This window comes from Camelus dromedarius, chromosome 7 (assembly GCF_036321535.1).
Source record: "Camelus dromedarius isolate mCamDro1 chromosome 7, mCamDro1.pat, whole genome shotgun sequence".
Classification (NCBI taxonomy): domain Eukaryota; kingdom Metazoa; phylum Chordata; class Mammalia; order Artiodactyla; family Camelidae; genus Camelus; species Camelus dromedarius.
In genome coordinates this window covers 18852295-20005727 of record NC_087442.1, presented here as the reverse complement: position 1 = coordinate 20005727, position 1153433 = coordinate 18852295, and the positions used below count along the sequence as shown (strand labels likewise).

The following is a 1153433-nucleotide window of genomic DNA, read 5'->3' as shown; positions in this document are numbered from 1 at the left end:
CACCCAGGCTCTTTTCAGTTGTCCTAGAAGAATGAATTCATTGTGCCTTTTACCTGAACTGTCCTTTAACCTGGTTTTATTTCTCTTCTCTTCAGCTCAGCTTCTGGAAATCTCCCTCTACTTTTGGTCATCCTGTGGATATCCTCGTCCCTTCTGTCAGTCTTCAGCCAGTCAGAGCCTTCCTGAAGTCCCAGCTCTTAGAGTACTCAGTGACTATTGAAGACCTGCAGGTGGGTAGGCCCAGGTTCCTCACTGGTCTTGCATGGGACCAAGCAGCCAGAGTGGACCTTAGATGTTTTCAAGTTTTGGTCTTACCCTTCTCCATTTAACAGATGAAGACATGGAGGTATATGGAGGTAAAGTGTAGCAGTTTGTTCAAGGAACATGTTGTACTAGAAAGTGCATATGTAGGTTGATCCAGACAGATCTGGATCCAAATCCTGATTTTGCTAACTGCTAGCTGTGTGACTTTGGATCATCTTTTAACCTCTTGAGACTCTCTTTCTTCATCAGTAAAATGGTAATAGTTGTTTTTACTTCATATGATTTATTGAGAAGATTAAGTGATTAAATTTACATAAAATATCTAGCAGTGCCTGGTATGTTATAGGTACCCCACAAGTATCTCTCTCTCTTTTCTTATTTGAAGTCAGGAGGGGATAAGAGAACGTGTGGTGGTTGGAAGCGGGTGGGGTGCCAGTGGGGAGGTACTGAAGACCAATCATAAAAAGCATCCTTGGAGAAAGGGGGAATGTCACCAACAGCTCCCAGCAGAGGGAACATCATTTCCCATGCCAGACTCCAGCCTCAAAACCTATATCTGAACAGCAGGACAGTGTCTGGCTCATGTTCTCTCCTTCACCGAGGTGGGTTATGGACTAATTGGTGATTTGGCCTGGGAGTTTCCTGATGGCGTGAGCAGCTGTGAGCTTATTAATCATCCTCACATGTCACAGACATCTGCCAGGAACCTTCAAAGTATGAGTGGTTATAAGAATTTCTTTGTTTCTGAATGGTTTCCCAAGCTGTGTATTTCAGAGGCACTGGATACCAGATGCAGACTGATGTCTAGAGAATTTGTAGTAAAAGAATAACCAAATAGCACATATGTTGCTTCCAGTGAGTAAGTGGGTCTTGAATGGGGTGATGTACATTGGGCTCTAAGAAGAAAGATTTTATAGATTTGTGGAAGAAATCTGACCCCCTTTTATACCTTGACATTTGTGCTTCTTGATATGTGTGCCAAGGGTGCTGCCATCTTGGCCAGCCCATGTCCCAAAATGTGGTGGGAATAGCAGATCACTTCATAATGTTGCCGTGTTTGTTTTAGGCCCTTTTAGATAATGAAGAGAAAGAAAGGCAACACAATGAAGGTCAAGAACGGAGCAGTAATAACTTCAACTATGGGGCCTACCATTCTCTGGAAGCTGTAAGTATTATAGAGCAGGTTAAGATCAAAGTCATTGGCCTCTTGGGTTTTGTAACCCCTATCCTTACTTCCAGGAGGTGTTAGTCCTTAGCATAGTACCCCTACAGTGAGGGGCTAAAATGTGTATACTTCAGTTCTTTTCTAATTCTTGGGTTGTTTATCTCCCACCAGCACTTAAGAGCATAGTGAAACACAAACTGAACATTTTCTCCCACGTGCATCCCTCTTTTCTTAAGCAACCCCTCAAAGAAAACCATGAAATAATTATAATCATTTACAGTCCTTGTAATTCAACCTTCTTGTACCCCACCATAATCCCTGTATTTTATTCACCCAGATTAAAATGTTACTTATTTCAGGCAACTAGTCAAGTTTAACCAAATATTTCCACTCATTTATCATTACTACTTATATACTTATTCCATAATGCATTTTGGTGCTGTGTTTAGTTAGAAATCACTTACATAGATGACTGACTTTCAAGGTAAGCCAACCCTTCAAATGAAAAACTTGGAGCAGAATAATTTAATATGGAATTGGAATTTGAGGCACCTGGAATGGAACTGCATCACGTACTACATGGTCTTCTTATATCCCTCAATGTCTTCATCCTTAGTCTGGAAACTCTACTAGCTCAGGAACACACCCCAAATCTAAATTGGTATTCTCCTTCCTATAGCTGAATACATGCTCTTCTTTATATTCAAAGATAGAGTTCCTGGCATACTTTTCATGAGGCATATACTTTGAATTATTTTTCTTCTAGATGAGGGATTTTTTCAGAGCTTGACCAGCTATTTCCACTTATTTCCCAGGATTGTCAGTAACTTTGTTTATTGTGTACACTTCCAACCGCATTGCCCCTTGATCCCGCTTGTGACCGATGACATACATCTGCAAACCAGCTGGATGAAGTTAGGAGTTCAGTCCAGGGCCATGGACGAAAGCAGAGCTCAGGGCCCACACAGGGATCGACCCATGACATTAGCCTCATTATCATTGGGGTGCTCCCTAGCTGAGGCAACTAGTTGCAAATGTCACCCAACACTCTGGAAACTCCATCCCCTCCCCTGCCTGCTGTGGGAGTCTCACTTTCTCATCCACTCACTTTTGTTCTCTGGCTTTAGGTGCCATAGTCGTTTGGCTTATGGCCATTTTTCATTCCCTGCCTTTTGCTGTGGATTGGTGCACCATCTCCCTCCTGACTTGATCATACTCAGTTCTTTCTAAAAACAGCTTTTAAGAGCTCATCTCATACAACCACTTAGGCCTTCTTAGACCTCTAGAGGGAATTTCATGTTTGTTTCTGCCAGGGTTTCTGGTTTCAGATCCTTTGTGTGTGTTGTTGTGGTTGCCATTATTTTTGTTAGTTTCGTGGGTGAGATTCCCCCTGATGTTGGCAGTGTAAATTTGGACCCCCGTCTGGACACAGCTTGGTGTTTTAAATTTTCTTGGGTGACTCTCTTTCCTCTCTTGGTTCAGGGCGAGCATCTGGCTTTTGCTCGACTTTCTAGGTACAGTGGGTAGTTTCCAGGCTCTTTTCATGGCCAGAATGACCAGTGCCCAGCTCTCAGTTTCTAGCTCCTGGCCCTACTACACTGGATCCAAAGCCCTCTACTCCAGTTCCTGGTTGCTGTAAACCCTCAGCACCTAAGACAGATATCTGGTGCTGGGACTTCATCTTCTGCCCTTGCCTCTGCTAGCTGGTTCCCTCTTCATTTCTGGCACTCACGGTTTTTCCTTTTTTGGCTTTTAAATTTGGCTAGGAATCATTTTCATTGTGTTTTATCTGGCTTGCCTATATATTTGGGAGTTAGTTTTTGCTTCTACTTAATCTGCCATATTGGCTGCAAGTCTGATGAACCCTTTAAGCTTGATTTTAATCTATATTGATTGTACATTTTCCTTCTCTGTAAAGCTCCTTCTTTCAATTTTAAGCTCTAAATATAAATTTGTTTATTTCTTTTTTTTTTTTGACCTTCAACTAAGTTGAACAACTAAGATGGATGAACTCTATTTAAATCTTTTTTTTTTTCACTGAAAGCAAATGGAAGCATTCATAGTCATGATTTATACAGCTCTTCACTTGCTCTCTCAAAGCCTTTAGAGGGATCATCTCCAAAGTGGGGTACCCTTATGGCAGGATGTAAGCAAGATAGTCCACTGGGATGGAGGAAGAAACTATTGCAACATCTATTTATATTTATACATATATTTGTATTTATTATTAATGTAACCATTTTTGTTTCTATTTTTTATTTTATAATGTACATAATATAATTGTGTGGTATTATATATATTCATAGTGTATGCTGATTTTTTTTTTTTTTTTTTTACTGATGGAGAAAGTGATCAAAAAAGATCACTGGAGAGCAAGGTTTTCAAGAACCTTGGCTAAATGGGCCCTTGCTGATTATCCAGCCTGTGGTGCAAAGGGCCACATTGTTGGAGCACTATCTGTACAAGTCTCTCTACTCTAGTTTAATGGACTATAATTTTGTGGACAAAATGTGTTTTTATCTAGAAAACTGTAATGGATTCTTTAGGCAGTTCCTTAAAAATAAGCATTCCATTCTGATAATATTGTCAACCTCAAGGTTAGAGGACTGGAAGAAATCATGAAAATCAATAAGACAAAGTTCACAGATACCCACCCAGAGCTGAGCAAATTTTTAAAACGCTCCTGTGTTTACTTTTTCACGCTTCAGATTTACCATGAGATGGACAGCATTGCCCAAGATTTTTCTGGCTTGGTGAGCAGGGTGAAAATTGGGCATTCATTTGAAAACCGGTCGATGTATATACTGAAGGTGAGACCCCCATGCAATTTGAAGGGACTGACTGGTCTCAGGCTCCTGGCTCCTGTGTCCAGGACTCAGCTCTCACACCTCTGAAAGAAGCAGCTTTTTAGGACCTCTTTGACTTAGGGGAGGAGTGTGGTGGGGAGGTGTCTACCCGGGTTCGAGTGTGGTCTAACAGAGGGTCCCCTGCTTCTGCTGATTTGTGGGGAGTTAGAAGGAGCACATCCCATTCCAAGTTTTGACTGAAAGGCAGGATCAAGAAGAGGGGAGAGGCAGTTAGTGTTCCAGAAAGCTCTCAAGTGGCTGTAGTCTTTTGCCTCCATTCCCATCTTCTGTTAATAGTAAGACAAATTGGAATGGGCAAATTCTATTCTGCATTTTAGGGGTACTTATTGGAAAAGCAATCTAGGAAGCTAATTTTAAGGTTGATGTAATTTTAAGCCCGGTCTATGATCCTTGGCTGCACAAAGCCTAATTTCCAGATATTTCTAACAGATTTCAGGTCTGTATTGGCAAAAGAGGTAGAGAATTTATGGCAGTGACATAAATTACATAAATAATCCAGCCAAATGAATAAAAAGGAATTTGGAGATACGAACCATGGAACAACTGATGGTGCCTAGAATTTGTCAAACCCTTAGCTCCACACAAGCCCTGAAGAACACAGTTTTATACCAATGGTAAAATTACCAGTGGGAGAAGATGTTCCATTGAGCTGGTTGCTGTATAGTAATCTACATAAATTTAGATTATTTACCAACTGATGGAGACCCTGGCTTCATTAACACGAAGCTCTGACCCAAGGAGCCCCCACACTGAATGGCAGCGGCCAGAATTCATTCCGTGCTGTTTACAAAGAGCTATAGTGAACCCCTCTCTTCCTCACTTTAAAATGGATTTCATTTATTGCATCAGCTAGAACGGGCTGGTTCATGCACTTTTGTCTCTCTGTTGGGATACCATTTGAGGTCTTTCAAGAGACATAATATTATCTCTAATCACACTGGCATTATAATTCACAATAGCAATTGTTTCCCCTTCCCATTTGCTTCTAACCCTGGAGCGGCTCAAGCTACCCAGAGCTGTGGCTGGGCCCACCAGCCAACCAATTAAGCTTGGAGAAGCCTGGTAAATAGATGGTGCCCTCAGGAACATTTAGTCTCTGAATGATCTTCAATGGATTAAATGAATAGGAACGAGCTGGGCAGAGGAGAGGTGAGCGGAGATGCTGGTGGGCAGGAGGGTCATTTTCTGGCCTCTTTTTCCTTCCACAGTTCAGTACTGGGAGAGGCAGTCAGCGGCCGGCCATTTGGCTGAACGCAGGCATCCATTCCCGGGAGTGGATCTCACAGGCCACGGCAATCTGGACTGCGAGAAAGGTTATGTCTCCTGGTATTAACTGAGAATTCTGGTGGGCCCGGGGTTTCCTCTGCAGTGTCCCATGTGGCTGGGCTCACGGGATGAGGTGGGAGAGTACTCTGCATAGACACAGTAGGCTGGGGGTCTTTTCTGATCAGAGAAACTGTGGCCAAATGCTAAAGTGCGTTCATGGCAGCAGGCAAGCTCATGACCTACAGAGGTGGCCCTGAGACACTGACCCATAGTCAGCCCTGCAGGAAGGAAACAGTCTTTCAGCATCAAAGCCCAGATAAGCTTTGCCTTCAGTCCCTTCCAGGTCCCTCAGGCCCTCGGGGACCTCATGCTAGCTCCATGTCCCTCTGGAAAATCTTCTTTAAGCCAGTGCTGGGGGAGGAGGGGTGGTGCAAGTGGAGGATCCTACCCCTAGAATGGGGGCTCAGGTTCCTAATAACTGTTATGATGTATGGCTCTCCCCTCCCCTGTTCCCATTCCCTGGAAGGAATGAATAAACCAGGCAGCCCAGGACTCACTGAAGTTGGTGTTACCAGGCAGCCATGTTCCCCTAGGTTTTGAAGTGCTCTGGGGGCTGTGCAGAGAGCTGCACCTATGAGGGTGGTAGGGAGGCTGTAGAGGGTGGACATTGTTCTAGGAGGTGGGCATCTGGGGAGGACACACAGGCTTAGATCTGGCAACACATCCTGCAGTGGCAAAACTGACAAGCTTGTTGGCTCTGCTTAGATTGTAACTGATTATGGGAAGGATCCAGCCATCACATCCATCTTGGAGAAAATGGATATTTTCTTGTTGCCTGTGGCCAATCCTGATGGATATGTTTACACACAAACTCAAGTGAGTGATACCGACTGAATGGGCTGGGCTTGGAGTTAAGACTTGTTTGTTAACTTCCTTGCTTTGCCACTAAATAGTTGTATGACCTTGGAGAAAAGCTCCACAAAATGTGCTCCTTAGGAGCTTACTCAGGGTCTCATTTTCCAGTCATTCTCTAAGCTGAGAGTCACCAGGGAATATTTTTTCTTAGAGGGAATAGTCTAATGAACTCCCTATTATGAATCTTGAACAATTATCAACACTTTACCAATTTCTTCTTTTCATTTCTTTCCCTCCCACATATTTTTTTCCTGACGTATTTTAAAGCAAATCCCAGACATCAGATTATTTCATTCAAAACTTCTTTAATATTCATCTCTAGCTGGCGATAATTAAAATAACAAAAAATATACCACTATCAGCTGTAAAAAATTAATGGTAGTTCTTTAATATCATGTGATATTCCCAGTTATCTTTAAAATGTCTTTTGAGTCAGTTTGTTGAAATCAGGATCCAAATAAGGTCTGTTACACATTTGGTTGTTACGCCTCTGCCAGCTTTTTAATTCTACAACATTAACCCCTCCTCCTGCCCCCACATATCTTTTAAAATGTCATTCATTCATTGGAGAAACCAAGTAAATTGTCCTGTAGAATGTCTCACGTTCTGAATTTGCCTGATGGCTTCTTTGTTGTGTGCTGTTTAATTTATTCCGTCATCCCCCGTATTTCCTGTTCACTTGTGGTCCAATCTAGATGCTTGGTTGGATTCAAGTTAATTTTTTAGGCAAGAATAAAATAGTTACTGTGCACTGTCTATCACATTAGTGATAACTGAGGCCCATAATATCTATTTGTCCCACTTTTACCAAAGCCCAGAATTATTCAGTGGATTCAGGTGGTGTCAGCCTGGGTCTTGCAGTTATGAAGTCCTCATCAGGGCATTTTGGGAAGTCTTTTTCTCCAGGTCAGAAGGGCCAAGCTTCCTCTCCCTGGGGGATGAGAGGAGACTCCTCACTTAGTGAGGGCTGAAGCCCCAGTGATCCTCCAGATCTCTGGAGTTGTTGCAGGCAGCTTGCCCCATCCACGGGGCCATCTCCATCACAGGTCCCCAAAGAAAGCCTCCAACTCTCCTGTACCCTGACCCATCTCTGAATGTTTGCTCCTTCCTTGGTGGATTTTTCAGGACCGATTATGGAGGAAGTCACGGTCTCTAAATCCTGGAAGCTCCTGCATTGGTACTGATCTAAATAGAAATTGGAATGTTAGTTTTGCAGGTATGTGGGGGAGATAGTTTTAAAATTTTGCTACCTCTGCATAGCCTGGTCCACAGGACTCTGAGGTGGCAGTGAGGGAGGAGCTGGTTTCCAAGCTGGCTCCATTGCTGATTCATTGAGAAACTTGGGTAAATCCCTTACCCCATGTTTTTGTTTTTGTTTTTGTAATTTTGAAAGGGAATCTCTGTCCTCCTGAGAGAATGCTAATTTTTTTTAAAGTTCTGCTTTAAATATATAAATCTATGGGCCTACTTTATACCCTGGTTATCATGGCTTCTGGACAAGTTACTGGGTGAGTGGAAGGGCAGCTCAGAATAGAGCAATTAGCACTATTACTCCAACAGGCAAGATCATATTCTGAAAATTAAACTGCAGCAGTTTACCCTTAGATGTATAAGTGTGAACCTCAGCCCTTTGATGTCATGGAAAGAGAATGAAAATTAGAAGACCTGGGTTCTGAGTTCCAGCTGTTTAAAAATTATTCCCACAGTAGTGCCAACTATGTTCCAGGTACTTTCCCATATGTTATCTTATTTATTCTTCTGACCTAGAGAGTGAATATTCTTATCTGAAATGAGACAGTTGAAGCTCAGAGACAATCTCAAGAGCATATGGTTGATAAGAATTAGGATCTAAACTCACTTTGCAATTCCAGATCCTGATAGTTCTCTTTCACTATTCCACAGCTGTACTGATATTTTGTTTTTAATGTACTGTTGTAATGTAATATTTAATGTAATGTTTTAATGTAATGGTTTTACTTCTCTTACTTGGATAGAAATACCACACAAACTATTGGGGGGAAAATAATGTGATTGTGGGAAAATAGCTGATATAAATGTGGGAATGGAGGGCATCAAGGTTAAGTCACAACGGGGGTGGTTTCACACACACATCAAATACCTTAGGGGGCTATACTGTGAAGTAAAACAGAAGGCAGTAATTCTAATACCTGTCAAATAATCAGGAAATTTTTAGCCACAACAATAGATTATTTTTGGCAGCACTTGGCCATTAATATCTGAACTAAGAGAATGAGTTGACACCAGTATAAATGGAGTCATTTTCATTATTAATTGGTATTCATATTAATTATCTAGAATACTTATTAATTACAACTCATTGTCATGTGTGATATTAATTATTTATGACAACTATTAGTGATACAATACAAGGTCATCTCTATCCATTTAAAGGAGTCCTACCAGTTTTCCTGCTTAGCCGTGGCAGATTCAACACCCCGACCTCCCACTTCCACACCCTTCCCACAAATACACACATGCGGACCAGGTTCTCGAGGGCAGCTATCAGGGGCCTGCTCATACCTCCCGCCCCGCTTCTGGGTAGAGTATCCTGTATTTCTGCTTCTGAGCGTATGGGTTAATATTTCTGCTTGGGTCATCCCTACAGGAAAGGGAGCCAGTGACGACCCTTGCTCTGAAGCATACCATGGAACCCATGCCAATTCGGAAGTAGAGGTGAAATCGGTGGTAGATTTCATCCAAAAACACAGGAATTTCAAATGTTTCATTGACCTTCACAGCTACTCACAGCTGCTGATGTACCCATATGGGTACACGTTCAACAAGGCCCCGGATACTAAAGAGCTGGTAAGTTGTGGGCTGCTTCTCATTCAGCCCTGGGTCTGCTTTTCACCCGGGTGCTGCCAAGGTGGTGGTTCCCTAGCTTCATAGGGAAAGTCCAGGATCAGGGCTTGTTTCGTTAAGGGCCCAGTCTTCTCTCCCTGTTCTTTGCGATGTGCCGTCAGGCTTACTGGAAACAGGAAGAAGATGATGCCTCTTATTTTTGTGTTTGCTGTGAGTTGCAAGAACCACACCTTGCAACCCCGTCTTTCCTTTTCACTTGTTTTTCTGACCAAAATGTATTGCAGAGGCACTTTTTGTGAAGAACTGTGGGTGACGTTGTGGTGGGTAAGGGAGGGGTGCTCCTCACTCCAGGTAATGTAGAGTTTAAGTAGGGTGTAGACCACAGCCTAGGGGTGCTCTGTGTCACATACATTTACTCACCCCAGGATATGAGCAGGCATCACATCAGCAGCAGGACTTCCTGGCAGCTGCAAGGTGATTGTAGTCCCTGCTCTCTGTGCTAGTCTGCTTGAGTGTGCCCCTCTGTCCAAGGCCACGCCCTACCTAGGGCTTATGGCTTGGTGTGGACTAGATTCTGGTCTCAAGCAAATGCTCCGTGTAGGGTACATCCATATATGGCAGCCCCTACCTCCACTTTGGAAACACTCAACTCTTAGAAGGTTTTCTCTTGAACATGCTTGCCCTACCCTCATATTCATGGACATGATATTCCCTTTCTACAAGATAGGTGAGGATGGCGGTGCCTTTACTAAATTCCTAATGGGCTGGCGAGCTTAAATACAGCTCCTCTAATTTGAGTTATTAATACACATGATTTCAGAGTGCTTATCTGGTCTTCCTCCTCTCTCCTTACCCTCTTCCCTAAACTGGAAGTAAAGAACTGAGGATGTAGTAGGAGAAGGAATTGGAGGAACCATACCATTTCCCTCACTTTGTAGTCAGACCTGGGCTCTGGTTGGAAGGGAAAGAAGAGATCAAAATGGAACATTGGGGCTGGGTTCGGGAAGCTTCCAAACCACTGCAGGACAGAACAGCTGAGGAATGTCTGGCTTTGGGATCCATTCTCTCTCACTCCACTGATTTCCCTGCTCCTAGGATGAGGTGGCAAGGCGTGCGGCCAAAGCTCTGGCTTCGCTGTCGGGCACTGAGTATCGCGTGGGTCCTATCAGCACCACTATCTGTAAGTACTCACTGTTTTTATTGGTTATTAGAAACGCTTTGAGAGGACACTTGAAATGGAGCAGGAGAAGAGGTGCCAGTCAGCCTTCCTACATGTAGTCTGTTTCTGTTGTTAGTGATGGGCTGAATTTATGTTAAGCCTGTGATGATAGCTGCCGCAGGCCGTCATCTTCATCAGTGGTTATCACTCTTATGCTCATTATCATGGGCCCATGATGAGTTAAGTCTTGTCAGCATGGTAGAGTCTGTGTTCCTTGTCTTCCGTGAAAGATCCTGACATGGTTTATCAAAAACTCCTCAAGCCCATCATTCCATCTTCAAAGGAAACCCACCTTTGGCTTGGCAGACTGAGGTGGTGGGAGGGAGTAGAGGAGACCCCCTTGCCTTCCTGTCAGAAATGAACACACATTGAACATAGCGAGCTGGATTGGCAGGGGGCGTCCTCCAGACGATGGTTAGCATTAGCTGAAAAACAAAAACAAAAACAGACCTTACCAGGACCCCAAACATGAACATGGTCTTGAGGCTCATTACCCACAACTCAACCACAATTTGAGGAAATACCCTTATTGTGGTTTCTCAGTGAAGTGTTTCATCTGAGCATTTCACTCTGTTTCTTTCGAGATCCTCCCAGTTCCCTTACTCTGTGAGTTTGATCTTTAAATTTTAAGATCAAATTGAAGGATATGATTATTCTCCAAGACCCCAGCTATAAGTGGGAAGTAAAAACACAAATGTGGGGAGCATAAAGTGAGTTCCTTTCTTTCCCCCTCTGGTGCTTTCTCTGTAAGTAGTTTCCATCAATTGGTCCACCCTCAAAGCCCCTACAAACTTGCTGATATTTCTCTCCTTTCCTATACTGAACTTGCTCTCCCATCCTACCTGCTTCGCCCTCAACTAGCTGTTCCCTTCAATCTTCCTTTTCTGCAAAGATTCTCCATCCCACCTCTTGGCTCCTCCTCTATACTCTAATCTCAGCACTCTTGTCTGTGTTTCATATTCCACCAAGCTGCATAAAGCAGTTAGCATGATACTGGTGTTTGTGTTGCTAATTGCAACAACAATCCATTAATTATTCATGGTAATACTAGTGTTGTTGAATGGGAACTCCTTAGAGAACAAACACATGAGGAGAGGATCTCCACTCTCTGTTTAATTAGTCAGAATTGAATCCTGGACCAAAGAGAGCTAAAGGAATTTGGTAGGAGCCCCCTGAGGAGGTCCTCTCAGAAGATCTTTGAGTGTCACCAGGCCCTGACTTTTGGGTCAGACACCAATTTAAAGAATAATCTTTACCACACACATCAAAAACATTCCTCTCCCCAGCATGGACTGTGCCAAAATGATGAGATACGCATTAGATTCCTCCAACAGAAGAGGAGAAAGGCTCTCCTGAGTTATGTCCGGGAGATATAATATTTCCTACCTCCTTTGAGAGCCCATTTTCTGTATTTTTTAATAGGCTTTTTCTGCTCTCCTTTCTTTCCAAAAATGAAATCAATGTTTGTATAAAAACACTCCAACTCCCTGGGTTATGGTATGTGCTGTATAGGTAGTTGACATTTATCCCTTCAAGCACTGGAGCTTTTCTTAGATTAATCATTTTAGATGAAAATAATTCTAAAATGGATTTTCATACTTTCCTGCCTCCTTAAACAGAGCACGTAGAAGAGATCTGAGCTCCTTTCTTCATGACTGAGTGGCCTTCTGAACATCAGTTGTTGTATCTCAAAGGCCTTCCATGCTGTATCAGACTGTTCGATCCTTATGCTCAATAGCCCAGCCTGTTTTGCTTCTTTAATTCTCATGTCTGCTTTTTAGTTTTCATGTCTCCTTCCTCAGGCCACCTGCCTCTAGCAACCCTCTCCCCTCCTCCTCATTGATTCTGATCTACTAAGGGCTTGGAAACAAGTTTTTTGGGCTCGTTTGGCTTGTGACTGGATGTTGAGTATTAAGGATGTTCATGATAGCATGTCAATCATCACAAAAGACGGGGTGAGCACCTAAATGTAAATGTTCATCGGTAGAGTGCTGCGTAAAAACATATTTGGTGCATTCATACAGTGAAACAGTATGCAACCCTTAAGTGAATGAGGTGAATCTGTATGTGCTAGTAAGGGAAAATCTTCAAATGTTAATTGAAAAATACAGTGTGCAGAGCAGTGTTAATAGTATACTCCTATATGTGTTTTTGAAAAAAAAGAGTAGGTAGACTTAGCAGGAACCCAAGTAAAGTGAAGTTCATGGATCTGATCGATTTGCTCAGCAGAGGTTATCTTGCCTCTTTCCTGAATTTAAAATCCGTTCTGAAATATTTGAGCTTGCCATGTAAATAACTTCTGGAAACTTTTGGTGCCATTGTCTGTTTTTTACACAGTATTTTCTCTGTGTAGAGAAAGACTGTGGGAACTACAGAAGGATTTCAGAGAGTATAGGAGAGCCTGTTTCATAAACTTAGGGAGCGTGTAATTGCAGCAGAAGCAGCATTTCTAGAAAATCACAAATGATATCATGAGAAACAACCCTCAGGGACAGTGGAAAAACAAAAGGGCCCATATTTTCACTGAACAGACATATATATATATGTTACATACTAAAGAGACTAGAAGTAGGTTGAATAAAACAGGGACTTTGTTATCAGCTGGACCAGCCCTGCCATTTTCCATCCATATTTTCTTAGATAAATTATTCATTCTGAGACTGGATTTCCTCATCTGAACAGCAAGGCAAATAATACCTTCCTCACTGGTTTCTTAAAGATTAAATGAGCTGATAAATGTAAACTTTCTAGCATAATGACTGGCTCATAGTAGATTTCAATAAATAGTAGCTGCTATTGACATCATTATTTTGTTATTCAATATCATCTACTCTTTGCACTTTCGGCCAATTTCTGCTCTAGTGGAGTTTGACTGGGAAGAAGCAGGGAAACAAGCCTCTTGCCCTTCCTCAGCCTTTTGGCAAAGGGAAGTCCCAAGGGCTGTGCTTCTTTCTCTCTCTGTGTGTCAGTTCTCTCTTGTGATGTAAAAAGTTACCCTAGAATTTAGCAGCTTAAAACAATAAACATTAATTTTCTTACACAATTTCTGTGGGTCAGGACCTCCAGAGCATCTTAGCTGGGTGGCTCTGGCTCAGGGGCTCTCAGGAGGTTGCAGTCCAGGTGTCTTCTGGGGGGACAGTCATCTAAAGGCTTGATGGGGCTGGAGGATCTGCTTCTCAGGGGGCTTACTCGGGTGCCTGGCAGATGAGTACTGATTATTGACAGTGAGTTCTTCACCACATAGACCTCTTTTTAGGGCTGTTTGAGTGTCCTTACAACATGACAGCTGCCTCTCCCCAGAGCGAATGATCCAAGAAAGAGCAAGGCAAAACCCATGGATTTATGACCTAGCCTTGAAGGGCACACACCTTCATTTCTGCAGTCTCCTGTAACAGGTCAGGTCAGTCCTATCCAGTGTAGGAGGGCATTACACAAGGGTGTGAATACCAGGAGACAAGGATCATTGTGGCTATCCTGGAGGCTGCCTACCACACTCTGTCAAGATTGGTTTTGAGTGACCTGAAGGAGTCTACACAGTGAGTTTGGTGACAAGATGGAAATGAGCATTTAAAATCTCTTGGTTTGAGACTAGTGGAGACCCTCATGGTGCAGGACAGTCTGAGACATAATTCAGGCCAGTGTTTATGTGTTGTAGGCCTGATGACTTTCAGATCCCTAAGGAGCCACAGGTCCGCAGAATTCCTGGCCCCTTCCCTTCTATTTCTGAAGGGAACTAGGCTTCAAAGGTGTTTTCTCTTTTGACTTAACAGATCCAGCTAGCGGGAGCAGCACTGACTGGGCATATGATAATGGCATCAAGTATGCATTTGCTTTTGAGTTGAGAGATACTAGGCACTATGGCTTCCTTCTGCCAGCCAACCAGATCATCCCCACTGCAGAGGAGACCTGGCTGGGGATGAAGACCATCATGGAACATGTGCGGGACCACCTCTACTAGATGAGGAGCCCCGCTCTTTCTACATCTACTTATCCCCATTACACACACATATAAGCCCACTATAAAGGACTCTTGTTCTTTCACATGTGAGTCAGAGCCTTCTGGCTTTGTAGAGAACAAAGGCCAGCCCCTTTCTAGCCCCCTCCTTGAAGTTTGTGCATTCTTGTGGTGCTCTGGGAGAAGTGCTTCTGCCACCCTGCTATCTTTTGGTCCTGCTGTTTTGCTGAACACTTTGTATGCCTCTCCTTCCACACAGCTGGTTGGGCAAGCCACATGTAGGATCACTCCTTACTGGGTGGCATGTCTCTACCTCATTTTTAGAACAAAAGGACATCTGAAATATTTCTCTAGCTTCATCCAATCTAGCCACGCCTGTGGCTTTGCTCTGGTGGGGGTCCCATGGGAAGTACTGTGGAAGATAAAGCTTGTTTTTTAGATTGGTCTCAAAGATGACACCGAACTTCCTTTAATTTATCTCACTCTTTCTTGAAAATATTTTTCTTTGGAAAATAAATCCCATAGGGTCATCAGTATAGATCATCCCCCTCCCCCTTATTTTCTTTGTTTGTTTTTGGTCTGAATACAAAGTAGAGGATCACTTCTTATCACTGGGCCAAAAATTCCCAGATACTACATCTCTGATCATATTCTTCCCTTTATTATTCAGTGTAATTGGGATCCCAGAAGGAGATCTGTGTCACTGTGGGTACTGCCCACTCAGAAACCCTAGATGAAGTGCTGATCTGATAGCAGGATTGCTAAATTATCCCCATCTGTCCTAATGGGCTCACCTCCACTCTGTCTTTTGAACTTGCTTCAGATATCTTCCTCTCACCCTGCTGGTCCTAAATCACTCCTCTGGCCTGGATAATCTCACTGCCCTGGCACATTCCTGTTTGTTCTCTTGTGTCCCTTGTGTTTCCTTCTGGTTTTTGTTTTTTGTGTTTTCTGTTTTTGGTCCTTAAAGTTGCTGTTTTCTATTTTGCATCCTGGACCATGAATACCAAAGTGGAGCAAGGATTCATCAGTTAGATGCCTCTTTAGGCGCCACTTTCTCCATTCCTTCTCAGTGTGTACCATCTGCACCACCCCCCTTTTTTCCAGTTTGCTTTTTTCAAGCATGTCTGTAAATCTTGTCCTTCTGCCTAGGATTTGTGCAGCATCTGGTGTGTGCTCATAAACCAATAAATATTCAGACTGAGTCTCCTGATCATCTCCTGTTCTTTGCCTTCACCTGAATGGAACCAAGCCATGGTTTTGAATATGCAGCTCTTTATAATGTCAAAAGTCAATTTTAATCCCTGTCCATATCACATGACATATAGGAAGGCCTTCTCCATCAGGCCTCCGGGCCTCCAGGGTAATGTTACCTTGGTGATTTCTCTCAGGTCCTAGGTCTAGTTCTTAGTTTTTCAGCTCAGAAGCTTGATATTCTCTGTGTCCATATTGATTAGGCTTGGGGATGCTGACTCACGCCTACAGAGCTCAGATGAGACAGATGATAAAATCAGAATACAAATTTATTAATTTACATCATGGCATGTAACTGTTTAGTGGATTGGATCCTCACGTTGGCCTGAACAGTACATTCTCTCCCTGTAGGCAAAGATACATGGGAAGCCAAATTATAATCAGAAGGTTGTTTAGTGAGCGGGGTGTCAGAGCAAGGAAAGTTAATTACAGTCTATGATTAGAATTTTTAATGGTATCCAGCTCTAATAGCGTGATACATCCAATTCTGTAACAAGAACACACCTGCCAGTCAGCCAGCTGGTCGCTTGTGCTGGCTAGTCAGGGCTGTCTCAGACCAGACACTGTCTCAGTAGGCATGACAATGCTTGCCTCCGTGACTTGCCTGTAACCTGGCTCTATTGGTGGAACCCCCTACCCCCAAGATTGAGAATGTCCTTTAGATTCCTTGAGAAAGAGCTCTTAAACAAGACCTAAAAAGCCATAAAAGAATACCTGTGACTATAATAAAATTAAGTTTTAATGTGTATGACTATAATCAAATTAAGATCTCTTCATTAAAAGACGCCATAAAGAAATAGAGAAAACAAGTTATAAACTAGGAGAAGATATTCACAATATTCATAATACACTCAACAGACAAAGGACATACAAAGAACTACAGATCAGTAAGAAAAGCACAAATAATCTGATAGGAAAATGGACACAAGATATGAGCAAGCATTTCACTTAAGAGGTAACAGGTATTCTGATAAACATGGGAAGAGATGATTACTGATGGAAGACACACACATCAAGACCACAGTGAGATGCCATTTCATATTCATCCAGTTTACAGAAATTAAAAAGTTGGAGAGGAGGTGGATGATAGGCTGTCTTATTGGTGGGTGTGTGAATTAGTAAAACAATGTTGGAAAACAGTTTGGCATTATCCTCTGAAGTTCACACTAAAGTTTATGATCCAGCTATTCCACCCCAGGCATAAATCCAAGAAATTCTTGCAGTATACAACAGGAGACATATATGAGAATGTTCACAGCAACACTGTAATAACAAAAACCTAACAACAACTTAAAAGTTCACCAGTGGGAGAATGAGTGAGTAAAGTATGGTATTTTTACATACTGAAATATTATACAACAAAACAAGATTTCGTGTGATTTTTTTCTAGAAAGTTCCAAATAACTGGAAAAACATATGAGATATACACACACATACATGTACAAACACTTACAGGAAAGACACCAAATTTGGTAAAGCTTTATAAAAAAGGAAGCAATAATGAAATAAGTCAAGAGAATGACAAATACTGTATGCTTTCACTTAAATGTGGAATCAAAAAAGTAAAACAAACTGGTAAATATAACAAAAAGGAACAGACTCACAGACACAGAGAACAAACTAGTGGTTACCAGTGGGGAGAGGGAAAGGGGGTAGGGGATTAAGCAGTACAAACTATTATGTATAAAATAAATAAGCTACAAGGATATATTGTACAACACAAGGAAGATAGCCAATATTTTATAATAACTATAAATGGAGTATAATCTTTAAAAATTGTGACTCACTGTGTTATACACCTGTAACTTAAATAATATTGCAAATCAGCTATACCTCAATAGACAAGGGGAGCAGGGATAAGGGAAGCAAAATATAGTAGACATGCGCAGACCCTTGTTCTGGTCAAGAGCACTCATCCCCAGCTGCTATGAGTGTTGGCTGTCAACCAATCAAAGCCCCATCCTTCTCTGAGAATTGCCTTTAGCCAAACAGGGGCTGCCTCACCCAGGAAGCTATGCACCTGCCTTCTCTTTATTACCTCCCCAAATGTTAGCTGATGACTGCCTGACTTGGAGGTACAAACAGCTAGCCTTTTGCTTCAAGGTAGAGTCAGTGCTGTGGTGCAGTGTACGCTCCAGAGCTTTGAATCCAGTCTCCAATAAATTATACATCCTTGCTTAGCTTTTCCTCCCATCCCGCCCTGCTTCCCAGACTCCCCTTCTGCTGAGAATTCCCTCAGAAAATCACCTAAGCAAGAATCCCATCTTAGGCTCTGCTTCTACGGAAACGAAGAACCTGGGCTTCTGAATGATGATTACCTTAGATGGGGAGAGGCTAGGGGATGAGATAAGAATCAGGGCCCTATAGTGAGATGAAGGACCTTAGCTTTTGTTTTTGGGTCTGGGTTTTTTTGGTTTTTTTTTTTTTTTTTGGATATTTATTACCTGATTTTAATAAGTCTAATTCAACAGCTAAATAAATAACAAAAGAAGGCCTTGTAAGGATCAATGATGAGCGTGCCATTAACCAAGAATTACAATTAATCTATTTCTGTGGTCCTGAAATCCAATTTTAAAAGTGTTTACAAAGATACAGATTTTTTTTTTTAAAAAAAAGGTTTTACTATTCAGCACGCATTTATTGAGAGTGTAATGTGTGCCATGAACAGCTTTAGATACTGGCAATGCAATGGCAAACAAGAAGAAAAAAATCCCTTCTTGCATGGAATTTCATTGTAGTTGGAAAGACAGGAAATGAGTAAACAATCAAAATTTTTAATTTGGGTAATGAGAGCTGCTATAAAAAAACAAAAACCTGGCCGCTGTCGGGAGAGTGATGGGTGGTGGTGGGGCCTCTGGATTGGGAATGTTAGAGGAGATGGCTTGTATTATAAAATTAGTCTTACCTCTCTTCTTTGTATTCTGTTTGTACTCCCCAAAACGACGTGGAAAATGTGGGCTGAATGTTATTATCCACATTTTACAGGTGGCAAATCTCAAGAGTAGTAGGTTTCTTGCTCAAGACAAATAATGTCTTCTGTAAGTGAAGACCCCACTGAAAAAGAGAAAATCTGAGTCGTAAACATTCATGAACACAACTTAAATTTCTGAAACACATTTCAGTTTGAAAGGCTCTCATACCTCATCAAACCAGTTTCCATGGAATTTTCCGTTAGTAAGAACACCAGAGGATGGAAAAGGGACAGTCCACTGATAATAGAAAAATGTATTTTGAGTTTTCTTCTTTGTGGTACTGGGCAGGGGTTTTCTGAGCCATTTCCAGGTCTTACACCCAATCCTTTTAGGGACCAAAAGAAGACCTTTTGTGAAGTAGCTGATAGGGTGAGGGATATGGTCCATGACTCTGGATGGGATTAGCTGTCATCAGTGTGTTGCCCACTTGAAACCAGAGCCACTTGTTGAACTAAGGCCACCTGGGGACTGAAAGACAGACCATATCCACTTCTGTCTGGGTTACAGATGGTGAGGAGCAACAAAATAGCCCACCTTGTTCACTTAGCCATGTGACATTGAGCCGTGATGTAACCTCTGGGAGCCCCAGTTTCATCATCTTTAAAATGAGAATAATGATCATATTTACAATAGCTGATCAAGAGAATTCAGTAAACTAATGTATTAAAGTACTCAGCACCTTACCTGGCAGAAGAAGTACTCATTATGTATTAGCTTGAATTATTATTCTCAGCAAGTGGTGAAAATTCATTTATGAGTGAGAACATTGGCATTTTCCCTTAATAGAAGCCTTATTTTCTTTAGACTTAAGACAATGACAAAGACCTCAACAGTTCACAGAAAAGCACTAGTTGAATGCTGTCATTTTTAATATTGAGATTCTTTCTCTAGGAACTTTCCCATGTTAAACAGATATTGATGCCCTTTTATTTGACTAATCAAAGGAACATTGCCTGAAACCATCACAGGTCCAGCTTCCAAACACAACTACATCAAGTATATAGGGTCACCTTTGATTTTTACAGGTGCTGGGAAGGCCCTGCCTGCCATAGGTCTATTTTGGGTGAAGTTGAGGGTTTGTTCCAGCTTTGGAATGTCCTATGTAGACTGCACTTCTTTTATGTCACTATCTTAAGACCAACTCTGACGAACCATTTTTATCATTATCATCATCATCCTTATCTTTCTATTTGATGAATTCTGGAATTTTGCCAAACCAGCCAGCTTGTAAAATAAATTCTCTCTACTATTTGCATTGAGCCTTAAATCATGAACACCAGTTGTTTCTTATATTTGAAGTAAAGCTCTAGGTGTATTGGGGGCATCTAGAGAGCACAGGCAGTTTTTTCCTTCTCTAGAATATATGGGTACCGTGATGCTGCTGGGCAATTTACTCCTTTAATGCAGAAAGTGAATTTCATAGTTTTTTGTATCTCCTACAAGGCTGAGCTCAGCAGCTAGTAAATATTTGTTGATTTGACTTGCTGCAGGGCAGCAAGTTAACGATCACATAAGCCATACTCCCAACAAGTTAGGGCAGCAGAAAAAGAGTACTTTTCCAACAAATATTATCAGTGGAATTCTGGAAAATAGATTGGAATGTATGTCCCAAAGTTCTGAGAGAAACAGAGTATAAATTAGACCTTCAGAGATAAGCAAGACTTGATATTGGTTAAATTGCTTACATTTTTGTAATGATTTACAGTTTTAAAATGCTTTTTTAGATATTGGATAATTAAATTATCACAACCACCTGGGGATATGTGCAGGATGGGTACTATTATCCCTGTTTAACTGATGAGGAGTCAAAGAATTAAAGAAGTGAAGTAACATGTCCAAACATAGATAAATGGAAGAGGTGAAGTAGAGTCTCAACGCCAGCTCTACAGATTATTTCTGAGAAGGCAGTTTTAATGCCTTTAAAGTGCAGAGTTCCTCCAGGCCCTTTGGTCTCACAGCCTGGCCCCTGAAACCTTTGAGTTTCCAGGTTTGCAGTAGTGAGAGGGAATTTAGGGAGGAAACAGGAGCCAGGTCTCCCTCTTTGGCTGCCATTGCTAGCTGATAATGGCCATGATTGAGGGGCATTGGGTGGTTCCTGTGGCCCAGCATTGTCATCAAGGGAGAATTGGGGCGCTATTTTAATTATTACAAAATACCTGGAATGGACCAAAGACACTATTTCTATCCTTTGGGGACTTCATGCCCTTGAACAGGGATTAAACAACCCAAAGAACCACCTACTCCCATTAACCATTAGCTGCTTGAAACCTTGGATGATGAAATGTCCACTGCTCTCAACAAACAAATAGATACATTCTGTTTGAGTATTTAAACAACTTGGCCTAACCTTAGAAAACCATTAACCCAGATTTTGGGTTTATGATTCACTCAAGGGCAGAGCCAAGGTTTTATTTATTTTGGATCTGCAGCACCTAAGCGCTAATTGGTGGCACCTGCAGCAGCGTCGGTTTCACATGTGATCCACCTAGCTAACTGGCTGAGGCAATCTCCCTTCCTCAGCTCCGAGTATCTTGCCATGGTATTGTTCTTTTCTGATGGATGTAAGAAGCACAGAGGTCAGGGAAAGTAAAGACCTTCTGCTCGAATTTCAGCAAATCTGTATTAGAAAACTCAGAGAAGTCAGGCCCAGTGGGAAAGAAAGGATGACCTGTCTCATCATTGTGAAGTGATATTTCTAAAATGCTTCCAGAGGCAGCTGGTGGTGGACAGGTATTAACTTGTTAAGGAGGCATGTCAAAGAAGAAGGCATCAGATCTCCGCCACCACCCACAACCCTGTTCCGGCCCCAGGGCCATCAATAGGATAAATATCTAACAGGCATGTTCCTTTACGTTCTCCAGGCTCCCTGGTGCCTGGCAGGTGGTCTAGGAGCTTTCCGTTTACTCAGGAAAACAAATGAGGGACTCATGTAGCCAGAAAGTTATTTGTTCAAGCTGGAAAGTAGACAAATTGCTAAGCAGGGGAAGGCCTGGTAATAAATAGCACTGGCCCTGGAAAAGGGTGTTTACTTCCCATTCTTTGCCAGGGCTGCAGCGTGGTGGAAGGATACAGGTGCCAGCTCTGCAGTCTCAGAGGCCAGTGGTATCATGACCTTTGGAAATTAAACCAGACAATTGAGAGGAGGCAGTCGAGAGATGATTTTCCTTACTTCCAATAGAAGTAGAAATAATAACCAGTTGATGAGTATTTTCCTGAGTTGCTCAAACCTTTTGCTCTAGTAATGTCAGGATTTTACTTTTTATTTTTCTGACACTTTTGGTTCCAAATTTGTGGACTCTTCCTCAACTATTACCGTCATCAGTATTTGAGCAATGTAAGGTTCAGAGTGAAATTGTTACTAAGGATTTAATGGCCCTGTGTTCTAAATCTGTTTTTTTTTGTTTGTTTGTTTCTTTTTTGTTTTGTTTTGTTTTGTTTTTAACACCCTGAAGTGTCTGTCACATTTCTCAAGACCTCAACACCCAAGGTATTTCTGTGGTCCCGGGAGAGGATAGGCTTCACTCTTCCTGCTAAACTATCTTCCAGAGTCAGGCTGTCTTCTTTCATACATGATAAGTTCCTGAACATGTATGTATATGAAAGTTTAGGAGTAGAAACAGATTATAATTAGTGTATTCTCAGTGAGCCAAAACCTTTCTACTTAAAGTCAAATGACAGCATCAGGCCGTATACCAGGGAGCTTGTCTGAAAGAATCTCTGGCGCCCCTCCAGACCTGCTGAATCAGAATCTGCACTGAACATGAGTTCCAAGTATGTGAATTACATGCCCAGCAAAGTTGGGGAAGCACTGAGCTAAAAATATATTACCAATTACACCTCACCACATCATCTTTTAGACAGGTGTTCTCTACATTGGGTATACATTAGAATCAACTGGGAGCTTTTGCAAACTACTGATGCTTGGGTTCCATCCCAGACCAATTAAAACAGAATCTGTGGACATTGGTTTGTAAAGATCTGCTCAGGTGATACTAATGGACAACCAAGGCTGAGGAAACCACTTTAAACCTAATTTCCAGTACCATTTCCCCAGTGTTTTATACATGGATAAATACTCCATGGATCTCTTATGTTTCTGCATGTCCAGATTATTCCAGTTTCAGTTTATTTTTTCAAGGATGTTAGAACAATAAATAGCTTTGGAAGACAAAGATAATGTTCTCTGTGGAGTGAAGGGCAGATTTGTTTACTGTTCAGTATAATAAAAAATAAAATTAAAAATATTCAAACTGCAGAAAAATAGAGACAAAGAGAAAATCTTGAATGAAGCCAGAGGGGGAAATGTCACCTTACTACTTTTAGAGAAACAAGCATAAGAATTACAGTGGACTTCTTGTCAGACACTGTGCAAGCAAGAAGAGAGTGGGGTGAAATACTGAAAGTACTGAAAACAAAAACCACAAACCAAGAATTCCTACCCAGTGGGATTATCCTTCCAGATTGAAGGAGACTTAAATAGCCAAAACAATCTTAAGGAAGAGGAACATAGCTGGAGGTATCATGCTCCCCAATTGAAAACTATACTGCAAAGCTTTAGTAATCAAAACAGTATTGTACTGGCAAAAACAGATGCACAGATCAATGGAACAGAATTGAAAGCCCAGAAAAATAAACCTTCATATACATGGATAATTTATGACAAAGGAGCAAAGAACCTACAATGGAAAAAGGATAGTCTCTTTGATAAATAGTGTTGGGAAAATGGGACAGCTACATACTAACACATGAAACGAGACCACTATCTTACACTATACACAAAAATTCACTCAAAATGGAGTAAAGACTTGAATCTAAGACCTGAAACCATAAAATTCCTTGAGGAAAACATAGGTGGTAGCCTCACTGGCATCTTAGTGATGTTTTTGTGGATCCAACTCCAAAGGCAAGGGAAATGAGCAAAAATAAACAAATGGGACTATATCAAACTAAAAAGCTTCTATACATCAAAGGAAATCATCATCAAAATGAATATTGGCTAGGAAAAGGTATTTGCAAATATATATCTGATAAAGAGCTAATATCCAAAAAAATATAAAGAACTCATAAAACTTAACAACAACAAAAAATGACTTTGATTAAAAAATTGGCAGAGAATCTAAATAGACATTTTTCCAAAGAAGACATACAGATGGCCAACAGACACATGAAAAGATGTTCAACATCACTAATTATTAGGGAAATTCAAATAAAAACCACAATGAGAGATCAACTCACACCGGTCAGAATGGCTATTATTGAAAAGACAAGAAATAACAAATGTTGTAGATGTGGAGAGAAGGAAACTGTTATACACTGTTGGTGGGATTGTAAATTGGTGCTGCCACCATGGAAGACAATGTGGAGGTTTCTTAAAAAATTAAGAATAGAACAACCATTTGACCAGCTATTTCACTTCTGGGTATTTATCCAAAGAACATAAAAACATTAACTCAAAAATATAAATGCACTCCTATGTTCATTACAGCATTATTTACAATAGCCAGGATAAGGAAACAACCTAAGTGTCCATCGATGGATGGATAAAGAAGAGGTGTATGTGTGTGTGTGTGTGTGTGTGTGTGTGTGTGTGTAATGGAATACTACTCAGCCAAAAAAAGAATGAAATCCTGCCATTTGAAACAACATTGATGGACCTTAAGGTATTATGAAATAAGTCAGTCAGAGAAAGATAAATATCATGTGATTTCACGCATATGTGGAATCTAAAAAAATAAAAAATGAACAAACAAAACAAAACAAAAGGAAGTTCATAGATACAGAGGTCAGACTAGTGGTTACCCAAGAGGAAGGGGCCTGAGGGGTGGGCAAAATGAGGGGAAGGGGGAGCAACTGTATGGTGATGGATGGTAACTAGACTTGTGGTGATAATCATTTTGTAGTGTATACAGATGTTGAATTATGCTATACACCTGAAACTTATATAATAAGATACAGTAATAAATAAATGTCGACATTTTAAAGAAAGAGTGAAGAAGAAATGCTTTCTCAGACAAACAAAATCTGAAGGAATTCATCCCGGCAGACCTGCTCTGCAGGAAATATTAAGAGAAGTTCTTCAGGGAGTAGGAAAATAACATAAGTCAAAATTTTGTTTTTATATAAAGAAGGGAAAGGAAGGAATAAATGAAGGTAAAGTAAATATTTTATTTTTATTTTTCTTAATCTGAAAGACAACTGTTTAAAAATAGCAAATAACAATGAGATTATAGTTTATGGATAAGTGAAATATACAGTATTTCAGCAATGTTATAAGGGGTAAGAGGAAGGAAATGGGCATACTCTAAGGTACCCATACCACATGTGAAGTAGTATAGTGTTGTTTGAAGGCAGACATAGATTAGTTAAAAGTGTACATTGCAAACTCTAGGGCAATTACTAAAATAATTTTAAAAGAAGTATGCTTGATGTGCCAAGGGAGAAGGTAAAATGGAGTTGTTAGAAATGCTCAATTAAAACCAGAGAGGGCAACCCAGAACATACTTCACAGAACTAGAACAAATCATAATAAAATTTATATGGAACCACAGAAGACCTAGAATTGCCAAACCGTTACTGAAGAAAAAGAAAGGCTGGAGAAATAACTCTCCCAGACTTCAGACAATAATATAGAGCTATAGTAATCAAAACACCATGGTATTGGTACAAAAAACAGACAGACATATGGACCAATGGAACAGAATAGAGAGCCCAGAAATGAACCCACAAACTTTTGGTCAACTAATCTTCAATAGAGGAGGCAAGAATATACAATGGAATAAAGATAGTCTCTTCAGCAAATGGTGTTTGGGAAAACTGGACAGCAGCATGTAAATCAATGAAGCTAGAACACTCCCTTACACCATACACAAAAATAAACTCAAAGTGGATCAAAGACTTAAACATAAGACAAGATACAATAAACCTAGAAGAAAATATAGGCAAAACATTATCTGACATACATCTCAAAAATGTTCTCCTAGGGCAGTCTACCCAAGCAATAGAAATAAAAGCAAAGATAAATAGATGGGACCTAATTAAACTTACAAGCTTTGGCACAGCAAAGGAAACCATAAGTAAAACAGAGTGACAGCCTACGGAATGGGAGAAAATTTTTGCAAATGAAACCGACAAAAGCTTGATCTCCAGAATATATAAGCAGCTCATACGACTTAATAAGAAGAAAACAAACAACTTAATCCAAAAATGGGCAGAAGACCTAAACAAGCAATTCTCCAAGGAAGACATACAAATGATCAATAGGCACATGAAAAAATGCTCAATATCACTAATTACCAGAGAACTGCAAATCAAAACTACAATGAGGTATCACCTCACACCAGTCAGAATGGCCATCATACAAAAGTCCACAAATGACAAATGCTGGAGAGGCTGTGGAGAAAAGGGAACCCTCCAACACTGCTGGTGGGAATGCACTTTGGTGCAGCCACTGTGGAAAACAGTATGGAGATTCCTCAAAAGACTAGGAATAGACTTACCGTATGACCCAGTAATCCTGCTCCTGGGCATATATCCAGAAGGAACTCTACTTCAAAAAGACACCTGCACCCCAGTGTTCATAGCAGCACTATTTACAATAGCCAAGACATGGAAACAGCCTAAATGTCCATCAACAGATGACTGGATAAAGAAGTGGTATATTTATACAATGGAATACTACTCAGCCATAAAAATGACAACATAATGCCATTTGCAGCAACATGGATGTTCCTGGAGAATGTCATTCTAAGTGAAGTAAGCCAGAAAGAGAAAGAAAAATACCATAGGAGATTGCTCATATGTGGAATCTAAAAAATATATATATATATAAATACAAAACAGAAACAGACTCATAGACATAGAATACAAACTTGTAGTTGCCAAGAGGGTGGGGGGTGGGAAGGGGTAGACTGGGATTTCAAAATTTGTAGATACTGACAGGCATATGTAGAATAGATAAACAAGATTATACTGTATAGCACAGGGAAATATATACAAGATCTTGTGGTAGCTCACAGTGAAAAAAAAATGACAATGAATATACAGATGTTCATGTATAACTTAAAAATTGTGCTCTAAACTGGAGTTTGACACAACATTGTAAAATGACTATAACTCAATAAAAAATGTTTAAAAAAAAAAACCAGAGAGGGCAGAAGAGGGGAACAAAAGAAACATAAACATATATAATAAATAGAAATCAGTTACAAACGTGGTAGATATTACTCCAGCTATATCAGTAATAAATTTAAATGTGAATGGTCTAAAAACATCAGTTAAAAGACCGAGATTTTTCAGACTGGATAAGAAGACCCAACTATTAGGGTGTCTACAAGAAACCTACTTTAAATATAAAGATGAGATATATTCAAAGTGAAGTGATGGAGAAAGCTATTCCATGCTAACACTAATCAAAAAAAAGTTGTAGTAGCTATCTTAATTTCAGACAAAGTAGGCTTCAGAAAAGGGGAAATTATGAAGGATAAAGAGGAGTGTTACATTACAATAAAGGATTTAATTCTCCAATAATATATAACAATTCTTAGCATGTTTACACTTAACAACAGAGTGTTAGAATTCATGAGGCAAGAACTCATGTAACTGCAAGGAGAAACAGACAAATCTGCTATCTGGTTGGAGATTTCAGCACCCTTCTTTCAGTAATATTTAGGTCAAACAGGCAGAAACTTGGAAAGAATATAGCTGCCCTGTCTAGCACCATCAGTTGACTTGATCTGATTGACTTTTATGGACTACTTCATCCAACAGCTGGAGAATACACATTCTTCCCAAGCACTCATGGACTATCACAAGGATAGGCCGCTTTCTGGGCCATTACAAAATATTAACAAATTTAAAACAATAGAAATCAGAGAAAGTTTTAGGTTCCCTACACTCAAGAGTCCTCTCCTATAATTCAGCCTACTGCCTGGGCAGGTGTCACCTGGCCCTCTTTGTGGAAAATGAGGCTCAGGGAATTGGCACAAATAAAGTAATAAAGTCCTTTGTCTGTGACCCAGGATTTTTGTATCCTCTGCTGGCATCCATGAAATAATAGCAAGCCAACTTATTAACTTGAAGGCAGGGTAAAAATTTTGACCTTTCAGAGCTCTCGACAATATCTTTCATAGTTTTATTCTTTTTCTGCCCAAATCAATATCTAGCTACCTGGGTTAGTCCAGTGAATGTCCAAGTGAGGCTGTTTGTTTCCAGAATGTTTATTTCCATCTTTTTTCCTACAAAATGTGGGAAAAATGTACAAACAGTGCTGTTTAGATGAGATCAAGTAAGGTGAGGAGCTAAACTGGCAGGCAGCACCCCCACCCCCTACTCCCCACCTCGAAGGCCTGCCATGGGGGAAGATAGTTCTGACTCTATGTGACAAAAAGGAGCAGCAAAGATTCAAAATCCCAACCAGACATCAGATTCCAAAGACAGAATCTTGCTCATGGCAGTGCTCAAATAGCACCCCCCCCAATACACTGATTACAAAAATAGGGAAATTCTCTTGTATCTGTCGACACTGATTTAAATATATTTTAATTAAAAAAAATCAGATTTTGCCACCCAGCACTATGTAAGAGAAGAAGTACTTACGGAAACAAAAGCATGACAGTGTGAGACTTTTCAAGAGCATTTGGTGCCAGATCATTAGGCTAGCATTCTTCAGATTTTTCTCATTCTGCACTCCTACAATGAAAAATATTTCAGCATGTCACACTCAACATATGTAATTACATATATATGTGAATTCTATATAAATCCTGTTGTACTCATGTATTTTATAAAACACAAACAGAAGTTGAAATAAAAAAGGTTGAGATACAAATATACCCTAGAAGCCTTATTAATTTTTTCTTTTACCCCAATAGGAGTAAGTGCTTCACTTTGGAGATCATTGGATTTGACTAAGAAATGATTCCAACTCCTGCCTCTGGTTTCTCTTGAACTCTCTAATAGTTTCTAATAGTCTCATAAAGGAATGCCTCTTCAACTAGACCAGGGGTAGGCAAACTACAGCCTGCAGGCCAAATCTAGTCTCCACTTACATTTGTACAGGCCCAAAACTAAGAATGATTTTTTTATTTTTAAGTATAAGAAAGGCTATTCAGTGAGAAACCTTGCTCTGTCTTACCTCGTGGGCCCCCTCCAAGCCTAAAATATTTACTATTTGGTCCTTTTCAGAAAGAGTTTGGTGGCCCATGGGCAGGGAAAGTATTTGGTCACCTTTGCCTTTCCTCCGCACAGTGAAGGACTTCACTGATTCCTCACAGGGCTGTATGGTGGCTCTCCAGCCCCAGGGGCTGGCCATGGCTGCAGCTGCACCCTTTGGCCTGCAGGTGCCCTTCCTCCAAAGAGTAGGAAGTGGCTTCTTGAGTGGTTACTGCCAGCCCTCTAACTCTGTGGGAGCAGGCTCTTGGCTTGTGGTCTGGGGTGGCTGTCAGCTGGGTGGTCCTGGGTGACCACACTCTCAACCACAGGGTGGTGAGAGCTGTGGGCTGAGGGTCAGGGCATGTCACTGGGCAAACCCTCTCTCCCTCAGGAACTGGGTGGAGATGGGCTGAAGCTGGGGGCTCCCCTGGTAGGTGGCTGGACCTGGTAGGTGAGGAAGCAGGTGGGTAGACCTACTGCAACAGAGAAGAGGCCAGCTAGATGGCCAGGTGGAGGCAGCTATGTGGTGGAGGGTGGCCCAAGAGCCTGTCATCAACTGCTGGGCCTAGGTTTGAGGATGGACCCCAGTCCCAGGGAAGGGGAAGAAAGACCCTGGTGTTGGAGGGCTGCACTTAGGGGTGATACCATGTGAGGTCTCTGGCTGTAGGTGGTGAAAAATGGGTCCAGTAACTAAAAATGGGGAGCAGGACAGAGAAAAGCTTTAGGAGTTCTGAGCTGATGGATGCACAGAGTTGGTGGAATAGGCAAGCAAGGATGAAGACCTAGGAAGTAAGGGTTTGTTCCCTCAGGCTGTGGACCATCATTAGAATGAATGGATCAACAAATCAATTAATAACTAGGTCCTGGGAGGTGCCTGGGCTGTAGGCAGGGTTCCTGGGGTCACACTGAGGAATGTGACACAGCCTCGGCCCACGATAAGTTTGTTTTGTATTAGACTGATGATTGTGAAGAATTAGAATCTATACGGTGTGTGATGATAGAGGAAGGTATGAGGTGTGATTAGCCAAATTGGAGATGTCGGTTAGCTACAGCTTTGCCCGCTGGTGTGGCCCCAGCGTGGGATTTTTCATGATGAAGTTGATTTAGAAACTCTAGTTTAGAGCAGCAGTGACCCTTTTGGTGGGCCATTGTTTTCTTGGATTTTCAGTTCTCAATTCCTTTGAAAGCACCTGTTTGACATATTTCTGGAAGGTGGGATAAGCCTGTTTTGTGTTAATTAAATCACACTCTGAGTGTCCTGGGGGAGGTATGTTAAGAAACTGTGGTAAATCCTCTTGTTAGTCAAAGAATCCTTTTGTAGTGTGAAGGATAATACTCTTGGATTTCTGTTTTTAAGGTTACATTTGCTATATTTATTTCCATTAAGCACCCAAAGGGGACTTTTGGAAATTAAACATAATTTAGTTTGGGAGTTTTATTTGCAAATATTGGAGCACCTCATGTGCTCTCTGGAGACCCTTAGGGAGGTCTCCAACCAGAAGTGGGAATTAATACCTTTAATGAAGAAGGGATTCAGGGCAAGAATCAGATTTCCTCCAACCTTTTCACCCTGCCTCGGATGGTTAACTCCTTCATACCTTGCATAACTCAGCTCAAATGGCACTGTTTTTTTGAGCTTTAATTTTTGTGTGTGGTAAAATATACATAAGATTTACCACTTTAATTATTTTTAAGTGTACAGTTTAGTAACATTGAATACATTCATGTTGTTGTACAACCATCAGCACCATCCACCTCCAGAACTTTTCATCTTCCCAGACTGAAACTCTGTACCGATTAAACACTAACCACCCCAGCCCCCTCCCCCACCAGCCCCTGGCAACCACCACTCTACTTTCTGTCTCTATGCATTTAACTATTCTAGGTATTGAATGCCACTTTTTAAACCTCCCTTTTTTTGAAATAAGTTATGTGGCACATTGTTTTAAGGAGTCAGTAGTTCTGCGAGACTTATAAAAAGCAGCCGAGTCCTGCTCCTCATTCCTTCTTCCCAAGTCTTGCTCTCCAGCAACAACCGTATTAAATTCTTTTAGCCTTGATATTCACATCCATAAACCTAAATTTGGTGTTTATATTGCTACTTCTTGCTTTTTTCAGTTTTAGGCATTTTCTATTGATTTCTCACTATGAAGAATAAGAATTTAGCTTTCACATATTTCCTCTAAAATACATTTTATTGTGAAGTATATCATACTTACAAGAGCCTGTATAAAACTTCCAAAGCCTGTTAAATGTGAAATTAACTTTTACTCACCATTCAGCTTAAGAACAAGAACATGGCTCACCTTAGAAGCCTGCAGGTGCCTCTCATGGCACTCCCTTCCCTTCCCCAGATGAAACCATGAATCCACACTGATAATTTCCCTTATAATTATCAGCTATGCACATACTCCTGAACAATATAGTGTTCAGTCTTACCTGTTTGTGAATGTTTATAAATGGAAACATACAGTGCGTGCTCTTTCCCTTGACATCGTGGTTTTGAGGTTCGACTACTGAATGCATGTAGCTGTAGTTGGTCATTTTCTCTGCTCTGTTGTATTCTATATGAATACGAGTACATCTCCATTTTATAAATCCAGTCTTCGACATATGTCTTGCTGCACATGCACAAGAGTTTCTTCAGGGCATATAGCTGGCAGTGGAATTGTTAGGCCATAGGATGTGCAGTACATTTCAACTTCACTAGGTAACACTGTTTTCTGAAGTGATTTCACCAATTTAAAGCTCTACCAGGAGTGGGTGAGAGGAGCTATTCCCACTCCCTCTCTGGGCTGCATCCTTGCCAATTCTTGGCATTGACTAACATTTAACTCTTGACAATTTGTTGGTGTGAAATGGTAATTTCATTGTGGTTTTAATTTTCTTTTCCCCGATTACTAATTATAATTTTCATATGTTTATAGATCATTTGTGAGTCCTCTTCTGTGAAATGGCTTTTCATGTTCTTTGCCCATTAAAAGAAATGACTCACAGATGTTCTTTACATAGCATGGATATTGTTTTCCAGTTTTACGTGTTACAAATATGTCCTCTCATGTTGAGGCTTGCTTTCTACTCTCTGTTGAGAAGTTCTTAATTATAATATGGTTGATTTTGTCTATCTTTTCCTTTATGGGAAACTGTATAGGTTTTTTATTTTTTGCCTTTCATGTCTTATTTAGGAAAATTAGTACCTATTCCAATGTCATAACAATATTCTCTATGTTGTCTTCTAAGTGTGTTATAGTTTTACCTTTTACATTTAAATATTTTACTCTACCTGGAATTGATTTGTGTATGTGGTATGACTGAGATTTAATTCCATTTTTCTCATATGAATCTACAGTTGTCTCAGTAACATTTATTAAATAGTCTCTGTTCCACAATGATCTGCTGTGCCAAGTCCATAAAAAAATGAAGTTTCCAAATATACTTGGGCTTGTTTTTGTGCTATGTTTTATTTGTGCCAAAACTACACTGTCTCAGTTACCACAGCCTTATAATATGTTTCAGTGTCCAATATAGAAAATTCTCCTAATTTGTTCTTCTCCAGGATTGTCTTAACTTGTCTTAGGATCTTTGTTTTTTCATTATACATGTGTAATAGCTATGAAGTTTTGTGGACTATTGGAGTTTTTGATTAGAATTACAGTGAATCTTTAAATCTATTTGGGGAGAAAGGATAATTTTATGACATTAAATTTTCTTATCTGAGAATAAAGTGTATCTTCATATTTATTTAAAATTTTAGCATTTTTCAATAGTTCTATAATTAGCTCCAGGAAGGATTTCACATTACTTGTTAAAATTATTCCTGAATATTTTTATATGTTAAATATTCTTGGGAAATTGAAAGTAGTATTATTATGTAGTGACCCTCTTATTTCTGATAATGCCTTTTGCCTTAAAGTTTATTTTATCTTTATTTTATCTTATATTAATAAAGCTAGACATGCTTCCTTTTGTTTAATATTTACCTGTCATATCTTTTTTCCACTTTTTTTGTTCTTACACTTTAAGCATAGTTCTTGTGAATACATACAGCTAGGTTTAAAAAGAATATTCTGGTAATTTTTGTCTTGTACTAGAGAGTTAAAACCATTTACATTTAGCATGACTGGAAATATATTTAGGTAAATTTCTTCTTTTTATTTTCTTTCCATTTGTCCTACTTTTAAGCACCCCCTGTTTTACCTTTGTCTTTTGATTTATCCCCTCCCGTCATTTTTCATTTCATTTTTACCCTTTCTACCTGTTTGGAAGTTATTACTCTAGCAATTTGAACATGCATACTTGACCCAAGTCTAGAAAATTATCAGTATGTACCCTTTCTTCGAACAATTCTAGGACCCTAAAACACTAACTCTGATTACCTGCTTGCAAATAATCTATTATTGTGCAGGATTTAAAATCTTGGTGTTAAGTGACCCAGAGAAAAGTATCTCCTGAGAATTCTTAACCACAAGTAAGTCCCTGTATGAGTCTGTGGTCTAAATTTATGCTAACCGTGTAGTCCAAAGTAACTCAAGCAAATAATTTAATTTAGAGTGGTCTCAGGTTGGTAGTGCCCCTCCCCCAAGCAACTCATAAAAGTAAATGCAAATCCTCTCTGGAGGAATTCAACTTCAATCTGGGCCTCAAAGGAATTCCACAGATAAAGGCCCAAAGAAAATGATTGGCTCGCAGATAAATGGTACAAGAAAACAAAGCACTATGAATGGGAACCAGCAGAAATAATATGCAACAGAAATGGATTTTTCAAAGCCTTCAGATATTGCAGCTATCCGACACAGAATATAAAAGTACTAAGCTTTATAAGTTTAAAGAAATAAGCAAGAAATTCTAAAATAAATGAGGAATTCAAGTCATTTGGGCTCAAAAAGAATCTTATAGAACTTCCAAAAATGAAAAATAGATGCCATAATGTGTTGACTATGAAACAGGGTTGATTGTAAAATGCACCATAATTTTATGTGTCATCAAAAACACTACCGAGGTGGGGAGGGTATAGCTCAAGTGGTAGAGCACATGCTTAGCATGCACAAGGTCCTGGGTTCAATTCTTAGTACCTCCATTAAAAAATAAATACATAAATAAATAAACCTAATTACCTCCTCCCCCCCCAAACAACAACAACAACAACAAAAACCAGGGCCAATTACCATTCAGGATGCCTCTGATTATAAGATGCTCCTGGATTTCAGGAGTGTTAAAATCTGAGAAAAAAGTTGTTTCAGAATTGATGAACTGTAGAAGTTGAAACTTAAAATTTAGCAAAACGATTAAATTACAGATTAATCTCAGCTGATGAGAGAATCAGTTAAGAGGAATAAAGAAACAAATATTTGATACAAATAAATTATCCAGAATATAGCTCAGAGAGACAATGAACTAGTAATATAATAGAATGACTAAGAGTCTTGGAGGATAAAATGAGAGCACCTAACATATACCTAATTAAAAGTTCCAAAAAGTAATAAAGAGATTGGAAGAAAGCCAATGTTAAAAGATATAATGACTGGAGAGAAATTTGTGAAAATAGTGAAAAGAGAGCTATCCACAGATACAGGAATCCAAATGAATCTCAAGCAGGGTAAACCAAAGAAATGTGTATCTAAGCACACTGCAATGTATCTGAAGAATACATGAAGTTTGTAAAACCACAGAACATCAGAGAGAAAGAGATCTTCAAAGCAACCAAGGATAAGGAAAGATCACATACAAAAGAACAGTAAATAGACTAATTCATTACCTTTTAACAGCAAAAATGGAAGCCAGAAGACTGTGCGATAATGTTTTCAATGTGGTGAGAGGAAAAAAAAAAATCAGCCTAGAATTCATTCCCAGTAAAACTCTTTCAAGGATGAAAGTCAATAAAGAATTTTCAAACAAATGAAAACTGAGAGCTTCACTACAGGAAAAAATTTCAATATATACCTCAAGCGGGAGGAAAATGATCCCGGATACAAGGTATATTCTTCTAGGAGGAAGGTCAGGAACTCTAGGGCTCAGAGATCCCTACTGCTCTTCAGGGGAAAATTTGCTTACCTCTCAGGTGTCTTGCTTTTACTTCTTTTGGCTCTGTAGATTCTTACATTCATGCCAACCCAGTGAGGCATTTAAAAAGTTGTTATTACTATTTTATCTAGCATTTTAGTTGTTTCATGTGGGCAGGTTTGGTTGGGTATCTATCCACTCACCTGCAGGAGATGAAAGTTCTCTACACAACTTTTTAGGTAACTGTCCTTGTCACCTGTCCTCATGGCACTTTGTGTGTTCCCTTGTTCCCTTTGTAGCACATACACCAGCTATATTTTTACATTTAAAGTACGCTCTTCAAATTAATTTTCTACTTACTCCATTAGAAATCTAAGGACCAGGTCCATATTGCTCTCTGTTTTATTCCCACACCTTAGCAAGTGCTTGGCACATAATAAAGTCTACTCAATTAGACATTATTTCACGTAAAGGATAATGTCTAAAATAAAAATTAATTAATGAGTCATTAGTTTTGAGTGAGAAGCCAATATTAGGTATTAAGTCAAATGCAGCTGTGTCCCTCTGCTTCAGATTCAGCCTTGGAAGCAGTGCTCAGGGCTGGTGAATTCTCATAGAACTATACTGTCTGATACGGCAGCCATTAGCCACATGTAGCCATTTAAATTATTTAAATTAGCTAAAATTAAAAACTCCTCAGTCACACTAGCTACTGGTGGCTATCCTATTGGATGGTGCAGACATAGAACATTTCCATTATCACAGAAAGTTCTGTTGGAAGTGCTGCCATGGAATTTCCAAGAATTCTTAACTGCTCCACTGTCTCTCTCTCTTTCGCTCCTGCCCAATCTTTTTTTCTCTCTCTCCCCCCACACCTATACAAGTACAGGGATATTTGTCTTATTATTAGTGACCTAAAATGATGCTTTTGAACAAGAAGATGCTGGGTACTTTGGGTGACTAGCACCATCCCACTTTTTAATGCCTTTAAATTCCTGAGCTATTGTTTACTAGTACATTCTTTTATTCCTATTTCTACCGAAGCTGAATGTTACTTGGGAAGAAAGCCTAATTGCTTTCTTTTCTAGGTCCTTAAACCCTTTGCTAATGTTTCTGTCTGAGAGTTCCCAAAGCCGGGGTTCTAGGAGAGTTTGGCATGTCTGAACAGCTGAACTACGAGATAATGGAGTAGGTCCGGCGGGGTGTGGGAGCAAGGCATTCTGTTCATAAAAGAGCTCCCCTCTCTGCACACATGGCCAATTAATTGGCCATTCTGGGAAAGCATGGATGGGGAGGGGGGCTTCTGAGAATCGCTGGTGACAGTTAAGTGGCCTTTTGTTGATGTCCTCTGCTGAACAACTTTGTTGGAATTAGTCTCTGCCTTTCCCCCACCTCCTGCGGATTTTCTGTTAGATTCATCATTTACCATTCAGGCATCATCTTTCACTTTCTCCTCCTAATATGACTGCTTTGTGTGCTGGCCTCTGCTTTATTCCTACTGTTCCCAGACCATAAAGGGGGCCGTGTGGGGGTTCAGCAGCACTGAGAAATTGACTCTGCTCTCTGTTGAGAACTATAATTATGACTGCAGTGACCTTTATGTCTAGCAGAAAACACACTACCTATCCTGGCATAATGGTGACCACCTGAAGATAGAGAAAAGGGAACCTTCACTGAATTCCTTCTCAGAGAATAGACATTTCCTTTATTCTCCCTCCATTCTCTTCTCTCCCTTTCTCCCCACTGCAACTGGAGTCCTGACCTAAGATGCAGCTGTGACTAAGAGCTAACGCTTTGAGATAATAATACATTCTACTTTGCAGGCTTTGCCAAGCCAGTTCACCCAAGTTGTCTCATCTAATACTCCCCCAAAACCCTGTGAGGTAGGGAGGGGAGGTGCTATTAACTCCATTTGACTGATGAGCAAATTGAGATTTAGACAGATTAGGTCAATTGCCCAAGATCTTTTAGACAGGATGTGAGCACCCAGCTCTCTGTCTCTAAGCCCGGTGTTCTTTCAATGGCATCCACACCTTTATGTGTAAGGAGGATACGCGTGAGTGGATGGGAAGGGAGAAGGAGAGCAAAAGAAAATAATTAGAAGGCGGAAAGGAGTGGTTTCCCTGGGCCTCTGGCTTTTCTCATCTTTCTCCGGAAATGGAGGACTCAATGTTCCTGAGAGGCTGGCCCAGCAAAGCTTCAGGGAGGAAAGTAGCTAAGGGCCTTGCCTGCCTCTTTCCCTCCTCCCTCTCCCCTTCCAGGAGAGACCTTGCCTAGAAGTGGGGAGGGGTGCCCCAGCTCTCCCAGGCCCGGCGTGTGGGAGTCACGTGCTGGGTCTCCCCAGAGAGAACCTAATGCAGATTCTCAGGCCGGGCCTGCCGGCCTTTAGGTGCTGTGCTGTCCTGAAGCCTGGCCATGCCGTGTACAAGGAAGACCCCTGAGGCTCACCTGGAGGAAGAAGGAAGAAGCATGCAGAGTTTCCCCAGAGGAGGCATGGGCCCCGGTCTGTCCCCTGTGGACCCACGGACACTCCTGGTGTGCAGCTTTATCCTGGCAGCAGCTTTGGGCCAAATGAATTTCACAGGGTGCGTGGCTGTTCCACTGTGGGAAGGAGGATTGCTGGGAGCCAGGTGACCGCGTGGGCCAACAGGAAGGTGGCTGTCCTGCTGGGACCTGATCAAGGTGGAGGCAATCAGGATTTCAGTTCCCATCCTGAGCCCACTTCCAACTCTGTAATCTCCCACTTTTGTGTTCAAAGGCAGGACATGCAGCTGTGTTATTGTTCTCCCCAAATCTAGAGTTCTGAGTCTGGGGTCCACAGGTAAGCTTTCAGGGCTTCAAGAATCCTGTGAACGCATATGTAAAATTTTTTGTGTATATACTTTTTTTTTGGAGGAATTGTTCATAACTTTCCTCCAATTCTTAAAAAAGTTATAACCCCCCAAAGACTATGTACTCCTAAAATATGGGTGTGCCATTGTTCTTTAAGTAATAGTAAACATGAGTATTATACCCCAATCCCTCTTTGGACAGGATTTCTCAGCCTCCCAAAGCTCCCTCAAGGCAACCACTCCATAGTATCTCCATAATAGAGAAGAGGAGACACAAGCTTAGAGAGGGGGTTCATTGTCCAAGGTATCAGAGGTCAGGGAGGGAACCATCACCATCTCAGGCTCAGACCCTGGAGGTCACACTGCAAGCTGCTCAGTTATACCACTTCCCACCCCCTCCAGCAGGAAAGGAAGGAGCTCAGCTTCTCCCCATAAGGTAGGGTAAGACTGATCCCCTTCCCTCCCCTTGAGCTTTGAGGAGAAGGCAGGAGAGGGCATGGAGTTGGGGCAGACATGGCCTTGGGCCCTTGTATGAAGAGCACGTGGGGTTACCTTTGGTGCCCATGGCTCCCTATGTCTGTTCCTTTCTCACCTTCATTCCTTTCGGTCTCCCTTCCCCCTCCATCCCCCACATTCCTTTTCCATCCTTTTCCCCCTGTCTTGACATTGGGTTCAGCAGCAGCACTGACAGGCTTTATTTAGTCCCCTGGGTGGTCTGTCTTTGGGGCTGGAGAGACCGCTGGCCGCAGGCTGAAGGATTTTCCTACTTCCCAGAGCTACAAGTCCTTCTGCTTAGGGGTCCTCTAGCCTCCCAGCCATCTTGCCAGGCCCCCAGTCTGGCCTCTTTTCCACTCTGCCTCCTCCAAGCAGCACAGTCTTCCAGGAACCCCTCTGAGCAGCTCCCTCCTCCCCTCTGTGTCTTTCCAGAGACCAGGTTCTTCGAGTCTTGGCTAAAAATGAGAAGCAGCTTTCACTTCTCAGGGATCTGGAGGGCCTGAAGCCCCAGAAGGTGAGGACTCCTCAGGGCCAGGGGACATGTTCCCCTCTCCCTCACAGCTGCCTGAACCTTCAGCTCCCTGTCCTGCTCCCCCCACCCCAAACCTGCCCTCTGGGCATCTCTGCTAAAGATCACAACATTGTGGAAAAATCAAACTTGGCTCCTCTTCAGGAAAGGTTGGGAACATTTGCCTGAAAGGTTGGGTGGCCCTTCTTGGCTTTCCCGTCTGTCCTGGATGGATGGCTGTTGAGCAGGTCCTGTTGGGGGCAGGGCGCTGCTCTGAAAACGACTGGAATGTACTGAAGCCACACGGGAGGTACATGTGTCTCTGAGTGGGGTGCCATGCAGCCGGGACACATCTATTTCCCAATTGAAATGGCTTAGCTTGGCAAACCTGTGTTTTATTTGGGTTCGTCCCTGTCAGCATGAGCATTAGTTTCTGAGAATGTCCTCTGCAAGTATCCCACAATGGAAAATGTTTTCTTCAACTATTGTAATAGAAGGGTTTTGTTTGAGGGCTGTTGAAACAACCAGATATTTCTGGATGTGGCCCAAAGCCCACGTTCCTATTTGTCTGAGGGCCCCTGTCAATCAGGACACAGAACACTTGATCCTAATTTTCTCCATTTTACAAACTGAAAAATCGCTATGGCATTTGGATGGTATGAGAATGCAGATCAGGCCTCTCCTTCTTCTTTGGGGTTTGGGGACAGTGACGTCTCCTGCTTCTGACCAGGGTTCTTGTCCATGTGAATGTCCCAGATGAGGAGCCTTCTCACCTTTAGAAACTGTTTCGGGCTCTTTGGATCCGGGTGAGGTTGCGTTGTGTGAGTGAGGCTGGGAGAGGAAGGTGCGTGACATTAGGGAAGGGAACTCAGTGGCTTGGGCAGAAGACTGTCTGGCTCTCCAGGCTGCCTGCAGGGCTGTGTGGTAAACACAGGCCCGCTTTTCTCTCCTTTGTTATCTAGGTAGACTTCTGGCGTGGCCCAGCCAGGCCCAGCCTCCCTGTGGATATGAGGGTTCCTTTTTCTGAACTGAAAGACATCAAAGCTTACCTGGAGTCTCATGGCCTTGCTTACAGCATCATGATAAAGGACATCCAGGTGAGGTCCCGCCCCTGCCCTGCTGCTGGAGTCTCACCTCCCAGATCCCTTTCTGGTTGGGGCCCAACATGGAGGAAAAACACCCAGGGCTAAAATGGACATTTTCTTTCCGGAGTCCCACCTGCATTTTTGTGAACCTACCATGGAAAGAATGAGACCTCATACTTCTCAAAGAAAATTTAAATCTAATGCAGAGTTCGTAACTCATTGTGTGGTAATAGCAGGGTGGCTTATGGAGTCCTTTTATTTATTTATTTAAGGAATGTTTGTACAGTTTTTAAAGTTTACTTTCCATTTACAGTTATTACAGAATATTTGCTATATAGCCCATGTACACATCCTTGAGCCTGTCTTACTCCCAGTGGTCTGTACCTCCCACCCCTGCGTCGTGCCCGTCCCCAGTACCTCACTGGTAACCACTGGTTTGTTCTCTGTGTCTGTGAGTCTGCATCATTTCTGGTATATTCGCTAGTTTGTTGTATTTTTTAGGTTACTTGTGGAGTCCTCTTATGGAAGGATTTGCAGTTCATGGCAAAGGAGGAGACAGGGGAGAAGGGAGACAGGAGGCAACAGTTTAGGTCTTTTCTAGGCCCCATAGTGGGACAGCTCTCCTGTGCTTTTCTGACTGCTCCCTCCATCCCTGCTGTGTCTCAGCCATCCAATGGCGGGGAATTCCTTCATCCCAAAGAAGCAGGAAGAGGTGAGTGAAGCCTTGCTGCGGTTTCTCTCCCACCATGTGTACCTCAGAGCTCTCGGAACTGCATGCGTCTCCAAGGCAGGATTCTTCCAGAGAAACGGCTCTGGGAGAAGTGGGTGCAGACCTGCCCTTGGGTAGGGCAAAGGGAGACTTCTTGCCGGGCGCCCCGTTCTCCCCCCATCACTTGTGCTGCACCTTACAGCGCCTTTTCTGAACGTCATGAAATTCTATTTTAATTGTTGTCTTCAAGTTTACCCCAAGGAACCTCCTTCCTAAAGGGATTCTTTTGGGCGTCACTGGGTTAGACCCCTCTGGCTGCTCCCTGTGTAGATGCCGTTGTACACCTGTAGATCTGCGTCCACAGAGATTGCCGCCCAACCACGTTGAGCTGCAGCTAATCCCCTGTAAGGGCGCTGAGTGTGGGAACACACAGTCCCCGGAGTGCACACACTTGACACCGCATGCCAGGGGATAAACGCATTAGGTGCATTCCTTCCCACGCAAGCACGGGCTGGGGCACTGAGGTCGGTTCAAAGACCATTCCTCCTCATCAGGCAATCAGGCACATCTGTTTCCTGCTCAACATGTGGGGGTCGGCTCTTTCTCTAATTAAATCCCCCACAGACAAAAGGGGGGAACTCCCACAGGCAAGAGTGGCCACCACATCAAAAGAAAGAGTGCTCAAGTCTCATTTTTCGCCCATGCCTGCATTTTGAAGTTTGCATTTCCCTGCTTCTGCACCACCCTGGAGACCTCGCTGCACTAGGCACACAGATATGAAGAGGTCTCTAAGAATTTTCTGTACATCAGGAATGGCCCCAGAGGTACCTGTGGACTCCCCTCCGGCTCCTCTGGAGTTGTGCCTCCTGTCGTCCTCAGCCCTGGATTCCCTGGGGCGAAGGTGGGCTGTCTTTTCACTCCCTGTTAGTAAAATGCCTTGGACTCTGGGCCCTAACCCAGCCGGACAGGATTTTCACCAGTTCGCTGTCTGCAATGCATCAGGCTAGGATCGTCATTCTTGAGGTCACATTTTGGCTTCAAGGGAGCTGGGGCTGGGAGGAGGTTGCTGTGTTGAGTTGATTTGTGGTGATGATGGAGAGGGGGTGTCCAGGAAGAGGGAAGCTCAGAGGTGCTAACAGGAGGGATGGGCTTTGCACCACTCAGGTTGTTGGCCTCCGGTCTTCTCTTTGTTTTGGTTATTGACGTGCTGGCCTGATTCCTCCCTGTCCTTTGGGTCTTCTCACCCCAGTATTGGGCACAGTGTCTTCTGCACAGTGGGCCCTCAACAACTGTGTGCTGAGTGAATCACTCTATTGGCAGGAAGAGCCTTTCCAGAGAGAGGCCTGACTATTATGCTGGACTTTGTCTCAGAGCCCCCTCCCCCAAGCCCCTCAAGGTACAGGATCGTTTGCCTTATGTATCTTTATACCCCAGCACCTACTATAGGACCTGCCACTTAGGTGGGGCTTAGTAAATGTCAGTGGACTTAATGGACATGAGAAGGAGAGGAAAAGGAGGGTGTGTTAGTTAGTACCATGCTGAGAGAAAGTGTGAAAAACCTTGGTGTGGTCTTTTCACTTTGGCCAGAGGCACTGGTGATTTTTGAGGAAGAGAAGTGATTTCCACTCCCCTCACCTCGACCCCCACTTTGTAATCAGAGGGGCTCTTGAGATAGAAGAGGTGGGCTTATTCATTCCACCCACAGATACAGAGATGCCTACTGTGTGCTGGGTGTTGGGCAAGGCACTGGAAATACAGAGATAAGAAATCCGGTCCCTGTATCCAGGGGAACTGGAGGGCTGTGGGGGTGGGGGAGCGCAGGGGAGTAAATCAGTGATTACAATGGAGTGGATGATGCACTGATGGAGTGGAGCAGGTTGCCATGGGAGCGAGTACAAGAGGCACTGCACGTCGTCGCTCTGAGGCTCAGAGAAGGCGGTGATTGCGGTGTGGCTGAAGGGGAGGGGCGGGGAGAGGGAGGGGGCCCGGGATTGGCCGTGAGGCCAGACCAGCGCACAAAGGGCATCCTCCACCGGGTGAAAAGGTTGAGATTTTATCTCAAAAACCGTGGGGGAGCCATTGGAGGGCTCTGACATGATCAGATTTGCATTTAAGAAAAATCCCTCTGACAGTGACAGTGTTGACAATGTTGAGTTGGGGACAGGAGCAGAGAGAGACTGACAGGCAGGAAGGTGGTGAGGAAATTGTGGTGGGCCAGGGAAGAAATTATCTGATTCCGATTGAGCTCTATTTGCATTTAATTTTTCTTCACCTCCTCGTTCTTTTCAGCCCTTTGGTTTTTTTTTTTTTTCCTTTCTCTGCGATGAGTCACCATGGAAAAGCTTCACTTGAGCAATCAGCTCGGTGGATTTTAATGGCTTTTTTCTGATTACAAAATTAATAAATATTCATGGTAGATAATTTGGAAAATAGGGGAAAGCACAAAGGAGAAAACAAAAATCACCCATGCTCCGAGCACACTCTAGAGCAAAATACAATTTAGTGTAAATATTGCTTCACCAATTTTCCCCTCTCTCCTGGATCATTCCCATTAGCATACAAATATAGAGTTATTTCTTTCATCTTAAAAAAATCCTCTCTTAATCCCTCCCCCCCACGTCCAGCTATCACTCTGTTTCTCCTCTTCCCTGTAGAGCCAAACTCCTGCAAATATTGACTGTTCTTGCCACCTTCATCCCTCTCCTCGGGCAAACTGTCCACCTCTCACTTCACCACAGTTGCCCTCAACAGTGTCACGCACAGCTCCAAGGTCCAACTCAGCAGTCAGCTCTGAGTGCTCATGTTTTTAATCTTTCAGCACAACTGGTCACGTTCTCCTCTCTGGAACTCGTCTCCTCTTTTGGCTGACAGGACACTGCACTCTCCCGGATTATCCCATCTTACTGGGTGCTCCTTTACACATTGTTTTCCTGTTTCCCAGCTCTGTTTTCCAACCTCTCCTCCAGCCCCTCATCCCAGATCAGCCTCCTGACACTCCTATATTTACAGCTCCAGGGAGACTCAGATGTCTAATCTGAGCTTCAGACCGTCTACTTGGCATTTCCACCTGGGTGTCTAATAGGCATCTCAGACTTCACAGATCCACACTTATCTCCCCTGAACCCCTTCTCTCCTGTAGCCCGTTCCTTCCGCGCCTTCCCCACCTGGGCAGCACCACCCTCCAGTTACTCAGACAAGAAACCTGGAGTCCTCCTTGACTCCTTCCTCACATTCCACATCTCACCTATCAGCAAATCCTGTCAGCTCTCCCTTCAAAATCTATCTTACCACATCCTAGCTACTAACTTGAGTCAACACTCCATCAGCCCTCACCTGGAATATTTCAGTAGTTTTCTAACTGTTCTCCCTAATTCCACACTTGTCTCCTTATTTCCTAGTCTCAGAACAGCAGCCAGAAGTATCCTTTAAAAATATGCAAGTCCTGTTATGTCACTCCTCTGCTTTAAACCCTCATTGACTTCCCATCTCACTCAGCCAAAGTCCTCAAAACAGCTATAAGACTCTGTATGATCCATGCCCTGCCCTACATAACTGACCCTTATTCACTTGGCTCCAGGCACCTGGACCTCCTTGATGTTCCTCCAACTCACCTGACTCATTCCTGCCTCAGTGCCCTTGACTAGGTTCATACCTCAGGGCCTTTGCACTTGTTGGCCCTTATAGCTGGAATGCTGCCTCTGCAGATATCAGCATGGCTTATTCCCTCACTGCTTTCAAAACCGGATTCACATGTCAGCTTTTCACCTTGTTTTAAGCTGTACCCTTCTTCTCCCATGCTCCCCCAGTTTCCTCCCTCCTTCCACCACATCCCCCTTCTCCTTGGCATGTACCGCCTTCTAATATCCTAAATGATTTACTTTTCTTAGTTATTGTGTGCCTCCCTTACCAGACTGTGAACCCCATGAGGGCAGGCAGTTTTGTTTTGTTGGCTGCTTTTTTGTTTGCTTTGTTTTGTTTGCTGTTATCTTTAGTGTCCAGTGTGTGCTTGACCACATTGTTTCATGGAGTAGAAGACAGTAAAAAGTGGGCATACTGCTGGCTGGGGTAGGGGTGGGTGGCAGCTCTAAAGAGGACAGGAGGACAGGAGTAGGTGAGGAAGGAAGGGCAAAATCATGGGCAAGGCCCTGAGGGAGAGGCAGAGTCTGGCTGCATGGGCGGGGCTGGGGGTGGTACAGGGACAGAAGAAGGACTGGCCTCTCTCTTGGTCCCACGGAGGGGAAGGTGCTGCCTGACTCACCCAAGTGACCACTAATGGGGAAAATCTGCTGTCCAAGCTCGGCAGACACCACTTCTGCTGGATGATCAGATTTCCTGGTCGTGCCCTGTAGTGATTACTGCACCGCAGAGTCCTGGAGTCTCCCCGGGAGTTACTGTTGCTGTCCTGTCGTCTTCACCATCGTGGCTGGCATTTGCTACGTGCTGGGCAATGTCCTAAGCACTTTACATGTATTAACCCTTCTGATCCTCACAAGAACACTTCCAAATACGTGCTAAAGGACGTGATAACATCACCCCATTTTATGAAGGCACATAGAAATTCATAACTTAGTAAACTGAGGCACAGAGGATTTAATAATTTGCTCAAGTTAGTGACAGCATCAGGACTGAATCTGAGAGAGCCTGGCTCCAGACCCTGGACTCTGCTCTTGTGCCATGTGCCTCCTCAGTGGGTGGTGGTGTTGTTCGTGTGGTGTTTAACTTTGCCTTTCAGATAGTGAAGCCCTGGTTCGGTCCTGACTTCTGAGGGGTGCGTTCTAACAACCCCCCACCCCCTATGTAGATAGACATGGACTGTAATTGCCACCAGCCATGCAGCTGCCACTGCAAACAGTTAGGCCTGGAAGAGGAAGCCAGGGACGATGAGAGGTGACTGTGCTGTCACGGAGCGTGGGCCAGAGCCCCTCTCCTGCTTCCCTCACCCACTGTTTCTGTGAGCTGCGTGCATTTTGCGTCTTTGGTTGGAGTGCGCTGTGAATGTTGATTCCCTTTGGGCATAAGCTTCACCTTTGGGGCCATCTGGCTCCTCCCTTCGCACATCCTGGAGGTACTGTTCTTTGCTTAATGTCCCCATCCTTCCTTACCCTGTCATAAATTAATTCACACCAAGGTATTACTTTCCCTGTCAGGTTATGGCTTCCAGGGAGGCAAATGGCTTACTTCTGAGTCTTTTTTTTTTTCCCCTCTGAGAAGCCTGACAGGGCTGTAATTAGGCATTCCTGAGCCTGTGGCAAGACTGCATTCTTAGTTTTCTCATCCCCTTCCTCAGCCCTGTGAAGGGAGCAAACATCTGTGTATTTTTCAGGCCAGGGTAGATTAATGTTCCTGGAATCGGGGCCCAGCTGTGAGGGCTGAGCATTCCCAATTTGTAAGCGGGTGTCATATCTATTCACAAGGCTGTGAGGGTGTTTGGAAAGTTATTTGCAGTTTGGTGCCGACTTCCCATTTGCCTCCAGTTGTTTTGTCAAACAAAGGACAGCCTTATTGGAGCTGTTTTCTTGTGATTGTCCCTGGTCTATGTGGAAAGAACTGGGTTCTCGGGTCCTGTCTTCCCAATTTCTCCTCCCTATGCTCCACCTTCAGCCACCACCTCAGTCCCTAGGAAGTTCCATGTATGGACCCTTAAGCTTCATGGCAGTGGAACCAGCGTGGGGGCCAGCCGGGACCTGACTCCGGGTGCAGTGGCCTGACCTGCTCTCTCCCCTGCAGCTGTTCACCACAGCTGGTCGTGCCCAGCCCATAGCGACAGGCACAAATCAGTTATGGGGTCTGCTGAGATTTCTGTTGTTAGAGCTTCCCAGGGTCTTGTTTGTGCAAGCAAGGCTCAGGGCTCCTCCAGCCACCTCTGCCTAGCCCAGCAACCCCAGCTTTGCTCAAGCGGGAACATCCTCAGCCCAGCCAGTTCAGCTGAAAACATTGTAATTACAATTGCCCAGTAGGTAGTTGGAGCTCAAAAAGCAAGCAAAATGAACCCCAAACATCGATTTCCAGTCCTGTTTTAAAATCTGTGAACCTGAGGGTTGTGAGCAAGCTGACAGGGGCTGCAGGGTGGGTGCATCGCCAGCAGTGGCCTCAGCTGCAGCAGGCCGGGGTTGGGCAGGGGTGCTCGTCCAGCCCTGGGACTGAAGGCTCTGTGTCTGCTGTTTTATTTTAGCCTTTAGAGCTTTTTGTTTTTGGATTATTTATTCATTTAGAAGATTTTACTTCTTGATGTAGTATAAGCATGGTGACAAAATGTAAAAAATAGAGAAAAGAAAAAATTGCTTAAAATACGGACTCTTCTATCCTAACAGGTATATTTGAATTTTCTTTTCTTTTTTTCCCCTCTTTTTGCATTTTACTTTCTTAGTTTCCTGTGCTTGGGGTATTGCCTTTTCATTATTTTGAAACATTTTTAAATCACAAGGATGGTATGATGGACTTTTCACTTGCTGTTAACATTTATACATTTGTTTGCTCTTTCTATATATATATATACACACACACATAGATATACATACACTTATCTACAAATCTGTGTGTGTGTGTTTTATTCTTATTAGCCTTTAGTTTTGATAGCTAGCTAGCCTTAAGAAACCCAACGCTAGGAACTAGGGTATCTGGGCTTTTATCTTACCTCTGCTCCTTTTTAGCTTTGCTTTTAAGTCCCTTAACCTCTCTAATCTGCTTTATCTCTAAAACATGAATAGTTAATTCTTGCCCTGACATTGAGTCATCTGAGATGATGAGGATAAAGATAGCTTGGTAAACTAAGACTCTGGCCTGAAGCAAGGCATCATCAGGACTTACCTATGACCCAGAGCTGCAAACCAGGGCGACTTTGGGTTGAAAGCCTCTGCTTTCCTGGCACCCTTGTGGCAAAGGGGCCCAGGCACCTCCCATGTGACATAGTCAGCACTGAGTCCTGGGGTGCCTCGGTCCCTAGGTGCCAGTGTAAGGTATGAATTTGGGGTGAAGGGCACCTGCCCACCTCACTGAGTCCCCAGCTGGGAAAAATGCCCCAGGATCATACAGGTCAACCCAACCCAGACACTGTACTGCCCTCTCTGTGGGAAGTACCAAGTGAGGATTGAGTGCCAACTCAAAATTGCCACTCAGGGACGTTGCTCTGTCTCACCTGTATTTTTGTCTAAGGGGCAGTTAAAACGGTGAGTGAAAGACTGTTGGCACTTAAATCATAATGATTTGGACTGGCTTTCTGAATGGCTTGGACACCCACTCTCTGGGCGGTAGAGTGGATGTTGTGGGTCAGGGGATCTCTCTGCACCCACAGGGGTCATGCACATAGTTCAGCTTGGGATTTGGCTCAGTGAAGTGCTCACAAGGCAGAAGAAATGTTGGCAGTAGACCATGAGCATCTTTTCCAAAACACTTTTATATCTGTTATTACATTTTATCACATGAGATGGGCAAGGTAAGTCCCAACTTTCAAGCTGAGGAAACTAAGGTCAAGTTTAGTTAGTTAGTGGCAGTGGCAGACTTAGAACGAAGTTCTCCAAACTCCTTGTCCTCTGCTCATTTGGGAAGTGATGGCATGAATGCCAGCTTGCCTAGCAGAAGAGTCACCCAGCAACCAGGCATCTCCTCCCATCGCGCCACGCACACTCATGGGAGCTCACTCTCCCGGGTCGATGCTGTCTTTGTGTGCAGCCAGCTGAGGCAGGGCTCAGAAGAGGCATGCCTGGCCCAGCCTCCCCTTCCCTTCCAATATGTGCTCCTGCCTCCTAGGTGCTGCTGGATGAGGAGAGAGAAGCCATGGCGAAATCCCGCCGGCTGGAGCGCAGCACCAGTAGCTTCAGTTACTCCTCTTACCATACCCTGGAGGAGGTGGGTCTGCCCAGTCAGGCTTTGGACTCTGTTATCCTTTTGGGCCCTCAGGGTCTCCAGATTCGAGACTCTGGGGTCTGTAGGAGACTGTGAACTTATGCTTGGGGAGTGCAGAGCAGACACTGGGTGTTAGGTAGGCAGTCAGCTCAAAGAGGTCCAGAAGCCAGGATTCAGATAGAGCGGATTGTGGGTTCAACAGTACAGCCCACAGCAGGTACGGGACCAGAGTAATGGGTCTACCAAGCTGAACACTAAGGTAGGGACCCGTCGCTGGCCAGAACAGAGTGGGGAGAGGTACCTTCACATCCAACACTCTGGCTTGGGATCCAGGGGTCTTGCTCTCTGCACAACCATTCCTGTGGTAAGAGGCCCCAGCTGTGGATACTAGAGCACAGAAGGGGCAGGAAGCCAGGCACATTAGAGAGCCATTTTGTTGAATAAAACAGAGCTGCCTTCACTTGGAGAAAATTTACTATCATAGTTTCAGCCATCGAGGGCAGGCATGACTGATTGTGACTGATTTACAAAGGAGAACATGCAAGGAGAGCATAGAGATGCCCAGTCCAGAAAGACACTCCAGGCACATGTCCTGCTTCCTTGTAAAGTCTGTGACATTATTGAGATTGCCCACTGTTATTGTCATCGTCACTCTCCATTTCACAAGGCCTGTAATAGAGGATCTCTTTTCTTTCATGTAGTTATTAAGTACGTATTGAAAGAATAAGAAAATGAATTTAATATATTCCATCAGTGTTTATTGATGTCAGAGATACATAACCCTGCCTTCAAGAGGCTGAGAATCTAAAAGGAGCAGGATGACCAAAACAACACTGCGAGGTCTATGAGATCTTGTCAGAAGGATTGAAGGGGCCAAGAAAATGGAAGCAAGAGAAACTTCCGACCAGAGAGAACCTTGCAGGCTGACCCTGGGGACCGAGTGGCCTCAGCACATGCTGCTCTTCCAGGCAAAGTCTCAGCTCTGCCCCGTGGTAAAAAGCCTGGAATCCAGGCCAACCACAGCACAGCTTGTGCCTTAGGCCTGGAGGGAGTCTTTGATTTTTTTCAGTGCTTGATCTGAGTTGTTTTAGATCCTCAAGGGAGGTGGGAAAGCATTAAGGAGGGTAGGATGGGAGAAGAAGTATATTCGAAGACATCCTGGGGTTTGCCCCCTCCCTGCTTAACTGCCCATCTAAGAAACTCCATTCCCTTTAGATATATACCTGGATTGACAACTTTGCAACTGAGCACTCAGATATTGCATCAAAAATTCGGATTGGCTACAGCTTTGAAAATCGGTCCATTATTGTCCTGAAGGTGAGTAAATTCTAGCTGTATTGACCACTAGGCTCTACAGTGAGTGCCTCTGGCATCAGACTGAGCCCATGTCAGGTTGTGGCTGGGTGGGAGTTTTAGGGAGAGAGATGTGTACACTCCTGTCCTGAGGTGACCCACAAGCTTTGGGATCGTGGTGTTTGGGGACTCACTCCTGTAGGTGTGGACAGGTGGCGGTGCAGTGATCTGCACACCCTGGGTCAGGAATTTGGTGGGAGGGTTGCTAAGGAGATGGCACTGCAGAGTGGCCGTCGTCACCCTGGACTTGGGATGTGAGTGTGGGTGAGTCCGTGCTCTTCCTGTTACTTTGGTTGCTACATCTATTAAATGGGAAGAGAGGTACTCAGAGGCCTCCTTGACAAACAGCTGAGGTCATCTGGTTCAAGCAGCTCCACAGATAGGCCCGAGTCTATGAGGGGACCTTCCAGCCTTTCACAGGGGCCGCTGGAAACAGAGTTGGAGCAAACTTGGCAGAAGCAGAACCCATGGCCATGAAGGAGGCAGGATGGGTGAGAGTGTGGAGCCCACTGGACTATAATTCTTAGTATGTGCCCTAAAGAGCACTCAGGGCATTTGACATCCAGCATGCAGAGAAGACAGGTGCTGCTGCCCTCAACAGTGCCCTGAGGGACTTTTTAGAAGGGTCAAGTGGTCTCACCTGACTTGGGACTTGACTTCCCTGCACTTTCTTTGGTTTCCCCGGGGGGCTGTCGGTGCTGTCTCTCTGATGCTGTCTACTCAGTGTGGTCCTTGCCCCCACGGCAGCAGCAATCCTGGGAGCTTGTTAGAAATGCCCAGCCTCAGCCCCCTTTCTAGACCTGCTGAATTGGAAGCTGCATTTTAGTAAGATCCCTGGGGGATTCACATGCCCTTTAAAATTTGAGAAGCACTAGTCTAAATACTTTCAAACCTGGGAAATTCTGTGCTTCTGTCTGGATCACTGTGCTTTCCAAGAGCATCATTGTGTCACCAGGGCCCCCACATGTGTGCATTTCATGGGCTGATGCACAGGGGCTTGCATGTATAGCCCCACTCTCAGGAACATAGGGCCACCCCAGGCAGTGAGGATACATCTGGGGCCTCCTTCCAGTCAGTCTAGGGACAGCCCTAGTGACAGCTGTCTCGGTTCAAACTTGCTTGGGGCCTGGTGCTTTCCCCCAGTTCAGCACAGGAGGTTCTCAGCGCCCAGCCATCTGGATCGACACTGGAATCCACGCCCGGGAGTGGATCACCCATGCCACCGGCATCTGGACTGCCAGGAAGGTCAGCACGGACCATGGGGGCAGGGGCAGGCGGTGGGAGCTGCTCAACTATTTAAGGGCACCTCTAGTTGAAAACTTGGTTCGTTTAACTCAAGGTACTCTCTGCCCTCCTACTCTGTGGAACAGCTGCCAAGTGCTCTGACCTTTCGTAGCACAGAACCTCCTTCTATCTTCCGCCTTCTAGTTGTTTAAAATCCAAGCCTTTGGTTCTGTACGGGGATGTACCTGATGGCCTGCTGCCACCCCTGCCTGCCACCGGCTATACAATGTCCTGCCCTACAGAGGAGAGCCCAGCAGGAACCCCCACCCCTCACCCCCTACTCACTCTGCCTTTTCTTGCAGATTGTCAATGAGTACGGCAAAGACCGCATCGTGACAAATGTACTGAATGCCATGGACATCTTCATGGAGATTGTCTCCAACCCTGATGGGTTTGCTTTTACCCACAGCATGGTGAGAACACCTGGGAGGGAGGGGTCGGGAGTCAGGGATCAGCTCTACAGGAATGGAGGAGAGGTCCCTGTGGCTTTGGGAGGTTGAGCTGAAGTTCCCTGGGGGCAGACTCCTCCAGGGCTCTTTGCAGAGTCTCACTGAGGCAGGTGGGCTGCTCAGCACTGCAGCTGCTGCTCTTGCCCTCCGGCCTCCCTCTTGCTGTCCAGGGAAGGTCACTGCTGGCTGGCTATGCTCGGGCCTCTCTCCACACTCCAGCTTTTACCACAAAGCTGCATCTGCAGCCTTGGTCCAGCCCCATGCCAGCCCCATCCTTCCCTGGAGATTCCTTCCCTTTGCCCCTCTCTGCCCCACCAGACCCCCCCTTCCTAGGCCAGGAGGTCAGGGGCTCCCACTCCTAGGAATGGGCCCAGGGAATGAGACCACCTGCCCTGGGCTTTTTCAGAACCGCTTATGGCGGAAGAACAAGTCCAGCAGACCTGGAATCTTCTGCATTGGTGTGGATCTTAACAGGAACTGGAAGTCAGGCTTTGGAGGTATGTCAGTCTGCTGCGCCCGGGGGCAGGGCTGGAGAGGACTTGGTCTTTGGTACGTCTCCCATACAGTCAGATTATGTTGACTTATAACTGAGGAGGCAAAGCAGTTAGTGAATGCAAGTGAGTCATGGCCAGGGACAGGCAGGTACATGCCTAGGATTGGCCATGGGATATGGGGAGAGGTTGCAAATGTGTGTGAAATGTATACATATGCTAAGCCTTCATGGGAAACAGCTCCTTGCATGGGGACTAAACTGCAAGGGTCAAATCCTAGATATGGCAGAGAAAAGCTTAAGGAGGTCCAAAGTAGTCTTATTTGTTGTTCAAAAGCCAGAATTTATGGTGCTCCCTTCAGGTATCTCTGGCCCTTCCTTGAAGGCAGCATGTCACAAGAAAATGCCTCCAAACTCATTCCCTGAGACTTGTGACCTGAATTTTGTCCTCTGGGGAGCCAGAGCAAAGGTTCAAATATAGAATAAGGCAGTTCCTTATCATCAACACTGACTTGAGCCTGGTTTTTATTTTTGACCCAATTACTTTGTGACCCTGGGCTGCTGGGCTGGTGTTATCTTCAGGGCTCTGTGGTTCCAGGGAGGGATGGGCAGCTTCCTCCTAAGTTCCCTTGGTGTTCTTCCTGATTATTTCCCCTGCCATGCCAGGGGCATAGGGGCAAACTGAGGTCTCCAGAAAGCCCAGAGATGAGTATGTGGACCTTGGGAATGCAGCAGTTTGATGAGTGGAATGCTGGGTCTTGCCGACAGTCTAGCAGAGGGCTGTGTGGGCACAGACTTCAGCCCCTGGATGTGGTTCCCACATTATACTGGGGGATCAGGATTTGGCTCCATAGGAGACAGTTCCTTTGCTATTGAAAAGCAGATCTGTGGATGGGTGGCCAAACCAATGAGATAGAACATTCTAGACCTGGATGCTCATTGCTTTGAAAGTCTGGCTTCTTTGAGTCTGTTCTCATTGAAAAATAAGGACAGCTTTGAAGCATCCAGTGTGGCCATCAGCCCACAGTGTGGGGGTTGCCTGAGAGTCTGGGATTATGTTTGTATCTGCTTCTGTAAGGGAACAAAACTGTAAAATTAGGTGTTTCCACCTCCAAATGACCAGACATTTGCCCCAAGTGGGCATCCGTGTGAGCCCCTCAGAACTGGCTAAAGTAAGTACCCATGGACCTCGAGACAGACTGGCTAGAAGAAAGAAAATTATTTCTTAAAGAAAATAACTTTTGTGGGTTTCACTACAGAAAAAAAAATCAGTATATACACACTGTAAACAAACAAACAAACAAAAATGTGGGGGGAGAAAAAGCCCAGAAGGGACAAAAAACTCCTATAATCCCACTACCCAAAGATTACTGCTTATAATAATTTACCATGTCCTTCCAGAGATTTCCCCTTGCTACAAATTACATTTTTAGAGAAGGAAAAATAAATAGCTAATGAATCCATTAGCAGGTACTTGTGAAACAGGCAGGCTCAGAGGACTTTAACTATGAACGTCAGAGAGAGGCAGCCAGCTAATTCCCACTTGGTCAGGGTAAGATTAGTTTATTCTGCTTAGCTCAAACCAGAACTAATGGCCTGAAGTGTTTGTCCATATTTGGGCAAAGCCACCTGGTCGTTGGCAAGGGAACCGCTTTCCGTGCGTGGGCTGCAAATGCAGACAAAGCTTTCAGCCTCCCCCGCTCTGCTCATCTGTTGCTGTTTGTCATTCATGAAGTGTAGCAGGTGCAGAATCTCCCAGCAGACACAACAAACAGGGCCGCTGTTAGCTGGGTGGACTCCAGCCTGTGGGGCTGCTTCTTACCCCCTCACTCCCTGCAGGCACATCCCCTTCTAACCAGGGTTGCCACCCCCAGGGAGTACTGGCAGAGCAAGAGGGGATGCACTCCCAGGTGACAGAATTGCCTCTGGGCCTGCCTGTGGCCAGAAATTGCTCGTGTCTGGTTGGTGACTCAGGCGGGAAGATTTTGTTTATGGTTTTATTATTGCCTTAATTTAATTGCTGTGTGATGAGTAATCTATAGACCATCCCTCCCATCCGTGCCACCCTCACCTGCACCCTTGGGGAGGACCAGGTTGCTGCAGTCCTAGAACAGCATCTGAACTGGTCCATGGGCCAGCCTCCCCCCTCTCCAGTCAACTTACTGCCCTGGGTGGGGGGGTCAAGTGGGGGTGCTCTGGCGTCCTCAGGAGGCTTCAGGAGTTGAGGTGATCCCTGGCCTCTGACTGGGCTTCTGTAAAGTCATTTCAGGAAGGAGGAGTGAGAGCAGGAACTGGGATGGCTCTTTCCATATGTGTTTCTGACCCACAAAACTTCACCAATGCAGCCCAGTCCTCCACGACATGGTCCTTGGGAAAACAGAAGAGGAAGAAAAGAGATGGGGAGCAAAGAACCTAGTAGGTGATGGGAACAAATTAAATTTGTGAACAAAATAGAAGCACAACTACTCTTTGCCCTCCCTCCAACTTAGGTTCCCAAGAATAATTTTCAAAAACCCTTTGTATCTGTGATTCCCAGACCAGCCTTGGGCAACTAAAGGGATCTATTCTCTTTTCCTGGCCCCAAGTACATGCTGCTTCTGGGGCCATGGTTGTGGCAAACCTTGAGCAGACACTAAGCCTGAATGCTCAACTGACCCAAGCCTTCCCCCTGGTAGTGATGGGTTGGCAGAGAAGGGAGGGTCATCTCAAAGGGGTCGCTACTCATAGGGGAAGCCTGGGTTGGAGACCTAGTGGCAACTGCTGAGGCAAGCCTGCCTTTCTAATGGAACTAAAGTCAAGCAAGGGGAGCTCCCTACAGGGCCACAGAGTTGCTGAGTGGCTACACTCCTCTGATGTGTTAGACTAGGATATGCGGCAGTAACAAATATCCCTCCAAATCTCAGTGGCTTAACATAATAAAAGTTTTTTTTTTTTCACTCACATGAAGTCCAGTGTGGGTAGGTGACCCTCCTTGATGGCTCTCTTCCATTCCAGAGGGATCCAGGTTACTTCCTCCATCTAGAGTTTTTTGCTTCAACTACACAGACAGAAGAGTGTGTGGAAAAGTCATGCTTGCTCTTAGCCTTGAACTAGAAGTGACTCATCATTTACTGCTCATATTCTCATTGGTCAAAAGTAGTCACATGACCTCAACCAAACTGCAAAGGAGGCTAGGAAATGTACAGGAATACAGGATATTTTGTGAATACTAAGTGTCTTTCCCAAGCCGGGAATTTGAACCCTTTGGGTGCTTTTATTCTACTTACAGGAAATGGTTCTAACAACAACCCTTGCTCAGAGACTTATCATGGGCCCTCTCCTCAGTCAGAGCCAGAAGTGGCTGCCATTGTGGACTTCATCACAGCCCACGGGAACATCAAGGCTCTGATCTCCATCCACAGCTACTCTCAGATGCTCATGTACCCTTATGGCCACACTCTGGAGCCTGTTTCAAACCAGGAGGAGTTGGTGAGATTGGCTGCTTAAGGCTTGGGGGAGGCATCTAGCAGACTCCCAATTGGTCCCATGGTAGGGAGTGGGTGGTGGGGTCTGGTAGGGGAGGGGGCAGCAGCAGGGGCTTGTTCTCACTTGTGATCAAGTTCGAAGCTAGAGGTGCTGTGCTCCCTTTTCACAAGAGTCATCTACACATTCAACTTCCAAGACTCCTAAGTTCCTGCTTCTTAGCAGCTGCTAAGGATGTGGGGGTATGGGGAGCGTGGGCCTCTCACCCTCTGGATTTAATCTTGCAGTACAGTCTTGCGAAGGATGCAGTGCAGGCCCTGTATGAGGTCCATGGAATGGAGTACATTTTTGGCAGCATCAGCACCACCCTCTGTGAGTGAGCCTTCCCCTGGCTGTTGCTGGTTCAGGCACTACATCAACTTGGGGTCACGCAGGTGCAGGCTCTTTGCTGACTGGGCTGGGCCAGAGCTGATTTCCACATCTGGATAGAAGGGTGAATGGTGGTACCCAGATACAGGCAGCTCTTTATTTGCAGCATTAATTAATAGCTCCCTATGCCTGGCTTACTGTCATGTTCCTTGAGGGTAAATATACTAAATCTAGTGGCCTCACAGTGCTTTCTTTTTACTGGGGCAGAGAATGGACTGCATGAGCAGGGTGTGGCCCAGGTTGAGGCCTGGGCCAGGAAGTTTGGTGTGGTCTGGGATAGGTGGGGATTTGGCCCCCAGGGCCCGCTTTCTGGCCCAGTCCTTTCAGGATGCCTCTGTGCCTTGTGGTCACACCTTGCTCTTCCTTGTGGGGGTGTTTCTTCGCCCTTTTGTATACAGATGTGGCCAGTGGGATCACTGTCGACTGGGCCTACGACAGTGGCATCAAGTACTCCTTCAGCTTTGAGCTCCGGGACACCGGGCACTATGGTTTCCTGCTGCCGGCCGCACAGATCGTCCCCACAGCCCAGGAGACATGGCTGGCCATTCAGACCATCATGGAGCACACACTGAATCACCCCTACTGACAACACTGCAGAGGGGCAGAGCAGGAAGATTTGTCCTCTTCCCCAAGGCTTGGGGCTCCTCCTGAGACCCAAGCAATGTATCCCCTCCCCACCCCACCCCCAGCTTCTTAGGAAATAAACACAAATTTGAACAGGCTTGGCAGCCACCACCATCCTTTTGGGCTCAGCACCGGGGAGAGGACAGGGGCCTTGGAAATGCCTCTTCACTCCCCAGCTGTCCAGGAGGATGTGGGGCTAGCAGGCCTTCCGTTTTCTCCTCTTGCAATGTTCTTGGGGCCCAGAACAGACACTTGGAGGTACTAATATAGTACAAATATAGTACTAATATATACAGTTTGTTCCCTTGGTGCTTATATTTTAAGATGACCCTGGAAGGGTCAGTGTTTGATCTGAAGGAGTGAATCTCCAGTGATTGGCTTTTCTGGCACCTTGAGCGAGAGGTGCGTACTGACAGGCAGCCGCCTCCTCTTCCTGCTTCATTTCCTGTGCTGGAAAGGGAGTAGGTGCACATTTCAGAGGCCCCCACTCAGAAGATCCTTCTCACCCTGTTAATAAAAGTGAACAAGTCACTGGTTTGTGACCTTTTCTTCCTGGGCACCCTCACAGGCTCCTTTGATCTTGGGAGCATAGAATTACAGCCAGTCAGAGCCAGCGCAGCAAAGCCCTGCACATCCGGAGAGAAGTCCTCTTTCTCTTCCTCACCATAGTAATCATGGTTGTCATGCCCTGAGAAGTTAGTCCAGGCATGGAATCTCAGGGAGAGATTCTGAGATACAAAAGAGGTGCTCTCCCATATCCTCAAGCTTCCTTGTAACTTTTGCCTTCCCCCATCATTCAGGAGCCAGGATAGTTAGCCTCTTTGCCCTGCATTCAGGGGAAGGCAAGCACCCCCAAGAACAAGAGGTCAACTGGAGAGCTGAAAGGGATTTGTTTAAGTCTGAGACAAAAAGCAAGACTTTCATTTGCAAGGGCCAGACTTTTTATTGTTGTTGTTCTTGCAAAAGGAAAGGATTGTGGGTACATATGAATCGGCCCCTGCAGGCCACAGAGTTTAGGGTTTTACTGTAAATCACAGACGGGGAAGAAAGCAGCGGGAAATAAGATACATCCCCCCTTTTGTCCAACCTGTAAAAGAAGCAGAGGTTGGACCAGTTAGTGGAAGGATGGCACAGTGGGCATCAATTGGGCATGCCTGTGCCCAGGGCCAGCTGTGCCATGTAGGAGGCCTGAAGAACCTAGATCATCTCCAGGGGAATTGCTGGTGACAGAGAAGGAAACAATCCTGACTCGGGCTAGACTTTCCCAAAAGAGACTTTGAGTTTTTTTAAAAGCTGGAAGTGGTCTGAGTGAGCTAGAATTTCCAAGCTGAAGTTTTCTGCTATTAGTAGAAATCTGAGGTTATGAGCTACCTTAATATAAGCTATTGATAAATAAAGCAAATTATACCTTTGCATACCAGAATCCGTGATTATACCTTTTATGCCCTTTGCTTAGATATTTTTATTTCATCTTCATGGGGAGGATATTACTCATATCGATAAGCTTGTTAATAAGCTAAGATAAGGAAAGCATGATTTGGAGAGGTTTTAAAGGTTACAAAAGGCCACAAAGATTGAAGGTTGTTGAGGGAGATTTGAACTTGGGTTTGTCTCACTCCAAAATCATCATGTCACCATTTGTCCAAGTGTGACCTGTGGCAGACTCCAAAGGGAGCTGGTTAACATAAAGATGTTTGGGTTCCATCCCCAGACTGAAAAAATCTCTGGGGTGGACCCCCTAAATCTGCATTTTTACCGTCTTCCCCAGGAGTTCTGAGACTCCTTAAAGGCTGAGAACCACTGATCTCCGCTCTCCTGCCTCCCAGAAGGAACATGTTTAATTCTTCTAGGGGGTGTTGGGGTTTTGGCCTCCCACCCTCTACCACTGTCCATTAGGGCTGAAAGTGGCTACTGCAGTGGAAGCCAGCCATCCTTCTCCAAAATATTCCCAAGGGGCTGCCTTGGTCCTAGCCTAAAGCAGTGCAATCTGCAGACCCCAGGCATCAGCATCACCTGGGAGCTTGTTAGAAATGCAAATTCTCAGGCCACCCCAGACCTCCTGAATCAGAATCTTTGGGGATGGGACCCAGGTGATGGAGAAGCACTGCCCTAGAGACAGGAGTATCTGGACCCTGATGGGTTTCCCAGTAACAGTGAAAAGAATGAACTATTTTCTGGTGCTTACTGTGTGCCAGGCATGGTTCCAAGTGAGTTACAGGATTCAATATATTGCCTCCTCACAGCTCTAAGAGGTAGGACTATTACTGCCCTTATTTTCAGATGAGGAAGCTTAGGCTCAGAGAGGAAGTGACCAAAAGGCACACAGCTACTGAGTGGCAGGCCTGGGACTGAACTCCGGGTGAACCTGATCCATGCCCCAAAGCCTCCAGGACCAGGGCCAGGAACTTGTTCTCACAGCCACGTTGACAAGATCCCTCTGCAGCCAGCAGGCCCACAGAAGTTGGGACTGAAACTGCCTTCCCAATGGAGGTCTTCTTAAAAGGTAATTTTTTCCTTAAAATCCTTCACTGACTTATGAAAGCCCGCCCAAGGCACTGCATGGCTGGCCCTGCCAGGCCCTGCAAGGTGGCTAGCTCTCTGTCACCTTGTTTCAGATCCTCGTTCATCAGCTCCAACCTCACCAGCCTTCTCTCAGTTCCTTCAGATCTTTCCCAACTAGATGCCTTTGTATGTGCTGCTCCTCCTTGTCTGGAATACTCTTTCCTCTTACTCTTCCTTCATATAGCCCATTCCTTAAAATTTCCCCTTCAGTATCGTTTCCTCACTAGTCCTTCGAGGACCACCCACTGGAGATCTTCTATCATTCTCTTTCCCCAGGCTTTATTTATTTCTTCGATAGCAATGATAATTGACTTCTTTATTTGTTGTTGTTTGTGTCTGCTGCTAGTTTGAGAGCCTGCTAGGGAAGATTCCGTGTCTGGGTGATTCACCCTCACTCAGTTCCTGTCAGGCACATAGGTACACAACATTTGCTGAAGGGGTGTTTTTCTCCTCAGCCTAGTACAGATTGGGACTAGGTTTAGCGTTATGCGACAGAAACCCCTCTTACTGTGTCTTAACCTGATCAAGGTTTTGTTTTTGTCACGTAACAAATCATCTGAGGTGGGCAGTTCAGGGCTAGTTCAGTGGCTCCTTGTTGCACTGGGGACCCAGACTCCTCTGGCCTGTTCTGTTTTGCCCCTGCTATCATTTTGACCCCTAGTCTATTGTCATCATGACTGAATTCCGGCAGGAAGAGCAAAGGGCAAAAAAAACGTTAGTTGGCCATCCATGGACTTCAGGTTCCACCTTATTGCCTGGGACTGGTCAGGAGGCCATGCCCAGCTGCAAGGGAGGCTGAGAAATGGCTTTATAGCTGAGCGCATCACTGCTCCCTAAAATTGGAGTTCTGTCAGTAAGAAGGAAGGGGCGAATGGGTATTGGGGAAGCAGCCAGCAGAATCTGTTGCAGCTTCCCTGAGGGGGGAAGAGGATCTGAAGGGGCCTCTGAATCAGTTTTTTTGCTCTAGTTCATCAAGTGACTGACTTAATCATAAAGCCACAGAACTTTCCAGATGAAAGGGTCCTTTGAAAGCTTCTAATCCAACCCTTTGCAGTTGTAAAGACTGGGGGCCTCTGGATCATCTGACTTACACAAGGCCCCACAGGAACCTAATGCCTGAGAGAAGCCAGGGATCCTAGGACTGAGGGGTCTCCTTAGCAAGCCCAGTGGGGTGATGGCTGGGGATTTAAGTTTATCAAGTAAAAGCTCAAGACATAGACATACAAGTTCTGGAGATATTACAGTCATAAAACTTGAATTCTCCACCTGCCCCCCCCCCATTTCTTAGGTATATGCTACTAAACAGGATTTTTTATTTTCTGCATTCTCCGTTTTTTTACCTCCCAACAAACTGCTCTTTTTAAGGTATGTGTTTTCATCCTTTTCACTAGTAAAATTTATGAGCATTTATTTAAAAGAAAAAAGCACTGGAAAAACTGAAGAGAGAAAGAGTGATTATACATATGGAAAGCTATAAAGAACCACAGTGAATGTGCTGTGGTTACTGCTTTCGTAAAAAAACAAACTAGGCAGGCAGTTTGGAATGTGAAAGAGTCCTGTGTGAGGGCAGGGCAGGCGGCAGAGGGTGATGGGCTAATGGCTGTGGTCGTCGGAGTCCAGTGAGGAGCTGTTCACTTCCCCCGTCCTCCTCCGTTTCCCCTCTGGCCACCCTAGACAGGATCAGAGTTTACTGAAAAATAAAATTAAATTTTAAAAAGCTTCTTTAGAAAAGTAAGAAGGCCCAGGCAGACACTTGGTACAAGCTGAGGGAGAGACCAGGGAACATGGCGCCTATCAGTGCTTGACAAACTGGTGAATCCATATTCCTCTTGGGAGTGAGGTTTGGGGTCGGGGTGTCCTGAAGGACAACTCCAGCCAGTTCGCCTTCGGAGGGTCTCCTTCCCCGAGGACTGGGACAGTCCTTGGGAATGATGATGTTTGCAAATCTCTTCGTTTGTCTTGTCTCTCACTAGCCTCTCCCTGGGGTCTGCACTAGACCTCTTGCTCCCTCCTACCCAGCTCTGTGGCTCTGCATTTACCCCCCTGCCCATCAGCCCACTTCCCTCATTCCCCAAAGCATAGCCTAGACCACCGGTGTCATCTCACAAAATTTTACTTGGGAACACAGAATAGAAATGTAATGTGAAAAATAAAGCACCTAAATTGGATGCTGGAGATCGCTGGTGTTGGATTTGGTGGTTCATGTCCCTTCGTGAGGAAACCCCTGCAGCCTTCACTCCCTTTGACCCTCTGCCTGCTCCCACGTTGCTGGGACAGCCCATCCAGCCCCTCAAGTGTAGCAGTGCGCCCAGTGCTCCCCAGCTCCTCTGTCGGTCTCAGTTAGAGGCAAACTTCCCCTTCCCCATTTTTCCTTCTACACATGGGACATTCCTGCTTAGTTCCTCTCTCTGCTGCATCTCTGTTCTGAGATTTGGGCTTAAATCGACTTTCCTAAAGACCCACTGGAGTGCTGCTCTCACCAGGTGACTCTTCCTCCAAAGAAAAATTCTGCCTCCCGTCTGGGGACAGATACCACTAGCTACTTTAAAGTGACAGTTCCACAGCTTCAAAGCAAACAAATAGGCTCTTCTGGACACTCAGTTATGAAGGACCTCCTCCTTCCAGCCTTTCATGATGCCCCCGCAGCCCCACGACCCGCTACTGCAGCCTCTGCAGGATGTAGTCTCTCCCCACCTACACTGCCCTGGGAACATTTACCCATTCGAGCCCCAGGGCCCCTGTGGCTCTATTCTGATCTCCCTGCAAATCTGGCGAGCCTCTCTCCACCCTGCCCAGACCTGTCACCACGGCTGTGATTTGTTTGACGGTAAAAAATACAAATATCCTAGAATCATAAAGTGTCAGAGCTGGAAGGGGCCATGGAGACCATTCTGACCAACCCCATCATTTCATAAATGGTGACACTGAGGCCCAGGGATGTTCAGGGACCTGCCCCAAATCATATGCTGGGTTTGTGGCAGTCTACTTTCACAAGGCATTCCTCTCCCATTTTCCTCTATTCTGAAGTTAGACAGTGTCTTTGTGTTAGCTGTGTACTTTTTCAGTCACATGTGACAGAAAACCAACTTGAAAAAACCTGAGGGAAAAGCTAAAATTGGTTGGCTCTTCCTTAGAGTGGGGGTGGGGGTGGAGTGGCTAGGTCCACCTGAATCACATGGCTTCAGAGTCAGGAAGGGTGGCCCTAAGGGGAAATGGACGTGCTGTTATCAGCAGGAGGATACTGGGCGGGGCAAACAAGAGATGTCCTTGACAGTCTGCCACTTGCCTGCCCCAAATTCCCATAGACTTCTCTTCCCATACACACACTGTACCACGTACAGCCTTAAACACATTTGCCAGAAAGACAGCTGGCGTCTCATCCATCTACTCTACCAGCCGTTCTGACTGCACCCGTTTGTGTGCTCTTCAAAGGCCTCCCTTATCCACTGCCCCCGTTTGATCTCTAACATGGACGTGGGGGACTACTGCTTCTTGTGTGTCTTTAACAACCCATTTCCTAGGTCCTACTTGGGGATCTCTAAGCATTGTTCCAGAGCCTCTATTTACCATGCTTGGGTGTTCTCTGGCAACAGGGCTGTCACCAATAGCTGTCCAGTTTGTGCACTGCACAAAGGCGTTCAGTGGAGGATGAGGGTTGATGTCTGCCCAGAGTGGGAGGGGGATGCCTTTCTCCACCTCAGATGAGGTTCCCCTGGACTAAAATTTATTGTCTTCTGGCAATACAACACTTTAAAATCTTCGGAAGTGCATCAGAGTGTTTTTTACAGCGATAACAGAAATCCCAATTAATAAAAATAATTTTTTTCATATATAGTCCAAAGGTGGGGCAACAGGCTTAACAATATCCAGAGAAAGGTGCCTCCTTCTCAAGACAGGGGAAATATTTTCTAGAAGCTTCCTCCCTGGCCTCCCCTCACATCTCATTGACAAAAGGGGGTTGCATGCCCACCTGTAAACCAACCACTTGCAAAAAAGAATGAGATTCCTTCGACCCATCTTAGAATTTATCCCTGAGCTGGGAATGGGGTGACCTTCCTGGGGGTGACACCCGCATACAATCTGGGTTTGCTCAGCCAGGAGAAGGAGGGAGGGACACTGATCGCTAGTCAATTTCCATTTATTTGCATTCAGGCACTTGCTCAGTGACCTGTCCTTGAATCTAGATGCCAGCCTGGTGGTTTCTTTCTCATGCTAATAGGTGCTCTGCCTGTTCCCCCAGCTTTCAGCCCAATGGCCCTCTTCGTTGCCCTTGCTTTGGACGGATATGAAATGTTCCCATGAGTAGAAAGGCAGAGCTGTGGCTCTCTGCCGCAGGTTCCAGTCTAGCAAATTGGTCTTTACGAAGAGGCAATTTTCAGCTGCCTGAGGTACTTTGGAGGGACCCCAGGAATTAGGCTTAACCTCCACCTGAGACCCACGTTCCTCTGCCACTGTGCTTCCAGCCTCCTGCCAGTGCTGGCCCTAATTTTGGTTTGTGGCATTGAATTAATCTTTTCCAACCTTGCAAGAAAATAGATTATATGACTCTTGAACCTTAGATTGCTGGCTGAAGGCAGCAAGAGGCCCTCTTGGTGAGGCAGGGCCCTCCCTGTACTCCTCCCCTTTTTCTAATGGGCTTGTCTTTTCAGGAAGGAATTCACCAAAGGCCAAAGACTTAGCCAACACCCACCTCGACATGTGTAGTGTGCATGAAACGTTCAAAATTGTGGGACAGCTTTTGATTTAGAAATAAAAAAGAAATACTGTTTTCATAATGGAAAGTAAAGAAAGGCTCTCCAAAACCTTCTTTCCTGGTGGGGAACAAATTTGAACAGTCTGAGAGCACTGCAGGGCACTAAGAGATGAGGGGGAATATGAGGGATGGGTGAGACACCGTTCCTGGTCTTAGGAAATGTATAGTCTCATTGAGGAGACAGAAATAACACTCTAGGAACAGCTAAAGAGAAACAAATGGGAGTTTTGTGTTCAAGCAGCGAATAGTGTGATAAACACTCCTTCCCTTCCCGGCCTGGCAAAGTCCAGTCATTAACATCCAGGTCAAATTTCACCTTCTTGGTAAAGTCTTCCCTAGACACTCTTGGATGGGCCTGGCTGAGTCCATAGCCCTACTGGTACTTTTCACTCCATATCACAGAAAATGCCCTACTCAGGTCTCCTACAGCAAAAGAGCGGCCCAATGAGTGTCTTGCATGTTTAATCAAGTCTTGGTAATAGCTTCTTGGAAAACCTGAGAGAACATGCATTTGTTGGTTACTTCTGTTTTCCCCGTTAGGCTGTGAGCTCCCTGAGACCAGGGACCAGTCTGCCGTGGGCATCATCCCAGGGTAAAGCACAGGACTTAGCCCAGAAGCGTGAGTGATCAAAGGAATGAGCATTCAGAGAAGCGGCAGATACATGAGAGAGAAGGAAACCAGAGGAAGCTTCAGGGAGGAGGTAAGCTGTGCTTGGGGTCTGGAGGGACAGGCAGGGCTGCTGGGGTAGAAAGGAACAGTCTTCATGGAGGCTCAGCTTGTGTTAAGGATGGATTCAGTGTTTTATCATCTTCCCAGAGCTATGCTCAGGAGAGAGTTGTGAGTAAATGTAATGGGGTCGCCCTGCCTTGGCCTGGGAATGTTAGCCGGGTCGGGGGTGGGAACAGATGGAAACCAGAAGGAGATGCCTTGGCTGTTGTCAGTGCCCAAGCCTGAGGCCCTGACACAGAGCAGAGCCCCAAGAGGGTGCTGGGGAGCTGCTGGGGCCCCATGGATTAGGGTGGATTTGTGTTAGATGTCTCTGCGATGAGATCAGCACCCAGAGCCAGAGCAAATTCCCCTTGTGAATTCCAGCTCCTCCTGTACACTGTGCAGTCCCACCAGGCTCTGGCCCTGGTTCCCACCACCACACTTTCTACTCACATGACATCTGGTTACAGTTCCCATCAAGGGCAACCTAATCCCAGAGCCCCAGAGCAGTGGGGGTAGAGGGAAACGTCTGCTTCTGCTGCTGTGGCCTGACTCCCACAAGGCCACTGAGACTGATGGGAGTGGGGCTGGGAAGTTCCCTTCCAGGGGCTGTATTCTAAGGGTCAGGCGGCCCTGGACAAAGTCAGTGTGGTGAGGAGCCAGCAAATTTGGGAGCTGGCTGGGGGCAGAGGGTCCCAGCTTGCTCTGTCATAGGAACAAAGAGCTGGTGCCCAGGCAAGCGGGAGAAGGGGACACCTTACACGAAGCCCTGGCTGGTGTGGTCACTCCAGAGTGCTGGCTCCTTCTCCCCGGCCAGGTCAGTAGACAGGACGGCAGGGGCTTTGGGCTGCAAGGCTGTGGGCTGTGGCAAACAGGGTTCCAGCTGGGAGGCCTCAAGCCCCAGCTGACCCTCAGGCCCAGGCTGGCCCCTCATGGCCATGGGGTTTAGGCCTGGCTTATCTCTCCAGCTGCCCTGTTCCCTGACACTTTATCAGGGAGGGTGGGAAGGTGTCAAGCTCAGAATTCCCACCCCTCCATCCCCGTGGGATAGGGCCCAGGTGCAGGGGGAGGACAACTCTTGGGCATAGCCAGGAGACCTCTATCCTGGGAGAGTTTAAAAGGCCCCAGGACCCTCTCTCAGCCTCAGTTGACCTTCCCAACTGGCTGCAACATGCGGGGACTGCTGATTTTGAGTGTTCTGCTGGGGGCTGTCCTTGGCAAAGAGGACTTTGTTGGGTAGGAGCATGGAGAGGATGGGGGATCTCAGAGGGGAGATAGGGAGGACTCAGCCCCCAGCCAGTGTCTGGAGGAGATGGACAGACAGCCGCATGGGAAGATGGCCAGAGAGGAGCAGACTAGCCCATCCTAGAAGGCAGGCTCATGGGGTCCAGGGCTGATAAGGGGCCCGGTCTCTCAGGACAATCTCCTAAACCCTAGAGAAGTTGGAGCTCTGAGGAGGAATTTTCAGGAGAGGAGGCAGGAGGAGGCCTGTCTGGCTTTGGAGAAAGAGTCTAAACTGGGATGGAGACAGCGGCAGTGTCTGGAAGTTTCCAAGGAGCCCAGGCCTCTCATTGCTAGGGTCCCTTGTACTTCCCCCTGCTCAGCACAGAGGATGAGGCCCAGCCTGGGGCTTCCAGCTGCCTGCCGCCCTCCTCCCACCTGGGGAGTGTGTGTGGCCAGAAGGAGCAGCTCAGGCCCTCAGTCTGCCCTCCTGCTCTGCCCAGGCACCAGGTGCTCCGAATCTCTGTGGCTGATGAAGCTCAGGTACAGACGGTGACGGAGCTGGAGGACCTGGAGCATCTGCAGGTCAGAGGAAGTGGGAGCCACCCTGAGGGCCAGTGGGGCCCACCCCAGGCCACCACCTGCCCAGGGCCAACTGGGGACTTGGCTCTCTCTCACCAGCCACTCAAGAAGGAGGCATGCGACTCATCCCTATTAGGAAGTGACTTAAACCCCTCAGTTCCAGAGTATTGCTGCCCTTGAGAACCTGAGCAAAAGAGCTCCCCTCTCCCCAGTATTTCTTTCTGCCTTGCTGTCTCAGAGCCCCTCGACTCTGCTTTCTGGGCCATCTCCCTAACCAAACTGGACTTTGTCTAGTGCCCAGAGTTTCCCTTCATCTTCTGCCTCTAACACCGATGCCCCATCCCCAATTATATAGGAAATTCTGGCTCCAACACCCCTTCCCAAGGCAGGCTTTTTCCCAGCTGGCCGAGACAATGCCGGCTCTTGTTCTCCCCAGCTGGACTTCTGGCGGGGCCCTGCCCGGCCAGGGTTCCCCATCGACGTCCGAGTGCCCTTCTCCAGCATCCAGGCTGTCAAAGTCTTCCTGGAGGCCCATGGCATCAGATACAGAATCATGATCGAGGACGTGCAGTCGTTGCTGGACGAGGAGCAGGAGCAGATGCTTGCCTCCCAGTCTCGGGCCCGCTCCACCAGTACCTTTAACTATGACACCTACCACACCCTGGAGGAGGTGAGGGACCCCCTGGGCCACTCCCCACAAGCAGCAAGTTCTTGGACAGACTGGCAGAATGCTCCAAAGCCAGGGCCAGCCCAGGTGTGCGTGGCACGTGCTCTGTCTCTGCATGGCCTTGGTGGTCTGGGTCATGGCTCCTCTGCGTTGCAGGGCCCACAGCAGGCTCACTAATGGAGCTGCTACAGGAGGCATGCAGGTGCCTGGAAGCCATGAAGGCATCCTTTGCTCCTCTGCCCCCTCAGATCTATGATTTCATGGACTTACTGGTGGCCGAGAACCCACAGCTTGTCAGCAAGCTCCAGATCGGCAACAGCTATGAAGGTCGTCCCATCTACGTGCTAAAGGTAATGGGCGCCTGTGTGTGGATGTACGTGGGCACATCTGCAAGAATGGGCACCCACATCTGTGCATAGGCTCTTGTGGGTGAACCTAGGGTTACAGAGAACACAGTTGTATGGACTCCCTGTGCTAGCATAGGTGTGTGCATACCTGTACACACATAGTTTAAACTTCTAGGTGTTTCCAGTCAAGTGTCACATTGTGGGAAGTATCCCAAACCTGGTAGTCCAGATAAAATGTTTTGTTCGTGACTTTTGACAGAGAACTATGTATGGGCATCGGGACCCGAAAGTCAGGGCCCGAAAGTCTGGCTGAGTCACACTTTCTCCAAGCTTGAGCTGAGGACAGGAGGCCAGGCTCTGCAGTTTCTGTCCAGACCCACCCTGACATCCCACCTGAGTGATGGCCCCACAAACAGTCTCAACCTGAGATACCAGAGAGCAGGTAGCTTCTGGCCCCTGGTGTGCCCTCCTTCAAGGACAGGGCCCCAGCTGAACTATTTCCTGTTCTTTTCGTCCAGTTCAGCACTGGGGGAAGCAACCGTCCAGCCATCTGGATTGACACGGGCATCCATTCCCGGGAGTGGATCACCCAGGCCAGTGGGGTCTGGTTTGCAAAGAAGGTAAGCCTGGGGAGAGGAGGAGACCTCTTGCCAAGGCCCACAGAAACCCTGGCATCTGCTTTCCATCTAGAAGCAATGACCACAGAGCGAGGCTGAGGGCAGTCATCCGTTGCTCTAGTATGGCAGATGCCTGGCCTGGCCCACTCTGCCCCTCTGCTCCCTAACCCCCCCACCAGATCACAGAAGACTATGGCCAGGATGCAGCTTTCACCGCCATTCTTGACAACATGGATATCTTCCTGGAGATTGTCACCAACCCTGATGGTTTTGCCTATACCCACAGCAAGGTACAGACTTTCTCCTGTTCTTTGGGAAAGCAGGGTTGGCCTCTGGCCTCTGAGCCCCACAAGCTACTCACCCCTAATCTCACCCCACAGAGGTTGAAGGAGGGGCACAAAGACCTGTCTTCCTAGACCAGGGGTTCTTGACCTCGGCATTCTTGACATTTTGGGCAGATAATCATCTGCGGGGGCGGAGCGGGGGCTGTCCTGTGCAGGCAGCATCCTGACCTACTCACTAGATGCCAGTAGCAACCCCCCAGTTGAGACAACCGAAAACATCTTCAGACGCTGCCAAATGTCCAGGTGTGGAGGACAGAATTGGCCCCAGTGGAGACTCCCTGCCCAGACCTTCTTTCCTGGTTCCTCTTTATTTTTATGGGATGACATGCTATGGATCAGCTGTGTAAGGGGTGACGGGGATGCCACATACCTTCTTCACTTTTCACCAGTAGAACCTCTGGCCAGATGCTGTCTGCTGTCCCCTCTGTCTTCCTTCAGCCAAGCACTCTCTTTGCAGATCTTCCTCCCTGACAGTCAGTTGAAAGTGGTTTCTGATCCCCCACTGTGTCCACACCCAGGCTTCGGATCAGGACTCTTTGTGTCCATTGTGGCCGCTGTGAGGTGGCTGATCACTTTTCCTTTCTCAGAATCGATTGTGGCGCAAGACTCGATCCCTCACATCGGGCTCCTTCTGTGTTGGCGTGGATGCCAATAGGAACTGGGATGCTGGCTTTGGGAGTAAGGCCCAGCGTGGTTTGAATGGGACACCCTGGAATGGTTTCTCACCGTCCTTTGTCCTGCCTCCCTGACCCCCTTCCGGCCCTAGTGGTGGGGGCATATGGGGAACGTCGACCTCTCCTCCAAGGAGCTCAGTGAGGAAGGTGGTGCTCTGAGATATGCCTGTCCCTTGTCTCTAAAAAGAAAGCCCTGCCCAGTGGAACTGAGGTCTGAAACTGTTCTAGGGGTTTTCTAGCATAACTTGGGCTCCTTCCCTCCCTGGTCACTTTACTGCAAGACCTAGTCTCACTTGAGGAGCTCTTACCTCCCGGGGTACGTCCATCAGCTCTGTCTGACCTTTGCTCGGGAGGGAGGCAGGACCCCCAGGTTATAATGGGCTTCTGCCCTTTCCTAATCTGGGGCAGGGGTGAGCCCTCCTGCATCTCACCTCACCCTGAACTTCACGCAAATACCAGAAGCCATGGGAGCCACACTAGAGTATAAGGAATGCCAACTACCCCTTTCTCCTCCCAGTGTCGGGAGCCAGCAGCAGCCCCTGCTCTGAGACTTACCATGGCAAGTCTGCTAATTCTGAAGTGGAGGTCAAGTCCGTCGTGGACTTTGTGAACGACCATGGGAACATCAAGGCCTTCCTCTCCATCCACAGCTACTCCCAGCTCCTCCTCTATCCCTATGGCTACAAAACAGAATCACCCTCTGACAAGGATGAGCTGGTATGTGCTGACTCCCGCTTGCCCTCTGGTCCCAAAGGCATCTCTGAGCAAGCCTGAGTATTCATCCATCAAACCAGCTTAAGGCACAAGGGCCTATACTGCGCCTAACACCCCTTTCTCCTGTGGACCCTGATGGCTTGGGAAGACCAGCAAGGCAGGCTAGCCATTCCTTCTCGGAAACTGAGGCACAGAGTGGTCGAGTCACTTCTGTCACATGACAGATCAAGGGGTGGGGCAGGGCTGGACTTTGAGTTTGTCCCGCAAAGTCTACACTTGGAGTTGCAGGGTGACCAAAGGGCAGTGAAGTACCAGCCAGACATCCTGCAAGGCCATAGGATCATGGGGCTGCTGAATTCCCAGGGCTGACCCTGCAGGGCCCGACAGGCTCTGTGCTCTCTGCTGGGGGCCCGCTTTTGCAGGGTGCGAGCTCCTGGTTGACCCTGCTAGCCCCCAGGACCCCCTGGCCCTGCTGTTCTGGGCGCCTGGTATTGCTGGCCATGATAAGTGATCTTGCTTGGCATTTTCTCCAGGATCAGGTGGCTAAGTCTGCTGTTGCCGCCCTGAGCTCTCTGTATGGGACTGAGTACAAGTACGGCAGCATCATCACAACCATCTGTAAGTAGGTGCATGGTCTCTGTGTGGGAGGAAGCTCAGCTGGCTTTTCCTGCCCAATAGTGTCTGTCCTGGAGGAAGTAGCCAAGGGCACTCTGACCCGGGAGCACAGGCGAGGAGAACAGCCCCAGCTGTGCCTGACAACCGCTGGCTTAGGGGGCAGTGGGGCCCTTTCCTGACGTGAACTCTGCCTTCCTTGATACCTTCAGACAAACACTTCAGTTCCTCTGAGAACTCTTGTCACCCTGTCTTGAAGTTAAGTCCAGCTTCGTGCATGGAGTGGGTGGAGAGTTCCGTTTGCCTTTGTAGATCCTCAAGGAATTCAACTTAAAAAAATACTTCTCCAATGACCTTCAGTTAGAGAATATGTCCTATCTTTGCCTAGCTGACTTATCCATGCCAGGAGCACTGCTATATCAAAATGGAATTAAGTCAACGTATGCTGAGGAACACCTACTAGGCACCAGGCCTTGTTTTGTGTGCTGGGGATACAGTTAGCTGGGAACAAAATAAGCAAAGATCAGGAAACTTCCATACTAGCCAGGGAGACCAATGATAAACATGAATAAGGAAGTGATACAGCATGATTACTACCAGGACAGGGTGAGGGGACCCAGGAGTACCGGTGGGGGGTGGGGAGCAGGGCGGGCTGACTGAAGGGTAGGCCTCATTGAGAGCACGAAATTTGGGCAGGTACTGAAGGAAATGTGGGATGGAGCTAAGAGGCTATTTGAAGAAGAGCCTTCCAGACAGAGGAATCTTCTAGAACAAAGGCCCTACCATGTGTCCTGGCATGTTGCAGCAATAGTAGGAATAGCATGAAGACTGCAGCAGAGACAAGGTGGGGTAGGGGCAGGTTCTTTAGGGCCCTTGGGGGGATGCAGCAGGTTTGTGGCTCACAGGAGACAAGAGTACTGAAGAAGCAGAGGACCTCATAGACTTCCTGCCCGGAGAGCCCAGTTTTGGAAGAGGAGTGGGTCACAGTCTCACTTGGGGCTGGCCTTGCTTTTGGACTCCAGGCTTTCTTTGGAAACTGCTTCAACCCTAAGTCAAAAGTTTTTTGCTTTCTTCAATTTTTTTAATTGAAGTATAGTCAGTTATGACATGTCAATTTCTGGTGTATAGCATAATGTCCTAGTCATGAATATATGTACATATATTCATTTTCATAAAAGGTTACTACAAGATATTGAATATAGTTCCCTGCTTTGTTCAGTACTGTCAAGTTAAATTCTAATTTGCAGCCATATCTCTTTCCCCTGCCCCATTCCACAGCAGCTTCATTACTACTGCAAATCTGGGCAAAGTTTCCTTGGAAAAGACAGACAAGGGGCTTTTGCTTTGCCTCTGGCCCTTGCATTTTGCCTCCAGACCTGTGCCCTAGAGGACAATCCTGGTTACCCAAGTGGGCAACTCTAGTATATTTGGGGGCTTGACCAAGTGGCTGTTAGATGGAGGTGATTTTCAGCAGAGCTTTCAAAATCAAGGGAAATTTCTTGCTTCCTGCAGTGAGAGGAGAACTGTTGCTGGTCCTCCTCTCTTGGCTTCTTGGGCTGTGCCCCTCAGGGCACTTCTTGGGAGTAAGCCAGGCTGCCTGATGGACAGCAGGAACTTAGCAGATGCTGACTCCAGTCAACACTGCACCAGGCTCTGGGCTTTGGACCATTAACCCGGCCCATGCATATGTTTCCAAGTGAATGACCTTTACTCTCCCATTTCTGCTCCTGCCCCAGACCAAGCCAGTGGAGGCTCCATTGACTGGACCTACAACCAGGGCATCAAGTACTCCTTCACCTTTGAGCTCCGGGACACCGGGCGCTACGGCTTCCTGCTGCCGGCCTCCCAGATCATCCCCACGGCCCAGGAGACGTGGCTGGCACTTCTGACCATCATGGAGCACACGCTGAATAACCCCTACTGACCTGGTCCTTCAGCGCTCTTCTCCTCCTCCTCTCCAGCCCCACACGGGCAACCAAATAAAGTTTGAGTGTACGTGGAACAGAATGGGGCTCGTGTGTGAGAAGGCATGTGGCATGTCTGCCTTTTCAAGCTGAGGCAGAAGTGATTTAGTTCCCTCAGTTCTCGCTGGAAACGTGTGGGTGGTTGGACTAGATGACCCTTAAACTCCCCTGCATTCCAAGGTCCTGTGAAGTTGTATCCAAGTGCCGTCCATTTTAATTAGACCACCCTGAGCTCAGCCCGTCAGTGGGGTGATTTGTTCATACCTTGGTAGCAAGCAGCAGCCACAGCTGCTAACCAAATGCCCGGCACCCTGCAGCGGTGAGGAATTCAGCTTGTACAATAGTCTAGCTAGTTGGATCCATTCATCTACAAAAGCAATAACCTTGAGTATGACACAGAATAATCCTGGTGGCCACTGTTGTCCCAAATCGATCTTGCAGCCAGGCAAAGCAAATTTCTGTAAAGCAAAATATGGCCTCCCACTACGGAATTAAATTGGAAGAAAACAATTGGGTTAAATGGAATCATTTACTGAAGATAAAGAAGAAACAGCAGTCCCAGGACATTTGATTAATTGTAGCATATCACAAAGACTTTGCCTTTAGGAACAGAAGTAGTTTACTTTTCATTGCCGCATCCTTTCTAGCATCTCCTGGTACACTGTCCCTGCTTCCTCTCCTCTTCTACCCATCACTACACCTTATTGTTCACAAAATTTCTCAAACATAAGGCTCTCCTCTTGATAACCTCCATATGTCCTGGAATTTGGCTTCTCTCCTTTGGCTTGGTGATATTGATGGCTGTGATATCACACTTGGTAGCTTGAATCGCAACACATAAGGGTTAATCTCAACTTTTTTTCAAAGCAAGAATCTACCCTCTGTTTCTTCCAAATTTCTTAAAGTGTGACTGTGGAGCAGGGGGTTACTCCCAGAGAAGTTGCTTTGGGGTGGATTGCTAGCTCCCCGAACAGGGGAGCTGTGGTAATGATGGCAGCCTCTCCCTGAATCAGCCAGATGAGGTGTCACAATGCATCCAACTTCCCTGACTTAAAATTTGTGTCTTTTACACATAAAGTAGCCTTAAGGTCAAATCCTTTTTTTAAAGGGCCCGTTGGGGAATTTTCATCTTGGAGATTTTTTTAAAAATTATTTTTAGTTTAAAAAAATTGAGGTGTAGTTGATTTACAATATTATGTTAGTTTCAGGTATGCAACATAGTGATTCAAAATTTTTATACATTATATTCCATTCATCTTGGACTTTTTATTTTAATATTTTTTTTCTACCAAACATTCTAAAAAACTAAAAGAATAAGGCTGATTATACATATAGTGTACATAAACTTATATGTATTATAAGTTTATAAGGCAAGGTAAAGTGGTGTTTCAGTCTTTGTAGAAAGATGATCTAAAGATTTTATAACACTTCCTTCAAGTTATCTTTTGGGAAACATTTCTCTTCAATGTATGTAGATAGGCTGAAACCCACTGTAACAGCTCAGTTTGGGCAAAAAACCCAAAAAACCCAAAACAACTGATCTTATTTTTTGTTTAATAAAGACTGATAAACAAAAAAACAAAACTAAGTTAGCAAGACAATATATCATTTTACAAAACTGGATTACTTAGGCTTTAAGGGTAGAATTGCTTAAGTGAAAATAAACTGCAGTCCCTGATGGCGGGAACCACTTTGTTTGGCATTCAATCTCTAAAATCATCAAAAGTACTTAATACACAGATGCCCAATAGGTATTTGTTGAATGAATGTTCTCCACATTTACTAGAGAACTCATGGATTTTATAGTCTGTATTTTGTAGGCTTGCAAGTTATTTTAAATTCCCGGAATTGTAGTTTACAAAGTAAGGCTCTGAACAAGTAAGAGTCTTAAGAGAGCGGAAAAGACAAGGAGTAAAGCATCAGAAAGAAAACTGCATGAGGGCAGCGATTGCATCGTTTTGTTCAACATTCAGTTCCTCCTGGTTGGCCAAGTACGTGACACACGGTAGGCACTTAATAAATGCTTGTTAAATAGGGACATGGAAGTCACTAACACTTTTTTTTTTTTTGTATTTTCAAGTATAGGAAGAATTTTACATTTTGTTTTCAGAGACATTTTTTTACAAATCTACGGATAAACTTTTAATTTTATAAATAAAAACATAAAGCTAAAAAATAAACAATCATTTTAGAAAGTAATGCAGAGTATATGAACAATAACTTTGAAAGAAAGAGAGCTTTAATAAGTAGAAGGGGTTAAAAAAAAAAGATGAACATTTCAAAAGAAAAATAGGCAATTCCCAAAAGAAGAAACACAAAAAGTCAATAAATGTATGAAAGATTCTGATCCTCTGATTTTTTTGCACATTAAAGAAAAATAAATATATTATTTTCCTCCCATCAGATCGACAAAGAATAAAAAGACTGACAACTCAGTGTTATCAAGAGTATGAAGAAGTAAGACCTGTCATATACTGCTCATGGGAGGATAAATTTACACTACCTTCCTGGAGGAAAATTTAGCAATATAAATAAAAAATTTCAATGTACTACTGCCTTGACCCAGTAAGTCCACTTGGAAGAATTTATTTTATAAAAGTATTCAGACAATTTCATATACATGTATGTACAAGGTCAAAATAATACGAATTTTAAAAGGAAAAGAACCTAGTAGACAGCAGTATTGATACAACTATGTCACGTTTACACAGTGGAATATTGTGAAGCCACTGTGATCTGCGCTGATATGGAAAAATGGTCACAAAATACTAAGTGAAAGAAGGTGGCCACATGATAGAAATACTCTAAAATAGGAATGTGGTGATTGTTGAGCAACTTTAAGTTTACTAAGAATCACTGAAATGTATCTTTAGGATGGGTGAATTTTATGGTATGTGACTTATATTTCCCATACAGTTGTTAAAAAAAAGAAGCAGGCTACAAAATAGTACATTGAGTATGAGTCTCATTTTTGTTTGAAAAACACACACCCGCTATGCCGAGAAGGAGCTATTCCCCAATAATAACTGTGGTTCCTCTAGGCAGTGCTGGCGGTTTTCCTCCTTATACTTTTCTGAATTTCTTGCTTGTATAATCGCGGGGATAGAAGGGGGAAGCTATTTCAAACACACCACATAACCTGTGAGTAAAGCTATTTAATATCAACTTGTTATTAAAATCAAACATCCACATGGTCATCTTAATTTGTGCCCAGATTTTCTTTTATAATTTGTCTAAACTCATTTCTTCTGCTATTGCCCAGAACAATGTGATTGTCTTATTTTGGGGAAAATCTGCACTCCAGATAGAGCTGGAAGCAACAGCAATTCTACCAAGGGAGGGGTATGCATGTCTCCTGGTTGGGGGCTGTTCCCCAGGCACTCTGCAGTAGATCAGATGACAATTCCTAAGAGCCCTTTCTCTCACCTTCAGTTCCCGCAGCAATCTGGGGAACTGCTTGTGCTAATGCCTATTCATCAGGGCTTTTCAAAAATCTTTGGTTTTAAATTAACTCATTTTACTTTGTTCTTAGACCATTATATGTGGCTCTCAGTGTGGCCTGTGAGCCACTGGTGGTCCGTGAGAATCCTCCGGGTGGGCTCTTGAATATCTAAGATATGCATGTTGAGCTTTCTGGCTTTGGCCTAAAGTTAAAATTGAAATGTCATTGAATACAATCCAGATATGACCTCACTGGTCCCTCATCCACTGCAGGGCTATTCATCATCTCAGCAATTGTTTTGCAAAGGCAAGTGAGACTAGGTGGATTTGAAGATGCAGACGGAGTCTTGCTCTAAGGACTCTAAGGTCAGAAACATCATTTTGTGAACACACTAAGACCCAGATGCTCCTTACAGGAAACTGACATGACCAACCATAACATTCAAATTGGCCAGGTGAAGGGAGAAAGAAGCACAGAGCACCCGCCAGATCTGAAAAACTGTCAAAGGGTAATGAATTCTCCCCCAAAGCTTTCAGGATCTGCATTAATTTGGCAACTCAGAATTGTGAGCAACATCTAACGACCCCAGGGATGGAGACTGCCAAATGTTTACTGCCAAACTAAAAGAAGAAAATTAAAAGTCTTCTGCTTAACCACAGGGGCGTGTTCAGCCATAGTTTTAGAAGAGTGCAGTGGAAGAAGAGCTCTGCTAATGTGGACTGAGGCACAGAGATTCGCCACCACTTCCTCCAGTGAAGCCCAGGTCTGTGGCCATGAGCCAGTTCACACATTTATGTTTCAGCCTAACTCAGAAACATCATCACAAAGGAAAGAGAAGATCAGACACAAATCATGTCAGTAGGGTTTTATTGAATGAATAGTTCAATCAGGAAAACAGCCTACTTTTTCGCCTTACAACCTAATGAAAAGTTTGTAACTCTCATTCCTTAAGTGATACCTCATTAGGTATTCATTAATAAAAAATGGATCTCAGAAACCCTGGAGCATCTGTCTTCAAGATAGGTGACCAGACACAGACAGTGGAATGTGGAAACGCATGTTCCCAGGAGCGGATGTTTTAGTCCCTGATGCCCATCACTTGTCGTGCAGGCAGAGCAGCAAAGCTTTCAGTGGAATCTCAGGTGAAGAGGCGGGAGGAGAAGCCAACAGCCAAGAGAAAGTTACATTTTCATTGCTGAGCTGGAGGCATGACCAGGGAGAGTGTGGCTGTGCCCACCTAGAGTGGAAAGCACAGAGCAGAGTGGCTTCTCAACCAACTCAGGACGAGTTGCTTAATTTCCACTCGACTCTCAGTCTCCTCACCTGAAAATGGGGGTATCTACCTTGTAGGGATGTTGTGAGAATCAAACAAGTCAAAATATGAAGAATCTAGGAATACTGCCTAACACGTAGAAAGCTCTCCATAAATGATTGCTAGTACTATTACCTGGAAATCTTCAAGATTTGCAACAAAAGAGAAAAAATAACCCTTTTTCAGATGGGGATGGTGTGCAGCCTGTCGCTGATGGATTCTGAAGGCTATTTTGAGCCTGAGGGGACCGTGAAAAAGGCTGACTGCAGACAGCCAGGGTAATAACAACACCCTTAACAGTTCTCCGGGGATCTCCTGCAGTGGGTGATCTTAAAATCTCAGGGTTATGAATGCCCCTCCTACAAAAGTAGGACATACAAGGGGACAAGAGATACGAGCTTTCCAGGTCTCCAGAATGGCAAACCAGCGCTGAGTAGCCGCCACAAAGGGCTTCACATCCCAGACTTCAGTCTTGACAGGTTCAGTTTATTTATTCATACCCTTACTAAGGGCCACTGCCATGCAGTTGGTGATTTTTACCCTCTGAAGCTTTAAGTCAAAATATTTTAAATAATTAAAAAAATGTAGTCCATCAGTCAGTAGTGTTTAGTAAGTGACCTCTGTTTTCCACACATTTCAGCAGGTGCCTCAGGATATGCAGGTGAAGAGAATTTGCTTCTGCATTCGGAACAAAGAGGATCAGCATCAGAGAGTGAGACCATAAGGGGATGGGGGTTGGGGAGGGAGTATGGTTTTGTAAACACATAACATTCACTGAATCCTGTTCTGTCAGAATTCAATGCTGACAAATTGCCACCATTACATATTTTATGCTATAACTGACCTATGTACCAATCTGAGGATGTGGCAACAGCAATTTCAATAATTACAGCAATTTTAGGAAAGTATTACTACCCAAATGTATTCGGATCACTTTGGAAGCACAGCATGTGTTATATATTGTTTTTATAGGAAAAATATATTTTAATCAAAAAATTAATTGAACTGCAAATAAGCATATCATCATGCTCACATAATTAAACTGATGAATTAAAATCCACATTCCTGATGTTTCTTAAAAAAAAAGAAAAGGAAGTATTATGGGAGTTACAGCTTTGAAGGAATTGTGAAAAAAACAAACACAAGTTAAAGACACTGGGAATAGTTTGGAACAGGAGAAAGGTTCTTAATGGTTATCTTCAGAGTAGAGCAGGAAGGGAGTGTCATGGATTTAAATCCAGGCGGACAGAAATTAATTATCCCCCTTAAAAAAGTCAGGTAACATAAAAGACAGAATCTATAACCAATATATAACATGACAGAAACCAAAACCAACAGAAGAAAAATTACCTACATATTTCTTGCTAGCCTAGGACTCTAATTTCACTTATATTCCACAAGGGAATTAGAGAAAAGAGGGTTTTGTTTTGTTCTGTGTTCTTGGTGAGTAGCCCAGAGTCTTATGAATTTTTGTATAATCTCAACAGCACCACAGGAAAAATCCTTCAGCAACTAATAAACTTTATTTGTTCTCTTTTAATTCTGATTTACACCCCAAGTCCAATATAATTGTGCTAGTTCTGGTTTTCTACTCAAGGTAGAAAATAAAATTACTTTTAGGCCATTTGAATCACCTATGCCTTTCAACAGATTAAACCTGACATTATTATAGCCCGAGATGTTCTTTCTATTCTGGAATGAGTACTGTTGCTTTCCCCTTCCCCTCTCCCTCCTTCCCCATTTCTTGCTTCCATGCTTCTCTCCTTCTTTCTTAAGTACATGCCCCTTTAAAGCACTGAACGTATTATTTAGACTTTGGCCGTCACTGTCGCTCAGATGGAGCAGTAGTTGTACGCTGACAAAGCACTTTCCATCCAGGAGGTCCTAAGTTCCCAGGCAGGGGCAGCTCATCAACCCCTGCAACACTGACTAGAAAGCCCCACTGTAATGCATTTAAGGGGGCAGCCAGTCCCTGCCTGGGCATGAGGAGAAATGCGGGCCTTCTGACTAGAGAGCCAAGGTCCCCTTGCCTTAAGTGGAATGATTTTCTGATTCATTTATACAAAGAAAACGTGTTTCTGGGAGATGCAGCAAAAAGGAATACTCTTTCAAATCACCCCTGTCTCACGTGGCTCCCCAAAATCATCTCAACAGAGAGGAAGAGAGAAGTTGGCAGAGCTCGGCACATTAATAGCAAACAACAAATTAATAACTATGTACTTTAATCTTCAACATTCATAACTGCACAGAGTATCACTGATCACTTAAATAATACATGTAGTTAATCTAATGAAGAACCTAGTAAAGTAGAACATTCAAAGCGATGCCTTGAATATGTAAAAAAACTATTTTTAACTGAGTGTTTTTAACACAAAAAGTGCAGAATCAGAACACGTCTTTGAGGGGTCGTTATTTAAAATCCTTACCAACAGGCAAAGCACTATGGAGAAACATAAATACAGTCAACCTGCCAGATCTCTCAACTAAATGCACAGTGATTCTAATAGGTTCGGCTATACTGGCTTTGCACGTATACACAGCAGTTTCTAACACTCTAGTGTTGTGAGGTGATGGGAATGCAGAATAGAAACAAAGGGGGCTACCACTTACTTTCAGAACAGAATCGAGTGGGGGAGGTTTAAATTCCTGACTAGTCAACGTGAAAATAGCATAACCAGAACTTTGTCACAGAGACAAAAAAATTTTTTTTTCTTAAAAATGTATATGTGTCCAAAATGGCTGAAAATCTTGTCCATGCTAGGGGAAAGTTGAGTGTGGAAAAATTTGCATTTAAAAAAATCTATGCTGTAAAGAAAATAAAAAGCCAGAGCATTTTGGCATTAGCAAAAGGCTGAACTTCATTCTCAGGCAATAAATTTATGGGGAAACATGACAGGCTCCTCATTAAAGCTATGTGTACATTGGCTGAATTTTATACAAGATTCTTGAATCTTGTGGAAAATTGGGCACGGCTTGACATCTGAACAATGTCCCTGGTTTGTTTGATTTCTAAAGCATTGGAAAATGTTGCACTTTGGAAATCAAGTAGAGAAGAATAAACACACTAAAGCAGAACTGGGCTGAATCTCAAAGTTATTTTTCCATATGTCTCTATAAGATATTTATTACCTTTATTTCTCCTACAAACACAGCCCCTCTTGCTGGAAATACTGTGACACTTTTTTTTTTTTTGGTGGCGAGAAAATAGTCCCGTTAAGACAAATCTTACCCAGCAGCAATAACCACCTAAGGACAGGCAATTTTCAGTTGGCTTTTCAGAAGCTGGTTGCCATGACAAAGAGCACAATTTATTCCTTAGTCCCTTATCACAGCTACAGATCACAGACCATAAAAATTAACAAGGCTCTTTTTCCTTTTTCTGATGATTTCAGAGTTCCTCATCCTTACCTGAGGTCTTTTGTTCCCCCAATTAAATGGAATGAATGTCAGTCATCTAGCAATTCAATTAATGCTGATTCAAAATTCTGGCCCAAACAAGAATCTATAATCACAACCTCCTAATCACAGCTCAGTCACGAGAATGAAAAGTAAGCAGGAAATTGCACTAATTACTCAATTAGACTAATACTGTATTTTAAAGCAAGGGTTTAAGGGGTTGTCAGCTCTGACAATGGACTGTGGAGTTGTCTTCACCTTGTGTGCCCAACCAAAGCTGATGTTTTCAAGTGGCCATAATTTCTACCCATCTAAGATGGATGGGCCTGAGCTGTGTAATGGAAATTTACAACTAATAAACCAGCCACAAATGAGGGATGGGCCGGGGGCTTCAACGGCTCTCCATCCAGCCTTGTACAGTGGACAGGGCTTTCCTGTGAAGGCAGCTGAGCACACATCACCACCTGCGCTGGCTCCAGGAAAACATCTAAGGAGGAGTCACTGAGAGCTGCTATTACATCTTAAAACTGAGCAATGCTCACAGGCACCAGCCTCCAAATTCAAGACAGAGCCTGCAGCGGGTGCTGGGAAAAGAGCTCCTCAGCCAATGGGTCCACACTTGGTGGGAGCCTGGGGGCTAGGAATCATCTGCACCCCCGCGGACACCTCTACAAAGCCGACCTGGAGAACCTCCATGAAACCAAGAACACTGAGTGAAAAAGAACTGGCTGGGAAGGACACACAAGATGTGCCTGAAGTATTTACAAAACAACGCAGGACACAGACCAAAACAAGCTGGACCTTATTTTAAAAAAAGAAAGCCTAAAATAATTAGATTTTTTTTTCCTATTCAGTTTCAGAGACCTAAATACTCTGTAAACAATCGGGAGGACACTAGAGACTGCCATGCCTCTGCTTTCCGTAAAAATCCTTCCCGAGCCGGATGTGGGAGAGGAGCTGGAAACAGGAAGAGGAAAGGGAGCCTATCACCCATGTCGTGGTCTTTTCTCTGCAGCAGTTTCTGAAAATGACCAACTTGGGGACTGCTCAGGAGTTCTGAAAGGAGAGGAAACATTTATTTGACTAAGATAGTCTTTACTTCCATGGTTTGCCTTGCACGTGGCCACTGCCCAGGGAGCGGGGGTTCGGGTGGCCGGCAGGGCCTCCGGCGGGTAGGTTCTGACCGCTGCGGGTGCCTGGTACCTTGGAGTCTCTTCCAGAAGCATGAGGTTGGCTCAGCCGGCCTGAAGGGAGCAAAAAAAGCAGGGAGCAGAGCTGCAAGAATGATTCCAGGGACAATCTGCCAAGTACACTTTGAAAGTAATGAAGTCTTATGCTACAACCACGTTTAAGCTAATGGAGTCCTATTCAGCATTAACTTTAGACTAAAACCCACTCTTCTTCTTTGAGACTAACTAGAAGATGGGGAAGGGACCAGGATGAAAGGAAACCCGGATAGCTTTTCTTTCCTTCCTCTCCATTATCCCAACCAACCTTGTCCTTCATTCCTTCTTTGTAAAGAAGGGTGCAGGAATGATTAGAGGAAAAAGAGAACGCAGCGTGCTTAAGGAAAGGCTGGAAGGAGTTTAAACATGCCCAGAAGCAGTGGAAGGAAACAAACTTTTCAAGAAGGAATCTAATCTTAGCCCCTCAACTCTGCCTGAGATACACACTCTCTCTGACTGATACCTTCTCTTCTATGTGTGCAATGCCTAATTCTTGCCATAATCTGGGGTCACCTCCACTCCCCTCATCACAAACAGTACCTGCACTTTTCCCTTCCCCCACAAATATTTTAAAAATCTGAATACAAGAGATCAAGCTTTTCATATGATGGGGTTGATGTTCAAAGCTGCAAATCTCAAGTTCTACAAAAAAACATTATTTCTAAAGGTCAAAATATCTTACTAGGATTGTCTGCAGGACCCTGGTCCTCTTCCAGGTAATATTCTATCTTCTTTAGGTCTTCTGGGGTAAATCTCCACTTATTCTCAGCTGGTAGGGGTGGCACTTTGGGGCTGAATCGTTTCCGAGCAGAACCAGGAGGAAGGGCCTGCTGGCAAGATGCTGGCAGGGAACCCGTAATCAGTCCTTCTGGGAATTTCTGAGCTAAGACTTTTAGACCTAGGTGTGGAAGATCATCAGAAAAAGCACTATTAGCCTGGCGAGGCCAAGGCAAACCTGGAAGGGAGCCTGCATGTCTCATCTTTGGTCTCCAAGTCGAGGCCAATACGAGGACGGGAAATCTTTCTTAACTGCTTCACCATTAAGTAAATTATACCAGAAGATGTCTGTCAGTTGTTATGTGGGATTCTGAGAATTCCACCAGAAATCCTTTAGCTCAAGTCTTCAGCATTAAGGCTTTCTTACAGGGCCATACATCAACATCATTATTTCAGGAATTAAAAACATGTACTGAGGGAGCAGACAGAATTTTCACATACTCCTGATTCCTTTCAGCCAGCATGGTTTTCTCTCTTCCCAGAACATTAAATTCTAAGCACTGGGAGGAAAAAGGCGATAGGGCTGGAGCTGAAGGACTGTGAGCCCCAGTATCTGTCTCTCAAGTCCTAAGCAGCATCAGCCCCCTCACCTCCGGAAAGCATGAAGAGGTTTTCAAATCCCCGCTCACACATGGTGGTGGCTGCCTGGCTGGCCAGCCTCTCGTCATCGTCGTATAGAATGATGATCTTGCCGTGGGCGTTTTTCTGAGTTGGGTGAGTTAAGGTTTGACCACACCAAGCTAATGCTCCTAGACTACACAGAAACCCCAGGGCAACAAGAGCCACCAAGGTTTACCTCTCCGAGTTCAGGGAGTATCAGACGACCCCTCTTTAGAGGGTACTGGATTTCTTTCCTGTCGTGGAAACCACACAAGATGGTATCCTTTTCTTTTATAAACTAGTATTACCATGTCCAAGACGGCACTAGTTACACACACTACATCTTTGGCTCTTTTATCTAGATGACTCTGCAGAGTCAGTATCACCACCTCCATTTTACAGATGAGGAAACAGAAAAACTTTTACACCCAGTGTGTCCACTGCAACCTTATTTATAATAGTAAAAAAATGGGAACCACCTAAAAGACCAATAGAGAGGAATGGTTTAAGAAAATTACAGTAAATCTGAAGATGCAATATTACACTGCATCACAAATAGGGTATACAAAGAGCTTGTGTTAGTGTGGGGAAGTGCCTTGTAATATGAAGTGTAGGGAAGCAAGACACTAAATTATGTGTACAGTATGGTTTCTACTTTGTTAAAGAGAACATACAGAAGATAGTCTGGAATAAACACACAAAAACATAGTAAGAGTTTGTTCAATTGTGTAATTATTTGGAGATTCAATTTTATTTTTTATATTTTTCAGTATTTAAATTATTTTCTACTTGTATGATTTTTATGAGCACGAAAATTAAATGTTAAGAAGAAAAAAATTTAAATAGAAGGAAAAAAACTTACTCCTTATGTTTTACTTGGGAAGGTTTCTGGGGAAAAAGTCTTAGGACTAACTCTCAATGGATCGTAATCTTTAACCTAATGTTTTTTGGCCCACTGTAGGATTGCTTGGAAGTATTCACAGCAACAGCTAAGGATCCAAATTCTACAATATGCTAAATAAGCTAATTAATATCGAAGGTCCTTCAACGAGTTTTCTTACCAGGAGCATGATATGTTTGATTCTTATAATCCTTATACCACCCAACTCCTTAAAAATGCAACAAAGGATACATATTCAAGAATATCATTTGAATAAGGGTTCATTGTTCTAGACAGAGTTGCAATTGGGTAACTGTAAGCTGCAAAGAGAAGAAAAAGCTTAGGAAGTCTGCAGCTCTCAGTACAACTTGGCTCCAATTCCCAGTTGTTTTAAAGTCTAAGAGTTAAAATAAACGTATTTTCAAAATCAACTAGCTATAAACCTAAATACTTTTGTGAAAGAAAAGAAACAGGACATGGAACAAAATACGAAGCTTCACTTCACTATTTCTGACGTTGAGCACTGGGCCCCTAAGCTCTCTGAGAATGTCATCAGCCTCTCAGAGCATATGGTAGAGCCAACTTACAGGTTCCCAGAATGTACCCGGCTCCGGTTTCCTTAACTGCTGACCATGGGATGTGGCGCAAGCCTGCCTGGACTCAAAAATGGGCTCTGTTCTTGGCAGGAGACACTATAAAGACTTCTCTCTCTTACCTCCAACAATGTGGCACTGCTGGTAAGAATCTCTATCTCGCACATCTAGCAGCAGGAAGGGGCAGTCGGGATAAGGCTTGTCTTTGGTGTTGGGCTCTGCTTTCTTCACAAGCCCTTTGTCTAGATCCAGTTCCCCAACACCACTGATGACGCTGCAAGTGAAAAAGGAGGTCAGCAGACACTGGTCAGGGATTGGTGGCTTAAAGGTCAAATGTGCCTCTTCAGAACAGTGAGAGAGTGCTCACTGTCTTTTCAAAAGATACTTCAGAGACAAAGGAAAATGGATATGGGGTCTCAGTTCTGCCTCTGAATACAAGATCCTACGGATGGATTCCTATTTGATCACAATGGACCCCAAGGAGGGGACCCACTGTACATACTTACCTTCAGCGAATGTATGTTAGGTCATTAGCATGGCTGAGGGGGTAGAAACTGTAAGGCACATGCTGCCTCCAGCAACAAGGGAGTTCAGAGAAAGAAAGAGGCGGACAGTTAATCCAATGGATTTCTGATGAGTGTAGGAAAGCAGAGCAAAAGAGGAAAGAATAAACTTGATGGGACAGGAAAAATGGAGGCATTTCTATATATGTAATATAAAGTAACAGTGGTGTTTTAATATATTTCATATACTTATACAGTGACCTATCCAATATGGATTTTGAACATTAATGTTTTCAATAGTTTATCTGTACTCACTTCCATTTTATAGGTTATAGCACTGATGCTGAAGAGGCTTTTGATTTGGTGGCATTCATAAAAACTAGGATTAAAATGAGGAAGTTTACCACTGACAGTTCTGTTTCTGAGGTCATAAAATCACTAAAATTGCTCACCATATTAATATAGGCAAAATGTGGCAAAAACACGAATCAGAGAAAAAAGAAGAATAGGTATTATGAACAAAACGGTAAGTAGTGAAATATCTGCATTGGAATAAGATGATGATCACTTTCCTAGGCAAACAGGAAGACACATATGCCAAACCACAGATCAGTCTGTAGCAATAGTTCCTCTCCCATCACAGCAAGTCAAATTCTGCCTTTAAATCCAATAAACACAACTATATGTCATATAGTGCATATTTTGTTGAACCAAAGGAGAAGAAACTATTTCTCACAAAACTGAATCTTCAATGGAAGCCTTGTTGGTGTGGCTTGTTTTCAATGCAATTTTAGAGTCCTTGCACAGAAGGTTATAAAAATAATAATATTGGTATTAATGATAGCAATTCTTTCTCTATTAGAACTGGCTTCTCTAGTAGAAGGGATGGATATGTGCAGAAAATCAGCCCTGTCTTATAATCAACAATGAATACTGTGAGAAATTGTTGCATCATGTAACTGCCATGTGCAGTTGGAGAACTGACACCAAGGCTGCTTTCACTCTCCTTTGCGCCTATTTAATATCAGAGCACTACGTGTGGCACTCTATTTTTCTTCTGATTCTAGACAGGGTAATTATAAGCTGCAGCAGACAGAAAAGGAGAGGGGGGAATCAAACTCCCTGAGTCAAAAGATAGTGGTTGTAAAGCCAAGTCCTAATAGCAAACTTGCATATAGGAAGGCTGAGAAGAATGGGGTTGAGGAGTGAAAATTAATGCTCTCCTATCAAATATATCCTTACATTAACTAAGAATGCTGTGAACAGACTCAGGAGGTGGCATTTATATAAAGAGAAAATAGAAGGGCTTGGCTGAAAATGTGGGACCTCACTATTGCCAATCTGTTTCTAAGGTAATTAAATCACTGACATTGGTATCTAGATTAATGAAGGTAAAGTGCAGTGAAAACACGAATCTGATGAGAGCACCTCTGAAGAGTTGAGCGGCTGGAGTCCCCGGCTCCCGCACTGTTTATGAACTGGACGGGGCTTGGCGATTGCTCCCCGGGGCTCCCTTTCCCGTTGGTCCTGGCAGTGATTTCAGCATCAGGGTCTGAAGTTGCAGAACCATTGTCTAAAATTTGCAAATGAATAAGTAAGTAAATTTAATTTCAGAATCTGTATTTACTTGTTAGGCAGTTCCATTGAAATTAGGTGGGAAAAAAAGGAAATCATATCATCGTTATTAAATTATTCTTTAAGTTCTAACATATATAGACTCTCAAAATGTAGTCTGTGGACCTCAGGAGTCCCCAAGACCCTTTCAGGGGATTTGCAAGATGAGAATTATTTTCATAATAATATTAAGATGTTATTTGTCTTTTTTACCGTGTTGATATTTGCACTTACTGTGCAAAAGAAATGGTGGATGAAACGGTTGGCAAGAATCAGGGCAGAGGTACTGAGTTTTATTAGTAATTATTGCATTTTTCATCAATACACACCCACTCACAGTTAGTAAATATGGCAATCATATTTTTAAAAGTCCCTGACTGAAGTAGTAATAATAATTTTATTAAATCTCACCCTTAAGTACACATCATTTTTAAGACTCTGTGTGATGAAATGGAGAATCCACATACAGCATGTTTGCTACATACCAGTGTCTCAAGGAAAAGTATGAGTGTGAGTAGGCTGCTTTTGCCTTGAACATCATTTTCACTTGGAAGAAAAACTGACAGGAAAACTATGGTTATTTAGATTTGTGCATATCGCAGATACACTCTCAAAAATCATACAAGAGAACTTCTCATTTCAAGGAAAACAACTGATGAAATAGTATTTGTTGCAATGATTAAATCTTGAACAAAAATCTGAATTTTGGAAACTGCCATCAAAAGCTTGACTGATTCCCTGTCTTAATAATGACTTTTCTGATAAGACAGGTGTTGAGGTTAATAAATGTGACTTTTTTGATATTGTGTAATGAAGTTTGTCAACATTTGGAAGATCTTCATAACTCAGTGAAGCAATATTTTCCAAATGACCAATGAGCGATGTTACAAAATCATAAATGGGTAAAAGATTCATTCAGAGTGCAAGAAAGACCAATGGGTTTACTGTAACTGAGTATGAAAGCTTCATTAGTAGAGTTTCAGATTCTACACTACAGCTAACCTTTAAGACGCTACCAGTCACCAGGTGTTTATGTAGTATCAAAGAAAAATATCCATAATTATCTGAGAGGGCTATTAAAATATTCTTCCTTTTTTCAATTACAGATCTGTGGGAGGCCAGATTTTCTTCATGTACTTCAATCCAAAGAGCATATTGCAACAGACTGAATGCAGAAGGTATGGAAATCAGCTGTCTTCTATTAAATCAGACATTAACAAGACTTACAAAAAATGTAAAACAATGTCATTCTCCTTATATATTTTTATTTTGGCAATATAGCTATTTTGCATACAAATATGTTATTTATGTTTATAATGTGTTTAGTATTGTTATTTTTAAGTAAAATAGTAAATAAATATTTTTTAAGTTCTCAGTTTAAATTTTTAATACCTTAAATATTAAGAGAGATAATTCACATAAACCAAAACTCTTTGAGGTCCTCAAAAATTGAGTGTAGAGGGAGACTGATACCAGAAAGTTTGAGAATTTGCTGTTCTAACCAGCACAATGAGAGAAGAAATAGAAATAAGAGACCTAGATATTAAAGAAGATTTTAAATTTTAATTTGCATGTGATGTAATATACCTAGAAACTTTAAGAGAACTTTATGAGACTAAGGGAAATAAATATGTTAGATTATAAAAATAATCGAGATTTTAAGGTTAATTATAAAAATGACCTATTTATAAGATAAAGAGATTAGATTAAAGAAAATGCTAACAAAATATTTTTCCCATATACCAATTAGAAATTAACACTAAGAACATTTCATTTACAGTAACAACTGCAGATATAAAATATACTTCCTAGAAAATAAACCTATTAAGAAATGCAAAGGACCTGTAAAAACTTATAAGTCCTTTATAGGTCTTATAAAAATTTTACTTAGGGACATTAAAGAAGACCTGAACGAAGAGAATGACACACATTGCATATTCCTTACTTGGTGACTAAAAGTGAAATGATGTTAGTCTTTTCCAAATTCAGTGTTTAGCCTTAATACAAATCCTAGTGGGCTTTAAAACAAGCTTAAAATGATTTTAAAGACGAGAAAAAAAACATGTATGTGTATATATATACATATATATATATATAAACAGAGTGAGAGAGAGAGCAATGTAATTTGGAGACGATGCCTTATCAAATAGAAACATATATTAAAAAGGTAAATAATCAAAACAATGCAGAACCATGACCAAAACAATGGAAAATAATAAAGAACACAGAAACAAATCCTAGAATATATATAAAAATCTAATGTATGTTAAAGGTAACATCAGAAATCAATGAGTAAAAGGAGAACTATTAAATAAATGGTGCTGGGATAATCTGTCAACTATCTAAAAAAATCAAATTTAGATAAGCCATTCACATCATATACCAAAATACGTAACAGATGGATTGATGTAGAAAAAAACCCCACAACAACCAGCCAAGTTGATAGAAGAAAACATAAGTTAATATCTTATTTTGGATTTTATGAATCTAAAGCAATAAAATACAGCATTAAAGGTCAACAGATTTAATCATGTAAAAAATGCAAACCTCATATATGTCAAAAACCAACACACAGAAAATTAAAAGGTGAATAACATATTAGGAAAAATATCTGTGATATATATGAATGAGAAAAGGCTAATATCCTTAATTTATTAAGAGTTTTGAAATTAGTTCTTTAATAGAAGAAGGATCATGTGCACAAGGTAAAAATGCAAGCAAGATAAAATTGTTAATATGGACAGGAAGTCTTCTTCCCACTCCAGACCTGCAGGCCCTCAGGCCTCCTCCCCCAAGGAAACCCCCTTAACATATTTCTGTCTCCTTCCAGAAATGAAACAACTACATATTTTGCATATATTTTATTTCCTCCCCTTTTTACATATCCAAGAGAATGCTATTCATACTGTTTTACATTTTGGTTTGCTGTTTATTTTGTTATTGTTTTATTTTTACTTAGTAATACTGCTTGGGAATTGTTCCAAATTATCAAGTAAAGATTTTTCTTATTTATTTTCAAGGCTATCTTGGTTTTCAGTGGATAAAGATATCATAATTATATAAGGCTTTTATAAATCAATAAGTAATTCCATTAGAAAAAAATGGGAAAGGACACATAATGTCCTCAAAACAAGAAATATGTATGACCAACAGATATATGCGAAGCTCAATAACACTATCAGAGAAATTCAAAATAAAACTATTAGATATCATTTCAGATCCATCAAATTGGAAAATATTTACGAAACCGAGAATCATTCAGCATCGGCTAGGATGGAGAGAAATGAGTCCCCTCTCTCATTTGCTTGGTGAGAATACAAACAGGTAGAACCTTTCTGGAAATAATGTGAAATCAGCACTGAGTATGTTAAAATGTTTACACCCTTGGACTATCTGCAGTAATTTATCTTTAGGAAATAATGAGAACCATACAAACATTTATGTACTTACATTACAGCATTATTTTATAAAAATGAAAAATTAGAAAAACATCAGTGCCCAACAGTAAGAGATTAAATAAATGATGGCATATCCAAAGGACAGACATTATATGACAATTAAGCTTATGAAGTCTAAATAATGACATAGGGAAGTGTGCTTGATAAAACGTTAATTGAAAACACCATAATAAAAAAATATATACAAAGAGTATGGATTTGGGTAGGGAAAATAGACCAAACTGTTAATAGAGTTTATTATTTTAATTTTCTTCTTTATATGTTTTTTACAGTTTTCTAATTTTCTAGAAATATACTTTTAAGTCAGGAAAAAACAATAAACATTATAAAAGGAGATTTTTTTTATTCCTTCAAAGATAGACAATAGGCACACAATCTGTCCTACAGGCATTCCTGAGTGAGTTATTATTCTGTGTAGAGCACTAGAAAAACACTAATACTACTCACACATTATGGTGTCCTACTTTACAAGAGCCTATTTTGCTGTGCAAATTTATCTCAGAAGAGAAAATTGCATGTGCCCATATGGTGTTGCCATCTCAACAATGAATTAAAGGACCAAATCCAGGTACTTATATAACCAGGTTAAAATTGGGAGTGTTGTATGAGGAGACTCAATTATCTCTATTACAAAGAGCCCTTATTTTTCTGCCATGTGAGAGGCATCGTCAAAGATAAATTCCTGTCTTTTTCAGATTCTCTTTATCCTCTCTAACAAAAACAAGCCCAGGGAAATGACAGTTAAGTTGTACAAACCCGGTGTTCAGACTTCCTGAGAAACTTGTCTTGAAATCAAAAGTCAAATTCCTGGCCTACATCAACCTTAACAAAACACATTCCCCTTCAATAAACAGTCACATAATGACAGCTGAGTACTTCAGGATGAAATAAAGACCTTAACTCTGTGAATTCTTTTCATGAGAGAACACCTAAGAGGTTTTCTTTTTCAACTTGGTATTTACGAAAGGAAATCTGGTGCCTACCTATCTTTCTAGCCTTATCTCTTACCCCTACACCTACTCTGCCCTCAGACCACAGCCAGACAGGATTATGCGAATCCCCAAACAAGCTTGGAGCTGCTGCTTCTCCATGCCTTTGCTCGGGGTGCTCCTGAGCCTGAAACAGCCTCACATTTAACTTGCACCTGTTGAGATTCTACCCCTAAAGGGGGCCCAACTCAAAAGCCTGGAGGAAGCCTACCTCAGTTTTTTAACCAGAAAATACGGAGCTCTCATGGCACCCCGTATTTCTCGAAAGGCACACTGCAGAACCCCTGAAGGATGCAATACAGGCAGTGAGAGGACACTGATTGCTATCAGAAACACACAGATTTGTATCCTATGTCCATTCCTTACTGGCTGTCACCTTGAACAAGTAGTTTAACTTCTGAGGCTTGGGCTTCTCATCCATAAAGTATACCTTCCTTCTAGAGCTTTTGAGAAGATTAAATAAGAAAGCTCACGTGAAGTACCGAGCAATATATATTCAACAAATGACGGTTTCCTTCCAGTCCTCCATTATGAATTTCTGCCAAATTAATAATTTTGTGTTTATCATTTTCCCCACCCAACACACATACTTATGTGCACGTGCACACTCGTGGCTACAAACTCCGCGGAAGCAGAGCTGCGTTTTATTCATCTTTGTAGTCTCATAGCACCTAGTTCTGTAACCTGTATGTATACAGCAGGCACTAAAACTATTTGTTGGAAATAAATAATTAGTATATTAAACACATCTAAAACATTTAAGAGTATAAATGCTACAGCCAGAAAACCAGATCGCTTTTTAAAAGAAATAAGAATTAACAAAGCACCAGATAGCATTTCTCAGAGAGTAACAATCTAATTACAAATAAATATATCAAAGTCCCACATCCCTGTGAACACAGGGTGAGTACTTCAGTCATATGGTCAATCCATTATTTTCCTCACATCCTCAATTCTCATTACCTTCTAGCCTTTGAATCTCCTCAGCTGTGACTTCCAGTGTTTGATCAGATAGGGAAGCAACTTGGATGACCTGATAGAAATAAGAATGAAATGTGTAGATGTGTATGTTTGTCTTTAAACAGGGGGAATTTTGTCTTTTACAAAAGACAAGGAAATATCAAACATCAAAGATCTCCTGTTTTAAGACACTGTCAATGTCCTCAATTAGAGACTAAATCGCAGGTCTCCTTAATTTAGGGGTGGTAATTACATCGCAGATGATCATTCCAGAAGAAAAGACTTGTTTAAAACATTACACGATAAACTTAAAAGACCAAAAGGATAATTTTGGACAAGAAACATAAATAAGAGTTTAAAACTGTATTCATATATATGTCTAGGCCCAACATAACATGCTATTTCTTGAAAATGCAATACTTACAATAACAGATTTGTATCAGCAACTCTTCATGCAATAAAGAAATAAATGTAATTATGAATATATTGATTAGTTTTTAAAGTCCTTTTCACAACTTAGCTCATGAGATCCATGATCCAGCCAGAGTTACATCACTGGAACCCTTGTTTGGGGGCCAGAGAGACACTTTGTCCGTAATATTCAAATGAAAAAGAAAGTGACTTTCCCAAAGTAACAAAATAGCCCATGGTAGAAAGACTTGGAGAAAGAGCTTGTCACAGACAGGAGATCACTTGGTTTCCACAGGGAAAAATGTCCAAACAATAAAGAATCCAGAATTCTAGATTCTAAATACCAAATTAAATGGACAAGGTAAAATAAAACCTAAACCACAAATCTGATGATTAAAAAGCAGAATGTACTTTATAAAATTCTTATCAAAGAAAAAAGAAAAGTTTCATACCAGTTAGTCCCCTCATAGGTGAAATATAAAGAATGAGAAGAAACCCCTCTGCAAACTTTGCCTAGAGTTGAATTTAGAAATACTCACAAAGCACAAATTAGACAGTCTTTACGCCAATGAAAGATCATTAAACTTACCAGCTGGGCAAAAGTTGTAACTTTTAGTCTCTTGAAAAGCTCATCTTTTTTGTATCTATAATCTGAAAAGCAGGATAGGACAAATATTTTTCCAGGCTTATTTTGCTTTCTTAGAGGTATTAATTCTTTCTAGCCATCAAGTTAACATGGTATATTTTTCTAGTTATTTATATGCTTTTACAAGTATTATCTCATTTGATCCTTACAATATTCTCAGAATTAAGTCTCGCAGATATTGTATCATCTCTTCATTTATCCCTTTGCTTTGGCCAAAAGTTGAATTTATAAGCTACCTTTTTGGGGTCTAGTGATTTTACCCCTTGCCTTTATTTTATTGATCTACCATTTTCCTTACTATGCTATGTCTACTTTGACCATAGTGTATGGCATGCATTTTAATAAGCCCTTTAAATCCTTTTCAGAACCAGGCAGGGAAGAAACATCTGCATTTTACAAATGAGGACAGAGACCCAGAGAAGCTGACTTGCCCTAGGTCAAGAGCTGGTAAGACATTTACACCCCACTATTCCATCTCTGCCCCGAAAAGAGAACAGTTCTATTCCTGAGGTTACAAACTATGCTAGAGACACAGCACAACCCCCCACTTCTTTTTCCTGGAGTACAGTGCTGGGCGCAAGTGCTGGGTCCTCACAATCTCTTGTATCAGTTTTCTTTCAACTCCACTTCAATAAAAATCAACCTATTCAATTTTTGCAATATGAACCAGTTCTGAAGGTCTATTGTACAACAAAGTAAATATACTTAACACTACTGAGCTGTACACTTAAAAATGGTTATGGTAAATATTATGTGTTTTTTTTTAAAACCACAATTAAAACAAAATAAAAATCAACCTAAAACATCAATATTTAATCAGCTGTCTTTACAGTTCTACGACAACTCAAATGGAGGTACTCCTGCACTTGTTTATATTAACAATTCTTCATATTAAACAGTTTTTTTTTTTTTAATTTAGCCAATCTCACTTTATCTATTATTTACCCCATGGAGGCATGTTAAAAGTTGGCTTCCCTAAACTTTTCTGGAAGTGACTGCCAATTCTGATGAGTTCTCAGCATTGAACTCCCGCCCACCCTTACCCTTCACTCCTATTCTAGGTTTGTATATTGGCGCCCATGACTCTTTAAATACTGCCTCATTATTTCAGAATTAGTGAAGGTTAGCTGGATAATTACTGTGGCCTTTACTGTCTCATAAACCAAGACTCCTAGCAACAAAGGAAAGGATTAAAGGCACTTAAGATTATTTACCTGGTGTTACTAATCATTTCCATGAATTTTCAAAAAAAAAACCCAGAACAGACTGGACAGCTACTTTGGAGGATAATGTTAGCTTGGTTTACCAAACACCTTACAACTCGGAGTCAGGAAATACTACCTTAAAAACAAGCCTTCTATAAATATATCAAGACTCCTTTTTACACGGAATTAAAGCTTCTTATGTTCTAAAATGTCTTGAAGAGAGCAATTTGGCTAAAAACTGACCATTACTTCTAGAAAAGTCTTAGAATAGCTTCTTCTGGATACAAGTTAACACACTTAGATGCAAAGGAGCGTCTAAAACCCGCCAGGATGCAGATTCAAATAAACTAAGCAGAAGCTTTAAAAAGTGCAAGTGAAAAACTATAGTATTCCTCTCAATTGCCACCAACTTGTTCACCAAAAGTCATTTATATAAATCAAAATGGCAATAAGTCAGCCAATGAAAACAATTAACAGCTTCCAAGTAGTTTGCACTGTGGCACTTATCCACTGACATCTTTTGGTATCACTGCATAGTCTGAAATACTTCTCCAATTCTTCACGTTCTAAGTACAAAATGTACACATTAAAACCCCCTTTAAATAGAAATTACCTTAAACAAAAAAACAGGCTCTGCTATTTTCTAATGATTGACATTTCTATTGTCCTCTCATAAGCATTAGAAATCCCACTGCACATTTGAGCCTGAACTCTACATACCTGGTTCTGGTTTAGAAGGACAGCCATCATTAGGACTTTCTGACATTATTACTCAGAGATAAAAGATCAAACTAGACGTTTTACAGTAAGTTAAGCTTTAAATTTTATAAAAAGGATGACTTGGAAAGCTCTGTCAGTCTGTCCTTGCGAGGGCGAACTGAGCTTTAAGAATGGAGCTTCTGCTACTGTAGCTTCTCCCAAACTCTGTGATGGAGACAAATCATCCTAGTTTCAGATATGTTATCAAGTTTTGCTTCTCCAGTAAGTGGAGTCTAAGTCTGTCTCTCTCGAGTTACTGGAAGGACAGAGACCTGACTATCTAGGATGTTTCACACTGGGTCCAACTAGTGTCATCTAACCACGAGCAGCCAAGAATGGGCTTTGTAAACAGTCAATAGACATAGAGTGTCTATTTTCTCCAGGCTGAGTTGAAAGAATATTCAGATTACAAAGGAATTCTGCATTTTCAGGGTTCTGTTAAAACACGTTATTAGCAAAGGGAAGTTGGGCTCACAGTGGAGGACAAATCAAAGGAAGTAACAGGACAAGGTTTGTGATTTCACAGAAAGACATGGCATCTAAGGTAATCTGAGAAAAGTGATGGGTTTAGGGTGTCACAAAACAAGGCAATATTCTCCTCCCTTCTGACCCAAAAGAACATCTACAACAGAAGATGGGAAAAAAGAAGGAAGTATCTCCCAAAATGTAAATCCCAAACCAGAATCTGAAGTAATTCTAGTCAGGGAATCAGCACAAAGTATGTGAAACAAGGTGAGAGGAACCTCCTGTCTTACTAAAAGGAAGCTCACAACTTCTAAAGAGGGAAGGTGAAGTAAGCCTTTTCAAGGACTTTAATCCAGAGGTATTTCTTTTGGGAGATAAGCTCCATTTAAAGTTTAGATATTAAAGAAACAACACTGTGCTTTTAAGAAATGTTTTAGACAGGGTTTCAGCAATCTGGGTGGAACAGGACAATTTTTATGGGACAAATTTTGGTGTGGACAGGTGAGCCTTACACCCAACTACCAATGGATAGGAGGTGAAAGAGGCTACAAACCAAAACAGAAGCAGGCCAGCTGAATTTGCCTGCCATGGATGAATTAAGGATGACAACAATGAAGTGTAGGTGAGTAGACAAGATTTTTTTTTTCACGGTTTAAAATTTTAATATACACTTAAAATATATTTAAAATGTAACATTTTATATATATATATATATATATATATATATATAACATTTAAATATGTAGCATAAAATGTATAAATATATTATAAAATATGTAAGAAGAAAAGGACACTGATATTATATATTAGAAAACAAATGTCTACAGCATTAGTCCTTGTATAGCTGAACGTGGCAAATAACAAATTTGGCACGAAGCTGCTCCTGTGCCCACATCTATTGTCTGTGGTTTCTCAATACTGCAGCAATTCAACAAGAACAGAAACATTATCATTTAAATTAAAAGGTCTGCTGTGTAAAAATAAAAGTTCTGGTGAATTCTGGATTTGTAATATTCTCTTCCCAGAAGAGGTATATTACCAGAGCTAAGTCCTGAACTGCTATCAATCAGAGCACCTCCTTACTGCCATTAGCTCAATACTCCCCTAGCACTGGGTTCTCTTCCTGAAGCTATGAGCAAATCCATCTTAGAAAATAGATGTTCCTACTTCTTCTCGAATGCTGGCCTAGATGTGTACATTTTACAGCTGTTTTGGACACAGACTGAAAAATTATGATTTTGTGCAAGGGCAATGCACTCAATGACTGGTAGCATATCTTTGCTGAAGATTAGTTTTGAAAAAGGGTGTGCATGAAATACAATTTTTAATTAAAAGAAAGCAGACTGCAATGAATTTATAATACATAACACTACTCTAAGAATAAGCTCTTTCTTTCTCATACCTCTAAGTCTTTCATGAATACTGTTGAATTTATACTTAAAAGAATGTTATGAAATAAGAGAGATATTATTACTCCTATCTCAGGTATAGAGAAAATAAGAAAATAGGGAAGATTAAGTACTTTGAATAAAGGTCATAAGACTGCCGTACAATGAAACCAGAAGCTTGGGTTCTCACTATTTAACTAGAGGTCATTCCACGTTAATATCTCCTACGGGATCTAAGTCAGACAGAACTCAGACCCAGAGACCACGATCTTAGCAGCTGACCAGAATGGCACACAGTGTTTCCCACATCCGTCTAGGCACCTGCCAGGCTCACCTGACTCCCATAGCTCTCCATGTGTGTCAGCTGTAGAGTGTGGTTTGGGTTGTTAATAACCAACTTATAGAACAACTACAGGGTTCCATTATCTCAAACCATCAATAGAGTTACTCACTTCTTTTGATCTCTTCTAGCTTCTCAATGTATTTAGTCATACTGTTACCTAAAAAGAGAAGGAAGATTTTAGATATGCTTTTAATGGAAGACAATGAGTAACAGTGTGAAAACAGAATGGAGTACAAGTGTTCCCTGAGCCTTTCCATCCAGTTCTTACAAAATTACAGTAGACAAATGGATCAGACACGGTAAATAGTCTTTTGCATTATACAGCCTCACTAAAAGATGAGGAGGAATCAAGGGAAATGTTTTGGTCAAACGTGTTTAAACTGAGGTGCACACCTAATAAACATTAAGAACTCCCCCCAGGCAGTAAAAATGATCACTTTATGTAATTTTTTTTCTTTCTGAGTTAAAGCTTTCCTTCTTTATCCCCCTCACCCCCCATGCGTTTTTTTGTGGGGAAGATATGCAGAGGAAGAGAAAGAGCAGTGACCTCTGAGTGTCTAAAATGTGCCATGGTGCCTACCCGAGCAACCCCTTCCTCTCTGCTAAGTCTCTGTGGTTTCCTCCTGTTTCCTGAACTTGGTCCCACTATTTGTGCTGCTGTTGCAGCCTGAACTAGACCACACAGTCTGCACACCACATTCACCAAGGATCTGATTGCTGAGAAATGACAGCAGATTCCCACCACCGTGGAGAGTCCCCAGCCCTCATGTTTTATAGCCTGGTTCTACAACACTACTTTCTAGCCAAGGTGGTTTGGAGAGTTTTCACGCATTAAAACTGGGCCAGGATCATTCTGGCTTCCAAATGAACTAAAGTCTAGTACTCAAGCCAGGGGCTATTATTTTTTACTGAGCATGTTCAATTTGATTCAATTCAGCACAGCAAGCTCTATCTGGCATCTAAAAGGTGTAACAACAACAAGAAAAATCAACTATTCAAAACCTCATTTCTGATTTTGTGCTTCTAACTTAAACCTTGATAGGAGCTAGTCAGATTCAGTCCCAACTTCAGACAAAAGAAATGCTTCCAATTAATAGCATGAACTGTGTTTTCAAGTACTATTCTGAACCTTCATGTTTAGGTGAAGCAGAGAAAGAAAATTCTTGCTCTGAAACCCAAAATACATTTTCAAAAAAATAACTTATGTCTTTTGCTATTATTAAATCTTTACCATAAATTCATCATGGGATAAAACTCCACTGAGTTAAAAAAATTTTTTTTTCATCTAAAGACACACAGTCCCTAAATCAGAACCAAAAAATAGGACTTAGTATAGTCCTGGATCCAGACAATATCCTTCCAAAGCTCAGAGAGACATGACATTTGTCAGGGGTGCTCAGAAGGCCCCAGCCTTCTCAAGACAGATACTGGGAACATCTCAGAAGAAGTCCAAATAGCACCAAAGACCAGTATTAGAACCAAACATGAGCTTTTCTAGGTTCTTCAGGTTGGAATTGACCTGGAAAGTAGCGAGATCTCCACGGTGAGCTCCTCAGCCTCACACCCCTCTCCCCAGCAACTCAGTACTCAGGCAGGAGGTCGACTGGTCAGCACAGCAGGCGAAGAAGGCAGGGCCAGTGGTGTGTTGCTCAGCATCCCTCAGTCTTATTCTTACGCTGTTTTACACAGTAGCTTCTGGTTACACGTTCCCGAGTCCCTTATAGTGCCATGTCGTTGATTACAGCGCTTAGTTTGCTTTGGTCAGAGAAGCTTTGAGCTTCCTCCCAGAATCGTCAGAAAATTAAGGTACAAAAAGGGATTACTGACTTGCTCAGTGACACAGCAATTTAGTAACTGCAAGTAACTGCAAGCAAGTCAGATTAGTATTCCTAACCTCCTGGTTGCTAATATGGCTCACAAAAACACATCGCTTCTCTAGCTGTGCTGTTTTAAAAACATGATTTCACTGTGAGGTAAATATGTAGGAAGTGTTACTTCCTTTACTGTAGCAGGTGGGAACCATTTTATGCTCTAAATTCCTTGAGGCACACTATGCATGGGAAACAGTAGCCAACCTCATTATATAGTTTTTATTGTTAAAACACTGCATTTCCAATTTATAGTAGTTTCCACTAACAAAGTGTCTAAAATCCATTTCTCAGTCAGTCATCAACATTTTCAGAGTATTGACACAGCGCTTCATCTTTGTACCCGCAGAGCCTCTCAGTGACCCTGTGAGGTAGGCTGTCCTTCCTACTGTTTGTTTTTCCCACTAAAAGAGAAGACAGAGACTCTTGCAGAGGTATACAAATATTTGGCAAAATTAAGAATAAATCTAAAAGGGCTATTGATAAGAAGCTCTTTTCATTACAGTTATTCATTCCATCCAAGCTGGGGGAGGGGGGAGAAAATGGAGAATTTCTGCATTGCTTCAACTGGAGAAATGAGACGGGGGACAGCTGACACAGAAAATCCCTAAAAATAATTTTAGAAAATAAGAAAAGTAGTATTTTACTCCCACTTCATATACTGGTTATATCTTAACTAAGCAGCTTATCTTACTGGATCTAATTTCATCTGAAAATAGTTTTTTGAATAACTTTTAAAAAGAATACAAATGAATCAATTCTATAACTGACTTATTTATTAACACATCTTTGTTTTACATAAAAGTAAGGAGCCTAAAAGACTACCAACAGACCAATTTTTTTCAATTGAAATTACACATTCCTGCTAGAAAAATTTTCTTAGATAAGATTTAAAAAAAAAAAGTCAGTGGCTCCCCATTGTTTACTGACTAAAGTTTAAACTCCTTGGTCTACTGCTGAAGGCGCCAACATCTTACCTACCTCTTCAATCTTGCCTTAATTACTAAACTTGACAAACTCTCTGTTAGCCTTCAGTTCTCTAACATGTCACCTTGCCCATGTAATCATAATAGCTCACACAGCTGGAAGTGACCTTTCCCTCCTCTGAACTTCTGCAGCACTCGGCTTACCACTCACAAGGCATTTATCATTGTACTGCCTTATTTTGTGTGCAAGTCTTATCTACCTTATTATACCGAAAGCCCAAGACTGTTTACACACACACACATACAGAGAAAATCTTTATCCCTTCCATTGTCTAGCATAGGAGGCACTCAGAAATATTTGCTAAATGAAATATACTATGAAGCTCTACTATCTGAAGAATCCTTACAACGAATTATTTTATAATGTAAATAACCACACCCCAATTTGGTTTGAGTTTCTGGACACTTGATTTTCTCTAAGCTGAACTCAAACTGATTTATATATAGGTCGTATATGTTACGTACCACTTATATGACCCATAGTGTTTCAGGACTCAAGTAACCTAGAAATGTATACGGTGGTATTTAGCTTCTACTTAGTTTATAATTTAAGTTGCAACATAAGATGTATAAAAAAGTTTTACAATTAGAATCAAGAGAAAGAGACAACTCAACTATATCAATAGTGCTAAGCAAAGAGAGAGCACAATTGATGAACTGAGTGACTCATTCACTAGATTTTTTGCTTTGTTTTCCTATAATTTAATAACATTATTTGTACTGAGCCAGTAAGAAAAGCAAGTGATTTTGAGCAGCAGTAATCTAACGTAGGTAAGATTTATAAGGCATGAACTCAGTTGCTAAGAGACAATTCCATTGCTTTATTTTTCTTCAATATTTCCCTCCTCTATGGAGAAGTTCTTTTGGCTCAGAAGGAGCAGAAAGCGTGAAAAGAGGCACAGTGGTCCTTTGTTAATCTCAATACGTTATACTAGCGCATAGTGCTTTCTGGTTTGTAAAAGGCTTTCACATTCGTTTCTTCCTTTGACATAAGAAACAGAATTAAATATCAAATAAAAATGAAGAGTACCTAGTCTGTAATGAGTTGGAGTGCTTAAGATCAAGGCTATTAGCAGATATTCAGGAAAGTAAAGACTAAAGAAGCAAAAAAGGAAATGACTGGTTTGTATGGAGGTAAGAAAAGTAATACGAATTTTTTTAAATAAAAATAAGGCTAGAAAAGACTGAATGGGGAAAGTCTATAGAGTTTTAAAAAGCTAAAGAAATCTGAAATTAGATTGAATATAGACTGAAATGAGAGCATAATGCTATCAATGAAAGAGTGTAGGAGACTAACAAAGGGAGAGCCTGTGCTTTGGAAAGTGTCCCTTAATCAGCCTGCATTGCTGTGGAACGGAAACCCAGAGAGGGTGCTTGAGAATACACGAGAACCCTGCAGTGGAGCCTGAACAAAACGCCGTCAGGGATTTCATCGGAAGCATAATCCTTTCACGGCACAGTCTGGCAATGATGGGGAGCTGGTAAGATACACTCACGCACCTATGGAACAAAAGAAATATTTGAAGTTCAAAATAATTCGGATATTTCTAGCCATGGCTTTACATTGGTGTTTGAGTTTATAAGAGAAGTAGAGTCAGAAGGATAGAAATAAAAAACAATCTTTACCCAGGAAGAAGATATCAGTCTTTGAAGAACTCAGTAGAAGGTGATTTGGGTGAAGACAGGAGATGCCACGAAATTCTTGATTTCTTGTAATAAACTCTGAATTGCTCACTGTTTGGTAAGAAAAGATTAAAGACCCATCTATTTAGCCTAGAAATGAGAAATGCTCACTCGTTCCTGTGCCTGTTTCCACTGCTCTGACTGCAGAGCTTAAAAACATACCACAGGTGGGAGTTCCTTACTCGGACCTGGCCTTTAAAGTCACCATAGTGTTTTCTTACCCAGGACTCCTCACACTTTTCACCTCCTGGCACACATATGTAAGTGATAATATCTGGACAAAACGCTGAGGTCTGGGCTGTCTCAGGCCCTGAAGGCGATCCAGAGGGCTAAAGTGATCTGTACCTTGGCATATAACCCACAGGCCACTGTACTGAATACACAGGCAAGTAAGTCACAAAAACATACAGAAAAAGATGAAAATATTTCCCCTAGTTTGACTTTAAAATAATTTCTAAATTTGAAACAAACAAACAAAAAATTGAACAATAGAATAAGAATTCTCCCACACTAACTTTAAAATACACTGATTTTTAAGCAATGAAGCAAACTCTGGCATTTCCAAAGGTATTATAAAGCTAGTTTGGGAGACTTCTGCTTCCAGGAAGGTGAGGTGGGTGTACTTTTCTCCACTCCTCCAGCTAAGTACAACAAAATCCCTGCACGACCCACAAAATGGGAGACAATATTTACAAATCATACTTCTGATAAGGGTCTACTATCCAGAGTACATAAAAGAACTTTTATAACTCAATAATAAAAAGAAAAATAACCCAACTGAAAAACAGGCCAATGATATGAATAGCCATTTCTCCACAGGAGATACATAAATGCCAAGAAGCACATTAAAAGGTGCTCAACATCATTACTCATTAGGAAAATGCAAATCAAAACCACAATGAGATACCACTTCACACCCACAAAGAAGACTATAATCAAGATGATGGACAATAGCAAGCATTGTTGAGGATGTGGAGGAAAAAGAGCCCTCCTACACTGCTGGTGGGAATGTCAAGTGCAGCTGCTTTGGAACACAGTTTGGCAGTCCCTCAAAAAATTAAATACAGAATTAACGTCTGACCAACAGTTCAACTCCTAGGTATATAATCAAGAGAAATGAAAACATACGTTCACACAAAAACTTGTACACTAATGTTTTAGCAGCGTTATGGCCCAAAAGTGTAAACAAACCAAATGGCCATCAAATGATGAGCAGATAAACAAAACATGGAATATCTATATAATAGAATATTATTTGACAATAAAAATGCATGAAGTACTGATAAATGCTACAACAATGATGAACCTTGAAACATTATGTTCAGTGAAAGAAGCCAGACACAAAAGGTCACATATTGTATGATTCTATTTATATGAAATGTTCAGAAGAGGCAAACTCATAGACACAGAAAGTAGATTAGTGGTTACCGGGAACTGGTAAAAGTAAGGAGTGGGAAATGATTGCTTTGGGTATGGGGTTTCTTCATGGGATGACAAAAATAATTCTGCAGTTAGATAGTGGTGATGGTTTTACAACCTTGGAAATGTACTAAAAATGTCTGAATTGTACACTTTTAAAGGGTGAATTTTATGGTATGTAAATTGTACCTCAATTAAAAAAAATAACACACCACTTAGAAAAAATGATTGAATTAAAACAAACCCTCCTGGATATTATACATAAAATAAACATAAGAAGACTCTGATAGTTAGAGAGAGGAAGGCAGACTGACTAGGGACCTCAAGATCTGAGAAATGACATGACAGTTGAGTTACCTGGGTGTGTGTTTGTTTGTTTGTTTTTTGCTTCAAATACCCTAGACCTGGAGCTGAAGAAGCCAGCAACCCAGAAATACCAATGAACAGACCAAAAAAAAAAAAAAAAAAAAAAAAAAACCCCTAACAAAAGCTTGCTGTCTCCAGCCAAAGGACAGCAACACAGAAAACTATTAGACAATAACTGCCTTATTCCAGCCACACTGCCCAAGAAGCTATGTCCCACTCTCACCTGTCAGCAAAGGCCAGATGGGGAGCCTTGATTTCCATCCTCGCTGGGCTGTGATGAAATGCCTTTATAGTACCAGAAAGAAGAAAGAGGCTGGGGCTGAAAATGTACTAAAAGATATAATTGCTGAAAACTTTTCAAATTTGGCAAGTGATATAAACTTACAAATTTATATAGAAACTGAATGAATTCCACACAGGACAGACCCAAAGAAATTCACACCAAGACATATCATAGTTAAACTTTTGAAAGCTATAGAAAAAAATCCTGAAAGCAGCAAGAGAAAAAACACCTTACCACCTTCCCTGTATGGGAAAAACAATTTGAATAACAGTAGATTCCTCATCAGAAATCAAGTGATCAGAAGAAGGTGGCACAGTATTTTTCAAGCACTGAAAGAAAAGAACTGCCAACCCCAAATCCTATACCTGGAGAAAATAACCTTCAGAAATGAAGGGAAATCAAGACATTCTCAGATGCAGGAAAACTAAGAGAATTTGTCACCAGCAGACCTATCCTAAAGAAAGGCTAAAGGAAGTTCTCTAATTAAAAAAAATAAAAGAAGGAGACTTGGAACATCAGGAAAAAAGAAAGAATAGAGTAAGCAAAAGTATGGGTACATACATTCTTTTCAAGTACCCGCGGAACATATACCAAGATAGACCATATCCTGGGCAATAAAATGAGTATCAGTACACTTTTAAAAATTAAAATATACAGAGTGTATTCTCTAACAACAATGGACTCAAACTGCAAGTCCATAACAGAAGGATAACAGGAAAATCTCTGAACACTTGTAACAAACCAACCTACTTCTAAGTAATCCATGGATCAAAGAGGAAGTCTTAAGGGAAGTAAAAAGATACACTGAACTGAATGAAAATGAAAATACAACATATCAAAATTTGTGAGACACAGCTAAATCAATGCTGAGAGAAATTTATAGCGCTAACTACATGCATTAAAAAAGAGGAAAAGTTTTAGATCAGTAATCTGAACTCCCACCTCAGGAATCTAGAAACAAGAGCAAAACAAACCCAAAGCAAGCAGAAGGAAGAAAACATAAGATAAGATAACATTAACAAAGATAAGAGCAAAATCAATGAAATTTGAAACAGAAAAGCAAAGAGAAAACTGATGAAACCAAGAGCTAGTTCTTTGAAAGAATCAATAAAATGAACAAACCTGTAGTGAAGAAAAAAGAAAAGCCGCAGATTACCAGCATCACGAATGAAACAGGGGCTGTCACCTCAGACACTGCAGACATCGGAGGGATGAAAAGGGAACACTACAAACAACTCCACACACATAAACCTGAAAACTTGGATGGAATGTACTAATTCCTCAAAAAATACAAATGACCAAAACTCACCCAATATGAAACAAATAATTTGAATATCCCCGTAACTACAGAACAACTGAGTTCAAAATTTTAAAATTCTCAAAAAAGGAATCTCCAGGCTCAGATGATTTTACTGAAGAATTCTACCAAATGTTTAAGAAAGAATTAATATCAATAATACATAATCTTTTCCAGAAGACAGAATAGGAGGGAACACTTTCCAACTCATTTTATGAGGTCAATATTACTCTGATACTAAAACCAGACAAAGACAATCCAAAAAACAAACAGAAAGCTGTAAACCAATGTCCCTCATGAACACAGACACAAAAGTCTTTAATGAAGTGGTAAACAGAATTCAATAATGTATAATTAGAATTATACACCCTGACTAAGTGACGTATATTCCATAGATGCAAAACTACTACAATATTTTAAAATGTCAATATAGTCCATTATATTAATAAGCTAAAGGAAAAATCATACGATTATATCAACTGATGCAGTGAAAGCATTTGATAAAATTCAATAGTCATTCATGACAGAAACTCTCAGAAAAATTGGTATAGGTGGAAAACTTCCTCAACCTGACGTAACTAACATTATCCTTAATGATGAAAAATTGAATGCTTTCCCACTAAGACTTGGATAAAGGACAAGGATATTTGCTCTAACCACACTTATTTAACATAGTTCTGGAGGTTCTAGCCAGTGCAATAAGGCGGTAAAAGGAAATAAATACATACAGAATGGAAAGGAAGAAAAAAACTTCCTTTTTGTAGACATGATTGTCTACACAGAAAAGCCCAAGGAACCTACCGAAAAAACTCCTTTGGTAAGGTCTCAGGATATAAGATAAATATACAAAAATAAGCTATATTTCTATATAGTAGGAATGAACACATGGACACCAAAATTAAAAATACAATACCATTTGTAATTGCTCAAAAAAGGAAATATTTATGTATAAACCTAACAAAACATGTATAGGATTTATATGCTGAAAACTATACAATGTCGATAAAAGAAATAGATATTCAAATATATGGAGAGACATAGTATATTAATGGATTGTAAGACTTAACATATTAACATGTCAAATTTTCCCAAATTGATGAGACAGGTTTAATGCAACTCCTATCAAAACTACAGCAGTATTTTTATAAATGTAAATAAGATTATTCTAAAATTTACATGGAAAGGCAAAGGAATTAGAGTAGATGAAATAATTTTATAAAGAAAAATAAAGTAGGAATAATCAGTCTAACCAATTTTAAGTATTCAATTTACTATATAGCTACAATAATCAATGCTGGCAGAGGGACAGACACATAAGTCTGTGGAACAGAAACAGATCCACATGAATACGCCCAACTGGTTTTTGACACGATTCAACAGAGGAAAGAAAACCTTTTCCACAAATGGTGCTAGAGCAATTGGACAACCATAAGCAAAAAGTGATCTCAATCTAAGTTAAACCTCATATAGAAGTTACCTTGAAATGTATCATGAACTTAAATGTAAAACCTCAAACTATAAAACTTTTAGAAAAGAGCATGACAGAAAATCTTTGGGATCTAGGCTGGGCAAAGAGTTCTTAGACCTGACAACAAAAGCATGATCCATAAAAGGTCACACTGATAAACTGGACTTCACCCAAATTAAAAACTTTTGTTCTTTGAAAGATCCTAGAAGGAAGGTGGAAACACAGGCTATAGACTGGCAGAAACTATTTGCAAACCAGGTATCCAACAAAGGACTAATAGCTAGGATATACAGAGAACACTCAAAACTCAATTAAAAAGCAAACAATCCAGTTAGAACACAGGCAAAAGACATGAATAGACATGTCACTGAAGAAGGCTTAACGATGGCAAATAAGCACATGAAGAGATATTCAACATCCCACATCATTAGGGAAATGCAAATCACAAGGGCAACGATATGCTACTACACATCCAGGAGAATGGCTAAAATTAAAAATGGCCACACCATCAAATGCCAGTGAGGATGTGGAGAAACTGGATCACTCACACATTGCTGGCAGGAATGTAAAATGGTCCAGCCACTCTGGAAAACAGTTTGGCAGTTTCTTAAAAAATTACATATGCAGCTACCATACAACCCAGCAATTGCACTTCTGGGCATTAATCCCAGATAAATGAAGACTTATATTCACACAAAAATCTGTACATGAATGTTTATAGCATCTTTACTTCTAATAGTAAAAAAAGTAGAAACAATCCAGATGTTCTTCAACAGGTAAACGGTTAAGCTCTGGTGCATTCATACCATGGAACACTACTCAGTAATAGAAAGGTACGAACTACTAATACATGAACCTGGATGAATTTCCAGAGAATCTGCTGAGTGAAAAAGCCAATCCAAAAAGCTGAACACTGTATGATTCCTTTTATTCCTCCTCCTCAAAAGCAGAGATAACATTTTTTACCTCCCATTTGTGAAATGACAAAATTATAGAAACGGAGAATAGATTAATGGTAGTCGGGGGCTAAGGAGTGGGTGAGGATGGAAAGTGGATGTGAGAGATCCTTGTGGTCATGGAAATGTTCTGTATCCAGACTGTGTTTATCAATGTCAATATCATGGTTGTGATATTGCAATGTAGTTTTCCAAGATATTACTATTGGAAACTGGGTGAAGAGTACATGGAATCTCTGTTTTGTTTCTTATAATTATATGTGAATCTACAATTACTTCAAAATAAAAAGTTTAATTAGCAAAAGCACTAGTTTAAAAATCTCATGATATAAAAAGATACAGGTAATTACTTTGAATTATAAAAAGCAGATATAAAGATCTCAATGTCAAAAAAACTGAAATTAATTTCAGGTTCCATTATTAAGTCAAATTTTAGTCATGAATTGAGGAACTGAAGAGAAATAAATGGGGTTTTATTGATAGAACCCAATTCAATTTGCAGGAGGGAAAAAAATTAAGCTATTGACAAACCTATATATCTGAAAAAAGACCTCAGCTCTTACAAATTTTAATTTTAAAATGTTTCCAAAAGAAATGCATTCTTTTACATTAGTCTTTAAAACATCATTTGCAATGCTCAGAGAAAATACAGCATTTTTAATCAAATTACTTCCCTCACAGAATAACTTATTTGAGAAGGGTGGGTCACAGTTGCAATTAAGGGGCGATAGGTAGAGATGGAGAAGTTAAAGGCACTTATGGTAGAAGAAATGAGGCTGGAAGAAATCCTGGGACAGCATGGCCAAAGAGGCAGTACACAGGAATTAACACCAGGTCTGCAATATCAACTTCCTCATCCTGCATACAAATCCTAGTTCTATCTCTTTATTGAACTTTAAGTAAATCACATTATCTCTGGGCTAAAACATCCTCCTCCTCAAAAACAGAGATAACATTTTTTACCTCCCATCAAACAGGATATTTGCAAGGATAAATATCTGTACAGCATGAAAATGTTTGAAAGAAAGTTCCCAAGAAACAGAATCTGCAAGTGTGATTCATTTAAAACACTTAATTTGAGTCTACATTATATAAGGAAACATGCATAATGGACGATCGTAATTTGAAGGAGACTGAAGAAAGAGAAAGACAAAATGAGTGAGAGTTAAACAAAGTCGATATCCCAGTTTATTTTCTCAGTCGTCTTGCAATTACTGGTAGAAAATTCAGTATTGCTAAAGACATACAGTACCCCAATCTGCTAGCAAAACCATCTTAATAGGATGGATTTTCCACAGCAGACTTTAAGAGGTTGAAAACCACTAAACAACCAACCAAAATCTCACAAAACTGCAAATCCACTAGGCGTCTGGGGAGTGGTCTTCATCGTGAGACTGAAAAATGTCAACAGCATGGAAATAAGCAGTAATGCTCTCTTAAATTTCATTTACCTGAATTGTAGCACTAATTTAATTTTGTCTGGTATTACAGTTACTCATTCAAGTCTGTCTGCCTCCACTTAAGCCTAAGCTCTTTGATTGCAAAAATCATGATTAACACTCATCTTTGTATGTCCCATAACACATAGCTCTGCATGTAGCTGGTACTCTGCAATGTGGAACTGAACAAATGTGCACAAGGACAATCTATTACTCCCAGCTTAAAGAAATACACAGAAGGTGTTCCAAAATAGAGGTTGATGTCCTGGTATTCATTAGCCTCTGCTCTGCAACTTACTGAACAATGTTTTTATCAGTTTCTCAATTTACAGTAAGCTCAAATATGTGAATGGAGATTTTTAATGATAATCTGAAAAACAGCTTTCAAAGATAAGTCCTGAGCCCAGAAAGACACCAGAAAAGACAGCGAGAAACTTTTGGCTATGATTTATACCAGGCACACCACGCTGCTTCTTGTCAATAATCAGCTATTAGATTTTTTTTTTAAGTTTAAATTTTCTAATCTTTACTCACCAGTGTCTAGTCTTGACTTGACATGCTGATACCGTGGGTTCCGTGGTATCCTTTTGGTCAGATACTAAAAAAATAAGAAAATTCACAAATAATTGGTTTAATTTAAGGATAAGGGTGGCAAAGTTGGGAGAGAGACAAGATATTTTAAAAATGCAAACAAATGCTAAAATGTCATCAAATTTAAAGATGGAAGGAGCTCTAGAAGGCCCAACCATCTCTGCAAATAGAACTTCGCACAGTATATCCACAGGTGAAGATGGTTATCATGTTTCTGTCAAAACATTTCCAAATTTTGTCAAAATAATCTCATAGCACTATGTAATTAGGAAAAAAACTCTTAAAAATTATTTCTGACATTGAACCAAAATTGACCTCTAATCTCCATCCAGTCTATTGGTACAACCCAGAAAAAGCCATATAACTCAACCTCAAGCAATCCATTCAGAAACTAAAGGCAGCTCTCTTGTCCTTTTTACTTGTACTCTTTGTAGGATGGTTTGTTGGCCATCTTCTCTGGACACCCTCCAGATTTACCCCCCCCCCCCCAAAAAAAAGTGGCACGCAGTCCTGAGCACAATTTCCAGATGTTACCACCAGGGCAGGACCCGGTTTTGCAGGCCTTTCTGCTCCTTGCTCCTCAGATGTCACCATGATGGCATCTGCTCTCGGAGCAGCTGGGGCAGTTGTGGGCTCAGGGAAGGTTTATAGTCTGCAAAAATGCTGTCAGGTCTCCCCTGTCCTCTACTCTGATAGTAAACTCTGAATCCAAGCACAAAGCATTTACCCATATTCTGTTTCAGTGTCATTTCTGAAAGCTACTAAGTGAGGGAAGACTAATGAATAAAGACATTACAAAATACAGCTTTCTTGCTCAGGCTTTTTTTCTGGCCTACCAGTATGATCATATGTTCAGTAACAGGTAGCTGTGAAATACAAAATCAAAGCTGGGCAATACCTTTCCAGCTTCATCTTATGCCACTATCCCACAAGTTCCCAAGCTGAAGTTGCCTGAATGTTCCCCAATGTGCCACACTCACTCAGGTCTCCAGTCTTAGTAAATGTCTGCCTAGAATGCCTTTCCTCAACGTGTCCATGGGGAAAACTTTACTTCCTCTATAAAGCTGTCCAAGGTGGAACTAGGTACTTTCTCTCTGGCTCCCAGAGTACTGACCCCTGTACTATTGTTTCCACCTTGACTTTCTTCCCTAGCCTAGGATTTCCTTGAAGCCAGGAACAATAATTTACTCAAATTTGTATTTACCCAGGACCCAGCATATGGGGGGTGCATTTATTGATATTCAATCAATATATGAATATCTAGAATGAAGATTATATTACAGCAACTACCTGGTTCCTTAAAAGAGAATAATAAACTTTAAAACCTGTATAACTTGCCCTTGAAAACATAGTTAACTACATATAGCAGGTCCTGTTAGGATTGAAAAGTAAACAATTTACATATAAAAATACATTTTCAAATGACCCACAAAGCATAAAAACAATATAAGATACACTTTAATGTCTTACAGAATATCTGTTGGTCAGAGTTTTAGAGACCAAAGACCAGGAAGAATTTTTTAAAACTGGGGGTACCTACAGAGAGTTATCTGTAGTTAGCTTTTAACTTTGACAAGGACATAAAAAAAATGAAAACAAAGCAAAACCTCAAACTACCATCTGCTATTTTAACAATTAAAAAGTAAGAAAGAAAAAAAAAAAAAACCACCCAGGATAAAAAGTTCAACCCTTTAGTGTTGTTTTAAAAAATCACTGATATTGTCTGTGTTTTTCCTTTCAGCCCAGGCAAGTAAAACCTTTGTCATGGACACTTAGCATTCGTCCTCAGAAGTGGAACCCTTGAGCTATTTCATCCTGAGAGAAAGGCTGGAAAGCCCCTTTCTCCATCTGATCAGTAACCTGCTGTCGGTAAGAGAAAGTGACTCTAATGCCAATTTCAACTCCTTCCTAGAGGAAGACAGGGAAGAGTCTTAAGTGAGAGAAGGAAAATATTCAAAGACTGAAAAGGGAGACCGTAGGATGAGTTCCTCAGAGGGACAAAATACTGTGGCAAAACAAAACAAAAAAGCAAACAAACAGAAAAAAAGAAAAAAATGTGCCTGGTAAATTAAGTCAAGAAAAGCTAACAATGAGGGGAGGATATAGCTCAGGGGTAGAGCACATGCTTAGCATGCACAAGGTCCTGGGTTCAATCCCCAGTACCTCCATTAAAATAAATAAGTAAATAAATAAACCCAATTACTTCCCCCCTAAAACAAAACAAAACAAAAAGAAAAGCTAATACTAGAATTCAGTTATCTTAGGCTAAGGGGTTTTCTTTTTTTCTCTTTCTTTCTCTGTATTTTAAAAATTTCTATACGCTGTTTCCTGTTTTTACTTTTGTTTTGTTTTTCCCACTAGTTTCCTAGCAAAGCTTCTTTTAAAATATTCCAGGCTAGTCTCTGCTGAACCAAGGGGATTTGTCCATACCTCAGCCAACATAGCTAAGAAGTGAGGGTGCCTCTGGGGACCAGGTGTGGTGGCAGCAGAATGATGGGGGGAGAGTGTGGACAGCTGCAGTCGCTGAGCCCTTCCCACCCCCGGTTTTCCCTTACAGAGACTAATGAGAAATCCATATGCTGTAGCAGAAAAATGTAGTGTTTCTTTCCCATTTTCCCATTTTGGTCCAACTTCTTGTTCCTGACCTTTCTGGTACCAACCACAATGAAAAACTATTCGTGTTCCACTCTACGCAGAGTACCATAGAGTTTATGGAACTGCCAGACAGCTTTCCTTAAAATTCCTGCTTTGGGGGTGACTGTTTCTTGACCTACTGACCAACTAGCTTTTTTTTTTTCAATTACATAAACAGGATGGAATGGTGGAAAGTGAAAGAGCTGAGAAAAGCAGCTGTTTCAAGGAGGACTATTCATCCATTCAACAAAGCCTCATTGAACACCAACCATTCACTCAGTCAGCACTGACTGGGTGCCTACTAGGAGTGAGCACTGTGCTGAGGACACAGAGGTAACAAAACACAATCCTTGCCATCCAGTTCTCGCTGATGCTGGGAAGAAAGATAAGTGAACGGATGCTACACTGCACGATGAACAAGTAGAGGGAATCAGGGGCTGCAACAGGAGCATGTAAGACGGGTACCTAATCCAGACTAAAAGAGTCAACAACTACTTCCAGAGGGGTGACTTCTGAGCTGAAGGCTCTGAGGGCTAAGAAAGTTAGTCAAGCTAAAGGAGTAGTGGGTGGGAGCCCCCGGGTTCCTAGTAAGTGATGAACCTGGAGGACAGGGGGCAATATGGACTCAGATGAGGCTGGAGAGGCAGATCATAAAGAAACCTAGATTTTATGCTGTAGATCACTGGTTCTCAAACAGGGGCAGTTTTGCTGCCTTGACTCCTGGGGACAGTTGTCAATGTTTGGAGACATTTTAGGTTGTCATAACTAGGTGGTGGGTGTGCTATCAACATCGAGTAAGTAGAGGATAGGGATGCTACTAAACATCCTACAATGACAGGAAGGCACCCCCACAACACAGAATTAGCCTGCCCCACACATCAACAGTGCTGAAGCTGAGGAGCCTGGTGTAGATGATGGGCAACACTGAAGACGGTTTAGGGAGAAGAAGGTTTAGGGATTCTATTTCCATTTAAGAAAGATCACTCTGGCAGCCCTCTGGAGAACTAACAGGATCACAGGCAAGAGTGGAGGCACAGATCAGGTAAGAGGTTGTGCTATGAGGATCTGTGGTCCTAAGGAAGTGGCAGTAGAGATGAGGAGAAAGAGACAGTTTCAAGAAATCTTTAAGATGTAAAATCTTTAAAACTGACTAATGTAACAGGGGAAGGACAGGGTTACCATTTCCCCCAAAAGGGACTTACGGAGGAAGCATATATTGAAAAACATGATATGTTCTGTTTGGGGCATTTTGAATATGAAATATCTGTGGGTTATCCACTGTGGGAAGTGGTAAGCTGGCTATATGGGGGGGTCTGGAGAACAAGAGAGCAACCTGGACTAGAAAAAATCAAGATTTCAGGGTCGTCAACATGTAGGCAGCAGGGGAAGTCATAGGAATGGACAAAATCACCATTGGACAATGTGTAAACTGTAAAGAAAATCCCCAACATTTAAGCTCAGGTGAAGAAAATCACTGTGGGTGAGACTCACAAGCGGCCAGAAGAAAGGGAATCATGAGAATTAAAGAAGAGTTTCAGGAATAAGGGAATGGTCAACAGTGATCGATGCTGTCAAGCCAGGGAACAAGAGGTCAAATATGAACAAGGGAACAGGAATGCAGGTCAACAGAAAAGTAAATCTGGACTGAACAAAACAGGACACTGTTGACGACCTTGGTAAATGTGGGTACAGTAAATTGACAGAAGCAGAAGCAAAAACAGCAGGTTGAGTGCATGAAAGAGGAGGACAGTAGCCAGATGGTCTTTTCCCTCTACTTTACAGTTGCTAAGGAATCGTTTCTCTTGTTGTTTTGAAGAAAGAAGAGGTTTGAGGATGTTTATAAGCTAATGGGCTGGAAAAAGAGGTTGAAAATGAGGCAGGCAGGTATGAAAACAAGGGGGTGGGAGAGGATAAGGCCCAGAGCCCAGGGACAAGTTGCAGCTTGGGAATATATACTTAAGATAATGAAATATGATAGGTGGTCATGATGAAGTTCACCTGGAGGAAGGAGAAAGTTGATGTTTGTGGTATTATTACAGGCTCTTTGAAAGCTACTAAAAATGTCAGAGACCCTTTGAGGGCTCACATCTCTAGGGAAGGTCAAAAGATAAAGCCGTCCCTGTCTACTCACCCCATCCAGGCTACTTAACCTCTACTTGCCTTTCAAGACCCAGCACAAACACATGTTCCAGGCAGACACCTCCTCTGGAGGCCCGAGTCAGACGGAATCTCTTCCCTGCCTGGACTGTCATAGCACTTTGTACCAGTCACACTCCTCACTGCCTGCTCTTGGGAGTGAGGCTCTACCTGGTAGATCTCTGTAGCTGCCACAAGGCCTTGCACTAGTGTGAGAGCAGTAAGTACCAGCAAATGGATGAAGAGAGTTCTGAGACCTGAGCAACACGCAGTGGGTGGGCTAGTGCTGAGTGGGCAGCACAGACATCAAGGGCTCTAGGAACTTGAAACAAAGAGACAGCTCTCACACTGGAGGTAATGTGAGAGTCTGAATGGAAGAAATGGCACTGGAGCTGTTTTAAGGGATGAACTTCTGTGGGTAAAAAGATGGGGAAAGGGGACAGAAAAATTATTCCAAGTGGAGGAAATTAGAATAGCAAAGCCACTTTAAAAGCATGTTTAAAGAACAGCAGATTGTTCCGTTTGCTGGAGAAGGTCCAACAGCAACAATAATAAGAGTAATTGCTACTAACATTTATTGAGCACTTAACTATGTTGCCAGGCACTCAGCTAGGCATTTTCCCTCCATTATCTCATTCAATCCTCACTACCACCAGTAACATAGATACTAGTATTATCCTCACCCTACATGTTAAGAAATGAGGTGGAGTTACTTCCTGAGGTTAGCTGGTAAGAATGGTAGAAACTGGAATTAAACTGGGCAGTCTGGATGTAGAACTTGAACTCTTTTTTTAAAAAATAGAAGTATAGTCAATTTACAATGTTGTGTTGGTTTTTGGTGTCACAGCATGGTGATTCAGTTATACATATATATATTCCTTTTCATATTCTTTTTCATTATGGGCTATTACAAGGTATTGAATATAGTTCTCAGTGCTATACAACGGGACCTTGTTGTTTACCTATTTTATACAGTGCAAACCCTAAACTCCCAATTTATCCCTCCCCGCTCCCCTTTCCCCCATGGTAACCATCAGTTTGTTTTCTATGAGTCTGTGAGTCTGTCTCTGTTCTGTAAATATAGAGCTTGAACTCTTATTAAACACTCTACTATACAGCCTCATTCAGCCTGGGGTTCTGAATATAAGGTCTACTAGATGGGCTGTAGGAAGTCTGTGAGCCCCATGAAACCGTATATAGAATTTTGAGTGCATGCACATTTTTCTGAGGAAAGGGTCCTTGACTTTCATCAAATTTTCAAAGGGCTTTGTAATCTACAAAGAGTTAACTACCATGGGTATATGGAATCCTGTGCTGTAAGGTTGGACACGGATAAGTAGACTCCAAATGGAGAACCCTGAATTTAGACTGAGGGTCTGGACTAGGCCCTGAAGACAATGGAAGATACTAGAAATACTGAGCTGTGAGCCACATAATCAAAAGAGTATTTTGGCAGATTACTAACATATGCAAAGTAAGATTGAGCTTTGTGAATACATGAATGTTGGAGAAGAGAGAAGAATGAGAAATCATCAATGGGAATTTTCTGAAGGAAAATCACTAAAAAATGAGGAAGATTGTCTGAATCCCAAATCATTCAAAAATGAATGCACTGTTCTGACTTCCCATCTCTTTCAAAATGGAACTCACAAGGTTGTTCACATTAAAGTTGCAACGTATGTAATAGGATTTACATTGAAAAGATTTCTAAAAAACCATTAATATATTTTGTTCAGAATTTCTCTACATATCTCTTTTGTATAAAGAGGAAGTCCACAAAATGAAAGGACTAGGTGTCAGTTTTAAAGGGGAACTTTTTTTTTTAAATGTAAGTTTTAATCTGGTCCAACTCTACAGATCTCAGACACCAACCTTGAACCAAGTTTGCCCACGCAGCAGCCCCTACTTTGCCAGCAGTTGCCACGTGTGGCCCATTGTATTTTTCAAGAAGGCCACAATGGAATTTCCCAACCCACTTACACTGTGATGTTGACCCTCCTCCCAGTGAGAGGTGGGGCCTATGTTCCCTCCCCTTGAATCTGGATGAACCTGGGACTGAGATGGAAGTGATGCCCTATGACTTCTGAGGCTAGGTCATAAAAGGCAATAGGGCTTCCACCTGGTTCTTTTGGGAAACTTGTTTCTGGAACCCAGCTGCCATGCTGTAAGGAAGGTGAAGTCACATAGAAAAGGCTATTTGTAGGTGGTATGGCTGACAATGCTAGCTGAGGTCCCAGCCAACAGGTTGCATCAACAGCCTGACATGTCAATGAAGAAGCCATCAAGGTAACTCTAGCCCCAGCTTCCATCTGCCTGCAAAATCACATGAGATAATCCAAGTAAGAATTGCCTAGTTAAGCCCAGTCAACATCCAGAGCCACAAGATGATAATTAAATGACTGTTGTTGTTTTGAGCCACTAAATATGGGGGAGATTCATTACAAACCAATATATAATTGGAAAGCCAAATTTACTTTCTAGTAAGCTTTGAAAAAAAAAAAAAAGCTACATTGGGTATCTGCATCTTACTCCTCAATTCATTGTACAATGGCTACTACCCCCAGCAGTCTACTGTGGTTTCTGTAGTAGCTAGCCAAAGTCAGAGATGCCCTACTTGCCAAATATGATGGCTGTTTTTCAGTCTTTAATTTACACGGCCTTTCTGTACCATATGACACTGTTAGATAGCCTCACCTTCTTCAGTTTTCACTTGGCTTCAGTAATAGTTCTGTTTCCTGATTCTCCAGTGACACATGGATCATTCCTGTCAGCCACATAAACACTGTGTTCCCCAGGATTCTGCCTTCTTAATCTGTAAGATCTCTGTGGGCTAAACACTTAGGTTTAATTCCATTTATATGCTTCTGATTTCCAAATAGAGAACTCTAGCCTTGACTTCTCCTCCCAGCTCAGATATATTCATTTATTCATTCAATAAATATTTAAGGAACAGCTACTGTGTGCCAGGCAGTGAGACAGTGCAGACAAAGTCTCTATCTTATCTACCTATAAGTATGCCAGAAATAAACAAGCAAATAAAATAATTACAGATCATGTAGATACTGCATGGAGATAGCATACAAATGCATCTAATTTCACTTCCTTCCAAAGCCTCATTGAAAGAATGTTATTTTAAGGACATAAAGCGCGCACACACACACACACACACACACACACACACACACACACAAACCAGAGAGTGAAAGAAGTGATAGTAAGTGATTTCTGAAGTCTAGAAAGCACATCAACAAGTGAAAATGACTTGATGGACTCAAGAAAGTCAAAGGGAAAGCCAAGAACATTCTTAAAAGGCTCAGGAATTGACAGCCCAAGGCTGAAATAAGGAAGACTGGTTAAAGGCTGATTGAGAAGATGTTGGATCCCCAAAACCTTCTTCCTCTGTGCCACTGGGTGACTGCCCCTCTCCCACCATGACAATATCAATAGATTTGTTCCCTGGAAGGGTTTCTGGACTTGAGGTGGGGGAGGGGGTGTCTCCAGACAGGGTATCATAACTGCAGACAGGGGTATTAAGTGAATGATACGTGCTAATGCTGAGATTTAGCCCCTAGCCTTAATTCCTCCAGGAATTCAAATAGGCTTTTACTCTCAAGAGTGGAAGAGCTCTCTGAAGAAAATACCAGCCTGAGAGGAAAGAGCTGAAGCTACGACTTAGGAAAGGGGAGTCCCCAAATCATAGCCCAGTCAGATCTTTCCGTAATTAAGCTCACCATCAGCAAACATCTCCCAAATATACAGAGATCCCAATCACCTTTTTAGTCTCCTACTCAAAAACATGAATTAACAATTTAAGATTAAAAGAAGTCTGAGAACATAGCTATGGGCTTAATTGTGTCCCCTCAATGTGTATGTTGAGGCCCTGACTGTACTGGAGATAGAGCCTTTGGGAGGTAATTAAGGTTACATGATGTTACAAGGGTGGGGCCCAAATCCAACAGGATTAGTGTCCTTGTAAAAACAGACACCAAAGAGCACATTCTCATCCATCAAGCACACAGAAAGAAGTGGTCATCTGAGCACATAGGGAGAAAGTGGCCATCTGCAGGCCAAAAGAGAATTCTCACCAGAAACTAAATCAGTTAGCACCTCGATCTTGGACTTCCCAGCCTCTAAAACATGAGAAATGAATTGCTGTTGTTTAAGCCACCCAGTCTAAGGTATTTTGTTATGGCAGTCCAAGCTGACTAATACAAATTTCATCAACAAAACAAAAAGGAAAACAGCAATATGGAGGAAACTGAGACTATGTAGGGAGAAAAAATATCTTAAAAAACTATTATTAGAGAAATGAAAACATACATCCACACAACAACTTGTACAGGCATACCTTGCAGATATTGTGGGTTCTGTTCCAACCACCCAAAAAAGCAGTTATCACAATAAAGCGAGTCAAAAATGCTAACCATCATTTGAGCCTTCAGCAAGCTACAGTAGTATTATCAAAGATCACTGATCACAGATCATCATAACAAATATAATAATAATGAAAAAGTTTGAAATATTGTGAAAATTACCAAAATGTGACAGACATGAAGAGAGCAAATGCTGTTGGAAAAATGGCACTGACAGACTTGCTTGATGCAGGGTTGCCACAAACCTTTGATTTGTAAAAAATGCAATATCTGTGAAGTGCAATAAAGTAAAATGCAATAAAATCAGGTATGGCTGTTTGAAAATTCATAGTAACATCATTCATAATAGCCCCAAAGTGGAAACAACCCAAATATCCATCAATAAAAGAATGCATGGATAAAATGTGGTAGAAGCACGTAAAGGAATATTATTCAATACTAAAAAGGAATGAAATACTGATGCATGATATAACATGGATGAATGTTTAAAACATCATGCTAAGTGAAAGAAGCCAGTCACATAAGACCACATTTTGCATGATTCAATTTACATGAAATGTAGAGAACAGGCAAATCTACAGAGACAGAAAGTAGATTAGTGGCTGCCAGGATTGTGGGGTAGGGGTAGGATGGAGGAGATGTGAGAGGATTGGGGAGTGGCAACTAGAGGTTATAGGATTTCTTTTTGGGGTGATGAAAATGTTCCAAAATTGATCATAGTGATGATTGCACAACTCTGTGAATATACTAAAATCACTGAATCATACAGTTTAAATGGGTGAATTTATGGTATGTGAATTATATCTCAATAATGACATTACCAAAAAAATATAAAACTTAACAAGTAAAAAAATATTTAAAACTTTTGCTTTACAATCATACCATGTACTTAGGTAAAAGTTAAAATAATTGTGCTATGTTTTTCTGACATGGAAAGATGTCTAAGACATACTGTTAAGTGAAAAAAGCAAGCCAAAGAACTGTATGAAAAATGTTAAAACATCTGTACGAAACAAAACCCCAAAACAGAATTCTCTTTCTACACGCACACATGCAAATGCATAGAGAAAGTTTCAGAAAAGATAGCTATGCAAAAAAATGATAAAGTGATGTAGACATTTTTATAAAAATTTATAAATAGTACAGAATAAAAATAAAGGCAGATAGAAACTCCAGGAAAAACAACAAGCAATAAGAAAGAAAATATAACCCTAATGATCACTGCTTTGGCAGTAATCAAAATTTACAGTCACGGAAGAAAGAAAATTCAACAGTAAAAAGAAATCCAACTAGAATTAGGCAAAAGACATAAAGAGATATTTTACCAAAGAGGGTACATGGAGGGCAAATAAGCACATGAAAAGATGGAAGATGTTCAACCTCAGTATCCATTAGGGAAATGCCAATTAATAATTAAGATCATGATGAAATGTCACTACACACCTATTAAAATAACTAAAATAAAAAATGCTGACAATACCAAATGTTGCCCAGAATGTGCAAACACTGGATCTCTCATACATGGGTGTGGGAGATGTAAAATGGTACAGCCATTCTGGAAAATGGTTTGGAAGTTTATTAAGAGACTAAATGTGCTTAGCATAACTCAGCAACTGCACTCCTGGGATTCTATTTCAGAGAAATGAGAAGTCATGTCCACATGAAGAACTGTACCCCTCAGTTTGTTATCTTTATTTTTAATGGCCCCAAACAGAAAACAACCAAAATATCCTACAATACTGAATGGTTAAACAAACTGCTATACATTCATACCACAGAATACTAACAGCAATAAAAAGTAATGAACTATTGCTACAAGCAACAATCTGGATGCATCTCAAAAACATTATCCTGAGTGAAAAAAGCCCATCTCAAAGGTCACCTATTATATTATTCCATTTATGTAACATTTTCAAAATGAGAAAATTATAGAAATAGAGAACACATTAGTGGTTGCCAGGGGTTAGCATGGTGAGGGGAAGGATAGTGGAAAGGGAAGCATGAGGGAGATATTTTTGGTGTCAGAATAGTTCTGTTATCTTGATTGTAAATAGACAGGCAAATCTTGATTATATTAAATCTACATGTGATAAAATAGTCTGAAACTATACATTGTACAAAATGTCAGTTTTCTGGTTTTGATATTGTACATAAAATATAATCATTGGGGAAACTGGGTGAATCAGGGTACATGGGACCACTTCGTACTATTTTTGCAACTTTCTGTGAATCTATATTTATTTCAAGATAAAAGTTTCTGAAAAGGACATTGGAGTCCAAAATAGAGTTATTAAGAATTAAAAACACGATGGCAGAAATTAAAAACTCAATAGAGGGGTTGGAGGACAAAGATAAACAAATCTCCCAAAGAGAACAAAGAGACAAAGATGTGGAAAACATGAGAAAAAAATTAAGAAAATTAGAGAACTAGTCATACAGAAGCAACATCAAAATAACAAATTCAAGTAAGAGAGGATAAAGAAAGTGAAGATTATCAACAACAAAATAATTTTTAAAAAATTTTACAGAATGGAAAGACATGAGTTTCTGGTGACCACCAAAATAAAGTGAAAACAGACCCATAGCAAGGACTATCTCTGTGAAACATCATAGCACTGGGGACAAAGAGAAGATTCTACAAGCTCCCAGAAAGGAACAACAAGACAACGGTCACATGCAAAGGAACAGAACGGCTTTGGACTTCTCCACAACAAAAACTGAATGCTAGAAGACCACAATGCAATGTTTTCAATGTGCTGGTGATTTCTAACCAAGAATTCTATACTCAACCAAACTCTCGAGAAAATAAATGTGAAGGTAGAATAATAACATTTTTAGACATACCTACCATTTTAGACATACATTTTAAATATTTATTTATTATAGACTCTTTCTCCAGAGACTACTGGCAGTTGTGCTCCATGAAAACAAGAGAGTAAGCTGAACATCTTCATGTAGGGCACAAATGTATAACACACAGGGCATCTTTGCTCCTCTCCCCTACACTCATAAGACTATTCCTCCTCTTTCTCCCATATTCTTGATCTCATTATTGGCATGGGCACCAACGAGAAGCCTGAGCTAGAAACCTGTCACCCATCACACTCTCATTTCTCACAGCTAATCACCAAGTTGTGATGATTTTACCCCCTAAATATTTATCAATTCTGTCCCTAGTTCCGACACCTTACTCTAGGTCTATATCACAATAATCACCTAACCAATCTCAATCTCCCTATTCCTAGTCCTGACCTCCTCAGATCCATTCTCCACAATGTGGCTACAACCATCTGCCTAAAATGAAAATCTGACCAAAAACATGAGCTATGAACTATCGCTCATGAACTAATAGCTAATGAACTACTGCTACAGGCAACAATTTGGATGCATCTTAAAACTCCTCAAAAGCTTCTCAAATTCTGACCAGCCAGCAAGACAAATAGACAGTCAAATCACCACTCTCCACACCTACCTCCCCCGCCTCCGTGGCAGTCACTACAATCGATCATGGCACTTCCCTGGCAGAGCCTAAACTCAGCTTCACAACTTTCCCAACAAAGCTCACAGTCATCCATCATGAGATGAAACAAGTTGTAACTCCTGTTCAGTATAAAGGCCAAGAATGTTGGCAAGGCACAGAAGGCCCTTCCAGACTTTACTCCTGCCTCTCTGCAGGGAACTGTCCACTCGCCTTTTCCTTCACACGTCCTTAACTTGTCTCAGCCGTTCTCTCTACCTGGGATGCTTCTTCACTTGGCTGATAACCCTGCCATTTCGTGCGATCTCCAGGACCCTTCTCTCACTCCCTCAGTTGAGTCCTGTCTTTACTCAGTGCTCGCTAAACACCTTGTTCTTCAACCACGTTGTACTCAAATTCTGTTTATAAGCCTTCCTCACTAAAGTGAACTTATTAGGGGACAAAGGCCTTGTCTTATTCTCTTTGTATTTTTAGCATCTACTGCACAGAAGGAATCCATAAACATTTGCTGAGATTAAATGACCACAAACGCAGCAGGGCACTAGGGGTGAAACAGACAAGAAAGTAAAAGGTCTTATCCGGGAGGGGATAAAACTAATGTCATATTTTGCATCTTTTCCAAATAGCCTGGTCTGCTTTTTCCTACTCTTTCTTTATTCCCATAACTGGAAATGATGGCTCCTTTGATTTTGATCCTCTAGTGTTCTGGGCTTCATTAGGATGTTACTTATGTTTTGTAACAGCCACTCCTAGACTGTAAGCCCTTTGAGGGAAGGGGTTTGTGTCTTCACGCACTTCGCTCCTTTCGGCGGCAAACGCGAGCGCACAGTAGGGCTGTGCGAGACGGTGGCCTGTCACCGCAAGACAACGGCCAGGCTCCGCGTCCCCCAGTCCCGCCTCGCCTCCCTCCCCTCTCCAGACCCCTCCTCACGCCGCCGCTTCCCGCCTTCCGGGCGGCGGAAGTCGCTGGCTGCTCTTCCCTGCCCACGTGGAGCGTTTTCCGGTGCGCCCGCCCCCTCCGCCTCTCCGATCCGGACCTAGCCCTCACCTCAGGATTCCCAATGTGCCTCCGGACAGACATATTGCTCCAACCGACCACGCTCGGGGTTCTAGCCTCACCCTTAGCCTCTAACCCTAGCTTCCTACCCCCACAGTCCCGCTCAGCCGCCTCCCTACAACCTCTTCTCCGATTGGCCTGTCTTTCCCGGCCAGCCAATGGAGGCCCTGCTTGCTGTCTAATTGCCGGGTCAAGGGAGAATGAGACGCCGATCAATGGTTGCCAAGGGCAACGCGGGACGCCGGCTGCGGAGGTCTTTTGTGCACTCCGCTGGGCCCGCTGACTCCAGCCTCCGCGCGGGAAGGGGGGCGCTGGGGGAGGGGCAGGCTGCCGCCTGCGCGTGGGCGGCTGCGCAGAGCCGGGGAGGGTGGGGGAGGGGCTGGAAAGCTTGGAAGAAAACGAGCCTTTCTAGCTAATATGGAAGCACAACTACTGCATAGGGCCACCCCCTACCCCCTTTGACTAATGATTTAAGTCAAACATCTGGATACGTCTTCCACGATAGGGGGTAGATATGGGACGGGTTGTTCAGTTGGGATGGGAATCTGTAGTTTATCATTTTAAGGTTAAGTTAATATGCAAATTATGCAAAATATCATATGCAAATACAGTAATTATTGTTGCTTTAAAAGCTTTTAGCTAGCAACAGAACGGCAGCCTTAATTGCAAAGCACACACATCATTCTGTGATTCATCATTCATTTAACAAATATTTAATAAGCACCTTATGAGAAAAGCTGCAATAGGTTTTGTGGAGGAGGGGAGGATGACTAAGAACCAGTCCCGTTGTCATGGAAACCATTGTGACTCTTGCCATCAGCCACCACCTGTTCTTATTCCAGATCTGAAAATTAAGTCCTAGCACCTTTACAAAACAATCACACACACAGTTTGACTTGGCTCCAAAATGTCCCACCAAATCCATCAAAATTATTATTTCCTTTTACATGAAGGGAACAACACCGTAACCCTTTGTCCTTTGCTTTAAGTTGTTTTTCCAGGAATGGAGAAACGTTACCCTGAGCTGTTCATACTCCGTGACTCTCTGCTTGTGAATAATAGCATACGTCTGAGCTGCTTCAGGGTCTACGCAGATAACCCACTCAACAGCATGGCCTGATGTGCCCTTGTCCTCTCAGACTCGTCAGCAACCCAAGGCTTGGTCCAGGTCTTGAATGGTGTTATCACTCAGAGCTGCTTAACCTCTGAGATCTTAAGCTGGCCACAGCAGTCTCTTGCACATTCATGCCTCCTGAGTTTTGTTTTAATTTCCCTGTGTAATCCGATCCTTCAACTTCTCTAAAACTCCCAGTTTCTCACCCCTTCACTAGAAAAAAGAGGAATTTAGGGGCTGCAGAAAATTGGAAGGGGGGTGGCATTGGGGAGGATATTCAGAAGCTTTTACATAGCAAGCAGAAGCTTCTAGGCATGTTGCAACTTAGAATGTAAGCATACCTGGTGCACAGTGGAGGTGGGATGATGGTAGAGAATATAGGTAGAATAAACAGGAGAAAGGAAGGAAGAGACGGAGATAATAGGAAGCTAAGTAAGAGGTGGTGAGAAAGGAAAAGAGATTTAAAGACATTTGTATGTAAAATGAACTGTTGTTACATCTATGAGAAGAGGTAAGGGGTGCAAGGAATAGGAAGGCATCAAGGATGGCTATAATTTTTCTAACTTGGGGACTGAATAGATGAGTGATAATGCATTAATCAAGTTAAAGAACAATGGAGGTCAAGATATCAAAAAGAACAGAAAGTACAAGACCCAACAGCCCATTGGAGTTGGAAGCTCAACTTCCATTCGTCAATGTTTGGGCTCACTTCTCTGTGTGGTTGGCTCCTTTTGTTCCAGAGGGTGTATGAATATCCGGTTTCTTGGCCTCAGTAGTCATTTTGGTTGTTGAATTGGGGCCACATATAAAGCAATCAGAGATATTATAGAAATGTGGGGTTTGGGATCCAGTTGTCAGAGATGCTGACTCTTTGTGTCTGGAGTGGGAGTTCAGGAATCTGTAATTTAAATACATGTTTCCCAACTCCCACTCTTGATTCTGGTGCAGAGGGCCTAAGGGCCATACCTTGAGAGACTGCCCCAGAAGAACCTCCCATTTTCTTCACATTTTGCCCCAATGGAATCCTTGGAAAGCTTAAAGCTATAAATCAAAAGGTTTTTAACATCATGAGTTTCTCTTTAGGATTCCTTTTGGGGCCTGCTATAGCAAAACGGCATCAAAATTAAAGTAAGATGCTTATCCCCAATATGAAGAATAGGTGAATGGCATAAAATGATAATTCATAAAAGAAAAGCATTTGATCAACTTATGAAGAAATGTCCAGGAAAGAAACACAAAACAAAACAACTGGATCCCATTTTTCAGCTAACAAATAGACAAAGGTTTTTTTGTTTTCCTTTAATGATAATGCTAAGTGTTGGCTAATGATTCATGAAGCAAAAGTGCTCATACATTGTTAGTGTGGATATAAAGAAGTGTAACCATTCTGAAAAGTAGTTTGAGACTGGGTATCAAAGAAGCCCTCAAATCTTAATATGCTGAGAATTGTTCCTGAGGAAATAATCAAAGAGATGCACAAAGATTACACCCACAGATGTTTACTGGAATCTTATTTAAAATGATGAAAAATTGAAACAACCTAATTGATCACTAGTTTAAAAGTAATTAAAATAAATGATGGCATATCCATAATGAGTAATATTATCAAACCATTAAAAAGTGTTTCAAGAAATAATTAAGTCAATAGAGAACTAACTCTTCCTGATACAGTAAATGGAAAGAGCTGGAAACAATTTTTTGTTTAAAAGAACCCTGATTTGTGTGGGTAAAAAAAAAAAAAAAACAGAGGTATCCACACCAAAAATTTTTGGAAAAAAAATACTTAAAATGTAAACCACCTTTGGATTATGGAATGTAGACATTTATTTAATTCTCTACACTTTGTACATTTTACAAATTTTCTTCAGTGACTATGAATTAATTTTATATCTTAATAAAAAACATTCTCCCCCTAAGAAACAAAAAACCTGATTCTGACTTCAGCCTGAAAATTGTCTCTGGTCTTTGTCTGGGCTGATTTAGAGCCGAGCAGAATTCTGCGTAATTCAGCTCTCTGAAGTGCTGCAGCTCTCCGGTTCTTGGCAGTAAAAGACTCTCCAGGCACTTGAGTAAGATCCTTGCAATCAGAGTCGTGATTGCTAAGAGGTTCAAGCTTTGTTTGTAAGAGAAGAAGTTCTGATTCTTTTCTTTAGAAGTTCCTACTTTCACTAATTAATCTTATTCTTCACAAAGTCAGAAGTGCTCTTGTGAACTTCCATTTGTTGGATGTCTTCTTTTTAACCCTGCATGTGTTCCAAAAAGCTTTCAGTCTCCACACAGTAGGTGGGAGCCCCAGATAGGTAAGTGTGCCTGGCTTAGGGTTAGTTAGTGTCTTAGGTGCTTCTGTGCTTGGTCAGTCTCCTACCCCCAGCCTTCCTTCCCACAAATAGAAGGGCATTTAGGTGTCAAGCAGTCTGGCCCTCTCTGTGCTAAGACTCTCCGGACCCCACTTCGTGCTAAATCCATCCTCTCCTCCAGTCTCATGCCAGTTAGCTCTCTCATCCCCTCACCCCCATCTCTCAGCCTGGTTTCCTGCTCAGAGCCCAGCACCCTCCCCTCAGACCTGTCTCATGATGTTGCTTCTGGGATTTAGGCCTTGGCTCCCTTTACCTTCATTCCCTGAATGACATGCACTTCCAGATAGTTAAGGAAACAATTCTGCCTGACCCAGTCTAGCCCTGGGTCCTTACCCTGAGCCCTCCAAAATGAAACTGCTCCTCAGGTAGGGAACCACAGATCCACAGGTCCCACCGTGTGATGAGGTCTCTGCAGTTCTGTAACAATTCAGTGTCATTCTACCTCAACCATCCCTGCAGCCCCTCCCAGGGGAGTAATTCCTACCTCCCAGGGTTTTGGGGGGACCATTACAGATTACCCTGCTTGCTGATGAAACAAAGAAATTGGCATCCTGGTTGCTTACCTGACAAAGCTGGCATTCTCACATATGCAGTTCTGCAGCCACTTCTGGTAGAAAGGATGCATATTGTCTCCTCCCAGGGAGAGCCAAGACCTCCTTTACTACTCGTGAGCCCAGGGCACTTGGTTGTCATATGCCATGTTCTGCTTCTGGCTTGGGATTTGCATAGAACAATGCTTGTTCACAGAATCCGTTCCAAGAGGACTCTGAGGAGCCAACGGGGGGCTCAGAATGGTCTACCCCATGGGGATAAAGGAGAAGTCAGTGTTAGGAGGTACTGGTGTCACTCTGGGCACAATGAATAACTCAAGAGCCTGTGCCCCATAAATAGGCAAGCAAATGTGGCCCAAGGGTGTCATATGGTCACATGTCTCAAAATAATCTAGAAACCTGGGTTTTCACGTGAAATCTATAAGCGACTAATTTGCAGCCCCTGTGCTGGACTCTGCAAATACAGTTCCTGTCCTTCATGGTTTTTGAATAATCAAGGTCATGCCCACGGTAAAAGCAAACATTGGTGGGAGTTCTGCTTCCACTTAGGACGTAGAAAGCTGCAAGGGACATCACTCACATCCTAACAGTAAGAAAATGAATAGTCTACAAAATCGTATGTTTTCTTGAATCCTTCAGAGAGCTATCACAAGGCAGCCAAATAATCAAATTCCAAAAAGTGACAAGCTTTACTGAGGAAAGAAGGACATTCAACTCTTTCACATTTGGCAGAGCACTGGAGAGAAGAAAATCTGTGCCTCGCTTTATTGCAATATTCACCTCATTGTGGTGGTCTGGAATCAAACCCACAATGTCTATCAAGTATCCCTATACACTTGAAGTCCATTTGCTTGAAAACTAGATTTCTCTTTTTTAAGAAAATCTCAATGGCAGCCAGAGAAAAAAGAAAAATTACATACAGAAGAAGAAAGAAGCAAACTTCTTGTCAATAACTATACAAAACAGAAGGCAATAGAAAGCCATTTTTAAAGTACAGAAAGGAAAAAGTCAACCTAGAGTTCTGTCTTAGTGTAAATATCTGTTAAAAATGAAGATGATACAGATTTTTTCCAGATAAACAAAAACTGAAAGAATCCATTGCTAATAAACATGTATTATACAGAATATTAAAGGAAGTTCTTTGGCAGAAAGAGTATGATACTAGTGGAAATTTGGACATACACATATGAAGAGTAATGGAAATGTAAAATGAGGGTAAATATAAAAAGCATTTTCCTTTTTATGTTTATTCTGTTTAAAAGAAAATTTAAGTGTACTGTTGTAAGGGTCTTAAACTAAATATGGAGCAGTATATTATTTCAAGGTAGACTGTAATAAGTGTAGCATGTATATTATAAATCTTAGAGCAACCAATTAAAAAATTCATAAATAATAAGCCAGTAATGGAGATAAGATGGATTAATAAGAATACGGTTACTCCAAAGAAGGCAGAAGAAAACAGAGACCCAAACAGATACTTGTACATCAACGTTCATACTGCATTATTCACACTAGCCAAAAGGTGGAAACAACCCAAGTGTCCATCAACTGATGAATGGATAAACAAAATATGGTACAAACAAAGTATTTTAAAATGGTAAACTTTCTGGTAATATATATTTTACCATCACAGAAACAAGACAAAACAACAGCTGGACTGGATATATTTTTAGACAAAGTGGGTTTTAGAACCCTTCAGTGATTTTCTATAGTCTTATGGTCAAATTTATATTCTCTATTTTTTAATTATTATTAAAAAAAGTTTTTTAATTGAAGTAGAGTCAGTTCCAATGTGTCAATTTCTGGTGTACAGCATAATGTCCCAATCATACATATATATACATACATTGTTTTCATATTCTTTTTCATTAGAGGTTATTATAAGATATTGAATATAGTTCCCTATGCTATACAGAAAAATTTTTTCATCTGTTTTTGTATATAGTAGTTAATATTTGTAAATCTGATCAAATCTGTATTCTTTAGATGACACGCAAGACCTTTGAAATTCTGTCCTCTGCCTACCATTTCAGCCCAATCTCTTACCATACAGAATGGCTTCAAGTATGCCATGTTGTCTCTTGCCTCTGAGTCTTTGTGCCTGCTATTCTTTATGTTTGAAAAGTCCTTTTCTCACTCTTCATTCTTCCTCTGGGATAAAGATGGAAATCATCTCTTTCTGGCAGCCTACTCTTCATCCTAGACTTTGGGAGGTAGTTTTCAAAATGCTTCCATGGCCCCCCGTCTACTGTGCTGTGCTGTGCTGGGTGATTTCCTTGCCTGCCTCCTTCACTGTCTTACCAGCTCCTTGAAGGCAGGGATACATATCTTGTTCTTTAAATTCCTAGTGCCTGGTGTGGTATGTGGCATATGGTAGGACACAGTAAATACTTGTCAAATAAATGAAATTCTATGATAGTGCTTGTGAAGGCACACAGGAGATCAAAACATGGGAAGTCTTTCCCTTTATCACACTGGTCATTCTCAACCTTTTTTTCTGCTGTCTAGTGTATCAGTACATCGGGCACAATCATTAAGTATCCCCCAAACCGGTAAATAATATTAGCCATTGATTGCTAAACTAGTGAAATCTGCACACAATGAATGTGAATAAATGTCTGCAAATGTCATACTAAGAAACAGGATGTTGCAGCGCCTGGAAATTTAATCAAGGCATGATGGAATGTGGAGCAAAGCTGTAACCTAATCAATGGCCTTAACAGCTGAAGAATATGTGAGCAGAAGGGGGGTGGTCTGCAGGGAGTGCTGAAAAGTGGAGCCAAGGAACAAACATTTGTCATCATGTCTCCAACCTCGTCAAGGGAAAGAGTTGTTGTTTGACCATTTGACACAAATATGCAGTCCACCCTATATCCCTATGGATGCCACAGAGCTCATCCAATTCCCTCCCTTTGTTCTAATTTCATGCTCGCAAACAACCTCTTGATTATAATTTGGCTTTCCATGTAGATTTTCCAACAGGACAGAATGCGCTGACCAGTCAGCATGAACATCTGGTCCCTTTGGCAAGGACTGTCCTCTTTGTATATGAATGCACTGGTGTTCTGGTTTATACATCAGTCAGTTCATACACCCCAGGGGCTGCAGAGGTGCTGGTTCTCCCAGCTCTTGCAGAGACTGCCAGCAAGGTCCTGTTCCCTTTGTTTGCACCCTCACTCGGCATGGGCTGAGGACAAAGTGTCACAAGCCAGCCACAGCTCCTCCAGGTTCGAGCCCATCTTGCTTCAAACTCACACCTTCTTCATAGAGGAAAAGGGCTCTTGGACCCACAGTCCATGCTGATGTGCAGGGTCTTTCCTCAGGACTCTCCCTCCTCCTGAAAGTCTGGCCTGGGCTGATGATACACTTCTCAGCTTCCCATACACTGATTCCTTGCCAAAGTGTTTATTTACCTTAGTAATTATTTCCAAAGGCCAGGGATTAGGCAAAATACTTTCAGAGAACATGGTTAGAGTTGATATGAGTCTGGCAAGGGCTTCTCCTGTCAAGGACTTTGGCACAATTAGCATAGAAGATGGAAAAGAAGACCAGCCTCTACCTGGTTGAGTTAGTCTTGTTGAAATGCATGCTTGGACAATTTCTGTAGGCCTAAGGCCTCAGCTAATGATTTTGGTAGTCCTATGGGTGTTCTGTGGGGTGCTTTGAGTTCTAGGAAAAGGTAGGGACCAAGTTAATGGGGTTGCTGAGAGGAAATGCCAAAAGGATCAATGCCGGATTGGAGAGAGGCCTTGAATACAAACTCAGGCTGAAAGGAAACTCCACTGAAAATAGAGGAAAGAAAGATAGGGTTGGTGAACCCTACTTTAAGGAAAAAAAAATCCCTGAAAATTTGTAAAATTAAAGAGGAGGGGTTAAGCGTTTATCCTCCCTTTCCAGCAGAAACTATATCTCGGGGTAAGCAAGTAGTCCTCACTGATGATGGGAAGCTCTACCAGAAGAATGCCAGCAAATAAATATAGAGGGAATTACACAATAAGGAAAACGATTTGGGGGAAACTCTAACGAAAATATTGACTCAGGCCAGGCGCATCAACTGGTGTTAAAAGACTATTTGCTGAATGGTTGTTGGGGAGCTGATAGTTGTGTAGTGCCAAAGCAGCACACCACAGAGAGCTTGCCAGTGGCGAGGTGATGAAACCACACAGAGACAGGGTCAGACCGTCATCACTCTCATATCCTGGGATCAGTCTTAGTGTTGCTAATAGACAGTCAGTCAGATGTTATGTGTCCTGCGATGTGACTCAATATGGCATATACAATACAGCCTATGATACATTCTAGCCAAATATATTTAACTTGAATATATAGTTTAGATATAACTTTTATTTTATATGAAAAACAGGAGATGGAGGAACAAACTGAACAATACCATGAGGAAGCAACTAGACAAATTCACACAGCAGGATGTTCTGCAAGACAACTGACGTGGCCTCGTCAACAGTTGGGGTCACGGAAGAGGGACCCTGTTGCCCCAGAAATGTCTGTTGAAAGGACGACTCTTTCCCTACTGAATTGTCTTGGAACTCTTGTGAAAAATCAATTGACCATAAATGTATGGGTTTATTTCTGAACTCTCAATTCAAGTTATTCATCTACACGTCTATCCGTATGGCAGAACCACACACAGTTGTGAATACTATAGCTGTGTAGTAAGTTTTGAAATCGTAAATGTGAGTTCTCCAACTTTGTTCTTCTTTTTCAAGATTGTTTGGATCTTTTGGGTCCCTTGCATTTCCCGTTAATTTTTAGGATTCTGTTGTGACTGTGTGCAAAAAAGGCACTTGGGATTTTGATGGGAATTGCATTGAATCTGTAGATGAATTTGGGGAGTATTGCCATCTTAATAATAATAATAATACATCTTCTAACCCATAATCACAGATGACTTTCCATTTATTTAGATCTTCTTTAATTTATTTCAACCAAGTTTTTGCTGTTTCACTGCACAAGTCTTACCCTTCCTTTTTAAAAAATATTTTTTTAATTGAAGTACAGTCAGTTTACAATGTTGTGTCAATTTCTGGTGTATAGCACAATGCTTCAGTCATACAAGAAAATAAATATATTCATTTTCTTATTCTTTTTCACCATAAGTTACTACAAGATATTGAATGTAGTTCCCTGTGCTATACAGTGTAAACTTGTTGTTTATCTGTTTTATATATATTAGTTAGTATCTGCAAATCTTGAACTCCTAGTTTATCCCTTCTCATCCCTTTCCCTCTTTGGTAACCATAAGTTTGTTTTCTATGTCTGTGAGTCTGTTTCTATTTTATAAATAAATTTGTCTTTTCTCTCCCTATATTTTCTATTTCATTTAATTCAGCTCTAATCTTTATTTCCATCTTTTTGTTTGCTTTGGGTTTAGATTGCTTTCCTTTGCTACTTTCTATCTTTCTTTTTTCTTTTCTTTTTTCTTTTTTTTTTTTTTGCTAGTTTCTTAGTATGGGAGGTTAAATTATTGATATGAAAATTTTCTTCTTTTTAAATATAGTAATTTACAACTATCCATCTGCATATAAGCACTGCTTTCACTGCAGCCCAAAAGGTTTGGTATGTTGTGTTTTCATTTTCATTCCTATCAAAGTGCAGTTGACCCCTGAGCAACACAGGTTTGAACTGTGCAGGTCCACTTATACATGGTTCTTTTTCAATAATTATGTACTATACTATGAAATCTGCAGTTTATTGAACTCATGGACGCAGAACTGAGAATGTGGAGGGCCAACTGTAAAGTTAGACACAGATGTTTGACTGCACGGAGGGTCAGCTTCCCTAACCCTGTGGTGTTCAAGGGTCAACTGTGTTTTCTATTTCCCTTGTGACTTTTTTTGACCTGGTATTTATTTAGAGGTGTGTTGCTTAATTTCCAAATATTTGTGAAGTCACCAGATTTCCTTCTGTTAGTGATTTCTAATTTCAGTCCATTTTGGGCAGGAAGATACTTTGTATGATTTCAATCCTTTTAAATTTATTAAGATTTTTTAAAATGGTCTAACATACAGTCTATCCTGGAGAAAGTTCTATAAGCATTTGAGAAGGATGTGTGTTCTGTATTTTTTTTATTGAAGTATTGTCAGTTTACAATGTTGTGTTAATTTCTGTTGTACAGCATAGTGATTCAGTTATGCACATATATATATATTCCTTTTCATATTATTTTTCATTATAGGCTATTGCAAAATATTAAATATAGTTGCCTGTGATATACAGTAGAACCTTGTTGTTTATTTTATATATAATAGTACCTGCTAATCAGGAACTCCCAATTTATCCCTCCATGCCTCCCTTTCCCCCCTGCTGAGAGGATGTGTATTCTAATGTCGTTGAGTGGGGTGTTCTATAGATGCCTGTGAGATCTAGTTGATTTATATTGTTGTTTAAGTCTTCTATATCCTTGCTAATCTGTCTAGTTGTTGTACCCATTATTGAAAGTGGGTTTTGAAGTTTTCAGCTTTTGTTAAATTATTGATTCTGTCTCTGAGATTTTTAAAAAATTTTTTTTTCATTCTTTTTTCTTTCTATTCCTCAGACTAGATAAACTCAACTAGATTTTTTTCAAGTTTGAAAATTTTTTCTTTTGCCTGCTCAAATCTGTTTTAGAGCCCCTAGTGAAATTTTCATTTCCATTATAGTACTCTTCAGCTATAGAATTTTTATTTGGTTCTTATTTTTACTATAAAGTCTATTACCTCTTTATTGATAGTCTTCATTTTATGAGATATTGTTCTCATACTTTCCATTAGTTTTTAGACATGGTTTCCTTTTGTTCTTTGAAAATGTTCATAATAGCTGATTTAAATCTTTGTCCTTTCAGTCCAACATCTGGGCTTCCTCAGGGAATTTCTGCTGATTGATTTTCCCCCATGTATTGACCATATATTAATATTTATTTTCATTTCTCATAATTGTTTACAAAAAACTGGGCATTTTAAATAGTATAATATGATAACCTGGAATTCAGATTGGCAATCTGGAATATAATCTGTAAATCAGATTCCCTCCCCTCCCCAGGATTTGTCATTGCTGTTGCTATTTGTTATTACTAAGTTGTTTAGTAAATTTTCTGAACAAATTCTGTAAAGTCTATTTTCTTGCTGTATATGACCATTGAAGTCTCTGCTTTGTTACCTTAGTGGTCAGCTAGTAATAGGACAGACATATCCTTGGAACCAGTAAGTCTTCCAGTCTTTGCAGAGGAGCTCAATGTGTATGTTGGGGCCCACCTTCAACACTCAGCCAGGTAGTTGAAATTTCTTCTTTGCCTTCGTTTCCTGCTTGCACAGAGCCTCGAGATCAGCAAAAATGAGCTCCTAAGGTCTTTGCTGATTATGAGCACAGCCCTGGGCATGAGTCCAGCCCTACATACAAACATGGGCCTTCTAGATTCCCAGGAATATGCAGATCTTTTTACACTCCCTGTGGTTTCATTGTCAAATTTTCCTTTTAAGCTTTTTGATTAGTCTATTATTTGCCCCAGCCATTATCCAATGACTGAGGCAGCTATGAAGTTAAATATTTACCTCTAACTGTTTTTGACAATTGTCTTGGGGGAAGGGGCTTTTGTACTAGATGAACCCCGAGTCAGTCAAATGAAGCCAGCCTTGCAAGTGGGGTCTCCCAGGAACCACCAGACAGGTCAAATAATGATAATTCTTTTTGAATGAGGCTTTGAAGGAGCTCCAACTCCATTCTGCCCCTCTGGTAGCTGCCAGGCTGCTGATTTTCACTGTAATTGTGGGCTACTGGTTTTCAAGGCTACTATGGAGCTGGAAAGAGGTGCATGGGACTAGAACAAGTTAAATTATCATAAAACTCATAGTTCTTACTGAGAGTCACCCTTTTTAAAATAAATACTTTGCGTATTACTGTAACCCTCTGTTTAATTTCCTGAGTTCTGAAAAAGTTGATTCTAATTATTTTTGCTAGTTTTTCATTACTTTTATGGAAGAGAAAAATTTGAGGTTCTTAGCCCATTATTTTTGCTAACATCCCTCAGTAGTGATAATTTCTAGGTGCAGGTGTTTTATTTTGTAGTTTTGGCTTGTCAACATCTTCTAATTTTTCACAATACACATGTGATGTGCCTGCAATGATAAATAGTCATTTACATAAAGAAAAAGAAATAAAATCTAAGACTAAAGTCTATGAAATTTTAGTTGCTAGCTTAGTGAATCTGGCTATTCAGGGACCATGAATTAGGAAACTTACATTCTTTTACTTTTCTCTTACTGGCTTTTTCAGTTATCACTGTCAATTTACCTGTAATGATTAGAAATAAAGCCTTTAAAATGAAAAACCTGTCCTCATTTTTGTGGGGGCAGCGAAGAGAATGGTGTGGTGCCTGTGACCCTCCAGTTAGTTTTGAGAGAGAGAACTCCTTGGGGCAGAGGAATCATCATTACAGTGACCATATGTCCTGATTTTCCTGGGACAATCCCAGTTTATACCTGTTATCATACTCTAATAATTAATAGCACCCACTTTACATTCTCAAAAGTGTCCCAGTTTGGATGATAAATTTTATGGCCACTCTAGTTATTGACAGCAGCAGGAGGTGAGAAAAATCAACAGATGACTCAGGGAAGGCTGCAAGAACAGAACACATAGTGAGCCAGTCTAGCACCAAGAATGAACTGGAGGATGAACAGCTGAAAGTCCTGAGAATGGCTCTCCAACAAACACATAGATGTTTCCACCACAGTTTCTCAAGTATCTCTTTGACCCTCATCTTGGGTGAGTCCTTGGTTCAAGCTGATTCCTCCTGAGTAACTACAAGCAATCACTAGATCCTTCTGCCACCTGCTTTGGCCAGCAGGGGATTTCAAGCCCATCGCCAGGCTCTTGCAGGTGTTTCCCATTTATCACAGGTAAGAGCATCTATATGATAATCGCTCTCTGGGCTCCTTGACCCATGGTATGGCTTGGGATTTGTGGTGCTGGTGAAAGAAATCTAGGTATAATGGTCTTGGTGTTAGGCAATTTGCTGAAGCTTCTTTGAAAGTGCAGGAAAGGAGACTCATGTTGGCTATTGGGATCTAGGTAAGTAATCAGGTTTGGAAGTATTGAAGCTGAGTCCTGATGCCTAGAAATTAGTGAGAGCAGGTTCCCAGGATTCTGGGTGGCTGTTACATGCAAAATCTGGCTCTGGTTTGAGGGCAGGCAGCATATTACACTAGCTTCTTAAATTTTTGGAGGGGAGGAGCATCAGACAGAAATTCTCTTTATCTGGGGCAAATATTTGGATGTTTCTCACTGGAAAATAAAACATGGCAAATCCCAGAATCCAATGTGATTGCCATAGCAATGTAAACTCTTTCTTCAAACAAAATCTTTCAACAAAGTAGTCAGGAAGCAAGGGCGATGTCATCGTCTGAATGCTTGTTCTGACCCTCATGTGCAATTATGCAGGCATGGGCCTGGGGTGCTGATAATGCAAAGCTCTTTCAAAGAAGAGCTGTTGATTAGATGTGGGGCAAATTGGCAGGTGGGGTCAAGCCACTCACATAATACTAACCCATATCAGACAAGATTCAGCTGGAGGGAAAATTGTTTAAAAGATATTCTTGGAGTACCTACAAAATTGTCTGTCTCATTTATGTTTTTTTCTCTTTTATTTAGTTAAAATATTGAACTACATTAATTGATTTTCACATGTTAAGTCAGTCTTCCATTCTAGGGATAACGTCCCCCCTTGGTCATGATGTATTATCATTTTCATATGTTGCATCCAATTTATAATAGTTTATCTATGTTCATGAGGAATATTGATCTGGAGTTTTATTTTTTTGAAATGTGTTTGGTTTTGGTATCACAGTATTGCTGGTCTCATAAAATGAATCGAAAAGTGTTTCCTCCTCTATTTTCTGAAAGCATTTTGGTAAGATTGGCATGATTTTCTCCTTAAATGTTTAATAAAACCCAGGGAAACCATCTGGGCTTGGAGTTTTCCTTGTGGGAAGATTTTTTTATACTCAACTTCGAGTTATTATTTACAAGCAATAAAATGCACTAATTTAAAGCACAATCCAGTAAATTTTGATAAACGTGTCTATCCAGGTAACCACATCTGCAAGCAATTCCATCACCCCTAAAATTTCCTCTGTGCCCTTTGAGGACAATATACCTTCCCTTTGTCCTAGGCCACCATTGATCTACTTTCTATCATTGTAGGTTGGATTTGCATTTTCTAGAATTTCATTTAAACGGAATCATATGGCTTGGTTCTTGTTGTTCATTATGTTTTTGAGATTTATCCATGTTGCTGTAGGTATCAGTACTTAGTTCCTTTTTATTGCTGGGTGTGGCTATGCCACAATTTGTATATCCATTTACCTGTTAGTTGACATTTGGGCTGTTTTCAAACTTTAACTATTATGAATAAAACTGCTATGAATATTCACGTACAGGTTTTCTCTTTAGTAACCAGGAGTAGAATTTCTAAGTTGTATCGTTAGTGTATGTTTATCTATATAAGGAATTGCCAAACTGTTTTCTAAAATGGTTATACCATTTTATCTTCTCACCCACAATATATGAGAGTCCTAATTCCTCCACATCTTCTCCAACACTTAGAATTATCACTTTAAAAAATTATAATCACTCTAGTGAGTGTATAGTTGTAAATTATTGTAGTTTTACTTTGCATTCCCCTGATGACTAACTTTTTGCTTATCTTTCATGTGCTTATTGACTAATTATATATTTATTTTGTAAAGATCTCTTCAAATCCTTTGCCCATTTTTATTTTATTTGGGTTTTTTTCTGTTTGTTTTTGTTGTGTCTGTGGGGAGGTAATTAGGTTTATTTATTTTTAGAGGAGGTCCTGGGGATTGAACCCAGGACCCTGTGCATGCTAGGCCTGCACTCTACCTCTTGAGCTATACCCTCCCCCACATTTTTAAATTGGACAGTTTGTCTTATTAATAAGTTGTAAGAGATCTATAGATATATTCTGGATACAAGTCTTTTGTCTGATATATGTGTTGTGAAAACGTCCTTTTTCAGGGTATCAATTATTATTATAAATTTATTTTTCAAGGATTTTCTCCATTTCATCTTGGTTGTTAAATTTATTGGCATAAAGTTATTCAATATTATTAAAATATTATATTATTAGCCTTTTAATGTCTTCAGGATCTGTGGTGATAACACCTTTTCATTCCTGATATTGGTGATTTGTGTTCTTTATTCCTGAATCAGTCTAGCTAAGGGTTTCTCAGTTTTGTTGACGCTTTCCAAGAAGCACTTTTTTGCTTTCTTAATTTTTCCATTATCTATCTGTTTTCTCATTTGTTAATTTCTGCTCTTATCTTGATTATTTCTTTCCTTTTATGGCTATGAGCTTGCTTTTCTCTTTTCATTCCAGTTTCTTAAGGTGGAAGCTTAGGTCACTGATTTAAGACCTGTCTTCTTTTTGATAAGGTGTAAGTTTCCCTATAAGCACTGCCTTAGCTGCATCCCAGAAATTTTAATATGTTATATTTCATTGTCATTCAGTTCAAAATATATATTCATTTTCCTTGTGATTGTATCTTTAATCCATGAATTATTTATGTTTGTTGTGATTTTTTTGTCTTGCTGTTTTGTTTTATTTCCTTCTATTTGGGGTCATGATGACCATATGAAAGAAACTAAAACTCCCATTGACATCTGATTCAATGTGAGACTTCTTAAAGGCTTGTTGATGCTTCCTTTAGCATCCTGATAAAGCTTGCTCGTGCCCAGACCCCACAAGCACATGCAACCTCTTGCCGCCTCTTTGCCTCTTTTTATGGAAACTCTTTCAAACTTTACACTGGTGGGTATTTCCCTTTATAAAACATTGCCCACTCACTAGTCACTTTCTCTCTGTCCTGGACTTTCTCTCAGAGAGAGCAATCCTTCCCACCACTCACCTTGGGACTTCTACTCTATGTGAGTAATTAATATTTCTTTGATCATACTGAAGGATTACTGTCTTACTGACATCCAAACATGGTTGGAGTGGCTCCATGTTATGGTGGAGTTGCTATAACAGGGGTTTTATTGAGTTCTAATTTAATGCCTTTGCAGTCAGAGAATACAATCTGTATAATTTCCATCCTTTTACATTCATTTAAACTTATTCTGTGGCCCAACATATAGTTTATAGTGGTGACTGTATCACATGCACTTGAAAAGAATAGCCTTTCTAAGATCATTGGAAGTAGTGCTGTACCAATGTCAATGAGGTCAATTTGGTTAATAGAGTTGTTCAAGTCTTCTATATCTGAACTAATTTTCTGTCCATTTGTTCTATTAGTCACTGAAAAAGGAAGGCTGAAATCTCCAACCGTAATTGTGAATTTGCATAATTTTTTTAGTTGCATTGGTTTTTGCCTCATATATTTTAAAGCTTGTTACTAGATGCAAAGGTATTTAGTTTTACTATGTCTAGATGAATTGGTTATTTTATCATGAAATGTCCTTGTGACAGGAATAACTCTAAGATGACCCACAAAATTTCCTTCCCTTCTGGTATATATAACCTGAATAATCTCCAGGGCTGTTAATGTGGTGGATTTTACCCCCTGGATTAGCTTACATTATATTGGGACTATTGACCTGAAATTGGGGAGATTATCTGGGAAGTCCTGATCTAATCACACAAAAGCAGAAAAGTTTTCTCCACCTGGTCACAGAAGAGGAGTCAGAAATTTGAAGCATGAGAAAGATTCATTGCCCTTTGATGACCTGAAGAAGGGAGATGGGGTACCACATATCAAGGAATGACGGTAACCCCTAGTTGCTGAGCAAGACCCCTGGCTGACAGACAGCAAAGAAATGGGGAACTTAGTTATACAACCCCAGGAATTGAATTCTTCCAACAACAAAAGTGAACTTGAAAGCAGATTTTTCTCCCCCAGAGCTTCTAGATGAAAACTCATCCTGGCTGATTTCAGCCTTGTGATATCTGGAGAACACAGTCGTGCCCTGCTGGGCTTCTAATGTACAGAATGTGAACTAATACGGCAGTGTTGTTTTAAGCGGCCAGGCTTGTGGTGATTTGTTATGCAGCAACAGAAAACCAGTACAATCCTTCTTTATCTCTTAGCAATATTCCTTATTCTAAAGTCTTCTTTCTCTGATATTTATATCTTTGCTCCAGATTTCTTATGGTTAGTTGTTTGCATGTTCTATCTCTCCATCTTTTTATTTTAGTCTATTTATTTAAATATCAAGTGTGTTTCTTGTAGTCATCATATAGTTGGGCCTTGTTTTGTTATTCACTCTGACAAGCTCTGCCTTATAATTGAGTATTTTCATTTATTTACATTTAATTTAATTACATACATAGTCTGGTTTATGTCTACCATCTTGCTATTACTTTTCTATTTGTCTCATCTGATTTTTGTTCTTTTTCTCCTTTTCTGCCTGCATTTTGTCAAAACCTTTTTCTACATCTACTGATATGGTCATAAGATTTTTATCATTCAGTCTATTAATATGGTGAATTATATTGATTTATTTTATTCCCAGCTTTACTGAGATGTTATTGACATATAACATATGTAACTTAAGCTATACTGCGTGATTAGATACATGTACATATTACAAAATGATTACCACAATAAGATTAGTTAACATCTCTGTCCCTTCACATAATCACAATTGGGTATGTGTGTGTGTGTGGTGATAATATTTAAGATCTACTCTCTTTAACACTTTCAGGTATATAACTGTATTGAGAATTACATATACCATTATATTGATGATTTTTTGCATGTTGATTCAGTCTTGCATTCTTAATATAAACCTCACTTAGTCATATGTATTTTCCTTTTTTATATACTGGTGGATTCAATTTGCTGATATTTTGTTAAGGTTTTTTGTGTCTAATTTATGAGCAATTTTAGTCTATGGTTTTCTTTTCCTAAAATCAGTCTTTGTCTGATTTTTGTGTTTAGGATAATGCTGTTCTCATAAAATAAGTTGGAAAGTGTACCTCCTTTTATATTTTGTGTAAGAGAGTGTGCAGAGTTAGTGTTATTTCTTCCTTAAATATGTAATAGAATTCACGAAACTGTCTTGTTATAGAGTTTATTTTAGAGGAAAGTTTTTAACTATAAATTTAGTTTCTTTAACACATATAGGGTTATCAGAACTAGCCTTTTCTATTCCTTCTGTGGCAAGTTTTGGTAATTTGTGTCTTTCAAGGAATTGGTCCATTTTATCAAAGATTTTGAATTTTGAGACAGTTGTTTTTAACATTGCCTTATTATCTTTTTAAAATCAGTGGGATCTCTCTTTCCTAATATTGGTAATTTTTATCTTTTTTTTTCTTGGTTAGCCATGTTAGTATCTGGTTCTTACTGGGGAAGGAGGAATATTCAGGAAGCAACAACGCATCTAGAAAATCATAGTATGCAGTGAACTCAAGCACTAGTCTAAGAACACCTGTAGATTTTTGACTCTCAGTGAAAAATTGAATTTCTTGGTATCAGGAAGGCTAGTGCTATTGATCCTCCTGGGGACCTCTGTATTGAGATGAATGCTGAATTTATGTTCTAGCATAATTCCTTGACAACCTGAGTTACTTCAGTTGTAACAATAAGTGAGTGCCTTTAGATGTGGGTCTGGAATGCTTTTGTGATAAGGGATTAACTAATGGTTCAAGGTCCTGGAAACTTGCTTAAGAGCTCATTCTTTGAGATACTTAAAAGCTGGTTCTTTGGGAACATCTACAAAGTAAATAAACCTGTAGCCACACTGATTAGGAAGAAAAGAGAGAACAAAAATGACTAATATCAGGAATAAATGAGGGGATATCACTACAGTTCTAACGGACATTAAAAGGATAATAGTATTTATGAAAAAAATGTATGCCAATAAATCTGACAATGATACAAACTATCAAATCTTACTCAAGTAGAAATTGGTAACCTGACTAGTCCTGTATCTTTTAAAGAAATTGAATTTGTAGATTAAAAAAATCTCCCTTCCCACGCACCCCTCACCCCCGGCAAAACAAACTAACTGAGCAAAACAAAATCCTCCAGGCTAAGATAGCTTCATTGATTAATTCTACTGACAATTTAGGGGAGAAAAATACCAATTCTATACAAACTTTTCTAGAAAATAGAAGAAGAAGAAATGTTTCCCAACTCATCTTATTAGGCCAGTGTTGCCTTGATACCAGAGCTGGCAAAGATATTATAAAAAAGGAAAACTAGATGTGAATATTTTCATGAACATAGTCACAAGAATGTTCACAAAAGTTTAGCAAATCAAACCCAAATCAAATCATACATAATCAGCATTTACCTAAGAGATATGTCCACACCAAGTTTTATTACATGAATATTCACTATAGTTTGACTTATAATACCTCAAAATGGAAACAACTCAAATGTCCACCTATAGATGACAAGATAAATGAATCAATGAATATGTAGTTGATTCCATACAACTATGGAATACTATTCAGCAGTGAAAAGGAATAAAGTAATGATACACACAACAACATGGATGGATCTCAAGATCATTATGTTGAGTCAAAGAAGTCATTCAAAAAAGAATATATACTGTAAAATTTTATGTATATGAAATTCTAGAAAATTCTAACTAACCTATCATTATAGAAATTGGATCATTGGTTGCCTAGGTATGAGGGTGGTGGATAGGAGGTGAGAGAAGGAAAAGAAATGGACTACAAAAGAGCAGGAGGAAATTTGGGGGGGTAACAGGTATGTTACATGGGTTATGGTGATGATTTCAGGGGTGTAAACATATCTCAAAATTCATGAATTTTATTTTAAATATTTGTGATTAGTTGTACATCAGTTACATCTCAATAAAACTGTTAAAAACTCACCCCCTAAAAAAAGAGGGAGGGCTAAGGAAAGCTTTAAGTGGACTTGGTCTCTGGTGGTCATCCATCTCTGCCTCACACGCTTGCCTAGTTCTCATTCTTGGGTTCCCCAGTGCCTTGATTTTCCCTCATTTTGATTCTGTTTCTTAGCTTTTCTTTCCTATTGCTGCATCAGCAGTTTGTTGGGTTAGAATTTGGAGAGTGTCCTGGGTCTTTTCACTCTTTCCCTTAAGACCCTGTTATATCCCTAGTTTGCTGTCTGTCATTTTCAAAGCTAAGACCATTCCAAAGCAACAGGTTTTGTTCCTATACATTCTGTATATAGTCCCTGCCCCATAGGCTGAGGCACTTCCATTGCCTCTCTATAAAACCAAAAGTTTAATGGTAGCAAGAATTGGCAGTCTGTTTACTTTTTAGTGCCCTTGAGATTTTAGCCTTAAAACACCATCCTTGGACTGCAGGAACTTGAAGACAGTCTCACCTCTGAAGATGGTCCAAGCCCCTACGTCCAGGGCTTTGGGCCCCATCTCTTTTGAGAGGGTGGCAGAAGACCTCTTATCCTTCATATTCAATTTTCTTTCTTTTTCTGGGAATCATTTTGACCAATTTCACAACCTCCAGCTGCTTCATCTTGAGAGCACAGAGTGCTACACTAATAGCAGGCAGTCCTCCCAGTGCAATTTATGGCTTCACAGCTCTGAAAATTACAGTCATTTACAGTCTTCTCCATTAGTGCCCTGACCCCATCCAGCTAGGTCTGCATGTTTTTGGTTCCTGATGTCTAAAGATTCTAGCTGCTTTACTACCTGATCTCTCCAAGCTGAAAATGTACTTTTTCCATTTCCTGGGGGCCTTCTGTTCTGTCACACTTCAATATTAAGATCATAGGGTCACCTTTATTTGTTTATTTTCTGTTATTGGGTTCACTAATTCTATTACAAACCTGGAGTTTTCCTGAGTTAGTTCTCCAATAGGGAGAGATTATCAGCGAATTCTGATTCTTTCCAAAGTCCTATTACTAAAGCTAGTCCTATCTCTCTCTCTTCTAGGAGCTGGGTAGTTTGTCTTAAAATCTCTCCCACCATCAGTCCAACACCATTGTCAAACCCAGACGTGGCTTCTTGTGGCTCCCCTTCAGAGAGTCTCACCATTTTTTCATCCATCTAGGCCAACCCGGACGTTTAAGGGCTCCCTGCTCCCTGCCCAGTTGGTCTCAGCAGCCATTAAAGGCAAATGGCAGGTACTTTTGTAGGGTTGTTCTCAAACTTTAGTGTGCATTGCTTTCACCTTGAGGGTTTGCTCAGATTGCTGAGCCCCATCTCCAGGGTTGCTGATTCAGGGAGACTGAGCCTTTTCATTTTATCAAATTCCAGATCATGCCGATGCTGCTGCTCAGGAGACGACACTTTGAGAACCACTGCTTTAGTTTCATTCTCAGCAATTGCCCAGGGCAATATATTACCCACCTGCCCCTAGTCCTCTTTCCCTTGTTATTGGCTACCATTTTAGGCTTCACATCTATCCCCCACGCACATCCTGGGCTTGGTGGTCGCTTACCCCAAGCCCCTTGACCGATCTTGCTGGCTCTTTCAGCTCCTGGAAGCTGCTTCTCTAGCTCCATCTTCTCAGGGTTCCAATTTTAGTACTGAGACCCTTAACCACCTTGCAGGGGGTGTCCAGACCCACTTTTACCAAGTCCCAACCCCCAAATCTCCTGGCTGTGATTGCCCAACCCATTTCCCCTCATTACTGCCTTGCCTTGAAACTAACTGATTAATACCTATAGATTTTGTGCTAAACAGCCCTGGACTTCTGTGTTTTTTTAATTGAAGTATAGTCAGTTTACAATATTGTGTCAATTTCTGGTGTACAGCATGTTTCAGTCATACATATTCATACATATATTCATTTTCATATTCTTTTTCATTGTAGGTTACTACAAGATATCGAATATAGTTCCCTGTGCTGTACAGTTTATACAGTTAATAGTTAGTATCTGCAAATCTCAAACTCCCAACTTATCCCGTCCCACCCTCTTCCCCCTCTCCCTGGTAAACATAAGTTTGTTGTCTATATCTGTGAGTTTGTTTCTGTTTTGTAAATAAGTTCATTTGTGTATCTTTTTTAGATTCCACATATACGTGATATCACTGGTATTTTTCTTTCTCTGCCTGACTTACTTCACTTAGTATGACAATCTCCAAGTCCATCCATATTGCGGCAAATGGCATTATTTTATTCTTTTTAATGTGTGTGTATATATATATATGTATGCACATATGTGTACGTATATACATACACACCCATATATATATGTGTATATGTACACTAGATAATTAATACCTGTGGATTTTGTGCTAAATAGCTCTGGACATCCCCCTCTTTTTAAAAAATTTCACATCTTTTTTTTCCCCTAATTTTTTCCTTTTTTTTAAGTTTATTTTTTTTTTTTTTGAAGGAGTAGGTAATTAGATTTGTTTGTTTGTTTATTTATTTAATGGAAGTACTGAGGATTGAACCCAGGACCTCGTGCATGCTAAGCACATGCTCTACCACTGAGCTATACCCTCCCCTCTGGACATCTCCCTTTTAAATCTACCGTCTTGAGATATTGTCATGGGCACCTTGAAGGAGGCTCCCTGAATTTATTTTTATTATTATTTCTCTATCAATAGCTCTCTGAGAGCACATTTCAGTAGTACACTCTGGGACAAAGGCTGGGAGTTAGGCAAGTGTGGCCCAGTTTTTGCTCCTAACAAAATTCCCCTTCTCCCTCTGTTAAATCTCTTGAGTGTCTGATCAACCATCCTAACCCAGAAACAACTCAAGTTGCTTCCTTCTTCCTATCTTCATTTTTGAAAGCAGTTAAATCTGTATTTATCCTTTTAAGTACATTTATTTCATGTGGTCTAGTCTGCTTTCTAAGATGTCAACCATCCTAAGCAGTGCCTTTTTTCTTCTTTCTCCCTTAAGCCCCTGTTATTTTCCTGTTTGCCATTTCTAAGCTAAGACCGTCTCCAGGGCAACGGCCCTCTGCTCACCAGTGAGGCCTCAGCTCCTGCCCCCTCAGCGAAGGCCCCTCCACTCTCTGTGTGCAAATTGGATTTCTAGAACCTAATGCTCCAGGTGCAGGCTGATTGGTTTTTTTCTTTTGTTTGGCCTTTGGGTTTATAATTATTTAATTTCTTCATCTACCTCAGTGCAAGAATCTATATTTCCAATTTAATCCTCCCATCTGCCCCACCTCCTCTTGTTCCTTGCTCTGTAAAAGTCACCATGGTGGCCAAGACTTACTAATTAAGGTTTCCAGAGGGTCCCTGCCCAGGAGAGACAGGAGCAGCAGTGTCCTTTGCTATCTGTGGTCAGGCTGTAGATGTCCTGCCAATGACCATGAGCTGGTCTCTCTGCCTGTCTTTTTTTCCTAGTTGAGGTATAATTGATACATAACACTGTGTAAGTTTAAGGTGTACAATGTGTAGGTTTGATACATTTAAAATATTGCAAAATGATTACTACAGTAATGTTAGCTCATCTCTCTGTCTTAAAAAAAAAAAAATGTCCTCCTGGGGGTAATTTTTATGTCATTCCAGAATGTATGAAAGGAAGGACCCACCTGTCCTTCCGCAAAGTGTTCTCAGTTCCTCAGAATGATGTGATCTGTGATAAAACTTCTCTTCTGCCTTGTGATGAAAGGGGGGAAAAAAAGTGCCAGATAATGGTCTTTTTCTGGGGAAGAGCTGTCATTTCCATTTTGTCCTTCTCACTTTTGTAGTGTTAAAATGTCCATTTATTTCGCTCACCCTTTGTGGGTCTCCCATATCCTAATTAAACCTATGAATTCTAAACCTTCTGAGCTCCATCTCTCTTCTCCACAATTCTGAGGCGAAAAGCTGCTCACTAGAGCTTGTTGTTTGGAGATGAACTTCCCCTGACCCCAGAAATCAATCTGCCTCTCCAAGAACACTAGATTCCTGCTCCTCAAAGAGATGCTAATCCAGACCCTAAGCCAGGGCAGGATCCCATACTTTCCACATGAGATGTTACCCAGGAATGCAGCTGCTTTTAGGATTTACGTGAGCAGCCCTGAACCTCAGTCCCTAATGCACATACTCCCATCCGTTCTGCCAACCCCGCCAGATGTTAGCTCTGTCCTCAAAATCCCAAATCTTTCAATTCTGAATCCTTGCCTGGTTTCCTCTTCTGGCAAAGTGTCTGGACACTGTAAAAAACTCCCAAGAACATCCCTTATCCCCAGCCCTTATTCCTTAAAGAAATACTTCTCAAGATTTTTCTTCAAAGCATTTCTAACAGCAGAGGAGACTGAATTCCCATGAAGGAGAGAGTGAGAGGCAGCCTGAAGGAGTTATTGCAAGTGAAAAATTTGTATTTTATCTTAGAAATGCACGCAATTTTTGCATTCTACTTCATAATGCATTCCTATTTGTATTAAGATAAAAGTGTTTAAAATGATTTACCATCAAGCAAAATTGGCCTGACACTTCAGAAGTGCAGTATCTTTGTCCTGGAGCTCGAGTTCAGGTGGTGCATGGAAGCAGCCCCACGAGGGTTTCAGACATCCCCATGCACCAGAATGGTCACGTGATTCAATCACACGGCCACCTTCAGCTTGATTTGGAAGCCCCTTTTCTTCATCCCCTCTCAACCTCCTATGCCATTTCCCTCAACGGATTACACCAGTCCCCTCCAAGCCCAACCCTACCTCTACCTTTTTCTACAAATTATCCTGTTTGGCAAAGAAAGGGTTCCCCTTAGGTGGCAACTTCCTAACCCCCTTCTAATCCATCAGAGACTGCTGAAATGTGGATGTCAGCTTGGGCTGCTATAACAATGACTGTAGATTGGGCGACTTACACAACAAACATTTATTTCTTACAGTTCTGGAGGCTGGAAAGTCCAAGGTCAAGGTGCTGGCAGGGTCAGTGTCCTATGAGGGCCTGCTTTGTGGTTTGTAGATGGCTACCTTCTCACTGTGTCCTCACATGTTGGAGAAGAGTTCTATCCTTTCCTCTTCTTAGAAGGAAACTAATCTCATTGTGGAGGTTCCACCATCATGACCTCAGCTAAACTCAGCTACCTCTCAAAGGCCCTACCTCCAAATAGCATTACATTGTGGGTTAGGGTTTTAACATATGAATTTTGAAGGGCCACAAACATTCAGTTCATAACAATAGATTTATGCTATGCTCTGTTAGAAAAGCACCAGAGGATATTGCCTTGGGCTCTGTGTAAGGATTAAAAACCAAATAGCTTTCTCCTAATTCCAGAAGTAGTGCATCATAGTAGTCATCTGCTGTGTTTGCCTGCCACACTGCCTTTATTCTGATAACAGACCCTCTTCCCTTTTTTTTTTTTTTTCTTTTTCTCCTTTTGGCAACCACTCTTCAGCGTGGGGCTGAGATTATCCTGCCCTCGCTCAGGTCCATGCATGGATGGTCCTGTGGCCCAGGCCTGGCCATCAGAGTCCCAGTGCTCAGAGAAGGATGTATGTCCCAAGCTCGGCCATTAAGAGTTGGCTCAGGACTTTTCCTGGTGTATCCTGGGGCTGCTAAACTAGTAAGCTGCTTTGTCATCATCACAGGGAGAGAGTTAATCTGAGAATGAAGTCAACATAGGGGAGTAAGAACCAATAGATGAAGAAAACCTCAATCTCAGAAAATTCAGTAGAGCACTTGGATCCAGCCATGTCTGAAGCTATCCCAAGACTATTCAGGCACGTGAACCAACAAATTCTGCCTTTTTTAAAGTTAGAGTTGGGTTTCTGTCACCAGCCAATCATGAGACTGCAGACTAATATAGAAATCTCTTTGGAAAAAGATAAAACATTAAAGAAATACGTAACAAAGTAAAATAGCAAGTGAAAGTCTTTTGCAATCTCATCTCCATTGTTAAGAATTTAATGTACATTCTTCCAGACTTTTTCTAACCTAATACTAGATATTTTATCATCTGAGAAATCAGCTTTTTTGAAGAATAATTTACATACAATAACATTTAATAAGTTTAAGTGTACAGTTGACCCTTTAACAACATGGGTTTGAACTGTGTGGGTCCACTTATATGCAGATTTTTTTTTCCACAAAATTTGTACTACAGTACTACATGATCTGTGGTTGGTTGATTCTGAAGATGTGGAGGGTTGACTATAAAATGATACTCGGATTTTTGACCATGTGGAGGACTGGTACCTCTAACCCCCATGTTGTTCAAGAGTCAACTGTGTATTGTATATAGCCATGTCACCACATTCATAATCATGATATATAGAACATCTCAACTGTCCGCAGAATTTCCCTGGGCTACCTCTGCAATTAATTCCCTCTCCCCACCCCGGCCTCTGGCCACTACCGATTTGCTTTCTGTCTATGGATCTATAGTTTTGCCCTTTGGGGAATTTTATGTAAATGGAATTATATAGTTTGCAGTCTCTTGTGTCTGACTTCTTTCACTTAGAATGCTTTTAAGAAACATATTTGATTGAGTGGATACTGTATAATTTATGCATTTATAAGTTGAAGGACATTTGGGTTCTTTCTAGATTTGACTGTTATAAATAAAATTGCTCTGAACATTCAACAAGTCTTTCTATGAACACACATTTTCATTTCTCTTGGGTAATACCCAGTATCAGAGTAATTGAGTCCATATAGTAAGTACATTATTAGCTTTATAAGAAACAGTTTGTTTTCCAAAGGAATTATATAATTTGCATTCTCACCAGCAATGTTTGAGAGTTTCAGTTGTTCCACATCCTTGCTGACACTTGGATTCTTAGTCTTTTAAATTTTAGTCACTTTACTGGGTCTGAAGTAGTATTTCATTGTGATTTCAGTTTTCCCTAATGTTGAATAATGTTGAGCATCTTTTCATGTGCTTATTTGCCATTCATGTCCCTTCTTTGGTGAAGTGTCTGTTTCAATCTTTTGCTCATTTAAAATTTGGGATGTTTGTCTCTTATTGAGTTGCAGGATTCTTATATATGTTGGATACAAGTCCTTTATAAGTTTATATGTATTGTGAATACTTTCAGTGAGTCATTTTCCTTTTCATTTTATCACAATGTCTTTTGAGAACAAAAGGTTTTGCTTTTGATGAAGTCCAATTTATTATTTTTCCTGTTATATGTTATATTTTTGTGTCCTGGTTAAGACATCTTTGCCTAACCAAAGCCCACTAAGACTTTTCTGTTATGTTTTCTTCTTGAGCTATTACCATCATAGCTCCTTTAATGTGCAGATCTGTAAGCCACTTTGAATACATTTTTAATGTGGGCTATCATTCATTTTGAATTAAATTTTATAGATGGAGTAAAGTAAGAGTCCAGGTTTTCTACCCCCTCATTTTTGTGTCTGCATACATGTGTGTGTTTTGCATATCAATATCCACTTATTCCAGTGTAATTTTCTGAAAATACCATCTTTTTACTACTGAATTGCCTTGGCAATTTTGTTGAAAATCAAATGACCATACACATGTAGGTCTATCTCTAGCCTCTCTATTCTATTACATTGTTCTACATGTCTGTTTTTACATCTATTATCACATTGTCTTGATTATTACAGCTTTACATTAAGTCTGAAAATAAGATAGTGTAAGTCCTCTAACTTTGTATTTTATTTTAAAACCTGTTATGGGTATGCTAGGCTTTTTACATTTCCACATAAACCTTAGAATTAGCTTGTTATTTTCTACCAAAAAAAAAAAAAAAAAGCCTGCTTGGCTTTTTATTGTGATTGTGTCAAATCTATAGATCATTTTGGTATTTTAACAATATTGAGCTTTTTAATTCATGAACATGCTATAACCCTTCACTTATTTAGCTCTTCCTTAACTTTTCTCAGTAATGTTTTCAGTGAATAGCTCTTGTAATGTTTTATTTAATTTACCTCCAAGTAGTTCATATTTTTGGATGTTAATGGTATTGTTTAAAAATTCAGTTTTTTGTTGTTCATTGCTAGTAAGTAGACATACAGTTGATTTTGTATATTAACCTTGTGTTTTATAATCTTACTAAACTCACTTCTTGGTTCTGGTAGCTTTTCTGTAGTGTCTAGCATTTTCAACATAAACAATCATGTTGTATATAAATAGAAGCAATTTTACTTATTCTTTTTCAATATGTAAGAGTTTTATTCCTTTTTCATTATTCCACTGGTTAGGGCCTTTAGGACAATGCTGAACAGAAATGTGGTTAGGTAGAAATCCTTGCATTTTCCCCTCTATTAGAAGGGAAGGCATTAAGAATAATGTTAGCTGTAGGTTTTTCATTGATGTCCTGTACTGGGTTGAGGAATTTCCTTCTATTTCTAGTTTGCTAAGAGTTTTCTGCATCTATTGAGATGGTTTTTCTTTTTCAGTCTGTTAATGTGGTAAATTACATGGATTGATTTTTGCATATTGAAACAAATTTATATTCCTGGGATAAGTCCCATGTAGCCATGATATGTCCTTCCTTTTACATATTGTTAGATTTAATTTGCCAAAAATTTGTTAAGGATTTCTGTATCTATGTTCAAGAAAATATTAGTGTGTATTTTTCTCTTCTTATAATGTCTTTGTCTGGTTTTGGGAACAGAATAATGCTGGCCTCATAAAATGAGTTGGGAAGTGTCCCCTCCTCTTCTGTTTCTAGAAGACTGTGTAAAATTGGGATTATTACTTCCTGAAATGTTTGTGTTCACCCGTTCACCCGTGAAGACATACACACTTGGAATTTTCTTCACAGGGAGGTTTTTACTGTGAGTTCAATTTATTTGGTATCTCTCTTTCTTCTTGAATGATCTTTGGTAATTTGGATTTTTCAAGGAATTTGTCTTTCATTGGGTTGTTGAATTTATTGGCATAAAGTTGTCCATAATATTCCCTTTTCATTCTTTTAATGTCTGAAGATCTGTATTCTCTTCTCTTTTATTCCCGATATTGGTAAATTTTGTCTTCCTTTTCTTTTCCCTGATTAATCCAGCTAGATTTTTATGAATTTTATTGATCTTTTCAAAGAATTAGCTTTTATTTTTATTGATTTTCTCTATTTTTTTCTGTTTTCTCTTTCATCGATTCTGCTCTTTATTATTTCCTTCCTTTTATTTACTTGGGTGTATTTTGCTCTTACAGTTTCTTGAGGCAGAAGATTAGATTTTTGATCTGAGACATTTCTTCATGTTAAATATGGGTTGGCCCTCCTTAACTGCAGGTTCAATCAACCATGACTTTCACAGTTGGTTGAATTCTAGGATGAGGAACCTGCAGATGAGGAGGGCTGCCTGTACTACTGCCATTTATAGAAGGGACTTGAGCATCCTTGGACTTTGATACAGGGGGTGGTCCTGGAACTAATCCCTTTACAGATATCAAGGGATGACTGTATTCACTGCTATGAATTTCCTTCTGAGCACAACTTTAGCTGTATCCCACAAATTTTGATATATTGTGTTTTTATTTCCATTCAGTTCAAATATTTTATAATTTCTCTTGTGATCTGTTATTTGACCCATGGACTATTTAGAAGTCTATTGTTTAATTTCCAAATACTTGAGAACTTCCATATATTTTTCTGTTATTGATTTATAATTTAATTGTATTGTGGTTAGAGAATGTGTGTCATATGAATCCAATCCTTTAAAATTTTTTGAGACCTGTTTTATGGTACAGAATATGACCTATCTTGGTGAATATTCCATGTTTATTTGAAAAAACTGTGTGCTCTACTTTTGTTGTGTGGAGTTTTCTTTAAATGACAGTTCTCGTTGATATTGTTGTTCCAGTATTCCATATTCTAACTTGCTGTTTCCTCTATAAATTACTAAGAGAGGTGCATAAAAATCCCTAGTTATAATTGTGGACTTGTCTATTCTTCCTCTAATTCCATCAGCTTTTGCTTAAGTTATTTTGAATCTCTATCATTTTATGCATACACATTTAGGATTTTCTCTTTTTGGATGAATTGATTTCTTTCTGTGAAATCATTATCCATGGTAATATTCCTTTTTCCAAAATCCTTTTAAAAAATATTGTACCACTTCAGCTTAAACTAATGTTTTCTTGTTATACAGCTTTTCTTCCTTTTATTTTTTAATAATGACTTTATTGAGATATACTTTATATAGCATATAATTAATCTATTTAAGATATACAGTGGTTCTTAGTATATTCACAGAATTGTGTAATTACCAACACTATTAATTTTAGACTATTCACCGCCTCCCTACAGAAACCCCTATACCTATTAGCAATCACTCCGCTTCCCCACTTCCTCCCCCAGCCCTAGGCAACCACTAATTGACTTTTGGTCTCCATAGATTCGCCTATTCTGGACATTTTGTAGAAATGGAATTATACAATATGTGGTCTTTTGTGTCTGGTTTCTTTCACTTAACATCATGTTTTCAAGGTTCATCCATGGTATGTCATGTGTCATGTACTTCAATCCTTTTTATTGCCAAATAATATTCCATTGTGTACATATACCACATTTTATTTATCCGTTCATTAGTTGATGGTCATTTGGGACCCTTGTGTGAACTCAGTGGATTTGCGCTGAAGGACTTGAATGTCTTGACAGTCATAATGTCATGGGACAGAAACAGTGGCAATGGGTTGAATGGATCGAAGATGAGACATAACCCCTTCCATGATTGTAAAACCTCTGATTTCTCTCTCTCTCTCTTAATATGAACCAGCTCCCCTGCCCCCACAAAAAGAGGAGTATTTCACGGATCTGTCTTTATTCATGGCCCACCTTCCCCAGGTTAACACCATGTTGCATTCACCACTGTTCAGACTGCAGACGAGAAAGTCCCTGAGATACCAACCCAAATTCAACAAACTTTTTCAGAGAAATAATTTCATTCAACTGAAGAATTTTCATCTTATGAAAGAGCATAGTATGGCATCCAGGACTCTAACACCAGGCTGTCTTTTAGCTGCTGCCAAAAACAAGAGAATGTTTCATTTGGAAGTTTTCTTTGTTCTTATTTTAAGGTAAAGCTTTACTTTCATTTCTAGGCTGCAGCGTTTATAATATTATCTCGAAGTTAACTGTGGAGGCTGCTGATCCTACAAGGTAGACAAAGGCCAGGACAGTACTATCTGGTAGACCTTGTCCAGGCACATCTAAGTTTGATTTCTGCTGCACTTTTGGTGCTGTAGACTCCTGCGTTTTTGTACATCTGGTGCCAACACGGTGAAGAAAAAGAAATTAACTCACAGGCACAGGAGAATGAGACTCTCCAGGAGTGCTATGAGCAGAGCTGGATTCCCACAGAGCACAACAGAGCCCTGCCCAGAGGCTCATGTGATAAACCACAGGCTGCAATTTTTCATGACAGGGGAAGAAGGAAGAAGAAAGGAGAGCCGGTACATTCCTTTAACTGCAGTGGCTGATAAGGGATTTTAAAAGAAGTTTCAAATCTGGGTTTCACAATTCATCCTTGCTGTTACTGGCTAGTTCAGACTCTGCTTGCTTCTTATCTTAACTGTAGCCATAGCTTCCAGATCAGTGTCTCTTCTTTCAGGATCCTTATTTTTCTCTAGTCCTTCTTCTCTCAGACAAGCAAAGATATCAGTCCCCACTCCACCCTCCCTTAAGTCATAAATGTCATGTTTGCTTATAGAACAGAAGTGGAAAGTAAATACGAAAAGCATGCCTCCAGCTACCCCCCCAAATGCCTACGTCTATCCTTACTTGCATTTAGGGGCCAGGCAAGTAACAACGGGGGGAGGGAGGAGGAACTGAAGGGTGTAAGACAATAGAGAGTAAAGAGGACCCCATGTGAGCCCTTTCTAAACGCATTCACATTTAAATTTAAAACAAAAAACCCAATAAACAAATCTTCCTGTAGACCAGATTTGTCCCTAAGCTGCTACTTTCCCACATCTGGTTCTTCCCAGAGATTTCTAATACATATACAGATATGTCAATATTATAAATATAAATATAGGTATTTATATGGTACACATATGTTTTTATACAAGTAGGATTATAATATACCTACTGTTTTGAACCTTGTTTTTTCATGTATGTTGAAAAGCGTTACATGTTAGACAGCCTCATAAGCTGCACTTAATAGATGGATATTAGCTTGCTTTCAGTTTAAAATTTTTTTTCCAAATAATGCAGCATTGTCCATCCTTGGACACATGTCAGGGAGTATGCACATAGGATAAATTTGGCAAAGTGGAATTAATTTTAATAGCTATTGCCAAAATGCCCTCCCCCCAAAAGTTGTATCTATTTAATTCTACCAACAGTGTTCCTCTGTTTAATGTTTAACTTTTTTTCCCCCTGTATGTGTCTCATTAGTTATTCCCATCAGAATAGCTGCCCTCGATTCATTGGTGCAGAGTGAACTACCCACAGACAGTTTCTTTACTCTGTTTATTGAAGAACAGGAGGGACATAAATATGTTTTGCCTACATATAAAGTTAATGGCCTGTGGTAAAGAATGTAGACTTTTAAGCAGCCTTCCATGTCGTTTGGCTTGGGAAACACTGGGTTAGTGTGCTAGACACCTGGCATGGGTTGGGAGGAAAAAGGTGGGCTTTCTTGGGCAGTGCCCGCCAAGTTGGATGACGGCCTCTGCCTTTCCCTCTTGTTCAGTGCATACATCACTAAGTCTGTGCCCATCTGTTTCCCCTCTGCTGGGGAGGGACTGGAGCCTGGGGGATGGGAATGTGCTTTCCCCTCCTGGAGTCTTGATTATTTATCCCATGTGGACTTCTGGGTGCAGCTGAGCGTCCCTTGAGTCCTGGATCACCCCATCGTAAACTTCAGTCACCTCTTCCCCCCTCCTCCATACTCTCAAGTCTTCTGGGTGAAAGTCTTGCTCTTTTGCCCAGTGACCAAGGACCCATTGCTGGGCCAGAGGCAAAAGAGTGCTTGGAATAGTGAGGAAACTTTAAATACCAGAGGTTCTAAGAAACAGAGCCTTCAGTAGTGAAAGATTGGCCAACAATAACAAAGAAAATGTTTCTGCAGAAGCTGGGTGCTGTTGCTCTGGTTCCAGCAACTTGCTCCATTCTCAGTCATATGAGCTCTGATGCCGTCTTGTTCCCTGCCCCTCTCCCAATTCCCTGGCAGATACCCCCACCCACTCTGGGAACTCCGTTGACTTCTGTTCATAGTTGTGCAGTTCATTCATTACACTGCTTCTGTGTTTACCTTTACCACTGGATTGGAAGCTATTGAAATTCTTAATAATAGCAACAACAACAATAATAGCAATAGCAATAGCAATGATGTAGTGCTCCCTCTGTGCCAGCAACTCTTTTCTTTACACTTATTAACTCATTTAGACTTCATACATCCCTTATGGTATCTTGGTATCCCCATCTGTGGCAAGTTCTTGAACATTCTACGGTGACCCTTTCAATTTAGATCTCTCTTCCTCCACTAATCCAGAAGGATTTGGGGGAAAAAATCTACTTATAATTGGTTTACAATATGTCAGTTCCTTAGCAAAAATATTCATATAATAAGAACAGATTATACAGAATAATAGCAAGACTGTTTTCTTCTTTAGCCTGACATCAAGAATACTTATTTTCCTTCTATACCATTAGTTTAAATTTGAACCCTCTATTTCCATCCACTAGAGAAGAGTATCTGTGCATTTTTCTTTTAAAAAATGATTCTGTAAGCATTAATGCTTTTAAAAGATGACCTGTTATTTTCCAATTATTTTAATTCTACAGCCCTTTCTGATGAGCAGATGAACATGAGCAGACATTTCTAAGTTCAAATTCTTGCTCCACCTCTGCAACCTTGGGCGAACTCCCTTATTTTTTGAAGCCTCAGTTTTCTCATTGGTAGAATTAGGATCATACTTCTTTTATGGCATCATCATCAGAATTCAATAATATAATATACATAAGGAGTCTAGCACAGAGTGGTCAACAAATGTTTGTACGAGGGACAGAAGTAGCACAGAGGGAGTGATATTTCTGTAGGAAGGTTGTGGGGAAAGCTTGCAAGAGGATGTGACAACTAAGTTGAGTTTTGAGGAATGGCATTTTTTAGGTAGCCGAGGTGAGAAAGAACGTAATTGGTAGGGGAAAGAACACGTGTAAAGGCATTGAGAATGGAAACCACAGTGTTTTGGGAGAAACTACAATTAGCAAAGTTTGGTCAGATTATGAAGTTTGGGGGAAGGGGGACAGGTGAGGTGGGAGCGGTAAGAAGGTAGATTCTAGAGGAAGGAAACAGCCAGATTTTGAAGTGTTTTGCATGACAAGCTAAAGAGCTTGGATTTAACATTGGAAACAGGAGTCAGTAAAGAGTTTTAAGAAGAAAGATGTGATCTGATTTGCATTTTAGAAAAATCACTTTTGGCAGGTGTGTGAATGATAGATTAGAGTGGTGTGATGGTGAAGACCTGGAAACCATTTAGGAGGCAGTAGTCCAGGTGAGAGATAATGAGGACTGAGCAAGGGGAAAGGGTAGAGAGGCTGGATGAATTCAAGATACTTGGGAGGTAAGATGAAAAGGAAGGGGAAGGGAACTTGCTGGGATTTGTACCCAAGGCTGCCTGGCTTTTTAGCCTCATTCCATTATGCCACAGGTATTGGTGATTGAGTGTAGGAGACTGGAGTGGATAACGATGCCATTAAGCAAGATAGAGAAATGTAAGGAAGCACAGGTTCCGGGGAAGGGGGAGGTCAGTTTGTAGTGTGGGAAGGAAGAGACAGAGAAAGGGTAGTGAATTTAACTTGGCCCTTGTTGAGTAGAAGATGTGTGTGTGCCATTCATGTGAAGAAGAACAGAAGACAGGCAAACACATGGATCTAAGGTTTGGGGTAGAGGATAGGGTTGGAGACATAGATTTGGGAGTCTTGAGAATAACTATGAAGTTAGGGTAATGTCTGAGATGTGGAAGTCTCGCCAAAGATCTCGGCCGACTTAATAACTATCAAAATATCACTCCTTTGGCCTTCAGCTATATCATGTAAAAGTACTCAGATTAGGCCGTATAAAAGTGTATTCGTTTATTCAATCCTTTATTCAAAGCGGGGCCTGCCATTTCATGCCCTTCACAATAGGTGGCGCTCACGCCTGGCAGGGAGAAAGCTGCAGCACAGGGTGGGCTCGGGGGCGATGGGCCGGTGCGCCGAGGTGGCGACGCTCTAGCCCAGAGCCGGGTATTCGGTGGCTTGGCCGGGTCTTCCCTGAAGACCGGGCCGGAGAAGCTCCAGTCGCAGGGAGCGCATGCGCAACCAGGTCCCCCAAACATGGAGTCTTGTAGCCCAGGTCTTACCTGAATGAGGTAGGAGACAGGCGGGAAGGAGTGGCCCTCTACCCTCACCCTCCCAGCCCACCCGATGAGTGGGTATGTGGCTAGTGTGCGTGGACCACACCAATCCTGGGGGCCAAACTTTGAGTAATAGTGGTCCAGGAGGCCGCGAGGACAGGCTGGGGCGTGCGGGGCTTCGCTGGGTTGGTGGGTGAACGCAAGAGGTGTGCGCGCCACTCGAGGGCCACGCGAGCTAGGTCCTCGGTCATCATCTCCCAGAACCTCGGGGCGGAGAAGAATACAAAGTCCCCTAACTCTCGCCCGAGGTTTGACTCCCCTTCCCACGTTGAATCACTCAGTCGGCTAGACCAGCCCTCCAGGGAAACGGGTCTCGAGTTCCCGGGAGGCTGTGCCTTCCCGCTCTGGGACATCCTTGGTGGTTGGAAAGGTCGCAGCCACTCGGGCCTGGGCGAGTGTCGCGGGCGAGAGGGGTGGGGGGCGCGGCCGCACGGCGCCGGCCCGGGGTGGTTTTCGCTCGGAGTCGCGGCCAGTGCGGGGCTGCGCCCAGCGAGTGCGTAGCAACGGGATTCGGGACAAAGCTCTGCTGTAGTGGCGAGGGTGGGGACACTGGAGGGCACGGTGGGGGAGGACAGCTGAAGGTGTGAGGTGTTGATAGAAATCGAGGAGAAGCGAAACACCTGCTTCTGGCTGACTCATCCAGGCTGGAGGGATAATTTAATGTGGAAAGTAGTTGAAAAAAAGAAAGGAAAGTGGGTTGTGGGCTGTAGCCCTTTCTTACCTAGGCAACTAGGAAATTGCTTGTCAGTCTGAAAGAAAGCTGTTTTCCTTAGAGGACTGTGGTGAACATCAGATGAGATACTACACATGAAAGGGTAAAGAGCTATAAAAATGTAAGATATGATTTTATTTCGAATCCTTCAACCTATTTATCTCTGTGAGTGTGTAAGATGTACACCAGGTGTGGAACAGCAGAACAGTACCAGACGTGGGATTATGGGATATGCCCAGTAATGCACTGGGTTTGTAAAGATACTTTAGAGGTGCCCGGCAATACTGTTATCTCTGGAAACAGCTAGCTGTCTGTGAAGTTTATCTTATCTGGTTAATGGGTTATTCAGCTCCCTTGCTTCTCTCCTCTCCCACTTTTCTTTTGAACTCTTTTTTCAGCCGAAGACTTTTACCCAAAAATGAGCTTGAAGAGGAAGACACCAGTTGCTTTGGGGATATATGGGCTAAATTGATTGAGAGGGAGGTTGATGTGATTGTATGGATAATTTCTTCAGTTTTTCTTGCCCTCAGCATGAAACAGCATGTTGTACAAAGAGCTCTGGGCTGAGGGACAACCAGGGAAGATCTTGTTGTGGATTTGACCCTTCAGTGGAGGGGTCACCCTGGTCAAGTTTTAATACCTCTTTGAGCTTTAGTTTCTATCAGATGGGAAAAGACCTTTAAGGTCATTCCTGCATTCATCTGACTCCTAGTGAACGCCAACTTGTCATGTTTCAAAATGGCTGAGCTACCCAGTCTCTCTAGACACCCCCGACTGTTAGAAAATTCTTTATGTTGAATCGACATCTGTTTCTCTACAATTTGCACTCATTGGAGCTGTACAGAATAAAATGTCTAATGCTGCTTCCACAAATATTTGAGGACTGCTAACACATTTCCTTCTTCCACTCACTCCACAAGGCTTCTTTTCTTCCGACTAAACATGCCCGGTTATTTTAAACAGGGAGGCAGTGTGGGGTAGTGGAAAGAACGCCAGCTTTGGAACCAGACACATCTGCGTTCAGTTCCCAGCCCCATCACATACTAACAGTGCTCTGAGCTGCTGTATCTTTCTCTGAAAAATGTAGATGAAAATACTCATCTAGCCGAGTTATTATGAGAATTAGGGATAAATTGGGTGAAGATTTATGCTGTAGTAGGAGCTTAAAATATGAGAGCGGTTACACCTTCAGTGACAGAACTGGCAAAGCATTTGAGTCGATCTTCTCTGAACAAATTTCTGTTCATGTGTCTCTTAATATCTGCTCTGTGGAATAAAATACATTCTGTGAAGTCCAACTAGCAGAATAGAGCAGGATTAGCTTTTTCTGGGTGCTTCTTTAATTATATCTACAGTCGACAGTGGCTCTTTTGGAGCCATATCACATTGACTCACTGTCGGCTAAAATCCTGAGTCTCTTTATGTGCTGCTGTTCAACCAGGTTTCCCCCATCTTGAACTTCTTTAGTTAATTTGAATCGATAATTACGGCGCTTGAAAGTGGCAGTCCCACTTCTGTCCTGTCTTCTCTATAAATATCCTTGTGTTTGTCATATTATGGGTCTCAAACTGGGGTTCGAAAAATAGGATAGTTGAACCCGTGGCACCAGCCCTGCTGATCTCACACCGCTGTTGCACATCGATGAGCTGATAAATGCGAAGCTTTCTATCCTCATCTTTGCGTAAATCTGAGGCCTTATTATGTGGGACTGTGTGAGAATTGGAATGTGACAGGAATGTATGATAAGCTACGGCTTGAGGGAATGCTGCTGCATGTGCTGTCGGTCAAGGGTGGTGTTTGTATCCAAGAACTGAAAGGGTGCGCTGAGTGCCAGCCAGAAGCAGGCTTTGGATTTATGTTCGGTTACATGTTTTCTCAGGCGCTCCAATGGTTTTTATACTTTGGGCCAGATTCTCCCCTCGTGGAGGAAGCTTCTCTCTGTAAGTCAGGCACAGTTAGAAAACCCATTAACTGTTTGGCTCCTGGGGCATTCTCGCTAGCATTTTCTCCAGGCCTTAGCCAGGCTGATCTCACTCATAGTATCCACTACTTTTTTGCCTCTGTGCTGGAAGATTCTTCCAAATAGGAACGCTTCCTTCGCCTAAACGAGTTTCGGGTTTGAAGTCCTTCTCAACCTCTATCCCGCCTTCTCCAAGGAGGTTTTTCCTAGCACTCTGTCCAGGAGGGTTTTTCTTGAGAGTTGACTTAGGATTCCCATTGTCTTCAAGAGCTTCCCTTGATCCCTCCGCCTCCCGGCCCTCCCCCCAGGGGTCTTCCCTCCTGTCTGCCCACTTTTTCCATGTGGGTGGACATATTCCCGGGCTTTCAGAATAAGATCCTTTGTGAGCACTCAGTCCATTAAATACAAAATCGCCTTCATCTTGGAGGTTGGTGATTCTGGCCTGGTGAGAATGAAAGTGCGGAATTGTTCGTAGGACTCAGGTTCCACTGATAATAAATATGGAAAAAAATATAATGCCGAGTTTGTTATTAATAGTTAAAATAGGGAAGTCTTTATTCTGTTGAAAGGACCGATTTAAATTTTGTTAAGTAATTAATTCAGCCCTTAAAAGATGGTGGTTAGTAAAGAGAGGTAATCCTCCCCTTGTTAAGGGAAGTAATTTAAATTTCGTTAAGTAACCAATTAAGGCCATAAAGGGTTTAAATCTATCGGTGGCTTCTCTTTTTTCCTTAGGACAAATTGCAAACTCCTTAGGATGAAGTACTCTTTCTAGCCTAATCTTTTCCCTGTCAGCGCCCCAACCCAAAGGACTTGCAGTTTTCCCCAAAGGTTGTGCGGTCCTGGGTCTCCAGTGCTTCGCGAATGCGGTCCCCTCTGGTTGGAATGCTCTTTGTCTCTGGTAAATGTCTATTCATCATTCAAGACAACCCTTTCCCCCCCTCTCCTTAATTACTTCCTCCCCTGTGCGCCCTCAAATTCTTGTACTTATTCATGCAGTATTTATTAGGGGCCTGCTTTGTGGCCAGCGCAGAGGCGGGCTCTGGGGATACAAAAGGTGAATAATGCTTGGGCTCAGCCTTTGAGGGGCTTGCATGTTTGCGGGGGGGGGGGGGACCTGTCACAAAATGCTGCAAGGAAATTAAAGGGGAAATTTAAGCAGCGACAGTTCTTGGGTGGTATCCCCACCGGATGGTCAGCATCTTGCTGTGGAGCCAGGGGCTGTTTCTCCTTCGTCTTTGCGTCCCTGGTCCTTAGGGCGCAAGAGGTGCTAAATAAACATTGGTTTCATGACCCTCTGAATCGAGACTAATAGAAGCGTACCCTGGACCGCGCCACACATTTTGGTGACACGCTTATAAATGGTGGTTTCTTCTATGTCTGGTTGGTGGCCCTCAGCTCCCTGACGCGCTGTGAGGTGCCCGGTGGGCTCGCCCAGCCCGGCGTTTTGCCCAGATGTCCAGACTCCTGCTTGCCCGCGCTGGAGGAGCGGAGTAGCGGGGTGGCCCCTGCGGGCGCCAGCGGAAGAGAGGCCTGCAGCGCCCCCGCTGGAGGGAGCCGGCCCTGCTCGGGCTGCCTGGCTCGCCCGCCGCAGCCTGCACGTTCGTCAGAATTTCAATTTACAGCCAGAAGACGAGCACAGACACTGTGATTCTCTATACTTTTTAAAGGCGTAATAGATGCTTTTTAAAGGATTATAGATGAAGGGGAAAAAATCCTTCCCTTTTCTGTACCACTGGGGCCCTCACATTGTGATTCAATCTTACATAAGTAAAGGGAGCTCTAGTCTCATAATCGTGCCATTTGTTCTTTCTGGCGCAGGACAGGCTGGTGCTGGGAGCGGGTGCCGCGGGAGGGCTGCGGCCGGGCTCTGGCTTGCCCGCAACGTTGCGCTGCCGCAGGGGAAAGGGGCCCGCGCTGCGGCGGCCGAGCGAGAAAGCCCAGACTTCCCGCAAGTTTGGCCCTTTTTGCTCCAGAGTGGCTGCCCCCATGAATCACTGATTAGCTGGGCTGTAGGTCCAGTCGAGCTTGTCGTTTCCTAGCCCTTGGTTGTGCCCTTGGTGGGTACCCGTAGTTAAGGACCTAGGTGTCTGGGCGCTGGCCGACCGCTGCTTTGGCCTGGCCACTCGCGCAGTTCAGAGCCCCTGTTGGCGTGGGTGCCACAGCGGTAGCCTTGGGTCCACCGTATTTGCGGTTGAGCGTCCACCTCTGGGGCTGGGGGGCCTATGGGTGGTCTAAGGGGAGTGTTGGGGTCTCAGGGGTCTGTGGTCTTTTCCTGAGGCATTAACTTGCCAGATGAGGATTTTTGCCGCAGAACTTGAGGCTAGAGTTGGGGGCCGTCAGCTAGCAGTGGGGTGATGGGAGGGGTCAACACCCCTGAAGGTGCCCCCGCAGGAGCTTCTGTGGGAGGGGGCGCCTCACCCTCGCGGCAGAGCGGGGCTGCGGGGAGGGGCGGTGTCTGCCGCAGGAGGGGCACTGCAGCGCAGTGGGCGGGTCAGGGGCGGGGCCCGGGTGGGCTCTAAAAGTCGGTGCCCGCTCGCTCGGCGCTGCGGCGGCCACCAGCGCATCCCGGCGCCTGTCGGCGGGCGGCGCCTCCTCTGCGGCAACCGCGCCTCGCTCATTGCCGCAGCGCACACCCCGATAGCTGCTTGCGGCTTGCCGCGGCCGCGCCGCCCTCGCGAGCTGTGGGTTGTGCCCAGCTGCCGGCCGACCCTGCGCGTCTTCGGGTGCTGCGGCGCGCCCTTTGCTCCCGGCGGGTGTGCAGGCGGCATGGGATAAGACGCCACCATGGTGCGCCGAGATCGCCTCCGCAGGTGGGTGCCGCGGCACGCGCAGGGTGTGTGTGTGTGCGTGTGGCTGGTTGGATTGGAGCCGCTGTCCCCAAATTGGATGCGGGCTAGCGGGTGGGACTTGGTCCGAACTGGGGCTACCAGACCATGACTCCTGCTGTGGAGGGAAAATCTCCTGGGATCGGGGAGCGTGCATATCTGTCCTCTGAGCCCGCTCTACCTACCTACTTGGGAGGGGATGTGTCGCCTGCAGACAGTAGAATGTTCGGAACGCCCGATCTCCCTGGTTTAGGATTTCTAGACTTCGATTTAGAAATTGCTCTCCTGTGATTAAGAGTTTCTAGACCCTGGCGTCGCCCTGCGTAATTTAGGATTTCTAGACCCCAGCATTGCCCTGAGTGACTTGGGAGTTTTAGACCCTGGTATTGCTGTGATGTAATTTGGAATTTTTAGATCTCGGCATCGCCCTGGCGCGATTGAGGATTTCTGGACTCAGATTTTTATACACTGGTATTACTCTGATGTAATTTAGGATTTTTAGACCGTGGCATCGCCCTGATGTGATTGAGGATTTTTAGACCCGAGCATCGATCGCCCTGGCGTGATTGAGGGTTTTTAGACCCTGCATCGCGCTGGCGCGATTGAAGATTTTTAGATCCTCGGCATTGCCTTGACGTGATTTAGGATTTTTAGACCTTCGCACCACCTTGGTACGATTTAGCGTTCCTAGACCTGGGGTTTTCTTTGACGCGATTTAGGATTTGTAGACTCTGGCATCGCCTTGGCGCGATTTAGTGTTTCTAGACCCGGGTTTCACCTTGGCGTGATTTAGGAGATCGCGGATATCATCCTGACGTGATTTAAGGTTTCTAGATCCCGGCATCGCCTTGGTGCGGTTTAGAATTTCGAGACCCCGGGTTGCAGTGGTGTGATTTAGGATTTCAAGACCTGGGTATTACCCTGCCGCGATTTAGGATTTAAAGACCCTGGTGTCGCTGTGGCGTGAGTTAACCGCATAGGTGTGACTAGAACTTAACAGTGTCTTACCACCGAGGCGTAAGTATTTTTTGACATTTTAGTAATGAGCACCCAAGTGAGAATGATTTGACCAAACTGCCATAATGTTACACACAAATTGTTGGCAATTATTTACAAAGTAGTTCATGGCCTCACTGCGATGCTGTAAAGTATGCAGATTTGAGTGTATTTTTCATATTTACAAGATGAAGAAATTGAGGCTCGGAAAGGTTCATTAATTTCCGGAAGGTTTGCTGAATTTATACTCTTGACTCAGGGCTCATCAAATAATGGACATTTTAGTCACGAAATGTTTAATCCATTTTGCCTACTGAGTGCCTGATTGCTTCCCTACTAAAAGCCCTAAAATGTTGTTAGGGGCATTTTTTATTGAGGTAATTGAGACAGAAGGCGACTTCCTGAGGGGTTGCCTCTGCTCTCCTCGAGTAAAAGGGAAGGACGGTGTGAAGTGCGGGGAGAGGAGGGTATCCAGAAGCGGAGTGTGTTCCTCTCCCACCCCCCACTCCGGGAGGAGTGTGTTCCTCTCCCAACCCCCACCCCGGGAGGAGTGTGTTCCTCTCCCACCCCCGACCCTGGGAGCGCGGGAGCCTCCTGCTGCTCGCTCCCCTATTATCCCCTCCTAGGCTCTCTGCTGAGTCATTGCAGATATTCGGCTGGAATGGGGAATGAATGAGATAAGAAGTATGGGGGAGATAAGGAGTGATGAAATATGCAGGTGAAAAGGTATTAGCTGAAGTACAGGACAGATAGCGCTGGTAAACGATAATTTAAACCTAATACTTTTTTGTCATCTCATCTTTCAAGAAGATACTGGGATGTAGCCTGCTACAATTATAGGGTGAATATTGTGATATAATGATCACTTTTGGGGCACTTTAAAAATAATTTCTTAATACTACCTTGAAAGGTAGAACCAAATCACTAGGTCTGTTTTGTGGGTAGGTACTTTGGAGGGGAAAAAAAAAGAAAAAAGACTGCTCTAGTGATGCCTAAAAAATAGGCAAAGGAACTGAGTTTTTCTAAATGACGTGAAACCACAGGTTTACTTTTGTTCTTTTTTTAAACTCTGAAATAAATAAATATTTCGTGAGCTGGATTAGCTTGTTAGGGATCTTGGCCAGATTACAGGTAATATGGTAGAGGGTGTGTGTACAGACACAAAGGCATTTCCACTGGGACTTTAACCATTAATTCCCCTTATTTGTAGTTCTGTGTTCTGGACAGCCCTTATTTTAGTTTTAGAAGGTATTTCCATTCTGGCTATTTGAGAGAAACTTCCATTCTATTGGTAATTCTTTCCCTGGTGACCATCAGGAGTCACAGGCTAGAAACAGAGAATTGTTTCTAATTCTTGTTTAGCCCTTGTCATTGTGAATAAATTGATGTGGAACTTTGACGTCCTGGGCATGGGAAGGTTGGGTGTGTGTATTAGTGCTCTCCTCCCCCAACAAAATCAATTCCCAGATGCTCTGCCCTTTTTTGGGGGAGGGGAGGTGGGAGGAAGGGGAGTCCTAAGAAATTAAATAAATGAGAGCTTCCTCAAGAGTCTGCTAAGAAAAGCAGAAATATAATCTTCTGCCCTGACCTCTTGAGAGATTAGATATTCAGGGTCATGACAAAGCTGCTTATATTGGAATATACGGTGCACCTGCAGTCTTACTCTCATAGACTTTTTACCCTGAGCGGTTTCTCAGCTCAAATCCAGTACCAAACGAGGCTTCACTGGAGTCAGAGGGTTGATAAATATTGAAAAATCAAGAGCAGCTCTCTGCTTAAGGACATATGGTGTTACTGCATCTTTGTTTTTTTAAACATTAATATAAAAAATATACATATATGTAAAACATTTTACTGGTAGGGGGGCAGTGGGTAGGTGGTAGAGCTTTTAGAGTAAATATGGAGGAAATTTGCACTCTCCCGCACCCCTCCAAGCCTTAATAAAAGCTAAAGAAAAGATGCACAAAACTTATCATCCTTTTACTTTACATAAAACCTCTATAGCAGGTCTTTCGAAGAGCACAAGGGGAGGGGCTGTGGGGTTAAAGCTGGGGGAAGTTGAGGGGGAAGATTACATATTAAAATAATGTTTTTTTTCCTTAAAATTAGACTGGTGGGCAAATATGGTGGTTGCCATAGCAGGCAGAGTGCATTTATATTCTCCTTGGTAAGGTTTCTGCCATGGTTGACGTGGAGGACAAGGTAGTCACCATGTGATACAGAAATTCCCTACCTGTGTTACCAGCCAGGGGCTTGTAGAAGTGTGTGCAGGGTCACACAGCTGCTTACCCTGGTGTCTGATTTTCCTACAGGATGAGGGAGTGGTGGGTCCAGGTGGGGCTGCTGGCCGTACCCCTGCTTGCAGCCTATCTGCACATCCCGCCCCCCCAGCTTTCCCCTGCTCTTCACTCATGGAAGTCGTCAGGCAAGTTTTTTACCTACAAGGGACTGCGCATCTTCTACCAAGGTAAGAACAGGACTCTTGGAACCCTCTGCATGTAAAGGTCCTGTGGGTCCCACTGAGGTACTTATTTTGTGCCCGTTGGTCTCCGTTGCCCCTCGGTGATGGAGGGGAAACCCCCTTTTCCTGTAGGCGCTTGAAGGAATGGATAATCCCCCTCCTTAACCTGATGCGATAAAACTCAAAGAAAACTGCTGGGAGGGGAAGGGTGGTGGAATTGAGATTCCAGTCTCCGTGGACTGACTTGTTCATGTAATTTTTCTTTGTAGCCTGATTTGTACTGATAGATAGTACTGGTTTGCTCTTTTGAGCGCCCCTAGCGTCAGGTGGTAGAAACAGTATTCACAGATGGAGCTGCCACTGGTTCTGTTCCCCGCATCCCTGACGTCATTGTATTGTTTTCTATAAAGATTATTTGTTATATGCATAACTAAATGTGATTTGTCTTACACCTCTATATAAATTAATTTGGTAATAGTTATTGTTATGTCTGCTGCTTATCAAGTAATTACCATATGCTAGGCGTTTTCAACCTTCATTATTTCATTTAATCTTTACAACAGTATTTGGAGATTGGTGCTATTCACCTCATTTTATAGGTAAAGAAACTGAGAAACGAGATTGGAAAAGATTTCTTTTGAGCGGGGGTCAAGAGCAATAACGAAAAATGTTTGTCATAAACCGTTTTTCATTATTGCTCCTGACCTTCTCTCATTTGCTGTATTCGATTAAGTAAGTATATAATTTTCTTTATGTTGGTCATTTAGGTTTCCAGTTTTTCAATGTTTTAAATAGTTAATTTTGAGGGAAAATCTTCATATATGTGTTTTTTTTTTTACTTTTTTCAGTCTGTACTACTTCTAAATGGAATGATTTTATTTGCATGGATTGTATTTGCATGTATTCTCAAGAATAAGACTCCTAGGCTAAAGTATATAATATTTTTAATTGCTTGTAAATTAATTTTTGTAAACTTCATTAAGAAATTCTCATGCTACTGGCAGTATATGAATGTATCAGTTTTAATCTAATACTATTAGCAAGGCTATTTACTGTTTAAATATTTGGTTAATTTAAAAGATTTTTATGCATTAAACAAATGTTCCCATGTCTATATTGATTAACCTTTTTTAATAGTTGTTAGAATTTTGCAATAATTGAGCATTACCCTTTTAATACTAGATTGAGTTGCCTCTTTGAGAAATAAAAGTATTGGACAAATGGCATAAACTGAGGTGCTCAACAGGTTAAGGAAAAGTTCATTTATTTTAGAAAATTTTTGTGAGTGATAAGGTACAAAGAATTTATAGTTTGTAGGTTATGAATATATCCTTGTAACTATGAAACTTTTTACTGTGGAAAAAGAATTTACATGTTAATACAGAATAAAGAGAGAAATGGGGAAGTACTTAAAAAAAATCTAGGTGAAAGTAAGCAGACTGCCTTCAAGTATTTTTATATAAACTGCTACTTACAATTTTTTTTTCATTGAAGTATAGTTGACTTACAATATTAGTTTCAGGTGTACAAAATAGAGATTTGATATTTTTATAGATTTTACTCCATTTAAAGTTATTATAAAATACCATATTTACAATTTTTAAATATACAGAATAAAAGAAAATAATCAAATGCCTATTCTTACCTAAAGCAGTAAGTTTGCATTTTAAAAAGAAATATGTTATTTAAATTTCATTAATTGGTTCAAGGTTTCTTGTCCTTTATACTAGATTACTTGAATTTTAATATCTCCAAAGTTATTTTTATAGGGAGTCGGCCTAACAGATCTCTCTCCTTCTTCCCAGACTCTGTGGGTGTGGTTGGAAGTCCAGAGATAGTCGTGCTTTTACATGGCTTTCCAACATCCAGCTATGATTGGTACAAGGTAATGAAATCAGACTTTTAGGTCCAACTATGCCTTTAAAAATCTAAAAATCAAGGATTTTGTTGTCAGCACTGGAAGGCTGTTGCATTTTTGAATTGCTTAATAAAATAGGATTAAATGTAGAACTGTTTCTCATTTACTGAAAGGAAGTTAAAGTCTTTGGCAATCTGGGAGGGATCATTGCCAAGTTAAAAATGCTAGAGTTCCTCCGTCAATGGAGATTAATTATTAGAAATAAAGCACTTTCCAAGAGGATCATCTGTGGGCCTGTGGTTTCATGAGATTTCCCCTTTATCAAAGTCTGTTTGTTAAGCTGAGATAGGGATGAAACTCCTTTGCTGCTGTAGGTTGGAGAAGAGGAGGAGCAGGATTGGAAGGACCGAACCATTCCTTTCTTTCTTGTAGATTTGGGAAGGTCTAACCCTGAGATTTCATCGAGTGATTGCCCTTGACTTCCTAGGCTTTGGCTTCAGTGACAAACCGGTAAGCCGCATCTAGATAGGACAGTGTTGGGGGTGGGAGTGGGTGAGGACGGAGGGTCAGGCTGGCAGACAGATCTGCACACCCCCCCCCCCCGACTTCACCCTCTGTACCTGGGCTGTTCTTTCCCTAGAGGCCGCATCACTACTCCATATTTGAGCAGGCCAGCATCGTGGAGGCGCTTTTGCGGCATCTGGGGCTCCAGAACCGCAGGATCAACTTGTTGTCTCATGACTATGGGGATATCGTGGCTCAGGAGTTGCTCTACAGGTCAGTGAAGCCATGACTTCTGTATGATTCACATGTTTCACTCATTGAAGATGGGGGTGGTGCATTGTTCTGGGCTCTTCCTGGCCCTGTTCCCTCTTCAGAATCGTCTTCAGCCTCTGCATTGGCGTATGTCCGCTCAGTGAGCCGTGTGTTTCCCTCTCGTCTCTTAGGTTCAAGCAGAATCGATCTGGTCGACTTACCATCAAGAGCCTCTGTCTGTCAAATGGAGGTAATTGCCTTGGAGGTGGGGGAAGAGTGAGGTGTAGCCTGGAAGGGCCACGTTCAGATATGGCAGTGACATCTAAGTGGATATAAATCCGATGGTACTGCAAACGGACACAATTAAACGAGGGGATCTCTGCCTCTTCTGTGCCGTGAACTGCTTTGGTGGTCTGATGAAATTTACTGACCCTTTCTCAGAATAATGTTTTAAAATATAGAAAATAAAATGAATAACTGATTTATTGACATAAGTTAATAAAAAGCTGTGTGATAATAAGATGTGCTTCTTTTTAAATGTGTTTAACATATTTTACAGCAAGATCGTGTGGTGGGTCTGGCAACAACTGTGATTAGAAGTAGTGAGGAGCATGTGCTCTTTTGCCATCTCTGTAGCAACTGCAGTGGGCAAGGCAGACAGTTGAAAGGAAGCCACAGGTGCTTCTAAATGCTGCTGTGCTTTGTTTCATAAACTCTTTAATTCACAGCAGTGCCAAGTTTCAGTTAGAAGTTAGTGAACCCTTGATGAGACCTTTTGGAGATGTTCGTTTTCACCTGCCATTGAGCCTGGCTTGTCAGTCCATGGATATTCAAGTGTCCCCTGAATACCTTAAGGGCAGACGGGGAGAGGGGTCTGTTTGTCCCTCCATTGGTAATGCTCATGGCTTTCTCCCATGGACTCTGGGGGAAAAAATGGTAAATGAAGAACTCTTTTTTTTTTAAGGACCTACACTTCCTGAAAAATCTCTGGTTTCCTTTGTAGCCCGAATCATTAGTGACAGTCTGTACTCTGAGGAATGGGAGGAAATGCTAAGGGGGGTCAGAGTCTAGTCATCGGCAGTGTGGATGACCATGCACATATCTTCCCCTTTCTCTACAGTGGGGAAAGGAATCCCAGGGGGATAGAATTTGACGTGTTAGACACAGAATTCCCTGGAGGAGTAATACATTTTACTAATAAACAGCACTAAGTTTTTATTTGTAATTCTGTTTTGGGGAGTAAAAGCCCCTAAGATGACAGTGAATAGGGTGGATAGTCTCTGATGATGGACCTGTGTTTGGCCTAAAACTGTTAGTAAATGACTAACTTAAGTCTCTTCTCCTGCAGGTATATTTCCTGAGACTCACCGTCCTCTCCTTCTCCAAAAGGTTGGTTCTTCCACTGACTAGATCTTTAGTTTTTAGGATTTATATTGACATAAATAATACTAGAACCTTTATAAGGGTCATACCTGCTGTCATGGGCTGTAGTTAAAAACATTTCTTCATGAATTTATGTTAATGAAGTTAATTTTTTCCTTCTTATGCAAATAAAGCAGTGGAAGTGGCCCCTAGATGAATAAAGCCTTATTTCTGAGAATAAGAGATCAACATGTATTTGGAGAAATACCGCTATCTAAAGATTTGTGTCATTAGCATGTTTGAACAAATGGGGATCCTAGTCTGAAGTTGAATATATCAGTTAAAAGTCTTTGGGACTTTAGTATTGGGACTTAGTGAAGTGCAGAAATGTAACCTTAAAGGGAATCGGAAATACATTTGTCTTCCAAGAGAAAAGAATTCGGGTAGGCAAAACAAAAAACTGAAAGCCAGTGATCAAACCTTTGAGTAGAAGATGTGGCTACACTTCTTTTTTACTTCTTCTAGTATAAAACCTTTTCTCCGGGCTGGTTGTCTTCTTTTCTGGAGTCTTGATTTTTACTTTTACACCTACAGCTTCTCAAAGATGGAGGCATGCTGTCACCCATCCTCACGCGGCTGATGAACTTCTTCGTGTTCTCTAGAGGGTAAGTCATTGTCAGAGACTGATTCACTTCAGCCTGGGAACAATGTGCTGAAATGTCGCTGCCATTAAAATTCTGGGCCAAATCTTAAGAGTTTGATATTGAAAGCAAAGGTGCTGACCACTTGCCAGGCCAGTAGTAGAAGGAATCCATAGATCGGTCGGACAAGGGTCAGACAGACACGACCTGAGGTTCCAATTGTACTTGACATACTGATTTCTTCTCACACTTATCTTTCTGCTTTTTTGGACTCATTTAGTCTCACCCCAGTCTTTGGGCCATACACCCGACCCTCTGAGAGTGAGCTGTGGGACATGTGGGCAGGGATACGCAACAATGACGGCAACTTGGTTATCGACAGGTAAGAAATAACCCTCTGCTTTGGTTTCCAGAGAGGCTTTTTTGGAAGTGGGGAACGATGTGGGACTGCTTGTTCTTGCTGGCTCTCCCTCTCCTAAGAAGATTGGTGATGACCTATGAGGCAAACCAAAAATTCATACTCTGTACTTTCTAAGAAGAAAGAAACTGAGAATGGAGTGAGCTCTGAGCCAAAGCCATTTGGCACAAAAAGTTTGAATAAACAGCTGCAAATTCTAATGCTAATTCAGTTTGTAACTGGCCGATTGACTCTGCTAAATCCATCTTTGGACCTTTCGTCAATAGTAAATGCTTCAGAACATCTAATCACAATCGTGAAAGGTGCCTAATGCCTCTCAAAGTACAAATCGCTTCCTTTTTCATGTCTTTTCTGTAGCAACAGGGACTGAGAAGGGCAGTTGTACAAATAATTCCCATGTGTTGGTTCAAACAAGCATCTAGCTGCTTTCACAGAGGGGCCTAGAGATGGTGTATCCTTAACTACTTGAGATAAGGCCCTGTCTTTTTGCCAGCTGGGTCAGTGTTGCTTCCAGTGTTTTAACTGAGGGCTTTGATAGGAATTGGGAGGTCGAGGGAGCCATTCCTCCCTCCCACCCCTAACTCCCACGGGATCCTTAAGGATTCATTTTAATACAAAAAAATTGAAAAACAAACAAAACATTCTTTTAAAATTCCCTTATGTTTCCCAAAAGGTAAATACCATTTCTAAGAGGTGAAATTTGAAATTCACGAAAATAACTGTCCTGGAGTTGCCAGGCAGAATGATTAGAATACATGAATTTGAGTTCTACAATGTAGCTATGACATCTGACACTGTAGGAAGAGGAATCCTCCTCCGTTTTATCTGTAGTCAGATGAAATGCAGAAAATGAAGCCTTGTGCTCATGAACTTCTCCACTGAGAATTTTACAGGTGGATATCAGTTTAGAGATCATGTAGTTCAGTCCTCTTATTTTAAAGATGAGGAAACTGAGGTGAAAGACATGTGTTTGTGTTACTAACAACTTTTGAGTCACAGTGCTAGTTAGTAGTGGAGTCAAAATTGGACTTTAGGCCCAGACTTTAGACACATATAATCCAGAGTAACTTCCAGCCTTCCCAGATCTCATTCCCTGTTTAATAAACACAAAGAACCATTAATTCTTACACTGATAGGAGGCATGGTCACTGCCATGGCCACATGGTGATTTACTCCAGAGGTTTACAGAAATAAGTAAATTAAGTGGGCCATCCCAGGAATGCCAAGTTGCTTCTGGATTAAGAAAACATAGATTGTGTTCCTTGTGGTTCGTGTCAGGCCTCTGCATCCCTATAAACAAACAATAGACGTTTCTTGTTCTACTCCTGCTGACTTTCGTGTCCTACAGTCTGTTGCAGTACATCAATCAGAGGAAGAAGTTTAGACGACGCTGGGTGGGAGCTCTGGCCTCTGTAACTATTCCCAGTGAGTATTTCTATATTACCTCTTGATAGGAAAACTGAGGGATGATGGGGTTAAGATAATTGCCAGACTCAGCAAGTAAAGATACAAGATACCCCAGCTAAATTTGAATTTCAAATAAACAACAAATACATAATTAGGGTAAGTATGTGCTGTGCAATATTTGAGACATACTAAAAAAGAAAATCATTATTTATCTGAAATTCAAATGTAACTGGCCATCCTTTATCTGGCAACCCTGTTCCCAACATCTGGAACACCAGTGACCTGCATAGTCAAGTGAAGTATATGAAACATGGAGCGCCTATTGCAGAGGGAGCTGGTGTCTCTGTCAGGAGTGGGAGTTAGACTGGTTTCTGTGCTGTGTGTTGTCAGCGGCTGCCATGTTCAGTACTGAACTGCTGGGAAGGCTGGCTGTTGAGATTACTAATCAAGAGGCTATAGGTGGTCTCTGCTCACTTGTCTCTTCATTCTTAACGGGTTTAAAAAGAAATTCATTGTACTATGTCACACACAACGTAATTAGCATTCACGATATTATTGGTTGATTTCAAACTTCAAGGGTAATTGTAACTGAAGAGAGAGACTTCAAGAATGACAGTATTCTGGATTTATAGAAAGAGAATGTTGGAACTGGGGCTTATTCCTTTTGGTCCAGGGCACAGAAGAGATGGAGGAGGGGCTGAGTGGCTGTTTATGGAAGAAAAAGTGCCAAGTGGACTAATTTTAAGGCTTGTTCTCAGAACCTACTTACTGAAAGAAGCTAGGCTTTCTGTTATTACTCAATTATTACCAAATTAAAGAAAATCTATTTTTTGCAGGGGTAGTTAATTTTAGGGTAGGAGCGGGAGAATAGATGTGTGCTGTTAACAATTCATTCCTCTTCCCCTTCCTAGTTCATTTTATCTATGGGCCATTGGATCCGGTGAATCCCTATCCGGAGTTTTTGGAGCTGTACAGGTGAGTCTCCCCCAGGGGTCTTTGTTTTGTTAGTACCTCAGCCTGCCGGTGGTGAACAGGACTGCCTGTCGAGGGCTGTTGCTCTAGTCTCCTCTGAACTCACTGGCTGTTCATCCAGGAAACACATAATAAAAGGATGAGTTGGGGAATCTTACTCTTGCATAATGTAAAGATCAAGAAACTCAGTTATACATTTTCTTGGTTTATAGAGTCTGTTTTCACTATCATGGTCACTACATATTCAGAGATGTACAGGTAAGAAAAAGCTATCATGTGAACTAAGGAATGGAAGTGGATGTACTTTAAGAAATGTTTGCTTAAGTCTGATTGTAAAGCCAACTTGTTGGTTTCTGCTGGGGAGACTGAGCTGTGGAAAAGTGCCTTCTTATTGGTTGTTACTCTCTTTTGGTACTTACTCGGAAGGTGTCGGAATATGAGATCTTGACTATGTCACATAAAAATGTTCCATACCTTCACATGGCCTAGTAGAAACAACCCAGTAATAAACAGCTTGCATTTAATTTTAAACAAAATACCTTCTCTCACCTCAGGTTAAGCAAGGTCTTTTGTTATCTTTACTTGGACAGTGAGTTGCTAAGTGGCCTACTTGTTTGATGCCTCATGCTTCTCTAAGGAGCTGGAAGTCATCCTGCTTTGACATGTGTTGCATAAGTGTTATATTTTCAAGTTGTTGTCTGTTGGAATACGAGCATTTAAAAACTAGTCCGTATACGTCGTAAATGGAATTGGCGGGTTTATCTGCCTAAGATACAATTCCAAAGTAGAAGGTGAATAAGCTCTTTGTGGTTCCTTCCAGTGTGGTATGTCCGCAGGGGCATTTACTAGGGCTGCCCACTGGCTTACATCCCTCCCCCTCCCTCCAGCCTCAAGTTTACCTACGTGCTGTTCTCTTCCACTAGGAAAACGCTGCCGCGGTCCACAGTGTCGATTCTGGATGACCACATTAGCCACTATCCACAGCTAGAGGATCCCATGGGCTTCTTGAATGCATATATGGGCTTCATCAACTCCTTCTGAGCTGGAAAGAGTAGCTTCCCTGTATTACCTCCCCCATTCCCTTACCTGTTGTGTACTCCACTTAGGAAGAAATGCCCAAAAGAGGTCCTGGCCACCAGACACTATTCTCTCACAAAAGTCCACCTGACTCACACTGGTGAACAGCAGGTAGTAAAAAGCCAGCAGAAGCTCTAAGGGTGACCTAATAGTCCACTTTCTGTTCCTTTGACATCTGATCAAGTGTATGGACCTGCCCTTGTCTTTGTGGTATTAGGAAATTCTGATGAGCACCACTAATCACTTTTGTAGAAAGAAGACAGACAGACATGCTTTTGCATAAGTCTTTGAAATGCTTCTGTGGACTTTTCTGAAATATTCAGAAATGCTAATTTCTGGCCCAACCTGATTGGAATTATATTTAGTGTAAGAATGAGGAGAAGGTGTGTCCTTAACCTCTCCTTGAATGGCTTTAAGGGCACGTGGTTTTTTAAGTTCTCTAAGCGGCACGCCTTCAAGTGAGAGTGAGTCTCCCTTGTCATAACTTTGGGTTTAGTTTCAGCAGCTGCTTCTAATTGTAGACATTTTGTTAGATCGTAGTTTAAGTAATGCAGTATTCTAAGTATACCTTAAGACTATGATTTACCTACATGTATTATATATACGTTTTTATAAGGATACTAAACCAGCAGACATTTACTCTGGCAGAGCAGTTTAACCTTATTAAACATGTTTAATTTCTGAATAAATTGAACTAAATCCAAACTATTTACAGAATTTCCTAAAATCACAGGACGTTAAGGACCAACAGCATCTGTGCCAGAGATTTACTGTTATTTGCTGCTAGGACTGGTCTTTCCAGCTAATGACAGTCGGACTCTTCATACCTCAGTGCTTAGAAATGTCCCTCCTGAGCTAGAGTGGAGGGGAGGGGATCGTTGTCCAGTCCAAGTTACCAGGCTGAATGTATACTGATTGCTTAACTTCTCGTTGGTTGTCCCAGAGAGGGTTCCTCATGTAGCTCAGCCATTCCTGTACTTTACACACAGGAAAGTTCCAGAAACTTAAAGAACAAATTCTGAAAGGCCTATGAGCAAATGGTGCTGAATACTTTTTTTTTAAAGCCACAGTTTCATTGTCTTAGTTAAAAACAGGATTATTAAGTAATTATTTAAAATTTTTTTTATTAACAACTTCAAGTATAACAACTGAATCTGGAATAAGTGTTTATTTTCCATTAATAAAAATGAATTTTGACAAAAGTGGACTCTGGCTCCCCCTCCCCTACCACCCCTCTGGGATAAAAGCTTTCCAACATTGCCAGGAGCTTTCAGATACACATTAAATTAAAGAATATAATGAAGTTAAGCAGCTGGGGTATAGGATAGTATCTGATTTTCAAGATCACCCAAAGCTGTTATTATTATACCAAAGCTGACTGAGTGTAATAAAAAGGAAAAGGAACAACAACAGAAAGACATGCATAAGGACAGACATTTCCTTGATCTGCTGGCTCAGGGCCAAACATTTAATTTGCTTCTCCAAAGTCATTAATTTTTAGAAGTATGATTCTGGGAAATTCATGCCACTGGCCTGAAAGCCCACTGACAGTGCCCACTGACATCCGCTTCATCTCGCCCAGTAAAAACTTATCCAACAGAAGCCAAGATAACATCTACAGGTGTTCCCTCTTTGCTTCTGACAGTCACCTGCATGGTCACTCCATCTGCTAAGGCCAGCCTGGACCTCACCAACAGGTCACAGCCACCTCTGTATATACCTGAGAGAAAAAAAGTGAGGAAAACCATGTTAATTCAAAAACACTCTGAATAATGAAATTTATCATACTCTGCCTGAATTTCCTTTCTATTATTTTAGTCTAGCTTTTCTAGAGATTTGTGCTTATGCTGGAAATTGAATCTTATATACAAATTCTAATCTCTTATATTCCCATAATACCAGGTACATAGAAGGTATTCAATAATATTGGTACAGAGTACTTAAAGGTGGGGGCATTGATAGCTGAAGGAGAGATTTGAGTGTTTCAGGCCAAACAGACATCTTAAAAGAACGAGCTAAGAGTAGCATGCAAATTACTCATCCTGATGGGGCTGCAAACTGTAACTCCTACAGTGAGATAACGGGATGGTAGCAGGGCGTGAGAGGCCCATGCACATCCTTTTCTATCAAATTTTGCAACAAAATTAAGGGAGAACATGATAGAAGTCTCTTACCTGCCAGATAGAGGGAATGGGAATTTTTATTCTCAGGTACTTTGTCTGACCTCTCACAGGGCTGCATGCCCAGAAATGTGATGATGTTGTTGACAGCTTCTGTGTTGAGAAGATTGATGCAACAGTATCAGAAAAGGTCAGTGTAGGGACCTGCCTCTGCACTGGTGTGTGCTGGGGGTGGGGGTGCACTGGTTGGGGCTGGTGCCAGTGCGTGGAGGGAGGCTGCAGGACTGGAAACTGGTTGACTCAGGTGATGGACAGGGTTCTGGCCTTTTAAGTGAAACAGTTTATGAAGTATTTAAAGAAAAGGGAGTCCTTCTGGAATAACAAAGATGCCTATCAGGTGTTAGACTGCTATCAGGCAATATACATGGGTAGCAAGCTTGTTCTTACCTTCAAGAGTTTTGGTAGAACTGAGGGCAAAGGTCTCCTCTTTCTCAAAGGTGTCTCCTATCTCTTCCCAGGCAGCAGCGAAGTTAGGCTTCATTACCTTCTGAATGTGGTCAGACACAGTCACTTCAAGATCTTCTAGCTGGTGGGTGATAAGCAGGGGTCAGAAAATGAAAGTCCTCTTAGTACAGAGCAAAGATGGAAGAGACTAGTTAATCTGGTTTTATCATGCTGTGTTATAGTCTTTGCAGGAGCCTAGAAAAACTCTACTACCAAACTAGTTTTAAGTTCTGTAGCCTGGATAAATCTAATAGTGTAGGCCCTCGCAAAGGAGAGCAAGAAAGCAGGCCATCTGGCAAGAGCCATATTCAGATCAACATCTGTAGCCTGAGGGTACAGAGCAGTCAGGTTGCCACAAGTAACCACCGAGTTCAGGCCCTACAGGGCCTTCTGAACTCCGCATTCACTAAAAGGTTGATTTTTTAAAAAACTTTTCCCTGCATTCTAATGTGAAGGCTTTTCAGTCCACAATGTGGTTCAATTATAAGCAAACTAAAAGCTGCTGCACAACAACAAACTCCCCCCAAAACCAAAGAAGTCAGTAGTTTAAATAAAACTGATCTCAGTGAAAATTTCAATGAAAATGTGATTATTTTCATGTCTTAATTATCCCTATTATAAAGACAAAAAAGAGTGGGTTTTGTTTTAATCAGTCATGAAGTGGTAAATCCCAATTCTCTGTGGCATGATGCACTCCCACTACAGAGGAGGAGTAGCCCAGGTCCTCCTCAGCTGTAATCTGTTTGAAAAGAATAAAATCCCATAAGTTGATGTCATATGTTCCTAGAAAAATATTCTCTCCAGGCAGAAGTCCCTCCGTGGTTCACGGGGTCCAAGTGAGTCTCTGTGCAGGGGAGACTCACCACGTACTCATCATCATACCCCTCCTCCACTGGAACCCCCGTGTCAGGGTCGCAGTCCCGGACGGTGAACTTCATGGTGCAGCTAAAGGTGCCTGCAACTGGAGGAAAAAGAACAGGTGAGCCTATGTCAGTGGGCAGCGCAAGCACAGTCCCCATCAGTGGCTTAGGAAGCACCACCTGCCCTGGGCTCTGTTCTGTACTGTCCAGTGAAACGTGCAGGCTGCTTCCAGGGCTGTAGTTCTTACAAGCAGCCTGTAGGCTGGACTTGCCCCGCCGTGGGTGTGAGTGGTATGGAGAAGACCACATGGGCACGGCTCCGTTTTCCTATTCAGATATAGAAAGCAGGGGGTATAGCTCAGCGGTAGAGCACCTGACTGCAGGTAAGGACGGCAGTAGGGGAGATACTTTTAAAGGGGCTTTTGGCCATGCCTGTCGAAACGTAAGAACCACTACTTTGGGAGCCGATAAACAAAGCATAAAATGTGGATGGTCAAAAGCACACATCATTAAATTAGTACTGGCCAAGTCCATCGGAGTCTCAGTATGTTTAGAGGTACTGTCATTAATATCTGTAGATTGTGGACGGACAGTGGGTTCATAAGTCACCAGAATGAACTGGCTTCGTGACAGCTTTCAACCTACAGTGATTAGGTCAGTCAGTAATGAAGTTCTGATGTTGGTAAAATGAGTGTCTTACAGTGGAAAATCAAGTGGGCAATTATATGTTTTCAGATAATGGGTGGAAATGATCAGAAATGAAGGAATATGAAGTCTTCATGAAGAAGGTAGGAGTTTCTGAACTGTCTGAAGGAGAGGATTTATTAATCATGGATAAAGAGAAGGCATTTAGAATCTAGGGTCTAATCCATGGTCTGGAAAAGGCTTATAAGTAGATTTTACATGCACACACACACACACACACACATACTAGAAATCGGGAAGTTGGAAAGTTATTTAGAGGATAGGCAGGAACAAGAAAGAATAAACTCAAATGTAAAGACCATATATGACGGGCTGGCTAGTGAGACTTTTATTTGCTCAGTCTTAATTTAAACTCACTCCCTTCATCCAAAATGTGGAAAATGTCAATATGTTTACAATAAAAGGTGTAAACGAATGTGCCAGACCCTTAGATAAAAAGATGACTGAGACATGAGCTCCTTCCTCACGAGCCCATTGTCTAGGAATTGGGTAAGATCTACCTAGATACACCTATGACATTACAATTTAGTGTCACAGGTTCTCTAATATAAGGTTTAATGGAGTGCTGCATGGGAGTGCAGGATTAACAGCCTGGTAAAAATTTAAAAAATTTGTAAGGATATACACACAGTTTAACTGGATTTCAAAAGATGCAAAGGGGCTTTGGCAAGCAGAGGAAGGTACACAAGCTAAAAGAAAGGCCAGAAAGGCCATGGTGTAATTGGAAACAGTAAGAGAGATGCTAATACACAGGTGCTAAGAAGAAAATTTGTTTAGGAACAAATCTGAAATATCTTATATTTCAGATGAAGGAGACTAGGTATTTTCCAGCAGGCTCTAATGAGCTGAGGCATTCGAGAGACTGAAATGTTACGGATAATTAAAGCCACTGGTAGGAATCCTATGAAGAATAGATCTGAATTCAGAGAGCAAGTAAATTTAATAGATGTTAGTAGTGGGTTGACCCCTGTATATAGGAAAGTGTACCTATTGAGACCACAGAATCTATTTTAATACAGTAGGGGACTGATGAAAGAATGACCTTTGTTAAGGTAGGGTGTTCTGCAGGAGGAAGGAGGAAGAAGAAAAGAAGTAGAAATAAACACAAACCTAGAATGGGTCAGTTGAGGTATTTAAAAAAATTAAAGGAGCAAATTGGATTGTGGTATAGACGAAGGTCATGATCAAATTAAAAACAGAGAGGCAGGATAGATGTTGAGTAACAGATGGTGATATGAACCCTAGTTTCATTCATGGAGGCCGCAGGCAAATGAGGAAGAGGAAAAGGGGGAGACAATCAGGAACAATGGTAGATCACAGACTGGGCAAACTGGATTTTACGTATAAGTAAAGACAGAAGACATATATCTAAGTGATAAGGAGAAATGGATTAAGGAAGCAAACAGGAATGGTATTAATACAAATAATGTTCCTGGAACAAATGGTTTGGTTAATACAGTGAGGTTACAGGGAATCTAAGGTGAACTCCAGTAAAAACCATTGGGAGCAGTGTCACTGTTGTGAGAAAGGATGAGTAACGCTGGGTGATGAGGAGGAGGGGTGAGAGAGCCTTTCCATGCCAACATAATAATGCTGAGTCCACTGCCATATTTAAAGATGAAAGGTTCATGAACAAAGAAAGGCAGAAAACCAGAAGGAGTAAGAGGAGAATACCCTGCAGATCTACATTAAAACTGTTCTCAGAAATGAGGCTTATTTTATAAGGATTGACTGAAAATAAGAGACAACTACTGAGGAGACTTGTGTGAAGAAAAACTTAGAAATGCAGAATCAGCACGGGAACCCTGGTGGGAGTTGCCAGGTCTCAGCCACTGGAGGGAATCAGAGAAAAGATGGATGCTAAGAAAGGAAGGAGCCGTGTGAATTAGGCTGGGGTGCAGGGCATGCAGTGTGGCATATGGCATCACGGGACTAAATAAATGGGGTCATGAGGAGATCCCAGAATGCTTTGTTGGAATGACAGTTACAGAAAAGGATGTGGTCACTAGGGCAAAAGAGGGCGGGAGGGATGGACCTGAAACACAGGCCAGCCGCAGCAATCCACACAGGTCTGGACTGAGCCGAGAAGGAACGGATGCAGGAAAGTGTGCAGGAAATCAAGGCAGATGAAAGCAAGTCGAGCAGTGGGTGCCCAAAATGAGGACTACATGCCTGTCAGGAAAATGCTACCTATGTGGCAGGAGGGATGCTGGAGGTAAGGTTTTTCTCAAGGATAAATATGGGGGGAAATGAAGAAAGGTATAGAAAAATAAGGTTAAAGTTGCCCTCAGATGGCAAGGAGTGGGTAAGGAATAACTGACATCAGCTGGAAGAACAAGACAGCATTCCTGGGCCAAAAGTCACAAGGGAATAAGAAAGAAAAGAGACTGGAAGCAAAGAAAGGAAATGCTATAGAGTGGCGAGCATTTGAGGCAGAGCAGGTGTGGAATTAGGACCTTGAATGGGGAATCCTGGCAGAGCTCAAAACAGGTCTAATTGGTCACATTTTGGATGTAGAGACTGTACTGCAATGAGGATTATACAGAGAGTGAGGAGTGAGGACCTGAGTAGTAGATTAGCTCCTGAAGCACCAATTTGGAGGGAAATTGTTAAAGGACTCGGGTGACAGAAAAGTTTTAAAGAAGCTGCTTATGATGAATGCTGAGAAAAACCTATTGCTGGCAACTTTACAGAGATGAGGTTCCTTACTAGAGGGTGAGAACAGGTGTTTGTCCAGAGAAGAGATGATTGTAGTAGATGAGGAATGGGTGAAGATTCTGAGGGAATCCATCTGAAGAGAGGTAATCTGCATCCATTCCTTCTGTAGAGAGATGGTAAGTGAAAGGGTGACGGGCAGTTAAGAGATGGGAGATGACTGCATAGTGCGCCATTAAAACTGGTTGTTCTTAGAAGTGACCCTGCCATGGCTAAAAGTGACAGACATTTCCTAGGGAGACTTGTATGACAATATCATGGAGGAAGAGAGAAGGAAGATGGAGGCTGGAAGCTGAAAACAGAGGGAAGACACAGGATCTGAGCAGGGTGCCGCCTATACGGTGTGAGTAGGGAAGGGCATTAAAGGGGGCCAGAATGAGGAACACTGGAAAATGGCAGGGCTGCATATGAAGTAGAGAGGTGTGAGCTAAGCTAGATTACAGCCAAAGAAGGAGAGAGAATGAGGTGGAAGTGGCTACTAAGGCTGGTATTAACGAGGGAGTCCCTCACTGATGTCTGGGGACCTTTGCTTGAATGGTATTTGAAGCAACAAGTGTGACCAGTGAGTGAAATGTTAGATTCTAAATGGGATGTATCCAAGCCACGGCCAGTGGAAGGAATCCCATGAAAGTTGGCACCGAACTGAGAGGGCAAATGTATTCAGAATAGTGTGGAGGAAACAAGGAAGATGAAAGAAAACAATACTCAGTTCATGAGGAATGATATAAAGATGGCAGCTGAAAAGCCGAGTAACTGTGTAGGTAGCACAGGTGTTTCTCTAGGGTCAGTCAAGGAAAGGGTGGAAGAGCCTACAGAAGAGATGGGGTCCTTTGAAGCTGGCAGGTACTAGCAGGAGGGATATGGCACCGTACTTGTACCAAAGGTCATGATTAGATAAGGAAGGAGAGACTGGATGCTCTGTAAAGGGAGCACCATACAAAGAGGTGCAGAGAGCAGGTGGAGTGGCACGGGCAGACAAGACGAGGGAGAGAGCTTCCCATGGGGGAGGTTTTACGATGGGTCGGCTTGGTCAAATGATGGCTTGTAATACCAGACTGTGAAAAGCAGTACATATGGTGGAAGAATAGGGCCTGAACAATATGGGAAGTTTTGGTGGGAAGTTTTAGGTAGGAGGTTTAGAAGGAGATGGATTAAGATATGAACCCTGATGTAAAAACACACCAGCAACCTTAGAGACACGAGGATAAAAATCTCTGAGTCATTTGTCTGTAGCATGGATGACTAATCCTGGGAGATGACTGGCTAAGGATCACGTAAGCTCCAGAGTAAAACTTCTGTTATTTCCATGTACAGATGGTAGATGAAATTATACTATATGTAACTAATCATGTGGGAGGGCAAACCACCAAAGGGAGATACAAATGCGTATCATGCCAATGCCACATTAAAGTTATTCTTATTTACTCTGTCATGTGAAGATTCTCTGAAAGTCCTAGACAGCTACTGGGGAGAGAACCTGGCTAGGGAGTGCCGTTCTGGAGGAGACTGAATCCACCTGAATGAATATAGACGGTAGCAAAAAGAAGAGGAATTGAAGATATAAGGTAGTATATTTCTTTAGGGCAAGACAGGTAACAAGGGAAAAGGAACGGGAGAGTAACATTACAGGCGCCCCCAGATTAAAGAAGGTCATCCGAAGAATGATAGGTATTGACTGGAGGGAGCAGATCCCATATTTGGGCCAAAAGACACAGAAGAAGTGGGGCTAAAGCTAAGAGGAGTGTTGCAGAGACTGGAGAGCGATTCTGAGTAGGTGGCCTGGTACTAAGAAAAACTCCATGCACCATACAGATCCCAGTATGAAGAATCCCATCAGATGTGAACATGGGCCTATCTGGTCCGTATGTGGGGTATAAGCTGGACTGCAATGACTAGTGGACAAAATGGGAGAGAAATAAAGGTCTGAAAAGAAGCAAACTTGCTCTTGAAGCCCTGGTGGGAAATTTTTAATTAAAGGGCTTGTTGAAGGGAAAGTTTAGAGCAGTGCTTCTTAAAATGTGTTCTGTCAGCACTGTCTAGGAATATTTAGCAATATGAATTCTTTGGCCCCACCAGTCCTACTGAATCAGAAATTTGGGGTGGGGCCCAGCAGTGTGTATTTTAACAAACTGCAGTTTGAGAGCCACTGCTTTAGATGAAGGCAGATTAAAAGTAATTCTGATAAAAAAAATCTTTGCTAGCAAGCTGTCATATTAGGATTAGCTGAAAATTACAGAAGCAACTGAGGAGACTTGTAAGAGAGGAGAGAATGGAGAGTGAAAAGGGGAAAAGGGCCAGATGAATCAGGCCGGGGGGGACCTGCAGGAGAGTAACGTGGCCGATGGTGAGGGCATCAGAGAGCGCTAGAGTGACAACTGTCAGGACACGGGAGGGTGGGAACTTTAACAGTGATTTTATGTTAATCCGGATCACAGCCACTCAGAGAGAGAGGGAGCAAGGAGGGAATGTGGCTAAATAAGAGCTGAGATTATGAGGGGGAACTGTTCAGGAAGCTGTGTGGAGAGGCTAACATGGGATGGAACTATAATCCAGTCCACAGAGTCTGATCAGTGAACGCTGAATATGAGGAATCCGTTTATCTAGAAAGAGCACCGTATTATGGGAGTGATGTGTATATGCGTAGTCTCTGAATGAAGGAGTGGTGCTGAACAGAAGGTAGTTTCTAAGGCGAAATAAAGAAAAAGGAGTAAAATAGCAAAGTTAAAATTGCTGCCAGATGACAAGGTATCACTTAATATTGACACAGAAATGGTCACTGATACTAATGGGAAGCATATGGCACCAGGCCTGGGGAAGATCTTGATGAGAAAGGGAGAAGACAGGTTAGAAACAATCTAATGGAAAGACTTGTTTAAAGAGTAGAAAATTGGTGTTGAGTGAGGAAGAGAATGGGGATAAGGAGAGGAGGAAACCTCAAAAAGACTAGGCATTCATCACTATGAAAGGTTAAGATACATGGGGGAATTCTCCAGAGGGAAATTGGAAAGAAAGTCCTATAAAAGGGATGTTAAAGATAGATTCAGAAATTAAGGAAATATATTAGGATTTGCAGAAAGTGAGAGAAGCAGCTGAGGAGAATGGTATGAAAAAAATAGCAAAGAAGGAAAGAGCAAAAGATGGAGGCTGGAAGCTAAATAAGGAAAAAGTGTGTGAGTGAGGCTAGGGTACAGAACATGCAGTGTAGAAAAATAAACCTGGAAGGGCATTAAAGAGGGCTAAACGGGAACATTAGGAAATGGGAGTTGGATATTTGTCAGAATTATGCATTAAGATGGAGAGAAAGTAAGGTAAAAATGTAGCAAAGTAAGAATTGGAGTATGAGGTTTTGCTGTCCAGGGTTCTTTTTTGGAAAAATACTAGAAATAATAGGTGTGGTCAATATGGTGAAAGGTCTGAAACAGGCTAAGTGGGATGGACACACAAGACGGGCCAGTGGCAGGAAGCCTATGGACGTTTATGCTGCACCGAGAGTACAAACGGATGCAGTAAACAATGTAGGACACAAAGGGGAGACGGCAGGGGTGGAGCAGCCAGTGCCTGACAGGAGGGGAGCATCTACCCAAAGGGACAGCTGAATCTGTAAGCATGATGTCTATGCAGGTGGAAGCTGAAAGGAGGGACATGGCAGCATGTTTCTCCAAGGCAAAATAAGAAACAGGAGGAAAGGAATGGAAGAGCAAAGTGAAGGTTCCTGCAGTTGTGAAGAGATGATCTTAGAAATGGCATCAATTGACTAGTGGATTATGGCACCATATTTAGACCAAGGTTCTGCTGGAATAAGAAGAAGAGAGTTTGTCAGTTGCGTAAAGGACCACTGTATGAACTAGAGAAGTCTTTAGAGTAAACGGAGTGGCAACAATACATATCAGGTGTGTAATAAAGAGACCCAGAATGGAGATTTTTCTTCTATAATGTAGCAAATAATATCACAGGTATTTCAAAATTAAAATGTCCTTATATATAAAGACGATTAACTAACTCAAAGTAAGGTTAGTTTATGATCTTAATATTAACTACAGACATATAAATTATAATTTAGGCTAACATATGAGACCCGTATGATTTGTAGTATCACATGCACTGAACACTTTTTGATTAAGACATTACTTTTTATTAATTAATTTAGTTGACTACAAAATGTTGTGATTTTCTAAGTGATAATTACTTTATCTGATGCACCAAACCAGTAGAAGTAGTTTAGGAAAGAATGGAGATCTTGAAATGGGTTTGAATACTCAAATTGGATGGGAAGGCCCAATGGTAATGAATGGTACATCTAACAGAGTTTCAAGGACCTGGAGAGAAGTGGGAATTAGAGAAGGGCATTAATGCTGTGAGTAGATTTTTTTTTAGTTAACAGGAAAGTTTAAGGGGAGTTTTATTATGATGAATTCTCCTAAAATGACATTGTAGTACTCTTAAAACACATCAGGATTGACCAGTTGGGAACATGGGCCAGTGTTTGTCTATAGAGAAGATTGTGTTTCTTGAGGAATGGTTGGGAATCATTAGGGAAGTAAACCCTAGGAGAAAAATACTGTCTCCACTGCTGTGATACAGGGTAGCAGCTGAATGGCTAGTGAAGACATGGCAGAGTGTGACAGAATGAGAAAGAAGAGGAGGGTCTTAATCTACGTAATGGGAGCACTGCATGAATTAGTGGGGTTCTCAGTAGTCAGAGGAGCAAAAAGGCAAATAAGATGTGGACTAAAGAGACCCAAAATGGAGAAGTCTGTCAGATTTCAGGAGAGTTCTAACTGGTTAAAACTGTTTGGTGTTAAAGATTATAATGAGTGGTATATATAATGAGAGAGAAGTAAAGGCCTGCACAGGAGTGAACAGGAGTTAGAAAGTAGACTAGCAATTAAAGTCTTGATGGGAGAAATTTTTTTTAAGAATTTATATATATCTACATATATTTAAAACCCTCAAAGACAGCATTACCTATTGAATATTTATATGAATATTTATAACAATTATAAAATATGTATGAGGAAAAGTATCAGATTATTTGGTGATTTTCTCTTAGAAGGGAGAGAGGTAAATAATTCTAAAGTGGTACAAAGGAAGTTTCAATTATATGTACATTGTTTTATTTCTTTAAAAAAATCTCAATCATATATAGCATAATTTTAAGATATAAAAAAGTAGGGTAGTAGGTGTATGAATTGGGGGGGAACAGAACATTTTAATTAAAGGGCTTGGTTGATAAAAACAGTTAGAGGGGGAAGATTAGGATGAATCTTGATGAAAAGCCATTGACAGCAACCTGAAAGATGTTGGTTTGACCAACTGGAGAATGTGTGGGTGGTAGTTTATCTGGTGAAAAGATGAACTGTATTTGGTAAGAAGTGAGTGGGAGTATAACTCAAGAGAAGACTAATTAATGTAATCACTGTGATTAGAGATGGAAGCTGAAAATATTATATGTGTGTATATGATAGGGCAAATAAAGGAAATCACGAAGACCTCGTTGAGGTATGATGGTAAAGTCTTCAGAAATTAAAGTATCATGTTAGGACTGGCTGTGAGAGAAACCACTGAGACATGTGTTTTTAAAAAGATAAAGAAGGAAAAAGTAGAAAAAAATTGAGGCTGAAATCTAAATGAGGAGAAGGAGTGTAGGCTATAGGCTGAGGTGCAGAGCATGCAGTTCTGCAGAATGTTGAACAGGGAAAGGTACTGAAGAAGGCCAGGAGGAGGAACACTGAGAGACCAGAATCAGAAGTTCAGTGAAGAGCTCTATGGTAAGGCAGATGGCAACCAACTGAAGAAAGAGGTGAGAATATCACTAGATAAGAACTTGTATGATGTGTTGCTGCTCAGAAAGCTTTGTTGGAAAAAGATTTGAAGCAATCAGTGTAGTCAATAGAGTGAGAAGTTAGAGAGTGATTAAACGTGATTAAATGTGACTTCAAATAGGCTGGAGCAGGAATCTTAGGAAGGTCCAGACTCAATGGAGAGTGGAAACAGATTTCAGTACAGAGTGTAGGACGTAAGGAAGATGAAGGCTAAATTCTAAGTGCTGAATATCAAAAGTGTACATTCCAGAAGAGAGAATTAGATTCACCGGAATGATTCTGCTGAAAGAAGAAGGAATGCTGGAGGAAATGTAGGGAGTTTGCAGCAGCAGAAGAAAGGAGAAAAGAAATAGAAGACCAATGTGCAAGTTGCTTGTGGATGGAAAAACATTATTTAAATAGTCATACTGATGGGAGAAACGGCTACTGCTCCGTACTTAGGCCAAAGGTCATGACAGAATAAAAAGAAAGTAGAGAGGATCGCAAGTAAGTAAAGGGGCCTTATATGAATTAGAGAGCAGTTCTGAGTAGATGGAATGGCAACAAGACAGATCAGGTGTGAATGAAACAAACACATAACTGTCAAGTCTCAGAACTCTGTGCAGAATGAAGGAGGACCTGGGGTCTGAAAAAGAACAGGACCTGGGCAGGATGGCTCTTGAAGTTTTAGTGGGAAAGTTACGACTGAAGTGATTGCTTGCTAGGAAAGGTTAAAAGTGATGGATTAGGATCAATCCTAGGGGGAGGATGTAGCTCAAGTGGTAGAGCGCATGCTTAGCATGCACAAGGCCCTGGGTTCAATTCCCAGTACTTCCTCTAAAGATAAATAAATAAACAAACCTAATTACCTCCACAGAAATAATAGTAAATAAAATTATAAAAAAGAAAAACAAACATGACATTTTTAAAAAAAGATCAATCCTGATAAGCCATTGGTGGAAATCTTAAAAACATCACCATTGATTGACCTTTTAGAAGATGTGGATTGGATACTTTTTCTAGTGGAACAAATGAATACTACAGTTGAGGAGTGGTTGAGGATCATGATATTAAACCTCAAGAGAATAACACCGCATTCACTGATATATTATAGAGTCTCTGGGTGAAAGATGAGGAAAATATTTAAGATCTGGTAGGGCAAATATTCAAAAGGAGTTACGGAAGACCCGCCTATGAGTGTGATGTTAGTTTGCTGAGATGTTAAAGAATCATGTCAGGACTGGCTAAAAGTGGAAGAAGCAACTGCAAAGACTTGTATAAAAAAAAAGATGCTAGTTGGGGAAGGGATGTACGAATTAGGGCGCATTTTAAATATGCAAGATGCAAAATGGAAAATATTACTGAGACCAGAGGAAGGAATGCAGGTTTCACCAGCTCTCCACTACTATCAGAATACTTGTTAACATGAAAAGTTTTTCTCTGTGTATGTGCTCGGGGAACTCAGTACGGTGAGTTAGCATTCTTGTGCTGGCAAAGACTTCAGAGTTCACAGGTCTGTTCGGGATGGTGTATGTTTGCTGTGGTCATAGTTCTTCTGCTGATAGGCTTCCTTCCTGTGCTCCGAGTTTTTAAATATGTTGTGCATTAGTCCTGTCATCTTCCCTGCAATATCTGTGGAACACCTCCAGCAGTTCACCAGTTGGTAAGTAAATGTTTCCCAAAAGTTTCTTATTCATATGTTGTATTTTAAAGATGTATATGTACTTGTTATTTCTCTTGAGAACCTTTTATTATTCCAGGCAGTATAAAAGGAGAATGCAATTACAATCATATCATAGTATGGGGTCACTTTGTACTACATAACAAACATGTACACTAATGAATGAATTTTATGTTAAATAATTACATGGTTGTCCTTTAAAATGGTTTATAGTATAAGAAATACTTAAAAGTTTTTATAATGGTGTTTTTGTGATGGTTGAGAAAATATGATAGTTTTTTTTTAAAGGAAGATGGTTATGGGCTTTCTCAAATTTAAGATAATGCTGTGTAAGTGTTTACTAACAAAAACTGTTATTCAGCATATTTTAAAGCAAGGATAATGAAGATTGCTTGTACTTGTGAAGGATCTGAGTCAGGAAGAGAATTGTGTGGTGAGGCATTTCTTAAAGGAAGAAAGCGGGGAGATAAAGTGATAACTGAAAGTGAGACATAAGGTCAGTATCCAGGAAAGTAAGTTTGCATAAAAAGTGCAGTCAACAGAAAGGTTAGAGACAGGTTCAGGAAAGTGGACCTAAAACAAGGCAAGTTACAGGGATCCTAGTGGAATGAATAGAAAACCAAAGCAATTCAGCAAAATATGTAAGAAAGAATAAATACAGAAACGGATTGAGCAATGGATGTAGAAAAAAAAGAGGAACCAAAGAGGATGGTATTAGTGAATGTATAGAGAATGGTACATACTCAGTATATGGATGGTTAATAAAAGGTAGAATAGGGGGAAAAAAAAGAAAATGGGTGGAAAAGCAGAATTTAACTTTAGATGGGAAAGATCATGTGAGGAACGGCATAGTAAAAACAGGGTTTGGCATTCTACAATCTAATGGAACAAGGAAGACTATAGTGATAGAAACTAAGTAAAAAGAGCAATGTCTGGAAGAGACAGTTCAGAGTAAGTAGATTAAATATTGGGTAAAACAGTTTCACAATGAAGAGACCCTTATTGAGGGCAGTAGAAGTATTGCATTAGTGAAGGAAGTGGACAGAGGATTAAAGATGGGCCAAAAGTATTGAAGCAAGTGAAGGCAGGATGGAAGCGAGTCAGAGGGCAAATACATGCATTAGAGCGGAATATTAGAAGAGGGCAAAGTGGGAAAGTCAGACTGAGTTGTACATTCAATCCAATTCTAAACAAAGGAAGGGAAAAGAGGTTAAGAAATAGATAAAGAGGAATTCAGGTGACATGGGGGGAAGGGTGCCATGGCATGGGATTGAAAACTGCACATCCATATCTAGAAAGGACTTCTAACTTCATGAGAAACATGGTACTGGACAAATGGAATGGGGGCCGGATGAGGCAGCGGGTTTAAACACAGCAGAGAAGAGAAAGAGGTACAAGACAGACATGCAGAGCGAGAGTTACACACAGGACTAAAGGGGTCCCTGAGAAGAAACAGAAATGAGATGAAAATATCCTTATTCAATAATAGAGGAAATAAACGTGGGACAAAGGAGAGGAACACTGCACGGATTACAGACAGAGACAGTGAAAGAAAAGATTACAGAAAGCCCACTGTGTGCGAGGGAGGGAAAGAGTGAGTAAGGTGGCGGGACAAACTTGTCACAGTATATAAACTTAAACCATATTAAGTATCAATAAAAGAGGAGAAAACGTTAAGTGGGAATGACAAGAAAATCAGGTTAAGAAGAGGGGGTTATGGGTATGTGTACCTTTTTATAGCTGAGTTCAACAAAGGTTCAAGTTTTCAACAAGATCTACAAGAGACGGAAGACAGTCTGGCAATGAGAGTGCAATAGAGGGACAAGGGATGACAGGAAAAGGTTAGAGCGTGTACTACAAAATATTAAATGTGGAAAACAATGTGTGCTCCAATGAGTAGGTTCCCAAAGTTCAGCGGTAACAAGTGAACACTAAGCACTTTGAAAACAATTAACATAAAACACTGAAATCAATCAGGGATGGTTTAGAAAGTTAAGTAAAAAGAAAGTCACACTCAACACTGATTCTTGACTCAGAGGGAGGACAGACCTAAGAAAATGGAAAATAGAACTCTGGAACCTAGACTGGGGTTTGGGACGTGACAGCTGAAGGGACTGCATGGTTCAAAGAGGACAGTGCCGGGCAGTGTAAGAGTGGGCTCCGTGCTGGTATCTTTGAGGAACAAATGTCAGTGGCAACTGCTGGAAGCCAGGGGCGGGCAAGGGGAGAGGGCAGCCCAGGGGGCCAGGCTGGTTGTGCACAGCAGTGATTCTTCCCGAGGGGGGGGGTGAATTTCACCCGAGGGAGGGCTGTGGGCATGGACCCCAAGGGAGGCCTAGCAACACATCTGAGGGTGAGCAGTGCTCTGCTCAAAACCAAAACAAAACCAAAAAAATCCAAACAGAAAACACAAAAACATTCCTGAAAGATGATGTTGATAGGCCAGCCTTGGGGGTCATGCATCCTCGGGTGAGAATCACTGGGGGGGGGGGCAAGGTGGAGAGCTGGGCAGTGGGGGGGAGGGCGGGCACGAGCAGGTGAGCCGCTGAGTGGGGGCAGATGCAGGCATCAGAGTCAAGACTGGGAGACGTGGAGGAAAAGGACTCAGGACCAGGCAGACAGCGAGCAAATGGATGTAGCCAACAGGGCCTCTGGAATGATGGGGGGTGGGCTTGTATTAGCATCAATGGACCGGGAGTGAAGTGCCAACTTTTTGGTCCCAGAGCTGAGGATGCTTGTGATATAAGGCTGAGAGATGGGAGTGGCAACTGAAAGGAAGCTAGGTGTGCATACGTGAGCGCAGGGCACCGCAGGGGATGTACGTAGCAAAGGAAGGGGTGGAAGAGACGGGACAACACTGAAGGAGAGCATCTGGGAGAGAGATGACAGCCCGGGAGGGAAGAGAAGGAGGTCAGAAGCAGTGTCCAGGGCTCTGTGGAGGGGATGTGGGGGTTGGCGGGTGTGGAGGCAAGAGGGGGAGGGCAAAAGGCAAAAGTGCTGTGATGAAAGGATAAAGGCAGGAGAATCAGGGGAAGGGTTCCCCAAGAGCTGTGCTCGAAGAGCGTGAAACAAAGGGGTCTGAATGGAAACATGAAAGGTTATGTGGCGGGGCCTGGAGGAAGCATAGCCTGGGTTCACAGGACATGAGCACGGGCTGGGGGGCGGAGGCTGGATTCAGTCTAGTGTGTCCGAAGCAAAGATGACCGACCTGGGCTGAGCAGCGGATGGGAGAATGAGCAGGGAGGAGACGGCAGAGAAGACGGCTGAATCCGGCCGGAAGACTCACAGCCCGTAGCTGAAAGTGCCGCACGTGAGAGAGAGGGCAAAGCAGGAGCCAGGGTGCAGATCAGGGGCGCCGTCTCCCCCTGGGGGAGTGTGGCAGAGGAGAGGCGGTCCGGGGGGGGGGGGATGGGCAGGTGATGGTCCCTTGCAGCTAAAGAATGAGAGGCTTGTTGAGAGGATCAGAGTGTGTACTGCATCAAGAGAGGGATTACAGAGAGCCTGAAGGAGAAGTGGATGTGGAGAACACAGACATTCTGCCTCCAAAAGTGAGCCACAGTTGTGGCAAACCCCATGCAGGAGGCAGGGCACAATGTGGGTAAGGCCAGCAGGGAACCTGGGATGGTGGGATGAGATGATGGAAAGTCAGAGAAAAGCCCAGAGAAGCAATGACCATCTCCAAAATGGTGGACCAAAAAAGGAAGGGTGCTTAGGGGTGACTTGGGACAGCTGTGGATTTAGGACAGGACACTGGGATGGAGAGAATGGCAACGGAGGAAGCATGAGTGCAGGGCAGGAAGGGAAGATGTAAGGAAGGACCGCTGACTCTGTCGCGTGACTGGCAGAGGCGGCAGGGAAGCAGTGGAAGATGGAGCAGAGGGGCTGCCAAACACACGAGTGTAAGAAAAAGGCAGGATGGGCCTAGTAAGGTTCAGTCCACACCCAGAGTAGGAAAAGGGAGTTAGTGGGGTCTGGAGCAGCCGTGAGATGGTGGTCCCCAGGAGCGAGTCATGCGGGAAGAGAAAGGGACGGAAGAGGGGAGAAAAGCTCACGCAGGTCCTCGGGCTCAGGCACAGTCAAGGAGGCGCCGCGGCAAAGGGGAAGGCCACACGCAGCGCTCCCAGACTGGGGCTGTCGGCCGACCTTGAGGGGCCAGAGGACAGGCTTATGCGGTACTGAGGCTAGGCAGCAGAGCAGAGACCCCACGCCTCGGTGTTTGAATACCTGGGGCCCTCAGGAGCACGTAGGGAAAGGGGACCCAGTGACGGGGTGAAACTGAGGGAACAGGGCCGCGTGTCACACTGAGACGGATCCTGCACAGAAACCACTGGCAGGTAATCTCGGACCTGGGTATGGACGCATGTGGGTGGAGTCCAGCGGGTGGGTAGCAGATATGCTTAGAAATGGAGGAGTGAGCAGGAATCAAGGCAGAGGTGACAGTTTGCAACGATCACTGAATTCATGCATCTGTTATTCCAGGGGGGTTGCAAAGAGTGGAGGTCTAACGTGTGGTGGAGACTCCACACAGGAAAGCTGGGAAAGAGGGGGACCAACAAAATCTGTGGGGTGTCAGAGGTCTAGTCCGAGAAGGTAATGTGGGCAGCAAAGTGGCCGAGGGAGAGAGCACGCAGTGGGAGGGCGGGGCCGTGGGAGAAGGGGGTCTGTGGGTCGGGAGGCTGGATCTGATGGACTACAGAGGGGGCAGGCAGAATGGGATGGAGAGTGAGAGGAGGGTCTTAAAACCTGCACATGGGTTTTGTGAGGGGAGCATGGCCAAGAGGGAAACGGGGCAAAGTGAGGATCAGGACTGCATCATCGGGGAGTGGGAGGCCAAGGACGGTTGGCAAGGGTGCTTCTTAAAGCCTGATGGAGGTGAAACAGAAGCAGTGGAGGCCTGGGATAAAAGAGGGGGAGGAAGTGTGAGCTTGATAAAGCCCTGAGGGCAATGGCTTGATTAGAGACAACAACAGAAGAAGGAAGGAGAGGCAGGGAGAAGAAAAGGGAGTCTAAAGGGAATTGGTGGCCCGAGTCAGTGTAAACGCTGGATAGGAGACAGCAGACGGTTTTGGAAAGGATGTGGCAGGGAAGGGGAGGAAAGAGTGTGAGCGTGATAGCAGGTCCAAGGAGGGAGCACCCCGACAGAGAAGGGATGACCCCGTGCAACTTAATGACGGGCACTGGGGAACTCTGAGATCATGGTTCCTAGAGAAGAGGAGGGCACTTTCCCTGGACAGGGAGGGAAAAGGAAGAAATGGGTTGCATGAGGAAGGGTCTCAGGAAGGAATGTCCAAGTGGAGCCTTGATGTGGCATGACGGGAGGGTCACCTGCCAGAGACAGCGATGAGAGGCACCCCGGGGAGGGTGGAGACTGGAGTGCAATGGAAGGGAGACAGGCTGGACAACAACAGGGGGAGCAATGAGAAGGAGGAGGTGGCAGGTAGGAATCCAGGCAGATCTCAGAGGTGCCAACCAGAAGGAACTTCAGAGATTCGGGACCAGCCAGGGGGAGCAGAGGCATGAGGAAGGAGGAGTGGAAAGGGGTGGCTAGTAGTGGGTGGGAGCAGTGGCTGCTCCTAAGAGCATCGAATGTTGTGGGGAGGGTAGAACTTTTTGGCCAGGCTCTTTAATATGGATCTGCTGGGAATGGACTGGGAATGGCGTAAAGGGGAGAGGAATGGGTTAGGGTGGGCTTTGGCTGGGTTGGCTGGGAGGGCAGGGTTGGGATTAATGGGTGTGGGTGTGAGGTGGTGGGTTGGGGCATGAGCCAATCTCCAGGCACTAAGAAAAGCATCTTTAGCTGCGCTTCTGGACTGAGTACAGGTCCGGTATTGGGGTGATGACTGCAGGCTGAGGAGAGGATTGGGAAGACCAGTGAATTCACCCAGAGAGGACAGAGGAGAGTAGCTGCAGGAGAGGAGGATGGGAAAGGTCTGCTTGGCGGGAATCACAGAGGAACGTGAGGACGACAGGGGCAGGGCTCTGCAGGGGGACGGTGTTACGGGTCTGACATGAGGAGGGTAAAGCAGAAAAAGGGACAATGGCAAGTGCCAAGATGCACCAGATTTGGACCAAAGATACTGTAGCAATGCCTGAGAGTCTTAAAGGATGGGGGAGGCAGAAGGAGTATGTGAAAAGAATGGTGTTCTAATGCAGACTGGGGTTTGGGGCATGTTGAGTGCCAGAGAGTAGATATGAAAGGCCATGTGGTGGTTCAAGAGGACAGTGCCGGGCAGTGTAAGAGTGGGCTCCGTGCTGGTATCTTTGAGGAACAAATGTCAGTGGCAACTGCTGGAAGCCAGGGGCGGGCAAGGGGAGAGGGCAGCCCAGGGGGCCAGGCTGGTTGTGCACAGCAGTGATTCTTCCCGAGGGGGGGGGGTGAATTTCACCCGAGGGAGGGCTGTGGGCATGGACCCCAAGGGAGGCCTAGCAACACATCTGAGGGTGAGCAGTGCTCTGCTCAAAACCAAAACAAAACCAAAAAAATCCAAACAGAAAACACAAAAACATTCCTGAAAGATGATGTTGATAGGCCAGCCTTGGGGGTCATGCATCCTCGGGTGAGAATCACTGGGGGGGGGGGGGCAAGGTGGAGAGCTGGGCAGTGGGGGGGGGGCAGGCACGAGCAGGTGAGCCGCTGAGTGGGGGCAGATGCAGGCATCAGAGTCAAGACTGGGAGACGTGGAGGAAAAGGACTCAGGACCAGGCAGACAGCGAGCAAATGGATGTAGCCAACAGGGCCTCTGGAATGATGGGGGGTGGGCTTGTATTAGCATCAATGGACCGGGAGTGAAGTGCCAACTTTTTGGTCCCAGAGCTGAGGATGCTTGTGATATAAGGCTGAGAGATGGGAGTGGCAACTGAAAGGAAGCTAGGTGTGCATACGTGAGCGCAGGGCACCGCAGGGGATGTACGTAGCAAAGGAAGGGGTGGAAGAGACGGGACAACACTGAAGGAGAGCATCTGGGAGAGAGATGACAGCCCGGGAGGGAAGAGAAGGAGGTCAGAAGCAGTGTCCAGGGCTCTGTGGAGGGGATGTGGGGGTTGGCGTGTGTGGAGGCAAGAGGGGGAGGGCAAAAGGCAAAAGTGCTGTGATGAAAGGATAAAGGCAGGAGAATCAGGGGAAGGGTTCCCCAAGAGCTGTGCTCGAAGAGCGTGAAACAAAGGGGTCTGAATGGAAACATGAAAGGTTATGTGGCGGGGCCTGGAGGAAGCATAGCCTGGGTTCACAGGACATGAGCACGGGCTGGGGGGCGGAGGCTGGATTCAGTCTAGTGTGTCCGAAGCAAAGATGACCGACCTGGGCTGAGCAGCGGATGGGAGAATGAGCAGGGAGGAGACGGCAGAGAAGACGGCTGAATCCGGCCGGAAGACTCACAGCCCGTAGCTGAAAGTGCCGCACGTGAGAGAGAGGGCAAAGCAGGAGCCAGGGTGCAGATCAGGGGCGCCGTCTCCCCCTGGGGGAGTGTGGCAGAGGAGAGGCGGTCCGGGGGGGGGGGATGGGCAGGTGATGGTCCCTTGCAGCTAAAGAATGAGAGGCTTGTTGAGAGGATCAGAGTGTGTACTGCATCAAGAGAGGGATTACAGAGAGCCTGAAGGAGAAGTGGATGTGGAGAACACAGACATTCTGCCTCCAAAAGTGAGCCACAGTTGTGGCAAACCCCATGCAGGAGGCAGGGCACAATGTGGGTAAGGCCAGCAGGGAACCTGGGATGGTGGGATGAGATGATGGAAAGTCAGAGAAAAGCCCAGAGAAGCAATGACCATCTCCAAAATGGTGGACCAAAAAAGGAAGGGTGCTTAGGGGTGACTTGGGACAGCTGTGGATTTAGGACAGGACACTGGGATGGAGAGAATGGCAACGGAGGAAGCATGAGTGCAGGGCAGGAAGGGAAGATGTAAGGAAGGACCGCTGACTCTGTCGCGTGACTGGCAGAGGCGGCAGGGAAGCAGTGGAAGATGGAGCAGAGGGGCTGCCAAACACACGAGTGTAAGAAAAAGGCAGGATGGGCCTAGTAAGGTTCAGTCCACACCCAGAGTAGGAAAAGGGAGTTAGTGGGGTCTGGAGCAGCCGTGAGATGGTGGTCCCCAGGAGCGAGTCATGCGGGAAGAGAAAGGGACGGAAGAGGGGAGAAAAGCTCACGCAGGTCCTCGGGCTCAGGCACAGTCAAGGAGGCGCCGCGGCAAAGGGGAAGGCCACACGCAGCGCTCCCAGACTGGGGCTGTCGGCCGACCTTGAGGGGCCAGAGGACAGGCTTATGCGGTACTGAGGCTAGGCAGCAGAGCAGAGACCCCACGCCTCGGTGTTTGAATACCTGGGGCCCTCAGGAGCACGTAGGGAAAGGGGACCCAGTGACGGGGTGAAACTGAGGGAACAGGGCCGCGTGTCACACTGAGACGGATCCTGCACAGAAACCACTGGCAGGTAATCTCGGACCTGGGTATGGACGCATGTGGGTGGAGTCCAGCGGGTGGGTAGCAGATATGCTTAGAAATGGAGGAGTGAGCAGGAATCAAGGCAGAGGTGACAGTTTGCAACGATCACTGAATTCATGCATCTGTTATTCCAGGGGGGTTGCAAAGAGTGGAGGTCTAACGTGTGGTGGAGACTCCACACAGGAAAGCTGGGAAAGAGGGGGACCAACAAAATCTGTGGGGTGTCAGAGGTCTAGTCCGAGAAGGTAATGTGGGCAGCAAAGTGGCCGAGGGAGAGAGCACGCAGTGGGAGGGCGGGGCCGTGGGAGAAGGGGGTCTGTGGGTCGGGAGGCTGGATCTGATGGACTACAGAGGGGGCAGGCAGAATGGGATGGAGAGTGAGAGGAGGGTCTTAAAACCTGCACATGGGTTTTGTGAGGGGAGCATGGCCAAGAGGGAAACGGGGCAAAGTGAGGATCAGGACTGCATCATCGGGGAGTGGGAGGCCAAGGACGGTTGGCAAGGGTGCTTCTTAAAGCCTGATGGAGGTGAAACAGAAGCAGTGGAGGCCTGGGATAAAAGAGGGGGAGGAAGTGTGAGCTTGATAAAGCCCTGAGGGCAATGGCTTGATTAGAGACAACAACAGAAGAAGGAAGGAGAGGCAGGGAGAAGAAAAGGGAGTCTAAAGGGAATTGGTGGCCCGAGTCAGTGTAAACGCTGGATAGGAGACAGCAGACGGTTTTGGAAAGGATGTGGCAGGGAAGGGGAGGAAAGAGTGTGAGCGTGATAGCAGGTCCAAGGAGGGAGCACCCCGACAGAGAAGGGATGACCCCGTGCAACTTAATGACGGGCACTGGGGAACTCTGAGATCATGGTTCCTAGAGAAGAGGAGGGCACTTTCCCTGGACAGGGAGGGAAAAGGAAGAAATGGGTTGCATGAGGAAGGGTCTCAGGAAGGAATGTCCAAGTGGAGCCTTGATGTGGCATGACGGGAGGGTCACCTGCCAGAGACAGCGATGAGAGGCACCCCGGGGAGGGTGGAGACTGGAGTGCAATGGAAGGGAGACAGGCTGGACAACAACAGGGGGAGCAATGAGAAGGAGGAGGTGGCAGGTAGGAATCCAGGCAGATCTCAGAGATGCCAACCAGAAGGAACTTCAGAGATTCGGGACCAGCCAGGGGGAGCAGAGGCATAAGGAAGGAGGAGTGGAAAGGGGTGGCTAGTAGTGGGTGGGAGCAGTGGCTGCTCCTAAGAGCATCGAATGTTGTGGGGAGGGTAGAACTTTTTGGCCAGGCTCTTTAATATGGATCTGCTGGGAATGGACTGGGAATGGGGTAAAGGGGAGAGGAATGGGTTAGGGTGGGCTTTGGCTGGGTTGGCTGGGAGGGCAGGGTTGGGATTAATGGGTGTGGGTGTGAGGTGGTGGGTTGGGGCATGAGCCAATCTCCAGGCACTAAGAAAAGCATCTTTAGCTGCGCTTCTGGACTGAGTACAGGTCCGGTGTTGGGGTGATGACTGCAGGCTGAGGAGAGGATTGGGAAGACCAGTGAATTCACCCAGAGAGGACAGAGGAGAGTAGCTGCAGGAGAGGAGGATGGGAAAGGTCTGCTTGGCGGGAATCACAGAGGAACGTGAGGACGACAGGGGCAGGGCTCTGCAGGGGGACGGTGTTACGGGTCTGACATGAGGAGGGTAAAGCAGAAAAAGGGACAATGGCAAGTGCCAAGATGCACCAGATTTGGACCAAAGATACAGTACCAATGCCTGAGAGTCTTAAAGGATGGGGGAGGCAGAAGGAGTATGTGAAAAGAATGGTGTTCTAATGCAGACTGGGGTTTGGGGCATGTTGAGTGCCAGAGAGTAGATATGAAAGGCCATGTGGTGGTTCAAGAGGACAGTGCCGGGCAGTGTAAGAGTGGGCTCCGTGCTGGTATCTTTGAGGAACAAATGTCAGTGGCAACTGCTGGAAGCCAGGGGCGGGCAAGGGGAGAGGGCAGCCCAGGGGGCCAGGCTGGTTGTGCACAGCAGTGATTCTTCCCGAGGGGGGGGGGGTGAATTTCACCCGAGGGAGGGCTGTGGGCATGGACCCCAAGGGAGGCCTAGCAACACATCTGAGGGTGAGCAGTGCTCTGCTCAAAACCAAAACAAAACCAAAAAAATCCAAACAGAAAACACAAAAACATTCCTGAAAGATGATGTTGATAGGCCAGCCTTGGGGGTCATGCATCCTCGGGTGAGAATCACTGGGGGGGGGGGGGCAAGGTGGAGAGCTGGGCAGTGGGGGGGGGGGGGGCGGGCACGAGCAGGTGAGCCGCTGAGTGGGGGCAGATGCAGGCATCAGAGTCAAGACTGGGAGACGTGGAGGAAAAGGACTCAGGACCAGGCAGACAGCGAGCAAATGGATGTAGCCAACAGGGCCTCTGGAATGATGGGGGGTGGGCTTGTATTAGCATCAATGGACCGGGAGTGAAGTGCCAACTTTTTGGTCCCAGAGCTGAGGATGCTTGTGATATAAGGCTGAGAGATGGGAGTGGCAACTGAAAGGAAGCTAGGTGTGCATACGTGAGCGCAGGGCACCGCAGGGGATGTACGTAGCAAAGGAAGGGGTGGAAGAGACGGGACAACACTGAAGGAGAGCATCTGGGAGAGAGATGACAGTCCGGGAGGGAAGAGAAGGAGGTCAGAAGCAGTGTCCAGGGCTCTGTGGAGGGGATGTGGGGGTTGGCGTGTGTGGAGGCAAGAGGGGGAGGGCAAAAGGCAAAAGTGCTGTGATGAAAGGATAAAGGCAGGAGAATCAGGGGAAGGGTTCCCCAAGAGCTGTGCTCGAAGAGCGTGAAACAAAGGGGTCTGAATGGAAACATGAAAGGTTATGTGGCGGGGCCTGGAGGAAGCATAGCCTGGGTTCACAGGACATGAGCACGGGCTGGGGGGCGGAGGCTGGATTCAGTCTAGTGTGTCCGAAGCAAAGATGACCGACCTGGGCTGAGCAGCGGATGGGAGAATGAGCAGGGAGGAGACGGCAGAGAAGACGGCTGAATCCGGCCGGAAGACTCACAGCCCGTAGCTGAAAGTGCCGCACGTGAGAGAGAGGGCAAAGCAGGAGCCAGGGTGCAGATCAGGGGCGCCGTCTCCCCCTGGGGGAGTGTGGCAGAGGAGAGGCGGTCCGGGGGGGGGGGATGGGCAGGTGATGGTCCCTTGCAGCTAAAGAATGAGAGGCTTGTTGAGAGGATCAGAGTGTGTACTGCATCAAGAGAGGGATTACAGAGAGCCTGAAGGAGAAGTGGATGTGGAGAACACAGACATTCTGCCTCCAAAAGTGAGCCACAGTTGTGGCAAACCCCATGCAGGAGGCAGGGCACAATGTGGGTAAGGCCAGCAGGGAACCTGGGATGGTGGGATGAGATGATGGAAAGTCAGAGAAAAGCCCAGAGAAGCAATGACCATCTCCAAAATGGTGGACCAAAAAAGGAAGGGTGCTTAGGGGTGACTTGGGACAGCTGTGGATTTAGGACAGGACACTGGGATGGAGAGAATGGCAACGGAGGAAGCATGAGTGCAGGGCAGGAAGGGAAGATGTAAGGAAGGACCGCTGACTCTGTCGCGTGACTGGCAGAGGCGGCAGGGAAGCAGTGGAAGATGGAGCAGAGGGGCTGCCAAACACACGAGTGTAAGAAAAAGGCAGGATGGGCCTAGTAAGGTTCAGTCCACACCCAGAGTAGGAAAAGGGAGTTAGTGGGGTCTGGAGCAGCCGTGAGATGGTGGTCCCCAGGAGCGAGTCATGCGGGAAGAGAAAGGGACGGAAGAGGGGAGAAAAGCTCACGCAGGTCCTCGGGCTCAGGCACAGTCAAGGAGGCGCCGCGGCAAAGGGGAAGGCCACACGCAGCGCTCCCAGACTGGGGCTGTCGGCCGACCTTGAGGGGCCAGAGGACAGGCTTATGCGGTACTGAGGCTAGGCAGCAGAGCAGAGACCCCACGCCTCGGTGTTTGAATACCTGGGGCCCTCAGGAGCACGTAGGGAAAGGGGACCCAGTGACGGGGTGAAACTGAGGGAACAGGGCCGCGTGTCACACTGAGACGGATCCTGCACAGAAACCACTGGCAGGTAATCTCGGACCTGGGTATGGACGCATGTGGGTGGAGTCCAGCGGGTGGGTAGCAGATATGCTTAGAAATGGAGGAGTGAGCAGGAATCAAGGCAGAGGTGACAGTTTGCAACGATCACTGAATTCATGCATCTGTTATTCCAGGGGGGTTGCAAAGAGTGGAGGTCTAACGTGTGGTGGAGACTCCACACAGGAAAGCTGGGAAAGAGGGGGACCAACAAAATCTGTGGGGTGTCAGAGGTCTAGTCCGAGAAGGTAATGTGGGCAGCAAAGTGGCCGAGGGAGAGAGCACGCAGTGGGAGGGCGGGGCCGTGGGAGAAGGGGGTCTGTGGGTCGGGAGGCTGGATCTGATGGACTACAGAGGGGGCAGGCAGAATGGGATGGAGAGTGAGAGGAGGGTCTTAAAACCTGCACATGGGTTTTGTGAGGGGAGCATGGCCAAGAGGGAAACGGGGCAAAGTGAGGATCAGGACTGCATCATCGGGGAGTGGGAGGCCAAGGACGGTTGGCAAGGGTGCTTCTTAAAGCCTGATGGAGGTGAAACAGAAGCAGTGGAGGCCTGGGATAAAAGAGGGGGAGGAAGTGTGAGCTTGATAAAGCCCTGAGGGCAATGGCTTGATTAGAGACAACAACAGAAGAAGGAAGGAGAGGCAGGGAGAAGAAAAGGGAGTCTAAAGGGAATTGGTGGCCCGAGTCAGTGTAAACGCTGGATAGGAGACAGCAGACGGTTTTGGAAAGGATGTGGCAGGGAAGGGGAGGAAAGAGTGTGAGCGTGATAGCAGGTCCAAGGAGGGAGCACCCCGACAGAGAAGGGATGACCCCGTGCAACTTAATGACGGGCACTGGGGAACTCTGAGATCATGGTTCCTAGAGAAGAGGAGGGCACTTTCCCTGGACAGGGAGGGAAAAGGAAGAAATGGGTTGCATGAGGAAGGGTCTCAGGAAGGAATGTCCAAGTGGAGCCTTGATGTGGCATGACGGGAGGGTCACCTGCCAGAGACAGCGATGAGAGGCACCCCGGGGAGGGTGGAGACTGGAGTGCAATGGAAGGGAGACAGGCTGGACAACAACAGGGGGAGCAATGAGAAGGAGGAGGTGGCAGGTAGGAATCCAGGCAGATCTCAGAGGTGCCAACCAGAAGGAACTTCAGAGATTCGGGACCAGCCAGGGGGAGCAGAGGCATGAGGAAGGAGGAGTGGAAAGGGGTGGCTAGTAGTGGGTGGGAGCAGTGGCTGCTCCTAAGAGCATCGAATGTTGTGGGGAGGGTAGAACTTTTTGGCCAGGCTCTTTAATATGGATCTGCTGGGAATGGACTGGGAATGGCGTAAAGGGGAGAGGAATGGGTTAGGGTGGGCTTTGGCTGGGTTGGCTGGGAGGGCAGGGTTGGGATTAATGGGTGTGGGTGTGAGGTGGTGGGTTGGGGCATGAGCCAATCTCCAGGCACTAAGAAAAGCATCTTTAGCTGCGCTTCTGGACTGAGTACAGGTCCGGTATTGGGGTGATGACTGCAGGCTGAGGAGAGGATTGGGAAGACCAGTGAATTCACCCAGAGAGGACAGAGGAGAGTAGCTGCAGGAGAGGAGGATGGGAAAGGTCTGCTTGGCGGGAATCACAGAGGAACGTGAGGACGACAGGGGCAGGGCTCTGCAGGGGGACGGTGTTACGGGTCTGACATGAGGAGGGTAAAGCAGAAAAAGGGACAATGGCAAGTGCCAAGATGCACCAGATTTGGACCAAAGATACAGTACCAATGCCTGAGAGTCTTAAAGGATGGGGGAGGCAGAAGGAGTATGTGAAAAGAATGGTGTTCTAATGCAGACTGGGGTTTGGGGCATGTTGAGTGCCAGAGAGTAGATATGAAAGGCCATGTGGTGGTTCAAGAGGACAGTGCCGGGCAGTGTAAGAGTGGGCTCCGTGCTGGTATCTTTGAGGAACAAATGTCAGTGGCAACTGCTGGAAGCCAGGGGCGGGCAAGGGGAGAGGGCAGCCCAGGGAGCCAGGCTGGTTGTGCACAGCAGTGATTCTTCCCGAGGGGGGGGGGGTGAATTTCACCCGAGGGAGGGCTGTGGGCATGGACCCCAAGGGAGGCCTAGCAACACATCTGAGGGTGAGCAGTGCTCTGCTCAAAACCAAAACAAAACCAAAAAAATCCAAACAGAAAACACAAAAACATTCCTGAAAGATGATGTTGATAGGCCAGCCTTGGGGGTCATGCATCCTCGGGTGAGAATCACTGGGGGGGGGGGGGCAAGGTGGAGAGCTGGGCAGTGGGGGGGGGGCAGGCACGAGCAGGTGAGCCGCTGAGTGGGGGCAGATGCAGGCATCAGAGTCAAGACTGGGAGACGTGGAGGAAAAGGACTCAGGACCAGGCAGACAGCGAGCAAATGGATGTAGCCAACAGGGCCTCTGGAATGATGGGGGGTGGGCTTGTATTAGCATCAATGGACCGGGAGTGAAGTGCCAACTTTTTGGTCCCAGAGCTGAGGATGCTTGTGATATAAGGCTGAGAGATGGGAGTGGCAACTGAAAGGAAGCTAGGTGTGCATACGTGAGCGCAGGGCACCGCAGGGGATGTACGTAGCAAAGGAAGGGGTGGAAGAGACGGGACAACACTGAAGGAGAGCATCTGGGAGAGAGATGACAGCCCGGGAGGGAAGAGAAGGAGGTCAGAAGCAGTGTCCAGGGCTCTGTGGAGGGGATGTGGGGGTTGGCGTGTGTGGAGGCAAGAGGGGGAGGGCAAAAGGCAAAAGTGCTGTGATGAAAGGATAAAGGCAGGAGAATCAGGGGAAGGGTTCCCCAAGAGCTGTGCTCGAAGAGCGTGAAACAAAGGGGTCTGAATGGAAACATGAAAGGTTATGTGGCGGGGCCTGGAGGAAGCATAGCCTGGGTTCACAGGACATGAGCACGGGCTGGGGGGCGGAGGCTGGATTCAGTCTAGTGTGTCCGAAGCAAAGATGACCGACCTGGGCTGAGCAGCGGATGGGAGAATGAGCAGGGAGGAGACGGCAGAGAAGACGGCTGAATCCGGCCGGAAGACTCACAGCCCGTAGCTGAAAGTGCCGCACGTGAGAGAGAGGGCAAAGCAGGAGCCAGGGTGCAGATCAGGGGCGCCGTCTCCCCCTGGGGGAGTGTGGCAGAGGAGAGGCGGTCCGGGGGGGGGGGATGGGCAGGTGATGGTCCCTTGCAGCTAAAGAATGAGAGGCTTGTTGAGAGGATCAGAGTGTGTACTGCATCAAGAGAGGGATTACAGAGAGCCTGAAGGAGAAGTGGATGTGGAGAACACAGACATTCTGCCTCCAAAAGTGAGCCACAGTTGTGGCAAACCCCATGCAGGAGGCAGGGCACAATGTGGGTAAGGCCAGCAGGGAACCTGGGATGGTGGGATGAGATGATGGAAAGTCAGAGAAAAGCCCAGAGAAGCAATGACCATCTCCAAAATGGTGGACCAAAAAAGGAAGGGTGCTTAGGGGTGACTTGGGACAGCTGTGGATTTAGGACAGGACACTGGGATGGAGAGAATGGCAACGGAGGAAGCATGAGTGCAGGGCAGGAAGGGAAGATGTAAGGAAGGACCGCTGACTCTGTCGCGTGACTGGCAGAGGCGGCAGGGAAGCAGTGGAAGATGGAGCAGAGGGGCTGCCAAACACACGAGTGTAAGAAAAAGGCAGGATGGGCCTAGTAAGGTTCAGTCCACACCCAGAGTAGGAAAAGGGAGTTAGTGGGGTCTGGAGCAGCCGTGAGATGGTGGTCCCCAGGAGCGAGTCATGCGGGAAGAGAAAGGGACGGAAGAGGGGAGAAAAGCTCACGCAGGTCCTCGGGCTCAGGCACAGTCAAGGAGGCGCCGCGGCAAAGGGGAAGGCCACACGCAGCGCTCCCAGACTGGGGCTGTCGGCCGACCTTGAGGGGCCAGAGGACAGGCTTATGCGGTACTGAGGCTAGGCAGCAGAGCAGAGACCCCACGCCTCGGTGTTTGAATACCTGGGGCCCTCAGGAGCACGTAGGGAAAGGGGACCCAGTGACGGGGTGAAACTGAGGGAACAGGGCCGCGTGTCACACTGAGACGGATCCTGCACAGAAACCACTGGCAGGTAATCTCGGACCTGGGTATGGACGCATGTGGGTGGAGTCCAGCGGGTGGGTAGCAGATATGCTTAGAAATGGAGGAGTGAGCAGGAATCAAGGCAGAGGTGACAGTTTGCAACGATCACTGAATTCATGCATCTGTTATTCCAGGGGGGTTGCAAAGAGTGGAGGTCTAACGTGTGGTGGAGACTCCACACAGGAAAGCTGGGAAAGAGGGGGACCAACAAAATCTGTGGGGTGTCAGAGGTCTAGTCCGAGAAGGTAATGTGGGCAGCAAAGTGGCCGAGGGAGAGAGCACGCAGTGGGAGGGCGGGGCCGTGGGAGAAGGGGGTCTGTGGGTCGGGAGGCTGGATCTGATGGACTACAGAGGGGGCAGGCAGAATGGGATGGAGAGTGAGAGGAGGGTCTTAAAACCTGCACATGGGTTTTGTGAGGGGAGCATGGCCAAGAGGGAAACGGGGCAAAGTGAGGATCAGGACTGCATCATCGGGGAGTGGGAGGCCAAGGACGGTTGGCAAGGGTGCTTCTTAAAGCCTGATGGAGGTGAAACAGAAGCAGTGGAGGCCTGGGATAAAAGAGGGGGAGGAAGTGTGAGCTTGATAAAGCCCTGAGGGCAATGGCTTGATTAGAGACAACAACAGAAGAAGGAAGGAGAGGCAGGGAGAAGAAAAGGGAGTCTAAAGGGAATTGGTGGCCCGAGTCAGTGTAAACGCTGGATAGGAGACAGCAGACGGTTTTGGAAAGGATGTGGCAGGGAAGGGGAGGAAAGAGTGTGAGCGTGATAGCAGGTCCAAGGAGGGAGCACCCCGACAGAGAAGGGATGACCCCGTGCAACTTAATGACGGGCACTGGGGAACTCTGAGATCATGGTTCCTAGAGAAGAGGAGGGCACTTTCCCTGGACAGGGAGGGAAAAGGAAGAAATGGGTTGCATGAGGAAGGGTCTCAGGAAGGAATGTCCAAGTGGAGCCTTGATGTGGCATGACGGGAGGGTCACCTGCCAGAGACAGCGATGAGAGGCACCCCGGGGAGGGTGGAGACTGGAGTGCAATGGAAGGGAGACAGGCTGGACAACAACAGGGGGAGCAATGAGAAGGAGGAGGTGGCAGGTAGGAATCCAGGCAGATCTCAGAGATGCCAACCAGAAGGAACTTCAGAGATTCGGGACCAGCCAGGGGGAGCAGAGGCATAAGGAAGGAGGAGTGGAAAGGGGTGGCTAGTAGTGGGTGGGAGCAGTGGCTGCTCCTAAGAGCATCGAATGTTGTGGGGAGGGTAGAACTTTTTGGCCAGGCTCTTTAATATGGATCTGCTGGGAATGGACTGGGAATGGGGTAAAGGGGAGAGGAATGGGTTAGGGTGGGCTTTGGCTGGGTTGGCTGGGAGGGCAGGGTTGGGATTAATGGGTGTGGGTGTGAGGTGGTGGGTTGGGGCATGAGCCAATCTCCAGGCACTAAGAAAAGCATCTTTAGCTGCGCTTCTGGACTGAGTACAGGTCCGGTGTTGGGGTGATGACTGCAGGCTGAGGAGAGGATTGGGAAGACCAGTGAATTCACCCAGAGAGGACAGAGGAGAGTAGCTGCAGGAGAGGAGGATGGGAAAGGTCTGCTTGGCGGGAATCACAGAGGAACGTGAGGACGACAGGGGCAGGGCTCTGCAGGGGGACGGTGTTACGGGTCTGACATGAGGAGGGTAAAGCAGAAAAAGGGACAATGGCAAGTGCCAAGATGCACCAGATTTGGACCAAAGATACAGTACCAATGCCTGAGAGTCTTAAAGGATGGGGGAGGCAGAAGGAGTATGTGAAAAGAATGGTGTTCTAATGCAGACTGGGGTTTGGGGCATGTTGAGTGCCAGAGAGTAGATATGAAAGGCCATGTGGTGGTTCAAGAGGACAGTGCCGGGCAGTGTAAGAGTGGGCTCCGTGCTGGTATCTTTGAGGAACAAATGTCAGTGGCAACTGCTGGAAGCCAGGGGCGGGCAAGGGGAGAGGGCAGCCCAGGGGGCCAGGCTGGTTGTGCACAGCAGTGATTCTTCCCGGGGGGGGGGGTGAATTTCACCCGAGGGACGGCTGTGGGCATGGACCCCAAGGGAGGCCTAGCAACACATCTGAGGGTGAGCAGTGCTCTGCTCAAAACCAAAACAAAACCAAAAAAATCCAAACAGAAAACACAAAAACATTCCTGAAAGATGATGTTGATAGGCCAGCCTTGGGGGTCATGCATCCTCGGGTGAGAATCACTGGGGGGGGGGGGCAAGGTGGAGAGCTGGGCAGTGGGGGGGAGGGCGGGCACGAGCAGGTGAGCCGCTGAGTGGGGGCAGATGCAGGCATCAGAGTCAAGACTGGGAGACGTGGAGGAAAAGGACTCAGGACCAGGCAGACAGCGAGCAAATGGATGTAGCCAACAGGGCCTCTGGAATGATGGGGGGTGGGCTTGTATTAGCATCAATGGACCGGGAGTGAAGTGCCAACTTTTTGGTCCCAGAGCTGAGGATGCTTGTGATATAAGGCTGAGAGATGGGAGTGGCAACTGAAAGGAAGCTAGGTGTGCATACGTGAGCGCAGGGCACCGCAGGGGATGTACGTAGCAAAGGAAGGGGTGGAAGAGACGGGACAACACTGAAGGAGAGCATCTGGGAGAGAGATGACAGCCCGGGAGGGAAGAGAAGGAGGTCAGAAGCAGTGTCCAGGGCTCTGTGGAGGGGATGTGGGGGTTGGCGGGTGTGGAGGCAAGAGGGGGAGGGCAAAAGGCAAAAGTGCTGTGATGAAAGGATAAAGGCAGGAGAATCAGGGGAAGGGTTCCCCAAGAGCTGTGCTCGAAGAGCGTGAAACAAAGGGGTCTGAATGGAAACATGAAAGGTTATGTGGCGGGGCCTGGAGGAAGCATAGCCTGGGTTCACAGGACATGAGCACGGGCTGGGGGGCGGAGGCTGGATTCAGTCTAGTGTGTCCGAAGCAAAGATGACCGACCTGGGCTGAGCAGCGGATGGGAGAATGAGCAGGGAGGAGACGGCAGAGAAGACGGCTGAATCCGGCCGGAAGACTCACAGCCCGTAGCTGAAAGTGCCGCACGTGAGAGAGAGGGCAAAGCAGGAGCCAGGGTGCAGATCAGGGGCGCCGTCTCCCCCTGGGGGAGTGTGGCAGAGGAGAGGCGGTCCGGGGGGGGGGGATGGGCAGGTGATGGTCCCTTGCAGCTAAAGAATGAGAGGCTTGTTGAGAGGATCAGAGTGTGTACTGCATCAAGAGAGGGATTACAGAGAGCCTGAAGGAGAAGTGGATGTGGAGAACACAGACATTCTGCCTCCAAAAGTGAGCCACAGTTGTGGCAAACCCCATGCAGGAGGCAGGGCACAATGTGGGTAAGGCCAGCAGGGAACCTGGGATGGTGGGATGAGATGATGGAAAGTCAGAGAAAAGCCCAGAGAAGCAATGACCATCTCCAAAATGGTGGACCAAAAAAGGAAGGGTGCTTAGGGGTGACTTGGGACAGCTGTGGATTTAGGACAGGACACTGGGATGGAGAGAATGGCAACGGAGGAAGCATGAGTGCAGGGCAGGAAGGGAAGATGTAAGGAAGGACCGCTGACTCTGTCGCGTGACTGGCAGAGGCGGCAGGGAAGCAGTGGAAGATGGAGCAGAGGGGCTGCCAAACACACGAGTGTAAGAAAAAGGCAGGATGGGCCTAGTAAGGTTCAGTCCACACCCAGAGTAGGAAAAGGGAGTTAGTGGGGTCTGGAGCAGCCGTGAGATGGTGGTCCCCAGGAGCGAGTCATGCGGGAAGAGAAAGGGACGGAAGAGGGGAGAAAAGCTCACGCAGGTCCTCGGGCTCAGGCACAGTCAAGGAGGCGCCGCGGCAAAGGGGAAGGCCACACGCAGCGCTCCCAGACTGGGGCTGTCGGCCGACCTTGAGGGGCCAGAGGACAGGCTTATGCGGTACTGAGGCTAGGCAGCAGAGCAGAGACCCCACGCCTCGGTGTTTGAATACCTGGGGCCCTCAGGAGCACGTAGGGAAAGGGGACCCAGTGACGGGGTGAAACTGAGGGAACAGGGCCGCGTGTCACACTGAGACGGATCCTGCACAGAAACCACTGGCAGGTAATCTCGGACCTGGGTATGGACGCATGTGGGTGGAGTCCAGCGGGTGGGTAGCAGATATGCTTAGAAATGGAGGAGTGAGCAGGAATCAAGGCAGAGGTGACAGTTTGCAACGATCACTGAATTCATGCATCTGTTATTCCAGGGGGGTTGCAAAGAGTGGAGGTCTAACGTGTGGTGGAGACTCCACACAGGAAAGCTGGGAAAGAGGGGGACCAACAAAATCTGTGGGGTGTCAGAGGTCTAGTCCGAGAAGGTAATGTGGGCAGCAAAGTGGCCGAGGGAGAGAGCACGCAGTGGGAGGGCGGGGCCGTGGGAGAAGGGGGTCTGTGGGTCGGGAGGCTGGATCTGATGGACTACAGAGGGGGCAGGCAGAATGGGATGGAGAGTGAGAGGAGGGTCTTAAAACCTGCACATGGGTTTTGTGAGGGGAGCATGGCCAAGAGGGAAACGGGGCAAAGTGAGGATCAGGACTGCATCATCGGGGAGTGGGAGGCCAAGGACGGTTGGCAAGGGTGCTTCTTAAAGCCTGATGGAGGTGAAACAGAAGCAGTGGAGGCCTGGGATAAAAGAGGGGGAGGAAGTGTGAGCTTGATAAAGCCCTGAGGGCAATGGCTTGATTAGAGACAACAACAGAAGAAGGAAGGAGAGGCAGGGAGAAGAAAAGGGAGTCTAAAGGGAATTGGTGGCCCGAGTCAGTGTAAACGCTGGATAGGAGACAGCAGACGGTTTTGGAAAGGATGTGGCAGGGAAGGGGAGGAAAGAGTGTGAGCGTGATAGCAGGTCCAAGGAGGGAGCACCCCGACAGAGAAGGGATGACCCCGTGCAACTTAATGACGGGCACTGGGGAACTCTGAGATCATGGTTCCTAGAGAAGAGGAGGGCACTTTCCCTGGACAGGGAGGGAAAAGGAAGAAATGGGTTGCATGAGGAAGGGTCTCAGGAAGGAATGTCCAAGTGGAGCCTTGATGTGGCATGACGGGAGGGTCACCTGCCAGAGACAGCGATGAGAGGCACCCCGGGGAGGGTGGAGACTGGAGTGCAATGGAAGGGAGACAGGCTGGACAACAACAGGGGGAGCAATGAGAAGGAGGAGGTGGCAGGTAGGAATCCAGGCAGATCTCAGAGATGCCAACCAGAAGGAACTTCAGAGATTCGGGACCAGCCAGGGGGAGCAGAGGCATAAGGAAGGAGGAGTGGAAAGGGGTGGCTAGTAGTGGGTGGGAGCAGTGGCTGCTCCTAAGAGCATCGAATGTTGTGGGGAGGGTAGAACTTTTTGGCCAGGCTCTTTAATATGGATCTGCTGGGAATGGACTGGGAATGGGGTAAAGGGGAGAGGAATGGGTTAGGGTGGGCTTTGGCTGGGTTGGCTGGGAGGGCAGGGTTGGGATTAATGGGTGTGGGTGTGAGGTGGTGGGTTGGGGCATGAGCCAATCTCCAGGCACTAAGAAAAGCATCTTTAGCTGCGCTTCTGGACTGAGTACAGGTCCGGTGTTGGGGTGATGACTGCAGGCTGAGGAGAGGATTGGGAAGACCAGTGAATTCACCCAGAGAGGACAGAGGAGAGTAGCTGCAGGAGAGGAGGATGGGAAAGGTCTGCTTGGCGGGAATCACAGAGGAACGTGAGGACGACAGGGGCAGGGCTCTGCAGGGGGACGGTGTTACGGGTCTGACATGAGGAGGGTAAAGCAGAAAAAGGGACAATGGCAAGTGCCAAGATGCACCAGATTTGGACCAAAGATACAGTACCAATGCCTGAGAGTCTTAAAGGATGGGGGAGGCAGAAGGAGTATGTGAAAAGAATGGTGTTCTAATGCAGACTGGGGTTTGGGGCATGTTGAGTGCCAGAGAGTAGATATGAAAGGCCATGTGGTGGTTCAAGAGGACAGTGCCGGGCAGTGTAAGAGTGGGCTCCGTGCTGGTATCTTTGAGGAACAAATGTCAGTGGCAACTGCTGGAAGCCAGGGGCGGGCAAGGGGAGAGGGCAGCCCAGGGGGCCAGGCTGGTTGTGCACAGCAGTGATTCTTCCCGGGGGGGGGGTGAATTTCACCCGAGGGACGGCTGTGGGCATGGACCCCAAGGGAGGCCTAGCAACACATCTGAGGGTGAGCAGTGCTCTGCTCAAAACCAAAACAAAACCAAAAAAATCCAAACAGAAAACACAAAAACATTCCTGAAAGATGATGTTGATAGGCCAGCCTTGGGGGTCATGCATCCTCGGGTGAGAATCACTGGGGGGGGGGGGCAAGGTGGAGAGCTGGGCAGTGGGGGGGAGGGCGGGCACGAGCAGGTGAGCCGCTGAGTGGGGGCAGATGCAGGCATCAGAGTCAAGACTGGGAGACGTGGAGGAAAAGGACTCAGGACCAGGCAGACAGCGAGCAAATGGATGTAGCCAACAGGGCCTCTGGAATGATGGGGGGTGGGCTTGTATTAGCATCAATGGACCGGGAGTGAAGTGCCAACTTTTTGGTCCCAGAGCTGAGGATGCTTGTGATATAAGGCTGAGAGATGGGAGTGGCAACTGAAAGGAAGCTAGGTGTGCATACGTGAGCGCAGGGCACCGCAGGGGATGTACGTAGCAAAGGAAGGGGTGGAAGAGACGGGACAACACTGAAGGAGAGCATCTGGGAGAGAGATGACAGCCCGGGAGGGAAGAGAAGGAGGTCAGAAGCAGTGTCCAGGGCTCTGTGGAGGGGATGTGGGGGTTGGCGGGTGTGGAGGCAAGAGGGGGAGGGCAAAAGGCAAAAGTGCTGTGATGAAAGGATAAAGGCAGGAGAATCAGGGGAAGGGTTCCCCAAGAGCTGTGCTCGAAGAGCGTGAAACAAAGGGGTCTGAATGGAAACATGAAAGGTTATGTGGCGGGGCCTGGAGGAAGCATAGCCTGGGTTCACAGGACATGAGCACGGGCTGGGGGGCGGAGGCTGGATTCAGTCTAGTGTGTCCGAAGCAAAGATGACCGACCTGGGCTGAGCAGCGGATGGGAGAATGAGCAGGGAGGAGACGGCAGAGAAGACGGCTGAATCCGGCCGGAAGACTCACAGCCCGTAGCTGAAAGTGCCGCACGTGAGAGAGAGGGCAAAGCAGGAGCCAGGGTGCAGATCAGGGGCGCCGTCTCCCCCTGGGGGAGTGTGGCAGAGGAGAGGCGGTCCGGGGGGGGGGGGATGGGCAGGTGATGGTCCCTTGCAGCTAAAGAATGAGAGGCTTGTTGAGAGGATCAGAGTGTGTACTGCATCAAGAGAGGGATTACAGAGAGCCTGAAGGAGAAGTGGATGTGGAGAACACAGACATTCTGCCTCCAAAAGTGAGCCACAGTTGTGGCAAACCCCATGCAGGAGGCAGGGCACAATGTGGGTAAGGCCAGCAGGGAACCTGGGATGGTGGGATGAGATGATGGAAAGTCAGAGAAAAGCCCAGAGAAGCAATGACCATCTCCAAAATGGTGGACCAAAAAAGGAAGGGTGCTTAGGGGTGACTTGGGACAGCTGTGGATTTAGGACAGGACACTGGGATGGAGAGAATGGCAACGGAGGAAGCATGAGTGCAGGGCAGGAAGGGAAGATGTAAGGAAGGACCGCTGACTCTGTCGCGTGACTGGCAGAGGCGGCAGGGAAGCAGTGGAAGATGGAGCAGAGGGGCTGCCAAACACACGAGTGTAAGAAAAAGGCAGGATGGGCCTAGTAAGGTTCAGTCCACACCCAGAGTAGGAAAAGGGAGTTAGTGGGGTCTGGAGCAGCCGTGAGATGGTGGTCCCCAGGAGCGAGTCATGCGGGAAGAGAAAGGGACGGAAGAGGGGAGAAAAGCTCACGCAGGTCCTCGGGCTCAGGCACAGTCAAGGAGGCGCCGCGGCAAAGGGGAAGGCCACACGCAGCGCTCCCAGACTGGGGCTGTCGGCCGACCTTGAGGGGCCAGAGGACAGGCTTATGCGGTACTGAGGCTAGGCAGCAGAGCAGAGACCCCACGCCTCGGTGTTTGAATACCTGGGGCCCTCAGGAGCACGTAGGGAAAGGGGACCCAGTGACGGGGTGAAACTGAGGGAACAGGGCCGCGTGTCACACTGAGACGGATCCTGCACAGAAACCACTGGCAGGTAATCTCGGACCTGCGTATGGACGCATGTGGGTGGAGTCCAGCGGGTGGGTAGCAGATATGCTTAGAAATGGAGGAGTGAGCAGGAATCAAGGCAGAGGTGACAGTTTGCAACGATCACTGAATTCATGCATCTGTTATTCCAGGGGGGTTGCAAAGAGTGGAGGTCTAACGTGTGGTGGAGACTCCACACAGGAAAGCTGGGAAAGAGGGGGACCAACAAAATCTGTGGGGTGTCAGAGGTCTAGTCCGAGAAGGTAATGTGGGCAGCAAAGTGGCCGAGGGAGAGAGCACGCAGTGGGAGGGCGGGGCCGTGGGAGAAGGGGGTCTGTGGGTCGGGAGGCTGGATCTGATGGACTACAGAGGGGGCAGGCAGAATGGGATGGAGAGTGAGAGGAGGGTCTTAAAACCTGCACATGGGTTTTGTGAGGGGAGCATGGCCAAGAGGGAAACGGGGCAAAGTGAGGATCAGGACTGCATCATCGGGGAGTGGGAGGCCAAGGACGGTTGGCAAGGGTGCTTCTTAAAGCCTGATGGAGGTGAAACAGAAGCAGTGGAGGCCTGGGATAAAAGAGGGGGAGGAAGTGTGAGCTTGATAAAGCCCTGAGGGCAATGGCTTGATTAGAGACAACAACAGAAGAAGGAAGGAGAGGCAGGGAGAAGAAAAGGGAGTCTAAAGGGAATTGGTGGCCCGAGTCAGTGTAAACGCTGGATAGGAGACAGCAGATGGTTTTGGAAAGGATGTGGCAGGGAAGGGGAGGAAAGAGTGTGAGCGTGATAGCAGGTCCAAGGAGGGAGCACCCCGACAGAGAAGGGATGACCCCGTGCAACTTAATGACGGGCACTGGGGAACTCTGAGATCATGGTTCCTAGAGAAGAGGAGGGCACTTTCCCTGGACAGGGAGGGAAAAGGAAGAAATGGGTTGCATGAGGAAGGGTCTCAGGAAGGAATGTCCAAGTGGAGCCTTGATGTGGCATGACGGGAGGGTCACCTGCCAGAGACAGCGATGAGAGGCACCCCGGGGAGGGTGGAGACTGGAGTGCAATGGAAGGGAGACAGGCTGGACAACAACAGGGGGAGCAATGAGAAGGAGGAGGTGGCAGGTAGGAATCCAGGCAGATCTCAGAGATGCCAACCAGAAGGAACTTCAGAGATTCGGGACCAGCCAGGGGGAGCAGAGGCATGAGGAAGGAAGAGTGGGAAAGGGGTGGCTAGCAGCGGGCGGGAGCAGTGGCTGCTGCTACAACCTGGAATATTGTGGCAAGGGTAGAACTTTTTGGCCAGGCTCTTTAATATGGATCCAGGGTGGGGTGTGGTCTGGGACAGGGTTCAGGATTGGGGTACAAATTGAGTTTGACTGGATTGGATGTGAGGGCAGGGTTGGGATCAGTGGGGATGGTGGGGAAGGGAGAAGGAGCTCCAGGCACTGAGAAAATCATCTACTTTGAGCTTATGGAATGACTGCAAGTCCAGTGCTGGGGGTGATGACTACGCTGAGATGAGGGAGGGTGAGACCACTGAATCCACCCAGAGAGGACGAGGGAGAGGGGCTGCAGGGAAGGCAGAAGGGAAACACCTGGCTGTCAGGAGACACAGCTGGACAGTACGACCATAAGGTGTCACAGAGCTGAATGAGGAGGGGTAAACTTTTGAAAGGGACAGTGACAAGCACCTAGAAAGAGAGTTAGACCAAAGATATTGTCACCTGCCTGAGTCATGATGTGTGCGGGATAGGAGGGGTGTGGGCATGAGAAGAGATGGGACACAAAAGTGCAGGAGAGGCTCTGGGGGAGAGAAGAGCAATCGGAGGGAGGAGGAGAGAAGGAGGGCGGACAGCGGTGCCCAGGGCTCTGTGCCGGTCCAGACTCAGTGTGATGGTGTCGGGAGTGGGGCTGCCAGGTGTGGGGGCAAGGAGGTGAGAAGAAGGTGAAAGGAAAAAGGGGAATCAGGCAGGGGTTTCCCGAGAGCTGGGTCAGGAGAGTGTGCAACGAGGGGTCTGGATGGAAACGTGAGAGTTAAAGGAGCGACACCGCGGGGACCTGGGAGGAGAGCGCAGCCTGGCTCATGAGCGGGGGGTCGGGGGCGGGGCGTGCAGGGTCGGTGCAGTGGGTCTGAAGCAGAGATGATGGAGCTGGGCTGAGCGGAAGGTGGGGGGGGGGTCAAGAAGGGAGCACGCAGCACAGGAAAGTACTGAGTCCAGCTGGAAGACTCACAGACGGTAGCTGCAAGAATGTCACACGGATCAGGTAGCACAGTTCCTTTGCTATGTGTGCAGTAGCGGGAGAGCAGGAGAGACCCTGAAAGCGGGCCGAGGATGTAGGTGACCAGGTGAGCGGCGGCCTCGAACAACTGGGAGAGTGTGGTGGAGGAGAGGTGGTCCAACGGGCCAGGAGAGGGCGGAGGGGCAGGCGATGGCGCCGGGCAAGGAAAGGCCTGTGGAGGGCATCAGGGAACACACAGGAGAGAGTGGATGTGGAGAATCCAGGGTCCCTGCCCCCGAGTGGGCAGGAAAGGGGAGAGGAAGCCCACGTGGGCAGGAGGAGGAGCACAGCGCAGGTGAGGCACGCGAGGAACTCGGGAGAGGCGGGGTGAGGCCAGAGGAGAACGAGGTCGAGGTCGTAGAGGTAGTGGCCATCGAAAATGTTGGAGACAGGGCACGGCGAGAGGAAAGGTCATAGAGAAGGCCGGAGAAGCAGTGACCTTCTCCCGTCTGGCGGACTCGGCAAGGTTAGGGCGCTTAGGGGGAAATCTGGATGGCAGATGGACTCAGTACAGGACACTGCGGACAGGGAAGCTGGCCATCCCAGGAGCATGAGGGCTGGTCAAGGAAAAGAGCGCTGCATCCTTCTCATGACTGACAGGTGGTAGGGGCATTGCTCAGGGGGCAGAAGGGACGAGACCGGGGACGGGAATCACAGAAGAAGGGAGAGAACCTTAGGAATGTCTGAGGGGCCCAGGGTCAGCGAAGGGGGCACCGTGGAAGGGGAAAGGCAGCCTGAAGAGCTCTCAATGTGGGACTTCGGCAGATGTCAGGGGGAGGGGGTACGTGCGGTACTGAGACGGGCCAGGAGCTGCAGTGCAGAGGTGAGACCTCATAGCCGGAGCATCGGAAGACCTGGGAAAGGAAACCCAATGGCTGCGCTAAAACTGAGGAACCTGGGTGTCACTGCACATTAAGCCGGACCCTACAGAGAAACCACTGGCAGGTAACCTCAGGGATCTGGGCTGGGCTCCTGTGGCTGCAGTGCAGAGTGCAGGCAGCAAACGTGCGTAAAATGGCAGCGGAGTCGGGGAGGAGCAGGCTGAGCTGACATTGCCCAACCATCACTGACTGAGCTTTTGCTCTTCCAGGGGTGTTGGGAAGGGTGCAGGTCCAGCATGTGGTGGGGGCGGCACACAGGGAAGGAGGGAGGAGGGGGACCTCCGAAACCAGTGGGGTGTCAGGGGTCTGGCCTGAGAAGGTAATGGGGGCAGCACAGAGGGAGCGAGCAGAGGGCAGGACGGTGAGGGCTTGAGCAGCAGGGGCTCTTGTTTGGGAGGCTGGATCCAGGGAACAGCAGAGGGGGCAAGGCAGAATGGGACGGAGCGTGAGAGTGGGGTCTTAAAATCTGTACATGAGGGGATGGTGGCCTAGAGAGAAGGAGGGCAAAGGGGGGGTCTGGATGTCATCGGGGAGTGGGAGCGCAAGGCTGATGGGCAGGGGTGCGTCCCGGGCCCAAAGGAGGAGAGATGGAAGCAGTGGAGGCCAGGAAAGGAAGAAGAGGAGGAAGCACTCGCTTGGTGTAAAGAGTTGTGCGCAGTGGCTTGATTACAAGGGAAGAGAGAAGAGGAGGAGGATGAGATGAGGTGAGGATGAGAATAAGGAAGCCTGAGGATAAAGGAGAGGTAGTGGCCTGAGCCAGTGGAAGAACCTGACAGGAGACAGCAGATGGTTCTGGAAAGGACGTGGCAGGGCAGGGGAGGAAAGAGTGTGAGTGTGCGATCAGGTCCAAGGAGGGAGCACCCCGACAGAGAAGGGATGACCCCGTTCTACTCAATCACGGGCATTGGGGAGCTTTGAGATCATGGTTCCTAGAGAAGAGGAGGGCGCTTTCCCTGGGCCAGGTTGGTAAAGGGAAGAAATGGGTCGCATGAGGAAGGGTCTCAGGAAGGAATGTCCAAGTGGAGCCTTGATGTGGCATGACGGGAGGGTCACCTGCCAGAGACAGCGATGAGAGGCACCCCGGGGAAGGGTGGAGATTGGAGTGCAATGGAAGGGAGACAGGCTGGACACCAACAGGGGGAGCAATGAGAAGGAGGAGGTGGCAGGTAGGAATCCAGGCAGATGTCAGAGGTGCCAACCAGAAGGAACTTCAGAGATTCGGGACCAGCCAGGGGGAGCAGAGGCATGAGGAAGGAGGAGTGGAAAGGGGTGGCTAGTAGTGGGTGGGAGCAGTGGCTGCTCCTAAGAGCATCGAATGTTGTGGGGAGGGTAGAACTTTTTGGCCAGGCTCTTTAATATGGATCCGCTGGGAATGGACTGGGAATGGGGTAAAGGGGAGAGGAATGGGTTAGGGTGGGCTTTGGCTGGGTTGGCTGGGAGGGCAGGGTTGGGATTAATGGGTGTGGGTGTGAGGTGGTGGGTTGGGGCATGAGCCAATCTCCAGGCACTAAGAAAAGCATCTTTAGCTGCGCTTCTGGACTGAGTACAGGTCCGGTGTTGGGGTGATGACTGCAGGCTGAGGAGAGGATTGGGAAGACCAGTGAATTCACCCAGAGAGGACAGAGGAGAGTAGCTGCAGGAGAGGAGGATGGGAAAGGTCTGCTTGGCGGGAATCACAGAGGAACGTGAGGACGACAGGGGCAGGGCTCTGCAGGGGGACGGTGTTACGGGTCTGACATGAGGAGGGTAAAGCAGAAAAAGGGACAATGGCAAGTGCCAAGATGCACCAGATTTGGACCAAAGATACTGTACCAATGCCTGAGAGTCTTAAAGGATGGGGGAGGCAGAAGGAGTATGTGAAAAGAATGGTGTTCTAATGCAGACTGGGGTTTGGGGCATGTTGAGTGCCAGAGAGTAGATATGAAAGGCCATGTGGTGGTTCAAGAGGACAGTGCCGGGCAGTGTAAGAGTGGGCTCCGTGCTGGTATCTTTGAGGAACAAATGTCAGTGGCAACTGCTGGAAGCCAGGGGCGGGCAAGGGGAGAGGGCAGCCCAGGGGGCCAGGCTGGTTGTGCACAGCAGTGATTCTTCCCGAGGGGGGGGGGTGAATTTCACCCGAGGGAGGGCTGTGGGCATGGACCCCAAGGGAGGCCTAGCAACACATCTGAGGGTGAGCAGTGCTCTGCTCAAAACCAAAACAAAACCAAAAAAATCCAAACAGAAAACACAAAAACATTCCTGAAAGATGATGTTGATAGGCCAGCCTTGGGGGTCATGCATCCTCGGGTGAGAATCACTGGGGGGGGGGGGGCAAGGTGGAGAGCTGGGCAGTGGGGGGGGGGGGGCACGAGCAGGTGAGCCGCTGAGTGGGGGCAGATGCAGGCATCAGAGTCAAGACTGGGAGACGTGGAGGAAAAGGACTCAGGACCAGGCAGACAGCGAGCAAATGGATGTAGCCAACAGGGCCTCTGGAATGATGGGGGGTGGGCTTGTATTAGCATCAATGGACCGGGAGTGAAGTGCCAACTTTTTGGTCCCAGAGCTGAGGATGCTTGTGATATAAGGCTGAGAGATGGGAGTGGCAACTGAAAGGAAGCTAGGTGTGCATACGTGAGCGCAGGGCACCGCAGGGGATGTACGTAGCAAAGGAAGGGGTGGAAGAGACGGGACAACACTGAAGGAGAGCATCTGGGAGAGAGATGACAGCCCGGGAGGGAAGAGAAGGAGGTCAGAAGCAGTGTCCAGGGCTCTGTGGAGGGGATGTGGGGGTTGGCGTGTGTGGAGGCAAGAGGGGGAGGGCAAAAGGCAAAAGTGCTGTGATGAAAGGATAAAGGCAGGAGAATCAGGGGAAGGGTTCCCCAAGAGCTGTGCTCGAAGAGCGTGAAACAAAGGGGTCTGAATGGAAACATGAAAGGTTATGTGGCGGGGCCTGGAGGAAGCATAGCCTGGGTTCACAGGACATGAGCACGGGCTGGGGGGCGGAGGCTGGATTCAGTCTAGTGTGTCCGAAGCAAAGATGACCGACCTGGGCTGAGCAGCGGATGGGAGAATGAGCAGGGAGGAGACGGCAGAGAAGACGGCTGAATCCGGCCGGAAGACTCACAGCCCGTAGCTGAAAGTGCCGCACGTGAGAGAGAGGGCAAAGCAGGAGCCAGGGTGCAGATCAGGGGCGCCGTCTCCCCCTGGGGGAGTGTGGCAGAGGAGAGGCGGTCCGGGGGGGGGGGGATGGGCAGGTGATGGTCCCTTGCAGCTAAAGAATGAGAGGCTTGTTGAGAGGATCAGAGTGTGTACTGCATCAAGAGAGGGATTACAGAGAGCCTGAAGGAGAAGTGGATGTGGAGAACACAGACATTCTGCCTCCAAAAGTGAGCCACAGTTGTGGCAAACCCCATGCAGGAGGCAGGGCACAATGTGGGTAAGGCCAGCAGGGAACCTGGGATGGTGGGATGAGATGATGGAAAGTCAGAGAAAAGCCCAGAGAAGCAATGACCATCTCCAAAATGGTGGACCAAAAAAGGAAGGGTGCTTAGGGGTGACTTGGGACAGCTGTGGATTTAGGACAGGACACTGGGATGGAGAGAATGGCAACGGAGGAAGCATGAGTGCAGGGCAGGAAGGGAAGATGTAAGGAAGGACCGCTGACTCTGTCGCGTGACTGGCAGAGGCGGCAGGGAAGCAGTGGAAGATGGAGCAGAGGGGCTGCCAAACACACGAGTGTAAGAAAAAGGCAGGATGGGCCTAGTAAGGTTCAGTCCACACCCAGAGTAGGAAAAGGGAGTTAGTGGGGTCTGGAGCAGCCGTGAGATGGTGGTCCCCAGGAGCGAGTCATGCGGGAAGAGAAAGGGACGGAAGAGGGGAGAAAAGCTCACGCAGGTCCTCGGGCTCAGGCACAGTCAAGGAGGCGCCGCGGCAAAGGGGAAGGCCACACGCAGCGCTCCCAGACTGGGGCTGTCGGCCGACCTTGAGGGGCCAGAGGACAGGCTTATGCGGTACTGAGGCTAGGCAGCAGAGCAGAGACCCCACGCCTCGGTGTTTGAATACCTGGGGCCCTCAGGAGCACGTAGGGAAAGGGGACCCAGTGACGGGGTGAAACTGAGGGAACAGGGCCGCGTGTCACACTGAGACGGATCCTGCACAGAAACCACTGGCAGGTAATCTCGGACCTGGGTATGGACGCATGTGGGTGGAGTCCAGCGGGTGGGTAGCAGATATGCTTAGAAATGGAGGAGTGAGCAGGAATCAAGGCAGAGGTGACAGTTTGCAACGATCACTGAATTCATGCATCTGTTATTCCAGGGGGGTTGCAAAGAGTGGAGGTCTAACGTGTGGTGGAGACTCCACACAGGAAAGCTGGGAAAGAGGGGGACCAACAAAATCTGTGGGGTGTCAGAGGTCTAGTCCGAGAAGGTAATGTGGGCAGCAAAGTGGCCGAGGGAGAGAGCACGCAGTGGGAGGGCGGGGCCGTGGGAGAAGGGGGTCTGTGGGTCGGGAGGCTGGATCTGATGGACTACAGAGGGGGCAGGCAGAATGGGATGGAGAGTGAGAGGAGGGTCTTAAAACCTGCACATGGGTTTTGTGAGGGGAGCATGGCCAAGAGGGAAACGGGGCAAAGTGAGGATCAGGACTGCATCATCGGGGAGTGGGAGGCCAAGGACGGTTGGCAAGGGTGCTTCTTAAAGCCTGATGGAGGTGAAACAGAAGCAGTGGAGGCCTGGGATAAAAGAGGGGGAGGAAGTGTGAGCTTGATAAAGCCCTGAGGGCAATGGCTTGATTAGAGACAACAACAGAAGAAGGAAGGAGAGGCAGGGAGAAGAAAAGGGAGTCTAAAGGGAATTGGTGGCCCGAGTCAGTGTAAACGCTGGATAGGAGACAGCAGATGGTTTTGGAAAGGATGTGGCAGGGAAGGGGAGGAAAGAGTGTGAGCGTGATAGCAGGTCCAAGGAGGGAGCACCCCGACAGAGAAGGGATGACCCCGTGCAACTTAATGACGGGCACTGGGGAACTCTGAGATCATGGTTCCTAGAGAAGAGGAGGGCACTTTCCCTGGACAGGGAGGGAAAAGGAAGAAATGGGTTGCATGAGGAAGGGTCTCAGGAAGGAATGTCCAAGTGGAGCCTTGATGTGGCATGACGGGAGGGTCACCTGCCAGAGACAGGTGATGGGAGGCACCCCGGGGAGGGTGGAGACTGGAGCGCAGTGGAAGGGAGACAGGCTGGACAACAACAGGGGGAGCAATGAGAAGGAGGAGGTGGCAGGTAGGAATCCAGGCAGATCTCAGAGGTGCCAACCAGAAGGAACTTCAGAGATTCGGGACCAGCCAGGGGGAGCAGACGCATGAGGAAGGAAGAGTGGGAAAGGGGTGGCTAGCAGCGGGCGGGAGCAGTGGCTGCTGCTACAACCTGGAATATTGTGGCAAGGGTAGAACTTTTTGGCCAGGCTCTTTAATATGGATCCAGGGTGGGGTGTGGTCTGGGACAGGGTTCAGGATTGGGGTACAAATTGAGTTTGACTGGATTGGATGTGAGGGCAGGGTTGGGATCAGTGGGGATGGTGGGGAAGGGAGAAGGAGCTCCAGGCACTGAGAAAATCATCTACTTTGAGCTTATGGAATGACTGCAAGTCCAGTGCTGGGGGTGATGACTACGCTGAGATGAGGGAGGGTGAGACCACTGAATCCACCCAGAGAGGACGAGGGAGAGGGGCTGCAGGGAAGGCAGAAGGGAAACACCTGGCTGTCAGGAGACACAGCTGGACAGTACGACCATAAGGTGTCACAGAGCTGAATGAGGAGGGGTAAACTTTTGAAAGGGACAGTGACAAGCACCTAGAAAGAGAGTTAGACCAAAGATATTGTCACCTGCCTGAGTCATGATGTGTGCGGGATAGGAGGGGTGTGGGCATGAGAAGAGATGGGACACAAAAGTGCAGGAGAGGCTCTGGGGGAGAGAAGAGCAATCGGAGGGAGGAGGAGAGAAGGAGGGCGGACAGCGGTGCCCAGGGCTCTGTGCCGGTCCAGACTCAGTGTGATGGTGTCGGGAGTGGGGCTGCCAGGTGTGGGGGCAAGGAGGTGAGAAGAAGGTGAAAGGAAAAAGGGGAATCAGGCAGGGGTTTCCCGAGAGCTGGGTCAGGAGAGTGTGCAACGAGGGGTCTGGATGGAAACGTGAGAGTTAAAGGAGCGACACCGCGGGGACCTGGGAGGAGAGCGCAGCCTGGCTCATGAGCGGGGGGTCGGGGGCGGGGCGTGCAGGGTCGGTGCAGTGGGTCTGAAGCAGAGATGATGGAGCTGGGCTGAGCGGAAGGTGGGGGGGGGGGTCAAGAAGGGAGCACGCAGCACAGGAAAGTACTGAGTCCAGCTGGAAGACTCACAGACGGTAGCTGCAAGAATGTCACACGGATCAGGTAGCACAGTTCCTTTGCTATGTGTGCAGTAGCGGGAGAGCAGGAGAGACCCTGAAAGCGGGCCGAGGATGTAGGTGACCAGGTGAGCGGCGGCCTCGAACAACTGGGAGAGTGTGGTGGAGGAGAGGTGGTCCAACGGGCCAGGAGAGGGCGGAGGGGCAGGCGATGGCGCCGGGCAAGGAAAGGCCTGTGGAGGGCATCAGGGAACACACAGGAGAGAGTGGATGTGGAGAATCCAGGGTCCCTGCCCCCGAGTGGGCAGGAAAGGGGAGAGGAAGCCCACGTGGGCAGGAGGAGGAGCACAGCGCAGGTGAGGCACGCGAGGAACTCGGGAGAGGCGGGGTGAGGCCAGAGGAGAACGAGGTCGAGGTCGTAGAGGTAGTGGCCATCGAAAATGTTGGAGACAGGGCACGGCGAGAGGAAAGGTCATAGAGAAGGCCAGAGAAGCAGTGACCTTCTCCCGTCTGGCGGACTCGGCAAGGTTAGGGCGCTTAGGGGGAAATCTGGATGGCAGATGGACTCAGTACAGGACACTGCGGACAGGGAAGCTGGCCATCCCAGGAGCATGAGGGCTGGTCAAGGAAAAGAGCGCTGCATCCTTCTCATGACTGACAGGTGGTAGGGGCATTGCTCAGGGGGCAGAAGGGACGAGACCGGGGACGGGAATCACAGAAGAAGGGAGAGAACCTTAGGAATGTCTGAGGGGCCCAGGGTCAGCGAAGGGGGCACCGTGGAAGGGGAAAGGCAGCCTGAAGAGCTCTCAATGTGGGACTTCGGCAGATGTCAGGGGGAGGGGGTACGTGCGGTACTGAGACGGGCCAGGAGCTGCAGTGCAGAGGTGAGACCTCATAGCCGGAGCATCGGAAGACCTGGGAAAGGAAACCCAATGGCTGCGCTAAAACTGAGGAACCTGGGTGTCACTGCACATTAAGCCGGACCCTACAGAGAAACCACTGGCAGGTAACCTCAGGGATCTGGGCTGGGCTCCTGTGGCTGCAGTGCAGAGTGCAGGCAGCAAACGTGCGTAAAATGGCAGCGGAGTCGGGGAGGAGCAGGCTGAGCTGACATTGCCCAACCATCACTGACTGAGCTTTTGCTCTTCCAGGGGTGTTGGGAAGGGTGCAGGTCCAGCATGTGGTGGGGGCGGCACACAGGGAAGGAGGGAGGAGGGGGACCTCCGAAACCAGTGGGGTGTCAGGGGTCTGGCCTGAGAAGGTAATGGGGGCAGCACAGAGGGAGCGAGCAGAGGGCAGGACGGTGAGGGCTTGAGCAGCAGGGGCTCTTGTTTGGGAGGCTGGATCCAGGGAACAGCAGAGGGGGCAAGGCAGAATGGGACGGAGCGTGAGAGTGGGGTCTTAAAATCTGTACATGAGGGGATGGTGGCCTAGAGAGAAGGAGGGCAAAGGGGGGGTCTGGATGTCATCGGGGAGTGGGAGCGCAAGGCTGATGGGCAGGGGTGCGTCCCGGGCCCAAAGGAGGAGAGATGGAAGCAGTGGAGGCCAGGAAAGGAAGAAGAGGAGGAAGCACTCGCTTGGTGTAAAGAGTTGTGCGCAGTGGCTTGATTACAAGGGAAGAGAGAAGAGGAGGAGGATGAGATGAGGTGAGGATGAGAATAAGGAAGCCTGAGGATAAAGGAGAGGTAGTGGCCTGAGCCAGTGGAAGAACCTGACAGGAGACAGCAGATGGTTCTGGAAAGGACGTGGCAGGGCAGGGGAGGAAAGAGTGTGAGTGTGCGATCAGGTCCAAGGAGGGAGCACCCCGACAGAGAAGGGATGACCCCGTGCAACTTAATGACGGGCACTGGGGAACTCTGAGATCATGGTTCCTAGAGAAGAGGAGGGCACTTTCCCTGGACAGGGAGGGAAAAGGAAGAAATGGGTTGCATGAGGAAGGGTCTCAGGAAGGAATGTCCAAGTGGAGCCTTGATGTGGCATGACGGGAGGGTCACCTGCCAGAGACAGCGATGAGAGGCACCCCAGGGAGGGTGGAGACTGGAGTGCAATGGAAGGGAGACAGGCTGGACAACAACAGGGGGAGCAATGAGAAGGAGGAGGTGGCAGGTAGGAATCCAGGCAGATCTCAGAGGTGCCAACCAGAAGGAACCTCTGAGATTCGGGTCTAGCCAGGGGCTGCAGAGGCATGCGGAAGGAAGAGTGGGAAAGGGGTGGCTAGCAGCGGGCGGGAGCAGTGGTTGATGCTACAACCTGGAATATTGTGGCAAGGGTAGAAGTCTTTGTTCAGGCTCTTTAATATGGATCTGCTGGGGATGAGGGGGAGGTGGTGACGGTAGGTGGGGGGGGTTGTGACTGGGGTTGGTCTGCAGTTCAGGTATGACAGCGTGGTGTGGGGGGACAGGGTTCGGACTGATGGTTGTGGAAGTGGGGGGCGGGGGGGAGATCCAGATACAGACACTGAGAAAACCATCTTCTTTAGCTGTGCTTATGGACTGATTACAGGTCCAGTGTTGGGATGATGACTGCAGGTTGAGGAGACGATTGGGAAGACCAGTGAATCCACCCGGAGAGGACAGAGGAGTAAGGAAAGGAGGAAGGGGAAGCTCTGCTTGGTGGGAAACAGGAACGTGTGGACAACAGGGGCAGGGCTTTACAGGGGGCCGGTGTCATGGGTCTGAAATGAGGAGGGGTAACCTAGGGTAAGGGCCGATGGCAAGCTCCAAGAAATATCACAGGTTTAACACCAAAGATACTGTCACAATGCCTGAAAAACATAAAGGATGGAGTTAGGAGGGATGTGTCGGGGGAGTATGAAACAAAAATGCTCAGAATACAGACTGGGGTGTGGGGCATGTCAGGTACATCAATGAGTAAATATGAAAATGGCTTAGTGGTCCCAAGAGGTCGGTGCTAGGATGTGTGAGGAACAAGGGTCAACGGCAACTGATGGGAGGCCAAAAGTGGGCGAGGGGAGAAGGCAGCCGAGGAGGCCGGCTGCCTCCACAGCAGTGGTTCTACCCAGGATTGTGAGAGGATCTCAATGGAGGGGAGGCTGTGGGTGTGAACCCCAAGGGGGGCCTGTCAAAATGTCTAAGGATGAGCAGTGCTCTGCTCAAAGCAACAAGAAAAGCCAAACCCCTTTTCTTTTGTGTTTTCTTTTGAAAACACAAAACATTCCAAAAGATGATGCTTATAGGCTGCCTTGATTATCACGCATCCTCAGGTGAGAATGACTCGGTGTGGGGCATGGTGGAGAGCTAGGCAGAGAGGGGAGCATGAGTAGACGAGCCCCTGAGGCAGGGTAGATGCAAGCATCACATGGCAGGACTGTCAGACATGGAGGAAAAGGACCCAGGACCAGGCAGACAGCAAGTGAATGGATGTAGCCAGCAAAGCACATGGGAAGATGGGTGTATGTTGGGATTCACCATCAGTGGGTATGGAGTGGAGCACCAACATGGTGTCCTGGAGCTGAGGATGCTTGAGGAGTAAGGCTGAGAGAGATGGGAGGGCGCCTGAAAGGAAGCTGGTGTGCATATGTGAGCAGAGAGCACTGGAGGGGATGTCCTCACAGATGGGAAGTGGGCAGCAGTGAAAGACAGCATCTGGGAGAGAGATGACTGCCAGGGAGGGCAAAGGCGAGAAGGAGGGGTGGTAGGCAGTGCCCAGGACTGAGCGGGATGCGTCTGAGAGCCACTGTGTGGGGTTGGCAGGCACAAAGCCAAGAAAAAGGGCAAAAAGCAAAAGTGCCGTTGTGAAAGGAAGAAGGTAGAATCAGAGGAAGAGGCTCCCAAGAGCTGAGTCAGAAGAGTGCAACAAAGGAGTCTGAATAGATATGTGAAAGGTTACATGGAGCAGCATTTTGGGGGCCCAGGAGGAAACCACGGCCCGTGTCCATGGGCAGTGAGCAGTGAGCAGTAAGCAGTGAGCGTGGGTTGGTGGGCGGAGCAGGACAGTATGTCTGAGGGAAAGAGGACTGAGCTGGGTTGAGCAGACGGTTGCGGGGGTCAAGACGGGAGCACAGAGCAGAGGAGGCTATGAATCCAGCTAGAAGCCTCACGGCGGGAGTGGAAAGAATGCTGCATGCTCAGGCCAGACAGCTCTCTCCTGTGCATGCAGGAGAGACCTTCCAACTGGGCCCAGGAGGTAGTAGGTCAGGTGAGCAGTCTCCTAAGGTGGGAGAATACGGTAGGGAGAGGTAGGCCAAAGGGCGAGAAGAGTAAGAAAGAGCAGGCTTTGGGGCCTTGTGGTTAGGACAGGAGCGGTGTGTTGAAATGATAACGGATACGTTGTTACCAAGAGTCGGATGGAGTTGAGTCCACAGGTGGTGGACATGGAGAATCCAGGAACTCTGCCCCCATGAACGGACCCTAAGCATGATGAGGTCCGTGCTGGTGGCAGAGCGAAACACAGGTGAGGTAGAGCGAGGTGTAGGAAAGGCCAGTAAGGAAAGCGGGAGTGGTAGGAGAGGGCCGGAGGAGAACGGGGTGGTGGAGGTAGCAGCCCCTTGGAAACGTTGGAGAGAGCCCTGTCAGTACAGGGCATGCGGAAATGTGAAAGGTCGGGGAGAAGCTCACAGGAGCATCAGCCTTCTCCAAAATGGTAGACCAGAAAGGTAGGGAGCTTTGGGGTGATCTGGGACTGCAGAAGGATTCAGTACAGCACACTGGGGAGGAAGAAGCTGGCAACGAGCAGAGCATTATGGCAGAAGGGAGCAGATATCAAGGAAAAGACCACTGAATCTGTCCCAGAACTGGCAGATGGAAGGGGAAGTAGGTCCGGAAGCTGAAGCTGAAGCAGAGGGTCTGTGGAAGATGATAGCGGGGAGAAAAGGTTGACAGTGGGCGAGTCAGTTCAGCACACCACCAGCTTGGAAGAGAGAGACACTGGAGTCTCTGGCAGCCATACAGTGTGGGCTGTGGGATGCAGGTTGGTTCAGGGGAGCTGATGAGAAGAGAAGGAGAGTGGTGGCAGTAAACGGGGGCCGGGGAGGAATCTCAAGAACTCATGAGGGCACTCAGGGTCAGAATCAGGTGGAGGTGGGGGTGACATTTAGCAGTGGTCACTGATCTGTGTTTCTGCCACACTGGGAGTGGGAGTGTGGGAAGGCGGGGAGGTCTAGCATGTGCACAGACTCTGCAAAGAGAAGTAGGGGAGGAGGGGCCTTCAGTAGTAGTGGGGGGCGAGTCATAGGTCTAGTCCAAGAAGGTAATGTGGGCAGCAACAGGCCACAGAGGGAGGGAGCAAGGGGCAGGGTGATGGGGGTTGGGCGGTGGGGGTCTCCTGTTCAAGAGGCTGGGTCCAATGGACAACACAGGGAACAAGGCAGAATGGAAGGGAGAGTGCGGGAAGGGGCTTAGATAGCTGCACAGAGGTGTGGTGAGTGGAAGGTGGACAAGAGGGGAAGAAGGCAAGGGCAGGGGATCCCGGACTGTCTCAAGGAGGACTGTGATGTCAAGGACGATTGGCAGGGGTGCATCCCGGGGGCTGATTGAGAAGACATGGAAGCAGTGGAGGCCAGGAAAGGAAGAAGAGGAGGAAGCACTCGCTTGGTGTAAAGAATTGTGCGCAGTGGCTTGATTACAAGGGAAGAGAGAAGAGGAGGAGGATGAGATGAGGTGAGGATGAGAATAAGAAAGCCTGAGGATAAAGGAGAGGTAGTGGCCTGAGCCAGTGGAAGAACCTGACAGGAGACAGCAGATGGTTCTGGAAAGGACGTGGCAGGGCAGGGGAGGAAAGAGTGTGAGTGTGCGATCAGGTCCAAGGAGGGAGCACCCCGACAGAGAAGGGATGACCCCGTTCTACTCAATCACGGGCATTGGGGAGCTTTGAGATCATGGTTCCTAGAGAAGAGGAGGGCGCTTTCCCTGGGCCAGGTTGGTAAAGGGAAGAAATGGGTCGCATGAGGAAGGATCTCAGGAAGGAATGTCCAAGTGGAGCCTTGATGTGGCATGACGGGAGGGTCACCTGCCAGAGACAGGTGATGGGAGGCACTCAGGGGAGGGTGGAGAGTGGAGCACAGTGGAAGGGTGACAGGCTGGACACCAACAGGGGAAGGAATGAGAAGAGGGAGGTGGCAGGTAGGAATCCAGGCAGATGTCAGAGGTGCCAACCAGAAGGAACTTCAGAGATTCGGGACCAGCCAGGGGGAGCAGAGGCATGAGGAAGGAGGAGTGGAAAGGGGTGGCTAGTAGTGGGTGGGAGCAGTGGCTGCTCCTAAGAGCATCGAATGTTGTGGGGAGGGTAGAACTTTTTGGCCAGGCTCTTTAATACGGATCCGCTAGGGATGGGGTGGGAGGTGGGGAGGGCTTTTGGGCTGGGGTTGGGTTGGGGATGGGGTTGGGGTGTGGGTTGGTTATGGGGTTGGATGGGAGGGTGGGGTTGGGATCAATGGGTGTGGGAGGGGGCGGGGAATTGGGTGGGAGGAAGGGAAAGGGTGGGGGACAGGGTTAGGGTGGGGTATGGGTTGGGTTTGACCGGGTTGGATGGGAGGGCAGGGTTGGGATTAATGGGGGTGGGGATGGGGGTGGGAGGGTTGGGGGGGTCATGAGCCAATCTCCAGGCACTGAGAAAATCTTTAGCTGTGCTTCTGGACTCATTACAGGTCCAGTGTTGGGGTGATGACTGCAGGTTGAGGAGAGGAATGGGAAGACCAGTGAATCCACCCAGAGAGGACAGAGAGCAGCTGCAGGAGAAGAGGAAGGGAAAGGTCTGCTTAGCGGGAATCATAGAGGAACGTGAGGATGACGGGGCAGGGCTCTGCAAGAGGACAGTGTCACGGGTCTGCTACAAGGAGGGGTAAAGTAGAAAAAGGGACAATGGCAAGTGCCAAGAAGGACCAGATATGGACCAAAAATATTGTCACAATGCCTGAGAGTCATTAATGATGGGTGGAGGTGTAGGGGCAGTATGAAAAGAGCAATACTCTAATGCAGACTGGGGTTTAGGGCATGTCAGGTTTCAGCGACTCAGTGTGGAAGGGAGTGTGTGGTTCTAAGAGAATAGTACTGAACAGTGGCAGAGCGGGGGCCATGTGGGGTTTTTGAAGAACAAGTGTCAACAGCACCTGATGGGAGGCGAAAGGTGTGCAAGGGAACATGCAGCCCAGGTGGTCTCATCAGGCTTCCCTGAGAGAGAGTCCATAAAAACCATCTGAATGGTGAGCAGTGCTCTCTGCTCAATACAAAAAGAATATGCAAAAGAATCCCCAAAAGAAAGCACAAAAACATGGCCAGATAATGAGGCTGAAAAGCTGCCTCGCGGGGTCACGCATCCTCAGGTGAGAATCACTGGGTGTGGGGCAGGGCGGAGAGCTGGGCAGAGGGGAGTGGGAGAGACGAGCCCCTGACGTGGGGTAGATGCAGGCATCAGAGTCAGGACTGTCAGACATGGAGGAAAGGACCCAGGACCAGGCAGAGAGCGAGTGAATGGAGGGAGCCAACAAAAGGACCCGGAATGGTGGGGGTGGCTAGGATTCACTGTCCATGGTAGGGAGTGGGGCGCCAAGGCGGAGGTCCCTGAGCTGAGGACACCTGAGGAGTGGGACTGAGAGAGATGGCAGTGGCGACCAAAAGGAAGTTGGGTTGTGCATATATGAGTAGCAAGCTCCGGGTGGGATGTCCATAGGGAAGAAAGGGCAGACAGGATGGGACACAACACTGAATGAGAGCATCTGGGAGAGATGACTGCTAGGGAGGGAGGCGGAGGAGAGGAGGGTGGACAACAGGACCAGGGCTCTGTGCAGGTCGAGACTAGCAGGGTGATGTCAGGCATGAGGTGGCAGGAGGCAGGGCACAAGTCAAGGTGTGTGGGGAAAGGAAGAAGGTGGGAGAATCAGAGGAGGAGACTCCCCAAGAGCTGAGTCAGAAGAGCCCACAACAAAGGGGCTGGATGGAAACATCCCAGGTTTCAGGGAGCAACCTTTTTGAGGTCCAGGAGGACACTGCAGCATTGGTCCACAAGACTGAGTATGGGGGGGCGGGCAGAGTGTGTGGGCTCAGCACAGTGTCGGAGGCAAAGAGGACTGAATTGGGCTGAGCAGTGGGCGAGGATCAGGAAGGGAGCAGCCAACAGAGAAGACTACTGAATCCAGCTGCAAGAGTCTCAGTGGGAGCTCAAAGAACATCACACGCTTAGGTCGGACAGCTGTTTATGACGCTGCAGTGGAGAAGCAAAGAAGGAGAGACCTTGAAGCTGGGCGTTCAGGTGAGCAGTCTCCGCCAGGTGGGAGAGTGTGGTAGAGGGCAGGTGGTCCGTCGGGCCAGAGGAGTGAGAAATCGCAGGACACGGCGCCTGGCAGGCATACCAGGGGCTTGTGGAGAGGATCAGGGAGCGCACTGCACCAGGAGAGGAGTGACAAAGGGCGGAGGTGGAGAACCTACAAACTTTACCCCCGAAAGTGGGTCAAAGGCATGAGGCGGCTCACGCAGGAGGAAGGGCACAGCGAGGATAAGACAGGGCAGGCGAGGAACTCGGGAGAGGTGGCTGAGGTCAGAGGATGTTGAGGTGCTAGAGGTAGTGGCTCTTGAAAATTCTGGAGACAAAACTGCAGGGCATGGTGAGATGATGGAAGGCCAGAGAGCACCCAGAAGCAATGACTTTCTCCAAATTGGTAGACCCAAAAAGTAGCGTGCTTTGGTGAGCGTTCAGGCAGCGTGGATTCAGTACAGCATGCTGGGGACCAAGAAGCTGGCACCGGGGGAGCACGAGGTTCAGTCAAGGAAGAGGAAGTTGAGGGAACGGTTGAGGAATCTGTCACCTGACTGGCAGGTGGCTGGGGAAGTAGGATGGGATGCTGACGAGGAGGCAGAGGGCTCCTGAAGACAAGAGGAAGAGAAAAGGTGGATGTGCCAAGCCAGTTCAATGGGCAGCCAGCTTGGAAAGAGAAACTCTGGAATCTCAGGCAGGATACAAATTGGATCAGGGGAATCGGTGGGAAAATAAAGGAACAGGTGGCAGTGAAGAGGGGAAAGAATGTCATGAACTTGCTGGGACTCAGAGCAGGTAAAGAGAAGAGCAAGGCCAGGGGGGAAAATGAGGAAGAAGAGGAGCAAGGAGCCTGGAGAGCCCCAGTCTGGGACTTTGGCAGGTCTCAGGAGACAAGAGGGTTCTGCACGCCCTGATGCCAGATGGCAGAAGCAGAGCAGAGCAGGGCAGAGACGCCATAGCCTGGGGCTTTGAAGACCCAAGGCCCTCAGAGCAGCAGGGAAAGGGCCACAATGACTGTGGTGACACAGAGGAAACGGGGCTGTGTTGCATGTCAGATAGACTCTGCATACAAACCACGGGCAGGTAACCTCAGGGACACTGGGAAGGACCAGGTGGAGTCCATGGTGTGGGTAGCAGATATGCTTAGAAATGGCACAGGAATGGGTGGGAACTAAGGTGGTATTGACAGCTGCTGTCAGTCAGCGAATCTGTGCCTCTGCTAGTCCATGGGTGCTGACAGGTGGGGGTTTAGCATGTGGCAGAGAGACTGCATAGGGAATCAGGGGAGAAGTGGGGACCTTCACAGCCAATGGGATGTCGTAAGTCTAGTCTGAGAAGATAATGTGGGTAGGAAAAGGCCACAGAGGGAGACACCAGTGGGTGGGACACTGGGGCCCTGGGGGACTCTTGTCTGCGAGGCTGGACCTGAACAGCAAGGAGGCAAGGCCACATGGACTGGAGAGTAATTGGTGGGTCTTCAGATCTGCATGTGGGTGATGTGAGGGGAACGTGGCTAGAGGGAAGGAGGGCAGAGCGGGGATCTGGACGTGTCAACAAGGAGAGGGACAGCAAGGGTGATGGCCGGGGGTGCACCCCAGGTCCATGGAAAGAGAGATGGAATCAGTGGAGGCAAGGAAAGAAGAAGGCAAGGTGGCGGCCTGGTGTAAAGTCCTGTGTACAGTGGCTTGTTTAAAAGGGAAGACAGAACAGGAAGTAAGGAAAGACAGGAAGGCGCTAAGGAAAAGGGAGCCTAAAAAGAAATGGTGGTCTGAGCCCGTGGAAGAACCAGACCAGTGACAGCCCATGATTTCAGGGAGAACAGGGAAGGGGAGGAAAGAGTGTGAGCATGAGAGCAGGTCCCAGGAGGGAGCAGCCCTACAGAGACAGGGTGACCCAGTGCAACTCAGTGACAGGTATTAGGGAGCACTGAGATGGGATCATGGTTCCTAAAGAGGAGGGCACTTTCCCTGGACAGGGAGGGAAAGGGAAGAAATGGGTTGCATGAGGAAGGGTCTCAGGAAGGAATGTCCAAGTGGAGCCTTGATGTGGCATGACGGGAGGGTCACCTGCCAGAGACAGGTGATGGGAGGCACCCCGGGGAGGGTGGAGACTGGAGCGCAGTGGAAGGGAGACAGGCTGGACAACAACAGGGGGAGCAATGAGAAGGAGGAGGTGGCAGGTAGGAATCCAGGCAGATCTCAGAGGTGCCAACCAGAAGGAACTTCAGAGATTCGGGACCAGCCAGGGGGAGCAGACGCATGAGGAAGGAAGAGTGGGAAAGGGGTGGCTAGCAGCGGGCGGGAGCAGTGGCTGCTGCTACAACCTGGAATATTGTGGCAAGGGTAGAACTTTTTGGCCAGGCTCTTTAATATGGATCCAGGGTGGGGTGTGGTCTGGGACAGGGTTCAGGATTGGGGTACAAATTGAGTTTGACTGGATTGGATGTGAGGGCAGGGTTGGGATCAGTGGGGATGGTGGGGAAGGGAGAAGGAGCTCCAGGCACTGAGAAAATCATCTACTTTGAGCTTATGGAATGACTGCAAGTCCAGTGCTGGGGGTGATGACTACGCTGAGATGAGGGAGGGTGAGACCACTGAATCCACCCAGAGAGGACGAGGGAGAGGGGCTGCAGGGAAGGCAGAAGGGAAACACCTGGCTGTCAGGAGACACAGCTGGACAGTACGACCATAAGGTGTCACAGAGCTGAATGAGGAGGGGTAAACTTTTGAAAGGGACAGTGACAAGCACCTAGAAAGAGAGTTAGACCAAAGATATTGTCACCTGCCTGAGTCATGATGTGTGCGGGATAGGAGGGGTGTGGGCATGAGAAGAGATGGGACACAAAAGTGCAGGAGAGGCTCTGGGGGAGAGAAGAGCAATCGGAGGGAGGAGGAGAGAAGGAGGGCGGACAGCGGTGCCCAGGGCTCTGTGCCGGTCCAGACTCAGTGTGATGGTGTCGGGAGTGGGGCTGCCAGGTGTGGGGGCAAGGAGGTGAGAAGAAGGTGAAAGGAAAAAGGGGAATCAGGCAGGGGTTTCCCGAGAGCTGGGTCAGGAGAGTGTGCAACGAGGGGTCTGGATGGAAACGTGAGAGTTAAAGGAGCGACACCGCGGGGACCTGGGAGGAGAGCGCAGCCTGGCTCATGAGCGGGGGTCGGGGGCGGGGCGTGCAGGGTCGGTGCAGTGGGTCTGAAGCAGAGATGATGGAGCTGGGCTGAGCGGAAGGTGGGGGGGGGGTCAAGAAGGGAGCACGCAGCACAGGAAAGTACTGAGTCCAGCTGGAAGACTCACAGACGGTAGCTGCAAGAATGTCACACGGATCAGGTAGCACAGTTCCTTTGCTATGTGTGCAGTAGCGGGAGAGCAGGAGAGACCCTGAAAGCGGGCCGAGGATGTAGGTGACCAGGTGAGCGGCGGCCTCGAACAACTGGGAGAGTGTGGTGGAGGAGAGGTGGTCCAACGGGCCAGGAGAGGGCGGAGGGGCAGGCGATGGCGCCGGGCAAGGAAAGGCCTGTGGAGGGCATCAGGGAACACACAGGAGAGAGTGGATGTGGAGAATCCAGGGTCCCTACCCCCGAGTGGGCAGGAAAGGGGAGAGGAAGCCCACGTGGGCAGGAGGAGGAGCACAGCGCAGGTGAGGCACGCGAGGAACTCGGGAGAGGCGGGGTGAGGCCAGAGGAGAACGAGGTCGAGGTCGTAGAGGTAGTGGCCATCGAAAATGTTGGAGACAGGGCACGGCGAGAGGAAAGGTCATAGAGAAGGCCGGAGAAGCAGTGACCTTCTCCCGTCTGGCGGACTCGGCAAGGTTAGGGCGCTTAGGGGGAAATCTGGATGGCAGATGGACTCAGTACAGGACACTGCGGACAGGGAAGCTGGCCATCCCAGGAGCATGAGGGCTGGTCAAGGAAAAGAGCGCTGCATCCTTCTCATGACTGACAGGTGGTAGGGGCATTGCTCAGGGGGCAGAAGGGACGAGACCGGGGACGGGAATCACAGAAGAAGGGAGAGAACCTTAGGAATGTCTGAGGGGCCCAGGGTCAGCGAAGGGGGCACCGTGGAAGGGGAAAGGCAGCCTGAAGAGCTCTCAATGTGGGACTTCGGCAGATGTCAGGGGGAGGGGGTACGTGCGGTACTGAGACGGGCCAGGAGCTGCAGTGCAGAGGTGAGACCTCATAGCCGGAGCATCGGAAGACCTGGGAAAGGAAACCCAATGGCTGCGCTAAAACTGAGGAACCTGGGTGTCACTGCACATTAAGCCGGACCCTACAGAGAAACCACTGGCAGGTAACCTCAGGGATCTGGGCTGGGCTCCTGTGGCTGCAGTGCAGAGTGCAGGCAGCAAACGTGCGTAAAATGGCAGCGGAGTCGGGGAGGAGCAGGCTGAGCTGACATTGCCCAACCATCACTGACTGAGCTTTTGCTCTTCCAGGGGTGTTGGGAAGGGTGCAGGTCCAGCATGTGGTGGGGGCGGCACACAGGGAAGGAGGGAGGAGGGGGACCTCCGAAACCAGTGGGGTGTCAGGGGTCTGGCCTGAGAAGGTAATGGGGGCAGCACAGAGGGAGCGAGCAGAGGGCAGGACGGTGAGGGCTTGAGCAGCAGGGGCTCTTGTTTGGGAGGCTGGATCCAGGGAACAGCAGAGGGGGCAAGGCAGAATGGGACGGAGCGTGAGAGTGGGGTCTTAAAATCTGTACATGAGGGGATGGTGGCCTAGAGAGAAGGAGGGCAAAGGGGGGGTCTGGATGTCATCGGGGAGTGGGAGCGCAAGGCTGATGGGCAGGGGTGCGTCCCGGGCCCAAAGGAGGAGCGATGGAAGCAGTGGAGACGAGGAAAGAAGAGGCGGAAGAGGGGGCGTGTGTAAAGTCCTGTGCGTAGTGGCTTGATTACAAGGGAAGAGAAGAGAAAGGAAGGAAGGACAGGAAGCCTCCAGGAAAATGGTGGGTGGCCTGAGCCAGTGGAAGGACTCAGCCCATGATTTCAGCGAGAACATGGCAGGGTAGTGGAGGAAAGAGTGTGAGCATGAGAGCAGGTCCTGGAGGGAGCACCCCTACAGAGAAAGGATTACCCTGTGCTACTCAATGACAGGCACTGGGGAACTTTGAGATCATGGTTCCTAGAGAAGAGGAGGGCACTTTCCCTGGGCCAGGTTGGTAAAGGGAAGAAATGGATCACATAAGGAAGGGTTGTGGGAAAGAATATCCTAATGGGGCCTTGATGCAGCAGGACAGGAAGGTCACCTCCCAGACAGAGACAAGGTGATGGGAGGCCTCCGGGACAGGATGGAGAGTGGAGCACAGTGGAAGGAACACAGGCTGGACACCAAGAGGAGAAGGAATGATAGGAGAAAACTGGCTGTGTAGCTGTACTGGCAGAAGTGCCAACCAGAAGGAACTTTTGAGATTTGGGACTACCCAGGGCGGGCAGAGGCATGAGGAAGGAGGAGTGGGAAAGGGGTGGCTAGCAGTGGGTGGGGAGCAGTGGCTGCTGCTAACAGCATCGAATGTTGTGGGGAGGGTAGAACTTTTTGGCCAGGCTCTTTAATACGGATCCGCTGGGGATGCGGGGGGAGGTGGGGATGGGAGGCAGATGGGGATGGGACTGGGGTTGGGGTGCAGGTCAGGTTGGACAGGGTTGTGTAGGGGAACAAGGTTGGGAGTGAAGGTGGGGGGGTGGGAGATCCAGCTCCAGACACTGAGAAAACCATCTTTAGTTGTGCTTCTGGACTGAATACAGGTCCAGTGTTGGGGTGATGGTTGCAGGTTGAGGAGCGGATTGGGAAGACCAGTGAATCCACCTGGAGAGGACAGAGAGCAGCTGCAGGAGAGGAGGAAGGGGAAGGCTGCTTAGCAGGAATCACAGAGGAACGTGAGGACGACAGGGGCAGGGCTCTGTAAGAGGACAGTGTCATGGGTCTGAAATGAGGAGGGGTAACCTAGGGAAAGGGACAATGGCAAGCGCCAAGAAGAACGACAGGTTTGTACCAAAGATACTGTCATAATGCCTAAGAGTCATAAAGGGTGGGGTGCAGGGGAGTGTCTGGGGCGTGGTGACTTGACAAGAAAAGTGCTCTGATGCAGACTGGAGTTAGGGGGATGTTGGTTGTCACTGAATAAATATGGAAGGGAATGTGGTGGTTCCAAGAGGACAGTGCCGGGCAGTCAGAGTGGGGGCAATGCTGGGTTTTGGGTTTTTTTTTTTTTTAGGAAAAAGCATCATTAGCAACTGTTGGGGGCCAGAGGCGCTCAAGGGGAGAGTGTATCTCAGGGGGTCACACTGTGATGATTCTGCCCGGGGATACGGTCAGGGTGTGGATTTCACCTGAGTGGGAGCTGCAGGCATGCACCCCAGGGGAGGCCTATCAAAACATCTGGGGTGCAGTACTCTCAAAACAAAAACCCAGAGTAAAACCACAAAAATACAAGACAGATGGAAAGATGACATTGATAGGCTTGCCTTTGGGGCCACGCATCCTTGGGGGAGAATCACTGGGTGGAAGGGGGAGGGAGGGGAACGTAAGCAGATAAGCCTGAGTTGGGGTAGATGCAGGCATCAGAGTTGAGACTGGGAGATGTGGAGGAAAAGGACCCAGGACCAAGCAGACAGCGAGCAAATGAATGTAGCCGACAAGGCACCTGGAACGACGGGTGGTGGGTTGGGATTACTGTCAGTCGGTAGGGAGTGGATTGCAAGCATGGTGTTCCTGGAGCTGAGGAGTTTTGAGGAGTAAAGCTGAGGGAGACAGAAGTAGTGGCTGAAAGGAAGATGGATTGTGTGTATGTGAGCAGAGGGTACCAGAGGGGATGTACACACCAAAGGAAGGGGTGGATGGGATGGGACAGCGCAGGAGAGGCTCTGGGAGAGAGGTGACTGCATGGTGGGAGAAGGGCAGAAGCAGGGTGGACAGCAGTGCCCAGGGCTTTGTGCGGGTCCAGACTGAGTATGATGGCATCAGGAGTGCGGCTGGCAGACGTGGGGGCAAGAGGGTGAGAAGGTGAAAGGAAAAAGCTAGGAGAATCAGAGGCAGGGGCTCCCCAAGAGCTGCATCAGTAGAGTGTGCAACAAGGGGTCTGGATGGAAACGTGAAAGTTTCAGGAGTGATGCTGCGGGGACCTGGGAGAACAGTGCAGCCTGGCTCATGAGCAGGGGTCGGGGGCGGAGTGTGCAGGGTTGGTGCAGTGTGTCTGAAGCAGGGACGATGGAGTTGGGCTGAGCAGAAGGTGGGGGGTCCAGAAGGGAGCACACAGCACAGGAAAGTACTGAGTCCAGCTGGAAGACTCACGGACAGTAGCTGCAAGAATGTCACACAGATCAGGAACATAAGCAGTAGAGAAGGAAATTAGGAGTGATGATGAAATTGTGCATGGAAGCAGGTGATCAGGTGAGCATTCTGAAGCAGGAAGTAGAGGAGAAGTGGTGGTCCAGTAAGAAGAGAAAGGGCAGGCGCCTTGCAGCTAGGACAGGAGATGCTTGTTGAGAAGATGAGGGAATGTGCTGCACAGAGGGTGATAACAAAGAGGCAGAAGGTTGGAGTGGATGTGGAGGATCCAGGAGCTTTGTCCCATGAGTGGGCCATGACAAAGCCCATGTAGGAGGCAGAGGATAGCATGGGAGTAAGGCTAGTGGGGAACATGCTGGGGTAGGAAGAGGCTAGAGGAGGATCAGGTGGTAGAGGTACTGACTCATGGAAGACATTGGAGACAACCCAGTCAGTGCAGGGCAACACAAGATGAAATGATGAAAGGTCAGCGACAAGCCCAGAGAGGCCATGACCATCTCCAAAATGGGGGACCTGCAAAGACAGTGTGCTTAAGGCTGAATTGGAATAGCATATGGATTCATGCAGCACGCTGCAGACCAAGAAGCTGGTCACAGGGGAGCGTGAGGGCAGATCAAGAAGGGAGCAGATATCAAGGAAAAGGCCACTGTATCCGTCACATGACTGGCAGGTGGTTGGGGAGGTGGGATCAGATGCTTAAGATAAAGCAGAGTGGCTCTCAAAGGCTAGAGTGGGAGAAAAGGCAGAGGATGGGCCAAGTAAGGTTCAGTCCACACCCAGTGTGCAAAGAGAGAGACCTTGGATTTCTGAGCAGCCATGAAGGGGACAGGCCAGTGTTGAGATGGGCCAGGGGAGTCAAAGGGAGGAGAAAGGGACAGGCATCATGGGAGAGGGGGAGAACCTGATGAATGTATGAAGGGCTCAGGGTAATTAAAGGGGCTCTAAAGAAAAGGGGAGGGCAGCCTGAAGGGCTCCCAATCTGGGGACATCAGCAGATCTCAGGGACAGGAGTGGGGCATATGTGGTATTGAGATCAGACAGTAGGTGCATACTAGTGAATATAAGAAAGCATAGGTGCTATCTGCTATGTCTGTGGGCAAGCATGCTTTTATTAGGAAGATACACGACGTAGAATGTTCACAGAGGGAGAGGCTGTAGCACAGCCCAGTACAGAGTAAAGGCGGTGTGGTGCAGTCAGCTGAGCTTTGAAAGCATTGTATTTAGCACTGGTAAAATAGTCTTCTTCAGATGTTGATGTAGTGTTTATATGTTTAATGTTTTTCCAATGAAAAAGAGCAGAGGAAAAATGGAAAGAAATGGTTAAAATGAAATTGGAATTAAGTTGAGAGTATACATATAATGATATAAATCATCCGTGGAATTATTAAGGAGGATTATAATGGTTACGAGGCATAGTGCTGCGTGTTAAACTTGAGCAAAATTAATGGAATAAAGGAAAATGGAAGAAATATATAAAAAGAAATTGTCACAGGCAAATTGGTGGCTGCCGGAAAAATCTACCAGATAATTATGTCAAAGTGGGTAGATTCAGGAGAATAAATGGTCATATGGAGGTAAATTCATAAAATGAAATCTGAAGGGAGAGCGCCAGCAGCAACCTCATGACATTGGTACCACTGACATCCAAAGATGAAGATGCACGCATTACAGTGGTATCATTTGGAATAGTAACAGTAAGTCAAGGAGGAAGTTCACACATTTTCACATACTGAATCTATTTAAAAGCTCAGGTTGTGAACCAAGCCTGGGTGGTACCAACAAGCAGAGGGTTTTTCCCTAAGGTCAAGAGGGAAAAAGAGGAAATGAGTGGATATGCCATGTTTACACTGCATTCTGGAGAGATGCTATCACTTAAGAAAGGGAGCATTAAAGATTACATTTACTGATGCTGATGGTGTGAAACAGAAACATGAAATAGGATAAAAGACAGACTGAAAGTAAGTATAGAGGGAAAGTTAGACATTTCAGTGTGTTTGAGGAAAGGGAGACAGGTTATGAAATGAATGGAAAGGGAGACGGGTTATGAAATGAATGAACGGGGTGAATGAGATCTCAAACTGGAAGTCTTGGCCAATCTCATAATGGGTCAAATTGGAGGAAAACTGATTTTATGACTAGACTGATATAAATTCTAGTGATAGGGGACACGGTGGTTGAACAGTTATATTCAACTTATCCTGCTTTTATAGGATTTGAGTAAAAATTGAGATTATGTGCTTAGCTAAGAAGAATGCAGTTTCATCAGGGGTCATTAGTGTGGATCCCAGTGAGTGGCTGGAGGTGAGTCAAAGTAAAAAACAGAAATGTTACTTAATTGAAGCTGTGGATTTAATGTCAGAATGTCAGGAGTTAATACAGTTAATACTGAACCACAAATAATAGAATGGAGACTGCAGATTCAGAGAAGAGTCTGGAGTCCGTCAGAATCCCGTGGTAGCTCAAGTTCAGATAGACGTTTAAGGAAGCGTAGGCAGAAAGTTGAGAACTGAAGCATATGCGAAAGTTATGGATTGTTAAATGGGAGGCAGCCTCCCTAATGAAAACCAGAAAAAGACTCATACATGTACTGTTAAACTTGATCTTAGTATGGATATTTGCTATTAAAGACCTTTTAAGTGAGTTATGTAAATTTGTTGAAATGCTTTAAGATGAGAAATATGACATAATAAAACAAAAAGTTAAGTAGGTAGGGTCATTATAGAGATCCAAAGCAGGGAAAAATTTGTAGAATGTTGCATATATGTATGTTATTACTAGTATAATAAATATTCAGAGGAAAGAAAGTTGCTGGATGAGAAAGGACATGAAGAAGGCATGCTGCCTTGAAGGCTTTTCTACAAATTTGAGTGAAGAGTAATTATGGAGGACAGAAAAGAGCACGTAGGACTAACTGAATTGAGACTTATGAAGCTGATTACTCTTTCCACAAATTGCCCAAGATTTGACGGACAGAGTTATGGTAATATCTTGATGTTGAGTTAAAGTAGAGTAGATTTTTTTCAGATGGCGTAGATTTTTTTTGACACTTATAAAGTAGGGGGAGTGAGAAAGTTTAAAGATACAGCAAAGATAAGAACGATTGCTGGAACAGCTTTCTAGGGGAGACTGGCCGGTGTGTGTCTTTTGAACTGTGAGAGACTTGATTTTAAAGAAGATAAAGGGAGAGAGTGGATAGTTTCAGAACTGAAACAATAATACCTTCTATCTATTAAGTATTTACTATGTATCTGGCACCACACTAATCACTTTACTTAATTTCATTTTATCCCTCTGACAATCCTAAAAGGCTTACAGAGATCAAATAATTTGTCCAAGATTACAGTCAGTGTGCAGCAGAGTCAGAATTCAAATCCCAATCTATCTTCAAAACCTAGACTCCTTTCTATTCTATACAGTTGAAGGAAATCACAGTCTCCAGAATTTCTTTTTTTTTTTTCTGTAATTATATGGAAAATATATTTTCTGAGATAAGACAAGTAGTGGTGATGTATATATCTTCAGGTGATTGGTGAAATTCAAAATATCTACAGTGGGAAAATGCAGAAAAGAAGGAATGGGTAAAAGACTTCGTACTGCCTAGACCCTGGTATTTCACTTCTGTTCACTGTACAGCAAAGACTTTGGATTGGCCGTGGATGAAAAATTTTAGTTTCTAACAAAGACTAAAGAATAGAAAGGATTTTTTTTTAAAGCAGGCACGTGATGGGTCAAATATAAATTGACTACTAACAAAGTTTTAAAAGTCCAAATGTTGAGACAGAATTCCATTTCTTCTCTCCAAGATACAATGACAAATTTACAACTAAGTTCCAACACCAATCAGCAAATCCTTTAAATTTAACAGAAAAGAAAGAAAATTCTCCAAATGTCAAATTTTTACAAACAAAATACTAACAACCATCAAGCAAAAGCGTCCATAGCCAGCAGACCAAAAGTTGAAACCTCTGGGCTAATTTGTAAGATCTATATTTTAAAAAGAAATTAACTCCTTAGTAAGGAGGTGTAAGAAACCGCCCCTATATTTTGTCTTGGTAGAAATGTTTTCTGTTGTTGTTGTTTTCTCCTGTACTATATGTAACTTCTGTAATTTCAATATTGTTGTTTTATGTATTTTGATATTGTAAAACTGTATTTATTGTATTCTATTAGGACCACTCCTTGGGATGTGAGGCACCTGAGTTATCAGTTATCCAAGTGAACCTGGGGAAATGGGAGGAGCTAGTATTCTCAATTGGGAAAAGCTTGATTCTTCAATGAGTTCAGCATTTTGCTTCCCTCTGAAATTAAGTGGCAAAGGAATGGCATCCCTTAAAAAAAAGAAACTTAGTAAGAAGTACAATGGGGGAAGAATTGTGAAATAAGGAGAGGTGGCTACTGGAAAAAACTAAAAAAATGTGGAGTCTCCCAGGATGATGGCAGAAGCCACAGGGCTACATTAAGACTGGGCCCAGATACTGGTTTAGAACAAGGCTAAATAAAACTAGCTTTACTAAAGAGTACAGCCAGCTTAATTACTGGCTGGTGGACATATTTTAAATGAGTCTAACCAGAGGAAAACAGACCAGAAAAGAAAGTGTAGCTAAAAGGGAACGGAACTAGAGAAACCTCATAAAGGGATAAAGGAGGTGATTAAAGGTTAAAGTTGGATGGCCTAATGCTTGAAGGAGAAATACTGGAGGCCAGCTAGGAAAGTGCCTTCCTACCCAGGGGGTTATGGATCCAGGGTGGCTGCAAGTGCAGGTCCACCCAGGGCCAGAGGGAACAACCTGGGATTCAGACCCAGTAATGGTGCCAACTTGAATCTACCTCGTGCTAGAGTGAGTAGCCTGGTCTATCATCCAACACAGGTGAGACTGGACAGGGGCTCCCAGAACCAACAGCTAAAAAGGGGGTTGGGAGAGGGGCTAAGAGAAGACAGGTTAAGCCCCAAATATAACTCAGTGATGACCAGGGACAACTATTTACTAGTACGTTTATGATTTCTTGTAACTCTGTAACTTCCCCACTATTTGTTACTTTGTTTTTTTCCTGTATTAATAGTAAAAATTGGTTTTTCCTGTACTAGCAGTAAAAATTGTTTTTTCCTGTACTAGCAGTAAAAATTTTTTCCTGTACTAGTAATAAAATTGTTTAAAATGTTAAGTGTGATGTGTGTGCTTATTTCTGAGTAAACTGGTTAGCAGTTGTGAATATTCTGCATTGAATCTGGGAAGAAAAGAACTCACAAAGGAAAAGGAGGAAAGCAAGTACAACAAATACTTGACATTCAGAAGAGATATGTCAGAAGGTCTCAAATCCCCAAATTTGTAAATACTGTTGGCACTAGCAGTTGGTTCTCCTTCACAGGCCTCCCCTGACCCCCATCCCCCACCCCTAAGACTGCATACAGTGCACACAGGTCAAGTAGAGAATTACAAAGCCTTTCTCAAATGTGGACACCCAGTTGTTGGCTAAGCCACTTACTGGGCTGAGACATACTCAGACGCCAGCCTTGGGCTACAGAGCCCTTAAAAAAAAATACATTTTCAGATGCCATGGATCTACTAAGTAAAAAAATCCCCAAGATGCCCTGGAAAGAAACATCAGGGAGAAGGAGGCCATGATCCTTCAAGGAGACATCAGCTACATGAACCAGTGGTCACACTGTTTCAACAGAAAGTCTGAGTTCCTTTTTGGGCTACCACTGTATACATTCAGTTTCTCTTTTAAGATTAAATGTCCAGCATATTTTACTCAGAATTAGTTATAAAATTAGTATATCTATAGCAGTAATTAATTTTATAAATATAAATATACCATCATTATCATTACATTTAATTCTGGAAAAGAAACAAATTCTTGAACCTCAAATACTTGTCCAGACATTTACGAGCTCAAGTGGTAATGTACCCGCAATCATGTGTCTTTCATTCTGGGTATCAGTACCTGCTGTAGAGTCGTCATCAGGTAAACGAACAAGAGTGTAACATATTCCCGGCTGATTATAAGTTAGGCTGGGCGCTGGGATACAGCACAGCACTTCATAGGAATCTGATGGTTCCACCTGCACTGTCACTTTCTCCAGCAGCTGGTCATTGAGAGTATTGGTACAGTCAAACTGAAAAGGCAGCAAACACAAAAGTTATGAAGGATAAGAACTGTTTTCAAGCAAGTTGCTCCTTCCCACCCATAACCCACAACTCAGTCCTGGAACCCACTACACTTTCCCTCTCTATACACCAAGACAGGTCTCCCCCTAAAGGTTTTCTTGAGGCAACAGGCATAAGCTTATTCTTGAGATCGCCTTTATGTTATTCACTAGTTTCTTCTCTTTCCTGAGACTGAGTTCTACCAAATGACAGGGTAGAGGCCTGACAGCTGTCTGGGAATCAAATTAAAATCCAAGTTCTTGGACAACGCACTTAATTTACCCTGATATTGAATGATGTTTTTTTTTAGCGGGTTCTACTTTATGCTGTCCAACTTCTTTAGACATTTTGATTTTATGTTCTTTTAAATTTAAACCATTAAAAGCTACCCATCACACGAAGGCATCTCTAGAGCTATGGACTTAGGAAAGAAAACCAGAAATGCTGCCACGTTACTTCTCTATAAAAGGAACTAGAATCATAAACTGAAGGGGAATGAGTACTAAGCCCCTCCCAGGAGCCCGTTACAGCACTGATCTCACCTGGAACACAATGTGCTTGGTAAACACGTGCTTGATACAACGAACAAAGTATTCTGTCTCTGCTTCTGTAAGTTGGACAGGCTCAGACGACTTGAACAAGGGTCCTAGATTCACAAACTCAGGAATGGCAGCCAGTTGTTCTATTAAGAAAAATGGAAAGAAAAGAAGGAAGAAAGATAAGACAGAGGAAGACATTACTCTGAATGTCTAAAATGTTTTCAGTTTCCACAGCCTTACTAATAAACACCCAACTAATATGTCTCCAAACTTTAGTAAATAATCTTTTAAGTAACAGAATTTGTAAACTGAATCACTAAAGGCGAAAGAAAAAAAAAAAGGAAGAAACTAAATCCTTGATTTCATAGAATGTGAATTCCCATTAACCAAGATAGAGTAAAAACACTCCCACTTAGACTGACAAGTCCCACAGACTGCAGGCAGCCACAGCAACGGTGGGCTGTGACAACAAACATTCAGCCTCACAAAGACTTCCTGTACCAAGAAATAATCAAACTGAATAAAAGCAGTGGACTTCACTATATTTACAATGCCTAGGGTACAAGGCTACTGCTTCTACACATCAAATCATCATACCTTGGAAAATGTCTTGCCTGGAAGGAGCCAACTTCTCTGGCTTAGTAGCCACCAGTGTGATTTCTACAAAGACAGATATGAGCAATCAAGTGAGCTTCCCTCCCACTATCTAGCACAAAATGCAGACAGAAGGAGATGAGGGCAGAAACTTCTACCAGCTATATAAGGAGCCATGGCTAAATTATACCAGTAGGTGCTCTGCCACCTTTTTTTTGTTTTTTGTTTTTTTTGGAGGGACAACTCCAATTAAAATGTATTTAGTGAAATAATAAAGTCCTAAAAATATAGATTTTGCTTTAAATGGACCAGAATATTTTAAAAAATTACTCTTAAAAAGAGAAACAGTTTATAAAAACAAATCTCATGATTCAAATAGGAAAAAAAAACTTGTATAGTATCAACAAACTGAAAATGTCGAAAGTTAAGCATGAGATCTTTCCTTTTCAGTTCTAACCACTAAACACTTCTTTTATTTTTTTAAACCTCCAATAGAAAAATTAATTAAGAGTAACCAACATCAGAAAATAAAAATAGGAGTTGGCAGCATAATTACTGCTCTGAGACACATGGTGACAATTAACTTTAAATGCTGTTACACTCAGCATTAAAAAAACAACTTTCGGTCTGAGTCACATTTCATATTCTTGCTTTCATGAGAAAACAAGGGGAATTTTTTTAAAACCCTAATTTAAAAAAGTATCATCCATCTTAGTTCTGTAAGATTTAGAAGTAAGTCGTGACAAAAGAAATATTAAGAGAAATATGCTAACAGTATTATTTTACTGGTATAAAACTATTTATACACAGAAAAATTAACTAAGTGTTCCCATTACCTGCTTTTTGTTCAAAGACAGGAGCCATAGCAAGGGGGATAGATTTCATGTCAAAGGGCTTCTCTGAAGGCTCCAATGTATACTGGTGTAAGGCTTTTTCCATCCCTGGGACAGAGACTGTTAGACCTATGAAACAGAGAAATCCCAGCATTATAACTTCTTGTCAATCCTAGGATCCAGACAGGCCCAGGTTTGTAATATTTATCTAAGCTTTCTAAAGAAAAATACAACCACAGACTTTATAACCTAAATAAGTTAAAATAAAGGCTCCTAATGAAAAAAAAAGGGGGGGGGGGTGCTCTTATTATTTCATCCAAGGAACCATAGGAGCAAAGCATAAAAATTTTCAACAAAATATAAGTATCTTCCACAAAAGAAAGCAACAGAACCATGTGGAAACAATAACAGCAGAAGAAAGGGGGAAAAAGACAAACCCAAGAGGGAGCTCAAGGAGAACCAGGAACAAGCAAACATTCTTTGGGCTTTTATATCCTTTAGGTTTTCCTAGAAATGGAAGTGCATTCAAAGATAAAAACCAAGCATTTTTCCTAGTGAAGCCAGCTCATATGCAAATCATCATGAGATATGTTTCCAAGACACCATCCGTGGAACAAAAGTATATTTGTCTCCCTTCTTGGTTCTCACTGACCATTGAAGATATAAGTAGCATTCAGTGCCATCTGCCTCTGCTGTAGCACATTCAGATAGAAGGTAGCTCTGTCCCGTACCTCATCATCAGTATCCATCATACACCTGTCCAGAGGATACAGAATAGGCATGTCACAGCAGCCTAAAGACTTCCCACAGCTGTACCACTATTCCTAAAGGACACAGTTCACACCATCTGATACTACCTTCATAAAAGAGCTCAACAACAGCCAACAGTGGGTCTTAAAATCTCCACAAATCTTGGGTACTGTTCTGAATTGGTAAAGAAATGGTGTCATTATGAATCAGAAGCACTACATAAGTAGGCAGTGAAATAATTAGGAAGAACACAATAACATAAGATAGCAGTTCAGAGTGTATTCTTGGATCTGCAACCACATGACCCTGGTAAAGACTGAGACTTCTTTATAATTAAAAAATGTTAATACTACACTTTCCAAGGAGACAAAAAAGCATTCAGAATCCAGGCACTGATAATACTCAAATGGCAATTTGTTTTATTTAAACCAGCCAGCCTTTCAATTACAAGATGCAATCACAGAGTGTTTGCAAAAGCAAGCCTTTTCCTCATCAAATTGGGAGTCATGGAGACCATGAAAATCAGCTGGTATTTTCAACTCTAGATAGTGAATCACTTTGAAGTTGGCCCCTGCTATACAAATTGAGGCACATGCATTTGTCACTTTATCAAAATCATGCAAGAGAAATTAAAAGTCAAATAATGTATGTTCTTGGCACATGCAAAATTACCGGAAGAGTAAGAAAAATGCCATTTCCCCCTGACTTACTCCATCAGCTCTAGTCTTAGGCCCTGCAATGCATTTGATGTGGTACAATGAGGAAAAAGGATCATATGTAAGTCTTATATGAGCTATCCTCCATGACCCCTTATATATCACACTAAATAATTAAGCTCTAATCTCAAACAACCAGCTCCATGCATAAAAAACAAAAACCTCTACTATTAAAATTGGCTTCATTCATCAAGGATTTATTGCTCACCTCACTTCTGTCAGGAATTGTGCTAGGTGCTGGGGGTAGAAAGATAAAAGACATGACACTCTTACTTTTAAAAAAAATACATTCTTTTACTTTACCTTTGTAAGAGTACAAGGATACTTGGGAGAAGATTCTCATTCTGAGCCCCAAATTTAGCCAGAGCACTCACAGCAGCTATAATGAAGCATAAAATGAAACAGCATAAATATTAACTTCTCAGAGTTAAGCAATAGTCATTCAAAAAAAGTTACATTTTCTCATGTTCAGTGGGAATAAACTATTGTCTTATTGTGTATTTCTTGATCTTATTTCTTTGATCCATTTAAGCATAAATAGAAATTGGCAGAGCTCTGAATAGGAAAACTCTCCATGCATTGAGGAAAGAGGACCATATGTAAGTCTTATATGAGCTGTCCTCCAGGCTGACCCCTAATATACCACACTTAATTAATCTCTAATCTCAAATGACCAGCCCCATGCATAAAAAAAAAAACCCTCTATTATTAAAACTCACTTAATTCAACAAAGATTTATTGCTCATCTAATTTTTGTCAGGAATTGTACTAGGTACTGGGGATAGAAAGATAAAAGACATGGTCCCTGACCCCAAGTGGGAAAGACAGGTAAGTAAAGAGATAGTTACAACATAGCATAGTAAGTCCATGGCAGAATTATATCCAGGATGCTGTGTGAGTAGAAAAAGGAACTTAAGCCAGAATTGGTGGTGGAGAAGAAAGATAAGGAGCTGACAGTACCTGAGCTAAAGTCTGAAGAACAAGCAGAGTTAGCCAGAGGGAAAAGGCAGGAGAAGATGATTCAAGGCAGAGAGAATTAAAAGTATGAAAGCCCTGACCCCAGAGAAGAAAGTATGGTCTAATCCTGGAACTAGACACAGCTGAGTAAGGCTGAAGAGCAGACCTGAGTTGGAGAGCAGGAGATGAGTGAGTGACTAGAGATTAAGAAGAGCTTATGGTTTAATCTCAAAGTTATTATTAATGGTGTTAAATACAAGATAAATTTGTGTATTTGTAGCAGAGTGTGAAGAGTATGTTGGATATGTGGTGAGACTACAAGCAGTCAGACTAGTTGGGCATCTGAAATGGATGGGAGTCTAATACAGCACCTGGGAAAACTGGAAAAAAAAAAGAATAAAGAAATAAGTATTAAGGAGACAGAATTGACAGGTCTTTGCCCAAGGATAGACAGGGTTATAAAACAATGGAATAAGGTTCTAGCTTTGAAACTGAGTGGATATTATAGGTGAGGAATTCAGTTTGGGAATTTCAAGTTGAATTTGAAGTGCCTTAGATAGTTAGGAGACATACAAGTTCAGGAAACAGCCATGACCGCAATGTCACAGCCTATCAGTAGAGCTTTGAAAATGATCACCAGGAAGAATGTGTGTGGAGAAGACAAATCTCTAAAGGAAACTAACTTTTTAAAGAATGGAAGAGAAGCTCTATAAGTAAGACTGGGGAGTGACAGAAAGATGGAGGCTATTGAGGAAACCAAGGGAAGAGAGTTTCATGAAGTGTTTAGTCAACAGTACATCAAACTGACCGAGAGGTGAACAAAGATAAGAACATTAAAATGTCCAACCTGAATTTCCAACTAGCTTATAAGTAATTTTTTTAAAAAACAGTTTCAGAAGATTTTTTAAGAGACAGAACTACATTGTAGTGAGTTGAAGAGAAAATGGAAAATAAGTTCATAAAGGCAGCTAGTAACAGCTACTTCAAGTTTACCTGACAGGGGAATTATAGTCAGTCGTTAATCAGAGACAGTGGATCAAAAGAGGGCTTATATCTTTAACAGGAGATATCTGGACCTGTTCATATGCTAACGGGAAGTAACAATTAGAGAGGAGGAAGTAAAAAATTCCTAAGCCTGTTTAAAAAGTCACTTAAAAATGACAAGACACACAAATTTCACAGACATCCATTCTTCTGGCCATAATTCTGAAAAGATGGATGATGCCATCACAGCCTTCCTCTCGTACTGAAAGTCAAGGGTTATCTGTCTCTGATAGAAGGCAGAAATCAGGATGGAAACTGGAATATAAAGAGCTACACATCTGGGCTTAAGTATGCTCCCAGATCCCACTGTCAAACAGACTCTGCAACTTCATTTTCTAATTTTATTACCACCCTGCTTGAGCCTAGCGTTTCAAAAGGCCAGCAGTTACATCATTATCAGTGTTCCAGTGACTCACCAGCTCTGACGGCCTCATTCTCCAGCACGACCCTATTAAAAATAAAGCGGATATACTTGGAGGGGACAGGTGTTCTGGGGCCCTCTTTGCCCAACAAGTGGAGAATCTTAGTAGCCAGAACAGTGTGTTCACAGTCCTCAATGAATTCACAAAGGTGGGCGAGACCTGCTTCTTTACTCTCAGGGTTCTCTTCCACGATGCTGATTATGCAGTCCACAATGGCCCGCTTATACTCAAAGCCTCCCTGGCGAAAGAGAAAACGACCATTCATTCTGAGGACACTTTTTAGAGAAATGCTTATACTCCAAGGCTCATGCTGTAACATTCAAATTTCATTTCCCTTCCCTTATGAAAGAAACAAAAGTGTTTTTTCCTCCAAGTAGGAAAGCCAAAGTAACAGCATGTTTACTAATAAGACAGCAACCAGAATTGAGCACTTTTTGAGAGGCATGCTGAGATGATAAAGAAAGCTGCTGTAAATACTATAAGAATTTGAGTGCAACTTCCCACATTTAAGAAGTAGTCCACCTACATCATCTCGGAGCATGTTGGAGAGGAAAGTCATCATGACGCTGTGCTTTCGAGGGTATTTCTGACAGAGAGCACTAATTGCCTGCACAACCACCACCTGTAGAAAAACAAACAAAAAGTACATCCACCTTTATAATGACCGTACAACTACCACCGAGAGAAAACCACAGAAAGGACGTTCATCGTTATAACTTTAGCTTCTAAGCACACGTTTCCTCTCATTTACTGCATGCTAAGGCGGCACTGCAGTTAACTAAAATGACAATAATGATTCTTCATGAAAGATAAGCAAGGAGACCTCAAAGGAAAATAAAACCAATGTAAAAATGAAGTGCATTCAAGAGACTCCACCATCCCTCTGCTCCAAGCAAACAAGCACATAAAAATTTTAAAGTGAACAGTAAAGCTAAAAAGCTTAAACAGAAGAAATAGAAGAAATAGAGAAGGTTACCAAGGAACTACTTTACAAAATGGTTTCTAGGAAAATTTTACCACAACTTTAAAGATCAGTGTCAAGAAGTTGAAAGGGTGCGAGACTTTACCCTGCTTGCAAGCTAAGTTAATCTGCCACAGTTCCATGGATGCTAGAAAACACAGGACTTCTGGACCAGAGATGAAAGACAATTACTCACAGCAAAAGCAGGAGCCAGGGTATCAACATCTGGGGGTCAGTTTCCTGAATCCCAATTCCGACAGGACAGTGTAAAAAGAGCCAGATAATACTTGACCCTGCAGTAGGCTGCAGTACAGGAGAATCTGAGGTAGGGAACTTGAACATTTTACAGTGGGCAGTAAGCATGCCAGTCCTTTATTCTGAAGGGAAACATCATCTTTATTACACTGGGCAATGAGCATGTTTGCCTTTTGCTCTAGAGGGAGCATTAACTGTATCTTCTAGGGCTGAATGGAAACCTGCCCTTTACTTTTAGAGGAAGATGCTGTATCTTTTAAGGCTGGAAGATATCTTGCACTACACAAAGAGAACAAAGAGTAGTGAGTGCCTAACTTACAGGGTGTGTAGAAATCCAAGAAATTCATGGAGACTTGAGAATTGTCTACCAACAACTAATAGTCCCAAATCTATATACATTGTTTCAGAGCATAGTAAATGAAGGAAAACATCCACAATCTTTATGAAGCAATGATACCTAAACCTAATAAAGATGGTATACATGCAAAAAGAAAAATTACAGACGGAAATCAGTTATGAATATTGATGTACAAATTCTAAGTGATATATTAGCTAGCAGACTCCAACACAACAGTAAGAAAATAACATGCCATGATGAAATGGAATTTATGCCAAGAATGCAAGACTGGTTCAACATTAGAAAATTAATACAATTCATCAACATTAATGAGTTTAAGGAGAAAAGTCATATAATTATATCCATAGATGCTGAAAAACGTCTGATAAAATCCAACACTCATTCCTAGCAAAAATTCTTAAACAAAATAGGAATGGATGGACCCTTCCATTTTAAACACACACACACACACACACACACACACACACACACACACACACCCCTCTCAGTCCTATTGCCAGCATATTCCTTAATAGCCCCAAGAGTCATATACATTAAGGTCAGAAACAATTTAAGGATGCTACTATTTCTATTATTTGACAGTATTCTGGAGATATTAATCAATGCAATTAGACAGGAGAAAACGATTAGAGGAATAAGAACTAGAAAATAAAAGACAAAACCATCTTTATTTACAAATGACATGACAGTATAATCTGGAAACCACAGAGAATCAATGATAAAACTAACTCAACTCAGTAAGGTAGTAGACTATAAAATTAACATGCAAAAATAATACTGTTCATATACACAAATAATAACAAGGTAGAAGATACGAGTAAAAAAGATATAAATAGCAACAACAATAAAGATAAAATACCTAAGAAAAGAACTTTTCAAATACTCAAAATTAAAAGATACTATAAAATATTCTAAAAAGGCACAAAAGTAGACTTGAACAAATTAAAAATATCCCTTGTTCTTGGTTAGGATATCTCAACATCGTCAAGAGATTTATTCTCCCCTAAGTTAACTTACAAACTTCATGTGATCCCCATAAAAATACCAATGAAATTTTTTATGAAACTAGAAAAGTTAATACTTAAGTTCATAAGGAAAAATAAATATGTAAGAATAGCTAGGGAAACAATAAAAATAAAGAACTATGAGAGGGGACTAAGAGATACTAATACATCCTATGAAACTTCTATATTTAAAATAGTGTGTGGTACTGATGTATTTTTTTAATTTAGTTTTTTGGGTGGGGATAATTAGGTTTAGTTATTTATTATTATTTTTTTTAATAGAGGTACTGGGGATTGAACCCAGGACCTCATGCATGCTAAGCATGCGCTCTACCACTGAGCTATACCCAACCCCGCTATTAATAGAGACAACAACAGAATAGAATAGAAAGCCCCCAAATAGGCCCAAGTACATATGGAACATTAGTATATGGTAAAGGTGGTATCTCAAATGCTGGGGCAAAGACAGCCTTTTAAATGAAACTTTTGGGGGGGCAACTGGATAGTCATGGAAAAGGATAAGATTACATACATTTCTTAGTCTATATATAATTTAAAAATCCAAGGAGTCAAATACTTAAATGCAAAAAGTAAAACTATACATATACTAGAAGAAAACATGGGTAGAATAAATGCACCCATTCAGATTCTACAATCTGAAGAGAAAGTCTTTCTAATTAATTATTAATCAAAAGTCCAACCCAATAAAAGAAAAGATCAACAAATCTAACTACATAAAAATTTTAAAAGTGTGCATAATAAAAGACATTATAAGAAAAACTAAAAGATAAATGACAAACTGAGAGAAAATACCATAGCACATTTCAGATAAAGAACTAATATCCCTAATATATAAAAAAATTTAATTCAGGAAACAAAAGACCAAAAATCTTATAGAATATGGGGGAAAGATATGAACAGACAATATTCAAAAAGAGATATTAAATGATCTTTAAAAATATGCAAAGATGTTTAACTTCTTTCATGATAAAAGAAATTCAAATTAAAGCTACACTGAGATACCCTTTCTCACCCATCAGGTTGGCAAAACTTCAAAATACTCTATAGGTGAAGCTATTGGGAAACTGGCACTCATACATTGCTGGTAGAATTTAGCATACTCTACAAAACTATATATTTACCCTTCAGTCTAGCATATGAACTAGGATTCACCCTGAGGACACACCTCCAACATTTCAAGAAAACATATACACAAGGTTATCCACTGTGGCATCACTTGTAATCACAAAATACTGCAAGCTATCTAAGTGTTCAAGGATAGGAGATTCGTTCAATAAATTGTATTTCAAAATGACCATCATAAACTCCCAAGGTTCCCCAAAGATTCAAAATGTCCACTTGAGAGCATAGGCTAAGTTTGTTTTTTAAAAGTAGATACACACTAGAAGAGAGTAAATAGGGTCAGCTATACTTCTTGATTAAGAACTAAATAAGACTTTAAATAAGACTTAATTCTTCTAACTGAAATTTACTGTTTTGTTTTTATTATCTCTTGACACATTCTCACCAGTTCTATTCAACACTGTATTGGAAGTCCTAGCCATTTTAATAAGACAAGAAAAAGAAAGGACAGGTATTTGGATAGGAAATGATGTAAAACCGTCTTTATTCACAGATAACATGATTATTTATATAGACAATCCTAAGGAATGTATATAACAACTAGTAGAAGCAGTAAAGGTGCTTAGCAAGAATATCGAGTTATAGGAAAGGTTTTTTTAAAAGTATTTTTTATATACTAGCAGCAAACAATGAAATAGAAATTTTAATAAAATGGAATAAAAAACATAAAATTTTTAGATATAAATTTAACAAAAGACATGCAAGACCTCTAGAGTAAATGCTACAAAACATTGCTCAAAGAAATTAAAGAAGACCTAAATAAATGGAGAGGTATACCATATTTATGAACTGGAAGAATAAATATTAAGATGTCAGTTCTCCCCAAACTGACTATGGATTCAACACATTCCCAATTATAATCCCAGCAGGCTTTGTTTTACAGAAATTATAAGATGGTTCTAAATTTTATATGGAAATGCAAAGGAACTAGAATATTAAAAAAGGACAAAGTTGGAAGACCACACATTTAAGAGGTACCATAAAGCTACATTAATCAACAAAGTGTGGTACTGGCACAGGACTGACAAATAGATCAACAGAATATAATAAGGAGCCCAGAAATATGCCTACAATTATCTGGTTATCTGCTTTTTAGACAAAGATGCCTAGGCACTCCAATGGGGAAAGAAAGTTTTCTAAGCAAATTATGCTGGAATGACTGGAAAAAAGTATGGAAAAAAAATGAATTTATCACACACAAATACTCATTCAAGTTGGATCACAGGCCAAAATGTAGAAGCTAGAACTGTAAAATATTTAGAAAAAAATATAAAATATCTTTAAGATTTGGTAATAGACAAAAGTCTTAGAACACAGAAAGCAGTAACTGTGAAAGAAAAACATTAATAAATTAGACTTCATAAAAATTTAAAACTTCTACTCATCAAAAGTCACTGTTAAGAAATAGGTAAGCCAGCGACTAGAAGAAAACATGATTGTATTTAAACTTTTACCTTGAACTCATCTGAGATTTCAGACACAAAAGATGATATCTGCTTCATAAGCCTATCCACACTGCTCTCACTTCCTGTTTTGAGGAGTGTAGTAATGGCCAGGGTAGCAATACTTCTGTTTGAGTCTGTGATCAAGTTTTCTAAGTCTAGGTTGCAGGCAGTAACAGCAGAGGGGTGCTTCATTGCCACCTTGTCAAAGGGCAAGAAAAAAAATAAGCAAATTGCTATGGATAAAGACCAGAACTTTAAAAAATAAGGGAAGAAGGAAATAAAAATTTTAATTACGGTAAATGGCTTTTTAAAATGTAAATAGGACAACATAGGTTAAAAAGTGATTGTTTCAGGATGAACGGTACCAGTTAAAAAGGTGTGATGTATCATTTGATAAGTGATTACCTGCCAGTCATAGTATAGCACAGCACTTTCTCATCCCAGGTTTCTATAACATTTGTAACAGTATCAGTATGTATAACAGTATAAGTCTGTCTTCTATTACAGTTGACCTGTTTTTCTTTATAATAGATGTGTTCATGAATAGCTATTCTACTAGATGTTAGAATCTCTGAGAACAGGGCCTAGAATGATAAACACTGCCCAGACTCTTAACATCTTATCACTTAGAAAACACTTCTATATTTAAGCAAGCAAACTCCAGTCAAACTGGATCGCTCATGGTCATTAAAACGTGTCTGTCATTTTCCTGCTTCTTTGCTTTTGTTGATGACGTTCACCTCTCTGCCTATCCCAATACTGGTAAAAAAAAAAAAAAAAAAAATCCTTTACCCACAATTCTAAAATTCTAAAAACTCAGCAAAGTATTGGCATCAAAATTCACTTAACAACAAAACATGACCCAAACTAGTGTAAAACTAAGTCTTAATATATTCCACTTAGCAAGGACAGCCATATGTACAAAGAAGAAATATTAATGTGTCTAAAGGTGGAGTGCTGCTCCAGGCCCGATGACGTTAGTATGCAAAATAAGAGACAGCAATACATTAGCTCCCTGAAATTCATAAAATACTGAATTCTGACACACATCTGGCTCCAAGATTATAGATGAAGGAATGTGGACCTACACCAACTCTTTAAAATATAATTCATATTGTTGTTCTATAAAGGCTTCTTCCATAAAGGCTGCTCTAAACTTCTCTCTCCTTCAATTGTTCATACAATTAATTTATAATCGATTACATACCACTGCATTATGACAAGTTTTCTACTACATTAAACTTTCATTTAAAACTTTTATAGCTATTTAATTCATTCCATGTTCCTATATTGTATCTTCTAGACTTATGCTATAATATGTATAAGTATATACTTATAATATGGTAGCCAACAGCCACATGTGACTATTAAGCATTTGAAATGTGGCCACTCCAAACTGAAGTATACTGTCAATATAAAATAGACACTAAATATCAAAGACTTAATATCAAAAAACAGAAGGTAAAATGTATCTGCAATAATTTTATACTGATCACATGTTGATATGACATTTTATTAGGTAACTAAAGTATATTATTAAAATTAATCTCATCTTAGAAAATGTTAATGTGGTTACAATAAAATTTAAAATTACATATGTGAATCAGCACTGTTCAAGACTAGCACTGTCCAAGAAAATTTTCTGCAATGATAGAAATGTTCTATGTCTGCACTGCCCAGTATGATAGTCACTAACTACATGTGGCTACTGAGCACATGAAGTGTGACTAGAATGATGGAGGAACTAAATTTTTAATTTTATTTAATTCTAATTAATTAGAATGGAAACAGCCACTTATGGCTAAAGCCCATCATACTGGAGAGTAAGGCTCTTGACTATGAAGTGCTTGAAAGTCAGAAATGAATTATAATCTTTAGTTGAATAATAGTAAAAATGCCATACTTAAGGCCACAAATACAAATGAGATGCTATAGAAGTAAAGCTCATAAGTCATATCTACTAACTTTGGAGAGAAAGCCAAATGGTTCAATTTAAGGTTTCTGAATCAAACACTGATATGTCAATAGTTAGCAAAGGTTCACATACCTTGTTCAAGGTCCTCACAGCTGCATATCTCAAAGCTGGCTTAGGAGAGCTACAGAAAAGCTGAAGAACTAGAAAAAAAAAATCACTGTGAATATAGCTCATTTCATCATATATCATATTTCCAAAAACACAGTACATAAAGAATCATATTCAAAATATGCATAAAGTAATTAGATCACAGCATCAGAAGTTCACATGAAAAAATAGAAAAGTCACTCTTTGTTGAGTTATAAAAACTTTAAATATGGAAACAGTTGATTAATTTTTCTACAAAAATTTAACAAACCCATTAATGTCTGGATTTAAAGAGTAGGAATATTTATAGTTATAAGAGCAAACAGGCTTTTTAAACATTAAGGAGAACTGAAGGCATTAAAATTACTTTTTTCTAAGTAAAAAAATTTTTAATGTTTTTTACATGGGGAAATGGTAACTTCAGAAAAAGAATTATAGCTATCCCTCCGTATCTGCAGGGGACTGGTTCTGGGACCTCCAACAGATACCAAATCTGAGGATGTTTGAGACTCTTATATGAAATTTCGTAGTTCAGTCAGCCGTTGGTATCCACAGGTTCTACACTGAGGATTCACTCAACTGTGAACTGATTTGGTTGAACCTGTGGGATGCAGAACCTGCGGATATAGAGGGACAACTGTAATTAAGTAAAGAACCACTGAAATAAATAATCCACATATCAGAATGTAAAGGCTATATATAGAGAGCTAAGGTTCAGAAATAATTATCCTGTAGACCTATGGAACTTAAAGCAAAAATGTAAGAAAATAAATAAAAGCCAGCTATCAAACATACAACTAACCTGAAACAGCAGGTGCCAACTCCCTTGCAGTACAATTAGGAAGATGGATGATAGCTGAAGCAGCTTCATAAATAACCATTTCATGTTTATTTCGCAAGCAGCTCTCAATGAAATCAAAGACTGGACTTTCATGGCTGACAATAAATATACATAGGCCATAATTAGATACTAAAAAGAACAGAGGAAATATGCATAGTAGTTAAAAGCACAGGCAGAATCAGAAGCACTTCGGGATTCATAAATGAAGGACCTCTGAACATTCACTCCCCCATAAAAGCAATGAGAGCACTGGCATAAATTTTCAAAATCAACTTTCTCAGCACTCTAGTAGTTAGCCAAAGGCTTGCAAAAACCCTAGTAACATTTATTCAGGAGGAACAGCTGAATCTTCATAAGAACAGTAAGCTTTCTAGTGTTTTAACTTGCTCTATTTCATGCCGTCTTCCCAGTTTCACGGTAGCCTTGGAAACCAGCAGCCTCAGAACTCCACTAGTTATGAAAGCCAGCAGCCTAGTAGCCAGTGAAGGAAGGAGATTAATTTGGAGGGCCAACAAAAGCCCTGTCCCCAGAGAACTGTCACTCCTTGACCTGACTGGACCTAAAACCCTCCCTAAAAAAACCCCATTTGTGGAGTTAATCTTTACTTCACCTGACTCATAGGTCATTCAGTAAGCAAAACCCTATACCGAGGATCTGACCCCCCACAATGAGCAGCAATTATTTAACATTGTAGTTGCCAGAGGAAGTGATTCTAGTTGTGGCAAACAAAAGGCTGGCCAAAAAAACTCAAAAGGAAAATCTAAGAAATGAGACACCTATAAGGGGCTTTAGTAATTTCTGACATATTTCTGGGGATCTAGAAGGCTGTGCAATGCCAGGAAAGACCTGACAGAGCTCTAATCTCTCATCTATGCTAGACTGTGAGTTTCTGCACAAGTAGGAAGTAAACACTAGGGCAGAGTTATAAACTGCCAGAGCATAGAAGGCATGCCCCAACACACGAAGTGCTCAGTGGAAAAAAAAAGCAGGAGACATGTTGGTCAAAAGCATTTAAGAAAATCTGTCAAATCATTATCTGAAGATTCAGCTAATCATGCAGAGATTTTAGTGGCCACACATGAAAAAGAATAAGGATGGCAGAATTAGTCAAGAAAAGTCATTAAACAAACAATAACAACAATAGCAACAATAATAAACTCTGAGGATGGAGAAGGGGGAAATATGATTACCAGAGATACCACATTATTTTAAATATCCAGTTTTTGACAAAAAGCTATGACACACACAAAGAAATAGTAAGGTATGGGCCCATATTTAGGGAAAAAAAGCAGTCAAAGAGATTATTCTTGAGGAAGCCCAAAGGTTGCCTTTACTAAGCAAAGACTTTAAGTCAACTAATATAAATATGTTCAAAGAAGTAAAAGAAAGCATGTCTAAAGAACTGAAGGAAATTAAAAAGTTGAAGGCATGACATCATGTCTCACGGAAGAAAGAATACCAACAAAGGGATTAAAATGAATTTTTTTTAAAGGAACCAAACAGAAACTCTGGATTTGAAAAGTACAATAATTGGAACAAAAATTTCAAATCCGCTTGGATAAAAAAACAAGAACCTACAATATACTGCCTACAAGAGACTCACTTTAGGGTGAAAGACACACATAGATTGAAAGTGAGGGGATGGAAAAAGATATTTCGTGCAAATTAAAATGACAAGAAAGCAGGGGAAGCAATGCTCATATCAGACAAAACAGATTTTAAAACAAAGTCCATAAAAAAAGACAAAGAAGGACACTATATAATGATAAAGGGGTTAACAAAAGAAGAGAATATTACACTCATTAACATGTGTACACCCAATGTAGGAGCACCTAAATAGATAAAGTAAATACTAACAGACATAAAGGGAGAAACTGACAGGAATACAATAATAGTAGGAGACTTTAACATCCCAGTAACATCAATGGACAGATCTACCAAACAGAAAATTCAATAAGGCAACAGAGATCCTAAATGACACAATAAAACAGTTGGACTTAATTGACAGCTACAGGACACTACATCCAAAAAACACCTGGAATCCAGAATTCTTTTCAAGCATGCATGGAACATTCTCTATGTTAGACCACATACTAGGACACAAAACAAACCTCAACAAATTTAAAAGTATAGGAATTATTTCAAGCATCTTCTCTGACCTTAACAGTATGAAACTAGAAATCAACCATAGAAAGAAAAATGGGGAAAAAATGGTCACATGAAGACTAAACAGCATGCAACTTAAAAAAAAAAAAGTCTGTGATGAACTCGAAGAGAAAAATCAGAAAAAACCTTGAGACAAACAACAATAAAGACACAACTTTACAAAATCTATGGGATGCAGCAAAAGCAGTTCTAAGAGGGAAGTTTCTAGTGATACAGGCCTTCCTCAAGGAGCAAGAAAAATCTCAAACAACCTAACTTACTACTTAAAAGAATTAGAAAAAGGAATAATAAAGACCAGAAAGAAAATAAAAAGATCAAAAAACAATAGAAAAGATCAATAAAAGCAAGAGCTGGTTTTCTGAAAGGATAAACAAAATGTACAAACCTCTAGCCAGGTTCACCAAGGAAAAAAGAGAGAGGACCTAAATAAACAAAGTAAGAAATGAAAGAGGAAAAATAACAACCAATTCCACAGAAAACAAAACAAAAAAATCACAGTATTATAAACAGTTATATGCCAACAAATTGGACAACCTAGAAGAAATGGACAAATTTCTAGAAACACAGAGTTTGCCAAAATTGAGTCAAAAAGAAACAAATAATTTGAAGATACCAATCACTAGAAGTGAAATAGAATTAAAAAAAAAAAAATTCCCTGCAAACCACAGTCCAAGATGGCTTCACTAAAGAATTCTACCAAACATACAAAGAATTTATATCTATTCTTCTCAAACTATTTCAGAAAACTGAAGAGGAGGAAACACTCCCAAAGTCATTCTATGAAGCCACCAACACTCTGATAGCAAAACCAGACAAGGACACCACAAAAAAAAAAAAAAAAAAAAAGGGAAGAAAATCACAGGCCACTATCTTTGATGAATATAGATGCAAAAATCCTGAACAAAATTTTAGCAAACCAAATTCAACAGTACATACAAAGGATCACATACCATGATCATGCTGGATTCATTCCAGGATTGCAAGGATGGTTTAACATATGCAAATCAATCAATGTGCTATACCACATTAATAAAAAAGGGGCAAAAACATCACAAAAGCTATTTACGACAAACCCACAGCCAACATAATATTCAACGGCGAAAAGCTGAAAGCCTTCCCACTAAATTCATGGATGCCCACTATCATCATTTCTATTCAACCTAGTACTAGAAGTCCTAGCCACAGCAATCAGACAAGAAAAAGAAATAAAAGGTAACCAAATTGGAAGGGAAGAGGTAAAGCTGTTATTATATACAGATGATGTGATACTGTATACATAAAACCCCATAGACTCTGCACAAAAACTACTATGACTAACAAATGAATTCAACAAGGTAGCAGGATACAAGATTCATATAGAGAAATCAGTTGTATTTCTTTGTACTAATAATGAAATAACAGAAAGAGAAAGTTAAAAAAAAAAAAAAGTCCTGTTTAAAATCACATTGAAAAAATAACTGCCTAGAAATAAACCTAACCAAGGAGGTGAAAGATCAGTATGCTGAGAACTATGAAACACTGATAAAGGAAACTGATGATGATGCAAATAAATGGGAAAGATATCTCATGCTCTTGGATTGGAAGAATCAATATTGCTAAAATCGTCATACTATGCAAATTAATCTCCAGATTTAATGTGATCTCTATCAAATTACTCAGAACATTTTTCACAGAAATAGAACAAATAATTCTAAAATTTACATTGAAATCACAAAAGACACAGAATTGCCAAAGTAATCCTGAGGACAAAGAACAAAGCTAGAGGCATAACTCTCCCTGGCTTCAGACAATACTACAAAGCTACAGTAATCAAAACAGCACAGCAATGGCACAAAAACAGATAATACAGATCAATGGAACAGAATAGAGAGCCCAGAAATAAACCTATACACCTACAGTCAATTAATCTTTGACAAAGGAGGCAAGAATATTCAATGGAGAAAATACAGTCTCTTCAGCAAGTAGTGTTGGGAAAGCTGGACAACCTTATGTAAATTAATGAAATTAGAACACTCCCTCACACCACATACAAAAATAAACTCAAAATGGCTTCAACACCTAAATATAACACATGACACCATAAATTTCTTAGAAGAGAACACAGGTAAAACATTGTCTGACATAAATCGTCGCAATCTTTTGGTCTCTGAAGGCAAAAGAAATAAAAGCAAAAATAAACAAATGGGACCTAATCAAACTTAAAAGCTTCTGAACAGCAAAGGAAACCATCAACAAAATGAAAAGACAACCTACGGAATGGGAGAATATATTTGCAAATGATGCAAATAACAAGGGCTTAATTTCCAAAATTAATTTCCAAACTCTACATCAAGAAAACAAACAATCCAACTTAAAAAATGGGCAGAAGACCCAAAAAGACATTTTGCCAAAGAAGATATACAGATGGCCAACAGATACAGAAAAGATGATCAACACTAATTATCAGAGAAATGCAAATCAAAACCACAATGATGTATCATTGCACATCTGTCAGTATAGCTATCATCGAAAAGTCTATAAATAATAAATGCTGGAAAGGGTGCATAGAAAAGGGAACCCTTGTACACTGTTGATTGGAATGTAAATTAGGGCAACCACTATGGATAACAATATACAGGTTCCTTAAAAAACTAAAAATAGAGCTACCATATGATCCACCAATTCCACTCCTGGCATATATCTAAAAAAAGACAAAAACTTTAATTCAAAAAGATACATGCACCCCAATGTTCATAGCAGCACTGTTCACAATAGCTAAGAGATGGAAGCAACCTAAGCGTCCATAAACAGATGAATGGATAAAGATGTAAGATATAGAGATATAATGGAATATTACTCAGTCATAAAAAAGAATCTGCAGCAACATGGATGGACCTACAGAATACCATACTAAGTGCAGGAAGTGCAGTAAGTCAGACAGAGAAAGATAAATATTATATGATACCTTTTATATGTGGAATCTAAAAATAATACAAATGAATCTACTTACAAAATAGAAACAGACAGAAAACAAATTTATGTTTACTAAAGGGAAAAGGGGGAGTAGGGATAAATTAAGATTAAGGGATAAACAGGTATACACTACTATACAGAAATAAAACAGGTAAGCAATAAGGATTTACCATATAACCCAGACAACAATATTCAGTATCTTGCAATAACCTACAATGAAAAATAATCTAAAATATATATACATACATATAACTAAATCACTTCTTTGTACACCTGAAACTAATACAATATTATAAATCAACTATACTTCAATTTAAAAAAAGAGAGTTTGGAAGCAATGAAAAATTTTTTTCAAATCTACAATTCAATAGTTAATTTGCATTCACAGTAGAAAAAACTCAGTAAACCTGAAGATAGGTAGAATGAGGTAATTCAGCTGAGAGAGTAAAAAAAAAAAAGAATGAAGAAAACAAAACAGCGTCTTGGAGACCTGTGCAATATGACCAAGTATGCCACTATTTGATAGGAGTCCCAGAAGGAAAGAGGCAATGGGACAAAAGGAATATCTGGAGAAATATTGGTCAAAAACTTCCAAAATTTGATTTTTAAAAAGCCATTAATCTACGTACTTGAGAATCTCAACAAATCCCAATAAGATAAATACAAAAAGACTCATGAAGAGACACACCGTAAATCACAGTGCTGAAAGCATAAGACAAAGAGAAAATCTTGACAGCAGCAAGATAAAAGATACTCATCACATTGTACAGAGGAGAATCAATACAATTAATGGCTGATTTTTCACCTGGAACAACAGAACAGAGAATGCCATATTCAAAGAACTGAAATTAAAAAATAAGAATTCTCTACCCAACAGAACTATCCTCTAAAAATGAAGGCTAAAAAAGGACATTTCTAGATAAGCAATGACTGAGAGAATGCATTGCTAACATACCTGATTTATAAAAAATAATAAAGAAAGTGTGTTAGACTGAAAGACTGACTCCAAACAATGACATGAATAATCAAGGAGAAAAAAGGGCACTAGAAATGGTAAATATGTGAGTTGATATAAATGATTCTATAAATAATTTTTTTCATTTCTTAATTATTTTAAATGACATAAAGTTGTATAAAGCAGTAATTATAACACTGCATTGTTGGATTTATAATGCATACACATAATATACATGACAATAATAGCAAAGAGGAGTGTGGAGAGATCAGAACTAACTAGAGCAAAGATTCTACATTTTACTAAAACTAATTTAGTCTTATTCTGAAGTAGACTGTGGTAAGTTAAAATGCATAATCTAATCCTTAGAGAAACAACTTTTTAAAAATAAAAATACTGACAGAGAAATTAAAATGACACACTGAAAACATTTATTTAACACAAAAGAAGGCAGTCAAAGAGGAAGAAAGGGACAAAAAGACAAGAAACTTATACAGAACAAAGAGCAAAATGGAAAGGTAAATACAACAATATCAATAATTATATTAAATGTGAGTGGTCTAAACACCCCAACCAAAAGATAGAGATTGCCAGACTGGATAAAAAAGCAAGATGTACTGTCTACAAAAGCTACACATTAGATTCAAAGATACAAATAGGATGAAAGTGAAATGATGGGAAAAGATATGTGATGCAAACAGTAATTCCTAAGAGAACAGGAGTGGTTCTTTTAATACAGATAAATAGAATTTCAGATAAAAATATTACAACAGACAAAAAGAGATACTTCATAATGAGAAAGAAATCAAAACATCAGGATGATATAACAATGATAAATGCATACATACTTAATAACAGAGCATCAAAATACATGAAACAAAACTTGACAAAATGACAGGAAAAACAGACCATTTAACAATAATAGTTGGAGATGTCTATACCTATCCAATATTTGAGAGAACAACTAGACAGAAAATCATCAAGGATATAGAGGACTTGAGCAACTTAATCACGCAACTCAGCCTAGAACATTCAACCCAGTGACTGTAAAATACACATTCTTTTCAAGTCCATATGGACAGTTCTCATGGACAGATTAAATGCTAGTCATAAAACAAATCTCAATAAATTTAAAAAGACAAATCATCAAAGCATGTTCCCCAACCACAACTGAGTTAAATTATAAATCAACAACATAAAATAAAACAGAGAAATCCCCAAATATATGGAAGTTAAAGAACGTATTTCTAAGTAACTCATGGATCAAGAATAAACCAAATGGAAAACAAGAAAATATCTGAAACCAAATGACAACAAAAACACAATATATCAAAATTTTAGATGTAACTAAAGCAATTCTTGGAGAGAAATTTATAGCTGTAAACACCTATACCAGAAAAGAAGGCCACAAATCAATAATCTAAGCTTCCACAACAAAGAAATTCGAGAAAGAAGAGTTAAACCAAGCCCATAACAAGAAGAAAGTAAATTCAAAAACATCAGAGCAGAGATCAATGGACTAAAGTGCAGAAAAATAATAATTTTTAAAATATCCATGAAACTCAAAGTTAGTTCTTTGAAAAAATTCAACAATATTGACAAACCTTTAGCTAGACTAAACAAGATAAAAAAGAATACAAATTACCAAAATCAGGAATGAAAAAGGGGACAACACTACTGACCCTAAAGAAATTAAAATGATTAGAAAGGAATATTATAAACAACAATACGCCGACAAATTAGATAACTTAGATGAAATGGCAAAATCTCTAGAAATACCAAACTACTAAAATTGACTCACAAAGAAATACAGAATCTAAACAGACTTATGAGTTACTTAAAATCTTTCCTCAAAAAACAAAAACAAACAAACAAACAAAAAAACAGGTCCCAATGGCTTCACTGGCTAATTTTACCAACTATGTAAAGAAACAATACCAATCCTTCACAAACTCTTTCATAAAATAAATGAAGAGGGTATACTATCTCCCAACTAATGATGTGATGCCAGTATTATCTGGATAACAAAGACTGACAAATTTTCACAGGAAAACTACAGACCAATATTCCTCCTGACATAGACGTACAAACTCCTTAACAAAACATCAGCAAACTGAATCCACCAATACATAAAAAGAATTATATACCATAATTGAGTAGCATTTATCCCAGGAATGCAAAATTAATTTAACATCAACAAATCAATTTATGTTACATATCAAATTAACAATATAAAGGACAGAATCCACATGATCATTTTAACAAATGAAGAAAAAGCAATCAACAAAAATCTAACATCCACTCATGATAAATACTCTCAAAAAACTAGAGATTGAAGGAAATGCCCTCAGCTGATAAAGGGCATCTTCAGAAAATTCCATTAACATGAAGTTTCATGCTTTCTTCTTTAGCGGGACAAGGTAAGGGTATATGCTCAGCACTTCTACTCAACATTGTACTGAAGGTTCAAGATGGCACAATAAGGCAAAAAAAGAAATAAAAAACATCTAGTTTGGAAAGGAAGATATAAAGCCATCTTTGTTCAGAGATGACATGATCCTGTACATGAAAATCCCAAGGAACACACACACACACACACACACAAAATAAATGACCATAGCAAGGTTACAGACTACAAGATCAACATGCAAAAATAAAAAATCACCATATTTCTATAGTGGCAACAATTAATCCAAAACAGGCAGATTTTTTGTTGTAGAAACTCAAAGGTGATCCTAAAATTTATAAGGACCCAGAATAGTCAAAAAATTTTTCAAAAAACTAAATATAGAAAGCAAACAATGATATATCCAAAAGGAAAAAATAGAGAGTAATTCAATAATGGAAAACTTCAACTCCCTACTTTCAGTAATGGATAGAACATCCAGATAGAAAATCAGTAAGTGGGCTGGAACATTACAGAGCAAATTGACCTAGTAGACATATAGTGAACATTCTACCCAGCAACAGCGGAACACACAATCTTCTCAAGCGCACAGGGAACATTTTCCAGAATAGATCACATGTTAGGTCACAAAACAAGTCTTCAATTTAAGATGATTAAAATTATACCAAGTATCTTTTTCAACCACAATGAATGAAACTAGAAATCAATAACGAAAGGAAAACTGGAAAATTTATAAATATGTGGATATTCAACAATACACTCTTCAACTACCAATAGGTCAAAGAAGAAATCAAAGAGGAAATTAGAAAATACCTTCAGACAAACAAAAACATGGCATATCAAAATTTATGGGATGCAGTAAAAGCAGTACTAAGAGGGAAGTTTATAGTGAAAAACTACATATTTTCGAAATGCCATCTATGATAATATACATACAAAATCAAAAGGAACTGTCAGAGAAATTCCGAGAATTAACAAGTGAGCTTAACAAATGAGGGGTAAGGATCATTTTGTCCAAAACTGGTCTTCTGGCCACCCAGAAAGAAGCTAGGTTCCTAAGAACCTCCATAAAAACTGGACTCAGCCGTATCTGTAAGGTAATTGATTCTGCTCAACCACAAAGCTTGGACTCAAGCTCCTTCCCATCATACCAAAGGAGGGGCCAGTACTTCCCCAATCATAAAGGGGGTCATGGAGATTCCTGCTACTAGCATGCCAAGTCATACATCAAGCAAGGTTTGGATCCCGGCCCCTGATTATGCCGGGGAAGGGCTGCTTCCCCTCAAAATTTATGCTAAGCTGTCAAAATAGGTTATCATAATTTGTTGGCATGTTCATAGTAGTCTCTTCCAATCTTTTTTATTTCTGTGGCATCAGATGTAATGTTTGCCACATTACATTATTTCTGCATCTCATTCCTGATCACAACAGTGAGGGGCTGGTGCTCTAGTACTTAAAGCAATTTCAAAGCCTCAAAGCCCAAGGGCCATAATCCCTCTCTTAGGCTGAGAAAAATGCCTATAGACCTCTGTGCACTGTCCTAGGATGAAAGGGCAACGTGGGGCCCATCTATGAGTTTCTCCCAATGAACATTACTTCAGTAGGTTAGGTGTGAGGTCTGCTTACACATCTGTACCTGTCTGCATAAAAATTGTTACAGCAAGGTGGGCATCAAGTCAGGTTTCTACTATGGCTTTCTGGAAGTGGATTAAAGGATGAGAGGTCAAAGACTCATTCTGGCATTTTGGTAGCATGGCCAGTCACTGGGATGGCTGGTCTCACTAGCTGTCTGTGGGAAATAGCCCTAAAGTCCCAGTGAGTGAAAAACCTAGGGGATAAGATTGCCCAGGTTAGAACTTCTTGGTTATTATTAATGGTCTTGGTGTGACTGCCTCAGGAAGAGGCAAATTCAACTGAGGGGAAAGCTAAACAACCCCTGACAGAATTATATATACACAGGGAAGAGAAATAAGGATGCAAAACAAGAGCTGTGAACACTACTGCAAATGAGTAAGGGAGGAGCATTTGCCCCACTATATATCTACACTATTATAAAGCTGTGATGATAGGGCAATGTTTTGCTGGTACAGGAACAGAAATATAGAGCAGTGGAGAACAAGAGCCCAGAAACAGACCAATGCACATAAGGATACCTGACCTACGGTAAAGCTGATACCACAGCAGTGGGTATAGACAGATATTTCAATAAATAGTGCTAGACTACTGGGTATCCAAATGGGAAAAAAATATTGCTATCTCATACCATATCCAAAAAATAATTCCAAGGTAAAGTACAGACCTAAAACATAAAAGCTAAACCTATAGTGCTTATAGAAAATAATAGAAAAGATATATTTGAGAATTTGGAGTAGAAAACATTTCTTGATCAAGATACCAAAAATATTATTTCAAAAGTACAAGACTGGTATTATATTTAAGAATGTTCTGTTCATTAAGATACCAAGAAAGGGAAGAGACAAACTTGAGTGGAAAAAGCTATTTGTAACATGTACAACCAACAAAGGACTCACATCTAGAATACATAAAGAACACCTAGAAATCGACGAGAATAAAGCAGATAACTCAAATCCTCATCACCCAAAAATGGGCAAAATTCCAACAGGTATTTAAAAAGAAAGAATATCCAAATGGCTAATAAATATACAAAAAGGTTCTCATACTCATTAGTAATTAGGAATTTACAAATTAAAACCACAATGATTTGACAAGGATGCCAAGACAACTGAGACAACTGCAAACTCTTACTGCAACTGGATATCCACATGTGAAAGAATGAAACTGGACTCCTACCTCACAGCATGTACAGAAATACCTCAAAATGTTTCAAAGACCAAAATGTAAAAGATAAAACTATAAAAACTCTTAGAAGAAGGAGGCACAGGTGTAAATCTTTCTGACCTTATATTAAACTATAGTTTCCTAGGTATAATACCAAAAGCAACCAAAGAAAAAAAGACAAATTAGACTTCATCAAAATTTAAAACTTTCGTACTTCAAAGGACACTATCAAGAAAATGAAAAGGCAACCCATAAATGGAAGGAAGTATCTGCAAATTGTGTATCTAATAAAGTTCTAGTATCCAAAATATATTTAACAACATTGACAGTTCAACAATAAGACAAATAACCTAATTTTTAAAATGAACAAATGATCTGAATAGACCTTTCCCAAAGAAGATATACACACGCCCAATAAGCACATGAAAAGATGCTCTGGCTTGTTAGAGAAACACAGCCTTCCCAGCTGTCAAACCTAGAACTTATTTGAATAACTTTTTTTCCAGTAAAACTTTTCCAATGGAGAAAAAAATCCCACAACAAGATATGTCTTCACACCTACTACAGTGTGTATAATAAAAAAGACAGACAATAATGAGTGTTGGTGAGGACGTGGAGAAATTGGAACCTTCATACACTGCTGGCAAGAATGTAAAATGGTGCAACCACTTTGGAAAACAGTTTGGCACTTCTCAAAAAGGTAAACAGAGTTACACTATGACTAGGCAATTCTACTCACAGATAAATGTCCAAGAGAACTGAAAACATGTTCACATAAAAAATTATGAATGACTGCCAAGAGTGGCATTATTCATTATAGCCAAAGACTGGAAACAACCCAAATGTTCATTAACAGATGAACAGATGAATAAAATATGCTATAGCCACCCAGTGGAATATTACTCAGCCATAAAAGAATGAAGTACTGATACTTCTATAACACAGGTGAACATTGAAAGCACTACTGTAAGTGAAAGAAACCAAAAACAAAAGACCACATATTGTATGATTCCATTTATATGAAATGTCCAGAACAGGCAAATCCATAGAGACAGGAAGCAGATTAATGTTCTTTAGGGGTTGAGGAGAGGGTTGAATAGGGAGTGACTTTTAATGGGTTGGGGGTTTCTCTTTAGGGTGATGAAAATGTTCTGGAGTTAGTGGTGGTTGTTATACAACTTTGTGAATATATTAAAGACCACTGAATTACAGACTTTAAAAAGGTGAATTTTATGATATGTGAGTTGTATCTCAATAAAACATATATAACATATTCTTTAGGTTAGTAAAAATGTAAAAGTTTGAAAATATCAAGCCTCAGAAAATCAGTATCATCCCACACTTCTGGCTGGAATGCACACTGGTACAGTCACTTTGAAAACAGAAAGCCTAACATTCCTTAGTAAAGAGATGTATACCCAACAATCCAGCAATTCTGTTCCTAGATATAGACTCTATAGAAGTGCATGTTACGTACAAAGAGATAACTCTATGTGTGGTACAGATACAGGGATGCTGTTTATAGCCATTTCATTATTAACAAGTGCTCAAAACAGTCCAAATGCCTGTTAATAGAAGAATGACTATAAATAAACTGAGAAGTATTCAATCAAGGAAATACAAAATACAATTAAAATAAACTAGAGCTACACCAAAAACAAGGATGAATCTTACACCAAAATATTGAGTGAAAAAAATAAGACCCAAAATATAGCGTGATTCAATGGAGAGAAGGTTCAAAACAAGGCAAAACTAAACCTTACTGTTTAGGGATGCATGCACAGAGGGGTAAAAAATCTAAATATAAGCAAAGAGATGACTACCATAAAAGTCACAATAGTGGTTTCTACTGGGAGTAATTATGACCAAGAAGGATACATAAAGCATTTTTTCAATACTAGAAATAAACTATACCTAACGTATATGGTCATTATAAGGGTGTTTCACGTACATACAACTATAACTGCATAACTTGTACATATTTTTCTGTATGTACATTATGTTTCTCAATTTAAAAATTTTAAAGAATATTGTATATTCTCTCTTGGACACAGGGTTATAAATCTGAGGTTAGTTTTACTATCAGTGATACACAGATCAACTACAGTCTTTGGGTTTTTATTCTTGATTGACAAATCTAAGAGAAGTTTGCTTAAAGTCAGCACAAGAACTTAATTTCTTATATTTAAGATTTTGCTTTACATACTTTGAAAAGGTATTATTAAGTATATGCAAGATCATTCCTGTTGCACGTTTTTCAGACCATTACTTTTGTCAGAATACAAGAATCCACTTTGTCATTTTTAATGCTCTAAACCCTGATTCCTATTCGGCTTATACTAATACTACTAAACTGCACTTTGTGTTAGTATATACCTACAATATATTCTTGACATATTTATTTTGTTTCCTTATCATTTTGTACAGAAGTGTCTTTTGTAAATTTAATAGTAGCAATAGTAGGTCTGTTATTTTGTTTACCCAATCTGGGACTCTTTTAATAAGTATTCTTTTAATAATATAAGTAAACCCATTTATATTTATTATGACAACTGAAATATTTCATTTGCTAGCCAGCCTCCAAAATGTCCCCCCCAAATCTCCACTTTTGAACATCCACATCCTTGTGCAGTCCCCTCCCATGTTATACTAGGGTTGGTCTGTGTGACCAAGAGAATCCATCAGAGGCAATGGTGTGTCACTTTTGATATTAGGTTATAAATCCCTGCCACTTTCATCTTAGGCTCTCCCCGCAGCTCATTCAGGCAGCCTATAGAGAGGCTTTCAAAGTGAGAAACGAAGCATCTGGCCGATTGCCAGGGAGAAACCAAGGCCTGTCAACTACTGCACAAATGAAACTGAAGTGAATCCTGCAGATCCAGATGACTGCAGCTCTCAACTTGACTGCAACATAATGAGGGGACCCTGAAGCAAAACCGGACACCTAAGCCGTTTCCAGATTCCTGACCACAGAAACTGAGACAATAAATGTCTGCTAAAGCTGCTCACACAGCAAACGATAACTAACACGTCGGCACTTAATTCCACCCAATTCATTTTGTTTTCTATTTATATATTCTGTCTTTATTATTTTTTCGTTACCAACCTTCAATCAAACTTTCTTTGTTCCATTTTTATTTCCACATTTTTAAAGCTTTACGTTTCATTTATATGCTTAGTTAATAACCCATATATTTTTCCAACAAAGTTTAATATTAATCATTAACAATTATCTTCCTCCCAAACAAAAACAAACAAAAAACTCAAAACCAAAACAACAACAAAAAAATCTTAACATGCTTTTATTTCCATCTAACATCATTATCATGTTGCTATCCTGGTATTTCTGAACTTGTTATCAAATTTTAAAGTTAAAATATCTCTTTAGAACTATCTACATAAGCAGTGAGAATTCCACTGCTTACTATTACTTCTTAAATCCCACTATTGCCTTCTAAGTATCTATCTGTTTGTGCTGGAGTAAATCTATGAATAATTCTTACAAAGTGACTGGTAAACATAAACTTTATGTTTGAAAATACCTTCCTTTTGCCATCACTGATGAATGATAGTTTGGCTGGGTACAGAATTCTAGACTGACAGTTAGTTTCCCTTAGCACTATGAAGATATTGCTCCATGATGCCTCACATGCAATGCAGCTGAGAGAAATCTGAAATAAAACTATGTAAGTCAAATTTTCTTTACATCAAATTTAGAATTTTCTCTTTATCCTTGATGCTCAAAAAATTCACTGATAAAATGTGCTTGCTTGTTTATCTTTGTCCTTCATTCTACTCACATTTGGTGTTTCGTTTTGTTTTTTTACTCTAATAATCACATCTTTCTACAGGTCTGAGAAATCACCAGCCACTTTTAAAAGTTAACTTTGTATTAAATTATAATAAAAATATAGGAAAATATATGAGGTAACTGTTACGGATTGAATGCTTGTATTCTTCCCCCCACTCCCACCAAATTCATATTGAAGCCCTAACCCACAGTATGACCCGATTTGGAGACAGGACCACTAAGGAAGTAATTAAGGTTAAATGAGGTCACAGGGTGGGGTCTTGAAATGATAGGATTAATATCCTTAAAGAAACAACAGAGCTCTCTCTCTCTCTCCCTGCACATGCACCAAAGGAAGATCATGTGAGCATACACCAAGTAGGCAGACATCTGCAACCCAAGGGAAAGTTCTCACCAGACACCAACCCTACTGGCCCTCTGATCTTTGATTTCCTAGTCTCCAGAACTGTGAGAAAATAAATTTCTGTTGTGTAAGCCACCCAGTCTGTGGTATTTTCTACGGCAATCCTAGCAAACTAACACAGAGACAATCTTGAAGATGCTTTTATATTTTTATCTCCTATGGTTTCTGCTTCTCTGGTTGAATTCTGATGTACTACTTTAAGTTCTAAAATTCCACTTCCTCTATTCATTCATTATAACTAGTTCCCATTAAACTCTTTAACAAATTTATAATAGATGCTTTAAATTTTTATCTGCTAATTCCAATATCTGGGCCATATTAGGGTCAATTTCTTTTGATTACTTTTGCTCTTTACTACTGGCCATATTTTCCAAATTCTTTGCACGTCAAGCAATTTAGTTTATACTACATACAGACATTGAGAATGATATGATGCAAAGACTGTAGAATTTATAATGTTTCCCCGGCAGGCAGGTAACTTGGCTGGGACCAAATTCCAAACTTTATCTCCTCCCTAGTGAGCTGCAACTGAATTCTCCATTCAGTTCATTCAGCTGACAGCTACTACTTTTTGCCAGGTTTTCTGGAGTCTTTCTCTGTATATGCATCATTTGGTGGTCAGTCAAGAATTTCTACAGAGCTTAACACTGATTTTGAGGCTTGCTCTAACTGTGGCTTCCTCTTTCCCAGGATTTCCACCCTAAATTTTCATCACTCTTCTAATTTCAAACTATGTTCTGACCCCACTGTCCAGTAAATACTATGGCTTCCTGTGATCCCACACCCAAGAATTCCCAGAGACTAGCCAGAGACACACAAATCTCACACAGTATAGTTTCTGTCTTCCAGGCATCAATTTTCCTCCAGTTTCTGCCTGCTTTTCACCACTCACCAGTACTTCCAAATAGTATGGGTTTTCTTGTTCTGGGGAAGCACAGTTTTGTGCTAATGATATAATTATTATTTGCGGGAGGGCTAATATTACCAAGCTACTCTACCATTATTGAAAACAGGAAGCTCAACTGAATATTTTTTAATATTCCATTTTATCTTCTCTGTTGAGAGTTACATTATATTTCCTAGTTTTTTAAATGATTACTCAAGAGATTATAGTATTCATCCTTATATTATTAGTCTACCATCAGATAATATAGCACTATGCCATGAACAATGTAAAACCTTACAAACGTGTAATTCTACTGGTCTCACACACTTTAAATAAATAAATCATTTAAATAAATGCAGTACTTCAACATTCTTTTATAAAAATAAAAGGGATAAACAAGATGATTCTTAATGTCACTTCTAGCTTTCACATTTAATTATTGTATACCCTATGATAAATATTTTTGTTCAATATCAGTTTGTTATTGTATTACTAGCAAACATAATTTATAAAGTACATATGCCAAAGCATACATTAAGGTAAAAATAAAAGTTGTTATGTGGAATCCTATGATTTTTTCCTTAATTTGGAAAACACTAAATCCATCTGTAAAGTCAGCATTGCCCAAAAATACTCATAAAGGAAATAAACTCTGAAGTATGTTAACCAGCAAATGGAAAATTACTTAGGTTTAGATGAAAACACTTACCCCTCTTCATTTTCTTTCAGTAAGCGACTGGCAATTCGGATCAACAGGCAGTAAGCAAACTGTGATTTGAGGCCAGATTTAGTAAATTTATTCAACATCTTAGAAACAGCAAGGCGATCATTCTTTTTAAGGTGATACAAAACTCCCAATGCATGGTACTAAAAAAACAAGAAAAGAATGTAACATAGACAGCTGAGTAGGAAAAGGATAAAACTTACATGAAAATAGAATATGGAACTAGATTTTTAATAAAAAGATACCCAGTCTATACAAATAGAATATCTTTTTCATACTGAATCAAACACAGGCAAGATTGAAAGAATAAGAGTTTCTAATTTACCCCCAGAAGTCGTTAATTCAGATTAGGTAAGTATTAAGGAGGTGACATACAATCTGAAGATGGCTCTAGCAGGTTCAGCGTTGCCCCATCCATCCTTAGTACAAAGGTTCTCAGGTCCAAGGCTTTACCAGTGTTACAGGTCTCTCTTAGTGGCTTTAAATCATCTGTGGTTATGTTAGTAGTTAAAGGATTAATCCCCTAAAGGAGGCTTAAGGAGTATAATTATCATGGCACTTTGTGTAAAAACACAATGATCAGAGTTAGGAGGGTGAGAATGTTTCCCAAGGGAAAAATTACTACTCTATTTCCTCATAACTGAATATGCTAACATGAGAAGTTATAAACAGTGAAAGGGGAGAAATAAGTACCCTCTCAAATACAAATGGGGTATACTTCACATAAAATTGCCAGTTAAGATTTAATCTTGTTCCTTTTAATTAAGACTAGCCCAATGAGTATCAAAAAGAGATCTTTCCAACAAAATAATTTCAAAGCTTCACAAAGTGAAAATTACTCTTTACTGTTTTTATAATGTCTACTATAATCAAGGCCTGAAAAGCTTTGAATTGAACATCCTTCTTCACAAATTATTTTCAAACAAAGGACTGAAACGCATTATGACCTTTGGAATGAGCATCTCAAACTATTACTGAGCATAAGACTTTTCCCAAACACTGTTACAGCGTCTACTAAACATTAGCAGGGCCTACGGCAGTAATCATCATCAGTGGGATGTTTACTTGAGAATATGCACTAATAGGCTGCCTATTATTAAGCTGATTAATATTAGTCGTACTATAATATTCAGCTAATACTCCTCAGGGGAATCAATAAATTGCCCCTAAAATGTAGGGTTAAAGAAAGATGATCTTGAGACATAAGGCAAGGTGATTCAATGACAGTACCTGGACCATAATATTATCACTTGAAGCAGCTTCTTGGGCTTCATTGACCCAGCGCTTAACCACATCATAGCTTATCTTCATCATGTGCTAAATACAGAAAAAATTGAGAACAGATCATGCATGGTCACTAAAAGTTTAGAAACACTGAGTTAGTTTCCTTGGAAAATCACTAACAAATATTTCCGGAAAAAAGAAACAGCTTAGTAGCTTTATAAGTCTATTTCAAGTCTCTGAGGCAACTAACAAACCTGAAATACTTTCTCCAAGACCCCTTTGCAAAGGTGAGCACGTTTTTGTGGGCTGGGAGAGGTGTATAAACCGAAACAATGAGAGGGAAAGGGCAGGAAGGGAATAGATAATTAATAGGATAGTACTTAAATAATGTTAACATTACAGGTTTTACTTCCAGGAAACTCACCTGAAAGAAACCACAGTACCATAAAAAAGCAGAGTGCTTGCTGTAAAACTTGACCAATTATATCATAACCAGCAATTTTCGTGATTCAGATGATCTATCCATTCACACATTAGTAACTAATTTTAATCAAATGCAACGTTACAGGCTGTCATGAATGAATTTTGCTTTGATGAAAAAGAGAAAGAAAAGGTACTACTAAAACAAAGAGCACTTCCTGGGAGGAAACTCAGTAGCAGGACGGGAGACTTTGGATTGAAGGAAAACTGCAGACACAGGGCACCAACAAAAGCAGAGGACAAAGAGGCAAGAGGCAGAAGGGCAGGTCATCAAGGAAGATTTAAAGAAAGAGACTGACTCTCAGTTTCTTCCCTGATCCCCACCCCACTCTTACCTCCATCTGTATTGTATGTACAATACAACTTTCTGATGACCAAAACCTTTCAAACATGTGTAAATTTCATGTTTTTAACTGCTCATTTTAATTGCTCAATGGTCCTCTGTCCAATAAAGCACTCTTATATAAAGTAATAGAAATGTATACATATGTTTTAATATTTCACTTGTGAGAGAACCACAATGACCCTTTGTTTTTGCAACTAGAAACCATACCATGCATGAGAACCACACGGCTACTTGCTCACTTACTAAGGAAGATACCAGTGCTGAACTGGACACACTGGAGACTTTATCCACAATGGCCTGCTTCATGTATCTTTCAATGGCCTGCAACATCGTTCCCTAATAACATTCATAAAGAAAAAGCTGTTGAAGCAAAACATTTTCATGCAAAATTATCACTTCAAAGTAATTTACAAAAACCAGTCAAATATTTGTTTCTGTACAAATATCCAGAATGTATTAAAAGGCTTATCATATCTCAGAGGGAAGAACCCAGACAACCAAGTGGCAGATTCAAGGAGGAACATTTAAGAATGTATGTAAGGAAGAAGAATAACTGTTGTACAATGAAACAAAATGTCTCGAAGTGGAGAATCTCAGTTTGGAGGAAACGTAAGTAAAGGCTGAACCTTTCAGGGATATTATAAAAGAAATTCCTAAATGGGGATGGAAGCTGCTTTTCAAGTCCTGAAGATAACTCTATGCATAGGGCATATATTTTATATGGATCCCGGAGGTTCCTATAAATCAACTATAATCTCTTATTATTTTAGATACATAAGAAATTAAACGTGGAATATACTACTATATTGAGTCCTCAGTATGAAATCTTTAGAAAATAAAGCTGTTAACTTATTTGGAAGAAAGCTTAGCACCAGGAAGGTGGTGGCAGATAAAAGATGTGTAAACATGCCAAGACCAATACTTAGGTGAAGAAGGTCTTATTGTAGTCCTGGTATGGTCAAGTCTTATGCTATCAATTTAATGCTAAAAATAAAAGCAACTACAACAAAATAACGAGCAGTAAAAAATAACTAAATCATTTCTATTACCCCTTCTAGGATCCAGATTTACCATGTGATACTGCTCAATCTTTGAAATTTGAGAAGACTGCAAAAATATACATAAAATATATCCAATCATGAATACAGCTGAACTATTATTATTCAATTTGATTGGCAATGCCTAGCCTACCCTTCATTTTAACCTTTCCTGCTCAGACTTACAAGAAAGAGACAGCCTCACATACTTCATAACCTCATCCCTCTCAATACAACAGACTAAGTCAAGGTTCAACACCCGACTTGGACTCAAGTGGACAGATACAAGCCATTAGCTGGCTGATGGTTAATCAGATCATCCCCCTTAAATATTTAAATGAGGGGGCTTGAACCTGGTAAACGATGGATCACAACAGTAAGTATCTGAGAATCTTGCTGCTGAGTTCCTCAGAGCTGCCCTATTTCTTGTTCTGGTAGCCGGCTGTTAGACTTACCTCAAATTCTGAGAGATGAATATTTTGTAATAAAGCTTTTTCTTTTTTTAAACTAAATTTGAATGAGTTTTTGTTTTCTGCAAGCAATGCCCTATGACAAAAGTCGATGAGATAAATATAGAGAGAAACTAATTTAATAAACAAAAGAAAAAAAAACCTAAAAGAAAAAAAGCCTAGAGTCACAAAAGCCTTTCTGGTGGTCTAGTTTCTCTTATACTGATGATTCCCAAAGTCAGACTAGGGAATCCTACTAAATATACATGGCCACTTTAGAGATAAACACAGATCCCCTTTGATGGCTCAGTAAAACAAAGAACTTACATCAGTGATTCTGCAGAGAGCCCTGATGGCGGGGCCTCGGTACACATCTTCCTTTCCAGTCATGTCCTTAGTCAAACTAAGAAAAATCAAGTTACCATGAGATTTAAGTCTTCTCTCCTGTGGAGTCCACCCCTACCTAATTCCACTTGTCCCCACAATTATCTTAATTATCTTGTGCAGCTATTGATTCAACAAATATTTATTATCTTTTTGGATAAATATAAAGACTATTTTAAATCTTAAGAACACAGCAGTGAGCAAAACAAAGTCTTTGCCAGCATGGAGCTTACATTCCAGTGGGAAAAAAGATAATAATCACATTACCTAAACATATACTAATATTAGATCCTGATAACTGGCATAAAAAATAAAGACAATGATATAGACAGCCCAATGGTGAAATCCCCAAAAGTCCCCCAAACCCATCGGACTAAAAATAACCCTTTAAAAGAAACTGACTAAAATGATTAGTTCATGAGGTCTCTCTGACAGGCAGAAGAAAACAGCCACTTTTGTGAAAGAATAAAATGGGGTAATCAGACGGAAGAAGGGCTATGGTTCTGAAAGCCAGGGAGGGTAGAACTTCCCAGGGAGTGTTTAACCATATTAAAACTAAAAGAGCGGTCAAGTAAAACATGGACTGAAAGACTAGTTTTTGCAATTAAGAAGTTACTGGAGATCTCTGAGAGAGAAGTTTCACTACAGAGGTGGCTAAGTCAGATTAGACTAGTATCTCATTTCCTTTCTTGTTCTAAGTCAGGTCCTGGCAATAACCCTTCAGACATTATGTCTAGGGACAGTACCACCATTCAAGCAGAAAAGCTGTTTCAGGTTTGAATATTTCTTACCAAGTCTGTGGATGGTCTCAGCTTGTTAGTTCCCTCAGGAACCTCAAAGTATTGTTGTTCCCCTCCTCCCTCCCACCCAATCCTCGCATTATTCTCACTTTTGATGAAATGACATTAAAACTGCCTGCCAGACAGTAGTTTCTACAGCCCCTTTATTTCTTCCTAAATCATGATCTATGAACCACTCATCTGATTTTCTGAGACTAGGGATGTAACTTAAGACATACTGATATCCCTCCCCCATGCTACTCTCCAATGTGAGTGATAGGTCATTCCTCAGGACTCAGTTTCAGAATTCTAAGTGAACTTCAGATGCAGACTTTCACTGGTGAGTCTCATTAGACAGGGGTAGAACAGTATGACCAGACTGCAATATACTTGACCATCCTTAAGCCACTAACTAAATGTCTTCATGTTTTTCTTTCTGTTTACTAAGTTGTAACTTATATATAATTAAAATGCACAGCTTAGGTGTTCAGTTAGATGGCAATTATGATCACTCATGTAACGTCTACCCAAAATAAAATACTGAACATTTCCATCAGCTCAGAAAGTTCCCTAATGCCCACTTTGAGTCAGCTTCCTCCAACCTACCAGACTCCTGGTTTCTATCACCACAACTGAGTTTTGACTGGTCTTAGAATTTATCTAAATAGAATCATCCAGCATGTGTTCTTTTGTGTCTGTTTCCTTTTGTCCCAACATATAGATTTAGGAATGTATCTGTGTTGTTGCTTGAATCAGCAATTTGTTCTTTTTTATTGCTGAGCAGTGATTCACTGTATTAATATAACAGCTCCTCTATCCATTCTCCTGTTGATGAACTGCTGGGTTGTTTCTAATTTAGCATTATCACAAAGTTACTGTGACATTTCTGTATAGTCTTTTTTTGGGGGGGGGGTCAAATTTATTCATTTTTTTGAGTAAATACCTAGTAGTGAAATCACTGGCCACAGGATAGGTGTATGTTTAACTTCCTAAGAAATTGCTGAACTTCTCCTGAGGCGGTTGTACCATTCCACATTGCCACCTACAATGGATACAAGTTTCAACTGTTCCGTATACTTGGTATTAGAGCAGCCTTATTGATTTTGGTTCAGTCAGGCTTTGCTACTTTAACCATTCTGGTGGGTATGAAAAGATACCTCGTTGAGGTTTTAATTTGTATTTCCCTGATGACTAATAATATTAAGAACATTTCTATGTGCTTAATGGCTATTTGTATATATTGTTTTGCAGTGTCTGCCTTCAGGTTTTCTCAATATCCATGGCTTCTTATCAAGCTAACACAAATGATGACACATGTAAGATAGTTATCTAACATATAAGTGACCACAAGTAGTGGCTTAAAACAACAAAAACATATTATCTTACAGTTCTATGGGTTAAAATTCCAACTTAGATCTCACCGAGCTAAAATCACCATGTCAGTAGGGCTACATCCATCTCATAGGCAAAATATCTTCACCCCTACCCCAAGATCCCCCCAAACATTTAACAGTGTCAACTCAAAGTCCAAAATCTCATTTAAATTTCACCCAACTCAAGAGTCCCAATCATATCAACAAAATCATCTAAGTTAGGTATGGGTGAAACTGGGTGAAACCTATTCTAAGGCAAAATTCCTCTCCACCTGTGGGCACATAAAACTAGAAAACAAGTTCTCTGCTCCGAAATACAAGGGTGGGACTGCCACAGGATAACAGGTATAGACATTCCTGTTCAAATAGAGAAAGTGGAAGGAAAAAAAGTTACTGGTCCCAAGTAATTTTGAAATCCAGCCAAGCGAGCTGGAAGAGCTTCCAAGTCCAAGGCAGAATACTTTATAGTTCTCAGCTCCACCCTACGGGCCTGCACCTCTGCCCTCTGAGCCATCTTTCTTCTTTATAAAGGGCAACATGTGTTTAAAGCTGAGCATTCTCATCAGCCTGTCTCCGGCCTGGAGAATTTTGGGGCTCTGACAGCCTTCTTTCACTTTGTCCTTTCTCAGTCCCTTTCAGTCCAAGCTGGCAGAATTTCTGCTGATATAAGATTCTCAGCCTTGTAAGACTACCAATACATACAGAGACTCACTCCATTAGACAAGAGGCTCCTCCACAGATTTTGCCTAGATAATCCACCTCTATTTTTGGCTTCTGCTTAGAGCTGAGGGAATCTGTGAGTCACACCCTTGATCTCTTCAGAGTGTTTTGTGTGAGTGAATACTCTGACCTTTTAATCTTCCTGAGGTTTTACAAAAGGCTATAGAGTAACTCTGACATTTTCTCTGGAGCACACTCTCCTAACACATATCTCTTGATTTTAGCATCCTTTGCCATTTTGGTAGGCTGAGAATTTCCAAAATCAAGAACTCCTGGTTTATTGTTTTGCTGTGCTTTTGAGGTGTAAATAACATTGTATTACTTTCAGGTGTACAACATAATGATTCGGCATTTATAAAGACTTCTGGTTCTTGTTAACAAGTCTCTCCTCAATTTATTACTCTACTCTCAAATTTTACTGTAAGTGGCAAAAAGAACCAGGCCACACCTCAACACTCTGCTTGGAAATCTCAGTTAAATATCTAAGTTCATCGCTTACAAGTCCTGCTTTTCACATAAATGCAGGACACGATGCCATGAAACTTTCTGCCACAGTATAACAAGGATCCTCTTTCCTCAATTTTCAAAGATTGTCTTCATTTTCTTCTAAACCCGCATCAGCAGCACCTTTAATGTCCATATTTTCTATCAACAGTCTGTCCACAATGACTTGAGTACTCTCTATAGTGAGTAGAGACTCACTGACTTCCTTCTGAGTTTAGCAGAGGCTTTAACACCCATATGTCTACTGACAGCTTGTTCAAGGCAGTGTAGGCTTTTTCTACCATGCTGCCCTAAACTTCTCCAGCTCATTGCCCAATTACAAAGCCACTTCCACACTTTTAGGTACTCGTTACAGCACACTCCACTTTCAGGTACCAAAGTTTTGTTTTGTTTTTTGTTTTTCCAGCTTTGAGATATAACTGGCAAATAATACAGTGTAAGTTTAGCGTGTACAAAGTGTTGATCTGATACGGTTACATACTACAAAATCTATTACTTTTCTATTGATGCTGTAACAAAGTGCCAGAAACTTAGAGGCTAAGACTACATGCATTTATTTCTTTGTCTTACATTTCTGTTAGAAGTCCAACACAGATCTCACTGAGCTAAAACCAAGGTGTCAGCAGGGCTGCACTCCTTTCTGGAGGCTGCAGAGGTGAATCCATTTCCTTGACTTTTCCAGCTTTTAGAGGTCACTCATATTCTTTGGCTCGTGGCCCCTTTCCTCCAGCTCCAAATCCAGCAGCGTTACATCTCTCTGAACGTGCTTCCACTGTCACATCTATTTATTGACCTTCTTCTGCCTCCCTCTTCCAATTTTAAGGATCCTTATCCTTATATTGGACCCATCTGGACAATCCAGGATTCTCTCCCTGTCTACTGATTAGCAACTTTAAATTAACTGTAATTCAAGGTGGCCTAACAGGACTCAAGGGAAGTATTACCAGCTAAACAAAAAAACAAAAAACCCTCAATCAATAGTTGGTTAACCTATATTTAATTTTTCCAATATTTAGTGAATCTAGCAATCTAACTGAAGATTTTTTGTTTCCTACTTGCACCATACACTGGTAGCTGACTAATCTAATACCCATTTTCAACCCCCTTTTCCCTAGCCTGCCTTTGGGCTGTAAAAGCTAAATACTCACCTTCCTGGTCTCCTAAGGTTAGTCATAACACAGTTGTGCCAAATGGAACCTAAAAATTGCTTTGGGAAAAGCTCTTGCATACCTGAAAGAAGAGGCAGATGGTGCTGGCTTTCTGGCCCCCTACCTGGTACCCCTCCCACCTTTAATAGTGCCTTCCCAGTAATGCAGGCATCTATTTTGCAATACTGTGAAGATGTCCAAAAGAATTCAAGGGACACCAGTCCTGACACTATTGAACTGGGAATCAACACCAACTACTCTGCCTATTTTGCTACTATTTACGTCTGGCTTTCTGTTATTTTCAGCTGAAAGCTTTATTAATTGAAACTATATTCAACACAACTGCTGGTTAAACACAAGTATCCTCCTCTAAAATTTATTTTGCTCTACAAAAACCAGATTCACCTAAGTGAGTTACAATTAATAACTATTAACTACTTTTAAAATAGCATTTGTTATATATCTTAAAACCCTAGATTATACACTTGGAAATTATCAAAAGTTTAAAGAAAATAAATAGCCACAATTCCAAACATCCAGAGATAATCTACTGGTAATTTATCAATGCATTCCCAGCCATATATTTTTATATACATAGATATGATATTTTTAAAAGTGAGACTATATAGGAAATACATAGACTTGAATCCAACTCAGCACTTGAATGCAATTCAGCACTTTATTGAGGAATTTTCCATATTATTAAAGATGTTTCAAAAATATATTCAAAAATTAAAATATTTCATAATATGATTATACTATGGTTAATTAAATAATTTTTAACAATGGTAGACATTTAAGTTGTTTTGTCCTTCTTGCTAGTGTAAACAGTGTTGCAAGGAACATCACTATATATAAGCTTTTTGTGCCATCTCTGTTTTCTGAGGATAATTCCATAGATGTGGGATTACTGGGTCAAAGGGATATATCATTTCAAATATTCAACAAATGCTGCTAAGCTGCTTTCTAAAAAAATTGAACAATTTATTATTCTACCTCCTGTATACAAGAATGTCAATATCCCTTACAAGTGCTAACTGCCTTTTTTCCCTTTTTGGCCAATTTGATGGGTAAAAATATTATAATTTTCCAAAATCTGTAAAGAACTCATACAACTCAATAGAAAAAAAAATCTGATTTAAAATGGGCAGATCTGAATAGACATTTTTCCAAAGAAAACATACAGATGTCCAACAAGCACATGAAAAGATGCTCTACATCATTAATCTTCAGGAAAATGCAAATCAAAACCACAATGAGACATCACCTCACACCTGTCAGAATGGCTATTATCAAAAACACTAGAAAGAGCAAGTGTTGTCGAGGGTGTGGAGAAAAGGGAACCCTTGTGCACTGCTGGTAGGAATGTAAATTGCTACAGCCACTACAGAGAAACAGTATGAAAGTTCCTCAACAAATTACAATAGAACTACTATATGATCCAGCAGTTCCATTTCTGGGTATTTAGCGGAATTTAAAAAACCCCATTAATTCAAAAAGATATATGCATCTCCATGTTTATTGCAGCATTATTTACAGTAGCCAAGATATGGAAACAATCTAAGTGTCCATCAATAGATGAACGGATAAAGAAAACTGTGGTACATATATGCAGTGGAATATTATTCGGTCATTAAAAAGAATGAAATTTTGCCACTTGTGACAACATGGATGGACCGTGAGGGCATTATGTAAGTGAAGTAAGTGAAATAAATAAGAAAAATACCATGTGACCTTTCTTATACGTGGAGTCTAAGTGAAAAAAAATTATATATATATATATATATATATATATATATATATATATATATATATATATATATATATATATTTTGCCAAGCTCATAGATACAGAGAACAGATCAGTGGTTGCCAGGGGTGGGGACAGGAGAGGGATGGTGGGAGAAATGGGTGAGCTGTTTGGGAATTTTTTTAGTTTAAATAAACTGAAATTTAAAAACACAAAAACAAAAAACTCAAGCTTGAATTTTTAATTTCCTTTTTTTGGTTACTGGTGAGAATGACTATTTAAAGATATTTAGAGGGGAAGGGATAGCTCAAGTGGTAGAGCACATGCTTAGCATGCATGAGGTCCTAGGTTCAATCCCCAGTACCTCTTCTAAACAATAAATAAGCCTAATTACCTTCCCCCCAGGAAAGGAAAAAAAAAAATTAAAAAAAAAATTTAGATCCTTTATATCGATTATTCTATAAATTATTGCTGAGAATATTTTTGAATATAAGAGATTTTTATATATTACAGATGCTAGTCTTTTGATGTACTTGTTATAAACGTTTTACTGTATCATTTACTTTTTAGTTTTGTTTATAAAGGTTTATGTACATTTTAAAACATAATCAAATCTATTAGCATTATTCTCTGTGACTTTTTTCTTTGTTTTATTAGACAGAGATGGTTTTCACACGATGACAACCACATTTTAGAAAAGAATGCTTTAAGACATTATATTCTTTTAAATTTCTATTGGCTTTCTTACAGTCAAAAAATAAAATTAATAGAAAGAGAAAAACAAAATATTCTACTAAATATATAAGTATGTCATCCTAGGTTTTAATTATTCACATACCTGCTTGTAACAATTATCACATCCTCAGAGATGTTGGCCATTTCTTTGATGGTAAGGTAGCACATTCGTCTCAATGTTTGCTGAAAAATTATTTACAAAAGGCAACAGGTTAACGCTTGTCTTGGAAAACATATTTTTTTGAATTCTTAAAAAACATATACAGAAACCTGCAGACTCTGTTATCCTCAGCTCAGCATATTTTCCCTTAAGGTATTTGTGGCTATATAACCAACTTCCATTTTCAATTATCAAGATTTCTAGATGGCTATCTGGATCCAAAATAAGTGTTTAATAAAATAGAGTTTCACCTACCCTGCCTCCTCGCCTGGATCCCTGATTTCATTCATACACAGTCACACTCAATGTTAGAAGCTGTGGTTCCTCTAGCCTGTCTAGCCTCATTCCCTACCAAATAACTTTAAATTTCTTTTAAGTAGTAAAAGTCAAATACATCAGACCCAGCTCCAGAACCCAAGCTGTAGAAAGGATCTGGTGGAGACTACTGAGCCCATTGAAGATTCTCATGGTAATTAAACACAGAAAACAATCACCCCAGGAAGAGAAAGCCAGCATGGGGCAGATGAATGTGGCAGATCACACCCATATGAAGCTACTATGAGAAGAAAGCAAAAATTAAAGAATCAAAACTTTAGAGCTAAAGAAAATTTACACTTCTTCCCCAAACAAAAATCTACTGTGAATTAGAATAAAACTAGAGATACAAAAAATTAAGCTAAAGGACAAAAAATGGGGGCTCATCACTGTTAGTCACTGGGGAATAACAAATTAAAACCACACTTCAGATACCACCTCACACCCACCAAAATGGCTAAAATTTAAGAGTGACAATACAAAATGTAGGCAAAAATGTGTTTGTAACAATTAAAACATACTGCATAGACACACAAAAAAAGCTGAATTAAATAGAACAAAAATTTAAATATGTAGCCAAGGGCAAAATAAAGGGAAATTCACAGATGCCAAGAATGGAAAAATAAACTCATAGTGACAGAAGTACAAGTCCAGGGTCTTGCACAGGATAAAGTATCTAAAGTCTAGGAAGGATAGAATTTTAAAAGGTATATTCTTTAGGCACAGAGAAAATTATTCTAGATAATAACCCATAAATACAACAAAGAATGAAGAGTTAAAAAAAAAGTGGTAAACAGTAACAAGAAAATGTGGTTATTGGCAAAAGAAAAGACAAATTGATTAGTGGAACAGAAAACACAACCCAGAAATAAACTCATATAAATATAGTCAACTGATCTTTGACAAAGGAGCAAAGGCAATGCAATGGATCAAAGATTGTCTCTCCAAAAAATGGTGCTGGAACAACTGGACATCCACATGTCAAAAAATGAATCTAGATGCAGGCCTTATACCTTTCACAAAAATTAACTCAAAATCAGTCACAGACTTACATGTAAAATGCAAAACTGTAAGACTCCTAGTAGAAAAACACAGGAGAAAAGCTAGATGACGTTGGTTATGTATGGTGATGACTTTTTAGATACAAAGCCAAAGGCACAATCCATGAAAGAAATACCTGATAAGTCAAACTTTATTAAATTTAAAAACTTCTCCTCTGCAAAAGACAATTTCAGGAGGATGAGAAAACAACAGACTGGGAAAAAATATTTGCAGAACACATATCTGAGAAAGGACTGTTATCCAAAGTATACCAAAACAAACAAACAAAAAACCCAACCTTCTTAAAAGTCAAAAATAAGAAAAACAACCTAACTTTAAAATGGGCCAAAAACCTTAACAGATACATCACTTAAGAAGATCAACAGACGGTAAATAAGTATATGAAAAGATGCTCCACATTGTATGTTATCAGGGAAAGGCAAATTAAAACAATAAAACAACCACTACTCCCCCAATAGGACGGTCAAAATCGGGAACCCTACCACCACCAAATTCTGACAGGGATGCAGAGCAACACATCTCTTTGCTGGTGGGAATAAATATGGTACAGCCTCTTTGGAAGATAGTTTGGAGGTTTCTTATAAAACCAAACATACTCTTAACATATGATCCAGCAACTGTGCCCTCTGATATTTACCCAAAGGAGCTGAAAACTTACATTCACACAAAAACCTGCAAATATTTATAGTAGTTTTATTCACAATTGCCAAACTTGGAAGCAACCAAGATGTGCTTTAGTAGGTGAAGAGATAAACTATGGAACATCCAGGCAATAGAATATTATTCAGTGCTATCAAGCCATGAAAAAACATGCAGGAAACTAATGCATATCACTAAGTGAAAGAAGCCAATATGAAAAGGGTACATGCTGTATGGTTCCAACTACATGACACTCTGGAAAAAACAAAACTATGGAGACCATAAAAAGAGCCATGGTTGGCAGGTGTTGGGGAGGGGGAGGAATCAAGGAAAAATAAGCAAAGCACAGAGGATTTTTAGGGCAGTGAAAATACTCTGTATGATATTTTAATGATGGCTATATGTCATTACACATTTGTCCAAACCCATAGAACGTACACCACCAAGAGTGAACACCGGTGTAAACTATGGACTCTGAGTGATTATGATGTGTCAGTGTAGGTTCATCAACTGTAGCAAATGTATTACTCTGGTGGGAGATGTTGATAATGGGGTCATCTGTGCATGTATGGGGAAAATCTCCGTACTTTCCTCCTAATTTTGCAGTGAACCTAAAACTTACCTAAAAAACAAAGTCTTTTTTAAAAAGTGGTAAAGACATGGGTAAATCTCAATGAGTAACAAAAATCCCACAAAAATGATGTCTGATATATAAATATCTATGTATATGTAAATGTTCGTGCATGTACGTGTGTGTGTTTACACATACAGAATACAGATGGTCCCCAACTTACAATTTTTTGACTTTACAATGGTGCAAAGGTGATGAGTGTTCAGTCGAAACTGTACTTTGGATTTTTAATTTTGATCTTCTCCCCAGCTAGTGATGTGCTGTACAATGCTGTCTCATGCTGCTGGGCTGCAGCACCTACCTAGCTGCAGCTCCCAGTCAGCCATGGCATCACAAGGGTAAACAACCAGTACACTTACAAACATTCTGTACTCATACAACCACTGTTTTTCACTTTCAATAAAGTATTCAATACATTTATTGTAAAATAGGCTTTGTGTTAGATGACTGTACCCAGTTATAGGCTAATGTAAGTGTTCTGAGCACACTGAAGGTAGGTTAGGCTAAACTAAGATGTTTAGTAGGTAGGTGTATGAAATGCATTTTTGACTTACCGTATTTTCAGCTTACAGTGGGTTTATCAGGACAACTTAGGATGGGTTTCTCAGAGGAAGATCTGTCTTAGATTTTGCTAAGTCAAAAATCTTCGCTGTGACTTTTAGGATAACCACTAAAAGAACTGCCAGACTATTATCACACATGTTACTGATGCTCTGTTCACTTTTATCGTCTTTTTTCTCTCTTCATTTCATTTTGGACAGTTTTCTGTCTGTCTTCAAGTACACTGACTGTTTTTTCCCTGTAGTCTCTATATCTGCTATAACCCCACACAGTGTATTTCTTAATAATTTTTTAATATTTGATACACACACACACACACACACACACACACTTTGCTTTATGGAGAATGCATCTGGGTCTCTCTGGATGTCTTCTATTTTGTTCCTCATTCTTGTTATGTCTTTCTATACATTCTTAAGCATACAGACCATATTAATAATATTAATAATAGTGGTTTTAATGTCACTGTCTGCTAATTCCATCATCTTCATCATTTCTAGGTTCATGTCTGTCGATCCATTTTTCTCCTGGTATGGATAATACTTTCCTGCTTCTCTGCATACCTGATAACTTTTTATTGGATGCTGTACATTACAAAGTTTATGTTGTTAGGAGCTGGATTTTGTTGTATTCTTTCATACAATGTTATAAAAGTTTACTCTGTCATGAGGTTAAGTTACCTGGGGGCAATTTTTCACCTTTGAGGCTTCCTTATGAGCTTTTTAAAGTCTTTAAGGCTAATGCATTCCCATTACTGAGGAGTACCTTTCTGAGAACTATACCAGATGACAAGGTCTTCCCACTCTCACTGGTGGGAATATGAACTATTTTTAGCACTGTGTCCTGGTGATTTTTTTCTTTGGCCTCAGGTAGCTTTCCTTTTACATATGCACAGATCAGTTTTTAATCTAAAGATTCAGGGGCAGACCCTGAGCAGATGGCTGGGAACTATCTCTTTTCTTTCTTTCCTCCCTTTTTCCCTCTCCCTCCACCTCCTTCCTCTCCAGTACTCTGCCCCACAAATTTGAGCTTTCATGGTTTCCCCAAATTCCTTCTGTTTTTTCAACTCAGAGATGGTTAGGCTCCTTTCAGTATTCTCTCCCTGACCTAAGAACTATAACGTGCCTCTGGGCAATGAGCTGGTACAATCCCAGGGCTGACTTTGTTTTTCTTTTTCTTCATATCACAGTCCCAGAGTGTCTATTAATCTAATTAAGTCTGAAAACAACTGTTTTATATATATTATATAATATATATATATTATATATATATCAGTGTGTATATATATTTATGTACATTTATATATATTATTTTCTAGGTATTTATGGCAGAAGGGTAAATCTAGCCCCTTTACTCCATTATGGCTGGAAACAGAACAGAAATGTATTCTTAATATCAAAACATATGGTGAATTATCTAGTTACTCTTTTATTATTGATTTCTAACACTAATCCAGTGTAGAGAACACAAGTTATTCAATTTCATTCACTTGAAATTTGTTGTGTCTTGTTTTGTGGCTCAGTATTAGTCAATTTTTGAAAATGTTCTCTGTGCTCTTCATTTACATTTAATGTGATAATGCTATATCAGGGTCTAAATCTACCATCTTATTATACAATTCATGTTTGTCCTGCTTGATCTGTGTTTCTTTTTCCTTCTTCTGGATTGATTTTTTAGCATTTTTTCCTACAATTACATGCACAGGTTAGAAGAGAAAAACAACAGATAAAAATCAATAAACTAAAAGCTAGTTCTGTGAAGAGATTATATTTATAAACCTTTAGATAAACTTCCCAGGAATAAACGAGAGAAGAAACAATTTATTAATATCAAAATGAAAAAAGAGACATCACTAATGATCCTACAAACATTAAAGGAATAAGGAAATATTATGAACAGTTTTATGCCAATGAAGTTCAACAATTTAAATGAAATGAACAAATGCCTTGAAAGACACAAACTACCAGAGATCACTTAAAAAGACACATGATCTGAATAGCACCATATCTATTTCTTTTTAAAGTAGTTAATCATCAAAAACGTTCCTACAAAGAAGATGGTTTCAAAAGTAAATCCTACCCAAACATTTCAGGAAAAATGAATAATGATTCTACAAAAAATTTTCCAGAAAGCAGAAGAGGAAGAAACACTTTTCAATTCATTTTACAAAGCCAGCATTATCCAAATACAAAACCCAAACAAAAATACAAGAAAAAACTATAGATCAATATACTTCATGACCACACGCTCAAAAATCCTTAACAAATTTTAACAAATGAAAACAAAGATTTTATATTTTCCAGGAAAATAAATGCATCTCACTATATTAACATACTAAAAAGCAAAAACCATGATAATCCAATGGACACAGAAAAAGTATCTGACAAAATTCAATACCCATTTTTAAAAAATCTCCCAGCAAACTAGAATAGAAAGGAACTTCCTCAACCTAATAAAGGTCACCTATGGAAAACTTAGAGCTAACATCATAATTAATGGTGAAAGATTAAATACCTTCCCTCTAAGATCAGGAACAAAGCAAGGATGTCCTCTTCCATCACTTCTATTCACACTGTATAATAGTGCAAGAAGACAGTAAGATAAGATGAACAAATGCATACAGATTGGAAAGGAAAATGTAAATCCTAAGGAATCTCTAGAAATACTCCTAGAACTAATAAATAAATTTAACAAGATCACAGAACAGAAGTCAATACATAAAAATCAATTTAATTTCTGCAGACTACCTACAAACAATACAAACACAATAGTATAAAAATATTAACTACCTTAGGGATAAATTTCACAAAATATGTATAAGACCTGTATGCTGAAAGCTAAAACACTGCTGACAGAAATTAGAAACCTGAATAAATGGAGATATATACCATGTTTGTTGAGCAGAAAACTAATTAATGTTACAATGTCAGTTCTCCTCAAATTGATTTAAAGTCAGTGCAATCACCATCAAATCCCAGCAGCTTTTGTAGAAATGGACAAGCTGATTTTAAAATACATAAAGGAATGCAAAGACCCTAGAAGAGTCAAAACAATTTTGAAAAAGAAAAAAATAATAAAATAGGCAAACATGCACTACTTGATAAAAACTAACTATAAAGCTATAGTAATCAAGACAATGTCGTATCAGAATAAGAACAGACAGACAGATCAATGAAACAAAACAGAATGTTCCAATGTGTCAGCATAGCTCAGTCATCATCATTTCTTCCCTTTCCTCCTCCCTCCATATTGATACCCAATTATTCCAGTAGAAAATGTTAAGAAAATAAAGTAGGAGGAAAAGGAGGAGATGGTGAAAGAAGAGGAAGGAGATGAAAAGAAATTCAATCTTCACTTTATATCATGTACAAAAACAAACTCAAAATGGATCATAAAGTAATTTTAAGACACAAAAACTACAAAATGCCTACGGTAAAAAGCATAGGAGAAAATCTTTGTGACACTGGGTTAGGTAAAGATTTCTACAATACACATCAAAAGCACAACCTATAACAGAAAAGAACTGATGAACTCTACCTTATCAAAATTAAAACATCTGCTCTTTGAAAGACTAAGAAAATGAAAAAATAAGGCAAAGACTGTGAGAAATTACCTGTGAAATATCTGATAAAGGACTTGTATCCAGAACACAGAAAGATCTCTCAAAACTCATTAATAAGAAAATATACAACCAAATTATTAAAAATGGGCACAAAATATGAACAGGTCCTTCATCACAGGAGATATATAGAAGGCAAAAAAAAAAAAACACATGAAAAGATGTTTGAGATCTTTAGTCATTAGGAAAATGCAAATTAAAGCTACAAAGAGATACCACTACACACCTATACTAAAATTTTTAAAAAACCAAAAACACAAAAAAGCAGACAATATCAAGTGCTGGCCAGACTGCAGAGCTATTAGAACTTTCATACAGCGATGGTGGGAATGGTACGGTTACTTTGGAAAATGGGTTGGCAGTTTCTTACAAGGTTAAACATACATACACCTATCATATGACCCAGCAGTTCCATTCCTAGGTATTTACCCAAGAGAAATAAAAACTTAGATGTTCTAGAACCTGTACATGAAAGTTTATAGTAACTTTATTCATAACCACCAAAAAATAGGAACATATCAAATATCCTTCAGCTGGTGAACAGATAAACAAACTGAGGTACATTCATACAATGAATTACTACAATAAAATAAAAAAGAGTAAACTGATACAAACAGAGTAACATGGACAAACTTCAAACGTGTTATGCTAAGTGACTGAGAAGAAGACTCAAAAGGCTTCATACAGTATGATATCACTCTTATGACTTCCTGGAAGGGCAAAACTATTAGGGAAAAAAACAGATTAGTGGCTCCAGGGCCTGAGGATAGGAGGTATAGATCATACAACAGGGAACTTTTTGGAATGATGGAAATGTTTTACATTTTGATTGCAGTGATGATAATATTACTGTATGCATTTGTCAAAACTCATAAAACTATACCCTATAAATTGTGCTTAAAAAAAAAAAAAAGAGAGACAACAGCACAGGGGTAATTGAACGAACAGGCAAGCCACAGACTGGGAGGAAATATTTCTAAAACACCTATCTGATGAAGGTCTTACATCCAGAAAATATAAAGAACACTTACAACTCAATAAAGGGAAGATTAAACAATCAGATTTTTTAAAAAAAGGTAAATTTTGAACAGACACTTCACCCAAGAAGAAAAACGGAAGGCAAATAAGCATATATTTGCTTAGTACAGGCTTAACACATTCATCATTAAGGATACACAAACCCAAGAATGCTACTTCTAGATGTTAATCAAAGAAAATAAAAACATAGGTCCACACAAAGACTTGTACTTGAATTTTTTAGCAGCTTTGTTCATAATATCCATAAACTGGAAACAACTCAAATATCCATTAACTTGTTTTGGGGGTTTTGTTTGTTTTTTATTGTTTGCTTTTTATTGAAGTGTAGTTTCAATGTTCTGTCAACTTCTGGTGTACAGCATAACAGTTCAGTCATACATATACATACATATATTCATTTTCATACTCTTTTCATTGTAGATTACTACAAGATATTAAATATAGTTCCATGTAATATACAGTAGAAACTTGTCATTTATCTATTTTATATATACTAATTACTATCTGCAAATCTCAAGCTCCCAATTTATCCCTTCCCACCCACCTCCCACCCCACCCCCTGCCGCCAGTAACCATAAGTTTACTTTCTATGTCTGTGAGGCTGTTTCTGTTTTGTAAGTAAGTTCATGTGTCTTTTATTAGATTCCACATATAACTGATATCATATGGTACTTTTCTTTCTCTCTGGCTTACTTCACTTAGAATGACAATCTCCAGGTCCATCCATGTTGCTGCAAATGGCATTATTTTATTCTTTTTCATCACTGAGTAGTATTCCATTGTAGGAATATACCACGGCTTCTTTACACAGTCATATGTCAATGGACATTTAGGTTGTTTCTATGCCTTGGCTATTGTAAATAGTGCTGCTATAAACATTGGGGTACATGTATCCTTTTGAATTAAGGTTCCCTCTGGATATGTGCACAAGAATGGGATTGCTGGACCATATGGTAAGTCTATTTTTAGTCTTTTGAGGAATCTCCATACTGTTTCCATAATGGCTGCACCAAACTACATTCCCACCATTAATGTAGGAGTGTTCCCTTTTCTCCACACTCTATCCAGTATTTATTGTTTGTGGACTTTTAAGTGATGGCCATTCTGACTGGTGTGAGGTGATACCTCATTGTAGTTTTGATTTGCATTTCTCTGATAATTAGCAATACTGAGCATTTTTCATGTGCCTACTGGCCATTTGTGAATGGATAAATAAATTAGACTACCTTCATACAATGGACTACTTCTCACAATAAAAGTGAACAAACTACTGATACACACAAAAACTTAGATCAGTCTCAAAAGCCATAGATAGGTTAAGTGCAAGAAACAAGACATAAAATTCACAGAAGACTATATACTAAGTGATCAAATTTAAATGAAATTCTAGAAAATGCAGAACTATGTTGTCAGAAAGTTGATCAGTGATTGCCAGGAGCTAGGGTTTGAGGGAGGAGACAGACAACTAAGAAATATGGGGGCGCATTCTAGGCTGATGAAAAGTTTCTCTATCATGACTGTGGTAATGGTTCCATAACTCTATACATTGGTCAAAACTCACAGTTGTACACATAACTGATGGATTTTGTTGCATATTTAAGCTTATTTTAAAAATTAAAAACAAACACTCAAAGATGATTGATTTTTTTTAAAGGCTGAAATAGAATTTTAAACCTATAAATCAGTAGAAGGAATATAAACAAGCAAAGAATATAAACAGACAATTCACAGAATAGGAAAGTAAAATGACCACTAACCATATGAAAAGAGTTTCAATTTCAGCAGTGACATTAAACACAAATTAAAATCACAAAGAGATGCCATATCATATTCTTCAGAATGGCAAATATTTAGGTCTTATAGTAAGAAATTATTATTAGAAGCAGGTGAGGATTTGGAGTAAATCAGCGTAAATTAGTACAACCCTTTAAAGATCAATTTGACAAGATCATGTAACTAGCATTACCCAGAAATTCCATTTATAGGTATCTACCCCTGAAAAATTCTCATTACATGCACAAGAAGACATGCACATAAACATTATGTGTAATGTCATTTGTAACAGTAAAAAAGTGGAAGCAACTTACAGATCTACCAATGGAAGAATGGATAAATAAATAAGAATACAGTATATTCACACACTGGGATTCTATACAGCAGTAAAATGGAATAAAGTAAACATACTTGTAGCAAGTGGATAGATCTCAAAAATATATTATGACCACTAACCTGAAGGGGCCATTCGTCCTGCCTAACAATCCTATATTTCCCCAATCCATTTCCTAGAAAACTATTTCATGTCTTCTCTTAATACAACTTCTGGCCAGAGGCTTTGAGTTTGTCCTCACTGTTTCTTTCCTGCTCTGCATCCTTTATCCTGCTGCACGTCCAGTTCTTCCTAACTGCCAGCCCTCTGAGCAACAGCAACCTCTGGCCTACCACAAGACACCTGGAGCGAGGAAATCACAGAGCCACAAAGAGGCACGTGGGCTGAAATTTCCAAAAAGCATATCCTGCAGGTGGTGGACAATGCAATACAATGCAAATTCAATTCACATCTTTGTGGGGCATCTTATGTTAAAGTTAGGACCTTGATTAAGAAGGAGAGGCCCTGAAAATTGGAATGGAGACACATGGGTAGATTCTGATGAAGCTGAGTACCTTGAACCTCTAAATTCCTCCAAGCCTCCTTGGCAAGGAGAAGTGGTCCTTCATACCCTGTCTGAGGAATGTGTAATGACTTCCCCTGAGATAGTTGCCTTACATGGGACTGCTGATGTTCCTAAGGACCCAATCCCCAAACTTCTCATCATCTAGACACGTAACCAGATTCAAATCCAGGAAAGTCCTCGGGGTCAGGCACAGTGTGGCCTGTGAAGATATGCAATACATACCAAAAGAACTACACAACTTGTCCAATTTATGTTAATAGAAAGCTGAGAAATACAGATCCCAGAATTCCCTTCTCTGTGTGGTTCTGAGTGAGAACTCGGCTAGAAAGAAGTATGTGCCACATGTGGAAGACAGAAATGAAGCAGCAGCCATTATGCTTGAAAGTCAGTGTGGTCTAAGATAATGAGAGACAGATGCAGGGATGTGGCAGCTTTAGTTTGTCCTCACTCTTCTTTTTTCCTGCTCAGCATCCAGCTCTTCTCAACTACCAGTCCTGCTGGCCAACAGCAACCCCCAGCCCACCAGAAACTTCGTTAAGAACTTAGAGGTGTAGCAGCTATGTCCACTAACCTCTACACTGGTCCACCTGTGCAGTGCCATGCCAGAAGCTGGACATTAACAGTTTTCATGATCACACTGTAGACCTGTGAGTGAATAGCTTTCAACTATATACTTAAGTTCTTTCCTTTTCATATGTCTTTTAATGAGCATTTATGAGTTTCAAGAAGAGAAACAATTTTTAGGTAATTTTAAACATTTCAAGCAACCTTCTCTAATTTGGAACACTCTAAGCTCTCTCCCAAGAAAAACAAATAAAAGGAGCACTCTTAGCCTAAAAGAATTAAAAAAAAAAAAAAAAGGGACTTACATCATTAGATTGAAACAATCGAGTCATTGCAAAGAAGGCTTCTGTGGCTTCCGTAGTTCCAAAATGTTCCCCCTAAGGAAAACAACTGAATTTAAAACAATTTCTTAAACTCAAAAAAAAAAAGAAAAGAAAAGAAAAGAAAATTGAGGATTTCTTTTTGTTTCTGCAAAGATCTTTTAGAACTTAGGAGAAAAATCTCTTTATAAACATTGTGCCTCTTTACTATTTTTCTTGCTTTTAATTTATAAACCCACATAGCCAATTATCCATTCTTTATTTAAAATAACTCAGTATCACACACCATGCTATAAAAGTTCTAGAACAGTGGTCTCTAATCTTTTAACAGGAAATGTTTAATTTCCCTGTAGAACTGCTGATTTACAAGGAGGTAGAAAATGATAAAAAGTTGAGTTCCTAGTAAGAATAGGATGTTATTGTTACACTGCCTAAGAGCAGAGATCATACCTCATACATTTCTATAATCCAATGCCTACTGCAAAGCCTGACATATCATAGGAGCATAATAAATATTAAACTGTAAAAAACGATCTGTTAGGAATCCCAGAAAACATGGTAAAAAGGAACCAACTATAAGGGCAGGAATCAGATTAGCTATATAAAAGTGTGGCTTAAAGGGCTACTAATAGATCTCAAGACACTGGCTCAAGGCCTTCAAAATATGCTTGGATCAAAATTTTAATGTGCTTAATAAATCATCTGAGGATCTTCCCAAAATGCGATTCTGATTCAGTGGCTCTGGGATGAGGCCTGAAATTTTCCATTTCTAACTAGCTCCCAGTGATGCAAATGCTGCTCATCTGGGAACCACGTATTTTTGAGTAGCAAGGTGTTAGATAATTTATTTCATTAATAGTCAAAATACTGCAGATCACAGACCACCTGAAACATTACCATTTCAATATGTAATCTTCATTAACAGTAATCCTATATATTAGGCTCAATCACTTTTCACTTCAACTCTCACAAAGAATGGAACTAGTCTTCAATCTACTTGTCACAGGCATAAGAATAAGCAAATTAAAAAAAAAAAAGAATAAGTAAATTTTGATGAAAAACTTTGAAAGTTTAGGATTAAAGACAAAGTATAATAAGAGTTTACAGTCACTTAAGTCAGAGTACCCAACCTGCTTATCAGCAAGAGATTTCCTTTTCTTTCTTGCATATTTATTGAATACACAGAAGTCTATTTACTTTGGGTCATACTAGTAAACTTTAAGTCCCTACTTTTTCACTTGAAACTCAGAGAATATATGCATATGTCAACTCTGATAGAAACCTGTCTTTTTCTGTAAAGCACTACCAAGAACTAAGCAAAAAATAAAACTAAGGTTCCCAAATCTGTTCACATAGTTGAATGTGTTTATTTATCAGACTGTGCAAGTAATTTCCTCATCAAGATAATCATATGTTTCAACAGGAGACACCCATCAAAGCAGTATTGGCTAATATAAAAACATACGCTTCTCTGAACCAACATCAACTACTCAAAACTCTGCTTACAGAATGGAGTTAGCCAACTTGGATACAATGGGTGCTATGAAAAGTTAAATCAATGTAACTTTGCCTTAAATGTTTCTAATATGACATCACAGGAGGATATGTTTGTGAACAGACATTTTATTTAAAAGCATGTACTTGTTGCTCAGTCTCCATCTGCAAACTACAAAATTTTATGTCTCTGGATGACGTCTTCAGTCATGAAACATAGTAAAGTAAAAATATTCTCATGGAATTCAAATTGGAAACCACAGTCTTCTGAGCACTGCATGTAAACCACCTAAGCTACACTGTGTGTGTGTGTGTGTGTGTGTGTGTGTAAACCACAGTCTTCTGAGCACTGCATGTAAACCACCTAAGCTATACTGTGTGTGTGTGTGTGTGTGTGTGTGTGTGTGTGTGAATCTAAGAAACAAAATCACATTTTCTAAGGCCCTAACATCTCATGGTATTTTCTAGTCTGAAGCAACAAAACAAAATACAAGAAACGAACAAAAAATAAATTAATAAAACCACACACAAGAAAAAATAAAATAAATAACAATAAGAGCAAGTGGGATCTATGCTTCCAGAGGGCAAAAATATTTTTGTTGGTTTTGTCTGCTATAACCCCAGTGCCTGAAACACTACATAGGACACAGCAGGTATGTCATAAATATAAATGCTGAATGACTGAATGAAATCTACTCCTGAATGCTTACTATGTGTCCAGGATTATTCTCAATGCTTTACCTTTATTGTCTCAATTAATCACTACAACTTTATAAAGCAGGTATTATCATAATCCCTATTTACAGAAAAGAACATTAAGGCACAAAACAGTTCAGGTCAGAATCATACTGCTATGTGGTGGAGTAGGGGTAATAAATACAGGCATACCTCAGAGATACTGTGGGTTCGGTTCAGACCATTGCAATATATATTGCTATAATTCAAGTCACAGGAATTTTTTGGTTTCCCAATGCCTATAAGAGTTATGTTTCCACTATACTTTAGTCTATTTTGTGCAATAGCATTATGTCTAAAAGAAATGTACACACCTTAATTTAAAAATACTTTATTGCTAAAAAATGCTAACCATCATCTGACAATGCAGGGTTGCCACAAACCTAAAATTTGTGTTTAAAAAAAAAAAGCAATAAAGCGAAGTGCAATAAAATGAGGTATGCCTGTATAGAATCTGAATATTAAAATCAAAGTTTTAAAACATCATTATTACATCTACCCCCCAAAAAGGATAAAATATCCACTTGGAATTTGTCTAAGATTTTGCAATATATTTTTGGAAGGACATAAAGACCTCTTAACAAATCTAAACAGCATGTTTTAACATTAACTAATACTTGTTAAATTCAAATCAATATTGAGAATCTACTATGTGCTTAGCTGGTTTGGTACCTCAAAAGTATATTTCATACTCCTTGTCCTCAAGAAATTTTATATAGTATTATGTTAATCAAACACTACAGATTTAAAATTAAGTAAATTAAAAAAAAATAAATAATTATCCTTTCCAGAAAGTACTTCACTGCATATTATGTATTGCTATTTCAGGACACAAGTCTGAGGAAAATCAAAATAATCTACCTGGTTCAATAAGTACAGAATCTTTGTAAGAATATGCAAACATCTTCTTGGATTGATGGGTGTTTCATTGAATATACGAGCCTGTGGAAACAAAAAACACTGCTATTTACAGTATATTTTCTATCTTTTCTATCACAGATTACAGAAAAATCAACTTTAATAAAGTAAGGACTATTATATATTTTAATCACAGTATCCAAATAATGTTGCTTACAGTTTTCAGTTTACTATGGTATATAATAAATCATTAGATGTGGCCCTGATTTTCCATTCTATACTCACCTCTACTTCAACTTGTGGGCTTTATTAAGCAAGAATCACAATACTTACCTACATCATTTGAATACAATGAGCTTATTATCTGTAACTTCCTTCAATAAGCTTGCCCTAAACATCTCTTTTGATATTTTATTTAAAATTCTCAACATGTGACAGAGTCTACATATTTTTGCATTTCTATAAGCTCTAGACTCTCCTGTGACAAATTACTCCTCTTCCCTCAAGTCTACGTTCTTGGAACTCAGTTACATCCTTTAATTCTTATGTTGGATCATAGCATTCCAGGGGCTCTCTGTCCACTTGTAAAACGGAACAGAAAACACACACTATATTTCTAAGCCATACCTCCTGTAAGACAGCACTCTTCTCCAGATGCCGGAAAGGATTGGAGCCACTACCTATATTATAAAACAAAACAAAAAAAAGTCTTTAATAGCTGCCCTACACAAACTTATTTACTTTCTATAGAAAGGTACTGAATGCTTGGGAAATTTCACCGAAGTGAGGTGACCACTTGGATATCACAGTCATAATCATTACTAATATGCATACAAAGTGATTAAAATCATTTGATTCTGGCACTAGTTCTGTCATTGCTAACCTGTAACATCCTGTACTTCTCTTTTGCAGAAATCCTGCCTGAAATGAGTGTCTTCCCTGTCCTCTTGTATGAATGTTACAAATATCTGTCATGTCCACACAACTAAGATTCATGAGATTGTGGTAGGGTCTTTTGGATTTACCTAAAGGAAAGCACTACTTTGTGTTTCTAACATTTATTGCGAGGCAGAAGAGTTCATCAGAGAATCATATAATCTTCAAGCTGGAAGGGACCACAGAGGTTTACTAACTCAGTCCTCGACCACACACTGTGAAAGCAGCTATCAATCATTGAGGGTTTGGGGGGTTTTTTTGAGGTGGCTGGGCATCTTCCCATTTGCTCTGGACCAAAGACCGGTATCAAGATGAATCTCACTTTCGGATGCTTCAGTATTAAATGAGCTAGGTACCACGAACAGCCTTGCCCCAGGGAAGAGGACCGAGTAAAGGTCCCCAAGAAGATTGGGAGGTACAAGCCAACACAAAGTTCACATATACACACTGTCCCGTCGATCCCAGACCCCCTCTGGGCCTACTACTACCAGCGTCCCCCACCCACGCCTGCCCCACCCCCGTCTCTCGCGCGCGCAAACTCACTCCCTCTGCCACCTGCCATGTGCCCGCCCTTTTTGGCGGGCAGCCCACCCGCGACGAACGGGCGGAGGCGGCTCCGAGGAACTGCGCCGGAGGAGGGGGCTGGGGGCGGGGCTGCCGAGCAGCCCGAGGCGGCGCACGGGTGCCGGGGCGGGAGCGCGCGACCCGAGGGGAGGCTCCGGCGCCCGGGGGAGGGGCTAGGGGCAGGCCCCCGGCTGGAGCGGAGCGGGGCGGAGGAGGGGCCGAGATCCAACTCCGGCCCCTTGGCACACCGGCGCCCACGCCCCCAGGCCCGCAGTCCCCGAGAGCAGGTGGCGGCAGGCTGGGGAAGGGGCCCCCGCGGCCGAGGGTGGGCGTCAAAAGCCCCGCGCGTACCAGACTCCTCGTCCTTCTTGTCGAATTTTTTAATCATCTTGGACGACTTCCCAGCGCCCAGACCCACCGCAACCGTCCCAGGCGCCGCAGCCGGCAAGCGGAAGAGGCTCAGGAAGACCGGCCCTGTGCTCTGGCGCCGGTTGGGCTGCCGTCCCGTCACTCGGAGAGAAGGCCCGCCCTCCCAGGCCGTGGCGGCCGCACTCACCCCCCAGGGGACGTGACCACGCCCTCTCCTACGCCCCCAGCCGGGCGGAGGCGGGGCCAGGTGGAGGGCCCCCAGGGCCACGGCCACGCCCCTGCGGCGACAGGTCTCAGCCAGGGGCTAGCCCCGGCCCTCCCTGCTAGCGACCGGGCAGCCCACGCCCGGAGCGGGCAGAATGTGATTTTATTTGGTTGGCACGCCCTAGATGGCGACTTCTGCAGGCTGCTCAGTCTCTGGAGACCAGGCGAGAGGCGTGATGAGTTTACTTTCACTTAGTGACAGTGGCTTTTTTTATAATCCACTGTTGGGCCCTTCCATTGCGGAAGGTGCTCTCTCCTGGCACGGTTCTGGTGGGCTTCTCTTTCAGAAGTGGTGAAAGGGTTAATGGTTCCCAGATCATCTGGGATGTTGGCAAGTCGCTCCCTGACTTCTCGGAGACTGAAACAAAGCACAGGGCACCTTCGTGAATGTGAATTTCCCGAGAGTTTAGGACACTTGATGTGAGGCATGAAAACAGACCCACTTCTAGGGCAGGGAAAGCGGGTCTTCACTCTTAGCAAGTGGGTAGATTTTGGACCACGGACTACAACTCCCAGCCTTCTTTATAACTTTTCCCTTCATCAACACGCAATTGAAATCACTGCCATTTTAGGGTCTTCCCTGTTTAATACCACCCCTTTCAAATGATTCCATCTGCGGTCATTTTGACACTTACGTAATTCTTACTAAGATGAGTTCACTTACATCAATTGTATATTCGCATTCCTCGTAGCCTCTTCCTAAAATATGTGTTGATTTTTAGTTCTCCTGAGAGTGTAACTAAGGAACATTACTTTTTCCAAATTTTCTTTCAAACTCTGCCCATTCTTGGATGTCTCCATTGTGGGTTTTTCTTGCTCCCATCCCTCCCCACTTTTTTTGAAGCATTATACCTTGTAAATATCCCTTGGATCTGTTTTCTTATTCCTACTGCTGTCACCTTAATTCAGGTCCTATCTGTTTGTTCCTTGGACAGTCTCCTTAACCAGCCTTCCTGGCCCCCATCCAAACCATTCTCTATGTAATCTTTATTTGGATGTCTGGTAAACATGGAACATTATTGGTGGAAGGAGGTGTTGCTAGGTCCTCTTTTGCTTGAACTGGAGACACCTTCGACTTCACAGTAGATTGTCTTTGTTTAGGAAAAGCACAATAATGGGTCTTTTAGATACATAAGTAAATATCCTCTCATTTTTCTTGAGGGAAACTGTAAAGTCACCATAAAATCTAATAAATGCTGCAGACTGAGATACTAAGTGTTCTGTTTATAAATGTAAATTGAATCATGCCCTTGAAAAAAAAATCAGAGAAATTCTAATCCAGATTAGATTCTAGATTCGGGAGAAATTCTTTCAGAATGGATTTAAGCTGAGCTGCTGATAGTCTGCATACGGTATCATTTAAGATTTAACTCTGACTTTACTAAATGTACTGTTATGTTTGCCTTATCTGGCTTGTAAAGCTCTAACCTTGTTTTCCATGTGGAGTATCCCTTGAAGGAAATAGATGTTCCTACTTATTTATTCTGGGGCTAAAAATAAACAGGCTTAGGGGAAGGAGCAACCCTCATCCCCTTCCTTGCACCAAGGGAATTGGGAGCCAAGGCAGAGACAGTGTAGATAAGCCAGGAGACTCCCTGATAAGAACGGGTAATGTGCTGAGGGCCTGCTGGAACGTAGGAAGGAACTGAGGCGGGTTTGAGGCTGAACCTAAGAGTATCCCCTTTGAAAGCAAGATAAATAACTCTCTGCCCTCCTTTAACTTTTCTCCACAGCTATGAAGTGTTGTTTAATACCACAGCTTGGTTTTAGCTGTATATGGGGAGTTAAGAGAGGCAGTAGGTGGGCATCAGGTGGGGCAGCAAATAGGTACGGGAGGAGCAGAGAAGCTTGAAGAAGCCAGGTAAGGGATGGTACCATGTGACCTCATACATCTGGAACCATGACTGTTTGGACTGAGGCTGACTGGTAGTCACTCGGATGGCCTTGTGGAACAGGTAAGTACACCTTAGGGAGTTTCAGAAATTGCTTGAGGAGAGAAACCCCATAGAAGAAATGAACATTATCTTGAAGCCACAGGCTGGTGAAGTCTGGGGACCCATCGATTGTACTTCTAGTACACAAATGTGTGTTCAGTGCTCTGAAATCCTTCAGTGAGTCCCAACCACCTGCTGGATAAAACCTAAGCCCTTATTTATGCAAATATATAAGGCCCTTCATGACCTGGCCCATCCACGGATCTCACATATTGAAAGTGCTATTATTGGTGCTTGATAAATATCTAACACTTAGTAGGTGCCCCATAAATGTTGCCAAATGAATGATGATTTGTGAGGAGCATTCTCGTTGCCCCCTCTTCTGTACAACCTTATCCCAAACCCCTCACACCCCATGTCCTGCCTCAACCCCAAAGAGACTCATGGGTCTCTGAGACTTGCAGCTTATCCTTTGATCTTTCTAGAACAGCTTTCCTCGAAGTGTGATAGGCATGCCACTGGGTAGTTTTCGGTGATACATAGATAAACATTTTCTATTCTAATTTTTATGAATTTGATTAAATGGATGTCAGAGGAAAAAAAACGTAATTAGTGTATCAAACCCATAATGTCAGTGATATAATATTAGTTAGGACAAGTACCCAAAAAATCGTTTTAAAGAAAAACATTAAGTAAATAATAGGGCATATAACACATTGACCAAATCTCATAAACTGGTAGGTAATGTAGTTAGGGGAACACCATGCTAGAGCTTTCTTGAAATTTGAGGATTTAAATAGGATCCAAAACCGAGCACTACATGGGCCTCTATCAGTTCTCAGCTTCCATGCTACAAGGAAAAATAGTCTCCAGAACCTCTAAGAGAGATGCTGATTTGCCCTTGCCGCTCATCCCCATGGGCTGTCCCTCCTGCTCACATCTCCAGCTCGTAAACCATTGCTTTGAAAGAGAGAAGCTTACCGTCATTCCTCGTGTCTCTTTTACAGACAGGAGCAAAGTTCAGCTGAGGGTACATTTTTTTCTGTTTTCTCAAAGCGTACGCCTTTGAATACTTCCCTTCACTCTTGAAATCCTTGTCCGTGGAAAACCTTAACAAAGAAAGTTCATTTAGTAGGTCCTAGGGTAGGGGGTTAATGGAACCAGTCACTGGATTCTCAGATTCTGGGGGAGCAGAAAGGATTAGAGTGTGTTCATTGGTACCGAGTGGTTATATTGTCCAGCGGAAGGGGTGCTTCTAGAACCTACCATCGTAAATCTGTGAAGGAACTCCAGAATCTTCTCTCTCCTCTCCGCACCAGGTGTAGGCTGCTCCTATTACTAGTTTCAAATAAAATCTCATACATGGCACATTGTTCCTGTATTACAGCCCTTAACACACACTGAGGGAAAGTTTTTTGTTGTTTCCCTTAAAGCACAGACCTTTGAATCCTTCTCTTCACCTTGAAAATCATTCTCGTGAAAAACCTTAGTTTTGCATTGCTGTTTCTCTTTTGTTAAGGTGGAAATGAGGTCAGGGGTCATGTAGGAAAGCTGTCTTATTATTATACGGTTGTCCATATCCCCTATACCCAAAAAGTGTTTGTTAAATTGTATTGAAAAGAGATAGTGATATGAATAAAGAAAAGGTAGGAAAGAGCTAGGACTTCACCTAAACCATTGTTCTTGCTTGGATGCAGGGTCCTCCAACAGTGTCACCGGGAAGATTGGTTTCAGCTCAGATCTTAACTTTTTTTTCTGAGACATCAGGGGTAGGTTCTCAGCGGGTTTGTGCTGACAACTTTCCTGCAGCAGAGGAAGGAAGAGTAAATTAGGTGTAGGGGTAAGGGGTAATCTGAGTGCTCTGGGACTTACAGGCTGAATTCCACTCCTGGATTAAGCTCCAGTTCCCCTAAAATCATGCAATAAAACCTGTCAGAGAGAGAAGTAGGGACACAGAAACCCAAAGAAGAGGAAGCAGTTCTCTGAGTGGGCTAATACCTGTTTCATATCCAGATGATTTGCCCAAAGCTTGGTCAGTTTCCCAAATAATTGATTGAGCTTGCCCACTGGCCCTTTGAAGGGAATGGCAGAGGAATTTACCAGGTTTTGAAAAGGATTCAACGAGTGAACTTCTTAGGAAACCAAACATTTGGTAATAAATTGGGAAATAGACCCATGGGACTCTACCCACCTTCCTTGGAGATGGCTGCCTCATTCACATGCCATTCTCTATCTGCAGTGAAAAGGCCACAGAATGGGATGTTTTGTGAGGTAATAATTTCCTCATTATTAAAGTAATAGAATCAAAATCTTTCAGAAAGGATCTTAAGGGTCATCCAGTCTAACCATTCATCTGACACTCTTAGCCCCTCTACAATAACACTATCAAGTGGTCAATCTGCCTATGCCTAAAAACCCAGTGTATTTAACCTTTGATCAGCTGACTGCTATCTCCTAGGAACTTCTACACTATACTCCAAACAGAACAAATCTAGCATCTCTTCCAGTGTTCTTAAATAATTTGAAGAAATCTATCACGTTCCTCCTGAGCTTCCTCTCCCTTCCCGGCTCAACTTTGCCAACACTTTGAACTTTTTTTCCATATGATATGACTTTGGGTTCCCTTTTCTCCAACTCTCATTTTAACTCATTTGAGGAAGTTGCAATTTATATTTTTCCTAATGTGTGGCAATCTGAAATGAAAATCAGATGCTAGATGTAGTAACTGCAGGACATATCCCATTAAAGTCTCTATTCAAACATCATTGCTGCTTCTGAGAGCCTTCCCTAATACGGTATCTAAAATCCCCATTCACACCCATCACTCTCTATTCCCTCAACCTGCTTTTGAGCGCTTATCATATTATACATTATCTGTACGATTGTTGGCTTGATTATGGACTGTCTGCCTACCTCACTGGAATTAAACTTCATTCCAGCAAACTTTGACTTAGTCACGGATAGATCCTTACTACCCCATAACATTGCCTGGCACATAGTAAGTGCTTAATAGATATGTGTTGAATGAATAAAAGAACGACAATTAATGACACATTTTTTTGTCATAATTAATTGACACATACTGAACTTTTTCGCTCAGAATTTTAAAACCTCTTAAAGGATACTGAACAACTTTTAATGAAAAAGAATATGAAAACAAATATATGTATATATTTGCATGACTGGGACATTACGCTGTACACCAGAAATTGACAAATTGTAACTGACTATACTTCAATAAAAAAACAAAACAAAACAACACAAAACAAATAAAGACTACTGAACCATGCTGAACCATGTTTTTTTAATTCTGTACTTGTACTCTTTAAGCTCTTCCAGTTTTGAGGGACAGGAATCCACTCAAGTTACCTCAAATAATAGGGGTTTTATGGCAACAGCACATATGCCTAGGACCTAAGACTTGGGTTAAAATCTGGCCACAAGAGAACAGAAACCTTAGCAGAGCTAGACCTCAGAGCAGAAAAATGAGAATAAAAAAGCTACTTGAAATCCAAGGCAGCATTGGCTAAGGACCACTACTGTATGAGTCTCAAACATCAAATCATTAACAGGTTTCTGACTTTCTTCCTGTCTGCTTCCTTCTCTCTCTGGTGTGTTCACTCCTTATCTTTTCTGCATATCTTTTTTCTACCTATAGCTTCTGCTTATTCATTTCTACTTCCCAATGACTTCAACTTGCCCCCACCTTCTTCCTCATGGTTTGACTCTTTTATGGTCTCTCTATATGCCTTTCTATCATTCCTACAGCCTCAGTCTCTTCCTTTACCAATTCAGATGCCTGGAAGCAAGAATCTGATTAGCTCCAGGATTTTGGTTGTTAGTAGATGAATTGGTTTGGGTTTTAGTTTGGTTTTTGGTGTCTGTTTGTTTTGGTTTGGTGGCATACCAGTCTACGCTGTAGGTCATTAACTAGCCTATGAATTTTGCTTCACTAGGTCTGGTGTCCTCCTCTGGTCCTAGCTAGGAGTAGGGAACTAAGTCTACTTGTACAAAACAGGACCTCTTAGGTCCTATTCTTCACAAACTGTGGTAGGGCCCTTTCACTTTGAAGGCGCTGTGTGTATAACATCTACTCTGATAGACATGTCTGATCCATTCTTCAGCTTGATTGCTGGAACCCACCCTCTTCCTATACACATGCCTGGGTGTAGCAAAAGAATGCTGCTTTTGTGTATAATCTTAGGCTCACAAAAGACTGTTACCTTTGTCTAGCAAGAAAAGAAGGGGATGCAGCATAAATATTAAAAAGGCATTCTAGATATTGGGCATGTCCATCTTCTTGGATTTATTCCACATAGCACCATAAAATGACCATGCTGCCAGTCTTGGACAATCAGAGCCTTAACTCTACTAATGCAATTTAGCTGATACCACAATATACTCATGAATATGATCATGTCCCACATGGGATCTGGAAGGCTCACAAGGTGTCAGCTGTTGGATGAGAGATCTTTTTGCACCAAGGTTACATGATAGTCTTGTATTTCCTGCTCTACCTGGAGCAAGGCAATTGTGGTGTGGCATTTGTTCCTCTCTCAGTGTATATTACCCACTACCATGAGAAACAACCAACGCACTTATGTTAAAATGGCACGAATTCTGAGACCCAAGAGACTATAGGCAATGAATTCCTTAACTCCTTTGTCAGCCTACGCCATTGGTTATTAGCATTATATCCTCCATTTGGAAAGGAATCTCTCACTGCTATTCATCTAGCAACTAAGAAAATACTAATTCCTCTCTTGGCCTTAGCGCCATCTTCTGAGAAGCCTCCGTGCCATGAAAGCGAATTGGAGGAAGAAGTGAATGCGCAGGCTGAAGCTCAAAAGAAGAAAGATAAGGCAGAGGTCCAACTGAACTTGTACACCCATGGAAGCCACAGGAGCAGAAGCAAGGAAAGCCAGAGGCCAGGGACACTAATAGATACTGTTGGACTACATGTCTACTGTCTAGAACTTGTCTCAATGGATCTGGAACATGTACCGCCATTCTGATCGCCTCGACCACCTTTAAGAGACCCATCTTGCTCATATCAAAATGGGCCCTTTTGGTCCTTTGCCCTGGACCTGTGATATTCTGGACTAGTTCTGCTCTTAGTTGTGGCTGAATGTAACGTGTACAATAAACCATCTCCTGCTATCTTAGCTGAAGGAAAAAAAAAAAAAAGAGAAAATAGTAATTCTAAATTGACCACATTTTATTGTAAGGATCTGTCTTGGGTAATTCCACTCCCAGCATCAAATCTCTGGTATAATTAGATTTTTTTGTTTGCACTCTCATTTGTCTCATTTAATTTCTTCTTGTTATATTACACCAGCTCTTAAGCTTGTCAAGATCTTTTTTAAACCATGGTTCCTAAAGTTTTCTTAAACTGATTTTCTCCACTTTCTCTGCTGTTGATTTAGTTCAATTCTTCAGCATCTCTCACCTTGACAATTATAGTAACATCACAACAAATCTGATTTTTGTCTCTTCCACAACAATCTTCCTCTCAACTTCCAAAAAAGTTCTTTCTAAAATGCAAGTTTGATTATACCTATCTCATGCCATTTGCTCTCTTACATCTCCCTAAATGCACTTCACTTCTCCAGTCTCCATGCCTTTGCCCTTCCCACTGATTGGAATATTCTCCTATTCTTTCGTCAGGTGTCACATCCTCCGTAAAACCTCCCTGATTACTTCCTTTCCCCTAACAAAGATACTCTTCACTACTGTATATTAGTGTGTCCTGTATATTCTATTATTTGTATATCCTGGTATAATTACTTTTTATATCTCATTTATTGATTGTCTCTCCTGTTAGACTCCAAGTCTTTCAGGTTGGAAACTGTCCTATAATCATCTTTATATTTTAGTTCTTAGCTTAGTTATGTCTCCAGCAATTGTTTATTGAATTGAATTTGAACTTCTTTTGTGTACAACAGAGTCCCAAACATCTGGCCACTGTGATAGTAAATTTTCTGTTCCTCTTCCTTTCTGACACCCAAAAGCAATGGAGTAGAGCATAATCCTTTACCCCTTTCCCATTTAGGTACTCGTTTCTGTTCCTTATTCCTCATTTCCTGATGTATCTGTTGCTACTCTATACTCAACTAGAAAGCCAGTGGCTAATTTACCCTTTTAAAATTACAAACTAAATATCTTTGGCCAAGGAGAGACAATTTTGAATTAAGATCCTCTTTTCTCCATGCAATGAAGTTTCATGACCCAAGATCGTACAACTCCAATTCTGAGTATTTCCCAGGCCCTCAGAGTCTGTTTGGTGAAGCATGTCGCAAAGAATAAGAGGGAAGAGGTTGGCTCCTGAGTTCCATCCTCCATGTGAAGTCAGCTCCCTTCTTCAAGCTGACTCCTAATTCTTTAGGGTCCTAACTCAGAGTGCCAGGAAATTTCCCCAGGTGCCATTACCTTAAGCAGTAACTCCTTCGAGAAGTATTTTGGTGTGTCGTCCTTTCCTTGATGGTCAGTTGGGCAGGGAGGTGGGTTGTTGGTCAGAATCAGTAAAGTCTTATCCTGATCATACTCTGTTACTTTTAACATGAAGCTTTGGATTTTCCTGTTTCGAGCCAGGAATTTATGCAGCGCAGTGGGCTTCATAGGCTCATAGTACTGGGCCTGAGCAGACAGAAAGGTTTCCAGAGAGACAGAAGGATTAGATCAAGAGAAAAGTAACAAATCAGTTGGCTAATCTTTTGCCTCTGTGGTGTAGGGACAGAGGCTGGGCAGGGCTGGACAAATCTGCTCTGAAATTTAAAAGAAAATATCTGAAACTCTCCATCCCTTTCTTTTCTCAGAGTATTCCCCACAAATAGACCAAGGGGCTGGGGAAATGAGATGGAAAGATTCCCACAACAAAAAGAGCAAGATGACTTAATTCTTATGAAAAAGTGTAACATTGTGCCCAACGCAATAAGGCAAGCGGAAGTTTCTATGTTAAACCTAAATGGCCTTCTCTACAATTCGCTCTGAGGCAGAAGGGAGAAATGGCCAGAGACCAAATCTCCTTTGTCAGGGAGTCCTGGAGGGCGCAGAGGGCAGGCAACACAGCCCTTATCAGCATCTTCCCACCCACCAGTGTTTCTCCACAGGCACAACCACGTTACTATGCATAATAGCACCACGTTAAAAAAGGAAAAGCAGTCACAAAAGACAGCGTGTCACTTAACATGTGGTGGAGGAAGGGGCAGTCCCACTAAATTTGCTTTTCCATCAGTAGGAGGAAGGCAGAGGATTAGAGAGGGAGGAAGGGAGAGGAAGAGAATAGAATGCTTCCTGATTATAAACATGTTTTCTCAACTTAAAAAAAATCAGCTGCAGTGTCCACCTTCTTCCCAGCCCCTCCCACCTCCCTCATCACCATTCCCAGCATAGTGTCCTAGGACAGCTCTGCTTCCCTGTCTGGGGAGGATGCACAGTCACAGAAGGTGGTGGCCCTCAGAGGCATTCAGGATACTCTGCAGCACATCACAGTACCGCTGCTGAAACTTGCTCTTAGAGATCTTGGGGGAGTGCTTTTATCACCTACCAAATTAGGATGGACCGTGTAATGCTGAAGTTTCTCCAGAACAAATTTTGATTGCCCGACTGCATCAAAAATCTAGAGACAATAATCAAAATTAGTAGTTTCAAGTGGCACCTTGTCTAAATAATATTCCATTCCTTCCCTTCCCTTAGTCTTGCTAACATCTGATCTCTAACTTAAATTAAGCGAGAAGAACTTCACGTCCTGTGCCTTGGGTTTCTGGAACGAGGCAGAGCTAGGTTCTAAGACATCCTGACAGGGAGGCTCGTGCGTGGAAATGTGGCCCAGCTTTGTGAAATGCTAAGAGCTGTTAGGAGGTGAAGCAGGCAAGAGCATCACCAGAGTTCAGACGGGGACAAATCATGCCAAGGGCTCACACCTCTTTCTTCTGCCCTTTCTATTTCTAGAGGAGGGAAATTAGGTGAAAATCAACCTGGAGGACACCCTTTAAGGAGAAAAGCAAGTTACAAAAGGGCAATAACCTAAGGGTTGTGAGTGGAAGCAAGCCCTGGGGATAACTGCTTACTGAGCTGGGGGCACACAGAGGAAGGGAGAAGGCATGGTGTAGTTTGCATTTTTGAATATTTGTGCGATATATGATTTTTCCAGTAATGTGGCAAAAGTAACTGAATTTTGGTTGCACTTGGCTGCCACTTTGCATTTTTCTGCCAGTGGTTGTGCTGGTGATTGGCAGCCTGAGTATCCAGTCTGGTGGTAGAGTTGCTGGGCCTCCTCCATCTCCTTCTGCTGACCCCAGGGTTGTTGCCTGGCCTCTAGTTTAGCCCTAGGTTATATAAGGATGAATCAAGGGGATGAGAACACAAGGAGACAGAAGCTCTGAGTTACCTCCTTTGGGCTTGGCCTAGTGAGAAATCAGAGAAGAACAATCCTGTATGTGGATACGCATTTCTAAAGACAGCCATGCCCCCCAAGGAGGTGGTACCGTAAGATGGGGTTCAGAAGAAAAGGCACATGCACTGAACAGGTGAATACAGTGAGAAGGTGAATGAAGAAGAGGGAGGTAGTAAAAATGGGACAGAACTGTGTGATGAGGACAGGTGTTATGCTCCAAGAAAAAACGCCAGCAGTTGGCAATTCCCAGGGGTTGGAGGAGGACTAAAAGGAGGACCAGCAGAGCCATGCCATACATTCCTCTGGGGATGGTGGGATGAAATAGGGAATAAATCCAAAGATGCAATGATTTAATTTGTATTACCTTCTGTAAAACCGAAGTCCCTTTGTTTTAAACAAAAATATATTTGAAAAATCTGCTTCGTAGAAATATATATATTTTAAAATCCCAGAAGTTTTGGAACAATTTATTTGAGGGAAGATATGAAAACTTTTCTTTTACAGTTTTTTAAAAAATTAATTTTAGGAGGGTAAGTCTCTGGGGAAAATGATTTTACTCCCCAATTCTTCTGGGTTCCAAATTAGTCTCCAACAGTTGACTAAATCCACAAGAGTGTCCAAATTGGACTATGTATTTAGTTTTATGTTGAATTGCACCATCTCTGGCTGATGAAATAAAAGTTGGCCTGGAATATTCACTTGAATGTGATAAACCTGGGGAAGCAACCAAGCTACCCAAGGAGTTTTGCTGCAAGAAGCGACTACAAAATCTAGCTAAGTCAGGGTTTAACACTCGCCCGTGCCCCAAAACAGATTTCTGGTCCCTGGGTGTTGAACCCTGATTCATTGCTGATATGTCCCTGTCTCTTCCCTTTTCTATGTCTCTGTTTCTCTTTCATAAAATTAGACAAGTTAACCTTACTTTTTATATACATCTTGATACATTTTTGCTTTTCAACAGGAAGTTTGTGAGACTAGCTTCTAAAGCAATTCCAAAGAAAGATTATAAATGAAAATTGCTAATGCTCTTTCTTACCTCATCACTGTCAACAATCGTTTCTTTCTCAAGTTCAACTGGGCTAGTTCTTGACGTCCTTGATTTGCCATATTGAAACCTGAAAAAAGAGGCAGAATATCCAGTTGTTTTTTTCTTACTCGGAGGCTTGGTCTTCTACATGTTCTCAATCTCCTTCAAAGTTTGGGGACCTGACCTAGAAGAGCCCAGTTTGGGCGATCACTAATTCCATATGCATAGGTACTGAAGAATAGGACTCATTATTCAGCTTGCAATCCTGGCGGAAAACAAAACCTCAGTTTCAAGGGTTAAGTAAGTGGGACCTCTTGGAGACATGATAACAACTGACAAGTTGATTTCTTCTAAAACAGAGGTTTTGAGAAATGCAAATTCAAACCACAATGACCTAACACCTCACACCTGTCAGAATGGCTATTATCAAAAAGGACACAACAAATGTTAGGAAGATGTGGAGAAAATGGCATTCTCATACACTGTTTGTGGGAATGTAAATTGGTGCAGCCACTATGGAAAACAGCACAGAGGTTCCTAAGAAAAACTAGAATTAGAACTACCATAAGACCTAGCAATTCCACTCCTGGGTATACATCCAAAAAAAAAAAAAAAAAAAAAAAAAACCTTGGAAATACTAAGTCAAAAATATCCATGCACCCCAATGTCCATAGCAGCATTATTTACAATTGCTAAGATATAGAACCAATGTAAGGGTCCATCAACAGGTAAATGGATAAAGAAGATGTGGTATATATATACAAGGGAATACTACTCAACCATAAAAAAGAATGAAATTTTGCCATTTGCAACAACATGGATAGACTTAGGAGGTATTACACTAAGTGAAATAAGTCAGACAGAAAAAAATAAATATTATATAATATTACTTATATGTGGAATCTAAAAAATATAACTAGGGGATATAACAAAAAAGAAACAGACTCATAGATATAGAGAACAAACTAGTGGTTACCAATGGGGAGAAGAAAGTGGAGAGGGGCAAGACAGGGGTAGGGGATTAAGAGGCACAAACTACTATGTATAAGAAAAATAAGCTACAAGGATATGTTGCACAACACAGGGAATAAAGCCAGTACTTTATAATAACTATAAATAGAATATAACATTTAAAAATTGTGAATCACCATGTTGTACACCTGAAATTTTATAATATTGTACATCAACTATACCTCAGTTAAAAATATAAGGGTTTTAGACCACTCAAGGCAGTGGTCTGGTAGACAGCTTAAGCAAATTCTTCTGGGCAACTGGACCATCATAATACCTTTAAAGACCACCGAATGTTTTGAATGCCTACCTGCCTATTCTTTTCTACATGGGAATGGCTCTGCCTTTGCCAACAATTAGCCAGTGATTCCATGAGAAGGAATATAGTTAGTGGAACTTCACAACTAAATTTCCAATTCTTACTGATTGTACTTGGATTACTGGCTTCCTCATGTACCTAACCACATCTAAGCTTCCCTACCTAGAATTAAGGTAGTAAAAATAATCATCAGTGGCAACTATTCTCATAATCTATATTTTCACTTACTTTCCCATTACCCCTCTCCAGATACCAGTTCCCCTTGGGGAAAAGAAGGAGAGGGGCAAAAGTTGCAATATTTACTAACAAAGTATTTTGGACTCCTTGACTGATTCTTATTAAACCCATTCACTGCCTGAACATAGTGAAAGATACTCATCAATAAGACTGGGTTAGTGATTAAAATAAATGGCCTGCTTTCTCACTGGAGGTTAAACTAGCTTAAATTAAGTCAGATCCTGGAACTGCCTCAACTAGACCTCTCTCCTTTAAAAATGAGGGTGGCAGAGTAAGGGCCAAAATAAGAAAAGCAGAAACAGCCAAGCTATGTAGTTGGTAGGTCAACTCGCTATGGCATGGTACAACAATCCTAAATCCAGAATCAAACCCCATCCAAGGATGGCTCACTTCCATCTATTGCTGGCCACCAGCTGCATCATTGACTCAGGCTAGAGGTCTTAAAAATAGTCCCAAGGGGAGCTGGTGACATATTGTGGATAGACTAAAATAAATGCATCCCCACTAAACATCTTAAAGTTGGTGCCCTTTTGATGAGTCCTGTTACCTTATGTTATCTAATAATTAATAATGTGTTATAATATGTATTATAGCACTTTTCAAAAATGATTCTCTGGTATCTAAAAGGCAGCACAGGATCCCAGACACTCGTCTTCAAGGCCAATTTAAGGCATAGTGCTGCATGAAAAATGCTCCTTCAGCCCAGCGGCGTCCACCTCTGACAGCCTGCTGCTTTCTTTTTGCTGAAGCTACTCTGGCTACTGCATGAAGCACAGACCAAGATCTGGTGTTTGATCCGAGGACAGCCAGTCAATTAAAATGTTTTTAATGAGTGTCTACTCTGACTAGCACTGTTCAAAGTGATGTGGGCTACAAAATAAGTCTGTATAAGAAGGTATTCATAACGTAGTCGGGCAAACAAGACCACACACTTGGCATATCTCTTTCGGCCCATTGCTCTTCCGCTGCTGAGTGGGCCAACACAAGGCAGGTATTCACTCAGAGGCCAAACTCAGTGCCTCTAAATAGTCCACATTCTGCAGGGGTTCAGTTCGATCCAAACATTCTTCCCTTAGCACGTTCTGTGTGCCCGGCGCCTTCTTGATCCTGGATGGGAAACAAGAGAAGACCCATCAATGCTGCTGTGAATGTAGAAAATGCACAAGATGTGATGATCCTTGCCCTCAAGAACTTAAGTTTAGTTGGTAAATGCAGGGAGGGAAGAGGAAGTGATTGTTAAATGTGGAACACTAATGACAAATACATGCTAACATATTAGGTAAGTCACTTCATCTCCCGGGGCCTCAATTTCCTCATCTGTTAAAAGTGGAGAGTTAACCAAATGATTTAAAGGTGACATTCTGAGTCCATGATCATGGTGAGACTTACCTACATAAAGAGCTGAAATAAAATCAATTCGTGTGTCAGTTGTGGGGGAAATTTGGAAGAGCAGCCATCCTTTAATGTATACCTCCCCTCCCCCAATAAAATCATACTTTCCCAGATGTTAGGCCTGAGAAGCTGGGAATAGTGTGTGTATATTTTGGTGTGGGAAGTGGGTGGGACAGGGAATTGCTACCTCTTTGATACAGACAATTTCAAATGGAAGACAAAAGTCAATGAGGTGGAATCTACCATTTAGAGAAAAGACAGGCTAGTGAGGCTTGAGGTGGTTGCTTCCCAAAGGACTTGGAGCTTGAGCTGGGCCTTGTAGGGTGGTGTGTGAAGTGGCCTGACTGGAAGGTTATTTGATTTGGGTTTTGGCTTTGTTTTGTTGCTATTGTTGTTTTCAGCAGTAAGACAAAAAGTGGAGAGACAGCATGAAATCAAATTATGGGGGCCCTGACAATTCAGTGGAGCTTTGATAAGGACTATTAGCCCAAGCTGCTAGAAAGCCCATGGGTTTGGAGGGAAGACCTGTGTTAGTTTTAAGAGTGTTCAGTTTATGTCTAGTTTGGTTGTCTAGGCAGGAGTCCTAAATGTGATTGTCTAGAATGCGTAACTCCACTGAGAAACCTCTGAAAGTTCCCTTCAAGGGAAATAGACCAGGGGGCTTTTCACCCTTTCCTCACCTTCAGCTTTTCTGGAATTGTGAGTCCAGCTCATGTGTAAACTGAAATGAAATTAAATAGGAGCCAACAAATTGGGAGGTACAAGTCTTGTGCTGCTTGCCTGCAACCCAGGGTGGGGAAAAAACACACACACAAACAAAAAAACTACACCTAAAATAAGAATTGAAAGATCTGGTGTACAATACCTTGAGGGACATCAGGAAGTCTTTGTTCAAGGAGAAAGGGAAGATTCCTTGACATGGAAACTATCCATTTTGAAAATGTTCTAGAAGAGACACAAGGAATTTGTGATGAAAAGGCAATCTAGAATGCTGAGGTGTTCTATGTTGGAGTCAGAGACTTTAAAAAAATCTGCTCCAATCTGCTCCAATTTGTTTTTCTAATCTATGACTTCCCAACACACACACACACACACACACACACACACACACACACACTGACCTTTTCACTGTATCTTAACCAACCTCTTCCTTAGCCAATGTTTTCACCCTATTCTTCAACCACAGTGAGCATTTCTCTTATGCTCCAAACTTAAAACTCTCTCCCCAACCTCTTCAAACCATCCGAGTCGTCTTCTCTTTTTATGCTCCTAGGCAGGCTTTGCTTTTTCAGAGAAGACTTTCCACATCAATCCAATCCCAAACGCTAGCCTCCAGGTACTTTTTTTGCGCATGCAATTATATAGTAAGTGGTTGTTCTACCTGTACTTTTCTTATGTGCAGGTTGTTTGCCTCCTAGGCAATCAGCTCCTTGAAAGTGAAATATGAATTTCACATATATTTGTTCCACCCACAGTGCTTTGTATATTAGGCATACAAAATTAATATTTGTTTATTTCAATATATTTACCAAACATTTATGATATGTTAGGCACTGTCCTAAGTAATGGGAACCAAACGTAAATCATATGTAGCCTTCAGCCTCAAAGAGCTCAGAGTTTAACTGGAAAGAGAGACAAGGAAAGAGTTGAATGCAACACATTGCAATGCCAATGTTAGTGATAAGTTCGGGACGCTATCGGAGCAGAGAGGAAAAGCACTTAACCTTGATGAGAAGAGACTGGGAGAGGTTTGACACTAATCCCTAAACTGAGCCTGCAAAAATGAGTGTGAGTTAACCAAGTGAAAAGAAAAGAAAACAGGCATTTGAGAAAGAGGGAGCAACATAAGCAAAAACATGAACCTAGAACAAAGCATGGCTTCTTTAGCAGAATTGCCAGTGACCATAGTATGCCTGGAATATAAGATTTAATGAAAAGGTAGCAAGAGATGAGACTAGAGAGGAAGCCAGGGTCCAAATCCTAGAGTGAAGTCCCTAATAGAAGCTTGTAGGTTATTCAGTGAGTAATGAAGAACTCTTGGGGGGTGTTAAGTCAGGGTACATTGAACAATACGTATTTTTAAACTGTGGAAATGGTGGCAGTGTGAACTATAGATTGGAAAGATGCAGAGGCCTTTGAGAAGGCTGTGGCAGTACTGAGCAAGGGTTGAGAAGTTATAAGGGTCTGAAGTGGTTGCAAATTTTTGTCACTCACCCTTGTCTCCTACCCCTGGATGACTTATTAAAAGATCGCTGACCAGATTCTCTCTGTTAGGAATTTGAAAGTTTGATAAAGACAGAGAGATGAAAGATGATTGTAGCTGAGTTACCTTATACAATGTCTCAGACAGAAAATTTGAGCTCCACCTGCCGAGGTCCCCAGAGATGCCCCAGATCAAGTCCTCCCTGAAGCGTGGTTATTCAGTTTTCCCTTCAATTCTGTGAGCTTTCCCAATGTCTTTTCAAATAATCATCCCCCTTTTTGCTTAAAGTAGTCAGTTTATTTCTGTTGTTTGCAACCAAAATAACCTAAACTAATATATGCTCTAAAACAAGATAGTGACAGTGAAGAAGGACAAAAGAAGGATATCTGAAAGAAGTTAGGAAGGTAAAATTAATAGGACTTGGTAACTAATAGGATCCATGGGCTCATGGATATTATAGTCACATTTCTAGCTCAGCTATATGAGTCAATGTAGGTGCAATTTACCAAAGTATAGAATAAAGGAGATGGAGTCAGTTTGGGAAGTAAATGATGAATTTTGGATTTGGTCAATTGAGTTTGGTGCAGGTGGGGACAGTGTTTAGTAAATGGTTTAAAATATGGGTCTGGAGCTCAAGGGAGAGAGAGGTTCGGGGAAGAATTACACATTTGGGAATCAGCTTCAATTATATGTGCTAGTTGAAGCCATTGGAGTAGATGAGATCAAGCAGGAGAAACGGTGAGCTGAAAAAGAGACTAAAACATAGGAACAGAGCCTCAGACAAAGCAAACACCAAAGGAGAGCCTCACGAGTGGACGGTGTAAAGGACACTGAAAGGCGTGGCCAGAGGTTGGAGAACCAGGAGAAAGGAGCTACAGAAATCATGGAAAGAGATGAGAAAAAGGAAGAGACCCTTGACCTTAAAGCATTGAAATTGCAACTTTTGAAGATATAGAAAAAGACTTAAAACTCACGCAAAGTACCAAAGCTTAATGAACAAGCCCGTGTTGCCTGTTATAAGGCAGATAAATCAGATCGAAACAAGCTACTAGGCTTGAGTTCATGGCAGAGCCAGGATTTGCTTGAACAGAGAGGATCTGAGGGAAGATAATATGAATGTATCACACATTCCCCACTGATTATCTTCTTTCCAAATCCTTCTTCCCATACATCAAACCAAAGCTCAGGTTGATCTATGTTGGGACCTAAGAATGGTTCCTCCTCATCCCTTCACATCCACTACTTTCCACATCTAGATGGAGACCTCACACCCCAGAGAAATGTGGGGTAGTAAGGAGGGGGTGCTTGAGGTGGCCCAGTGCATACTGGGAGATGTGACCTTAAGCATAAAGAGCATTAAGTGATGGCATAAGGCAGGAAGAACTCTTTGTGGAACATTTTCTTCCTTTCTTATTTCTAACTGCTTATAAAACAGAAAATTCTACCTTTTAAAAAGTATTGGTATGACCTACTTTTAAACTGAGCACCCAACCCCTACACCTTGTGGCCTTTCTCTTGCTTTTCAATGTATCTCTCTGAATAAATCTATCTTCATTCAAAAAAAAAAAAGTATTAGTATGGTAGCATCCACCCTTCTTTCATTCTGCAGTGAATAAGTAGTGACATATAGTGCCAAAAAAGGGTAGGAAGGTAATCCCATTTTTGGCTCTCACTTTCTCAGACAGCCTGCCACCAACATGTGGTAAGTTATCTGGGGACCAAGGGGATGTATGAGAAAGCCACATTTGATTCAGGTCCCAGCTACAGACTCCAAACTAGCCTCTAGCAAAAACTGATACTTCAAACTTATCTGATTCTTGCATGTTTTTATTAATTTGCTTCAGAACCTACAGGGGGAGGAGATATGCTTGGCACCTCAAATACTTCAACATCCTGGCTGCAGTGAACGCTGCAGCTGTAGTGGTAATGTTCTGTATTGGTTCAGATACTGGAAAACAAGGAAATAGGGGTTTCAGGAAGTTATCTCCATGGTGAAGCAAAAATGAAAGTCTGCTAGAAACCGGAGACTGGGCAGAAAGCTTTGCCTAGCAACCTGCCTTCCATCCGTGGGCAGAGTGGGACCAGGGTTTAAAAATTCATTCATCTCATCTGTTGACCAATACCACATCTGAATAGAACTAGTACTATTCAGCAATGAATGAATGGAAAATGGTTTTCAGAGTTAATGAATTTTATGAGGAGGAGAATGTAGCAGCAGTAATAGCCACCCTGGAATAAATAGGGGGCTAAGAAAGACTGCCAGAAATAGGCATACAAAAAAGAGCAGGGGATTGAGAATCTGGGAAATTCAAGGTCATAAGATTTATTTGTAGATCTATTTAAAATATGGGATATAATAAGGACCTTTCAGTTATATTATTAAAACTGCTCTATTTCTGTTAAGACTATCCATTTTCCATCTCAGGGCAAAAATCGGTGGATTTTATAAGGTAGATAGAATGGAAGTGCCAAGCCCCAAAGAGGAAGGGAAGAGTTAGTTGGGGATGAGGGAGATGTGGGAAATCTTGGATAAAGGTGGCATGTCAAAGTCCATAATGTTGCAAAGCGTTCCCAGGATGGAGCCCCTCTCTCTGTTTAGCTGCGGTCACTCCTAGGAAGAAAGCTCCCATTTTGAGCAGAGAAATGAGTTTTGCTTTAGACCTGTTTTGATTCGTAGTTCTGATACTTTCCTACAGTCTTGGAACCAACCGCGTTACATTGCTCTCCTGGGAGAGGAAAGATGCCACTCACCAGTCAGAACGAAGATTATAAGGAAAAAAAGAAAAATATCCCTCCCTTCTAAAAAGACTTTATTGATACTTTTTAGAGAGCATTCCTGTACTTCTGTCTACGACACAAGTAGTACATGTTCAACACGAATATTTAGGAAAATGCGGATAAACAAACAGAAAGCATATATAATTCACCATCTCATGATGCAGATGATGATTGATACATTTTGATGTATATGCTTCTAGTTTACTATATACATGCACACTGACCTTAGAGTACCTAATTGTTGAATGGGTTTCTTATGCTTTATACTACATGATGATCATTTCTGTTATTGCTCTGAATAGCTTTATTGAGGTATAATTGAGGTATAATTGCCCTACCATAAACCACACATATTTAAAACATTAAAAAAAATGGGATATCTACTCATAAGAGAGAGTGGAAGCTGTCTCTCTACACAGAATTTTCACTCAATTTAGCCTGGAGTGTCAGGGATATGGGGACCAAAGGAGAAACAAAAGGGAAAAACGTGTTTTTATATATATACAAATACACACACATATACACATACACAAACACACACACATATGATGGATAATAAGAGATAGAAGGTGGTCTCAGGAAAAACCTTGAGACTGGAGCTGCCCATCAGGGCAAATTTCTAAACATTTTGATGGGATGCGATACAGAGGAGTAGAAGCTGTGCTTTCCCATTCATGGCACCTTCCCAACCCCACTGACACGTTTCATTCTCTTATCTTTTCAGAGTTTTCCTCCTGATCTAGCTTAATGGCACCAGAGAATAAGGTCGCAGAATCTTAGCTTGTAAGTGCAAGCATCGAAGACCCAATTGTAAGACCGAATGCTTTAGGAAATAGATGTGATCGATTCAGATGCGTCTCTTCAAGAATATTTGTTAATATTGTAGAATTCTACCCTGATATGGGAGATAATAGTTTCACAATTGAGTCCACCCACAAAAGGTAGACAAGGCAACTAGCACTAATTCATTGGCGTTTCAGAGAGGTTGAAGCCAAGAAGCTTCCTCCCACCCCCTTTCTTTTTAAATTTTCTTGGTCCTTCCAGTTCTTCCAAGTAACAGCAGACTTTTCATAGTGTGACAGCCGACAAGAATGATGTAGGATAATACATAATCATAGTGAACTATATATATCTTCCTGTACACTTTCATACCAAACTATATATTGAATTTCAATACTGGCAAAAGCTTGAAGAACTTCAGTATTTTGTATTGTAGACCTAGGGCAATGGGGGTTGGGGTGGGGAGGGAGCTCTTCAGGAAGCTGCTTCTTTCTCACTTTTCCACTTTGCTTTCCTCTGGCAAGAAGGAAATTTATATCATTGTTCACGTTCCCTGTATTCTTTGGGTAGCTCTTATACATCAAAAGCTCACATACATGGTCTGGCTCACCCCTCTGTTGGGGCTCTGGCCCTCTAATCCCCATGTTCTCCTTTCCTCCATGTGGCAGGCCAATCCAGAAGTTTGAACTTGAGTTAGATAGAGGGAAGAGGCCCCTTGGATCTGGCTTTCTCTCACTATTTTAAGTATTAATACTGAAGTATTAATTACTTAAGTGTTTAAGTATTAATAAATGGTATTTGTTGCCACCATTTATTTCTTGCCATTCTGCTCAGCAAGCAAGTGCTACAGGCCAGTATTTCAAACTACAAAAGTCTCAGACTCTTATTAATTCACTTTTTGTTCATTCATTCAGCAAATATTTATCAAACAGCTGCTGTGTGCTAGGTCCTCATCTGGGTCCCAGGTATACAGTAGTAAACAAAACAGACAAAAATCCCTGTCCCCTTGGAGCTGACATTCTGTTTAGGGGGTTTGTGCAATTGCAGTTTACATCTGTTCTTGGAAGCTAACAGGCATCTCAGATTTCATGTCAGACTTGACAGGTTCAAAATAATTCTTGATACTCCCTCCCGCTGTATTCCTCCCTCTGTCTTTCCCATCTCAATAAATAGCACTGCCATTCATTCTGTTGTTCAGGCAGAAAGCTTTGGAGTTATCCTTGATTCCTCTTATTCCCTCAACTACACATTCAATCATTTCATTTTCCAAATACATTCCAAATCTGACTGCTTTTCAACCACCCTGGTCCAAGCCAAAGCTCCCTTGCACTCTGGGCTGCCAAAACACAATTGCAGCTTTCTTTGAGATGAATCTTCTTTGCAGAAGATGGGGTAAAGGGAAGTCATGTTAGAGAGTGAAGAAAATATCAGGCAGCGATGAGATGCATGTTCGGAGGTCTTATCAGCTCTATTTCCCTTAGGGAATCAAAGACATTTTATAGGAAAGAGTTCTAAGTGATCTTTCTCAGGCTCTTAGAAAGTCTAAGAACTATGGCCCAAGTATGCCATTTCCCTGAGTTTACACAGTGGACCTGCTTCACTTATGTCCTTATGAACACCTAGTCAAGCCCAGAGACCGTATCAAACACAAGGAGAAGAGGAAGGAAAGAAGCAAATGTATTTCTGTAAATAGATCTTTTTTAAAGTTTAAAAAAAAAATCACAGAATTTTCCTGCTCAAAACCTGTCAATACCTTATCACCTTTAAAATCAAATCCAAACTCCTTACTAAGTTATACAAGATTACCCTTCTCCCTACCTTCATCTCCTGCTAGTCTCTCCATCATGGTGGCAACTCTTGCCATCTTGGACTTCTTGCTACTCCTTTCAGGACTAAGGTCATTCCCTTTCAGGGCTTCTGTTAATTCTATTCGCTGGAACACTCTTCACCAAGGACTCCCTATGGCCTACACCTGTACTCCATTCATTTTTCTGGGCAAGTGTCACCTTATAAAACAGGTCTTCCTTTGCCACTCCAGTAAGATACTCTCTCCCAATCACACTCTATCTCTTTATTATACTTCATTATTCTTTAAAGCCTTTAGATTTGCCTGAATGTATATATTTTTAAAATTTCTTATCCATCTCCTTCAGGGGAACGTACACTGCATTGTGGCAAGGATTTTGCATGCTGGGTTCACTACTTTATCCCCAGTGCCTGGAACAATAGTACTTGATACCCAGTAGACACTCGGCAAATATTTGCTGATTGAATAAGTAGCTGAAAACCCAGCTGAAAAATTCTGGATTGACTATGTGAGATTTGGGATTTGATTTATTAGCGCTAGGCATTATTGGTAGTACTGAATCCTTCTTCCTTTTTATTTTGTGCATAAAGAGGAAATACTAGGTGCAAGGAAAAATTAGGGTGGAGCCGGAATCAGAGGATTTATATGGCTTATCCAAAGCCTCTCATGGGTATTTCCCTCCTTACCCACCTCTGCTATGTGCTCTCAGTTTGGCTCTGATATATCCATCAGTTCTGACCCATTCACATTTGTAAATACCATGGCAGTATAGCAATGACTAGACAAAGAGGAAGAGGCCTATTCTTACAAGAAGAATGAAACATTACCATCACAAAGGTTGAAAATTCACAGTAGGGAGCCTGCAATGTATGTCTTCACTTACGGAGTTAGGCGGGTCCAGAAACAGTGGAAGTGCCCTGATCAGCAGGCAGGGCCAATCCACTGGGTGTTTCAAATGAAGAGAGAACTATGGCTGGAAAATGTTAGCTATAGAAACGACAGGAGGCAAACTAGTGAGATATCAGTAAGTTAATGAAGAGAGATTGATTCTTAGGGGAAGATATGAGATCTGAAATGTCAAAAACTAGTCTTATATACAAGAAAAGAAGAAACTCTCTCTGAGTTTATATGGACCTAACTGCTTTTACATTTAGGGACTAGGCTAGGAAAGAGTTGTGGAGATGTTTTGTAGGTCTGGGAAAATGATTGTGTCCTAGGGAGATTTAATGGAAGAGGAAAGGACTGATAATAAGGAGCAATTTAGAATTATACCCCAAGAGGGAGCCTGGATCCAGGAAATTATTGAAAGTCGCCCTCTGATGGTAACAGATAGGAAGTCTTTAATCAGAGCAATTGGGGGACTTCTGTTTGGTGATTCCTGGGAATAAAAGCTTTGAGAAGGGATAATTCAGGAACCCATGAGCAGGTACAGAGAAATTTTGAGTTTTAGATACAGTTTAAATATAAGCCAAGGGGAAAAGATATTGATTTGGATTTGAGGAAACTAATAAAGCTAAATAGTTATTGGAAAGCTGATCACATGAATAGTTATTACAATATCACATGCATTTCAGGTGTTCAAATTCATAATTTGGAATGTGAAAATAGCCTCTAAACAGCAACTGAAACAACGTTTGAACTTTATGTAATTGGATCTGCAAGGAATCCAATCTGTTTCCCCAATGCCTGCCCTTTTATCCCTTATATGTTCAGACATCTTTGAGTGGTTACCAATATGCTGGAGGTTGGAGCAGAAAGTACTCTTCTTCCTTTTTCTTAGGCAGCTCCTCCACAAGTACAAACTTAAACTTTTACCTGAGACTTTGTCTTCAGGGAAGAGACATCATTTGACAAGGTGCAAGAGTTGGCTCACTGATACCCCTCAGGGAGATTCCCTAGCTCCCCTGTAGTCCTCATGTTGGTCCATGAGCACTTTTGGAAGTTCTCCTGGGAAGTTTCATGACTCACTCTGTAAAATGAAAATATATATATATATAGACATACACACTATATCAAATTCAAACCTTCACCCAATCAAAACCTCAATTAATACAGGGGGAAATATCCACACATGGAAGAGAAATACATTACCCTATTCAAAAACTGGTCAGATACTTCAATTCATACAATTAAAATATTCAATAACACTACTTTTTAAGTATTGGCATAATAAATATGCTTATGTGGTTTTTTATGACTGAATTTTTCGAGTCTAACATGCTTCATAGGAAAAAATACAGTATCTAATTATATTAAAGGGCTTAATAGTAGATTAGACACTAAGGAAGAAAATATCAGTAAATCTGATAAAATAACAAAAGAAATTATCCAAACTGAAGCATATAAAGAACATATAAATCATATGAGAAAAATGAATAAGGCCTCAGTGACCTGTAGGACAATATCAAATGGTCTAACCTATGTGTAATTGGAGGTAAGTGTGTCAGGGGAGGAGGTGGATATTTTAAAAGATAATGGCCAAAAAATTTCCAAATTTGAAGAAAAATATCAATCAATAGATTCAAGAAGATTGACAAACCCAAAGCAGAATAAACAAAAAGAAAACATCCCTGAGTCATATTATGCTCAAATTTCTGAAAACCAGTGATAAAGCAAAAGGGGGAAATGTACACAGTTGTTTAGTCTGGATTAAGGGTAGATACCATTCTTGCAACTTTTCTCTAAGTTTTAAATTCTATCAAAATAAATAGTTACCAAGAAAACAAGATGAAATCAAAATCCTGGTTGATAGTAGGGGAGATGGCAGAGAAGAGTTCAGAGATAAACAGTCTTCCTTTTTAAGTCCATCTGTGCAGGAGTATGATATACTTCTTAATTTTATAAAAACTGTACATCAAAATTTTAAGGGTAATTACTAGAAAAATATGCAGATATATTCCACAAAATATCTTGCTTGTTAATATTGTGTTTCCTTGCTTTTAAAGACCAATTTTATAGAAACATATTGCTCAATAAAAATATTTTTCCATCCATTATCCAAGAAAAAATTTTATATTTATGTCCACAAAACTCAATACAACTTTAAAAATATGTATTTTATGATTTTTAAGATGCTACAATTTATACATAATGGTCTATTTTATTTTAATTGAAGTATAGTTGGTTTACAACATTTTATTAGTTTCAGGTGTACAACATAGTGATTCAGTATTTTTACAGATTATACTCCATTAAAAGTTAACATAAGATAATGACTATAATTCTCTTTGCTATAAAATATATCCTTGTAGCTTATCTATTTTATATATAGTAGTTTTTATCTCTTAATCTCATATCCCTAATATGCTCCTCTCCACTTCCTTCTCCCCTTTGGCAACCACTAGTGTGTTTTCTATATCCATGAGTCTGTTTCTATTTTGCATTTACATTCATTTGTATTATCTTTTAGATTCCACATATATGTGATATCATATAATATTTGTCTTTTTCTGCCTAACTTATTTCATTCAGTATAATATTCTCTAGGTCCATCTATGTTGCTACAAATGGCAGAATTTCATTCTTTTTTTATGACTGAGTAGTATTTCACTATATATATAAACCACAGCTTTTTTATCCATTTGTCAGTTGATGGGCACTTGGGTTGTTTCCATTATCTGGGCTATTGTAAATAGTGCTGCTGTGAACACTGGGGTGCATGCATCTTCTCGAATTAGTGTTTCCCCTTTTTCTGAGCATTTACCCAGGAGTGGAATTACTGGATCATATGGAAATTCTATTTTTAGTTTCTTTAGGAAACTCCATATTGTTTTCCATAGTGGCTGCACCAATTTACATTCCCATCAATGGTTGTACAAGGGTTCCCTTTTCTCCACACTCTCTCCAGCACTTATTATTTATAGATGACATTTTGAAAGATGTGAGGTGATATCTCATTGTTGTTTTGATTTCCATTTCTCTAGTATTTAGCGATGTTGTGTATCTTTTCATATGCCTTCTGTATGTCTTCTTTGGAAAAATGTCTAGTCAGGTCTTCTGTCCATTTTTTCATTGAGTTGTTTGTTCTTTTTGGGTATTGAGTTGTATGAGCTGTTTATATATTTTGCATATTAACCTCTTTTCGATCATATCATTTGAAAATATTTTTCTCCCATTTCATAGGTTGTCTTTTCATTTTGTCAGTGGTTTCCTTTGCTGTGTATAATTAGGTCCTATTTATTTATATTTGCTTCTATTTCTTTTGCTTTAGGAGATATATAAAAAAATTGCTACAATTTATGTAAAAGAATGTTCTGCCTAAGTCGTCTTCAAGGAGTTCTGTGGTTTCAGGTCTTACTTTCAGGTTTTTAATCCATTTTGAGTTTATTTTGGTATACGGTGTTAGGAAATGCTCTGATCTTGGTGTTTTACATGTAGCTGTCCAGTTTCCCCAGCACCATTTACTGAAGACACTGTATTTTCTCCATTGTATATTCTGGCCTCCTTTGTTGTAGACTAATTGACAATAGGTGTGTCAGTTTATTTCTGGGCTCTCTACTCTGTTCCATTGATCTATGTGTCTGTTTTTATGCCAGCATAATTCTGTGTTGATTACTGTAGCTTTGCAATATAGTCTGAAGCCTGGGAGGGTGATACCACTACCTTTGTTCTTTTTTCTCAAGATTGCTTTGGAAATTTGGCGTCTTTTGTGGTTCCACATGAATTTTAGGATTATTTGTTCTAAAATTCTGTGAAAAATGTCATGAGTATTTTGATAGGAATTGCATTAAATCTGTAGATTGCTTTGGGTAGCATGGCTGTTTTAACAATTTTAACAATGTTAATTCTTCCAGTCCAAGAGCATGAATATCCTGCCATTTCTTTGTATCATCTTCAGCTTCCTTCATTGTTTTCAGAGTATAGGTCTTTCACCTTCCTGGTTAAGTTTTAAAATACGTGATTCACACTACTACATATAAAATAGATAAACAACATGCACCCACTGTATAGCACAGGGAACTATATCCAGTATCTCCTAATAACCTATAATGGAAATGAATCTGAAAAAGAATATATATACATAATGTATATGTATAACTGAGTAACTTTGCTGTACACCTGAAACTAACACAACACTGTAAATCAACTATACTTCAATAAAAAATATGTTTTAAAGTTGTACAACTAATAATTTGGATTTATATTCCAGATACAATTAGCAGAATGTCAAAATCATACGCAGTGATCTTATAAAGCACACATATTGACAAAGGAATATGCATTTTAGACGTTTCTGATGATGAGAAACCAAATTATTGCATCAAATCAACTGTTTAACAATTATATTAATTGCTTCTAATCAGAAATCATTTTTAAAGCATTTTTCTTCATAACCTGATGACTTGTTAATGATAGATAGGTGTTTTAGTTATGTTTTAAGATCTTGATTGGGAGATTTTTATTGACATATAACTCATTATAATATTTCCATTTAAAATGATAGGAAATACACTCCTGCTTAGCATTTTTATACAGAATATCTGGTTTTTAGGAAAAGATTATTAACTTAAGTAGGAGATGCCTGGAAACAAATTTATAATCTTCAAATGAATAGATGGGAATAAAGAAAAATTGATGCAGTATAAGTCAATAAAGGAAAATGAGTAAAAACAAAGACAAATGTGGTAAATTAAAAAAAAAACACAAAACATGTTAGTAGAAATAAGTCTGAATAGATCAGTATTCACGGTAAACATAGGGATTAAGCTCACCTATGAGACAGACATTCTCAGGTTGAATTTTAAAAATCCAGCCACATACTGTTTACCTAGACATATCTAAAATATAAAAACACAGAATGGCTGAAAACAAAGGAATGTAGTACACGGGGAGAATATTCTGCTCACTCTCTTTTACCTCGTTTTAAATCTCCTCTGCCTCTATCTGCTTTGCCTTCTATGCCATCATATCTCCATGTTTAGGTGATGTCCAAGAGTATCCCCCACAACAGAGCTTATAATAGTAGCTTAGTGATGCCCCGGTAAATCTAGGCAGGTATTGTGTCATCTCAGCTATGATTTTCAAAAATACTAGAAGCTGCTTGATTTTATCCAAGGGCCAGCAGTAGACCTCTACCATCTTGCTGCAAGTATTGACGTCAGACATTTACCTATCATGCTGGGACTAGACTCCACAAACCTCATTTTCCAGATTCCCTTGCTAGCTAGCTTCTGGTTGGGTTCTGCCAACTGGAGGCACTTTCAGGAACTGAAGAGTGGAGGAGTGAAGAGTCTCTTCCAGTTTCTAGTTTGAGTCTGCATACCCTCGAGGTCCAGCCTCCAGCTTCTTCAAGAATTTCCAGCAATAACCTTACCATGCCTCTTCAAGATACCAGTAGCAGCCAAGCCCACCATACTCCTTTATCCATTTGGCCACATCCCATTAAGTGATCTGGGCTACACACCCTCAGCAGTCTACACACTAGCAGTCAGAAAGTGTTCTTTTTAGGTTCTGGAAACATCACATCTTCCATTCTGTTCCCCTAGTTCTAGGGATGTTAGCTTCTTCCTAAAGATATTCATCTCTGAGTTACCCCAATCTCTCTTTTACTTGTTCAGTGTTCCAATAACTATGTAACTAGTTCCCTTTATTAAATGCTTTTCATTTGAAGTATTGAGCATAGTTTCTACTGTTCTGACTGGACTCTGGCTGATATAAGGACATTGATCCTTTTACCATCCCAAAGTAAACTATACTTGTTCAGGAAGTATTCTAAAAGCCTTGGTAAAGCATATGTATCCTAGGAAGTGGGAAATATGAGGGCTTTTATATCAATAGATCTTCTTCCAGTTTGGGGAGTATATGAGGATATCTCCTCCCGAGTAAAAGACTGACCTGCCTTACACTAAGAAAAAGCCACAATAATTGGAGGCAACAAATGACACATTTGGATCTGTTGCATTGACAAATTCAGGAGGCGACTCTTGAAAAACTGCTAAATTTGAGTCAAGCCAAAAGCAAGAAAAGTTTCTTTAGTTGGTTCAGGCTGCATACAAACAGTTCTGTCAGTTGGCTCTTATGATTCAGTAGATCTGAGGATTTTAAAAGGTCAGGATGATGAAAGGAGCCTGTGTGAAACCTTGGTAATAGATAGGATCACATTAGTGACTTCGAGGGCTTTGGGAAAAAAGCCATGTCCTTGTGGACGTGTCCAAGTAATTATTCTCCTTATGAACCCCTTATATTTAGATTATAATTATAATTTTATAATTATAATTCCCTTGGGATATATATCCAAAAATAAACATGCTGGGTCATATGATACACAATATCTGGCTAATATAATTTGTCTAAGAATTGCTAGATTGCTCTCCACAATGCCTTCTGCAGTCTATTTTTTACCAGTAGTCCTGGAGCGGCCCATATTCACACATTTTGTTGCAGACACTATTTCTCGATGTGCCCAGAAACTCACAGATCCCTTTTTCTGTCACAGCTCATCTCACAGTTTCTGTGTGATTTGCTTCTGGCCAGTTCTAAAGTCCTCTTTGATAAAAAAAATTTTTTTTAATTGAAGTATAGTCAGTTATGATGTGTCAGTTTCCGGTGTACAGCATAATGTCCCTGTCATGCATATATACACACACATTTGTTTTCATATTCTTTCTCATTAAAGTTTATTACAAGATATTGAATATAGTTCCCTGTGCTACACAGAAGAGATTTATTCTGTATCTGTTTTTATATATAGTGGTTAACATTTGCAAATCTCAAACTCCCAAATTTATCCCTTCCCATCCCCTTTCCCTGGGATTCATAAGATTGTTTACTATGCCTGCAAGTCTGTTTCTTTTGCAGATGAGTTCATCAGTGTCCTCTTTTTTTTTTTTTTTTTTTTTTTTTTTTTTTAGATTCCACATATGAGTGATATCATATGATATTTTTTCTTCCTCTTTGTGGCTTACTTCACTTAGAATAACGATCTCCAGATCCATCCATGTTGCTGCAAATGGCATTATTTTATTCTTTTTTTATTGCTGAGTAGTGTTCCATTGTACAAATACATCACAACTTCTTTATCCAGTCATAGAGGAGGTCTGTTGGAACCACTTAGCCCAGAGAACAGACAAGTGCTCCAGGGCATCCTGTAGGTAAACTACTAAGTATTACAGCCCAACATCTTTGCCTTTTGTTTTGTTTCATTTCATTAAAAACTTTTTTTCTTTCTTTTTTTTTTTTTTTAATGGAGGTACTGGGGATTGAACCCAGGACCTTGTGCATGCTAAGTATGCACTCTACCACTGAGCTATACATCCCTCCCCCCAATTTTTGCCTTAAAATGGTTCAGACTGAGGTGTAATTTCCTCTCCAGAATTCCCTCAGTAGGCTAGTACTCTATCTGAAATATATCCTTGTCCAGTTTCTTTCATTTTCTTGTCCTGTATCCCCCACTCCCTTACCAGTTTATCCTGGGATGGCTTCCTTAATAAGTCACTCCCAAATGAATCCATATCTCAAGATCTACTTCTGGTGAACATGATCTAAGAAGTATTTCCCATACATACTCTTAGTATCATTCAAATTGCTAATTTTTTCTATCTAATAGATGTAAGTTAATATCTCACTGTTCTTTTAATTTGCATTTCTCTGATTATTAATGAGTGCATTTCTTCATATCATTATCAGCTGTTGATTTTTCTTTACAAATACTGGCTTAAATCCTTTACCCATTGTTTTATTGAGGTTGCTGTCTTTTTCTTGTCCATTTGCAATATTTCTGTGTGTATTCTAGATATCAATCCATTGTCAATTTTAAAGAGTACAAGTAATCTTCTTTAATTATATTATCTATTAATTTTTCCCTGGATAGAAAGCTTTTTTAAAAAAAAGTATTTCCACTAAGACTTTTATTAGCCATTTTAAAGTGAACAATTCAGATAAACAAAAGGTCCTACTGTATAGCATAGGGAACCATATTCAATACCTTGTAATAGCATATAATGAAAAAGAATATGAAAAGGTATATATATATACACATACACACACATACATACACACACCTGAATCACTATGCTATACACCAGAAATTAATACATTGTAAATTGACTATACTTCAATAAAAAATAAAAATAAAAAATAAAATCCTTAAAGTGAATAATTCAGTGACATGTAGTTAATTCACAATGTTGTGCAATCACCACCTCTGTTTAGTTCCAAAACATCACTCCAAAGTAAAACTCTTATACATCAAGCAGTTTGTATACAGAGAAACATTGTTATAATATAAAGTTGCACCATCCCAAAGCATGAAATTTTATCTATTTAGTTCCTCTTTATATCCTCTATTAGTATCTTTTTCAAAAATAAGTTATTATACTGTCAAGTCATACCATACAATGGAAGATAAAATTCCATTTATTTAGATTTTCTTTATATATCCTTCAGTAGAGTTTTAAAGTTTACTTCATAGGAGTCTTACATGTATTGGATTAAATTTAATCCTAGTTACGTCGCACTTTTTGTTGCTACTGTGAATAATGTTTTACTTTTATCACATTTTCTAGTTGGTTATTTTTGTTGTAGAGAAATTCATTCTAATGGTTCTTTGATTCTGTTGGTTTTTCTAGATCAATGATCATATTCATCTGCAGATAACGGCCGTTTTTCGGCCACTTACATCTTTTTCTTTCTTTGTAAAGTTGGCCAGGATCTTGAGTGTAAGCAATAGAAGAGATGGGAGCATCTTAATCTTCTTCCTGGTCTAAAGCGTCTCAATTAATTATGTTTCTATTGGGTTTTGACACATAAATTTCACTAGAGTGAAGAATTTCCTTTTATTCTTAGTTTTATTAAAGTTTTGATTCATCATAAATAGGTATTTATCAAAAATAAAACGGTTTTGCTGCCTAGTGGTGTAAGATTGATATTGTGAATTTTGTTGATAGATTTTCTTATATAGACTCATACTTCGGTTTCTGAGATAAATTTAAGTTGATCAAGATTGGAGGATTGGTAACAATGAGGTTTGGAAAAGAGGTTTTTAATTTCTTCTGTCTTTAAAAATCTTATATTGACCCTACTTCCCTCCCCTTCCCTTTTAGCAAAATTCCTTGAAGGGTTTGTCTATATTTACTATCTTCAATATTTCTCCTCCCATTTTTTTTGATTACACTTCAAACCATCTTACATCTCCATGCTTTACTAAAACTACTCTTACAAAATCACCTGCATTGCTTCTTCCAACGATAATTTTAGGTCTAAATCTTACTTAAGCTATCAGCAGCATTTGTCATAGCTGATCACCTCTCCTTGGTTTCCAGGGCACCATGTACACCTTGCACACAAATGTCCATGCATATTTAAACCTCCCCTTCTCTCCTAAAATCCAAACTCATATACCTTCACAGCTCCACTTGGATGTCAAACAACATGTCCAAAACTGAGCTCCTAAAATCCACCTAGAGCAATATATACCAAACTCAGACTTCTTGTAATCCTTCCTATCTTAGTAAATAGCAATTACTTTCTTTCCAGTAACCAAAAGCCCTTAGAGTCAACCTCCTCCCCTTCTCTGACAAACCCTCTGGCTTCTGGATGGGTTTGGTAAAGAAAGAACCCTAGCAGGAGGTGAGAGGGAAAGAGACTGAAGTCAAATGATATAGTCCCTTGACTCTCTCCCTATTGGGTTATCTCAAAAGAATGTCGCAGCTTTCCTGTAGGTGGCCCTTTCTATGTGACTTTATCCCTCTGGGTCTTCTTTTTTCCCTCTGCCTTTGGGTCCAGGTGTGTTAACAGCACTAGGATATTATACTATCCTTTGTCTTACATGCTGCCTACATCTTTGTAAAAAAACAAAAAAACAAAAAAACAAAAAACAAAAAAACCCTCTTCTCCGCCTTTAAATGCGTGCACCATTTGTTTCTGCTGGGATCCTGAGTGATAGAGAATGAATGAATGAACAGCTCAGAATGAACCCAGAGTGTAAGAATATCTATGTTCCCGGCGGCTGCTCACCAAAAGGCTCCTACTGTGGAGAAGGCTGAATTATCAGGCAGATAAAATGACCGTTTTTATGAACTGTAAATTAACATAGCATGTCTGAACTCATGTCTGTGGCAGGTTGTATTTTCCAAAGACACTTCTCATCCCGTATGATCATGCCAGACCCTTGCCACTCCCCTGTCAAGAAGTGGAGTCTGTATCTACCTCTTTGGACCAGTATGGCCCTCGACCAATGAGTAAAAAGAAAAGGACACCACGTGACTTTTGAATCCTGGTCATAAAATTTCCATGAACTTCCATCTTGTTTTTTGGGAAGAACCCAGCCATGTGTTTTGAGAAAGCTCAAGAAATCTGTGGAGAGTCCTGTAGCCAGCAACCACCTGCTAGCAGCATGAGTGCACCGTCTTGAAAGTGGATCCCCCAACCACTGACAAGCCAGCAGTGGATACCATGTCGAGCAGAGATTAGTTGTCTTTGCCAAGTTCTGCCAAAGCGGCACATGTGTGAGCAAAGTAAATGACTGTTGTTACTGTTAAAAAAATAAAAAAATAAACCTCTCCGGTAGATACCAATTGGTCCCTTTCGCACTGAGAGCTTGTTTCATGGGCTCACAAAATGAAACCGAGGCAGATTTGGAGTTTATACATAGGCTCAATAACATGAACTTTTTTCTCTTCTCAGGTTATCAATCTGTGAGCAGCAATGACCCCTAAACCTTCATACTCAGGTGAATGGTGGTGAATGAGTTACACCGAATCCCTTTGGTCATGGACGGGACTTCTCTTTCCCCACACTGAAATAAACACTTACTCTGGATATGAATTTGCTTTCCTCACCTGCTCTTTCTCTCCCATTAACATCATTTTTGGAGTGAGGGTTGATTCACTAACATAATATTTTGTATATCTTTTTTTGGACCAAGAAATGCACTCTTTCTTTAAAATAGAGCAAAAAGTCGATTATGCCCATGGGATCCCCTTGGCTTGACTTCCATCAGAAGTCTCCAGATAGAAAGGCTTTTGAAGATTCAGTTTTGGTGTCAGCTGGGAAACTGCTCTTACAAGATTCAGATACTTGTGGGGCCTGTGTTCTAAACCAGAATTGTAGACAGGGCTCAGAATATGCGGATCAGGGTAAATGCTGGAGTGAGATTTTTATATCATTTACAGTTTTTATTTCCCCTCTCTACTACTTTGGGCTTGGCTTGTGTAAAGCTCCTAATACCAAAGGTCCCACGATGGTGCCAAAGAACTAGCAGTTAAGACTCCTTCCTGACCCTTTGCGGCTTCTCACACCACTGGTTAAACAGATTAAAAGGGAGGGTATGAAGTTTGTTGATGTGCATTTGATCCTTGATAAGGGTGCTGCTGTAATAAGAAGGCAAAATGGAGGAGGAATATGATGGAATCCCGGGGGTCTTTGGAGGGGGAGGATATAAATGTCTGGATATCTAATGTAACTTTCTTAGGGAAGAATCTCAACTATTGAGTATAAAATTAATTTTTTCCCTAGCAACTGCTATTATCTACTCTTTTGAAACATCCTTTCCTACTGATTTCTAGCAATTCATCTATTAGAACAGTCATTTCCAGTTCTTAGGGCTCCTTGCTGTTCACGCCACACCTTAAATCTTATATGTGACCAGAAAGAAAAAGAAAAATACCATATGACATCACCCATATGTAGAATCTTAAAAAGAAAAAAAAAAAGGACACAAATGAACTTATTTACGAAACAGAAACAGACTCACAGACATAGGAAACAAACTTACAGTTACCTGGAGGTAAAGGGGCTGGGAAGGGATGAATAAGGAGTTTGAGATTTGCAGATACTAACTACTAGAAATAAGATATATAAAAAAACAAATTGTGTCTGTATAGCACAGGAAACTATAGTCAATATCTTGTAGTAACCTGTAATGAAAAAGAATATGAAAACAAATGTATGTATGCATATGTATGACTGAAATATTATGCTGTACGCCAGAAATTGACACAACATTGTAAAGTGACTGTAGTACGATAAAAAAAATAGAAGGAAAAAAATCTTATATGTGATTTTAAGCTCTCCCTTTATTCACCCTGGTTTCTAGTGGTTTAGGGTGCAGGGAGGCAGTCTGGCTTGCACCCCATTCTCCCTGGCACATGTCCCTCTGATGATGGAGTGGGGAGGAGGGCTAGCAAAGGTAGAAACGTCTTTTGGGGTTGCCCACAGAGAGATTGCTTATGTCTCTCTTTGGCTCACTGTCTATGAGCACATAGAGTAGACAAGGTGTTAGTTTCATCAGGCTCCACTGAGAGAAGATTTGCTCTCAAGCTCTCCCCCTCCGGCTACCTCCCAACTGGGATCCTCCCATCACATTCTTTTTATGTATGTGCATCTTTGTCCCGCTGAAGACTGTAGCCCCCAGTCTCATCCACCCTCTACAACCAGCTCGAGGGCCCACAGGCAGCTGGGGAGTCCACATGCAATTCCTTCTAGGAACTGAGTACTTGGTGAGGGAGTAGTCTTGGATTCTCTTTTTCTCATTAGCTCTCCCATATCATCTTTCCTCCACGTTTCCTTCCTGATCTCAAAGCACAGGGCAGGTCCCTTGGCAGTCCCCCGGCTAAGAAGACATTCACCTGTACTACCAATTGCCAGCCTCCCTTACAGGACATTGGCAGGTATCCTCAGGAAAATCTCTCTGCAAGGAATTACTATGTTGAAATAGTCTTTCTGCTTTTGGTCAAGAGACAGTCTTCTAAATTAACTGAAACCCATATCCGTTCATAAGCAAAATAACGCAGTATCTTTTTTAAAAAAAGAGCCAAGCCTGGGATCAGATAGGCCTGCACTGTTCCTTGATAAGCCTCAGTTGGACTCTCTTGGCTCCTGTCTACTGACATCCAGCTCAATGCTGCTCTGCAGTGCTTTGACCCTGTTGCTAAGTTTCTGGCTGTTTGGCTTTTAGAAGCATGGACAATCTGATATTCTCAACACTATACCTCGAGGGAACAGGCCCAACTCTGGAAAACAATCTGGGAAGGCATTTTAGCATCTGGCTCTATTTTATGCCAAATCTCAAGGTGATGTGCTATGCTGGGGAAAAAAATTATTTAACCAAGTCCCAATACATTATCCTGCTTAAACCAGCACCTGACAGGAAACAGAAGGCCTTAATTTCTTTTTTCCCTAGTGATTCCACTGTTGGGGAAGTTGTTTATGTCCTGGCAGGAATGACTAATTTCTCTATCTTCTAGACCAAGTATTTACAACTGGACCCCTGGAAGTGACTTCCCCACAATGATATTGCTACACTTTAAGTGAGCTGGGATGCCAGCAACAGTATATTTAAAATGGAGCATCTCTTCCCTGGCTGTCCATGATCTGGCTGAAAGGTGACTTTCTGAGGACCCTCTCTGAGCCCTCTAATGGCCCCCCGATATTTTCCAAGCTAGCCTGGTTTAGAGAGTTTCAGCCCTATAAACAGGAGCGTGGCGGGGTATCTATCACCCAGGAGCATCCGCAGCCTGTCTCAGGGTTGCAATATTCACAAATGTCTGAGGGTGTTCAATTTCTGCATAAGTTTGTTCTGATCTGATGGAAATTCTCTGACTCTATTATCATTATTATTCTCCTATTTAATTTTGAGGATTTCCCATTACACTTGGGGATATTGATGGTTTAGAGGTTATTGGCATAACTTGCCTCTGTTAAATTTTAAATTTGATTACAAGGGAAAAAATTCTGTGTGTGTATGAATTTCTGCACAGATATATGTGCACACACACACACAGAAAGAGGGAGATGAATAAAGCAAATGTGGTGGAAGGTTAACACTTAGACGATCATTGTGAAGGGTACATGGCAATTTTGTGTACTGTTATTGTAACTTCTTTGTATAAAATTATGTCAAAATAGAAAGTTAAAAAATATACAAATATATACATAAGATTATTAGTTAAGAAACTTAAAAAACATATCCAATAATATTAGCAGTGATTATCACTAGAGTGTGGGATTACAAGACAGTTTTATTTTCTCTTTTTGGTTTATCTATGTTTCTAAACGTTTTACAATGGAAATGGAAATGTATGGCTCTTGCTTAGCAATAAGGATAAAAGTATGCAAATTACCAATCGCTAAAAGATAAAGTTTGTCAAAGTTGATCTCATAGGCCGTGCTAACCACATGACAGTTACTGCTCTTCTTGGGGAATGTAACTTAGACAGAGTGTTCCATAATGTGTGGTCTGGATCTGCCATTCCAAGTGAACAGATATTTGTTCTGTCACCTAAACAAGTTAAGAAGAACAAAAGACCACTGGCTTTATTCTTCCAACCCTCCAAAATTATTGACATTTTGCTGAATATCTTCTGATATTCCCCCATATCCACTCTCTACCTTTCTCTGCTCTTCTTCATCCCCACGAGTCTGACTCCATCAAAATATTCTCTTGCTCTCTGGGCTTGGCCAATGGTGAGCAAGTAGGAAGAGATCCTTGGGAGGGAGGAGTAATTTTTTCTTGGTTCCCTGCTGGCAGGCTTGCCACAAGCTGGCTTCATCCCTTAACTGAAGAACACTGCAGCTGTCAGGTAACCTTCTCTACACAGCTCTCTCTCTTTCTTCAGGTTCTGGCAACCTGCTTGAAAGCCCCTCTCCTTGTTCCTTCAAGTCTGGAAATGGTAATGGCACCTCAAATTACTAACTGCAGCATACTTACTTAACCTCTACTCACACCTTTGAAGATAGTGCCTTTATTAAACTTTCCTCTATTGACCCAATTGAATGTGCCATATGGCACCCCAAAGAATGTGGCAAATATGTGGTGCCTTTTGGTTTTAAAGGAAAATTTATCAGCTATGTCTGACAGCCTTCGGTAGAGGTCTCATATTCTTACCACTTATCTCTGTCATTCTCCCATATGGCTTCTTAAAAAGATTGGCCACAGAGGGAAGGGTATAGCTCAGCAGTAGAGCACGTGCTTAGCATGCATGAGGGCCAGATTCAATCCCCAGTATCTCCATTTTTTTTCCCAGTGGATTCTCTGTAAATTTTAATTTGTTCTGGCAGTGAAACTAACATGGCAGAAGGACTTAAGCCCTCAGGCTAGGCAAGACATTACGGCCCTTGGAGGAAGCACCAAGGCAGCTGGCAGGAGGCAATCAGATGGACTCTTGGTGGGAAAGGAATGGGCTACACAGATGAACCAAGGGAAGGTTTTAGGTGTCAGAGCCCAAGCGAAAAGAGGGATAAGGATGGACTTCCCCAGCCTTAACCTAGTGCTTAAAAAGAAATTAATTAATTAAAATAAATTTTAAAAAAAAGATTGGCCACTGATGGCTCATAGAGATTGTTGTGTAGGTCTTTAGCTTGGCTCAGATATAACAGCTAACACAATTATTTACTGCCATTAATATAGTCAGTGCTTTCCCTTAGATCTCTGTCCACCCCAACCATCAGCACCACCTTCACTTCTGATGCTCAGTGACACACTCTCAGCATGTACTTAACTATGGCTGCATGAATTTTCCTGACTTGTTCCGCTCTGTGGTGTGGCAAGACCTTTTTCTTGGTGTTCCTTTCTCCTTCAGAATTTTCCTGCAGGATTGTATCAATGATGTCCTCATTTAGAGCCCATGCAGAGGGACTTGCACATATACCAGCTCCAAAATGTCATTGCCTTTTCTGATTTCTGAGCATTAAGTGTCTGTTGTCACATGGATTTTTCCCCCGCAAGTGCCTTTTTTGAAGAAGGAGATTCAGTGACTTATCAACTTGTCTAGTTACCAGCATATTATTCCAGTTTATCTACATAGTCATCCACTGGTCTTCTACATTGGGGCTCCCTTGAGTTGGAAATCCAAGAAGCAGGAAGGACTCAAATCAGTATAGAGGAGAGTACTGTCATTGTGGACCTGAAGTCTCCGTTATTCTGACTGGCCTCTGTTCCTTGAGGCTTCCTTGTTAGATGATGTGTGATGTGTCTCCAAGAACTCTAGCATGGAGACTTAAAAAAAAAAAAAAGGTGGTCTCTGAACCCTCTGGATGTGCATATTGCTATTATAGCCCTGGAGAAGTGCAACTTTCAGCTCTTATTGAACAGAAATTTGGTATTCTGGGCAATATCAGGAAGTCTGACCTGCCATTCCCTATTCAATTAAGTGCCTTATGTCTCCACCTAAGCATAAAGAGTGGATCCCAAGATCCTTTAATCCTAGACCTAAAATAATCACAATGAGGGTTTAGGGAAGAATCTCATAAATATCACAGGGGAATACCACTGTGACATTGTCTATGACCCAAAACTCATTAAGGTGATGGTTGTCTGAGAAAACTGTTTTGCATTCACTATGCAAATACTCGGGAAGATGGGAAGATAGGTCTATTTCCTAAGATTCCAGAACAAAAACTACCTCTATACCATGGGAACTACAACAGGTTAGGCCAGACTCTGAACACAATCACAGTGGTCCTCTGACTGGTATGAATACATGTTCAGGGCTTCCTGGGGAACAAGGCAAAATTGCCTATTCAAAGACATTAATACAGCTAATGGCCAAGATGTCACTAAAATGGATTAGAATGCCCTAGCTGTCTCAGTCATTCCAGTTATAAAGGAAATCAAAATGCCTCACTCAGCCTTAAAAATGGTGCTGGGAAGAGAAATTATGAGATATTAACAATCTAAGGAAAAGGGTATATATGATATGAAACCCAGAATTTAACACCTCAAAACTCTTGGTGGACTTTTTTCTTATATTGTCCAACCTGGAAATTCATCAGGGAAGCAAATGTCCCATCATAGATTTTGTATTAGTAATTGAGTAATGAAAGGCTCATAATAATATGGAGCAGAACTTACTGGGGAAAAGATCTGGATATTCAACCTCTTCACAGATATCCATGCTCCTAGCTAAAACCAATCCCTTCCCTCCACTTGTGCACCAGATCCCACTGCCCTTGCCTACTCAAGGATATCACTCTTGCAATTCTCCCCAATCCCTGTCTTACATTAGCAACTTTTAACTCCCTCTTAGATCACTTTCATTAGCATATAAATGGGCTGGGGTTTTTTACCCCTCATCTTAAAAAAAAAGCAATCACTTTTCTTGACCCCATTTCCATTTCTTTGCTCCCATTTACAGAAAAATGTCTCAAAATAGTATCCTGTACTCATGGTCTCCAGGTTCTTTCCTTCTGTTCTTTCTTAAATCCATTGCAATCTGGCGTTCACTCCCACCATTCTACCATGACTGCTGTTATCAAGGTCACCAATGACTGCCCAGTGGCTAGAGTCAATGGGCAGCTCCGCAGCCTTCATCCTACTTGACTTAGCTTGACCATCTGACAAAGTGGACCACTCCCTTTTTGGATACTTTCTTTATTAGGCTTCTAGGACATCACGCTCTTGGCTTTCTTCCTACCTCCTTGGTCACCCCTTCTTAGCTTCTTTTCTTGTTCCTCCTCAGCTCCCTCAGTTCTTCAAATTAGATTGTTTCAGGGATCAGTCTTAGCCTTTCTTCTCTTCTTCCTCTACACTCACTCTCTGGCTGATCTGATTCAGACTACAAGTTTTAAATATGCTGTTAACTCCCAACTTTTCTTCTCAAGCCCAGACCTCTCTCCCAAACTCCAGACTTATTTCATTGCTTATTCAAATTTTCCACTGGGACATCTAACACACATCTCAAACTCAACATGTTCAAATGGAACACTTGTTCTTCCCCTACAAACCTGCTCCCACATCTAGACTTTCTCATCTCTGTTCATGGCAACTCCATCCTTCTGGCTGCTCAAGCCAAAGAACTTTGAATCACTCTGACTTTTCTCATTCCCTCACTCCCCATAGCCAGTCTTTCAGGAAAGTCTATTGGTTTTTCCTTTAAAATCTATTAGAATCTGACCACTTCTCACCACCTCCTCTACCATCACTCTGGTCCAAGCCACCATCATCTAAATTAATGAAATTGCCTCCTAACTTACCTTCCTGTTTAAGCCCCTCTATCATAACACTCAGAATGATCATTTACACATAAGGCAGATCATATCATGCTTCTGCTCAAAATCCCCAGTGATTCTCCATTTTACCCAGAGAAAATGCCAAAGTTGTAAGCTATAAGGTCCATATGATCTGTCATCCCCACTTCTTTCTGATCATACTCCTGCTCCAGCCGTGCTGGTCTCCTTTGTTTCTTAATCACAGCCCCTATGGTTGTTTCTTTAGCTGTTCCCTCTGCCTGGACAATTTTCCCCCAGATACCTCCTGGCAAACTTCCTCATTTCCTTCAAGTCTTTGTTCATATCTTATTTGTACAATGAAGCCTATCCAGATCACCCTGTTTATTACCTCAATCTAACCCCTAGTCCCACCCAGCACTCCTGAGCCTACTTAGCCTGCTCTTCTTTTCACTAATTTCATATTTTTGTTACTTAATATATACTTTACTTATTGTTTATTTTCTATATCCCTTCAGCTAAAATATAAGATCATAAGGACACAGATATTTGTTTTATTCACTTTTTATCCTATAATGCCTATAACAGTGCCTGACACAATCTAAGTGTTCAATAAATATTTGTTGAAATGTATGTCCTGGTCCATAAAAGCCTGGTTCTTTTGGGTAAAAGCCATGAGTACACACAGCCCCAAAAGGAAAGCCTCCAGCACTGTGTCTGGGGCTGCGAGATGCGTTCCAGTCCAATCCATTGCTGACCCCTGCTGGAACCCACTGACCAAATTGCTGTTCCACCCTTGACTGCACAAGTGGCCCCAGAACTCCTTGGGGGACAGGATGCTGCTGGTACCCTCTCTGCTACCTACTTGTGCCATATCTACCCTGCGTAGAGCAGTAATAACTGTAACCCTTCCTTTCTCTTCGACTTTTCCTGAGTCCAGGGTCTGCAGAGGACAGACTATAACTTCCTTTTGTTTTATTTATTTTTGATAAGTTTATTCTCTTCTAAGACCCAATTAGTGGCAGGGGGCAGGTGGTGCTGCTCTTAGCTCCACTTTCAGAACTGGTAACTTAATTTTTAACCAGATTAAAAATTGGTGGGAGGGAGACATGTTTTTGAAAAATATTGATGTAATTTTCCCCCTTATTTTCTTCTATGTAACCATTACCTTTTTAACCAAAGGCATCTATTTGCCTCAGAGAACATCGTAATTGTTATAGCAGGAATATAAGGGTAAATAATGATTCCAGTTCATCTTTTGAAGCCTATAACTAGATAATAATCTTGAAAGCTTTGTTTGGGAAGTAAAGGGAGCTACAAATTTCAAATACTCTTAAATATTAAGAGCAAAGCATGTAGCCTGGACGAAAAGTTTTACTATAATCAATAGGCAAAGCAAACTTGGAGTATGACAGAGGGAAGTTGATACCTACCGAGGGAGGAAGTGAAGTGTTCTTCCAACTGGATGAGCCAAGGATAAGGGGAAGGTTACAGAGGTTGAGATGAGACTCACCTGGTGCTTAGATCCCTGAGAAGGAACCCATTAGCCCCCTTATTCCTTGGGCTTTAGCCCAGAATGGGGAAGATGGACATAACATTAGGAATCCCAAATAAGTTGAGGTAAAATCTGGAATCTCTGGGCTGGTCCTTCCCTTCCACTCTGAGTTCAGCATGGTGCTAGGGCAACATGGTGCCATTCAAGAAGTAATTCTGAAAATGACTGAGAGGTTCCTAGGCAAATGGACCTGTGTCTGTACCCCAGTTCCCTATGGCCTTGGTGTGACACAGAGGGTAACCAGAATATTTCTCATGTCTTGGCAAGAGGGTACAGGAACGCTGAGAGAAACCCAAGGTCCAGAAGAAGTCTGCATTTGGGATGAAAAAGTTACATTCAACAGAGACCTCACAACTACAGGCTATAGCAGGACCACTGGCTCCAGCAGAGAAATGAGAAAGGCAGCCAACACAACCAGACAGGACCTGTTCTAACTTGTTGGGCACAAGCACTCTATGCCCAGAGATCCCCAGAATAGCCACACAGCATGGAAAATGAGTGAGGACCCAGAGAACAGCACGGCACACAGCCCTGAGACTGCTTCCCTTCCTGCCATGGTGAGGATGTATATTCTCCCAGTATTCAGAAACCATGATGGAAGGAGAAGGGAGATCCTTGGAAGGAAGCAGCCCTGAGAGACAGTGTGACAAATTACAATTTTTCCTCTGTCATTGACAGGAGTGGGAGCTTCTTAATAAGATGTAATTACCTATAGATAATAAAGGATGCTGCCATCCTGTAAATGTCTGCACTTTTCTTTTTTTTTTTTTTTTTTTTACTGTTTTTCTTTTCTTCCCTTTTGCTAAGCTAGAATATTTTGAAAGGGGTACTAGCATTCTGGGTCAAGCTTTAAATCAAGAGCTTTTGTGGAAAAAAAATGAGAGGGACAAAGAGTATTCTGAAGGAGGAAAAAGGAAGAGTTGGGTTGGGGATAGATTTTCTTGAGGGAATTTAGATTGGGCTCAGCTCCTATGTGATTTAACCTTTGTTGGCACCTCCTGCACATCCTTCCCTTCAATGAGCTTCGAAAACGGGAAAGGGTCTCTGAACTTCTAGGCAGGGATGGAGAAGAAAATCCCTGCCCAAATCCTGGAAAAGACACTAGAGCTCTTGAGTGTCTACCTTGAGCTGACACCTCTATATGGGCAAAAAGCTCCTGATTGGTTTAGATTCTTAGTGTACTATACTTTGTCTCCATATAAAAATAATCTATCTTTGTCCCACTAATGTTTTATACTTGGAATTTTTTTTAATTCCAAGGCTATACTTTGAATTTTATTTTGACTCTGTTAATCTTGTCATACTTGCTTGCTCTTGTTAAAATTTGTCTGGTATATCTTTTCTTACCCTACTATCTGCTTTTGTTTTTTAACCAATAGTATTTTCCCCCCCTTTTAAATATTTTAAATGTTTTTAAACATATGCAAGCAATACATGGAAATATTCTCCTTTTAAAAGAGCAAAAGCATTATACATGGAAAGCAAAAGATCCACGGACTATCTCTCAATCCTGGTTCTTTCTTTAAATTTCTTATTACTATCATTTGACCACTGCTTTTTGGTCCTTATATTTTAAAATTTTGGTTCTTTATTTATTCTGAATATTAATCCTGTGCCTGTTAACTTTTTTTCAGAGTGTAGCTTGATATTTAATTTTGTTTAGGTTTTTCAGATGTAAAACATTTTAGAATTTTGATGCAGTCAAATCTGTCTTTTCCTTCTTTAAATTTTTATTTAAAAAATTGTTTTGTCCTAAACGAGAAGGTCTTCTTTATCCAAGGATGACATTTTCCAGTTTTTTGGATTAATACCTTTCATAGCTTAAAAATGTTTAGGTCTTTACCATCTAGAATTAATTTTTCTAAAAGATTTGAGATAGAATGTAATGTTGTGTTTTATTTTGCTGTTTTGTTTTGCTTTCTTATGAAGAGCTAATTGTCTCAATAAAATTTAACTAGTGTGTCTTTTCCACACTAATGTGAAGTGCCATATCTCTTATATGCCAACTTCTGTATTCACAGGTCTCTTTCTGAATTCTTTGTTCAATCCACTTACCTATTTGTCTATTCCTGCACTATACCACATTGCTTGTAATATTTTGGCATCTGGTAAATCAACTCTCCATCCCTACCTCTCCCCCAACCTCCATAATCTTCCGTAATGTTTCCCTGAAAAAGTTTCACAAAAAATCTTTTTGGAGTTTTGATTAGAACTGTATTAAATATATAAATTTGAGAAAAATACTGACATCTTCATAGTATTGAGTTTTAGCATCAACAGGAACATTATTTATCCCTATTTAGTCATATTCCCTTTTATATCATTCAGTAAAAGTTTTATAGTCTTGTCTATAAGGGTTTTTTATATTATTATTTGCTACCATATATGGAATCACTTAGTCTATTACATTTTCTGATTTATGATTGCTTGCATATAAGAAAGTCATTAATTTTCTCCTTTCTTCAATTAATGTAGTGAATTATATTGATAGAACACTATTATTGGATTAATCTCACAGTTCTGAGATAAGTTTAACATGATCATGATGCATTATTATTTTCACTCACTGCTGAAATTTCTAATATTTTTTACTTGTGATTTTTGCACCTATCTTTATAAATAAAAAGTGGTATACTTTTCCTTATCTTTTATTTGTCTTCTTTTGGCATTAAGGTAGCTTAACTATATAGCATGAAGTAAACTGGATAATTTTCTCTTTCTATGATTTAAAACAATTTATAAAATACAGAAGTTATCTGTTTCTTGAAGGTTTGGAGAAGTTGCCTATATAACCGCCCAGACCTGGTGCCTTTTAGGGGGATAGGTCTTTGACTACTATTTTCATTTCAGATTTTCTACATCTCCTTAAACCATTTTAAAATTTTGTGTTTTCCTGTAAGATTATCCATGTATTTTTCAATTCTATGGATATAAAGTTGTTTGAATTATTCTCTTATAATTTAAAAACTCTGTTCATGTGTTGTGATTTTATGCTCCTTTCTAGTCCTAATAATTTCTGTGCCTTCTGTCTCTTTCTTAATCATATCTGTCAAAGAAATCTACTTTTATTAGGCTTTTAAAAAGTGTTTTGGACAACTCTACTCATTTTCTTTATCTGTTTCACTAATTTCTGCTTTTATCTATGGCAGTGCTTTTCAACATTTTTTTCATTATCTCCCCTCCAGGAGCCTTTTTAGACTTTTTCCCCCTAATCACTACTCCCCTCTGCCCCCACATTTTAAACCACACATATAGTGTATATTTGTTTATGGAGTATGGCCTTTTGAGGGGCCACAAATATTGTAATATCTCACATTTTTTTCACTCCCCCTCCCCCAGGAAATAATGTTTTTCTCCCTTGGGGGCAATATCTTCTCTATTGAGAGTGTATTGCCCATGGTAACGGCTTTTTCTACTTTAGGTTTGTTTACTTTCCTTTTCTTCTGGAGTTGAAAGCTTAGTTCATTCACTTTCAATTTTTTTGTTTTAATGAAAAACTGAAGACTATAAGCTGTACTTCCTCCCCAGTGCTGTTTGCTTGCATCACAGAAGTTTTGCTATGTTGTGCTTTTGGTTTCCATTCAGTTCTAAATTTTTGTAATTGCTGCTTTATCTGTTTTATGTAGATGTTTTCTTTTTATATTTCCCAGTGCATGGATTTGGGGGTAGATTTCTGTTGTATTTTTGTTACTGCCTATCTGGAGTTTGTTAAGACTTTCTTTCTATTTACTAAATGGTCAACAGGAGTTCCTGCTATCTTTCTAAGTTTGATGTTTACTGTAGGCTTTTGGTGGATACTTTTTATCAATTTAAAAATCATTTTTCTTACTACTTTGGTAAGGTGTTTTAAAGTTAAATCACAAATTGCTGTTGAGTTTTAACAAATACTTATTTTGGAACCAACTGAGATAATGGAGCTTTTTTCTTCCTAGTTTATATTAATTTGACAAATTACTTTTATATATTTCATGTGTTTCTTCTACCCTCTGCTTTCCCTTAAGAGGCCTAACTCTTTACATTCTCCAAGCCATATTTGTATTTCCATTTACAATGGTAATATCCCTAAGCTGAAAACATTGGCAGTATATCTACATTTTCTATAACCTTCTAGTATACCTATCTTAGTGGTGATGGGATGTTTTCCCATTGCTTTCTCTGCAGGTTCATGTAGGTACCTCTCAATATTTCCCTGGATCTGAGATCCTTGGTGGAGATGGACATTTCTGTTTTCTCTCTGAGAGCTTGCTTCCTTTCTTCTGTTATATCTCTTTGGGTTCCTCTTACCTCCTCTAATTTAGTCATGACTGAACTACCACCTTCTATAACCCCACCTTTAAGATCAGTGGGCTCTTGGCCTTTCTTGTTTTCCCATTTTTATTGTCAATTCTTTTGTGTCATTTAAGAGCACAACCTTTCTTCTAAAGAAATCTTTCTTTCTCCAGCTCAATTAGCCTATCTTCCTTTATTCATTTTTTTACCCTCCCACTTCTTCCAATTTGACTTCAAGGTCTGAACATATGTTTGAAACAAATATGGTTCCTACTTGATTTCCTGAATAGACCTGCTTCCCAGGGAGAGAAGAATCCAGGCACAACCCTTTTAAATACTCTTCCTAGCCTTTGGAATTACAATACCATTATTTCTCTCTACCTCAAAGCCCCATATAACGAACATTTGCATTTCTCTTTTTATATTTATGATTAAAATCCATCATTCCTCTGATTGAACACACAGCTTGAGTCCTTGAAATTCCCCTGTCAGGGCTTATATAGTCAACACATCTGACACCAACTTGGGGCATAAATAGAACGTGACTCTGGACACCCATGTGAATTAAAGAATTTGGCCCCTCCCAAGTCCCTCCCTGGTCCCTATAAAAGGATGCAATTCAAGTCAAGATAAACTCAAGTTGGGTGAAACTAATCTAATGTCACCTGCTAATCCCCAGCGCAATTTAAGAGCTAGACTCTCCCAAACATGTTTTGAAGTACATGTGGAACTTACACCATTGCACTTTTAAGCCTTTGTTCTGCAATTCTGGCTGAGAATAAAAGGCAGAACAAAATTTTCCATTCAATAGTGCCTTTCCCTTCTGCAACAAGCCTCTCTCAACTATATCTGTGCAAATCAAGATCAGCCACAGTGGCCTGTGCAGCCTACTTTTGCAAAGCCCTATGTCCATTACCTCTGAAAAAAAATAGTACCTTGCCTATGGACACCAATTACCATAAGCTGCTAGAACTTGAAAAGGCCAAGGAACTGAAATGCCCAAGATCACTAAAGCACGAAAGCCTGTGCCTTGGGACACCAGATGTTTCATCTCCACACGTCTTATTTTGGTCCCCTAATTCCAGTCAGAGTGCCTATTTCTCAAGATTTAATAGCAATAAATAATAATAGCATATTTGCGTGTATTGGAGCTTAAGGGAGAAAGCTAATCATATCCTTTTCCTTTCTCAGTTCTCAACCAACTGGGTAATAGATACAGCAATTAGACCAATGAGGATCAAAATATCAGTATTTTGATGATGAAGCTGCATCTCAGGCCAAAACTGGGCTTTCTAATACCATCCCTCCAGTGCCTCTCCCACCCCTCCAATTCCTCCTATTGGGATTACTCACCCAAAGGAGAATATACAATGGAAACACTTACCTGGGGAGCTGCAAGGGGCATGGCTGCTCCAAAAGTAGAGACAGAGAGAGGTGCTCTTCAGATCTGCCTCTGGAAGGCAGGTCTAGGCCTAAGCAGGTGTGCTTACCATACGGAAGCTGGATCTGAGTGGAGTAGGTATACACTGCAAGCAAATATGTGGAAAAGAGAAAAGACAGGTGTGTGTGTGTGTGTGTGTGTGTGTGTGTGTGTGTGTGTGTGTGTGTACACAATGAACATCTTCTGTATGTCTCCATCAGAGAACACAATCCACAATCTTCCTTGTGAGAGAAGTAAGAGATAGAGATGGGGCCAAGAGTGATATTCCAATATGGTTCCCCACTTGGAGAAGAATAGGGAAATAGGGACAAATGACAGATTCTTATCCCAATAGGTGGGGGCAAGGCCTATACTCTTCATCCCCTCCCAGCAGGAGCAGAGGATCCAGTTCCCTCATGCCCAAGACCTGACCTGGAATTCATTCCCAGATTCCAACCCAGATTTCAAGAAGAGTCCTATTAATAGGTTCTGTTACTAGGTCTTCCCTACATCCGAACTCAGGATGGCGTGGGTCGGGCAAGGGCCCAGAGGTTCAGATTTACCCCAACAAAACCCCAGACACACTTACTTATTGAGCTCCATCTGATTAACAAAAAGAAGGAAAAGAGAGAGAGAGAAAGAGAGAGAGAGAAGAAAACCAATAAAACCAGGAAGCTCCTTTTAAGGCATTTCACTAATAACTGGTCCTCAAGAGCTACTGGCAGCTGGAATGAAAAGGGTAACAGTAATACTCAACACTGAGAAAGACCAGCCTACAAATCTTGCCTCCATTGTCTGTTTCCCTTCCCACCACCCCAAGCTTCTGGAGGAGTCATTGAAAGACATGCTGTATTTAGATTGTCAGAGGCCATCCCCAGACAAAAGTCCCCAAGGTACAAGAACTCAAATAAGGACACTACTTGGGAGATTGAAAATCAAAAGTTATTTATCAGAAGGTGGTTGGAAAAGCCAAGCTTTCTTGAGCCCAATTCCAGAATGGTCAGTGGGAGTCTCTCTCCTGTTAGCTTCGTTGGTCCACCTCCCCAGTGGCAGATTTTCTACTGAAGGGAACAAAGGGGAAATCCTAGTCCTCAAGGGGACCCCAGAGTGCCCTTCCTATCAAGTCCCGGCTAAGGAGACAAACAGAGCAAAGGGAGGACTCTTCCCACACCAAAACCCACCTCCAAAACTGGGGGCCTTCTCTTCCCATATGTAACTCAAGGAGAGCCCCACCTATCCTGCTTAGTCCTCTTTGGGAAGCTCTGAACCTCTTCAGGGTCACAACCTATACCCTTTGGGTCCTTCGTAAATGCCCTTCCCTCACTTAGTGTAGGAGAATTTAGTAGAGTCCCAATGTTCACATCACTCACTCTCTAAAGGAAGCTGGAGTGCCCAGGACTAGAAACTCTCACTGAAAATTAATCTACCAGGTCAAAAGAGAAAGTCTCTCCCAAGGTGCTAAAGAGTCATTCCCACTTTAAGTCCACATGGTGTGGAAGAAGGGAATGGACTCAACCTGCTAAGAAAAGGGCTTTCAGGTTAAACACAACAGGCAAAGGGTTCAGCGGGGACTGGACATTTGAAGGAACAAAGAAGTGATAGGGAATAGGGAAGGAGGGGATTCTTGTGGCAGGAAGGGAGAGTGGTGTCCTTTGACTAAGGCTCCAGATGGGGTAACCAAGCATAAGGGAAAAAGTTACTTAGAAGGCCAGATATCTAAGTTCTAGTCATGGCTTTTGCCAGCAGTTTAGCATATGACTTAGAGCTTATCTAGCCTTCAGTGTCTTCATCTGCAAAACAGGAAAAAGCAGTTTTAACTAGATGTCTGTTATGGTTTTTTGAGATTATGGCACCTCCACAAGTGTGATTGATGGACTACTACAAGATATTCAGGAAGGGGCCAAAGGGGACCTTACCAGAGCAGGAAATGCCTTTCAACTCCATCTCTAATGAAAGCGTCACATGTATACACATTCACACATACATAAGCAGAGTGGCCAACGATTTCATCCATAGCAGCAGAAACACGAACAGAAAAAATAAATACTGGTGGTGCTTGAGTCCTGCACTGGGGGAGAGGGGTCCTGAGGGTGCAACTTGGAGGGACTCCAAAGTCAGGGGAGAAGGGTCCTCCTACTTGACAATAACTTTCACCTTGCTGTTTCTTCCCCAAATCCAGGGCAGCCAGGTCTTTGGAAGAAGCCACTCCCATCCTAACCTCCCCAAACCACCAACTCACCTGTTGCAGAAACAAAAATGCACCAAGGGAAATAACCTCCTAGTTAGCCACTAAGAAATGAACAGAATCTACCACACCTGAGGTTACTTGGGAGTGGGCAGCTGAGACGACAAGCCCCTATTTCCCTGAATGTTAACAATGGTTCTGAAAGGTCTTTTTTTTGGACCTATCTCACCCACAGTCGCTTGGGTGAAGTGGGAACTAGCCTGGATCACCCTTTGATTTCTGGTGCTTTTATGAATGTTTCCAAATTTCAAAACCAATTTCATTGTGAGTGAGCCAGGAAGTTACCTTCCCCAAGTAGGACTCCAAATGGGAAGAAAATCTACGACACGAGTGTAGGGTTCCAATCCTTGCAACAGGACCTGCAAACAGACTTGCACCACTCCCCAGACACCAAGAAGCATCTCCCAGCCATACATCCACATGGACTCTTACATGACCTCTCTCCTAGCAGAGGTAGCTGGGACAATTGGGGAGTGGAGGACATCAACCTCCTATCAACCTGGGATCCCTGTTTAAAAGATACTAAAAATACATTAGTAAACATTGCTGTTTACAGAAATAGAAATCATTTCTGTTTCCAAAGGCCTCTCACCACCTCAGTCCTGGACATTTCCAAGGCTGCCACCCCTGACACCCTCTCCAAGGTCCGCTCTGGTGGGTGGGCAAGACACCAGAGTCCTTTAAGACTGGGAGCTCCTCAGGCACCTGAGAATTCCAGTTTCACATCTCTGGTTCCCATGGAAGGGAGAATCTTCAGGACTCTGGAGAGTACGGGGGTTCATCCCATTTTACCAGTTCCTGGGGGCTGTCTTGAGGTAACCCCCCCTTTTAGGATCACATACGTGTTGCAAGAATTCCTGCAATTTTCGGGCCCCCAGTGCCTCCCCAGGGTCCAACATGCCTGCCTGGACCCACCCTCAGAGCGGAGAAGCCAGTCTGTGCCTTGGTCTAATCACTCTGGGAAAGAGAGATGGGCAGAGAGAAGGCAAGGACAACGGCCTGGGGGATTGTCCTTGAGGGGACGACTAACAGCAGTGACTGTCAGACAAGCAGGTGGTGAAGCTGGGCAACTGCCCGGGGACGGAGCCGGAGCTGTCCGCCAGGCTGGCAGGTTGCGAGTCGACGCGGGGGTTGCGACGGCGCCCCCGGTACTCGATCATGTCGGGATGATAGGCTGGGTGGCGGCGGGCGTGCTTGGTCAGGTGGTCGCTCCGGGAGAACTGCTTGGGGCAGAGGGGGCAGGAGAAGCGCTTCTCGCCCGTGTGCGTCCTGTAGTGGCGGGCCAGCTCGTCGGAGCGCGTGAACTTCTTGTCGCAGTCGAGCCAGTCGCAGGAGAAAGGGCGCTCACCCGTGTGGGTGCGCTGGTGGGACTTCAGATGCGACGACTTGTAATAGGCCTTGTTGCAGCCAGGGAAGGGGCAGCGGTGGCGCTTGGCAGCAGGTGTGACTGGCCTCCGACGGGGTACTGGACCCGTGGCGGGGGCGGGGCCCGCTCCAGGGGCCCCGCAGGAGGCCGCGCAGGGGTGGGCAGGCGCTCCCGGGACTGCAGGCGCGCTGGGGACCGCGAGCGCGCAGAAAGAGTGCGCGGGTCCCGAGACCTCTGCGGCGCTGGAGGCCGGAGCCGGCTTGGAGCACAGGGTTGGGCCGGAGCACGGGGTCGGGTCGGAGGAGCTGGACGAGGCGCGCAGAGCTTCCCCCGAGTACTCCCCGAAGCCCTCCCCAGAGCCGCCGCGCAAGTCAGCCAAGACGCTTGCAGCCAGCAGGTGGGGCGCGGCGCCGCCCGCGCCGGGGCTGGGGGCGGGGACCTGGGGGAACGGGGGGACCGACGCGGGCCCCGGTGGCCCCGGACCCGGCAGAGCGGACTCCGGCGGCGCCGCACCCACCTCCGAGCTTGCCGCTCCGCCCGCGCCCTCGGGGTCCGGCAGGCGGCGGTGAACCACGGCACCCGCGGACATGGACACCAAGCACTCAGCGGCGAAGTAGTCCAGGCACGCCACGGCAGCCGACATGCTGGCACCGCCGGGCCGCCGGCGCGCGCCGTCCGAGCGCGGCCGGCCGCGGGAGAGAGAGTTCTCGGGAGCGTCCGTCCCGCAGCCTCGGAGCGAGAAGCAGAAGGCCCGGTGCGCGCCGCCCGCCACCCGCCGCCGCCGCCGCCGCCGCCGCCGCCGCCGCCGCCCGCGCGGAGCCCGCCCCGCCTGACGCGCCCCTGACGCACCGGAGCCCGCGGGGGCGGTGGGACCCGCCCCGGCCCTCAGGACACCCCCTCGGAACGCGCGGCCCACCGGGCTAAGTCATTTTTAACAGCCTAAGAAATTATCTTGTCTTCGCGTTCTTGCCTCTGCTGGTGAGCCAGGTAATTTTAATAAAGCGAAAACTCCCCGATCGTAACTTCTGGGCAGCCTGCCGGCTTCGCCCCCCCTCGCCCGCTGGTCCTCCGCCAGCTGGGTGTCCGGCGGAGTCCGAGAAACTTTTTTTTTTAAGGGAAAAAAAATGCTTATACCTGACATGTCTTTCGATTCATAATTACGATCGTTAGTTAATCGGGCTGGAATTACATTTCACTTCTGTCTACCGCTCTCAGATCAAATTTAAAATATCCCCAAGTCTTCATCAAAAAAAAGTTTTCTCATTTAACAGTTCCGCTGTTAACCCAGGGTCGGTACCAATTCCCTAAATAGATCCACTGCGGAGCCTTTAATTAATAGCATTTTGAACCTGAAACATTTTTAACCTTGAAAAAGCAAAGAATCCTCTGATGGTTGAAATTGAAACTTAAAATCCTTTGAGTAACGATTTAACTATTCAACCAACGAAAGAAAAATGCGTGTTTAAACTGCATTAACCTGTCACAGGCATACAAACAAATTTCCACGCTGAAATATAAATTATAGACTAGCAGCGAGATAAACACATTAAAATGGACTCCCACAATTTTAATAATTGAAAGTCACGTTTCCAATTAGGCAGCATCTTTTTTTTTTGACAAAAATTAAAAATAAGAAAATGCAGCGAATTATATAGAATTGTTCATATGGTGTTTTTTGATTGTGGAGGTTTTTCTTTTTATATAATCGGATTTATGTGTATATATGTTTACATTTCTTCACTGCTTTCATTTGTTTCCTCTTTTGATTTTTAAAAAACAAAAACACACAGAAAAGCAAATAGGTTGATTTCTAAAAATAGTCATAGCGTGGTTTTTGACGTGTACAGCTTTACTTATATAGGATTGAATTATGTGCAGTTTATTTGTAATTCTTCAGTACTTTTTCTTTTGAAAATTAAAAAAATACATCTACCTCAAGAATAACATACATTCATGTATTTACGTCCTAGAATAATCAAAGGTGAAATATTTGTGATATTTGCTTCAGGTTTTTAAATTTATATTAAAGATTCCAGCTAGAGTTAAATGTCACCTTATTTCCCTCCCCAGTTTCATTCACCGTTCTCCCTCCTTACTTGCCTAGGTAATCAGTGCTATAAAGTGTGTGTTCTTCCAGGATTTGTTATACTGTATTACTATATTACCTATATATATTTATATGTAAATATATATAGACATGCTTATATATTTTAACTTTTCTTTATAAATGATACAGTAGTGTACATATCATTTTGCAACTTATTTTCCCCCCTCAATATGATTTTTAGAATTATGCATGTTGCTGCTTATAGAATCTACTTTATTCATTTCAGTAGTTTTATGATCTTATCAGCTTTATTATTTTTATGGAGATTCTATTCTAAAACAGATAATTATTCTAAAGCTGCTTGCCTCAAAGTTTTAGACAATTAACTCTCAATCTACACGTATTAAAATTCTTTACTAGCTGTTTTTCTTTTAACATTATTATTTAGAAAAAATCTAAAGCTATTTTTAAATGCAGAGAGAATATTACAGTCAGCCATGTACCTGTCTCATATAATTGGTAAATGTTAGCATTTTGTCATATCTGCTTCAGGTCTATTTTTTTAAAAATTGAACTATTCGACATTTATGATAAAACTGAATACCCTTTGTACCCCTCCCCCAAACCATTCTCCACCCTTTTCTTCAAAGGCAAACACTATCATGAATTTGGTATGTAACTTCCCAGTCTAGGTTTTATACTTTTACTACATATGAGCCCTTGCAAATAGAGAATATTGCTTTGATTTTTTAAAAATGTACATGTGTGATGTTAGACCATGCATACTCAGTGACTTGTTTTTTTTCCTTCATGGTTATGTTTTCATTCTTTCTCCATGTTGATAAGTGTAAATCCAGATCATTCATTTTAATTGCTATATTGTAGATCCATGCATATGAATGTGCTGCGTTTATTCATTCCCCTATTGATGAATATTTAAGCTGCTGCCAGGATTTTGGTATTATGGGCAATGCTAATAAGAACACATGTGTACCTGTGTCCCTTGCACATATGTGAGAATTTCTCTAATCTACCTGGATGGGGAATTGCTAGGCTACATACACATTTTCAGTTTCATTAGAGACTGCCAAATGGTTCTCCAAATTACACACCCATCAGCAGTGTGAGAGTTCTTGTTTCCCTCACATGACTTTCAGCACTTTCTAGATTCAGGCTTTTCTTATTTCTGACAATTTAATTTTTTAAAAACCCAGTATCTTGTTGTTTGATTTGAATTTCCCTCACTGCAAATGAGGTTGAGTATTTCTCCGTATATTTATTGGCTACTAAGGTTTCTGAGTCTGTGATTTTTTTTCACAGTCCTCATCCTTTTTTCCAATGGGCTGTGAATATTTTTATCTTTTCCCCTCTTGATTTGTAGTTCACACATATAAACATTGCATTGTCTCATTCGTGGCTCTTCTTTTAACTGCTTTTGATAACTTTTGCACTATAGAAAATTTAGTATGTAGTCATATTCACTGATCCTTCCTTATAGTTTGTGTCATTTGTGTCTTTATAATGAAGATATCTCTCCCTATCTGATGCCACAGAGATAGCCTCCTACGTTTTTTTTCCTTAATGTTTTAAAGTTTTGTTTTCCACACTTGTGAAATTGATCCATTTGGGACTTTTTTTTTAAATGATGTAAAGTAGGAATTTAATTTTATTCCCCCGCTCCCCATATGGAAAACCTGTTGTCCTGACCTGATTTATTAAACAGTCTTTCATTCCCCCGTTAATGTGTAATGCCACCGTGATTATAAATTAAATTTCTGTGTATTCCTGGATATATTCCTACTTTGTCCTTTTCCACTGATCAAACCAATTCTGAGCCAGTACCACACTGTTTTATTTATTATGGCTTTTTAATAAGTCTTCACGTACAGAAGGGCATCTCCCCCATTTGTTCATTTAAAAAATTGTACTGGCCATTTTTGGACTTCTGCTCTTCCACATAACTTTAGCATCAGTTTATCAACCTCTGCTGGAAAACCTTTTTGGTGTTTTGCTGAGCTGAATTTGTACATTAAGTTTTGGGAGATATGGCATCTTCATAAAATCGAGTCATCCAATACATTAATATTATTCTGATTTCTTCATATCCTTCCATAACATTTTATAATTTGTTTGTAAAGTTCTTGTACCTCTTTGTTAAGTTTATTCCTAGGTACCTTTCAGATTTTGTTGCTGTTAGGAGTGGGATCCTTTAAAAATGCTTTAATTGGTTAGTGCTGCTGTTTGGAAATGTTACTGATTTTAGAATAATCCTATTTTAGCAAATATGCTGAACTTTCTTATTAGTTGATGTTTGTTTACAAATTCTCTTGTATTTTCAAGAAGATATTATCTTTAAATAATACTTTGATACTTTCTCCTTTTCTTATCTCATTGGATGGGCTGGAACCTCCAATATAACCTCAAACAGCAAGAGTGAGCGAGCCAGCATTGTTTTCCTATTTCTGTCTCATTGAGAATGTTTCTGGGTTGCATCATTATTTATGATAGTTACTGTAAGTTTTTGATAGAAACTCTTAATCAGGTTAGGGAGTCCCCTTCTATTCCAGTTGGGTTCAAACTAGGAATATTTGAACACAATGAAATGAATATTGAATTTTAAGTGCTTTTTCTAAAACTGTTGAGATGATTATTGGCTTTGTCTTTGATATGTTAAAGTAATGGGTCACTTTGATAGATTTTTCTAACAAGGATTTATCCTTGCATTCTTTGACATAAACCTTGTTTTGCCATAATGTACTATTATCTTTAATACACTGATTTGTGCAATTTGCAATGCTTTTTATTTTAGCATTTGTGTTCATAAGTGGTATTGGCTTATAATTTGCTTTTCTGGCACTACTTTGTCCACATTTATACTACTGTCATAAAATTCATTTGGAAATTTCCCTTTTTCTTCTTTACAGTAACAATTTATATGAGATAGGTATTATTTGTTCCTTGAATGGTAAATCTCATCTGTGAAACCATCATATTTTGAAAATTCAGTTCAGTTTCTATCATGATTATTAGCTTATTTGGATTTTCTATTTCTTCTTGAGTCAATTTGGTAATTCACATTTTTTTTTCTTTAAAAATTAGATATTACATTTAAGCCTTTAAAATTTTGGTATGTGGTTCATAGCATTCTCTCATTATTTAAAAATTCTCTATGGTATCTGGAGTTACAGCCTCCGTTTCATTCCTGATACCACATATTTGTGAATTCTCTATTCTTCGTCTTATCAGAGGTTTGTCTATAATCTTTTCAACAGCCAGCCTTTGCTGATCTTATCTGTTTCTTTTAAAATATATATTTAACTTCTGTATTTATTTTTATTAATCTCCCACTTACACTTTTGTTGAATGTAAAGTGTTACTCCTTTTTTTAAAGTTATTCAAGTCAAATACCTAACACATTAATTTCCAATCTTTCTTATTTTCTAAAAGGGCTGTAGGGCTAACTTAAGGCTATAAATTCCTCTTGAAGAGAAATTTCCAGTGCTTTATCTGTGTGCCGCAAGTTTTCAAAATAGTCCTTTCATTGTCATTCAGTTCTACATCGTAATTCCACTGTGATTTCTTAGATACTAAATTTTCAAAAGGGTGCTTTCCATGGTTGACAGGATCCCTTCCACGAACAAAGCAGAAAAAGTAATATTTCCTTTGGTGTAGGTGTTCACCTAAGGGAAGCTCTTTCTGAAAAGAGGAGGTGCCTGGGTGTGTAAGGTAAGTGTGGGTATTTGCTTATGATTTTCTTAATTTGTGGATGTAGTACTGTTATTGCAAATTGTCTAGATGATCCTCTTGAATTTTGGAAAAGCAATGCAAATGAGGGTCTTGGGGTTGGGGTGCTAAAACCGATTTAAAGGTTGCTGAAGGAGTTCTTCCTATTCCAGTGGAAGATGCTCAGTCTCGAACTGCTGAGAAGGACCCCCTGAGAGGTTTCTCTGTCTGAAAAGAAGCAGAATTGGAGGAGATTGCATGGAAGACATGCCTTGTACCTAGGTCGTTTCTCTGGAAAGGGAGGGGAGTTTTCTTGTTTATTGTTGTTTCTTGGGATTGAGGGATTCATTTGATAATGGACAGGGTGTCAGTTGTTCAGGCTGATGAGAAGGCTTTGGGGTCTTTATGTAGCTGGTGTTCTGTCCCTTGAGCTGATCTGTACCCAGTGCATATTGTGTAACCTCTTAGGATCTGGCTCTGGAAGTATAATGGGGGATTATTTGAAATGGAAAGTGGAATAAGGGTAATTTCTCAGTGTAGTGTTTACTGTGGCTTGAAGTATATGTTACAGAAATTATGTCTCTCCCAAGCTTATTCCGAAGCTTCCAGGAGCAACATCAAAGAGATATTCCTGAAGTCCTTGAGAGGCTGTCCATCCCTTTGGTCCCTGGTGGTTCAAAGGAGGCACATAGTAGGCATAAATATATATGAAATGAATGAACAGGAATATATCAACTGACAGATTGTCAATATTCATTCATGATTACCAATCTCAAATAGACATTCAGCATTCCCAGAAATATTGCAAACCCATTTGCACCTGTGCCAGTCTCCTTCCCACCTGTTGGGAAAGGCTAGTCCATTCTCATGAGTTCTAGCCCATTACTGCTTGCTTTCTAAGGGTCTACATCCATAACATATCTCCTCTATCTCTATCATCTTCTGTCGCTCCTTCTCTACAGCATAATTTGAATCAACATTCATTAATGGATTAATACCTCCAATTAAACCCCCCTAACTTTCTGTTCTCCTCTAGCTGCTGTCACATAACAGTTATTCCCCTTTAGAGCAAAATTTTTCACGAGATGAATATCTTATATATTCCCTGTCACTATTTCTAAATCCTCATGTATTATTAAAATCACTCCAATACTTAGCCCTGACTTTGCTACAGAAATTCTTGTTAAGATCAACTTCAGTACACAACAATGTGAGTGTACTTAATGCCACTGAACTGCACACTTAAAAATGGTTAAAAACAGTAAATTTTATGTTATGTCTATTTTACTACAAAAAAAAAAAGTCTCTTTTCTAAAAAGGAAAAAAGAAAAAGATCAACATTGACCTCCATGTTGCTAAATCCAATCTTTAATAGAGCCCTCAGGGCAGTTGAGTAATCCTTGCAACTCTCTGTTTTTTGGCTTCCGTGATGTACATTCTTTTGAGCTTTAATTCCATCCTAACTGTTCCTCCTCAGTCTTAATTGCTCATTTCTCTTCCTTTATCTAACCTTTAAAATTTTAAGTTCTACAGAATTCTATACAATGCCCTCTTTTCTCAGTTCTACCCATTCTCTCTAGGTAATTTTTAAACATTTCCCATGACTTAGGTACACCTGTATATCAACAATGTATGAAATTATAATCTTTAAACCAGATCTATTTTCCAGAGATGTCAAGGAGTCTTGTATCCCTGTGACTACTTGATAACTTCCCACCCCTCCTGTGATGTCTCATAGATACCTCAAATTTAATATATCCAAAAGCTGAATTATTGATTGTTACCCCCAAACCTAACCTTCCTGTATTCTCCCCTGTCTCAGCAAATGGCACTTTCATCCATCCTGTTCCTCAAGCCAGGAAACTGGGTGTCAATTTTGAAACTTCCCTCTCCATCAGCCCCTGCTTTTAATTCATCTTCATGTTTGATTAATTCTATCTTCAAAATATATCTTGACCATTCACTTTTCTATTTTCCCTGCCAATGCCCTAATCCAAACCATCATCATCTTTTGGCCAACCAACTGTAATAGTGTAACATCTTCATAGTTTCTGGGTACTAGGACATGGACATCTTTGGGGAGCCATTATCTTGCCAACAAAAGGCTGATGCAGAGGAAGTAAAGGGAAGGAGATGGTAAGAGTTAAAAGAGGTCTGTGTAGGTGGAAGGCAGGTCAGGTAGGACCTTGAAAGCCAATGTAAAGAGTGATATGTATGGTAAGTCCTAGGGAGGATTTTGAACACTGACATGACATGAGTTGCTTTTTAGAGGTTCACCATGTTTGCTGTAGGGAGAATACACTAGAGTCCGGGCAAGGCAGGAAGCAGGAGGCCAGTTAGTTAGCTGCTGCCGAAATCCAAGCAAAAGATGGTGGTGCTTTAGACCAGAGTGGTGGCTGTGAAGGTGGCGAGATGCGGTCAGTCTGAACGTCTTTTGCATTAGAGTGAGGGATGTCTGCTTGCTGGTGTGTTGGACATAGGGTAGGAGCAAAGGTGAAGACTCACGAAAGACTCTAAGATTTCAGCCCAGCACCTGGAAGAATATACTTTTTATTCTGAGATGAGGAGGACTTGAGAAGAAGCAGGATATAGGTGGTGGAAAATGGCTGTTTGGTTTTGGGGACTTTCAGGGGCCATGTAGCACCTAAATAAGTGAAGATGCTGAATAGGCATTTGGATCTATAAATCTGATGCTTTTGCAGTTTGAAGTTTGGCCTGCATCCCTGGCTGAGCAACAGTATAAAAGGATTAGAAAAAAAAGTGCACTATATATTTTTATATGTATGTTCCTGGAGGACAGGAATTCTAACTCTTGGTAGAGTTTCTCCTGCCACATACAATTATTTGTTTAATAATTTTTCGTATAATGATAGACATTATCTAAGTATTTTAAATTAATAGTTTATATTACAATATAAACCTTGAATACTCTCTATTTGATATCATCTAATAATTAAATCTAATGTTTTAGATTTAACTTCAGTTCTTAAGAAAACCCCTCTGTTCTCAGCTGTCAGTTTCTTTTAGATGCAGCTGAATTTCTTTCATGTTACATTCAGGCTTATGTTAATTTGCAAGCCTAAGCTAAGTATACAGGACCTTATGAAAAACAGGTGAGCCTTTACTTGACTAATTTCAAATACTTTTCAGCGCCTATACTGTTGTGGGCTTTAAAAAATAACCATTGTCAGAATAGTCAGCACACAGAAAGTAATCAATAAATAATCAATAAATACTTTTACATAATGAGACTGAGAGCAAAGTCTCAATTAAAGGGTCTACATTAAGGCAGAAAAAAGTGGGCGATAGAAGTTTCTAGTTTATAATGGCCCAATAGTGCAGCAACATGTGTGGAGTCTAACAAGCCAGATCAAATCCCAGCACACGGTCCCTCCCTTTCACGTGGAAGGACACAAGCTGGTGCAGCAGTTTGACAATAACTTGTCAAGGTGACGATGTACATACCCTGTGACTTAGAAATTTCATGTCTTGTTAGGTACCTTAGAAAAACTCTTGTCTTTGGCCCTAGGAGACAGCTACAAATATGTGCGGTGCAACATTTGCTGCAAATTTTTGAAGCCATCTAAATAGTCATTAAAATGCAAGGCAGTTATATACAGCAGTGAAAAATAAATGAGGAATCAAAACTAGCTAGATCATGGATAATGTTTTATCTTCAGTAAATAAAGCAGGGGAAAAAATACGATTTTAGAAGAATTTGTCTAATGTGATAGCATTTACATGAAGGTTAAGTACATGGGAATTATTACTAAATTAGTACATTATAGTTGTTAATAGCACAAACTCTGCAGCCAGGCTGCCAAGTTCTGGTGCCATCACTTAGCTTAGCTTCACATTTTATAAAAAGGAGATAATAATAGTACCCACTTCATTGAGTTGTAGTGAGAACTTAACTAGTTAATACATGTAATGTGACCTCACCATCCGTAGGTATGTAGTAACCACCTATATTAGTTATTAATTTTTATTTATCCATTCATATATATCCATCCATCAAATGTAAAATGCATTAATGGGTGTGATAAACACCAAATTTGGGGCAGTAGTTATCTCTGCTGTGGGAGGAAAGGGAATGAGATTTCAGTGGATTCTTTAGTGTTTTATTAATTTTTTTAAAAACCTGAATCAATTAAGGTAAAATGATAAAATTTGTTAATATGGGTGGTGGGTACACTCCTGTTTGCTGTGCGCATGAAATATTTTATTAAAAAAAAATCCCAGTACAGAGCCTGGAACATTACATGCACAAAAAGTACTTATGGAATGACTAAGTGATTAAGAAAGTGGCATGGGTTGGGGTTGGGGGAGCAGCCCTGAGGACATCCAGTTGGACTCCTCTTTTGTTCTACTTTCTGGTCCCTGAGGAGGAGAGCAGTGGGGTATGTAGCCATTAGGAGGGAAAGCTTCTCTTCAGCAACAGTGGATTTAGGAGACAATAGAGGAAAGCTTTCAAGGTTCTGAGGGAAAATGATTTTGAACTTAGAATTCTATACCTGGGTGAACCCATCATTCAAATGTGAGAGCGAAATAAAAACACTTTCAGAAATGTAACAGTTCAGAAAATAGACCGCTCAAGCACCCTCTCTGGAAGAATAAACAGTGTATTTTGGGAAAATGAAAAGTGAATCAAAGGGGCAGGCATGAGGGACACGAAAACTGGTGACAAAACAAATCAAAACTTGGAGTGTAATTTAAAATCATTATCGATTGAGGAGAGTGAAGAGAGAGAGAGAGAACGATCTGGAATTAAAATCTCTAATGATCCTCACTTGGGAGGTAGCGGGCGCAAAGGGGAGAAGTAAGAGCAGGAAGAGGCTCTCGACTTTTCAGAGGGAAGCTAGTTATGTTCAGTAATTGAAGATATTGATTGTATAAAACAAGCTTAAGTATATGCTTAAAAAATAGAGTAATTGGAAAAAAAAAGACATATAACTTCCTAACCATTAAAAGAAAAAAAAAATTAAATAGGAGAACATCATCAATTCAACAGAAGGGGAAATGGGAAACAAAGAAGAAACAATAGCAAAGTACGGTAAACAGAATATCCAAAATAAGATGCAACAATTAGTCCAAATGATCACAATGTGAATGGTTTGCTAACACTATGAAAAGACAGACTGGAAAAGAAAGAAAGGGAAAAAAAGACCCTAAACCCTCAAGAGCTATATGCTGTCTACCTAAAACCCCTCAAACAAAATGCCCCAGGAGTTTAGATTAAGTAACAGAGACAGATGCAACAAAGAAAACCAAACTAATATTTCAAATAGAAATAAAAATTAAGGATATGGGCAATTCAATTGTTAAGCAGCTTTATACTCAAGAAATAATGGAGACAGATATATATTTTTTAAACTTACCTGGAATATTTACAAAGAAAGTTTCAATAGAGTTAATCAAGTAGAAATTATACAAACCTACATTCACTGACTGCATGCATTAAATTACTGCTTAACAACAACAACAACAAATAGTAAAATTGACAGACAAAAAACTCTCTCCTCTTAAAAATGAGGAGCACACTTCTAATTAACTTGGATTAAAGAGGAATTAAAATTGAAATTACAAACTACTCAGAAATGAACAAATAAGTACATTACGTTTCAAGATCTGTGAGCACTGCCAAAGTGGTACAAATGGAAAGATTTACAGCTTCAAGTGCTTGTAGAAAACAGAAATTGTGAAAATAAACAAACTAAGCATTTGACTCGAGAGCTAGAAAAAGAACAGGGAAAAAAAAAACCCAAAGAAATAAAATGAAAGAGAATAAGAATAAAAATAGAAATTAATGACTTTTTTTTAAAATTGAGCTTCATTACTAAAACTAATTACTACTCTTTGTGAAGACCAATAAAATAAATAAATTCTTGGTGAATCAGATTAAGGAAAAAAAAAAGAAGATGTAAATAATGTAAGGAAAAAGAAATATGGAAAAAGCTGAATGATTGCTATGTACAATTTTAAATAAATGCAACTTAAAATTAAGATGAGATGTTTGATCCATAAAAGTACAAATCACCAAACTTAGTTCAATAAGAAGGAGAAAACCGATGAACCATCCCCTAAAATAATTTAAAATCTACCCCCTCCCCCCTCCAAAAAGCACCAGACCCAAGTATTTTGGCAATCTAACGCTACCAAAATGAAGGAGCAGGTATTTCCCATGTTATAGAAGTGGTTCTATCACATAGAACAGACTGAAAGCTTTCCAGTTCATCTAAGAGGCAGATTTTACCCTAGTTCTGAAATCAGATGAATATAGGACTAAAAGAAAAAATGTTCATCTCACTTATGAATTTCTAAACAAACTGTTAGCATTTCAAATTTAGCAGGGTATTAACTGAATGCTGCCTTATGCACAAATTGAGCTTATCCCAGGAGAGGAAGAGTGGTAGGAAAGGAAAAAATACAGTAATACAATTCATTGTATTCCCTGAAGAGAAAAAAAAAGGTGATTACCTCACAGGTGCCAAAAAAAAAAAAAAAAAAAAAAAAAGAGTGATAAAATGCAATATACACTCCTGGTTTAAAAAGGAGATCTTGGTAAATAGGTCATAGAAGAAAGAGTCCTACATTTGAAAAAGTGTCTCTACCAAAAATCTACAACGAACAATGCTTAATTCATGAAATACTGGAAGCATTCCCGTTAAAATGAGGAACAATACAGGTGTAGTGCCTACCATTACCACTTAGCATTGACCTTGATGTCTCTGTTCGATGAAATAATGAAAAAGGAGGTGGGGCAAGAAATAAGATACATAAATGTTGGAAAGGGAGATGTTAAATGGTCACATTTGGCAAATGACTTCCATCTACATAGAAACTCCAAGAAATGTGTCTGAGAAACTTTAGAACTAGTAAGATATTCATAAGGTGACTATATAAAGATCTTTATGAAGGAAAATATACAGGAGAATTGAAGTGAATAAATGGAGAAATACATCTGTTTCTTAACAGAAAAACTCAGTGCTATACAATAAAAATGATTCCCCCAAATTTATAAATTTAATGCTATCCCAAACAATGTATTAACAGGTTTCTGTATGGAATTTGGCAAATGGATTCACATTCATCTGGAAGAGACAGCAGCAGGAATAACATTTTTCTAGCAGATGCTAAAACATACCATCAAGTTCAGTAATTGATTTGGCATAGATTAGCAATAAATTCACGGAATAAAAGAGGTGGTCCAGAAACAGAGCTGCTTATTTATGAGAATTCAATGTATGACAAAAGTGACATTTCAAACGAGTGGGGAAATGAGAGACAGTTTATTAAAGGGTTTCAATAATTAGCTAATCATTTGGGGCAAAATAAAGTCCAATCACTTCCACATACAATATAAAAAATAAACTCTAAGTGGATTATAGATCTAAGCATAAAAATAAAATTAAAATTACTGGGATAATAATCTCAATAGATGTAGAATGAGTACATCACAAAATTCAAAATCCACTGGTGATTAAAAACTCTTAGAAAACTAGCAATAGAAAGGAATGTCCTTAATTGGATAAAAGGCATCTGCAGAAAAACCTACGCTGTGCTTAATGATGAGAGACCAAATGATTTTCCTGAGATAGGAAACAAACCAAGGTTGCTCACTCTCCCACTTCTATTCAGCATTACTATGGAGGATTTAGCTAGGGCAATAAGGCACGAAAAAGCATACAGCTTGGAAAGGAAAAAATAAAACTATTTTCAGACATGATTGTTTCTTTAGAAAATTCTACCAAAAAGTTACTAGAACTAACTAGCAATTTTAGTAAGGTTGCAGGATATAAAATCAGTATATAAAAATCAATAGTATTTCTATATATTAACAATGAAAAATAAAAATCAGAAAAAATGTTAAAAGTATTATTTACCACCAAAAATACTACCATTTTCATAATCCCCCAAGTATTTATATACATCTAATACATTTAACAAAATATACATTTTCTGTATACTTAAAATTATAAAATGCTGATGAAAGACAGAAAATACCTGCATAAATGGAGAGAGATACGCTCTTCATGGGTTGAGGGGCTCAACATGGGAAAGGTTAATTGTCCCCAAACTGACATACAGGTTCAATGCAACACTAATCAAAATCCCAGTGGGATTATTATTTTTGTTAGATATCATATAAAATTGATAGAGAAAGACAAAGGAACTATAATAACCAAAACAGTTTTGGTACAGGAGAACAAAGTTGAAAAACTCATAACTCTCTGATTTTAAGAGTTATAAAACTATAGTGATTGGGAGAGTGTGGTACTAGTGAAAAGAGAGACACAGGATTAATGGAACTGAAGAGAGATTCAAGAAATAGATCAAATTGGCCAGTTGGGTTTTTGACAGAGTTGCAAACACAATTCAGGGTGGGGAGAATAGAATTTTCAATGATTGGTCCTCAAACAATTAAGCCCATATGCAAAAACTGAACCTCAATCCAGACCTTTCACTTTATACAAGATTAACTAAAAATGGATTGTAGACCTAAATATAAAATCCAAAATCATAAGATTTCTAGAAAAACAAAATCTTTGTGAACTTGGCTTAGGCAAAGATTTCTTATATACAATACCAAAAACAAAAGCCATGAGAAAAAAAAATTGTAAACTGGACTTCATCAAAATTAAAAATTTCTATACAGAGATACTATTAAAAGAATGAGAAAACAAGCCACAGACTGGGAGAAATATTTGCACATTACATCTCTGACGAAAAGACTTGTATTGAAAAAATACAAAGAACATTTAAAATTCAATTAAAAAAATAAGTAACCCAGTTTTTTAAATAGACAAAAGATTTAAGGAGACATTTCACCAAAGAAGACATACGGATGACAAAGAAATACACCAAAGATGCAGTTGTTAGGAAAATGTAAATTAAAACCACAGCAAGGTGCAGCTATACACTTAGCAGAATGTTTTAAAAACCTGACAATGCCAAGTGCAGAGCAACTGAAACTCTCCTGCATTGGAAGTGGAAATGTGAAATAGTTCAGTCACTTTGGAAGACAGTTCGATGGCTTCTGTAGTTAAGCATACACGTACCATAAGCTCCAGCAATCCCTCTCCTGGTATTTAGCCGAGAGAGATGAAAACTTATAGTCACCCAAAAACCTTTATGTGACTGTTCATAATGGTTTCATTTGTAATAGCCAAAACCCAGAAACAACCCAGATGTCCTTTGGCTGGTGAATGGATCAGCAGACTGTGGTACAGTTGGCCCCATGTACCTGTGGGTTCCACATCCACGGATTCAACCAACTGAGAATCCAAAATATTCAAGAAAAAAATTCCAGAAAGTTTCAAAAAACAAAATTTGAATTGCCACGTGCTGGCAACTATTTACAGTAACATTTACATTGTATTAGGTATTATGAGTAATCTAGAGGTGATTTAAAGTATAGGGGAGGATGTGTGTAGGTTTTATACAAAGGTTATGCCATTTTCTATAAGGTTCTTGAGCATCCTCAGATTTTGGCGGAGGGCAGGGGGGTGTTGTCCTGGAACCAATCCCCCGGGGTTACTGAGGGATGACTGTAATTCCATACGATAGAGCACTGTTCAGCAGTAAAAGGAACTAACTACTGACCAACAACATGGATGAGTTCCATATGCATTATACTAAGTAAAAGAATTCAGATAAGAAGCTACATACTTTATGATTCCATTCCTATTAGAAATCCTTGAAAATAGATCCATGATTGCGACGGGTTAGGTATGGGAAAGTCATGAATGAATTTGGGGGTTTATAGAACTGTTCTGTATCTTTTTTGTGGTTGTGGTTACCTGGCTGTATGAATTTCTTAAAACTTCTGTGCAGTAGGGCAGGAATACATGAAACCAAGGAGCTTTGACAGAAAAGACTCACAGATATGATTACTACAAAATATTAAATTTTTGTAGGAAAAACATCATCATAAACAAATATAAAAATCAGGCTACAGACTCGGTGAATATAGATTTTCAGCATATTTAACAGACCAAGGATTAATACCCACAAATTAATATTAAAAAAGATAAATAATGTAACAGACAAATGGGCAAAGTACATGAAGTACAGCGTAAAGTACAGGGAGTTCGCAGAAAGAACCAAATGGTCAATAAAAGTGGAAAGATTCACACCTCTCTGTCACTCAGTGAGCTAGGAATTAAAGCAGCACTACAATATCATTTTTAATCATCAGATAAGCAGAACTTTTAAAGATTGTTAAAACCCAGCATTGGTAAGAATGTGAGGCCACAGGTACTCCTATGGAGTGTTTTAGAGTGCATAAAGCTACATTTGGAAGGATAATTTAGTCAGAGCTTTCAAAAACTTACATGTGCATATTTTTGACTCAGTAAGTTTCACTTCTAGGTACTGATACTGTGCAGTACTTCCACAGGTGCACAAAGATGTATATAAAAGATTTTTTTTTTACTAGAGCCTTGTTTGTAGTTGTGAAAAATAGGAACCAACTTGAACATCTATGGTCAGAAGAGGGATTAAATCAATGAGGTTAATCCATATAATATAGGACTGTTGTAACTAATGACACATGTAAGTACTGATATAGCCCTGTGTATTATTTACAAAGAAATGCATTATTAAGTGAAAAAGCAAGTAGTAATCAATGTGTATTGATCCTATTTGTGTTTTTTAAAAATCTGCATATCTGTACACACATAAACACACTCACAGAGAAAGGTCTGGAGGAAAATACATCAAAGTCAGGGCAGTGGTTCTCTGTGGGGAGAGCAATGAGACTGGGAAAACTTGCTTTTCTTTTTACATACTTCGGTCTTATTTAAACTTTCAAAATGCAAATATGTCCATGTTTTACTTGTATCATTTTTTAAAAAAGTAATGAAACAAAGTGGTATAATTCAAATATATTTATACATTTTAAACTAAGTAAGCCCAAGTAGAAAATACAAAGGTATACAGTTTCCAAATCATGAATGGGAAAGAAGTAAACTTGTTACTATAGTGAGGGAAAAAAAGAACCAGGAAACATTAAAAATAAAAACTATAAAATAAACTGACAGACAAACGTAAAACTTTTGTCATGATAGACGTGAATGGCTTTAAAATCTCTATCAAAAGACAAAAGACTCTCAGATTAAGTGGGGAAAAAGAAGAAACTCAGCCATAAGCTGTTTATAAAATGAATATATATCATTTAATTTATGTATATATATATGTGTGTGTGTGTATATATATATATATATATATATATATATATATATATATATAAAAACACAAAGTGAAAATGACAGAGAAAGTTGAGAAGTAAGGGGATGAACAAAAATATCAGAGACAAGTGCAACCAAAGGGAACCCAACTACATGTGCTAAGAATATAAAATCATACACAACGGGATTCAGGACCAGAATATTAAATAGAACAAATATAATTAATTTTATACTGACAAATGATAGAATGCGCTGTGAAGTTAATATAGTCAAGACTATAAGTGCCTACAAATAGAGAATTAGTTGTTTACATGACAGTAGCTGTTTATTTATAGTGAAACTCTACACAGGCAATAAATTGCCCATGTAGAAAAATATACAGTGACATGAAAACATAGATAAATTGCAAAGGGAAAAAACATATACTGTAAATACTATGAGTTCAGTTTTGTTTTAAAATTTTACAGAAAGGAGAAAAAAGACTGTCAGGGCTGTCCCTTGCAGGCGTGGCCTGGAGGAAGGACAACAGGCTGGCAAGTGGTCCTGAAACAGGACACTTGACCAGACGCAAGGACACATTATTGGGTGTTCAGCCTGGGGGTTGGACAGCTCTGTCTTTAAACCAGTGTTGGCTCGTATTTCTCTTTGTTTCTTCGCCTTTTAGCAGCCTGGATTTCTTGATTCTTTTGACAGGGATGGCTGGTGAGAGCTTGTAATCACTTTTCCTGAGACTAGTATCTGCCACAGTGAGCCATCACTTTTGCCCTATGATTTATGTGATTTGGGGATTTGGTGCCATTATTGATGTTGTGGAATATCCCCTGAGGGGTGCCAAGATATTAGGAAGGCCCAGATTGACCTAGAAGCAGTTAGGTGATCATGGGAAAGTTGTATGTCACAAGGTGGCCAAATCCAGCAAGAACAAGATAACTGTGGATTCCTTTGAGGACAAATATCTGCATTGGTCTTGGAGGTCCCATTGGAAGGCTTGTTCTTTCTGTCTCTCCTGTAACATCTTTATAGCTTCTCATGGGGATTGGGTTGTTATTTTGCTGGGAAAGGAATAAACTAGGAGAAAATTGAGAAAATGTTGCAATGGAAGAAATGACTCAACAGATCTAAGCCTAGGTCAACATGTACTCCTTTGGACTAAGCTTGAGGTGGTACATAGCCTCTTCCATGAAGCTGGGCAGCATCATGAGGCCAGAAAATATTCCCAGGTCCTTCTCTGAGTGACCTTGAAGCACTGAAATTTAAGACGTGTCCTAGAACTCATATCAGTAGGGGCAGGGGAATCAAAGTTATTTGCAAGAGAGTGGTTGGGAAAGAAATTGGACATGACTGATGTCCTCCATCATAACCTCAGAGGAAATAAATCAGAGTTGACTTTGAGAAAACAAGGAAAAATAAATCTTTGCAACAATGACATAGAATGTCAAAATCTGCTACTCTGGGGCACAGATGCAGGGTTAATTGCAATGAAGTATTACTACTTAGTGCATAAAGGGAGGAAATGACCAAATTTCACAAAAGACACACGGACTGGAAATCTTCTCTTGGCTCTTTCACTAGCTGTCTGCAACTTTGGGCAAAGCCCATAGAACTGTGGTTTTCAAAGTTCAGCCTGTACCAAAAGCACCTGGAGGGCTTGTTAAATACTGATTGCTTGCCCTACTTCCCCCCACCCCTGAATTTCTGACTCAGTAGACTGGGGATGGGTCTTAGAATTAGAATTTTTAACAAGTTCCCAAGTTGATAGTGATGCTGTGGTCTAGGAACCACACTTTAAGAACCTCTAGCTTAGAATCCCAATGGGTAGATAAATAAAGTAAGTGAATGAAAGATCTCAAAAGATGCTTTATTAATTCCAAATCCTAGGATCCATGTATTGAAGGACTTTCTGATACAAGGATTGTTAAAAAATGGACCCTTTTTAATATTTAAACAGGAGGAGCTGGTTGGCTGCTCAGGCAATGACCTTGGAGGTGCCGTCCCTGTCCCTGTCCTGTCAAGTCTGATCCTTAATCTCACAAGCTCAGTGGAGCCACAAGTTAAGGGATGGTGTGAGGGAAATAATATACAATCTAGATTTTTCGTAAATTTGGTTCAAGACCCTTCCAACATCCTGGGGAAATTCCAGTGGCCTCCCTAGGATTTATGTAAATTTTAGGGGCTCATTTCTCAGGGTCACCTTTGGCTCTGAGCTCCTGTCTCCACTGAGCTTTCACCTTGTGTGGCTGTTCTCTTCTTCCCCCAGCACACGACCAGAACAGGGGTCTCAGTGCCCTTTCCTCATTCTTCAAGTAACACTCACAGGAGATGCAGGTGGAACAGACATCTGCTGTTTGGCCTGTCCGGCAGTCCCCATATTCCTGGTCATGGTACCCTGATCTGCTCTGGGGAGTTACCCTTCCCCCAATGGAAGCAGCCGTTTGGGTGTCCTCTACCAAGCCAGGCTCGTAAGAAGTTGGCTTTCTGTACTTGGGGTCTGAAGTGAGAGCAGCTGCTACCGACCTCCGGAGTGGCAGGCCAGCTAGAACACCAGCCCTGCCTTCTGAGCCCAGATCTCTGTATCTTCAAGTAAATCCTACTGTTTTGAAGTCAGCCACATTCTTGCTTGTGAAGAAGAAAGAAAAAACCGCCAACTGGAGGTTTGGGGTCTGGAAGGAGTTTATATGACAGCAATACAAATAACTTGAAATATTAGTCAGCCTTGCTGATTGAAAAAAAAAAAAAGTCTTTTAGCCACTCTGCCACAGGACTGTGTCTCAGTCCACATTTCCTCATGCGCTTCAGTCGCCTCACGTGTTGTTCAACCTTGATTTTCCTCCTCTATTTATCCTCCGATCTGCTTTTCTCCCCAATGTTCACTTGCTCATTAATGTCTCCTGCAGAGCGGTGTAACTCTGTATCACAGTCTCCCGCCCACCCTGCCTGTGGAGTGTCACCCTCCACATCCAAGGTCATCTCTCAAGGTCTTCTCAAAGAAGACAGTTGTCTCCTCAAGAGGATTTCTGGTACCTGCCCTTTAAATAATACATTTTCCCCCACCCTGCAACAAAGTGAATGCCTGCCATGTATCAGGCCTTACAAATGATATCTTATCTGATGCAGCAGATAACTGTATCCTATTAATGTTGAATGAACCAACAGAAATAAATCATCAAAAGACTGATTTATAAAACCTGGGGAATATCTATTAATTTTAATCTTGGCAAACAACAAATGGATTGGAACAGGGGTTGCCAAACTATGTACAGCCCATGAACTAGGAACTTTAAAAAAAAGAAAGATTTTTAGTGGATTGATTGTAAGACAAAAATAAGAATATGGGATGGAAACCTACATGGCTCACAAACCTAAAATATTTAATTTACTACCTGGCCCTTTACAGAAAAAGTTGGCTGACCTCAGGATCAGAATCCTCTTATGAGAAGGTGCCTGCACCTGAGATGGATGACTCTCAGACTTTAGGAGTCAGATCAGTGTTGGAGTATTTTATTTGGGGATTATCTCTTCAGGCCAGGAAGACTCTTCTGCCTGTGGCTAGTTCTGTGGCTGAAAGCGAGAGAGGGAGGGATATTCTGTGATTACTGGGCCCAACTGAGAGGTATGAAGAGGCCAGAGAGGTGGAGGGTGGAGGATAAGCCACTCCCGCCCTGTGGAGGATGTGGAAGGCAGGTCCACTGGCCCCCATCGTCTGTCAGTTGCAACAGTAGCAGGGGATGCAGCGTGTGAGGTCTTCCAGGACTAAGAGAATGCATTTGCACGTGGGAGAAGTGATCCTGGCAGTCACGGGTATCGCTGATGCCCGAGTTCAGCAGGAGAGATGGCCTGAGGTGAACAACTGTGGAGACCCAGATCGGGGAACATCTGAACCCCTAAAGTTCACAGCGGGTGAGTTAGAAGGTTAACTGGCCCTTGGACCGATGGATGCCACCCTCCTCTCCTTTAGGACCTGACTTCCCAGCCTCTCTATCTAAAACTGCATCACCTCCACCCCCACCTCCCCTACAGATCCCATTTGCTTGCTTTATTTTTCTCCTCAGTGCTCATCACTATCCAGCTATGATGTTATGTAACTCACTCCTTAATTATTTGTCTCCTCCACTAGAATGTAAGCCCCATGAAATCAGGGATGCTGAAGGGCTGTTTTGTTCACTGCTTTACTACATCCTTCAATAGTGCCTACCACACAGCAGGTGCTTAACAAATTCTTGTTGATTGAATTGAATGAACCCTCTTTCCGTAAGAATATTTATGGGGAGACATCCCTGGAAAGTCTTTTTTTTTTTTTTTTTTTGCACACTAAAAAAATTTCTTCCTTTTTTTGTGGGGGGGATTAGGTTTATTTATTTATTTACATTTTGATGGAGCTACTGGGGATTGAACCCAGGACCTCGTGCATGCGAAGCAGGCGCTCTTCCCTCCCCCTAGAAAGTATTAATTCCTGTTAATTTGGTCAGGAAGGGGCTTAGAGCCTCTCCAAATTATACATTAAAGGGAATGTACCCTTATTGTATCCTAAACTAATAAAGCATGGCATACGAGTTACATAAGTGCCAGCTCCCCAGTACATCTTCTCCTTAGGAAAATGTTTACGTAGAATGCTAATGTACTATCAGAAGGTTCCTTATGGAAATGACTCAGAATAGAGGAACCAGTGTAATCATCACAGCCGCTGTTATCAAGCGACAGTGCAGTCTCACGACCACATATGTGTGATGGAAACACACCTTCCATGAGGATCGAAACACTTACGAGCTATCTAGGGCTCTTCTCTCATATAATCACAGCCTACACTTACCTAGTGCCTCTTCCATGCCAGGCACAATTTGTTGAAAATTTTCTGTGTCATTTGTTGAATGAGCTTATGAGTGATAGTGAATATTTTGTGCCTTTTCTGTTTACCAGCTACTATTCCAAGCACTTTTCACATATTGTCTCATTTAATATTCACGAGAATCCTAGCAGTAGGTTCTAATGATCACCCCCATTTTGCACATGGAAGTAACAGAGGCATCGAGAGGTTGAGTAGATTATTCAAGGTCACACAGACTAGCAAGGGTAGAGCTGAGACTTGAATTCTGGCAGTTACCATGCCTCTCACGGGCACTGCTGGAGACAGTCTGAGAAGCCACTGCACACTCTGCACTTTCTGTCTGTACATCTCACAGCTTCCACGACACAGCAGCTCTGCAACTACGCAGAACTCTCACCGTTGCTTCTGTTTTTTTCTATTTTTCAAAACATCAAACACATTCCAGTTATGCCTTCCTCTGCAAGCGCCTCTGCCCACCTTGATTGGGCTTGTCTGCCCCTAAAGTCTCATCAGCAACAGCCTGTCACTATTTAAGTCATAACTGTCCCTTATAAAAGTGGCTGCCACTTTAATTCCAAAAACACGATCATATTTTAAGTGCATCAGGAGAGGATTTATACTGTAACTTTGTGTTGAAATCTCCTATAAATCTTAGTGTGTTCATACAAGCACATGATTTTTGTGTTTTGTACATTTAGAATTTGGCGTATTAGATTTTCTTGGAGTGACACATGATTCAAGGGAGAATGTTAACCTTATAATGCAATTTCAAAAATATTTTTGCACAACTTTACTGATTAGAACTGAGCTTGGCTAATGAGAGAGAAATGAGCTTAAACATGAGCTTTCTCTCTTGTTATGAAGGCAATACACAGGATACAATTTGATCACCAATAAAACTGCTTTTGATCAGTGTCAGACTGAATGGAGCAGATATTAATGATGAGTTTGGATAAAATGGGATATCTTGGGACTATCTAATCATAGAAGATACATCTCACTTTTAGGAATGGTTTAAATTCAGTCCCCTTGGGTGAGCCTGATAATGCCTTCTGGAAGGTTTCTCAGATTTGAGCAGCCTTGTTTATTTAAAAAAAAAAAAAATCTATTAGCTCCAAGAATAATCTTGGTGGGGATGTGGTTCCCTCTAGTGGTGCTAGAAGGACTTTTAAATTCTTTTATGTATATTCCACCCCCACCCCCACCCCCACCCCCCACCCCCGCCCTTTTTTCTTATTTATCCACTCAGTCAACAAATACTTATTGAGGACCTGCTCTATATTAGGTTCTGTATTAGTGATGAACAGATAAAAGACAGTTTCATTTCTAAAAAGCTCAAGAGACTAGAAGAGAGAAAATCAAAGAATTACGATATACTGTGTCTGGAAATAAAAATAACAATGTGAAGCCACCTAGCCCAGATCAGGAGGGATGGGGTTAAATAAGAGACTTCCTGAAGGAGTAAAGATGTGATCTGCTTTGATAAAATTACATTTTCCTCTCTATAGTATCAATATATGCTTGTTGTAGAAAATTCAGGAGATGCAGACGAGCTAAAAAAGAATTACCCATTATTCCATCACCCAGAGACAACCACTTACAGTATTTTGCTATATCTACTTCCAAGCCTCTTTTATGCATAATTTATTTTTTAACAAATTATACTCATAACATTTTGTAATCTGCCACATTGCAAACATAATTGCCATTTGCAATCTGCCATAAGCAAGTTAATCTATTTTGAAAATTTTCTTACTAAATATACAAATGCAACATTACTCCCTTTCAAGATAGTACTGCTTATTTACCCACTTTCATTTTTTTTCAGATGTTCTTTAGAATAATTTTGTTCAGTTTTTTAAAAATCTCGTTGGTATTTGGGTTGTCTGAAATATAGAGATTTACTTGGGGAGAATTTATATCTTTATAATACTGAAGTAAGTTTTTCTGTCTGGCAATATTGTAGGTCTCTCCATTTGTTTGGATCTTCTTTTATGTTCCCTCAATTAAATGTTATAATTTTCATCATTAGGGTGTGGCACTTCAATTTAAAGGTTTATTTCTAGGTATTTTATATTTTTATTGCGTTAGCATTTGGATCTTTCTCAACTCATTTTGCTAACTAATTATTATGGGTGTAGGCATAGAAATGCAACTGATTTTCAAATGTTTTGCAACCTTACCGATGTCTGAATTTTAATCTTTTTTTTTTAGTTGACTGCTTTGCGCTTCCATATGGACTATCAAAACACCTGAAATAATGACCATTTTGCCACTACTTTCCCAATAACTAATCCTCTTTCATTTTTCTTACTGCATATTCTTATTTCTTATTGCATAGGAACATCCATAACTATATTCAATAATATAAGGACCCTTGTCTGGCTTTTTACTTTACTTGCTTTTTTAAATAGAAGTATAATCGACTTAATGTTAGTTCCAGGTGCACAACATAGTAATTCGATATTTTTATACCTTACAAATAATCACCATAAGTCTAATTACCATCTGTCACCATGCAAAGTTACTACAATATTGTTGACTATGTTCCCCACGCTGTTCATTTTATCCTCATGACTCATTTATTTTGTAATTGGAAGTTTATACCTCTTAATCCCCCTCACCTATTTCACTCATCCCCCTACCACCTCCCCTATGGAAACCACCTGTTGTTCTCTGCATCTATGAGTCTGTTTCTGTTTTGCTATGTTTGTTCATTTGTTTTGTTTTTTAGATTGCACATGTAAGTGAAATCATATGATACTTGTCTTTCTCTGTCTGACTTATTTCACTTAGCATAATACCCTCTAGGTCCATCCATTGTTGTTGCAAATGGCAAGATTCCATTCTTTTTTATACCACTTCTTTATCTGTTCATCAGTCAGTGGACACTTAGGTTGCTTCCGTAGCTTGGCTATTGTAAATAATACTGCAGTGAATATAGGGGTGCATACATCTTTTCAAATTAGTGTTTTTGTTTTCTTCAGATAAATATCTGGAAGGGAATTGCTAGATCGTATGGTAGTTCTATATTTAATTTTTTTGAGGAACTTTCATAGCATTTTTTGTAGTGGCTGTTCCAGCTTATACTTGCACCAACAGTGCACAAGGTTTCCGTTTTCTCCACATCTTGCCTACACTTGTTATCTGTTCCTTTTGATAATAGCCATTCTTACAGGTGTAAGGTGATATCTCATGATTTTGATTTGCATTTCTCTGATGATTAGTGATGCTGAGCATCTTTTCATGTGTCTGTTGGCCATCTGTACATCTTCTTCAGGTCCTCTGCCCATTTTTTAATCAGGTTGCTTTTTTGATGTTGACTTATATGACTTCTTTGTATATTTTGGATATTAACCCCTATTAGATATATCATTTGCAGATATCTCCTCCCATTTGGTGTCTGCTTTTTTGTTTTGTTGACAGTGTCCTTCACTGTACAAAAGATTTTTAGTTTGATTATAGTCCCATTTATTTATTTTTGCTTTTGTTGTTCTTGCCTGAGGAAACAAAGTAATATTGCTAAGACCAATGTCAAAGAGCAAACAGCCTATGTTTTCTTCTAGGAGCTTTATGGTTTCAGGTATTACACTTAGTTTTTTAATCCATTTTGAGTTTATTTTTATTTATGATGTGAGAAACTAGTCAAGTTTAATTCTTTTGCACATAGCTATTTAGTTTTCCAAACACCATTTATTGAAAAGGCCATCCTTTCCCCATTGTATATTCTTGCCTCCTTTGCCATAGATTAATGGGTCATATAAGTGTGGGTTCATTTCTGGGCTCTCTTTTCTGTTCCATTGATCTATGTGTCTGGTTTTGTGCCAGTACCATACTATTTTGATTACTGTAGATTCATAGTACAGTTTGAAATCAAGGAGCATGATACCTCCAGTTTTGTTTGTTCTCAAGATTATTTTGGCTATTCAGGGTCTTTTGTGTTTCCATACAAATTTTAAAATGATCTGTTCTAGTTCTGTGCAAAAATGCTATTGGTATTTTGATAGGGAGTGCACTGAATCTGTAGATTGCCTTGGGGAGTATGGTCATTTTAACAATACTAATTCTTCCAATTCATGAGCATGGCATCTTTCCATTTGTATTGTCTTCAGTTTCTTTCATCAATGTCTTATAGTTTTCTGAGTACAGGTCTTTTATTTCCTTAGATTACTGCCTAAGTATTTTATTCTTTTTGATGCAATTGGAAATGGGATTGTTTTCTTAATTTCTTTTTCTGATAGTTCATTGTTACTGTATAGAAATGCAATAGATTTCTACATGTTAATTTTGCAGCTATACTGAATTCATTGATGAGTTCTAGTAATCTTTTAGTGGCGTCTTTAGGATTTTCTATGTAGAGTATCATGTCATCTGCAAACAGTTTTACTTCTTCCTTTCCAGTTTGGATTCCTTTTATTTCTTTTTCTTGTCTGATTGCTGTGACTACAACTTCTAATAATGTGCTGAATAAAAATGGTAAGAGTGACCATCCTTGTCTTGTTACTGATCTTAGAAGAAATGCTTTCAGCTTTTCACCACTGAGTATGACATTAGCTATGGGCTTGTCATATGTGGCCCTTGTTATATTAAGGTATGTTTCTTCCATACCTACTTTGTTGAGAATTTTTATCATAATTAGATGCAGGATTTTGTCAGAAGTTTTTTCTGCATCTATTGAGATGATCATATGATTTTTATTCTTCATTTTGTTAACGTGTTGTATCATATTGATTGATTTGCAGATATTAAACCATCCTTGCTTCAATGGGAACAACCCCAGTTGGTGATGGTGTATCATCTTGTTAATGTATGAAATTTGGTTTGCTAATATTTTGTTGAGGATTTTTACATCTATGTTATCAGTGATATGGCCTTTAATTCCTTTTTTGTGTGTGTATCTTTGTCTGGTTTTGATATTAGGGTGATGCTGGCCTTGTAGAAATAGTTCAGAAGCATTCCTTCCTCTTCAACTTTTTGGAGTATTTTGAGAAGGGTGGATGTTAACTCCTCTAAATGTTAACTCCTCTAAATGACTGTGAAGTCATTTGGTCCTGAACTTTGGTTTGTTAGGTGTTTTTTTTTTTTAATTACTGATTCAATTTTATTACTGGTAATTAGTCTGTTCATATTTTCTATTTTGTCCTGATTTAGTCTTAAGAGATTGTATATTTCTAGGAATCTATCCATTTCTTCTAGGTTGTATATTTTATTAGCATGTAATTTTTGTAGTGATCTCTTATGATCCTTTGTGTTTCGGTGGTGTCAGTTATAACTTCTCTTTCATTTAAAAAAGTTTATTTGGGGCCTCTCTTTTTCTTGATCAGTTGTGCTAAAGGTTTATCAATTTTCTTTATCTTTTCAAAGAACCAGCTCTTAGTTTCACTGATCTTTTTGATTGTTTTCTATTTCATTACTTCTGCTCTGATCTTTATTATGTCTTTCCTTCTATTAGCTTTGGGTTTTGTTTGTTCTTTTTCTAGCTCCTTTAGGTGTAAGGTTAGATTGTTTGACATATTTCTTGTTTCCTGAGGTAAGCTTGTATTGTTATAAGCTTCCCTCTTTGAACTGCTTTTGCTGAATCCTGTAGATTTTTAGATCATTGTGTTTTCATTTTCACTTGTCTCCAGGTACTTTTTTATTTCTTCTGATTTATTCAGTGACCCATGGTTATTTAGTAGCATATTATTTAGCCTCCATGTGTTTGTGTTTTTTGCTGTTTTTTCCCTTATAGTTGATTTCTAGTCTCATATCATTGTGGTCAGATAGGATGCTTGGTATGACTTCAATTTCCTTAAATTTATTGACACTTGTTTTGTGGTTAGCTTGTGATCCATCCTGGAAAATGTTCCATGTGCACTTAAACAGAATATTTATTCTGCTGTTTTTGGGTGAAATGTTTTCTATATATATATGAAGTTCATCTGTCATTTAAGGCCAGTGTTCCCTTACTGATTTTCTATCTGGATGATCTGTACATTGATGTAAGTGGGATGTTAAAGTCCCCTCCCATTATTTCGCCTTTTATGTGGGTTAATATTTGCTTTGTGTATTTAGGGGCTCTTATGTTAGATGCATATATATTTATAATTATTATATTTTCTAATTGCATTGATTCCTTTGTCATTATGTAATGTCTTTCTTTGTCTCTTGTTATAGTCTTTATTTGAAAGTCTGCTGAACTCATTTATTAGTTCTAGGAGGGTTTTTTTAAAAATTCCTTGGGATTTTCTATGTAGATTATTATGTCATCAGCAAATAGGAACAGTTTTATTTCTTCCTTTCCAAACCATATGCCTTTTATTTCCTTTTTTGTCTTCATTGCACTGGCTAGGACTTCCAGTACTGTGTTGCGTGATAGTGACAAGACTGAGCTGCCTTGCCATGTTCCTGACCTTACTGGGAAAGCATTCAGTCCTTTATCATTAAATACAATGTTATCTGTAGGGTTTTCAATATGATCTTTATCAAGTTGAAGGTGTTTTCCTCTATTTCTAGCTTCCTTAGAGTTTTTACCATGCGTGGGTGTTGAGTTTTGTCAAATATTTTTTCTCCATCAATTGATATGATTATGTGAATTTTATTCTTAGTCTGTTAATATGGCAGAATAAATTGATTTTTAATTATTGAACCAGTCTTGCATCTTTAGAATAAACCCTACTTGGTCATGATTTATAAGTCTTTTTATATATTATTGAATTGTATTTGCTGATATTTTGTTTAAAAATTTACATCTATACTCATGAAGGATATTAGTTTGTAGTTCTCTGTGTGTGTGTGTGTGTGTGTGTACTATCTTTGTCAGATTTTGATATCAAGGCAATACTGGCCTCTTAATTGGAGTTCAGAAGTATTTCCTCCTCTTTTATTTTCTGGAAGAGATTGCATAGAATTAGTATTAACTCTGTTGAACAACTGGTAGAATTCTCTATTTCAGGTGCATTGATTCATTTCTCTGCCCTCTTCATTCTGCTATTAAGCCCATCCGTTGAGTGTTAAAAGTTAGGCTATTGTATTTTTCTGTCATAAAATTTCCATTTAATTCTTCTTCATATATGTTTTCTGAATACACTTTTTCATTTGCATTAACTGCCCATTGAAGCAGTTATATGATGGCTTAGTTGAATTTTGTGTTAGGTATGTGGTAAGGATTGAATTTTCTTTCTTATATACAAATTCACAGATTTCCCTGCACTTTCTGTGGAAAAGTACATCCTTTCTTTCTATTTCAGAGTCCCAGCTTAGTCATTAGTCAAGCATTCTTATGTTCATGGTTCCCCATCCCCATCTTCAGATCACCTATTCTGTTCCACTGATGATTAGCTTATTTTTGTAGCAATGCCATACTTCCTTATTACTATAGTTTTATAATAAATCTTCATGTCTGGTAAAGTAAGTTCTCTTCCTTTGTTCTTCAAGAATGTTTTTGTGATTCTTGGCTCTTTGAATTTCCATATAAATTTTGGAACCAGTTTGTCAAGTTACTTAAAAAAGTTTTGAAATTGCATTAACTCTAGCCAATTTATGAAGAATTGAAGTTATCAAATTGAGTCTTCTAATACATCAATATTTATTTTGTATTTCTTCTTTTTAAACTTTTTTTGTTGAAGTAATTATAGATTCATGGCAATTTGCCAAATATAGTTCAGGAGACCTTGTATACCCTTCACCCAGCCTCCCCTAAAGGTAACATCTTACATAACTATAGCATACTATCAAAACCAGGACATTGACATTGATACAGTCCATAGAACATACCAAGTTTTCATCAGTTTTCCATGCACTCAGTGTGTGTATTTTATGTAACTGTGTCATGTGTAGATTTTCTAATCACTACCACAATGATTATTCCATCATCACAAAGATTCCAGGTGCCACTCTTTATGATCACACCCATTCTTTGATTTTTTTGATAAGAATTTTAATTTCCTCCACTCAGCAGTAAGCCTTGGAGATCCACTCACGTTAGTACATATACCTAATTCTGTTAACGTCATTGTACACATACATAGTATATTTAACCATCCCCTACTGATGGACTTCTATTTTCTTTGCTCCATTATTTTAGACTCCACTGCAGTGAGCATCCTAATACTTGCCTCCTCATGCACATGTGTAGGTGTTTATCCAGTCTAGAGACTGAGGAGTGTAATTACTGAGCTGAAGGATAAGCTCACCTTCTATTTCAATATTCAATGCCAAACTGTGCCTCCAAGTGGCTATACCAATTTATAATACCACCAGCAATTAGGGAATAATCAGCATATTGATGAGAATGAACACAAGATGTCTAGAATGGAGAAAAATCTAACCATGAGAAACTCTGTCATTTTAAAGTGCCTTGAAAAGATGTGCAGGGGGCAGTGGGAAGAGAACCGAGGGCATGTATGGTTGAAATTCCTGAATGAGCCAGGATGTGGGAAGCACTGTGGAAAACCAATCACTTACCAACATACCAACTACTAGTGTGGTGGGATGCTAGTTTGAAAACCTAGAGAGATCTTGGAGTCTGGGGAAAGAAGACACAGTAGAGGATGCCAGGTTAGATGAATGACCTGAGGTCAGTCTTAGCCTGGGGTCCTTTTTGTTTAAGCCTATGGGCACTTGGTGAGTCCTTCCAACATGAAGCCCAGTATCCTTCTGTCTCCTGTTTTATTTGCTTGGTGGTTTTTAAGGCTTTCCTTCCTTCCATTTCTCTGCTTTCTCTTTTTAGAATATTGTTTGTCAAATGTGGGCCTCCTTAATTCATTTTGATGCTTTTTACAGGTTTTCTTTTCACATGTTCCAATTTATTGACTTTTTGTTTTACTTTTGTTTAGAATTCCTAGACTGCACTTTTCAGGTTTTATACTGATTTTTTTTTTTCCATTTTGACAATCACATTTTTCTTTACTGAATGTTTTTTGTTGTTCTCTGATATCCCTTTTTTATGGAACCCTCCTTTTGTTTTATGGATTAAATATCCCCTGAATCTCTCTGAAGATGCCAGATATTCTTTTCCAGTTCTAGACAGTTCACTTTATTATTTGTTTCTTCTGGGGACTTTTTTCCCGTTAATCTTGGTCTTTTCCTTCCATGTTGCATATTTTCATCAAAGTTGGTGATCCTAGCCTGCCTTTCCATTTTGTCCTGAACATTTCCATGCCAGTGGTTTCTCTCTGTCTAAAAGTAAAAACCCTTCACATCTGCATTGATAGCCAAAAATGCTGGTATGAATTCTTCACCCTTAAAGCACATTGTTCTTTCTTTATTAATGGCGAAATGTTTAATAACTCTTTGGAATCCTCTCGCCAAAGGAGGGCCTTCTTTAGCTCCTGTAAATAACCCCAGATGATACATGTCCGAGTACAGTCTGGATTCCATGGCACCTGGCAGGATGGGTGAGGAGTGGTCAGCCCTTAAAGGCTCTGTTTGGATCCGCCTGCCAGAGAATGTGTGCCCTGCACCAGCATGCATCCAGACCCCATGATCCTGGTCACTTTTAGTTTCTGGTTGTTCTGGTAGTTCCTAAAAAGCAGACCTGGTTCTTTTGAATCCTGGGTAGTAATTCCATCTGCTTTAAATAGGCTATTTCATTAGGCATCTGGCAAAACAATCTTTATAGGCTCAAGATGGGCACATGTAAGCCCCAATCTCCAAAGAGGGACAGTCCTTCCTGGGAACAAGAACTGTAACAAGACAGCAGGGGTTGCTGTCCTATCTTTTTGGTGAAGGGGAGAAGCTGTTCAAGAGCATAGCCTACACCTTTATGTTCTAATCTCACGGGAGGTCGAGAATTATATTCTTAGTAGAGCTTTAGTTTGGGGGAAAGAAAGATTAAGAATAAAAGGCAGGTGGATAAGAGCCCTGTGTATGAGACACCAGCACAATCACACCAGCAGTTTACACTTGGCTAATTGGTATTTCTTTATCCAGGATAATTCTAAATTATAATTCCCTTTACCTGGATTATTAAATTCAGGCTAATCTGCTTCTATCTAAAAGGCTTAGGAAGACAAACCTGCAATTACTCTGTAACTAAATGCAATTCTTACAATAAAAATATAGATGAGCTAGTAATCCTTGTTTCAGCTTTAAAACAGTAAAAGGTCCTAAATGATTAAGAATCCTAATCCAGCAACTGAAATTGGAGGGATGCCAAGGTTTTAGATCTGAGAAGATGAGAGTTCAGGTAACACTCCAGGCTTTTATGATACAGATCTCTCTGTTGGGGTAAAAAGATAAAATTCTAAATGGTGGTATTAACCCTTGTATAACCAATGACAGTGTACACGTATGCATCTGTTTCATAATTATTCTGTTGTTCCCTATGTATTCTTAAAAGGCTTTAAAGCATTTACAAGAGTCTGATATATTAGCTATTGAAAGATGTAAGTTGCAATCAACATTTAAGTGTCTGGGGAACTCTTAGTCTTTATATTTATTTATAAATAAAGTATTTGTTCATTTAGCAAATAAATGAACAAATTTATTTATTTGCTAAATGAACAAATACTTCAAGGAATTTTAAACGTTTACAACATAATACACTAGATTTTGCAGGATAATAAAATGGATATTAAAGCACTGCTAATAAAGTGCATTCCTCAGAGAAACATCCCTCCCTCCTCCAGCCTTTGCATATTCTGCTTTGAAAGCGCTTTCTGATTACACCAAACCTGGTACATTACTTTGCTGTAAGAAAAGGAGAAAATTCTACAGAGGGAGGGCAAGACCAGAGTCAAGAGTGATAAATTTTGTCGTATTATGGAATTCTTTCCATGGCTATGTTTCTCTCTACCCCACCTTCAACTCACAATTCTTCTCCCTGTTTCTCAGATGGAAATTTGTTTAATATGTTTGGAACTCAACCTAGAAAAGCAGGATGGATAATGTTCCAAAACAATTTTTAATATTCATGCTAGGCCTTCACCAGTCAGAAGCAAATTACTTTTAATAAATTGGATCGCCTCTTTATAGTCTCTCTCTTCATAAAAGAAATCCAAACCACCACAACAGCGAAAACCCCAAATTATTCTAGGTAGGAAAATTTAAAAACATTAAGTTTTTGAATAATTGAGTTTTTGTAAAATTTGAGTTTTTGAAAAATTCAAATAATCTATTTTGAATGGAGAAAAATCCTATGAACTCAAAGTAAGTTAAAATATAGATGAAGGGAGCCACACGGACTTTCACACTACAATAATAATGAAGATGATAATATGTTTGGGCACTTGCTCTGTGCAGGGTTTACCTGGGGTCTTATCTGAGCCTAGCTGAGTGGGTACCACTGTGGATCCCATTTTGCAAATGGGGAAATTAACCTGCAGAGAAAGTGGGCCCTTGCTCCTGTTCACTCAGACATAGACCTTCTATTGGTCAAGTGTACAGAAAGTAATTTATTCTTTAAGCTTTTATTTGCCTGTTAGGTGAGGCTGGTTAAAGAGTGTGATATTTGGTTAAATATGACTAAGAAAGTGTTGAACAGAGAATTCGTCGTTATCAGGGATCTCAGGACAGTAAATTCTAATGGCATAAAGTAGATGTCACCAAAGGGTTAAAGAGCTGACTTAGCTGACTTTTCTATTCCAGGCACAATTTCATTTAGGTAACGATGGCCTTCATAGCCTGGGATAGACAGCATCTGGCATGATGCCCAGAACTTGCCAAGGGTTCAAGTATTAGGAGAAAAATTATGGTTTAGGTTAATATGGGATCTTGGCTGGTGGCCATGGCTTCTGCAACTTCTGACCTGACAGTAAGGGAGGGGTGAGCTGGATTCTATTCCACCTCCTTAGTAAAAGGAGTGAGTGAGGAGAAGGGGAAGGGATGATATCAATTAAAGAAAAAGTACATATTATTAAAATGAGCAAAATCAGGACCTTGGGCACCAGGTTCCTGGAGGGCCCCAGGCAAGTTGCAAGAGACAGAGAGAGAGACAGGAGGGAGGAGAAGTTTGCTGAGAGAGCAGCTGTGCCTGAGTGGAGGAGGGGCTGCTGCTGGCTCAGGGGAAAGAAGCTAGGAGTTGGCTCAGCTCCACTCCTGGGCAGACGGGAGGTGAGGCAGGGTCCTCAAAGAGGCCTCCACCCCCTGAGCTAGAGAGTTTAAAGGCCTAGAGTAGAGTGACATGGAAGGCCCCGGAGGGACGTGTCTCCCTCACTGCAGTGCAGGTGCTTACTAGAATACAAGGTCGAAACTTCCAGCATCATCACCCCAAGCAAAGATTTTAATACTGAATAAACTATGTCAAGTGGGAATCACGTGGGCAAGGGCTCTCCCTGGCAAATCCCATCAGCAAAAGCTAAATTAGAGGCCTCAACCAGGTCCTAGCCACAAGCTGAATGGCTGGTGGGCTTCTGTGCTTGGATGGATGGATGGATGGATGGATGGATGGATGGATGGATGGACGGACAAAGGGAGGAAGAAGGAAGGAAGGAAGGAGAGAGGGAGGGAGGGAAGGCAGGCAGGCAGGCCTTATTTGTACTTTCTGTCAGTTTCTATGCTGTAGACACTCCCGTCATGGCAGGTTTCAAATTATCAATGTGAAGTCACTACACAGAGTCGATGAGAGATACAGAGAACTGCTCTCCCGGGCAGTATCCGCCGGCCACCGCCCGCCACGGGTCTGCCCTGCACTTTGGAACCTGGTTGGTTGTTACCCAAGAGCGAAGACAACTATAATAAGGTGACGCTGTGTCCCTCCCCCTCCACTGATTAGACCTTCACCACAGAATGCAAATCCAGAGCTTAACGTGATTTAGAAATCTGGGTGTTAATACAAAATTTTCCATAAATGTTGCTAAATTCTTTGGTTGTTTTATATCAAATAAAACCCTCTGGCAGGATTTCAAATGTGCTTGAAAATTACTTGTAAAGCTATTAGGAGGATAACAAAATGTAATCTAAATGTAATTTTGCTACTAAAACATGTTAATTAAAATATGCTAATATCTTTTGAGTAGTCCTTGTGGAATATCAATAATGTTTTAAAGCTATTTACCTACACAGATTGTTCCAGTGACATTTTCTGGATCAAAAATTCTAAAAATCAGTGATAATTCTGGTTATTAATTTGGTCATAGTTGCTGATATCTTTAAAGTTAATACAACATTGAGACAATAAATATTTATTTAAAGACCTTATAAAAATTGGAGTTCAACCATAAAGTTATTTGCCATAAAAGAGAAATCATATACTAACTCCCATAAAAGTAGAGTTAAATGAGAGTCAAAGTCACAAAATCCGAATTTGTCTGGTTTTCCCATTATTCTCTGTCACCTTACTGCACCCATTTATTCTCATCCTTCTCTGCTTTGGACCACGACCTGAGAGGTAGTCTACTGCGACTGCATCACCAAGCTTCCTAGCATCGGCTTCTGGTTGAGTTAGGCAATGGGAGGCAAGAGATTGGCAGGCAGGAGGGGTAAGTCTGGGTATTTCTTCCCCATGCCTTCCTGGCTTTGTGGTCACATCTTAGGCAGTGACTGGATCCTTCCATGAAAACAGTTCCCTCTGGGGAACATCTTCCCTAGCGTTTTCTCCCTTCGTCTTTTTTGTGGCTCTGCACCATTGCTAGTCTCTGGGTTCCTGGCTTGCCTCATTTGTTCCCTTAACCCTGCCCACCCTCTAAAATCTCCCCCTCACTCAGTTCTCTTCATTAGAACCATCTGGGGTGAATTCTTCTTTCCTCTGAAATCGTGCCCTAATGCATCCATATTGTGTTCTTTCATTTGTACTTTCCATTCATTGTAAATGAAATTCTAAGAGCAGACATTCTGTGTTTTTGTATTCTCTACCATGTGCCTTTTGGGAAGATTTATGTAAAGGCTTGTATGGCATAGGCACCAGCCAATCAGACCAGATGCTGACTTCTGTGTTGTTCTAGTACATTCTGAATGAATATTAGCCCTTTTTGGTACATTAAAACTTAATTCCAAGATATTGGGATTGAAAGAAAGAAATAAACAACGGATGAGATCTAAAAATAAAATGCATTAGCTGATTCCGTAGCCAAGGCAATGGCCTTCAGTTTTTTTTTATTCTGTTATTTCCTCTGTTAGAAGTGGTTTTCTATAGAAACTGACTTTCCTACTGCTCTCTTTTTGAGATGTGGCACATTTACAAAATGAGGCCCCAGAATCAGAAAAAAAAAAATTACAGGGCAGTGGTACCCAATCTTTAGTGTGCACTGGGGTCATCAAGGGAACTTGGTAGGACAGGGACTGCTGGGCCCCATCCTCAGAGTTTCTGACTCAGCATGTGGTGTAAGAAATATATTTGGTCTTTGTCCCTGGTTCCTGGCACAGAGCTTGTAAAACCCTTGGAGTTTCTCGAGTGATAGGAGGTCTTCTGTTGTTCATAAAGAGCCCCCTTTGAGCACAACAGCATTTATGCTAATGAGATGACAAGATGGGACCCCCTACCTAGTCTCAGGATGGGGCTGGTCACCAGAAACACCAAGCAATTAGAAGGCTGGAACTTTCAGCTCCATCCACTTACCTCTGGGAAGTCAGGGGAGCTGGAGAATAAGCTGTATAAATATTCTTGAACAAGATTTGATGAGCTTCTCATATACATGCTGGCAGGGTGGTGCATCCCAAATCCATGGGACAGAAGCTCTGCATTAGGGACCCTCCTGGACCTCATCTATGTCCCTCTTTATCTGGCTGTTTATCTGCATCATTCATAATATCCTCTATAATAAACTGATAAATGGGAGTAAATGTTTTCCTGGGCTTTGTGAGCCACTCTAGCAAATTATCAAACCCAAGAGGGGGTTATAGGAACTTTGGTTTATAGCCAGTTGGTCAGAGTGACAATCTGGACTTGTCACTGATGTCTGAAGTAGGGGCAGTCTTGTGGGACTGAGCCCTTAGCCTGTGAAATCTGACCCTCTCTCCAGGTAGATGGTGTTAGAATTGAGTTACATTTTTAGGACACATAATCTGTGTCCCCCAGACTTGGAGGATTGTGGTGGTGTTGGAAAACACACCAGAAGTCAGTCGGGGTTATTCCTCCAGCTTCATCCTTTTTCTTCAGTACTGCTTTGGCAATTATGGGTCTTTTGTGATTCTGTATAAGGTTTAGGATTATTTGTTCTAGTTCTGTGAAAAATGTCCTGGGTAATTTGATAGGGATTGCATTAAATCTGTAGATTGCTTTGGGGAGTATGGCCATTTTAACAATATTAATTCTTCTAATCCAAGAGTATAGGATATCTCTCCATTTCTTTAAATCATCTTAATCAATGTTTTGTAGTTCTCCTGTTATGTTTTTCACCTCCTTAGTCAGTATATTCTTTTTCGTTATAGGTTATTACAAGGTATTGAATATAGTTCCCTGTGCTATGCAGTAGGACAATGTTGTTTATCTATTTTATACATAGTAGTGTGTATCTGCTAATCCCAAACTCCCCTCCCCCACTTCCCCTTTGGTAACCATAAATTTTTTTTTTAATGTCCGTGAGCCTCTTTCTGTTTTGTAAGTAAGTTCATTTGCATCATTTTTTAAGATTCCACATATCAGTGATACCATGTGATATTTGTCTTCTCTGAACGCTTTCCCTCTAATAACAGGAATAAGGCGAGGATGTCTGCTTTTGCCACCCCTATCCAACACTGTACTGGAGAAATGGAAATAAGACCAGAAAAATAAGTTAAAGGCATACAGGTTGAAAGGAAGAAGTCAGTCTTTATTCCCAGATGACATAATCCTATATAAAGAAAATCCTGAAGGGTCAATAAAAATTTTTTACCAGAACTAATAGGTGAGTCTAGCATTTTTGCAGAATACAAGATCAACATAAAAAGCAATTGTATTTCTATATGTAATCAATAATCCGAAAATGAAATAAAAAATAATTCTTTTTCACAGTACTGAAATGAATAAAATGCTTAGGAATAAACTTAATAAAGGACAAGTAGATTGAAAATTAGAAAGCATTGCTAAGATAAAGAAGAGCTACATAAGTGGGGAGGCATTTCATGTTCATGGATTGGAAGATTCAGTATTAACAGGTGGCAGCTGTCCCCAAAATGACCCACAGGTTCAATACAATCCCTCTCCAAATCCCAGCAAACATTCTAATAGAAATTTACAAGCTGTTCCCAAAATGCATACGGAATGCAAAGAACCCGAAATAGCCAAAACAATTTTGTAAAGCAAGAACAGTATAGGATTTTGTGTACCTGATTTTAAAACTTACTATAAAGGTATGGCTTTGGTGGTTTCAGTGTAAGAATAGATATAGATATACTCAATGAAGCAGAACTGAGAGTCAAAATTAAGAAATACGTCTTTATATTATGATTAATTCATTTTCAACAAAGGTGCCAGGCAACAGAATGGGGGAAAGGAGAGTTTTTCAACAACAAATGGTCCTGAGGGAAAAGAGAAAAACATCCTTAACCCACAGCACACAAAAATCAACTTAAAATGAGATAGACCTAAATATAGGAATTAAAACTATAAACTTCTTGAAAGAAAATCTTTGCGACCTTGTGTTAAATAAAAATTTCTTAGATATCATATCTAAACCATGACCCATTAGAGAACAAATTGATCAAAAAGATCTCATCAAAACTTAAGACTGTTGCTCTTCAAAAGATAGCATTAAGAAAATTAAAAGTCAATTATTTGTCAAATTAATTTGTCAAAGTCAAAATTAAAACCACAAACTGGGAAAAATATTTGCAAATCACGTATCTGTGATAAAGGACTTGTATCCAGAATATGTAAAAAACTCCTTTAGCTCAGTAGTAAGACAAGCAATACAATTAAATAATAGGTAATAGATCTGAACACCCATTTCACCAAAAAAAATACGAAGAATTAATAAGCACATGAAGAGATGCCCTACACCTTAGGGAAATACAAATTAAAACTACAACAAGACATTATTGCGTACCTTTTGGAATGCAATAATTAAAAATACGATACTAAGTGTAGGTGAGGATGTGGATAAACAGTAACCTCATACATTGCTAGTGGGAATGTAAAATGGGATAGCCACTTTTGGCAATTTCTTAAAAAGTTAGGTGTAAGTTTATCATACAACAGAGCAACTGTACTCCTAGATGTCTATCCACCACACATGTAAACACGTGTTCACACAAAGATTTTTAAGTGAATGTTCATAGCAGCGTAATTCACAATAGACAAAAACTAAAAACAATCCAAATGTTAATCAACTGGTGAGTGAACAAACAAATGTACTATATTCATATATTACCCAGCAATAAAAGGGAAAGAAGTATTGCTAAATGCTACAGCATGGGCTAATCTCAAAAATCTCAAAAATATTATGCTAAGTCAAAAAAAAATAGACACAAAATAGCACATATTTATAATTCCATCTATATAAAATGTCCAGAAAAGGCAAATCTGTCGAGACTGAAAGTGAGAATTTACTGCAAATAGGCATGAGGAATTTGGGGGCTGGTGGAAATATTCTAAAATTAGACAGGTGACAGTTAAGTCAATAAGACAATAATTTTACTAAAAAAAAAAAAAGTGAACTGTATATTTACAAAAACAAACCCCCAAGCTCCTGGTTATTCCAGTTCTTGCCCCTGGACCTGCCCCTGTATTACCCTTCTCCAAAAAGCTGGACCAGTAAAAATTCCCTTCACTTCACTTCAAAATGGGTAACAACTACCAAACAAACACACACACAAACAACAAAACAAAACAAAACAATGCCACAATGGGATCTACGTAAAAATGCAGGAGGGAAAAAAAAGAAAAGAGTCATGATAAATAAAGGACAGAAAAACTATACACACACTAGAAAAATGACCCCATGATCTGGTAAAAATTGCAACCAAAGAATTCTTTATGAAATCAAATAATTTAATGAGGAAATGATCTCCACAAAAAATAAGTTCAAATAAGTTATATAGAAGCTCAAGAAAGAAACGATAGGACAAAAGAAGAAAATAAAAATAAGTTAGCAGAGATCTGGAAAGCAAATAGGGGAGAAAAATAAAATGATCGTGAAAATTTAAAAATCACTATTAAAGCAGCAATGAGGAGAATAGATACTGCTGAATATACACACATGGGGTCATAGGATAAAGTCTTAAGAAAATTGAACAATATTAAGTGGAATGAAGAATACAAGTGGATTGGATAGTGATAAATATAGAAAAGAGAGAGCTAAGAGTTTAATATACTCTTAATGACCATGGGAAAAAGAAAAGAACATAAGAACAAGAAAGAAAGCATTCAGATATAAAATTAAGGATTAGGTCTTGAAATAGACTTGAATCTACAGATTGAGCGTACACATTACATCCTAGGGAAATATTACATATGTTAATAGACACAAGACCATTCTAGTTAACATATTCTACATAATATAAAGGTAAACATGCATAATGAATCTGATGGCCATCAGGCAAAAAAAAAAAAAAAAAAAAAAAAGAAAAGAAAAAAAGACGCCTTTAAAGGAGAATCAGCTTGGCTTCACACTTCTACCTGGCAATATTCATTATTCTTAGACAGTGGGAAAAGTGGTGAATATTTTTACCGAATTTTTATTTAAGTTCGAAGGCAGATATTTTCAAATATAGTTCCCTGGTGTATTTCTTGAACAAAGTATTAGAAGTTGAACTCTGTGAATCAAATGGTGAATGGAAAAGTTTTAGGTTAAAAAATAACTGGCGGCATTGAATCCACTGGATGCAAAACTAAGACTTGATAAGTGAGGGAAGAGTTCGAAAATCACAGATGCATGTTTACTCTCAAGGTGGAAAAATGGTTCATCTAAAGTCAGAAGATGGAAAAAGAGAAAGTGGGAGACAGTGTAACTACATCCATTTGCTCATATTCCCCAGTGAAGTAGACACCGTCAAAGCTGGTAAATTAACATGCGAAACATTAGTATATCATTTAAAGGTAGAACACTAATACTGGGTAGCCACACTCGGGTGTGAAGGGGAGGATGGCGCAGTGAGATGCAGAATTGTACTTATTTCCTCATTTTCAGATGAGATCGGGCGCGTGCAGGGTGGTATGGCCGTAGACTGTTTCCTCATTTTCAAAATGTGAATCCAATCTAAATCTACTTGTAAAGTAAAAGAAGACTTGGTGTATTGTATCAATGTCTAAAACCTGTGGGATTAATTTTGCTGTTATATGAAAACAATACATTGGATCAGAAAGCAAAACCGTTTATAAAGGACACAACTAAAATGAAGTGACTCAAAGTTCAAAAATAAGAGGATAGGAAGAGTCATACAAGGCAAATTAAAACAGGGAAAGCAGAGATTTTTACTATCAGATGATGGCAAACTAAAGACAAAGTTCACTCAATGAGATAAATACGCAATTCCACATTGGTGACGTAACGGTAATGCACATTTGCACACCAAATAAAACAGAAAAACAAAGAAAATCTGGAGGAACCGCAAAGAGACAAAGGAATGGAAGACCTTAACTCACCTTTTTGCTACTCATGATAGATAAACAGATTTAAAAAGTGTAGTGAGTATCACCCCAGGAGTCCTTTTTCCCCTCCCGCATTGGATAATAAAGCATGAGACGCACTTGGAGTGACAGAGGGAATTAATTCCATCTAGAATTCAGGGTTAGCCCCCTCACTGTTTTAACCTAACCAGGACACCTCGACAGGCCTGCCAGTGATCATTTCAGCAAGCCAGGCCTCGGCGGTCACTGCACCGTGTGCCCCTTGCCTGTGATTACCTAGGAATGGACACGGGCAAATAACCTAATTTAGGCCGAAGAGTTGGAAAATTTGTTGGGCCTCAAGGCAAAATTTCCTCATTCTGCAAAAAGAAGAAACATGGTCATCTGTCTTTAGAATGCTGTGTGGGAATGTGAGTTCTGGAACCACTCAGCCGTCTTTACAAAGAAGCACCGACAAACGGGAGTTCAGCCCGAGAGAATCACAGGGGCATGGTCTGGTGCTGCAGCCTCTGAGTCAACTTGAGGTTCACTCTATCAACTGATGAATGGATAAACACAATGTGTCTATCCCTGCAATAGATACAGTGTAGATTAGGAGCGCCAGTGCCTGGGGGAGGCCAGCAAGTGGGAAAGGACTGTTAATGGAGATGGGGCTTCTTTGGGGAATATTCTGGAATTAGAGGTGATGGTTGCACAACTTTCATAGTAAACTTCATTGAATTGTACTTTGGTTTCATTGGTGTGTACAGCTATCAAAATTCATCAAATTGTACATCTGAAATACATGTAGTTTACTGGACAGGAACCATATGATAATAAAGGTGTTAAAATTTTTTCATTACTTAAAAAATAAAAGGATGGCTTTTATATATGCGAATTGTAGCTCAACAGAAAAAAAATGACATATGTTATAGAATATATTGGTCAGAGAGACCAACCCTGATACAGTGTGAGAAAAGGGGTGTAAATACCAGGAGGCAGGGAGCCCTGGGGACTCTTTTGGAGGCTGGCTACTACATAGATCTCCAGAAATGTGTGTCCCATTACACTCCGCAGCTTCTCCTATGTCAAATACCTTCAATTGGATGCAACTATTAGCGCACCAATGTTAACATCGTGTACTTAGGTCCTTTCACTGGCCAGTCCAGGCTGTATTTCACCGCTAATTTTCTATCCTAAATGATGTCCTATTTGAACAAAGGTGATGTGATTTGGAAATCATTTTCTTTTTTTGCTTTTATTTATTTATATTTTTAATTGAAGTATAGTCAGTTTGCAATGTTGTGTTAATTATGTTAACTATATATATATAATTATATATATATTCTTTACATATTCTTTTTCATTATAGGCTATTACAAGGTATTGACTAGAGTTCCCTCTGCTACACAGTAGGACCTTGTTGTTTATCTGTTTCATGTATAGTAGTTAGTATCTGCAAATTCCAAACTCCCAGTTTATCCCTCCACCCTCCCTCTTTCCCCTCTGGTAACCATAAGTTTGTTTTCTATGTCTTTGAATAAGTTTTGCAAGTAAGTTTCTGTTTTGTAAATAAGTTCATCTGTGTCTTTTTTTTTTAGATTCCACATATAAGTGATATCATATGGTATTTTTCTTTCTCTTTCTGGCTTACTTCGCTTAGTATGACAATCTCCAGGTCCATCCATGTTGCTGCAAGTGGCATAATTTTATTCTTTTTTATGGCTGAATAGTATTCTGGTGTGTGTGTTTGTATGTGTGTGTATAAATACCATAACTTCTTTATCTAATCATCTGTCAGTGGACATTTAGGGTGGTTCCCTGTCTTGGCTATTGTATACAGTGCTGCTATGAACATTGGGGTGCATGTATCTTTTTGAATTAGTTTCCTCTGAATATATGCCCAGGAGTGGGATTGCTGGATCACATGGTAAGTCTATTTTTAGTTTTTTGAGGAATCTCCATATTGTTTTCCATAATGGCTGTACCAAACTACATTCCCACCAACAGTGTAGGAGGGTTCCCTTTTCTCCACACCTTCTCTAGTATTTAACATGGTGGACTTTTGAATGATGGCCATTCTGACTGGTGTGAGGTGGTACATCACTGTAGTTTGCATTCCTCTGATAACTAGTGATATTGAGCATTTTTTCATGTGCCTATTGGCCATTTGTATGTCTTCACTGGAGAAATGTTTGTTTAGGTCTTCTGCCGAGTTTTTGATTGGGTTGTTTGCTTTTTTTGTTATTGAGTTGTATGAGCTGTTTGTATATTCTGGAAATTAAGTCCTTGTCAGTCACATCATTTGCAAATATTTTCTCCCATTCCATAGGTAGTCTTTTCATTTTGTTTATAGTTTTCTTTGCTGTGCAAAAGCTTATAAGTTTAATTATGTCCCATTTATTTATTTTTGCTTTTATTTCTATTGCCTGAGTAGACTGCCCTAGGAGAACATTTTTAAGATTTATGTCAGAGAATGTTTTGCCTATGTTTTCTTCTAGGAGGTTTATGGTGTCCTGTCTTATGTTTAAGTCTTTAAGCCATTTTGAGTTTATTTTTGTGTATGGTGTGAGGGAGTGTCCTAACTTCACTGATTTACACGTGGCTGTCCAGCTTTCCCAACACCACTTGTCAAAGAGGCTGTCTGTCTTTTCTCTATTGTATATTCTTGCCTCCTTTATTCATGATAAAAACTCCTACCAAAATGAGTATAGAGGGAACATACCTTGACATGATAAAAAGCTATTTATGACAAACCCACAGCCAACATAATACACAATGGTGAAAAACTGAAAGCCTTCCCGCTAAAATCTAAAACAAGACAAGGGTGCCCACTCTCACTATTTCTATTCAACATATTATTGGAAGTCCTAGACATAGCAATCAGAAAGTTTAAATAAATAAAAGAGATCCAAATTGGAAGAGACAAAATGAAATTGCCACTATATGTAGATGACATGATACTATATATAGAAAACCTTAAAGACCCCCCACAAAAACTACTAGAGCTGATATGCGAATTCAGCAAAGTAGCAGGATACAAGATTAACATACAGAAATCTGCTGCATTTATTTACACTATCAATGAAATATCAGAAAAGGAAAGTTTTTAAAAATCCGTTTTAAAATTACATCAAAAGATAAAATAAAATATTTAGGAATAAAGTGACCAAGGAGGTGAAAAACTTATACATGGAGAACTATAAAACACTGATTAAGTAAATTAAAGATAATTTAAAGAAATGGAAGATATCCCATGCTCTTGGATTGGAAGAATTAATATTGTTAAAATGGCCATACTCCCCAAAGCAATCTACAAATTTAATGCAACCCCTATCAAATTACTCAGGACATTTTTCACAGAACTAGAATAAATAATCCTAAAATTTATATGGAATCACAAAAGACTCATAATTGCCAAAGCAGTACTGAAGAAAAAGAACGAAGCTGGAGGAATAACCCTTCCAGACTTCAGACAATACTACAGAGCTACAGTAATCAGAACAGCATGGTTTTGGCACAAAAACAGACATATGGATCAATGGAACAGAATAGAAAGCCCAGAAATAAACCCACACACATACAGTCAATTAATCTTCGACAAAGGAAATCATTTTCTAACACAACTTTATTCCTTACTGAGCTGTCTGCTCCCAAGTATAACAGTTCTCGGTTTTTTAACAATCTCAACTATATTAACCATAGATATGTTATCTCCAATTTTAGTAGAAATCCTGTGAGGTGGAGTTGATTATTATCAATGAGGAAACTGAGGCTTGAAAAGGTTCCATAATTTGCCCAGTGTTTCATGGCTAGTACGTGGGCAGAGCAGGGATTCTAAACTATGTGATACCAACACCACAGTTAACATGTGTATTCACTGTGTCAGGTGTTATTCAACATGCTTTTCATGAATTATCTCATTTAATCATCACAACAACCTGATGAGGTAGGTACTATTATTAATATTTTACAAATGAGAAACTGAGGCTCAGAGACGTTAATTAACTTACCCAAAGTGAATGACAGAGCAGAGACTGGAACCCAGGCGTGTTTGACCCTGGGCGCACTTTCCATTTTGCCACACTGCCTGAGTGGAATAGAGCTGAATAGATCTGAGAGAGGGTTTCAGATTTTTATTTATGTATTGTTCATTAATTTATGCACCTATCCATTATATCTTTGCTCCAGAAAGGATATGAAGTAGCCAGTGGGTCTACATTCTCTTTCTGTAAGGATATTACTAACTTACCTTTCTTGTGGAGAAATCAACTGACTCAGTTTCCCATGCAAGTCTTTCACAGAAAGTCTGACTGAATTTTTTAAGATTCTGTTCCTACGTCTTTCTTTATATACCTTTTGAAGTTTCTGTCTGGTTCTTTCTCTTTTTAAATCTTACCATAATGGGAAATAATGAACAAAACCTTTCAGACTCAACTCCACCCAAATGGTTTCCTCACAAACCCCCTTGTCTGGAGAGAGATCTCTGATTTCCAAAGGGGACGCTTTGGTTCAAGTTAGTGCATTTTCTAAGGAGTTTCCACTTGGCTTTCTTCCTTTTGTATCCTCTGTATGATGAATTGCAGTACAAATTTAGGATCGACTTTTATAGGAACTGGACAACTCCTTCATCAAACACAAATCAAAGACAAAAACCTGATTTTCTTGGAGGAGAAGGAAACAATTGAGGTTTCTGCATAATTAGAATGAGAGGAGAGTGCCCTCAACAAGCGTCCATCTAGCAAAGAATCAGAGACAGAAAAAACAGATTTACATAAACAAAGTTAACGAAAACTAAGCTTCAGGGCCACCCACCCACACAGCCCTTTCCAGGGTCCCAGGAAGAGGTCCAGCACTGTGTTCCAATAGTCTTTTATTTCTGTAAAATTTGCAAAATGTGGTATTTGTTTTAACCACAGTCAGTTAGGTTACTAGTCTTTCCTCAGCTTTCCCTTGGTTACACATCTCTCTAGATACAGTCCTCCTGGGTGGCCTCAGCATGACTTGGATCTGGCTAAGTCCAAGTGGAGCTGGCGATATATTCAGTTTGGGGTTGGCAGAATATCTTTAATGGATTTGCAGTTATTTCTGTAGAGTTAAGTTACTACTGGTGCCCTGGTGCTGAAATGGCTTTCGAGAACACTGCTATCCCCCACAGAACCAACTCACACAATACTGTGACATGAAAGTGTGGGCCAGTGTTCCCACTGGAGTAGGAATGTGTGCCCAGCGCCAAAATTATGTCCATCTTGGTGGACGAACAGGACTTGGAAAGTGGAAGCAGAAGCAAGTCTACAGGGAATTCTTCTGATTGTTAGACATGTAAACCTTTTTTTCTTGAAATGCTCCTTTCATTAGCATTTTTAAAAACTTAAAGTGTAATTGATTTACAATATTGTGTTAGTTTCAGGTGTAGAGCAAAGTGATTCAGTTTCTACACACACACACACACACACACACTTTTTCAAGTACTTTTCCATTATAGGTTATTGCAAGATATTGAATATACTTCCCTGTGCATACAGTAGGACCTTGTTGTTGATCTATTTTATATATAGTAGTGTGTATATGTTAATCCCAAGCTCCTAATTTACCCCTCCCCACCCTTTCCCCTTTGGTAACCATAAGTTGTTTTTCTCTGTCTGTGAAACATGTAAAGTTATAAGTGCAGGATTTGGTTCTCATAGATGCTTGGTCAAAACAGAATTACTCTTTTATCAGGAATATATTTGATAATGCAGCATATCCAATTATAAATACACCATACATTTTTATGGGAATCACACGAAAGAATATTTCCCAGGCATGAACCTACAACCCCAAACAGAAGCTTCTGCACATGAAGTTGAACCTTTTATGCATCCTTGCAAGGAATCATAAAATATGCATATAAATGTAATAAGCTATGTACTATATATAACATACATATATATAAAACCACACTAGAGGAGTGAAATATCTTTCTCTTCTTTCTAGAGAAAATTACATTATAAAATGAATGCCATTTAAACAGGTGATCAGAGAATATGCGGCCAAAATGTGTACAAAAAATATAAGAGGTTCGCCAGGCACTAAATTAATAAAAACACTGAATTATATTTGTGATGTTTGTGGTATCTATCAGACTTTTACAATTTTTACATTTCCTATGACGATTTTATCATTTTAAATAAACATACTCATTCCTGTCTAATTTTATATTTGTAAATTTGTCCTCTCTTGCTCCCAAGAGACCTCCAAAATTACATACATTTTAGGCCCCACAAGGCCTTGATAGACCCCTGATTAGAAATGTTCCCTCTGAAACCAGAGCAGAAGGGTGGTAGAAATAAAACATACTTAAAATTTAGGCTTATTTAGTAATCAGAGGGGAAGACTGGGTTTTTCCCTACACAGGAGAAGCACTATAGATTTTTTCGAACTCAGTATGAAGCCGTAAAAATAACACCCAAATGAAGGTACAAAATGTTTTCAAAGCCTCCCACAGTTCTCTTGTATCACTTTCCAGTAAACCCTCCCTCACCAGAGGCAACCGGTATTCCGATTTTTATCACCAGAGATGAGTTTGCTGTTTTTGGACTTCGTATTAGTGGAATAGTGAAGTACACATATATTCCTTTGTGTCTGATTGCTTCCCTCAGTACATGTTTCTGAGATTCACCCATGCTGTTGGACACATCAGTGATCTGTTCTGGTTTGTTGCTGGGTAGTTTTCCATTGTGAGGCTGTACCACAGTCGGTCCATTCTCCTGTTAAACATATGGGTTATTTTCAGGTTTGGGGTGTTGTGAATAAAGCTGCCAGGTGTGTTTGTGTCTAAGTTATTTTATAACGATAGACTGTCATTTCTCTTGGGAGTGTAATTAGGAATGGGATTGCTGGGTCTTATGAGATTCAACTTTATGAGAAACTATTAAAACTTTTTCCAAGGAGGTTGTACCATTTTATACTCCCATCAGCAGTTGTTTCATATGCTCACTGATATTCTAACGGGTCATGAGTGGTGTTTTGTTGCAATTTTAATTTACATTCCCTGATTCATCATATTGTTGAGTGCCTTTCCATATGTTTACTAACTATACCTGTATCTCCTCTGTGAGGTTTCCTCCCAGATAATTTTCCATTTTTATTTGGATTGCTTATCTTTTATTATTGAGTTGTAGGAGTTCTTTATAAATGCTGGATGTTAAGCCCTTTTATATATACAAAAGGGGTGTGTGTATGGAATAATTTTAGAGTTACAAAAGATTTGCAGAAATAGTAGACAGAGTTCCCGTAAACCCTCACTTGGCTTCCTCTAAAATTAAGATCTTATATTTTCCACAGATTTGAAGGTGTTTTGGTTATCTTGTTATTATTAATCTCTAATTTTATTCTGTTGTGATCAGAGAACAGATTCTGTAAAATTTCAATCTTTTGAAATTTTTTTGACTTGCTTTATAATACAGCATGTGATTTATCTTATTTTCATGTATATGTGAAAATAATTTATTTTCCATACTTTGGGGGTATAGTATTTAAAAAATATAAATTAGGCCAAATTGGTTATAGTGTTCTATTTAAAGTTCATCTTTCGTAAACAGAATGTAGTTGGGCCTTTTTTTCTATCCAGTCTGACAATCTCTGCTTTAATCAGAAGGTTTAGTCCATTGACATTTAATATAATTATAGCTTTGGCTGAGTAGGTTATCTGTCATCTTACTATCTCTTTTTTGTCTGTCTCAAGTGTTCTTTGTTTTTGTTCTTTGTTTTTTCCTGCTTTCTTTTAGATTAATCAACTAGTTTTTTAGTATTCCCTTTTATCTCCTTTAGTCATTTTTGAGCTATACCACTTCTTTTAAGTGTTACTCTAGAGTTACAGTGTGGATATTTTATTTAGTCTCCTTTGAATTAATGTAATCCCTCTTCATATATAATTTAAGAACATTACAATATTACATTTCCAATAACCTCTACCTTATTTTTTGCTATTGTTATTTATAACATATTTAGCAATAAAATTCTACATGTGTCATAAACCACATAATACATTGTTGTTATTTTTACTAGAGTCAAATATAATCATTTTTCTTTAAATAAAAAGCAAAAAAATTTTTTAAAAATCTTTATACGTGTGTTTACCATTTCTGGTGTTCTTCTTTTCTTCCCGTAGATCTATTTCCAGTCATTGTCATTCCTTTTATCCTAAAGATCTTAGTGCAGGTCTTCTGGCAACAAAATCTACTAGATTTCATTTCTGTGTAATATCTTTATTTCAGTTTTTTTTTTTGAAGGGGATATATTTGCTAGAATTCTAGTTGACTTTTTTCCTTAGGTATTTTAATGTTTTATTGTTTTGTTTATTTCATTGCCTCTAATAAGATCAGCCATAGTTCTTATTGTTGTATATAACGTGTGCCTCCCACCCCAAACCTCTCCCTCAGCTGCTCTGGAGATTTTTTTTCTTTATCTTTGGCTTTCAACAGTTTGACTATTATGTGCCTAGGCAGAGTTTTTTCCCTTGAAGTTTACTGAGCTTCTTGGTGCCAGTGTATGTTTCCTATCAAATTTGGGGAATGTTGGTGATGATTTTTTCTAATATTTTTTCTTCTCCATCCTCTTTCCTGTTCTTCAGAGACTTCAATTACACATACATTAGACCACTTCAAATTGTCCCACACGTTACCAATGCTCTATACATTTTTATTTCAGCTTTCTTCTCTCTGTGCTTTAGTTTGGAAAACTTCTATTGGCCTGTATTCAAATTCCACTAATTTCATCTTCTCTGGTGCCCAATATGCTGTTAAGACTATTCAATGAATTTTACATTTCATATATTGTATTTCTCATATTTTCATCCATTCTTTCCATGTTTCCATGTAAATTCCTGACCACATTTATAGTTGTTGTCTTAAGGCCACAGATCTGTTCCCACGTCTAGGTCCTTTGTGGGTCTCCTACGGGCCATTTTCTCTCTTGACTATGAATCCGTTTTCTTGCTTTTTTACGTGTCTCATTTTTTATTGTATGCCAGAAATTGCATATTAAAAAACAGTGAAGACTGATATATAGTATTTTCTTGTTTTGTTTTCCCAGAACTTTCAAGTCCTTTCTTCCATCAGGTTCCTAGGGTATTGGGTTGCTCATCCAGTGTCCACTAAGATTTGAAAGCTGGGAGTGTACTACAGCTTAATTAGGTTGAGTTTATCTCTACTTTCAAGTGGAATCAAGGAAATCTTACTTTGCTTTTAAGCCCAACGCCAGTTACCTGCACTGTTGCCACTAAAGGACTCACCCTTTTGATACTGTCAGAGTTTGCGCTGGGAGGAGGTTAGCTGCCACTTCAGTTGGTTTTGGTTCAACTTTGGATTCAACTCTAGCTAGACCCTGGAAGCACAGCACGAGCTCTCTCCACTTTCCAGCCACATCTCCAGTGACGCTTCAGGCACCCCTTTTGCCACTTTCTTCAGCAAATTCCTTAGTGAGTACAGACAGAATTGCTGGGCTGAATAATTAGTTTTTGCATTATCTTCCAAATTCCAGTCTTTCTTATGAGCCCAAACTTAACTGTTACAAACTCAATGGTCAAAAGATACAAACTTCTTATAAAATTAATGTCATGGGGGTGTAATGTGCAGCATGGCAACTATAGTTAATAATATTTGAAAGTTGCTAAGAGTAGATCTTAAAAGTTCCCATCATAAGAAGAAATTGTTAACGCTGTATTGTGATGGATGTTAGCCAGACTTATTACGGTGATCATTTTTACAATATATACAAATAGAGAATCATTATGTTGTATACCTGAAACTAATATGTCAATTATATCTCAATTTTTAAAAAAGAACTCAATGTTTATTTTCTTTTCTCTTCAAAATCTATCTCTAGCGAGGCCCAGAGTAGACACTGGCCCCCAGGTATAAAAATATCCAGAGCTCTTTTACTCATCTAGAAAGTGTCATGCTCTGCTATACAGCTTATTAAGACTATCTACAGCCACTTCTCCTTAATAGCTTTTTGATAAATATGCTTTAAAAATTTTTTATCTGTTGTTTTCTTGTTACTCTGGAAACAACAGTTTCTATTCTATTCTCCTGTTGTTACGTGGAGTGTCTGTTAGGTCTAGAAGGTTTACAGTGCTGCTCAAGTCTTCTATAATTTTTAAAATCTTATGCCTACCTATTCTATCCATTATTGAAAATGAGGTATTGAAGTCTCCAGATATTATTGTTGAACTGTCTATTTCTCCCTTTATTTTTTTTCCTGCGCTATGTAATGTGCCACCCCACTGCCTCTGTTGTTCCTGATGGAAAGTCACGTGTTAACCTCATTGGGAGTCTCTTGTAAATAATGAGTCACTTTTTTCTTGCTGCTTTCAAAATTTTCTCTTTATCTTTCACTTTCAGCATTTGGGTTTATTTTGCTAAGAGTCTGTTGAGCTTCTTGGATGTATAGGTTGTTTTTCACCAAATCTGGGAAGTTTTCGGCCATGATTTCTCCCCTTTTCTTTCTCTCCTCTCCTTCCTGATATGCGTGGTTAGATCCGCTTAATGGTGTCCGACATTTCTTTGAGATTCTGTTCACTTTTCTTCATGTTTTCCTCTGTTCTTCAGATTATATAATCTCTATAATTGTAGTTTTTCAATTGTTGACTATATCTTTTGTCTGCTCAATGTAATTTTGAAACTTTCTAGTGAAATTTTCATTTGTTATACTTTTTGACTCCAGAATTTCTATTTGGTTGTTTTTTTTGTTTTGTTTTGTTTTGTTTTAGTTTCTCTCTCTTTATTGTATTGATATTTTCTATTTTATGAGACACTGTCGTCATTCCTTCCTTTACTTTAAGAATTGTTTCCATTAGCTCTTTAAACATATTTATAACGATTGCTTTGCAGTCTTTATCTGTTAAACTCAACAACTGGGCCCTTTCACAGGCAGTCTGTTGCCTGCTTCTTTCCTGTGTCTGGGTCACACTTTCCTGTCTCTCTGCATGTCTCATAATTATTTGTTGAAAACTGTACAAATCATTTGTTGAAAGCTGTATATTTTGGACAATACACTGTAGAAACTCTGGATGCTGATTTCCTCCCATGCTGGGGCCTGTTGCTGTTTGCCTGTTTGTTCAGTGACTGGCTGCAGTATTTCAGTGAAGTCTATTATCCCCACAACGTGAAGCCTCTGATGTTGCTTCTCAGTGGGTGCAGCCCTGGGCACGTGCACGGTCATCCTGGTCTGACCACGGCGTTTGCAGAACTCCCTTGGACGGTCTCTTCCTCTGATCCCACCAGCTGTCGGGCTCACTAAGTGCCAGGTGACTGCTCTCTTGTTTTCAGTGCCATGGCATATACATTGCTCCTCAGTCCGACCTGGCTAAATCAGGCCACTTTGCAGAAGTTGCTTTTGAGGCAGGTCTTTGAGTTTTGTTCTGACTTCAGAAGGGTTCTTTGCAGCTGTCTCTTTCCCTGTTTTTTTTTTCTGGCTAGGTTAGCAGGCCCTTGGTTCAGCATGTTGCTCTGTGAAGCTACCAGCCTCCTTTTAGTTGCTCACCAACAAAATCTCCATTGTTTCTGAGAGTCCTTAGTCTTGAATCTCCTCACATTCTGTTTCAAATAAAGTCAGTTCTTTGGGGGAGAGTTAGGATGCTCTCTAATCCTCTGGACTACCTCTCCCCCTGGGCAAAACTTATAGGACTGGATTCTCCTGGAGAGATACCCTGCTCTAGGAGCAGGGAGCTGGGTAGGTGACTTGCATCTCCTGGAACAGAACATCTGCCCCATGAGCAGCCTGGAGCAAGGGCAGTCGGAGCCCCAGTGTTCCTCACCAGCTGAACTTGGGGGAGAGCCTCCGTCCTGTGAGCCTGGGCTGGGTGGAGGACGGGTGCCCTGATCTCTCAGCCACACTCCCCAGGAATTTAGCCTCTGCAGCTCGCACTTTTATCCACCAGCCCTCATCCAGCAGGGCTGATGGAAGGCGTTGGGGCGTGAATTCTCCTTTCCACTCTTGTCAGCTAGCTTGTGGGCTGAGCAGGTGTGTTAGTCACTCAATAACCAAATACCACAGACTAGGTGGCTTAAACAACAGGAAAGTAAGTTCTCAGGTTCTAGAGGCTGGAGGTCTGAGACCAGAGTGCCAGCATGGCTGGGGTCCTGTGAAGGCTCTCTTGCTGGCTTGTGGATGGCCATCTTCTCCCTGCATTTCCTGCTGGTGGAGGGAGGTGGGGAGAGAGACAGAGAGAGCAAACTCTCTGGTTTCTCTTCTTATAAGGGCACTAATGCCATCACGAGGGCCCTCCCTTCTTGACCTCATCTAACCTAATTACCTCCAGAGGCTCCACCTCCAAATACCGTGACACTGAGGGTTAGGGCTTCAGCCTATGGATTTGGGGGGGGGGGGCTTTAGAAACATTCAGTCTGTATCAGCAGGTTTCAGTGGCTTTCAGGACGCTCTGGGGCAAAAAGCAGAAACACCTGGCATGTCCTTGAAGCAGGACCCCCTTAGCATGATACATATTATATATATATTCTATATATTGATTATGATGGTTAGATTTTCTGTAGTCTTACTTTTTGCCCATTTGACCTGTGTCCTGTGTTGGACCAGAAGTGGCATCTTCTAGTTTTAGTGTAGTTTTGTGTATGTCTTGTAGACCTTAAGTTTCTGCTTTATAAAGGTAGCTTCTGTGCTATTGGTGTCGTAAATACTCATAGCTGACGTACTGTCCTTGTGAACTGTGCTCTCTTCATTATCAGGTATTCTGCTGTCTCATATAATGCTTTTCGTCCAAATTCAATCTTTTGCAACATCATGATCACAATCTCTGCTTTTTTATTGCCTCATTTGCCTGCTATACCTTTATGCATCTCCCCAGTTCTAGCCATTTTGCACCATTTGATTTACTTGTTTCTCCTAAACACAGCACAGAGAGGGGTTTTGCTTTGTGAATCAACCTGAAAATCTTACTTTTAAGTTTCCATTTACATGTATTGAAATGAGTGACAGGTCCGATTTAATACTCATCTTAAAGTTATATTTACTGTGTATTTACCTAATATGTTCCTTTCTCTGTATGGTATGTTTCCTTTTTTCTTTAAAAAATTTTTTGATGTCTAGAAAAACTGGAAAATTTGTTCTTGCAATCACCATCCAGTCTTCATGTGTCACTCTGCCTGTGTGTGGGTATGTGCAAGTTTCCCCCTTTAATATTTAAGGACACCAGTCCTGTTAGATTGGGGCCCAGCCTTCTCCAGTGTGACTTCATTTTAACCAAGTATACGTGCAATGACTGTGTTTCCAAGTTAAGGTCACATTCCGAGATGCTGGGGATTAGGATCTCAACATTTGAACTTTGAGGAGACACAGCTCTACGTATCTTTATATCTGCCGTGGTGCCTCAAACTCTGTCCTTTGATTCTTCAAGCTATTAAGATTGTGAGATTCTACTGAAGTTTTAGTAGCTCCCATGAAGGAGACTGTGGGCTGCCCTTAGGCTAAAAGCCATCAAAATGGAAAACTTACCCAGCACTGGTCTCTTCTCCCCATCTTGTTTCTGCTTCCTTTTGGTTGTCCTCCAGCGCCTTCAAGTGGTTGTTTTTATATTTTCATAGGGATTCATGGTTGTTATTTGCAGGAGAGTTGGTCCAAACAAACTCTTCCACCATTATTGCAAGATTCTCATTTTATATTGTCTTGTTTTGTTTTGTGGTGTGTGTGTGGGGGGGGGGGTTATTTCTGTTCTGAGTTTTTGAATTTATAGTTATTTTTCATATTTGCAAATGTTTAAGAACGTTTAATTCAGGTTGGTTATTGTGCATCCGTTTCCTTCTGCTTTATTTTTGGGAGGGAATTTTTATCAGCTGAAATATTATGATTTTTATTTTACGTTAGCTTTGTATATTGGTTTTGTTTGGACGTTATCAATCATTTCCCATTCATTTGGAAACGTTCCATTTTTTTCCCTTAGACTAGCAATAAAGGCAAGGATAAGGATTTTAGACAGTTTGCTGTATTTCATGGTTCAAGAGCGCCCTCTTCTGTTGATTTAGAAAATTGTAGTTTCTTTAATTATTACATTTTTGGGGGGTAGGCCCCATCTTTCATTTTTGTCTACTAGTTATTAATAGTTATTTTTTAAAATATGCTTAACTTCCTGGGGTGCCAACAGTGTTTTATGTCTTGATGTTTGTTATGATTTCAAGAGTTTGTTTGCTTAGAGAAAATGCAGTGAGCTGTACATTTATGATACATGCATATTTATATATGCATATTATACTTCAACAAAGCTAAAAATATACGTGTCTATAATTCTCTAAAGACTAATGTCAATAATGAAATCATATTATGTTTGAGAAAATCACCTTCTATCTTCCACTTTTGTTATAACCTACCATCTTTGTCCATTTGTTACTTTAAAAATTACACTTTGCACATATGCCTAAAAAGCATATTTTATAAATACACCTAATGGCATCTCACAGTTACTTGTTTTTAAGTCATTTGATGCTTATTGCCAGTCTTTTCAAACTATGTCTTGAGCATTCATGAGTTCATCTTGATTCACCTCGCAGCTGACTCGAGTACATCAAATACTTTTTAGTGGAAAATAGCATTCCTTCATAGTTTCACCATTAAAATGAGCACAACCTTGCATACTTAAGATTATCTTTCCATGGCTTCAAAGAAAAAGAAGATTTTTCCAGATCACAAACATTTCCCCTCAAAACATGTTAGACAATATTTCATTTTCTGACATGTATTATGGCATAATATAAAGTCAGCCCTTTTTTTTAAATTGAATGAAAGAGTCTTTAAATTCCATAGTGCTTTATAACTTTCAAAAGTTACACACATATAATTTCACACAATCCTATAATAACCCATTTCCCCCCCATCCTTAAAATCCCCCTAACCCCCTTTCCCAACTGGTAACCACTAGTTTGTTCTCTACATCTGTGAGTCAAAGCCAGCCCATTTTAAAAAAATTTTTTGCTGCTAGTGTATAGAAAGGCAATTGTTTTTAAATATTGGTCTTGTATCTAGTAATCTTGTTAATGCATTTATTAATTATGATAGTTTATCAGCTGATTCTTATGAATTATCTATGTACCTAATTGTGTCATCTCTGAATGACAAAAAAAAAAAAAGTTCTATCTACTGCTTTGCCCCTCCTTTACTGTGAAATAGCAAATACCCTCAAGGGAAAAGCCAGAGGAAATGTGAGGTCTTCCTCCCTGTTTCCCTTGTTACAGGTATCTAGCCCCTCAAATCCTTCCCGAGTTACATGTGCTCCAATTATTTTAAGCAGTTTAAAAATGTACACTGTACATCCTTTATGGTAATTTTCAATAGCAGAATTCATCTGATATTAGCTATTCCATCGTGGGTGGACCAGAAGTGCAACCTGCCTTTTTCCTTTGTAAATTTATTTTCCACTTACATGCTTATAGGATTCATTCTTTACCCTTAAGTCTTACGATTAACCAAGAACTGTATCAGGGTTGGTTGCTTTTCATTAATTTATTGTTTCACAGGGATCTTTTTGAAATGCAGTTTGGGGTTTTTATCCGGTCCCATCAAATATTATTCCACTTATTTTGCTCATAAGTCAATGAAAAGAGCCACAGTCAAGGAGCACTCCTTCATAGGTTCATCATTAAATCCAACACCCACCTGCCTTTGCCATCCCTGGACAGAGGATCTCTCTTTAGTGAAAAGACAGCCCCCTCCATTGTGCCCTGGACCAGACCCATCTCTTCCCTGGACCAGACCCATCTCTTCCCTGGTGAACTGACTTAATCGCCTGCACATCATCGGTTTCTTCCTCACTCCTGAATCACTATCAGCAAACAAGCACACTCTAGTATCCCCCGTCCTAAGTGAAATAAAATCTGCCTTTCCCATACACTCCTTCATTTTTGCTCCCCTTCAGAGTGAAACTTACCATGAAAATTCCCTTCATTTTCTTCCATTTTCTCCTCAACCCTCTCATTCTGCCTCCCACCACCCACGCCCAACCAGAGCTTCACTGAAACTCCCCTTGTCAAAGCTGCCAGGAGCCTCCATTTGTCAAATACTATCATTGCTTAATACCTCACCCAGTCTCTCAACAACATTCAAGACATACTTTCTTCTTTTGCTTCCATGACCATATACTTGCCTGGTTTTTCTCCTATCTCCACATCTTTTTTTCTGTCTATATTCTCTCTGGACGATCTAATCTAGTCCTTTGAATTAAGTATCATTTGTATGCTAGTGACTCCCAAATATACACTTCTTTGGGTACTCCCCTGAGAAACGGGATTGTCTACCTAGTGGTTTGTTTAGCATGTGTACCTAGGCGTCTGACAGATGTCTAAAGCGAATATAGGAAAAAATCAGCTCTACCCCTCTCTTCGCACCTGTTAATCCTTCATTTGCTCCCATTTCAATAGATGGCTCCACCATATAGTCAAGTTGTTCAACCAAAAACAATCTGCAATCCCCCTCTTTCCCTCAACCCCTGTTTTCCACTTTTCTGTAACTCTTGTCAGATGCACTTGCAAAATGAATACCAAAAAAACCCACTTCCGTTTCTTTGGCCTGTAACCAATGAAGTTCAAGTCACCATCATCTCTCACCATCACTAACTCTCTAACTGGGCTCTGTGGTTCCATGCTTGCCCTCCACAACACATCCTCCATACAGCAGCAAGAATTATCCCTTTAAAATGTGATCCATAGCATATCACCCTCCTAAACCCACCAGTGGCTGCCTCATAGTAAAGTCTAATTTTCACACCATTGTCTACAATTTGTACACACTCCAGCCCCTGCCCAACCACAAACAGCCAGAAGAACAATCCCACTGTATACCCAGAAGGTGCCAGCTCTAGTAGTTACCACACTCCTTATCATATTATTTTGTTTACAGAATATTTTTCTAGATATGAAATATATCGTAAAGAATGAACATTACATTGGGGGAGTGATGTCAGCATCATCACGGCGCAAGACATTCCTCTTTTTATACCCTTTTAAAAACAACAAAATAGACATCCATCCATGAACAAAAGCACTTCTGTGGGAGTTGTGGGATCCAGTACCATTTACCAAGGGACTCAGGGGTCTCACCCACCTGAGCATCCAGTAATAGGCAGACAGATTTCAGTATAAGCTGCAGAGCCAGGGAGCCAGTGAGCCTGCCCAGGCCCCCTCTTGTTGTGGTTGGGGAAGAAAACTGGAGAGTACTGACCTGGGCAGATACTTACGCATGAGAGAGAATTTTCAGAAGTCCAGCTGTTCTAAGGGGAGATTCCAGCACACCATTCTAGAAAAAAACAACAAAAACAAGTTTAGTCACAGCAGAAGGGGCAGTAAGAGAAAATTTCCCTGCCATCCCCCTGCACAAGGAAACACTTGACCAGGCTGATGTATCAGTGGTGGCACCCTCTGCCTTAGAGAGAAAGGACAGTAGAGAGTGAGTACCCAGCTGCACTAGTCGTGTGGGACAGACCCATTTCTCGGCAATAGCACCCAGAGTACTGAGGTGGGACTTTCATGACTGGAGGGAGGGAAAGGGGCAGATAAGGGACACCTTTCCTGCCGACTGCACACAGCAGGAAGTCCACCCACCAGCCTCTGGGACTACCACGCCTGGAGATCTCCCCTCCAGATCCAGGGGCACCCCCAGTGCCCCAGTGCGAAACCCACACCTTCCCCCACTCTGTGGCATCTCTTCATGCATGCTCCGAGTGCAGCAGTGAAACCAGCTCCTGTGGACAGGGAGCATGCTCAGAAAGCAGGCCACACAACGTGGGCAAGGGAGACACTAGAGCCTGGAGCTACAGCACCACCTTCTGGAAAACTAAAGAGACGTTTCCAGGAGCCTGTCTGGTGACTTGTAAGAATCAGAGAAGACATAAAAGCTTAAGAATCCTGCCACGTGAGGGAGCAAGAAGAGTGGAGCAAGTGCACCAATACAAAGACAGATAAAACCCCAGGTGACAGCAACACCACTGAACAGAATACGCCTTCGGAAAGCAACTAACAAAGATTCAAGGAGGTGCCTTCTACTTCAAATGTGAAAGCAGCATTGCAAACTACAAGGATCACTTAAAATCAAGGAAACATGCCATCACAAGAAGAAAATAATAATTCCAAGCTCAAAGGCACAGAATTTTGTGATGTAGCCAACAAAGAATTCAAAACGGCTGTTCTGAAGAAACTCAACAAGCTACAAGAAGACACAGAAAGACAATTCAATGATATCTCAAAACTAATACAAGATCAAAATGAAATTTTCCCAAAGAGATAGAAATCATAAAAAAGAACTGAACAGAGACTCTAGAGCAAATATTTGCAAATAATATATCTGATAAGGGGCTAATACCCAAAATATATAAAAACTCATACAATTCAATAGCAAAAATCCAAACAATTCAATCTAAAATAGGCAGAAGATCAGAATAGACAATTTCCCCAGGGAAGACATACAGATGGCTAACAGGTACATGGAAAGATGCTCTGCATCATTAATCATCAGGGAAATACAAGCCAAAACCACAATGAAGTATCACCCCACATCAGTTAGAACAACTATTATCTAAAAGACTAGAAACAACAGGTGTTGGCAAGGACGTGGAGAAAAGGGAAACCTTGCACACTGTTGGTGGGATGGAAATTGGTGGAGCCACCATGGAAAACAGTATGGAAGTTCCTCAAAAAATTAAAGATATAACTACCATATGATCCAGCAACTCCACTCCTGGGTATTTATCTGAAGAAAATTAAAACACTAGTTCAAAAAGTTCTTGTTCATTGCAGCATTATATACAACAGCCAAGATACAGAAACAACTTAAGTATCCATCAGTGGATGAATGGATAAAGAAACTGTGGTTCATATACACATTGGACTATTCCTTAGCCATAAAAAGAATTTGCAACAACATGCCGCTTGTGACAACATGGATGGGCTTGGAGGGCAAGCTATGTGAAATAAGTCAGACAGAGAAAGACAAATTCTATACGATCTCTCTTATATGTGGGATCTTAAAAAGACACACTTGTAAAAAACAGAGAGTAGAATGGTGTTTACCAAAGGTTGGGAGGTGGAGGAATTGGGGGTATGTCGTTCAAGGGTACAGGCTAGGAACTAATAGATAAATTTAAGTCCTGGAGCGCTCATGCACAGCATAGTGATCATAGTCAACAATACTGTATTATAAACTTCAAAGTTGCTAAGAGATTGGATCTTAATTGTTCTCACCACAAAAAGGAAATGACAATTATGTAACATAATAGAGGTGTTAGCTAATGCTATGGTGGCAATCTTACTGCGATATATAAATGTATCAAATCAACATGTTGTACACCTTAAACTTACATAACATTATATGCCAATTTAAAAATTTAAAATACATATATGTAAAATGTGAGGGATAATAAATAAATCTCTGTGTATCTATTACCCAGGTTAAGAAATAAAATAATTCCAAAACCTTAGACACCCCTCCTTAATGGGTTCTTCCCTCCTTAAGGTGCTACCCACTATCTGATAGTCCATTGTTAGTGTGTAGCAATGTAACAGGTTTCTGTATATTTAATTTTGCATCTTGCAGTTTTACCAAATTCACTGATGAGCTTTAGTAGTTTTCTGGTGGCATCTTTAGGATTTTCTATGTATATTATCATGTCATCTGCAAACAGTGACAGTTTTTCTTCCTCCTTTCCAATTTGGATTCCTTCTATTTCTTTTTCTTTTTTGATTTCAGTGGCTAGGACTTCCAGTACCATGCTGAATAAAAGTGGTGAGTGTGGCCATATTTGTCTTGTTCCTGATCTAGGAGGAAATGCTTTCCATTTTTCACCATTGAGTAAGACGTTACCTGTGGGCTTGTCATATATGGCCTTTATTATGTTGTGGTATGTTCCCTCTATATCCACTTTGTTGAGAATTTTTATCAGAACTGGATGTTGATTTTTCTCAAAAGATTTTTCAGCAACTATTGAGATGATCGCATGATTTGCATTCTTCAGTTTGTTAATGTGGTGAATCACACTGACTGATTTGCAGATACTGAACCATGCTTGTATTCCTGGGGTACATCCCACTTGATCATGATGTATGATCCTTTCAATGTATTGTTGAATTTGGTTTGCTAATATTTTATTGGGGATTTTTATGTCTATAGTCATCAGTGATATTGGCCTGTGATTTCCTTTTTTGTGGTACTACTTTTGTCTGATTTTGGTATCAGGGTGGTGCGGACTCACAGAATTTGTTTGGAAGCATTCCTTCCTCTTCAATTTTTTGGAATAGTTCAGGAAGAATAGGTATTAACTCGTCTCTAAATGTTTAGTAGAATTCACCTGTGAAGCCATTTGGACTTGGACTTTTGCTAGAAGTTTTTCTATTATTGATTCAATTTCATTACTGCTAATTTGTACATATTTTCTATTTCTTCCTGATTCAGTCTTGGGAGACAGAACATTTCTAGGAACTTTTTCTTCTAGATTGTCCATTTTATTGGTGTATAATTGTTCATAATAATCCCTATGATCCTTTGTATATCTGTGGTGTCAGTTCTATCTTCTCTTTCATTTATGATTGTATTTATTTGGCCCTCTCCCTTTTTTTCTCGATGAGTTTGGCTAAAGGTTTATTGATTCTATCTTTTCTCAAAAAAAACAGTTCTTAATTTTACTGATGTTTTTAGGTCTCTATTTCATTTATTTCCGCTCTGATCTTTTATGATTTCTTTCCTTCCACTAACTTTGGATTTTGTTTGTTTGTTTTCTAGTTCCTTTAGATGTGAGGTTAGGTGGTTAGAGGTATTTCTCATTTCTTGAGGTAGGCTTGTATCACTATAAACTTCCCTCTTATATCTGCTTTTGCTGAGTCCGATAGATTATGGATTTCTGTGTTTTTGTTTTCATTTTTAAAAACTTTTATCTTTCATTTCTTCAGTGATCCATTGATTGTTTAGTAGCATATTGTTTAGCCTCCATGTGTTTGTGTTTCTTGCATTTTTTTCCCTTGTACTGTATTTTTAGGCTCATAGCATTTTGGTCAGAAAAGATGCTTGCTATGATTTGAATTGTTAAATTTACTGAGACTTGTTTTATGGCTTAGCACGTGATCTGTCCTAGAGAATGTTCTACATGTACTTGAAAAGAATGAGTATATTCTGTTGCCTTTGGATGGGAAGTGAGATATATACACACATATATATATATACACTCACAGTTAGATAGATAGACGGATGGATGGATGGATGGATAGATAAAGTCCTGGAGAGCGCATCCTATTTTACCTTATTCTCTATTTTTCATTTCCATGTATTTGGTAGGTTGGTTACACTCCCCAATCTTGGAGATGCGGCTTTATGTAAAAGATGTCCTGTGGGGCCCAGCAACTGACTCTCCTCTGGTCACCACAGCTGTATGCTCTGGGGATGCCCTGAATGCACACTGCTTGTGCCCTTCTGTTGTGATGCGCCGACTATGGTAGGCATGCTTTTGAGTATGCTGGTAGGCACTGCTAGCCCCTGGTCAGGTTGTTTGCTTGGCCCTGACTAGTGTGGAGGCTGCCAGCTGCTGTGGGTGGAGCTGTGGCCTGGGGAGTCCTGGGTGTGGTGTCATCCTGCTGGTGGGCAGAGTAGGGTCCTGGGGTCTCTGGATTCAGGGCCCTGTATGTCCCAGAGTTGGTGTCAGCCCACTGGTGGCCAGGGCCAGGGCCCAGGGGGTCCCATGGCTGGTGTCTGCCCATTAGTGGGTTAGGCTGGGTCCTGGGGTCTTTGACTGCATGGGCTGGGGGTCCCAGAGGTGGTGTCAACCTGCTAGTGGGTGGGGCCAGGTCCTGAGGGCTGGCCTGGGATCCTGGATGTACCGGGGTAATGCTGGTCCACTGGTGGGTGAGGCCAGGTCCTGGGGTAGCTGGCAGTTCAGGGGTCCTATGGCAGCCAGTCTGCTGGGGAGTGAGGCTGTGTCCCTGCCTGGGTAGCTGCTTGGCCTGGGGTCCCCCAGGACTGGTGTAGACTGGCTGGTGGGCAAAGCCAGGTCTCAGCACTAATAAGCTAGGGGGAAGGATTCCAGAATGGCTGGTGCCAGCATCTGTGTCTTCAGGATGATTTCCAAGATTAGCAAGTGAGTCTAATCCAGGCTCCTTTCAAATTACCGCTTCTGCCCTGGGTCTTGGGTGTGTGAGACTTTGTGTGCACCCTTTAAGGGTGGAGCCTCTGTTTCCCAAAACCCTATGGCTCTCCTGAAAGTAAGCCCTGCTGGCCTTCATAGACAGATGCCCTTCTGGATGCAGGAACCCCAGGCTTGGGACCCCAATGTGGGGCTTGGATCCCTTGCTCCCTGGAGAAAAACTCGGCAATTGTAATTAACCCCCCATTTGTGGGCTGCCTGCCCCACAGGCAGGGTGTTTACTATACCATGTCACTGGCCCCGCTCTTCATCTCGTTGCGGTCCCTTCTTTTTGTCTTTAATCATAGAAGACCTTTTCTGTTAGTCGTCAGGTCATTCTCATTGACAGGTGTGATCTTGGTGTGCCTGTGGGAGGAGGCGAGCTCGGGGTCTTCATACTTCATCATCTTGGTCACTCCCCATCTAGTACACACTTTGTGGGAGTGAAACTGCTGAATTATAGGATATATGCATGTTCATCTTCACTAGATACTGTCCAATTGTTTTCAAAAGTGTTTGTAAAATGTACTCCCAACAGTAAGAGTTCCAGTTGGTCCATGATTTTACCAACAGTTGGTATTATTGAAATTTTCATTTTTGTCAATCTGGTGGGTGTATTAGGGTCTCATTTTATTTTTGTTTGATAACAAATGAGGCTGACTACCTTTATGTATGTTTTCCTTTTTTGTATTTTTCATCATTATTTATCAAGGAGTCTAAAGTTAAATCTACAGTCAGATATCTCTACACCAGAATGTCTCCCACTGAGGAAAAAAGCTGACTACCTTTGTGTATGTCTTCTGCTTATTTCTTTACTTAGGGTGATCAGTTTATACTTGCTGTTCCAGCATAATTATTAAAAGGTCTCCTTTTATTCTCTAACGTCTCAGTTTGGACAGTACATCACACAGCATTTTATTCTTAGTGGAGTTCCTCTACCAACATGGAAATTCCCTTCTTGCTCTTTAGGATTAAGGATGATACTTACGTGGTTAAGCATCTCTGAGGGCAAGAAGAATACATTTGGGTAGATGTAGAGGGCGGAGTGAAAAATAAATGAGAGGGGAATCAAATGTATTAGCTGTGACTACTCAGTCTGACTCAGGATGACCATTTCCAAAGCAATGCGACATGGTGCCTTCTGATGGGTACAAGCAGATGGACTTGATCAATATACTTCAGTAGTCAAAGCAAAAGAATTTGTTTACTTATCTCTCGGAAATGACTCAAGTCACAATCATTATTTGAAAACCGCTCAGTGTATACTGCAGCCACTCTCTTCCCTCTCACTCTAATAATTTTTTTAAAACTTGCATACGAAACCCTTTTCTTGCCTTGGGACCATTCTGTGGAAACAGTACTTTTCTTATCTTGAGATCGTACTGTGCTAAAGACTCAGTTGTAACGGTGCTATTGAGCCACTTCCGTATTATACTCAAATAATGCTTCATTTCCTTCCAAAAGGAAATCAAGTAAGTAACAGCTTTGTTATAAGGAGTACTTTGCATTTGTTAAAATGGTTTATAATGGCTGTAGTCTTTTTCCTTGAAGAAACCCTGAGAAAGCATTTTTCCCCATCCAATATAGCAGAAGGAGAGGAGGCCATCGAGGCTGAGTGGCCCCCAGTCATTAAGGAGAGGAAGCCACATTGTTGCCCAAGAACTTTTGAGTGTTTGGTTTAGCGCAACTAAACCCAGTAAAGCATGTTTCCTTTCTAATGGGGTGGCTGTACGCCCTCACGCTGGGGACCAAATGCCAAATTATTTCCTTACTCAATATTTTCCTGCCATCGTGTCAAATATGAGAAATTACAGCATTCCAAGTTCATCTCATTTCCAATCACTCAAACAAAAATTCTCCCAAATCAAGCTTGACAAATGTTACTTTATCCTATTTAGAAAGCTCCCTATCAGCTGGAAGGATTTGTCTTCCAAATCTACCCCAAAGTAAAGTAAATTTAAAGAAAAATTCCAGCTTTAGAAAGAAACCAAAGGTGGGAAGTTTTAGCTGTTTCTTGAGTGAGAAGTGACTACTAGGCAGGGGTTTGTCTTACACACATTTGATGAACGTAAATAATAGTGTTTCCTGCAGAAAAAGGTCTAATTCACTGCCGACCAGATTAGATCCTGCTAGGTGGCTGTGCTCCCCACAGTGGTTTCAGGTCTTCAGGAAGTGCCATCACTCTCACCCAACACTCCAGATTGCTAGTTATTTAAATAGGGAGCACTTTGTAGCAAGAGGATCACTGAGTTTTTGTCTGGAATAATCCTTTCCCAAACTGCTGGTGTGCTGATGTGCTGGGAGACACATCAGTCAGTGTGTTATGAAGCCCACATGGCTGTGTTGTCCAACATGGTGGTCACTAGCCACATGTGGCTATTTACATTTTAATCACATAAAAAATAAAATTCACCTACTCAGCAGCCACTCTGTTGGATATGCAGATGTAAAACATTTCCATCACTGCAGACAGTCCTGGTGAGCAAGACTTCCCAGATGGTTTTGGTGTCTGCCTTGTGGGCTGCCTCTCATCTCTACTTCAGCCCTTCTTTGGCTCTACCCCATGCATACCCTTCTTCATGGGGGCCCAGGTCCCTCTTGTCTGCCTCTGCATTCCCGCACCGCCACAAGAAGCCTCTTCAAATTTAGAAATTCACAGGTGTATTAGGGAAGGAAAACTCTGGAGCAATGACTTTATAGAGCAAGGTGACAAGAAAGCCAGTCTCATGAGTGCAGCCTATGTAGTTCCGTTGGCTTTATATAGTTCTTGATCCACTGTACGGTCACCCAGCTGTCTTGTCACCTGGTCTCACTAATCAGCGTTCCTGGCTGCAGGCATGGGGTTATCCTTCACCACCCCCACTCCCCACGTGCCCTGCCCTCCAGGCACTTCCTGCCCCCCCGCCATTCGTCAGACTTCCTTGTCTCACGTCTTTTGTTTCTCCTCCTGCCCAAACCCTCCGTATCTGTAGCTGATTTCTCTCTAGATAAGCAGCTCAGTTTACTACTTAATAGAGCAGAAAGAAAACTTGCCATTTCTGGAGAAAGAAGTGAGGCGGGAAATGTACAGGGTAGAACAAGATTAGGCAGGATCAAAAGGCAAGAGCAGGATGTTCTAAGGCAGTTTTAAAATTATGACCATAATTGTTCATTCTATAGGAATTTTACTGGCTGTCAGCACACTGTGGGTGTAAACTGTGAGGTGTCTGGATGAGTGATCTCCCTTCCTTCCTTCTGGCTCTCTGATGGCATCCTCTAGGAGAGCTCAATGTCATCATTAAAACCACAAAAAAGAACAGCACACTGATGAATTAATTTGCAAGTGTCTCACCAGCTCTTCCATTCACAAACTTGGAAAAAGCAAGTAGGTATTTTGCATAAAACAAGTGCAAGAGCGTGGAGTTAAGTACATGGACTACCAGTTCTTACCTGCTGTGTTAGTCAGGCTTCTCCAGACTTCAGAACCAACAGGCCGTGTGTAGATGTGTGGTGTGTGTGTGCAGTGATGGTGAGGGCTATTTTAAAAAGTAGGCTCATGTAATTTGGGGGGCTGACCAGTCTGATATCTGCAGGGAAGGCAGGATGGAATTCCTATCCAGAGTCGACGCTGCAGTCTTGAGTCCAAAGACAGCCTGGAGTTAGAACTCCTTCCCCTCTGCGGGAATCTCGGTCTTTTTATTTCAGGCCTTCAACTGATAGGCTGTTCAACAGCTTATGTGGTTGTTGGTTACTTTCTTTGATTTATAAACTCACTACCTGGTTTTAATACTTAGACTGAAGTGGTCTTCTTGACTGACTGATTTTTAAGCTTACTGATTTTTTTTCTAACTAGAAAAAAAATTATGAATTATTGCATAAATTGGGGAAATCTATAAAAGTATGAAAAATTATTAAAAATTAGAGAAATTTCACCATATACTTAAAAAATCACTTAATAGATTAGTATATTTCTTTTTTCTAGGCATACATAAAATTAGGATTACACTAAATATAGTTTAATCTTATTTCACAGATTATAGTGAACATTCCTGTTTCTTATTTATGAAAATATTTAAATGGTTGTATGATGCATTTATCCATTTCCATGCATGTATCCATTCATTTCACATGTTTTTTAGTGCCTTCAGTGTGCTCAACCTTGTATTAGGTCCTGGTGATGTACTGGTAAAACAGACAGGGATCTTGCCTTCATAGAGCTTTTCCCATTTTATAGGTATATGAGCCTTCATTTGAGCACACCTATATTCTGCTCAAAGAGAGCTAACTTAGCTGGGAGGAAGGCATTTTGTTTTTTCCCTTTTCCGGCTGCACATCTGGAATCTGAAATAATGGCTGGCACTTCAGCAGCCATCTTGGGCCATAAAGTAACTTTGAGAACGGAAGCCAAATATTGGGCATTAGGAAATCTGGGTGTCTGAACAAACCATGGAGATAGTTCATAGGCCCTGGGCTGTCCACATCAGGACAACTTCTATGTGAAACAAAAATAAACTTCTAACCTGTTTAAGCACTGCTATTATGCTGTTATTTGCAGCAAACTCATTTACTAACTGATCCAATGCTATTTGTATAGAAGCAGCATATTTCTACATAACTGAATATGTGACATTTCATCAACTCTAAGACTTTTTTTCTGTTTCTCTGCAATGCAGTGTCTCAAATCGGTATCATCTTAAAATCAATGATATGACAGTTTAAATAACTTTTTTTGAGGTAAAATTCACATAACATAAAACTCACCATTTAAAAATCTACAATTCAGTGGCTTTTAGTACATTCACAATATTATGCAACCACCACAATCTAATTCCAGAACAGGAAATTCTGTACCGTTAACTAGTCCCTCCCCATCTCCCCTCCTCCCAGCTCTTGGCAACCATTGATCTACTTTCTGGCTTTGTCGATTTGCCTATTCTAGACATTTCACATGAATGGAATCATACAGCACATGGCCTTTTGAGTCTGACTTATTTTGGTTAGCATAATGTTGCCAAGGTTACCCATGTTGTAGCACGTATTGGTTCTTCATTTTTTTTTTTTTTTATGGCTGAAGGATATTCCGTTGTTTGGCTGTACCACGTTTTGTTTATCCTTCCATCAGATAATGCATTTTTAGGCTGTTCCCACTTTTTGACTATATGGATGCTGCTGCTATGATTATTTTTGCACACTCTTATTTTGAGGATGTGTGTTCTCATTTCTCTTGAGTATACACTGGGGAGTGGAATTTCTGGGTCATATGGTCACTTTATTTTTAACTTTTTGAGGAACTGCCAAACTATTTTACAAAATGGTTGTACCATTTTATATTCCCACCAGCAATGTACCAGGGTTCTAATTTTTCCACATCCTCACCAACATGTATTACCTGTCTTTTGATTCTAGCCATCTTAGTGGGTATGAACCATATTTTATTTATCCATTCTCCAGTTGATGGACATTTGGGTTGTTTCTACTTCTTTTTTTTTTTTTTTAACTATTATGAATAATGCTACTATGAACATTTGTTTTTGCTTGGACATATGTTTTCAATTCTCTTGGGTATATACCTAGGAGTGGAATTGTTGGGTCATATGTGTAAATTTAAAAAAATTTTACATTTGTTTTTTATTGAGGTAACATTGGTTTATAACATAAGTTTAACGTGTACAACATTATGTATATATACATTTTTAGTGGAAATACTGGGCTACTAGTGGGGTACTTGAACCCAGGACCTCATGCATGCTAAGCCTGCACTCTACCACTGAACTGTATTTCCCTCCCATCACCCAATATGTGTAAATTCTTGAAGAACTATCAAACTGTTTTTTACATTAGCTGAGCCATTTTACATTCATACCAGCAACGTATGATTCTGCATGCCCTCATCATTATGGTTTAAATGGCAAATTTCAAAATTCTGTTTTAGTGGTATATAAAATAACAGTGCATCTTACAGTCAATGCCATGGCATCAATGAAATATGCTATGCAAATTTTCTCTTGATTCCTTTTCCTTTTTTGCCTTTTTTTATCTTAAAATTTAATAGAGATAAGCACAGAGAATAATAAGTATTTTTATACCTAGCATTCATAATTGAGAAAAATTAACTCTCTGTTAACTTTTTGGCTTTAGATATTTTAAAGTAGAACATAACAGATGATAAGCTCAAGCCTCTTTCCCCATCACCACACCTATTACATGGCCCCCTTCTCCAGAGACAACCATTATCACAAATTTGGCTTTTATCCTTCTAGACAACATTTTATTACTATTACTATTTATTTATTACTATACTATTACTATTCCTTCATCTTCTCAACCTGAAACTATATGTAATTACTTACATAGTTATCTTTTTTTTTTACATTTAATGCTATTATTTATCTCTAACTGATTATAATAAATACAATAGTTTATTGTAGAACTTCAATACTCAAAATTAGGGAATGTGGTCACTTAGTTTCTCTATGAACCTAAGAGATTTATAACTTTAATTTGGGGATTTAGAAACAGAAGCTAAGGTGTGTGCAAGGTTGTATTGGTCATTAATGCATTTAGCTGCAAGCAACAAAAAAACATTAGCAGTGGCTTAAACAAGTGTAGTGGAAGTCTTTTCAAGCAGTAAGAAGCTCATACAACTTAATAAGAAAAAAACAAACAACCCAATCCAAAAATGGCAGAAGACCTAAACAAGCAATTCTCCAATGAAGACATACAAATGGCCAACAGGCACATAAAAAGATGCTCAACATCACTAATTATCAGAGAAATGCACATCAAAACTACAATGGAGGAGGGGAGGGTTTAGCTCAGTGGTAGAGCGCATGCCTAGCATGAACAAGGTCCTGGGTTCAATCCTCACTACCTCCATTAAAAAGTAAATAAATAGTAAAATGGAAAAAAAAAAAGACCTAATTACCCCCCCCACACAAAACCAAAAACCAAAACACAATTCCCCTCTAAAAAAAAAAAAAAAAAACAAAACCAACCAAACAAAAAATCCCAAAACTACAATGAGGTATCACCTCACACCAGTCAGAATGGCCATCATTCAAAAGTCCACAAATGACAAATGCTGAGAGGGTGTGGCAAAAAGGGAACCCTCCTACACTGTTGGTAGGAATGTATTCTGATGCAGTCATTATGGAAAACAGTATGGAGAGTCCTCAAAAGTCTAAAAACAGACTTACCATATCATTCAGCAAATCCACTCCTGGGCATATACCCAGAGGGAACTTTAATTCAAAAAGATACATGCAACCCAAGGTTCATAGCAGCACTATTTACAACAGCCAAGGCATGGAAACCACCTAAATGTCCATTGACAGATGACTGGATAAAGAAGTTGAGGTATATTTATACAATGGAATACTACTCAGCCATAAAAAAGAATAAAATAATGCCATTTGCAGCAACATGGATGGACCTGGAGATTGTCATTCTAAGTGAAGTAAGCCAGAGAGAAAGAAAAGTACCATATGATATCACTTACATGTGCAACCTGAAAAAAAAAAAAAAGACAAATGAACTTATTTACAAAACAGAAACAGACCCACAGACATAGAAAACAAACTTATGTTTACCAGGGCGGGGGAAGGGGGAGAGAAGGGACAAACTTAGAGTTCGAGATTTACAGATACTAAGTACTATATATAAAATAGATAAATTAGTTTATACTGTTTAGCACAGGGAACTATATTCATTATCTTACAGTAACATGGTAAAAAAGAATATGAAAACAAATATATGTATGTTTATGTATGACTGAAACATTATCCCGTACACCAGAAACTGATACAACATTGTAAACTGACTATACTTTGCAATTAAAAAAATATATATATATACACACACACAAAAAAAGCAGTAAGATGTCCAGGGCTGGTAAAGAAGGCAACAGTACCATCCTGGACCCAGATTCTCAGCATATTTCTCTGCCATCCTTAGCCTGTGGACTGCTATTCTCACACTCATCACCTCATGGTTCCAAGATAGCTGCTGCAGGGCCTGGCTTCACATCAGCACTCAAGGCAGGAATAAGGAGCAGTGCCAGTTCAGGAACACAAGAGTTTTCACAGAAACACCAAGAGGACTTTAAGCATCAGTGTTAGCATCACTGACCAGAACTGTCACAGGGCCATCTCATGCACTAGGCAAGTATTTTAGTGGGGGGATACATTTTGTCTTATCCTGTAAACAAAATTAGCATTGTTAGAATGGGAAAAGAGAAGAGAGATACTTGCCATAAGAATTAGTTGACTGAATTTTATATAAGTTTTTCATAGTATTATCAAATCGGGTAAATGTTGGGAATTTATTCAGAAATTCTGACTATCAAAAAAACACAGAGCACAGGTTTCACCTTTCATTGCTTTATGCATCACTGTTTTGTTCACCTTATACTACCTATTAAGTTTCACTTCCCTTTGTCCCTTTTCACTAATTCAAAAAGAATTTAGTATTTAACTAGGCACATGCCATCTTATGATGAGCCTTCCAGATATGCCTCATGCCATAAAAGGACAGAAAATTTTTTAAGTATAGGCTTGGGGGGTGTGAGAAAGAAGCACATGGGGTTTAAAAAAATCTGATTTGTCATCATCGCTTCATGTTTGTAATATAAATCCCTTCTAATGTCTCGTATTATTCATATAACTCATGAATGCTTTTCCCCAAAGTTGGAAGAATCTTAGGAATATGTGTAGGTGGAACCAAAAAAGGTGTGGTTCCTTATAGACCATTACCGAAAGGTGAGTCATGGGAGGGTTATAAATTAAACAGGAAGAAGAATGTTTGGATATGAAAGGAGGATATTCGTTCAATTCCACAGCAATTAGACTTTTGCACAAAAGCAGAATCTGGTTTGGGAACTTGCAAAAAGAACAAAAAGTGAAAATCTGGAGGAGATCTTGAAGAGAGCGCCTAGGCACTCAACTAATAGTAGTTAACTAACTACTAAGTCCTGTGAAGAAAGGCTGAGCTGTGGAACATAATCACTGACCTGCTTCCCCGGACACCCTGTTACTGCTCCTGCACCTCAGTGCATCACCATTAGGACCTAAGGAGGGTGGGTGTGCCTGCGTGTCCATGTCACTTTGTAATATTCATTTAATGCAGTTTCAATTTTATACAATCTAGGATAGATCAGAGAAGCAATTAGTCATCTACTACCAAGTGTTTCCTTTAACATCTTATATTCCCACTGGAAGGATTTCACTTCTAATTTTGGATTCTGAACTTTCTGAAACAGGAAAAAAAATCCTGAATGATGTGCTCTCTGACCTAAGACAACACAATGTGTACACTCATCTACCTCATCAGAGGTGCACGTATCATGTGAGGCACACAGATTATTAATGAGGATGGTTTTCTTCAGCATGTCTGTGCCCTGCATCCATGTTCGTGCACATGTTCTCGTGAAAGGGAGCTAGAGAGGACTCACATCTGCGTCAGGCTGCAGTGAGGATGGAGAGAACTCGTTCCCACGTCACACCTGGAACACAGGGGATGCTCAGTAGATGTTAGTTCTTGTCCCCTCTGATCCCACAGGGCCATCTGCATTCCAAGTTTGTCCGTACTTGGATTAGCTCTTCCCATAGAACAGCCACTAGGAGAGGCAAAGGAATGCTTCTGGGGCCAGATTTTCCTCCAGAGCCCATGTGGTCAGCCCCTACCTTCTGTTTTGGAGAAGCACTCATACATTTGGATTAACACAACTAAGAGATACAATGGCTCTTTCCATTTCACAGATTAGCAGATACTGAAAATCAACATGGAAAAGCACCAACCTCTAAGTCAGAAAGACACTTAATGGGATAAGTTCAGACTGAGATCTGTGGTTGTGGATGTGGGTCCAGTCCAGGAAACACCTGAAGACAGAGTGGTGCCCATCATAGCCAGTTGCTGGGGCTTCGAAGGTCTGACCTGAGCACTGGCTTGACTGGCCATTAGAGTCAAGGAAGAAGGAGAATTCTTTTTTTTTTAAAGACTTTATTTTTTTAAGAGCCATTTTAGGTTTATAGCAACATTGAGAGCAAAGTCCAGAGGTGTCTCACATAGCCCCTCCCCAGACACGCATACCCTCTCCCATTACAATATCCCCCAGCAGAGTGTTGCATTTGTTACAACTGCTGAATCTACATTGACATCATTATCACCCCAAGTCCTTAGTTCACATTAGGGTTCACTCTTGGTGGTGTACATTCAATCAGTTTGCACAAATATATAATGGCATGTATTCACCGCTACAGTATCATACAGAGTACTTTCACCATCCTGAAAATCCCCTATGCTCTGATCTTTTTCTTGTCTCCATGGTTTTGCCTTTCCCAGGATGTCATATAGTTGGAAGCATACAGTTTGTAGCCTTTTTGGATTGGCTTCTTTCACTTTTGGATTGGCTTTCTTGCATTTAAGTTTCCTTTTCATGGTTTGATAGCTCGCTTTTTGAGCATTGAATAATATTCCATCATCTGGATGTACCACCATTTATTTATCCATTCACCTCCTGAAGGACATCTTGGTTGCCTCCAAGTTTTGGCAATTATGAATAAAGCTATAGACATCCATGTGCAGGTTTTTATGTGGACATAAGTTTTCAATTCCTTTGGGTAAATACCAAGGGGCAAAATTGCTCGGTCATATGGGTATGTTTAGTTTTATAAGACACCATCAAACTATCTTCCAGCATGGCTGTGTGTACAATTTTGCATTCCCGCCAGCAGTGAATGAGAATTCTTGGTGCACCACATCCTGGGTGGCATTTGGTGTTGCCAGTGTTCTTAATTTTGGTCATTCTAATAGATGTGTAGTAGTATCGTTGTTTGGAAGGAGAATTCTTTGGGAAAAGATTCTCTTTATTTCCCTCCTACAGAGAGGATTTTACTTCAGGCCCAAATTTGTTATCTCTTTGGCTCTGACCATGGTGCTGAATCCTCTGATCTTGAAAAGTCAACTCCTACAATGGCAGTACATTTACATGCTCACGGCTGTGGGATGCATTAAAAGTGTTATGAGGGAAAGTGTGGCCCTCCTACAGCCGTGTATTTAAGCTATACAGTTTATCTGCTCCCTTGAGCTCCTTTTGAGGAATGAGATCTGGGGAGAATTTCTGGCTAAACTCCACAGATTAGGATGCTCCCAGTTCCTGAACTCCATTGGAATATGAGTAGGAGGTTTTTAAATAGTCAGAAAACCAATCGGTGCCAAAGTAAACTGAATGCAGGTCAAGTACGAGACTTTCCCCCTCAATTTCTAATGGAATAGTAATAGTCATGCCATAGTTCCTAAGACAATGACCACAAAGAGGCTTCTGCTTCTCAGAGTGGGGGTTCCCACTCCAGGGTGGGGCTGCTTTGCCGACATGCAACTTTACCGTAAGTTCGTCTTCTAAAGAGAATTTGTGGGAAATAGCACTTTTCAAGCCAGTTCAATTCAACAGAGTGCCTACATTGTGCTAGGCACGTGCTGGGAAATGTGGACCCTGACATTAAGAAATTTATGGTCTATTAGGTGAGGAAAAACGTGAATATGAGTGACTAATGGAAGGCGGGATGTACTGTGTGTTTCAACAGACTTACCAGGTGCTAGAAGAATTATGACAGGACGGTAATCCATCCTGATCTAAAACCTCCAGAGTCCTGAGCTCTGGTCTTGACCTTCCACTCACCTTCCACTTCAGGCCAGATGTATCTGACTTGATGAAGTCTCATCAGCCATAAATTTCTTTGCAGAGATGAATCCCACTTTGCTACGAGGTCCTGGTCATGACTCTGTGGACGCCTGCCTGCTGGGAGCTCAGGTGGATTACATTTGTTCCTCCAAGCACTGCCAACCAGGGCAGGACAGTCACAGGCAGGTCGGGGCACAGAGTGTTTAATCTGTTCCATGGACATCAGCTGCAGCTCCATCTCCACCTGCTCTCTGCAAACAAGCAAGGCGGAGATTAGCGTGTGAGGTGGTGCGAACAAAAGGAGACACAGGAATTTGCTCAGGAAGGACAAACTACATGATCAGACTTTCCTCTCCTGACTTGGGAGGAGGAGTAGAGTATCTTTCACCTAATTAAACATCAGGGTTTCCTCCTGCCCTTCCTGGGATCCCTTTCTCAGAACTTAAAAGTACTTTAAAGAGACACTGTGGCCTGCTGGGCAAACAGCATGGGGTTCTAACAGCATGAAAAGCTGGTACTTACCATCAGTTTACCAGTATCTCGTGGCAGAAATGGCCCAAGAAGCAGAGTTTTGGGCAAGTTAGAGAGGAGCTCACCACTCAGTGTCCAGACATTGTAGGTGCTCAACAAATCTTTATTCAGCCAAATGGTTGCTGAGATACTAAAGGAACAGGGGATGGCTGCTTCCCAGGGCCAGTGTTGTACTCCAGAAGGGGAAGAGGAACCAGTCACGTGTTCTGGACTTCTGGGACACTCCTACAACTCAGCAGACCATAATCTTCACACCCTCCAGCACCAAAGAACTCTTGCTGCTGGGGTGAGAGGCAGGAGCACAGGAAAAGCTCACCCAAGGGGTATCTAGCACATCTCAGCCCCCACATTATCTTCAGCTAACAGAGGCCAATGTGCACGTCCACAACCCCTCCTTTTCTCTTTATGGCTGTTGCCACTTCCATTCAAGACATCTCAGTAAAGCACTGTTACTGACCTCATCTTCTAGAGGGAAAATGAGGCTAGTGGCTTCTTTCAGCCCATCAGTGTAGAAACAGGACCTTTTCCAAGGTCATTTCAAAGTCATTCACAGGCAGGGTCTCCCCAAGAATCTCTTATCTGTTCACTGTTTTGTTGTGGAAGCTCTGTTCATTTACATTTCTCCCAGCCTCTTCCCCACCCAACTCTATTTTTTGGTTTGTTTTGCATATGCAGGAAGCCAGTAAATGAGCCAAGAATAGAACACGGCTTTGTACAATCCACACCTTACTCCTTTGTCCTTGTTCTCCTGCCTGCCCTTGACCTTCTCCCCTGGGCTGTTCAGTCACAGGAAGGAAGCCTGCAGGGAGGGGCAGCTGTTTTCACAGAGTGAAAATGCCTCTGACAAAAGTATGCCCAAAGGTTGTGCTTTTTTCCGAGACCAGTTCTGACAGCTAAGAAGGCTGGCGCCCAACTGGCACACTGCAGCACCTCGGTCCTGCCACCTCCTGCCACATCAAGCCTTTGGCACACAGCTGGCTACTCAACCTCTGCCAGGCCTGCACCATCTCTGCCCAACCCCTGGCAGGTGGTGTCCAACATGTTCAAGGTTGGTACTGACTGGGACAGCGCCACCATTTTGTGGATTTTTGTTTTCCTGGAGGCAGGATTTGTCAAAGCCATAGAGGCTCCACCACCTTCCTCCTCCACTCCGACCTCCTCCTATGACTTCTGATGAACCAGCTAAGCTCCCTGTCCACCTACGGACCCCTTCGCCTCCCAGAAGGAAGAATTATGTGCCTATCGCCATTCATCTCTTCTCTGGCTTTAGAAAGTGCTAATCCTGAGATAGCAAGTCTGCACAGTTTGGCCTGAAGCTTCCCAACCGCACCCACATACCAGGGCAGCGCCAGCCAAGCTAGTCATCTATTGTTCCCACACCGTGGGCAGGGCTGGCCACTGGCTACTAAGGCCACCTGGCTGGAACAAGCCTTTTCAAAGCGGGGTGGGTCCAAAGCGGTAGGCTAAAGTTTGCTCCTTGGCCTTGAGAGAGAATAAATGAAGGGTGTGGAGCTCAGAACGTCTCTAGAAGCAAGTCATGGGAATTAAATGCCAAAAAATCCTTCTGTCGACTTGAATCACAACTTCTATAGGGTTCTAAGCTCCAGTCTCAGGAAAATCAAAATTTGCAGCCGTGGGTGGTCAGTGTGCACAGATGGGGCAGAACAGAGAAGACGCCAGTGTCTCCTCCCAGCCTTCACGGACCCACCCCGTGGGGACTCAGACAACAGTTCTCCCTTCTGATACCTCTGTAGAAAGGGGTAAATACTGTTAAAACCCACTTCAAAGTCTTTATTTATAAAAAAGGAATGACTGGCCAGTGGAGCTACCGTGAACTATTTGCTGTATGAGACAATCAGACGTAACTTTTACTCAGAAGACTCAACTCTCTGAAACTTACAGCATGCAAAAGAGGAGGGTGAACAAAATTACTAAGGCAAAGGAAGAAGGCACTGAGGTTCCAGGGGTGTGGCATCCATCCACTCAATGATAATCCTACTGTGGCCATACACCTGGGGTTCCAGGTCGCATCAGCCCAGTATCGAATGAGGATATTAAGCATTACAGGGGTGATCTAAGCTCGCTTCAGGTCCAGAGATAAAAGAACTGTAACCGCCACGTTGCTCCAGTTTTTTGGAAGCCGGTGAATAGAGGCCTTTCCCTTAACAGTTCCTCCTGACCTAGGCAAAAATTATGCCCTCATTCCTCTCATCTTTCTCAGCAATACAGAAGAACAGCTGTCTTGTCAGCCATTTACTTTCAGCTGCCAACAAGTCGTCATCTCCTTATTCACGTGGAGTATTAACATGCACTGACCCCCAGGAGCTACGCTGCCCTCCAGGTCCTAAGGAGCTGCAGATAAAGACCAAAACCAACGTGGGGTCATTTAGGTACCAAGTGATGCTATTACCCAGCGTCTGTATTCTACCTGTGGTCTGTAGTCTACAAGTCCGTTCAGCTTGTTTTCCTGACATCATTATTCATATTATTCATGTGCCATAGGAGCGCACCGTCAGGGAGGCCACTGATGGAAACTGGCCTCCACCAGATGCCTGCCGGCCAAGCCTCCCCTTAGATTTCTCCCCATGATTCCATGGCATTTTTCACGATGAACAAATGAGAGAGGGTTTCTTTGTTCTCTGCTCACTCCTTCCACTAGCCAGGCTGATTCACCACTGAGAAGCCCACAAGCCACTTAAGTCTCTAAGCTCCTTGACCTCTCTGAACTGAATTCAGACTAATTCTTGGACTCTGAAGTTTTTGGTTTCCCGATAAATAGTACATTGAAAACTATTTCATTAACTATTTAAAAGGCTAACTTGAAATGTCATCTTTGAAATACACTACATTTCAATCTTACAGCTTTGAAAATCAGAATGTTGGATCTAAAAGAGACCTCGGAGATGACCCAAGCCAGGGGTTCTGAACTTGGAGGTTAATATCCTCGGAGGGTTCTTGGAAGGCCTTCAGGGGCCTGTGAACTTTCTAAAATATCCTCAGTTTTGTGTGTGTGTACTTTTTTTTTTTTAAGGGAGGGAGGCCACAGCTTTCATTAGTCTTCTAAAAAAAAAAAAGTGAAGTCTGGATAAGAGCCCAGTTAAACTCTGGTCTCCTCCCCTGTCCTCCCCAACACAAACTCCACTCTCTGAAGAGCTTGCACCAGAGCAGCTCTGGACTCAGGGGTATCAGGCACAGCCGAGGGAGGATCAGCTGCCTCACCACAAAGAGGGTGAGATTTAAGTTCACGCTGCGAACAGGGAGCTTTCCTCACCGCGCCGCTTCCAGCCGCTTTCCGCAGTTCAGCTTCCAGAACCTGGCAGCCAGGATTATAACACACCTCCGTGCTGGACTGTCTGCCGTCAGCCAGCTCACGGCCACCCCCAGGCCCGTCCGTCCAAGGCTGGGAACCATGCTCCCCAGAACCTGTGATTCCAGTCTGGTCCGCCAGTGACAGGGACGGGCGCGAGGTCTGGGTGCCTGAGAGACGTGAACGCCGTCATTCCGACAGTCAGACGCAGCAGGTTCATGGATCTCTCCCCACAAGCTCCCACTTGGAAGTCACCTTTTGGTGGATAGATGCTGTGGCTTCTTGGATTCTCCTGGGACCTCCAGCTTCTCTGGCTCCCATGCTGCAGGCTCAAGTCTTTAGTGATAATTTCACCAAATCTCTGGCTGTAACTTTCAAGACCATCACTTCCCCAGCAACCTCCCCCTACACGTGTGAAGGCCCCAATGCCTACACTTCCCTTATTCCAGTGATACCTGCACTGATTCTGCTTGCATGAGCCTGAAATGACCCCTAGCAGGAGATTGAAGGACTTAACTCTGAGAAAACTGACCAGACCATGAGAGAAAACGAAAAACAAAACTTGACAAATAATGACACCAGGAGTCCTCAATGAAGCAGCTGAATCTCCTTCAAATCACCCTGTTTGTTTTCTATTGCTGCTGGGTACAAATTATTACAAACGTAGTGGCTTAAAACAACACAAATGCATTATTTTACCATTCTGGAGGCCAGAAGTCGGATACAGTTCTTGCTGGGGTAAAATCAGTGTCAGCAGGGCTGCGTTCCCTTCTGGAAGCTCCAGGGGAGATTCTGTTTCCTTGCCTCTTCCAGCTTCTAGAGGCCGACTGCATTCCTTGGCTCAGGGCCCTCTTCCTCCATCGTGAAAGCCGGCAACGCTGCCCCTCTCTGACCTCTCCTCCATAGTCACGTAACCCTCTGACCACACCTGGGGAACATTCTCTGCTTTTAAAGACTTACGTGATGAGATTGCTCCCACCTGGGTAATGCAGGCTACTCTCTCTATCCCAACAGCCTTAACCTGAATCTCATCTGCAGAGTCCCTTTTGCATTCCCACCGAGTCTGGCGATTAGGATGTGGACATTTTTGAAGGTTATTACTCTGCTATCACATACCCTAAGATGAGCCCACCAACTGCTGAGTCCTGACAATGCAGAGAGAGCTTCCGACAGTTTTAAGGCCCCCCAGCCCTCAATATGAATGGATAGCCAAGGATCACAAGACACCCGAACAAACCTCTACCATGAAAGATAAAACCAAAAACTAAAACACAAAGACCCTGGAATAAACGGCATCAACGCAAGGCGTGGGAAACTTTTAAAAGAGGGAGAAACCTATTTAACATCTTCAGAAACATTGGTGAATCCTCAAAACAGGAACAAAGGCAGAAAAAATAAAGACAAAACCCCTCAGATATTAAACACATTATTAGCAGAAATAAGAATTCAGTGTTAAGTTTTGAAAACACAGGTGGGAATTTTCCCAGAAAGTAGAACAAGATCAAAAAACCAGAAAACTGAAAAGGAAAAAAATAAGAAAAATACAGGGTTGGTCCAGGAGATCCAATATGGGAAAAATAACAATTGCAGAAAGACAGAATAGTGCAAATAAAGAAATAAAGAGCTGTGTTGAGATTTGAAAGAATAAACCTCCAGAATGAAAGGGACATTAGATGCCTGGCCAAATAAATGTACAAAACCTCTGTCACACACATAATTATGGAATTTAAACAACACAAGGGATAAACAGAATCTCCTAAAAACTTCCAGAGAAAAGGGGCCAGAAATCCACATTTTATCAGACAACTCAGCAACACTGGGAGCTAGAAAATAAATGTCTGAGGGGAATTTTTTTTCCAATCAGGAATTCCAGTCAAATTAATAAAATATAAGAGTAAAATGAAAAGCCTCAAAAAACTACCTCTTGGTCATCCTTTCTTAGGAAACCACTGAAGAATGTGCACCAAAAAAAAAAAAAAAAAAAAGAAAGAAAGAAAAAAGAGGGGAGAGGATGAGAGTTAAAAGTAAAGCAAGAAACATGCCGGGATCCAGGGTGGGGACTCCAACCCAGGAGAGAGGCAAGGGAATTTCCAGGACGATAATGCAGTGAAGTCCTGGGATGACGGCTGGGAACCACGCCCAGAGGGCAGCCAGCCCGGATCACCACAGGAGGACACACAGCTCCAAGAAAGAATGCAACTGAGCAATTCTGTGCTGGCTCTGAAAATGCTGAGATGGTCTTACGGTTCTACAGTAAAGACTGGGAAATAACTAAAGATACAGAGAATTAAGCCAATTAAAATCATGGAATTATTAATTTCAGAATTAAATTTTGAAAGGACACGTAAAACTATGTGGCTATGCTGTCAACAGGATATAATTATCAACAGTAATTCTTGATTTAACCAAAAATCTTGCTCAAACTAAACTGTAAAGGTAAATGGAGGAGAATGTACCTACTTGGAGGTATTAGGCCTAAATCCTCAACTCCCACAACAGAAAAAGTTAAAAAAAAAAAAAAGCCAAATGAAGAGAGAGCAATCTGAGCATTTGAAATGGAGGGGAAAAAATCAGAAGAAACAGGCTGGGCTGTTTAAATGGAGGAAAATGATCAGAAGAAACAAATGGGATGAAAGAGGCTGCTTGTGGGGAGGCGGAGGAGGCCCTTTGTTATTGCAGGACCGGCACCGCCTGACGCGACAGTCTGTGGACACGTGGCGTGCCAGTGACAGAAATAAAAATGCACATGTGAAGGACGGCGAGCCAAATGCCCATCAAACTGAGGGCAAATAAACAAAACGTGGTCCCCCCATACAGTGGAGTATGATTCAGCCAGAAAAGGAGTGAAGTGCGACAGGAATGCACCTTGACAACGTTACTCCAAGTGAATGGAGCCGGCACGCACTGTGCAAATCCATCTGAATCAATGTCCAGAACAGGCAAGTCCACAGAAGGCGGCTCGGTGGCTGCCAGGTGTGAGGTGGAGGTGGGACTGAGCAGCATCCACTTAATGGCTATGGACTGTCTTTTGGGGCTGATGGAGATGTTCTGGAATTAGTGGTGATGGTTGCACAACATCATGAATGTACCAAAACCCACTGAATCGTACACTGTATAGTGGTTAAAATGGTGAATTTTATGTTATGTGACTTTTCCCTCAATAATGAAATTTAAAGAATACTAGATTCTATAGGGTATAGAGATTTTATTCTATTTTGGCTAAATTGGAGTTGTTTACAAAGCCCGCACAGCATATTTACACATTCTTCTGGCTTCAGTAAGCACAGGATGATGATAAAATGGAAGCCGTCGATGGTTTACGTTTTCCACAGTTTCTGAGGATCAGTCATCATTCTGAATAGCCAAGATTATATTTTAGGCACAACAGACAGGAATGAATTATGTACTAACCTCAAAATATAGTATTAGAAATGTTTATGCATGCACTTCTGCAGTAAACTTAACAGCTTGCTTTCCTGTCATTTGACACTTTCATTTCAAAGCAAAGAGGTGCAGAAAACTTAATGAATTCAGAGTTCTGGGAAGTGACGGCTTGTAAATGAGGTGACACTGTGTTTTGCTCCTTTCTCCCCAATCATATTTCATTTCTCTCTTTTTGGCACCCCCTCCTTCTGCAGCATCTCCTATTGTCTGTTTTTTTTTCTTTTTCAGGAGTCAATTACTGAAAATCAGGTAAGTCCTTCTGGCCACAAAGAAGAACTTGACCCCCCGGAGTCAAGCTAAGAAGCAAACCTCAGCCACTGAGACTTGGGGTCTCACGTGTGCCTTATTTTCAGAGTTCAAATTTCTTTGTTATTTTTTTTAATGGTTTGTTTATTTGGGCTTTTTGGTAGGTTAACCAAGAAAATTTAAAAAACCCTATCTCACTTAATGGCTTTTTAGGATCTAGCCAAAGCTTCTTTTCTCGCAAGCCACCTGGTTTCCTCATTTATACACCCTAGTTAAAAACATCCAAGTGGGAGAGTGTTTGTAGAAATGGGACATCTTTTCTTAATTAAGCAACATCACTCATTCTTCCCTTAAAGTTTTACTTTTATATGGAGTGTTCTTTAAGGATCACTTGGAACTATGCTGCAAAATAATGCAGCTAAATGTTTAAACCATTAGAGAATAGTTAGTTTTGTTAAACTTTTATACGGAGTTTTGTTTGCAAAATGTTTACAACTGTTAAGTGGTTGTAGTACATGATTACTTTGTTGTAAAATTCTAGTTAATATAAATTGATTCAAAAGAAAAACCCAGAAAGATCAAACGACTTGCCAGGATCACACTGTGTAGGCATTAGGAAAAACGCACATTAGTACTCTTAGTTGAATAGTTTCCATTTAAATAGTTAGAAGGAAATTAAGTATTTGCATATTATACTAATTAAAATTAATTTATATCAACTTCATAATGCAAAGTAACCATCTGTGAATCTCCTAATATTCAATACTCTTATTAATAAATGAAAATTTTAAAGGTTTTAGCTTATTAAAACACGGTTGCTTTTTAGAGGTATATTTGACTTCTCAAAAGTATTTGTGACTTGTTAGGGTCTTATCCTTTTTTATTTGGACCCAGTCCCACCTGCCCCTCAGTAACCTCACATAGTAGAAAGTTTCAGTTAAGTTAATGTAATGGTTATTTTTCCAAATACTTATAAACAAGACCCCTAATTAAAGACTTTGCCAGTATTCCTTTATTACCAATGGGTAGATCTCCCAAATTTTACCAAACATATATGTATTTTATCTCTCTTTCTCTGCACACAAACCCACATACACAAACACAAAAACACAAGAGTTATGGAGTGTGGTATCTACTAGGCTATTAAAAATCTGACAACCATCCTGGAATAGAAAAAGGACATTAGTGTAGTGGGAAAACGAGGGGTGTGTGAAGCAAGCCTGAAATTTAGCTAACAGTAAGACACTGATGTTGGTTTCTTCGTATTGACGTTGTACCGTGGTTATATACAATGCAACAGCGGAAACTGGATGAAGCTTTTTTGTCCTCTTTGTACCTTTTCTTCAAATCTAAAATTCTTGCAACAAAAAGTTTATCTAAAAAGTTAGGTCCTGTAAACAGAAAGTTTGAGTCTTGGTATGTGTACTATGAGCTGTACAGCTATCCACTGCTGTGTAAGAAACAACCCCACGACGCAGTGGCCTAAAGCCACGGACTTATGTCGTGTCATGATTTCTGGGTCAGAAGAACGGGGTCCTCTGGCTCAGGGTCCCTCACAGGCTGCAGCCAAGGTTTTCGGCTGGAGTGGCTGGAGCTCCTGCACCTGCAGTCATGCGGGAGGATTCATCTCCAAGTTCACTCACGTGGCTCTTGGCAGGGTCCTCACGGGCTGCTGTCTGAAGACATCAGTTTCTTGCCATGTGGGCCTCTCCACTGGGCAGACACTTCGTACGGAAAACATCCAGAAATTTGGAAACAAGGAATTCTGAAAAATTTCGGTGGCAAGAGCTCTGGTTCAGGGGAAATGATCACGTGGCTGGTGTATCTGGAACCAGAGGAGTAAGTAAGATCATTCAGGGAAAGCAGAGCAGGTAAGAAAGCAAAAGACAGAGTTCTGGGGAAAAAATAACCACAGGACGGAAAAAGACGACATGAAATGGTCTCACCTGATTTGAGTGGCAAACAAAGTTTTGGCTACAAATTCCAAGTCTTAGCCCTGAGGTGCGAGGACTTTCCTGGACAAACGGGCAGCGGGAGGGTGGAAAGGCACAGTGGGTGGGGAAGGGAAGGAGGTGGCGGCCTGACCTTTGTGAAGCAGGTGAGGTGTCACCTGATGGTCAGGCCATGCAGTGTCTCTGGGCCAGAGAGAAAACGGAAGGTTAAGGCATGGAGTTCCAGCAGGGGCCCGTCCATCTCCAGAACGGCAAATGGGGACAGCAGGCGGGGCGGCAGGCTGCCCCCTGGCTAAACCAGCTGCAGGGGCAGGAGCAGCAGGGAACCCCCAGAGCAGGAGTGGCTGAGACAGCTCACCCTTGAGCCTCTTCGCCCCCCTGCTTGGACCTGGGAAGCCCAGTCTTGCTCTCAGTCTCACAACTTCCCTTCCATAGCAAGGAGGTAAAATTTAGGAAACTTAGTTCAAGTGCAACCTGGAGCTTTCTTCACCTTGCTTTCTAAATTGACTGTAAGTATTAACTTGGTCTTGTCCTAGACACAGAAACCTAGTTATCTGTGCCATTTTCCCTCATGTGTCTGGTTGGATTAAACTTCTAGCCCACTTGAGCCTTTAAGAAAGTGACCTGGTTGAACACGGAATCAGCTCCACTCCTCCGAGGCAGAAGCGTGTTGGAAGGTGAGGTCACACCAGCCTCGAGCGGCCAGCAGAACTTACCCCCTTGCGGCGGCCCCCAAATGACCGAGGTGTTGACTTTACCCACTTTGCCTAGGTATCCAGCATCAAAACAATTATCCCCACCGGTTCTGTGGAATTCCTCTAAAATACAACTGTTAGCAATATGCTAATAGTTAACCACTCATTAACATTAAAACACACGTAATTCAGGGCAAGGAAACTCCAAAACTGAAAGAAGAAAAACCACCTGGGTGTTTCTGTTCTCTTGTTTCTCATTCATGGTCTCAGAGGTCACCAGTATATTTCCTCTCGTTACTCGGCTGCACGGTGCTCTTCCCCCATCATTATAACCGATTTCAGATGGTGCTAGAAATTTATATTGACTCTGAACACCAAAAGAAATCAGTCATCCTCTAAGGGGTCACAGGAGGATGTGAGGGTTGGGAAGGGCCCAAAGATGAATAAATCCGCAGTACGCTGGGCCCTTTAACCCACGCACGATGGAGCTGATATTACAGGAAAAGTGCCGTAGAAGGTAGGAGTGTGAAGTTGTAGTCATGAGACACCCCCATCGTTACCCTGCTGCGGCGACACCAGCGCTCACTGCTGGCAGGGCAGGGAGCAGACCAGCTGCAGGCCTTCCTCACCGTCTGGTCTCTGCTTTCAGGTTCTTCAGGGCTTGACCCATTCGTTCCTTTTGCCGCTGGCAGCGCAGCTGGGCTCCCCCAAGAACACTGATTTCAAATGGTGCTAGACAATCACTATTTAAATCTAAACCACCATATGAAACCAGCTTCCTGAAGAAGCTTCATGATCGGTATTTTCTTCAGAACTGTTTTCTTAAAACAAACTCCAGAAAACCTAGAAAGGAGAAAGTTGGAACCCTGTTTGGGAGATATTCACTTTGTGGTTGAAACAGAGCTTTAGCAAATCTCATACATGCACACACTGCTATCGCCGAATCTGGTGTTCGGGGCGGGGGGTGCCTGTGACTCCGTCCTTGAGCTGCCCAGATAAAGGTCCAGGTTCATCACTTAGAGGCAACCAGCACACGTCGACCCCCTCCCTCCTGGTGGGAGGTCAAGGGATGTCCTGTACTTGGGTAAATACGAGGCCAGAGCTGATCCAGGGGTCAGTGCCCAGGAGCAGGGCAGCTCAAAGTGGTGCCGAAGAACCTTCCCACACACGTGCAGGCAGCACAGCCTCAGCAGGCGCCCTGGGGGCAGCTCAGGAAGGCACTTCCCTAAACCCAGTGCTTTCATTTGAAAATAATTCTGTTTGATTCAAAGGATGACTATGATCCGGGGGTCTAAGGAGGACAGTGGAATCGCTCAGAAGCAGGGTAATATATTGGTGCTAATGAGACCCTAATGTTTTTTCCAGAGTGGAATTCCTCAGACTGCACCTGTGACTTGAGGGGTTCTGTTGGCTTCACCTAAGACTCTCCTCCTTCCACTGCACAGGTGAGGCTCTGTACTCCCAGGTCTCCGTGGATTATTTTTGCAGTTCTTTTCTTCTTCCCATTATGGTTCTTGGTGTCATTTTATTAGGAAGCCTGCTGCCAGTCCCTTTAGGGCTCCGGGGATCCAGGAGGACACTTACTGTATCCAGGACACCTAACTAAAGAGATGTGCATCCTGTTTTGTAAACTGTTACAAAAGATTTCAGACACACATTAAGTCTGAGTGACTTATGAATTCCTAAATTTATCCCACCTCAATTCAACAGCTGTTCATTTTTGCCACTTTCACTTCAGTGATGTTATCTCCATGTCAGGTACGTCTATTTTTTGCTCAACTGTCTGAAAGTAAATCCACAGCCATCCTGACACTGTGCTCCTAACTTCTTGAGCAGGTCTTAAAAAATGAGGCCATTCTTCTATATAATCACAGTATCTCACTCATACCTAAGACAACGAACAATTCCTTAGTATCATCTAACATCTACCCTATATCCAACTTTTCCCACCCTCTCCAAAAAAAAAAAAATGTCCTTGTAGTTTGGAAATTGTTTTCGAACCCAGATCCCATCAACGTTCACTCACTAAGTCTCTTTGGTTTCTTTTAACCTAAAATATCCCCTCACCTTCTTTTGGTTTTATCATGACAGCATCACCTTTTGAGAAGGAACTCTAATCCTGGCTGTGCCATTAACTCAGTCTGTTCTCTTTGCTTACATAAATTAAGAGACTTCACGCCTCCTTTTGACTTCCCTCCGATGTCGCTCTCGTTTACAATCTCGAAATGAGTGTGGGAAGAACATCCAATTACAACGGGCCTGTGGTTGACGACTTCCAGTGGGCTCACAGGACGCTCATAAGCCGGGAGGGGCAGGGTGCTCAGCTCAGGTCTAATTCACGTTCTTACACCTGATGGGCTCGGCCACTTCTCCCTTCATCAGGAGATCCCCACACAGATGCATCCTTCACAGTGGAAAAGCACCGCTGCGCGTGCCTACCACACTAGGCTAGCTTTGTGAACAAAGGACTAGAACGCTATGGGATTCCGAGATGCGTGGCAATCGATTCCTCGAAGATGCAGCAGTTCACTAACTGCAGAGAAATACACACACTTTGTCAAGCGACAGGCAGTAAAATATCTCCACTGGGTAGTAAATTCAAGCATTTAAACCTGAAAAAGTGCGGAGACACAAGAAATCACTGGCACTCTCGAATAACTCTTTCACTAATTTTGTGATTAATTCAGGGGCCCACTGCATCCTTCTGGATATGCTGCTGTAACTGACAACATCAGTCTCTGAAGTTTGCAAGATGCAGCCAGATTATTCCCATCAGTTACAAAGTCTAAAATCCAGAACAAAAAGGTCTGCTTGTTTCTTTTACAAATGACTAGTCACAGCTTTTGCCTGCTGCCACTGAGAAGTTTTATTTTCAAATGATTGACACTTCAGTTATGGGGAAAATTTTTTCCTGAAGAATGAATTTCTTCCTTTTACTTATGTCTGATAAGATACATGTACCTCATACATGAAGTATATGTCACACGCACATACACGAACTATGTACACAACCACACTGTTGTGTTCCCCTCTAGCAGAAATGAATAGGTACGGTAAGTTTTGCGCATCATCCTTTAAGGATGCTTTTCAAAAACTTCAGCAGAAGAACGAAGGTAGGTATTTTCTTTCCCATCTATGTCTCTTCACGTGAGGAGGCATTTTCAGCAGACAAAGAGTATCAAGCAAAATACTCGGTATTAGGGCTCGGTCACTAATATACTTCCCCGAAGTTTGTACGCCCTTGAGGTTGTAAACTGAGGTCCATAGTTGGTGACTGTTAAATGACTTAAACAAAACACAGAGATACAGATCTTGAGTCTGGGCCTCTGTTTGTATACAGTCTTCTAAAGCAAGAGGCCAGTTTCCTGAAAAGAGGTCTGCATGGGGAGACTGGCTATCAAATTAACGTGGGGAAAAACTGCACTGTTGCCGAGTAGGGAGGTGGGAAAAAGCAGCTGATTAGTTAACAGGGGCGTGTTCGTTCTCCTTCCAGGACGGACGACAGCAGATGGTATCTGCTGACTTTGTTGAGTCTCTCAGCGACATTCAACCACAAGCAAAGAGTTTACTCAGTGTACATGAGCATGTTTCTACTCCTCCATATCCTCCAGTCTCCAACAATCGACTTGATTGTTCTGTCTTTCCAGGCCACGATACGGCAGGGCTCCATTTCTGTAAGTCAGGGCGTTTCTATTTTTAACTATCAATAATTTTAAGGTATTGTGTCATTTGAAAGGAATGCTATTTTTTAACAACTCTTCCTTACACACAGAACACACACTTAAAACTGTTAAACTCTCCATCTCCAGCATTGAAACAATCACCTTTGAGAACAAAATCCTTCCTTAGTGTCTCTCAGCCCGCAAGCCACAAGAATGTGTTTCCATTTCAAAATCCAACCTGCGCTGCCATGCTTTCTGCTGTTTCTGAGCAAGTTGCCCGTCTTTGTATTTTTTTTTTCCTTCCAAATCTGATAGGAAAGGTAGAGCCTGAGATGGGGATCAATACAAACCACACCTGTAACTCCTGTGTGGCAAAAGTGGAACGGTGGAAACATACTGTTCTCCTCGAAGTGAAATGCCAGTCTGTTCCTGCAGGAGAAAACTGGATTACGATTAACGTCCCTTGGGGCTTGAGGATTTCACAAGGAAACTGCATGTGACTGTGACACTTCTTTAAGAAGGCAGCTTCAAAATGTTACAGGCATCAGGAGACGGAGTCCTCCCCTGATTATTTCCACCGGACTGAAGATGCAACTGTTACTGGTTGGACGGTGCTGCATACTACCAGTTGGAAGCCATTCTGTTAACGTACATGCCTTTAATGAATACTTTCTTACAGGAGGCAGGTGAGTAAGTAGAGCAGGTTTTGCAGCTGTGGCTCTAAGTTGACGCCCTGGCTGTGCTATTCGCTAGTTATGGGATTAAATGATTTGGTCAATCATTTAATTTTGCTGAGCCTTAGCATGCCGATATACAGAGAATGAAGATACAAACTTGTATACCGCAGTGGTTTTTAGGGGCATGTGGGATTCAGTAAAACAGAACACCTGTAATTTTTAAAGCACTCCACAAATGTCCTTTGTTTTATTAGACGGAGCAGGACTTCGAAGTGCCTTTTCAGGGTGAAGGCCAGAATGAACTGAGAAGTGGATGGAAGGGTACTCTGAAAACTAATGATTGCTTCTGTTTTTGGAAGACTTAGTGCCAGACACTGTGCTACATGCTCTGTGTGCGTTTTCTTTTCGTTCACAACCACCTAACAAGGCTGGTGGCGTTGTCTCTGTTTTTCAGATGAAGGAGCAGAGACTGAGAGAGGGTATGGGAACTTGCTCTTGGTCACAAAGCTTATGAATGGCAAGAGCAGGATCAAACCCTGCTTTGCTCAATTCCACATCCAGGCTCTTAGTCATCATTCTTTGCTGCTTGGTGCTTTATAGAAACTGGAAGGGCTAATCTTCACATAGAACTCCAAACACAAAAACTAGCTCTGAGCTGCAGGGTTTCATCAAGAAGCATGTTGAGCAAACCCTTAAAACCAGCTCTGGTCCTGATCAGCAGCAGGAGTCCCTAACAACCCCCCAGGAGGAGGAGGGAGGCAACTTGGACCTTCAGCCACACTCTGACTTGCGCTGTGACTGTAAGCAGGTCACATGTTCTCTCAAGCCTGGTTTCCCCACTAATGTTATAGAAGCTCAAAAAAGCGTAGTGACCCGTGCAACAGCCCCTGCAGGTGATCATGACAGTGCTAAAAATACCGCCTCCAAATAGAGCCTGGCAGCTCATCCTCCGGAGCTTCCTGTTTCTAAGAGGCAGTTCAGTGAGACTGTCCACTGCAGACTTCTGGAGCCAGAAGGTCAAGTTCTGGAACTTGCTCCCCGCACCGCCTGAGGGAAGTTATTTGACTCTGTGCCTCAGGCTCCTCATCTGGGAAACCAGGGTAATGACAGGACCTACTGCAGAAGGTCACTGGGAGAATTAAATAAGACACGTAAGAAAAAGCAAGTAGAACTAGACATAGCACGTGCACGCATTCAGTAAACGATGGTTACGATGACAGAAATAATAGATGCGCTTTCCTTCAGCACGTTGCAACAGAGACGTGGCTGAGAGATCTGCCACGGCTCCTACCCCGCGTTCACACCTTGCACTGGACGTGGTACCCTCACCCTCCACTGCCGCCAACCCCAGGGGAGCCCGACGGCTACTAAACCCTGAAAAGATGCCCTTGGATCGACAAACGGCGTCTCCAACTGAATTAACTGCATGAGGAGCTTTACTGTTTCCTGCCTCCCTCTCCTCTTCCCAGTCTGAGACCCCAGTATGGGATCCACACACCCTTGCTTTTCAGCAGGAGCTCATGGTACAGAGACCTTTTCTGATTGTTAATCGGAAGGTGAGCGTTTAAGAGGAAAGGAATAGAGATCAGACACCGATGACCGTTCTTACAAAGTTTACTGAGGAATCATCCAGGAACAAAAAAATAAAACGAAGCTCCCTTGAGACTGATTTCCGAGCACAAGCCTCTACTTACATAGGGTGTCAAAGCAACCTGCTGACAGGTATTCTCCAGGCCCAGACAGTCCTCGGGGGGCATCTGTGCAGAAGAGCAGCACCTGGAATTTAAACGACAAGGTGAGTAAACCCTTAAGAAATATCCCAGAGCAACAGAGGAAGCCAAGTCAGTTGTTTTCTCCTGTTACCCCACCCAGTGTGAGAGAGATGAATTTTTTAAAAGGAGAAATAAAGAGCATTTTCTCTTTCCTGCTTAAGACCTGCAGGTTGGGAAAGTTCTCTCTGTCACTGGTGTGACTGCTGCTAAGGAAACTGTCCACCGACACCAGGCCGTGCATTTGGCAGCTCATCAAGGCTTGCCCAGCAAGGTGTCTTACGAAATAAAACATGGTCTTGACCTTATAGCTCCAATCACGGAAGACAGGCATGAAAGCAGCCTGCACGTAAGATGTGAGGAGGTTTCTCTTTTCAAAGTTGGTTCTGGAGCCTCCCGCTGTGGCAGCGGGCCAGCAGAGGGCAGCACTGGTCTGCAAGTGCAACCTTCCCTTGCTGCTTCTGAATCAGACCCAGGGCTACCTGGAACCGGAGCCCGTGACACTCTCCCCTATGTGGTCTAACTTTACAGCCGGAATGCACCTTCCACCACATCATGGGAGCGGAAGCCCAGGTCGTAGAGGTCTTTGTTCCTGAAAACTGGCCGTTCAAGGGAAATGACGCTGGAGCCATCCACACATGGCACCTGCTCGGCTCCTGGGAGGCCTGACCCTCGAACACGCACAGTTCACCCAGCGAGAGACAGAGCGACTGAGGAGTGTAACGCGGGGAAGGCTGTCCTGTCAAGTGACCGCTTACTAAAACCTTTAAGCTAACGATCACACCCCCTTGGAAAAGGAACTTAAACACAGCCCAGGCCAGAGTGGGCCGTGCTCATGAACAGCTGCATCAGAACCCACCGGGAAGAAAACCAAGTGTAGTTCACGGTGTGACCTCTAAGCCCACGTGCGACCGAACACGTGCAGTGACTCTGCTCAGGTCCTTCAAGACGCTGTCAAACAGGGACATAACATGTTACAAAGGCTCTTAAGCGTTGGTGCTGGAATTCAAGAGGATCTTAGCCAGCAAGAGAACTGGTTGAGAAAAGCAGTAGGTGTATCCAATACTGTCTTAACAACAGGAAAACAAATCTAAACAATTCAAGCAGAGAAGTGTAAATGGGAAGGAAGGTCTATCAAGGTAAACACAAAATTCAAGCCTATGTGCAGCCACTAAGTCACACACGACTATGGGCTATTTAAACACTGTTATGAAATGACAGCATGTTTCCAAAACTGTCTGATCATAAAAGTGAAGGTCAGAGAGGAGCCCTTTCCCCTTCTAACAGTAACTGAGACCTGCATCAGGCTGTGGGGAATGCCAGTCTGCTGTTTTCTGGGAGCTTTTCAGTATTTGGAAAAAGTATTTGGAATAGTTTGTTTAAGCTGCTAGAAGTCCTCCTTCAGTGAACCGTTTCCTGTGAAAGCACGCGACAAAATCTAATCCTGTGGCATGCTTCCTCCATCCGTGCTGTCACTTATCCAAGGACCTCGGGAGTGCTCCGTGACCCGTGCCCACAGCCTCCTAAGACTTAGCTGTGCGGGCATACTCAATGGGTGGGAAGACCAGGGCACAAGAAGGTTGGGTCACGAAAACTGTGAGTTGGTGACAGGGTTTCTCAACCATGACGATGTAGGTTTGACAGATGCATTTTCAGCTTCCCCCTAACATCCCTGCCCTCCCTCTCCCTTCCACAAGCACTGGAAATCTGTGCCTTCTGCAGTGGTTCTAACCAAAGTACAGGCTGAGGCTGGCACCCAGCCCATCACCAAAGGGGAGAGTGACAGCCAGCGAGCAGGGTTCACTAATGGGCTTCTGGCCGCTTTCTCAGGAAGGGGTCGGGGTCCACTTCTGCTCTCCACTGGCAGCCCTCCGCCACAGGGGCCCCCAAAGGCGGTCTTCTTAGGTGCTCAGAGGTCATCCTCTTAAAGGTCTCAGAAGCTGACCTCTGTCAATCTCTGCTCAGAATCAATCTACAAAAAGATCTCTTTTCTTTATCTCTGCCTTTCCTCATGAGCATTAGCTTATCTGAGTTAAGTACTCTGTGCCGCCTTTTAAACGTCAGGTGCTTTCAGGCACCCTCCCGTTAATGGCCCATTTAGACTGGGAACAGACAGACAGGCAGTAGAAGCTCTGCGATCAGAAAGACCAGGATTCAGGTTTTCCCTCTTGTCCCTTGTTGCACAGCTTGGACGAGCCACTTAACCCTTTTGAGCTTTAGTTTCTTCCTTTATAAAGTGGAAGTAGAAATGTTAACTCTCAGAGCTGAGAACACATAACTAATTCCAGTAAGACACATGGAACATAGCTCTTCAGTGCATGTCAACCACTTCCACGTTCCCGTGAGGGGGTGGCTCACCGAACATTCTAGATAACAAAATTTCTGAAGGCATCGCAATCAACGTGCTAAAACTAGTGTGAAAGACTGAAGTAATACTGGGCACCAGCACATGGCAGCTGTGGGTCAGGGGGCTTCTCTGGAGGGAAAGCCTATGAGCCAAGGGACATCACCACCAGGAGTCCAGAGTCCAGGGAAAGAGATACAATTTGAAACTGGGTTGAGAACATTTCAACCACGTCCAATCATCTGTTCACGCACCACGAATTCACCACATTTACGACGTACCAGGAGCGGAATGCGGCTCAGAGGACACGAGACTGAACAAGGCAGATAAGTCCAGTGTCAGTGAACAAACAGATAATGACAGCCCGTAACAAGGGCTCCTCAGGAAAACAGCAGGTGTCGGGGCTGGGGTGCGGCGGGGGCTGCACGCTGGGACAGGCACACCTCCCGTGGAGGGGATGACCAACAGCACTGCGGCAGGGCCGCGCGTCATTCCTCAGCACCACTGATAAAGACAGAGCCGTTAAAAATCAGTCAGCAGGGGTTCACTGATTGCCTCCTAAGAGCCTGGTCCTGGGCCAGACACGACTAGAAAAACACGTAAGTAGGTGACATGGACGCCCTGGCACGTGACCTTACGATCTAACTGTGGAACGGAGAGGAAGGGGACCTGGGCTGGGCTCCACAGGGGTGGCCTGGGCAGGAGGCAAAACGGGAGGGCTTCAGGGAGGGGATGCCAGCATCATGTTAAAAGCAGCAGGGAGATAAAATCAGTGAGAACAGGGGAAGGCCTGCATCTGGAGACTTTGGAAAATTAGACTGCAAGGGATGTGAGACAACACAGCGGGTGTGTGTGAGAGCAAGTGAGCTCATGTCTGTCTCCCTCTACTCCACGCACACATGTGCTCACACACACACACACACTGAAAGGTAACTGAGATCCAGGATGGCAGAAGATTAGAAAACACACGAAATTTGTGAAGAGCAGAAGAAACTGATGTTTGCTAAGACTTACTATGCGGAAAGCACTATGCTGGAGACACCAAGTGAACTAGACAGGGCACCGGTCCTCACGGGCTGGGCAGGCCAGCAGCGGGTACAGACGAGTGGACAGTTATTTTGACGATGGGATGGGTACCAGGACGGGGGAAGCTCTAGGCGCTGTGAGGCCCGCAGCTGAGGGAGCAGACTTTGGGGTCAGGATAATGAGCTGTCTCAGGGCCTCCTAGGCTCCACGTCCACAGAGGTGTGAGCAAGAAGAAATGGGGGTGGCGGCCTCCTGCTGGGAGCCCCAGAGAGGCTGAGAGCCCCTTTCTCAGGATGCCTTGATGAGCAGGGGCTACAGATACCCATTTGTCTGGAATGCGGTTCTGGCTGGAGACACGGAGAACAGATTAACTGACATCCTGTAAAATGCCCTTCTGCTCAACTCGAGCCCAGTTCCCAGACCCCAACTCCTTTAGAAGCCGGGGCACCCGTGTCCCGGGATAAGGTTCCATCAGCTGGGGGAGCACAGGAAGGACCCTCTGACGGCAGGGACCAGGGCAGCTCCACACCCTCCACCCCAGTGCCTTCACCTCACATGGTGGGTGAGGGGCCTTCGAGTCCAACGCAAATATAAAACCTTGAAGAGAACCACCCGTGGATTTCTATTCCATTTCTCCAGCTCACCGTGTAACTTTCTGCTAGGAAAATTTTAACTCATGGCTTAAATTTGTAACATTGGCTGGATTATAATTTTTTAAGTGCATACAACCATGACAAAGTCAGAACTGTAAAAAATCTGAGGTGGACATTAAGTTCTACCACCTCCCTGGCCTCTCCTGGGGGCTCCCTCCTGTGCAGCCCAGAGAGGGCCCAGCCCTGGGGCGCGATGCCCGGGACATGCTTCCCCTTTCTGGTTCTTTTTAAAATAAACTGCCTATCTTAAAAATGAAGACGGCATGGGGGGTGGGGAGGGAAACATTGTTATCTAGCCTTCAAATCATTGCTGGAAGCTAAACACAAGCTGATTCCCCTCCTGAGCTGTCTCCCTGGGCTGGGAGGACTGGGAGAGGCATTCACTGCTGCTGGGACTCGGGGACAGTTCCTCCCGTGAAAAGATGGCGTCAGAGATGCTTACCTTGGCACCTGTGACAGCTTTAGTTACATAAAGATCATGCAAAGCAATACTACAGGGTGCTCTCCAGCCACCCAGAAAGACCCTGTGGCTCCTGCCCACGGGGAGCCCTGTGGACTGGAACCTTCCTCCTCAGGCGAACGACTCCGTCTCTTGGTTCAGGGTGCTGTCCTTATGTAGACACAGGCAGCACGGTCCTCCTGAGGGCTTGGGGAAGCCGCTGGTGGAGAACCAGGAACCTGGCATATCCTCTTCTACTGTTTTCATGAGATGGTGGCGCGGGCATCCAGCAGGGGTCACTGCTTCACGCCGTGGCTCACAGGGAGCAGAGCCCCTTCCCGTGGCTTCTCGTGGCCTGGAATCCTCGGCCAGGCAGGAAGGGGTGAGTCACTGCTCCTCCAGCCGCCAGGCTCCTCTGCCCGTCCCCCGCCCCGCCTTCACTCTAGTCCCAAGAGGCACTCGCAAGCTTCCAGAGCATCTTCTAAACATCGTATTCACTCAGTGCCCCAAGGAGCACAGTGTGTTCTCAGAACATTGCTCAACTCTGTCTCCTGTGGGAAGGAGTCAACGTTTGTTTTATTGAGAACTAGCGTGAAGTAAGCTAATTTTCATCCAAAAAAAGAAAAAGAAGAAGGGAGAGAGCGCAGAGGGTATACCAAGCCTCCCACCTGGCACACAGACAGAAATGTTATTCTTCCTTCTGGAAGCCCAGGAGCTAATAAATTCACCACACTGACAAAGGAGATTTTGGGAAAAGCTGCCTGTGACAAAAAAATAACTGATTCGTTTCATTTTGTAAAAATGAGGTTCTCCTTTCTGACCTAAGTCATCTTCCAAGCGTTCCTCTGAGGGCAGCGGGAGCCTCCTCCCAAGGCCTGGACAGGAGCTGTGTGGTCAGAGGAGGGCGGCCGGGCTCCCGCCGGCCTCTCCCTCCAGCTGCCGGGCCTCTGGCCCACCAAGGCCCCCTGTCCAGTCTCTTCACCTCGGACACGAGCACACTGTGCCACAGCCTCCCTTCTGCTCTAAACTAAGCCAGTTCTGCGACGCGCCACGAAGTGTGAGGCCGGTCTCCGCTCTGCCCGGCCCTGAAGGGGCTTTAGTCGTAAGCCCGTGTGTGGAAAGCGGCCCTGCCAAGAGAGAAACATTCTGAATCATTCAAAACCATGAAGAATGTTGGCTCTGACTTCAGAAGGGCAGGATAAACAAATCCGTGCCCAGGCGGGCACTCGCTGACGGGCTGTCTCTGCCTTTTTAACTCCTCAGGGCCTGAGTGTGTCTCAAGAGCCCCCGGCACTCGGGGCTTCCAGGCCGTCATGCGGGGCCCTACACCAGCTTCCTTACCGCGAGGAGGCTGCATTCGGGGCTGGATGCTCATTCATCTTCATGTATGGTCACTGGGGTGGGTGGTTTGGCAACCTCTTCCCCAAAGCAGGTCAGTTCTCTCTCCCCACGTAGGTCAAAAAATAGACAATAAAGCTACCCTCTTTTTTTAAAATCCTCTTTCCCCAAACCACATGCCTGAAAACAGTGAGTCTAGAGATTCTTTCGACTGGAATGGATTCTAGAATCAACTGACCTCGACCTTCCAAATGCACTTCGATTTGGCCTTTATTGACCTGAAATTATCCAGGCTGTAGGAATCAGGGTGTGGTTCTGGTTTCTAGAAGCAGAATGTGCCTCAGTTCTTCCTGCCTTAGAAAGACTGGGAACACTTTTAACCGTCCATATTTTTTTTGTGTGCCTCAGAGAAGGTAAACAAACAAAGTAACAGAGAAATCCCAACTTCCAAGTCACAGTTCACAGCATCTTTGGCAAGCAAGCGGTGGAAATCCACAGACTCGCTGAAAACTGCCCCATGCGGTCACAGAGCACGCAGGTACAGCCAGCGGCCAGGACAGTTTGCTCAAGAGGATGACTGGGGTTTTGCCTTCAGGGACACTTCAGCTGTAGAGAATAACTGGGCACATCATGTGAAAGTAAAAAAAAAAAAAAAAAAAAAATTAAGCTTTTTTTTTTTTTTTTGGTCAAAAAATATCCACACTCAAAAAGAAAGAGATGTGATTCTATTTTCTCCAATTCTGAAAGTGGCGTCAACACAGCTCATTGCATGTGGCATCTGTATTCAGGCAACTGTCTGATTAATTGTCACCAGACTTTTTATGGCCTCATAGGAACTGAGTAAGCTGGGAGTATTTCCTAAGAGTTACTGTTCGCTTGTGAAAATGTAGGGAGCTTTCTGTTTTGCCTTTTGGAAAAATCCTAATCCGCTGAAACGACGCCTTGGTGGTCAGACCTGCACTTCTTTTGTTACTTGATAAAGGCTTATTTTGCCAGGCAAGGAGGGAGATCATGGTTAACTTGTTTTTTAGACTGAAGTCATCTCTATTCATTGCTGCAGTAAATAAGCCAGATTAAAAAAAAGAAAAAAAAATACAATCCTCCTTTCAAAAGCAACACTACATTTTTATCTTCTCTGGGATGAAATGCAAGCATGATCATTTAAAAAAAAAAACAACACCCACCAGAATTATCTGCGAATAATTTTAAAAGCTTAAAAAAAAAAAAACCCTAAATCTTGTTTAATCATTTTTGAGAATATTGACAGCTTGGATATCTCTTCACATCATTTTATTCCTTAAACTTTCCTAACTCATGAGGTCAAACAGAATCTTAAAACATCACTTAAAAATCCTCTTGGGGAGGATGTAGCTCAGGGGTAAAAGTGTGTGCTTAGCATGCACGAGGTGGTCCTGGGTTCAATCCCCAGTACCTCCATTAAAAATTAATGAATAAATAAATAAACCTAATTACCTCCCCCAAAACAAAATTTAAAAAAAAAAAACCCACAAAAATAAATGAATAAAATATTTTAAAAAACAGTAAAAAAAAAACAAATAAAATAAAATCCTCTTCATTCCTTTTTTAAAGACATCTGCAAATGTGTAATTTTTTGGTATGTTCAGCTAAAACCACCATGGCCCATAAGTATAATTAAGAAAAACTCTACTACTTTGCTAAAGACACCAGCTGGAAACCAGCATTAGGACAGTCTCCTTTTTGGTCTTCAACTGTCTTTATTTCACTTTCTCATCATCTCGGCAACACTCTGGGTACATGAAGAACCCATTTCTCGTTGGCTCTCGGCGCCCTGGTGGCCCGGCCGAGCCGGACGGCAGAGAGCTCCCGGGTTGCCTGAGCCGGCCTCACAGGGCACCGTTCCCAGGGCGGTGACTCAGCTCTGCAGGCCACCTGCTGCGGGGGTGCTGCCACCTTCCGGGTCACTGCCAGTCACGAGGATAGAGGGACAGGACAGAGCTGAATGGACCCAAAGAATCAACAGCCCAGAGCCGGGTCAAGGGCACTGCTGGAAGGAAAGCCTTTGTTCACGGAAGGTCTGGCCCTTTGAGGTGAGGCGCGGTGCAGCAGAGGGGGTTCACATCTGGGTCCTTAGCATCTTGGCCATCACCTGGGCTCAGGGCTGTGGTATCAAATGAAGGCAGAGCCACAGGGCAGCTCCCACTTTCCACACCACTCTGATATCAAGTCACCATGGTTTTCAAAAGTAATAAATGGCACCCACAGCCTGCAAGACACCCCGGGCATTTGACGTCTTCCCCCATCCTAAGTCCATCTCACCTCCAGGGCATTCTCTCTCCTTCCTTTAGGTAAACTCACTGCTCTCCCTAAAGTAAGCTGCCCCACTGCCGTGTCCCGCAGGGCTCCATCCCTCTGGTCTGTTTCTGTTTTAAAAGACTGGTTGGGTTGCCGGCAGCTACAGACACTGAGCTACCCAAACTGGGATTCTTCTCATTCTTTGCCCCTTTTAAATGTATAAAACCTTTAAAGTTCCCTTCAATATCCCCTTCTTGCTCTGAGGGGCCTTCCAGGACCACTTGGGCAGGTCACCCTCTGCAGCCCTCACAGCACTTATGTCTTGACCGTGTTAAGTCAACTGATGTTTACTGGCCCCTTTAATGTGGTAAGGCCTTTCTGCCAACTACAAACGCTTAAGGGACATGTGCTCCACATCAGGTGCTCGGAGAGAAGCGCGTGAGCATTGCCCTTCATCGCATGAAAGAGGCTCGGCCTGCAGGCTGAGCAGGCTTTCCTGAGAAACTGGATGGATTTTAAAGGAAGAGGAGAGTTTTAAAGGAGGGACAAGGCTGGACAAGGAAGGGGTGGGCAGGGAGAGCGGTTCAGGGAACGTGTGCTCTACAGAAACCAAACAGCACGTGGCCTTCAGTGTCTCTGCCGCTTTGGGTCCAAGGATGGGGGGCACACAAGGCTGGGAGATGGGCCAGGGCCTCAGTATGAAAAGCTCTGCACCTACGTTGTACAAAGGGGATCAACAGAGTTATGACCTGCGCGTGAGAGGCCAGCGGGCGGCAGGCTGGCTGGAATCAGCAGTGTTGGGGGGGAAGGCACTTTGACGTACATTATCTTGTCCCATCAACACCACGTTCTTGAGCCATCCGTTTGCCAATTCAACACATGCTGCCTTGTGATGCGTTCACTTCTGCTGTCCCATTCCCTGATGTGGCCCGCGTGCTTCTGTCTTCTCTGCAGGTGGACTGTCACTTCCTTGAGGGCACAGAGCAGTGCCTCCTCTCCACAGGGACTTACGCCCACAGGCAATCAGTAACATGCATCTTTTTTTCTGTTTTTTTTTTAATTGAAGTATAGTTGATTTAACACGCATCTTAAAGAACATTTTAGGATGTGCTTTTGCCACATAGCATGTTGAATAATTAAGTCCATCAGCAAGTAGTTCTACAGTCCTGGAGCCTGGATGGGGCTTAGGGCACGTAACAGAAAAAGTGTGCAGTCTCGGTGGGTGGGTCATGCCGTGGAGTCTGGGGTGCTAGGGTAAAGAATCTGGGACTCTGCCATGGTTGAGGCACACTCAGAGACGACGGACTTGGCAGGAGGGCAGCGAAGGGAGAGGCTGGCCAGCACCGCTCAGCGAGGTGACCAGGCTTCTCTCCATCCGCACGGACAGGTGGCGCCTGCCCTATTGGGTCCTCCAGCTTATTAGCTCAGTTCTTTCCCAAGCTCCACCGAGCCCAAGCCCAAGAGCGACACCCGGTGATCTGGGACTCCGCATGCCTTTATCCTGCCTCCCTTTAGTCCTTCTATAAGTAGTGAGTGACAGTGATATGCCGGAACTGTGATACAGAGAGAAAAGGCCTTCAAGTAGCTTTGTCTTGTGGGAGAGGAACAAAAGCACCTGGTTATAACGCAGTGTGCTCAGTTCCGTCGCGTCTCCTCCCTCCCTCCCTCTCTTGTTGTATTACATTACATCACATTACATCAGTACATTACACTATCGAATGGAATGCAGAGGGCTCCCTGGAGGAGGTGATACCTGAGGCGAATCCCAAGAAGGAGCAGGTGTTAGCGGGTGAACAGACAAGGAAGAGAGAGGAACACAGGCAAAGACGCAGTCCCGGGCAGAGGAGCAGGGCTTGGGTATCTTCTGAGAGACACACTGGACCCTGGAAAAAGAGGAGCCATTAAAGGGCTTTGAGTAAGGGAAAGCAATCAGATTTACATTTTTAAAAGATCAGTTGAGAGGCCAGTGGAAGAGCTTATTGGAAAGTAGTGACTCTGGAGTCAAAAGAGGGAAAATTTCTGATTAGACAAATGTAAAAGCAGAATGGTTAAGCCCTGGAGATAAGAGTGACATGTGTAGAGAGAGAGTGACTGAGAAAAGTTCTTCTTAAAAACCTTTAATATATTTCGCAGAGAGGATCCAGCAACAGCTTACACACACACTGCCAGTGATGGCCACAAGGGGGCAGACGCACACAGCCATTCCAGCGTCGGGCCCTCCAGGGTGAACCGAGTTTCCAGGTTTGTTTGCAAAAAATTGGGTGCACTTGGTTTTGACCACCAGAAGTGGCTGGTCTTTTCTAGGTTTTCTGGACTAACAATTTTGAGTGATGAAGAATATTTACTACTCTCGGTTTAGTTTCCTGCCAAGTGCAAAGGCACTTACCCACTCAGAGTGGTTCTTTCTTTATCCAGAGATCTGACAAAACTTCAGGTTTATGACTTACAAGATGATGAGCACAACTTCATCGGCCCTCATCCTGGCTCTCTCTTCCTGGACTGCTCACCTGCTTAGCTCCCCTCGGATCCACAGATGCCCCTTGCCAGCCCCCAATTCTCTAGCAGGGAAACTCCAACCCAGAGTAGCCTTTCAAATGTAATTCCCAGTGGAAATTGGATGGAGACACCCAAACTTAAGAGAATGGGGTTCTCTTCAGTGGCAGGGTTGAGCCACCAAGTGAATTCTGGAAAGGAGGCGCAGGCTCTCTGAACTTGCCCCATGAGCGAAACTTTTCTCCCACTGAGAGCCTCTGCAGAAGCCATGGAGCATCAGTTCTGGGGTTGGGGGGTGGGCAGCACGAAACCAAGTGTTCTTGTCTCTCGCTGGCTATTTTAGGGGTAGCCAGCTGAGCCCTCAGAGAAGTGTGCTGGGAGTGTGCAACAATGCAGATTGAGGACAAAGAAAAGTCCCAGTGAAGGAGCTTTCATCAAGGAGAACCAGCTAGGAAAGAGCTTGGCTCCCATGACCCAGTCAGACAACAACTCTTGAAACTGCAGGACACCGGCACAGGCCGCCAGGACCTCAGCAGGCCCGGGGCTGGGGGTGCGGAGCAGTCTCCAGGTCAGCAACGCTGCCCACCTGAGGCCCCGTGCCCTCCGCGGGAGCTGCTGGGGCCTGTGCTCTGCGTGGGGCTGAGGGAGGGAGGCAGGGGCTGCGCCCGGGAAGGAGGCGGACACAGGGGCAGCGGCCCCATCGTCGGGAGGGCACCAAGACCCTAACCAGCCCCTCTGACTTCCTTGTCCTCACCTGTTCTGACTGGCTCTCATGAGCATGTTTGGCTGTTTCTATCTGCCTGAAGAGGGAGGAGAAAGCAACAGACTCGATCACTGGAACCAGTGTTCGAGATTCATCCCGAAAAAGGCAAACCACCTTGCCAGTACCCCACATTATTTTAACCCATTCAGGCCTCACGGTAGCCTGTGAGGTGGGTACCATTTCCATTTTACAGGTGAGGAAACTGAGGCACCCAGACATTAAGTAACATTAATATGCCCTGAGTCACACAGTGAGCAAGTGGAAGAGCTGGGATGCAGACCCAGGAAGCTGGATTTCAGGGCCTGTGTGCCTCATCTTATCAACGGGGTAGGCGCAGGGGAGAGAGAGACCCAGGGACCTCCCAGGGTCCCTTGTGCTCACGGGCTGGGATGGACACGGTGAGAGGGGAGAGCTGGAGGGAAGAGACAAGAATCCCGCCTCCTAGTCCCTCCCCCCGGGGCTCTGTCCACACAGCACGTGGTGTCTTCTATGCTCTTACTGGCACTTGCTCGGACGGCTGGGAGGGGCTGACCAGCCCTCAGTCAAAGCAATGGCCTGCTAAGCAGAAGTTTACCAAAGAGGCAAAAGCCCTCGTACGGAACCTGACTGACTTCTTACTGCGTACAGAAGCCCTTCAGCCTGCAAGCGTGATTCTAGAGACAGCCTGTGTGTCCCAGACAGGGTCCCCTCTTTTTACCACTTAGGTTGTGCTTGATTTATGCCCTTGCTAAAGCTTTCACCTGTTTTAGCACTGCCAGCGGTGTACAGTGGCTCCCCCAAAATTTTAAGACCCTACTTGTAGAGGTCGGTCATATTCTCAACATCAGAACTTTCATGCTTGCCTGCATCGCCCCAACAGAGGAAAAGAGAAGAAGCGTGCACTGTGCCTCTCGGCCCCGATTTCCGGGGAAACACCACGCTTTGGAGGGAAAGGGCTGGTCCCCGGGCCAGGAGGGACACGGAGCCCTCTGAGAGGCTCCTGTAACGTCACAGATGCGGGCTGAACAGTGTGGGTTTCAAAGCTGCTCTATCAAATCGGTGGCCCACCAGTCCTCATGAATATTCTCAAGAATAATTAATACAGAAGTAAAATGTTTTCTCCATACCGTATAGGGGCAAATGCGCTCGCCTGGCACCCGATCTCTCTGCGGGGATGAGTGGGGTGGGGGAGAAACCCGCGTCTCAAAGCAGCCCTGACGGGCTAAAAATACCTTTCACTTCTCCTCCCGTCCGTCTGGTCACTGTCCCAGACGCAAGCTCAGCACAGCCTGGTCCACAGAACCGATTACATCACCGTCTACCTCCACTTCGTAACTGGGTACAGAAGGCGGGATATTCTCACTTGTTTTCTTTCTCACGGACAGGAGCACAAGGTTACAGACGAGAATGTACCAAGGTTCTGTTCAAAAACAGGCACTGAAGACACCTGCTGCAGCCTGGCATCTCAGGCAAACTTTGGAAGTAGAGTCCTTTTTAAAAACAATCCCTTACTTTCAGTACAGACTGGCCATAACGACTCAGGCCAGAGATCCTGCTAAATGCTGGATCCCTAAGGATACTCAAGCACACGAGGTCTCGTGAAGGGAAACGGCTGCGTAACTGGCCTCATGAACGGGCTGCCTGACCTCCTCCCGCAGCTTCAAAGCTCTTCTGCGCTATTGCACAACCCACAGACTCGAGAACAGCCAGCCCTTCCCGCCAGCAGCTTCTCCGCGTCCACCTGTCCCTACAGGTAGTAAAAGCTGAGGAGGATCAGGACCAGTGTTTATACAACACTTCCCAGCGCCCTCCTCCTCCTGGCCCCACCTGACTCCTCAAGTTCAAAGTTCACTCCTTCTAAATGGGGGAAGAGGTGGTTCACGGAACTCACAGAGACAGGGTTGGGGGACAAGCAGCTGGAGGAAGCTGAGCCCCTTCCTCCCTACACAGGGCTCCGGAGAGGGGCTCGCGAAGCAGGGGGCCTCTGGGCTGCTCGCTGGGGAGAACCAGACTGGAGGGGGTCTAATGTCAGCAAGGGGGCCCCCGAGGACAGCCCCCCAGGACAGTGTCCCACCTACTTGGCGGATGACCTGTCCCAGAACTCTGGGGGCCAACAACGCAGGTTTCACTGTGCAGAACTGACCCACATTTCTGCTGCGACCCTGTTGCCTGGCTGTGGTCCCCGCTCACAAGACGCGCCGTGTGCCCCACAGCAGGGCAGGCAGATCACCTGTTTGAAAACCAGTTCCATTTAGAGCCCCTTTACCGTCTCTTGGGCACATTCCCATGCTTTTGGCACCTGATGTGACTACTGGTTTCACTACAATCTGCTTTTGTTGCCTATGCTTGTTTATCCCCCTCAACAGTGACAGCAACAGAAGAGGAAAGTGGCCGGCAAACTCCTGGGGACAAGGGCTCTCCTAAGAGCCTGGGCTGCCTGGGCAGGGGGCACTCCCGAAGGTTTTCGAGAGCTTCCCTGAGACCTCTGAGACAGACGCCTTCCCTTCCAGAGCAGGGACGGACCGAGCTGAAGGCCTCCAAGGGGCTGCGCCCGGGCCACACCTGCCCCCTCACCTGCGCCCAGGCCACACCTGCCTTCCTCTTGATCCTCAAAGGCCAGATTCATCCCCCACTCCACAGTCTTTAAACGTGCTGTTCTCTGTACTTGGAACCTCCCCCCCAAGTCTTCCAACACATTCCTTCTCGTCCTGCAGCTCTCACCTTGGAAATCATGTCAGAGAACCACTTGAAAGGAAGGCCCCCTTTCGTCACAGAACACCTTTTCCCTCGTCTCACGTTGCCTGAGTTTCAATGGACTGCTTTTCTGCGCATTTACCCCAGTTCCATGACGACAGGGATCACCATCATCCCCTTCTCAGTGCTGACCAGCGCCTGGCACACAGTGGCTGCTCAAGAAATCTTTGTGGAATGAAAGAACAACCTCTCTACAGCCTCTGACTTGCCAACCGAACCAGCACCCCACCCCCTGTCCTCTTGTTCACTCTCTCAGAGCTGAGACACACACGCCAGCCCACCTGGACCTCCCTGACTTGCTCTGATCTCTGATGTCCTGCAGAAGGTACCTCTAACCACATCTCCATCTCATCCTGAGCTTGCCCACCTCCCAATAAAACCATAATAGATGCTGGGATAGCTTCTTACTGCAGATAAACACGTATAAAAGGAGAAATTCATAAATGACACTCCAAGCCATTGCTGAAGGGATTTATGAACTTTTTCTCATGTTCTACTGCAGCGGCAAAATTAATTGCTAAGCGAAATTTAAAATTCCTCCCTTTGACAACATTCCCAGGACCACCTAGAACAGAGCAGTGCTGAGTATTAAATCCTGAACTTCTAAAGTCTAGGAAACGCTGCCCCAAATCTCCCCCTTTCACCCTTTGACTCTGCTGTATTTTGCAGGTTACCTGCTTGGGGAAATGACGCAGGCCCTGCATTCCAGGTGAGTCATTCATAATGAGCTCTGTGTGTCTCAGATGTTGCCAGCTCACTTGCTTGCACCCCACCCCGCTGCAGGCCTCTGTAGAACACCCCAGTGTGATGTTAAGATCTGTTCAATGGGTTAATTACACAGCCCATTCCAGCCAGCAACCTCTTTAAGCTTCTTACTTGCCAACTGAACCAGCCCCCCGACACACACACACACACACATCCTCTTGCTCACCTTCTTGCGCAGACACACACACCTCCACCTGGCTCAGTTCTGAATGCCTATCACACCATGATCTTACTTATCCAATTTGCACAAGGATTTTACCAGAACCCCCACAGTCCTCCATTTTTCCAAAAGATCTCTCCTCCCCAAGACTCATCGCCCGACTAGGGCAGCAGCCAGCCTGGTCTGTGTACAGAAAGATTCCTCGTCCACACCTTGGACCTTGGAAAGGCTCCATCTCAAGTCACTGTAAGCCTTTCACTGGAAATGGAGGTGGAGGGCAGGAGATGCCAAGGAGGACAGAGAGAGAAGTTAAAACCTGTTGATTCCCCATCTGAATCTACTTGGTTAGGACAAGAACAACACATCGCTTTTGCTACAGACTCTAATGCCTATATTACAACTGGCCTTGGAATATTCACATAGTATGTTAAGAGCTGAGGTCAGAGTATCTGAGCTCAAGTCCCGGCTTTCCCTCCTACTAACCGTGTATATATGCACTGGGGCAAGCTGATGCTTCCATGTCTATGCGATGGGGATACAGAAACTGATTTCCCAGACTGGCGATGAGGATTCAGTGAGGTAACATCAGGAACGTACCTTATAAACTATAAACACTAGACATGGTCTATATTAGTGTCCATCACCACCAAGTATGTCATTTCTACCTTCCCCTCATTCAAACATTTGTTGAGCATCTGCCATGTGTCAGGCACTGTCTTGTGTGTCAGGGTGTTTATCCAAAAGTAAACAATATTAATCCCTGCTCTTATGGGGCCAGTGTGAGTCAGAGAAGGCAGACAAGAAACAGGAAGTTCAAAGTTAATATGATGCATGCACAAAAAGGTAAGCAGAGGGTGCTGTAGAAGCACTCAGGGGCACGTGACCCAATCTTGAGAAGTCAGGGAAGGCTGCCTGGAGGAGGTTTCATCTGAAGGGAACAGTAGTGGTTGACTAGGAAGAGACGGGAGGAAAGAGCTTCTGTGCAGAGGGCAAGCACGACCAGCTTCATCTGGCTGGACCAGAGACCATCAAACAGGGGTGAGCGTGGGGTAATGCCAAAAGATGAGACCAATGCATGAAGGGCTTTTGCGCTGTATTAGCAGGAAAGCAGCTTTCCTTGAACAAGGCACTACGTAATCAACCAAGCAACAACAGTGTCACAAGACGGCAGGTTTCCGGGTCCTACAGTACACTTAAATTACGGGGCCTGAAATTACCAGAAGGCACAACATTCATGAGCTTCTGTTCATTTCCAACAAGAGAAGAAAGGTGATTCCACCATGGGCCATGCCAAGTTGGCTTTTTTTTTGGTACTTGGGATAGTTGCCGTGTTAATTACCTTTTTTGGACATACAACTCTCTTACAACCACCAGCGCGCGTTCACTGGAGCTGTCGGCGCGGGTTGTGGTAACATGCACCGTTAACGACAAGCTGGAACCAGCTGATCAGAACAAGGCAAGGCATGAAAATGCTCAGCTTTGGGGGCTGCATCCATCCTCCCTAGCACATTAAAACCCCTACAAAAGGTAATTGACTAAATGAAACTGAGTGGCCCCAAAGGATAAAAATACCTCCAAAATATGAGTCTCTTATGGCAATTAAATAGTATACAAATTAAAAGCTTGGGCTTAGGAGCCAGCTGGCTGTGCTTTGAATCTTGGATCCTCTACTTACTAGCTGTGTAATCTTGGGAGAAGTGACTTAACTTCTCCAAGCCTCAGTATTCCACCTGTAAAATGGGTCTAATAATAGTTACCTGTCACATAGGATTATGTATTGAAACAGATAACCAAGTAAAGCACTTGGCCACTGCCTGGCATATGGTGCTCAGCTAACACTGTCAGCTACTATTTATTATTATTATTATTATTATTATCATTATCATTATCATCATCATCATCATCACCATTATCATCATCATTACCGATCTCTTGCATCTGTGTTGGATCAGGTCTACTCTCACCTAGTGTTTACATGAATGAAAAACTAGAGACTTGAACGAAGAAACGAATTATCCCTGTTAATCCTGACTCCGGAACATGGAGGCCACAGGAAACAGAACTGCAGTGACCTAGAATCCTGGGTTAGTCGTGATTGGTACATATTAAGTCACAGCTAACTGACACTTTATCATCACAGTGGTGATATTTCAGTTTCATATGACAGGGCTTGGAGTTAAATCAGTACATGAAAATTCCATACTGAAAAATATCCCTGATCTATTTAAAACATGGCTTCTGTGCCCTCTGTTGTCTTTTTAATCCCTGAGAGTAACACTGTAGTATATTTCATTAGAGTTTTCTCTTCAAGACATCTATCTTAAAAGTTAAGGATGTACTCAACAAATGACTCAGTAAAGATGTGGGGTGTGTGTGTGTGTGTGTGTGTGTGTGTGTGTGTGTAATGGAGTATTACTCAGCAGTGAGAAAGAATGAAATAATGCCATTTGCAGCAACATGGATGGACCTAGAGATTATCACATTGAGTGAAGTAAGTCAACCAGAGAAAGACAAATATCATATGATATCATTTACATGTGGAACCTAAAAAAAAACACTACAAATTCTATTTACAAACCAAAAACACACTCGTTGACATAGAAAACAAACCACGGTTACCAAAGGGGAAACGGTGGGGAGGGATAAAATTAGGGCTGGGGATTAACAGACACACATTACTATATATAAAGTAGATAAACAACAGGGACCTACTGTACAGCACAGGGAACCATATACAATTTCTTGTAATAACATATATGGGAAAAGAATCTGAAAATACATAATGTATGTATACATATAACTGAATCACTTTGCTGTACACCTGAAACTAACACTGTAAATCAACTACACTTCAATAAAAATTGTTTAAAAAAGAAAGTGTGAAAAGATACTAAAAAAAAAGTTAAGGATGTACCCCAAATACTTTATTTTCCTAACTTGTTACATAACCCCATTGCCTGTGAATATACCCAAGCTTAATTTTATGTTTAAAAACTTTTTTTATGCTTTAATTTATACTCATTTTAAAGCTACTTATAGTTTTGACATGTTAACCCCATTTGGAGATACTAGGTTCCAAACAGGTACAACTCAGCTTATAAAACAGTGGCTTCCTTTGGATTTCCAGTGCTAACATTATGGGACCTGGTAAATAACTTTATACTCTCTCCACAGCATTTATGATCTCACAATCTTATTTCCTGCAGACCTAGCCTGCAAGCTAGATTTTAAAACTAGCTGTGGATTTAGAAGATGATACACAAACCCTATATGCACTGCATGGTGATGACTGGTGGAAAGAGTAGGTTCCTACATCAGGCTTCTATACATTTTAATAGCATGGAAAATAACAGGTAACTTTGTAACTACCCTCCCTCGCTCCTGGCAAGTTAATGAAAGCCAAATAAACTTGATACTTTAGTATCTGTGCATCTGTAATGCAAAAGCACTGGGCTGGGAGAGGTTAGCGTGGTGGGACACGTCTGGGTCAGCTTCCCAGTGCTGGGCGGTGTAGGGAGGTGGACAGCAGAGCAAGGCTGGGGCAGCTGCGTTTTCAAAGGCAGGGTAACACGAAACAGCACAGCGGGTTTGGGAAGCAACAAGCTGACTCTTGCTGGAGCATAAAAGTGAGAGGCGACAGTGGCAAGAGAAAAACTCAGGTTACTTAACTTTTCCCCTGAATTCCATTCACTTGAATAGGATGCCTCTTCTGAATCTGATGTTACAAGAATATCCATTTAGATTGTGTGAAGTTTTTTCAGTAGAGCTATCCTTCAATTTCAAAGCATTTATTGGCTAGACTTGTAAGATAATTATCACATTGTTCCCTGAGAGCAGAGAATTCAGAGCAAGGGAGACAACTGACCACAGGGTGAGTCTCCCCGAGGTCAAGGTCAAGGCGGGACCGTGCTCAGTAAGCAGCTCATCAGCTAATAAGCCAAGCTTCCTGTGAGTGAGGCTTCGTCCTCTGAGTCCCCATCTCAGGAATGTCCTCTCATTCCTTTCACAGGCGCTAAAGGCGCTAAACTGCTAGCCCTAGATCCAGTCTGGTGAACTTCATCCATGGCCTTAACAGCCTGCAATATATTGTTCAGAGAAACTGAAAAAACTGTCTTCCCAGATTTCTGAGAAAGGGGTGAATACTGACCTATAGTCAGTGCTCTACATTAAAGTCACACGTTTGGGATAAAGAAGAAAATCTATATAACCTAATAAAAATCAACTTATTTTACAGACAGGAAACTGAGGTTTGGATAGGGGAGAAAAACAGTACTAAAACTACACCATGGTTAATTTCTAGTGGTGACCAAGGGCGAGTCTCTCAATGCAGGCTGTGTGTTTTTCCACCAGCCTAGCTGCACGCTGCACCAAGAGGCAGATGCAGTAGATCAAATTCTTGTTGAGACACAGCTGCAAAGCCATCTGTAAGCTGGGATGTCATCAAGCCCCCAGATCTCATGGGAATGTAGGGTAATCATCATTTAGGCTGGAAAGAGGTGGCTAAGCTCCTTGACCTAAGATTTATTCGACTTGATCACTCACCACGAACCAGGGACACTCACGGCCAAGCATCGATAGGGTCAGTCTGGGGTGACAGGCTGCCCTGGGCAAAGCAGCCTCATTCTAAGGGCTTATGTGGCAGAGCCTGGTGGCAGTCACTTGGCTAAGTAGCCTGACCCTGGCAAGTCTTCTTTCAAAGCCCACTGTGGCCCAGCCAGAGGTCTTGCCTGCTCTGACGAGGCCCAGCCAGCACAGACTTCCACGAGCTTCTCAGTGCCTACCATGTGGCCTTTCTGCCCTTTCCTTCAGTGTCCTCTTCAGTGCCAGCCAAAAGAACAAAAGGCAACTGTACTGCAGTGCAGGACAGAGCCCTTAACAGAATTATGTTTGAAAAACAAAATCATATGTGAATAATCATCGTAACTCTGAAAAGTCAAACCATATTCATAAAATTAAATGACCAAAACAAACCAAGCAGTTTCTCTTGTTATCTACTATGACGTTCACTATTTTACTGTATTAATATAAATTGGTAAAAATTTCTGGGAAATCAAACCTACACACTAGAGAAAAGCCAGAATGAGAAAAAAATGTCTTTGATAGTCCATGTCTGAGTTCAAAGAATGATTCAGGAACTTTAAAATTATTATCTAAAAAACAGACGATAAAGGAAGAAGTGGTAAAACATTAATTATAGAATCTAGGTGGTGTATATATGGGGGTTCACAGTAAAATTCTTTCAACTTCACTGTATGCTTGAGATTTTTTATAATAAGATGTTGGAAAAAGTATCACCATAGCCTTCACTCGGGTGTTAATATCCCTCCCAGTCCATGGACTCCTACAGCCAGATATAACAGCACAAGGGCTTGAAACACAAAATAAAAGATGCAGCAGAAATTACTTGGGGAAAGAGATGACTTGACACACAACATCGGGGGATTTACTACATGGAAAAAAATTCCATTTGGAGCTTTCTCTCATACCTCACTTCTAATTTGGTGAGTTTTATATAAAAATTTTTTAAAAACTTAATTAGATGAATATTTTCTAGCTTCTGGGTGGGAAGGAATTTCTAAGCCCAAGGTAACAGAAGTCACAAAAGAAGAAAAAAAAACAGACAAAAATCATTTATTCAGCTAAATAAAATGTAAAGGTTCTGTATCTTAAGGAAAAATCATAGGCAAAAATAAAAGCTGCGAAAAATATTTGTTGCAAATTATCACACACACACAGAAGACTGAATAAATTATAAAAGAGTTCAAGTAAATTATAGAACACTTATACCCCAAAAGAAATGTTGATAATGAACATGAACAGAACATTTACAAAAGGAAAACAGTGGACTAATGAACATATAGAGAAGTTGAACTTTACTGATAGCCATTAAAAAATGCCACATACCTGGCACAGAGTGGGTACTCAGCAAGTAAGTGCTGAATAAATGAACCAAAAATAATGTAACATTTTTGTCTAAAGATTAAAATGAAAAAAAGATAACACTCAGTACTGATAAAGATTTGGTGAGACAGGTTATTTCATCCATTGCTAGAATGTGTATAACTTGGTACAAATTTTCTAGAAAACAAATAGGTAAAGGGTATCAAGAATCTAAGAGTTCAGCTCCTTTGACTTAATAAATTCACTGCAAGGAACCCATCCTAAGGAAATTATTTAAAATATGTCCAAGATTCATGTATTTAAAAGGATAATTATTGTCATAGCAAAGGAAACCATCGGCAAAACAAAAAGACAACCTACTAAATGGGAGACAATATTTGCAAATGATAAGACTTATAAGGGGTTAATATCCAAAATATATGAACAGTTCATATAACTAAACATCAAAAAAAAAAACAACTTGATTTAAAAAAGGGCAAAAGAACTGAATAGACATTTTTCCAAAGAAGACATACAGATGGCAAACAGGCAAATGAAAGGATGTTCAACACTGTTAGTTATTAGAGAAATGCAAATCAAAACCACAATTAAATATCATTTCAGAATAGCTATCCATCAAAAAGTTTACAAATAACAAATGCTGGTGAGGATGTGGAGACAAGGGAGCCCTAGTACACTGTTGGTGGGAATGTAAACTGGTATAATCACGATGGAAAGCAGTGTGAAGATTCCTCAAAAAACTAAAACCGTAACTACCATATGATCCAAGAATCCCACTCATGGGTATACATCCCTTCAAAAATGAAAACACTATTTGGAAAAGGTACCTCCACCCCTATGTTCACAGCAGTATTATTTACAGTAGCCAATATATGGAAGCAACCCAAGTGTCCATCAACAGATGAATGGATAAAGAAGATGTCACACACACACACACACACACACACACACACACGGAATACTACTCAGCCATAAAGAAGAATGGAATTTTGCCATTAGCAGCAATATGGATGGACCTATACAGTATTATGCTTAGTGAGATAAGTCAAATACTCTATGTTATCACGTATATGTGGAATCTAAAACATAAAATGAATGTATATAACAAAACAGAAACAGACTCACAGATACAGAAAACAAACTAGCGGATACTAGTGGGGGAGAGGGAAAGTGGGGGCAAGATAGGGGTATAAGGTTAAGAAACCACCTCATATTAAATAGATAAGCAGTAAGGATATATAATGCAGTGCAGGGAAATATAGCCATTATTTTATAATAACTTTAAATGAAGTATATACTCTACAAAGATTTTGAATCACTATGTTTTATACCTGAAACTAATAAAATATTGTAAATCAACCATACTTCAACTTTAAAAACTCAGAAAAATTCTAACCAAGATACAACTGAAAGTTTTATACTAAAGAAAGAATAATTATTATTATGTAAAAATGGCTTTTAAAAAATGGAAGGAAACTGGACACTCCCAAATTAGAGAATAATGCACCATCAAAAATGTTTTTAAAGCATTTTTAAGCACATGGGGAAAACGCACATTTAACATGGGATATAAAAATGCCTATATAGAATGATGCTGATTTTGCAACTGTGTGTGTGTGTGTGTGTGTCCAGGAAAATACTGGAAGGAAATACACACAAATATTAACAGAGCTTTGGGTGATGGGATCAGAGGTAATTTTTATTTCTTCTTCAGCTTATTCTACTTTTTAAGAGAAGTTTCATTACAAGTTAGCCAGAAAAAAATTCTAAATATGAAACAAAAATTTTGGAACAGTGACTCGCTGCTTTAGAGGCAGATCTTCACACAAGCAAACACCAGAAATGACTGAATTATTGTTGCTACCCTACACTTCAAGGTCCAAACCCACACAAACCCCCTTCACACTGGCTCAGGCTCTTACGTCTCTGCTTGCTCCGTCCATGTGCGCTCTCACACGTGCAAATGCCGCCTGATCTTCCCCTAAACCTGCTTTTCCTCTCTTAGTTTGTTAAGTGGTGAATGGTACCACTTAACAGCCCACGCCACTATCCTGACTTCACCTTTTCCCTTTTTTCACCTCGCTAACCTCTCTTGAATCACTGCCGTCAGTGTCCTGGTCTTCTCCTCACTGGGCGACTGGAACAGCTTTCTTTCTCTCCGGTCTCCTAGCCCCCTTCCTGACTCCGTCCCCTGCCCCCCCCCCCCCACACACACTCTTCACTCTCTCCAAGGAAGCCCATATGATCTCTGTGAAGTGTACATCTGGCCTCATTCCCCTCCTGGGTGGACACCTTCAGGACCTGTGTTATCCATGACTCTGCCGGCCTCATCCTCTCTCATCATTCCTTTCCCCACACCCTCCCTCCACCAAACCTATAGCTCTAAGCCTCTGCAGGTGCTGTTCCTTCTGCTTGAACCCCTCATCACAATGCTTGCCCCTTGGCCCGGCTGACTCTTTGATGGCTGTCCCTTAAGAGTTAATTGAGACACTACCTCGCTCAGGCAGACTCATGGGTGGCAGCCTGGGATCATGAGGTGCCGCGGCATGCTGTTTTTATGTGGTCATAGCACCCACCATACATTGTGTATCTGTTTTTCTTCCTTTGCCTCCTCTTCCAGATTGTGAGCATCTAGCGAAGTAGGCCCTCGGAGTTTGATGAACGAATTAATAAAGGTTTCCACCTTCTAAAACAGAATTACCTGTTCTCGTCTTGAAAGAGATCCCAAACAAAGATTTCATAACTTTCTTCAGCCATTCGAGATAGTCTACTTTTATCTATTAATAAACAAAGAAGTGTACTTATTATATACCTATGTCCTGACAACATCTCTTCAGTTTTATTTGAATATAATACTCTTGCCAAAGCTATCACAGAAGTATTACAAATGTCCCTACATAGGACAGCCATTTAAAGCACTGCTATTTACTGAAAGCAGGCAGTGTGTTACAAAGATAAATCAGGCTGTTACTACTTAAAGGTCATTAGCAAGAAATCCTTTAGCCTTTTTGGGACTAGAGGCTTCAGTTACTTTATCTTTTGCTAGAAGGGTGTATGACTTTCTGTTGCGCTTCACAATTACCCCAAATCTTTTTGCAAATGTGACTCAGACTGGACAGAATAATGGGTCTGACTAATGCAAGTCTTATTTTCTTACCCTTTTATGTCATACTCCTTTTAATACACCCAACAATCCTGCCTTTTTTTTTTCCACAACTGCCTTATAGTACTGACTTAAATTTAGTTCATTCGCTCACGGGCAACAAGGGCTACATTTATTTAAACAGCATTTTTGTTATACTCAATGGAACCACCTTGCATCTATCCCCAATCATTTTCTTCTGCTCATGCAGAATCACTTCTCCAGTTTGTTACAACTATTATCATCTATATTGCTGGGGTTCAGATGGTTTGCAGTCCTACCTAATTTGGTAATATACACAATGGAAAAGAAAAAAGAAAAAACAGAGAGATTTCATTATGTATAAGGAAAACTCGCCCCAATTGTTTAATGTTAAAATCTTTAAAGCCTCTACTGGAATTCACAATGTACTTACAAATATAGAAAGTCAGACATTTAGGAATCCTGGGCTATCTGTTTGGACGTTCTGGTAAAATGGTTCTCTTTATTTATTTAATATTAGTCACATAATTTCTCCACCCTTCCTCCTTTTCTCCAGCTTTGCACCCCCACCTAGCAACCACAGAGAATGACTTCTTTTCGACTTGGATGCCTTCTCTTTTAGATCTGAGCGTTTGCTAGGAACCGAGGGGATGCCCGTCACGGTGAGGTCCAGCTCTCAGCTGGCATCCTAACCCGGGACCGCAGATGAGCTTCACTGGGGCTGCAAGTGCCCTGAGAATGCGGGCAAGCATCTGTGTCCGAGTGTGGTAAGAGGACTCACAGCTTCTCTCACAATCTCAGGGGGGCCCAGCACCCTGGAAGGTTTAAGAACACTGCCTCTTAAGGCGTTCAGACACGAAGCAGTAAAGGGAATAAACAGTGCTAGCGTGACCGAGTCAACTTTCTACTCAGCCGTGTCCAACGGGAATGAGGAACTCCCACTGCACTGGTGAGGAACATAAACCTGAGGGTGTGATGTGGAGGCCCCCAGCACAGATGAAATAACACAGAGGACATAATTTCACGCTTCAAATACCAATCACTCCAACACCTCAGCTTCTACTTTTATCCAAGCTCAATATGCTTTTTTTGGCCTCTTTTGATACCTTTAGCTTACTCAATAACATTGGTTTAAAACCAAAACATCATGGATTTAAAAGTTTCTCTGCACATAAATATTATGTCACTAGCCACAAATATATGCCTTTCATGAACTATTAGTGATTATATTATTTTTGCTAACATATGCTGTTATCTTCCATATGTGTGTTTTAAATAACATTACAGAAGAATCATTTAACATAAATATGTCAAAATCAAAACTGCCTTCATGTCAATAAACCGCCAAAATCTAATCTATCAAAGTACATATTAAACTCTTAACTTCCACTGTTGTCTATGAGTTATGTTGTCTTTTATAATTATCACTACACCTAGAGTATTTTCTACAGATCAAGATAAAATGTAGTGCCAGGAATAAATGCCCTTTAAAGCTTTTCCTTCGATGAAGTACCTTTTAGAAATTGAGAAGCAAGAACTAGTAACAATCAGAAATTGCTGTCATCTGTACTCACCACTGAACAGCCACACAAAGGATCCCCAAGCACAGGCTGAACCTGTCCTGGAATTGAGGGAATGGATTCCATTAGGAGAACAGGCAAGCAGAAAGAGCAAGTGGCAGCATTACCTTTCTCCAGCGCATCTTATTTGCAGACACACGGATTTTGGAATCCTCCAGGAATAACAATGAAAACCACACCAGGTTGTTTTCCCCAATTCCGATGAAATGAGTCAGTAGGTCAAACAACTTCGCTACTCAGGAGACAGAACAATTTCTGAAACTGCGCTCACTGTTTCCAGTAACTGGATTCCGTCTCTTTGCCCCCTGCATGGAAGTGCTGCCAGTAACGTATGGAGAGCCCACCGGGCTCTGGATGAGCCACACCGCAGACACCGCCAGGAGGTGAGTCTTCTTCATGGGATAGTCCTCCCTTGTCAGTAATCAAGGGGACAGAAATCCAGCTGGGAGTAACACGTGCATGAAGTTTCTTCCTTTAAAAAGAGCTCGCATAACTTTTTCTCTATGGAGACCGTGTAGCCATTCATTTCTTTTACACAAGAGGATGGAGTGATACTTTAAATATAGAAGTGCAGTAACTGTACCTCTTAAAGCCCCCCACAAACTGCTTCTTTCTGTAAAACATCCTTTCTTCCTCAAAGAGACTAGTATATTCAAAAGATTCAATGATTGTTCAACTGATCCACATTCTGAAACACCTTTCACAGGCTTCTATGAGTCCTGCAGTTCCATCCATTAAATCATATAAAGAGAAGTATTTAAAAGCTTGCTAGAGGTCCTCTGAGTCCATAACTCAAAACGATGAACACAGGATTAGCAACAATCTTCGCAATCTACCACCTACTCACCGCACATAACGTTTCTTGTAGTTAGAGACCTTCTGCATGGGAGATCACCAGCTCCCGGAGAGGAATCTGTAATTCCAAGGACTTTCACATTCAGGCAAATATATAGACACGTATCTCTAAATACAGGTACAGAGATCATCTGTGACGACTCATCAGGAGGAGACCGGAAATACTTTTGCTTTCTGTATCGAGAGTACTTTCTTTCCTTTTAAAGAGGAGGTTTCGTTTTGATCTTGAGAAATTCTCTCTGATAAAACCACCAACTGAAAACCTGCCATCATAAAACGAGGGATTTCACAACATTCATTCCAAAAAACTGTGGCTATTCATTTCTGGAAGTGATTCACTGCAAAAGAATCGTTGCTGGCAGTGGAGGGAGCATTAATTTTTAGACGACAGCCTCCCCTCTGAGAAGGGAGCCGAAACCTCAGAGACGGTGGCCACGTGGCTCGCTGACCCCTCATCACAGCTCCCTGAATCACCATCCACCAAGATGACGCGTGATGACCAATTTCCTCTTGTAACTCCTTCGGTGCACAGAAACCCCGTGGTCTGCACACCCTGACTACTGCCCTGCTCTGGTGCAAACATTCAGAGAAATCTGGGAGGACGGCAGCAGGACTCTCCACCTGTCAACGCTCAGCTACTGGCGAGGAACCAGCATACAGATACTCACTTCCTGTGAGTATTTCTAAAAGAGCTTATGATATTTCCTTTGGAGAAAAAAAATGGGGAGGAAAGCAACACAGGGCGGAGAAGTAACTCCAACAAGCAAAGCTAGAAGCATGCAATGTGATCACTGTTTACCAGCCACGCCTAATTTTAATTTGGTTTCTCAACCCCTCTGTAATTAAGACAGCCAAAAGAGAACAGCCATCAGGAGAACGGGGGGGAAAAAAAAAGACATTTCACAAATGCTTAGACCTTCAGTGAGCGTGACCAGAAAAGTAATGTTAAGATTCAAGCGAACCAATCTGAAGCTGTTTAGAGAATTAACCCTTCAAGGAAAGAGAGTTATTTTCCTTTGTCCCCCAGATTTCAAATACAGAAATCACCTTCCCCAACTGGGCACTGAGACACCAAAGACGCAGTCTCTGAGTGCCATCCCCAGGGTCTGGGAGAAGAGGGAACTTTTTTAGGTTTGTCTGTGATGGTGGCAGAAAGACACTTATTTTTAAGAACCTGTCACATTAGCAGTGACCACGTGGTTTTCACACCAACGCACCCTTTGAAAACTGACCATGAAGGGCTAAAATATGACCTTTTCAATTTCTCTTGGCTTTAACCAAACCTGATCACTTATATCAAGGAACAGCAGAATTTCTTGACAACTGGGCAAACTGAGTAAGAAAAGTTGCCTTCATCCCTCCTTACAGAGCATCAATGCAACGGAGCTCATTTTCTGAAGGGACGTTTTGCTAAAAGAGCTTTAAAAGAGACTTTCCTTTATTTTGAGGCTGTTAATGTGCTTCTACCTTGGGTGGGAATGGTGGGGCCGGGTGGCGGGGGGTCATGAAGGCAGGAGGAGAAAAACTCAAGCTTCCACTTAACGGGACTGAAGAATAAAAACAAACAGATCCAGTGCGTTCACGTGATGTGTCTGTTACAGGGCGCCACGAAGCCTGTGATTTCCGATGTGGTGATCCTCTGCTGCTTGTACCTCTGCTTTGTAGTTCTCATTTTTGAACATTCGAGATAAACATAAAGGATATATGTAAAAATTGTAATAAAACCCTGTGTTTTATACTGTGGAAGGAAATTTTCACAAATGTGGTATTTTTTTTTCAAAAGAAGAGTATGGAAACCATTTGCATGGTATGAGTACAATCTTCAAATTGAGGATGAGTAAATACAGCATCCATAACTGTCCTTAAGAATTTAATTCAAGTCAACTACGCTGCACAACACTCATCCATCCCTCTGTCTTCACTCCCAACACCTTATGAGTGGTCCCAAGACCTCATGGCTCGGTGGAAACAGAACACACCACATAATGTCAAAAGAACAGGAATCCTACATGGAGCACCATTTATCTCAAAATCGTATTGATATCAAGCTTGGTGAATGATCAGAGGCCAGAACACTCCTTAGCTATTAGAATATCTCATTTCCCCTTCCCACTGTGTCATGTTCACACACATGTTCGCAGTTTTCAAAGCTTCTATAAATTTGTTCCCATTTCAGACCGTGCTTTACATGAAAGTTCCTCTTAAGTCCTGGGTGGCTAATGCAGAGGTTTTAAAAAAAGAAAGGAAAAGTAGGGCAAAACAGAATAAAGAACATAAAAATGACATGCTTGGGGTGCAGCAGAGAGAACATGAGCCCAACAACACGTGGCCGACGTTGCCCTCTGGGAGCTCCAGTAATGGTGGAGGCAGAGGGGACCATTTCTAAGGCAGGGTATTTAGAATGTGGTTAAATTACAGGCACTATCCAGGTCTTGCTGTAATTTGCTACGCTGTGGACACCATGCGAGTCCAAGTTTATAGAGTAGGTGTTTGTTCTCCAGACCTCTAGACCCACTGTCCCCCCAACCCCCCAAAACAAAACCAAACCCTGCCACAACTTGTTCTTTGTGCTGAACGTTTACTCAGTTTCCTTCTAAACCATGAGAAGGAGTGTACTTTTTAGTGGCACTTCTATAGAAAAGAGGGGGTGTGGCCTCACCTGGGAGGTCGGGAGGCCTTGTGTTCCATTTCCGGCTCTTGCCTGGGCTATGCTTTGCCTGATTCGGATCATCCAACCTCTTTAAGCGGCTTAATCGTCCGTGTTAACAGCAAACTGACTACAGGGCCCATCTGGGCACTACTGCCAAAAGCCTACAGGGATCTACTCATTTAATCCTCACAGCAACCCTGCAAGCTAAATTCTTTTATTATTCCCATCCTACAGATAAGGAAACTGAGCCCCAGGGAGTTTAAGGGCTTGACCAGGGGCACACAGTCAGTAGGTGGTGGAGCCAGGATTCAAAGCCAGGGAACTTGACCTTGACCACTCTGCTCAGAGCCTTCCATCAGCACGTCTGTGGGTCACACCAGGCTGTGGTGTGTGTTAAGTAAACTGCACTTACAAAGTGCCCTGAAAACTACTACGCCAGGCAGATTTTTACTCATGCCACGCGCAAATATATTCTCTGCAGAATTTCAAGAAAACTAGTGACAACTAACATATCAGTTTGTTCTCTGAGAACAGTTTCGTATAATCTGCAAACTACTTCTTTGCAAAAGTTGTGGTACTGAGTTTTAGAGGTGGCCAGGATCTAGAGATGACATTTTCAATCAGTAGGGTGAAGCGAGGCTCCCTGTCAGAGTTTAGGCTGGAACCTCCATCAGCAGCTGCCCCGCCGCTGACACAACCTGCCTCGGGGCTGTGAGATTGCCTGGATTGCACAGCACTTCTCGGCTATTTTGATCTGACTGTTAGGCATCCATTCATTCATGGGACGCATGCATGTGCAATATGAGTCCTCAGAAATGTGTCAGTTAGACATCTCCTTCTCACTACAAAATTCCTCTGGCTTTAAGAAGAAAAAAAGATGTAGAAAGCAATCTTTTCTTTCTTTCTTTCTTTTTTTTTTCAAAGTCAGGGGAAAACAAAGCCGCTGTTAAAGTTCTCCAGTGATGAACATAACTGAAATTCTACCCAATCCTTTCTTTTCTCTGTCAACTTGCTCATACGCAGACCTGATGTTAAACCTACTATCTTCCCTTAACGTGCCTGTGGAAGTTGGAAACCAGACAAACTGGAAACTGGGGCCTCCTTGGTTTCGATGGTAATTGATAATATGGTCATTTACTCCTCAAAGAGAAAGCACTTTCCTATTTAGAGTATTCAAGCTTCTCATGCTATTACTCTATAAAGTTTGGCCTTATTATTTTCACTTGGAATTTTTTCTAATGCTCCCATGTCATATGGGTCACACCAAAGTACCTGAAAGTTAACACAAAGATATTTGTTGACAAGAAAAGTTAAGGAGAGAAAGAAATAAGACCACATTCTGGTTTTAATTTCACTTAAGAGAGCAAAGATTCTAGGAAATTTGTGTACGTTAAATTTATAAGCCGGCACTTTTTGCCCTCCAAAGATTTATTTGGTGTGAAAAGTTACTTCCTGTACTGTAATCATAAAATCAAATGTTATTTACTCCTGTCATAACCATTCACATACTTCCTGTCATAAAAGCTTGCGCTTGGCTGGAATATTACATAAAACATGCAAAAAACTACAGGTAGTAAGTGACTGTATGGATATATTTTATTCTAAGTTCATATTCTAATCTAAGAACAGGACGAATCATCTCTTCTTGGAAAAACCAGGTTTATGCTTTATCATCTTGGGTGACTCATCCCACTTATGGTGCATAGAAGGAACGTTAAGGGTGAAAAGAGCTTTCTCTACTGAGTTCGATCAATGATCTTGTGGCAGCTGTGAGGACGCCTCCCAGGGGTACTGTGTGTGTACTGCGCTGCGGTGTTCTTACGGAGTTCAGGGCCCAGACTTAGAATTGTGAAGAGTCAAAAATTTACACAGGTTAGATGTGCACATTTTAAATGCATGTGCACATTCTTCTTTGATGCCTGCGCACTTTTAAAGAAAAAAAAAAAAACAAGCTTCTAAATTCCTAGGCTTCCGTGTGCCTGGTGGAAAAAGCAGGGACAGTGTACACATACAATGATAGAAGAAAGTGTGCATGAACAGATTTGTTTACCAAACAGGGCCCAGCAAAGTCTGTCTCTCAGTGCCATCCAACAAAACAAACACACAGACACAGAAGAGTCTGTGGGAACGGCTCTTCTCTCTTGAGGAAGGTGTAGCAGCTTGTAATTATAACTAGGCAGTAGTTATAATGTGGCTCAGGCTTGAAATGGGAGTGTGTCACCAAATCCAGTTTAAACCACAGCCCCACCAGGCACACACACACAGGGGTGCATACACTTCTCTACAGTACAATGGTTTCAACGCCCCTTCTTTCGTGTTAAGAGTCTCAAATTTATTCCTTCAGCACAGGCACCTTTTCCTACCTTCAATCCTACATATTTCCACCCGGACAGGGTGCAGTCCCTTTAAACGCACCAGAAACACCACCACCAACAAACTCCACTTATTTTAGTTTGCGATGGCCACCCAACCAGGCTTGGAAGCTTGGGCCCTTGACTCCCTTCCTCCTGGAACAGAGCTAAGTCTGTCAGCCGCCAAGTCTAATCAGCACTTGTTTCCATGACTGCTGCCTTTGTCCTCTCCCTCCCGTTCCCACCTCTGGTAAATAAGCCGGACCTTTATCACTCCGCTCCTGGACAAGTACGACGGCCTTTTTAATTGGTTCACTTGCCAACGAGCAACTGTGTGGTGGAAAAACACAGTAAGGAGTGGGAAGACTGGGTTTGGGGTTTGGCTCCGCCAGATAAAAACCATGTGGTCCTGAGAAAGTTATGTAATTTCCTTGGGCCGTGGTGTTCTCATCTACCGCATTAAGAAAATGGCTATCAAATTCCATGATCTAATCCATGACATACACAGTCACCAAATATAATCTTCCAAAATTTAGTCTCCTCAGGTCAACGCACAGCTTCAAAATCTTAGTGACTTTACTAAAGTTTAAGTTCTTCAGCCTGAATTGAATGTGAAAATCTCATAAAATGTACAGCACTGCACAAGCCACCCTAACAGGGATGATTTCTTGAGCTGCGTGCACTATACACTATCCAGGAGTTTGACATACATGGGCTCTAAGCCCCACAACCACTCCGCAAGGTTGGTTTCATGACTCTACGTTACACACCAAGAATCTGAGGTTCTGTGAATAACCTGCCTAACGTTATAAAACCTAGTTAAGTACCAGGCATGGCACACAGATCTGCGTGTGGTTGATTCTGAAGCCCACTAAGCCATACTGAGTGCTTTAAACGTACTGCACTACGGCGGCGAGGCGGGGAGGCGTCTCTAATCACCTGAATGATCATTCTGAGTCCCAGGCTGCACGAGGAAGCACAGGTCATCATCATATAAACCACCCTGACAAACAGAGCAGTCACTTAATGCTTGCTTGGTCCTCATGAACAGCAGCATCTCCTCCCGCTCACTTCCTTGCTTGGTCAGCATCACAGAATAAAAATGCAACCACAATGTAGTTCGCTCGTAACATGAAACTGCAGGTTTTACACACAGTTGATGAAAGTGACGCCGGGGAACTGCCTGAGTCACACACAGTCATAGACAAATAAGGATCAAAGAGAGTTTGAACAGTTAACAATTGAGGAAGCAAAAGTCAACAGAGACGATTACACGAGAGGCAGGCTCTTCAAGAGAATGGTTTGTATATCAAAAGATTAAGAGAGGTCCTTGGGGAAATTAATGCTGATAAGAAAAATCACCCTTGTCAAGACTGTGCCACAGAAGTCAACATTTAGTCTTTGGCCTCAGAAATGTATACTGATGCATCATAGCCCAAATTTCTGTTATATAATGTGAAATGAACTGAGATCTAACTTCTTTTTTTAACTTTTCAAGACTTAATCCCAATAAAATCTTTTAAAAAAAATTTCATGTTTGCTTTAAATATTTGATTCGGTTTTAAGTCAATTCTCTAAAAGTAATAGTTTTCTGGTACCAGTTATGAGGACCTCTTGAAATGGTAATAATAGAAAAAAGGAAGAATAAAAAGATTACCGAAACACAAACAGTAGTGAACAATAAAAAGACTAATTCTCCAGCCTGCGAATGGAAAGTCTTGTCCTGGGTTTCCTCTCATTTCAAGGTTCTTGGGCTTACCTAGTCCAAAGCACCCACACAGAAGGTACGTTCATCAGTTCCATGTCCCTGTCCCGCCCCTGTACCTATGATGTGAAATTTATATGGCACGAGGCAGCCTCTGGGCAAGCCTCCCTGTCTAGGCAAAAACAGACAGTGGTCTAGTAAACTCTCAGTGTAAATCCTAACTTAACAAGACTCGCTCCATTAATTCTATCTTTACCCAGCTACCTGAAGATCTCTACTTTTTTCCCTTTAAAAAGGCCCCACTGTGTATCAAAATCTTTCCTGACATAAAGTGAATATACAACTGTGTATAAAATTAAATGGTTTTGGTTTCTGCAAATATCCTTCAATCAAGGGTTCAGAGAAGAGCTATTCTGAGAAAGATTTAATGGGATTTGTAACATAAAACCTCAAAAGCGTATTACTGACTTAACCAAGACAACTCTGGAAAACAAAGTGCGGTTGCTGAGCTTTTTCTAGTGACTATCATGTCCACCTCCAAGAATCTAATAAAATAACATTGTCTCCCACGCCAGAGAAACCCTAGAAGGCATAACCTCAGAAGACTGAGTCTTAAATCGGCAAACTCAGAGCCAGGTGAGAAAGTGATCAGAACTGACTGGTGAGCTCCCAGCCTCGTGGGACGGCCGTCTGCCGTAGGGATCTTGGTTTGTTCCTAAAGAGAGAGTGGTTCTGTGATACTTTGAAATAGCTCCTTCTCTCTGAAAATCAAGAGGTACGTTACTCTTCATTAGGAAAAATTCAGAGCCTGTGGTCTCCACCTTACAGCAGAGGTGCTTTTTCATATGCACGCAGAGGCTGCACCAGCTCAACAACGTACCGGGCTAAACTAACATGTGAGTAAATACAAGAGGCTTTCTAGAATTCAGAAATGTGAAACTGGGGAACGGGGTGAGCAGAAGTGGGATGGGAAGAAGAGGTGGCAGTTCAGCAGTTCTGAACTTCTGACTATGATCCCCAAAGATTTTTAACACAGCACTGGTTTTCCAAAAAGGATTCTGAGGTGCTGACCCCAGAGGTGGCGTAATTCTGCTGCTGCAGGGTGTGTGTTAATGAAGGCTGCTGAGAACCATACGCTCTCTTTTAAGACTAAACAGAGGCTGAAATGCGCAGGCAGGTGATGCAGAGCAATGCCGCCCTTCCATTTACAGTCCTCAGAGCAGTGAAGCTCGGGGTGGAATGCTTGTTTTGGAGAGCATTCAGCAGAGAGCATTTGGTTTCCTCCATTTAACCAGGTCACCCAGGCATGGAATGCATGGCTCTGCCAGACAGAGCGCGTTGTGGATGCCTGAGAAGCAACCGCTCGTCCGGGCTACTGATGCGAAGAGAGGCCACGGCTTCCTTTTTCTCTGCTCTGAATGGCAGCCTTGACGTCACAACAGCAAGGAACCGCTGGAGGGACAAATAACAAGGCGCAAGCCAAGAGCGCCCTATTCTGTTGCAGGGCCATTTTCCTCTCTTGCTGGCATCTCCTGTGGCTACAGAGGGTCAGCAGGAGCAGAGGTGACTGGCTGAAGCTTAAACATAAAGGCAGTCTGTGGGCTGATAAAACAGACCTTTGACCACGCTAATCATCACCTTCAAGAAATCTGGATAAACTACAGCTCCTGCATTAAGCTTGTTTCTGACAGAATGGACTCCCCAGTGAATGCCTGCAGTGACTGTGCTCATGGTTCAGACCTCCGCATTGTCCCTGACGAGCTGAACTTCCTTTATCTCAAAGCAGACCTCTTCTAAGAGGGGCTGGCGTGCATGTCCTGAGACATGCAAGGAGCTCAGGAGAGCGGGCAGGCAGACAGTTCTTGCAAGAGATTTGTCTTATTTTCCAGGATTAAAAACATCCTTTAGGGATTTTATAATTTAAGTTCAAGCAATTAAACATGCGCATTTAGAACCCAGCTGCAGGTGTTAGAACAAATGGGTGAAAAGTGTTCCGACGCTGGCAGGCTTAACTCACCATTATCTAAGATGAGCTGTCTGTGTAAATCATCACAGCAGTTTGAAAAGCATGATCTTTCATGTTTCAGCCTTACATGAAAATTATAAATTATATTTAGCCACATGGGTGTCGGATCATTTATTTCCATTATAAATGCGACGCTGACTTGAGACATACAGGGCAATCTGCAGGCAGGATCTGCAAGCATCATCCCACCGCCTTCACAGAGCAGAGAACAGCTTTCTGTTGCCAGACATTTGTCCCGAGTTCAGTCCTCTGCCTCTGGAGCATTAACAACTTTCACCAAACCCCAATCCTGGCCTGAAGCCATCATGCTCGGGGTCCTTTGGGACCATCGAAGCTGGGAAACCAGGGGCCAAAGGGTCGTCTTGGAGGTGGGGTTATAACAGCACAACACGCAGAGGGCGGTGGAAACACCTGCTCCTATGACATCTGTGTTCACATTAGGAAAAGAAGTTCAGCTGAAGGAACAACACCTCCGAGCCACTTGGCCCCTTTTATAAGCTCTTTCTTAATTAGATGAGCACTCCGAAGCATAACTTTCCTGTGGTCATCAAGCCAATCTTGTTTCAAGAGAATAATCTGCTATGAAGATTTACTCTCTTTCAAAGGGTATGTATAGTTCTGACCCAAAACTCTCATTGCAGACCCCCCACAGTAGGATACACCCTTCCGCCTTCGGGTTGTCCTCAAAATCTCTTGTCCTCTGTGTTTATCTGAGGCCTGTTTTGGAATCTGGTCTTTGGACTCAAATGATCTTACCTGGCTAGATAACAAACTCTGTGTCTGGTTCCTGCTGTTTAAAAAATCCAAGTATGTCCAGTGACTAAACAGTGGAGAAAATTACTTTTTAACTACATTTCTTCCAAATGACGGTTATCCTCAAGAGGTGAAACTTATTCTAGCCTTACCCTTGTTTTTATTTTATAAGAACTTTTCATAGCTTAAGAGCTATAATTAAATTTCCTCTGAACTGATTTATTAAACTGAAGTGCTCAAGAAGAGGATGATGGGATTTCTTATTCAGTTTCCAAAAGGAAGACAAATTATTTTTATTCTAATATAAAAGATGAGAGACAGAGAAGAAAAATTTTTTCCATCTGTACTTTGATTAGGATGATTTTTTAATGTTCAAATTCCTGGTTATAAACCACAGTAAACAATCAGTCACTCATTAAGAAGCAACTATTGAAAAGGCCATATTTAAAAGAGAAAAAATAAAACATGATGTGATTAAAACCCCATGCACGTCTTCACTCCAAGGCAAACGCTGTGCCCATCTGGGTATTTGGAAGGTGCCAAATATCACTGGGATCTAGATTTAACTCATGTCATAAAGAAAGCACCATGTTTTAATTTGTTTACGAAAGACCTAGAACCTTACGGAGATGATGGTGGTGATATGGACAGTGAAGCGAACTGTTAACACGAGGTATTGATTTTTAAATTACTTAAACATGGAATCAGTCCCAAACATAACAAATTTTCAAGGATCTAGTGTTCTATTCCTAATAAGAAAAGGTAATTTTAAAGATAACTTTCAGATTTAATAGGTTTCTGCTCTTATTGTCTCCTCTGTTTAAGAAATCTTTTAAAAATTAGTTGGTTTTAAAATCCTGGCAGCTTTTCGTCAGAAGGGCCAAAGAAGTTAGGAGACAAGGTTTGTCCTCAGGGGACTCAAAGGCGGATCCTGAGCATTTAAACCCCAGACAAGTGACCTGAACTAAGGGCACTGTCTTTGCTTGCTTTAGGGGTGAGGACTGGGGAGAATCTGAGCTCTACAGCCCTCTCTTCAAGTGACAGGAAGCAGGAAGTGTGCTGAGCTCAGCCGCTCCCAGCACATGTGCAAAGGTATCCACGTTTAGAAGTTAAGCCTGAGCTGGCAGATCCGCCAGCCAGGGTGGCCGTCCTCGGCGGGAATGGTGGCTTTCCTTCCACGCTGTATTGCCTGCTGAATCTTACCATGAAAAGCAGACCTGGTCCCTGCTTGCAGTCTAAGGTCACTGGTGGGAATGCCCCATGAATTTTCTTTAGGAACATGCAGCTATCGTAAACACTGGAGACATGAGCTCTCCCTTTCCAAATTCCTCTCCTAAAAATGGCAGAGAATATATATATCCTTGCTCTAAACTCATCTGTAAAATAAATAAATGCAAGATTCTCCTCCAGTTTATTATGACTCAACCAACAGTCGTCATCCAATCCTATAATGCACATGTGAGAAATCAGTTTTCACAGACTGTCATTTGTGCCTGTTAGGAAAAACTACCTTTCTTCCTATCTATCATCTATTGATCTATCTCTCCACCCTTTATTTATATGAAAACAAACTCAAAATATTCATCACCAAGAGTGATTCTGTGGTAGGTAGCTTTATAAAACCAAAGTCTTCATGCTTATAAATCTACCCTCCAATAAGTTAACAACAGAACAGCTCTGCCATTCTTCTCCTTAGTTTCCAATACGTGCACGGAGAGGCAACACACACCAGGTTTTATTTAGACCCTTCACAGTACATGTTTTTTTTCTTCATAGCCCATCATAACCTGCAGTTGCCTCTGTGCGCTCGTATGCTGACTGTTTCTTCCACTCATCTGTAAATTCCATGAAGGTAGGATTAGCGTCTGTGTTATCCTTGTACAAACACTGTGGGATGGATGGGAAGAGGGAAGGGGAGGGGCAGGAAGGAAAGGGAAGAAAGAGAAGTAGGAAGAGAAGGAAGGGAAGGAGGGAAGGAAGGGAGACCAATGTTCCAAAGCAACTACACTGGTTTCAGCAAACAGGAGTACTTCCACAGTTTCATCAGATTTTTCATTTATAGCATTAAAAATTCTTTGTAAATATTATCTCATCAAATCTCATAATAACCCCAAGAGATCTTTTAACATGAAATTAAAATTATTATGTATGACCATGAAGGCACAGAAATGAGGACTAATTCACTCCTAGAGCTTTCATGTTTTATCTGTGTAACAGCCACTAATGCATTCTGCTTACTGACTTTTCAGGTTACCTGTTCATAAATACAGAGCTGTGCTTCTCTAAGTGGACAGTTTAAGAATTGTGGTAAAAGTCCAGCATTTCTTCCCTTTCTGTCTGTTCAACATGTCTTGGAAACACAAAGCCCAATTTTAGCTTTGGATATATTTATGTGAAGGGAGAACTAATTCAAGCAATTCTTCTCATTTTTACTACCCACATAAAAATGCAGCTTCTGGTAAAGGATGCCTCTCAGTGAAGAAATCATTTACCAATAATGAGCAGGGTCCCTGGGGGCAGAGCACAGGTCAGACCTGAAGGCTAGGAAGGCACGTGTGTCACCGAGAGGGTTCTCATGAACCCGCCTATCACCTGGCTCCGGGGGGAGCACCCACGCTGTTCTTCCTCATACAACGTATCCTATGATGGTACGACGGGCACCATAATCAACAGAGGACTGAGAAGGACTTGCCCAGGCTCACACAGCCCTTGACCCAGAGGGTCGAGATGCAGCCCCAGGCCTTAGGGGCTGTGCACACTGCTTCACTTGACCTCCCCGGCCGCCAGGCTGCTCACTGCTCAGGCTCGCAACAGACAGGAGCTGCAGGAAGTGGCAACAAAATCACGTGCACCGCAGGGAAAGTGTGAACACAGACAAGTCCAAACAGATCATTGTCGTTTTGAAGCTTCTTGCCTAGGAACAGTTACTGAAAGGAAATGAAACCTGCTGAGCTGAGCGCAGCTCTAATCGGGTCCGTTTCTGCCACAATGGCCTAAAAGCCCTTCTGTCAGGGCAGAGACGAACATCAACACCCATCACCCGTGGCTGCCAAGGGAATTATGAGAATTAAACAATGCACGCCCTGCGCACCTTAACCTCGTGGGTCTCCACGTTCCAACCCAGCTCCCATCTGAACCACAATCAGACCAGCCTTGGAAATTCAGCTTTCATCTTGCTGAAACCTTACTCTCAGTTTTTTTCTATCAATTTATCAAAATGTATTACTGGCTGAGGCTCTACAGTGCGTCTAGACTCTTGTGATGATAAAAGTAATAAATCGCTCCCTGAGTTCTCTGCATTCAAGTCATAATTCAGATTTTCTTCTCCCTTCTCCTGGATGCCTACAACTTTTTCCTGACTGACATGGCTTTAGAAAATATGGCCCGTTCGCAAACATAGGAAGCTAACTGCACCCGTCACACAGCAAGAAAGGCAGAGAGGTGTCGGTCCTGACCTCTGGGTAATTCAGCTGGATCCTGACCTGTGTCACAGTGTCCCAGGAATGTAACCTTCCCTGTCACACCCCCTTGATGGCAATCGGCTGTGACATGCTGACTCTGTGGGTAGGACGGGGTGTGTTCCAGCTTCATCTGCAAGAGTCCAGCGATGGCCTTGTGGCCACAGCAGAGGTCCTGACCCCTCCAGCCAGCCCCAGCGGGAGACGGGATCAAGGCCAGTGGTCTGTGATCTCATCCTAGTGCCAATGTGAGTTTGTCAAAGGCCTTGAGAGCAAATTCTGTTTTCCCTGCCTGGGGCTTGGTTTCCATGCTTTAAAAAGGATGCTTAGTATTTATTGCAGTAAAATTAAGCACTTTCAAATTTCTGCCAGATCCCCCGGAGAAATATGGTTTATTAACACAAAACAAATGTGGTGCTTGAAAGGCAGGAGACCCGCACTGCAGTCCCTGGCCCACTACTGACTCACTGGGTGGCTACAGGCAAGGAACTTAAATCAAGTGCATCATTTTAAATGGGCACAGAGTGGACACTTGGTAGGCGGTTCAGTGCCCTGTGAGGTCTGAGGCCAATCCAGTGGTGAAGCTAAGCCAGTGCAGACGAGGCCCTCTGCCAGGGCCCCCGGCCTCGAGTGCCGCTCTGTAGCTGGTTCGGGGTGGCCGCGCTGAAGTGTGACCCTAAAACTTTTGAAGCTGAGGGAACCAGGTAAATGGTTGTCTCCTTGACAAGAGAGGCAGTCTCACATATTAGCTAAAAGAACAGCTTTTAGAAGCCAACTCTGTGGATTCAAATCCTGGATTTACCACTTCTGAGCTTTAGTTTTCTCATCTGTAAAATATGAGTAAGCAGTATGGTATCTACTTGTTACAGCTGTTGTGAAGATAAGGTGCGTTAATTCATGTAAAGTAACCACTAGGTGAACGTTAGCTATTGGCTAAAACTTAACAAAGTATCAAAACCAGTAATTGTGTATTTCTTTTCAGTTCCCAAAGCAAATTTACATGTAGATTTTTATCTGGACTGCACAAAACTCCATGAGGAAGGTAATAATAATAATACCTAATCTTATTAGCCCTTCAGAGTTTGCCAAACATTTTCCCCCTTTTTTTTTTTTTTTTTTTGAGGCTCATATTTTCGGCAAAGTGACCAGGCAGATCGGGGAAAAAAAAAAAAGAAACAGAAAGATACAGCTTTAAGAAATAAAAAAATTTTTTAAAAATAAAAATCTCAATCGATGGGTTAAATAAGCATTCTAGAAACAGCTTGAGGAACAACGCCTTAGATGCCACCTGCATACTGACTGGTATCTCCATCTCAGATCTCTCCCCTGAATTACAGACTTCAATATCTACTGACCAACTCGACATCTCCACTGGAATCTGGTATCTCAAAGTCCACATGTGGGAATAAAAAAAAGTCAATGTGTATGAAACAGAACTCCTTTTTCTCCCCTCTCCCCATAAACAAGATAATGGGTAAACTGTGACATATTCACACACACTGGAATATTACACAATGTATATGGAAGAGCTGCCGCTGTACCTCGAATAACATGGATGAATTTCAGAACATAACATGGAGGAAAAACATAAGCTGCAAAAAACTACACATGGTGTGACACCACTTTTACGTATCTCAGAATACTGTCAGCAATGCACATTTACATGACAAAATTTATATATTTGTTAAAAAAAAATCAAGAAAATTGTAAACACAAATTTCAGGATCGTGAGGAAGCCAGAGAACAGTGGGAAGTACACCGAGAGATCCAGAAGTAATTGTGATGTTCCAGTTCTTAAATTGCAATGCATCTTTAAAAATTGTGCTTCAGAGCTTACTTATATGTTACATATAACCTTTTGTAAATATAAACTAATCAACAGACTAAGAAGACAGAAATACAACCCACAAAAATGAACTGTGTTGAAAAGTTACATGTCAAGACAAACTAAGCAGTGAAGGAAAGTGAATCTTGCTAGAAGTATGAAGAAATTAACGTACACCAATAAAGTTGGGTAAGGAATATAATTACTTTTACAATGATGAATGAAACACGTACGTAATACAAGGATCAAATGCTAAGGAAAAAAAGTGATCAGGATGAGAAGTCAGAATAAATTTATTTATCATGAATCTTTCTCCTACTTTTCTAGGCTTTCTTTTTTAAAAACAAAATGGACTGACTGACGTTACTTGGTTAGTATTGTATGTTTCACAGGTAGACAATCCAAGGCCGCCAAGGCCGCGAACGTGGCCCTGCCCTGCCCGGCTTGGGCCTCTTGGGGCTGAGTCCCCGGGAGCAGCTCAGAGCCCCACCTCTGGAAGGCCCATGATCTCAGACTGTTTCTTCTTACCTCCATCAGCACTGACAGCACTGGTTTGTCTTAGACAGACTTAAAATACGCTTTCTTCTTTCTAGAGCATCTAAGTTGCAAATCTCAAAGTGAACACAGTATCGCAGTTTTAGAAGAAGTGACCAGGCTCAAAGCAGCAGTAGGCATGATGCGCCTTGTTTATTTAACTGTTCGAACAGGCAATGAGGCAGAAAGAGGCCTGTGCATTTCCTATGCTTTTCAAATAGGAGCTGGATCTATTTGAATGGCCAGGGAGGAGAAGATAGTTTTAGATTTGGCATGGGTTTAGGGGAAGAAATGTCTTTGTAGCTGGTCCTAACTATTATGGCAACTTGGACTGAGTTAGTCTGCAAGGGAGAAGTTGCCACATGTTATAACAGAAGTCACTGGGCTTGGCAAGGAAGGGAATGAAAGACCTACAATTAAACCAACACCACTTCCCATCATGGCGAAGTCGTGCTGGCCAGGACTACTGCCCGCCCTCCTCTTCCAGGGCTGATCAAACTGAGCCCTGCCCTTTCAAACCTGTCTTTGCCATGTTCTAAAGAATACTAAATGCTGAGATTAGTTTTAATTTCTAATGAATTCTTAAGGAGAACTTTTTCTTCCTCCTTACTAAAAAAAAGAATAAACAATTTAGACTAGAGATTCAAAAAAAAGGAATGCCAGCAAAAAATGTGAATCTGAGAAGGTTGAGGAAGGAGCATTTTTAACTTGAGAGCTCCAATAAGATGGTGTCCTGTTTTGATGTGCACACTACACCCCACCCGACTACTTAAACTTTAAAGAACTCCATTCTTGCCTGTATCTGTCTTGCTATTTTGACTGGTCATTCCTAAACATAAACTGCCCTACTTTGAAGCTTTCCAAAGCTAAGAGGACAGGCAGTCCAACACAAAGCAGGCTGTTAATGAGTTTTTACTGAGTGAATCTGCACTCTTGCATGGCCTTGAGTTGGATATAAATTCCAAGCCTTCTTATATTAACAGTAATTTTTTGGTCAATGTCATCATAATTTACTATTTCCAAGAGGAAATAAGTTTATATAAATAGTACTGAATACAATATCTAGCTTCCACTTATGAGAGGCAAAGGAAAGGAACTTTGAGGGGAAAAAGTGAGACAAAATATAAATATAAATCACATGGTTTCACTTTACAAAGTGATTTTCCATGTACACCGTGTATTTCTCTAAAAAAAGAAAGGAGATCTGTTTCTGAGATCGGTGACAGACTAAGCGGTGTGTGGGTGCATGTGCGCACACACAAGGAAGAGTTAGAGAAACACAGAAAGAAAGAGAGACAAAGAGGCATGTGGAGTAACGGAAGAAGCAGAGAACTTCAGCAATGTTTTAAAAATACATAGTTTGATGATTCGTTAAAAGCACAGTCTTACTTAGATGTCATCCTAGACCAGTGTGGCATATAAACTATCGAAGATGAGTCCTGAATGCTAATGACAGGATGCACACAGGAACACGTAGATTCTGGGGGAAGGAGCATCATTGACAGAGCCGTGGAGTACTGACTGAAGCCTGGGCTGACCTGCTGTTAGAGGAGGAAACATCCTCGAGCAGGTGCCTGAGGGCTAAATCCACAAGCGTCCTTAATACCCTCACAGGTCGGTGCTCTCTCTCCCCGGCCCCAGGGCTACTGGTAGTGATCAGTGGCTCCATCAGTCACTCAACAAACATGCATGAAGAACCCATGACATGTCGGGCCCTGTTCTTGGGAGATGCTGAACTCAGTGAGAAAAAGTTTCTGCCCTCAGGGAGCTTACGGTCCAGCATGGGCACCAGGGAGGTACGGAGTGATGGAGAACACTGACAGATACCAAGCGTACATCCTGCTCTGCCACCTGCCCTAGAAATGTTCTTTCCCTCCCCACTCACTGTTTTCTTTATATGTAAAATGTGATGATGATACTGAGACGATTCCATGAGATTTTGTTTGTGAAGTGTTTCAAACAGTCCTTGAAGCACAAAAGGCCCCACAAATGGTGGTTATGATGGTTATTTCCTTGGAGAATTGAGGGACACACACAAGGGAGTTTGCTATCATCCTCCCCAGAACACACCCCAGACTGCTGGACGAGGAACTCAGCCACATCACCACTTTATCACATTTCTGTATGATTTCTGGCAAATTCAGTGGCCACCAGTGTCCCCAGGCTAGACAGGAAAGTCTAGTTGCCAAAAATACACCCCAGAAAGATGTCCACGTTGTTGCTGTAATGGGAATGTTTTCTGTTTCTCAAGGAGGTAGCAAGAAAATATCCAGGAATAGGAAGGCCTCTTGAAGAATAACTTACAGCATTTTCTCTTCTAAACGCTACACCAAAGCACCACTATGTTCTGGACAACGGCTCCAAAGGGAGATGGAAGGCTGTCTACAGGACATCTCAAGCTGAGAAGCAGTAAAGCAGGAGGGTGAGAGGCACGGCCCTGGAGCAAGGTGGCCCCGGCCCCTGGCCGGGCTCCCTCGCTTGCTGTACAGCAGTGACCATGTTACTCACTGGCACTCAGGGTTTAAAATCTATAAAAAGGGGTTAATATTAGTCCCTATCGCACTGGGTAAGGATTAAAATCACTAGCATCTGTAAAGCAATTAGAATGGACCTTGACATACAGAAAACAGTCTATAAATGTGAGCAATTATTATGCATGGCAAAGCCAGTAACTTTATTACCCTGCTAATAATAACGCGAGCGCTGAATAACAAGAAAGCAGCCGAGCCTCACCCGAGGAAACAGAGCTCTTTCTTTGGCTCTCCTGTCTCCTTTTGGCATCACAGGGCCAGCACCACACCCCTTCTGTAATTCACTTTCCTCAACTATGCAACAAGCAAAATGCATGTACACCGAGAACGCCTAGAGAGGCCTGATGCGGATCTTTGCTAATAGCAACAGCCACTGCACAATTTAAGTTTCCGTATCTTCCTGTTTGTATTAGAGTTCTCCAGAGAAAGACAGCCACTAGGGGTGTGTGTGTGCGTGTGTGTGTGTGCGAAGGAGAGAGACTGAGAGACTGATTTTAAGGAATTGAAATCTGTAGGGCAGGCTGGTGACCCACGGAAGAGATGGTGGTGCACAGTCTGAAGGCAGAATTCCTTCCTCCCTGGGAGACAGCAATCTTTTTCTCTTAAGGCCATCAACTGATTGGACGAGACCCACACACATGATGGAGGATAATTTGCTTACCTCGGCATCAACTGATTGAAATGTTAATCTCAGCGAAAAAATACCTTCAACAGGTATTTTTATACCTTCTAGACTCATGTTTCACCAAATATCTGACCTACCCAGTTTTGACACATAAAATTAACCATCATACTATCCTTTCAAAAGAGATGCGACTCAGATGGCACTTCGCTACAGGAAAAGCCTCTAGGATGCACGGCACCTTCACTTTCTGAGAATAGATGAAAGGCGAGAAATTCCAATGAGGCATCCATTTTTTTAGAGATGAATTCTAAGTTAAAGCAGATCTAGAAGGTGGCATCTGAACAGCAGGAAGAGTCAGGAAAATGCATTCCAGTCCACGGAAAGAACAAGCCTTTAGAACAAGGGCTGCAAGCTCAGCACCTGTAAGGGCCAGACAGGTGAGACAAATGAGCGGGACGAACAGGGCGGGGGTCACGCACACCCCACGTTCAGGTGCGCCTCGGCTTCTTGCCACGGAAGGCTCCAAAGCCAACGTCCTTCCGCAACAGCCCAAGGACACACCATGGTCCAGTGAGAGGACCATCAATCCCAAGTCAGGCCGAGGGAGCTCCATCTCCCAGTCCTACCGCTCATCAGCAGCACAATCTAAAATGCGTTACTTCCAACTGCCCAGGCCTCTGTAGTGGAAGTGGGAGTGAATGAGGTCACTCCCACTTACATGACAGAATTATTGTGAACACTCAGGGAAAAGGGCCTGAAAAGTGACTGTTGATATACATGTTTCCTACTTTGTTTTCACTAGTATCATTCATATAGGACTCACCATGCGCAAGGTGCTGCTTAACAACTCATTTAATCCTCACAACAACCCTATGAGGCAGTTTCTCATTTTACAAATGAAGCACAGAAAGGGAAAATAATTTGACCAAGGACACACAGCAGAGAATATTGGAAGACTGTCAAAAAATATAAACCAGTAGGACTCAATATTAGATGCTACAACCTCAAGCTACCATGAGCCTCTCTGTCTTTTCTTTCAACCTAAAATTTGTTTCAGGTGTAGGTTATACTTGCTGCTTGTACCTACTGACTTCTGCTCACTCCTTCACCCCTGACGGGCCCCTCCCATCTCTATCACCTCAAAGAACCTCTCCCTTAAAGGCACGCATGACCCTGGGCTCAGCAATCCGAAGGCCTCTTACAGCTCCCCCTCCTCAGCACCGTTCAACACTTCCTCTCCCCCTGTACCGACCTCCGCTGGCCTTCTATGACTCCGAAATTCCCTGTTTCCTTCTCTGAAAACTCCTCCGTGGTCCCCTCCCACCCCTTAGCTCCTCTTAGGGGTAAGTCCCAGGTCCCGTTCCTTCTCCCCCCACCCCCGGGTTCTGGCTCCTCTTCTCTCTCTGACACTGTGCATGCAGTCCAGGAAATCACATTTTCAGTGCACATCTCAGTGCCCAGCCTCCACACCTTCTCAACAGGTAGTGACTGACCTACATGCTGACCCTCTCCACTCCAAGTCCTGCCAGCAACCTGTGACTTCAACCTCCATGTGAAAACCCACCCAGCACGCGTCTGTTAGTTCCTCAGCCTCCTCATCTCCCGTAGCCAGCTCTCCCCTTCACTTGGCCTGCCCACTCTTACGACCTTGTTTTTTGATGGTCATTTGAGCTGCCTCACTTCAGAAACAGCACATTCAGACATCCTTCTCTGACCACAACCTCCAATCCCTGTTCTCCCTTTACTCATTACTGAGGACACCATTGTTACTCAGGATAACCAAACCTGATCATCCTAAACCCCACATCTGATCCTCCCACCACGTCCCCCAGCAAAGTACCAGCAACAACCCAGCTGTCAAGTCAGAAATTTACATGTTAACTTTTATTTCTCTTTCTTCTTCATCTTCCATATTCAACCAATCTACAAATTCCAAAATGTCTACCTTAAACATCAGCTAGTCTCTCTTCTCTATCCGAATCACCATCACCTCTCACCAGCATCCTCTCTTCCAGTGGTCTCCTGACCAGTTTTCCTGCTTTCAGTACTTGCCTGCCTAAAGTCTATTCTCTAACAGAGCGGTCTGTCTAAAACATGAGTCAACTCACGTCACCCCAGTGCTTAAAATTCATGAATACTTTCCTATGTCCTTAAAAGGATGACCAGATCCCCTAACACAGCTTCCGGGGCATTTCTTGATCTAGCTGCTGCCCGCCTCCCCAGTCTTATCTCCAGTTTCCTCCGTTCCAGTCCCACATAATTTCCCGCTCTTCAGATGTACTGTGTTTCTCTCTTCCTCTGGGTCTTGGTGCATTCTAGTTCTCCTCCCCAGAATATGCCTTTTTCTCACTTTCTATCTTAGCACTCATCATGTGCATGTCATGTTAAGTACTACAACTTAAGAGACTTCCCCGTCCCCAGACGTGGTTGGGTGTTTCTGTAGCAAATCAGCACTCCCCTCTGCACTACAGTCAACCCACAGTACGGAGCCTCCCTCGTGAGCCTGTGGTTCTGTGAAGTAAGACCACGAGTCTCTCGTTTACTACTGTGTTCCCACGGCTGTGCAGTGCTGGTCCGTAAGGACACTCAACAAGTATGTGCCAAATAAACGAGCTTGCAGTGGATTCTTAAACCCCTACCTCCGATCTTCCCAACTTTGTCCTTGAGATTCAGTTCCACGTCTCCAGGCGCCTGATGGGCATCTTACCAGCACCTAAAGTGAGTACATACAAAATGAACAGAGATCATCTTCTGTTTCACATCTGCTCCTTTCAAAACCTAGTACAGTAGAAGGAACGCAGGTATGTAAGCCAGAGATGCCTGGGACGTGCCGCTCTGTGTCCTATTAGCTGTACAACTGTAGACAAATCTTTTCCTAGGCCTTAGTTTTCTCATCTCTGAAATAAGGACAATAGGATCCCCACAGGCAGAGGATAAGACTGGATGAGATACTGCACGTGAAACGCCTGGCAAATGACACAGAAATAATAAACGGCACCTGAGTTCAAACATCTAGAGTAATTCTGCCTCCATCCTCCTCCCCACAAGCCAATCAGTTTTCTCCTTCACTCAGGCCCTCGGCACCTCCCTCCTGAACCATCACAACATCCTCACGGGGCTCCCCTGCTCTGGTCTTCGCACTGCCCAGGCCACCCCACACACTGATATCAGAGGCTTCTTACAGGAGAGAGCCTTCTGTCACTCTCCTGACCGAGATGCTTCAACTGCTCCAGTGACTCAGCATTAAGTTTAAATTGTTCAGTCACATGCCCTTCATGGCCTTCGTGGGTCCAGCCTCAATAGACCTTTGCTGCCTTCTCTTCCCCTTGGTCACTTTTACACTCACTGTCATCCGGAAACCGCAAATTAGCCACTGCCCACTCAGTGCACCAGTCCCTCTCATCCCTTTCTGTCCCTCTGCTCAAGTGTCCTTGGGCTGGGACATGCTCCCTCCTAGTCCTCAAGACCAACACCACCTCTCTTTCAATGTCCGGCCAAACACTCATCCATCCACCATGCATTTCTTGACTGCCCAGCCACAGAAGATCTTTCTTTCCTACAAATGTGTGATGTGTTTCTCTCTCTACTTCTATACATTTTCTCTCTCTTCTCTCTGTGTCTCCTAATATGATCCGTGCACAGAACCTTAGCTCCAAGCTCTCAGCGGACAGCATCACACCCAGGCCCACACTGGCATGCTCAGGAAAGGCACCCAGGAAACGGCAGCTGAGTGTGCAGACCTACAGGGTCCTCCTCAGGACGCCCCAGCCTCCGGGGCCTGCAGTCAACCAGCTGAACTTCTGCTCAGCAGCCAGAACAGTGCCTGGCCTAGAGCGACACTCCGCAAACAACTGTTAGGTGAACTTATCCACGAGGAGATCCACCACTGGCTGCAGGACAGAAATTCTGTCCCCGTGGAATAAAACACAAAAGAGGACGTGAGGAGGCCTTTTCTCTCCCACCATATACTTAGGATGCAGACAAGCTCCAAGTTCACTGTCTCCCACAAGCTAGACAGCTATTCTCAGCAATCAATCTGGCATGTAATGCTTTGGTATATTTAGTATGTCAAAAGTACTCTATTTTAACATATAAGTTAAGATCATTCTCCTTTGGAGAATACAGCGTTATTTTAACAATGTCCAAAATCTTTTTTAGACCTGACCTTTTATAAAGCCACTTCTTTTGGTTAAAAAAAAAATGTCTATTACAGAATGAACACCTTTTCTTATAAGGCTTTCAACTGGCTGAGAATTAAAGAATTTCAGAAATAAATTCCAATCTCCTCATCCTTAAAATAGAAAAGATTTTTCAGGGCTTTCATTTCCAAAATTCTATTATGTAAGCCATTTTATAAATCATGCAGACAACAATTCTCATTTTTTCCATCACATTTTATTTTTATTCCACAACCCCCACCCCTGCAACCTCCCCCCGCCCCCCGGCTCTGGCAACACTGTGTCAGTCTGTGGTATTACCTCTTTATATGCCATTTATCCCACTAAATTATCCCTCTGGAGGGCCAGGCCCCTGACATGCTCGTTTCTGAATCACGACTGACTGCTGGAATGTAAGTCAGTGGCTCAGTAAATGTTTACATGAATCAACAACTCAAATCAGTTATTGGATCATAAACCTTTTCATCAGACCTAACTAGTGGCTCCTTCCTACCTCCAAAGAACTCTTAACCACTGTGGATAATTTTTAAAAAGGAGGGAAGGCTCTTAAGGCAATGACAAACAGAGTTCTAAATGTATCCTTGGCAAAGATGGCATCCCTGTAGTAGAAGCGTAAGCTCTTCCCAGCTAACTCGGTACTTGAAGGAGGCAACATCCTTCTGCATGTCTATGTGTCTTTTGCTACGTAAGTTAAAGTATTAATTACATTAGTTCAGAGTCACACTTCATTCCTGCACATCATTTAATTGTTTATTTAGTCCCTCTGAAGTAAGTGCTGATGGGTAAAACTGAATTAATATAAATCACACCTTAAAAAGGATAGTTATTGAAGTATCTAAATTACATGAAAGAGCCAAAAAGACCTGCCTGTTCAGCACTGTGTACCATTCAGTGATTAGGAAGCCACTTTTCAGGTATCATCCTGTCATACAAACTGATGTCAGTGTCTCCAGAATGTACACATCACTCCTCCCAGATTCAACAACATAAGCACATCTTAGCTTTCAAGAAAACTCTTTACAAGTTGAACACAAATTTGAAAAAAAAACCCCAAAACCCCTAAATAAAATTACAGACAATGACTGTCACACTTGGGCTTTCCAAACATATTGTTATGGGTTTAAGAAACACATTTCGACATCACTAAGAGCTCTAAAAATCAGCATATTCTGGAAAGTCCATATCCACTGCTTGGGGGAGCTTAACATAACGTGTTAAGGATTGAATCTTTTTAGATAACTGTTGATGCTTTGCTTAAGTATATGAAAACTGAAAATAAAAATAACCAAAGATTTTAGAATTTTTCAGTTGTAATAAAGTTTGTATCAAAGACAGGAAGTATTATTTCATATTCTCTTAAACACTTGTAAAAGCAGCACATATTTCTTCTGTTTGAAGAGATGGAAACTGAGGCAAGAAAGATCAGTCATTCTGTTAGAGTACTCTATGTCTCAAAAGTTTTTAAAGTCATGGCCCCACACTATAACTAAATTCTCTAATAACCTATTCTCATGAGGAAGAGTCTAAAAGGCTGATTGCTTAACTGAAGGACAATGTGAATTATTTCAAAGATTGGTCCAAAAAGCTGCACTGAGTAACTCAGACAACTGTTAACATCCTTGCCCTTGATTTCCTGTGAGATGGGGTGTGTGAGTGTGTGTGTGTGTGTGTGTGTAAAATGATTAACAGGTGTCCTTGGTTTTGATAAGAATAATATTCCTCTACATTCCCAATGGATAGCTACATGCTGCCATCTTCTGATTATGCCCAGTGGAGTGTAAAAAATTTTTCATGAAAAAACAAAATCAGCAAAACTCCCCACTTTCCCAGCCAGTAGCGCCCTCAGTAACAAAACAGGCAAGGACACCAACCCAGAGATTACAACCCTCTCAGACATAATTCAAGCAGAATTCTAAGTGGATAAATGCACTTTATAAACTTCTTTTTTTTGCAAGTGCCTTGCATGCTTATGTTACTATTCATTCTGAGATAGACAGATCATCAATGACCTTCTGGGTCACTGACTAGGGAGAAAGCCGACTATAAAAAAGAGTGGGAGAAAAATAAAAGGGGGGGTTGCTTCCTTCCACCCTAGACCCCCTACTGCCTTGAATGAAAGAAGACAGATGGCAGCCACCTTCCCCTTTAATTAGGAGGGGCAGCTCACAAGGGGACAGCCCTGCTCACTTGGCACCATCTTTAACAAACCATTTCAATGGTAATGCTCTCTGCTCGTTTCAAACTGCTCTCAATCTTTGATTGACAAACCAAATCTCTGTAAATTTAACTGTGAAAAACTACAGCTCTGGGCACAATGCTATACAGAAAGAAGGTACCTAAACATGTTTGCTAAATTAATACATCGCAGACATTCTTACCGAGAGCCTGGAATGTTTCAAATGAAACACAGACACCTCAAGTCCCATCAGCACTCTGAGATAAACTGTGAACTCCCAGGGCACAGAAGCCCTAGCTGAAAGTCACACAGTATTCCACACTGGATTTAGAAATAAGTCCCCTGATTTCTGCTTTCCAGTGCCACACTACAGTCATGCTGCCCCCTTCTACCTTCAAAGTGTCGCTGTTTAAGTTGAGAAAAGTCAAGAAAATTCCAAGTAAAAGCAGTCCATTTTATGAAGAAGGATAACTTAATTTCAAATCAAAAAACCACTCTGCATTTCTATTTTTTGCATTTTCAAAACCACAGAACTTTGTATGAAAAATTTACCAAGCCACGTAACATCTCTGGAGACAGGATCAGCATGAAAAACAGAACAAGCGAAAACGGAAGACAGGGCCAAGTGTCAGAATTAGGCTGATGTCACACGATCTCCTGGGTAGGTGATGAAGCCTCTTAATTATTTTTTTAAGTTATTAAACATTTTCCATAAACCTGCAAGGCATGAAACTTTGGAACTTAAAGGGAAAGCTCAGTTCCTGTTGATAAGGTTCAGTCTTTATATATTTAATCTCATTTTATATTAAATTTATTTTTTCCAACATCATTAAATAATTTGTACTCTTCAGCTCCTTTCCACTTCCTGACTGGTTATAAAATTACAGCCCCGTGTCCAGGACCACTCCCACCCGGTGTCCGCAGGTCCCCACGGGGACAGCCCGTCTTCGTTCGTGTCTTGGACACGCACCCTTCCTGCTTCCCAGTGTAGGTAAGCGCAGTGAACTGGAGCTGTTTTGCTAGATGTGCTCCGGGCTGCATCACGTAAAAAGCCTTGTCTGTGTCGCTGTCATTTAATTAATGGCAAAGTTCTTGAACCATTTAAGGAGGGGGGGTGGAAAAGAACTTTTTGTTTTCTCATTGATAATAAACTGCAGTCTCTGGCTATCTCTAACAAGCCAGCCAGCACGCTAGATCCAGGAAGAGAGAAAAGATAAAAGCAGCAATTAGCTATTTAACAAACTTCATCTCCTACTTCCCAGTGAAGGGGAGGGAAGAAAAAAAAAAAACAACCTTGGCATTTGCCAGATATCGAGTGTCTAATAATGTTAGCAAGAAAAAACATGTAGGAGAGACTGACTAACAAAGAAACAAACAAAACTTACTTCGTTTCCCAGCACAGTAAGCAGGTCGGGAACGGGACGAGGGTAATTCCTTCCTCAAGGCCCCTGCTTTCACTTTATAAGCCATGTTTACGCTTCCGTCCAGGTTTGCTGTGGAACTCCACGCTGCCTGCGCCTCTCGGGATGCCCCCGGCCCAGTTCCTCTCGGGAGCCTACGCGAGGATCAGGAATACCCCGGACAGAGCGAGGTGACCTCTGGGCGCCACGTGGCACCACTGCTGTTATTACCACACACACGCCTGGGACACCCACTTGTTACTTCAGGAACCAGGCCACCGGAGGATAACCGCTCCGACGAGCATCCAGAGACTCGAGCCTCTGGCATTCTCAGGTTCAAGGTTGGAAAATGCATTAAGACCGAGAACCACGCAATCAGCAGTATTCTGCGCCACCAGCTTTCTCATACTTAGACGCCTGTCTAAGTAAGACCGAAAGATACAAAATTAGACGGAGTATTTTACTCGTGATTGTGACGGGCATTTGCCGTGTGACAGGTCCTACCCTGCTGTCTAAAACTGCATTTAAGAGTCCTATATATCGGAAGTAGTTTCATTTCCTCTGTGGAAATTATAGAGAATCAATTTTTTAGAAAACAGGGAAAAAGTATCATTCTGTTTAAAAATATAACCCTTACTAAGCCTCATCTGGTTAATTTTTTAGAATCTAAAAAGTGGGGGGAAAAAACCCCACATGTAAATTTGATGTTTGTTTTGAAAAATTACTTCATCCATGTACTGTCCAGCTCATAAAAACAAACCTTCCTCCAGCAAAACGGGACACTTTGACCTTGTTTACTGCAGTGTTTTGAAACCGCTGTCTTGTAACTCCTGACATCACTGGATGTGTATTAGCACCTTTACTGCTGTTGGCTGCACACGCTGCCACCCGGCTGTCTTGAATCGCCCCTGGTTAAACAAATGCTCCACACAACAGTAGGGGCACTGGCATTAGCATTAAAGCCACAGAACTCACGTGATACCTTTGACACATGTCATATCTCTCTGATCAGTTTTACAAGAAAACAAACGCATCGAACATCTGATACCTTTTTTAAGTCCTGGCATCCAGACCTAGTACAGACCATTCTTTTTTCTGACCCTCTCCCTGCCCAAGAGAAGGGCTTCTTTTCTCACCACTCGCCATATTGGCAAGAATTTCTGCCACAGAGATTTACTAACAGAAGATCCTGACCTACTTTCTCCCAGTAAAAAAAATTCCCCACAAACTTTCCTAGAGAATAATTTATTTTAGCATATTTTACAGTTTCAGAGAATATTGTTGCAGCATTTTTAATGTTGACGAAGTCAGAGTTGTCCGTTTCTCTCTCTTTAGTGGAACAGGATTTTGGTGTTGTAGCTGAGCATTGTATTTTTAAAGAAATAATTTTCTCCTGTAAATCTGACACATTTCTCTTCTGTGTTCCTTAATTCTTATTCTAGATCTAGAAGAATTTATTTTAAAAAAGAGCATAGTTGTAACACAATTTAATTGTGTAAGCCACAATTAAATTTGAGGGAACATCTCCCGTAACTCAACTCTTAAATAAAACTAAATTTTGGTCTGACAATGACAGTGCAATTTTACAGAGAAGTAATTAAAAACTAAAGTTTAACTTATCTGAAATCAATTGATAACATTCTTGTTCCTTTCCTGAAACAACTTGCAAAACGTCAAGTCCTCAGACTCGAGTCACCAAGAAATAAAGAACGCGAAATACATATTTGAGCAATTATGGCCCTTGTTTGTCAGAGAAGAATAAAAAGAAAAACATACAGAGTTAATAAAATTAATTAACTCTCGCGAAAGAACTACTAGGAAGACCCTCCAAAAATCATGCTGTTACTATGACAACTTCAAAATTGCTTTGAGAAAATGTGAGGGGTTTTAAGATCCATGATAAAACAAGTGTCACCCAGCCTGCTAGAAATTACTTTCATTTGTATCAGGCAGCAGAAGGGCTAAATGGCCACTTACAACTCTGAAATATCAAAGCGTTACCTTGTGAGAGATGCTGTACTCTTCATTCAGATCATGAAAAGAATAGTAAGTAAGTGAACAGCTCTCTCAGGAATCGGAACCATTCTGGTTTCAGTCCTGCAACTACACCGCTCCTACGGTCTATCTAGTTGGTACTTTATTTTTATAATGAAAGCAAAGTCTGATGCAATCTGAAAGGGAAGGGACCAAAAAAAAAAAAAAAAAAAAACTAACAGTCTCCAGTTTCCAAATACAAACAGGAAAACACTCCAATTTTTTTAGGTATCAATAATGAAACAGAAAAAGAAAACAGCATTTTCCCCTTAAAATTCCTGCTCTTAGGTATTTTAGACTGATTTACATTTTACATAATCTTGATGGCTCAATCAGGAAGTGAAAATTCTAAGTGCGTGTGTTATGGACGGGAGGAATCATGTGACCCGTAGAGCAAAGAAAATTATGCAGGAGACTAGCACACTAAGAAAAACAAACTTAACAGGAGTTTAAAAATACTGTCTTTGGGATTCATCGAGCCGTGAATGTATTACGGCTTTTGAGAAATAAAAATTCACTTGCAAGCCTTGAAAATAAGCCCTCAGGACATTTTTAAAAATATTACAAGATCAAAGCAATGGACAATGAAAAACAAAAGTTTAATTAATAAAGAAACTGTTTCTGTGAAGATCATCATATTCATTTTAAAGGCTATTTTTCATGTTACTTGAAGATGAAAAAGTGCATAATTGTAATCATACAGAATATCGGTTGCAGCCATGTATAACTGCTTACGCTCTGTTTAATATACAGTACTGTGTGTTCCTAGAGCACAGAGGAAAAAAATGGGTTTGCCCAGACTTTACACAAGTTCTACAGATTTCAACTGTATTTTATTTCAGCAAACACATTCTCAAGAGGAAAATGTCAACACCATAGAAATTTTCATCTGAGGTATTTCACTCACTCTGGAAATCAAAAAGTGGGAGATAAATATTAAAACACTTTAGTAAGTATAATGGATTAGCTGATTGATGACTTTACCATACAAAAACTACTTAAGACATTGTCTCTTAAGACACAGTGCTAGTTTTCTAAAACAGAGTTGGTTAACATAAACAGCTTGAAATTTACAAGGTTTGGCCTACGGCTTTTTGTTTCTCAATAATTTATTAATACCAATAAAAAACAATTAGCGTGGTTGAGAGCAGGTATTTGTACCTCATAGCTATTACTTTTATCACTTTAAGGCTTCACATTTGTCCAAGTGCTTTTCGTATTTTTATTTCAGCCTTTAAAAAAAATTAATGTCACAGCTCTGGGCAAGGGGTCAGGCAAGGTCAGCGACAAGAATGAGTTCTGAGTATTTCTTCATTACTAGCTCATCTACCTCTAATTCTTAAAAAGATTCTTAGGGAAGACAGAAGCCTTTCAGAAGGGAGGCTGGAGGTAGACTAAGAACAGTTAGGGAAGGCAAGAAGCGCAAGTTGTCCGAGGTGGAGCATTACGTGATAGTGTGATAGATACCAGACTTGGTATCATACTGGTTGACTGAAATAACAAGGAAAGATGAACTAGTTACTGAGAAATGTCCCCCAACAGATTCGTAGCACAACCCAGCTCTGCCACTTGCCAGGACCATAATTTGTTGAGAACAAATCTCAGAGAGTGTTCATCTCAATTCCCTGTTCTATAAATCAGGAAATTAGAGAAGAGACTTCCCTATGTTACACAGAGAGTTGACTGACAGCTGAAACTGGACCAAGATTTCTGACTTTCTTAGGCTAGGGCTCTTTGTCACCACATGCTGCCTTACATCTATAATCAAGTTAGTCTCCAACAAGCTGAGCCCCAGTAGCTTATTTCAGGCATGGAAGACTGAAATAAGGTCAAGACTTAGAGAGGCTCACTCTGGGCTCCCTAGTCCCTAATAGCTGGCCCCCGACCCTTATTACTGCTGCTGTCTCTGTCCCCCACAGCCTGGGAGGGGTCTCGTATTTCCCGAGCTGGGAAGAGGCAGGGCAAGTTCTGGACTGAGGGGTGAAGCTTCTGACATGAAACCAGTCCCTCCTCCTGGCTCCTCCCTCCCACAGGTATGTCACAGCCTCATTATTCCCAGTGGGGAAATCAAGGCACAGAAATAAGGAAAAGCACTTGTTTTGGTTCACATCACAGTTTTACAGGGATTCTGGACAAACATAAGAGTGAGATAATATTCTAGAAAAAATACAATTAGCTCCCACTTCATGGAGATTAAATTAAAATGTAAATAGGGTAAAAAAAGAAACAATTAGAGGAAAGTATTTCTGAATTTGAGATAGTAAGAGAAGTCTTAGCCTTATAAAAGCAATGAAAAGAGTAACGAAAGGAGAGGTAATCGAATCAATCTGACAACATTAAAACATTAAAATCTGCGGCTCTTAAAGCAGCAGACAAAACTGAAAAGATAAATAAAAAACAGAAGACTTGCAACAGGATAACATACTTTATATTATTACAAATGTAAAACATAAAAGATATTAACAGACTACTCACTCCAAAATATAAAAGGTCAATTAACACGAAACAGTGTTGAATTTCACTAGCAAACACCAAGATTCTTTTCACCGATCAAATTCACAAAGATGGACAGCAAGAAGAGCCAAGCAAGTGAAGGTAGGTGAATTCCAGGAAATCAGCAACATCTTTTTACAAGCCTTAAACCTGCTTTGACTGATAACACGCCTATAAATACCTCCTGAAGAAACAATCACAGATACAAAGGAAGATAACCAGACAAGGACATACATACAATCACCGACAATAACACAAAACTGGAAACAGCTTCGACATCCAAAGGTGGAGGCAGGCACGTGACTAAATAAATTACAGCAAATTCTTATGTTTAAATAATGGTTTTGGGAGAATACTTAATGACACTGGAAATTACAAACCATGGTGAAAATGCTGTAAATAAAATTGTACATATATGTATGACATCAATGTTGCTACTTAAGAAAGCAAACTAAGAAGGAGGGAAGGAGGGAGGGACAGACCAATGGCGAGGGGTGCAGAGAAGCCGATCTAAAAAAGAAACTGGAAAAGAATACATTTAAAAAGCTTAAGAAGGGGTGGCCAAAGGACTTAAGATTTTTCATTGCCTCTTTGTAATAGTGAGGTATTTGACATTTTCTGTAAGAAACATGATTTTTATAATTGAAGAAATATTATTTAACTTAATGAACACTCTATAAACATTTCTTAGTCATATAAAATAAAGTATTTACAAAGACCTAACAAGAGAATGCTTCCATTTTATTATTAAGTGCAAAAAAGAGGTGCAAAACAGTATGATCTTAAATAGGTAAAAATTCACATTAAAAAGAGCAGAGAAACAGGCATCAAGATGTTAACAGTGGCTGCCTTTAGATAGCGCTTACTGTGCGTTAATATTTTTTCTATACAAGTTTTCTGTGATTGTCATATACTGTTTTCATGAGGAAAAATAAATAGATATCAGTATCACAACTGTAGGACTGATACATCTGGAAGTGCTACAATTAATAGTTAAATTTCAAAATACACAATGTCAATAGCCACAAAAAAATCTGCCGTATCACTAGGACTTTTTTTTTTTTTTTTTAAGTTTAGGAACCACTGGTATGTCTTCAGAAAATATCAGGAACTGGTGGGTGTGTAAGAGGTGGGAACAATTAATATTTCTTAGCTGCCAAACTGTCTTCTCCACATAGCAGCAGCTCTGTGAGTGCCACACTGAAGCACAAGAATCTGGACGGGGGACATTATTAGGAAAATGGCAAAGAAGCTGGTGGGGGAGGGGTGGTAAATGGCCAAAAGAGGAAAACAAGAGTCCATGAAAACAACAGAAGCATCAAGAAAGAAAATTCAAGAAATCATGAGATCCAAAATAATTAAAAGAGTCTCAAAGAGTTACTTGTATACCTATGCTCTTAGCAGCATTATTAACAATAGCCAAAAAGAGAAGCAACCCAAATGCCCACTAATAGATGAATGGATAATCAAAATGTGGTCGACACATACAACAGAGTACTATTCAGCCTTAAAAAGGAATTATGACACTTGCTACAACATAGTTGAGTCTTGAGGACATCATGCTAAGTGAAATAAGCCAGTCACAAAAAGACACATACTGTATGAGTTTGCTTATATGAGGTTCCAGAAAAAATCAAATTTGTAGAGACAGAAAGAATTTTGCTTGCCAGGCACTGTGGAGAAGGGGGAATGGTGAGAGAGTATTTAATGGGTATGCAGTTTCTTTGCCAGATGAAAGAGTTCTGGAGATGGGCGGTGGTGATGGCTGTTCAATAACGTGAATGTACTTAATGCCACTTAACTGTACCCTTAAGAGTTTCCTCCAGATGTATGCCCAGGAGTGGGACTGCTGGATCATGTGGTAAGTCTATTTTTAGTTTTTTTGAGGAATCTCCATACTGTTTTGCATAACAGCTGCACCAAACTACATTGCCACCAGCAGTGTAGGAGGGTTCCCTCTTCTCCAAACCCTCTCCAGCATTTATCGTTTGTGGACTTTTGAATGATGGCCATTCTGACTGGTGTGAGATGATACCTCATTGTAGTTTTGATATGTATTTCTCTGATAATTAGCGATACTGAGCGTTTTTTTTCACGTGCCTATTGGCCATTTGTATGTCTTTATGGGAGAAATGCTTGTTTAGGTCTTCTGCCTGTTTTGGATTGAGTTGTTTGTTTTTTTCTTATTAAGCTGTTGAGCTGTTTATATATTCTGGAAATTAAGCCTTTGTCAGTTGCATCATTCATAAATATTTTCTCCCATTCCATTGGTTGTCGTTTTGTTTTACTTATGGTTTCCTTTGCTGTGCAAAAGCATGAGTTTAATTTACTAATGAGTTTAATTAGGTCCCATTCATTAATTTTGCTTTATTTCTATTGCCTGGGTAGACTGCCCTAGGAGAACATTGCTAAGATTTATGTCATAGAATGTTTTGCCTATGTCTTCTTTAAAGAGGTTTATAGTATTTTGTCTTATATTTAAGTCTTAATGCTTAAAAATGGTTAAGATCATAAATTTTACACTGTACATATTTTATCACAATTTTAAAATGTGTGTGTGTACACTGTTAAAGAAAGGAATAAAGAAAGAAGTCATCAGAGTTAGAAGTTCTGAATAAGCCTTCTGAATTGGCAGGAAAGAAAATTTAAAGGATGTCAAAGGCACACTCAGCAAAACAAAATAGACCTTATTTCTGATACTAGGTTCTTTAAATAAAATTATAGAAGTCAGGTCAGAAATACAGAAGGTCAAAAGTGAAAATAAGAAGGGACATTCATTATGTTCAACTTGAAGAGAACATAGCCGACCTCTCTGTGGTTCTTTGAGACCCTCTCATCATAGCCAGACTGAAAAACTCCCCACAACTAGGAAAGGACCTGCAAGCCCAAGCAACAAGATGACCTTTTCCCATCAGCTAACAGCAAAGAACGTAACTATGAGGGAAACCCTGAGTCTATCCTTACTGTGCACCACTGTCAGAGAATTAAAGGATTCTGGATCTGGACCAAGGCCCTTAGGTAGAGCTGCTCCAGGGACACAGACACCCAGAGGGTTTGCCCAGGGTCACTCAATGATGCTGGATTTAAAGTCAAACCCCTGGAGCGTGGTTATGCTTTGTTTGTCACGTTTTACTGTTTAATAGGTGTGTTTTATTTTTTAAGGCAGCTTATTAAAGATAAGAAGCATAGCATAATTAGAATATTCTTTCTGTAAGTCATTTGATTAATTCCATTCAAAAATATTTATTGAGTGCACAGTACATACCATATACTATATTCCAGGCATTGGGCTAGGCACTGAGAGGTAAACAGGATGTCATCACCTTTCCTTCATCAAACTAGCAATTACCATTTAAAAGAGGCATAGGATGTTATTGGTACCCCTAAGAGGGGGCTCCAATCTGGTCTAGATAAGTTGAGGATGGAAACCTGTAAGAAGTGACATTTTTAGTAATTCAAGTAGTCATTGTTATCACTGCAGCAAACTTGACTGACTACTCCTATGCGTCAGAGTTTTAAAAGCACTCGCCACGTGCAAATTAATTTAAATTCCACTACCACCTTATAAAGTCAGATTTTAAAGATGAGAAAACTGAGTCACAGAGAGGTTATCTAGCTCTTACATAGTGGAGTCAGCCCAGACTATCTTCTTGTTCAAAATCCGCTTTGAGGGGAACCCAAACTAAGACAAGCCAGGGGTGAAACTTAAGGATCAGAACATTCAGCAAAGAGCTGAGCTGCTCTGAAGATGGGGGGTGGGAGGCAAATGGAGTAGAAGGAGGACAGGTGGGAGCAGCTGGGGCTGGGATGCACCAACAGGGGAGTGGGGGAAGGCTGGGAGGGGTGGGAGGGGTATGAAGCCCATGATCAGGAACCTTGAAGGGCAGCGATGAGTGATGTCCTGTTGGGATTTTCATTTTCTGCTTCGTGGAGTGGGAAATAACTCTTCTCCATCTCCCTCTGAGTTCTAGTGTTTGGTGACTTGTTTATGCACAGGGTGAGAGCACACACCCCACAGGGGCTCCGATCACGTTGGGTACAGGGTATCACAGAAAGGGGTGACAGCTGAAGCAGAGAAGTGACATGATGAGGATGCTTTTTAGACACATCAGTCTGAATGCAGTCAGGATGATGGACTGGGGAGGAGCGCCAGTAGCAGGGAGGGAGGACGCTAAAAATGCAGTAATTTACGTCAAAGGTGACAGTAACCTAGAAGAGCACACTGGAGGCAGAGTAGATGGGTCTGAGAACGGTCCATATGGGGAATTTTTATCAGATGTGGTTTCATTGTAGATTTGGAAGATGAGGAGAGAGAAGGGTCAGTAAGTCACAGGTTTCAGGCTCAGGTCTCTTGATCTGTTTGGAATCTCTTGGCTACGAGGCCCTAGCAAGATATCAAAGTGGGAATGTCCAGCTGGTATTCGAATACAAAGTATGGAGCTTAGAGATGGACAGAAAGAGTGTGCAAAGGGCAAGGAGGAGAAGAAGACTGAGGGGCAGGGCAGGGTCCTGGAGGCCAGAAAGGAGAGGACCTCAAACACCATCACCACAGACAGGTCTTGGGAGTCATGAATCTAAATGTCTCTGAGAAACAAGGCAACAGAAGAATGGAACGGTGACCACTGGCTTTCGCCAGAGCAGCATCAGTTTGGTCACAGGAGCAAAAGCCACACTGGAGCAGCTGGAGGAGGGGCAGGGGTGAAGAAATGGAGGCAGCAAACACACACAATCCTTCCAAGAAGTTTGGCCCTGGAGGGAGAAGTGACTGGAGAAGCAACCAAAAGGGAAGGCAGTACTGGAGGCTGGTGCGTGTGTGCGTTTTGGTTTTTTTTTTTTTTTTTTTTTTTAGTTGGTAAGACTTGAGCAGGTTACATGCTTGTAGAATAAAGTCAATGGCAAATGGCAGGTCAAGGAGAGAAAGTCTCTGTGGAAGTGAGAGGGGATGAGGTCCAGAGTCTTAGATACAGGGAAGGGCTTCACCATTGAAACAGGAGGCAGAGAAAATGGGGCGGGTGCAAATGAAGTGTGTTGATTAGGACCGGAACCTGAGTGAGCTCACCTCTTGGTGCCTGTTTTCTCGTGCCCAGGGGGGTGGCAGCTACAGAGAGTGAGGAGTGAGAGCCAGGAATGTGCAGGAGCTGCTGGGAGGTGAGAGAGGCCCTGGACGGATGGCAGGGAGGGAACTCCCACTCAGCAGAAGGTCACCTCCCGGACGTCAATCATGCCCCGCTCTGTGCCTCAGTGGCATTCACCCAGCAACACTGAGAACATAAAGGAAAGCCCAATGACACAGAGCAGACCTCACAAGGAGCCCATCTTCAACACAGGAAGACCAGCTGAGTCAGCTGTAGTAACATCGATCTTCCGTACGGCTTAACCACGTCATGGTACCACAAAGACAGACGCTTCTTCATACAGACTACCACAGCCATCGCCTGACAGGCAGTGCGTGAAAAGCTCACACTTCAGTCTACAGTCAAACTCGGTTTGTAGGCATAACCAAAACATCATATTTCAACACCATTAATAGCACATTGACAACCTTCGTGTTTGTTCTGAGCTGGATTTTGCCTTCGGGTACCGTCAGTCTTGCTAACGTGGCACGGATTACAGTGAGGGTCGCACACGTCCCTCCTTCCAGAGCTGCAGGGGGAAGCGCAGGTCGGCAAACAGATCCATCGCTGTCATCACTCCCAGACTCAGCTCTAGCTCCTGCTCTGGCCAGAAAATTGCTAGAGAAAGCAAAAACGGGGGCCAAAAGCTGAGCACAACAGTACAAGTCCAAACACAGGCGAGGGGAGGTGGTATTTCCAGTGAGTGGCTCTGGTGTCTGACTTGAGCTCAGAGCAGAGTAGGAGGAGAGTAAGATGGGAGCTCAAAGAATCTTCCCTCATAAAATATTTTTGTAGCAACAGAAGTTATTCTAGAAGTTAATATGAAGCATCTGTTATATTTTCAGGGCATAGATCTCCCAAGGAGCTCAAAAGAAAAGCCTTTAATTCTGCATCTTTTGGGGAGAGAATGGGAATTAACAGTGAAATCTGACCAGTTCAACCAACTGCAGAGTCTGCTACGAATAGTGAGGTATCTAAACCACAGGACAGTGATAGACTTTTGCTTTTTAATTTCTTCTTTTAAAAAAGATTTCTTTTTCTTCTGGATTTTTATTATAAAAGTAAAAAATGTTACTACTTGCGAACAGTTCCACAGTGCTCACTGACCCAGGCCAATAAGAACATGTTAGTCATCAAGGAAATGGAAATTAAAAAACCACAAAAAGATACCACCTGCTATCCAGCATGAAGGCTAAAATTAGAAAAACCAAGAATACACAACTGTTAAGAAGGAATTGGAGCACCTGGAACCCTCATCCACTGCTGGCTGGAGTATAAAACGGTACAACTACTTTGGAAAACTGCTTGGAAGTGTCTTACAAGGGTAAACATACACCTACTGTATGGCCTAGCAATCAAGTTCAAATACAAAAAGGGATGAGTATGAGAGAGAGAGAACTCATTTCAGTAGCTTAATATGCATAACAGACAAAAGGTGAAAACAATCCGAACACTCAGCACCGGAAGGATGGGTCACAGGATTGGGTCCATTCATACAACAGAATACTGCCCAGCAATAAAGGAAGAATGAATGACATATGAACATAAAACTGCTGTGTGAAGGAAACCAGATATGAAAAAAGTAAATGATCTGAGATTCCATTAAGATGAAGTTCCAGAACAGGAAGAAGTATCCTACAGTGATAGAAATCAGAAAGCGTATGCCAGCGGGGTGGAGGGTGACTGGATGGGGCATGAAGAAACCTAGGTGAAGAAATGTCCTGTACGTTAACTGGCGTTTGGTCACACGAGTATACTTAACATCACAGCATTTCACCAAGGCTGTCTCACTTCTTTGGGACCGTCCATACAAGGTATTTCCTCCAGAGGAAAAGATAAAACTTGCTGGTTTCCCCATCATCCAATAGTAGCAGTCAACCCATATGCCAGGTCCCAGGACGAGCATGGGAGTGCTCTAAATTCTTAGTCAACATATCCTTCTCAGGCCCATCATTCTCCAGTAGACACCTGGCAAGCCGCATTCAACACATTCCTCACCTCCAGCAGATTATGGGGAGTAAAAGGGAAAAGGAGGATTTGGACAGAAAGGAACCTGGAAAAGGCTGATGATATTTGCTCTGGCCAATACGGAAAATAAGATGACAAGCATGTTCTGGGAGCTCGCATCCGCAGAGCGCAGGTCGTTGCAGCACTCTCCACGTCTGCTTTCAGGGGCCTGGCCTCAGAGGGCCTGCTCTTTGACCTGGAACTCTCCAGAAGGCTCCAAAGTGGTGAGCTACTTACAGAACACAGAGGTCAGATTCCAGAGAGTCTTCATTACCCTCAATTACTCCTATTTACGCAAAGAATAATTAACATGCAACAACAGTACTACTTTGCACATTCTAGAGACAGATCTGGGCTCCCAATGTCATTCTGGAGATCGGGAGAGGCCCGAGAAGATTCTACGTTAGGTTCAATCATGTTGGGGCAACTGTGGAAGACCTCTGGGGAAGATCCCCGGGGGTTTTTCGCAGGGAAAAAGAGCTACTTTTTCCAAGTAAAATGAGGGAACAAGAAGATCAGAAAAAAAACAATTCAGAATTTCTTCTGAGATACAAATGGACAGATACCCCTTGTGTGAGGAAGTTAGAGGACTAATTAGTGACCATCTGATTTTTTTCCCATCTTCATGGTATCTACTATACATTTTCAGGAACTATGCAACAAATATAAGAAAAGGATGATCAATAAGAATTTGGAGGTTTTTTTCACAAAGGAAATGGGAAGGGAGAAAAGAAGTTAAAATACTTATGCATATGCACATTTGTATTAAAGACCAGGAACAACTACCACTACTTTTATAGATTTTTTTTTTAATGACTAAGTTGGATGTTTTACAAGATCCATCTTTCCTTCCAGCAACAAAGCTAGAAGAGCATCGCAGGGCGTTCTGTGACAAGTGACTGTAGACGCCTGCGTGGCTGCAAAGTGTAAATCTTTGTACAGCAACGTCAGCTCATTGTTTCTTCCCAGTCAACGTGTTCTGACAGTTGGTCTCCAAACCCCAATACCCACTATAGTTACTGTGCCCTCAAATAAACTTCTCCCTGGCTAAATGCCTTTCTGATTTAATTCTTCAGATGGACTTCTGAGAAATCGACAAATTAAAGGGCTTCTCATTTGCTTCAGACTGACTGTTTCTGTCCCCCCAACCCAAATTCACAGGTTGAAATTTTAATCTGACAATATGAGGAGATGGGGCTTTTGTGAGGTGCTGGTGAAAGCTGAGCCATCAGGAATGGGGTGAGTGCTCCTATGAACGAGACCCCAGAGAGTTCCCCGCCCCTTCTACCACGTGAGGGCACCGCGAGGAGACGGCTGTCTACACGCCAGCCTCCAGAACTGTGTGCAGTAAATCTCTGCTGTGGAGCTCTGTTGTCAAGCCTGAACCCAGACACCACTTCAAAATGGTGGTCAGGGTGCATGAAAAGTCCCATTGCAGTTACAAGGAAGTATATACACCCACCACAGTTAAAAGACTACCGTGGACCTGAGAGATTCCAACGAGAACCTGGAAGCCATAGAATCGATGAGGAAGACTGACTGGTGGAGCAGAGCAGAGGCAGCTGACGGCCCCGGAGACCGTCTAAGAGGGTTGCTGCTGAGGGCGGACGTGACTGACTGACCCAGCGAAACCTCGAAGAGACTCCAGACTCAGGAAAAGCACAAGAGGGGCCAGGAAGGACAAAAAGGGTAGAAAGGAGAAGATTAGCTCAAGTCTAACTGTCAACAACTGTTACTTCCAGGCCGAATTCCTAGCCTTATGAGAAACAACAAACCTTACAGGCCCCCAGGCAAGAACCAAAACTTAAAAGGGAAATGATTCTCTTAGGAAATTAAACACAATGTCTGGTGAGAGCTAAACAGCTAGTGTGGTTCTGAGAACCCCGAATTCAAGCCCTCTTCATCACTCTGACACTTAGCAACTCTCCAACACGAGGGCTGGCTCAGTGCCACCGAAGGGAAGCTGTCGGGGGTAAGACGCGCCCACACAGACAGAGCCCTGGCGGCAGTAAGGCCACCTCACCTTCACACGAACGAACAGTCAGGGACAAATGTGTATTTAAAGAAAGTCTACAACATGAAAGTGGAAAATCAAGATAAACAACAAAAAGACCCTAGAAGAAAACAGAAAATTCCAAAGAGTGAAGATACTTTATAAAGAACCCCCCAAACAACTCTTATTAGTGTCCCTAAAAATACCTGAGAAACAATAATTACATCCACATAAAAACAAACAACAATCAAAACATGGACAAGAAATAACAGTCCAAGGGAAAAATGTCTATGGAATTACAAATAAGGCCCCTAAAAAACAAGTATCAGTGAACACTGTGTGCACGTGCCTGGGTACCCTGACTCTGATGATGTAGTCCTGAGACACAGACAATTCCTTACCTAAGATGTGCTGTATGTACTGCACAGTTGGAAGTTTAAAACAGCACATGTCGAACATAGTCATGGGAAGGAGACAGTGCCACAATGCCCCACTGTTTCAAGAAAATCTGAGTCTGTTTTTAACTCCTCTGCTAGCTTTGGATGACCTCTCCAAAACTGTCCTTTCCTACAGGGAGAAACTAAAGGCTGTGCTTTTAGAGTGACATAATGAAGACTCCTGGACAGTACTAATAAGAACTAGCTTAATGTGAAGACTTCAAGATATTAAAACATATTAATGAGTACATGTGAAATCTTCCCTGGAGAACTTCACATAGAAGATAAACGTCCCTCCCATCTGGGTGATTTGCATGCTGTTCTTCCCGGCTCAAACCCCCACCAGTCTCAAAGCCTTCTTTTTATAACCAAAATATTCTGTAATGCCCTATTTACTATTCTGAGATAAAATTCATTGATAAGTATTAACCAGTATACACATAATTTTAAAAACATCATCATAACACTGTAAATGTTAACGTAAAGGAGAAACAAGAAGAAAAAGCAATCTATAACAATACTACATATTTCAATATGCAAGTAATTTTCAGATCCAATTAACTATGAAATGAAGTAAATGCTTTTCACTTACTTAAAAGAAGAAACCTGGGTAAAGAGAAGTCAAATCATGTTTTCCATATTGAAAGTACAAGAAAACCAAAAAGGAGAGGTATATAGCTGGACCACAGAATGAAACTGAGTATATTGTTTTATTAAAAGTGCATGAAAGTTATCTTTGTGTTTTTATGTAAAATGAATTTAGGTCTAGACTCGGATAATTATAAATTAACTTTCACTACATAAATACCCAAGAGGATAGTTGAAATGTGTGTGGGACACAGGACAATTCTTTGTCTTTTCCACTGTGGGACGTTTAAAATCTGACTCCCACCCTTTCAGCACCCTTCATTGTAGAGCTCAACATCACCCCAAATTTCTACTATGCCCTCCAGGGGGCGGCACTGTTCCCATGAGAACTCCTGGGTGATGACCTATGGGAGTTTACTTCCAGCCTCCGTGGTCCACGAGAAAGAATCAAATCCTGAAGGACAAAGTCAGCAACATACCTTAGAAGGGCATCAATGTAACATGGAAGATGACTCCGAGGAAATTAGTTTAGGTTTATGCCATTAACTATAGCCATATTCAACATTATTTCCTCTTTTTGAATTCAAGATAATTGGTTACTTCATGTAGAATACAGAGTAAAAAGCTGTATCTCTGTGACATTTATTTAGATAGCATGAAGTCATTCTGATTGTAAAATTTTTTAACATTCAAATCCAGTTAATTAATGATGACAAGGGAGTTTTTTTATAGCACTCTACAACTCTTATTTCCTCAAAACAAGAATTAATGCATTCTTTCATTTGTGGTCATTACAGGAAGGAGGGGGAGCCATTTACTGTAAATGCCTTTCTGATGCAATCCTACCACCTCTTTCAAAGAGAGAATTCATCCAAGAAGCCTTAGTCACTTCTTCAAGAAAAATGCCACGGCACTGAATGTACACAGACTGAACCCCCTGCCTTAGGAGAGACAGAGCTGGTCCCCCCAGCAGAAAACCTGGAGGAGCAGCAGGGGGAGAGACCTCAGAGCTCCTTCCTCAGAACAAATTAAGTAGCATGTCTCAAAAATCTGACCTTTAATATCGGAAAAAGTCGGACACACTTGTAACATCACTGTTTCATAAATCAAATGCAAACACCAATCTTTCTCTACCCAACTTTTAAAGCGTCCTTCCTAAAATATACAAGACTTCAGTTCTGAACGAGGAACCCATGTGTAATTAGTATCTTAGCAACTATAGATATTTCTTTTTAAAAATTTCAGGCACAGAAAGAAAAACGGAATCCTATACTTAAATATTTGAAAATGAAACTACATTTTGACGAGGGTGGATTTCACATCAAAGGGATGATGATACACAGGGTAATACATAAAGCAGAGGGAAAAACTCACGACAAATAGTTCCGAGTTCTTCTCAAACAGAGAACTAATTTTTCTAAAATCTCAAATCTACCCAAAGGAAAAGAAAGGGAATGATTTCTCTAATTTCTCCTTACCTCGATTCCCATTCATTCTTCTCACAGCCAGATGCCCCTTCTTGCGTCTATGGAGGAGTCAGTTCAAAGCCCAAAGTCCAGGAGTCACCCAAGACTCGAGGATATTTGCTGCTGGAGCCCAAAATCCCCTTGATGAATGAAACTGCACATCATAATATACACGTTCTGAGCAAGCTATTGGCTAAGTGAAGGCAACGCGTGTGGAAGTCTGATTTGCCACCTTTGGGGCATGCCTCTCATATTCCATCTCATAAAGACGAAAGACGAAAGACGAAAGACACACCACATCTGAGTGAGTCAAAACTAGACAGGGTTCGTTTTTCTGTAGCATTCTCCCTAACACTACGGAAACCACGGGGAGGACAAACCACAGTGAGATAGGACTCCCTCACCAGGCAATGTGAATGAAGAAAGAATTATGTCGACACTGCAATTTGCAAATAAATCTCACGCCACTGCCAAAGTCTTTCTGTTACATGACTGCCTGAGAGTTATACAGAAGTATGGGCACAGTACACATATTTTTAAGCCAAGAATTCTGAGCCATGGTTTGAGGCTCAGAATTACCAAGGAGTGGTAAAGATTCTCAAAAGAAATGTAATCTTTATGCTATACTGATGATCGACCAAGAAATTAAAAACCCAGAATAATGGAGCAATGGTGTAATTGATCTTCTTGGAATTAGGGGTTTTCAACATGCAGTTCATAGACCCCGTGCATCAGAACGACCTAAGGTTGACTCAGAATCTCTGAGGTGTAGCCCAGGAATCTGCATGTTAAACAAGTATTTGAGGTTTTTCTTAAAATACTTTAAACTTGGTGGATGTTTTTTCTTGTCAGTGGAACTGAACAGTTAAGTACAGCCGCTGCCATCTTCTCTTTTCATTCAGTTATTTTGTCTGACTCCTGCTGAGATCAGGAGCAATAAGGATGCTAACACTGCCTCAGTCCTGAGGCTTCAACTCCAGGGAAAAGGAGAGCCTGTCTGGGTTCACCTGGCCTCTCTTCCCCATCCGCATCACTGTCTCCACTGGAGACAAAAGCTCAAGCCGCAGAAGCTGGAAAAACTCAGTACTCAAGGTTGAATACGAACATTATATTACAAGATGGAAAACAAAAAGCATGCTGGTAAAAACCAGAGGAGGAAGATGAGCAGAGAGGACGCTAATGTGTATGGACTGCTTACCATGTTGCAGGCACCACATCAAGAACTTTATAGACCGTTTTCTTTGCCATAGAAGTCTCACCAAAAATAAAACCCCCTTCTTCAGAAGGGTATAAACACCCCAACTCAGAGTCCACGTCGAACAGCAGGCACCTGCCAACAACGCATTCTCTACCTAAGATTTCTCTACCTAAGATTTCTCTACCTAAGATTTCACATTGGCCCTGTGTGCCCACCTCCACCCACATTATCCTCTGAACATAAAAGACTTTCTAAAAGGAATCTGAGAAGCACTGTCAGAAATGTGTTTAAAATGATGTAATTTTTCCATATTTCTTGGTCTTGGTTCCTTTATCCAAGGTAAGAGTGTGTGAAGTTTCAGAAAACTCAAAGTTGTTTTCCATCATCTGTTCTCCATTTTAACCAGTCAGTTCGCTTCAGCCCAAAGTGCTGGGCAGGTGGTGGGGCAGGCAGGGAGGGGGCTCATCGTTATAATATGTATAGAAAGATGTTATTTGAACATCACCAACAAGTATGAAAATTATGTTTTACTTTAATAAAAAGATAAAAGAGTTTTATCTTTTCCTCCAATATGCACAGAGTTCCTAAGAAAAACTTTTGGATGAGGGGAGCCCAACCTAAAAAATAGTGTATTTATTTATTTATTTATTTCATTGAAGTATAATTGATTTACAATGTTGTGTTAGTTTCTGGTGTATAGCATAGTGACTCAGTTATACATACTCTTTTTCATTATAGTTTATTACAAAAATTGATATACTAAGCTATACTGTAGGTTCTTGGTGTTTATTTTATATATAGTAGCTTGTATCTGCAATTCCCAAATTCCTAAGTTATCCCTCCCTTCCCCTTGCCCCCGAAAACAGTGTATTCCAAGTGCTCCCCTCTGTCTCGGGATGACTACACACTCTGACATCCCAACACAGACAGGGCTACAAGGAAGCTGACCTCATAGAGTTAACTTTTTACTATGAGCTGGCCTAACGTATTTGGTATTCCAGATATTTTGTCTAACAGGTAAAATTTGCATCTGTCAGGGCTGCTGTTCCCAAGCTGTAGGTTAGCACTAGAACCCCCCTTACTCCACCCAATGAAGTCTTCGATGAGCGCCCAACACAGGCCCTAAATGAAAGCGGGGCGTCTTTGGTTGATGTGGTGGGCTACAGGATGCAAAGGCCCTCCTGATGGGCCCGCTTACTCATCTCATCCCCAGGGTGGCTACTGAGGCAACGCTGCCAAAACCCAAGGGCTCTGTTTTATCTTTCCTCAGATCTTGATGATTTTTTAAAATTTATACTTTATCATGTTTTCTATGTATGTTTTCGTGTCTCAAAGTTGGGCATAAACAAATTTTTTTAAAAGTCATGCCAAGTCCTATTTCAAATGCTGCTGACTATATTAAGCTTAGGAATTCTGTTACATACGTGGACCCTAATAGAAAAATTATAATCTCTATTTGTATCTCTTTGGCAACAATACCCTTACCATATCTGCACGTTCAAGGTCATTTTATAAACACAAAATTGTTTTGTGATTGTCAAAAGATAATGCATTTTAGATGAATAAGAACATCCTCATGACGTACAAGACCCCTTGCCATGACTTCACACTTACCAGCGGCCTTTAGCTTCCCATCTATGGTACAGTAAGTTTCAGACTACATACTAAAACTCAAGCCAAAAAGAGATATTACCCTGAGATTATAAATGAGGAATGAATTTAAAGGGTTATTAAATAATCATTATTTAAAAAGATATAACACCAGGTCAGCAGAGGACGAAGACTGAAATGACTTCATGAAGACCCAGTACTTCTAAAATTCTGCTAACAGGAAAATCTAATAGCCTTTTCTTTTTAAACATTTTTCTGACTGCTGTTTCCCACTCTTAAGACAGATAATATGTTTCACCAGCCAAAGCCATCACTCTTCAAGTGTACATGTGAGAAAACGGACAGAGTGAAGGGGCTGTCCTGGGTCACATGGGACCACCAACTTGAATCAGGGAAAGGCCTCAACACTCTGCATTCAGCTGTCCCTCAGAATAAATATACTGTTTAAAAGTAGTGAACTCTGTGTACGAGACAGTGTCATAAACGTAGAAGTGATCAAAGCGATCTGTCATTTCAAAATCCTTACTTATGCATATTCTTAGTTTCAGAAGACTCTGAATTTTTCTATGATTTCCATTTTAATTTATTATTGAAACTAACTGTGGAGGCACTCTAGTAGTACATAGATGATTTTAAGATAGCCAATCTTTTTTTCCATGAACAGAAGCGTGGTTAAGAGAAATAATGATTAAGTAGACCTCAAGTACCTGGTTACATCCCCCAAATGTACTTATGCAGGTGGGTTAGAACCGGTGCCACTTTTCCCTTAGGAATGATACTAATGACAGTTTGTACCCAGAGGTCTTTCCACAAAAGCTTATTTCACTCATAACGTATCTGTAGTACAACACTATGTATCTGAGATGAAATGTATATTGTAATTGTTGCAGTGCTAACAATGACATAAGGAATAAAATAAACTAAAAATGATTTTTATTTTTCTATACCCAGATGTGTAAGAAGGTATAATCAGAAGAGAGTGGACCAGACTAAGATACCTAAGAGATCTGAAAGTGGATGACACTGGTTATTATGCCTTACTTTACCTCCAAACATACCGTGTTCTTTTCTCTTGATAATAATCGCATTCCTACTCTTAACTTACCAGCTGTGACGAGCACCACTAGGGGCTCTCCAAAACTGAACAAAGAGGGAAGAGAGAAAGAAAGCTCAGAAAAAAGGATTGACTTGAAATACAGGGAAAATATGGTAAAGAAGTATATATGGAATTAACAAAGACTACAACCTGAAAGGGGGAGGAGGGCAGGAAAAGGAGAGAATGTTTAATATTCAGAGTTCTACCAGTTCGATGGAAAAGGGGTTGGATTAGACACAGCACTGAAGCCAGCACAGAAGCCAGCTGTGTGGAGCAGGGGGTGTGGGAGGCTGACCAAAGGCAAGCGACTGGTGGTGTGTGGGACTGGAATGTGTGTAGATCAAGTGTTTATAATCTGGGAAGGTCTTGTGTGGTAAACTTGGTCAGGATTTGGTTGTCAGCTTTTTAAAGAAGTTGTTATTTGGTTTGGCTGGTGACTCAGTTGATGAGAACAGAATCAGGGCTCAGCTTCATGGTCACAGAGCATGAACAGCTCTAGGCAGTAAGTGTCCCCAACAAACGGTGCTGGCCAAAGAAGGAACACACTGAAGTCTACGGACAAGCTCAGGATACCAAAGCTGTCCAGAGTTCTGATCTACCAACAAAGGCACTTTTCTGCATGGCACTCTTATCGCCTTATTTAACTGAGGAGTGAGGCAGAGGGGAAGTCAGGTATCACAATCTGAAAAATTTGTTACTATTATAATACCTAAATCTTAGACTGTTTCCTGAAAATGATTATTGGATCCTATCTTATAGTGATATGAGCTTTATTCATTTTTAATATTACAAATGTACTAAAAGTGAATCTGAAATGTAGTAATATTTAAAATCCCTTTAAATGACCACACGAACTCTGGCCTTATTAAATAGGTTGGTGGCATTTAAGAGTGTGTGTGAGTGTGTGTGTGTATGTGTTTAAAGCTGCTGAATCCCAGTTCCACCATCAAGGGAAGTTAGGAAAGAGAATGAAAAGGAAAGGAACACTGGTTATAATCAAAGGTATACTCACTTTAGTTCTGGACAAGAGGCAAACTGGTTTAACATGGTGTTTTTCAAACTGTAGGGTGGTTCATTAGTGGGTTGTGAAATAATTTCAATGCACAGCAAGCAGTGCTTTTACAAAAATGAAACAAGAGAATAAAACAGAAAACAAGACTCTCTGCATTTAGGACAACTATTGTTCCATAAAGTAACTGTTTCATTTATGTGTGTGTTGTGTGTTCTTTTTCAGGATGTAAAACACAATCCTTTCCCTGAGTCCCAGGAAAAAAAATGGTTTATTAGAAAGAAGATTAAGGACCATGTCTGAGATGAGGTGGGAGGAGCATGCGTGGCTGTAATTTAATCAGTGCTGTGCTTACATGGCCTTATCTTAGAAATGTACCCACAAACCAAGATGCATTTACATTACCGATCAATCAATAATTCTAAAGACACCGTGCAAATCACTATTCACTCATTCATCCAGTTAAATGTCTATTCTCTCTACATGGGTTATGGAGAGAGGATGGAATTATTTTTAAAAAAATTAAATAGGGTCACATACTATAATAATAACTAACAGATACTGAGTGCTTACTGTGTGCCTGAGAGTGTAATGACTTCACTTGCCATTAACTCATCTGAGCCTCTCAAGAACCCCATAAAGGCAAACACTAATATTATCCATGTTTTACAAATGAAGAAATTGAGAAATTAAGTCAGTTGCCTCAGAGGCAAAGCTGGTATCTGAACCCAGGAAGATCCAGAGTCTTTACTCTTAATGTATCGTTTCCTCAGCAGTTAATGGCACAGTCATCCATAATGGAGAGCCAGACCAGCACTGCGGAGGAAGGCGGCAACACGCACACGAGGGAAACTGGAACCCAAGGGCAAATTTACACCCTTGACACCAACGCCCAGGCTCTGCTGTCTATCCTCATTTCTCCTGCTACTAAAGGACGAGCCACAGTCTACGCCAGAGACAGTTCCCCTCTTTTACACGTTGATACCCTGGACGCTTTCTCAGCACGCTTCCCAGCAAATCAGTTCCATCCCTTCTCCCCTCCTTAGAAAACACATTAAGAATACTTTTCTGTAATGAATCTAACCCCCTTTTATTTAAAAGTTTAAAAGAATTCATTCTCAGGTGCTGAGAATGAACTTAAACTTTTATATTAGCCAATCATTTCTGACACATCTTCCACATCTATCTCCACAAACCAATGACTCCTGCAGCTCAGTGGTCACTGAGAGTCTGGGTGATACAGTGCTCACAGGGGTACCCCCCCTTTCTCTGTACCCACTTGTGTTACTTTCCTCATTGGTTTCAAATAGGATCTAAAGAAATCACAAGTGTAATACACACTGTGGCAAAAGTGAACCACTGTATTCCAGAAAAATGCGAAAGAACTATGTACCAAAGATTTCTTTTCCTCCAATCTTCCCACCGTCATCTTCAGGTTATACAGTAAGATGATTAAGTAAAAATCAGCACTATTCTTGGTAGCACGGTTACCTTTCCTAGTTACCTAAGAACTAATACAGGGCTGTTTAAACGCCGAGCTTCCACATATTGAAAGAACAAAGTACTATTCCTCCTCTTATATAATCTGAATTAAAACAGCCAGTGCCAATGAATCCTGGAACAAAAAGGAAACAGGTAAGTCTTTCTTTGCCCGACAACTACACCTGGCTACACAATTTGAAAGTGTTCTCATGAAAGCGCCTTGTGGCAAAACAAACATAATTATCTTTCAAGTTTAAAAATTATAGAAACTAATGCATAATGAAGCATCGTACATTGTGATGTGGAGGATTAAATTATTAGAACAATTCAGGATTCCTTCAAAGTGCAATGAAATACTCAGGTAACTAAGACAAAATCTGAGCCTTAAGTACATGTGACACAGTGTTTCACCACACTCTGTTACACATACATTCTTCCAAGGAGTCCATCAAAAGTAAGGCAATGGCTTAACATTCTTTTTAAAAAATGTATATAAGGTGGAGTGCTGCCAAAATAAAATTTCTAACTGAACAGTAACTGTGTATATGCCCGTGTCAATGTCATACTAGAAGCTAGAAATATGATTTTACTATTTACCATAATTTTTAGGTTATTTTTAGGTATATTTAGGTTCCTGTTTTTCCAGGTCAGAGTAAACTGTTTACTTCTACCAAGTATTCACAGTGTCTAAAACCAATACTTTTCACATGGGTTAGAGGGTACATTTTCAGTAGTTAAAAAAAAAAGATGATTCAAGTATCTACCAACCCAGTCAATCAGCTTCTAAGAAAGATATACTTTTGGATAAAAGAGTGGTAAGGTCTGCACTTTACAAACATAACACTTTTTACTAGTGGTATTACACATGGGGGTTTTTTTTGGTGATGATGCTTATTTTCCTGCCCTGTCTACCCTGTTTCATGAAGTGTACTTGGAACCAAGAGCATTTATCTGGTCTCATCCAGATGAAAGCAGTACCTGCTTCTGAGAATCAGATTTTTTAAATTGTGAAGCCGAACGATTTATGGGGTTGGGGAAGGAAGTCAAACGTAAAGCTGGGGCCGCAGCAAGCTCAGCGCACTACTAAGTTAATGGACAACACGAGAACTGCTTTTCTAAAAAATCATGTGGACGCTAATATTCTAGACAGGAGTGTTTATTGAGGGGATCTGCCAGAGGCCCCCTAGAACACAGGGATGTGGGGTATTGTTCTCTGCGTTGGACAGGGGTACATGCAGCTGAGAGACACGGGGAACTTCTCAGGGAGCAACTATTGTTAGAAAAGGAAGTGGTTCCACGTTTAAAAATTATCCCATAAAACCTTCATTCTCACTGAGGTGAAGACCGGGCCTCTTCCTTTCCTCTCTGCACCCAGCAGGCTGCCCCCAGGGTAGCCGAGTGGAAAAAACGGTGCACCTGGTATGAGTGGGCTTTGCTTTCCACTACCTTTTGCTAAGACGCACACTTTCCAGGTCGTGTGTCTAAAAAACAAAGAGCAAAACACAAAACAGACTGAGGCTTAATATTAATTTTTGAAAATTATTAAAGTGAGGGGAATCCTTTCATCATGTAGGTTTATCAATCATCATGTTGTACATTTTAAACACTTTATAACATCATTTGTCAATTATACCTCAATGAAGCTGAAAAAAACTACAAGTTCTGGCTGCAGAAGTGCTATCCACCTGTCAGGGTTGGTTCTGCCCTTTAATAGCTCTGTGTCCTCACTCAAGTCCCATAAGCTCTCAGAAACTCAGTCTCCTTCTCTGTAAGTTTAAACGTTTAAAGTAAATGTCCTCTAACCTTCTTTTCAGTGCCAAATTCAAATGCTTAAATTTATTATTTTGTGACTTATTTTTCCCTTTCAAATATCTTTGATCTTCATTCTATACTAATTCCACCTTTAAAAAAAAATGGAAATAGTGGGGGATGGTAGACAGGAGGGCTTGTTAAGACAGATTCAAGTGTTAACCTGATGTATCCTGGACATTTATAGCTTTAAGAATAGGCAAATGAATTGTAATACTACGGAAATGTAATAAAGTTCATAATAAAAATCATGTATTAATTCTAACTTTTCACAACATTTATAATGTATTTTAAAATATATGGGGGTATCCCTCTCTTTCACAAATACATATTGAGCCATTTCCAAATCCACTGCTGGCTGCTGTGCACCAGAAAACATAGAACCCAAAGCAAAAGTGAACAAAAAAGCAAGTTGCCACAAAAAGAAAACTTTTTAAGAGAAGCAAGCCTTTATTTCTTTGTTTAACCAAAAAAGCTGGCTGAGTTGGTTGCTGAAAACTTCTGATTACCCATGTTAATGTTCCCTTCCACTGAGGTGGTAAACTGAAAATTGATTATGGATATACATTTATTTGCCCCTTCAATCAGAGGTACTAGATTTATTTTCTTCCAATTATTGACTTAAGACATATTCAAAATACTGAAATCTTTTGGAATCTCTCTGCCTAAAAGATCCATTTCCTACTGAAATAGCAGGATGTATCATGTACAACTGAAAGCAGCAAATATTAAGGAAATATATGAAGCACATTGATTACACATACTTTAAAAGGGAATATTACCTCAAAAACCTTTTAAATATTACGCTAATTCTACCAAAAGGACTAAACGGTAGACTGCAAATTGCAAATACTTACTTGAAAATCTTTAACATCAAGAAGATTAAAGTAATGCTATGAACTCAGGAAAAACTGAGTTATTTTTTTATTCTGTTAAAATCTCCTCTTTTAATAAGAAGTATTTTCCTTGCATGGCTATCACTGCTAATCAACAATGTAAAGCCAGAAGCTTTTCAAACCTTTAAATATTGTTGCAAGATTATTTAAAGACAACTAGCATTTGGTTTTGGGGAGACTGTGGTCTCTGCCACCTATTGACGAGAATCTTCTTATCAGACACGTCCTGTAAAACTGGGATGAGGACAGTTATCTACCCTGACTCTCTTCACCCAATGCTCAGCACAAAGGAAATACTCAATAAATGCTATTAACCTCACTGCTTCCTTTGCCGTATAAATTATAACACAGAAAACAGGACAGGTCAAAACAAATCCATCCGGAACGATACGAAACACGACTAAAAGAATTTCTTAAGAATGCCATTGAGTATCTCTGTTCACAGCAACAACAGCCGCGCATCCTGAGCACTACACTGAACCAAGCACTCCACGTCCCTTATTTCATGACGACGTGAATACTTCGACTTTCGTGCTGTTAAGCTCTGAAATCAAAACTAGCAAGCAACCCCGTAATGCACTATCTCACAGCGCGCTGTTTACTTTTGCCGTCTTCTTTTCCTTTTACCCACGCTTTTAAAAGAAGTGCTTGGCTGCCTGATGTGACTTCTCACACTTTTCACAATCAATCCAGGTGCCGTAAAAAAAGGACTAATAATAGTTTCTATTTTCACTTCAGTCTCCTCTCACCGAAAATGAATGAAGGGAAACAGCCAGAAAAATTGGACAAGTATGAAATACTTTAAAAAATACATGTTATTCTTGTTTGGGGTTATTAAACTCACAAGTATTTTATGTTCCCAAACACTGTCGAGATTTCTGTCATAATTTGTCCCCTTGAACCATCAGTAATATCCTTTTCATTTCTGCCATTTCCTGAAGCTGTACAATCTTGTCCTATAATTTGTGGTTGACCTTCCAAAATGGGGCGGGGGAGACAAATGCCTATGAATGGAGCCGTGGCGGGGGTGAGGGTTCAGGTACCACTTCTGTTAATACTCTCAAAGCAAAGGGACTGACGGACACATTCTGCTGTTTTTCTACTGGCTTCCAGGCATGCACTGTGTTACCAGAGGTAAACAAGAGCAGGCTAGGAAGAACTAGAATTCACTCTTAGAATTCCTTCCAAATAACAATAACAACAAACATTCCAGTTAAAGCCTTTTTATGGTTTTTTAATTTTTTCAAAAAGTAGAGACTCAAGTCAAGTAGTTTTGAAGTATTTATTTGAACCCTCTCTCACACTGCTTGCCAAGCACCTGCCCCTGCCTATGCTGTGCTAATGCTGCAAGTTCACAGCCAGGAATGGAGCAGGACAGAGGGAAGACCCAGGACTCGCACCAAAGCTCTAGGGTCGCTAATCAGGACCCTTGGAAGAAATAATCAGAGAGGTGTAAGAACAAGTAGTAGATGTCTCAAAAGGCAAGAGGAAAGAGAATGGAAAGGAATGAAAAGAACCAGCTGTAATGGTAAATACAAGGTCAAGGTTAGAGCAGTCTCAGCCGTGACAGCAACATGATGTGGGAGCTGGGAGAGTCTGACTGCCAGAGAAGTACCACCGCATCACCTGCACCTCTCCAGGGCCGCCTCCAGGCAAAGACGGTGCATTAACTGTGTCCTAACCCAAATGCTATAAATGCACGTGGCTGTAGAATACTGCACTGATTTAATTAATCTTCAAAGAAATTAGTAAGTAAAAGAAGGAAGAACAGAGGAACAGACAAATGTCCAGGAAGGAGTCGGTGTCCCTTAACTCAAGACTAAGAAGAAAACATCAGAGAATTTTATTATTGTGCATGTTCTGTTTACTTAATGGGAAAAAGTACTTTATGATTCAATTAAAATTGCCTTATAAAGTAAAAAAAAAAAAGAAAGAAAAAAGAAAGAAAGAGGAATCAAAACGAAATCCTAGATAATGATTTTTTCAAAGGATTTTGACAAATACACCTTAACATCTACTTAGCTGTCAAAGTCTGCTACATTCTCTTCTCATGGTATTTTCAAACCCTAGGTACTACAAGAAACGAAGCAATCCAAATTGTGTTATATGGCATTTGAAGTAATTGTAAAATATAGGAATGTGTTCATCTATAATACTTGGTTAAGCATTATAATACTATACTATAATATCAGGCTAAGTTTTTGCCAAATATGCTATATTTGTAATTGTACAGAAAGGCTTCATTAATCATTACTAAAATTAGAACATACTCAAAGAACCAAATGAACTTTGGCTCGGCTTCAGTACAAAATATTTAGAAAACTTCTATGACCACTCAAATGAGATCTTTTTAACACAAAACTAGGCTATGCTGTCTCATTTATTGCCTATAAACATTAGAAATATTCCTCAAAGACAGGTGAATATTGGTTTATCTTTGTTTAAAAGAACCATTTTGCACATTGCAACCATCAAAATTCGTTGTACATACTGAGTAGACTTAGATGTATATAATTATGATTACTTTATAAATAAACTTGCCTCCGAAATCAACAAGAATTTTGCTAGCATTGCACAGAAGTCACTATGGTATTTTATGATTAGGGGTTTAAAACGGATAAGCAATAGATTTTAGCTTCTTGTTTTTCCAGTACTAGACTTAAACCAGCACCAAATGTATCTCTCTCATCTAACAAATCAAGCTGCAAACCTACACCATTTAAAACTTAAGTTCTTAACTATCTTAGAAGAGTGAATTATCATTTCCAGAAGTTCTGAATGGGTCCTGGCTTGTTCAGTACTTCACTAAATTATCATTCTGTAGTCCCATTAAGAACAGTGAAGGTAAGGAATCAGGCGACATGTTCAGCCCTGCCATCTCAAGGCCCCGCACAGTTCTTGGCACATAACACGCCCCGTATCAATGTCCACTGAATGTGTCACTAGGTCTTAGTAATACCGACAGTTTTATGACGTGAAGTTAGTGCCTAGGAAGAGTCAATAGTTTGAAAGTTCTTATTCCGAGTAATAACTGGCATCACCAGAAAACATGAGTGCTGGTCTTAACCCCACCCTCTCCACCTTTACTAACTATCCACAGGTCATTTCAGTGGCTACCTGGAAACTAAGCCATTTCCTCAAATGAAAAGGAAGTAAATCTTCAAGAATTTTAAAGAAGCTTGTTTTGTTTCAAAATTGAAATTGATATGACGCTTATATATATGTCATCATGAATGAGTGCTAAAAAACAAAAATGAATGGGTAGCCAAATACTTAAGGGTGCTCAAAGATTAAGAAATTAAGTTTCTCAGGCCACTATCAACAGATCACACAGAGAGCATGTCAGAACTTACCAGTGATGCTCACACTTGCTTTAGGAGCAAAAGGGTTTGTTTTTGTTGGGTAGTTTTTGGCTGTATGACTGGTTTGTTTTGGGCTCAGGTACATTTAAAGGAACTTAATGATAGCAAACACTTATGTTGTATTTACTACGTGTCAGGTAAACTTCTAAGGACTTCATAAACATTAACTTGTTTAATTAATGTGCACGCAACCCCTAATAATTTCAGTTACCTGTTCAGTGGTTTATTCTGTTCCATTAAAAGTACCTGTTTTTTCCACTTTCTCCTGCAAAAGAAGAGAAAAATACTGTTAGTGAGTAGCCACAAATGCACCCATATGTTTTATATCATTGTCTGACATCTTCCAGACTTGAGAGTACCAGAAGGGTTTCATTAAACTTAGTCAATTATCTCAGCTACCTAAATTTTTACTGAGTTCCTGAATGGAATTATTAAGACAATACTACTATACGTATCGAAAATAGGAGATTTGGAAAACAAATATTTTATGACTTCAAAAGAAATCAACATGGCATAATAAAAAGGTGGATGCATAGGCAAACAATGTAGACTAAGATTCTCCTTGAGTCTGAATCCGTCCACATTTAATATGCCTTTCAAACTACATTCCCTCTGAAACTCTTTTCTCAGTGGCAGCACCTTTCCCCACTGGGTGAAAACAACTGCTATCCTAAAAATAGAAACAATTGGTGAATATAGCCATTATAGATTTATTTAAAATTAAAAAAACATAGTAATGGAAAAGCATTCATCAAAAAAAGAGGGTGCTGCCTAGGAAAGGTAGCTGTTCAGAGAGTCTCCACCAGGTGACATTTACCTCCAGGAATTCACAACTGTCTAGGTTCTGTCCCTCACTCTGCTGGCTCCAAAAGTCTATGTCACTAAGGTTCCAGGAATTGTCTTGTTTATCAATACTAATTCAAGCCAACAAAGACCGTAAGAGATTGATACATAAACCACAAAGCCTATGTATTCGTTTCCAGTGGAAAATATGATGGTCAGACAGCCTGGACACTTGCTCCATCTTGCTTGACCAATTTCCTGAAATCCCATATATAAGGCAGGTTAAAGATCAAGGCAAATAAGCAGAAGACTGCTGAGTGAGCATGTCAGAGCAATCACAATCCAGATGCTAACGGCCTCCAATATTCTCGGCTCCAGACACATGTTCTCCTGTCTCCTCCACTCCCACCATCCTCGTCCAAGCTGCTAACATCATTCTCCTAGACAAAACACAAAACGCTTCCTGCTGTTTTCCCAGCTTCCACTTCCTCCCTTCCAGTCCATGATCCACCAAGTGTCCAGAGTAAACATTTGAAAATAGAAAACAGGTCATGGCCCAGACCTACTTCCACTCCTTGAATGCTCTGCTTGGGTCTTCTGATTAAGTATCCGGGTGTGGACTCTCAGGCCTTGCTCTGGCCCTGCTCACCCCTCCAGCATCCTCCGTGCTCACCCTCCCTGTCACATTCACACTTCAGCCTCACTGATCTCCTTTTACTCTCTGGATGCACAGATCCCTCAATGCCTCAGATTTTACACACCTCGTTTCCTTCACCTGCAAGTTAACGCACAAGCTCAGCCCTTCCACTCAAAGCACACGCAGCTGTCTAGGACCTGCAGATCCTCACTCACACGTCTTGTGACCCCCAGACTAAGACAAATTCCTTTATTTTAAGCTCCCATAGCATCTTGATCTTCTCCTTTGTAGTACTTACCACAGTTTATAACTACACATTTTTGTGATTATTTAATTAATAGTCATCTCTCTCACTAGACTGTGAGAAGCTCCATAAGGGTGAACACTCTGCTCATTTTAGTAGCACCTTCCACAAGAGTGGACACTCAAAGAGATATTTTATTGAATGCACGATGACTTTGGGCCATTAGAGAATCTCCTGTACCCATCACCAAAACAGGGATGATTCTGCCAGGCAGACCATATGGCTCCACTGAATGGGCTCCGCCCTCCCTCATGTGGCCTCTGACCCATGGGGTGCCAATAATTAGATAGGCACTTCTGTAACTTTATTGTTTCCTAGACTTCTGTGGCCAAAATAAATCTTAAGATACTAAAAGAGAAATGGCACAAAGTTCAAGATACATTTGCGTAGCAACTCTGCAGAAAGGACTTGTGGCACTGGGTTACTAAGAGACGCTATAAACAAAAAGGAAAACATAAATCGCGGCCAAAGGAAGCCCTTGATGAGACAACGCTGGAAAACAAAAATGCACGCACGCATGCGCACACATTCCCAAAGCAGTGGTCTTCGGAGCGGGGCACAGAAGGCTCTGAGTTTGCTGCGGGATGCTGTCATGACCAAGGGGCCGACAGCAAGCAAAGGTGAAGCTGCCTGAAGGAAGCCCCGTGCACTGCACCTCCTCCTGCCCCCAGGGCATGCCTGCTTGGCACACAGGAGACCTGGTGTGTACTGACTGTGTTATCCTCCCATTTGCCTTACAAATCAACAACTAACTGGAATCTCCTAACTCACTGCGTAGAACGTTTTAAATGGCTCACAGCTGTGGTTAACATTTTAAAGATGTTCTCCTAACATTTCAGTCCTCTTATGTAATAAGAATGAGAACAAAATTGGTAGGAAGATGTCTCCCAATATCCTTGACTCTAAACTCATATCTAGTCACGGGATTGGAGAGGGCCAACTTCACTCATGCATTCAACAAACAGTGTGCACCTCGAATAAGCCAGGCATGGTCCAGGTGCTGTGGACTACACATGAACAAGACAAAACCTTTACTTCTCAAGGAGGTAATATTCTAGGAGGCAAACAATGAAGATACATTAAGTACAGGCCTATCTCTGAGCCACTGCGGGTTTGGGTCCAGACCACCAGCACAATAAAGTAAGTCACACGCATTTTCTGGCTTCCCAGTGCATAGAAAAGTTATGTTTACACTATACTGTAGTCTTCCAGTGCCGTAACATTATGTCAAAAAATACATATTTTAATTTAAAAATAACTTATTGCTAAAAAATGCTAACCATCATCTGACAACACAGAATTGCCACATACCTTCAATTCGTAAAAACACAGTATCTGCAAAGCACAGAGAAGTACGGCACAATAAAGCAAAGCACAATAAAAATGAGGCACACCTGTAAAATACAAAGTATGTCGTGGGGAGGGGCGTTAAATTTTAAATAGGGTGGTCAAGGAAAGCTTTACTGAGAAGTTGATATATGAGCAGAGACCTGAGAGACGTCTGGAAAGAAAGTCATGTGGACATCTTGGGAAAGACAGCTCCAGACACAAGGATCAGGAAGTGCAAAGGCCCTGAGACAGAAGTGTGGCCTGTCTGATGTGGGGTATGCATGGGAGATGGTAGCAGGATGTGGGGTCAGGGAGGTAAAAAAACGGGCTTCTTAGGGCACCAGAAAGCCTTTGGCTTTTAATCTGAGCGCCCTGCAATACAACCAAGGTGTGTGGGGCAGAGGCAGATATGCTCTGGCTGCTGCGCTGAGAACAGAGTGAAGAGAAAGCAAGGGAGGAAGCAGCAGGACCACTTACTGCGCTCCTGAAACAGTCCAGACAAGGATCACAGGGGCTTGGACTAGAGCGTAGCAGTAACACACAGCAGTGCTTCCAAAAAGCTGATGAACTCTTCATGGAACTTTAAGGAAATGCCCTAGAAAAGCGTGGCTTTTAACTCTTAACTCCCCTAACGGCTGATTTTAGCAGTCTTAATCCTTTTATTACTGAATGGTTGGTTGTTTGTTTGTTTCCGTTATTAATGTTACAAAAGAAAATTAGTAGGTTTTTAGAAGTCATATATGATCATCACAGATGGTGGAAAAGATCAAACAGACAAAAAAAAATCACTGCATCACACTGTAAAGGAGTTGAACATTCAAGTACCTGTGATACTGGTCACCACTGTCCAAGAGCATTTTTCATTTACTCTGAAAATGGAAGGCTTCTCTAAGTAAGGAGAAAGATCACTGAATACATGTGGCCATGGTAGTTAATGACTGCTTAACACAGAGATTTCCCACTGGAACATCTGCTGATGTACAATGGGATAAACACCAAACACAAGTATTCTTCTTAAAACCAGGCTTAGGCCACTAGGGTCCAACCCTGACATCTGTCGGCTGTGCCAGTTTGAGTTTAGCCCAGAAAGAATAGTCGCACAGCACTAAGGAAGCCACGCCTCTCTGCTCAGACTTTCCCCCTGAGAAACCCATGATGATAACGTAACGTAAAGTCAAAAATGGACATGATAAATTCTACTAATAATTCTTTTTATTCTCTGCTCTGTTGGATAACGGGGGCGGCGGAGGATACGGGGAGATCACAGCACATAACTGTCACCATGGAAACCTGTTCACCCTGGGGCAGGGAAGCAGCTCCTCACCTGCTGTCATCAGGCCATGGGGCACGTCATCTGTGTGGTAAACAGAACCCTGTCCTCCCCGAACAGAACGTAGCTGTTTAGCCAACGGTGACAAAGAAAATTAAATTGTGATTCTCACCATTTAATACTTCTGGCTGATACACCTCATTCGTTCAGCTTTTCTTAAAGCGTGCCGAGAGGCAAATCACTCGTGGTGAATCCGGTACTGTCATCGCCCAGAGCATTGCAATGTGCACAGGGATTGCCAGGGGGGTTGTTAAAATGCAGATTCTGATCCAGACGCTCTGGGTGGGGGCCTGAGATTCTGCATTTCTAGTAGGCTCTCTGGTGATGCTGATGCTGCTGGTCTGTGGACCACAATTTGAGTACAATGGTGGTAGAACATTCATCACCTCCCCCTCCTACCCCTCTCCCCACCAGCCCTTTTGTAAGTACCACTGCTACAGACTGAAACAAGTGCATTTAAGACTAGTTGTTTTACTCATGTGGAAAATAAGAAAGTGCCCTCCATGGTGTAGGATAATTAAATCCAAGCAATAAACAGTCTTTCCTGCGGCATCCTTAGCTAACTCATTAGATCTGACACTTATACCTGAACCACGTAAGGTTCTCTTTTCACTCTCCCTTTCCTTCACTCATGTTCTCCCCACGTGGAAGAATGGTCCCCACAAAGCTCTAGGTAAGCTCCTGGCTTCAGCATTAGGCGAGGGTGTGGGAGAACCAAAATTACTGAGCCTTTTCCATCCCATCCTTTTCTCGTAAAGAGGCTGATCCATAGACAACCATGGCATTGGCTAGGAAAGCGCAGGATTTTTATCCGGGGTAAGAGTGGACGACTGATGACTGCTTAAAGGTACCGACATTACTGGCTTCAACCGACAGTTAGCCTAGAATTGCTCTCTAGGACCCATTCAGTCCCTGTGCTTTCAGACAGGGGTCTCACACTACACACATGGCCAGATCCCTCATTCAGAACATAACTGATATTTTCTAATTACAGATAATTCATGTGAAAATGTGACCTGAGCTGTAACATGCCTCTCTCAATCCTTCTGAGCTATTTTAGTTCAATCCTAACCCATTTTATTAACATCTCACATGTATGTATTTCTTTTTAGTTTGCTTCTAAAGTATGAGACAATAGTGATAAGATTGTAAAACAAAAAAAAAAAAGAAAAAAATACTGTTCCACTGTTCCATAAGGACAAGGATCCCCAGCACGTGTGTAAAAAGGGCCTACTTTCTGCTTCTCTAAAGCCCTAAGATGACTAGAAGGAGATGGTGTGATGGGAAAGAAGCAGAGGACACGCCGGCCTACCACCCCCAATTGCCCCGCCTCCTGGGATCCTGTAAAACCATGGAGAGAGGAACTTGGCAGAAAGAAGGCCAACAGACACGAGGGTACAGCTCCTTGGGAGAGCTGAGATCAATCCTGGAGATCACAATCAACTGTCTGTAGACTCTGAAAGGGCCAACTGGAATGCTCTCTGGGTTGTAGTGAGGAAATAAACTACTAACCAAAACCTATTAAGAAGGGTAAACAAATATATACACAGCTTGGGGCAAGATTCAAAGTAAAACCACCTACCTATAAAGGCAGGTGGCAGGAGCAGAGAGGCTCACTCTGTGCTGCTCCTGCAACCTGAACCCAAGGGTGAAACAGAAAAGGAGACACACTTGGCACAATACAAGGAAACATTCTGTAACAAAATACACTTCTCAGCCATAGAACTTTTTTTTTCCAAAGTAGTGAACTCCCCTCACTATGAGATACAGCCTCATCCTCCACCCTGCTCCTCCCCAGCATCAGACCCAGCTACACCCGCCTGCATGCCATTCCCCAGACAGGCCTTCACGACTCTCACGCAGCAGAAGGGCCGTGCCGAGGATGCGCTTTCATTTCTAGGTACCCCTTCGGACCTGATGTCTCAGCTTCCACATAACCTCCTCTGTGAATTCTGCGCTGTCTGTCCGAACAGGCTGAGAGCCTGCTCTCATCCAGGTGACTTCACACACCCCTTCCCTGCACCACCTCACTCTGCTGTACATGTTCTTAGACTGGGGGCCTCTGAGGGCAGAACTATGGTACTTATCTGTGTTTTCACAGTGCTACCTTGGTGAACTGGACAGAGCACACATCAGCTGAAAAATGAAGGAAGGAAGAGGAGGGTGATGCCTAAATCATTACCTCTTATGTACGTTGTACAAGGAATTCTGACACTGGAAGGGAACTTAGTTTGAATGAACCCTGTTCTAGGTAGAAAGGCACGAATTTCTGTGGCATTCATTAGGGTTTATCATTTTATGTGTAATTTTTATCTAATTATTGTTAATAGCTGTTTAGAAATAGTCCCAATATTTTGCTTTCATTTATGTACATACACATATATACATATGCTATTTAGTAATACAAATAATTTTGCCAAAAGTTTGCATATAAAGATCAATCTTTCATGGTTACTGGGAAGCCTGCAGAAAATGTGCCCGTGGCATTTCCCTCAAGTGTGGAATAAGTGTATCACTTTAGTGACAGTAGCAAGTACAGGGCCCACCACGGACCAGACACCCCAACAATACTCTGTGAGCCTTTAAGTTAAAACTCTGCATTCTAGAAAGGGAACTGTGTTCTCAGTCTTCTCTTATTTCATGCAAGCCTTTACCATTACTTCTCATTTTCCTAAGAATCTATACCCAAGTAGCCTGCTTTTTACCCCACCACTGGCAATTCTCAAAACATGACAAGTATATGCGCTCTGGTCACTACATGAAAGCCGTTCTGACTGGGACATCCCAGGGTGGGTGACAGACAGGTGAGTACATCTGGGAACTACAGAGCCATTGCCAGTAATCAATTACTATTTGGGAGGATTTCCATAAAGCACCCCAGTACCTCTCCCAAAGAACAAACGACGACAGGTGAGCCCACACCTGAGACCAGCAATCTGTCCTGCAGAGCCTGGCTCTGAGTCAGCCCTGACGCCTTCCCCTCTCCCCTCTCCGCTCACGTATGACTGTGAACACATTCCCATGCTTGCCCCCCACCCCTGACAGCCCGCTTCCTTTAGTCCCACTTTCTTTCCTGTGCTGCTGCCCCGGGTGGCAACAGAACGGGTCTGGGCTCTGCAGGTGACAACCTGGCCCATCCCGGTGGTGTGTACCAGGCTGACACCGGCTGGCCCCCTTGCGGTGGGTGGTGAGGCATTTGCATACGAGCAGCTGCCCGTTTCCTTGCTACACAGGGAAGCACAATGGACCTTCTCCACGGTGAGAACGGCAGAGGCCAGGAGTAAATGAAGACCTTTAAACTGCACTTCATGAGACTTAAAAAAATAGCTTTGAGATACATGTTTCAGAGGGCTCACAGAAGTCTTCTGGCCTAACATCCAGTAATACAATCAGATAAACTTATATTAACATATCTTTTTACCAAAAATTTGCTAGATTTGTAAAGTGGAAAAGGGCAGGATGGGGCAGCAAACTGGCCAGATGCAGCTTTGATAAAACTGATTTCTTTTTTCCGACAACTTTACAGCGGCAGTAAGAGGTGTCCTGGGCTGAGTGACAGAGGACACGGGCCTGCTGCAAGGTGAAAAATGCCCGTGCAGAGCCCTGAGCACAGCAACGCTCGACCAGCAAACACGCTGAGGAACAGGATGTCTGGTGGTTACTCTTGATTTGAGGCTGTTTGGAGATAGGGTATAATTTTCAAAGCAGAATCTTTTTTATTTTTAATTTTGCCCATTCTTCCTTACATGTGAGCAAACTGGAGGGGAAATAAAGTGGCAAAACTCAAAGTGGGTTTGTGCTGCCCCACATCCCTCAGCCAGCAGCCACGAGGGGGAAGGGTGCTTCTTTTGGGGAGACCCACCTAGATCCTGACTGACGGCAAAAGCCCCCAAATACCAGTCAGCTTGCTAGAAATGGAAGAATTTGCCCAGTGCCTCCTGTCTTTCCAACAAGCCTGGGCTCCACAATCCGAGGAGGAAGCAGAGGGAGAGGAGTGGTGACAGAGAGCTGGCTACGTCCCCTACGTCCCACGCAGTCTCACATTCACCTCCAGAGCAACCCCTGGGCAGACTTAACTAAAAGGAGGGGAGGCGTGGGTACACAGGCTCAGAGAGCTTAAGTCACTTTCTAAGCTTAGCTCTCACAGAGAAGATTTCCCAGGGCCTGAGAAGGCTTCTTTCCACCCCCATCCCAGAGCCTCCCACAGAAGAGGACCCAGTACTCACTTGCTGCCACACTCAGAAAAGAACACACCTGCTCTAATGACAAGACTGTACCAGGACAATGGGATCAAACGTAAAATAGGCTAAAAAGAAAAATGTGAAACAAGCCGTGAACCAGTGACTGAAGGTCCCGCAGACCACGTGTCCTGGGCTGGCACACTTCACAGGAACAGGAAAACAAGCCCCTCTGCAGTGCTGTGCCGAACCCCCTCACCAGTCTCCCCAGAATGCAGACAGTAGACAGCACCTGTGATCCGCCCCAGTGCAAAGGCAGGAGAGGGGGCCTCTACCCCCGGTTACCAGGACCAACAGGAAATTCCAGGACATTTCCAGAGGACCTTGCCAGAGACCCTAAAACTCAGGAGCCATGCAGGGAGCCCTACAGCTCATCATCTCATGCTGCATGCTGCCTTCCTGGGACTGGGAGAAATTTGCCCAAGTGCAGCAACAAGGGACAAATAAACAGCCAAACATTAGAGAACAAACACACCGAGAGGGGTGGGTAGAAGTTACCCTGGAGTTGGGGAAAGGAGGGAGAAAAAGCATGTTTTAAAAAGTAAAAAAGATCCGTGTCTCTGGAATTGAGAATGAAAAGACCGGAGAGCGCTGGTGAGCGGAGGGAGAAGGGTGACAGCGCGCTCTCTAGCCAGAACAGAGAGTTCACATAAGCCTGGGTGTGTGCTCGCTTCCATTCCCGCCCACCCACGGTTCCTGGGGCAAACAAATTCTTGGCTGAGCAGGTATGTGTGGGAGGCCTGATTCATTTTCCAACCATTAGAGCTTTGCCCAGAACGACTTAATCAGAAATTTTCAAGGTCATGCATTCAAAGATGATGTTGCCGCCTTACAAGACAAACAACTCTCGGGTCTGTAGGGGTGGGAGGGTGGGAAGGGTAAGGAAGGGAAAGAAGGAATTAGCCATCCTCGCTTGAACTATCTTCTTGTCCACTCTTGCTTTTTATCTCCTATATAGTCTCAGAAAACCAAGAAACCGCAAACACACATAGGTACAGGCAATAATGGCCAACTTCAATGTTTCCTCTGTGGCAGGAACAATTTTAAATGTTCTGAATATATTAACTTATCTGACCCTCAACAATCCTTTGAGGTGGGTACTATTGTCACCCTCATCCTTATTTACAGGCTGCATGGAGAGGGTAATGACTTGCCCAAGGACCAAGCGCGGGGCGCTCTGTCTGTGCACCTGCACTAAGCTGTACTCCCTCTCTCTGCGCTCAGCTCTCTGGCCCCTCAAAAAGGCAAAACTGTAACAAGAACTCTTTTCTGTCGTATTGATTTTTGAATTGATTTTCCCTGTGCAGTAGGGTTTTCTTTAAGCTACTTTCCTGAGAAGAGTATTATCAGAGCTAGTCCCCACCTTAAAGTACAGATGGGACAGTACCAACCCTGCTGCTTAAAAAACCACATAAGCTGGAAAAGTCCCAAAGCTAAAACCACAGTTCCCCTCACATACTGCCTGATTAGAAGCAGTTCGAGGCAAAGCTTTGATCCCTGTTAAAATGGAAAAGCTCTGGGAGGTGTACACTATGCTGTTATCAGTTTGTAGAAAAAGTTGCACTGTTATCTTTTTACATACAGTTTAATGATAAGAACTTCAGGTGGTTTCCAGGCATCTAATTCACCTGTCCAGTTTGGACTTGTTCACTGCTGGGTGCCTAGAACTCTCCAGGATCTTGGGCATAAATAGGTGCTCAATATACCGGCATGGGTGAACAAATGAATGAATGAGTGGCTATAATTCTTACAGGTGTCAGCTTTAGGGCAAATTTATGCTGCAGGTGGGTCTTAAAGTGGCAGACAAGTTGGGCAAAGTATCACTGGAAAGGTCTAAGGAACAAGTAAATCACTGTCTGACAGTAATGATTTAAAAGAAACACCAGGCATATTTAAATAAATGAAAATGATCCTTTTTTGAGTTTATTAAGAATGAATTATGTTTTTAATGTATATAGAGCCAATACATTAATGAAGGTAATCTGTTTGAGGGTAGTGATGTCTGCATTGTTTTCCTCTAAAATTGTACTCTCCCAAAAGATGAAGTGCCCTAGAACATCATCACTTCTCCCGAATATTCTCATGCCCAAGTCTTATGCATCCTCAAGGACCTCCCCAAAAGTCTTCTCTTCCAGGAAGCCTTCCCTGTTGTCCTGGCCAAAAGAAGGTCACCCCGCTTCCATTTGTATTCAAAGTGACTTCGTTCGTTCTTTGTGCACACAAACTCACTTTCTGAATTGTAGTATTTTTCTCCTCTGCACAAGCTAGTTGTCCCCAACTCTCTCTCTGTATTCCACAGGGAACCAAACGTTTCTCCCAACATAAACCAGCATCCAGTCAATATCAGACTAATGATTTTGAAAAGACTCCTATGGAAGTGCCCCAATGATACACCACCATCTGTTTCTAATGTTCAAATACATGTTAGACATTTTAAAAGCTATAGTTTTTTTTAAATGACACTGAAATGGTTTATAGGCAAACTTTTCACCCACTGAGGATACACAGGGTTGTGCACCCATGATCCTGCCTAGGAGATCCAGGTGGTCCCTGTTTTAAGCTCCCCGGCTAGGTGCACACATGGACCTCTTGTAAGTGTGACACTGGAAAGGGAAGTTGAACCTCCAGCCCGGTCACAGGAAAAACACCGCTGTGCAGGGTCTGCTCTCAAGGGGCCATTCAAGCAAGCACATGAATACAAACCCTGCCCAGTGTGGGTTGTCATCAGACGCGGGCGAGGCACTGGGGGTGTCACTATGGCCTTGCTTTCATCACAGTAGAAAGTCCTTCTGATAATACCCTACTTGAGGGAAGGCAAATATTTATTCTAAGAATTAGATGTTTCCTGTATGACTTTAGATTTATGATAAGGAATGTGAGCAATTGTTTCCGTAAGTTTAGTTACAGGGTTATGGTTTTGAAACAAGTATTCCTCTACCTTAATGGGCTGAACTGAAAAACATCCTGGGATCCCAAGGCAAGTTATTTAAAAACAAAACAGAAACAGAAACACTCTTGTTATAATTTGCAAGTAATTATCTATGAGAATAGATTTTTTAAGTATTATGCATTTAAAGCAAAGTATTCAAGTTTATTAAACACAGCTGATAATGTGACTACAGCTATGAGACCGTTGTTATCAACATCTGATTTAGATTTTTTTCGTTATATCTTAATAGCGTCATTGTTCTTACTGACTCTCCAGTAAACACTGTAAATGTAAAGCCCAAAAACATTTACAGTATTAGTAAATGTCACAGTCTGTTTTATATGGTAGAGGTTCATTTCATTTGATGAAAGGATTTCTTGCCCCCACAAAAAGTTTGAAAACTTCTGATAGTTTTTCTCAAACACCAGTCTATGGAACAGCTGCAGGAGACCTGGAGAAGCTTTTTTAACATACGGTTTCCTAGGCCCTTTTCTCAATAATTCTCTTCCAATAGGTATGGAGTAAGGGTGAGAATATGGGGGGGAGGGGATGCCAGGGATAAAAAAGGAAGCCTGTGTTGACCTAATCAACCCATCACTGTCTTCTATGAATTCTTGGTCAAACACTTTAGTAAAATCAAGACGAGATATGTCAACAGTATACCTTAATATGTGAACTCTTTCACAAAAGGAAACAAAGTCAGTTTTACATTGTTGTTTAGTGAATTCATACTGGACCTACTAATACTGTATAGTTTTATAAAAGCTCACAAATCATTCATCTGGCTTCCAGAATCTCTTGTTTTATTTAAAATTTGTACAAAGGTTGCTTTCCTCCTGTCTGCAACCTCTTTTAAATTCTGTATGATTTTCTTCAACACTAGGATCTTCTGAAATATTTGCAAGCCCCTTCAGCAAACTGTAGAGAGCCTGAGAACCAGCCATTCACAAGAGCGGTCACTGGCTATCTCCCCACATGGAGCTACACTTCCCGGGGCACTGCTGCCGTTCTGCGCTCTCCACAGTTTCAAAACCATTTTTGAGTAGGACCACAGAGTTTTTTTAGATGGAAGGATACTCTGGACTGCAATAGTCTACACTGATTTTTTTTTTCAGGTGAAGGAAATACATTTAAGAAACAGACCCAAGAGGAAACAGGCATTGGCAAAGTGAGAACTCAGCACCCACCTTCCAGGGCTTAGTCATCAACAATTTAGGTTCTCATTCAGATTCTTCCACTCACTAGCTGCAGGCTCTTGGTCAAACCCCATATGCCACAATTTCCTCAGATGTGAAAATGGGAGTTATACCTTCTAGGGTTGTTAGGCAAATTAAAATGAAGACGTTTAATGGTCTTCTAGAAAAGCATCTCACTCCAAGTAAGCACGTCATAAATGTCAGAAGTAGTTGTAAATAGATGGGGGGGAGCGCTGGTGGGAGTCAATCAACTGCTGGGGCTGATTTCTCCAAAACCGGGAGGGGACAGAGTTGGGCAAAGCCCTGACCCATTCATACACTCACAACCTTTATGCCCATAATTCTAGGGGATTCCAGCACCTTGATTTCCTATTTAAACAGCAAAAGAAATGGAGAACATTTGAAGGTGGGGAAGGAGAGGTGACTGGTCAGGAGAGACTAGCTCCTTCCTGGCTACAGCACAAGTAGATCAGTAGAACCTCATTACTGTAAGATAAATCAGCCACCCCCCAAATCTAAAGAAGTCCCTGTCCTCAAATGCAATTTCTGCTGAATGTATTTCTATATAGAAATTTTTCACCTATTTTATAGCTCTAGAGTAGATGGGATTGGCATCCTCTCTTGCCCTCCACTGACAGCACAGCACCCTCTCCAGCTCCTGTAGGTTCTCCCTGGAGCAGCAGAGCTAAGCAGGGGTTGAGGAAAGGAGGGGGTGAACTATGCAACTCAACTGCACTCAAGCCACTCTTAGAACAATGGAATATTACTCAGCCATAAAAAAACAGTGAAATAATGCTATTTGCAGCAAGATGGATGGAACTAGAGATTATCATACTAGGTGAAGTAAATCAGAAAGAGAAAGACAAATACCATGTAATATCACTTATATGTGGAATCTAAAAAATGATACAAATGAACTTATTTACAAAACAGAAATAGACTCACAGACATAGGAAACAAATCTGTGGTTACCAAAGGGAAAGGGAGTGGGAGGGATAAATTAGGAGTTGGGATTAGCAGATACAAACTACTACATATAAAATAGATAAACAACAAGGTCCCACTGTATAGCACAGGGAACTATATTCAATATCTAGTAATAACCTATACTGAAAAAGAATATGACAAAGAATATATATGTCTGAGCCACTATGCTGTACAGCAGAAAACTAACACAATATTGTAAATCAAATATACTTCAATAAAAATAAACTTCCCTGAGGACACTTTGCAGTCACAGTGGCACCTACTTAGAGACAAATTGATATTTGTGGGTATTGGAAGCTTTCCTCATTGTGAAGATTTTCAAAATATGAATGGAGAGTAAAAGCTGATTCCATTACTTACTGATTCACTAGTCTGAGCAATACATCTTTGTGCCAACTGGGATCACTAATGTTAACGTCACAGAGTGTAGACTGGAGATTCAGGTCTTGAATTTGGATGATACAAAGCTCAACAAGCGTAAAACATTTGGTTTGGGGCAGGGGCATGGTCTAGTATTACTTTCCTCTTTTATTCCCTATCTGCTTCCAAGCACTAAGGAAGATTTGTATACCCAGAAAGGACTAGGGAGCTATTTTGTATTGTATGTGATTCTTTCACTATTAAGCTGAAAAGCTTCTTGCTGGCATCTTTAGGGACAGTTATCAAGTTAGTTTTCCTTTTCTCCACATCCATGGGAAATATACCCAATACAATGCTATAAACCACCAAAATTCCAATGTTGGTAAAGTTGCTGCCAAGCTATTTTGTCATTTCCAACATTCCTGCTGGCAACTACCACACTTATGCCAAACAGAGCAGGCCATCTGAGAACACATTTAGGCACTTGGCAAGTTTCTGAGAAAACTACTTAGCAGATCAGTAGGGATATCCATCTCTAATCTCAGTCTTTGACCAGAAAGTTCTACTGTACAACGACTTTTGAAAAGACAAACATTTAAAAATATCTATCTGCCTCTCTAGACTTCAGCTCCACCCATTCAACCCTACTCATCTTCTACTTTGTGCACAACTGCTACTTTTTACATTTGGTTTGGAAACCACAGCCGTTCTTTCTCTGGGAGAAAGAAGTGAACTTCCACTGGCACTCCATATCTATTGTCTAAATAGTACCATTTTTTTCTACCTTGTATGGCTTTATCTCTTCTTTAACCAACATGGGCATAGGACCTGTGTGGTTCTGACTTTCTTTTGCTGTCCAGCATCTTGTACACTCACCATGTGTGTATGTATATATGTGTGTGTGTCCTTGGAAGACATGTGGAGACACACCAAGATTTACTGAGCAGGTACCATGTGCCAGACACTGTGTTTTACCTACACTGTTGCTTTTTATCTTAACAGCATCTCTATCATGTAAGTCATTATCACCCCCAGCTTGCAGATGAGAAAACTGAAATTCAGAGAGGTTAAGGCTTGGCCAAAATCACAGAGCTAGTAAACAGCAGAGCTAAGTCTCAAACCCAGGTCTGACTGATTCTAAGAGCCCACGCCCTTATAAAGTTAATATCCAATAAGCATTCAACAAATTAGTGAACAGCACTTCTATGCAGGGTTTTGGGCTGAGAACTACTGGGCATCCAGATGCTTTAAGTTCAGCAACTGTAAGTACAGACTCCAAAGCAGTAAGTGGCAAGGCCAAGAAAAGGGTTTACACAAATGCTAATGGTGTTCAGAGGAGGCTGAGGTCACTTTTTTTGGAGGTGGGGCAGGTGAGTGGAGAGGGGTGGAAGCAGAATTAAGATAATCATGAAGAAGACAGCACTGAGTTGAAACCTGGATTTAGACAAGCAGAGATGAGAGATAAGATAAGATAAGAAAGCTTAACCAGGCTCACCCTAGTATTCTTCCCAAAGCAGGAAATCGCTTTCAATAAGAGTGTATTCTTGATAGCAGAGACAGTTTCATATACTTGTTTATGTCATACTCATTCTGGAAACATGCAATAAATATTTAGTGATGGAGAAAGGCTAGGAAAAGGGATAAGGCATGTGGGGTCCACAGGATTCCTTAGAATATTTAATTAACTCAAACACACTGTCCCACACGCAGTCTGGTTTTACAATACATATTAATTAAACCCCGTTCCAGTCATTAACAATCTTTCATTAAGTTGTCTTTACCCGATACTAAGTCTTTATGTTTACTTCATGTTCATGATGACTAGCGCACTGTCTAGAGCACTGTCACATCAGTTTAACTCCCAAATAAGCTAAAATGTATTTTAATCTATTTGTATGTACATCAAAGAATTTTTCTTTGGAATATAGTCTGGTACCTAAAACTTAACAAACAGCGCCCATCTACCTAAAACAGAAAAAAAGGAGTCATCTACATGCAAAGCAACATGATAGAAATATAAAGGCAAACTTAACTGTTAAAATAAAACCTAACATCTGCTTCTAAAGGAAAACGGGTGTTCCTGTAACAAATATATTAGCAGAGAAAATTAACCAGTTGTATTATGCCTTAGGCAATGAAAACCTGTTTCCTCATTTCCTTCTTGTCCTTCTGAAAAGACAACATGTCACAATCAGACTTTTTAAATAACAGCATCTATTCTTGTGACAAATGTCGGTGGAGGGGAGGAGGTAGGGAAGGAATAAAAAGGCAAAGAGAGCAGAAAAGAAACAGGAAACAGTAAGACGCCATCTGCTGACAAAAGGGAGAAAAAAAGGGGAGAAGAAATTTGGGAACACCACTTTCTGATAGTGTGACTGAAAAAATGTCAACGCAGTTTTCCATTCTTATTCATGACACAGAAAATTTTACTATCAAATATGTCGCATAATTTTTTTTACTTTTGTAAAGTTTATGTCCTGAAAATTACTGTTACTACTAATTCAAATTATATAGATCACCATTCCCCAAGTGCAGACAGAATTATACCCAAAACTAGTCTAGGCATCAGAGGAATAGTACACTGAATCAACTAGAAATATCCCAATGATATATTTCAACTTATCCAGGCAGAGCCAGCTAAGGGATGATTTCTTTGGCTATAAGTAGTCACCTAAGTTTTAAGCACACCTAGAACAGGAGACTACAGAATACCAAAGGATGCTCATTATCCACAAATAGGATGTTGGACATAATTTACCACTGATTATAAGCTAGCTAAGTAATCTACTGATCACTCATTCTTGCGACAAAAAGCATAATAACTTATAAGAAGTAAAAGCTCACCCCAGTGTTCCTAGCAGCACTATATACAATAGCCAAGTCATGGAAGCAACCTAAATGTCCATTGACAGATGACTGGAGAAAGAAGCTGTGGTATATTTATACGATGGAATACTATTCATCCATAAAAAAGAATAAAATAATGCTATTTGCAGCAACATAGATGGACCGAGAGATCACCATTCTAAGAGAAGTAAGCCAGAAAGAGAAAGAAAAATACCGTATGATATCACTCATATGTGGAATCTAAAAAAAAAGAAAAAGAAAAAAGAAAAAAAAAGAGGACACAAATGAACTCATCTACAAAACAGAAACAGACTCGCATACATAGTAAACAATCTGATGGTTACCGAGGAAAGGAGGTGGAAAGGGATAAATTTGGGAGTTAGAGATCTGCAAACGTTAACCACTATATACAAAAATAGATAAAAAAAAACTTCTGTATAGCACAGGGAACCATATTCAATATCTTGTAATAACCTTTAATGAAAATGAATATATGTATATACATGCATGACTGGGACATTATACTTATACACCAAAAATTGACACATTGTAACTGACTATACTTCAATTTTTTAAAAATTAATTAATTTTTTTAAACTCAGTGGTTTTGAATGAAATTAAACTATGTAAGTCTCAGAGCTGAAGAGAAAGGCAGGAGAAAAGCAAAGAAGAATTTACCTGCATGCATATCTTTAAGAAATTGTTTTTATTTGCTTTTCTCTTTTTTCCATTAACATGACCAACACACACACAAACCTGTTTCCATTTCAAACACACCCGTACTCCCAAGCTGAGTTAAGGGAGCTCAACTTCACAGGCAGTTTCTTTCAATACCCCAATTTTTGGTATGCAGCATTTCTCAGCATTTAAGAAATACTGCTATCTGTGTATGGAGCACCAGAAGGCCAGCTACACACCAAAGGACAAGAGTCCGCAGTGGACATCACTGTGGTTTTAGAGCTGGAGCATGCTGTATGTAAGTTCTCATTTCATAATGCTTGGGGTTTGTTAATTCACCACATTGATAACTTCAGGCATTTAACCTTCAAAACTGCATTGTTTCCATTGATTTATTTTGTCTATATACTATTTGACTGCTTTGCATTAAACAGAATTTAAGAGGTATCTTGTCACGGAATCATGATGTTTTGTTTCTGACTGTGGTCTTCAACCCTGTGCGTGCAATAGCTAGGAAAGAGCTCAAGAAAAGTGGACAAAGAGCGGTATTCCAGAGAACACTGTGTCTTTTTATGTCATGTTATGGTAATGATGCTACTCCCTGAAGCACTTGTATCAGTGTCTAGTTGAACTTAGTGTTGTGCTAGTATAAATGAATGTCAGCTTGAGGGCTCAGGATTATTAAAACTTTTCCTATTTAAAATTATTTAATCATTGACAACTTTTAAGAATTTATCCTACAAAGATTTTTCAGAGCAAATGATCTGATCCATATAATGTTGGGGCTTACTTACAAAAACATCTTGGAGGGAAGAAAAGAAATGTGGAATGACCCTAATATATTTTAACAGAAGAAAAATTCACTAAGATTTGGTGATCTATGCAATTGCCATGGTTTAGAAATTATACCTTAAAGTACCAGAGTTCTCTGAAGTGCTGTAATGGAGGATACAGAAAAGGGTTAAGGACACCAGTGACAGTGACATGAATTTACAGAAAAGATCCTTCATTAGGGAGCAGGGAGTAGTGAGCAAGCAGCCAATAAAGCCTGATTCTTACTCCCAGTCCCATCACTAGCTACCTGGATTTCTGTCCCTGCCTCTCAGCTACATCGTCCACAAAGCAGAGAAGTCCTTCCAGCCCTACCAGCCAGTTTCTATCAGCCCAACTAGCACACATATGCTCAAAACCCAAAACCTGTTATTTATTACTGAGAATAGGATTCTAGATAGTGCCACCTCTGAAGACGATTTGGGGCTATCGAATCACGTATTAACGAGAAAAAAATGTGATCAGCTCAAACCATTGTTCTAAACTTAGTGTTTATCCATGGATGTCTTCCTATTTTTACCACTTATTTCTGCATCCACAAAAGTTAAATCGTGGTGTCTTCCTGCACTTGTCTCTTTATGCACATGTTCCAAAGTTTCTCTAGGGTATATACCTGGAAGTGGAAAAGCTAGGTGTGGGGTTTGCTCAGGTTAAACCTTACTATACAGCCTCCATCCTGTGTCTCTCGTCCAGAATGGCTTCTTGCATTGGAATCTACTCTTAATTCCAATTCCTTCTGGTCTCTGACCTTACCTCCTCACCCCTGTGTCCCATTGATAGTTTTGTCCTTCATGTTTAACACTCAACCGGGCTTTTACCATATGACTTTGCCTCCCCCTTTCAATTACTGATCACCTGTTTCGACTCTGGCTGTGCTGCCTCACTCCAATCCCGCCTCAGGACCCCTCAGCCAGGTGCAGGCTGTGCATGGTGTGTGGCTGGCACTCCAACACTTACCCCCTATCTTTCGACTTCACAGGTCACCATCTGATGCTTCAAAAGTCAACAAATATTTTTTGAGTCTTTACTCTGCATGATGCACAGAGACCCAGCATGTGTGTCTGCAGAGTCTGAATGTCACTTGATTTCCCTACAGAGACTCAGTGAGTGCCATACACCAAGAGGCCCCAGTTGACAGATTACAATTAACCAGCTGCCATGAGAAACCACTATCTGAGGGTGACATTTTCCAATATGTGGAGTAAGGGAGCAGGTATGCATATGACAAGTCCCTACCTCCCACCTGACTTTGAGGCCTGTGCTGAACAAATGGAGGTGAAGCAGTGAGGGTCCTGGATCTTGTTCTATCAAGTGTCATCCTGCTCCCCTTCCCACGCTGAAGGGCCACTGGAGACACAGCCAGCCACTACTTGGTACGTCATGACTCTGGCAAATCATCTAGTTTCTAAAAACATTCAGGACCTTCAGTTTCTGACTCTCAGCCACCTTATCTGTAAAAGGGAAGATGACATGACGCCCACCTGCCAGGCTCGTCATGAAGACTGAGTGAGAATGTACAAAACCAGCACATGCAGTGGGGTTTGCACCTTGCTCCAAAATCCAGGACACTGGCCAAAGTCACCAGCAGGCAGACATCTACTCAGTATAAGGACAACTTTATAACAGGGCAATTCAAAGCCAGAAGGAGCAGTCAGGTACAAAGTTCAAGCAGAGCCTACTCAAAGTGACCTTTCATAAACCTCCCTTCCATAGGAGGAATGATCTTAGTTCAAACAGGGGAAAATATTGTGCTTATTTCTCTCTATCTGGACATTTCATGATTCAAAACACTAAGGCTGAACTGTCAAATAAGTAGCCACACAGCCCTGTCTGCACCAGGCACCACCTGCCCCCATCCACGTTCCCAGGCTCGTCTCTGGGCTTGCTGCTACCCTGGCCAGGCCTGTCGTCGCTGCATCTCTCTGCCCATAGAGCTGTGCCTCGGGCTCGGACAGGGGCCCACAGGGCAGGCAGGGTATCAGAAATAAATGCCGGTGCCCTCCTTTGGCCCTCAATCAGGGGCCGACCAGAGGTGATGTGTCAATGACCCAGCTTCTACAGCCTCTGCTGGGATCCACTGAGGCAGATGCCCTACACTGCCTCCCATAGTCCCAGCAGAGCAGGGCTCCAGCTGCCCATGGTGGTGACGAGCTTGGTAACACACCATCAGTGCTTCCAGTGTTTTTCTCACCTTCCAAATAAACTACATGCACAGGCATCCACGCCTCTCCCAGGCGACCTCAATCTAAGAAAACACCTCATACCCTGAGGACCTGAAGATACATGTTTACAAAGCACAGAAGATTCCCAACTTAGTTTCTTTTGAAATCTTCTAGCAACAGATAAATAAACTCTAGAGCCTCAGGTTTAACCCAGAATTAGCAACACACAATCTAGAGATATTTATACAATAACATACCAAAATAAAATATCAGTGGTCTTTTTGTGATGACCGAAGACTCCGCTAGACTCATAAAAGTAATTCAGAAGAATACTATCATGAATTTTTTCAATTCAGATAGTAAGTTCATTCTAATCCAAAAAGATAAAATCACTTTGATATAATGAAAAAAAAACCTCTAAAACACAATTTTATTACATAGAGAAGTTCAGTTCAGTTTATGTAACCACTAAAGACCTAGTACGTTCCAGACCCTGTGCTCAGCCCCACCCAGGTTCCAGACATGAAGACCCAAGCCCTGTCCCCAAGGAAGTCGGCGTCTAGAAAGGGACACAGACATGTAAGTCAAAAGTTACACTGGAGTCAAAAAGTGCAATAACTAAACTGTGGACAAAGACACTAGAGGAAGGTCTGTCTGGACAGAAATGGGTGGAATAAGGAATCACAAGCAGGTATAGCCCCAACAAGGTTTTCAAAGATGTCTAGGAGAGCTGACGAGGCATTCCACGCGTGAGCGCGAGCGAGCACACCAGGCAGAGGGACCAGCCTGTGAAAAAGCAGCAGCAAAAGCAGCCCCGTGTGTTCATCAACCCCTGGCTCCAGTTTAACAGAAGTAAAGTTAACAGTCAAATACAAAAACAACAACAACAACAACAACTTTTCTATCCAAATTGTAAAATTCTCACAAAAATCACTTGACAAAAGTCAAACAAGTTTTCTGCCTCAAAAAAGCCTCTAAAATGCTGGACCCTGAGGCATAAATAAGAGAAAAATTGCCTGACTCAAAATATAGCTACTGCCTACATATCATATGATTCCAACTATATGACATTCTGCAAAAGGCACAACTATGGATATTGTTAAAAGATCAGTGGTTGCCAAAGCTGCAGGTCAGGGGGATGAACTGGTGGAGCACAGAGGATTTTTAGGATGGTTAAAATCCTCTATATGATACTGTAATGATGGATACACATCACTATACATTGGTCCAAACCCACAGAATGTACAACACCAAGACTTTAGGTGATTATGATCTGTTCACCAACTGAAACAAATGTACCAGCTCTGATGGGGGATGTTGATGATGGAGGATGGGATGGGCAAGGAAGGGAGTAGATGGGACATCCTTGTACCTAAAACTGCTCTAAAAATAAATGCATATATATAGATATATATGTAAAATCAAAAATGCTCATTATTACTTATTAAAAGCCATCAGGTCCATAGCCATGCGAAGAAAACTGCTACTTTCAGAAATAAGACTCATTCTGTCATCTTTGCATGTTTGGTTTTATTTAACGTTTCAGAGTTTCAGTAAACGTTGGTTGCTAGTGTCTCTTTTTACTGCAGCAAATCTTTTCAATTCTTTACAGGAGATGAGACACTACAACAGGGTTTAGAAATGATGTCCCAGAGTTTGCATTATAGGAATTTTCCCGACTTACTTAAAAGAAACACAGCAATGCTATATAGCCTTATGATTTTTCTCTTCTTCTGGGCTATCAGAAAGAAAACTTAACATCTTTACATGTTGAGGTCAGATGTACAGGTTTCACTCTGAATGTAGCACCTTCAAAAGGGGACACACAAACGGAAAGCTTTGGTTATAACAGATAAATAGAGTTGTTTCATTGTAAGACTACAGACAGTATTTCATAAAACATAAGAAAAATACTCAAGATTACTCCACAAAAAGTTTATGACAGGTGATATTCTGACACTTAATAAACAAAATTGGAAAAGAAACTCTCACAACAACGAAAGGATCCAGTTTTGCAGAGCAATCAACGGGCGAGGTCTACCAACTTCACCATGAAAGAAAGAAAATCTCAATCAAAGCAAAATAATTTGGACCCTAATGATGTCAATACCCTGGGCCTTGTTAAAAAAAAAAAAAAATCCTCGAAGTCCTTCTTCCCAAACCCTTAACTCCATGAAAAGCAGACGAGTGTTACCTTTGAGCTCACAGACACTTCCCAATGGGCTCAAGCAGCCGCCATTCTATAAACCACAACGGCTACAATACTGTCTGTTGAGTTGTTCGTTTGTTCATTGTGTAGGAGCCACGAGGAAGTGACTCGAAAAGAAGGCTTCTCTTATCATTCTTAGTCACACAAACAGAATGACTTTCCAGAACATTCCTGATCCTGATCCCAATCCTGACCCGGGCTCTGGCTTTCCTCTGCAGAACTCCCTTTACTGACTGCCACCTGTGCTCCGGCGGGCGCTCTCTCACCTGCTCTCTTTACCTCTCCCAAAGCCTGGGCAGGGAATCAAACATCTACTCTTTTACTCTTATCCCAGCCCAACCTGGAGATAGCATTAAAAAAAAGTCTTAAAAATAAGGAACTTCCTCAAGTAATTTCCACCAGGAACTGACTAATGGCACATGAAGAAATCTTGGCCCCGGTGTCCTCATGTATCAGCTGTGTGGCCTTTGGCAAGTGACTTAATCTTTCTAAATCCTGTTTCTTCAACTAGCAAAGGAGAAAGCCAAATTAGATGACCTCAAAGGGCCTTTCAAGCCTTAAGGTTTAGCTCCTGTGAATGTACACAAGCAGAGATGCACTGAACTTTAAAGAATATGGCCTGGCAAATGAGAGCAAATAGGACACCAAGAAAAGTCCCATATTGCTAGATTCAAATTTTGCATTTTCTCAGGAACTCAATCTTCTCAGACAGCAATTTCCAGAACCATTATTAACTTAAAAAGAATCACGAAGTAGTTCCATAGGACGTTAAATTTTTAAAAGATACAACCTCTATTTTCAAGTAAGTTTCAGAAACTGTTTTATAAAGTTAAATACATTTCTTAACATCTTAGACTTTTATAACGCTATGTGTGCACTGTGAATTCCCAGGAGAGCGATTAGAACACAGCATTTTCCCAAACTCATTTGCCACAGAATCCTTTCTTATACAGCAAAACATGCAGATCCAGTGTTTCCAGTGATACACTCAGAGACTACTGCTCTAACCAATTAAACGTCCGTTCTGCAATGACTGAGTGGACCTGAAGCGGCACCCAGGGCAGCAACAGGAGCCTGGGCAGTAGGTCAAGATCCCTGTCTCTACTGCAGGTTCTGCTGCCAAGTGGATGTTTGCACTGGACCCAGTTCACCAGACTCCCCGGACCTACTGGGCCCCACTTGCCCTCCAGGCATCAGCTGCCAGGCTGCCCATTCCACCCTGGCCCCAAGCAGCACAGCCCAGGTCTCCGCTCTGTGTCCACACCGCAGAGTTGCTGGCTGCAGAGGCTGCCCCCAGGTGACTATCCAAGTAACCCATAAACTTCATTCCACAACCATCCTAATTTCTCTGTTATCACACAACAAGGATGGGGAATGGTCGGGAGTTGTTGCAGAGTAAAGAGAATGCTTAAAAAAAAAAATCCCCGATTTTCCTCCACATAGATATAACCTATTCTCTTTTCATAGAAATGTCCCAATGAGCAAATGACAATTAAGCAAATACTGCAAATTAGAGGAACAACACAGGTTTCTTTGAAATTTAAAAAAAAAAGTTTTTCTGATAAGTATTATTGACTGAAAAACAGTTAACATGTTTGTCACTTTCAAAAAGCCACAAATGAATTTCTCTGAAAAACCTAACGTCTTTTTAAAAAATCCACAAAATTGGGGCTCTGCCAAAGCGTGAATGTTACAAAACCATGCACCACATACCCTTCTCTGTGTTTCGTGTTAGTTACTAAAGCAAGGATTAAGCTTTTGTGATCTGATGTCAGAAAAAACCAGACATGGGTTCAAATGCTGGCTCTAGCTGGGTGTCTTTGGGCAAGTCACTTAATTTTTATTTAACCTCAGTCTCCTAAACCACTAAGTGAGAACACGAACACCTAGCCCACGGGACGATTAGGAAGTTTTACACAAGATAAAACTGAATCTGCCTTGCAGATCAGGGACCAACACTGGTGAGAATTAGGTTTGGCTGAGAGTGACAGGAAGCCCAAAGTATCAGCGGTTTAAACCAGAGAAGTTTCTTTCTTTCTCAGGAAAAAGTCCAGGAAGGCAAGTGTGGGACTCCATCTATTCTGTTCCTCTGCCACAAGGGACCCGACCTCATGGTCCAAGACGGGGCATCCACGCTCCAGAGAGCAGACTGGGAAAGGCACAAATAAAGAAAGGGCAAGAGGGACCCATGCTGTTCCTTAAGGAAGGTTCCAGAAAGGATCACATGATAACATACTTCCCACCCACCAGAATTTAGTCTCATGGCCATAGAGCTGCCAAACACCCCAGCCGTGAAAGAGGGCTCCAGTGATTCTACAATGAGGGGGCTGTGGACACTGGAGGACAGCCGGCAGGCTCTGCCACAACACCCAGGAAGCGTTCGTCTCCCACCTCGAGAGGCTTCCTCTTTCGGCAGGAGTCACGTCCGCCCTGTGCAGCCGCACCAGTGATTTAAGACTGGCATCCGCTCTGAATGTCTGGATTCCTAGGCTGTACTGACTGTTCAGTATTTTGAAAATTACCCTTGCCCTTGGGAAGCTGTGCCTTCAAACTCCACAACAAATGAGATCTCCTTTGTAACATATGCAGTTTAGGATGCAGTTTTCCCCTAACTAGTTATTTTCCCCTTAGTTTTCTTTCCTGAAAAAGCACTGATCCTAGCAACTTGCTTTAATAGAAAAAGACCAATTTTGCTGAATTGCAGGGTTCTGTTTTCAAAAATCAGCACTTGATTTTTACTATATGGGTGCTCTGTTTTTGATGTCGTAGACTCCTGGAAGCTGAAAGACAGGGGCTTGAAGGCGGAAGAAAGCAGCTCTATCCCCACTGCCCATGCCCCACACTGCTGGCCCTTGGTCACTTGCCACCTCTTGATCACTGACAGCATTTGTAAGCAAAGAATGGGGAGCAGAAGGCACAGCGTGGACTATTAAGTCCATACTCAGCCCACATGTGGCTTCTATGTGGGGTGCTATGTGCTGAATAAACTGTAGTGCATCACTATTCAAATTAAACACAATTAACACCCATATTCATCTTCTTGAAAGACGGGCTGAGGCAGAGTGCCCTAGACCAGATCATTCTGGGCTAATTATTTCCAAGAGTTTAAATAAGCATTTCCTAAGGTGTGTTCCCTAAGTGTTAAGAAAGCTTGCACGGAAAAAAAAAATCTGTATTTGGAATCTTTTTTCTTCTAAAATGTATTAAGTTAAATGTAATAAAAATAATTAATTGCTGTAAAATTTAACTAGCCTGTAAGAAATGGTGTGCCAACTCTGGGTCCTGGTGTGCCAAGAGGCCTCACGTGGGGCCATCAGATGGTCACCTAAAACCTCTGGCCAGCCCTCTGCTCTTACTCAACTGTTTAATTCTTTCCATCCCACATGACCCTTACCTCCTAAACAATCTATGCACATTTTAAGGATGTGTTTTACTTTTTCCTTAATTACTTCACTGACTGATTTTTTTTTAACTAATAAAAGCACAGTTACAAGGTACATAAAGAAAACAGTATATAGTGGAAAAGTTACTTTGTTCTATTTCTGTTCCCTTACTCCTTTTCCCTTCCCAGAAGGAACTATTCTGTTTCCTGTGAATTTGTCCAGATTATGTATTTTCTAAATGTCAACATAATACATCCTGTTTTTCACAAATGGACGCATTTCCAATATTCTATTCTTTTCCCATTTTAAAAAGCTTAAACATATTTTTGTCAGCACTCACTGTACCTAATTTACTAAACACTTTCTATTCTAAATTAAACAGTGACATTTACTGTATACACAGGTGCTATTTAACAGGGTGTGTGCATCACCAATTATCACAAAGTAACAGTCTAACCTTGACAAGCTCCTGGTACCAATTTTCTCTCCCACAATCAACTTCCTGTGGAGCACTGATTCTCAACAAATAGCTAGAGGAACGTGTGTCTTCAAAGGAAAGGATTAAAATCTTGAGTGGGGAGGGCATCAAAGTCCAAGCTCTCCGCCTACCCCCAGAAATTCTGGCATGTCCTCTTAGGTAGAGTCCCCCACCCATTACCCGTGGAAAAATCACTGCATTTATAGGAAAGCTATTTGAAAAAAGCTTCTAGTGCAGAGCTGCCCAAATGAACCTGCTGCAAAATGGCACTGTTTAGTACCCACACTGTCCAACACCCATATACCAGCCACATGTGGCTAATAGACAGCTGAAACGTGGCTGGTACAATGAAGAAACTGAATTTTTAGTTTAGTTTCATTTAATTTAATTTAAAATAATCATATGTGCCTAGTAACTACCATTTTGGACAGTCCTGGGCCACTGAATAGTGGATAAACAGAAGAAGATTACAACCCCTGCTATCAGACAGGAACAAGGCAAGGGGTGGTGTGAGCACATAGGCGAAGCACGGTAGATTAAACTCAAGCTACCTCTCCTGAGTCTTCTTTCTTTGTGTACCCAAGGTGGAGTGCACTATTTCTAAAAATAATTTCTTTAAAGTTGGAACAAGCATTAAAGATACGTTGCAACTACCTTTAAAATCTGAAATTAAAATCGCTTTGATTTACTAAAAGTCTATGTTTGATCATGCACTCTGTTTTTAAAAGTTCCTGGCATGATGTTACGTGTGGATCACACTAAATTAACAGTTTCTCTGTTGCGTGGAGGAAACAAACTGCAGAAGCATATGTACAATATTATGCCAGCTGCACATATATATGTGTATGTGTATATATACGTGTTTGTATATGAACAGAATTTACCTAAAACGGTTCAGCAGTACATTCTGCGATGACTGGAATGTTCTCCACCTGCACTGTCCAACATGGTAGCACCCAGTCATACATGGCCACTGAGCACTTGAAAGACGGCCAGTATGACCGAGGAACTGGATGTTCAATTATATTTAATTATAATTAATTTAAATTTAAATAGCCACAAGTGGCAAATGGCCACCTTATTAGATGGCATGGGTCTGGAAGAATAAACTTCAAACTGTTAGAAGGCTACCTCAGAGAAAGGTCTTACAATTGGAGCGAAGAAGAGAGACTTTTACTTAAACTCTATGTGCAGCTGCAGTGTTTGGATTTAATTACTCAGTTTTGTACAACTGGCATGTATAGCTTATCAAACAAATAAATAGGAAGGGAAGGTGCCTTCTTAGCTTGAGCCTCCAAACAAATTCCACAGACTGGGTGGCTTAAACAACAGAAATTGTTTTCTTACAGTTCTGGAGGCTGTAAGTCCAGGATCAGGGTGCCGCGTGGCTGGGTCTGGTGAGAGCTGTCCTCCCAGTTTGGGGATGACCCCCTTTTCACTGTGCCCTCACATGGGGGTGAGGGTTGGGGAGCAAGCTCTGGTCTCTCTTCCTCTTCTTAACAAGGACACTAATCCCTCGCAGGGACACCACTCTCGTGACCTTGTCTAAACTAACCGCCTTCCAAAGGCTCCAGCTCCAAATGCCATCACACTGGGGGTGAGGGCTTCAATACATGAACTTGGGGGAGGGGGACACAAACAAACAGTCCACAGCAGAACGACAAAGGGAAGAACAAAAAATCCCTTCTACTTCATGTCTCTTTCTCCACTCCATTCACTTAGCGCACTAGGTATCCTAGAAATGTTACTATGAGGTTTTTGACATCTGGTTCTGGTACAGCTGGGACAATGGCGTTTTAAATTGAGAAGAGATATGGCCCAAGTCTCAAGACCTTCGGGTCTTACTGATTCCAGTTTGAAAGAACACGTTAATGACTCAACGTTCTCATCCCTTTACATAATTTCTCCATGCCCTCAACAACCGAATGGCGGCGCTGGAGGTGACATTCCGCATGGTACCTTCAGCTGGGCTTGTTCAGAGCTGCACTGGAAGGAACAGAACTGCCTTGAGGTGGGGTTAACCCTCTGGGTCATCTCAACACGCTCGCTTTTCCCTCAGGCCCAGTGCTTCCTCCTCTGAGTTCTGGGGACCACTGCAGCTTTCATGGGCCCCTGGGTCCCCAGTGCCATGGGCAGCTGATGTGCCCACACCATGCCTGTGAACAGACAGCGTCCCAAATCCAGACTCCCTAGGCCGAGGCAGCTTGTGTATTCACCCACTAACAAAGCTGTGTTCCTTGTGCCCCACAAAAAAAGGGTGAAGGTGCTCGCCAGGGCTAGGAAGAGGGGAAACAGGGCTTAATGACTGCTTAATGGACACAGAGGCTTCTTTTGAGGTGATGAAAATGTTTCAGAACTGGACAGAGGTGGTGGTTGCACAACATTCATGTATTAAACACCACTGTTCACTTTGAAATGGCTAACTGTATGTTACGAACTTCACTTCACCTCAAAAAACAACCACAAAAAATACCCAAATCTATTTTAAAATAGAGTGATTGGAGTGGAGCCCTCTTCTCACCTTAAGGACAGGTGCAGGGAGGGGCCAGCACACCATCACTCACACCCAGACCTCCGCTGGCCCTGCACACCCCTCCGAGGGATGATGGGCCCTGGTGGACCCCCTTCCTTCCTACTCTTCTCAACCAGGCCCTGTGAGCCTTTCCTTTGTCCCTGACTAAGCTCTGTCCTCTACCCAGCCTGAGTGGTGCTTCAGAATTTGCCCCACAGCCTGGGAGGGCCCACGACAGAACCGCCTCACTGGAGAGTCTGAATGTGCGTCCTGTCCAGCGCTGTGTGTTCCGACTCGGCCGCTGATCTACCCGTTGCTCTCAAGTTATTTTCTGCTGGTATTTCTTCATCTTGTTCTGCTGTTTCCTACCCATATTCCCTAAGGACCTCCTGCTTAGCATTCTACCAGAATCTAGCACTGAGGGCAAACGCCTTCTTCCTGCTCTACAGTGGTGAGAAAATTCCTCAGAAAGTCTGCGCCCTTGATTGCTCTGGCTTCAACCAAACCGCTGGTTGACTCTATCTGAACAATGAGTGCAATCACTATGATTGTGGTCAATTAAAGTGTCAAACCAGTTGTTTGAATAAACTGACAAATGGCTGGACTGAATTAACTGTTTTTTCTAGGTATGCCAACCTACAGTAACCCTTGGTGGGAATGTTGGTAGTTAAGAGGAAAAAAATAGGGAAATAAAGAAGAATGATTTTCTTTAGCCCCTTTCCAGTATTCTGCCATGTTCACTCCAGTTGTCCCACTCATGCTCTAGGAGCCTGTTTCCAAAACACACTGGACAATAAAATCTTTTCTCATACCAGCATCGGGCCCCACCAACCTGATTCTCCCCAGCTCGGGGAACGGTACCTTCCTTCACCTAGTTGCTCAGTCGAAAAATCTCAAGAGTTATCCTTGGCTCTTCTTTCGTTCACACCCCACAAATGATCTATGAACAATGGTACCAGCTGTACCTTCAGTGTCCCCAGTCCCACCACCTCTTCCCCAGTCCAGACTGAGCGCCCAGCCTGTCGCAGCTGCACCACCTCTCACCTGGACCACAGCAGCCTCTACTTTTGACCCTCAGCCTCACAGCATCCAAAGTGACCTTTTGAAGTTAAAAGTCCTAACACATCTTTCCCCTGTTCAGAAAGGCTCCTGGTGCCTGGGAATCAAATCTACATTGCCCACCACAGCCTACTAATCAGCCTTACGTGGACTGGACCCTGGTCCCTCTCCAACTTCATTTCCAAATGCTCTTTCCTCTGCTGCCTGTTCTGCTCTGACAGAGCTGCCTCTGACAAGCCAACCATAGTTTCATCTCAGTGTCTTTGAACTTACAGTCCCCTGTGTCTGGAATGCTCTTCCTCACTTCACTCAGTGCTGTGGACTGAATGTTTGTGTCCCCCAGGATTCAAATGCTGAAGCCCCAGTCCCCACTGTGATGGTTTCTGCAGGTGGTGATGAGGTCATGAGGGTGGAGCCCAATCCTCTGGATTGGGATTCGTGTCCTTAAAAAAAAAGAGAGACACAAGAGAAATGATCTTCCTCTCCGTCCTGCAAGGACACAGCAAGAAGGCAGCCGTCAGAAACCAGGAAGAGAGTCCTCACCAAGCTCCTACCCATCCTGACCCTGATCTCAGACTTCCGGCCTTCAGAAGTGCAAGAAGTAAATGTCTGTCATTAAGCCGCCCACCTATGGCACTTCTGCCCTTAGCTAACTGTCACTTCCCTCAGAGAGGCCCGGGACGTGGCGAATAAAGCAGCAAGCCTGCGTCACCCCCCGCCCCCAACCCTTTACTGGCTTCACTTCCTTCACAGCATCCACCACCATCTGGCATCATAGCACGTGTTCATCGGTTCCCTGGGTGCCTCCCACCCCAGAAGAAAGGCTCCCAGTGGGCAGAGGTGGTGCTTGGTGCCCTGCTCCGTCCCTGGCCCTCAGGGCAGTGCCTGGCTGGCAGTAATGCTCAGTACTCATCTACTGAACAAATTCATACACAGTTCTTATACAACAGTCTCTCAGAATAATCTGTGAATTGCTTCTCAAGAGTAAAACAACTAAAACGAAACAAGTCAAGTGGGGAGAGAGGCAGGAGCTATGACCTGACCGTCGGCACACAGGAGCTCTCCAGGAGGCAGGGAGGCCCGGGCATGTGAGAACCACCGGGCCCAGCCCAGGACACGAGCAGCTCAGGCTCCTCAGAAGGAGGCAGAAGGGCTCATTTCCAGCTAACTGAGTAGATAAAACTGGACGAAATTATCCACTACCATGATCTTTAAAGGGTTCCTGTCTACCCTCTATGACAGATGATCTATCTTTTTATCTCTTTAAGATGTAAGGCACTTAAAACTTCAAACCTCTGGTGAAGTATGTTAAGGCAGAAGTCTGACGCTGGCAACGAGCAGGTAACAGAGGAGCAAGCAAAGTACTTTTGGTGAGTATGTGTTACACATGAGGACCACGGTGACAACAAGCACACCGTAAACGGAATGAAGGGAGGATAATTTTCAGGCAGAGCAAGGACTCTGCCATCGAGCAACTGTCCTGAAACCGATGGAGGAAGAAAACCCTCCTACACATGATGTTCAGCTCCTTCGTTCTCCAACGTCTCGCCACGAACTTAAAGCCAGTACTCACTATGCAAACAGTCTATTACTGAATCATGAATTCCACTGTTTATGGTCAGCCTTTGAAAGAGACAGTGTGGGAGAGCAGAAAAACTGCCTTTACAGTTAAATAAAAGCCTGAGCGTTGCAGCCCACGCTTAGATTCTGTTTGGGCAGCAAAGCTCCGGCTTGGCTTTGCATGTGACCTGCTGTTGAAGCGACCTTGAGCAAATGACGTCAATCCCTGGAGCCTCTGTAGAATCACGAGAGTATCGGCAACCTTACAGGATTTTTGACAGATTATGTGAAATTATGTAAATGTATTGCTTAGCACAGACTTCAACCGTCTTTGTTACGATGTCCTGGAATCGCACTTTTAGGTGTCTCTCCCTAGGATCACCACAAGGGCAGCGCTAGGTCATTCTCATAATCTCTGCATCCCCAAATGCCCAGCCCTGGAACTAAATAACTAATAAATCAATAATAATGTCTACCAAATGTTCCTATTTTTATGTGAAAGCCAACCAAAGAGATGACACAAAAGAAGAGGACGGGGGAATAAATGATGAGAGGAGTGAGGAGCGGCACAGAGGCAGCGTGGGGGAGCAGCAGGAGAGTGGGCAGCAACCCTCCAACAGGGGCTTAGAGAACCGGCACACGGGGGTGTGAACGAGAACAGGGCTGAGGTTCACTCGGTGGAAGTGGGGGCCAAACTCACACCTCGCTGCACCTCGATTATCTGCAAAGGTGAGCTACGCCAAAGACAATGCTTTTAGAACACTAATAATAAAACTGATCTATCTGAGAAACTCTTGCCCATTTCTAATCTGAAAGATGCTAATCAAAATTACCCTTGCACATACGCAGAATAAACCCTAGGGGACCATTTCTGCAAAGTGCAGAACCATTCAGCAGCCAAGGGAGGTAGGTGGTTTACCGTATATAGCTTGGCACTGCATCTGGCTGAGGTCACAGAGTGAAGTCCTGTGGCCACGTGAGTGGTCACACACAGCCCAAGAGAGTTAGAGACCTGCAGCCCTACAGTAAATTCCAGTTTCCTCCAGCAGAAGCACAAAATGTTTTATAGGACTTAAGAGAGAAAACAGACTTCTGTACTCACCTTACGACAGAAGTCAGTTTGATGGAAATGAACCCAACAGAGATGGTATGAAAGGCAGAAGGAAAACCAGGAGGTCATCCAGTCATGGGTGCCAAGGGACAGAGGAGGCTCAGTGGCAGGAGGGACAGAGAGCCCCGCTGCAGGAGTGCATTCTCTGACAAGAGTAAGCAGGGAAAAGTAAGGTAAGTTTGAAGAATGGACTAACTTAGGAACAGGTGCCATGAAGAATCATAATGACCGCCAACCAGAATCTCAAGACTGCAAATGCTGGGCAGTGCCGGGCAGTCACGTGAATTTATGTGAACAGGTACTGACCTACCTCGTTGTATGATTTTTTTCCAACACTGCTCAGCAGCCCGGGTGCAAGCAAAAGGACAAAAAGGTCAGGAAGCGGAAGCCTTTGGCCAGAAAGTGATTTAAATCCTGGATTCTAAATTCTAAGTGGATAAAGAGGGAAATAAAGACAGGAAGAAACTAGCAATGGGTACAGAGCAAAGGACTCAGCCACCCAGAGGTCTCAGTGAGATCAGAAGAGAGGTATAGGGTGTAACTCTGTGGGACAAGGTGGCTGGACAGGAGGGTGTGGTCAAAGAGGAGATTTCTGAGTCACTGGTCTGAGCCATGAGTAACGGTCTAGAAGTGGGGAGTTGTGGGGAGTTGGGAAGATGATCACTGGTGACAAGCCCCAAAACCCATGCAGTCAGGGAAGAGGTAGTCACCCAGCGAAGCTGGGGCAGGGTGGAGAACGATGAGGCAGTCATCAGTGACGCGTGCGAGCAATGAGGAAGTCAGCAGGTCAGAGTTCTGGGGAGGCGGAGGGGAAGGAAGGTCATACACATAGCTGATGCTCAAAAGAGTAAGGGATGGGCAGGAAGGTGGAAGAGCCAAGACTGAATGCAGCCGGGCCAGCGTGAGTGCCAGCAGCCCACTTTCTGTAGTTTTCCACCTCTGTAATGATAAAACTAATAAACCCAATCAGGTAGTTCCTGCCAATCTTTAATCTGAAAGATGTAAACCAATCTTTGCCCTGCATTTATACAAAATAGATTCTTGTAGTAGACAATTTCTATAGATTACCACAGGTTTCCCAAGATAAAATCTTCAGTGATTGGGAATTCATTTTAGAACATTCAAAGGGGTCACACATTTAATCCACTTGCTTACAGGGTATAAGTAAATTAATATTTCTATTAGTTTTTTAAACACCAAGTTTTACCATACCTATACCAACTGGAAAGAAAGGTTTGCCTCAAAATTGGAAATCTTTTTCCCTGTCATTTAAACTGAAGATGCGGGAATCTGGTATATTTTTACTATCTCCTCCTCCTGTATTTTGTCACTGATTGAACCTGTGAACTCATTTATGATGCAGAATTTTATGTTACTAAAGAAGCAGCTGGTGGAGAAATCTGGCTCTTCCGCTCCTCTGAGCAGACTTGTTCAGGTACTGCCTCCTTTGGGAAAACGTCACTGATACCACACCTCCATCCCCCGTTTTCCCAACCGGATGCCCCCTGTTCTGCCAGAGCTCTCCACGGACAGCTCCGTCACCGCACTGACTACATGTGACTGCCAACCAGAACAAGCTCTGTGACCGGGGACAAGCACTTAACCTCTCTGAGCCCTCACTTATCCATGCGTAAAACAGAGAAAATAACAGTAAAAACGTCACCCTTGTATCAATTCATGAGTTAAAGTTAATGCCTAGAATGCACTCAGAACAGTGCCTGTCATGCAAGTAAGTGCTACAGAAGCACGTGCTATTGGGAGTTTGAGACTTGCAGATACTGACCACTATATACAAAATAGACAACATGTTTCCACTGCACAGCACAGGGAACTATATTCAGTATCTTACAGTAACCTACAATGAAAAAGAATATGAAAAGGAATACATGTATGTATAGGTATGACTGAAACATTACACTGTGCACCAGAAATTCACACAACATTGTAAACTGACTACACTTCAATTAAAAAAACCAAAAATGTGTTATTCTTGTAACAGTATTTATTTGCATGTCTCTCCTCTTGTACTTGTTAGCACCTTTAATATAAAAGACTAGTCTGTGTATCTCCAGTGCCTAGTACAGTGACTGGCAAGTAGGAGTCATTCAGTAAATGAATGCATGAATCAATCAATAAATTAATTTTCATTTCACAAAAAATGTAAAAATGTAGGTATTAAAAAATAATAAAAACAATAAGCCAAAGCATTATCTTGTTTATAACCCTCCTTTTTAAAAATAACTTAAGGCAGTTCACAAATGACAGCCTGCCATTTCAAACATGTGAGTAAATGAAAGAAGTTAAAATTAAGGGCACAGCAGCATCCTCAGTCCCAAGTCCGTGTCAAAATGGACTTAAGAATTAACTAACATATACATATTCACTCTTAAGAATTAGTAAATTTTCACTTTTGCTACAGCAGAAAAAAAAAGCCCAGGGGCTGGGCTCTAGACCAGGATTTGTTATAATTTCTTCCACAGACCTAGGTGAAAAACCATACTGACAAAGTTCCCCTACTTAATTTGCCACGTTTCTGCAGGAGGAGAGTCTCAGTGTTGTTGGCGATACAAGGGAATCAACTGAGGCAGCCAAAGGAAAATTCCAGTTATTGAGGCTAAAAGCTCATAAAGCCCAGAGGCGCTGAGTAGGGAGGTGACTTCCCTCAAAAAGCCAATTTCTACACTGTACCTTGGTTTAACATTTCCACAGGGCACCTGATCTAGGATCATGGCAAAATCCTACTCAAAATCAGCACCACTAATACTTTAATATTCTGGTGCTGAAATACCTCGAATGCCACTGTAAACGAGTCTGTCACGTAAGTAGTAGGACTTTCCTCTTTCACTGGTGCATGAAAAGAAACCACCCTATTCCTTACGATGGAATTTAACGCAAGTCCGCGTTAAACAAAGTCTGGGAGTGTTTCACAGAGGAAATGTCTGTCATATGCTCGTGGACATCCACAGAGAAACCAACATAAAAAGGACGAGAGTGAAGACTTAGAGGGATCGAGGTTGCGTCTAGTTGCTGAAAGAGCCCCTCACTCCTAATCACAGACGCGCCTTGCCGTTTCCCTCGAGCCACAGAGCAGGGCACTTCGGCACAATCTAAGGTTGACTGAAGGAGCTAAAACATCAGAACAGATGGAAATTCAAGCGTGAGCACTGAAAGAAGGAACAGACGATTAACATACTTCCCTTCCTGTGTCCGCTCATCAGTAGACTGCTGAAATCCTACTGATAACACAACAAAGTCAGATACAGGCACGTGAGACGAAATCTGTTTTTCCAAGTAACTTCGTAGCTAAATGGAATCACTTCAAGCAGTAGCTTCCATTCTGCTTTCCCGAACGAGCCAGCATAAATATGTACAAATATTCCCATCAGAGAAAGAGTGTTAAGAAGATAAAGCACAAAACATATATAAAGCTTAACAGTGTTTTCCCATAATTAATTATTAAGTTTTTTCATTTACTTATTTTAAATGAAAGCAATGAAAACTGAGGTCTCAATCTGACAGAGATTGCATCTGAGGATTAAAATGTCCAAGTACATACCTCTCAACGCCTCATCTTTTAATTGCTGCATAAACGGTTGCCTAGGAAACCTCCTGACTGAATGAAGAGGCGCAAATGAGCTCGGTGCCAAGCCTGCAGGTATGACTCACAGCCCTTGCTCCCACCAAGTAGGTCCTCCTCAGTTCTTAGAGGCAGATATCTGTGCAACCTGGATGACAATTTTTAAAAAAAGGAATAATTATTGATTTTGAATCTATGTTTCTAACAGGAATGAAAGTTAAGGTTGCCCTAGTCACATCAAGTTTAGAAGAGAAATGCACATTCTCAAATGCGCCCGTACAATCCGTATCAGGTAATTGTGGAGGCTTTATTTTTATGGCAATATGTTGACATGATAGTGATTAAACTTTACAATGAGAGACCAGAGAAAGCACTGGAACAGTAAGACCACACAAAGACACTTGCCAAAGGAGAACGCAGGCTTGAGCCTGCAAACCACCAAGACCTACCCCAAGTTCAGGTTCCCTGACAGTTCTTGCAACCTCGCTATATCCATGCACAGAATGACACCATGACATCTTTAACCAGTGACAAGGAAACACAGCACAGATCACCACATGCCAACAGGTGTGCCACCTGGGGCAAGGGCACCTCTGAAGGGTCTGTTTTAACCACAGCAGATCCACTGAAGGAGGCGGAAGCAGTAGGTTCAGCCTGCGGATTTCTGAGGAAGGACAGAATTTTATGCAATGACAGCAAATTAGGGCAGAAATACTGAGAACAGCCTTGAGGCCAAGGGGATACCCTGGCTCTGAAACTGCTTCTGGTGTCTCAGGACAGAGATGGGATCCAGCCTGTGGACGGAGAGGGCTGAAGACAGAGCAGCCCCATCACCCACTAGGAGGGTTCTCGACTCCCCGCCTTCCCTGAGCTCTTCCTCTAATGCTTTCTCATCATCTTACCACCACTATCTTTTCTTCTACTGCGGTAAGAACAATCATCACTTACATTTACAAAGTTAAAACCGACTCTTCTGGAGGAAAAGCAACTACCAGTCCCCACCTCCACTCCCCAGCGCTGCTCCTGTCTCAGCTGCTCCAGGTGGAGGAAGAGACAGACTGAACTCAAAGCTCTCATCGTCATTCCCCTGGATAGAATGTGCCTCTAACTTCTACCCCTGCTGCTCCAGCCTCCACTACCTCAGAGGCTCCCTCCTGCCCTTAGAATAAAAATCCAAATTCTCTTCAGCTTGGGTTACAAAATCTATTCACCAGCAGAAAACTTGATAGCACTCCATTGTGACCCTGAACCCATAATAAAAACTGCCCCAAACCTGGTCTGGAACGGAACCAAGTTGCCTACTATAACACTCACAACAACCTAGTGGAAAGACATCAATGGTATTCCAGATAAAATGCTTTTTTCTATGCAATTTTCTAATGAACTTTAAGAAGATGGAGGTTTGCCCTGGGGAACTCAACTAAAACCCACCGAGTTGACTGTCAACTACTATTTAGAGTCCAAGGATCTTTAACCAGACGTTCTTTTCAATGATGATTTAATCATTCTATATTCCTGTAAAATGTTCCTGCCAAGAGTGAATCTCACCTACCGGGGACCTCTTCTCTTGCATTACAAACTGTAATAAAATGCTCACAAGTGCTCATAACTCAACCCTCTGAAAGTTTCCTTTAACAAACCCCAGCCTCAAGCAGGCCCTAACACCCTGCAGTTTGCAGCTTGTTTTCAGTCTCTAGACACCAGAGGCTTTGAATGAATAGGCAGCAGCCTCCCCCAGGAGCACCTCGAGAGCCCGACATACCCTCGGGCTCGTTCTCTCCTTCCTGTATCACAACCTCCATCCTCTCTCAGTTTACTTGTATCCATCCTCCCAAACCTAGGTCATCTGTCACTTCCTCCAGAGTGATCTGCCTTGAGTGTCTGGATTGCAGGCTTCCCCAGGCACTTCTGTATCAGGGATGTTACCACAATGCACTGTTTATTTCACTAGACTGGAAGCTTACTAAGGACGGCGCTGGACCTTTTTATTTCTGTATTTTATTTCTGTGATGAGGCCCCCACCTCATCACAGAGCCTGGCTCAAAACGAGCATGGAACGTTTTCTGGATGAATGAATGTTAGCCTCGGGCAAGAGAGAGATGAAGATACATTCACTGTGTGAATCACAACATGCTATGACATGGCTCTTCATCCCGGTACAGCATCCCCAAAGTGGCTTGATATTTATCGCCTTTTTGAAGGTGACTTCCCGTCCTTAGAATTTGACCTGACAGTAACTGCAGGACTCATGCCTGCCAGGTCCAAGCAGTGAACATCAGCCTGACCCTGAGCACAAAGGACAAGAGGCCCGCAGCTCACCAGGGAAAGGCCGGCTGGGGCAGCGAAAGGCAGGTGAGGTGGGGGGCCTCCTGTCTCCAATGCTCTGTACAGAATTTTCTTTACTTATTGCAGAAAAAAGAGCCAGCATATAGTCAAAGATCTTATATTTAATAGGCCTTTAACCTACCTGAGAACAAATTAATTTTTTATATTTCATTTTACAAAGATTAGCCTTTCTCATTCTTGCACATCTATACTCAGAAAAAAAGAATGAGTAATATTAAAACAAAGTAGCGGTACGCTGAACTGGCACTTGCAACTGAGACAGAAAAGGCATGCAGTCCTGTCCTCCCTTCCACACACACACACACACACACACACACACATACACACACACACACACACACACGAAAGCTTCAAAGGAGACTTATTATAGACCATGTGGGAATCCCCTGCACCAATGGAAGACTCTTCTGACTGACTGAAAGTAGAACTGGGGCCAGGGAAAGGACTTCCCCTGCGGTTGATTAAAAACATTATTCTGCTTCTGAGCTGTCATGCCGAGTGACCATGAAGTTAAGCAAAAGCCCTCTTCAAGTGTACTTTTCAAACTTTCCCCTCTGGTACTGGATTCTGAGATGGACTTAAAAGACAAAATACTCCAGCACACTGAAAACAATTTCTTAAATAGGTTCACAATAAGAAGAAAGAACGAACATGAAATTCTAACGTTCTGAATATACTTTAACCAGTTCACCTTAACGAAACGTTTGCACCTGTGGGTGACATTAAGTGTCTGCAGATGTGGATGTGCCAAATTGGTCATTTTCAGCATCACAAAGTTATCACAAGGTTTTTTTTTGAAACACTAAGTTCCCTAAGAACACATACAGTGATGATTTAATGAACAAAACACCATAATGTTTATATATATATATATAATTTCAAGAACATTCCTATTATACACTAAAATAATAAAATATTCTTCATTCTTCTTTAGAAACGGACTTAAGTGAAAATGTAAAGACATGTGAATGCAAAAGACTAATCAGGCAAAAAAATCAAATTCATTGAGAATTTCACCCCACAAGCAACACAACAAACAATCTGTAATCTGAATTCCTAAGGTTAGAATGGAGCAGCCCGTGTAGCACAAGGATGTGGCACACAGGATATGAAGATTTTTAAATAAAACCAATAAGCCAAACACGTGAGGACAGGAAGACAGACTGCTATTGACCGCTTCAAATCCTTCTTAGGCCTAGGCAACTTCTATTGATTTTCAAGGCTTTAAACACAAGATCTATACATTCAGAGTACAAAAAAAGTAATAATAATAGGCGTGCTTTAAATATAACAGGGTCCAGACAGATAAGACAACTAAAAGCATCTCTTAAATGGAGACTACACTGTGCTTACTGTCTTGCTTCCAAAGAGCTGAGTATGGAAGGGAGGGAAACACATCTCCAGTGGAGGAAGCTGGCAAGCCCCACCCTGGCCAGGTGACCAAGGGCAGCACCATGAGGGGTCAGTCAGGGTCAGGGCATGCGCCCTGCACACCATGTAATAAGCATGTCACTTCACCTCAGTGGTTCTTCCTCTGAAAAACCCAGAGCCCCGGGAGAACAACCGGAAAACTATGAGAGAAATCCAAATGTTTCACAAAACTGATCAGTATTCCTCAAAACGGGTGTCATCAAAAACAAGGGAAAGCTAAGAAACTGTCACAGGCCAGAGGAAATGAGGGAGACATGACAACAAAACGGAATGTGATATGCTGGGTGGAAGAAAAAGGATATTAGGGGAAAACTAGTGAAATGTGAATAAAGTGTGGATTTTAGTTAATAGTAATGAATCCATGTGTGCTCCTTAACTGTGACAAATGTAACATGATAATGTAACAGTTAGCAATTGGAGTAACCAGGTGAGGGACCTACGGGAACTCTCTGTACTATCTTTGCACCTTTCCTAAAAGTATTCTAGATGAAGAGTTCATTTAAACTCTTCAGAACACAGTCCACGGCACCGACGTGGGGTCCTGCAGGGGGGCACTGCAGCACTGGCCACAGGGGCCAACAGGCACAAACACAGGACAGGACACTGACCATTCCGGATGCTGACCCATAGACTCTTTGGCCAATTTGGGACCTGTCAGAGATGCCAAGGACCACAGATGGTGTGCATGTGAAGCAGGAACAGACTTCTCTGAGTGCCTAACACCCCCACTGGAAGTGAAAAACAGGCCATTTTATGCAAGAAAAAAGACAAAGACTAAATGGGTTGGCCTGGAGCCATCAGCGCTCTGTGAAAACACACGACAAACCAGCCTTCAACCTTCACTTCGCAAACAGCACTGCCAGCATCCAAGCAGGTGTGAAAGAGAGTTCTGCAGACTTCCCCACCATGCCCTGCAGGCTCGGTGCCCTATTTCCTTGCCATAAAGGAGGTAAATCAGAGAAGAAATAAAGGCACAGAAGTCTTTTATGGATTTGTGGGAGAAAGGCCATTGAAAGACTTCTTTGACCCAAGATTACATAAATATTATCTATTTTCAAGACTCTGTCCGGTCAGGGCACACATGTGCTGTGTTCTGCAGGGAGGAGGATGCAAAGGCTCTGACCTGCTGCTCCGTGTAGAAAAACATTTGTCTACAGAACAAACATGTGGCATGATTCTGTCTGCTGCAGTGGATTTCTTTAATTGCCTTGAATTTTAATCAAAAAAGAAATCTGGGGATTTATCCTCTCCAACCAAAAAGTTCCAGAATTCATAAGTTAGATGAATATGCAGTACTCATTAGGCCAGAAAATTAAAATATAAATGCCTTTAGATTTTTTTTAGAAAACTAACACGCTGTCAATCAAAATCGTTAACAGTTGCAGATGGAAAGTGACCTATTATTTAAAGTTTATCTAAAAGAAAAATGATGCAGGAATAGCCTGGGGGGAATGTGAAAAATAATAATAGTAATGATGACAGATCACTGTTCTACCAGGTCTAGTAATTAAAATGGTGTTGTGTGGATCTGGAGTTGACAGACAGACCAATGGAAAGAACACATCTGAAAATAAAACAAATATTAAAAACTGGGTCACTTATTCAAACATTTATTGAGGGCCTGCTAGGCACGGGCACCTCTGATAGTTCCCTGAAGTGAAACGGAAATGGCAAAGTCAGACCAAAAGGACAAAGTGTGTGACTACTGGCCAGTCGTGTGGGGAGACTGTCAGACGTTCTTCTCATATCTTACACCTGAACCCATTCTGGATAAATGCTTAATTATGTAACGTATCTTAGCTTTACTAGAATAGAACATAAGTGAATATTTATACATAATTTTGTCATGGGAAAGATGTTAGTTCAAGAATAGTCACTGTGAACTGTGTTAATCTAAATGTCAACGGGGCATGGTTAAGTACCCTGCTGTCTAGCCAAGTAATGGATGGTTACATAGTCCTTAAAACTGGTTGAAGAAATGTATTTATTAACATGCAAAATGTCAGTATTTAGTAAAAAGGTAAGGTATAAAAAACTATGTTTGCAGAAAAGATACCTAAACACAGATACTGAAGAAGACATCAGGGGGAGGGTACAGCTCAAGTGGTAGAGAGAGCATGTCTAGTATGCATGATGTCCCAGGTTCAATCCCCAGTACCTCCATTTAAAAAAAATTAAATCAATAAACCAAATTACCTCCCCCCCCCCAAAAAGACATCGACAGGAAACATCTGTTCTGCAGAGAAGTAAATTTTCCTCAAATTAATCTATAAAGTCAATGCATGAACTCAATCTACGGGATATAATTCTAAAATGCATATATTAGAGCAAAAGCCAAAGGAAGGGCCAATTTTTAAAAAAGACCACGGAGATGGGAGGACTTACCTTACCAGACAAGAAGACACAATAAAGAAATAAAGACTTAATAAAGTGTAGAAATGAAGTAGGAAAAAAATATAAAATCAAAACTGACCTATGTAGATGGAAACTTGTTGTGACAGAAAGAGACTGCACACCAGGGGAGAAAAGATGCACTGGTGACTAATACCGCTAGGGAAACTGGCTGCCCGTGGGGAAGTGAAATGAGGGTCTGCACCTCACAACATACATACAACTCCGTTTTAGATGGATTGCAGGTGAAAGTGTGAAAAGCAAAATTTTAATAAAACTTTTAGTAGAAAACAGAGGAGAATGTTTTTATATGACCTCAGAAAGAATTTTTCCAAGACACAAATAATGCCAAAAGGAAAGGGGTGATTAAACTTGACTGCATCAAAAGGAAACTCTGATTCAACAGAAGACTTTATTTAAAACATGAACAATCAAGCCCAAAACCAGGAGAAGATAACTGTACACATACAGATAATACAGAATGGGTAAGAAAAATATACAAAGATTGTTTAAATTAGTAAGAAAAGGAAACCAATAGCGAAAATGGGCACAGAACTGGGATACGCACTTCACAGAAGAAACCCAAGAAGCTAATAAACATATAAATTCTCACACTCACTAGTAACCAACAGAATCCTAATTAAATCCACAATGAGACACCATTTCCTAACTATCAAGTTGACAAAATTAAAGTCTGACAATGCCGCGTGTTTATGAGAACACGGAGCAAGGTACACCCGCTTGAGAGTGCAATTTCATCACAACTACTCAGTTTGAAGTAGTGCGTATGCTAAGACCCAGGACTTTTCTGGTTAGATACCCCAGATGAACTAAGTACGTGCACTAAGGAGATGTAAGAAAATGCTCACAGCTACATTTTTCAAAAGTGAAAAATTACAAAACTCAAATGTCAATAGTAAAATGTATTTTTAAAACATGACATATTTATAAAATTCTAAAAACAATTTAAATGGGTGACTAAGGCTATAGATATTAGTGTGAATAAATCTTGAAAACATAACACTGGATCAAAAATGCAAGCTCTGATGAGGCTCAGTATGTACTGAGCGATGCTGAGATGGGCTGCTCAGGTCTCTCCTGAGCTTATTGGGGTTTATTCCCCTATCTCTGGGGATTGCTGCAGGCTGACGGCCCTCAGCTGAAAAGAGTCACCTGGCCAAAGTCAGGTCCCCTCACTGGGGCAGCCTGCATCCAACAACTGGTTAGTGTGAGACCACAAACGCCTGGCCCCTCCTCACCCCAACCCAGGACAATTCAGAAGGGCTGGGCTATCCCACCTTCCACGTTTCCTCTGGGATCAGCTGAGGCCTTTCTCGTGACTACACTACAGCCCACTTTCTCTCTGCCCAATCCGGCTTCCTTCTTCTTCACGGGTGTTAATCCTAAAATCTCCTTAATAAACTTCTGCATGTTAATCTCCTTCTCAGAGTTGGCTTTCCCTGGAACTCTGTTTCAACAGACACAATTTATATCTTGTTTGAAAACATGCATGACACAAATTTAAGAAGACTGAAATCATACCAAGTATCTTTTCTGACGACAGTGGAACAAAACTCTAGTCAATAGCAGAAGGAAAACTGGAGAATTCACAAGTGTGTGGAAATGAAACAACAGTCTTGAACATCCAATGGTCACAGAAGAAATTGAAAAGGAAATTAGAAAATATTTTGAGACAAATAAAAACAAAAACACAACATACCAAAACTTACGGGATGCAGCAAAATATATATTATAATGGTAAACACCCACATTAAAAAAGAAGAAAGATTCCATATACACAAGCTAGCATTACATCTCAAGGAACTAGAAAAAGAAGAACAAATTAAGCCCAACGTTGGCAGAAGGGAGGAAATAATAAAAATCAGAGCAGAAATAAACAAAATAGAGAACAGAAAAACAATAGGAAAAAACAAAACTAAGAGCTGGTTTTTAAAAAAAAAAAATCAGCAACATTGACATTTAGCTAGACTAAGAAAAAAGACTCAAAATCAGAAATGAAAGAGGAGACACAACAACCGATGTCACAGAAACAAAAAGGATTACAGGAGACTCGTATGAATAATTCCATATCAACAAACTGGACAACCCAGAAGAAACAAAAATATTCCTAGAAACATGCAACCCACCAAGACCAAATCCAAAGGAATAGAAAATCTGAACAGAGTGGTAAGGAGGTTGACTTCCCAACAAAGAAAAGCACAGGACCAACGGGTGAATTATACTGGACAGCTAAAGTATTAAAGCTAACTCTTCTCAAACTGGTACTGGCATACAGACAGACATGTAGACCAATGGAACAGAAGAGAAAGCCCAGAAAGTCCACACATATGTGGTCAACTGAGCTTCAATAAGGGTGCTAAAAATACGCAAGAAGGAAAGGACAATCTCTTTAACAAATGTTGGGAAAACTGGGTATTTACATGCAAAAGACCTTGGACCTTATCTTACGTCATGTACAAAAGTTGACTCAAGACGGATTAAAAACTTAAATGTTAAGACCCAAAACTAAAACTCCTAGAAGAAAACAAAGGGGAAAAGCTTCCTGACAATGGTCTTTCAACAAAAGCAAAAATGGACAGGTATCTGTACATTATACTAAAAAGCTAAGGCACAGCAAAGACAACCATCTAACAGAGTGAAAAGGAAATCTACAGAATGAGAGAAAGTATTTACAAACTACATATGCGATAAAGTGTTAATAACCATTATATGTAAGGACCCCTACAACTCTATACCATAAATAAATAAATAGAGACTCAAAAAGATAAATAAGTAAAATGATTAAAAATGGGCAAAGGACTTGAATAGGCTTTTCCCCAAAGAAGACATACACACAGCCAACAGGTACATGAAAAGATGCTCAACATCACTAATCATCAGAATGCAAATATACAACGAAATGTCACCTCACACCTGTTAGAATGGCAATAAAATTAAATTTAAACACACACACACACACACAAAACAAGTGTTGGCAAGGATGTGAATAAACTGGAACCCTTGTGTACTACTGGTGGGGATGTAAACTGGGGTAACTACTATGGAAAACAGTATGGAGGTTCCTTAAAATACTAAAAATGGAACTATCACACGATCCAGCAACTCCACATCTGGATATTTACCCCAAACAACTGAAATTAGGATCTCACATAGATGTTTGGACTCACATTTACTGGAGCTAAGAAGTGGAAACAACCTAAATGTCCACTGATGGATGGATGGATAAAGAAAACGTATATATATACTTACAATGGAACACTAATCGACCTTCAAAAAGAGGGAAATCCTGTCATATGGGACAACGCAGATGAATGTTGAGGACATTATGCTAAGTGAAATAAGCCAATCACAGAAAGACAAATACTACGTAACTTCCATTTACATGAGGTATCTACAACACACAAACTCACAGAAGCTTGAAGTAGGATGACGGTTGTCGGGAAAAATGAGGACTCACTGTTCAGGTGCATGAAGTTTCCGCTGTGCAAGATGAAAAAGCTCTAAAGATGTGCTGTACAACAGTGTGCTTCCAGTTAACAGTAACGTACGTATACTTAGAAACTTGTTAAGAGGGTAAAAAAATGTACCACAATTTTATGTTTAGGAATACATCGATATTTAGTAAAAGTGTTAAAAAACATTCATGAGAATGATAAATACCAAATTCAGGTATTTGAGCCAGGGCAGTATGACTGTGAATGTGGACAGTGTCAGCAGGAACAAACCCCAGAGAAAACTTCTCAAAGTAGGATTCAGAGTTAAAAGGAGATGCCTATGGATTGTTCTTTCTAAATTCAGAACATTTTCTAATCCAAAAAGTGTTAAAGTATAATTACAATGATGTAAAACAAAACATGCTCGTGATTTTTGTATTTATAATAAAAATACAAGCATAATAAAGGAACTACCTGGATAATTTAAATCAAAGAACACATGAAATAATTCACACAGCCGAGCTGAAACGATTTCCCTAAATTTATCAGACTAACTCCACCAGTGCCAGCATCACTCTATTTGTTTAGCTCTTTTCTTGTCAAATTTTTAAATTTCACTGTATATTAAAATTAGTTCTACATCCCTGGGGTTGGTTCACAGAATGGTCTTCCTTGTCCCCTCCCAACTTTCTGAGATATGTATGACAGCAAAACATTTTCAAAGAATTCAGAAACTCAAACAGAGGAATAAAAGTGCATGGATGAAGGCAGGATGGGAAAATTCAAATTTCCCTAATTTACTAACTTGGGGCAAAGACATTTTGTACATACCCAAGGCACTGAGAACAAACAATCCAATTTCTCTTTAACCAGTATCATTTATTCAGGGCCACTACTAAGAAACTAAACTTTGGGTTCTATGTCTGATATAAAAGATTTATAGACACAGTTGTAAAGAAAGAGGCAAACAAATAAATAGAAGTCTCAGATACAGACTCCCCACCCCCCAAAAAAAGGTTGTTGACTGGGAATAGAAATCTATAATGGTCTATGTTGGCAAAAGCTCCCATATTTTAAAGGAATCTTATTCACAATCCTTTCCTTTGCATCATTGTATGTTTCGAGTAACTCTTTCCCTTAACACTGTCAAAAAAAAATCTTTTTCTTTCACATTTTCCCAGCAATCCACTTGTCCCTAACTTTTCAGCCACATCTTCGAATTCAGACCTCACCTCAGGTTAGCGACAACATAGGCACGCCCTCTTGTGGCACAAAAGGAAACTGCCTGTTCGCACTGGCACTCACACCCAAGAAGTTATTTCAGCACTGGAACACATACTTCGTGGTCTGCATTTTACAGACAAGGAAACAGCCTAACTGAGGTTAAACAACTTACTTCCTCAAGGTACCTCAACAAACAATACATTTAAAGCATGATCTGATCACATATTATTAAAAGGTAAGTTGGAAGCATTAGGTAAAACATAATTTTAACTTCTATTTTGACGTAATTTGAAAGCAACTGTTTACAGTATTTTTGGTTTAATATATTTATGATTACATAAAAAGACAGGAAAGTGAATAATGGGCAAAATTTTTCAGAAGACAGAGGAGTTATTTTCCACATAATTTTTCAATATTCTCAAAAAGTATAAAAATAGGGTATTATTTTGTGTATCATGGATCAACTTGTTACCAGTGTACTTCTTTCAAAAGGTCAAGGCAGAAATCATTTGAACTTCCAAAATAATACACTGTCATCCTCATTTACCTGCTAATGTCAATAGATATGAATAAGAATCTATGCTTTGTGTTAAGGGCATATCAAAAAAATTTTAAACCTGATGAGTTCCAAATACCTTTATTATTAATCTTTATCATGAAGTAATATGATTAAAAGTATCTCATTTACAGGATTATTTTAAAAGTTAAATGAGCTAATACGTATGAAGAATTGGACAGTCTATTCTAAAATTTATCTTTTCAATCTTTGTTCCAAAGAAGTATAAACAGTGTACTTTATAAATAATAAAAATATGGAGACAAGAGGTCAAGTAGAAAAAAGTAATCAAAAGGAATTACTAAATTCTTAGATGTGATAGGTTTTCATGTGTAAGAATTATCCCGCTATAATTGCCCTGAAGTTTATAACGGTGATTTTACCTGTAAATGAGAAGATGCTGCACACACACAGACCACCAAGGCCACATCTGTTTTCACTTTCCTTCCTAACGCTTCGTGTATGTTCTCCTGGATGGATAATGGGTCAAAGAGTGTCACCTTTAAAGTTCAACCAAGTGTTTGCAAATAGCTGCGCTCCTCTGATAAAACCTCTGGAGTGACTTCTTGGTTTCCCAAATCAACAAGCAAAACACAATAAAATCCCCTGGGTGCCTTGCATTCCCACCTCAGGGAATGGTATCACACTTGTTGAGATGGCCAAGACCAAAGTTGGGCTAATCCCTGATGCCTTTTTCTCCCACATTCTTCAAATTCTGCCGGTCACAATGTCACATCACTCCTACACACTGCATCTCCTGACCCTACTCTTTCTTCTTTAAACCCAATGACACAGTTTTGAGGTCCTCACCAACTTCCTCCCAACCTGGCTAACAGCCAAGTCTTACTCATCCTTCAAACCTCAGCTTTCTCATTCTCCCTCCAAAGCTTCCCCAACCCCTCTCTGAAAGCCCCTCATCCCTAGGAGGCGGGTCAGGTATCAGCCCCCAAACCCCAAACCCCATGCTTCTTTTATCCTTGCAGGTACATCTTGTCTTCGGCATGCCTGACAAATAGGAGTGTCCCATAAATCTTTGTTGAATAAAGGACTTGCTTTAGGGGGAAGAAAAAGAAAAAATTTTTTTGGTTAAACAGCTGGTACTTTATTTGGGAAAATGGCTGAAATGAATTTCAGGCAAAAAAAAAGTTTCCAGAATACTTTTTTTCTATTTGCATAGGCTTAGACAGAATCATGGGCAAGATATTTTAGGGTTGTTTTAATTTTTTTCATTAAAATTTGGTCATTTTTCTACCTCAAAGACACCTTCTTTTATCTAAGGAGGTAAAATTCAATCTCCTATTTTATCTATGAGGACTTGTAGGAGCAAAGGGATGAAGCCCCATGCCCCTAGAGATCCTGATCCCTATTCCTGTGCAAAACGTGGCTGGACCCCTCTGAGAGGGACCCCAGAGGGACTTCTCTCGGTTGCACTCTATCTCCCAACCCCAAGGACCTTATTCCAGATTACCCGCCATCTCCATATATATGGGGTTGGGAACAGATGGGCAGGCACCCAGGGCCTAGACAGGTATACCTCTCTGTATCTGAAAAAAGGAAAGATCTTGAGCTGTGATCAATTTCCTTCCCGAAAAACTAGGAGGTGGAGGGTAAGCTACACATTTGAACTACTGTGCACAAACAGATTATCAATCTAAGAAACTACTATTTCTTCCAGTGGGGGGGTGTTAATAATTATTAAACATGAAACCAATCATTCTAAACCAATGTTCACGTGTAAGGGAAAAAAAGCTGCTATTGGTCACTAAATTCTGGGAAAGACAAATAATGATTTCTGTTCCACAATTAGAATCCAAAGAACATTTGACATAGAAATTAATTAAATAGGTCTCACTAAGTATTCCAAAGAAATATAGCACAATGAAATCAGCAATACTGTCTCATTTCTTAAACGGCCCTCTTAAAAAGAATTTAAAATTTTGAGTGGCCACCCATTTGTTAGTGGTTTCACTGAGATATAATTTACATGCCATGAAAGTCATCCATTTTAATTGTACAATTAGATGAGTTTTAGTAAATTTATACATATACAGCTGCACAACTATCAACAAGAATACTTCCTTCATCCCAACAGATCCCTTGTACCTGTTTACAGTCAATCTCTGCTCCCAACTTTGGCTGCAGGCAACTACTGATCTGATCTATGACTTCACTTTTTCTAAAAATCTCATATAAATAGTAGCGTACAATATACAGTCCTTTGTTTCTGGCTTCTTTCAATTGGCATAATGTTTCTGAGGTTCATCCCTGTAGTATGTAGCATGAATTAGGACTTCGTTCTTTTTCATGGCTGAATAATATTCTATCGTATGGATACCACATATTTTATTTATGCATTCACCAGTTGATAGATTTGAACTGTTTCCAGTTTTTATCTATTGTGAATAAGCTGCTACAAGCATATGCTTGGTTTTTGAATGGACACAATTTTTTACAACCTTATTGAGGTGTAACTGATATATAAGAAGTTGCATATATTTGAAGTACAAAATGTATTGAATTCTGACATAAGTATACACTCATGAAACTATTGTGCATAATCAAGATAACAAATAAATACATCACCTCCAATGTTTCACTGTGCCCCTCCCTTGGGAATCCATTTCTCCCTCCTTCCTCTCAAGCCATCCTCAGGCAACCATGGATCTGTTCTCTTCACTATAGATTAGCTTGCATTTTCTAGAATTTCAATTAAATGGAATCTAACAGTATGGTGCTTTGGGGTGGGGAGATCTGGCTTTTTTCTTACAGCATAATTATTTTGAGATTCTTCCATGCCACTGTATATATGACAGTCCATTCCTCTTGATTGCTAAGTAGCATTCCATTGTATGGATTTGCCACAATTTGTGTACCTATTCATCTGCTGATGGACACAACATTATTTCTGGGTTCTGGCAATCACAAATAAAAGTTACTATGAACACTGTATACAAGTCTTTGTCTAGACATATGCTGTTATATCTCCTGACTTCATACTTAGGAATGGAATTGCTGGATTGAACTTTTTAAGAAACTGCCAAACTGTTTTTCAACAGGGCTGTACCATTTATATTCCCATTAGCATTGTGTGAGGATTCTGGTTTTTCCACATCCTTGTCAACATATGGGCTATCAGAGTCTTTTTAATTTTTAGCCACTACACTGAATGCGCAGCAGTATCTTATTATGACTTTAATTTGCATTTCCCTAATGACTAATGATGTTAAAACTCTTTTCAAGAGTTTATTTCCCATTCATACATCTTCTTTGGTGAAATCTCTATCCAAAATTTAAACTGGATTGCTATACTATGATTGAGCTTCAAGAGTTCTTTATGTATTTTCTACATACAAATCCTTTATCAGACATATGTTTTATATTTTCTCATAGTATGTGGCCTGATTTTTCATTTTCTTAACAGTGTTCTCTTGAAAAACAAAACTTCAATTCTGATGAAGTCCAATTTATCATTTTTTTTTCTTTTATACTTATGCTTTTTATATCCTATTAACTAAATCTTTGTCTAACCCAAGACACAAGACTTCCCGCTATGTTTTCTTCTTTACGTGTTGGTCTGTGATCTATTTTAAGTTCATCTTTGTGTATGTCGTAAGGTTAAAGTCTAGGTACTTTACTTCATGTGGACTGTTGCAGCACTGTTGGTTGAAAGACTATGCTGTCCTTACTGGATTATCTTATTAGCACCGTTGTTGAAAAGTAACTGACCACATATGTTTCTATTTCTAGATATTTTGTTCCACTGATTTATATGTATTTCCATATGCAAGTTTCACGCTGTTTTTTATTACTGTAGCTTTATGGTAAGTTTTGAAAACAGGTTAGTGTAAGTCCTGTAAATTTCTTCTTTTTTAAAGTCACTTTGACCATTCTAGATTTTTTGCATTCCTATATAAGTTTTAGAATCTGTTTGCCAATAAATATTCTTCTACAAAAGTCCTGCCTGAGATTTTCGCAATGACTTTGTTGAACCCCCAGATGAATCTGGAGAAAACTGCCGCATTAACAATACTGAGTCTTCCAACCTATAAACATGGTATATATATTCCCACTTACTTAGGTAGACTTTCATTTCTCTCAAGAAAATTTTGTAGTTTTCAGTACATAGGACTTACACTTCTCTCATTAAATTTATTCCACAGTATTTTGGTCTTTCGGATGCTACTATAAATGGAATTGTACACTGTTGGCATTTCATATAAATGGAATCATTCAATATGTGACCTTTTGCGATTGTCTTTTTTCACTTAGCCTGTTTTCAAGGTTCACTCATGTTGTAGCATCTACCAGCACCTCATTTTCATTGCCAAATAGTATTACATTACATGGATGTATCACATTTTATTCAGCTAGTCATCAGGTGACAGACCTCACTTTTCTAAGTTGCTTCAACTTAAAGTATAGAATCTGTCCTCCCCCATGAAGTGTAGCCTCTGATGTTTTTGCTTAGTTTTTAAAATTTCTATTTCTGGCCCAGTTCCCTAGGGGTTACCTCTGTGTCTGCCTAGGCAACAACACTGCTCACCTTCCATCTCCTTCTCTCTCCATTACTCATTTCACTCCAAACGATCAGTCACCTGCCTCCTTCTACCGTTCAAACAAGCCAGGCACACTCCTGCCTCAAGGTCTTCACATTTGCTATTCCCTCTGCCTAGAACACTCTTCCCTCAAATATGTACAGGGCTCTCTCTCTCACTTTCTCCAAGTCTTTGCTCAAATATCACCTGTTCCCTGAGGCCTTTCCTGAACACTCTATTTACAACTGAACCCCATCCTTCCATTTTCTCCGAAGCGCTTACTGCCTTCAAATAGATTATATATTTTACTTAATCATATTTTCAGTCTGTATTTCTCTAACAGAACATTAACTCCATGAAGGCAGGAAGTTTGTTTTTTGTTCACTACCATAACATCAGTGCCTAGAATACTGCCTGGCATATGGGAGGTACTCAGTAAATAGCTGATGAATCAAAGAATCATACTCTTGAAACAATACAGATTTATATTCATTGATCCATACACAACCCAGAAGGTTCCGGGCCTACAGAACATTGAGTAACATATGACTTAAGCTGCTGACTGTGTATGATACAGGCTAGTCCCGTCCATTGGAAATATAAGCCACAAGTAATTTACATTTGTCTAGCAGCCACATTAAAAAAAAAGTAAAAGAAAACAAGTGAAATTAATTTTAATAATGTTTTGTTTCACCCAATATATCTAAAATATTATTTCAACATGATTCATATAAAAATTATTAATAAAATATTTACAGTCATTTTTTCATACTAAGTCTTTGAAATGTGGTGTGTATTTCATGCACAGCACATCCCAACTGGGACCAGCCACATTTCAAATGTCAACAGCTATGTGTGGCCATTGGATACCAAACTGGAAAGCACAGATATAGACTAAAATTAAATAACCCCACTGTAGTGGGGAGCATCTTGTATATTTATTAATTGTTTTTACCTTAGTATTCCAAAACAAGGCCCTGGTACAACCTCACAGTTTCCTAGTTTTGTCAAAACAGATTCAATGGATATAACAAGATAACCAGTAGCTTTCATTTTGGAAAACAATTTATATCAAATTACCTGGCTCAACTCTGTAAATGTCACTCAGAAGTTTTGATTAGAAAGGATGAATGCCCTTCTTTCTAAGTCTCTTTAATTAAGAAAGTTAAATCAGAGAGATTTTGTGATCTCACCTGTATTTGCGGGGAGGCAGGGGAATCATTATTTTCAAATAGAAAGAATTTTTAACATTCTATTTCCATGAAACAAACCAGTATTTATTTCAAGTTAACCAAAATACATTCTGTGATAAAACATAATTTTTGTATAGATATAGCTGCATTTAAAAATTTCATTAACAGTTGCTCTACCAGTATTTTTACATTCATAATATAAAAGTGAAATAAAGCACTAAGGAGAGTGCTCTTAAATTTTTAATATATACAGTTAGGTCCTCTATATGTTTCTTTTTTAAAAACTAACACATATGCATGGAAAATGTTTTCATTAATTTTTTTTTATCATCAGGGGATTAATTTCTTCCAGAATCCCATTATTTCAAAATATTCACTTATTGGAGTTATAATAATTGCCATCATTACTCAACAACAAAATTTAAAGAACCCAATTAAAGTGCCTAATATTACAAACTTTAGAGTTATAAAATTTTCCTTTTTTTTTTTAAAGCAGTAAAACACAAAACTCAGCAGCATCTACTTACTCAGAGGTCACAGGGTGTTTTCTATCATCTCCCATAAACTGGCAGGCTTGAGCTTAAATCATCAGCGAGGCAGAGAAACTCCAGACGGTGAAATATCCAAACTCTTCTCACCCTGAAAAGTATAAATCAAATGCCAGTGTAAGAAGGAAAACTGGAGTTACAACCGAGATAGAACTCTCAGGAGTGGACTCTCTAGGTAGGAAGTAACTTCTGTTTCTTCTTTTCTTTTTTTTTTTTTTAAGTCAGGGCTCAGAAATTAATTCACAGCCCTGGAGTTGTGGGTGACCTGATATAGCAATACTTGGTATTACAACTGCCCTTCTGTTTTAAAAAAGCTCTTTAAGAGGAAGCCTAAATTAACACAATAAAATATGCATCCTGTACTGTAACTTGATCGCTTTTTTACCAGTCTGAGCCTTCAACTGGTAGAGATCCTCTATCTCTGATCATATAATTTATCATACAAACTTAAGATATTTTTCAAAGTGAAAAGGGGAACTTTTGAAATATTTACTAATGAATAAACTGTTTTTATTATATTGGTTCTATTCTAAAAATTAAAAATAATGCACAATCACTACATTAAGGCAAAAATTTGAAGGTTTCTTTATATTATATGAACACTTAAAATATAATTATATTGATTATTCTCAGTATATATTCATGTAGTTTAATCCATTTTCTTAAAGAGTCTGTCTCTAAATATTGTGTCACTGGTATTTTTTCTGGAAAAAAGTTTGAAAACAAGTTTATTATTTCAAATTTTTCACAAAGTACCAGAATCTTTTTTAAAGTGTTATTTTATGTTAAATAATCTGAAATCACTGACATCTTCATCTGACTTTTCTGTACTGATACTATTTTTAACAAAAAAAAAAAGGCTCTCTTCGCAGGTGCTGAGAAACCTGCTAAGCTCAAAGTAAATTTTGCTAAATAAAGGGTATTCTCAACTCTGTCTTAAAACAAAATTGTAAACATCTCAGATGTAAACATCTCTCCAACTATTTTACAGACACTTTTTGCCTAAACTGCTGGTCTTTTCCACTCTTGACCCCTCCAGTCCATCTACCATGACTCAATGCAGCACAGGTGGGTTTTTCCCCCAATGCAAAATTGCCATGTCCCTTCTCACCTAAAAGCTCATCAATGCCTTCCCACTGCTCCTAGTATATAAAAATCTTAAAAGGTCTCCAAAGCTCTGTACGACCCAGTCCCTTCCTACCTCTTGGGCCACAATGGCCACCCCTCAAATCCCCTAAAGTATCAAGTTCTCCCCTGCTCCAGGACTTTGCATTCTCTGCTCCCTCTGCTTGGAATGCTTTCCTTCTCAGTCATGACCATCCTTCCTATGTGAGAGGTCTTCTAATGCACTCTCCCCCTAATCTAAATTATACCAACACATTTTCTCTATATTTTTCTTACGAAGCATTCATTGAAATCTGTATATATTTATCTGATGTTTTTACCACCAGATGGTAAAAGCTCCCCCAGAGAGCATAGGGATCGCTCCTGTTTGATTCACCCCTTGATCACCCGTTTACTCAGCCCCTGGCTTGATCCTTGGCACATTGTGAACCTTCAGTAAATATGTGATGGATGAATGAATGAAAGACTGAGAAGGAGAGGATAAAGGGACAAAGGACAATCTAGTTATTTCAGGCAACCTGTGACCAAAACAATTCATTATCCCAAATCCAACAACATCATCAATTTCCCCCTCTACGTAGGATGAATCTCATCAACCTATAAACAGCCTGTACATTCTCCTAATTTAAAAGAAACAGACAGACAGACAGACAGGCACACACACATACACACACACACTTTCTCTTGACCCCACATTCCCATGAATTAACTCTCCATTTCTCTAATCCAGTTTCATAGAAATACTCAAAAGAGCTGACTGTATCTACTATCTCCAATTCTTTCTTCCCATTTTCACCTGAACTCATTCCAACCCAGCTTTTGTCCCCACTGCTCCCCTGAAACTGCTGTTAAGCCACCAAATGACTTCCACTTTGAACGACCGAGCAGCCAGGCACTGAGGCAGGGCACTTTAATGAGTTTATCTCATCCACTTAAACAGTTCATCACAATCACCCTTTGAGAGGCAGGTACCACTGTTATCCCCAGAGACAGGATCCCTTGTTTCTTTAAACACATGCTTTGCTTGGTTTCCAGGACACCACACTGCTGGCTCTCCTCCTCTTTCATGGCCATTTCTTCTTAGACTTCTCCTCATGATCTCAGCCTCTTAATGTTAGAGTGACCCAGGGCTCTGAGTTCTCAGAATTCTATTCTAACTGTACTCCCTCCCCTTGGTCATCTCAGTGGGTCTCATCACTTTAAATACCACCTGTAAGAGCCTAAACCTCTTCCCTGAACTCCAGGCTCATATTTTCAGCTGCCTACTTGACTCCCTCTGGATGTCTAATAGACATTTCACACTTATCATCGCCCCATGACAAACTCCTGATGTTCCCTCCTAAGACTGACGCTCCTACAGCATTCCCCATGTTGCCAAATGACAGTTCAACACTCGAAGTCATCTATGACTTTTCTCTTTCCCTCATACCCCATCGTCGACCCATTAGCATCTCCTGTTGGCTCTATTTTTAAAATGTATCTAAATTCTGCCTACGTCTCCTTTCTTCCATCACAACTACTGTCATCTGAGCCTCCATCTCCATCTGGATTACTCCAAGAGCCTCCCAGTTGATTCTTGCCTTATCTCACTGCACAGTATTTTCAGACCAAAAGGCCAGAGTCATATCGATAAAACAAAATCACATCACGCCACTCCTCTGCTCAAAACTCACCAACGCTTTCCCTTATCATTCAGAGTATAAGTCACTGTTCTTTTTCCTTTCTCTCTTTCCCCTTATAGAATTTAAGCTCTTTCAGGGAAGAATTTCTTGTTTTGTTCAATACTGTATCACTCTGGTAGCAAGACAGTGCCTGGCACATAACAGATTTCTAATACATATTTATTAAACTAAAAAATGGCTGCAAATAATATCATGGGTGGACAGTTTAAATCTCCAGATCCTACTGTTCTTAACAGCAAGCTCCTGGAGAGCATGGACCATGCAGTTACAATTAAATTCTGCAAAGTAACTTGCACAAAAAGTCTTAATATAATTTCATCATTGATGTCATATTTCCTAGAAATTTTAGTTTTCCTGTATTATGTGAAATGTTACTAATTTTAAAAAGTAAGTAAAATATTTTAAAATATGACAAGTGGGTCTCAATTATCAATACCAACTCCCTCAACTTAAACTGCAACTATCCAACCGCTTCCTCCTTTGGGGAGAGATATGTTTATTTACTAATGCTTGCCTGGGAGCACTGTCTTGCCAGTTGCTCTGGAGCTATTCCTGTTAACATTATTTGCTGCACTGTTTGTAGGGAGACCATGCAGCCATGCAGAGGCTTAAACTGGATGGTAGGAAGAACAGTGACTGTGGGTCTAGTTATGGCTGCTTTCTTTTTACAAGGTTCTTCTTTAAACTTCTCAGGTATATCTGTCAAGGCTTTAACGCTCCCAAAAACATTTCTCAGCCTATAGCCAAATGTTTCCAGGGTCCTTTTCATGAGTAAAGCCTGTCTTCCAAGAGTCCCATGATTCTTACAGGCTAGGCTGCACCAGCCAACACACACTTCTACTCCTAATCCCCAGACTCCAAGCCTCCACTTGGTTCTTAGTGGAAGCTGAATAGGAATATTTTATCAATGCAGTATCTTTATAGGATAAATTAAATTTCACAGATAAAACTGGAGCAAGCTGAATTCTGATACAATTATTCTACTCTTGAACAGTGTTAAACCTTGTCTTGTTTCACAAAGAAATTCAAAACCATTTGCATTATTTCTTGAATTATCATCAACCTACAATCTAATGAGAAACTATACACTTTCAATACATGTTATTAGTGCTTTTCTTAAGTATCAATATAAAACAACACTGCTAACAACAGGATAGATCTGAACATGACTAAAAGCATATATTTATATGACTCAGTATAAAAATTTTAAAAGAACTGTATATATGGCCTTTATCAATAACATGAGAGGATGATGAACATTTATTAAGAACCTGCTGTGTTCCAGGCATTTTATCAATGTTATCAGACATAATTCTTGTAATAACCCTGTATGACAGGTATACATCATCAGACTTCAAAACCCCCCAAGACGCCTTCCTAAAGCCCAGTACCCACATCTTCTTACATGCTGGCTAGGTATGACTCAATCTTAAGAAGCATGTGGTTAGTTTTTACCAAAATGAGCAGCTAATTAACACCTATATTAAAACTGTTGTATCTGGTAAACACATAAAGGTCAATTTATGCCTACAGGACAAGCTAAAGGGTCTAAATTCTTTTTTTTTTTTTTTTAAGTTAACTCACCCTAGCAGGTCCAAGGGATACAAGTATTCTTTAAAGAAACTCCGCTATGATGACCATACTGAAGTTTTCCATGGAAAAGATGAATAGTTTGTTATATTTGGCCCTTACATACTTCAGGCCAAAGTTATTCCTTCCATGTCACGTAAGTTGTGAAGTCTTAAGTTACTCTGTTATGATAACTTAAATTAAAGAGCATAAGCTCCTTGGGGGGAAAAAAAAAAGATTCCATTGTTGTCCTTCACCCTGACATGAACTAGACTTCTGAATGGGGAAAAATACAAGCCCAGCTCTTGAAATTCCATGAAAAGCCTTTGCGTCCTTCAAAGCTTCACATTAATCTACAAAATAAAATATCTCCACTCAAGGTATTCGTCAGAGAACTTGAGCATGGACAGAATAAACTCAGCACCGATACAAAAGCCACGCTGACGGCGCCTAATCTTTAGAGGGAAAACTGACGGCGCTACCAACAGTATGACTCCCTACCCTCCCCCCACCGCCCCCTTAGTGGGTTTCCGCCCAGCAGCGGGGCGGGGCCCCGCGCTCCCGGAGCCCCCGCCCCCGCCCGGCCCCGCGCCGGCGCATGCGCCTCCCGGGCCGGTTCCCGCAGACTCCTCCGACTCCGGGGAGCCAGGTAGGTCCACGTGAGCTGCACTCCTGGGTCTTTTACATAACTGTGGTTGAAGATATTTTTCACAAGGTTCTTTAAACAAAGATTCACGTGATCAATTTCTGCTCGAGTTTAGTTCCAGGAAATGTTTGGTTTCTGCAGATGTTTATATGCTTCCGGTTGTCGGTACAGGACAACTATATAACTCCGTGTTTCTTTTTCTCACTTGAGCAACTAGAAAACGTGAAATCAAATATATTGCCCAAGTCTCTCAACACTGACAGATGGGAATACTTAATTCTTCAACTTCTTTTAGGTGAGGTTGGTTTTATTTTTTATAAAGTTACTTGCTGAAATGGGTAAGTTGCTTTAAGTGTTTTCAGAAGCAAGGAAAGCTACAGAATGTAAGAGGCATATATAATGCTGGCCTGCTTCTAAGTTCCAGAATAAAAATTTAAAAGAAAAGTACACTGCGAAGGCATAAGTGCCCAGAATTAAACTCTGTTATCCAAAAAATACAGAAGATTCCATAAAGAAACAAAACAGCACTTTACCCTCTGTTTAAACTCGGTTAATCAGTTTGAATACTCAAATAGATTCTTGGTTGAACCTCCCTAACAATACTAAGAAGCATGAAATTTTTAACAAGGTATTTTGGTACGACAATTCTTCAAACATTATTTTGAAATATAAAAACACTTTAGAAAAATGAATTAAACTCAGTTTATGACAGGTGTACATTCTAAATCATTTCATTTGTAAAGCAGCCCAGATCACATGCATGGGTATTATTAATCACTATCAGCCAAGAACTATTTTTAGCTCCTTCACTTATTTTCAACAATGAAGTTCAGTAATAAGTGGCTCTTAATAAGTGAATAAAGTAGTAAGTGACATATCAATCGAAATCTTGAAGGTACTTATTTATTACTATTTTTATGCTCCACCTCTTTTCTCAAAGAATTTATACAACATAAAAATGCACACATTACAATAAAATTGTATTTTATAAATATAAAATTCAAACAAGAAAAAGCAGCATGCAATTACGTAGGCCAGGAGGTTACTTAAATTAAACCATAAATTTGGCCTTACACTAACTGGTTGATAAAGCAAAAAGAGAAAACCAATCAATTACAAAATTCACAATAGCCATGATGCAATGGTAAGTCTCAGGAGAAATAGAATTTGTCCTGTCATGCAAATCTGAGAACCATTTCTCTAGCAGATTATTATGATAGCACACTGGGGTTTTCAATACTGTCTCTGAGTCATATCTTGATTGGTTCATCCAGCAGTTTCTTAAAGCCTATAAACATTTACAGTAAAAATATAAAGTTCACAGGTAATCTGGATAAATAAAAAATAAAGCCTAGGAAGTCTGTCTAACATAACTTTCTATGATGATGAAAATGTTCTATATCTATACTGTCCAGTAAGGTAGCCACCAGCCACATGTGACTACTGAGCACTTGAAATGAGGCTAGTGCAACCAAGAAACTGAATTTTTAATTTAATTTTAATTTTAAAAGCCCTATTAGAAGGGCAAATACCTACCCATTTAACCATACAGGTCTAAAACATTAGTTATCAAACTTTTTTTAGTAGAAGAATCATTTTTGAGTTGGTAAACATACACCAAATCTAAAACAAAAAAAATTAAACAATATAGTATATATTATAAATTTAAATTTATAATATTAATTTATAATCAATGCAAATATGAGTTTTCCAATAGGTGAAAACTAGAAATCGAAGGTTCTAAGTGAGAGTTATAAACTCAGGTCAGCCCCAGTAAACTTAATTCTGTATTTTGTTTGAATGCCCTGTGCACTGCCCATGTGGGACTTCTAGCTACACATTCTAAGCTACCCAATTACCAAAGGGCACACATAGCAGCCATTTACTCAGAAAGCATAAAAAGAAAACACAGCATGCCAGTAGGGAGGTTTCAGGTGCCTCTTTTCATAGGAAGAGTCCTCCCAGGAGTCCACATGGACAACCAGGAACTATTCTCGTAGGCGTTCAGATGACAGCTCAGGTACAAGGAAACGAGAATCACAGGGTGGGTGCAGAGTCGCACTAGCTTAGAAGCCTTATGTCCCAATACCTCAAATAATGGTCCCAGCCACAGCTTCCAGGGTCCCCACAAAGTTCATACCCATCTCTGAAAAGAGGTCCCAGGGAAACTCAAAACTATTGCTTCTAACCAAGAATTTAAGAGTTTGGGTATAGTTCCTCCTAGTCCAAATACATTTACCAAATAAAGGTTGATTTTACTATAAGTAATGCTGCTTAGTAATATGGTTGACTTTCCACTTGTATCAGGATTCATAGGAACTAAGTAGAAAGTTCATCCAAGGTCAGATTTGTCCTTAGAGAATGAATATATTTTTTAAAAATTCTTGACCAAACTTCATGATTGAAAAATAATAATAACCCTAGCATATAAAGAATAGAACTTCCTTAGCTTCATCAAAAACTTACAACAAAATCATACTTAATGATTAAATGATACAAATATTTCCTTCAAAATCCAGGAAATTAGACCAAGAAGACTATAACCAGCATTTCTATTCAATAGCACAGAGGAGAGGTCCTAGTCAATGTAATAGAAGAAATTAAAATGAGATATAAAATTTTAAATAAAGTGACAAAATTGTCCTTATCTCCAAGTGATAATTATTTATATAAAGAATTATGAAGGCAAGCTATTAAAAGTAATACAAAAACAAGTTATCAGTGTTGACGGATATAAGGTCAATATACAAAAAAATTAATATAATTTCTGTAAGTCAAAAAAAAAAAACACTTTGTAATTTAATTAGGAAAAGCTACCATTTAAAATGGCAACTTAAAAAAAATCTCAGTTCACAGGATAAAGAAAACAGATTGCTAGTTGCCTGAGGTACAGATGGGGGGTGGGCAAAAGGTAAAGGGGATCAAAAGGTACAAATTTACAGGTATAAAATGAGTAAATTATAAGGATATAATGTACAGCATGGTCACTATAGTGAATAATACTATATTGTGTATTTGAAAGTAGCTAACAGAATGGATCTGGAAAGTTCTCATCACAAGAAAAAAATTGTGTATGTATGGTGATGAATGTGAACTGAACTACTGTGGTCATTTTGCAAGATATACAAAAATCAAAATGAAGGGAGGAACGGAAGGGAAGGGAAAGGGAGGGAAGGGGAGGGAAGGGGAGGGGAGGGAAGGAAGACAACTAAAGTTAGCTATAAGCTTTCTAATAATTAATTTCTAATAATAAATCTAACAAAGTTTCAAGAGCTTTATGGAGAAAAGCAGAGTTGAGGAAACGAAAAAAATACACGTTTGTGGATGGAAGACCTAATAAATATCCTTAAATCAAATTTCAATTTGATTCTAATTAAACTCTCCACAGGGTTTTTCATGGACCATGATAAGTTGGTCCTAAAATTCTTAAGAAAAAGAAAGTCAAGAATAGCCTTCACAAACTTGAAGAAAACAGGCAACATGCTTCTCCAAAATGTCAAGACATTAAACCATAGTAAGTAAAATAGTACAGACAAACAAAAGCAATAGAACACCCAGAAAAAGACATATGTTTGGAAATTTGGTATGTAATAGCGGTAGTACCACAAATCGGCAGGAAAAGGATGGACTATTGAACAATGGTGTAAGACATAGATCATCTGTAAGGAAATAAAATTAAATCCATGTTTCACACCACAGAGAAACATTTTCAGGCTAATTAAAGACTTCAATGTAAAAAAAAAAAAAAAGACACTTTTAGAAAAACAAAAATCCTTGCTATAATGAATGCTTTTAAAAATAAGATATTAAAAGGAGTAATTATAAAGTAAAACACTGATAAATATTACTATGTTAAATTTTTTAAAAATTCTAAACAGTAAAAGAGTCTTTAAACAAAATGAAAAATCAAGCCACGGACTGAGAAAAGATAGTTTAAAAACCAATAAATCGTTAATTTACAGAATACATGAAAAACTCCTAAAAATCAAGAAGTAAACATAAACAGATTAATTTTTAAAAATAGAAAAAATTGTGGATAGCCAATTAGTGGAAAGGAAATCTGAGTGGAAAATAAACACAAAATGTCGAAACTCAGTACAATGCAATTTAACACTACAAGAGATGATTCACACCAGACTGGCAAAATATCATATCATAATAAAAAGATTTTTTAACAGATTCAGCCACTTTGGAGAACAATTTGGCAATATATCGTAAAGATAAAAAAGCTAGTATGTCTTCCCAAGCAATTGCACTTCTGAATTTGTGCACTTGAGAACTGGCACATGTACACAAGGAGGCATGTGTTAAGAGTATTTGTTAGCATTGTTTGTAACAGCAAAAACCTGGAAACAACTCAACCATGAATTAAGGGAAGAATGGAGAAACATATGGTGGTATAGTCTTATAATGAAATACTACATATAGTTAAAAGAATCAAGGACAGCTATAAGTACCAAAGATGAATAATTGTTATTTTTAAAAAACAATGTTAGCTTCCGTACAGCCAAAGAAATAATCAACAGATGGAAAATCCACAGAATAAGAAAAAATATTTGCAAATATATATACAATAAGAGGTTAATATCCAAAATGAATAAGGATCTTCTACAACTCAGTAGCAAAAAAAATCAAGTAACCACTTATTTAAATAGACTTTTCCTCAAAGAAGACATACAAATGGCCAACAGGTATATGAAAAAATGTTCAACACTACTAATGAGGGAAATGTAAGTCAAAGCCACAATGAAATATCACCTCACACCTGTTAGGATGACCATTATTTCAAAAAGCAGAACTAACAATGGTTGGCAAGGATGTGGGTAAACTGGAATCCTCGTGTGCAACTGGTGGGTATGTGAAATGGTACAATTCCTATGGAAACCTATATGGTGGCTCCTTAAAAGTTAAAAATAGAACTTATTAAGTGATCCAGCAATCCTACCTTTGGATATTCATTCAAAAGAATTGAAATCGAGATCTCACAGAGGTATCTCTGTACTCCCATGTTCACTGCGACATTATTCACAATAGTCAAAAGGTGGAAACAACCTAACTGTTCATCAACGGATGAATGGATAAAGAAAATGGGGTGTATACGTACAATGGAATATTACCCAGCCACAAAAGAAGGAAGTCTTGTCATATGTGACATGGATGAACCCTGAGGACATTACGTTAAGCGAAATAAGCCAGGTGCAGAACAACAAATACTGCATGATTCCACTAATATAATAAGGTGGCTAAAGTACTCAAACTCATGGAAGCAGAGAAAGTACAACAGTGGTTGCCAGGGACTAGGGGGAAGGCGGAAGGAGGAGGTGATACTCAGTGGGCACAGAGTTTCAGCCATGCACGATGAAGAAGTTCTAGAAATCTGCTGTACAACACTGTGCTTATACACTTAAAAATTTGTTCAGAAGGAAGATCTCACGTGTTTTTTTTTACCACAGTAAAGAAAAAAATGTTAGGTAAAAAAAAAGTTGCAGAAGACCACAGACAGTAAAACAATCATATAAAATTTGAAATCATAAAAAGTAATGTTATATATAAGTATATATGTATGTGTACATATATTTCTAAAGCTACAGATGTATACAAAGGCACTGAGTATAAAATACATGTGGAAATGTTAGAAAACTAAATTCAAGATAGTGGTTTCTGCTAAGGAAGAAGAGAGGAGAATAAGGTGAAAAATGCTAAACAGGAAGTTTCTATTTTGTCTGTGGTATTTTATTACTTAACAAAACTAAAGCAAATATTATAAAACTGGTAATATTCGATAACTTATTTTTTATTTGCTGTTTATTTTTCTGTGTTTGAAATATTTTATTATAGAAATCATTTTTTTAGAAACTAGTACTAAGAATATTTTCTTCCTTCCTAAGAAATGGGTATAGTTTGTCCTCTCTGATAACAAAAGGTTTCATGGGGGAAAGATGGGCCCAAAATTATAGCAAAGTTGAATCTGTGTGTGTGTGTTCAACTCTTCTCAGAAGAGGATGCACGGATTTCATCACAGGGGTCTGTGACTTAAATGAAAATGTTCAGAACCATGAACATAACTGATGTCTGCCATTTTCCAGCAGGCAACAACAAAAGTGAGAGCCACTGGGTATTCATCTGAAGGAAATGAAAACATTAACTCAGAAAGATATCTGCACCCTGTGTTCACTGCAGCATTATCTGCAATAGCCAAGATATGTAAACAACCTAAGTGTCCACTGATGAATAAATGGATTAAAAAATGTGGTATATATAGACAACATAATATTATTCAGCCATAAAATAGAATGAAATTTTGTCATTTCTGACAACATGGATGGACCCTGAGGGCATCATACCGGTGAAGTAAGTCAGACAGAGAAAAACAAACACCATATGATCTCACGTATATGTGGAATCTAACAACAAAAACAAAAACCAAGCTCATAGATACAGAGAACAGATTGGTGGTTACCACAGGTGAGGCACTGGGGGTGGGCAAGAGGTACAAACTTCCAGTTATAAAATAAATAAGCTCTGGGGATGTAACTGACAGCATGACAACTATAGTTAGTAATACTGTAATGCATATTTGGAAGTTGCTAAGAGAATGAGTCTTAAAAGTTTTCATTGCAAGAAAAAAAATCTGTAACTGTCTAGTGACAGATGTTAACTAGACTTATGGTTATGATCACTCCTCAATATATACAAGTATCAGTGGAGGGTATAGGTCAAGTGGTAGAACGTGTGCTTAGCATGCACAAGGTCTGGGTTCAATCCACAGTACCTCCTCTAAACATAAAATAAAAAAATAAAGCTAATTACCCAATATATATAAATATCGAGTCATCATGGTGAACCCCTGGAGTTGATAAGAATATATGTCAATGATACCTCAAAAGGAAAAGAATTAAATCTGAATTTAAATCAATCAACATGTCTCCAATCTTTTTCTTAGTTCTGATTTTCTGTTTATATGCTTTTTCATTTTATGTATTTTTGCTGTAGAGTTGCCTCAAACTCTCTGAATAAAAGGCAAGCTATCAATAAAAAAGAAACACCCTTTAAAAAGTCCCACAAAATCCATGTGAAAAACACAAAACAAAAGAATCGTTTGGAATGAACATAAATGCTGACAAGGCAGCCTTGGTATCAGGTGTCGAGACAAAAGGTTCCATTACTAACTTTAATCAGAAAGGCTACAGAGGGGATTCAAACACATGGCAGGCTATGTCCAGGTTCTCACCTCCTTTCTGGCCACAAAAATCCAAATGCCTAAGGAATATGACAGTAACAGAAGCAGGTCAGAGTCTGGGGGTGGGAAGTATACTGTTGAGAGAAAAATTCCCCCAGATGATTCTGCTACACTTTCCCCCGACTGCCCCAGTAAAGCCCCTAATCCCTGCCCCAGCTGGGTTAAATTTATTCTTTTAATTTGTTCAACATTTAACAAGTAGTTTATTGAGCACCTATTCTGTCACTGTCAGGACGCGAGCATTTTTGTACTTCTGCACAGTTAGAGCTTTCTGGGAAAATGTACTGGGACCTGGGTTAAAGAAAAGGCCTTAGAACTTAAAATAGGACTAAATACATAATGAAAGACTGATCTTCCCCGAGGTATGTGTTTCTATTCAGAAGGATGATGAAACCAGGGTTGTGGAAACATTCCAAGGTTACACACTCGGAGTTTCTTGTCTTAGGTTATTGGTGTAAGTAATAACCTGTCCCCGCCCCAGAAACCCTGTGTCTACTTCCAGGATAATATGAATAAATATAGATATTAAAAACTTATCAGTTACCAGGCACCAGGCTAGTTCCTAAGGGCACAACAGTGAGGAAGAAAAAGTTCCTGCTCTCACAGAGCTTGTGGTACCGACAAGTAAACAGTCCGTCACGACTGGTGTGGCAAGTCCACGACAGGAAACGTGCAGGGAACTGTAAGTCACTGGAGAGTCTAATCCGAGATTGAAGGGGGAGGAGTTAACCAGATGCTCTTGTCTGCAAATAAGAGAAAATCCTCACACTACCAAGCTTTATTATCCTCACACAACAAGCAATCCCAAAAAAGGATGGCTCAGTCGTGCCGGCCAGGGAACAATTCCACCTGCTTTTCTACTCTTCCATCCTTGGTGTGGCAACTGGGGCTTGGACCAGCTCCGCTGGTGCTCGACCCACAGGTGACAGAACGTCCCTCGTAACCCTTCTCTCTCAAGGAGGAAAACCTTTCTTGAAGCCTCCAGACTCCCCTTCTGTCTCAGGGACCAGAACTAGGTCACAGGCTCATGCTCAAACCAACCGACTGCAAGACTAGAGCCTTCATGACAGCTAGAGGCTGGGGCCCCAGCCCCCCTTCCCCAAAGCACATGGATTTGAGAAGAAAAGTGAAGTTTTGTTAGAAGAGAAGAGAGTGGTGAGAGGTCTCGGGGAAAGTCATTAGCAGGATGTGCTACAGTCATTAAGGTAGTATTTCCCTTTTTTAGAATATTATATTTAGCACTAGAGGAAATACAAATAAAAGACCACCTTGTTCTTAATCAACATCATACACACATTTAAACTTTTTAACTTTAATAGAGAAAAACTAAAAATAGATGGAACTAATACATTGTGAACAAAGTGCCACAAAGGCTGGGAGATGACAGAGTAATGGAGGGAGATGAAAATTTGAGTAACCAGAGGCAGTTCTGAGAGAAGAGGATTATGAAATGATGGAGAAGTTGATTATGTTTAAAGGCTCAAGGGTCAAACTTCAGGAGTGAATAGGTATGTTTGTTTAGCTGCAAGAGAGACTCTGTGAAGAATGCTAAGAAAATGCACAGCAAATATAAAGCCCGTGAGGGCAGAACCCCTGAGTGTCTGTCTTGCTGTATAAAGGTGCCCAGACGTATCTGTTGAATGAATGAACACACAGGCCTGGATCTGAAATAACCACTTGAAACTACCAAAGGTTTCTAGCCAGAGGACACATGTGACCTAAACTATTTCTGAACTCTTGTTTTCAATAAATAGAATAGACTGGAGGAAAATGAGACAAAAAAATGTGATCATTTAGGAAGCTACTGAAATCATCCAAGCCTAAGGGAGTCAGGGCCTGGATGCAGAGGTTCAAGAACTAACCACCAGAGAAATACAATTTTTAAAAATATATATGTAAGTATACATAGTTTGCTTATTTATTTACAGACAATGTCACAAGTGTGTAAAGAAGTAGTAGTGCATGTTTTAGACTCATTTATTACTGCATTTTGAAAAACAGGATAACTAATTCTTAACTTACTTTATCTGATCTTAAATTTTAAGAAGTTTTTACAGCATGTCAACTGGTTTACCCTCGGTTTCTTTCTCAACTCCAAGAGGAAAGATGCAAGAACTTAAGTCCCTCAGAATCGTGGTCTCTGTGGCCTCCTAGTGCTAGCCATCTAGAATGACAGCTTCTGTAGCAAATTATGAAAGTAGGACAGACTCTTTCTGTCCTCTAGCTTTCCTTCTACACACCCATGAAGTAATCATGACATCCCCCAAAATAACATCTCTGACACTAATCACAAGCATACTAGGTCTATGACTGATGCAAACAAAATATTTACGAAGCTACGAGTCATTGGATCATTCATGCTTATGTCTCCAACATTATTTCTGATAACAACTTCAGAAGCTACTGATGAGCATTTTTTCCATTTTATTTTTGTTTCAAAAAAAATTTTAATTAATGTTTGCTCATATCGTCTATGCCATTTAGTTTTTGTTTCACCCCAGCAACTTCATCCACTCTGCTTCTCCATTGAAGAAGAAGAGTGGATGAAATTTACTTGAGTCTTTGTAAAAGACTCAAGTAAATTTCCCTAATCAAAGACTCAAGTAAATTTCCCTAATCAAAGAATCTCTGATCTGGCTGGACTGAGGGTACTGCTAGCTCATTATGTAACTTGACACAGCTCTTGCTGACAAGCAGCCTTGGTCACACACAAGTGGGGCTCCACTTCCAGCCAGACCCTGAGACCACGGCCACTCTGGAAAGCAGCAGAGACACTTCAGCTAACCCGAGAAAAGATCACCGGGTCGGAGAGGAAGGCTGTGTGCCGGCCGCCACGCGGTCCACTGAGGATGTGATCCGCACAAAATACCCAGATGTCTATTTTACGCAACAATAAGGTTTTAGAGATACAAGTAGCATTAAGTTTTCATGTCATCTGGACCTTTCATACCATAAATGACAAAATATTTTAGCAGAAAAGCTGAACAACTGAGCCAAGGCCATGTATCCAAACTATATTTAGACATCTGGGGAAGAGTTTAGGGCGGAACAAGTGACAAATACATAAAATCTAAGCAAACAAATCGTCTTTAAAAAAGATGATTACTAACACTATGGAAAACAAAAAGCTGCACTGGAAAGAAGAAGTAACCATGGATTAAAAGCCTCAGCTGTGATTAATGTTTTCATAGTCATAATAATGTAAACACTGATTATTACTCAAAATTTAATTATAATGAGAACGGAGGGAGTTTCTGCACATAGAGTGAGGGTGCGTGCATAAGAAAGATAAATCCTCTTCCTCTACCGTAAGAAGTCAAAGGTAATGCCTAAGACTGAAAAATTAAAAACTGTAAAAAAAGGCAACATACTATTAAGAGATCTCAAGGTAAATAACAAAAGTTAGGTCTCAGAGTTTAAGTCCACAGACCAGAGACTAGGGTGGTGGTAAAGGCTGGTAGACGGCAGAGTTTCGTAAGAACCCATGTACAACTCCCGGACTCTTTGAATTCTGTGCATGTACAACTGAGATTAAAATTAAATTTAAAAGTGGCCAAGTAGAGACTAGAATCTTGGGTTTCCCACGGTATAATACTCTTCTTAAATTACAAATTTTTTCACTCAAAGAAAATATATTTTATCTAAACAAGTTAATTTTCTATTGTTCTTGTTGTAGCTATTGTTTTTCATTTCATAGAAGGAAAAAAAATCAATAAATCGCATATTCACCAGCTGAATTGGAGGCACATGAACCTATACCAGGTGCTGGGAAAACACATACGAATAAGGCCTTCCCTGCAAAGAGTCACTCTGTATTAGAAAAACAAATAAACAACTGAAAAACAACGAGATAAGCACCAACACTTAACTGTTCTGTGAGCCCTGCTTTCCTCATTTGCAAAATGCCTCATCAGGTTTTCGTGAATATTTAATGATTCAGTACATATAAAGTTCTTTGGACATTGCCTGGCAGATCATAAGAAAAATAGGCCCAAAAGACAAACCACTGCTTGCCTGATTTTAAAGCCGATGTTCATTCCATCACATTTCTAAAATAATCCTATTCTTTTCAAAAATAAAAAAATTTTCCTCCTCCAAATGATATCCAGTAAATGGACAAATTGTGACTCATTACACACGCAGATATAGATGTAGAATAAAGTCTAGGGATTAAAAAAAAATCTTTTCTGACTCTTTTTTTTCCTTTCTAGTTATTTTTGGTTCTTTACAAATACTTGATTTAGAGACAGTCCCCCTGTAATATGTCTTATGAGTTAGGCATGATTAAAAGTGAAGTTCTTGACTTATCAATAAGTAAAATTTAGTAGTGATCTTCAACAACCAGGAAGTCAATTACTTATCAGTAAATGGCACTGTATTGGATAATTTTTTCCAAAAAAAGTTTTTTTAGCTCAAGCTTCAACTTACTTATCAAATTAAAAGAATACTCTCTCAATGGAAGAAGGTAAGCTCATACTACTCCTGTTTTAAGTTATTTCATGGCTTTGAAAATAAAGATATGGTTCAACTGAAAAGAAAACAGTGATATAATCAATTCTATTTTTAAACTATTCTGATTATCTTAAAATAACTCCTCTGACATCTTCCAAGCAGAAATAATTCTGAATGTTTCTCTTGTTCACAACACGACAAACAAGTACCGTAATACACGGTGGTTTGTACTGCAGCAACTTGACTGAGACCAAACTACATTTCCCAGAATCCCCGGACAGAAATAGCTCTGGTCAGAGTTGGGCAAAAGAGGAATTTAGTTCAGATGGAGAAGGAGGGACTGCAGGCAGCAGTTGGTTCTCTCTTCTTGGTTAGATGTCCGAACAGACACCAATGCTGGCGAGTTCCAGTTCGTCCTCACGCCCCTCTGGTCTGTGTTCAGCTCTTTTTCCCAAATATCGAACCCACTGGCCAACAAAGGCCCCAACCCCACACCAGACGCTTGGCAGGAGACAAAGAGTGGCCTTTAATATTTAAGAAATATTTAATTACTGACCAATATATTTTTAGTAAGCTATAGTAATGCGTTAAACCAGGTAAGCTGCTCCTCACACAGTAGCTTCAATGTATTGATAATACTCTATTCATTTATAGAATGATATAACCTTTTGCATGTATCAAATTTAGATAATTCTTTTAAGAATAAAGCACATGACAGGGTAATCGGTGATATTAAACATTTAGAGATATTTAAGTAAGTTGAGATCATAATGTCTGAACATCCAGTGGGCTAAAAAATCCATGTCCACCACTTCTTTATCATTTACCAAATTAATATTTAGTAGTTTCATTCACTGTGCGTGAAAATCCTCCAACATTTATAGCCATCTATCTTTCCTAGTCAGCCAAACCCCTGAGTCTGAGAGCTAACTACTGAGATGGCTCCTCAGTCTGTTTTATTTTCAGTAATGAAAAAGTAGACCTAGGGCTGGAACCCATGACTGGTGTACACAACAGGCTGTGTATTAAAAGAACTGATAGGTTATCTTCATATTTGTATCAGTCTGATTCAACTCCCTTAACATCTGAGTTACCACAAAGTAATAAAACAAAACAGCAAAGAAAATAAGAAATATAATCGCTAGCCCACTTTCGTGGATCTTAAAAAATAAGATTCTGTGGTCTGTCCTGTTATTTCTTGTGTTTGCCTCTGGCAGTGTCATTCAGTGTCATACTGTCAGGGTGACTGCTTCCATACAGATCAATTCCCCAAGTCATTTCTCTAACACTGAACTTCCATCAAAGTCATAATGTCCTAGACTCACAGGGCAGCATTCTCTTCATCTGTGTGTCCTTGCCAATGTTTACAGAGGACTTCCTAAGTTTACAACCATTATCTGCAGCACTCCTATGAAATAGGTACCACTATACAGATCCTGGTGTTGACATGTACTAGATGTATAACCTTGGAAGGTTTGGCTTAGAGAGACTGAGCAACTTTCTCTAAGGTTACACATCTAGTTCATGTCAAAACCAGAATCTGAACCCAGGCTGGGTCTGACTGCAGAACCCAAGTTCCCAACCCTCAGTCCATCTTCCTCTCCTGTTAGATCAGACAACTTGAGAATAATGTCTGCCCACCCCTGATTTCATTGTAGTATCCACCCAAAGCGTGCAGTGCAACTGTATTTAGTATGTGTCAAGAGTTATCTGTTGACTAAACAGATCCTGAATGAGAAAGTTAGCTGAGGTGTTGCCTACTATCAAATAATTCCTGCTCCAATTTAAAATAGCGAATGGTCTTCTAAGTTTTATAAAACCTAACAAAAGTGCAGAAAATGAAGACAACAACTAGAAAATAATTAAACTAGAGTCATGTGGCCTCTATACTTCAAAGCTATCCCAGTCTTCAGGATTCCAATACACTAAGGACTATCATATAATACTATCATACCTTCAGGTTCTATACTCTACTGATTTTACTGGGCTTCCTTCCCAAATGAATGAGTGAACTCCAGGCTCTGCCCTTCCTGGACCTACTGCAGTTTAAGTGGGCCAAATCCAGGCATGTTCGGAGAGATGGCAACATGAGAGAGGGTAATCTTTAAGGATCAAATGCTGTGTAAAAAAGGATTCTCCCCATCCCAACTCACACTTGGGTTTTGTCACCTTATGTGAATTAAATGCGTCGGAGTTCTGTTCCGTGAAGACATCGTATCCTGCTCTCTCTTGTCTGCTAACAAGAATCCCCTACTTGGTACTCCTTAGTGAATAACAGACTGAGAGTCTGTTCAAATACATCAAAAATATTTACTCCTCATGAGTCTTGGGAATACAATACAAATGCTATCTGTTTGACTTAAGTTTTAAGCACAATAATCTCACAGTACGCAATTTCATGGTAGGTCTGGAACGTTAAAAGGACTCTCCTAAGGCCTTCCACGATTTCATTTTCCCTCAGGTCGGAGGGGGAATTCCTGGGAGTCAGTCAGGCCACTCTACCTCCACTCCCGACACAGGCTGAGCTCTTCTCTCAAGTCTCTAGGTAAAGCGAGTGAGTCCTTTTCCCTCTGGGCCCCAGACCTAGTCCTCTCAGGTCAAAAGTTTTCTCCTCAGCCACTGGACTCAACACCTAATTAAGCGGATGTCCCCCTTCCGGAGACTGCCCTCCCCTCAAGCATATTCTCAGCCCCATCCTGCTCTGTTTGGCATGGGTCCTCACTAGACGTCAGTTTTTTCTATAGCTCTCACTACCCAGCATCACCCACTCACCTGACTCAGCAAGGGTCACACAAATTGTATACTTTAAAAATACCTTTGCCGTATCTTGAGCATTGTTCTCTCCTTTATATCTGAACAAAACAATAAGGCATAAACATGAGATTACAGCTTAAGTCCCTGACTCTAGGTAGGCAAATGCCCGCTTTATCCATGACGTTCACAATGAGAAAATTTTCACTACAGACATTAATTAGTTGCATTTAAATTTATGCAGTCAGAACAAGAGGAGAGCCTTGAAGAGATTCCACACTTCCTAATCACCTGGATACTAAACACTTAAGTGTACCACTGATGGGGGTTGCAAAGTTTCTAATTCTGTCAATCTTCAAGGAAAAAGAAAAAAGAAAATAATTATCTAACCTTGACAATTTGGTATCATTTGCCTGAAGGAAGGATTTAGGGTGTTTTATATAGTCCCTCTGATTTATTCTTTGTTTTCATCATTACTTTAGAAGGTAATCTGATCCGCTTTAATGGTCCCAGAGAACCACTTATCCTTTTCCAAGCATCCGCTGTAAGACTGAACCTGGCTTTCGGTACTCTTCTTTCTTTAAACTCATTCCAAAAAGGGCTTCAGAGAATGACTTTCTAAAGTCAACACAAACTTCAGGCTTTGGGTCTCTCTAACAATTGGTCACAGAATGCAGATGGAACTCAAAAATTCAGTGATGCTCTCAGAGCTTTCAAATCAAAACACTGAACAAAGATGCAGAGATAAGCACGGCCTTCTAACACCACCAAAGCCCACGGGCTTACTCCCATGAAGGTCCCGAGTTCTAGAAATAACCATTCTGTAAATGACTTCTTTTACTTTGTCAGGCTCATCCACTCAGCAACCCCGGTTATGTCATTGTCATCACTCAGATCTTTAAAGAAAAACGTCTTTCACTGGCACAGGATAGAGGATTCAAGGATTCAGAAAAACATTTACAGGCTAAAAAAATATATATTATAGTTGCCATGTGTCAGGTGCTGTACTGGTTGCAAATGCTTCAGCTGACTCATTCAGTCTTCACAACTCTGTGAGGTGGATGCTACTGTTATCCTATAGCTGAAGAAACTGAATTTCAGAGGGCTTAAGCAGCTTGAGCAAGGTCACCCAGCTGGCAAGTAACTGAGCCAGGATTCAAATCCTGGTCGTCCTGATCCCAGACTCCACCCTCTTTTTACAACCCTTCAGCCTCTATGCAGTTCTGTCTCCAGTTGTATTATTCTAAAGGGGTCAAATCTCTTTGCTTTGAACTTAATGAAGATGTGCTTTTAAAAGGTTTCTTGGTGTTCAGCAAATGTACCAGGTTCCTCATGACATAAAACTATTCCTGTTTTGAATTTAAGCCTTTAAGAACAGAATCAAGCATTTGCCAGAAGTGGAGAATTACTTGTGTAATTAATTGAATTAATATAGTTATTCACGTAATGTTATCTGGTGTATTTGTCCAATTAAGAATTTACCTGAGATAGTTTACAGAACTAAGTTGACAGATTTATAGCATAGATTTCCGAAGGAAAACACTTCTTTTGACTGAATTTATAGTTTCAGTCCTAATCATAAATAGGAAAGGAGAAAGAAAACATGTATTTAAAAATGAAAAACATATAACCATTCATTTTTAAGAATCTCACAAAACAAAATACTATTCAAATAATCTGACTACAGTATTTGAAGTTAAAAGCCACAATCTGGTAATTGCCTTGCTCACCAGGCTCCTGCTCCCAAGCCATCACTGACACCTACTCGGAGGAGCAACTCAAGACCAGGAACTCTACCCCATTTTCCAGTCCACCCCAGATGCTCTAAGACTCACGAGGTCTGTCTATCTCTCTAGTCACCACATCTCCCAATGCAAAGCTCCACGACTCCAATGCAACACTGACCACCCATGGTGAGTGTGTCCACTTCAAGGTGTGAGAAATCGTTCATTTGTTCATTCCACTAACACTTACTAGAAGTGGGGATACACAGATGAGTAGGACTCGACCCTTCCCGCTAAGGAGTTCACCATCCAGTAGGGAAAAGAAACACATCAACAGACATTTCCACACACACTGGAGAAGCCCAGTGATAGCGGGGTTCCCAGGACATTCTGGAGTCGAGGGGCACGGAGGAGGACAACCCAGCAACTGCGGGGCACTGGGTATGGAAGAGGCCACTGATGGAAGATTCTAGGGCTGATTGTGCCCAAAGTGAGTCTCACAGAACATAAGGGAAAGAGGAGGGGAGAGGACGTGTGGGAGACAGGAAAAGGAAAATACATCAATTAACCACATCAACTTTTTATAAGCTGCCCAAGTACAAATAGAAGTCATGAGACCAATCCTCACAAATATATGGAGGCATTTAATTGTGAAGACAAACAACAAAATCAGCAATCTCCTAAGACACTCCTTCTCACTCTCTCACCATGACTGACACAATAAAAACCTAACACATGTAATGAAAAACGTATGGAAGAAACATCATGGCAGAATTGACACGTTTAGAGCCCGTGCTTCCCTTTGCATGCCTCCTTCAAGTCACTTCGTATCCGGGCTCTCCACGCCAGTCTCTTCAGCTTCCTTCACTCCTGCTGGTCCTTCTCCTCTCCCCTGACCCCTTTCAGCTCTTCCTGTGCCCACCTTCTGTGCACACGGCAGAACTAGGCTACACCATTTAACACTGCCCTAGTTATTCAGAGATGATGTTACCGAATGCAGTCATATCTTTTTGTGCTGAAAAGAATTTATTAGCAATAGTTCTTTTTTTCACAGCATAAAGACTACCCTTTAATTTGGAATCATAGTTACTACTGATATACTGGTTTAGTTTCTTTATGTTTTTAGAAGTTTATCCTTAAGAGAAAAATAACCCTATCAGAAAAAAAAAAAGAAATAATTATCATCACACCATGTAATACAGAAAACTCAGATTTAATTTCTGCCTTTATCAGTGTTTTACCACATAATTCTTTGGTTCATCTAATCTCAAATCCTTATAGAAATCTTGAAATGCATTAGTTCACAGAAAGTAATTTTTAAAATATTTTGTTATTTTTTCTCCATCTTACTGACAATTATTTTACTAATTTGAAAAATGATTAAATACAGATACACAACATAAAAGAATACAAAATCATCTTTCAATTTAGTATTTACATTTGTCAGTAACTATTTTAATCCTATTTACTAATCATCCCTGCAAGTTCAACTAACAAAGCATACAAATAATGGAATCGTGTTTGAAGTTGGGCGGTAAGGAAACGGAAAAACAAGTGATCCCTCATCTCAGACCTGATCTCGAAGTCATACTAACCGGGCGGAGGGAAAGGAAGAGAGGAGGGGGAAGAACATAGGTAAGAACAGTTAAAAACAGAACGTGATGTAAAAATAAAATCATGAAGTAAGTTGATTTCACTCACAGTTGAGAGTCCCTGAACACAAATGAGGTAAAATCCTACTCCAGCCCTCAGTGCAAGCACTGAGCAGAAGTTCCAACCCAGGGAGGCTTGGTGGTACTAAAAGAAGGCAAGAAGGATGTAAGATCTCAAAGTCTAAGTGAGGAAAGGCACACCAGCCACTCATCCTCCCACTTCAGGCACTTTTTTTTAAAAAAGTTAATCATCGAATTAAATGTTATAATCCAATTTCCAAAATTGTTCTACTCCATTTAAACTGCTGTTACCTTTAATAATCTTACAGGCAAATGCATTCATTTCAAACATTATTCCCTTCGAATTCTGCAATATCTGAAGCTCATGATCACTCCACCTTTGTCGCTCCTGCCAGGAACACAGCTGGCTCTTTCTCTAATGCGACGGATCTAGCTTTCCTAATCATACTCCAATCCACGGCTTCCCCCGGAGGCATGGTCCTCAGTGTTCTGGCCTTTCTGCATACTCGTCCCATGAAGAATTTAACCCTCACTTCTGGGATGACAAATGTGAAATCTCCCTCTTGGACGAGACATTTCAACATGAGCCCTGGTTCATGTTTCAACTGCTTAGGTATTTCCTCTTGAATGTCTAAAGCCAAATGAGCACCCTTATCTCCTCAAAATTGGTTTCTTGTTCCAGTTATTATGGAAATGCCTGATCATTCTGCAGATCTGAAAACCTCAAGACCATTTTTTCACTCATGTCTTCCTCCCTCACCCTGATGCTGCATCCCTCATATGCATCCTGCCCCTCCTCTATCCTGACCCCCAACTCAATCCATCACTACTATGCTGCTGGATTATTTCACTAGGATCTACCTACTATTTCTCCCTTTCTTCACTTCATCTTTGACACTCCTACCAGATTAACCGTCTGCTAGATGCCATGGTATTTTTCCTTTTCAAAATCATACTATCGCTCTTTTTCTTCAGAACACAAATAGTATGGTGGTTTTAAAGTCTGTTCCCAGATTCTCGGACACTCCCTTCCTCTGACACTCCCTGGTGGGAACTAATCCTTCTCCCCTTGAATGTGTGCTGAATTTACTCACTTGCTTTTAAGAAACAGAATGTGGCAAGAGTTCCCTGCTCCCAAATCCCTGACCTACTTGTTAAGAGACTCTAAATGCTTATTGGTGTTCAAAAACACTAAATTTTGGGGGTAATCTGTTACATAGCAATAGATTACTCATGCAGAAGGCCTTCCTGCTGCCGAGTGGATCAAATCTAAAATCTCTGGGTCCTCAAGGTCTTCCACTAACTGCGCTTACTTTATCTTTAAATACAAACACACTTTTTCAATCTGAGGCCACTTACTTTACTGACCTCACACGACGTGGTAAAACCCTGCGTCTTTAGCCTATGCTCTTCTCACATGAAATGTTCTTCTTTGATTCTCCCTACAAATTCAACACTTTTCTTTTAGGCTCAATTCAGAATCTGCCTATCAAAGAAATTCCCTTATTTTCTAACGTATATAAATAAACATATAGCTGACTTCCAAAACTATATTTAAGTTATTTAAGGGAGAAATCATGACTTTGCTATCTTTATATTCCCTGTATTAATGGACACATGGATATACTTTTTGTTTAGAATTAATTTTTATGATACTTACAATACAAAACAAAAGTTTTGAATGTCTTTGAACAATGGACATACATGTACTGACCTGTTCAGATCACCATAACAAATGAAAAAAAAGTAAGTTTCACAAAGAAAGTACAATATTTAAGAATAAATTTAACAACAAATGTGTAAAACCCACCTGAGGATAACTTTAAAACATTCCTAAAAAAATACGAGTGAAGACTTTAACAAATAGAAAGACATTTCTTATTGGGGAAAAGAACCAAGCCAACATCATAAAAATGTCAGTTTGCTGTAAATTAGCTTATCAATTTAATGCAATCCCATAAATATACGAGTAATTCTTTTTAATGAAGCTAGAAAATTGATACCGAACCTCGTATTAAAAATACACATGCAATAACAGCCAGGAAAATAGCAAACAGTAGAGTGGAAGACTAGTCCTCCCAGACATTAGATTATACAATAAAGCTTCTTAATGAAGTGTGCTACTGGCCCATGAGTAGATGGATAAGTCAGTGTAGTACAGAAAGTTCGAAAACAGACCAAAGTACACACAGAACTTTACAGTACTGTACATGCTAAAGGGGGCATCTAAAAATCACTGTGGCAAAAACTGACTTTTTAATAAATGGTTGAAACAACTGATTAGCCATTTGGAAAAAGATATAATTAGAGCCATACTTTAGACTCCAATCAGGGATCTAAATGTAAAGTAATGAAGCCCTACCAGTACTATTGGGTGAATTCTCCTCTAACCTTGATATAAGGAAGGGCGCGCTAACTATGACTCAGAATCAGGAAGAATAAAAGAAAAGACTGATAAAAAATTTTTATGTAATCAAATTAACAAAATTTTTCTATATGGCAAAAAGTCATTAACCAAATACAATAAATAAAATGAGAGAAAATATCTGCATCATATCACAAATAAAGGGCTGATATCCAAAGCACACAAACAGCACTTAAAATTGAGGAAATAAAGCCTAGTAACTTGACAGAAAAATGGGCAAAGGACATGAATACACAGACATACATATACACATACATACATATACATATATAGATACATGTATATCCCTTAAACATATGAAAAGATGCTCAATTTCACTAATAAAAGAAATACAAATTAAAACAACACTGAGATGCTATTTCTCACTTATCAGATGGTAAAGTTAAATAGTAATGAAGAGTCACTCTCGGCCAGGATATGGAGAAATAGGCACTTTCATACAGAGCTCCTTGGGGAAACGGCCACTTCCAGGGCTGAGACAGAAGAAATACACAAGGAGGACCGTTCTGTGCCAGAAAGTGAGGATGTGTCAGAAAACAGCAGGGATGTGCCAGAAGAACGTGGGAGCTGGCGTGGAGAGGCTCCCATCGGCCAGATCTAGGACAATCTGAGCTTCAAAATTAGAAAGGATAATAAGATAAGAATAAAGTAAGAATCCATGAGTCTAAGCTGGTATTTAAAAAACAAATAAGAGATAAGGGAACACTCTTTGTAGAAAAAAGCCAATAAATAAATGAAGAGGGAATGGAGAAATTTTAAATCACTACTGGGCAACCATCACAAGACTAACTGATTCAGGCAAGAATCATCCATGGATTCTAAAGCCTACAAGTAAAAAGTTTGAGAAGTAATAGGTTATCAAGTAAAAACATTACTCCACAAGATAGTTACTGTCTAAAAAGGGGGGAAGAGTAACTTTACACTGATCAAATCTGGGAGACTGAGCTATAACCTAAGGATCAAAGTCAGCATGCCAAGGAGTGGGACCAACAGACACTGGGGTGAACTGAATATGGGGCACTGAGAAGAACACAATGTCCCCTGTGCAGCATTTCTGCCCAAAGTGCAAAATCTGAATCCGAACATAAGGAAACTTCAAACAAATCAAAAGTGAAGGACATGCTAGTAATAACTGGCTAGCACTCTTCAAAACGATCAGTACCAGGAAACACAAGGAAATACGGAGAAACAGTTCCAGATGAAAGGAGAGCAGATGTAACGTATGGCCCGGGATTTTCTGACTATAAAGACACTTGGGGAATAACTGATGGAATCTGACTAAGGTCTGTACTTAGATAATACTATTGTATCAGTGGTAATTTCCTGACTTTGAAAGAGAATAAACTTAATAAATAAGGAGGGGGAAAAGGAAGATCTGGTTGAGAATGTATAACCTGCGTCTAATGATGAGGCAACTTCAGACGAACACAAAATGACGAACTTTCTATTATTTTTTTAAAAGGCAGTACATTCTTCAAAAAAGTCCATCTAATAAAAGACAAACTGTAGAAATAATCCAGATGAAAGGGTATTAAACAGATATGAAAAATAAATGATATATAACCCTATACAGGATCTCATATCACAGGCGGGAAAACGTTATAAAGGACTTTATTAGGTCAACTGGCAAAACTGCGATTACAGGTAGCAGATTAGATGAAAATATTTTAACAATATAAATGTATGAAACAGTAACTTGTGTAAGTGAAAATCCCCATTCTTAGGAAACACACTAGAATACTTAGGGGTAAAGAGCCATAATACATGGAACATCCTCAAATGATTCAGAAAAAATATATATATACAAACACATACATACATAAATACAGAGCAAGAAAACATGCACAAATGATAAAGCAAATGGGGGAAATATAAACAATAACTGAATCTAAGTAAAAATAGTTTTCCTTTGCATTACCCTTGGGTTTTTTGCAACTTTCTTCATTTTTAACGGTCCATCCTCTAAATGAAAGTACTACTCAGAATCACCATAAAAGAGCTTAAGATCAGCAATCTCCAAAAAGAAACTACGCTAACAGTTAGTGCTTAAATATTTAACAATAACTGTATTTTCTAAGTGTTCATTTGGGAGATAAGATGTCTCAAAGTGATCAGGCTATATCCTAAGGAAAACACAACTGGAAAGAAGCTGAAATGTGCAAAAGAAATTCTATCACACTAAGAACACAAGCTTCTCTAGAGTCAGGCTACCTGGCACTACTTGGGCTCCAAGCCCTGAGCTTTCCTAAGTTTTGATTTTCTATAAAGAGGGAATGATAATAGTATCCATTTCCTAGGGCTGTTGTGGGACTAATGGGATAATAGAAAAATTTAGCAAAGTGCCCAACACATGGTAAGCACTCATTATTATTATTACATTTATTTCTCCTTTGTATTGTAACATACCTGCCACAGGGTAATGGGGCTTTTAGTAACTAATTACAAAGACAACAGAGAAGAATTCATCATGCTTATCCAGCACTACACTGTAGAGTGAAGATGCTCTAATTTTTAAGCCCCAGTTTTTCAGGCAGAATAGCCCCTGGAGTTAAAAAAAAAAAAAAAAGTCCTCCATCAAATTCTTATGACTTAATGAAAATATCACGTGAAAATATCCCATTCTTCCCTACCTTACTTCGATGTTCACCAATTAAGGTTATGATCCAAATTTTATCCTTTCGACCAGTCTACAAGTGACCCCAGTACATCTCCCACTGCAAGTTCCCTCACCGGGATATGCAATCTCCTGTAAGCTTGCTTAGCGCAGGTATCATCATACAGTCTCACAGCCCCCTTCAACTCTGAATGAATTTATAAAATCAGATTTCTTCACCTACAAGTCACACCCCAGATGCCCATTCAGACAGCACAGGTTCCCCTCCTCCTGAAGGCTTTTGCCTGAGCAGTCAGTGGCTTCCCTCCCTGGCAGGAATTTACGAGCACTGTTGAAATGTTAACTTTCCAGAAGCATCTATCAAGGGCAGACCATCTGTCTCCATTAACCACAGGATGCCTAATGGACACTGGGAGCAATTCAACACTCACTGATTAATAAACACTGGTCTTCAAGAGAACCAGCACTAAGTACCAATCAATAACTTTATGTTAATCATACAAAAACAGAAAGAAAACAACGTAGCTGAGTCAACTCCGAAATTAACTTTAACCTCTCCTGCAACATACTCAAAACACTTCGAAAGAGTAATTTTTAAGCATAAATATCACACAAGTTCACCATATAATCACATAAAAATTATCCCACAAAATGACCAAATTACTATCAAATGGAAATAATTTGCTAATTACATAGATTTCTAGTATTTTAAAGATCAGACAGCCATTATCCTGAAATGTTCATTTTCTCTTAGCAGCTTTTAAATGTACTTATCTTCTATCATCAAAGATAGACAAGAATACACACAATGTAAATTCTGAGTCCTATTTGCCATCTTTTATACTTTTCTACTGAAACAAACTACAAAACTCTCTTCTTCTTTCTCATTCTTAGAGGAAGAAAAAATTATCTTTTACTCCAGGAGGAATAAGCAAACTCCTACCATATCTTCCTTTGTGCTTTCCTCTATGGAATTCTAACTTTCTGGATATCAAATCCCCATCAAGTCCCTCCCCTCCACACCAGCAGTTCCTGGAAAAAAAAAAAAAAAGTACCTTCTTGTAACATGAAGATCCTTTTCCATTAAGTGACACAAACATTAAATTTCCCTTCAAAATTTAAAAGATAAAACATTTCCTCCACATTTGATTCAGGTCTCATTCTCCAAATTTCTTTAGGACATAAAGAGAAGTATTGTCCTACACCCTACAAAGCTCATAACAGCATCAACGTAAGTCTATGCTTACTTATTTACTATTTATTTTTGAAGAAATTCTATGTCCAAAATTCAAAAGGTGAAAACGAGTATTCAGGGAAAAGTCTCCCTGCCCCCCAGCTACCTACTTCCTTCTCTTAAAGGCATGAAATGTTATAGTTCGGTTTTTATCCTTCCAGAGATGTTCGTTCTATCTATCTATCTATCCACAACTATTTATAAATTCTTTTCCACACTCTTCTATGCTCATTCTTATTTAAGATTGTATCTTCAAGATTATAACATATCAGACTATAATGAGCTCCCTGTATCTTTATGGCTATATATGACTTTTTAAATATGTATAAACTAGTTTCCGTGGCCCTAGTCTCTTGCTCCACCCATTCATACATTGTGCCAGACAAGTCCACCTGATTTAAAAAAATAAACACACAGCCCAATCCCAAATTTAAATATTATCTATATACTAGACCATGTTATTATATCAATGCAAAATTTGTTGGGTGTGATAACTGTATTGCAATTACACAGAAGAAAGTCTTCTTTAGCAGGTATTTAGAGGTGAAATGTCATAGTATCTGCAATTTATATTCAAGTGGTTAAACAAAGTAATACAAATATATATACCACATTTGATTCAAAACACATACAAACACAGAGCATGAGACAAGTATGGCAAAATTAATCTAGGAGATGGTATATAAATGTTCATAGTACTTTTCTAAAGGTTTGAAATTTTAAATAACAACAACAAAAAAAAGAGATTACAAGGGCTCTGGTACTTCCATAGGGCCCTCATTTGCCACCTTAAAATATACAATCGTCATTTCCCAATCCCAGACCTATGTCCCAGCCCAACCCAACTGCATCCCTTGTATTCTCTCCCAAGAGAAAATTAAAACAAGTTCTTCAGCTATTATTAACTATTGTTCCTTCAAACTGTTCAAGTGTCATGGCTCCTTGGGGTCTTCTCCTACAGCTTGAGTCCTCCCTTCTCTCTCCTTGTCTAGACCACTCTTTGGGGTACCCGGACATCTGCTGCATCATTTCATGACCTAACCACTGGGGACCCAGTTAGAGAGTAAACACCTAGAGGAAGAAGCTCTGGATGAATAATTCTTTTGTAATTCCCACAGCACCCAGATCAATGCGATGCACATGATGGGTATTCAGAAAGTGTTTACTGAAGGAATGGGTTTCTTTAAACAAAGACGGGCATAGGAACCTCTGCTAAGCAATGAGGGAAAGGTCTCAAAGCTCAGTTGGTCTTAGAAAAGCTTCTCTGGTCTCCTCAGCTTTTTCTCCAGTATGTTAAACTCATCTCATCCTTCCTACCCTTCCCAAATTGCCACAACTGTCTACTGTCCGACACAAACAATGGCAGATTATCCTACTGAGAACGGAAAAACCTGTTCCACAATCCCAAAATAAGGCAACTCTAGGAGTCAGAATAGCCGAATCTCTTACATTTTATTTATATGACGTTACTCTTGAACACTGTAAGAAACTGTCAACAATCTGGAAAAAAAAAAAAAAAAGCACCTCTCAGTCATCTGTCTCTGGACTATTCCTGCATGGTACTCTTCCACCAGTTTGAAACTAGCGGGGAGTGACCTCTGAACATGTGTTTTACTTCAGTTAATCAAGGTGATGCCAGAGGCATCTATCATGTTGACTAAAACAACAAGCGGTGTCTAACAATACACTTTGGAAAAGCTGATTCACTAACAAGAAGAAATACAAATGATACCCACTAAAAAGTAGGAATGATTCTTCTTGAAACAACACTCAGATTGAGACTGCACAAATGCAAAATAGGAAAATTCTAAATCTATTTCATTTTTCTCACTTGATCACAAGTCACAGACCTGGAAGAGATCTTAAAGTTCAACCCTCCATAAAAGTGAGATCCAGAGAGGTTAACCCCCAGTCCAACACCTCATAACTAGCGAATTAAAGTCAAGCCAGGTTTAGAAGTCACATACTCTTTCCAGGCTTCTCTGCTCTTGTTACCTCTAAATTTCATAAATTTAACTTTCTGCCCCCACCTCAAAAAAAAAAAGCAGAGTGGACAGGGAAGTGGAAGACCTAATTGTGGTTGGCTATGCCACAAACCAGGAGTTTAAAATTAAGTAAACTGTCTCATCTATAAAATAAAAAGATTAAATTAAGTTAGCTCTGAAGCCCCTTAGAGGTGGAAAATACTCTGATTCTTGACAGTGGCATAAGTAATAGTCGTGTGTTTAGCACAAATTTGACTCTGTCACTTTTAATACCAAACTTTGCTAGAGCTTAAGCAATTTAAAAAACATTATTGTAACCAAAACCACATCTTTGCTTACCAAAAATGTCATGAATACAAAGAGTCCTGAAATTTATTATCTGCATGATTACTCTTATGTAAATTTGAGCAGAATGTCCTTTAGCACAAAATTTAAACTTCAATCTGACACCTTCTTGAATGCCTATTTAAATATCTGAAAGAATTTCACATGTATTTCCCATTCAGCTTGGCATCTGATATATAAACATACAAAACTCTTTAGGAATAGTCTGCATCAGCATGAAATCTTGTCAAGAGTAAAACCTGTCTCTGGCTCTGGGCTGCCATTTGTCAGGATAAAAAAAATGCCTGTGGGAACTGTAGGGTGTGACTGGTGTATCCATACCAGGAATGGGAAAGGCAAAAGGGAAAGAAAGAAGAGCAGGAGAAACAGAAAAGAACCTGTTTTGTTTTGTTTTGTTTTTCCAGGGCGGGGAGGAGGGCAGGGTGCAGGGCAGGGTGCACAGGAAGGAACTTGAGGGAGTAAAGAACATGGAAAGAAAGGAGAATAAACAAGGAGAGGAATAGCTTGTCAGTAACTCAAGGCCATGGGGCACCAGCATCCACAGCCTTCAGACAGACTGCAGATACCTTTAAGTGTTCTTGTTTGTTTTCCTTCATTCAGTTTTGGACAGAAAGTATGTCCAGAGAGGACGTGTTTACTTGTGCCTGCTCCTAGACACCACGTTGAGGATTAGGAGGATTCCAATGCACGAACAGTAATACAGAAAGAGCCATGATCCAAAATACACTAGACTGTTTACCGGGAATGTCCAGGACCTGACATGTTCCTGGTGAGTCATCTTTCCAGAGCTTGGATCTCTTAACTCTGAAAGAGCACAATGATCCAAAAAGATGTTTTAGCAAGTACTATGTATGTATATTTATACAAATGCAATTCAGTGCTTTCAAACAACTGGTACTGTCCAAAGACAACAACAAAATACAGTCAGAGGGAGGGCATTTCCAGTCAGATCCTCAGGATGCCACCGTGGTCGTCCCTCAACCACTTGAGACTTCCTCGGTCAAGGGCCTGGGACCACGGACACAGAATGAGCCCAGGATATCATGCCACCAAAACGTTCCCCACACACAAGCAAACGCTCTGCAGCTAACATGTAAGGCATGATTTCTCAGACAGACAATCGCCTCAGAAATCTTTTTAAAGCAAATCTTTGTTGAAATATTTGTTTGTTTAGAATCTCAAAGGATCTCCTATTACTGAAAAATATGTATCTTGAAAAGATTTTCTGCAGCTGATATGAAAGGGTTTGATGCAGTAAGCTCATAAAGTCCTTGTTCCAAACTGCTAGTTATAGGAACAAAGATATACGCACAGCAAAGAACAAACTCCTATGTTCCTTTTCAGAAGAATTAAATTAATGGCAGAAAGAATCTTAATTCTGAATCCTTTAAAAGTGGGAGCAAAGGGGGATTTTGATATCTTTTTCCATGAAAAGAAGAGAAGCCTGCAAGTACAGTAACTTTTCATCAACTAATTAAAAAGCAAAAGGTAGACCACAGATTTCAAAGATAAAATCCAAAGAAAGGCTCTGAATGGCATTGTATTTAAAAATACTTCCCACTTGTTGCTATCAAGTACCTGTATTTTCAGGCAATAATCACTAAAGACTGCAAAGTCATCATAAACTCTTTTGGGAAGAGCCTATAAAAAGTATATATTACACAATTTTGAAAAGCTAAAAATTAGGAAAAGCTGAAGGAATATTAGTGGTACTAAGGACAAAGCTGATCAACTAAGTGTTCCTAGCATAGCAATGATTAATCTTTCTGGAAACATAAAGAAACAAATTAAGATCATCATAGATTTTTAGAAAATGGACAGATACGTGCCATGAATGCATGATACATTAGTATAAAAGCAGAAAGCAAAACAGTTGTCAATGGCCTTGACAACAAACAGATAAGTAGCTTGGCGTAGCTGTGAACATTACGAAAAGACTCAGCACTAACAAAAATTCCCCTGGAAATAGGAAACAAGCACGCAAGGTCACAGACTATGTACAATTTTGCAAGAGAGAGATCTGGGATAGAACTTTTTAAAGAGTTGTTCAAGAATTAATAGAAGTATTAAGCAGGTTCCCAGAAACTCCCCTAGTGGTCTAAATACCACCCTGTGCCTCTATCACAGAGATGAGAAGCAGCAGAATCTTCCAAACTGAGGTGTGGAGTGTTCTTAAGCGGAGTGTTCAGGTTCAATTAGTTCTCGAGGCTTCTGATGTAGATAACACGCACGGGCGGAGAAGGGTGCACCTGACACCCATCCCTAACTCCTGGAGGGAAAAAAGGGCCAGACATACTGCAGACAGTCTGATCCAAGGAGTCCTGGGTCTCCTGATCCTGGGACTCAGAAGCAACACCCCTACACTGAGACCAGTCTTAATTCACATATCTTTCAAAAAGCTAAAGCACTCCTGTGAGGATTTCCAACCGTACCACAATGTGAATAAACGCAATTGCAGCACGAAATTAGAGCCAGAAACACCTTACTACAAACCCTCATTTTACAGATGAGCAGCCTACAGCACAGACTTGGAGACCCTCCCACAGTTCTACAGCAAGTGGGAACTAAAACCCAGTGAAAAAAATACAGAGTCCCCAGCACAGCATGCAAAGAGGCAGGTACCCATCAATCGTTATCAGAGATATTAACATTACTCTACCTCAATATTCCTTCCACCAAACTAAGTAAGATTGGCCATAGCACAGAAAGAGAACTAGCAGGAAAAGGAAGAAGAGTGTGGAGGGAGGACTGCAAAGGACATCCACAGGGAGCTTTGGCCAATCAGAAGCCAGCCGCCTAGCTGTCAGAGAAACAGAAATGTCAGAAGCTGGAAGTCAGGAGGGCAAAGACAGAGACAGATGTTACCAAGTGCCAGTGTGATTAAACAAAAGAAAAATATAAGTACCTTAACTCCCAAAAGCACAGGAAGCTTTTTAAAGTTACTGGGGGTGGGGGGTGGGGTGACAAACTCTAAGAAAGACGGAGGGAGGCGATCACACAGCAGCACCTCCTTCCCTCCAGCTGCTCAGTGAAAACTGGCCCATGGGCCTTCCCCAGCACTCCTGTCATCGAGACTGCCAACCCCAGCCTCAAATTGTCAAGTCTAAAGAATTCAAAACAGTTTCACAGATTTAGTTATGAAGATTATGTCACAGATATTTGAGTCAAGAAGTGACTGCAGATCCGAGTAGCAAATTACACGTAGTTCTTTTTTTCAAAGAAATCAACAGTGGATCAAAATCTAAGGCTATATCCATGAAATATAGTCTAAAATCAATTCTACAGATGCTAAATCAACCCTAGGATTTAAGGTTCAACCATTTTATAAAAGAAGTTAGAAAACGGAGAATTTCAAGATAAAATTAAAACCAGTAGATGTGAAAAGCAGGGAGTTTTTTTGGCTTCAGCCCAGGTTTGCGGCCTGTGCTACACAAATGATTTGTTTCCTAATCCATAAAACACATCCAGTAATAAGCATTGAGTGTGCCTTCCAGGAATTTGATTTAAACTAGTTAACGATCATAAAGCAATCTAAAAATGTAAGCACTGCATGAGTTCTGGGCATAACTTTGGAAAGGCATTTGATGTAAGTCAAATAATAGCATATGGTGATGATTTGAAGGATTCACTGGAAATAAAAAGGAAAATTCATTAATTAATTTATTTTCAAACAAAAGAAGCCTGGACTATTAACTAATCTTGCCATAACCACAAAACATTTTAGACCATTAAATACTTACAATCTTTAATTTTTACTGTCCCATTCCTTACTCCTCACCCATTTCTTTTTTTATTTCCTTGTTTTCAGATAAGATTATATTTTCCCCCAAAATCTTACTATTCTTTCTTATCCAAAGAATTCACTCATATTAAAATGTGCTGTCAAACCTCACTTCAACCCACCTTAACCTTGAGTCCATCTCACTCTTGGCACCTGGGAGTCAAGTTTAATGTGGAATGCTTTCGGAACACCACCTGTTAGAAGACCTTGGCATCTCCATCAACCCCTCCCTGAGTCCTCTCCCCAACTCCTGGCCCCAACCTGGCAAAGTAAACATTCACTCTGGGTAAGAACAGTGTGCTTACTCTGCAAGGGCTGCTTTAAGATGCCTCCTGGTATCTCCATTGCCTTCCTACCAGATTTCAGCCCCAGAGCCTCTTCATTTATGAAGTGCAGAGCCTCCACTGTTCCCCGAAGTCCTCAACATAGGGAATGGCCCTGCCCTAGCTTACTCTTCCTCTCCTGATGGGCATCTCATTCCTGCAACCAGGAGATTTCTTTGAGGCAGTTATCTTCAGAGGACAACACCCGGGTCAACGCTATCAGAACCCACTATGGACCCACAGACCAGTTTTAACAAGGAAAAGAACTATGTCTCATAAAAACCATTTATTTAGTGAGCTCACAATTATCTAATGTGCTGCATCACACCCTGTAGCTGTATTAAAAGGCACTTAGATTTTATACAACATTTAGGTTTAGGAAGCAGCAGACAGTTTTGCCATTTAATAACATCAGAAATACTTCAATAAATATTACCTGGAGACTTTTACCATTGGGTAAGAATTTCAATCTGAGTTTTAACAGACTCAAACTTTTTGCAAAATATACGAAATTCTGAAGAAATTCTCAAAATTAATTCAATCCATTTTAACCTTTAAACCTCAGTTTGCCATAGAGCAATCTTTAAATGAAATAATGTTGCAGAAATCAAAGGACAGGTGCTGCAACTTTAAAAGAGGAAGAAAACAGGCACAGAATTATAGAACTTCAGATGATCAAATCCAATGGTTCTCAAAATGTAGTCCTCTGACCAGCAACATCAGCATTGCCTAGAAACTTGCAAGAAATGCAGATTATTAGGCCCACTCTAGACGTATGGAGTCAGAAACTGTGGGGTGGGGTCCAGCAATCTGGGTTTTAACAAGCCTTCAAGGATCTTCTAGGTTGATTACATCTTGATCTACTGCACAATAAATATAGTTAGACAGGCAGGTAAAATTTTTCTGTTACGAGTAATTCACATTTAGTGCCTAAAAAAGACTTCACATTACTGACCTCTCCACAAAAGCAACAACTCAAATCTCATAGGCTTTCTTATTCGGCTGGGTGGGCTGGTGGGTTAACTTCTGTTGCTGACAGCAGGGTTGGTTTTGTCTTGTAATGATTGTCTTTGGTTCGGTTTTGAGGGCAACAGCAGGAATTTATGGGACACATGGCTGATAGTTTGTTTTTGGTTTTGGGGCTGCTCACCACCACCACCACCACCAAAGAGGTTCGCACCAAAGGGATTTGGAAAACGATCATAAGACTAAGAGACCAGAAACTGCTAAAAAAGAAAGTAACCGCCACTCCTCCCCCTAAAATAAACCTTCACATTTTATCTTGGAATGTATTATATGATTTTTTTTTTAAAGAGAACAGATTCATACTTTCAATTATGTTTTACTTACTCTAGTTTAAAATTCGTTTTCATTTCTGGAACACATCGTGGCAGAAAGACAGGAAGCTAGCCTGTGTCCTAGGAATGAGGACAAACCTATAATCCAGCCACACATACCACCACAAACTAGGTAAGTCTGACGCACAGCACTGGGAGGAGAGTCTGCATCATCTCCTGTAAGTACCAGAACACATATGGGGCTGCGTCATCAACCCACCCATACAGGATCCACCACGTGAAATGCAATCTACAATTTTCAGCCTTAGGGCTCAGGTTCTAAACAGATGTTTGATGTATCTCATACCTTTTTATATAAATATTTCAAAGTCTAGTAGTGGTTATCTGCATGACTAAACATCTGTTTCTATTTACACTTTAAAATACCCTCTTTGAGAAGTTTATCACTTGGGTGTTAGGATTACCACAGCCTGAGATTTAGAAGTTTAAGAAATAAACGTTTCCATTCCTGTTTCTCTTATAGAAGCTGTTTTCTCAATGTCATGCCATATGAGAGATATTTTCAGTGCTCTTTTCAGACTCTATTAACATACATAATTACCTTCGATTTTGCAAGCTGAATTTTCTAACTAAAAGAGTTCAGTGCATGACTTTATTTCTCTGAAGGAGAATCAGACAAGTGCACAAAGCAACAGAAACGACTTCAATACGATTTACACTTCCAACCTCTCGTGTGTGACCTGACCACCAAATCTTCTTGTGACTTTATTTTTCAATCTGTCACCAAATAAGGGTAATAATTCCTGCTACGTATCTTACAGGAAAGAAATCAAACTCACGGAGTTAAGGATAATGCAGACAGATTGCATTCCTCAGAAGAACTGTAAATTCAGTGTAGTTACTGACCCTTGGCTTTCTCTTCAGGTCCACAACACACCCTCTGAAACTGAATTAGAGGGGTTAAATTATTTCAACATTCACGCGACAAATATTTCTGAGCACTTGCTATGTGTCAGGTACCATACGAGGACACTGGGGATACTATGGCCCACAAGATGAACACGGCGCCTGCTCTTCACAATACATCTTAGAGAAATATTGATTAAGCTCGTGGGGCTTCCAATTAGTTTATGCACCAAGGGATCAAATCCATTTGATTTTTAAAATAATTACTCAAAGTCGTAATTACTCATAATCACTCCACTCTGCTCCTTAAAGTGGGAGACCACATGAACTACATGAAAAGCTCACAGAACACACAGACAGATGCTCTACAATATAAAGGCCTCACATAGATCAAAAATATCAGCCTGTAAACACTTTATAGCCTATGAACAGGAAGTGTAGTGGTAAGCCCCAGAAAAATGAATCAAGATTTTTTCCTTTAAAAGCACAATCTAATGTTTACCTATCAAATACTAGACTTAAACATAAGCAAATCCTCTATAACTGTGCTGTCCAACGCAGTGGCCAACAGCCACTCGTCACTATTTACATTTAAATCATTTGGAAGTTCAGTTCCTATGTCACACTAGCCACATTCAAAGGGCTTACTAGCCTCAAGTGGCCAGTGGATATCACTCGTAAGTCATTATAAATATATTATAAATCATTTCTCTCCTCCCAGAAAGCTCTATGGGACAGTGCTGCTCTACAAATCTCTCTGCAATACTAAATCTGAAAATTACAGCATAAAGAAACGTGATGATGCATCTGTTCTCTGCTACTACACATAAAAGGTACGTTCATCGGTCCACTCCTTCCTTCTTAAGTAAGTTGAAAAATGATAATGCTGAGCATCTCTCCCAGCATACGTGAGTAACCAAGAAAATAAACATTGTCCAATTGGCCAATTGAGAATGAAATTGGGAAACAAGTGAGAGACTGATTACGTTTTGTCCCTTCCTTCCTATTTCTTTTACTAGTACTAAATTAGTGCTAGTAGTACCCTGTATTCTCTGTGCAAAGATGTGTGCTTTTAGCCTAGTAGCTAGCAGCAGAGGTGAGGACAGTTAAGAACGAAGATGAGTGATCAACACAAATAATGCAACTCAAATTCAGTTTAGACCAACACAATAAACTTAAGCGCCTACTGTGTGCCAGTGATACACAAATAAACAATCACCATTCCCACCTCTTATGAGCTCAATTTAGTAGCGACATCCAATGTATAAAGAAAAACAATGTACGCTGTGAAAAATGCAGTGAAGACAAGTAGGTACAAGGCCTACGTAGAGGTGACATAGGACATTTTAAACGTCTTCCGAGGAGAAATCAAGAGAAATTTCCTGAAAAAGGTACCGTAGGAGAAGGCAGAGAGGTGTGCAAAGGAACCACAAGTGGTTTGGCAATGCTGGATTGAAGTATCTTTGCTGGTCAACAGGGTGACAGTGGAGGGAAGGAGATGGGGCTAGAGAGCTTATGTCAGCCTTGCCCTCATAGATCTATAAGCTTTCGTCACTAAAGCTGTAAGCAACATGAAAAACAATCTTGAAAACTTGGTAAGTAATTTGCCTACATCTGCCATAGCAATATTAGATAGCAATCATTAGCAGCAAAAACATTTCTTTGTGACACAATACCATTTAATAATAAGCACTGGTCACGAAAACATTGTAATTGGAATCCTTTGTTTTCAGGGAAAAAACTTCAGTTGCCTGTGAGTTTTACTTGGTATATCTTTAGCGAATACATCAATGATTACATTTTCAAAATAAATGGATTACCCCTATATCTAAATATTCCCACTGAGAGTTTGTCTGAAGGAGAGGCAAATGAAATAAATCAAAGGAAGAAGGGGGTTGCAGAAGCAAGGCTTCTGTACTTCAGACCAGAGTAGTTTTTTTTTCTCCTACATTTTCATGGTAGAACTTCTGCTACTCTGTATATTGTCTCGCACTTTCTGTTACACCTAGCCTATGACTCCCCCCCCCAAATTATATAATATCCAGCAACCTTAAGGACTTCTGTCGCTGTGCATCTTCTGGACTCTTCCCTTCACTTAACACATATGTTCAAGTCTCAAAACAAAAACAAAAACTTCCATGGAATAAGCTTACTTCACATTACTGGGATCCTCTCTCCTCTCTTCACAGTAAACTTCTTGAAAATGTAAGTAGGCCTTAGAGACTTCGTCAAGTGATTCTCCTCCCTTTGATATAAACAAAAGTCTCCAGATAAAAAAACATATATAAATACATGTGTATAAACTGGCTGGTCCTTAGGCAAACACAAACTATTCCTATTGGCACAAATACGTGGTGGCCCTTAGGTAAAGGCAGATTTCCAACACAGCATACATAATGATTGAAAGAACGGGTTCTGGAGTCAGTCTCCCCGGGTACTACTTAGGATTGTCACTGACCAACTCTTACTCAACTTCCTGAGCTTCAATTTTGCCAACTGTAAAATGGGGGGGTAGGGGGTTAACAATATTTCATCCAGTATTTCCATGTCTGTGTAACCACAAAGCCAGCACATAGTGACCCTGTCTAGTGACATTTCAGCTATTCTGTACCTAAAGATGGATGGCTTCACAATTATTCCAGCAAGCTGGTTACCTCTATAAACTCTTATCCCTCGCCGTACATCAAAAATACTTAGGGAAGTCTTTTAAAAATACACTATGTTCAGGCCCTATTTGAATTTGTGTTCAACTGGTCTGGAGTTGGGCCGGGCATCGGACGTTGCTTATAACATGCAGCCAAAATTAAGAACCATATATATATAGGTCTCTATATGCCCACAGATAAGACAGGCCGACAAAGTCTGTTCGATTTCTAACCGAACCAGCCCAAGCCGGCCCGCCCCCCGCCCCCTCCCCACTGCCGGGATGGACTAAGCTCGCCTACATGCTGTGACGACCAACTCAAAGTGCCGTGGGATTTACACCCACGTCCGTATAGTGCTCACCGAGGAGCAACTCCCACGAACCCCACCAGACGCGGCCTTGACATCCGGCGCGATCGGGATCTGTCTGGGGCACACGCTCCCTCGCCCCTGGGGTGGCAGCCCCCTCGGGCGCCCGGCCCTCCGGACGCGTGCGTCACCGCGCCCTCGCCTCCCGCGCCCCAGCCCCCTCCCGCCCACGGCACGTGACTCGACACGCGCCAGCTGCACGCGGGTTCCATCAAAACAAAAACAGAGAGGGCCGGCCGGCCCGGCGGCGGCGGGGGCGCGCGGGGGCAGCGGGGAGCAAGCGCGCCCCCGCCGCCACTGCCCAGCGCCGCGGCCGCGCCTCTGCCGCCCCGGGCGCCGGCGGCCAAACGTCCCGGCCAGCCGGGGCCGGGAGGGCAGAGGGCACCACCCTGTTTACAGCCCTCGCTCTGGGCCCGGGACCCCGCCCGGAAACAGTCTCCCGGGAAAGGGCCCGGGCGTGCGCACCCACCCGCGGCCGGGACGCCGGCCCTGCGTGGGAGGCTCCAGTCGCCGCTCGGAATAAAATCGTCGCCACGGCCCTGGGGTCGAGCCCACGGGAGTCTCCGCTCTTCCTCCGCCCGCCGCCCACGGCTGCTGCGTGTCAGCCCCCGCCACGACTCCGCTACGCACTTCACCCCCATCTCTCGGCTTCAGCGCTTCCGCAGACCCTCCTCACGTGGCCGCCTCCTTCTCCCGGCCCAGGCGACACCGCCAGGGACCCTTGCGCACTTCGGGACCTGGAGCTGCTCCCACCGAGTGGAACGTCACCTCTCTCGGACCCCCTACCCCACATCCTCCGTCCCGGCAGGGGGGTGGCCACAAGCTGTCAGAAGCTTAGTTTTCCATATGACGAAGCTCACCCTCACCCGTACACATCCCCACTCACCCTTCAGCCTAGCTTCGAGCTGAATCAGATATTTAAAACGGAGGGCGCGCGGGAGGGGGGAAGGGGAAGTCTTGACTTTTCTCCCTAATCCAAAACAAAAAAAAAAAAAAAACAACAAAAAAGACGCAGCTCTGCCCATCCACTCGCTGTAAGACTCCCCACGTCGTCCCACCACATGCAAGACTTAGAAAACAGAAATGCCCACCACACACCTGCTACGCAACCTGCCCTCTGGAAACCCGGAGACCCACCCAGCCCGCCTTCTGGAACCTGCGCCTGGGGTAGGGTGGGAACGGTGCCATTCGGTTCCTTAAAGTAAAAGGGAGTGAGAGGGGGACACGCACCTCCGGCCCCGCCCGGGAGCGCGGTCCTCCAGCTCCCTAGCTCCAGAACACAGCACGGGCATCCTCCGTCCCTCCTGGCGGAACGGGGGAGGTAGCCAAAGGCCTAGGTGCCAGGGGCTGTTTTTCCTTTAAAACCCAGACGCCGTGTCCTCTATTAGCACCTCCCCTACCCCGCCGCCTTATTTCTGGTCGACAGCAAAGGTGGGGTAGGTGGGAGAAAGAAGCGAGTGCTCTCAAGGTTTGGGATGTTACTCTCCGCGGAGTGAAGAGGTGGGATCTCGAAATGGAAACAGTCTCCCCCCCTCTCCCTCCCTCCCCTCCTCCTCCTCCTCCTCCTCCTCTTCTGTTTACCTCAAGTTTGAATTTTATCTGCGCAACATTAGCTGGAATGCGGACATTGAAAAAAAAAAATACACACTCTCAACCCGGCAGCAGCTCCGGAGGAGCCATGTGGCATCAAGCCACCTCAAAGGGGAAAAAAGTGCTCTTAGCAACACAAACATGGCGAAATCGCCTCGGCATTCCCGGGTAACGCCACAACCCCTACCTTTCCTCGCCAGGCTCGCGAACATCCCGGCCGGGACCAGCCGCCCCTTCCGGGGGGAGGCGAGGGGCCCCGGGGAGTCCCAGGGTGGGACCGCAGGGCGTGCGAAAGAGGAAATAACAAGAGTCCACAGTGGAAATGTTTCTGCTGGACCATCGAGCCCTCCGCCTCGCCAGCAGGGAGGGGACGCCTCGTTCACCTCGAGAGGTCCAAACGGAGTACAAAATTCCCATCCCAAAGTCCTGCTGGGGCGGCTTTCCCCACCCTCCAGAACTTACCTTGGGGCTGAACACAAGCTGCTGCTTAAATCCCTTTCTCCTCCTCCAGAGCGAGACGCAAGGGGGAAAATGATGCGCATGTATATTTGTAGAGCATTTCTTCTAGAATTTCCCTTTGATCATCACGAGGAGCGATGGAGGCTTCGGAGACAGGTGCAGGGCTGGCCGAGGCTGCCGGCTAAAAGTTGTTCTCTCGGCGGTGGGCGGCGGGGTCCCCCGGCTGGGGCTGGGGACCCGGTCTCCCTTCCCCCCGGCGTCGACCACTTCCCGCGGGCTGCTGCTGCGTGCGGCTCGGCTGCAGGGGAGGTGGCGTAGTTTCTCTTCCTCCCACCTCTTCTCACTCACTTGTTTTTGTAGCCGTGGGCTCCCCTAATGCTTTCCTCTCCACAATGTTGTTTCATTATATCATGTCCATCATGTGACACCGGAGAGGCCTCTCTATGGAAACTTAAAGGGGCTCCCACGTGACTGCAGCAGCAACAACAGCAGCGGCAGGACTGGCGGCGGCGGCGGCGGCGGCCGCAGCGTTCGTACCACCACCCACCGAGAGCCCCTCGCAGCATCCCGGAGGGGCTTCTGGCGCTGCAGAAGCCCAGATAAGGGAGCCACAGCATCCGGGAGATGTGGCGTCTGTGCGTGCGTGTAGCCTTTGCTCATGACATAGGAAAGCGAACAGAAGGAGCGTCCTTAAATCCTTTCCTACAGTCACAAAACCCACGCTCTGTTAAAATGACATTTCGTGGCTCCTACTTTATTTTCCCCAAGAGCAATGAGTTTTCTATCAGGTCTGATTAAATTTTACCAAGGCAAAAAGAAAAACTGGATTTATCCCTCTGCGAGTTCAGCCAGCTCTTGGGTAGATCAGAAATGACAAAACAATAATAACAGAAATAGAATCAGGCATTTGATACATAATTACCATCACACCAGCTTTAAAGCTTTTCTGGAATTACATTCCTCCGGTAACTGTGTTGATGATGCTTGCAGGAGGCAAATGCAATGCAGTTTTTCTCTTCCGCAGCTATATTAGGGCTTTGTTGCTGACAACAGTAAAAACTTGTTTGTGTCAGGAAGTGAGGTACGAAGATATGACCTGGAAGGTACAGACAAAACCAAAGTGGCAGTTTTTGCATTACTTTTCTGACCACATTCTTTCAAATGGTAAGAAGCAGCTGATCTGCTGTAAAATGCATAGTCTTGTGTTTGATGGCAAATCAAATAATCAGAAAAACACATTTTCCCCTTAATCACAGTGTACGTGCTAGACACTAGAAATTACATATAGATTTACATATATATATGTATACGTTGTGCATGAAAAGTGAAAAGTGTGTGCCTTTTTATATTTTGAACCATTAATTGTGCCATCATTTCTAGGATTTCACTGAAGCATTTAACAAACACTTTGAAAGACTCAGTCAAGTCTAGTGATGTGTGGAAACTGTAACATCAGTTTTGAGTGGTGCTATTGAATCCCACCCCCCAAACCCAAATCTCTGCCTTAAAGTTTGTGTGGACCATGGAATTTATCCTGTAAATCTAAGCTAAACGTTCTATGTCTTAGTTCATGTTTTTCTATTTATAAAGAGAACTCCCTGTTGGATTGGCTGAATTATGAAAAACTTCACAGGAAGCTGAAGAGTGGGACGGAAGATCATCCTTTCTTTTGGCTTTGCCTTGGCTGTATCTCTTTCCACCTCATCAGTTTCCCTCATCAGCCATGATGCATGATCAACACTACATCCCTTTTGATTCTTTAATATGTCCCCCAATATTTACCTTCCCATCTAACACCTAATTCTTCCATTCCTTTCCCCCCTTTCTGTCCTTGCCTCCCAATTCTTAGCTCAGGCCTCCCCAAATACTCCCTCCCACTCCACCTTCCCCTCCTCCCCTTCCCAGCTCGGTCTCCCTTCTCAGCAACTCAACCTCCTTACCTCTCTTTGACCTCCTTTATTCTCCTTCACAGTCTGGCCCTCGACTTCTCGGCCTCTTCTTCCCCTTCTTTACCTGCAGTGTCCTGCCTCAACTGGGGTCTCCTCCAACACCCTTGTCTCTGGTCCCATCCCTTCTGACGCCAGACCCCAGCATTCCTCCAGGGCTCGGCCTGGTCGGCTTTAACCTGATTTTGTTCCGGTGCCCCTGGGCTGGGAAAGGAGTGTGTGGTGCAAAGTGGGGGCAAGAATCCCCCTCGACAGTGGCCCCTGCTTGGTTCCCCCTCCGCCCCTCCCGAGCCCCGGTTGCGGCGCTTCCTGGGCGGATGATTGGGACTTGCTGCAGCAGCTGCGGTTCTGCTGTGTCATGCAAGAAGGAGGCGGCGGCGGCGGCGGCCGGAGCTGGAGGGGGAGGAGGGGAGGAACCTGATCTCTCCGGTAGCGAAGGGCTGGAGGCAAACACCGAGTTACCCCAGAGCCGCCCGGGAGCAGGGAGGGCTCCGCTACCCCGGGGGCCCTCCCCGCGGGGCAGATGGTAAGTGGGGCGGCGCAGGTGGTCGCCTTGGGAAGGGAGCGCGCAGGGGGTTTAGGTGGGGAGGCGGGGAGAACTAGGAATCACCTCGGCCAAACTGAAGGAGCCCAGTGTCCAGCTGAAAGGGACCCAGGCCATAACAAGGATGACCAGCGGCAATAATTACCATTCGAATAACGCCCCGCAGTTGACCCAGGCTACACACAGGAGATGTGCATCCTGAACCCAGGACGGAGCTAGAAGCAATGATTCAGGGTTTGAGAACCATCAGCCCTGGAGATTTAAGGATACCGCTGAATAGCGAGAGTCAACATACACCACAGTCCTAGAGCCTAGGTGCGCTTTCTGGGTTGTCTTGTTTAAAACTAGGGAAGGGGATGGAAACCTGCCCGATCTCACTTTAGCCACGAAAATAATGCTCTTGGCCAGTGGCCTCGGACAAACAGCCTCTGGTGCAATTAAACAATCAATAGGGAAAATAGCTTCACCACCCTCCTTCCCCAAGCTCTTTCAACCAGGGTAATTTATTCTTCTTAAAGGAGAAAGAAAATTATGCCTTAGGGTCCCTCCCACCCTACCCTCTGTCAGCCTCCACTCTACACAAAACTGCCCACCCCACCATTCACCCCACTTTGAGACTGTATTTTATGTTGGATGAAGGGGACTGCCTTAAACCCTGAACAATTTCACCTCTGCTGCCCTTTACCCAGAGGGAATTCAGAAACAGAACTGAGAGCCATGAACATAGAGACAGGCTGGGCACATAGGAACATTACTTCTTTTACCTGAGTGCAATTCCCGGGATAATTTCTTAAAAAATTATTCTTCTTCTCCATTTCACTCCTGGAAATTTCAAAGCACTTTCTGCAACATTTTTTTTTAATGTCTGTCGTACATTAGCAGTAAGGGGTTGGCGGGATTAACTGAAAGGCTAATGACTGTCTCAAAAGCACATGCTGTTGCTAGGGAACTCAAGCTCATCCTGCTCTCTAATCACTAGCATGTTATGTGGAAATCAAACTTCTCAGGGTGTTATTAAAATGAATGGCATTTGGTTAAAGGCGTTCTTGCTTGTGTTGTAGCATCCTGGATTATTATCGATTGCCTCACACCCACATATCTTGTTTTCCTAATTTGATTTCTGTATGTGCGTCACAGCCAGGGACATGCAGACTAGACCAGCCAGGTTCACTTCCTGTTTCTCCAAACTGGTTTATATTTGGTCTCGTAGCTCTAGCTGGTAAAACATTATCAAACTGATCCTCTTGGAAAGAAATCTGTGCTTTCCGTGAAAACAAATTATCCCAATTAAATTCTAATTCCCATGGAAAACGTCATCATTTGAGGAACAGAATAGACTGCCAGTTGCCATTTGAGAAACCCATTCTTTAAATGTAAAGCCTAGAAAAACCCATCATCTTTATTTCTTTTACCCAGAATCTTCATTCCTCAGCATTAGAACTAAAACAAACTCAAGTTGAGAGATGATTTAAGTCTGATATTTCTAAAATATCACTCAAAAAATACACACTGAAGCTGGGGAAATCATTTAGACTAAATAAGGCATAGAATTAAATGGAATCCAGGCCTCAGGAGCACAAGTAAACTTGGGTGAGCACTGGGGCACTCAGAGAAAATAATATGATTACGAGGCTACACTACAAATAGGAGCCTACCTCTTTGTACTGATTGTCTGTTTTACCAATTCTCCTTTGTCCCTGGATAAGACAGCCTTGCTTTTTTTTTTTTTCTTTCAGTTCTTTTCTCTTTATAACAAAGATATCACAAAATCAGTATCATAAAGATAAGATAAGCTCTATGTGAATAGATAGGTTCTGATGTAGATAATTTGCATAGATGGAAATTAATAGGGTATATAAGGCATTAAGGAAAGATCAGCTGACTAAAAGCTAGGAAATGCTATAGACTGGATGTCTTTGGATGTCTGTTTCCTCGTGGAAGCTTAACAAAAGTGCTGGGCTGAAGAATCTGTAAGATTCCTTCCATTTACAAAATTCTGTGATTATATTGAACTCACTACATAAAAATTTTAATTTTAGCTGAATTTTGCAATGATAAATTTTGACACTGAAACTTTAATACCTATCCATAGAGACCTGGGAGGAAATGATAATGGGAAATGATTTGCTGTTGCTACATCACTTTTTAGTGTCAGTTCCCAGACAATCAAATAAAATCGACCAGACTCCCAATGTATTCACTCTCTGCTTGCTTGGTGGTGTTGCAGAAGCAACAGGATAAGAAGTAGAAAGGATATAAAAGTGTGTCGAAATATCTTTCAGTCATTTTAGATTTAGTTAAGCCGAAGTACTTTGCTGAGCAAATCGATGAAATGTTGAGGAAGGGCTATTCAAGAAATAAATGATCAACTGAATCCTCATAGAGTTAATCATCTATTTGCGTATATTTTAATTAGTGACAGGCAAAAATATAGGTACAGATTTTTGAAATTTTCAGATTCAAGATGTTAAGAAGTAGCATGAAGCTATGTGAGATTTGTGCCAAAGAGAAAAGATCTGACTTTGAAACCCAACTCTTCCACTTTATTTATTCATTATTGAGTGCCTGCTATGTGTCAGGTTCTGTGCTAGCAACTGGGAGTACAAAGATGAATAAGACAGTCTTCTCGGAAGGACCTCATGGTTTAATGAAGATATAGGAGTACACAGTTGATCACAGAACAGTGAGGTGTTGTCAACAGGGGAAGTCATTGGAAGGGTACTTAACCTTTACTGGGCATAATCATGGTCCCTAATTATAGAAGACGAATTCAGAGAGGAGTTCTGAATAAAAAGAGAAGGAATCCAGACAAGTGGGCAAGTTAAAGAGAAATGTAGTCCAGGCAAAGAAAGTACTGTGTGTAAAGTCCTAGAGGTAAAAAGGTGCGCCCAGAGAGTTGAAGGTGAAGGACAGTCCCAGCAAGTTGTAGATTCTGTCTTGTATGAATGCATGGCAGAACCCAGAAAGATCAGCAGGTCTTGTATTATGAAAAGTCTTGTATGTCTTTCTAAGAAGTTTCACCTTATCCTAAGGCCAGTCAAGAACCGGTGATTAATTTTAAGGAGCATAGTGAGGTGACCAAATATCCATTGCATGAAGATCACTCCAGTTTGGAGAATTTATTAGCGTGAGTAAGCAGGGAGACTAGTTTGGAGGTTGTTTTAGCATTATAGGAAAGAAATGATGGACATCTAAGCTAAGGCAACAAGAAAGGAAATGGGGGGAGGAGAAGGATTCAAGAAATATTAAGGACATAGAACCAACTGAATTTTATTATTCATTATATCTGCAGGATGAAGGAATAGGTGGAGATTTATGGCTCAGGTAAATGAGAAGATAGTGGTATCATTCACCAAGATGGGGACTTCAGGAGGAAATATAAATTCAGGAGGGAAGGTGATTAGTTTAATTTGAAACACACTGAGTTTGAATTGTCCGTGGGATATCAAAGTGAAACTATCTACTATATAAAAGAACGGGGCAGTCTAGAACTCAAGAGAGAGATCTATGCTGGAATCATCAGAATAAGTGACAGTCCACAGAAGTAGATGAAATTCCCAAGAGAAAAAATAGAGTAAGAAGAGAAAAGACCTACTCTGGAACCCTATGAAAATGACAACGTTTAAAAGGTGAGGAAACAAAGATACAGGAAAGAACGTCCAGAAAGGTAGGAGGACCAGGAACAAGTAGTTTCAGAGAAGTCAAGGGAGAAACTGTCAACAGTATTAAATGCTAGAGAAAGATCAAGAAAAATAGACTGAAAGTCCTTGGTTTTAGCAACAAGGAGGTCAATGTAGTGTTTTGGCAAGTTTATTAGGATAATGGGGATAGTAATCAGATTGCAGTGGATTGAGGAGTGGATAGGAATAGAGGTGGTAGCTAGAGGAATTTTTTTTTTTTTTTTTGATAAGAAGGACTAAAGGCCAAGTAGGGAAGGAAAAATAAAAGTATTGGGAAGAGAAAATCATGGTCTTTGAAGTTAAGGATGCATAAGGAAAGAAGGCAATAATATAGTAATACAAAATTCTAGATTCTTTCCGCCTTCTTCAAATTGAATGGCATTACTACCCAACAGATGCGCAAGTCAAAAAGCTCATAGACATGCGAGCTTTTCCTCAGTTCTCATGTCCACTCTATGAAGAGTTTCTAAGTCAACATTTCCAAAATCTGTCTCTTTCAATCTCCACTGCCATCACCCTAATACAAACACCATCTCCTGGACTCCTGTGATAGCTTCTAATTGGTTTTCCTGTTTCTACCCTTGCCTCCATTCTCCACAGCCCAGCTAGAATCACATAAATCATAAAACATAAATCAGATCATTTTGCTTCTACCTTAGAATCCTTCCATGTCTCCTGATTGCACTTGAAATAAAGTCCAGACTCCTTTGATGACCGACAAAGCCTTATGTGGCATCCCAGACCATGTCATTAATCTCATCTCCAACCACTCTCCTCCAACTCCAGTCACACTGACCTCTTTTCTATTCCTCAGACACATTGGATTTGCTCTAGTTTTTAAAGGACTTATCCCAGATATTTCCTTTTCCTGGAATACACTTTTGATTATTCTGATCTCTGCTTAAATGTCACCTCCTCAAAGAGGACCTCTCTTACCTCCCTGCCAAAAGTATGCTTCCTTGTTCACCTTCCCAACCATCCTATGTATTTTTTTCATCGTAGTAAAACTTTATTACTGTTTGATTGCTTTGCTTATAATTGAGAACTCCTCTAAAGTGTAAACCCCGTGAGAATTCCTGGAACATGGTAAGTACTTAAAAATGTTTTCATTGAGTGTTTGTAGAAGGCAAAAAAGAAGGTCAATTGATTATTAAAAATTAGAGACATCAAGGGTCAAAGCCTGGTGTGGTTGAGGAATGGCCAGTGATGATGGATTATTAATCTTTTAAGCCTCCAGAAGTGGAAGAGTCATTAGCTATGTGATCCTGGGCATTCACGTTCTCTGAGATTTACTTTATGGTTAATAATAATAATACATGCCTCATAGGGCTGTTAGGAAAAGTAAGTGAAATAGTATAGGTGTAGGTATAAGGCAGTCTTGTCAACCTGTTTTTAGGAAGTCAGGACTTCTGCAAATCAATTCATAACCTCTACATTGAGCTTTTCATGTGGGCTCGCCTATCAAGGAGTTAACATTTGAGGATTACTTATTATTAGGGAAAAATTGACCAAACTGTGACTTTTAAAAAATACTAGGATTCTAAAGAATCTGGAAATTAGATTATTTAAGAAAAAAATCAAAGCACTCCTACAAATCAATAAGAAAAACATCTGAACTCTGGGAGAATGGGCAAAGGGTATGACAAATAGATCACAGTCAAGAAAATAGAAATGGATCCTTCAAATATGTAACAATGCTGACCCTTCTCATAGTAAGAGATATGCAAATTATAACTGCAATGAGATGTATTTTTTACATATCAGGTTCACAAATCAATAAGTTTAATAGCATACTTGGTTGTCCAGGCTGGGGAGCAGGCACTTTTTCACATTGTCAATAGGATGAAAATTGGTACAACCTCTAAGGAGAGCAGCCTGGCAGTATTTTTCAGATTTCTAAAAGTACAAAGCCTTTGATTTAGCAACTCCACGTTTCTACATTTAGCCAATAGATATACTCACACGTATTGAAGAATGACTCTTCTAGTATCTTCACTGAAGCATTATTTATGGTAGATAAAGACCAAAAACAGCCTACATGTCCATCAATAGAGAAATGGTTAAATAAATTATGGTATAGTTATACAAGTGAATGGTAGACAGCTGTTAAACATTGTGAGGCAGTTCTAGGTGTACTGATGTGAAAAGATCTTCATGATAAGTTACTAAGTAAAGAAAAATTAAGAAGAGGAACAACATGTGTATTTTGCTTGCATTGTGTTTCTTTTTAAAGACTTTTTTTTTTTGCCTGAAAAACGCTAACTGTGAAAAGATAAAATAGAGCAGGGCAAGGGCAGATGTGGAGAGACCAGCTGGGAAGGTATTTCAGTGGTTCATGTAAGAGATGATGGTTTCCTGGTCTAGGGTGGTGGCAAGCTTAGGAAGAGAAATAATCAGAATTGAGTTATTTTAAAGGACTTGACAATTAAATGGAAATGTTAAGTTTTGGAGAGGGAGATAGTGTCATAATTGACTTAAGATTTCTTCCAGGATCCAGTGAATTAACAGAGGTGTCAGTTACTGAGATGGAGAATCCTTGGACAGTATCAAAATTTCAGGGGAAGATCCAAAGTTCTGTCTAAGTGGAGATGTCTACTGCAGGTTTGTGATATGGGTTGGAAGCCCAGAAGAGTTGCAAGAACAGGATTTATAAATTTGGGAGAAGATTGCCTAAGGAGGGCAGATATAATCAAAAGACAAGCAGGCCCATGACTAAAGTCTGATCCTTTAGAGACTGGATAGAAAAGAAAGAGCTGGCAATGGAGACCAAGAATCAGAAACCAGAATAATAAAACCAGGAGACTATGGGGCCAAAGAAACCAAGAGAGGAATGTGATATGGGTCGGAATGTGATATTAAGGAGGATCAACTCATGTTAAATGCTACCAAAAGGTCCAGGAAGATCCTTATAACTTGTTTCTCTCATAAACTCTAAGCTCCTTGAGAGTTGAGATTATTTGACTTATTTTTGTATACAGGGCTTTGCATTGTGTTTCACACATATAACCAATGATCAGTACATTTTTGTTAAATTGGAGACAGTCAAAGATACAGAAGAGAGAGAGAGGAGGAGATACAGAAAGACAATAGAATGTATTTTTTGTGTTTCAAAAAAATACATAGATAAGGCATATTCCCTTGAACTTGACCTCAAACCAAACTTGATCTCAGGAGAAGTAAGGAGGTTCCACTCCCTGGGTCTTACTCTTGAGCTAGCACATTGATTGAGCTCTCACAGTGCCACGTTGCCTCCTGAAGACATTTTGATAAGTAATATTCACCTGTGTCTCGTCATTCTGAGTCATTTTTGTCTTTATTTAGGTCCTGGGTGATGACAAAAAGAACAATTTGCTTTTCCTCGCCTATGTGACCCCATCATACCACCTTGAATCAGTTGATGGAGTCTGGAGATCCCATTTCGGTGCCACTACAGTTCTGTCATACACTGTAACCACTCATAAGGATGCCCAGCCCCAGCTTCCCCATCAAAGAGAAAGATGACTTTTGGCAGGAAGAGATATTAGAGAAACCTCTTAGAGAAACCACCAGCCTCTCAGTCTGTTCTTGTTTCTGCAGAAAGGTGCTGCTGCTATGAGGAGAGAATGTAGAGGATGCCAAGGGAGAAAAGGGTTTGACTTTGTCCTGAGACCATGGAAACCTTCTACATGCCAAAAGAGACATTGTGACCCTTGGTCCAGTGTCCTTGAGTTAGAAACCAAAATAACAGATGTCAGTTAAACAATATTTAAAATGTTATGACATCCTGTATTATTTAGTGAGACCAGAGGCTAGCAAATTTTTCTGTAAAGGGAAATATTTTAGGCTTTGTGGGCCATACGGTCTCTGTCCCAACTACTAGCTCAGCCATTGTAGTACAAAAGCAGCCACAGACAATACGTAAATGAATGACTTTGGCTGTATTTCCAGTTAAACTTTATTTCTGGAAAATGAGATTTGAATTTCATATAATTTTCACATGTCATGAAATATCATTCTTCTTTTGATCTTTTTCAGCTACTTAACAATGTGAAAGCCATTTTTAGCTCCCATACCATGCAAAAACAGGGATTTGGCCCATGGGCACTAGTTTGGCAACCTCTGATTTACACAAACAAGAAGATCATGTCGTGAGAAAGCTTTTCAGATTTGGACTCCTAAAGAAAATAATCTGTTTCATAAATATCCTTTATTTTAACTTCTCAAATTTATTTGAATATACATTTGCTTACATCTGACTTATTTAGGAATAAAGTATGTCTCCTCGTTCAGTATTCATTTAACACTTGGCCCTTTCTCGTCCATAATATGAATGAATGTGCAGGAATGTGGTGTTTCTATAGAGCAAACCGAAGAATTCTTGCTAAGGGACTATATAAATATCCAAATCCAGAGAGGACATCGTAATTCTAATCACATTTTAAAACTGCAGTAATTCATTTAGTAAGTATTTATTAATGATCACTTTTACATAGTGCAGTACTGTTAGGCATTTAGAGATAGAAGAGAATAGAAAAATAAATAGATAAGATAGATGAAATATATAATGGCTGCTAGGTGTTAGAATTGTTTGGATATATTACAGTATAAATGGAGTCATTTAAGCAACAGATAGGTAGTTAGACAAAACTAAGTTTAAATCCAAGCTCTTTTGTGTCTCAGGTATGTAACTTTATGCTGATTAAATAAACCATACGAGCTTCAGTTTCCTCTTTTTAAAATGGGCATAATAATTCCCACCTCCTGCGGAGGTGCTGTGGTAATTAAACAAGATGTAGTATATGTAAGTCAGCTCGCAGAGTTCCTGCACATGGCAAGCAGTCAGTAAACAGTAGCTGTTGTATTATACCAATATGAAGGTATATAATTTGTTCAAAAAGAAGCACACAATTAAACGCAACGCAGAGTAACCCTGTGAGTCATGAACTGATGAATACAAATGAAAACCCACAAACCTGGAGGTTGATGCCTGGTAGAGAAGACTTGGGTGAAAATAAAAGCAGTAGTGACATTGTCACAGGAGCTTATAGTAAGGCAGCTGGCTGGTTGTCCTGCCTTTGCCTTCCCTAGGGACCAGCTGCTGGACCGTCTGGCTCTCCACCCTCCCCAAAGTTTACATGCCAGTTCTGACTGGGGGGAAAGTGTGTCATCAGTGTCAGCCCCAGCATCCTGCTTCCTTCCAGTCAGGTCAGCTGTGAGCTTTGGACACCAGTAGATCCCTCCCATTATGCCTCCTGCTCTGCGTCTGTCCAATTCTGGGCCTTCCACCTTGACCTCCACACCTTCAGTTCCAACCATTCTGCCTTGCATCTAGGCTCCCTATAGATTTGGGCTATTCTCCTAAACCCTTTCCTTCTAGACCATGATTCTGATGTCTTGTTTAGCTTATCAGTGACCAGTCATCTTGCCTAGAGGGCTCTGTTCCCTTGTCCACACCCCTGCTGTGATCTCCTTAAACTATGGTACACCTGTACCTTTCCCTCCAATGCTGGACGTTTTGGTATTAATAACTTCTTGAACCTCACTTTGGTGAGAGATATCAGGTCTTTCACAGCCCAGCTGCCCTAATGCAAGCCAGCTTCTGTATTCACAGCCCATGCCCTGGGGAGGGCTCCCCACTCCAGTCTGGGCTCATGATCTTTCTCCACTGGTGTTGTCAGCTAGTTCTAACAGGCCTTGTACTCCTGTTATGGCAACATCAATAATGCTTTCCCAATACAAATGACAAAATTAATGGCACAGGGGCACAATATAGGGGGAATGGAGTACTTCAACATCTACTGACAAGCTCATTCCACTGAAAAGTGAGCATCAAATAAAGTTGGCATGACTTAAATTCAAACTAATTGCTTATTGAAGAGGTACTATTCTATGCTTAATTCTAACCAGCTAAGAAGAATGTGTCAGTGAAGTGGAAGTGACAGACAACTTAAAGTAAGTGACCACAGTATCCTTGAATTTGTAGTACCCAGAGAAGGCAATTCTGCATTTCCTAACCAGATACAAAGAAGACTTGAGAAGGTTAAGAGAAAATATGGACATGAGGCTCTATCTGACCAGGAACTAGGGAAGAAAGCTCCCAAGGAATAAAAGGACTTGAAATTTAAATTTTCGTAAAGCCAGTGATTTCAGTGAAGAAAAGGGGGCATCTGAAAAAGATCAACGCTCAGGAAGTGTTCTGATAAGCTCATATTTTTAAAGGACATGTTCAGAAAAAGCTAAGAGGAGAGGACTATAACAAAGCCTCACTCTAAGGAAGGACTCAGAGCTGTGAAAGTAGTGCCAGAGGGCTTACCATCCAGAGACAACTAGGCTCTGGGAAAAGGATCGAAGACAACATTTTTTGTATGTTTTTTGCTTATGTGTAGAGTAAGAATAACAAGAAGGGGTAGTGCTACTGAATGGGGCCGAATGTCTAATGTTAACAGTTAGCTAAAAACCAGAATCATTCAACTATAGCATTTCCTAGATGCTCAGGTATAAGGTTTTCCCCATACATTTTTAATAATTCTAAAATCAGACTGTATCTTCAATAGATATATTTAACATGGCAGTGTTTTGGGGGAAGGACTCTAAAAACAGTAATTAAGTGATGGTGTATCATACTATAAATTGGTCTCAGGAGAGAGAAAATGTGGAATTTTATTCACTTAGCTGTGCCATTATCAATCGGGTCCATTTTGTGTTCTGAAAGTGGCAGTGCTACTGGTGATGACCAAAGGTAGGAAAGAATCAGAAAGCAGTTGGAGGCCACAACCAGAAGTGTGTCGCCCTATAGAGGGAGCAATCGTGAGTGGATGAGCACTACTGAAGACAGAAGAGTAGCAAACATTAGAGACAGGTCAGAGACAAGAGAGGAAAACTGTGGTCAAAACCTCTAGGAAGGGGTAAAACGAGACAGTTGCTCGCTCACAGAATCCAAATCACTGTACAGGAATGTCACAGAATGGGGAAGGATGATGTCTTTGTCAGTTGGAGCTGCTATAACTAATACCCTAGACTGGATGACTTAAAAAATGTTTAATTCTCACTTCTGGAAGCTAGTAAGTCCAAGATCAAGGTGCCAGCAGATTTGATATCTTGTGCAGATGACCACCTTCTTGCTGTATCCACAGAGAGAGAAAATCATCTTTCCTATCTTTTCTAAGGGCACTAATCCCATTCATAGGGTCAGATAGATAATGGCTTGCCCTGGGTGGGACTTTTTGAACTGTGCCTGGTACACAGCATGTGGGTACTATTGTGTCCTGTCTCTTCTGGATCACCACTGTGACCAAGGTGCTCCAAGGTCCAACTTAGTTAGCTCTAGTTAACCCTGTGGAGGGCTCCTCTAAGGGGACATCTAGGTCAAGATATAGGTCTCAGGTTGCAAACCAGGAAAAGACATTGCAAACTGGTATAAGTAAGATCTTTAGTTAAAAACAAAAAAAAGAAAGAAAACAAATAGTCCAAATAAGTAACCAGAAAACAAAGTATCCAGGAGACAGAGACTTTACCAGAATGAATTAAGGGAAGAGTTGGAGCTATGGTCTATTTCTATTGGGTCTATGGAACCTGTTTTAAAGAAGAAATTCAGAGAACCTATAGATGAATTGGTCATGGGGGAAACTGTTCCAACCGTGCATGATTAGACTTTTAGAAACAGTGATGTGCTCACGTGGTCCTTATGCAGCTTGAATGTAAAAGGTTTAGTGCCTAAAGAAGGGACTACGTCTTTTCACAATTTTAACTACTTTCTACCACATGAATGGTGGTAGAACAAATGTTTTCAAATGGCAGAGGATTTATCAATAATAAAAAGCAATGATCTGGATACTTAAAGATGTAGTCCTTACCTTAGTTGTCTTCTCACATGCATCCTCCTTTCCCAGCTGCTCCATTCTTTACAACATCCATGTAGTTTTGGGAAAGCTGACTCCAACTCTTATCTCCAGCTGGTGGGATATGTGGTCCAGACTAAGTCAGTCAGTGAATTTCATTCCCTTGGCCCCAGTGACTGCATGTATTAGCATGTGACCTAAATCAGTCCAATCAAAGAGTGAGAATGTCAGGACTTTTGTGGGAATACTAAGACAAAGACACTTCCTCTGGAAGTGAATGCAGAAGCATGTAACCTGGGAGTTCTTGGACACCATCTTGGGACCATAATGGGAGATTCTATTGAGAACGGAGCTATCACCAGGGACTAAAGCAAAGAAATGAAGAGGGAACCATCAAGTCCTCTCCACATTAGGCCTTCTCCACATTGTGTGAGCCACCTGGTCAAACATGGCCTGAAGCCTTTGAACTTTTCTACTTATGGGAGCCAATAAATTCAATATTTTTTTAAGCCAATTTGAGTTAAATATTCTTTTTCTTGAAACCAAAGCATCCTCTCTGATTCAAAAGGATAGAACAAACATGAATAAGAAGGAGTAGAAAAGTATCAGATGGATTAAAGAGTTAAATGTGAAAAGTGACCAGTGATATGTGTTGAAAAGATGAAAGTGATAGAAGTATTCTTGACCTTAGGAAGATTAAAAACCTGAGCAAGAAAGTAAAGTTTTATGGTTTATTAAAAAAAACTATAGATTTGAATACTTAAAACTTTGTAGTTTATGTAGATAAAACAGTATCACATACAAAATTAAAAGATAAATGAGATTCTAGAATTTTTGCAGCTATACAGATACATATAGATATATAAAGATACTATGATAACTGGTAGTGTCATTAATATATAAAGAGCTCTTACAAACTTGTAAGAAAAATACAACTTCTCAAAAGAAGTGTGGGTAAAGACATGAAACGCAAAAAGAAAAAAAAGAATTCAGTTGGTTAATTACAATGAAGAAGGTCTAGTCTTATTAGTAATCAAAGAAATATAAAGTAAAACCAGACGTCTTTGTGCCTAACAAATTGTCAAGAACTTTAAAATGATAACTTGCACTGATAAAGATTCCAGGAAATAGGACCTTCATAGAATATTGGGCATGTAATTTGGTTCAAGCATTCTAGAGAACAGTTTGGTATTGTGTATTAAAAATAACTTAATATATGCAAACCTTTTAACATAGTAATTTCATTTTTAAGACTTTATGCTAAGAAAATAATCAGAAACACAAATTTTGATGTAGAAGAATATTTAGTAGAGCATGTCTTCTTTATAATATTGAACACTTGGAGATAATCTAAGTATCCAAAAAGAAGTATCCTACAAGTTATAATCTATTTCTATGATAAAATATATGCATCCACTAAAAAGTAGATTATGGAAGATGTCATGATATCAGAGAATGCTGGTGATTTGTTTTTTAAACATATTTGCTCAGAAAAAAGACTGGAAAGTTACACAGAAAAAGATTAATAGCGGTAATATCTCAATAGTGGACTTAAACTGAGTTTCTTCTTTGTGAGTTTTCTACATTTTAAATCCACATCAATAAACATGACCATGTCTTGCATAACATTTTAGGCACTGAAATACCAAGTCCAATGCTTTAGACATAGCAGGCACTCAACAAACATATGCTGAACTTCATTGTATGACTAACTGCTGGTCAAAAATGCAACGAGTTTGTTTTGTTGGGTAGTGAGCTCACAAAGATGTTTAAGCAGAAACTAGCTGGCCATCTCTTGTACTAAAAACTTCTATTCCATAAAAAAAAAAAATTTCTACATCTTGCCCAACTTCATTTTCTTCCTTCCATTACCTTCTTCCCCCACAGCCAAACTTCCAAGGGGAGTCTTCACTCAATCCATTCCATTCTGACTTCTAACACTCTAGAAGCTGTGCTCATCAAATCAAATTAGCAAACTTAATCTTAGCATTCATCCTACCCTAGGGAGAACTGTTGATCATTTCCTCTTGGAAGGTCTGTTCTCCCTTTACTTGCAGACCTCTATCCCGTTCTCATGCTATCTTCCTGCTCCTTCCCAGTCTCCTTCACTGGCTCCTCTTCCTCTGACAGCTGCCTGCATGCTTTCTCTTTTTTTTTTTTTTTTTTTTTCAGGTTCTTGTTCTTGGCACTCTTCTCACTGTTTGCACTCCTCAGGATGTCCCATCCATTCTAAGGACTTAGCTACTCCTGGGCACTGACTTCTGAGCCTATATATTCAGTTCAGACTTCTCTCCTGATCTGCAGACGTGTCTTTCATTTGCCATTGGATACCCAACAATCACTGCAAACTTAATATGCTCCTCATCATTCCCTCTCCCCACTCTTGCTCTCCTTCTCCTGTTTAGCTTAACGTAATTACACTTCAACCTTGGCCTTTCTCCCCTACTCCCAAACGCCTATCTAATCAATAGCTATGTCCTCAATGCTACTTCTAAATCTCCCTTGGATTTGTCACTACTTTTCATCCCACTGCTGCTATGGTGATTCAGACCATAATCCCTTCCTTAGACTATTACAGTGACTTTCTAATTGGCTCTCCTGGCTCCAGTTTCCCCCTTACTCTAGTTCAGCCATCATCATGCTACTAAAGTTTACTTATATTTTCAATATGAATGATCACATCTCTTCCCTATTTAGGAACCTCTGATACCTCTGAGAATTACTTACCATCTTCAGTGTAAAGCTCAGGCTCCTTAGCTATAAATCAAGGTTCTTCTTGGCATGGCTACAACCTACCTTACTAGTTATTTTCAGCCCACACCAGACTTCCCTCTTTTCTCTGAACACAGTTTGCCTTTCACACTTTGGTGCCTCTTCCCATCCTATTCCCCTAAGGATCCTCTCTCCTCAGTCAATTTATTTCCTCCTTCAGTGCCTCTAGGAAAAGAAACCCTCTTCAGCTTCTAAGTCAGACATTAGGGCAAGAGATATGGTATTTAAAGCAATGGACTGGATGAGCAATTGTAGACCAAGCCCAAGGGGGCTCCCAGCATTCAGAAATCAGGAAGGACTCAGCAAAAGAGGGAACAAACAAGGAGGTAGAAGGAAAGCCAGTGTGGTGTAATGGAAGCAAAGTGAAGAAAATGTTTAAAGCAAAAGAGAGTGATCACCAGTGACAAAAAAACTGTTGAGAGGTCAGTAGGATGAGGGTGGACAGCTAACCATTGGATTTGACAACACAGAGGTCACCTCAGTCTTCACAGATGTGTTTTCAGTGAAAGAATCGGAGACAGAAATGAGGAAGCTCATTCAATGATGTTCATTGAATGGGTGAAGTAGTAGATGAATGAAGAAATGATGTCTTAGAGAGGACTCCATAGTTGGTCAGGAACCGTAATAGATTAGTTATTTTGAACTCTTAGAGTCTCCTAAAAATCTCCAAATAGAAACAAGGATTTGATTTGGTGGTGCAAAGCTTTTCTGAAGCAATGAGGGAGTTGAGAGTAGAATTACCAAGGCAGTAAGGTTAGTCTAGAGAAAGTTCTATGTGAGTTCTCTGTAGCGGTTGCATTTTATCTATTGCTGACCTGGTTCATGATGGCCTTCACACAGGATTTCTCAGAGGCTTCAGGGAAGATCTGTCCCTGCAGGGACTTGAGTGTAGGATTTTCAGAGACTATTTCCAAAAACATCTTGCCAGTGTGTGGGGGTGCTGGTAAGAAGCCTATAAGGCTGGCTGTCATGCTTTTGGAGGCTGGGCAGCACTAAATCTGAATGGTGGGGAAGAGGTAAACAGGAAAAATCTGACCCAACCCATGTAGTACATTTGAAAATGCTGTATTTGAAAGTATTTCCATATAGAAATTTTATACTAAGACCATATTGGAGGTGGACTAAGTAATCAACTACATATATTCGATGAGTAGATAGGCTGTTCTTACCTGCCACCCCCTGGAGATGAAATATAAAGAATACAAACTTTGAGTAGAGCAACCCAAAGCTTTGATTTTGTGCTGTAACCTATGTGACATTCCTCAAATAGTCAGAGTTTCAAAAAGTACTTTGGTAGAATGTGTTTTTACTTCTATAACTGAAGACAACCGAAGGACCACATATTTCCCTTTATAAAATTATTTATGGTGACATCCAGGACCTGGATTATGAAAAAAATTTTTTTAGTATAATAAGAAGTTTATTACTCCTACTCAGTAGTTCCTGGGGGCTTTTGATGTTAAATCATACATAATTGGAGAAATACCAGGAATCTTCTTAATCTCAGTGACCATCTTTAATACAACCTCTATAAGGATCTCATTGCCAGGGACTGCAGGTATACCAGTCATGAAATCACGAGTAATAAAGATTCTAATAACCAAAGATTTCTGACATGAAGTTTGCTTCTGAAGTGGGTCCTGATCAAAAATGTAATGGGGTGTCAAAATTATCGGCATCTAGCTTTTTCCCAGCATACTCAGACTCCCTGAGAATGTTATGGGCCTCAAAATCAGCTAGGCGTAAAGTAATGAGCACCCCTCTGTTGTCAAGAAAGTGGGAGGTTCTTTAATTGGTGGGCCAAATTATGAAATAGAACCAGTTGTGGAATATTGAAGAACCTCCTGTTATAGCATGTTCCCTGGAGTTCGCCAGATGCATCAGGTGCTCTTATATGTGCTTTTGCTCATGCTGCACCCTCTACCTGCAACACCCAAATCCCCTTCTTCTTGGCGTGCTCAGATCTAAGAGGCCTTCCTCACTCTCTCAGATAGAGATCAGTCCCCTCGCTGTGCTCCCCAGACTGTTTCCATGTGCCCTCCGTCTCCACACCCACCACACTGAACTACAGTTGTTTGCTCTTCTGGCTCCCTCATTGGGCTAGGAGTTTCCTGACATCAGTGATTTTGTCTTCTTCCTATTTTCATCTTTTACATCCAGAGTAGTGTTTGCACATTTTGGGCACTCAATCAGTGTTTGCTGGATCGATGGATGAATGCTTGAGAGTGTGAATAAATGAATGAGTGAGTAAATGAATACATGAAAAGATCAGAAAAATGTTACCCACCCCCGAATGGAAGCTAGTACAAACATATAAGTGTCAGTGACTTTACATACATGCAGCATTAGCACATGTAATAGTACCTCCCAAATCCAGTTGAGATGACAAGATGGCTGCAGCATAATGCATATCACAAACAACTCGTAATATGTGTGGCATAAGATGGTGAGAACTGTGCTGATTAAAATCAGAGGTGGCTGTCAGGAACTGATTGGTTTTCATCTACATTTGGGAGAGAAATTCGATCTGTAGAACAGAGTGAACATTTTGGTCTTTGTGATTTCCTTTAAGCAAGGTATTTTTCATCTTAAAATTTAAGGGCAAAGTACATCTTAATAAATAGGCTTATCTAAAGCATGGCTTCATTGTTTAAAAAAAGAAAACGAAACCAGCTACTACACCTCTAAAATGGAAGTGACATTGAACTAGTCATTTCTCTCCCGCATGCCTCGGTTTCTTTCATGCATAATTTGTAAGATGATAATAGCCCTTAGTAGTATTTACATTATAAAAGTGTTGTTGCTGCAAATTAGACAGTATAAAACAGGTTACAATGTCTTCTTTGAGAGACAAGCACTATACACAAATGAGGTATTATTAGTTAGTTTTTCCTTTTCAATCTCTTTAAATGAGAATTAGATGAAAACTCTGCCCCTTAAGCAATATCCAGTGAGTAAATGATTATTGAGTGGAGTAAAGTGCAAAAAAAAAAAAATCTTTGGCTGAAAACTCACTTTGTGCAGCTTAGCTAGCCTGTGCACCAGATAAAAATACTGTCTTCATCTGAGATGTTTACCACTGTTCTTTCTCTCCTCTCTGTGCTGTAATCACAAACTGAAGACAGTTAAGCCTTTCAGCTCAGTCATCGTGTGCATTTTAGAGAACACAGATATCCTGGAAGGATTTTAGAGAACACAGATATCCTGGAATGATTGCAATTTAGAAATAACGTTTCATTTACCCAAGCCATGCAGTCAGTTTTGCTATTGATTTAGGGCCTAAATGAACTATATCAAACCTTGACTTCAGCTCCTGGTCCCAAGGCTCGGGATCGCTATCCCTGCAAGCTTTTCAGGTTAGTTCCCGCCATGGCCTCTGTACCCCACGTTAGCACCATCCAAGCCAGAGCGTTCCTAGCTTCCTCTTGGAATACAGGTTACTGTAAGAAAGGTTGAGGAAGTAAGATTTTGAGAATTGTTGTGAATGTCAGAAACTTCACTTCGTGTCATGAGTGTGTGCAAACATGAGCGCAGTGGAAGGACGCCGGATAACAGATTGGGTGGTGAGAGAGCCGCCTGCTCAGCATGGCTGTGCCTGGCCTCTGTGTGTATGACAGCTTCAGCCCACTTCTAGTCCTTGGTGCCTGTTCTTGGACTGCTCCCTGCTCCTCCGCTCTCATCCAAACCGCTTACAGTGCGCATCCGTTATGTCCTGACGCACCTTCACTCCCTAGGACCAATCTTCAGTGTTGCTTGCATTGTGGTCATCTGTTTTCCACCAGACTCATTTATTTTGGCTTCTGGATTTTGTGGTCAGAGACTGGCCCCTGCATAGAGAGCTGCCTGGCCAGCTGTGGGGCCAGCAATCTGCTCCAGGCTCCAAGTTGACCACACTCCTCTCCCTCCCTCTGACTGGTCCCAGTACATGAGCTGTGGCAATAGGTGAGTGTGATGGTTGTGTCTGATCAGGTTTTTACCTATGAAGGTCATTTCATGGGTGGTCTGTGCAGAGGGTTCAGGTGTACATTCACGCACCGCAGTGGCCTTGGGCCCAGGAAGTACTTTAGAGGCTTAGGGAAGGGTCAGGTGTGGGAGAAGAGTTAGGAGGAGAGCAGGAAAGGCAGATTTAGTTCACTGTACAGTTTTAGCTACACCCATCACCGGTTAAGAGACCACAGCCCCCCACACACAGGCCATGCCTACCCAGACCATCACCATGTGGTCAACTGAGCTAATGTCAAGGTGGTGAGGGAGTCTTCACGGTGGCCCATTTCCCTACCTTTGGGAAGAAAATCTAAGGATTATATCTTCCACTTTTAAGGCGAATTGTTTGAAACAGTTGTCTCCATTCACTGGTTCCATTTATTCCTCAACTTGCTGTGACCTATCTTCTACCTCCACTGATGCTGCGCTCACTGAACTGGCCAAACACCTCCTTGGTGCTCCCTCCATGGTGCTTCTCACTCTTTTCTTACTTGATCTCATGACAGCATTAACCTCCTTGTTGAAATGTACTTTTCCCGTGTCCTCTGCAATACCTCACACTTCTTGTTTTCCTTCTGGCCATCTGCCTTCACCTTCTCCCTCTCTCTTTTTTCCAGGGATCGTTTCTCTGCCCATCTTCTAAGCTTTGGGTTTCCTCCGGGTCCTCTCCTTTGTCTTTTCACTTCCCTGACACTCTAGGGCCCAGTGTATCTCTTTCATCCGTGTGGATTCTATCATTGCCGATTGTACCCTGATGCTTCCTGAACCTGTATTCTCAGACTTCAAGATCAAACTGCCTACTTGTATCCTGTCAGTGTTCCCCAGACATCCCAAACCAAACACGACCAAGGCTGGACTCCTCCCCTTTTCCTCTCAAAATACAAAAATGATTTTAGCTTTCTTAGGGAGTAATAGCACTGTCCACCACAGCTGTTCAAGCCAAAAATCTGAGCAGCAGTTTTGACTTCTGCCCCTTCAAAACTCCAGCATTCAAGCCACCACGAATTTCAGTAGGCTGTGCTTCCTCTACGGCACGGCTTGTAAAGCTCTGTGTAAATCGGTCCTGTTTACTTTTCCAGTCTCATCTCTGACTATTCTGTCTCAGCTATCCTGAACTAGTTTCAGCACTCAGATACTCAGCCACTTCTGTCACCTTCAAAATGTGCATCCTCTGTGCCCTCCACTGAAACACACCTGCCCCACCTCTTTATCTGACAAACTCCTTCACACCATGTAAGTCTCTGTGTAGCAGTCCCTAAGTTCCAATTCTCCAAGTCTGGGTAAGAGTCCTTCCCAGAGCTCTCACTATTGTTCTCTCCCCAATACACTCCTTTATCAGAGCTGCCTTTCCTGTTTATCTCTTGCCCTCTACTGCAAGCTTTACTGGAAGGTCTCTGTAAGCAGGAACCATATTTATCCTATTGACCTTTGTATTCCTAGCACCAACAAAATATTTGGTACAAAATAGATGCTCAGTGAACAAAAATAGTATCACTATAAGAACGTAAGAACATAAAACACATTTCCAATCAGGGAATGCAATTAGGATTTTACAAAACATAGATTTACCAAGTCCCTCAACATCAAAGAGGCTTGAAAATTATCTAAAACTATTTCGAAGAATTTATCAATATTAGAATCATGAGCAGAGAGTAGTTACTAGAGGTAGATTTCAAATCTGTTCCTTCTGGGCTTATTTTCCAGAGTTCAGTATTCAGACTCTCTGAGCTGTGTTTTGGGTCACCCAAGCATTCCATCCTCCTGACTTTCCACAACATACTGGATTCATAACTCACTCCATACTTGAGAACATGGGGATTGGAATAAGGTAAGTGCTCACTTTTCCGTTTTTTCCTCCATTATTTCATTTTTAACCATACATGATACTTCTATAGCATTAATTTCAAAATTCTCTCTCTGGGGTCTTCATCAGAAGACCAGCTTCCCTGCTAGTCTTGCTGATCTCACAATGTTTGAGTAGCCTATGCATATGAAGGAATGTTGTGATGTCTCTTGAGGTATTATGTCGTTTCAAATGTTCTTTTTTTTTCATGACTATTTGAATTTTTCATCATTGTTCTTTCAATGTTTCCTTATATGACTCCACATAGGAAAAAGTGAGTCTTAAGAAGTCAGAAAGACTTGTTGCCCACTTTGGGACACCTTTGGGGCCTGATGCACCCTAAGATTGCAGGGCGTGAGCAGTGCAGTCAAACTTCAAAAACAGCTCTGCTTTAGCTACACTGAGCATGGGCAACTCCTTCCCCCATTCCCACCGTCAACCTTCCCTAGCCCCTCACCTGCTTTAGTTTTTCGTTTAAAAAATTATTACTTATTTATCTTCTTATTTGCTTAATATCTATCTCCAAACTAGAATGTAAGCTTCATGAGTGCAAAGAATTTGTTTTGTTCACCTCTATATGCTCAGCGCTTGGAATTGTAACTGGTACATGGTAGGCTAGGCACCCAATAAATATTTGTTGATTGAATGAATGGTATCTTTTTAAAAAATTTTATAAGGCTGATGCACACTCAGGCCTCTAGGATTCTAATACAAGTCTGGTGTGCAAACTCCCCCTTAACACTTTGATTGATGGCTAAGATGATTACATGGATGGCAGGCTGAACAAATGTACAGATGACATAAAACTAGAAAGGATAACAAATAAGTTGGATGATACAATCAGAATTCCCCTCTTTCCATCTTATCCAAAATGTAATAATGAATCACATCTAACAACATAAAGTTTAATGGGGACAAATATAAAGTACTCAAAGATCCCAAAATTCAATTGTACAAGTACAGGTTGGGGGCGAGGTGACTTACAATTGCTCACGTAGGAAGATTTAGAGTCTCCTGTTGATTGTGAGTAGATGATGAGTCAAACGTGTGATGTAACTTCCAAAAAAATCAGTCTTTTGTTGTTTCAATAGAAATATAGTGTTCAAGTTGGGAAGTAGTTCTCTGGTGATTAGACCAGATTTGTTCTTATTTATGAATTCTCATCTTCAGTCTTTAAGAGAGACATTGATAAACAGAAGAGTATTCAAGAAGAGTAAAAAAAAGATAACATGGGGTCTTGTAATCAGTGTCGTATCAGAAATGATTAAAGGAGCTAAGATTGTGTGTGGGTGTGTGAGGAGGAGGGGGAGAGCTAACATTTGTGGTTACCTTCCAAAGTTAGAGGGGCTGTCCTGCAGAGGAAAGGTTAGATCTCTTCTGGGTAACCTCAAATGACAGACTGAAGACCTGTGAGTGGAAGATGTAAGCATGTATATCACAATCCATTAGAATTCATCAACAATTACATTTGCCCAGTAACTGAGTGGACAACTGGTGAATGTTGTAATTTCCCTAACCCTGATGGTATTCAAGCAGAAGCTGGGCATTCATGCCCCATGTCCTGAATACATTTGTGATGGAAGTTCAAACACTGGGGTGAGGGGTTGGGTTAAATCACAATAACAAACACATATTGAATGCTTACTATATGGCAAGTCCCAAAATAAGTGATTAATTTGGGTTTTTGTAATACTCACATCAATCCTGCTAACTCCATCTTAGAGATAAGGAAAGTGAGGCTTAGAGGAGTTAAGTAACTTGCCCAAGGTCTTATACGTTGTTTGCAGAGCAAGGATTTTAACTTAGGCAGTCAAATCCCTGACTTTAACTTATTATTCTATAAGGATTCCCACCACTAGAAAATCATTCTTTCCTTGAGATTCTACCACTCTAATGAAGTAATTAAATCAAGGAGCTTATTATCTCCAGTCATAAATGATTCTATTGTAAATAGGTTCTTTCAGTATAGTATGCAGGCACTAAATTAGCCTGGGCATTTGCCACGTGTGGTACAGCACAGGGCCTGGCACACAATAGGTGCTCAATAACTATTTACTAAGGGAAAAGAATGAGTGGATGCAACCACACAAGCTGCATTCGAAATGACAGAATCCCAATCCATTGTGACTGAGGAAAAACAAGCACATTTCTGGGTGGTCTACTAAGGACAAAAAATGATAAGCCGTCCTTCCTGGTAGAGGCCTTGAGAATTCCTGCTCAGTTGTTTGGACAATATTCATTTAAATAAATATTTATTGAGTACCTGTCCTGTGCCAGGTATATCTAATGTGCTGAGGGTGCAGAGGTGAATCAGAGGATGCATTGTCCACTGTTAGATAAGCAAATTCTTATGATACAATGTGATAAGTGCTACAGCAGGTGTGTGTGTGTGTGTGTGTGTGTGTGTGTGTGTGAAGTATTACAGGGCACAGAGCAAAAAGGAATTAACTCAGCTTGGTTGAAGGAGTTGTCCAATACTTGTTATGTTTTCAAAATGACTGTCACATACATTGCATGAGTTTATTTGGTCTTCATAAAGACCATATGAAGTTGTGATCCCCTTTTGAGCATAAGATGAAATAGAGTATCATAGAGGTTAGGTGAATTCCCCAAGGTCACGCAGCAAGTAATAATAATTGCCGACATTTCTTGAGTGCTTAGGCTACCTGAGGCTCTTGTTCTAAGTCTCATTAAGATATTTAGCCTTCACAAAAACTCTATAAGGTCATGATCAATATTATTACCATTTTACAAATGAGAAAACTGAGGCACAAGACTTAAATAATTTGCCTGGGGTCACATAGCTAGAAAGTGGAAAAACCTGGATTTGCACCTACCCATTCTGGCCTCAGCAGGCACACACTTACCCACTGCACGAAAGCGCCTTTAACAGGTCCCCTGAAGAACTGGAACTCACACTTCAATTCTGACTCTGAGTTCAGCTTTCTTTCAAGTGACCTTGTTCTTTAGCAATATTCCATCCAAATGAAAATAAATGGTGTGTTCCTATATACAAAGAGAGGTTGTGTAGGTCAGGCATCCGTGAAGTGTTTTGGGAGAGGTATGGTAAAATCTAGAATACGCACTAGTTGTGTGTGCAAGGTTTTTCAGGGCAACCAGAATTTGGTCTCTGGTTCTCCAGGTCAGCCGTCTGGGCTCTAGAGATTATGGTTTGTTACACATAGAAACTAGCCACCAACTCTTACCCCGCAGCCTTTTAAAATTTAGTTTGAGTTTTTCTAAATGAAGATGACAAGATGTGAAACATTAAGAATGAAGTGAGTTAAATTTAATACTTGATACAAAAGTGAGAATGGAGACACAGAAAAGGAGAAATGAAGCACATAATTGCTTAAATTGTCCAAGCCTTCTCTCCATAATAAAAATTCTTGGATTGAAAAGTAGTTTAATCCACTATTATTGTACCTTAATAATTAGGTTGAGTTGGCTCTGTGGTAAATCTGAGAAAGAATTGGTTATTAAAATGAATGAAGTAGATTACTCTTCCTTCCATAATTACGACTTCAACTAATGTGGATATGACCTATGTGATTGAGTCTACTGCATTTTTAAGACATCCTTCTCCCATAATTTTTGGAGATTCAGTAATTTAAAAATCATCAACTGGCAGGGATTTCTGTGGTAGGCGGAGGGGCAGAAAAGGTCCATCCATGTTCTTTGACATTCTCTCCTTCAAAGCAGGTGGGGTTTTTTGGTTCTGTTTGGTTTTTAATGCTTTATTTTGTCATGTATGGAGACCTAGGAGATGCAACTGATTATCTTGGCCTTGTGTTTATAGATTTCTATTTTCTTGGCTTCATGTCCTTGGAAACAATTTTTTGATGGTGGCAGGAGGGTTAGTCATGTTTTATTTTTGTTGTTCCTATTTATTTTTAAGATCTTTTAGTTCACGTCCACTTATAAGGTGTTACATAACTTGTATTTACATATCCACAAATAAAACATTCCTAGTAGTAACTTCTAGTACAACCTTATAGAGACAGTTAATAATTGGATGCCAATCAGAATGATTCTGTAGTATTAATAAGCTAGAACAAGGATATGCTTTGGAAAATTGGGTTTGAAATTCATAATTGGATTTAGCATTTAACATGTGAAATTTCAAGTTTCTTAGATCAATTTTTTTGAGTCACCAAGTAGCCAAATTCTTATAAACATATTTTTCCTCTTCATTACTGAGTCAACAAAAGTTGGAAAATTCTTTTCTCACATATTCTGTTCTTTAACTAAGCCTGGAGGTGAATGGCTTTTAAAAAGACTACATTCCGAACAAACAGTTCTACATGAAGTTAAGAGTAAACAAATAAAGCGGGCTCTGTTGGCACTTGGGATGTACGTCTAACTAGAACTGTCAGTATTTCGAACATATGATTTACTCACGCTGAGGTTTTTAATTCTTAATTTTGAATCCATTGGGATGAAACGAGTGAACCTGGTTGGAAATATGTCAAGAATCAACTTTCTCAGGTTGATCTTCAGTTTGTTGGTCACTAAATTGAAAGACTATTTATTCCCAGGCTTAAAGATGTCTGAGCCTTCTTAAATTTGTTAAAAGATCAAGGCAGAAAGCTAGTACTGCTCTGCTGCTGTGGACAGGTTGCCCTGTCCCTTCTCCTTGATGCCTCTTAGTCGTCTTCTTCATGAGACCTTGTCCATCCTAGCTGGCTCCATGTTTGAATGATATGAAGCACACTGCACCTCCTGCACATCTTCCAATGTGTCTGGGAGATAGAGAACCCTGTTTTCACAATGAGGCAGAAAAATATCAGCCTTTGAGCTGACTTGACTTACTTTCTAGACCAAGGCTCCACACTAAGCACCAAAGACTGCTACACATGTTCTCAGTCACCAGTGTTCGTAACTTAAAAGTGGTTAACACATGATTTACAATCAATTAGATTACCGTGTGATCTTGAGCAAGCAACTTAACCTCTTTCCAAAATAACTATTTCACAGGGTTATCATAGTAAATAATTAAGATTAACTATGAAAATGCTTAGCACAAAGCTTGGCACATAGTTGCAAGTGAAGGTTGAATTATATAAAGTGTATAATTAATTACGCATGGAACCTCCAATGGACAAATGAACCCAAATCGACATTATCTGCCTGTGATCAGTTGTTAAATCAGAAAATTTCACTTCTAAATGAATAATTACATCTACCAATGACTTTGCTTTAAAGTCTACATTCAGAACAAAATGTTTCTTAAGTGCTAATCTGTTCATGTATTTCATAACAGGAGCTGACTATGGCTTCTTTAGAGAAAATTACTTGTGAACAAAAGAAGAAAATTAGATAAACGAAAAGTCTTTATTTCAAAATAAATGAAGAAGGGACAGCTATCTGATTATAGAACATAGAATATGTCTATATGTAATTACAAAATAAAATTTTATTTATAAGTTGGTTTTTTAAATTTTTTCCTGATATCAAGACTAATTTTCTCATAATTGAATGACAAATCCTGCAGTACCTTGTATTAACTATTAATATGCTAAAAATACCTATTAACTGTCTTTTTCTTAATTGTATCTACTGTCATGGCCTTACATTTCAGCGACACAAAAGGAATGATTTAAACTGTTTGCTCTCTCTGCATAGGAGAAAGTAGGAGAGAGACGCATTCTTCTGATGCACTTAATTATGAAAAAAGGACTCTCCCAAGTTGCCAGGAACTAACATGGTAGTAAAGTTACAAGAAAATTTTATTAGGAAAAGTTTTCTCATCTGCAAGTTATTTGACTGAAACCCAACGTGCTGAATTTCAGCACAAAGGTGACTTTGGAGGAGAAAGTTTGTGCCAAACTGAATCAGTTGTTTTTGTGTTATGTAAGAAGGAGGAAAAAAATTTAACCGCTTACTCCTAAGCTATAAATTTAAGATTACCCCGTTATACCAAATGAGAGAATTTTTTTAAACTTTAAACTTTACCTTAGCATTGTATTTTCATGAACTATTATCTGTACCCATTCAAAACTAAATATAATTAAATATTAAGTAATTTGCCTTGCCTAATTATATTTTAAAAGTACAAAGTTATTTTATTCATTGTGTCAGAAGTGAATTCTAGTTGAGTTGTGAAATGGTATTGTTAAACATTAAAAGATTTTCCTTTTAAAATATTTTTTCCTATTTATATAGACTATATGTACAGTATAAAAATATAGAATATACAGTACAGTAAAAACAAGAAAATAAAAATTACCAAATCACCCATAATTATATCATCCAGAGATAATCACCATTAATATTTTGTTTTATTCCTTATGATGAGTGTTTACACATATACACACACACAAGCCCATTATGTACAAATGTATATTAATGTTTTATTATAGAAAATTTAAAACTTAAACAAAAGTAGACAGAGAGCATAAAGAACCTTATGTACCCATCAACCTTGATGACCAACCAACTTATCAATTCCCTCTTCTTCTTCTTCACTCATTTTATTTTAAAGCAAGTCCAGAAATTGTATCATCTCATCCACAAATACTTCAATATGGATTTTTAAAAGACAAGGCCTATTAAAACATAACCATTATCACATCCAAACTAATTATAATAATGAATACCTTAATAAAATGAAATAATTCAGTCATTGTTCAGATTTCCAGTTACCTCACAAATGTCATAATTTATTTTTATAGGTTGTTTGAAGCAGGATCCAAATAAGGTTCACATGATGAGCCTGGTTGACATGTCTGTTAAGTCTTGTTAAATATATATGGGTTTCCACTTAATTTTTTTTCTTGCGATTTATTTGTTAAAGAAACTAAGTTTTGTCCTATAGAACTTGCCCATAACCTAGGATTTTTCTCATTGCATCCCCAATGTATAGTTTCACATGCTTCTCTGTCCTCTGTATTTCCTGCAACTATCTACAGGTTTAACAGATTCAGATTTTTTTTTGCAAGACTACTTCATAGGTAATGATGTGTTTTGCCATTAGGAGATGCATAATGTGTAATGATCTCTTCTTTTTTTTTTTTTAACATTTTTTATTGATCCATAATCATTTTACAATGTTGTGTCAAATTCCAGTGTTCAGCACAATTTTTCAGTCATTCATGGACATATACACACTCATTGTCACATTTTTTCCTCTGTGAGTTATCATAACATTTTGTGTATATTTCCCTGTGATCTCTTCTTTTATAATGTTACCTGGAATCATTTGTTTCTTAAGGATTCAAAATCGTGATATTTTAATCCTATTATTCCTTGAGTTGATTTTCTGGCATGTGCCAATACTGGCCAAATAGATGTTTTGTGCTTTTTGCTTTTTATGTTTTTTTGTTTTTAATTGTCATTCAGACTTATTAATTGAAACATTTAATTTGTTTCAACACATTTATTATGCTTATTAAGACTTAAATTATCCCTTATTTGGCCTGTGTTAGCATCTTCAGTTTGGCTCCTGACTTTTGACATGACCCTAGTAGTCTTTGATTGTGCTTCAGCTAGTTGGTATAATAAGATGGTCTAGGCTCATCTTGTAGAATTCCACACAGTTCAGATCTAGTTATGTTTAAGATGAGTATATATAAATATAATATAAAACCATAAGATAGAAATTATTTATAATATCAAAAGCCTGGAAACAACCCAAGTGTCCATTAATAGAGGACTGATTGAACAAAGTATGGTATAATCACACAATGGAATTCTTCGCACTTATAAAATGGTATTAGGAATCTTTAGGAAATATTTCAATGGGTTAATAGCTAGGATATATTGTAAGTAAAATAGCAAGGGGGAGAAAACTCAATCTAGGATGCTGCCATTATGTAAAAATGAATATAAATGTATATTTACATACATATATACACATGCATATATACATACACACACATATATGTATACGTATATATTCTCTTATATTGAAAAACAAACAATGGAAGGATAAATGGCACAAAATATTAGTTACCTGTAAGAGAGGGAAGGGAATAAAATGGAAGGGATGAGGATAGAAGCTAGATTTTTTTGAATTTACCTCATTTTGTAGATTTGACTTTGGAATATTTTAAATATTTTACATCGTTATAAAAATATTAATTTTTAATACATAATTTCTAACTTTTGAAAAGCCTAACTGTATCCAGTTGCTGGCATACAGAGCACTGTTTCAAACAACTTTAAGACACAGTAATTTGACTACATTTCCCTAGTAGGATATACTCTAAGGACAAAATGAATTACAAAAACACTTTTATCAGGTTTTGGTGATTGAATTATTGGTGGTAATGTCAACATTGGTATTCTGAGTAATATGGAATAAGTAAATATTAATTATGGGATATTCTAATTCTACCACACTCGGTGTCCTTGAGAATCAAGACTCTCAGCATGAAAAGAAGGAGATATAGATGTAAAAGAGAAGAGGTTGGATAAAAACCCTGTAGTTCCGAATTTGAATTGAAAGTCAGTGATATAAACTTATGATCCATGTGTTTATACATAGACATATTCCCAGCTCCTCTGTTCACTGAAAAGACCTGGAAACAGTGATTAAGCCAGTAGCAATGAGCAGCCCTGGTATCTGTATTATGATCTGGCTGAGGCAGAAAAAAATGTCTATGCACATGTGTGTGTGTATATATATATATATCTATATCATAATTACATATAGTCATATATACATACCTTGAATATATGTGTAATATCAGTTATTTAGCCATTCTTCTATTTCTGGACATTTAGATTGGTTTCAGTTGTTTATAGGTATATATAACTATGCAGTAAAGCCTTTTGCACTTGTTATTTCTTTAGTACAAATTCCTATAAGTGCAATTACCTGGCCAGAGGGTAGGAGCGTATTTAAGCTTGATTAGTATTGTCAAATCGCCTCTAGAAAGGTTACACCAGGTTACACACCAAGCAGCAGTGCAGGAGAGTGGCTGCTTCATCCCATTAATACTTGGAGACGTTTATAATGACGTGTTTCTGCCAATACGATCTAAGTCAGAGTCAATCTTATTTTTTTCTTTGTTTTCCCCTCTTTGATTTTCTTCTAGAGAAACTTTAAAAATTAAGCATATCACATGGCTATATTTCAATAAAGGAAAGAAATAAAAGAAAAGGAAAGAAAAAGAAAAAAAAGAATACCACATGGAAAAACTACACTGATGTCATATTTTAAAATTAACATTATGAATTAATAACTATATATCAACAAAGATTAGAATGGCCTTATCAAACTAAACGTCTTACTTACACATTAATATGTGGAATGGCCTATATACTTCAGTTGCAAACATACGTTTAATGAATGTATTAAGATACTAATTTTTATAGCTTTTTGGTAATTTGGTAGCTACTTTTGAAATTCCTGGGAGTTTCAGTCATACCTTACCTTTGCAGAACTCATTAGATGCAAAGCCTTATTTCCCAGACATAGTTTGGAAAGTTAAGTAACTTTGCAAACATTACTTACATGTACTTTGTATAAATAATACCATATGAACCATGAAAGCAAAAATGAAAGTAGATTATGGATTATAAAAGCATACACTGTTGGAGCTAGAAGGATCTTAAAGACCATCTAGTCTGATCTCTTCACTTTATACTTTGGGAAACTAAGGCAAAGGGCAATTATGTAACTTCCCTGAGGTCATACAGCTAATTTGTGACAGCAAAATAAAAATCGAAATTTAATTCAATATAGTTCCCTCTCCATGTAGCTTCTCAGAATTAGCAAAACTTGAAGGCAATATGCAAAGATAAAAATAATTGTTGTGTTAGGGAAATGGTACTTGAGGTATCTCCCTTTGAGATTCTATTATTATGCTATGTTTTCAAGAAAAAGCCTGAAGAAGATAGACCAACAACTACATTATAAAATCAGGTAAACAAGCACTTCTGTTATTTGAAAGCTAGAAATAAACTATTCCACTTGCAGGAATGTATAGCAATCAAAATATACACCATCGGAATTCCATGTATGTGCATATATATATACTCATACTATTGCAAGCACTTCATTGACATTATCTCATTGAATTCTTTTTTTTTTTTTTTTTTAATTTTTTGGAGGAGGTACTGGGGATTGAACCCAGGACCTTGTGTATGCTAAGCATGTGCTCTACCACTTGACCTATACCCTCCCCCGCATCTTATTGAATTCTAACAAGTATCTTAAGCATAGAGATTATGTGACTTGCCTCAGGTAATCTTGAGTGTCAGGGTTAGGATTTGAACCCAGGCAGTCATAGATACAGTGAATAGTTTGCAGTTTCAAGCCTCAAAGGTCAATTTCATTGCTATTGCAGGGTGCTGTCATTGACTCTCCTCAGCTCCCTCCCTACAGGGTCAAGTTTCCACCTTAGAATCCATTCATTTGAATAATATGTAGAAATTCCTTAGAGCAAACAATTTTAGATAGTTCTTCTAAACTCTCTGTCTGCCATTTACTAATTATGTGACTTTTCATTCCTCATCTATAATGTGGGTATGACAATACCTACCTCATTGGATTATTGGAGGACTAAATGATGTAAATTGTATCCACTTTTTAGCAGAATATCTGGCTAACAGTAATATTCAATAAGCAATATCTGCTATCATCAGCTCTCATTAACATCATCATCATTGTATTATTAATATCGTTATGAACATCATCATCATTATTTCTTCCCTCTTGACTACTTTTTAAATACAAAACTTCATGGTAGAGGTAACACATTATTCAAGAAGCTAATGACTCATCAGTTGTTTTTCTCCTGATAGGAGAGAGCAGAGAGGTGGTAACACAGGGGGAGGAAAGGGAGAAATGGAATAGAGAAGTCGGGGGACCCTGAAGACAGTTTTACCTCCAACTGATTGGGATAAGTTTACAGAACAGTTCACTTGAAGTCCAACTCTTATGTGGGATCCTGTAACCTTATCGGGTTTCCAGAAGGCCTGAGGGAATGAGGAAGACCACTATTCGCAGGCTGTGGAGACAGACTGTCTGTCGCTGCCCAAGGGATCCCATGCACTGTGGCCACCTGCCTGTCCAATGCAGGCAGGGGTGCAGGGGTGGAAGAGGGCAAATAACCTTCAGCAAATGCGTCTGTTTACTGTGCCTGGAAACAGGCCTTTGGTCATGGAAAAATTTCTCATTGTACCCCTAGGTACAGAACACATATTGCACAATACAAAAGATCTTATTAAGACTTTCTGCTAACCTGTGTACATGCTGTGCTTCAAGGTTAGCGCTGTGTGCCATTTCTGAGGTGTGATTCCACTTTCTACACAGGGCTAAAGTCTAGAGGTGATTTGCAGGAGCAACCTTACACTTTCCTGTGGAATTCTCCTCTGGTCATGGATGCCTGAAGTCTTACTTTTTTTGCTATGGGTTCACATCCTCTTTTATTTCCAGTATTTTATTTCTCACTTTTCATTGTTATGAAAAGAACATAAGCACGTGGTAAAATATAAAATGGTGAAAGAAGTGTTCAGGAAAAGTATACCTCATTCCCATCCCCAGGGCCACTGCCCCGAAGTAACTATTGTCCCTTCGTTCATTCAGAAAACATGGTAGAGCGCCTTCTCTGCAGCAGACACTGTCCTAGATGCTTAGGGCTGAAGAGCAAACAGGTAAGATTCCTGCATTCCATTAGGAGTTGATGGACCACAAAAAAGATACAAAAGCAAATTATCGTATTGAATTTTAGAAAGTGATCAGTGCTACAAACAGAAACAAGCAAGGGACAAGGATAGAGTGATCAGGGTTGCTGACATGATATTTGAATGAAGTACTGAAAGAAAAGAGGGGAGGAGCTATCGTGGGGTGTTCCAGACAGAGGGGAAGCATGTTTAAGCAAGGCTGGCATGTTGTGGGGACGGATTTTAGAATACTTATTTATTTTTATTTATAAAATACTTATAAAGCATCTACCACAGACCAGGCACACTTTTCAAAATTAATTTTTATTGAAGTATAGTCGATTTACAATGTTGTATTAATTTTTGATGTACAGCATAGTGATTCACTTACACATATATACATATTTCTTTTCATATTCTTTTTCATTATAAGCTATTACATATATACTGAATATAGTTCTCAATGCTATACAGTAGGACCTTGTTGTTTATCTGTTTTATATATAGTAGTCAGTATCTGCAAATCCTGAACTCCCAATTTATCCCTCCCTACCCCATTTCCCCCGTGGTAACCATAAGTTTGTTTTCTATGTCTGTGAGTCTGTCTCTGTTTTGTCAATAAGATCATTTGTGTCCATTTTTTTAAGATTCCACATATAAGTGATATCATATGGTATTTTTCTCTTTCTGGCTTACTTCACTTAGTATGACAATCTCCAGGTCCATCCATGTTGCTACAAATGGCATTATTTTATTCTTTTTTTTACAGCTGAGTAGTACTCCATTGTGTATATATACCACATCTTCTTTATCCAGTCATCTGTGGTTGGATATTTGTTTCCATGTCTTGGCTATTGTAAACAGTGCTGCTATGAACATTGGGATGCATGTATCTTTTCAAATTAGAGTTCCCTCTGGATATATGCCCAGGAGTGGGATTGCTGGATCACAGGGTAAATCTATTTTCAGTTCTTTAAGGATTCTCCATAATGTTTTCCATAATGGCTGCACCAAACTACATTTCTACCAACAGCATAGGAAGAGTCCCTTTTCTTCACACCCTCTCCAGCACTTATCATTTGTGAACTTTTTAATGATGGCCATTCTGACCAGTGTGAGGTGATAACCTCATTGTAGTTTTGATTTGCATTTCTCTGATAATTAGAATATTGAGCATTTTTTCATGTGCCTATTGGCTATTTCTTCATTGGAGAAATGTTTGTTTAGGTCTTCTGCCCATTTTTGGATTGGGTTGTTTGTTTCTTTTTATTGAGTTTTATGAGCTGTTTGTATATTCTGGAAATTAAACCCATGTCAGTCACATCATTTGCAAATATTTTCTCCCATTCTGTAGGTTATCTTTTCATTTTGTTTATTACTTCCTTTGCTGTGCAAAAGCTTATAAGTTCAAATAGGTCCCATTTATTTATTTTTGCTTTTATTTCTATTGCCTCGGTAGACTGCCCTAGGAGAACATTGCCACAGTTTATATTAGAGAATGTTTTACCTGTGTTCCCTTCTAGGAGGTTTATAGTGTCTTGTCTTATGTTTAAGTCTTAAGCCATTTTGAGTTTATTTTTGTGTATGGTGCGAGGGAGCATTCTAATTTTATTGATTAACATATGGCTGTCCAGCTTTCCCAATACCACTTGTCAGAAAGACTTTTTCTTCATTGTATATTTTTGCCTCCTTTGTTGAAGATTAATTGACCATAGGTGTGTCAGTTTCTTTCTGAGCTCTCTTTTCTGTTTCATTGATCCATTTTGTGCCATTTTGTCTGTTTTGTGCCAATACTGTGCTGTTGTGATTACAGCAGCTTTGTAGCGTGTCTGAAGTCTGGGAGGGTTATGCCTCTAGCTTTGTTGTTTTTCCTCAGTATTACTTTGGCAATTCTGGGTCTTTTTTGATTTCATATAAATTTTAGAATTATTTATTCTAGTTCTGTGAAAAAATGTCCTGGGTAATTTGATAGGGATCACATTAAATCTGTAGATTGCTTTGAGTAGTATACAGGCCAGGCATTCTTGTTAAGTACTTTATATGTTAATTCTGTTAATCCTTGCAACAAGCCTGGGCACTCTTATCATCCCTGTTGTAAAGGGAAACTGAGCCACAGAAAAGTTAGGAAGGGTGCTCAAAGTCACAGAGCTAGTGAGCAGTGAGACCTGGACTTTAACTGGGGCTGTCTGGCTGTGTCTGGCCCATGCCTTCACTGTTGTACTCTGCTGCCACACAGTAGGCAGGTGGCACTGGGGGGTGTGGGGCCATCCTGAGGGTGAGATGGGAGTGGTGGGAGAGCTCCAAACAAAAGAATGACAGGTACAGTCTTTCAGAAGGTTCTGACACATTTACATGCATTTATGTTTATGTATATGCGTGTGTCCTTGAAGTTTGTGCCCTCTTAGTAGTTAATATGCTTAATGTTAAAATGTAAAACAATTTACATTTATGAAAAGGTGAGAAGGGCTTGATATTATGCATGCTGTAGTTAAAAATGATATCCTATCAAATAATATTTTGGACATGGGTGATCTCTTCTATTTTTAAAGTCTTACAAATACTTCTCTATTCTGGGGCTCTGGCAGTACTGTGTATCTGACCATGCTTCCCTCGGACAACAAATCAACTTTCTTTTTTTAGCGATTCAGTGGTTTTTAGTATATTCACAGTGATGTACAACCATTGCCATTATCTGATTCCAAAATATTTCCATCACTCCGGACAGAAACTCTATACCTGTTAGCAGTCACTCTCAATTCTCCCCTCTCCCTAGCCCTTGGAAACCAAGAATCTGTTTTTTCTCTCTATGGATTTGCCCATGGTGGATATTTCACATAAATGGAATCACGCAATATGTGGCCTTTTGTGTCTGACTTCTTTCACTGAGCAACGTGGTTTCAAGGTTTGTCCATGCTGTAGCATGAATTAGTACTTCATTTCTTTTCATTACTGAATAATATTCCATTGTATGGATTTATCACATTTTGTTTATCCATTCATCAGTTGATGGACATCTGGGTTGTTTCCACTTCTTTGCCATTATGAATAATGCTGCTGTGTACATTTGTTTACAAGTTTTTGTGCAGACATAAGTCTTATAATTTTCTTGGTTATACCACTGAAATTGCTGGATCATATTCTAACTGTATGTTTAACTTAGCAAATCAACTTTTGAGTACAATGTACTGCATAGCACCTCACTACTTACAAGGGGAAAATCATAGGAACAAGTGGTTGCTTTAGCAGATGTCCTATCCTGTACTATTTGTATGAGAAGGTAGCAGATTAGTGGTGGTGCCTACTTCTTGGGGTTTAATGTGTCAGTATTGAAGGTCATTCTCCATGCAGATGCCACTTTTTGTGACCCCCTCCATATGATAGATGGGGATTAGCCATGAGGAAGTTGCCTTTGAAGTAACTGAAGTGCTTGGCTTGAGTAACCCAGTCTCCCCAGGTACTCCTAAGAGCATCATAGCTAGGGTCAGTCTGGAGAAGTGAAGGCTTTGAGAAGATTACAGAGTTCTCTAAGAATAATATTAAGAAAAATAATAGCAGCCCCAACCTTTTAACATTCACTACACACCTAGCATAATGCTAAATGCTTTATAGCTTTTGTCAAAACCTGGACTCTCCACTACAGTAACCACTGGCCACAGGTGGCTTATTAAGTGCTTAAATGTTGTTAGTTTGAGTTGAAACAAACCATATGTATAAAATACACATTGGATTTTGATGACTTAGTACCAAAAAGAGAACATAAAATATCTCACTAATATTTTTTACATGTTGAAATGATGTTTTGGATATGTTGAGTAACATATATTACTAAAATTAATTTCACCTGTTTCTTTTTATGTTTCTTAATGGGGCTACGAGAAAATTTTACATTACATATGCGACTCACATTTGTGGCTTGCATTATATTTCTATTGGATTTATTCTAGCACTTATTCTAGACTATTCTTCACAGTAATTTGATCAGCTGGACTGTATTATCATCCCTACATTATGGGTGAGGAAATTGAGGCTTAGAGAAACTTAAGTAAATTGCCTGTGATGATACAGCTGTGGCTTAAGCACAAATCTGTCTGTCTCTAAGCCTGAATTCTTACCTATTATTCTAGGCTGTCTCCCCATAGTCCAGAAAAATAACCCATGTGATGCAGAAATGGTTATGATGATTAGCTATGGCAAAAAGCTGTTTTCACGTCTCCACTGTAGCGCACAAGAAAAATTGTTCCTGCCATCCTGTAAGGTAGAATGTAGGTTGGATTTGGGGAAAATTGCCTAGGGGAAAGTTTCTGAAATACTAACTCTTTGTAACAGTTTGGGGCTTACTTGCCAAAGATGGAAGGTAGATGAAACTACTTCAGAGGTTACTTTCATTTCTATGATCCCACATTACAATTCACGTCAGATCCACAGGTCAGTCACTGCTGTAATGCTCAGAGGGAGATGGAGCAGAGGGAGACGAACGAGTGCTTCCATTTCATTCTTTTTCCCTGTAAAATGTAAGGCTTTAATTTCATCCCATTTCATTTGAATTTGTGAAAACCTCAATGGGACATTCTTCACAGCAATGCTGCTCTCTTCTAAGTTGCAATGAAGAGAAGGCAGCAAAACAGTTTAGGAGAGAAAGTCATTCCTTTTCTCCCCCTCGCCCCACTACTTTAAGTCATTCTCTAAAATATGTGTTTTAACTCAGTCAGATCTTGCTTTTCCTAAGGCATCAGTGTTCATCACTCAAAAATAATTTTCATATGTGCATACTAAGACTAGCTATTGCTATATTGTAAATATTATAACAGTTTTATTCTCATTTTATATATACTCATGTATAACATGTATCATGAGTATAATTTACTTATTTAATTTAAAATATCAAAGGGGAATCCCAGTTTAGAACACTAGCTCCTTGAGCTATTTTTCCAAGATGGGAAGGCCAGGGGAGAATTGGGAGAATTGGGAACTACGCTTTGTCTCAGGGTCTCATCCCAAATGTTTAAACCCTTTCATGTTCTTAGGATCTAGAAATTGCTGCCTGCTGTTAAGCAAAATCACACACATTTTTTTTTCTTTTTTCCCCAATCTACAGGTTTACAGCATACCAAGAAACATAGCAATTTGACTCCTAAAAGATTAAGTTCAGCTCAAAAATCAAATGCTAAGTAGCAAAAAGTTTCTAGACCTATAAATACCATGTTTTTTAAATTTTTATTTTTTAATTCAGAGTCAAAATTTTAGTGCCCTTAAATTAGGTTCACTTTGGTTTAAATAGCTACATGAAAAATAAATTTCAGCATTTGTTTTTTGTTTAGTCATCCTTCCTTAAAATTCCTTAGCTGTTTCAAATGTACTTCAGATGGGATGACAATGAGCCACAGAAAGAAGTCAGAAAGATAGAATGGTATTGGGGAAGGTATATGGAGCTGGGAATCACATGACCTGAATTCTAGTTCTGTTTCAACAACAAATTAGCAACAAGGCCTTAAAGAATCTAAGTTCCACAGGTATTTACTGGATATCTAGTAGGTTCAAGGCATTTTATAAGCTGTAGGCGTTACAAGAATAAGCAAGACATGGATCCTCAAGGAACTTATCATCTAGTAGGAAAGAAAGCATATTCACAAAACTATGGTATAATATGATATAGAATGTATGGGTAATGGAGTAGAATTTATGGGAGCACAGAGGAAATAAGCATAATTCCAGCCAAGAAGATCGGGGTGAAGAAAGTGATGGTTGGGGTGGTCCTGGAACTATGAGTAGGATTTCTGGGTGGGGCTGGAAAGGAAAGGTGTTCTAAACAGAAGGTATGGAGAGGCTGGGGAGGGGTGGGAGGAGGGAGAGGGAAGATAATGTAAGCAAAGGTGTATGGTAAGGAAATGCAGAGCTGGTTCAGGAAACTTGTTAGACAGGAAAGCACAGTTGATTCTGAATAATAATGGTAGATAAACTTTGACCACTAGATTAGAATCAGATTGTGGTAGAGCTTGAATTCCATTCTGAAGAATTTGGACCTTACTTGGTGGCGAAGGGGCCGCAAAGATAAAGAGCAGACCCATGAATGATCAGCTTTGCTAGAATTATTGCTCTGATGGCACTGAGTAGCATGAGTGGTGAGCAGAAAAAAAAGAAGGCTGGGGGATCAGTTAGAAAACGGTCATTGTAGGGTTCTGGTACTGGGAATGGTGGCTAGAGAAGGCAGATGCAAGAGACATTTTGGAGGGAGAATTGACAGGGGTTGTTGATGACTAGTTTTGAGATGCAAAAGAAGACTGTGGTTTTGAGCACTGATGAGTGAGAGCATTGATGAGTGAGAGCATTGATGGGTGAGAGCATTGATGGAGATGCTGAGAATGAGGAGGTTTGCTGGGAAAGTGCTGTTTGATTTTGAGCATATTTAATCCATCCTGAACCAATCAGCTAATCATACAAAACACAAGTCAGTTCCTGACTCACCTCTTCCCAAAACCCTTCAATGCCTCCCTTTCCTACTTGGGGGTGGGGTGGGGGTGGGAATCCTCACAATGTGGGACAAAGCCATATGTATCCTAGCTGCCTATTTTCCCTTTGATCTCATCTCCTTCCATGACCCCCTATTCTCTGTATATGGGAGCCGCACTAGCCCTCTTGCTGTTCCTCCAATACTTAGAGCCTTTCTTGGTGTTTTCTCTGCCTGAAATCCTCTTTCCTCAGACCATTCTCATATCTTACTCCCTCACTTTCTTAGCTTTTACTTAAATACCACCTTTTTAGAAAGACTTTTCCTGATCATCCTATACAAAACAGCAACCACCAACCTTTCTCCCCTCTTTGGCACTTTCTCTCTCCCCACTTTGCTGTTCACCAAACCACTTATCACCCTCTGATATACTATGTATTTACTGGTTTACATCACAGCCTGCAAACTGAAGCAGTAAAATCAGATTAATAATGAAATAATCCAGTGTTTTCAAGGGTTGCAGTGAGGTTTGTTTCTCTTCCCCACCATCTTGGGGACTGTAAATTGATATAATCCCTTTGAAAAAAGCAATTTGGCAGTAAATATGAAGAGTCATAAAATGGTGATGTCCTGGAACATTTTATGTTTTGGAAATTCTGAAAATCAATTCTAAGAAGATAATCTAAACTATGAAAAACAAGATATACAGGAAAATACATATTGATATAATATTTGTAATATCAAGAAATTGGAAAAATTCTAAACATCTAACAATATAAGAAGAGAGTTAAATTAAGTAAATTACTGTTCATTTACTTAATGATATATTATTCACTGTTAAAAGAATAGTTATAAAAAAAAGAATAGTTATAAAAAGCTGGTTAGCAACAAGGAAAATGCTTACGAAATGTTATATTTAAGAGAACAGGAGCCACAATTGTATACAGTATGATTTCAGCTATCTTTAAATATGCAAACGAAAAAAGACTATGAGGAAATGAACCCAAGTGCAGATATTAAATACATTAGGCTAATGGGATTATAGGCTTATTTTTTTTTCTAAATCTTTCAGATTTTCTGTATTTAGGTTATATCCTTTCTGTAATGTGGCTATGTTATTTTTTAAAATAATCATTTTTTAACGATCAAAAGAAACTGAGCTGGTACAAGTGAGCTCATCCTCTGGACTGCGTGGTCAGGTATCAGCGGTTACTCTGAGTTTCTTAGCTCCCCCACCTCCTCACTCCTGACTGCTTCCACTCCTCCACTTGCCTGCATGATTTCAGACTGTGTCCTCCTGGTTGTGATGGTCACAATCATGAAACAACAGCGGCAGAAAGAACACAGTCTGCCCTGTGCCTCTTGATACTTACATGCATGGAGTGAGGCTAAGCCTCCTTATCCATGTTTCCTTCCTTTTTTTCTTATTTTAGATACCTCTTCCCCCACTGGTAGACATTTAAGGTTCTTACTTTGCTTTTCTACACAGTGCTTATCACCATCTGATACAGTGTGTATTTACTTGTTTTACTATCACAGCTTAGACACTGAAGTGGTTAAAAAAAGAAATAATACAATATCTACCTACTAAGTGTCAGGTAAGCTCCTTATATGTATTACCTCAGTTTATCCTTATAAATCAGCAAAATAAATGTTACTTGTATTTTAGGAATGAAAAAAACTGAGGCTTAAGCTAAACAACTTGCCCAAGCTCACACATCTAGGAGGTTACCAAGTTGGAATCTTTCTGGTCTCAAGCCCTATACCCTTAGCCTTTACACTGATGAACACATGTTAATTATGAAGATAGACTAGGTTAATTTATTATGTAGACATTGCCCAGGTGAAGTAAGCAATTGAATAATTGAGTATTTCAACCTGAAACTCTCAATTAATTGATGACGAGTGCCTTTGTGTCTGAATTAACCAGCTCATCGCTTTAGATTTTCTCACTGTATTCCACAGTGTCTCAATAACTATTAGAGACCTTGAAATTATCAATTTGAAGTATTTTAAATATTTTGGATATCTGCAGTATTCTAAGTATTTACTTATTAACTGAAATAATTTTACCTGTCTTCATTAACAGCCTCCACTGAAGGACTTAGAAGCTCTCCTTTGGAACCAAGAGCAACTTTTTTTTGATAAAACAAATCCTTAGTTATCAAATATTAAGTTAGATGTTTTCAACTGGTTATTTGGACTAAAGAATTGAGACTATTAATAGAAGATATATAAGATGTCAAAAGGAATGTAAAATCCAGTTATGACTAATGCTATTTCAGAGGAAATTTTAACAAAAAGAGATTTTCCATTTAATAACCCATTTATTTCAAGCAACAGTCAGTTTTATAAAGATTCTAAGCAAATTTGTTGTAATGAGAGTGAAGGAGTTGAAAAGAATTTTCCAAGACATGTCACTCATAATGTTCACCACTATCATATCTCAGCAGTATTCTTGTCTGCCTTCTTTGGCTGAAGTTCCTTGTAGGAAACTCCTGACATAGATGTTAGAAGTCATAACATGATCATCCTCATCATAGCGAATATTTTTGAGAACTTACTATAAGCCAGACTTTGCTACCTATTGTACTTGATTATCTCATTTTAATGCTCAGTATCCAATAAAGTAGGCACTATTGTTATATCCATTTTATAGATAAAGGAACTGAGGCACAAAGGTATTAAGTAACTTGTTGAAGAGACAGTGTTTTAAAATGAAACAGAAGCTATGTTTTACTAGTTATTTCGCCTTCTCTGTGAGCTGAGAGAATAACATTTTTAAAAGGAGTGTCAAGTGTGACTTTACAGCTTTTATGTTAAAAGGAGGAGTGAAAGGCTTTTTGAATTGTTGTGGCTGTTATGCCAGTGAGTAATTCCAGTGGAGAAGTGGTCCAGTGAGAGTTGAAATTTTAAAACCATAAGTCTGAGAGAGTGTGTTTTCCTTAGTCTGTGCTTCCCTCACAACTCCTTCCCCTATCAGCCTGTGCTGTAAACGCCCCTTTGCTGTAAGAGTGTTTTAACTGGTGGAGCTGTCCTTGGTCTGAGGTATCAGAGAAGGAATAGTTCGCCTGGGGTCTCTGACTTCTCACAAAGTTACTGGGCTTCTCAGTTGATTCGTAGAAATCTGCCAACCCATCATGTAGAACAGATTAGGAGAATTCTTAGGAGAGACCATTAAAACTGTAAAGTACTTCATTACAGTACATTTTTTACTTTTCTCTCCACTTAAGCGGAGCTTTCTCACTTAGGTCAGGAAATGGGGACCCTGAAGTTCACTTACCTCAATAAAATAGTTTTGAATACATACTTTGTGCCTAATACAGTTCTAAACACCACAAAAGATGAAGATAAGTTCCTGCCCTCAAAGACTTTACATTCCAGTGATAAGACTCACACATAATATAGTTTAAACAGTCGATGTCATAAAGAGATGGATGAGAAGCCAATAGAGTGCCATGGGTACCAAGAATTAAAAGTTCAAAGCAGAGTAATGAGAGACCAAGGAGGATGCTAAAGCAGTGGGGTGGGGGTGGGGGGCCTTCAGGGAACAGGAGATTTTATATAGGTCTTAAAGAGGAGGAAGCTAGCTACAGAACAGAGTAGTTTGAATCCACTTATCTAAAAATGAAGCAAACAAAAACTATATGTGTATATTAAATGCAGAGAGAAATTGTTGGAAAGATACCAGCAAAATGGGAGGAGGGAGTGTGGTCAGCAGGTGGTGGGGGAGGGGAGGGAAGGGCTAAAATTCACAAGGACTTTCAGTTTTTGCTGTACATATACTTCCATATTGTTTGAATACTTTCCTAAAGAGAATGTAGTCGTGCATTATTTTGTTTAATTAAAATATACAAATTTTACAAAAAAGAATGAGTAGGCTTGGGTTTGTTAAGCAAAAGGAAGAAAATATTCCAGGTAAGAACAACTTGCATCAATGCCTGAAGGTAGAAAGGTACGGGGTACATTTGGGGAACAATGAATAGGCAAGCGAGACCAGCACAGAAGGGATGTGGTAGAAGGGTAAATTGGGACCAGTGGAGAAAGGCTATGATTGCAAGATCTAAGATTGTGAGCCTTTCATCTTTGACTGGAAGAAATGAAGAACCGTTAAAGGATTTGCTTTGGGGCTGATTAATATAGGTGAACAAGGATTCATTTATCAGTGAGCATACTTGATGACCCAGCAAAGTTAAAGAATATGAATTCAAGTCTGCCTATCTTGAACACCACAAATGGCCATAGAAATGTCTCCTATAGTAACTGGGGCAAGAAAGACTCTGACTTAGGCAAACCTGTTGTTAAGATTCTTCAGAAACCACTAAAAGAAATGCTGTCAAATGCAGTTGGGGAGCAGCCACTTATATTTGATCCACAGTATTAGTTTCACCATAAATCTCTGTGTAATGTTTGACATCTATGATAAATATTTCAAATGTATGAGGGAGATTTCAACTCCTAGCATATGAGGAATGGCTGAGTTAAATTTATAAAATTTGAGTAAAACTTACTGGATTTTAAAAATGAAAGTCAGATTATTCTGTAATATGGTATTTGTTTTAGTTAGTTTGTCTTTTCCTTGGTGAATTGGTGAAATCAATATTTTCTTTAAACTTCTGCTTATAATTATAGCACTATTCAAACACTGTGTGTGTACACATTATATTTTATTCACACACACACACACACACACACACAGAGGCAGCAGAGTAATCATGCAACAGATAGAGTATAACAAAAATCTTGAGCTGCCTGGGATTGGGGGAGAAACTAACCTACAAGCCAATCTTGAAGGAAACATTAAATTTAATATGATGAAATATACTGTTGCTATTTAATCTTGAGTCATGTATTGTGACTCATTTTAAATGACTGGATTCTGGGTGAGGTGAATCTCTTTATTGACCAATAAATGGAAGAGGGACACATCAGAGTCTAGAATGATGATATGAGTTAGGTTTGAAAAAAAAAAAAAAAAGGTCTTTATTGCAAATTATCTCGTAACCTGAAGTGATGTTTGAGGAAGAAACTGACAATTAAATTTATTTTTTTCAGTTTTCATTTTCCCTCTTCTTCAAACTTAAAGATTTTTAATCTCCCATATTTCCCCTCATCACCACTCCCTACCCTGTCTATCTTTTTTCAGAGAGGCAGATGGCATTCTTAATAGGCAAAATTGGGTTTCCTTGCCTGGTGAAGAGAAAACAAGTATCAGGAGATAAGAAAGATCCAAAAAACAAAAGCTTTATAAATTACATGGAAAGAAAGATTCCTGATTTCATATGTTGCATTTCCCTCAGAACCCTTTCTTTGTTTTCTTTTTCTTTTTCCTTTTTTCTTTTTCTTTTTTTTTGTATGCTGTGTGTTTATTTTTATTTATTTATTTATTTATTTTATTGAGTTATAGTCATTTTACAATGTTGTGTCAAATTCCAGTGTAGAGCACAATTTTTCAGTTATACATGAACATAAATGTATTCATGTCACATTTTTTTTTTGCTGTGAGATACCACAAGATCTTGTATATATTTCTCTGTGCTATACAGTATAATCTTGTTTATCTAGTCTACATATGCCTGTCAGTATCTACAAATTTTGAAATCCCAGTCTGTCCCTTCCCACCCCCTGCCCCCTTGGCAACCACAAGTTTGTATTCTATGTCTATGAGTCTGTTTCTGTTTTGTATTTATGTTCTTTTTTTTTTTTTAATTCCACATGTGAGCGATCTCATATGGTATTTTTCTTTCTCTTTCTGGCTTACTTCACTTAGAATGACATTCTCCAGGAACATTCATTTGCTGCATATGGCATTATTTCATTCTTTTTATGGCTGAATAGTATTCCATTGTATAAATATACCACATCTTCTTTATCCAGTCATCTGTTGACGGACATTTAGGTTCTTTCCATGTCTTGGCTATTGTAAAAAGAAAAATATGGAACACTTCACGAATTTGCATATCATCCTTATGAAGGGACCACGCTAATCTTCTCTTCTTCTCTGTATCTTTCCAATTTTAGTACATGTGCTACCAAAGCGAGCACTTCTATGTTTTTCTTAATCCTTCTCTATCTTTTAAAATTACTTTGTGGCATCTCTTCCTATCTCGGGGATGAGGGCAGCATAAAGTTATCTGTTTTCCATGTGTTGGGAGAAGGCAGGAATGCAAGATGACCCTGTGCTTACATGATTAGATAGACTCATATACATTTTAGGAGGACAATTTTGGGGACCAAAAAAATTATCCGGGGGAGGGTATAGCTCAGTGGTAGAGCACATGCCTAGCATGCACAAGAGTCTGGATTTAAGCCCCATTACCTCCATTAAGAAAAAAGTAAATGAATAAATGAAATCTAATTACTCTCCAAAAAAATTCTGTTAAAAAAAATCTTCTAAACCAAAAAAAAAAACACAAAAAAATAAAAAAAAAACATTATTTTAATGTAGTTCTTAACACTGATTTTCTCAGTTCCATCCAGTAAATATATATTACTATCTCAAGCTGAATTTTTAAAAAATTCATGTAGTCCTGATAGGATTGTGCTAATCAACCGGGTTACAGAAGGAGTACAGATTCTGAGCTTCTAGGACAATTCAAACAGAGGAAGTCTGTTCTCTGCTTCTCTCCTCTCTGTTTTTGTTTCTCTGTCTCTCCTCCCCAGTCTGTCTTCCACCCTGATAAATGGGCACCCTATATATATCTTCATTTGGGAAGCAATACATGGTTTGAATTGTATCTAAGTCTGAACCCCCATAGTTGGAAAAAAAACTTCTTCCTGAGTCTAATGTTCTCTTACACATGGAAAGAAGATGGAGCTTCTGTGAATGACAACAGCTTAAGCAAAAGCTGAGAAAGGATATTTATGAGTGCAGAAGTTGGTGAGAAGGTCATTCTCAGCAGAAAAATGGGAGCTGATTTTGCAATCACACAAAACCTTTTTTTAAAGAGAGCAAAGAGTGAAGACTGGTGAAGATTTGATACACTAAGATAATGCTGAGAGAAATTAGCAACAGCTAGAGAGGTAGGAAATATTTTGGACCAAAAAATTAACCACCCTCAGTTTACCTATCTGTACATCAACATGTTTGAGATAAAACCATAGAAAAATATGCAAACACATAAATATTACTCTGCTGATGCTATTACAGGTCCCCAAAAGCAAAGGAATGAATACCCTGTTCATTCCCAGTTGACATCACATAGTTTATCAATGGCTTGTGACCTGAAATGAGTTAAGAAACTTACTATCTTCAGTTCATTTCTGCTTTCCCTCTAAGTTCAGGGATAAAACTTTTAAGTCTCTCATTTATGTAGTATGTCCATTAAATTTAATTTTATTAAAATATATAAACATATTCAATACTTATAATTTATATAGCCTGTATGTTTATAATTTACTTATATGAAATAATTATTATAATATACAATTAATTGTATTTTCTGTTGTATTTATAATACCATTAATATAGTCATGTATTTTCATATATTACTGTACTTGCTCATGAAAATCCTTTTTTTGACCTATTTAAAAATACTATAAATACTTCAATATTTTGCTTTTGTGATTAAAAAATGTTTTATTTTGTGAGGTTTTTTAAAAAAAATTGATATGTTTTTTCTTTTTGTATCCAATAGCTAAATTTAGAGGTTCTGCCTTATGTCACAAATAATCCTTGTTGGTACAAAAAGTTTATATTTGGGGGACCATAGATACTTCTTGTCCTTTAAGCCTTATTTATGAAATTTTTGTCAATTGTTTCCTAATGTCCCTCTCATTAGCTTGCCAGCAATAGGCAAAAATAAAGCTGGGGCTGTGTCATAAAAATTCACTGGCCCACATTCATCCTTTTTCAGCAGAGTTTACTCAATAGTGTTCCCCATTCAGCTACTGTGCCAGCCAACGGAAACAGCTAGTTGTTGTCTGAAATGAAGAATAATTGGAAACATGGTGCCTGTTTCTTTTCCTGCAAGTAACAATTCATCCATTTAACATTCTTTTGGTGCTCTGGAATACTGTGCTAGACGGCGTTGTGTTCACTGCTCAGTGGAGGCCAAACGGGGAAATGTTAACCTTCTATCCTGCCCTGACCCTCCCAACGGAAACAGTGACAGCCATCTGATGGCCTGGCACCTCTGCCTAGAGTTAGTTACAAATGGTATTAACAGCTTTATGCAGGTAAATGGACATCAAGCTGGAAAATGCTAGGCCCAGAGGGATAATAATATTCATAAAAGATAACTTTCTATCTGTTATGACCCTAACTCTAGAGACAAAAGCACAAAGCCCAGAAAGGTTAAGTAACTCGCCCAAGGTCACACAGCCAGCAAGCTGGAGAACAAACTGTCTGGTTCCATCACCTTTCTTCTGTACCCAAACCACAATATGCTTTCAACTTTGATGGCCAAGTACATGACTGATTTTGTAAGTGTTCCATACACATATAAAAAGATTGCATATTCTCTTTTTGTAAGGTATAAATTTATGGGTTTTTATATTATATACTAAACACACATATATACTCTTACATACATGCATATATAATAAGCTTATAGATTATATCATTCTAGTCTTACTTGCTTTTGACTTCATATATCAAATTTTGAAAGAGGTGGCTACCTACTGCTAAGGCTGTAATTTTTATCAAATTATGCTTGTCTTTCTAGTAGTTTTGGTTTGTTAAAAAATTTGCACTGTTTTTTAGTTCTTAATAGCTTACAACTATTATATTTTTTCATGTTTATATCCATACCACAGGAAATTGAGCTGGCTGCATAAAAATGATACTGAAATAATAGTGGCTTAAATAAATAGAAATGTATTTTTCTTAAACATGACAGTAAAAGAAGTTCAGAGCTGGTAGAGTGGTTCCATGGTCATCTGGAATACAAGCTCCATTTGTTTTTCTGTTTTGTTACCTTTAGTAAGTGGTGTTTGTTCTCCCAGTCATGGTTGCAAGATGGTTCCTGCAGCTCCAGCCATCACATACATATCCCAGTCAGAAGGAAAAAGAAGAAGGCAGAAAGGAATAGCTTCCAGCTGAATTAGACTTCAACAGGCCCCACTCACAAACTTCTGCTTACAACTTATTGTCCACCCCTAACTGTAAAAGAGGATGGGAAAAATAATTTGTGTCTGGATACATTGCTATGACAAATTAAATCGAGGTTTTGTTAGGAAGGCTGACAAGGAATGGACATTGCATAGGCATCTTAGCAATCTTTGCTACAGTGCCTTTAATCATTCCATCCTCTTGTGCCTATGTAATATTAGCTTTGGGCCTGGAATTTGATATTAATATTGTTATTTATGTTTCTGGATTGGCCTGACATATGTCGGCCCAATTATTTATCTTCAAACTTCCTTTGTTACTTTATTTGAAGTAAGTTTCTTATACATAGCTTAATTTTGGGTTTGGAGCGTTATCTGAAAGTTTGTTTTTTGAAAGGGAAATGCAACTCATTCAAATTTTTAGTGACACACTTATTTTTATTCATTCCTTTTTATTAATTAAGAATAAGAAAACTTATTATACCTTATTGTTGTTTCTCCTCCCCGTCCCCTTGCTTTCCTTAGGTTCACTGGCTTGATCCTTTTTTAAAAGTTTTTTCCCCCTATCTGTTAAGTTGAAAGTGCTTACTTCCCTTCAGTAAATACATGCTTTTTTTCTGACTGAGTAACCATATCCCTGTATCGCAGAGATTCATTGTGAACATGCTGAGGAAGAAATGCAATTTATTTCTTCCATAGTGAAGTAAGGTCATTGGCACAATGCACTCATTAAGGAAGTTTTTTCCTCACTCCCTTCAATATCACACGTAGACAGCACGTAGACAGCAAGGAACTCTCTTAAGCAGAGCTGGAGATGAGCCCAGTTCTGACTGAGCGCCACCTCTGTGTGCAGCACTTTCCAGATTCCTTTCAGAGTCTAACTACTGAAGCACAAAGGAAAGCTATTATCCTGGACTCTAAAAGTTCACATGGGAATGAATTATGATAAGTATTCACCATTACACTTCTCTGAGTCTTTACTGAATGCAAAACAAGTCACCATGAATAATAAAGCAAATAACAATAATGAGTAACACTGCATTATACTTCGTGGCTTGCTATCCCCAATGCATTTGGTTTAAAAGTTTTAAAACCTTTTTCTTTGGAGGGCTTGAGCTGTACAAAGTTTTTGACAGTTCTGCAAGGAACTTGCCTATGAAATTTAGCTTTAGATTACTTGGTGAAATTATTAAGCCTTTTTTTGATACTTTTACATTTACCTGAATATATTACTTGTTAAAGGAGCTTTTTTTCTCTCATCTGGCTCCAAATTATGCCTTCCACCTCATGCCACAGCAGTACGTTTGTTCCCAAGAGCAATCAAAGGATCCCAAAATTGAGCAAATGGTTGTGTGTTAACATCTAGGTAGGAATTTTACTGTTTTTACCATGGGAACTATATAAAAGAAGAAATCAAAGTTTTGTTAAAGCCATATAACTTCTACTCAATTTCATCATTCTAATTTATGTCTTTTTAAAAATTATTATTATTTTAGATTTCCTGTGGGTATGATTTGGCTACAAATTGGTATACATTTTGATAAATCTTAGAGTAATAATTTTATAGAGCAAACTATTTGTACTCTGCAAAAACTTATATATATATATATATTCACATAAATAAGTTAACCTATTACATACAAGAAAGTCTCCACCTTAAAACATCTGGATTGTAATATTTGTCCCTGAGACTCTCTCTGCCTTTAGTATCAAGAATGGAGTGACCTTCTCATTCTGCCACCTGTTACATAGTGTTGGGGCAAAGGGACAAAGTATCAGATCTGTTGCTAGAAGTGTTTCCTTTCCCATCGTAACTCTTTGCCTGTAAGATTTTAGGCAAAGAGAGCAAGGCACAGTGTTATAGGAAGAGAATAATTAATAGATTAATTAATTTAAAATCTACTATTGCTTCCTCTTCTTAAGTATTTTTCCTCTAGTATTGACCATAAAAGGAGCTGGGCTCACTTCAGCCCCAGAGAAATGAGAGAGATTTGAGATTGAGAAAGAAAAGTATCTGATGAAAATAAAATTATTTTAGGAAAATATATATCAATAAACATGCTGTCACATTTGATCATTAAGATTTATTGGCATCTAGTGTGAATTTAATTTGACTGGCTACTAATGCTGATTAAATATCAGGCTTCACAAGATTGACCATATGTTGAAGCTGGATGACTGACAGGTTCATAAGAATGGAAGGTGGGTGCATTTTTACTATTCTTTCTCCTGCGGGGTATGTTTGACATTTTCTATAACAAAAAGTTGGTGAGGGGGAGTGTGTCTATAGCTCAGTGGTAGAGTGCATGCTCAGCATGAATGAGGTTTGGGTTCAATCCCCAGTACTTCCATTAAAATAATTTTTTTTTTAAGTTTTGAAAAGAAAGTAAATGAAGTTTCTGAAAACTATTCTACATTGCTTGATTCTGAAAAAGAGATTCCTCTTTTTATGGCCTATAAAAAGAGAATCATAAATATCTTCATCAATGGAGTTCAAAACTGGTCTGGATTCAATATGCCAACAAAATATTTCAACCCTGCAGTTGACACTGTATAATTAAACCTGGGGGAAAAAATCAGCTTGCATAGCTTTCATGAATTAATTGAAAACACTAAAATTGAAAAATTTCAGGAAGAGATGACAATACTTACCAGAAACAAGTCATCAGTTCTCTAGTTATTTTTACTTTCATGTTGTTAGACCCAGAGTATTAGATGAGAAGTCAGAAATCTCTATAAGCTAATCCCCAGAATATACAACTCATTTTATGTCTCAGTGTCTCTATTTTTTTTCTCCAGTTAAGTGAGTAGAAGATCTACAACTAAACTATATCTTCCAGAAACATTTGAGGAATAATCATGTTTGAAAGATTTTTCTAATGTATCATATAGAATTCTGTTACTGCAGAGGGATCATCTCCTCTGCTAAGAACAAATAGAAAAGAAAGAATATAGATAAGTGAATAACTCTAAAAGTCAGTTTCATAGTGTCATCTCTTTGTAAAAATTTCTCATACAAGGTGTCACGTTTTTCATTTTCTTCTCAGCTGGCCTGGGCTTAGAGTGATGCTCTGTCACTCTCATATCTGAAGCACATGCTAGAATAGAGAAACATACGTAATCCTTGCCTTGGGTACAATTTGAGGGCATTGATGTAGCACAGAAAGGTTCTGAAATCCTAGGGGGTTACAAATGCATTGATCTAGGAGCCCTATGTGATAGATGTGACCATGGCATGCTTTGTGACTTTTTGGTTGGTTTGCTTAGATTTCAATTAAATTTTAAAGTAACTACCAGGTGAAATACACTAGGGGACATTTTACACAGTTTCAAGAAGATGTGGAGTGGCTTTGCCACTCAGATAAAATTAAATCCTAAGAAATAAAACCCCCAAAGGAACTGAATAGAGGGGAGAAGGAAAGATAATAACTTATCGTTAAAAATCAATCAGATATTTACTAAGTGCTTCTACTGAAGATTTCTCACATTTCAGTAGCTAGCAAATCTTGATTTGCAAGATACTTTCACATACGTTATCTTATTTGATCCTCCCAACAAACTGGTAAGGTAAGTGGGGCAGTCTTAAGATGAGGAAATTGCTTTTCAGAGGCTTATGTGCTTCCTTCAGCCCTTATTCCCAGCTGAAGGGGCAGAGGCAGAGAAGCTACCTAGGACTTCAGATATCCTCCTGTGGTCATTCCCCTTTGACCACCGGTATTGCACTCTTCCATTCTGTGTTTGGTCAGAGGATTCAAAAGAAGTCAAGACATGATCCCTGCCCTCCATGTGTTCATGATCTAGATTAGAAAAATACAAGTTTTATATAAGGAAACAAGCAGAGAACAAAGTGTTAAATTGTATGAAATGGGCTATAAATACAGTAACTCTGGATTCCCTTAATTAAAAAATAAGATGCTATAAATTCTACCAAAGTGCTGAAAAATGTGTTTGTAGGTGCCCAAGAACACTGGTCAACTGGATGTTTCTCAAGTCTTCCAGCCAGGCCATCAGTGCTTTCCTGGAAAGTCCCATGATTAATTTCTAACTGGGAGGAGAGCCGGTAGAGGAGAAAGGGGAAGAGAAGATCTTCTTACACCATGTCATGTCTTGCAGGAACAGTCTCGCACGGCTCAGCAGTGTCACATGGTTGCTTGTAAGAGCCAATTCTTGAATCGTCAAATATTCTTATAGGCCTCTGCTGTGCCTCAAACTGAGAACTGGAGGCTTGTGAGCACTAGTCCTGGCCCTGGCACATCTTTGTTAGGCCCTCTAAGCCATCAGTGGAGGCCACCATCAAGTTGCCTTTTTGCCTCCTCTTATTTACCTAATTGCAAAGGGAGTAAAGAGGGATTCTGAAGAAAACTGCCTGGAGGCAGGAGATTAGGCACATTTGTTCTACACTCAGAGGGACCAGCTGTGTATGGAAGGGACATACCCACTTGAGAGGAGGAGAAGGTGGTGGAAGAAATCAGCTTGGAGTTCCAATGCTGTGTAACGTTGTGTGAGTAAATGCGAAGGTGCACTTTGGAGGCACTATCAACATCTCTAACAACGTTGGTCGCTTATACTGAGCATCTGAGGGCAAATGTGAACATGATTCTGAGTCCTAGTCCAAGCACATACCTGGTACCACCAGACCACACATGTCCTCAAAGATGCATCTTTTGAATTATTTTTCCAAGAGTGCCAATGGGTTTATGCTGAGTCACTCAAGCTTTCATTTCATCCAGTGGTTGTGAACGTGGGCTCTGGAACCAGCTCTGTCACACCTAGCGGTGTGACCTTGGGCAAGTTACTTAAAAATTCTCTACACCTCCAATTCCCCATATATGAAATGATGATAAGTATACTAGCCACCCCAGAAAGTCGTTACGAAAATTAAATTAGATTAGATGTATAAAGAGCTTAGAACACTGCCAAGCACATATTATGTACTCTGTGCTAGCTATTTTCATTCATTCATTAATCTAATATTAATTTAAAATCTCTGCTCTGGACATGCTAGATGTTGAGAAGTTAAGACAAATAAGACACAATGTGCCCTCAGTGGGCTTATACTCTGTAGTATAGGCTTGTGTTTTATTTATCTTTTTTGCCTAGCACAAGAGTTGTGAGGTATTTGATAAACATCTTTGAATGTATGATTGGATTGGAGAAACAGGCAAGTATACTGATAATTGCAGTTAAATGGCTATATTTAATATTGTCTGATATGTAGTAAGTGCCTGGCACCATACAAGCATTTTTAACAATTTTAATTATTAACTTAGTAGAATAAATGCGAGACTGAGTGTGTGGACTGGATGGAGGCTGAGGGCGAGGAGGTGGAGGTGCACTCAGGGAAGTCTTCCAAGAGGCAGTATCATTGAGCTGAGTTCTGATCAGCGAGTGGGCGTTAGCCAGTAAGAGAAGAGGGCTAAGTGTGTTCCAGGCAGAAGGAACATTGTGTGCAGAGCTAGAGAGGCGTGAAATAGCACAATACATTCAGGGAGCTCCAAGTAGGCAAGTACGAAAGGAGCCCCATCCTCCTTGTGACAGACAGCATGCATTTGTTAAATGAGTAGTTAAGATTAGAGGCTGGGAAATGAAACAAACAAATGAGACATCACTTGTGTCACCCCGGCCTTTAGCATTAACTAAATACAGAGTCATGGAATAAGTGGCTAGGAAGTTTTAAGTTGTTCACTATAGTACTTGCCTTAGTACAAATGCTGTTAGTCTATATGGCATTGCTTTATAGTCAGTCCCTTCTTGTTTTCTGATGGAGGAAATAAATTCACTTAATTTATCTGTTTTTTTTTTTCCAAAGTAATTGAGATGAATTACAATAACATTGATAGGATCGTGGTTATAGGTGAAGATGTTTTTGCACAGTAACATAGATTGCTTTAGATCAGGGGTTAGCAAACTGTGGCCTAAGGGCCAAATCTGATCCACTGCCAGTTTTTATAATTAGGCTTTTTGGGAACACAGCCATGCCCATTTGTTTACACACAGTCTAGAGCTGCGTTAGCACTACAGTGGGGGAGTTGAGTAGTTGTGACAGAGACTATGGCCTGCAAAGCCTAAAATATTTACTAGTTGGCTCTTTATAGAAAATGTTTGCCAGTCTTGCTCTAGAGTCATCTCTTCCAATCTGATAAGTAAAAACCACCCAAATATTTAAAACAGGGGATTGATTTGGTTTTAGAACCAACATGGCAAACAGTAGGTTATTAAATTTTTAAAATTCACTACCGAGGAGAGAGAAGATTACAAATATGTTAGCCATAAAAGGTACAATAAACATGAATAAATGAATGAACACAGATTCTGTGACTGGACTTCAAATTTGACTCTGAGCTTCCTGAAAGCCAGGGGGGAAAAAACCAAAGAATGGAATTGGTTATCTGTATTAGTTACTTATTGCTTCATAACTTATATGAATATTATTGCTTAAAACTTAGTGGTTTAAAATAACTACCATTTACTGTTTCTCATGGGACCATGAGTTGGCTAGATGGTTCTGTTAATCTAGCCTGGGCCTGGCTGATCTTGGTGGGTTTGCTCATGCATTTGTGGTCAGCTGGTATGTTAGCTCTGGGCAGGCTGGGCTGGGCTGGCTTCAGCTAGGATTGCTCATCTCTATGCCACACGATCTCTCATCCTCCAGGAGGCTAGCTGGAGCTTATTCACATAGCAGTGGCAGTTTCCAAGAAAGAGGAAGCACGCACTTGAGACTTAGGCTTGGAACTGGTATACCACAGCTTGAGTTACATTCCAGTGGCCAAAGCAAGTCAAATGGCCAGCCCAGATTCAAAGCGGGGGGAGACAGACTCTAACAAGGGTGGGGAGAAGCTGCAAAGTCACATTACAAGGGGGCAGGGAACCAGGAGGGAGAGAACTGGGGCTGTGATTGAAATCAATCAATCAGCATCTAAACCTGCACGCATTCCAACCATAAATTTAAAATAACAAAGTTGTCTCAGTGGCCTAACGTGGAAAGGAGTATTCATCATACGTCTGTTCAGCCCCACCCAAAGATATGAATCATCACTGTCTTCAGCTAAGAGGACCAATGTCTTCTTGCTAATGACAGATGCAGAGGAGTGGAAGGAAGCCTGTCAGAAATGTGACAGCATATCAGATGAGACCCAGACCCATATTAAAATACTATCTTGATGAATTTCCCCAGGGCATCAGACTTGGTTTTAATGAGTTAAGGGGATAAGGAAAACCACTATCATAGAAGTAACCTAAACTAAATGTTAGCCTCTGCAACTACAGACCTATAATATTCTTGCTGACCATTCCCACTCCCACTTCCATTATCAGGTGGTATTAAAATTGGTCACTGTTTTCAAAGGCAACATTGCTATCTATAGATATGGATGTGATTGAAAAGATGGAAAAAAGTCTCTTAAAAACTCACTAGCCATGTGATGATTTTTTTAAATTTATTACTTTTATTACTTTAAAAATTTTTTATTTTAAAAAATTTAAAAATTTATTTCATTATTATCAAACTTGCCCTAATAAATAATGTTAAGTATTAAATAGCAACAATGATGTCAGGAATCCTTAACTGTTCTTTTTATGGTACCATGGTACCAAGAGAGTAAACATGAGTAGCCCTTGCTCCTTAGAGTTATTCAGAGTCCCCCAAAACTTAAAAAAAAAAAAGGCAAAACATTAAAAACAAAAGCAAAACTCCAAAACCTTTTGGATAAAGCCACACAACCTAGGTTTGAGAACATTCTGGCCTAGAGCCAGTCAGGGTGCTTGGCCTTGTTTGCAAGAAGCTGACACATTTATACGTGGCCTTTCATGGAGCTGCCACCATCAGACTTGTGTCGTAGTAACAGCAGTGCATGGGGAGGAACATGACAGAATTTAGGGAACTATCAGACATCTGTTGACTTGGACATCAGGACCAGCTGTGAAGGGAAATCTACTTCACTTAGATCCAGTGAAAAAGCTACAGTCTAAGGGAAGAACTAAGCTGTTGACATTATTGAAGAGCTGAGGGCAAAACCTTGAGGATGCTTACAGATGACCAGTTTCTGGGAGGGTAGGGGAGAGGTAAGGCTACCTAAGGAAGGACAAATGAAGCTTTCAAAATTTGGTGTGCAGATGTATATGCATGACTGGGACATTGTGCTGTACACCAGAAATTGACACCTTGTAACTGACCGTACTTAAAAAAAAAAAACTTGGTGTGCAGAAAATTAGAATTTAACCCTGGGTGGGTCACAGAAGGTTTAAGTGATATAACATATAAAATACCTGGTGGGATGCTTAGAAAAGTAGATCGCAACATCTGTTGGTTCCTTTCCTTTCTCTGTATCTCCCACCCACCTTAGGGATTTCTTCAAAAACAAAAGACCTGCCAGCCAGCTGCCATTGGAAAGATGTCAAATAGGATAAGCTGCTGATAGATGGTTACCAATCAACAAAATTTACACTCAGGTGGATGGAGCAGGGCATGTCACCTTTCCTACCCCTCTCCTCATCACAGCTTGCAGGCAGCACAAAGACATTCCTTCCTTCCTGCAGAGGAAGTGTGTGTGTTCTCTCAGACCTACCTTGGCATTCCTTGATATCTTAGAGAAGCAGATGACCCCGGCTGAGCAAGACAGTCAGCAGAACAGCAGCCCTTGATGCTGCAATTGGAAATTTCCATTCTTTGCTTGCAGCTCTGGAAAAAAAAAAAAAAAATCTGAAGAGCCCAGTAGCTGGGAAATTTCCACAATGGAAAATTTTAACATATTCTTTAGCTCTAAACTATGCAGGTTTATAGAGACAATTTTTTTTCTTTTGGTTAATTTCCTTCTTTAACAATAATTTATGAACGTGGTAACACTACAGCTGTGGGAATAAGGAGGGCAAGATGACTTGGAAGGGAATGGGTATGGTGTGGCCAGTGGGAGGCTGTGCTATATACATGTTTGACCACCTGAACCATAGAAATGCGGATCACTACAAGACCCACTGGTTGGGAACTCATCCAAAACAGAGATAGTTTGCCCAGGAGCACTGCAGAGAAGTCTGTTTAGAGATTGGAAGTGGAAAGTGAATGGATACAACTTTGGAACAGGAGATGGTGAGTTCTGTTGCTGAAAAAAAGCAATCTCAGGCAGATCTCTTGAACCAGTGCTTCTTAACCTAAATGTGCACATGAATCACCTGGAAATCTGTTTAAGCTGTAGGTTCTGATTCAGTAGATCAAGGAAGGATGGGGCCTGAGACGCTATAATTCCAACTGGTTCCCAGGTGATGCTGATGCTGCCCTTCAGTGGTGCCCTTCGGAGGACCACTCTGTGAGTAGCCAGGCCATAGACCACACGTCCTCATCAGTGTGAGGCCAGCTTGCCTTCCGCAGCAAAGTACAGTCAAAGGGCAGCTGGAAATGAGCTCCCTTGGGGTTGTTTTCTCACATTACGAAGCTACGGTCTAAGAAAAGAACTGAATGTCTTTTGGAAAGATGCTTCATGCAAGTCTGGATAAAGTGGATCTTTTGAAATGTGGGGATGCAAGCAGTTATCAGGTACTAGCTGCAATTATTGAGGGGATACTGTTGGCCAGAAGGGTATAATGGGGAAAAGAAAATCTGGAGAATAAATTACATTCCTCCCAGCCAGAGTAATTGTCTCACTTTTATTAAAATAAAATAAAATAAAATAGGAATAGGAGAATTTTCCATTTTCTTAACAGCTGTCTCACCCACCTTTGCGCTCCCTGTTTTCCAGAAAGAGACAAAGACAGAGAGAGTGAGAGAGAGAGAGAGAGAGGGAGAGGGAGATCAAAATTTGTGGCATCTTTATTCCAGGGTGTTGATGATTCAGCATTGAAATGGACTTTATGATTACTTAACTAAGAGAGATTAGTTTGGGTTTTTTCTTACAATAGGTCCCAATGAGCAGTTATTTGCCTAAGAGCCATCTTACAACTTAACAGCCAATCAAATAGAATTGGCCTGATCTACCTTAAGTTCACATCTACTTAATAAAAAATATAATAATTATAATAAAATTTAACATTATGATGTGCTTACAGCAAGTGAGGCATTTGATCTTTAAAACAAGCTTATAAGACAAGTACCATTATCATACAGATGAGAAACTGGGATTTAGAGAGCTAAAGTGAATTGCTTGAGTTCCATACATTACAGCCAAGCAGGGAATAACCATCTCTGGCCAACCCCACTTACTCTATTGTTTTTTCCCAAATGGCACACCTACATCTCAGCTTCATTTCCCTTATCACAGACAGATGGATAGATACTCCTTCTCAAGTTTAACAACTTCACAGAGCTTGATTCAAATACTGAATGTGTTGTTAGTTGCTTACAGCTGCTATTTCTCTAGCTATGCTGTAAGTCCAGGCAAACTCTTTTGAAGAGCTCATTAAAACTGCTAAAATAAAGTCTTAGAAGCAGGTGCATTCATTAGCTGAAATGCAGACGATTATGTTAATATCGCATTCAGGTGACAAATTTAAAGCCATCAAAATCATGGAGGATAAAAGGATTTTTTAAGCTAAAGTTAACTTCTTCCTTTGTAGGGCTCTTGGTTCCATTAAACATGTGACTGCCTTTGCAGCTGTCAACGTGGGGACCTCCAATGTTACCTCACAAAAATAAAGCCATTTTTTGCAGTCTCATATTTCCCTTACAATTTCTTGGGTCTCTTTTCAGGAAAAGAAAGGTAAAGAATTGCCTACAACCCTCTGCTACTTTCTAAATAGGAAATCTGGCATTTCATTTATAATCTATTGTCAGATTGAGCCCAGGGGTAGAAGAGACATTAAGAAGATGGTTAAAATACATGGACTATAATTTCAGGTTAGGATTCGATGGACCAACAGCTCTTTCACTTTGCCCTTTTTTTCTTAAAGAAATAGTGAGCATAAAATATGTATATGATCATACATATGTATTTTGATTATACATCAGAATGTTAGTGGTTACACTAGGATAACTTTGATTTTCTTTTTTTATGTGTATATTTTTGTATTTCTGAAATCTTCTACAATGAAAATGTATTACTCTGTAAGTTTAAAAAGTATTAAAAATTATTATGGAGCAACTAGACTCTCCACATTCAGTTGTTTCACCTATAAAATTGGGTTACTTTTTAATTGTCTAACACATGGGAACTGGATGAGATGTTTTCCCAATGTCCTTTCTTCTCAAATCTAGGATGTCTGTAGAAACATTGATTTCCCCCCCTTTTAGATGAAAACATAAGAAAAAGAGAGATGGTATCCAGCCACTTGTAAGAAAATTATAAACATGCTTATAGATTTTTATATCATTCTTCAAAACCTCAGTCAAATGGGGATTCATCAAAGTGAGTGCCACTTGCAAAGGGAAAAAGACGGCAGCCTTTTAGGGCCAAGTTTACTTTAAAATTTTTTAAGTTGTACACTCTGGAAAGTATTTGTAAGCTAAAACTTGACACATTCATTTTTTTTTTTTGAATGGTGTGCTACAATGACTGTATTACTGATGGCAAAACATAATAAAGCTGCTATAGAATTGAACCCATATACTTATAGGGCATGTTTACACATTGTGTGTGAGTCTAAAAAGCTTAAATTAACAAGCTGAAAGACTGCTTGTACAGTGTAATAGTCCTATTTTTACCTTCCTTCTTCTTCAACTCTTCTATCTCTCTGTATATTATTATTTTCTTTTTTCCTACATAATTTAAAAGACCATTGACCTCATTTAAAATTAAAAGCAATACAGAAAGCAGGAAAAATCTCCTTGGGGTGGGGCTGGGTAAGCATATACCTCTATATACATGTAAGCATACTGAATACATGAACACATAGCTGAATCTCTGCTCCAAACTGCTGTAAGTCTCATTAGCTGGGACTTCAACTGCTGGACAGCTCCGAGTCTCCTAGGAATATTTTCCCAACGACTCTATCTCTTGTTTAATTCACACAGAAGCTGCAAGTTCACGACCAAGTAGCCGGAAGAGACTCTTTATTCTTGCAATATGGTGCATCACCACTGTAAGTTTAGAGGGTGAACTTCAGAGCACAGAATTTTAAAATGAAAGGAACTTGAAAGGTCACATTAATCAAGTTTTCTTTAAATGTATGTCTCTCCTAGAGCATACCTATCTTATAGTCATCCAGCCTGACCTTGAAATTTTCCAATGACGGAAACCGTCCTACTTCTTTTCACTTTTAAACTGATAGATGAGTAGTTAGAGCACAAAAAGCATTAAAACCACAAGGCCAAAAAGGAAAAAGGAAAAAAGAATTATTCCTAATTCTGCCACTCTTTAAGATATCAACTATTTTTGAATTTCTGCTACCGATCCAGGATCTCCCAGTCTCGAGTAAATATAATCCTTTAAGGTCCGTGAGGAATGTAAAGAGACTGAACCATTTGACTTAAAGACATTTTGGAGAGCTTATTGGTCCATGGTTATCAATCACACCATGAGAGACCTTGAAAAGGGAAACTGTAAAGAATGTATAAGCCTCAGTACCACAGTGTTTCCTGGGTCTCTTCCTAATTCATCCCCTTTTGTCAATCTGACATCCATACAACAAAAGAAAATTTCTGAGATTATCTTATCCAGGGATCTTCCCAACATTTACAAATACTATCTAAATTGAGCAATGTGTTCCCAAGTTGCCTAAATTGTATATATAATGACATTCCTTTCAAAGGAAATCGGAGAGTTCAGCAGTATTCTGAAACAACTAGGTGTGACAAAACAAAGGACAAAAATAACAAGAAAATCCTTCAAAGATAGTGTCCCTAGTGGAAACAGTTAGATATCCTGCCTCTTCACATTGGCCATATGGGAGATTTTTTTTTAAATTTTAATTTTATTGAAATGTAGTTGATTTATAAGGTTAGTTTCAGGTGTACAGCATAGTGATTCAGTTATATATATATATGTGTATACACACACACACACACACACACACACACAAACACACACACACATTTATTTTCAGATTCTTTTCCATTATAGCTTATTACAAGAAATTGAATAGAATTCCCTCAGCTCTACAGTAGGTCCTCGTTGTTTATCTATTTTATATATAGTAGTGTGTATCTTCTAATCCCAAACACCTAGTTTATCCCTTCTCCATCTCTCCCCTTTGGTGACTATAATTTGTTCCCTGTGTCTGTGAATCTATTTCTGCTTTGTAAGTAAAATTCATATCTTTTTTAAGATTCTGCATAAAAATGATATCATATGATATTTGTCATTCTCTGACTGACTTACTTCACTTAATATGATAATCTCAAGGTCCATCCATGTTGCTGCAAATAGCATTATTTCATTCTTTTTATGGCTTAACAATATTCCATTGTATATATATACCACATCTTCTTTATCCATTCATCTGTCGATGGACATTGAGGTTGTTTCCATGTCTTGGCTATTGTAAATAGTGCTAATGTGAACATTGGGGTGCATGTGTATTTTCAAATTACAGTTTTCTCCAGATATATGCCCAGGAGTGGGATTGCTTGATCATACAGTAAGTCTCTTTTTAGTTTTTTAGGGAACCTCCATACTGTCCTCCATAGTGGCTGCACCAATTTACATTCCCACCAGTAGTGTAGGAAGGTTCCTCCTCCACACAGTCTCCAGCATTTATTATTTATAGACTTTTTAATGATGGTGTGAGGTGATACCTCATTGTAATTTTGATTTGCATTTCTCTAATAATTAGAGATACTGAGCATCTATTCATGTGCATGTTGGCCATCTGGATGTCTTCTTTGGAGAAATGTCTATTTAGGTCTTCTGCCCACTTTTTGATTGGATCTTTTTTAATTTTATTTTTTAGTAAGCTGTATGAGCTGTTTGTATATTTTGGAAATTAGTCCCTTGTAGGTCACGTCATTTGCAAATATTTTCTCCCAGTCTGTAGGTTATCTTTTTGTTTTGTTTATGGTTTCATTTGCTGTGCAAAAGCTTTTAAGTTTAATTAGGTCCCATTTGTTTATTTTTGCTTTTAGTTCCATTACTCTAGGAAATAGATCCAAAAAATATTGCTGTCAAAGAGTGTTCTGCCTATGTTTTCCTCTAGGAGTTTTACAGTGTCCATTCTTACATTTAGGTCTTTAATCCATTTTGAATTAATTTTTGTATATGGTGTTAGACAATGTTCTGATTTCATTCTTTTACACATAGCTGTCCAGTTTTCCCAGCACCACTTATTGAAGAGACTGTGTTATCTCCATTGTATATACTTGCCTCTTTGTTGTAGATTAATTGACCATAAGTGCATGGGTTTATTTCTGGAGTTTCTATCCTGTTCCATTGATCTATGTGTCTGTCTTTGTTTCAGTACCATACTGTTTGATTACTGAAGTTTTGTATTATAGTCTGAAGTCAGGGAGCATGATTCCTCCAGCTCCGTTCTTCTTTCTCAAGACTGTTTTGATTATTCGGGATCTTTTGTGTTTCCATGCAAGGGAGATTCTTTCAAGATGATTTGTAATGATGAAAGTAGTGTTGAGTTTTGGGGAAGCAAATTTAGAAAGTCAATTAGCTAATAGAGAGGATAGAAGACTGTGACCTATAATTTTGGCTAAGTAAACAGAATGGAGAGGTTTCTTTAAATAAATGATTATTATCTTAATGAATTGTAAAAAGAAAAAAAAACTATTGAAAAAATTCAAACAACACAAAAAAATACAAGTAAGAAAATAAAAACCACCCCACATCCCACCACCTAAAAATAATTGTCATAGATGTTACAAGAATATCATTCCAGACATGAGAATAACAGATATCTTAGAATTAAAAACAAAAACTTGCATTCAGACAGCTAAACATTGTCTTATTGATGATGGCCTAAAGAGACCCAAAAGTCGACTTTTAAAAATATATAGTTCATCTGAAAAGTGATGAAAGGAAGTGAAGAGAGGAAGTATTATCAGTCCAAAAGCAATTATAAGAATGTGAGTTCAGTAGAAATTAGAAGATATTTTTATTCTTCTACATATCTGCAATGTTACCCTCAATTCCGCTGCATCTAAAACATATTACAACAAGATATGTTTCCATAATGCTTTTGTTCTATGAATCAATATTACACTGACTCTCATGACCATATAAAATAATCAGGGTTGATATTTAACTAGTACAAATTAGTTTGGCTATTCTAGTTGTTTATCTTCCCATCTTGATCAAGAACCCTCCTAAGAACATTATTCTTGCTTAACCAAACCTACTTCCCCTGCAGGAAGAACAAAGAAGGTATTGTTTTTCATTATAAATAAAACTATAGAATAATAGGGAGGCCTTTATATGTCACATCAAGGCCCATTTTTACTGGTTATGCCTCTTTTTCTGAGCATACTAAATATTTCCCTGAGCCAAGGTTTAGTCTTTTAATTTTATAATATTTGATGTTTAAAAAAAAAGTGTCACTTTTAACTTCATTTATTTACTACTAAACGTATCCCCATAAGATTCTTTCTCTTGCAGAGGTGAAGTAACTTTTTACAATTGTTTCTTTATGAAAAGGAAAATATAAAATATCCCCTCCCTTACTCCTAAACATACCTCATTAAACTCACGCTTGGGCAAAGACTTAGCTGGAAAATTTCAAACTCAAAGGAAATTTTGCTCCTTTATGTTGCAAAAGTTGAGGATATTGCAGTCTCCATTATCTGAGAATTAAATTCAGAGAGCATTGATACTGATTATCCAAATGGCAGATTATACCAGTTATTTCTATTTAAAATTTTTATGTTCGCACTCCCCTCCTACTTACATTTGACTAATGCTAATACAAAATTAGATGCCATTTCCTGACTTACTCACCAACTTACACTGAGAAAATGCAGGTCAAATAGGTGGAAGAGGCAAGCCAATATATTTCCTTGGTAACCTGCATATCACAACTGAAGGTAATTGCTTAATCACAAGTACAAAGTTTTCATGTAATAAGAAAGCTCTGTTTATCTCATAAACTCTGGAATATTAGACCACCTGATTCTTTTTCCATACAAAAAATAGTGTAAATAATTTTAGTAAATTAAATCATATTTTTCCACTGACATGTTCTAATTTAAAGATATAATTTCATTGAGAGTGAGTGGCACTTCACTATTCTCTTACTATTGATACTTGTAACTCAAGCAGTAGGTTCAAAGTTCATGCCTAAGCTACTTGTTTTTACTTTTATTGTAGATAAAGAGCAGGAGCCACATTCTGTGTAAAGGAGTCAAGGCTATACTTCATAACACTTCTTCCTCCTTCCCTAAATTCATTAAGTGGCCAGCTCTATGTTTTGATGTTTGAAGTTTCATATGTCATTAACGTTTGCTAATTAGGCACATTAGAGAAAGGATCAATTTAAATTAGTGAAAATTTTGAATGCTGTATTATAAAAATATATAGTCATATTCCTTTATGGTACACAATGCCACTCAAGCCACCTGTAGTGAAGTATTTCCAAGAAGAAAAGCTACTGCTAGGACTGCTTTAATGATAAGATTCTTGAATATTGTGCACTTTAAGCAAATGAGTATTGCAAGGTTATCTGAATATATTCAGTTCATATTCACTGAGCAGTTACTATATGCTTGGCATCATGCTAGAAAAAGTTTGTCCTCTTAAGTTAACAATTCACTCTAAATTATCATTCATTTTGCCTAGTGACGCTTTATCTCATGATTTATTCATCACCTGTCTAAATTTACTCTTTCATTCAAAAGACATTTAACAGTTATAATGGGTTAGGTATACACATAAATTCAAAATGACTAGGATTGTAGGGTGAAAGTCATTTACCTTGTGGATCAACACCAACAATCATCAAATCAGTCTATCAATCAATCAGTTAATCAATCAATCAACCGGCCCTTTTTTCTAGGTAATATAGCTGGTACAGAGTTTCTCAAGCTTGGTACTGCTAGCATTTTGGATCAAATAGTCCTTCTTGTGCAAGGTACTCCTGTGCATTGTAGAATGTTTAGCAGCATCTTTTGCCTCTTTCCATTAGATGCCAGTAGCACCCCCACTTCTAGTTCTGATAATCAAAAATGTCTCCAGACATTGTGAAATGTCCCAGGAGTACAGCGGGGGTGGAGGGGAAGCAAAACTGTCACTGGCTGAGAACCACCGAGCTAGTACGTACATCATACCTTCTTTACTAGATTATAAAGAGCTTGAGGGCAGATACCCAGTCTGATTCATCACTCTACTGCCCTCTCCCACCAACTAAATTTAGTTTCTGGCACAGAAATGCTTCTTGATGAATGTTCTGAAAAGAACAAAATATCTCCGGGGTACCTATGCTGTCGTCAGTCATACACAAAGCACATTGGTAAACCTAGAAGATGAACAGGTAACCAGGGTAAACTGTCTAACAAATTTTTATGATTTGAATAATCACTCCCTATTCACATTGTATACCCACTTTGGTGCCAAATGCCTACATTTCTGTAGGGTTTTAATGTGTATGAAGCACATTTCACATAATGGCATTTGATCCAGATACAAAGATGATCACCTCTGTTTATAATTTAAGCTCCCAAGTCCCAGAGCCATATTCTCAGGCATGAGTGGGAGGTATTTTGACTTCAGTGGCATTGCCTTTGGCTATTAAAAAAAAAAAAGCCCTCTTAATTTAAGATTGTTTTAATAATGTTAAATTTAAAGCTCAGGATTTTTTTTTTTTTTTTTTTTTTTGCTATGTTAGAAGTAGAACATCTCAAAGGCCCTCCAGTGATCTAAGTGATTCTGGTTTACTTAGATTCCTGGAAATTGCCAGAGGGCTTTAAGGGAGGAGGGGAAAAAAAGAGTGAGGAAATTTTCCCTGTGGGCAATTGGGGAAAACAAAAATATTTTTGTGCTGTGGAGACTTGTCAGGAAAGAAGGGTTGGCCAGCAGTGGCATCTGCGCAAGGGGAATTTCCACATTTGGGAAAACATGGTCATAATTAATGACTTAGGAAAGCCAAGAAAATGGACCCTGTTGGAAAAATATGATCTTCAATGACCAAATCATTGTCAACTGATTGGACCAGAATATTATATTGTTTTAGAAAAAGATTTTTATTGTGGATCTTTGCCTATAGGTCCTTCCTTCCGTGGCTCAAATAAGTACCCTGCCCTTGCCTGGGGAATCAGCTTCCCCTAGCCAGACCTGCTCTCTCTGTCCCTTCCTGCCCTTAGGAAGTGTTTGTGTTAGACTTCTGGCCTGGACACTGGCCTGTATTCTTTCTCTTTGAGCGTGATGCCTCGGACTAGCCAGCACGGCTATTAGCATCCATTAGAATAGAGATGACTATCCAGGATTCTTGCACAAGGGCGGAAAGATGAGCTTACATGATCCTAATGCAGCCACCATTTATTAAGGACTCCATGTCTTAGGCCAGGTGCTAAGAACGTTGAAAAACTATCCGCATCTAGACACAAGGAAACTGAGGCTCAGGGAATTTAAGTAACTTGCCTAGGGTAGTGCAGCTTTTAACCACCACGCTATACCAGCTTTTAACTACCAAGCTATACTTCTCATTTTGTATATAAAGTCTCTCCCAAAGTGGAATGTCCGCACCCAGTATATAACCTCTCTCTTACTTAATATTACCTCCTTTCTCTTCCTCTTCTCCAGATCAGTTTGTTTAAATTAGATCTGGTCCTGGGGTTGTGCTCATCAGAAAACTCCATGGTTACCTATCATTCTCAAGAGGAGAAATCTGGGTTAGCAGGCTCAGCGCCATTCGTATCTCTGTTTACTTAGGGAATGATTGTGTGGTCGGAATGTTCTTGCTCCACTTTTTGGTTTTATTTTATCTCAGTGATCACTTTATTAAAACAGGTATGATCAGTTTTTGCCTCTTCTCCCATCATTTTCTCAAGATCAGAACATAGCTTGCCGAATTTCAACATATTTGCCAAGGTGAAGATCAAGATTTTTAGAGAGGAAACTATAGCTAAGAAAAAAAAATTCCCTATATTTGACATGTAGATGTGGTATCTAGTAGAGCATCTATAAAATGCAGTACATTGTTTTGTGAAGTGAAAACACTGCAGGTTAAATCACGTCCCCCTGAAGCAACAATTCCACACTCTAAACCCATATGGCATAGCTTCTGAAGTTAGCCCTGTCCTGCAACTGCAATGAATGAAACTAACTAGGATTAAAAAGTCCAACTGCCCTGGATTGAACCTAAATGGGTATTATAATTAGTAAAAAAAAAAAAAAGCCTCTTGGAAATAATTTAACATACTTCTGTTTAACTTAAAGCATATTAAATAAGTAATCTTAATATTTATTTTCTGAGTGCTTCTTGGACAAACCAGACATTGTTACTTTTATTTAGAGATGTGAAAACCAAAGGGATGCATTGTTAAATTTTCTGCTGCTGTGTAGCAAATTACCACAAATTTAGGGGGTCAGAACATTTTATCAATTAGCTCACTGTCCTGTAGGTCAGAAGACTGGGTAGGTTTGGCTGGGTTCTCGGCCTGAGGTCCCACAGGCAGAAATTAAGATGTTATTCAGACTGGCCTCTTATCTGGAGGCTCTAGGGAAGAACTGCTTCCAAGCTCATTCAGATGGCTGGCAGATCCCAGTTCCTTATGACTGAAGCACTTGGGTCCCTGTTTTCCTTCTGGCTTCTAGAGGCCTCACACATTCCTTCTCACTGGTCTTCTCTGTCTTCCAAGCCAGCAATCACCCTGGAAATCTTTCTCACATTTCAAATCTCTGACTTCCTCTTATGCTACCAACTGAGGAAAACTCTTCTTTTACAGGGCTCACCCAATTAGGCCAAACCCACCTGGATCATCTCCATAACTCGAAGTAAACTGACTTGAGACTTTAATCACATTTGCAAAATCCCTTCGCAGCAGTACCTAGATTAGTGTTTGCATAACCAGGGCTGGTAATCTTGGGAAGCTATCTGTAAAATTCAGACAGCCATAAGGAAATAGAGTTACCCAGTTAACCTGAGATATGATCTGAAAATAGATTCCCAACCGTATTGAATCAAAGAATTTATTATTTTATTTTATTTATTTATTTATTTTTTGTTTAAAAAATATATATAAGAGCTTGGTTTATTTTTTAATGTACCTACTTTGGGTCCCCACATTTTTTACTGATGCATGAACACAAATGTTGCAAGGCTGTTTTGGGCCATGTTATGTTTCAGAGGCCTGTCAGTGTTCAGGAGATTGTAATGTGTAGGCGTAGAGCTGGACACGGGTGTGTGTAGAGGGAGGATGGTGATGACAGGTGAGGAAGGAAGAGGGGTTGAGATTGCGATGAATACAGAGGAACAGTTTATTCTTGTTTTTAATATATTCACTGAAGACCTTTGAAACTGAGAAGCTTTTTGTTATCTTCTGTTGACAAGTCTGGAAGTTCAAAAACCCAGGGATTCTTTGAGTGTAATTTATGAGCAGTATTTGAAGATGTTTCTAAACATGGGGACATTTTGGAATATACTGGATCAGCATCACTAGGATGCTGTGCCCCTAGTGTAAATGTGAACTCTGCAAAGTTTCCTTGCACAATTTCAGTGGGCCATGGCCTGCCAGTTGCATGGGAGGTCTAGAACGCAGGCTGAACCATGGGCCTAGCCGGTCGCTGATCCAGAAGCCTGTGCCTGCAGAGGGTCACCTCAAGATTGAGATGGTGTGGAAAGGGCTGAGTGGATCATAGAAAGGAAGATGAAGGAAGACTGCATATGAAGTTCTCTGATTTTAGCATTTTACCTGGAAAACAGCCTGATGAAAAATCTGGTTTTCTGCTGAAGCAAGTGGAAATGGTTTTAGTCTTTAGAAAAAACATACACAGAAGTGTAAAACCATCAGAAAAATAAGACAGAAGTTTTCAGATGCTAAGAATTTCTCTTTTTCTAAGAACATTGGGTTTTTCCCTTCTTGAAATCCTGGCCAAAATTAAAGGACAGGAAGATGTTCCCCAAATGTTTCTTTCCAACAGTCCCAGACCTTCAGAAAATGGTGAGAAAATATAATTATACTATTAGGCAAAAGGAAAGAAGTCAGTGGAGAAGGCATTTAATAACTGTGTTAATAGAGCTCTATGATTAAGAGTATATTTAGGAGTTTGGGATTAGCAGATACAAATTACTATATATAAAATAGATAAACAACAAGGACCTTCAGATAAACTGTATAGCACAGGGAGCTATATTCAGTGTCTTGTAATAACCTATAATGAAAAAGAATATGTTTATGTATAACTGAATCACTATGAAAGTAACACAACATTGTTAGTTCAACCATACTTCAATTTAAAAAACCCGATTTTTAAGTTAACAAACAGAAAAAAAAAAAGAGTACATGTGGTGTGTTTAGCTTTGGAAAGAAGACACAGGAGGAAAGAGGCTTGATGGAATAAATTAGTGTTGCTTATTAATTGTGATATCTTTAAAGCATAACACATTTTATATCCTTTAACAAAGTGATTTTGTTCTATAAAGGATAACTCAAAGGATGCTGATCATATTTCACAGGTGCTATTTTTATCACTAAAGTTTCTACTTTAAAATCTTTCCCTTCATTTATTCTTTCTTTCAGAAATAGTTGATGAGAGTCTACCATGTGCCTTGATCTGGGAGCTAGGAATATAGCAGTGAAGACAACAGACAAGGTTTCTGCTCTCATAAAGCTTATATTCTAGTGTGGAGGAGTTAGAAAATAAAGAAATAGCTGTATTTTATTACACAATACAAAAGGAGGTAAACAAGAAAATGTTAGATGGGGATAGGTGCATATCAGTGAAGCAAAATAGGATGAAATGAATGACTAGGTGGCTATTTTAATTTGGGTCCAGGGAAGACCTCTTTAAAGAGAAGACACTTGAACAGTAATCTAAATGACAAGGAAGAGGTGGTTGTGAAAAGACTAAAATGAAGAGCATTCTAGATAGAGAGAACACATGGTTCCAAAAGTTCCCAAGATGGTAACAAATTTGAGTTTGAGGAAGAGAAAGAAAGTCTAGATGGCTGGAACTCAGTGGCAAACAGAAAAGTGGTACAAGATGAAGTTGGACAAGTAGAAAGAGCCTAGATCTGTTAGGCATGGAAAGTCGTAGGAAGGAATTTGGATTTTAGGTGAGACAGGAAGCCAATAGGAGGTTTTAAGCAGGGAAGTGATTTTCTGTTTGGGCAATGAATTGCAGAGGGCAAGAATGAAAGTACAGAGATCTTCAGGAGACAACTGCAGTAACTCAGGTGAACAGTGGTGACTTGGACCAGGATAGCAGCAGCGAAGAAAGGGAGAATAGATTGGAGGGGGGTATATATGGGAGGTGAAGTCAACAAGAACTTTCTGGTGGTTTGTATGTGGGACATACAAGAAAGAAGGGAATCAAAGTTCTCTCCTCTTATTGGCTTAGGCACTGGGTGGATGGTGATGCTATTTACTGAGACTGGGAATAAGCTGTGAAGGCTGGGATAACAAGTGTGGCAGAGTGTGTTAATTCCTTCCCCCAAAAGCCATTCCTTTCTGCCTCCTTCCTCCTTGACTTTGTTGAGGTTGACAATATGTCTGGACCTAAGTGGTGAATCATGAGTGGTGTAATTCAATCATAATAATTCCATTCTCTTTTGCTAGATATTCAATTTCCCCATCTTCTTTGCAGCTAGGGGTGATTCATTTCTGGCTAATAAGACCTAAGTGAAATCCTTCTGGGGATAGATATGGCTATCTTGAACACCATCCCAATGCCTGGAGTCATGGCAGACTTCTTGTGAGTACAAGACAAAAGACTCAATGATGTTAAGAATGGTGAAGTACCAAAAAAAAAAAAAAAAAAAAAAAAAAAAGCAAAAAACCCAGAAACTGCCTAGGTCCTTGATGGTATAGTTGAGCAGCGGAACCAACACCAGCAATCATCTCTTGCTAGACATCTTGTTTATGAGAAAAGCACTGTTCACTCTTTGTTTACTTGTTATTTGATACAAAAAGGTCAAGGGAAAAAAATCAAGAGTTCTCTTTTGGCCATGTTCAAGTTGAGATGTCTATTAGATATTCATGTTGAAGTGACTGTGTAATTTTTTGCCTTACACAATAAATAAAAATTTCTAGACGTTTTTATCATTTTATATTACCATAATACTAGAACACATGAAAGGGTAAGTATAAAAGTAAACAAAGTTGCAGTGACCATGTGAGAGCTCAGATCAGAAGCTGGCCATCAGTATAGAAAACTCACTCTCTTAGCGTCAATAAGTTAGCAAAGTCGAAGCTGTTAAAACAGGAAAGCTGTAGTGATTGAGAAAGCTCAGTTTGAGGACCAGTTAGGTCTCTGCATATCCAAGTACTTTCCATCACCTTGGTGGAGAAACGTTGTCCTAGGCTAGACCACATATTTCTATGAAGATATTTTCTTACCTACATATCACGGTGTTCCTGTATTGCTTTATACCCTCTCCTGAATATAACAAATAGCCTAATGAAAATTTCCCCACTCACTTACCCAGGGAACCTAAAGTAGGCCAAATTGAGCTTTTAGCACCATTTCTGGTTGCTGATAAGAATCAGCATCTACAAACCCAGTTGCATCTATTTCCATTAGAACCATCACTCAGAACTAGATCTCTAGTTTTGTAGATTAAAAGTTTGCCAACCCATATATGTTTTCCTAAACACTTTATTTATGCTGGATGGTTTGGACTCCTTCTGTAGAAAACAAGAGTAAATATTTTTTTGCCACTGGCCCATCAGAAACAGCCATTGATTTTGTGTGTGTGTGTGGACAAGTAATTGAGTCTGCAAAATCGACTTCACAGGGTATCTTGTATTCTGCCCTCAGTGCGAGCCTGTGTTCTCCTGAGGTTAATTAGCTCATCATATTCTGCTTTCATGTTCCCTAGTTTATCACTATGCTTGAGATTTTTGCCCCCTACACCTTTCATTTTGTTTTCCCATAATTTATTACAACTAACTCTTGTATTTTTTAACAGTTTTGTATCTGCATTAATTTTTAAGTCCCCAGAGGAACATTATGTTCCCAAACATTATGTTCTGCACTCTCATACTCATATCACTTCATGTAGTGCCAGACACCTCCTGGGATCTCAAGAAATGTTGTTTCTCTTTCAAAGAGAGATAGGTGATTATTCTGGGATGCCCATAAAATATCTTTCTCGGTTGAGCTACTCTCACTGTTTATTTATCCCCAGTGGCTTAAGTAAAAACATTGGTTAATAGAAAGAATCTGTTTTTGGAGAAATTCTGCTAGTCTCTCCTCTTCTCTGTAAAAGCAGAAGCTAGATATTGACTAGTCTTACAAGAGTGTTGGAAAGAAATTAGAAAAGCCTTAGAAATGAGAAAGTCTTTCTTTAAAAATATGAAATGTTAGGGAGATGACAGTAACATTCTTACGGAGCAGACCTCAGCACAAGTGAGCTCACTCCTCTGATAAGACACTTCTCATCATTATTACAAAGAATAGCTGTCCAGTAGGATTCCCTCTGCTGGCAGCATCTACTGCAGACAGTCAGAACTTCTTTCCAAATACTCAAGACCTGCTGTACCCACAATAGTTTCTCTTCTCTCAGCTTCTCAGCTCTAGCTAGAACACTTCAATACCTCCCTACGAGGCAAATCTAAACCTCCCTCTGAATTCTTCTAAGCTTGTTTGAGGCAGAGGAATAGGACCATGGACAGAGGTATAGCCTACCAATCACTGGCGCAGCAGGAAAGCCAACTCTCTTCCTGCCAAGAGTCCCTGGAAGAGGGTCTTTTGATGAATAGACTCCTCTTTATTCAGAGGTCACTTTCCCCTTCTCTGATTTTCCTTCGGAGTGGCACAGTTTCTTCTGGAAACACTGGCTTCCTCCACCAACTCCATGCTCTTGAGACATAGAACAAATACTCATTCTTGCAAATGCAGCTCTTAAAATATTTTAAAATCTTGCCATTACAAAATATTTCCAACAAACAGAAAAATATTGAACATATTGAACAAACATCTATGTATAAAACACTCAACAAATCTTAATTGCTGATTTATTTGCTTTAGGACCTTGGGGTTTGTTTTTTCTTTTTTTTGGTTTTGTTTTTGTTTTTTTGCAAGAAGTCTTATAAGTACAACTTGAAGCCTGTTGCCTAGCCCAAAACCCATTCATTTCTCTATTTTTCTCCTTTCCTCTTTTCCCAAAAGTAATCACTATCATCAAGTTACTATAAATCATTCCCATGCATGTTTTTATACTTTTTTATTATATGTATATATTCATAAACAAATATGGTATTGCTTTGTATTTGTAAAATGGAAAATACAAAATCACACTGTATACATTCTGCAATGCTTTTCTAGTCATTATTTTTTAGATTTATTCATGTTGCAACCTGAAGAATGAACTCATTAGTTGTAACTGTTGTACATTATTCCTTTGTTTGAATATATTCAAGTTACTTTTGCATCCTCCTGCATTATTGATGTGTAGGTTGTTTTTAGTTTGTTCTTGTTCTTGTTTGTTGTAACAAATGATGCTGCAATTAACGTTTAAATACCAGTCTCCTGGTTTACACCATGTGAAAGTTTTTCTAGGCCAGGATTTCTCAACTTTGGCATTATTGACATGTTGGACTGGGTAATTCTATATTGTGGGGTAGAATATTTAGCTTTTTCCCTCACCTTTACCTACTAGTTACTAGTAGCACCCCAACTCCCACACTCAGGTATGACAACCAGAAATGTCCTCAAATATGTTTCGTGGGGAGCAAAATCACTCCTGGTTGAAAACCATTTATCTAGGCAGTATACCTAAGAGAAGAATTGCTGGGTCTTAGGATTTATACTAATATATATTCTCATTTTGCTTTCTAAGAGTCTTGTTTCCCCACATCAAGCTAACTTTTGATATTTTCAGAATTTAAATTATTTGCCTAGTTATGGGTATGAAATAGTAACTTTTAATTATTTTATTTCATTCTCCCTTAATTTATAATTAGATTCCACATCTTCTTTTACATTTATTGGTCATTAGAGTTTCTTTTCTGTAAATCGACCTGTTTGTATCTTTTGTCAATTTTTCTTTCAAGGTGTTTCTTTTCCTTTTCGCTGTGTAGGAGTTCTTTATAATTTTTGAATACTAATACCTTGATGGTTTTATGTCTGGGAAAATATCTTCTCCCAGTCTAAGACTGTCTTTTCACTTTGTTAATTAATTCTTTTAATTTTAAATTAGTTAAATGTATCAATCTTTTCCTTTAAGTTTTATGATTTTGTACTTCATTTAATACATGTTTCTATCCCAAGGGTATAAAAATAATCTCATATTTTTCCTAAAAGTGTAAAATTTGACTATTCTCATTTAGATCTTTAAACCAACTTAAATTTCTTGTGATATGAAATAGAAAATACACATATAATTATTCCAACACATATTTATTAAATAGTTCATCTTTTCACTCCTAATTTGTTATGCCACCTCTGATTTTAAATTTTGATATTTGGGAGGGCAAACTCTCTGATTTTTCTTTCAAAATTGCCTTGAGTTTTTCAATTGGTTACCTGACCAAAGGATATTGTCTCTTTCTCTTTTCTAACTTGAACCTAAATTGTTTTCAGGTGTCATGAACTTTATCCCATAATAATTAGTCTAAGCCCATTAAAATAATTTTATTCCATTAGAATTGGTTTAGCCATAAGCATGTGTTGCATCTCTTTCTACTGAGACCTGCGTGGAATTGAGCTAGAGAAGTGATGGGATGGGATAGGTAAGTTTTCTTCTCACTTAAAAAGATACACAGGAAAAAGCCTTGCCCTTCCTACCTTTACATAGATTTGGAGGAAAATGATGTCTGCAACTGGGGCAGCCATCTTGCCACTCTGAGGGGACAAGTGGAGTCCAGCATGCTGAGAATGGCTAAGCAGACAGAAGAAAAGGTCCCAGGTCCCATGATATCACTGTGCTGCTGAATTAACAAATATGGGCTCCACCTATCAGTTGACATCCTGTGATGTGAAATAATAAACCTCTTATTATTTAAGCCACTTTAAGTTTTATATTCTTTTACTTGCAGCCAAAGGTATCCCCAACTACTATAATAAGTTTGACCCTTTACTCTTCCACATGAGTTTCATGATCATTGTCCCATGTTACATAAGCAGGTTGGGATTTTTTTTAATTAGGTTTGCATTTCAATTAAACATTAACTTTAGGAGAACTGACATCTTCATTATAATGAATATTCAAACTCATGAATGTGGTATGTCTCCACTTATTCAAATCTTAGTTAACTTTTTCTATAAAAATCTTTTATGCATAAAATCCATATTTTATTTATACATAAAAATCCACCTCTTAGGTTATATTTATTCCTAAGCACTTTATTGTTTATTGGCATTAAGAATGGTGTATTTTGTTTGCTATTACATGTTATTTTGAGTAAATACTGAGATACAGGATTGCAGTTGAATTTTGTATGTTGATCTTATACCCAGGAACCTTGCTGAATTGTCTTTTTAGTTCTACTATTTTTTCAGTATAGTCTGTTTGATTTTCTTTATAGACAATCATATTATCTGAACAAAGAGGGTTTATCTATTCTTTTCCCTTACTGTGATAATGGCGATGCCTTAGGGTCAGTCATAGAGGTCATTTCCAATGTCCTGTCCTGTGCCCTGTCTTCCTGCCTCATCATTCCCTCATGTAAAGCCCATCATTAGGCAGTGGTCAGCCTTTTTTTTAGCCTCTTTAACAAGCCAGTTTGTATGGGGATGGGGGTTCTCAATCTAGTCCACAGTTTCAAGCAATGAATCTAATCTGGTTCTCACCCACTTCCCTCACTCCATGCAGATCACTTTTAGTCTCCTCTCCTCTGCAGAAGCCCCATTGTAGCATTTTCTGCCTCCTTTCAGACCTGGAACCCAACAGGCCCATGTCTTCAGTCCCATTCGTTGCTTCGCATTTTTGGTCTATAGAAAACTTTATATTTGGGGCCAACTATGTCTTTTAATTTTTCTCTTGTACATTTTAAAAAAACCATTGCTTTGCATTTGGAGCTCAGCAAGTACCTCAAAGACTTATGTACAGTAATGCAACCTTGACCAGAAATCGTAATTCTAAGTGTCTATTGTGTAAAGGATTACAGAACTAGCTTCTAAAACTGCTGGTACTACATATAGTTATCATCAAATACAATACTACTCAGAATTTTCACAATGTCTTTCAGCTCCTCATACTTTGTAAAAGTTAGAGTTGTGTCTGTGTTTGTCATTTGGATAATGGAGAATGGAGGTAAATATCATTTTTTACATCTGAGAAAACTGAGGCCTCTTACTTAATTACGGCCAAGAATAACCAAACAGAACTACAAGACAGAGTTCCTCCAGAGGTAGGGCTGTGCTTAGTTCATGCTGTGCCTTATGCAAAATGCCTCTCAATGCAAGTTTTTGAGCTGAGGAAACCAAACTCTAGGCTCATACCTAGCTCTATTCGACAGGATGTCCCATGAGTTGAGGAGACCTGTAATGAGGTCTTCAAGATCTACACAGTGCTATGAATTAATGAAAAGAAAGAAAAAGAAGGAGAGGGATAAGAGCAGCAAGGGTTGATTCTAAGCAAAGTGAGTGGGAAGGAATTGTCAATAGCATTTCACCTAGAAAGTGAATTTTGATTGAGATTTGGATTTTTTAATACTAACCACCTTATCTAAACTAGCTTAGTATGTAAATATAATGAAAATAGCCTTCATTAAAATTGCAAAACTTATTTATTAAAATATGTAAAACAGCCAGCTGCAGCAGTAGTGAATAAGAAGTGTAAAAATAAATTATTTTGTTCAACAAATATTTATTGAGTTCCTACTATGTGCCAGCACTGTACAGGAAGTTGGAATGCAGTGCTTAATAACATAGGTCCCTGTGCAGCTAACCATCTAGTTGGGCCAACTAATGGGTAAATAAATAATCCAAATGTGATGGGATAAGCTCCTTGAAAGAGCATTGGTTCAAAGAGATATTTTTCAGCCATGTTTATAACAGCATTATTCACAATAGCCAAGAGATGGAATCAACCCAAGTGTCCATCAGTGGATGAATGGATAAACAAAATGTGGTCTATAATACAATGGAATATTATTCACCTTGAAAAGGAAAGAAATGTCAACACATGCTAAACATGGGTGAACCTTGAGGATATCATGCTAAGGGAAATAAACCGGTCACAAAAAGGCAAATACTGTATGATTCCACTTATATGAGGAATCTAGAGTAATCAGATTCTTAGAAACAGAAAGTAGAATGTTGGTCACCCAGACGTAGAGGAAGGGGAAATGGGAGTTGCTTAATGAGCATAGAGTTTCAGTTTTGAGAGATGGAAAAATTCTAGAGATTGTTTGCACCACAGCGTAAACATACTTAACACTGTTGAACTATACACTTAAAAATAGTTAAGATGGCAAATTTTATTTTATGTGTAATTTACTACAATTTTTTAAAAGTAAAAAAACCAAAAGTGTTAACTTTATGAGGATAGGGACCTGTCTGTTTTGTTCACTCTTGAATTTCCAGCATCTAGCAGAATGCCTGTTACATAGTAGGCACTTAACAAATATTCGACCTTCCTCTGGTTTTTCCTCCCCATTCAACATCCTACACAACACCCAAAAGCCAAGTCGTCTGTGAGCCAATTCAGCAAACAAAGGCACTTCTCTACTTAGGGCCTGGAAAGGGAAGAATTTCAAGTATTTGTGATTTGATATTTGTCCTGGTCACACCGGCTATTCTTTACTTCTCAATTATTTACCGGAGCTTTTTTGGCAGTTAAATTTCCTAAAGATAGATACTGTTTCTACTTCCCAAAACAGAGCTATGATGGACTCTGTTAAGAAAGAAAAAGTGGAAGGAAGTCTGTGAAATGAAATCATTCTTAGGCCAGGGTACAAATGGCCCTGGAGCCACGCTTGCAGGTCACCGGAGGGACGGTGAAGGAATTAGCATGGATTTGCAGTTCTGCTGCCTGTTCCCTCCCTTTGCAGGCTCAGACTGATTCTACTTGCTTAGTTTATTCTCTTGTGTTTGTGTTTTTCCTTGGTCAAAAATAGACAGACAAAAAAAAAAAAAGTTTCCTTGCACTTCAGCTTTTCTGCTTTTTCCCTTGTGTGTTGGGTTTCCTCTTGCCATGCTCCTTCTTCCTACCACCTGCTGGTTTCTCTGCTATTCTTACCTTTCTCAATTAGGGCTTTTCCTTGTGTTCTGTCACCCTGGCTTGGGGCAGCCTTTAGTGACAGCACAAGCATAGAGCCTGCCAAGGGCCTGAGGGGTTTGCAGTGAGGAATTCCCATTTCTGGCCAAGCACCGGACAGGGCTCCCCATTACTGGTTCTGGCTTGGCCCCCAGGCATGCACACTGCAAGACTTCAGGGTGGAAGAGAAGTGCCTAGCCTAGAGGTCAAAGGAAAGCCTGGACAAGAAGGGTTCCAGGGTATCTTTCTTCTGTCTCCTCATGCTGGGATGGTGGGAGGGTAGGTGCAGGTAAGAGCCAACCAAAGGCCTTCTTGGAGACAGGCTCAATCCTAGAACCAACTGAGGTTTCCAGGCCTGGAGATTTGATTATGTAACTTTTTACATGTAACAAATAGTTTTTACTGTGATAAACACTGTTCTAAGTGCTTTTAAAGATTAATTCATTTAACCCTTTAAATATGAATTCATTTCATCCTTACAATAACCCTATGAACTGAGAGCTACTTGTGTCTGAATTTTATGGATGAGGAAACTAAGGCCCAGAGAGGTTAAGTGACTTGCTCAAGGTCACACAGCTAACAAGTGGTAGCACTGGGATCTGAACCCAGAAAGCCTGGCTCCTGGACCCATGCTTTTAACCACTATATGATACTTCCTGTCTAGTTTATGTACAGTCCCCCCTCGATTTCCTTTGAAAATCTCATGTGTGATTTTACAAAATATCTTCTTTGAGGTATAACACCCTCTGGTGGGTGCTGGAAAACGTGTGTATCCCTTTGAAATTTCTGTGCAGCTCTGGGGATATCTGCTAGCAGTCGTGTGTTCACAGGCTACTTCCTGCAGAAGACATTAGAATCATACCTCTCTCTCTAGCGATAAGAGTGTAATTTCTACTCATACAAACCTTAAGAAATAAAATTTCACCATATGTTTAATAAAAATAAAACGTCACACTATGTTATATTCCTCTTATAAAGTGCCCTCCACCCCCACCCCCACCCACACACATAAGCAAGTATATTATCCCGAGATCTGTCCCTAATCAGGGTGAGTTTGCAGGGAGCCATCCCCACATTCTCCACCCAGGCCCTTATGAACAGCATCATGAATTTTTTAGATGATTGGCTGGATTTGGGAGTGCCGTTCAGAGGTGTAGGACAGATCTTCCGGTGAGAGTAGCAAACTGGTCTGGAGAGAAGCCCAAGACCGTGGCCTCTTTGCCCTGGGAGACGTGGCCATGGCCCCGAGTATCTGCAAATTCTCTGACTTTCCCTGTCACCCTCTGGCTGTGCCCTAAATGGCCTTCCCTGCTAAGAAAGAGCTGGGTTAGCAGAGAAGAAAGTTTCACAAAAAGTTAGGCTGAGCTTGGCTTTCAGCTGCTTACATGAACCCTGACTTAAGTTGAGGGGCGGGTTTCAGTCCTCTCTGGCCTCTTCCCTGACTCCCACCGGCTTCCCCGCTCATAATTTCCAAGGCTTCTGCCCGTTCTCTATCTGCAAGATTCTGCTGGTCCTGGATCTTCCTCCCACAGGGCCCTAAATTCTAATCTGGTTGGAAATGATAGAAAGTGAATTCCTGCTAAAAAATCAGCTGATTACATCTGAGGCAAGGGCTCTCTTCTGCGTACTGCATTTGAATCTTAATAAGGACATTCAAAACCAAAAAGTGAAGAAACTCATAGGAATGAATATCTAGTGGTAGAACGTCAGGCTCCTTTCCACAGAGAGATGAGGGGGAGGAGCGGGGGGGGGCACATTGGTATCTTGTTGATTTCCCCACATTTGTATATGAATCTAAAATTGGCCCTAAAAAGGTAAATAAATAAATAAAACTGGCCCTAATGTCAATGTCAGGTCCACGGACATCTCAAATCCAGAATGAATATGTGTACTTTGGAGCAACAGCTATTTCTCTTGGAGTTTGTTCTTAGGACTCACCAAATCCTAGGACCCAGATCAGGGCATGCTACTGAGTTCAGTTTTTTGGCAACTGGTGCAGGGTCCTTTGTCAAGTGGGGTATTTCCTCTGACGTCACTGGACTGCTCATCAGCTCCAAAGTGGGCCTTTGCCAGGAAAGCCTGAACTGAAGAGGAGGCTTGGCCTTCGGGGAAGGCAGCCTGTGTCCTGGCAGCTGGGTGTGTCTGCTCCAGGCAGGCCTCTCAGAGCCGCTGACTCCCTGGATTAATGCACTTTTGACCCAAGAGGGAAAAAAGGTGTAAAGAGCAGGGGCTGCAGCAGTCGGCTTTTACAGGTGGGACTTTTGAACTGGTGGGTTGGTGACAGCCCCAGCCCCACCCACCTAGTCCAGCAGAGGGTCTGTCTTCCCCGCCCCCTTCTCCTGCCTTCTTTCTTACCCTCTCCCACTACTTCTCTCCCTAGTCTTCTGAAGAGCAGCTGCCTAGATGACACCTTTTGTTTCCAAAACCTTCTTTGTATTTCTTCCCTTCTCAAAATATTCCCTCTTTCCTCCTTCAATGCCAGACTGTTGGCATCTGTCTCCCCGTCTTGTGCAGGCTGCCATCTCTGGCTCACCATGGTTTTATAATTGCCTCTGGTTAAAGTTTAAATAGATGGGTTTCAGCCCAAGAGAAAAATGTAAACAAGACCTTTCTGCAGCCGCTCAGAAGTGCTGACTTCCAGGGCTTTTGAATTCTGTGCTAGGAAATTCATTCAGCTCCTCCCTCTCCGACAAACTGAGAACCGCCACCGGGCTTTCAGAGACGTGAGAGCCACTCTGAAACCATTGAGAGGCTTTTAGATGATCTACCCTTTTCCTTTTAACTCAATTAAGCCATCAAGATCCAGTTCCCATTTCTGGGCTGTTTGTCTGGTGTATTGGGGTGACAGAACCGTTAAGCAATCATCAGGGGCTGGCTTCAGAGGAAAGGAAGGAAGTGAAGGGAATTTTCATTTCCCTGCGGGAATTTTTTCTTTGAGGGGAGAGAGGGATTGTATTTAGTGCTCCAGGTCTTTTTGTTGATGAGGAAGTCTTATAAATCAAGTGAATGGGATAATTCTTGGCCAGCACATCAGAGAGCAGGTTGGGTTTGAGCTGGCGATTCAGGCGCATATTCCTTCATTTGCTGTTTCCTCAGAAGTAAGTGGGCCTTTTTTTTTTTTTTTTTTCCGAGTCTTGATTAAGAACATTGATTTTCTGTATCTTTCTGCTTTGTGTACTTGTGATTAGGTGTCAGGATGGATTCAGCAATACTTTCAGATGTTTCCCCTACTCAAAAACCTTCAATAATTCCTCATTCCAAGTTCAGACTCCTGTTCAAAGCCTTCCATAGTCTGGCTCCAACCCACCTTTCCACTCCACTATTCCAACCATACACTGACCTCGCTGAACTTTCCACCCTGATTCTGTAATATGTTCTCTTCCTTATTCTGCAGGGTCCTAACTCCTGCTGAGCCCTCCTCAGGCTCCTAGAAGTCTTCTCAAAATGCCATTTTCCTGTGTTCTGTGGAACATTCCTTGCCCTCCATGCACAGCCAGGACCAAGCCCCAGTTCTCAAGCAGCCCATGACCATGCCCTGCACCGTAGCCCTTATTTCCTCCTCCATATTTATGTGTCAGCTTCCTGCACTAGCTACTCAGCTCCTTGAATGGTGGATGGTTTAGCACCTACCCCCGTGCAGCCCTGCCTCGTGTGGCCCATCATCAGTGCTTAATACATATTCAGCCTCTCTGAAAACTTAATATCAATATTTTAAAAATAGCTCTTGAGAGGAACCAACAGTAGTGAAGAAAGGATTTTGGAGTCTGACAAACTTGGGCTGTAATTTAGGCTCTGCTGAGTATTAGTACGAAGATGGAGTCCCAATTTTTAATCCGTTCCAAGCCTCACTTTCTTCACTTACAAAATGAAGATAAGATCTCTTTGTGAGAATTAAAAAGAGGTCATGCACGTAAAGAACCCAACACAGTTCTGTCTCATCCTTACCCTCCCTTGATGTTAAAACATTTTAAACATTGGAACATTTCACTCTGGAGCATTAATCGTACTCATCAGTTTAACATATATGCGCCACATTTTTCCATTGCTGATACAACCTTCCTTGATAGAACAGTTTCTTCTCATTCACACTTGCAGGTTTTTCAAAGGTTACCTGAAAAAATTCCAGGGATAGGGAAGAAGACGAGGCAGCTGCTCTGCTTGTTGCTAAATTATTTTCACATGTGGAGGGTCATCCTCACACCATCACACTGGCCTCTTCACTTCCAATGTTAACTTTAAAGAGGAGAAGGGATACCATTAGGACACCCTTCTCCTTCCCCTTCCACCAAAAGTCACTTGCCACTTTCACTCATGGGTGGGAAGCGGTGGATTCCATTCTTCCATCCAACGTGTACTGAATGCCTGCTATGTGCTAGGTGCTAAGATAAAAGATGAATCAGCCAAGGTCATGCCTTTAAAAGTTTCCATATAATGGGTTTGCAGGGGAAAGATAAGCATCTGACTAAACAAGGAACAGTGGAGGTATGGGCACAGAGGAGGGGACAGTCAGCCTGTTAAGAAAAGATTCAGAAAGATACTTGAACCTAGACTTAAAATATCAGTACATGGCTGTCAACAGACAGTGAGGGCATGGCACTCCAGGTAAAGGAACCCCGACTGTTGTTGCTCCCACTCTGATCACTATACGCAGCCCAAAGCCTCTGGCTCTACCATCTTTACTCTGTACAGCCGTCTTCTCCTCGGTCTAGGCGACTTAAATTCTTCCTTGGCAGCAGCAGCATTATTAGTGCTGGTTCCCGTCAGAGAACTGACATTAGAAGCTCTGCTGCTGCTTTTGTGGCCAAGGTCAGGAAACAGCTGGAGTGGTTTGAGCTGCCTGGGGAGGGTGGAGGAGTTGAGCATGCGTGTGCATACCTGTGTCTGTGGACGTACGTGTTTGAGAGTGTGTGGGAGTATGTCCATTTGGATGGCCGGCTAGATATTTATCTGCAGGTGTTGCTGCAGAAAACAGAAGTGAATATTCAGGAAACAAAGTGACAGCTTGGGATCTCAGAGACAAGCCGAGACTGCTCAGAGAAGGGAGAGGTTGAAATAACCTCGACCAAAACAGAATGAAACAGAGAAGGAAGTTACATCAGAAGAGGAAGAATGCCAATGTCATGCTGAAGAGCCACAAATGTCACAAAATAAAATAAGATGTGGGATTCTTATTTTACTTGGTTAAACACTATTACAATATTTTCTTCTTTACAGCACCATTAAAATCACTGAAATAATATTTACTGCAGCAAACATGGAGAACGCAGAAAAACACAAACAAAAAATTGCTGTAATTTTTTAAAGTTATATTCATCATATCTTATTTGGATCGGTGACTGATTATAACTTTGCCTTCTACCTCCACGCACAAGTTGTTTCTTACCTCCTGCACTTAAAAAATACTAAAAACAAGTTCTGAAATTGACTTACTGAAGAACAGTTAAAAAGTCTCCTTATTAGTGCAAATCAAGAAATTTTGATAAAGATACTTCAATGATAGTGAAGTGATTGAAGATGTCAGAGCAAAAAATATAGATCCCAGGTATGTTATTAAGTTTTTTCATTTCCATTCATGTGGAAATATTAGTCTCTTTATCAAAAGGAAGTAAAAGAGTAGTTTTCCTTTTGATTAGGTTCTTGTAACTACACAAATGAAAAAATGTATAGGATTGACTTTAGGTGAGGGGGTTTTATAAAAAGTTAATGTAACACTGAAATAAGCTTGGCATCGGTTCTCGTATGAGTCTTTTGAATCTATAAATATAGGAATTGGCTTTCCATCACATTCTTAGAAGTATAATGGCTTCAAGTGATTAACTGATTTGCGGATCTCACAAATAGTTAAAAGCATATGGAGAAGGTATAAACTACTTTGCATAAAATAAATAAGCTACCAGGATATATTGTATAATACAAGGAATATAGCCAACATTTTATAATAACTATAAATGGAATATAATCTTTAAAACTTGTGAATCATATTACACACCTGAAACTTACATAATATTGAACTTCAACTATACCTCAAAAAAAAAAAAAGCATATGGGGTTTGGGGCAGTGAATTAAGGAAGTTTTGTGGGTGTTGGTTACAACGCAAAACAGTACTTCCTAATTGGATGAATTATTAGTCCATATGCTAATTTACCAGGTAATTCATGAATGGGCTTGGGGTGGAAAGAGTTGAGAGGAATTGACAAGGGAGAGAAAGCACCAGGTAATGAAGAAGCGAACCAAGTAGGTCTGATGCTCACTCTGTTTGCACATAGTAGGTACCCAGTAATAATTGCTGAAGGAAGGAAGAAATGAGAAGAGTCAATGAATGGTAAGTATGAAGAAATGGGCATAAACACTGAATTCAAAATGAAGTTAAAATTTTGCTTCATGACAGGTTTATAACATACTTCCCCTATGATACCTGCCTTGGGGATATATAGAGGTGTATAGTTTTTGGAAGTTATGAGATCCTTAAAAAAGAAAACATTTAAAAAATTAGATTTGGGGGAAATGGAAATCAATGCAAATCTAAATTTTTAGATCTTCTGAATTTTTTTTTAACAAATCTAAATTCAGTGTTACTTTAGGAACATAAATACATAACAACGTATTAGGTATGAATTGGTTTACTCACAAAATCATTGCATATTTTAAATATAATTTATTTCAAATAATATAATTTACTAATTAAATAGTTTTTTCTTTTGCAAATGAATTACTGATGGGGTTACAAAGCTGACATCAAATATCATTTCGGTTTTTCAATTGAGAAGAAACCAGCAAAAAGCTAGAAAGAGAAGAAACCATAAACATCACAGAAAGTTGTATATTTTTTCTAGACCAACTGCCTTCCTTAAGGAGATCATTTTCAGAAAATAATCTAAGAGTTGCAGGGAGGGGGAGAGTAAAATAAAAAAAAAACTCACTGACTGCAACTTTTTTAAAAATTAAATATAGTTGACTTACAATATTACATTAGTTTTAGGTGTACTGCACTGTGATTTAGTATTTTTACAGATTATTTTCTTTAAAAGTTATTACAAGATAATGGCTACTGGCTGCAACTTTCCCCCAAGCATCAACATTTTTGTTTAGTGAATGAATGCCTCCAAATTTGCCAGTTTCCCTGCTTTCTGGACTTCCACAGCTCCAGGGGACCTCCATCTGGATGTATTTCCTGATTCAGAACTTGCTGAGGGATTCAAGTCCCACTCAGAGGAGTCTCATAAACTCCCTACCTCAGCTTGCATTTTGGGAAGCATGTCCTTCCTGATGGTGTGCCCAAGGAATGGGAAAGAGAAAAGAAGATGCCAAGTTCTGTTTTACATTTTAAATCTATAGATCTTTCCTTCACCGAGTGGCAGGCCATTCCTAATTCCTGCTCCTCTGTACTGAAGAATTTAGCATCAATTCCCATGGTGATCCAAGGAACTTTACTCTTTGCCCGAAATACCTCTCCCTCCCAAAGCAATTTCCCCTCCTCTGAGAAATGCTGTTGTGTCAGGCTGCACTGCCCTTGAACCAGACAACTTTCTCTGCGTGTCTTTATCTGTCTAAATAAAGCTAACCTACATTTGCTGTCTAATTCATTCGGATGCTTGCTGATGCTATTTAAAGCATCCCTCAAGGCTCTGTGGAAAACAAGATGCATTATCTCCAGTAGGGAACCTTTAGGTTTGTTGGTCATTTAAAGAATTCAAGAATCGAAAGAATCCATTCAGTCTCCTGTAGTTCAGATGTGAAGGACAAAGGAGCTCTTCATGTTTTTTATTCCAGGCAGTCTTCTTTGACTTGTACGTTACTGGGATCAGTTAATAGCAGAAGAGGTAAAGCTAATCTCTCTCTCTCTCTCTCTTTCTCTCTCTCTCTCTCTCTTTCTCTCTCGTGTGTATGTGTGTGTGTGTGTGGGGGTGGGTAAGTGCGTGTGACACTCTCCTTGCTTCTAGGCTTCATGAAGTTTGCCCAACAGAATGCATTTTTCCTTGTGGACTCAGATAATTTGTTAGTCCATTGTAAGTTCACTTACTCCTCTCAGGGAACAAATGTAAAAGATTAAAAAGAGATGTCACCTTGGTAAACAGTCTTCTGGCGAGTTTTTGGCTTGTCTCCACCCACTCTTCTTCAGCCTCCATCTGACATTTCATTACAGAATCCTGGTACTTCCACATTCCAGAAATTCTAAACAGGGAAAAGAACAAAATACTGGGGTTGTAAATAGGACTCCACTGTGCCTTTCTATAGTTCATAGAGGTTTCAAATCTGTTGCTCGTTTTTCCACATCTGGTATTTATGTCAGTCTGTCGGCTTGCTTGGTGGGAGGGAGAGCTGGTACAACAGGATGGTTTTAACCATCAGTGCCCTGCTTAAGCACATGCTTTTATCAGCATCCACTTGTTCAGCCACGATCCTGTGACGTCCATTGCAGTGAGTGAGTCAGAAGCTGCAAGCTAACAGGTCTATTCCTTCCTGCCGTCACCTAGGAAACCAATGCATCATCCACAGGAAATGCGGGCCCCAATGGGGAGTGTGCCCAGATCGGGTTATAAAGCTGGCAATGAGTTTTTCAAAAGAGGTCAAATAATAATGCGTAGAATCTTGGTCTAGGATGGGAAGAGGATCCAGCCCCTTAGGCATGGATCAAGGACTAACAGGCAGAAATACCAGGAGGAATTAGTCAGCTAAAATCATGTTAAGATGTCTGCTTTATAGGAAGGTGGCCAAGGGCAAGGGGTATGGAGATATACATTTAGACAGTATGTGAAGTGAGATGAGGAAATTGACAAGCCATCAAACCAGGCTTTCTGCTGAGTGAAATATATATTCCTTTTTCATGGTCTCTCTCCCTTGGGTTAAAATAGTGATGGAGGGTTCCTTCAGAGAAAATCACACCCTGATTCCCCTCATGCTCTCGCTGTTTTATTTCTGCCTCTGCCTTATTTTCTCTCTCCTTGACCTCTATAGATCAGCATAGACCATCACCTTAGTGTATATATACAATCTACCACACAACATCCATATATGTGTAAAAATAAGCTTAATACAGCTGAGAAAAATTAACCTGTGGAGCTTCAAGTTGTTTGACAGGCTTAATGTTTCCAGGCAGATTTACACTCTCATACTGGTTATGGGTGAAAGAATCTACGTAAAAGTACAACGTGAGCTCTCCCAGACTTCCTGTTTTAAACTCTAAGAATATTAGAATGGGAAGGAAAAACAGCTCAGAAATCATCCGGTACAACCCCCTCATTTTTCACATGAAAAATGAGTCCCAGAGAAGTGATTTGTTTAAGGTCATCTAGCAAATTAACGTGTACGTTGGGGACCAGGAAGAGGAGAGAAAAGGGGTAGGATGCTTGACCACAAGCTCAAAATGAGTCAATAGGTGGTATAGCCACCTCAGAGGCTGTGATAATATTCAGCTACATTAATTGAAGTAGGGAGCCCTGACTAAGAGAGGCAATTGGTACCCTCATGGGCTGGTCAGTGTTGCCAACAATTTGGCATTCTGTCTTGAGTACCCATTGAATGGGGAACAATGACAGACCCAAATGTGCCCAGAGAAGGTAAAAATGGTGATAAGAGCTTTAGTAACTATAACCTAAGAAGACCAATTTAAAACATTAGACTGTTTAGCTTAGAGACCAGAGGGTTTGTCTTGGAGGGCATGAGAAAAAGGTATCATCAAATAACTGAAAGGCTATCTTGAAGAGGGTTCAGACTTATTTTGCGTGACTGTGAATGACAGTCACAAATTGGCACAAGTTAAAGGGTGATAAGCTTTAGCCCCATATAAGTATTCTCCAATAATTCAGGCTGGTTGAAATGTATTAAACTGACCATTGGGGTAGGGAGGAGGTTTTTAAGGGCTGGACCTAGAAGTGGTACATGTACACGTCAGCTCTGCTCATATGCTTTCTATCCAGTAGAATTCAATCACATGGCCACACCTGTCTGCAAGTGGGGCTTAAAATACAATCCTATGCCCAGGAAAAAGAGGAAATGGGTTTGATGACTGACTAGCAAAACTTCTACCACACTGTCCAATTCTGAGCTTCTATTATGGTGATAGAATCAAGTCAGGAATTTTAAAACTTTCTTGTTGAATGCCAATACATGTCTCTTGTTTACATTAAATGTCTTCTTATTGAAGGGCTCCCATTCAAAATATATTGTTAGGTTAAAAAAGCAAGGTGGAAAATAATGTATATACTATGCTATTTTTGTGACTGAAAAGAGGAATTGTAATGACAGTGTTTATTTGCATTTGCTTGCATATGTATGCAGAAACACTGGAAGGATACACAAGAAACCATAAGGACCAGGGTGGGAGCAGAGGAAGGACGGAGACATCACTGGGAGGGAGACTTCTCCTCATGTGCATTTCAATATTGTTTAATTAATTAATTAAAAAACTATAGAAAAAACTTTCTATTAGAGAAAAGTTTTTCTCCAATGAACTTCTTTTTGTTTTCGAATAAAGAAAAACTTGAGAAAATGCCTATTTGGGAAGGTGAGCAGGGCATAACTTATGAACCCAAGGTAACAATAGTGATGAATATGGTGTCTTTCCTGTTATAATGGGCTTATACTCAATTACCTGTCTTTTTCCAAAAAAAAAGTAAATGAATAATAGTGCAACAGCTTGGTTTTATATGGATTCATCTAAAAGTCTCAGAGTGCTTTTATATCTGCCATCTTTGTTTTACTATATAACATTCCTAATAACTATGGTACAAAAGATAGAAAATAATTTGTTGTTTTGTAGGAACTGTCAGAGCCAAGAATAGGACTTTGTCTACAAATTCATATTAGACTTGTAGGCCAAGCCTCTTGACTTCTGGATAGCATCAACATTGGATGTATGTGATAAATAAATGCTTTATGCTTTATAGCATTTTCACAAGTATTTTCTTATTTAGTTTTTCCATCAGCCTTGTGAATTAACTATAACTGATATTATCTTTAGAGATGAAAAACAATGGTGGTGATATAAATAAAGTTAAAAAGCTAATAAAAAATTAGTGGGAGGGAACTATCCTTAATATATAAAGAATGATTACAAATCAATAATTAAAAGGAAAGTATTCCTAGAAAAATTGGCGAAGGACATGCATTAAAAATCATAGAAAGAGATATCAATAACAGATAAACATTAAAAATATTTTTTTCTCCTCAAAATGAGTAGAGGTAAAAGAAAAATAGTACCTAGTACTGACAAAGATACATGGAAACAGGAACACTGGTATTTTTCTGAAAGGGTCATCAGTTGGCAAAATTTGAAGAAAAATTTAGAAATATATTAGAACATTATACATGCTCAAAACACTGTAGCCCAGTAACTTTATTCTACTAATTATCCTAATGAAATAATCAGAGAAACATAAAAGTTTATGCCAAATGATATTAATATCATAGCATTCTTATGAGTTCAGCAAAAGGTGGATCAAATGACAGTAAGGAAATGGAATAACCAAGCTGCCATTAAGAGACAACGTTAAAGAATTAACCAAAAACTAAAGGAAAATCCCACTATCCAATGTTAAATAAAAAAGCAAGATCCAAAATATGTACAGAGGAATGGATATTCACATTTAGATTCCTTACAAAAAAGGTAAATTCTAAGACACTATAAGACAAAACTGCTACTAGTGATTTAAGCTTAGAAAGATACATTTCTATCAAAAAGGAGTTTGATGGTCCTTCAAAGCTTTACAGCTGGGAAGCATTCTTATTTCCTTGCTAATATCCATTCTACTGAGCATCCTTATCCAAAATAGACCAGTCCATATAAACTAAGAGGTGGTCAAGGCAGCCTTTGCTGGGCTTTGCTAAGTGACATAAATAACTTCTTAGCAGTTTCCACAGGGAATTTAATGTTGCATAGATCTAACAGATCTTGAATCTATGGAAGTACCACTGCTTTTTAGTAAAGGTTCCAGGATGAGAACTTTTACTACACCTGGCTGTTAAATACTTGAATATATTTTTAGCCCTTACCTGAATTAATATTTGGATTATAGGCATTCAAAACTGATGCCAGGTCTCTAATCACACACTCCGAATTGTTTCCATTTCTTTGATTACTTTTCCTCATTTTTTGCTAATTGATGTTCATTGCATACACCCAGCCAGCAGTTTTCACGTTTTGAATCTCTCTTTGTCTTTCAGAATCACCCCTATTGACTAATGATCCATCTTTTACCCACATGCAACACTGGTGATTTTTCTTACCATTCGTAACATTCATTTTGCTAATCTCTTTCATTTTCATTTTTATTTTCATCATAATCGTAAACCTCTTCTTAATAGCACATTCAATATTCTCATTGCTTTTGCAATTGTCTGACATACTGGGCTTAATAATGTTGCAAAACACCCCAAATTAAATACAGTAAAGCTGCTGGTAATAGAAAACTAGTTGGCCAAGACTAAAACAACCACGTCCAATGCCATTGCTGTCTGTTGGGAGCAGGCAAAGTTAAAAAATTTTGCTTTTGGAGCAAATTATTTTTCATCTTAAAGTTCACAGGTGGCCAAGCTGTTAAAAATCACTGTCTCTTCCATCATGGTGCCATTCTGGTGAAGTACATTTGTGACAATAGTCATCAAATCACATATAAATATGTAATCAACCAAGATTATTTTTAGATAGCTCAGTTGGTTTGCATTGTCTTAATGAGGCTGAGATCAAGGGTTTGATCTCTGTGTGGGTTATTTAGCACAGAGAAAAACCATGTCACCCAATTAGTCTATACCCACATCCAGCCATCTCATAAATGCATGCTCTTTAAGGGACCTAGATATAGTGTGTGGTGGCACATATCATTTCAGTACAGTCCATATGCAATAATACAGTTATAAACTTTCATAACAATATTTGACTTTGGAATCTCCAAACTCAAAATCTCAATTAGCCATTAATAAGAGAGACAATGCTTTAGTCATATGTTCAAGTTTTTTTTTAATTTATCTATAAGAACAGGTTGGATCACAGTGTTCTCCAAATGTAAAATACTAAAGAAAGAGGCTTATTTTCCTCATTGAGATCATTAGAAAAATAGAGGGTGGTACCTGATTCACCTCTACTCCCCAGGAACCTGATGACAATTAATTCCTATTGAGTTAGTACTCTGAGATTTGCCAAAGAGCAGGTCAATGTCACCAGAGAATGTTATGTATTTGTCAAAGTACAGAAAGCTACAGATTCACAACTCAGATTTTGGCCTCAAATGCAATTTTCTTCCTCTGTTTTCAGGATCCTCTCCTCCCTTCAAGGCCAGAGCTGCAGGCAGCTCTCTAAATAACACTGCGTCCCTGGCCTCCTAGCTCCTATTTGAACGTTTTGGCAGGGCTCCTTTGAGATCTGCCCCCACCGCCTCCCCTCTCCCAGGCTTGTCTTCGTTGGTCTGAGTCAGCCATGAGTCACCTCACTCATTAGTGGAACACAGAATGCTTCTCCATCCTCTGGATCCCTTTCGTCTCCCTTCTTGTAACTGGTTTTCTGGCAGCACAAGGTCTGGGGACAATCTTGAAGCTAGGGACTGCGTCACTATTAAGATGGTCTGCTCAGTAAAGAGGTAACAGACACCAAGTAGAACTAAAGATGATGGTGGTGGTGCACCCAGTTGCTTCAGATGCACTTTAATGGCCAGATTTTGTACCTTTGCCTGTGTCAGCTCGTAGGACAGCACAGGGGTCCTTAATTCTCTGGAAAGGTAAGTAAAAGGGCAATGTCCTTACATTGGTGGGCACTCTTTTCTCCAGCATTTTCAGACTTATTCTCATTTCTACTTATCTGATTTTACATTGCCAATTCTTTCCTTTTTGTGAGAGGTGGACCACAGAGGGGGAAAAAAGGATTTATGCCTTGTTGGTACCTTCTAGATATAAAAAGAAGCCTCGTGAAGTGATACTAATGATACAAGTAAGAAACTCTAAGTTCACTGTAGAAAATTTCAACACCAAAACATCATTATTAATTCATTAATCTTACTTAAAGCCTTTTGTAAAATGGTTGATACTTTGCTCAACTGGATAGTGACTGGTTTTCAGTAAGTCAGACGATTTACTTTACAAGGGACCCCAGAGATCACCGTGTCCATTCTTTCATTCAATCAGCAGGCACTTACTGAGCACCTGCTATGAGCAGACCCTGAGGCAGACACCCCCCAAAGGCAATGCTTCTCAAGCTTCACTGTGGGTGTATGTCATCTGGGAAGCTTACTAAAATGCAGATTCTGGTTCAAGAGGCCTGGAAACAGGGCTCGAGGTTCTGCATTTTCATAAGTTCCCTGGAGGTGTCCCTGCTGCTGCCCACGAATCACACTTTGAGGAGCAAGACAACAGGGGCTCTGCACAGAGCCAGACAAAGCTTGACTCTGTCCCCGAGGAACTCTGGGATGCTGCCCTATGCATTCCTCCTCCTCAGCTGCTGAAAACTATCTGTGAGGCCCAGACAACACTGATCTACTCTTCCCAGTGCTCTTGGCTTTCTCATGACTTCACTCCCAGTGGAGGGTATTAAAACTGCAAGACTCATATTGGGATTAGGGCAAGGAAAAGGCTCTTTTATCTTTAACCTTGGCTCTGAGGTCTAGTCTAGCCCATCTTACCAGAGATCTCTGAACCCGCATTTTAGGCACAGCCTGATTAATGATCAAGTATTTCTTCCATTGCGACAGAGATCTCTTTTTATGATTTGTTAGTTTGTATCCTTTGCCATTTTTTTCTATTGGGGTCTTTCTGTTTTAATTATTAAGTTGTAAAAGATCTTTATTAAAATATTAAAGAGAATCTCTTTGCCCTAATAAAAGTCTTTTTTAATCTTAATTTGTCTATTCATTTTGGAGTTAGGAATCTTAGACTCTAGGTTAACATTAATTTTCTTGCTAATCTGATCAAGCCCCTATACCTGTTGTGACATGGTTCCTAAAAATAGAGGCAGTAAGGACTGAACCTAGCATAGGACATAGCTGACTGGTGTTAACAAGTACCAGTTTTGGAGGGGATGGTTTAGCTCAGTGGTAGAGCGCCTGCTTAGTATACATGAGGTCCTGGGTTCAATCCCCAGTACCTCCATTTAAAAAATTTACAAGAATAAATAAAAACCTAATTACCTTCCCCCCTGAAAAAATAACTTCTTTGGATCCTCAAGTACCAGTTTTGTTTGTTTTATTATGTTTTGCTTCTAGCTTGGTTTTGTTTAAACAACCAGTTATTGAGCATTTACAAATACTATGTGTGCTGTTCTAGGTTTGGTAGTATGAAACATACACAAAGTAGAGTTAGAAGCTGCCTATTAAGAACTTTATAATGTATAAAAATGCTTATGATTTCTGTTTTCCCTTTGCCTCCTCAACTGCCACTTTCTATGTTGTCAACAGACGAGATCTACCATTCCTAACACGTCCAATTAAGAAACCACCTCACTATCACCTCACACCAGTCAGAATTGCCATCATTAAAAAGTCTATAAATAATAAATGCTGGAGACGGTGTGGAGAAAAAGGAACCCTCCTACACTGTTGGTCGGAATGTAAATTGGTGCAGCCACTAAGGAGGACAGTATGAAGGTTCCTTAAAAAACTAAAAAGAGACTTACCCTATGATCCAGCAACCCCACTCCTAGGCATATATCTGGAGAAAACTATAATTTGAAAAGACACATGCACCTCAATGTTCACAGCAGCACTACTTACAATAGCTAAGACGTGGAAACAACCTCAATGTCCATCAGCAGATGATTAGATAAAGAAGATGTGGTATATACACACAATGAAATATTACTCAGCCATAAGAAAGAATGAAATAATGTCATTTGCAGCAACATGGATGAACCTAGAGATTATCATATTGAGTGAAGTTAAGTCAGACAGAGAAAGACAAACATCATAAGAAATCACTTATATGTGGAATCTTAAAAAATGATACAAATTCTATTTACATACCAAAAACAGACTCACAGGCATAGAAAACAAAACTATGGTTACCCAAGGGGTAAGGGCGGGGAGGGATAAATTAGGGGTTGGGGATTAACAGACACACATTACTATATATAAAGTAGATAAATAACAAGGACCTATTGTATAGCACAAGGAACTATATTCAATTTCTTGTAATAACATATAATGGAAAAGAATCTGGAAAGGAAAAATACATATGCATGTATATATATAACTGAATCACTTTGCTGTACACCTGAAACTAATATTGTAAATCAACTACAATAAAAAACGATTTAAAAAAATAAAGAAACCACTTCAGTACTGAGGCAAATGACCAAGTTGTTCCTTGGTCTCTATATTAGCTGTCTCATCTCTACTAGAACCTTATGCTTGTGAAAATTATTTATTTATATAGTAGAAGTTACAAGTGATAGTATTCCAATTTAGACTGGTAGATTTTTGTCTATCTTAGAGAAATAGAAAATTTGTACTTTCTCCCTCATCTGTGATGTTTATTGCCTTTAAGTTCTCTCCATTACTGCCTGTAAGAAAGAAAGAAAGAAGTAAAATAAAGAAAGAATATAATCAACTATTAAAAGTAAAATAGAAATGTCTGGAGACAATGTGTTTTGCCTCTAATTGGTGTTTCTTTTTCAATACAGTCAAAGGAAGGAAATTCTAATGGGAAAATTATCATCCAGGTAGAGAATATTCTTTCACTCCCACTGGTTCCCCCTATATTCTTCCCACTCAAAATCTGCTTTATGAGTCCCTACACTGAGCATAGATAAAACAAAAAGAGTCAATACTATTGAATCCTATCCACTTGCCAAGCACTGTGCTAAGTGCTTTCACATACATTTTCTCATCTAATGGATCTTTTCCTTTCTTACTGCAGGGGAGAAGGTGAGATTGTGCCTTTGCCTTGCTGCCTCCTCTTTCTGGAGTCTTTACTCCTCTCTGTGTGTTTAAGCCTTACACTGGAAGCAAGAAAACCCAGCTTAAGGCAAAATCCATTATTTTTTCATTTCAGCCAGGTCCACAGTGAAAAGTTGGTTGGTTTCTCATTTCTGGAAGATGAGAGTGTGTTGTTTTAGGAAAAAATGAATGGAACAGGGCTGAAGGCTGAACACTCTTTTACATACATGGTTGGGCACCTACTGCTGGTAAGAGGGCCCTCGTTTTTTGGCTTCTTCCCCAGATAATCCATTGAACTCTCCAGGAGAAATCATCCGTATACATCCAACTCCTCCCTTGGTTTATTTCTTTATATATGAATACAGATTCCTTATCATTTCCCTCACCTACCCATTACCCATCAAAAAAAAAAAAAAAAAAAAGAAAGAAAGAAAGAAAGAAAGACAGACAGACCTCTCCTGGAGAAACATGACAGATCTTATCTATTCCTGAGATTAACTGCCATTTTCTTCTCTTACTATGATTCCAAATACTGGACTCCACTAAGGAAAACATAGCCTGGGTGACATTGCATAACCAATGAGAAAGGAATCTTCCCTGGGCAATGAGAGAAGGGCTGAGTTACTATCTCAGTTCTTAGGAATTGCCATCCAGCTGCTAACTGAGGCCACACGGGTTCAGCCATGAGGCCGGCAAGGACCTAACCAGTGACTTACAAAAGGAGGCAATCAGGACTAGCCAGAGCTGAGCTGGGGCAACCGACTCATTTGTAGAAGAATCCCCAAGGACAATGGCCAGCGGTTCAAGTCAAAATGTCCTGGTGGAATAGCAAACTCCTGGTCCAATCTGGTAGATGAACAATGCCCAACAACAGAAGACTCTGGGGAAAGGATGTACTTATAATTAGCATGTAGCGACATTTTTACTCCAGAGGCTTATCCTTTATTCTTCCACATATACAACAGACATTTGAGTGAATATATTAGGCACTGAGCTAGCAGTTGGCACACTCCTTGCCTTCAGGGAGTTGACAGTTCAGTAGAAAGGCAGTAAGCATAGGAGTTCTAGGAAAACCTAGAACAGGCACATAAGATGTGAGAATTGGGAAAGCTTCCCCAAGAATGTGAAAGGCTCATGGAGGGTGGCACATGGAGAAAGGACACTCCAGGTAGAAAGGGCAGCAGTGCAAAGTCACGGAGGGACGACAGAACAGGTGGCTCATTGGAGAAATAAAGTGGTTTGGTGTGGCCAAGATCAGAATTTTCAGGAGAAGAGGTAAGAGATGATTCTGGAGAGGTAAGCAGGGGTCAGATTGTAAAGGAGTAATCTTGTGTGTATGTAAGAGTGTTTGAAATCTATCATGAGGGCAATGGGAACTACTACCTGATTTTCTGTCGGGGAAGCATGTGTCAGACCTGTTTTTTGGAAGTTTTCTCACTGGTTGTAATGTGGAGATTGGATGCAAGGAGAGCAAATATAGGAGTTGGAAGATCAGGTTGGAGGATCTTGTAGTAACTGAAGAAGAAATAATGTAGCAGAGGCAATAGGTAAGCAGGAAAGATGAGTCTGAGAGATATGAAAGCATTGCACCGACCTTGGTGATCAGCCATAGGAGGGGCCTGAAGAGCTCAGAGTGACTCTCACTTTTGGTGAGTGGGGAAAGATGATGGGTGGAGAAGACTTAATGTAAGGAGACACGAGTTCAGGCTGATGCAGAAACCCTGCCATTTGCCTGAATACCGGTGGTGGGAGGTCAGGGCAACTCAGTGGCACTGGGGACTCCCCAGGTGCACCCCAAAGGAGGCTTAAGGACAATTCCAGACCCTACCAGCTAGAGACATTGGGCCTCCTAATACAAGTTCCTACTCAGAAGCCTGGCTTATTACGACTGAATCTGTGCAGGACTGAGGCTGCTGATGAGAGGTCTTCAGAACCTGCAGCCAAGCAGGGCCTGACAAGCTGTTTCCATGGAGACGTGGTGTGCGCAGGAGGGAGTGAGTAGGAGGGCTGATCCATTCCAGAGCCTTGGGTCACAAGGCTGCAGCAGGCTAACAGATAAACAGGAAAAATACATAGTCAATCAGAAAAGGATGTTCAAAACTATTGGCAGTTAATTGGGGTTGTATCGTCATAATTCTAGATTAAGTCTAACAATTTAGAAGGATTAGGGTAAGCCACTTAATGATCCTGCTAGTTATTTCAGGTACCACTTAACAAGGGCACATGAAAGTAGATGCCAACTCAGGCTAACTCCAAGTATACATACACCCATCTTAAGCCTTTCTGCACCCCCGGACTCTCAGTAGCTACATATTATTTCCAAGTTTCTGGGAAAACAGGCAGAGATATGGGAAGTTAATTTTTTTTTTCCATTTGCCATGCTGATGGCAGTAATACTCAAGAAATCTTTTGGAAACTCGGGTGCTGGCAAAGCCTCAGGTTAGATATTTTTATTAAACAATTTGAGGAACATTCTGGACAGAGCCAGTAGCAGCAGAGCCCCAAGTGTTGTGTGTGTGTGTGTGTGTGTGTGTGTGTGTGTATTAGGATATACATAACATGAAGTTGACTTTTTTGACAATTTTTAAATGTACAATTCAGTAGCATTAAGTATATTCATAATCGTGTGTAATCATCACCACTATCTATTTCCAAAACTTAACCATCAACCAAAACAAAAACTCTATAACCATTAAGCAGTGGCTCCCTACTGGGCCCCAAATGTTTTTAACAACTTTATTGTACTGTGAAAACTCTGCCTACCAGTCAGGACAATAAGTTTGGCTGCTGCAGGTAAGAAAACTGGCACGATCTTGGTTTGGCCAGTCACTCTCATTTTGGATCTGGGGTTTTTTGGCCAAAGAGTCCTCATCCTGTGGGTGAGCTTGTTAAGCCTAATCTCTGGAGAGACTGATTTTAACCATCTTAATGACTGATGGGACTTATTAATCTTGATCTCCAAAGTATTCGAATATTTCTTGTGGCAGTGTTTATTAAGTCAGGGTCGCAGGCCCTTGTAAAGTTCCTACTGGAGGCAAACTTTGTTCCAAGGATATCTGAGAGATGAACTGTCTAGGAAGCAACTTCATTTTAAGTAAACAAAAATGGGAGGAGTATTGTTCAGTGGTAGAGTGTATGCTTAGCATGCACAAGATCCTGGGTTGAATCCCCAGTACCTCCACTAAAAATAAAATAAATAAAAAATAAATTTTAAAAATACATAACAAAACTTAATTATTCCCCCCCTAAAAAAAACTCCAAAACAACAACAAAAAAAATTTTAAGTAACCAAAAATGATAGTGCCCGAGGAGGATGAGACATAATTCTGGCTTGGAACGGTAGACTATGACCAGAAGATCAGAGCTGGAAATTCCAAGTTTCCTACCACCTTTTCTTTCACAAATTAAAACATTTAGTGATAATAGAGATAAGCCTTGACTTCCTCTCTTCATCCAACAAGTTAGGTGTTTAGAATATGATGCTTATTGGACGAGACTCAGTCTGGAGTTTTCAAATCCAAAGTAGCAATAACTCTCAAAGCCCAGGCAGATATTTCCCAGATGCATAATGTCAGTCACAAGAAACATCAGGGAAAAAGAATGGGGAAGATTTAGTGAAAATCATGCCACCATAAACACAATCTAAACTATATGCCCTATTTGGAAACCAGTGCTGAAATAAACACAATATGCTATTCCTGGGAACTGGAGCTCAGAAGAGGTTGACTGGCTTACTCTGGGTCATCCAGAAAATCAGGATGAAGGCCAAGATTTAGTACCTTTGTGTCCTCGTGTAGTAGTTTATTTTTATCAGTATCTGCTGGTATTCTGTGCTTGGAATGAGCAAGGGAAGTGGTTCTCAAAGCCTCCTACAATGGTCAGGGATGATCTACCAGTATCTTTACCTCTAAATTCACCTCCAATTTAGTCTTTACCTAGCTCTTATTTCTGAACTGTTTAGAAAAATGTTAGCAGTCAAGAAAAGGTTTAATGCAGAGGGAGGGTATAGCTCAGTGGTAGTGTATGCTTAGCATGCACAAGGTCCTGGGTTCAATCCTCAGTACAGTACCTCCATTAAAAAAATAAATAAATAAACCTAATTATTCCCCCCCAAATAAACAAACAAAGAATTAAAAAATAAATAAAGCTAGTAAAATTGTTCCATATAGAAAGATGAACACCAAGAAGATCAAAGGCTACTACTCCGACCCAATGCCCTGCTTGTAGAAGAAGGGTATCACCCCAAGAGAAGTGGGTCACTCTCCCTCCCCCTTCAGTTTACGAGCAGAGTCTTACATATTTTGCCCAAGGGAAGAGGCAAGTGATAAGAACAGAGAATTCAAAAGCTCTCTACATGGGAACAAACTTTATTTTGAACAGAACAGAACTTGGGGAAGTTCAAGCTAAAAAGAACCTTGGAAAACAACAGAGATTTTGATGATAAGCAATTAAGAGGAAGCTGCTAGCTCTATGAGAACAAGACTTACTGTAGACTAGCTAATTTACTAGAGAGAACCAGAGAAAAAGATAGCTAAGAAGAGCCCCACTAGGGCCAGAACAAATCTCAAAGATTGGCCTCAAAAACTACCTCTGTAAAGGGGCTTGAAATTAATTGGATCAGACTGTGTAGCAATGTATGCGACAGGGCATTATTGAAAACAATAGTGATTTGCCAGCAACTAATGGAGACTAATATCTAGGGATCATACCAACACAGACAGACAACTTAGCAGAGAGATCAGGGATAGAGACAGTCAACGAGAACTGTTAAAATCACTGTCATCCCAGGATGACTGTGCACATGACCAAACATGCACCTTCTGAGGAACAACATCAGAGGTTTCACACTTCAGGGAAATAGACTTTATTAATAGGCTAGCTAAGTAACTAAAGAAATAAAGATGCAAACTACAGCAATAAGCTTATAAGTTCAAAAGTAAACAATAAGGTTGAAGGGACCAATATCCAAAACTGCTACAATAAATTATCTAGAATGTTCAGTTTTCAGCCAAAAACTTATGAGATATGTAAAGAAACAAGAAAGTGTGATGTGGCCCATATACAGGAGGAAAAAAGCAGTTAACTGAAACTCCCTGTGAGAAGGCCCAGATAGTCAGCTTAGCAGACAAAGACTTCAAAGAAGCTATTATAAATATATTCAAAGAACTAAAGGAAACCATGCTTAAAGAAGCACAAGAAGGTATAATGATAATCTCTCATAAGATAATCAATAAAGAGATGGAGATTGTCATTATTTTTAAAAGAACCTAATGGGTATTCTGAACTTGAAAAGAGCAATAGAAAAAAATTCATTAGAGGGGTTCAATAGTATATTTCAAATGGCAGAAGAAAGAATCAGGAAACTTGAAATATAGATAAATAGACAGACAGACAGACAGACAGACAGACAGATAGATATTATTTAATCTCAAAAACAAAGAGAAAGGATGAAGAAATATGAACAGAACCTCAGAGAAATGTGAGATACTATTAAGCACATTCTCATATGCATAACGGGAGTACCAGAATAAGAGAGAAAGAGAGGAGCAGAAAAAAATATTTGAAGAAATAATGGCTGAAAACTTCTGAAATCTAATGAAAAACATTAATGTACACATCCAAGAAGGTCAACTAATCCCAAGTAGAATAAACAGAAAGAAATCTACATTCAGACACATCATAGTAAAAATGCTGAAAGAGAAAATCTTGAAAGCAGCAAGGAAAAAACAAGTCATCATATACAAGGGAACCCAAATAACACTAACAGCTGACTTCTCACTAGAAATAATGGTGACTAGAAAGCAGTGAGATGGCATACTCAAAGTACTAGAGGCAAAAATTCTTGTCAATTAAAAATATTTTATCCAGTAAAACTACTTCTCAAAAATGTAAGTGCAATAAAGACATTACCAAATAAGCAAAACCTGAGAGACTCCATTGCTATATAACTGAGTTATAAGAAACAAAAAACAAGGAAGTTATTCCAGCTGAACACAAGTAACCCCAGTCAGTAATTCAATTCCACACAGAAAAACAAAGAACATTGGGAAATATGATTATGTAATTATAAAAGACATTATATCAATGCATATTTCTTTTCCTTTTTCTTTGAAATGATCTAAAAAGCAATTGTATAAAACAACGTATTTGTCAATGATAGCACAAAAGAGGTGATTGGGAACAATGCTATGTTAGAGTAAGAAATGAGTTAGATAGAAGATAGTAACTCAAATCTACAGGAACAAATGAAGGGAACAAGAATTGGTAAATAAGAGGTTTGATATAGCAAATCCTAAATATAACTTGCTCTCCTTTCTTTTCTCAAATTTTAAAAATGACATAAAATTATATTAATTAATAATTATAACAATGTATTATTCAGTTTGTAACAAAACTATAAACCAATTGGAACTAACAGACATCTATAATAAAGTACTCCAACCACCAACAGCAGAATACACATTCTTCACAGATGAATACAGACTATTCTCCAGGATAGACTATATCCTAGGTTATAAAACAAGTCCTGATAAATTTAAAAGGTTTGAAGTTATACAAAACATGACTTCTGACCACAATGGAAATAAATCAGAATCAATAAGATAAGGAAATTTGGTAAATTAAAAAATATGTGAATATTAAACAATTCACTCCTAAATAACCAATAGGTCAAATAAGAAACTACAAAGGAAATTAGAAAATGCTATAAGATGAATGAAAATGGAAATAAAATATAGCAAAATTTATGAAATGTGCCAAAGCAGTTCCTAGAAGGAAATTTATAGCTGTAGATGCCTTTATTACAGAAAAAAGAGAAGAAAAGAAAGTTCTCAAATAAATAACCTATCCTTCCACTTTAAGAAACAAAGGGGGAAAAGAGTAAACTAAACCCAAACCAAGCAGATGGAAGGAAATAGTAGATTAGAGTGGAAAGTAATGAAACAGAGGATAAGAAAAACACTAGAGGGTATGAACAAACCCAAAAGCTGGCTCTTCAAAGAGATCAACAAAATTGACAAACCTTTTGTTAACTGACCAAGAAACAAAAGGAAGAAGACTCAAATTACTAAAATTAAAGGGGAACATTACTACAGACCCTACAGAAATAAAAGGAATTATACTTAAAAAAAAGAAAAGAAAAGAAAAGGAATACTATGAACAACTGAATGCCAATAAATTAGATAACTTGGATAAAATCAACCAATTCTTTGAAAGACAAAAACTACTCAAACTGATGCAAGAAAAGAAAATGATAATAAACCTGTAACAAAGTGACTGAGTTAGGAATTTAAAACTTCCCAAAAGAAAAGCCCAGGCCCAGATGAATTAACTGTTGAGTTTTACCAGAATTTAAAGAATTAATACAAATTCTTCACAAACTCTTTCAAAAAATAGAAGAGGAAGTAATACTTCCTAACTCATTCTTTGAGGCCAGTATTATACTGAGACCAAAGCCAAACATCACAGAAAAAAATAGAGTACAAAATTTCTTATGAATATAAATGTAAAACATTCTCAACATTATACTAGCAAACTGAATCTAGCAACATATAAAAATAACTATACACTTTAAGAAGAAAACAGGACAAAGCTTCACAACTTTGGATTTGGCTATGACTTCTTTGATATGATACCAAAGGCATAGGTAACAAAAGAAAAAATAGACAGATTGTGTCTAGAATATATAAAGAACTCTTACAACTAAACAATAAAAAGACAACCCAATTTTAAGATGGACAAAAAATTTGCATAGACATTCCTTCAAGGAAGATGTACAAAAGGCCAACCAATAAGCATATGAAAAGATGCTCAAAATCATTCGCCATCAGGGAAAAGTAAATCAAAATCAAAATGAGGTACCTCCTAAGATGGCTATAATCAAAAAGACAGATAGCAATAAGGGTTGGTAAGGATGTGGAGAGAATATTCATATGTTGCTGGTGGGATTTTAAAATGATACACCACTTTGGATGTCTGTCTGAAAGCTTCTCAAAAGATTAAACATATACAGAGAGTTGCAATATAAGTCAGCAACTCCACTCCTAGATCTACAACCAAAATAAATGAAAACATGTCCACACAAAAACTACACGAGTGGTCATAGCAGCATTATTCACAGTAGTCTAAACTTAGAAGCAACCCAAATGTCTATCAGCTTATGAATGGTTAAATAAAATACGGCATATCCATACAACGGATATTATTTGGATATTATAAAAAGGAATGAAGTACTGCAACATGGATAAACTTTGAAAACACTATACTACATGAAAGTAGCCTGATTCTGTTTATATGCAATGTCCAGGAAAGTAAATCTATACAGACAGAAAATAGAGTAGCAATTGTCAATTCACTGAGGTTTGATGGAAGAGGTTAGGAGGAAATGGGGGAGTGACTGCTAATGGGTACAATGTTTCTTTGGGGGGGTGATAAAATATTCTAAAATTGATTGTGGTTATGTTTGCACAACTGTAAATATACTAAAAATGTTGAGCTGTACATTTTAAGTGGGTGATTCGTATAGTATGTGATATATATCTCAATAAAGCTGTTAGATACATACAGAGGTGGATGATAGGTAGATGTACAAATGGATGGATGGATGGATAGATAGATAGATAGACAGGCAGACAGAAAGAAAGAAAGAAAAGTATTTTTAGACCAATGGATAGAAGAATGCCTAAACCCAGGCTTAACCCAGGTACCACCCTTACTCCTGACATTAGTCAATAGTATTATAACATTTTATTAATCAGATTGCACCTAAAATATTGGTGCAGAGCTCTCTGTTAAACTGGTCTAGATCTCACAGCCAAAACAGAAGATTTAAGGGGGCATTTTTCCTTGCCCTAAGCCCAAACCTGAGTCTTGCAATTTTAATTCCTTTCTCTGGGTGTGATGATAAAGCAATCAAGAGCATTTGCAAGAATAGAGGAGAACCAAATAGCTGAACTTCATTGTGTGTGGGAGAACTGCCTTCCTAACACTGAGGATACGTCGAAGGAGGAAAGGGAAGAGGGAAGGGAGAGAGTGGGGAGAGGAAGGGGGAGGCAGAAGGCCCAATGACCCTACTTACTGTAAGTGTGGATCTATGCCTGCAATCAGAGTACTGTCTCCTCTTACAGAAGAGGAGGGAGAGGTTAGGGAGAGGGTTGATGTTTCTCTCCTTGATGCTCTGTAGTTGGAGGAAGATTCCTCTCAGAGATATAGAGATGTAGGTAGCCGAGGGAGAGCACAGCTCAGTGGTAGAGCGCATGCATAGCACACACGAGGTCCTGGGTTCAATCCCTCGACCACCACTAAAATAAGTAAATAAATGAACCCAATTACCTCCCCTCCAAACAAAAATAAAAACAAACAGTAAGTAGAGATGTGGGTAGCCAAAAAGAAAGGGTCAACCCAAACCTGAGTCGAATGCCTTGGTGAGTAAGAATGTTTTATAGTTCCTTGCAAACCCAAAACCCATTAGAAGAAGCTGCTCATTTCAAGATTTCCAGTAAGCTTTTGACCCATAAAGAAACTGCAGAATTATTTAAGCAATTTGCATTTTATAGATTACAATGGTTGGTATAAATGAAGTGCTTTGCACATGTTATCAGGTATTTTGGACAGGAGAAGCCATGCATTTTAATTCCCAGAGCTTAACTGTATTAGTGCCTTGAGTGGTTCTTTTTTTCAAAGTCTTCTTCCCTTCTCTTCCGAGTGCACTTCTAATCAGGGTACACTAAAGTTCTATTCACAAAGAAGAATAAGGATGGAGATGAACTTTAAACCTATATAGAAGAGACACAACCTAGCGACTTGCTTTCTGGTGCATTGATTTGTAAAAGAGAAATGATCTACAGGGTGCCTTTGATGAAAACAGTTCTTTTTCTCTCTGTTTAGCTACCAGAACTACAAGGGTTTGAACTTTCAGTGCAATTAAGCAGCCCAAACCCCAAGGGAGGATGTGGGGGGAGCTGGGGAGCCAGTTATAGCTGAGAGCAATGATTCTCTGTGAAGAATTCTGGCACTCTGGTTTGGGGTTGAAACTTTTTCTTCACTGTTTTGAACTTTCTTTTTGGCTGCTTTTTTATATGTAACACTGTAACGGAACAGGACCCTATTGTAATCATCAGTGACCATTTGATATTGGTAATGGTGTTTGTAACTGCTTAACTGCATAATGGTTTAAAGAGTTTTTCTCATGCTCTTGCTGACCAGGGTTAGACTGGAGAGGAGGGAGGCTTGGGTGGTCTGCCCAACCCCCTTGTGGTGCTGCATGCAAGGATCATGCTCAATGCCCTGCTTTTGCCCCCAGAGCCCTCCTCTTGACACAACACCCTCAGAAATGGCAGTTGGATGTTTTGTGCATCTTGTTGTTCATAACTTGCCCCAACTGCATATGTTTGCAGTTATTTTTAGCCCCTTATGGTTTCTTTGTATTCTGTTGTTCAAAGTACAGGTCTCAGCCTGCAGCAAGCAGTCCCATGCCTCAGCCTGCTTGAAATGCTAGATGCACTTATCAACCTGACTTCGAACTACACAAGTTCTTCCTCAAGAGCACCTTTCCACAGATCCCCTTCCTAAGCACCCTTTGTTACAGGTGCAAGAATATTAGAAGAGTCCCAAAGCCAGAGGTAAACTTCATATCCAGCACAGGGAAAACAAGAAGAACTTTGCAACAATTTGATACCCTGTATATGATCTCTATGGAAAACAGTTCTGCCCCCTGAGCTCTTGAAATTTTACTGTAAAAATCCCTATCTTTTCTCCCCAGCAGGCTCACAGTCTTAGAGGCATTAGCCCACTGTGACCTTCTTTGCCTGGCAAAGAAATAAAGCTGCCTTTTCTATTTCATCCAAAATTCTGTCCTCGAGTCTCAAATCTGTAAGTGGGTTGCTGAGGCCGTGTTTTGGCAGCAACGCCTCTGTTAGAGTTATATGATTCTAACCACTGACACTCATCATGCACCACCCACCTGCTTACCCTGGAAAGTCTGGCCTTCCAGAGAGCATCACCTCACAGTAACTTATATTTCCAATTCAGAACTCCGGTCATAGTATTGTTTTTACAGAAAGGTGATTTGTCCACGATTCCTCTCTCCTCTGCAAAATTCTAATGTATATATATATATGGCAGGAATCAGAATAGGATAATGAACATCCAATGTCCATCACCTAGATCAAATAATTGCTAAAATTTTGCCATATATTCTCCATTTTTCCTTTTTCTTTTTTTTCTGCTGAAGTAATTTAAAGCAAATTATGAATACATATATATATATACATATATATATATACATTTTTCCCTTAAATATTACAACATTCATCTCTGAATAATAAATACATCTTTGTTAGGTAAACAATTCCATTTTCACACTTCACATGATTTATATAATTTCTCAATAGCATTAAATACCCACTCACATTCAAATATTTCCTGTTTGTTTGCATAATGTCTTTTTAAAAAACACATGGTAAAATACGCAAAATATTGTAAAATTTACCATTTTTATGTGTCCAATTCAGTGGCATTAAGTACATCCACAATGTTGTGCAATTACCAACACTATTTCCAGAACTTTTTCATTATGCCAAACAAACTCTATACACTTTCAGAATAACTCCCCATTTCACACCCCCACCAAAAATCTTTTAACGGTGGTTAATTGAAATAAGATCCACAGATTTCATTTGGTTGTTATGTTCTTAAGGCTCCCAATCTAGACCTGTCTCCTGACACCACACCCACAAATATTTTATTTTCATGACATTGACTTCTTAACAATTCTGGGCTAGTTGTCCTACAGACTGTCCCACCTGCTGGGTTTGTCTGATTGCTTTCTCATAGTGTTGTTAAACTTGTTCTTCTGTCCTCTGTTATTTCTTGTAAGCTTGAAGTTAGATCTAAAGGCTTGATAGGAATCATGCTAAACATTTTGGTAAGACTTCTTCATAGGGTAATGCTATATACTTCCTACTATATCATATTAGGCTGTGTATAATGTCTGGTTGTTGCACTACTAAGGAAGCTAATACTGATCATTGGGTTAAGGTGATGATAGCCTGTTCAAAAATGAGTTTTTAAAAATGGGAACTTGACTACTTGCACTCTTTTAAAATTATTATCTCTACTTTGAATGTTCAGATAAAGGCACTCTGAGTTGTTGCCTGGCACCTAGGAGACAGCCTTTTTCCTGCATAAAGGATAAGCGGATTAAGACTGAGGCTTTATCCTCTTTATGGAGTAGATGCAGGAGTTCAAGTTTATCCCTAAGGATGGTCAATCAAGGCAGAAAATTCTGGAATATGAAGTCTAGCAGAGACTGTTTTTTTTCTCTGGGCCCAGAAGAAGGTACTCTGAAACTGGACATTAGCCAGAATTTAACTATGGATAAGTAGATCTTTTTGCTAACACTTATTAAAGACAGTCAGAACACTTTGGGAGTTCAGATACAGAAGACTTTTTATGGCATTTAAAAATAACTCTCCCTTCACTTTCCATTCCTCCCCCTCTACCAAAACCACTTTAGACTCTAGAATAAACAATTAAGGAAGAACATTTTCTTTGGATGCAGAATAGATAGATTTTAGTTGCTTCTTGAGTACTATTTAAATTTTAGAGTAAGGGATAAATACGCATCTGTTCCTTCAGTTGATGTTTACCTCTTATCTTCTAGCTACTATCAACTAAATAACTAATTCATTGAAAATATAGGCAACTAGGTTAAAGGATTTCATTATTAAAAGCAAAAATTTGGGTTTCTAAGGAAAATGAATTATTTTTAAATCTCCAAATAAATATTTTTATTTTACAATGATTAAATATCCAAGTCAGTTAAACTCTGCTCAAGGTCTCTGGATAACCAGATGGGGTTTTTTGGTTACTATTTCTTGTTCTTTATGTTTGTTTTTGTTATTTTGTTTTTCAGCTAGCACAAAGACAGAGGAGTTGTGAATTTTCTGCATAGCAGGACAGAACTTAACCTTGGGATACTGGACTAACAATTTTCATTTTCCTATTGTAATTAGTAATATCCTTTTTCTCCAATTATTCTGTAATTTTTAAAGATTCTGGCTTCCAAGTTACATGTTGGATCAGGGAGGCGGTGGAAGATCCCTTTGAGGAAATAGTTCTTCAACAATAACACTGCCGGCCAATCTAGCAATACTTAAATTTGCCTCCATTGAGGATCACTGTATTTGGTGATGACGACCCTACCAGTAGTTACAAGAACAAACAGTGTAAAGGATCATACATCCTTTTCCTTTTCTCTTCTTTTTTTCCCTCCTCTTTATATATACCCTCCCTTTTTTTCTTCTTTCCTCTTCCTTCCTCCTCTTTCTTCTGCCTGTCTCCATGTCTCTCTCTCTCCTCACTTATTTTCCTTTTTTTAAAAGAAGGGGTTCTTTTACCACTCATCCTAGATTGGCATGTTTCAATGACTCCCTGTGTTCCCAACACATTTTGTGTTCCTGAAGGATTCCTTGCCTCATGACAGCCAATGGCATGTCACTGAATACTCAATAAATCAAAGGGCTGGGAGAATCCCAGATGAGGAGGTCTGTGCCTGGACTTGTGTTCTGAACTCCCTCTGTCCAACTTCCATTTGTTTTGAACTGCCAGCTCCAGTTTCCGTTTGGGGTTTTCTGGGATCTCAGAATTCTGTAAGGGTAGTAATAGAATTTCTTGAACCATGTCTAATACTTTAAAAAAGCCTAGAAGACATTGTATATTTACTTACAATAAATACTGAACAGGTTGACTAAGTAATGGAAAATATCTTTCTTTTTGGCAGAAACAGGGGGCTGGAAGATAGGGGAGATTATGCCACACTAATTCATTGTAAAGACCATCTTTGCAATAAGAAGTTTTGGTTGATTTGCGTGTTGTCTATATAGGGTAGAGAAAGTCTACTAGAAAGAATGTAGGTGTAGAGGTAAGGCCAATCAGAATTTCATTTCTAGCAATAAGACTTGGGCTATTTACTTGGTGTTTCTGGGCCTCAGTTTACTGATCTGTAAAATGGGGCTAATCATTTGTTTTGTTTTTTTTTCAGACTACTTGAGGATTTTAGGTAATATGTGTAAAGCACTCATTAATACAATACCTGGTAACTAATAAATACTTAATATATTTTCATTATAAATGTGACTTATTTAATAGATAAAAATCTTTCAAAGCATATAACTTTGGGGGGGAAAAATGAATCTGATCATTGAGAAAAGGGGTTGGGAAGCACTCACATAATATAGCTCTGTATGGCCACACCAGTCCCTGCTTAAGAACCCCTGTCAAATCCAGAGGGCTCGGGTTAGCAGATATATAAGGTCACACATCCTATGTGTTGATCAATAGATCCTATCTTGTGGGATACTCAGTTCCCTAAACATACCTTAGCAGCATTTCCTTAAGCCCACCTGTTCCGCTGCTGGATTTCTATTGATTTTGACATAGTTCTGGTGATGAGCTTCAAGAGGTACCAGTTCTACACCTGGCTATCTAATTGTAGCCAGGGATTTTAGATGGGAAGAAAAAGGAATGGAATGCCTTGGGAAAGGGGATAGAAGATTTAGGAAGAGATGAGGATCATCTTGGCTTAGTTTGTACCCCTTGAAAACAGGGCAGTAGAATTTACTTCTTGAAGAGAAAAGTACTATACAAAGACTGCCTCTTTCATGTCAGCCCTAAGGGACTCTTCCAAAAAATGAGACTTTCTCCTAAATCTCTTACCTCTTCCTCCCCCTAGGTCCTGACTATCTCTGAGTTCATCCCTTTCTCTTGGCATTCCCAAGATAGAGAGATCAATTTCCCCTTTCTTATAATGAGCTCAAGTTTACAGAAAGAAGCTATCTAGCATTTTCTAGGGCCGCTGTCACAAGTCCCTGCCAAATTTCATTTGATAGAGCATCTGTACAAAGATGACCTATAGAATCCAGCTTTTAAGCTTGGTGTTTCTGTCAGGCAGGCCAAATAAATTTGGAATATCCTGTTTTAAACTGTATTTATTCCTTGTAATTTTAAAGGCTGTAACAAGTCGTTTTTAAAAATGTTTTCAATCAGCACATTTCTATTTATTGTCCTTAACACCCGAGGCTACTTGAAGAAGAATTTAATTTTCAAAGCCTGGTAAGTAAATAAAAGTTTCCCAATAACATCTTCAGGCAAGCACCCAAAGACCTCATTTTTTGCCACAATGCTTGGTTGGCTCCCCCATAATTGTCCATTAGTATTGTGCTCAACCAAACCTTGCACAATCTCTTTTAGAATATACTTCTAAACACAGAGCTACTTACTAATTTATTTTTTCTTCTTCTTAATTACCATGTTTAGCAAAAAGCAAAAGCAAGATAGGTTTTAAATATGCTACTATCTGACTAGACCCCAAGCATATTAAATCAAACAGACTATATTGGAAGTTCATATGATAACTGTGGTGGGGAGATGGTTATTCACTGTTCTCCCAAGAGTATGAAAATGTCCAGAAGGGACTGTTTAGATAAGCAGAGGCTCGCATTCATGGCTTCAGCTCCATGGGAATGTCTGAGCTTTAAAATTAACTCCAGAATCCCACTAAACACAATATTCCCTGACTCTGAGCTTTGTCTCTGATATCTTCCTTTGTCTCAGTCCTCTGAAGCTGTGGACTGAGACTCCCGAAATTCAGCCTAGTCTCTCCTTCTACTTGTGACCAGGAGAGAAGTTGGGAAATAGGGTTGTATTAGTCAAGATAGGCTAATTGTTACTACAAATGACTTCAAAATCTCAGTGGTTTGGCCCAATAAAAATAATATTGTTCTTGTCATAGTACAACATAGATTGGTAGGGGTGGAGAAGTGTAGAATGTGGTGGTTAATCCTATGCAGAGATTCAGGGACTTCTTCCAACCCATGGCTCTGGCTTTCTCTAGGTTCTCGAAATCCTCTCCATTTAGCCAGCAGGGGAAAGAGCCTGCCGAGTAATGCACAGGAGGTTTTTTATGGGCCAGACGTGGTACTGGTACCCATCACTTCCATCCACGTTATATTAGCCAGAACTCTGTCACGTGATTCTGCCGAACTTTAAGAGAGGCTAGGAAGTATAGTCTAGCTGCATGCCCAGCTCATAGCAGGTTCTGCCACAAGGGGAGACAGATAGCTCCTCAGGGCAGACTAATAGTTGTATGCTTGCATATCATCAGGGATGTGCAAAATAAATGAACTGTCCTATTTTCAGGTCACCTAATGCCTAGACCTACCATCAACATCTTGGTCAGTTTCTGGAAAAAGTCCACCTGTCAACATCAGCATCAACCTTGTTACCACCACAAATCAGTCTACGCTGCACACTTACTTATTTATATTAAGGACTTCTCAGCATTTCAAGATACTTGGGCCAAGCCCATGCAGAGGTTCTAACTGGAAGTTGCTTACACGTTTGCACTTTGCCCTTCTCGTAAGATGGTTCCCATGACGAAGTCTGGCAAATAATCCACTGGAAATCAACTGCCATATCTAAACCAAATTTTGTCACATAGGACCTATGAGGAGAATAAATGTGTTATAAACATTTGAAGAACTGTCTCCATACCTCTTCAAAGACTGTGAAAAACAAGTTTTTGTCTTTTCTGAATCAATGTATTTTTCACAGTTGTCACTACTCTGTAATAGTCTGTACTCTTGCTTCCTGCTTCTCTTATTAACCAATTTACAAAGGCGATTTCATAGTGCAGCCATTTTAGAGACATCCATTTCTCCTCATTTACTCACAGACAACTATTCCCATTGAGACTTTTAGCTTCCTCCACTAACGTTTGTTCATCTTCTTATATAAGATGATGACATGGATTGTACAAGGTAATGATGGTAAGGTCCTGGTGTGCACTCTGTTCTGTTTTTCTAGTTGTGTAAGTTTTCACTGCCCCATCCACACTTCCCTCGTCATATAAGCTATACACTTTATTATATGGCTCATGGGATTAAGGGTGCTGTCTTCACTCGTTTCTTTATCCATTCATTCTTTCTGAAATATTTACTGAGTATTCATTCTTTCTGAAATACTTGCTATGAGCCAGTGTGCTAGATGCTGGAATCAGAGCAAAGAACAGTATGTATATGGTCCCTACCCTCATGGAGCTTAGGAAAGAGACAGATTCTACGTAAATAATAATGCAAAATACAAATTATAATTATAACATTTGTACAGAAAGCTTATTTTCCTTTTAGAATTTTGGATAATCTTAAATTACTGATAGTTTTCTTTCTTTCTTTCTTTTTTTAACTGAGGTCTTTGTTCCTCTGTAAAAACCAGCTTCTTTTCCTTAGGGTATTCGTCCATTCATTGACTTTATTTATTATATGACTTTATTATAATGATAATATTCACTAATTCATTAAATATCATCGTAAAACTACTATTTAGCAGGTTATGTTAAGATTTCCAAAAACAAAAATGGAAAGAGAATATTCTTGCCATCAAGGCTCACAGTCCAGCTGAGCAGACTGGCATGCAAACCCACCCTGTATATTATGTTAATTGTCACAATGGAGAAATGTGAAAAGTGCAGTGAGGCATAGGAAAAGGAGGACCTAGATCTGCCTACGTAGGTCAGAGAAGATTTCACAAAGGAGGTAGCACTTGGACTGAAGTTTAAAGGGTGAATAAGACTTTGCCAAGTACACAAATCAAGGAAGGGTATGAGATGTCTAGTTGACCATCAAAGACTTATGCTCTCCTCCCACAGCATCCGCTTTTTCCGGGAAGTGCCCCAACCAATTTCCAGCCCCCTGTACATCTAGGTGGAACCAGGTGACCAGTTATCACTAATGGTATGTGAGCAGAAGTGGCGTACATCATTTCTGGACCAGGTTAAGAAGTAGTGTGCCTTTTTTTCCCTTCTCTTTCCCAGCTGTTAGCTCTGGAAGTAAAGGACTCTGAAGTTCAGAGGACGGCAGAGCTGCAAAATAGAAGAACCCTGGATGGAAGGCGGCTTGCCACACTGAACTGTTATATGACTAACAAATAACCTTCTATTGTGTTAATCTATTGATATTACATAGCTCGTTTGTTACAGCAGCAAACTCTACCTTAATATAAGGCAGTAAAAGCAAAGTGAACAGTGTGTGCAAAGGATTACTGATGTAAGTGTCTAGCACAGAGTACGTTCTCAATAAATATTTGAAATTGCAGGACAAGTATTATGGGGGAGTACAAATAGTCCAGTATTGCCAGAGTATAAAAATACATGATTGGTAGGGGTGAGAGGAGGGTGGCTGGATAGATAGGCATGGGTCGATCTCAAAGAACCTTGAATGTCATGCTGAAGACTTTAGATTTAATCTTGTGGAAGGAAAGCCAATGAAGAATACTGAAAAGGCAAGATCTCTGAGAAACACAATACCCAAGAACCCCCTTTAAATTTCTTTAAATGTAAGATGCAAATGTAAAGCTGAAAGGTAAGGTTTCAGAACCAGAAGACATCATAGTTTAATTAAACCTCATTTAACAAATGAGGAAAGTGAGGCCCAGAGAAGTTAAGTACCTTTGCCAAGGTCACCCAGCTAAAACCTGGCAGAGCTGGGGACTAGAAGACTAGTCTCTTGTTGCCAGCCCTACAGCATTGCTCTTTCCACTGTGCCACAGTGCTTCAAAGCAGTTGAGACCGGCTGGTGTGCCTGTGTTTTCAGTTCCCTAATGAAGACATTGGGGATTTGGAGGCAGGGTATTTACCCATGGAAGGCTGTCTTCTCTGTAATTCCTCATCTGGCTTGAACCACTACTTTGGAAAAGGTCCATTTTTCAGCATCAAATTTCCCTAGAGGACAATTGGGAATGTGCTTAGTGGTCTGTGGGGTGCCCTTGCACTTGCTGAGCTTTTGTTGGGAAGATGAACAGAAAGTAGCAGTGGTTTGAGCTCCTGGAAATGCTCCTGGTCCCTCAGCATCTGGGGAGTTGTTGGCCCTCTCAGTGACTATGACTGTGGTGCAGCCTGCCAGCTGACTGCCCTTCAGGGGTCACATCAAAACATCTTCTTCAGCTTGTCTGTTTAAAGGGTCAGCCCCTATGGCTGGCATTTTAATATCATTTTCTGTTCATCACTTCCCTACTTCTGGTTTTCATATACTGTTAAGCCGATTCATTATTCATGATAATTATTTTTACTCCATATGCTACCCAAAGCAACATAACATCCATTTGTTTTTTAATAGCAAGTGGGGGAAAAGGACAACTGTGCTGAGGCCAGTCTCAGGGAAGCATGACATGTGGCCTGACTTAAGGAGGACTGGGTATTATTGAACTATTTTATAACTGGGGAAGGCAGAGCACAAGTTGGGGAGCAGGAGAGGTCACTGGGGACAAAAGTCCCCAAGAAATCTGGGGAAAAACTAATTCCTTGATATTTTGTGGTCTCAAGTTTTATAATCACCTCACTCCTTGTCCTTTGGTTGTATCATGATTTCCTTCCTTGCATGCTGCTCAAATTGATAGTTTAGATGGTTAGGATGAAGTGTTAACGAAGATGAAATTGCTGCCTCAGTCCCGGAGGAGTGCCTTGGTGGCACCCAAGGACAATGTCTTATGCAGTGTTAAGTGTTTGGGCTTTGAATTCTGAGAGACATCAGCCCACTCGCTAGCTGTGAGAACTTGGGCAAGTTCTTAACGTCTCTGAGCCTCAGTTTCCTTTCATGTGAAATGGGAAAAGAATGCAAACTATTGGAGGTGGTTGTAGGAATTAAGTAAATGAACATATATGTAAATCTCCTTTCTTGGTGCTGGGCACATAGTTGGCTCTTAACAAGTATTATTTCCTTTTTAGGTCTCTGAGAAGTTCCCATTCTTTCCCCCAACCCCTATCCTGGGTTCTGGTCAAGATGTGAAATGAAACAAAAGAGTGAGACCAAAACATCACCTTGATTGCTGCTAAGGCCTGTTTATGATGAGAGATAATGGGATACTAAATAGTAAATGAGTTTCAGAATTAGGTAGACTTGTTCACCTTGCTACAAGTAACATTTGACCAGGACAGGCCTTCTCACCCTGGGAGTGGGAGAAGGAGTAGGAAGGGGACCCTGGCCCCAGAGAAGCAGACTAAGGTGACACCTTCTCTGTAGGCAGGTAGATACCTATGTAGAAAAAAGGAGGAGCTAAGGTGAACATGCCCTGCATACTTCATAATTCACCAAGCAGACTAAGCCCCTCCAAGGAGGAGGAACAAGAGTAGACAGAGGCCAGGAGTGTCACCTTCCACAAGGAAGGAAACCTCAGGGCACTTCCCTCAGTATTTCCCTTCTCTTGTCCCCCTCCTCTCACTTTGTGCCTGTTACTTTTAAACCACTCTGCTCAGGAAGGACACAGCTGTCAGTGTGTCAGTGTGGGTAGGCTCAGAATATAAAAGGTTGGGAGAAAGGGAGGGAGAGGAAGGGAGAGGCTAGGTTGAGTCATTGGTAGAGAAAGAAGGGTGGCCACATAAATCCAGATAGAAAAGCCTAAGTTCAGAGTCAGGAGTTAGAGATCTGAACAGCGTTTAGAGACTATTCTAGACAGGAGGGCGCTGCAGGAGCACAATTTCTAGGCGCGGGGCAACACCCTATGGCCAAATCCCAAAAGGACAGGTAGGCATCAGGGATCCAACAGATCTGTCCTGTGAGTCCTAGAACTGGATCTCCTGGAGATGACTCTCAATCCTAGCATTGGGTTATATCCTCTGCCTCAGTATTTAATCTTTAAAATATATGCATATTTTGTGATTATAAAATGAATACATGCTCACTTTGGAAAATTCACAAATAAGAGCAGTATAAAGAAAAAAAACCCACAAGAATAACCCATTTTCTCACCACAAAGAAAAACTGTTAACTGCCTATATTTCTACTCAGCCTTTATTCTATTCATATTGTTAAACAGATAATGTGATTCTATCTATACATGTCAATTTTGCATGCTGAATTTTTAATTTAATATTATAATAATTTCCCCATGTTATTAAAAGTTCTCAGTAATTAAATATCATTTTAAACGACATTTTCCCTGGTTTTAAACACATCTGGATCAAGTCTCTACTAATTTATGAAAATCCCATGGGTCTGGAGAGATCTTCTAAGTATTTACCTTCTTTGGGGTTGGTGAACAGGGCATTCTCAAAGGCCAGGGCTCTATGTAACATGTGCATGGTAACTACTATACAGTACTTGATCTTCTGGAGAGCTCTCATATTTCTACAAATTGATGACATGAGTGATTAGAAGACGCCACCCTGTAAAATACAATAATTCAAAGCATAGGCCTTTCTTACATACCACATCATTGTTACATACTCAAATGAACCACTGTATTAGTTAGCTATGGCTGCCATAACAGAAATACCACAGACTGGGTGGCTTAAACAACAGAAATTTATTTTCTCACAGTGCTGGAGGCCAGAAGTCTAAGACCAAGTTGTCAGCAGGTCTGGTTTTTCCTAAGGTCTCTCTCCTTGGCTTGCATATGGCTGTCCTCTTGCTGTAAATAATACTTCTTTGAATGTTCATGTATAAACTTTTGTATGGAGGTATGTTTTTATTTTTCTTTTTATGCCTAGGAATGGAATTGATAAGTAACTCCACTTTTAGCATTTTGAGAAAATGTCAAATGGTTTTCCAAAGGGGTTGCATCATTTTATATGCCCACCAACAATATATAAGGGTTCCAATTTCTCTATATCCTTACCAACACTTATTATTGTCTGTTTTTATTATAGCCATCTCCTTGTGGGTGTGAAGAGGTATCTCATTGTGGGTGGGTTTTGATCTACATTTCCCTAATGACTAATGATTTTGAGTATCTCTTCTAGTGCATATTGGCAATTTGTGTATATTCTTTGGAGGAATGTTTATTCAAATTCCTTGACTATGTTTTAACTGGGTTGTCTCTTTATTATTGAGCTGTAATAAATTTTTATATATTCTGGATATAAGTTCCTTCTCAAATATACAATCTGCAAAGGTTTTCTCCCATTCTGTGGGTTGCCCTTTGACTTTCTTGATGGTGTCTTGTGAAGCACAAAAGTTTTTAATTTTGAAGTCCAATTTATCTATTTTTTTCTTTTGTTACGTCTGCTTTTGGTGACATATCTAAGAAACCATTGCCAAATCCAAGGTCATAGAGATTTACTTTGTTTTCTTCTAGGAGTTTTATAGTTTTAGCTCATACATTTAGGTCTATGATCCATTTTAAGTTAGCTTATTTGTATGGTGTAAAGTATAGTCCAACTACATTCTTTTGAATATGGACATCCAGTTGTCCCAGCACCATTTATTAAAAAAACTGCTCTTTCCCTATTGAATTGTCTTGGGGCCCTTGTCAAAAAATCAATTAACCATAAATGTGAGGGTTTATTTCTTGATACTTGATTCATTGATCTATACATGTATCCTTGTGCCATATGCCTTGATTATTGTAGTTTTGTTGTAGGCTCTGAAATTAGGAAATGTGCATCTTCCAAATTTGTTCTTCCTCTTCAAGAGTGTTTTGGTTATTCTGAGTTATATTTCCATATGAAATGTGCCATTAACTTGTCAATTTCTGCAGAAAGAAAGAAAGAAAGAAAAAGAAAGCAAGCAAGCAAGCAAGCAAGAAAGCAAGGAAGGAAGGAAGGAAGAAGGAAAGAAAGAAGGAAAGGGAAAAGGTGCTAGGATCTGGATAGGATTGCATTGAAATTCATTTTCTGATTGTTCATTGCTAATGCATAGAAATAGAATTGATTTTCGTATATTGCTCTTATATCCTGCCACTTTCCTGAACTCATTTTATCCTACACTCTTAATCATGATGCTTCATTGCTTATTCTGTACAAGGCATTGTGTTAGATACTATAGAAAATACAACAGTGAACACAATATGGTCCCTATTCTGAAGAAGCTCATAGCCTAATTCAAGAAATAAGACATATACCTATTGAGTAAATAATAGCCCATTTCAGCAATGTACAGGGAAGCACATAATTGACAAGTGAACACTAGAGATAATTAGAGCTCTAGCAAAGGTCAGGGGATGAAGAGACAATCAGAAGTTGGCAAGGTCTGGAAAAAACAGAGTAGAAAGGATCAGAAGGTTCACTCCTATGAGACATACCCACAAACAAATTTTAATTTCAGTGTTTGAGAATCCTAAAAATCTCAAGAGATCCCTCTGCTGTGGATGATCTTCAGAGTTACTAGTGGAACATATAACCATTATACAGACTTACTAAATTATAACAACTCACCATATTTGCTTAATATTTTAAAAATATAAATAAAATATTTTAGTTACAAAAATAGGCTCTTCCATCCCATCTCTCCCCAGAGGTAACCAATCTCTTGAAGATGATGGGGATCCTTCCCATATATGTTTTTAAACTTTTACTGCACAATGTATATGCTTTGGGTGTTTAAATATGTATATAAAGAGTGTACATATTTTTCTGAAACTTGTTTTTCCAACATTCTGTTTTTAAGATTTATCCATGCAATACTTGTAGAGCTAGTCCATTCTTCATAATATAGAAATATTATACTACATAGTACTGCAATATAGTCCCATTGTATAAATATTCTAGAATCTAATGCTCATTTCAGCAGCACATATAGTAAAATCGGAACAATACAGAGAAGATTAGCATGGCCCCTGAGCAAGGATGACATGCAAATTCGTCAAGTGTTCCATATTTTTGTAAGTTTAAAAAGCTAAAGCTTTAATCGGTTCTTAGAAACAATAATCAGTACATATATGTAAACTAAAAAAAATGTGCAGTATACTGTATATGTGTACTTACATGCAATATAATGTGTACGTGCAGTTGAACTATAATAATTCTACCTGATAAAACTGAAAAAGGAAAAAAATAAAAGAACCAGAAAAAAAATGCCAAAAATATGGCAAATAACAACTGACACTAAAAAAAAAAAAAATTCTAGAATCTATTCTATGGGTGGATACTTGTTATGTCTAATTTTTTGTTATTTCAAATCATGATGTAATTAATGTCCTGGGATATGCCTCCTTGGGCTTATGTGTGAGAGTTCTTCTAGGGAATATATCTAGAACAGAAATTGTTAGAGAACAGAATATGCATATTCTCAACTTTACTAGGTTGCCCTTTAGATTATTCTCCACAGCAGCTGAACTACTTTTTATACTCATCAATGATATATGAGAATTTCTCTTGTCCCACATTCTAACCAACACTGTCAGGTTTTTAAAAACACACATATCTGGGCCCTAGTTTCATAGATTCTGATAGGGTAGCTCCAGAGTATGGTTTGAAACAGGCCATAGGTGATACTGAAACATGAATATCATTGAGAGCATCAGCTCAGTGTATGTACATGTACACAATCCAATGTGTTTGTATGTGAGCTAGCACTGTTTGGTAACATCTGTGTTGGCTGAATTTAGATCTTTGAGGAAAGGGTGGAGAAGTACCACTGCTCAATGTACCTTGCAGATGCATTTTGAATAAAACAGGGGTATGTGATTTACTAGTCCACTGGCTAGTACTTAAAGACCCACCTTTGCCAGCTGGGCTGAAGGGGGACAGTGTTCACTTTTTAGAAGCTGTCTTGACCCTTACTAGGTGTATGGCTGGGTGCCAGCTGTCGGGGCTTACATACGTGCCATCGCTTACGGCAGGGTGCGTGTCAGCGATGTCTGCCAGCCCCCTGGGTGGTGTCACTGTGTGGAGCATTTGTGGCTTTTTCAAAGCCCTGAGGAATCTGAGAAGCAAGTGAGGGAATGATGCATGAAAACAAAAGGCAGTGGAAAGAGTGACCAGCCAGCAGGCTCTAGCAGGCTAGAACGCTCTGTCCTTGTTATTACTGCTTCATGAAAATGCCGCCGGCTCCCTGGCAGGGGCCGGAAGGTAGAAGTTTCTTGAGAAAACAAAGACAAGTGATGTGTACTTTCAGGCTGGAATCTGGTTGCCTGGCTTCCCCATTTTCCAGTGGAAGCTACAGGGTCAGGATGGGAACCCATTTGCCCTTTGGTGGGTTTAAGCCAGTCTTCCCCTTTCTCCTGGCTGCTTTCCTCAGTTTTCCCCTCCCACTCATAAGCAGTACAGTTCTGGTCTCAGAGGCCTAGCAGGGCTGGGCTGGGAGAGCAGATGGGCAGTGCCCCAGACAGAGCTGTTCCTCAAGGAGTGATCTGAAGGTCAGCCTAGGGGAGGACAAAGGGCTTCAGCCATAATTCCCTTTTAAGGGAGTTTTGCCACAAAGAAGTGCCTCCTGGTTTGGGGCAGTGAGACCAGGGGGAGCTCTCATGCCTCACCTGCTTTTCTTGGGGCAGTTCATGCCCTGTATCACACACTCTCACTGGATAGCCTTCCTCGGTTTTCAGAAAAGAGGCAGAAGCTCAGGAAAGGTAAGAGTTTTCATGAACTCACTTTTGGATGGCTATTTGGACTTGTCATCATCGGGCCTGTCAGAAGTCAAACTCTGCTTTCCCTCTCGATAATCTCCTTTCTTTGACACGTAAAATACCTAGGTGTAAAACATGGAAGTACTCAGCATTCTCTTCCCCTCGTAAAAAGTAGCTATGAGGATAATGAATAAAAATAGGTCTTTGTGGATACAATAGGGCTGAGCTGAGGGTGTGGTTTGCTTGGCAACAGCTCAGGGAAAGTTATTTCTCTTGGTCCCTGAATACGCTTGACTTGGCTCTGCATGATGAAGTCCTAAGAGACCAGCTTGAATGTGACTTTCTTTGGTGGAACCTTCCATCAATAGGGTTAATCATTTCTTTCTTTCTGGTCCCACAGCATTTTGTTCTTGTAAAAAGCATTCAGCATGTTGTGTGACAAACTACTTACTTGGAATTATGCCGTATTGTGTTTGTGTGTGTGTGTGGCCTACGGACTGTACTTTAACATAATAGTCTTTCGATAAATATTTATTGGATGAATCAAAGTTCCTGAGAAAACACCAATACTCTGCTCTTATACTTTCTTAATTATCCCCTGCCTTTTCTTCCTTGAGGTCAAACTGCAAGCAGTTTCAGCTCCACATGAAATAGAGGACGTGCTAAAACTTAAAAAAAAAAAAAAAAAAGATTTTAAAGAAATTGCTCCAGCAGGAATGGGTGTTTCAGGTGTATCATTCTGTTACAGGTACAGAAATTGTTTCCAGGAAACACTGCCATTATTATCTCTGAAAGGCAAGTCGGTGGAAATTGTTATTTTCCACTTACAGATGGACAAATGGAAGCTTTCTTTCTCATTTACCAATTACAGAATGTGCACTCTGTTCAAAGTACTGTGCTAGGATTTTCATGGGATACAAAGATGTGCAAGACAAGGTTCTTGTTCCAAAGGAGAATGTTATAATCTGGCTAGGAGGAAAAGATAGCTGTATGGAAAAGTAACTATAACTTGGGAGCTAACTATAAAATTTAATTTGAATTATATGAGTTGTCCAAAAAAAAAGTTGGCAAACGAATTTCCAGCCAAGGTAATCAGGGATGTCACTGGTAGGCGAAGAGATTTTGTGCTGGTCGTTTCCATTTGGTCTCTGTATTAGTTTCCTGTGACCGCTGTAACAAATTACCAAACTGGATGACTTAAAAGAAAGAATTTTATTTTCTTCCAGTTCTGGAGGCCAGCCGTCTGAAATTAAGGTTTTGGCAGGGCCAGGGTCCCTCTGAAGGCTTCTAGGGGTGAGTCTGTTCCTTGTCTCTTCCAGCTGATGGCTCCAGGCTTTCTCAGGCTTGTGGCCACTTCACTCCAATCCTGATTCTGTGGACACATTGCTTCCTCCTCTTCTTTCTCAAAACTCCCCCTGCTTCTCTTTTATCAGGCTACATGTGACTGCATTTAGGGCCCACCCACATAAACCAGGATCTGGTCCTCCACTCAGGATCCTGAACTTAATCACATTTTTTGCCATATAATTTTCTCAGGTTCGAGGGAGTAGCATGTGGATGTATTTTTTTTTTTTAAGGTGCCACTAGTCAGCCCACGATGGCCTCCTATCCTCCTCTGCCCTGCCAGGTGCCCCGGGAGCCTGTTATCCACAGATGACTCACCTGGACCCCACTGCCCTCTGGCTTACTGTAGGGTTTGGCCAATGGGAGGCATCAGCAAGTATGACAGGGTGGAAGTAAAAAGAGGTTGAGGTATTTCTTCTTTCCTCCTGCTTTAGCACTATGGTTCTGGCAGCAGCTCTGCCCCTTCACGGTTCCAGTTTCTTCAGGACTCCCGTAACACCATTTCCTTCCCTGTCTCTTCAGCCCTGGGCTTCCACTCCTGCCAGTCCTTGGGTGCCTCTATATTCCTCTTAAGTTCCAGAAACCATGCTTACATCCTTGTAAACAGAGTCTTCATCAAATTATTTTCAAAATCCTAGCTGAGTGTACCTTCAGTTTCCAGCCATGATCTTGACTGATACAGACACCGAGAGGCAAAAATTTAATTTCCAGAACAGAGATAGACTCAGGTTGCCTCCATCTAAGGTTAAGTAGTAACGGTGAGGACTGGAAGATGATTCAGCACACCACACAGCTGTAGCAGTTGCGTTCTCTCGTGGGCTCTCCAGCCGTGAATATATGTTGCTTTGTACTCTATCTGCTATTATTGTGACTCTCTGCTTCTGCTGCCCTTGCTACTAAGTACTTTCTATTCTTTTCTCTATCTCGCAACTTCTGTTGCTTCATGGTTTCTGCTGCTACGTTTCCTCAGCTTTCTTCCTTCCCTCTGCGAATCTTTTAGTTTCTCCCCATTGCTAACTGTTGACTCCCTCTCTGTATTTCATATTCAACTCCTCTAAAGGGTCTACTGGTTTGGCTGCTCACTATGGAGTACAGGTAGTTGGGCAGAGCTTCCTTGACAAGCCATCACATCAGCATTAAGTTTATTGCCCTAGGTTAGGTGCCTGCTCCTGCACTAAATGATATTGTTTGGAATGGCAGAATAACTTGATACCTAATTAGGTGTCCAGTCTATTAGAAATCCCTGGGAAGTGTGGCAAGCATCCTGATGCTTCCCAGGGGGTTATCAAAACCCACAACTACTTCTGTTGTCCAGTTCAGTAGCAGAGGCATGGTGGTCTCAGAAAAGCACAACACATGTTTGGGCAAAGCAAGCAGCCCAGAATAGCTGGTGGTGTAATTCAAATAGGGAAACGCTATCATTGACATTAAAGCTGAAAATGTAGGTCATGACAGTTTGTGGAGGGCCTTGAGTGAAGATTTGTCTTAGAAGGAACTTTAGACATTATTTTATGGGCACTAAGAAGTTACTGAAGGTTTCTGAACATGAGAGAGCAAGATAAAATCAGCTTTTAGGGCTATTTATTTGATGGCAATGGTATTCAGATTGCACCAAAAGTAGGAAAATGTGGAAATAGAAAGACAAATTGGGAAAGTGTTATAATAGTCTAAGTGAGACTAATGGGGACCCAAACCAGGACAAGACTGGAAAGGAAGGAAAAGCTAGTTGTGAGAACCTCGGGGGATAAGTGGATTTAGGGTTGAGGCTAGTTTTGAGCTACAGATTCAGAACCTCTTTACCACCAAAGATCCTTTTACTTATTTTTATTTTCTTCCAAATAAACAGCACCTTTTTAGAGGAATACATGAAATATATCAAGTATACTAGTAATATTGACAATATTATTATCAGCTATTATCTTTTGGAATACATTTTTGGAAGTTTGGCTTTGAGACCAAAGAATTTAGGAAGTGGTGGTTCCATTGAGGGAAATTGGATCTGAATATCTTAGCTTGTGTTTTCTAGAAAAATAGAACTCAAACCAAGAATTAACGCTAACGTTTTATTTAGGAGATATAATCCCAGGCAATAAGAGTGAGAGAAAAAGGGAAGAGAGACTGAGAAAGAGGAGAAGCAAAGAAAGATGATGTTGAACAATCTGCAGAGGCAGCAGGTACGCCTGCATGTCCACGCAGAATATCTCGGACATGCAGTATGGCGAAAGCATGCTCAGGTAAGTTCTTGGGAAGGAGAAAGGAAGAAGAATCCATCTTCATGGTTCCCTCCCATCTCCTATTTCCCACTGATCAAAATTTACCACACAGGAGTTTCTTTCCTCATACCTCTAGGCTATGTCATATGTTCCCATTGTTAGTGTCTTAGCCAGCCACAGCCAATGGTATGGCTTTTAATCCTGGTTGGGGAGTAGGGAGAGAAGCCAGAAATTCACCGTGTGTAGCTGGTGAGCCTTGTTGCTCAGTGGTATTCAGAGCGGGAGGGCCCGGCTGGGAAAGTGGCAGATCAGCCCCAGCACGAGGTAACAGGACTACAAAGGCACAAACAAAGCAAGTCAGCTGCAGCAGTGGCTGCGACAGAATACGTAACTGAGGACTTGAGAGATGATGACAAGAGATGATAAGAGAATCTGATGAGGCACAGAAGATGTGTCTGATATATGGAACAGAAGAAGAAAGATTAAAGCTGAAACCCGTGCTTATGTCCAACATACAGTTGGAAATTCAGAACTGCAACCGCCTCCTGGAAGACAGTGGTCTAAGGAATAGAGAAGTATGTTTCTAGGCAGCATAGAATAAACGAGTCTGAACATGGACTTTGGAGACAGGCAGAGCTGTGCTTAAGTCACAGCTGTGTATGATCTTAGGCAGTTTACTAAATCTCTTTAAGCGTTAGTTTCTTTAATAATAACATGGGCATGATGATACTGTATAGCTTATGCTTGTAAAGCATTTGGCATGATGCTAGGCATATAGTAAATGCTAAATAAATTGTGGTAATTATGATCATTAGTATCAATCTTGGATGACTGTGTAATCTTCCCAGTGCTTTCTTCTCTCCAGGCTGACACTGCACACACTGCTCCTAAATTCTCCTTGAGCAGGCTGTGTGGCTTAAGCCTGAGTCCTTTAGCTACTCTCAGGGGCAGTTGCCCTTGGATCAGGACACACTTGGGTCATGGAGCCCCAGTGAAGGCGGATGGCCCCCTGCAGGGTGCTGACATATTGAGCCCGAAGAAGGCAGCACTACTAACCTTTGGTATGTAGATAGGACACATCTTAAATAACCATTTCCTCCTATACATTTTTTTCCCTTTCAAAGTAGGAAAATAAAGTGGTTTTTTTTTTTTTTGGTTAATACTTTGCCTTGGTGCCCCCCAAAAGCACAGCCAGGTACACAGAGGTTGCTAGATCCACACAATAAAGAGGTTCTTGTGAGACTTTAAAAACAGAAGAGGTTTCTCTCACACAAATGGTGTTTGATGGGATATCATCTCTAAATTGTACATATCAAAATTTCTTTGTTCCCGTAAGTTGAAATCCTTTTGACTTTACATAAGCATGTTAAATGCTAGGAGTAATACACACCTAAAGTATATAAATATTCTTTGGAAATTTCTGGAACAGCAACACAAACAAATATATCACTCTTCTGGTCAAAATCCATATCACTCAGAACAAAAACCCAAATCCTTACCAACAGCCTCTAAGGACCTATGGGATCTAGTCACTGGACTTCATCTCTTAGAAACTAGAAGGCAGGACAGCATGCTTAAGAGCACCCAGAGTCTCTAGACATGGTTCCAGCTCTATCATTTGATAGCTATGTGACTTGGGGGCAGTTATTTTACCTTCCTGTGCCTCAGTTTCCTCATTTGGAAAAGAGAAAAACAGTACTGCCTTCACATGGTTGTTGGGAGGATTAATTAATATTTTTCAGTGCTTAAAATAGTAAGTAATAGCTCCTAGTAAGGGCTATTTAAACATTAGATAAATAAAACACTTCCCTCATTCATAGCACTGCAGCCACACTGGCCTCCCTGCTGTGTCTCCAGCGGGCCAAGCATACTCCGGCCCCAGGACCTTCATATTTGCTGTTCTGCCAGATAGCCACATGATCAATTTCCTCACCTCCTTCAAGTCTTAGTTCAAATACCACCTTTTAAATGATGAGAACCTTATTTAAAATAGCAATCCCCTCCTGCATACCCCTGCTTTATGTTTCTCAGTAGCACTTACGTACTTCTAATACTCTACATAGTTTTCCAATTTATTTGTTTTTCACCTGTCTCCCCCAGCTGGAAGGCAAACAAGGGCAGGAATAGTTGTTTTATTTTCTGATGAATTCCAAGTGCCTCGAACATTGCATAAGATGTAGTATGTGCTCAATACTATTTGTGGAATGAATGAATACACTGTTTTCACGTAAAGAAAGTTAAGTCTACATATTTTAAAGATTGATTTGTAAATGAGATTCCTAATGTGCACGTAAGGTGCGAAAGATCTCCCCTAAAGTTGTTTCTCTTAAATTGAATAGAGATGGTCTCTTTCCCATAATATTGTTTAAGAAATTGATTAGCAAACTGGTCTTTTTCCCCAAAGATATTTAAAAGTAAACTTTAGCTGAAACTTAGGACAAGCTATCTTTAATTCTTAATGAGCAGACTCTGAATTAATAAAATTAACTCCTGATTAATTGCTAGTGGACTCTGTGTCCCTGTCATTTATCCAACATGACCTAGAAGTCATGGCCTGTCATCAGGATGTGGAAAGAAGAGAACTAATAAACCCCTACTCTAGGTTAGGTAAGCTGCTGGGTCAAACCTGTGAGGAAAATTTCATTATCCTCATAGTACAGAGAAACCAAAGCCTACAGAGGCCCCGAATCACATACCTTAATGGGTAACAGAGCCAGCATTCATACTATCAGTTTGCAAAATCCATGCTCTTTCCAGTATCTCACTTTGAGCCTTAGATTTCTCATTTATAATATGCGGTAACATTACTAAGGCACAGCTATTATGACAATGAAAATAACGTATGCAAAGCAGAATACTTAATAAGTGACAGCTTTTTTTTTAATGCCTATAGTTTAGAAATGATGATAAGACTTTTGCCATGGACCACAATCACATAGTCTCCCCAGGGAGAAAAATATGAGCTCTGACTTACCAGGACAGCAGAAGTAGGTCCCATGGGATAGATTAGTGGGAATAGTCACATCTTAAAAAGAAGAATTTTAAATTCAATACAAGTTTAAATACTTACTATACTTTTCTCCATTTAGAGTTGACTCTTAAGTAGTTTATAGGCTCTAACTAGCTAAATTTGAAACAATTTGATCACCAAAATTTTGTTTGTATGGCTGTATAAAAACGATGGTTGTATAAAAAGAAAAAGACATATACTCAAGGTGACTTAAAAAATGGAGGGAAATAGGAAAGAAGCAATTAGGAGAAATAGGAAAACAAAACCTTCTTTACAGAAAAATGACAGCTAATAAAAGCTGAAGAAATGATGAGACTTAAAAATACTGTTAGGCAGTCCTCAATGTAATGACTGATTCAATCAAGGAATATCAGTGGAAGACAAAACCTTTGGGTGACAGGTTGATGGGCATCATGGACTGAACTGTTTCTCAACCCCGGCCCCCTAGGGTGTGATCTTATTTGGAAATAGGTTTCTTGCAGGTATAATTAGTTATATATAATTAGATAAGGTCATACTGGGGTAGGATGGGATCCTAATGCAATATGACTGGTGTCCTTATAAGATGGTCATGTGAAGACACAGAGACACATGGAAAATGCCATGTGAAGATGCAGGTCGAATTGAAGTGCTGCAGCTACACGCCAAGGAATGTCTGGGGCTACCAGAAGCTGGAAGAAAGGAAGGATTCCCTCCTAAGGTTTCAGAGGGAGCCTATCAACACATTGTTTCCATACTTCTAGTCTCCAGAACTGTGAGACAATAAATTTCTGTTGTTTTAAGCCAGCCAATGTGTGGGTACTTTGTTACAGCAGCCTTAGGAAGCTAAAACAATGGCAAACAGGATAGACACAGGAGCACGAAAGTATCACCTTTCACATAATGAAAGACAGTGCTTTTCAAAGGAGAGCTCCATAGGTTACCACTTAATTAACATCGCTAACAGTGGCACAACCTGACATACGTACCTTCTGATATCATGCAGTAAGAGGTACACAAAATCAATTTGATAGACTGATGGCAATAGGTCCAAATTATTTCTCTCCCTTATCCACATCCCTTGCAATGTGACTTTGCAGCAACTCTCCTCAAGAGGTAGAGTTTATTTCTCCACCACTTGAGTGTAGGGTGGTCAACATAATGCCGCTGAAGTGACAGAGTGCTGGTTCTAAGCTAGATGAGACACGCTTCCACTCTCTTTCATACCCCTGCCTCTTCCATGAGAACAGACCAGTGCCAGCCTGCTTAAGTGTGATAAATGAATGGGGCAGAGCCTAGTCATATCAGCCCCCAGTCGATCTGTCAAATACCTGCAGATCCATGAATGAGTCTGTAACCAAAATCAGCTGAGCCCAGCCCAGTACAGATCAGCAGAACTACCTAGCCAATGGTTATTAATATCATGCCATTGAGTTTTGGGGTGGGTTGCTATGCAGGAATAACTAACTGTTACAATGATCTATTTAACATCCTTGCCAAATTTGTTTAAATGGAAACTAATCATGAAGAAAGGATCAGAAAAATCCAGTGTGGGACATTCTACATGACAACTGGCCTGGATACAAGTCAGTGTCAGGAAAAGCAACAACAAAAAGTGAGGAGACTGTTCTAGATAAACTGGAACAAGGTTTTTCAATCTCAGCACTAATTGACATTTTGGTCTAGATAATTGTTGTAGGGGGTTGTCCTGTATATTTTATGATGTTTAGCAGCATCCCTGGCCTCTATCTTCTAGATGCCAGTAGCACCCCTAGTTGTGACAATCAAAAGTATCTCTAGGCACTGCTAAATGTTCACCTTGGGGCAATGGACTAAAGAGATGGAATCAAATGCAATGTTAGGACCCTGTTAGGAGCTTGGATCAAACAAAAAAAGATGATTTTAAAAGACATTTTGGACAATTAGAGGAGTCTGAATGTGGAATTAAAGATATTGAAACATTAATTTTCCTAGGTCTGAAAACAGTATTGCAATTGTGTAGGAGAATACCTTTATTCTTAGGAGATGTATGCTGGATTATTTTGAATGAACCATCGTAAAGTATTCAACTTACTTTCAAATGCTTCAATGGATAAATATGTATATTTACAGAAAAAGATAAAGCGAAGGTGACAAAATGTTAACTGGTGAATCTAGGTGAAGAGAATAGGGGCATTTATTGTATTGTTCTTTGGAATTTTGTGAGTTTGAACATTTTCAAAATAAAAAGTTGGGGGTAAAAAGAGTTAGTCTCATCTCCATTGCCTGACTCTTTACTGACTTAAATGATGCAAAGAGCAGGCTTGTTCTAAATGAATCTGGGGGCTCATTCTATGTTGCCTGGACAATGAGCTAGCTCAAACCAGGTATGGGGGGTTTGGAGCTGAGCAAGGGGGCTTTTCTCAGCCTGAGGAACTGTACACAGCTCTGCTTCTCATGGGACCCCTGGTTTCCTTTCTCTTGTGTAACATCCCACGGGACCAAAAGTCTAGGTGCTGGGCAGCTTGTGTGTGTTTCCCAGACAACTGTGGTAAACAGCTGGCACCAAAACCCAGGCTGCCTCATGCCAAGACAGTCTGATTATTTCTTTCACTGATAAAGGCTACTCTCAAACTTCCTTTATACAAGAAGGAGAGCAAAAGAGGGGTAGAATTCCCTTCTCTGGAACACAAACCATTCTGGGAGACCAGCAGGTCAGCCAGGGAAAATAAGAGGATGGGCTCTCTAGGCCCTTCCTTCTCTTAAAGACCTTGACCTTGACATTGACATTGTAAGCTTCCTCTTTCCACAGTAAAATCTAATTTTTTAACCTGTACCATGTGATGCAGTGGAATTTAAATCATGCCCTGGTGCATTAAAGTTTAGGCAACTGCAAAAAGACCCATCTTGCAAGAGAGCTAATATTTAAAACATAGACAAAACTCAGAAAACAAAAAGGAAAGTGTTGATAAATGCTTTAGTGTAAAACACTTAACTAAAACTTTTTAATGGCCAAAACAAATATGACAACATCAAGAAGAAAACACCATAAACTGAGCCAAAAGACAAATGGCACAGAAGAAAAAAAATTGTTACCAACAGAAAAAGGGTTTCTTTCTTTATTATATAAAGAGATCTTAAAGTTTTAGAAGGAAAAAATGAACAGGAAAATGGGCAAAGAATATTTCACAAAGAAAACAAGAATGGCAAAAACTACTTGGAAAAAATACAACTTCATTAGTGCTTAGAAAAGTGTAAATCATAAACATGTGATACCATTTTTACCCATCAGATTGACAAAAAGTTGAAAGTTTGATAAAACTCAGTTTTGACAAGGGTATAAATGAACTTACACTGTTGATGGAAGTGTGGATTGGAACAACTATTTGGGGGTTACAATTTGGAAACACCTAACCCAATTTTAAATGCACATATATCTTGACCTAGCAATTCCATTTATAGGAGTTAATCCTACAGATTGAGCCATACAAATTCCCAATGATGTATCTATAAAGATATTCATGGAAACATTGTTTAGAATAACAGTAAGTGGAAATGATTTAAATGTTCACCAATGGGGGCAATGGTTAAGTAAATTATGGCACATCCAATGATTAAAAGATCTTAGAAGATCTTTATGTGCTGACATGGAAATATGTCTGATATATTATTACACAAATAAAGCAAGGTACAGGTGTTTAGGGAAAACTTATTCTTCCTCCTGTATATCTCTCCTTTACTCTCACACCACCAGACTTACAACACTTCTGACACCAACCATGTGGGAGTTTTCTCCAAACCAAGCAATTCTCTATGACACCAGCTGGGTGTCTAACAATTTAATTCAATCTTGACACTACCTGGAGATAGTCAGATCCCAAACGTTAAGGGCTCAGTCTCACAAAATTTTGCCACCCCTACTTCAGATGCCAGTCTTAAGCAGTATGTCTCCAGGTTACCCATAACTTCTGTCTGACTTGGCTACAAATTGGAGGTTCCCATTGCCTCCTACCCTTTGGAGTGAATTATTTGCTAGAACAGCTCATAGAACTCAAGGAAACACTTATGTTGATCAGTACAATAAAGGGTAATGTAAAGGATACAGATGAACAGCCAGATGAAGAGATACACAGGGTAAGGTCTGGGAGGGTCTGAGTACAGGAGCCTATGGACTTGGGGTGCTTCACCCTCCTGTTAGGTGGATGTGTTCACCTGTCTGGAGGTTCTCCAAATCCCATAATATTGGGATTTTTGTAGAGGCTTCACCACATAGGCATGATCAATTATTAACTCCATTTCTAGTCCTTTCTTCCCTCTCTAGAGAATGGGGGGTAGGGCTGAAAATTCTAAGCTTCTGATCCTGGCTTGGTCCTTCTGGGGACCACCCCCCAGGAAATTCAAAGGGATTTTAGGAACTCTGTGCCAGGAAGCAGGTTTAAAGACCAAATATTAGAATAAAAGATGCTCCAAGTGCTCTTATTACTTAGGAATTTACGAGGGTTTTAGGGGCTCTGTGCCTGGAACTGGGGTACAGTTCAATGTGTATATTTTCTATTATCTCACACTAGGGTAAGATATATTGTATGGTCTGCTTTGTGGGAAAATGGTTTATATATTTTATATGCTTTTATGGAAAAAATACACAAGAAATAGTTATCGGTGCTTACCTTGGGGTAAGAGTGAAAAGGAGATTTTTTTTCTTTCCACTATAAGCTGTTTTGAAGTTTGAATTTATTTTTGTTATGGTGGTGTTTTACAATTTAAAAAAATACACAGATTGTGCCTTGAAACAACTTTTAAAATGTCAATCAGTGACCTTTCTGATACTTTTGTGGAAAATATTTAAATTACTGAAACAGGATGAGGTTGTGTGTGGGCAAATTAATTTTAGCTGGGGATGCAAATAGTCTTGCGCCACTGCAACCAGGTGTATGATTTTCAGAACCTAGTTAGGCTGGATCAGAGCAGTTATCAGCTTTCTTAAGCAGTCTCAGGTCAATCACCTTTCTTAAATTGCTCAGGTCAGGCCTTTATGGAGACTCCTATTGGAAACCACAGTAGATAGTATGAAAAAAAACAATGTGACAGGAAATTTTTTTTCTTATTCTCTTTCACTGTCTCCTGAGTTTCTTCAGGAATGTGGAAGTTAAGATATAAACTTGATTCAAAAGCACTGAGATATGGGCAAAATTTGCAAAGGCGTTAGCATGATTCCTGCTCTTTATAAATGCACCAAATTTGTGTCTGGCTGAGTCTCTTTAAAACACGGAAGGTACTAATCCGAGAGGACAGCCTCTATCAGGGGAACATTTTCTGTTCCCAGTGAAGTGGTACATTCAGTTCCTGGTGCAGGCTCACTTAACTCCTATTAGTCGTTTTGCAGCTGTATCTTGGGAAGAGAAAATCGCTAATACTTTTTGGTAATTTCACAAGTAAACTAAAAACTCTTTTCTCACAGTTCCCATTTGTTTACAAATTTCAAGTCAATAAAACATGTCTACCTTTGTGGATACTTCTAAATTCTTTCATTGTCTACTGATACACCTACCTGGTTCCCAGACTCTACTTGTGTACCTAGATTTGTTGTCATAACATAGCAGGTAGATGCTGGTCCACACACCCCAGTTTGCCATTGAACTGATGGTGCAATTTTTGTTTTGTGGTTTACGATTCTAAGGTTGTTCTGGGACACTGCTTAAAAACACAGGTCACTACCAAGTGAGATCCTGGATCCGATCAAGCTTGGTTTGTTATTTTCTAGGTTGTTCAGGACATTAGATGAATGCTTAAATTTGTTACTGAAGAGTTGCTATGAATACTGAAGATGCACATACGGGATTATTATTGTAGGTTGGTTTGTGACAGCTGGCCCTGATTTAGTTATTTCCTCAAGAAGACACTTTGAACAATTATTTAAATGCCTCCCCTCTGCAATTACAGTAATAATGATGATGATGATTTTGCAACTGAATATGCAATTCAAGGTGCATACACTCAACTACTGTTTTTAGCTTGCTTTTCTTTTTACATTGATGTCAGCTGTTGTTGTCAGGCTTACTGAAGAACAGAGAACCGTTTTTCCACTGAAGGTCACTAAACTATATGAAAAAAGTAATTAGGGGTCAATACAGGAAGTTATAAGAAAAATAATTGTTATAGTTAGTATTTAAGGAGTGCTATGAGCAAGTCTTTTTTTCTTCTTAGAAAAATATAACATTTCAGAACTTATCTGCTTGTAATATTAACAAGAAGATATCTTATGTAATAATGATAAATATCTGACAATGGTTTTGTTCTATAGTACAGTCAATTAAGGAGTCACCTGCAAGTGAGAAAGAGGATGAAATAGGGAGAGGTGTGTGTTGTGGGTAAGGGGAGACAATACAGAGTAAAAGAAATGAAGTCAGATGCAGAAGGAGTAGGAAGATGCTGAGAGTAAAGACAGATAAAGGAGTAAGAGGAATAAGACAGAGTAATAGGGCGAGAGAACAAGTAGAGACAGGTGGGTAGGAAGGGAGAGGAAGGGGAGGAGAAACATGAATAAAGAAGGAGGAGGCAACAGAGTAGTGTGGGGAATTACAAGAAAAGCATTTAGGTTTGTTTTTGAGATGAACATGGGATCTCTAGAATGGGGCATTTATGCCACCATCACCTGTTACCAACTCTCTTTGAAATACTGATTAACTACTGTTTACAACTCTAAGCACTCAAATCATTTTAATTTGGACCTGGCAGATAAGGTGGGAAAGTTGAAATGGAAACCTTACAAACTGGATGTCCAAGCTAGCTGTCATGGCAGTGTCTGGTTTCTTGAGGCTGACTTCGTAGGAGAAATTCCAAAGGAAGGAGGAGAGCTCAGCTGTCAGTTAATGGCAGCTTCCACTCTCCTAAGACTTCAGGGGGAAAAGTTCTTAACTTGGCTGCACACTATGCTCATCAGAGAATCCCGTTATAAAGGTGGTTATTATAGGGGGCTATGAGAGCAGTGATCCAAACATTCAATTGGGTAAAATTAGGTCAAAGGCCAGAGGCTCTCAAACTTTGTTCTACTATATTTAGCAACTGGCATTGCTAAAAATTGTAGAGGTGAGGGGAGGAGATCATTTCAAACTTATTTGGAAATACACATGAGGAAAACGAATCAAAACTATCAACATACTGAGAAAGGTCTCCTTAAAAATTTACATTTGAGAAATGATTTGAGCTGATTCCAACATTATGAGGGCAAACTTCAGTTGATGTCCTCAGATGGAGCTGAGATGGGGAACCAGGAGACATAGTTTGCTTCTTTTCCACTTTGTTGTACTATATATATAGCTCAGTTCAGTCCCTTGTCCTACTGGATATCCCTGCATTCCTGTACTTTCTGGCCTGCTCTCCAAGCTGGATTTGGTTCTTTTCTACTGCGGAGCCATCTAGAATTTGCTATCACCATGATCTCCCATTTCTGTCATTTCTCATTTCCCTCTCCAGTTCCATCTGTTTCAGTAACACTGAAACTTAACCTGCCCCTCACCTATATGCTTAGGGGGAAAAGGTAGAGGAGGAAGCTGTCCCAAATCAGCTCGATCTTTTCATGCCCCATAGTATATACTTATTTCCATTTATAGTGGCCTCTGGAGCCAAAGCTTCCTAACGTAGGAAGGGATTCTAATATGATAACTTTCTTGTGGAATAGGAGGAAAATATTGCCCTGACAGACCCACAGGAGCCAATACCTACAGACCTATGGGATTGTCTCCTGATGATTTTGGAGATAGCTTTAATTAGAAAGTATGATATTTGGCCTGTGGCCTAATGGAGATAATGCTACTGCTAACCACCACAATGACCACCATTGTTAACTTATACTTTATTTGATGCTTCTTTCTGAATGCTTTGTGTATTAACCTTTTAAATATCTGACTACTTGACTGTGAGCTCCTTAATAGCTAGGTGTATGTCAGCACCTGGTACATAGTAGGTGCCTAACAAGTGTTTACTGAATGAACGAATGAAAGTTTAAGCAGTCCAGCCAATGAAAGTGAGAGCAGGCTGGATGGAGCAGGGGGGAAATGAGAGGAGCCAGTTCCGTCTCCTCGTTCACCGAGACCAAGTTGAGCCCTGCCTGTGGTGATGGGACAAAAGCACTGAAAGGTCCTGACTTAAGAATCCCCCTAACTTCAAACATTTCTACCCAGAGGGCTAGGATGCTTTTTTTCTGAGCCACTCTCACTTTTCCCAAAAGGCCTTTTGGTTCCAAGAACACCAGGAATCAGTGTTAATTGCTTTTTGGAATATTATTTTGTCAGCTTCATTCAGATGTGGTAATTTGCAAAGCAACCCCCAGCAGTTGACAGTTCATCCATAGCTATGCAATGTTCAGACATTTCCTGGGATTCCTGCCCACTGCCTAGGCAGCTGGCAGTGTTCGCCACAATATGTGCTCACCTGGGATTAACTTGGAACCTAGTCGTGCTTTGTTGTGTCTGGGATTTAAAAAATTCTGAAAGGGTGAAGGCCCAAACCTACTTGATTCAGAAAATAAAAGTGTACCAACTTTTACTTTAAGAATTAGCAGGTGCTTAAAGATCATCTAGTCCACAATGGGTGGAAGAGGAAATTGCAGCTCTGACAGATTCAATGGCAAGGTCAACTGGCTGGTAGCTGGGAGGCAGGGTCCAAAATCTATATTCTTCATGTGGCACCAAACTGTGAGCTAGGGTCCCCTGGATTTATGCCGGTGTGGATATAAGTGTTTAAGTCACTATCTGTTTCTCTTTGAAGCTCTTTTCCCTGGCTAGGGACTTCCTGGTCCTCGTTTACACATGCTTCAAGGTCACAGCTCAGACCCAACTGTTTACCAAAAAAACTAGACACTTATGAGAGGAATCATTGCCAGTTCCTGCACTCTATGTGCCCCAGCTCCAACCAAGCTCAGCACACCAATGGTGGGATAAAGTGCTCTCTGGAACCAGGAATTTCTAAGTTTCGATGCCAACAGGGGAAAGGGTGAATTCTGTCTGATTTCTCTGGCAGGCTAAGGCTGCAGCTGCTGCTGCTGCCACCTCCTGGGAGAAGATAGACTGGAGCTTCATACCTGAGGCTAGTCTCAATGTTCACCTGTGACTTGGGCAAAGGCCCCACTGGGGCCAGGCTGAAGTTCCTTTGTCCTAGAAAAGAAAGGGAATATCCCCTTACTTAGGAAACAAAACATCAGTATTTGCTTTCATCTATTCCTTTTTGGTAGTGTTGCGCTGAAAGAAATGTTTTCAAATGACAATGACAAAGCTGAAATGAGTTAATATGGAAACCATGGGAAAGCAGAAGTTAAGACTTAGGAATACCCCCAGATTCTTTCTCTTGGTCTTCTGAATCCTAAATCCTGGGGTAACGTTAGGAGTACATACACCTGAGTATTGCATAATAGAGAGGAAACATATGAGTTTTAACTCCAAGAATCTGAGTTTACCTGCAGGGTTATTGTGAAGATTAATTGAGATAATACATGTAAGTTCCTGGTAAATTCAATGGGATTTTTATCTGGCCAAATTCACTCCTCTAATCCCCATGGTGATTTTCTTAATTTACTGATCAGAGATTGACTCATAGCTCCTATGCCTTTAATTCCTTCCAGTCTTCTGGTCTACAGATGATCCCTAAGCTAACTCATTTCATTTTTTAAAAATATAGCCATAAATTATTGCTATGGATTGAATGTTTGTGCCCCACCCCCAATTCGTATGTTGAAGCCCTAATTCCGAATGTGCTGTTATTTGGAAATAGGGCCTTTGAGAGGTAATTAAGTTTAGATGAGGTCATGAAGGTGGAGCCCCCTGATGGGATTAATGCCCTTATAAGGGGATGAAGAGACCAGAACCCTTCTTTCTTGGGCATGTGAGAATACGGCAAGAAGGCAGCCACTTGAAATCTAGGAATAGGGCTCTCACCAGACACCAAGTCTACTGGCGTCTCGATCTTGGACTTTCCAGCCTCCCAAGTATGAGAAATAAATGTCTGTTGTTTAAGCTGCCCAGTATATGATATTTTTGTTATAGCAGCCCAAGCTGACTAAGACAGAAATTGGTACACAAAAGTGGCAGTGCTGCTGTAATAGATACCTAAAAATATGGAAGCAGCTTTGGAACTGGGTAATGGGCAGAGACTGAAAGATTTCTGAGGTGCCTGCTAGAAAAAGTCAATATTGCTATGAAAGGACTCCTGGAGGCAATTCTCTCCTAGAGGTGAGCTCTCAGGAAGAGAAGGGGAGAGCTGGAGAGAATGCTTCCATCTTCTTAGAGAATATAAATAATCATGAACAGACTGTTGATAGAAATATGAATAGTAAAGGTCATCCTGGTTTCAGACAGAAAAGAGGAACATGTTATTGGAAACTGGAGGCAGGGTGATCCTTGTTATAAAGTACCACAGACTTGGCTGAATTATATTCATGTTGTAGTATTTTGCAGAAGGAAAAAAACTGCAAGTGATGAAACTGGATATCTAGCTGAGGAGATTCCTAAGGAAAACATTGAAGGAACAGCTTGGTTCCTCCTGACTGCTTATAGCAAAATGTAAGAAGACAGAAATGAGTTGATGATGGAACTGCTAAGCAAAAAGGAACCAGAACTTAAAGATTTAGAAAATTCCCAGCCTGTTCATATTACAAAAAATGAGAGCCTTCGAGCCATGACTACCACCTGATAGAGCCCTGGGTGAATGTGTCTCTGGCCTGGAAGAGCATCTGGGGCAGGACCACTCCTGGGGGGTCCAGCAGGCAGAGCGTCAAGCCAAAGGAATTGTTCTCTAGCCTTAAGATCTCATGGAGTTTGCTTTGCTAAGTTTTGGACTTGCTTAGGACTCATCACCCCTTCCTGCTTTCTTCTTTCTCTTTTAGAATGGGAATGTCTATCCTAGTCTGTTTGGTTTCATGGGTTCATAGCTGGAGAGGAATTCTGCCTCAGAATGAGTCTCACTCGTATCTGATTTAGATGAGACTCTCGACTTTAGAGTTGATGCTAAATAAATTAAGACTTTGGGGGCTATTGGGATGGAATGCATGTATTTTGTCTGTGAGGACATACATTTTGGGGGCTGGGGTGGAAGCAAGAAGTTGGTTGACCAGAAAGAGGGCTCTCACCAGATACCAAATCTACTGATGTCTTGATCTTGGACTTCCCAGCTGCCAGAATTGTGAGAAATGAATGTTTGCTGTTTAAGGACACCAAGTCTATGATATTTTTGTTATAGCAGCCTGAACTGACTAAGACAATTAGTGAGAAGAAATTCAGGAGGAACTAAGAGATTCAATTCAGGAAATATTTCTAGAGGATCTACTATGTACTAGTTATAGAGGTTTTAAAGAAGAGTAATGTAGGTGTAGATCTAAAATGTGCCCACTAATTACATTAGGAAAAAAAGTGACTAAGAATTAGGTACTTGGGTTCTGGATTCAGATCTGCAAACAGCCCTGTTGTGTAAATGACCTTACACATGACATCTAACATATTTGTGTATTAGTTTCTTCATCTGTTGCATAATAATATCATGAAGGGAAATTCTTCCTTTTACGGTAGAGCCTGACTGGACATAACACATTTGAGTACTGCATTGTGCGTCAACTCTCCTAACCAGCTGAAAGCTGTTAAAGAGACCATGACCTTTGAATGATCCTGGTAAGCTAAAGCAAGACCCTTATTGGACCTATCTGAAGATTTCTTTTTCCTGACCAATGAAATATGGAGCTTGTTTTAACCATCATGTACAAAGCTGTGGATTTATTCCAGCCTATTCAGAGTATTTGTTTTAATCTTTAATTAGTGTAGCAAACCATGACAACGCCTCCTAAAAATTAAAAACACCTTCTTTCCCCTCTCAGTCAATTGGTATGCCTGGAAATAAGTAAAACCAGCTGGATTTATTTTGCTTTTTAACTCTGGTGGTCTTTATTATTTGACATTATCTTATATTTGAATAGCACTGTACAGTTTACTAAGTCTCTTGCCACCTGAGCAGAGTGGGATGTACTCAAACAGGATGGGCTTTTGAACCAAAGAGATTCTGGCTCTGTCACTGACTAGCTATATTTCCTTGGATAAGTAATTGTAACAGTTAGGGTCTCAGCTGTAAACAGATGGCATTCTCCAATTGGACGATTTGAGAGGTTTAATAAAACGACTATTTATAAAGATGTGAGAACGTACTGGGAAACAACAGGAAGCAAGGGGAGGGGATGACTACTAGAACCCAGAACCAGAGAGAGCTATGTGGAGAGGCCACTTGGGAGGACCTGTGACCTTTGGTTGAAAGGGCCAGTCAGCCCACTGTGACCTTCAAGCAGGAAGTCAGGGGAAGGAATACCCCAACCTCACTCCCTTCCTTACCCTACCTCTGGAGGGGAACACCAAAGATAACAATTATTTAACCTTTCTGAGTCTTATTTTTCTCACCTGTTAAAAAGAGAGTAATAATATTTCCTAGAGTTTCTGTGAGAATTAAATGAGAACTTATAGCAGACGAGCTACACCCCCTTCCTTCACTTGATCTTTAAAACCTCCCTGTGAAGTAGACAAGTTAGATTTTATTAATGCCAATTTACAGTGGTGGAAAATGAGACTCTGAGAAGTTAAGTGACTTTCCCAAGGTCTCATAGCTAGAAAAGTAGTAGAACTGGACTGAAAACAAGATTTTCTATGTATACTTCAGATTTCTTTCCCTAGATTATTCTGTACCCCTCAGCCCCTTCTGCAGAAGGCTGCCACAGATGGTTTCTTCTTTCGAGAGCTGCTATAGCCAGAGCTATGGTAACTCTGTTATTTAGAGAAAAATTGACTGACCCAGGAATCAGTGCCTAAGCCCCCCCAAAAGCAAGCACTGGTTGGTTAAAAATGAAGAAGGTCAAATGCCCACGAGGTGGTTTGATGTAAGACTCTGACCAACATAGGAACCCACATTGGAGGCTTGGCAGCTGTGCTTGGATATCTAATAGGCATCCCCTATACAGTACACTGAAGTCAGAATTCTTGATTCCTTCTACCTCAAAGCTGTTCTAACCCCAAACCTTCCCCTCTCGATAAAAGCATCACTAAATACTCAGTGGTGCAAACACAAAACCCAGGAGTCATTCTCGATTCTTTCCTCTTCTTCCTGCCTTCCATCCCTCACCAGCATGTCTAATTGGCTTTACTTTCAAAATATATCCCAATTCAACCACTTCTCTTCATCTCCTCTGCCAGTGCAAGCCACCATCATTTCTTACCTGGCTACTATAACCTCCGGTCAAGTCTCCTCACTTCAATTCTTGCCTCTTCCCAACCCATTTTCTGCTCTGCAGAAATAGATCTTTACAAAATGTAAAATGGATCACGCTACTCCTTGGCTTGAATCCCCAGCAAGGGTCTCCCCTTCACATTTGTATGTCATGGCTCCTCACCATGACTGTTGGGGCCCTACTTGTTCTGATTCCAGTCTCCCCCTCTATCACTATGCTCCTGTCACATTCTTTATTCTTTAACACACCAACCCCCTTCCTGCCTCAGGCCCATTGCACTTGCTTATTATCTCTTCCTAGAATGTTCTTTATCCAGCCTTCACATAGCTGGCACTTACTCACTGTGCAGGTATTAGCTCAAATATTATCTTCTTAGAGACACTTTCCTTTACCATCCAATCTAAATATTACTCTGGTGGAGTCTCTTCTTAGCACCTAAAATTCACAGACTAAAATTATGTAGTTGACTTATTTATTATATTTATTATATGTTGCCTTGCCAGAATGTAATCTCCATGAAAGCAGGGCCCTTATCTGGCTTGTCTGTTTATCCCTGTCTCCCTAGCATCTAGAACAGGGCCTGGCATATCACAGCCCCTCAATAATTTTTTTTTACAGGAAAAGATAGTGAATGGTGACAAACCAAATATAATTAGTTACTCTTTCTGGGAAGTATTTGCTATGAGAAGCATTTTGAAATGTCATCAGAGAGTAAAAGATGATTTCTTTTAGGAGATGACAAAATAACTGGGTTACTAGAGCTAGTGATCCCTGAATAATGATGATACTTTGTGCAGTTCCCTCTGAGGCCATCAGTATGTCCTAATCTTTGAAGTATGGGGGAAAATGAGGAACTAAATGACCGCTGACAGTTTCCAGGTCTTCCCCATGTATGTTACAATAAACCCCATCACCTAAGGCAATGCCCCAAAAGGAGAGAAGGTAAAATTGTATCCTTAGGAGATCTGATCTGCTAGCAGACTCTTGCAGACTGTGAAATTTCTTTAGTCTTCTATTTTATCTTAACATTTACACAAATTTTGGGCTCAGTATCGTATCTATTTGTATTTATGTTAACATGTGAATGCTTTAAATTATTTTCCCATTTGTAAACTCTGTGCTGCAGGAAAGCCATGCTATCCTGCATCTTTACATTTTCCATGGCAGTCATACCTCAGGGATACATTTTTGCAGTCTGAGAAGTTCTGGCATTCTTTTCCTTTGCAACTCAAGTATTCTTTTAGCACAATTCACTCATCCTTCAATAAACATTTATTGAACATCTACTACATGCTGGGCGCTCTAACAGGACTAAGGATATAACTGTGAACAAGACATGTATGACTCCTATCTTCATGGGACTTATAGTTTAGAAAAAGAGAATGAGAAATAAAGAGGAAATTAAAATATATTGGCGATGCTTACTAAGATAAGGAAGAAAACTCAGGATGACAAGGGAAATGTAGAAAATGGCACATAATCCCAAAATAGGTGGTGAGGACTGATTTTCCAGAATGAAATAATCTGGAAAAAAAAAATGAGTAGAAATTAGCCAGGTGAAGAATGGGGGGATAGTATTCCTGGCTTGGCTTAGACTAAGCCTTGGAGACCAGAGAGAGAGCACAGAATTTATAGGAGCCAATTCAGTGTATTAGTTTAGCGTGGCTGGAATAAAGTGCAAAGGCGAAAGAAGAGAGAGAAGTTTGGAGAGGTAATCAAGGCCAGATATGAAAGGCCTATGCTAAAGACATTCAATGTTACTCAAAGGTTTTAGAAAGTCACTGAAAGTCACAGTCATCTTAGGAAGAACTTTTAAAAAAGATGACTCGGAGACCACAACTCTATGTTTGGAAAAGAACAAGGACTCAACATATTTTAGGGTAAAGGGTGTAATTAGCAAATTCAGAGCCCCAAACTAATTGAACTGAGTCATCATTTTAATCTTCTCCCCTTAAAAGTAACTCTTACCTCCAAAGATGACCACTAATCATCTTTGGGACTAAGTAACCTTCTCTAGTCTCTCCCACTGTCTCTGGACTCCCAACTCGAGTCACTGGGATTATAGCATTCCCTCAAGAAACAAATAATTTTCCAACATGCTGCAACACACAAAGCACATGTGATTTTACAGGTTTAAATACTGTGGACTTCCTATTCGGCATTCTTGATCTGATATGCTAGTGGAGGCCACAACTAAGTTTACCCTTTGGAAACAGGAAGTCAGGAGAGGATGTGAGGAAGTTTGGGCTGGTTAATGATTATAACAGGAAAAGAATACAATTATAGTACTGTGGTGTTTCCATTCACTTGGTCATTCACTGAGAAACTCTTTGCTTGAGTTTTTCTATCCCTCAAGGGGAGATGAAGATACCGTGCAGGCTTTCAGGGGTAGAACCTATTAGACAATGAGTGATGTGTACTTTGGTAGTACAGTGGCTAAGCCGAGGAATAAATGCACAACCCTGACCAACAGGTATGTGATGGGAACATTATCTAAAACAGCTAGATGTTTAGAGCAAGTGTTCCTTTTTTGATAAGAAGCTGATATGATGCCTATATGGCATTCAGAGCACATGGGCTGTTACTCCCTCAGTGGCCATTTTCTTCAAACCCTCTGTCTCTCACTCTTTCAGAACTTTTGGGCTAAATATGTCAGTTAAAAGTGGGCAGATTTACCAGTTGGAAAAATGATGACACCCAACTTCTCATCTCCTTAAGGATTTTTCTGGTCTGTGGGAAAATGTCATCACTGAGCAAATCAGTTGCACAAGATGGTATGAGAGGGCTCATAACAGATGCTTACAACGAAGGGCATCACAGACTGAAAACTGAATAGGGTGAGAGGACACATGAGCATTTCCTTTTCTGTCGCCATGTGGCTCTAGAACAAGGGACAAGACATTTAAAACCAGGACAACTCCAGAGGGAAAGGTCATTAGCTATTCTACTCCAATTCCCTTGAGTGCTGTTTCCTTAAAGAATTTAGAAACTGGAGAGAGCAGTGGTTTCCAAAGTCGCAACGGCGTCCCTTCTCCAAATTCGTCTTCTCATTTTCCCTTCCTGGCCCATAACTACAGTTTGTTTCTTTTCATAATATTTTTGGCTTTTCCTTACCTCAGCTTGTAAGAAAAGTTATTTCGGCCACTCTTCTCCAAGCGCCTCAGGAGAACCCCTCAGGTGCTCACACTTCAGCCTGAGATGCGGCCGGTCAGTCATTCAGGAGAGTTCAGCGTCGAAGACCCCCAAGGGAGAATCGCCGACGCGCACGCGTCTCACCGCTGCAAGCAGAGGTAGCGATGCGAGACGAGGAGAGCGGACGGCCCAAGCAGGGCCGCGGGCCCTTTAAGAACAAGCCACGCCCCTCCCCTCCTCCCGGAGCGGCCGGCGGTCGGTGGCGGCCGCTACGGTGCTGACAAGATGGCGGCTGGCGGGGCTGTTGCTGTGGCGCCCGAGTGCCGGCTTTTGCCCTACGCGCTACACAAGTGGAGCTCCTTCTCCTCTACCTACCTTCCCGAGTAAGTGCCGGGCCCTGGGATCGTGCTGCCCTACTCTTCGGTGTAAACACGGCTGGGCCAGGGGGGCGGTGGAGGGCAGCCGAGCCGAGAGGCCCAAGCGGGGCCTGGTGAGGGGGACGCGCGGCCTCCGGAGTCTCCTTCCAGCCTCTGAGCGAGTTGCCCGCCCCCGCCTCAGGGAGGGGTTAGGGTCCGGAGAGAGAGGTCTTGGGGGGAAGGGGCGAGGTGTGTGGCGGGGCCGCGGCACGTAGGACAACCGGAGCCGGGAGATGCTGCGGCCGGGATTTGGAGGTTGAGGAGGGCTTGGGAGCGGGCGGCTCAGGGAGGTGGGGCAGGAGCCCGAGCTTTCGGGGTCCGGACGGCAGGCAAACTGGCGAAGCTGTCTAAGGGCGTCTGAGGTGGCTGGAGACGGGGGACAGTTTAGTCGATTGCTGCCGGGACAAAGTGTGAAGCTTAGAAGAAGAGTGAATGTTCCTGAGGGAAGGGGGGCGTTGGACGGGTCATTAAAAGTGATGAGCTCCAGAGGACTGGTGAGTCACAGAAGGCTGGAAAGTTGTGGAGTCTGAATCCTTGCAATTAGGGAGACGTTCTAGGATTTACAGGGGGTAATCTTTTTCCGGCTGAAAAAGATAGGGAGTGGGCAGGAGGGACATTACAGAAGAATTCAATTATATCATGGCTCAGAACATGGATTTATATAGACGCAGACCAGTTTCCCGACCCAGCAACTCCAATATAAACAGAGAAGTCTGTCTTGAATGAACTTGACTTGCAACACAGGCTTGGTCCGGATTCCCATTTAGGTGTTAAAAAAGAGTTCCATTTCCTTACTACCGTATGTTTTTCTGTGGCAAATTGTTTCTGAAAGGTTGACAGTACTTTCATTCAGTATTTACCTATCTTTTATCTTATCTTTGAGAGAAGGAGCAGATCGAACCCCAGTGTTACATACAGATAGACGAAAGGGCTTAGTAAAGTTTTAAGATCTGTGCAGACCCTGAAGAAAAGTTCTGGTTGTCCTCCTGGATCATCATCTTATAAATCCAGGAATGAATTTATAAACAAAACAAGTTACAAATAATATATTTTATGTTAACAACAAATAAAGTGGCTAGATACATGAAGCATACTCAAAAGTTTTCCACCTGTGTTTCAGAAATTCTTCACATTTTCTCAAATTTTATTCTCTAGTCAAATCAAATTCTCTAGTCAAATCAGTCAAAAATCTAAAAGTGGAGCTGTGACTAGAAGAATCTAATTCTCTTGATTGCCAGCCCATTATCCTATTCTCCAGGTCAAGGGTTGACAGTCAGGCCTTCAGTAGGATCTGGTTCAGTGAGGGTGCCAAGTGACCTGTGGTCTGGTCAGGCCAGTGTGGCCTATTGTTGGCTGCTGTATGGCTGTGTCCCTGTTTGATGCTGGAATCCTACTTTTAATGTGAGAATGAGCCAGGTAAACATTCTAGCCTTCAGCTGGAGTTGAAATGTGGCCCTAGGTACTTGACTTCTGATTTTCTGATTGTTGAATCTGAAGATAATCAGTGCTTTTCTGTACACAAGTTAGGATCACAGATAGTTGGGAATTGGAATGGCATTGTTTGGTCTAATAACTGTGGAGACATTTTCCAGGCCTTAAGTTAGACTACTTCCAGGATTTCACTTCTTAAATTTATATTGTAGGGATAAGACTTGGATCTGAGTTATGATAAAAAAAAAAAAAAAGTAAGAAAAGCAGAAAATGACTAGTGGGATGGCAACTTAACTTTGACTTATGTCTCCCGAACCCAGATTTGAAGAGCACTAGTTTTGGAGTTAGAAGGCAGCCATTTGAAATAGAAGAAATCTATTATTACAATTTTCTCAAATACATTTGTAAACTAGTATTTAATGTGTATGTAACTTTCAGACACTTTCATTAACAATATACTTAATCAATATGTTAATTTATGCGATATAGTTTTTATTTTAAAGCACTAAGCTATTATAATAGAAGAGTAATCTGAACTTTTTCTTTTGAAGGAGTATAGCTGAGTGTTACAGAGCTTGAGTCTGAGAGTTTTGTGTCTGCTGGATTGATGTGTGCCATGCCTGAACTTCCTTTAGCAAGTAAGGATGGCACTGAACTTCTGTTAGCAAGTAAAGATGTTATAACTTTGTGTGATAGGAAGTGTAAGGAAGGGAATTGAGTTTCCTTACCTTTGCCCTAAAATCCTAACAGCAGTTGCTGTATCTTTACTGGCAATGACAATCATGTTAAAGTACTTCTTAAGCAGGTCTAATATTAAGTAAAGTCATTTGTTGAAATTGTCTACGGAGTAGCAAATATTTATTGATTACAAGGTCCCTAGTGCTTTTTCTATCCCTCCCTTTCTTTCCCTTTCCCTAAACTGAGATTAGACACTGGCCTGACTTGGAAACCTTACTGACCACTGAAAGTTCTGATATTTTCAGTCTGGTAATCTTAGAACTTTAGGAAAATAAAGATAGCCAAGTTAGAGGAAAAGTATCATGAAAGTGGATGAAGGACTAGAGATTGAATTTGTAGAGCTGGCTTCTAGGATTGGATCTTTGTGACTTTTAGCAAGTATGATTCTTGTCTGAGCATCATCAGTTTCCTTATATGTAGAAATACTTATCTTGATCAAATACTGGAAGGTTTAATATGTTTAAATTTCTCTCTTTTTTTTTGCAGATAGAAAAATAACTTATTTGCATTAACTTTTAGGGAATATAGTAGGTTTTTAATAAATGATTTTTGGGGACTGATGCAGGAACTTTTGTGATGTTCTACATATAGCTAAGATACATTTCAGCTGTTTGTGGTGATCTGACTGCTTTATTTCAGTCATTCAGGAGTCATCTTCGGAAATATGAGTTTTTTAGATTTTAATTTTAGAAATGTAGCTATTAGCACCAAAGAATGTATTTTTTGTGTATTGAAAATGTATATTTTCTTTGTATTTACTCCGGGGTTTCTGGCTCCTCTCATATCTGTAGCATGACTCTTTCATCAGTTCTGAAAAAATTTTGGTATTCTTCAAATATTGTTTCTACCCTCTTCTTTTTCTAATTCTCTTTCCAACTCTGGTTAAATCTGTATTATGTCTTTTGTCTTGTCCCATATGTCCTTTATGCTTTTTTGTGTCTTTTTTAAATAATTTTTTTCTCTCAGTTTCTCTCAATTCTTGATAGGTTTTACTTCCCTGTGTTCCAGTATATGAATTCTCTATTCAGCTATGTTCAGTCAACTTTTAATCTCATCTATTTTATTCTTGATGGCAGCTAATGTATAGTGCTAGGCTTTTCATTTGATTCTCTCTTTCTAAAAATAAATTCTAATTCTCTGGTGAAAAATCTCCATATTGTTATCCATTTTCTAGAACATATCAGTCAAATTGCTTGAAAGTCTGTGTCTGTAAGTTCCAATATCTGGATCATCTGTAGGTCTGTATCACACATTTTATCTTGGTGTGTCTGGTAATTATTATTATTATTACCATTATTTGGAGGAGTAACTTTTGATTAAACACCATACATTATAATCAGAATTTAAGTACAATTACAAATTACAGTTAGTTGCCTAATGATATATAGCATTTCTTTAGAGAGGTTTCACCCATCTTCTGGCAGGTAGATAAAATAGAGGCAGATCACCTGAGTAGTCAAGAACTGAACTGACTTGATGCTGGGTTTTAGGTTTTGTAAACCTCTAGTTTTCATAACTTTGGTAGCCTGCCAGGGAACCCACATGAGATACTGGATATTTCTAGGGCCTCTTCTGCTTTGTCTTTCTAGTAGCATGAGGATCCTAAAAGCTCCTCCTTGCTTGTCTTTTTAGCCTCCTGCTCTGTGCAGTTTAAGAATCTTCTAGAGGAAAATCAGTACACAGTGTCAGGTTTGTTCTTCTGTACCTCCTTTTTCTATAGGATCTTGACCCCTCAGGTCCTGAGTGTCATGGCAAGACCTGGCTACCAAGTTTTGCCCCTCTACCCCCTTGAAATTGCCAAAAGCTCTGCTGCCTTTTCTGCTTAACTGTCCCTTACTAGTTTCTCAGTTACTTTTCCTGTTATTTCCCATTAAAGAAATAGGCGAAATGTCCTGAGAGGGAAAGCTGCGCAGAATGTGGGCTCTCTTTAACAAGTTCTTCAGCATCTCAAGTCCTAGCTGCCTCAGAAAGTCTCTGATACCTTAAGAACATTTGCTTGTATTTTATACAGCTTTTCTAGTTGTAGGAGGTTGTATTGGTCTGTTATAGGCTTTTCTGTCATATCCAGAAGCAGAAATCTTTCTGTGTTTAGTTCTTATGGAATGGACTGTTATATTTTGTAGGCTTATGAATTCCTCAAGGTTATATTAGTGTCATGATTTAACACTTGAGCCCCAGATTATTTTGCTTAGTGTTTTCTTGTCTCTTTTGAGGCTTACTTGTTTATGAGGTACAGAAATTGAAAGTTTAATCTTTACCATAAGTATATATTTATTTTCCCTTCTTATAATGTGATTTTTATATTATTTGCCTTTTTAAAAAACTTTCATGGGAATATTTACATGAAGACACTGTTTAGAAGGTAGATACTTGGGGCTAATGTAAATTTTTTGGTTTGTAAATATTGTTAGTATTTCATACTTTAGAAATATCCTTATATTACTTTAATGTGACCAATATTTAGTATAGTTGTTGAGGCATGTTGTTTTATATAAATAGAAATGCTAAATTATTTTAAATATCCTTGAGTATGTCCTCTCTCCCCTTCCTCACTTTGTTCCCTTTTTTCCCTTTTGATTTAAGTAGTTTCATCAGAAGAGCAAAAAAACCTAACTCCTACTTGTTCTTCAGCTGTCAACTAGAATGTCACTTTCATAGGAAAGTCTGACTTACCCTGTCCTCCCAATGAGTCTGGCACCACTTCCCCTGCCCTTACAGTTAAATGCTTTCATACAAATGTATACCCTTCTCACATAACACTTTATACAGTTTATAATTATGCATTTATTTGTATAATTATTTGATTAATACCTATCCCTGCAACTAGACCAACTAGCTCCATAAAGACTGTGAAATTTCCCCCATCATTGTAGTCCAGCATGATGTTTATTAAATGCATAGATAAGTTAATCAACGAAGCGTTTTTGACAATTTTTCTCTTTTTAATGCAGTTTTGTTCTGGAGCTACAGGGAGTCATACACTGGCTATGTTCAAAATATTAAATAATCAGTAAATTTTAAATCCATGCTGTAAGTTTTCATGGTTTTCATAGTTTTTAGCAATTTCAGAGAATATTTTAAGTGAAATTAGTTACCTTGCTGTGTGGATGTTGCATCTGGAAGGACTTGGAAGAAGAGAAAACTTACTACCTATCTTGGTATTTAAGAAGTGTTTATTATTAAGGTTATTTAAAATTGTTATAGGCAGTTCTGATGAGACCTTGAGAACTTTAAAGTTTAGTTTATTACAGAATCTGATTTGGCTAATAGTTCTAGAGTGTATCAGTACTTTGATTAATTTTAGGGTAAGGGTCATTTCCTCCAATTACTTGAATTTAAGTATTTGTTAGTTGACTTTTTAACATAATAATTTTTTTGGTTTGGTAATTCTCATTCCACGCATTCAACCACTTAAAATGTACAATTTAGTAGCTTTTAACATGTTCACAGATGTGTGCAACCATCACTGGAGTCAATTTCAGAACATTTTCGTAATTTCAACAACTGTACCCTTTGTTATTATCTACTTACTTTCCTATCTCTGAGCAACCATGAATTTACTTTTATCTCTATAGATCTGTCTATTCCAGGCATTTCATATAAATGAAATCATATAATATGTAGTTTTTGTGATTGGCTTCTTTCATTTAGCATACTGTTTTCAAGGTTCATTTATGTTGTAGCATGTATCAGCACTACATCCTTTTTACGGCAGATAGTCTTCTATTGTATAGCTGTACCACATTTTGTTTATCCATCATTAGAAAATGGACATTTAGATTGTACCTATGTTTTTGTCTGTTATGAATAATGCTGCTATAAACATTTGTGTACAAGTTTTTGTTTAGTTATATATTTTCATTTCTCTTGGGTAAATGCATAGGAGTAGAATTTGTAGGTCACGTATGGTAACTGTATAACTGTTTAAGGAACTGCCAGGCATTGTTGGTTGATTTCCCCCCACCCCCTCTGTTATTGAAGTAGTGCCAAACTGATTAGTGCATATGAATTGAAGCCCTTTAAGGAGACTGACCATCTGGAATTAGGTAGCAGATCGCTTGACTTCAAGTCTGTTACTCTGAGAACTTTCTATGACAGCTGAGCTAGTCCTTTATCTCCTTTTAGTTTTGTTCAGAATGCATGTATATGGATTGGCTCCATGTCTTCATCTTTTACCATCATCCTACCTTCCAGTGTACGTACTCACATGGAGACATACTTATGTTCACACACACTTTGCTAGATAGTTTGTGGTGGAGATGTTGGTTGAAAGTTGGTATTTTTTCCCTAAAGTTTATATAGTTTGTTTGCATATAAAATATTGACTAGGAGATATTTATGAAACTCAAGTTGTTTATGAAGTCTTTCATTAAACTGAGGCATAGGTTTTAAAAGAACTGAAAATAACTTCAGGTTTGACAGAATAGTTTATTCTAGACCTTAGAATTTCAGATCGTTGGAAAATTCAAATATCTCAGTCTGAAAGTTTGTCTCTGACATGTATCACATCTCCATTTTCTACAACCAAGAACGCTACTATCGGTGGCAGGTTAAAGAAACCTTTGCTTTTTATTTATATTTTTATTATTACATTGTAGCATTTAAGTCACAATTACGGCTTTTCACATTTTTGGCTATGTGTGCCATAAACAAATTGTCGGCTGCCTCTAATTCCTGAATAATAACCAGGCCTATTTGAAGTTATGAAAGAGAATTTTCTGGTGATGAACTATTTATAAATATATTATTACAGTGGAGGGTAGTAAAAGCTAAGTTCAGATGAATGATAAAAGCAGTAAATGCAACAGAAATTAGAAGTGAGGTTTGGAGGACAGAGCTTTTACTGTTGTCTTGGGCTTCAGGAGAGTCTTCCTGAGGAGGTAGATGAGCTATGACTTCCTCTGTGTAAGATCTAATTTACTTTACCATTCTTCAAGTTTCTTGAATTCAGGAATTTATCCTTACCTTTGTACATATTCAGCAACTCCTATTTGGGAAATTAGGTTAACACATGGAACTTGTTGAATTAGTGTAGCATATTAGAACCAGGAAGATGCTTGGAGGTAGACTTTTCCCAGATAGTTATACAAGGCACTTGATACTGGGGTCATTTTACTTCTTCCTTAGATATTACATATGTGGACTCATATCCTTGTGCATATTTCTCTCCAGACTTACCACTTTTTAATGCTTTAAGTAAATCTTTCAGTTTTCAGATTTATTTCATATTTACAGTCACGAAAGATACTGTTTATTGAAGGCAGTTCGGCTGATAGTGTTCCAGAGTCACTTGCCATATTCCTCTCTGCACAATTAACATTTATTCTACCCATTATATGTCAGTGAACTCCTCCCCTCTATTTACTTATACTTCCTTTATCATTCTGCATATTAGGAAAAATAAGTATTTACTTAAACACAGGTGCATTTAGGAAACTTGCCACTCTATGCAAAAATTTCAAGTATAATGAAAACAAAACTCTTTAAATTTTATTTCATTCTTTTAAAAAAATAACGTAAGATAATTTTGAAATTTTTATGATATTCTTACCTGCTTTTCCAGGGCATATAGGGCAGTGATATTTGATAAGCATCAATTGCGAATTAATCTTCTAGCATGTATTGAATATTATTGATAGAGAGATGTTGCCCTGAGATTTACTGGATTTAATATACAAGTTTTTTTTTTTTTTTTGAGCTATCCTTAAATTATGATGGCTGTTAGGCTGCCATGAAAACGTTTTAAAATATTTTTTAATGCTGCAGAGAAAATGCTTCAGATACAGTGGCCTATTAAAAAAAACCCCAGGTCAAAAAAAAAAAGAATGCCTTATTAAATGATTTGCTCCAATTTATCTTTAAACACATAAACAGACACATCCATTTGTATGCTTATGCATATGGAAAACACTGCAAAGAAATTTACTAAAGTCTTAACAATGATTATTTCTGTAATGTAGTGATTGTGTTGGTTTTTATTTTTTAAATGCCTTTTCTTTGAACATTGCCCAAAGTTTTAAATTTTATTTTATTTTAACAATTTTACATTTTACATTTAAACAAACAAACAAAAAAGTAGAGGTTGTATGTGAGTGTATATGATTTGCTTGTTCAATTATAAACACAAAGAATCTTAATCCCGCATCAGTGAGTTTGAATTTTATTTTTTGGAAAGTGAGGAGCCATCAAAGAATTTTAAGTAGAAAAATGATGTGACTAAAGTCAATGGTTTAAAATTTAAAAATTTAAACACTCTTAAAAGCCCGTAATTTCAATTTTTAGTGTCTAATTTGAGCAGCAGTCTTCAAATTGGAGCATGCTTATCTCCGTGAGTACATGTAGCCTCTTCAAGGGCTACATAGGCCAAAATAGTTTCAAGGTATTCAGTTTCCTGAGTCTTACTATTATTGTGTATTCTCTCTTAAAAATTGATCAGCCTGAGAATTTGCCTGTGGTTTACACCCTTGCTACTCAGAAAGTGTGGCCTGCTCACCAGCAGCATTGCCATTACTAGGTGCTTGTTAGAAATACAGAATCCCAGACCGATCTCAGGCCTCCTGAGTATAATCTGCATTTTTAACAAGAACCCCAGGTGATTTGCCTGCACTTTGAAGACTTCTAGCCCTCCAACATCCTGTTTCATGATTGCAAAAGAGGCATGCTTCTCATCTATTCCGTGGAGTGTAAAAACCTCCAGAGTGCCAAACAAAAGGACAGTTTTGAAAGTTCATAATGAAGTTAAGAAAGCAAATGACTTAGAAAAATCCTCTTGTAAAATGGGTGGCTCTCAATTCTTTTTTTTTTAAACAAAATAAAAGGAGGACCTAATCAACTTGTCTGTTGGTAGATCATAAAAAATAATTTTTAATAATCACTCATTATGTGATTTTTGGCATATAATTTGGAAGGTAGTTAAAAAATTAACAGTACTAACAGAAATTCCTTCTCTTCCCATGAATTTATGTAAGTAAGATGTTCAGTGCATACATCTATAAAAGTAAAAATAGGTATAAACTTGATACTAAATCCCATTTTATTCCAGCAGTGATATTCATCCATATATGCATGAAATAACTATAAAGAACAGAGAATCATTTTTAACACCATTTTACTCTGTATTTAACATATTGATCATCATGTCACCCAAATCTCAGTGACAGTTGTGTTTCCTCAGGGGCACCCGTTCCACAGTGGGCAAATGTGTTAATTATTATCTGTCAAAGTTTGTAATATATTTGTATTGTTTTGGTCAGTAGTGTACTTATAATATTGATAATGGTATCCAGAAGAAAGTTTTAAAATTAGAGTCTCATAATCAAAACCAAAAAGGTTAAGTTTAATTTATACTCTTTTTTTCCAGAGCAGTCATATAGGATAAAATATAAAAACCCCTGTAGCATAAAGGAATATTACATTAATTAAAATTCTCTGGGGGAAATTTAAGGAAAAGCAAGAATAATATAAATTTTTGAGCCTATACCTTTTTAAAAATAGATGTGATATAAAGAATAAATATATAACAGCCTTATTTAAATTGACAATATTTAAAGTACACTGGAAATTACAACTTTTGCAATCATTATAAGCTATGAAGGATTTTGCTTGCCAATTTTAAATGGTGAGAATATGCATAGATTTTCAAAGTTATTTTAGGGAGTGTTTGAGCAAAAAAGCTGAGTACCATTAACTGACAGCAGGAGATCCCGATCTTGTTTGAACATTCAGATTACTTGGGGAGCCTTTAAAAATCCTGATGCCCTCAGGCATAGAATAATCTCTTCTTTTGGACCTAGATCCAAAATACTAGACTTATCATGGAGCTCCCACAAAAATGATGATTTTTCCATAGTTATGTACATACACATCTGTTTGTTTTACAGCTACATATATACACATAGCAAATGATCTGAAATCTAGAACAAAAAGAAAAATATAAAGAAAATAGTGAAAATTTGAGACATGAAGCCTGCCTTGATCCAGAAAGTCCTCTTTCTCATTTTCATAATACATAGTTTGATGAGAAAGTGATGCTTTTTGAACAGGATGCAGGACTTGGTAAGTGGGACTCAAGCTGGGTTTCACTTTTTACTCCTCAGTGGGATCTTTTTGTGCAAAGTACAGTTTGATGTGGTGGCTCAGTGCCTTCTACCTAATAGGTCTAGAAAGATACCAGAGAAAAGAAGAAAAATTTTCTGAGCTGAAGAAAGATTCAAGTCATTAGTTTGAAAAGGCCTGCTAAATGTGAAAAGACTAAAAAATGTACCCACAAGTAAAATACATTCTGATATCAGAGTTTGGTCCTGGAGCAGCTACTTGCATGCAGGCATGAGCTGGGCTTTGGGAGAGCCGCATATGCTCTAGAAGCAGGATACAGGAGAAGCATCTGTACGGCGGGAGCTAAGAGCTGAAGAAGCTACATGTGCTGTGGGAGCCTTTTGGGCAAGCATACTTGAACTAGGAAGCAAAAACACCACTCAGTTGACTAGGGAGGAAGCAAAGATACCCGCTATGTCCTGTGATGACTCTCCTGCCCTTCTCTGCTGACAAAGCTTAACATTGTGCCAGCTGGCAAAGGAAAAATAAAGGGCCCAAATTCATTTTCAAAGAGTAGGCAAAAAGAGTGAATTTGGAGGTGAGAGTGAATAAATCCATAATTGGCACACCTGTACTTGAGCTGTTGATGTTATCTTTTAACTATTTTTCTCACCATTTCATTTATGTTTAAGCTAGTTAAGTCTACTTAGTGTCTGAAATGTTCTTTTGGATCACCTGATGATGCCCATTATTGTTTCAGTTAAATTAATGTTACTAGTAGGCTTTTGTATTTTAATTTTCTATTCTTATAATGATAGAAATGCAATAAAATATTTTAACGATTATAAAAATGGACACTGAACTGTAATGATGACAGTGCTTTGGAAACATGTTGGCTGGCATGTGGGGCATGTCGGCATGTGGCATATTGGTTGGCACAATAGCTTGAACTATTGGTTGGATCAACTATTCTCAATGAACATTCTGAATTTGATAAAGACTGAGAGTTCTAGTTCTAGTTCTAAGATACAAAATGTAGGTGGTCTAAATGTTGAATGAGGAAAGTTTATTATCTCCTGTAATGAGCACTTCAAATTTAAATTCTGTGCTACAGTGATTCAAAATGTGACTTACCATATGATGTATTATTAATGTTTGAGTAGAACATTAAAACCAAACAGTTCAGAGCCATGTCCAATTATTAATTATGTTATAGCTGTGAATCTATTTGTGAATTTTACATGAACAGGCATATACAGAACTGAACTTTTAAAAAAACTGGCTTGTAATTATAGTATATTAATCAGTGACAAACTTTGAAAAGTTCATATAAACGCCAGGAGAAATTTTACTCCAAAGCTAGCATAAAAACAAGGTAAATAAGTTTTTTTGGAGGGTGGTATCTGTTGTAGTAATATTTGGTCCATAATATTTTTTAATTTTTAAAATAATTTTAAGATTAATGTAAAATATTAAAAAAAAATTTTTTTTTATACTCAGATCTTCTGGAGTCTCTGTAAGAAACAGAGTTTGAAAAATACTGTGCCATAGAACTTAGGCCTTGGTCAGAGATACCTGTTAGGAGGATAAAAGGAGAATTCTCTCAAAATGAACAGATTTGGATTAGTTAATATTGGTTTGACCTCTCACATTTGGTACAGTTTAAATTGCTACATTAAGCTGGTGTGGGGGGGTGGGGAGTTAGGTCTGGTACAAAGGAAAACATGAAAAAAATTGAAATACTGTAGTATAAAGAGAACGCTGAACAAGTGTTGGCAGAGAATATAGGTTCTTACTTTGTGCGGAAAAGAATGTAAAGTGAAAGTGGATTTATTCAGGGAGATACACGCTCCATAGACAGAGTGCAGGCAGTCTCAGAAGGTAAGTGTGGCCACGAGGTGTGGGGGTGGTTGGTTTTTATGGGTATGAATGAATGGGAGGATTATTCTAGCTGTTTTGTGGAAGTGGTGGGGATTTCTAGGAATTTGGCCTTTGCCCACTTTTTGGCCTTTTATAGTCGTCTGGAAACTGTCATGGCACCTGTGGGTGTGTCATTTAGCATGCTAATGTAGTACAGAGAGCCTTTAATGAGGCTTAAGTTCTACTGGAAGTCTAATCTTCTGCCATCTTGGTCCAACTTGGTTCTAACCAGTTTATGTCCTATCCTCAATTGCTGTGTCATTCTTTTAATGATTGTGCCCTGCCCCCTTCCCTCATGTCTCATAAGGAAGGAGATTTGGGCTATAGTCCCAGTTCTGTCATCAATTAATTGGTAATTTTGGATCAGTCATTTAGTTTCTCTAGCCTTTTATTTATTTTCATGCAAACAAGGGGATTGTATGCTTAAGGTCTTTTTTGTGCAGGATAGCATGGAGTTATTACAGAGCAGGTTTTTAAAATAAACATACCCCTCACCCCCCTCATCACGCATACAGTAACTCGAATTAAGCTAAATTACTGCCCAGCAAAGAATTTTTTTGATAACTTGATTTAATCAGGAGATAGTAGTAATTATTTCTGTAAAATTATTTAGTATAAATGAAGCCTTTGAGGGTGCTTGGAAACAGTTTGATATCTTAAATCTTTCTCATTCCTTTGTGGATATATTGTAATTTTGTATGAGGTTTGAAGAAAGTGCATGTTAAGCAGCAGTAAACCTTTCCCTAATTGTGTCCAACTTTATAGTCTTTGCTTTAGGGGCAATTCTTAGTTTTGAAATATGTTCTGAATGGGCTAATTGTCTAATTCCAGAAAAGATTCAAACCTTCTGAGATATTCAGCAAGTGAGAACTATTTTTATATGAATGTCTTAGCAGATTTTTTTTGTTTTGGGGGGACACCAGACCACATTAGCTAGCTTTTTCCAAGTTGGTTTTTGGCTAGTGAGAGTTTTCTCTCTTACCATTCTTCTATATAGGAATGTTAGTTTATTTTCTTGCCGTTCTCTTTTTTCCCTAGTTGCTGCCTTTTGTTTGTATGGAGTGTATATGTAGATATATGTTCCCAGTGTGCTTTGAGTCCTTAGAGATAATTACTACAGTCTTAAACATTTTCAAGTGCTTGGTAATATAAGCTGTATTGAGTTTTGCTCTGGGTGATGGTAAGTAGATGGCCTACTATTTGCTAGGCCATTGACATCCCATAATTCTCAACAACAACTCTTCAAAGTGTCGTGTAAGTATTAACTTACAAAAGCAGACTGAGACCAGTAAGAGTATAATAGCTTAATCAAGGTCATTTATGAAGTAAGCATTAGAACTGAGTTTAGAATCCACATCTTTATAAATCCAGTCATATTCTGTACAGGACTACAGCACATTAACAGTGTGAGACAATTTTAGAGTTCATTTAGACTTAATATAAACATTTTGTCAATGAAAGTAAAATTGTTATATGTCCAGGTTACACTTAAGTGCTGTAAAATTGATGTTTATTTCCTCTATCTTTTTTTGTGTTAAAATAGGAGAGATCATTTTAGATTAGTTATACTCTTATACTTTAGATCCTATGTGGATCTGGTTCATTCTGTTAACTCTTCTTTCCTGTATTATCAACCACTTGTTTCTTACCCTTGACACCCCCCTCCCCAATTCAGGGCCCATCAGACCAACTTTTATTAATCTTTAAAAATCTTTGCCTTAACCACACATCTCCCATTTATCTGCTGCTCTACACAGCTAAACTCCTAAGAGTTGAGTATATTTGCTGTCATTCATTCATTCTTTCAGAAACTTTTTAATAAACATTTTCTCATTGTATCCAGCAGTAAAGAAAAATGAATACTAATGTTCCAACTTCCAACAACTATCAACATTTTGCCTGCCTTTTTTTTTTCCCCCTTCAGTCTGTTTCCACCACCTCTTTTTCTTTCTTCTGGTGTATTTTTCAATAAATGTAAGTTATTTTATACTCTAATATTTCAGTATGCATCTGGATGAGGGCATTGTGTTTGTTATTGGTTGCTCCGTAACCAATCACCACAAACTTAGCAGCTTCAGGCAATACATTTATTATTTCATAGTTTATAAGGTCAAGATTTCAGGAATAGCTTAGGTGGACCTCTACTTTAGATTTCTTTTAAGGCAGCTAAATCAAAGTGTTGACTAGGACTGGGGTTTCATCTGTTGTCTTGAGTGGGGAAGAATCTGCTTTTAAGCTCGTGTGAGTATTGGCAGAACTCCTTTTCTTGAAAACTGTTGGCCAGAGGCTGCCCTCTTTTTGTTGCCATGTGGGCCTCCACAACATGGTGTTTTGCTTCATCCAAGCCAGCAATGGAGAAAGCAGGAAGAGTATGCTAGCAGATTGAAGTCACAGTTTTCTGTGGCCTAGTCCCAGAAATGACATCCCATTACTTTTACTATATATTCTGTTTGTTAGAAGCAAGTTACGAGGTATTACACAAGGGCATTAATACCAGAAGGGTAGGGGCCATTTGGGGCCATCTTTGAATTTCCCTGCTAGAGACAATTTCTCTTATAACCACAATGCCATTGGTTTACCTAACAGATTTAGCATAGTTCTTTAGTAATACTCAGCTCATATTCAGTTTTCTCTGTTTGTTAAAAAATTACCTTCTTATAGTTTGTCTGAATCAAGATCCAAGCATTCATTGTATTTGTTGTTATAGCCCTTAAAATTATTTTCATCAAAAACAGTCTTACTGTTCTGCTGTTTTTCTTTCATCCATTGATTTGTTGAAGAAATCACTTTATTTATCCTGAAGAGGCTCCCGCATTCTGGATATGTCTAGTTACTTCTTTGTGATAGCATTTGACTAATTTCTCTGTCATATTTTGTATGGATTGGGCGTTATGTGGAAAGATTTGGGTTAAATTTTTGGGTTTTTTTTTGTTTTGTTTTTTTTTAAGACTCCTCCCTAGGTGGTGCCATGTACTTTGTATTGTATCACTTCAGGAGGCACAAAGTCTGGGGGTGACAACCTGATATCTTTATTGTAAAGTTTCTTACCCTCCTTTCATGAATGATTTTAATCTCCAAAGATAACTGTAAAATAAGCTAGTTTGTTAAAGGTATCAATACTGGATTTTTCTAATTCTCTCCTTCCTTTCACATTTGTTAGCTGGATTTTTTTGTGTGTGTAGAATTCTTCCTCATATATTAGAGCTTTTTAGTTGCTCTGAAATAAAGTTTTGTTGGAAAAACATGATAAATGCTTAATTTCTTTTAATGACCAAGTTTCAGAGTAATGGGTTGATATTAGACACCTCGAGGTGTCTAATTTTTTTCTTTTTTAAAAAGAAAATCATTTTTGAACCTTAGGCTTTTCATGTATTCATTCTGTTTTTTTTTTTTAAATTTCAGTAGTCATTCTTTTTGATGCCAGATTGTTCCATCTTTGGCAAATAGAAGCCTCTTTAGGGGCTTTCCCATCCTGTGTTCCTTTGACATGACCTCATTTATCTTTACTTATTTTCATGCTTTTTGACTTGGCAAAGTGTCCTCTGTCTGTCATGCCCTGATGAGGGATGATGTTTAGAGTTCACAATTGGGAACTAGGAATGCATATTACTACTGCATTGTCATTTCTTTTAGACCCTTTTTGGCGACTAACTAGGAAATATTTTTTAAGAGAAAAAATATCTTGAGCTTATACCACTATTTCCAGTTCATATTTGATTTATGAGATTGTAGCTTCTGTACTTTTACAATTCTATTATTTTTTCCTGTGTCATCTTTACTATGTTGAGTCTTTCAATTCATGAACATAATATGGCTTTCCATTGATTTAGGTTGTCTTTGATTTCTTTTATCAGCTTTTTGTAATTTTAGGACAGAAAGCCTCTTGTACATGTTTTGTTGTATTTATTTTATTTCCTTTGAAGCCATTGTAAATGGTTTTGTGGTTTTAATTTTCAGTTCCACTTGTTCATTGTTAGTATGTATATAAGATACTGACTTTTTTTTTAAATTTCTAATACAATTTTTAAAAGTTGCTTTCCACTTACAGTTGTTACTAAATATTGGCTCTATTCCCTATGTTGTACAGTACATACTTGAGCCTATCTTACGCCCAATAGTTTGTACCCCCTATACCACCCCCCAACCCCCAACCACAAGTTTGTTCTCTAAATCTGTGTTTCTGCTTCTGCAATCGTCTGTTGTGTGTTATCTTGTATCCTGTGACATTGCTGAACTAACGTAAGTTCTGGGAAGTTTTTATTTGTTTGTTTGTGGTAAATTCCTTTGGATTTTCCATGTAGGCGAATCATGCCATCTGCAAATAGAGGCAGTTTCATTTTTTTCTTTCTGAAAGTTTTATTTCTATTTAGTTGAATGTGTCAAGTTTTATTTTTTTTTTCCTGGATTTTGAGTTGTATATAGGCAGTGTGTTCTCAGTGTCAAGTTGTAAAAGATTTACATGTGTTTTCTTCTAGTGTTTATGTGTTTTTGTATTTAATTTAGTATTCTAATCCAGTTTTCTAATCCATTTGGAATTTAACCTGGTGTACTGAATGAGGTATAAATCTAATCATGTTGTTTCTAAATGGCTATTTGGTTATTTCACTGTCACTTATTATAAATATCATATTTTTCCTGCTGATTTGTGATGCTATCTTGATCATTTATTAAGTTCTATGAATTTTTATTTTGATAATTTGTTTTGTTCCTAAATGTCTATTTATTTATAGAATCCTCCAATGTTTTAATCATATAGACTTCCTAATTTGCTTTAACATCTGGTAGGGTTTAGTCCTCCCTTGTTGCTCTTTTGTACTTTCTCAGGGTTTTGGAGGTGGTTTAATTTTTTGTATAAACTTCAGTATCTATGTGAATTCTATCCCCTTTATTGTCTAGTTTCAGGAAAAACGTTGTTCGTATTTTTGGATATAATTAAATTTGTAAATTAACGTGGAGAGAATTGATGTCTTTATAATGATATTTATGAGTCTTTCTATGTAGGGACATGGTAATGCCTTTGCATTTATTTCAGGCTTACTTATGTGCCTTTTAGGATTGTCTAAAATTTTTATTCATAGGTTTTACACATTTCTTTTTTAAGTGTATGCCTAGTATTTTATTTTGTTGCTGTAGTAAGTGGGGTCTTTTCTTCCATTATATCATCTAACTGCTTTGTGCTTTTAAGTTTGAAGGCTCTGATTTCTGTGCTTTAAGTTGATATACTTTTTTCAGTTAAATTCTCCTCTTTGTAGTATTTTTTTCCATTGATTCTTTGGCATTTTATGGTTATGTAATCTTACCATCTTCAGAGTTTTTAATTTTCCTTTTCTAATATGTATACTGTAGTTGCTTTCTTTTTTCCCTAAATCATAGTCTTAATTTTTTTAGAGCAATTTTAGATTTACAGAAATACTGAGCAGATAGTACTGAGAGTTCTCATATACTCCCCAGCATCTTTTCCTATTATTAATTATATAACTAATATAATTACATATTATATTAGTATGATACATTTGTTGCAGTTAATGAACCAACACTGATACATTATTGTTACTCTCGTTCATAGTTTATTCAGATCTTAGTTTTTATCTAATGTGGTTTTTCTATTCTAGGGTCTTATCATACTTAAATTTAATGTCGTGTCTTCTAGGCTCCTCTTGGCTGTGACATTTTCTGCCTTTCTTTGTTTGATGACTTTGACAATTTGCGGAGTACTCGTCGGGTATATTGCAGGGTGGAATATGTGTGTATTTTTGGAATTTGTGTGTGGTTTTTCTTTTTTATTTTAAACACATGATTAAGCAGAGACTATGGTGTTTGGGGGAAAGATCGAAGAGATAAAGTGCCATTTTCATCACATTACATACATACTATTAAGCATGATGTTTCACTGTTGATTTTGACCTTGATTACCTGGTTGAGGTAGTGTTTGTCAGGTTTCTCTACTATAAAGTTACTTCTTTTTCTTCTTTCCATACTGTACTCTTTGGAAGGAAGTTTCTATGTGCAGCCCACCATAGAGCCCACACATAGATTGAGGAATTATGCTCTCATCCTTTAGAGTAGAATATCTACATAACTTATTCAGAATTCTTCTGCCCATTTATTAATTTATTCAATAATTTATATTAATTTGGGTTTAACATATACTTAGTTTATTCTCTGGGTTATAGTCTAATACTAGTTTATTTTGTTGCTCAAATTATTCCAGCTTTGGTTTTTAAAAGTTCTTCCTTGGCTTATGTGCCTCTTTGACATAACTCCCATCAACTGACTTTTTTTTTTTTTTTAACATTTTTTATTGATTTATAATCATTTTACAATGTTGTGTCAAATTCCAGTGTTCAGCACAATTTTTCAGTTATTCATGGACATATACACACTCATTGTCACATTTTTTTCTCTGTGAGTTATCATAACATTTTGTGTATATTTCCCTGTGCTATACAGTGTAGTCTATTCTACAATTTTGAAATCCCAGTCTATCCCTTCCCACACTCCACCCCCCTGGTAACCACAAGTCTGTATTCTCTGTCTGTGAGTCTCTTTCTGTCCTTTATTTACGCTTTGTTTTTGTTTGTTTGTTTGTTTTTGTTTTTGTTTTTTAGGTTCCACATATGAGCGATCTCATTTTGGTATTTTTCTTTCTGTTTCTTTCAATCCAAAAATGGGCAGAAGACCTAAACAAGCAATTCTCCAAGGAAGACATACAAATGATCAAAAAGCACATGAAAAAATGCTCAATATCACTAATTATCAGAGAAATGCAAATCAAAACTACAATGAGGTATCACCTCACACCAGTCAGAATGGCTGTCATTCAAAAATCCACAAATGACAAATGCTGGAGAGGCTGTGGAGAAAGGGGAACCCTCCTACACTGCTGGTGGGAATGCAGTTTGGTGCAGCCACTATGGAAAACAGTGTGGAGATTCCTCAAAAGACTAGGAATAGACTTACCATATGACCCAGGAATCCCACTCCTGGGCTTGTATCCAGAAGGAAATCTACTTCAGGATGACACCTGCACCCCAATGTTCATAGCAGCACTATTTACAATAGCCAAGACATGGAAACAGCCTAAATGTCCATCAACAGGTGACTGGATAAAGAAGATGTGGTATATTTATACAATGGAATACTACTCAGCCATAAAAACCGACAACATAATGCCATTTGCAGCAACATGGATGCTCCTGGAGAATGTCATTCTAAGTGAAGTAAGCCAGAAAGAGAAAGAAAAATACCATATGAGATCACTCATATGTGGAATCTAAAAAAAAAAAACATAAATACAAAACAGAAACACTCATAGGCATAGAATACAAACTTGTGGTTGCCAAGGGGGCGGGGGTGGGAAGGGACAGACTGGGATTTCAAAATGTGGACTAGATAAACAAGATTATACTGTATATTCCGTAGGTTTTCTTCTTGTTTTTCTTCTGGTTTCCTTTGCTGTGCAGAAGCTTGTAAGTTTCATTAGGTCCCATTTGTTTATTCTTGCTTTTATTTCTTCTAGGAGAAAATTTTTGAGATGTATGTCAGATAATGTTTTGCCTATGTTTTCCTCTAGGAGGTTTATTGTATCTTGTCTTATGTTTAAGTCTTTAATCCATTTTGAGTTGATTTTTGTATATGGTGTAAGGGAGTGTTCTAGCTTCATTGTTTTACATGCTGCTGTCCAGTTTTCCCAACACCATTTGCTGAAGAGACTGTCTTTATTCCAATGTATATTCTTGCCTCCTTTGTCAAAGATGAGTTGACCAAAAGTTTGTGGGTTCATTTCTGGGCTCTCTATTCTGTTCCATTGGTCTATATGTCTGTTTTGGTACCAATACCATGCTGTCTTGATGACTGTAGCTCTATAGTATTGTCTGAAGTCTGGGAGAGTTATTCCTCCAGCCTCTTTCTTTCTCTTCAGTAATGCTTTGGCAATTCTAGGTCTTTGATGGTTCCATATGAATTTTATTATGATTTGTTCTAGTTCTGTGAAATATGTCCTGGGTAATTGGATAGGGATTGCATTAAATCTGTAGATTGCCTTGGGCAGTGTGACCATTTTAACAATATTGATTCTTCCAATCCAAGAGCATGGAATATCTTTCCACTTTTTAAAGTCTTCTTTAATTTCCTTCCTCAATGGTTTATAGTTTTCTGTGTATAATTCTTTCACCTCCTTGGTTAGATTTATTCCTAGGTATTTTATTACTTTGGGTGCTATTTTAAAGGGGATTGTTTCTTTACTTTCTTCTTCTGTTGATTTATCGTTAGTGTAAAGAAATGCAACTGATTTTTGAACGTTAATTTTGTAACCTGCTACCTTGCTGAATTCTTCAATCAGCTCTAGTAGCTTTTGTGTGGACCTTTTAGGGTTTTCTATATATAGTAACATGTCATCAGCATATAATGACACTTTTACCTCTTCTTTTCCAATTTGGATCCCTTTTATTTCTTTCTCTTGCCTGACTGCTGTGGCTAGGACTTCCAGGACTATGTTGAATAGGAATGGTGATAGTGGACATCCTTGTCTTGTCCCAGATTTTAGTGGGAAGCTTTTGAGTTTTTCACCGTTGAGTACTATGCTGGCTGTAGGTTTGTCATATATAGCTTTTATGATGTTGAGATATGTTCCCTCTATACCCACTTTGGCGAGAGTTTTTATCATAAATGGGTGTTGAATTTTATCAAATGCTTTTTCTGCATCGATTGAGATGATCATGTGGTTTTTGTCCTTTCTCTTGTTGATGTGATGTATTACACTGATTGATTTGCGTATGTTGAACCAGCCTTGTGTCCCTGGGATGAACCCCACTTGGTCATGATGTATAATCTTTTTTATGTGTTGTTGGATTCTATTTGCTAAAATTTTGGTGAGGATTTTGGCGTCTATGTTCATCAGTGATATTGGCCTATAATTCTCTTTTTTTGTAGTGTCTTTGCCTGGTTTTGGTATCAGGGTGATGGTGGCTTCATAGAATGAGTTTGGGAGTATTCCCTCCTTTTCAATCGTCTGGAAGAGTTTGAGAAGGACTGGTATGAGTTCTTCTTCGTATGTTTGGTAGAATTCCCCGGTGAAGCCGTCCGGTCCTGGACTTTTATTTGTAGGGAGGTTTTTAATTGCTATTTCTATTTCCTTTCTAGTGATCAGATTGTTCAAGTGTTCAGATTCTTCTTGATTCAGTTTTGGTGGACAGTATGTTTCCAGAAACTTGTCCATCTCCTCTAGGTTATCCAGTTTGGTTCCATATAGTTTGTCATAATATTCTCGTATGATATTCTGTATTTCTATTTTGTTTGTTGTAATTTCTCCATTTTCCTTTCTTATTTTGCTAATTTGTGCTCTCTCTTTTTTCTTCTTTGTGAGTTTGGCCAGAGGTTTGTCGATTTTATTTACTTTTTCAAAAAACCAGCTTTTGGTTTGGTTGATTTTTTTCTATGGTCTTGTTAATCTCTATTGTATTTAATTCCTCTCTGATCTTTATTATTTCCTTCCTTCTGCTGCTTTTTGGGGCTTTTTGTTCTTCTTTTTCTAATTCATTCAGGTGGTGGGTTAAATTGTTTATTTGAGATTGTTCTTCTTTTTTGAGGAAGGCCTGTATCGCTATAAACTTCCCTCTTAGCACTGCCTTTGCTGTGTCCCATAGGTTTTGAGTGGTTGTGCTTTCATTATCATTTGTCTCAAGGTATTTTTTAATTTCAGCTTTGATTTCCTCATTGATCCATTGTTTTTTCAATAACATATTGTTTAATCTCCATGCTTTCCTTTTTTTCTCCTTTGTTTCTCTGTTGTTGATTTCCAGTTTCATGGCATTGTGGTCAGTAAAGATGCTTGAGATAATTTCTATCTTCTTAAAATTGTTGAGGTTTCTTTTGTGCCCAAGTACATGATCGATCCTGGAAAATGTTCCATGTGCACTTGAAAGAATGTATATCCTATTTTTTGGGGGTGTAATGCTCTGAAAATATCCACCAAATCTAGTTTTTCTATTGTAGTATTTAATTTCTCTGTTGCCTTGTTTATTTTCTGTCTGGAAGATCTGTCTAGTGATGTTAATGCAGTGTTAAAATCTCCAACTATGATTGTATTCCCATAAATATCCCCCTTTATCTCTGTTAGTAATTCTTGTATGTACTTAGGTGCTCCTATATTGGGTGCATATATATTAACGAGTGTAATATCCTCATCTTGTATCACTCCTTTAATCATTATAAAATGTCCTTGTTTATCTTTGTTTATGGCCTTTGTTTTAAAGTCTATTTTGTCTGAAATCAGTACTGCAACACCTGCTTTTTTGGCTTTTCCATTTGCGTGGAATATCCTTTTCCATCCTTTCACTCTCAATCTATATGTGTCCTTCTCCCTAAAGTGGGTTTCTTGTATGCAGCATATTGAAGGTTCTTGCTTTATTATCCAGTCTGCCACTCTGTGTCTTTTGACTGGAGCTTTTAGTCCATTAACATTTACAGTAATTAATGATAGATGTGTGTTTATTGCCATTTTGAACTTATCTTTGCAGTTGAATTGGTATATCCTCTTTGTTCCTTTCTTCTTCCTTTTGTGGTTTGGTAATTTTCCTTTGTATTATCATGGATTTTATTTAATTTTTGTGACTCCTTTGTAAATTTTTGGCTTGTGGTTACCCTTTTTTGTAAATCTATCAACCCATTACTATAACTGTTTTTATTAAACTGATAGTAACATGATCTCAAACCCATCCTACTGTTAAAAAAAATTAAAAAAGAAAGAAAAAAATATTCTATATTTCCCTGCCTCCCTCTCCCACTCTCAGTGATTTGTATGTCTTCTTTTATAATTTCATGTTTACTTTATTTGTAATTCATGAGTTACCACCTTTCCAGTTGTGTGTTTCTCATTTCTGTAGCATCCTGCCACTTTTCTATTTAGAATAGCCCTTTCAGTATTTCTTTTAGCATGGGTTTAGTGTTGCTAAACTCCTGCAGCTTTTTTTTGTCTGTGAAACTCTTTATTTCTCCTTCTATCCTCAAGGATAGCCTTGCTGGATAAAGGATCCTAGGCTGCATCTTTTTTTTTCATTCAGGGCTTTGAATATATCTTGCCCCTCCCTTCTGGCCTGTAGTGTTTGTGTAGAGAAATCAGCTGAGAGCCTTATGGGGGTTCCCTTGTAACTTACTCTTTGCTTTTCTCTTGCTGCCTTTAGAATCATTTCTTTATCCTTGACTCTGGCCATCTTGATTATGATATGTCTTGGTGTGGGTCTATTTGGGTTCTTCCTGTTTGGGACCCTCTGAGCTTCCTGTACTTGGATATCTGATTCCTTCTTTAAGTTTGGGAAGTTTTCAGTCATGATTTCTTCAAAAACCTTTTCAGTCCCCTTTGATCTTTCTTCTCCTTCTGGGACCCCTATTATGCGAAGATTGGGACGCTTTATATTATCCCATAGGTCCCTTATGCTATTTTCATTATTTTTTATTTGCTTCTCTTGTAGTTCTTCTGAATGGGTGCTTTCTATTGCCCTGTCTTCTAGATCACTGATTCGTTCCTCTGCATTATCTAGTCGGCTTTGCACAGCTATTAGATCATTCCTCATCTCTGTCAATGAGTTTACCCATTCCACTTGGCTCTTCTTTATAGCTTCAATTTCATTTTTGACATATTTTATATCTCTAAACACTATCTCTTTTAATTCCTTCAGCAAATTCGATCACTCCTTTTTTGAAATCTTGATCTAGTAGGCTATCGATGTCTATTTCGTTGATCTTTCTTTCAGGGGATTTCTCTTGTTCTTTTAATTGGGAAAGGTTTTTCTGCTTCTTCATCTTGCTCATACCTCTTTGGCACTGTGGTTTATGGAGTATCAGTTGTTTATTTTGGTCCTTAAGGATTTTATCTATCTGATGCCTATTTAGGAACAGAACTTAGGAAAAAAAGAAAAAAAAAATAAGAGAGAGAGAGAAAGAATTTTAAAAGAAGGGAGAAAGAGGGTTTGAAAACAGTGTATAATGAATAATAGAAGAGTGAGTTGAAGCAGAGTATTAATCGGGTTGAGACGTCCTTTTAAAACCTTTACAAAAAAAGGGGGGGGAGATGAATAGATGTATTTGAAACTTGTGTCTAATCAATAGCAGGACATCAAAACCCAAGAGAAATAGAAATGAATTAAGAAGTAAAGATTAAGAGAGTAATAGAAAATAGAACAGGTAAAAACAGATTTTAAAAAAAAGGGGGGGGGGTTTGTCGGTGTTCTCCTGGAGTCTGTGTGCTTTTAATGTGAAGTCTTTCTGTCTTCGTCCTGTTTTGGAAGCTCAGCTTGCTGTTTTCAGAGGCCCTCCGTTGGCGCCCTCTTCTGTGCTGCTCCCAGCACCTGTCAGCAAGCAGATCGCGCCTCCTCCTAACTCTGGGTCAGGTGTAGCTCTCCTCTGCTGTGGGTGGGCGGGTCGCTGCCCCTCCGGATGCCGCAGTCAGATGTTGCAGACTGGCCAGGTAGGAGGGCGGGTCGTGCCCCCTCCCAGCGCCTCGGTCAGGGGCTGTGTTCCTGCCTGAAAGGTGGGGGGGGGGGGGTCGCTCTCCCTCTACCTGAGCCGCCGGTAGTTCCGCTCTCTGTGCGGCTGCGCGCTCCGCCCTGGTCGGCGCTCCGCAGGTAGGCTCGGGGAAGACCGAGGGACAGCCTTGTCCCTGCTCCAAGCCAGAACCCAGCTCCTTGTTTGTCTTTGTGGAGCAAGTTCTCTGAGGGACCAGGATGGAAGGATCCTATCTGCCCCCGGCTGCAGGCCAGTCTCAGTCTGGCCTTTGAGGCTGCTAAGCCCTTCAGTGCGGATGCAGGTTTTGCCCCCGCCCCCGCCTGAGTGCTAAGCGCAGAGGATATGGCGGTTGTGCCTGAGCCCCGCCTCTCTTACCCCGAAAACTTTCCGCGGGTTTTCAGAGATGGGGGTGTGCACCCTTCCCCCGAGAGCACATCAACCTTGCTGTTTTATGGAGGGCCCAGGTTGTTCTGCCCTGTGCACCCACAGCCAAGGCGAGCAGCCCCTTGCGTTCCCCCGGGGCTGCCTCTGTGCAGCCACTTCCGTCCTCCGCCCGGCTTGGGCAGCCTGGCCCTGCCCGCGGCTGCCGGCCCGCGTCTCAGGCTGGGTGTCAGGGGGACGCTCTGTGCCCGTTTAACTTAGTTCTGTTAGTCAAGGGCTGCTCTGTACAGATCCGAGCCTCGGAGGCTCCCCCTCCGTCCCGCTGGCCTCTCAGTTGGAGAGGGGAGACCCAGCGAGCGAGCGCCAGTCCTCCTTTGCTGCTCCCTCCCCATGGGTCCCGTCCCGCACTGCTTTGCCTTTTGTTCTTTCTTTTTTCCTTTTCTCCTACCAGATTTTTGGCGTCTTTATCTTTTGAAGAGGGCGATGTTCTGTCGGAGTTCCACAGGTGCTCTGGTTGGCTGAGTGGGTCTGTAGATGTGGGTCTTGGTGTATTTGTGGGAGAGGGTGACCTGCGAGCGTCCTTCTACTCCGCCATCTTCTCCCGGACCCAACTGACTTTTTTTTAAAGCACTTCTTTACTTTCTGGTACTACAAGCTGCTCCAGACTCATCTTGTGTATTTTCCGCCCCATTTCTTTATGGAACCCTGGTTCCTTTTATTGGAAAATGGTATTAGAAATTAAGAAACTAAGATCTGGTTATTAGGTATACTTCTTGCTTCTTTTAATACCTCTCAGCTGACAAAGCAAAGAAACATTTGTGTATAGTTACCTGTATATATGCATACCTATAAATATCTATAAACATTTCCATTTGTAACCATTAGTGTCTATATTAAATTAAACATAAATTTCTACTGATGTCTCTTAATCTAATCCATTGCCACATGGATAATTCTAGACCCCTCCCCTCAGTGATCTGTAAATTTCCACTCCAATAGTTAGAAACCTGGGTGTAACTATTTGCCAAACATTTTAATTGTTCAGTTACAGGATACATGTATACTGGTATCAGAATTGTTTATCTGTATCTTGTAGGACTCAGCTTGGTTAACTAGAGTACAGTACTCATGTACAATTCCTTTTGCTTTTAGTCTTATATACTCCCATCTATTTACAAAGGTCAAACCCCCCATTACCTTCAGTGGGGTTGTTTGAAAATTTGTAATAGTTACATTCTTTTGTCACAGTTTGCATTCTTTCTTGGAAGCCTTTAACTTCCTAAGAAAAAAACTTTAACTTGCATGCCTCAAGGTTTACTCTTAGTGTTGTAGAGTTTCATAGGTTTTGACAAATGCATAATATTATGTATCCACCGTTATAGAACTATGCAGAATAGTTTCACTACCCTAAAAATCCTGTGTTTCACCTGTTCTTCCTTTTCCTTCTGTTGAACCCTTGGCAAACCCTGATCTTTTTATTGTCTATAGTTTTGTCTTTTCCAGATGTTCATATACTTTTTTTCTCATTTAACAACTTTCATGTAAGATTCCTCCATGTCATTCCATCACTTGATGGCTTATTTCTTTTTATTTCTGAATAATATTCCATTATATGAATATATCACAGTTTATCCATTCACCTGTTGAAGGACATATTGATTGCTTTCAGTTTTTGGCAGTTATGAATAAAAGCTGCTATAAACATTCATGTGAAAGTTTTGGTTTGGACATAAGTTTTCAGTTCATTTGGGTAAATACCTACAAGTGTGCTTGCTGGATCATACAGTGAGATATGATCACTATACCTTTTGGCATTCCTGCCAGCAATGGGAATTGAATCCTCAATTCTATTTGGTACTGTCAGTTTTTTGGATTTTAGCCATTCTAATGAGTGTGTAGTGATATCTCATTGCTGTTTTAATTTGCAATTCTCTAATGATATGTGATGTTGAGCATCTTTTCACATGTTTATTTTCCATCAGTATACTTCTTAGTTGGGGTGTCTGCTCACATTTTTGTCTGTTTTTAAATTGGATTGTTTGTTTTCTTATTGTTGACTTTTAAGAGTTCTTCGTAGAGTTTGGATACAGACTTCTGTGTTTTGCAAATATTTTCTCCTCATCTGTGGCTTATTGTTTGTTTCTCTTAACAATGTCTTGCCCAGTAGAAGTTTTTAATTTTAATTAAGTCCAGCTTATCAATTTTTTTCTTTCATGGATTGTGCTTTTGGTGCTTAAAGTCATCATCAAACCCAAGTAACCTAATTTTCTCCCATATTATCTTCTAGGAATTTTATAGTTCTGTGTTTCACATTTAGATTTAAGATTCGTTTTGAATTAGGTTTTGTGAAAGGTGTATGGCCTTTCTTTCTTTCTTTCTTTCTTTATTTATTTATTTATTTATTTATTTATTTATTGCCATGTGGATGCCCAGTTGTTACAGCACCTTTTGTTAAAAGGATTGTCTTTTCTCCATTGAATTCCCTATGCTCTTTTGTCAAAGATACTTGACTGTTTTTCTGAAGTCTGTATTATTTTCCATTGATCTATGTCTGTTCTTTCATCATTACCACACTGTCTTGAGCAGTATAACTCTAAATAAGTCTTGAAGGCAGGTAATGTCAGTTCTCTAACTTTGTGCTTCTTTTGTATTGTGTTGGCTATTCTGGGTCTTTTGTCTTTCCATATAAACTTTAGAATCAGTTTGTTCATATCCACAAAATAGCTTTCTGGGATTTGTTTGAGATTGGATTGAATGTATAGATCAAGTTGGGACAGTTAACGATATTGAACTGTATATCCATGAACAATAGAATATCTCTCCATTATTTATTTAGATTTTCTTTGATTTCTTTATTAGAGGTTACAATTTTCCTTATGTAGATCTTATACATATTTTGTTAGACTTATTCTCAAGGACTTCATTTTTTAGGTGCTAATATAAATGGTATTGTGTTTTTACTTTTAAATTATAATTGTTTATTGCTGGTATATAGGAAAGCAGCTATATTTTGTGTATTAACCTTCTGTCCTGCAGCCTTGCTATCATAGCTTATTAGTTCCAGGAGTATTTTTGTTGATTCTTTGGGATTTTTTGTATAGACAATCATGTCATCTGTGAGCAACGCCAGTTTTCTCTTTCTTTTCAATCTGTATACCTTTTATTTCCTTTTTTAGTCTCACTGCATTAGCTCAAACTCCCAGAATGATGTTGAATAAGAGCACTTAGTTCCTGATATTAGGGAGAAAAATACAATTTCTCACTATTATGTTAGCTGTAGGTTTTTAGATGTTCTTTATCGGTTTGAGGAGGGTCCTTTCTACTTCTCATTTGCTGAGATTTTTAATTATGAATGGGTGTTGATTTTCTGAAATACTTTTTCTGCATCTAGTTGATATTATATAACTTTTCTTCTTTAGCGTGTTGTGCTGGATTTCATTAATTGATTTTTGAATGTTGAATAAATCTTGCATATGTGGAATAAATACCATTTGATTTTGATGTGTAATTATTTTTATACATTGTTAGATTTGATTTTCTTGAGAGAATTTTTTATATTTTTTTGAACTTTAGTTTTATTGTTTTTTGTTTGTTTGTTTATTGTTATTGTTGTTGGGGGGTGGAAATTGGGTTTATTTACTTCTTTTTCTTGTTTTGTTTTTTTCATGGAGGTACTGGGGATTGAACCCAGGGCCTCATGCATGCTAAGCAGGCACTGTATCAATTGAGCTATACCCTCCCCTCTGAGAATTTTTGTATCTATATTGTAAAAGTTATTGGGCTGGAGTTTTTCTTGTAATGTTATCTGGTTTTGGTAGTTGAGTAATGCTTTCCTGACCAACAGGATGTTTTGCATTTTGCTTTTAGTTTCTGGAAGAAATCATAGAGACTTGGTATCATTTTCTTTAAATGCTTAGTAGAATTCACTAGTAAAACCATCTGGGTTTGGTGCTTTCTTTTTGGGGGGATTATTAATTGTTGATTTAATTTTGTTAATAGTTATCAGCCTTTTCAGATCTGTTTCTCTTTGAGTATTGGTAGTTTTGTCTTTCAAGGAATTGGTCCATTTCATCTCTTACAGTTTTATAGAAATGTAATCATTTAAGTACATTTTATTAACCTTTTAGTATCCAAGTGATTTGTAGTGATGACCTCTGTTTCATTTCTAATATTAATAATTTGTGTCTTCTGGTTTTTTTCTTGATTGCATAGCTAGAAATTTGTCACTCACTAGTTTTTCAAATAGGCCGCTTTTGGTTTCATTGATTTTCTCTTTTCATTTCCTATTTTCAGTTTCATGGATTTTTGCTTTTTTTTTTTTTTTACTATTTATCTTCTCTGTTTGCTTTATACTTAAATTGTTCTTCTTTCTTTAGTCTCCTAAAGTGGAAGCTTAGGTGATTGATTTTAGATCTATCTTCTCTTCGAATATGTGCATTCAGTGCTATATTCAGTGCTTTGCTTTGGCTGCATCACTCAAATTTTGATGTTTTGTTTTAATTTTCATTTAATTCAATATAACTTAAAACTTAAATTGTGCCTTGACCCATATCTTTTTTAGAAGAGTGTTGTTTACTCCAGGTATTTTGGGATTTTCCACCTTTCTGTTATTGATTAAGTTTCATTTACTGATTAAATTTAATTAATTAAGTTTAATTCCTTTGTGGTCTGAGAGCATACTTTGTATAATTTCCTGTTCTTTTACATTTATTAACACGTGTCTTATGGTCTTTCTTGGTGAATATTCCTGTGTAAGCTTGAGAAGAATGTGTATTCTGCTGTTTGGATAAAATTTTCTATAATAATTAATTAGATCTAGTTTTTTGATGGTGCTGTTAGATTCAACTGTATCCTTGCTGAGTTTCTGCCTGCTGAATCTGTCAATTACTAATAGAAGGATGTTGATGTCTTCAGTTATAATAGTGGATTTGTCTTTTTCTTCTTGCATTTCTGTCAGTTTTTCTCTCAAGTATTTTGACACTTTTTGGGGGTGCAGACAAATTAAAGATTGTTATGTCTTAGAGAACTGACACACTTTTCATTATGTAATGCCGTTTCTTATTTCTGGTGATTTTGTTTGTTCTTAAGTCTTTTGCCTGATATTAATATAGCTTCTTCAGCTATTTTTTGAAAGCACAGTATGTCTTTCTCTATTTCTCTACTTTTCATCTATCTTTGTCTGTATTTATGGTTGATTTTTCTTTTATATTGACATAGTTAATACACTTTATAAATTTTTGCTGTACTGTTGAGAGCTGCAGTATTCAATATTACTAGATGCTTATAGGAACTTAAAATTGATTTTAAATTAAATTAAAAAATTCAGTTCCTCAGTCACATTAGCCACATGTTAAATACTCAGTAAGCCACATGTGTCTAGTGGCTTTTGTATTAGACAATGCAGATACAGAAAATTTTCGTCATCACATAAAGTTCTCTTGGAAAGTATTGTTATACCATCTATCACATTGCTATTAGCATTATTTTGTAGAAATTTTGCAACTTGTTTTGTATTTCTCCTTTGACCCAATAATGTTTAATAGAATTCTTTTCACTTGGGGCTTATTTTTTGATTCTGATGTTTTGTTTTGTATTTTGGTGCTTTTTAAACTTTGTTAGTAAAATCTAGCATTAATGTGTATTGTAAACTATGATATTTTATTACAAAGTACTGTTTTATTTTGCTCTGAATTTCATCTTGTCTGAAATTAAACTTGAACCCTGCTTTATTATTATTTGCATTTGCTTGGTCTATCCTTGCTAATCCTTTTAAAATGTATATGTATGGGCTTTCATTTTAAGTTTCTAGTGCTTAAACGAGTTTTGTTTTACAGTAGTTTTGGAAGGAAGAACTTCTGTAGGCAGAAGGGATGGACAAGTGTAGTTTTTGAGCTTTGAGTTCTGTCGCTTGGACCTCTGCCCACGTAGAATATGAATCTTACCTTCCCTGAGGGGTTGTCATTCTTTATGCTTTGCTTAGTTTATTTTCTGTTCCCTGCAGTTTCTGTTCAGATTGCGTTTCTGTCTTTGTAAAAGAGAATATTTGTAGGACTGTTCTGAAATCCTCTTAGGGTCTAAACTCAGCATTTTATTAATGTTCTCAGGCCCCCTTAGAGATTTCCTGCCTTCTTTGCATTTACCTTATAGCCTGTGAGGACATTATCTGACTATCCAGTTCTCAGATTTACATGGTTAGATTCTTTCCTATTGCTATGATTTTGAACTTGTTAGTTCCTTTGTGAAGAATTAACTTTCCTTCATTTTTACATGAGTGGACCCTTCTAATTAGCATAATTAGCATAATTAGCATTTTGGGGACCACCCCAAGTAAAAGAACTCCCCTGTCCTAGCACAGCTTCCTGTTTATCTATTTTATAGCATTTATCACAGTCTTTAATTACCTTGTTTACAATTGTATCTGCTTACTTTCTGCTACTTCTCATTTGAACATTAGCATCACAAGTGGGGATCCTGTCTATCTTTTATATCATTATATTTCCAGAGCCTAGCACAATGTCTGACATATAGAGATCAGTAAATATTTGTTGACTAACTCCAGCTTATTGTTAGGGCCCCCACTTCACCATGCTCTTGTGTAAAAATTGGGACTTTTTGGTGTAAAAGTTGGGAAGTATTTGGAAGCTAGTCTTACCTTTTACAGTATGTACAAGTGATTTTTGGAAGATCTCTAATTTTTGTAGTATACTCTTTAACGCTCTACAGCTGTGGATATTCAAAATTGATTTACTTAATTTCTGTTTTGCATTTTGAATTAGTTTTTTTATTGTATGTTTTTGTGTCACCTAAATTTTAAACTGTATACATTTATTATTTATTAAAAAGTAGATCGTAATCTCCTTGGCCACAGGCACCTATTTTTGCACTTTTTTATGGTGTTACCCCAGCAGGGTGTTCACACATAATGGAAGCGCTGTTATACTCAATGGATTGTGTGTTGTTATCTACTGCTGTGTAGGAGGAGGATTATACATGATACCTTGAATGAGGGATGTGAAATCTTTTAATAGAATTCTAGAATGTTAACATGGCCTCATGAATGATGTTTCATAGAGTTGTGCAATGCAATTTCCCTAATTAGAGCTGGAAGAAACTTGACACCAAGGAAATCAACTTTTCCTTTCACATTGCAGATAAACGAATTAAAGCCCAGAGAGTTTATGCAGTGTGCTTAATGTTATCCAACCAAATAGTCTCCAAGCTCCATGGTCTTAATGATTTCTAGTCAAAGCTTATTTCTTCTAGATCCATTTTATTACATCATTCAACATAAGGGCACAAGTTTTAGTCGTGTTTTAAAACCACCTAAAGGAAAATATTTCCAAGTTGAATCCGTCCACGCTCTTGTACATACTCTGCTTGACTGACTTCTTCACATCAAAATTAGAGATAGCTTTTGAGTATCCAAAATTCTTGCTTTAAAATCAACTGAATTTATTGGTAAGTATCTGGAGCATCCATTAGCAGAAAAAAATGTTTAGTGCTCCTTTTTTTTTTTTTTTTTTTTTGCCCAAGTGCTGCTTTTTATGTTTATTTTAACTGTTTTTAAGAACAGCAGTTTAAAAGGTACTGCCAAGCAGGCTTAGGATTTAAGTATGTTTAATCAAAAAAAGATTTTTTAATTTGCTGACTTGAACCTAAAATGTCCAGTAAATTATCTTCTCATGATGAACTTGAATCGTTTACTCCTGACATTTAATTGGTAGTATATATAGATATAATACAGTAAAAAATTTACAAAATAGAGATCTATAGCTTGGAAACACTTAACATTGTATTCCATATTTCAATTGCCCATGTGTTTCACTATAATTTTTATAGCCCTAGTAGAAGAATTTAATTACAACTTTGCCTTTATAGTCTATGTCTAAGAGACCTAATGTGGCTCATTTTTAGTATCTTCAGTTTTCATTCTGCATTGATAGGAATTAAAAATGTACATTTTAAAATTAAATTAACTCTGGTGGAAAAAGGAGGCCATTTTAGTTGTCAGTGCATCTCCCTTATTAGTTCTTTTTGACCAGTTCTCCATTGGTTGTTACCTGCATTTTGCATTTTATGTATATTTTAGAATGGCAGATATTTAACTTAACCTTAGTAGATTAATCCTCTATTATTTGGATCATATAGTTTCTATGCTAAACTGTGTATTCTGTAACCTTTTTTTTGCTTGTCATTTATTTTTCCCAACAATAGTTAAAATGTTAAAATTAGTCATGGAGTACCTAGAAGGGTGTTTTGATCACATTGTTTGGTTGCCAGAAACAGAACCTCCTGGCAGCTAGAACTGAAAAGCCATCGATTTCTATTCTCTCTTGTTCCCTGGAATCTCTTCTATATTATATCTGCTACATTCTTATGTTACTACTGACTGACTTCTTTCTCTTGTATCTCATACTTATTCTGTATATCTTTTCTCTGTTACATTGATTCTGTTCACTTATACATTTTTCTCTCTTATAATTTTATTTTCATACTCACCCTTTCTACCCCCTATCATAGGTCACTAGCTAGCTTAGATTAGCTGTCCTTGAGATAGTTGTAAGGGAGAGTCACAAGTGCAAAATATCACTCTCTTATGTTTGCTTCTTCAGCAGAGGCTGTGGATGTTTGTAGAATGCTAGCATAGTGGCTGTGCTACTGTTGATGAAGAGCTAATGTTAATGGTCACTGCCCTCGACTAGTTTATCTTTTGCCTTGCAGGAGAGTGGAAATGGGTTGTGGGAAGGAACATCTAGGATGGAGAATTAGAAACAATCTACAGTTGACTTTAAGCTTTTAGGGATTATCTGTCACTTAAAAATTTTAAGAGGCAATAAGCCTTTATTAGTTGCTTCTTCATCTCCTTTGTCTTTAAAGAGAAAAGGGAACTTGAGCCTCATTTGATCATCTGATGATAATGTAGTGATTTTGCCATAAGTATGGAAAATTTGTTGTCATCTCAACCATTATATTTTTACAATAATTTTTAATGTTTATATAAATAATGTTTATTATAAATATCTGAATATGACAAATGTAAGGAAATAAGTAAAACCCCTGAAGGGTATTTATGCTTCATTTTGGCTTTTATTTGTGCTTGCTTTATATAATTTGATATATATTAGATCATACCATACATGCTTATTAATTTAATATATAAAAATATATTTATATATGTAAATAATAGGGATTTTACAACAGTAGAATCATACATGCTTCTTTGTAGTTTACATTTCAGAAATCCTCCAAGTTAACAGGTGTAGTTCTGAAGTATTCTTTATAATTGCAATATAATATTCCATGTTATATATTTTTATAATTTATTTAATCATTTCCTTGCTACTACAAAAAATATGCTGCATTAAACAGTGTCATGTATGAGACTCTATACATAGATTTTGTATATTGGTGATTTTAGTTTTATTGGTTAGATTTTGAGAGTGCTAGGTGAAGGAATATGTACATTTAGAATTTTAATAGATGTTGCAAATTGACTTTCCATCAAGGTTGGAGTAACGGACATGTTCACATTTTCTCCTTGATTTCCTGTTAAGTGGGGATTTAATTTCAATTTGATGGGTGAAAAAAGATATGTTAATTGTTTTCCCTGACACAAATCATATACAGGGATTTAGAAAAAAATTTTTTGTTGTTGTTTACTAGCCATTTTAATGACTTTTCACTGACATGCATTCTGCTCATTTTTCATTTTGTTCATCTAATTATGGTGTTTTTTACAGTACAAAATTTAAATGTTTTTTTTATAATCAAGTAACTTTTTTCTTTTACAGCTTCTGTGTTTCTTGTCCAAAAGATCTAACACTTTTGGTTGTACATATTGGCCCTTAAATTTTTTTCCTAAGGTGTTTATGTATGTATGTATGTGTAAATCTTTAATTTGGATTAATTTTGTTTATGATGTTAGGTAGGGCTTGACTTACTTTCTTCCTGCAAATATTCAGTTGGATATAAGCATCATTTGAATGTGAACTATCATTTCCCATTGAAGTAAAACATCATCATCAAACAAGGCTCATTTCATCTAAACAAGGCTCAGTTTCTCGGGTTTTGTTTCTCAGCTGTTGGTCTGTTCCTATACCAGTCCCTACTGTTTTTAATTATAGAGGATTTAAAGTGTTTTAAAAGCTGATAAAATGATCTATCCTCACTATTCTTTTTTTTTTGAAATAAACTTTCTTGGTTCTTTTTGTACATTTATTTTTTTTATGTAAACTTTTTGTATTGTGTACTCATTGGGTAAAGCTTCTCTTACTTCAAATAGTGGGCAGTGTGGCAGTCTGGCAGTCTTTGTCTTGTGGCTTTTGGTATACGATTTCCTATGTCATTAGTTCTCTGTAGGTCACCAGGAGACACCTCTCAGCAACTAGATGTCCTCAGCTAAGAGGGCAGGTACATTCTCATCTTCAGGAATAAAAGCTCTCTTGAAGCTCTTTGTGAGCCAGGGAGACTAGTCTATTATAGTCATAGGAATGCTCATTGAGTTGATGCCTTTCTCTTGGGGAGAGAGACGTCCATGGATCTCATGGTCTTCCTAAGGCTAAGCCTTTGTGATGATTCTTAAAGTTCTGGTCTGGCCTTTTGTCACTTTCTGGGCTTAGGAGAGGTACTTCATAGTTGACTTAATGTTGGGACTGGAAATCATCGAGAATATCTTCAAGCTTCTATCTTTTCAAATCCCCTTAGACCTCATCCCATTTCTGGTCTGTATTTTTTTTTTCTTTTCTCGCTGGTTTTTGTTTTTGTTTTTGTTTTTAAGTATAGTTGATTTACAACATTATATAATTTTCAGGTGCACATATTTCTCTTATCTTCATTCCAACTTAGTATAAGCTTCAAGTTACAGTTAATAAATAAGGGTTAATATACTCTATGCTTTGATGGATCCACATTAACTTTTTCTTTTTAGTGTTGTTTATTTGTTCATATTTATCAAATATTTATTAAACACTTTCTGTTTAGCAGCATTTAAGATTGAAGTTAGGCATATGAGGATGAATACCACCCAGTCTCTGTCTTCTCAGAAGCATTTTACATAGGTTTTCACTCCTTTGTTCTTAAAATATTCTCTTCATTTCACATATACACTTTCTCTGTTTTCATTTTCTTCATCATTGTCCCTTCTCAGTCTCTTTTGTTTGATCTTTCTCTTCTGGACCCCCTAAATTATGGACCCCCAGAGCTTAATCAGTCATTCAGCTTCTCTTCTAGCTCCATTTTACTCCCTGAGTTATTTAACACAGTGTCATGGCTTTAAATTTTTTAGTATTTGATATACTGATGTCTCTAAATATATATTGTTTTCAACCCTGGCATTTCCCCTTGAATTTCAGCCTCAGATATCCAACTGCTGAATCTCTGATGGGCTATTTAATAGGCATTTCAGAATTCACAAAACCACAACATATTGCAACTGTTTGCTCCCTTGACTTTGCATTTAGTGAGCTATCTGGTCATGTTTTAGATTATGACATGCCTAGCTCTCTCATGTCATTCAGGTGTGTTTCTCTCCTACTTTGCCTTATTTTTCTTCATAATACTATCATTCCTTATCATTACTTTGACATTATATAGATATTTGTTAATTTTCTAGGTGCTGAGAGATGTTAATCTGCCCTTTTCGTCAGTTTCTTCCCATATTTACTGCATTTAAAAAAAGAACCATTAAAAACTCACAGTCATGGCTTGGACTCTGTTATTTTATAGTTACTGTTTTCATCCAGTTCATATTTTTTTTAAATTGTTAGTTTTAATCTTTACCTGTTGACTTCTTTGATCCCCATTAATACTTTAAATTCCCCCTAGTTTTACAAAGGTTGCATATGCCTTAAATATCTTTTATCTGTCATGAGTCACTTTGTTATTGTGTGTTTGCCTTCATGTAATAGTAATGTTACTACTATTTAATCAGGCCAAAGGATATCTTATTACTATGTTATTTTAGGCCATTTATATGTATGGCTGTATTCAATTTGGGGTTAACATTGTCATTTTATTTAAAATTTTCTGTTTTTAATGTGTACCGCTTTCATTTAATCTTTTCCTGCTTTTTGCTATTTTTTTTGTTGATATTTTGTCTCAGATAATTTAGAATTTCTGTAGTATGTTTTTATTCTAAACTTTTGTATTCTTGAATCTCTCTTTTTTTTTAAATCAATTTCAGGAACATTATTACTAGGAGCTATATGTCATTTGACCTCTCCCTCCCCAAATTTATTACACTTTTTGATTTTTGTGGTCCCAATTTATTATAGTTAACAATATATTAAATTTTATCTCATGCTTTATAACATTAATGTCAGTTTTTTTTTTTGTTTTTTTGTTTTTACTAAACCTTAGTTTTTTAGCTTTAGCTTTTAACCGTACTGCAGTCTTTACTTAGAGTTCTTATCTTTATTGTTTGGTAATTCATTCTTACTGAAACACACTTTTTTCTGATTATGTAGATTAGTCAATTTTAGAATATTTGAAAAGTACAAAAAAGCACAAAGAGAAAAAAAGTCACCATAATCTCACCATTGAAAACAACACTAACGATTTGGTATATGTTCTTTGTCTTTTCTCCTCATGCATGGGTATTATTATTACTTACAACACTTGATTCATTGTATGTGTATTTGTGAACTACTTTTTCCCTTCACTCACGATGTAGTGAACATTTTCAACAACATCGAAGTCAGGCTGTAGAATACATTATGATTACATGGTATTCTGTAACACAGGTATATCCTAATTTGTTTAATGCATCCTTTGTTGTTAGACAATTAGATTGTTTACGGTTTGCTATTATAAATTGTACTACGATGAATGTGGATGATTTACATCCCCTGGATTATTTTTTAGGTTAAGTTCCAAGAAGTGGAATAATTCTAAGGCTGTATAGTGTGGTGATTAGGAACATTGGCTTTGGAGTCAGGTTGCCTTACTTCTTAGTCAAATTCTTCTTAGGTGTGTATACTTAGGCAAATTCATTTATCTCTCTCATTTTCTTAATCTGTATGTTGAAGATAATAGTTTATATATGGAAAGCACTTAGACCAGTGTCTCGGATGTCATAAAAGCTCAGAAATGTTAGATGCCAACATCATTGTTGTCGTCATAGCTGTTGTCATTATCATTTTTTACTTAAAATGATATACATACTTGAAATGTTTTTGATATATATTATATCAGAATTATCTCATGAAAAGTTATATCAATTTGTATTTCTACCAGCAAAATATGAGAGTGCCATTTTACCTGCTCTGGCCAACAACTGAGATTATGATTAAAACATGTTTTTTTTGAGAGTGTCCAATTTTATAGGGCTAATATATGTTTTTGTTTTAATCTCTTAATTTTGGTTATTACTCATTTTGAATGTTTTGGTTTTGCCCATTTTCATATGAGGTTTTTATGTTTAAGTGCTCTTTAAATATTCAAATTTTAATTAACCCTTTGTGTTTTATGTTGTCTATATTTTTCTGTTTGGTTGTTTGTCTTTTTTTGTTTGAGGTCATTTTATGTATTAATGTTTTTACCTTTATGAGATGTGTGTGTAAAGGTAATTCTTTTCCTTTTAGTTCTGCGTTTATGCCAATGGATTTTTTTTTTTTCTTTTGGTTGGGGGTGGTGTGGAAGTTTACTTATTTACTTATTTATTTATTTAATAGACATATTGAGAATTGAATCCAGGACCTCGTGCATGCTAAGCGTGCGCTCTATCACTGAGCTATATCCACCCCCTCTAGTTCTGCCTTTAAAAGAAATTCATTCACTTATCTTTTTGACATTTATTAAGTACCTCTTCTGTGACACATATAGATTCAACTTTTTAAAAATACCCTTTTAATTTTAGGTTGATTTCAGATTTACGGAAATATTGCTGAGGTAGTACAGAGTTCCCATATGCCCCTCACCTAGTTTCTCCTACTGCTAACATCTTATATGACCATGGTACATTTGTCATGACCAGGATACCAACATTGATACATTAGTATTACCTAAACTCCACCTTTTGTTTGGATTTCATTAGTTTTCCCAGTAATGTCTTCTTTCTGACCTAAGATTCCATCCAAGGTATTACTTTTAATTGTCTTGCTTCCATACTCTCCTCTGGTCTATGAACATTTTTTGTCTTTCCTTGTTTTTCATTGTATTGAGTTTTGAGGAGTACTGCTCATATATTTTGTTGACTGGTCCTTAATTTGAATTTGCCTGATGTTTTTCTGATTGTTAGACTGCAGTTATATCAGTATGGATTCAGGGATGTTTATACTTTGGGTTCTAATCCAATACTACATTATTTATTTTGTTTAAATTGTTTTGGCCTTTCCTTCCTTCATTCTTGCCCATTTATTCTTTCATTCTTTCATGTTGGCTCCTCTGTGTCCCTTTGACATGCCCCCTACCTTTGTTGTTGTTGTTGTTTTGAACATTGCAAGATGCTCTAGGCTTATTTTCTGAATTCCCTGCTCTAACCCTAGCATCATTTACTTCTCCAAGAATCTCCGTTTTCTTTTACTGGACTATGGTGTGTAGAAACCAAGATTTGGTGTTGGGTGTACTCACTGCTACTGGGGTAACACTGCTTCTAGTCCCTGTAGTGAACAGAGCTAGGAAGTAAACAGAACTAGGAATATTATTTGTGTCAGTGTGCATGTGTGTGTATGCACACACATATAATTACTTCTGAATCTATTTCTATCTATATTAAGCTAAATATGAGTTCACACTGATGTCTCTGACTCTGTTTCAGAACCACTGGGTTCATTCCAGCCTCCTTCTCTTTGCTTTTCTGTAACTTCCCACTCCACGGTGAGAAGCTTAACTCCTGTCATCCACCATCCATTTACTTACTTGTTCGACCCCCGGTATACATATAAAGTGTTTCAGAATTAACTTGTATCCTTCTGAAAAACAACTTTACCAAATAAAGTACAGTTTTTATGGATGGTTCTATTTGTCTTTAGTCTTACAGTTTCAAGTGAAAGCACCATCTTTCAAAGTTACTTATATCAGTTCCTTTTTTCACTCATAGTTCTACTTTTGACACTAGGCTTAAAAGACCTTTTTGATCCAAAGATTGATTTTATATGTATTTATATGGCATTTTATCTACTACTAGGTATTTTATTACTTTATTTACCTCAAATTCCTAAATGTAACTGTAGTTCATTTTTTCACTTGATGTGAATAGAGCTGTATATATATTTTTTGCTTTTCTCAGTTGTTTAAAATACTACCTTTATCATATTTTAAAATCTTACAATTACTAGGCATTTTCTATGTTTTTTATTCTGTTTTGTTTCTCTTCTTGTTCAAGTTCCAGGTATTATATAACTTTGTGTTAATTTCAGCATCTAGTAGATTATTCCTCTTTTTGCATATTTGTGTTCACTTATTCCTTTAATTAATCACTATAATTTCCTTTTCTTTATTTCAGGAACATTTTAGTGGATAAACCAAATGACCAATCTTCAAGGTGGTCGTCAGAGAGCAACTACCCTCCCCAGGTAAAATTAAGCATAGCTCCTGGTACCATTTAAAAGTCAAATTTTAAATAGGCAGGCATTTAATTGATATCAGTTATCTGGAGTTCATTAATAGTTTATTCACTCTTTGAAATTGTGAGATAAATTTTTATTTCCTCTTTGTTTAAATTTTGGGAGAATTTTTATTTCATAGGCAAATACAGTGTGGGATTTGATGCAGCATAGACTATACTTATGATTACTGGAACATTTAAAATCTAGGTTATATGTTTTCTGGATTACTAATGATGCAAAACTGTTTCTTGATATGTTCTGAGGAAAATGTTAACTAAAAAGAACTGGGTTAAGGTGCTGTTAGTGTTCTGAGTAGTAACTGATCGGAGTACTGATCCGAGCAGAGGTTGTGACTTTTACTGCACTAAACTCAAGTCACTGTGTAAATGTTTAAAGAGATGTTGGTAAATTGAACTTTAACCCAATGATTCAGTAATTGCCTTTTAGGGGAAACAAGCTTGATATAGTTTGTTATTTTACTAAAGTAGTATATTTAAATGACATTGGGACCATGAGCCAAGTTTTTCCTTGACAAATGGTGTCTGAGGTCATCTGAATTAAAAAATAATCATTTTTCAGTTATATAATTTCAACATTAACATGTATTGTGTCCATATCCTTGAGGAAGTTAATGCTCTGATAGGGAAAGCAGATGGGTAAATAAAAAAATTTTTTTATTCTAATGTAATTCTTGGGAACCTAGTCTCTGTATTTATTTTTCCTTTTTAATTGTTTTTGTTTGCTTGTTTGTTTTGCTGTTTATAAACCTTTTTGGATCACCTGGTTTTTAAATGTTTCATTGCAAAATATACATCCAAAGATATATACTTACATATATAATATAAAGAATAATAAAGCAAATACCCATTTACTTGTCAACCATCTTTAGAAATGGAAAACTACTACAACCTTTGAAGCTTCCTGTGAGCCCCATCTTATATCTGTCCTCTAATCTCACCCCATTACCTATTGTTTCATATTTTGTTAAATGTATTCTCACAGTATTATATATGTATATGTTTATAAAATACCCTGTGATTTAAGTTTTGTATCACTTTGTCTTTATATAAATATAAATAGAATCACCCATGATACATCTTCTGTGACTAGCTTTTGTTTGTTTATTTAGCATTATGATATAATGTTGCTGAGTATAATTGCAGTTAGTTTTCACTGCTGTTTAGTATTCCAGTGTATGAATATGCCGAAATATATTTATCCACTTTTCAGTTGGTAGGCTTTTGGATTTTTTTATCACTTTTTTTTGCTGTTAGGAACCGGGTGCTGTGAACATTCTTGTAGGTTGTTTCCTGGTACACGCATACAAGAGTTTCTCTAGGGTATATATCTAGGTGTACAATTGTCAGATCATAGAGGATATGTATGTTTAATTTTTATCTGGTAATGCAAAACTGTTTTTACTAAATGGCTGTGTAATTTATATTCTAACTGGCAGTGTATGAAAGTTGCTGTGCATTGTACTCTCCCCATTATTTTTATGGCTGATTTTTAGATTTTGTCAGTCTCGTGGATCTTTCATTGTAACTCATAAAATTAGGTTCCTGTAAGCATATTGTCACAACATTTTCATCAACCAGTCAGTACATAATGTTGCCTTATGTGTGTTTCTGTTTTAAAGATACCTTACTTTAAATGTATCATTTATTCATTAGCATTGAACTCACAGCCAGTAATAGTACTGTAACTCTTGCCTGAATGAAGTGTGTATAATACACTTACCTTCTCTGTAAAGCACATCACAACTTGCATTCAGAAACACTAGACAGCACTTTAACACTAAATTTGAGGACCATTTTATCTTTTTTGGGGGGGCGGGAGAGAGGAAGTAATTAGGTTTATTTATTTATTTATTTTTAGAGTCAGTACTGGGGATTGAGCCTAGGACCTTGTGCACACTAAGCATGTACTCTACGACTTGAGCTATATACTCATTGCCTCTGGGGACCATTTTAGACAGTGAAATATCAACAGGAAAGCACAAAAACATTTTAAAATGTGGTGCTAAATATACCACAAAAAGAACACTTATTTTTATTATGAGAGCTGAAACAAGAAAGTACAGGGTCCCTTGTTTGACCATAGCTAGGAGAATGTGCACCAGGCAACTTAAATTTTTTACTGCTTGGTACACGTCCAGGAATGACTGCGAGTATTGATTCTGATGTTACAAATAAATGTTAGTGAGTAGGTGAATTTTCAAGTACAGAACCCACGAATAATGAGGAACAACTGTCCTGTAACTACCAATTCATTTACCATATTTTGAAGATTAGAAAGAAAGGAAAAGAGGACTCTGAAAAATCAAAATCATTGTGATGAAATTTTAGGTCCTGAGGGCCTTTTCTTAAGAATCTGCTTTGGATATAGCGTTATTCTGTTTGGTTAATTGTTTCTTCTGGTTTCAGCAACCAGAAGCAGCTTTGTGCATGGTGGACATAGCTTAAAAAATAGGCACATTAACAGCAGGTTGACAACTGACAAAGTGTCATGAGAGGGAGGACAGAAAAATCTAAGCAACAAATAGAAAGCCAAAGTATAACATTTAGGACGTTTTTAGTGCAAAGGTAGATAATACTCTGTATTTCAGTAATTGCTAGGATAGTGTTTCCAGTAAATTTTCTGCAGTAATGAAAATATTCTGTAAACTGCATTGTAAAATATGGCAGCTGCTAGCCACAGGTGGTTATTGAGTACTTGAACTAATGCAACTGAGGAATGCAATTTTAAATTTTATTTAATTTAATTTAGATTAAGTAGCCCCAGGTGGCTAATGGCTGTGTATTAGACTGCACAAATCTAAGACATCACAGTTGTTAGGATATACTATTTGATTCTTATAGTACATGACTTGTCAGTAAGAAATTTTAATTCTATTTAGTATATGCAGCTTAAGCAGATAAGGAAGTTATTAGTATAGTTATCTAGAGAGAGGTGGAAATCAAACTCAAAGCCCCTCAGCTACTCTTTTTTTTCCTAGAATGAGAAAGGACTGTATGTGTATGCATGGGTCCTAAGATGTATGGCATATTTTGACAATGGCACCTAGAGTGAATGAACCCTAAACACTACTGTCTAAAGCTCATATTGGAGTATGAGTGGGATAGGTAGAAATACACATATTTTTCTTGTAATATATGTTGGTTATTTTTTCAGATGACTACTAAGTTTCAGGACTTAACTACTTGGACCTAACTACTTAATTAATAAAACTGTTGATGCTCTTTCGACCTTGGATGCTGTATAAGTCATGTATTGCTGTATAGCAGATTATCACAGAACTTAGCAGTTAAAGAACAAACATTTATTATCTTACCCTGTAACTGAATCAGATTCTGGCTCAGGAGGGAAAAAGAGTACCCATCTATAGGAGAATGCTAGAATACATTGGAATACATAAAGAAATACTGTCTGTCATTTAAATAAAATAATCTGGCTTTATACCAGTTGACTTGGAGGAATTTCCACTATTCCTCCAAGAAAAACATGATGCAGAGAAGCATCTGTAATAAGATTCTACTATTGTTACCTGAGTAACAACTCTCCCTCCCTTACCAATATGTATGTATGTATATATGAATATTTGTATTTGAAACAATGAGCCCAGGTAAAGATATGAAAGGATACACATCTGGTTGTTGGCATCAGTTATTTAAGAGAGGAGGGGGTGCAGGAGGAAAAAGAAATAAAACAATCATTTTAAAAAGTTATTCCTATTTAAAAAACAGATGTAATATCAAATTATGTAAAGTATGTCTTTGTGAGTGTGTACATAGAGTTAAACTGAATCGTCATCAGAATGGTGGTGGTTGCAGCAAGATAATGGAATTTAGGTGATTTTAAAAATTTCTTTTAAATTTTAAATTATACTTTTATCTTTTGATTCTCATTTTCATTTTGTTTTTTTTAGTATTTGAAGATTCTTTTTTAAATATTGTATTATTGAAGTGTAGTTGATTTACAGTGTTATTTTCAGGTGTATAGCAGAGTAATTCAGTTATATATATATGCATATATATTTTTTCTTTTCAGATATTTTCCCATTATATGTTTTTATAAGAAACTGAATATAGTTCCCTCTGCTATACAGTAGGTCCTTGTTGTTTATCGATTTTATATATAGTAGTTTGTATCTGTTAATCCCAAACTCCTAATTTATCCCTCCCCCACCTTTCCCCTTTGTTGACCATAGTTCTGTTTTCTGCATCTGTTTTGGTTTGTAAATAGAATTTGTATCTTTTTTTAGATTCCACATATAAGTGATATCATTTGATATTTCTCTTTCTCTGACTTAACTTTTGCTTAAAATGACAGTCTCCAGGTCCATCCATGTTGCTGCAAATGACATTATTTTGTTCTTTTTTATGGCTAAGTGGTATTCCATTATGTATATACACCACAGCCTTTTTATCCGTTCATTTGAACCTTCTCCCACATCGCATATATTTTACAGAAGTTACTGATACTGTCATAGAAAACATGTCTTTCAAGATGACTGGGGAATACCCCAGGGTTGGTTAAAATGTACAGGCGGTTAAATATGTCTTGATAATTGCTTTAAGAAAGATTAGATCATATATAAGTTCCTTCTGAGGTAATTTAAGCAAAAGTATGATATTAGGTAATAGTCTTTGCTTTCTGGGGCTAGAAAGGGCAGTTAAAGTTGTTTAACAAACAGCAGGCATTCTGCTTTTGTATCTAAGCAGGTCAAAGAAACTTTAGTGATTATTTAATACAGTTGGGGTGTATGTGTGTGTTATAACTTTTGCAGTGCACTCAGGTTATTCTTTTCTGTTGATGAACCATAACAAGAATATTATAGGAATAAGAGTTAGTTGAAAAGTGACAAAGAAACATTTAGAAAATACATGCATTTCAATGTAATTTCAGTCTGTGGAACCAGGATACCAGTTTCATTATGCTATTTTGTCCAGGTTTGTGAAAAGAGCATTTTATGTGTTGAGTAGTACATTTTTATTTAATGTAATTTACATGTAGTAAAATATCTGGACCTTAACTTTACAGTATCCATTTGAAAAATGCACACACCAATATAGTTCATACCCCTATCAAGATATAAAATATTTCTATCACATCAGAAAGATCCTTTCTGTTCCTTACCAGTGATTCCTTAACTCTCTCACCCTCTACTCAGAGACAACCGCTGTTTGAATTTCTTTTGCCATAGGTTAGTTTTGCCAGTTCTAAAATTTAATATAAATGGAGTGAGAATATATATTTTTATATTCTTTTATATGTGGCTTTTTATACTCAGAATTTTTTTGAATGTCTGTCCATGCCATTGTGTGCATCAATATTTCATTTCTTCTCATTACAGAGTAACATTCTTTTCTATGGATATACCACAGTTTGTTTATCCATTTTCACTTTTATGGACATTTGCAATGCTTCAGTTTTTGGTGATTATAAATAGAGCTTACATAAACATTCTTTTATAAGATTTTTAAAATAACACGTTTTTAGTTATTTGGGGTAAATATCTAGAGATAGAATTACTGTATCATAAGGTAGGGATGCAGTTCACCCGTGAGTAACGTGAAGGGGTACCAACTCCCACACAGCTGAAAATCCGTAAGTAACTTTTGACTCCCCCAAAATATTACTAATCTTCTACTGTTAATCAGAAGCATTACTGATAACATAAACAGTTGATTAACATGTATTTTGTATGTTTAATGTATTATATACTATAGTCTTACAATAAAGTAAGCTAGAGGAAAGAAAACGTCTTTTTTAATTTTTATTTTTTTATTCAAGTATAGTTGATTTACAACATTTTAGGTGTACAGCAAAGTGATTCAGTTATACATATATATAATCTATTCTTTTTCAGATTCTTTTCCATTATAGGTAATTACAAAAGAAAATGTTAATAAGAAAATCATAAAGAAGAGAAAATACATTTATGGTACTGTACTAAGTTTATCAATATCATGTTTATGTTGTTTGTTTACAGGATGAATTGTCTATCAGTAGCTACATCATTGTTGTCTTACATGATACAAAACACTGTAGATGTTATATGTATTACTAACACTAGGCATAAAAATGAAAAGACAAAATGTGAAAAAGAAATTCATATTTGTTTATTCATGCAGTGGTAATGAAGAAGCAACAGTATGATTGCTTTATGGTGGCCTAGTATAATTGATACAGTTGCTCCATGGTAGCCTACCCTATATACTAATGAATGAGTCACTAAATTTTTATGGCTTACACTATTGTAGTCATACTCATAATATGGTATTGGAAACACTGTTAACATTTTTTTAAAAACCGCTCACCTGTGATGATAGACTGATAGGCAGTTTTTCCAGTTACAAGAGCGAGGGGGGCATACTGTATGGTAATGTAATTATTTGAAAGCAAAGTTATAAAACAGTAAGAAGACTAACACATTAATTTTATGTAAAATGTCACTCACCTTAAGCCTATGTATGAATAGGCTATCCACTTAATACAAGTCTTGTACATAATGTTCTACATGATAAATAGTTAAATGATGATGATAACACAAAAACATCTTACATAGTTCTTGCTTACACTTAGTAGATTTTCACACGAAGACACACATATACAACAGATTTATTAATTGTATAACATGATGATTATTTACTGTTCATTAAATGGAAGTGGATCATCATAAAGGTCTTCATCCTTGTCATCTGCACGTTGAGTAGGCTGAGAGAGAGGAGTTGGTCTTGCTGTCTCAAGAGTGGCCTTGATGGAAGAGGTGGAGAAGGTGGAAGAGGAGGCAGGAGAGACAGGCACAAAGACATCATAATTTCTGACTTTTTTGCTTTTTAAATTTCTCTGAAAATGTTTCTATACAGTACCAGTCCTTCTTCTACTGTTTGATTTAGTTTCACTGTCCATATACATACATAGAAGGGTTCATGTTGTAAAGGAAGTTGAAGCAATCTTGAATAATCAGAACCCTTCTTTCTCCCATACTGTCTAATGTCAGTTTGTTTTTTGGCACTGCTTCTTCTATTTGTTTGTTTTTATTTTAGAGGGGGAGGTAATTAGGTTTGTGTTTATTTATTTATATGGAGGTACTGGGGATTGAACCCAGGACCTCCTGCATGTTCTTGTGTGTCTTATTCCTCATCATCTGGCACTGGTTTGGAAACACTCCATCAAGTCATCTTCTGTTGATTCATCTTGTGTGGTGTCTGTTAGCTCTTGAATTTCTCCAAGATCCATAGTTTTAAACCTTCCACCCTACCTTTTTTGCCATATCAATGATCTTTTCATGATTTCCTTATTGGCTCTGACATAAATCCTGTGAAATCATGTATAACATCTGGACACAGTTTTCTCTAGCAAGAATGTGTTGTTTTGGACTTAAGGGCTTTCACATAATCCTTTCAGACTTTCATAATGTTCTCTGTATCAGGGTTCTCTTCCACAATGCTACTAATCCTTTCAGTAGAGGACTGTGTGTAATGAACCTTAAAGGTTCTTATGACCCCTTGATCTAGAGGCTGAATTAGAGACGTTGTGTTTGGGAGCAGGTAGACCACTTTGACACCTTTGATGTTGCATGCATGAGGTTCTGGATATCCAGAGGTGTTGTCCAATATCAAAAGAACTTTAAAAGTCACTCCCTTACTGACAAAGTGCTTCCTGTCTTCAGTGACAAAGCATCAATGGAACTAACCTAGAAAAAGGGTTCTCGTTGTCCAGGTCTTCTTGTTGTACAACTAAAAAATGAGCAGCTGGTGTTTATCCTTCCCTTTCAAGGCTCAGGGTTAGCAGCCTTATAGATAAAAGCAGTCCTGATCATAAAACCCCACTGCATTTGCACAGAACAGTAAAGTTAACCTATCCCTTCATGCCTTAAATCTTGTGCTCACTTCTCTTCCTCACTAATAAATGTCCTTCATGGCATTTTGTTTCCAGAATATGACACATTCATCTGCATTAAAAACCTGCTCAGGCAGAAAAGCCTCAATGATTTCTTAATGGCATCTGGGAACTTACCTGCTGCCTTTTGGTTGGCTGAAGTCTGCTTCTCTTGTTAACTTGACATTTTTGAAGCCAGACCTCTTTCTGAAATTATCAAACCATCCTTTCCTGGCATTCAGTTCTTTAGATCTTTCACCTTCCTTTTGCCTTGAATTGTCATATAATGACTTTGCTTTTTCTCAAATCATTAGTCTATAGGTGTGTCTTTCTTTTAGCAATCCTGCACTCACGTAAAAGCTGCATTTTCGATATGAGATTAAAAGGTATTTGACAAAAACTGTAAGGTTTTTGTGCCTGCTGGCATAGCTGTAGCGATGGCTTCAGGGATTCCTTTTTCTGGTTTTTTTTTTTATAATGGTCCTTATGTGAGATTCATTTATCTTGAAATGGGGGCAACTGCAGCTGCAGACCCCAATCTACGGTACAAATCAAGCAATTCACCTTTTTCATGTAATGCCCTGATTTTTCTCCGCTTCTTGAAAGTGCTTCCAGCATCAGTAGTGACACTTTGTATGGGTTTCATGGTTTTATTCAAGGTTTACAGTGTTGCACTAAACACAATAAAAAATATGTGAGAACCGCTAGAAATCACTTTTTACTGATACGCAGTTTACTGGAGATGCTCACATAGAGATGATTAGCATTAAATGATATTTTAAGCATATGATCTCAATACTTGAGCTCACTACAATAGCAATAGGAGGTGGCTATGAAATTATAATAATAATTTCATAAATACTATTGTATAGTATATACTATAGTTAATTTTAATGCTGCAACCTTACATTTGTTTAAATTTCTCTCAACTGCAAATAGCGCCATGTATATAGTCTGTAAGGGTTTGTGTGTGTAAGTTTTGATAAATTTTAACTTTTATAATAAATTTGTGTATATTTTATGGTAATAAATGATAAAATAGACTAGTATCTATGTGTATTTAATGCATTCATGGTATATCTTTTACATAAATTTTTCTGGTATTTCTAGGTTTTTTTCAAATTGTCTGTTTTTCAGGTTTTTTCAGATTTCTACGTTTTTTCAAATGATCACAAATCTTTAAAAAAATTTCCAAGATATTTATTGAAAAAAATTGCATGTAAGCGGACCCATTGCAGTTCAAATACATGTCGTTCAAGGGTCAACTGTATGTTACTTTATATGAAATTATCAGACTGCCAGTTGCTTCACAGCCTCACCAACACTTGGCATTGACACACATTTTAATTTTAGTGCTTATTGTTGGTGTGAAATGGTTTTAATTTATAATTCCCTGATGACTCTTGATTTTAAGCACTTCTTTCCATTTGCTTATTGGCTATTTGTTTATCTCTTCTTTGTGAATTCTTTTACTCATTTAAAAAAGTGGGCTTGTTTGCTTTTTTATTACTGAGTTGTAGAAGTTGTTTATAATATATTCTAGATATAAGTTCTTTGTTAATTATGTATTGCAAATATTTTCAAGTCTGTGACTTGCTTATTCATTTTCTTTAAAGCCAACTTTTAAACAGCTGTTAAGGTATAATTGATATACAATAAACTTCATATTTTTAGTGTACAATTTGACACATTTTGACATACATGTACACTCTTGAAAATATCAACACTCTTAAAATACTAAACATATCTACTACCCCCAAAGTTTTCCATGTCTTCTTTTAATCCCTCCCACTCATGTCCACCCCCCATCTTTAAGGTAACCACTGTTCTTTCACTATAGAGTCAGTTGCATTTTCCAGGATATTATGTTAAATGAAAAAATACAGTATGCATTTTTTGTTTAACTTATTTCACTCAAAATGATTATTTTGAGATTCATCCATGCTATAGTTTGCATCAGTAGTTCATTTTTGTTGCCTAACTGAATTCTTTCATATGGCCATATCACAATTTGTTTATGTACTTATCTGTTGATGGGCACTGAATTGTTTTCCAGTTTTTTGGCTATTACAAATAAAGGTACATTGAAAATTAATGTACAGGTCTTTGTGGTTTTAATTTGCATTTTAAAAATGATTATTGATATTGACCATCTTTTCATGTTTGTTTGCCCCACGAAATCTTCTTTGGTGAAGTGTCTATTCAGAAGTTTTGTCCATTTTAGTATTTGGTTGTCTTATTATTGAATTTTGATAGGCTTTATATGTTATGTATATAGGTCCTTTATCAGATACATGATTTGCAAATATTTTCTCTCCTTCTGTGACTCCCCTTAGTCCCATCTTTTCTTATATCCCAATTAATTATGAATCTTCATTAAGTATGATGCTAGCTATGGATATTTTATAGATATCTTATATCAGTTTGAGAAAGTTTTCTTCTATTTGTAGTTTTCTGAGAGTTTGTCATCCTGAAAGAATATTGTGAATTATTGTTGTTCCACATCTTAAAACTCTTTTATGTTTCTTTGCTTCTCCTAGAATAGAGGCCAAATTTCTTAATAATGTTCATACATTACAGCTCCTCCCAGTAGGAGGTGAAGTCTGTTCCCCTGCCTTATAAATCTTGATTGGCCTTGTCACTTGTTTTAACCAATGGAAAATTCTATAGAAATGTTATTGCAACTTCTAAGCAAGGCTCAAGGGGCCTTGTAGCTTCTGTTCTCTCTGTCTTGGAACTCTGAAACTACTTACTCTGAAGAAAGCCCATCTAGGCTCCTTGAGAATAAAAGTTACACAGAGAGGCACAACCTAGCTAAGTCCAGTCTCCCCACCCACCACCTCAACTAAGTCCAGTCCTTCAGCCAACCCACCAGCTGATGCAGCTGCATGAATGAGTCCAGGAGATGTTACTGACCTTGAACCCACAGAATCGTGAGAAATTATAATTCACTGTTGTTTTAGGACACTGGGGAGATTTATTACACAGCCTGAGATGTATGTAGATATATAATCTGGATTTTTCTAGTATCATTTCCATGTTGCCTGTTCTTTGTCATTTCTTCCCATTAGAATAAATGATATTTCATCTACCCTGTTATTCAAGTCAGGAACTAAACCATCATCCTTGATACCTCCTCCCCTCCCTATATCCTGCTATCACTTAATTCCATTCATTCTTTCTCCAAAATATATGTCAGAACTGTCTAATTCTCTCCATCTCTACATCATCTTAGTCCAAGTCTCCTTCATCTCATTTCTTGTCTGAATTATTGTAACTGTATCCTAGCTGACCTGTCAGCTCCTCTAATTTATTCTCTACAAAGCAGACTGTGTGTGTGTGTGTGTGTGTGTGTGTGATGTTAATTAAATCTTGGCTTTCCATTGTGCTTAATAGATTCCATTGTGTTCATAATGCGTGATACAGTGACTGCCTGCCTCTTCAATCTCAAATACCATTCTCCACATTGCTTTCTAGGCTTCAACCATGCGGGCCTTTTAACAGTTTCTAGGACTCTTTTTTTGTAAGTCTTTTTGCCTTACTGGCTCTGTGTAGTAGGTTAATAGTGCCCCTCCCCTCCAATGATATGTGTAACCATAGAATGTAACCTTATCTGAAATAAAAGTCTTAGCAGATAAAGTTAAGAATCTCAGAATGAGATCATTCCAGATTAGACTGAGCTCTAAATCCAATGACAAGTGTCTAATTTTATTAGACACAGGAAAGGAGAAGATGAAAAGGGATACAGGAAAAGGGTCATGTGAAGATGGAGGCAGAGATTGCATTTGTGCTGCCATAAGCAAGGAATATCAGGAATTATTAGTCACTGGTAGAGGCAAAGAAGAAACTTCTCTCAAAGTCTTAGGAGGGAAGATGGCCCTGTTAACATCTTGATTTCAGACTTCTGGCCTCCAGAACTGTGAGAGAATAAATTTCTGTTGTTTTAAGCCACCAAATTTGTGGTATTATATTATGGCAGCCTGAGGAATCTAATGTACTCTTCCCCATCCTGTAAGTCTCAGCTCCTTGGAGATACTTTTACTGATAGACCCATCTAAAGCTCTAAAGCAAGTCCTACTATCACTAGCTCTCCCATCATGTTTTCTCCTTTATGTCATCTTTATTTCCTATAAATTGTCAATATTCATATGATTAGAAGTGATTTTTAAATTGTTTTTCAGATTGAGAAAATTCTCTCTAGGCTAAAATTGTTAAAAGTTTTGAACATTAAAATTTTTATTGTTTGCTTAGTTCTGTGGCTAAGTTAAGAAAAGTGTGATAGATAGTTCTTTGATCCTCTGTGACCCTACCCCCTAGTATGATAAAGAGATTGTGGTTTATTACATTTTATTTTTAAAGTAATATATTAATACCCATGTATATAGAATTTAAAGGTTGATAGTAGAGGTTCTAAAATAGTTTTTCTAAAATATTCATTCTTAATTCTTAATGAATTTTTTTACAGTGTTATTACTAAATCTACAGCAGTTATTTCTCCAAATTAAAAGTAATGGTAATGTATTTAGCTATGGGACAGCACTGTTTGATAGTAACACTACTCAGCATTGATGCACAAGAGTTTGAAAAATAGAAATTATAAAATTTAGCAATAATGTGATTAAATATTAAAATTTTTACTCAAGATGTATTTTTATCAGATCATTGTGCTTTACTTCAGATTAGAGAGTTTATGTTTTGCTTGTGTAAATTTTAATAATAAAATCCTATTTGGTAACTATTAAGATTGTATATATACATACACAGATGCTTTCTGTTGGATTTAGAGGTGTCATATATGGGGTGATGGATGGTGTACAACAGATTTTTAAAAAGACCTGTTTTTACTAGTTACAACACTATACCTAACTAACCAGTTGTCAGGGAAAACTAACTTCTAAACAGAATTCGAAGAATGACCAGAAATACTACTCAGCCATTAAAAAGAATAAAATAATGCCATTTGCAGGAACATGATAGACCTAGAGATCGTCATTCTAAGTGAAGTAAGCCAGAAAGAGAAAGAAAAATACTGTATGATATCACACATATGTGAAATCTAAAAAAAAGAAAAAAAAGAGGACACCAATGAACTCGATCTACAAAACAGAAACAGACTTGCAGACGTAGTAAACAATCTTACTATTATTGGAGGAAAGGGGGTGGGGAGGAATAAATTTGGGAGTTTGAGATTTACAAATGTTAGCCACTATATATAAAAATAGATTAAAAAAAAACCCCCAAATTTCTTCTGTATAGCGCAGGGAACTATATTCAGTATCTTATAATAACCTTTAATGAAAAAGAATATGAAAGTGAATATATGTTATATATATGCAGGACTGGGACATTATGCTGCACACCAGAAATTGAAACGTTGTAACTGACTGTACTGCAATTAAAAAAAAAAAAGATGAGAGCGAGAAGGAGATGAGGGGAGGATAGAAAGAACTCAGCAGTAGAACACATGCTTAACAAGCACAAGGTCCTGGGTTCAGTCCCCAGTACCTCCATTAAAAATAAATAAACTTAATTACCTCCCTCCCCCAAAAAAACTGATTAAAAATTAATTAAAAAAATAAAAACTGCAACAGAGAAAAAGAGATGGAAGGAAGTGGGAGTTAATGAGGAAGACAAAGAGATGTGAATACTCCCTTGCCAAGCTGTATAGTTTGTTCTCTAATACACAGCTGTGTTCTTAGGAAACTTTGAATTACCAAAAATTGTATTACCACACCTATTAATTTGATATGAATAAAAAGGATTAATGACTTAAGAATAGCAGTCTCAATTTTCCTATGGCAATTTCTACAATAAAGAAATCTTAATAGCTACTTAGAATGTAAACATTATATAAACCTAGACAGTTGTTATTGTGTCGTGGTTAAGTGAAGTTTTGATTTTGGAGTCACTGAATCAGTAGGAATCCTTTTAGTTTCAAATAATAGAAGGTCCTATTACAGTGGGTTAAACAAATAGGGTTTCTTCTCCCCCACCACCCCTGTCTCTGTTCCCGTCACCCACAAGAAAACTAGATTTGCTTGTGAAAGTTGAGTGGCTCACAGATGGCTGTCTCTGCGATTCCCTTGATCTTTTTCTTCATTGTTGCATGGTGGATGTTACATCTATAACTGTTCAGATAGCACAGAGTTAGCATTTGTTTCAAAAAGCAAAACTTATCCCACAACAAACTTCTCATATCTCATTGACCAGAATTTTGCCATATACCTAATCTTGCCTGGAAGGTAGCTAGGAACAATTGAATTGAGAATGGAGGTTGAGTCAGCCAGCCAGCAGTGTCAGCCAGAGTCAGATTGTCTGATTTTTAATCTCAGCTCTGCCATATTTTAGCTGTGTAACTATAGTAAGTTATTTAGCCTTTCTAAGCGAAAATTTCTTCATCTGTAATATGAGGATAATTACCATTGTTAAAATACTACTCTTATTCCTCCTACTCCTATTAAAATGAGGTAATACACATAAAAATCTGAATAATGTACCAGACAAGAGAGTTAGTACCTACAAGATATTAGCTCTGATTATATCATCATCATCTTTCATGTCACCACCAACTTCATTCTTTTATTGAGATAACATAAAATTAACCATTTTAAAGTATACAATTCAGTGCCATTTAGTATATTCACAGTATTGTACAACTGTCACTTCTGCATAGTTCCAGAATATTTTCTTCACCCCATAATAAAACCAGGTACCAATTAAGCAGTCTCTCCTTTACCCTTAACCCTTGTTCCTGACAACCACTAATTTGCTTTCTGCCTCTATGGATTTACCTCTTCTGAATATTTTATATAAGTGGAATTATGCAATATATGTATGACCTTTTGTGTCTGACTTTCACTTAGCATGTTTTTGAGGTGCATCTATGTTGTAGCATGCATCAGTACTCCATTCCTTTTTATGGCTAAATAACATTTCACTGTGTAGACACTAGTTCATCAGTTGATGGATCATTTGGGTTGTTTCTATCTTTTAGCCATTGTGAATAGTTCTGCTCTGAACATTCATATACAAGTGTTTGTTTGAATACCTTTCTCACTTCTTTTTATTATATAACTAGGAGTAGAACTTCTGGGTCATTTAGTAATTCTATGTTTAACTTTCTTGAGAAATCACCAAACTAATTCCACATTGTCTGCACCATGTATGAGAGTTCCAGTTTCCTTAACAACATTTGTTATTTTTTTTGTTTTGATAATAGCCATCCTGGTATGTGTGAAGTTGTATTTCACTGTGGTTTTTGGTTTGCATTTTCCTGATGACTAATGATGTTGAATGTCTTTTCATGTGCCCAATGGCCATTTGTTTCTCTTTGGAGAAAGGGCTCTTGAGGTCCTTTGTCCACTTTTAAATTCAGTTGTCAGTCTTTTTGTTGTTGAGTTGTAAGAATTGTATATTCTGGATACTAAACTCTCATCAGATATAATATGTATCTGCAAATATATTCTCCCATTCTGTAGGTTGTCTTTTCACTTTCTTGATAGTGTCCTTTGATGCACAAAACTTAATTTTGATGAAGTCCAATTTATTTTATATTTTGTTGCTTGTACTTTTGGAGTCATATCTAAGAATTCATTGTCAAATCCAGAGCCATGGAAATTTACCTCTGTTTTAGTCTAAGAGTTTTATGGTTTTAGCTCTTAGGTTTACGTCTTAACATTTGATCATAAAGGATCGATTTTGGATTACTTTTGATACATTTTTGAGATAATTTTTGTGTATGGGACGAAGCATGACCACCAAGTTCATTCTGTCTCCCTTTATCATGAGTATTACCCATTATTATGAAGCATGAAGCCACTGCAACATAATATCTGAGTTGTTTTCCTAACAACTTCTTCCCCATATATTTGACCAGTGGTAGTTTGAATCTTAATTTTTATAATTGAAAATACTCTGCATAATGTAAAATGTGTTCCCTGACTAACTGATAACATTTTTTCCTGTGCATAGTAGAAGAACCTGAGCTGCATTAGACATAGCTATAGTAGATCTGAGTTTTTTAATGTATAAAATTGGCAGGAGTGATTAGTAAATCTCTGGGTTTTTTCCCTGGGTTTAAAATTTTATCACTGATTTCGAACATTGAATTTGTTATTGAAGTTTAGTCCGTGAAAATATGTAATTGTTACTTTTTCATTCTAATTTTATTTCATTTGGTTATTCATTGTCTGGTATATCTTTTATTGAATGCCATTCCTTGATTAGAAGTTATCTCACTAGTCTTTCTTTCCTCTGTCATCTGCAGTGTTCATGATGTTATAATTTCCTGGGAAAAAGTGGTGATGTAATGGTAGCCTGGCTGTTGCATACTATCCTTTAGCATTAAAAAAAAATATATAGGATGGACAGGATGACCTTATACATTCTTCTGTTAACTGTACCAAATTTTAACTTCTAAAGTTGCATAATCATTTGTTTTAAATGGAGGAATGTATAATTTGGTTGTTCCTTTTTGTAGTACTTGATTCTGAAGCTTGAAAGGCCTGCTATTGTCCAGAATATCACATTTGGAAAATATGAGAAAACTCATGTCTGCAATTTGAAGAAATTTAAAGTCTTTGGCGGAATGAATGAAGAAAACATGACAGAGCTATTGTCCAGGTGGGTTATGATTAAGAGAGAAAGAGTTGTCTTCTTTAGAGCTACAGAGAGACTAAAACTAAACTAAATCTTCTTGACTTGATTTTTCTTGCAAAAGAGAAAGAATATTTCTACCATTTTATTTCTAGTGCCTTATTTTTTAATATTGTGGCTTGAATTACCTTTTTTCCCCTCTTTTTATAATCCACCAGATACTAATTAATATTATTACCAAAGAAGAAAGAGTAAAATTTGGGGATATTTTTCTACTTCTTGTTTTTCAGTCTTATTTTTGAACTGTTAATGACTTCAGAGATACTTCTAAGTTATAATCAAAATCTTTGCTATAACCTTTGCTATAAAAATATATAATCTTTCCAAAACATTGATTGATTGCCCTAATCCAGAAGTATTATTTTGGGAGTTTAGTATAAATTGGAGACTAAACAGAGTGAAAGTATGTAATTATGCCTAGCACAGTGCCTTTCTCTTGGAAGGTGCTCAGTAAATTTGGGTTTTGACAGCATAGACCACCAGAAATAGAAGTGTTAATTTGCTCTCTAGATGATAAAAAAATGGAAATAGGTAATAGAATGGACAAATAAAGCCATGTAATTTTAGAATGTATTTGTGACATTGTATGTCCCTTTAGCACAATACTTTATATAAGTAAATATTATATCTAGACTGCATTTGATTTAAATCATGAAAGTATTTCAGAACATAAGGCAACCTGAAGGTAAGTGACTTCACTATAAATACTTGTGTCAGTCCTAGTTGTTTAAATAGAGAGATTATATAGGTTTATTTTTATATAAGATAAAGTGGATGCTGTTAAACCAATAGAGTAAGGTTGTCTGAAAATTTGTTGAGCTATAAAAGGAAGATTGGCATCTCAGTCAGAATTAAATAAGTTAATTCTCTGAAAAATTCAATATTTAGTGACTCTTAAGTTGTAACATACGAGTGTGAATTGTTTTTTAATTTTCTTCTTACTGCTTGAATATTTTATGTTATATTTAATTATACATTAGGGACACTAAGTCTTGTCACACATTTTCATGCATTGTAGTCACACTCTTTAATGAACAGCAAACATTTTTCGTTAACCCTCATGTAATTAAGAGAGTACAGTTATAATGCAGTTGATGTGAATGTACAAGTTTTATCCCATATTCTCATGTTCACTACTTCTTTACTTTGTCTTTGTCATATATTTTGAACATTGATTGAACCTTAAAATCTGAGTATGATATTAATCTCTGTTTTAGTGTGCTTGCTATATTATGAAACTAAATTTGATAACCTTATTTTTTTTCCACAGTGGCTTAAAGAATGATTATAACAAAGAAACATTTACCTTGAAGCATAAAATTGATGAACAGATGTTTCCTTGTCGATTCATTAAAATAGGTAAGATTTTTAGCTTTCTGGAATAGAAATAAATCCTTTATACCATCAATCAGCAAACTACAGTCTGTGGGCCAAATCTTGCAGGTCCTCGTTTTTTTTAAATAAAATTTTATGGGAACACTGTCATGCGTAATGTCTGTATCTGCTTTTGCACTACAAAGGCAAAATTGAGTAGTTAAAGAGACCCCAGAGCCCATAAAACCCAAAATGTTTACTCTGACCCCTACTTTATAAATCTATAATTGACAATTATTTCTAAATATTTTCTCATTTGAAAGTTTCTTAGAAAATGTTATGAAATATAGTGATTTGATTACCTTGATTATTTTATGGAAGGGTTAGCAGTTGCTCTGAAGTTGTAACATTCTAAAACCAAATACTGATGAATCACTTAAGATAGTATATTATGGTTATTTTCTTTTCTTTAAATTTTATTTTGTGTGTGTGAAAATGTTGGTCAAACACATAAAACTAATTTTATAACCCACTAATAGATTGCAAACTACTATTTGAAAAATGCTACCTAAGGCATTTGTTTACTTAGCAAGTGTTTTAGCTTAAAGTATTTGTAATGCCCCTCAAAACTAGTGTTTTTAAGGTTATTTGTTTTCCTTTAGGATGTATTATTTAGAAGGTAGGAAAGTTGAAGTCTTGGGTTTTAATTTCCATCTTTATTTCATACCTTTGAAAGTATTATGTTAAAATTGAGATTAAAGATTAAAGAATGATAATAAAACCCAGAATCTCATGTTTTGATTTGGGAGAAAACTTCCTCTTTTGGAACGAAGAGTTCCATTGTCATTGTTTACCAGTCTAAGAGTTGGCCTGTTCATTTCATTGAGTCAAATAGTTCCACTAGGCAAAAAGAATATCTGAGGTCTTAGTGAAGACTACTGAAAGAGGGAAAACTAGTTGTAGGATTGGGCTGTTTGGTATGTTACTTTTTATAAATATAGTTTCTGTTGCTATAATAAGTAATTGTATATAAAAATCTATGTCCTGTTTACCTATGAGAATTTATGAACAAGCAAATTTTTTGAATAAATTTAACTCTTGGTTGTTTCTTCTTTCGCACTAATGAGTAATTCTTTCCCCAGTATGCAGACCACCCATTTCTTACAGACTTGCATAGCTTTAACAATTCTGTGATCTTACATTTCAAATGTACAAGCAGTGAAAATACCTTATATTTTCATACAATAAATTTAGATTTTATAGTTTTAAAGTACTTACTCAACTTCTAATTGCTTAGTCATGCAAAATGAAGTATTCTCTCTCTTTAAAGTTCTTTTATTTGAACTTTTTGGTGCATTTCCTATAGTCATTATTTTCTTTGAAGGAAAATGTCTACTGCTTTTATAGTTCTTAATCCTCTAGTATTATTCACTAGAAAAAGTATGAATGAAAGTCTGTTAGGAAGTTGAATGGTTTCTTCCCTTAAAAATTTGGAAGAAAACAGAGGTCTCGTATGGATCAGTTAAACATTTCAGCTGCCTGAAGACAAGAAATTACACTTCTTTCCAGCCTTTTCTATCATCAGCCTTCTGATTGTAAAGTTTTTTTTTTACTTGACCCTCATGGGTTAGTTTTATGGCGTTCAGGCAAAATGTTAATTAGAGCTTTTCAAATGATTGAAGATACTTACTAACTCATTTGATGTTTAGGATATTAATATTCAGATAACTTCATATTTCTCACTTTTCTGTTAAAAATGTAAATAGTGTTCTGCAGTGTTTTTATTTTCCAGCCTTTTCCCAGCATTTTCTTGATAAGCTTTTTAAAAAAAGTATATAAGGAAACTGAAACTGAAAGCTTGTGTTAACTTTAGTTTTTTTAGTTTGATATTTTCTTTAAAAATCATTTTAATAAACCACTTGAGTGATGTGTAACTTTCTTTTGGTGGTGATTCAGCACAGATATTTCTTTACCTGGTTGGGATAAATTGTTAGAATTCTTCTGAAAAGAAAAAATGTATTTGAATACTTTACATTTATGTTCTACAGTGATATATTTGAAAGCTCTTGCTTTATTTAAAAAACAAGTTTATCCTTAAACAACATAATTTCTAAATATAGTCAGCCCTCAATCATTCACAGTAGTGGACGGGAACAAAAGCAAGATTTAACTCACCAGCAGATAATCTCCAGATCATGCGCTGACATCTAAATATGGTCGTTCTCATTTATAGTGAATATAGCTTATTAAATTTGGCTTCGGCCAAAGTTAAGTCAGTTTGCTCACAACTTAACAAGGAAAATAAGTCTGCATTTTTACTGGATTGCAGGGGTTAGGTTTTAAAATCTGTTGTGTATAATCCATAGTGCCATAGCACAGGTAAATTTTACTTTCCTCTTAAGCTACCTTTTGTATAAAATGAGTATGATAATACCTTCTCTGTTAAGGATAGGTAACTATATTGGACATTTTCTTGAGTTCTTTTGTAGTTTGTGGATAAGTCTTTTGAATTTTAATTTAAGATTATATTTATAAAAGAAATGATTTCATTTTGAATGTCTCTTTTTTGTTACTTATACTCATAAAGCTCTTGATTTCATGCCTTCTTACCTGTAGTATTTTAAGTACTATAGAAAAAGTACATGTACAAATATAATTTGAACCATCATGTCATTTCAGCAGTCATTATTTACAACTTCTTATGTTTTGATTGTTTTCGATAGTTTGTAAGTTCTTTTACATGTGGTATCTCATTTGAACATTATACTGGAAGATAAAAATCTTTTCTCTTTTAGTTGAGGAAAATGAGAGTAGAAGTCAAATGATGTGTCCCAGGCTGTGTAGCTAGTAAGTGATACATCAAAGACATAGCATTTGGTATATGCTTTTGGATATGTGCTTGTATTGCTTTAAAGTAATAATGATAGGTATTGTTTATGAAGCCATCTGCCTAACACTCTGTGAAACAGGTATTATAATACTTACTTTACAGATGAAGAAACTGAAGTTTAGAAGCAGATGTAAATGACTGGGCCAAGTCCTTACTTATAGTAGAATGTAGAGGTGGGATACAAATTTAAGTCTGTTTTTCTACAAATGTTCAGTGCTCTTACTATGTGATAAATGTAAGTTTTGTTTCCTTAGGTAGATTGTGAAACCCTAGGGGTTTCTGTCTTGTGTTTTCTCAAATTTCAGAAGCACCAAGCAAACTGCTTGCCTCATTAGAAACATTGTATATATACTTTTTGAGTTTATTTTACAGGAGTTTATAGGAATTAATCAGTGGCTATGTGAACTTGATGGAGGAAAAGTTAACATCTTTATGTTCTCTAACCTCTAACAAATGTATTCAGCATTTCCTTCAATTATGAATATACGCTATAACCCGTAATATTAGCAATACCTGTGACTTGCCACAGATAAAAGTTATAAATTTCCCCCATCACTTTATACTCTGGAAATATAACTTTGAAATTATGATAATTATTAGACCTGCCACTAGATCTTTTTGTCTAATGTGTTAATTAAAAAGCATATATGTTCTATATCATAATTCTGTTTCTTCATTATTTGTATAACTGTATTTCAATGCAATTGGTTTGCTCTATGATCCTTTGTATTTTCCTTTCTGCATTTAAATCTGAGAGGGGTTGGATAACAGGGTTCACTGAAGAGCCAGAAGGGGTTCACCACACAAAAGAAGCCAAGGAGCCCATGTTGAAGTGAGGTCTTTGATAGGACTTAGTGTGGAAGTTGAGAGTTGGCCTTAGGAAGAAACTTGGTTTCATGTAAGGCCTATAAGTAAAATGAAAATTTAGTAAAGAAGGAGAGTTGTTAATTGGGAGATCAGATTCAAGAGAGGAAGTTAAAGGTTTGGAAGGGAAAATCTCTTTAGTGGGAGATTAGATCAGATGACTGAAAACATAAAGTGTAATATATGAGGATACTGGTTATAGATAACTAAAAAGGTTTATGTCTTGATTCATAGCAAGATAACAGTTGTATCAGGAAATTATCTAGGTGACATGAAGGCAGAAAGGAGGTACTGAGTCTTAGATTCTGGAGTAGTCTTGGGTTTTGGTAGATGGGATGGCTTAGATGTCTATGGATTTTTTTGAATTTTTGCAGCCTTGGATGGATGTGGGAGCTTCAGAGAGATTCTTTAGCTTTGGCTAGATTCAGCCTGCATTCTGGATCCTCAGAAGTATTTAGAAGTCTGGATAAGTACCATGTCTTGGGGTCGGAGGAGGTGCCCTGATGGTGGCCCTTCATGAAAGCATGTGGAAAGGTGACATTTAAAAGTATGTTGTTAAGAAGGAAATTAATATAGTAATAATAGCTAATAATAATAATGATCATAATAATAGCCAACATTTATTGAGCACTCAGCATGTGCCAATTACTGTGGTAAGTGCTTTGTGCACTTATTTCATTAATTCTGTAGTAGAATAGTTGCACTCTTTCAGAATGGTTAATCTTGAATTTTTTAAGATCTTCCACAACCTGATCTTAAAATTATTAGCATCTTCTAAGAGGCTGTTTAGCCATCTAGGCAGGAGCCACCAAAGCATATTGAATGTACCACATATGAGTTTAATTGTGTGGAGATGTTGATCCCCCTCAATCCTAGAGCAGCAGAAACCTGTAACCCAGTATTCTTGTATACTAAATGTCTTATCATTTTCTATGCATGGCATTTTATGAAAAGGGATGAAAGGCACTGATTCTGATCATATCTGTCTGATTATCCCATGGGAAAAAGTGGTAGTTGAATCCTAGGATACAAACTCTTAGCATTGGGATGTGTATTAGGAGTTTTGGAACTCCAATTCACATTTAGATATCTGACATATAATGCAGAGTATGTCTGATATGCAGTATTATTGTTGTTAATGCCACCAAAAATCATTGGTAAAATTTCATATGACTGTGCATCATTCTGCTCATTCTGTATATATGCCTTCAGTCTGTTAAAAATTAACTATACTCTTCATTCATCCAATATATGATGTTCTTGTGAGATGACTTCCTAATTAATCTCCCTCCCACAATTGCTTAAAGGTATTTAATAAATAAACATTTTACAGACTTGAACAGATACAATAGGAAGATTTTTTTTCCTCCTGATTTTACTGAACTTGGACCTGGAACTTGAGAACAAATTTCAGATCTCTTAACTAATATTATACATCTGATTACACTTAAAGACTGTGTTCTTGGGGCCTTGGGTTTCAAATCCTGTTTTATCCTGACTTTTTTACTACTTGATGGGTATTACTGTGATGTAGGAGATACACTTTTTTAAATGGTACTGCTACTGAAGAAATCAACACCAAAATAGTGATGATAATTTGGTGTTAGTTGGTAAAAAACTTTTGAAATTTCTGTTGTTTGCATATGTAAACTGAAGGGCATATTAAACATTGCATAGGTCTTCATATATTCCAATGACTGGTTCATACTGCTTCTGTGTTTATTCATGTATCTTCCTTTAGATGACAATATAGGAAAGCTCTTCATTGAGTCTGATATGCTGGAAAAGAGCAGTGGACTTGGAAATCAGTAGACCTGATATCAGATATTGTGAATATTCTGTTTTGATACTTAATCAAAGCTTGAAAAGTGTCAGTTTCTTAATGATAGTCGCATTACTCAGTCTGAACCATGTCAGTGTTATATTAGAATCTATTGGCCTGTCTTGCACTTTGAATCAAATCTTTTAGCCATGCATGAGTTTGTAATATCATTCATTGGTCATTTAGAAAATATGGTTCACTCAGTTATGCAGATCTTTCAAATGTTGAGGCATTTCATTATATAATATAAAGAAAATTACGCTTGTTAATCTCAGCACCAATCTCATCATAAAACTCTTAAGTACTAGGAAGTAGTTAAGCTCACTGTGGTGGATATCAATTTTCCGAAATTCTAGTTTTTCCTCAGAAGCTTGAATTTTATCCTTGGCAGCAGATACTTCATTTTGTTACCCTTGAAATGACAAATAAATGTCTGGCCAATTCCCACATAATCATAGATTGTCAGACTTTCTTTTAAGAAAAAGTAGTACCCTGTTGGGCTCTCTCAATGCCTATTTCAGCTCACAACTCGGACAGCTATACAGGTCCTTTATCTTGAGACAGCCATCATACTTTGGTATGCTTCAGAAGTGCTTTATGTGTCCTTTCTATTTTGTCATGCAAAATATTGAAAAGATATGTACTTAATTATAGAGATTTATTAAAATTAATTTTACATATCATCAGAGACATTCTTAAATGAATTGCCTTTTTTTTTTTTTTTAACTACAGGTATATGGTGGTGAGAAATAGAGTTCAGTTCATACTATATTAAGGAAAACGAGAACACCTGCATGCTACTACTTTTTGTGGCGCTACCAGGGTGTCAGCGGTTTTACCTTTGGCACCATGAGTGCAAATGTCAGTACAGTTGGAAAAAAAAAGGTTATAAAGTCCTAGTTGTATTATGAAAAATGGTTTTGACCACATGGAACCTCCTGAAATGGTTGTGAGGATTCCCCTGGAGCCCATGGATCACACATTAAAAACTTCTACTCTGTCCTGTCATTACTAATACGAAATGTTATCTTCATCTTATGTTGAATTCCTCTGGATCCTTGAGGGATTTTTTGGATACACTCTTCCGCTCCAGTGATTTTTATTTCCTTTTCCTTCACTAATATCAAACTTACAATTATTGTATCTTTTTAGTATGTTTATTTTCTTACTGTTCTATAATTTTTGATATTCTTGTTCTGATTTTTTTTTCAGATCAGCTTGTCCAGCTACATGTCAAGAATAAAAAGGGTATATACCATAAGGATTTTGAGATTATAATAAATTTGTAATTAATTTGAAGGGAATTACCATGTTTACAACATTGAGTTTTCCCATCTAGAAACTATTAGGACCTTTCATTTACTCAGTTCTTAAGTAAAATTTTTTATTTTCTTAAGTAGATATTGCATACTTTAAAGTTTATTCGAAGATATTTTAAGCTTTTTTTTACTATTATAAAGGAGACTTTTTCCATTATATGTTCTACTTGGTTTTTATAGGTATAGGGAATGTTATTTTCATATACTTACCTTGCATACAGACGTTGAAGGTTTTTCAGTTAAATCTGTTTAATTTTTTAGGTAGATAAGTTGTTTCATCTTTGATAATATTTTTTCTTAATTTGCTTTTTTTTTTTCATTATTGCATTGGCTAAGATCTCCCATATACTGTTAAATAGAGATTATTGGGCCTCTTTATCTTGTTCCTGACTTCAATGGGAATACTCAGTGTTTCTCCATTAGGGTTGTTGTTGTTGTTGTTGAGATTTTTGATGCTTAATATCTCAATAATGATAAGTCAACCAACCATACTTCCAAAAAAAAAAAAAAATCAAGGCAATGAAGTGGGGTTTTTTTGCCTTCATTTCTTATGTATTAAGAGTTTTTTAAGTTTGCATTCTTTTTTATTGAAGTGTAGTCAGTTTACAATGTTGTGTCAATTTCTGGTGTACAGCATAATGTTTCAGTCATACATATACATACATATATTCATTTTGATATTCTTTTTCATTATAGGTTACCACAGGATACTGAATATAGTTCCCTTTGCTGTACACTATAAACTTGCTATTTAATATATAGTAGTTAGTATCTGCAAATCTTGAATTTGCAATTTCTCCTTTCCCACCCCCTTTACCTGCTGATCACCACAAGTTTGTTCTCTATATCTGTGAATCTGTTTCTGTTTTGTAAATAAGTTCATGTGTCTTTTTTTTAGATTCAACATATAAGCGGTGTAATGTGGTATTTTTTCCTCTTTCTGGCTTACTTCACTTAAAATGACAATCTCCATGTCCATCCATGTTGCTGCAAATGGCATTATTTTATTCTTTTTTGATGGCTGAGTGGTATTCCATTGTGTATATATACCATAGCTTCTTTATCCATTCATCTGTCAATGGACATTTAGGTTGTTTCCTTGGCTTTTGTAAATAATACTGCTATGAGCATTGGGGTGCATGTGTCTTTTCGAATTAGAGTTTTCTCTGGATATATGCCCAGAAGTGGGATTGCTGGACAATATGGTAAGTCTCTTTAGTTTTTTAAGGAACTTCCACACTGTCCTCCATAATGACTGCACCAATTTACGTTCCCACCACTGGTGTAGGAGGGTTCCTTTGTCTCCACACCTTCTCCAGCATTTATTGTAGACTTTTTAATGATAGCCTTTCTGACCAATGTGAGGTGATCCCTCATTGTAGTTTTGAATTGCATTTCTCTAATAATTAGTGATACTGAGCATCTTTTCATGTGCCTTTTGGCCATCCGGGTGTCTTCTTTGGAGAAATGTCTATTTAGGTCTTGTGCCCATTTTTTGTTTGGGTTGTTTGTTTGTTTGTTTGTTTTGATACTAAACTGTATGAGCTGTTTGTATATTTTGGAAATTAGTCCCTTGTTGGTCACGTCATTTGCAAATATTTTCTCCCATTCTGTAGGTTTTCTTTTCATTTTGTTTATGATTTACTTTGCTGTACAAAAGAGTGTAAGTTTAATTACATCCTGTTTATTTTTGCTTTTATTTCCTTTACTCTAGGAGACCGATCCAAAAAATATTGCTGTGATTTATGTCAAAGAGTATTCTACCCATGTTTTCCTCTAGGAGTTTTATAGTATTCAGTCTTACATTTAGGTCTTTAGTCCATTTGGGGTTTATTTTTGTAAATAGTATTAGAGAATGTTCTAATTTCATTTTTTCTTACACATAGCTGTCCAGTTTTCCCAGCATCACTTATTGAAGAGGCTGTCTTTTCTCCATTGTGTATTCTTATCTCCTTTGTCATAGATTAATTGACTATAGGTGCATGAGTTTATTTCTGGATTTTCTACCCTGTTCCATTGATCTGTGTGTCTGTTTTTTTGTGCCAGTATCACACTGTTTTGATTACTGAAGATTTGTAGTATAGTCTGAAGTCAGGGAGCATGATTCCCCCAGCTTCATTCTTCTTTCTCAAGATTATTTTGGCTATTTGAGGTCTTTTCTGTTTCCATACAAATTAAAAATTTTTTTGTTCTACTTCTTTGAAAAGTGCCATTGGTAATTTGATAGGGATTGCATTGAGTCTGTATATTGCCCTGGGTAGTATGGCAGTTTTAACAATGTTTACATTTCCAATCCAAGAACATGGTGTACCTTTCCATCTGTTTGTATCATCTTCAGTTTCTTTCATCATTGTCTTACAGTTTTCGGAGTACAGATCCTTTGCCTCCTTGGGTAAGTTTATTCCTAGGTATTTTATTCTTTTTGATGTGTTGGTAAGTGGGGTTATTTTCTTAATTTTTTTCCTGCTATTTTGTTGGTATATAGAAATGCAGCTTATTTCTATATATTAACTTTATATCCTGGGACTTTACCAAATTCATTGATGAGCTCTAGTAGTTTTCTGGTAGCAGCTTTAAGATTTTCTATATATAGTATCATTTCATCTGCAGACAGTGACAGTTTTACTTCTTTTCCAGTTTGGATTCCTTTTATTTGTTTTTCTTCTCTGATTGCTATGGCTAGCACTTCCAAAACTATGTTGAACAAAAGTGACAAGAGTGGGCATCCTTGTCTTGTTCCTGATCTTAGAGGAAATGCTTTTATCTTTTCACCATTAAGTATGATGTTAGCTGTGGGTTTGTCATATATGGCCTTCATTATATTGAGGTATGTTTCCTCTGTGCCCATTTTCTGGAGAATTTTTATCATAAATGCATGTTGAATTTTATCAGAAGCTTTTTCTGCATCTATGAGATGATCATATGGTTTTTATTCTTCAGTTTGTTAATGTTGTGTATCACACTGATTTGCAGATATTGAAAAATCCTTACATCCCTGGAATAAATCCCATTTGATCATGTGTATGATCCTTTTAATTCATTGTTGGAGTTAATTTACTAGTATTTTGTTGAGGATTTTTGCATCTATATTCGTAAGTGATATTGGCCTGTAATTTGTCTTTTGGTTGGTTTACCTTAAATTACCAATAATTTAAGATAATTATTGATATGTATGTTCTTATTGCCATTTTGTTGTTTTAGATTTGTTTTTGTAGGTCTTTTTTCCTTCTTTTTGTTCTCTTGCAGTCTGATGACTATAGCTTTACATTTAGATTCCTCTTTCTTTTTTGTGTGTATATCTATTACAGATTTTTGATTTGGGGTTACCATGAGGTTTTGGTATAGAAGTCTGTATATACACATGATTGTTTTAAGTTGCTGATCTCTTAATTTCAAATGCATTTTAGATGTCCTGGATTCATACCCTCCTCCCCTCACAATTATGGGTTTTGATATCATATTTTACATCTAATTGTTTTAGGTATCCTTTAACTGCTTGTTGTATATACAGATGATTTTTACTACTTTTGCCTTTCAACTTCCCTGTTTGTGTGTGGATGATTTCCTACCTTTACTGAATGTTTACCTTTACCAGTGAGCTTTCCCATTTTGTAATTTTCTTGTTTCTAGTTGTGGTCTTTTCTTTTCTACCTAGAAGTTCCTTTAACAGTTGTTGTAAAGGTGGTTTGGTGGTACTGAATTCTTTAGCTTTTGCTTATCTGTGAAGCTTTTGATTTCTCCATCAAATCTGAATGAAAACCTTGCTGGGTAGAATATTCTTGATTGTAGGTTTTTCTCTTTCATCACTTTAAATATATTGTGCCACTCCTTTCTGGCCTGTAGAGTTTCTTCTGAAAAATCAGCTGATAATCTTATGGGAGTTCCTGTATGTTATTTGTTGCTTTTCTCTTGCTGATTTTAATATTTTCTCTTTATTTTTAATTGTCAATTTGATTACTGTGTGCCTCAGCATATTCCTCTTTGGGTTAATCCTGTATGGGTCTCTGCACTTCTGGACTTGAGTGACTGTTTCCCAATCTAGGGAAGTTTTCAGCTATTATCTCTTCAGATATTTTCTCAGGTCTTTTCTCTCTCTCTTCTCTTTCTGGGATCTCTATAATGCAGATATTAGTGTGCTTCATGTTGTCCCAGAGGTCTCTTAAACCATCCTCATTTCTTTTCATTCTTTTTTCTCTTTTCTGTTCTACAGTAGTGATTTTAACTACTCTGTCTTCTAGCTCACTGATCTGTTCTTCTGCCTCATGTAGTCTATTCTTGGCTCCTTCTAGTGTATTATTCATTTCAGTAATTGTATTCTTCAACTTATTTTGGGTGTTCTTCTTTATATTTTCTTACTTTTTGCTAAAAACTTCACTCTGTTCATCTGTTCTCCCGAGTTCTCTGATGATCTGCACAGTCATTACTCTAAACTCTTTCTTGGATAGATTCCCTATCTCCTCATCATTTATTTTTTCTTCTGGGATTGTATCTTGTGCCTTTGCCTGGAACGTATTCCTCTGCTATCTCATTTTGTCTAAATTTCTATTTGTATTTTTATGTAGGTTAGTTTCGTTGCTCAACCTTGGAGAGCAAGGTTGTATGAGACTTCTTATGCATTCCAGCAGGGCACTATTTGTCATCTAAGGGGCAGGGTCCAGCTCATCCCAGGATAGTCTGGCCTGTCTTTGCAGGCTCCTTCCACAGGCTGTTGAAATTTTGTTTTCTTACTTTTGGTATCTTCCCTCTGGTGGGTAAGGCTGGACGAGAGGCTTGTGCAGCGGGCAGAAGGGGTTGGTACCTGCCCACTGCTGGATAGAGCTGGGTCCTGGCCCTCTGGTGGGCAGAGCTGTGTCTAGGGGTGTGTCTAGAGGTGGCTGTGGGCTCAGGAAATCTGCTGATGGTTGGGGCTGCATTCCCACTGAGTATACTGTTTGGCCTGAGGCTTCCCAGCACTTAAACCTACAAACTATTGAGTGGGGCCATGTCTTAGCACCAGTGACCCAAGCAAGGTTCCAGTCTCCAGGAAAGCTCATATAAATGAACATTCCTCGAATGTCCACCCCTGCCTCTTATGTCCCCTGGATGAGCTGCAGCTGCCCCCCTACCTCCCCAGGAGACATTCCAAAACCAGCAGGCAGGTCTGGCCTGGGTTCCTATGAAATCAGTGCCTCTGCCTTTGGTCCTGGTGCATGCAAGATTCTTAGTGCACTTCCCAAGAAAGTGAAGTCTCTGTACTGTGGAGCTTCTGCAAGTAAGCCCCACTGGCTTTCAAAACCAGATGTTCTGGGGTCTCCTCCTCCCAGTTTCAGAACCCTAGGCTGGGGAGCCTGACGTGATGCTCACAGCTCTCACTCCTGTGGGAGGGCCTCTGCAATGTAATTTTTCTCCAGCTTGTGGGTTGCCCACCCATCAGGGTAAGGGGGTCCTATTATTATCTCATGAGCATGCCCTCCTTTCATCCCAGGTTTCCTCTTTATGTTTCCAGTTGAAGATCTTTTTTGTCTTTTTTTTATTGATGGTTACTCAGCAGTCAGTTGTGGTTTTGTTGTGATCCTGAGAGGAGGTGAACTTCTGGTCCTACTCCTCCACTATCTTGACCAGAAATACAAGAGATTTTTTAAAGTAAATTTTATTAGTTTACTCTTAGCATCTGTTGAGGTAATCAAATATGTTCCTCTGTTAACATGGTGAGTTACATTAATATTGCTCCTACTGAACCAGTCCTTCCATTCCTCAAATGAACTGTTTAGTTACAGTGATAAATTGGTAGAATTTTTTTGCAACTTTTTTTTTTTTAATTTTGAATATATACTCAGCCGAGATTGGCCTTAAATCCTTTTTCTTCTGGTTTTGTTTTCAGGGTTATGCCATTTTGATAAGTAATTGAACTTTTAGTCTCTTTCTATGCTAATATAGTTTAAATTAATATTGTTTGTAATTATTTGTTTCTTGTGGATTTGGTAAAATTTGCTTTCTGAATTTTTCTAGTCTCCTAGGCCTGTTTTTTGGAGGATAAACGACCAGTTTGAATTTATCTTTGGTGTTTTCATTATTAAAACAACCTCATGATGGCATTGAATCATGTTTCTTTTTGCTACTGTAGCCCCAGAACCTAATAGTACAGTGCTGGGTGTACAGAAGATATCCAGAAAATTTGTTGAGTGACTCCTAATAGACTTGAATAGTGACTTGACTTCGCTAAAAATTTATTTGAACTATGTTAATTTTTCCTTTTTATTTCTCTTTTTCTCCTCAAAGTTCCACTCTTATCATGGGGACCCAGCTTTAACTTTAGCATCTGGTATGTTGAACTTAGTGGCATTGATGATCCCGATGTAGTACAACCTTGTCTCAACTGGTATAGCAAGGTAGGACTGTATTTTAAAATCCTGATTTTATGTTTCAGGTAGCATACATTAAAGAGAGAATTGTGTCGATATATTGTGTTCACTGAGAATAACTTAAAACATTAACAGTAGTAATAATAATTATAAAGATTAATCAACACTTATTAAACATTTACGTTTTGTCAGTTCTAAACACCTTTCTAACTTATTTACTCATTGCCACTCTATGAGATAGGTACAGTTATTATCCATATTTTACATATGATGAAGTGGAGCACAGAGAGGTTAAGTATTTTACCTGAGGCCACAGTTGTAAAAGTTATCAGGTGCTCTAGATAGTATGTAAATTCATATCTTCATCTCTTTAAAATCTTTCTGCTACATACTTTGTGACCTTTGACAAGTTATCATAATTTACTAAGCTTCAGTTTTGCCATTTAATAATGGAAATAATTGTGATACTAATGAATAGCATTAGTACAATGCTTAATTATACTTCGTATGCTTAGTTAATGCTTAGTAAATACTGACTTAATGTTAGTAATTGTCACTTATTGTTTCCTACAGTAGTAACTAACCAAATCTCTTCTTTACATAACTTCTCTTGTGTTCCAGTAGTACCGTGAACAGGAAGCCATTCGCCTTTGCCTAAAACACTTCAGACAACATAACTATACAGAGGCCTTTGAATCGCTGCAAAAGAAAACCAAGATTGCCCTGGAGCATCCCATGTTAACAGATCTGCACGATAAATTGGTATTGAAGGGTGATTTTGATGCTTGTGAAGAATTGATTGAAAAAGCTGTAAATGGTATGTCATAAACATGTATATTTGTATTTTAAGTATATACAAGAAAGTTTTTTTTTTTTTTTAAAGAATGTAGGTTAATGCCAGTTACTAGTTTATTTCTTTCTTCCCCGCTATCCCTCTACCCATCTTTTTACTCTGTAAAGATGTTAGCTCCTTGAATTAGGCACTGCTTTTATGTAAGACAGATCTATAATGTAATGGGACTTGAAAAACAAAAAACAAACATACTTGAACTCACATATCAAAATCTAAGTTGTCATCTTGGAAAATCATGCACTTAGGAATGCTAACATTGACTGTCACTGAACCATGTTAGAAAAAGACTTTTAATGCTCCTTTACATATTTTTGTTAATAGCAAATTGTCATTTTTAAAAAATAGTGTAATTTTGGGGCAGGGTAGGGAGTGATTGGATAAGCCAAAAAATTTTATTAGCTTACTGTTACAATGAATGAGGAGATTTGTATTGGAAATATCATCTGTGTGATGTAGATGTGACATAATCGCTGATTTTCTTGGGTGGCCTATAATCTGGTTTCAAAAGAGATGTCAATATTAGAACATAACATAATCTCCCAAAGTAAATATTTTAGAGGATGACACCAATTGAATTTTTAAGGTCTTGTATGTTATGTTATTTTTAAAAAAGGAACTCTGTTGTTGCTGTGTAGAATGGCATCCATTTAAAAAATTTCCTATACTTTCATAGTAACAAAGGACAGAATGGGTGCTTGTGGTAATGAGAAAAAAAATTCAATCTTTTCTCTTTTCTTGGCACATAGCTCCTAAACCTCTCAGGATCTGTGGAGTGTAGGAGGGTCTTTTGTATGCTGAGATGACTGGTGGCTGGGGTCCTAGATAGCTTCAGATCTACAGAAAGACCAAACGATGTGATTAGAGGGTTGAAACTGCCAATCCCATTCCTGACCTCTGGAGAGAGGGAAAAGTCAGAGATGATATTCAATCACCTATAAACTAATGTTTTAATCAATTATGCCTACATAATGGAACCTCCAAAAAAAATCCCTAAATAGTGGAGTTCAGAGAACTTCCAGTTTGGTGAACATATGAAGTTGCAGGGGAGGATGGCATGCCTGCAGAAGGCATGGAAGCCACACACACACACATATACACACACCCCCAGTACCTTGCCCTACATCTTTCTTCTATTTGGCTGTTCCTGAATTATATTCTTTATAATAAACCAGTGATGGTAAGTAAAGTGCTTTTCTGAATTTTGTGATTACTATAGCAAATTATCAAACCTGAGGGGGTTGGGGAGACTCCCAGTTTATAGCCAGTAGGTCAGAAGTACAGTGGCTTGGGACTTGCATTTGGCATCTGAAATGATAGTCTTGTGGGACTGAGTCCTTTTAACTTGTGAGATCTGACACTAACTCCAAGTAGATAGTATCAGAATTGAATTGTTAGATGCCCAGTTTTTGTCAGGGAATAGGAGAAATGCTTGGTGTAAGGAGAAGACCCATTCATTTGGTGTCAGAAGCATTATGAGTGAAAGCAGCTTAATGCTCAATATGAAACTTGTGGAATGATACCAAGGTGTATAGAAATTCTGTTCTTTTTATAGAAAGAAATAAGGAATAATAAACTTTCTCAGTGCTCTGCTTTTATATATTTGAACCCTTTTACTATTGTTCATTATTATTAGGTTCTTATTTTTTTATGTTGGTTGACTATTTTACCACTGAAGTACTACTTTCCTTGAGTTTATAAATTTAAAGTTAACTTAAAATTAATTGCTTCCAGATCTATTGTGTTATAATAACAAACCTACCTCTCAGCCTTGTACATTATTACTGCTTACTTAATTGATGATGATACTTGCAAATAAATGATTACTATGTTTGAAGTAGAATATACTTGGGAGTATACCCACATGGAACATATAGGATAATTAGTCTCTTACTAAACCATCAAAATGCCACTAGTGAAAGTATATATGTGTGTGTATGTATGTTTCTGAGAATGAATTCTGTATTTTTTAACCTTATAGGATAAAGAAGGCACATGTAATTTTATGGAGGTTTTTTTTTTTGTGCGTCTTGTTTTAAATCTTCAAGACATTTAATATTTTGTTAAGGTAAACAACAAAATAACAAAAACCACTAGCAACTTTACATAATCATTAGATTAAAAACTGTTAGGTTTTGAAACTGTCTCTTTAGCAATATACTCATTAAAGAGAAGCTATTAAAATCATGTGCAACCCTGCTACTGCAGAGACTTGAGTTATCCTTCTGACTCTAGGAAGGAACCGAGTTTAAGGAAATTGGTGTTACCTATTCTTGAGACTTACAGCCAACTCATATTTTTTGTACTTCTCACTGGCTTGGAACAGTGTTTAGTTAATAAACATTCCTTCCAGGATTGTTCGGTTTGCTGCTGACTTCACTGATGATGATTTTGTTGGACAAATAAGGAAGTAAACACTGCAGAGTTCTTTGACTTTTGCTCCATTGAAAGCATAGCAGAAAAAGCTGCCTGTTATATAGGAAAGTCTAGGGAATCAAAAGCATCTTCCAAGTTTCTTATAAATGGAGGAAACAAAAACTACTTTTAGTATATTTGGTATATTAGTGTGCCCTTCTTCAAGTATGGTCTACATTTTGAGAAAGTGTTGGGCTGTACTTATTTCTCCTATTAAAGCTTCCTATTTGCCTAGAAACATCCCTACATTTACATTTAATTTCATTAGAGGTGATTCTTGAACCAGTCATTGCTGCTTCCTGTCTGACAATGCCAGGGGAAAAAGGTAGACTCCAGTGATGATCGGCAAAAGTAATCACCTAAGAACAGGAAATACTTAAAGAAAACCTCCTTTTGCAGTATTTATCTTATTTGCTAATGAAATAAAAGTTTGCTTTTTGTGTGTGAGGTAAAGGGAGGGATTAAGTTTAATAAAGTGGTCCTAAAGTTTACACTTGAGGTCTTTGTTTCCATTCCTCCCTTCTTCCCTTTTCCTCTTCTTTCTTTTTTCTCTTCTACCTTCCTCCTCCTTCCTATTCCTATTCTTTGGTTTATGCAGTAGTTGTTAGTTATATGGTAGGCTTAATTCCCTCTCCTTAAAAAATTTTTTTGAGATCTCAAATCTTGTTGGAGTTACCTTTGTGGCAAGGTTTTTAACTACAAATTTAGTATTAATAGATACCGGGCTATTTATATTCTGTATTTCTTTTTGAAAAAGTATTGGTAGTTTGTGTCTTTTTACGAATATGCCCATTTTGTCTAAATTGGTAAATTTATTGGCATAAAGTTGTTTGTATTCCATTATTGTCCTTCTAATACCTTATGTCATATCGTTTTCCCTCATATTGGTAATTTTTGTTTTCATTTCTCAGTAGTCTGGCTAAAAATCTATCAATTTTAAGAAAACAACTCTTGCGAGTTTTTTGTTTTGTTTTTTCTTGTCTTTTCTCTCTATTTCATTGATTTCTGCCTTTATCTTTATTATTTCCTTTTTTTCCTACATACTTTGGTTTTAATTTGCTCTTCTTTTCATAGTTTCTTAGTATAAGAGCTGAGGCCATTAACTTGAGATTCTTCTTTTCTAATGTAGGCATTTCGTGTTAAAAATTTCCCTTTAAGCACTGCTTTAGTTATATCTTACAAATTTTGCTGTGTTGTTTTCATTTTCATTCAGTTTAAAATATAGTTGACTCTTGACCAACGTGGGAGTTGGGGCCCCAACCTCTCCTCCCCCCTGACCCACCCACTATGCAGTTGAAAATCCACATATAACTTTTGACTTCCCCAAAATTTAATTACTAATAGCCTACTATTAACTGGAAGCCTTACTGGTAATGGTAACATAGTCAATTAACACATGTTTTGTATTTTATATATATTATAGACTATATTCCTATGATAAACTAGAAAAAAGTGTTATTAAGAAAATCATAAGAGAAAATACATTTACACTGTATACTGTGTTTATTGATGTCATAAATTTACATTGTCTGTTTACAAGATAAATTATCAATACCTACATCAGTATTGTCTTAATGACACAAAATGTGGGTATTATACGTAGTACTAACACTGGACATCAGAAATGAAGAGATAATGTGAAAAAATTCATTTTTATTTACTAGTGTAACAATTCATGCATTGGTAATGAAGTAGCAGCAATACGAATGCTTTATAACAATCTAGTGTAATTGATAAAATTGTGTCACAGTAGTTTAGCATATATGCTAATGAATGGTTATAAAATTTTTATAGCATACAGTATTAATCATATTCATAATACAGTATTAGAAACATTGTTACATTTTTAAAGTATTAGCCTGTGGCGATAGACTCATAGTTTCTGCAGTTGAGAGAGAGAGGAAGGCATACTGGAGAGGGGTGGGCATACTGTATGGTCATGTAATTCTTTGAAAGCAGAGTTATAAAACAGTAGGAAAACTAACACATTATTAATTTTATTACTAAATAGCACTCACCTTATACCTATATAAGGCTAGACTAGTATCTGTATACTTGATGCATTCATGACATACCTAACCCTTTCTTAGTTTTTTTTTTTTTTTTTTTTTTTTTCGTATTTCTAGGCTACATGGTTCTTCTGTGAGTTTTTTTCAAAGTGTTACAAATCTCTTCCAAATTTTCCAATATATTTATTGGAAAAAATCCACGTATAAGTGGATCTGCACAGTTCAGACCCAACTTGTTCAAGGGTCAGCTGTACTTAGGTGTAATGACACATATTTCTATCCAACCCTGATACCTCTTTCCCCCTTGTGTTTAATCTTTTAGCCAGAATATTTAATAAAAGTTTGCCATGGCATAATTATAGTGGATACCCCTGTGTAGTTCATGATCTCTAAAGAAATACTTTCTGCATTTCATTGTTAAAGATATCTTTGATCTGGGGCTTTGGAGATTCCATGTCAGATTCCAAGATTGCTTAGAGTTTATGCCATAAATACATACTGAATTTTGCCACTTTTTATCTACCTTTCATGATATGATTTTCCTACTCTACTAATATGTGAAATCATACTAATTGATTTTCTGATGTTATACTTCATATATACTTAACTGTGTCATATATTTTTTGGCGTATTTTGGATTTAGATTGAGTAATGTTTTCTTAGAATTCTTCCAATGATTATTAGTAAGATTGACCTTGTAATATTTCTTTCTCTTACATTCTTCAAGTTTAGTATCTCTGTCCACATAATGGGTTGAGGAATTAACTTTTTCTTCCAATTTTCTGAATAGATGTAAGATTTGAATTATTTCTTTCTCAGATACTTGGTTGAATTTACCATTGAACTAGCTGCTTGGGATTTGCTTGGGGGAGTATTCTTTGCCTACCAATTGAATTTCTTTAAACTTTGTTGTAGGACTATTCAGAGTTGTTTGGTTGGTTGGTTGAGCTTTAACAAGTTATCATTTTCTGGTAATTTGTCAGTTTCATCTAAAATTTCAAACTTATGGCCATGAAAGTATACCTTATATTTGCTTATTAACTGTTTAATGTTTGTAGAATTTCTGGTGATGTCTTTTTTCATTTCTTATATTGGTTATTTATTAATTCTTCCCCCCCCCCATCACTTTCATGTAAGTTTATCAAGTTCACTGATCTTTTGAGGGAATCAACTTCTGGTTTGATTCTTCATGTTAACCTTTATGTCCTTGATTTATACTTAATGTTTAATGTTGTCTTTATCTCTTTGAGGTTAATGTGCTTTTTATAACTTATTGAGATGAATGCTTAGCTTATTAATTTTCAGACTTTGTTATTCTCCCATAACTGCATTTAAGTATATAAATTTGTTTCTACTTATTTTTTAGTTGTGCTAGGAAGTATTTTTGTTTTTGTTCAGTAACTTTATTATGAAATGCTGCAGTTCTTTTGTGAGGCATAGTTACATAGAAATATATAATTTTTAATTTCCAAATACATAAAGATTTTTCTTGCTCTTTTCCTTGTTACTGATTTCTAACATAAACACATAGTGGTCAGAGCACATATTTTGTACCATTACAGTTCTTTGAAATTTGGTAAGACCATATGGCCCACTCTGTTCAGTTTTTATAAACATATCAGGTGCACTTGGACAGAAAACAAATTCTTTAATTGTTGGTGCAATTTATTATATATGTCTGTTTGGTCCAGTTTGTTAATCACGTTACATAAATCTGCTTTGCCAAAAATATTTTCTGCCTGATTCTCTCAATTACTAAGAAAATGCTTATGTTAATGCTTCCTACTATGATTATGGAATTGTCTCTCTGTTCTTATAGTTCTGTCAGTTTTTGCTTTATGTATCTTAAAGCAATGTTTCTAGATGCATACAAAATTTAAATTCTTTTATTTTGAATGAAATCTTTTATCTTAAAGTATGTTTTTATCTCTAGGAATTTTTTTTAGCCTTAAGGCATAAATTGATTGTCTTACATTAATATATCTGCTTTCATTTGATAAGTATTTATGTAATGTATCTTTTTTCCATCTTTTATTTTCAAATTTTCTGCACCCTTTTTTCAAAGAAATATCTCCTGTAAATTTAGCTGGAATTTCTTAAAATCTACTTTCTTTTGATTTGAACATTTATAGCATTTACGTGATTGAATTACTGGTAAATATATGGGTTTAAACCTACCATTTTACTTAATGTTATTTGTCATGTCTGTTCTTTATTTCTTCTTTTTGGTTGTTGTCTCTTACCTTTCTTTACTTTTTAATTTTTTCACTTTTTTATTTATTCATTTGGAAGTAACACACTGTGTTTATATTTTATTTATGATGAGTCTAGAAATAAGACCACAGGTATATAATTTTTTAAACTGTTTTACCTAGCCATTATTCTTGAATTATCAAAAGTTTTTTCATGCTATCCCTATAAATAAATTTTTAATTTTTTTCTTTCAATATAATCTCTTTCGTGAGAAATGATGTTGATAAAAGTTTGGATATGGGCAGCAATACTGCAATCTGCTTTTTAAAAATCTTTTATGAGGTTTGAACGTTATTTTTTTCTTTTGATAAAAGTTTCTTTCCTAAGTTTCCTTTTTTTTTTTTGATCATATACTTTTAAAGAAAATATTCACAATTAGAGACAATAACAGCTTGTGTCTAATTAGGACTGTATGAAATGTGTTTGTTTATTATAGTCATAATCATAGGGGGAAAATGAGATGGTATTAGACCTAAGGACTTTAAATGGTTTGAAATTTGTTAGCAACTAAGTCTTCGTGTGTTTTCTCTTAAGTCATATTTTCATTTCTTTTGGATAGTTGTACTTTGTCAGACCCTTCTGATTTCCTGTTTTAGATTTTTGTCAAAAACAGACATATAGAAATATTAGCAACTGTTGGACTTCTTAAAATACAGAAGTAATTTTTTAAACTTTAAGTAGTTCACAGGCATGTTTAAATGCCTTACATCTTGGTTTTTGAAACTTTCAAAGTGTAATGGGTGTACTCATGTTTTTGTAGATGAGAATGCCATTGTTTCAGTAGAAACCCTCTGGTTTTTTTGTTTTGTTTTGTTTTGGTTTTTGTTTTTGGTTTTTGTTTTTTTTGCTGAATCATATAGAATATATCTGCAAGTATACCAAAACAAAAGGCAAGACCTTTCAAGAATTAGAAATATAAGGAACATGGCAAAATTATTTGGGATGCAGAGGTATTGCCTTTTCATTTGTTTTTAGATTTGTTTAAGGAAGTTCTTTAACATTAAAACAAGATACTGAAAGCAATGTATGTTGAAAAACCTTTACCCAGCTTTAACATTTTGTAGCATTTTTACTGATCATCTCAAGGATTTCAAGCTTATGACTGATTTTGAAAAATTTAACTTGTTCTATTAAAAAATTAAGTTTTTTTAGCATGTCTCATGGATTTGAAATAACTTAGTGTTTACCAAGAAAACATTATATTATTACTTTTCTTTTTGAAGGCATGAGAGAAGATTCTTAAACTTGTTATTTCATTGAAAATAGCTACTAAATGTAACCTGTTCCAGATCTGGTCTGGGCTATTTATTGATACCCACTTTCCCTGGCAAGAGGCAGTACTATGTATAATAATAGAGGTTAATCTTTAATTTATCATGTTTCTCTGCAAAGTACAACATAGTTTTTTCTTTAGGTCCTTTTTTGTTTGAAGTGGTTAGATGGTTTAATATTATAAATGAAAGCATATTGAGAAGTTAATTAAATAGAGTTGAATAAGTAGTAAGAGAGATGTGAGAGGACTAGAATTTATGTTTCTAGCTTTTGTGTCTTATGGTAAGCCATGATTTCTCCGAAACAAGTGTTCTGTTTTGTTTTATTTTGGTTTTTGCTAAACAGCTAACTTCTCGAATGAGCCATTTCTTGTCTGGAACAACTTCCAACTGACAGGAACGCTCTAGTAAGAAAGTGATCTGGAGTAGTGGCAGACCAGTGTTCTAGAGAAGAAATGAAACATAGAAAGTAAACTTTAGCCATAGTAGCCAGTAGATCTTTATTTAAGAGAGGCATTACATGTTTTCCTTTAAATTATGAATGATATATTTCAACTGCTTTAGTTTTAGCCTCTTTTATCATAGTGGATTTCTTCATTATTGTAGTAGAATGATCTGGTATGAGTTTTGTTTCCCAGAGTCTTGCTTTTTTTCAAGTGTTATTGAACAGGTAAATTTTGCCATGTCTGTTACTATAGTGTTTTAGATTGTAATTTAAAAATTATTATTTGTGTGTTAGTAATTTATATGTGTGAGTCTTTATTCGTGTGCAGTCTATGAAGAGTAGAAAAGATTTTGAACTTTGGAATTGGACTTTATACTTTTTTTTTTTTTTTAAGTGGAGGTACTGGGGACTGAACCCAGGACCTCCTGCATGCTAGGCATAAACTCTACCACTGAGCTATACCCTCCCCTCCCCTATACCTTTTTATTTAGAGTCCGCACATGTTATTAACTTCTCGGAACCTTAATTTTCTCATCTTTGCTATAATTAATAATGACCATTACATAGATTTATTTTAAGGAGTAAATGAGTTAGCCTCTATGTTGTCTTGCACATAGTAGGTACACAATGAAAGTCAACTCTTTTGTTCTTTGGTAAGATTTTTAAAGAGTTACTTTCTTTGGGTTTTCTTTCTTTCTTTCCTTTCTCCCCACCCTGCCTGCCACCCCTCTCTTCAGGTTTTCTAATAGTCTCCAAGGAAGAGTAAGAGATATCAAAGAGAACTGTGTGACCTTTAGACTACTGAAGAAAAAGGAATTTATTTGATACAGAGGGAGGCAGATTAAAAAATTCCTCAAATTTTTTTTTAATGTTTGCTTGACTACTCTGTTAAATAGTATGACTTGTCAGGGTGCCATTATGTGTTAGGAATATGCTTTATTGGAAGTAGGAGTTTTAGGAACAGTTTGTTTGTTTGTTTAATTTACTTTTTTATTTTAATGGAGGTACTGGGGATTGAACCCAGGACCTTATTCTGCATGCTAAGCATGTACTCTACCACTGAGCTATACCCTCCCCCAGTTTGTTTTGATGTGAGAAACTTAGTAACATAAAGATGACTCAAAGGAAATGTCTACCATGTTGCTAGCAAAGTCCCTCCACCCTCCTGCCATTTTTTCCATTCTAAGCATTTATTATATATTGAGCCTGTCTGATGTTATGCTGTTGACTATCACTCTTCAAAAGAGGATTAATTTTATCTATCTAGAGTAAAATCATCATAATTTCTAATATTTGAAGTTTGTAGTACTTAATATTTTAAATTTTGGAAGTAATTTCTTCTGTGTGCTTGATTGTAAATCTCTTATGCATATTTAGCTCTCTTTGTCCTTGTTAAAACAAGCTAATGTCCGTGTACAAAGCACTGCTTATAAAAATGCAAATGTGTCTAGTGAGCTGTGAAGAGATATTTCAGGGGTAACAAAGTCTATGAAAATAGTTTAAATTAGTAATAACAGTATGATACAAAGTTCTTCCAAAGTTTAGGTAGATAAGAGTTCCACGTATCTAGTTGTTTTGTGGCTTTTCTTCTGGTAACTGTAGCACTCAGTGCAAAAAAATTGGGAAAACAAATAAGTTCAAAGAAAAAAATCAAGATTATCCTAATCCTGCCATCCAAGGAAAATCGCTTTTAACTTTTTAATATAGTCAGTGTTGTATTTTTTCCCTCTGTGTGTCTGTGTGTGTATTTACAAAATGATTTTACAAAAATTATATAATGTTTAAGAGTTTTGCTTTTTTTTTTTAAAGAAAATTCCTGACAGTATTTTCATAGGACAGTTGTGTTTGATAGAAGAGAAACTGTAAAAATCTTGATGGGTAGAGTATTTGTAAGCTTTTCAGGTTAGTTAAGAGTGGGGATCAGATTGATTGAAGAAGTAATTACAGAATTTAATTTTACCGCCAGTGTTTAGAATGGCTTTAATACCAGGAGGGGCTTCTTCATCTGATTTTAATTGTTCCTGTGATGACTACCTTAGGAGCTCTTAAAAGAATTTCCTCCAGTGTATTGTAATTCCTCTTTGAGAATAGTCACAGAAGACTTAAGGGGAAAGAGGAGATGGAGACTTTTCTAAATGAATAGGGTAGAATCAGCCAGACACACACAGTTTAAGTAAATATATTGGTTCTAACAATGGTGGGATCCTAGTATGCCAAAATTTAGAAGGAACCTCAGGCCCTTTCCAACTCTTAAACACCAGTTTGACAGACAAGGAACTTACTTGACTTATCAAAAAACTTGTGTGACTAATTAGTATAGGGGACTTAAGTAATGTGGCAATTGTTTACTCTTTAAAAATGTGAGATGTATTACTTGCCTAATTTTCTCTATTTTTGCTTTGTATTTTTCATGTCTGCAGTTTGCCTGTCTTCCTCAGTTTTCTACTCATCTCAGTGTATTCCCATCTTTTATGTTTTCTTTCTCTCTCCTCTTCAGTTAACCATTATGTATAATTAATGTTTTAAAATCAGTATATATTAAATAATTTAATCTTTTCTGTTTAAGGTTTTAAAAAAAAGATTAAGTTTTATGTGCCTTTCTCAAGTGTAATAAAATTTAAATTCTGTGTTTTATTTCTGTATAATTCTAAATTTACAATTAATAGTTTTACTATCATCTTATCATTTCTACTAATAGGAGCCCCACAATATTTTATCTGGGGAAAAAAAAGGATTCCATCTCTTGTAATGAGAAAAGAACATTGGCCAGAGAAGGCTGGATGGGGCAAGAATTGTCAGAAAAGCCCATGGGAAAGTAGATTATTTGATAGAAACACTCTCGCTAAAATAAGTTGTGAATATACTTGTTCCCCTTAATTTAACAATTAAAATATAAATGCTAATTGATGAGTGCTAATTTAAGAAGGAGAGAAGAATATTAGAACTTTCTTTTTGCAATAATTTTTAAAAGTCCCACAGGCAAATTAAAAAAAGAAACTAGATGAGTTTATGGGATGGAGGTTTTCAGTTAAAGCTATCTGAAAAGACTTGAAAATGGTTACAGTTGAGCTTCCGAATTACCCAGAAAAGAAAGAGATTAGAGAAGTTTCTGTAAATTACAATCTCTGGCAAGAATACAAGTCACAAAGAATATACAGTTTTACTTATAAATTCTTTGGAAAAGTATTTGCTTTCAGTGACTAAATGAAGCAAAAGGGAATCCTTTGTTCAGATTGAAATCAGAGTCAAATGACAGAATTTACAGTAAAAGTAACTCTCTAAATTATACTCTGGGCTCATGTAAGGGAAAACCCTAGTTTGAAAAGTAAGGAAATTTTATTATATCATTTAACAAGAAGTCCAGCGGTAAGATAGATTTCATTGCTAGTTAATTCAGTGATCCAGTTTCTGTATCTCTCTCTGCCCTTTGATCATCACAGAGTTGACTTTATTCTCATACCTCTACAAAAGGGCTTGTAGCCGTTGTGTACATTACATACAAATAATAAAATTTCCAAAGGAATAAGTAGATTTTTCTTCTCTGTACGTCCATTTAAAAGTAAGGAAACATTTCCTTGAAGTCCCCCCAGAAGATCCTCATGTTTCATTAGCCAGAATTGGGTTCCCTACCATTCTTAAACTAATCTTTGTTGAGGGGCACAGGATTAGGGTTTAATAATTCAGTGTAGAATGTATTTATGTGTGGAGTTCAGTCTCCATAACCATCATAGTTCCTAGTGTAACAACTAGTTACTGTAGTGTAACAACTCCTCTTAAGAGGAAGATAATGAATTTATTGATGAAACAGATTCAGGCATAAGTAAAGCATAGTGAGATGAGTCCCAGCCCCACCACTTATGAGCTGTGGGATTTGAGTTAAATGTATTAATTTCTCTAAATAGGCATTTCCACATCTATAAAATGAAGGTGATAATGCCTAATAAAGTTATTTATAGAATTAAATCAGATAGATAAGAGAGTACAGATTCTAACATTCAGTATTCAGTAAATATATAACTATTACTGGTATTTTTATCTCTGTCCAGTTTTTATCTCTGTACTCACACTGTAAAAATGGCATTTTTCACTTTTAAGGATTAGTTTTGCTTTTTCCTGAAGATACAAAGGCCTAGACCAAAGTTGTTGGAGCTCTGATATCCTTCTCTAGCTTTCTTATGTAGTAGTGACAAAAATGGGGAAAACTTAGTAGATTTAGTATGAGCTGCCACTCAAGCAATTTGTCTACATGATGGTGTCAGCTAGTACTTTGCTATTTATATTTGAGGCAGCTTGAAAGCTGAAGTGATGCTGTATTTTATGATAATGTGCTATTATATTAGTGACATACTAGTATCTTTAATGTAGGCTGCTACATTTTGGTCTTTTTTGCTATATTAAAAGTGTAAGCTGTTAAGGTATAATTCTTTCTCATTCTTTGATATTTGCAGATGGCTTGTTCAATCAGTATATCAGTCAACAGGAATATAAGCCACGATGGAGTCAAATCATTCCCAAAAGCACCAAAGGTGAGTCCTACTTTCTAGGTTGTGGGTGCTTTTGCCTTATTGTCCCAGTTTCATTTTTTCCAAGGTAGCTCAAGTTTCACAGTACTCTATTAATGAATAGCAGGTGTGTAAAACAGAGAATAGGTTCCTCAACTAGATGGCAGAGTTAATTTATTATATTAAATCTTCCTTTTAAACCTTTTTGCTTTATAGCTATATCAGAAGGCTGGGCAGTTGTTGCACAGAATACCATCATAAACTGCTTATATAGAGACACTGTAAAATTATAGGCTTTTGTAATGCCAAACATGTGTCCCTGAAAAACCTTAAGTTCTGCAAAATTGCTTACTAAAGCTAATAAGGCTTAGTAGAAAAGTAGAAATGGGACATACCATTCTAAATCTGTGGAACTTTATAACTAGATACTAGTAAAAATAAATACTAGTACAGTTAAATCTTTATAGGCATTTATATTGAGCATCACAATGATTTTGGAGCCTTAAACCCTAGGGTTCATGCTTCTTTCTTTGAGCTATAGACTTAGAGGACATTTGCTTCTAATAAAGACTATTTTTATCAGAACTTAAAATCTGATTCAGGGATGTAAAATTCCTCATTAATCCACTTTTTCATATAGGAGAAGTTTCTGTCACTTCTTCATCTGCACTCACTGCTTTGTTGACAAGATGGTTAACATGGTGGAAAGTTAGCAATTCTTTAATGCAACTACTTGTACTAAAGGAAGGCAGTTTTATGAATGTTCAGCTTGTTTCCTATGGTCTTCATATATTGCTAAGGCCTTCTCTTTAATTGTGAGACAGCTTGCTTTTGATAGTTTTAAACATTAATATACTGGAGAAAATTACTTAGAAACCTCCATAATCTCTGAGTTACATAAGGATCATTTTCCTATTTTATCAGTCACATGATGTAATTTTCTTCAAAGAAGTGTATGTTGTAGCAAACAGACTGTAGTTCTATATTTGAAACCTAATAGATTAAAATATAAAATGCAAACATATTGACAATAAATTTATTTTAGTGTTTTCTTAGTATGTCCTTGGAAGTGGCAGTACTGACTTTATTGATTGAGGGGAAGAAGGAAGAAAAGGGTGAAACTTCACCAATTATGAGCTGCAAAATCTAAACCTAACTAATAAATAGGAGAAAGAATTTGCAGGAAACTTCTGAAAGATTAACACTTGAATAAAGCTTTAGTTTTGCATCTTATTTACTATATATAAAAACTGACTTTTCAGTCTTTTTCCTAATACCCATGTGAAATAGTAAAAAGTTGGATGTTCCCTATTTTATATAGGAGAAAACTGATACAGGAAAACTTAGTGGCTAAAGTAATATATTTCAATTAATGGGAGATTTTTTAAAAAGACAGCCTCAAGTTTTCTGGTTTATATCAAGGAAGTCATTAAATCCTGTAACCTGTTAAAAACTCTCACCAAAGTGGGTATAGAGGGAACATATCTCAACATAATAAAAGCTATATATGACAAACCTACAACCAGCACAGTACTCAACGGTGAAAAACTCAAAAGCTTCCCACTAAAATCTGGAACAAGACAAGGCTGCCCACTATCACCACTCCTATTCAACATAGTCTTGGAAGTCCTAGCCACAGCAGTCAGGCAAGAGAGAGAAATAAAAGGGATCCAAATTGGAAAAGAAGAGGTAAAAGTGTCACTATATGCAGATGACATGATACTATATATAGAAAACCCTAAAAGGTCCACACAAAAGCTACTAGAGCTGATTGAAGAATTCAGCAAGGTAGCAGGTTACAAGATTAACGTTCAAAAATTAGTTTCATTTCTTTACACTAATGATGAATCAACAGAAAAAGAAAGTAAAGAAACAATCCCCTTTAAAATAGCACCCAAAGTAATAAAATACCTAGGAATAAATCTAACCAAGGAGGTGAAAGACTTATACACGGAAAACTATAAAACACTGATTAAGGAAATTAAAGAAGACTTTAAAAAATGGAAAGATATCCCATGCTCCTGGATTAGAAGAATCAATATTGTTAAAATGGCATACTGCCCAAGGCAATCTAGATTTAATGCAGTCCCTATCAAATTACCCAGGACATGTTTCACAGAACTAGAACAAATTATAATAAAATTTATATGGAAACACAAAAGACCTAGAATTGCCAAAACATTACTGAAGAAAAAGAGGCTGGAGGAATAACTCTCCCAGACTTCAGACAATACTGTAGAGCTACAGAATCAAAAACAGACATATGGGCCAATGGAACAGAACAGAGAGCCCAGAAATGAACCCACAAACTTTTGGTCAACTAATCTTCGACAAAGGAGGTGAGAATATACAATGGAATAAGGACAATCTCTTCAGCAAATGGTGTTGGGAAAACTGGACAGCAGCATGTAAATCAGTGAAGCTAGAACACGCCCTTACACCATACACAAAGATAAACTCAAAATGGATCAAAGACTTAAACATAAGACAAGATAACAGTAAACCTCCTAGAAGAAAACATAGGCAAAACATTATCTGATATACATCTCAAAAATATTCTCCTAGGGCAGTCTGCCCAAGCAATAGAAATAAAAGCAAGAATAAACAAAAGATATGTTCCCTCTATACCCACTTTGGTGAGAGTTTTTAACAGGTTACAGGATTTAATGACTTACTTTATATAAACCAGCAAAGGAAACCATAAGTAAAACAAAATGACAACCTACGGAATGGGAGAAAATTTTTGCAAATGAAACCTACAAAGTCTTGATCTCCAGAATATATAAGCAGCTCATACGACTTAATAAGAAAAAAACAAACAACCCAATCCAAAAATGGGCAGAAGACCTAAACAAGCAATTTCCAATGAAGAAATACAAATGATCAATAGGCACATGAAAAAATGCTCAATATCACTAATTATCATAGAAATGCAAATCAGAACTACAATGAGGTATCACCTCACACCAGTCAGAATGGCCATCATTCAAAAGTCCACAAATGACAAATGCTGAAGAGGCTGTGGAGAAAAGGGAACCCTCCTACACTGCTGGTGGGAATGCAGTTTGGTGCAGCCACTGTGGAAAACAGGATGGAGATTCCTCAAAAGACTAGAAATAGACTTACCATATGACCCAGGAATCCCGCTCCTGGGCATATATCCAGAAGGAACCCTACTTCAGAAAGACACCTGCACCCCAGTGTTCATAGCAGCACTATTTACAATAGCCAAGACATGGAAACAGCCTAAATGTCCAACAACAGATGACTGGATAAAGAAGATGTGGTATATTTATACAATGGAATACTATTCAGCCATAAAGACCGACAACATAATGCCATTTGCAGCAACATGGGTGTTCTGGAGAATGTCATTCTAAGTGAAGTAAGCCAGAAAGAGAAAGAAAAATACCATATGAGATCACTCATATGTGGAATCTAAAAAAAAATAAATAAATAAATACAAAACAGAAACACTCATAGGCATAGAATACAAACTTGTGGTTGCCAAGGGGGCGGGGGGTGGGAAGGGACAGACTGGGATTTCAAAATGTGGACTAGATAAACAAGATTATACTGTATAGCACAGGGAAATATATACAAGATCTTGTGGTAGCTCACAGTGAAAAAAAATGTTACAATGAATATATGTATGTTCATGTATAACTGAAAAATTGCTCTATACTGGAATTTGACACAACATTGTAAAATGACTATAACTCAATAAAAAATGTAAAAAAAAATAAAGTAGCAGATGGAATTTTAAAAAAAGTTAAAAGTCAAGGTAATATGTGCAACACTTAGATAAATTTATTGATAATACCAGGCACGCATCTATTTTAATTCTGAATTAAAGAGAGATTCTATCTTAAAAAAAAAAAAAAGAGAGCTTTGTCCAGTGTCTGACGTAGTAAGCACTCAATAAATTCTCAACTCAAAAAAAAAAAAAATCCTGTAACCTGTTGAACCATTGAAATGAAGTTATATCTTCATTTATGAAAGATTTGATACAAAGTTAGTTTAGATACAAGTTGAACAGTTGTTTTCTTGTACAGAAGTTTAAATTTTTCACTGATTATACTTAAACCTTCTTTCTATTAAACTTTAAGATGTAAATAAGAATCAAAGAGAAGCGAATCTTACATTTTGTCAGTCAGTACTCAAATAAAATAGTTGGCAAATTATGTGGGAACTGATTTGTGAAATATTGTCACAAAATTAATACAGTAAGGAAATTATCATTAATATAAAATTGATAGCATCTTAGTTTTCAGTAGCTAGTTTTATGAACTTTAAAACTGCTCATTTTATACTAATAAACCATCCCTGGAATTACAGACCTGAGATCTAATTCTGTTTTTATTTTCCATATTCACTTTGTCACTCCTAGTGGAGATTTTTATCTTATGTTTTTTGAAATATCCTGTGTCTTTGCTAGTTTATGGCATTGGTCCTAAAGAAATTGAAAATAGCTTCCAGTTGCAATTAGAAAAAAGAATAAGATGATTGCTGTAAACTTAGTTATAAGTCATATTTTTACTTTTATGAGTCCTCTTATTCTTAGTATTGAAAAAATAAGTGTGTTATTTTCACTACTCATTACAGACTTATGAATGAAATTACTCTGGATTTGCAGTTGTTCTGTGCTTTACCTTAAAAAGAAAATATTGTTTCTACTTCAGGTGATGGAGAAGATAACCGACCAGGAATGAGAGGAGGCCATCAAATGGTTATTGATGTTCAAACAGGTGAGGAATACTTGCAATAGAAAGCAAATTATTTAAAAAATTATACATCTTTAAAGGGGAGGGTATGGCTCAGTGGTAGAGTGCGTGCTTAGCATGCACGAGGTCCTGAGTTCAATCCCCAGTACCTCCGTTAAAAATAAATAAATAAACCTAATTGCCTCCCCCTCCAAAAACAAAACAAAACAAAACAAAACAAAAAGTGATTTAAAGAAAAATTATACACCTTTAGATATCAGGTAATCATAAATATACTTCTTTCCATTCATAGGAAGGTTAAATGTTGCTAACCATAACCAAGTAGCAAAAAAAAAATGGGCATCTGCCACAGGTATAACTTAAACTATGCCATGACACGTGAGGAGGGGAGGCTGCTACACAAACGAAATTAGATAACCTAAAGGAAATGTGATGTGCAGCCCTTTATAGCTGTGTATGTGTGTAGTTTTATGTGTGTTTGTGCAGTATTTCTGAATTTTAGTGCATTTGTATTTTAATGTTGTAATATGGGAATTGTTGCAATAAAGGAGAATTAAGGTGTATTTTTAGAAGGAGAGACTCTCAAATTAGGTAGCCTAAGTGTTGGTAGATCCATTAATTGCTTAATTCTATTCACAAGCCTATAAATAATTTGTTTTAGTCTTCCTTTGCTGCCCTCTTAATTTTATTCTGTAACTTGATACCAAAGATTTTCCTTGGTTCCTACACTGTAGAATAGCTTAAATACCATTATATTTAGAGGGTAATAATAAAATTATAATAGGTTTCAAATTACCATCTTGAAAAGCAGATAATACCAAGAATTTAGTATAATTTTATTGCTTGGTTTTAGAAAACTTTATCACATAGAATGCCAGTATCCATCCAAATATTATTTTACTTTTTCGAAGTATAATAAAAACTTCATTCTATTACTGTGTTTATAATAGTGTTTCAGGAATAGTTTTTTGACTCATATTATAAAAGAATTAATAAAAATTATTGCAATGTAGGTAATAATCTTCTAGCCATTAATGTATTTTCACAAATATTTTATAAGTAACGAGAGAAATTGTATTATTTTATTTAAAATTAACTGCTAAGTTTGTATAATAACCTTTGAGCTTGTTTAGAAGTATTATTAGTCTCTTTGGAAAAGGTTCATTTCAAGGCAGAGAAATTTGATTTCCTAATCTTAGCCCCTCCTCCCAAACCCCTTCCTTCCCACAGAAATAGGCTTGACTCAGTTGTAGTCTTAAGCATCTTTTTCTACTTGAGGGTTTAATAAATACACATATGCTTATTTCTTAAAGAACCAGATAAATATGCAAATTGATTTTTTTAATCCAAAAAAGTTAAATACTGTATGAAAAAAGATGAAAATTTGTGTTTAGATTGTAGTAGCTTTTTTCCTCTTTTGAACATACAGTGGAATTAGTAATGCCATTCATTTTCTTTTCAGTCATAATGAAAATCTTACTGAATTCTTTTTTTTTAATTTACTAATAAAATACCAAAGAAGAGTGTTTGAAAAACTACTTTAATTTTCTAGGCAAAATGCTATTTTCCTTAAATGTGAAAATAATGTCCTATCTTTTACATTTAAAGTTCACCTTATCAGGGAGCAGAAGGAATTTTTATAGTGCTTACTGTGTTGCTTATTATGGGACATAGACCATATAAGAAAGGTAATGTACATGTGTAAGAAAAGAGAAAATAATTTTTCTCTTTTTTTGTAATCCATGATATTTGAAAATGGAAAATAAAAAGATTCAAATGATAGGCAAATGTCCTGACAGAACTTAGTATGAAAAGAGTTATTGAGGATTAAAATCTAGCTTTTCAGGTTAGAGATCTTTGAAGTAAAATATTTACAGCATATAGTGATAAAGGGCCAAATATTATTCTGTAATATCTTTATGCATGTGTCTGTGTGTGTGTGTTTTATTGAAGTATAGTTCATTTACAACGTTGTGTTGGTTTCTGGTATACAGCATGGTTTATTTTATATATAGTAGTTTGTATCTGCTAATCCCGAAGTCCTAGTTTATCCCTCCCTGAAGTTTCCCCTTTGGTAACCATAGGTTTGTTTCCTATGTCTGTGAGTCTGTTTCTATTTTGTATATAAATTCATTTGTATCACTTTAGATTGTACATATAAGTGATATCATATGATATTTGCTTTTTCTGTCTGATTTACTTTACTTAGTATGATAATCTCTGGGTCCATCCATATTGCTGTAGGTGGAATTATTTCATTCTTTTTTATGGCTGAGTAGTACTCTGATCTATCTATATCTATATGTCTATATTTATATATATGTACACACACACACCCCACATCATCTTCGTTCATCTGTCAGTGGACATTTAGGTTGCTTCTGTCTTGGCTGTTGTAAATAGTGCTGCTGTGTGCACTGGGGTGCATGTATCTTTTTGAATTAGATTTCTCTGAATATATGCCGAGGAGTGGGATTGCTAGATCACATGGTAACTCTATTTCTGTTTCTTAAAGAAATCTCCATGCTGTTTTCCATAGTGGCTGCACCAAATACATTCCCACCAACAGTGTAGGGTTCCCTTTTCTCCACACCCTCTCCAGCATTTATTATTTGTAGATTTTTTTAATGATGGCCATTCTGACTAATATGTGGTGTTACCTCATTGTAGTTTTTTTTATTTGCATTTCTCTGATAATTAGTGATGTTGAGCCTTTTTTCAAGTGCCTGTTGGTCACCTGGATGTCTTCTTTGGAGAAATGTCTGTTTGGGTCTTCTGTCCATTATTTGAATGAGTTGTTTATTTTTCTGTTACTGAGTTGTATGAGTTGTTCATATATTTTGGAAATTAATCCCTTGTTAGTTGCATCATCTGCAAATATTTTCTCCCATTCTGTAGGCTGTCTTTTCATTTTGTTTGTGATTCTCTTTCCTGTTCAAAAGCTTGTAAGTTTGGTTAGGTCCCATTTGTTTAGTTTTGCTTTTGTTTCTATTGCTTTGGGAGACTGACCTAGGAAAACATTGCTGTGATTTGTGTCAGAGAATGTTTTGCTTATGTTCCCTTCTAGGAGTTTTATGGTGTCCTGTATTATATTTAAGTCTTGAGGCCATTTTGAGTTTATTTTTGTGTATGATGTGAGGTAGTATGCTGACTTCATTGATTTATATGCAGCTGTCCAGCTTTCCCAACACCACTTGCTGAAGAGATTTTTCTGTGGTATATTCTTTCCTCTTTGATTTCATTATTGACCCATTGGGTTTTTCGTAGCATGTTGTTTAGTCTCCATGTTGTTTAGTTTTTTTCTCATCCCTCTTTCCATGGTTAATTTCTAATTTCATGCCATTGTGGTCAGAAAAGCTGCCTGAAATAATTTTTATCCTCTTAAATTTGTTGAGGCTTGTTTTTGTGTCCTAGTATGTGGTCTGTCCCAGAGAATGTTCCATGTGCACTTGAAAAGAATGTATATTCTGTTTTTTTTTTTTTTTGATAATGTATGAGCACTAGTTTATAAAAAGTAATAGAAGTACTTTGTGAATATATTTTTAAGCAAATATTTCTACTATAGGAAATTTAGGGACTTATTCATCAGTAGAGGGATTTTTAATTTAGAGCCATTTTGTATGTTTCAGTGTTTCCCCCCACCCCTAAACTTTCTGAATGCTGGATGGTCAAACTTTATTTAGGCCCATGGGTGATTATAAAACTAGATTTTCAGCCTTTAAAAGGAACCAAAAATTTAAGTCTGATAAAACTAAATAATCATGATAGTCAGTTAATATAAAGTTGTCTGTAACTCAAATGAGCTTTGTCAGTATGTTGTCATTACCACTTAAAAATGTAGGAACAGTAGTAACTGCATAAAATATTAAAGTTGAAAGGGTTTAAGCAGATTCAGATGATCCTTTGTATGAGTAATATGGATGATGTGTAAAACCTATTGTTACGGAATTCTTCCTTTACACACAGACACACGCACACACACACACACACGCACGCACACAGGTGATATAATTAGATTTGGGATCCAGATTGAGGTGGAGTAGAAGTGCAGCTTCTGAGGATTCAGGTGTCTGGAAGCAGAGAGAAATACAAGGAAGGATGCCCTAGAACTTAACCAAGTCAGAAAAAGCTTTGAACTTTCATAAGACTCACGAACTGTGGTTTAGGTTAAGTTTAAACAGGTGTCTGGTTATAAGGATAGGTAATCCAGGAATCTACAATATCAACAGAAAACAAGAGAATTTTTTAAAACACCATTCAAAAATGAAATAACTTTCGTACTCTGGCATTTCCAATCTTTTGTTTCAGCTAACCATTGCTATCTACTTTTCTTTCTGTCACTGTGCTCTATCCTTTTGGTATTTCCTTGTTTTCTTGAATGAGGCTTTATGAATAGGCTTTAAGGAGGCCCATGATATTCTTGAAAAGGTGTGTAATATTCTTGTCTGTCTGCCTTTGTGGAGTTTACTGGGAAGATTCATTACCTATATATATATATATTTTTTTTTTTTGGTTAAATCTCTCTATTAAGTTTTGACTTTCCATGATTAGTAAATACTGCTGGTATTCATATAAAATTTCAGATGAAATTACTTGCTCTATGTAAGTGGTATTTGTTGTTGAAGTAATAAAGTAAATTGTTGCCTACCTTTCTTCTACTCTTGTTTTTTCCCAGACTATTTGTTGCTAGATCTGAGGTGGGTGAGAGAGTAGTAGACGATAAAGTCAGAAGTGTGAGGAGCCATTGTGTTGAGTCTTTTCGGCCTTTTTTCAGAGTGAGATAATCGAGGATATTGCTAGATTCTGAGAAATGCTATGAACTGACATTGCATTTTAACAAAACAAATTGAATGAAGGGCAGAAGTGGAGAGACCTTTTAGGAAGCAGTTGCTCACTAGAGAAGTGTGATAGAGCATTGGCTTTTACTAGGGTGGTAATCATAGTATTGAAAATTGGTCAGATTTTGGGTGTGTTCTGAAGATGTCACATAAAGCTGATGGAATTTATTGTTAGATTAGATATGAGGTGTTAGAGAAAGGAATAAAGGATGACTCAAGCTTTTGACCTGATTAGCTGGAAAACTTGTATAGCCATTCCCTAAGATGGATAAAAACAAGAGGATTAAATATGGTGGATTATTCAGCAACTGGATTTTAGACAGTTAAGTTTGAGATGCCAATTAGACATCCAAGTAGATATGGGAAGTAAGAAATTAGATATATTAGTTTAGGGTTCAGAGGACAGGTCCAGGGAGAATAATCATTTTCCTCTCTATTTACATAGCGCTGTGTTATACTATTATTTTTACTACAATGATTTCCATGTTGTTTTAGAGTTGCTTGTGTAGGTTTTATGGATCCCATTCCTCTCTATTCAGCTTTCTCCTCTCTGCCTCCCATTCCCAATGGTCTTATTGAGGTGGGGAAAGACGAGGATCTTGCGTTATTTATTTTTATTGTCCCAGAGCCTGGTATGGAATAGGTGTGTACTAAATAATTGTTAAATTGAGTCAAAATTTTAAAATCCATTTTCCTTCAAGTGGAAAGAAAAATATTTACTTGGAAACTGCACTCTGATATTGCTTTAACCTTGATGAATGGATCAAGTCATGATGTCATTTGTTGTAAAATGCCAGTATTTTTCTGAGGTGCATTAATATTACTGGTTATATTCTAATATATTTAAATTTTCTAGTGATTCTGCTTGTTCATTTCTAGTGTATAGACTATACTTCCTTAAAGCTGTAGTTATTATTACCTTGGAATCTACATAGGCAAATTAAATGTAATATAGACTTTGCATTTTGGGGGTAACAGTGCTTTCTGAATTTAATTTGGGTATAAGAGCAAAATCTTAGATATCTTTGGAATTTTTTCTCTAGACATTCTTCTATTTCTATTGTAAAACTATTAATAGCATAATTTACCAAGGTGGTTTCATATACTTTAAGTATTTATTTCATCATGCCTTCTTATAACTGCTACCATCAGGTTAACTTGCCAGTCCAGTCTTATTGATATAGCAATCAAATATAGTGGTTGGAAGTTGAGTTTGTGGGAAGGAATTGTGTTTGTGTGTGTGTGTGTGTTAGACATACCTGGATGTGACTTTACCACTGACTTTTTGTTTGATCTTGAATGAGTTATAATAATGATAAAAATAGGAATAATACATTAAGTTGTTCTAAGAATTAAATGAAATTATGTTTTTTATATGTACAGTATATATTATTTATATAATAGATATTTTATATGCAGCATATTAATGTACAAATATATACTGATTAGTTCCACTGAGAGAATTTTATATAAGTCTAGAGATCTTTGGTTTTTGTTTGTTTATGTTTTCGACAGAATCTCATGGTGGAGATATTTTAAAACAATTTAAAATTTTTGAAAAACTGTTTAAAACAAGTTGAAGAGCAGCGTTGAGGGGAAAAGAAATCTCACCCACAATTCCTCATTCTAACTAACCAATATTATTTTGGTATATTTGTTTCATCTTTTATATATATTGTCCTTATTGATGTTTTGGACAGGAAGGGACACCTTAAATTTTTAGAAAAAATACTTTAATTCGTTTTAAGAATTTTATCAATAAGGATTAGGTAGGTTTAGTAGTAGAGTGACTTTCCCCAAGTAGAATTTAAAGAACCTAGAAGTTCCATCTTTATAAAGTTGATGCGTTAAGTTGTGAAATATGGTTTAGAGAAGCCCAGTCATTATTTTAAATATGCGTTTTGAAGGTTTCCTGAGCAAAGGCTCTTAACCTGTGAAAGTTATATACAAAATTTTGTTTGTATGTACATTTTTTTGGAATAGAATCCGTAAATTCAGATCCTCAAGGAGTTGAGAACATCTTCACTAGACTAAAGCTTCATAGAGTTCATTTCAGCTTCTGTATTGTATTTCACAGCTATTATTGTTTCCCAGTATTTCATGTATCTTGTTTTCTTAAATATTAAAAATGTAATAGTCCCTAAATTTTCTTTTCCTTTTTCAGTCTGTAGGTTTTTTTTTTTCACTTTGCTACAGCTCTAAGGATAGAATGACCATTTTAAAAAGTACATGATGGCGTACATTTTACTATTTGATTTTCAAAGTTTTCTTCTATCTTAAGTGGATTCTATCATTCATACCATGGTAGAGAAGGAATGTAGAATTTTGTCTTACTTAGATAATATGTCAGTTTTACTGATTATAGTTCCTATACCTGGCACCTCTCCACTTAGATTCTTCAACTCTGAATTGGGTTTCAACTCTGGGTAAAATGAGGCAAATAGAAAGAGAGAAAAGGCATTTCTATTTTGCTTCATGGTGGAAGTCTATCCAGGTGAAAATTTAAATATCCTTTGTATCAGAGAATTCTTAGTTGTGCAACTCTCAGTGAATTTTGAGAACCTACAGTACCAGCCTTTTCCGCTCTCTCAATCAGAATAGGTGGTAGGACTCAGGCAAAATCCCATTATTTGGTATCTCTAAAAGAAGTTGCTTGTAACTTGAAAGAGCCCTTCTATGGAAATCTGAGCCTTTGACTGTTCTGTACCAATTATATGTAAGTGCTTTCATTTTTTTAATGGTACCTAATGGTTTTCCTTGATACTATTTAAATAAGCTTTTGAAGAAAGGTAAACATGGGTTTTGGTTTTTAAATACAAATATATTCATATGACTGTATTTTTTCAGCTACATATGACATGAATCTTCTTCTTTCATACAATTATCAGAAAAGAATTCTAAAATATAGCCCTAATACAAAGTATACTCACAGAATATACAACAGGGAAAGCACAACCATATGTTGAACTGACCCAGAAGATCAGTCTCTAGATAATTTTGTAAGTAGAGCTTTAAAAAGAATATAACTCTTTTTAAAAAGAGAGACAGATGAATCCATTTGATAATCTGCTGGGTCATGAGAGTTCAAGGAAATGGCTAAAGAAGGTAAGGTTAAAGAGCACATAAAATATCTTTCCCCTTCTAATTTATCCCTCTCTTCAGAATTTCTCATGTCAGTCTAAGGTCTTATTAACTGCACTTTCAGAAGGACTAGACTAAATATCGTGACAGAGTTTCATTTTTATCCTGAATGTAAGTTTGTGTTTCTTAAAAGTTTTTTTTTTAAATTTCATGTTTTTCCCTTGGTGTCTATATTAATCTAGGAATTAAGCTAACCTCTTTTACAAGACTTACAGCCCTTCTTCTGCCTCTTCTTTTTGACACATGTATTTTACCTGAGGTTGGACCCATGCCATGTCAGTACATAGTATATGCATTCTGTACTATTTCTATGTGGAAAAATGTGTGTGCCATCTTGTGGAGGATTATACAATCAGAACAGTCTGATTTTCCCTTAAGAATCAGAGTAGGATAGATACTGCAATCAAGCTCATAAAATAAAAAGACTGCTGCTTTGTGCAAAATGGTATGAAGACACTGGTATGTTAACATTTCTACATTTTTAAGTGTATAAGAGGTATAAATTAGTACTGCTGGTAGTAAGTAGTTGTAGGGTTTATTTAGTATTGATACCAAAAAAAGACCTGTACCAAAGAATATGGTTGAATTTCATGACCTAAGTAATGACTGATTGATTGACTCAATCATTTGTTTCTTTAATCTCTTAGAATGAAATTGGTTTGACATCTTGAACATAGACTATGATATTGGTTATTTTACTTCCAGTGCCTCTCTTTCTCTGGCTCCTCCTTTTTAGTCAGTCCTATACGCTGCAAGTTCAGATCTAACCATTTCACATCTCTAGGTAAGATCTTTTGCTGCTACACTGTCCGTGAAGTCAAGTCAGAGCCTTTCTGTTGTCATTTAACCCCCTCCGTGATTTGGCCACTACCTATTTTTGTAACTTATCTCCACTCCACCACCTTTTTTGTTCTTTTAAAATAAACAGTGTGTTTATTCATCACCCAATTTTCACAGCTGTGCATGCATTATTTAATTCTCACAGTAGCTTTGTGAGATAGGCACTGTGTGCCATTTTAGAGCTTTGGAAATCAGTGGTTAAGGAATTTGGTAGTGATCACTCAGTTGTGATAAAGAGACAGTTCCATCCAAGATCTCCTTGATTTTAGAGTCCATGTCTTTTATTATTATTATTATTTACTAATTAATTAATTTAATTGAAGTGTAGTCTATTTACAATATTGTGTTAAGTTCTGATGTATAGCAGAGTGATTCAGTTATACATATATACATTCCTTTTCACATTCCTTCCCATTAGAGTTTACTGCAAGGTATTGTATATAGTTCTCTGTGCTATATGGTAGGTCTTTGTTGTTTATCTGTTTTATATATGGTAGTTTGTATCTGCAATCCCAAACTCTCCATTTATCCTTCCCCACCACCTCCCCCATCCTGTAACCAGAAGTTTGTGTTCTGTGTCTGTGAGACTGTTTCTGTTTTGTAAATAAGTTCATTCATCTTTTTTTTTTTTAGATTCTATGTATAAGTGTTATCATGTGGTATTTTTCTTTCTCTTTCTGACCTACTTAGTATGACAATCTCCAGGTCCATCCATGTTGCTGCAAACGGCATTATTTTAGCCTTTTTTATGCCAAGTAGTATTCCATTGTGTGTGTGTGTGTGTGTGTATATATACACACACACCACAACTTCTTTATCTGGTCATTTGTTAATGGACATTTAAGTTGCTTCCATGTCTTGACTATTGTCAATAGTGCTGCTGTGAACATTGGGGTGTACATATCTCTTTTCTTGTGGTTTGATGACTAGAGAAGTTCCTTTAACATTTGTTGTAAAGCTGGTTTGGTGGTGCTGAATTCTTTTAGCTTTTGTTTATCTGTGAAGCTTTTAATTTCTCCATCAAATCTGAATGAAAGCCTTGCTGGATAGCGTATCCTTGGTTGTAAGTTTTCCCCTTTCATCATTTAAAATATATCATGACACTCCTCTTAGGCCTGTAGAATTTCTGCTGAAAAATCAGCTGATAACCTTATAGGAGTTCCCTTGTATGCTATTGGTTGCTTTTCTCTTGTTGATTTTAATGTTTTCTCCTTATCCTTAATTTTTGTGAATTTGATAACTGTGTGCCTTGGTGTGTTCCTCTTTGGGTTGATCCTGTGTAGAATTCTCTGCACTTTCTGGACTTGGGTGACTGTTTTCATTTCCAGGTTAGGGAAATTTTTGGCTATTATCTCTGCAAATATTTTCTCAAGCCCTTTCTCTCTCTCTTCTCTTTCTGGGACCTCTATGATGCAAATATCAGTGTGCTTCATATTGTCTCAGAGTTTTCTTAAACTATCCTCATTTCTCTTTATTCTTTTTTCTCCTTTCTGTTCTGCAGTAGTGATTTCCACTAATGTGTCTTCTAGCTCAGTAATCCATTCTTCTGCCTCATTTGATATATTCTTGGTTCCTTCTAGTGTATTATTCATTTCAGTAATTGTATTCTTCAACTCCATTTGGGTATTCTTTATATTTTCTAACTTTTTGCTAAAAACTTTGCTCTGTGTATCTATACTCCTCCTGAGTTCTCTGAACATCTTCACTATCATTACCCTAAATTCAGATAGATTGCCTATCTCCTCATCATTTATTTCTTCTTCTGGAACTTTATCCTGTGTCTTGGTCAGGAAGATATTTCTCTGCCGACTCATACTGTCTATCTTTCTGTGTGTATTTTTAGGTAGATTAGTTACGTTTCTCGACCTTGGAGAAGTAGGACATCTCTGAGGGAGATGTCCTATACATCCTAGCAGTACACTCCTCTCTTGTCACCCAAGGTCTCTTTTCACCCAAGGTCCAGGATCCAGCTGATTCCAGAGTAGAGTCTGGCCTGCGTTTGTGGATTCCTTCCGCAGGCTTTGGGATTGTTGTTTTCTTACTTCTGGTATCTGCCCCCTGGTGGATGAGGCTGGACTAGAGGCTTATCCAGGTTTCCTGGCAAGTGGAATCTGTGCCTGCCCACTGTTGCATGGAGCTTGGTCCTGGTCTTCTGGTAGGTAAGGTGGTATCTAAGGGCGTGTCTAGAGGAGTCTGTGGCTCAGGAAGTCTGTTGACATGTGGGGCTGTGTGTTCCCACCCAGTATCTTGTTTGACCTTAGGCTTCCCAGCACTTAAGCCTGTAGGCTATTGGGTGGTGCTAGGTCTTAGTGCTAATGACCCAAGCAAGATGCCAGCCTCCAGGAAAGCTCATGTAGATGAACACTCCCAGCTCCTGTAGATGTCCACCACCAGCTCTTATGTTCCCAGGGTGAGCCACAGCTGACCCTGCCTCCCCAGGAAACCTTCCAAAACCAGGAGGTAGATCTGGCCCAGGTTCTATAAAGTCACTGCCTCTGTCCTTGGCCCTGGTGCACGCGAGATTCTGTGCAAGCTTCCCAAGAGAGTGAAGTCTGTATTTCCCCTGGGGCTCCTGGGGTTAAGCCTCCCCGGCCTCCAAACCTGATGTTCTGAGGTCTCCTCCTTCCAATGGTGGAACCCCGGGCTGGGGAGCCTGATGTGGGACTCGAGACTCTCACTCCTACATGAGGGCCTCTGTGGCTTAATTATTCCTCAGCTTGTGGGTTGCACACCCAGGGGATATGGGACCCGATTATATCATGAGCATGCCCCTCCTACCATCCTGCTGAGGTTTCCTCTTTATGTTTCCAGTTGAAGAAGATCTTTTCTGCTAGGTTCTAGCCTTCTTTTCCCCAGTGGTTATTTAGCAGTCAGTTGTGGTTTTGTTGTAGTTGTGAAAAAAGGCGAGCTTGTGGTCGTACTACTCCACCATCTTGACTGGAAATCTAAGTCTGTGTCTTTTAAAACCCCTTTGTGTGTCTTTCTGTCTCTGTACCTTTGTTACACTTTTTACTCTACTTGTAAAGTCCTCTTCTCTGTCCTTCATTCTGCCAACAAAGCTACCTTCTGATGCATAGGTGCAGTACCACTGTCACAATAAAGTCTTTCCTGAATCCCCTCAGTCTGGTATATTCTTTTTCTTTTTTTGAGTCCCCATGGTGCTTTTTACCTTCCCTAAAGCACTTAGTCTGTACTGCATTATGGTGATTTAGGTACTTTTATATTTTTGGCTAGATTGTAAGCCCCTTGAGGACAGGGACTATGTCTTCTTTCTTTTTATTCTCTAAAGTGCCTGGCAATTTATATTAGTACTCAAAAAATACTGACTGAACAGTCCTGTGAGTATGGGAGAAATAGATACCCTCTATAAGCTATACTCCTTTAAAAGGAAAATATGGAGAAAAGGGTGATGCTTGAAGACAATTGTTCTGCCCCAGGGATGTTCATGAATTGTTACATAACCTATAAGCATGAGAATGGACATCCCATAAACCAAGCTGCTCCCCTGTTGTAAATAATAGCATTTTCTTTTTTCTGCTTTCTTCTCACTACAGTTCTGATTATTTTCTATAATCTTTAAAAGTTTTTAGTATCCTTTATGCATTAAGTAGTATTTTTGCTGGTGTTTGTAAATAATATTTTATCTCTGAATGATTTAACTTAATTAGATGATTTAATTAAATTTTTTTGCATTTCATTCAGGTATAGTAAAAGGTCCTGTTTGCATCTGATTCATTCAGTTTTACTACTAAACTTTAGCTGGGACCAGAAAGCATTCACGAATAAGAATGACATTTTGGATTAATTCCACTGGGATGCTTGCTCTGTGCCAGATTTTATTTTGCTCAGCTATCAATGAGGCTGTTGTGGAAATGTGGGTTTTCTTTGCTATGAGAATTTATGTGTACAAAGAGACCTGCTTTTCAGAAAGAACATTGAGAACCCAGAGCCCAAGAGGAAGGGTTATTAAAGTTAATGAACCAGGGTAACCTTATCCAGAGGGTGCCCAGAAACACTGTAAAACAAAAGGTCAATTGCTATTTTAGTTATATACCCAGTCCGACTCCAGGCTTCAGAATTTAACAGTGTTAATTGCCTTTATGGTGAAACCTTTGCAGATAATTTTTAAGCCAGATGAAAATTCTTTAATTTTTTTCATATAAAATTCTAAGTATCTGGGCATTAATTACCATGTGCCATTTGGGAAACAGAATGTTACTTAACTAATGATAATGGATTATTTTATATGTCTGAGATATGGCAGTTTTTAATAGTTTAAAATAATTTTCATTATTTCTTATTTGTACAGAGCCAAAAGTTTCCTGGGTGCTGAGTTAGACATGGAAACAGATACAGTAATACTGTTTTTACTGGATCTGTGGTACATAGTAACTGCAAAGTTGCGTATGTGTGTATATATTTTAAAAGTAGAAATGCTGTTCATGCTTGATAGTCTTCAGAATGTTTTTATGTAACTTGTATCTAAAGAACTTCACCACAACACTGTGAGTTTTGTAAATGAAAAAACTAAGACCCAGGGAAGTTAAGTAACCTATACATGATTACCCAGTCTGTTCTTACCCAGAAGCATTATTTTGATTTCCCTTAGGTTCTTTTACTTAGAAAATTCACTTAGAGTTTGAAATTATATGAAAATGTAACAGAAATCTCATATAGGACAGCTCTATGAATGGCAAGAATTTTCTTAAATTGTGTTACGGTATTTCCAGGTGCACTTTTAATTTTAACCCTGCGTGGTAGGATATAACTTAGATGACAGTCTCCACATATGTAGCCGAGGGTATTTCAGTTAGTGAGTAGATGGCTTAACAGTTTTCCTGTAATGTCTTGTTTAACTAAAAAAAAAAATGGTAGACTTGTGCAACCAGTAGACATAAGATATTTACAAAAGGGGAAAATATTTGAAGAAAGGAAAGGCTCTGCTGTTTTATAAAGAAAGGTGGATGATACCCAGTGTTATATATAAAGATTTTTACTACTCACTGAGCAAAAAGTAAGTTTTGTCATGGTGATAAAGTCGATAGATAAAATAGACATTCCAAGAGTTAGAAGAAACTAAATTCTTTACATACCTAGAATGACTTAAAGGTTGATTTCTTAGGAGTTAAACCTACCACAATATGTTAGGAAAAATTTTCCCCAGTTTCCATGGGAATACCAAGGCTACGCATCATTTTATTCTTAAGATATCTGACTTTCTAACTCACAGCCAGTTTTAACCATTGTTTTTGGTATTGTAATAGAAAACAGTTTTAATGTTTTAAGGTTTTTTTTTCCAGAAATAGCTAGGCATCTTTATGTTTTGTTTTGCACTCTATATTTCTCTGGGATTCCCTTTTCTTTTTCTTTTTTTTTTTTTTAACAATCTGAGGTTGCATTGATAAGAAACTGCAAATGTAAACTTTTTGTGATGTAACATAGAAGCTACTAAATTGGCTGCACATCAGGATTCCCTGTGGACAGTTTAAAAAGTACTAACTCTTTTTACCCACTGAAGACCTATGGAATCAGAATCATAGGGGATGCCTCCTACTTATCTTTATTTTTATAAATCTCTCAAAATAGTGTTTCTCCAGCAGCAGCCTTTCCATATGCTCATGTTTAGGAAATAGTAGTATTTATCTTGGAATGTTACTAGTTTGAAAATCTCATTTTTAAGTTTACTTAGATAGATATTCCTTCTTAAATGATCTTAGAAGCAACTGGCTAAATCTGCTTATCTATTATTAAATTTTGTCCTTAAGTTTATTTTTTACACATTTTTCTAATTTTTATAGAGACCGTTTATTTGTTTGGTGGCTGGGATGGAACACAAGATCTTGCTGACTTCTGGGCATACAGTGTGAAGGAGAACCAGTGGACGTGTATCTCTAGAGACACTGAGAAAGAGGCAAGTTCTCAGACTTTTCATCCACCTGTATTATGATAAGGCTATGGACATACATTTCTTTTTCTGGATGATTTATATTCTTTTCTAATGTCTGTCAGCAGTGATAGAAGGATTTGTAGTGAACAAGGTTAAGTATTCTTGCATTCCAGCTTCTATACCTGGTTCATCAACTACTAATACATGAACAAATCTATTTTATAGAGATGAATAGGAATGGGTATCTAATATAGTTTAGTTTTTAACTACTTTAGTTAAAATATAACTGTGTAACTATGTCTTTTCTCATGTCCCTGTAAACTCTGCTCTTATTTTGAGCACTTATTTTTATTTCTCTGGGAAAATGTGCTTTTGGTGTCCTCCTTATCTCACTATTTTGGCCCCTCACTATTTGACTATATTAATCAGTTTTCACAAAATATGTATTTTATTTTTAACTGAAATTGTATGTACATATTCTTGTGTAAATCTACTGATACATATATACATAAAGGATTTCCATAGTGAATAGGATGGCTTGGATTTATAACTTTGAATTAAATAAGTGCATAATTATACACTGATAGAAGGAACATGTTCATATATTATTTTTTCAAATCTTTATAGAAATTTTTATTGTTCTCTCCATCTAAGGAGTTTCACATTACAAGGTGAGAAATAAACTATAACAAAACAGTAGTAGCCACAAATGAAAAAGGGTGGAAAAGACCTAATTCAAAACCACTGATTTTAATCTAGGAAGGCCATTTCACAGTAAATCTAGGGCTTTATCTTTAATCTTAGAAAACTGGATTCTTACTTATTCAATGTGTTCTAGTGATTAATCATTTAGGTAGCTTTTATCTTTTCAAATAGATCTTAAAATTCTGATTTCTATTTATTATCCGTGTAAAAATGGCCTTTGCCCTTCAGTATTAAAGTACTGTTTTCTGAAATGACCATTTCTATCCTCAACAGAAATAAAGACAAATCTTAAAAAGATACCTAACATTTCTCTTCAACTATTTTAAATCTCGGTTGATTGTATCTAATTATTTTTACAAGAAGCCTAGCATTCATCCTAAAATCTTCTCTTTTCTTTATTGAATTTATCTAATTGGTGCCAAAGTTCCACTGATTCTAGCATCCAATATCGCATTTCAGATGTCTCTTCTTCTCTATTCCTTTTGGCACTAATTCCAACTTAATGGTTTCTTTCTTAAACTTTTTTGCCTCCATTGTTGATCTCCAGATCTAGTTCCATTCATTAGTAGTCTTAAAAAAAATTCTGGCCACATGACACCTTTGCTTAAACCCTATGGTTAGCTTCAGTCCCTGTTTCAGTTATCTACTGCATTTTACATATTACATGACAAGCACCTACAAAATTTTAGTGGCGTGTAAAAATAAGCATTTATTTTACTCACAAGTCTATAGATTGGGTGATTCTTTGGTTTCGGCTGAGCTCACTCGTGTTGGGAGTCAGCTGGATGTCAGCCAGTCTAGGATAGCTTCAGCTGGGACTACTTGGCTCTGTTCTACATAGTCGGTCACTCACCTTCACCTTCTTGTTGGCTAGCTGAGTCTTGTTCTTATGCAGGGCTGGACTACAAGGGGGATAAAGTAGACATGAGCACTCCATCAAATTTGTTGTTGTCTCATTTTCCCAAAAGAAGTCATGTAACCAAATCCGCAGCTATTGAGTGATGGGCAGCACTATCAAAAGGCATAGATACAGGGAAGTGTAAATAATAACAACAACAACAGTAATAAAATAATTTATCTACCTTAGTTCCTTTTGCTTAAAGTAAAAACTTCAAATTTCTCATCATGATTTGGTCCTCATCTGTTTTTCTAGCCTCATTTTTTTGACTTTATGTGCTAGCCATACATGCAGTTGCTAGAATCATTCAACTTTCTCATATGTGTTCTTTGGAATAGTGTTTTCCCTGATGGAATTAATGGAGGCTTCTCCTCCCATGCACCCAGATTTTACCTAGTAAATGCCTACTTATTCTTTAAAACTCGGTTCAGATTTTACTTCCTCTATGAAACCTTTCTTGACTTCCCTATGCAGAATTAGAAGCTTCCTTTGGTGTGTCCACTTAACCTCTTATATTCCTTGAATGGGTTACTGTAGTGATTGGTTTACATTTCTGTTTCCCTGTGGAGACTGAATTCCTTAAGTTATGAATCATATGCTTACTCTTTAATGAGTAAATAGGTGAGGTAAGTTAAATGAAAAGTTACTACTGGAGAAAAGCAAAGGAATGATAAATATAAAATTCAGGAGAGTGGCTGCTTTGGCAGGAAAGGGAGATCGTTTATAGGGGGGCCTCAAAGCTGAATATTATTGTTCTACTTTTGAAGCTGGGCATGGGTATTTATTACCTTTTTACCATTTGCATGTGAGTAATACCTAGAATGCAATTAATAATTATTTAAAACTAGTATTGGGAAAATACAGAAGTTATTTTGATGAGAACACTTTGTTTTTATTATTTTGAAGTCAACAGAGATAAAGTAAAGTGGTAATTCAGTACTGAAATTCAGATTTATTGTAATTTACTATTACTTTCTTCATTTAAATATCTAAAAACCTTTTGTTGATCCATCATTGAAGTGAATGGGATTATATGGCTCTAGCAAAATGCTCATTCCTTCCAAAACTGAACGGTTAGAATTTCATACATCTAATTTTGTTTTCTGTACCAGTAAGTACAAGTTTTATTGTTTGATGATACCCCAGTGCGTATGTTTTAAAAGTATGCTATACAATTAAAAGGCAAAATTACTATGTATAAAATAAATAAGCAACAAGGATATATTATACAGCATGGGAAAATATAACCATTATTTTTGTAATAACTTTAAATGGAGTATAATCTATAAAAATATTGATCACAAAAAAAAGCAAAATTCACATTAATTTACTTAGATTAAACATGTATCTAATAGCACATGTAGTAGATTGAAAGATAATAGAATGGCTCAGCTCTTAAAGAGAATAATTATTTTAAATGTTCATGCACATACGTTTTTGTAGGTTCAAAACAAATTGTATTTTTCTTTAATTTTGCATTTTTATAAATCTCTTCAGTGTCTTAACAGAAGACAGCTAGATTCTTATGTGCTTTTGCATTTAATCTCTTGCAACATGTTGTTTTGTGTGAAATATATGAAGAAAATTGGACCTCACATTGATATTCTTGGGAAAGAAAGTAGTATTTTGATAGTAGCCTTTTTAGATAATACATGTTCTTTTTTGATCTTATCCCCCAAATTGACAAGTATTTGTTTCTTAAAGGTAATTGCACTATAGACTCTGAAGCCGTATCAGCTTATGTTTTGTATTCTGTTAAATTAAAATCCACTAGTCTGTGTTGCTCTTTGAATGTATCTTTTACCCATGCTTTTTTTTTTTTTTTAACTCATGTATTGGTCCCTTGAAAAATATCTGAGTTATGTACATCTTCCAATTGCTGACATATTTTATTATGTACTATCCCCCAAAACCACATTTATTAATATCACTGTCAATCTCATTAGAAAAGTCTTTTAAGTATTGGGAAAGTGTCAAGATCACAGTGGCAGGTAGAAGTTTTCTACAACTCTAATTTTTGTTTAAAAATGTGCACTGTATTATTGGCAACAAATTTTGTCAGTTGTTTTCCTTCAGGATAACACATTTCATTTTTTTTTAATTGAAATGTAGTTAATTTACATTAGTTAGTTTCAGGTGTACAACAAAGTGATTCAGTTATACATATACATACATATTTTTTCATTTCAGAGTCTTTTCCATTAAATGTTATTAGAAGAAATTAAATATAGTTCCCTGTGCTATACAGTAGGTCCATGTTGTTTATCTACTCCTACTAATTTATCCCTCCCTGCCATTTCCCCTTTGGTAACCATAGTTTGTTTTCTATGTCCGGGAGTCTGTTTTTGGTTGGCAAACAGAATTTGTATCATTTTTTTAGATTCCACATATAAAGTGATATTATATGATGTTTATCTTTCTCTCTGACTTATTTAACTCAATATGATAATCTCTATGTTCATCCATATTGCTGAAAATGGCATTATTTCATCCTTTTTTATGGCTGAGTTTTATATATATATATATGTATCCACACACACACACACACACACACACACACACACACACACACACACACACACACACACACACACACACACACATATCACACGTCTTCATCCAGTCATCTGTCAGTGGACCTTTAGGTGGTTTCCTTGTCTAGTTCATTTATTTTTTAGAAAATGTCTGAATAACCATATTTGGATTGTTAGTTTTCTTTCAAATAAACATAGTATTTCATCAAAAATGCAGCTTGGTCAGCTTGCAACTCAAACAATTGCATAGGTGCTTTTTCTCGAGGCAACCATCAAGTAGCTACTATCAAGTAGCATTGTTTTATGATTTCCTAAATCTCTTTAACTGTGACTTAATAGAAGGCAGCTGGATTCATATCTGCTTCTACATTCAGTCTATTGCTATATCAAAAGTCATGTACCCTCTGGAAGATATTAATATACTCATACGAGAATAAGAGTATAAGAGTGAAAAGATAAATTTTTTTTATCTTAGTATTGTTTTGAAAATAGCTTGACTTTGTGGATTCCCTGAAGTGTCTTAGAGACCCGACTGCACTGAGACCTGCTGCTTTAGTTTAATCCACAGTCCCTATTCACATATAGACAGTTACCCCAATTGTGCCTCAGTACTGTCCTTTATAGTTGTCTTACTGTTACCCCTGACCTCTATCCCTGACCCAGGGCTCAATTCATTTTCATGCATTGCACTTCAATATCATGTTTCTTTAGTCATCTTTAGTTTGGAACAGTTCCTTGACTTCTCCTTGTCTTTCTTGACCTTGACATTTTTTGAAGAATGCAAGGCTGTTGTTTTCTAGAATATCCTTCAGCTGAGTCTATGATGTTTCCCTAGGATTGGATATATAGATGAAGCATTTTTAGCAAGAATGCCATGTGGAGGACATTGGATCCTTCTCAGTTTATCATATTAGGATTGCACAATATGTCAGTTTGTCTGATGTTAGCTTTGATCAGTTGGTTAAGAAGGGTGCTCACCAGATTTCTCACTCTATAATTAATAAGTAATTTGTAGGGAAACATTTTGAGATTATGAAAATATTCTGTTACTTATCAAACTTTCACCCTTTTAGCATCCTCTGAAGAAATTTTTAAAACTTCTCCCAAAGTAGTTGTTCTATTTTGTATACCTTCCAGAAATGTGTAGAGTTCTGGTTGCTCTGTATCTCCTTTCTCTGTTGAATTGCTTTGGCACCTTTGTCAAAAATCAGTTGAGCGTATAAGTATATGTCTCTTTTTCCACACTCTAATCTGCTTCATTGTCCTTTGGTCTGTTTATATTCCAGTATGTCACTCCTTCAGGTCAAGTAATGTAGCACCTCTTTGTTCTTCTGTTTAAAAATTATTTTGACTCTTCTAGGTGTTTTACATCTTCATGTAAATTTGAGAATCATATTGTCAGTTTCTGAAACTGTGGGAATTATGATTGGAAAGGTGTTGAATCTATAAATCAATTTGGAGAGAATTGATGTCTTAATGATAGTGAGTCTTCTAATCCATGAACAGTGTTAAATTTCCGTTTACTTCAGTCTTATTCATTATCTCTCTGCACATGGAGCTTGCAGGTTAGAGGTCTTTTTTGTTTTCATTAAATGGATCCCAGTGCATTTTGTTTTTCCACAGTATTATAAACTTAAAATTTTTAAAGTTTCAATTTGTTTGTTGCTGATATACTGAAGTAAATTGGTGCTTTATTATTGCCTTTGTGTCACATCACTTTTCTAAGTCTGCTTATTATTTCTAACAGTTTCTGTTCTGTTCTTTGTTGATTTCTTAAGATGTTTTAAACAGTCCTGTCATCTATGAATAGAGACAGTTTTACTTCTTTCTTTCCACCTTTTTTTTAATCATAACTTTTTATTTTATTTTTTAATGCCTTATTGCACTGACATTGAATTTCCAGTACAATGTTAAATAGGAGAGGTGAGAATAGATATACTTATTCTGTTTCAGATCTTAGCAGGAAATCATTTCAGATTTCACCATTAAGTGAAAAATTAGATTTAGGATTTTCATACATCGTTTGTCAGATTGAGGAAGTTCATTTCTATTTCTAGTGTCTGGTGAGTTCTTCCTCATGAATATCTGTTGAATTTTATCAAGTGTTTTTTCTATATATGTTGATAAGATCATGTTTTTTCCCTTTGGTCTTTTAATGTGGTGAATTACCTTGATTGGTTTTCAAATGTAAAATGGGCTTTGCATTTCTGAGATAAACTCTCTTTAGTTATGAAATATGCTTTTTATATATTGCCATATTCTAGTTGATATTTTAAAGACGAGTTTTGTGTCTGTTCATGAGGTATACTAACTACATATATTGTTTCTCCTCTTCCTCTGTAATATTTCACTTCACTGCTATGTTGTCCTCATAAAGTACGTAAGTTAGGAATGATTACAAAACAGATGAAAAATGGACGTCTTTTTCTTCCTCCGTTTTCTGAAAAAAGTTGACAGTATTTTTCCCATAAGTATTTGATAAAATTTACCAGTTCAGATATCTGGAGCTGGCATTTTCTGTGTGGGAAGGTTTTAAATTATAAATCCAAGTTTTCAATTGATATAATGACCTCAGATTTTCTCTTTCATCTTGTGTCAATTTTAATGAGTTTTAATTTTTTCAGGAAATATGTCCACTTTATCTATGTAGTCAAATTTTACCTATGTTTTTCATGGTAGTTCCTTGTTTTCTTTTTAATATCTAGAAAGCTTGTGATGATACTACTGCTTTCATTTCTGATACTGGTAATTTGTATTTTCTCTCCCTTTTAAAAAAATTAGTCTTACCTAGTGGTTTATAATCTATTAAGCTTTCAAAAAACACTTTATTAACTTTCTCTACTTTTGTCTGCTTTATTCTCTTGCTTTGTATTCTTATCCCTTTTTTATTCTTAGGATATAATTTGCTCATCATTTTAATAGCACTTGTGCTAATTAAACTGAAGCAAGAAGTTCTGGTATTCTATTAAAATTTCAGATTTCATACTCTAGGAAATATGGCATAGATTTAATATATATTACCCCATATTTATTTTTCAGATTATTTAAGTATGGAGTAAATACTTCCTTAAATAAAATTTCTACCCTATCTGCTAAAGATTTTCCTTCACAAAAATCTTTTAAAATAATTTTTAAGATAATAGTATGAATACTAAATTACAGATTCAAAGCAACTTAATATCTGGATTAATAACACTAATGTCAAACTGTTCTTCCTATCTAATATTTTTATTCCTTCATTTAATCTAAATAATGCTAGATTACTCCTCCTGTAATACTACTTTTTTATGTGATATTCTACTCTAGAAACCTGTAATAGTTCTGTATTTCTTGCAAGATTACATCTAGTTCTCCTCTGTCAGTCATTCACAGGCTTCCTATTTCTGCCTTATATTTCAACTCTGTTATTTCTGCAACAGGAATTCTTCATCTCAGTCATAACCCCACACATTGTATTTTGTGTATTTTTGCTTTTGTTTCTCTTACCTTCTGGAGAAAACAATCTGGGATAGTGGAAAGAGCATAGCTTTTGGCCTGATTACACTGGGGCTTACTTCTCTTACTCTCTATTCTTATTCTTATTCTCTATCTTACTTCCTAGTTTTGTGACTATAGAATTACTTAGACTCTGTGAAATGGTGATTACATTTCCTTATAGAATTGTTCCAAGGGTAATTGAAATACATACATGCATACATAGTAATAATATAGACAGAATTTAGGAGATATTTAACAAACATTAGTTCCCTTTCTTTATCCCCCTTTTAACTAATCCAGTCCTACCCAATTGGAATTCCTTTTTTTTTTTTTAATGAACTCTTTTTTTGGCTTATACTACAATTTTTTTTACCTTTTATTCACTCCTGTGATACAAATGATCTCAACTAATTAATTTTTGTTGATAGTATAATGTTTTTCATTTTGTTTCCTACTTGTTTAATGTAGCTGAGTTATTCTGTCTGGAGAGTCAGTTTTATATAATGTAAAGGGTAGATGAAGAACAGAAAGACTTGGACTCTCACTCTGCTTCTGTCACTAGCTTACTAGCTTTCAGGGGGATATCTCTCCTGTCTGGGCTTATTATCTCATTTTAAAAAGGAGATCATTAAACTACACATTTTTTAAGGTTACTTCCAATTATGAAATTTTAAATATTCCTGGAGTGCCTATTTTATGCTAGATTCTGATGAGATATACAAAAATATTTCGAAAGACCAAACCTGTCTTTAAGTAGCTTGACATGTAAGGAAGAATTAAGCTCTATGCACAAATGACTGAAATGTAATGGAATATACAGTAGCATCCATATATTGTTATAAACAGAGTGTCATAAGGTACAGAATAGTTCATCTCGTCTTTCCTGGTAGAATTTAAGCATTTGTGTCTCCTACTGCTTATTTTATTTTCCACTAGAGATTTAAGCCTAGTATTAAACTTGATATAAGTTTTTGAGCAAACCTTTTTGTGGAAGTCAACGAAAGAGGGCACTTAATTTTAGTTTCTGTTATTTATTCTTTGAATTTTTTTTTCATTTTCTCTCTCTCTCTCTCTCTCTTTTTTTTTTGCTCTCCACAGAATGGTCCTAGTGCTAGATCATGTCATAAAATGTGCATTGACATTCAACGAAGGCAAATCTACACATTGGGACGTTATTTGGATTCCTCTGTGAGGAACAGCAAATCTTTGAAAAGTGACTTCTATCGTTATGACATTGACACAAACACATGGATGTTACTCAGTGAGGATACTGCTGCTGATGGAGGACCGAAATTGGTGTTTGATCATCAGGTTTGGTGCACAGATAACTATATGGTGGAATTAATTAGTGCTCAGTGACTCTTACTCTTAGAGTTTATTTTACATGTTATGCTGAGTTGTCTGTTAGTGATTTTCACTGTGAATACCTGTGACAGATAATAAAAAGAATTGTTGTTTTCAGTAGGTATAAGGTTATTCTTAAGTTTTTTTTTCTCTTGTTTGGTGCAGGATAAAATACTAAGATCTCAGAACACAGTTGTTAATTTATAAAAACTTCAGAGAGTAGATGGAGCAATATATATTAGGGAAAACAAATTTTGTTTTATGATATTCATAAATCATAATAACAACTTGCCCTTTTAAAAAATTTTTATTCTACATTCCTGGAAGATTTAAAATTATAATGAGTTCAAGAATTTGAAATCTAGAGCTTTTCTTCTAGTACAAGTGAAATGTATTTACTTTTATATATAATCACAAACTCACTATAAAACAGATAAGAATTTGGCATATATTAGATGAAGTTTAAGTACAACAAAAGTCACATGATGATGTTGTAGTCAAGGAGACTACATATTAGCAGTCTTGTAAACGATTGTAATATGCATATAGCTGTCATCATCATCCCACTTGTGTCATTATCATTGTTACTTGTCTTTGAATACTTATTTTGTATCAGTATAGGTCAGTATCTCAAACAAAATAGTAACCACTTTGAATTTTATAGGCAGTTTTGCTTGGCTTAACCCATGTCCAGAGTTTTTTTGGAGTATAGGGAAGAAAAAAGCTTTAAAAATCTGTAACACTGTATTGATGAACAAAGCATTATGTAGTACTTGACAAATGGGAGGTGGTGCTAGAATTATGACAGAATCCAGCTTGTGCCTAATATCTAGGGTTAAAACCGAAGTCTTTTTTTATTGTTTTTTTACCAATTTTTGTTAATTCTTTGCTTTAAGACTAACCTCCTGCCATCTTTATATTAAGTGGGTTTTATAGGAGAGGTAGGGAAAAGAGAAGTGAGTTACATGCCTATCAAGTAAGTAGTGGGTAGAAAACCAAAAATATTAGGCTTTGAAGTACTCTGCAGATTGAATTTGGAACTTCTGCTGGCTCTACATAACTGAGCTCTGCAAAGCTTTGCATTTCCCTGCTTACATCCTCAGTGTTGTTCATGTGGAAAATAGCTCCAAAAAAGTTAAAATGGTTCTGATCTTTTAAAAACAGAACATCACCAGATAACATTGTTAGGGGAGCAGTTTATTTTCTTGCTTCCAACTGGTTACAAATTTCTTTTACAAAAGAGGTTTATGTTTTTATTATTATAGATTGAAAAAAGAATAGCTTAGGGGTAGTCTGAGTACAGCACATAAGTTGTTCTTGTGTGTGGCCTTTGTTTCTCTTGACTTTGGTAAGATAAAATGTTCCTTGGAGCCTAGGTTCTGTTAAATAATGCTTGGTGTTCAATTCATTAGATGTTATTAACAGAACACAAGGGTGAAGAAACCAGACTTTCAGTACTATTTCAGCCAACAACTACTTCTGTGACCTTGAACAATTAACACAGTCTGTTTAAGTCTCCATTTTTTATTCCACTTACTGCAAGTAAAAATAGAAGTTGGAACTTACTCCAGAAATTACTTGGAATTGTTTGTGACACTTTAAGATTTGACAGTTTACGTTCAAATTTGAGAAGAACATGAGAAAGCTAGAGGCATGTAAAAGTTACTTTGCCGTTTTGAATTTTAACATATTTAAAAAATTAAAATTCAGGGACTTCTGGATTTCCTCAGAACATAGTAGCAGCTTAGTTCTGAAGCTTTCCATTTTGTTGCTTTGTGTGATTTTTTTCAGGAGCAATGAGAACCAAACAAAAAGATTTAAAAAACACAAGTTACATATTCAGCAAAACCAAGAGCCAAAGATAACCCACAACACCTGATTCCTTGTAAATTTAGCCAAAAGCATCTGTAATACCCAGAACCTGTATTGAAGCACACAACAGTATAATGGGGGAGAACTGGGAATGCAGAGAAAGCCTGGCAAACATACATTATAGTGGGAAGTGTCATGAGTAAAGCAGAAATTGAACCCAGGGCACCACTGAGGGGAGTAAGTTAAATAACATGTGGAAAGTGCCCCACAAGGCCCATAGGTGTAGATGTCAGAAAGCACCATCTTCCAAAATTAAGGGAAACACCATGATGGATGGAGACAGTGGCTCCTTTTACATGCCCTTTGAAGGGACTAGGGATGCTCAAAGCTTAAGATAGAAGCCCCCTAAACCAGATAAAGTTCATAATTAGAGAAGACATGGCTTCACAGAAGCACTGTATTTTGAAGAAGCCATTCAGTTTAGTGGCAACGGAGGAGGGACTCCTTGAGTATAAATGTCATCATTCTATAGGAACCTTGTGTTAACTGGTCCAGGGAAATTCAGCTCATTTAAATATGAAAAACTAAGAAGCACTAAACACCAGATCTTTAGAGAAGTACTCTAAATAAAAACAATAAAAGGAAAAAAAATAGCAAAAACTTCTTTCATGCAACAGCAGATGAAAGAAGTATTCTAACGTGAATTAAATGACTAAATGAAGTTTGAAATGCTGAAAAAAACTACAAGGTATAAATTCAAGAATGCAGATGAGAGGGAGGGTATAGTTCAAGTGGTACAGTGCATGCTTGGCATGCACAAGTTCCCAGGTACCTCCATTAAATAGATAAATAAACCTAATTGCCTCCTCCCACCTGCCCCCACCAAAAAAAAAAAAAGAATGCAAATGAGATGGCCAAATAATAGGAACAGGTGAGACTTGACCTGGTAAATCTCAGGAAAGAAATTGAAGAGAAATATAATAACATTTTGAAAAATGAAGACTAAGCTGCAAGGAGCATAAAGAAGAATAGATAACGGTCATATAGCATAGAAATAAGAAAAGCAGATGAAGAAAACAGATATAAAGATAAAAGGATTAGCCAGAAAATTATAGATAGAGAAGAAAGGCAAAAGAGGGGCAACATACACATCACTGGCTGGCAACATTAAAGAAGAAAACCAAAACAGTGGAGCAGAACAAATATTTATAAATAAAATTCAAGAAAACTTTCCTGAAAAAAGACTAGTCCACATATCAAAATGACATGCTATATTCAGGGAAAATTGACCTAGGCATTGAACTCTAAGATATATAATAGTAACATTGAATTTCAAAGATAAAGAGGCCATTTTGGGGGAAACTAGACAAAATGATCCAGAAGTAAAATGGGACTCATATCAGATTTTTATACGAATGCCTTCAACGCCAAGAGACAGTAGAGTAACATATAGAAGGTATTCAAAGAAAAGACAGTGTGAGCCAAGGATTTTATATCTAGCCAAACTGTCCTTCAAATAGAAACACTTTTTGAGGAAATTACTAGAAAATGGGATACGAGCTAGTCAGGACATGGCAGGAGAAACTTTAGTCACAGGATTAGAGATCTCAGCTCAATGACTTTCTCCCTGGGTCAGCGTGGATCATTGGCAGGCTAAACATATACTTTTACTGTCCTCCTGCCCCACATCCTGTGAAAGGACAGGAGAATACATTAATGCCCTTAGGGAACTTAAAATATTTGGGAGAATTCCTGTAAGGTAGAAAGCAGATAGAATCAGATCCAACCACAGCCTATAAGGTAGCAACAACTTTAGTCTCAAAGTGTATATCTGGGGCAAACATTAGATGATTAATTGGAGACAGAATAGCAGGGCACTTTCCAGTTTGACTGAGTAGCAGGGAACTGTGATAACTGTCCACAGGTCAAGTGTTGAGTGTGGACATTGGAGCTGGAAAGATAGAGCCATACTCAAGGGATGCTAGAGAGCTGCTACAGAGCCCTTCACCGCATCCTGTCTCATCTCTCCCCACCCAGCCCCGTGAGGCACACTATCGTATATGCAAGAGGCAGATGAATAGAGATTCTCAGATACAAAGAAGGCTAAAACAATAACCCCAAAATCCAAATATTTGAAGATAGTTAATACTATGAGATATAAGATATTGAACTCAAGGAATTAAGAATTAATGAAGGAAAACAGCTAGTAGTTTGAACTGAAGAAGTTTTTAAGATAAATTTAAGTGATATTTTTAGAGCAATTCAGCATCTCTGAAAAGGAAATATGTAGAAAAGCTGTAAATTAAAGATTTGATAGCAAAATAAAAATCTCAGTAAATTGATTAAAAAGCAGTGTGGCTCTAAAACACTCAACTTAAATGGTTGCTAAATTAGTGACTGGAAATTATGAGAGAAGAGTTAAGAAACAGAGGAAAAGACCTAAAGTTCTGATATCTACTTAATAGGAATTCTAGAAAGAGAATGGAGGCCAAAAAACAAACAAAAAATCACTCCAGGTGAAAATGAAGAAAACTCCCAGAGCTGAAGATAGTTTTCAGAATGAAAGAAATACCAAGTGCAGATCAGGATGAATGAAAAGAATATCCTTACCTAGATACTTCTTAATGAAAATTTCAGAACCAAAGAAGAAGAGAAAATCCTGAAAGCCACACAGAGAGAACTAATTATCTTTGTAGGTAAGCAGGGATCAGAGTAGCATGAGGCATTTTTGGAAGTTGGCAGGATGGAGGGTGGTGGGTTGGGCAACACTGCTCAGAAGGCTTTATAGGCATACCTTCAAATTTTGTGAGGAGAAAATTATTTTGAACCCAGCCTAAGCCTAGCTAAGTTACTGGATTTCCAGAAGCATTTTTCAGAGATTAAAAATTAAAAGGAAACCATAAACTGATGAACAGCATAAGGTTTCCTAGAGTGATTAAAACTTGCCATTTGATAATTGATCCTCATTGAAACTGCATATCTTACCCAGGGAAGAAACAAAGTGAAGAAATAAAATTGATTCTGTTTTGTGTCCTGTTTGTTCTAAAATGAGGGAAGAATCATCAAACTACTACAGTATCTTCCTTCTTTTTTGAATTGATTTGGTCTGGTATGCTGGGAAGAGCTACCAAGATAAAGATGTTTATACCTCATCCCTGATGATAAATGAGGATAGCCTTATCAAAATTAAACTTAAATATCCCCCAACAGAAAGAGAAACTCCCTTTGTAGCCATATGAAGTAGAACCATAGGGGTGGATAACAGATATTGGCCAAAGTTAGTATGAGTCTGTGAATTTATGAAAATGTAAATAGACTCACGTTGTATGGGTCCCTCAGCAATGTATGGATTGCTTTTCATGATATAATCATGTAAGATTAAAGAGTAAAGTCATTTTTCTTTCAAGTACCAGGGATATGAAAACTTTGTCACTCGGTTTTTCAATCATATTTCCTAAGATTTCACCCTTAAGGAATTGTAGATTTTCATCTTAATTTTTGGAAGCCTGCCAGAAACCTGGGACATGGCAAGTGAGTGGAACTTTTTAGTGGTAGGTAAAGATTAGGAGATGCTAGAATCCTTTCTTTTTAATACTTAATATTAATTTTAAAATAAGCTTTATAATAACTTAAATAGTTTTTTATTAAGAACAATACAAAAGATAGATAAATAGAAGAAGTAATCTGATGGGAGGAGAGAATGGAACATTTAATGGCTAGTATTTGTGCTTTAGCAAAAAATAGTAGATGTTTTATGTACATGATTTATTCTTTAAATGTAAATGACACTTGTTTCAACATCTAATTACCAAAGTGGACTTAACATTTTCTTTGAAATAGATTTTGATTCTTATTTATTGTCTTGTGACAAATGGCTGTTTTCTCAGATATTTTTGTGAAAATAATCTCCGTGAGTTGAAAGAATGGAAGAATCAAGGTTGGCTTTTGAACTTGAATTGCATAACATACCTCAAAGAAAACTGAATTTATAGTATCATTTTAAAAGGGGGCAACTTTCGTCATTCCATAAGTGAGGCTGTTGCAAATGTGTGTTTGTTTTACTATTTGGTAGCAGCATAATGTGAAGAATTTTGTAAAATAAATGCAAGGGGATGAATTTAGCTGCATCACTCTTCTTCACATATTGCTATCCTATCAGATGGTAGCAAGATGAATAGGATGCTTGCCTAGAATGGAAAGAAGAGAATTTTTTTTTTCATAAGGAGGGTATGATTACTGTTTACTCATAGAGTATGATCAGTATTCGCTCTAAGGTATAAATCAGCACCTAATGTATTATTGGTTGATTTGGTTAGAGTTATGCAGCTTAAACAAAGCATAAAGCTCCTTAACCTAACGTATTTTATTCTCACTAGGAAAAATGGAAACCTTAGATATCTATCCTGAATCTCTGACAGGTGGTGAACAGTATTTTAATAAGTACATATGAGTGCATAATCAGGGGTGGTGTTTAGTGTTATTAAGACAAATGGTCAGTTTTTTTTGAGAATCTAAAAATGCACATACTGGTTTCATTTTAGCACATATGATAGGAACAATCTAAAACTATTCAATCTGTTGCCTTGTTCTAATAGATGTGTATGGACTCCGAAAAACATATGATCTACACCTTTGGTGGTAGAATTTTAACCTGTAATGGCAGCGTAGACGACAGCAGAGCCAGTGAACCACAATTCAGTGGGTTATTTGCTTTCAACTGTCAGTGCCAAACCTGGAAACTTCTTCGAGAAGACTCCTGTAATGCTGGGCCTGAGGACATCCAGTCTCGGATAGGACACTGCATGCTATTCCACTCAGTAAGAATATTGTACATTGAATATTGTACATTGAATATTGTACATTATGTTATTTTGTCATGGATCTCTCACTAGGAAAAGAAGTGGTGAAATCCAATTCTTCAGTAAGATCAGAATTTTTTGTTAGAGATTAATGATTAGTGTTGGCAATGATAGACAACAATAAAAACTACCTTTAGCAGTGAACTGTTTGCTAATTATAAGATTCTTCCTATCAACCTAGTAATTTTTAAGTAGTTATCACCTTAATACTAATCTAGGCACTTTCATGACTAACTTCACTGTTTATATAGATATTGTAGCTATTTCTCTTTCTTATACCTTTCTACTTACTGTTTTCTCTTAGTACCTGTAAGATCAATTTTCTTATCTGTTTTTATTTTCCCCTCTAGTACTCTCCATTAAGTGCAGAGAATTAAGAATTGACTTTATAGAACTAGAATTAAAATTTATCAGCAAAAACCAACATACAGATATTTCTTTAACCTTCTCAAATGTTTTAGTGAAAACTTGGGCTTCTTGCTGTGAACATAACTTTAAAAATCTATTGTGGATAATTTTTAACATATGCCAAAGTAGAAAGAAAAGTATAATAAGTTCCTACATACATATTTATCAGTTTCAACAGTTACCATTATTCCACTATTCGTTTTTCATGTCTCTAACCAATTTATATCTTATTTCCTTTTTTAATGTTTCTTTGATTTTTAAGTTTATTCTTTAATTTTATTGTGTTGGGGTATTTTGAAGCAAATTCCAGACATTATATCATTACACTTGTAAATACCATAGTGTATCACTAAAAGGTAAGGACTTTTTAAAAACATAATTACAGTACCATTATGATACCCAAAATAAAGCAGTTTGTTTTCATTTTATGCTGCATTCATTTGTCTCTTGAAATACTGAAAAATATCTTTTTATAGTTGGTTTATACAAGCCAGAATCCAGAAAAGGTCTGTGTATTGCATTTGGTTGTTACTACTCTTAAATTTCTTTTAATCCATAACAGTACTCCCCTCTCCTATTTTTTGATCTCTGTATAGCACTGATTTGTTTTGGGTTTTTTTTTTTTAATTGAAGTACAATCAGTTACAATATGTCAGTTTCTGGTGTACTATATAATGTCCCAGTCATGCATATACATATATTCGTTTTCATATTCTTTTCCATTAAAGGTTATTACAGGATATTAACTGTAGTTCCCTGTAGCACTTATTTGTTAAAGACAGTTAATCATGTGTGCTCTAGGATTTCCTTTATTCTCAGTTCGGCTGATTTTATACTCGTAGTGTCATTTAACATGATCCTCTGTCCTCTATATTTCCTGTGAGCTGATACTTACATCCAGAGGCTTGATTTTGGATTTACTCTCCTTTTTTGGGAGGGCCAAAGAGGAGATGTAAGAATACTTTACAGATGTTCTGACTGCAAAATAGCAAGAGGCATTTAATATATGGTTGTCATGTTAAAATTGTTCCAGTGGGTTTAAGTGTTATCAGCCTGACTGATCAGTTATAAACTTTCCTGTCAACTTTTAACCTAATGGCTTTAACAGCCTCTGAGAGTCATAGCTTAGATTTCAGTAGGGACTATAACTAATTAATTTGTTAACTAATTAGCTATCCTAATACGTAAAGCATATGGGATAATAATATAAATGTTTGATTCTTTTCCTCTATCACCTTTTCATACTAATAGGTTTAGGCTTCAAAGTTTACCAGTTAGTTTTTTTTTTTAAGTATTACTATGAACTCATGGTTTTTTATATATTTGATTTTTTTAAGTATATATATTTTTTTATTGAAGTATAGTTAGTTTACAGTGTTGTGTCAATTTCTGGTGTACAGCACAATGCTTCAGTCATACATGAGTATACATAGATTCATTTTCATATTCTTTTTTGCCATAAGTTACCACAAGATGTTGAATATAGTTCCCTGTGCTATACAGTATAAATTTGTTTATCTGTTTTATATTATTTGATGTCTTTAATCTCAGTGCTATCATTTTTCTTTTTTATCCCCTGAAATTTAATACCTTTGATTTTGTTTTCATGTATCTTTTAAGATTAAAATCCTGCTTCCTAATGACGATATGATACTACTTGCTCTGACTTCCTGTAATAGTTTCAGAATAGCAAACCAAACCAAAAAAAAAAAAAAAAATCACTGAATGCTGTTTAAGATTGCTTTCTGATTATTGTTTTGTTTAGGATATAGCCTGCTAAGGATGGGTAGACAAAAAACAAGAATTAAAATTAATAAAAATACCACCTCTCTGTGTGATCATGTCTTTCTGTGTGCTCATGTCTTGGTATACAGATAGGTTTATTTGTTTTACTTTTTTTTCAAATTTCAGACATTTTTTTTTCTTTTGAGTTAATTTTGTTTTCTAATTAAATAAAAACATACACATAGATCTAAAGGCAGAACCGTAAGTGAGTATACATTCAGAGAGATCTTGTTTTTATCCCTGGCTTCCTGCTCTGTTCCTTCCCATGTAGGTAACTGTCTTTTACTAATTTCCTTTGTTTCTTTTTAAAGAAAGAAACAAACACAACACATCTTTCTTTTTCTCCTTTCTTACATAAAGGCAACAATTATTCTATGCCTTGCTTTTTCCTGTTTCAATAGGATATCCTTGCAATTACCTCTTGCAGTATGTAGAGGTTCCTCATTCCTCGTTACACCAGTTTAGTACTCCACTGCATGAAATCTCTCAAAATTACTTTTGTAGAGATTTAAGTTTTAAAATGATCATTCTGAATTATTCATGGAAATGACTACTTTTTTTCTTCCTTGCCCTTTTTATCTTGTTTTTCAGAAAAATCGTTGCTTATACGTGTTTGGTGGCCAGCGATCGAAGACCTATTTGAATGATTTCTTTAGTTATGATGTGGACTCTGATCATGTAGACATAATATCAGATGGTACCAAGAAAGACTCTGGAATGGGTAAAGGCATTTAGTGATTCTTCTAACATGTCTTATTTACTTTAGGTAGAAGACTATAGTCCATTTTCTTTTCTTTCTAACCGTTCTACTTCCTTTTCCCATTTGTTTAATTGAAGTAATTCTGAGTAAGAGAGAGAAAACTCTACCAGCTAAATTTTTGAGTTCTATCCACTTAAAGATACTATATGAATTATTATTATTTCTTTGAGGAGAAAAGTAGTATGTGAATTTCAGAAGGAATTATTTACATGTGTGCTTGTTGGCGGTGGTTGTAAAAATGAATATCTTAAAAACTATATGACCTTGTATTTGCTGATCCTTTCCACTTTCTGTTTTCACTATAGTGACATATATATTAGGCATGTGTAGTAGAGTATGTCTTTGAGTTTACAAGCTCAGCATCCAAGAAGTTATTCTCCTGATGATATGGTGACTAGTTTGTCTGAGATAATCCCAGTTTATGCATATTGCCCTGCCATAATTATTAATAGTGCCCCACTCACTCTCAAAAATGTCTTATTTTGGGTGATAATTTACATAGTTACTCTATATAGTAGTCTCTTTGCCTGTGATTAGTATACACAGAAGAATGGTATTTGTTTTAAGGCCCAGTGTTTTAAAATACCTAATTTGAGCAGTAAAGTCAGAAATCAGATCAGCTTGCTTTTCCTTTTAGCTATAATGTAAAAAAAAAAAAAAGTATGCATACACATATGTATGTTCTTTAAAACTTTTTTTTATTGAGTTATAGTCATTTTATAATTTTGTGTCAAATTCCAGTGTAGAGCACAATTTTTCAGTTATACATGAACATACATATATTCATTGTGACATTTTTTTTCTCTGTGAGCTACCACAAGATCTTGTATATATTTCCCTGTGCTATGCAGTATAATCTTGTTTATCTATTCTATGTATGCCTGTCAATATCTACAAATTTTGAACTCCCAGTCTATCCCTTCCCACCACCTCCCCCCTTTGGCAACCACAAGTTTGTATTCTATGTCTATAAGTCTGTTTCTGTTTTGTATTTATGTTCTTTTTTATAAGATTCCACATATGAGCGATCTCATATGTTATTTTTCTTTCTCTTTCTGGCTTGCTTCACTTAGAATGACATTCTCCAGGAACACCCATGTTGCTGCAAATGGCATTATGTTGTCAGTTTTTATGGCTGAATAGTATTCCATTGTATAAATATACCACATCTTCTTTATCCAGTCATCTGTTGTTGGACATTTAGGCTGTTTCCATGTCTTGGCTATTGTAAATAGTGCTGCTATGAACATTGGGGTGCAGGTGTCTTTTTGAAGTAGGGTTCCTTCTGGATATATGCCCAGGAGCGGGATTCCTGGGTCATATGGTAAGTCTATTCCTAGTCTTTTGAGGAATCTCCATCCTGTTTTCCACAGTGGCTGCACCAAACTGCATTCCCACCAGCAGTGTAGGAGGGTTCCCTTTTCTTCACAGCCTCTCCAGCATTTGTCATTTGTGGACTTTTGAATGATCATATATATGTTTTTTAATTGTTGTTTATATTTAGGAGGTTTTTTCTTTTTAAACAAAAGATAGCACCACAGTAAAAAAAAGTACATGTGAAGTAGTTTGACCCTCAGGTTCCTTCTCTCATACTTCCTACTAGGCAGAGGCCAGAGCTTTATTTTCTGGGGGAAGTGAAATGATAGAGGCTCTGTAGAGGCAGAGGGAACAGGGTAGAAAACAGGAGAATTAAGTCTATATACTGAATAGTGGAACTTCTAACCATTTCCCTGCTCCCATGACGTTAGGCATATGTCTCCTGGCAAAAGGTTAGAATCACATTCTCTGGTGGAAATGTGTGGCCCCAGAGAAAAGATTTCCAGATACTGTTGTTTGGGAATATCCCCCACGAAAGTAAAATGTCTAATCTTACTGCCTAGTCCCCAATACAGTGGCTACTTTCATGGCCCAATCCCCCAACAGTGGTACCCACTGTACACATAGGGTTTTAAATTAAATTTTATTTCTTCACTCTTAGTGAACTATCAGTTCTTCTGTATTAGGACCTTCACCGTGAAAGAGAGAGACCAAAAAAAAAAAAACAACAAAAAAAAAAACCTTGAAGACAGAAATCTGGATTAGTGCACTGAATGCAAGTAAATGAAAATAATGATCAAGATCACTTTTGTTATAGAAAAGGATACTGCATACATAAAACAATAATAGGATGTAGTAAGAGATAAGAGACTAAGAAAGTTTTTGGAAAATAAATTTTGTTAGAATAAAAAGTAGAAGAGTTATAAGACACCTCCTGAAAAGTAGACAAAGAGAGATGGGAAAGTGGAGAAAATAAGGATCTTAGAAAATCAGCTCAGGAGATCCCATGCTGAACCAATAAGAGTTTCTCCAGCTATAGAGAACAAGGAAAACGGAGAACACTAGATTATAAAACAAAGAATTAACAGAAAAGTCCCAAACTGAGAAGTATTGGTCTTCACATTGTAAATGACTCTCTTTGGTAATCCATACATTGAATTTAGAAAAAAACAAAAACCCTCTCAATCTGAAGGCACATCATTGTTCATTGTGGAATTTCACCTATCGGGCATAAAAGGAATATTTTTTAAAATTGCCAGTGTAAAATGAGGTCACATTCAAAGTGACAGGTCTTAGAATGATACAGAAATTCTAAGCAACTTTGAAAACTATAAAGGGAATCAAGGTCTTAAAAATTCTGAGGGAAAATTATCATCAACCTGAAATTTATTCCTAACCAAAACATCAAGGAAACAAGAGGGAAACAATTCTATTTTCAGAATGTATTGTGTTTATCAATGGTATGTGTTTGTCTGCAAGTAATAGAAAACCCAGAGAAGAATGACTTAAACAAATAGGGAAACTTTCTCTCACAGCACGAGAAATCCAGATGTAGATAATCTGGGACTGATGTAGTGACTCAAATATCATGAAGGCCCTCAGGTTCTTTTTAATTTTTGTTTTTCTATTTTTAACTGGTTGTAGCCTCATGGTGGCAAGTTGGCTGGAGCATCTGAAACTCTATGCCTTCATTCCAGATAGGAAGAAAAGAAGGAGAATAAAATGTACCCAGAAAGCTCCCTACTTATATTTCATTGAGTAGGACTATGAAACCTGGCTTCAAGAGAGTCTGAGAAAAGCAAGCATTTAGCTTTTCCAGCATTTATCTAGTACACAGGGGAAGTGGCTTGGAAATGGCTGTTGGATCATGCATTCAACAGTATGTGCCACAGAAGATTTAAAAAATGATAGATCTTTTAAGGACTCTATTTTAGGAAATTAGTACATCATATATGCTGACAAAAGGGAGTAAAAGCAGTTAGAAAGAAAACATGCTGAGAAAAAGAGGATCCTGCAATAGTTATATTTGAACATTTGGAATAAAAATGTTGATTAGTAAATAACGTCTGTTGTAAAAGATTAAGGATAGGAACATAATAGGAAAAAAAATTTTTTAGGAAAGGAGACATCATCATAGTATTTTTCTTGGCTCTACAGTAAGCAGTATTTCCCTAATCATAATACAAAAACTACAATCAATTTAACTAAAAACTGGGTTAAAATTTAGTGGGAGGATAGTGTCAATGTAGTAAAATTCTTCATCTACTATAGCAAGAAGTAGCAGCTTAAGCACATTATGTAAAAATATGGAAGGGAATATCATAAGAAATGACTAATAACATTACTTATCCTATCTAAAGTTGTCTATCTTATTTGTTTACTCATTTATTTTCTACTGCCATATGATTTAATCTGTGGCTTCCTCTAGCTTTTAAGATTTAGTCTAATTTCCCATTAAAATAACTAGGAAGAGGGCAGTAATAATTCCCTACAATCCTAACACAGCTCTGCCTGGAAAAGTTAGTGAAGATAGTAATTGGTTTGACAAGTATGTGTTGAGAACTACTACATGCTGGCTCAGTGCTAGACTAGGGATACAGTGGAACCAGATGATCGTGGTCTCTCAACGTGTTTATAATCTGGCTAGTAGGTGACACTCAGTTGGATTATAGTAGCTACTCTTTATTTGGACCCTACTATATGCCAGTCATTAAGCATGGAGCTTTATAAATAGCTCTGGTTGGTGGTATTATTACCTAGAAAAATTGAACTCAGTGAAGTATTATATTCAGTAATACACAACTAGATAATGACAGAGCTGGAATTTAGAAGTTTTAGTGCAAAGAAGGCATTTTTTCCCACCATACTACTTCCCAAGATTAAAAGGAAAAAGTGGCAGAGTGATGGTGGTAAAGATTTAGCAAAAAATTCATGATAGTAATAACTTTAATGACTATCACTTGAAAGTTTTAAAAAATGAGTTATTATGATTTAGTAATTTGTAAAATTGGTCAGTATAATGTTTCATTCATGGTTATGACTAGCTTTAGAGCCAGCAAAGTATAATAATTGTTTTTTTTGTTCAGTTTTGTTTTGATTATGGTAGTAGTAATATGCTCATTGTAGAGAATTTGGAAAATATAGAAACATGCAAAAAAGAATATATATCAAACCATCCAAATATAATCTATTTAACATTTTGATATATATATTTCCTTCTAATCTTTTTAAAATTACTTATTTTCTAAAATTTAGCATAATTTTATATTCTGCTGTTTTTTAACTTACACAAAATTGTGGTTTTTCTTTTTATCATTATGGTTTTATTACCAAGGACTAGAGGTATTAGTAGAAAAGACAACTGAATTCATTCCTTAATCACTGCTATAATCAACTTTTATAAAATTAGAATCAGTAATTTTACTATGGGTTCTTTAATTTTTAATTGATTTATGGTGAATTATCCCACAGCACAAATAAGTTCATTGATAATTTATTGATCAGCTACTACTATCTAAATTTGACCTTCTCCCTTCCTTTCTCCCAACATATTTCAGTGCCTTCTGTATGCCAATTAAGTTTAGGTCTATAGCTGTGGGCCTAGGGGATAAGATTCCTGCTCCGAGAGGACTCATTCTAATGAAGAGAGACCTACAGTTGTCTCCTAAGTACTGTGAAGAAAAAAAATGAGTAACATAGGAGGTCCCGTTTAGATAGAGTAGGTTGGGAAACTGGCTCTGAGGAGGTAAACTTCAAGATGAGAAGTAAAGAGTTAGGAAAGAACCATGTGGAGAACTGAGAGAAAGACATGTACAAAGATTTCAAAGCAGGAAAGAATCTAGTGTGTTCCAGAAACAGAAGGGACTGGTGCAGACTGAGGATGGGGAAAGTTGGTGTGAAATGAGGTTAGAGAAATAGTTGAGAATCTGATTATTCATTCAGTGCCTTGTACAAATGGAGGAAATTTGGATTTTTCTTCCCTAAATAGGAAGTTATTGAAAGATTTAATGCCAGGGTCGTAATCTGATTAAAGTTTTGTCTAAATGTGCATTTTCCAAGTGGTTAATTTTGACTATATGCCTGTAAGTTGCATTGTCCAAAGGCTGTATGTGCATCAGGTGCTTCAACTGAGGATTTTTTATGCCAGAGTTGAGAATCTGGTTAGAACTACTTGGAAATTTTTCTTGCCTAAAACTGTTGCTGTTATTACTTGAAATTGTGAAATTCTCAGTAGCTCTATTGGCATATTAGAGTGAAGCTGAAATACTTTCATTTTTCTATTTTTCTTATTTTTTTCCATCTCCCTCACTCCCTCCTTCACTTCTGTCACTTCCTCCTGCTCCTCATTTCTCTCTCTTCTTTCCCATCCCCCCCTTTTTTTCTTTTGTACTCCCCTCCTTAAGTCCCCTTTTCACTTTCTGTCTATCTTCCTTGCCCAGCCCCTGCCCCTACCCCAGGGGTTTCTGATAAGTGGTGAGGATTGAGACCCACTGTTCTGGTTCTTCAGACCCTAACCTTAGTTCCCTGGGCAAGTTACCTAATGTCTTCAGCTTTAGTTTGCACGTGTTTAAGTGATCCAAATTATACTTTAAGGAAAATAGTATTCCTACTCATGGCTACTCTAGGAGTAGAAATGGATTGACTCTCTGGGCTGGTATTGTCGGATACCTCAGTTTTCACAAGAGTATGTCAATACTACCTACAGGTTCACTGATCTATTCAGTAATCAAATCAAGTCAGTTTTACCTCCGTCTTTTCTCTCTTCCCATTGCTACTTCACTAGTTTGGGCTGTCAACACCTGTTTGGCCTTGTTTCTAGTCTTCTTCCTGGGTATCCCATCCCTCCCCCAACCCATTCTTCACACTTCAAGCAGAATGCAGCTGTTCTGTGTTACCAGTTAAGTGCAGAACCGTACACTTTAACATTTATTCAAAAGATTTTTTATTGGTAACTACTAGGTGCTAGAAAATGATCTAAGGACTAGAGATACAACTGTGAATAAGGGCTCTATCTTCATGAAGCTTATAGTTGCACATAGGGAGGAAAAAGTAGTAGATTGACAACCTTATCTTTTAATTAGTACTAATAAGATAAGAAAATATCTTTAAAAAAATCTTTTTTAAACCCTGATTTTTCTTCCTTGCTTAAAATCTTTTTACTGTTTCTCTTTGCCCTCACAATTAAATCTAAAATTCATCCTGACTCACAGATTCCTTTATGATATGCTTCAGCATCGTTAGTTCTCCATTCTTGGTATCCACCAATTCTTTGTTTCATGACCACCAAGTATTAACTCTTCATTGATAGTATACTTTTTCTTGCCTTTGGAGTTTTGCCCATATTCTTCTCCCTACGTGAATCACTCTTTCCTCCCACCTCCAAAATGTAGTGTACTTGGGCTCATCGTTCAGATCTTGGCTTATAGATCATTGTCTCCTGAAATTCTTTAATTCCTCAAACCCAGGTTAGGAATTAGAGCATATGGTTCTATCTTTAATTGTTAACACAATTCTAGGTATTCACCTGGCAGTATAATCTTGACTTTGCTTTTCAAAACCTGTAAAAGCTCAGACTTTATTTAGGATTTCTTAAAGAGCATTCAGTCTTTTCAGTATCCTAGATCTCCTAAAAATTTCCCCACTGGATTAAGTTAGTCCAATCAGAAAACCTCATGTTGGAACTATGGTATATGTATTATCCTCCTGTAGAATTACTTTTACTTGATTTTTTTAAAGTCCATTTAAATTTTATCTTACTAGATTGTTAATTATTTTGTAAGCCATTAAAAATCCTTTGAAGGACAAAACAGTACTATTTAAATTTCTAAATTATTAAATATTCTTAGAAAGCACCAATTTTATTACATTACATGGATGCTCTGTAGCTCATTTAAACATTCTATTTATTAACTGTTCTTCAAAAGCTGTTTTATTATAGTTAATTACTGTAATTGAAGATGGACTTAATATATAATTACTATGTTTATCTGTGATTCAGTAATGTGGGTTATTTGATTAAAACTGCTTTTATGTGAGTTTCAAATTGGATTGTTTGAAATCATAGAAGAAATTTGTGTGAACTAGTGAGATCACTAATTAGAGATGGTATATCTAATTGTAAAATTGCTGCTTCTTGTAAATTTTTATTGTGTCAGATACTATAAAATCTTAAATGGTTACTATTTATAGTTACTTAAATAAATTACTCAGATTTAACATTTTAAGATCTAAAGAAACATTAGTTCTTATTTCTTAACTACAGTATAACAGTTTTATGTCTCCCTCAGAAGGAAATTATAATTTAAATCAGTGAATTGGCAGCTGTTGAGGAAGAAGGGATTTATTAGTATTGTGTCTAACACATGCATAATTACATCCAAATTCAGCACATCTAAAATTTGGGGGTTTTTTCTGAGTAACTTTTGGAAGTAAGTCTGTGAACACAAGGAGCTTAGCAGACTCCCCATATGTAAACTCTGAATTTAACACTAATTGAAAATTATGTTTAGAAGTCCTGTCACACCAGCAGAACTTACAGTTTACCATAGAAATTCAGTCTATTATAATGGAATTACTTTCTCATATCTGTATTATTCAAGGTAACAAACACATATTGTGTCTTCACCATTTGCCAGGTACGAAGTTGGGCCTTGATGACACAGAGCTCTCACAACCTAATCCCTCTTCTGTAGTAGAAGTGTGTATACTTGTTTTGTTCCTTAAATTCTATCAACTGTATTTTCCCACATCTGCCACTGTTTATTCCCTTCTGTTCTAACCATAGTGGCAGATTGGTATAATTGAAAGAATAGTGAATTCAGAATCAACAGCTCTGTTCATCAGGGTCTGCCACTTATCCTTCTGTAACTTTGCCAGAATTATATAACTTCTCTGGACTTGACTATCCACCTGAAAATGAGGGGATTTGACCAGTTGATCTTTGAACTAATGAATGTTATTTAATTTGACCAGATGATTTTAAGGCTTCATCTAGCTCCAGAATTTTGACGGTTAAATTTCATTCCTTTCTGCTTTTATCAGGCTGTGAAAATAATAAATATGAGCCGTATTAGTTATGTCTGCAAGATCTGGTGCGTCTGTAAACATAATTTCATGAAAATCTTAAAAGCAAAATCTTACTGATTTTCATTTCAACCCTGGGAATGTGCTTATTGTGCTTACTGATACTGTTTGTTTTTTTAATCAAGTATGTATGTGTGTGTGATGAGTCCTTATGTTTTTGACCCTTTTAGACTTTTACCAATTAACTAAATAAGGCCAATTCAGCAGTATAGAGAACATTCTGAAGCTAATGATTTCCTGTCATTAAAATAGATTAGCTACTGAGCTAGGAAATGGTACTGCTTATTTTCAATGTAACTAGGATTCATTGCTTTCTATTTAGCATTTTATATTTGGTATACTATTATTCAGATAAAATTGGATTATGTACTTCTTTTTCTTCTCAACATTACTGGTAATAGTAACTTTCTATAACTTCCCCCTTTTACCTTTGGAGGAGTGTTTTTGCTGGTTAAAAACTTATAAAAGTATTTCATATTTTTAATATAAAATTTAGGTCATTTGATAGTAAATGTAAATTAAAAGTTCACCTGTAAAAACAAGCATTCAAGAACACTAAAGGCTGTTTTGAAAATGAAAGGTAATGAAATAATATTAATACTACCAGATATTTATAAAGCTGCAGTTCTGTACAGATTAAAGGGATGGAATAGAACAGATAGTGTAGAATATCCCCAAGTACATGTGAGAATTTAGTATATGGTAAAGTGGCACTTCCAATCAGAGAAGCAAAATAGATTATGTGATAAATGACACTGAAATGTTACCTAAGACTTGGCAATAAGCAAAAAGTAAAATCTGGGACTCTGATGTCTGTATATCACAAAAAATTCTAAGTAGACTCAGGTTTTATACTTAAGAAATAAAAATACATGTCTAATTGTTCTTAATAATTTAGAATTGGAAGACCTTTCCAAACATGGTGCAAAACCCAGAAGTTATAAAGGAAAAGATTTAGTTTGATTTCTTTGCAAATTAAAAAATTACTTATGGAAAAATACTTAAATAATAAATGACAAACTAGCAACTAAGACAAAGGTTAATATCCTACTGTATAAACAAAAGACTAAAAATCACTAAAAGAGGAATGATTGTTTAGTAGAAAAATGACAAGCAATATGAATAGATAGTTCAAAGAAAATAAACAATTCAAAAAGCTGATAAATTTACTTCTGTATAGATGTTCAGCTTCATTCATAATTTTTAAAATATAAAGTAAAAGATCATTCACTGAATGTTGATATCTATTAAAGTATTAAATACATATACTCTTTGACCAAGCATTTTTTTCCCAGGAATTTATCCTACTCACACAGTTGTGCAGATGCATAAAAATAAGCTGTACAGGGATACTTACTGCAGTATTGTTTGCTTGAGTTCAGAAATCTGGAAACAACTTTAATTATCCACCAGTAGGTAACTGGTTAAATAAATTATGGTTGATCTATTCAGTGATACTAATTCTTTGTAACTTAATACAACTGAGATAGATCAATAAATACTATATTATTGAGTGTCAAAACCTAGTTGGAATTTTACAAAAAGTAAATAATGAGTAGTAGAAATCTGGGTTCAGTTAAAGTGATAGAAGTTCTAAAATAATTCTAAAATTTATATGGAACCACAAAAGACCCAGAATTGCCAAAGCAATCCTGAGAAAAAAAAACAAAGCTGGAAGAACAACTCTTCTAGACTTCAGTCTGTACTACAAAGCTGCATTAATCAAAACAGCATGGTATTTTCAGAAAAACAAACACACAGTTAAATGGAACAGAATAGGGAGCCCAGAAGTAAACTCACACACCTATGGTCAATTAAGGCAAAAGAAATAAAAGCAAAAATAAACAAAAATATGACCTAATCAAATGTAAAAGCTTTTACACAACAAAGGAAACCATCAACAAAACAAAAAGACAACCTACAGAATGGGAAAAAATATTTACAAATGATGCAACTGACAAGGGATTGATATTCAAAATATACAAACAACTCATACAACTCAATATCAAAAAAATAATAAAACCAATTAAAAAATGAGTAGACCTAAATAGACATTTTTCCAAAGAAGATTTCAGATGGCTAACAAGCACATGAAAAGATGCTCAACATTGCTAATTATTAGAGAAATGTAAATCACAATGAGATATCACTTCACACCTGTCAGAATGGCTATCATCAAAAAGTCTACAAATAACAAATGTTGGAGAGGATTTAGAGAAAAGAGAACCCTCGTATACTGTTGGTGGGAATGTAGATTGGTGCAGCCACCCATCCATGTAAGCTAGTATGGAGGTTCCTTAAAAAACTAAAAACAGAACTATCATATGGTCCAGCATTTCCACTCCTGGGTATATGTCTGGAAAAAACAAAGCTTCAATTCAAAAAGATACATGCACCCCAATGTTCATAGCAGCACTATTTACAATAGCCAAGACATAGAAGCAACCCAAGTGCTCATCAACAGATAATTGGCTTAAGAAGATATGGCAGGTGTCTGTGTGTGTGTGTGTGTGTATACACACATACATACAATGTGTGTACAATACACAAAGGAATATTACTTACTACTCAGCCATAAAAAGAGAATGAAATATTACCATTTGCAGTGACATGAATGGACCTAGGGAATATAATGCGTACTGAAATAAGTCACACAGGGAAAGACAAACATCATATGATGTCGCTTGTATGTGAAATCTAAAAAATAATACAAATCTATATTCAAAACAGAAACAGACTCAAATGTAGAAAACAAACTTATGGTTACTTAAAGGCATAGGGAAATGGGGAAGGATAAATCAGGAATATAGGAGTAATAGATACAAACTACCGTACATATATAATAGATAAGCAACAAGAATTTACTGTAGAGCACAGGGTATTGTACCTAATGTCATATAATGACCTATGATGGAATATAATCTGCAAAAAAACACAAATCATGCTGTACACCTGAAACTAATACAATGTTGTAAATCAACTATACTTCAGTAAAAATACATAATAGACGTTCTCATTTTCCATATTTAGAATTTAAGAATGTGGCAGACATTGTTGGTTGCTACCCTGTAATCATCAGCCCTTTCTTATTAACCAAGTCATGATTTTGTTTAATGCCAAGTTGCCCAGGGGTTGAATTGTGATTAGCCTAAAACAGTAAACAGTCATTGTTATCCTTTGCCAGATTACTTCACTTTCCCTGCCTCCCATGTGACACAGTTATGGCCAATGAGATATAAGGAAAGTCTCCTGGAAGACATTTGGGGAAAGTATCTTCCCTAAGAAAACAGATGCTGAAAGAGTTATTTCTTTCCCTGGTTTGAATGCCCTGTAAAAGGATGTGATCCTTAGAGCTGGTACTAGCAACTTTCAGAGATAAGTGGAAGGCCAGGAGAATTGTAGGGTCATTAATCTAGCACCATGATTTGGTTGAATTGCTGAGCTATCCTGTAGGTGTCTACCTGCAAAAATTTGTTATATGAGCTGCTTAATCTATCATTATTCAGGTTTTCTGTTACTTGAAGCTGAAAAGTATCCCAACAAATAGAGTATTTGTGGAAAACTTTTTATTAAATTTTTTATTTCTGTGGCATTGTTGTTGGGGGGAGTTATGCTATTTATTCACATTTAAATTTCACCAAATACTTAGCTCAAGTATATGCTGGCCTGAAGTTCAAATTTTTGAAATTAAGATAAATGGACAGCTTTTAAGGGTTCAGTGTATTAAACACTGCACAATATATTCAACAATCAGAAAAAAAAATCGGGGGGGTGCGTTGTGTATATCTATATGTAAACAAGTATAGGGACAAGCCCTGCAATTTGAGGAGAAGCCCATTCAGGGTGGTCCTTGGTTGCTGACAAAATCTCCACTTGACTTCAGGCTGGAGACAAACCAAGGAGTCTGTCAGTAAACAAAGACCACTGAGTTCAGGACAAACAGTAGTAACAGGATATTAAGGAATTGGCTCTTGCCAGTTGGGATTGTGGGGGCCAGTCTGAAGCAAGCAGCGCTGGCTGGAGGCAGGAAATGTTGCAGCTCAAGTACAGGATCTGGGGATTAGAACAGCAGTCCAGAGACAGAATGGTTAGTGCTTTCTTCAAAAATTCCTGGGTTTTCCAAACAAGTTCCTAGGATGCTTCCCCCAAACAGGGTCTGTGGCAGTTCTGAAAATTGTTTTCTGTGTCTTAAGTAATTAATAAAGGATATGTGTGTGCATTGGGTCATGAAGCAAAAATTAGTTCATGAATCAGTACAAAAAGGTAAAAAGGTATCTTCCTCAGGAATTGAAATGATTTCAAAAATATTTTTGTTAGCTTTTTATTCTCCCAATAGGGTTCCCTTATGTTACACATTTTGGTAATCTCCTTTTATGTAAATCAAAGAAAGAGAAAAAAAATGTGATTCAGACTGTCAGATAAAATATTTCACTTGATTTCCCTTTTAGCTGTCCTATTTCATGTATTAAAGATGCTAAAGAAAAAAACAGGAGAGTTGAACAATTACCATTGTAGTTTCCCGGAAAAACTGTAAAAATAACAGGTTGACAGTAATAGTTGTTTATTGTACAATTCTTATTCTCTGTTTTCTCAAGTAGGTGTCCTTTAAAACTGTGTTTATGATTAACATGATCTTGTTTATTGATCTGTTTGATTAACTTTTCTTTGTGAGTCAGTTTTTATAAAACCTGGTGAAGACTCCTGGCATTCAGTCAAGCTTTTTGGCAGTTGACTCTAAAGCCTGTTAAAATATTATATGTTGCAAATCTTTTATTCTTTCCCCCACCACAGCTACTACCCATTAGAGGTTATTAAATTGAAAGATAGCCTTGTTTTCTTCTTAGAAAGATATTTAATACATAAGACTGTATTAATAGTTATGATATGTTAGAATGAAAGCTTCTTTCTTGGTTTTGACCTTTAAGCCTTTTCAGTTTTTGATAATGCCATTTTTGTTCAGCCATTTTTTATTTTTATGAAATTATTACAGAAGTAATGCAATGTGCATAATCAATAAAGCAGAGTTCAAACAATGTAAAATGCTATGAAATGAAAAGTTTTTCTGTCAAAGTGGCAAACTTAACACAGGTTGCTGATTCCTTTCCCTGAAATCATCCCTGGCCTACAGGAACTCTTTAAATGAGACACAAGCTATCTCTCCTTGAGTTAATTCTTGCTCCTTCACTGTAGAAACTAGCAGTAGTAGCCCATACCACTAGTGCCAGAATCAAAAGAACAACATTATGGCAGTGCAGAAACCCCAGTGGAGTTAAGAATTGATGAAAATAGATGTGGACTGACCATCTACTCTCAATAATTCATTTCTTCCTCCCCTCCCCTCCGAGTCCAGGGAAACTGCCTTTCACTTCCGCCAAAGGGTTTAAAGCTAAGAAACCCTTGCATAGAAGGGTGATAGTAAATGGAAGTGATAAATTGATCCTTTGTTCCTAGACTTCACCATCAACCTGAGGGCTCTTCCTTGTTTTGTTGGAATAGCTCCTCGAAGAACTTTTTCAGATGCAGTCACTGATGTTATTTATTATTTCTGCTAATCCAGAGATTCCTTTATTTTGCCCTCATTGTTGAGATTGCTAGTTTAACTGGAAATAGAATTTTAGTTCCATATCTTTTTATATTCCAAGGAAGTTTGAAGTTGTTACTCCATTGTATTCTAGCATTCTTTGTTACTGATAAAAGGCCTAATGTTGGTTTGATACTTACTCCTCTGTAGATAATAACCTGCTTTTTCCCTCTCTAGAAGCTTTTAGAATTTTTTTTTATTCCTGATGTTTTGAAGTTTCACTAGGAGCTGTATTGAGAGAGAGAGAGAGAGAGAGAGAGAGAGAGAGAGAGAGAGAGAGAGAGAGAGAGAAATGTAATCTTAAAAACAACAACAACAACCATGCTTAGCGCCCAAGGCGCTTTCAAACAGGATACCTACTTATTTTTCTGTTCAGGGAAATTTTCTTTCTTTCTTTCTTTTTTTTTTCTTCTACATTGTTTCACCTCGCCTTCTGGGGTTCTTTTCAGACAATTTTTTTTTTACTTCAATGGCTTTATTATCTGTGTCCCTTTGCTATCATAATTTCTATATCTTTTTGCTATATATTCTGATAATTTATCAACTTTGTCTTGAGACCACTGACTTTGTTTTTAACTATGCCCATTTTGTTTTCATTCTGTCATTTGATTTTTTAAATCATAGTTTTACTTTTTAACATCTTTTCATACTCTGCTTCTTTTTATGAAAACTTATTCTTGTTTTACACGTTTTTCTTTACTCTCTACAAGGATAGTGAGTTTGGGTTTTTTCTTCTAAGTTCTGTTCCTTTCCGTGATTTATCTTTCCCCGTTCTATTTGTTCATCCAGGCCCCTCTCTTTAGATTGCTAATTTTTTTCCTCATATGTTGTGTGATTCCTGTCTTAACATTAAAATTTATGAATAAAGGACTGTATCAGTTAAGAAAGTTTTGACAGTGGTTTCCTGTGCATTGTATAGGTCTATTTTTCTATTTTTCCCTTAAATCAAACACTGACCAAGGGTTCTGTATGAATGCATAGTACATGCAGGCTTTCTAATAGGGTGAATAAACTGAATCTAGGCAGGCAAGTTGGGACATACATGATTATCAAAACAAAGCACAGCTGCTTTGTCTCCTATATCCTCCCCTAATGTCTGTGGTGAAGATTTGCAGTTACTTTAAGCTCTGCGCTTATTCTTACTCAAGCCCCTGTGTCCTTATTAGAAGCTCTCCACAGCAGTCATTCTCATTGTCTACAACTTTTTGTATTTGATGACTTATTTGGAAATTTTCCATCTTTTATCTCTGATGAGTTGGGTTCTCTTTTTCTTGGCTGTGATTTCTGTCAGTACAATCCCAACTGCTATCTTCCAAGATTCCAGAAAATTTCTTACCTCTTGATGTTCCTGACATAATTTCTTCTTTTCTAGTCCTATTCTTTGGCTTTTATTTTTCTTTTTGCTATAGTATTGTTTTTGCCAATTCAAGTGGGGTTATGGAAAGGAGGGATAATGTAGTTAATGTTTAGTTTGCTATCTGAAACAGAAAGTCCCAACCTTAGATTTCATAAGCAGCTTCTGTTTGTAGTAAAAATTCAATTCTAGAATGCATACTAGGGCTAGGCCATAATTCTTTTAAGTATATGTAATTATATGTAATTTTTTACATTTTAATTTTTTAGTAAAAATGTGTAAAATCTTCATTTAAGATAAAAAATAGGGTTTTTTCCTTCTGTTTACAAAGGAGATAACAAATCAAATTTAAAGTATTACAGAAATGGACATTTTTAATAGTTTCTTGGGGAAATTCAGACTGCTTTTGAAGTTAGATAATGAAAAACTTTATTTTTGTTCGTTTTCTATTGAAATGTTTTTTGAATTGTTACTGTATGTGGAATGGAGTGGAAGTAGGAATTATGCTTAAGTACAATTTGTAAAATTTAAGCAAAAGGCCATTAACATAGATATATTCAGTTTAAGTTTGAATTAACTCCCTGATCTTTAGGAACTCTTCAGATATAAGTTCTCATTTTTATTTTTTAGAGAAAGTATCAAAAATACTTTTTAATACTTAGTTTTAGTTTTATAATTATGCCAGCAAAATAGTTTTAAAGCTTTTTTTTTTAGTGCCAGTAAAATTGTCTTTTGAAACCTGAAATCCCTTCCCATCTAACAACTTCCAAATATTAATGTAGAATTTTGTTTGTGAGAAATTTGGAAAGGTATGTGAAAATGTTTCACTTAATAGTAAAAGTCTCCAGTATTTATACCCAGATATTTTTTTTTCTATATTTTGGTTTGGATTTTTCTTCTTACAACTATAAAGGCAATATATATTGGAAATTTTTATATTGTGTAATTGAAAGTTAAAGTATCCTAACTCCCACCCCACCCCCGAAACTATTATTTACAATTTGGTATTCTTTCATATCTCGTATTTTTTCTATTTACATACACACATATATTTTGTATATAGACATTTTCCTTGTCTTTAGTATGCAATAAAACCTTTATTTGTAAAGGCCTGTAAACTTCAGGATTAATAGGAATGTTGTTCTTGAGAGATTTTATGTTTGAATATTCTTAGAGTAAAATATTTGGATACCTCCAAAAAAAATTTATTGAAACATTTTTATTCTTATTTTTCACAAGTTTCTTCTCCAAGCTTGGTCTCTATTAAGTTAGTGTAGAGACTTTTTTTTAGTACTTATGACATAATTTTCTGTGCTGATGATACCCATTTCATGGAAATAATGCTTCTTTATTGATATTTCCCTACTACTTTTTTCCAGTCCACCCCATTGCACTCATAACAGCCTCCCATTTGATCCGTGTATCTCAAGAGCCTCTCACTTTGCCTATCCATACTGCACACTAGTTGCTGGCAGTCATGTTAAATGATGCAGCCACCCTGTGGGGAGACATGAAGAGGGTTGGGGAATGACGGACTGCTAATGAGTATAGAGTTCCTTTTTGGAGTTATGAAAATGTTCTAAAATTAGATTGTGATGATGATTTTTCAGTGAATATACTAAAAAAAAATTAGGCTGTATACTTTAAATAGGTGAATTGTATGGTTTGTGAGTGATATTTTGTAAAGCTGTTTTAAAAGCCAATAATAGATTTAAATGTATAACTTTGGGGCAAAAATCAACATTATGCAGAATAAAAGGCATATTATATATGAAAGATCGAAGAAATGTGAAGCACATATTTTCTAGTATGCTTTATAATCAAAGTAATTTTTTATAACTCTTACAGTACAAATTTTATAAACATGGTAGTCTTACCTCCCTAAATATAGTAAACCTCCTTACTGCTTTTGTTTTTGAGAAGCAATGCTTGTCATTTTTCTCTTCTGCTACAAAGCTGCTTCTAGACAAAACGTAACAGTATGGAAGAGGAAGCCTATAAAATTTGGTCTTAAATTCTTCCACATTTTTGCATGCCTCCCCCGACCCAATACTTTAATTTCCTCTAATTTCCTCTTGGTGACTCCAGCTCCATTTTATAGAATTCAAAATTTCTTTTCCTCTTGACTGATTTCCACTCCACCCAGAAATTTCCATTTCTTCAGTGGGTCCTTATTTAAGGTAAGAAGTTTGTTGCATTAGTTTATAAGCCATACATTTCTGATACTTGCATTTTAAAAGATTACGAAATTGGGGTTAGAAAATGTTGTCTATGAAGAGCCAGATGTAATTGTTGCCGTTGCATCCCTGCTATTATGGGTGAAATCAGCCACAGACAAAACATTAATGAATGGATGAGCCTAATTTGACCCCAGGAAGGTCAGATCAAGCCATCGTGTGTCAACCCATGTTATAGAATTCTTAATCCAAAGGCTCAGTATTAAAGATGAAGTGGGATGAAGACATTTAAGTGCAATAAATTTAGGCATTTATGTCCTCCATGTCTACCACTAATGAAAATAATTTTTATTTCTATACTGCTTTTCTTTCTTCCAAGGTTATCTGAGGAATGGAGGTCAGAACCTAGGCACTTTTGAAAGTTTACCAAGGCTTATTAAGGGAATACAGGATTTACGTAACCACTAAAGACTGTATAGCATGAATGTTGGGTTACTATTAAGATTAGGTTGATGTAGGTGTGTGTATATATAAATTTAAATTTATTTGTATATTGATGCATATAAATTGCATATTGTGTTATATATGTGTGTGTAATTTTTTAATATGTTTACTGTGGGGTACATTTGGATAGTCTGTAAAATATCCCAAACAAATTTATTGAATTTGAATGTAAAATATGAATGAATTTAAGGTGAACAGGGAAAAAATAAATACTGTGTTATTTGACCCTGCTAATGTAGATGAAGATGAATGAATATCAGTATGGTTAGCATCTCCTCCAATAGTATTCTGTATTGACTGAAGTGTTTTACTTCAACCTGATGTTTGTTTAGCTTTTTGAGTATATAATAATTGCTCATGTATAAAAGAAATGTAATTTTGAAACAATGGCATTGTTTTAGATCTATGGCAAGTATGTTGTGAATCATAAAATTATATTTCAACTAATATTTCCAAGTAACAATAATGAGAAGCTTGGCATTTGCCATATCAGTGTTTCACAAATTACTGGATAATGCAGAATGACCGTCACTCATTTGATGGATTTCTGAAAAAATAAAACATTAACTCTGGCGAGTTTGAGCCACTCAGAAAAACAAAATGGCGTGTTTTATCCCCACGTATTTTATTTTATTTTTCTTAGAAACTGTGTCATTTCATTGTATTTCATGAGCAGATATTTTAGATGACTCTGACCTTATTAAACAAAACTGTGTTTCACTTTTGTCAAGTTTTTTGTTTTTCCAGGTCAAAATTTGAATATTTTATCTCTGCTATTAAATTAGGACTGACCTAGATAATAAATCAGCTATTGCCCCTCCCCGCAATAAAAATGATTACATTGCATACCTTTTTCTACCTCTTCCCTTCCTCTAGCTCCATTCTGGTAGTTAGCATTCATTTATTTGTTCAGCAGATACTTGGGTAACTGTTATATACCAAGCACTGTTTTAGGCACTAGAAACAGTAAACTAAGCAAACTCTGCCCCTGTAGAGCTTATATTCTTGAGTTGAGAGGAGGCAATAAACAATTGTTTATTGTTTAATATAAAATTTATGTAGTATGTTAGGAGATAAGTGCTATGGACACAGGTAGAGCAGGGTAAGGATGTATTAATCTTTTGTAGAGAGGTTACTAACTGTTAATTAATGTCAATATTGTCACCTTATTTTCTCTTTCAATTTGTAGTTCCGATGACAGGATTCACACAGAGAGCAACTATTGATCCAGAACTGAATGAAATACATGTCTTATCTGGACTCAGCAAAGACAAGGAAAAAAGGGAAGAGAATGTCAGAAATTCTTTCTGGATTTATGACATTGTGAGGAATAGTTGGTAAGATGCTCTTGTCTGTGCTGCGGTTTCAGTGTAACATATATTTGAGATGTTGGTTTATTCAAAAGAAGAGAGAGATGGAAGGCTTGTGTTAATTTTTTATGTCATACATTTTAATTTCCATATTGGGGAGCAGAAAAGTCAGTGTCAGAGCCTGTGTATACAGTCATGTTCAGCAAATGGACTTTACCTCTGAGTTATTCAATTAGCAGATGTTTCCCGGTCTGAGAATCAAGAGAAATGTATTTTAGCCTAGCTTTTGCTACTAAGTAGATGTGTGAACTTGAGAACAATATATTTTTAATGTTCCTAGGTCTTAGTTTTTATAAAATGAAGCAATTTGACTAGACCAGGATAGGGGGTATTATGTAGCATTTCAAACCAGGGCCCTTTTGTCACAGAGCATCTCACAGAACTGTACATTTTGCTTTGGAAGACACTGACCTAGAGGATCCAGCTCTAATGTTCTGTGACTACTGCATAAGTAAATATTCTCCAGCACTTCAGAGAACTTCCTCCATTCAGTAATGGAGGGTGATGTTCATCAACTAAGGAATTTATTATTTTCTAAACAAGACATTTATTTACAGTAAAAATGAGAACAGTCTGTTATTAGCTTTTTTATTGTGAACAGATAAATGGGATATCATCTCTTTGAACCTTTGGTGTAGGCCTTCATTATGCTGTTCCTGTTTCATAACATGAAGTAGATTGTTCTTAAGTGAGGTTTTTGATGGACATTAAAGAACTTCAGAACTCAGTTGTAACAAATTCAGATTATTTTGTGAGAGTGACAAGAAATTTAAGATTTGATGTAAACAAATTTATAATTCTTCTGTTGTTAATTAGGTGTGCAATTAATTTGTTTGCTACAATTGTATTAACATTAGGTGTGCTGCTAATTTTCTAGGATAGAATGCCTTAAAAAGCAGTGTCTTGCAGGTCTTGTGTCTATAAGAATGATCAAGCTGCAAAGGACAATCCAAGTAAAAGTCTTCAGGAGGAAGAACCATGTCCAAGATTTGCCCATCAGCTTGTATATGATGAATTACACAAGGTATCTTAACTACACTGACCTGTAGACTTTCCATGACGTACAATCTGAAGGAATCCCAAAATATATGTTTTTCTGATTATTTTTAAGTAATTTGAATAAAAAATTATAATACATAACAGACATTTACTAGAATATGTAGCAGACATTCAATATTATCCCTAAAATTCCCTAAGAGATTAATCATTTTTGCATAGTCCATAATTCCTGGCACTTTTCTTCTTTTGAAAATGGTCAATGGCTGCTGCTTCTTAGCTGCATAAATCTGATGTATAGCATGGCCTATTGTTTCTACAATATGAACATTCAAGTAGGTGTACAGTTTTCAGCATTTGGATACCTTTTTCCATGATATGAAAAGGTGTATATAACTTCCTGATTTTAGATTTTCCCATTGTGTGAGAGGTCTTTTGTCTTTATTTTTCCTATCTGTGACTGACATATCTTTTCCATCAGCCTTGTGAAAACAGTCCTGAATTCTGAAGTTTTAGTGTCACTAAGTGTTCAAGAGTGGTTTCTTTAACTATTTCTCCCTTAAACTTTACATATAGTTTAATAATTAGGCTCAGATTATGTAGTAAATTACTGATATAACCTGTATTCTTTATTCTTTCTGTTTAGGCCATACATGATTATTTGATCTCTGTCATTTGAGAACTTTAAGTAAAAGACACCATCGGAATAAATGAAAGCCCTTTCTCTGAAAGTCTCCCAAATTAAAGGACAAATGAATTTCCATCTATAGAATGGAAATAATACATCTGTTATATAACAGTACTGATTATAAATGTTTTCAAAATTTCAGGAAATGCTTTAACACTTCGAGTACAGAATATCAGTAAAACAATAATTAATATAGTGAAATCATTATTGCATTCCTTTCATGTTTCTTATTTGGTAATGAATAATAGAATAATATTTAAAAAGTTACTTCACAAATCACATGTGCTACTTAATATTTGGCCTTAAGGCTAAAGCAAAATTAAGATGCTAAAATTTTTAAAGTTTCTAGTTATTGTTGACCTTCAGTGATTCAACTTGTGAATTTTTTTAAAGATATCATTTGTTATTATGATCAATACTTGATTAATTTGATAATCCCCATTATTTGTTGTCCTAAGCAAACTCTGTATCTTGAAATAGCTTCTTAACTATGATTGCTTTTGTTTCATGTCTTCCATTGTCAGTGTAACCTTGATAATCAATTTATTTTAATATACGATGTAACCTAAGGAAGTAGCCACATTACTTTAAAGTAAAATGGAAACTTAAGAAAAATCAGAAGAAGCCTTTGCTAGAAATGTAATTATGTTTTAGTTTTTTTTAATATGGGTAAAGCTAAAGAAGTTACTTATTACACACTACTACCAGAATGAAGAATTTTACTATGGCTTCTGTAGTTTCTTGAGTATGCATACATTTTTTAAAATCTGATTTGTTTTATTTATTATAGGTTCATTATTTATTTGGTGGAAATCCAGGAAAATCTTGCTCCCCAAAGATGAGATTAGATGACTTCTGGTCACTGAAATTGTGTAGGCCTTCAAAAGATTACTTACTGAGGCATTGCAAGTACCTCATAAGAAAACACAGGTATAAAAAATAGTTCACTGAGAACTTTTATTTAGCATTGTCAACTATTGTTGGTATTACCTAAACTTTGGAGATATGACTGTCTTTGGAAATTTAGTGACATGACAGTGTAAATACTGTGAAGATAATGACTTTTGTAAATGTCTTGTTATTTTTATTTTTGCTTTCTTCTTTCAAAGGGAAGTACAAAATGAAGATAGATCTTGATGCTAAAAATTACTAAAGATAGAGCAAGGAAATTTTGCAACTGTTAAAATAATAAAAAAAATTTCTCTGAAGCTGATGAACCTACCTTCAAGTGATTCAAGGCCTAACCACTACAAATTGTGTCAGTTTTAGACTGCTTACATATGCCTGGCCTGTTGATGACTCTCTTAACAGTGAATGTGACGATCCAGTTGACTAAATAATACCTTTATAATTTATGTTTCAGAATACAACTTCAAATATGGTTATGGTTTTACATCATTACCTTTGCCATTTAATTGCAAAATCACATACTCAAACATTTTCATACATCTCCTGGGTCACTGTTTGCTTTTTAGCCTTAGCAGGTGATAAGCTACTGAAAAATGTAGAAAAATACCTCTGTCCCCTTGGTTACTGATAGATTATAATAAAAACTTAATTTGGAGAAAGGGAAGGTTAGCTTTTAATGATGATAATAACTACCATTTACTGAGCAATTTTTGTGTACTAGATCCTGTATGTTATCCTCACAATAAGCCAGTGGGGTAGATACTATTATTATCTCTTTTATAAAAGAAGAAATGGAGACATTTTTAAATGGGTTGTATAACTCATCTAGCATCACTCGACCATAAATGACAGAGCCAGGATTTGATCCTGAGGATTCTGACTCCAAAGTTTACCACTGCACCACCACCACCACCACCACCACCACCACCACCACCACCTCCACCTCACACACACACACATGCATGCATGCATACATACATATGTATGTTTATATGTTTATTATATAATTGTATTTTATACAAAATATAAATACATTAAAATCTGTGTGTAGGTATAACTAGATTTGTGTTTCTTTATCATATCATGTTTACTTATTTCTTTCTCTGCTTTTACAAGTTGTGCTTGAGAGATGTATTGATAACAGAAGCTAGTTACTTCTGTTACTTTGGCATTACTATGAATAATTAAGAGTATTTCCTATAGAATCTTTAGAAGAAAGGGTGTGAATCTTCACATTGGCTGGATGGCTAGAGATAAATTCCTTTTTATTAACAAGATTTAAGGTACCTTCAGCTAATATTTATATTGCTAAAATTTTATTTCTTGGTACTTTACTTAATGTTAAACTTTGTTTTTTAAAAGGCTAAGACAAATTTGGGGAAATCATAGTGTTTTTTTTCCCTTCCTTCAGATAGAATAGCTGTAGTTGGAATATTAAGTTGTGCTTTTAAAAAAATTTTTCTGACCAAAAGCCCATTAGAGATTAAAGGAGACTGTTTAAGAATTGAAACTTAACTTACAAATGCTTTCCTCTGACTTTTTTTTTTTATGGAAGTACTGGAGATTGAATGCAGGATCTTGAGCATACTAACACATGCTCTACTGCTGAGCTATACCCACCCCTCTTTTTAAAAAATTATTATTCTTTTTTCTTTTTTTATTAGTAGGCTTTATTTTTTTAGAGCAGTTTCAGGTTCACAGCAGAATTGAGCAGAAAATACAGAGTTTTCACACAGCCCTCCCCCTCACACACATTATATACTCCCCTGCCCTCAACATCCATCATCAGTGTGACGTATTTTGTAAAATCGATGAACCAACATGGATGCATTATTATTAACCAAAGTCCATAGTTTACATTAGGGTTCACGCTTGATGTTGATTTGTCAAAACCCACATTCTATGGGTTTTGACAAATGCATAATAACATGTAGCCACCACTATAGTATCATACAGAATAATTTCATTGCCCTAAAAATCCCTTTTGCTCCGTCTATTCATTCCTCCCTCCCTCTCCCCAAGCCCCTGGAAACCATGATCTTTTTATTGTTTCTGTAGCTTTGCCTTTTCCAGGATGTCATTTGGTTGGAATCATACAGTTTGTAACCTTTTCACACTGGCTTCTTTTTCATTTAGTAATATGTCTTTTAAGTTTCTTTCATGGCTTGATAGCTCATTTCTTTTTTTTTTTCTTTTTTTTTAACTACATGTATATTTTAAAATTTACATATATGTACTGTTCATTGTTTTTAAGAACATTTAGAGCTTTAGCTTTTTAAACTTTCATACTTATCAAAGGAATAAAGCCAACCACAAAATAAGAATTAACTCAAAAAGATACATAAACCGTGCTATTAACAGCAACATTATTTACAATGCCAAGATACGGAAGCATCCTAAGTGCACATCAATAGCTGAATAGATAAAGAAGATGCAGCATATGTATATGTAATGGAATACAACTCACCCATAAGAAAGAAGTATATTTTGCCATTTGTGGCCCTTCAGTCACTTTTTTTTTTCACTTCAAAAACCAGAATTTTATAACTGGAATAAATGTTTCCATTGCATTAAAAACAACAAAGTACCTAGATATAAACTTAACCAAGGAGGTTATCTATACTCCGAATACCAAAATGACACAAAGAAATGGAAAGATTTCTTGTGGTCTTCGATTGGAAGAATCAACACTATCAAAATGGCCACACTACCCAAAGCAATCCACAGTTCCAGTGCAACCCCTGTCAAAATACGACATTCCTCACAGAACTAGAACAAACAATTCCAAACTTATAAGGAACCACAAAAGACCCCGAACAGCCAAAGTAATCTTTTATAAGTCTTTTTTTTTTCTCTCTCTCTTTCTTGTTTTTGTTCTCTTTTCTTATGGTTTGATGACTAGAGAAGGTCCTTTAACATTTGTTGTAAATCTGGTTTTGTGGTGCTGAGTTCTTTTAGCTTTTGTTTACCTGTGAAGCTTTTGATTTCTCCCTCAAATCTGAACAAGAGCTTTGCTGGATAGAGTATTCTTGGTTGTAAGTTTTCCTCTTTCATCACTTTAAATATATCGTGCCACTCCTCTCTGGCCTTTAGAGTTTCTGCTGAAAAATCAGCTGATAACCTTATGGGAGTTCCCTTGTATGTTATTCGTTGCTTTTCTCTTGCTAATTTTAATATTTTCTACCTATCCTTAATTTTCGTCAATGTGATGACTGTGTGCCTTGGTGTGTTCCTCTTTGGGTTAATCCTGTGTGGTACTGTCTGAGCTTCCTGGACTTGGGTGACTGTTTCCTTTTCCAAGTTGGGGAAGTTTTCAGTGATTATCTCTCGAAAAATTTTCTCAGGTCCCTTCTCTCTCTCTTCTCTTTCTGGGACCCCTTATAATGCAAATATTAGTGCATTTCATGTTGTCCCAGAGTTGTGTTAAATTATCCTCTTTTGTTTTCATTCTTTTTTCTTTTTTCTGTTCTGCAGTAGTGATTTCCACTAATCTGTCTTCTAGCTTACTGATTCGTTCTTCTGCCTCATTTAGTCTATTCTTGGTTTCTTCTAGTGTGTTTTTCATTTAAGTGATTTTATTCTTCAACTCTGTTTGGGTATTCTTTGTATTTTCCAACTGTTTGCTAAAGACTTCGCTCATGCATCTGTACTCCTCTTGAGTTCTCTGAACATCTTGGCCATCATTACTTTAAACTCTTTCTGAGATAAACTGCCTATCTCCTCATCACTTATTTCTTCTTTTGGGATTTTATCTTGTGCCTTGGCCTAGGAGATACTCCTTTGCCGCCTCATATCGTCTATCTTTTTGTTCTTATTTTTAAGTAAGTTAGTTACGTTTCTCGACCTTGGAGAGGTGGCCCTCTGTGGGAGATGTCCTATGCATCCTGGTGGTACACTCCCCTCTTGTCACCCAAGGGTCAGGATCCAGCCAGTCCCAGTGTAGAATATGGCCTGTCTTTGTGGATTCCTTCCACAGGCTTTGGGATTGTTGTTTTCTTGTTTCTAGTATCTGCCCCTGGTGGATGAGGCTGAACTAGAGGCTTATGCAGGTTTCCTGGCTGGAGGAGCCAGTGCCTGCCCACTGCTGGGTGAAGCTTGGTCCTGGACCTCTGGTGGGTAAGGCCGTGTCTAGAGGCCTTTGTGGCTTAGCAAGTCTGCTGAGAAGTGTAGCTGTGTTCCCACCCTGTATGTTGTTTGGCCTGAGGCTTCCCTGCAGGCTGTCGGGTGGATCTAGGTCTTATGCTAATGATCCAGTCAAGATGTCAGTCCTCCAGGAAAGCTCATGTAGATTAACACTCCAGGAATGTTGGCCATCAGCTTTTATGTCCCCTGGGTGAGCCATAGCCTTCCCGTACATCCCCAGGAGACCCTCCAAAAAAGGCAGGCAGGCCTGGCGCAGGTTCCTATGAAATCACTGCCTCTGTCCTTGGACCTGGTGCACGTAAGTTTCCGCGTACACTTCCCAAGCGAATGGAGTCTCCGTTTTCCCCAGTCCTGGGGGGCTCCTGGCACCAAGCCCCACTAGCCTTCAAAACCAGATGTCCTGGGGTCTCCTCCCAATGCCAGAACCCTGGGCTGGGGAGCCTGACATGGGGCTTAGAACTCTCACTCCTGTGGGAGGACCTCTGCGATTTAACTGTTCTTCAGCTTGTGGGTTGCCCACCCAGGGAGTATGGGGCCCAATTATATCACGAGCATGCCCCTCCTACCGTCGTGCTGTGGTTCCCTCTTTATGTTTCCAGTTGCAGAAGATCTTTTTTTTGCTAGGTTCCAGTCTTTTCCTCGATGGTTGTTCAGCATTCGGTTGTAGTTTCATCGTAGTCGGGAGGAGAGGTGAGCTCATCATCCTACCACTCTGCCATCTTAAGTGGAAGCTCTAATTGTTACTTTTTTAATGAAGGTACTGGGGATTGAACCCAAGACCTCGTGCATGCTAAGCATGCACTCTACCACTAAGCTATACCCACCCCCGTCCTCTGACTTTTAATTGGGAAAGTAATGCATGATTAATAAAGAAAAAAAAGCCTCTCTCCCCACCAAGAAGAATTGAATCATTCCTCATCCCACCACTTAGAAATAATAACAATATTTTGGTGTATATCCTTCAAACTATATGGACACAAATAAGTTTTTGTTTGTTACCTGAAAAATAGAGATTATCCTGCTTGGAATTTGATTTCATTTAGTGAGTGATGTATTATAAACATATTACCGTGTTAATAAATGCAAGTACAAATCAATTACAATGGCTGCATAGTGTTGTGCTCTGTGTAATTTATGTAAATAGTATCCTTTTTTTTTTTACAATATTTAGACTATTTCCAATTTATTTGCTATTGTAAATAACACTGTAGTTAATATTATTATGTACTTCTATATACACCCCTATCCAAAAATCCTGTAGGATAACAGTAGAATTGATGGATTATAAGTTGCCCTCCAGAAAGTTAATTTTCATTCCTTCTGGAAGTAAATAGAATTATTCATTTTCCCATAGCCAAGCTATTCTGAGAAGTATTATTATTTTTGATCTTTGGCAGTTGTTTTTCTCCTTTAAAAATATATTAGTGGGCAGGTGAAATGACAGTTTTTGGGAATCTGAAATATTATGGCATGCTTTTAATTTCAAGGGCAAAACACCAAATTTGCTACTGTTTACCTAAAGTATAAATTTGGAAGGAGAGAAGTATACTGGATGCCAAGAGAGTGTCTTTGTTCTTAATGGTGCTATATGCAGTAAATAAAATGCCATTGTTTTTTCCTATAGCATTGAGGTTTCCGAACTTATTGATGATTTGGTGGGTAGAAATGGGCAAAAGGAGAAAAATCTAACAGGATTATTAGATTATTACCTATTCCTTTAGGTAGAGGGCAGAATTGTTGGCTGAAATGTAATTCTAGACCACAGGCACAGGTCCAGTAATGTGTTTGCAGGCCAAAAAAAAGCTTAGAAAAACAAAAGAGAAAACAATTTCCAGGAAAATGGATCTCTTTGCTGGACTTATTTAATAGGAGTAGGTGTATGTTAATTATCAGGTTATGAAGGATAAAGACATACTTAGGATATCTCAGTGAAAAAGAATTTATTATGAGAATATCCAGAGAATTAAGGTACTTCCTCAGCACTTGAACAGTGAGGCCTAATGGAGAATTGTTTAGGGTACTGAAACAAGTCTGATAGCTTGGAGCTACTGTAGTAGCTTTCCTTGTAATCGAGCCTTTCTCTGCTTCTGTCTTCTCCTCCTGTTGTACTGCTTATTTCCTGACTCTGCTTTCCCTCATGGCTTCAGTAGGTAGCTAGGTAGGAAGGAAGGAAGGGAGAGAAGGATAGGAAAGGAAGAAATCTACCATCTCATGTCTTCTGCTTACTGTCTTTGTGTTTGTATGCTTTTTATTTGTATCTCACATTCAGATTCTCTAAAGGAATATCTTCTTAGAGAGGATTCCCTAGAGAGAGTATCTCTGTTGGAAAGAATTCTGCCAGGCCACTTTATAAATTGCTGATCAAGCTTGAGACAATTGCTTTTGGCTCAGGTGCCAAAACTCTGATATAATCCATTGTAGATGTGATGGTAGAATAACATGACCTAAGAGACTCTCATCTGAGGATTGTAAGGTTGGCTGACAATCAGGGGTACTACCTGGTACAAGAAAACTGTAATTTTTGCTAGTCTTTGCCCCTGCAGTTACCCTGTCACTGAGATTAGTTCTAAAGATAGGAAATTATTGATGCCATCAGCTGAACTCCATTGTGAAAGGCTCTTCACTATTTTCCTTTCCCAAATGAAATCAAATACCTTCTTCTCTTTCTTTCTATATAATATTTTGAAAAGCATACCAATTTATCAGAAATAAATCCATATGTAATTATGCTATAACAAAGGAAATTATTTTATTTAAATAGGTAAATCATCCCAAGCAGACTTTTTTAATTTAAGAAAACTTGTTTCCTTTTCAGCTTTGGAATCAGAGAGACCTGTGTTTAATTCTGCTTCTCCCACTTACTAGGTCTTATCTTGGCCAACTTCATTGTTTTTTTTTAAATGATAATAAAACTTGTCAGCTTAGAGTTACTGTGAGGGTAAATGAAGTGTTATATGTAAGATACTTGATACAGTGTCTAGCGTATAACAAATGATAAGTGACTGCTACAGTTGTTTTTGTTATTGTTATTACTGACTGAAACAGGAAAATAATCTCATTAAAATAGCTAATCAGTGTTAAGTGATACTCATTGGAAGAAACCATACTCATTTTGGTTTCTAAAGTGTTAAGTACCTCCAGTGGAAAGTATATTATGCAAATCTAAGAAAGTATTTTAATTTTGTCTACTTGTTTTTTTATGAAAGACATTTGGCTCTTTTGCAGTTCTGTTATGTAAAATATTTGACATACTCAGTATGTTTTGTAGTTGACTTAATCTTAGCTTATAGTTTTAACAGGAAGATGGGAAGTGCTCTTATCCAGTCTCTAACACCACCACAGGCATTGCCATTACATCCCCGGGAGCTCTGCATGTATACTATCTATATATGTGTATTCTTACTTATGGATTCTTAAACACAGGGTTTTTTAGATAGCCACGGTATCTCCTCAGACACAGTATTTCACTCCAAGTCTGAAAGACATTTCTGATGTTTTCTCATGACTCCAGACAATTATTATTCTTGTTTACATTTTCTAGGTTTGAAGAAAAGGCCCAAATGGATCCCCTTAGTGCTCTGAAATATTTACAAAATGATCTTTATATAACTGTGGATCATTCAGACCCAGAAGAGACAAAAGAGGTAAATGTAATAAACTTCAGAAATTGAACATTTTTTTTACAATGTCTTTCTAACTTACATTTGTTGATTTTGCTGTTGGGTGTTTAAAAGAGAATGAGGAAAGTATAACACTTAAAATCTTAAAAATGGTACAGAGCAGATGAAATAAAAATTGAATGGACATATTTCTATGTAATTCTGTAAGATTCAGGTCTCACAAGAACCCATGATCCATTCAGAAAAGGATTCTTAGATACAAAGTTTTAACTTAGATGTTAGTTTTTGTACTGGGAAGGAAATTGAAATTTTCACTTCTTCCATAGTACTGTGCTTTTTTTACTTAAGGATTACATACACTTTTTCTATCGATACACCAAAATCCCCTAAAAGAAAAGAAAGAACACTCCTTTTTTTGTAAGGAGAAAGTGAGGAGAGATTGGTGGGAGTAGAATCCTTGGTGGTTTGATAACTTAGTTTATATGAATTTTGCAGTGGTATGGTTTGACCATAGGCTGCTAACTTTATTCATCAGTAGTCCCTAAGCTTGAGAAATTAGTAATCAATCATTATTTTTCAGGGTTTGTTGTTGTTGTTACATAACATGGGATGGAAGCAACTGTTAATGAAGATTTAATATTCCCAGGGCATATTTGCTTAGCCACAGTGTGTAAATACACCTGCAGTGAGTTTTATGGTCTTACAGCCTCTCTTCCTACTAACTTCTGAGATTCCTTTTGTCATTTTTTCCTTTTGCCAACTATTCTTGTTCATAGTTCATCTAGCAACATCTGAACTGCAATCCATTTTACCTTACAGTCTCAGAACTGGTGATTATATGTAGTTCTATTCCTTACATCTATTTCCCTGTTAGCTGTTGCTTTGCTTCGACTTTGTGATAGCAACTTCAAGCAGTGTTTTTCTCTGTTCAGCATTGACACAAGTTTCAGATTTTTGAATGACTTTCAGGCACTAGGTTCATTTTACATTCAAGCAATAGAGCCTGCATGTCCTTGGCACCAAAACAAAGAAATACTCTTTCATAGTTGCCTGCTATGAAAATAAGCCATGTTTCTCTTACTCAGTATTGGTTACAATCCTTCACTAGGTAGTGAATCACCAGAACACACTTGAAAACCACCTGAAAGGGGATAGTTAATTGTCTTTTGACGTGAATTGAGTCTTCAGTCAATTTGATACTATCTAAAATAAGGAAAATTATCATAGGTTTGCCAAGTAGCAGAATATATTTGGTTTAATCTGTTATGGCTTATAAATTGAGCATAGTTGTGAAGAGTCCATTAATTTTCATTTTGTTAAACTATGCGTTTGAGAGTTATAAATGGATTTTCTTTTGTTTTCACCATAGTCTATCTAAAATTGCTGTAATTGGAGAACACTCATTTTTCTCTTATTTTTTAAAAACAAAACAAGTATTGCAGAGTAAATAATTTCAGCTGTGTGAGCTGCAAATAGGCCAAAGAAAACAGACAGTTTGTTCTTAAAGCTAAGCTAATGGGAAAAACCAGGGCAGAGAGGTATCTCAAGTTCAGTCATTTGAAGAATTTTGGTAGTGACTTTCTCATTTTCTCTTTTCTAAATAGTATCAATTTATGATTTTACATGTCACAGACTTCCATTCCATTTCTTAAAAGCTTTAATATATCAAGAGTTGTTTAGCCTCAGTAGAAGTTAATAAAAATGATGTTGTGTGTGTGTATGTCAACATCAGAATCACTTTAGAACTTTTTCAAAACAATATTGTCACTCTAAGATTCTTCTCTGTCTGCTCTTTTATAACAGAAAACTGAAAACACACCTAAAATTGAGAATTACTGGTCTTTAAGATTTTTATTTTGTTTTAAAATGTGTGAACCACTTTTGTTTTGGGAAAGAAATCTGTTGGTGACAGTTCTAGTATATATATCTACTTATAGTATTTGTTAATGAGACATATAGGCCTTTGCTTTCCTTGTAAGAAATCATTCCACTTATCAAGAAAGGTCTTACTGATACTTATTTTCTGTAGTGGCTTGTTATTTATTCTCTATGTATGTTTTACAAAATTTTAATTATATTCAATGATTTTTATCAGCAACTTAAAGTGGCTTTTAGACTTTCCTCCTCTTTTTTAGGGGAGTGGTTATCATGATCTTTATCATTATCCCTGTTAGTGGGGACATGATTGTGGACTATCAGCTATATGCCAAATAATTCTTTGCTTTCCTCCAGTCTCCAGAACATGGGTTCTAAATTGGTGATAAGCCTATAATAAAGCTTGTGAAAATGATATTTTTTCCTAGAAAAGGGCCAGGAAGAGGATGCCTAAACCAATTCTACCATTTTCAAAGTGGATTCTGTAATAAAGAAAGAACAAGAAAAACAAGTTTTCAGCCAGTATTACACATTTTATATTAATTCTCTTTCTGCTGAGCTTCCATAGTACTGGTGTCATTTATTTAACAGACGTGTGTTGAGTCCCTACAATATGCCAGGCATTCTTCTAGGTGCGAGAGATACATTAGTGAACTAAATGAAGATACCTGCTCAGGAAATACTTATGTACTAGTGGGTGGAAACAATAAGCATATTAAATGAGCAAATTATGTAGTACATTAGCATTTGATAAGTATTATAGGAAAATTAAAAAGCAAAGTATATAGTATGTTAGAATTAATTAAATTATAGGAAAATTAAGAATAAAGAAATATAAGGGGTAAGAATCAGGCAGTTACAGTATTAAATAGGATAATCATAATAGACCTCATTTAGAAATCTGATTTGCACAAAGACTTGAAGGATTTGAGAGAGTGATCTAAGTAGATAATTTGGAGAAGATAATCCCTAGCAAAGGGAGGGCTAGAATAGAGACCCTAGGATGGGAGCATTTGACTTTGTTTAGAAGAGCACAGAAGCCACTGTGGCTGGAGTAGAGAGTAAGGAGAATGAGAGTAGTCAGAGATGAGGTTAGAGAGGTAAGTGTAGGTGTTGACAGAACAAATTGTTAATGACTTCATAAGCATTGTTAGGACTTTGGGCTTTACTCTGAGTGAATAGGAGCTGATACAGGGTATTGTGCATGCGGAGGAGTGATATGATCTGCAATATATTTTAGATCACTCTGAGTACTGTATTGAGAATAGACTAGGGAGCAAGGATGGAGGCAGAAAGACCTATGAGGGAGGTTGTAGAAATCTAAGCAAGAGGGATTGTCGTTCAGCCCAAAGTAGTAGCAGTAGAAATGATGAGAAGTAAAACAGATCAGATTCTCAATATATTTTAAAGGTAGAATAGAATTTTATGACAGATTGGATGAATGGTTTGAAAGAAATGACTCCAAAGTTTTGAGCCTGAAAAACTAGAAGGATGAAGTTACCATCAACTGAAATGAGAAGGAGGGGACTCCTGACTGGAATTAGGAGTTTAGCTGTGCATATGTTTAGTTTTAGATGCCTGTGAAACGCCAACTTGAGGTGTTGAGGTGATAGTTGGATATTCAAGTCTAAAGTTTGGGGAAGAGGTCTGATTTTATTCAGATTGTGTGCTATCACTTAGTAACTGTTAAAATTCTAGATTGGTACATATCAGTGCTATTTACTTAATTAGATTGTTAAAATTCAATTGTTTTCTCCCCATCCTTCTGTATGTAGAGCCAATAAAGTTTATCTTTCATCTTAGAAGTTAGAAAAGAGGAACAAATAAATCCTAAATAGTAGAAGATAGGAATTCGTGAAATAGGAAACAATAGAAAAAAAATATAAAATGTGAAAAGTTAATTCTTTGAAAAGGTGACTAAAATTGGTCAACCTCTAGCAAGACTTAAAAAAACATAAACTATCAATATCACAAATGAAAAGGGAAAATAATTACAGACCCTACATACATTAAAAGGGTACCACAAAGATATGAGCAATTTTGTCAACAAATTCAGAAACTTGATAAAATGGAAAAATTTCTTGAAAGATGCAATGTACCAAAACTGACACAAGAAGAATTTGGAAATCTTAAGAAACTGCATATCAATTACAGACAGGGATTGAATTTTTGATGGAAAACTTTCAAAGAAAACTCTTAGGCCTGGATGGCTATTTCAGGAAATTCTGTCAACCCTTTAAGGAAGAAAATAAAATACCAATTCTGTATAGATTCTTAGAAATCAGAGGAAGATAGAACACTTTCTAAATCCTTTTATGAAACATCTTGACTCTGATATAGTAACCCAAAAAAGACATTACAGGCAAAAAAATTATAGGCCAATACGCCTCATGAATGCAGATACGAAATTCTTAAGAAAATTTTAGCTAATTGAATCCAGCAATATATAAAAAGGTTAATTAATGCACAGTGGCCAAGAGAGGGTTTATCCTAGGAGTACAAGTTTGCTTTAACATTTGAAAATCAGTATAATTCACCACATTGACAGAATGAAGGAAAAAAATCACAGATCATCTCAATAAGTAATGAAAAGCTTGTGGCAGGATGTAATATCCATTCATGATAAAAATTCTTTTTTTTTTTAAATAGTATTTTTAATTTTATTTATTTATTATTTTGGTTTTGGTCGGGGGAGGTATTTAGCTTTATCTATTTACTTATTTATTTTAATGGAGATACTGGGGATTGAACCCAGGACCTCGTGCATGCTAAGTATGTGCTCTACCACTGATCTACACCCTCCCCCCGTGATAAAAATTCTTAAAGCAAAAATAAAGAAATTTCATAAAGGACATCTATGAAAAACATACAACTAGTACCATACTTAACTGTAAAACATTAAACTCTTTCCCTAAGATTATGACAAGGAAAGGGTACCTGCTGTCAACACCTCTGTTCAGCATTGTGCCAGAAGTTCTAGCTAGTGCAGTAAGGTAAGAAAAAGAAATAAACAGCATATAAATTTGAAGAGAGGAAGTAAAATTGTTTGTGTCTTTAGATGACATTATTGTGTACATAGAAAATCCCATGCAGTGTATGAAACAATATTACTAAGATAATTGAACTTAACAAGGTTGCAGAATACAAAGTCAATAGGGTAAAAAAGCAATTATTTTTATACTAGCAATGAACACTTAGAAAATGAAATTTTGAAACTTCTTTATATTATCAAAAAATAATCAAATATGCAGTAATAAGTATATTGAAATAAATTAAACAGTACCTAAATAAATGGAGAGATAAATCACATTTATGAATTAAAAGACTAAAAATTGTTTAAATGCCCCTTCCCCTTAAATTGGTTTTTAATTTAATGCAGTTCCTGTTAATATCCTAGCCAGTTTCAGATTCTTTGTTGTTGTTGAGGAAATAAACTAATTCTAAAATTTAGTGGAAATGCAGAAGGCTCTGGACTACCCAGAACAATCTTGAAAAAAGAAAAAGTTGGAGTTTTCATACTTATTACCTGATTTCAGGACTCTCTATAAAGCCATAGTAATCAAGGTGCTGTGGTACTGCCTTAAGAATATACAAATAGATCAATAAAACAGAACAGAGTTTAGAAATAGACTCACATATGTGCCATCAGTCGGCTTTTTTGACCAGAATGCCAAATCTAATGGGGAAAAGAAAGTCTTTTTAACAATGGTGCTAAATAACTGGATATGTCAACCTCTGTCTCACTCTTTACATAAAAATTAACTTAATCTGGATTATGGATCTAAATATAAAACCCAGAACAATAAAGCTTTAAGAAGAAAACAGATTATCTTTACAACCTCAGAATAAGCAAAGCTTTCTTGGACATGACACAAAAGACACATATCATAAAAGAAAAAACTTAACAAATTGGACTTTAGCAAAAAATTTCTACTCATTAAAAGACATTGTAAAAAAAATAGGCAAGCCACAGATTAAATAATATTTGCAGTAGATATATCTGACAGAAGACTGATACAGAATGTATGAAGAACTTCCATTATGTTTTTAACTCTTCCTTTCATTTCCTTTTTTTCTAACTCTTACTTAGTTACTTCTAACTGATATTGGTCCAGTTTCTGACATTCAAAGGATCATTAGTCAGGTGATTTATACCTGAAATTTTAAACACTACAAGCATAGGTGTAAAATAAATCCTGAGAAATCAGTGGTATCAACCGCTCAAGCCTTGCAAAATGCCAAGTAATTCCACTGAGATTCTGTTCATTTGTTTTTTTTTTTTAATTGAAGTATTGTCAGTTACAATGTGTCAGTTTCTGGTGTACAGCACAGTGTCCCAGTCATGCGTATACATACGTTTTTCATTTTCATGTTCTTTTTCATTAAAGGTTATTACAAGATATTGAACATCGTTCCCTGTGCTATACAGTGTCTTTTGTCTATTCTTATTCCTTCCTTTAACTTGCCTGTTTTCCAGAATCCTCGTTCAAGATAAATATAAATAGTTCTCCTAAATTTTTATATTTTTACCAATTTGTTAAGTACCAGCAATGCAATAGTTTTGTCCTGTTTTATTTTGTTATTGTTCATTTACATTGTCTAACTTAAACTAACTGGCTAGCGTGGGAATCTAATCAACATTTATTACATTTTTTTCAGTGTGATGAAGGTAAGCCCTTATAATTATATAATAGTATAATTATACATGACATGTACATGTGGAATACCAATCTAAGTTGTAATTTAGAAATGACTTATATGTAATAACCATGCTTTTTCCTCAGAGTTTGATTTGTACAGCAGAGATGTCAGGTATCTTACAGTAGCATATACTTATTTTTGAAGTGAGAATGCATATCTACTAAAAGTTCAGTAACTGTTTACAGGGCACCAGTCTGTACATGATAGAGGCCTAAATGAGTTATTTTATTTTTCTTTTTTTTTTTAATTGAAGTATAGTTGATTTATAATATATTAGTTTCAGATGTACAGCATAGTGATTCAGTATTTTTATAGGTTATACTTTATTTAAAGTTATTATAAAATATTGGCTAAATTCCCTGTACTGTACAATGTATCCTTGTAACTTGTTTATTTTATAATTGGTGCCTCTTAATCCCCTATCCTTATATTGCCCCTCCCCCCTTCCACTTTCCCACTGGTAACCCCTAGTTCTCTGTATCTATGAGTCTGTTTCTGTTTTGTTATAGTCATTCTTTTGTTTATTTTTTAGGTCCCACGTGTAAATGATAGCATGCAATGTTTTTCTTTCTCTGTCTGACTTCACTAAGCTTAATACCCTCCAGATTGATCCATTTGTTGCAAATGGCAGAATTCCATCATTTTTTATGGCTAAATAGTATCCCATTATATATATATATACACCACATCTTTATCCATTCATCTGTTGATAGACACTTAGTTTGCTTCCATATCAAGCTTTATAAATAATGCTGCTGAGACTATTGAGGTGCATGTATCTTTCAAATTAGTGTTTTCATTTTCTTTGGATGTATACTCAGGAGTGGAATTGCTGGGTCAGTTGATAGTAAATTTTTTATTTCAGTTGACATGTTACTCCTTAATAAATACGTATTTTAATATATCTTTAAAATAAAATAATTCCGGGACTTGGTCTAGTATTTTGGAAAATGGTAATAGTAGTCCAGAAAAATAGTCAGCATGTTCTTTAATCTAGATACTGTGTTCTTCTTGCCACTTTCTGGTGAATAAACTTACACAACACATGTAGAGACATCCAGTGGCTAATAAATGTTCAAAATTACAGAAATTATTTTTCTCCAATGTGCTTACCTAGCTAATTTGCTTCTATTTTTCTTTTACAGTTTCAGCTCCTAGCTTCAGCTCTGTTCAAATCTGGTTCAGATTTCACAGCTCTAGGTAAGTATTCTTGTGTAGTTTATTGGGCCATATGCCCTAGCATTTGGGAGGTTGGCTTTTGATTTCTTTTAAATAAAACATCAGATGAGATGTCATCCAAACAGATGAAGCAAGTTTCAAGGTAGAATGCAAAATTTCTGATAACCTGCTACAGGGTTATTTTCCAAGCATCAGTCACCAGTTTGAGTCAGTTTGCAGTTCCCGTTACACCAATTGCTGGGTTACTATGCAAACTGATGGCAATAGGAGCCTGATCAAAGTTAATAAAATTGTATAGCATTGTAATGCAAGCTGTATTACTGATACACACTTACCATGAGATAACACTTGTTGGTTGAACTGTTTTCCTCTTAGTTTGTTCTTTGTGGAATTGTGTGGTGTCAACAGAATGGTGGTGGGGTGGGCAATGAAATGAATGTTTGGGAGCAGAGAAATGAATTATCTCTTTCCTGAAGATGGTAATTTTTGTATGTTGATATCAATTGTTCAACTGTTACTCAGACATTCCAGATATGGGCATCAGTGTTCACTTAGTAGTACTCTCATTTAGTATTAATGAATTATTAAAATAGTTAAACTAGACTGTAATAAAGTAGGGAGTCTGTAGAAGTTCCAGAATATGGAGCTTTAGTCAGAAGTTTGGGAATTTACAGCTTTCCTCTTGTCCTTATAAAATGCAGTTACATAGTGACTGCTTATTAATCTTATTAATGCTGGGACTGTTACTTGCCTTGGAGCTGAGCAACAGTATTGAAATTTTCCAGCATATGTAATGTAATACTTATATCTTTGAAATAAAATAACACTTTGGAATATCGGTTTAATTTTTTTCATTGTTTGTCCTTTTGTCTCTTAAAGGTGAAGCATACCTGAAAGGAAAAATAACAGATATATAATTCTGGTGTTTTTCACTGGTATGGGAAAGACTAGCAGTGTTTCTTGGGGTCTTGCCCTTTCTTTTTCTGTAGTAAGTAAGTAACTGAGATGTCTCTAGTGATCAAGGCAACTCCAGTCCTGAGTTCTAATTCCAGAATGTGTAGGATTCCACAGGGAAGGACTGAGTGGAGTGCTATAAAACAAAACTCTGATAGGTTCTCCTAAAAATTTACATAATTGTTTACCACTATTCCATAAACTCAAAGGCTTTTAAAAAATATTTTCAGGTTGTTAAAAATCTCAACCCTGAGGTTGAGAATCTAGGTATAAGAATTATTTTAGAAAGTTCATACCATTTTGAATTTTGTCCATTTGAAACAGAGACTTAGTGATACATGAATTGGGAACTTGCACGTAGACATTCATTTGAATGACTGTGTGCCTTGATAGGTGTGTGGATACTGCAATCCAGAGCCATTGTTTCTATTTTATTGGTGAACAGGACTAAAATGTCTCTGGCTGACTTATATTTAGGCTTTAGAACAAGAATTTCTTGGCAGTCATTTAAATATGTTAGACTGGTGTCAGCAAATAGTTTACCTTTAGTTTAATTCCTTTCTTTTTTTGCCCTATTCACTATTAGTAATATATTTTTCAGGAACAGTTTGTTTTACTTGGATTCTAAACAAACCTCAGATACACTGAGATCAATACAAACACAATAGAAAAAATATAAAAAGGGAAAAATTTCTGTGGGATTTTGTTTCCTGCCTTGTCTAAAGAGAGGCAGTTTGTTTAGTAATTAAGAGATGAGTGTAATATAGTGGTTAAGAATCAGAATCCAGGTTCACATACTAGCTCTGCTACTTGCCAGTTTTAAAAGTGATTTAGAACAAGTCACCTTTCTAATCATTTACTTCCTCACCTATAAAATGGAGGTAATGAGAGTACTTACCTCAAGTTGTTGAGAAAATTAAATAATTATGAAAGACAGCAAAATAAAATCCTCAGTAAGTGCTCCGTTCAACAGGGTACTACTGTTATTACTTGCCTTAAAATGTAATCTTCTTTCTAACTTTGGTGAATTTGGATAGTGAACAAATTCAGGTTGATTACTCTTTTTATAAGGAAAAATTTGATATATTACTTACAAGCAAAAAGTACTTTTCACAAGGTTTCATGCCTGTTTAGAGTACCTGGATCTTATTCTCATTCATTTTCTGATTGTTTTATCTTTACTTCATTTAGAATTGAAATCTAATAGGTTATTTTTTTTAATCTTTTTTTCTTTTTTGTTGGAGCTACTGGGACCTCATACATGCCAAAAGCATATGCTCTACCATTGAGCTATACACCCACCCCACCCTGAAATCTAATAGGTTACTTTATGTATAGATGTATACACCCTTCATGTACAGATAACTGAATATTTCATTTTATAAATTATTCATTCCAAAAAATTGCTTCAGCCAAACTTTCGGACGCCCTTTGGGATTAACCCAGTTTATCTTAATCTTGTAAAATTGAATAAAATTATTTACTAATGTTATATGTAATTTAAAGAATTAGAAAGATGGAAACTGATTTATAAACAGCTGATATCATCTTAGTTTTGAAAAATGACTGACTTTAGAGAAAAATAACCTTTGGGGATGTCTAGCCTAGAGCTTCTGGTGGTTGTCAGCACTTTTTAACTTGAACTCAGACATTTTGCTAATTTTAAGAGGACATTTTCAGCAAGGTATGTGACAGGGAAAATCTGGTCTGTAGAAACATAATGCCTTTTTTGATCTTCACACCTCTCCTTAGAAGTTTTATAGTCCAGTGTGATGTGCAAGTATAAATTCAGACAAATGTTTAAAATATTTTAAGTCTAAAGTTCAGTGCTCTTTGGTACTGTGTTGACATTTGTGAATGAGGAGCCTTACGAATTTCACATCATTCACTGTCCCCTTTTAGCTTTTATTCTTTTGCTTAATCTGCCAAACTTAGATTTCAGCAAGATACTTTCTTCAAACTCCTGTCTGTAGGTCACATGTTTACAGGTGTTTTTTATGTAATAGAGTTTATTTTAGAAATAAACAAAGAAACTTCTGTCTAGGAAGAAAATGAGAATTCTTGCTATTTCTTCTTTACCATAAATAGGAAAAGCTACCAAATCTGTGTAGGATGTTAACTTAAAAGTATATTCCTAATAGGTCGCTTTCTTTTAGAACAGTCATTGTCTTTAGTCATAGTAGTAGTGATAAAGTGATAGCTAATATTTATTGAGCACTCACTGAGGGGCCAGGTACTATTCTAAACACTACATGTTATAACTCATTTAATCTCCATAGTAACCCTATGGAGTAGCACTAGTATGACCCCCTTTTATATATGAAGAAACTGGAATGCAGAGAGGCTAAAGTAATTTGCCCAGGAACAGTGCTATGTGAGTAACAAAACCAAGATTCACAGCTTAGTAGTATGGCTTCAGAGCTCATTCTCTTAATCACTAACTGTACTACCTGTCATGGAGCTTCACCAGTTTGCATTACTGAGTGACAAGTTCCTCGTTCAGCTGTATGTTGAAAATGAAGTGAGGGAAACAGTGATTAGGAACATGAGGTTTAGAATCAGTATGACCTTCTTTGTCCTAGCTCTATCATTTAAGTAGTCATGTTGCTGTTGATGAGTTTCCTGGAGCCCCACCCATTTTTAATGTATATTTTTAAAAACACTGACAATAGATAAAGTTTAAGATTCTCTTTGAATAACTTCCCTCAATCTCTGTCCCTTTCCCTCAAGTGTAACCACTCATCTGGAAGATCTTTACACACACACACACACACACACAACCATGCACACAGACATACAGATTCAGTTGACTCTCATTATTCACAGTAATATTCCGTATAGTCACCTGTAACACTAAGTTGGTAAATACTGACCCATAGCTCCTATGAAGATACAGAATTAGATTCCTGTGAGACTCTTGTCACAGCCTTTTTGTCAACCGATCAACATATAAGTGGAAAGACACCTTATTTATATATTGTTGATTCATCAACATTGAACTCACAACCAACAGCCCTGTAACTCATTCCTGAACAAAGCTTATCTAACACGTGTATTTTCTTCATAAGGGACATCACAACCTTCTTGCACTTAGGAACACTAGCCAGCACTTCAGCACTATACTTGGGGGTCATTTAAAGCAGTGAAGTCACCAACAAAAAGCACAAGATGTGAAGAACATGACACCAAATAGACTGTGAAAAGGATGCTTGTTTCTGGTATGAGAGCTGAAACAAGAAGGCAGAGCATTACCTAGTTTGACCTCAGTTGAGAACATATGCATGTGGTGACTCAAGTTTTTTGCCACTCTGTGCATGTATTTGAGTGACCACAAAAGTGCCACAGATACTGATTTTGAAGTTACAGATTTTAGTGAGTGGGCAAATGCATACATACAGAATCTGAATAATGAGGATAGACTGTATATATACACATGCTCAGATGTATGTTTTTGTGTGCTCTGGTTTTATTCATTATGTAGTATAAAAACATGTATTCTCCACATAACTTTTTAAAATTTAATGATGTGGCTTAGAGATGTTTGCATGAAACTGTACTAGATTTATTGTATTCTTAAATGATACACAGTATTTCATAGTAAGGATCTACCATAATTTAACTATTCATCTAAGGATAGTATAAATTTCAAATTCCTCATTGGTAAATGGTGAATAAAAATAGATGTTTTCTTGAGGGTTAAATGAACTTAGCACATTGTATACAATTTAATAAGCACTCAATGAATATTAGTTAATGAGAATAAATAAATGGCCTTTGGAGTCAGACAGACATGGGCTCACACTCCATTCTCTTCCTTCACTCACTGTGATACCTTATTAAATTACTGAATCTCTCTAAGTTGTCTCATTAAATTAGAGTTTGTGATAATTGCTTCGTTGTTTTCTGTGACAGTGAAATGTGGTCATACACATAAAAAACCTAGTGAGTAGTAGGGATTCTGTGTTTGTTTCCTTCCCTCCTAAATCATTTGATCTCATGAAGATATTATTTTCATAGAGTACTATCACAGAATCCATATTTTATCTTAAAAATATAATGTACCGTGACATTTTTACAAATAAAATAAGACAAGGGAAAAGCTCTAAAGTTGAATACAAACAGAAACAAACATGTTTATCAAATTAGTAACATGCTCACATAGTAGGAGGAAAAGGAGAATTAAACCTCTTTAAGCACAGCTTAGACTATATGTTCTCAGTGAAATATACTCTAATGACCATAAAAGCAAGGAAATCTTGAGTTTTGTTGGTAGTGGTTTGGGTATAGTAATTCTAGAACTTGTTTTGTGTGTATTTTAGGTTGAGCAAATGAATTAATATGAGATTGCTGGGAGTTGGTTTTCCTAGTAGGAGAAAGGAGATATGAATAAGGAATGGGATAGAGAGAGGAAGAATCCTGTGAGTTTCTTTAAAAAATTGAATTAGCAATAAAAGCATAGACTAATTATTTTATTTTGTATATAATATGCATACATATATGTATAGGCCTAGAAACACCACCACCTCTGGCAATTAGCACAACTGATCTTGGTTTCTAAATATTGTTCACCACTGAAAGGAATTAGGGCTCCTGGGGAAAATGGCTGATTCCAGAGTTGTGTAAAGATGAGCTTGGATATCTTACTTGTGCCAGAAAGGAAGGAAGTACTCAAAAAGTAATGGGGACATTTCAAAAAGACATAGAAGCCAGCTCAAAAGAGCCCTCAAATCTGGGACACCATGTGAGTATTAAAATGAATGACAGGAATGAATATAACCTTTTGAAACAAGAAAAGGATTCATGAATACATACTAACACAAACAGAAATAAAATGAAGGGAGGAAAAGGAAAAGCTCTTCTTTACAATTAATGTCATCCAATAAATCTAGAAGTAATTGTAGAGTTAGAAAATCAGCATCACATAAATAATAATTGTTTTAACAAGAATCATCAGTTAATGCTAAAATCATTGAGTGCAGATCTTTTAGAGAAAAGGACTATCTTCCACAGCTTTGGACTATCTTCTCATCAATATTCTATTAATTGCAAAGATAGAAAAGAACACATTTACACTGGAGAAACCTGGCGTACACCAGCTTAACCAGATGATCAAAGTTAACATCTTCAGTATTAGGGCACACTCATACCATGTGCCTCCTAAGATGATGCATTAGGAAGGACACAGCATCACTTACGTAGTATCCTTGCCAGAACTGCATGAACTGAATCTGATTGTGAGGAAGCAATCAGACACCCCAATTTAACACATTCTACAACATAACTGTTCTGTACTCTTTGAAAATATCAGTGTCATTTAAAAAAAAAAAAAAAAAAAAAAAAAAACAAAGAGAGGCTGAGGAACTATTCCAGACTAAAAAGACAGTGATCATGGGTTGAATTTCAGATTAGTGGGGAAAATGACTAAAAAAAGATTAGTGCATATATGTTAAATTTCTTAAATTGAATATATAGTGGTTATTTAAGTGACTGTTCTTATTCATAGGTGAAATGAACTCAAATATTTAGGGGTGAAGATGTCTACAATTTAGTCCCGGATAGTTCCACAGAAAAAGTATGAGTGGGGCATATATACACACATAGAGAGCAAGAGAAAATGAGAACATATGTGGCAAATGTTAACAGTTGACTAATCTAGGTAAGGGTGTATGTATATGAATGTTTGTTGTACTAATCTTGAAACTTTACTGTGAGTTTGAAATTTTTCAAAGTAAGTTGAAAATAAAACAATTTAGAAAACTCAGAAAAACATAAAATAGGAAAAGAATATAATGTCATCATTCAGAGGTCACCTTTGTTTACATTTTGGAGTGTTTCGAATTCTATGATATGATAGCAGGCTTTGTTAAAACCTTAAGTCTCAAAGGAGTAAACACTTGCCCTCACACTTAAAATAATATATATATTTTTTAATTAATAGGAATGTACCTTTCTTGAGGCATTGTTTATTTTCCTTTCAGGAAACTGGTATCCTTGGCATTGTTCTTTTCTGTTCATGTTCTTTACAAGATTAAAAAGGCAGATTGCATCTAAAACTGTATTCTAAGTTGAATGAAAATTGTCCAATTTGAAATAGCCTTCACTGAGTATCATGGCATATACAACTTTCTGGCACTATTTGTTTCTGGTGGCACTCAATATGGCTTTATGCCTCAGCCATTTCAGGAATGGAGAAAATCAAAAAAGGACTTTTGTTTGTTCATTTTCATTCTTCATTTGTGCTGGGAGCAATATACCAGATGACTAAAGGAAAGAGATATCTCCCAGAATATTTCCTTGGCTGGGGTGAACTTGAAAATTAAGTGTTTACTAGAGGTTAAAGGGGAAAAAAATCCTTTAGTTCAGCGGTCTTCACCTTTTAAGAGTATCTTTCACTGTCTGATATTCATCTAGATAAAAGGAGTTCTTTGTGCTCTATTTTTCACATGTGTGCCTAGCATAGAGCCTGATGCATAGTACTGTAAATAGGGGATCTACTATGTGCCAGGTACCATTCTACGTATAAGTATATTTCTTAACCTCAAGCATGTATGTTTTCACTCAGTTCTCTGAAACCACTTCCAGCTCTCAGAGCCCTAATGATTTTACACTACTTTCTAAAGACCTCTTTCATTTTGATTATATTTTTATTATTAAAAAAATTTTAGTGATCAAAGCATTAAAAAGTCAGAAGAGAGGAATGAAAGTTCCTCAATATACTAGAAGAGGGAAATGCTTGTAGGGAAGAGAACAGAAATCAATATTAATTACTAAAGTAACTAAAGTTAATAGTCACTCTCCTTGATAGTTTTCACATAATTGCATTTAATTTGCACGATAAACCTATGATGTAAACAGGATTACCACAGATTTACAGTTGAAGAAAAAGTTGCAGAAAGGCTGATTCCCTTACCTAAGACTATTGCTGGATAGTAAAACTGGGATCAGGACCCATGTTTATCTGGTTTTAAAGCCTGATTTGTTTTTGGTTTTACCATTATACATTGCTGGTTTTCTCAGGTAGCTTTTCTGTTACATGTTGGGTTTTAAACACAGTAGATGAGTTTCTTTATATCTCTCCTTCACCAGGCTTTTCGGATGTGGATCACACCTATGCTCAAAGAACTCAGCTCTTTGACACCTTAGTAAATTTCTTTCCTGACAGCATGACTCCTCCTAAAGGCAACCTGGTGGACCTCATCACACTGTGACTGAAGAGTCTGTGGACAGAAATGGAGCACAGGAGTCTGCTTTCAGTATTTTGGATTTCAACTCTGTTAATTGACAATTAGGCTGCAGTGAACAAGGACTGCACCAGAATTCTGAAGGGATCTTTGCTGTCACAAATTTTAACCCTCTTCCTTCATACCTGACCTCAACCCTGTAGTCCTCATCCCATTCCTAAATTAGGCTAATAAAGTGAATTGATATACTTTCCATTTAAATATATATATATTTTTTCTTACTTTAACTTTTAAGAATTCATGAGTATAAAAGAATAATCAGGCAGTATACCCTTTTCTGATTTTTATTTCATTTTTATAAAATTGGGGCAGGTAAGCACTGTTCACAGACTCAGTGCTACAGGAGTTGTGATTTTGTTGTTGTTGGGTTGTTTGGCCTTTCTTCTTTCTCCTTCCTTCCCATTTCACTTTACCTCGCATCACACAACTGCTTGTAAGTGGTATGTATCATTTGTTCACCTCTTTACTTCATTCTATATAGTTCTATAGGGCAATTAATATATGTTTAAGTGATACATGTGTCTTTGTTGACTAGAGTCTTGTGTTACATTAAACAATAGGAGGAACAGAGGGCTCAAATTTATGCTTCTTGTCATAGAACTAAAAAGTGAAACCCAAGATTGATCCAGGCACTCGTCTGAGATTGGTATATAGTATTTCTGTAATGATATATTTTATAGTGGATATTCAAAGCTTTGAGTCACAGAAACCTTAAACTGAGGAGAGAATATAGTTCAGAACCTTTAAGAGCCATTCTCAAAATTACCAGCAGGACGATTTTAGTAGTGATTAATATGTTCTTTGATATCTTTGTAGCAATTTTGGAAGAAAATGACTCTTTCCCCTGGTAGGGCTGTGCAGAACCAGGGCTTCCATTTCTTCCTTGTGCTAGCTCTTTGTAGCATTTTCATTTGGGAGGATGGATTTCCAGAGCGATGCGTTTGTTTATTTCTATGTACGTTGGCTCCCTACATCTGCTTCTGTATTTTAAAGAATAATGGTTTCTAAGTTGTCCAGGGGAATACAACTGACAGGCATTTCATTAAGCACACAGACCAGGCTCTTTTTAATGGAAAAAAAAAGAAAATAATGGTGCAAGTATTTTTTTTTAATTAAACTAAAAGGCAGATGAGCTTTTCCACCGTTCCGTTTTGTTTTGTTTTTTTGAAGGATGAAAATATGTATCATTACATGTGATGCTGTGGAATGTCACATAGGAAACCTATTCCTGGCCAGTGCTTACATTTGGTCAAAAAGTGTGCTGTATGCAACTGATACCCACCATGCTTAAAACAGAATAAGTATAATAAACGTCCATCAGTCCAGTGACTCTTACAAGTGAATGACTTTAGAGAATTTAAAGTAGCAAGATTAGGCCTCACCAAAGAAAGAAGAAATTGCTTTGCACTTTGGAAACATCTCGTGTATAGGAATGAGACTTTGAGATCCCTCTTCAGTCTGTCCTTATTGCATGGTTTCATGATATTTGGGGATGGATAGAAATATATCTGTCCTAGTTCTAGGCTTGAATCTTGGGCTCCTTGACTTTCCAGGCATCCCAAAGCAATCAGTAGTGATTTATTAAACAAACAGATATGTTCATTACCTTGTGAATGATATAGTATATAATACAATTAGTACCAAACTGTGTAGCTGCAGAATAACCAATTGACTTTACAAGTAAGTAGAATCTAATTACATACATATAGTTTCATAAAAAGGCTTCCCTGAATGACAGTCAAGAACAAAAAATAGTAATATTGCTAATATTGTAGCCTATTGAATCTCATTTTATGGAAACAGGTTCAAATCATAGAATCGAGAGGAAAGAACTTGGTAAGAGTTTCTAAATGTAAAATCTCTAGTGTTGCTTACTGTGAATTCTGGCACTTTAAAAACAATAACCAAATGGACTTGTGCTGCCCTCCAACATTTATTTTTATAGTGCTTTTTTGGGTCATTTTTTCGTTCGTTCCTTAGGCTCCATATTTGGAGGAAACTGTTCTTTACCTCAATAATTTTGCTTGTTTTTATTTTTCCCTGACTCTCCACTAGTTGTTTTCTAAACATATGTTTGTTCTAATTTCATCTTTCCTCACTTTAAGTGGAACTTTTCCCCTTTTCTTCACTTACAGAATTTTTTTTCACTAACATGTTTAAATGGCGTTGAGTCATAGCAAACCATTTAGTATTGCTTAAGTGACATAGACTGTATTTAAGAGGTTATTGACACAATAAGTCGGAATTTGTACCGTGGAGCTTTAATGGGGCACTGCTGGTTATGATTACAGGAGAATGTAGGGCTTCATTATATCCAAGACCAATACTGAAACATTAACTCACATTTCACATCAGAACGCTGATTTGAAACTTGTTTATATATTTAGTGAGAATCTACATGTATTTCCAAGTATTCTATTCTAGCAGTATATTATAATCTAAATAATCTAATTTGGTATTTAGATGCCTTGTTGGTAGGTAGCCAAGTAGCTATGCTTTACTACTTAAATATTCTTTCACTCTAGTTTAGTGAGTCCCAGATTGAAACACTTGGTCTTAGATGTATTAGTGGGATACCATTTGCTCGATTTCATTATCCCTAGCTTCAAGTTCATTCCCATTTCTTTTTCCTGATGGAATATATTATTCCAGAATATCAAACTAGAAATCATTTAAACTAGAAATACACTAGATCTCTAACATTATTTTCAGTGCTTGTACCTAATGAGAAATTATCTGATTTACAATATACCTCTAAACTGCATTTGCATTTTGTGGAATGACAGAGACCTCTTGTGGCCAGCTTGATTAATTCAAACATATCAATCTCTTATGAAGCAAAGGAATTCAGACTTGGGTGCCTAACTCTATGGTAAAGCTGACAGTATTGATCTTTAGCAAGATTGTCTTTTTAGACCTGGTTTTCATTAAAACTGACTTGTCTGTGTCTAATTAAAAAGTGATAGAAAACATTGGAAAGTTAATTCACTGATTTATCATGGAAAGGCTTGTTAGGTTTAGAGTTCGGTGATTTGTTTAAGATCATAAAACTACATTCTTTGGTGAAATACATCTTTTGAGTATAAATGGTTTGCCAGCTTATCTTTCCAGTGGATTTCTTCACATCTGCCTTAAAAGTGCTATTTTTAAAAAAAAAAAAAAGCACTATTTAGAGATACATTAATAGAGTTTCATGTAATAAAACAGTTTTAAAATCTAATTTACAAACAGAAACTTGTTTGAGGCACTTAATCATTTGGTAAGAGATTGAGAATGATGCTTAATGAATCAAAGAGCAGTTAGATTGGAGTATGTTCCTGATTTTATTCTCTGAATTATACTCAATTTCCTGGTAATTACATGAAGATGTTACCCTATAATTATTCTTAACACTATATGAAATTCATTGGGTAATTGTGGGTCATTTGATTATTTCCTGGGTGAATGTTGTGTTAACTCTTTAGCTGGCTGAATGTTGCAAAGCAAGTGAGAATTATGGTTTGAAGTGATTTCTATGGGAGGGGATCATTACGATGTGTACTCTAAACAAAGTTATGTAACTATAAAAAAAAATCTTTTGTAAACCTTCTTTTCTTAAAAATACATGTTCTGACGCAGTTTCATCCTTTTGTAGAAATTGACCTGAACTTTCATTAAGTTTTAAATTCTTGAAATAGTCCTTGATCTGAGATGTCAGGCTCCCTCACAAGAAGTTTATAGTTATTAGCAGAGTAATATAGAGGGTCTGCATGAGACCATAGTTGTAGATTAGATCTTTGGGTTCTTTCAGGCAAAAGGTTTGTAGTCCTTCTTAGTCAAATAACATTATTCTTTTGTGATTTTTTACTATGGCCTATATTTCCCTGTGATGTGGATTAATGATGAAATGATATGGCTATGCAAAGCTTCTAGTCTAGAGGTATTTCATTTGAAGGTGGGAGTTTCAAAGTTTGTTGAAATAATTAATTAGGAGCCAAGTAGACCAGCTGAATGAAGTCACCGGTGTTTGTTTTGTTGGAGAGGACTTATTATTGTAGTTTATTGATTTCTCCACCAAATGCTCTTTTATTTTTCCCCAAAAATGCTATCTTAAGAGATTTTATTTATAGATTATTTTTAAATTACATATAATGCCTTGATTTCTTCCTACCCACCAAATACTATGAATTGTGTTTCCATTATTTTTCTTAGCTAATCTGACTTTATTCTGGGCTTTTTTTTAGCCCTACCCTTCCTAGGTTTTTGTGTGGCATTGCTTACAAGTGCTGTAATGCTTGCAAAGAAAAGGTCAAAATCATTCTAAGGCAAACATACTCTTTTATCTTTGTTTATGACAACAGATTAGTGAAATTAAAAATTGTGCATTATTAAAGAATTTACAACCTTTAGAGACTGCTATAAAACTACTTGAATCATTTTAATTAGAGGAATAGTAATATGGCTGTAGCAGCTTTAATGGAGGAGCCAGTGTTGGCTGCTTTCCCTGGCACTAAGTACAGTCATAAAACTGTTGATAATGTGCAAGTTTCATAGTAGAGCTTATGAAATTCAGCATGTCACCAGAATTTTCATTTGCCTATTGTCTTTTCTCTCTGTTTTTTAGATTTTTTTTCCTACTCCCACCTCCTCTGAGTAGCATTGATTTTCTACTAAAGTTGGAATTTGTGTTAAGAATTGACTTTCAATTTCTGAGATAAAACATCAGGAATAGCTTTGATTGCTATAAAATTGCTGGTATTCATTCGTTTTTTTTTCTTAAGTAAAAATAGTGCCGTCTAATAAATGTCTCTTCCCCTTAAGAATGTGAATTTAGCTCAGATTCTGAATGACTGAATCTTATTCCCAGACAATCCTTTGACGATAGATTTTATAGCCCTAACCTAAGGAGTCATTGGAGGCTATAGTAAGTCAGATTTTCTTGTGGTGCAGAGAGAAATGCCCTTGTGGGAGATCATGTCACTCCATGTCTTTCTCTATTAGGTAGTACTTTAAAGTTACAGGTCTTGAACTGGATTCCAAGTCAACTTAAAAACATGAAAATCAAGGTTAGTTCTAGTTTATCTTCCACAGTAGAGTCATTATTTAGAAAGAAGTTTTACAAATATACTATCATGTCTTCTAACACTGCCTAGCTTGATAGAAAACAGAATGTTATATGGATGTTATCTGAGAGCTATGGGTCAAGAACAAAAGAAGGGGAGAGTGTTTAGTAGGGAAGTAGACCAGTTGTAAAGTATCATTTGGAATGACAAAATACTTTGTCTTCCTTTTTATCTGCTCTTCAAACAATCTCAATGAACTATTAAACATTTGTATGCAGTATCCTATCTTGCCTGTCTGTGGCATTCTCACTTGCAGATATTGAACCTCAGGAACAGAGCTAGACAGGACAATTGAGTGTATGGCAGAGAAGAAAAAATAGGTGCTTTTTGCTCATGGATTTGAAGGTCCACAAATCTCAATGAGGAAGAAAGCTCTTCATTTCTAACCCTAAATTAATTTAATCCAGTGCTGAGAAGACTATCAAAAGGGATCAAAGCTCAGTTATTCTGAGTAGTCTTTGGAAAGCAACATTTCTTGCTTGGTTGCTTTTCTCACCGTCTCCCAAATAGCTGATAGAGATCTTGAAACAGGCAGCCCAGTGTAATGGGCTCTGGATCCTCAACAGCTTCTTACATACAGCCAATTCCTTGATGCAGATCCAGAGGGAAAACCAGCAATAAAACAGTTTTACTTGCAGTTTTTAGACTCCAGGGGACTTGCTTTTTCATCGGGTTTAAGCTCTTGCAACACAGCTCTGTACCATCTGGGATGCTAGCATTCGCAGCAGTTAGTTTTTGATAACCTGAGTGGTCTGCCACACGAATACCAGCCTAAGAAGATCATCATTCTTCAGTTTCACTCAGTGCTTAATGAATGCCAGGTTAATTTGCAGGAAGGAAAAATACTGTGTGACATACTGAACAGGCCTCTGTGCTTGATTAAGGAATTGCTCAAGTAGCCAATTTTGAGCTTACCTTCTCTTCTTTGTTAACAAATCTCAAGAAAGCCTTTGTTACAGTTTAGCTAGTGTCATTTGGTTGGTGTTCATTTTCTAGCCCTTTATAATGGAAGAAAAATTGTCATCTTGTGTTTAACTTCTAACCCATACAGAATTGAACTGACATCAAATTTAGTTTCCATGTTTTAAAATAAATTAATTATACATAATCCGAAGGGTCTCTGTTTATTCTACTTTGCCAAGAACTACATGAGTTCTGGGCTTGGCATTAGAAGAATTTAATAGTTTTGATTTATTCTTTAGGTTTCCTCCACATCTGGTAAGGTGATTAATTAAATTAGAGAAGGTATCTAGAATTAGTTTAATTCCATTGCAACTGGTAGAGCTTTATAAATTCATTTTGCAACAAAGAAGAGGATTTTATACCATCAGGGCCATACCATCAGATTTTGGCAAGTGACTGTTTCAGCATGTTGCCGTATAGTTGTTGTATTTACCTCCTTAAGATAAAGGGGGCAACTGAGGACAGGGTTGTACAATTTAACATTTTTTTAATTGCCTACTTTAGAAGTTTTAGGGTACTTGCACCTTTGTAAAGGCTTAGCTTAAATTTACACATACAGATTAGCTATACTTGTAAGAGCACTGAATGCAAAGACATACTAAAGTACTTGTGTGCCCAACCCCAAATTTGATAGTAGGATATCAAAGTCCAAAATTTTAAATATAAGTAGTCTTCTGTAGGGAAGATAGGTGTTTTTAAAAATCATGCACTTGGTCTCCTTTTTGAGATATTTTCCTTTCCCAGAAAAATGATTTTGATGACAGTTGTAAATTGTTTTCTCCCTCAGTTGTAAACCAAACATTTAGAGAAATCACAGTGGACTTACTTTCTTAAGCATTACATTTAGCCTGGCCAAGAGAGGCTATGGTTGTGTTATTGCTTTTTTGACTTGTGTAAAATGTTGTTTGAATTGAACAGATTAGATAGTATAGTATTAATTTTCCTTTATGTATAGTCTTCAGCTCAATTTAGAATTGCAAAATAATGAGACATTTTTCTGTGAACAGATCCTTTTATGGAGATAGGTTTTTCTTTTCAAAGATTTATTCCATGTCACCACTTCAAAATCTATGTGTAGCTGAATCTGCAGCCTCAGAAAGAGAGTACAGGAAAGCTTTTAGGGCCTCCTTTTCTTGTGTTGGTTTTGCTAACACTAATCCATCTTTTCAATGGAAAGATGGTAGGTGGGTGTGTGTGTGTATGCAGTTTGGGGAAAATGTTAGAATTTTTTTCAAGTCAACTCTTTTACAGATAACTAGTACTCATTGGCCAGAAATTAAGATCCCTTTAGGTAGAGATAGATCCTCAAAACCAAAGTTGGACTGGAAATTAGATTGAGAGGGAAGATACAGTTCTATCCAAAGTCAATAAAATCTGTCTTTCTGGGTCTGCTTATTAATGCTATGGATAGCTCCTTCTCTGTCTTAGAACATCTCCTGGACTGGAAATATGACATAGCAGCCAGCTCATTTGAAAGTCAGAGACTTTCAGTTAAACATCTTTTATAAGACTTTTAAATAATAACATTTACTCGTTATATGATTATAAAAATGTTTAACATAGAAATATAGGAAATTATTAAGTCTAAAGAAGGAAAGCCACTATTATTTAACCGATGAGACTCATTTATTTTTCCTGACTTCCTTCTGTTATCCAACACAAAGCCAGAAAAAGCTTTTTTAAAAAATTGACACAGCCATTCCTCATTGTCTTTTACCACAAGTGTGGAAGACTGGGGTGCAAGCAATTGTGCCTACCCTTACTGTATTCCTTTAGAGCATTGCCCTTTTCTAGACAAACAATCTGAAAATAATTCTGTTAGTATGTGTCTTTTAAGTCTTAACTGCAGTGTAAGATATTACCCAAAAGCTGTAGGGAGTTCAGGTCATTGGCAATTTTATCTCTAAGACTGATTTTAATTTTTAAGCCCTTTATGCACCATTATGGACATTGGGAGCATATTCATACCCATGAAGAGCTTTCTGTTTAGATGGACTTTTTAATATAACCATAATTAAATCCATACCCAAAAAGGACAAAGGAAAAGCAGAGAAAAGCAAAAGAGAAACCGACTAAATGAACGTAAATATAAATAAGTCCTTGAAACAAGGGTTCCCTTACCATGCTTAGCAAATGTCTCTCCAAAACAGTGTATTTCTCTGGTTTCCAGCTAAGATTCAGGAGTTTTTTTTATTTCATGAGAGTCCTTTTCTTAATGTGAGAGGAAAAGCTGCAACCTTTCAGGGTTCTACTGCTTCCTTTACCCTCCTCTTCTGTAGCAAAATGGGATTGGGGCTGTATCCTCAAAGTCCCTAAATCAGAAATGGAAATCATGAGGGAAGTCTGGAACAGCTGGCGTGACCTAGTTGGAGCTGTTAAACAGAAGTGCTTTGGGGCATCAGGTATCTCCTGACATCATTGTTCTAAGTTATTGTTGGGCTATGTTGAGTGTGTTCTGCAGTCTTCCCCATTCCCCTCATGATCCTGTTTTATCTTATTTTTTTAGTCTGTGTGGACTTTTTAGGGTTTTGTTTTTCAGTAAAAGTAATGTTCTGATCGCAGGTTTGGTGACTGTGTTAACACTGCTTTGTGAATAAATGAGTGATCTGCTAAACAATTGCAGTTGTAGAATTATGTTGTATGTAATGTACATATGGAGAAAGAATGTATTTTGTTCATTTTCTTAATAAAAAGTTATATATGGACAATACAAGATATCTCTTGTGTTTGATAAAACTGCTTTTGAAGTCAACTTTTTAAATGTTTACATACTTTGCAATTAGTATTTTTCTCTCAGGAAGGTGAGTTTTATTCAGGCTTCCAAAGACAGAAAATGATACATGGAGAAGGGAAGGGCCTTGTTTTCCTCTGAAGCAGTGCTAAAATAAAGAAGTTCTAGTGGATCTTAAAGTTTCTGGGCAGGTTTCCATTTTTAAAGGACTCTGGTAAGTTATTTCTTTAAATGATAGTGTTTTTTTTTTAATCTACTGTTATTGACCAGCCCTGTTTTATCTGTCTTGTAAATTTGGACTTGTGTTTCCCAGGTTTTCTTTAAGGGGGACATACTTACAGGTTAGGAACTAGAAGAAAAGACTGAACTGAAATTAATTGTAGAAGAGATAGTAGAGAGAATCTGGAGATGTTGCAGAGTTTCAGAAAATTGTGGGTCCCTGTCCCCAAAGAAAGGGAAAGGGCTGAACCTTGAAAAGAAAATGAATTCAGAAGTATGCTGAAGATAATGGGCTGTTAGGGTTGAGTTGTGTGAGCTTTGCAGATAGACTCTCGGTAACAAGGAGCCCTCCTTCTGGCCCTTTCCATCTCCTGATCTGGCTCACGCTTTGCTGGCTCTGTATGTGATCCTGCATTCTACAGCGAATTAGTTGTCAACTGATTTTATTCAAAATAAGGATTATGTTTTCTCATTCTCCAGGTGAAATAATCCATCTCACTGCGTAGCTTTCATTTCTAGAGGTGCTTTGAGCATGGCTCCTAAGTAACATTTCTGTTTTCACAACAGGAAAGCATGATGTGCAGTGATAAGGTAAGGAATTGGCCTTTCCTGGGTTAATCCTCCAGAGAATTAACTCAAAAGGATCTAAATGTGGATCACCACCTCCTCTCCTGGCTATCTTTGTCATCTGGTGGGAAGGTGGCAGTAAGTAAAGAGGCCTTTGTGTTTAACACAGTTGAGATGCCAGCTGCTCCCACGTCAAATGAGTGTGGAGACCTACCGGGGACTCTTCTCCCACCTAGGAAAAGCAAAGGTGGCTAGTTACATCCTTTCCAGAAACATTCTTATTACAGGGAAGAACAAGAGAAAAGTTACAGAAGTTAAAGACCACAGAAGTGATCTGTGGATCTGTCCACTGCTGTGCTAGGAAATTTTGATAGTTGATAAAACCCAAGAGGGGAGATTAGGACACTTGGTAATCTCTATAGCATGTTTTATACACCTGCCCTCTGAGAGGGCAGGAGTCAGGAATCCTAGGTTTATTTCCAGATTCGCCAGTGACTTCTGTGAAGCACTGGACAGTCTCAACTCCCTTGCCTCACTTTCTCCATCTTGTAAGTAAATCTTGGCAGCAGATCCTGTTTGCTAGGATCCCAACTTTTTAATCTATAAAATGCAAGGTTGTTGAAAAATACTAGTTATCTCAGTATTTATCAGTACTGCTAATTATAGTACCCAGTCTTATTCTTTATTTACTTTTTTCCCTTGGGGTACAAAAGAAATATGTGGTTTGGGAGGGAGCTTGTAGGATGGGGGGCTATGAGTGACAGAGGTGTACAAATTAAACATGACAACTGAGAGTGCCTTTGGGTTGGCAGAGCAGGGAGCAGAGGGAATGACCTATTCAGGAAGAGAAATGGAGTCTTGGGTCTTTGTGGTCATGGTAAATATGAGTCCCTCTCTTAGAACAGTGTGGCCAGGGGCCTGCCTGAGTTCCTAGCACTTGTGCTCCTTTCTGTACCCTCGGCACGCTCTCGAAGCTAACCTCAAAATACCCGTGGCCCAACTCTGGCCCACCCTTAAGGGTGTGCACTGCCTTTCAGAATGAAGGGAAAATCATATTCTAACAGTAGTTACATGCTAGAAGTGTACTTTGTTAGTACTGGAACTCAAGCATTAATGTGGTATTGAGAAAAGAATGTAGGACTGAAGAGAGAAAAGATACAGATTCAAGGCCTAGCAGTACCATTTAAATAGCTGTGTGATCCCAAAGAGAATCCTTAATCTCTCTACCCAATTGGTACAGTGGTGACAATTCCTAAATAAAATGTGTAAAAATGTTTTGTAAACTGTTAAGAGGCCAGGCAAATAGAAGAGATAGCTGTACAGCAACCATGAATGTGGGCCAGATTCGCCTGTCAGTTGCCCTTCTGCGAGCTGGCCGTGAGGAAGCTTTCCCCTAGCACTGAAGAAACACACAGGTAGATGATACCACCTCAGGACATGAAAAGAATCAGAATCACCTTTCCTGAACCTCCTTCATCTCCACTGTGTGTCTAGACAGGGGACAGGCAGAGGCGGCTTCTGACAAGTAAATATCCTTTTATGGGCAGAAAAGAATCCTTCGCTTATTATCTTATATTTTTGTATTGTCTCTGTGCCAGTGTTTTCATACCTGATCAGGCTTCAGCAGCCCCCTTGGGATCTTTGGTGGTGGGTGATTCATAGTTGTATCTGAGGCAGAAGCAGAGGGAAGGAAGAGGGTAAAATACTGATAAAACAGAGTTGTGAGGGAAAATGAGAGCCTCTGACTTATGTTCACCAGAGCAGCCGGATATAATCTGGAGAACTGTCATCACCTTGAGGATCCTGTTTCCTTCCTTTCAGCTTCCGTGCTTCTCTTGTACCCTCTGGGCCTGCACAGTTAAGCAGGAGTAACAACAGCAGGGGTTACTGCGCTCACCGGAGCGCTTGATGTCTTCAGGGGCTTCAAGTGACAAGCCTCGCGCACAAGTGAAGAATGTAACCCAGTCAGAGCAAAATACTAGAGCTTGAACCAGCTTACACAAAAGCACTTTAATTGATAGTAAACAATTTCACAAAATATATTTTTGTAAGAAAATGTCAACAATTAAGTAGTCTTTATAAACAGGTTTCTCAATTCCAGTGTACTTTAGACCCCTGTCCACTAACACACATGCTTCCCCAGTGTCCTGGGCAAATTCTTTAACATTCACTAGTTTTTAAAAGACCCACAGCAAATACTAATCCCCTCCTTTCACTCAGTATTGGGTTTTCACCAAACCTGAGTGAATCAGCTAATGGCAGTGATGAAAGATATGCCACTGCTTTGCTCTCATCCCCTCTGCCTTCCTGTCTTGTTCCCTTTGATCCTTAGTCCTATTAATAGACAATCTATAGGTAAAAGCTCATTCAAAACTATTTCTTGGTAGAAAACAATTGTTCATTTAAGTCTTAGACCTAAATAACTCAGAAGCGTAGGAGACCAGTAGGGTGCCTATTCTTGGCTTCATGCTCTCCCTAGCCTTGCTGCAGGAGATCTGAGAAGGGAATTCTGGCCTTTGTGTCATTCTGGTGCCTGTCCTCCATTAACAGTCCTTAATTTCTTGATTTTTCCTGAGGCACACAGCATTTGGACAGTCTTCCAACCCAGGTTGTAATCCTGTTTCTGTCACTAAACATGTGATTTTGGCCAAGTCACTGTATCTTTCTGGGCTTCAGGTTCTTTTCCTGTTAAAAAAAAAAAAAGATTAGGTTCTAAAACCCTCTCCCTACGACTAGAGTGTCACTTTCCAACCACTGCATATGGACTCCAACCCTTACTGTAATGTGATGGGACTTTACTGGGGAGAGGTGAGGATTGTATTTAAAATATCTGTGATCATCAGCCTTTCTTGTATTTCGTTTTTCAACAAAGAAAAACAAAAACTTGTCATTTCTAGTAAAACAGACATTTACATTCCTGTTTAGAGGGAAAAAAAAACCATCTCTCAGCTTGCTCCAGAGTATATTCAGAGAAGTGCAGGGTGGATTAACATGTGGCTGTTGTATTTGCATTATCAAAATATATATATATTTCAGCATGAATGTGTTTTTCAAAGTTTCTCCAGTATATTGTCAAAAAGATAAAGCTCCTGAAGTGGCTTAAATAAACTTTCTGCTAGCTTTCTTTATCAAGAGGGGAAAGAAGAATCTTGTGTCCAGACCAGATTAAACCCATATCCTGTCCTATGATGCAGAGACTATTCTGTACCCTCTTCACAGCTGCATCTCTCCCCACTCACGACAGCGTGCTTCCCGCTGGATTTTGTCCAATCATCAGGCTCATGGTTTCTGGCCTCTCATGCAGTTCAGGGACTGGAATAAAGACTTTATCATCTCTCTTTGGCACAACCTGTTTGAGTCATGCTGAGTTCCTGATGGTGTTCCTCTTCTCTCCTCTCAGCCCTAGTGTGAACTGCCAGACAGTATTAGAGCCCAGTAAAGATGTGGGAAGATGACCTTGACAGGTACGTGGCTGTGTGGCCTTTGACACAGATGTCTAGTGGCAAAAGCAAGCCAAGGCAAGGTGCCCTAAAAGGCTAGAGCAATATAATTCGGATATACCAAAAGAACCTCTGAACTGGCCCAAAGCTTCTCAAGGTTGTCGTTGGACAGGGACACAGTCACTCCTCTGGACCAAACACAGTGTTTACTCTCTGTCTTTGCCAGTCTTCTCTCTCTCCCCGAGAGGCCTGGGGGTTGCAGCCTTTGATTGGTTTGCAGAGACACAGTTCATGTCTGTCTAAAGCTGGCAGGTGAAATGTGACCCAGAATCAGCAAAGGAGTAACAATCCAGTCTGGCCTCTGCCACCGTGGCCATGATCCCACTGGCTAGAAAGACCCAAACAGTGTGTAAGAAAGAAGCAAACAGATCTTTTCCCAGTTAAACAAGGTTTCCTCTATTTTTCCCCAAACTGGCATTACTCCATCTTGCCAACCTCCAAATACTAGAGACTAGAGAATCAGGGCAGATACTTTTAGACCCTTTTTAGCTTAGCATCTTCCCAGCTCTTGGGACGCTCACTGGGGCCCTACTTGAACCCCTGGCCTTCCTTTCCCCCTGGATACCAAATGGCTAAAGGCTACGAATAGGGAATCAGGTGGCCAAGGAAGGACATAGACATTGGTCTTCCCTCTAAGCTCCTCCCCTTTGAAAAAATAACCTATCCCAAAGCAGATAGCCTATTTTATCAGAACTACTGCAGCCTGGGCCTGTCATGAAATTTGGGGCGGGGGGGGGGGGGGAGTATCTGGCTTTTTGCCCTGAAATGACCATTTTCATTTTCCTAAGCAGTTCTCCCTATCTTCGTAGTTGGTTCTAGGGAATTTATGTCCAAGAACAATAGAGACCATGGGCAAAGTTCAAAATTCCATACAGGATTCCCTCTTCTCAGAAAATTGGAGGAAATCTCACTATGCCCAGTCTTCAGGTGCCGTTTACCTGCTGAGCGCCCTCAAAACCCCTCCACCGGGCAGCATCAGCATTTTGTTTCCCTGAGATGCCACCAGAACCTGAAGGAGCACTGGGCAGCCCCGCTGGGAATACAGAGGAAGGGACACAGCAAGGCGTAGCTCTGTCCCCCGACGGTGAGAGGTTGCTGGGAATGGAAGGCCAGCCCCTCGGGCTGCCCCTAACGCACCACTGTTCTAGGCCTGTCTTACCTTGTGGCACAGGTACATGGGAATCTACCCAAAAGCCTCCCAACACTGAGCTTCGGCCTTTGGCAGTAGAGGCTGGATTAAAAACAACAACACTCTCAGCGACCTGCAAAGCCCCTGAGTTCCCTACGAAGTGGAGAGTAAAGCCTCTCCTTCCTGCTGTTTTAATCGATTGTCTGTTAAGATACCTCTCTGCTGACTGGGCCCCAAGAACCTCTGCCCTAAAGCTGCTCTTTCACACCGGATCTCAAGGGGATGCCCTAGCTTGGGTCTTCACCCCCAGTGTATCAGCTAAGCAGTGACAACAAAACTTTGCCTTCAGTAGCTGCCTGTGGATGTTAGCCCCTGCTGGGAACGGGAGGCCAAAGCAGCACTCAGGGAGCCTCTTCAAGGAGTGCCTTGGGGGGGTTTGCCAGGGCCCTTCCTGGGACTAAGGGTGTCCCCTTCTCTCTTCACCTGTAGATGGACCCTTGGGGAGACCTGTTCACACTGGTGTTGGGGGGGGGGGGGGTTCAGTCCTAAACTCATTAAGCAAATGCCAGGAAACTAGAATCCAGAACAATGGGTTCAAGGTCATGAATGACCTGTGTTCGTCCCAGGGGCTCTGGGACAGAGTGGGAATAAAAACTGAGCGAAGGGAGCAGGGAGAAGAAAGAGGATGGGACACTGGCAGACGAGGCTGGCATAGGAGACAGAAAAGGGGACCAATCCCTTCAAGTATCAGATCCCACTGAGACAGGATCTGGCCCTGCTCTCCCCTCCATCCTATCCACTGACTGGCAGCTTCACCCCCTGCCCAGGGCAGCTCTGGAGGGAGGGCACAGGTGACCGCAAGAGCATGGCATGGTGGGAATGAGCACTGGACCGAACGAAGGAATCTTTGTTTTCATCCTAACTCTTGTCACCCAGTGGCTGGGTGACCTTGACTTTACCCTCTTTAGGCCAGTCTGTGAAATGAAGGAATTCTACTAGCTCATCTCTAAATATGGCTCTTTCCTGATCCCCCAGCAGCACTGAGCTCAGGCACTAGTGGATTATTTTACGGAAGGATTCTAGACAGAATGTGTTCAACTTGAAAAATAAGGCCTGTGGGACTGGAAGGAGGGAGTCCTCCAAGTCTTGTCTCCTCCCCAGTCTTTCCCTCAAAGGGGAAGGATTTCCTCCCCTATCCAAATGGCACTTGAGGTGCTTCAGCTGGAGCTCTGTGCACTGCTGGAGGCCGCCCGCAGACCTGATTAGAGGTGTGTGTCTTCCTCCTCATCTAGGTCATCCTTGGTCAGGTTGTCCAGAGGGACGATCCAGCTGTCCCCCAGCTCCCCATTAAGGTTGACGACCTTTTTCTCCTGCATCTCTGATGAGGTCTCCATCACTTCCAATGTTGGATTGTCATGGTAACCATTCTCCACTGTCTGTAGCTCCTCTGTTAGTCGTTGCTATAGGAGATGACCCAAGGAAAAAACGAGTAATTTTTGAGGGAATAATGGAGTGAGAGTCATCTAGTGACCTGGACTGCTCCCTGGCTAGGTGAGTAAGTCCTCACCTAGTCCTTCCTCTGGGAGAGGCGCTAGTGACAGCAGCCATAGAGGGCCGCAGCCGGAATATAGCTTTAATATAACAGCTGTACCTATAATCCAGGAACTCCAATTTGGTTAATGTGAGTAGTAGGTGCTCCCAGAGGCCATCCTGATGACTGGCCAGCCTCAGGGCTAGTCTATGAACTCGCCCAACATCCTAAACTTCCCAGCGCACCTTGCCTTTGCCCGGGTGGCAAATCCATGAGGTCAGTGAAAATGGAGTTTGTTCTCCACAGTCCTCCACTCTCCTCTTGCCTCCATACCTTCCCACCAAACTTTACACTCCAGGCCCCTGCCTTACCCCACTGCATTGAATTGGGAAGAACTTTAAGAAAATTACTTTCATCAGGCCATGTAACTGAGGACCTCCCTAAGCCTGAGCAAGATGGGTACAGCAGAACCTACAGCCATCTCTGCTGCAGACAGGAGCTGCCGGAGATAGTGCTTCCTCTCCATCTTTACCCAAGATACAACCTGGGTTGCACAGTAGAGTCCCCGGGAAGGTTTTAACAAATATACTAATCCAGAGAGTCAGTTTCAATTGGTGTGCGAGGAAGCTAAGCATAAAGCTCACCAGTGTACAGCCAGGGTAGAACCATGGGTCTGCGTGGAATTGTAATGAGGGAAGTGAAAGAACTTCTGGTCAGACAGGCATGTTCAGGCCCATTTCTATCAGTGGGTCCTCAGAGCAGCTCTGCAAGGTGGGTATAATCCCCATTATGCAGATGAGAAACCTGAAGCTCGGAGACCATATGATTTGCTCAAGGCCACCCAGATAACAGGAGGCAGAGCTAGGGCTTAAACCAGGTCTTCCTGACTCCAAAGCCCATGTTCTTCCCATCCACAATGCTGCCTCTTTAATTTTCCATGTAAGTTTCCATTACCTATAAGGGACGGCCTATGCCTATCAGAAAGAGTCCGTGGCCCATTCACTTCTCTCTAATATGGGAACAATGGGGTGAGCATCATCTAGTGACCCGGACTGCTCCCTGGCCAGGGGAATAAGTCCTCACCTGGTCCTTCCTCTGGGAGAGGCGCTGGTGGCAGCAGCCATAGAGGGCCGCAACCAGAAGCAAGAAGGATGCCATGCAGACAATGGTGATGATGAGGGGCATGCTGAACCGGTCCTCAGTCTCTTCTGGTGGTCCTCGATCCCCCAACGCCATGTTAGTAACTCCCACCTGGCCGAGAAGGAGAAAGTTACGTGGCAGAGAACAGGTTCCGGGGCACCCTCTCTCAGAACTACCATTCATGTCTGAGCTCTTCTGCTTGGGGTTTGGTGGGGCCTGTTCCACCACCCTGCTGCCCCCTTATCCTCCTACCTTCTAGATACTTGCAAACTGGAGGTTCCTTGACAATGAGAGAGACGGTCGAGCAAGGTAACCAGGGACTTCAGAGGGACAGGCTCCTAACTCAGTCTGTCCCAGCACAGTGGGGCATCCACTTACCCCTTTTAGCGCATCCCATTTATTGTGCAGCAGTTCATACACATCCTTGGGAGAGAATCTTTCTGAGGGGGGAGAGGGAGAGATGCGGCTTCAGTGGTCTAGCTCAGAGTGACATGGTAAGGGACAGAGGAGGACATACTGTATCTCAATCTCCTGAGTGGTGTCTCTCTCTCAGGTGGCTGGGAGTTGACAACTGACCCATCCTTGTGGCTCCTGAGCAGCCACCCTCTGCCCTATTCCCACCCCACATTGGCCTCAATCCCCACCTTGCCCTCAACTCACTGCGAATAGTGACTTCTTTGATTTGCACTCCTGGGAAGTCTATAACAGGTGCCAGCCGAACACAGCACTCATCTTGAACTAGGCTGAAGGTGGCATTTGCCGCTTGGCACAGAAGTGTGACCAATTTCTCATTGAAAGGGCTTGCCTCCTGTTGTGGGGAGACCACAGGTGATTTCTCAAGGATCATGACATTAGCCAAGGCTTGTGGGGCTGCCCTTCGAAGCTAAGGTCAGATGTGAACATATTCCCTGCTCTAGCCTCAACTGGTGCCAGTCCCAGGCCTGCCAGAGTGGCGAGTGATGTGCTGTCCTCCTGGGCCAGCCCCTGCCTCCTCTGCCCCTTGCCGATCTCATCCCCAGGTCTCCTCCCACCGTTTATCTCGTCCGTGGTTGAACAATACCATTCGCCCTAGTGCTTCTTTCTCCCTCAAATCTCTTTAAGGATCATGACCTGATTGCCTGTTACCACCTCTCCCTGAGGAGGCACTGCCAGTGGGGAAGACACCAGTCCCACCTGAACCTGCCATTCACCAGCCTTTGGTGCTGAGTTCAGAAACCTCATGGGGGTGGGGTGGGTAGCCCTGACTCTCAGATCAAGTTTATCTATCCCAAAGTTGAAAGGTGTGCCCGTTCCCTGGGCTAAGACACTGAAACCATAAACAGGCTGACAGGGAGAAAAGCGAGGCCATCACTGAAGAGGGGAACTTGGGAGTACCTTGAAGATGCACATGAGAATATCTTAGAAGGAAGCTTTCTACATTTCTAAACAGAAATGGCCTGGCTGACATGGCTTTAAGGCTGAGAGTGAGGAAGCAAAGTGCAGGCTGCTTTTACCCAGTCCTGCCACGTCATCCAGAGGCACCCCAAACTGATGTTTCTCTGACCAGTTTTGGAGTTAAGGATACCAGGATGAAGAAAAGAACTCTTGGTATGGCCTGCCCCACAAACTATTCCTTGGGTTTCTACCTGGAATTTCCTTAGGCTTACTAATTTCGCAGCCTGATATCAGGTAAAGAGCCAGGGATTTCCTCTTTCCATTTATAACAAATGAAAAAAAAAAAAAAAAGCTTCTCATGACCAAACACACCCCTGCCAAGTTTCAGCCAAAAAGAGAGCCAGAGGAAAGCCTGGGCAAGCATCAGTGTGATTCCTGCCTTGTCCAATAAGCCCAACCCTAGGGGAACACTGCTCCCTTTTAACACCCCAGTCTATTTTTATTTTTAAACATTTTCTAATTGAGTTATAGTCATTTTACAATGTTGTGTCAAATTCCAGTGCAGAGCACAATTTCAGTTATACATGAACATACATATATTCACTGTCACTTTTTTTCGCTGTGAGCTACCACAAGATCTTGTATATATTTCCCTGTACAATCTTGTTTATCTAGTCTACACACGTCTGTCAGTATCTACAAATTTTGAACTCCCAGTCTGTCCCTTCCCACCCCCCGCCCCCTTGGCAACCACAAGTTTGTATTCTATGTCTATGAGTGTTTCTGTTTTGTATTTGTGTTTTTTTTTTTTTTAGATTCCACATATGAGCAATCTCATATGGTATTTTTCTTTCTCTTTCTGGCTTACTTCACTTAGAATGACTTTCTCCAGGAACATCCATGTTACTGCAAATGGCGTTATGTTGTTGGTTTTTATGGCTGAATAGTATTCCATTGCATAAATATACCACATCTTCTTTATCCAGTCATCTGTTGATGGACATTTAGGCTGTTTCCATGTCTTGACTATTGTAAATACTGCTGCTATGAACACTGGGGTGCAGGTGTCTTTTTGAAGTAGGGTTCCTTCTGGATATATGCCCAGGAGCAGGATTACTGGGTCATATGTTAAAACCCCAGTCTAAATGCATGCTTTTCTATAGTTCACATGGAAAATTCCAGCATGATGGACACTCAAAACAACTGCAGAAATTACACGTGGCCTCAAAGAATTATAAACCCAAGTTCACCATCCTTTAGAAACCATATCCTGTCCTAATTCTAGGGGTGTTTGCTAAAATAACCACTGACCAGAAGAGGGCAGCAGTGAGCCATCCATTACCAGCACTCCGCTCTCAGCTATTTACTAAGCACTGCAGCAGACATCCTGGGACTAAAGCCCTTAATCCTAGGGAGACTGGCAGTCTCAAGGCAGTGGACACACTGCTACTCTTTCTTTTATGCAAATGTATTCACACACGTGCTGACACCATCTCCCCCAAACAGTACAAACACGTATCACCCTGCCTGGAAGAAGAAACTGTTGACAATGGTTCCCCCAGATTAGAGGGAGGCCATCATATAAAACATGGACCAGGAAATATAAAAATATATAAAACCACAGACTATTAGAACAGGGAGAGCTAGGCAGACTAAGCCTCTCATTTTCAATTGAGGCCCCTGAAGCTCAAAGAGATCGACTTAACAAAGGCACACCCGGAGCTAGAAGCAAACACGAACCAGGACTGGGGTCTCCAGGCTCTCAGACACTGTGACGTGGAAGCCCAGGAGAGCTGGTACTTCTGGCCCTGCAGCAGCCCTGTGGGCGGGGCTTCCCTTAGTGAAGTCTGAACCTTGCTTTGTCCCTTATGAAGATGGAAAGGGACTACGTCCTACTAGGAAAAAACAATGGCAGGAAAATGAACACATCTCTCTGCTCCTTTCTAGAAAGAACACTTCATTCCCTTCTACCTTCTGTGACCCTGCTGCTAAAGCACATTTTGGGGTGTACATCAGGGTGGGGCTCAGATGAGCACGGTACTCACACAGCTAATGGGTGTCGAGAGGTTCAGGATGAGCATCTTCTCTTTTGGCGCTTCAGGAGACTCGCACTGTATCTGGAAGAAGCCACTGGGATTAATATTAATGGTCAGGCTCAGCCTGACTAGATCTTGTCTTTGACTCCTCCCTCTCTCCCTCCCTCCCTCCCTGCCTCCCCTGGGAGATCCGGGCAAGCTGTGGGCGTGGCCAGCTGGAGTTTCCGAGCCAGGTGTGTTATTGGCTATCCCACTGTCTAAGCCAGAGACAAGGGGTGAATGACGATAGCTCCTCACAGCCCCGCCAGGGACCCTGGGAAGGGAGGAGTATAAATGCTCTTCCCGGAGTCCCTTCTCTCCCAGGCTGGGCTCTCTTACCTTTGCCCCACGTACTGAAACTACTGAGACAATGGAAGGGGTGCTGGAGCCTTGTGAGGCAGTTGGCATCAACGGAGCGTTGGAGCTTGTGGGTCCCGCGACAGGTGATGAGGTCGCAGGTCCCAGTGAAGAGCCTGTAGGCTGCAGAGCCGCAGAGCTCCCAGTGACAGCTGGCATGTTGCTGGAGGTGTGCTGAGTGCCGGGTGAGGAAACCTGTGGTACTGTAATTGGGAAAATGAAGGTTATGAGAAAAGGTGAGTGGTGCCTTTAACAGAAAAGGAGAGTCTCTCTCGTTCTTAGTTTTCTGAGGTTCTTTAGTCTTATCCCCTACCTAGACCACCAGCTGAAGGAGGCAGGCTATGAGGAAGAACAGGCAGACATGAAGCCAGTCCCGTAGCATCTCACAGGAGGCGCAGACTGGATGAGCCAGTGCAAGGGAGAAGTAAGAAGAGGAATGATGATGTCAGCAGCAGAAGCTGGCATTAACTGAGCGCTTACTTCTTGTGAGGGTCCTAAGTGCTTCAAAGGTTACTTTCTTTCTTAATCCTCACAACAACCCTATGAGGAAGGTACCATAATTATCCCTATTTTATAAACAAGGAAACTGAGGCTCAGAGGAGCTCGATGAACTGCCTGACATCACGTGCTAACAAGCAACAGAACAGGGATCTGAATCCAGGTTTATCCAACTTGGAGCCCTTCCTCTTACTGCAGGATACGACCATGCTCTTCCAGTGTGGCCGTCTGCTGACCCAGCATGCACCCAAACTACCTGTGGAGTGCCTCACAATGCAGATTCTCAGGTTCACGCCAGAAAGTCTGACTCAACAGACCTGACATGGCTCATGATCTTGAGGCACACGATCCATCAGTGACTTTTGAAATTAATTTACAGGATTAAGACCAGCACTTAAGAAAAGTAAACGTTCAACTGGACAAGTCAAAACACTGAGCTCACATCAGAACACACAGCCCTCTTGCCTTTGCTCATCGCTGAAACGGGAAACAGGCTAAGTGTAGGTGGCGTGTGTTCATGACACTTAACCCACAGGGTGAATCTCCATCTTCTAGCTGAGCAACCATATAGAACATAAGTATTTGAAAGTTTTTCTGCTTGAAAAAAAAAAAAAGGCATTACTTACCTGATGTGGTCAGCATCCCCTGAGTTGTGACGGTGGGACCCGCCACTGGGCCTGAACTAGCAGCTGTAGTAATTTCCTTCGGTCCCTCGGAGGAGTTCCCTGAGGGCTTCGAAGGCACAGGGACCATGTTAGACTGGGGAGTGCTTGCAGGGGTGGTCAAGGAAGTGACAGCAGTAGTGGTGTCTGAGGGTTTACTTAGATTTTGAGGTTCAGAGGCTGTCTGAGTTCCTTCCTTAGTGGTCATGCTGCTTGTGGTCACACTGTGGTTACTCTGGGTTCCAGATCCAGTTGTGTCAATTGAAATTCCATTCTGGCTGCTTATGTTTTCAGGCTTCATAGAGACAGTGGTTGTTTTGGATTTAGTAGTGTTGTCTGAGTCTGCTTTGTCACTAGCTGTTGTAGTCGTCTGTTGCTGGACTGAGGTGTTGGATGTTACAGGTACGCTTCCACTGGCCTCTGATAAATACAGCGGTTTTTCGACGGATGATGAAACTTTATCTCCTTCGGTTTTGGTTAGACCCTCACTGGATGCTGAATCTCTTTGGGATACTTCTCCATTATCACTGGACAAGGCTGTTCACAAAGATAACACTGAATCAAGTTAGGGTTATTAGCTGAAAGTTCTCGCTACACTTCTCCAGCTCGTCCCTAGGATCCAGAGGCCTGGCTCCCACCCCTGCCATCTGTCTTGGCTGAAGGTCTTGGTCCTCAATGTGCCCAGATCTTTCTGGGCTTCAAGAAGCCTCTAAGAGGGAGGCTGAGAAGGAAGCAGAGGAAGTCAAGGGAAACCCCACCGAAGAGGAGGACTAAGCCACTAGTCTGGCTGCATGAGGGATGCTGCAGTAGCCTCTCTGCCCTCCCCGCCCGCCCCACCAGGAACACGCCTTGCAGCTTCCACAACCCACCGCAGAGCGAGGCCGACGAGATCACCTCTGCCCCCTCCTCCCTAGCTCCCAGACACATGCTTTTGCAGAATACTCAGACTCAACATGTATTGAACTGCCCTGTTCTAAGCATCCTGAGAGGGACATGCCTCTGTTCTCCTCGAAGTATATCTAGAAGGAGAAACTGACAAAGGGAAATTACACAAATTACTATTTAAGAACAATTGTGGGACGTGCTAAGGAAGAAAAGCATGGAGTGCTTTCACTGTGTCTAGCATGGGAGCTTAACCTTGTCAAGGGATCAGGAAGGAAGACCTTTTAGTGATGGACTGAGGGCCACTGTTAAGTGGCCCTGGGACACAATGGTAAGTAAAACATATAATCCATACCCTCAGGGAGCTTACGTTCTTAGGGCCTGAGACAGAGATTAAACAACAGACAGACAATTAAATGTCAAATCCTGGTGACTCCATGGAGGAAATAAACAAGGAAATGATACAGAGAGCAGGGGGAGGGGCCGTTCAGATGCGGAGGTAAGGAAAGGTATCTCAGAGACACCGATTAAGACGTGGAAGGGGTGGTTACATGCAACAGGGCTGTGGTTAAGTGTGAGGAAAAGTGTACCAGGCAGAAGGGAAGAACCCGCAAGTCCCCAAGGGAGGGAGAAGAGCTCAGAGAGGACAAGCACCAGAGCAGTTTCACGAGGGAGGCGGGCGGGAAGCAGAGCTCAGAAAATGCAGGGCCTTATCGGTAAACTGACGGTAACGTGTGGTCCAAACCACACATTCTTGAGAATAAAAGGAAGCCCTCTTAAAAAATCGTACCTAGGTGAAACGAGACATAAGACCACCCTCCTTATACCAAAAATAACTATTTGGGATTTTGTTCTAACCCCCCCCCCAAAAGCCATTGAAGGCCTTTTAGGAAAGACGTTTATAGGGTGACTGACAAACGTACCTCCTGCTGCTTTGCGGAGCAGAGATTAGGAGGCGGAAGAGCGTGGAGACGGGAAGCAAAGAGGCTGTACAGTCATCCAGATGAAACGGATGAACAGTTGGTGGTATTAAGTCATCGACACAAGAGCCAAAGAGGATGGATTCGAGACTGTATCTGGAGAATCAACCACTTGCTGAAGCACTCAGACAGGGGAAGAGATTCCCAGTTTTCAGAATGAGCAGAAGGGAGAGCTGCCGGGAGCCGGCCTCGCAGATGCTTGCCACTCTTCGGGGCCAGTCAGGATGGACATCTGCCTATGCTGGGGGAATTCCCCGCACAGCAAGACAGATGCAAGCACGGTTTGCCTCGTATTACAGATGCTGAAAATGCCAGATATTTGCTTTTCCAGCCTCCCCTGGGGCCAGAGCACAAGCGTGCACTCAGGTGCCAGGAATCAGCAGCCAGCGAGTGAAGAGGCAGCAGACTCCAAGGACTCTGATGGCAGCCGCGGGGGGATCACGCGCTCCAGGGTGAGCCGGGGGGAAGGTGATGCTACAGCGAGTGTCCACAGCCAAAGCCATGGCACCCAGTGGCTGGCCTTGGTGAGCAGTGCTGGTCTCTTCAGACAAATTCTATAAGCCTGACCTGGATGATGCCAAAGGTAGCCCTAAATGTGGTCTCCAGCAATCCCAGCTCCTCCAGAAGCTAGACAATATCCAGTATCTTTCACATGTGTGAGCGTGCACGCACACACACACACTTTGCTACTGAGAATCAGAAACTTGTATCAGGAGTGGTTGCAGGCAACAGAAATTCAAGGATTAGTTATTGGGCCTTCCTCCTGGGGTTAAAGGCAATCGGAATTCTGCAAGTATGAAGGGACGTGACTTTACTACCCTGGCATCTTATGGGGAAGCAGTCACATTGTCACCTATTACCTAGAACGAAGTGCCCATAAAGTGGCTCTGGCAGGGTTGAGTCGCCACAGGAGGACATGCAGGGCACACATTAAAAAAAAATGGCATGTTAAAAAAAAAAATCAATGTAGTGTTATGTTTTGTCCCTGGTTTTTCCTTCTTAGTAGTTCATGAAACAATAAAAAAAAAAAAACTACTTCTTATAATTGATCATGTCATAGTATCATTCTGGCAAAAAAAAAAAAAAAAACAGTTTGCAGAGAGGAATATCAGCATTTTTGAAAAATTAAGGGATATGGAGCGCAGTGGTTACCTCTTACTCTGATGAATAGTTTAAAACAGGGTTTCTCAACCCCCAAATGGTTGACATCTGGGGCTGGATTCTTCTGTGTTACGAGAGATTGTCTTACGCATCACATGCTGTTTAACAGCATCCCTGGTCTCTATCCCCAGGTGCAAGTATGACACATGTCCCTCCCCAGCTGTGACAACCAAGAATGTCTCAGATATTGCCAAATGTCCTCTGGGGGAGACAAAATCACCACCATTGAAAATTACTGGCTTAAAGAAAGGGAAGGACAAATTCTAACTCCTAAATCCTCCTATCAAAGCACAGACTGAAAATCAGAGATTTTTCTGTGGTTCCAGTAAAGGAATCTCTTAACTGCTTGCAGCGGAAAAGCTGAGACCACAAGACAAACTCACAGGTTTGATCCCATGAGTTGCCAAATTACCGGGTTACTTTAATTCATACTTTGAAGCAGGTCTTTTATGTAAAAATTGGACCTTGAGAAGTGGAATGGTGACAGGATGCAGATGAATCAATCGGAGCATCCATGAATCTCAATCTGCAGTGTAACTCACTTGTCAGAAGACTCTACCACTCTTCTCCTGTCTGGAGATGCCGTTCCTACCCAGCCTGAAAACCCTCTGTAACCTGCCTTGAGCTCCCTGGCACAGAGAGCCATATCCCCTCAGCATCTCCACCACTGTTCATTTTTTTCCAAACCTGTAGTGACAGTCCGAGACAGGCCAAGAAAGACAAATACAGAGTCTGACCCAGACAAAGACTTACCCACTAAAAAATGCCTGCAAAGGCTCCAGCAAACATGTCTGGTTACACAACATGGGGGCGCTACTCCAAAGGGATATACTCACAATTTGGTATCAAGCTGAATTTATCCATATGGGTAGGCCTGCCAGGGATTCTGGATCAATATGCTCACTCAAGCAGCTAGCCATTCTAGTTGTTTTCTTAGGTGGCTGACTGAAACCCGGACTCAGTCGTACTCCACATATTAAGTAAAGGTACCAGAAATTCCGTGGAATAATGAACAGGAAGAAATCTAAAATCTTAGGGAGACGGACGTGTTACGTGTTAGAGTGGTTTATCCCGTGTGATCTGCTCACTCACACTCTCACTTTGGTCCTTAAGAGAGCACAAATGACACGCCCTTCACCAAGGCTCGGAGAAATACATTTTGTGAGTTCTAAGATGCACATCTTTTCATGTCTCTGAGATGAGGATGTACTATAAATCACTGTAGGTCATACTTTGACAGTGTTCTTTTCCCCTTAGCGGTTCATAAAATACAAGTGCATCTGATCCTTGATGGTGTTGCGGAGTTCGATTGAATCTGGGACCTTGTTGAGGGGACTAGTAGCAGGTTCTGAGAGACTGTTCTGGTTGCTCTCCATCACCCAGGTGTGCTAGGAGGAGATGCTGCTGCTTTCACTGGGGATGGGGACCAGGTTCTCTGGGAAGGAGAGGCACGAACAGAATTTCATCTCCGAGGTAAAAGGGGGGAGCGACATGGTAATGGGCGGCAGGACCAGCTGGGTCATCTGAATAGTCTAATGAAGGGGATTCTGGACAGCGGCTAAAAATCTTGTGGCTTTTTAGGATCAAAATGGATGGGCAGCCCACTAAAGTCCTACCTCCAGGCCCAGCAAACTGAGACCTGTGTTGAGTCACCACAGTGGAGAACACATCCAGTTCCCAGAACTGAATCTTTTCACAGACTCAGGGCACCCTGAATGAAGTGTGAGTACTTTCCCAAGGCGGCTGTGACAAATGACCACAAACTGAGTGGCTTAAAAAACGGAGTGGCTTAGAACAATGTATTCCCTCATGGTTCTGGAGGCTAGAAATCTAAAACCAGCAGAGCCATACTCCTCCTGAAGGCACTAGGGGAGAATCTTTACTTGCTTCTTCCTAGCAATCTTCAGGGTTCCTTGGCTTTTAGTGATGATCATGCCGATCTCTGGCTCCATCATCACATGGCCTTCCTCCCTGGGCCTCTGTGTCTCTCCTCTTACAGGAACACCATCCCTTGCATTTAGGGCCCATCCTAATCCAGTATGATCTCTTCGTAACTTGACCACATCTGCAAAGACCTATTTCCAAATAAGGTCACATTCACAAGTACCAGGTATTGGAGAACAGGACTTGAACATATATTTTGAGGAGGACACACTCACCTCATAATCTGTTCCTCCCCCTTCACTTATTTCGCTATGAAAATCAGGATCCTTCATTTCAACTACTAAAATCAATCCTGTCTGCTTTAAACACAAAGTGAATTTATTAAAAAGATAATTAGTTAGCTAATAAAAATCACTTGAGATGGCTAGAGAATCACGCGTAAGTCAGAAACCGTGCCCAGAACTCTTTTCCTGAATTCCTCTGCTGAGCATCCCTCCCACCACTGCTGAGCAGAGGCTGCTTCAGATTGCAGCACTGACCCCATTAGTACTGGATACCGGATTTCATTTCTGAAAGATCTGAGTCTTTAGGGATGCTGTCAGTAAGAAGTCTGTCCAGTTACTTTTATGACTAGACACAAGAGGACTAGGAGGCACCCCAGGGAATCCCCAGGTTCCATCCATTTCCCTCTCTGCTTCATTATGTAGCAGCATGTAGGAATCACAGTAACAGGAGTAAATCTCAGAAGGTTAATGCTCGACTTATTTTGCCTTAGAATGAGTTCCTTGGTGAAGCCCTGTGCTCTCTGAAATATCATGATGATACATAATGCATTCTGTAAGTCCAGGGACAATGCTGCTGACAGATTACGGAAGTGGAGAAAACACATTCAGACCCAGAGTGCATCTGTTTTGTTGCCTACCTACATCGTGGCCACTTGCTCAGGAGCCCACAGAGCAATCACTAGATGGATGGAGACAGAAACTAACTGACAGGCACGAAAGGTCACCTTGTCCATCTGACTAATGAGAGAGACAAAAATTCTGACACTCCAGATCTATCACAAGAAGTCCAAACACATGCCTCTTGCATAAAATTCCTTGCACTGATCCTCCACTCTTGTTCCTTCTAAGTTCCTAACCATCTACCTAAAATCATTAGTTGCTGCCTAAGAATCTGGTCAGACCCTCACCTCAGTGTAGCTCATCTTCCCCACTCCCCCCACCAAAAACAAAAAGCAAACAAACAAACAACCATGAAATGTACTCTTCAAAGTTGTACCCATTGGAAGAAATTTCTTTCTACACCATCCTTCAGGGTCTCCTCTAAAAAGGGCCATTGCCCCACGCAGTCCACTCTGGCCTGGCTCTAGCACGTTATACACATAAACATAACTTAGCTTCTTCATTCCTCAGACACTTGATCACAGAAAACTCTCTTTGAGCCCTTAGGTGTGAGTTGGGGGAAAGATGATGGTGTGGCGGGAACAGGAGTGCTGGGGTGCGAGCCACACTGCAATTTACATGCATCTTTCTTTAGGGCCTGCTCAGATCTGGTCCTGTATATACTCTTCAACTTAATCATGGAAAGCTGCAAAATAAACCCAAAGAAAAATAGGAAAAATGAGATAAGATAAAAGCAGAAATCAAGGAAAGAGAAACCAAAGGACAACAGCAAATATCAACAAAGTCAAAAATTGGATTTTTTTGAAAGGCTAATAAAATAGTACAGGCTTGAGGTTGACCAAAGGGAAAAATTACCCAGAAAGCCTAAATGTAACATATGAGATATAAAAACAATAACAAATATTTATAGTATACGCCATTATGAGCAAATGCTAATAAATTTGAAGTAGATGAGAGACAAGATTCCTAAGAAAATACAACTTACCAGAGTGACTCAAGAAGAAATAGAAATGATAATTTGTCCCATATTCATAAAGAAACTGAATTGGTAAGTTACTATTTTTCTCATAAAGAAACTCCAAATGTGGATTCAAGGATCAAATAATTCTAGCTCTTCGTGAACTTTTCTATGGCATAGTCTGTTCTGCCATAACATGTGTCTGTAAAAAGAATTAGTGCACATGCAATTGTCAATCAACAAAACATGAAAAGTACAAACCAAAGAAAAAAGATGGATAGATTTGGCTTCATCAAAATGAAGAACCTGGGGGAGGGTAAAGTTCAAGTTGTAGAGCGCATGCTTAGCATGTATGAGGTCCTGGGTTCAATCCCCAGTACCTCCTCTAAAAATAAATAAACCTAATTACACCCCCTTCCCGAATACACACAAAAATGAATAATCTGTTTATCAAAAGAAACCATAGGACTTCATTTAAGCCAATGAGAATAAAGAGTTGGAAAGAACTTTGCTCCTCCCCTTAAACAAGAAAAAAGCTGGAGAAACAGGGAAAATTAATGACTTTTCTTGAACCCATTGAAGAAGTGAGGTCATGGGCAAACAACTAGCCTGAAAAGTGGAGACAGGCAACCCCTGGGAGAACCTGGACTCAAGCATTTGACATGTGGGGCTGAGTTTAGTAAGAAGATTAAAGCAAAAGCAAAAAAAAAAAATTGAAGTACAGTCAGTTTACAATGTTGTGTCAATTTCTGGTGTACAGCATAATTTTTAGTCATACATATTCATGCATATATTCATTTTCATATTCTTTTTCATTACAGGTTAACACAAGATATTGAATGTAGTTTCCTGTGTTATACAGCATAAACTTGCTGTTTATCTATTTTATATATAGTAGTTAGTATCTGCAAATCTCAAACTCCCAATTTATTCCTTCCCACCCTCTTCCTCCCTTGGTAATTACAAGTTTGTTTTCTATGTCTGTGAGTAAAAATGTTTAATAAATTGCTAAAGGCTGAGCATGCGCTGGTGTGAAAGTGTGAAGACCTGAGAGCTGCAGACATTGAAAGGTTCACACCTTCGTGTAGGCTCCCCCTGCCTCCCCTGCTCCCCACCAAGAACCCCACCAGTGGCTATGAAGGATGCGGAAGGATGCCCGGGGAAAAGGATGCCCGGGGAAAAGGATGCCCAGGGAAAAGGATGCCCAGGGAGAACCTTGAGAAAGTTGCCCTGCGGGGCTGGCTGAGGGAAGAAACAATACTGACTGCTGAAACGCTAGATACTCCCATATCCCTTGTGGGAAAAAAAGCCTTACTTTTCAGAAGAACTCAGCAAAACGTATAGGCAGAGGGCGCTGGGGAAACGCACCACAGTGGGGAGGAAAATGGCCAATCAGTGAAACACTGCCCAGATTCATCTCCCTACTTCTGCTAGGAAACAAAAGCATTCAACTGCAGGAGAAAGGTAAAAAAAGGACAGCCTGAAGGAAGTGGTGGAAATCCACTGCGGCTGGGAAAGGGAACAAGAAAATAAAAAAGCTCTTTACCCCTGGGAGAGGGCAGGAATGCGTGCTAAGGCCAGTGTAACTTGTAGGAAAGAGACAGGAACACTGGTGAAGGCCACACCCGCAAGCCCCAGGTCCCAGTGCCTGGGAAAACATCAGGGAATGTCCTTTTACTCTGCCACTAACTCAAAATGCTAGCAAGTGTGAGGTAAAAATAAGTGGATTATAGCTGCAGGGAGCTGCCAAAAACAGACTCACTGGGAGCAGCAAAAAGGGAAGACCCACAGGCAAGCAGAGAGATAAGCAGAGCAGTCACCTGAGGAATGTGCAGCCTTCGGGTACATCAAGGTTGAAACCCAGCCCAACTCCTGACTAGATTAGCACAAACCCTCACACTGAAGACAGAGCAGAAGAAAAGCCATGCTTTACATGACCACTCATCTACTCTCCGTCTCTGTGTGGAGTTTGCCTCTTCTGAACATTTCACATAAATGGCATCACACAGTGTGTTTTTCATGACTGGCTTCTCTCACTCAGTATAACGTTTTTACGGTTCACTCACGTTGTAGCATGGGTCAGTTCTTTATTTCTTTTTACTGCTGAATGTTAGTCCATTGTAGGGATAGACCACATTTGGTTTAACCATTCATCAGTTGAACATTTGGGTTGTTTCCACTTTTTGGCTACTATAAACAGTGTTATGAATATTTGTGTATAAGTTTCTGCACAGGTTTCTGTCTTGGGTTATACCTGGGAGGGGAATTTCTGGGTCACGTGGTAACTGTAGCATTTTTAGGAACCGTCGAACTGTTTTCCAAAGTGGCTGCACCATTATTACACACCTACCAGCAATGTATGAGGGTTCCAGTTTCTCCACATCCTCCCCAACAATTGTAATGGTCTTTGTCATCATAGTCATTTAGTAAGTATGAAGTATCTCATTGTGCTTTTAATTTGTATTTCCCTAATGACTAATCAAATATATATATATATATATATATATATATGTAAAATATTTTAGAAGAATACATTGTGATCAAGTGAGGTTTGTCTCATGGCTAGTTCAGTATCTGAAGATCAATCGATGCAATTCATCTTAATAACCATGAAATAAGAAAAACCATATGATCATCTCAATATATGCATAAAAATCATTTGACAAAATTCATCATTCATTCATGATAAAAAAAAAAGTTCTCAGCAAACTAAGAATGCAAGAGTACTTTCCTAACCTAATAACTGGTATCTCCAAATAAACCTACAGCTAACATCATACTTAACAGAGATTGAATGCTTTGCCCTTAAATTTGAGAACACAACAAGGATGTCCTCTCTTACCACTTCTACTGCACACTGTACTAGAAGTTCTAGCCAGTTTAACAATGGAGAGAAAAAACATTTCTTAAAACTCAGTAACAAAAAGATAACCCAGTTTGTTAAAATGGGCAAGATATCTACAGGGAAAAATTGCCAAATGGCTAAAAAGCATATGAAATGATGTCAACATCTTTAGTCATTAGGTAAATGCAAATTAAAGCTACAATGCAATGCACTTATTAGAATGGCCAAAAACAAACTGACCCCAGCAAATGCTAAACAGAGACTCACACATTGCTAGCTGGAATGTAAAACAGTATAGCCACTTCAGAAAATAGTTTAGCAGTTCCTTTTAAAGTTAAGCAAACAGCTACCATGTGACCCAGCAATTCCATTCTTGTGTGTTTACCCAAAAGAACTGAAACCTTGTGGTCACACAAAAATCTAGATGCAAATGTCTGTAACAGCTTTATTCATAATTGCCCAAAACTGGAAACAAACAAGATAACCTTCAACAAGTAGATGGATAAACAAAGTGATACATCCAAAAAATGAGTAGTTAGCAATAAAAAGGAATTGATTCACATAATATGGATGAATCTTAAAGACACTGTTCACATAATATGGATGAATCTTAAAGACACTGTAAGTGACCAAAGGCAAAAGGCTACCTACAGTTTTTGATTTCATTTATATGATTTTATGGAAAAGGCAAAACTATAGGGATAGAAAACCAATCAGTGGTTACCAGGAGTTGAGGGAGCAGGGAAGAAGTGACTTTTAAGACAATGGAACTGTCACATATGGTGCTGGGGTGATTTGTTGAAACCCGTAGTACCCCCTAAAGAATTAACTTTAATTTGTGCAAATTCAGAAGGAATAAAAAAAAAATTAACTGAAATGTTCAGAAAATCCCAGGATATAATGAGGACTATGAAAATAAATTCAACTATGTTACAAATGTATAACATAACTTCACTGGAGGGATGAGGGAAACAAGTTCACCAAAGTAACTAGAAAATAGTTTTTTGACTGCATACTGCACGGGCAATGACAAAGAACTATATGTAATAAACAGCGTGCTCTAAATGGTACAACTGTTTCTCACGAGGGTATGGGTTATCAATTTTAAACCTACTTTACTTGTGTTTTAGGGTTGGTCAAATAAGTAAATAAATTATAAATAACACGAGCCAGAGTTCTCACTGTTGGAGAAAGAATCTTGTTACAAATAAGCAAGGTGGGTGGGGAGGAGGCTAAATGAACCCTGTGATGCTTAATTAGCAAGAGATGCCAGTATGAATTCATGTTTTATATTTGTAGACTGAGATAAAGAAATATACAGATTCGTGAGCATGCGCGGGCTAGTATGCAAACATGTACTTCCTAGCTCTGTCCGCTGGAGGGTCTGGAAACAGCCACAGGCCAGTAGCATCAAGTACACCCAGCCATTCTCCAATAAAACGAACCCAAGCTCCTGGGAGAGATGATGCCAGGGCCGACACAGGGAAAATGCCAAATGAGCCTGGAAAACCTTACAATGTCCGAAAGTAAGGAAGTGCTCAGAAAAACAAAAAGGAAAACAAACAGAAAGTGGGCATGTCCAAAAGATGTGGGAACCAGCCTGAAAGGCCAAACCTGGTACAATCTGAGCAACAAAATTAGAAATATTGGATTGGAAACCAAAGAATAAAATAAATCTCCATGAGTCCATGCTGGCAAATGATTAATAAATAAATGGAGGAGAGGAACAAATCACCCTTACAGAAAAATTTCAAGAAATCATAGATACCCTTCCCACCTCCAAGAAGGAGGTATTCTCCCCACCCCTCTCTGACCAGGGCTGGTCTCAGTGACTCTTAGGATGGAAAGGGACAAAGAGTAACGTTACAACGGAGAAACCTAGAAGACACATCATCTTAACCAAATAATCAAGGTTAACATCACGACAGTAAGTCATGACCAGTGATCAGTCATCACTTCCCCGGATAAGATGTGATGAAAAGGGCCCTTCGCCTCTGTCATCTTCTTTCTAAAAATACATAACTCCCGTCTAACCATGAAAATCATCAGACACACCCAAACTGAAGGGCATTCTACAAAATACTCAGCTAGTGCTCTTAAAAAACCATCAAGCTTATGAACCAACCAAACAAACAAGCAAACCAAAAAACTGAGATACTGCCATAATTTGGGAGAGATGAGACAGATATAATGATTAAGTGCAATGTGGTATTCTGGAACAAAAAAAGACCACTAGTAGAAATACTGGTAAAATATGAATGAAGTCTGTAGTTTAGGTAATAGTATTGTACCAGTGTTAATTTCTTAGTTGTGATAAATGTAACATGGGTATGTAAGATGTTCATATTAGAAGATGAAGGAAAGGTATATGGAACTCTTCATCATCTTTGCAACTTTTCTGTGAATCTAAAATTATTTTTAAATAAAAGACTTGAAAAAAAAAAAAAGAAACCAAAAGGGAAACAAAAAAGAATTGAGAGAAGACAATTGCAACATTATGTAGTCATAAAAGATTAGTACCCAAAACATACTTTTAAAAAACTTCTATATGTAAGAAAATAATAACCCAATAGAAAAGAAGACAAAAGAATAAACAGGTATTTCACAGAAAAAGTAGCACAAATAGCCCTCTGAAAATGTTAGTAATTAGGGAAATGCAAAATCAAGTAAGAATTATTTCATATCCACGAGACTGGCGAGATTTTTTAAGTCAGATAATAAGAAGGCGTAGCAAAAATAGGGAGTCGCGTCAATTGGTACAAACAAGTTAGAAAAGAGTATGGTGTCACCAGGTAAAAATAAAACATGCACGTATCTTCCAGTCTACAAGCTGACTGAAGAGTGAGTGGTAGGGAAAAAGCTTGTGTGTGTAGATAACCTTTTATCAGACGTTAGTTACGAAAAGGAGCAGAGAAACACAGCAGTTGCTGGAGGGAGCTGGATAGGCAAGAAAGTTTTGCTTTTCTTTTGGAAGGTAGGAGATCCGAGAGCTGATAAGAATGCTTCTTTTGTTCCCTCTCCTTAAGATGCAGAGGGATACAAACTACTATATACAAAATAGATACGTATGGCACAGGGAACTATATTTAATTTCTTGTAATAACATATAATAGAAAAGAATATGAAAAGAAAATATGTGTGTATATGTATGTATAACTGAATCACTTTGCTGGACACCTGAAACTAACACTGAAAATCAACTACACGTCAATAAAAAATTTTTTTTAAAAAATAGGTAAACAACAAGGTCGTACTGCATAGCACAGGGAACTTATATTCAATAGCTTGTAACAACCTATCATGAAAAAGAATTCTATGTATAACTGAATCACTACGTTATACACCAGAAACTAACACAGAGCCACTTGGAGCCTGTGGACGCCTGCTGGAAACAGGACTTCTAAAACAACAAATACGTCTGGAAGGCTGTGGTCCAAGGCCATCTCTGGAACCAGAGGGAACACATAGCTCTTCTTAAAATTTGAAAGTGTTTATGCTCGACATGAAACAATTCTATCTAGGCAAGAGATGTGCTTGTGTACAAAGCAAAGAAAAATAGAGTAACTCCTGGGGGCAAACTGAACAAAACCAGAGTAATCTGGGGAAAGGTAACTCGCTCATGGAAACAGTGGCATGGTTCCCGCCAAATTCCGAAACAACCTTCCAGCCAAGAATCTGTATGATGCTGTACCCCTCAAGGATTTAAACTTATTGAAAAGTAAATAAATAAAAATGTGGATTTGTAAAAAAAAAAAAAAGCAAAAAAACTAACACATCATTGTAAATCAACTACAGTTAAATAATAAATAAATAAGTAAATTGAACAGCCAAAAGGAAAAAAAAAAAAGATGCAGAGGGAGATACCCAAATGTTGATCCAGAGGGCACAACCCTCCAGCCCACCCCACCCCTGCGGAGGACCGAGCCTTCATCAGATGGTTGGATACTTCTGACTTTGAAAAAGGAAGGAAGAAGATACAGACATGAGCACACTGGTAATGTTGCTAATGGGAACACACATTTCCATTTGGCACCTTTAGTTTTCTCAGCCAAGTCTAGATGAGATCAGCTATATCGACTTAGATGACATAAGAGAGGAGGAGGAGTTACGTGAACAGACAAAGTATGGAATACATCTTGAAAATGGGAAAGTGAGCCTACTAGAAAAGTGGTTTTCAAACTCCAGCAAGCGTCAGAATCACCTGGGGGGCTTGTTAAAACACCGGTTCAGCAGGTCTGGGATGCAGCATGAGAATCTGCACTGTTAACAAGTTCCCAAATGATTCTGATGCTGCCAGCCTAAGGCCCACATTTTGAGAACCACGCTACTGGAGAAGTAAGGAGACTACCAAGCAGTACTTGGTGCCAAGCTGGGCCAGTAATCATGAGTTTAAAATTAATCCAATCGGCCAGTGTGTGATTTTACCCTAGTAGTGGTCCGCTACCTGTGCGTAGGCGAGGAAAAAGCGGAGGCGGAGTTCACCTGGGAATGGGTTTTGCTAGATGAGTGTGATGGCAGGATAGGGTGCAAGAGACTTGAGGACATCTGTAAGGTAGGGATTATAGTGGGGGAGTAATTAATACAGGATGGAGAGAGTCAGACGGGGGCAGACAGACAATGCAGCAGTCAGGGCTCATCAGCCTGGCTGCCCTGGGCTCAGGCATTATGGTCTAGGTGTGCCTGAGCAAATGAATTGGAAGGTGGAGAAATAACGATCAAAGAATGAAATGCTTAGACTGCAAAGGTGGTGCACGGCATGGGGGTGATCAAGTTCAGGGTGTTAAACAGGGATAACTAGATGACGCAGAGCTGGAAAAAGTCAAGAAAAACGGAGGCCAGGGAGGGGGTGGGGCAGGTGCGGGAGGAGAAGGCAGACTTCAGTCTTCTCCCCTGGGGTGAGGAGAACACTGCTCTCAACACTGATCTCAGCCTTCAGCGAGGGCCTGCTTCCTCCTGTTCCTGGCCGTTTTCAGACCTTGAGAGGCATCTTGACTCTGGACTATTAATAGAGAGAAAGGAAACTCTAAAGAATGCCCCAGGAAGAGGGCGTGTGGAAGGAAGGCAAAGAGACGGGAGGATCCAGGCCTGGACACCCAGAGTCCACCTCTTCTTCTGTTACCTCCACTCACCACCCCTAAGTCAGTTATCTCCAGAGAAATAAAACCAAAAAGCTCTCGGGGGGAGGGAAGGTGCGGGTTGGACAGCGCAAAGGCAAAAACCAGGCAGGATAAGCTGATGCCTTCGTGGATTGGCGTCACAGAGGAAGGCAGAACCGAGCCTTCTAGTCCTGGTTCCGCCTCTGATTCCCTCGGCTCAGACAGCACATCTGTGACACGGGCTAAGTGATTTCTAAGGTTCCCGAGGACGCACGGGCACTTCCCCAAGCGCAACACCGTGTGCGTCAGTAAATCTGCTTTTGTGGTGACAACAGGGCCAGCCACTTTGGAGGCCTTTCCTTGGGTCTCCCTTTCCAAGTCAGCTAAGAGCTGACTGACCCTGAAACTCACTTTCCCAGCATGTGACCTCTGCTCCTTGAGCCCGTTCCCTCAGAGGAGCAGGCCCTGGACTGGCACTGCTAGTGTGGTGTGACGCTAACTCGGGGTCAGCCTGGTGGAAACCTGAGCCCCTCCCAGCTCTCTAGGGCCCACCCTTCTCAGCCCCCAAACCCTGCTGCCCACCTGAGATTGGCACATCTATTGCCAGCCTTCTGGGTGGTAGTGGGAGACCACAGAGGGATAGGGTGGGACGCGGGGAGCTTTGGTAGGACGCAGACCCCAAACTCCTGGGTCTGTAAGAGACCTGGGGCCGCCCTAGGAGCTAAGAGGGGCTCCAGGCCCACTGCTGGCCTGGCCAGGACTTCTCCCCAGGGCCACTATATCAGATGTCCTTTCTTTACACTGCATTCAGCTCCCCTCCCTCTCCACTTCCCCCTCATTTTGAAAGACTTGATGCCCCCCTCTCCATGTTATGTCCCCACCTCTGCGCTTCTGGGGTTTAAGTCAGCACCCCTCATTCCAGGTGGGTCTTTACAAGTCTGGCAGAGTCTGGTCACCCCCTCTATCCCGCAACCTCCCTCTCGCTTAGCTGAGCACTCCCTGCCTTCCACCAAGAGGTCCTTCTGGACCCACGCCTCTGCCTCAGTGCGGGGCCTGTCCTTGGAGGCTGTCTGCCCTGGTGTTCTGCTCTGGGCATCTCATTAGTTCTATACGCACCCTTATAATTGCTCGTCCTCTGCAGCTTTAAGAAGCCAGTCCTCATCCCACACCCCCCCAAAAAAAGTCCTAAGTAGGCACTGATAGGGGGCAGGGAGGGTGGGGGAGCCTGAGCTGGATGAACAGCATCAGCAGGAGTTGCGGACAGAGGCCGGCAGCTGGGAGAGGGGGTCAGAGCTCCGGGCTGGGCGCCTGGGGAGGGGAGCAGGGAGGGTACTTGCCTCACCTCCACCCTCCCTTGGCTCAGGGAAAGCCTAGACTCTCTCTGGGCCTTGGGTCCTATGTCAGTTTCCTCAGGCTGCCATAACAAATTACCCAAAAATGAGTGGCTTAAAACAACAGAAATCTGTTCTCTCACAGCTCTGGAGGCCAGAAGTCTGAAATCAAGGAGTGGGCAGGACTACACCGTCTGGAGGCTCCAAGGGGACCCTTCTTGCCGCTTCCAGCTTCTGGCAGCTGTTGGCATTCTTTAGCTGGCAGCTTCGCTCCAATCTCTGCCACTGGGTCACGTTGCTGCCTCCTCCTCTCTGTCTCTTATGAGGAAACTCGTCATGGAATTTAGGGCCCATCCAGATAATCCAGGATGACCTCATCTCAAGGTCCTTAGCTTAATTATGTTTGCAAAGGCTCATTGTCCAACTAAGGTGATAATCACAGTTCCAGGGATTTGCTGTGCGTATTTCTTAGGGGGAGTGGTCCCCACCTGAAAAATGGGGATGATGACCTCTGGGACTGCTCTCTATATGCCTCCAAATGAACCCCTGCTTAGGCGGAGGGCCCCAGAGATGCTCCTGGTCAACTTTCTTGGCATAAGGGGTGTTATGGACTGAAGGCTTATACCCCTCCGCCCATTCATGAAGCCCTCCCCCACCATGCCATGGTTTTAGGATGTGGGGCCTTGGGGGCTAGCTAGATTTAGATGCCCCATGATGGGATTAATATCCTTAGAAGAGGAAGTCACCAGAGCTGCTTCTTTCTGCCACATGAGGACATGCCAGAAGGTGGCCGTCTACCGGCCAGGAAGAGAGGCCTCACCAGAACCCAACCATGCTGCCACCCTGATCTGGGAACTCCCCGCCTCTGGAGCGGTGAGACGAGAACGTCGGCTGTGTAGACCAGACCACCCAGTCTGTTTCCTGTTGTGACAGCTCGAGCTGACTAAGCCGAGGGGCTTGGGTGGGGGTCAACAAGGAGACGAGAAACAGCAGGGAGGACCCTTCCACGTCCGCCTGATGGCAGCGTCCCAACCTGCCCCCATCGCCCCCGTCAGGCCAAGCGGCCGGGCAGACAAGTGCGGCCACGGCTGATCACGCTCCACCCGCCCTATCGCCTCCCCAGGGCCCTGGCAGCTCTGCCCTCCTGGTGCCTCTGGCCAGCAGAAGGGCACCCCAGGGGGTTATCAGGCCTGGCTCCTCAGCATCACGCTCTGGAGGGGCCCAGAGCTGCCCCCTCGGGGGAGATAGTTCCGGTCATTCTTCAAATCTGGAATTGTTCTGCCCTTATCAGCTTGTTTCAGCCGGCCTGCCTGACCCTTGCTCCCAGGGTGGGGCCCTGTCTGGCCGTTTCCCTGGCAGGAGAGGGCTGCCACTGTCCAGCGTGGTGTCTCCCAGCCATGGAGAAAGGCAGGCTTCACTTGGGTACCTTTTCCCTGCAGGGGAGGGCACTGTGGCCAGAGACCCTCATCCCACTTCTTCTCCATCAGTTCCTCCTTCTTCCAGTCCCCTACCCCGGAGTGTGGCCCAGAGCCCAAGGGTCCCCGGCTCCGACATGCACACATCCCTGCCCAGTCACACAGTGTGATCCCTTCTTCCCCTCTTCCTTCTCCAAGAAAGCAGGACAGGGTGATGGTTAAGAGCACGCACTTGGAAGCCTGACCGCCTAGATACCAGGGTTCAGGTTCCGTCCCACCGCAGGACTGGCTATGTGCCGGGCAAGTGTCTTAGCTCTGTTTCTCAGTTTCCCCTGCCCTCACAAGTGAACAGGCGGTAATAACAGTAACTGGCTCACACCTTTAAGCACTGCGAGCAGTGAGTGCACGTGGAAAGTGCTCAGCTAATGTCACCTAGGACGACCCTCCAAGGGACAGGGGAAAGGTGCCTCCACTTGCCACAAGTCATGACCCTGCCATATCTTCCCTTGCCAAAGAGCCATGCTGAAACAGGCTTCTCCCTCTGGGATGCTCACGTCTGTACAGGCTTGACACTGGGGACGGTGGACACAAGGCTCTTCCCCAGTTTCCCAGTGAGGCCCAGACATGTAGGGGAGGGTGGAGAAGATGACAGCACCTGGGTGGCTGTGGTCAAGGGAGTTTCCAGACAAGGGGTTAAACCAGAATCTTCGTGGGGAAGGAGGACAACCCGGAGGCCTGGGTGAAGCCCGGCTCCAGGAAGTGTTTCCTCACCAACTCAGAGGAGCCTGGGAGAGAGTTGGAGCAGAGGTGAGGGAGTGGGAAGCTTACTGCTGGCGACCTCGGGTCCTGCCTGACAGTGACCTCAAGCCCCAGTCTTGGCAGGGAAAACCTGGACAGCCTGAGCCTCCCTTCTAGGAGGGCTGTTTAAGGCCGGCTGGGCCTCAGGACCAGTGCCCAGTGTTAGGGGCCACATGGTGGGGGCAGGGGACCAGGGGGAGAATGCTGGGCGCACCCCTCTCTCTCAGCCTGGGCTTCCTCCTTGGTGAAACAAAGCTACCTCACTTCTGCCTGCGTCCCCATCCCATCCTAAGGGCTGTGGGTGAAGACGGAAGAGTCTCTAAGTGTCTGACTCTGGCTGAAGAAGGTGGGGACACTCACATACTCAAATGCACTGACCATCACCTGGGGGCCAGGGTGCCTCTGTGGGATCTCAATTCATGTTGGAAAATTCTGCAAGTTTCTGTTCTTAAGAAACTGAGGTGGAAAACTGTATCTGACCTGTTCAACACCACGGCAAGTGGTGTGGGGGGAGCGGGGACTGGTCTGACTAAGAAGTGGCCTCCTTTGCAGGGCGGGGAGCTGAGGAGGAACAGCAGGAAAGGGGCTGGCTCTCGGCGGGGGACTACGACTTGGCGAGACGCCTACAAGTCGTGAGCCTTGCTGCCCATTCGTAGAATAATGACCTTGTGACATGGTACGTATAACAGAGGTTGGCAAACATTTTCTGTAAATATTTTAGACCTTTGCAGACCAGTCTCTTTCCCAGCTACTCAACTGCATTGTAGCCCGAAGGCAACCACAGTCAGCGTGTGAATAAACAGGCGTGTCTGTGTCCCAGTGACACTGTATGCACAGACACAGGCTGCCGGGCTGCAGTCTGGCTGAGCTGTGGTTGGCCCACCCCTGATGGACATGATCCCTCCGGGGATTGGGGCTAGAAGCCTAGGTTTTTATCCAGCTGTGGACCCTATTCTAAACAGCAATGTCCCTGAAGAGCCCAACTTGTACTGGCCTGCTCTCAGAAACCCAGTGGCGAGAGACCAAACTGGGAAAAATATTTGCTACTCAGATTACAAGCAAGAGGATATGCCCAAATTCTTACCTATTCAAAAAACAAATTAAAAGTAAGAATAGATTTAAAAACCTAAGAGCACCACAGTCCAATGACAGACAGCAGAGAGGTGAGTGTGGCTGGCAGTCACACAGAGGTGCCCTCCCCTCTTCCTATGGCTGGGACCATTTACTAGTGACGTTGGGGGAGGGACCACAGCCAGCCTCTCGTGCCCTGGAACCTGCATGGCACCAGGGCACCAGTGGACTCTCTCCCAGGGATGCGGCCACCTGGTGTGGTACTCCCTCTGCCCCTCAAGAGAATGGCCCATGACAGCTTGGGGCAGGAGCAGGGCCGGGGTACAAGACGGACAGCAGACGCACAGGTCAGTGCACCTAACTTAGTTCCCACCCTCTTCTCAGGGGGCTGACTGCTCCCATCCACAGAGCCTCTCTCTGGGCAGCCCACCTGAACTGTCTGCCTGGGGCTCTGGTGACTGTCTCCTGCCATGAGTTCACAGAAGCTCCTGCTGTGTCCCACCGGGAAGTCCTCAGAGAACAGTCCCTTCCCTCATTATTTTAACATTTCACTGAAGAATTACACTCAAAAAACTGCACACATCGCAGGTGTGGATGGAGCACAGCCATGTAACCAACGCTTGGATTATGGGATCAGAATACCGCATCTCAAAGCCCTCCCTGTGGTCACTTCCAGTCACTCCCCATCTTCAAGGTCACCTCTCCTCTGAGTTAAATATTACAGGTTAGTTTTGCAGCATTTTGAATTGTGTCAGTGGAATCCCACAGTATGACTTTTGGGTCTGGCTTCATACCCCTGGCAGTCTGTTTGTGTGATTCCTAGTGGGGTGTATGTTGTTGTGGACTGTCCGCTCACTGCAGTATTGTATCCGTCCTACCGCTGATGGGCACTGGGTTGCTCGGACACCGCCGCTCACACCCCTGGGGGACATAGCCTGCACATGGAGCTGCGTGGACAGGGCTGCTGCGGCCGGTCCCACGGAGCGAGGGGAGGGAGGTGACAGGAGGGCGACCCCCAAGGCCCATCTCCTGAGTATCCTCCTCCCTGCCCAGGTCCCACACCCAGGCAGAATCTCAGGCCCTCCCCGTGTGGGCCACTCCCCTCAGCTCTGTCATCCCAGACCCACTGCCCAGCTGGCTAGCTGTCACTCAGGTGTGAGCTTTCGGTGCCAGCAGATGGGAAGAGGTGGAGGGGCAGGAGCAGAGTGTGCAGCCAGGAGGCCCTCTGTAAAATGGCGCTGCGCTCACCACACCCCCACACCCTCGCCCTGCATGCCAGCACAGGGCGCTTCACAGAGAGGGGGCTCCAGGGAGCTCTGCAAGCCCTCCCAGCAACAAGCTCAGGCCAGAGCTGGCTGCACACCCCTACCCGCCCCCATCAGAAGCTCTCCAGGTGGGGTCAGAGGGCACAACCCCGCCCCCACCCTGTAACAGGAAGCTTCTAAGCACATTCTTTGGATTACTCATTATTATAATTCTGATGCTGAAGGCAGAGGGCTAGGAGGAGAGCTTGGAATTCATCCACTGTGCCACCCAAGATCCCTGCCCTGCCTCCACCTGAGCCCCCAGGCCCCTGCTCTGCTTCCCCTCCCCACCCACATGGAGGGGCTGCCCGGGGCCAGACTCCTGCCTCTGAGCCACCTGTCACGGCGCTTCCTAATGAGAGGGGTGTGCACACTGACAGGAGGTTGGGGATAGGTGTCAGGCTTCGTGTGGGGGCGGCCAACCTGTCCAGGGAAGGGGCTCTTCCTGTACTGGAAAGACAGACTAACTTCCTTAAAACAACACCCTTCCCGGGGCCTCCTAATCCCTTCGCCTGCTGCCGACCATGTGAATCCAGATCTGTCTGAGCGGGCAACGGGCCCAGCAGCAGCCAACCCACTGGCCTGCGGGCGGGTGGGGGCAATGCCCGGGTGGCCGCGCTCACATCACCTGCCAGGAAGGGCTACCACATGAAGGTCAGGAAGACAGGACAGCACCCCGGGGGGAGGCAGAGAGCCATCAGCTCATCTTTAAGATCAGTTTCAAGGACCATGTGTGTGATGTCCGTGCAGCCTCCACAGGAAGATCGAGCTCTTGGGGCAGGAGCCTGGGGCCTCCTGGGGCCTTGGTCTCCTTGTCGGTCAAGGGAGAGAGAGAACTACCTACCTTGGAAAAAAATGAACTTTTTTTTTTTAAATATATAAGCATTGGGGGAAATGTCAAAACACTCCAAATCTACAGAGGGGTAGGTCTGGCTGGATGGGAAAGTGAGCTGACAACACCCTGCTGTGCACTGGAGACACAACCTTTCGGGCCGAGAGCTCTGGAAAGGAGGGCAGGCGCCTGTCAGGTCTTAGGCCCAGGGCACAGGTGCACACGTGTGTCCTCTCCTCAAGTGGAGAAATTTCCTACCAGCCACCATCAGACACAGTGTATCCTCATCACTCGTAAGCGTGTAAGTAGCACTGACGAGGCCTGTTGTGTGGGACAGAGTGAGCTGCCAGCCTTACCGGGGATCCCATTTAGGTCTCCCGCACCCTCTGGGGAGGGGCCCTCATCATGCTCCTTGTGGAAGAGATGCAGGCTGGGGGGCAGGAGCAGGACTTTGGGGGTGGGGGTCCTCTCCTCCCGCAACAACCACAAACCATCGCACAGGGTTGGCACCTGCCAGCACAGCCTCTCAGCGGGCCCTCTCTCCCCCAGGCGCACCCCTGCTCACTAAGTCCTGAGGTGCACACGCTTCCACAGCCAAAGCGGGAGCACATTTGGCATCCAACTCTTCCCTTAGCAGTCAGTTCAAAAACAACCTCAGTAAATATTTTTCCGACGGAGCACGTTGTCATTCCCACGCCACCTTCCCCCTCCCAAAGCCGTGAAAATAACCAGATGTGTACGGGTTTCTCAGCCGCTCCTGGAAACCTCCGCCAGGGACCAGTCTCCACTCCTGGCCAAAAACAAACAAGGGCCAGGAGCCAGAGGGAAGTCCCGCACAGACGGTGGGATGGCCGAGTGAGAAAGCTGTGAAATGGGGCCTGTGATTTTCCCAGGGAATGACCGGTTTCCGCCTGCTGGAAGCTGAAGGTTAAGGCTGCAGGCGTAGCTTTCCAGATTTCCATACCCTTTTTTTTTTTCCCTGTCCTGGAGAGAAGTCTCCCCTTCCAGGAATAACACCTGCAACCTTCTTGCTGCAGCATAATCCACGTTAGCACACAGTCTCTAGATGAAATGTGTGCGCTCGGGGGCGGCGGAGGAGTGAGGCTGTCAGTCTGCTCCCATCTGAAGCCCCACTGACTCTACAAAGTGGGTGAAGTAAAGCCCCAAACTCCTTCACCCGAGACTCTGTGCGCGGCCCCGAGAGGTAGTGGGGGAAAGCAGACCACTCCCTGAAGGGCACAGAATCTGTATTTCTCAGGGTCTGTGTGAAGGCAGAGGAGCTCTGCTTGCCAGTGGGGAAGGGGTGGTCTGTTGGGGGTGTTGCTTAAAAAGAACAAACAAACCTCCTAAATGAATATGGCCAGACAACTGAGGGCTGGCTCCCATGTCCCCCGCCCAAGGCCTGCAGGGCAAGTTAAAAGCCAGTGTTCCTTTTAAACAAAGCCAAGACGTGCTCCTGTGTCTGAGACCTTAGAGCTGGTGGAGGAAGCTCAGTTTCCTACGGGCTCCGCCTAGGGAAGTGAATCAGGAATCCCGGGCTGGAGCCAGGTGTCCAAATGGCCAAAGAGTCATCCTCCAGAAGTAGTCCAAGAGGCTCCATGTGACAAGAAGGGGGGATGTAAGGTGTGAAAACACACACACACACACACACACACACACGCGCACACACACAGTGATTTCACAGCTGTTTTCAGAAGAAACTGGGAGCAAAATGAAATGTTCCCCTCTGAGGTTCTGCAGGTTAGGAAAGGGGGTTAGGTTTGCTTGGATCACACAAGATTGATGCTGAAGTCAGACCTGGGGCTCCAAAAGGGGTGGAGAAGGGGAGGCATCACCTTAAGTCCATGGCCTCACTTACCCCTGGCCCTACCTTTCCACATTCTCTTCACTGCTAGTCTCACTACCCACCCGCTCCAAGGTGGGTGCAGAAGCCAAGATGCCAATATGTCTGGGGCCCCAGGCACTAAGGCATCTCTCAAGTGGAAGGGGCTCCTTGAAGCCTCAAGACTAGACTCTGGGTAAATCACCATAATTCTCCTGACTTGGATTTCCCATCTGGAAAATCGGTGCAATGCTCTGGAGTGTGGCACACCAAGGAACATGGGATTTCAGAGATGCTGGTCCCTTATACACTGGTCTCTGCTTTTATAGTGGTAGCATCACACCTAAAGATGCCACCGGCAGAGGAGCTGAAACTCACCCCTCAGGCTGGGGAAGCAGGGGCCAGAGAGAGGCAGAGAGCTACTGAACAGCCAGGGCCCGCTGTGGGTCAGGACACAGCCCTCCACGACTACTCCGGGTATGTTCCCTGCTGTAGAAGCCATGCAGACATCATTTTTCTCTGCATCCCTGGGTCATAATGTCAGAGCCAGAGGCACCCTAGACATCACAGATCCCACTCCAACAAAGGAGAGATGGGCAGACAGATGGTCAGAGTGCTGGGCAGCAGGTTACACCTCCCTTGGTATCAAGAACTCTGTGGTCCAACTCCCAGTGTGGGCTATCCTGAGGGCAAATATGCCCATATGCTCCTGGCTCCAGCTCCTGCTCCCCATCCTGGCCATTGGGTGGGGAGGGGAGGCATCTGAGGTGGTAAGGTGAAGAGGAGAGAGGGGCTAGGCCAGCAAGAATCTGAAAGCCTCCGGGACACCATGGGACACAGGCGTACATTTTCTACGGAAGTGTCACTGGCTGGCTGTCACCAGCAACCAACTGTGATGAGAACAGCCTCCCCCATCTCCAGCCACCCCCAGTGGCTCAAATTGTGCTATCAAGTCTAGGCTCCCCCCAGTCTCCCCTGGCTGGACCCGCACACTTGAATCCAGTCCCATTATGCCAGCAGTTCGGGGTCCAAGATCATCAGGCAAGTCAGGCCTTTCAGACCACGGAGAAATACTAAGTAGCCGCCCCTCACTCACAGATGAGAAAACAGGCCCCCAGGGAGGATGCCTGGCCCAGGCAGATAGAGCATCTGCCATTTTTTCTTTTCTTCCCTGCTCTTCATTCAGCACCCAACTCAGACCCTCCTGGGTATCTGCCTCATGCTCGCTGCCACCCACCCACACACATACACACAGATACCCACAGCTTAATTACCAGGAGACCCCGGGGGCAGTTACAGCTGGTGTATTGACCCAATTGCTCGAAGTGCCCATGGAATTCAGAGATGTGACTGTGTGTGGTCAGGACCAGACTTCCAGATGCCCCCCAGGCTCAGGAGCAAAGCCAAAATGTTTCCCCGCCTACGTGCAACCTCCCAGGATGCCAAGGGGGAACAAGAGCCTGTGGACCAGTTCCCACCTGCCTCTCCCCAGACCCAGCTGTCCACGGCACAAGCTCTCTAGTGTCCTGGCCCACTATAACCACAGAGAAGCTGACACCTGAGTGACCTCAGGGCAGGAAGCAACTTTATGTGGCTCCCTGGGGGTCTTCAGGAGAAGGGGAGAGCTGGGGAGTGGGCTGACAGCAGGGATGCAGCCACACTCCACTCAGCAGCATCCCCTAGAGCTGGGGTAAAGGAGTACATATGCCTGAGCAAGGGGACCCTGCCCATCACTGACTCACCTGGGAAGGGGTGCTTTAGGCAGCTTGGGAAGCACAGGCAAGCTGGTGACCCAACAAACAAGATGCAGCCCCTCTCCAGTGGGCTTGGCTCCCCTGAATCCCGGAAAAACAACAGCCTGAGGGTGGATGAGATCCACATATCTCAGCGCGCCCTGCTTAACCAGCACTGAGGAGAAAGCCCTGAGCACCGCTGCATCTGGTGAGCCTCCACGGGTGCTGGCTCTCAGAATACCCTCTGGAGTCCCCTCCTCTGAGGCCTGGGCAGGATGACAGGGCGACAGACTCAGACGGGATTAAAAACAGAGATGCAATGCCATCAGGATCAGGGGCTCAAAGCAGCAGGGGCAGAGGCACAAGAGGAAAGAAGCCAGAAGTAACCGGCAAACCACGTCTGCCCCCATTGGAGCAGAGAGACCAAACGTCAAAAACATGCAAAGCCAAGGTTCTCTTCATCATGCCTCCAACTTCTAAGAAATGCCACCATCATTAAGCACTAAGGAGGGGTCACTAGCCTCGAATGCCACTCACTCATGCACAGACTCAGGGACAAGCAGCCCTCCTAGTGGCCACAACCTTCCTGGCAGTTTCCTACAAAGCCCCCAAGGAAGGAGGGCCTGCTAGTCACCACATCAAGGTCCTGCTTAGCAACGCCCCCCAGACGCCGCCAGGTGTGTTTCTATGTTTGATGCTTTTTCCACCTGGTCCGGGTCTTTACATAGGACCGTCTGGGTTTTAGCTCTGACAGTCGCATATCCCAGGATCTCTCTGTCCCGGGCAAACTGGGACAGTTGGTCACTACCTTCACATCGGTATCTCCCCAGTGGACGTTCTGCGGAAAAGAGGAAGGAGAAAAGGGTGCCACGATTAAAGTATGCTTGGGGAACGCAGGGTCAGACAAAGGCAACAAGGGCCATCTTAGATCATTTGAGATCCTAATACGTATTGACTTTCTAGGAAGGGGAACAGCATTTCCCAAACATTCTCTTTTACTCACAAAACAACTTTTTACTCACTTGTCAAACATTTATTGAACATAACTATTAATATCTTGAGGACTGCTAGTGTTCTCTTTGGAGTTTGGGACACAGTTCATTTTACTGAATTGTAAAAAAAAAAAAAAGCCAATATGGTGCTAGCCTGGATTTACCATTTCGGTAAACCAAGGCACAGGGCAATGCTCTGCTGGGGTTTATTGTGCAGAAGCCTGAATGCGGCTCTGTGAGGAGTTCCCAGCTTCCTCCCAAATCTCACTTCGTGAGGAAGTATTTGGTTTCCTGGTTTACCTTAGATGCTGGATTGTTACCCCATGGGCCTCCCCTCCTCCCTTCCCTTCTCGGAGAAGGAAAATGTAGAGCTGGCTGTAGAAAGACTAACATCATGCTTCATTGCCTGGCTTGGACGGTGTCACTGGGAATTTGGTACAAGAGTCAGGTGAGGTTGGACAAGGAGAGAGGAAGCTATAGAGGGAGAGACAGAGCCACATGCTGGACAGGAGTAGTATAGCAGGGGCGGCCAGAGGAGCTTTATCCAAGTGAAAAAAGAACGCAGACCATTCACAATAGCCAAGACATGGAAGCAATCCAAATGTCCACCAACAGATGAATGCATAAAGAAGATGTGGTCTATATATCCCATTACACACACACACACACACACACACACACACACACACACACACACACACACACAGGAATACTACTCAGCCATTAAAAAGAATGAAATATTGCTATTTGCAGCAACATGGATGAACGTAGAGGTTATCATACTGAAAGAAGTGTCAAGAAGAGAAAGACAAATATCATATGAAATTACTTACATGTGGAATCTTAAAAAATAATACAAATCAACTTATTTACAAAACAGAAATAGGCTCACAGACAAAAAACAAACTTCTGGTTGCCAAAGGAGAACAGGGTGGAGGGATAAATTAAGGGTTTGGGCTTAGCAGATACAAACTACTATAGATAAAACAGATAAACAAGGTCCTTCTGTACAGCACAGGGAACTATACTCAGTATCTTGTAATAACCTGTAATGGAAAAGAATCTGAAGCTGCATACCTGAAACTAACACAGTATTATAAATCAACTATATTTAAATAAATTAAAAACAAAAAGGAAAGAACAAGAGCTGTGGGGCGGGAGACTCCATTTCACAGTGTGATGGGCAGACCCTCGGGGGCAGCCAGGACCAGGGTCTGGAGGGCTTTGGGAAAGCCTGTTTTGACTTGAAGCCCAGAAGTAAAGGGCAGTGCCCCCTCGGGCTGGGATGAAAAGCACCTGGGTGGGAACTAGGAAGGTGGGGGCTGGCCATTGGAGCCCCTTCTTAGTCAAGCCCACCCTGGCCACCCTCATCTGGGACTATGGTCTAGAACTAACCCCCAGAACTGGGGCCTTCATCCTGAGTGACCTGGCTTGGGGCAGTCACTAATGGGAAAGGGCCACAGAGGAGAAGGCTCGGCCCAGCAAGGCCACAGCGAATGCGCCAGCTTGGGAGGGGCAGTAGCAGGGTCTGTCTCATCACACCCCACACTGGGCTAGAGTGGAAGCCAATTAAAGAAATAAAACTAAACTGTGTCAGGCACACCACTTACATGATCGCATTTAACCCTCACTGTTGAAGGAGGCGTGATACCCATTTTGTAGCTGGGGAAACAGAGGCCCAGGAACGAGTCTGAAATCACAAGGCTTGTAACCGACAGAGCTCAGACCAAAACCCAAGCTTCTAAAGTCGAAGCCTGGGACTTGGGGCATCACGCCGGGAGATTAACTTTACGCCTATCCTCTTTGACAGCAGAACTCTTCTCTCAAAAGCATTCTTATGGGAGACTGACCATACAGAACAGATAAAAGCAGAGCTGCATGAAGTGAGTGGGATGTGAATTGGACTCTCCAGATTGGCCTACTCTTAGTTTTCCCCTCCAGGTGTGCACCCCAAGTTCTCAGTGGCCCCTAAGACAGCTCACAGAACATCTCCATTGGGTTTAAAAGCCACTGGCCTCCAACTGCTGCTCTCACAAGTGTCCATCCGACCAAACTCCTAAGAACAGTATCTCCTACTATCTCCCTCTGCCCCGTACTTGCCCTGCTGAGGTGGGAAGGGGAGGGTGCGGTACAGAAATTCTTCTTCCCCAACCAGGGATAGAGCTCCATACCTGCCCTGGCTGAGGCCCTGATCATGGGAGGTCCCCAGAGCACCTGGCTCACTGGTGCAGCTCAAAACTGAGGGATCGGAGACAGAGGGAGTCAGGTTTCCCTGAGCATTACAAGGAACTGCTCCATCAGCACCAAAAGGCTGGAGCCACAGAAAACAAGGGCCAAGCTGGAATAGCTGAGCCAGAAGGTGGCAGAGCCTCAGGCCATGGAGCACAAGTGTTTCTTTCACTCGTGCAGATGCTAAGTTGATCTGACTGGCAAGGTAAGGACTGAGGGCACCTGCAGAGAAAACCAGGGAAGGTCTACAGTAGCATTTGCCAGTGACCAATTCCAATATCCATTCTTTACCTCTTCATAACCGAACCACTTTGGTTAGGCATATGAGTTCCTGAAATAAAACTCACTCTTCCCTTAGGAAAGTGCTCTTTCCTGCTTCCCTTGCAGCTACATGTGGCCACAGGACTAAGTTCTAGAAAATAGAATGTAACTGGAAGTAGTGTGTGTGGGTTTCCGGCAGGGAATCTCAAAAGAGGAGCTGCAGGCTTCTTGTTCTTTCTTCCCCGACAGCTGGAGCCTGAGTAGCCACCTTGGACCATAAGGCAACATGCAAACAGTGGCAGAACCACCAAACCAGCCCTCTGAACTTCTATTATACGACAGAGATATAACTTGCCTTGTTTAGCCCACTAGCCTTCACCTGAAGGGGAGGGTTGTGGACAGAATCAGACATGAGGCTAACGCACCTCCCACACCTCTCTTCCTTCAGAGAGTCCCTGCTCCCCGTCTGCCTTTGTGTCCATTCCTCCCCGTCTGCCTTTGTGTCCATTCCTCCTCGTCTGCCTTTGTGTCCATTCCTCCATGGGTGGGGCCGGCCCCTCCCGCCACTTGCCTGTCTTCTGGAATCAGGTTACCATCCTTGCAGTTGGAGACAGAGAACTGGCAGCCAAGCCGAGCTAGTTAGCTCTGCCACCTACCCACTACTCCCTTGCTCATTCAGCAAATACTTGCTGACCGTCTACCACATCCAGGTGCTGCAGCTACAGACAGCACTGACCAACAGAAGTCCCTGCCCACGTAGAACTTACAGTCTACTCAGGGGAGAGACCGACAAAGAAATGAGTGCCCGTCTGGGGAAAATAACTGGGGGTGAGAAGACCAGGGTGTAGGGGTCCGGAAAGCCTCTCTGAAAAGGCAGCATTCCAGCAAAGAGCTGAGAGAAACACACGAGTGAGGCATGTGGACTTTTGGGAGAAGAGCTGCTTGTGTGATCTACTTGGATCCCTGGTGCCTGGGCCTCAGTTTCCCCCAAATGGAATGATCTGTGAGACAGAAGCTGTTTAATGCAACCTCATGCTACCCTAGCTGGAGACTCTTAGCTCCAGGCAGCACATTCAGAGCAGGTTAGCACAGGAGTCAGACTGGATGGGGACAGAGGGACCCCTCTAGATAGAGCTCCGTGAACTTCTTCTATGAAGGGGGTGTGGCTTCGGCCTCACACCTATTACACTTAGTTGAAGGATTACAAAGTGTCCCTTGTAGGCTGACCTGGGTCTGGGAGCTGGAAGGTTAGAGGTCAGGCAACTGGAGGCTCCCGGGTAGGCCCGTGCATCTCCCAGGGCCTGGCTCTGGGAGGGCCCCCCGCACCCCAACCTGGAGCTGTGTGGCGAGCCTTGCTCAGCCATTCCTCAGCATTCTCTGCCCCTGGGCTGAGGCCCACAGCCTTCCGGCCATGACAATTGGCGGACGGGGTGCCACCCTGCACCCTGGCCCTAGGGAAGTTGGAGGTGGCTGACCCGTGGGGGATAAGGCTACAAAGGAAGAGAGGGTGGTGTTGGTGTGTGTCGGGGAAAGGGGTGGGGACAGCGGGAAGATAGGTGGCTGAGCTAAGCCGGGGGTCTGTACTGGCCACTGCTAGGGTGGTCCAGGGTGGGGCTTGGAGCCAACACAGGGATTGGGTAGAGACATGTGGGGAGGGGCCTCTCCTGAATCTGCAAATGATGCTCTACTCGTGCAACGGTCCTCAAACAAGCATTTCTCACCATCTCTTTGCTCCAGTTTCTGATTGCAGGCTGTGGACACCACAGAAGCTCACAGGCAACAGGAGACATACATACAGTCAAGACACATGGAGCTTAACTCTTGCATAATAAAGTGACTCCAAGCCTCAGTTTACCCTGATGGTGGAGGGGTGTGGAGAGAACCTGAGCACAGTACAAAGTTGTCACCATCATGCAGCCATTTCTCAACAGGGTTTTAGTGAGTTTCTCCAGGGCCCAGGGGAGAGTGAGCCCTGAGGCAGAGTCCAGTTACTAGTACCTATTACTGCATACACTTGCACTCCTGTCCCTGGGAAGCCATCATGCGGAGAACCCAGGAACTTGAGTGAGTGAACACTCCCCCTGGTCTGCATCCCCTCATCTGAAAAATGAGGGGGTGTAGAAGATGATTTCCAGAAGGCTCCCAGCTCTAGAATTCTGTGTTCTATGATTTTCCAGGTTATTTAGAAGTATTTGCCAACTGAATTCTATTTTGAACATCCAACGGGCTGCCTACTTGAAAGAATCTTATGGTCAACATTGTGGCAGATATAAAGAGGCTCCTCGTAATATATCTTTCGTGTAGATTTTCTTGAAGGCTTTGCTTAAAGAGATTACCTATAGTCCATGAGGCCCGAAGAGTCGCAATCCCAGATCTGCCACCTCATCTGATCTCCTAACAGCCCCACAAAGTGGACAGGACACACGACAAGCAGAGAGACCGCCACAGCCTCACTGGTGTCCCTGGGAACAGGTCGAGATAGGAAAAACCCCACCACACACACCCAGTGGAGCATCACACCTTGGTGGGGCACAAATAGGAAGTGAGCTGAGGAAAGAGCTCTCAGCCTCTGATGAAGGCCCCAGGCGGGCTTGGGCCAGTGCACAGGGGGAGGGCAGAGGAAGGTCACCTTCCTTCAGTAATCTGGGAGGATGTCCATTCGGCCTGCACTCAGCAGACCTGCAGAGGGCCCCCGAGGAGTGAAGAAGCCAGCCCTTCCCAGGGAAGGGGCAATCTAAATCCTAACACCCCTCCCAAGAAATGCAGCTCAAAGTGCAGCGAGCAGTCCAGAGGGTTCCTCCCATTCCCCTTAGGAGCGGAGGGCCTGGAGCTGAGCTGTCCTCACAGGAGCCACCGGTCTGGTCCGGATTCCCAAGCCTAGAAGCCCCGACGCTCTACGGTGGCTCCCACCAAACTCTGGCTGCTGCAGAAAGAGCCCAATAGCTGACATCACCGCCAAGGTGTAAGGCGGCCTCAGGCTCACCACTTCCAGAGAGCCTGAAGCCAGGGGCTAGGACCAGTTCCCCTCAGGTCCACGGTCCAGATAACATTTCCTGAGCGACTGCTCAGTGCCCAGTGCTGCACCGGGCCCTGGACAGAGATGACTATGCTGCTGGCCCAGCCCTGAAGGGGTCACCCCGTGGTGGGGGAGTCACCCACAAAGACCCTGAAACATAACTGTGTTCCATCTAGGAAACCAGGGAAGGCTTCTCAGCAGAGCTGGTATCTGAGGATGGAGAGGGTTAACTCTCCAGGAATTCGAACAAGGTGGAGTCCCCTCTGCTCTCAACTTTTGAAGGGCAAAGGTATCAAAACCTCTCAGCAGGAGCCCCTCCTCTCCCTTTAAACTTGGATTCCTGAGGAAAATGCAGATGCAGGGTGGGAGGTGCCTCTCCCCCATCTCGGTACCCTGCCTCCTCTAGGTCCAGGGCGACGCCCAGAGGACCCTCCTGAGCAAGCCAGGCTCCACTCCTCTGCCTCTCCCTCGGGGGCCACACCCTGCAGCCCTGGCCCTCACCCCTTCCCAGCGTCTTCCTCAATCCCTCCTCTTCTCAGTCTGCTTAAACCAGTCTCCTCCCAGTAGCCCCCACCCATGTCTTGTTCACTTCTGCCTCAAAGCCATGCCCAAGTAGAGCCAGGCTAGGAACACCCACCAACCCCCAACCCCATCCCAGGGAATGCTCTTTAAGTTCACCTCCTCCTCAAAGCCTCCCGGCAGCTCCCTGACCCCACTTCAAGAACCCCCACCATGCCCCCAGCTTCTGGGCTGTGTCTTCACTACATCCTGCAGTGCATTCAGCCTCAGCCACCCTAGGAACGGTCTCCCACTCCATGCTGACCCTTCTACTTTAAAATCCATGTATAACCACCCCTCACTGCCTCCTACAGGAAGCTCTGCCCGGCTCACCCCTTCCCAAACCGTACTGCTTTTTCACATACACCTCCCTTTCCCACACCATGTGGAACTTAAGCTTTAGTTTTTATGACTACTTAGCAACTGACCCACAAACAGGGCAGAATCGTGATGCTGGGGGGCGCCTTAAACCTATCAAGCACTCAATATGCATGCTTTATTTATCAAAATTGCTAAGATTTTTTAAAGCTCTGACCACAACAGCAAGCTCATTAACATGTTATCTCTTATCTTCAGAGCAACTTGCAACATGGAGATTTGTTACCATTTCATGGAGGCTCAAAGAGGCTCACGAGCTGGTCTACAGGCACGCAGGTCTGTCTGATCCAAAGTTTGAGGGTTTTCTACCACCTTGGGAAAGGGCTGCCTTTCCCCTGCCCAGGATTCACCCATCAAATGACTTGATCAGACCAAGAGACTACTAAGTCAGCCTGTCCTTTTGGCAGAAGCCCAGAAATGTTTTAACGGTGAAATTACGGGCCCTTCTGCTCTTTCATTCTATCTTACAGGTAAGGAAACTGAGGCTCAGAGGTGCAACTCGCCATGTGGTTCAACCAAGTGATATCAAACCAAAAAGTGCCAAAAAGGGATCTAATGGGTCATCAGCCCTGGGTTCAATGCTGTTGACGCCACAGGCTGTGTGATCCACCTATATGGGAATGTAAGCTCCCAGGGCCCTGTCGGGGATAACTCCTTCCTTCCACTATAAACCTTGCTTAGAATTGAATCACAGGATTCCAGCAGTTTGGGGTCTGCCATCCCAGGTGACTACCTCCCAGTCGGCTGTACCTTCAGAAAGGCAGAGATGGAGCAGTCCTGAGTCCCGACAGGAGGGTGTAAAATCCACCACAGCCACTAAACACCAAGCTTGCACCTCTCAGCCTTTTCTGGCCTCGACATATGAACAGAATAATAATAGTAGTAGTGTTAGTTTCCTAGTAGTTTTCCTTTGCCAGTTTAACTTTTCAAAGCACTTCCCTTTCTCACCACATATTGTAATAGCGTTTTAGGGATTAGTCACCCGGACTAAGAAAGGCCAGGTGATTTGCTGGGTTAAATTTTTTTCCTTCTTCAGTACATTTATGTACCACACATCAAGCTCCTGCCATGTGCCCTGCCCCGTGCTAGGCCTGAGGAAAGCTTCCTGGAAGAGACAGGGTTTCTGGGCAGTGCCCAGACGCCAGGGAAGACAGTCCCAGCCTTGAAGCCGGCAGTGAGCTGGGCTTGGGGCTTTTCTTCCAGAGCCTCTCCTCTTAGGGCAGAACACCCAGAGGGTGTCATCCCACAGCCCCCACCCTCTCCTCCCAGCTCAGCCTCTGTAAGCTCAGCAGCACTGGGACTAGCCCAACCTTCCTGAAACAGCCCACCTCCCTTCTGGGTGCTGCTAAGAGGCTCCTTGCAGAAAGGGTGCATGGGGGGCCCACACTGAAGTCTGACTGCCCTCCAGGGAGCAGGGCTGAGGACAGCAGCCACATTCCAGCATCTTCTCAGCCCTGCAGGTTGTGAACAACTGCGGTGACTGCCATCCTCAGAGCTGTTCCGATCTTTCCTCATACTGCAATCCCTCCTCCAGGGGTGCACACCCTTCACCCACTGGCTGTGCCAGTCCCTCTCAGGCCGGGCTGTGGAGTCAGGGCCGCCCACCGGAGGATAACCAAGCCTACTTGTTCTCTGAGCGCCAGCCCCTTCCCACCACCAGAGCTCCCTGTGGTGTAGAGAAGACACTGTACTGCCATTCCATCCCATCCTCCCCCTAAGAGTTTAGTCCCAAACGCCAGCACTGGCCAGCAGCAGGGTCCCTTCCTTGTCTGGGCTGTCACCACAGCCCTCCTGTCCTAGAGTGGGAACATCACTCTCCCTGAAGACACCTGCTCAGGCGGGCAAGAAAGAAATGCATCTCAGCTCTTCTTAGAGGCTTTGGGACACCACCCGTTGCCCCGGATTTTGACCTTTAGAAAAAATACAGAAACTGTTCCTAAGGCACAGCCCAAGCCTGCTTCATGAGAGAGAAGGTTCTGTTTCTACCAAGGGGTTGGAGGGAAATTTCACCTTCCTGGCCATGCACTGAAAAGGGTGCTGTTCCTTTGGTGGCAATGGAGGCAGGGGCCCACTCAAGTGAGTCTGGGACTGTGGAAGGTCCACTTACTTCCAACCCCCCTCCACCTAGCCCAACAAGGGCTCAGATGGGCTAAGTCCGCACATGCTGCTAGGGAAAAAAAACTCTCCGAATGCGAAACACGCAGCCCTCGTGGGCCGTTAGAGGAGGTTGGTCACCTGCTTCAGGGACTTCCTCATGAGCTTCCAGCCTGCCGCCTTGCCTAGAATTAACGACTACACAATACCGTCCCATACCCACTCCAACACGGAGAAAAAGGGTGATCATACTCTGGGGGTCCCGCGGAAGCGTGGAGACCCACAGTGCCCACCCTTTCCCGGCAAACCCATTCAGCGCCGGCGCTCCTCTGTTTGCCCCAGCACAATCCACCACCGCTCCACCCAGATGGACACCGGGACAATCTCCGCTCGGGGCCCGACACCTGCGGCGTTCTCGGGGTGGGAAAGGGCTTGGATGGTGCAAGATCAGAGATCCACGTATGGCCCCAGCTAGTGGTGCGCGGAGGGACTGCTCCGGGTCCTGCCACGAGGCGCGGCAGGTTTCCCAGCAGCCCGCCCCGCCGGGGCACACCAGCATGATGGGGGTCCCGGCGGAGCTCGGGCCACCACTCACCATTTTGCCAGAGCGACGGGAGCAGCAGCAGCAACGCCGAGAGCACCGGCGCGGAGCGCATGGTGTCCTGGCCTCCGGCCCAGAGCAGGTGGCTGCGGACTTGGCTGAGGGGCCGGGCGGCCGGGCGGCGGGAGCGTGGGCGCCTCTCGGGGAGGCCTGGCCGTAGATTCGGCGGCCGGGCGGTGACCCGGGACTCCCGAGTCGCGCTCCGGCTGCCCCTCCTCGAGGCCGCTGCAGCAGAAACCGGCTGAGGCGCAGAGCCAGGCGGCAGAGGAGCGGCGGGCGGCTGTGTCACCGGCGGTATCTGCGCGGCTGCGGCCAGGCCGGCGACTGCGGCGACTCCGGTCCCGTCCGCGCCGGCACCCGCCCCGTACCCTCCTCCAGGAGCGCGCGGGCGGGGCGGGGCGGCGCTGGGCAGTGAACAATGAGCAGAGGAGGAAACTCCGCCCTGGCGCGCGGCGGGCGGGGGAGCACGGCGGGCTCCGGGCTCCGGGCGGGCGGCCCCGGAGCGGACGGGGGTGTGAGCGTGTGAGCTGGGAGGGGAGGCGGCGGGGGCTCCGGGCGCGGGATAGCCCTCTGCCCACCGGGCGCGCAGGTGTCGCCATAGGTGCCTCTGAGGGTGTCCGGCGGGACCCCCTACACTGCCTTGTCCAAACAGATCTGAAGCTAGGGCCAATGGCTGTGTGTTCACTAAGGAGCATTCCTGGCCTCCTGGCTGCAGCGCGTTCTGCTGCAAAGCCCGAGAAGCACGTCGCCCACTTGCCAGGTGCAACTCACCTGCGGGCGGGCGCACATCCTGTAAGACTTCTGAGCAAGTCTGTGATGTAAGGTGTGCGCGGGGCAATCTGGACTAATTAGTTGCTTTACTTCTCAAGCCGACCTCACCTGGGAATAGAGGTGATGGCAAAAATAAATAACCCCCCCAAAAGACAAATTTTTGAGGGATTAATATGTGTCAGTTTGCGTTCTAAATGCTTTGCATATATTAATTCATTTACTCTTTGCAACAGCCATGTTTTTGGCCTCATTTTGCAGACGGGGAATTGAATGAAAAAGGTTTAAGAAACTTGCTCGAAATCACATAACTGGTAACTGGCAGACCTGCTTCTAAAACTAGTGTGGAGAAATAGTTTGCGCGGTGCCTGGCATATAGTAATTGCTCAAAAAGTATTAGCTAGTGATAATAAAGATAATAAAGACCTAGGGCTTGGAGCTCAAAACCCAGCTGCGCCTAGCTATTAGTTGTAAAACCCTGGCCAAGTTACTCCATGTGCTTCGGTTCTTTCCATCTGTAATATGGAGATAACTCACCTCATAGGGTTGCTAAGAGACTTAAATAAGATAAAATGCAGGACGAGCGCTTAACACAAGGCGAGGAACCTAGTCTCCAGGAATTAAGTGGCTCGCGCTCCATGTCATAGGAGAAATTTGCAAACCTGGGATGGAGATGGGAATTGAATTTCATAAGCAGAAAGAACAAAGAAGTAACCCTCGTTTTTTTGGGGGGGGGGTCGTTTTGTTTTGTTTTGTTTTGTGTTTAAGAAAGGTCCTTAAGGATGCAGATCCTGGAAACCCCTGAGGAGGAGGCGCACCGGTGGCGCCGGGGCGGGAGTCGGGAGGGGGAGGGGCTCGGGAGGGGGAGGGGAAGCAGACCCAGAGAAGGAGGGGTGATTAACTCTGGGGGCGGGGGCTAGGATTTGGCTCACGTGACTCCTGGGTTGATAATTTGGAGTCTTTCTGCCTGAGGGGTCTGGGAGGGAAGAGGGGTTATCCCCAGGCTCAGCCCGGTGCCAAGGACAGTAGACTCCTCGAGGACCTCAAGCGGGCTGCACGCAGGCGCTGTCCAAAAGGCACAGCATCTTTGGAGCCACGAAGGAAGCGCTGAAGCCCTGGCAGGGGTTCCGCGGCAGCAGGCTCAGACTTGGGGATGGCTGGCCTGCCGGTTTGCATCAGGAAGTTTCTGCAGGATCGTTCTGGCCCCGTTTTCCACGCCCCTGGGAAGGACAGAGGGTGTTCCCTATAAATACTGTGGGATGTGTTTGTGTGTGGCTATCTTTGATGTTTTTTAGTACTGTTCTAATATCCATGCCAACAGAAGGCTTGTTTCTCTTTCTGAAACCAAGCAATACACTTTTTTTAAAATGAGATTTAAAATTTTCTTAGCGTGTGCTCTCTGACATAAACAGTGTTTTGCACTCAATCAATTGCTCCAAAAACCTAGAAATGAGCAGGTTAACTTTGCAAAGGGAGGGTGTCTACTTCACATGCACACAATTTGGGATTGGTCCCATTACCAGATCATGCAGAATTAAAATGAGAGCAGACACCTAGGCGTAGGAAACGGGCAGCTCTTTCAGCTCTTTGCAGCCGAAGGCTCAGCAAAATCAGAATTGCACCGGACCCTCCCCAGTATCCAGCAGCGCCCCCTCCCCCCACCTTATGCAGGTGGGGTCTTCAGGAATGAGGCTCGCCACGCTTAGAGATCACATACAGTGAGTGAACAGAACTGCCCCAGGTACGTGGCCTGAGCCCTTGGCCCCCTTTAACACAGTGCTGCCACTAGCTAGTTCACCGGCCCAGAATACTTGAGCTCACAGTCAAAAGCCAAAGCACTCTGTAGATGCTAGTCCATAATCCTTCTGAGATTTATTACATTTTGGTTATAGTATGCATGCATTAGCTCCCCAAGACTTTCAACTTTTTTTTTTTTGGCATTAGACAATTAAATTTATTAACATATTACTTTGAAATAATTTTAGACTTACGGAGACTTGCAAGAAGAGGACAAAGAATTCCAGTATCCCCTTTACATTGCTTCCTTTAAGGTTCGGATCTAAAAAAACTTGGACTACGGCACAATGACCAAAATAAGAAAATTAACATCAATTCAATACTACTTGCTAGTTTTAGACCTCAATCAAATTTTGTAACCCTTTTTGCTAATATACTTTTTCTGGTCCAAGAACTTATCCAGGACCCTACGTTTCATCTAGTTTTCACATCCAATTTCTTCTCCAATTTATTGGAGTAAAGACTGTTCCTCAGTCTTTAACTTTTATGACGTTGACACATGCTTTCAATCTCTTAACGTGGGGTCTCTATTATTCTTCTGCTTCCTCAGACCACTCAGAACAGCACATCACATCATAGGTACAGATACAGATACAGATACGGAATGCAAACATGAATGCCAACTGGTAGATATTACACAGGAACCTACGGCTCAAGGTTTAAAATGGTTTTTCCCATGGTCCCTGTCAGTCAAATTTAGGGGTCATGATTCTTGGCCCCATGTGGGATTTGGTGATGTTGCTGACCTCTTCCTTAAACACAGGTTTGATAAAGTCCTCTTGATCCTCATCCCAAATGACTTTAATCTCCAGTCACCACATCTGCATCTGGGGTGGGACAGAGCCTCCAGCCACCACACCTCCCAATAAAAAATAAAAGCACACATCCTTGGGCCACAGCACCTGTTCAGAAGGTGCCAAGCATGCTTTTACTTCAGTTTTCTAATCCCTGACCTCTGTGTCCCTTGTGGACGCAGAGTAGTAATTCATTCATCTTTAAATCCCAGTAAATAGTACAGTGGTGCCCTCCCCCAAGAAGGCATTCAATTCCAAAGGCTAAATAAAGAAGTGGTTGCATTTTATCTCCAAGGCCAGGCTTTATCTCTGATTGCCAAGTTGTGTGATTCTATGAATATTAGCTGAGGTTCAAGATGGGCACCTTCTCCCCAAAGTCATACACTTACCTATTCTTCTTCAGCAATATCTACTCTAACAGCATCCTATGGCAGGTTCTGTGCACAGCGCTGAGAATGCAAATGCGGGCAGCACAGCCTCCACCCTCTCAGGAGAGAAGCAGTACCTGTACACAAGCAGAGCTGAGGTCCAGCAGACACGGGGGAAGCAGAGAGCAGGACAGGCTCAGCTTTGCCTCGGGAGGTCAGGGACGGCTCCTGAGCAGGGTCTTAGAGCAGGAGCAGGACTTCACCAGGGGAGGAGTGAAAGCAAAGGCACTTTAGGCAGGTGAAGCAATGTGTGAAAGGGAAGAGGGGACCTGAGAACTGCAGACAGGTGTTTTGCCTTAAGCAGAGAGCAGGGTTTGTGGGCAGTGATGGAAGATGAGGCTGGAGAGATGGATGGGGTGAGATTCTTAGACAACGGAGAATCCCCAAAGGGTAATAAGCTGCAGGAGACAAGACCAGCCTTCCAGAACAAGATCCTTCCAGCTGTAGTGGGCTGAAGGCTCAGTGGGCAGGTGCGAGACTAGGGGTGAGCACAGCGCTTTGGGAGGCTGACGCACCTGTCCCTGAAGGGCCTGAGCTCAGACAGTGGCGGTGAGAAAGAAGAGGAGGATGCCAGAGATGTTTGGGGGGCAAAACTGATAGAATTTAGTGACCCATCAGTGTGGACGTGGTGTGTCATGCGCTGTGTGTGGCGTGCTGAGGGCGTGAAGCCATGGAGGGAGTCTGGGAGTCTAGGTTTCCCACTTGGGTTACTGGGTGGATTATCTGAGTGCCACAGTTGAATGTCACTAACTAAGGTGGAGAAGATAAGAAAAGTTAAGTTTGGGAGTAGAAAGTGATGAGTCCCATTTTGAACATGTTGACCCTGAAGATCCATGGGGCACTCAGGGGCCATGTCTAGAAGTTCTGTCTGTGACATGGAAGCTCAGTCTGAGGTCAGGACAGGAAACAGTGCACAGGCAGGGGTTGTAGCCAAGGCTTCCTGTAGCCCAGGAAGCTCTGCGGTGAGAAGGGGAGAAGCTGGAAGCAGACCCTTTCAACACTCACAGAACAGGCTGAGGAAGGGGAGATGGGGAATGAGGAGCTGCCTAGGAGGTAACCGAGAGAGAAGGGTGCCATGGAAACAGAGGGAGGAGAATGTTTTAGTAAGAAGAAGGCGGTCTTGTGTCACCTGCTGCAAAGACTGAAATCTACCAACTGAATCTGGCAATGAGAAGGTCACCGGGAATTTTACCCTGAGTGATTTCAGTGACATGCAATAACTTGGGGGAGTGTGTGGAGTTGAGGAAACAGAGCCATTGAGCGTGGATGTGAAAGGAAGGAGGGAAAACGTGGGATCGAGGGAAAGGTTTGTGTGCACTGGTTCATTGTAAAATTGGAGAGGCACCCACGATTACAAGCTGAGAGGAAGAAGCCAGTGGAAAGGGAGAAACCACAGGAGATGAGATGTGAAGCAGAGATAGAAGGACTACTCAGGCAAAGGAACTTTGTTGCTGAAAGGATGGGGTTGGGATGCTATCTGCATGGCAGATGAGGAATGGCCTTGGAGTGAGTCAGCTGGAATTTGAATCTCTGTTCTGCAATTTAATAGCTGTGTGACCTTGGGCTTTTACTTAGCCTCTCTGAGCCAGAGCCTCCTCCTCTGTAAAATAAGTAATAGCATGAATCTTGCAGAATCACAGTGAAAAAGTGAGGGAGTTCATGATGCCTAGCGGACACTTAACAAATGGAAGGGAATATTCTTGTGTTAATAGAGCTGCTTCACTGCTTGCATCTTTCCTAGTGCTTTCACTCCTGTGAGGAGCAGGGGCAACAGGGCAATTACTCTGTGTTCTTTCCTGTCGCTGCTCCTCTGCAGACATTCTCCCTCCCAGAAGCTCTACATTCTGGATCACAAGAGCGGGTCGTGCCCCAGAGCAGCGGGTGGAGAGGTTTTCCCACTGTGGTTGCATCCATGCAAGCCAGGGCTGTGGGTTGCAAAACCAGGCTGTCCCTCCTCATCAAAAGCAATGGGACTGCTTGTATCAGGGCGCCCAGCACACGGCCTGGCACCTAACTGTAATCTTCAGAATTCCTGAACACTTCAAATTCAGGGAAACCCTGGGGGCTCAGTGGATGTTAGAGGTCATGGCCCAACGCCATCATCACATAGGAAAAAACTGGGGCCTGGAGAGTTGAGCCGACTTGTCCTCACACAGCTGGTAAGCAGCACTGGTTCCAGAACCAGTCTAGAACTCCAGCCACTGTTGTAACGTAGCCCATGGCCTGGGCATGAATTATCCACATTCATGACATTCATCTGGGTCACAGTCTGTGGATCTCTCAACTCAGAAAGTCACAGGTCACATAGCAGGAGCAAAAGGAGATGTACCATGGAGAAGGGACTAAGGGAGGGAGATAAGAATCAATTCCTAAATTAACTGGAAATAAAAGAAGCCCAAGGCACCTGCTTCCTCTCAGTCTTCCTGATAGGTACGCCCAACCTGCTCTCTAGTCTCATCACCCACGTAGCCCCTGATCCTCCTCCCTGCCGCCCCCCACCATTCCTCTGCCTTGTGCAGTAAAACAGCATACAGTTAGCTTCTTCCACCCTGGAGGCTGACCAGGGCCAAAATGTGTGCTTGAGTAGGACTGCGTGGGGCTTTGCCTGTATTCTGGGCACGTGTTAAACACTACTTTCCTAAAGTGATTTAATCATCATACAGTCTGGAGGTGGAAATACATTACCATTAATCCATTTTGCAGATGAGGAAATAAAACCTTTTTGTCCCTGCATCCGCTGAAGGTAGATGTCGCTTTATTTTGTGGCCCTCCTCCCTGGATGTTGACATGCATGTGTCTAATTTCCCCCGTGAGCTCTGAGCACCTTGAGGAAAGGGCTGTGTCTAGGTCCCCTCTGTACCCAGCTCAGCATCTTGTAACCTCTCCACCTCCTCTCCTGCTTCCACTCCACCTGCCACCAGAGTGTTGTCCTTGGAATCAGATATAACAGATCCCATCCCTCACTTGCTCAAGCTCTTGGCTGCTCTCCTGTTGCTCAAATTCCCGAACCCAGCATTCAAGGCCTCCAAATTTTGGCCCCAACTAACATTTCCATCTTCTCCCACTGAGAGGGAGAAGGCTCTTTAGATTCAACTCCGACGCTCACTTTTGCTCTCAAATCTTTCTTTGCCTTTGCTTCTCCTTGTGCCTGGAATTAACCTACTTTCCACCTGTCAGTGTTTGAAGGCTCAGATTTGATACAGCCTATTGGGATCTGGCCCCCACCTCTCAGATCATAATCATCTCCTCCTCTGGGTTCCCCTTGCCTCGGGTTAGTACCTTAACTCGCTGAGTTCACGTATTTTTTTTGTTAGTTATATACAAATACACTGTGAGTTCTTTCCTGGAGGGAAAGAAGCTCACTTTCTTTATTTGTGTGTTAATTCTACACTTAACATGGCTGAAGTTGGCATCTGATAATAAAAGCAATGTGAATAATATCTAGAGTTTGCTGATCCTTCCCACGTGTGCTGGCACGGATCTCAGGCTTTTACATGCGTCACCTCACTTAGTCTTTTCAACAAACTTGTGAGATGCAGTTATTAATCCCATTTTATTAATAAAGAATCTGAGGCTTTTACGGAAATTAAGTAACTGGCCTAAGATCACACAGCTATTTAGTGGAGTCAGGATTCGAACCCAGCAGCCCGACTCCTAAAATTATTATACTACTCAGAGAGTGAATAAATGTGTGAATGAATAGGGATCCTCCTTGTACTGTAATTTTGCCTGTTGTGTCTCATGAACAGGGTTAAGATGACATATCTGCCCCTAGGAGCAAGCTAAAACACACAATGAGTTCATACCAGGCGATGAGTGTTTTTCTCAATTCAAGAAATGATTGGTTTACCCACACAACCCCTCCTACACTTGTCAAAACCCGCACCCCTGTCTCCCCAAAGAAGCCCAAACAACTCAAATAAAAATTGACACAGCCTCAGCCTGACAATTTTCTGCTACTGAAACCTCATTATACGATACACATGAGCCACAGACCATGCCCTGCATTGAAGTTAAACATGTGTAAGAACTTTTCATTTAATCACCGGATCCCTCATATCTACGGGCTGCCCACTCCCTCTGCGAAAGTCAGAATTGCTGTACCGCTCCCAGTGTTTTTATGCCACTGCTCCCCAACTCTCCCCTTCTCATTCCCAAAGATCTTCCAAACTGCCTTAACTGGTTGGTATTTGTTAAAGGTTTTTATTCACTCTTCTTGGTAGCTTGATTTGCAAAACCCAGGTTTACCTGACCCCGTGTTTCCTTTTGTTTTCGGTGGATGCACTCCATTTGGGGGCCTTCCATCTAGGGGAAAGATCAAGTCCAGGTGTCCTTGTTCCTTGCTCCAGAGGTGAGTAAAGCTACAGGAGCCCTGCCAGGACCCACAGGGACAGGGCTGCAGACCTGCAAAGATAAACAAGCTGGCCAGATATGGACGAACTACAGCTACAGGGCGGGGCTGGGACGCAGCACTGGAGGTTCCCATGACTTCATTAACCTCTGAAGCATTGTTCTTCCCCCATCACCAGGGCATTTTGATAACACTTACACACTCAGAGTGCACAGCTGGGGTGGTAGGATCTGCCTCTGTGCAGCAGGAGACACTGCAGAGCCCACAGCTCACACTGGGAAGAATCCTGACAATTAAGTAGCTTCAGAGGCTTGAATGAAATCCCAGGTTCAGAGAATCCGAGCGCTTCAGAAGTTCTTTCCTGATACCTCTTCCTTCACAGCAGGGATGGTTCATGCATTTCTAGATTGATTTCTCTCTGTGTAGTTCTGGCCTCCTGATGGCACTCAAAGGTCCAGGAGGCCACGGACCTCTCTCTGTGTTCACTCGTCCATTCCCAGGGCCTAGTACCGTGCCTGGCCATAGGAGGTGCTCGAGAAATACTGGTTGGATAAATGAATCAAACTCCAAGGATAATTTAAAAACAAAAAGTTGTATTTCTATTCTTTGTTTTACCATCATCTAACTCATGATATGGGGAAACTCCCTGATCAGGAAGTGTTTCCTTATCAGCAAAATGAGGCGGGGTTGGGGGGGGGATATCTGCCCTAACTCCTATTCAGAGATGCTTCAAAACTCCAGAGGCAAACATTGTTGAAAACCTTTGAGAAATACATTCTTTGCAGCTATTACTAATTACCATTATTCTTACTATTCATCATGTGCTCAGTCTCTCCTGGACTTTGCACACAGGTTGATGTGGCAAATCATTTTAACTCCAGGGACGAACACACCATGTTCTACCATGGAGCACCTCCAGGTTGTTGTAAATCCTCAAACCACTGGGGGACAGTCTGTAGACGCATTCTCTGTGCTGTTTTTAGCGGAGCCCTGGATCTGCCCCCTAGACCCAGAGAGGGTGACGCATGTAGGAGGGTATGAGGGTCAAGACCCGGAGGTCTGCCCCTCTGTCCTAAGGTAGGACTGCACCTAGTTCATTCTGAATGAGGCAGTGTTCTTCCCTGCTTTCACAGGGAGCCCCAGGAGAGTGAATTTCACAGCTTGCTTCACCTCTCAGGACGGGTCTAACAGTCACTGTGTCCGAGGCGTTCTTGTATCCGAGTTCTTCTATCCGGACTGGGAGCTTACTTGGTAAAATAGTTCAGACTCTTCAGAAGAAAGCCTGGGCCCAGGATTAGTCAGAACGTTTCCCTGGGGCCCACTTCCCACAAAAAGCACCCCTTTCACCTTCTGACGACTAAAGTGGCCTTTGTAATAGCAGTCACCTCCTGCAGGTCAAAAGACTGCACTGTCTCTGCGGCTGTTGAGGACCATGTTCTGACTATTCCGACCACATACTCAGGCCTAGGCTCTTAGGCTTCCCCCACCTGCTGGATGCCCCACGTCCCCAAACCCTACGCTTCGACACTGAGGACCATTCCCCAAGACCACTCTCCTCATTTCCTCCACTAACTCATCCCCTCCACTTTTGAAACCAAAAATCCACCTGTGGCAGCAAGGTTTTACTTGGAACTGTAGGGCACTGAACACAAGGGGACTCATCGGGCCACAGAGAGTCAGTGAGCCTGAGACTCCCCAGATTTCTAACCTGGGACTCAGTCCTTGAAGATGCGTTCTTCTTAATGCAAATCAAAACTACAATAAGCTATCACCTCACACCAGTCAGAATGGCCATCATCAAAAAGTCTACAAATAATAAATGCTGGAGAGGGTGTGAAGAAAAGGGAACCCTCCTACACTGTTGGAATATAAATTGGTGCAGCCACTATAGAAAACAGTATGAAGCGTCCTTAAAAAACAAAAAAATAGAGTTACCCTATGATCCAACAATACTACTCCAGGGCATATATCTGGAAAAGATGAAAAACCTCTAAATCAAAGAGATACATGCACCCTAATGTTCATAGCAGCACTATTTACAGTGGGTAAGACTTGGAAGCAACCTAAGTGTCCATTAACAGATGACTGGATAAAGAAGTTATGTGTTTGTCTGTGTATGTGTGTATATATATATATGTGTGTGTTTATATATATATGTGTGTTTATATATATACACACACACATATACATGTGTATACACACACACAATGGAATATTACTCAGCCACAAAAAAGAATGAAATATTGCCATTTGCAGCAATTTGGATAGACCTAGAGAATATCATACTAAGTGAAGTAAGACGGACAAAGACAAATATCATATGACATCACTTATGTGTGGAATCTAAAAATAATACAAATGAATTTATTTACAAACAGACTCACAGACATAGAAAACAAATTTATGATTACCAAAGGGGAAAGTTGGGAGAAGGGATAAATTAGAAGTTTGAGATTAACAGATATCCAGTACTATATATAAAACAGATCAACAACAAGAATTTACTTGTAGCACAGGGAACTATATTCAGTATCTCGTTAATAACCTATCATGGAAAAGAACTGAAAAAATATATATATATAACTGAATCAATATGCTGTACACCTGAAACTAACACAATATTGTAAATCAACTATACTTCAATTTTTAAAAAGTGAGAAAAAAAGATATGTTTTTCTTCCTGTACCAGGTAAGTTTAATAACTATAGCTAAGGTTTGCTGAGCACTTACCTTGTGCCAGGCTTTGAAGTCCTTTGCAAGCATTCTCTTATTTAATATTTATAACAAACTTGTATGGAAGGAACTATTTTCTCCCTATTTTACATTTAAGAAAACAACTTTAATAACTTGCCCAGAGGCAGATAGCTAGTAAGTGGCAGAGCTGGGCTTCAAAACCAGAGCAGTCAAATGCACATGCTCTTAACCATTCCTCCCAGCTAGCCGGAAGAAACGCACCCTTCCACTGAAAGCTGTTTCTACCTGAGCGTCGTCCATTTGTCAAGAATTAGCTCAAAAGTGCCCCATCTGTGAAGCGTGTGTTCTGAGTTTTTCTCCCCTGTGGCACTGTATTCATGTCCCCTTTAGGTTCTTGCCATACTATGATAAATGGTGGCACCTGAGTCTGTCCCACCCCTGCCCCCACCTCTGCCCTTGCTTTGGAGGGAGATGTCACCTTATATCCATTGTCGGCTCCACCAGCTTCTAAAAGAAGCTCCACCTTATATTCATTGCCGGCTCCCCAGATTCTAGAAGAAGCTCCACCAATGTTTGCTGATTGAAAAAATGATGAACACTAAGGTGGCGGCTTATGTCTCAAGCAACTCTGGGGACCTAGGCAAGCATCACATTTAGTTGGGATCCTGGAGGATAAAGAAGGAATGAGAGTGATAATCCTAGACTTGTAGAGTGTATGATATAACTGGGAAGTTGTATTTGAACCCTTGAAAAACACAGCCTATGGCTTTATGAAGAGAAGCATCAACAATGGCAAAAAATGCATATCTAGATATGGTTTACAGACACGAATGAACAATTCACATATTCAAAAAGTCTAAACTGGGAGGAAGGTATGGCTCAGTGGTAGAGAGCATGCTTTGCATATATGAGGTCCTGGGTTCAATCCCCAGCCCCTCCATCAAAATAAATAAATAAACAAAACCACATAAACCTAATTATCTCCTCCCCCCAAAAAAAATTTTTTTTAAAAACAGAAATTAAGAAAAAAAGTCTAAAAAAAAAAGAAAAAAAGTGTAAATGGAATATAGTGACTACTCCCCTCACCGGCTCCCCCAGCCACTCATACCCCACCCGCCAACAAGCAATGCCACTCATTTCTTTTGCATTCTTCCAGAGACAGTTTATGTATATGCAAGGAAAAAGTAACATGTTTTAGCTATAACATATATTGCATTTATATGCATACATACATTATGTACATGTTATACAAATATTTTAGCTATATATATTATAGACAAAATATGTAGTATGCTTAGCAAATATTACATATCCTTTTTTTAAAGATTGACTTTGCCTGGGATATTCAATAATATAACAGGCCATCAATTAAAATCCAACATTTACTAAGCCCACTACATGCACAAACTTTGATAGAAACTGGACCTCAAGACGAACGTAACAGAAGACTGGAACCCTACTTACAAAGAGCTCCCACTTTTAGGATGGGTTGAGATGCATCCTACTTCAGTTAATTCGGCCTGCACCCAGAGACAGCATGGGGCAGAGAGTGAGGAATAGGGAAGTGAGAGGAGATGGGATGGAATTATGTTTTAAAAGAGAATTAATCACTTTTCTCTACTTTTTGCCCCTGGAAACTAACCCCTGAAGTGAGTCATTGTAAAGCAGATCATATTTTCTCCATAAAAATCATGCTGCAGTTGGAGGTTACATTCTGAAGCAAGGACTTGGCACCAAAAACCACAGATATGACTGGAGATGTCATAAGAGCAAAGAACTATAAACCTTTATAATCACTTAAAATAATAAAAGTATGCTCCAAAGTGTTTTACAAATGTACATAAATGTACCAATCATATTGATGACACAAAGGGCTCCGATGAACCATAAAATGTACAGGCAGCACATTAAAAATACAGCATTGCCGCCTCGTAAATTTTCCCTAGGACTGATATATTGCTTATGATAAGCATTAAGTAAAAGATTAATTAACAATATTTCTCCTTGCCCCTCATAGAACTTAAAAGAGGCTTTTTGAGAATAATTTGAAGATACTTTGAGATAATAATTTGGAGGCATTTTTGGATTTCATGATTTAATACACTCTGAGATACCTTTTAAGCATCCAGAGCGCATTAAAAACTTGTTCGAGAGAGTTTGAACCACCTCCTAATTCTTCTCCCAATGCATTTTCTTTGATGGGGACAGGGATGTTCAAAATCACTCCTCTGACTTTAATATTGCCTTTAAGATAGAAGCAGCTCATTCAGACAGCAAAAATGAGCACAAACTTTGTACTAGACACTGAAAACTAAAAAGAAAAAGGAATAAGATGTGGTCTCTACCTAGAACTCATAATGGACCGGCCATATCACTAACATTAGCATCTACCTTTTTGAATGTTTATTAAGTACCATGGGACACCCTAGACACCCATTAGCTCATTTAACCTTCATGTTATGAGGAAGATTTTTTTAAAAACATGTTTTAGAGAAGAGGAAACAGTTTAAAGTTACCCAGGGTTGAATTGTGTTCCTCCAAAAGATTTGTGGAAGTCCTCACCCTTGGTATCTGAGAATGCAATCTTACTGGGAAATAGGGTCATTGCGGATGTAATTAGGTGAGTTGAGTTCACACTGGATTAGGATGGGCCCTTAATCCCATCTGGCTGGTGTCCTTTTAAGAAGAGAGAGAGAGGAGAGCATCACATGAAGACAGACACACAGGGAGAAGATGGCATGTGAAGATGCAGAGATTGTAGGCAGGTTTCAACCAGCCAACGAAAGCCAAGGCCACCAGCCGTCACCAGAAGCTAGCTGAGAGGCATGGACAGGATTTCCCTAGAGTTCCCAGAAAGAATCAACATTTCCAAGACCCTGATTTCCGACTTCCAGTCTCTAGAACTAAGAGACAACAAATTTCTGTGATTTTAAGTCACCCAGTTTGTGGTCCTTTGTTGGAGCAGCCCCGGGAGATGAATTCCCCACATCATATAACACAGCTGGCGAGGCGGAGCCAGGCTGAGTCGGCCTCCCACGCCCACCCCCTTAGTTGCCACCTTGAGGAGGGGGAGAAGTGCCGGCAGAGGGGCTGAACCTTGCAGAGGACAGAAAGGAGCAGCGCCTCTGCCCACTGGCGGGAGTCTGGGCAAGCTTCTCGGAGGAGGGAAATTTTGAGCTGGATCTCAGTGGTTAAGGAGGAGTTTGCCAGGGCCAGAAGAGGGGGTGGAGGGCAGGCTGGGCAGAAGGAGCAGGTGAGAAGTGGCTGCATATAAGGGAGTTGGGGCGATGACAGAAGGTTTGTGTTGCTGGTGGAGGTCCCCATTTCTTTCCTTCCTCCTCTCCTACCTCCTTTATGGAGTGGACGCAAAGGTCCATCCCCAGTGCCCGCTTCAGCCCCACTGGCCTTCCTTCCCAGGCTCACTCCTCTGCCCTCAGAGCCCCTGCCCTCACCATCACCATGGCTGACCCCTCTGGTCCCCAGGTCTCCACCCCAAAAATCACCTCCTCAGAGAAGCCCCAGAAGCACCACCCTCTGCCTCTTGAAGCTTCCTCACTGTCAAGCTGTTCTCTTCAGCCATCTCTTCATCACTTGTATACAAAGTGTTATCTACCCCACCTCCCCCAACTTAAACCTAAGCTCCCTATGAGCAGGGACCCTGTCTGGCTTGTCCCCAGAACCGAGGGCCGGGTCTGGGACTTAGGCATAGCTTCTATAAAGATTTGTCAGATGAACACGGAAAGAACTTTCTAGCAATGAAAGCAATGGATGCCCCAGGAGGGCCTATCTATCACTGAAAGGATTCAATAGAGGCTCTATAGGTGGGCCTGCAGGCCTGGAAGGCAACTAAACTAAAGCCCTCGAGACTCTGAGTCCTCTATCTGCATGAGAGTCCAGGAACCTCCTGGCAGGAAGCTCGTCCTAAGGAAGGAGAGAATCATGTCCGTCACTCAGGTTCTAGAACAACGGGCCAAGGCCAAAGAGAAGATGCAGTTCTGAGGCCAGCAATTATCTGTTTCCAAGGCTGTGCTGTGGCCCAGCTCCCATGCAGAGGAGGCTGAATTACAGAGAAAATAAAACCGAAAAGAAACACCTGAGTAACATCTCTGCTAGGCCCCAGGAGAGCAGGAAGCATCAGTGGTCCAGGCGGCGATGGCCAGAAGCCATCAAGGGCAGGGAGCAGCACTGAAGGTGTCAGCTTCAACAGCTCAGAGTAGCAGCCATGATGGCAGGAACCTGGAGGGATACTGTGAGTTGGGGGGAGGTTCAGCTGGTATGGGCGACGCTTGCCCAGAACCCCAGGGCCCCTTTCCTAATTAGCACAAGGGTGCCACTGGGGCCGGTACCATGGCTGGTGGGCAGGATGTTGCTGGCCAGACTGGAGAGCTGTGTGCTTACATGGCACGCACCCTAGTTATAGGCTGGGACTGCAGGAGGGCAGGGCCTGGGGAGCAGGGAGCCGGGAAAATACTGGCAGTTATTAAAATAGTCTTTGTGGCCCTTTTTTTTTTTCCCCAGACTGGTTTTGTCTGCAAAAACAACACAGTGAATGTTCCTGAGATTATTAAATTATCCTGTCTTCACCTTAAATGTCATAGGCACTTCCTGACACTTCCTCGCCGTGCTGTCAGAACACTTCACACTTCAGTGGCGAGCCAGAAAGAAAATCAATAGAACTAGAGCTGCAAGGGATTTCTCACCAGCTTGGTAAGATGGACGGCCTGCCTGTCCCATTTGGAGCCAGGAGAGAAGGGATTGGCTGAGTCAGTCCTTACCTGCCAGGAACTGTGTTCTATTTGGAGAGCTAAGGCACAAAGCGTGCGCGCGCGTACACACACACCCACCCAAGGCTGAATGAATGCATAAGAGTTCGGAGCTCTGCCTTCATCTGCATTGCACTGATGGGCTGGGGAAGGGGGGAAGCGGCTGAACAGAAGTCTTTCAGCCAGTGACTAAGCTCAGGGCACAGAAATCCTATCTCCTTGTTCAGAGAGAGGTGGGTCATTAAAGGGCACTTTTGGAGGGAATGATTATGGAGCGTTCATTCCTTCTGTGACAGGCGTGGTGTCAGCTGTAGATGCTTCATATGACTGAGGTTGCTCAATTCCTACAACAATGGTCACATGGATAAGGACCCTGATGCCTGAAGAGGTGGTCCGCACTGCTCCACCGCCAAAAGGGACTGAAGCAGAGGGCAGTGGGGGTATAGTAGCTGACCCACCACAATACACTACACGTCATGGGTGCCATGTTATTGTCACTGCTGAACCCTCAGGGCCTACCTCAGTGCCCAGAGCACGGCGGATGTTCAGTAAACATCTGTGGAATGAATGAAAGCAACGACAACCCGCCAGGGTATTATGGTTTCCATCCTAAGAGCATCTCCATGAGCTTGGCTTGCCTGCTCTCACATTCACCCAATGAGGAGGGATGGGAGCACGTGTTCTTGCTGTTGTTGCATTATTGCTATGGTTGGTGTCACTATGATCATTCTCCTTTTGCAGAGGAGAGAACTGCTGGGGAGCTCGGAATATTTAACTTTCCCCAGGATGGGGAGAGTTCAAGGTCCTGCCCAAGTCTTCTGATCCTCTGATCCCAAATCGAGTTCTTCCCAGTGTTCCCTGAGGAGGAAGAAACGGGCCGAACCCACCAGAAACTGCCTTATTCTAACGAGGAAGTTCATGCCTTACTTCGGACCTTGTGCTCCCTCCCTCCCACCTCCTCCTCACTTTCCCTCTCTACTCAAAGATAGGTATCTGCAAGAAGGCGACCCCCCACGCCAACTCTCACCATCCCTGCCACCCCTCCAGCTAAGAAGTGGGATACGCTGGGAAAAGCCCCAGCTTTCCGATTAATTAAGCCTGCAGAACCACTCAGCCATAGCTGGTCTCGGTTACCCGGGCAATGGGAGGCGATACCTCAGGATCAGAGGGTTGACTCAGTGAAATATAGTCTGTGGGATTGCCCTGGAAAGGTTGAAGTTGATGCAAATGTTAATTATTATTATTTTTAGAGCTCTGCCTCCCTAGGAGTTCTCTGCATGGCCTCCAGAAATGTCCAGAGTTTCCACGTCTCACTCTGAGGAGGGGGAGAATCTAATTAGTGCCTCATCCCTCTCCTTCTGGGGGAGTGCTGGACCCAGCTCCACGTGAGAGGAAGGAGGCGGCCACAAGGAAGAGAGGGAACGCTGCGCCTTGTAGGAAGCAGGAGGAGGAGGAGCAGGATTCTGTCAAACATACACAGAGGCCTGGACAGACTGCTCCCCACACCTGAGCTCAGAAATAAACTTGGATGAGGTAGACGTTTATTCTAGTTGAATTTCGAGTAGAAGGGGAGGTTATCTGGTTCAGCAATAATTTAGTAACTTTCTATTATGTTTCCTGAAGGCACCGTAGGGAGAGATGGAATAGGCATAGTAGTACCTCACTGTTCCAGATTTTACCTTTCTGATAAATTCATCCGTCTGGAATAGAGTCAGGGAAGGAAAAACAAATTCATTGGTTTGTCAGAAATATGCCATACAGTACACATACAAACCTGTGTATTTGTATATTTACTCTGGGTCTGTGAACTCTTCATTTGCACATAGTTCCAGCAGATTAAGAAGTCACAAACTTGAAAGAGAGTTGGTACTATGGGTGGGTTGGTCTAAAATTAGCCATTAGGCTATCTTTTTAGAAACAACAAAACAAAACAAGGTAGACAAGAAAGAAATCCACCAAAAATATTTATGAGAACTCAAAGTCAGCTGTGATTCCTTGTGTGGGACAGTGCATTATGTACCTCAACAATGTCTGTATTTTTTTTGAACATTTTTTATTGATTTATAATCATTCTACAATGTTGTGTCAAATTCCAGTGTTCAGCACAATTTTTCAGTCATTCATGGACATATACACACTCATTGTCACATTTTTTTCTCTGTGAGTTATCATAACATTTTGTGTATATTTCCCTGTGCTATACAGTGTAATCTTGTTTATCTATTCTACAATTTTGAAATCCCAGTCTATCCCTCTCCACCCTCCACCCCCCTGGTAACCACAAGTCTGTATTCTCTGTCTGTGAGTCTATTTCTGTCCTGTATTTACGCTTTGTTTTTGTTTGTTTGTTTGTTTATTTTTGTTTTTGTTTTTTAGATTCCACATATGAGCGATCTCATTTTGGTATTTTTCTTTCTCTTTCTGGCTTACTTCACTTAGAATGACATTCTCCAGGAGCATCCATGTTGCTGCAAATGGCATTATGTTGTCGGTTTTTATGGTTGAGTAGTATTCCATTGTATAAATATACCACATCTTCTTTATCCAGTCACCTGTTGATGGACATTTAGGCTGTTTCCATGTCTTGGCTATTGTAAATAGTGCTGCTATGAACATTGGGGTGCAGGTGTCATCCTGAAGTAGATTTCCTTCTGGATACAAGCCCAGGAGTGGGATTCCTGGGTCATATGGTAAGTCTATTCCTAGTCTTTTGAGGAATCTCCACACTGTTTTCCATAGTGGCTGCACCAAACAATGTCTGTATTGACATCACTCTATGACCACATGGTACAAAACAAACGGAACCACAGAACATGAGAATTAAAATGACCACTTGGTGTCATCAGGCCAACCTCTGAGAGCCAGAGAAGTGAAGGAACTTGCTCAAGGTTGCACAGCTAGCCAGGCAGGGTGAGGAATGACACCCAGATCTCCTGGTCCTGCCTGGCCCAGGGTCTTTCCTACTGCTCACACAGGGATCCTAACCAACACCCCAAGTTCCCAAGAAAAGCTCAAAATCTGTTCAACATCTTTTATCTGAGACATCAGGTGTGCGTGATTCCTTTTAGAAAGAATTCTGTCATAAGTGATAACAAAGAAGAAAAGACTGGGAGCCTAAAGGGGTCCCACGGGCACCATGCTCACAGACACACACGCCAGCTCCTGGAAGCAGAGTCTAACCCTGAGGAAATGGACAACAAAGGTTTTCCTGTGGGGAGAGGAGGCGTCCCCTCCTTCTAGGAGCCCATACTGACTTGGAGAGGCAGGCCAGGCAGACCTGAGGCACATCAAGCAAAGGCAGACAGGCCAGAGAACCAAAAGGGGGTACCAGCAGGAGGGCTCGTGGCCGGGCAGGCTCCTGACGCCCTGAAGCGGGCCAGCGGAGCCTGAGAGCACCTCATACACACAGCACACAGGCTCATTATTGGGAGTATACGGCGCATTATTTGAACTCGGCGCTCCTGCCCCCGGCGGTGGGCACCCTGCCAGTCTGTGTTCCCATATCCTGCTGCCGACTAGGGGCCCACCCGTTTCTATATCGAGAAGCTCCTCTCCATAAATAAAGAACAGGAGTCAGGCACAAAAGAAAGGCTGTTTTGAGCGCCGGGAAGGCTGTCACTTGGGCCAACAAAGGGCAGGAAGTGCCGGGTGGTGGCCCTGTGTCTGTCCCCAGGCCCGGCTCACCTGGCTGGGCTGGAGGGCCTTTGTGCAAAAAATGTCAGGCCCAAGTCCCAAACTTCCTGCCATTTGTCAGGCTGTGCAGTGACCTGGAGTTCACCAAAATGCTTGCTGCTCCCAACAATACACACATGCATCCTTTGGAAAAATCCTCTCCCCCATCCCCTCCAGGCAGCAATGGCTTTTTATGGAAGTGCCTGGGATGGGGGTGGGGGTTCTCCAGGGCTGAGAAATGGAAAGTTTCAGTTGCATTTCTCTCTTCAAGTTGGGCTGAGACAGGGCAGGGAGAGAGCAGAATCCCAGGGGGATGGGGACGGAGGCTCTGAAGTCTCACCCCACTCTGCTCCTGACCAGCTGGGAGCCGTGAGGACACTGGGTGGGGTGTCTGTTCTGTGGCCTATTTGCTTTCTGCTCCTGCCCAACATCCCCAGAGGCCCCCAACCTACCTGCCTACCCTGAGGCTCCAGCACTTCACTGCTCAAGAATGGGATGCAATTCGTGTCAAGAATAGCCACCTGCCTACAGAGGAGAAAAAAATCAGGCCATGTGTCTGAGACAGAGCTAAAGGGATAGGAGTCTGGGCTTGGGGTCACCACTGCCAGGCCAGCCTTGTCCCTGGCTGCAGGCTGGATCTTATGAGAAGAGACTCACAATGGCTTCTCCAGGCAACAACCAAAGACATCAACTCCTCATTCAGCTCACTTGAGCTGTGCTCACCTGGTGAGAGGCCGTAGACAGAGGCTCCCAAACACTGGGATGGACGCTGACAGTCACCTGTCTTCTGCAAACTGAAGGAAAACATCATGAGTTTTCCAGCTTGCTAAATTGATTCCTTTGAAAGGCCTGTCCCTTTTATTCTGAGATTATGCTCTGAAATGAACAAGAAGAAAAACACGGTGAATTTTTCCATACTGCTAAACTTACTCAATTTCAAGGATTGTCTTTTATTCTGGGATTATGTTCTTCCTACTTTTCTGAGCTACTTTGTTAGTGTTAGAGCGTGCTTTTGTTTATGACATCAAATTAAAAAATGGTTTTTTTTGGGGGGGGATAAATTAGGAATTTGAGATTAACAGATACACATTACTATATAAAAATTGATAAACAACAAGGTCCTACTGTACAGCACAGGTAACTATGCTCAATATCTTATAATAACCTATAATGGAAAAGACTCTGAAGAAGAATACATATTTAACGGAATCACTCCGCTGTACCCTTGAAACTAACATAGCATTGTAAAATAGCTATACTTAGATTTAAAAAATGGTTTAGAAAAATGGTTTTATTTGATGAAACAAAAAGCTGACAATCCTGTGTTAGCCCTACAAACAGGAACAGAACCACCACCACCTGCAGAGTGTGAAGTTCCCAAGTCTAGGAGCCCCAGGCCCTGGGGCGGGAGACTGGGCTGCTGCCTTCAAGGAGCTTATGACATGGTTGAGGGCTACGGACCTGTAATGGTGACACACTGCAAGACCTTAAGGGATGGATTCTGTGTAAAGGTGTGAGGCAGATGTTACTTGTGCTGTTGGAGCGCAGAGAGGAGGCTGGTCAGTGAAAACCTTGTTCGTAGTAAGTGCTCAGTTAACGTTGGCTGAACAAATGAATGACTGGAAAGCACTGAAGAAAACTTAGCAAAACTGGGACTTGGCGGGGATCTTGCCAAGGGGAGAAAGATACTGAAGGGCATTGCTGGTCAGCAGGTCAGCTCCAGCAGAGGCGTGGAGGCCCAAAAGAGCCTGCTTGTGTAGGGGCTGTGAGGGGCTCAGCCTGACCTGGAGCAGAGATGATACTAACTGGAGTAGTGGAATGTACTGTCAGGTAAGTGGAGTCTACCTTGCGAGCCAGACAAATACGTTTAGACTTGAAGCAGCCATTAACAGAGAGCCTTGGATGGTTCTTGAGCAGGGCAGTAGCAGGGTGAGATGCCAATGGAAGATTGCGAGTCCGGCAGCTGTGTGTAGAAGGCTTGGAATCCAGAACCAGGGGAGCTGTCAGAGGACTTGCTCCTGGAAGGGCGGGGGCCAGGGCTTGGGCTGTGGTACTGGTGAGGGGCACCACCAGGATGGGAAGGGACAGGACTGTGCCCGAGATTTTAATCCAAGTCTAGGGAAGTTTTGACACGGCTGAATGGATAGAAACGGGAGAGAGGTGGGAGGTTTGGAATAAGGCAGAGGAAGAGCTTGGCTTTGTGCCTGCCAATTCTGCGGAGACGACCAGGCTTGCATGTAGATGTGTCCAGCTGCTGGGGCGAGAGACCCGGGGAGCAACAGGACCACCTCATCCTGGGACGGGAGAGAGAGAGGCCGCCTGCACTCCTGTGAGCCCAGGCTGCAGTTGGGGGATCCAATGGGGGTGGAGGTGCCGGCCCTTCTCAGTCAGGTCTCCAGTTTGGCCGAATAATGTGTGGAATTTGGGCCTACATGAAAGGCGTTTAAAGCTGCTAGTGATGAGCAGCCACCCGCCCTGGGAGGGGTTGTCAGGCAGGGCTGCCTGCTCTGGCAGCTAAGATAACCCCAGGTTATTTCAGGAAGAGAGTCCTAAGAAGATAAACAGGTCAGTGGCCAGCAGATGGACAGATAACCTGGCTTATCCGAGCAAAGGCAAGAGAGGGCCCTCTGGGGACAGGGTTCTCGGAGACAGGAAGGTGCCAAAGTGCCTCAGAGGATGAACAGGGGGCGGGAGCCAGACCAGGGGCTGTGACACCAGCTGGGGAGGGGGCATCTCACTGCCCTGTCGTGTCTCTCCCTGGGTGGCAGACATCAGGCCCGCTGGTTCTGATGGGAAATGGAGACAGGGAGTTCCCTCAAGTCACCCTAAACCCAGGTGCTCCAGACCTTATTTGGGTCTGAATGCCCAGAAACAGCCCCAGAGTAGTTTGCAGGCTTTTTATGTTTTACTTTCTCATGTTGTTTGAGTCAGTTGCCCGCCTGCATTTACTGGGGACACAGTCCCCATATTGTGCAGCGTGTGTGCGCATGTGTGTGGTGTGGCATATATGTGGGTGCAGTGTGTGTGGGGTTGGCGATTGTGTGTGTGATGTGTGGGTGTAATGTATGTGTGTGGGGTGAGTGTGTGGATCTAGTACATGTGTGGGTCTGGGTGTGTACAGTGTGTATATGTGCATCTGGGGGGTGTGAGCAGTATATATGCGTATGTGGTGTGTGTGTACCCAGTGTGAGTGCAGGGGGTGCACGGGTGTACTGCATGTGGTGTGTGGAGTGTGTGGATGTAGTACGTGTAAGCTGGAGGGGGTGAAGATGTGTACAGTGTGGGTTTGGGCGTGGTGTGTTGGTGCTGCATGTGTGCACGTGGTGTGCACACAGAAATGTGAGAGTGTGGTGTGTGAGTAGTCCACGTGCTCATGGTGTGAGTGGAACAGAATGATGAGGACACAGGCTCCTGGTCCCGCCCCATCCCCCATCCTCTTGAAAACACAGCGGAGCTGTCATCACCCTGAGGGGGCAGAGGCTCTCAGCTCCATCAGAGCCTGGTCCAGACGTCTCAACCCATCCCGGGACGCCTTTAGTTTTCAGTTCTGGCCCTTTGAGCCCCCTTCCCTCCCTCCTGTCCCAGGGACCTCCCATCTCTTCGAACAGGCGTGGGTCTTCCTGGCTCTGGGTCCTGGTTCAGGCAGTCTCCTCTCTGTCTCCACTCAGACAGCATCTTTGTCCTTGAAGGCTCAGCCCCCAGACACAGAGTGGTCTCGCCCACGCCCTCTGCCCACTGCCTTCCATCAGTGGGCACCTCAGACTCCCCATCGTGCACACGTGGCCCTCACAGCTCATCACAGGGGCACGCAGTTGGTCTGGGCTGCCACCACTGCACTGAAGCACCCCAAGGACAAGGATGGGGAGCCGGGCCCAGGCTCTGCACGCCTCACCCTAGGAGTCCTCTCTGGGCTCCCTGAGAAGCCTCTGCCCCATCCCGCAGGGGCCTCACCACCAGGTCTGTGCTGCTGCAGACACATTTTCCTGGAGCTGTCTTTTTTAAAAATTTTTCATTGACGTATAATTGACATATAACATTGTACTGGTTGGAGGTCTTCAAGGTAATGACTGAGGTACTTGTATATTTTGTGAAATGATTGTTATGCTGAATCTAATTACCATCTGCCACCATACAAAGTTAACTTTTAGGATTTACTCTCTTGTCAACTTTCAGGTGTGCTCTACAGTATTTATGGCACAGTCCCCACGCTCTACTCCACGGCAATGTTGACAGGACCTCACATTCTTGTGGTCATGCCAGGCTCTGCACCTCTGTTCTCGACTCTCCTGTGGGCCCTGCCATCCTCCCTGCATCCCGCCTTCAAACCCCAGCTTCCTCCCACTACCTTGCACCCACTTGGAAATCCAGGCACTGACCACATTTGTTCTGTTCCTTCTTTCTTGTCCTGATTTCTCTTCTCCTGTCCCTCCCCACTACAGGTTTTTGTTTCCTCTTATTTATTTATTTGTTTATTTTATTTTGGGAGGAGGTTAATTAGGTTTATTCTTTTAATGGAAGGGGATCGAACCCAGGACCTCATGCATCTTAAGCATGCACTCCACCACTGAGCTATCCTCCCCGTTTCCTTTTTTTTTTTCTCACTTCTGTAATCCTCTCTTTATTTTTTTTTATTGAGGTATAGTCAGTTTGCAATGTTGTGTCAATTCCTGGTGTACAGCACAAATCTTCAGTCATACACGAATAGACATATAATCATTTTCACATTCTTTTTCTCCATAATCTACTATAAGATATTGAATATATTTCCTTGTGCTATACAGTATAACTTGTTTGTTTACTTTATATATACCAGTCAGTGTCTGCAAATCTCAAACTCCCAGTTTATCCCTTCCCCCAACCCCCACCCTCGCCGTTTCCTCTTAACTAGACTACAGTAGCGAGAGGAGATACTGACAGAGCATCATTTAGACTCAGAGTCAGGAGATGGCTCAGTCCAGCCCCTCTGGCCTCTTTCGCCCCACAGGAGGTAACGCTGCAGTGAGCATTTAGTGCATGGCCCCTCACGGACCTGGGTGAGGACTCCTTTGGGCTGGATTCCCAGCAGCCCGAGCCTGGGGCCTGGCCCCGGCACAGCCACGCTGCTCTCCAGAATGACAGCACCTCAGGTTCCCAGCTTGCATGTCTCTCTTACCCACCACTGTATGCTTTGTGTGCTCCTGACCTCTGGGGGTTTCTTTTCCTATACAGTTTGTTCACACTCTTGCCTGTTTTCTGTTGGGATTGCAGCCCCCTCCTTGCTGATTTCTATAAGTCCTTTGTATATTCCAGGTATCAGAGTATACTTAGAATTGGAATAAAATCTGGGCTGGTTTTAGAACGTCTCCCACTCTGTCCTCCATCTCCTAATTTTGTTCCTGGTATCTTTCAACGGCAGTAAAGCCAATCTTTTAAATTTTGGTGTGCGCTTCCAAAGTTTTTAGATGTGCTTTCCGGTTTCTAAGTCACAAAAACATTTTCCCAGGTTTTCTGGTACTAAACTTATACTCATCTTTATCTAGTATTCTCCAAGGTGACAGAACCCTACAAAGTGCTTTGCAGACACTGTCTTACTAGCTGGAGACCATTCTGGGTACTGCACACTGCTTAACTCCGAGTAACTCACTCAATCTTCATAACAACACCAGGAGGTACCGTTATTACCATCCCCACGTTACATTTGAGGAAACTGAGGCACAGAGGGGTTGAGTAACTTCTAAGTGACACACAGGTAACAAGTTGAAGAGTCTGAGCACCTGGCTTCAGAGACTGTCCTCAACTTCTCTCTCAAGTGATCTTTACAGCAACCCCACATGTGGGAGTTAGTTTTATGTACCAACGTGACTGGGCTGAGGGATGCCCAGAGAGCCGGTAAAACTTTATTTCTGGGTGTGTCTATGAAGGTGTCTCTAGAAGAGATTGGTAGGTTAGTATGTGAATCCGCAGAGTTAGTAAAGATGCCATCACCAATGTGGGTGAGGATCACCCAATCCATATGACAGCCTGGACAGAATAAAAAGGTGGAGGATTTGCTGTCTCTGCTTGAGGTGAGATGTCCATCCCCTCCTGCCCTTGGACATAGGTTATGGGTGCTCCTGGTTCCCAGGCTTTCAGACTAAAACCAGGACTTAGACCATCTGCACCACCCCAACCCTATTCTCAGGCCTTCAGCCTCAGGCTGAATTACCCACCGGCTTTCCTGGTTCTGCCCTTTGCAGACAGATCATGGGGCTTCTCAGCATCCATCATGGAAAGAGCCAATTCCCATCATAAATCTCTCTCATATATCCATTACATATCCCACTGGTTCCGCCTCTCTGGACAACCTGACTAGTACACAGAGAGTAGATGAGCAGGTGCCACCCCTGGGAGAGGGGGGCACCTACTCCAGCTCGAAGCCCCAGCCCATGCCCTGGACACTGCAGCACAGTTGTCTTAAACTCGGCTCCCTCTGGGAAAGCCTGAGACCTAGATCCGGGTGGCGCATTTTGGGAAGTGATCCCAGAGAGTAGGAGCCAGGGGCTGAAGAGACTGAATGCAGAAGGAGGGCAGGCCAACCTAAGGATGAGTCTTCTGGCTGGATGCTGCTATGGCAGCCGGGGCTCCATCCTGCTGGGACATCTGAGGACCACACAGAATGGGTCTCAGAAACGTCCCGGGAAGAACAGGACAGCATTTATCTAGCAGCTCCCATCTCCCGTCAGCAACCTGTTTTGAGTGTCCAGAGTGCCTGTCCTGGTCACAGAGGAGCCCTGGGGCAGAACGGTCACAGCCCTGGGGCAGAACGGTGCATCTGACAGGTGCTGCTGGATGCTTCCTGGGCAAGGCTGGGTGCTGCAGCCGAGAGCATGTGAGGCCTCCGTGCTGCCTAGTTATTAAGACTTGGCACTTCCCTCCCAGTTTTCTCCCTGCAGGCCTGTCTCACTTCTCCGAGCACATCGCTGGCCTGTGGTGGGAGGGTGCAACCTCGGCTCACTGGTCTTTATTTCCCCCAGTATGGTGCTGGGAACAGAGCACACTCTGATATAACAACCCTGCCTTTTACTGAGCATCTTTAATGCCTCTGGCACCAGGGTTGTTCTCTACACGTGCCACTGCCTTCAATCCTCGCAGGAGCTCTGCTCTAACTGTTTTCTGCATAGGGACAACAAGGCTAAGTGGTTTAGGGACTAGTGCAACAGACTTAGGGTCAGAGTCCAGGCTGGCACTGTACGGGGGCCCAGAGCTTCCTAAGGGCTGGCTGAAGGGGGAACCCCCGGCTTCTTCTGTCTGGACCAGGGAGGTCAGCGGGAAGGAGGAGGGAGGTGCCCTGTTCTCAGAGGAAACAGCTAGAAGCTAAACAAAGGCTCAGAGGCAGGAGAGCCTGGGCCTGTATAAGGAAGAGCAGTTTGGCCAAGTGTAGGAAATCTGTGGGAGGAGCAGCTAAAACAGTTGTCGTCTGGGGGGAGTTTGGGGGGTGGGGAGGTGGCAGCGGGGTGATTTCTCTTTCTACAACTTAGTTGGCAGTGAGTGGGGGAGCCTGTCCTGGACTTTAAAAAGCCCCTGTCAAACTGCAGTCCCCTTGAGGGCAGGAACCCCTGCTTCTCCTTCTTTGTGTGACAGAGAAACAGAGAGATGCGCATTCCCCCAGAGTGTGCCCCTCCTCGTGGACATAGGGGGTGGAGAGATAAGGCGGGGTGGTGGCAGCTCCTGGCTGGCTTTCTCAGCGTATCTCCTGGTCATTCTCTTTCCTATCCTAAACCACCCACCAGACCCACCTGCACCCCGCAGCTGGGGGCTGCCCCACCCACTTGCCATCATTTCCGTTACTGGCTTTCAGCAAAGAGCCTAACAGTCCTTGGGGACTCCTCTGTTATGTCATGCAGGAGCAGAAGGGTTGCTTTCTCTGTAGATTCCTACCAGCTGCCACCCTCTCTGGGCTTGCACAATTCAAAGGCAGCACAAATAGATAAAGAGAGGAAAGAGTCCCTGACCTGTGGCCCGGTGGACCTTTGGCCCTTGGTGATGGAGGTAGGATTTGTCCTTGGTCTCCCTCTTCCATGTTCCTCCCGTGACTTCAGCAAATTCTCTGTCTCTACAAGCAACTGACCTATGCCCCGTTTCCTTTAGCCAGCCCTGATCCCCAGCTCCTGACTCACACCACACTCCGCTCCAATCCCAACTCCAACAGGTAGCCACGGCCAACAGTCAGCAGTAGGTATTTGTGATACACATTCAAAACCAGAAGCATACGATGTGTATCACCGTGCAAATTGCTCCCTCACCTCAGTAATAGCACGGCCACATTTCCGTGGACTGCGTATGGACCCAACTTGTTCTTTCAGGGTCAGTACAGGCACGTGACAAAATATTTTGAACAGGTTCTCTTCCCATTATTTATTGAGAAACTGTCATGGGCAAGGCTCTAGTCTGGGCACTGGAATATACATTCTAGTAAAGGAGACAGGAAGTATAAAATAAAGAAGCAGCAGTATTATGGATGGTGTTGTGTCATGAGGAAAATAAAATTGGGGGGGCTGGAAAGTGTCACCATGGAGGTGACATTTGACAACTCAGATACAAACTTCAGGACAAGAAAGATGCGTACTTGGGCCACATCCACTTTGGGGCTAGGACACACACTGCTGATGGCATCTTTGAGCCCACGTGATGCAGATGGTGGAGATGGAGATGGTGAGCCCTGCGGCACTAGTCTTCCCTTTACTCAGTGTCCTCCGGCGCAGTGGCAGCTGTTCAGGCCGAGGGAAGGATGCATGAGCTAGTCAGCAGGCCCACATCCCCTGTGGCTGAGCCCTTTTCCCAGGTCCACTGGGCATGACAGAGCACCGGGCCAGGCCCAGCTGCAGTCCTGTAGTACTGCCTCACTCCTGTGACCTCCTGAAGTAACGAAGGGACTTTCCTATTTGTAAAACTGAATTAAATGCCTATCCAGCCTCTGCTTTCACAAGATCCTGTCTGTGAAAGTACTTTGGGAGGAAAGTTTCTCTATGAGTTTCCTAGGGCTGGTATCACAAACTGAATGGGCTAAAAAATAGAAATTTATCATCTCACAGTTCTGAAGGCTAGAAGTCCAATCAAGGTGCTAGTAGGTTGCTTCCTCCTTAGGGGCTCAGAGGGAGAATCTGCTCCAGGTTTGTCTCCCAGTTTCTGGCGGCTGTCGGCAACCCTTGGCATTCCTTGCCCTGTGGCAGCGGAAGTCCAATCTCTGCTTCATTCATCACATGGCATTCTCTCCTGGTGTCTGCGCCCAAAGTTCCCTCTTCTTATAAGGACCCTAATCATTGGATTAGGGCTACCCTAATGATCTTGTTTTAACTTTATCACATCTGCAAAGACCCTATTTCCAAATAAGGTCCTATTCACAAGTTAGGACTTTTGCTGGAGTTGGGGGTGAGGGGGGCACAATTCAACCCCTAACAGTGTCTAATGTCATCACCATCACAAAGAATTAGTGTTAAAAAGCAAACACTAAAATGCATGATCAGCAAGATATACCTGTTCTCGTGTGGGTGGTAGTCTGTTTTGACATGACAAAGGTGGTGATGGGGGAGCTCAGGGGTAGTGTGTGCTTAGCATGCACGAGGTCCTGGGGTCAATTCCCAGTACCTCCATTAAAAATAAATAAACCTAATTACCATTAATCCCCCCCCCAAACCAAACAAACAAAAAAAGGCAGTGACAGATTTGCAAGAACCTGGGAGAGTCAAAGACTGAGGTCCCACTTGGCGCTTCTCAAACAACAGTGCATACATGAATCACCTGGGGTCTTGTCAAGATTCAGACCCTTGTCAATAGGCCTGTGGCAGCCTGACATTCTGCATTTCTGGCAAGCGCCCAAGTGATGCCTCTGCTGCTGGCCCATGGACCACACTGTGAGCAGCAAGGGTCTGATGAATTGCCACCTTACAGGCCTCTGTCCTGCCCAAGCTCCAGCACTGGTCACTTCTGAAGAGACTTACCTTCTTCCTCCCATGACCTTCATGATTTTGAGAGCCAGGCTGGTAGGCTTCAAGCACGTTACTTCCCGCTTAGGTGGTCCCAGCTGTGACGTCTTTCCCTTTCTAACCCATCCCTCACAAGGCACGCCGACTTTTCTTGGCCTTCCCATTAGTATTCCAGTGGACGGCCTCACCAACGGTGACAAGCACTGGGGGAGCAGAGAGGAAAACTTAGTTGAAAGGAGGACTGCAAACCTGTCAGAGCACAAAACACACACATTCAGCCAAAAGACCCCCATTCCTGGACCCCATCCAGACTCGTCCCTTTATTATTTTTGTTCGCTTTCCTCCTTAACTAGATCTTGCCTGAAAACAGCCTGGGAGTTGCTAAGGTAACGCTTTAGAGTCTCCCCCGACACATCATTGTTTAATTCCAGCAGCGGCAGCCGAAGGAATTTGCTATTTGTTTAAGAGATGAAAGCCACAAACTTCCACACATTCATCTCCAGTTTCAATCCCCTCCAACTGTATGGCCCAGTCAGAGCGAAACACATTGGGTGGAGTGGGCTCATGGGACCCAACAAAACAGTGGGTGCTTGAGAATGGTCCTCATCACCCAAAGACAGAGGGTGCCGGGATTTCTCTTGACGGGGCACCCAGGGGAGGGGGCGTGGGGGGATAACTGTCTTCGCTGAGGGTCTGAGGCGGGAATGGTTGGAGGGCAAAGCCTCTGAGTCATGTTTCCTCCCAGCCTCAGATCTGGAAATCACACTTTCCCCAGGGCCTCAGTTGCACAGATCCTGACTCTAGGTAGGGTACCGCAGAACCCATGAGCAGCACACCTAAACCGGACGAAAACACACGGATGGGGTTCAGGGTGCGGAAGTGTTTCAGGAATGCATACAGTCCCCTTTATGCAAACAAGATTTACCAGGAAACCATTGTGGCCTGCGGGCCTGCGAGGTGGGTCCTGAGCACACAGGGTGCACCTCCCTGGACCTGCAGCCTCTCACCAGCAGGAGCGCACTGATCCGACTCTGCTCTGCCGCCACTGACGGATTTCTCTCCGTCCTTGCTTTTCTCTCTGCGTCATCTACTTCTCTCAAGGACAACCAACCAGCTCCCGCTCTGCGTCGCATCCAAACTCCCTAAGCAGACGATTTTGATTGGTTCAGATATCACAAGCTCTTGGACTAAGCTAGCTCATAGGACAGCTGGCCGGCCAATAGAGACGCAGTCCCCAGGTCAGGTGCTCTCTCTTGGTCCAATCATCTGTGGCCCACGTGCTGCAGCTCATGGGGTGCAGCCTGGCGTCTTTAAAGGGAGCTGCAGCTGTGGCGTTTCTTCCGAGGTCTGTTTATCCATCTAGTGTGAATTACGAGATAAAGTGGTGGTTTCAGAAGAGTTCTGAGGCGAAAGCAAGATGTCTAATGAGGAAGCATGGTTGAATTTTGTGGTATGATGTGGTGTATATAATCTCTCCTCCGTCATCCTCTGGAGACTTTGGTGAAATGTACACTGCTCACCAATGCTTCTGGTGTTGGACTTGTGCTTTTGAGGGTTGGTAGTGCTGACTCTGATCTCCAGGAAGACTCCGGCTTAGAGCAGAAGCTGCCCCTGGGGGCCCAGCCACAGCTTGTTACCTACAGAAAAAACTTAAGAAGTTTGGCAGTGAATGGGAGGAGAAAATAGGATCCGTTTACTGAAATAGCAGGCTCATCTGTGCAACAACCCAGAGAGACCTATGCAGAGATATCAAGGAGACAGGGATAAACACACAGGTCTGTGCACACACATGGACAGACACAGTGAGAGACAGATCAAGATCTCCTGGAGTCACATACCCAGAGAGATACGTACAGGGAGACGCAACACACATGGGGGCACACTCACAGCCAGTGAAACAAGCAGAGCTCTGAAGAGTGCTTGTGCCTCAAGTGTAGTGGAAGTGAACACTGCATACAGGAGGGTGAGGTTGTCTAGCACAAAAAAAAGAAAAGAACCATCTTTCTGGGTGTTCAGGTTGTTACGGTAAAGTAGTTGTCAGAGGTCATCTTCAGGAGAGGAGACGGTGAGTGCTATGGCTAGGTGATTTGATATAATCCCTTTTCATAGGAAAATACATGTCTCAAAGTTGAAAAGCAAAAAACAAAAAAGCAGGTGTAGCCAGGATTTTGGAGAACTTGCTAAAATTCATATGAGTTCTAAGTGTCTGTTTAGTCTATGGCCCTAGCTCTCAAAAGGGACCCCCACCCCACCCCACCCTCCTCTGGGAACAGTGTGATGATACCTTCAGTGGCTGGAGAAATGGCTAGTCTGATTGGGGAGCCCACTGTTGTATAGAGGTGTTACTGAATACACATTTGTGTGCCCAACACACAGTGAGGCCAAACAAATGGAAAAGTTGGAATTTGGAGCAGAGAATGGTTTGTTGCAGGGCCAAGAAAGGAGAACGGGTGGTTCATACCCCCAAAACCTGAACTCTCTGGTTTTGGGTGAGAAGTTTTTATAGGCAAAATTTAGGGTGAGGGCTGCAGGGTGTGTTACTTCCTTCTGATTGGCTAGTATGGAAGTAACAGGGCAGGTGTTCCAGGAATCTTGTGCTCAGCCTGAAGTTTCCATCTTCCCAGTAGGTGGGGCCTTAGTTCCTGTAGAAGAACTCAAATATATTGTTATGTATGTTCTGTGGGGAGGCACCAGGACCTTGCCCCTATTTCTAGACTGCTCTTCCTTTGTTTCTGCATTCCCTCACTTCCCTGATTAGCAACTGTTTGAATCTGCCCTTTGAACATAGGGAAGATCTAGGAGGCTGAAGGAAGCTTATTCCCTACAAACAAGAAACGGGGGACACAGAAAGGATTTGTACCCGGGAGAGCCCCACAGGGTCCTGCTCAATTTCAGAGGAGTGGCTGTCCTCTGCCTGTGATTCTTACCGGGCAGCTGCCACATGTGGGTTGAGACCCTGAAGGATTTGGATACTGGATTCAGAACGTGAACAGCTGAAGTGGGGAAAAGGATGAGTTGTTCTTGTGGTAAGATGTGGAGCTCACATTTAGACTGTCATGTCTGGGAGGACCTTAGATGTCTTCCTGTCTGATCCTTTCATTTTTCAGAGGCAAAAATTGAAGCTCAGAGTTTAAGTGATTTGCCTGAGGTCATGCAGTGAGTTAGTGGTGGCCGGACAGACTCATTTACCAATGGCTGCTGCCCTTAACTTAAGTCAGTTTTCTTTTTACCTCTTGGAGGAAGATCAGGTCTGGGGGACGGCTGGTGGGGACAAAACCGGACAACAGGTCCGAGGGTCTCTGCTTGGAGCTGGTTGAGAAAGTATCGGGGAACTGTCAAAGAAGTTTCTGCCTCATTTTATCTGCAGGATCTCCCCTCCTTCGGGCACCTGCCCCTTGATAAAGGTTTCATTTTGATCACAAAGGGGATACGATGATTCAAATGCTTCAGAGCATAGGTGATCTGGATTCCCGGAATCAGGGAAGGAGTGAGCTGAGGAAGTCAACTGACGGTAAGCCAGGGCAGGCGGGGGCGTCAGTCTCAGCATGAAGGTCCCGTGTCACTCTTCTCCACCAGCTGCTTGTGAATCAGTTGATTTGGATGCAGCATGGCCGCTGGTGGGGGAAAGGTGCCAGTTCAGCGAGGGAACGAAAGGATGCAGATCTCAAATTGGAGGGATCTTGTTCACAGCAACTGCCAGTGCCCTGCTGGACAGAGAGGTATGTGGATCTGAAATTACCAGCCAAAGGGGCCTTCCGGCTAATCTCTTGATGGACCCTGGCCATGGTGTCCCTGTCTCTTATGAATGCTGTGCTTACACTGAACATGGCCTTAACGCAGGAAAAACAGATGTGGGGTATGAGGAACCCCTGGGATGTGCCCCTCCAAGTGTGGGTCCTTGGCTTCACGCAGGAAAGAATTCAAGAACGAGCCACAGTTGAGTAAAGTCAGGTTTACGTAGAGAGATACATACTGCGTAGAGTGTAGGCTGTTTCAGAAGGCAAGAGAAAGGCCATGAGGTGTGGGCGGTGGGAGCTCAGGTTAAAGTAGATACACACTCCATACAGAGAGTGTGGGGTGTCTCTGAAGACGATGGAGAGAGAGGCGGCCACGAGGTGTTGTCAGTTTTTATGGGCTGGCCGGTAGCTTCATATGCTAGTAAGTGGAAGGACCAATCTAACTAACTACCCTGGGGAAGGGGCTGGGATTCCCAGGAAGTTGGCTATTTCCCATTCTTTGACCTTTTGTGGCTAGCCTTGGAACTGTCATGGTGCCTGTGAGCATGTTATTTACCATGCTGTTATGTTACAATGAGCATATAATGAAGCTCAAGGAAGTCAAATCTCCCACCATCTTGAGCCTCAAGTCCTCCTGGGGACTGAATCCTCCAACACCTTGATGTTAATTGTTGTGTTGTTCATTGAATGGCTGTGCCCTGCCCCCTTCCTGTCTCAGTGTAACTGTTCCCTTTGGTGCCCTCACCACTCCAGGGATGGAAACTGGGAGGACAAAGGCCAAACTCTTCACCAAGTTGGGAGATGGGAGGAATGAGATATCAGGTCTGCAGTGGTTGGGCTTGATGTCCTGCAGAGCCGTCAGGACCCAGGTGTCCTGGCTCTCAGTTGTCTCTACCAGCATACAGGTGCCTTTGATGCTCCCCCGGAACCCTGAGAGTACTGGGGAACAGCTCTTCTCAGAAAGGGGTATCACACTGACATCACTGATGACCTGGGGCCGGGACTGGGGACAGAGGTGAGAGAGGGAGATGCAGTGAAGGAGTAAAAGAAAACCAGTCTCCCCCGCAGTACCCCCTACACCTGAAGGACTCAGTTGGTCATTGAGATGCGAAAACAGCCTCCGAATTCTTTCTGCTCTGCTAGGATCTTCCTTTTGAATGCAGAGGAGAGACTAAGAGCTCTCTGCAGAGGCAAACATGGATCTCCATCTCAATGCCCAAAGACAAAGGCCAAAAAATGTGAGGAATTTCTAAAGCGCCTCCTTCAAACAGCGTCTCCCCCACCCTGTGGCTCAGCTCCCTGGGCACTGTGAATGGGAATGGCGGCTTTCTTCTCCTGGCCTGCTGCCCACTCGCTAAAAGCTTGAATTTGAGGAGAAACGAAATTAGGAATCTCTCTGCTCAGCCTCCTGCTCTTGTGCTCATGTGGGAAGATAGTTCTGTGAACCCAGGTGGTAGAGTGGCCTGGGGCGTGGACATGGCGGGGACCGTTTCCCCTGGCAGATGCTGCCGTGATGGCCACTCCAGGGGGCGGATGCACCCCACCCACTCCAGGCAGTGGGAACATTTTCACTTTCTGGCCTTCAGGAGGACCCCTCACTTGGCTCAGGTTCTTTTTCCTTCCCCTTTGGAGGCTGAACAAAAGGGAATAAGCTTCCAGGATGTTAAGGGAGTAAAGAGAAACTGAGGGAGAGCCTGTAGAGTTCTCATTTTAAGACATCTTTGAGACACAGAGTGACACTCAGTGTTCTGGGAGCCTTAGCATTGCGGGCTACCGTCTGCCAGGCCTCACTTCCTCTTTAGGTAACACTAACCTCCTCTCCCTTCTCTGCAGGATGCTGGGTTCTTTGGGGGTCACTGGGATCCTTCAGAAGGTGGGATAAAATAGAAAAAAAATGACAACCCATAGATAAAACTGTTGGAGGAGGGGTTGGTAGTGGTAACAGTTGGATTACAAACTTGTATAGGACCCATCCAGTTATCACCTGTAATATAAGGGAAATTACCTTGCTCATTGCTTGCCTTAACCTGCCAACTTGGTAGACTTGCCCTGGACTCTCCTTGCTCCCTGCTGGCTGCCAGAATCATGCCATTGTCAACTTTAAAACCCACAGCAGTGCCCTCTGGCCACTCTATCTGGCCCTGGGGTGGGGTGGGGTATGTCTTGGTGTGGCACTCAAGAGCCCCCTCTTCCCAGCCTCTACAACTCACTACCCTCTGTCCTGTAACCTGGCTGCCGTTGCCCCTCATTGGTCCCACCCATCCCCCTAAACAGTGTTTTCACCTCCTTGATTCTTATCCCATCCAACACGGAGGACGCCTCCTATCCTTCCATGCCCCATTTCAATATGGCATTTCACAAACTCCCTGCTCCTTCTTCACTGCTAACACATGCACCCAGGACGGTCTTCAGACCAGCCCCTCTGCCGCCCCGCCCCATGTTGGGCAGGTCCGGCCTCCGGGCCCTGTGCACTCTGCCACTCAGGTAGTTGCTTAGCCTTGGGGAAGTGATGGGCTTTTTGAGCCTTTTTTCTCATCTATGAAGTGGGTAAATGATTACCCACCTTCTAGGTCTTCACGATGCTCGTGTGAGTTTAGGGCATCATAGTAAGCTCTCAACGAATGTCTCCCCTCTTTTCCTTCAGCCCCTCAGTTCTGCTGTGTTCAGTCGGCATTGCGTGGATCGTAGCTTTGGCTTTGGAACTGTTTTTGGGAACTCAAGTGTATGTTGGTGTCAACTGAAATAAATGTACAACCTAGAAGTTGAGAGTTATGTTTTATTCAGTGGACTGGAGCCGGGATGACAGCCTCTCAGATTGTTCTGAGGGACTGCTTCAAAGAGGTAGGGGAGGAGCTAGAATATATTGGAGCTTTACAACAAAGACCAGGTAGTTGGAACATTAAAAGATTACTAGTTAACTAAAGAAAACAGGCATCTCAAGTTAAAGAATTTAGTGCTTTTCTATGTATGGTAGGAAGCAAACATTTGGGCTCATTGAATTCGTTCCTTTGACAAGCATCTAGCTATCTAGGGCCAGCATCCTGTCCTTTCTTATTCTGAGTCCCCTCAGTGCGCCATTGTGAGTGGCTGCAGGGGCTGGGCTGCAGGCTTGTCTTCACTGGGGGGTGGCGGCAGCCGCTGATGACTTGATGGCTTTAGCATTCTTTGTTTACTGATATGGCTTGCAGTATTTTTCTTTCACATTGGTTTCAAATGATTCATAACCTCCTTGAGGTCAGGGTAGACCCTTCCTCAGTGGTTCTCAAAGTGAGTGACCACGGCCCCTGGGGACTTGTTACCAACGCAGACGCCCAGACCCTGCCCACATACTAATAAACCACTGACTGGAGGCGTGCCTGGCAATCTGTGTTGTCACAAGCCCTCCAGATAATTCTGATGCCTGTTCCAGTTTGAGAACCACTGTATGAATGCTCCAAGTTTGTGTGCCCAGTGTACAGTGAGGCCCACCGAAACAGTCAGAGTTTGAAGCAAAGACACGATTACTGCAAGGGCAGCTCATGCTCAAAAGACCCAAACTCCATTATGGGTTTTGGGGAAGAGTTTTTAAAGGCAAAATTGGGGTGAAGGCTGCAGGGTGTGTGACTTTCTTCACATTGGTCGGTGGTGAGGTAACAGGGTGCTGTTCCAGGAATCTCAATCATCAGACTTATGGTTCCAACCAGTCTGGGATCCACTGCTTGTGCTCCGCCTGAAGCTACCCTCCTCCACCTGGGTGGGGGCCTTAGTTCCTGTAGAAGAACTCAGAGGTATTTGTATCAGATTGTTCTGCATATCCCTTGAGGAGGGAGGAACCAGGACCCTGGCCATCCCTGCACTATTGTTTCTTGATTGCCTTTGTTTCTACATTCCTTCACTCCCCGAATTGGTAATGGTTGAATCTGCTCTTTTAGAATTTGAGAAGGTCTAGGAGGTTGAAACAAACAAGAAATGGGATGCGAAAAAGCTTTTGTACCCAGGAGGGCCCCCAGGCTCCACTCGGCTTCAGTAGTACAGGATTCACCACACGGGGTGAGCTTCAAAAACCAATCAGCTGTCTCCCTAACTGATATGGTTCCGGACGGCAGCCCCATTCCTCAGAACTGACTGGCTCTATTCAGTCGGTAGGGGTAGGTATCTTGCAGACTGCAGTTTTTTTCCCTTTGGTCTTTGGAAGAGGGAAAAAGGAAGTTTCTGTATGCCTGGTTGTACCTGTCCTCTCATTGACATGCCGTGGCCTCCAGGAGCTTGGATGGCTGTTGCCAGAGGTATGGGCTCCCCAAAGGCCCACTGGCTGGCATGCAGTCCTGGGCCCTGCTGCCCTGAGTCCCCATCAGGATTTCCCAGAAGGCAGCTGGCAGGCGGAGGGAGGGAACCCAGGCAGCATGTGCTTAGCCTTTGTGGAACCGAGGGGAAGATGCACCCTGTACCCCGGGAAGCTTTCCGCATGGAGCAGGGACTGCCTGTGTGGCTACGGAGGGCCAGCCTGGCATGAATGGAGACCTTGTATGGAGGACCTCACTGGAGCTGGGAGCCACAACACAGGGGCTTTTCACGAGCAACTTTGCAACAGAGGCAGCATTGAGCATGACGGATGGCTCTCGGGCAGACGTGGGGTCTGGTGGACGCGTGGCATCGGTGGAACAACATTGCTGCTCCTTCTGACCCTGCCCTGGCCTGGGTGGGATGGGGTGGGGGCTGTTAGAGGTCTCTTTTCGGAGGGGAGGATGCCAAGAATCATATTGTCCATAGTTTAATGGACAGTGTTCAAGGCCACAGCACCAGGACAGGATAGGAGTGAAGTGGTCAATGTGTGCAGGGAGTCAGCTGGCATGCTGGACAGGAATGGGTTAAAGACTGCTGCTGGGAGACAGCGGCCACTGGGGCCTGTGCTCCAGGGAAAGGGAGGATGCCAGATGCACTCTATCTGTCCAAGGGGCATAGAAGGAATCCCAGTGTGCCCTCCAAGGGGTCAGTGAGAGGGAAGGAAGATGTGCAGCCTGGCTGAGGGGTGCGTGGGGGCTACAAGTAAGGGACAGCTGACAGCTGCCCAGGAGTAATCAGGACAGGGGTGAAAATGGGGTGGGGGGATGTGGTGGGTTTAATGCTTCCAAAGGAAAGGGGTCTCCCTCCCCATATATAGACATACCTTCTCTCTATCCACCTACAGCTGACCCTCACTCAACTGGGAGATTCATAAATCAGTTCACCTTGGATTCCTCTCCTCTTGGCTCCTGTCTCCTTTTTTACGGTGACCAACTGTCCCGGGTTACTCAGGACCAAAGGATGACCAAAGGATTTCCAGGGATGTGGGACTTTCGGTGCTAAAACGAGGACAGTTTGCCCCCCTACCTCTCTCTACCTTTGACACCTGCTACTGCATTTGAATCTTGTACTTACTTCCTATCCCTCCTCCCCAGAAATTTGATAATCTGATGCAGAATAAAAACAAAAGGGGATAGGCCTTTTTTGCCCCTCGAAATCATGGTTAGTAGTATACTGAATGAGGATGGGGTAGATTGGTGAAGCCTTTGGTTAAAAAAAAATGGGGAAGCAAGTTAACGGATGATGGTCTATTTAGTACACATGAGATTGAGGGGTGGGGAGAGGGTACGGCTCAGTGGTAGAGTGTGAGCCTAGCATGCATGATGGTCCTGGGTTCAATCCCCAGTCCCTCCACTAAATAAATAAATAAATAAACCTAATTACCCTCTTCCAAAAGAACCAAAAATACTTTAAAAAAAGAGAGAGAGAGAGATTGAGGGGATGGCTGTGCTCCCTCCATTTTCACTCCTGTGGACACACTTATCCTCTCTTTGTTCCTTTGTAAGGACTCTTCCCCTCTGCTTGGCAGGCCCCACCAGCCCTCAAAATGGCCCAGGTTGCATGATGTGGCCTCCTTTGTGCTCCCAACATCATATGTAACATGTCTGTCCATCCATACGTACGTATGTGCACGTGTACATGTGGGCCTGGCTCTCTTCAAGCCCACTTCCTTATCTGCTCCAGTAGAATGTGATCCTCTTAAAGGAAGGATGGTTTTAGTTTTCTGTATCCACTGCTACATGGAAGATTCAATAAATGTTTGCTGATAAGTGAACAAATGAGAAAATTATTCCTGTCCAGGTGAGAGAATTTGGGAAGACTTCATGGACAAAGAAGCCTGAAAGGTTGACTTGGATACTGCGAGGTAGAGAGAGAGCAGCGGCCTCCTGGGATGGAGCTGTGTGACACCAGGTAGAGCCACGGCCCATTTCTTCTGCCTCCCCGCCTTCCCCTGTGATGGAAGCTGCCCTGTGACCATCCCCCTCCATGTCTGCTCTCTCAGGGCTGTCACTGTCAGACAGTGGTGACTCACCGATCCCTGGGGTTCAGTTTTTTCCTGAGCTCATTGACAGGCAGGCCCAGGAGAGTTGGGGAGCAGTCCTGGAGGCCTCACATGCTGAGTCCTCTCAAAATGACAGCTGCCTTGGGGTGGTAGTGGTGGGCAGGGAGGCGTGGGGTGGGGGGGCACTTGATTTCCAAGAAAAATGCTTTTGTGTTTTCACTCTTCCATCAGAAACAAACAGATGATTCCAGCTAGGTCATCTTGGGGGACTGGTGGGTCATGTTCAGCCATCACTCTGGGGGGGGAGGGCGCCCATTTCTGTCCTTCAGAGGCCTCCCTTGCGGCCCCACCCAGGCCTCTGATGCAGCCAGCAGACTCTCACAAGCTCACAGGATCAGGGCAGGAGGCCTCCTGGATAAAAGCCTGGAGGCAGAGGGGACAAACTCAAAGTGAGCCCCAGGAAAGCAGCCGCTCTTGGTCTCCCTGACAGGGCTCAGCCAACCAGAGCAGGCCGAGGCTCCCCTCCCCGCCCCCAGCCCCCACACTCTTAACCAGTTTCTCTCTTCCTTTTCCCCATCCTCCTTTCCCCGCCCCAGCCGGCAGTCTGCATGTTAGCCCAGGAGAGGACGACGTGGGTGGGCAAACCTCCCTTAGCCACCCCAGCAACCCCATGACCCTGCTTCATTTTTCTTTGTGGTACTTATTCCCACCTGAAATTGATCACCTGTTTTGTGCTTGTTTCCCAGACTCGAATGGAATGAGGGCAGAGACTAGGGCATTCTCTGCTGTGCCCCAGCACTTAGACCAGTGCCTGGTGCATCACGGTCAAGAAGTGAGGGGACGAGCCCAGGTGAATAAGGTGCCCCTGGCTCTGGTGACTTAGCGCTGGGCAGGGCCCAGACTCTGTTTGGAAGGTTCCTGGACAGAGCTGGGGGCCTGGGGCCGGGGCTGCAGCTCCGCAACCACTTCGCCTAACCCCGGGAGTCATGGAAGCAGGCTTCGGGGTAAAGGGGCAGCAGCAGCCCTGATGCTGCCTTCCCTTTTCAAGCAGAGACCCACAGACCCTCTTGCCATGCTCTTGGCATTTTCTCTTGAGTCCAGCTCCACCAATGCCTACGCTCCTTTGGTCCGGGGCACTGAGTTCATTTCTCCATCTGTCCTCCAGCCCGGCCTTTGGTGGCAGGGCTCCTCTGCTGACATGGTAGCCAGTCCCAGGAGGGACCGTGATGACGCTGTGCTAACGCTCTTTTTTGCAGCAGGACAGGCTGAGGCCCAGACAGGTGTGATCACATTGTCTTGTCATTGACAGAGCTGAGAGTTCACTCATTTATTTATTACTGGACATATATTTATTGAGTCCCTACTATATGCCAGCACTGTCGAAGACATCTGAGGTACATCATTGTACAGAACAACAGGACAATGACATCAATGTAACAGAATTAACAACTAAAATAACTACCACTTGTTAATCTTTTACGTTGAAACAAGTGTTCTGCTAAGTGCTTTGTTTATGTTATTTCATTTAATCCTTCCAACAAACCTACAAAGTCAGTCTTCCTTTTTCAAGTGAAAGCCACTCTGCTAATGAGACCCTGACTCCAAGCCCTGTGCTTACAGCTACTGGGCTACATCTCGGTTTCCTAAGTTAGAAGACTTAACGTCTTAACTCCTAGTCCAGGAGTATTTCTGCTTTACTATTCTGTCTCTCAGATTTCCTCTTAGTTCTTTTCTCTATTTGAAGATCATTTGCTGTTTAAAGGTCAAAGTTTGTATCCTCCTGCAAAGTTTTAAGTCTGCATATGATCCAGTTGTTTCCTAGGGTCTAGGGAACATTGCAAAATTACAGAGGAGACAGGGAAAGAGAGATGACCCCAGGTGCTAGTCACCCTGGAACATGAAGAGCAGAGGGTGGTCTTTTCCTATGGGTCCAGAATTCAAAAAAAGAAAAAAAGTTAAAATGCGCTTATGCTTTCTAGGAGTGGGATAGAGGTAAACTAAACAGGACCCATATCTGTAAGAAGCAAAAAGCCTAATGCCTCACTGTGAACAGTGATACATTTGCAAGGCAGAGACAATAAGATCCTTCTTTGCCTTCTCTTCCTAGACACATAGCAAGACTATGTTTCCCCGACACCCTTGCAGCTAGGTTTGGGCCGTAGGAGTCCCAGCCAATGGGATGTGGGCAGAAGTGATGTGGTATTTCCATGCTCCTTCCTCTTAGATCATATTTAAGGTAATAGCCCCCAAATTGGAGGTAGCCTAGAAGTGACAAGTAGAACCCCTCGACACTCATTAGGCTGTGAATGATATTTATGGTTTGGCATAGCCTACCTATCTGGACAAATAGCAAAATTTAGCAACCAGCACCCCCACCCTTAGGGGCTTTCCAGAAGTCACCTCATTACCCTAATGAAAGACATCTTTAATGCTCTCTTCAGTTAGGATATCCTAAGCTCTGTGCCAGGAATGAGAATCAAAAACATATGTATTATTATTATAAATTACAGGATCACAAAAGATATTAAGAATGTAAAGGAATCCCCAAACCAAAACGTTTGAGAAGCACTGCAAAGGGAACATAACGCAGGTAGCTGGTTAAGACTGTTGGAATTGCTGAAAGGCCAAGGAGAGGGTGGTGAGGAAGAAGGGTGGCTTCACTGTGAGCTGCTACTGCCCTGGATACTAGAGGGACAAGGTGTTCCAGTGGCCGTGAGCCAGAGCTTCCTTTTGGGACCATGCATCGTAAAGGAAGACCATCTGGCCGAACCAGAGCACAGAGTCAGGGATGCCTAGTGGGAACTGGAGTCTTGTCAGGGACTGTAAGCAGATAGGTCAGGGGGTCTTCAGAGAAAGAGTACCAGGCATGGCTTTCTTGACATAAGAGAAGCCATATTTGGCCTAAGTCATTTTGTGATCTAAGCCCAGCCATAGTGCTTGCCCTTGAACAAGTCTCAATAATTAATGATCTTAAAGGAACAAAAGAAGGCAGGAACAAAACTGTTACCGGCAAGATAAGTAACAATAGCAAAGATAAAGTATCAGTTGTAAGGACTCCCAGTTCTGTTTCAGTGGTAAAGATTAGCCTAAAGAGCTTAACCACCAGGCCAACAGGAACACAAGGGATGATGATGTTGACGTTTTCTGACCCTCCTGACTTAACCAACTAAAGCTTGGACCCTGTTGACCTTTGCCCCAATTCTATGCTGAATCCTCTGCCTAAGCCCCTTCATGAATATGCCTGTATCCTTGGCTTAAAACTTCCCCAATTGTGCTGTTTGGAGAGACACTGCTTTGGGAAAGATCCCTGGTGTTTTCCTTACTTGCTACAAGTAATAAATCCTTCCTTATCCCCATCTCTGGCTTGGTTGTATCTTTCAACACCTACCAAGAGGCCAATCCAGTTTTGTGACAGAGCTGCCTGATGGGAGCTGAAAATAATAAGGCACAGCCCCTGCTGGAGACCCCTCCCAGAGCAGAGAGAAAGGGAGAGAAAGATGCCTTGGTTTCTTTCTTTCTCTTGTCATGTTCTCTAGACAACCGGGTCTGGAAGTTCTTAACAGACCTTGGAAAACACAGCTTGCAGGACTCAGTCCTCCTGCAGTACAAAGCAGAGAGCAAAGAATGCTACATGTGGATCTGAGAGCAACAGGCACATGCCTGGCTCAGAAAAGGAAGGAGAGAACCCGGGTGTTGGTGTGAGGGAGCCACAGGGATGAGAAGAGTCTGCACATGATGGGAGGTTCTTGTCCTGGTGTGAGGGAAGGGAACAGAGTACAGGAAGACAGAGGCAAACCCAGCCTGGGTGGAGATAAGGGCATCAGAGGGAGATGGTGGACTCTTCGCAGAATGCTGGCCTTGAGATAAGGGCCCCTGGATCTAGAATCTTCCTGTGAAAAGGGCTTAGTAGGACCTGCTCATTGAAACTGGAAACAGAACCTGTTTAAAAACTGTTTGCGTAATACTCTTACTTAGGGTCTGTTTCTTTGGGGAGATTGTTGGATTTGGGGCACAGAAAGGCCAATATCATCTATCCCAAGGCTAATAATTTTCAAGACTATATATGCAGCCTAGACCCCTCTCCCATCCCACTATCTGCTAAAGATCTCCACCTGGATGATTAAGTGTCTATTCTTCCTCATGGCCTGGAAATTCTTATTCACCCTTCAGGTCTCTCCTGAAATGAAGTCCTTCCCCAGCTTCTAGACTAGACTCCCATAGGAAAGGCTTTATTGTCATTAGCTGTTTAATGTCTGTTTCCTTCGTCAACTTAAATAAAGAGGTGAGGGTGGGGTGTTAATAGCTTAGTGGTAGAGCACGTGCTTAGCATGCAGAAGGTCCTGGATTCTATTTCCAGTACCTCCATTAAAAAAATAGATAGACAAGGATGTAAACTGAGACAGGCCCAAACGACAAAAGTTGAGTTTGTTCAATTCAGGAATAGCAGAGGAGTCGCAATTTACAAAATGCCTATTGTAGCAAGCTACAGGCAGACAGTGGAGGGGGGGTTGGGTCTAGTGACTTTATATGCAAGGAGCACAAAGGGGCAGTCCAGCCAGAATCCCAGCAGCAAGTTCATTGGCTGGAGGATGGGGAGAGATTCTTAGCGGATGCTCATTGGTCAGGAGATCAGTCTCAGTCTTCTGTAAATCAGGTGTTTAAGGGAAACCAGTCCCCTAGTTAAGGCCCGCCTTTCTGAGGGCGCATGCGCGAGATTCCACTTCCTGTCCTCGGGTTCCATTTTAGTTGGAAATTGTCTCACACGTTCTCGAAAGTAGCGGCATCTCTGCCGCAGGCTTCTAGCGCAGTACCTGGTGCAAGGTAGGTGCTTAGTAAACGTTTGGTGAGGGAACGAATGGCTGATTATTGTAGGGAGATGTGAATGTCGGGGTGCATCCGCATCCTCGAGGTTCGCATGGAGCAGCGCTGCCCTCCCTCCTGCCTCGAGCCGGGGGAGGAGGGGAGCCAGAGAAGAGAACTGTGCTGGCAGCCTCGCTCCCCCAGCGCGTGCCGCTCCCAGACGAGAGCCAGGAGCTGGAGGGTTAGTTTGGCTGTCACGTAGTGGCTGTGAGCTCTCCGGCAAGCCACAAAGCTTTCCTCCGTGTGCCATCTTCTCGTGGACGAAATAGAGATAGCACCCCCCTTCTCAAGGCTGTGGTGGAGGGGAGCATCGATGTTACTGATAGAGAAGCACCGAAGCACAAACTGGAATTCAGAGGCGTCCTGCTCTGACCAATCCTAGCTCTAAGCCCTGGGTGTCCACGGTGATGTCGCCAGCCCTGTTTGTCTCCTCCAGAGAGGAAATGTTAACTGGAAGCACCTGAAGGGAGGCAGCCCTTTGACTGTGCAGCGGGCTAGTCTCCTGGGCGGTGGTGGAGGGAGCCTCCAGCAGGTGCAGGGCTGGGGGTGGAGCAGCCCGTCTTCTGCCACCACCCCTACTGTGGGTTGGCACACAGGGCAGGTGATACTGAGGGCAGATCGGGTTAGACCCAGGAATTCTGATTCCCAGATCAACTCTGGTCCCAGGACATGCCCTCCTTCTGCCAATGACAAATGAAAGCTAGATCCTGAGGGGAAAGAAGCCTGGAAATGCCTGCGTCCCTTCCCTGCAGAGACCTAAGCCTAGCCTGAGGATATAAGGACTTCAGGCACTGCTTCTGGTTGAACTTAGGGTTGAACAGGAGGTAGAATGGATGCCCTTAGCCCAGATGAGGACCCTGGCTCGACAGGGAGCAGTGATAGCTAAGCCTTGTTGGGGACGCAGGCAGTGGGTGGTGGCCTGCCCCACAGCGGCTTCCTGGCTTTTTTTCTCCTGGAGCTGCCAAGGCGCTAAGGAGGGTGCTTCCTGGCTCCAGGCACTGAGGTTGACTCACGGTGGTCTGAGGCGGATGCTTGAGGTTTCAGGGGAAAAACAATCTCACTTCCTCACTTCTCCAGCTGAAGTGCTATGTGACCTTCCTCAGGGGCCATCAGAGCCCACAGAAGCCTGGGAGGCCCCTGCAGGCAGGGGTTGGAGGTGAGGTGGTCCGCAGGAATGCAGGAGCCCCCCACGCCCTAATCCCCAGGGCCTGGGTGGAGGGCGTGGCTGGTACAGGCTAGGACTGCAGGTTCACCACCAAAGCCCCTCTGAAGCCAGGAGGCCAGAGTGTATGAATTATAGGTGAGGGGGCTGAGCCTGGGGGCCCTGGGCCTCACGTCCCTCTCGGGTAGATAAGGACAGATCAAAGGGAACTGCTTGTGGGCCCATCCCTCATTCAGAACAATTTCCAGGCTCTGCCACCCAGTGAGTGGCTGGAGTGACAAGACAGATAATATATATACACGGAGAGGATTTTGTGTTTCCTTTTGAAGTCCTTTGCACGTACGTTTTGTGTGTGAATCAGCCTGTAGACCTCGGCCGCATAGCCCCCCAGCCCATAGGCGCTGGGTCTTACAGCCTGCGTGTCATCCTGTAGGGCTGGTTCTGCCTCCTCTGCTGGTGTATCCCACGGAGCAGCCTCTGAGCCTCAGTAAGAGCCCTGGGGGACCTGTGGCCATCCACACCAGGCTTGGGGTCAACCGGCCCTTTGTTACAGCCTCTGATCCAGCCCCTAAGGCCTGGGAGAAGTGTGGACTTTCCTGGGTTTCTGTAGAGGTCACACACCAAGCACTCGGCAACACAGCATCAGAGTTCCATGCCCCTGGCCCTCTCCACATCCCTGTTCCCTGGCACTGGGCTGCCATCCCCCTCTTTCCTTCCCTGCTTGTTCAGACTCTAAAACCCCTCTGCTCTCCAAGGCGACCGGGCCTTTCCCAGATCCTCCCCTCGGGCCTCCTGGGGATTTCCGGTCAGCGAGTAGACAGCGGCTTTCACCGGGCAGGAAACCGGAGCTGCTCAGCCGATGACCTGTAGACGGGCACTGTGACTGCCTGCGGTTTCTTAAACCTAGCCGGTGCACCCCTCCCGCTCCACCCCACCGCTGCTAAAGCGGAGAAGAGCTTGAAGAGAGACTGGTTGCAGGTGCCCAAGGTCTTGTGTGCCCTGGCTTTGCTCCTGGGGTGTTTCCGAAGCCCAGGGCTGGGGTCTTTATCCACTCTCAGGATCTGGAAATCCATCCTGCTCCCCACCCCAACAATCTTTCTTCCCTCCAAACAAAGAGCCTTTTTGATCTTTATTACTCTCTTGGAACGTACATGCCAAGTGTCCTGGGTAATAAAAATAAGACTATCTGTAAACATTTAATGAGCACTGGCTATGTTCTAGGTACTATTCTAAGCACTTTATAGTTATTAACTCATTTAATCTCACTTGGGGAGGTGGAATCTGTCTGGTTGCTTTAATTAGTACAATGATGTCCTCAAAGGCAGGGGCTGGAGTGCCCTGTCTTTGTACCCACCAAATTCCTTGCCCTCCACGAATGTTTGCTGATTGACTCAGTCTGCCCTTGGGTGGTCCCATCCCACCCTGGTGACTCACTTTCCCTTTCTCTTCAAAGGGCGCTAAGATTTCCTGCCCTTCCCTACTTCCTCAGGAGGAATGAGTGATGGGGAGTGACCTGGAGAGGCTTTGGGGCCACCGGATGTTCTTCCTGTGACTTCAGGTAGGATGCTTGACCCATCAGGGGAGGCACTGGCCAGAGGAAGACGTAGATGGGCTTTCTGAGTGTGAGGGGAGGGGCACCCTGTGTGTGTTCATGGAAGTGGTCTCCGGCTGGTGGACTGCGGACAATTTAGGTTTTCTTGTTACGCTTTCCTGCATTTCCTACCGTGAGCAAGCATCACTTTTACACTCTCCCCCACCCCCACCTCCCCCAAAATTCAGGTGTTCATTGAATATTTTGTTGACTCGTGACTTGAGAAAAATTTGAAAGGCTGCATACACAAGGCTCAGGGCTGGGCTGGCTTTTAGCAGGCATCCATCCTGGTGGTGACCTGTTTTGACCGACCAGTTCTCATGCTGCACATGTTGATAGGTATTTTAATATCTTTTCTCCCCAGAAGTCATAATCTCTTTTTTGCAAAGGAGGAAGAATCTAATCCGGGGCAATTCCCTTCCCTAAGCCAGCAGCCCCAGTGCTATGCTGTGTTCTGTCTTTGCTTCTCCCAGAGTGGCTGCGTGAGGAGGTCCCACCACTTCCCTCCGGGATTACCTGTTTTAACCTCCCAGTCCTCAGAGTTACCAATTTCTCCCTCCAAGTTGGTGTCCACACTCTAGAGCGGAGATCCTCAGCCTTGGCTGCACATTTAAAACACACCGAGGTCTGAGTTGCATCCTGCCCCAGTTGCATCAGAACCTCTGAGGGGGAGCCCAGGGCAGGTGTAATTTCTAAGGCTCCCCAGATTCCTCTGATGTGCAGGCAGGGGCGAGGACCACTGGGGCACCCGGGCAGATGCAGAGAGGCCCCAGTGTTGACAGAGGGGCTGGCATGGATTTGCTCTTCCTGAGCTAGACACTGTGGAGGAGGACACACAGCAGACCACACACACAGATGCCTGCCCTCTGGGGGCTTGTAGTTGAGGAGAAAAGCTAGAACCTATGTGCCAAGGGACAGGAACGCTGAGAATTTTGGCCACCGTGTCCAGCCTGTGCCAATCCAGACAGGGGTGTTGGAATGGCTGAGGAAGTACGTGATCAGATGGCATGAGGTTGGAGAATCAGGCTGGTCTTTCTGGTAGGAGTTCTAGGGGCGGTTTTTAGGGGGAGAGTCCCTCTCACTGGTGGAATGACTCTTGTGGTCATTTTCTAAGGGTGTTCTCTGAGGCTCCTTATCTGATGACCCAGGCTCTTTGTAACTCCGGCCCCAGTGGGTGTGGCTGGCCGCTCTTCAGTCAGGGCCCGGGCTCTCCGGGACACCCCGGCAGGACTAGGCTGGGACAGATAAGACCTGTGCTTGTTAGCACAGCTGTTCCCTGCAACACCCAGCGTTGTTTTCGAACCTACGGAAACTTGGGTGCGGAAGTGTGGCTACATCCACCCAACTTCAGAGTTGGGCTTGGTTCCAAATAAAAGGAAATTTAGTCAGTTTTCCCAGACGCAGGGACAAAAATAGAGTTGACGGGAACCTCAAAGGGTCTGCTGGGGTAGCAGGGTTGCACCTACAAAAATCAACTGGCTCTTTGGTCTAGATGCCTCCAATGCCCTGTGCAAACTTGAACTTTCAGCCTCAACAGTTACCCCTGAAATCTGTCTACATGGATTCTTCAGAGACAGTGTTCTAAAGGTGATGTTGTCTTACAAGTAGGTGATTTTGTTCCTTCTGCTGGAAGCAGTCCTTGAGGTTTCTATGTGTTTTCTGATTCTCTTTGGCCAATAAGCTGGATTCTGGGGTTTATGAGTTTCAGATAAACTATCTTCATGGTCAAGGAGATGGTAGTGGAGGGGGAAAGGAATTGGATGGCATAACGCATGTTTGGGTAGAGTGGACCCCAGGATGATTTGTTCTGCCCAGATTCAACCTGGGGCCTCCCAGAGGCACTTGTTCTGTCCCAGTGTCCCTAGCAAGATGACGCTGAGCCAGTGTTGACATCACATGTGTCTTTCCTCATATGCTGGAGAGCGTTCTCCTTTCTGCTGTCATTTTACCAACTCAGCGCCGGGCACCTTACACACAGTGTTGGGGTGGGGTGAGGATGGTCTCCAGCTCACCGTGGGCCTTTCGAGGACCCCTAAGGGATTAGGTGACCCAGCATCCGACACATGGAGACCACACTGCTGGTGAGCAGCAGAACTGGGTCTGAAATTCAGCTCTCCGGGTCCCAGCCCACCCGCCCCCATGAAGTGGGCTGTGGGCGCTAAAATGGCCATGCCCTGTAACTCCAGAAACTCCAGAAATGGGAGACTGCGTAATCAGGAAGTGTGTAACCAGGGTAGGAGAGGACAGCGTGACTCCTACATCTCCATACGTTTGTCACGCGCCGTGCTGCGCGTGGCCTAGCCGGGCCACAGGTGGGCCTGGGAGGCAACACAAATATCCTCATTGCCCTGGGGAAGGTTCTGAAGAGCACTGGGCCCCTGGTTGGGCTGATGGGAAAAGGAAAGGATGGAAGACAGCAGAGCTGAACTCAGTCTCCTTAAAATTAGAAGTGCAGCATGGATGTGGGGGCAGGGCAGGGGCCAAATTGATCTCTGAACTTTGGTTTACTTATCTGTAAAGTGGGGACAAGAAAAGTACCTACTTCTCAGAGTGTGGGAAAGTGTCAACGAGATGATATTTGCAAAGTGCCCCAAGAGGGCACTGGGCACAGGAAACTCACTAAGGCTGAGAAACCACCTTTCCCTAAGGGCGCCTGGCTCTGTCCCTTTGACAGACAGAGCGTGTCCCCTGGGGAAGTGACTTGTCCCTGAGCTCTGCAGTGAGTCAGCACCTGGGGGCCCTGGAGTCTGCATCCCTCCCACCTACTGCAGGCCTGGCGGTCTCCCTGCTGGTGCACTGAGCTCTGCCTTCTGCTGTCTGGCCTGGGGCCCTGCCTCCCCCTATCTTGCTGCCGGAAACCCTGCCCCATTGTCCTCAGCGGCTAGGGCCTGGGGAACCCAGCTGCGTTGGGCTGAAGGTCTCCTCCTCTGACTTAGATAAGTTTGGGAGATGCTATCGGCTTCAGGGAAAGGGTGGAGGGTCTGAGCAAGGGCCCCTGCCCTGTACTATCAGGCAGACAGTACTTAGACAAGAGATGTTTAGGTCCCACTCATTGGGAGCTTGGGTATGAAGCTGGATAAGCCTCGTTAACTCCTTCAGCGCCCTTGGTGCTGTGGGCAGGGAAGGTGGAAGGGTGCCCTTCCCTGGGCCTGGGCGAGCTAATAGCCACTGATACAGGGCTGGGGGAGACGGTGGTTTTAGGAGGGAGGGTTCTGTTGTTTTAGTTTTGTCCCGGAAAGAAGCTTCTTTGTGGCTGAGCTTTGGTGTCCAACAGATCGGAGTTTAAGTCCAGGCTGTATCATGGGTCAGCTCAGCGAGCTTGGGAAAGTTCCTTCGCTGACAACTGGCCTTCTCATATGTTAAGTGGAGATAAAAATGCTGAGTGCTTGAGGTTATTGTAAGGAATAAAAGATCTGATACACGTAGAGAAGCTCGCAGAGGGCCTGGCCCAAGGAAACTAGCATGATGGTCATTCCTGTGCTGCCGTCTGGTAGGTGGCCTTGTGACAGGAGTGGATAGGAACTCTCTGTACCTCACTCTTTACTGGAAACAGCAGCTCAAATTCTGGTAAGTCAGGTGTGTCATCTTGACGTGGAAGGAGTAACACTGCATTCAGTGAATACTTATTTGTTGGAAGCTTACTATGTACCAGACACTGTTCAAGCAGCTTGGGAGACGATAGTGAGCGAGACAGCCCCAGTCCCCAGGGTGTTCAGATGTGGGGGCCTGGGAGGTGAAGGCAGGGGCGAGCACGAGTGGCAGTGGGTGGGTGGGAACAAATAACAGAGATGGGTGCTCCAAAGAAGGCAGAATAAGGGGTTAGATGGTGTCGGGCCGCATAGATGGTATTTTAGATCCGGCCTGGAGGGAACGCCTTTTGAAGGGGTGATCTTTGAGCAACATTTAAATGGAATGAAGGAGTGAGCGGTGAAAACACATGACAGGAGAGCCTTCCAGCCACTGAGAACAGCAAGCATGGAGGACCCACGGTAGACACCCAGCTTGGCATGTTCTATAAAGAGCATGGAGACCCGTGCTGGTGGGGTGAAGGGGGCAGGGGGTATAGGTGCCGTGGCCACATTTGGGGCTGGGAAGCTTCTGGCCCCGGGCTGTGACCTCCGTCCCTCTGCCAGTGGCCTGTTGCCTGTGTGTGCATGTGCGTGCGTGCGTGTGCGTGTATGTGTGTGTGTAGGGGCATCAGGCAGCAGCAGAAAGCTGACCAGGGTGGACTGCATATTTTTTTTAATTAGGATGATGGCTGGCAGCTGTTGCTGGCTCCTTTTTATTTATTTATGTAGTCCCTGATTTCTGATGAAACCTTCTGGTGCTATTTGCTGACGCCGGAGGCAATCTCGAGCTCTGAAAACACAGCGGGGCCCAGCTGCTCCCCTCGGGCCACCCCCGTGTAGGATGCGCTCCCTGGTGTGCGGGAGACCACGGGCAGCCAGGGCAGGGCCCGCCACCTGGTACTGCTCCAAGCGCTGTGTGCCAGCCCAGAGCCCTCATTAGGATCATCCTTCAGGGAGAAGGAAGTCACCTCTGTCCCTAAGTCAAACCTGAGACTTGACTAAACTGCTATTGTCTGGCATCACTTCCTGGGACCGGGTGCTGTGTAGGATGCAAACCCAGGTAGTCCTGGGTCAGGTGTGCTGGCTGACAGCTGTTCTGATGAGTTTTTACTATTTTAAGTTATCACAGCGCTAGAAACAAGGATGAACAAAAGATGTTCTCTGCCCTCAGGGAACATGGCTGGCTGAGATGGAGTTTTGACAACTGGACAAACCAAGTGCCAAGACATAAAGTGCCCTTCACGCTGCTCCCCTCCACCTCCCTAGGAAACTGTGTTACAGCATTTGGCTTCCCAAATGTCTCTGTAGAACTTCCAGCCTGCTCCTCCCTCCTGTGAATGTCCCTTCAACTTGAACTCTGCTCCAGGGTCTCTTTGTAAAGCCCCTTACAAAGTCTGGGGACTGTCACGGCCACCAAGGGCCACCATTTCCAGGCCCAACCCCATGCTACCCAGGCCCTACCCCAAGCTTCTGGGGGCCCCCAGTGACCTCCCGGTGTCCCCTCCCGTTCCAGCTGCAATGAAGTAAGGTGGCCGTGTGCTCTCTCAGCTGGCTAGGGCAAGGAACATGCAGAGAGGGGCTGCCAGGGGGTTCTGGAGAGCCTCGCTGCTCCGTGGTGGGTGGAGTGCCCCAGGAGATTCAGGCCAGGCAGGCCAGGGCGCTGGCTGGGGAGGAGACAGACCCAGCATTTCTGGGATGGGCCTGGGAGGGGAAGGGGGTGGGCAGTGACCAAAAATAGACCTGGATCATCCTGGGGCACCCATGGAAAGTGTGCTGATGTGGAGCAGGGGGACGTAATTTCCCTGATCTCATCCAGCGGCTATTTTCCTCTGCCTCTCCTGGTGCAGGGCCGCCCAGCCGCCCTCTTTGTTGGGTTCAGTTCCTGCTGGGGGCTGCCCCTTTCCCTGCCTGTTATCTCAACCTGAGTCCTGGGGTGCAGGCAGGGTGTGGCTGGACCATCCCCTAAGAGTAGGAACTTATTAGACAGTCCATTCTGGCAGAGGGTGTGTACCAGGGGGTGGCCCCGAACTTCCCTTTCAGACTTTCTCCTTGAACTGGACAATGACTCGCCCAGAACAATTACGTGATCACAGGGACAGGCGTGGGGCTGATGGCCAGGCCTCTGGGTCATGGGTGGGGCTGCCCTGGGCGATCAGGAAAGGCGCTCAGAGGGTTGACCCTGATGACTGACTGATAATGACCGATGACATCCTGTGAGGCAGAGCTGGAGGAGGGTGGGGGGTACAAAAGAAATAGACTCACGGTGGGGGAGGATGGCAAGTCCTGAACCACAGGGCACCCATGGAAAGTGCTCGAAAAGCATCAGGAAGGCAACTTGGTGAGGGGTGCACCCTGGGCTCGCGCTCCTGTACCTGCCACCTTAGAAGAGAACTTAGATGGCCCTCAGGGTTGAAGGCTCCGCCAGTGCTGCCTCCTTTGGGGTACCTCCCCCCGCCCCTTGTCGTGCTCTCATAGGATGTGGTTTGTGAGGACCCTGGGGGCAGCCCACTGTGTATGCACTGGCTCCTCTGAAAGCCTGGGAGCCCCTTGGAATGGGGTCTGGCTTCCTCCTCGGTGCCTCCCAGCACAGTGTCCTACCTGTGGGCCTGACCACACCAACCTCCCTTCCTCACACCTGGACTGACAGGAAATCTGATGGTTTGAGAAGCATTTGGGAGATCTGGAATATTCTGTAGTTGCCACTTGAATGTTGACCAGCTGGGAACTAAGTGTTCGTATAAGCAATATCCTGTTCGTGGGGGTGTATTCCTAGCATCATCCTGAGCTGTAGGCAGACATCTGATGTGGCATGTTCCTGCCGAGAACACCTCCCTCAAAACCCCTCTAACCGAACAACTCACGGGACGCGGTGACTCAGGCATTGCCAGCTGGAGAACTGGGTGTATGTGTGTTTTTGTGTGCAGGGCAGAAGGGTGGGTGGACAGACCTTCTTCTCTACTAAAATCTCATTTCCTGTGTCTGATGGATTCTGTGGAGGCTCCTGGACCCCCCTCTTCCCAGTTTCTGCAAGGGTTGCTGCAAGCCAGCTGCCCCAGCAAGAGACACTCGGGCCAGCTCGGGACTCTGGTGGCCCTCCTCCGCAGAGGGGATGCCAAAACCCCATGTGGGAGAAGAGGAGGAGGAGTGTTCCAGGCCTGCTCAGTTATTGAAGACATCTCAAGATAATGAAGCACAGGGAAGAACAAAGAGACAGAAAAGCAGCAAGATTAAAAAATACCACCCTTTGCGCTTTGACCGGCAGGCCCAGGCAGAGGCATTTGGCAAATATTCAGCTGTTTGGAAGAGGGGATTTCTGGCTGCATCAGGCTGGAGGGTCCTTGGGTGTCCTTGAGGACATAGGAAAGGCCACGAGGGCTTGGATCTGTGGTCCACTGACCCGAAGGGCTGTGTCTCTGATAAGAAGCACCCTGGGTTTGTGGGTGATAATTCTCCCTGATGTCACCCTTAGGATCAGAGACTCATCATCCAAAGTCCATTTTACTCTTAATATCTATCCATGTGGTTAGACTGTCTGTGATTTTATCCTAAACTTTGGGTGCCAATTTGTATAATTGACTCTTCAGAGTGTTGATGACTCCCGTGGTGTTTTCTTTCCTGTTCTTACCTCTTTCTAAGCTTCCTTACTGATGCTCTGGAATTTGGAGAACCAGCCAGCTGTTACTGTTAATCATAGCATCCTTGTTTGGACAGATGAAAGAAGAAGGAAAGGAAGGGAAGAAGGAAGAAGGAGAGAAGGAAGGAAGGAGGGAGGAGAAGAGGAAGGAAGAGAAGAAGGAAAGATATAAATAAGTGAATTTGTGTATTTGATTAAGGGGTCAAGCTGCTTCCCTTCATGCTGGCGGGGGGTTCTAGCTGAGGTGGTATTGGAGAAGTAGGCTTTTTAAGCATTAAGTCCTTTAGAAGAGCTAAATTATGCAGTTATGAATCACCCTTTCTGGTTTTTGGAGGGGCACAGCTGCAAACACGGCTCACAGACGTCAACCTTCTCAGGCCTCCCTCCTCTGAATGACCTTCACCCCCCTACCCCTACATGTGGTCAAGGGACGGGACGCTAACCCAGGACACAAGACCAAGGAAGTCATTAAGAAAAAAGACCCCTGCTGACCTCCCCTTTGCCAGAGTGATTCCAGATGAAAGAGTGCCCCAGGGACAGGGCCAGACATGCTGAGAAATGGTAAAGGCTTGCTTTTAGGGTTTTCCTGGGGTGTCCTGGGGTTTGAGGTTGATGGCAGCTGTCTCTGGAAGGGAGGTGATTTGATGACCTTGATGCCCAAGTCCTTCTGTACAAGGACTGTCATTGAGCCTTAGGATGGCTTTGGGTCACATCTTTCTCTCCTTAACTCAGGAGCTTTTATGGGTGTGGGATAGGGGTCCAGTGCAGTCATAGCTGTTGACCTGAATGAGGAAATAAACTTCATATTTCAAGGTCTTGACTAATGTGACCTTAAACTATTAGAAGGGGAGATGGTGGTGGTCAAGGAGCATGTGGCTCCCCCACCGAGAGGAGGCGATGGTCTTACAACCCCAGGGCATGGGGTTCAGAGGTGCTGGAGATAAAGCCCCTGGGAGCGTGAGGAAGGGCTGCGGGGGCAGGGGACCTCAGGCTCAGGGGGCTGCTGGTGAGAAGATGAGAGTGTGGAACTGAGGGGCGGAGCCACCGTGGCTCTGGAAGCCAAGCTCTGGCATAACTAACGTTCAGGGGTCGGCTCCGCACAGGTGTTAGAGGGGTTCCTGTAAGATCATGTCCAACCTCAGGGCAGGGGACAGACCCTAGTGGCAAAAGACCTTGCTCCTGTCTGAACTCAGAAGGTGGATGACCAGTTGGGATGAGGGCCGTATCAGCGTGATCCAGAAGAAGGGCTGGAGCCCAAGGCTGGGGGCCGGTAGGAGGTGCCTGAGGACCGGAGGGAAGAGTAGGGGAGAAGCCTGGAAGCAACTGTTGGGTACTTTAAACTGGAGCTGTGCAGGGGAGGGCCTGCTAGGGCTGGGCCTCCTGCTAGTCCTGGGGCGTCAGGCCCATGCACAAGGGAGTATTTCTGAGCTGGGAGGAAGCTGGGGACCACTTATCCTCCTCCTCAATTTAGAGCTGGGAAAACGGAGACTCAGAGAAGTGACCTCAAGCTCACGCAGCTGAGGGCCCACAGCTGCCGATTCTTAAGCTACTGCTCTTTCCACTGAATCATTTGGTCTCGATGCAGCCAACTCATAGCAGCATCTCTTCACTAACAGGCCATGACCCCCTTTATGCCAGGACCTGGGTACTCCAGGCAAGGACAAGGCCATTGTCTCTGGAAAGCTGCCATTGGAATGAACATGTGGAACCTGATGGGAAGGGGTGGCAGGTTACTCCTTTGTCCCAGAACAAAGAACTCCTGAAGATTCAGTGTTTTAAGTTAAAGGAATGAATATCTAAGTGTGGAATTTTGCACATTGGCCAGTATGTGAGTATGTTCTTTTTCCAGTGCCTTCAAGCCGCTGCCCAGGCCTTGGCTTTTGCACTGATGCTGGCACAGGCCCTGATGCTGGTGTAGTGGAGCCCGTCCATTCAAACCTTATGCCTGATATGGCCACTTCTGCACGGTCTGGGAACCAGATCAGGCTTGGTCATCTCTTAGAGGACAGAGAACAGGACACAGAGTAGGCAGGAGGCGACGTGACACAGAGGCCTGGGAATGCTGCGGGTGGGGGCTTGTGAGGAATAGCCAAGGGCTTCAGAGAGCCTCAGATGAACCTGCCGACTGTGATTTCCTTGCTGCGGGCCCTGCGGGCTGCTCAGCATAACCACCCTTAAGAGACCAGACATCCTCACTCCCCCAGAGCCGCCCTTATCACCCAGAGCAACACCAGAGCTGCTGAGAGCAGGTACCTGGAACCGTGGCCCCAGGTCACATTCTTTTCATAAGTGGAATAACACAATGGCCCTTTAAACTTCCTTATTAATTGACTCTGCTGCAGAAAAAGCAGTCCATCACCCTCTCTACCTCCACCCCCGCTCCTTCTTAGGGCCCTGTTTATGGTGTTGGTGAGGCCGGGCTCTCAGTGAGCTGACATGATGATGAAGGACAAAGCCCCAGACCTCTTGTGAGCTCCCGGGTGGGGGCTGCGGCCAGAGCTGCCTTGTATCCAGAACTTTGCTGTTTAGAGACGCTTCAGGTGGACTCTGGGCTTCCCCGTTCCTGGTACAACTTGGGGAGTGATGTCAAATGGTGTTGGTAAGGAGCCCTGGAATTCCAGCGGCCCCTTTCCCCCAGCCTCCCTCTCTGGATGTATACAAGCTGGGTGACGTGCTCTCTTGTGGAAAGAGAAACATGGGCCCTGTAGAAGGGGGAAGCATGGCCCCCGTATTCCACAGCCAGGCGTTGGGGCAGTTCTGGAGGGGATCCCAGAGTGTCTGTGTGATTTAGGGGATGAAAATGATAAACTCAAATACATCTGCATGGCCAACTCTGGTCTTGGCATTGGGTGGATGGGCCCCTGTGTCTAGATGACACAGGGTCTGTGTCAGCAGTGGCTTTTGCAGGAAGCAGCTCCAGCTCCAGGTCACCTCCCTGGCCCTGAAGTGCAGGACACTGGACAGATAGATGCTCTGAGGGTAGAAGATGAGGGGAGGACGGTGGCAGTAGAGCCTGGGTGCTGGCTAGGAAAGCCGGCTCTGCCTGTGTGGGATCTTGTTTGACCCTCTCCTTCCTGGATCCAGTGATGGTCCTTCCCTCACCCCTGCAGTTGGGGGTGACAGGTGTCCTGTCACCTGTCGGCCGTGGGGTGTAGCCCTATCTCTTCTGCTTCCTCTCTAACCTGCCCACACCTTTGTAAATAGACCCTTTCTTTAAAAAACTCCTGCAGTTACTCTAGCGAGAGGGTGCTCAATGTTTCCTGCTGGGATGCTGACTGATTCAAGTAACAGGACCAAGAGACAAAAAATACCCACCGGAGCAGGACTGTATCCGAGGCAGAAGGGCGGGTGCTGCAGGAGTCTGGGTGGGGATGAGAGGTCATGTGGCCTGGGGCCAGCAGGCAGGAAGGATTTCTCAAAGGTCACAGGATCTGGGACCTTGAAGGGTGGTGGGGCCTGGGGTGACTCTGTGAGGCTCCCAGAACAGTCCCCAGTGGATTGAACAGAACTGAACTGGGTGGCTGGAGGGTGCCTGGTAGTCAGCTGTAGTTGCAAACCCGTCCCAGTCTGGGTTCCAGCCTAGGTCCCTGCATTGTCAGGATGAAGGCTGCGCCTGTGCTGGGATGCTTCCCTCCAGGGAACCCTGTGCTCTTTGCCACCTTCCCGTGCCCTTCCCACGTGTCATCCGGTAACATAGGTACTAGTGTACACATCTTAGCTCCCAGGTCGATTCTGGGTCAAGCTTCTTTGCATGCCCTCTCTCCTCTCTGCCTAAAACTGTGCTTTGCCTAGAGCTAAGTCTAAATAAATATTTATTGTTTGAACAAATGAGTGTATGAGTGAATGAATTGAATTCTATCGTTTGAACATCTGATGTGCTCAACACCATGAGAGGGACTTGGGGGCAGGGCAGAGGTAGGACCTGCCTCACTGAGGAGCCTGCAGGCCAGTGGAGCAGGCCACCACAAAGGGACGCTCACCAAGTCTGCTGAAAGTCAGGGATAAGGCGATGAGAATCCAGAGGAAAGAGTGACTGCATCAGAGTGGAGCTGGGAGGGGCAGAGAAAGCATCTCAGAGGAGAAGGCATTTGAATTGTGCGTTGAGGAAGAAGGATGGAGGAGGATTCTAGGCAGATGTACAGCGTGAAAAACATGCCTTAAAAGTGCACAGTGTGTTTAGGGAAAGACTAGTGTGGACTTGCTGAAGAGGAGAGTGCTTTTGGAGAGTGGTGAGAGCGGACTCTGCGAGGTGGTTGAGGTCGGATTAGGAAGAGCTTGGAGACTGGGGAACCATCAGCGATTTTGGAGTGAGGGAGTAACATGATCAGAACTGTGGTTTGGAAAAATACCGCTGGTGGTAGGTGTTGGAGGGGACTTGGAAGTTTAGGGGCCATGTGAGATATACTGTAGTAATCCAGGCGACAGATGACAAAAACCTGAGAGAGGGCCAGGGTGATAGGAATGGTGAGGGGAGGACAGAGATGAGACGTATTGAAAGTAGAACTGATGACAGCTCGTGACTATCACGGGAAGTGAGCAGGGGTGAAGTCCAAGATGATGGATGATAACTGATGTGGCTTTTAAGGGAGATAGGGAACCCAGGACAAGGGGCCAGTTTGGGGAAGGAAATAATTACTTTCGTGACAATCACGCTGCGCTGGAGGTGTCTGCAGGACATTCCCTGACTGGGAGGAACTAGATTAGGGCTAGAGGTGTGGTTCTGGGCTCCATCAGTAGAGGGGGGAGGGTGACAACCCAGGGGTGAGGGTGAGAGGACCAGTGGGCTGAAGAGGGGGCCTTCCACACCCCAACTTTTAAGGCAGGCATTGTAGGAACCAGAGAATGGGGATGGTGGGAGGGCCAGGGGTCGGAGAGAGGAGAGCCCAGACTGGGGTCAGGGAAGCCCGGAGAAGAGCAGAGGGTCAGCCCAGTCTGGGCACATGAGGAGCTTGAACACGGCCCCTGACTGGAAGCACCCCTTCTCCTGTGGAGTTCTGGCCTTGTGGGCAGGTGGGGAGAGGTGTTATTGCAGGGCTCGGAGCTGGGAAGGAGTTCAGAAAGTCCTAGATGGGCCTCGGATGACAGCAGGTGTGATAATCACGAGTCTTCAGATCCTGGGAGTCCAGGCTCCTGTCCACAGATGAGGCTGGCACTGGGGACCCTGGGCTGACCTACGAGGAAGTGGAACGCCTGGGTTCTCTCTGTGGTTCTGCCCATGATTAGGGACTTCAGAACCTTCATCTGTGCACGTCAGGTGGCTCTTGTGTAAACAGCTCCTGACTCTCCTGAGCTTAGGAAGCTCAAGCTGATGCTGCTAAAAACTCTACATTTCAGTGAAAGAGCACCTGGTAACTTAGGGAAATCGATGCCCGTGTCCTGGTCTGAGCCCTGAGCTCCATGGATTGATGAAGCAGAGGTTTGATGCACCCTAAGGAAAAGTTAACTTCACCTAGAAAACACCCATTGTTTCTAAAGTTATTTCTAGGGCAGAAATCAAACCACCTCACCCACTGCTTGCAACCCTCCAATGGCTTCTTATGGCTCTTAGGAAACCTGAACTGTGCTGCAAGCTCTGCATGGGCCCTGGTGACCCGGCCCTGCCTTCTCCACCCTCGTCTCTGACTCCCTTGTCATCTTTCCCTCGTGCCAGCCACTCTGGCCATCCCTTTCTCAGCTTTGCAGTGTATTCCTGACCCAAGATCTTTGTGTGAACTGTGTCCTCCAGTTGAAATACCATCTCCCAGGTCAAGCTGTAGGACCTGCAAAGATGTCCCCTCCTCTGGGAGTCCTCCCCTGACAAGTCTAGCTCAAGCCATGTGTTCTTTTCTCCTAGCCCCAGAGATTTTCCTTCTTATTCATGGCTGTTTCCTTAACAGTTCTTATCACTATCTGTAATTTTCTCTGATAAATATCTGTTTATGTACCTGTTATCTGGCTCCCCTCCCTAGAATGTAAGTGCCTGGGAGGATAGGGCTGTCTTAGTCACCGTTATGCTCTCGTGCCCAGCCCAGAGCCTGGAGCACAGCCGCTCAGCAAAGACAAGCTCCTTAGCTGGTGCACAAGTACGACACTGACTGTCGTGAGGCGGGGTGTCACCTACGACCAGCGTGCTTGTGGTTACCAAGGGCCCCTACCGAAGAGTGTGGCCAGCTCTACTGAAGCCTTTGGCTTTGGGAGGTTAGGTGGTTAAAGCACGAGTTTTCCCCCAGATAGATGTGAGCTCAAATCTCACTTCTGCCCCTTGGGAGTGTCTCTTTATTCTGGATACTTCACTTTCCTCATTTTTAAACTTCTAATTGTGGTAAAATACACATAACATCAAATTGACGCTTTTAACCATTTTAAGTGTACAGTTCAGGAGTGTTGAGCACATTCACATTTGTGGGGCAGCCTCTCTCCAGAACTCTTTTCATCTTGCAGAACTGAAACTCTGGACCCATTAAACAACAACTCCCCATTCCCTCCTCTCCCAGCCCCTGGCAACGACTATTCTACTTTCTGTTTCCATGGATTTGACTACTTCATATACTTCATATAAATGGCATCATACAATATTTGTCTTTTTTTGAAAATTGAAGTATAGTTGATTTACAATATTACATTAGTTTTAGGTATATAGCATAGTGATTCAGTGTTTTTACAGATTATACTCCATTAAAAGTTACTACAAGGTGATGACTATAATTCCCTGCACTACACAATATATCCCTGTTGCTTATCTATTTTGTGCATAGTATCTTATATCTCATAATTACGTACCCCTAATTTGCCCCTCCCCCTTCCCTCTTTTCTTTGGTAACCACAGTTTCTCTGAGTCTATTTCTGTTTTGCATATACATTCATTTGTATTATTTTGGTGGGGGGAATAATTAGGTTCTTATTTATTTATTTATTTTAATGGAGGTACTGGGGATTGAACCCAGGACCTTGTGCAGGCTAAGCATGTGCTGTACCACTGGGTTACATCCTCCCCTCCCATTTGTATTATTTTTTTAGATTCCTTGTGTAAGTGATATCACAAACTACTTGTCCTTCTCTGTCTGACTTACTTCACTAAGCATAATATTCTCTAGGTATTCTCTAGGTCCTTCTATGTTGCTGCAAATGACAATATTTCATTATTTTTTATGGCCGAATAATATTCCATCGTATACATACATATATAGGACTGCTTTATCCATTCATCTGTTGATGGGCATTTGGATTGCTTCCAAATCTTGGCTTTTATGAATAGTGCTACTGTAAACATTGTGGTGCATATATCTTTTCAGAGTAGTGTTTTTGTTTTTCTTCTTGATTTACACCCAGGAGTGGAATTGCTGGATCATATGGTAGTTTTATTTTTAGTTTTTTGAGGCATCTCCGTACTGTTTTCCATAGTGGCTGCACCAGTTTACATTCTCACCAACAGTGTACAAGGGTTCCCTTTCCTCTACATTCCCTCCAACATTTGCTATTTGTAGACTTTTTGTTGATACAAACAACAGGTATGACAGATTCTGACAGGTGTGAAGTGACACCTCATTGTGGTTTTGATTTGTATTTCTCTAATAATTATTGATAGTGAACATCTTCTCATGTGCCTATTAGCCATCTGTGTATTTTCTTTGGAAAAATACCCATTTACGTCTTCTGCCTATTTTTTGATTGGTTGTTTGTTTTTCTGATATTGAGTAGCATGAGCTGCTTGTACATTTTGAATATTAACTCCGTGTTGGTCATGTCATTTGCAAATATTTTCTCCCAGTCTCTAGGTTGTCTTCATTTGGTCGATGGTTTCCTTTGCTGTGCAAAAGCTTTTAAGTTTAATTAAGTCCTATTTGTTTATTTGTGCTTTTATTTCTTTTGCCTTAAGAGATAGATGCAAAAAAATATGGCTATAATTTATGTCAGGGGGTGTTCCACCTATGTTCTTTTGTAGAAGCTTTACGGTTTCAGGTTTTACTTTTAGGTCTAAAATCCATTTTGAGTTTATTTTTGTATACAGTGTGAGATAAGGGTCTAATCTCACTGTTTAATGTAGCTGTCCAGTTTTCCCAACACCACATGTGATGAGACTGTCTTTTCCCCTTTGTGTATTTTTGCCTCCTTTTGTCATAGATTAATTGACCAGCAATATGTAGCTTTTTGTGGCTCTTGTAGCAGATGTCAGAATTTCCTCCCTTTTTATGGTTGAATAATATTCTATTGTATGTCTGTACCATTATTTATCCATTCATCTGTTGATGGACACTTGGGTTGCTACTACCTTTTTAGAGGCTATTGTTAATGCCTGTAAGGCTATTGTTAGTGCTGCTATGAACATGGCTGTATAAATACGTCTTCCAGACCCTACTTTCAGTTCTTTTGGGCATATGCCGAGAAGTGGGATTGCTGGATCATATGGTGATTCTAGTTTTAGTTGTTTGAGGAACCGCGGAACTGTTTTCTATGGCGGCTGCCCCATTTCACATTCCCACCAGTGGAGCCTAAGGGTTCCAGTTTCTCCACGTCCTTGCTGACGCTTATTTTCTGTTCTGCTTCGTTTTGATAGCGGTTATCCTAAGGATGTGAGGTGGCATGTCGTTGTGGCTTGGGTCAGCATTTCCCTAATGATTAGTGACGTCGAGTCCTTTCCGCATTTTGAAGCGGGTGTAACACCTACCTCACAGGGTGGCTAGGAGGCTTAACGGAGGAGACTCCATGCAAAGTCCTTGGTGTAAGTGCTCAGTAAAGGCCATCGATTACTATTTTTTCTAATTTATCCTAGAGAATGGGCCCAAAGCCTGGGGTCTGAGGAAGCATGTGTGAAGGACCGTATGTGCTGCCCATGTCCCTGCCAGATGCTGGGTCTCCAGAAAACCCCTCTATAAGCACTGACCCTGCAGCCGGGGAGGCGGGAGCCTGTAAGAGGGGCAAGAACCTTGGGGGTGGGAGGAGCAGACAGATAGGTCCGGGGTGTCCCAGGGGTCTCCTCATTGCTCCAAGAGCCCTGGGGCACCTCTGCCTCAGTTTCTCCCTTTGTCACAAAAGAGGCCACTCTGGGAAGAGGCCGGATTCCCAGTCATGACCCGAAAGTCTCAGTTCTGTGCATAGGGACCTGCAGTGTGGCTGGGCCCCCGGCCCTGTTCCTTCTCACAGGTTTTCCGCCTGCTCAGAGGACAGGCTCTGATTGCCAGAACCCACAGCTAGCACTAAAAGCCCCTTTGAAGTGAGGCAACCACTTTTAAGTGCAATCAGCTCTGAGATAACCCTCAACTCCCAGCCCCTAGCCCAGGAATGTCTCCTTCCCCGACCCAAGCTCACCCCTGGGAGGATTCCAGCTCAGGCATCATCTGTTTCTGTTCGTGGTGGTTGTGCTGGTTTGTGTTTTTCTTCTGTGAAAATGAGAGATGGAGTATAAATGTGTTCCTAGTAGGAAAGTTGAGCAGGATTACAAAATAGTCCTATGGGTTGGTAAGGAGGGGTTGGAGGAGGGAAGGAAAGAGGGAGGATTGAGAAAACTCAGAGCTGGAGCAGAAGAGATGGGTCAAAAGGCCGGGACATGATGTGTGGGGTCAGTTTTCCCTGACAGGGCGGGGGTGGGAGGTGGGTGGTGAAGGGTGCGGTTTGAGGCCAGAAAAGCAGGAAGAAAAGGTTAAAAACCTGCAGGCCTTTGGGAAAGGTAGGGAGTTAGGGAGCAAGTGTTAGCCTGGTTACCACCCTCTCACTTTAGCACTTTCCACTGCTCAGTGGTTGGGGGTGCTCTTCATGAGCTGAGCCTGACCTGTCTGGTCGGAGGAGCCAAGTTGGTGAGGTTGCCCTGTTGAGGCCCGGGATCACCACGGCTGGTTGTCCAAGTCAATGTGGGGAATGGGGGACCCTGGTACTGGGACCTCAGAGGCAGACTTGACTTTCAGTCCCTCCTCCATCCTCCCTTGACTGTGTGATGTGACTGTCAATGTCTTGGAGCCTTTGTCTCTGTTTCTGTGAGACGGAGCATTGGCACCGACCTGTTGGGGTGTTATTAGGACTAATTAAGAACAGCTGAGTAAAGTGTCTGCTCTCTATCAGGAGCTCAGGAAGCATTTCCTTAAGTGGAAGAACCAGGGCTGTGAGTGATGGTGCTTGACTTCCATCTCCAGCCCCTGGTTCCCATGACAGGCTTGCTTCTCCCAGCTTATGCACAGGCTCTTTGCCCACAGGGTCAGACATGTCGTTACCACTTAACTCTCCCAAAGCCAGGTCGTGAGGCTCATGTTTGAATGCAGTAGCTTCTTGCAGGAGAAACCGTGCAGTCACCAGGGGGTGCTATCGGGCTGCCAGCAGCCTGGGTAGCTGCTGCTAGGGAATTCTGGCCCTGGAAGTGTATTGGGGAGCCCTGGATGTGCACCCCAGGCTTGCATGGGGTGAGGAACCAGGGATCCAGACCATCACTACACAAGGGCCTACCCGGCACCGAGCTGATGCCTGCAGCTGATACTTAAACCAGCCTTCAACCAACACAACAGACTGTTAACTCATAAACTCTCTCAAGCATCCTGTAAACAAACTCCCTTCCACCTCCTCCCCAGTAGTCTTTGTGACTTCCTTTCCCTGTTGAAGCTGGTCTGGTGGTTTCTAGAAATTTGATCTCTGCTAGGTGATACCAGGGAGGGAGGGATGCTCCTGGTGGCACCATCTCAGATTTCTAACTAGTGCTCTCTTGGCTCCTGTTTGACTTGGATTCTTTTATTTTTAATTTATTTTTAATTGTGGTTAAAAAACCGCATAAAATTGACCATTTTAACGATTTCTAAGTGTACCCTTCAGTTGTGTTAAGTATCTCCACATTGCTGTGCAACGGATCTCCAGAACTCTTCCATCTTGCAGAACTGAACCTCGGAACCTATTAAACGTCAACTCCCCATCCCCTCCCCCCAGCCCCTGGCCAACACCATCCTACTTTGTCTGTATGCATTTGACTACTCTAAGGACCACTTATGAGTGGAATCATGCAGTATTTGTCTTTGTGCGACTGGCTTACTTCACTTAGCATGATGTCCTCAAGTTTCACCCATGTTGTTGTGGATGACTGGTTGTCTACTTTTAGAGGCTGAATAATATTCTGTCGTAGGGACAGACTCCATCTTGCTTCTCCATTCATCCGTTGATGGAACGTTCAACTCAGATCCTGATTCTGACCTAACTGGCCATTATTGGCCACACCCTTGCCCACCTTGTGCTGATGGCTGTTTCACCATCTGGGATGCCCATTATTATGAAGTTCTCACATGCTTTCAGGAACGTCAGCTGCAGGTGGACACCAGTAGGGTCCTTGTTCTCTCCCACCTTCCTGACCACAAAGAACCGTGTTGTGTCCCCAGAGCAGCCTCCCAGAGGATTCAGCTACGAACCTATAGTGCTGTGATGAGTGTTTCCAAAGATAAAAATAATAAAAAGAACAATGGATTTTTAGGTAGAAAAGGTTTGGCAGCTTCAGCTTTATCTCATTTGGTCATTGTACTGGCTCCATGAGATGTGCATGTCCCGTTTTTCAGACAAGGAGACAGAAGTGTTCAGGTGCCAGGGAGCGGGAGGAAGAAGGCAGGAGAAGGATTGGGAAGGTGAGAGGGGGCTGTGGGGTTGGGGCTAGGCTGGAACTAGGATGAGATAAAGGAGATGCCCAGGGTGGGTGCCCGCCCAGGAGTGTCCCCTCATTTTGTTCCTGGGTGCCTTGCTCACCCCACCCTCATCCCAGCCCTGGGATGGAGACTGAGCCTGGGAGAGGTCCCCCGATGGCCAGGAGCAGCCGTCCACACCCTAAGGTCTGAGAGCCACCCTGAAGTGGGCAGACCCTGCAAGGGGCTCGGGTTGGAAGTGGGGAGGCCTGGAGGCTCGGCTCCTGGGAGCTGGGTTTCTTGAGAGAGGCAGCGCTCTGGGACCTGCGCTGTGTCTGAATTAGCTGTCATCATTCTGTGCCTGTCCCTTGTCTCAGGTGTTCAGTCTTTGATTGCAGCTTCTCAGCATCCCCGTGAGGAGCTCCTGAAGGTCCACAGATGCAGAGGAAGAAACCCGTGCCCAGGTCAGGCTTTTGCAGATGCCTCGGGCCTCCAAAAGGAGGCTTGGACCCTCCGTTGCATTTGAAACAGCTTGGAGCCAGGTGGGGGTCTCAGGCCCAGCTGCGTCTGTGCTGTGTGGCCAGGGCGCTCCAGGACTCGGGTCCCAGTACCTCTGTGCTGGGGCATCAACACACGGGACACATTTCAACAACACCACCTATTTTTAAAGTTTCAGGTGACTTTCTCAGTCTTCTCTGCTTCTGTCCATGACAGCCCCAAGACTCGAGCTCTGGCCACGAGCACCTCTTTCTGAGGGCAGAGACTTCTGGAGAAGCAGACCTGACCTCTCTTTCTCTCTCTCAGTGGAGCCTCCTCTCCCACGAATGAGTGGGGTCTTGGGGGCAGAGACCCTCCAACTCCTCACCCCTCCCTTCCGCCACCACCGGACCGAGGGCAGGCATTCCTGGTGTCAGGAGAGGGGACACTGGGTGAGAGTGTGGGGTGTCAGCTGTGGGGGTTGTGGAGGCAGGGGGACACCCCGGGAATCTGAAGAGCTGTCCTCTGGTCCTGTCCTCCCTGCACGGGCAGCGGCGGCAGCCTCTTGTGACTCAATTTCCTATTTATAAAATGGCAATAACAATAATACTGTTTGCCTCATAGGGTTATAGAGACCATCAAAGGAGAAAGCAGGTGAGAAAGTGCTTGACAAAGCAGAAAATGTTCTACTGGAGGGAGGTTTCATTTCTACCCCTGAGGGATGGGTGGTGGAGGGAAGGAAAATGTTGACATTTGGGGAGAGGACGGGGGAGAGAAAGACACAGGACAGGAGTATCTGGGAAAAGAGAATAACGAGAAGTCTGGAATTTGTAGGAGACAGGGGTGGGGAAGGGGGTAGAAAAGCTGGAAAGAGAAGCTAGCATCTGCCAAAATGCTGTGAGGGGTGATGTGTGTTTGTGTAGTATATGGGCGTGGTATAGGTGTGGTGTGTGTGTGTGTGTGTGTGTATGATGAGTGGTATGTGTGGTACGGATGTGTTTTTGTGTGTATTGTGTGGTATATGTGGTCCTGGGGGTGTATGTGTGGTATGTGTGTGTTGTATAAGTCTGGTGTGGGGGGTGTGTGTGGTGTTGAGGTGTGTATATGTGTGTGATGAATGGTGTGTGTTTTTGTGTGTGGTGTGTTGGTGGTGTGTGTGGTGTGTTAGTGTGTGTTGTGTAATGTGGTGTGTGATGTGTAGGGTATGTGGGTGGTGTGTTCTTTGGCCTTTTTCCCACCCCTGCCCTCTGCCTCAGGCCGCCTTGGGCAGATGGGGAGGTCGGTGGGCCCAAGTCTGCCACCTGGTGGCCGAGAGTGGCAGGGTGACCGGGCACATCCTCTGACAGCCTCTGTCACTGTGCCCTCTCCCCTTTTCCCGTCTCTGCTCTCCTCGGCTTATTTTCTGCACCTCCTTTCCTTCCTCTTCTCCCACCTCTCTATCCAAGGCAGGTGGGTTTCTCCCTGGGCTCCCCTAAACTTCTCAAGCATAAATGGAGGTGATAAGTCCACAGCTGCCTGCTTCCCAGGGCTGAGTGAGGATGAATGGATGATGGAGGTGGGGGGAGGCACTGTGGATCTTTGTGGATCGGACTTTGTATACCGTGGGCCTCTTGTGAATGATGGCATCAGTGTGACACCAGTGTGCAGCCCATCTCTCCAGGTGGCCCTTGGTTGAACAGTTCCTGCAGGACCCCAGCGGAATTGCCATCACTTCGGGTAGTGACTGGATGACGGGGGTTACTGGGCACAGATACTTCCATTCCACGTGATACCCTGCTGCTTAATTTTTCCTAGTAAGGATTTAAAAAAACAAGGAGTTATTTGAGACTAACAAAGTGACACAATGCAGATTCACTAAACAGTTAAACACCATGACTAATGGCAGGTGTGCTGGACAGGTGTTGCTCCGGTTTTAACTACTGCTCCCTGCTCAGCTGGTCCTGGTCCTTTGGACCTAGCGGGCTGAATGGCTTGGTGTCTGCCCTGTTCAGGTGTTATTTTTTTCACTCACATGTGCATTTGTTTACTGAAGCTACAGGGATGTATTAAGTGCTCAGTACACACTTGGCACAGTGCTAGACAGGGGAACAAGATGAATAAACAGGCACCTGCCTCCGAGGGTCTCAGCAAGCTTCAGGCCACTTCAGAGTAAGTGCACCCTGGCTGTGGTCCCCAAAGGGTCCTGGTATGGGGGTGTCATTCAAGATTTGGTAGCACACACACACACAAAAGATTTGGTGGCTCAGTGATACAGAGCTGGACCTGCCTCTAAGTCCCTGTGTTCAGGGCATGGGGCTGAGAGGCTTGGTTTGCCCACGCCAAGTGCCACCCCCTGTGACACCAGGACACAGCAGCCACCACACAGACTGGGGCAGGGGGCACTGCCCACAGCAGCTCTGTCCCCGGCACAAAGTTAGTGGGTACCTATGTGTGTTAAACAAATGAGGATTTGCTCACCTTATAGCGTCTTTCTGCCACCTGCTCCTGCCAGGAATACAGACCCGCTGGCCTGGCTTGATTGAGTCACAGAAAAAGCTGTTTATTCACCTTCTTGGCCAAACATCACCAGACTCACTTCAGGAAAGAAGGCAGCTCGGTATCTATGGCTGCATTTTTGAAAATATGTTTTGAAATCTGAATTCAAAGTAATTTATTAATATTAACATGTGGACAATGTCAAATGCAGAGAGAGAAAGAGAAGACATTTGTGGTCAAGTTAAGATACATTGCTGTGCAAATAATTAAACAGGTGGTTTTTTAGGTAGCTGACTCAGACATTTTGATAAGATGATTGACTTTCCAGAAGGTACAGGGGTGCTGCATTCAGCCTTTCCCAAACACGTTTGGCCACAGAGCTCTTTTTGGGAACCATCTTTTCACACTCGAGTTCTGGGGAACGTTAGCGTGGGAGAGACTTCATATGGGTTTACCCTGCTTCTCCACCTACATCCAAAACTAAGAGAACAAATCTGCCAGACCTCAAACCCTGCTGGCGTCCTTAACAGGAGTGATATCACCCCCAAGGGGATGAAATTGGTTCTTGAAGAATAAAACAATCTTACTGTGTTTGTGTATAATGCACAGATATCCATACAGGACATAAACAGATGTACAGCGTATCTGTGGTATTAAAATTTCATGGGGGAGGGAGCGATTCAAGAAAAAAAATGAGTAAAAAGTCTCCTTAGCACACAAGGACTATATTCAATACCTTGTCATAGCTTATAATGGAAAAGAATATGAAAAAGAGTACGTATATGTGTATAACTGAATCACTATGCTGTATGCCAGAAATGAACACAAGATCGTAAACCTACTATACTTCGATTAAAAAAACAAATTAAAAGGAAGTCTCCTTAGAAGGGCGATAATGAAAACAAAGGTTGGGCAATGCTGACATGCAGACTTCCAGCTAGTCCAACTGGGATTGGGTGACAGCTCTGATGCTGTGTGACCTTGGGGTAAGTTGTTTACCTCTCTGAGGCTCAGGTTCCTGAGAATGAGATTCTCACCATCTGCTGAGATTGCTGTGAACTCTTAAGGAGATAAGTACAGTGCCTCATACACAGGAAGCATCTGAAAAACGGAGAATAAAGACAGCCCTTTGCTTGAAGCTGTGCTGTCCAGCCTGGGTGACTGCTGCAGGGTCAGCCAGTAGGCCCTCCGGTTGTGTTTCTCTGCGTTTTAGGCTGTAGACCGATGTGTAAAAATACAGGGAGTTTGGTACAGCCAGGCCTCAGGAAAGGGAAATGGGAAAATACTATTTTAAAGCTTGTAAGATAAACAAAAAGGCAGTTTAGCCTGGGAGCACCCTACTACCCGGGGCAGCAGGGCCCCAGACCCCCAGGATCAGATACGTCATCTTGTAGGCCCACCCTGCTAGATGCCAGAGTTGGGGACCGACACTGAGGAGGGTGGGGCAGGCCAGGCAGGAACTGTCTGCTGCACCTAAAAATAGTGTGGGAGAGAATGGGAAACAGCAACTTCAGGTCAACATGGAAATGCTTTCTGAATTGTCAGGAAATCAGGACTAGAGCCCTGGGGGCAGCCGCACCCTGCAGCAGTCCTGCAGATCCTGTGAGGCCTCTCTGTGGAAGGAACTGGAGGAAGCTGGAGGTGGGGTGGAGGGAGGGGAGGGGGCCCTCACTGGGAAAGCATTAGGCGCAGTGCTTTGCTTCATGCCTAATACAGCGTACCTGTGCCCCGATGGTCTTTAGTTGGCACGTTGACGCAAATCTTTATTAGGATGACCACAGCCCCAGTGTTCCCAGGACTGAAGGAGACAGGGAAGTTTGAGTTTGAAAACTGGGGAAGTCCTACGCAAACTCAAGAGTCAGTCACCCTCTTCTTAACACAGGATGCTCAAGTCTCCCAAAGCTTTAGCGCAGTGGGTGCAACCCTGCCTGTACAGGGCATCACCTGAGGGACTTACTAAAAATCCCCAGGTTAGGCTGCACTCAGACCAATTGAATTAGACTCTCGGGGTAGGGCCCGGGTATCTTGGATTTGAAAGCTCTTCCAACAGGTAATTTCTGCGAGAACTGCCGCTTTACCGGTGATTAAGCATCACCTGGGGTCTGTTTTCCGGCCTCACCCCCAGAGATTCTCGGTGTATGGTCCACAGTAGAGGCTGGGAATGTGTCACTTAGTAAAACCAAGTCAAGAGGGGCAGGGGTAGAGAAGCCTAAAACTAGGGGGTAGGATACAGCTCAGTGGTAGAGTGCATGCTTCACATGCACAGGGCCCTGGGTTCAGTCCCCAGTGCCTCCATTAAAAACAACAAAAACAAAACAAAACAACCCTCTAAACTAAGTCAGCAGTGATGTTCATGCAAGGGTTCCCCTGGGCACACTTTGAGGAACACTGGCCTTGTGTCTTATTCCCTTGTGGATCTGCTAGCTTTGAACAGAAAACGATGTTCTGATCAATCCAATCAAAGCATTTATTCAATACCTCCACACTGGAGGACAGAAGGGATTACAAAGATGACTCAGTCAATGTCCCTCTTCTAAATGCAATTAACTTGTAATGAGCAAGACAGTCACCCTGGAGGGCAGCTGGTGACAAAAGTCATCCCTGGGGAAGAAACCTATGATGGGACTGATGAAAAGTGCACTGGATCGAGCGTCAGAATTCCTGGGCTGTTATCACAGCCCTTGTATTAGTGAGGTGTGTGTGAGATCCAAAGTGATTCTTTCCTCATCTATAAATTGCAAGGTTTGGGAGACCTGGCTCAGGGCCCTTAAGGCCCGTGCCTCATCTGAAACTGATTCTGAGCCAGGCTAACATGTCTTGTTGGCAGAGCAGAGTGTGTAGGGCTCCCTGCAAGCACTCCCCGTGCTATGGACAAACTCCTTCCATCCTGTGAGTAGGTAGCAACACTCTGGCTAAAAAGAGAACACGTTTGCGTGGGGAGAAGAGAGTGACAGTCTTAGGGTCCCACATAGAAGGGGAAGAGCGAGGGGTGCCTGACTTGACGGCAGTGTTTATTGCAGGCGGGAGAGGGAGAGAATAAAGCCTTGTCAGAGGTGTGCTAGGTTTCTGAGGTTGGCAGAACAAAGCATCACAAACCGTGTGGCTTAAACAACAGAGTTTTATTTGGAGGCTAGACGCCTGAGGTCAGGTTGGGGCCATGTTCCCTCTGAAGAAGGCTCTACAGAAGGATCTGGTCAGGCCTTTCTCCAAGCTTCTGATAATTCCTTGCTTGTGGTAGCCTAACTCCAATCTTTTTTTTTTTTTTTTTTTTAGTTCTTATTTTTTATTGAAGTGTAGTCAATTTGCAATGTTAGTTTCAGGTGTACAGCAAAGCAATTCAGTTACAGACATATATACATATATATTTTTTCAGATTCTTTTCCATTACAGCTTATTACACAGAATTGAATATAGTTCCCTATGCTATACAGTAGGTCCTTTTAAAAAATCTATTTTATATATAGTAATGTGTATCTGTTAATACCAAATTCCTAATCTATCCTCCCTCCAATTTCCCCCCTGGTAACCACAGTTTGTCTTCTGTGTCCTTGCTAACTCCAGTCTTCACAGGGAGTTCTCCCTGTGTTCAAATGTCCCTTTTTATTTTTATTTTTAAAATTTTTTAAAACTTTTTTTTATTGAGTTATAGTCACTTTACAATGTTGTGTCAAATTCCAGTGTAGAGCACAATTTTTCAGTTATACATGAACATTCATATATTCATTGTCACATTTTTTTTCATTGTGAGCTACCACAAGATCTTGTGTATATTTCCCTGTGCTGTACAGTATAATTTTGTTTAGAATGTCCCTTTTTATAAAGATAACAGTCACATTGGATTAGGGCTCCATCCTTCTCTAGTAATGACTCATCTTAACAATTGTATCTACAAGGAACTTATTTCCAAATAAGGTCACATTTTGAGGTACTGATGGTTAGGACTTCAACATGTTGATTTTGGGGGGACCCAGTTCAACCCGTAACAGTGGGGATGCACTGACACTAGCAGCTAAATAGGTTCAATGACAAAGAAGGCTCAGAGGCCTAAAATGATGGTGTTTTGCAAACCTACAGTTTATTACAGCAGCAACATCAAAGGAGCGATATCATCACAGCCAAAGGCTGCTCACGGCAAGGGGTCTGGAGAAATCAAATCCCAGTTCCTGTTAGCTCCCTCTGTTAGGGGCTGTGGCAGGACGTGCTCTCTCTCAATTTAGGAGCTGAAGATGTGTCTGTCTATGGGGCATTTCCCAGCCCCAAATGGAGCCTCGGCTAGGGTTTCTTATACCTGCTGTCATGCAGGCAAATTCTCACTGCACAACCACCCGCGATGGCAGAGCCTCTGGGGTCTCCCCGAGACCAGGTGCAAACCATCATTCTCATTGCTATCAAAGCACAAAGCCGACAAGCTGGTACAAACCACCCCAACTCCTCCGGGGCGTTGTTACGAAGCCTATCAATCATTGTGCTTCCTGCCTTGGCCAGGATCAGCCCTGAGCACATTGCTGGTGTCACAGGTACAGATCAGGTGAATCTCAGACCTGCTGGAGTTAACCCCCACAGCCCAGGGGCTGGAGGAAATCGCACAGGTGACCCTCTTTGCTAAGTGCCGTGTTCCCCCTTCCATGTATGAAATTCACCTGGATTCAAGGATAAAAATCTGAGGCTGTCTGAGGGACCAGGAAGTTCTCTTCCCTTTGCCATTGACCTTGGGTCAGGGGCTGATGGTTTAATTCTAATTTTTATGTGCATCCTTTTTAGGTCGTCTGTAGTTCCAGCCACTGGAGTTCATTTTTCTTCTCTTGTTGCTGCTTTCCTGAGTCACCGTCCAGGCATTTGGGTCTGAGATGCCCTCAGAGAATGATGTATGGGGCAGAAGGCTCCATGCCTGACCCCTCAGTCTGGGCTGGCAGCCCCTGAGTGTCACAGGGAATTGGGGATGGAGGGAAGCCCATGGGGTGAGCCCAGTAGCCAGACAGGGTACCGATGGCTTATCGCCCATAGGCAGTTAGCTTCGGGGGGGCGCCATCCAGAGCTGGGGGTGCAGAAAACCTGGGCAGCCCCTGGACCAGGAACACAGATGAGTTGGAGTCCTGGTTCCTTGGGCTGATGGTCTGTACAGGAGGCAGCATGCCAAGGGCCACTGCGGGCTCAACCAGGCAGTGAGAGCCTGCAGTCTCACGTCTGGGGGAACCAGAGGGTCCAGCTGGTTTCCACAGCTGTTTCTTCCACAGAGAGAGAGAGAGAGAGCAGGAAGCAGCACTGAGAAGTGGTAGGGGAACAAGGCAGAGCAAGACAGCTGGCAGGGCTGATTGGCCCTGAGCCCCCAAAGGGTCTGCTTTATTTCCGGCCCACCAGGGACCAGGTCGCTCCAGAGCTCGGGTCCTGGCTGAATCTGCAGACTTGCAAGGGCCAAGGGAGAGGTGACAGAGGAGGAGGCCAGGCAGGTCCCATAGTCAGCAAAGCAGCCCTGCCGAGACAGGGCAGAGTAGACTGAGGCCTCGGGCAGTTTTCCTTACGGTGCGGAAAGCGGCGCTGGAGGTGGAAGGCAGAGGCAGGAGGGGCGAACTCTTGCTCCTTCAGGAAGCACCCCAGCCCCAGCGGGGAGGGGTCTGCCTGACCTTCCCGGGTTGCCAGCTCCACCACCCACATCTTCTCTGCCTCGACGCCTAAAGCCCAGCCCTTGTATAACCAGATTGGCCCCTGCTGGCCTCACCCCTAACCTGGACAGACACAAGCCACACTGTTTATGAATTTTAATTCTGTTTTCAGGAAGATCAAAGTAACACAAAGGGCATTAAAAAGGGACTGGAAAAAAATAGAACCCGATGGTCCTGTGCAGTCTTGTGTTTTGTTGCGTTTTGTTCAGTGGCATGAATGATGGGTCGCTCAAAAAGTGTTTCTGTGGATGGTGACGCACAGGAGTTTCGGGTCAGCAGCTTTGCGGTGGGTGGTGGTGACTATTTCTGTGTTATATGTCTGCTTTATAGTTCGGGGGTCTCTTGAGTAATCGATATGCTCATTTGCCTGTTTTATGTGACTTAAGAGCAAAAGTTTATGATTTCAGACAATGGTGGAGGCGGGAGTTCTAGAATCTTTGCACTTGGAGAACTTTTTGTTGTGTGTAGGATTCGGTTGAGGCTAAGGCCTTACTTGGATAGGGGGACATTGGAAAGTCTGCTGAGCTAAGATTGAGTCCCAGCTCGGTCCCTAATAGCCACGTGACCCTGAGCGAAATGCTTCTCTGAGCCTCATTTCTCCATCTGTGCAATGAAGACACATAGGGCCTGCCTTCCAGGACTCAGCGCAGCCAGGCACGTGGTGTGTATGGGAAAGCCTTTCGAACTGCAAAGTTCCACGCAAGTGCAGAGTCGTATCCCTGCGGTTACTATTCAGTGTAACGTTGTTTTCCTGGGAAAGCCCAGTTTGCTTTCTGACCGTTGGATTTACAATGTAGTTTCCAGGAATGCATTTGTCTCCAAGCGGTCTTTGGCCAAAAGCAACACAATCTGACCCCAAGATAAAATGCACTGTGGCAAAAGGCAGGAACTGCCCAGGCAGGTTTTCAAAGAAAAAGAGAAAGAAAACTGCCCCCAGCTCTGATACTCATCTTGCCCATCCGCAGAAATGTCCTGGTATTAGGGTTCTCCAGAGAAACAAAAACAGGAGGCATGCATGTGTGTGTGTGTGTTTGTTTATTTACCTATTTATATTGAGGAATTTGTGTGTACAATTGTGGAGGGTTGGCAAGGCCATGGTGTTCAGGGTGGGCCAGCAGGCTGAAGACCCACAGAAAGCTGACATGGTAGGTTGAGTCCAAAGGCAGCCTGCTGGCAGAATTATCTCTTCAGGAGGTCAGTCTTTCTCTGTTAAGGTCTTCAACTGATTGGACTAGGCCCCCCCCCCCCCCCCACTATGGAGGGCAATCTGCTTTCTTAAAGTGTGCAGATTTACATGTTAATCAATCTACCCATTCCCCTATCCCAAAAGAGAGGGGCGGAAGGTGCCTGCCTCTCACCTCAAGCTTTGATGAGTGTCCTCTGCACTTTGGGGTGCTCAGTGGACTGGTGACAGCCTCCCACTTGAGAAATCTAAAGGGTAAGAAGTAGGTAGTGATGACCAGCTGCTCTGAGGCGGAGCAAAGGAGAGGTGGCTTCATTAGGGGCTACCTGCACGCCTGTAGTTTTTTGACGAGAAGAACATCAGACCAGTTGAGGCCTCGAGTGCAGGAAAGCTGCAGGGGCTCCTCCAAAGCCTGTCAAGAGGAGGCCCCCGGGGAGAGGCGGGGTAGAGAGGCTTCTGCAGATAGAAGCTGCGGACATTTCCAGATGCCTCGGGGCTGAGGACAGAGCAAGTGGCAGCCAGGGAAGACGCTGGCTGTCACCAGGAGCCCTAGAACTCGGGACCCCTGAACTCTGGAGGACCCTGGGGGTGTTTACGAGTCACATTAGACACTTCTTGCCTCAGAGACTGGGATGCCTGTGTCAGTCAAGTGAGAACCCTCCTGCCCCTTTCTTCTGCTTCCCTCTTCTCAGACCTGGAGGGGTGAGGAACCAGGGTTGGCAGAGGCGGGGAGGAGGGACAGGAACACGAGGTGGGGAGGAGGAAAGAAGCCAGCGTCCTTCCCCAGTGGCCTGAGTGGCACTGGGAAGAGTTGCTTTGATTCTGTAAACAGTCCCCTGCCTCTCACCACCCGCCCCACAGTGGTAGAGTGTATTTCCCCACCCCACGGGCATTGGGCTTGGCCATATGACTTGCCAGTGGGATGTTAGCAAATGTCACATGACCAAAGTGTGATACACGTGCACTGAGGACTTTTCCTCTTGCACTTCTGCCCTCATCAGGAGAACATGCCGCAGGTAGAATGTGCTTCCCAAAGAGTGAAAGACATGGAACAGTCCTGAGCACAGCTCACAGCCTGGAGCAAGCCCGACTGAGATGAGCAGAGCCTCCCCAGACTTAGGAGCTAGAAACAGATGCTTATTTCCATGTGTCACCGAGCTCTGGGGTGGTTTATTATGTGGCATTCTTATGACAATAGTTGATAAAAGGGGTCACCAAATAAAGTTGAAAATTGTGATGATTACACTAAGGTAGACATTACTTCTTGTCTGAAGGACATTTTTTATGTCTAGATTTCATTCTGGGGTGGGGGAAGAAAATGCCTAACCAGGTAAACTTAAAGGAACATTAATAAACAATAATGAGGTTGCCTTCTGATTATATCCACGAGCCATGCCTGTTCAACTCTGCAGTTACATATACTTCCATAAACAGTATGTAATACTGCTACATGTGTTTAAAAATGTACACAAATAGAATCATGTGTTCTGCAAATTGCCCTTTTCACTTGCTGTTGTGCTTTTGAGGTTTATCCAGGCTTTAATGAAAGGGGCTAACATTGGATCAGTCTAGCTGCTCTTCCTTCTTTGACCCGTCTGGTCCGATCCTCATTTGGGGCTGCAGCATTTCCCCTCTGCACATAACTTTCCTCTGCAATCGCTATTTAAATTTTTAAATAATTTATTGTTGTATTATTTAATTATTTCATTTGGGCGGGGGGAGGTGTAAATTAGGTTTATTTGTTTTTAGAGGAGGTACGGGGGATTGAACCCAGGACCTTATACATGCTAAGCACGTGTTCTACCACTTGAGTTGTACCCTCCCCACTGCAGCCATTTTTTATTCTTTAAGTCTTCCTTGGTACCTGGCCCCTGGCAGGGAAGGAAAGAGAATGGAGTAACATGTATGAATTACCACCCTGCCTGCAGGCACTGAACTGGGTGCTTTGTGTGCACGGTCTCATTCAGTGCTTGTGGTACTGGGGTAGCTGTTATTATTCCTGTTTTATGGTTGAGGGACCTGGGGCTTGGAGAGATGAGTCATTTACCTGAGGCCACAGGAGCAGAAAGTCTGTCTGTCTGCAGGGCCCGTGCTGCTAACCACCATGGCACTGCGTCTGTTCTTGTTAGTGGAACAGCTGTCCTTCGGGCCTGAGGCATTGTCCTTTGAGTCCCCTCTGCAATCCCTAGATCATTTGCAAGGGGCAGGGCCTGCCCCTGGTCCAATTCCCAGTTGGTCTGCTCCCTCAGGTGGGAAGGCTCGCCCTCAGTGGGACCATACTCCCCAGGGAACAAGCCTTACTTACCCTTTTGTCCCCAATACCGCATGACATGATTAAACGTAGGATTAGCGACCCACACAGAAGTGTCACCAAGGGAAGAGGAGCTGCCCCCTCCCTCAGGAGCCAGCAGGTCCCGTGCTGCAAGCAGAAGCATTTTTGAGGGCCCCGGGGGAGTGAATGATAGGCAAGGCAGGAGAGAGGAGGGGGCAGAGCAGGATGACAGCTGTTCCTGTGGCTCCGAGTCACGTTCGGAGCCTAAATTAGCCTTGTTCTTTTCCAGATCCTCTGTGGGCTTGTGCAGGCTGCCTGGTGCCTCATCTCTTAGGTGTTTTGTCCCTTTCCGCCTCTCTTCCCTCTTAGATTCTTTTGCTAGAGCTAGCTTGCTGAGAGGCTAGATGGAGTCGCCTAAATGTGAGCTGAAAGATGGTGGGGGTTGCTCAGATCTCTCTTGTCTCTTTCTGTTCATAGAAAGTTTTACCAGTAGAGATTAATTCTTTTGCTAGAATGCAACGTGAAGTAAAGTCTTATCAGCAAAATGTATCAGATTTTTCCCTGAAGACGGCATATTTGAAAAACACAGAATTCTCCTATAATTCTACTACTAGGCAGGGTAATTCTTGCCTCCTGTCCATCTCACCTTGCCCCCCTCCCTTTAGATGGCTGCATGATGGAGGAAGGGAGCATTAGGGCTCTGAGTCATGAGCTGGCCGTCCGTACAATCCTCCCCTTGGCCAGGTGGCCTTGGAGCTGGAAAGCCCGAGTCAGGGCTTCAGCTCTTTCACAAACTTGGTGCAGAGCCTGGAGAGGGGCTCTTCTCTCCGAGCCCCTGTTTCCTTTCATGGAAAACAAAGGTTGAAGAAGATGATCTCCAAGATCCCTTCCCTTCTGACCATGTAGCAAGTCTAAGTTTTCTCAGCAGATTCTGCGCTGCAGGACAGTTTTCTGAGTCTCGGTGTTTGGCTGGCTCCATGCTGTGGCTCTCTATGCTGAAAACTAATCTGTGTCCCACAACTGATCTTAAAAACAAGGCAAAACAACAAGCCACTGCTCTTCTTTTTAACTCTGCGAACAACAGAGGTCATGGAGGAAGGGACTGCTGACGGGTCATTAGACAGGATCTGGCTCTGCTCCGGAGTGCAGGGTGATGGATGCAATGGGCGGGCAGCCTTGGTGCACCCTGGTATTTACATGGCACAAAGAAGCTTGCAACAGTTTGGCTTTCCCCTGGCCTGGCTAGACATTCTTTAGACCTTCTTGTCAGAACGGGGGTGAGGGTTGGGGGGTACCTAACAGCTGTCAGGCAGCGTCAAGGCACTTCTCATCACTCCGGCTTGAATTTTCTTCAGAATTTTTTCCAAACTAGCTCATTCTTCTTTCACGGTGTGTGTTGCCTTTATACTTTAAATAATTTCTTGTATGTCTCATTGTTTTAAACATTCCGATTTTATTGTCTGTCAATTTTTCCTTTATCTGAAATTTTGGGTTTCTAGTAAGTACTCTTGTTTCTTTTGTCTGCTGTCTCTTGCTCAAGGTGACCATTTCCTTATAATACGGAACTGTAATGTTGGATTGTGAGCTCTCATCTTCTAGGGGGCCTGGTTTGTGGATTAAGTGCAGGAACCTTCTGGGAAGTTTTGCATTTTTTTATTCTGGGCTTCCTGGGTTATCTCTTATCATGGATCCATTTCATGTTAATTTTTCTATTTGGCGGGTCCCAGATCCATAGGTAGTGTAATTTCAAATCCTAAACCCTTGTAAGTCATAGCCTTGGTACCTAGAATTCTCGGGGGAGACTTCTGGTAAAGTAGAAAGGAACAGGTAAATTTCCTTGCAGGCTCCTCGTACTAGTGAATGAATTTTTCTAATCCATCCTTTTATTGAGGTTGTATCTCTTAGAGACTTCTGGCTTTAGGTAGGGATCTTAGTTCCAACTCCCTGCCTTGTACTTTTTTGTAAGTCTCATTCCCTATACTTGGATATAGGAAGCTCCTGGTTACTGAGATGAACAGTTCAGACTTAACTGGGGCAGATCAACTGCCTCAGATTAACTGGGGCAGCAGTAGTGTCAGTGCAAACCCTTATTACCAGGGATTTCAGTTCCTACTTGATTTCTAGAACTGGAGAATTCGCCCTTACTTTTTCTTATGAGCTCAGCTATACTTAAAATATTTTTTATTATATATTCCCTGAGTTTCTAGGAATTTTTAGGTTAGTTTAGTTCCCGTCTTGCTGGAACCCGATTCTGCTAGGCCCTCCTTTCTACTAAATAGGAGCTATGCTTCTTGAATAAGAGAAGAAAAGGGAAGAGAGGGCCAGAAATGGTTAACTTGTTAGTAGCAGCCTTTTTGGAACAGGTGAATATCATCTACCCGAGTGATCTTTCTTAAAAGAATTTTGAAAAACGACGTGTCTTGTAGCACATGTTTAGGTTCCCTTACAAACAGTTTCAAAATGAGTTGAAATAATTGCAAAAGATATGATTCCCAGTGTATTTGAAATCTTTTCATTTAAAACGTTATATAACTTTTTAAAATGTTGGTGATTTGATACCATCATTTATTCAAAATGCACATACGACTTCTGTGTTAAATGTTTGAAACTTTACATCGTTTTCTCTTTGAACTCATTTTTCTGTACCAATTTCAAGTAATTTTATGATGTAATGTTTTGCCTTTAAAAGTATTTTGTTAATCATCCTCTCATACTTCTAGGCAACAGAAATACGTTTATTTTTAAGTTAAATTAAAAATTTTAATTTTAATTTTAATTTTTAAATATTTTTTTAATTGAAGTACAGTCATAGAAGTGTCTTTAGAGAGTTAAATTTTATTTCCTGTGATCTTGGTCCCTAAACACGTTTCTTCTGGATTGAGTTATTTTTGCAATTATTATGAATATGTTGTGGCTCAAAATAATGTAAACACATTACAAAATTTGATACATAAATACTTTAAAAAATGGAAATATTTCATGAGGTGGGTGGGACTGGCACATTAGGTCCGGTATCCCTGGGCAAATATTACTGCTGCTTGAATGACACAGGAATCAGTATATTTCACTGTTAGTTTTTATTTTTATTGATGTAAGCACTGAACAACTTTGTTCTACCTGTTATTTCATGCTTTACCTTTCTTCTGATTTTTTTAAAGCCCAAAATCACTTGGTGATCTAACAACCAAAATTATTTTTAGCAACCTATCAGTGAACAGTTTGATTGGGTTCTCCTCTGATTTTCTAGAAAGCAAAGAACTGGAAAATCACGACTTCAAAAACTGAATGGAGTCACACTTTCTGATCACGTAACCCAGTGCTTCGAAATTGCTCTTTGGCCTGGTGCCCCAGGGGTTTTCACATCTGGACTCAAGTAGAACTGAGGCCTGAGCGCCAAGAAGCCTGTCTAATATCCAAGCAGCAAACTGACGCCTCAGGATGGACCCTGATTCCTAGTCAGGGCGAGAAGAGAAGAGCAGAGATTGCTTCTTGGATAATTAAAAATAATAGAATGACAATGTTGGAAGTGGCTTTTGTGTGTGTGTGTTGGGGGAGGGGCCTGGGGAGGTAATTAGGTTTATTTACCTTTAGAGGAGATACTGGGGATTGAACCCAGGTCCTTGTGCGTGCTAAGCATGCACTCTCTGCCACTTGAGCTATACCCTCCCTCTAGAAATGGCTTTTTTATTTTTATTTTTATTTATTTAATTTTTAAAAAATTTTTTTTAGAAATGGCTTTTTAAATGAGCAACCAGCTATGCACTGAGTTAGCCAGCTTTTCTCAGTCCCAGTACCTCATATGTAAAACGGGGATGTGACGACGACAATGATGATGGTGGTGATGAGGATGGCAGGTGACAATACCTGCTGTATCAGGGAGCAGTTTTATCATAGCCAGCACCTGACATGGCTGGACACTTAACTCTTTCTAGCTCTTTCTTCAGTTCAGGCAAAAACCTGTCTTCTCTCCCCTCATCTCCAAAACATGTTCTTCATAACACGCCTTCAGCTACTTGATGTTTAAATACCTCTTCCCTTTGTTGTCTCTTCTCCAGGATGAATCTCTTGAGTTCTTTGTTTAAATGGAATTTATAGTTTTAAGACTCCTTACTTTCCTGGTCACTCTCCTCTGGATATATTCTCATTTGTCAAAACAGTTTTTAAAATATGGTACCCAGATTTCATCACCGTGTTCCAGATGTCTGAACACTTAGTTTTTCCCGAGCATCCTCACTCTTGACTCAGTAAACTTCTGTTGTCACCATCCACAGATTATGATGTAAGTCCCCTGCAAACCCCATCTCCCATCCCATCCTACAATTTGCAGTGGTCAGTTTGTATCCTTGCACGCAGGACCTCACATTTACCTCTGTGAAATTTCATCTTGTTGACCACAGTCCGTATTCTAGCTTGTCAAGGCGATTTTGAATCCCGATTCTATTCCCGTTTATTAAGGAGGAGAGCACAACGCATGACCGTGGAAGGTGAGCAGGATGGCTTAGGAGAAAGCAGTGAGTGGATGGTGTTGCAGACATCCAAGGCAATTAGGTCAGCACTGTGTTAGGTTCTTTTTGGTTGATATCAGTCAATTCTATTATTCAGAGATAGGTGAAGGATATGGTTTTTTCCTCCCTACTAAGCCCACTCTTGTAAGCGTCATCCTGTCCCAGCTCCCTCTCCCGTGGGCATTCTTCTCAGCACTTTGCATACTCAGGGTCGATGAAGCAACGCTTGAGCAGAGGACTCAGCTAACTATCCAGCTGGGACCAGGTGACAAGAATCCGCAAACACCAATGGAATCCTACAGCGTGGGGAGCTGCTCCCAAAGGCCAGGCTGCCGGGCTTGGTGGATTCGTACACTCTGTTCACACATGGGTGAGAGTGCCTGTGAAATCTTACAGCCAACCCATGCATCTGGAGCAGCCTTCAGTTCAGCAACAAAAATATTTCCTAGCATCCATTATACTAATTGACAAAAGTGGTTGGTGTGGATCCGAGATTAAGTTGGTTGGAATGCTTGTAAGTAGCTGCCTCTTGGGTGTGGGATTTTTGTTCCAAATGCTAACTGCCTGCCCCTGGACTGTGTCTTCTCCATTAAGGAGCTTCAAGTGTTCAAAAACCTCCCCTGGGCTGTCCATGGATAATTGTGCTGTATGTTACTGTGGTGGTCAATTTTTTCTTTTCTTCTTATTCTTATTTTTTATTGAAGTGTAGTCAGTTTACAATGTTAGTTTCAGGTGTACAGCAAAGCAATTCAGTTATGTGTGTGTGTGTGTGTATGTATATATATACATATACATATATATATGTATATTTCAGTTTCTTTTCCGTTACAGCTTATTATGAGAAATTGATTATAATTCCCTGTGCTGTACAGTAGGTCCTTGCTGCTTATCCACTTCACATAAAGGAATGTGTGGTTAATTTTATGTGTCAATTGGATTGGGCCACAGGGTACCCAGATATTTGGCTAAACATTGGGGCATCCATGAAGGCTTTCTGGATGACATTAACATTTTTTTAAAACAGAGTTGCTGGAGATTGAACCCAGGACCTCATGCATGCTAAGCATATGCTCTACCACTGAGCTATACCCACTTCCCCCACCTCCCAAATGCTATGAGATTAACATTTGAACTAGTAGACTGAGTGAAGCAGGTGGCCCTCCCTAAGGTGGGTGGGCCTCATCCAATCTGTTGAAGATCTGAGTAGAACAAAAAGGCTGCTGAGGAGGGAATTTTTTCTGCCTATTTGAACTGAGACATTGTTTTTTTTGTTTTCTGTCTTCAGACTGGAATTGAAAAATTGGCTCTTTTTGGGTCTTGAGGCTGCTGGCTTTTGACTGGAACTGATACTGTGGGATCTACTGGGTCTCCAGTTTGCCTGCATGTCTCAGCCTCCATAATCGTGTGGGTTAATTCCATGTAATAAATCTCTTTATATCTCGGCTCCTAACTCTGTCTGTGTATGTCTATATCTCCTATGGGTTCTGTTTCTCTGGAGAACCCTAATACAGTTCTGTGTGTACTGCTGTCTGTGTGGAAGTACTGTGAGGCGGGTTAGACCAACGTGGCAGATTGGGAGGTGGGCGCCTGGGCTTTCTTCCCCACTGTTGCTGCCACCTGGGTCTGCATGGCACAACGTGGTCCTGCACGTGTCACCATGGTCACACAGAGAGGTCCCATCTGGGTGCCCACCTGTTACGCACCAGGACTCGTCCCCATCCCACAATGTCACGTGGTGTAAGTTGAGAACTAGACTTCTCTGGGGGTGGGGTGGGTAAAGGGAGCTTACAAGCAGAGTCAGCATTATCTTCCCATCATCCTTCCAAAGATCTGTGCCTGGGCTCTGCTGGAAGTGCAGTGGGGTTTGCATTCTGATGATGGACCTTACCGCTCTGCCTCCTTGTCGGGGCAAGTATGAGAGCGGGGAAGGGAGCCCTCACTGCCTGGCACAGGCATCCATTTCCAGCTCCAGATGTGACTGAGAGTTTTCTAGGAACACCAGCCACTCAGCACCTGGAGACCTGGGGCCCGTGGGGAGTGGCAGCTCCTTTGCACAGGGTGGGGGGAGGAGGGAGGATAGCTGCCTTTCCCGTGGGAATTGGGCTTGGGCACAGCGCTTTGCACTGGGAGAAGGGCTCCTTCAGCTGACGTGGTGTTCAGGACACCCGGGGTGAGGCCTCGGGGTCCCTTTCTGACAGCCCTGCCCTTGCATCCTATTTTGTGACTCTGATGGCAGTGCCCCTTCCTGGGCCTCAATCTTCTCATTTTTTAGAGTGAAGACATTGGTTTTTGGTCTCTCTCAGGCTCTGCATTCTAAATGGGGACACAAGCCTACTTTCTTTACATTAAATAAAAACAGGTACCCAGACACTTGATATAGAAATGGTATATGTCAAATACATCAACCTCTAAGGTTCAAAATATTGAGAACTTTTCCTTCAAGTTTTCTCGCACAAATGGGTAACATCAGGTCAGTTTTAATATTTTGCTCTTAACGATGCTCGGTGATTGGAGCACAGTGCGGAAAGGGATTTTAACAAATGCTCAGAAATGACAGGTAAAGCCTTCACATTGCCGAGTGACTCAGTGAGCGTTTGTAGGACAATGACGTTTCCGTCATTTTCCCGCACTTGCTGAAAAAGGCACGTGACTTTCTGTCTATAGAGTTCTGTCTGTCTTTTTTCTCCCTAAAACCATTGTATTTGTTTTAATCCTCGGTGTGACTGATTTTGGAGACAGGGAACCCCTTTCAGAAGTGCAGACCCTCTTGACTTCAAAACATTGATAGAGCCAGTCTTCACCTTTTCATGACCAAATGGAGAACGGGATGGTGGAAACATTTTGAACACTCAGATTGGCAGTGCGGGGGCAGAAGCAGGGGAGAGGCTGCAGGATGGACCTGGGGCCATCCCTCCACCCGCTTACCTTGCGTGCGTGTGGGTGGGCAGTTGAATAATTCTGACAGCATATTTCCCTGCATTCGGCCAAAATTGCACACAGAACACGGTGACAGTGCACATTGGACTAGACTATTTTTCTTTATAAAAGCTACCGCTTTTATATGCAACTCATTTCAGAGGCAGATAACTTATGTCTAAGGTATGGACGTGCCCCTTTTCAAAATCCTCTGGAGATCTCTCTTCCACTTTTCCTTTCCTGCACCTAGCAAAGTGTCCTGCATATAACAGGCAGTCAATAAATATCTGTTGTGGCTGCTGATGACCGGGAGTGAAATTGAGGAAGCCTTTCATGGGTTTATAATGGCGATGCTGTGCAGCAGATTGGTGTGAGGGCTTGCCAGGAACATCCGATGATGACTGCTACAGTCCCATCTCCCTGGGTGAGCCTTTGATTGAACGGCGATAAAGGTATCATTTTGCTGCATTAGGAGGAAAAGGTATATGGAAATTTGACGTGCGTAATGTTTCATAACTTTCTCTCGATCAAACAGCGACATTTGTCTTCTTCTATCTAAGGAGGAATTATTTCTGAAATGGAGACCTAAATTTTAAGGTACGGAACATTTCAAGTTAAACATCCTTGAGAAAACTTGCTTCGTGTTTTTTCTGCCCAAATGGTGAGTAAGACTATAGAAACCTGTTACCTTTTGATAATGGCTCTTCTGAGTCGGAGCGTGGGGAGGGCGGCTGCAGGAAGCTGTCTGACATTGCTGGTTTGTGTTGCTTTGGATTCATTTAAGGACTGTCGCTCAGATGGTGGAACCTGCTAAGGACAATGGTAGGGGGGAGCCAGAGGGTTGGTTTTGGGGAGCAAGGATAAAGGAAAATGCTGCACAGTGACATTTCTTGGATACCCATCATATGCCAGGCACTATACCAGGCAGCGGGAATCCAAAGATGAATATGATCTTTATCCTCAAGCAGCTCCTGGTTAAGGGAGGGAAATGGACCAGGAGGCAAAGGCTTACCGCACCGAGAGGTCCGTGGTGACACAGAAGGGAATGCTGGACATAGTGAAAGTACAGAGGACGGGGACCTCATCCAGTTTGGGGGACTCAGGGAAGCTTCCCGGAGGAGGAGTGTTTGCATTGAGTCTATAAAAGATGCTGTGGGTCAGTCAGGCAGAGGTGGTGTGGGCTGGAGGTGGTGTCCTAGCAAAGAGAGAAGCACGTGTTGGGGACAGAGGCAGGAGAGGTCATGGCAAACTGATTTTGGATCCAGGGAAAGGAGAGGTCCTGAAGGTAAAGAGATGACTGAGGAGGAAATTAGATGCAGAAGTGAGATGACAGCCTGTCTCAGATACCCCCAGTCTGCTGTCAACTTAATGCCCTCCTGGTCCTCCATCCTCACACCCCCCATTCCATCAGATACCAAGTCCTGTTGGAGTTACCTCCACGATGCCTCAAGAACCCACTCTAACCTTCCTCTTCATCTTCACTGCCCTGGCCTCAGACTTCATCCTGTCTGGCTGAGATCTCACCTACAGACGCCACAAATAACAACGGTTTAAACACCAGAGAAGTTTATTTCTCTTTCATAAGTAACAATCTGGCCATGAATAGTGCTGGGACAGCAGCATGTCATGGTGTCGGGGACGCAGGTGTCTTCTGGGTCCTTGCTCTGCTGTTGCTCTGCCGTTACCCTTGTTTGCATGACCCCATGTATCGCACCAGCTCGTGTGCAGTCCAGTCAATAGAAGAAGCAGAAGAGGAAGGGAAGGCATGTTCCTTCCCTTTAAAAGCATCACTAGAAGTTGTTTGCATAGGTTCTGCTCTCATCTCCCTAACCTCTTGGTCACATCTATCAGCAAGGGAGCTGGGAAATGTAGTTTTTATTTAGAGTGACCAAAAACTAGATTAAAAGCCAAGGGTTCAGTTGCCCTGGATGAAGGAGAGAAGGGTTATTGAAGGATATCTGGTCACCCACCACTACTCTGTCCCTCTTCATTCGCCATCTGCAAAGCTCTGAAGTTGTAAGTTGTGCCACCCCCTCTACGACAAAATCACACCCACACAGCTCTGACTCCAGCTGTCTGGGAACACCTCCAGGCCTCCACAAGTTTGCTCAGGCTCTGCCTTCTGCTGGAGAAGCAACAGAATATGTTGGAAGGAACATGAGACCAGGGTTACAGAACTCTCAAGCTTGGGGAACCCGGGGCAAGCTATTCCAGCTCTGAGGCTCTATCACCTGCACAATTTGGATAACAATTAACTTGAGGGTGAGGGTAGAAGATGACGTAGGTGGACAGTGCTCAATAGATGTCAGACATCACAGCCAGGCTCCTGGCAGGGCTCCCCTCGGGTGAAGCCGCTCACCCATCAGCTTGTGACTCTGGTCACTTTCCCCACAAAGCCTCCCTCGAGGGGCTCCCAGGTGGCTGTCCTCGTAAGGTCTTGGTTCAGCACCTCCGTGCTCTCTACTATGGTGGCTTTGACCCATGACCACCTTCTCTGGTAGACTGATCTCTCTAGTTCCCACTGCTCCCAGCACAGTGCCCACAAAAGCAGAAGTCAGTGTTGGTTAAACTCAGGTGGGTTGAGCCGGGGCCAAGAAGCAAGTGAAGCAGACCTGGAGGAGCAGAGGCTCAGAAGCAGGCATCCCAGAGCCTTGGAGCTGGTACTCAACGGCTGGGCGTCTGGGACCAGAGCTCTGAGGTCAGAGCCTTTAGGGAGCGAGAATGCCAGACTGGCAGGCAGGTGACAGAAATGAGATCCAGGCAGGGAGATCTGGGGAGAAAGGTTCGTGGTGTGAGGGAAGCCCACCCACATCAGGGGTAGGGCGCCTGCCTGGCGGAAGGAACTGGACGCTAAGCCAAGCAGTCCCTGAGTGCTGGCGTCTGAAAGGAGGGGTCCTCATCTGTAGGAGGAGGAAAGGAGAATGGGAATGAAGGCACAGACAGGAGGGTCCCTTACCCCCATCCGTCTGGCGCTGGTGTAGGGCCCAAGTGGTGTCCTGTGGGAAAAGGAGCAAAGATGGAGAGATGGTGGTAGAAAAAGGTGATTTCTACGTTTGAGTTGCACGGGGATGTTGTTGCACTGTTGCAGCCTTTCCACCAGAGGGCAGGAGAGGTCCACGCATGAGACTCATGCATGAGGCTGCAGAGCTTCTGGAAGGTCCTTGCCCTTGGCTAGGGGGTTGGGAGATCAAGAAGGAGATCTGGAGAGAGGATGGGGAGGAAAAGCTGGGTTGAGTCTTCTTTCCGAGAAAGACTCCCTAGGCGGACATTTCCCAGCCCCTGGGTTATACAGAGCCTGGCAGAAGTTGTGGCATGAGGTCGCCTGTGCAGAGGGTTCTTTTAGAAGGTGGCCCTGGGCAGAACCAGCGAGATCCTGGTTCTGGACTTCTGGTTCGGGCCTCTTTGCGTGTCCACTCTTCTCCTAGCTCGTGGTTCAGAAATAGGGATGATCTGTCCCTTCTGCCTTGTCTGGGTTGCTCCTGCAGAAGGACATCTGGTGTGTGAGAGAAGTCCGTGTGGGTGGAGAGTCCCGCATCCTCAGCTGCAGGTCAGATCTCAGGACCTCTGTGTCTCTGTCACGGCGTCAGTCCAACCCTTCCTTACTCCTGGAAACGGCAGAAGGACATTGTCTTGCCGTCCAGCTGTGGGCAGTCAGGTGGGGGCGCTTTGAGCCCAAGTCAGGCTCTGGGACCTCCACTCATCCCTTTGAGATGCAGTTTTCGTTTCTGAGAAGCAGAGATTTGAAAACCATTTCTTACCCAGCGCTGTTAGGAATCTGAAATGAGATAATTGCATAAACAGTCTTCTGAACAGTGAAGTGATACAGAAGTGTGATTTTTTTTTTTTTTATCATTGATCATCTGTTTCAGGCATGAAGTTTCTGTGAGGACAAAGATGGGGTCTTATCCATCCCTCTGCCTCTGTGGGGCTGGGGCTGAGCACTGTTTTGACGGATAGAAGCCAGTCCCTGGGGAAAGGGTATGCAGTGAGTGCCATCTGGGTCAACTTGGGCTCCCTTATGGGACAGGGCAGTGTGGGCAGTGGATGAGACCAAGAGGGTTGTGCCCAGGCAGCTGAAGAGGCTTCCCTGGCCTGACCTGTTCTGAGACTGTGGGTGTTCTGGGGGCAGGAGGTAAAGATCCCAGAGTCTCCACGGAGGTGGTGGCTCCCGCAGGAAGCTTTCCTGGAGCAGATTTGGCTTGTTCGCAAGCTAATGTAACCCCACTTGGCCCAGGGTGGCAGAGAGGGGTCAGGGATGACAGAAGTAGGTCATGTGGGTGAGGACTAGGGCTAGAGATGAGCCCCAGTGCAGCCGGTGCTGAGGGCTGCTGTGGGAGCTGCAAACCCCCCTCCCTGCCCAGCTCCCCTTTCTGGCTGGTGGGAGCGTTTAATTGGAGCCCCTGGTTGAGTGCACAGGAGACACTGGTCCATAGCTCACAAGGGTCCTAGATTCCTTAACTTATCTTCCTTCTTCCTTGAGAGCAGACGTGTGTGGGGGTGTTCGTAAGCTCCGACAAGTCCCATTTCCTTACTAATAAATATTCCTCCTCTCCTTTCTAAGCACTAAAAAAAAAAAAGAAAAAAAAGGAAAAAAATCCAGAGGAAGAACAAGTTGCCCATTTGTCACCTGCTCCTCGGTCCAGAGCAGGGGACGCATTTTGCTGTTGCTTGTGGCCGACTCAGAGCAGCGGGGATGAGGGATGTGCTTGTTTCTTTCCAATCAGTTTAATCTTGCTTGGAAGGGCCAGCTGTGCCCTTGACCCTCTCCTGGCCATAGCTTGGGAGGTGCAGGAGGAGGGGGAGGGCAGTACTGGCAGTGGCCATAGGGGACAAGACAGAAGCAGGGAGGAGAGGGGAGAAGGTGGATAGAAGGTTGGGGACACTGACCAGAGGATGCTCTGCTCCCAAACCAGAGAGGGTATGGCCATGAGGAGAGCCCAGAGCCTCTGGCTGCTTTTTGTCTAAGGACCTTGGCTCCTCCCTGGTGGTGGCCATGCTGGTCACTTGTTGGCAGTAACAGGAAATGATGTCAAACAAGCAGACCATTCCAACTCCAGCCTCGCAGTGACTAGCCCAGTGCAGACACCTCCTACGGGCTGTCTGCCTGCTGCGCTGGGAGGCGAGTCTCCATGCTCTAAGATGCTTCTGTTTTCTCAGATGATTGCTCATCTCTGTTTAATGTGCTTTTCAGCCAGTTACAGAGAACACAGACTTTGACCAGACACAGCCTCTCCCAGAAAGCAGTTATTGCCAGACGGCAGGCTGGTTCTCGGTGGTGCTGGGGCATGTGCTTTTGTCAGGATGAGATCTCGTGATGGCAGATGTTCTGGAACCCATCACACTTGTTTAGTATTAGCTGTCAGAGCCCCGGACAAGGAAGGCAGACCTGCACTGGGGGTCTCATTCCTGGTGTGGATGTGGGTGCGGGTCACAACCCCTTGGCCTCCACCTTTCTCATCTGCAAAGTGGAAGGAGCCCATCCCTGCTGTGCCCTGCCCTCTAGGTTGTTTGGATTCGAGGTGATGTTCGGGGTATGTGATGCTCTGTGTCCCGTGAACAATGGTGTAAATGGAGTTGTTAGGGTTATTCTTTGGGAGAGATTGGGGAGCTCCCCTTCCTCTGCTCTCTGTCCCCCTCTTATTTTCTGTGCTGCCTGTCCCCGCTTTGCAAGCTGGCCCACCCTCCTGGACACGGCCAATCCCACAGCCCCAGTGGGAGGACCAGCCCAGTGTGCTCCCCGTGAGGCTGAGCAGAGGAAGGGAGGATGCCCTTCTGGTTTGGGCCGCCTTCTCTTTGACCACAGTCTGAAGTTTCCTGGAAGCTGCCAGCAGGGGGCAGTAGCACCTCACACCTGGACCCCACCCCTGTGCCTCCTAGCCGAGGCCCCCCTCAGTGAGTGGTGAGGGCAGGCAGGTGGGGGGTGAGTTGCTGACCTGGGTTGTGATGGATTAGCCGAGGGCCTGGTATGGCAGGGACGACTCAGGAGCCAGGCCTGGCAGCAAGTGCTGACTCTCTTCGGGGAACAGGTCACATCCTGGCTGATGCTGACTCCCAGTGGGGCCCTCAGCCCCACCCTCACGGGCTGCTTATGTCCACTGAGGCTTCTGTCCCAAGGGAGGGGTCACCATGGAGGCTCAGATGAGCGCAGAGGAGGGGCGCGGGGAGCAGGCAGGTGGTGGGTCACCTGGCCGGGTCCTCCAGGGCACCCTGCTGACCCAGGTGGTGACAACAGCAAAGGAGTACCACCCCCCACCACCCCCAGCAGGCTGTGAGGAGGGTCCCCTGGCCTGGACCCCTGGCCCCTGCACAGACCCCCGCCCTCAGCCTCCACTCCTGCCATCCACCCCGGCCCCTCCCAGACTGGCTCCCCGAAGCCCCAGCTCCTGCACTCAGCCATCCCCTCTCCTCGGGATTCCTGGGTGCCTCTGACTTAAGACTAAAGGCAGGCACCAGGTTCCGTTCCCAGCAGTTGTCCCCCGTGCCCAGCACCTGGATGACGTGGCCAGATGGTGCTTACTGACCACAGGGGGCTTGGCCCAGGGTTTCTAGGGACTTACAGCCTCTGAGGAAAGGCAAGATCTCGTGTTCCTGTTGTGTTTTGCCCCGAGGGAGCTTGTGAGGGCCCAGAGGTTTTAAGGCAAGAGGATGTCTTCCCCAGTGTCATTTTCCCCTCCTCCATCTGGAACAAGGCGTGGCATTCACTTGGCGTCCTGTGGGTGACGGCAGGCTCTCTCTCAGGATCCGTCTCCCCAGAAAGCAGGAATCACGCACTGTCTACTCACACCTGAGAAACACTCGGTGCCGCAGGATATTCTGGGATGTGGAAGTCAGGGTGTCTTCGTTTCTCCACTCCTATGCTTTCTGGTGTCACTGTTACAAAATCATTCATTCAGTAGCGGTTATTCACTTATTAATTGATTTGTTGGTATTTACTGAGAACCTGCTATACACCAGGCCCCCCCCCTTTTTTAAGTTAGGAAATTAGGGACGGGGGGGGGTTGACATCCCATTTCAGGCCTCATGAATCATCTCACCCCTCCCTCTTCTAAGGAGAACCAGCTGTGGCTTCAGGTGTGGGGACAGAAGGGTGAACAGGATGGGGCCAGGGGACAGAGCTGGTCATGCATGAAGCCAGGTAGAACTGGGGGGAGGGGAGAAGAAATGTGACAGACCTGAGGGGAGAAGAGAACAGATCAGGGGAGGAGCCAGGGCAGACTGGGAAGGGGACAAGATGGATAAGTTGGCTGATCTGGGGACAGGGAAAGGGAAAGAAACAGGCACAGAGAAGAGGGGGTGGGGCCCATCTCGGGGGAGAGGCATCAAGGAACACGGGGCATATGGGGGCTGGGGGGTGGGGCAAGAGGGTGGCTCTCTGGGACTAAGGTCATCAACAAAATCCCTGCCTTCACGGAGCTCCCCACCATGGACAGAGCAGCTGCGAGTGGAGGGTTGGCGAGGAAATGAGGTTTGTCTTCTGGCCCCTCCCTGCTCCAAGCAGGGCTTGCCCCAGGGCCACCAGCCCCTCCCCCGCTGGTCCTCAGCCAGCCCATGTCCGTCTTTCTCCCTGCTAAGTTTCAAAACACACTTGCTCTGTATCCCTTTCCTGAGCGTTCTCCTGGTTGACAGGCACTCCTTAATGAGTGACAGTGTTAAAGGCGCTTAATGACTCAATGGATGATGCCTTCCGGGTAGCATTTATTCTCTGGAACCATAAATAGCGTAGGCAACCCAGTAAGTAAAACAGGACCACGGGCAGCCAGGCAGGGCCAGTGGGCAGATCACGTGGGACATCTGGACTCGTGGTGCGCCGAAGCCCATTCTGTAGACACCGAGCTTTCTGCTTAAAAGACCAGCTCTCCTTATCCATGCCTCGGTGCCCCGGTTTCTAAGATCTCCAAGGAAGTCTCTGGGGAAGTGGGTTCTACTCTTCCCTCCTTGGTTCTAAGATTCCTGATAGCCTCGCTGATGCCCCTGAGGCAGGTACCTCCCTCTCCTCTGCTCCGCCTCCCCAGCTGAGGTCAGAGAGGCATCCCCTTCCAGCCCTGGTGGAGGTGGATGACAGCTGAGCTTTTTCATTTTGTGAAGGTTCTTTCTAAGTCTCTCTTCTAGCTCCTTCCTCCTCAAATTCAGAGAAAATCAGGTTCCTTTAACCTTTCCTTGAGCATCTTGCTCTTTAATCCCTAATCATTTTTGCAGTTTCGGTCCTCTAAATCTTTTCCAGTTCTTGCCTCTCAAGTGAAACCTTAAGTTGGACACATTAGGAGTTTGGGGACTTTAATGGGATCATTGCTTCTTGGTTCTTATTTAATATTCCAACATAATAATGATGAAAAAGTGTCTTAATTTGATCTTTATAACAACAAGCCTGTGAGGAAGGCATGATTATCCCATTTTACAGGTGAGAAAAGTCAGGCTCAGAGAAGTTAAGTAATTTGTTCAAGGTCACACAGCTAGGTAATTTAAGAGCCAGGTAGGAGTTGAGGGAGGGTGCTTCAGACCTCTAAGCTGACTTTTGTAAACATAGAAATTTGTGTTAAGTCTAATTTTTAAAGTCTTAATAATTCATGCAAATATTCCGCATTGTGCTTTATGCACAAAACCCACATTTGTTTTAACATAAGAATAACACTTTTTATTTCTATGAACCTTGGGATAGAAGCAATGCTCTGGGGAGACATGCCCTATCTATGCTGTGGTCTCAGGTCCCCGGGGCACACCCCCAGGCCCCCCTCAGTGAATTTCTGTTCGCAGAGTCCTGAGACCTGTCTTCTAGCATCACCACATAGCTGTACAACTTTGTAGGTATCTTCTCTCCTGGAGCATCAGCTTCTCAACTTCTGAGATGAGAATGATTTGTTCCTTTGAGTTGTTTTGAAGAGAAGGTGAAATAATAGACGTGAAAGGGCCTGCAAGGTGCAAAAGCATGACATCCTTGGTGAACATTTACATTTTGACATCAGGAGGCCATCTGAGCCACACTGAACCCCTGATTTACTCAGGCCCTAGATTTACCTTAAGACATTTCCACAGATTTATCTTACGCAGAGTTTCTGCCTAGCCCCATCTCTGTTGCCCTGGGTCCAAATGAGGTCCATGTTTCCCTGACTTGATTTCTCTGCCTGATTAACAGAATTTCTCTCTAAGTGAGGATGGGGGTTCAGGGGCCACTGGACAAGGAGGTGTCCCTACCTATGAAAGCAGACATGCTCTGGGGCCATCGCCTCCCCTGAAGTCGGAACTTTATAGAACACACTCACCCTGCCTGGGCATCAGCACCTTTCAGGTACCCAGCTGGAGAATGCAAAGCAGGGATGCCAACTCTGGAAACAAGGGCTGATTCCAAGTTGTTGCAAGTCAGTGGGGATTCGTGCAGTGCCTGCTCTGAGCCAGGCCCTGTTCTAGGGCTTGAGAGATACCAGTGAGCCGAGCAGACAGAGATTCCTGCCCTTGGGGGCTTGGATTCCAATGTGTGTGCACATTAGGTGTAAACACAAGTAAAGGTATGAATGAGCACATAATAGAGCCTGTTAGAAAGGGAGAAGTGATTTGGAGGAAGGAGAGAGTAAGGGGAGCGAGGGGCATGGGGAGTGCTGGGTGGTGGGTGCTAGTTGTAAATGGGGGGTTGGGATGAGCCCGGCCTGGAGAGTGAGATTTGCACAGCCTCCTGCAGGTCTCCATCTGGAGTCAGTCAAGTGGATGTCTCGGGGAAGGGCGATCTGGCAGAGGGACCAGTGGAGCTAAGGCATTGAGGCGGGATTAGGCCTGCCGTGTCTGAGGAATATCCCAGCAGCTGAAGTGGACACAAGGCAAAGAATGCCAAGAGGAAAGGTCAGAGAGGATGAGGGAAGGACACGGTCTGTCTGGAGCCTTCTTGGCTTGTCCTCTGTGTGAAACAGGAGCCTTTTCAGGGTTTTAGGTAGAGACATCATGTCACGTCTTTCTGGCTTAGCGACCTCCAAATCCCACACAGGTTCCCAGGCTGAGGTTCTCAGGTTCTGAGTCGGAGGTGGGATTCAGCTCCGCCAGAACCACTGAGTCTGAGAGGAGAGTCAGATGAGCCGGTGACCTTGCCACCTGAGGGAGAATGGGTCCTTGGAGGACAGAGACACGGACTGTCCACCCCCCTCCGCAATTAGCTGGTGGGGGAGCCAGGACCTGGGCATGAATAACATCCCGGTAAACAGCTCTGGGAGCTCAGAGAAGGAGGAGGTTGATACACATTCTGAGGATTCAGTGTTTAATTATGGGGGTTGTCATTTAATCTGGGACTTGGGTAACAGAGTTTGGATAAGTGGATATAAAAGAAAGGGCAGGCTGCATGCTGGAAACAACTCTGAAATGTGCACCGGGGGAGCAAAACAGAGCAACAGGCTGTTAAAACAGGGCAACAAGCAATGATAACTGATACTGCTTTGCTGGATTGTAGGATGTATGAGGGGAAAGGTGGAAAGTTAGGATGACTCATGACCATTTTGGATGCTATGAGGAATTAAATATAGAATTATTATTCTTTGTTTAAAGGATCAGGGCATAAACTTATTAGAATTCTAAAACCATGTGGTAAGAAGAGAGAGAGGGGTTAAGAACCAAATTCAGAGAAATGGGTAGAGTTTAGGGCCTTATTTGGAAAATCATCGTGCAATTATTGGGCTTTAAGTAATTGAGTCAACTCAAGAAACAAGACCACATGGCCAAAAACATGGGGGAAAAACGAGATAATGGAAATAAACCCAGAGAAGATACAGATCTTAGAATGCGCAGAAATGGACTTTAAAAAAATAATTGACATATTTAAGAAGTTATGAGAAGATGGAGAATTTCAACGGAGAACTGGAATCTATAAGTAGAAAAGAGGAAAATTCTAGAACTGAAAAATACAACATAAGATGGGTTAAGGGTAGATTTGACACACCCGAAGAGAATAGATCTGGAAGATGGAAGAAAAATATCCAGACTAAGGAAAAAAATGTGAGATTCAGAAAGGACTATAAGAGGTAGAACATGGTGAACGGGTCTAACATATACTCACTGGGAGTCCCAGAAAGAGAGGAGGGAGGTAACGGGACGCAAACAGTATCTGAAGAAATAACAGCCAGGAATTTTGTGGAAGTGATGAAAGACATGAAGCTGTGGGCTCAGGAAACTCCGTGAGCCTCGGGCAGGGCGAGTACAGAGAAAACTATGCACCTAGGCTTAGCAGAGTGAAATGGCCAGAAACAAAAGGCAAAGAGAAAAAAAATCTTAAAGGCAGCCAAAGAGGGGAAAATATATGTGACCTTCAGACAAACAACAAGAAGATCAGTAGCTGGCTTCTCATGAGAAATGACAGAAGTCACAAGACAATGTAGTGACATCTTCAAAGTGCTAAAGGAAAATAATTGCTAGCCTAGAATTCGACACCCATTGAAGATACCCGTCAAAAGTTAAGGTGAAATAGAGCATCTGTGGGCCAAAAAAAAAAAAAAGAATTCTTCACTCGCAGACCTATCGTAAAGGGACTACTGAAAAAGTTTTTTTTTTTTTTTTCCCGGACAGAAGGAAAAGGATCCCAGAGGGAAGCACAAGGATGCAGGAAGGGGTGAAGGGCGAGGGTGACCGTGTGGACAAATCGACATGAATATTGACCATATTACACAGTAAAAAGAGTGTCTTTTTATGAAGTGTGTATTGTGTTCCAGACAGCGTGCAAGTCTGACTTTATTTATTCTTCATGACCGTCCTGTGGGTTTGGTTCCCATTTGGAACACAAGGAAACCGAAGCTTAGTTAGTAGAAGTAGCTGGCCTGGACTTGAGTCGGTCTTAGAACCAAGTCTTTGCTTCTCTCACTGAGTTGTGCTTTTCTAAAGTCTTGGTGGCTCGTCCTGTAAGTTCTAGGGAGAACTGGTGGGGTGGGGATCCATCTGGGTCACTTGCGATGGCTGTTATTTCCATGTTCTTCCTGCTCATGGTGGCCCTGGATGTGTGCACGGCAGCCGATTGTCCGGCTCCCTCTGGGGAGCTGGTGAATTCCTTCGGCTTCACACAGCTTCTGTTCTGTCCTCCCACCGAATCACTAGCCATCCTGCAAGACCCAGAAGAAAATCTTGCCCCGGCCATGAAGTCTCTTGTCATTTTCGTTTATTCTGACCAGTCCCCTCTTAACTTATCTGCCAATGCAGACATCAGTACATTATTGAAGAGTTCTCAGCTTCTTATGTGACTGCTCTTCTCCCCTGTCATTAGATTGTAAGATCTTGGTGGCATAGCTGGTTTGAGATTTACCTACCAATGTGCAAAGCATGGCACTGGGCACTCAGAGTCATTGATTCATTAATTATGGTTCATCCTGCCCACTGTTGGCAGTGAAGTCAGAGCCAGTGCTGCGGCCATGAGTACCATGTGAACAATTGCAGACCATTTCAAGTTGCCCTGTAGCAAAGTCATAGAACTCAGTGGGGTCCAATCAGGGCTATGTTTACACAGTGTCAGGATCTCTGGATTTAAGTGTGAGCAGTGAAATTTGCTGAATTATGTTCGGATTTTCAACCAACCAAATTCCCAGCCACCATCACCAAGGGCAATTGTTTAATGGAATTTGACTTTCTTATAGGATCTTCTGTCAAACTGACTTTTGAGTGGCATTACAGTCAAACCACTCCCAATGCCCCCTCAGCCCCGTGGCTCTGGGCTCCACATCAGAGCTCTGTACTTTCCCTGTTGATTCACCACTGATTTTTAATCTGCTTTTCTCAGTGCTGATCTTCAGGGAAGTCTAGACACATCTGTGAATAGGGAGGACACCCACAAGGGTACCCGTGGTGAATATTAATGAGTGTTCCATAATGAGACCAGGACACCTGTGTGCCAGTGGGAGTGTGGATGCAGAGAACAACTGTTGGAGGAAGATAAAAGAGGACGCAGCATTCCTGGCTGGGCAGGACGCAGGCAAGGAAGAGTGCTATGTGGGTCTAAAACGGCCTAGGTAGATTTTGGATCTCTCTTAGCTTGGCAGAGGCGAAGAGGAAAGTGATGCAGTAGAGTCACTAGAGTAAGAGTCAGTTCTGGAATTTCCTGGGACCTCGTCATGCTCAGTTTTGTGCTGAAGGGCAGCCATGAGGGAGAGAAATATCTCCCATGTTGGCCTCAGATGAAGGTGAAGGGAGAAAAGGCAAAGTGAAAGTGTTCCTGGACTCAGGAGGTAGCACCCAGTGGTCCACATGCTTCTTTGTTTGACGTGTAGTTCTATTTTGTATTTCATATAAATTGAACTTAATTGGGGAGGAGGACATTTTCAACTCTCACCCCCCACTCGCCCTTCATAAAGAGCCAAGCACAACAGTGAGTTGTGTTACACTAATTGAATTAAAGCCTTATCACATGTCCACACATGCACGTGGATATTCATTCTTTCATTTGAAATCCATAAAAACTGGTTGATCTAAGATACTGTGTAAAATTATAAAACATTGACCAAAAATCTTGCTGGGATTTTGCTAGGAATTGTATTAAACCTGCATATCAATTTGGGGGAGAATCAACATCTTTACTATGTTGAGTCTTCCAATCCATGAACACAGTGTGTCTCTTCTCGTAGTTAGATCGTCTTGATTTCTTTCACTAGTGTTTTGCATACAAGTTTTGTACATTTTAAAAAGATTTATACCTAAGTATTTCATTTCTTTTTGAGGATTGTAAGTAGCATTGTAATTTAAATTTTGATTTCTGTGTTGTTCATTGCTGGTATATAGAAATACATATGTTAATGTTGTATCCTCTGACCTTGCAAATTAATTCATTCTAAGAGGGTTTTTTTTTTGAGGAGGGCTAGATTCTGTGATTTTTCTGCCCAGGTGATCATATCATCTGCAAATAGGGACAGTTTAATTTCTTTCTTTCTGATCTGCATGGCTTTTATTTTCTTTTCTTGCTTAGTGCATTGGCTAAAACTTTCAGTATTATGTTGAATAGCAGTGGTGAGAGTGGTCAGCCTTGCGTAATTCCTGATCTTAGAAGGAAAGCATTCAATCTTTCACTATTAAGTATGATGTTAGTTGTGTCTTTTTTGTAGATGATGAGGAGATTCCTCTCTGTTCCTAGTTTTCTGAAAGCTTAAAATCATAAACAGGCATTGAATTTGCCAGCATCTTTCCTGAGTCAACATATATGACTGTGTGATTTTTCTTCTTTAGTCTGTGTGTGAATTACATTGATTGATTGATTTTTAAAGTTTTTAAATGTTGGGGGGTTATCTAGGTTTATTTATTTATGTATTTATTTTTAACAGAGGTGCTGGGGATCGAACCCAGGACTTCTGATTTTTAAATGTTGAACCAATCTTGCATATATTTCGATTTACTATATAGCACAGAAACCAAGGCAGTGTGGTGTTGGTAGAGGGATAGACACATAGATCATTGGAATAGGACAGAGAACTCAGAAAGAGCCCCATGCAAGTATGGCCAACTGATTTTTGACAAAGGTGCAAACATATTTCAATGGAGGAAGTACATAGTCTTTTCAACAAATGATGCTGGTGTAATTGGATATCCATAGGCCAAAAAAAAAAAAAAGACTTAATATTATATCTTATACAAAAATTAACTAAAAATGGAATATATAGATATAAATGTAAAAGATAAAAATATAAAACATTTAGAAGAAAAATACAGGGCCTGACAAAGAATTCTTAGACATGACACCAAAAGCATTATACATAAAAGAAAAAAAATTGATAAATTGAACTTCATCAAAATTAGAATCTTTTACTTTCTTTAAGATCCTGTTAAGGGAATGGAAAGATAAGCTATAGACTGGGAGAAAATATTTGCAAACCACATATCTGACAAAGAACTTACATGTAGACTATACAAAGAAATCTTAAAACTCAACACTAAAAAACCAAACAATATGATTAGAAAATAGATAAAGGATATGGAGAGACATTTCATCAAAAAGGACGTAGAGATGGCAAATAAGCACATGAAAAACTGTTCAACATCCTTGGTTGTCAGGGAAATGCAGTTAAGACCATGATGGGACATCCCTACATACCCATCAGGACAGCTAAAATAAAAAAATAATGACAATGTCAAACGCTGCTGAGGATGTGGCAAAACTGGGTCTCTCATACATTGCTGTTGAGAAAGGAAAATGGCCACTTTGGAATATAATTTGATAATTTCTTTAAAAATATTAATATACACTTACCATATCACCCAGCAGTTACACTCCTAGGCATTTATCCTGGAGAAATGAAAAACTTAAGTCCACACAAACCCTCTACATAACTGCTTATAGCAGCTTTGTTTGTAACAGCCCCAAGCTAGGGACAACTGAAATGTACTACAACAGGCTAGTGGTTATATGAACCATGGACTAGTACTCAGAGATGAAAAGGAATTGTTCATACACACAGCAACTTGAGTGGATCTCAAGGGCATTTATTTTGAGAGAAAAAAGCCAATCTCAAAAGATACATTTGTATAACATTTCAAAGAGCAAAAGTATGGAGTTGGAGAGCAAATTAGTGGTTGTCAGGGGTTAGGGATGGTGGGGACTAGTGTGGGGAGGGACAGTGTGATTCTAAAGGGATGGTGTGAGGGAAATCTTTGTGATTACAATATAGTTTTATGTCTTGATTACAGTGGTGGTTACATGAATCTACACATGTGGTGACTTGACATAGAACTGTAACACACGTGTACTAATGTCAGTATCCTTGTTTTGATATTGTATTGTTGTTATGTAACATGTAACCATTAGGGGAAATTGAGTGTAGAATACTTTGTACCATGTTTGCAACTTCCTGTGAATCTGTAATTATTTCTAAATTCAAAGTCAAAGAAAAGCAAAGCTAAAAAGTATTCAGCCATATAAAAAGATACAATGAACATTACAAAAACCACTATGAGCCCACTACCCAGCATATAAGAAAAAAAAATTACAAAGCTGCCCTGCCCATGTATACCCTCAGATCATATCCCCACCCCAGATCATATTCCCCCCCAGGTCATACCCCTCCCAGATCGTACTCCCCTTCCTCTATTCACTTCGTAAGAGAATTTTTCCTATTGTGCCGCATCATTGCCAGCATCCAGTAGTGTCACAATTTTTGCGAATCTAATGAGTATGAAATAGAATTGCATTGTGGTTTGAATTTGTATTCCTTGTCTTCTGGTGTTGTCAAGCAATTAAAAATATGCTTTTTGAGTATTTTGGTACAGTCTTTAATGAATCTCTATTCATATTCATTGTCCATTTGTCTGCTGGGTGGTTTATCTTACTATTTAGAGGAGTTTCTTATATTTTACAGATAGAATTTCTGTATTGTTTATGGGCATTGCAAGTAACTTCTCTATGGCTATGATCTGCATGTTAACTATGTTTATTGTGCCTTTTGATGCCCCAAAAGTTTTCGTTTTAACCTGATTGAATTCACCAGTCTTTTCTTTAACAGTCTGTGCTTTTTGTGTCTTGCTTACTTTCCTTCCTAAAGGTTACAAAATGTTTTCCCATGGTTTAAGTATTTCTAAAAGTTTTGCTTTTTACATATGGGAGGTCTTAATCCATTTGCAACTTATTTTTTTGTGTATAAGATGTGAGGTAGCAACCAGATCAGTTATATTTCCATACGGATAATTGTCCCAGGACCATTTATTAAATGTTCCATTCTTACCCCCTTGCTGATCTGCGATGCCACCTCTGTCATCTGTCAAGTAATTTTTATATGCACAAGTCTCTCTTTGGACTCTTGATTCTCCCTAATTAATCTAATGTTTCTCCCTATGCCAACATTGTCTTGATTATTCTAACCTTATTAGTAGTCTTGATTTCGGAGAGGGCAATTCCACCCACTTGATTTCTCTTTTTCAAATTATCTTGGCTCTTTTGATCATTTACTTCTCCTAGAAGTTATCAATTTCTATGGACTTTTGATTGGACTTTCAATAAATTATACTTTTGTTTGGGGAAAAATCAGTATCTTTATGCTATTTAGTCTTTATAGCCTTTAACATTGAATACTTTTCATTTTTTTAGGTCATCTTTAATGGCATGAAATAGTGTTTCATAATTCATCTATAAGGATCTATACACCTATTATTAGATTTGGTCTTAGATACTTCATAAGTTTTTTTTTATTGTAAGTTGTATTTTTGAAATTAAATGGTCTAGCTATTTGATGTTGATATATATAGGTTTTTGTATAATAAGTTTATGTCCCACAACTTTTCTGAATTCTCCTATTAATTTTAATTATTTTAAAGTAGTCTTGGACCTCTTATATGGAAATTATATTATTTGTGAATAATTGTAGTTTTTTACTTCTAGTAAAATGCTTAGAGACAATGAAAGTGGTGTTCTTACCTTGCTCCTGATTTTAAAAAGAAATGCTTCTGTTTCACCATAAGTACAATGTTCGATAAAGTTTTTGGTGGCTATTAAGAAGATCCCTTCTATTTCTAGTTTGATAAGATTTTTTGAGTACCTAATGCTTTTTTAACCAAAAGATTATCTATCTCTAGTTGATTATGTACTTTTACTACCTTCTCTTAATGTGATTACGTTGGTAGATATTCTAGTACTGAATTTTCTTGCCTTTGTGAGATAAATCTTACATGGTTGTGATATATTGTGATTTTAAACATTGATTCCATTTGTTAAAATTTTTTTGGGGGGGGCGCTTGGAGGGGGGATGGAGGTAATTAGTTTTATTTATTTTATTTAATTTTTAGAGGAGGTACTGGGGATTGAACCCAGGACCTAGTGCATGGGAAGCATGCGCCCTACCATGTGAGCTATCCCCTCCCCCCATTTGTTAAAATTTTATTCAGCATAATTTACATCTCTTTTCTTGAATGAGTTTGGCCTGAAATGTTTCCTTCTTGTATTATCCTTGTTTGATTCTGGTATCAAAGTTTTGGAAGCCTCATAAGTTGATGTGTTTTATTCCTTTTTCTCCTGTTTGAAATCTTTTGAATAAGGTTGAAATGATTTATTTCTTGAGGGTTTGGTAGAATATGCTTATATGACAGTCTGGCCGAGGGATTCACCCACCCCCCAAATGAGTTTTAACCACTGATTTAATTATTTTAACAATTAGTGTATATTCTATTTTTCTTGGGTCAGTTTTTAAAAGTTTTGCTAAAAAGTTGTTCATTTTATTTTTCAATTTTGTGGTTATAAAGTTTCCATTTTCTCTTTTTATCTAATGCATACATTTTAAGACTGGAAGCATTCCTCTGGCATAGTTTCCAGAAATTTTGATTCGCAGTGTTCTCGTCAACAGTTTTCCATTTTGAATTATTTTATTTAAATTTTTTCTTTTTTCAGCTTCATTGAGATATCATTGACAAATAAAATTGTAATATTTAAAATGTACAATGTGATGATTTGATATACATATGCATTATAGAAGGATTTCCACGTTTGAGTTAATTAATAAATCTGTCACCTCACATATTTACCCTTTTTTTTTTTTTGTGAGAATACTTAAATTCTACTCTCTTAGCAAATGTCAATTATACAGTTCAGTATTATCAGTCATAGTCATCATCTTATGCATTAGCTCTTCAGACCTTCTTCATGTTATAACTGAAAGTTTGTACCCTTTTACCAGGCTCTTCCTATTTTCCCCAGCCTCCTATATGCTGTGAACTCAACTCTCTGATGGGCTCAACAAAAATAGTTTTCAGACTGCTTGGTGATTTTTTATTGTGAGTGTGGGAATGATGCTTCTTCCAACGTTCTGTATCCTAGGCAGAAGCCTGAAGCCTTTCCGTTTCTTTTTCTGTAAACTGTGTTTCACAATCCCATTTTTCCATGGAGTTGCTTCCTTCTAATACATCTTCTATGTTACTAAGTCCCTTTTCAGATTGGGTAAACTGCTGTGAAATTCATCCACTGAGTTTTTAATTCTAATTTATCTTTAACGCTAGAGTTCCAATTTGTTTTTTTCTCAAATATCCTTAGTCAGTTGGAAAAGTTTTCTGTTAGCTTGCAGATCTTTTTCAAGCTTATCTTTTATTTATTTAGAGAACAAGTATTTCTTTTATAATTTAACACTGTAATTTTACTATATGATGCCTTTGAAGGTCTCTTTCTGCTGCATGTTATTTCTGCTTATTTTTATTCACAGTGCTTTGCTCCCTTGTGTACTTGGTTATTTTTGATGAAAAGTGGCAACATTTTTATAGGTAATTATTTGTGGTATTTCTTTGAGTCCTAGGATAAAGGTCCATTCTTCCAGAGAGGATTTTGTTGACTTCTTGTGGGCTCTTCCCAACCTTACAGGAAGAGCTTCACTCTTGGACTTCCCATGTTGGGCAGGTTTGGGGCTTTGCCTTTTATCTTCTAAGCCTCGTAAGGCTGAGCAAAGTTAAGGTTCAAGTTCTCTTACTTTGGCAAATGCCTTCAGGACAAATGTAATTTCAAGATTCTTGATTCTTTTTGTCACATAGGTTTTGACCTGATAACTCCTTAGTTGTCAGCTCTTGAGATTTTTAAAGAAAGTTAAAAAATTATCTAGCATTTCTTTTTTTTCTTTTTAGAAGAAAAATCTATCCAGCCATCCTGCAAGTTCTTGTACTAGAAACAGTGGACTTTATTGCATTTTAAAATTTAATGACTACAGAATTTATTTATAGACATTCCATGCAGTTTAAAAAATTATCTTACTCCTTTCTCACTTTGACACTTTATTTTATATTATAAATGATTTTACAGCTTGCATTGAATATTTCTATGAACTAAAACCCCTGTGGGTCAGATTCTGTTGTTTGTTGTTGCCAGTGATTCCTGTTTACTCTCTCTTTTTTCCTCATGTATTTTGTGATCTGGGCTGATCAGGTGATCTGGGCTGATCAGCTGTTACGTAGTGGAGCTTTATCAGTGCATCCTGTGCAGTGCGTGTAAGTGTATATCCCTCTAGAGGTGCTTTACATTTGTTTCTGTCATGTGCTCAGGGCATTGCTGGAAGGGGCCACTTCTGTGTGACTTTCTCAGCTGGGAGGTTCTGAGACTATGCAGGTAGTGTAAGGCAGGCCTACAGTTACGCATTTTTAAGACATTTTTTGGCTACCCAGACCCCAGGCCCCGATATATGGCCTTCTGTGCCACTTTGCTTTGACAGTGCATAGGGTTGTTTTTTTTTTTTTTCCTAGTTTATCCTTGCACAAAGACCATAGCTTTCCAAGTGTTGTAGTCTTTCAGATGTGATTCCTCATTTCATCCTGGCCCATAGCTTTGTCTCTTGTACCTAGATGGCTATTCAAGCCCAAGGTTCTTTATTTTTCTTTTAATCACCACCAGAAAGTGCTCCAACTGCAGCCACAGCCTCACTACCACTTCCCACTCTGGTTTTCGCCTTCTTCCTATTTTTTTCCATCTAGAGATTTTCCTTTTTTTTTTTTTTTAAATAAGATCAGCCAAGCTTTTAAAGAATGTTTATTTTGTTTTATGCAGCATTTCAAAGTATTTGGTTAATGGGAAGCTTTTCAATTATCTTATCTGCTGCATCCTGGAAACTGATGTTAATTCAGTCATTTTTTAAGGGAGCATCTACGTGATGTCGCGTATCTGATTTGAATACTTAAAGAAAAATTTTTTTGACTTATATTTTTGAAGATTGAAAATAGTGAAGACAAGGACCTCATGATATTTATTCTTTATATTTCTCATGCCTAAATATAAAGTACCAATAATTGTTTCAAAAATGAGGAAATAGGAAGTTTATCTAGAGCCTGTCATTTGCTGTTCTTTCAACACTGCTCACTTTTAAACATCGATAAATAAAATGTCTCAGCCAATCTAAAAACTGTTCCCATGCAGACATCTGAATGCGAGTGCTTTTATTTGTCCAGAAAGTTTCTTCTGACTTCATGAGTGTTAAGGCTTTCCCTACATCCAAACACATGCTGGCATATAGATAAAAAATCAGGTGGCCAGCAAGGCTGTTTCCCTCCATTTTCATGACTTCTGTCCTGGGCCATGTCTACATGTGGACATTTTTATTCTGTAATTGTAGACTGGATATCTCCCAATGCAGCATGATTACAGCAAACAGTGTTGACAACAGTACACCATCGCCTCCCCTCCCTGTGTGCTCACCTGCTTGAATACACACACACAGGTATATATATATATACAGGGTAAAAAAATAATTATGGCTGTCTTTAGGCATTTGCCTGCCCAGAAGGAACACTTTGCTGGGTACACAACCCCTGGGAAATGGGCACTCCAGTAACTTCCTGTCCTCCTGCAACCCCCTCCTATGGGGTTCCCTTCCCCACCAAGCAGAGGAAGGGTAATCCTGGAGCTTCCAGTACTCAGGCTCTGCCAGGCCTCACTGGTTAATTGCCAGCCTACATGGGAGTTAATCAGAGATTTCCAAGGCAGCTAGAGTGGAGATTTGAGAGAAAACAGAGCCAGCAGCTGCCAGACATAATCCCCTCCCACATGTCCTCTCCAGGATACTTGAGAGATGGATATTTTGAGGCAGCTTCTGGATGAGATGGTGTTGACCACACACTGTCTCTCTGGGCAATCCAAGAGGCAGCAAGTGGAAGATGGAGTGATGGGGGAGGGGGAGGGGAGGTAAACCTTAATGCTGAGAGTGGGACAAAAGGGACATAGAGTTTTCTCTGTGGATGATGTTGGGGGTAGACATGGGGAGGCTACTTCCAACTCACTCAGACAGACAGGCTCTGGGGAGCAGTGGTTTACAGTGTCTGTATATTCGCATTTGGTGCTTAGGAGAGGAGTTTAAACTGTGCAAATGGATGTGGCATTGACTATCAGACAATTAGAGACCGCAGACTGACTCTCCATCATCTAGTTTTCCAATTAGATAGTCAGCAGGCCAAACACACACGCCTTATACTGCAAACATGAGTTGTTACTCTAGTGAGGAGCTAGCCAGGTGCCAACTGGTCACCACTGCCCTGCCAGGCTCCGTAGGGAGGTCTGTGTTGACCGTATAACCCATACACTGTTGGTTACTATGACAGGGATTTGGCCCTAAACGCCTCTGTAGAATCCCAGGTCCCAGGAAGTCAAGTCAGACCACAAATGGGTGTAGGCCCACCCATCTCCAAGCCCGAGCTTTCCTGCTCATGCCTCCTTTCTCTTGGCCTCACCTTGGTTCCTGCTTTGTTTTTAGGCAGTGGGGCATGGGAAAATGAGTTGGAGGAAGCCCTGGGTCCATTTCACTGCAGACCTCTTGGAGGACTGGGGGACTAGAAGGTGCAGATAACTATCTTAGAGGAAAAGACAAGAGGCCCAGACCCTCATATCCTCAAGAATGAGGATCAGAATTTCAGGTGCTAGTCTTTTACCTCTTTCCGCATCACTCTTTCCCCCCAGCCCCTTGGCCTGAGACTGTCCTTGGTCTCAGTCTGGATTACGGCTCCTTGAGACAGAGGCAGATGGGGAATCTTGGTCCCCTTCAGGGTTGAGTAAGTCAGTATTGAAGAGACCCGGAGGATTTCCTTAGGAGCTCCAATCTCAGGGAGGCTAATGATTTTTCGTAGGGCCCTTTTCCACTCCACACTGCTGAGAATCACCTGAGCAAGTGTCCCATCATTGTACCCTTATCTTCCCTAGAACATCCCATATCTCTGTCTCAGACTTCCCTTTGCATTCTGTTACTTGGACTTCTGCCAGGGGTGTTGTGTCCTTGAGATACGGAGTTTGCCCTCTGGACAGAACTCTGTCTGCTGGCTCCTAAAACAGGAGCACTTTCTCAAGGGGCTGTTCTATCCCATTAGATGGAGTTAGTATTAGATCCTGAGCCCTCCTGGTTGGCCTGGCCCTCTGCAAGTAGCTCTCTGTGCCTGGGCAGTTCCTGAGATGTGGTACCCACCACGTAGGATCCCTCTGGCTGCTGAGTTGAGAACTGACTCCAGGGGCAAGGCTGGAGGCAGAGACCACTGGGGAGTCTGCTGCAATGATCCACGTGAGACAAGGTGGTAATTCACTGCAGACGGCAGTGGTAAAGTGGGGAGAAATGGCTGGATTCTGATTAAATTTTTTTTTTTGCTTGAATTTTTATTTTTGTTTTTTATTCGTTTCTGGTATACATCATCATGATTCAATTATATATACATATATATATATGTATATATGTGTGTGTGTGTATACACACACACACATACAAACATATATTCCTTTTCATATTCTTTTTCATTATAGGCCATTACAGGGTGTTGAATATAGTTCCCTGTGCTCCATAGTAGGGCCAAGTTGTTTTGGATTCTGATTAAATTCTGTAGGTAGAGCCTATGGGATTTCTTGACAAACTGGACATGGGGTGTGAGAAAAACATAGTCAAGGATGACTTCAAGATTTTAGGCCAGGCAACTGCAAGGATGTGTGGTCATGAATTGAGATGGAGGATTTAGTGGGGAGCAGATTTGGGGTTGGGGAGAGAAAGATCAGGAGTTCAGTTCTGAGTATATTAAATTTAAGGTTATATGAGTATATCCAAGTGGAGATTTTTAGTAGCCATTTGGATGTAAGTCTGAGTTCGGGAGACACCTAGGCTGGACATGTACATATGGGAGACATCAGTGGGTATAGATGGAGAGGAGCAGAGAGGACAGGACAGCACAGGAGGGAAGAGAGGAGTAGGGACAGGAGAGGAGAGATGATGTCCAAGGACTGAGCCCCAGGACACTCTAACCTTAAGAGGTTGGGAAGATAAGATTTTGTTCATGTCTTGTGCTTATGTTGTTTTTTCCTATATTCCACTAGAATGTAAGCTCAGTGAGGGCAGTGACCTTTTGTGTCTGCTACTCAGTAAGAATCTGTAGGATGAATCAGTGCAAAGCTTTATACCTACCAAGTGGTCTCAGACGGTGAAGGGGGTGTTGGCAAGCCTGCCTACTTGGGTGCCGCAGATCCGCACCAAGCCAGCCCTGCAGTCCTCAGTTGGTGTGGGTGGTGAGGGAGAACTCTGGCATCCTCCCCCTCCCCCATCCCCTTCCATCGTATTTGAAGTCGCTTCTTGGGGGCTGAAAGCTGGGAGGGGGCCCTCTGAGAGGAGCCAGGAGCCCTGTGAGATGCTGCCAGAGGCCACAGCTTCAGAAGGCAGCCACTGACACGTCCCCGGTGGAGTGGCTCTGGGGGAAGGGGACTCAGCTGCTGCTCTGAGCCGACTCCTTCAGGAGCTCACTTCCCTGCTGTGAGTCTCTGTGTGGTGTGTGTGTGTTGTAGGCAGGGGGAGTGCTGTAATGCTGTTATCCCTGTCCTTTCCCACCCAGGAGTCTTAAAATCCAACTCCCTGAGAACATCAACAAACATAATGGATGCAGACGTCAGAGGAAATGCCAGAAGGGCTTCGCCAGCTCCCTGCCCAGCCCAGCTCAAATGAGCACCTCCCTGACGCTTATGGATGAACTTGAGAAAGGCCCAGCTCTGCCTCAGGCCTTCCCACCCCCAGATGCCATTCTTCTTTCCCAGGGTTAATTCCTGGGTGCCCCATCAGGCCCAGGTGCACCCCACTCTTCTGCATGTGCCCCTTTAATTCTGTACCCTTCTGCTCCCCTCCCCTCAAAGTCAGATTTCCTTCCTAGACTGAGCTTAGTTCCTCAAGCAGAATTTCTTAAGATCAGTGTTTTCTTTTCTTGGCCTTCTTGGCTCCTCCCTGTTCTTGGCAAAGGCTTCCTTTACTGGTGTGATCTCTACCTGCCATTTCCAGGTATAGAGGGCTGGGCCTGGCTCCAGGGGTATTGACCAGCTGACCCTGTGTCCAGCCACCAGCCTCTTGTCTCCTGCGGGCCTGTCTGGAGCTGCTTCCTGCGGTCACAGCCTGTGTCTGTCTGCTCCTTACTCTCTCGTAGGAAGTTATTGACAACATGCTTTCAGATTGGTCATTTAAAATGCAACAAGAGCCTGCAGGCTTAAGGATTTGTAGCGCATAGATGCTTAAGAATAATAAAGTAATTAAGGGGAGAGCTGATGGGAAGATACATAAAAATCACCCACAATTCTGTGACCTAGAGATAACCACTGTAAACACTGAGGTGTGTTTCCTTCCAGTTCTTTTCCATGCATATTTATAAAGCATTGCTGTGATCATACTGTTGATTTCACTTTTCACCCAGGACGCTTCTGGGTGGGCAGGATAGGTGCAGAAAACAGAGGCTTCCTTCTGCAAGTCTTGTGCAGAGATGCCTCAGCTCCTGGCACATTGGTCTGGCTACACAAAGCCAGCCTGATCCCAGACCGGATCCTGCTTACTCTGCTGCACTAAGAAATCTGTGTTTTCTTTGGGTTTCATCAGCTTCAAGCCCTTACCCAGGCTGAGCTCTGCCTGCACTTGCTTGCCCCCTGAGAGGGGGCAGTTTTATTCTGTGTGCAGTAGCATTGTCCCCACCTGACTTCGAGCAGCAAGGATCTCCTGGATCCTGGGTCCCAGGGAGCAGACACAGTGCCCTCTTCTCTGTCTCATAGATGCCCCACCTTCTTTTGATCTGTTTTTCCATTTAGCATTCAGAGCACTTTTCTGCTTTTCTCCTTTGCTGAAAGGGCCAGAGGCGGTTTTCTCTCCCATTACCAGTGAGAGCTGGCTTATACCAGCAGTCATTCCCATCGATCTCAAGGAAAGCAGCCGCCAGACCAGCAATGTCACACGAGGGCACGGGTGGGCAAGGGCTTTTCTTTACAGAGTCACCCTCTTCTCCAGCAGGGACTAACGCACTTGAAGATGTAGGAGGGAAGGCTGCTTTGGTCCTTTCTGCCCCCGCCCTCGGCCCCACTGTGCTGCCTCGTGTGGAAAGTGATCTCCCCCTTTCCCCTCCACCAGTGAGCTGATTGTGTCATGTCTGCTTAAGGTCTCTTCCTTTGATCCAGCTGACTCCATTTGGAATCTCTCTGTCGCCTTTGTTTCTCCAGGTCTTACCCACCCATGCACACCCTGCTCAACTTCTCCCTCCCTCTAGACACTTGCCCCAACTCCTCCTGACCCTTTGCTCTGAAACCCTTCAGCACAGAGAGGCCCCAGCAGCACCACCCTGGGAGCCAGATAACTAGGGCCCCTGCTCTGGGCCTTGCTTCATTTTATTTTATTTTATTTTTACATTAGTAATAAATGTCTATAATGTTTTTTAATACAGCTTAACAAAATGTATAGCCTTAAAAATCTTCATCCTTTTCACCTAGTAATTTCAGTTCTAAGAATCTAAAACAGATCATCATTAGCATTTTAAAAATCAAACTATAGTTGATTTACAGTGTTTCAGGTGTACAGCAAAGTGATTCAGTTATACATGTATATAGTCTTTTTCAGATTCTTTTTCATTATAGGTTATTATAAGATATTGAGTATAGTTCCCATGCTATACAGTAGGTCCTTGTTGTTTGTTTTATATACAGTAATGTGTATCTGTTGATCCCAAATTCCCAGTTTATCCTTCCCCCCTTTCCCCTTTGGTAACTATAAGTTTGTTTTCTAGGTCTGTGATGGGCCTGCTTTAAAACGCTTCTCTCTGGTCCTCTTCCAGCCATGATGCTTCCACAGGGCACAGTAGTCCACAGTGCTGGTCGCCCTTTTTTTTTCAACTTTGGAGGCAGCCTGTGGACAGTCAGCTCTCAGAGAGCAGGGTGTGTTTTACTCCTTGCAGAATTTGAAAGATGATGGGCATGTGTGGGTCCTCAACAAATACTGAGTGAGTAAGAGAGTGATGCCCAGGGCATGACTCTTCCGATGGAGAGGAGCAAGGGGCACAGGTTGTCCCAGGAGGTGTGTGTGAAAGACGGGAAGAGGTACTGTGGGAGGGACATTTCTGGGGGGATAATAAACAGGCCGGGGAAGAACAAGCCTTATTAACAGCAGTGGAAATGCTTTGGGCAAATTCCATTGTGAAATCAACCCAGAACTATGGAAACGTGTGGGCACCCCGGGACCCCCATGCCAAGGAAGCATGGGGAATGGGAATCCTGGAGGGAGGTCTTGGATAGGATGGCATGGCCAAGGGGCTGGGGGCCTCACCTTTGGGCTGAGGGTTGCAAGGCCAAGCCCCCAGAATGCTCTAGAGGTTCTAGCTCTCTGGCTAGACATTAAGGGTTGGCGTCTGGCCTGTGTGCAGGGACCAAGGACAATGTGGAAGAAGGAAGACTTTCTGAGCCTGCCTGGCTCCTGGCCCTGGCCCCAGAGATGCTGCCAGGCTCTATGTCCCCAGGAGCAGAGGATGAAACTGCTCGAATTTAAAATGGCCGAGCTCAGCTCTGCAGCCAGGTCCCTGGGCTTTTTGGTGGCCACTGCTCCCCTTTTCACTCTGTCTTTCTCTTAATCTAATGCACAGACTAAATTCAACTTAATTAGGAGGATTATATGTCTTATAAATTTAATCTTTAATATTCAAGCAGGAGCATTCCCTTCTCAGCATATGTATTAAAGATATCCTGGGAGGAATGTTAATGAGTCATGACGTCATAAATATTTAGAGGGAAGGAGCTGGAGGCAGGGAAGAGGGGAGAGAGAACAGATCATTTTAGGAATCAAAAGGGATGAAATTTTCATCTTGGATTGGGGCTGGTTGGGCAGAAAAGCGATTTCAAGATTCAGAGCTGTGAGCTGTGTTCTTGTCCAAAGCCGAGTGGAGCCGGGGGTGTCATGTGTGCTGGCTAAGTTGGACTTGTTTTGCATTTTGAGTACATGCTTTGCCTTCAGGATGCCAAAGCACACCTTGCAACGGATGATGGAGGAAACATCGTAGCCTGAAGCTGCACCCATCCTCTCTTCTTCTCTGCCTGTCTGGAAGCAGCATGGGCTGCAGATTTAGCATTGGCATGACTGACCTTAATGCTGAACCTTCATCCAGAAGCTGAATAGTTTATGATTGAACTAACATGGGGAGGGGGAGCTTCGAAGCTCATGGAAGAACTTTTCCATGGTTATACTCCCCAGCGTCCTTATTTCTTCAGACCCAAATGATGCACAAATTACCCTCTCTCCTGGTGAAACTGGCCTATTGAACAGTCTGAACTGAGAGGGATACAAAGAGGGACACAGGAAATGCAGGACAAGTCTCCCTTCCCATCTCCTAGTGACGTCTCAGACAGAGCCCTGACTTTCTGGCCCCCTTGAGGAATTAAAAGGCTCCTGGTCTGGTCCAGTGCTCAGTTCGTATCTCCACCACCCGTCTGAGCCAGCGCTCCTCTGCCCTCCTCCCAGAAGTGCGCTCTTGGGCTGCTCTCTTAGGATCGGAAGTCTTTTTCCTTAGCAGTGCTGTAGGAGTGGGCTCTGGGCTGTCCATGCCCTGGGGGCTGGGGAGGAGGGGTTAGAGTTGTCCAAACAGACCTGGGGCAGTCCCAGCCCATCTCCTGCTGGGATTGAATGAGATCCAACCCCCTTCTTGTAGGCGCTTCTGGTCTCTACAGTTGATTCTGTTGGAGCCGCCTTCTCTTGACTCAGATTCAAGGACATGTCTTCCTCCCCTACCCATGGGAAAGGGAGGAAAAATCCACAGCATTCTTTCCACCAGACCTTTTAACTCTGTATTTCTGAAAATTATCTTGAGTTCTCTCCTGTCTCCAGCTTATATAAACTGTGTTTGGGGAAGAAGGTGTGAGAAAAGTTGGAGATAAGGCCTTCTCATAAGTTTCTGGAAGCTTCTGTAAGAATGTAGGATGTACAATGTGCCTATTATTTTTAGGTTTGAGGCCTTAGCTGTGATACTGCAAGCCAAGGCAACTGGAGGAGTATCATTCAGCAAATCCTACATTTACTTTCTGGAGTTGAAATGGTATGTTGACTGTCACACATGCAGAAGCTTCCCTCCCATCTTCGTATCATTCATTCATTCATTAACATTGAATTCCTTGGCTCTTGTGACCTGCAAGGGGCTTAGTGTTAGGGATACAGATAAGAGTGAAGACGGTCATCCTTGCCCTTGGAAAGCTTATAGTTGGGTGGGGAGGTGGACCAGCTCACACATATGATAATCCTCAAAGAGGGGGAAGATAAGGGGCCATGAGAGAACATGCTGGGGCACCCAGCTTAGTTGTGGGGTATCAGGGAAGACTTTCTGGAGTAAGTGGTAACTAAGGTGAGCCCTGAAGACTGAATAGGAATTAGCTAGACAAAGGGGATCAGCAGTCTAGGCAAAGGAAACAGCATGTGCAGAGGCCCAGAAGGCAGAGAAACATACATTTGGCAAATTACAGGAAGTTCAGGGTGATGAGATCATAGAGAGCAGGGCAGGGTTTGAGGGCTCAGGGATGAAGCGGTGGCTGGAGCCCCATCACGAAGGGCCTGGCTCCAGGAGGAGCCTTTATCCTGAGGGAACTGGCAGTTCCTGGAGGTTGTCCAGCAGGGGCTGATCCAACTTGGTTCCCAGTTACAAAACAACCCTTGGCTGTGGGTGGAGGACGGATTATAGGGGTCACTCCTGGAGTCAGGGAGACCAGCTAGGAGGCTGATCCCTTGTTTTTATGTCCTGTTTGCTACTAGGCTAGCCCAGGGGAGAGAAGGTGGTGGCCTGGAATGTGCTAGCACCAATCAAGACTAGAGGTAGAATCAAGAAAAGTCTTGTTTATTTGATTATGCTCATTTTTTCCTGTAGAAACAGCTCCTCTGTCTCCTTTGTGTCTGGCATATCTACCATCCTCTTCCACGTCACCTCAAAGATTTAAAACCACAGATCCTAGTCCCTTAGCTCTGGGGCCAGGGCATATGTGATTGTGAGATGAGTTGCCATGGCAACCCGGAGCAAGTTTGGGTTTGGCCTAACAGATTGGAGGTGAGTGATGGAGGCAAAAAGGCTGTGAGGAAAGAAGTGTTTGCTCTGAGCCTTCTCTGACACAAGCTGAGGAGAAGCGCATTGCTCTGTGTGTCTAGCAACAACCTGCCAGTCTGAACAGGGAGGCCAGGCTGCCCGGGAGAAGGATGGTCTGAGTTCAGACCCGGTGGGAGGTGTTGGGAAGGGCAATGGTAACTATGGCAACCAGAAATGGCATGACACTGTGGAGAATGGCTTGACCCTGCTGGACCTGTGGGTACATATGTTGGCCTGTAGGTGCTGCCCAGGGATGGGCAGCAATGGATGACAGATAATAGACAGTTGAGGCGTTGTCTCCAGAGCCAAGAGAGTTTTCTCGATGGGGCTGGGGAGTTTGTGAGGGGCAGCCAAGTGCTGCCCACTGATATATTATTGTAACACCCTGGGCCCCTGGTTCTGTGGGGTCTTCTCATATCATCTGCTGCTTCCATAGTAAGCTTCCAGGATAGAGTCCTGGCAAGCCTGTCCTCCCTGCCCCTCCGGCCACAGCCTCCACACCTCCCTTTATTCTCACGCGCTGCTCTGCTCTGCTGCAGCAGTGGGCGCTGGTGAGGCTGGAATCCTCTGGGGTTCGTGCTCCCTTGTCCCCCTGTTGGTCATCAGGCCCCTTGTCCAGCTGTGCTGACGCCCTGGTGGGAGGGCTTCCCAACAGTGTTTCAAAGCCTGGGGAGAAGAAGCAGACAGTGGCTAGAACCCCAGAAAGGTCCCCGCATCTCTTCCCACCCCCGACCCACAGGGAACCTGCTTCCGCCCTCAGTTCCCTGCTCGTGTAGTGGGCGAACCCGCAGCTTGCCGGGCGGCTGGTTGCAGGGTGAAAGTGGGAAAAGCCCCGTTAGTGGGACCCCTCTGTGGCGGGCCCGCTCCTGGAGTTGCCTGCCGGGGGGCCACACAGGCCGGGCAGGGGCCTGCAGGGATCGGGGCAGCAGCTTACATGTGATGGGGGCAGTGGCGAGAATCTGGGCCTGTCTGGGGCATTGCTGGTTCCAGGAAGGGGGCTGCTCTCTGGCTGATGTTGCATTTGCATTACAAATGGGGATAAAGCTGGAAGGAGTTGGGAGCAGCAGAGGGAACCCTGCAGGCAGTGGGGAGCCTGGGCAGAGGCAAAAAAGAGCCTAATCATACATGTATTATATCTGCCGGGGAGGTGCCTGGCTCACTTGGAGTCAAGAGCCTTCTTAAGAGAGGACAAGCTTGGTTTTGAGATGGAATGCATCTCTCACACACTCAGCAATACCTTTGTGGTGATTTGAACTTTCTTTGAGGGCATGAGTGATGTGATTTTCCAGGAACTGTGCCAAAGCTGTTGGTTTATGTCTGGAAAGAGATGGTAGAGGTGGGCAGGAAGCCGAGTCCCCTGAGTGTGATGGGGTCTTGGGTACCCATCATTTTCTTAGGAAGGTAGCCAGGGCCAGTGGTCTAGTCCTGGTTCCCTGCTGCATTGGAACAGGGCCCCCTGAGGCATGAGACGGGCAGAATCCACCCTGGGCCTCCACACCTGAGTCTTGCAAAGGTGAGGGGGACGGAAGGGGTGAGACTTTGGCCTCTACACTGCACAGACCAGTAAAAAGTAAAAACCAACCAACTGGGGCTAACATGAGGGAGCTGACATCTTTTGTCAAGAAAGAGTGTTAAAAAACAAAAGGAAAAGAAACACTGACTTAAAACAACAACAAAACTACTCTTACTATTATTACCAGTTCATAGAAAAAAAGATATTTTAACATGAAAAAGGGACTCTTCCCAGGGAGGGAGTAATCTCAGAATGAAGGACAGTTCTTCCCAAGAAAGGACATTTGGTAACTTTACACACACACACACACACAGACACACACACACACACAGACACTCACAGACACACAGACACACACACACACACCCTGCATTATCCTTATTTTTATTTTTTCGTGTTTATCAAGCCTGATGAAAGCTTTCCTGTAAGTGAGCCTGGTCTGTAGACTGGCTTTGGGGCAAAGGACTCGGGGCTCACTGAGCCGTAGGGTGCAGAGAAGGAAGGGGAGGGCTTAAACAGGAAGGCAGTCTTTGGCCTGCCTTACTCCCCCGGGACTGGTATAGCTGGGGCATCTTCGCCAAGCAGGGTACATTAATTCTTGTAATGCAACACATCTTGGACTCAGAAAAGGAGAACTGGAGGAGGGGGAAAGTAATAATGGACCCTTTAAAGTTCACATACACGGCTCCCTGGCAGGATCTCTTTCCATTCCCCCTCCTCCTCTACATACCCTTCCTGTGTCTGCTGTTCCCATGGCCATTGTCATCTCCCTAAGGTCAAGTTTCCCATTTTTGGAAGGAAGCTCTGCCGAAGCCAAAGGCGTGGCCACAACTTCCTAAAGCCCCAGTGGAGCCTGGCTGGGAAACCCACGTCCACAGTTCCTGGGAGCCGCTCCCTGGAGGAGAACCCTGCCTGTAGGTGTGCCTTTGGCTGGTGGACCTCTGCCCTGGGCCCTGGGGGACAGGCTGGTAACAGCTCCCCTGGGAAGACACACATATTTAGCTGCGTCACCTTCAGAGGCTCTTCTCATCGGTTCAGCTTTTTTATTTGTTGTTCTAAGCTGCGGACTTGCATTGTCTCTATCAGCTCTTACCGTGAGTTCTGACCGTCTCTCAAGTGGGAAAATTCTGGCAAAACATCTATTTCCTCTGAATGGAGATTCTGAATTGTCCATGAAATGAAAGCCTGTTCCCTGAAAGAACTTTAATAGAGCCACAGCCCAGAGGTTGCAGCTGAGCCACTTGGACTTTTGGTGGCACCAGGGACAAGATTCCTCAGTACTGGCGTGTACTGCGTGAATATGTGCCAGGGCGGACGCAGGGCTAAGCTTGTGAATTTACACATACGCTCACCTGTCCACACACCCACGGGGGCTGGGAGGGCAGGGCTTGAGGGGAGAGAGGAAGGTGTGTTTTAAAGGGACAGTTACTTCCTTTGTCACCTGCTTCTGGAATGAGCTCTGAGAGTGGGGAAGGTTAGGTCTAGTCCCAGCTCTGCTTCTAAATTGCTGTGGGCTTTTGGGGAAGTCGCTTCACTTACTTCTCTGAGCTTCATCTGCAAAATGGATACAAAGACCTAGAAACCCTGGGTATATGTAATGCTGCAGTCAGCCTTTAAGGCAGGAAACAGATTACTCTAGGTGTTTCAAGCAGAAAGGGATTTTATACAGAGATTGAAGACTTTACAAAGTGTTTGGAAGAGCTAAATGAAGTAAGTCTTCCATGGCTAGGGAAGCTGCAGAAATGTATCTAATCAGCAGGACCTGGGCTGAGCTACCAGATGGTCTGGGAAGTGTAGTTCTAGCTTTGCAAGCTCTGGGGATAGAAGATGACATGGAAATGGAAAATCAGTTGGAGCCTCGGACACAGCCCTGTTGCCCTGAAGCTGGTGATTCTGCTGGGGAGATTACCAGCAGAAATACCAGATTTTCGAAGTTGTTCTTGGCCTTGCCACACTTTACCCAGGCTCCTGAGTGGCCCCTGGCCTCAAAAGCATGAGGTGCCCTGCATGCCAGGGCACTGGGCTTGGGTGCTCCTTGAGGTCTACTTCTGACCTCCACTCTCCGTGGGAGTGGGAGGGCCCCTCCTGCCCCAACTCCCATCCTCGTGTGAGACTGAAAAATAGGATTTGGAGGACAGAGAAGTTCAGGTTGAACTTCAGGAGGAAATTAGGAGCTTTCTTCTGGAGTCACATGGCCAGGGCCTGGGCCCCATTGTCTAAGGACGGGCAGACAGCCCCCTCCTCAGCTGGGCAGAGGCTGAGTTCAGTGGGGTCCTGACATGGAGCAGGGACAGAGGGGACCAGGTCCATCTCCCTGCTCACCCCTGCTTTCCAGACAACAAAAGGGATAATGAGTAGAATGAAGGATGGGAGGTTGGCTGCTGGTGGTGGGTTACGAGGATCAGGAGACAGAAGAAGGAGTAGAATTTTACACATTGTTCAGTGAGAAACTTCCCCAATGCCTATATCACTCCTCTAAATTGGCGCTAATGGTGCCCCCCCCCCTTCCCATTCCTGTCAGTGGAGCAGCAGGGAGGGAAGATGCCAGGGAGTAAGGAGATACTGCTCCTTCAAAAGCTGGGCCCTGATCCAGTTGGCGGCAGCAGTGGCGGCAATGGGGGCGAGCAGCAGAGGGTGGACACCTGGGGACACCCGGAGGGCTCCAGTCTCTTTCCCTTAGGACTTTGTCCCTGGACCCCCTTGGGAGAAAAGCCTGGGAAACAGGCTAGTTTTTAGAAAGATAGCATCATTCAGAGGTGAGTGGCCAATTAAGATGTGAGCACCTAGGTGGCACCGTGTCTGGCTTTGACCTGGGCCTGGTCCCCTTGAAACAGTGGTGGGACTTGTAGGGGGCACAGCTGGCTATCAGGATGGGGCTGTCAGGATGGGGCGTTCCACTTGAGAAGACATCCAGAGACCAGCTCCCTTTTTTCTGATGAGGAAATTTATGAGCTAAAAAGAAGAGCCTGTGGGTCTTTCCAAATACGAGTCCCCCCCTAGCAGCAAGAGGGCGGGCTGTGTATTTTAGTGGAAAGTTCTCCAGTCCATTTGGGCAGGAGAACTGGCTTTGTCTTAGCTCCATCACTTCCCTTCTCTGGGCCAGCTGTTTCCACACCTGTCTGAGGAGGTAACGGCCACGCCTGCTGAGGGCCCTCTGGGCTTTGATGGTCTGTGATTCCAGGTCTCCTGCTCACCTGTCCCCTCCCCTTTCCCTCAGGATTGTGTTCCTGCTCCTCCCGGTATCAGAGCGAAGCTCAGTGGCCTCCACGCTCTTTTCTCAGGCAGGTGGAGGGGTGGTCCCTGCGTGTCAAAAAGACCCCCTTTAGCTGTTGGGAAAGAGCCCAGATGTGTGCTGCATACCACCTCCGGTGTTGTTATTCAGCAGGAAGAAAGACCAGAAAGAAAAGCAAAGGGAGAAGATATTGTTTGGGTACAATCTGTGTTTGCAATTTTCCACATCGGTTCTTTTTATGAACACTCCAAAAACAAGACAACAGCAGCGGCTGATTCAATATGCGCCATGCAGGAAAACAATAAGGAAAAAAAATAAGGGTTTTTAATAAGCACTTGGAAAGGCTGTAATTAAATCTCGGGTTCTGTTTGGAAAACAAGAATCTCATTTAGTGCTTTTGCCCCGGCGCTCCCTAACATCTGCACCCGTGTTTTCTGCTGGGCAATTATTGCGTCCTCCGCGGCTTGATTAACAAATGCAGGTGTGGGCTCGGGAGGGGGATCCCAGGGTGGAGGGAGGGGTGCATGCCGGGGAAGACTTGGCGCTCACCCCAACAGGTGTCGGGGACCTGGGGGAGGAAGATGCTCAGAGCAGGGAGGAGGAGGGGTGAGAGAGAGGAGAGACTCACCTGCCTCTCCTGCCTGCTCTTAGAGTCTTAGACGTTGGGGCATGCACTGATTGGAGATGCTTCGGTGGGAAGCAGGATCTACAATCTTGAGCAAAAGTACTGACTGACGCTTAAAGTCTTTACTAGAAGGCTTTTGCAAATCTAATGCTTTATCCAAATGTTGTGTACTACGAGGACATGTAATATTGGCTAAGTGCTTTGTCCAGAATCACAGCTCAGGTTGGCGGTGCATAGAGGGTGGAGAGAACCTGTTTACTTTGCTGTCTTGTGTTTATTTACTGACTGTTTCTGTTTCCAGCTCTCTGAAGTAGAACCTGAGTCCTTTGGAAAAGTTTGGCTTTTCCATCCCACCACCATGTGACCTTCAGGAAAGGATTCTCCCTCCCTGAGTCTCGAAGACAGATGGATTTCCTTGTTAGAGATTGTGTCCAACTCCACGGGGCTACCTTATGGCTTCAAGATCCTCCCGTCTTGTTGTGGCTGCATCTCAGCCCTAGCCAGGAGCTGGCTCTGGCCCTTTCCTTCCCAGCTCCTCCCAGCAGTGCTGAGGGTCCCTCTCCCTGTGCCAGCTGGAAGCCACCCGGCTGGTGTGTGTATTCATGGCAACTCCTGTGCCCAGTGCCAGGCTTCTGGAGGAGAGCTGAGATTCTAGAGCGGCCAGACCCTTCCCCATCACTTGGCATAGCTTCTCTTACTTCCTGAAATGAAGACAAGGGAAAGCTTCTGCTAAGAGTGTCACCGCTCACCTGCGTCGGCTGCTGGTGTCTGTTTCTGCTGTGGCTGTTGGGGCAACAGCTGTTGCGGTGTTGCCTGTATCAACTCTACAAAGTGGAGGGAGGAGTGGGAGAGAGAGTGAGAGGAGTGAGCAAGTAAGCATCACCAATCTGGGAAGTCAGTTTATATCCTCGGGACCAACTAATTTAGCAATATTTCCTGCCATTGGGAAGCCAATGCAAATGGTGAAAATCCAGAGAAAGATGGGAGCAGGTCATTTCTTTAATGCCAGGACATTCTGCTTGATGTAGTCCTGAGGAGAGGAAACAGCTAGCCATTACTCTTTAATACTAGTTCCAAACTTTAGGAAGCACCTGAGTATGTCATTAAGAACACAACTTTGCATGCAGGTCACACTTTCTTCAGGGAACTCTGATGGTAGTGAAGGCATGACTTTGTTTATCCTCACTACCAAGCCCCCCGTTTTTCAGATTCAGACACAGAGTCTAGGGAGATCACAGCGTGTTAATGGCTAAATCAGGTTTCTGGTTCCAAGCCATTGCTCCTTCATTGAAATTCCGTAACTCAATAGGATCTTGAGCTTAAGCTTCTTTTAAGAGACCCTGTGTCACCAGGACTGCTTAGCACGCAAAGCAGATGGCTCGTACTCATAGTGGTTGCTAAACTGCTGATGGTGCTGGATGATGTCATCTGTGAGATTGATGGAAGCCATTATGGTGGCCCCTAGTCTTTATTCTGTGGCTCAGGTGGGAAATTGGTCTAAACTATGGCTTCTGCACTGTTTGCTGAGCCCGACTTCCAAGTTCTGCCTCTCAGACTCTTGCCTCTTGTCGCCATTGAGTGTTTGTGAAGAATCCAAGCATGGCCTAAATAGACATAGCCCTGCCCTTGTTGAGTGGGTGCTCTGAACAAGAGAGCACATGACTTGGGCAGCAGACATATCTGCAGTGATGAAGGTCAAGGTTGATGAGATGGCTGGGCTTTGATCTTTGACCACTCCCTCTCCATGCCCCTCCCCTCAACAGGCACATGAATAGTGACTTTTCTGTGATTCCTGAGGGTGTTTAGAAGTGATGAGCTGAAGTCAGAAGCGACTCTGCTTCTAGTATTAGGGCCTTTTGGGAAGCAAAGTTTGAAAGCAAGATTGAAGGACATCAAAATTGCATAAGGCAACATAATATGCCCCCAGCATTCTCTGGGGGAGGCTGGACTTCCACAGTGTCTTGTTAGTCCTTCCTGGGGAAGTGGAGGAAGCTCTACCAGCCATTTAGGTGCCAGTTTTTGGATATATGAGATTCTCACTGAGGCTATTACTGGCTCTGGAATATAGATCAACAACCTTTTAGCTGCCAAGTAACGCAGACAAGTGTGTGCCTTTTTTGGATGACCCTGGGCAGACCTCACAATTTAGCAGGGAGAAGAAGACAGCAGAGAAACGAGCAACAGGACTGTATCGAGTGGGGCCTGAGGTGGGTGACCTCTGAAGTTGGCCTTCTCCACATGAGTGTCTGTGCTTCTAGGAATCTGTAAATAGTTGAGTAGGAAGGAAGAGAGAGATAAACGTGAAAGCGATGGATGTGGTGAGATGTGGGAGTGGGTTAGTACCAGTTTCCTAGGGTGACCTGGCTTCTTCCTCTCACCCACCTGCTGCCCCCACAGTGCACTTAGGATGAGCTCCAGTCTGATGCAAAGGCCAAGGCCTCACACTTTACTCACTCAGTTTCTAACTCTGGAGGTGGCTCTGCTGGACTAAGCAACAGCTTTTCCCTTCTTTTGCCCTAATCCGTGAAGCTTCTCCACCGATGTGTCCAGCCTTCCCTCGGGTCTACTTCTACCGATGTACGGATAGAGACCACACAAGTCATCCCCTCCAGCTCCCAAAACTGCGTATATGAAGAAAGTCAACTGCTAGCACAGAGTCCAGAGCATGGAAGGCCTCACAAAAAGATTCCTTGAGTCGATCTCTGGTGTACGGCACAATGTCCCAGTCTTGCATATACATACACATACGCTGTAATTGACTGTACTTCAATAAAAAAAATTAAACAAAAGAGGGAAAAAAAAGTTTCCCAGAGTGATTTGAATTGTTCTGCTTCAATAGAGCCAACCATTTATGGCAACACTTCCAAAACTCAGGGTACATGGGAATTCTCTGAGCAGGGTCAAAATGCACATTCCTGGGCCCATCCCCGAACTTCTGATTCAGGATTTTAAACAGGCTGTCCAGTTGGTGCTATACAAATCATGGCATGCCATTTCTTTGTGTGATGTGGAGCCCCCGGCTTTGGGACCATGGAGGAGGGGTTCTCCTTTGACTTCCTCATTAGTGGAAGGTGTCCTTTGTGCCTGGCATGGCGGGGAGGGATCTGGGTTGTGACTCTGTCTTCCTGCTCTTCACAGGACTCAGGTTTTCCCGATTGAGCTTGGTTTTAAAGGCCCTCCTATAGCAGAACCAGGGCTTCCGTCCCTCATCTATTCTCTGAACTGTCCTGTCTGAGTGTTCTTATCTCACCCCCTAAGCTTAGCTTTTGGAAAAAGTACCTGCCAGATTGGCTGTAACAGCCCCAGCTTGGACTCTTCTGTCCCCATTGAACCCCTTCTTCACTACGACAGTTCCTCCCTGTGAGGAGGTCAGGCCCATCTCCTCCCTCATCTTGGCTCTGAGACGAGGACTTACATAAACAGGTTCGATCAAAGACTATGGCCATTTGAGAAGCAAATTCCTTTGCAGGAGATTCAGAGTGATCCCGCTGTATGCCTTCCACACTGATAACCTGTTGGCTGAGGGAGGAGCATGTGTCTTACATCCACAGTCCCTCCTCAGAGCAGAGGGCAGCACCGAGGTTCATGGACACGGTGGTTCATGGAGACACTTTGCTGTAGGACAAGAAGCTGGGATGAACCCTGATATATCAGAACCCTGCTGGCTCAGCCTTCTCTGTGCTGAGCCCTGTCTAGCTTTAGCTAGGTCCCCATGTCAAAGGTCCGAAGCCAGGCAGACCCATGCGAGGCAGGATTCTTAACTGTGCCTCCTGGGACCTTCTTAGGGCTTTGCCAGCCTTCTGCAGTACCCCCCCAGTCCTAGGCTGGTCTCTGGGTGTGCATGGGGGAGATCAGGAACTGTTACCCAGGGTAAGGGGACCTCCCTCTTGGGAGGGCTGTGTCTGAACACTTTCATTAGCTTATGGGTTGTTCTAATGAAATAGATTGAAAGGTTGGCTCTCAATTCATTATTTTCTAGTCTTCTACTGACTTGCATTAGTAGGTGGACCACATTCTATTTATGTCTCAGTTTGCTTCCATATGAAATAGAAAAAAAATCATCCTTGATTAATCATCTTTTTAAAAAAAGATTTGTTTGTTTGTTAATTTAATGGAGGTACTGGGATTGAACCCAGGACCTTGTGCATGCTAAGCAGGCACTCTACCACTGAGCTATACCCTCGCCCCCAGCCCTGAATAATAATCTCCATAGCAATAATAATAATAATGCATTCAACAAGTGGTTTGGGTACCAGTGACATGCCAGGTACTGTTTAATGGCTCTAGGGATACAGAAGTGCACAAAATACATGCCCTCATGGAGCTGATGTCCTGAAAAGGGAAAGAGAAAATAAAAACAGAAGAATAATATTCAATATGTCAGAATGTGATATATTTTAGGAAGGGAAATAAAGCAGGCATGTACATAAAGAGCAGAAATGGAGGTTGGGCCTAGCAGAGAGGGAGGTACTGTTTTCCAGGGTGTGGTCAGGGAAGGCCTCCCTCATCATCTGAAGAAGTGAGGAAGCCAGCCATGTGGAGATTTTGGAAGGAAGTTTCTAATCGTAGGAAATAACAAATGAAAGGGCTCTGAGGCAGGAGGATGCTAAACCAGCAGCAAGGAGGCCAACAGATAATAGTAATAAGAGTAGCAATAATAGCAACAAAGCCACTTCTGAGTTCCCAGCGCTCTGCTAAGCGGTTTGTAGACACCCTGTTTTTTAGCCCTCACTAATCCAGTAAAGTAGGGACTATTGTCTTCTCCACTTTGCCGATGAGGGAGGTTATGGAACTTTCCTAGGGTTACACAGCTACTGTGTGGGGAGCTCAGTCCAGACAGCTTGACTCCAGGGCCTGCTCCCCTAGTCACCAAGTGGAAGAGGATGGAGAGGAGTTTTCAGCTGTTGTCAAATGCAATCACCTTCTTAGAGAGGGGAGGGAGCTATGTATATACGTAGCTTTTCCTTTCCTTCCTCTGCTGGTTTATCAGTGAATATGTTAGCATAACACAGTCAATATTTATGGACACCCAGACACAGTGGTCCTCAGTGGACCAGGGAAGAAGCATCAGAAACAAAAAGAAGAACCAGGGGCTCCATGGCTGACTAGGAGAGAATAATTATGTTTTCCTGGCTGCCCCTCCTGAGTTTCTCTCCCTTCGGCTGCCTCAGGCGCTGGCCGTGGTGCTGAATGCTGATGTGCGGAGCGCAGGGAGAAGTCATCTGTGGCTGATGATTTTAGCTGGGGCAGCGATCAGCGTAGGGGGGGTGCCTGGTGCAGGATATTGATGTGGACAGGTGGTGAGAGCTGAAAGAAGGAAGGTGTGGCAGGAGTGAGGGGTGGCTCATTCTGATTCTGAGATTGGTCTGCAGTGAACTAAACATAATGGGCTTAGTGGTCCAGGCCTGTGGTGATGTTTGCTAAGTGGCTGTGTCAAGCTCACAGCTGGGAGCACCCACCAGCGTCCTGTTGCCCAGTAGTGATAACTGTTGGCATCAGCAAAGCTGCCTTTTCTTTGACCCCAGACCATGTACATTTCCACCTTTGTGTTTTGATTGTTAGTTTTCTCCATCCAGGAATGTTTAAAACCTGACTTAAATCACCACTGACTTCCTGAAACCACATTAACTATTTCTCTTTGAAGTACAGTTATATGTGTAGCTTATTTTGCACAATTCAACAGTCACCTATTCTTATTCTATTGTCTAATTGACATTTTCTTGAGGCCACAGAAGTTATTCTTCATTTCTTTTGTACTTCAACTGCATAATTCTGGGCATATGATAGGTTCACAGAAATATCAGATCTTTTTTGATCTTTGTGCTTTTAAAAGCTCCTTGTACCTTTTCTGGATCTCTTTTGCACAAGAGTCATGCTAGGCTTTGTAGGGTTAAAATCTTATCTATTAAGTCAGTTTTTCTTTTAAGAGGCCAAATGGGCATATATGTATGGGGCATTATAGAGGCAGGGTAGAGAAATGTGGCTGAATGATGAGGATTCAAACGTGGGTAAAATAAAAAGGATAGTATTTATGTTCCTTAGCAGGGAGAGTAACTGTGTTGCATTTTGTGGGTTAATTTTGAAAACCATGAAATTACTTTGGATTGTCCCAAACTGCTGCCTCAGATGGCAGCCTGCTGGGTTATTGGTCTTCTGTGGATACATAGATCTTGCACTTGAGTAATTGAGATTTGGCCATATCTTTTTTAAAAATAGATATCACCTCATTGTTTCAGTTTCTTGGCCTGGATATTTGAGTAGAGCCAGTAAGCACTGTCCTGCCTTGGAGGAATCCAGATTTATACTCTGCTGGAGTCAGAAAGAAAGAAACAGAATGGAAGAAGGGCCACTGATCAGCACAACCCCCCCTCACCAGATCTGTCCCACATGGTGACCCAGGTAAATGCTGCCATTATCTTTCTCCACCATCTTTCTCAAGGACTTGGCAGCTGCTTTTGTAACTTAGACAGCAATGACGTCCCTAAGTAACAGAACTTTTTCTCAGCTCTGGGAGAAACTTGCAGATGTTTGATGACTGTGGGGATATCACAGCAAAAGCATTAAACTTTCCAACATGGCAGGGCCAAATATTAATCATCTGTCAGCCAGGAATCTCAGTGAGCAGGAAGGAGAGAATGAATTGGGGAGGGGGTGAGAAGTGGAGAGCATTTCGAGCTAGGTGGAACGAGGAGTGGAAGGAGTGGGGGAGAGGGAGTGATGAGAAGATAGCAGGTGAATTGGGGAGGAAAGTGAAAGAAATGAAAGGTATATGTAAAAAATCAAGGGGGAGGGAGAGAATGCAAGATGGATGTGAAAACTCTTTGAATAGACTAAGAACCTGGACAAGTGAAATACCATTACAGGTAGGCATATAGAAGTATGGGAGAGGAGATGGCAGAAGGAGGAGGAAAAACAAGGATGGACGTGGATATAGACCGAGAACAGACAGGCAGAGGCAGACACACACAGACAAAAAGGAGATGAATATTCCAGGGCCTTAAGAAACCAGGGACTTCAGATATTGTGACATCAACAGAAGGCAGAGACTGCAAGACAAAAGGCAACTTAGGCCGTCTTCTGGTCTGTGAAGTCACCCACAGCAGCACAATGTGCTGGGAAATGATGTCTGCCTGTGATCATTGTTTACTCAGAGAGCCGGCTGACATGAGATGAAATTAACACAATAGGATGGAAAATTGCTAATAAAACAAAAATCCCTGCCGTTAGATTTTCATAGCCTAATTATTCAGCACGTTACTCACTAATGGCATAAGACATTACCATGCAAATGTGCAGAATGCATATGTCAGAGGAGGAAGGATTGGAGGGACTTCTGCTCTCTATAAATGGAGAAGTTCCCTCATCCCAGATGGAAGGCGGTTGAGAGGAGTGGGACACCGGTGGCCAAGGAAGGGAGGAAGCCATAGACTTTTCTAGACGTGGGTCGGAATTAAAACCTGAGGGCTTATTCCTCTGTACTAATCAAAGCGCCACGGGCCCTTCCAGTCCAAGCTGCTCTCTGCATCCACCATGTGTCCCTCTCATTTGAGGATCACATTACTGAGTGTGATTAAATTTTGAGCACAAAAAACAAGAAGTAAAAGCTGTCTCTGAGTGAACTCCATATCTGTGCAAACCTGACTTTGTTTACTCTGTTACTTGGCATCCTCTGATCACTCTCCAATTCAAGTCATATGGAGTTAGTTTACACTTGTTGCTACTTTTATTTGTAAATCTGTTCTGTTATGTTAAAAGGTATTCTCATTGTCCTTAACAAAGTGAAAAAATCCTGGAGTCAGGGACCATGTCTTCTACTTTCTTAGGAACTCCTTATTCTGTCTATCCATGGATCCATAGATCCAGGCATCTATTAGACACTGGTTGAACAACTACTCCTGGGCTATCTGATGGGATGCAAAGAGAAATAGAGACCAGCCTCTCCCCAAAATATTCATAGGCTCTTGGCACATAGGGTGGGTATGTATACTGCAGCAGTGTTCAACCAAGGAAAGGCTAGTAAGAGTGTCCATAGCTAGTTCCACCATCATGGAGGATGGGAGCTGGGCTGCAGCTCTGGAGGAATGATCCTATCTTCTTCCTTCTTAGATGATCCTGAAGCAGTCACCCATTTTCAAAGTGGGCAGTTTGAGGATGGAAGGGCTGTCTGAATGTGTGTGTGTTTGTTTCTTGAATCTGTCTCCCCACTGTGATAGGCTCTGGTAGCTGTAGCCATCATCTCTTCCTCTTCTCCTCTCCAACGGAAACAGAAATCCTTTTTCTATCAAGAAGTCTATTCCATGTCTGTCCAGTGAGTTTAGAATATATTGGCCAAGGTGATTGGTTCAAGGATGGCCACACGACCTAGGCTTATTCAGTCAGCACTCTTCTGGTACTTTTGCCAGTGGCAGAAGTATTCTCTCTGTCTCTCTGTCTCTGTCTCTCTCTTTTCCTGCAAGAGCTGTCTGAGATAAATTGAATTCCCTAAGTTTAGAGGTGCATGTGGTCAATTTTGTAGCATATGAGGAAATTACCTAAGTATGAAATCAACACAGAAAAGCAAAGTCAAGAGGGACAGAGGGAGAGAAATCTGATGACATTGTTTAAATCAGTCCCTGAATCTAGACATTTCTTGAAATGAGACCTGCCCTTTGGACTTTTTGGTTGTACAGACCAGCTCATTCTTTTTTCATTTCAAATGGTTGGAATTAAATTTTTGTCACACACACATCCAATAGTCCTTAGTAATACCCTTTCTTCCACTTAGCTTTAGAATGCTTAAGGCATTCTTGGCCACCATGCACAGAACAAAACTTTATAATTCTTTACAACTAATGTGTCCTTTTGTAGCCTGCCATCTGCTTTGGTGGCAGCAGGTGAAGAGACAGGTCAAGCAGCTTGCTGAGCAATACTCAGTGGAGCGAAATCTGGTGCCAAGGTCCTTGATCTTTTTACCTACAAAGGCTTTTTGAAAGACACACTTTTCTCAGCCTCCTTTCTGTCTCTATTTGGACTTTTCCTCTCTTGCAAATTCATGCAGAGGGTATGAGGCTGAGGGAGGTCTTCATAAAAGACCTAGGCTTTTCAGGAGGGATTTCTGAGTGAAGAAGCTATTAAGCAGGTGGAGCTTGACTGAAGCAGAGTGATGCCACCAGTAGGGATTAGTGCACTGACAGAGCCTCTGTCTCAGGGCAGCTGGTGCTTCCTCATACACTGGCCTGAAGTTCCCTGTGCACAAGGGTCTTGCCTGTGTCCTTTTGAGGACGTTGGGCTAGGGGTCAGGATCTAGGCAGCAGGGAGTGGTGGTCAGTAGGACTAATGACTGGCATCCTGAGTTTTCTTTTTCTGGGCACATAGTAAGAGTTTATTACCCACCCCTTGTTGGTAGTTGTAGCAAAGTGACTTGAGCACAGTGAAATGTGAGCAGAATGAATGCACCCATTCTGGGCAAAGCCTTGAAAGCCATTGTGTGATTTTCTGCGTTATTTCTGCCATGGTGCCTGGTGATACTCATGATAGGCAGGTTCCACCAAATGGGCTGTCCCCAGTGAGGAAATGGCAGCTAATCTGATGTTGACTTGAAGTGTGAGCAAGAAAGGAACCATTGTTGTTTTAGCCACTAAGGTATTTAAAAAAAATCAATTGACTTTATTTTTTAGCATGGTTTTCGATTTCCAGCATTGAGCAGCCAGTTCAGAGAGTTTCATGTACCTCCCTCCTCATGGTTTCCTCTATTATTAAATCATGCATTAGTGTGGTATATTTGTTACAATTAACAAGCCAATATCAATATATTATTATTAACTGACACCCATAGTTTACATTGATTCACTCTTTGTACTGTACGGTTTTATGGGTTTTGACAAATGCATGTCATGTATCCATCATTACACTATCCTACAGAATAGTTTCACTGCCCTAGAAACCCTATGCGATGGTTTATCTTGCCTCCCTTCCCTTGAACCCTGGCAATCCTTGATATTTTTTAATGTCTCTGTGGTTTTTCCTTTTCCAGAATGTCATACAGGTGGAATCATATAGTAGGCAGCCTTTTCAGACTCACTTCTTTCACTTAGCAATATGTATTTGACTTTCCTTCATGTATCTTCATGGCTTTATAGCTTACTCATTTTTTTTTTTACTGAATAATATTCCATCATATGGGATGCAATTTGCTCATCCACTCACGTATTGAAGAATATTGTGGTTGCTTCCAATTTTTGGCAATTGTAAATAAAGCTGCCATAAACATTCTTGTGCTAATTCTGTGTGGTCGTAAGTTTTCAACTCAGTAGGGTAAATACCTAGGAGTGCAGTTGCCAGAGCATATGGTAAAACTATGTTCAGCTCTGTAAGAAACTGCTAAACTGTCAATCAAAGTGGCTGTACCATTTTGCATTCCCACCAGCAATGAATGAGAGTTCCTGTTGCTCTGCATCCTTTCCAGCATTTAGTGTTGTCAAGTTTCCTTTAGATTTTAGCCATTGTAGTAGGTGTGTAGTGGTATCTCATTATTGTTTTAACTTGCAGTTCCCTATGACATATGATGTTGCAAATCTATTCATATACTTGTTTGTCGTCTGTGTATCTTCTTTGGTGAAATGTCTGTTTATATCCTTCACCCATTTTTAAATTGGGTTGTTTGTTTTCTTACTGTTGATTTTTAAGAGCTCCTTTTCCATTTGGGTTACAAGGCCTTTATCAGATGGTGTTTTGCAAATATATTCTCTCCATCTGTGGCTTGTATTTTCGTTTCTTAACAGTGTCTTTTGCAGATCAAAAGTTCTTAATATTAATAAAGTCCAACTTATCCATTATTTTTCTTTCATGTATTGCACTTTTTGCATTGTTTCTGAAAGCTTATCTCCAAATCCAAGGTCACCTAGATTATCTTCTGTTATCTTCTAGAAGTTTCATAGTTTTGCCTTTTACATTTAGATCTATGATCCATTTTCAGTTAGTTTTTGTGAAAGATAAAAGGTCTGTATCTATATTAAATTTTTGCATAAGGATGTCTAATTGTTCCAGTGCCATTTGTTGAAAAGACTATCATTTCTTCATTGAATTTCTGATAATCCTTTTTCAAAGACCAGTGGCCTGTGTTTGTGTGGGTCTGTTTCTGAACTCTGTTACATATCATCGGTTTATTTGTCTGTTTTTCCTCCAGTACCACACTGTCTTAATTACTGTACCTTTAGAATAGTCTTGAAGTCAGGTAATATCAGTTTTTTCACTTTGTTGTTCTTTTTCAGTATTGTGTTGGCTATTCTGTGTCTTTTGCCTCTCTGTATAAACTTTAGAATCACTTTTTGACAATTACTTTGTTGATATTCATAAAATAACTTGCTAGAATTATTATTAGGATTACATTAAATCTGTGATCAAGTTGGGAAAATTGACATCTTAACAGTATTGAGTCTTCCTATTCATGAACATGGACTATTTCTCCGTTTGTTTAGGTAGTTGATTTATTTCATCAGAATTTCATAGTTTTCCTTCCTATAGGGTCTGTGCTTATTTTGTTAGATTTATACCTAAGTATTTCAATTTTTTGGTGCTCATTTGGATGGTATTGTGTTTTTAATTTCAAATTCCAATTATTCACTGCTGGTCTATAGGAAAACAATTTTTTATATTACCCTGGTGTCCTGAAACCTTGCTGTGGTTGCTTGTTAGTTTCAGAGGTCTTTTCTTTCTTGTTTTTTCTAATTCTTTGCAATTTTCTAAATAGATAGTCGTGTCATCTGCAAACAAAGACAGTTTTATTTCTCCCTTTCCTGTCTCTATAAATGTGATGTCCTTTTCTTGTCTTAGTTCATTCGCTAGGACTTCTAGTATGATGTTGAATAGAGTGGTGAGAGGAGACATCCTTTCCTTGTTCCTGATCTTATGGGGAAAGTGTCTAGTTTCTCACCATTAGGTATAATATTAACTGTAGGGTTTTGTAGATGTTCTTTATCAAGTTTAGGAAGTTTACCTCTATTCTTAGTTTGCTGAGGGTTTCTATTCTGAATAGGTGTTGGATTTTGCTAAATGCTTTTTTTTGCATCTATTGGTGTGACCATATAATTTTTCTTTAGTCTGTTGATGTTTACATTAGTTGATTACATTAATTTATTTTAGAATGTTGAGCCAGCCTTGCATATCTGGAATAAATCCCATTTGATTGTGGGGTATAATTCTTTTTATGCTTTGTTGGATATGATTTCTCTAGTATTTTTGCATCTATGTTTATGAGTAATGTTAATTTTCATTTTGTGTAATGTTTATATTTGGTTTTGGTTTTAGAGCAATGTTGACCTCATAGAGTGAGTTAGGAAATACTCCCTCTTTTTTATTTTTTGAAAGAGATTATAGAGAATTGGTATCATTTCTTCCTTATATGTTCAGTAGAATTCAGCAGTGAAGCCATCTGGCTCTGGTTCTTTCCTTTTTGGAAGGTTATTGATTATTGATTCAGCTTCTTTGATCTATATAGGTCGGTTCATGTTATCTGTTTCTCCTTGTGTAAGTGTTGGTAGTTTATATCTTTGAAGGAACTGGTTCATTTCATGTAAGTTATCAAATATGTGGGCAAAGAATTGTTCATATTATGGTTTTAATGTTACTAGAATCAGTAGAGATAACCCTTGTATCATTTCTTTTTTTTTTGACATTTAATTAATTAATTTATTATTTATTTTTAACTTTTTTTATTAAGTTATAGTCATTTTACAATGTTGTGTCAAATTCCAGTGTAGAGCACAGTTTTTCAGTTATACATGAACATACATATATTCATTGTCACATTTTTTTTTCGCTGCAAGTGTTTCATTTCTGATATTAGTAATTTATGTGTTCTTTTTTTTTTTTTTTTTGATTAGCCTGACTAGAGGTTTATCAATTTTAATGATCTTTTGAAAAAAATCAGTTTTTGGTTTTGTTAGATTTTATTGATTTCCTGTTTTCAATTGTATTGATTTCTCTTCTTTCTTTTATTATTTCTTTTATTCTGCTTCTTTAGGTTGATGTTACCTCTTTTCTTGAATTTCTTAAGGTGGAGTCTTGGTGATTGATTTTAGGTCTTAATTCTCTTCCGATATATATAATTCAGTGTTACAAATTTCCTTCTAAACCTTGCTGTTGCTGCATCCTACAAATTCTGATAAGTTAGTATATTTTCATTCAGTTCAAAATATTTTAAAATTTCTCTTGGGAAAATCTAGCCAACTTAATCCATAAGAGGTGTGATCAAGACAGAAAACATTGTTGTTTTAAGTCACTAAGGACTTTTTTTAACTGTAGAAAAATTAGCCTATCTTATAGGTAAAAGGGGACAAAAGATTTTGTAAGTGTAGCAATCACAGCTCTTAGTTTTAGGCAACAGGGATCAAATATGGTTAATTTAAACACAAAAGGAATTTATTCAAATGAACATTGGATTGTTCAAAATAACTTCAGGTGGCCTGGAGTACCTGGATTGTGGGCTACACACCTGAAACACTGTTCCAGATTGTTCAACAAGAGTTAAGGCAGCCAAAATGCCACTGTTGCTGCCATGGGGCACTGCCACTGCTGACTGCCCTGCAGATGCCACCAACACTTGGTGCTGCCTTGGGAAACTTGAAACAGCTGCTGCCACATGTGCACAGAACTGAGTCTCTCAGTTCCTGCCTCTTCACAGTCCTTGTTTCCACTATAAAGTCTGGTAGGGGGCATGTAGGTTAGTTGCACAGAATGACGTCTGCTGTCCTAAGTAAGAAAGCACATAACTGGAAGACAACTGGACTACAAGATAACTCGGGTTGGAGTCTAGAACGCTCAGTGAGGTGAGCCTGAGCAGGCCCCTTTACCTTCCTGAGCTTGTAGGGTGGTGTGAGGATGAAAGGAGATTAGTGCTTTGAGAGCCATCAGACTATAAAATGTTATGATGTGTCCGCATGCCCAGTTACGGTCAGCAGAGAGCCCAGCAGCGGACCCAGCACGAGGCACAGATTGGTTCCTTGATATTTAGAGCAAATAAAGACTCTACATTTGTCTGAGTTAAAGACCTTGGCCTCTCAATACCCGTCTGTCTCCCCCACCGGAATGTAAACTAGAGATTTTTGTCTACCTTGTTGAGTGATGCAGCCCCAGCAACTTGAACAAGGCCTGGAGAAGTGAGCCCTCCAAAGATGTGTGTTGAATGAGTGAATGAGCAAGTGGATGGATAAATATATCTCTTTTCTATCATCTGAGACCAGACTTGTCCCAGCCTAGACCCTAACGTCTGTGTTCACTAAAGGAGTTTCTTCCTGACTCAGTTCCACCGTCCTTCAGCTTTAGTGACGGGGCTTCAAAAAAGCAGCTGTCCTGGCAACCAGCTTCTGACATTGTTTTTCCAGGTCTCATGAGGACTTGCTGGCCGCTTTCAAAGAAATCTGCCCCTAGTCTCCACAGTCCCCCCTTTAGCTCTGGCTTGATTATTTCTTTGCCCTTTTACCCATACTTTTCTCTTCCCAGTTGTGGTTCTGGTTTTCCTGTTGCTCATTTGGGCCCTAGCAGAACTAGTCTATGTCACACTCCACCTCTTAATGACAGTGATCCTCCATCACAGAACTGTCATTCGACTTGTCCTGGAGTCATAAACAAAAGTCAGAGAGAACATAAGGTAAAGACAGTGGACCTAGAAGGAACTTTAGAAGCTAAGCTTCTAAGCTTGCTTCTTTGGGGGAGCCTTTACATTTTCTATTTCTTCTGCCTGTATGGCATCTCCCCTTGGTCTTCCTCTGGCTGGCACCTTCTTGTGGTTACAGGCCTCGATACAGAAATCACCACCTCCTGTGAGTCTTCCCTGACTCAATCTAAAGTACTCAGTACCTCTCCATCTTAAGGCTACATTTTAATGATCTGCTTATTACTTACCACTGTGTCAGCATATATTTAGTAATTTATTGATTATTCAAGCAGATGGACAGTAACTGGCACATATCAGGAGCTCAGTAACTTTCGCTGAATGAATGAATCCAGTTCAAGTTTCTCTGGAAACTGAAGCCCAGTGAGCCAAGAAGTAAAATGAGCCTAAAAATGTCACATAGCTCATTAATGGAAGGGCAGAGACTAGAACCTGTGGTCTTGTCTCTTGCCCAGTGCTTTTCCCACCATACCTTCCCCAGCGATAAAGATGAAAAGAGTGGACATTTTTTGGGTCCCCGCTGTGTGTCAATCTCCATGCTACTTGCTCTCTACATATCAGTTAATCCATCCTTATAACAGCCCTACAAGGTTGATAGGATTCACATTTTGATAAATAAGCACACAGGTCTTTGGGATGCTCCTCAATTTGCCGGGTATCACACTGCTATAGAGAGAGAGAGCTGAGACCTAAACCGCAGCTTGGTCTGATTCTCAAGTGTTTTGTACTATCTCAGCTGCATGACTCCCTTCAGGTAACATTTGCTCTTCATTAGTATTTCTGTACAGTAAACCTAAGCAATGAATAACAGGGAAATTTCAGGCACTATGGCAGGCTGACAGAAGGCATGGGGTAGGGAGGCTATGCGGCTTTCTCCATGCCCTTCAGATCCTACCACAGCAGTGACACCTGTCTCTTTTTCTTACAAATGAGGCTCATCAGCTCTGGGGTCCTGGAATGTGACTGTCACACTGCAAAGCAGCCTCCAAAGGTGCGTAGTATGAATGGAAGCTCCGGCCGGCTCTATTCCATTTTCTCCCTGGGAGGACAGAAAGTCAGGATGTATGTACTTGACACCAAAATGCCTAGAAAATAAAGTATCCCATCAATGAGTTATACGCTCCCATGTCTAAAACTCGTGGACCAGCTATGAGAGATCTTGAGCTCCCGGTTTCTGCCCGCTCTGTGCAGCTTGGACCCCATGTTCAGTCTGGCTCCACCCATTCCTTGTCCTCTTGAGCCCATGCTGCACTTACTCGGCTGACTCTTGATCTTGGACAAACTCAACCATCCCCTTTCTCTTGCTCTTTCCCCAGGCAACAGAATATTTCTGGAGAAACCCCACAATCCATGTCCTCTTGCTTCATCTGGACCTTTGATGCAGCTCTGTGGTCCTTTTGCTCTGATCTGGTGGCCAGCTTCTTCCCAACATCATTGTTATAGTAAAGACATCCATGATGCGTTCAAAAATGCCAGTCCCAATACACATGCCTGCTTTGATAGCTTAGAGGGAGCTGCAGGTCTGGGGGAAAGGGGCTCTCAGCATCTGTACAGCTTCTCAGGTGGAGACAGACAGTCAAGGAGGTGCTGGCAGCTCTCTGGGCCACTCTCATAAAAATCTAAAAATTGCCCTGTAGGCTAAAGCTCTTGTCCCTTCCCCTCTGATAAAGGGTTTGAGGGTCTTTGTATTAGAGTGTATGTTCTTCCTGCCTCTTTGCTCCCTTGCTATCTCACCTTCCTTTCTTTCAGTGAAAGTCCAGTATCTACTCTGTGACAAGCACTGTTCTAGGCTCTGTAGAAGGAAGGCTAAAATCTTTGAGATCCTAGAACTTCCACATAAGTAATAGTTGACATACCCAACACACCTCCTAAGCGGGGAGTGCCTCCTAAGTCCCCTCCGTCCCTGGTATATATTCGTTGGCCTCTCCTCCAGAAATGTATCTACATGCTCATTAAGCTTAGTTATCTTCTTGGGCTGAAGCAACCTCTTGGGGCTCCAGTCTAATTCACTGGATTTCTCTTCCTGAGACAGAGAAGAACAAAGACAAGGGCAGTAGGGATGTAAGGAGAAGGTACACCTGTTCCAGACAGCGAGCCTCAAAGCAGCTCTTGTAGCAAACCAAACATTAAAAGTAATTTTAGTTGAGCTGAGATCTCCCTGAACTCAGAAGCACAGGTGGAGTGAAATGAGAGGGAAGAATTATCTTGCAGATACAGTAATAAGCTAATACAGTGTGCATGGCAACTTAGGGACTGAGAATTCATCAATATATTCATGTTTTCTTCCAAGTAAGATTGATTAAACACCCAAGCCCACAGTTAGAGTGAAAGAGCTTGGAAGAGCAAGAGAGAGAAAGGGACAGTGAGCCACAGAAGTTCTGGTAAAACGTATCAACTCCGGACAAAGAACACTTCATCAAACACATAAACAGCCACTGCTTGATTCATTAGAATCTGAAAGTATCATAAATTAACCTGCCAAGAAACTTTGCAAAAGGTCATATTTCACATTAATCAGGCTCTGGGAAGCAGTGTGTACTTCATGGCTAGAAGAAAGAAACAAGATGGCCCTCCTTGCATTGCGTTTTTAAAATCACTTCCAGATTATTCAGCAAGAGAGGAAAAAACGCATTTCCAGCAGATTTAGGGACAGAGAATTGATTCGGTTGTCACCTCAGCATCCCTGGGATGTGGGTGTGGAGGCATATGAATGGAAGGAGACATGACTTGGACCTGACTGTTCGTTCACTTTTATACTAAGTCCTTTCCTCTGCTTTCAGCAGCATGGTGGTCTTATTCTGAAAAGTGCCCCCCATAGGCGAAAGAGTGTTTTGAAAACTACACAGTAGAACACTCCGGAGAAGGGGACAGTCAACAGAAAGTTGTAGGTAGAAGAATATAGTCAGTTATCCTGGTGGTGGCTGGTTTGGAAAGCAGGTTATCTCCTTTTAGGCTATGGGACCTTGAACTAGGGCTAAGTTCTAAGTCATTTAGTAGGAACATAAGAGATACTGGGCTCACCATTCCTGGGAGTGAGTTTCCCTGTGCACTCAATGGGGATGATAACACTTGCCCATAGGACAGGGAGAGAATGTGTTTACCCATCTGGCTGGGAAGGATACAGCATGGGCCTAGACCATTAACTTTGTCTTCTCCCAGAATGCTTGTTTTCTTGGTCTGACTTTATATGGATGCTGCTGTCTTTATTGCTGGTCTTTAGACTTTCATACTATTCCTTTTCTGTCAACGGCCTTTCTTAATTGGCAATTCTAATTTGCCCCAAGTCAGAGCTACATTAACATGCACATTTATTCAACAAATATTTATGAAGCATTTGCTGTGTGTGTCAGGCTCTGTTCTAGGTGCTAAGGGTGCAGCTGTGAACAAAACAGACCCAAATCCCTGCCCTCACCATACATAAATAAATGAACACAAGAAATGAATAGTGTGGCAATATGACAGACATAATAAATAAATGAAGTGCATGGTGAGTTAGAAGGTGATGAGTACTATGGAGGTGATTGAAGAGGGTGACAGTTGAGAGTGCAAAGGTGGTTGCAATTTTAAATAGAGTGACCAGTGTAGGGCTCATTGAGAAAGTGATATTTAAACAAAGCCTTGCAGGAGGTGAGGGAGGAGCCAATTGAATACCTGAGGAAAAAGCATTCCAGGTGAGTGAACAGTAAGTGCAAAGGCCCTGAGGTTGAAATGCACCTGGCATGTTTGAGGAGCAGCATGCAGGCTTTTGTGGTAGGGGTAGAGTTGAGTGAAGGGGAAAGGGTGAAGGAAAATGAAGCTAAAGATTGTCTAGGGCCTTGCAGTTTAGCATGAAGGACTCTGACTTTACTATGAAAGAAATGGGGCCCCTTTGGAGGATTTGGAGCAGGAGACACAATTTAACTTGCACATTGATTTGCAAGGTGTCATCTCAGTGTTGCTCAGATCTGCTGTAATCAGAGAGGAAAAGGGATGTAACCTCTAAACCCACAGGCACCAAGGGAAGCTGTGAGCAATGCAGGGACCACCCAGAGCAGCCCCTACTTCGTTCATTCTTTCCTTCTACAAAGTCTTTGTCAGCTTTTAGCAGTAAGGCATGGTCCAGGCGCTGTAGGGTATTAGACACCCTTTCTGGATCAGTCTGGGACCTTAAAGCAGCTGCAGGCACAGATGGAGAACATCTCTCTCAGATCTCCTGGATAGCAATCAGATGTGAGAGGTGACTTAATCCCTTATCTCAAAGAGTGTGGCTGAAAGGCTGAGACTGTTCATTACCTTTGCAATATCCACTCTCCCTTTCTTTGTAAACAAAACCTTGGCTTTATCAGGTGTTGTCCAACTTCCTTTGCAGCCAGGGGTGTTTAATAATAAGCAAAACTCACAGAATGGGGCCTCCAGGAAGTCTTTTGAAAGGGGGCTGACCCTATTGGAAGGAGTTCCTTGTTGCCCCTTCCTACTCCATTTTCTCCTGATGGTTGGAGTCCAGCAGCTATCTTATGACCATGAGGATGAAGGTCAAGAGTTAAGAATGGTGGCAAAATAGGAGTCCATGTTCAAGAGGCTCTTTTACCAGTGATGTGCTTCTCCGATTTGGTCTTACTTAGTGAGAGAATACACCCCTGATTTCTTTAAGCCATTGTTATTAACCAGCAAGTGGAAGTCCTGACACACAAAGCATCTCAGCTTTGAAGGTTCTTTTGACATCTGAAGATGAACACTGATACAGAAATTAAAAGAACTGAATTTGAGTTCTATGTCTGATACGAATTCTCTGGATGACTTTGGCCAAATTACTTAGTAATAGTGATAATACTTTGCCATTAATTATGCAGTTACTGTGCTAAATGCTTTATTCATTTCGTTATCCCATGTGAGCCTCACAAACCATTATATGAGGTAGGTTTTATGATATGCACTTTAAAGATGAGGGAAGGAGACTCATGGAGAGAAGGTCAAAGATTATAGAGCAAGCAAGTTTTAGAGCTGAGGTTACAACCAAGTTCAGACCGACTCCAAAGCCCTTGTTTCTAACTATGTAACGCTTTTGCTTATTTCCTCTGGACGTTGGTTTTCTCATCTGTACAATGGATGGTAGAACTGGATGGTCTCTGAACTCCCTTTTCAGCTCTGAAACTCTTTGGAACATATCTAGTCCTTTTTGTGCAGTCTTGCCTGTCTGAGCTTGACCTGTTTGCCCCCAGTACCTCTCCGCAGTCCCCACATTTCCAGGTGGTGCTTTTGTCAAAGATGCTGTAATCTGAGCTTTCGTCTTCTCCATCTTGAGGAGAGCATCTCAGGCAGCTCGAGGAAGCAGCCCCAGCCAGGGAGCGCAGTGAGTATTCAGAGGATGTTCTGCAGGGGCCGCCTAGCCCAGCCTGCCTCTTGCTGGCTGGAGAACCTTCTGTCAGCCACAGAGACTGCTCGCTGGGGGAGGCGGCATCTCCACACAGCCAGACAGTCTGTCTGTTCTGATGATCAAGGAGGGACTTGGTGAGAGCAGCAGCTGAGAGCCTTCCCAGGTGATAAAACTTCCCCGGGGCACTCGGGAGAGGGGGGCTCCTGGCAAAACGTGAAGAACAAGCACTGTGCTGTGTAAATACATTTACGGGACGGAGCTGTTCTTGGCCCGCTGGGGCCCGCTTCCTGACTGTGTGGCAGGAATTGTCTTCCTCCAAACGATTGACAGGGCCAGTGGGGAACGCTAAGAAGGCCTTGATTTCTTTTCTTGTGTTGGCACATTTACCTAATGAGCAGAAGGAGCAGGCCTGGAGAGGCACTGATGCTGGGATCCACAGGTCGCCTCAGAGTGACAAACTCTTCCTCTTCTTGCTGGGTGGAAAAATTCTGCCCTCTGTCTCCATGCTTCAGTTCTCCCTGGTCCAAGTCCTGTAGGACCTTCATTTCCTTCCATGGGGCAGATGGGAAGCTCCCTTTGGGACCTGCCTGGGTAGGCGTAACCTCGTTTGACCACTGCAGTTAGGAAGCCCTGTCCGTCTGGCTCCTCTGGGAGGTGCTACAGGGGGTGTGGGTGGGGCGAAGTCGATGAGTGTGACATAATGGTGCTGATGTTGCAGGCCTGGTGGCAGTGTCGCTCGGTTAGCCCAGAACCAGCTCCTTTGATTCAGATGTGGGGTTCTGGCGTCTTGATGGGTGCAGCTCAGCCACTAAGGAGCTATCAGCAGGTCACAAAGGGAGAACGTGCTCCTTAACAATGGGCACTGAGAGCACTCAACCAGCCCAGAATACTGAAATATCTCATATTCAGTCTATGTGTCTGGGAGGTGCAAAAACATCCCTCCAGTTCATCCTAGAGAAAAAAGGGAACTCAGGACCTTGTGCTCCCTGTAGCCAAAGGTGTCTGAATTTGAGGGTCTCTGAGTTCTGTTCCCGCCTCCTCTGGGACTGAGGATGGTGTTTTGTTCTCGTTACGCTGCCCAGTGATTGTGCTGAGGCCTTTCCCACAGGTGGGCCTGTGATTTCCCCTTCTTTGGCATCTCTCTTTCTGGGGTGGGCTCTTGGGGCGGGCTCGACAATGTGGGAGAACGCGGCTCTCAGCAGATCTACGTGAACAACTGGCCGGAAACCACTGCTCAGCAGGAGGGGCCGAGGTTTGATGGTTGCGTTTCTTTTTCTGAGATGAGCAGCCCTGTCATCCTTCTGTTTGGTGTCCTGGGGAGGAAGAAGTTCTGGTGCTGAGACATTTAGACTGCAGATTCCTGTCCCCCAAGAGAACTAGCACAGATGCCAGCTTTTGAGTCACTCCAGGAGGGACTGGCGCCATCCCTGGAGATGAGTGTGGAGATGAGGTGCCTGACCTACTGGGCTGTTTCTACCTTGAGTTTCTACAACTCGTCAGTTTGGTCTCCAGGGGAAAGAAGCCAGACAGCTAGGATTCCCTGAGCTGTGGCCCCTGGGACAGCTACTGCTACGATTTTGGCATCTTCATTCAGAGCTTTTCAAGCGTTTGGCCTTTTGACCACCCAGCTTCCCAGTTATCTCTCAGCCCCAAGGACAGCTGGTGTGCAAAGCCGCAGGGTCACCATCCCCTGGGGGGTTCTTTTCTATTAGATGCTGGATGTACTTGGAAAAGGATGAGTTTTGCTCCAAACTTCAAGCCCAGCTTGGATTTCTTCGAGCTCAGAGGTTCAGCTAGCTGAGGGATTATAACTGGGGCCTTTGTAAGTGTCTGTGGAGGACACCTGTGAGAGTGTGGAGTATGTCCAGGGAGCAAGTCAGCATGTGCCCAGGATGGAGGGAGCGAGTTTCTAACACCAATGACAGATGAGGTGGCAAATTCTTCTACCCACCTCACCCCAACCCCGCCAGCCATAAGAGCATCTTGCAAGCCCCCCCTGTAGAAACAGTCTGGACCTGAGGCCCTGCCCAGTGCATGCTTCAGGACTAATGCTCAGAAATAAGACATGGTATTGGATTCCTGCCCCAGTTTTCCATGAAACAAAAGAGCAAGAAGAGATCTCAATAATCATGTTTTCAACATCCTTTTTTTACAGATAGGGAAACTTGAGTCCCAGTAGGAATAATAATAATAATAATGATAATCAGTGCCTTTATATTGTTTTCTATGCCTGTTACCGTTGTAAGGACTTCCTCATTCCATTCTCACAAAGCTCTGTGAGTTAGGCATTGTTATCATCTCCTTGTTACCGATGAGGAAACTGAGGCAACAGGGCTAAGTAACTTGCTGAAGGACATACAACTGGCATGTGGCAGAACTGGCATCCAGAGCCAGGCAAATTTGGCCCAGGGTCCAGCTTCTCAACCACTGCACTGAGTGGCTCTGCTAGTTGATCAGAATCAGGACACACAATCCAAGGGTCCCAAGTATCCATCCATGCGTTCTTCTTTTAGATCTGAACTGTCCAATATGGTAGCCACCAACCACATGTGGCTGTTGAGCACTTGAAATGTGGCTTGTCCAAATGGAGATGTAAGTGTAAAACACACTCTGGGTTTCAAAGACCTAGTCCAAAAAAAAAAAAAAACACCCCAAAGAATATTTCTCATTATTATTTTTGTATTGATTACAAGTTGAAGTGATAATTTATTGGATGTATTGTTTTAAATACAATATATCATCACAATTACTTTCATCTCTGTTTTTACTCATTTTTGTTAACTGCCAGGATTTTAAGGTAGCCTATATTGCTTGCAGCTGTAGCTCACTTTATATTTAACATTATATATGTGACTTGCATTTGTGGACAGCCCTGTTCTGTGCCATCAGTTGCCAGTTGGAAGATGAACCTGAGCATATGGGTCTGTTGAGGCTGCACCTCACTCACAGCCCTGGTGACAGTAGTGCCTTGCAAAGAGGGCATTTCACCCCCACTTGGCCTTGTGTGCATTTGTGACTCCCATCTTTGCTCCAGTGATGAGCTAGAACCTTCCCTGCCACCATTGGGATGATGTCATTAGGAGAAGGGCAGACCATCAAACTCTTCAAAGTTTGGTGTGGCGTCCTGGAAAGAGCATGAGCCCCACAGATCCATGTTTGAATCCTGGCTTTGATATATATTAGCTCTGCTATTTAAACTCTGAGCTTCTCTTTCCTTATCTGGAGAATGGGAATAATAATGCCTACACCTCTGAGTTGTGGAGATAAATGAGATATTGCATATGAAGTGCTTAAAGCAGAGTAAGGTTCCACTAAAGACATTGGTCCTCTTCCTTCCAACCTCCATTTTCAGAGGCTGGCTTTCTCTACCACTTGTAGTATCATGTTCTGGTGACCAAAGTCTACATTAGAGAAAACATCAGGGGAAATGGCCCCTGCTGCCTTTCGACTACCTGATTTCCTTGGTAACTGGGGACAAGTCTGTGCTCATTTTTTCTCTCTGTGAAGATTGTGAGGCCCCCAGAGGACTGATCCTGCTCATGCTGCCCAGGCATGGTTGGAACTCAGATGCCAACTAGCAATGCTCAGCGTGGGTGGGAAAAAGGGTGCACTGGGGCAGCCTCCAGGTTATCATCTTCCTGTCCTTCCCTTGCTCGTGGAACTCATCTGGCTCCACCATTAGCTCAGCTCTGGGTCAGATATAGATGTGAATCTGGGACCAGGAAGGTCCAAACTCTCCTGGAGCTCAGAGTGACCCACAGCTGGGCCATATCCAATGGGTCTGTCCAGGGAGGGTGGAGTGACATCAGCTCTCTCCCTGGGCCGTCTTTTGGAATACTGGTAGGAGGGGGTGGAACCCCAAACTGGCTCTAGTTTTCTCAAAGTCTTTAGGCTTTGACTCTAGGACCCACCCCGTGTGCAGTAGTGAAGTCGTGTCGATAAAACATGGTGGAGGTGCACAGCTATTCAAATTAGTAGAAATGTGCTCAAATCCTGAGCCTAAACTTGTTAGTTATGTGACTATGGACAAGTCATCCACTCTGAGCCTGTTTCTTACCTTTACAAGGAAATAATGCCTAGGTCCCATAGTTGTTGTAAGATAAATGACACAATGTATTTTAGTGAATGCTAAAAACGTGCATTGTGGGAAGTCAGTAAATGTCAGCTGTTATGGAGCCATGTCTCTTGGTTCCAGTGTAATGATGGTAGGAAGACTTTTCCCTCTTTGTTGTCGAGAACCCTGGGTCTGTCCACCAGAACATGGCCAGCAGCAGCCCACTGAAGGAAAAGTGAAATGCCAAACACTTGCTAACCGCTTCCCTTCCCCAGTTCATACCCTGTCCATTTGATGGTCTGAATCACAAACACAAAGGTGAGAAACAGAATCATTTCCTTTCCAGAAGTCTATAGGTGAAAATCAGCAAGTACAAGGACAATTTGGGACTAATTTCAGTCCCTACATGGTTTTGAGCAAGTAAATGACTCACAATATGCCCTTGGCGAACCCATGTATCCTCTTGGGGCGTCTGCTTCTTCTTTAATAAAATTGGATGAGTAATCCTTGCCTCTCCTTCATTTTACAAACGTGTAACAGGCTATGAATCCAGTAATGGCTGCAGAATCCTTTGAGGTCCTTAGAGAAATAGTTGCTATATAAATGCAAAGTGTGATGTCCATTTCTATTCCATTGTGTTTTGCAAATAAGTATGTAAGCCTGCATCATATCCATGTCAATGCCAGTCAGGCCAGCTTTCTGCCATGTGCATATTTTCAGTGAAATAATCATCTCTACACATTATTCCTTGAAAGCGTAACTCTAAATTTATAAAGTGTGAGACTGTTATTATTATTACTATTTTTCTTTTTGGAAGCCCATCTATTCTGCCTCATTTCAGCTTCTGGTGTTTCTGACAGATCAGTCATGGTGATATGTGCATGGTGGGGATTTCTCAGTACCTTCGGACCTGGATCAGGACCAAGGAGGGTTTCATGTTCATTGCTTTTCCTATTCATTTCTCTGACCTTCTTAATTGAGTCATTCAGAAGAGGAGCCCTGTCATTCATTTGAAAAATGGCCTGCTTGCCCCTTCCTAAAAACTTTAACCAGGTTGTTCTCTGGTTCGGGAGATAATATAACAGATTGTGGGACACGCTTTAGTTCATATAACACTTTATAGGTCATCAGTGTCGTCACTTATCTCAGGAACACTGACTCTGTGAGGCCCTGATAATCAAGCCGAAAGCTGTGTGAGGTGGTAATTTCCTAGTCATGGTTCTGCAGCTTCAGGGCTCACGCTTAGGTGAATCGCAATTCTCAGGGCTGAGTTTTCTTCCTTTTTAATAAAAATACACAGATATTTGGCCCATGAGGGAAAAGTGAGTATTGATCTTGAATCGAAGGGGAAACATTTCTGTACTTAAGAGTCTCTCGGGTCTTGTACAGAAATGCAGACAGTCGGGGTCCTCTGGGCTTCCGTCTCCTGGGATCACTCACATCCATCCCATGTCAGCCCTTCTCCAAAAAGATTCGTGAGACTTGATTCATGTTCACAAATTCTCTGGGAGCTGAAGAATTGAAACTATTGCCAGTGGATCCAACCGGTGTTCCATGTTCTTGTCCCGTTCCAGAAAGAATTCAGAGACAAGACGTAGAGGTTAAAAAAAGTAAAGGGAGGATTTATTAAAGGATGGATAGTACACTCTCCAGGGGAGAGCGGGCAGGCTCAGGTGAGCAGCTGCCCCAGAGTTTCTTTGGCAAGTTAGTTACATAGGGTGTAAAAATGAATGGGTGGAATATTCATTGGGGAGGGAAGGGCTTGCAGTTGTATTCCCTGATTATCATCCCAACTCCGCGGACTTCCCAAAGGGAGGAGGGATTTTTGTCCTTATTTAGTCTGGATCAGAAGTGTCCTGGCATTGGTGCATGATGGGTACTTCTGACCTGCAAGGCTAATTTTATTGAAATGAGGGCATAATGAGCAAAAGGTTACATTCGGACACTGGAAATTCCTGCCTTTTCTGACCTTTCTTTGTTGGTCTCGAGGCCAAAAGGTGTGGCCCCTTATCAGCCCAAAGTTTCCTGCTTTTCTTTCTCTGCCCAGGGACCCCTGGTGCTTACATGATGTGTGTCTCCCTGCATTTGGCTTGTGCCACTCCTTTCTGCCCAATGCCTGCCATTTTGGCCTGTGTCCCCCTTTCTCTGCTCATATCTAGCTATCTGCCTGCTCTAACAGAACTAGTGCATCTTCTACCTTTATAGGAGCATAAAGGAAGGTCTCGTTTACTGTTCCCCTGAAAGGCTTGGACCCCAAGGGTCCTGTTGCCCGACTCATTATCTGATCACCTTGATTAAGTATTAGCGTACTTTGGGTAAACCTCTGGCCATTCAAATTCAAAGTCTCCCTCATTGGGGCCTCTTCCTCTTCCCTCCTCCCTCTTTTAAATGTAGGCTCTTTTCTCAGCTTTCCTTCCTTCCCATTCGGACCAGTCTCTTCAGTGAGCTTATCCTCTCTCACGTCTTTTACAACCATATTATTTATCTCATGTTTCCTTTAGTTCCAGACCGATACTGCTAATTGCCTGTTGTGTGTTTCCCCCTGTATCTCCTATGGGCACCTTAGACTCTAAATGACCAAAATCAGATGAACCATCTTTTCTTGACTCGGTTCTCCTTCCTACAGTCTTTGCCTTGGCTTGTGACAAACTGAGCCAGAAAGTGGTTGTTACCTTATATTGTCCTCTGTTCCATTCAGTTATGAAATCATGTCGGTTTCTCTCAAAGCCTCCTTTTCCATCCTCTGTACTGCTCTTGGAAGAGTTCAAGGATTGGACCTTCTCACTTGGACTCTTGCTATAGTATTAAATTCACTGTCCTCTTCACGCCTCACTGCCACCTCCTCTCCTCCTCAGTGTACCCCATTTACGACCTTTGTCAGCCCAATCTGATCATTTGATCGTGAACTTTAACAGATCCACAGTATCTTTAGGATATAGCTCCATCAGTGTCATGGCATTTGTTTTCTATCTCTACAGTTTGACCATGAGATCCCTGAGGACGGGGACCCTGGATTATGCTGCCGGCGTAATTTAGATTTCAGTACGGAATTAGCACTCAATAATTAAAGGATTTAGCACAAAATACCATGACAAAGGCCTCTGGACTACTGTTCATCATGCTCATTCCTTAATATTTTCACCCTCACCTTGGCCTCTATGTCAGAAGAAGAATTCTATTTGATATGCATGTGTATCTTTTAGCTCTGCATAGTAAAAATCCTGTATTATCTAGCTTCTGCTCCCCCACCCCCACCTCCCCAAATCCCATGAAGTCTTCTTGCATAGAAAGCTGTATGTTCTTTTCTGTGCATCAAAGGACACAATCAACAGAGTAACCTATGGAAAAGGTAATCTATGAAATGGGAGAAAATATTTGTGAATCAATGTATCTGATGGGGTTAATATCCAGAATATATAAAGAACTCCTACAGCTCAACAGTAACAACAGCAATAACAAAAACATCTCTGTTAAAGAATAGACAAAGGAACTTGAATAGATAGTTCTCAAAAGAGGACATACAAATGGCTAATAAGCACATGAAAAGCTGCTCACCATCACTAATCATTAGGGAAATGCCGCTCAAAACCACAATTAGATACCACCTCTCACACACTGGGATGGCTGCTAATAAACACAACAGGAAATAACAAGTGTTGGTGAGAACGTGGAGAATTTGAACCTTTGCACACTGTTTGTGGAAATGGGGAATGTAAGATGCTGCAGCAGCTGTAGAAGGCAGTATGGAAATTGCTAAAAAGTACACAGAAGTGGAATTGATGGATCTTTTGGTAATGCTGTTTTTCATTTTTTGCACCCATATTCATAGCAGCATTACTAACAACAGCCAAAAGGTGGAAGCCACCCAAGTGTCCATCAGTAAGTGTACAGATAAACAAAATGTGGTCTCTACATACAGCGGAATATCATTCAGCCTTAAAAAGGCAGGAAATTCTGACAAGTGCTACAACATAGATGAAACTTGAGGATATTATGCTAAGTGAAATTAGCCAGTCCAAAAAAAAAAAAAAGGCAAATATTGTTTGATTTAATTTTATGAGGTACTTAGAACATTCAAATTCACAGAGACAAAAAGCAGACTGTAGTAAGGGGTAAGAGAGAGTTACTGTTTAATGGATCCAGAGTTTCAGTTTTATTTATTTATTTATTTAAATTAATTTAATTTTTTTAACTTTTTTAATTGAGTTATAGTCATTTTACAATGTTGTCAGTTTTATAAGACAAAAGGAGTTCTGAAATGGATGGTGGTGATGGTTGCACAACAATACGACTATACTTAATACCACTGAACGGTACACTGATAATGGTTGAGATGGTAAATTTGACGTTCTGTTTACTTTACTGCAATTTAAAAATATTTGGTGGGGGAGGGTATAGCTCAGTGGTAGAGTGTGTGCTTAACATGCACGAGGTCCTGGGTTCAATCCCCAGTGCCTCCATTAAAAAATAAGTAAGTAAATAAGTAAGGAAATAAATAAATAAACCTAATTTATCCCCTCCAAAAAAAAAAAAACCCTTTAAAAATTAAAAAAAAAAATTAAAAAAATAAGAAAGAAGCCACGTGTTCTGATAGAACAGTAATGGGCCAGAATTATTTTCAAGTCCCGGTTTTGCTTTCAGCCAGCTCCAGTTCTCAGGATTCTCATCTCCAGGGGGAAGGAATTGGTCTAGATGCTCTCTCAGGCCCATGTTCCCTCTGAAATTCTGGGATTCGGAATGTGGATTACTGGCCTCAGGGAGAGCCAGGTGGAGGGCTATGGAATTTACTGGGAAAACAGCCCTGAGCACATGCTAGTGGATGGCTCATTCTCTCTCATAAGAGATAACTTTACACTTTCTTTCACAGGCCAAGTCTCCACTCCATTCTCTGCTCTGTAAACTGAGCCCGAGAGCTAGCACACCATGGGAGACCAGTGCTCTCCTCTTAAGGACACTAATCTCATTGGATCAGGGTTCCACCTTTATGACCTCATTTAACCTTAATTACTTCCTTACTCCAAATACAGGGTTAAGACTTCAACATATGATTTTAAGGGAGATAGAGTTCAGTCCATAACAGGGCCTTTGCACTGGCTGTTCTCTCTACCTGGTAAATTCTTTCCCCAGTTTTCCCAATGGGTGAACCCTTGTCATTCCCACCTCTGTTGAAATCGCACCTGTTCAGAGAGTTTTCCATTACCACCCAATGCAAAGTAGCCATACTGACACACTCTATCAGGTCACCTTATTTGTAAATAATATTCCACGTAGTACTTATCACTCTGATGCTTCTTAAAAACTCACTTATTTTAGGAGGTCTTTTTTCTATCTCCATCTCCTCCAACAGAGTAGGCTCCATAGAAACAAGGACTTTGTCTGTCTGTTGAGGGCTTGGAACAGCGCATGGTCCTCACTAACTATTTGTTGAAAAGTAACTGAGTGAACAACTACATGGATGAAAGCGCTAGCTACTGCCAGTGGGAGGTGGTGGTCTGGTGGGGGTGGCTGATACACAATCACCGACTGTCTGCCCTAACAGAAGAAGGCCTGTGTGTTCTGGAAGGGAGGGAAGGGAACGCCTCATTCTGTGCAGGGCTGTGAGGGGAGGATTGGGGCAGACTTCATCAGTGAGACACCTCTGTGTTTCATCTCAGAGTGATACAGAAGAGATAAGAAGGAAGTTGGTGACACTTTATGGAGAGAGAGGAGCATATGTAAAGTCATGGAGGGAAGGGAGTGCGTTTCCAGGGGTCTAGGGATGGTTTGGGGCGGCATGCTCAGAGAGGGGCAGCAAGCTTAGGGCCACAGAATGCCCTGGGTCCCATGCTAAAGAACCTGGGCTTCATCCCTTGAGACATCGGGACCCACTGAAGGAGGCGAGGCTGGCGACGGAGATGTGCATGCTCTCTCCTCAGGCCTCCCGTGGTCTGCATTCCCAACGTCTCCCACCGCGCAGCCACAGTCTACTCACCATCACAAGGTTTGTCTGTTTCTCTCAGCTCCCTTACAAGACTGTGAGCTCCTTGAGGGCAGGCAGTCTACTGTATTCATTTTTGTATCTTCGTAGAGTCCACTCCTTAGGTGGTATTGAAGCTCAGGGTCAGCATCTGGTTTTACCAGCGAGGTAACTTTTTTCGTTAGGAGTCAGCCAGGTCTAACTCCGGCATCCTGAGTAGTGGGTGGCTCACTTTGGGGGTGCGGGGTGGAACACTGGGCTAAAGTGTCTCATGTGGCCCACTGCACACCTGGATGGTTCCAGAGAGAATGGTGGGCAGGTGGAAAGCTCTTGCTTCATCAACAAGTGTGTAAATCATAATGCTGGAGGGAGCAGGGAGAAAAAGGATTCATTCTGAGTTCCATGGCTCCACACCGAGATGGTCCCCACTTGACCTGCACCAGGAGGAAAGGGTCTTCCTCCTTAGAGAGGCCACTGATCGTTTACAAGCAAAATATCCACAACTTGACACTGACGTTTCAGAGCTGGCAAAAAGAGGCGTGGGAAACCACTCCTGTGAGCTTCAGCCTGGAGATTCCAGCTTGGCCTCTGACTGTTGACCTAAATACAGCCCTCGGGAAACTGGTTTCTCCTGGCAGTCCTTTTTCCTTTGTTTGCTGCCAGGTCCGGGAGGAGGGACCCCCAGTGTACATTACTCGAGAGGCCGTCCTGATGCCCCCTGCTTGGTCTGTGCATTTGGTATCACGCTGGAACCCCAGTGCTAATGCCTGCACTCACATTGCTAGCTGGGAACTGGAGTGACTCTTACCTGGTTGTATTCCTAGACAAGACAAGGGAGTTCTGAAGGCAGCATCTGCCCTGGACCCATGCCACTGCATGACCTGGCTCTGTAGAGAGTGGCATGTTATCTAGCAGTGAACCAAAGGGAGCCATAGGTCCTCTGGTAGTGGCCTGTGACAATGGCAGGTAGTCTGTGACTTCCAATGTTGACTTGTGGTCATACCAAGAGAGCCAGGTGCTGTCTGTTGGTGTCTCAGAACACCAGGTCATTCACTTTTCCCTTTAGCCCTTAGAGTAGTAACTTTGGCTGTACATTGGAATCTTTGGGGAAAGTTTCAGATAACTTGATGCCCAGGACACATCTCAGACCAATTAAATAATTAATATCTATGACTCCGAGATTCACATATGAGTATTTTTTAAAAAAATCGAATTCATTGAGGTATAATTAACATGCAATATAATGTATCCTTTTAAGCATATGATTTGATGGGTTTTGACAAACCTGTACACCTGTGAAAGCATCATACTACAGTCAAGATCAAACATTTCCATCACCCCAGAAAGTTCCCTCGTGCCCCATAGCAGTTGAGTCCTTCCTCCCTCTCCCAGGAAACCTCTGATCTATTTTCTATGACTTGGATTGGTTTTGCCTTTGCTAGAATTTCATGTAAATGCAATCTTACTTTGACCTCGTTTGCATAGCAAAATGTTTTTGAGATTCATCTGTGTTCTTTTCTCCTTCTTGATGAGTAGTAGTCATTGTATGGATGTGTTTACTCCTTACCTGTTGTTGGACATTGGGGTTTTCCCCAGTTTTTAGCTATTATGAATACACAACCTTACAACTTTGTGTAGACTTTGTGGGAGCATAGAGTTTCAGTTTTCTTAGGTATTTTAGAATGTAATCCACAGGTGTTATGTAAAGTGTAAGTTTAACTTTGTAAGAAACCGCCTGTTTTCCAAAGTGGTTAATTCATTTTACATTCTCACCAGCAGTGTCTGAGAATATTCTGCGTTTTTGCCAATAGTTTACGTCTTCAGTCTTTTAAATTTTAGCCATTTTAGTGGGTGTGCAGTGGTAGTGTATTTTGGTTTTAGTTTGCATTTCTCTGATGACTAATGATATTGAGCATCTTTTAATATGGTTATTGCCTGTTTATATATCTTATGGCATGTCTTTTTAAAAATTGAAGGGTTTTGGTATTATTGAGTACCAAGAGTTCTTTTCATATTCTTGATAATTCTTTGGTATATATTTATACTTACACCTCCCCATACTCCAAATATTTTCTCCTATGGCTTGCCTTTTTATTTTCTTAACAGTGTCAAAGAGCAGAAGTTAAAAATCTTGATAATATTTAATTTGTCAATTTTTTCTTTTGAGATCATGCTTTTTGTGTCCTAAGGAATCTTTGCCTACCCCAAACCACAAAGGTTTTTATCCTATATTTTCTTCTAGATGTTTTATCGTTAACTTTTATGCTTAGGTCTATGATCAATTTCAAGTATATGGTATACGGTATGGAAATTCAATTTCAGGTGTTGTGTATGGTGTGAAGGACAGGTCAAGGTTTATTATTTTTCTATGACTATCCAATTGTCCCTAATCATTTATGAAAAAACTATCCTTTCTCTATGAAATTATGTTGTTACCTTTGTAAAAAAAATCAATTGACCATATATACGTAAGTCTCTTTCTGGATTTGCTTTCTGGCCCATTGATGTGTACTTCTATACATTATACATATAAATCTGTACGTCTATACATCTGTACATACAAACTTTGCTTTGATTATTGTAGCCTTATGAGAAATCTTGAAATCAGCATAAAACCTCTAAGTTTATTCTTCTTTTCCAAAATTATTTTGGCTGTTTTAGATCCTTTGCATTTTCATATGAATTTTAGAATCAGCCTGTCAATTTCCACAAAATAAGCCTGCTGCAATTTTTTATTAAGATTTCATTGAAGCTACAGATTAGATTGGGGAGAATTGGTATCATAACAACATTGAGTGTTCCAAACTGAATATAGGTCATCTCCATTTATTTAGGTCTTATTTAATTTATTTCAGCAATGTTTTGTGATTTTCAGTGGAGGGGGGGGTCTTAGGCAACTTTTACTAGATTTATTCCTAGTATTTTGTTTTGAGTGCTATTTACATGGGATTATTTTAAAATTTCATTTTCTAATTGATTGCCGCTGATATAAAAGAATACAGTTGATTTTTTACATTAACCTTGTATTTTATGACCTTGCCAAATTCACATACTACTTCCATTACTTGAAATATTTCTACATTTCTCACAATGGTGAGAAATTTATAGTATTCAATGTGTAAATCTTGCATATATTTAAAATTTATCCTTAAGCATTTTTTGTTTGATAAGCTACTGTAAATAATCTTTTAAAATCGTTTCATTTTCCAGTTATTTTTTGCTCAGGCACCATGGTTTTTTAAGCTTCTCGGGTAACTTGGTTTTGTAGCTAAGGCTGAGGACCACTAGTCCAGGGACTCTGATCATCAGCCTTGCTGGAGGTGGGACCACAATGGTATTTGTTTTTCTTCCTTTGTTGTAATGCATGTGGATGGCTCAGATCTTTTGAGTAACAGAGTCCCATTAAGAAGCAGAATCATTTGCACCTGTGGCAAAGTGGAACCCTTGCAATTCCTCTTAATGGAAAGCTCTATTGGGCTCTAAAGATAACAGACTCCTAAAAGGGACTTAATGGATCTTGAAGTATGTTATTGACCTAATGTGAACCTGACCATGCTGATGGGCTGGATTTGAACTTCAGCTCCTCAGGACCTGCGATGCGCTAGGCATTGGTGCTGGGAGGCAGACTTTGTAGCTCAATGGGCTCCCTATTTCCCCTGAGTTTATGTTGTATGAAGTGGGGATGGTTTGGGGAGGATAGGTGGGAGTTGTTTGGGTAGTTTTCTCTTAATTAGAAGAAAAAGATGGACGCTGGGATGTGAGCCTGCAACCCATTCTTCATTTTCCCCAGTGCTCTGGCTAATGGTGCTTAATGGAAAGACAAATCTATTCATCTTCCCAGAGTTCTAGCACGTGGAAGCCATGATGACTGCTGTCAGAAGAGGTATTAGGGGCTATACAAAACCATTCGATCCCACCCCCCTTATTCCCCCTTTATAACCCCCTTCCCAGGGAGATTGGTCCCGTGCTCACTGACTTTCCATCACCTGGCAGTCTTAGGGCTTGTGGGCATTTTATTGAGATTCAGATTGGCTTTACCGTTCCCTTCTTCTTTCTTTTATCTCCATCACTTCTCTGCCAGGAGTGGCAACAGTATGGAAGGATTTGTCTTTCTGCTTTATTCTGTCAGTTTTTAAAAGAGCTGGTTGATATGCCACTGGGCGTAGGAGAGCAAACCCGTCCCTCAGGACAGGTGGCAGCTGAAGTGATGCTTCTAGCCTCAGGGCCCTGGTGTTTCTGAGCTAGGCTTAGGGAAACAGGAGCCCTTTGCCTCTCTTCTGTGCTTCTGTTTTCAGCTTTGGCATCCGTACCTTGTCTCATCTCCCGTTAGTACCCATGCCAGGGTCGAGCTGGATAAGTTGGGTAGCATTTCTCCCCTTTGATCATAAAATTGTCCTGGAGGAGAGATCCATTTCTAAATGATTTTCTCCCTCTACTCCTTGTTCTTTCATTTTCTTAGGTTGCTGTGCTCCCCTGCGCCTCTGCCCATGTCCCCCCTCTCCCATTTTCTTCCCACTGCATGTTCAGAAAATCAATTCCACCCCTAGTTACTGAGCACTGACTCCACGCCAGGGACTGTGGTGGGCAGGAGAGTCACAGTAGGAAACAGGTCTGGTCTCTGCTCACAAGAAGCAAGTCTGCTGGAGGAGAGAGACATACACAGATGCAAATTAGCTGTCCCTCCAGGTCAGGAATTACACACCCATAATAGAAGAATGAATAAAGCCCTTTGGACGATGACTTCTAAGAAGGGCAAGCTTCATACACATGCTGCATTTTATCTGGGCCTCGAAGAACGGGTGCAGTTTCACCCATCACAGAGGTTGTGAAGGTAGGAAGGCTGTGGTAGGGCATTGAAACTGAGAGAACAGAGTTAGCAAAGGCTCAGAGGTGTGAATTTGCATGTTGGGAGTATGTGAGTGTCTGGTTCAACTGGAAGGCAGCACATATGGCTTGAGGGGGAATAACAGAACCTGAGATGAGACTAGAGAGGCAACTTGGGGCCATTGTGGAGGGCCTCCATGCCACACTAAGGAGCCTACACTTGTGTCCTAGTACGTGATGGGGAGCCGGCAAGGCTGATGAACAGGAAATGGCATGGTCAGGGCTGGGCTTTAGGAAACTCCCTCTGATAGAACTGTGAAGGACGAGTTGAGGAGGTCAGAGACTGGAGCAAGAGCAAGGAGCAGGAGCTTGCTTCAGATTAGCTCAGAGTAGCAATAACAGGGGTCCAAATATAGGCAGTTGTCTTGAGGGCTGCAAGGAGAGGACCGATACGAGAAAGGCTTCAGGTATGGATCCAGACAGGACTCAGTGGAAGCGGAGGGGAAATCAAGTTGAAGATGACTAGGTAAATAGGAGGAGGGCAAAGTCATGCATAAATCCTGAGAACAGTGCACTAGAGAGCACAGGGTTGGCTTCGGGGAGGGAATATAGTTAAATGCGTTGGATTGCAAGCAGCAGAATCTGACTCTAGCTAGTTGAAGTAAACAAGGATATTTAATACAAAACTACAGAGTAGGGAGCCTTCAAAGACAAAAAGAAGATCTGAACACCCAATGGGACCACCTAGGGAAGTGTCTAACACTTCAGTGGAAGGGATTTGTGAACCTTTCTTTTGTAACATTGTCTTCAATGCCTCAGCAACCTCTAGGCTCTCAGTGCAGATTTTAAGTTCACAAGGGAGAGAATCTGGCCCAGCAGGCAGAGGTGCC

General features: G+C 41.3%; 11 protein-coding genes, 2 long non-coding RNA genes, 2 other non-coding genes and 1 pseudogene across 37 annotated transcripts in view; 7 read left to right on the top strand and 9 right to left on the bottom strand.

Moving 5' to 3' along the window:
- The window catches only part of LOC105085387 (carboxypeptidase A4), a 19654-nt gene extending 5055 nt beyond the window's left edge, over nt 1–14599 (top strand). Inside the window, exons 3-11 of one of the 2 annotated variants that reach the window (XM_010975661.3) lie at nt 96–230; nt 1331–1429; nt 4138–4239; nt 5505–5609; nt 6328–6438; nt 7603–7693; nt 9104–9303; nt 10396–10480; nt 14290–14599. In XM_010975661.3, the coding sequence (XP_010973963.1) occupies nt 96–230; nt 1331–1429; nt 4138–4239; nt 5505–5609; nt 6328–6438; nt 7603–7693; nt 9104–9303; nt 10396–10480; nt 14290–14477 (1116 nt within the window). In that variant the 3' untranslated portion in view covers nt 14478–14599. The remainder of the gene's footprint in view (nt 1–95; nt 231–1330; nt 1430–4137; nt 4240–5504; nt 5610–6327; nt 6439–7602; nt 7694–9103; nt 9304–10395; nt 10481–14289) is intronic. The other variant, XM_064487362.1, reaches the window with a different exon arrangement.
- A 25076-nt stretch (nt 14600–39675) lies between these two features.
- On the top strand, nt 39676–56941 carry CPA5 (carboxypeptidase A5). Its single transcript, XM_031455365.2, has 9 exons — nt 39676–39780; nt 48224–48322; nt 49535–49636; nt 50816–50917; nt 51259–51369; nt 51812–51902; nt 55164–55363; nt 55645–55729; nt 56185–56941. Exons 1-9 carry the CDS (start codon nt 39691–39693, stop codon nt 56370–56372), a joined length of 1068 nt encoding a protein of 355 aa, XP_031311225.2. The 5' UTR covers nt 39676–39690; the 3' UTR covers nt 56373–56941.
- An 8664-nt stretch (nt 56942–65605) lies between these two features.
- On the top strand, nt 65606–72214 carry LOC105085388 (carboxypeptidase A1). The gene is made up of 10 exons (XM_031455366.2): nt 65606–65670; nt 66159–66240; nt 66674–66907; nt 67153–67254; nt 67770–67871; nt 68048–68158; nt 68800–68890; nt 69404–69603; nt 70134–70218; nt 71949–72214. The coding sequence occupies exons 1-10, from the start codon at nt 65606–65608 to the stop codon at nt 72134–72136; spliced, it is 1260 nt and encodes a 419-aa protein (XP_031311226.1). The 3' UTR covers nt 72137–72214.
- Nucleotides 72215–76464: 4250 nt separating this feature from the next.
- On the bottom strand, nt 76465–123274 carry CEP41 (centrosomal protein 41). Its single transcript, XM_010975665.3, has 11 exons — nt 123169–123274; nt 109443–109506; nt 97253–97300; nt 92927–92988; nt 91930–91999; nt 86334–86478; nt 84525–84676; nt 84062–84129; nt 82920–83034; nt 82235–82450; nt 76465–81570 (listed from the first exon to the last, which is right to left on the bottom strand). The coding sequence occupies exons 1-11, from the start codon at nt 123199–123201 to the stop codon at nt 81422–81424; spliced, it is 1122 nt and encodes a 373-aa protein (XP_010973967.1). The 5' UTR covers nt 123202–123274; the 3' UTR covers nt 76465–81421.
- Nucleotides 123275–163612: 40338 nt separating this feature from the next.
- MEST (mesoderm specific transcript) lies at nt 163613–195612 on the top strand. Its single transcript, XM_031455371.2, has 12 exons — nt 163613–163858; nt 167182–167336; nt 169136–169215; nt 169621–169698; nt 169829–169965; nt 170136–170194; nt 171293–171333; nt 171901–171971; nt 172228–172329; nt 173714–173790; nt 174684–174747; nt 175668–195612. The coding sequence occupies exons 1-12, from the start codon at nt 163833–163835 to the stop codon at nt 175783–175785; spliced, it is 1008 nt and encodes a 335-aa protein (XP_031311231.1). The 5' UTR covers nt 163613–163832; the 3' UTR covers nt 175786–195612.
- Nucleotides 176929–304731, bottom strand: COPG2 (COPI coat complex subunit gamma 2). 3 transcript variants are annotated; one of them, XM_031455367.2, is made up of 24 exons: nt 304583–304731; nt 303359–303411; nt 302735–302815; nt 299630–299701; nt 288167–288246; nt 280999–281074; nt 279429–279521; nt 278366–278452; nt 277121–277278; nt 259994–260127; nt 259177–259244; nt 257139–257327; nt 252490–252585; nt 251958–252201; nt 249844–249919; nt 248727–248830; nt 248078–248203; nt 247245–247307; nt 246651–246790; nt 245906–246077; nt 179309–179406; nt 178389–178527; nt 177996–178094; nt 176929–177541 (listed from the first exon to the last, which is right to left on the bottom strand). In XM_031455367.2, exons 1-24 carry the CDS (start codon nt 304617–304619, stop codon nt 177411–177413), a joined length of 2616 nt encoding a protein of 871 aa, XP_031311227.1. In that variant the 5' UTR covers nt 304620–304731; the 3' UTR covers nt 176929–177410. The 3 variants fall into 3 exon arrangements, with proteins under 3 accessions (XP_031311227.1, XP_031311228.1, XP_064343431.1); XM_031455368.2 differs by lacking the exon at nt 304583–304731 and adding an exon at nt 304211–304244; XM_064487361.1 differs by lacking the exon at nt 177996–178094.
- A 321-nt stretch (nt 304732–305052) lies between these two features.
- On the bottom strand, nt 305053–318742 carry TSGA13 (testis specific 13). Its single transcript, XM_010975705.3, has 7 exons — nt 318720–318742; nt 316230–316308; nt 314345–314416; nt 313228–313434; nt 308468–308601; nt 307780–307907; nt 305053–305222 (listed from the first exon to the last, which is right to left on the bottom strand). The coding sequence occupies exons 1-7, from the start codon at nt 318740–318742 to the stop codon at nt 305053–305055; spliced, it is 813 nt and encodes a 270-aa protein (XP_010974007.1).
- A 35121-nt stretch (nt 318743–353863) lies between these two features.
- KLF14 (KLF transcription factor 14) lies at nt 353864–357377 on the bottom strand. The gene has a single exon (XM_010975706.3). It carries the CDS (start codon nt 357125–357127, stop codon nt 356144–356146), a length of 984 nt encoding a protein of 327 aa, XP_010974008.3. The 5' UTR covers nt 357128–357377; the 3' UTR covers nt 353864–356143.
- Nucleotides 357378–429157: 71780 nt separating this feature from the next.
- LOC116154070 (uncharacterized) lies at nt 429158–628273 on the bottom strand. 17 transcript variants are annotated; one of them, XR_010381591.1, is made up of 7 exons: nt 627941–628273; nt 626004–627096; nt 583146–583257; nt 565467–565635; nt 529199–529252; nt 495278–495351; nt 442430–447739 (listed from the first exon to the last, which is right to left on the bottom strand). XR_010381591.1 is itself a non-coding variant. In XM_064487359.1 (6 exons), coding segments are annotated over exons 2-6 (303 nt in total). In that variant the 5' UTR covers nt 583181–583257; nt 626004–626136; the 3' UTR covers nt 429158–431698. The 17 variants fall into 17 exon arrangements, 6 of the variants coding, with proteins under 6 accessions (XP_064343429.1, XP_064343428.1, XP_031311236.1 ...); XR_010381589.1 differs by lacking the exon at nt 442430–447739 and adding an exon at nt 447746–457689; XM_064487359.1 differs by lacking the exons at nt 495278–495351; nt 565467–565635; nt 627941–628273 and adding exons at nt 429158–431700; nt 457560–457689 and having other exon boundaries at nt 447658–447739; nt 626004–626136.
- Nucleotides 628274–628321: 48 nt separating this feature from the next.
- Nucleotides 628322–948577, top strand: MKLN1 (muskelin 1). 4 transcript variants are annotated; one of them, XM_010975669.3, is made up of 20 exons: nt 628322–628472; nt 648448–648571; nt 770937–771332; nt 811813–811882; nt 828282–828424; nt 829728–829816; nt 842925–843034; nt 843632–843824; nt 856699–856776; nt 861435–861500; nt 876094–876206; nt 884895–885107; nt 891548–891769; nt 894596–894725; nt 913970–914117; nt 915060–915174; nt 916625–916764; nt 924428–924530; nt 932228–932282; nt 940302–948577. In XM_010975669.3, the coding sequence occupies exons 3-20, from the start codon at nt 771235–771237 to the stop codon at nt 940421–940423; spliced, it is 2208 nt and encodes a 735-aa protein (XP_010973971.1). In that variant the 5' UTR covers nt 628322–628472; nt 648448–648571; nt 770937–771234; the 3' UTR covers nt 940424–948577. The 4 variants fall into 4 exon arrangements, with proteins under 4 accessions (XP_010973971.1, XP_064343425.1, XP_064343424.1 ...); XM_064487355.1 differs by lacking the exon at nt 940302–948577 and adding an exon at nt 937794–938562; XM_064487354.1 differs by lacking the exon at nt 770937–771332.
- Nucleotides 660553–771055, bottom strand: LOC116154072 (uncharacterized). The gene is made up of 4 exons (XR_004137922.2): nt 770932–771055; nt 713919–714027; nt 684260–684372; nt 660553–664701 (listed from the first exon to the last, which is right to left on the bottom strand). It is a non-coding gene; the product is annotated as an uncharacterized LOC116154072 (long non-coding RNA).
- Nucleotides 672575–672689, bottom strand: LOC116154162 (U6 spliceosomal RNA; annotated as a pseudogene).
- On the top strand, nt 746254–746360 carry LOC116154156 (U6 spliceosomal RNA). Its single transcript, XR_004138041.1, has one exon. It is a non-coding gene; the product is annotated as a U6 spliceosomal RNA (small nuclear RNA).
- A 3456-nt stretch (nt 948578–952033) lies between the features above and the next one.
- On the bottom strand, nt 952034–998239 carry PODXL (podocalyxin like). Its single transcript, XM_064487801.1, has 10 exons — nt 998222–998239; nt 997445–998174; nt 962269–962841; nt 961127–961347; nt 960758–960829; nt 957999–958146; nt 957717–957778; nt 957282–957449; nt 955926–956127; nt 952034–953866 (listed from the first exon to the last, which is right to left on the bottom strand). The coding sequence occupies exons 1-9, from the start codon at nt 998237–998239 to the stop codon at nt 955930–955932; spliced, it is 2190 nt and encodes a 729-aa protein (XP_064343871.1). The 3' UTR covers nt 952034–953866; nt 955926–955929.
- Nucleotides 998240–1017217: 18978 nt separating this feature from the next.
- On the bottom strand, nt 1017218–1027752 carry LOC105085396 (uncharacterized). The gene is made up of 3 exons (XR_836800.3): nt 1027584–1027752; nt 1026674–1026861; nt 1017218–1017593 (listed from the first exon to the last, which is right to left on the bottom strand). It is a non-coding gene; the product is annotated as an uncharacterized LOC105085396 (long non-coding RNA).
- A 118398-nt stretch (nt 1027753–1146150) lies between these two features.
- On the top strand, nt 1146151–1146223 carry TRNAV-AAC (transfer RNA valine (anticodon AAC)). Its single transcript has one exon. It is a non-coding gene; the product is annotated as a tRNA-Val (tRNA).
- Nucleotides 1146224–1153433: the final 7210 nt, after the last annotated feature.

Bases quoted from the DNA above. Each gene is read 5' to 3' on its own strand.
- MEST (XM_031455371.2), top strand. From the start codon at position 163,833: ATGGTGCGCCGAGATCGCCTCCGCAG. The intron at 169,699-169,828 runs GTAAGCCGCATC...TTCTTTCCCTAG, and splicing joins TTGGCTTCAGTGACAAACCG to AGGCCGCATCACTACTCCAT. The intron at 172,330-173,713 runs GTAAGAAATAAC...CGTGTCCTACAG, and splicing joins GGCAACTTGGTTATCGACAG to TCTGTTGCAGTACATCAATC.
- LOC105085388 (XM_031455366.2), top strand. From the start codon at position 65,606: ATGCGGGGACTGCTGATTTTGAGTGTTCTGCTGGGGGCTGTCCTTGGC. The intron at 66,908-67,152 runs GTGAGGGACCCC...CTGCCCCCTCAG, and splicing joins CCTACCACACCCTGGAGGAG to ATCTATGATTTCATGGACTT. The intron at 70,219-71,948 runs GTAAGTAGGTGC...CTCCTGCCCCAG, and splicing joins CAGCATCATCACAACCATCT to ACCAAGCCAGTGGAGGCTCC.
- LOC116154070 (XM_031455376.2), bottom strand. From the start codon at position 583,180: ATGGGAGATGATAGAAAACACCCTGTGACCTCTGA. The intron at 457,690-529,198 runs GTAACTGAAATT...CTCTTTTTCCAG, and splicing joins CAGAATAAACCACTGAACAG to GGTCCAGTGTGTCTCTCAGA. The intron at 457,398-457,559 runs GTATCACCTCCT...CTCTCCCACAAG, and splicing joins CTTCTTGGGATTCGCCTCAG to ACAAAGCTACTTGAAGGCCT.
- PODXL (XM_064487801.1), bottom strand. The intron at 961,348-962,268 runs GTAAGTAATGCC...TCCCAATTACAG, and splicing joins GGGGATGCTGACCACATCAG to TACCACAGGTTTCCTCACCC. The intron at 958,147-960,757 runs GTGAGTACCGTG...TCCCCACAACAG, and splicing joins TCTCGACACCCATTAGCTGT to GAGGCAAGCCCTTTCAATGA.
- CEP41 (XM_010975665.3), bottom strand. From the start codon at position 123,201: ATGTCTGTCCGGAGGCACATTGGGAATCCTGAG. The intron at 97,301-109,442 runs GTGAGTAAAGAT...TTCTCTTTTTAG, and splicing joins CAAGTCAAGACTAGACACTG to GTAACAGTATGACTAAATAC. The intron at 92,989-97,252 runs GTGAGTAACTCT...CCTGCTTTTCAG, and splicing joins GCTAGAAGAGATCAAAAGAA to ATTATAGATACAAAAAAGAT.
- TSGA13 (XM_010975705.3), bottom strand. From the start codon at position 318,742: ATGGGCCGAAAGAGATATGCCAA. The intron at 316,309-318,719 runs GTGTGTGGTCTT...CTCTTTTTTCAG, and splicing joins GGCCGAAAGAGATATGCCAA to GTTTCAATATGGCAAATCAA. The intron at 314,417-316,229 runs GTAAGAAAGAGC...TATTGTCTCTAG, and splicing joins CGATTGTTGACAGTGATGAG to ATTTTTGATGCAGTCGGGCA.
- COPG2 (XM_031455367.2), bottom strand. From the start codon at position 304,619: ATGATTAAAAAATTCGACAAGAAGGACGAGGAGTCTG. The intron at 252,202-252,489 runs GTAGGTGGACTA...CTCTTTCGCCAG, and splicing joins CCAACATGCTCCGAGATGAT to GGAGGCTTTGAGTATAAGCG. The intron at 246,078-246,650 runs GTGAGATCAGTG...CTGCCTTTTCAG, and splicing joins CCAAGCACATTGTGTTCCAG to TTTGACTGTACCAATACTCT.
- KLF14 (XM_010975706.3), bottom strand. From the start codon at position 357,127: ATGTCGGCTGCCGTGGCGTGCCTGGACTACTTCGCCGCTGAGTGCTTG.
- MKLN1 (XM_010975669.3), top strand. From the start codon at position 771,235: ATGGCGGCTGGCGGGGCTGTTGCTGTGGCGCCCGAGTGCCGGCTTTTG. The intron at 891,770-894,595 runs GTAAGAATATTG...CTTGTTTTTCAG, and splicing joins ACTGCATGCTATTCCACTCA to AAAAATCGTTGCTTATACGT. The intron at 914,118-915,059 runs GTAAGATGCTCT...AGTGTCTTGCAG, and splicing joins GACATTGTGAGGAATAGTTG to GTCTTGTGTCTATAAGAATG.
- CPA5 (XM_031455365.2), top strand. From the start codon at position 39,691: ATGAGGGTTCCTTTTTCTGAACTGAAAGACATCAAAGCTTACCTGGAG. The intron at 49,637-50,815 runs GTGAGTAAATTC...GCTTTCCCCCAG, and splicing joins GGTCCATTATTGTCCTGAAG to TTCAGCACAGGAGGTTCTCA. The intron at 51,370-51,811 runs GTGAGAACACCT...GGGCTTTTTCAG, and splicing joins TTGCTTTTACCCACAGCATG to AACCGCTTATGGCGGAAGAA.